The sequence below is a fragment of the Mesoplodon densirostris genome, chromosome 1 (genome assembly GCF_025265405.1).
Source record: "Mesoplodon densirostris isolate mMesDen1 chromosome 1, mMesDen1 primary haplotype, whole genome shotgun sequence".
NCBI lineage: Eukaryota > Metazoa > Chordata > Mammalia > Artiodactyla > Ziphiidae > Mesoplodon > Mesoplodon densirostris.
This window is the reverse complement of record NC_082661.1, coordinates 30,152,823-31,306,255: the sequence shown is the minus strand read 5'-3', so window position 1 is coordinate 31,306,255 and position 1,153,433 is coordinate 30,152,823. Positions and strand designations below refer to the sequence as shown.

The 1,153,433-nt window shown below is 41.3% G+C and overlaps 7 protein-coding genes and 1 long non-coding RNA gene across 23 annotated transcripts; 3 read left to right on the top strand and 5 right to left on the bottom strand.

Annotated features, from left to right (window-relative positions):
• Positions 1-80,499: 80,499 nt before the first annotated feature.
• R3HCC1L (R3H domain and coiled-coil containing 1 like) lies at positions 80,500-154,060 on the top strand. Of its 6 annotated transcripts, none has more exons than XM_060101057.1 (8): positions 80,500-80,574; positions 103,144-103,252; positions 119,343-121,150; positions 138,568-138,743; positions 143,603-143,673; positions 144,584-144,679; positions 145,181-145,321; positions 153,267-154,060. In XM_060101057.1, exons 3-8 carry the CDS (start codon positions 119,357-119,359, stop codon positions 153,332-153,334), a joined length of 2,346 nt encoding a protein of 781 aa, XP_059957040.1. In that variant the 5' UTR covers positions 80,500-80,574; positions 103,144-103,252; positions 119,343-119,356; the 3' UTR covers positions 153,335-154,060. The 6 variants fall into 6 exon arrangements, with proteins under 6 accessions (XP_059957040.1, XP_059957056.1, XP_059957031.1 ...); XM_060101048.1 differs by lacking the exon at positions 80,500-80,574 and adding an exon at positions 80,584-80,898; XM_060101064.1 differs by lacking the exon at positions 80,500-80,574 and adding an exon at positions 81,058-81,113.
• Positions 154,061-156,819: 2,759 nt separating this feature from the next.
• Positions 156,820-176,966, bottom strand: LOXL4 (lysyl oxidase like 4). 3 transcript variants are annotated; one of them, XM_060101109.1, is made up of 15 exons: positions 176,826-176,966; positions 172,279-172,593; positions 171,518-171,696; positions 170,391-170,596; positions 168,921-168,959; positions 168,528-168,747; positions 167,521-167,707; positions 167,191-167,345; positions 166,292-166,459; positions 165,105-165,267; positions 162,665-162,908; positions 161,446-161,561; positions 160,651-160,787; positions 160,158-160,269; positions 156,820-158,111 (listed from the first exon to the last, which is right to left on the bottom strand). In XM_060101109.1, exons 2-15 carry the CDS (start codon positions 172,556-172,558, stop codon positions 158,041-158,043), a joined length of 2,277 nt encoding a protein of 758 aa, XP_059957092.1. In that variant the 5' UTR covers positions 172,559-172,593; positions 176,826-176,966; the 3' UTR covers positions 156,820-158,040. The 3 variants fall into 3 exon arrangements, with proteins under 3 accessions (XP_059957092.1, XP_059957084.1, XP_059957100.1); XM_060101101.1 differs by having other exon boundaries at positions 176,853-176,966; XM_060101117.1 differs by having other exon boundaries at positions 167,521-167,704; positions 176,853-176,959.
• Positions 176,967-275,034: 98,068 nt separating this feature from the next.
• PYROXD2 (pyridine nucleotide-disulphide oxidoreductase domain 2) lies at positions 275,035-302,413 on the bottom strand. The gene is made up of 16 exons (XM_060101035.1): positions 302,267-302,413; positions 297,686-297,705; positions 295,105-295,198; positions 294,949-295,022; positions 289,110-289,265; positions 287,012-287,165; positions 284,995-285,056; positions 284,805-284,902; positions 282,430-282,571; positions 281,911-282,045; positions 280,583-280,655; positions 280,164-280,320; positions 279,639-279,793; positions 278,827-278,933; positions 276,963-277,083; positions 275,035-276,206 (listed from the first exon to the last, which is right to left on the bottom strand). Exons 1-16 carry the CDS (start codon positions 302,391-302,393, stop codon positions 276,136-276,138), a joined length of 1,746 nt encoding a protein of 581 aa, XP_059957018.1. The 5' UTR covers positions 302,394-302,413; the 3' UTR covers positions 275,035-276,135.
• A 1,941-nt stretch (positions 302,414-304,354) lies between these two features.
• Positions 304,355-328,834, bottom strand: HPS1 (HPS1 biogenesis of lysosomal organelles complex 3 subunit 1). 5 transcript variants are annotated; one of them, XM_060100997.1, is made up of 20 exons: positions 328,772-328,834; positions 327,183-327,289; positions 325,368-325,484; positions 321,024-321,161; positions 320,660-320,802; positions 320,173-320,281; positions 317,714-317,874; positions 317,103-317,205; positions 316,372-316,467; positions 316,141-316,210; positions 314,666-314,721; positions 313,225-313,392; positions 312,951-313,130; positions 311,818-311,879; positions 311,187-311,321; positions 311,036-311,100; positions 309,658-309,803; positions 307,452-307,565; positions 305,634-305,716; positions 304,355-305,125 (listed from the first exon to the last, which is right to left on the bottom strand). In XM_060100997.1, the coding sequence occupies exons 3-20, from the start codon at positions 325,482-325,484 to the stop codon at positions 304,963-304,965; spliced, it is 2,109 nt and encodes a 702-aa protein (XP_059956980.1). In that variant the 5' UTR covers positions 327,183-327,289; positions 328,772-328,834; the 3' UTR covers positions 304,355-304,962. The 5 variants fall into 5 exon arrangements, with proteins under 5 accessions (XP_059956980.1, XP_059956989.1, XP_059956973.1 ...); XM_060101006.1 differs by lacking the exon at positions 328,772-328,834 and adding an exon at positions 328,549-328,763; XM_060100990.1 differs by lacking the exon at positions 328,772-328,834 and adding an exon at positions 328,560-328,763.
• Positions 328,835-342,987: 14,153 nt separating this feature from the next.
• Positions 342,988-916,451, bottom strand: HPSE2 (heparanase 2 (inactive)). 3 transcript variants are annotated; one of them, XM_060109459.1, is made up of 12 exons: positions 916,162-916,451; positions 913,111-913,268; positions 861,294-861,455; positions 594,551-594,724; positions 582,761-582,932; positions 559,894-559,941; positions 482,149-482,242; positions 466,032-466,138; positions 461,591-461,705; positions 370,263-370,408; positions 363,336-363,482; positions 342,988-343,153 (listed from the first exon to the last, which is right to left on the bottom strand). In XM_060109459.1, exons 1-12 carry the CDS (start codon positions 916,449-916,451, stop codon positions 342,988-342,990), a joined length of 1,779 nt encoding a protein of 592 aa, XP_059965442.1. The 3 variants fall into 3 exon arrangements, with proteins under 3 accessions (XP_059965442.1, XP_059965531.1, XP_059965614.1); XM_060109548.1 differs by lacking the exon at positions 594,551-594,724; XM_060109631.1 differs by lacking the exons at positions 594,551-594,724; positions 861,294-861,455.
• Positions 916,452-995,175: 78,724 nt separating this feature from the next.
• CNNM1 (cyclin and CBS domain divalent metal cation transport mediator 1) lies at positions 995,176-1,042,192 on the top strand. Its single transcript, XM_060109322.1, has 11 exons — positions 995,176-996,739; positions 1,013,293-1,013,436; positions 1,016,305-1,016,445; positions 1,018,843-1,019,012; positions 1,020,630-1,020,729; positions 1,021,081-1,021,128; positions 1,032,408-1,032,571; positions 1,039,579-1,039,762; positions 1,039,916-1,040,065; positions 1,040,974-1,041,075; positions 1,042,113-1,042,192. The coding sequence occupies exons 1-11, from the start codon at positions 995,176-995,178 to the stop codon at positions 1,042,190-1,042,192; spliced, it is 2,847 nt and encodes a 948-aa protein (XP_059965305.1).
• A 13,158-nt stretch (positions 1,042,193-1,055,350) lies between these two features.
• On the bottom strand, positions 1,055,351-1,088,116 carry GOT1 (glutamic-oxaloacetic transaminase 1). Its single transcript, XM_060100982.1, has 9 exons — positions 1,087,880-1,088,116; positions 1,076,890-1,077,071; positions 1,063,722-1,063,845; positions 1,062,967-1,063,079; positions 1,062,638-1,062,742; positions 1,061,294-1,061,444; positions 1,061,043-1,061,208; positions 1,060,132-1,060,274; positions 1,055,351-1,055,934 (listed from the first exon to the last, which is right to left on the bottom strand). Exons 1-9 carry the CDS (start codon positions 1,087,995-1,087,997, stop codon positions 1,055,795-1,055,797), a joined length of 1,242 nt encoding a protein of 413 aa, XP_059956965.1. The 5' UTR covers positions 1,087,998-1,088,116; the 3' UTR covers positions 1,055,351-1,055,794.
• A 237-nt stretch (positions 1,088,117-1,088,353) lies between these two features.
• Positions 1,088,354-1,101,824, top strand: LOC132496698 (uncharacterized). Of its 3 annotated transcripts, none has more exons than XR_009533521.1 (3): positions 1,088,354-1,088,645; positions 1,098,770-1,098,843; positions 1,101,292-1,101,824. It is a non-coding gene; the product is annotated as an uncharacterized LOC132496698 (long non-coding RNA). The 3 variants fall into 3 exon arrangements; XR_009533529.1 differs by having other exon boundaries at positions 1,098,770-1,098,951; XR_009533524.1 differs by having other exon boundaries at positions 1,098,770-1,099,143.
• Positions 1,101,825-1,153,433: the final 51,609 nt, after the last annotated feature.

Here is a 1,153,433-nt window from a genome sequence, read left to right as displayed (position 1 = left end):
TGTGACTACTAGAAACATTTTTTTAACATCTTTATTAGGGTAAATTGCTTTACAATGGTGTGTTAGTTTCTGCTTTATAACAAAGTGAATCAGCTATACATATACATATATCCCCATATCTCCTCCCTCTTGCATCTCCCTCTCACCCTCCCTATTCCACCCCTCTAGGTGATCACAAAGCACGAAGCTGATCTCCCTGTGCTATGCGGCTGCTTCCCACTAGCAATCTATTTTACATTTGGTAGTGTATATAAGTCCATGCCACTCTATTATTTCGTCCCAGCTTACCCTTCCCCCTCCCCGTGTCCTCAAGTCCATTCTCTACGTCTGCGTCTTTATTCCTGTCCTGCCCCTAGGTTCTCCAGAACTATATATATATATATATATATATATATATATACATATATATATATATATATATATATATATATATATATATCTTTTTAGATACCAAATATATGTGTTAGCATACAGTATTTGTTTTTCTCTTTCTGACTTACTTCACTCTGTTTGACAGACTCTAGGTCCATCCACCTCACTACAAATAACTCAGTTTTGTTTCTTTTTATGGCTGAGTAATATTCCATTGTATATATGTGCCACATCTTCTTTATCCATTCATCTGTCAATGGACACTTAGGTTGCTTCCATGTCCTGGCTATTGTAAATAGAGCTGCAAAGAACATTGTGGTACATGACTCCTTTTGAATTATGTTTTTCTCTGGGTATATGCCCAGTAGTGGGATTGCTGGGTCATATGGTAGTTCTATTTTGTTTTTTTAAGGAATCACCATACTGTTCTCCATAGTGGCTGTATCAATTTACATTCCCACCAACAATGCAAGAGGGTTCCCTTTTCTCCACACCCTCTCCAGCATTTATTGTTTGTAGATTTTTTGATGATGGCCATCCTAACTGGTATGAGGTGATACCTCATTGTAGTTTTGATTTGTATTTCTCTAATGATTAGTGAGGTTGAGCATCCTTTCATGTGTTTGTTGGCAATCTGTATATCTTTGGAGAAATGTCATTTAGGTCTTCTACTCATTTTTAGATTGGGTTGTTTGTTTTTTTGATATTGAGCTGCATGAGCTGCTTGTAAATTTTGGAGATTAATCCTTTGTCAGTTACTTCACTTACAAATATTTTCTCCCATTCTGAGGGTTGTCTTTTTGTCTTATGGTTTCCTTTGCTGTGCAAAAGCTTTTAGGTTTAATTATGTCTCATTTGTTTATTTTTGTTTTATTTCTATTCTTTTAGGAGGTGCGTCAGAAAGGATCTTGCTGTGATTTATATCAAAGAATATTCTGCCTATGTTTTCCTCTAAGAGTTTTATAGTGTCTGGCCTTACATTTAGATCTTTGAGTTTATTTAGTGTAAGGTGTTAGGGGGTGTTCTAATTTCATTCTTTTACGTGTAGCTGTCCAGTTTTCCCAGCACCACTTATTGAAGAGGCTGTCTTTTCTCCACTGTATATTCTTGCCTCCTTTATCAAAGATAAGGTGACCATATGTGTGTGGGTTTATCTCTGGGCTTTCTATTCTGTTCCATTGATCTATAGTTCTGTTTTTGTGCCAGTAGCATACTGTCTAGATTACTGTAGCTTTGTAGTATAGTCTGAAGTCCGGGAGCCTGATTCCTCCAGCTCCGTTTTTCTTTCTCAAGATTGCTTTGGTTATTCGGGGTCTTTTGTGTTTCCATACAAATTGTGAAATTTTTTGTTCTAGTTCTGTGAAAAATGCCATTGGTGGTTTGATAGGGATTGCATTGAATCTGTAGATTGCTTTGGGTAGTATAGTCATTTTCACAATGTTGATTCTTCCAATCCAAGAACATGGTATTTCTCTCCATCTGTTTGTATCATCTTTAATTTCTTTCATCAGCGTCTTATAGTTTTCTGCATAAAGGTCTTTTATCTCATTAGGTAGGTTTATTTCTAGGTATTTTATTCTTTTTGTTGCAACGGTAAATGGAAGTGTTTCCTTAATTTCTCTTTCAGATTTTTCATCATTAATATATAGGATACAAGAGATTTCTGTGCCTTAATTTTGTATCCTGCTACTTTACTGAATTCATTGATTAGCTCTAGTAGTTTTCCAGTAGCATCTTTAGGATTCTCTATGTATAGTATCATGTCATGTGCAAACAGTGACAGCTTTACTTCTTTTCTGATTTGGATTCCTTTTATGTCTTTTTCTTCTCTGACTGCTGTGGCTAAAACTTCCAAAACCATGTTGAATAATAGTGGTGAGAGTGGACAACCTTGTCTTGTTCCTGATCTTAGAGGAAATGGTTTCAGTTTTTCACCATTGAGAATGATGTTGACCATGGGTTTGTCATATATGGCCTGTATTAAGTTGAGGTAAGTTCCTTCTATGCCTACTTTCTGGAGGGTTTTTTATCATAAATGGGTGTTGAATTTTGTGAAAAGATTTTTCTGCATCTATTGAGATGATCATATGATTTTTCTCCTTCAATTTGTTAATATGGTTTATCACATTGATTGATTTGCATATATTGAAGAATCCTTACATTCCTGGGATAAAACCCACTTGATCATGGTGTATGATCCTTTTAATGTATTGTTGGATTCTGTTTGCTAGTATTTTGTTGAGGATTTTTTGCATCTATGTTCATCAGTGATATTGGCCTGTAGTTTTCTTTCTATGTGACATCTTTGTCTGGTTTTGGTTTCAGGGTGATTGTGGCCTCATAGAATGAGTTTGGGAGTGTTCCTCCCTCTGTTATACTTTGGAAATGTTTGAGAAGGATGGGTGTTAGCTCTTCTCTAAATGTTTGATAGAATTCGCCTGTGAAGCCATCTGGTCCTGGGCTTCTGTTTTTTGGAAGGTTTGTAATCAGAGTCTCAATTTCAGTGCTAGTGAATGGTCTGTTTATATTTTCTACATCTTCCTGGTTCAGTCTCAGAAGGTTGTGCTTTTCTAAGAATTTGTTCATTTCTTCCAGGTTGTTCATTTAATTGGCATATAGTTGCTTGTAGTAATTTCTCATGATCCTTTGTATTTCTGCAGTGTCAGTTGTTACTTCTCCTTTTTCAAGTCTAATTCTCTTGAGTCTTCTCCCTTTTTTTCTTGATGAGTCTGGCTAATGGTTTATCAATTTGTTTATCTTCTCAAAGAAACAGCTTTAGTTTTATTGATCTTTGCTATTGTTTCTGTCATTTCTTTTTCATCTCTTTCTGACCTGATCTTTATGATTTTTTTCCTTCTGCTAACATTGGGGTTTTTTGTTCTTCTTTCTCTAATTGCTTTAGGTATAAGGTTAGGTTGTTTATTTGAGATATTTCTTGTTTCTAGAGGTAGGATTGTTTTGCTATAAACTTCCCTCTTACAACTGCTTTTGCTGCATCACATAGGTTTTGGGGTGTTGTGTTTTTTTTTTTTTTTTTTTTTTGCAGTATGCGGGCCTCTCATTGTTGTGGCCTCTCCTGTTGCAGAGCACAGGCTCCGGACGCGCAGGCTCAGCGGCCATGGCCCACGGGCCCAGCCGCTCCACGGCATGTGGGATCTTCCCAGACCGGGGCACGAACCCGTGTCCCCTGCATCTGCAGGCGGACTCTCAACCACTGTGCCACCAGGGAAGCCCGGGGTGTTGTGTTTTCATTGTCATTTGTTTCTAGGTATTTTTTGATTTCCTCTGTGATTTCTTCAGTGATCTTTTGGTTATTAAGTAGTGTATTGTTTAGCCTCCATGTGTTTGTACTTTTTACAGATTTTTTCCTGCAACTGATATCTAGTCTCATAGCATTGTGGTTGGAAAAGATACTTGATATAATTTCAATTTTCTTAAATTTACCAAGGCTTGATTTGTGACCCAAGATATGATCTATCCTGGAGAATGTTCCATGAGCACTTGAGAAAAATGTGTATTCTGTTGTTTTTGGATGGAATTTCCCATAAATATCAATTAAGTCCATCTTGTTTAATGTATCGTTTAAAGCTTGTCTTTCCTTATTTATTTTCATTTTGGATGATCTGTCCATTGGTGAAAGTGGGGTGTTAAAGTCCCCTACTATGATAGTGTTACTGTCAATTTCCCCTTTTATGGCTGTTAGCATTTGCCTTATGTATTGAGGTGCTCCTATGTTGGGTGCATAAATATTTACAATTGTCATATCTTCTTCTTGGGTTGATCCCTTGATCATTATGTAGTGTCCTTCTTTGTCTCCTGCAATAGTCTTTCTTTTAAAGTCTATTTTGTCTGATATGAGAATTGCTACTCCAGCTTTCTTCTGATTTCCATTTGCATGGAATATCTTTTTCCATCCCCTCACTTTCAGTCTGTATGTGTCCCTAGGTCTGAAGTGGGTCTCTTGTAGACAGCATATATACGGGTCTTGTTTTTGTATCCATTCAGCCAGTCTATGTCTTTTGGTTGGAGCATTTAACCCATTTACATTTAAGGTAATTATCAATATGTATGTTCCTATTATCATTTTCTTAATTGTTTTTGGTTTGTTATTGTAGGTCTTTTCCTTCTCTTGTTTTTCCTGCCTAGAGAAGTTCCTTTAGCATTTGTTGTAAAGCTGGTTTGGTGGTGCTGAATTCTCTCAGCTTTTGCTTGTCTGTAAAGGTTTTCATTTCTTCGTCGAATCTGAATGAGATCCTTGCTGGGTAGAGTAATCTTGGTTGTAGGTTTTTCCCTTTCATCACTTTAATATGTCCTGCCACTCCCTTCTGGCTTGCAGAGTTTGTGCTGAAAGATCAGCTATTAACGTTATGGAGACTCCCTTGTATGTTATTTGTTGTTTTTCCCTTGCTGCTTTTAATATGTTTTCTTTGTATTTAATTTTTGATAGCTTGATTAATATGTGTCTTGGCATGTTTCTCCTTGGATTTATCCTGTATGGGACTCTCTGTGCTTCCTGGACTTGATTATTTTCTTTCCCATATTAGGGAATTTTTCAACTATAATCTCTTCAAGTATTTTCTCAGTCCCTTTCTTTTTCTCTTCTTCTTCTGGGACCCCTATATTTTGAATGTTGATGTATTTAATGTTGTCCCAGAAGTCTCTGAGACCATCCTCAATTCTTTTCATTCTTTTTTCTTTATTCCGCTCTGCAGTAGTTATTTCCACTATTTTATCTTCCAGGTCACTTATCCGTTCTTCTGCCTTAGTTATTCTGCTATTGATTCCTTCTAGACAATTTTTAATTTCATTTATTGTTTTGTTCATCATTGTTTGCTCTTTAGTTCTTCTAGGTCCTTGTTAAATGTTTCTTGTATTTTCTATTTCCAAGATTTTGGGTTATCTTTACTATCATTACTCTGAATTCTTTTTCAGGTAGACTGCTTATTTCCTCTTCATTTGTTTGGTCTGGTGGGTTTTTACCTTACTCCTTCATCTGCTGTGTGTTTCTCTGTCTTCTCATTTTGCTTAACTTATTGTGTTTGGGTTCTCCTTTTCACAGGCTGCAGGTTCGTAGTTCCAGTTGTTTTTGGTGTCTGCCCCCAGTGGCTAAGGTTGGTTCAGTGGGTTGTGCAGGCTTCCTGGTGGAGGGGACTGGTGCTTGTGTTCTGGTGGATGTGGCTGGATCTTGTCATTGTGGTGTGCAGGACCGTGTCTGGTGGTGTGTTTTGAGGTGTCTGTGACCTTATTATGATTTTAGGCAGCTTCTCTGCTAATGGGTCGGGTTGTGCTCCTGTCTTGCCAGTTGTTTGGCTTAGGGTGTCCAGCACTGTAGCTTGCTGGTCGTTGAGTGGAGCTGGGTCTTAACGTTGAGATGGAGATCTCTGGGAGAGCTTTTGCCGTTTGATATTACATGGAGCTGGGAAGTCTCTGATGGACCAATGTACTGAACTTGGCTGTCCCACCTCAGAGGCACAGGCCTGACACCTGGCTGGAGCACCAAGACCCTGTCAGCCACACTGCTCAGGAGAAAAGGGAGAAAAAAAGAAAGAAAGAAAAAAATGATAAAATAAAATAAATTAAAGTAATTAAAGTAAAAAATAATTATTAAAAATTAAAAAATTAACAGTAATTAAAAAAAGAAAGACAGAAGAGAGCAACCAAACCAAAAAATGAATCCACCAATGATAACAAGCGCCAAAAGCTATACTAAAAACAAACAAACAAACAACAACAACAAAAAACAGACAGACAGAACCCTAGGACAAATGGTAAAAGCAAAGCTATACAGACAAAATCCCACAAAGAAGCATACACATACATACTCACAAAAAGAGAAGGAAAAAAATATATTTATCTATGTATATATTTTTAAAAAAGGAGGAAGAGAGCAACCAAATCAATAAACAAATCTACCAATGATAATAAACTCTAAATAGTAAACTAAGATAAACATAAAACCAGAAACAAATTAGATGCAGAAAACAAACCCTAAGTCTAGATTTGCTCCCAAAGTCCACCACCTCAATTTTGGGATGTTTCGTTTTCTATTCAGGTATTCCAGAGATGCAGGGTACATCAAGTTGATTGTGGAGGTTTAATCTGCTGCTCCTGAGGCTGCTGAGAGAGATTTCCCTTTCTCTTCTTTGTTTGCACAGCTCCTGTGGTTCAGCTTTGGATTTGGCCCTGCCTCTGCATGTAGGTCACCTGAGGGCATCTGTTTCCACCCAGACAGGTTGGGGTTAAAGGAGCAGCTGATTAGGCGACTCTGGCTCACTCAGGCTGGTGGGAGGGTGGGGTACGTAATGCGCGGCGAGCCTGCAGCGATAGAGACCAGCGTAATGTTGCACCAGCCTGAGATGCGCCATGTGTTCTCCCGGGGAAGTTGTCCCTGGATCACGGGACCCTGGCAGTGGCGGGCTGCACAGGCTCCTAAGAGGGGAGGTATGGATAGTGACCTGTGCTTGCACACAGGCTTCTTGGTGGCTCCAGCAGCAGCCTTAGCATTTCATGCCTGTCTCGGGTCTGTGCTGATAGCCGTGGCTCGCGCCCATCTCTGGAACTCATTGAGGTGGTGCTCTGAATCCCCTCTCCTCGCGCACCCCAAAACAATGGTCTCTTGCCTCTTCGGCAGCTCCAGACTTTTTCCCTGGACTCCCTCCTGGCTAGCTGTGGTGCTAGCACTTCAAGCAGCCAACCCCAGTCCTCTCCCTGGGGTCTGACCTCCGAAGCCCGAGCCTCAGCTCCCAGCCCCCGCCCGTCCCGGCGGCTGAGCAGACAAGCCTCTTGGGCTGGTGAGTGCTGTTCGGCACCGATCCTCTGTGAGGGAATCTCTCCGCTTTGCCCTCCGCACCCCTGTTGCTGCGCTCTCCTCCGTGGCTCCGAAGCTTCCCCCCTCCGCCACCCGCAGTCTCCACCCTCGAAGGGGCTTCCTAGTGTGTGGAAACCTTTCCTCCTTCACAGCTCCCTCCCAGAGGTGCAGGTCCCTCCCAGAGGTGCAGGTCCCGTCCCTATTCTTTTGTCTCTGTTTTTTCTTTTTCTTTTGCCCTACCCAGGTACGTGGGGGAGTTTCTTGCCTTTTGGGAAGTCTGAGGTTTTCTGCCAGCGTTCAGTAGGTGCTCTGTAGGAGTTGTTCCACATGTAGATGTATTTCTGATGTATCTGTGGGGCAGAAGGTGATCTCCACATCTTACTCTTCCGCCATCTTGAATATCTCCTCTAGAAAATTTTAAATGCCGTAGCGGCTCACGTTATTTTTCTTCTGAACTGTGTGGCCTAGGAACCCTGCTCATAACCACCCACTATGTGTCTCCAGTGAGTATGTGAAATACAGAAATGCTAGGTTCTGACATGATAGAAAAGTCACCACTCACTCCTCAGTGAAGGTTCATAGGGTTTTGCCAATATCAGGAGTCCCCTTAATAAGGTGTAGTCGCCTCTGAGAGAAGGGATGCTCCAAGCCTTCCCCAGGGCAGTCCAGGAGTGGCCTAGCAGAGACCGAGTCTTTGACCTTGAGTCTTTACCCTCCTCCCTGCCACCCAAACTGGAGGGAGCAGTGAAAGGAAAGAGAGCTTGTCCAAGACCAGTTTTTCTTCTCAGTTCTCAGTTCTCCCAGGGTGTGGTGGGGATTCACACCTAGTTCCACGACATCCCGACCAGCTGCTTAGAGACCGCAGCGTGAGGAGAGGGAGGGAGGCAGGCTCGGCCAGTGCTGCTCTGCTTGGGGTCACTGCTGACCTGCTCTGCCTGTGGGTGCTCTGGTGGGTCCTTGTGTGCATACCTCCAATGACAGGGAGCCCAGGGCCCCTGTCTGCCCACCAGTGGAAACTTTTGTTTTATAGAAAATTCTTTTTATTGATCCTCCCTTTACATGATGCTTAAATTTCATAAATAAATCCTGGTTCTATTTTCTGGAACTGTGATTCTCAATATTCCAGAAAACGTGGCATGGAGCTCAGTGTCCCCCAAGATACACAGAATCAAAATCTCCAAGGGGTAGGAGTTAGGAATTTGCATCTCTCTCTCTGTTTCTTCCCCCCTTCCCCTTTTTCTCTCTCCCTCTCTTTCTACCCCATCTTCTGCTCCCTCTCTCTTTCCCCTCTATGTCTCTCTCCCTCCCCCTCTTACACACACACACACACACACACACACACACACACACACACACACACATGCGCACAGTGCTATAAGAACCAGGCCCACAAGCAGGGGCTCTCAGCTTGGTGTCACAGTGTCCAACAGTGTGATCCGTTGTGACATATGCTGCTAGTAGTTTTTCCTAACAATAAAGTGGCAAAATTTGCAAATTATTGACTTCTTAAATTGAATTGGGCAGATTCAAGATTACTCCTATAATAGTGTCGCCTTTACTTGCTTTCGGGATGTTTTCTTGATTAGAGGAGAAGAATGTGGTGTTAATGGCCGCTCACACGAATCCTAGGAGAGTGAGGAACCATTATTAGCTTCATCTTACAAATGAGGAAACTGAGAGGAGAGGTTAGGTCATGTGCTTGAGGTCACCTAGCTGACAAACAAACAAACCAGAACAAGATCTTGAGCAAGTAGGTAGGTCTGTCTATCTCAGTAGTCTCTAACTGTCCCATGATTATTGGAGACAGCTGGGAAGACCTGTAGAATCCTTGTCCAGGAGCCCAAATAGGGGAATCCTGCCACTTCTTCATGAGAAGTCCCCAGAATCATAGAAGACAGGGAAAAAGGCAAAGCAAAGGAACAGGTTATTCCTGTTGGGACTCTGTCCTGGATCCCCATTGCGCGTGCCAGTGAACCATGCTGGACCTTGGAGAGAACTCGTTTCCCTCAATGAGGACACCCTAGAACCAAAGCCAGCTGAAAGGCCCACTCTGCTGACTTGCATGCCAAAATGCTACCCAGTTCTTGGCTTTTAACATTTCAGCTCAAGGAAAGGCCATACTTGCTGGCTAGAAGTAGACAAGAGCCCGAGAGACCACAAGCATCTTTGCACACTGTGAATTTATTTATTCCCCACCCCGCTCAGGCCCTACCCCTAACAGGATGCCCCAGTCAGCACACCCTCAGACCTGACAGTCTGCTGAACACACTCTTTCCTGGGAATTGAGGAAGCAGGAAGAGAAACTGAGACATTTTTCTTTACCACTAGACTCCTGCTGGAGGCCGACAAGTCACCACAACTAACGGATTTCGATTGTTGTGACAATGACAACTTATTGTAAGCTCTTTACTTTCCTGCAAGAATTGGGGGAGGGTGCGGTGTCTAAAAATGAGGATCTGCCATGGGAATGTGTTGGGTATGTGAACTTTATCTGTCCCGTGGGTCCCAGCAGATAGACACTGTTGGGAATGGCTGGTCTAGAGGTGCCCACTGAGGAAGTCCATAGCTTCCACGTGACAACCTGTCCATGTTGGAAGCAACACTCACATGCCCCTTCTCCTGGATCAACGTTTTCCAGTTCCGTCAAGCCTTCTTGGTGGACATGATTTTCAGCTCCTGCAGCATCTGGCTGCCATTCTCAGGAAGTGCCCCAATTTCTCAGTGTCCTTCTTACCCTATAATGCCCAGGGCTGAGTGTTGTGCTCCAGACAGGACTGACCAGTTCTCAGCACATTAAGGTCCATGTTAAGATTTAGACCAGAGACACTCTACTTCCCTTGATGTACCCAAGATTGTGTTCACTTTGTGGATCATGTATCAACCGCATAACACAGTTGGACCAGGCTGAGCTAGTGGCCAATTTACAGAATAACAAACAAATAGGGCATTTTCTCATGGATTGCTGCCAAACCAGGTCTACCCCATCCGGTACTCGTGCAATTAATTTTTAACCTAAATGCAGGACTTTGCATTTCTCTCTTCTCATTCCATCATGTTGGTTTCAGCCCTGTGTTCCTTCCTGTTGAGGTCATTTCTTATTTCCACTCTGACATCTGTAGTGGTAACTAGTTGAGGTCATTTCTTATTTTCATTCTGTCATCTGTAGTGGTAACTATGCTTCCCAGCTTTGCGTCTGCTGCAGACTTGATTAGAACACCTTGTACATTGTCCTTTGAGTCACAGGTAACAATGCCAATGAGGTCAGCGCCAAGGACAGAGCTCTGTGGCATGCCACTAGAGACCTCTGTGGGGATGACACAGAAAAACTAATCAACATTCTTGACTGCGGTTGCTCATCCAGCTATGACTCCACTTCCTGTCCTCTGACCTAATTCTCATTTCCCCATCACATCCTCAAGGGCACCAGGTAAAGCATTTGTCAAATGCCACGCTGAAATCAAGATGCATTGGGTTCATATCACTGCCTTGATCTACTCTGAGAACAAGTCAAATTACTGCTGACATGTGATGGACGAGATATTTACCTGTCTGGGGGGTGGAAAAGAAAAATAAGTGTATAAATGACTGAGAATATGAGGATTCACTGTGGAAAATATGTTAGTACATTAACCTCTCCCACTAGCAAGTATCATCTTGCTCTTGCAAATGTTCATATTGTTTTGTTGTAATGGTCTATCCTATATGGTAATTATTGCATGTATTTTTATCTCCCCCATGAACCTCTGAATTTTTTCTTCTTTTTTTCTTTTGCTCAAGTCATTTTTATATTTCTTGTTACCAAATGTGTTGAAAAGTACATATCTTGGGGGCTTCCCTGGTGGCACAGTGGTTAAGAATCTGCCTGCCAATGTAGGGGACACAGGTTCGAGCCCTGGTCCAGGAAGATCCCACATGCCTTGGAGCAACTAAGCCTGTGTGCCACAACTACTGAGACTGCCCTCTAGAGCCTGTGAGCCACAACTACTGAGCCCATATGCCACAACTAGAGACCGTGCTCCACAACAAGAGAAGCTACCTCAATGAGAAGCCCGTGCACTGCAAAGAAGAGTAGCCCCCTCTTGCCGCAACTAGAGGAAGCCTGTGCGCAGCAACGAAGACCCAATGCAGCCAAAAATAAAAAAGTAAAATTAAAATAAATAAATAAATAAAATAGTTTTTAAAAAAAAGCACATACCTTAGAACTTCCCTGGGGGCTCAGTGGTTAAGTCCCCATGCTCCCAATGCAGGGGGACCAGGTTCAATCCCTGGTCAGGCAACTAGATCCCACATGCGCGCCGCAACTGAGTTCCCATGCCACAACTAAGGAAGCGGGGAGCTGCAACTAAGCAGCCTGTGAGCTGCAACTAAGGATCCCACCAGCCGCAACTAAGGAGCCCGCCTGCTGCAACTAAGACTCAGTGCAACCAAATAAATAAAATAAATAAATAAATAAATATTTTAAAAGTACATACTTTAAGTCAGGTTCTGTGCCTTAATCATTGAATAAGAATGTATGAAAAGCACCTAGTCCAGAGCTCCACCCAATGTAGGTGCCCAAAACATATGAGTTCCCTTTGTGTGTTCACAGCACATAGCTCAGGGCCTTACACTCAGTAAGTGCTCAATAAATGTGTGAATGGATGCATACCTGCCTGAATGGCTGTCTCATATCTCCCTGGCATTCAGAATGACATAGTGACAGATTAATCAGTACATGTCTGATTCATATCAACCAAACCAACTTGACAAGAGACTGATTGTTAAACAGAATGCAACATATATATTTACTCTGAGAACTACTGTCTGACCCCACCTGGAGGGAAGAGGTACATGCATGGCTGGAGAATGTTGACCAAATAGGGGGTGGGACAGGGGACCCCAGAGAGGGCAGGGGCAAGGACAGAGGATGAGCTCAAACAGAATCTGTGAGAGAGGCCAGGGCTCCATGAGAAGTAAAGCTCAGTTGGTCTTCAGGTTTAAGGGGCAGTCATGGGGCTTGGCATGGGTGATAAGCCAAGAGGGCAGGTACCAAGTAAGCGCTAGAAAAATCAAGGAGCAAAAGTGGGCATGCTCTGAGAGGGTCCAGGGTTTTTGGCAAATGGGCCTGGTAAGCCCAGAGTTTCCTGTGACTGGGGCCAGCTGGGGTGGTTTGGCCTGGCTGAAAGACCCAGATCTGGGTAGGTTATTATGACAGCTAAGTGTATCGACATACACGTTTTTTCCTGTTCCATATTGGAGAAACACTAGTATATATACACTATCCAAATGCTCCTTTTAAGCTTCCTTTGTTAACCAAACAACATGTTATTACAAAAATGCTTGCTTATATTCCAAGGATCCCTTATATGGCCAGGATGGGCTTTGCAATCAGGCAGTCCTGGGTTCAAATCCCAGCTCTGCCACCTGTGATCTTGAGTAAGCCATTCAGCTTTTCTAAGCCTCAGTTTCCACATCTGCAAACTGGGAATAATAATAATGTCTGCCTTATGGCACTGTGGGGAAATTAGATTTAACATATCTAAAATGCCTAGCAGGTACTTGTAGTAAACTCTAGCTATCAGTACTAACTGTGTGACATTGGGCAAAAGTCACTTAACTCCTCTGAGCCTCATTTTCATCATGAACATAATAGTTGTAAGAACTGTGAGGGTGTGGAATGGAAAATATTTTAAAAAGTGGGACGTACTCAATAAATGTAAAAATTCTTATTTCTTACAGGTTGCTTAGATAGCTTAGGAAAACCTCATTCTTCTTTAAACCCACCAAACCCAAGGATGTGCCATGAGTCAGGGATACAGGGACAGTCTTCAGAGGGGACTATGATGCCTTCAAAACTGTTTGCAAAATGTGAGCAACATCAGACAACATAGAGAGAGCCCATAGCTTTAATTATATTTTCCAAGAGGTCCATAGTCCCCAAAAGGTTAAGAAATGCTGCCCTGGGGTCATGAAACTTTAGGAAAACTATAGTTTCCCAATATTGCTGTTAACTCTGGATGTGTGGAGTTCCTTACAGTGTGGAGAGAGAATAGAGTCAACACTGTGGGCATCTGGAACAATTCTAGATATGGGTCCATTTCCCTTGTATCTTTCTCCAGCACCCAGGAATCCAAGGTCCTACCCTGCCAGACCCTGCTTGTTTTTTTTTTTTTTTTTTCCTTTTTGCGTTATGTGGGCCTCTCACTGTTGTGGCCTCTCCCGTTGCAGAGCACAGGCTCCGGACGCGCAGGCCCAGCAGCCATGGCTCACGGGCCCAGCCGCTCCGCGGCATATGGGATCCTCCCAGACCAGGGCACGAACCCGTATCCCCTGCATCGGCAGGCGGACTCTCAACCACTGCGCCACCAGGGAGGCCCCCTGCTTGTTTTGATAAGCACTGCACATGAGTCTGAGCTAGCTATTCATTCCATCTAAATAGTCCTGCCCATTTGCAAAGGCCTCTCATACCATTCTCAGAGTAATTCCAAACAAGCCTGTGAGCTCATTTAGAATTTTGACCCCCATTTTGTCACTGGTGAAAACGGTTCAGAGCTGCTCAGGACAGTGGCCAACAGAGTTGATGTGCAGAGTGAAATTAGCACTGTGGGCAGTCAGGACAAGAGTCAGAGGATCTGAGTTATACCCCAGGTTCTGCCTCTATGTATCTGATGGAACAGGCCAACTCAAGGGCTCTGTTTGGCCGCTACAGAGGCTTGGTGAAGAAACAGAGGGCAGTGGAGGTTAAACCCCTTGTCAGATGATATAGCTCGTCCTGGCCACCTCACTTTCTGGCCCACCCCTGAGGATGCTGAAGTTGGGTTATGGTCCAATATCAACAAGTCTTGTGAGAAGATGCCATTATCTCTTCTCCTTTTCATTTCTCCCGGAGGCCATCACACTTGGGATTGCTCCCCAGACCTGAGGAGCCTTGGGGAGGACGCTTAGACCAGCTTCATTCTGGGCATTGGGACAAGCCCCCTCTCTTGCCCTCTCACCCATCCTTTGGCTTGTATCCAAAAGGGGCTTCATGTTCTCAGTCCTGAGTTTGAATGTTGAAGGGAATAAATGGTCTCCTTTGGTACAAGGAAAGAGTGTCCCTGCATGGTCCAGCCTACTGGGATATGAGTTCAAAGCCCCACCTAATCATGGCAATAACAGCTAACACCTATGTAGTGTGGTGCCAACTATTAAATGCAATTAATTCTCCCAGCAACCTAGCAAATAAATCCTATTATAATCCCTTTCTCAGAGACAAGGAAATTGAGGCATGAGGAGGGGAAACAAATGATCTGCCCGAGGTCACACAGCTAGTAAGTCTTGGTGCCAGGATCCAAATCTAGTGAGTCTGGCTCCATAATCCATGCACTTAACTACTGTACCATATTCTCCAAGAGGAGAGCACCATTCCCCTGGCCCTGTCTCACTTGTGTATCTATCCATGCCGGGGTCATTGCTGAGAGGAGGCGTGCCTGGGCCAAGGCAGAATTTATGAATCCCTGGTTCGAGTGTTGTATCTGGCCTCAGTTTCCTCACTTGTAAAGTGGGGACTGTTCATGCCCTACTCTCTTACAGAATTATAGTGTGCATCAAATGATCTTGGGGGCAAAGGCTTTACAAACACTGAGCATTGCCCAATAAAAGGCATCGCCATTAGCGTTATTGGTTGAGTGGCTCTAAGCATCCCGGCTGCCTGGGGTGACATGCGGCCTATGATTCTGCTGGAGCTGGTGACTAGAGACTTCTCCACCTGCTCCTCTAAGGCCCAGCCTCCTCCTCCCACAACCCTGTTTTCCCTCAGAGGAAATCAGAGGAGGCATTTTGTCCTCTAGTTCAGAACTCGACCCAAATCCCAGGAGGAGAAGATGTGCCAAGACACTGACTTGTTTTGCCAGTGCTTTTGCCCAGGTGCCCTGGCCAGCTCCCGACGCTGGCAATGAACCATCGCCAACCTCTACCAGCCCACTTGCTGCAGCTTTACCCTCTTTGTTCTCATTTGCCCTCTACCCCATACTGACACGTAACATCATGGGTCATAAATAGGTATTGTGTTCCACTTCTGAGAAGACCAAACTCCAGGTCCCAGGACATAAGGTACAGGGAAAAGGTGTGGAGAAGAAAGAAGAATGGGTGGTCTATGTCATGTCATGTTTCTATTGTTCCTTCTTGCCCATTTCCCACTATTTACAGCAGTCGATTCAGTTGAGCATCTGCCTGTTTGGCCAACAATTCTAATGGCAAATGAAGGAGGAAGGCCCATCCTATCCCCTTTCTCTCACTCTGAGCTGGTAGGCTTCTAGAGGGAGAAGCGGTTCTTGGTTGGTTGAGGTTTAAAGGATGGAGGGAGGAAGTAGTTTCAGCAAAGAAGCTGGTGTGGAAGAGAGAGGAAGCTGATGGCCGGCAGTAGCTCTAGGAGTCAGGCTGGCTCAGAGGGGGGAAGGTGAGTGGTGGGATTGCCTGGCCCACTGTGTGCTGGATGGGGTCCAAGCTGCAGAGAGACGTGGGGTGTCCAGGCAGTACAAAGGAAGACTGGTGGGGGTGGGAGGGGCTGCAAAGACAGATCTGGAAATGGGACTGTACTGGGTGGGTGTCCCATGAGCTCCTTGTTTTACAGTTGGGGAAAGTGAGGCCCAAATAGATGAAATGGTTTGACAGGGTTGCATGAGTAGTGGCAGAGCTAAAACTACAACTGGGTTTCAAGTCAGACCGGAAATAACTTGAAGACCATTTCAGTTCAGCTAAATGAGCTGTGCACACAGCCCTGTCTTCTGTTGTTCTGCAGAGTCAGTGGCAGCAGGCTTGGTGTGCTCCAGGGTAACACAGTGCTGGGCATACAGTAGGGGCTCAGCAAGATTTGCTGAAGAAATGTGGGTAGATGGGTAAATGGGTGAGGGTGGGACCAGGTACTCTAGGCATCTGCTTTGGTGCGGGGTGTCTGGCAGTGGCAGGGCTGGACCAGACCTAATCCTTCACGTTGGGGGGATGGAGCAAGAGCCCTTTTCTTCTTGCTGAGTCTCTTCCTCCTAGAAACCTAGTTGTTAGCCTTCCCTGAAACTGTTGAGGCTTACAAAGTCCTGGGGAGTGTCTGTGAGTGAGGGAAGGTCCTGCCTACGTAGAGATGCTCTTCTCAAGAGCAAAGACAGAACAAGGGAAAGGAAGGCTGTCTGCTGCTTGCACAGTAAGTGCCTGTAATCTGCTCAGGGAGGCGAACTGGGCCTTATCCCTCTGAGCAGGAGATTAAAGGCCTGAACTTGTGATTGCTGCTCGGCGGGGAACCTCTGCCACTCACCAACAGGGAGCCTTGAGAGCACAGACAGCACAGCTGCCGCTGGAGAAAGTCAGCGTGGGGGACCGCCAGTGGCAGGCTGTTGAAAACAAATGGGACAAAGCAACAATTCTGATGCTATCGATTGGAGCTGATGTTTGCAGAACAGCCGGAAATGACTTACTTGCCTTCAAAAACAATTGGGAAACTGAAGTCGGTGAGTCTAGGACAGACTTTGATGAACCCTGCCCTTCTCCCCTCCCTCCCAGAAACACCCACACATCAACCCAAGCACCAGAACGACACGGAAGCCCGGGCCTGGGAGATGGGCTCGGTACCCCCTGCTGCCCCTGCTCCGTCGTCCCCGCTCATATCCTCAGAGGGCCTCCAGCGTTAATGTCTTCCTCAGCCTCCCACCGGGCTGGCTGCTGCCACCACATCTGGCCTCTGATCCCCTCTTGCCACTGTCATCAAGGCTTCTGCTGCACGTGTGTCAGGATGTGGACGAGTGCCTTCTCGCCTTAGGTTAGCTGAGATAGCGCGGGAGCTTTTATTGTTGTCCTTGTCGTTTACTTAAAAGGAACTCCACTAGTAAATTACCAAAACAAATCAGGAAAGGAAAGTACAAAGGCCTGAAAATGGATGAGTTTGCAGAGCAGGGACGCTTCAGCTCAAGATCACTCAAGACCAGCTCAGTGAGCACAGCCTACTTAAAATGGGGGCCTCTTTTTTTTCTTTCCTTTTCTTTTCCTTTTTTCCCTTTCCATCCTTTCCTTTTGTCTCCTCTCTTCTCCTGTCCTCTCCTCTCCTCTTTTCCCTTCCCTTCCTGTTTCTTCTTTTTCTTCCCTCCCTCCCTCTCTCCTTTCCTTCCTTCCTTCCTTCTTTCTTTTTTGTCTCCACCCTCCGTTAGTCTGGGTCTTCCAAGAAGCAGATGTCAAGATGGGATTAAAGGGGCATCAATTCTACTGGGAGAAGCACCTGTGGGAGAGAAAATAGGGAGGGAGCTGAAAAAAGGCTGGAAGGGGCTTCCCTGGTGGCACAGTGGTTGAGAGTCCGCCTGCCGATGCAGGGGACACGGGTTCGTGCCCTGGTCCGGGAGGATCCTAGCCGCGGAGCGGCTAGGCCCGTGAGCCATGGCCGCTGAGCCTGCGCGTCCGGAGCCTGTGCTCCGCAGCGGGAGAGGCCACAGCAGTGAGAGGCCCGTGTACAGCAAAAAAAAAAAAAAAAAAAAAAAAGGCTGGAAGAAGCAATGCAAGTCTGACCTCGAGTGCAGGGAGAGAAGGTTGGGCAGAAGTGTGTTCAACTGCCCTGCAACCTAGGGAAGGTTCAGCAAGGCTGTCGGGGCATCCTCGAGCCTGGGTTGGCCGTTGGAGGAGTCTGATGTCTCCAGAATGGGCCTGCCATGGCATCCCTGCTGTGCTCTGTCATTGGCTGGGAGCAGCTTGTGGGAAGCAGGGCCTCAGTGTGAACTGGGCAGTGGGTTTCAGAGCCAGATACCGGGAGACTTGGTCAGTCCTGCAGCTAGAGGTCTGTCGGGCACATTTTCATGGGCACCGTGACCCTGTCTAGTTTGGCATGCCTGAAGCCAAGTCACAGCCTGATTCTACACTTCAACGGACACTCTTTCTCTACGCTTCCTCTGGATATCCACATGGCTTACTTCATCTACAGATTTTCTCTACAAGGCCTTTCCTGGCTATTCCAGCTAGAACTGCAACTTTCTGTCCAGCACCCCCTTGCCTCCTTCCCTGCTTCATTTTTCTCCCTAGCTCTTATCACTAATGAACCTACCGTACATTTTTCTCATTGGTTGTGTTTATTGTCTCTCACCCCTATGAGGTTAGGTTTCATGAGGGCAGGGATTTTTGCCTATCTTCTTCAGTGTTGTATCCCTAAAGCCAAAACAATGCCTGACACTTAATAAATATTTGTTGAATGAATACAAGAATGACTATTGTTCAGAGTAAACTTTGGGCTCAGTATCTCTAGTAGCTGTGTGGACCATGGGAAAAGGGTTGCCTTCTTTGGAGCCTGAGGTCTTCACATCCCTTTCCAGGCTGGAAAGACAGGCGATACAGTTAAGGGATTACTATCATGGGGGTTAGCATTGGACAGATTCAGGTACTGGTCCCAGCTCCGTCATCACCAGCTGTGTGACCTTGAGCAAGGCACTTAAACTCTCTGAGCCGTAGCTCCCTCATGGGTGAAATGAGGACAATGACCTACCACTGTTAGGATGCTTTGAAGGTTGCGAATGTTCTGATTACATCCAAGTAAGGCTTGAAAATGATTTTTCTACTTAAAAGTCAGCACTCACTAATAGTTTGTTAACAAACTATTTCTTTAGTTGAGGGAGGACTTCAGCTCAGCCCACTTTCCCAAGTCCTTTGGGGCTGTTTCCCATGCTCTTTCCCTCTGTCACACACCCCCACACCCCAAATAGAGGTAAAGATTTGGAATTCCTGGGTCCCCATTATACTAATAACTACCATTTCCTATGGGGCAATTACTTTGCATACACTGTTCCATGACTTAAATAATTAGAGCACTTTGATGACAGGGACCACATATCTGTTCCCTGCTATACCTCCCAGGGTCTGGCACTGAGTAGGTCCTCAGTAAATATTTGTTAAATGATAGCCAACCGGAAGGTTGGTATTATCATCCCTATTTTAAAAATATGGAGACTGAGGCTTGCCTACAGCCACAGAGCAAGTAAATGGTAGAGCCAAGACTTAAATCCAGATCTGTCTGATCTCCAAACCTGAGAGTTTTCAACTCTATGGTGCTGCCTGAAGAAGATGGTTCTTTTATATAATCCCCAGGGGAAGAGCCCAGGATGCAGGCACAGACTCATGATGGTCTCCAGACTCATCTAGCCCACTGGTTATAGGAAGTCTCAGGGAATTCCAGTTCAGTGTTGGGGGACAGTACGGCCTCACAAACATTGTGCCTTTAGCCCACTGACTTTTATTGCCAGCACGTTTTTTTCCAGGTTGAATGAATCATCCTTGGCTGGCAGATAGTAGACCTCTCTTCAGTTTTTTTAGCTCCTTCGGAATTCTTGACAACGTTGAGTCATTCCTTGGCAGGACATTGCCAATGTTGTGGCAGTTGGGACTGCTGATGGGGGCCAAATAGCTTAGTTAGCTAACCTATAGGTTTTCTTTCAACACGGTGCAGAGTTTAACCCTGTTCTAGACAGTCTAGAAAGAGTGGTGGCAGTTCTTTAATCTGGCAGAATACTTTCAAAGTCTCAAGGGTGGGGCTTCCCTGGTGGTGCAGTGGTTGAGAGTCTGCCTGCTGATGCAGGGCACACGGGTTCATGCCCCGGTCCGGGAAGATCCCACATGCCGCGGAGCAGCTGGGCCCGTGAGCCGTGGCCGCTGAGCCTGCACGTCCGGAGCCTGTGCTCCGCAACGGGAGATGCCACAACAGTGAGAGGCCTGCGTACCGCCAAAAAAAAAAAAAAAAAAAAAAAAAGTCTCAAGGGTGGGTGGAGGTAGTTGGAAGACAGAGGGGGGTATGTTTACATATTTGCAGATGATGAAGTCTTTTAAGGATTCAAGCTGGGCTGTTTGTGCTTGAAATAAGACTCAGGCATGCACACAAATACACAAATACCCCGTGATGAAAAACTTTATTGTACAAACAGCTGTGTTTGCCTGTAAATGATGCAATTAAAATGGTGTTACGTATAAGTAGAGTGTGGCATAAGCTAGGGTCAGCTCTTTGAGAATCGGGGAAGAGTTGCTGATGGGGTATGGTGTTTGAGAGGCACCTCAAAGGCTATTCTTTCTCAGAGTTCCTGTACCCTCTCCTACTTTGGGTTGGTTATTTTTCACCATTGGTCACTTGTAGAGGGTGTGGCATTGGGCCTTCCATTAAAGACCAAGCATATAAATATGTGATGAGAAAGTGGTGACTTATTAATGCACTGGTGCACAATAATACTTCAGTCATTTTAGGTGTCAAGTGATCCAGTTGATGACCTGGAAAAGCTGGGAGAATACTGGTGAGAAGAAGGAATGATTTGGTTGTGCCTGCCCAATGCTTTTTTTCTAGACATGGGATCCCGATTTTTATTTGGGGAACCATCTCACCTTTAATCTTCATCCATGGAATTTCACTGGGCATGTGACCTAGGCTTAGCCAGTCAGAGCATTGCATTCTCTTGGCCACTGTAACTGTTTCAAGAATAAGCATGTGATTTGAATCAAGCCAATAGGAGGCTTATCCTAGACTTGAGCAGGAGCTATTGAGACAGAGTTATATTCTTGGGGGTTGCTAAACTACCCCCAAGGGTGTAGGGCTGGAGCATCTGGGTGGGGGATGGAGGACATAATATAGAGAGAGGCTGTCTGAGAATAAAGGCAGAGGAAAGCAGAATGGAGAGAAGAGAGTGACACACTCCTCAGGACATCATTTGAGGTCCTGGATGACACCATGCCTGAATCCAGTTTGCCCTCCAACTTTTAGGTTATATGATCCAACACACTATTAAATTCATCTCTCCTTACTCCCCCCTGCCCTCGCTTTTTTGCCTAAGCTGGTCACCCAAAACGGAACCTTGACTGATTCATTTTGCTTGTTAACTGATCTTTCTCTCTCATCAGACTCTAAGCTCCCCAAAAGCAGGGACTGTTGTCTTACTCATCTTTGCATCCTCAGTATCTAGCAGAGTAGAACTTCAGTCCTGAACTGTAGCAGCCAAAAGGAGAAGGTGCTGAGAGAGTACACTTTGAGCAAGCTGGTCCTGAACAAGAAGATGGTCTATTCTGCGAGGCAGGCTGAAGACACGTGTCTCTCTTCTGCAAAGACATGTGTCATCGTGCAAGGGGCTTGGCAGAAAACATAAGAATGACATATGAAGAAGAGAATGGAAGTTGATCCAAGAAAGATCCACAATGATCATCAGCAAGGAGTGGGTGGGTGCTGATGTTACCATCCAGGGAGGAGCGAGGAACCAAATGGGGGTTGGAAAGTCAGAAAAAGCAAGAATTCATATAGAGAAGTCAAAACTGGCCAATGACGGGGGGGAGGTGACTAGACGGAGTTTGGAGGCAGGAGCCGATACCTGCAGTTTGGCATTTGACATAGGGGTCAGCTCCATTCAAAGGGGGCAAGGGGGGATGGGTAAGGATGAGAATGTTACCAAACTCATGTCTGTGTGCCCAACGGACAGTGAGGCCAAACAATAGCAAAACATGGGAGTGTGGAGCAGAGAAAGGTTTATTGCAGGGCCATGCAAGGAGACAGGTGGCTCATGCCTTAAAAAAACCCTGAACTTCACGAAAGCTTTCAGCAAAGCCCTTTTATAGGAAAGGTGAGGGAGGGGCATGGTTAGTCGTTGCAAACTTCTTGATGTCAGATTCTTTGTTCTTGAGGTCAGGTCACGGTAAGGTCACAATGTTCCTGTAAATCTCTAGCAAAATAAATGTAATTCTCTGTTCTGACAAGAAAGGGCAAGGTTCCGAGATTCAACTTTCACCCTCTGAGTCCAGGCCCTGAAGGAGGGGGTCCCTGCATGGGCTGGTTACCTTGCCTGGGAGCGTTTGTCCAGCACCCAGTCTGGGTCCCCCCACCAGTGCCCAGGCGCTGTGAGGAGGTAGATATCAGCTGGCGGTGCCCTCAGGGCCGGGTCCCCAGACTCTGCCCAGCTGTCATCACTGAGAGAGCCAGGTGCCCAGGACCCAGCCAGCCCTCAGGATCCTCAGACCACCCAAACGGGGGCCAGGTCCCGGGTATTGCGACCCACGGAGACTGCCACCGCCATCAGGTCGCGGAGGTGGGGATGGGGGAGAGGTTTGCTGCTGCTTCAAGCCCTGGGCCCGGCCAGTGAACAGCCGTGGCGAGGGCTCTGGAGCTCTGCGGGACACAGCCCTCAGCCTGTCTCCCGGCTGCCCCGGCTCACCCGCCGGCCTGAGACCGCAGGGCCTGGAGGGCTCTGGGGAGAAGGCCATGATCCACCTCTCACCACTCTCTCTGCCCCGAGGACCACTGCCAGGATGACTGTTGGCAGAGCAGTGGGACTCTTAACCTCGGGCGTTAATGGTTGCGTGCCTGCCTTGCCCCTATTATGAGAACATTGGGTGCCTTCCTGGGAGGCTGGACCCAGAATCGGTAACAGAGACAGCATTTCCTATTTCCACCTTTCTTCTGAAATATTTTAATTTGGTGGCAGAAGTTGTTGGTGCCTCTCTTCCAACTCTGCCTTTTTTTTTTTTTTTTTTTTTTTTGCTGTACGCGGGCCTCTCACTGTTGTGGCCTCTCCCGTTGCGGAGCACAGGCTCCGGATGCGCAGGCTCAGCGGCCATGGCTCACGGGTCCAGCCGCTCTGCGGCATATGGGATCCTCCCGGACCGGGGCACAAACCCGTATCCCCTGCATCGGCAGGCGGACTCTCAACCACTGCGCCACCAGGGAGGCCCCCAACTCTGCCTTTTATGGAGGTGAATTAGGGTGGGAGAGGAAATTTATGGGCTTTAGAAGCACTTCAGCATATCCTTGATTATTCCATAATTACACAAGGCCCCAGAGAGCAGCCCTTGCTCAGGTGTCCCCTCTTCCAAAGTAAGTCCAACTGGTTGTCCTTCTCATCCACCAACCAGAAGAGATCATGTTACCTTTCAAACGAGCTCAGGACACCTGATACCAAAACACTGCTGAGCCAGGAGCCAACTTACTCTTTCATCATCAGACCCTTTGAATCTGTTCTCAGGTCTCCATCTCTGGATGCAATGCTCCTGAACAGAGACTGGGAAAATGTCTCCATGGCTGAGGTAAGCTGAACACTGAGTAAGCCTGAGCCTTCAGTGTTGCTGGTGGTGATGGAACAGAGACCAGCACTCCATGGTTGTCCTGTTTAGAATTCCTAACTGCATTCCACAGGAAAGGTTTCTCCGTCTCCTTTCTTCTCTGTCCTGTGATTCTCCCAAATCTGTACTCTGGTACCAATCAGAAGCTGTGTGGCACAAGGTATGTCAAAGTAGTCTTCTTTTCCTACCTTCAGCTCTTGGGGTTCCTGGCTCCTTGGTCCCCATTTCCATGATGCCACCATGGGAATGGGCTACGTGGCAGATTCAGAGGGAGGCATTGGTGAACCAGGAGACCTGAATTCTAAGTACTGAATTTTCAGACCTTCAATTCTTGGCCTTGGGAAAGAGTCTTCCTTCTCTGAGCTTCAGTGGCTTGTTGATTCTATAATTCTGGAAACTGATAAAATGAATCTCTATCTCTCTGTGTGTCTCCCTCTTTCTGCTGAGAAAATTGAGCACTTGGTCTCTGTGTCTGGGTCTTGCTTGTGAGCTGCTTACATCTCTTTGGCCCGACCCCTGCCCTGTATACATACCCTCGCAGCCACACCTTCTTGCAGATGCTTGGAGTTTTTAGTTGGGAAATCCAAAGTTGGCAATAACTTTAGAGGAGACCTAAATATTGGGCCACTAGAGACCAACAGGGGTTTCAATAAATGAAACTTCAGCATTTAAAAGATTCAAGTCTAATTCCCTCAGAAAAGTTCCTGAAAATAAAGATTATCCAGTTAAACACCCAATGACAGCATTTATGAAAAAGGCACTTTGCTGGGAAATCAATCTTAATGTTGCCTTTCACAATTCCAAGTCCCTTACACTCTATTAAGGAGTGGCCCTTTAACCTTTCCTTGGGTCTCTCTTCACCAGCACCCTCCCCAAGTGGACCCAATCCACTTCTGCTTGGGGTTTGTCTTCTTTTCTGTAATGACAATTATGGGAAAACTGGAGGATTAGTGATGGTACAACAATCCTGCACTAAGCATTGATATCATGAAGGATCCTGGTCATTCAGTTCCCATCTGTGAGCAGTTACAGATGGGAGGAAAAGTAGTGAGAGGAATGTAGAACCTCCAGCTCAAATCCAAACTTTGGGATTTTCTCTCAAAATTCTTATACGGAGAGTGGGCTTTTAGAATCCTTTGCTTACCACTCATGCACATGCTTCTGAGTTTCCTTTTTCCCAAGGAAAAGAAACAAAACCTTCTTACTGTCTTTGGATTAATGTTGGGGAGAGGGTAGCTTAGAAGTTGGCAAAATATCAAGTGATAAAGTGAACAATGATATTCCCTTCTTATCTTAGATCAGTTTTTTCCCCCCACTACAGCAGCATTTAAAAAATAGTAAGACATATGTGAGAAGCATAGTATTTATTCATTCTATGGCTTTTTCTTAGTTGTCATGCAGGACTTGGGGTTCCCTTATAATAATTCTGGGGCCCTACTAAGGCCTATTGCCTGCAGATTGGACATGGCTATTCTAGAACAACAAAAAAAATGTGTTGATATCATATACTGAGCATCTCCTACATGTCTGCCACTATGCTAAGTGCTGAGTGCTTTATGTACATTCCATTTCATTCTCATGACAACCTTATAAAAGAGATACTTATAGTCTCAGTTTTATAGATGAGGAAACATAGGCTCAGAGGGGTAAAATAATTCACTCAGGCCCACAGATAGCGAGTGGCAGAGTCAGGACTTAGACCCACATATTTCTAATTTCAAATGCATGTGCTTAATCACAGAACTAGAATTTGGCATACGCTGTGTATATCCTTTATAACTGGCTGCTTTGAATTTAGCTCTTTGTGTTTTCTGTAAATCCTGGCACATAGAAAAAGCTCAATAAATGCTTCTTATTTTATTTATTTATTTTTTAATAGATCTTTATTGGAGTATAACTGCTTCACAATACTGTGTTAGTTTCTGTTGCACAACAAAGCAAATCAGCCATATGCATACACATGTCCCCATATCCCCATATCCCCTCCCTCTTAAGCCTCCCTCCCATCCTCCCTATCCCACCCCTCTAGGTCATCACAAAGCACCGAGCCAATCTCCCTGTGCTATGCTGCTTCTTCCCACCAGCCAACTATTTTACATTCGGTAGTGTATATATGTCAATGCTACTCTCACTTTGCCCCAACTTCGCCCTCCCACCCCATGTCCTCAAGTCCATTCTCTATGTTTACCTCTTTATTCCTGCCCTGCAACTAGGTTCATCAGTGCCTTTTTTTCTTTTTTTAGATTCCATGTATATGGAATTATACCGTTAGCATATATGGAATTATACCGTTAGCATACGGTATTTGTTTCTCTCTTTCTGACTTACTTCATTCTGTATGACAGACTCTAGGTCCATCCACCTCACTACAAATAACTCAATTTCATTTCTTTTTATGGCTGAGTAATATTCCATTGTATATATGTGCCACATCTTCTTTATCCATTCATCTGTTGATGGACACTTAAGTTGCTTCCATGTCCTGGCTATTTTAGTGCTGCACTGAACATTGTGGTACACGTCTCTTTTTGAATTATGGTTTTCTCAGGGTATATGCCCAGTAGTGGGATTGCTGGGTCATATGGTAGTTCTATTTTTAGTTTTTTAAGGAACCTCCATACTGTTTTCCATAGTGGTTGTATCGATTTACATTCCTACCAACAGTGCAGGAGGGTTCCCTTTTCATCACACCCTTTCCAGCATTTATTTTCTCTAGATTTTTTTATAATGGCCATTCTGACCGGCATGAGGTGATACCTCATTGTAGTTTTGATTTGCATTTATCTAATAATTAGTGATGTTGAGTATCTTTTCATGTGCCTCTTGGCCATATATATGTCTTCCTTGGTGAAATGTCTGTTTAGGTCTTCCACCCATTTTTTAACTGGATTGTTTGTTTTTTTGATATTGAGTTCCATGAGCTGTTTGTATATTTTGGAGATTAATCCTTTGTCTGTTGTTTCATTTGCAAATATTTTCTCCCATTCTGAGGGTTGTCTTTTTGTCTTGTTTATGGTTTCCTTTGCTATGCACAAGCTTTTACATTTAATTTAGTGCCATTTGTTTATTTTTGTTTTTATTTCCATTACTCTAGGAGGTAGGTCAAAAAAGATCTCGCTGTGGTTTATGTCAAAGTGTGTTTTTCCTATGTTTTCCTCTAAGAGTTTTATAGTGTATGGTCTTACCTTTAAGTCTTTGATCCATTTGGAGTTTATTTTTGTGTATGGTGTTAGGGAGTGTTCTAATTTCATTCTTTTACATTTAGCTGTCCAGTTTCACAAGCACAACTTATTGAAGAGGCTGTCTTTTCTCAATTGTATGTTCTTGCCTCCTTTGTCATAAATTAGGTGCCCATATGTGTGTGGGTTTATCTCTGGGCATTCTATCCTGTACCATTGATCTATATTTCTGTTTTTGTGCCAGTACCATACTGTCTAGATTACTGTAGCTTTGTAGTATAGTTTGAAGTTGGGGAACCTGACTCTTCCAACTCCATTTTTCTTTCTCAAGATTGCTTTGGTTATTTGGGGTCTTTTGTGTTTCCATAAAAATTGTGAAATTTTTTATTCTAGTTCTGTGAAAAATGCCATTGGTAATTTGATAGGGATTGCATTGAATTTGTAGATTGCTTTGGGTAGTATAGTCATTTTCACAATATTGATTCTTCCAGTCCAAGAGCATGGTATATCTCTCCATCTGTTTGTGTCATCTTTGATTTCTTTCATCAGCGTTTTATAGTTTTCTGAGCACAAGTCTTTCACCTCCTTAGGCAGGTTTATTCCTAGGTATTTTATTCTTTTTGTTGCAGTGGTAAATGGCAGTGTTTCCTTAATTTCTCTTTCTGATTTTTCGTTGTTGGTGTATAGGAATGCCAGAGATTTCTATGCATCAATTTTGTATCCTGCAACCTTACCAAATTCATTGATTAGTTCTAGCAGTTTTCTGGTGGCATCTTTAGGATTTTCTATACATAGTATCATGTCATTGGCAAACAGTGACAGTTTTACTTCTTCTTTTCCAATTTGTATTCCTTTTATTTCTTTTTCCTCTCTGACTGTTGTGGCTAGGACTTCCAAAACTATGTTGAATAAGAGTGCTGAGAGTGGACATCCTTGTCTTCTTCCTGATCTTAGTGGAAATGCTTTCAATTTTTCACCATTGAGTATGATGCTTGCTCTGAGTTTGTCATATATGGCCTTTATTATGTTGAGGTAAGTTCTCTCTATGTCCATTTTCTGGAGAGTTTTTATCATAAATCGGTGCTGAATTTTGTCAAAAGCTTTTTCTGCATCTATTGAGATGATCATATGGTTTTTATTCCTTAATTTGTTAATGTGGTGTGTCACATTGATTGATTTGCATATATTGAAGAATCCTTGCATCCCTGGGATAAATCCCACTTGATCATGATATATGATCCTTTTAATGTGTTGTTGGATTCTGTTTGCTAGTATTTTGTTGAGGATTTTTGCCTCTATGTTCATCAGTGATATTGGTCTATAATTTTCTTTTTTTGTGATATCTTTTTCTGGTTTTGGTATCAGGGTGATATTGGCTTCGTAGAATGAATTTGGGAGTGTTTCTCCCTCTGCAATTTTTTGGAAGAGTTTGAGGTTTGGTGTTAGCTCTTCTCTAAATGTTTGATAGAATTCGCCTGTGAAGCCATCTAGTCCTGGAGTTTTGTTGTTGGAAGATTTTTAATCACAGTTTCAGTTTCATTACTTGTGATAGGTCTGTGTATATTTTCTAATTCTTCCTGGTTCAGTCTTGGAAAATTGTACTTTTTGAAGAATTTGTCCATTTCTTAGTGGTTTTCCATTATATTGGCATATAGTTGTTTGTAGTAGTCTCTTATAATCCTTTGTATTTCTGCAGTGTCAGTTGTGATTTCTCTTTTTTCATTTCTAATTTTATTGATTTGTGTCAGCTCCCTTTTTTTCTTGATGAGTCTGTCTAAAGGTTTATCAATTTTGTTTATCTTCTCAAAGAACTAACTTTTAGTTTTATTGATCTTTGCTATTGTTTTCTTTGTTTCTATTTCATTTATTTCTGCTCTGATCATTATGATTTCTTTCCTTCTACTGACTTCGGGTTTTCTTTGTTCTTCTTTCTCTAGTTGTTTTAAGTGTAGGGTTAGATTGTTTATTTGAGATTTTTCTTGTTTCTTGAGGTGAGATTGAATTGCTATAAACTTCCCTCTTAGAACTGCTTTTGCTGCATCCCACTGGTTTTGGGTCATCGTTGTCATTTGTTTCTATGTATTTTTCAAATTTCTTCTTTGATTTCTTCAGTGATCTCTTTTTATTTAATAGCATGCTGTTTAGCCTCCACGTATTTGTGTTTTTCACAGTTTTTTTTTCCTGTAATTGATTTCCAATCTTATAGCTTTGTGGTCAGAAAAGATGCTTGATATGATTTCAATTTTCTTAAATTTTCCAAGGCTTGATTTGTGACCTAAGATGTGGTCTATCCTGGAGAATGTTCCTTGTGCATTTGAGAAGAAAGTGTATTCTGCCACATTTAGGTGGAATGTTCTATAAATATCAGTTAGATCTATCTGGTCTATTATGTCATTTACAGCTTGTGTTTCCTTATTTATTTTCTGTTTGGGTGATCTGTCCATTGGTGAAAGTGGGGTGTTAAAGTCCCCTACTATGAATGTGTTACAGTTCGTTTCTCCTTTCATGGTTGTTAGCATTTGCCTTATATATTGAGGTGTTCCTATGTTGGGTGCATATGTATTTATAATTGTTATATCTTCTTCTTGGATTGATCCTTTGATCATTACGTAGTGTCCCTCCTTATCTCCTGTAACAGTCTTTATTTTATTTATTTATTTACTTATTTATTTATTTTTAGATGTTGGGGGTAGGAGTTTATTAATTTATTTATTTTTGCTGTGTTGGGTCTTCGTTTCTGTGCGAGGGCTTTCTCTAGTTGTGGCAAGCAGGGGCCACTCTTCATTGCGGCGCATGGGCCTCTCACTATCGCGGCCTCTCTTGTTGCGGAGCACAAGCTCCAGATGCGCAGGCTCAGTAGTTGTGGCTCACGGGCCTAGTTGCTCCGCGGCATGTGGGATCCTCCCAGACCAGGGCTCGAACCTGTGTCCCCTGCATTAGCAGGCAGATTCTCAACCATTGCACCACCAGGGAAGCCCCAACAGTCTTTATTTTAAAGTCTATTTTATCTGATACCAGTATTGCTACTCCAGCTTTCTTTTGATTTCCATTTGCATGGAATATCTTTTTCCATCCCTTCACTTTCAGTATGTATGTGTCCCTAGGTCTGAAGTGGGTCTCTTGTAGACAGCATATATATGGATCTTGTTTTTGTATCCTTTCAGCCAGTCTGTGTCTTTTGGTTGGGGCATTTATTCCATTTACAATCAAGGTTATTATTGATATGTATGTTCCTATTACCATTTTCTTAATTGTTTTGGGTTTGTTTTTGTGTGTCTTTTTCTTCTGTTGTGTTTCCCGCTTAGAGAAGTTTCTTTAGCATTTGTTGTAAAGCTGGTTTGGTGGTGCTGAATTCTCTTAGCTTTTGCTCGTCTGAAAAGCTTTTGACTTCTCCATCAAATCTGAATGCGATCCTTGCTGGGTAGAGTAATCTTGGTTGTAGGTTTTTCTCTTTCATCACTTTAAATGTCCTGCCACTGTCTTCCTGCCTGCAGAGTTTCGCTGAAAAATCAGCTGATGACTTTATGGGGATTCTTTTGTATGTTATTTTTTGTTTTTCCCTTGCTGCTTTTAATATTTTTTCTTTGAATTTAAATTTTGTTAATTTGATTAATATGTGTCTTGGTGTATTTTTCCTAGGGTGTATCCTGTATGGGACTCTCTGTGCTTCCTGGACTTGGGTGACTATTTCCTTTCCCATGTTAGGGAAGTTTTCAACTGTAATCTCTTCAAATATTTTCTCAGACCCTTTCTTTTTCTCTTCTTCTTCTGGGACCCCTATAATTCGAATGTTGGTGCGTTTAGTGTTGTCCCAGAGGTCTCTGAGATTGCCTTCAGTTCTTTTCATTCTTTTTTCTTTATTCTGCTCCTCAGTGGTTATTTCCACCATTTTGTCTTCCAGCTCACTTATTCATCCTTCTGCCTCAGTTATTCTGTTATTGTTTCCTTCTACTGTATTTTTCATTTCAGTTATTGTGTTGTTCATCTCTGTTTGTTCTTTCATTCTTCTAGATCTTTGTTAAACATTTCTTGTATTTTCTCAATCTGTGCTTCCATTCTATTTCTGAGATTCTGGAGCATCTTTACTATCATTACCCTGAATTCTTTTTCAGGTAGATTGCCCATTTCCTCTTCATTTATTTGGTCTTGTAGGTTTTTACCTTGCTCCTTCATCTGTGACATATTTTTTTGCCATCTCATTTTTTTTTTTTTTTTATGAGTGGGATCATGTTCCTGTCTTACTGGTTGTTTGGCCTGAGGCTTTCAACACTGGAGTTTGTATGCTATTGGGTAGAGCTGGGTCTTGTTGCTGAGATGAGGAACTCCGTGAGACCCCACTCCTGTGAATATTCCCTGGGGTCTGAGGTTCTTTGTTAGTCCAGTGGTTCGGACTCGGAGCTCCCACTGCAGAAACTTCAGCCTGACCCCAGGCTTGAGAACCAAGATCCCGCAAGTGTTTCACTTTGGGGTTCCTCCTGTCTCCTTGGGCATCAGAGCCCCCCAACAGCGGCCAACAGGCACCCTGCTTGTGGGAAGTCACTAACTCCACATCTTCCTACATCGCCATCTTGACTCCTCCTCAATAAGTGCTTTTTAATTAATTGATTAGGGGTGAGGATTTTAAAAAGTCTTTTTGATTCCTATGATTTAACTACTTATTTCCAAATAGTTGCATTTTAACTTCTTTGAGTGTAAGCCATTGAAGATCTTGCATGGCCTTGACTGACAAGTATCATTGTAAGTTTTGGATTCCAAATCAGGAATTAATAGATAGATGTCAGAGAATGAACTGAACTTGGAGTCCTGACTCTTGATGTACTTAGAGAGCTCGATGAAGATTATTTTATTTGCAAACCATGAGTATCAGTCCTATTTCCCTGGGCATTCAGCTAAGTTTCATCATCATCATCGCTACCATTAATATCACCATAAACATTATCATTGGTATATACCTACAGAGCTCCTTTTTCTTGCAAGAAACTTTTCTAGATTCTGGGGATAGATATATAGAGGTATGATATAGGTCCTGTCCTTGAGGAGCTTCCAATCCAAAGGGGCAATCATGGAAAGCTTCTATGTGGAGGTGCATGTAGCCTGGGCCTTCAGGAGGGAGTTTGGAGGAAAGAAGGAGCAGAGTTTGGACTTGTAATATTCTATACAAAGGGAACAGTGTAAGCAAAGGCAGAGAGATGTAGAAGTGCATTTTTTAAATCCATGTTTAAAGAAATGTAAGCAGTAGAATTAAGGGTGTTTAAAAGTTGTAACCTACCTGGAATATATTTATGTGGTGTGAGGTAGGGATCTGACTTTATTTTTCTCCATATGGATGGTTAATTGCCCTAACACAATTTAATTAATCTCCAATTCTTTCCCCAATAATTAAAAATAACATCTTATTTTTATAACAAATTCCCTTAAATTCTTGGGTCTCATTCTGGATTCTGCTCCATTTCATTGTCCTCTTTCTCTGTACTTGAGCCAGTAGCTCATTATTTAAATTCATATACCTTTGTAATATGTCTTGACATCTGGTAGGACAAACTCTCTTTTTTCTTTTTCAAAACAGTTATGGCTATTCTTGCACAATGACTCCTCTGTATGAATTCTAGAACTTGTTAATCAAATTCCCTGAGAAATCATAGGGGGCATGAATGGAATGCCATGAGACATAGAGCAAGTGTAATGGACCGTGAGGTTGGTAAAGTAGCTTGAAGGTCAAATAATGGAGGCTTAGATTGTCAAGCCAAGACATGCAGAGCCCACAGCACTTCTGGGCATTTCTAAAGAAGCTGAGCTAACTTCTGGCGTCCTGCCACCCCCACCCCCCTTAAGAAACTTGTCTGCCAAGGCTTGCACGTAGACTGCCACAGACTGGCCAGAACACCCATGTCCCCAGAGCCTGCATGGTGGGCTGGAGAGAGAGCTCGGTCTGTGTTAGAAGGCCGAAGAAAGGCTTGTCCATCTTGCTTATTCAGAACTCAGAAGTGACCTGTATCTGAAACCCCGAGGCAGCTCCTTTCTCTCTGTCCTGGTCTTTTCACTGCCTTTGCCCCTTTTCACATGCAACCCTCCCTGGCTGCCATCTGTCACAGTTACAGATGATTGGACAAGGATAAGGAGAGAGAGTCAGCTGCCCATTGTGTCTTCCCCCGAGGACTGATGTCAGCCCTGGATCAGAAATCATGGGAAGCAACCCTGGCCCTTGGGTGAGGGGAGGGAGTACAAGGGCCCTTCAGACAAGCCTCTGAGGGTGGGCTGCCCTCTCTTCCATCCCATTCCATTAGCTATAAGACAGAGACATGTGCACAAGGAAGTGCCTCTCCTTTGCTTGACTCTTCAGTTTCTCTTCTTTGGTTTTTTTTTAAATTATTATTTCTTCATCTAACAGGTATTTATTGAATACCTGTTGCCAGGTCCTAGGTAAACAATGTGAACAAAATGGACTTGGTTTCTGTTCTCATGGAGCTTATAGTCTGGAGAGGGTGATAGCCAGCAACTAACAACCATACACATACTTCTTTTCTCCTCTGCCCTCCTCTCCTCTATGCACAGCTCTCCCCCAGGAAGCCTCTTTCCAAAAATGGGTAGAGAGGGGTGGGGGTAATATATCTGCATAAAATGACTCTAAACATACCAGCCTGATGGTGGTAGAGTGTAAAGGGCAGTCTGAAAGGGTCTTAAAAATCTTACCTGGGTTCCCATATTTCTGACCCTATCGGGTGCTTCCTATCTCCATTTTTGAGGGTCAGATAAATGTCTCATGTCTGAATAACATCCCTCTCTGAATGACATGAACTATAGGAGGATGGAAGAGTTTTTCTGCTCTATACAAAGGAGGAGAGAATGGTGAATACATTCTATACCCAAAGGTGATGGGGAGGAGGACAAACTACTTTGACAGAGGCATTCTGGCTTACCAGAGGCAATCTGCAAAACACATCCTCCCCAGAGGTGTTCCTGGTGTTGGTGACCACGATGTGATGTGGATGATTGAAATTCTGGGCCAGCTCTGCAGCCAGACTAATCTGAGAGCAAGGGATGGAGCAGTGATGCATCTTTGAACACAAAGCACAGGCAATCTCATGGAGAAGATGGAGGGGGAAAGAGCAATGTTGACCTATGATGAGGAATGCCAGAGGGCTGTTGTTCAGAGGGAAAATTATGAAGAACTTTGGGCTGCCCTCCAGAAACCCAAAGATGGAAATCTTTTAATACTTGAATAGAGGCCCATGGAATTTGTTGAAAAACAAACAGCAAACCAGAAGTGTGGCCTTGGGAAAGTCATGGGGCATCATTCTCTACATTTATAAATAAATAAGTTGTGGTGGGGAAGGTGGGTTGTGGTGCTGAGAGTGGAATGTAATGATTTCTAATGGTTTTTCCACTTTTAATATCATGAGATTCTGTTTTCATCCCCATGGAGCTTATGCCATGTGCCTAGAAATGTGTAGAGGAAAGTTTTTTTTTTTAGGTTTACTTTTGGAAGTCTATAGGCTCTTTGAGAAAAATAGGTATCTTTCTAGGAACTTGCATAAAGTTTTATTGGATGAATGAAGGAATGAATGAATGAGGTGAAAAATAAAACATATGAAAAGTTCCCTCTTGCCAAGGAACCTACTTCCAGGTTGGAGAGACCAGGTAATACACCTGAAATAGTTAAAGAAGTCTGCTAGACAACTCACATTCAACTTCTAAATTCTGACACTACTCCCCACTTCCAGAGTACTGCGGACAGCTCCATGGTGCTGAAGGTAGAGCTATAATGAAGTGAATGCACTTTCTAATTCAGTGTTCACTGACTCTTTTACCCCATAAACATTCATTAAAGGTCTATTATGTGCAGGCAGCATCTAGGTACAGTAGGGAAGAAGACGACTTTGAATATTTTAAAGTTGAAGATAACCTTAGGGGAAACCACCAAAAACTGTTACAACATAGTTTTCCAAGAAAAACAGGAAAGAAAACACAAAAGAAAGACAATTTCAGTTTAGAAAGTTGAATTCAGAATGATTAGGAAACTTTCCATAACAGGTACCTTTTATTGAGTGCCTACTATAAACCAGTGTCTGTATGTTCATTCTTTCTAAATAGTTCTGTAAGATGGGAGCCCAGAGAGGGTATGGGTCTCAAATCACATGGCTTAAAAGTAGGAGCAGGATCAAGACCCATACCTGTTTCCCTCTAAAGCCTGGGGTCTTTCTAAATTCTCGTGACTCCCCCTATGAGGCCACTACAGGGGAACGAACATTCCAGTCTGCACACAGCTTACTCAAGCTTATGAGGGAAAGGCCAGCCCTTTGCTCCCTTTCCTCCCTTTCCTCCTCTATGTGTCTCCTTGCCATCTTGGCCCTGGAACATTACTAACTGGTGGTGAGAGGGAGCAGGGAGTCCTCAGAATTATTTGAGATGCGTGAGGTGTATTAGATCTTTCAGTAGCATAATAGTTTCTCCACTCAAACAAGCCTAATCAGGAAGGGAGGTAATTAGCTCACAGGACTAGGAAGTTTAAGTATAGGTATAGATCCAGGTTCAGATATGCTGACTCAGTGGTGGGGGAGGGGGGGGTGGAGGGAAGGAGAGGATGTTTATGGCATGATGTCATCATGACTCTGCCCCTTCCTCTAGCCCTCATTCTCCGCTTTGCTTTATTCTGAAGACACGCTCTCATCTGATGACAAGATGGCTGTCAGGAGTCCCAGAATCACACCATCTCTGATTTGCAACACCAGCAGAAAAATACCTTCTCTTTCCCAATATCCATGTATCAATCGCAGGTAAGATTCTGATTGGCCCTGCTTAGGTCATGGACATGTAATCTTATTGATCAGCCTGAGTCTCATGGCTTCACCTGTTGGGAGTAGAAGGGCAAACAGGGCATGAGAATGACAGCTCAGATGGTGAAGTGAGGGAGGACCTTCCTAAAGAACCAGAAGAAAGATGCTGGGGAATCAGACTGGACAAGAAAAAGGTTAAGTAGAAACACACGGCCCCAGGCAGTTAGGTCAGGGAGTCTCTGTCTTCCGAGAGGGAAGTGGGGAGGCTGTGAGAAACAGGGCTCAGGAAAGCTGAGCAGCCTTGTTCAGTGGGCTCTTTGGGATAAAATGTAGTTCTGGTTTCTGCTTTTATTCTGCAGAGCTCACCTTTATGAGGCAGAAGATAAAGCCTATCCACAAAAACAATAACCCCTATCTTTATCCAATTCTCTGCAGTTTACCAAAGTCTCTCTTACCATCTCCTCAGAGCCTCATAACAACTCTGGCAGGTGTCACTTCCCTATTTTACAGGTGAGGAAACTGAGGCTCTGAGATGCTAAATGATCTGTCCAAGGTCTCTCAAGTTAGTTAAGTTGCAGAGTCGTGACTGTCAACCAGCTCTCCAGCATACAGGATTAATTACAGTCCTTTGGGAAAAAACCCAAAAACCTCCAGCATGAACAAGATTGGTAAGTGATGAGGAGAAATCTCATTGGCCAGACAAAAAGCTGCAGAGGGAACAGATCTGCCAGTTGGAAAGGCAAAAACAGGAAGCTTGGCCCGATCCCCCAAGAAAAGAACAAAGAAATGGCCAGAATTTATAGGTGTGAGAAGAGAAAAATCAAAGAAAGGAATGAGATGCAACCTAAAAATACATAAAAGGAAATAGAAAAACATTCTTTAAAATACACTAGGACCAAGAGGAAGATAAGGGGGAATGTTTCTTCCTAATAGATGATGAGGGAAAGCTGATAATAGATGACACCAGAAATGCATAGGTTTTTAATGCTTTATTCTTCGGGTAGCTGGAACAAACTGCATACAGACCAGAAGGCAAGAAAAAACAATTGGAGAGTAAAAGGTGAAGGGAAAGAGGCTGCATGGAACTAAAGATCTGGGATCAGGATGACAAGGAACCTAGACTATCAAAGCTGGAGGGGCCCTAGATGTCATCCGGCCCCACCTCTCATTTTACAAACAATAAAACTGAGGATCAGTGACTGGGGAGTGAGCTGCCCAAGGTCACCCAGTTGGTATTAGAAGAGTCAAACTCTGGCTCTTGGTTCAGTGGGATTTTCTGGCACCCTTGGGAGATGGAGAGAAGGGGAAGGAGATTGATGGATAAACCAAGACATATAAAACCTAGTATGAGAATTAGGCAAATGCACATGTAACCTTGATTGAAGGAAGGTGAAAAGCAGGACTTGGGGAGGGTCAGGGATACAAGGTAAGGAGGAAGCTGCCTTGACATCAGGGTTCAAGTCTGGCTGTTGCTCTGGTCTCTGGTCTTCTGGAGGGTCTCTGGATCACTGACTGTTGTCTGGTGCTTGGATGCTCGCTGTCTTGCTTCATCTCTTGCATCAGTTTTATGTGGCCACAATAATGCTAACAAACTACTCCAATATTCAGTGTGTTAAAAACAATAAGTACTTGTTTAGCTTGTTACGGTCAGTGACTGGGCTTAGCTGGAAGGTCTTCTTATTCTGGATTCTTCTGCATTTGTGGGGTGGTTGGCTTGCTGCCGGCTGATCTAGGATGTCTATGACTGGATGGCTTGGATGACTGCAATGAACGAAGTGACTCAGCTCTCTGTCAAGTGTCCGCACAGAATATGTCAAGCCCAGACATATTCTCATGGCATGGCAGAGGTACATGTCCACAAGACTGATCACGCAAGGAATGGAAACACACAGCCAATTTTCAAGTTTCTGCTTGCAAATATTTGCTAACATTTTGTTGGCTAAAGCAAATTACATGGCCAAGTCCAGAGTCAGAGTGGGCAGGACTACAAAATTACAGGTTAGGGAGTGTAATTCAGCAAGACCATTAACTAGAGCTATTAGCACAATCAGTCTACCACCAGGCCTCCATTCTCAGGGTCTTTGTTCTGTTGCCTTATTCTACTTTCCACCATTTTGGTCCTGTTGAATGAGCTTGGGACAGCTTGGGACAACAAACTGAGTCTTGTACGTTGGTTCTGTGCAGGTAGACTCTTGGATGGCCTGATCTAGGCTGAGTTTGCCTTTTCTAGGACAGTGAAGAAGACACTGCATGCCAAGACCTGTCTGCTGCTGCCAGTCTCAGAAGCAGTACGCTCTAAAAGCTCTTTAACTGGAAACCCCTAAACCCGTGGGCATTCATCAGCTGCTATTACTTCCAAGCCTTCCCTGCCCATGGACACGTGTCAAGGAGAAGCCAGGTAGGTCCTCTGAAGCCTTTATCCTATGTCCATTCCACCCTGGACTCTGTCCCCTGAGAGGATGTTATGGGCTGAATTCTGGTCCCCTCAAATTCATGTGTTGAAGTCCCCTGGCACCTCACAATCTGACTGTATTTGGAGATAGACCGTTTAAAGAAGTAGATAAATTAAAAGGAGGTCATTAGTGGGGGCCTTAATCCAATATGACTTGGATCCTTGTAAGAAGAGATTAGGACACAGACACTTACTAGCATAGAGGAAAGGCCATGTGAGGACACAGGGAGAAGATAGTCATCTATAAGCCAAGGAGAGAGAGGCCTCAGAAAAAAACCAACCCTGCTAACACCTTGATCTCAAACTTCTGGCTTCAGGACTGTGAGAAAATAGATGTCCATTGTTTAAGCCACCCAGTCTGTGGTACTTTGTTTGGGCAGCCCTGGGAAACTAATACAGAGGAAGAAACCCAGTCTTGGATGTTTGACGAAAGAGATCAGGATGCTTGGAGATAGTCCTCCCTTCAATATGGTGGCTCCAGACCCCAAGACAGGGAAGCACTCAGTGGAGATACCATTCTGTGTGAGACCACCTCCTAGTTTCCTTTCTGAAGACTGCACATGTCCTGACCATGCTACTTGATGAGCCCCTGGTCAGAGCTGACCTCTGATTCCCTCAGACAAGGCTAAGGTTCCCTCGGTTCTGGCCCCTCTGCCTTCTCCTGCCTGGCCCTGCACCCACTCTGTCCCTCCCCTCCTCTTCCCCATCAGGCCAGTTCAAGCAGTTCTTCATTTCCTGGCCTGGGATCCTATTGCTGGGAGATCAGATCTGGACTTTCATTAATTTAGAATGTCAAAGCCCATTCTCTCCTTTCTAACACCCTCAACCATATACTTCCATCTTTTTTTTTTTTTGGAAAGAAAAATATTAGTGCCCCTATAATTTGAGAAAGGAGGGAAAGTATGTTTCCTTACAAGGCAATGAATAAGGACCTGTGTTCAGTTCTGAGGCAGGAAAACAGCCTGTCAAAGGAAGCTTTGACTGGATGTTGAGGCACAGTTTAGATGGCAAGGGATGAGCTGGCAGCTGGGAGAGAGTCAGGTGGCCACTGCACTGGCGGGGTGAACAGAGCCCTGGGCTGAGAGTCAGAAGACCCAGTTCTGAATCTGCTTCCATCAGTCAAGCCTTGTTCTTCTTGAGTATGAGGCTGTGTGCCACTTTGCCAGGTGTTGAGAATACAGAGGTGAATATGGCAGACCTGGCCCTGCCCTCGTGGGGCAACCACTCTTTTTCAACATGACACTGGACAGTTGGTTCATGCCAGAGCCTCAGTTTCCCCATCTCTAAAATGAGAAGTCTGGACCATGATTTTTAATGTCCTTTCCTGCTTGAACATTCCATAAGGACTGTCTCTCGGGTATGAGGCATTGAGGACTAAAACCTCTAAAAATGGGAAGGGAGGGATGAACCCAGAAACATTCCTAAGAATGAATTAGCTCCTTAGCTATGGGGAAGGAGTAAATCTGAAGAGGCAAAGATGTCTGAGGTTTTTAACCTGAAGGTGTTATCCACAGGAAAATGGAAATCAGGAAAGGGACGAAGATGGTTGCTCACCTAAATTAAACTATTTTCTGTATTTTTATTTATACAGGCAAACGGATCAAGACTATGTTTTTCTCCAAGGAGAGAGGAATAAACTATATGAATGAAAAGGAGTGTGGGGGAGGTGAGGGAAGTACCCAGTGTCTATCTATTCATAGGGATGAAAAAGACCCAGCCATCCTAGTAGAGAATAAGCTGACTCCGAACCAGAAATCAGGACTGCTATAGAAAACAATCGCAATGTGGTGGTGCAATGACAGATGGGAATTGGATATCAAGGGATCTTTCCCTATGGGCACTGGAGGCCACAGGCCTGGAGAGGAAAACTGCCAGGTCATTGCTCCATCCTTGGGGGATTGTGAGCCTGAAACGACATCCTTCTAAACAACACACTTTTTCATCTTCTGAGGGAGCTGAGTGCTCGGTAAACCAGCCAAACCGTAGTGTCTACCATTTAGTCAACTCAGTAAACGTTATTGTAGTACCTTCCATGTTCCAGGCAACAAGCTAGGTGCAGAGGAGGCAGAAATGAATGAGTGAAGCTTTCTGTTTAAGAAATTAGAGTAGAGGCCGAGTGGGGAGGCAGCCACATGACTGAGCCTAATGCAGGCAGCCGGTGATTTGTGCTTAAAACACTGTTGTTAGCAAAGTGCTGGTGATGAATTCTGATGGCTCAGTTCTGGGAAGGCCTCATGGAGGAGGTGGCATTTGAGCTGGGCCTTATGTGCCATCCACGTCAGAAGAGGTAAGCTAAATGTAGGGGCTTATGGAGCCATCATCTGCAGACTTTGGCAGGAGGAGAAGGGTGGAGGGTGGATTGGGGAGTGGAGAATGTTCTGGACCAAGGATGTGATTGAATTTGGAGGTGGCTTGGGAGGGCGGGGATCTCCTAACATGACCTTGGATGTCTAAGCGCCCATACAGGCCATAACCAGATATACTGATTTAATTCAGAACTAAGTGGGGCCACCATGCAGAGGATGGGAGAAGCTACTTTGGTGAGGGGTGGGGAGAGTCAGTGAGCGGGGAGGTGAGGGAAGAGGCAGTTACAGCCAGCGGGAGGATGTGGGAGGTTTCAGACAATGCTGCCCTTTTGGAAAGGAGAAGCAGGCCAATGCCGCAAAGGTGTGGAAGGCTCCAGAGCCAGAGGGACAGGGCGCTGATGAGCTGCTTGGTCAATGAAACAAGGAAAGGAGCTGGAACGGCAGCTGAAAAGATCTGTGGGGTCAGAGGAGGAGGGCGGCAGTAAGCAGCCTGGGAGATCTTAGTTCCTACCTACGCTGCCCCGCCTGAGCCTGGGGCTGGAGGTGAGGGGGACGCAGGCTTGCCAGGACCTACACAGAGGGGCTGTGGGCCAGCTCCAGGCCTCTGAGCAGTGTGGGGAGTGACCAGACCATACCGCACACAGCTGAGCTTCTGAGGCAGTGCTGCTGACCAGATGCAGGCTGCTTACCTGGCAGATATCGCGGGCAGGGAACAGGTGTGAGCCCAACCCCCACACAGCTCCCCTGGCTTCCTCCCTTAGAGCCTGCCTTCTCTTTCCTCCTCTCCTCCCTTCTTCCTCCTTCTCATCCTCCCTATCACCTCCCTTCCTTTCAACAAAAATGTATTAAGCATTTATTACATTTGCACTAGGCTTTTATTTTTTTTCTGCATAGAGCCTTAGAGATCCTTTTAAAGAGGCAACACCCAGGCTCAGTTATAGTTACCCTAGCCTGGCTCCCAGTCCAGAGTTTTTGCAAGACCCTGCCTGCACCCTGTATCCAGGCAGGGTAAACCTTGTTGGCTGCTCTATTCTTATGCCCACTCCCCCAACTGATGGCATGCCAAAGGGGATTTGAGGTAGGGGTCTCAAGTTCTTGGGCAAAGTCTTCTCCCTACACAAGCTTATTTTCTTCTCAACCATAATTATCTTCCTAATGTCAATCTTACCTTCTTTCTCCCAGGTGCTTTACTTCCTGGCCTTCTCACATAGTTCTGAGAGAAAGCTGGAGGGTTCAGGTGGGAAGGTTATTAATAATAATAATGGCTATCACTTATTGAACGGTTATAATAATGTCAAGCATTAAGTTAAGTAAGTGTATTTAATCCTTACAACAAGTTGGTAAGGTAGATATTATTCCCCCCATTTTTCAGATGAGCACACTGAGGCTCAGAGAGGTTAAGTTAACTTGTCCAAGGTCACACAGCTACTAAGTGGCAGAGCTCATATTCCATTCCAGGTTTACCTGATTCTGAACCTGTGCTAATAAATCCCACTTTAGACGGATCTCTTTAGTCTTTAAACAAAGCCTCAGAGGCTTTGTGTCTCACCTGTGATGAGAGAGCAGATGGCGCCTTTCCTTCAGACCCATGTCCCCCCCACTGTGAGTCGAGGCACTTTAGTTCCAGTACCGTCCACACCCTAATGCATCCAGTGTAGCTTTATTACCTACATGGGGTGGTCATTTCACTGCCAGCTTTTCAGAGCGAGGGGAGCAAAGGTAATTTGGCAGCAAAAAGGACAGTACTCAGACACATAGAACACCCGAGCACAAGGGCAAGGGAGGGAGTTGGTTCCATTTTTCAATCCTGGTGACTTTATTGGCAGGACAAGGTAACCAAGCGTTGCCAAAGCTAGTTCATCAACCTCCTGCACTTTCCTCTCCGGCAAGAGCTGAAGCTTCCATCCTGATATAAGCTGGGTGGCGTCCCAGGGGCAGCTGCTGGTTCCTGTCATGAGCCTGCTACCTCCTCTCCCTCCAAAGCCCTAGGTTTCCTTCTGTGATAATCCAGAGATGATGATAACTAGGATTTGTACAGCAATCTAACATTTATGGTGCATTTTCATAGGCCTCATCTCATTTCCACCTTAGCGATAAGGCCCTATTTCTGGAGTGCTTTGTGGCCCTGAAAGGCCTAGACTACATTCTGAAATGCTGCTCCCCAGCTCTTTTCCTGGGTTCAAGTCTTCATCTGTCTCCTTAGCCAGGTTTGAACCCCAAACCCTAGCTCCTGCCCCCAAAAGACCCTGTTACAAGGAAGGGAAATCGTACTACCTGTATTTAAGATATGGAGAGACTGACGCCCAAAGGGATTGTGTCTTGAGTGAGGGTACACAGCTATTAAGTAGAGAAGCCAAGATTCAAGCCCAGGGCACTCTCTACTACACTGTGCTCTCTCCATGCCTGTAGGCTGTCCCCATGTCCCGGGGGTGGCAGCCGTGGTGGGGGGACAATGTTTGAACTGGGCCATGGTATACAAGCAGGATTTTGATGGTGAGGCTGTGTGTGTGAAAGCCATGAATGTGGGACAGTGCATGGCAAACACAGCTGGAGGACAGACGGGGCTAGGGATGTAGTAGGGACATGGGGGCCCACTTCGAGGGTCTTTCCTACCATGTTAATGATTTTGACCCTCGTTACAGATACGGCCAATGGGGAGCCACTGGAATTTGGAGGTAGGGCGTAGGATCATCTAATCTGGGCTTTAAGGTAGGTGGAATTTCTGAGGGAATTATCTGACACTCCAAGGAAAAAGCTGGCACCAGTCCTTGGAGAATCAGATGAAAGAATTAAAGTTGAATCTAGTGGTTTTATCCAGTGAGAATATCATTGGAGCTGGGGTCAGTCTGAGGCTTCTTGGCCAACAGGGATATGGTCCTTCCCTGGGCCAGGGCAGGGGGCTGAGGGGCTGTCTCATGGGGCACTGGGAGAGGATGGGTTCACTGGGTTCCCGTCAGCTGAAAGACCAGGTGTCAGGACTTCAAGAAAGAGCCATAGGGGTGAGAAAAATTACTTCCAGGCATCAGGTTCCATGGGGGCAGGTGCCCATGGATCTGGGGAAAGGGGCCGGGACTCTGGGGGCAGTACTGAGTCGACTCTGTGGAATTTCCCCTGGCAGCCCGGGGCCTGGTCTCCCATGATCTTCCAAGGAACAGGGGGAAGGGTTCTGTCTTTCGACATAGGATCCCTTGAAGAAGGAGACCCAACAGATCCCAGGATTCTAGCCCCTTGGAAGAGGATGTGGCTGAGTCTCCCAGGTCAGGACTATGTGCCTGGGATTCAGCTCCTGGGCTTCAGTTAGACAATCACCCAAATGCAGGCAGGTTCTTGGCTGGGGAGCTGGAGACAGTTTTGGATTCTTTCTCAAAGTTTCCCATGCCGGCCTCCCCACCCCACCTCCGGTCACTGCCTGCTGGGTCCTATGCTCCAGCCACACTGGCTGCTTTCCTTCCTCTAACTCCCTGTTCCCCTCCCTCCAGGGGATTCACGCAGTCTCCCCAACCTATCCCTTTCCCCTCATTACTCCTACTTGTCCTTTGATCCTTTGGGTCTTGGCCTAGACCCACTTCTTCATGGGGGACTTGCCTGACTCCCCAGACTGGGGCTAGGCCCCCTGCCTGGATCTCATAGCTCCCCGTATGTCCTTACCATAGCACCTTTTTGCAGCGTGCGATTTATAGGTTTACGTGTGTGTGTGTGGTTTTGTCTCATGTCTGTCTCCTCCACTAGACTGCACGCTTCCTGAGGGCAGCCACTGTGCCTGGTGTGCTCACCACTATCCCCGGTGCCTGGCACACGTGGGCACTCAGAAGGGTTAGCTCTCTGTGGTCAGCGATTCCTGCCGTTGCACCAAGTCAGCCATGAGACTGCGCTGCGCCGTCATATTAGCCTTGGACCTGGGGGCCTGGTGGGTCCAGGGGCTCGGGCATCAGTGGGCCAGCAGGACCAGCACAGCCCCTAGTGAAGTGTACAGATCCCTCAGGGGGCTTTGGGGCCATTTCAGAGCATTCTAGGTGCAGTCACTCAGTCACTCAAGAGACTGATTCTTCCTAAGCACGTTTATTTCACGGTTGCCCTCCAGCCAACAAAAATCTCTTTTTTGCCCATTTTCTCCTATAACATCATCCAATAAGAATGCTCTAAGGTGCTGCTGTGATTATTATCAAGATTGTTGAGAAGTTCAGAGTTTTCCAAGCAACTCTAGAGCCTTCCTTTTATTTGATACAAAGACCTATGAGGTCAGAAGGGCAAGTATTTCATCCCCACTTGACAGCAGGGGTAAACGAGACTCAGAGAGTGATGTGACTTGCCCTGGTCATAGGTTCATAAGAGACAGCAAGTCTGGAACCTTGGTTTTCTTACTCCTGGGGCTAGACCCCTTTTCCCTATGTCCACGATGCCTTCACTGGAGGTGGTCATCATCGGGACATAACTTTCCCTGTCCTCAGGCTCCCAGTTCAACTCATCTTTGAATCCAGGGCAGTTGTTGTTTGACAGAAGAGAGACTGTCCACTCAAATGAAACTTTTTTTGCCCACCCAAATGAAACTAACATCTTGGGGGCACTCCCGGTGTGCCAGGCACAGTGCTGAGGCTGCCGTGCTTGTACTCCTTCCTGCCTTCCACCTTTGTTACTCCTTCAACAATCCTGTGAAGTAGGGGCAAGGCTGGAAAATCATTTTGCAGAGACAAAAATTGAGGACCAGAGAGGGTAAGTGACTTGCACAGCTGGGATTCAACTCCCTATACATTGAACTCCAAAGCCCATGGGCTTTCCACATCCTCACTTTGCTTCTCATTACCATGTTCTCTGGGAAGAACCCTTGGGAAGACGGAACGCAGATGTTGGCTACCAGTTGTCTTTAACTGGAGGCAGGAGTCAGCTACTCCAAGAGATGTGATTCGGTCCTTCATCCTCTCTACAGCTTTACAGATACACCGAACGAGGAGGATTTTCCCCCAGCTGTTACCTATCTTTTCCTGCACAGGTCAGGCTGTACCCAGAGACCAGAAAGTTTATTTAGAAGCTTCAAGAGTGTCTGCCCCCAAAAGAGATATGAGCAAGCGATGGGGCATTTGTCAAAGGTAAAAAACAGGAGAGAAGGGCTTCCCTGGTGGTGCAGTGGTTGAGAGTCCACCTGCTGATGCAGGGGACACGGGTTCGTGCCCCGGTCCAGGAAGATCCCACGTGCTGCGGAGCGGTTGGGCCCGTTAGCCATGGCCGCTGAGCCTGCGCGTCCGGAGCCTGTGCTCTGCAATGGGAGAGGCCACAACAGTGAGAGGCCCATGTACCAAAAAAAAAAAAAAAAAGAAAGAAAGAAAAAAAAAACAGGAGAGAAGAACAAAAAGTCAGTGAGAAGCAGGGAGAGGAAATAGGAGTCAAGGGGATGGTGGACAACAGAGAAAGACAGAATGACTCAGGAAGAGGGATGGGTGCCCTGGGGGAGGGGTTGGGAACAGGACTGGAGCTGCAATTTGTGAAGTTCACAGATAAATCTTGGTTCTTTCAGCAAAGCTTATCTGTAATGGGCTCAGCTCGCTGAGGCCCCATCTCCTGTAGGCATAAATCATTTTCTAATTTATAACATGAATAATTGATTTTGCCTCTGTCACCTCAACAATAAATCTCCCGATCACACATGCATAAGAAAATAATAATAATGAAAACGATCAGGATATGCTGCCATCGATTAACTGTGAGAGGGGCCACTTGGCTCACAATTCATGTTTTAAGTATTCCAGGTGGCACCGGGCTCACAAGCCACTTCTGCCCCTTGCCCCTGGGTTCTGCCTGCCACCAGTGGGGAATGGATAAGGCAGGGGGAGGGGGAGCAAGGGCTGAGAGGGGAGGGAAGGCCAGCTCTGGCCATGGCGGGCCACAGACAGGATTAAGTCACGTGTTTCCTCAATGGTTATTACTCATTTACCTGCTATTTACTGAATATCTCTTACCTGGAATGTCCCAGGCAGGTGTTGTCCAGGGCAGAGCAAGACCTGGTATTTGGCTTCAAGGAGCTTATGATCCAGTTAAAGGGCAAAGCATGGAACACGCGATTTGGTGTTCAGGAGGGACTGAATTCAGGGGAAAGAGTTCTGCTGTGGTGTCTCCAAGCCAGGAACACTGTAATCCGCCCCAGTTCCTCTGGCTCCCTCTCCCTCCCCACCGAGTCCTGCAGATTCTGTCTCCACGGCCCTGGCATCCACCCGCTCCCCTCCATTCCCCACTGCAGCCTCTGTCAGGGCTCTGTCATCCTTCTGCTGGCATCACAATGACCTCCTAAGTGGCTGCCCTGCATCCCTCCTGCCCCCTGCCCCCATCCATTCCCCTGTAGTGAGAGTGGTCTTTAACCTGACAGGTGGGCTCCCCACAGGCCCCTGGCTTCAATACCTCCCCCTCTGCCCCCAGCCTCTCCAGGCTCATCTACCAGGACTCCTCTCCTCTCTCAGCTCAAGCCATATTCAACTTGTAAAAAACGTCCAAGGGTGTCGTGTTCCTCTTTGCAGCCTCAGAACTTTTCCATGGGTCCCCTCTACCTGGAGCTCTCTTCCTCCCCACCCCTGCACCTCCTCACCCATCCTTTAGGTTCAGCTGAAATATCTTCCCTGCCTCAGCCTGGTAAGAAGTCCCTGATAAGCACCACTACCTACCACACCTGGCCCTTCTCTTTCACGTCACACATGACATTGGAAACTTGCTGTTCAATACGTTTTCTTTCTGGTGGTGATAAAGTTCATGAGGCCAGGATCCATATCTTTTCTGTTTGCCACTGTTTCCTCAAGACGCAGTCTAGTGCATGGCGCATAGTAGGTGCTTGGTAAATGATTGTTGAATGAATAAATAAATGATCTTCCTGCCTCCAGCCTATTTCCTTTCTGGATCATCCTAGATAGAATAATTTTTTGGGTGTGAGCGTCATGGCCAGACTTTTCTGTTCAGGAATTATCACCCATTGCCAGGGCCTGTGTGTGACATCCAAGCATCCCAGCCTGGCCCTGACGGCAGCAACCTGTCCTACACCATCATTCCAACTTCCTGTCTCATGAGTCCTCTCTGCTCACTTCCTGAAATACACTCATCCTTCATGACTTGGCTCGGATGCCAACTCTAGTTTGGCACTGTTTCTTTGCTTAAAAACTTCTGATGGTTCCCCTTTGCTACTGGATGGAAGGGGAGGAATTGAAGTGTTTTAAGTGGAAAAGTGACGTGGGCAGATTTGGGTTTGGGGTTGATTGTTCCGAAAGTGTCATGAGGGATGGGTCTGAGGGGGAGGGGACTGAAGGGAGGCAGGCCTTTCACTCTGGTCATGACCCTAGCCCGCCCCTCAGATCCGGGGAGCCAGGGGCCTGCTTTGGGCCTCACGGTGATTCACCACTAGACTTACATTTATAGCCAGTCAATGCCAAGGCTGCTGCCTTTCTACCCACAGAGCTATGCTGCTCATCCAGCCCCTGGGACTGTGGTTTCCCAGCTCCCTGGATCCTTGGCCTGAAACCCATGGTCTCCCTTACAATGGCACCTAAAAATAGAAGCCTCTCCTATAGTGTAAGGGAAGAGGTGAAGGATCCAGGCAGGGTTTGAATAGACAGACGTGACACTGGGAGGGCTCTCTGGAGAGCATGGGGACCGGCCCAGGAGGCTCTGAGTGTGCGAGGGAGCAGAGGCCAGGCCTTCTGGCAGGAGACACAGTGTCCCTGATGGCAGGGACTGGCTTCCCTTTCTTCACCTGCTCACGACCCCTCTTCCTATGCCTCTCCTGGCTCTGAGCCCAGGCCATGCCCAGTGCCCTGTCTTTACCCCCAGGGAGGACTTGCACAGCCATCACACCAACACAGGAACATCAGGGAGAGCTAAGGACCAATCCAAAGCCAAACAGGGGGGAAGAGGCTGGGGTGTGGTGGCACGGGAGGGAGGGGATGGCTCTGGGAACCTGAAGTGACTGACCACCATCCTGAGCAACACACAGCTCTTTCTGGAGGACAACCTGTGGACATCACTGCTCCCACCCAAGGGTCATTGAAAGTGCCCTAGATGGGCCCATGGGTCAAGGAGGACTGCATCACAAAGACCTTGGAAGTTTCCCATTCCGATATACGATTCTAGACAAGTTACCTTCCCGAACCATAGTTTCCTCATATTTACAATGATAATTTTTTAAATAGTAGGGTTTTAATTTTTTTAAAAAAACTGAGGTTTAACTCACATGTAATAAATCATACAACTCTTAAGTGTACAGCTGATGAGTTTTTACAAACGAGTACACCCATGTAACCATCACCCAGATCAAGACACAGAACATTGCCAGTGCTCCCCAGGGCACCCTCTGGCTCCTTCCTAGTCAGCACCACCCATCTACCCCTGCTCCACCAAGGGGAACCACTATTTCTGATTTCTATCATTATAGGTTAGGTAGATGTATTTTTGAAATGTATACAAAATCATACGGCACGTGCTCTTTGGTGTCTGGATGTTTTCCCTTGGGGAAAGGGTCTTGTGAGAATAAAATGAAACAGTCCACATCAAAGGACCTAGGACGGTACCTGGCATCCTGTAGGCACTCTATGAATATCCAAGAAGATGGGGTGGTTTGAATCAGAAATACTTGGCTTTGAAACCAGCTCCATGTCTTGCCAGCTTTGTGATATTCTGAGCCTCAATTTTTCCATCTGTCAAAGGGGATAATAATTGCTACCTCACAGGGTTGTCATAGCCATTAAATGAGACAGAGAAGGTGTAGTACGTGAACAGTAAGTGCCCGATAAATGTCCGTTTTGTGCTCCTCCCAACTGTGGTTCTGAAGCCAAAGCCCCAAACTGTTCAAGAGAGCCAGGTACTTTGCTATATTCCAGTGGTTTTCAAATTGCATTTCTTGGCACCTCAGAGCTCTGCGGTCATGAATCAGAGGCTGAGGGAAAGGGGGAGGAGAACAGGGGAAGAAGGGAGCTTAACAGATGGGTTTTCTACCCCAGGTCAACCAGAGCAGCTCTGCCCTCAACTGTTTGATAAGTTGGGGGATGGCATTTGCAGTGTTCTGTTTCTAAAAAGGGTTTGAAAACCACTATTGTATTCTATAACCAGAGAGTATTGCCCATCATGCCCACCAGATGTTGTATAAAGGGAAGAACAAATGAGAACATATCTATGCTAATTGGTTAGACCTTCCTGAAAACCTCTCCAGACAAATGTCCTACACTTCAGTGCAAGGACACCGTTTAAGATGCCACCAGAAATGAATGAAGCAGTTTCATTTTTATTTTGCTCAAGTATAAATTGTTTTCAAGGGATATCTACATACCTATCTATTTTATGAGCTGTAATATAAGAATCAAGCTAAATTTTAGAAGAAAAGCCTTCACGATCCTATCCTTTTAATATGGCAACTATGAAACACATTTAAAAAAAACAACAGTGGGTATCTGTTGTTTTTGTCTGACAGGCAAGAATTTGCCCCTCTTCTTCTGGTACCAGCATCTCATTTTTTCCTCTGTGGAACCATTTCTTTCCCACTCTTGGTCCTTGTGGGATAATCTGGTTTTAAGAATACACATGTGACCCAGAACTGGTCATTCATGAATTCCAACCCCTTGACCATGGTGATCGTTTAGGGAAGGATATCACACAAGACAGCCAATGACAGTCCATCTTGGGGCTTTTGTTGAAACTGATGGGAAAGTAAAGCTCTCTTTTCCATTGGATTTGAAGATTGAGTGGCTGGGGACCACCATGTTTGGAAGACTGGCTTGAGAGTGAAGAGAAAGCAAAGGAAAAGACCTGAGAGATCAAGAAAGGCCAGGTCCCGAATATATTATTTCAGCCCCTGGATCCAGGTATGCCTGAAACAAGACCTAACTGTGTGTGTTTCAATCACTGAGACAATTAATTATTTCTTCCACCTTAAGGATTTCTTTCACCTACCACCAAAAAGTCCTGCTTAATATACAAGTAGATCAAAGCTGAATCATGTAAGTGCCTTTCCTTTCAAAGCTGTCACCTTGGGAAGCAACACTTACTCCAGAGTAGTTTTTAGAACTTTTCATTGAGACAACCCTTGTATCAATACAATGAAAATGGCATCTCCTTACTTTATATCATTGTGAGGGAGGAGAAGAGTTTTCTGTCTGATCACTTAGTTTGTTCACCAGACAATTTTTTTGGTAACATCTTTATTGGAGTATAATTGCTTTACAATGTTGTGTTAGTTTCTGCTGTTATCACAAAGTGAATCAGCTGTACGTATACATATATCCCCATATCCCCTCCCTCTTGCGCCTCCCTCCCACCCTCCCTAACCCACCCCTCTAGGTGGCCACAAAGCACTGAGCTGATCTCCCTATGCTATGCAGCTGCTTCCCACTAGCTATCTGTTTTACATTTGGTAGTGTATATATGTCCATGCCACTCTCTCACTTCGTCCCAGCTTACCCTTCCCCATCCCGGTGTCCTCAAGTCCCTTCTCTATGTCTGCGTCTTTATTCCTTTCCTGCCCCTAGGTTCATCAGAGCCATTTTTTTTAATATTCCATATATATGTGTTAGCATATGGTATTTGTTTTTCTCTTTCTGACTTACTTCACTCTGTATGACAGACTCTAGGTCCATCCACCTCACTACAAATAACTTAAATTTGTTTTGTTTTATGGCTGAGTAATATTCCATTGTATGTATGTGCCACATCTTCTTTATCCATTCATCTGTCGATGGACACTTAGGTTGCTTCCGTGACCGGGCTATTGTAAATAGAGCTGCAATGAACATTGCGGTACATGTCTCTTTTTGAATTATGGTTTTCTCTGGGTATATGCCCAGTAGTGGGATTGCTGGGTCATATGGTAGTTCTATTTTTAGTTTTTTAAGGAACCTCCATACTGTTCTCCATAGTGGCTGTATCAATTTACATTCCCACCAACAGTGCAGGAGGGTTCCCTTCCCTCCACACCCTCTCCAGCATTTATTTTTTGTAGATTTTTTGATGATGGCCATTCTGACTGATGTGAGGTGATACCTCATTGTGGTTTTGATTTGCGTTTCTCTAATGATTAATGATGTTGAGCATTATTTCATGTGTTTGTTGGCAATCTGTGTATCTTCTCTGGAGAAATATCTATTTAGGTCTTCCACCCATTTTTGGATTGGGTTGTTTGTTTTTTTGATATTGAGCTGCATGAGCTGCCTGTATATTTTGGAGATTAATCCTTTGTCAGTTGCTACATTTGCAAATATTTTCTCCTATTCTGAAGCTTGTCTTTTCATCTTGTTTATGGTTTCCTTTGCTGTGCAAAAGCTTTTAAGTTTCATTAGGTCCCATTTGTTTATTTTTGTTTTTATTTCCCTTTCTCTAGGAGGTGGGTCAAAAAGGATCTTGCAGTGATTTATGTCATAGGGTGTTCGGCCTGTTTTCCTCAAAGAGTTTTATCACGTCTGGCCTTACATATCAGACTTAATTTTGACTGACCATATCCAAAACTCAAATCTACTCTCAGAAGATGGAAACTTGCTCACTAGGATGCCAGCTGAAAATGGGTTGCAGGTACATCTTTGAAGTGGTGTTTTGCTCTTGAGGTGAATCTTTTTTGCATAGATGGATTGTCCTCTGAAATATCAACCTCATTATCTTTGGTCATACCTCAAAATAAGAGCAGTGCTTCTTCCTCTGACCTCTCGTCAGAGAACCATATGGACTCCATCTCCTCCAGTCCTGATGAGAGGACTTATAGTCCCATTCACAGATAAGAAAATGAAGGCAAACTTAAGTTCAGAATGAGGTGAAACCATGTATGTGTTAGTATCCAGAGCACTAAAAGGAATCACGGAGCGGCAGGGACAGAAGGTGAATCTTAGGATCTGGGCAGGGAGAGGCGGGGCCAGCAGGAAGCAAGATGAGGAACATGGGAGGGGAGGCTCAAGCAAAGGCAATGACTCACCAGGAGCAGGCTGAGGCCAGCTAAGAGCAGAGGAGACACCTAGCAGAGGAGTGAGGACCTGGCTCTGCAGGCATCTCTTCCTCCAGCTGGCAGTGGGTTGTGTGCTGGGCCCAGGAGCATGGCCTGTGCTCCCTGTAGGGTCCCTGTCAGTGTGTGCGTGACCTGAGGGGAGAGCCAGGAGGGACTCCAAGGCTCCTGGCTTCCAAGCTCTGCCCAGAAAGAGGTGTCTTACCCTGAGGAGAGGTTTACTGCACCCAGGCAATTTGATCCTCCCAAGCAGTTGGGCAGGCCCTGGAGATAATAAGAAAGAAGGTAACAGAGTGGATCTGCAAAGCCTTTAATACGCAGAATTAAAGGGTAATGGGAAAATCGATGGGACTCTACAACAGGGCCACCCCAACTGCCAGCAGTGCTGTCGTTAATGGGACAGTTGGTGCTCTAGCCACTGCAAGGCTGCTGGACAGAACCAGGGCCCCATCCTGACCTCTTCAGAGCTCAGATGGCTTTATGGACTCTGGGACTTCCCACCTGGGTCAGAACACTGGAGGACGACCTTCTCGTCTCCTGTGGGCACACCCTACTCTCCTCACCCTGGCCAAGTGACTTTATAATAGTTACCATTTATTGATCACTTTCTGTGGGCCAGGCTCTAGGCTAAGAGCTTTCTGAACTGTTGCATTTAATCCTTACAACCACTCTATAAATTAGCTACTATTACTGTAGTTTCCATTTCATAAGTCAGTGAAGTAAGGTCCAGAGAGACACATGTGCCCTTGATCATCAGCTGGGTGAGAAGTGGGTGGATGTGTACAGATCCTAGAATGTGAGAGCTGAAAAGGGTCCCACAGCACATCTGGACGGATCCCTCAGGACAGAGAAGTAAAGTGACTTGCCCTGATTCACACAGCTGCTCAGAAGAAAATGTGCAATTATGAAGCAGGTGTCCCACCTTTTAGTCCTGTGTCCTTTGTCCCCATTTTATCACCTGATCATTTCCATCCACAAAGCACACACTCCACTGGCTTTGGACGTTGGAGTCATTCATTGTAATTAAAGGGATGGTCAGTTAGGAATTGTTTCCATTCAATGCAAAGTTACTAAAGCCCCTCACTGCGCTCTGGGTGAGGAGGTGCTGCAGAGCAAGGGATCTGGTCATTGTTCTTCAACAGCAATAGCATCTGGCTGGAGAGAGAAAAACATGCAGACCCGAAACAACCTTAGACTAATTCTAAGACAACAAATAAATAAGTGTGAGAGTATGCGATGCCCACCGTGCACGCCGAGCATCAGGGAATTAAAGGTAAAAGAGAAGGCTTTGTGGAGATGAGGAGTTTGGAACTGGGCTGTTAAAGGAAGGAAGGGCTGGGATTGGGGAAAACGAGAGGGAGGGCTTGACTGGTGGCAGAAACCTCAGAAGCAAAGGCCTGGTGGCTGGAAAGAACGTGGTATAATATGTTGGATGTGTAGGAAAGAAAATTTATTCTGCTGAAGCAGGGAGATGTGGGCTGGGGTGGGAGGGGATTTTAGACTCAGCGTGGAAGGCAATGCTGAGCCAAGGTGGACGGTTAAGCAAGGTAATGCAAGATGACAGCAGCGGGTTTAGGAAGATGTAAAAGACGCCAGCCATCCAGGAATATTGGAAGTTTGGAGGACTGAATTCTAGAGAGGTGAGAAATGAAGGAAGCCTTCCGGGCATGGAGTGGTGGTGGTAGTGGGGGCTGGTGTGAAGGCCAGAAAATAATCAAGGGGTGAAGCCCAGAGAGGTTGCAGTGAAGGGGTCATCAGGGTTTGGTGTAAGGGCTAAAAGACGGAGGGTGTCAAATGGGATATCCACGTACAGGCCTGGAGCATGGTGGCAAACTGGGTAGTTTGGGAAATGAGTTCAGGGGTGTGGGGTGGAGAAAGGAGAGAGTTATTTGGGATGAGGGCTATCAGGCCAAACACAGGAAGGTCTAGGGGAAGGGAAACAATTGGGAAAACAGGCCTTTTCTCCTGAAGACCATTTTCCTTTGAACTTCTTGTGGGAAAAGAAGTTTCCCAAGTGGAGAGTGTGGAGCAGAGTTTGGGGCATGGGATGGGGAGGATGTCAGCTCGGGCCTGGGCCCGGCTCTGCCTTTACTGGCCTGGAGCCCTGGGCCAGTCACACAACAGCAGTGAAGGCAATAAGACCCACCTCGGAGCGTAGGCAGGGGATTTGATGAGAGGCTTACAAAGTGCTTACCCGGATTCCTTCCACACTTGCTCAATACACGTGAGCTACTGTGATGACAAAACCAACTTTGACGTAGCATACAGCTCAAGTTCCCAAACCACCAAAATGGCTCAGGACTTAAACACATGGATTATGAAAAACGGTGGAGGTGGATAAAGAGCTATTGGATGGGGTTAGCAGGAGTCTGAGAGGGCAACCTGTCCGAACTCACCCCTGAGTTTCTTGAGCAGCGGCTGACGGCCTCCTGCCTAGGTCTCCCAAGGGGCTTATGGAAACAGCAATTCCCTGGCCCTTTGCAGGCCTGGAAACCTGAAGCTCAGGTGCAGGGCAGGAGCTATGTTTTTAATAACATACCTGAAGTCTGAAATGCTAAACCAAACGAAAGTCTGAGAACCACATTTTATGTGCTAACATGAATCTCCTTGGCAAGATCTCCAGCCTGTATGATCACCACCAAGGTGACAGGGAGCTCTATCCCTCACCGGTCAGCCCATCCATCTCATTGGAGCAAGTGTCCTGTTCATAAGGTCCCTCCCAGCCTCGTGACCCTCTGGGAAAAATGACAGGCAAGGGAGAAGAAAGGAGAGTGGGATCTGGCAGACAGGAAGAGGGGGAGACAGAGGAAAATACCTGGGCTCAGGGGGGGAAGGCAGGTGGCACTAGGGCAGGAAGTGGCCAGCTCTGGCTCTCTCCCCAGTGCAGTCGCCCTGAGTTATTAAAGGGAAGAAGAATGAGCCTCTGTATCTCAGCGGAGCAGGGCAATAGTCATCGGCAGTTGTTATTAAAATCTTTTCCTCACCAGTGAAAGACACTTATCATTCTTCATCAGCGCCTCGCTCTCTTTTTCAAAAGGAAAATCAACTTAACAGGTGGGGGTACTGACCTTTCACTCCTCCTGTGAAAGAGTCCAAGGCTGCCCCCAGGCAGCTTCAAAACTGGTGCGGGGCTCACAGAGCACCCCCAGAAAGGCAGGAGAGCGACTTTGGAGCTCAGTGTCTTGGTGCTGTGTTCACACTGCAGGGAACACAGTGTGGGTGGCAGTGGCAGCAGCATCTGGATGCTCCGGGTGCCAGGGATGACACACTGCTGCAGAGGGGCCCTGGGTCCCTAAACAAGAAACTGTTTGGGTGGAGCCCTGCTGTGTGGCGGCGGGGGCAGGGCGGATCCCAGCCGCAGCCTCCGCGTGGGCGTCCTTGACCCTGCTCTCACCTCCCTCCTCCAGTCCTCCACCCCGCAGAGACATGTCTTCTAAGCACGTCACTCCCTTGCTGACAAATGCTCAGAAACAGCCCACTGCGGCAGGAATCCATCTACACGTCTTAGCCCAGGCCCTTGGCTCAAGGCTCTTCCCAGACTGACCCCAAAGGACCCTCCAGCCCTCTACCCATCTCCCCTGCTGGGCCGCAGGCTAGCTGCACTAGTCACTGTTCCCCAATCCCATGCTGCTTTTGCTGCTTCCCTGCTTTTGCTCAAGGCGGCTGCTCTGTCTGTAGTGCCTTTCTTCTTCTCTGCTAGGTGATCCGCTTAACAACCCAGCTCAAACGTCCCCTCCTCTGGGAAGTCCTCCCTGACCTGTCCAGGCAGAACTAATGATTTCCTCCTCCAGGCTCCCATAGCAGGCATGCTACTCTTTTAACAATGACCCCACTATATTCTAGTTGGTTGTGATCCTTTGTTTGTATCTGTCTCTCCTCATTACAGGGGGTTCTAGTAGGACGGGGAGGAGGGCTGTGTCTTGCTCCTTTTTGTACCTCCCACGGAACTAGGCGTAGTTCTTAATAAAAACATGCACTAGCTAGCATGTACTGAGGGCTTACTCAGCACGCTGAAGGTTCTTCATGTACATGATTTCATGTGACCCTCCAGGTTATTAAACCTGTTTCACAGATGAAGAAACAGGCTCGGAGATGTGAAGTGACCTGTCCAAGGACACACGGCTAGCTTGTGGTGGAGCAGGAAGTAGAAACCAGGACGGCTTGAGCTCCATAAATTTTGCTGATGGGCTGAATGACCCCCTCCCCCTGGCTTTGGTGCCAGCAGCCCCTTAGGTAGACTGGCAAGGGGACCTGTGGTGGTGTCTAGCTCCCGAGCCAGATCCCATCCATCCATGCCCTTCCGCATCTCTGTGAGCTCAGGCTTTCTCTGCCTCCAGGGCATAATGCTACTTGCTCTGAAGTCTTTTATCCATTTTCCCCTGGACAAGGTAAGGCTCTGGAGAAAGTTCTCTGTCATCTTCCCAGAATGAGCCCCCATCACCCCACTCCTCTCACTCTCCCCAGTCAGCAGCCCCTCTGGCCATCCCTTTCTGTGCCCTCCCCATCCTCAGCTCCTTGAGCAGTATTTCAGCTTCTCTCTCCTGCATCCCAGGCCCCATTGCTCCTCCGGCTTCAGGCTAAGCCCTGGAAAACCTGCACAGGCTGGTGTTCTGGTTTCTGCCCCAGGTTTCAGGTAATTCTGGAGGGGATAGAGGCCAGCTGTCTCACAGCTTCTTCCTTCACTGGGGGATTCAGGAGGAATGCCTCTCTTCTTTAGCCCCAGTTTTCAAGACCAACTCTGATTTTAAAACTTGTAAACTTTCTGAGAACAGCAGCTGAGTTTCTTTCATCTCTGCAGGCACCACCATCCCTCGTCCAGAGCTGTGCACCCAGGTGACGCCCGGTAAATGGTGAATGAATGACTCCACGTAAAACCCCAAGAACACTCCATGAATATACTCTTCATAGTGAAATAGCCTATCCTTGCATCAATCTTCTTATCACTCCTTCTGGTTCTAGAAAGGATGGTGTCTCCTCTCCTCTCCAGCTGACCCCTTCCTCGTTATTGTCCCACTTCCTGGGGCAGCAACTCTCCAGCTGCTCCAGGGGAGGTCAGCAGCCCTGAGGACCTGCCCTCCCTGTGCTTCCTGGGCTCTAGCACACCGAATGGACCCCACTCTAAAAGACCAACAGGATTCATCTCATTTCTGTGTTCATTTAACAAAATGTAAATGAACACCAATCATAAACTAGGACCTGCAATCAAGAGGAAATGTGGGTCAGGGCTACCCCATAGGGTGCAATCGCCAGTAGGGCAAATCTCATTGTTTTGTTCACTGCTGGTTCCCTACTGCCTAAAACAGTGCCTAGTACATAACTAGAGTTCAATAAGTATTTGTTGGGTGGATAAATGAATGAATGGCCATTGTGTTCTTGTACTTTTCTGTTCATTGCAGACAAGTTTCTCTAATATCACCATCCTTCCACCTTGCTTACTCCAGGGACCTCCCTCCACCCCCACCCCCCAACCACACTCAGTTCTCACCTTCTTATCAGCCCACGACCCCAAGTTCTGTGACACCCCTCTGAGGACCCCCAAAGTTCCCACTCATCCACTTCCATCAGCACAACTTTTCAGTCCCTGGGATCTTCAGTTTCTCCCCTCCTCCCAATTTCCTGAATAGCCCCATGTGTCCTGTCTTTGCTCGTGTCGCTACAAAGCCTGCCCCATAATGAACCATTTCAGCGAAGGACTTAGTCATCTCTTGGTGACCCCTGCCTTCCTCACCCACCACTTTATCAGTCTTTGGCTCTGAATGCCCCCCCCCCCACTTTCATTTTCCCTGCGAAAGGAGATTGCCTGAGAGCCCTGCAGATCAGCTTCACTGCAAAGGCATGCTGACTAGCTTCAGCTGCTCGGCACCTCTTTAAAAAATGTGTATTTAAACAATTTTCTAAAGGAGAAAAAAATCTCTTCGCCTCCTCACACCAACTGTTTATGTAATTCAGTGACCTTTTACGAACCATCATTGTATAAGCATCATTTTCCAGGGTATAAATCAACTTATCCATCCCATTTCATACTCTACCTTGTTCACCTAACATTTTTCTGTATACACTTTCTTATGTATTGAGAACTCATATTTATCATTTGAAATGATTATATAATATTCTGTCATATTAATGTCCTACAGTTGGCTTAACCATTCCCCAGTTGTGGAGCATTTGGGCAATTTCCAGGGTTTTCCAATAATGAACAGGGCAACCATAAACATCTTCTTGCAAATAGTGTCTATTTGCTTTTCAGTTATTTTCATGGTGTATATTCCTAGAAGGAGGATTATTGGATCAAAGGCTGGGAACACTTTTATGACTTTTGTTGCAAGGTGCCAGGCTGCTCTCCAGAAAGACTGTACTAATTTGCAATTCTCCAGTCTTTTTATTCTTGTTTTGTAGCCTCCTAGTGTATTCCTCCAGGGGTTGTTCCAAATCTTCTGGGACTGCCTGGGGTGTTCAGCTACCCTCATCCTCCAGAGGTGGTTTTACTGAGAAAGTTATAGGCGTGTGTCCCCAAGTTTCCTCAGCTTCCTTCCAAGGCAACCTTTCTATTTTCACCCTAGCTCCTCTCCTGGGCTGATCTGCAAGGGAGAGGTGTCCAATTTCCTCTCCAAACAAACCTCCTTCTTGCATATTTGACCTAATTTCCTCCTGTCTCTTCAAAACCATGCTGCATTAGTTATTCTCCTCTTCTCACATCATCTTTCTCTCCCTCTTCTCCTGCTCTTTCCCCACAGCCTGCAAATATCCTTTTCCTAAAAGCAATAAGCTTTCCCCTCTCCCCCTGCAATACTCTTTTCTTCCATCACCATCCATCTTGCTGAAAGAATAGTCTACATGTCACCTTCTCATCTTCCAGTTCCTTCTCAGCCTTTTGCTCTCTTTAGCTGATGCCCAACACGCAACCAAAGCGGCCAACTCAAGGCCACCAGTCATTTTCTTAATCACCCAACAAATGACCTTTTATCAGTCATCATCCCCACCAGCTTGTTGGCTATTGGGTCCTCGTTGAGACCTTCTCTGGTCTGGGGTTCCATGGCAGAGCAATTTCCTTAGAGGTCCTTCCATCCTACCAGTGTTGTACCTCCAGAAGAATCTGTTCTGGGACCTTTCAGTGAACTCTAAATTATCCCTATCTCCCATTGTACAGCTGCCAGGAGAATTGGATGGAATTGATTTCATTCCCAGCTCTCATGGTGAGCTTATGACTGATCTAAGCCCTTTAGTATAAACCCATTCCTCTTCCCGCAGTGATGGTTCAGGGAAAAGAAGACCAAAGCAATCAACATGTGACATTTACATGTGACCTATGGTGATTCAACTAGAACAAAGCTCAAGACTTAGTTTTATAGTTGAGGAAAGCCAGTTCTTTCTCTCCTCTTGGTATGAATGTTAAAGCATTAAATCAAATTGCTGCTGGCCACCAGCTTACAACCTTGAGAGAATCTAGTGTAAAGGTGAAGCCAAAACATGGAATAGAGAAGGGTTTAGAAAACTGAAGCATAGTGGATCCAGATTCCTGATTGAACCATGCCTGAAACCCACTTTACTGGATTTTACAGTTACAGAAATCAATAGATTTCTTGTATGATTTATTTATTTATAATTTATTATTATTATTTTGAGCAGAGAAAGGTTTATCACAGGGCCAAACAAGGAGAACAGGTGCCTTATGCTCAAAAAAACCCAAACTCCCTGATGGTTTTGGGGGAGAAGTATTTAACAGGCAAAATGTAGGGTGAGGGCTACAGAGTGGGTTACTCTCTTCTGATTGGTTGGTGGTGAGGTAACAGGGCAGTGCTCCAGGGATCTTGTACTAAAGCCTGAAGTTGTATTATTTAAATCATAATGTGTAGAACTTTCTGTTATTTGCAGTTGAAACATATAACCATTATAGCCCTCTTCACTATTCTCCCTTTATAATTTATATCTCATTGTTCTCACCTGTTCCAGTAGCTTCCATGATCACATCTATGTGGATGATTCCTCTACACGCTTACCTAACACCTGTCTCCTCACCTCCAACTCCAGCACTACTAGCTTTTTGCTAGGTAGCTGTATGTGGTCTATGAAGCTTTAATCTTAACATGTTAACACCAAGATTTTCACCACCACCACCCAAGCCAGATCAACCTCACTTCCCTATTCCCCTATATCTGATTATTCCTTTGACCAAGTTTGAAACTTTAGAGTCATCCATATTATTCTCTCTTTTATACCCTACAGCCAGCCGGCTGCTATGAGCTTGCACTTTTGCCTCTGGCTGCTTCTTGACCTTTAGTACCTCTCTTTCAAACTGACTCTCTTCCCAGTTGGTATTCTTGCCTTCTGGATACCCCAGCTTCTGATCACCCTACACACCTTTATCAAAAACATCTTCCTAAAACTTCAAAGCAGTCAAATATTTTCAATGATTTCTCAATACGTTTCAGATTTAGTCCAGATTTTTCAAGCAAAATCTAATTCTTCCACGACAGGGTCTTTCCATTATCTTCCCCGTCTTATAATCTCTTTACTCTCTCGTTGGTGCCCAAGCTACAGCCAAAGTGGGCTGTTTTCTATTTCTTCCAAATCTTGCTGCCAATGAGATGAATCCCATCTGGACCACCTTCCCTTCATATTTCATCTAGTGACATCCTACTCAGCCTTCAAGATTCCTTTCAAAAGAAATCTAGATAAAGTGTACTCTGATTTCCCTGAATAGATACTTCTTTTTTTGAACACACCTCCAACCCGTCTCTCTTGTGTCACACATAAGAATAGAAAAACTGACTTTTATTTTTATTTTCCCGAAGCACAGGGCCTTGAAAATGGTAGCTGCTCAATAAATACTCATTAAATTAGCTTGAATCAAGGGCAACCTTATGGGAACGAGATGCCACAAGAAGGTGCTTGAGAAGATTCACTTTTTTTCTTTTTTATATTCCAGCTAGGGATTTATCAAGTCAACAAATATATATTTAGTGCTTACTATGTGCAAGTTAACACTGGGATCTGGGAGAAGCTAGCTTTGAAATCTTGTACCCTGAGATGACTCAGAGCTGTGGGTCTCAGAGTATGGTCCATATGGATGTTCCTGGCAACTGAGGTCTGATCTACCCTCCTACAGTATCAATATTTAGGGCATATTCTGAGCTGGAGAGCAATTAAGGCTAATGGGAAAAAAGCAATAGATTAAGAGTCCATAGACCTGATATGGACCTGGATCTTTCACTAATTAGATGTGTGACCTCGCACAAGTCTTTTAACCTCTCTGGGGTCTATTACTTCTTTACCTGTGAAACAATAGGGTTAAACTGCAATGTTTCTCAAAATGTGGTCCTCAGAACACTTGGATCAGATTCACCTGAGTGGCTTTTAAAAATGCAAATTCGGGCTTCCCTGGTGGCGCAGTGGTTGAGAGTCCGCCTGCCGATGAGGGTACACGGGTTCATGCCCCGGTCCGGGAAGATCCCACATGCCGCGGAGCGGCTGGGCCTGTGAGCCATGGCCGCTGAGCCTGCGCGTCCGGAGCCTGTGCTCCGCAACGGGAGAGGCCACAACAATGAGAGGCCTGCGTACCGCAAAAAAATAAAAATGCAAATTCCCTGGACTCAAACCAGTGCTGTGGAAAACAAATCTTTGGGGATAGGGTCTAGGGGTCTGCATTAGAGCAAGCTCCCCAGGTGATTTTTTTTTTTTTTTTTTTGCGGTACGCGGGCCTCTCACTGCTGTGGCATCTCCCGTTGCGGAGCATAGGTTCCGGACGCACAGGCTCAGCGGCCATGGCTCATGGGCCCAGCTGCTCCGTGGCACGTGGGATCGTCCCGGACCGGGGCACGAACCCGTGTCCCCTGCATCGGCAGGCGGACTCTCAACCACTGCGCCACCAGGGAAACCCAGGGAAACCCCCCAGGTGATTCTTGTTCCATTCTAGTTAAATACCTTTAGAATTTTGGAATTACAAGGTTCCTCCTGTTCTAAAATGTAAGGGTTACTGGATTAAGTAACAATTTGAGTTATTTTGCAGAGATCAGTAGAATGGCGAGTGAGTAACCGAGAAGACATCTTGCCCTAACCTCATCTATGAAAGAAAGCTTAGGAGAACCCCTGTTCCGTGTCCTGCTACCCAGGCCACAGCCCCAGGACTACGCTGCAGCTGATGCCTGTCTGCCCACTTGCCTCCTTTCTTATCCCTCCCTCCCTCTGTCCCTTTCTTTTTTCCTTTTTCATTCTTTTCTTTCTTCCCTGTCCTTCTCTCCTCGCTCCTCTGTCTTCCCTCCCTCCATTCCTTCCTCCTTTCCTTCTTTTCTTTTCCAGTTCTTCCAAAATCCCATCAGCACTTGAGTATACACATCCTAAGCAATACATTTATTTGCATTTACCTAATGTACTTTTTTTTGATGAAGTCTTTCCGGCTCCCTCAATCAGGTATGAGCATTTCCTGCTCAGAACACTCACAGCACTTTGAACCAGTCTTATGCCATTAATCATACTTTGCCATGCAATATTTCTAGGTCTGCTCTACTGTATGCCCCTGAGGAAAAATGCTGTTTTATCACAAACACACACACCCCTTCTATAGTGCCCAGCCTAGTGCCTTGCACGTTGATGATATTTTACATTTATGTGGTGTACACTAGTTTAATAAGTATTGTCACAGACATTAGTGAATAGCAAACACTGAACGAGTATTTACTGAATGGACCAATGAACAAATTCCTCTACTTTCCTTATCCTTTTCTTGAGATCATCTTATCTCCTGTCCGAGTGGCAGGTTTGCACAGTGGCAAGGCCACTGACCTTGGAGTCAGAAGCTTGAGTTTGAAAACTTGTTCTACCTCTTTAATAGCTGGGTAGTCTTGGGCAAATTGTTTACCCTCTCTGAACCATATTTTATCCGTAAAGTAGAATAATACCTTATTTTTAGGGTTGGTGATGATGAACCACAATTATCTGTGAAATAAGTATGTACCACATTTATGGCACATAGCAGATAATTTTAAAAAGCTAGTTAATTGACATTCTTCCCTTCCCCCAACCCTTCATGTCCATTAGAATGTCCCTTAGGACAAACACTGGCTCTTCTAATTCTTTCTCTCTGGGTTTGTATGCTGTGTCTTGGTGCACTGCATACAAAGATGTGCAGAATACATTCTGTGGACTCTTAAAAATTGTCAATGTCATAAGGTGAAACACATATGGAAAACACTCAAACTGAAATGAAAGGACTATATTTGTCAAGATTCTTTGTTGCAAGGTCCATAAACCCAATTCAAACAATCTTAAGGAAAAAACATTTTTAATTGACTCCCATAATTGGGAAGTTCTGGAGGGCATCTGGCTTTAAGCACAGCTGCACCCAGGGGTTAAAATACTGAAGTCAGGATCCTGTCTCTTTTTCTCCAGCTTTGGGCCCTGCTTCAATGGCTTCATCCTCAGGCAGGATCTCTCCAGTCTGTGGGAAGGATGGCTACTGACTTGCAAGCTGAAAGGAAGAGAGGCCCTTTTTATCTTTGTGTTGCATGCAAATCTCATGGAAGGGTTTTCGCTGATTCTGGTTGGGTTCTGTGCCCACATCAGGACCAGTCAGTGGGTCTAAAGGATGAAGTACGATAGTTGGCTCAGCCTGGGTCACATGCCCACCCCTGTGGCCCATAGGGAAGGACACAGTGGTTGACCTTCAGTCCTTCAGACCACAGGAATGAGGGAGAGGTAATTCCTCCAAAAGAAGGGGTGTCAGCAGACAAGACCAACTTGTTCAGCACACAAGTAGAAAATACACAATTTCCCATAAGATGCCCTATGTTTAAGACTGCCTACTTTGTGTCATTTAAAGGGCCCAGCTTCATTTACTTATTAATTTATTCATTCACTGTTACTGGGGAAAATAAAATCATTTTGAGAGTGTCCTAAGCCCCAGGCCCAGTGCCAAGGGTTGGGGTAAAGCGGTGATGAAGACAAACATGGGTTTCCTCTGGTGGAGCTCAAAACCTCTCCCTGCATGAGCTGCCACAGTTCCTAAGGTCTCTCCACTAACTGTGACCCTTGGCTTCCAGTAATGATTTCCAGGAGAATCAATGTTACAGTGTTTTAACTGGGAGGAGCATCACTTTATCCTGTTATCACCCACTTAGCACAATCAGTTTGCTGGCTGAACTGGCAGAGATCAGAGAATCAGTGGCTGTGGGATGAAAGGACTTGTAAGGTCAGCTCCCTCAGAGCATGTGCTCGGTTCTGGAGAAGACCAGGCTTGTTTGTTTTGTTTCTGTTTGTTTTTGTAATAAAACATTTTTTTAATTGTGGTAAAATGCATAAAGATAAAATTTATCCTTTTAGCTATTTTTAAGTATATAGTTCAGTTGTGTTAAGTACATTCACATTCTTGTGAAACCAATCTCTGGAACTTTTTGTCTTGCAAAACTGAAAGTCTGTACCTATTAAACAACAACTCTCCATTCTCTTCCCCCAGCCCCTGGCAGCCACCATTCTACTTTGTCTTTATGAATTTAACTACTCTAGGTACCTCATATAAGTGGAATCATACAGCTTTTGTCCTTCTGGCTTATTTCGCTTAGCACTATGTCCTCAAGATTCACCCACGTTGTAATGTGTGTCAGATTTTCCTTCCTTTTCTTTTTTTTCTTTTTTTTGCGGTACGCAGGCCTCTCATTGTTGTGGCCTCTCCCGTTGCGGAGCACAGGCTCCGGACGTGCAGGCTCAGTGGCCATGGCTCACGGGCCTAGCCGCTCTACGGCATGTGGGATCTTCCCGGACCGGGGCACGAACCCGCGTCCCCTGCATCGGCAGGTGGACTCTCAATCACTGCGCCACCAGGGAAGCCCTCCTTCCTTTTTTAAACCTGAATAATATTCCATCGTATGTCTATACCATGTTTGGTTTATCCTTTCATCCATAGATGGACACTTGGATTGCTTCCACCTTTTGGCTATTGTGAATAACGCTGCTACAAACCTGGTGGGGAAGATCAGTTCTGATGGCAGGAACCCAAGTGTTCTGGAGCTTGGCAGAATTCACATGAGGTAGGGCCCAAGTAGAACCCTAAGTGGACAAGTCCTGCATTTGAAGGGGCAGCATGAGCGTTCAGAGTGCTCTCTTCTGGGGTGGGCTGGGGTTAGTGGAAGGGATGATTTCCTGGGCCTAAGGAAGTGTGTCCATGTTTGAAGGAGAGGGTCCAGAAGGAAGGGAAATGCCAGACTTTATCTTCCTCACAATTTGTCCAGCCCTGGCCCTGATTTCACACTTTGTTGATCCATCTTCACTACTCTTGTCAGATCACTGGAGGTGACTTCCAAACTACAACAGTGTGCTAATTGCTTTAGGAAGGATCTTTACTCATTCTTCATACTCACCACCCTCCTCTGCTGAGGCTTCTCTCAGGGTACACCCAGCAGCTGCCAGCAAGCCCAGGCCACGCCCCAGCAGAGCTCGGCTCCCCTCCTCTGCTTTCACCTAGCCCCAACTTCACTTTCCTTTGCCAGTATTGCCTATAGCAGACTTGGTAATTTGTCTGTTTTTCAGTTGTCTACACCAGACTGAGATTTGGAGCCAGCCTTATGCCAAGTGCCCAGTGCTGTTCCTGGCACCTAAGAGGTAGGCGTTCAATGTGGCTTTGTTTGAAGGTGAAAAAGGAGGGTCATACTGATTAAGCAGGGGCTGCTCAGTGATGCCCAGCATCAGTAGATTGTCAGCTGGAGGCTAAGCCAAATAGAAGTAGAGTGTCTAGGGGACTTTGAAATGGCCGCTGAAGACAAGGGAATTGCTTGTTGGAACTAGGTGACCCAAGAGCAGGTTTCACAGCCCAATAGATCAATACCGTTCCTTCTAAGGAAGCAAACAGGATTGATGCTGGCTGCCCCAGGTTACTGAGCAGATCTGAAAGCCACGGGGCCCATGGGTGGAGGCTCCATGTTGATCTTGCAGAATACAACAACGTGTACCCATTTGGGAGACTGAACGACACTCTACTGAACTTCATACCTGCAGTGTCACCCGAGCCACCAAAAGCCCACTATACAAGGCTACAGCAACAGAGAAACACACAGTTGAAGCGTTGAAAGCGTCTTTCAGTGTCAGGGCTGGCATTCTTGCTGCTGTTCCCTACTCATCTACCCACAGCAGACATTGCCCACTGGCATCCACACACTTGTTTGCCAAGCAGAGACGCAGCCGCAAAATGTTCTCACCAGGGGCTTCCCTGGTGGTGCAGTGGTTGAGAGTCCGCCTGCCGATGCAGGGGACACGGGTTCGTGCCCCGGTCCAGGAGGATACCACATGCCGTGGAGCGGCTAGGCCCGTGAGCCATGGCCTCTGAGCCTGTGCGTCCGGAGCCTGTGCTCTGCAACGGGAGAGGCTACAACAGTGAGAGGCCCGCGTACCGCAAAAAAAAAAAAAAAAGTGTTCTCACCAGTGTTTCAGGCAGCCACTGCCAAAGAGCGTTCATGGCTGAGACTTAATGTGAATGCTTTTTGCCTTTTCTGGTCTAATTCAGTCTAACATCATTTCAGTAGGACTACTTTCCATGGCTTTCTAGAGGGCTGCTCCAGAAGCTTTGTGAGCCTATTTAGTTGTTGAACTCCAATCCAATTAAAACACGTTGTGTTCCTACCACAGGAAAGGCCTGGGGCTGGGTGTTGAGAGGGAGTTAAGCAGGACAGAAATCTGCCTCCTTTAAATTACGTCCCTTTGGTCCTATACCTGCCTTCTGGACTACACACAGTAAGGCTCTCCCTGTGTCCTATGACATTCCTTTCACTACTTGAAGAGGGCTGTCATGCCTTCCATCCCACTGCCCCCATTCCACCTTAGTCTTTGTTTTTTAATTAATTAATTAATTAATTAATTAATTAATTTTTGCAGTACACGGGCCTCTCACTGTTGTGGCCTCTCCCGTTGTGGAGCACAGGCTCTGGACGCACAGGCTCAGCGGCCATGGCTCATGGGCCTAGCCGCTCCACGGCATGTGGGATCTTCCTGGACCAGGGCACAAACCTGTGTCCCCTGCATCGGCAGGCGGACTCAACCACTGCGCCACCAGGGAAGCCCTAGTCTTTCTTTTTTCTAGAGGAAATCGTCTAAGTGCTTCTAACCATTTCTTATAGTATTTGGTTTTTCAGACCCCTCAGTCTCTGGTTAGCCTCCCATGGTCATGCCCCAATTTGTCTACATTCCCCTTAAACTGTGGTGCCCAGAATGCACACAGTACTTCATCTGTCATCTTACTAAATCAGAGCACAAGCCAACACAAAAGGACATTTAGTTGAGTCTTGATGGGTGAAAAGGAGTTGGCCAAGTTGACAAGGCTCATCAAGGTGTCTCTAGGCAGGGAGAATGAGAACGTCTATGAAAGTGTGACCATGCCTTGTTTGGGGTGGATCATGCAAACTCTAGTATGGACCAGATCATTTTATTTTTCATAACTTAACCAGTATTGTTAGAATTACAAAACCTCAGAGTTCCAAAGGTCTTTAAAAGGCACGATCACCCACTGGAAGATGTAGTTGCCAGGCTACCACATTCCCTGCAAAAGATTGGAGGTCTTGAGTATCTTCTCTAATAGGGAACTTTGTTATTTTTGAAGGCAGAGCATTCAATTTTTTGACTTCTGTGTTCAAAAGTTCCTCCTTTTCAGTTGAAACCTGCCTGATTGTAATGTTAGTCATTTTGGGGGGTTATTGAGCATTTTATTTGCTCAGCACTATCCTAGACATTGTGTGTACATGGCCACATGTGTGCCGGGGAACGTGAGCGCTCCACAGGGGTAACTGAGATGGAAGGAAGGACAAGGACAAATAAACTCTAAACTCACATTTTTGTCTCCTAGGAAATTACAGTCCAGCGGGGAGACACACAAAAGAGTAAAACAAATACTATCATCAAGACGTGGGCTAAATGGTGTGCAAATACAGAGGAAAAGGTAGTTACTTCCAATGAAGAGAGTAGAGATGGTTTGCTCTTGTGTCTACACAGCAGCAAGAGTTCTCCCTTTAAAAACAAAATCAGATCACATTACTTTCCTGCTCAAAACCCTCCAAGGTTCCCATCACACACAGAAATGGACCCGAGGTCCTTACAGTGGCCTGTAGGATCGTGTGTGGCCCAGCACTGGCCATCTCTCTTTGCCCGCATGAACGTGCACTTTTCCACTCTGATCACACAGACCTTCTTTTTTTAAAATTAATTAATTTATTATTTATTTTTGGCTGTGTTTGGGTTTTCATTGCTGCACATGGGCTTTCTCTAGTTGCAGAGAGCGGGAGTTACTCTGTTGCTGTGTGCAGGCTTCTCACTGCGGTGGCTTCTCTTGTTGGGGAGCATGGTGCTCAGGCTTCAGTAGTTGTGGCACACAGGCTCAGTAGTTGTGGTGCATGGGCTTAGTTGCTCCGTGACATGTGGGATCTTCCCCGACCAGGACTTGAACCCATGTCCCCTGCACTGGCAGGCGGATTCTTAACCACTGCGCCACCAGGGAAGTCCCCACACAGACCTTCTTGCCTCAAACCTGCTAGTTGCTATCTTAGGACTTCTACACTGGGTGTTCCATCTCAGGAACCCCGTCCCTTGGTCCTTCCCATGGCTTGATCCCTCACTTCACCCAGTCTCTGCCCCATTGCCACTTGTGCAGAGAGACGTTGTCATCCTCTTATCCTGCCTTATTTACTTAATGACATTTATAACTACCTGAAATTATCTTTATATTTATTAACTAACATTCTCCTAGTAGAATGTAAGCTGACAAAGGCATGGATTTTATCTGTTTTGTTCCTGTTATATCCCCAGTGCCAAGAATAGGGCCTGACACATAACAGGTACCAAATAAATATTTGTGAAGTGAACAAATGAGTTAGTCTCCTTGAAAACCTATTCTAGTAGCCGTTCCTAGTAACATCCAGTGTTCTTGCCTATAGTTTCTCAAAACAAGTCCAATCTTTTTGAAAAGGAGCCCAAACAGTTTCTCATTTGAAATCCTGTGGCATTTCCTAATTTTTATGATTTCTCAGAGATTTTGATGGTGGCTCTGAGATCTGCAAATTCTTTCAGCTGTCTGGGAGATTTTCCTCCTAGGCTTAGGGACCTAGACAAATTGCAGGCACAAAGAATGCACATCTAGCATGAAGGTTACATTCTCAAGTCAGCATAGAAAGCTAAAAAGTGACATATTGGAATTTTCCTTGAATATCCTTAGCACCGCAACAAATCACTGATTCTGTAGTTCTGCACCCAAGGAATTGGTTTGTTTGCATTAGGAACCCAGTAGTATGAAAAATATGGATCTCTGACTACCTGAATCACTCTCAGCCCCTTAGATGCTTTTCCTATAGGAAGTGTTTGGGAACCAAGTCTAGTGAGTGCTGGAGCCAGACTGTCTAATTTTGAATCCTGGTTCTACCACTTGCTCTGTGATTATAGGCAAGGTCAAATTACTCAACCTCTCTATGCATCCATTTCTTCGTCTGTAAAGTGGGATAATAACAGTACATACCTGTTTCATAGGGTTATATTGAGGACCAAATTCATTAACGTGTATGAGGTCCTTAGCCTAGCACCTGGCACGTAGTATTTCAATTAATGTTAGCAATTATTTTACTATCTCCCATTTCACGTTCATACTGGGGCATATGCTCAGTGGGTGGAAAAGCAAGCAGAATGTGCTAGACTATTTAAATTGTACTTACTTGCTCGTTCTCTCTTGCTCTCTTTGTCTCTATTTCTCTCTTTCCCCAAATGCCAATAGTTGAATTTGTATGATGTGCCCTCACTGTAAATTGCTTAGGCGCTTTCCTTCTGCTGGAATTCTATGCATTCTTATATTGATTATCGTACCATTTCTAGTTTGAACACCTTTGTAAAGACTGGAGAAGGCGAGAAAAAACAAACATGGACTAGTTTGACGTCCTTGTCTCTGTCATCCGCATATTCCCACACTTTCTGTCAACAGTGGCTTAGCCTTTTCTTTTCTTTTTTTTTTTTTTGCTGTACGCGGGCCTCTCACTGCTGTGGCCTCTCCTGTTGCGGAGCACAGGCTCCGGACACACAGGCTCCGCGGCCATGGCTCGCGGGCCCAGCCGCTCCGCGGCATGTGGGATCTTCCGGGATCGGGGCACGAACCCGTGTCCCCTGCATCGGCAGGCGGACTCTCAACCACTGCGCCACCAGGGAAGCCCGGCTTAGCCTTTTCTTAATGTTCTCCTGCAAACATGGGTATTGAGTCCCTTTGACTGCTTTTAGTTTTTCCTGGAGCACTGACTCCTTCTCTGGCTTTAGCTTTTTGGACACTATTCTTACATATTCATGTTTCTCCCTTTCTTTTAGCACTGAGAAAGTAAAAAAGTCAGGAAGAAATGCAACACTGCAGAAAATTCATAAAAAATAGCCAGCCTTTTTTTTTTTTTTTTTTTAATGTGAAGAGCAGAAAAGAGAGAGGAGGCCTGAGGAGCTAGCATGAGGAGAAAGGAGCATTTGCTGTTATATATGCAGAAGCTGCTGTCCTACAGCATGTGCTGAACTCCCTGGGGCCAGAGTTGCAGGAAGCATGCAGGGCTCTTGGGGGCACTCCCACCAGGTGTGCAAGCAAGTTTTGACCACATCTGGAAGGTTCAGTTATTACAGGTATTTGCTTTCCTTCCAAGCCCTGGGACAGGATTCCTTACTGGACTCATTCATTCATTCAGCAAATACTTACTGAGCACTTATGTACTAGGCATGATGCAAAACATTGAGGGTAAAAAAGAAGTAGACACAGTCTCTTCCCTTAGGTTGCTTATGTCTGGTGAGAAAGAAAAGCACAAACAGATAATGTTCCTATAGCAGGGTAAGTACCGTGTGTTAAGTCGGGTGCCCCAGAAGCTGTCCCAGGTGGCAATCCGAGAAGGACCAGTAGAGGAGCTGAAGCTGAAATGGGGAAGTAAAGAAAACCGATACCGGGTGTGTTAATGAACATGTATGTTACTGCTGAGGGCAAAGGGGGCTCAGTCCCACTGCGGATGTCTCACAGCTAGTGTGGAAGCTACCTCAGTGTTGCCCCATCTGAGGCTGAGAATCTGGGGTATTTGCCCATTGACTCCCACCCTCTAGTCTGCCCTGACCTCTGGCTATGCACATGCATGGCCCTAGGCAATAGAAGGCTATGGGTGTGTAGAAATGATGGCGTTGATGGGATGTGAGCAGAGCACTGACAGTACCTGTTGCCGCACTTATAGGAACAATCACAGGGTACTACAGAGGCTGTAAAGAGGAGCTTTCAACTCAACCTGGTTAGATCTAAGAAGTCTTCCTGGAAGAGGTGACAGTTGAGCAGGGTCCTAAAGGATGCCTTACTCCAGAGCTGTTCAGCGATGTCTGGGGCAGAGTCTTTGCTGTCTGGTCACACTAAAGATTTTGCACTGAGAATTCTGGCTAAGATTAACGAAAAATCTGTTTATCACCTTACGCGTGGGGTTTGGGAGGCTGAGAGCACGGCAAGAATTCAGAGGGTTGACGTCCTCACAGTACTGGCTGCTCCAGAACTGAGTCACGAAAGAGAGAAGAGCAAGCAGTGAGCTTGCGTTGGCTCTTGGTAAAGAAAGCCTGAGGACATTTCTGGGTTTGCCCAAAACCTACCCTGGGTTTCCGTCGATTTGTGGATGAGATGCTTCCTCAGAACATCCTTCCTTCCAGAGCGGTCACCCTGCAGTGGAGCCCAGTCCCCAGACGCTTTCTGCACTCACTCTTCATCAGTATCACCTCCCAGTTAGGCCGAGGATGTGGCAATCGGGCTGCCCAGAATTACTCTCCCCACCTTCAGCTGCCCTGAGCAGAGTTCAGATTGCACATTTCCCGACACTCAGAGAGACCCATTAATATTTAGCATGTTACATTTCCAAAGCACTTTGCTAACACAAATTGATCTTTTCGGCACCCCCTTGTGAGGCAGTTCAGTACTGTTTGCCCTACTGGGGACGTCGGGCTTTGGGAAGATAAGCCACTTAGGCAAGGGCCATGGCTGGGGAGTGATGCATCCAGATTAGAATCAAAGGTCGATGAGACCAGTTGTCTGAGCCTCCAGGTGGAAGTCCAGAGTGGCCCCAGCTCCCCCTCTCTGCCCAGGATGTCTTGGAACAAATCCAGCCTTCTGAAGTTTTAAATAGAATGGGCTTGTCACGTCTAAGATTGGACTATTACAAACCAGCTATTGTTTAGAGAGTGCTTATGATGTGCCCAGAGCTGGGTGCTTTACGTAGAATGTACCATTTCGTTCTCACAACACTTGCCCACCTCTGTGATGTCACTACTATTATTATTTTATGTATCAGAGAACTGAGGCACAGAAATGTTAAGTAACTTGCTTAAAGTTGCCCAGTAACTGGTAGAGCCAGGATTTAAACCGAGCTATTCTTCTTCAGAGACCTTTAACCAATATGAACCAGGCTAAGGGTGGATAGAGGGACCGAGTAAAGTGGAATTACTCTTGCTGAAGTTCTGCCTACTCCCAGGCAATTCATCATATGCTTTGCAAGATTATTTCTGGAGGTAAAGGAATTAGGTGGGGGTGAGGGGGCTGTCTGCGAAAGTGTCCTTGAGGAAGGAGAGTGTAAACGAAAGTTGCCGTTGCCGGTTACTTGATTTCCTTTGATTTTACCCTTGGCTCCGCATTCCCAGCCCTGCCTAAAAGGACAGAGACAGGACTAGTTCATCCAATAAGCAAGGGTGGGGCCCATGTGCCACGCATTGTGCTTAGTTATGACACTCGCGCTGGTGGGGTAGAGACACACGTAAATCATTATGATTGGGTCGGGAGCACTACAACCAAGTGGTATGAGAGCTCATAGGACAGAGGAGGCAGAAGTGACTTGTTAGTCTAGGGAGGTTGGGGAAGTTTTGTGGCGGTGACACAAGTTAGATCCTGGTGGAGATGGAGGAAGGAGAGAAAGGGCGTTCCAGGCAGAGGGGAGAACATGTACAAAGGAAGGGAGATGTGAAATAGCATGGCAGTTTGGAGTGCAACAAGTTCTGTTTATGTGGAAATGGGCTTCTTGCTTTCTTGATTTGAGTAAGCCGATTTGGGGTCCCACTGCCCTAGATGAGGGGCCAGGTTACCAATTCTAGGTTACCCCGAGAATGTAACTTTTTGTGACTTGTCTAGCCAAATTCTTGGTGTTCTACTGCTGAGTAGAAAAGATGATTGTTTAGCTAACATTTAGCAAGTTCTACTGTATGCAAGGCACTGTGCTGGGTGTTGTGGATAAGGGATCATGACTTTGAGTGCTATGGGGCCATGGGAAAGAGTCTGGGGCCGAGGGACTGTATGCTGGGAAGGAAATTTTGTAAAAGGGTCACTCAGCCCCTACTACTCTGCTAAGGGAAAAAAGAATTAGCATTGCAATTTAAAAAATCTCTTTGTTCCCTACTCACCCCTGTCCCTTATGAGCAAAACTTTGTGTAATGTGTATGTCCCTTTTCCTTGTTGCCTCTCTAGAGTTTACCAAACCATTTCCCGTCCATTATATGACTTAATCCTCATGATAACCCAATGATGTAGGTGACCTTGGTCGGTCTCCATTTTATAGATGAGGAAACTGAGGTTTAGTGACTATCCAAGGTTACATGCTTTATAGCAGTAGAAAGTTTCCCCATCCTGATCTCATGTTTGTACTGTTACACATACCGCCTTGCCTTCTAAGTCAGCGGTCAGCACAGCCTCTGTGCTGTGCATGCCAGGGGTTCCCAATGGCACCCTGGGGTGGGAGGTGTCTTGCTGTACATCCTGAGGTAGGTATTGAGAATGTTAAAATCAAGGCACAGATGGTGTTGTACTGGAACCTAAAGCCCAGCTGTAAATATCTGGCTCATTTGGAGCTGAGCCAGGAAATTCTAAGTGGCAGAAGTTATTAGACTCTTTTCTCAATTATAGCTCCAAGGAGTCAAGTTGCCCTCAGATCAGGATGAATATGGACATGATATGACCTAGCCCTTCCCTTCAAGTGACATTGTGGTTTTGGATAGTTTAGCCAGACAAGCCTTGAGGTCAAGAGGCGGGTAGAATAGGCTTGGTGCAAGAAAGCTAATTGTGTGTGTGTGTGTGGGGTCGTGTGTGTGTTGTGTGTGTGTGTGTGTGTTGGAGGTACTGGCACAGCTTGCTGTTGGATTAAAGCATCAGATGTGTGACCTCACAGCAGACAGTCAACCAAAAAAAAAAATAGTTGCGCCATGCTCTTTTTTTTTTATAAAGATATTTATTTTTATTTATTTGTTTTTGGCTGCGTTGGGTCTTCGTTGCTGAGTGCGGGTTTTCTCTAGTTGTGGTGAGCGGGGGCTACTCTTCGTTGCGGTGCGTGGGCTTCTCGTTGCGCTGGCTTCTCTTGTTGCGGAGCACCAACTCTAGGTGCGCGGGCTTCAGTTGTTGTGGCACGTGGGCTCAGTAGTTGTGGCTCGCGGGCTCTAGAGTGCAGGCTCAGTAGTTGTGGCGCATGGGCTTAGTTGCTCCGGCATGTGGGATCTTCCCGGACCAGGGCTCGAACCCGTGTTGCCTGCATTGGCAGCCAGATTCTTAACCACTGCACCACCAGGGAAGCCCTGCCATGCCCTTTTAAAGGTGGTTTCAATTAGAGTTGGGAGATTTTTCTGGGCTCCTCACTAAGGCTTGGGGTCTGAAGTCATTGTTGCTCATCAGAGTCCTCTATCATGTTTTCCTCATGAATTAAATGGGAGCTGTCTGGTTGATACTCTGCCCTCCTATTGTCCTAAAAAGTCTTATTTTTCCTCCAGTTGATACCCAAGACTGATACAGTTCTAGATAGTAGCACTTACTGATGCTAGTCATGAGGGAAGGAACCAAGTACCCAAAAGCCCAATAAAATTTGGATCCTTGGGCTTCCCTGGTGGCGCAGTAGTTGAGAGTCTTCCTGCCGATGCAGGGGACACGGGTTTGTGCCCCGGTCCGGGAGGATCCCACATGCCGCGGAGCAGCTGGGCCCGTGAGCCATGGCCGCTGATCCTGCGTGTCCAGAGCCTGTGCTCCGCAACGGGAGAGGCCACAACAGTGAGACACCCGCGTACCGCAAAAAAAACCAAACCAAAACAAAATTTGGATCCTTCTGCATTTATTGGCTGCAGGTCACTAAAGGAAAGAATTCTCAAGTTAGGAGGGACCAATAGGGCCCACATTTCCAAGGGGCAGGCTCATTTAGTCCCTCTTTTCTAATAACATTTTTTCCTCCACCATCCATGCCATCTGGGTAATTATGGTATTATATTAGGAGGATATTGAAACTCCAAGGAGACTGTGAAATGTCCCTAGCAGAGTTCTTCTCTTATATATGCCTTGTTCAAATTGTCCATTTTGAAGCTAGGCTGTAGATGACCAAGCCCTAATCATTGAACATACCGGCAACATGGAATTTCCAAGAGTCTGAGGACCAGATATCCTCTATTAGTTATTCAAGGACTCCAAAGGGTCACACTACTAAAAGAGGGGACCTGACATCAGGAGAATGTGAATGAGAGGTGATGTAATTTAGTGGTTGAGAGCTCAGACTCTAGAGCCAGATTGTCTTGGTTCATATCTCGGGTTTGTCAGTTATTAGCTGCACTGTCTTGGCTCTCAGCTGCCTCCATTCTAAAATGATGGTAATAATAGATAATACCTTGTAGGGTTGTGTGAGGATTGACTCAGATCAGGCATATAAAGGGCTTAGCACAGCTCCTGCACACATTAAGCACCTAAGTGTTAAACGCTGTTATTTATTAAAGGGAGAATTCTTTTCCTGCTCTAGGGTGTTTCTCCTCCTTATATCCTTAACCCCCCATCCCCCTAGTTTATATTTCTGAAGCCAGCTGCTCCAATATCCCTTCCTCTTCTGGTCAGGGATGCAAAGGAAAACCAGCTTGCACATGGGCATATTTTCTTCTGTATTGCTTACAGCATCACCTTAAACCAATATACCACAGTTCATTTTAATCCAAGAGCTAAGGGCCCTTTAAACCAGCCATTCCTTATTTATTCTGTTAAAAAAAAATCAAGGTCCTTTTGTTTCACATTCCTTTATTGTATTTTGTAAGGCACCGAGCACATATTGGATGCTATGTAAATGTGAAATACTCTAACAATAGTAACTGAGACAGATGAGAAACTCAAGGAAGCAAAGTTACCATTTTGAGTTTAGCTCTTTATTGATGGGCTGAGTGATTTGGGAGAGACAGTGTGGCTCCAAAGCTAAAGAGCCCACAGGGATTAAGAGGGCAAAGGTTTGAATCTCAGTCACAGCAGCAGCTCTGGCGACCCCAGGCAGGAAGCTTCCTTTCCCTGGACCTCAAATTCTCCCCATGAACACTAGGATTAATTCCACAAAACCGTCTCCCAGGGATGTTAAGCCAGGGCTGCCATATGTGGTTTTACAGACTATGCAGTGCACAAGGGTGCCAACTGAGGGGGTAAGTGGGGGCTGAAATGTAGCCCACACTCTGCTCATCAATCTGTGCACCCTGGTGATGGACAGGGTCCACCTGGAGAAAGGGACACTTTTTTCTAATTTGCATAACGTAGTATATGGGCTCATAGAGGCCCTGTGTGAAGCAAGGCGATAGTGACAGGGCACAGAGCTCAGCTCATAGAATGGATGCATTTATTCAACACCCAGTTTTTGAACACTACTATGTGCCAGGCCCTAATCTAGGGGCTGAGGATTTGGAGATGAATGTAAACAATTTCTGCCCTTGGGTCCTCTTTCCTTCACCAGTCCATCCTCCCCTAATGTTCAATCATCAGCAAGTCTTGTAGACTCAAACTGCAAAATATATGTCAAGTCCACTCACCTTTTTTCTTCTTTTTTTAAGTCTTTTAAAAAATTTTTTTAAACTTAAAAAATTTTTAAATTTATTTTTATTTTTTGGCTGTGTTGGGTCTTCGTTACTGTACGCGGGCTTTCTCTAGTTGCGGCGAGCGGGGGCTACTCTTCGTTGTGGTGCACAGGCTTCTCATTGCGGTGGCTTCTCTTGTTGCGGAGCATGGGCTCTAGGCGCGTGGGCTTCAGTAGTTGTGGCATGTGGGCTCAGTAGCTGCAGCACGCAGGCCCTAGGGCCTGCGGGCTTCAGTAGTTGTGGCTCTCCGGCTCTAGAGCACAGGCTTGGTAGTTGTGGCACATGGGCTTAGTTGCTTCGCAGCATGTGGGATCTTCCCAGACCACGGATCGAACCCGTGTCCCTAGCATTGGCAGGTGGATTCTTAGCCACTGTGCCACCAGGGAAGTCTACCACCCACCTTTATCACTGCCAGCATTTCATTGTATAATTTCTTACCTAGACTACTGCAGCAAATGGGCTTCTACTTCTACTCTGGTCCTCCAAACAAAAGCAAGAGTGACTGTATAAAAATGTCAATCAGATAACATTACCCCCTTGTTTAAACTTTTTCTTGGCTATAATTTAGTCCAGGGTCCTCATCATGTCCTCAAGGCTGTGCACATCTGGTACTAATTACCTTGTCGTGTCATCTGGATCACTCAACCCACACTCTTGCCATCTGTATGAGTCATGGATTCTTCACAGAAATAGGAACCAATAGGATATATATTATATATCTCCTATATATGTGTATATAAATAGGATAAATATATATCACCTATATAGCTGTATATATGTATGTGTGTGTATATATGCATATATAAAAGGAGATTTATTGTGAGGAATTGGCTCATGTGATTTTATTGAGGCTGAGAAGTCCCATAATTTGCTGTCTGCAAGTTGAAGACCCCGGAAAGCCAGTGGTATAATTCCAGTCCAAGTCCAAAGGCCTGAGAACCAGGGGAGCCAATGGTGTAAATCCAAGTTTGAGGCCAGAAGAAAACCAACAGACTGTTGTCCCAGCTCAAGCAGGCAGGCAAGAAGGGAAGGATTCCTCCCTTTCCCCATTTTTTATTCTATTCACACATTCAGCAGATTGGGTGATGCCCACCCACATTAGGGATAAGCTACTTATCTAAGTCCACCCACTCAAATGCTAATCTCATCTGGAAACATCCTCATAGACACGCCCAGAAATAATGTTGATCTGGTCGCTCAGTGGCCCAGTCAAGTTGACACATAAAATTACCTTTCATACCATTCCACAAAACTGACCATACTGTCCTTCAAACAGCCTAGCTCATTCTTTGTGTGGTCTCAGCCCTTTGGCTGGAACACTGATTCCCTGGTTCTCCCCCTTGATCATCTCTTTCTCATCCTTCAGTGCTCACTGGAAATGTCACCTCCTCAGAGAAGCCTTCCTGGACCACCTTGTTAAAGTAGCATAGTATTCTATGTCCACCACCACTTATTGCCGGTATGTTCTACAACAAAGCAGCCCAGCTCAATTTCTAAGCACACAGGTCTTTGTTTACATTCTGTCATATCTGCTAGATTGTAAGCTCCATAACAGTAGGGACCATGTTTGTTTGTTCTTCACTGTAAATCCCTTCAGCATTTTGCTAGTCTCAGGTGCACAGTGATAAATATCAATAAATATTTGCTAAATGAAGTCGTTACAAAGAATTTGTCTCTCATATGGGAGTACTCACTACAATACAGTGTAGAGATGCATTTTGAGACACAGGCAGTGATATGCTGGTAAACTGATGCTCGAAAGCAAACAAACAAACAAACCCCCCCTGATTTGTCATTTGCTGATTTCCATGGTGGTGTAAATACTCCCATCACAGCTGATTTCAAGTTACCAATGGTTTAAAAACAGACTTGTAATATTCCTGAATATTAAACAGTTAGCTTTTCAAAGCTGGAATGAGCTGGCTCTAGCCTATCACTGAAAGAGAGGTCAGCATGGGTGCAATGAGAATCCAGGAAAGAACAATTAGTTCATCCTGGGGGAGCTCAGCAAAGGCTTCCTGGAGGAGGTAACACTTGATTTGTGTTTTGAAGGCTGGGTATGTTGGCTCAGGCCCTTTGCCTCCAAAGCGGCTAACACAGCCCTGTTGCCAGTAGCCCATGTTCAACTGTGCCTGGCTCCTCTACTCAGCTAGCTCATCTCTGCTTGCCCCGGGAGTTATCACCTGATGTAGTCCAATCCTTCCATGTGCCTGGTATTCTACTGGTTTGCTTCGAATGCAGCAGAGTAAGACAGAAGTTAGTCAAGGGAGAAAGGGAAGGATTTTCCAAACAGAGGAACAATTTATGCAGTTCAGCATTTCGGTAAATCTAGAAGTATATAGGAGGCAGTGGGAGGAGATTAGCTCCTGACAGGCTTTGTTTGATATGCTGATTCACACCATAGGGTGGGTGGCAGAGGGAAAGGGAGAGGAATTGATTACTTTTCCTGCATAATAATTCCTGCATAATTCACAGCTGGTAATTGTGGGGTTTTGTTTTTGTTGGTTTCATTTTTTTGGCATGGGATCATTTGATTAATATCTATCTCTTGCAAGAGACCATCAACTCCATAAGGGCAGGGACTGTCTTGTTCAGTATTATTTTCTCAGTACTCAGCACAAAGCCTGGTATAGAGCATCAACCAAATACATCTTGCTGAATGACTGAATCATCTGGGGAACGTTTAAAACATGCCGATGTCCACCTACCCTGAAATAAGATCTGCTATAAATCTCTCTTCTCTGAACCTCCAAACAACAACATGTGTAAGAATGGAGAGTAAGTAGTGGGGCTGGTGTCTATATTTTGTAAAAACCACTTAGGAGATTCACTTCCATTTCTCTTCCCAAAGCCAATCAAGTTGATCCTTTAAACGCTTTAACCAAAACTGTGATATGATTAAATTTTGCTGGCTGCATAAATAGGCCTGATGGCAGTAGGGAGGACTCAGAGGTGCTGAAGTGCTGGGACCAGAAAGGAAGCCCACGCTGTGACCAGGTAAGAAATGAGACGGATCTGATTTAAATCTCTGGCAGTGGTGTGAAGAGGGAGCAGATTCAAGAGATACTCAGGACATAGAATTTACACAGTTTGGTGCCCATTTGGACATAAGTGGATGAAGGAGTGAGACAGAGGGAGGAATCTAGGTTGAAGGTTGGAGTGAATATTCGTGAATAGGGAGGAGGGAAGAGTCACTTTGAAATTGCTACATTTGAGATGCCTGTAGGACATGAAGGGACGCTTAAATATTAGTGTTCTCCAAGAATTCTGGTGAACACTAGTATTTAAGAAGCCGGTTAGAAAAAGAATAGTTGAAGGAGACTGAGAAGAATGACCGGAGAGGAAGAAGGAAAATCTAAATAGTGTCAGAAGATAAGTGATAATGTCCAACAGCGTCAAATGGTGCCTAAAGCTTAAGTTAGATGACATGAGAGATGGCAACAAGACCACTTTCTGTGGGGGCAGAAGCCGCCGGGTAGAGGACGAAGGAAGCGGAGACAGCGAGTTTAGACTAATTTTTTCAAGAAACTTGTCTGTGAAAAGAAGAGGAGGGATGGTATGATTGAGCTGTATGTGAGGAGATTTGAGCTCGTTTACAGTTAAGAGGCAGGGGAAGGGTTGAGCAGACAGGAGCGCAAACACCTGCCCTCTCGCGCCATTTTGACTGCCTCCTCCTCCCACGTGACCGGGAGGCGGCCCGCGGAGGCAGGCCTCGCGGAAACTACAGCCCCCAGAAGGCCCCGCGGCGCTGGGGGGGCGGAGCCGAGGCCTGGCGCGCGCCCCGACGGCGCGAGCGGAAGAGCTGGAACTTTGAGGAGGCGGCGTATGCGGGGAGCCACTGTGCCGCCGGTAACGATCCGCTCCGCGTCCTTGTCCCTCCCTCTCGCCTCACCCCAGGCTGGGGCTCGTCGCTTCCACTTCTCTCTCCACACTTGGCACAAGCTTTCTTTCCCTTTTGTTTGTTACCGGTGTTTTTCTCTTCACGTGAGGCGTGGGGCCGGCCCCTCCTGGGACGGAGGTTACTGGGAAGCTCCCGCCCTTCGACCCCTGCGGGCCCTGGGTTGCTGGGGACCTTCTCAAGGCCCTTTTTACTTCCCAGGGCTGCGTGCTCGCTTGGGGCCCTCTCCCCAGTTACTGTCTGCGGAGGGGCCGTTCCTTTCCTGGTTTCAACAGGTACTGAGCGGGGACGTGGCGACCCCTTTCTCTCCCCAGGGGTACGGGGCTGTGGACGGCGGGGGCCGCCCGAGACGACCCCGGGGCTGCGGGCGATTTCTCTGGAGCGAGTCTGCTGCGCTGCCAGGGAGCCCCGGACTGTCGGCTGGGAGTGAGCAGTCTAGTAGAGAGGGTGTACTTCCTGGTTTTCTTGGGCCGCCCTCGGAAAACTCCAGGTCCGATTTTTAAAGTTTTCTTTATCAATAAAGCCTCCTGTCAGGGTTGAATAGGGAAGAAGCACGGGATTTGGAATCTGATGTCCTGGGAGGAGTTTCGGGTATGCCACTTGCTAGACCTGTGATCCTTTGTAGCACATTTACCGCAGCCTCGTTTTCCCAGTCCGAAAAATGGGGCTAATCGTCTTTGGCCTGCCTGCCTTCCGGTGTTATGGGGTTCAGCAGAAGTGACATGTGCGAGAAAGCACGTTTCAAATACAGCAAGCTCACTATCTTTCTGTCTACACACACACACACTCTCTCGCTCCCCTCTTGCTTTGTTATAACCGTCCTTTCCTCAGTTCTACACAGGTACGAGTATCCCAGAAAGCGCTTAATGTTCCTCACATGTGCTAAGCTGATGCCTGTCCCCAGCTGGTCTGCCGTCTCTTCCCCGTTTTCAGATACTGCTTGTGCTAAACCTAGCTCTGATTCTGATACGATACCACTATCCTGTGTGTACTAGCTGAAACAAGAAATATTGGGGTTATTTTCACCTACCCTAGGTATATGTGTTAGGAGTCTGTTACCTTATAGTTAGAATTCAGAATATAAACAACCAGTATTCCAGTCTAGTTTTTATTCTGGCTGTTCAGCTCTGAGACTCCAAGCAGGTGGCTTTTTGTGTTATTTTTCCCCTTGTAGAGAGAGAGGATTTTACAAACAAATTTGTGGGTTTGGAGGTATAGTAATGAGGTGATCTTGTATTTATTCTGCAATCATTGGTTGAAGAATACCTGAATGTGGTTCTAAAAACAAAGAGGATGGCAGTACAGTGACTTAGTTGAATATACAAAGTTGAACAAATTTGAGTTCAAATCCCGGTGCTGTGACTTCTAGTTTATGACTTTTGGCAAATTATTTCTCCTCTCTAAGCCTGTCTACAAATTTCTAAAATGGAGATGATAGCATTTAACTCACAAGGTGTCTGTCTATAGGCATTAAATGAGATGTGAATATAAAGTAGTGTTGGAGTGAGTACGTGCTCATTATTTTGTTGCTGTTGTAACTGATGACTATGATGATGGTAAAAAATGACGGTGATAATTTTAGGTAAAGTATTTTCTTGAGATTCCATTTCTTTTTTGTTGTTGTTTGTAAAATGAGGATAGTTATCCTTAACTCATAAACTTAAAAAAAACGCTGTAAATAGAAGTGCTCAGATTGCAGGGTTTTTTTTTTTAATTTTTTTAAAGCAATTGCATTTTATCTGAAGATTATATTAGGCTATTTTTTACTTTTAGAGGTTTCCAGAATGCTCTTGTTGTTGGGGTGTGCTGTTGGACTGGTGCTTCATTTATAACCCATAGTAAGAATGCAGTTTTCTGTCTGTACATTGGAGCTTGTAGCAGAACAATTCTCTGTGTTTATGACTTAGATATTGACTATTTACTAGGACAGAGGTTTTTTTTTAAATCTTTATTGGAGTATAATTGCTTTACAATGTTGTGTTTCTGCTGTACAACTAAGTGAATCAGCTATACATATACGTATATCCCCATATCCCCTCCCTCTTGAACCTGCCTCCCACCCTCCCTATCCCACCCCTCTAGGTGGTCACAAAGCATCGAGCTGATCTCCCTGTGCTGTGTGGCTGCTTCCCACTAGCTATCTGTTTTACATTTGGTAGTGTATGTATGTCCAAATCACTCTCTCACTTTGTCCTAGCTCCCACCCCCACCTTGTCCTCAAGTCCGTTCTCTACATCTGCGTCTTTATTCCTGCCCTGCCCTTAGGTTCATCAGTACTGTTTTTTTAGATTCCATATACATGTGTTAGCATACGGTATTTGTTTTTCTCTTTCTGACTTATTCACTTTGTATGACAGACTCTAGGTCCATCCGCCTCACTACAAATAACTCAGTTTTGTTTCTTTTTATGGCTGATTAATATTCCATTGTATATATGTGCCACATCTTCTTTATCCATTCATCTGTCGATGGACACTTAGGTTGCTTCCATGTCCTGGCTATGGTAAATAGAGCTGCAGTGAACATTGCGGTACATGACTCTTTTTGAATTATGGTTTTCTCATGGTATATGCCCAGTAGTGGGATTGCTGGGTCATATGGTAGTTCTATTTTTAGTTGTTTAAGGAACCTCCATACTGTTCTCCGTAGTGGCTGTATCAATTTACATTCCCACCAACCATGCAGGAGTGTTCCTTTTTCTCCACACCCTCTCCAGCATTTATTTGTAGATTTTTTGACGCTGGCCATTCTCACTGCTGTGAGGTGATACCTCATTGTAGTTTTGATTTGCATTTCTCTAATGATTAGTGATGTTGAGCATCTTTCCATGTGTTTGTTGGCAACCTGTGTGTCTTTGGAGAAATGTCTATTTAGGTCTTCCGCCCATTTTTGGATTGGGTTGTTTGTTTTTTTGATATTGAGCTGCATGAGCTGCTTGTGTATTTTGGAGATTAATCCTTTGTCAGTTGCTTCATTTGAAAATATCTTCTCCCATTCTGAGGGTTGTCTTTGTGTCTTGTTTATGGTTTCCTTTGCTGTGCAAAAGTTTCATTAGGTCCCATTTGTTTATTTTTGTTTTTATTTCCATTACTCTAGGAGGTGGATCAAAATGATCTTTCTGTGATTTATGTAGGACAGAGTTTTATAGAGCATTTTTTGTTGGTTCCCCATCCTCCCCACCTTTCTTTTTTTTTTTAAAGCCAGAGTATTTGACTGTAAAAGTTCAGTCTAGTGGGTAGTGTCCAGAAGATTTGGTGACTCTCATTTTTGAAAGTAGAAACACTTAGTGACAGGTGCTGATGGTGGCACTGGTGTGTGTGTATCTGCAAGGAGTGAGAGTTCAGAGAAACCAAGGAGGAATGCCTAATAGAGAAAACTGATGTGTTGGTCAAAGCAAAGTCTTAGAGTTAAGAATTGAAATGTTTACTTTTCATTCCTTCAGATGCTGTGTTGACTACAAGATGTCTGCAGGTGCAAATGTTTCCTTTACTGTCTTTTTTGATGTGGTTTTCCCTGGCTCCGCTTTGCCAGTTTCATCCTGACTTATATAGTTAAGAATCAGCGAGATAACTATTTTTTTTTTTACTACAGACGTGTGTATAAACTATGACAGTAGAGAGTCATTTCCATTAAAATCTAATTTGCTATAATGTGTTATTTTTTCCTTTATGTTTTAAACATTTTCTTTTTTTTTTTTTTTTTCTTTTTGCGGTATGCGGGCCTCTCACTGTTGTGGCCTCTCCCGTTGCGGAGCACAGGCTCCGGATGCGCAGGCCCAGCGGCCATGGCTCACGGGCCCAGCCGCTCCGCGGCATATGGGATCCTCCCAGACCGGGGCACGAACCCGTATCCCCTGCATCGGCAGGCGGACTCTTAACCACTGCGCCACCAGGGAGGCCCTTAAACATTTTCTTGATTAGTTTTTACTTGAGTTTTTGGAAGGTAGACCCATTTTCAGGCTTAGTGAAAGATGGTATTATTATTATTACTATATTTAATTTTATTATTATATTTTTTCTTATAGTCATGAATTTTGGTGATACATATATATTCATTCCCAAAATGTTTCACATGATCACTGTATTTTTTTGTTAGTCAAGGTTAAGTTTGTTGACTGTGACCATTGAACCCTGAAAAACAGCAAAATTAATTGGCTAATATTTTTGAATCTGTGACCCTGTCCTCATTAGCTCCATAAGCTCAGTGTTCACAAAATATCTCACCAGAATGAATGATAAGACTGGTATATTGTTGATTTGGCACTTGTGCACTCATTAGACATAATAGAAGTAAATGAACTAGTGCCAGAAGTAAAAGTATAGATTTTTAATTATAAACCTATAATACAAGACTAGCCCTCACACTATGTATAAAACTGGTGACCTGTAGGATGATCTTTGACAATCACTAACCTGAACTATAATTTAGACGTTTCTTTTAGTTGTTGAATTGTATTGGGTTCAGGCTTCCCACCCACAGGAGAAGTGAGAAGAAATGGAACTAGGCTTTTCATGTCTTGAAAGAGAACCCTACTTCTACTATGCCACCTACCGAAAATGTGCTCTTACCTAGTGGGGAAAAACATTTAGAGTTTTCTGTTAATGAGCCCAGTAGGATGGATGAAGCTGGGGTAACTCCTAAGAGCTTATTGAATTACAGAGAAATTCCAGTTGTCAGAGGTTTAGATAGGAGAGAAGTTATAGGGTATTGCTTTGCAGCGGTAAGCCTGCATTTGAAGAGGATTTTCTCCTCTCAGTAAAACATGGACCCGTTGCTCCCAGTTTGTGGTGTGTATTTTTCAGAATCTCGTGCTAGCCTTCTGTCTAGTTTTTCATTCTTCAAATTTGCTCTTCAGTTTCATTACTATCTATTGTCCCTCTTGTATCTTTTTATTTTTTAAAGTCAAACATGGCTGGTTTGGGACGAGGAATAAAAACAGACAAGCAGAGAAGCACCGTTGGAAATACAGGTTCTGGTGTCTAGTATTCTGAGGTTCCCAAATAACACGGGTTAACCTGTGCATATGATGATAGTGGATTTCTGGAATGGGCAAGTGGCTGACAGTTCATGACTGTTTAACCTGGTGAAGAGGCAAAAATATGGGCAAATGGTGTGTGGTGCTCCTTAATATCAGGTTTGCCTCTTAGGAAAAAATATGTGTAGTGTTAATACTGGCTTGCATCTGGGCTGTTTCAAGTTCTTTGCCATGGAATACCAGAAGAGTATTAAAGAAAGAAGGGAAGCACTTGGATTTAAATCTTCACCTCTCAAATTTATACCAATAATCCTGTTTGTTTTTCCTTATCATCTGTAAAATAGAGTTAATAATATCAAGCCTGCTTATTTATAAAGATTAGAGGGAAAAGTTAACAAGAATTTCTTGGAAATGGGGTAACTATAGGGGAGAGACTTATAGAAAGGCAGAGTCTGAGAGGGGAAAACACACACTCTGGGGTGGGTCACTTAGGGAGAGATAGAAAGAGGAATACACACACACCAAAGGCAGAGAGTGAGGGTCAGTCAGAGATAGAGAGGGGACATTGGAAACACAGAGGGATAGTCAGACCGAGGCATTTAGAGTTAGAAAGAAGGGTAATCAGAGATGTAGAGAGAAGGGCTGACTTAGAAATGACAGGTGGATGCAGGGAGGGAGCTGGAGAAAGACTGTGAGGGGGAACAACCAGGAGGGCATGACCAAGAGATGGGAGCTTATTGAGTTAGTTTTTGACTGTTATTTGGGGAGATCTTGTAGACATTTGTAATTAGCCAGGAAAGGGAAGAAATGCAGATATTAATAGTAAATCAAATAACATGTTTATGCAGTTTTTATCACACTAAAATTTTCCCTTAAACACTAACTTTATTTTGCATATTAAACATATAAACACCAAGCCAACTTTTGTTACAGACTTGTTGACTACTTACTTGACCCCTTCATAGTATAGTTTAAACACATTTTTTAAAATGAAATAAAATGATTATTTTCTTTTTTAGAAATATTTTTTCTTAAAAATATCTAATATATGCTTACTGTAGAAAACTTGGGAGATACAGAAAAATTTAAAGAACAACCAAACTCATAATCTCGCAATCTAAGCAACACATAATGAGGCCTGCATTTTTCATGTTTACTTACAGTCTTTTTTTTTAGGTATTTATTAAAGCTCTTCCTCTTTCCTAACAGAACCAAAAAGCTGTTTATAAGTCCAAAATCATTTTTAAAAAATAAATTGATTAATTAATTAATTAATCAATTAATTTTTGGCTTCGTTGGGTCTTCATTGCTGCGTGTGGGCTTTCTCTAGTTGTGGCAAGCAGGGGCTACTCTTTGTTGCGGGCTTCTCATTGTGGTGGCTTCTCGTTGCAGAGCACGGTCTCTAGGCGCACGGGCTTCAGTAGTTGTGGCACGCGGGCTCAGTAGTTGTGGCATGCGGGCTCAGTAGTTGTGGCACACAGGCTTAGTTGCTCTGTGGCATGTGGGATCTTCCCGGACCAGGGCTTGAACCCGTGTTCCCTGCATTGGCAGGTGGATTCTTAACCACTGTGCCCCAGGGAAGTCCCCAAAATCATTTTAAAATTAACTATTTGTGGTGGAGTTAACTTTATATTCCTATTTTGGCACTTAGGTACTTCCATAAACTATAGTATTTGTATACCTATTTTTATTTCCTACCTCCCTAGGTTAGATGAATAACTAGGCTATCTGTTATTCATATTTGTGTTTTAGACTAACCAAGTGTCTTACCTATAGTAAGTACTCAGAATATATTTGAGATGAATTGTTAAGTTCTCTAATTAGAAACTTTCCTATTTAAATAGTTAAATAGTTCTGTCCAGTTTCTCATTGGCAGACTGGATCTTCCTTAATGTTGAGAAAAGCTTGATTTTAGGCTGTGTGTGTGTGTGTGTTTAATATGAAGTTACTGAACTAGGAAAGGGGTGCTTTTTCCGGTTAGCTTTCGTTATATAGCAAGCCACTCTGAAATTTAGTGATGTATCAATAAAACAGCATTTTATTATGCTATGGATTCTGCCAGAATTCAGACAGGGCAGTGTGGAGACGGCTCGAACCTTAGCTAGAAAGGCTTGAAAGCTGGTGGTAATTTTGTGGCTGGAAGCTAGAATCTGGAGCCTTCTCCACTCACGTGCCTCATGATTGAAGTTGACTGTCCCCTGAAACACCTACATATGGTCTCTCCACATAGACTAATTGGGCATCTTCACAGCATGGTGGTGGCTGTTTTCTAAGAGTAAGCATCCCAAGAGAACCAAGTGGAAGCTGTGTTGCCTTTTGTTTCCTGGACTTGGAAGTCACATAGTGACACAAGCTTGCCATGTTCAAGGAGAGAGCAGTGGTTACACTGAACCCACTTCTCACAGGAGGAGTGTCAGAGTCAACCTTGTAAGAAAAACATTGGAGGTAATGGAAGTGGGGGATAGGTGCCATCTTTGGGAAAGACAGTTGGTCACAAGCAGTTACTGGACTGAAAAATAGTAAGTTAAAAAATGAGTTAATAAAACATCACTTTCTGAATGTTACTAAGTATCCTATTGCATATTAGTAATGTTAATTGTGTTTAGTTAAAAAACTTACACTAAACTTTTAAAGGCTTTTAAACTCAAAGCTATTTCAAGTTACTTCCTTGACTTTTAGACTCTGAACAAAATCTTATTTCCTTTTTTAACCCAGCTTGCAAGTTGGTGAGTTTCTATACTTTGTTCCATCCCTTTTTAAAATTCAATGGAGGGCTTCCCTGGTGGTGCAGTGGTTGAGAGTCCGCCTGCCGATGCAGGGGACGTGGGATCGTGCCCCGGTCCGGGAAGATCCCACATGCCACAGAGCGGCTGGACCCGTGAGCCGTGGCCGCTGAGCCTGCGTTTCCGGAGCCTGTGCTCCGCAACGGGAGAGGCCACAACAGTGAGAGCCCTGCGTACCACAAAAAAAAAAAAAAAAAAAATTCAGTGGAGTCTTATTTTGTAAATAATCAGTTACATATAAATAATATACTGAAGAAAATTTGGAAAATCAGGAAAGAAACAAAATAAACCTATAATCTCACCTTTCAGATGTAATCAGTTAGAATTCCATAATTTCTTACCCATGGTTCCTAAATTCAAACTGTTGTGAAGATGGAAAGTTTTTAAGAAGTTTGTAGCAACCTCAGTTGGCAGCAAAAGCCAGTCTGCACTGATATAAGGCTATTTGTAGTCTTTATTTATCATATGTAGTATAGTGATTTATACTTTTTTCCACAAAAATTTCAACTTGTTTAATTACAGAGTATTGCCCCAGACGCTGGTTAGAATATTTTGTAACACATAGAATATGTACCATATCAACCTTTATAAAAACCTGCAAAATTTTTCTGAATTCTGAAGCCTGTCTGACCCCCAGGAGTTTTGGATAGGGGATTTTGGACTGTAATTAAAAACCTAGTGCTAGGAAAAATAAATTTATTAACCTCCTTTAGTGGTTCTAAACTTTTTTATCATATGAATCTTCTCAGAATTTTTCTGCTTTCATTTCACATTTTTATTTTAGGAGAAGACCCAGAAGGAAAAGAAATAGTCTTGATGTGTTTATATGATCGGTAGTTCTCTGCATCAGTGTGCCCATCTTTCAATACATTCAGAATTTCCAGGCCTCTTGACTCTTCTGGTGTAAGAGCCAGTGATGTAGTAAGTACTGGAGTTTGACGAGCCCAGGGAGCCATGTAGCTCTTGGTTTTTACCACCAATATTGTTAATGTGACATTGCTATTCTTTCCTTTTCTGCCATAGTGGTTTTTTTTTTTTTTTTTTTTTTTTTGTACTGTACTTCTTGTTTGTTTCCTTGAGTAGTCTGAAAACTTTCTTTGCCTCTGACACTTGAGTTCAAGGTTGAGGAATTTATCTTTAACTCCATAATGTCAGATAGTTTTAATTTTTAAAGTATTTTCTTATTACTGTTATCACAAGTTCAGTATGTGCTCATTATCAAGGATTTGGAAAATACAGCCATATTTTCACCACTTGGAAGTAACTGTTAACATTGAGATTTATTTCCTTCCACTCTATTTTATGTGTATGTATATTAATGCAACACACACACATACACACTTACATTGGAATCTCTTGCTATTGTACATAAATTTTGTATTCTGCTTTTTAAAAAACATAACATGTTTATGAATAGTGTCTAAGTCTGTTTCTTGAGTGAGCATGAATTATATTACTGGACAGTGACCTTAAAATTTGTATTCATTTTGTGTGGGAACTTAGGCGACAGGTTCAACTTCTGGCATTGCCACTGCCACGCTGAAAACTGGGGCAAGTTATAGGTTATCTCTGGGCTTCCATTGTGTCAGCCGTCAAATGAACTTTTCAAGGTATTTGGTGCAACAATCTGATGAAAGTTAACCCCCTCCTTGGAAAATCACTCATACAAAAGAAGTCCTTGGTCAAAATTTTTTTTAATTGACTAACAATATTATGTTAGTTTCAGGTGTACAACATAGTGCCTTGACAGTTTTATACATTACAAAATGATCATGACAATAAGTCTAGCTACTATCTGTCACCATACAAAGTTATTACATTATTATTGACTGTATTCCCTATGCTGTATATTACATCATTGTGACATTTATTTTATGATTAGAATTTTGTATCTTAATCCCCTTCACCTATTTCACCTGTCACTCCCCACCCCTCTCCCTTTTGGCAACCACCAGTTTGTTCTCTATATTTTTGAGCCTGTTTCTGTTTTGTTGTGTTTGTTCATTTGTTTTGTTTTTTAGATTCCACATATAAGTGAAATCATACAGTATTTGTCTTTCTCAGTCTGACTTATTTCACTTAGCTTAATACCCTTTATGTCCATCCATGTTGTCACAAATGGCAAGATTTCATTCTTTTTAATGGCTGAATAATACTTAATTGTAAAAATGCCACAAGTTCTTTATCCACTCAACTATTGATGGGCATTTAGGTTGTTTCCATGTCTTGGCTATTGTAAATAAGGTTGCAGTGAACATTGTAGTACATATACCTTTTTGAATTTGAATTTTTGTTTTCCTTGTATAAATACCCAGAAGTGGAATTACTGTATCATATGGTAGTTCTATTTTTAATTTTTTGTCGAAGCTCCATAGTGGTTGTACCAATTTACATTCCCACCAACAGTGCACGAGGTTTCCCTTTTCTCCACATCCTTGCAGCACTTGTTATTTCTTGTCTTTTTGATGATGGCTATTCTGACAGGTGTGAGGTAATATCTCGTTGTGGTTTTGATTTGCATTTCCCTGATGATTAGTGGTGTTGAACATCTTTTCATGTGCCTGTTGGCCAACTGTATGTCTTTGGAAGAATGTCAGTTTAGGTCCTCTGCCCATTTTTAAAGTTTTGACATTGAGTTGTACGAGTTCTTCATATATTCTAGATATTAACTCCTTATCGAACATATCATTTGCAAATATCTTCTCCCATTCAGTAGGTTGCCTTTTCATTTTGCTGATGCTTTGCAAAAGCTTTGCAAAAGCTTTTGAGTTTGATGTAGTCCCATTTGTTTATTTTTGGTTTTGTTGCCCTTGACCAAGGAAAGAGATCCAAAAAAATATTGCTAAGACTGATGTCAGAGAGCAGGCTGCCTGTGTTTTCTTCTAGCAGCTTTATGGTTTCAGGTCTTACATTTAAGACTTTAATCCGGGCTTCCCTGGTGGCGCAGTGGTTGAGAGTCCGCCTGCCGATGCAGGGGACACGGGTTTGTGCCCCGGTCTGGGAGGATCCCACATGCCGTGGAGCGGCTGGGCCCGTGAGCTGTGGCCGCTGAGCCTGCGCGTCTGGAGCCTGTGCTCCACAACGGGAGAGGCCACAACAGTGAGAGGCCCGCGTACCGCAAAAAAAAAAAAAAAAGACTTTAATCCATTTTGAATTTATTTTTGTATTTGGTGTAAGAAAGAGGTCAAGTTATATTCTTTTGCATGTGGGTGTCCAGTTTTCCCAACATTGTTTATTAAAGAGACTATATTTTCCCCATTGTGTATTCTTGCCTCCAGTGTCATAGACTAATTGACCATATAAGTGTGGGTTTATTTCTGGGCTGTCTATTTTGTTACATAGTCTGGTCAATCTTTGCAATTCTTCCCATTCTACTAGATGAACTATATGTTGAGGAATGCAAAATATAGCAGTATCTATTTGAGGCTATTAGGGCTTCATGGAAGAGGAGGATCTTCAAGGACATGATAGAATGACAAATTGACTTGAGAGGACAGAAGAAAATTCCACATAGGGTGATGAGACGTTAGAAGCAAAAAAGTACAATATATGTGAACTGAATGAGACAAAAAGGGTATTTTAACAATATTGCACAAATGGAAGGTTTGATTTTACTGATGATGATGAGTAGTAAAGAGATGTGATTTGTCAGGTTTACATGTCTGTGGGGGTAATGAAAAATTAATGGGAAGCTTTGAAGGCTAGGCTGAAGAACTTAGATTTGATCCTATAGATGATGGTATTTTTGTTGAAAGTCATATGACGAAAACAGTATTTGAGAAAGGTTGTCCTGGTAGCTCTGTGGGATAACCTCAAGCAGGGAGTGGCTGTAGGGTATCTCAATAGGACAGTCATGGAATAATACGGAAAGAGAAAACATGACAGCTCTTGTGAAGGAAGAGCAATAAGAATGGGGTTAGAAAAGCTGAGAGTCGGAATACCTCAAAGTTTTGAGCCTGACAAATCAAGCGTATTGTGGTGTCTTTTTTTAAAAAATCTATTTTGATGTGGATCATTTTTAAAGTCTTTATTGAATTTGTTACAGTACTGCTTCTGTTTTTTAATGTTTGGTTTTTTGGCCTCGAGGCATGCGGGATCCTAGCTACCTGACCAGGGATTGAACGGTGCACCCCCTGCATTGGTAGGCGAAGTCCCAACCACTGGACCACCAGGGAAGTCCCTATTGTGGTGTCTTGATAAAGACATTATCTGAGAAAGGATCTCAGATAGGTCTAGGGAGAAAGATAATGAGTTCAACTGCTAGTACAAGTTTTAGGTATTGGATAATTTGAGTGGTAGTTGAAAAAATCTGGTGCTTTAAAAATAAAGAACTTAGTAATGTAAATGAATGCTGTCCCTTTGAAAGTAATCCATTTTTAAGACCATGCATTTATTCTAGCAAATAAATATTCTTTGGAATTTGTCTTTTGGAACTGCTTTCAGAACCAATAGAACCATATAAGAAAACCAGTCTCATTACTTTATGGTCATATCTTTTTTGCCCATGAGTATTATCTTGCTTGATCACTCATCTTATTTACCATTTTTATTTCTAAGTGATATTTGACAGTTCCTAAAAGTTAATCTGCAGAGGCATGAAATTTATTACCATGGTGGATATTTAAATAACTGTCATCGTTGCTGAGGACAACCTTAAAAAGCTGTGACAGCATCCTTAGAAAAGGTGCTAGTGCACGCTGGTTAAGAGGGTGGGTTCTGGAAGCCTAGATTTGAATGATCTCTTTAGTACATTAGTTCTGTGTATTGAGTAAGTTACTTAACTTGTCTGGGTCTCAAGTTTCCTCATATTTATTGATTGATTGATTGATTGATTGATTTTTGCGGTACACGGGCCTCTCACTGTTGTGGCCTCTCCCATTGCGGAGCACAGGCTCCGGACGCACAGGCTCAGCGGCCATGGCTCACGGGCCCAGCCACTCTGCGGCATATGGGATCCTCCCGGACCGGGGCACGAACCCGTGTCTCCTGCATCGGCAGGCAGACTCTCAACCACTGCACCACCAGGGAAGCCTTCCTCATTTTTAAAATGAGGATGGTGATAATATGCCCTACTTCATAGGATTATTGTGAGGGTTAGCTCTTAGAACAATGCCTGGCAAGTATTAAAAGCTCAGTAAATATTAGCTGTTTATTACCATCACAACAACTACCACCACCACTTTGGCTATTTATCTTTTTTGTTTTAAAAATCACTTGTGTTCCTGTTTAATTATGTCTTGTACAAATGGAATGATAGACAGCTGGAGATAAAAGTAGAGCTCAAATAAATGATCAGACATATCGTGATGAGGTTTTTTAGAATGTTTGACCTAGAACTTAGTGGGAGAAGAGCAGAAAAGACCAAGGATGGAATATTGGGGAATATTCATAGTAAGGGAGTGGGAGGCAGAAAACGAGCCGGCAGAAGGGCAGTGGAAGATGGTTTAGAGAACGAAAGAAAACAAGGAGTGTACACTAGTATAGAGGTTATATTAATTAGGATTAGATTTGTTTGCAACCAAATAACAGAGACTTAAGCATGATGGATTTCATTTCTCTTGATGTCACGAATTCCAGAAGTAGTCTAGGACTGTTGTAGTTTATCATGGTGTCATGTTGTTGCTTCACTGTGCATGGATTCACTTGATGGTCTAAGATGGCTATTGGAGTTCCAGCCTTTTCATCCACATTCGAACCAGCAGAAAGGAGGAAGAGAAGAACATATCTCCCTCCCTTTAAGGATACTTCCTAAAAGTTATATATACCACTTTTTGCTCCTATTCCATTGGTCACATAGCCACATCTTCCTGCAGGAGAGGTTGGGAAATGTAAACTATTTTGAATGGTTAGTGCCTGGGAAGAAAAAACAGGAACAATAAGGATAATCCAAGGGTAGCTAGATGAGGACTATCAGGTAGATAACAGAGTTAATTGTCTTTAGGATAGTTTAATTCATTATTGGTAATCCTTGATACGAGTTTCAGTACTTGGCGAAACTATGAGTATGAAACTACTCTTATCAAATTGCATCAACAGTACTTTGTTTTTAGGGTGTAATCCCTTCATGAATCCCTACTTAATTAGTATTATCAGTCTCTTATAACGAAAAAGATTATGGGTATGTATATATATGTATGCACGCGTGACATATATATTATATATATAATATATATATCTTCTCACTTAACATTAGTGTTTGCCAGAATTTCTTCATATGGCAGGAGCATGCAGTAAAATTGATGATAATTAAGCCTCTGATATCTTTCTTTAGTTGTTTTCAGCTTCTAATTTTACCTAGCCTTCTATCCACTCTCCTATTTGGTTGTTTTGGGCCACTGTTTTTAATCTGTCTCTGTCCTTTTATATTACCACTCTCTCTCACTGCTGTTAATACTTCCCAAAATAGATAAATGAGCATATTTAATTAAATATGTTATTTGCACTGTCCTGATCATTAATGAATTTGTAAGTAAGGTCAGACCTACAATCTTCCTAGTATTACCATGACTGAATTCTCTCTATCCACTAAATAGGTAATTATTTGCTTTAGAGTTTTTTTTTTTTTAAAGCTTCCATATTTTGTATATTTATGTTCTTTTAGTGTTGGAAATATGAAGGTCTTCTAACAAAAAAGGGACTATGTTTTCCCTAGGATTTTTGTCCCTTTCAGTTGAAAATGTTTTATTTATATATTTTTGAATGATGAACAATATATTTAAGATAAGAAATTCATATGTTGCTATTTATATTTTGTCAACAGACATATAGTTTAAAATAGATGTAGTTTAAAAAGGGTTTATAACAAAATATAGTGAATAGTTACTGTGTCATTCCTGCCCACTCTCTCTAGTCCTCTCCCTAAAGGTAACCACTTTCAATTCCTTAAGCTGTTCCTTCTGGCATTTACAAATCTCCATATTTTAAAATAATATGTGTGTAATGCTGTCTTTTGATTCACCAATTTATTCATTATATGTTGTATTTCTGTTATGATAAAGTTTTATTGTTCTTATACATTTATTTATTTATTTATTTATGGCTGCATTGGGTCTTTGTTGCGGTGCGGTGACTTCTCTTGTTGCGGAGCATGGGCTCTAGGCATGCGGGCTTCAGTAGTCGTGGCACGCAGGCTCAGTAGTTGTGGCTCACGGGCTCTAGAGTGCAGATACAGTGGTTGTGACGCACAGGTTTAGTTGCTCCGTGACATGTGGGTTCTTCCCAGACCAGGGCTCGAGCCTGTGTCCCCTGCCTTGGCAGGCAGATTCTTAATCACTGTGCCACCAGGGAAGCCCAGTTTTATTGTTCTTAAACCACAATCACCACTGCTACTCTTCCCCTGGCCTCCCAGTTTCTGTTACAATATTTGGTTAAATCAAATAGTTAATGTTGCATTTACATTATTACGTCTGGGCAAATTTTATTTGCTTATAGTGTCTTAAATAGTGGCCTCTAAGTGCAGTTTTCCACAAGGTCAGTGACAGTAATCTATCATTTCAAATTTTCTTTCTTTTTTAAAATAATTCTTGGAAATTTCTCTTCTGGAGACTTTCTTTGTCCTCCTGTCTGAGCCTACTGTTTGGGCCTGCTGCACAGCTCTTTTCCTGGGATGATTTTCATTTGTTGTCATCCTTAGACTTTTCTCTGTTTTGGGTATGATTCCCATTATTATTGGAACTCTTATCTTCTTCATTCTTCATTTACCCTCTTGCTTGAGTGGAGCACATCCTCTAGTAGTTGTGTTGTATTAAAAAGATGGTACTATGGCGGAGAGCCTGGGGATGACTGCCTTCAACATGCCTGTCTCTGTCACAAAGCTTTAATCTGAAATGGTTGCATTCTACTTCTAGTTCACAGTTAGCATCCTGGAATTCCCATTCACCAATATTCCTTCACTTCTCTCTTGTGTTGGATATCCTGTTTTCCATATCCCGTGTCTTTCTTTGTTTTGATTTATGTATTTGATTTATGTGCCACGTACTGTGCTAACATCTTTTTTCTGTTTAATTTATGTTGACATTATTTCACACTACAGAAAATTACAAGAATGTACAAAAAATTTACCCAGATACCCCAAATGTTGCCACTTTACTGTATTTCCTTTCTCCGTCTCTTCCCCGCAACCTGCAATATTTGTTTCTTGAACTGTTTGAGAGTAAGGTACAGACCTATTCCCTTGTATACTTAAATACTTCAGAGTGCGTTTTCTAAAAACAAGGACATTCTTGTATGAATGCACAGTACAGTTGTCAAAATCAGGAAATTAACATTGATTTAATATTATTATGTAGTCCACAGACTTTTTCACATTTCACTCATTGTCCCAATAATGTCCTGTTTTATAGCAGAAGGAAATTCTGGCTTATGAAGTGTATTCAGTTGTTATGTCTCTTTTTAGTTTCCTTTAATCTGGAACATTTCCTCAGTCTTTGTTTTTGCATGAGATTGACATTTTTGAAGAGTACAGGCCAGTTAATTTGTAAAATGCTTGTAATTTGGGTATATCTGCTGTTTTCTCATGACTGGATTCAGGTTATCCATTTCTGGCACGAGTACCACAGGAGTAATGTTATGCTTCTCAGGGCATCATGTCAGGAGGCACAGAATGTTGGAATATTAGTCATGTGATCTTGGATCACTTCATTAAGGTAGTATCTGCCAGGTTTTCCACTATTTTTCCTTTTATAATTTTTCTTTGTGGTAAAGTATACATAACATAAAATTTTTATCACTTTAACCATTTTTAAAAAATTTATTATTATTTTTAACATCTTTATTGGAGTATAATTGCTTTACAATGGTGTGTTAGTTTCTGCTTTATAACAAAGTGAATCAGTTATACATATACACATGTTCCCATATCTCTTCCCTCTTGCGTCTCCCTCCCTCCCACCCTCCATATCCCACCCCTCTAGGTGGTCACAAAGCACCGAGCTGATCTCCCTGTGCTATGCGGCTGCTTCCCACTAGCTATCTATTCTACGTTTGGTAGTGTATATATGTCCATGCCACTCTCTCACTTTGTCACAGCCTACCCTTCCCCCTCCCCACATCCTCAAGTCCATTCTCTAGTAGGTCTGCGTCTCCATTCCCGTCTTACCCCTAGGTTCTTCATGACCTTTTTTTTTTTTCTTAGATCCCATATATATGTGTTAGCATACGGTATTTGTTTTTCTCTTTTTGACTTACTTCACTCTGTATGACAGACTCTAGGTCCATCCACCTCACTACAAATAACTCAATTTCGTTTCTTTTTATGGTTGAGTAATATTCTATTGTATATATGTGCCACATCTTCTTTATCCATTCATCTGATGATGGACACTTAGGTTGCTTCCATCTCCTGGCTATTGTAAATAGAGCTGCAGTGAATATTTTGGTACATGACTCTTTTTGAATTATGGTTTTCTCAGGGTATATGCCCAGTAGTGGGATTGCTAGGTCGTATGGTAGTTCTAGTTGTAGTTTTTTAAGGAACCTCCATACTGTTCTCCGTAGTGGCTGTATCAATTTACGTTCCCACCAGCAGTGCAAGAGTGTTCCCTTTTCTCCACACCCTCTCCAGCATTTACTGTTTCTAGATTTTTTGATGATGGCCATTCTGACTGGTGTGAGATGATATCTCATTGTAGTTTTGATTTGCATTTCTCTAATGATTAATGATGTTGAGCATTCTTTCACGTGTTTGTTGGCAATCTGTATGTCTTCTTTGGAGAAATGTCTATTTAGGTCTTCTGCCCATTTTTGGATTGGGTTGTTTGTTTTTTTGATATTGAGCTGCATGAGCTTCTTGTAAATTTTGGAGATTGATCCTTTGTCAGTTGCTTCATTTGCAAATATTTTCTCCCATCCTGAGGGTTGTCTTTTGGTCTTGTTTATGGTCCTTTGCTGTGCAAAACCTTTTAAGTTTCATTAGGTCCCATTTGTTTATTTTTGTTTTTATTTCCATGTCTCTAGGAGGTGGGTCAAAAAGGATCTTGCTGTGATTTATGTCATAGAGTGTTCTGCCAATGTTTTCCTCTTAAGAGTTTGGTACTGGCACAAAAACAGAAATATAGATCAATGGAACAGGATAGAAAACCCAGAGGTAAACCCATGCACATATGGTCACCTTATCTTTGATAAAGGAGGCAAGAATACACAGTGGAGAAAAGACAGCCTCTTCAATAAGTGGTGCTGGGAAAACTGGACAGGTACTTGTAAAAGTATGAGATTAGAACACTCCCTAACACCATACACAAAAATAAGCTCAAAATGGATTAAAGACCTAAATGTAAGGCCAGAAAGTATCACTTTAACCAGTTTTAAGTGTACAGTTCAGTGGGATTAAGTGCATTGACATTTTGTTTGTAATTTTGAGGCATCTTTGCAAAAATACTTTGAGATTTTATAAATATCCTGTTACTCCTTGAACTTTTACTCACTAACTTTAGTATCCATTGGTGGTTTCTGCCTGAATCATTTTCATGATGGTTCCTAAACGGTGATTTTCTAATTCCATCATGTCTTCTACACTTATTCATAAGACTTTATTTCATTATTTATTTTGACGCTGTTCCTGATTTGGCCAGTGGGAGCCCCATTCAAGCTGATTCCTGTCTCCTTTTGCCTTGCCCTTGTCATTCTTGGAGCACTTCCTCACTTTTTACCACAAGATGTTCTAGGCTTATCTTGCACTCTCCCAGCCTGAGTCCTGCAATAAGTTATTTCCTCAAAAAGCCCTGGTTTGTTTTAGTAGAGAATGGCTCTATAAGCCAGGATCTGGACTCTAGATGTCCATCGACAGTGCTGCTGGGTGTCAGTATCATTGCTTTTAGGCCCTTTCAGTAGACATCTAGGAAATAGAAATATGTGATATGTGTGTGTCCACACATGCTCATATACATCTTTATCTGTCTACTGAAAGCAATGAGTTTATATTGATACCTCTGATTCCAGTCCAACACGACAGGGTTTATTCATTCTGTATTTATAACTCCCTGTTCCAAAAGTGAGAAACCTGCCCCCATTATTCATGTTTTTACTTATTGGCCTAATCCTGGAATACCAGAAAATAGTTTAAGAATTGCTAACTCATACCACTACTTAAAAGACACTTAGTAAGTATAGTTCAATATTTGTTTATAGTTTTTTCCTGTAGCCTATGGGCATATAGTCTAAACCTCCACTGGCCAATAAAGTAGCCACTAACCACATGAATTGAGATGTGTTGTGAGTGTGAACTGTACACAGTTTGTAAACTTAGTATGAAATAGGAAATGTGAAATACCTCATTCATATTTAAATAATATGGTAGTTATATGTTGAAATATTTTAGATATATTAGGTAAAATAAATTAATAAAATTAATTTTACCTATTTTTATTTTAATGTGGCTACTAGAAAATATTAAATTTCGTATGTGGCACCCATTGTCTTTCTATTGGACATCACTGAGCAAGAAACCATGTTCAAAAGTTATTTGGATTAGTTTTCTCTCCCCAACGTTCTTCCTATAATGTGGTTATGTTAGTTATTTGAAATACAGTTCATTTCTATTGTATTCTAAGTTTTTCTCCCCATCCTAATTGATCTTATTTATTTTTGAGCATGTGAAACATTAATATGGTTCCAAAAGTCAGAATTGTATTAAAATATATATATATATACTCAAAGCATTGTCACCCATTTCTTCTTTCTTTTCACCCTGTTTCCACCCACCCTCTATAGGTAACCAATCTTACCATTCTCTGAATTATCCTTCTTGTGTGTTTTTCCCCCAGGATTGAGGAGATACACGTTTATTTTCTTATTTCTTAACTTTTTACACAAAGTTTAGCATACTATAGATAGTCTTTTGTACTTTGCTTTTTTAATTTAACATTTCACTTAAATATATTTTGGAATCCATTACATATCAATTTGTAGAGCTCGCCCTCCCTCCCTCCCTCCCTCCCTCCCTTTGTCCTTTCCTCCCTCCCTCCCTCCCTTTGTCTTTTCCTCCCTCTTAGGGTTGCATAGTACTCTACTGTGAGGCCATTCTCTATGGCGATTTCCAGTATTTTGAATTTATAAACATTGCTGCAGTACTAACCTTGTTTATATATATTTTTGTACGTTGGAAATGTATGTTTGGGTAAATCCCTAAAATAGGAGAGTTGGGTCAAAAGTTTAAAAACAAATATAGTTTTCTTAAGTATTGCTAAATCCCTTTCTGTGGGGGTTGTACGAATTTGAATTCCCACCAGTAATGCATGAGTTTTCCCACAGCCTCATCGTCAGAGTATGTTGGTATGCTTTTAAACTTTTGCTAACCTGTTTATGGTTTGAAAGATAGTATCTCGACATAGTTTTAATATTCACTTAGTAGTAGTTAATGATCTTTTCATAGACTATATAAAGGCCATTTTAATATCTTTTTGTGTGAATTGTCTTGTATTTTTAAATTCATTTTTCTATCAGGTTTTTGATGTTTTCTCCCTCAATTTTTAAGTGTCTTTAAAAATATATATATATATAAATAAATATGTATATATTAGGTATATTAGCTGTTTATAGTGATATATGTTGCACATATTTTCTCCCAGTTTGTCAGTTGTCTTCTACTCTGTGTGTGTGTGTGTGTCTGTGTGTCTGTGCGTCTGTGCATGTGTTTGAGCTTTTATGTGGTCCAATTTTTCAGTCTTGTTGCATCTGAATTTTGGGTTGTAATTAGAAAACCTTTCCCTTTACCCAGGGTAAAGAGGAATTCACACACGTTTTCTTCTAGTACTTGTATGATTTTAGTTGTTACATTTGGATCCCTGATTCATTTGGAATTATTTTAATGCATAATATATGAGTTGCTAATCTTTTTCTAGATGCTAATTAGTTGTTTCAACATATTTTCTTTAAAAAGTACAATCTTGCCCAATATCTTGAGATGCCACCTTTATCCTATATTAAGTTTCCATTGAGTTTATTTCTGGACTTCTGTTCTTTTATACCAGTTTGTCTATTCCTGCATCATTATCACACTTTTAATTATAGAGGCTTGATAGTATATCAAGGGCTAGCTTTAAAATTTTTTATGTTTTATTGGCTATTCTTACCAGTTTATTTTTCTGTTGAATTTTAGTATCAGCTGTCTGTCTCTGTAAAAAAGCTTGCTCACATTCAGATTTTTATTGGGATTACATTAAATTTATAAATTAATTTAGGAAGAACTGACATCTTTATAATGTTGAGTTTTCCATCCAAGAATGAGGAATATCTTTCCATTTGTTCAAATCTACTTTTTGTCTTTCAGGGATGTTTTAAAGTTTTCTTTATATTGTTTTTGAACACTTCTTGTTAAATTCTCCATTTCTTAAGAACTTATTAATATGGTTTGTAGATTTTTATGCCAATATTTGTAGAACTACATTATTCTTTTTTTAAAAATAAATTTATTTTACTTATTTTATTTTTGGCTGTGTTGGGTCTTTGTTGCTGCACACGGGCTTTTCCCTGGTTGTGGCGAGTGGGGGCTACTCTTCATTGTGGTGTGCAGGCTTCTCATTGTGGTGGCTTCTCTTGTTGGGAGCACAGGCTCTAGGCACGCGGGTTTCAATAGTTGTGGCACACAGGCTTAGTTGTTCAGCGGCATGTGAGATCTTCCCAGACCAGGGCTTGAACCCGTGTCTCCTGCTTTGGCAGGCAGATTCTTAACCACTGTGCCACCAGGGAAGCCCCACATTATTCTTTTTAATGTCTGTATTGTTTTCCATAGTATAAATGTACCATAATTTAACCTGGCCCATATAGATGGACATTAAAGTTATTTATAATTTTTCACTATTATAAATAGTTCTGGAATAAGTATCCTGTAGAAATCCATTTATTTCCTTATGACAAATTCTTTGAAGGAGAATTGCCTGGTCCAAAGGTCCTTTGATGTATAAAAGATTTTGAAATATTGTTAAAATGCTTTCTACATTAATAAAATGTGTACCTCCATGAACAGTGTGGAGTCCTATTCAGCCTGTACTTACCAAAACAGGACGTTATTGCTCTTTCTTTCATCTTTGCCAGTTTGATGGGTAAAAAAATATATTTATTTTGGATTTCTTTGCTAACTGATGTGATTTATTTTTTCTTTGCTAACTGATAAGGTTTATTTTTTATTCATCCATCCAGCCATCCACTCAGCATATTCTTTTTTTTTTTTTTTTTGCGGTACGCAGGCCTCTCACTGTTGTGGCCTCTCCCGTTGTGGAGCACAGGCTCCAGACGTGCAGGCTCAGTGGCCATGGCTCACGGGCCCAGCTGCTCCGGGGCATGTGGGATCTTCCTGGACTGGGGCTCGAACTCGTGTCCCCTGCATTGGCAGGCAGACTCTCAACCACTGCGCCACCAGGGAAGCCCCACTCAGCATATTCTTATTGAACATCCACCATGTGCCATCCTAAAAGTTAGAACTATAGTAATGACTAGAAGTTGAACATCTTTTTGTGTTTTGATCATTTGTATTATTTTCTTATCTCTCTCTCTCTTTTTTTGATGGCAGTTAGTAGATGTTTTGTCCCCCTCAGACTAGTTCTCAGAGGACTGAGAATGAGAGAAGATGACATTTCCTTATTCTGTTTTGTTGTTGAGCTTCTAAAAAGTGTGTGTTTATTTTCAATGCACATTCTATAGTAAAACATTGTGTTAAATTGTTAGTATTCATGAAATGAGATCATGAAAGTTAAATGCACAGACAGGTGTCAAAGAAGTGATAACTACATATTTTTATAAAAATAACTTTTATTACTGTTATTTTCCAGGTGAGGCTGCTATCTGTCAGAAGGGAACTTTTTGTACCATTTGCCTCAGACACAGTCTATCTGCACGTTCTAGAGTTTTATTATTCAAAAAATAAATGTCACTTATTTGGTAAGTCAGTTAACTATACTTATGTATATTTTAGAAATATTGTTTATTTACTCTATTTTTTGCTTATATTTTGTTTTTTAAGTGTCATTTTATTTTGTAACTCTCATGTAAAACAAGTTTGAAAGTGGCAATATCCTGAAAGACCTTCAGGGTCTTTTGAAGATTTTCTTGCTTCTATTTACTGTCTTTCTTAAATTTTGGTTTTCTTGTAGAGAGAACAGGGGCTGGTTAAATATTGGAATTAGTTCTCAAAGGTGAATTACTATCTTTGCTCTTTTCAGTCTCTTTTGACTGTAAGAACTGAGAATTAACATCCTTCCTGTCCAGCTCTAGCTTCCCTGTAGTTCAGATAGGGAGCAGCAAAGATGCAGTTTTATTGTAGGGGTTTGATGAACTGATTCGGGAAGACTAGATGGGCAATTAAATCCTCGGTAAAGCATAATAAAGCAGAATGAGTAATGCTATCAAAGAACTTAGAATTGAAAACTAATTAGATAACTAGTGAAACTGATTTTAATTTTTAAAATATTACTCTGTAGATGTTTATTTTTAATTAATTCTTCTTTCTAAGAAGACTTAAGTTGATATGACCTGTTTTGTGAGAGGTTTTTCTTCCCCACATCCTCTAATGATCTTTTCAGTCGGTTCCAGCTTCTGACTCTCATGTGTAGCCAGTGGCAACTGGGAAGCTGATACATAGGATGAAGGATTTTTCAGAGGGTCAGTCACAGCAACCGTCAGAAGATGACTGTACTCGTGTGCTGCTGAAGCACATGGCAAAGAATTGGATGGAAACTATAATGAAATGATACTGGTGGTTTCCAGAATTTCCTTTTAATGTTGATATTGAGAGCTGAGCTTAAAACAAAGTACCGTCAAATAAAATTTAAGGATGAGGAGCCATAGGCACAGAAAAAAGGGGAAGGAAGATTCTCCTTTGATATGTTTTTTGGTAGCCTCTTTGCTTCTGTTAGCATTGGAAAGCTGACTTCAGATGTTCCTAGATGATGTGCATGGCTCGTGTGAGTAGAGGCATGGGATTTTATTGTACCTGACTCTGAAACGGCCCAGATCTCAGAGCAAACCAAGTGAGTTTTAATCTTGGTTATTTAAAATCTCCTTGTACCTGTCTTATTGGGAGTATTATTTTTTTTAAGAAGAAACTAATTTGCAACTGGCTATAAAGAGCGACATTGTGTCTGGGCAAATGCTGTCCTAACACACTGCGCTGTCCCACAGGGGTAGTTCTCAAGTCCCCAAACACAGTGCTGACAATCTGTGGCAGCCTGTGAGTTGTTGGGCAGCAGTTGGGGAGGATGGACAGCAGAGTGAGGTGGTCGTGTGCAAGTTACAGAGGAGATGGGAAGGGGGAGAGATGAGAGAAGAGCAGAGGAACTCAGGTTCTGTGGGCAATTAGAATGGTAGCTGTTCTCCTTGTGAGCTCTACTGATACAACTGTGAAACGAACAGCTGGAGTTGGCTTTGGTTGGGTAGAAGTAGTGTGTTTCACTTTTCCTTTCAAGCTGTTATTGTTTCATTCTGTCTTCAAAACTGTAAGGTTAGATGTTCTATTGATGAGAGTAGGGATTGGATAGATTGAAAAGTTTAGAAGAGACTAGAAATATCACTTCATGCTAGAAAATGAAACTATAAAAATCAGTGTAATGGGGATGGGTCTTATATTTTCTAGGAACTGTTGCAATGGTAGTAAGGCCAGTTACCATATCTAGATCCAAAATGACTGGGCTTTTATCTCAGACAAATGTATATCCTGTTACTTATTTGTTTATTAGATTTTATACACATATACATGTATCACCAGCTGTTTGTTTCAGAAACACCTGGCCAACTATAGGAGTCTTCATCAGGTATCAAGGCATGAGTTTCTGGGTATTAATTGGATTGTGGAGTAGAATAATGTGGGGCAAGCTTTGGTTCAATTCTTTCTCTGGTTGTGAGAATGGTTATACAAAATAAGTGTATTTGATTGCTCCCCTAGATGTAATGTTTGTTACTGAGTATGGGATTAGACTTGGGGCACATTGTTTTGGAGCCCATCCCTCCTGTTGATCATGTTTCTGGGTTTTGGTTAAATGTCACACTTGCTCATTGATACCATCGGGTTAAGCAAGCATGAGAGATGTCAGTGTTAACATTGTGTGCTATCTTATCACCTTTACCTGATGGTATCTTTTAAAAAAGATGACAGGGTAAATGAATGGGCAGATGGTATAAGGGAAGGTATGGAGAACTAGAGACACAGTAATAGTATCACTTCTCAGGAATTGTCTGTAGGGTCTAGACTTGACTCTCCATTGCTTGGGGTACTGAATGTCTAAACCTAGTGTTGAAGGCCCTCCAGGCTGAAAACAATCTTTCTGGCAGAATATTCCACACTTTCCTATATTGAACCTTTGGCTCTAGTAGTTTCTATAGCTGTCTCCAAAATAATGCTTTTAAAAAAAAATTTATTTATTTTATTTATTTATGTTTGGCTGAGTTGGGTCTTCGTTGCTGCACGTAGGCTTTCTCTAGTTGCCGCGAGCGGGGGCTACTCTTTGTTGCGGTGTGCAGGCTTCTCATTGCAGTGGCTTCTCTTGTTGCGGAGCATGGGCTCTAGGCGTGTGGGCTTCAGTAGTTGTGGCATGCAGGCTCAGTAGTTGTGGCACACGGGCTTAGTTGCTCGGCGGCATGTGGGATCTTCCCAGACCAGGGCTCGAACCCGTATGCCCTGCATTGGCAGGTGGATTCTTAACCACTGCACTACCAGGGAAGTCCCAAAATAATGCTTTTTGCTTACTGCCCCTTCAAATTGTTCAGGCTCTTCCTTTTACTTGGAATATCTCCCTTCAATTCTCAGTCTACATACCAGCTTCCAGTTCCTCCTACCTTATGACATCTTCAGCTGTTCCAGGCCCTAAGTGATAGCTCTCTTTTTATCATTTACAACTTTTCTCTTTGTTTGGCAATTATATACTACCTTAAAACAACTTTTTTTGTTTTTTTAAAATTTCTTATCTTCCCAATTAGGTAGAGATAACTTAAAGAGGAGGCTACATTATTCATGTGGTTCGAACCATGTTCTTACCTGTGGTCCAACTTTACAGTTTCCACTGTCCCAGCATAGGTCTCAGTACAATATGTGCACTTAATAAATATCTGTTTGCTGCAAGAAAATGCCATCACCTGTTGTTAGCTTTTTTTTTTTTTTAAATTAATTAATTAATTTATTTATTTTTGGCTGTGTTGGGTCTTCATTTCTGTGCGAGGGCTTTCTCTAGTTGTGGCAAGTGGGGGCCACTCTTCATCGCAGTGCGCGGCCTCTCTTGTTGTGGAGCACAGGCTCCAGACGCACAGGCTCAGCGGCCATGGCTTACAGGCCCAGCCACTCCGTGGCATGTGAGATCCTCCCAGACCAGGGCTCGAACCCGTGTCCCCTGCATTAGCAGTCAGACTCTCAACCACTGCGCCACCAGGGAAGCCCCTGTTGTTAGCTTTTACCAACCTTTAACATTTATCTTGCTTTTTGTATCATAAAAATAATAGATTAGAATACGATTTAGTACCTGAGCCATGTTTGTTCAGTAGATTATTCTACTTTGAAAGCCTTTTGTAGCACTCTGTACAGTCTTCCTGATCCTTAAAGGGGCAGTTCTCTGAAGATATCACTGTACTCTAAGATAATTGTTTGTTATTCTTGAAACTCTAATTAGTAAACTTTCAATCTGCGTATAAGAGAAGCTTTTATTAATTATCTGATGTTTTCTTTGCCTGCTTTAAAATGAAGCTTGCTTCTTTTGGTGTCTCAGTTTCTTAGCCACATTCGGCTTTCACACTTGGTACTGTAGCTACAAAGAGGAAGGAGACATAGAGTTGTTGCAACTATATCTCTAACATAAGTACTCCATCTCCTTTACATTTATTCTCTTTCATTATTATTGCACTTTGGTATTTCTGTTTTTTAAAACTATGCTATGCTTTGTTTTACCCCATTTTTTAGAAGGCATGTATTCTAGTCTACTGTAGTAGTTAAGTGCAGGGACTTCGAAATCCTAACCCACACTTGGAAGCTGTGTGATCTTAAGTAAGTTTCAGATTTCTCATCTGTAAAATTGAGAAAATAATAGCTACCTCTTAGTATGTACTTGGGGTCAAATGAGATAACATATATAAGACACTTAGCACAGATTAAGCCTAGTAGTCTCTACTTTCAGAATTTACTTAGTGGTTTATTAGCTTTAGTGTGTGAATCCTAAAGGGGAAAAAAATCAAGCTTAATGTATGTCAGGTTTGAGGCACAGCCCTGAAAGCCTTATTCATTTCAACTCTTTTATTGTCAAGTATAGGATATCAATGCAACCCAGGATAGACCCAGGAGAGGAACTAATTTCAAATAAGTCTAGAAGGACAGACCAACCTCCAGATGTATAGTGAGGGAAAGAAATTTTAGGAGGGAGTTTTCCTCTCTCCTCCCTACCACCAGGTATATATACAGAGCAGGTAGCAGACTTTTCTCTCTACATTTCTGTTACATATTATATTGCTGTTGTTCAGTTATATTAAAGCTTTGATCTGACTACCTTTTGAGGTGGTCAATAGTAGGTGCAAACATTAAATTTGGAACAGTTAAGTTGGTGAACCATGGGGTTACCACATCAGTGGAGTGTGAAAGAGACTAAGCTGCGGACTGTTCCCCAGCCTGTAAAGCATGAAATCAGTTGGTGCCGATGCATGGCGACTGTGGCCAGTGGAGTGTAAAATAAGTTGGGAGCGTGAATTGTGTTATGTTGTAAGAAAAACCTTTTCATGCCATAGTTTGTTTACATATTTTGGGGCCCTCAAGATCCCGTTGGAATCATCTGTCCAGACAATCATCTTTCATTGTCTTGATACTCAGATTTTTTGTGAAATGTTTCTTCCAGTTATGCAAGCTACATTCTTTGTTCAACTGCATGCACAGAGGCGAAGGCTGTAAACGTCTGAAGCAGACTAATATTAAAATACTGTAACTGTTATATTCTGTTTAAGGTGACATCTGAAAATACCTTCTGCAGCAGGTATTTTATGTACAAGTTTCTTTTCCTTTTAGATTCAGATTTGAAAGTGCACTCTATATTCTGCTTTGAAGGCTCCTGCAGTCTAGGAACTGTGTTATCAGTCTCACTGGTCATTGTTCCCATGTTCCCATGTGCCTCTGGAGAAAGGGAAGTATGTAGAGGAGGGTAATGTTTTCAAATGGTCAGGGGAGTTGGCAGGAAGAAGTATAGAGATTATTCTTACGGGGAGTAGAAGAGAGGGAGTTCCTCTCCTGGCACCTGGTGAGGTTCTTCACCATATGGCTTTGAGGATGAGGCAAGGTGAATGAGGAAGTTTCAGAGATAGTAGTAGATTATTATTGTCAGCACTTTTAAGTCTGGAAGGTTATTGGGAGTAGTCATGCCATGAAAGCATTAATCTTTCACTCTTATCCTAGTTGATTTTCCTGTTCTACTGCAGCAGTCTTTGAGCTCTCTTTGGTTGCTATGCATTTATATAGATTCTAAGCAAATTGTTGATATTTATGAAATTAATAGATGATTGTAAGAGATCATCTTGCTGAATATCAGGCAGTCTAGTGTAGTAGTTAAATGCAGGGACTTTGAAATCCTAACCAACACTTAGAAGCTGTGTGATCTTGAGTTATTTAAGCTTCAGATTTCTCATTTGTAAAATTGAGGTAATAATATTTACCTCATAGTATTATAGTTGGAATCAAATGAGAAGGTAGATATATGAAATATGTAGCACGGTCCCTGTCACATCTAAGTCCTCATTGAATGGTAGGTAGCTGTTTAATTTTTCTTTCTCTTCCTCTGCTACTATTATTGGTACTACTCTGCCACTACTTCACTTCTGCTTGTAGAGCCTAAACCTTAGTGGAACAGAAAACGTAATTAGATGTGATTCACAGCAGCAGATTTTGAAAAATATGTCACTGTTCTCTTGCTTAATCTATTGCTTAATAGATCTTTCTTAACCAAATAGAAACTCTATAAAAAAGACTTTTTAATGAAAGGAAAGAATCTTTGTGTTGGCTTGAGATAGCCTTGTAAAAAATTGATTATTCTAAAGTGTATTTGGTTAATGCAAATAAAACAGCTTTTCTATGAACTTAGGGAGTATATAGAAATAAAATAAGAGTTTAAAGAATTGTCATTCCTTATTATTCACCAAGCACCAGTTATTTTTTCTGAGGAGGTGCCTTTTTTTTGAATTTCTAAGAGAAATGTTTTGTCTGGTCCTAAGAATAGTTGTAGTAGAGTTCTTGTCCAATGTTTGAGGACATTTTTGTGGGAATGGGAGGGAAAAGTCATTCTGATCATTTACTAATGAAGATGTGCATTAGTGTGAATAATATATTTGGTTTTGATGTGTATTATGTGATTATTTTTGCAGCACAATTGACTTCCTGATTAAACTTTGCTCAGCTAGTATATCCTGAGTATATATACTAGGTGGAAAACCGGTTAAGGCAGCTATGATGGTGATAAAACTACTTAGTTTAGTTGATGGGAGATCTGGGTTCTGGTCTCACTTACCACTCAAACAGCTACAAGTCTTAAGTAAATTCCTCAAACAGTTTCCTCATCTTTAAAATGAGGAGGTTATACGACATGATTTTCCAGGGTCTTTTTCAGTTAGCTGTAAGGTATAAAGGTCTGTATGGAGGTAGCTTGACAATCAGGAAATGCAGCAGTGACACGTTTTCACCAACAGAGGGTGAAGTCCAATCAGTCAGCTGTGCTCTGTATTTGACCAGTATGTGACAACCTTGGAAATGAAGAGGACACATTGCTCCTCTATCCATTTAATTTAAGTTGTAGAGCTTCTTGCTGTTCGGATTCTACTTGAATTAGACATCTTTCTGCTTTTTTTTCTTTTCAACCTTCTAGATAAAGAAGGGAGAAGAGAAAGGTAGCGGTTTCTAGTTGTCAGGGATTCATCTGATTGTTCTCTAAGGTAGAGAGTGACTCTCAGATGACCCATTGGCAACTTTGATGGGGAGCACAATAGTATGAGTGGCTAAATTTAAATTACTCGTGGGCACCTTCCTCCCCACAAACACACAGGCACACATACAAATGACATTCAGTCCTTATTACCCTCACTCCCTCTGAAATCCCAAGGATGAAAGTGGGATGTCCGAGAAATATAATAAAATAAGCACAATACTTTTAATTGAAATCTAGGTTCCAGTCTTGCTTTGCTACTTAGTATCTATCTAACCATGCACATTACAAGCTCAGGTCGTCAATTTCCTTATTTGAATTCTGACCTATACAATCTTTTTCAATAATGTAATTTAAGATTCTGTAAAAATTCTTTAATGTTTATGTGAAGGACAGTGCTATTCTTGATAAGACATTATAATTACACAATATCTTATAAAATAGCACATGATTTTTTTTTTCTTTTTCTTTTTGCTAGGAATAGAACTATAGGTGTTGTTAAGGCACAAATGTTAAAGTATTAAAGTAAACTACCATTATGGCAAGAAGAACGACAATTGCCCCTCCACTGAGGCATTTTTCTAACCCCCAAAACAAATACAAACAAATTCTCTGAACATTGGCTCAGAGTGGCAGTGAGTCAGTCAAGAAGGGCAGGACCTGGAGCCAAGCCAAGCTGATTTGGGGTACAGTTGATAGTGAAGCATTTAGAGAAGTCATCTGGGGATGCGTGAGCTTAGAAAGAGAGGGCATGTGGGGTCTAGGAATCTATATCACAAAGCTGGATTCAGAGTCCATTTCTTTAACCACATGAATGGAAGTAACTTTGATATAGAGTCCAGTTGTATGAGTCTGAGGGCACAGGATAACATGGAAGGAACAAAGAGGGCATGTAGTCCAAATAAACAAGCTGAGATAAGTGCCTAGAAGGTGACAGACAAGTGGATGCAAAAGTGTGCTTGTGAAAACAGGCAAGGATTAGTACTTATGATTTGATATGTACACAAGAGAGTAGAAGCCAGCCAGGCGAACTAGATAGAAACAGCATTTTAGGATTATGTGCACAAGACAAAATTTTAATCTATCCTGGTTTTAACCACCCTCCTTGATGTTGGTAGTCATGCCTACTTGGTATATCCAGGGCGCCACACGTTTGAGGCTAGTGATTATATATCACTGACAAACTCTGCATGGTTTGTATGATTCTAATAGCTTCACACTCCACTGGATACGCATTGTCACAGATCTGCTCACTACAACTGCAGAATTCATTTCACAGAACTGGCTAGTAAAAAATTTGGCAGGCAAGTTAGCTTTGCAAGTGCTCCTAGGAATGGAGCCCAGCTGTTCCCTTCGGGCTTTGAGCTGTTGGAATTCATTGGGTTAGCAGCTAGAAAGAATGGACTGTAACATTTTCAGCCTAGTTCCTGACAGCAAAGCAGAGGTGTTAGAATTTCTGTTCTAAAGGTTTACACTGCAAGTAACTTAACCTGATTGCGTGTCTTAATATTACTGGGCTTCTGACCGTTGAAATATGGCTTGGATCGATGGTGGTTTGGAGAAAGTAGAAAGAGGGCTATCCATCATTCAGAGGCTCCATAGAAGCTGCCTGATAATGCTGCTTTCACCAAGCAGCCATCTGTCCATCCATCCATCAGTAGGATGAAATGAGATTTAGCGGAACAGGCAGCCGTAACTCTGAGACACTTTCTAACCAACGCTTGTAACCCTGGCCTTAGTCTGACCACAGAGCACCGTGCTGGGGTCTGGCAGGATGTGACAGCAAGTGCAGTCACATTCCCGCCACTGCCAGCCTAGGAGTGTGTTCAGTACGAGGCTGAAGCACAGCCGAATCTCCCACACAAATTTGACTAAACTTTGGGTGACGAGCAAACAGTAATTCTCTTTCAGGTCCATTCTGTTTTACAAGTTGAGCAGACTCTTTTGATGGAGAATGTTTTGTTTGACTTGGAGAAGAAATAGAATTAAGAGCTGATTTAATTTCTCTGGAATCCTACCACACAGTTTAGCCTTTAACACATGTCGTATATTGGCAGGCGGCTTTGTAAATGCTAATGAATCAGGAAGACCACCTTCTTCTCAATTGTAAACACTGTGGGTACTTCTGCTGGCAATTCCCAGTTCGTCATGGTAATGAGGGATGGGGCTAAATTAAATTCAGGGATAATTCAATGATTTTATTTTATACAGATTCTTTTTCCTCTAAAATTGAAATTTTTACCTAGGTTGTTAGAGAGCAGAAGTTGCTTATTTCTCTCTACTCTGTATTAGTGGTGCCAATATGAAAGAAAGGAAAATGTGGACAGGAAAAAGCGTAAAAGATCAGAAGCAAGAAGCTGGATTACCCCTAAAATGGACAATCAGACTCTGGAGTATTGAATGTTAACTGTTATCTTCCTGCTTTTCCAGTGCACTGAGACTTCTGAGAGCCTCTTGGTCAGTATAGCTCTGTGCTCATGTTACCTATCCTGGTGGCTTCCCTAGCCATGGCCATGTTCCTTGACTGTTTTCTTGCAGTGGTCACTTTAGACCTCAGCTCTTGCTCTTTGTTCTGAAGCCTTGCTTTTCATTTTAGATTGGGGGAGGGGTCGAGGGAGCCTAATGTACCGGAGATGCCTCGGAAATGAGAGCCTTGGATGAATTCCTGGGCCTATTGATCCACCGGCAGTTTATACATCCTGACATTCATAATCTCAGTAGGCTGCTGATATTCCTGATTAATGGGCCTAGGGGCTGTCCATCCGTCACTTCACATTAATTACCGAAGAGGTGTTTTTCCAGTGATTTACCTGACAGCGGGCTGTGATAAATACCCCTAAGCAGAGTGGGCAGTAATTTATCACAGGGCCACCCCACCCCCACCCCCACTTACCCTTCCGCCTAACCACAGGCCAGCATTGGGACCTGACCAAAGAGTGCCCCCTCCCCATAAGCTATCTATCTCCATAATTGCTTGTGGATGCATATTTACTGGGGCATGGGACCTGGCAGGTAGCATTCTAGAATTTGTGCTAAAGATGATGAAAAATAAATCTTCCTAGTAGGAAGAGTAGTAACTGGTATGTTTTTTCATGGGGCAGAGAAGTATATGTAAGCTGCCTTTCTGTTACTTTTAAGAAATCTGATGGAAATATTGCCTGCCTACTGCGCATGTCCTGTGATAATTGCTCTGTGATCTTTAAAGAGGGGAGAAAGCACAGTTTTGTCTTTTTGATGTTTGTAGTCTGTTCAGGGAGAATCTGAAGAAATATGAGAAATTAGAGAACATTTCAAGGCACTAATATAATCTTGGGGGGGTTGGGATAGAACTCCAGGGTTCCATTTCCTACTTTGTGGCCTTAGAAAGTGAAATTTAGTGAAATATTTAAATATTTGAGCATTTTTCATGTGTCAGACATTGTATTCAACTCTGGAAATATGAAGATGAATGTGATATAGCAGCACATATCAGGGAGCAAAGTCTAGTGCCCCTAGCTTTAGTTTCTCAAGCTATAAAGTAAGCTTTTCCAGAACGTTGTGCAAGTATTTTAAATTAATTTAAAGTTAATCTGAAATTAAAGGGATTTAAAATTAATTTAAAATTAACTTTCTTCTCTAAATATTTGTTGAGTACCTTTTGTGTTCCTGAGGATACAAGAAGCATTTGAGAAACAGTATCTGCCCTCAAGAAACTATTATAGAGTATGAGAATGACATTCATGAGTAAAACAGGAATATAAGGTTGTTTATAATGACAAATGAATACCATAGGTAATGAATGTACATGAATTCACAGAAGGGTGAAATCAATGTGTCTTCAAATAAAGATATAAGTCTTTTTTTTTTTTTTTTTTTTTTTTTTTTTTTTTTTTTTTTTTTTTGCTGTACGCGGGCCTCTCACTGCTGTGGCCTCTCCCGTTGCGGAGCACAGTCTCCGGACGCACAGGCTCCGCGGCCATGGCTCGCGGGCCCAGCCGCTCCGCGGCATGTGGGATCTTCCGGGATCGGGGCACGAACCCGTGTCCCCTGCATCGGCAGGCGGACTCTCAACCACTGCGCCACCATGGAAGCCCGATATAAGTCTTTTGAATGAATAGTAACTAGGAGTGTTTAAGCTGAGATAATTCAGGGAGGATATTTCAGAATTTGGAATGAACAGATCATGAGGCCATTTGGTACAGAATGGAGGATTTGTGTCTGAGAGTGGTAGAAATATGATTGGAACAGCAGATTGACACCAGATCATGGAGAACCTTGAATGCCGGCTAAGTTTAGTGACTCTAGTGAATCACTAAGGTTTTGTTTTTTTTTTTGCGGTACACGGGCCTCTCACTGTTGTGACCTCTCCCGTTGCGGAGCACAGGCTCCGGACGCACAGGCTCAGTGGCCATGGCTCACGGGCCCAGCCGCTCCGCGGCATATGGGATCCTCCCGGACCGGGGCACGAACCCGTGTCCCCTGCATCGGCAGGCGGACTCTCAACCACTGCACCACCAGGGAAGCCCTCACTAAGGTTTTTGAGCAAGGAATTATGAAAAAAGGTGTTTTAGAAAAAATTATTATATATTCATGTGCCAATGTCATTTGGAATTGCCAGAGTATCTTAGAACACTCCCTTCTTTTCTAAGGTTGTTCAGAATCAGAATATCCAGATTTATATATCTCCCTGAATGCAATGCAAAGAATTGTGTTTTGGTTATATATGGAGTAAATAATAGAGTTGACAGTCAAAGGAGATCAAGTTTTACAGTTTTTACTCATGCAAAGTTGAGAAGACAATGGAAGTTTTAAGTAACGACTGCACAATTAAATTAGGAAAGACTATAGCCTGAAATCCTAAGAGAGAAATTGATCTTTAGTCATGCTAATATAACATCATTGAGGCTGCACTGCTTACTCACTGTGTAAAGTAGGTATATTTTAAAGGCAAGAATCAGAAATTAAAGAGTCAGTGGGGTCAGCTATGTTTTGGTAGGAATTTCTAGAGAATGTGATTATTTTTCATATAAAAAATTAAGATATAATTTATATAAAGTTCACTTTTCTTAGAGTACATTCTGTGAATTTTGACAAAAGCATAGTCATATAACTCCCACACAGTTAAGATACAGAACAGTTAATCGATCCAAAAAATTCCCTTGTGCCACTTTGTAGTCAACCCCTTACTTGAACCTGAGCTTCTGGCAACTACAGATACATTTTCTGTCCTTAAAGTTTTGCCTTTTCCAGAAGTCATGTAAATGGAATTGTATTTCCCTTCTGATATATGATGTTGAGCATTTTTTGGTCTTTATATCTTCTTTGGTGAAGTATTGTTCAAATTGTTGTTTGTTTTTGGATATCAGGTTTTAAGAGTTCAGTATGTATTCTGGATAAAAGTTCTTTATCGGATATGCAGTTTGCAAATATTTTCTCTCCGTTTGTGATTTGTCTTTTCATTCTCTTTTAACAGTGTCTTTGAAGAGCAGGTCTTAATTTCGCTGAAGTCCAGTTTATTGATTAATTTTTTTTAATGTTATGAATCATGCTTGTTGTGTTGTATTTAAGAAATCTTTGCTGAACCCAGAGTCACAGAGATTTTTTCTCCTATATTTTCTTCTAGTAGTGTTATAGTTTTAGGTTTGTTTGTTTTTTTGTTTTTGTTTTTGTTTTTTGTGGTACGCGGGCCTCTCACTGTTGTGGCCTCTCCCGTTGCGGAGCGCATGTTTTAAAGGTGGGAAAGACACTCTCCAGCTTTCTACATCGTAGGCAGAATCCAGAAGTCCCACTTAACTTACTTGAGGATGTGATTTTGATGATTTTGATATGGTATTATTGTTGATAAGAATACCATTTAAATTTGTCGCTTTCAGTTTCTATCCCCAAATTATTTTTGCTCATGTGTTCATTCATTCATTCAGAAAAAAATGAGTCTATGCTATGTGCCCAGTGTTGGGTTACAGTGATAAGCATGAAGATATGGTCCCTCCTCTAATGAGCATATAGTTCAGTGGGGGAAGACCAGATAATTTAAAGAAGTAATTATAATAAAATATAAGAGCTGAAATAGAAGAAGTATATGGCAGAGGCACCTACTCTAATCTAGAATGATTAGATAACACTCTCAAAGAAAGGACTATGATGGAGACTTACAGGTTATATTGAAATTAGTTAGGTGAAGGTGATTAGGAGGCTGTAAGGGAGTAGACTAGGCAGAGGAAAGAGACTCTGTAGGAGCTAAAATGAAAAAAAAAAAATCCACAAAGCAAACAACATGGAGAATTCAAGAATCTGAGAGAAGTTTGCTGTGATCTTATAGCATATAAGGACAAAAGTGACAAGAGATAAGAGAAATTGATTGGAGCTAGGTTAGAAAGAGTCTTGTAAGCCATGTTTAAAAAGTTGATTTTCTCATAAGAATGATGGGAAGGTAGTGAAAGGTTTTAGGGAGGGGGATGTCTGAGTGGCTAATTGTTTTAAAAGAGTCATTCTAGATGCAAGGTGAGGAATGAGCGGACAGGAAGCTAAACAGAGACCAGTTTTTTTTGTTTGTTTGTTTTGTTTTTTGCGGTACGCAGGCCTCTCACTGCTGTGGCCTCTCCTGTTGCGGAGCACAGGCTCCGGATGCGCAGACTCCGGATGCGCAGGCTCAGTGGCCATGGCTCACGGGCCTAGTCGCTCCGCAGCATGTGGGATCTTCCCGGACCGGGGCACGAACCCGTGTCCCCTGCATCGGCAGGCGGACTCTCAACCACTGTGCCACTAGGGAAGCCCCAAGAAGGTTGAGTTTTAAAAGCCATTTGCTATAGCACAAAATAATTTTAAATTTGAAGCCTTTGATATATGTCTGTTGTGTATTACAAATAGAATCATAATTTAGAGTTTGAAGAACACTTAAAATTAATCCTGACCAATCTGCCTTACAGATAGAAATTCTTTCTCTAGTATTAGTCCATCGTCTAGATTGTATTTAAATTATTCTAGAGACAGAATACCTGATAATGGCGTTGGAGAACTCTAAAAGTAGAGTTCTTTTTTATATTGAGGTGAACTTTGTTTTCTTTTAATTTCTACCAGTTGGTTCTGGTAACTGACTTCTGAAGAAATACGGAAGCAACCAATCTTCAGGTATAAAGGTAGCTGGGATGTTTCCATTTAGACCTTTTTGGGTAAGGAGTATACCTTTAGTTCCTTTAACCATACCTTGTGTTGTATATTTTCTAGACTTTGTAATCTAAGACTGTTGCCTTTCTAAACATCCACATCACTATCTTTTGGCTTTTATTGACTTTGTAGATGAAGTAAAAGCCTTCAGATTTTTTTTTCTGTGCAAATTATACATTTTGTTCTGTGTTGCTTGATTCTTTTTTTTTTTTCTGTTAACCCAAAGCAGGTCTTTGTATTTATTCATTCTTAGTCTTCATATTGCTCTCAGCACAGCATTCCAGATTATATAAATGATATTAAATTGTAATTTTATCATTTTTGTTATTTATTAATCCTGTCGATTTTGTGTCGGTTCACATTTGATAAATACTCAGTGTTCATTGTTTGCATCCAAATTATTGTTTAAAATGTTGAATTTTAAAGGGCAATGGGGACATAGTTCTCCATTATATAACCCTCTCTAAATTTGCTTCTACCCATTATCATTACTTTTTATTGTGAGTCCACCTACCAGTTCTTAGTAGCCCATATTTTACCATCTTACAGTTCATCATGATACATTTTGTCAGATGTTTTGCTACCTGAGATCAAGATACACTGTGTCTATGGCATCCCCTCCAATGAAATATACTTTAGTACTTCTATTTTGAAAAATAGACGTTTTAAAAAGATTTGGCATGGCTAAATGTTGAAGTCATATTCTTCCACAAATGGAAAGATAGAAAATCCATGCAGAATGATGAGCTAGATAATAATTAAGACATCAAAAGAGAAAAGGGACAGGTGGATCACTGGAGACACTTGATGACCAGGGCCATGGTATATCCCTGGGCTGAAAAGAAAATCTCCTGGCCATGGAAGTGGAGCTTCTTCACTGAGGAAGTATTCTAATCAGGTGAAATTTTAGGGATCTGTAATAGAGTGGACAGGATTTGTTAGCCTTTCCCTCTTACTGTCTTTTTCCTTTGAAAGGTATGTGGTGAAATATTAACAGTGGGTGCTTCTGAGTGTATATGGATGTTTCTTTGCTATGTGTAGGACCTTCTTATTCTCTTTGCTCTGGGCAAACTAGTATGTACTTCACAGTATTATTTTGAAGATGAAAAGAATAACTCAGTGTGAGATTGTCTAGTACATTTCCTCATATTTTGTAGATAGTAAATAAAGTTTTATTTAACCTTTGTTAAATTTTTTCTGCTTGTTAAATTCCATCGACCAACCATGGTAGAGGTTGTCAGGGAGTTACCAGTGAGTTGTCCCATCACGTTCCTTGGCCTCCACCCTCCTTTATCCTACCCAGACCCATTTTATTGCTACTAGAAGGAAGAAAAATTTATAGTAGGTCACTTGATTAAATAGTGTTAATAGAGTGATGACTTTCTCTTTCCCACTACTTGTTTCTTTCCTAAAAATCATAGTTCACAAGCAGTATCTTCTAGAAAGCAGTCCATGATTAGTTGTCTCATTTTCTAGCCCACATTCAAGTTACTCTCATTCATATGTTACTCTAAAAATCATATTTATGTATATATATTTATGTTGAACAAATGTGCTTTTAGGGGTTCTCCTTGAATGTATTCTTCAGTGTAAATTTTGAGCTCCTAAGATGGTTGTGTTTTATGAGTACCTGATAGCCTGTAATCACTTTTCTCATCTGTTTTAATTCAGCTGAAGACAAGGCTACTTGTTAAAAAAAAGTAGAGAGGACTTGGAAGGTAGAGGAAAGAGGCTATATGGATAAAATTCATGGGCTCATGAGTTATTTTGGAATTTACTCTCCTTAGTTGCTCACCTGATTGCATTAATTATTTTATGGCAGGTTTTACTTTTTTTTTAACTTGAGGGTTTCTGTAGGATGGATTAGTAGGCCCTCTACCTAGTTTTTAAAAATCTCTTGGCTCAATACATTGTAATTAGTTTTTGGTAATTGAATCATTCTCTCCTTTTTCTTGCAGATTGAGGTGGTGCCATGCAGCAAGAAGCAGAGAGATGCAGAGTTCGAGTCAGGAGGCCTGACATGGCGCTTTATGTACCCAAAGCTCGAAGGGGTATCGTAGTGCACAAATCAGGTGATGAGGGAAAAAGCTGTGGTCCACCTAAGTCCATGGTGAAAGAAGAACAAAAGGAAGATTCTTTCTCTCAAAAGGAGATCATTAGAGACAAGCGTGAGGCTCAAAGACTAAGTATTAATCCTGATAAAAAGGAGCACAATCATAGGGAAGGAAAGAAAGCTTCAACAAAATTTAATAAAGTTGCGTGGCTTCAAGAAAGAAATAAAGATAGTGTTTGTACTAAGAGGGCAACCACAGAATCCAAAAAAGTATTATCGCAAGGACATCAGCAAAGAGTCCCAAATCCTGGGATTATACCTATAGTACCTTTACAAAGACATTTTAAACCAAAGAAGGTAGAGTGTTTGGAGGTTGAAACCAGAGATGTGACAGAACAGGACGGGTTGCTTCAATATCAGTCTTGTTCAGAAATCAGTAAGGCTCAGGTTCCAAACAAACCATTCCAAAATGTGGAATTCTCTGATTTCAACAGGCGTGAACTAAATGGGGAAACATTTGAAGATAGAAATTTGGAAAGCAGAATGGAAACTGATGCCAGGGTTGCAGAGATACTATCCCAGTTTCCTGGAGATTTTAGTTCTGTGGTGAAACCTGAGAGTATGATTGCACCAGTAAAACCAAGCTCTGATTCTGGAATTGTACAACAAGGCATGCAGACATCGGGTGGAATGCTGAAGCGCAGCAATGGAGGCATCACCACTGATTCTGTTCCTGGAAGTCCAGTTGGTATCATTGATCAGACTTGCATAGACTTGGATGCTGAGAATGTTGGTGATACAGCCAACAGTACAGATTTCATCTTGGGTCAGAAAGGTATAGATTCCATTCCTGAGACTATGGGTCACATTTCTCATCAGATGACTATAGTCAGCAAATTAGAGAGCACAAATGGCATTTTTGATCCAACAACGATTAGAGGATGTGAGGAGAGTGACAGCACTGCTGATGAGTTATGTGTAAAGTGTGAATCTTCTGATACACCTGTCCTTGCTCATGAAACATACACAAATAATGGGTCTAAGAGTGTAGGTGACATTACCAATAAGACATGTATGATGGACATTACAGATATCATATCTGATCAAATAAGTGTAGTTGCTGTTAGAGTAGCTCATGAGACCTGTAGCAACACAAGTAGTTTCTTAGACTATTTAGAAATAAGTGCAGATACATCCCCTCTTCATGTAGCTAAAAGGGGGAATGACACTGAACATTTCAGCAACCTGACTGCTTGCTCAGATATTTATGCTGAGAGTATTTCATCTAGTTTCACAGAGTCGACAGGAAAGTTGATAGAGAGCTTGTCAGATTGTGCTTCCTCCTTACCTGTAAAGAAGATTGCTGGTAGTAATTGTAACACTTTTTTGGACTCTGAACTCAGTATGTTAAATGGGACAAAAGTATTTTCAGACAGTGCTTTGGGCAGTGATCAAGATTGTACTGGTGATATAACAGAGGCATTGCATGAACTTAAAACTGCTGAAGAGTTGAAAACAAAAGAAGAAGATGGCTCAGAGACTACAGAACTTGGGGTAACCTTTCCTGATATAGAATCAGTATCTGTGGAAACATCCATGGAATCGAAAGCAACTGATATGTCTCACACAGAAGCAAGTGCTGCTACTGAGGAGAGCTGGGAGTCTATGTTTAATGATGATGGTGACTGCCTGGACCCACGTCTTCTACAAGAGGTATGTTTTAGTGGAAATTGGTTGGCTCTTAGGTAGTTCATCAGTTCATAGGAACTAGGATTTGGGGGGTAATTTTGATAGACATATTTGTACATTCACACACATTACATCCAATGTAACAGTTCTGCAGCAAACTGTTAGGTTGGCCAAAAAGTTCGTTCAGGTCTTTCCATAATATCGTATGGAAAAACCTGAACGAACTTTTTGGCCAACCCAGTAATAGGATTGTAGATTGAGAAAAGAATATCTGATAGATCTTTAAGAAACAAAGCATACAGTGTTGAACTATATGTATTATAACCAAATCCTGAGAGATCTTACTGAATAGGTTAAAGATGAATTTAATGGATTCTGGCTAACTGTTGAGAAAATACAGAGGGAAACTTCTTCCAAAGGGCTTTTCTGTGTTGACAAGATGTATTTTACACTGGCCTATTTGAGGGGAGAAGAATAATTTATTATTCATATTTATTTTATTTTGCCAGCAGACGTTGGAATGATGTTAGACACTATAGAGGGAAGGGAAGGGTGTAATGAAGGTATGATTGTTTTTTTAAGGAGTTTGTGCTGAGTTGAAGAGTAAATGATTGTTGAATATGCTGGCTAGTTAGAGTTCATAAATACAAAATGTTGGATTTGAAGGCATCTTAGAAATTATTTAGTTAAATTTTTTCATTTTCTTAGTTTAGACATTCCCTCTTCCGGCATTTAAATTCCTTACCATAAATAAGAACCATTGGTTTTGAATAGTAGAATCATTCCCCCTTTTATTCCTTATACCTTTGCCCAGAAGGGGAAAAAATGATTTTCCCTATAAAATCTCCAGTTTTGTAAATGGGGAAATTGAAGGTTAATGGTTGTATCTTTAAGACAAGCGGAATCAGGATTTCAATCTACTTCTGTCTTAATCCAGTATTTATGTTCTTTCTACCAGACCACTTCCTCCCCTATAAAATAGTTTTGTTTGAGTGACTCCATAGAGCCTTTTAAATACTAAGTGATGAGTCTTTTGATTCTGAGAGTTGAATCAGAAGTACAGAAAAATGTTCACAAGCATGTGTAAAAGAGACACATGAGACTGAAGAGGGCAGCCCATTGGACAGAATGGACTTTCCGGTACCAAGCGCTTCCTCCTTATTCTTAGGAGGTGTTTGCATGCACATTTGTACCACAGTTAGTGCTTCTTATGGGCAAGTCAGGAAACAGCAGGCCTTAAACATTTCTTAAAAGAATATAGAGCAGAAGGCACCTACAAATTAACATTCATGAATCCTTTGAAATTGCGTGCAAACTTTTATATGTAAGTGCAGTCTTTCATAACTTTTATCGGATTCTCAAAGGTGATAGTTCCCCAAAGTATGGTCCCTGGACCAGCAGCATAAGCAGCACCTGGGAACTTGTTAGAAATGCAGACTCTTCAGCCAGGCTGTCTTAATGTTTACAAGACTTCCAAGTGATTCTGATGCACATAAAGTGAGAATCACTGCTCAGAGACAACATACAAAGTTAAATTATATCAAGATGTGAGTGTGGTAACCAGAAGTGGCTGTCAACTCATAATTAGAAAGCAAAACACTGTTCATCAGAGGTTTAGGCTCAAATCAGGCTAAGATGTACTAATAATATGGTAAGTTAGGTGAATATAGAGAAGTTATTAAGGATCCAAGCATTGGGAGAAGGCATTAGTCTGGGGAAGGAAGCAGTGTTCTTAGGAGTTGGCAAAGAGACTGCTTAAGGGGGTAGGAGAGCACAGGTGAACATGGGAGAGAAGAAACAGCTTCCTACAAAAGAAGGGCATGGGACTCAGAGCCTTTTGTACATGGTAGACCTAGTAAATATTTACTGAATGGATGTAGGCAGTAGGGCAGAGTTGCTTTCTGCCTTTTTAGGTTAGCCTCCAAGAGCTTTCAAACCATCATTGCTGCCGGAACTTGGATTCTGTGTGGTAGCTTAGGGATATGGCTTCTGTATTGGTGGGAGGGAGGTTTAGGTGTGCAACTCTGTTGTTCAGCTCTTAACACTGTTTAGGTGCAAAAGAATTTAGGCAACTGAGTCTTTTGAGGAGCATAGTAATATAGCCAAAGAGGACACTAGCCTGACCTAAAGCTGGGAATGGCAGGAAAACGGAGCAGGTAGTGTTTTAAGCTGAAGACAGCCAGTGCCTGGGTATTGCGTTTGGATATCTTCTGAGGTGTTTGGTAGAGATTGGAGTCTGTGTTGAGGCATGAGGATAGATGAGAGTAAGAAAGAAGTTGGATTGAGAATGCAGGTAGTGGATCCAACTCCAAGCTGTTGCCTCCTGTGCTCTGGGTTTTAGAAGATGTAATAATAATAATGTTATTAAAAGATGTCACAAATCCAAGAACATTAATAGCTTTGGTGACTATTACTCCTAATTTATTATTTATACTGTTCCAAATGTACATTATTAAAGGCTAAACCAGAGTGTCTGCCTACCTTGAAAACTTTCCAACCAAAGATTTTTGGCTCTTTTCCCAGCTGGCCTATTTCTTTGTTGACAATGGATAGCCATAGAGGTATGCCTAGTACTTCTAATAGGCAGGGAAGTATGCTGTAGAGCAGGGTGTGATAGCCATTGGCATATGAAGCAGTTTCCTGTGACATTTGAACTCCTGAAACTGCCTGAAGGGGTTAGGTCATTGTTGAGCTCCCAGAACTGCAACTCTTGATGAGTCTCCAAAGATTACACATCTCCTAAAACCATGGTATGGGATGCCCAGAAATTGAAGTTGATAATTGATAAAGAAAAGGATGTTGGCATGACTTCTTTTAACCCTTTGAAATCGTGGTACCAGCACACAGGAATTATTGTTGTCTAGATAAAACTTCCTCTGCTGCTTCCTGTACTGATCAGCAAACCTATTGGTAGGAGGGTTAGTAAGATACCAGCAGCATAACATTGATGTTGATAGACACTGACATCTGGTCCCTTCACTGGCCATTTCTGGTCCTGATGTGTGTTTTTAGATAGCGGTAAATATTTAGGTAGGAGTTTCCTTTTGTTATAGGAGGTTGCTAACAAGGTATGACCATGGAAAAGAGAAAAGGAACACCATTCATTCCCAAACCATCTTCCTTCTGTGTGTGCCTACTCATGTTCATACTTCATCAGTAGTATCTTTCCATGTAGTCTTCCCAATCATGCTGGGAAGACGAGGAAATCCAGATATGTCTCCCTGGCTTTCTCAGTCTTCCTCTTGACTAAAATTTAATCTACCACAGTATTTTCACTGTTCAGTCTGGATAGCATCTTCCCAAGAATGCCAGCATCAGTTTGCCATATTAACCTTTCTGTACTGTCTAAATAGGAGCCAGGTCCAAGTTGGTTCAGGATATTCACTTGGTCCCTGCCCATATATTCATGTACCATACGTTACTATTCATTAGAGGAAACTAGAACTCTCAAATTTGTCCTCTGGCACTGGGGTCAGTAAGTGATCATCTGACATGCTTCATTATTGTAGCTTTCTTTTTTCTTACTTTCTTTGGTTCTCTTTTTCTGCATTCTTATTCACTTTTGCCCTTTCTTCTCTTTTACTGTGCCTTAATCCAAAGCTATGGCCATGGATTTCTCTCACTGATGATAATCAGCAATATTGAGATGTTGCTGATACCTATTCTAGAGAAATCTTTTTTTTAAGATTTATTTATTATTTATTTTATTTATTTTTGGCTGTGTCAGGTCTTAGTTGCAGCATGTGGGATATTCATTGAGGCATGCGGGATCTTTCCTTGTGGTGCATGGGCTCTTCGTTGCGGGCCGTGGGCTTCTCTCTAGTTGTGGCATGTGGGTTTTCTTTTCTCTAGTTGTGGCACGCAGGCTCCAGGGTGCATGTGCTCTGTAGTTTGTGGCACGCAGATTCCAGAGCGAGTGGGCTCTGAACTTTGTGGCATGTGGGCTCTAGTTGAGGCGCACGAGCTCAGTAGTTGTGGCATACGGGCTTAGTAGTTGTGGCACGCGGGCTTAGTTGCCCGGCGGCACTTGGGATCTTAGTTCCCTGACCAGGGATTGAACCTGCATTATAAGGCAGATTATTTACCACTGGACCACCAGGGAAGTCCCTAGAGAAATATTTAGATAGCACCTTGAATGGCATTCTACTCATTCTGTGTTAATAAATTTTATGAAGTCAAAGTTTGCGTTTCTGGCCTTGGTTTCTTGATAAGGTCAGTGGAGGCATAGCCTAGATATATTAGATAATTTTATTTGCAGATAGGGAACACCACTGAAGACATTATCTACTCTTACATTTAATGTATAAAATGTTATATAAAGCAACTATACTCCAATAAAAATTAATTTAAAAAAAGTTAGAGTTTAAAAGTCTGAATTTATCCTTCTGCTGTTGTAAAGGATTTATGCCCAAAGCAGTATAGAAAAGGGATGGAAGCTATAACTTATGCTGTGTATTATACACTGTAGTTTTATTATCTTTTAAGGGAACTCTTTTTGGATGTGTTTGAACTTAGGTCATGAAAAATTTGAAAAGGCTTGAAATACTTTAAAAAAATAGTGTTATTTCCCTATTTGCCAAAGATAGGAAGTTAAATGGGTAAAACATTTTAATTCTAGCTTTTGATTTATTCACATTACCATGGACAAACATGAAAAATTTATTTTCTTCAGTTTCTACTGAAGAGTAGAAACTGAGTTAGTAAGCAGTTAAGTAGCTACAGGATAATAGTGGAAGAGAAAATAGAAACAAAAGGTTTGAATAACCTAACCTACATAATTGAGAATTAGCTATATGGGTTAATTCTGTAAGCAATTATGTAAATAGACATGGTGATATTTGAAGCCACTGCAGTAATGTTACACCATTAACTCCTGGTCAAGTCTCTGTTGTCCGTGTCCCTGTAACCTCCTGATATCCCTAATATTTAAATTTGTTATAGCCACAACTATAGTTTAAAGTGGTTTATTACGTTTAATTGAAAGTACCTACAGAAGTGTTCTTATTCCTTCCAAGATCAGAGGCAGGATTATAACATAGGCCTTGAACGATAAGGACTAGGACCTGGAACTTTAACCTGTCTAAGAGAGAAAACTGTATGTCTTTTTTTAAAAAGTGGAATGTTAGCATTGAAAGGGACCTGTAACATAATGTTTTATGTTTACCTCTTGCTTTATAGATAAGGCAAGTAAGGCCCAGAAAGGTTGTTACTGACCTAGCTAAGGTTAGTGCCAGAGTTGGCACTAGAATCCCAGTCTCCTGGTTTCTAACCCTGGGCTTTTTCCATGACAATAAGCCTTTGCCTCTACCTAAAGCTCTCAGCCAATCAACAGACATTGTACAGCTATATGCACTGTGCCCAGCTCTGATATTGGTGATATAAGGGATAAAAGAGAAGGATAAGAATGTTTAAGGAGCTTATAGTCTTGTGGAGCTGATGAAACTTATTCTCAGAAATGTCTAGAAAAAAATAAAGTATTCTATCTCATTGAATTGAAAATGCTGTTGATTGTGAAATATATCATTATTTTATGTATCACTAAGAAAGAAATTAAACTTTTACACAGTGCTTACCCTTTAGAATTTTTATTTTATACATACTGAAAGAGCTCTTAATTAGACATAAAATTTTGATCACATGTCATTTCTTACATAAAGAAAATGTAGGTGAAATAAATTGGTTCTCGTTTCCTAAAACTTTGTGTTTATAGTCCAACTCTTTCTAATGATTTATTTTTTTTCTTTTGAATTAGAACCCAAGTGTTCCTTTTTCTTCCTTTTTTTAAAATTTAATTTTATTTATTTGTTTTTTTGGCTGTGTCAGGTGTTAGTTGCAGCACGTGGGATCTCCATTTGAGGCATGCAGGATCTTTCGTTGTGGAGCACGGGCTTCTCTTTAGTTGTGATGTGCAGGTTTTCTCTTCTCTACTTGTGGCGCGCAGGCTCCAGGGCACGTGGGCTCTGTAGTTTGTGGCACCTGGGCTCTCTAGTTGAGACACGCAAGCTCAGTAGTTGTGGCATGCAGGCTTAGCTGCCCCATGGCAGGTGGGAACCTAGTTCCCCGACCAGGGATCGAACCCATGTCCCCTGCATTGGAAGGTGGATTCTTTACCACTGGAACGCCAGGGAAGTCCTAATCATTTTTTGACTCAGTCATTGATACTGATGTCTTTCCATCCTGTTACCATCTTCTGTGCCATCAACAACTTTGATGATACAGCATTTCTTAAAAGAATACATAAAAGAAGGAAAAATCATCGTTGCTGGATTCTTAAGCCAGCTTTGCACTTATATAGGGCTATTCTTATATTCAGATTTTCTTCCACCCTGCTGACCACCCTTGCTGCAAATTTTGGTACTGGTGCTTTTGGTGCTCATTCATATTCAGACAAGCAGTGACAATATGCATGATTAAGATGCATACTGATGTTGGAGATGTTAAAATGTGCATCTTAGAATTGATGAAATACGGTATATATCCAACTGCCAAGGGTTATGATACAGTAGTATAGGGAATGGAGAAACCATCAAAATGGAGTCAATAGGGAACGCTTCAAGAGGAGATAAAGATTGAAGCTGGGTCTTAAAAGAGAAGGATCAGGAGCAGGCAAGGCATTCCAGGCTGTGAGAGCTTGTAAAAAAATATGGAACGTTCCCAGGTTTAGGTCCTGAATTTGTCATTATCAGAAGTTTAGATGATCTGTTTTGAAATTTTATTTTTGTTATTGTTTTCCTTTTATAATTGATTAAATTGGATTTTCTGCATGATTTATATAGCCAGAACAATTAAAGTTCATTGGCAAAGGGAAATAAAAAAAGTGTCATTTTTCCCTCAAAATTTCAGAATGCCATCCAGAATCATTAAAAAAATATATATATTGCATAAATCAAATTCTTATTGATGGGGGCTCTATGTAGAATCAGTCTTGATAAGCATGCATTTGGACAAAGTAATTAACTTGGGGCATGTGCATTTTATTCATTCCACAAGTATTTTTTGAAAGCCTAGTTTGTGCAAGGTAATGTGTGCAGGGGGGGAATATAGGGATAAATATGACATGTCCCTTGTAGTTGAATTATAGAATCAGAATATTGATGGGAAGACTGAAACTCCAGCCTTTCTTTCCAGGCTTACTCCCTATATTAGTTTGCTAAGGCTGCCAGAGCATAGTACCCTAGACTGACTATGGCAAAGTACCACATAAATTTGTTTTCTCACAATTCTGGAGGCTAGAAGTCCAAGATCAAGGTGGCAGCAAGGGTTAGATTCTTCTGAGGCCTCTCTCCTTGGTTTGTAGATGGCCATCTTCTCCCTGTGTCTTTACATGGTCTTCCCTCTGTGTCTGTGTCCAAATTTCCTCTTTTTATAAAGATAACACTCAGATTAGGGTCTACCCTATTTTAACTTAATACCTGTTTAAAGGCATTATCTCTAAATACAGTCATATTCTAAGGTACTGGGGTTTATGGCTTTAACTCATGAATTTTGAGAGGACACAATTAAGCCCATAGCACTCCCCCAAGCTCTCACATTATTTAGTGTAACCACACTGAACTGTTTAATGAATACCACACTCCTTGCATACCTTTGCACACTTCTGCCTATGGTACTTTTCTCTGTATAATTTCTTTACTTGGGCAGTGAACGAAACAAAGTTCATTCCCCTCTATCCACTGGTAATACCTTATTCATTCTTATAACTTTATTACATATTAAAATTCTTTGTTCAAGTTCTTTCTCTCATGTTATGTTCAACATACATTAAATGTTTGTTGGTTAGGTGGTCAGGTTGAGGTTGGAGGAAGAGACAGGTCTTATTAATATAGGGTGTTATACAGTGAGTACTGTAAAAGTAGTGCAGATGAGTTAAACACTGTAGAAGTCTAGAGGAAGAGTCAGATTATACATGTGACCAAAAGTAATGTGATCAAAGCAATAGGCAGGAAGAAGCAAGATGTGTTTAGGCATAGTATTACTCTTTGGTTGGAATGTAGCATATTTTAAGAGATGACATGACATAAAGCTAGAAAGGTAGTATATATTTTAGTACACTGTTAATGAGGTAATAAATTACCACAAACTACTGTCTTAAAATGACACAAATTTATTGTCTTTTACAGTTCTGTAGGTCAGAAGTCCAAAATGGGTCTCACTGGACTAAAATTAGGGTATTGGCAGGATTGTGATCCTTTCTGAAGACTCTAGGGGAGAACCCATTTTCTTACCTTTTTCAGCTTCTCTTACACGCCGCCCACATTCCTTGGCTCATGGCCCCCTTCCGTTTTCAAAGCCAGCAGTGGCCAGCCAAGTCTTTCTCATATTGCCTCACTCTGACACACTGACTCTTCTGTCTCTGAAACAATTCTGCTTTTAAGGACCCTTGTGATTATATTGGGCCCGCCTAGATAATCCAGCATTATCTCTCTATTTTAAAGTCATCTGATTAGCATCTTTAATTCCACCTGCTACCTTAATTCTCCTTTGCCATGTATCATGTTCATAAGTTGAGGGAATTAGGACATGGACATCTTTGAGAGGCTGTCATTCTGCCAACCACAGGTAGGTTGGGTCCAGGTTATGAGCTTTAAATACAGCCATTGAAGGCTTTTAATCAAAGGAATGACATGATCAAAGCAGTATTTTGGGAAGTTTAATCTATAAGCTATATGGTATCTCGAATATAGGACTGGAAAGAAATCAGCACCCCTGAGTTCTTTTCAGCTTTGCCATTGATCCTCCCTCCCTCCCTCCTTTCCTCCTAGAACTGCTTGTATCCATAAACCCTTAATCAGAGGGAATTAGTTGTCCTGAACATTGATATAGCCACCGTTTCTGATTCTGTTCACTGTAAGGCCATTTCATCATGTTATGGAAGGAATACTAGACTAGCGGTCAGGAGACCTGAGTAAGTTATGATTCAAACTTGATCAGTAATTTGATTTGTAACCTTAGGGATGTCCTTTAGTCTCTCTGTGATGCAATTTTCCATCCTTATAATTGGGATAACAATAGCAGCTGATCCAACATGCCCATCTGACAGATATAAATATAACTTTATCCCAAAATAATGTAGTATATATTTATTTTTTGTTTGTAGAGACTAACTTGTGACTTCAGAACTTTTTGTTTTTCCTTTTGTATCTTGAAGAACCTATGATCAAACAAAAAATAAAAAGCTCAGTGATCCGTGCCTAGTTGACCTTCTGCTCTCTGCACCCTTTTTGTCCCCTTCTACAAATAGGAATCAGGCAATTATGTCATAGCAAGTCAGGTACTGTTTTTTTTTAACATCTTTATTGGAGTATAATTGCTTTACAATGGTGTGTTAGTTTCTGCTGTTATCACAAAGTGAATCAGCTATACGTATACATATATCCCCATATCCTCTCCTTCTTGCGTCTCCTTCCCACCCTCCCTATCCCACCCCCTAGGTGGTCACAAAGCACCAAGCTGATCTCCCTGTGCTATGTGGCTGCTTCCCACTAGCTATCTGTTTTACATTTGGTAGTGTATATATGTCCATGCCACTCTCTCACTTCGTCCCAGCTTACCCTTCCCCTCTTCATGTCCTCAAGTCCATTCTCTAGGTCTGCATCTTTATTCCTATCCTGCCCCTAGGTTCATCAGAACCATTTGTTTTTTGTTTTTAGATTCCATATGTATGTGTTAGCATATGGTATTTGTTTTTCTCTTTCTGACTTACTTCACTCTGTATGACAGACTCTAGGTCCATCCACCTCAGTACAAATAACTCAATTTCATTTCTTTTTATGGCTGATAATATTCCATTGTATATATGTGCCACATCTTCTCTATCCATTCATCTGTCGATGGACACTTAGGTTGCTTCCATGTCCTGGCTATTGTAAATAGTGCTGCAATGAACGTTGTGGTACATGTATCTTTTTGAATTATGGTTTTCTCAGGGTATATATGCCCAGTAGTGGGATTGCTGGGTCATATGGTAGTTCTATTTTTAGTTGTTTAAGGAACCTCCATACTGTTCTCCATAGTGGCTGTATCAATTTACATTCCCACCAACAGTGCAGGAGGGTTCCCTTTTCTCCACACCCTCTCCAGCATTTATTCTTTGTAGATTTTTTGATGCTGGCCATTCTCACTGGTGTGAGGTGATACCTCATTGTGGTTTTGATGTGCATTTCTCTAATTCCTCCTGTGTATCTTGGGAGAAATGTCTATTTAGGTCTTCCGCCCATTTTTTGATTGGGTGGTTTGTTTTTTTGATATTGAGCTGCATGAGCTGCTTGTATATTTTGGAGATTAATCCTTTGTCAGTTGCTTCGTTTGCAAATATTTTCTCCCATTCTTTTTTTTTGGATAAATTTATTTATTTTATTTATTGCTGTGTTGGGTCTTCGTTGCTGCATGTGGGCTTTCTCTAGTTGCGGCGAGCGGGGGCTACTCTTCGTTGTGGTGTGCAGGCTTCTCATTGTGGTTTCTCTTGTTGAGAGCACTGGCTCTAGGCACGCGGGCTTCAATAGTTGTGGCACAGGGGCTTAGTTGCTCCGCAGCATGTGGGATCTTCCCAGACCAAGGCTCGAACCCGTATCCCCTGCATTGGCAGGTGGATTCTTAACCACTGTGCCACAATCTTTTCATCTTGTTTATGGTTTCCTTTGCTGTGCAAAAGCTTTTAGGTTTAATTAAGTCCCATTTGTGTATTTTTATTTTATTTCTATTTCTCTAGGAGGTGGGTCAAAAAGGATCTTGCTCTGATTTATGTCAAAGAGTGTTCTGCCTATGTTTTCCTCTAGAGTTTTATAGTGTCTGGCCTTACATTTAGGTCTTTAATCCATTTTGAGTTTATTTTTGTGTATGGTGTTAGGGAGTGTTCTAATTTCATTCTTTTACGTGAAGCTGTCCAGTTTTCCCAGCACCACTTATTGAAGAGGCTGTCTTTTCTCCACTGTATATTCTTGCCTCCTTTATCAAAGATAAGGTGACTGTATGATTGTGGGTTTATCTCTGGGCTTTCTATCCTATTCCATTGATCTATATTTCTGTTTTTGTGCCAGTACCATACTGTCTAGATTACTGTAGCTTTGTAGTATAGTCTGAAGTCAGGGAGCCTGATTCCTCCAGCTCAGTTTTTCATTCTCAAGATTGCTTTGGCTATTCGGGGTCTTTTGTGTTTCCGTACAAATTGTGAAATTTTTTGTTCTAGTTCTTCGAAAAATGTCAGTGGTAGTTTGATAGGGATTGCATTGAATCTGTAGATTGCTTTGGGTAGTAGAGTCATTTTCACAATGTTGATTCTTCCAATCCAAGAACATGGTATATCTCTCCGTCTGTTGGTATCGTCTTTAATTTCTTTCATCAGTATCTTATAGTTTTCTGCATACAGGTCTTTTGTCTCCTTAGGTAGGTTTATTCCTAGGTATTTTATTCTTTTTGTTGCAATGGTAAATGGGAGTGTTTCAGATTTTTCATCTATTCCTATTCATTAGTGTATAGGAATGCAAGAGATTTCTGTGCATTAATTTTGTATCCTGCTACTTTACCAAATTCATTGATTAGCTCTATTAGTTTTCTGGTAGCATCCTTAGGATTCTCTATGTATAGTATCTTGTCATCTGAAAACAGTGACAGTTTTACTTCTTCTTTTCTGATTTAGATTCCTTTTATTTCTTTTTCTTCTCTGATTGCTCTGGCTAAAACTTCCAAAACTATGTTGAATAATAGTGGTGAGAGTGGGCAACCTTGCCTTGTTCCCGATCTTACTGGAAACGGTTTCAGTTTTTCACCATTGAGAACAATGTTGGCTGTGGGTTTGTCATATGTGGCCTTTATTATGTTGAGGTAAGTTCCCTCTATGCCTACTTTCTGGAGGGTTTTTATCATAAATGGGTGTTGAATTTTGTTGAAAGCTTTTTCTGCATCTATTGAGATGATCATATGGTTTTTCTCCTTCAATTTGTTAATATGGTTTATCACATTGATTGATTTGCGTATATTGAAGAATCCTTGCATTCCTGAAATAAACCCCACTTGATCATGGTGTATGATCCTTTTAATGTGCTGCTGGATTCTGTTTGCTAGTATTTTGTTAAGGATTTTTTGCATCTATGTTCATCAGTGATATTGGCCTGTAGTTTTCTTTTTTTGTGACATCTTTGTCTGCTTTTGGTATCAGGGTTGTGGTGGCCTCACAGACTAAGTTTGGGAGTGTTCCTCCCTCTGCTATATTTTGGAAGAGTTTGAGAAGGATAGGTGTTAGCTCTTCTCTAAATGTTTGATAGAATTTGCCTGTGAAGCCATCTGGTCCTGGGCTTTTGTTTGTTGGAAGATGTTTAATCACAGTTTCAACTTCAGTGCTTGTGATTGGTCTGTTTATATTTTCTATTTCTTCCTGGTTCAGTCTCGGAAGATTGTGCTTTTCTAAGAATTTGTCCATTTCTTCCAGGTTGTCCATTTTATTGGCATATAGTTGCTTGTAGTAATCTCTCATGACCCTTTGTATTTCTGCAGTGTCAGTTGTGAGTTCTCCTTTTTCATTCCAATTCTGTTCATTTGAGTCTTCTCCCTATTTTTCTTGATGAGTCTGGCTAATGGTTTATCAGTTTTGTTTATCTTCTCAAAGAACCAGCTTTTAGTTTTATTCATCTTTGCTGTCGTTTCCTTCATTTCTTTTTCATTTATTTCTGATCTGATCTTCATGATTTCTTTCCTTCTGCTAACTTTGGGGTTTTTTTTTTGTTCTTCTTTCTCTAATTGTTTTAGGTGTAAGGTTAGGTTGTTTATTTGAGATTTTTCTTCTTTCTTGAAGTAGGATCGTATTGCTGTAAACTTCCCTCTTATAACTGCTTTTGCTGCATACCATAGGTCACTTGGGTCATCGTGTTTTCATTGTCATTTGTTTCTAGGTATTTTTTGGTTTCCTCTGATTTCTTCAGTGATCTCTTGGTTATTTAGTAGCATATTGTTTAGCCTCCATGTGTTTGTATTTTGTATAGATTTTTTTCTGTAATTGATATCTAATCTTATAGCATTGTGGTCTGAAAAGATACTTGATACAATTTCAGTTTTCTTAAATTTACCAAGGCTTGATTTGTGACCCAAGGTATGATCTATCCTGAAGAATGTTCCATGAGCACTTGAGAAGAAAGTATATTCTGTTGTTTTTGGATGGAATGTCCTATAAATATCAGTTAAGTCCATCTTGTTTAATGTGTCATTTAAAGCTTGTGTTTCCTTTTTTATTTTCATTTTGGATGATCTGTCCATTGGTGAAAGTGGGGTGTTAAAGTCCCCTACTATGATAGTGTTACTGTCAATTTCCCCTTTTATGGCTGTTAGCATTTGCCTTATGTATTGAGGTGCTCCTATGTTGGGTGCATAAATATTTACAATTGTTATATCTTCTTCTTGGATTGATCCCTTGATCATTAGGTAGTGTCCTTCTTTGTCTCCTGTAATAGTCTTTATTTTAAAGTCTATTTTGTCTGATATGAGAATTGCTACTCCAACTTTCTTTTGATTTCCATTCGCATGGAATATCTTTTTCCATCCCCTCACTTTCAGTCTGTATGTGTCCCTAGCTCTGAACCGGTACTATCTTTTAGACTTGTTTTCAAGAGCAGATTACTAGGCTTATAAGAGTCTGAAAACCCTCACTTTAGGAAGATAATTTAATTTAGTTGAATGGTTTTGTGGAAGCTGTTTCTACATATGAAGGAATACTCAGATTTCACTTATGCTTTATAAACAGCAAGCAGGCCCCTGGTAAAAATCATAATAAAATATTTGTGATTCATAACTCAAAATTATTTGCTGAGTTGTTTGCAAACTTTCCTTTCCCGTGGACTGTAATAGATTAGAATGAATCAAATTGTAAACCTTTCCCCTCTATTGTTGCTCTATCAAACATTTATTAGCCATATGAAGGAAAAATATATGAAGGTTGGTCATAAAATATGAATGTTTCACATTGACAGTTGTGACAAGTATTGTCTCAATATATGTGACTCTTAACAGTAAATGTCTCAGTTGTCTACAGTAGAAATATGGTGCAAACTACAAATGTGAGCCATGTATATAATTTAAAATTTCTATGAGCCACATTTAGAGAGGTAAAAATAAACAGGTAAAGTCAAGAACATATTTTTAATATATCCAAAATATCATTTCAACATGTAATCAATATAAGAAATTATTAGTAAGATCTTTTATTTTTTGTATTAAGTCTTTGAAATTTGATGTGTATTTTATACATAAAACACATCTCAATTAAGACTAGCTATGTTTCTAGTACTCAGTAACCACATGTGGCTGGCAGCTACTGTGTTGGACAGTACAGGTCTACTGCAAAAAAGTCATTGCATCAAATCTTAGGGCCTTTCCTGAAATACATCTGTATTGCCGTGTCTAACCCCTGTCTGATAGTGGTCTCCACGCTGCCCGACCCCACTCCCCTCTCACAATCAAGCTCTGATCCTCACTTTACACCATATTGTCTTCTCTTAGACATTTCCCCCTTCTGTGCCACATATTCCTTTCTCCTTTACCCTGTCAAGGCCCCCTTGAATGTTTTGTTGAAATTCTTAGGAGAAAACACCATTAATAGTATGGCCTGCTACCTATCAGCCTACCTCCCCAAAAAATGTGTTGCCAGTAGACATGTAAGCTGATTCCAACAATATCAGTACCATGGGAGTATGAAACAAAGTTCTTCTCCTCGTAAGAAAAGTTAGGAGTCCCTGATAACAGTGGAGTCTTGAGTGTTATAGGAAAAACTAGTCAGGAGTATGTTACTTGTAGGCTTTATATCTATTTTTCCATGAAATGTAGAGTAGGAATTGTGTGTTTTGCTATTATTTACACTTTGCATTTAATCAGTACCAGAAGCTGAAGTGTTTAATAATTACCTCAAAAATGGGATGTAAGTATACAAGTTTAAGTTTGCTGACCAGATTAGAGCAAAGGGCCATAATCAAATTTCCTTGCCAGACTATCCTGCCTCTCTTTTTTCTTCCTCTTTATAATCAGTTCTTATAGTTCCAAGGTATTTGTAGTTAGGCATTGTTTACCTCTCACAATGCATTATTTAGCCCCAATTTATAAATGCATGGACATGCAGTGGTTTGTTTGGTTTGGTTTTTGCAAAGTAACTCAAAAAGTCCATGCCAGAAATTAAAAAATGAGATGAAGAAAATAGTTCCAATGACAGTAGCATAAAAAAGTTAGAAATTAATTTAACAAAAGTGTAAAACTTGTACCCTGAACACTACAACACATTTTTGGAAGAAATTAAAGAAGACCAAAATAAACATCCCATGTTTATCTTCTTTAATATTGTTAAGATACTACCCAAAGTGATTAACACATCCAGCTCAATCCCAGCTGTCCTGTATTTTTTGCAGAAATTGACAAAATGATCCTCTAATTCATATGGAAATGCAAGGGACTCAGAATAGCCAAAATGATTTTGAAAAAGAAGAACAAAGTAGGAATACTCAAACTTCCTGATTTCAAAACTTATAAAACAACAGTAATCAAGACAGTGTGACACTGGCATAAGGATGGACTTGCAAGTAATTGCAGATTACCCTCCTTTCTGGGGCTCTGAGTTATTCTAAACTGATACACCAGTCCACTCTAGGCTTTTAAGAATTTGTTAAACATTTAGCTGATATCTTCTTGCCCACTCATGTGGTGGCCACTTCTTCCCATGATCTGCCAGAGGCAAAATAGTTTATATATTCTGTTTCTCTTTGGAGGGACATGTCATCCTGTGGATTTCAATTTCCTTGTGTACTCTGTGTTGCATACTCAGCTGTATGGTAAACTCTGTATGGAAGTTGTATGGAAAAGTTATGATTTTATAGGTCAGTTGGTCTTTTTTCATTGTTACGGCGTGAGGAATATTCTCTTCCTGATTTCTACATCCTAAGCAGAGGGGAAATAACATGGTGCTTGGCCTATAATAGATTTAGCACCTAGTTAAAATATGTTTAAATTGGGTTGAAATTGAATTCTTACTTAGGTGCCACGTAGTGTACTAGCACTTACTGCATCATCTCATTTAATCTGCACACCTATCTATAAAGTGTCGGTACTGTTATTTTATTTTATTTTTATTTTTAATAAGGGGGAGATTTTTCTTTTTTTCTTTTTTCTTTTTTTTTTTTTTTTAGATGTTGGGGGTAGGAGTTTATTAATTAATTTATTTATTTTTGCTGTGTTGGGTCTTCGTTTCTGTGCGATGGCTTCCCCTAGTTGTGGCAAGTGGGGACCACTCTTCATCGCGGTGCGCGGGCCTCTCACTATCGCGGCCTCTCCTGTTGCGGAGCACAAGCTCCAGACGCACAGGCTCAGCAGTTGTGGCTCACGGGCCTAGTTGCTCTGCGGCATGTGGGATCCTCCCAGACCAGGGCTCGAACCCGTGTCCCCTGCATCGGCAGGCAGACTCTCAACCACTGCGCCACTAGGGAAGCCCTCGGTACTGTTATTATTCCATCTTTTAAGATGTAAAACTGAAGCTTAGTGGAGAAAAGGAACAAGAGGCCCAGCAATAAATAAACATTTTTGTCGATTTTACCTAAATCACCTTCCTCCCTCACTCCTTCCCGAATAAAATTCTTAAATTCATTTTTCACTTCTCCAAGGAAAGGAGATACATCCTTGGCATTACAGATCCTCATTTTCTCATTTGATGGGAAAAGAGGCACAGTATGAAAGAGAGAAAGTTTGAAGGGCTCTAGTTGGACTTTTGATTAACAGAGAGAACACACTTTTGATTTTGAGTCTGAAGGCTCTGAGTGGTCAGTACTAGGCTCTAGGTGAATGACAAAATGACCATCATGGCTTTGCTGCCACTTTCCATTTTTCCTTTTCCATTCTCCTGCTTCTCGTGTGAAATAGTTAATAGCCTTCAGTTTTTTCATAGAATAGTAGAATTTTAAGTATTCTTCATTACTATTAATTCCTGTATTAACTTGCTGTGTGGAAATTCCTTTAGGTAGCTCTAATGCTAGGGAACTTAAATATAATTACTTGTGCCACTTACATTTGTCATAACAAATTTCTTTGTAAGCTACTGTCAACGAAACGTAGACTTACAAAGTGTTTTTATTCTTAAAAATTTTGTTTTGTTTTTGTTCACTTTCAGAAACGAAACTATGGGTCTGATCAATAAGCTCAAATAAAACAAATGTTATTAATTCATCTCTTCAGCTATTTTCTGAAATTCATTTTCTAAGATGTGTTGTTTATAACTCACCACATTAATCAAAGTATTCCACATGTATAATATAAGCTGGGTGATAGAGCCCAGTCATTATTGTGTTCACAAACAGAGACAAATGATAAAGGTTAAGGAATATGAACACGGAGACAAAAAGAAGGATTGTTTATATATGGGAGGATATTTTACAATGCTCTGGCTTGATGTAACAGTCACATATATGCTTCCTACTCTCTAGTTATCAGGGAATATGAAGAATAGAGAAAGCATCCAAGAACCTATATTTGATTATTACAACCATGAAGTTCCTGATATTGACCTCAGTGATTGTGAATTCCCACATGTCATTGAAATTTATGACTTCCCCCAAGAATTTCGTACTGAAGATCTCCTACGGATTTTCTGCACTTATCAGTAAGTACTTGCAAATGATTGGGGATGTTAGGGAAGGTAGAATGAAGTTTTCTTAAAATGTCTTCTGAAAGATCATCTTTTTTGTTTTTCTATTCCCGGCATTTACTTTAGCATCAAGTTTGTTTATTGTCTTTTCCAAGTCCATTAAAAATCCGTACGAAACCACTCTTCTTCTCAGTTCCTTTAGAAAATGCTAAATAGTCTTTCTAGACCCCATTTTAGCATTTAAGAAGAATGTCATCAATAATGACTTTGGAATCTGTCTTCATGGTACATTTAGTCCATTTATATTTATTGTAATTATTGATATATTTGGATGTATGCCTGCCATCTTTTTTTGTGTGTTTACTTGTCCCATCTTTTTCTCTTTTCTCTTGCCTTCTTTTGGATTGATGAGGTATTTTTTTCTCCTTCCATATTTTTGGGAAATGATCCTGTTTCTATTATTTGGTGGTTACTTTAGAAATTATAAAATGCCTGCTTAATTTATCAGTGGCTAAAATTAATATTTTTACACTCTTTCCAAACATTCTAAGGGTTTTAAACTCCATTCCCCAATTCCATTCCAATGTCTCCTGAACCTCCAACTAATATGCTATTGTGATTTAGTATTTTGAATCTTTTTTTCTTTTTAAACTCCATTTGATGTTACATTATTGTTTTATATTATCAGCATTCAGATTGATCCACTTTCCGTATTCTTCATTTATGCCTTCTTGCATCTTATATCTTTCATCTGAAATCTTTTTCCTCCTGCATGAAACATGTTCTTTAGCATTTAATTTAGTAACAGTCTGCTGGTAACACACTCAGTTGGGTTTTGTTGTCATCACCGTCGTTGTTGTTTCTTAATGGCTTTATTTCAACTTCATTCTTTTTTTTTTTTTTTTTTTTTTTTTTTTTTTTTGCTGTACGCGGGCCTCTCACTGTTGTGGCCTCCCCCATTGCGGAGCACAGGCTCCGGACGCACAGGCCCAGCGGCCATGGCTCACGGGCCCAGCCTCTCCGCGGCATGTCGGATCTTCCCAGACCGGGGCACGAACCCGTATCCCCTGCATCGGCAGGCGGACTCTCAACCACTGCGCCACCAGGGAAGCCCTCAACTTCATTCTTGAAAGACATTTTTGCTGGGTAGAGAATCCTAGGTTGGTAGTTGTTTTTCTCAGAAACTTGAAAATTTTATTCTGCTTTCTCCTGGCTTTCTTAGTGTAGGATGAGAAGCCAGCTGAAAGTCTAACTATTGCTTCTGAGAGTAATCTGTCTTCTCTCTTTGGGTGCTCTTAATGTTTTCTCTTTGTCTTTGGTATTGTGCATTTTCAGTGTGATGTGGCTTTGTGTTTCTTTTGTTATTATTATTATTATTGAGCTAGTATTTTTCATTGGTTTTGGAGAACACTAGACATTCTCTCTTCAGATATTGCCTCTGTACTAGTCTCTTTTATATTCTTGAAGATGCCAGTTAAAAGTAGATTAAACCTTCTCACTTAATCCTCATGTTATCTCTGTCATATTTTCCATTTCTTTGTCTCCATTACATGCTGAGTAATTTTTTTAGCTCTAATTTCCACTTTCTGATTTCTTCAGCTGTGTTTAATTTGCTGTTAAATCTGTCCGTTGAATTTTTAAATTTCATTTTATGTTTCTCATTTTTCAAAGTTCTCTATTTTTCAAATCTGCATGGTCATTAGTTTCTTTTTTTTTCTCCAAATATTTTCAAGAAGTATATTGAACCATAGACCTTCTATAGTCTATATCTGGTAATTTCTTTACCTGAAGTCCTTTTAATTCTCTTTCTGCAAATTCTCACTCATAGTGCCTTGCTTCTTTTTTGGAGGTTTAGTTACTTTTTAAAAAAACTGTACAGCTGACCATTTCCTTTGGAATTTTACTTATGAGAATTGAGGCTTACAGTAAAAGAAGAGGATATCTCCTGAGAGGATATGTGTTTTCTTCTGCCAGGCACCAAGGGCCCTAACAGTCCAAAAAAGCTGTGAATTAAATTATTGATTTGAAGTTATTCTTACCACCAAGATAGAAATAGTCAAGTAGGGAATGATAAAAAATGATTATTATATGTCTCAACCAGTTTATTTTAACAGTACATATAAATGTCCATTTACTTGCCAGTCTTTGATGTGGTGCCAAGGCCTTTTTTTTTTTTTAAGTAACTAGCCTGTTGATGGCAGACTATCTTCTATTGAGTTCTTATATGTCACCATGGTATCACCTGTGTCTTCAAGCAAGAACTTTAATGTCCCTTCAGAGTCACCTGAGTGCAAATTCCTTACAGGTTAAAATGTTTTCTCTCTCTTTCTCTCTTTAAAAAAATTTTTTTGGCTGTGCCGCATGGCTTCCAGGGTCTTAGTTCCCTGAACAGGGATTGAACCCAGGCCACAGCAGTGAAAGTGCCAGGTCCTAACCACTGGACCACCAGGGAATTCCCTCTCTCTCTCTCTCTCTCTCTCTCTCTCTCTCTCTCTCTCTCTCTCTCTCTCTCTCTCAGCTCTTTTGCCCAAACATAATTGATAATAGCTGTTTTGGTTTTTTTAGTGACTTTATCTTTCTCTAGTCTTCCAAACCATAGACACAACTTTTCTTTTTCACACTCATATTTCATCATTTTAATTTTATTTAATAAATTATGTAGTGAAAATATAAATTGAAACTGATATAAGTGGGTTTGAGAATAATTGCACTACCTCTTATATATGTATATAATTCATACATATGTATGACAAGGTAAAAGAGTCAGAAGTATACCTCTGTATCTTTAGCTTATAAGAAAAAATAAGCTTCAGGAATAAAGAAATAATCCCGAAAATAAGTTATTAAGAAAAAGATTTTCAGGGTCTGGAAGAAAGTCATTACCCAGAAGGGATTATACTTTAATGCTCCAATCCTGACATTAACAATGAACCAGATCTAACAATGAACCAGGTCTATTGTCTGATATACAAATTTAAACTTAAAATTCAATTCATGTACATCTTGAATTAGGGTATAGCTCCCAACTTTTCCTTAAGGGTTAGATAGTAATTATTTTAGGCAACTCTGCCATTGTTGCACAAAAATAGCCATAGACAATAGGTGTGGCTACAGACAATGAGTGTGGCTGTATTCATTGAAACTTTATGTACAAAAACAAGCACCCTGTTTTTCTGTAAAGCTCTAGAACAGGCAAAACTAGCAGCCAGGTATCTTACTTAAATTTTGTTGGTTGAGGGGACAGGGGTAGCACTTATCAGTTATGTAACTAAAAGAGAGGAGGAGTGACTAGATCATGGAGGACAGTTAACACTCTCTGCCATAGATCTTACACTAAACATATAGTATAGATCAGTCAGTCTAATTCATTACAATTATGTTAAGACCCGGTATCAGGGTCTGTTCCAGATAAAGTGCATAATAGATTTTAAAAAGCAGTCAATGAGATTAAATCCAAAATTAGAACTACCTTAGGTTGTCATTAATAATGATGACTTTTAAGACCAAGGATTGGTTTTGTTGATGTCTGGAATTTCCTGAAGATTAGTTATTTCTTAAGAATTATTAACTTCCCTTACTTTTTTTCTTCCTAATCTTACCTGCAGATCATTTTTCTATGAAACAGGAAAACATTCTCAAAAGGGGGAAGCATTTTAAAGGGTTATGAAATTCTGAAGTCTAAAAGGCCCTCCAGAGCCCATCTAAGATTTTCTCTATCTTTTGTCAACTGTCTTATAATATAGACTTCCACTGTTGAACTTTCTCATAGTCTTCAACCCCTGTGGTCATTTTACGCCATGGTCAAACTGACCCTTACATTCAGGAAATTGTCTAACTAACCTTCAAAGCCTCTTTATTCCTTTTTCCTTCAAAGGAAATTTTTTCTTGACTAGTTGTTAAAGAGGGAAGATATTTTAGCAGTTGCCTTTTTTTTTCTTTATAGTGCTTTATAAAAAAAAGAAAAGGTCATGGTGCAAAAACATATAACAATAATGCCTGTTGAGTCAAACACCAGAGTCAACTTCATATTTTAATCACATCTTCATCAATATTAATCATCTTCCAGATGAATATTGCTATTAATAATAAAAAATAATGGGCATCATTCATTTATTAGATGTCCACTAAGTGCTCAACACCATGCCCTTTGCCTTGTCATGGATGATCTCACTTTCGTTTTCACAGCAACTCTGTTATGAAGGAACTGTACCCATTTCTAGAGATGAGCAGACCTAGCTTACAGAGAGATTAAACCTGCCCATGGTCTGAAGGTGGCAGAACTTGAGTTTCCCTTTCTTACTTCACTTCTACAACTGGAAAGAAAGAATAGGTCAGCCTCTCTGATTAGAGTTGTCCCTTTTCTCCCTTATTTGATTGATTGATCGATTGATTTTGCTTTGAATGACCTGTCTCCCTCTTCCTCTCTGTCTCTTGTCTCTGTCCTTGAGCCTACATTTCCATTAAATCCAGGTGACCTTCCCTGCCTACCTCCTCCTCTAATATTCTTCTACCCCTCCTATGCTTCCTCGTTCCACCTCTTCTAGTTCCAGTCCCCTAAAAACATCTCTTGTAAATAGTGTGATAAATACTTTACCTCCCCAGGGAACATGTGAGGATTAATTAGTTGATGTCTATAAACTGGCTTACAATGTAAAATGCTCCCAGGTAGTTCTTTATGATGGTATTATTGCTTTTAAAATTCAGTGGCTTCTTCTGTACCCCAAGCCGTTTTGTGTGTCATTATCCCCATTCCACCTGTGTGCTTGTTGAGTGTTTCTATCTCATCATGAAATGCTTTATGAGACTCTATTTGAAAGATGTTTTTTAAAAGTAAATTTTATTTTTAGGAATAAAATTCTGTTCTTTTGTTGCAGAAAGAAAGGATTTGATATTAAATGGGTGGATGATACACACGCCCTAGGAGTATTCTCCAGTCCGATTACAGGTATTCACCCAATGGATTTCAGTGTGCTTGTTGTCCATTTTCTCCTACTACTTGTCCTTATTTGCTTTCTGTTCCAGCCACCTGACATTTTATTCAGTCAGTACAGATAATTGGCAGGTAGAGGTTTTTGAGGCATGTTACTTTGGTACCCGTTTGCTCCCCCTCTCCCTTTTTATCCTAATCCAGTGGTATTTGGAGAGAGAGCTCCTTCCAAGGTTATTTGCTGCATAGCTGTCAGTTATGATAGTGCATAGACAGATTATAGGTAAAGATTTAAGAAGCCAGTGTGACTAAATCTTAAAATATTTTTGATTCTACCCCCTGTCCCCAACAAATGAATTTGCAGTAGCCCTTTAACCTGTCCAGTGAGCATTTGTAATACCTACTTTCTGAATATATGATTTGGCCTTTTCACTTATATCATTGGCCTCATGATAGATCTGATGCAGAGGCATTCAAAGAAATTAGAGATGTTGATTCCTGTCTGAATCACCTAAAGTAGGGGTCTGCAAACTTATTCTGTAAAGAGCCAGATAATAGATATTTTAGGGTATAAGGTTTCTGTCACTACTTGACTCTTGTGTTGTAGCCAGAAAGCATCCCTAGACAGTATGCAAATGAATGAGCATGGCTCTGTTTCAGTAAAACTTTACAAAAACAGGTGGTTGGCTGGATTTGGTCACAAAGCCATAGTTTACTGATCCCTGTTCTAAAATAATCACTGCCATTTTTTTTTTAATCACTGCCATTTTGTTCCTTACGGATTTTCGAGAGCTTACCATTTCTTTTGCTCATGATGAAAAATAAAGCATAACATCTAGGAAATACTTTCTAAGAACTAGCCTTAAATTTTTTTTTTGCATCACTCTTCTTCATGTCTTCTATTTCTTTATATTTATTCTCTTTACAGCTCGTGATGCTCTGGGTAGTAAACATACCATGGTGAAGATCCGGCCCTTGTCGCAGGCCACGAGAGCAGCCAAGGCCAAAGCTAGAGCTTATGCTGGTAAGCCTGTAATCTCAGGAGCCTTTTCTTGTTGATAGTGGTGATATTGTTTCTTCCAGCACTTGTATAGCATCCAGAGTTCTAAGGATATATCACTTTTATTTTTAGTGTTAAAGGAAATATTATTTTAAGGAAAAAAGAAAAGAGAAAAGGCTGTGTTGGAAATATAGCACTGGAATATAGCCACTTGGAGAGTGGGAGATACTAACTGCAAGCAATGCAGCAACCATTTTCTGATGACATCCTTATCTAGTTTACCTCTGTGTTTAGCTGTTTGATAGTCACTGTAAGAAATTGTGTTAATACAGATAATGAAGGCAGGGTTGTTTGTGCTTTGCCATGTTAACTTCCTCTGCTCTTCATCTATCAGGCTTGTATTAATTACTGGTGATGCAGCCCTTGTTAGTCTATTTGGTATGTTAATTACTGAGTTAAATCACTTGGAGCTAGAGTGCTTTCTCTTCCTTACTCCCTCCTACTCCCTCCCTTTCTCCCATTCAGAGTTTCTCCAGCCAGCAAAGGAGCGTCCTGAGACTTCAGCAGCCCTAGCCAGAAGGTTAGTCATCAGTGCCCTTGGGGTTCGAAGTAAGCAGAGCAAAACCGAACGGGAAGCAGAACTTAAGAAACTGCAAGAAGCCCGCGGTGAGTTGAAGTTGATGGTGTTCTTCTTTAGTCCCTTTAGAGCTCACTTATAAGGCATGTGTTAAAAAAAAAAAAGAATGAAGCCCATTCCATTTTGGCATTTCCATTTCCTAGAAGCCTCCTACATATATCGAAATTGTTTTTCATGCCTTATATTTAGGAGGAAGACATTTTAGAATTTGTCTGCCTGTTCCACACACCAAGGCATCCTAACCCATGTTCCTACTGTTGTTTTCCAAGAGATAGTAGGTTCAGTCCTTTTAGCTCATCCATGGCTATTTCTATGGTTCTTGCTCCCGACTCTCAGAAAAATATTCCTATGAAGACGTAATAGTCTCCCAGGCAGAAAACATTATTTGCTGTGGTTTTACTGGGCCATGATTGCCATGATATTATCAAATGGTTTAGATCTTAGATAGAAGACAAATTAAGGAGAAGCCAGCATCTGACATTGATGATAATAACTGTAGAAGGTAATTTTTTCTTTAAAGACAGTCCTGAGTGGCTCCATTAGAGCACATCTAGGTTAGCCTAATCTTCTGATTATTTTCCAGTACTTAAGAGTCCTCAGAATATTTCAACTGATCCACAAGCAGGGTTTTTCTTTCCCTATAGTTTGTAGTTGAGGTTAAATGTCTCTCTCCCCTTTATAGGCTGTTGACTTGTACATAAAGGCTTGGGACTCTGGTTAGCACTTAAGTGCTTTTTATCAACCTTCAGGCTTTAGACAGTCTGATTGCCTTAGCCCTCGATCTGTGGAATCTGTGAAGGCAATTTATTCTGAAAATTCCACTTACCGAAAAGTAACTTCATTTTTCCATTAAACGAATGGAAGTTTCAAACTCCTTGTTTATTGCGGGTCTAACAAGGCCATTAATACTTCCTGTCCACTCTGCTTTGGTGATAGCAGGCAGCTTGCAGACTCTCAGCTGCACTGGCCAGATAACCAGTGACAGAGTGTGTCATGGCAGGTGCTAGAGTTTCAGAGTTGAACCCAACTAATTTTTGAAACCTTAATGATTATAATGAGGCAGTTTTGATTTTTTCCATGCATTCTTAACACAAAGGCTTCCTACAGACTATAGAAACAGGGGAGGATTCCTCTGGTTTTTATATATGGCACTGTCAGAGCTAGATTAAAGTAGAATGTGCAGTGTCCTTAACCCTTTATTAATTGGTTATCTCTGAGGAAAATGATTTCTCTGTGATAACCACAGTTATCTCAGAAAATCAATAGAGGGTAATAACAATGGTATCTATAAAAGGAGATGTGATTCTTTTTGCAATGTTTCCTGCTTCCCTATGTGGGTAATATTACCTGTATTTCTACAGGTACTGCAATAATAGTTTTGTATGGCTATCACCTGAGTATCCCCCTCTGTTTCTCTGTAGGCACATCAGCATACTGTTCCACTTGAATTTGTTTTAAATGCTCAGCTATGCAAAGGACATTTCAGTGATGAAATTAAAAATGAGGCTGTTGGCTAAGTGGGTACCCTGTTACTTACTTTTTTAAAGAAGGCATTTAGTTGTGAATAGAGACCCACGGTGGTAAGTTTCTCCTACCCATTGGTCCTGAATCTTTACAGGTTACAGAGGACTCTTCCTTTATTATGTCTCAGAACTCTCCCATTCTTTATATCTGAGAAAATGCGTATGGAAAATTCCTGATATAGCTTTCTGGCTTCTTTATGCATTGAGCATATACTCTTGTAATTGCCTGCATGGAGCCCAAGACTTCTCACTTAAAGATTTTTTTCTGTGGAAATTAAAAGTACTGTTTAGGTATTAAACAGAACAGATACTTCTGTTCCAGTTCTTCTTCCACTGGAGGGAAAGGGGTCAGTACAGCATATGAAATAACATTATAGACTCTGGAATCAGACTGCCTGGGTCTAAATCTAAGCTCTGCCATTTACTGGCTATGTCACCTTAGGCAAATTACTTACTCTCTGGAGGCCTCTGTTTCCTCATCCATAAAATGGAAATCAAGTGAGATAATCCACAAAAGATACTTAGTCATCTTTAAAACCCATAGGGGGCTTCCCTGGTGGCGCAGTGGTTGAGAGCCCGCCTGCTGGTGCGGGGGACACAGGTTCGTGCCCCGGTCCGGGAAGATCCCACATGCCGCGGAGCGGCTGGGTCCGTGAGCCATGGCCGCTGAGCCTGCGCGTCCGGAGCCTGTGCTGCACAACGGGAGAGGCCACAACAGTGAGGGGCCCGCGTACAGCAAAAAAAAAACCAACATAGGAACACTCTCCTGTTTCTCTAGGCCTATAATAAGTGTGTGATAAACATGAGCTGCTGCTGTTTTTAGTAATAGTAGCAATATCATTTTATGGTGAGTCCAGCACAGATTCCAGTGCATATTTTTTTCTTGTCATTACTCTTTTTATTTTCAATTGCCTGTGATACACTATCAGCTACATTTGGAATTCACTGTGTACCTACCCTGTGCAAGGCATTGTGCTCCCTAATTAGGAAAGTTAGAGAAATGGCAAGATGTTGTTCCTCTCCTTAAGACTTGCAATCTGGTGGGGATATCTGCCTTGAGTAAGAAAGAAAATATGAACCTGATATTTTAAGCAGTTGTTTCTCCTCTCTCTTCAGTTCTGAAGATTTTAAGATTAAAAGCCACATAGAGGTTTTTGCAATTAAAAGGATTGGAAGGAAATTCCTGGCAATATAACATGTTATGATAACTCTGGATGGGGATGGTATTATCTCCAGTTTAGAGCTGGCCCAGAGAGGTGAAGTAGCTGGCCTAAGGTCACCCAGCTGGTAAATTGAAAGGAGACATTTGAACCTAGGCCTTTCTAATTAAAATCCATGTTCCTTTTATAATACTGTAATCCCTTTTGAAGGAGTTTTGGGGTAATTAACATTTTTTTTCCAAAAAAAAAAATTAAAAATTTTTAAGGTCTTCAGGAAATAAAATATGACAGCCTCCTTTTTAGTTATCCATCCCAGTGGTTAGAGCTTTTACTGTCAGAAAATTCTTCCATAGGTCTAACTTAAATCTATACAGTAGTTTAGAACAGTTTCCTCTTCTTTTTTTTTTTTTTTTTTTTTTGCGGTATGCGGGCCTCTCACTGTTGTGGCCTCCCCCGTTGCGGAGCACAGGCTCCGGACGCGCAGGCTCCGGACGCGCAGGCTCAGCGGCCATGGCTCACGGGCCCAGCCGCTCCGCGGCATATGGGATCCTCCCAGACCGGGGCACGAACCCGTATCCCCTGCATCGGCAGGCGGACTCTCAACCACTTGCGCCACCAGGGAGGCCCTCCTCTTCTTTTTTATTTAGTAGAAATCAGGAACATCTGGACACCATTCTGTTCTAACAGCCTTTAACTGTAAAGATCAGGGCAGATCATTTAGGAGTGAGAGGATCTGGGCTGTAATAGAGTTTTTGCCATTAACTAGCTATGTGGCCATGGGCAAGTTTCTTATACCTCTCTGTGCCCCGGTTTCCAACAAAGTGAAAGCAATGCCTGACTTACCTAACCATAGAGAATTTTTTGAGCAACAAAAGTTAACATGTATAAAAATGTTTAAAAGGTGCTTTACGTATTTAGAATACTATTATTTATGTGACTCTCGGGAAATTAGTATTCATTATAATACTATAAGCCAGTAATGACAAATGTGTACTATGTACTGTTGCTCCCCATTCATTATCCATGACAGACAGTGCTAATCAGTCATGACACTCTTGGTGAGTTTTGACTTGACCGTAGCCAGTAGATCAAAATTAGCATAGAAATAGAAATAGAAATCTTTGTGCCATCCTGATATAGGTACTTTTATTAATAATACTATAGAATAATTTCCTAGCCTTTCTTTTTCCCACTTCAAGAGTTCTGCTGTCTGGCACAGTGCCTAGTTCATAAAGAGATACTCAGTGTGCATATTCATTGACTGAATGCATGAATGACATGTTACTCTAATTTTTCTTCATAAGTCTTATTTCACTCATGATTCTACTCTGAACCCTTTCAAGTCCTCCATGATTTTCTTTATAAAATTCAGAGTTGAACATTACATACGGAACCCTTCTAATTAATGAATTTGGAATTTGGGATTTTGAGGTATAAATACTTTCCTGATAACTTCCTTTACCCTACTTTGGTCTTCTTACCCTTTTATTGAGAAGTCTTTGCCTTAATCCTTAAAAAGGAGATTAAGAAATTAAATATACTCTGGGGAGAATCGAGAAAAAGGAATTACTCAAATCATTTTAAGCAAATCATATTTTATATATCTGGAAGATAAGAGCTTTAGTCACAAGTCTGAGTGTGAGGAACAGATAGATCTTTTAGTCTTGCAGAGCACATGACAGATTAGAACTATACTGAGAGTGGGAAATGAAAACATAGATCGTCCTTGAGTACTTTATATTTGACTTAATCACGTTTTAAACCAAGGATTCACACTGAATGATAAAACCACATTTTAAAGACCAGACTCAGGAATATGTGTAAAATTTCCCCATGTTCCACTTATCAGAACATTTGATTCCCACCTAAAGTTGGAATCAAAGTTTTCAGAATAAGCTACTCTCATTTTCAAAGCCTGCCATAATTTTATTCCATAACTTTGTTCCATTTTATTCTTGGGGGGTATATGATTAATTGGCTGGTTCTAAAAGGCCATCTTTTGGGTCATAGGCCTGAGAGGCAGAGTTAAGTAAACAATAATTTGATCCCTTAGTTTGATTAATGAAATCACTGAGAACTTAAAAGTAAAATCATCTCTATAGGATACTTAGTCAACTGTAATAAAAATTTAATCACAGTCAGCTGCCTTCTGAAATCCTTTTTAGGAATTCCATTATTCTGCCTTCAAGAACAGTGCTGCGTTGCTGACTCATGATCTAGGTCTTACAGCATTTTCTTGGTGTCTTTTCTCCCTGGACTTGAAGTTCCCTTCATTTCTAACCACATTTCCTTTCATTTTAATCTGACCTTTTTCTGTGGGATGCAGTATTTATCCATATTTTTGGTGTCACCTGCTGTTGAGTAAACTTACGTCTCTGGCCTATATCAGATGAAAGTGTTTATGGACTGACTGACCATTTCACCAATTATTGCTAAGTAAATAACACGTGTTATACTTAATACATTGATAATCATTCCACCCTCTAGAGTTAAATGCTCCCTTAACACTTATGTGAGCCAGACTCTATTTTTTCCCAGTATATTAATGATTAATACATACTTGGTAAGCCTGAAATCTAAAACTTGCTAAAATGAAGAGGTTATTTATGTTACCTCTCCTTGATCTACCAGGTCTGTCAGTCCATAAAAGAAGGCAATTAGATTAGTTTGACCAGATTTGTACTTCAAGTCTTCAGGTTATTACTCTGTAGGTGGCTACAAGTGGATTTTGTGATGATTTTTCTTCATTATTTTCTTAGGTGTAGAAGTAAATTTTGAAGGTTTAATTTCCATCCCTTTTCTTTATTTTTGTAAACATGACACCAAACTGGCCCCTTTTTCATCTTTAGCACTTTCTGTTCCCTCAGTGAGAAGTCAGCTCATTTAATGTAATCATTTCTGCCAATTTATTTATTATACTGAGAAATAAAAGTCTTCAGGGCCAGCTTATGTTAGTGCTTTAGGTTAATCATTTCATGCTAACACTATATTCTTCTTTAGTCCCTTGCCCTCATGGCTGCTGTTGGGCTTTCTCTTAGTTTACTTTTTTTAATTGGTGGAGTTCGAGTTAATAGGAGCTTTTTAAATACAGTCTATCAGCTATTACCTACTTTCTTTTCTCTTTGATAAAGGAGCAGCATGTTTATTCTTTATCTTTCGCAAAATACATTTTTTCCCCACATTTGTTCCTTTTCTGTGTAAATATTTTCAGATCCTCTCTTCAGAGGTCAGGACAGTAGAAAGTATGCTGATTTAAGAATTAAGGACTTGGGTTCCAGCTTCAGGTTTTCACTGATTATGTAATCTTAGGCAAGTTACTTAACACCCCCAAGCTTCCATTTTTTCCTTTAAGATGAAGAAAATATTTTTAGGTCTCATCCTAACCTGTATTTCTGTATTCTGTTCATGTTCTATATTTATAAATTTAAGCCTCACATTTTCACTATTTCTTTGTGCTTCTCAGTTTGTCTCCCTATTCTTGCTGACTTTATCATATGGTTTACCACCAGAATTTCCTCTTATATTTACATATATTTGGTAATACAGATCTACAGTCTTTTGTTGGAAAGCATTAGTGTAGGAAATGTTTCAGAATTCTAAACTTTTCCAATTTTAGAAAGATAATATATTAATACGTTTCATAACACCAAAATCGAACACATTAATATTTCTGTGGCCTTATGTCCTTTAAGGTTATATTTACCACCAAAAGAGTTTTGACCCCAAACTTTTCAAAAAACAAAAAACTTTTTTTTCAGTGCTACTTCGATTTTGAAATCGTGGATTATGGACCAGTCATCCGTTTTTCTACTGCTCCTGGATTTCTTTTCCTAAAGCTTTCCATATTGCCTTTCTGGCTTAAGTTTCTGAGTTCTAATAATTCACTTTTCTAGTTTCTTCACTTTTTCTTGGAACCCAGGACCACTTTTTGATGGTTTTCATCCAAGGTTGCCTTTGCCTTTAGATCCTCTCCTAACTTTTCTCTGTTTGTAAGAATCAGAACCACAGTCAGCCTTCCTAAGAAATCCCAGAATCCTTTAGACAAGCCAGTTATCCTTTGTGCTATCTCCCTGGAGAATCCCAACTCAATTTAAGCCTGCCTTAAAGCTGAGTCACATGACACTGAGCCTTCAGTTTGGAATTTACTGACCCCCATTTTTTGCCTCTTGTAACTTTGCTGCTATTTTCAGATAATGCCACAAGATGGTGCCCAAATAGCAGCAAATTTCTCTTTCTCACATTTCCAAGTGCCAGTTAGCTTCTTTTTCAAGTTCTTTGCCCTTAAAGTTGAGTCAAATATAGTATAGGAATTCCGTAAGGGATTCTGCTGATTTGGAAAGATATGTCAGAATAGCAAGAATTAACTCTAAACTCACCTTGATTTCTGTAATCCCCCTGGATCATGACTTGCAAACTCTTTTAGTCTGAAATAATTGCCCTTGGAAGGAAGCACTTAGGCTTAATCATCTACATTTTATGGTGTCAAGATCAATGACTGACTAGCCATGAAATTAGAACTGGTATTGTGGCACCTAGTGAAGTACTTGGGTCACCAAACCGTGTATGGTCTTTATTGTCTCAGGTATTGGTGAACGTGTTAAATGGAAACTAAGCTTCTGTGTTAAAATTTGAAGATGGATTGCCCAGATGTGTGCATTTTTTGTTTTTAGAAATAGTTCTTAGTTTCCCTCCATTATATATGGTCATTTTTCCATGCTGGAATTGGTGTTCCAGAAGATTTCTTGACTCCTGAAAGTGCTCTGAAAATACTGAAATTTGATTTTCCTGTGAAATTTTTTTTTCTTTTTTTTTTTTTGTAGAATTGTAGTAGAGAGATATGACTAAAGCCCAGTGGCTGCTATTTCCATTTGAGCAAGAAAGTAGAAGAAAAATACTGAAACATATTCTTGATGCCTATTGAAATGTTTATATAGATCAGTAGACTGGGAATAATGGGCACTTTTACTGAAGAACTAACACAGTTTAGAAAGAGGATTAAATATATTCTCAGCAAGACAAAAATCTGGATCCTGCTCGGTTCTGACTTACTCCATATGCTTTTTATTTCTATTAGCCACAGATCTTTCTCTTTTTATTATATAGTAATAGAAACATTGTTCCCACTTACAAAGCACTTGGAAAGTTAAAAATATTAACTCTTGGAATCAGGTAAGAGAAAACCAGGGAATTCAGCTATCTTATGATTAAAGTTTGCCTTGTAATTCAGATTAAGCAAAAGTCACTGGTTATGTGAAGTTATACTACCATCTTAACACTGCCCTTATTTACAGAGAGAAAACAATTGGAAGCCAAGCAACGGGAAGACATCTGGGAAGGCAGAGACCAGTCTGCAGTTTGAACATCACTTGATGACAGGGATAATTCCAGGAATTCAGAAAATATTTCCAGTCTTCAGAGGATTTTTCCAGAGCTCTGTGTACATGCAGATGTGCATGTTAATGAAAGAAAGAGATAAGCAATCAAGACAAGGGCTGACTAGGTATAGGAGGAAGATAGACTCCTGTTTGTCTTCACTCCTAAAGCAGTTCTTTGGAACTGCCTTAACTGTGTTGGACGTGGAAGGAAGCCATCAGTTAGGAAGGAACTTGGAAGCTGTGACTTCCAAGAGTCCTCTGGACAGGGCAAGTCACACTTCCAAGATGTTTTAAGCAAATGCAAAACAGAGGATTCAAACCTGTGATGATGGGAGATTAAGGCACCGCAAAGGCAGGGTGTTCCTTAGTACCTCACAAAGCTGAGAACAGCAGTATTGCAGGGGGTGGGTGAGGTGGGCGGTCAGAGGGGAGGGAGCTGTTAGTACAAGGAGATGGAACGGTATCTGGTGTACTTGGTGTTCACAGAATCTGCACGGCCGGTTCCAGAGCCCCCAAGTTGGTGAACTGCAGCAGGTGTAGGTATTTGGACTCCACAGCTTGTACTAAGCTGAGTGCCTGGGGCTGCTCCAGCCGCATGGCAGCCTGGGGCGTGCCCGCTTCATTCCTTACAGGAAGCCGGTCTTGGGAGCTGTGTGCCAGTTCCAGTTTAAGCAGTACTATCACGTTGTGAGAGAAAGACATTAAAGCCCATTTTATGACATACATCACTCTGCTGTTGGTCAGCTTTGTCATCCCCCTAAAGAAACTGGAGAGCAGCTCTCCCCTTACCTTCACCCCTGGAGTGCGGTGCACGGGTTCGGTGGGCCTGCTGGGCTTACTGAAGCCCGCTGAGTAGACTGCTGATCATCTCTGTGCCCCAGAGCACACTACAAACATACTCTCCTGGGACTGGCGTGTGGTGGCTCCCCTCCCCTTCTCGTCCTCTTTGCACATCCCCGCCCCACCCTCTTGCCTTTTGCCATTTTTGTCCAATCTGACATCCTGCAGAAGGCATCTGGCACACAGCACGTTCTTGGTATGATCTTGTCTGCCTTTGCCAGAGGCATCTGGCAGGCCACACCAGACCGTCCATTATAGTGAAGAGCAGCGAGAGTCAAACACACACCTCTGGGCAGTAAGCGATTTCCTAAAAGACATGGACAGGTCAGAGCAGTCAGCTCAGGCTTTATCCTTCTCTTATCTGCATTCTCGGTGTTTTTGAAGAAATCGTAGTGGTAAGACCTCCGGATGCTGAGAGAGCAAGAAGTGGTGTCTCATTGTGCTTTCAGTGAGGGCAGCAGCCTCATTTTTGTATGATTCAGTGCCCATGACAATGATGGATTATTAGCATTGCCTAGAAGATGGTGTAGTGGGGCTCCGTCCAAACGTTCCTCAAATGACACTGGCCTTGGGTCTTGATCCCTGCCGCTGTTCCGGTCTTAGAGCCCTCTTACAGTTCCTCAGCATTGTTTTTCTCATCCTTTGTCTGTTCAGAAACTGTCCCTTGTTCATGGTCAATACCTCCATTCCAAGTTTGGAGGGGTCATTGAGTCCTCTTGACCCTCTGCCCCAGCCCTACTTAGGGCCCCTCTCTTTGGCTCTGGCGGTACAGCTTGTGCTGTCATCATAGAACAGAGGGAAGAGTCTGTTTGAACAGTATGGCTGCACTTGAAAGGAAATGCAGGAAACTAGCCAGGTTTCATACTGAACAGAATACCTCTGAGGTAGACCTTTGCTCTGTTTTGATTCTTCGAGGCTGAGGATGGCCTTGGGCGGTAAAAAAAAAAAAAAAGTGATTGTTCCTATCACTTGCCTTTGAGGGTGCTTCCCCTTTCTGGCAGCATTTTGGCTTCTAAGGGCATTGTTAATGGTAACACATAGTCCCCAGTTTTCCTGTAGTACTCATAATTTCAACAAGTTACGTTTGTCCTCATTCTAATGCTGTGTACTTGGTGGTCAGTAACTTACACTTTTTTTCGGATAACAGTCAGCCACCTCTAACTTTCAGATTTATCCTTATAAGTAGATCCAGAGAAAGGATTTTTTTTCGCCAAAACTGAAAGCTATGGAATGCTCCTGCTTCGGCCCTTAGTAGAGAATGTGCTTTTTAGTTGTATTTTTCCAGTAGCTGGAATTGATGTATACTGGCTGGAGGTAAGAAAGAGGACCTGCCCTGACCCAGCACGGACTACTTGAGCTTGTCCAGACAGGAACCAGATCCTTGGCCATGCTTACACCATGCTTTTGTACACTCAGCTAACTGGAGAGCACCCTGTAGCTGCCACTGGCCCCTTTGGTAGATATTTGAGAAGACAGCTAACGCACTCTGCTGTGTGTTACATGTTGCTTCCTGTATGTTGAACTTCTGAATCCCAGTATCACCTGGAATTTATAGTAGATAGATACATTCCCCTTGAGTTCCAGTATACTCCTCATGGAGTGGAAGTCTTTGTGGAATAGGAATAAATTAGGCATCTGAATGGTAAGCTGAGGTTCCTAGTACTTCAGTTTCTCTGAGACAAGAATTGCCGAGGCGAAAATCATCAGACGTTTTTGGTTCTGTCTGGAATTTGGTGGTTGGTGTTCTGTTAACATTCCTCATTTAGTTACAAGTCATGCCAGCCGCATCTTCCCATATCCTTCCCTTTCAAATCAGAGGTGTAACAGCACAACCCTTGTATAGCTTTTTCCAAGAATTAGAACTGGCTGCACCTATCAAATGTGTGATGTGGGCAGCAAGACTGAGACCAGAGCCGGCGGCTGGCTGCCTGGCCTGCTTTTTCTGGCCTTCTTGGAAACTTGGATCCAGCCAGAAGCTGTGGGTAACCTCCCTGCCTGAATCTAGTCATCAGTCACCACACGCTCCCCCGCCAGCTACACATTCTTTCACAGACCATTGGGTGCATGTGCGAGTATAGTGTTGTTACTGTCTGGGAGATGTTTGCTGGATCCAACAGGAAATCAATCCTTCCCTTGTTTACCTAAACTGCCGTGCCAAAGTATAGTGCTCCCTCTGCCCTAATGAAGGAGGTGAGGGAGCTGAGAAGAGGGATGGTAGAGGAGAAGAAGGAAAAGCGCACTTCTTTGTATTCACAGAGGATACCCCAGAGCGGGTCCCTTTTTACTGGCTAAGGAAGGGCAGCTCTCATGTGTGAGGACGGGAGGACTATTGTAACTTTGCCCCATCTACCACCATTCACTCTGGCCTTGCAGCCTTGGTTGTAAAAGTTTACCGTCTTTGGACGTTTGCTTCTTTCCACCTACTTTTCATCCCTTAACCTTTCCAACCCACGTTTCACCACAGAGCCTAGGGAGGGAACTGCGAAGCAGACTGTAGGCTGATGTCGGAGAAGTGCAGTGGGGCTGTTGTGAGTAGTATGTGGGCTCCACACATCTTAGTAACCAGGTCACCAGGAGTGAAAAGGGGTAGAGTTAGGGTGCTGGGAACTGCCAAGAATCACAGCTAGTCTTGTCTTTGTAGCAGTCCATAGTGAGCAACCTTTATTGGCATTAGGGCATCAGACCTGTAAGGATCATCTCTCAAGTGTGTCTTAGTGGAGACAGGATTAAGAATCATGTCCAGGAAGACCGTGGGATTTTATACCACCTGAGCAAGGGCCTGTCACAGCCACGTCAAGCAGGGATGGTGGCCTTTCCTAGGTTTAGTCCTTAACTAAATTAAATGTTCCCCCTTCTGACCTCTCCGTAGTCTCCTGTCCTCCACTCTACCAGACGTGTCTTCTTTTTCCTGCAGAGATGAGTGGCCTGTTTGACCCATTTTCTTTCCACTGCAAAACTTTATTCAATGCAAAATTCACTCCAGAAGCCTGGGGGACCCGACCTTTAGGCCGGTCCTGAGGCGCACAGTGACCTTGCCTGCTGGGGTTAGGGCAAGTGTTCTTCCCTTGGCAGAGGGCCTGGCAGCAGCTGGGGTCCACAGCACCCCGGGACTCTTTCTGTTCGGCCTCCTCTTGCTGCTCTGCGGGAAGACCATATCTGGCCACTCCTGTGAATCTTGCCCCGTCTCAAGCACTCAGTAACTGGTGGTTTGGGCCCGTCAGGAGATCAGGGGATGCTTGAGGCCTAAGCTTCCAGGGATATTAGAAACACCCATATGTGCAGTAGGATAAAGGTAAGGGCACTAAAGAACAGACTCTTAGAGAGTATGGTAGCTGAATTCTAAATGGGGACCTATCGAGCAAGGGACTGAATTCACCAGCTTGTTTGCCAGTTGTGACTGATACAAGTTGGGTTGCACAGAGCTCCTAGCAGAGAGCTGACCTGTCCTCCTGTGTATTTTGGTCCTCCTCCAAGACATTTGCAAAGCACCATTTAGATGGGGGACTGGGCCACAGTCCATTCCTAAGGAACTGATAGCTCCTGAACCAGGAACTCTGGGGCAAGATCCGGGAAAGACTGGGTCTCCTATGGAAGAGGAGCTCAGCTGAACAAAGCCTGAAGGCCATAGTCCAGAGACCAAAGGTCCCCAGGGGACAGACCCAGTGCCATCCGAGGGAGCAGTGCCATCCTGGTTTGGTTATCTTGCCATCAGAAGGCTTCCTGAGTAGGTTCTTGGTGCCCCTTGGCACTGGCCCCGTACCCTCTGAGTTAGGGCTCTGTGAAGGGCATGGCTCCAATAAGCTGAGGTATCTGGTGTGTGGGCAGCAGCTGGGGGTGTGCAGGGGTGCCTTCAGATGAGGTTGTTCCTGAGACGCTGCTCCTGTTCCAAGGAGCTCTCTGTGTTAGCTCGGTGTGCGTCCCCTGTGGACCAGAGGAGGGCAGGTAAGTAGTCGACCTGACCGGAGTCTCATCCCCTCCCTGACAACTTCACAAACACCAAGACATCCTGCCCAGCTCAGCCTTTCCATCACGTTAGTCGTGGGCACAAACAATCCGTTCTATGGAAATAGATGCCAACAGATGCATAGTTGCAGGGACATCGGGAAGATAGGCTGTTGAGTGGAAAGGGTTGTGCTGGTCACTCTCCCTTGCCCCCTCCCCAGGTTCATTCTCTACCCTTCTTGTTCTCTCATGCCCTGGAGACCTGACCCCTAGAGACTGCCGACTGATGTAGGTCACTGGGAAGAAACAGCACGAGATTAGAGGATGAAAGGAGGGAGGCCGGGGCATTTCTTCCCCTGTTTGTGCAGTGATGGTCTCCTGCCCGCTGTTCCCTCCTCCTCAGTGCTAGCCTGGCTCCGGGACACACTTTGCCCCTTCAAGCCCAAAGTGATAACAACATTCCACTCTTGCTTATCCCTGGACGTCTCAACACTCCTCATCTCCTTAGTCCTACTCACACCTCAGTATAGTCCTCTCATTAAATAACCTCCCACTCTCACCTGAGTGTGCCCTGTTTCCTGCAAGGACCCTGGAGGGGTCAGAGCTGCATAGTGTTCTTTCCTTCCTTGCTGCCCTGGCCCCCTTGCAGCCTGCCAGCAGCATCACGGAGGCTGTGCCTCCACGCCGGCAGCCTTAGGTTCCAGCCCCTGATCTCGCTCACGCTCCTGTCTCACTTAATGGCAGCAGAATCTACTCAGTCTCACAATTTTCAAATCCTTATTCCTCTTCTCACAGTCTTCCATCTGTTGCCAGAGTTATCTTTTGAAAACGTAAATCTGATCTTCCTGCCTCCTTGGCTGAAATTTGTTAGTGGTTCCCAGAAGCCCACGGGATCAAGTCCATTCTCTTGGCAGGAGCCACCGTAACCCCCCCCCCGCCCCCCGCAAACAGCTCTAGTGGGTGTGACTGCATAGCCCTATTTTACAAAAGAGAAGACTTCTGAGGAGGAGATTTCCTCACTGTCTTAAAGCCAGAAGGTGGTGGAACTGGATTTGGTGCCCAGTGAAGCGCTCTGAAGCCAAATCCTATGCGCCTTCTCCTCGTCCCCTCTCTGACCTGTGCCTCTCCTTTGCAACCAGCTCAGATGTCCCTTCCTCTGGGAAACCTCAGCTGGCCTCCAGGTGGTTGCTCAGAGAGCGCTCTGCTTGCTCAGCAGTAGTTCACAGCGGTCTGGGGTACCCAGTAGGATTGGGGTTACCCAGTTGCATGTCTGCTTACCCTACCTGACACTTAGCTCTGCCTTTTACTCCTGTTTATGTTCCTAGTGCCTGGCAGTGCTCCACACAGAGGTAGGTCTTAATAAATGTTGACTAAATGAACACGCCTGCTGCACCCTGTGTGTGCGAAGCGTGGGAGTGACTGCACACACCCCACAGCGAATACAAGCGCTTTAAACTCTAAGGTAGAGGAACTGCCCCCTTTCTGTACAGGCAAGTGAGGGAGCCACCTCCTCACTCTGCTCCCCACTGGACTGTTGCTTCTTTGCCTGAAATTACCAGTCCTGCAAGTGTCCTGAGCCCTGTTCTCCATGGCCCGCTTCCTGTAAGCAGTGATCAGGGCTGGCGGTAGCAACACGGATCTGGGGGACTTCTACGTTTGCCTGTGAGGCAGTCAGCCTGGGATAGAGGCAACTAAGAAAGACCGTATGAAAGGAAGGGGAAAAGTAACAGACTGGAAAGGGGAAATCCTGACATGGCCTGAAGGAACGGGAAAGATTCCAGGCCAGATGGGAGACAGATTACAATCCAAACAACCTTAAGGACAAAGAGGGATGTAGAAATAGTCATTGGGTGGGGCTGATGCAGCTTGTTCCAGAAATCTATGAACTTCTATGAAGTTGTCAAAGGCAATTCATCTCTGTCCCCTCCCCAGCCTTGTACACACACTGAAGTCACACACAGGGACACAGGGTCTTCCAGCTCCCCGAGCTCGCACGGGGCTGGTCTCACAGTGGCCCGCAGTCACCTGTGTGGCAGTCATGCAGCCAGACCCGTTGCCCGTCATATTTGCAGCGGCACCGCATCACGTTGTTCGAGAAATCGGACTCTGCCACCTCGAGCTTGGGGTTCACGACCACCTGGAGTGAGAGATGGGCCAGCTGAAAACAGGTGACTTGGCTTCTGAGTTGACCGTGGCTGTGATATCCTTTACATTTCATGTAGTCTTGCAAACTGTGCTCCTCTTCTTAATTAATCCTTACAGTCACCCTAGGAAGTAGGCATTAAGGTCCTTATTTTATAGATGGGGACTGAGTTGTGACATGCCCCTTGTTCACTGAATCAGGACTCAAATCTAGGTCCTGGATTCTGATCCCTTCCCCTATGGTGTAGCTCTTTCAAGCGCCAGACCTGTCAAGAGATCCTACTTATGAAGCTCTCTTTCTTCATTTGACCTCAGGGAGCTTTCGAAATATCTGGAAGAAATGGAGCTCCTGTGGGGAATGCCTAAGCCCACTTACCTGGAAGATATAATCCCCAGGGCCCACGTCTGTGATATCCACCCACTGGCAATCAATGTCATGTCGGTAGGTGTCCCAACAGCCAACGGTCACGCCCTGTTCCCCAAAGTTGGCACATGCGTAGCGCTTCTGCATTCCTGTAATGGAGGGTGCTGACAGTTATTGAGGCCCTGAATAGATGCTTCACATCCTTTACCATTTAATCCTCACAACAGCCTTGCCAATTAAATGCAATCAGACTAGGGGCCTGAGCTTCAGCTAAATATGTTGCCTGTCGGAGTCAGAATTCCTACTAAGCATGAATCCAGCACCATAGCAAAGCCCATCTGTGACAGAGATTATTTCTTTGGATGCACTAGTGGAAATTCCTGTTGGCCTAGGAAATGTGATTAGAAGATTCCAGCCCTACTATGCTAATTCATTTGCCCATACAACCCTGAGAAGAGCCAGTGTTTTACCATGCCATTTCTAAGGGCTAGGAACTGTGGGTGTGCGAATAGGAATCAGACAATCCATGCTAAGTCCCAAAGGACTTAGCAGAAGTGAAACAGGTCTGCAACTATTATCCAAAAGAGAAAGTGTTAAGCATTTCAAAAGTGGTACACGGTACGTTGGGAATGCAGAGGAAGTAGAGAGGGTTAAGAAATTTATCTTTTTGAATCGCCTGGAATGCTGACTGTTGCCAGGCCGGAGTCTCCAGCTGCCTGGGGCTGTTAAGCAGGGCAGAGGGGATCCTGAGCCCAAAGGGGCCGAGGAATATAACAGAGGAGGATATGCCGACAGGAAACCACATACCTGTAGGGCAATTTGTGTCCTCTAGACAGAAGCTGGCCTTGTGCCCCTCAGCCACCTTGGAGCCATTGAGAGTGAGCAGGTCATAGTGGGTGAAGACCTCAATGCTGTGGTAGTGCCTGCGGAAGGGGCAGAGCTGTCAGCCTGGCAGCAACAGGAGAGGGTCCTCACAGAGGAGCTGGTGGGAAGACTGAGGCACTAGGCCCCATCGTTACCCAGAGAGGAACGCTACGATAGCAGGGCAGTGCGCTTCTCCCCACCAAACCCAAGATGAGTGTGACCCATGGCCTACTTTCCTGGCCCCCCTGCCAGGCAGCAAGACATAGCTGCCTGCGTCACCTAGGGTCTCACCCGGGTGAGGAGAGGTAAGAGCTCCAGGAGACTGCCTGGCTACAAGGCCTGAGGCCTGCAGGTGGAAAGAAGAGACACGTCCAGGGACCAGCCCAGGAGCGGAGTTGCTGAGTGAGGAGGGATGCTTCCTCTGCTCCCTGACAGCCTGGGCCCAAATTGCTACCATTGTTTCCAATCCAGTTCTAATGACAGCTCTTCATGCTGCAGGGAAAGGTACTTATTATCTCAGCAAGGCCAAGTCCCAAAGTCACTGCCCGTTCCTCTCAGCTTTCCCCACCCACGGCTGTGTCCTGAACAAGAAAAACACCCTTTTCCATTCTGCCTTTGTCACAGACATCATCTCTCCTTCTGTCTGGGCTGGAGGCCCCTGATAGGAAAGAACGCCCATTGTCCCCTTCCAGCGCCAGCAGCTCTTCCTTGCGGGCCTCGCTCTGCTGCTGCAGAAACCAGCAAGCTTTTTCTGCACAGCCAGCGTCCTGGATGGTATGGCTATTTTGGGTCTCCGGGTTTCTACGAGTCCCCACTTCACCTGGCTTTTAAAGACAAGGCCTCAGGGCCAACAGAAAAATTGTCCACTATCATTCTAACAGAGACCAGCTCTGCTGGCAAGGACTGCTCTGTGGACACTGTGGTGGAGATGGACATGTGGGTACCTCCTGGGCCGGCGAGGGAGTGATGGAGAAGGCAGGTTGATGCTCCTGGGGTTCCTCACCGCCGCCCGGAGGCAAGGCCAGTGAGGCGTCTAGGAAGGAAGGCTCTTTCCCAGAGCGCACGCCCCTCCCAGGAAGGCTTGCCCAGAAATGACCAGACTGGTTGACTCCCTGCACCCTGGTTTTGTCCCCCTAGAGCCGAGGCCTGAGCAGGCACTAACCTGTGGCACTGGTGCCAAATCCAGCTGTGGCGTCCTGTCTTGGGACGAAAGTCGGCCCGGCCCAGGTTGTGGATCTGTGAGGAGAAGCGCAAGAGGCGCCGGTGTCCGTAGGGCCAGTCCATGCGGTCAGCTGACTGGGAGAGGCAGTTCTCTTCATGGGCACAGTACAGCTGGCTGAGCGGGCGGTCCTCCAGGTAGGCCGTCTCCTGCACTAGCTGGGCGTTCAGCACGAGGTCTGCAGCACCTGGGCACGGTGGAGACCCAGAGGCTAGGAAGGCAGCCAGTTTGGCTCCCTGGCCTAGGGGACAGCCTTGCCTCCAGACTAAGCTCTTTTGGAGGTGCCGGAAGAGCAGGGCGGTTTAGGAGTCAGGAGATGTGAGTTCTAATAACAGGAAAGATCCATCACCTTAGCCTAAGCTTGCTGGCTTTGGGGCCAGACTGCCTGGGTTCCTCTCTTGGCTTGATTTTTAGTTACACCATTAACTAGCTCTGTGACTTGCTCAACCTTTTGTCTTTCATTTTCCTAATCTGGATGATGGGGAGAAGAAGATTAGTGTGATCGTACCCGTAACGTGCTTAGATCATGGTTGGCCCATGGTAAGCATGCGGGTGATGTAAGCTAGTATTTCTTCTGTAGAATGCGTCTCAGCCCCTAAGTGCCTCTGTAGCCTAGCTCATATAACCCCTCAGTAAGCTCTGCTGACCCCTAGCTTGTTACCTCGGCTCACTCTTTCTCTGGGCCTCAGTTCCAGCAATGCGAGGGGCAGAGGGAGAGGGCTGGAGGGCTGGAAGAGTTAAGCGCCGAGCCTGCCCCTGGGTTCTGCCGTTCTGGTGCATTCTGCTGCAGTTCCTAAGCCTGTGCTTCTTCCAAGGTTCCTGTTCTACCCTGGTTGCTATCAGGGGTGTTCATACCAGGGCATCCTGTGCATTCTCCTCTGAGGCATCGTGGACATTCTGGTGCGTAAAAATCCAACATGCTAGAGCCTGTGTCTCCATAAGCTGCTCAGTGCCTCTCCCGTTCCCTTCCTGTCACAGGGGCTCTTACCCTCCTCAGAAGCCAGCGTGTTGTCCCTCACTGTGTCAGTACAGAAATGAGATGCACAGCTTTTGCATGTAACGTCAAGAGAGAAATTTGCCAATTCTCAATGTTTGTTCATGCAAAAACTGGGTTACACTTTAGATTTGGGGCAGAGCTATCATATGGGTGAGCCTTGCGCTGACGATGGTGAGATGGGAGCACAGGTTTATTTCAGGGGACAGGCGTCGAGGGTGGGAGCTTGTTTGCTGGATGGTGTCTGTACTACCACTAAATGCTCTTGGAATTCCTGAGGCATATTTTGGAGAGAGCTAAGGGTATGCCCAGTGACAGACCCTAGAATTCCTGAGGGAAAAGAGTGCTTTCAGAGAGAAGAAGAGAGAGGGTAAAGGCAAGAAACAAGTGAGAAAAATTACAGAGGAGGAATGGGGACGACCACAGAGATGGCAGGTCGGCTGTCTGTGCTCAGCCGTTGTGAAGCATCAAATGCATTCAGGAGAAGAGTTGCCACTCCAGGCAGTAGAACAGAGGGGTACAGGTTCCTGGGAGGGGAGAGACGGGGAAGCAGGCCCCAGTGTGCTGGGAGGAAGCCCCATCACCCTGCAGGGGAGGGTGTGCCGTAAGGGCTGGCACTCTTCCAGTGTGCGCTGGACAGAGAGGAAGCCCTAAAGCTCACTGACAAGAGTTAAGGATGTCTTGGCATTGAAGCCTGGCTGGGAAGAAGGTCAAGTGGCCACTCAGGTTGGTGGCAGCCTGCAGCCTTTGGACTGGATACGGTTATCCTGGCCCAGACCAGGTTGGCAGATGTCAAACAGATGCTTCTACCCCAAGAATCTGGGGGTGTGGGGCAGACCGATGCCTCAAAATGGTCTTGACCTAAAGTCTTTGGGGTAAATCCCACAGCTCACCATAGGCCCCATGTGTCCTCACATTTCCATACCCTCTACAAGTTTTCAAACTCTTTTCTTACTACAGACTGTAGTAAGAAATATATTTAATGCTGTGACACACATAAATAATTCCAAGAGAAAAATATCACCCTTACTAAATGTATCACATCATTGTTTTCTATCCTGTTTTTTTAAACTATTGGTCGTGACGCAAAGATTGGAAAACACTGTTGTGTATCCTTACATTTTCATGTATTCTATGTTTTAATTCTCACAGTAACTCCATGAGATAGGCAGGGCAGGGTTTGTATCTGCGTGTGGCAGGTGATTTGGCCACGCACGTGGTAAATGGCGGAGCTGGTGTTCTGCATCCAGCCCTCCTTCCACTCCCTAACCCTGCTGGCCTTGGAGCTGGGACCAGCACTCAGGGCCCTCCCTGAGGACAGGAGGTGTGGGCTTGCAAAATTAGGGGAGCCCGGGCCGGCCTGTCCCACCGGCCCCTCCCATTACTCACTGTTTGTGCAGGAGACTCCGGCTAAGAAGCGCCCTGCACCGTGGGAGCAGTGCACCGGCCCGTGCCTTTGACACTGCTGCAAGGCCAGCTCTGTGCCTGAGCAGTGCACCCCGCTCATCACCACTTCTCCGGCCCCCGGCGTCCCCTGCCAGTACCAGGTGTCCTACGAAAACAGCCAGCATCACCCAGTCAGGGCTGAGATGTGCTCTTAGAGTCACCTGACTCCCATCTGAGGCTTGGACCCCATCAGACCACCCACACCGGGCTGTGCCCAGCCTTGGCTTGAAATCTTTAGTGATGCTACTTTGGACCCCTCTGGTATTAGAAATGTCTTCTATGTATTGAGGCAAAAATCCACTGCTATGGCTTCCACCGCTGGCCCTGTTCCCATCGCTCTCCCTGACGGCAGCCCTCAGCTGTTTGAAGAGGATGGTCCTGTTCCCTTCCTGTTCACTCGGGCCCGTCCCATTTCCCCAGCTGTTCTTCATACAGCCCTAGATGGTCGGTTGTGCTCAGGGTTGAGCCCAGTTCCCCCGGGTGAAGTATGCCCAGTATTGCCCGGCGGGCCAGTGTGGGCGAAGTTGAAGAGGTTCTCCATGGCGGCCATGCCCCAGGCCTCTTGATTTTGTTTCCTTGATATCTTTTGAATCTATCCACTTGTTTCCCCCGGTCCAAGCCAGCACCATTCTCAGCTGGGCTACTGCAATAGTGTGTTTCTCTGTATTCATGTTAATCTCCACCCCAGCTGTTTGCCGAACATCAAGGAAGAAATCTTTTAAAACTGCATCGCGGGCTTTGAATGGTCTGACCCGTCTCCTCCTTCACCCTCGCGCTTCACACCACTCCCTCTTGATAGCCGCGCTCCACCCCGGCCTGATTTCTCCGGCCACAAGGTCTTTGCGTGGGCTGTTTATTCCTCCCCCACCTCGTCTGGCTCACTTCTACTCATTTTTCCTACAGACACAATTATGTGCCTATTGTGTGAACGTTTTATGAATGACTGCATCCCTCACTTGACTGTATTTGGAGACGGACTGCTCCGTTAGGCAGGAACTGTATCCTTTTCACCACAGTATCCCAGCACCCAGCATTATACTGGCGCATAGTTTCACTCATAATTAACTGCTGAGTGAATGAAGGGTCAGCAGCTTTAGCACAGGAACTTTTGGAGCACAGCAAGGACCTACCTTGATGGCATGGTTGGCAAAGCCCAGGCCAAGCTGTCGGCAGGCCACCATGGCTTCGCTGAGGCCCCAGTGGTCGCTGCACACGGCCCCCCAGCGCTGGACCCCATTCACGTCCACCTGCACCTCCACCACCCCCTCCTCGGGGCTGCGTCCGCCGGCCAAGCGCACCTGCAATGGTCCAGGGGTGTGTGAGGGGCGGGGCCGCCTTAGGAAGGGAGAGCTCAGGGCTGCCGGCCTGGAAACCTGCGGCCCTGGACGTGACACGCCCCTTCTCTGGCTTAGTCTCCTCTGTAAAGTGAGGACGTTTCATCAGATAGTCCCTAATGTCCCTGCCGCTCGAGAAATCTGACGGAGTGCCTGCACCCGGGGTTCCCACTCTGGTACTCGCCCTCCTGCTACCTGAAATCCTACCACTGATGACCATGTGCCTATTGCCAAGGGCTTTCATAGCTATCGTCCCATTCACAATGACCCTATGGGACAGCTGACCCCATTTTACAGAAGGGAACCAAGGTCTGAGGCGAGAGCCTTGCCCACAGTCCATGTTAGAGTGACCCTTGAACTCTGACCACCCCACTCAGCCTCCCAGTGCCACCCCCCGGTGCTGGCATCCTGTGGCCCTCTGCCCTAGGCACCGTCTCTCTCGGCTTCACAGGGGACCTGAGAGGGTGGGGTGGGAGAGCCCATGCACCTGAAGAGCCCCATTGATTGCTATTCTGACATCTCTGAAGGCTAGAACCTGGCCCTGAGGGGAAGTAGGCCAGGCCAGGGGAGACTTCCAGAGGATAGGGCATTCCAGGCTGGCTCCAGGCAGGCTCTGGGGCCCAGAGCACCAGCTGCCTCTCATGAACCGCTCCCCACTGGCTCCAAGCAGTGTCCCAGGCTAGCTCGGGGCTCACCTGATCCTGGAAGCCCAAGTTAGGGATGTTGCATCTCACGGCAGCATCATTGTCATGCTGGCAACCATTCTGGGAGCCTTCCAGGGAGGGGCAGTCACTGAGGGTCCGCTCATATCCCCCGCAGCGCACCTCACTCAGGTGGATGGGCCCCAGCGCTGCAGAAGCGGGGGAGAGAGGCCATGGGAGGCTCCATCTCTGCAGCCCCACACCTGCGGCGCCCCCTCCACAGAAGCAGAGAACCGGCCTGGGCCCTGGCACCCCAGGACCACCAGAGGGTGGACCGGTGGCACATCCAGGCTCTCCCACCCCACCCCAGGCCTCCTCGCTCACCTTGGCCCAGCTGGGCCCCAAAGAGGGCCTCCCGAGCAGAGCCAAAGCCGAGCTGACGACACACGACGCTGGCGGAGATGAGGTTCCACCCGTGGTCGCAGACCGTGCCCCACCGGCGGTTCATGAGCACTTCTACCCGGCCCTCGCCCACCTGGGCCCCCGAGCGGAGGCGCACGCTCGTCTCCTGCTGGGAGAAAACCCGGCCTCAGGGAGGGCCGAGGAGGCAGGGGTAGGGGCTACACCCCTGCCAGAGTCCCTTCAGGACAGGCAGAGCCAAGGCCTGCAGTTCTGACTTCTGTAGCTATTGCCCTGAACAAGCTGTCTTTCTCGACCTCCCCCTTCCTCAGTGACAATGAGCGGCCACAGTAATCACAGTAATAACAAATTCCAGCCCTAACAAAAGAGCCTTAGGAGTTGGGGGTCCCTGGGCTTCACAACCTGCCACCTGGTCACTAGGCGAGTCCCCTCCTCTTGCCCAGCCTCACTGCTGCTTTGTCCTTTGGGACTGAACCCAGAGCAACACTTCCGCAGCAGATCTGTGAAACGATTTTAGAGAGCCGTGGGGACCTGTGTCAGTGAAACGCACAGTGGGCAAGTCACTTCCGTTTTGAGGCCCCCCGCCCACCCCGGTTTCATCGAGGAGACCGTCTCACGTGGTGCTGCCCTGCCGCAGTGCCTCACCAGCGCTTGCTCATTGCTTTTTATAACGAAGGGCCAGGCTCGGGCTCCATACCTTCAGCCCTCAACGGGATGTAGCTACAATGTAACTACAGTTTTTATGGTTACCTTCTATTAGTGGCCAGTGATGTCAGCTTTCCATTTATGGTAGGGTTATAAACGTCCCTTTTAAGTAAATCCCAAAGTTCTACGTTCTGTGAGTTGCTCTCCTCCTCCCGGTCTGAACTGATGCCCCCTTGATAGGGGTGGTTCGCCGCTCCTCCCCTGCCTCCCCGTCAGTGCATCCCCGTGGGGTGGGGCCTGTGCCTCCAGGCCTGCATGGGACCCACCTCTGCCGAGGACTCCTTGCGCCCGGGCTTCGCCTTCATAGGGCGGAAGCGGGGCCCTGCCACACAGCTGACCACAGCGTGCATGCCCCCCGGGCAGGCCGGCCGCAGCTTGCCCTGGGCTGGTGCCACCTGCACCTGGCAGTTGGCCATGTGGGGCTCTGTTCCCAGGCAGTTGACCCGGTGGATCCAGAAGGAATTCTTCTTTGTCAGGCTCTGCAGTCTGGAAGACAAGGGAGACTGAGGGCAGGGGAGGGGTTGAGGGTTGTGCTCAGGACTCAGGGAGGCCAAGGCACTGGGGAGGGGAGAGGGGCCTGGAGGGGAGGAGAAGGGAGGGGAAGCAGGCCCATCATGCCACACCCCTTTGCACCCTCCCCTGAGGGTGCTGCTCCTTACCTAGACTTGGGATCCTTCATCTTCGAATTCCAGACTTTCCTGGATGGGAACAAACAGGCAGGGAGTCGAGTGGGTGCAGAAGTCCTACCCGCTGTCACCCTGCCTCCTCATACTTGTCCTTGAGTCTGTACTAGACTTACAGTTTGTAAACTTGTTCATTAATCTTACTCCAGTGCTGAGCTTCACCACAGTCCTGAGAGAGTGGCCACCCCACAGATAACGATGATCTCCATTTTACAGGGAGGGAAAGCAAGGCGAGCAAGTTCCCTTGACTAAGCCCAAAGTGGGTGTCTCTTCTGCACCGGGCTGCCCTGGGGCAGGCAGCCCCAAGCTCGCCCTTCCCCCAGTCCAGATGAAGGGCAGTCTTCAGGGAGCTACCGGAGAAAAGGGGCCCTGGGGAGAGTCCTCTGGGGACAGGTGGAAGTTGAAGGCCTTTCTGGTGGGAGCTGCCCAGGCAGAGATACTGAGGCTATAATCAGGGCTGCCCTCCTCAGGGGAGGTTGGCGAGCCAGCCAGGCCCAGATGTGCAATTACCGGGCAGCAGGGAGTCAGGGACCCAGAGCCCAGTCATCTCCAAGGATGGGGCCACGTGGCTGGGCTTGGAAACCAGGGTCATCTAAGTCAGAGACACGCGACAGACCAACTGAAAGTGATTGGGGATGGGCAAGGGTAGATGACTCAGATGTTTTGTGGGAGGTTTATCCCTTGATGAGAAACATACGAAGCTTTCACTGACAGAGCTGGTAGAACTATGACTCGTCATCACTTACAGGCTGATGCAATCTTGGGACAGTTCTGTCACGTTTCTGACAGAATATTTTTATGTTTCCTCTCCCCAATGCTGCCCCACCCCACACCTGGCTTGGACGCAACCCAGTCAGAGCCTGGCTTGGATCGCAGTTGAGGAAATTCACTGAGACAAAGTTCAGACAATTCCCTGCGGATTGGATAATTGAGGCCCAGATGCCCTACCAAGGCCCACAGCTCGTTGTTGGCAAAGCTTAGACCAGAACCCAGGCCATCTGTACTTGTGGGCAGCACTGTATCTTTACTTTACTAGTTAGGTCTAATTTTTTAATCAGGGACACAATTTTACATTTATTTACATTTCATTTGGGGAGTACTCTGTACCATAGTCAATTCTTTTTATCTGATTGGCAAGTACAATTTTTATTTTCTGATTGTTTCCAGAAATATCCCAGGGTCTCCAAGTTCATCCTCACTCTTGTCTTAATTACTGAGGGATCCATAACCCAGGAAACCCAGGCACATTGCTCCACTGAGCCTGTTTCCCTCCCAATCCCAACACCCACTGAATGTCCTCCCACAGACACTACTCCTGCCAATCTCACCGCAGCCTGCAAGGTCCCACGTCACACACAGACACATGCACGTGCGCGCGCACACACACACTCAGCCGCTTCCACAACCCCGCCTTCCGCACGGCCCTCCAGCCAGCCGTCCTCCTACCTGTAGTAGTGGCTGATGACAGGAGCCTCGCTGGGGAAGCCCAGCATCCCGCACACCACCCTGCTGTTGTTCCTGGTCCAGCCCTGGTCACACACCTGCCGCCAGTGGCCCTCGTACTTCACCTCCACAGCTCCCTCGGTCACCAGGCTCTGCCTCTTGGCACTGGCGAGGATGGGCTTGAGCCGCACCTCCTCCAGCCGCCGGCCCTGTGGGATGCGTGGTCACCATGGGCCCCGGGATTCCTGCCCCCGCTGAGCCCGCTGCAGGTCTTCACGTGGGAAAGCTGGGGCTCGGAGCACTTAGAGATCACCCCACCCAGTGCCCTCATGGGACGGGCCAGGAAACGGAGGCCATGTGGCTCCGTCCTTGGGGATGATGGGGAGGCATTTGCTGAAGGCCACACACTGGGTAGGAGGCAGAAGCTCGGTTTGTTTAGGGTCCTTTCCTCGACTCCAGAGAGAACCAAGCAGATCCACGCTCTCCTGGGGTCAGGATGGGAGCCCTTGGAGTCTGGGAGGCTTCCACCAAGCACAAGGGGGCCTTCTTCACGCCACCCTGGGGAGGGCAGAGGATGGGCACAGACCAGCTGCCTGGGACCACCAGCAGGATCCTTTGGCCCACGAGAACCCCGCCCTAACCCTGGATGCCTTAGACCAGTGCGAAGCCCCCTGTCACGGCCCGCCCCATTCGGTGGGCCCCGGCCAGCTGTCCTCAGGCTGAGGCTGTCTGGCAGCAGAGCGTAGAGTCAAGACACCTGCCCTGCCTGCTCCTGCTGTTTGGCTCGGGCTGTTTTTAGCTTGGAGCTGTCTGTGCCGGGAAGACGCAGCACCTGAGGCCGGGCCTTGCGGGCGAGGCAGCCCCCACCCGCTGCTGCCACCCTCGCGGGGAGCAGCTTCCGTGCTTCCCGGCGGCCCGGCCTCTGGTTCCCCGTCCGCCCTTTCTCAGGCTGGGGCCCTCTACCCACGCACCTGCTCCAGGCCACAGGCAGGCCTCAGGGCCCCAGGGAGGCTGCTCAGCCCGCACTCTGCTCCCCGTCCCCTCCCTCCTCCTCCAGGCTCACCACCCGGAGGCCCTCTGTCCCCTGACCCCCTCCTCAGCTCAGGCCAGGGCCTGAATGGCCTCCTTACCTGGGGCCCAAGGGCATTGGAGACCCTCTCAGAAAGGGAGCCACGCTGGCGCTGCGGGTGGCACACCACCCCGACGTCCTCCGAGTGGCTGCAGTCACTGACACCCCAGCCATTAGACCTGCACTGGTCCAGGGAGCCCTCTGTGCCCACACAGTGAACGTTGTCCAGCCAGATGGGTCCTGTGTGGGAGGGGACGAGTGATGCTCAGGGACAGGCACAGAGAGGCAAGTCACGGGCTCTGCCTCCTGGATAGGACCCCCCAGTTATCAACTTTCCTCTTCCAAAGCCTGAGTAGAAAATGGGGGTGGAGAGGGGAGTTGGTTCTCCTGGGAGCTTGGTATCTACATCCCTGCCTAGTGTCTCCTCTTGGCCTCAGGTCCCATAGAATCTGCTTTTGGAAAATGCCAGGTAGGTCTGTTAATTAGATCTACCTGTTCCCTCATTCATCCATCTAGTCATTCACTCAACAGCATTTGCTGAGCACCTATTGTGTGTGACTGCTATATTCAAGGAACTGAGAGTCGAGTGGTAGTGATGGTGGCGATGGTGGTGGCCTCACTGCAGGTGAGACTGGGAGGGTAGGACAGGTCATTTGCAGCTGGAGCACTCAGGAAGTACCTCACAGAGGTGGTCATTTGAGCTGGGTATTAAAGGACTGGTGGGAATGTGACAGGTTCTACTGGAGCCTCAGGGAGCCCAGCCCCTGAGAGAAGCCCACCACCATCTCCTCGTCATCCTGCAGGGCAGCACCAGTCACTCACCCTCCCCTGGGCCATACTTGGCGCTGTGGGCCCAGGTCAAGGCGGCTTCAAAGCCCAGCTGGCGGCAGGCCACTGTGGCCTCCTGAAGCGCAAAGTCGTCATCACACACGGTGCCCCACTGGCCCTGGTGCAGCACCTCCAGGCGGCCCTCCTCCGGCCTGCTCCCTGGGCCCACCAGCCGTAGCTTCATGGTGCTCAGTGACTGCAGCCTGCTGGGAGGGGTCTGGCCCAGCAGCAGGAGCAGCAGGAGCGGGGGGAAGGCAGCTGGTAGGGACCACATTGTGGTGACTCCAAGGGCTGCTGGGGTCAAGGCACCTGGGAACGAGTAAATGTGACAATGATGACCACGTCTACCCCTGACCTCGGGTCTCTTCTGCTAGCAGAGACAAAGGGTAGCACAGGTCCCTCCGAGAGAGTGTGTGTGTGTGTGTGTATGTGGTGGCATGGATTGAGTCTGGGCTCTGAGATTAGTCGATCTGGTTCAAACCCACCATTCCTTGGCCATATGACCTTGAGGAAGTTTAAGTTTAGCCTTCCTGAGACTCAGTCTCCTCATCTGTAAAGTGGGGGTAGTAATCCTTATCTCCCAGTGTTGTTGTGAGTGTTGAATAAAGTATGGATGTAAAGCGCCTACGTAAAGGGCTTATCACGAGCCTACCACATGGTAAGTGCTCAATGAACAGCTGTTTTTGATGTCGTCTTATATGTAGAAGGTGGGGGTACCTACTTTGAGTCATGGGGAGCCCCCAAGGGCTAGACTGTCCGAGCTGGAGGAGATAGAGGGTATTTGGATCAACTTCCTGACTCTAGAAATAAGGAATTGGGACCTAGAGAGTTTAAGAGACTTGCCCAAGCCACACAGCAAGCTCCACCTCTAGGTCCACCTACATGCATAATTTGTACATTGAGTCAATGAACATTTTTGGAATATTTGCTTCAGGCCAACTATTAGGCCAGGTGCTGGGACACAGAAGTGAACACATCAGACACTACTCTGCCCTCATGAAGCTCAGAGATGAGGAATCAGAGAAGGGCCACTTAACCAGGGCCTTGTTGGATGAATAAGAGTTCTCTTTTTCCCCTTCAGAGAAGGGGAATTCCAGGTAGAGAGAACAGGATGAGGAAACAGGGAAACATGGAAAGAGATGAGTTTGTGCCAGAGCAGGGAGTGCCCTTAACCCTGTACTGCAGTACTGGGGGCTTGGAGGGGACTGAGGTGGAGGGACAGGCTGGGGCCAGACGATCAAGGGCCTTGTGCACCATGCAGAGGGTTTGCCCTTCATCCTGTAGGAAGTAAAGGGCCCTGGGAGGGTTTTAGGCAGTGACCATACACAGGTGAGGGCTCCCATCTCCAGGAAGCTGTCGTCATATGCTCTCTCGATCCTTACAGGGGACGAGTTGGGGGCCCCCCCCCATACATTAGCAGCCTTGCTCCTAGGAGCAGGGTTGGGAAGAGCACAGAGGACGGTCATCCCTGGTTGGAGCTGTTACAGTATCTGCAGCCACCAGTGCTGAAGCTCCTCCACGGCCAGCTCTACTGCTGATGGGAAGCTGAGGCTGGCCCGGAAGAGTGGATGGAGAAAGTTCGGGTCTTTGGCTTCCTCTTCGGCGCTTGAGTCTTAAAAGGGCTCATTCTGGGGAGACTCCCTCTTTCTCCCATGGCCACTGCTATTCTTGGGGGGATTCCTTAGCTGGTCAGTCTCAGGGGGGAGCGTCTTACAGGGCCCCCTGCCATTCCTTCCCCACAAGCTGGTTTCTGGCTGAGAACTGGTCCTTATTCCTGGCCGCACCCAGTCCCACCCCCTTCAGCTACCAATCCGCCTGCCTTGGTGAGCCCAGGGCTGGGGGCAGTAGGCTCCTAGAAGCACACATGATGAGCTCAGGAGTGAAGCTCTGTGGGAACAGGGACTTTGTATTGTGCCCCCAGTGCCCAGAGTAGTGCCAGGTAGGTAGGTGGCACCCCGTAAATATCTGCAGATGTGTGGATGCAAGGTGGCATAGCACTGCGCTTAAGCGTACAGACTGGGAGTCAGGCTGCCTGAGTTCACATCCCGCCTCCACCAATTGGTTTCTGGGTGGTCTTGGGCAAGTGATTTAGTTTCTCAATCTCAGGTGATTTCGTTTTCTCATAGAGTTTATCCCCTCTATAAAATGGGGCTAAGATTCTTGTGAAGATCAAATGAATGAATATGCGTTAAACCCTTAGAAGAGCAAGCTCTCACCTGACAGCTATTATTAACAGCACCTGAAACAGCTGCTACAGAACCATTGGTCTAGGTTGGTCCCAGCCTCTCTTTGGATAAAGAAGGAATGGAGGCCACATTCCCATCTCAACATCAAGTCCCCAGTACTGCTACCCTTCCTTGCGACACTTCCTTCTCAGACTTAAGCACTGTTTTCTTCACGTCCCTCCCCACTCAGGAGCCGGTGGAGGCTCCCTGCTGGCTGTCACCACACGCAGAGTGCTCTCTGCTGCTTGGGATGTTCCCATTCCCTCCTCCCTGCACCCCTAAGGAGGAGGTGGACAGCTAGGGACTGAAACAAACCAAAGTCACTGTGGATAGAGACCTCCCCCAGATGACAAGAGAGGATAGAAAGATTGGGCTCAGGGCCCACCAGCTGTTAGGACCCAGGGGTCACATTGGGTCTGGCCTGAGAGACGACCCCGTTCCCTGTCAGCAGGAGTCAGGATGCTCCTCATTCTGCCACCAAATTAGGTGACACGATTCAGATGCTTTCTTCTGAGACTCAGGTGCAACACCTCTAAAATGAGGGGGTGGCACTGGAGGTCCCCCATCTATGATACGGGCCAGGGGGTGGGCTGGGCAGGTCCGTTGTGTAGCTGTGGCTGACATCCCCAGAGTACTGTGGAGGTCTTATTAGAGGCTGTGGACACTCCTGGGCCTACAGGCTCCCTCCCCTCCAAGGGGTCTCCGTGGGGACAGGGGCGGTCTTCTGCTGAAGGATCCTGGTGCTAGATCAGCTCCCTTCTATGAAAGCCGCCCAGGAGGTGGATGGGCGGTAGCAGGAACCGAGTCATATACAGGGAGAGCCCACTTCCCAGCCTTCCTGCCCACTGCAGGTCCCCCTGCAGCTTTCGCTCACATCACACTTGTCTTCTCACATTCCCCAAACGCATCCTTCAGTTCCCAGCCTCCAAGCATTTGCTCTCACTGTTCCTTCTACTTGGGGTACCCCTTCCCTCAATCTCAGATTGTTAAATTCCTACACATCTTTCCACACCCAGTTCAAACGCCACCCCCTCCATTAAGTCCCCCTGCCAGACCCCCACCTTCCTAGCACTTGATGTCTTTGCTTCCTGTCTCCACAACCCAGGGGAGTATCTCCCATAACTGCTCCCCCAGAGCTGAGCACAGAAAAGAGGACCAGGCTGAGAAGCCTCCCTCAGAGAAGGAAACAGCCTCAAAAGTGGATCTTTTCCAAAGTGAAGGAGAAAGGGATAGAGTGAGGCTGAGGAGGAGGGCAGGTTAATAATAATAAGTTTATTATACATTTAAAAATATTTATTGAATACTTATCTCCACTTTATAGATGAGGAGACGAGGTCCAGAGAAGCTAAGTAACTTGCCCTGCCAGGGTTCAAATCCAGGCAGCCTGGCTCCAGTGCCAGGCTTCCAGTCAGGAGAGAGATAGACACGGGAGGAGGGGAGGAAGGAAGGGAGGCAGGGAGATGAATGAAATTCCACCCTGTGGCTGGTTGGTTTATGACCCAGCTGTGGTGCGAGGGCATTGGGCTGGATGCCAGCGCTGAGTGCAACCAAGTGACAGGTCCAGGATCCTGCCAGCTTGGAGGAGAGACGCACCTGATCCAGGTGCTGCCAGGGGACTCTGGCACCTGGCTTGACCTGGCCTTGCTAGAGAGGCTGCAAGTGCCCAAGGGTATTCAGGAGAGAGCACTGGGGTGCTGTCCTGGTGGGAACCAGGCTCCGGAATCACTGGAAGCCTCTTCTCTCTAGCTCTTTGAGGAGCGGGTGGGGTTTCCCCTCTCAGCCCTGATTGCCTCCCTGGGACCACTGATTGTGGTGACCTGACACAGTGCCAGCAAATGTCCACCTGTCCAGGCATAGGTCATGTAGAGTTTGAAGCCCTCTGCCCACCCTCCATCTCTGTCCCCAGTCTCCCCCCGACCCCCAGCATACTCAGTTTTTGGTCTGTTTTTTTCAGAGAGCCCGGCTCCACCCTGCCTCTTTGTCCCCTGTCACAGGAATGACGTCTGAACCCACCTGTCCCTTCCCCTGCCTCCCCCTACCCTCCCCCGGGAGAGGCCAGAGAAATGTCTACACTACACGCAGCGTGTACACGCAGGCACCCCGAGGTCACGATGCACCACCCTGGGCGGCCATGGGGCCAAGCTCCCCAACTCAGTCACTTCCATTGGCAGCAGGTTGGTGAGCGACTAGGGGTCTAGGCTAACTGTTCATGGGACCCCTGGGCCTGCCATTCCCAGCCTTCAGGAACTCTCAGAGACTTGCTGACCCCCAGAGAGACAGAAGTCGGACAGACAGACAGGACAGCGAGAGACAGACCTGGCCAGGGGCCAGGCAGGGGCTCACCAGCTGGAGTGCGACGTTGCGGGGCTGGGGCCGGGGCTCCGCGGCCGGGCAGCGCTAACGGGCCTCCTGGGGCACCCTGGGGCCCTTTTATCCAGCTGCGGCCCGCGGGCGCCCTTACCCTGCCCCGCCCCGCCCCGCCCCGCCCCGCCCCGCCCCGCCCCGCCCGCCAGCCCCCGAGGAGGCCCGCAGGCCCCGCCCCCGGACGGACCTGGACTCGGCGGGCGCCCCGCCCTGTCCGCCCCTCCAAGGGCCCGGCGCCCCGCTCCCCCGGACGCGGCCCGGGGCGGCCCGGCGCCCACTCGCAGCCCGCCGGCCCGGGAAGTCCCCGGGTCGCTAGGCTGCGGGGGTCGGGGCAGCTGTTTTCCATGGAGGGAACTGGCGCGCTGCAGGGGGAGGGACTGTGGGAGGATCGGCGTTCCCAGGAAAGGACGGCGGCTCGGCGCCAGCGGGCTGCGTTTGCCCGAGGGCCGCTGTGGCCTCGTGAGTGCCTGTCGGAGGCGCAGCTTCCTCTTCGGCAAAGCCAGGTGGTATGGCCACCCCCAGAGTTGTCCTGGGGATTACATTCAGTGGGTCCCTAAGATGCGCAGCGCCCTTCACGCGGTAGCGCCTCACTGTCCCACCGGCTTGGTTACTTCGGACAACGCAGGCTCCTTTCGGCGGGGGCGGGCAGGGGGGCGAGGGGGCTCTGTCCAGATGAGGTCGGGATGGTGGGGTGTAGGTGTGCTGTCTTTGGGGTAACAGGCGGTCCTCTCCATTGCCCTGGTCCCTCGAAGTTGACTGAGTACTGCGGGGGCATGAGGCCCCTTGTACAGTTGGGAATACTGAGCCCCAAGAGACACGACTTGCTCCCTAACGTAATAAACCGTAATGGAGCAAGCTGAAATCCTCCACTACAACCCCTTACAGAGCTGAATGAGGCGGCCCTGGCCCTTGACAGGCTCGTAGGCGGAGAGTGTATGCGGAGGGTGGGGTGCGGGGAGATGGTGGAATAAGACAAAAGTAGGAGGGGCTGACAGAGGGGAGTCCCATCAGTTTTGGGGGGCACCCAGACGCCTGAATCCCAGCCTGGTTCCTCCAGATTCTTTCCCCCAGTCCTTGTTCCTCCGCGTTCCTCAGTGGCCCGGTCTGTAAAAGGGTCAGAGTTCCAGCCTCCCAGCTTCCTCCGTAGGCCCGGGTCAGTGCAATCTGATTCCCCTTCTTCCCCACCACCTTGCCTGACTGTCTTCCAAAGGCTCCTTCATTCAGCACATCTTTGATTTTCTCCTACTTGCTGGACAGGGGGCTAGAGTGCTAGACATTGCAGGGGGTGGATGGGAGGGGCTTCCCGGTGTGGTCCCGGAGGCAGACAAATGTAAGCAAACATCACTATAAGGCAGAATGTGATAAGGGCTAGGGTGGCAAGGTAGACCTTTTTGATTCCAGGGTGACAGCCAGGTCACACTGACCTGGTCCCTGGAGGACTAGTGTTCACCCCTGGCTGCCCATGTCCCAGATGTCCCCCCAGTGCCCTGCCCCACCCCAACTGGGCCCAAAGAGTACCCTGTGATGAATCAACAGCAAAGAATGCTTCCAGGCTTGGTCAGTGGCGGCAGCAGTAGTGGCCCAGCCCCTCCCCCAGGGACAATGAGCCCGCTGTGGGCTGGGGTGCCAGGTATGCCTTGGCCCCCTCCCCATGCCCAGCCACCTCTCATGCTGAGCCAGGAACAACACGGGAGGCTCGAAAAACATGGGCTCCATCTGCTGCCAATCACCCTCCCAGGCCTGGCCGCCCAGAACTAAAAATACCCTGGAGGCCAGGGCCTGGCCTGGGCTAGAGCCCAGGGAATGAACGGATGCTGCCCAGAAGTCCTTTAACCTACAAGTCTCTGGGCAGAGGCTGAGGCTGGGGAGCAGTGGAAGGAGGGACTTCCCAGGGGGTCACTGTGAGCCCCCTGCTTCAGAAGTGAGGGGCTCGGGTCCCAGGCCCAGCTCCATGACGTACTAGCAGTGGGATTTTCTCAGCTGAGTGGCCATCTCCTCATCCTTAAATGCTGTTGCTCTGGGGGTCAAATGGGACAGTTCAGTTCATCTCAATAAGCTTTGACTTGATGGAGACTGTCCGCTTCCTCCTTCGTGCCTGACTGTGCTCACAGCCTCAGCTGCCGCTGAGACCCTCTGCTGCACTCTTGATATACAGGTGTGTGTCCACCTCGACTCTGGGGCCTCCCTTGAGCTTCTTATATATCTCTAAACGCAGTTTCTATCACAGGGCTTAGCACCCATAGCAAGTGTTCAATAAGTGCTGATGGCTTGAATAAATGGGCTGCTTTGTGCTTTGAGCCAGACCTGGTGGAGAAGCAGACAAGCTGGGTGTGAGATCCCTGTCCTCAAGGAATTTGCAGAGTGGTGGGGGAGACAGACCCACGGTCAACCAAACAGATGAGGCATCATCATCATCATCATAACAGCTTGCAGGTGTGGAGCCGTTGTTCTATGTATCATCTTATTTCATCTTAAAATCCCTGTGGACAATACTTTCATTACCCTCCTTTTACTAATGATGAACTTGGGGCACAGAGAGGTTAAGTGAGTTGGCCAAGGTCACACAGCTCCTATCGGCAGAGTGTAGCAAGTGGTAGATTGGAGCCTAAACACAGGGCTGTGAGGTTACAGAGGAGGGAAGTCTGAGGATTGAAGGCTTCATGGAAGAAGAGCCTTGAAGGATGGCTATGATTCACTAGCTAGAGAGGTGGGAAAGTGGGGTGGTCATGAATAAAGCTTTGGAAGTCATGGAGCACTTTACAGATGTCAGGAATTTCCCATGTCCCCTCACCCCTCACCCAGTCCCCCAGGGCCCCAGGTGTAAGCATTGCCACCTACCCACCCCTCTGAGTCAGGAGCTGAGAGATTAAACAGTAGCTAACACGAATCCCTCCCCCATGGGGTGTTCCTCACCCCTGCCCAAATCAGAGCCTGGCCTTTCCTCCCAAGTGGGAAGGCCTGAATCTCCTGCACAAAGCTGTGATCTCGCACGTTGCCAGCAGCCCCCCCGGGGAGAACCTGGCTAGAGTACCCAGTGCCATGCCCGCTGGGCAAAACTTCCTCCTCAGCAGCCTTTGGGACTCAGCCCCACCTCCTTTGAGACTCAGTATGGAGGAAATTGTACATCTTGGGAATTGGGGACCTGAATTCTAGTTCTGACTGACTGAGCCACGTGGCGTCAGGCAAGCCATTTTGCTGAGGTCAGTGTATGGCCTCCAGCATCCATTTGTCCTGCCTCTGCACTCCTGCCCTCTGACATCCCAGGGCCAAACTGCTCTCCTCTCTTCCCTGCATCTCGGCTGACCCTGACTTCAGTAAATCCTGCGCGGACGGATCTTCCTAACGTGTTGTCATGCCCTAGCTCAAGGATCCTCAGTGGCCCGCTGTTGCCCACGGGATACAGTGACTCCACTGTGGCTTCTCCTGTCCCCTCTGTTCCTTTCTCCTCCTGACTTCATTTTCCACCTTCTACTGTTCTCCAGGCCTAACTCCAATTGTAACTCCTTCACGAATTCGTCCATGAAACCTTGCATAAATGGTCTCAAAATATAAGGCGCTGGCCGAGTCACGGAGCTGAACCAGACACAATGTCTGCTCACCGCCTAGTGGGCGAGATGGCTCGAAGACACAGCAGTGGTGGAGAGCAGACCGTGGTGACACAAAGCAGGACAGATGGGGGAGGAGAGACCATTTCAGCAGAGGACAGGTTTTCCCTTTGCTGAGAGCTGTTTATTAGGCTTGTGTTTAGAGTGGGGTTTGGGGAGTGGAAGCTGAGGGGACCTTAAGAAATCCTGGGGATGGGGGAGCGAGGAGGTGGATCTAGCCAGGCTGGAGAGGCTCGCCAAGGAGATGGGCCCTGGGGAGACAGGAGCGAACGGTCTGCTGGGTAAGGGGAGGACATGTGAGGGAAGAGCTGGCTCAGTGGAAACGTTAGCAAGCTTTGCTTTGTGATACAGAATGTCGTCTTCCTCCCTGTTCCTCTGAAAACTTGCAAAAAATCTCTGTTACTCAATAACACTTGCAGGGCTTGGGCATGAGTCAAAGGGGGCCTCATACCGTATGTCCACGTGTCTAAGAGTTAAAAATCAAACTCACTGACTGTCAAATAAAACATGGTCTGTCCTCCTGCCTTGACAAGTACACCGTTGGAAAGCCCTGGAAAGGCCAGGTGTGAATCCAGAACTTTCTACTTCTTGGAGTTCTGTGTCAAACATGTTATTACAGGGAGTATCTACCCCTGGCCCTGAGCCCCGGCGTGGCCCACCTGCCTCCCTCTCCCACCCTCTGCTCCATCCCACACGGCAAGGGTCCTTCTGCTGTGACAGAAACATGAGCACACCAGGCCCTGTCCAGACCTCTGCAACAGTGGCCCTTTGGCCCCCTGAGCCTGGGCACACAGCCTGGAGGTGCAGTCTACCGTCAGGAAGAAAGGCTGGGAGCTGGCTCGGGCCTCTTGGGCAAGAATTCCCCGAGCCTGGGTTTAGAAATTGGGTGTGGGCTCCAGTGGGCACATTCCCTTGGCCCTGTGAACGCCACGTCCTCTGGGGGGCCATGATTGGACAAAGACCACAGTGATGCCTCCTGAAGCAGAGAGTCCTTGCCCAGTCTAAGGACAGTCTTGGGGGCGGGGGGTGGGGAGGAGGTGCCATGAGGAGGCGGGGATGTGGCTTCGAGGTGGGCTCTGGGGCTGCAGATGGGGTATCAAGTCACTCAAGTTCTGCTTAGAAAGCCTCGGGCCGGGCTTCCCTGGTGGCGCAGTGGTTGAGAATCCGCCTGCCGATGCAGGGGACACGGGTTCAAGCCCTGATCCGGGGAGATCCCACATGCCACGGAGCAACTGGGCCCGGGAGCCACACCTACTGAGCCTGTGCGTCTGGAGCTTGTGCTCCGCAACGGGAGAGGCCGCAACAGTGAGAGGCCCGCGTATGCGATGAAGAGTGGCCCCTGCTCACTGCAACTAGAGAAAAGCCCACGCACAGAAACAAAGACCCGACACAGCCAAAACAAATAAATAAATAAAAAGAAAGCCTCAGGCCATCCAGCCCCAGAGCCAGGTGTGGGCCCTGCCCTATTCGGCAGGTATGGGGCCATGGAAGCTTTCCCAGGAGGGCTGGGGGTGGGTTTGATTAGAGCTGGGCCGTAGGAACCTTATCTTGAGCTATAGTATAGTATAACTCTTCACGGATTCATATCTTTTGGTGGGAGGGGGTAGGGCCTGGGAAAGGCAGGGAGCTGGGGCGAGGACAGGGAGGATCTTAGTAACCAGTAAGCTGCTAAAAGGCAGAGAGCCTGACTGAGACTCCCCCATTTCCACCTCCACCTCTGCATCCCCAGCACAAAGGCCCTGGGTTCCCACAGGTGTTTGGCTTCATCTGATTTGATACCAATGGCTTTTCCCTCATCTTTGCCCCGTAGCCTTTTTCTGCCACCCCCCTCCCCAGGAAGATACGTGCTCTCAGCTCATTACCTCGTGTCTCAGGTTTAAGTCCTAGGCTGAGGAAGGCTGCCATCCTGGTCGTCCTCCTCCTCCCCGCCCATCATCGTTCCCTCCCTCTCCCTCTAGACCCCTCCCCATGCCCTGCTCCCCCATTTCCTTTTCTCTCCCTGCCTCTTCCCTTTCAGCCACACACCCCTCTCTAAACTCTCCCCCAGGGAATTCCCTGGAGGTCCAATGGTTAGGACTTCATGCTCTCATTGCCGAGGGCCCGGGATGGGTCTTCTCCAGGCCCCTTAAGAATATGCCCCCCTCCCGTTCTCCTTCTTTCCCCCAGTTCCACCTGCAAACCCCAGGTTTCCCTGTCTCAGCAGCTAAACATGGGCACAGTGCCTGGACGGGCTTCTACTCAGGTAAATGAAAGTCATAAGTTCTGGGGGAAATGAGATGCAATGAAGACTCAGTACCACAGTCCCGAAGCCCCCGAGGTCCCTTCAGAATCTCATGCAAGTCTACTACGCTGACCTTCTCACCCGCCAGTAATTGAACCCCCTTTTTCCTCAAGTGACTCCAGACAAGTTAAATTAAAAACCATTTCTTATTCCGTGCTGTTTTCCTGGATCTCTTAAAATGACTAATACAGTAACCTCATTGCTTCTCCAGGTTTCCTGTGGCAGATGAGGTCAGCTGGCCTTAGTGGGCTCTTAGACCGGGAACCTCGCAGTTTGCACAACATTCCCTCACCCAGGGCCTTGCCTCTTCTTGGCCCCTTTGGGAAGATCGTTGACTACTTGGAGGCTGAGCCAAACTGAACACGAAAGTATTAGGAGCCGCTCACAGCCCCAGATCAACCATTTGTGAGTTATCTCTGGAATTAATTGAGGCCCTCAGTGAGAAATATGAATGAGTTCTGGAACAGAGCGATTGATCCGAGAGAGGTACATGCAACCTAAACACGGTTTTGTATTCTCTTGCATTTGACTCTATTGATCTGGAGTTTTGCCCACGTTTTTAAGGTTCTTTGTGAAGAATTGGTTTTATCTCCCCAGCTAGAATGTAAGATCAAGGCTTGGACTGACAGACTACGACGAAGGGTTAATTCTCCACGCAACCAGCCAATGTCCAGCTTCTAGGAGCCAGGAGGGGGCAGCAAGGAGCTGTCCGGTGGTAACTTCCCTGACCAGGCCTGCCCCAGGGCAGAGGGTGGGACCTGCCACGATAGAGGTCAAGGGAAGTCCCCGGATGAGGTGACCCGGGGAGACACTGGCACCAGGGCCGTCAAAGGCCACACCAGCGAGTCTAGGCGGCCTAGGGGTGAGAGACCAGCCGCGCCAGAAGGCAGGGCTAACCTGATGGGCCTGTTCAGACAACACCAGACAGGGCAGGAAGCAGGCTGGCAATCAGCTCCAGCCCAGCCGTGCTCCGAGTGTGGTCCCAGGCCAGCAATACCAGCGTCACCTGGGTACCTGTTAGAAATGCCAGTTATCAGGCCCCACCCCAGACCCACTCCATGAAGAACTCCCTGGAGGGCTTCCCTGGTGGTGCAGTGGTTGAGAGTCCGCCTGCCGATGCAGGGGACACGGGTTCGTGCCCCGGTCCGGGAAGATCCCGCATGCCGCAGAGTGGCTGGGCCCATGAGCCATGGCCGCTGGGCCTGTGCGTCTGAAGCCTGTGCTCCACAACGGGAGAGGCCACAACAGTGAGAGGCCCGTGTAGAAATGCCAGTTATCAGGCCCCACCCCAGACCCACTCCATGAAGAACTCCCTGGATGCGGCCCAACATCTGCGTTTTAACAAGTCCTTCGGATAATTCTAATGCCTGCTAACATTTGAGAACCACCTCTAGACCACACCCTCAGAAAATGTTCGCCTGATGGAGTCTGGAGCCCTGTGGATGCCATTTTCCTAGGGGTCTCAGACCTGTCTGGTGGGTCAGCCCTCTCAGCGGCCCTCCTGCATCATGAAGGACCCCCTCCTGTACGCTGGGCTGATTTTTGAAGATCACAGTCTTCTATATCGCAGTTATTCCCACAGGGATTTCAATCCCGTCATGGTGGGGTGGGAGGGCCATATCGTCTGTCCTTTGTAGAGTTCTGCCACAACCTCCGCATCCCTGAGGAGAACATCACTGGCGTGCTGGTGGTGGATTCCTCGTTATGGTCCTCAGGAGGCCCTACGTGTGCTGGGCCAGGAGTGGGAGGTCAGGCCAGCATCTAGATTCTGGCAGAATCTTCCTCCATGACAGGAAGTTCAACATCTCTCTAACCCCACAAAAATCTACGCCGTGGTGAACATAAGACAATGTCTGGGGTTAGCCAACAGGTGTCATTGATGCCCATCAGCTCTGGGCAGGCAGAGGGACCTGGAGCCCCGTCCAAATGCCCTCTCCTTCCCCTTGTAGGTCTTGGCTTTCATAATGCACGGTGAATCCTGAGTTGCAGGAACAATTCTTAGTCCTGGACCATTCTGGATACACCAGTGGCCAGAGAGGAGTTAAATAGTTACAAGGTTGTTGATTTGTTCACAAAGGAAACTGCCCAGAAAGTACAACAGAAGCTTCATTTCCTACCCATTAACTGAAAGCACTCTTTTTAGGACAGCTTGACCCCTAAAGTGTTGACTGAACTATCCAGAATAAATGATGTCTCCTTTTAGCATTGAGTGCTAGTAAACAAGGTGGGAGAGAAGGAATTCCACCAAGACATCAGCAGAAACTTAACTTCTTAGGGGAAATAATTTCCTCTCCTCATTACCAATTAATGAGCATATGATTCTGCCCACCAGCCCTCTTTGAATTACTGTCACTGTGGTGAGGTGGTGTGATGGGAACTTGGTGTTAACGCCTTATGCTTTGGGCAAGGATCTGTACACCGGAGCTAATCGGTGAATGTTTCATTCAGATGGGAGCATTATCCTGTACGAAATATTAGGCATGGATCTGTCCTATTTGCACAGAGAACACATTACTAGGTACAGGCAAGGGGCAGACATAAAGGCATAAAAACCCAGTTCCTGCCCTCAATATAAGTCATGAATTATATTTATATCCTTATGTGAGTTATGTGAATTACATCAGCCAGTGCAATCTGTTTGTGTGGATCAGGTGGTTCATTTACTTATTTGTTCAGTGATATTTGCTGAGCACCTATTATTTATGTAGCCACTTTGGGAAATCTAGAAAAGTAAACTTAACCCAATTTCCCAGGCTCCTGGGTGCTACTGGGGTCACAGTAACGGTAAAGGCCATATTTTCCAGTTTCTTCTCTCTATTATTCTGGTAACACATTCAGCACTGACCCCCCAAACCAATCTCACTCAGTTTACATCTAGGAGTTTTCAAGGCGTGGTCAACATGCACTCATAAAGCAGGCTGTAACCTACAGTTAGGTTGCAGCATCTTCCATAATCTTCCACCCAGCTTTACACCCCCCAACCCTGCCCACCACCACCACTGATGTCCATTACCTAAGAAGCTTCTAGAAAAACTTTTCACATAGTTGTAGCTAATGATCATGGGCCAAAAATGCTGAGCTCCAAGCCAGAGGGGCTACTTGTTGATGCTTCTAAAGCTGCCGCCTCTCAAGGCACAGAATGGTGCTACCTGCCCTCAGAGTGAGGAAACGCCTCTCCCGGACCGGGCTGTGCTGTGTTCCCTGTACTCTGTTTCCCTGGCCTCTGGCCTATTTTTTCACCAATATCACACTGTGTTGTCGTCGCTTTAGAGTAAGTCTTACAACAGATAGTGACTCTTCCAACTTTGTTCTTTTTCAAAATTGTTTTAGTTATTCTAATTCTTTAGCCTTTCCATATACATTTTAGCATCAGCTTGTCAATTTCTACCAAAAAAACCTGCCAGAATTTTGACTGGGATTGTGCTGAATTTATAAGTCGGTAAGGAGAAGTGGTATTTTAAGAAAATTGGGCCTTCTAATCCATGAACATGGTATAGGTCTCCATTTATTTTTCTCCTTTTATTTATTTAATCAGTAATTTATAGTTTTTGGCATAAAGATCCCACATATAACATACATGTGTTAGATTTATGCCTAAGTATTCCACGTTTGGGTACTACTGTAAATGGCACTTAAAATTTTTTAAATTTCCACTTGATCCTTGCTGGCATATAAAAATACAATCAATTTTTACATATTGACCTTGTATCCTGTGAAATTGGCCCCGAATAAGATATGTCCAAGTCCTAACTCCCTGAATCTATGAAAGTGACCTTGTTTGGAAAAAGAACCTTTGCAGATGCAATTAAGTTAAAAACCTAGAGATGAGAACATCCTGGATTTAGGGTGGGCCCTAAATCCAATGACTGGTATCTTTATAAGAGAAAGGAAAGGGAGATTTGAGACAGACAGGGAAGAAGGCCATGTGAAAATGAAGTCAAAGATTGGAGTTAGGCTGCCACAAGTCAAGGAACTGGAGCTACCAGAAACCGGAAGAGCCAAGGAAGGATTCCTGAGAATCCTTGAGAGGGAGTGTAGCCCTGCCGACACCTTGATTTCAGACCTCTGGACTCTGACTGTGAGAGAATAAATTTCTGTTGTTATAACCACCTAGTTTGTGGTAATTTGTTACGGCAGCCATGGGAAGCTAGCACACCAGCCACGGACTGAAACTTTTGCTGTGAGAGGACCAAGTACCCCAAAGATGTAGCAGCTACCCCATTGCTGTGTCACCTCTGGTTGCTGGGATGTGGCCACTCTGTAGTCTGCTGGCCTCATGGACCTCATCCCTGATGTGACTCAGCTGGCCATATCTGTGGTTTTTGTACCCACTCAATATGGCCTTGACCTGCAAAAATGTTCCTGTAAAAGGGTTTCATCTTCAAGGAATTCATGGAAAAGACTCTGACAAGTACAGGTTTCTGGTAACTGACTATACTGCTGAACTGAATGAATAAGCATTTTCAGAACTCTAATGGAAAACTGATGAATTCATAGAAGTGCTAACAAAAGATCAAGATAAAAAAATTAACTACATGGGACTGAGTGAACTGATGAGGATGATTATAATTTTTGTGACTTTCTGTTTGAATAAAAAAAAAAAATCCCACAAGGACTCAGAGGCAATATGGCCCTGACCTGCATGGTGACCCCACTTTTGGTAACCCTGAAGTGGCTTAGTTGCCCAGGCCCTGCCCTGACAGAGGCATGGGATACAGCCTCTTATCTGTCATCCTTCTGACTTTTCAGACTATAGACACCAACCTCCGCTAACTTAAACAAGAAAGGGACGTATTGGAAAGAAACAGGAAAAGCTAAATAACGCAGGCTGGTAAAAGGCAGGCTGACAGCTTCAGGGAACCTGGTTATTAGCAGGAGCTAAAGGGCAGTTGACTCTGGTTGCTGCCCGTGGAATGGCCTCAGGTCATCTCACTCAAGTTTAAATTCAACCGGAGAAGGTCTGATTGGGGCTGATGCTGTTCTGTGCCAGAGCTTGCTCAGGGACAAGGGGGTGGGGTGGGAAGGGAGCACTTTGACAGTGTTACCAAGGTAACATGGAATGGAAGGGGCAGGTAGTTCCTCAAAGGGAAACTGGAGTGCTGATACCACAAAGGGGAAAGGGCGCTAGGCAGGCAGAAACCCCAGCTGCCCAGGCAAGGGGCAAGACCAGCCCCTTGTTCCTCTTCCCACCCTGATTCCCCTCCCCAATCTCTACTCCTTTCTGCTCAGTTCCTCAGAAGGAGTAAGGAGAAGCCACGGACTGTTTTTTGTTTGTTTGTTTTTGTTTTGCGGCACGCGGGCCTCTCACTGCTGTGGCCTCTCCTGTTGCGGAGCACAGGCTCCGGAAGCGCAGGCTCAGCGGCCATGGCTCACGGGCCCAGCCGCTCCGCGGCATGTGGTATCTTCCCGGACTGGGGCACGAACCCGTGTCCCCTGCATCGGCAGGCGGACTCTCAACCACTGCGCCACCAGGGAAGCCCCCACAGACTGTTTTTTATAACTTCAGAGGATACCTCGAGTCAGCGATGAGCGATAATTAGACTGTGATCGGTCTATTTAAGCATTTCACTTAATCAATGACAATCGCCTATGCTGTCTCCAGGTATTGATTATAGAGTCCTGCCTTCTGGAAATCTTAGAGCGTCCTCCTGGGATGCTACCACAGACACCGGGGGTCTCATAGGTGTGTGAACACCCTGTGCTGAAGCCAACATTTCCATGTGGTTGCTTGAGATACTTTTTCATCTTAATTTTTTCTGACGACAGGACAAAATAGCAGCTCCTCTTGCTAATCTGAATCTAAGTGGGAAGGAGCGGCCCAGTTAATGGTGCATACAGATGTTCCCAGGTGGGAAGGATGGGGTTGGCTGTTCCAGATGCCCTCGCAGAGAAGAGACAGGACGCAGCCTAGAGATTGGCCATGAACCCTTGTGAGGATGACAATTGAGAAGCAGTGACCCTGGACAGACACCGAGTCACCCCATCCACCCATAATCATCATGGCAGCAACAGGGGCTCAGGCCTGTCCAGGAGCCCCACTGAGCAGAAGGCCTGGAGATGCCACAGGTACAGGCAGTGTAGAGAGGGGAGGAAGGGCTAGGTCAAAGCAAGGAGGCAAGTTGTAGCGTTTCAACCTGGCTGCACGTTAAAAAAGACCCATGCCTCAGTCTAGCCCAGACTCACTGTAACAGAATCTCTGCAGTGGTGGGGGCAGGGGGGCGTGTCAGGGCATCTGTATTTTCTAACTTCCCAGGTGACATTTTATCGAGTATCGAAGGTTAAGAATCACTGAGTTAGCATGGTCCTCAACCTGAGATCTTTGGTGGGCCTTGGGAGTATCTCTGATGTCCCCTGATGCAAACTTATCTGTATATAAGCTTTTCTAGGGAGAGGAATTTATTGCTTTCATCAGATTCTCAGTCTTGTGACCTTTCAAAGGACACAGAGCACTGACATAAAGGGGATAGAGGGCCTAAGCCAGGGAAGAGGAGGAGGGATTCGAGCCACGGTGATTCTGATGCCAGGAGTCCCTTGAAGCCCTTCTATCACGACCCCACAAAACAGCCCTTCCTCCCTTAGCTCAGCAGCCAGGTAGCCTGGCCACCAGCCCTACCGGGTAACTTCTCTATCAGCTGCTTGAAACCATCTGCAAAAAGACAAGATTTGGAGGCAGATGTGAAGTAACTAGGGATCTGCCTCAGGCTCCTCTGACCCCAAGTTAAGGCAGCAGGAACCAGTTCCAAACTCTGAAAGGCAGTGGTTCTCAAAGTGTGGTCCTCAGATCAACAGCTTCAACATCACCTGAGCACTTAGTAGAAGTGCCAATTACGAGGCCCGACCCTAGGCCTCCTGAATCAGAAAGTCTGGCGAGGCCCAGCCATCTGTATCCTAACAAATCCCCTGGATGAACCTCAGGCATGCTACAGTGGAGAACTACTGCCACGGGGAGTGAGCACCTGGTCGTTTGTTGGTGGATTTGTTCTGGGTCAGCTGAGTGCCCTGGTAAGGCTGATCCAGTAGGCTGAGAGCCTCCTTACTCCCACTGAGACAGGCTCAGTGGAGGCTGAGAATAAAAATACTTCAGAGGCCTGTGCTGGGTGAGAAGAGGGTTGGGCGGCCATGCTCATTTGCTGCATCAGAGACCACGGAGGCTGGGGAGTGCAGCAGGTTCTATATCCTGTTTCAGGCACACGGAGACCTCCGTATAGATAGTTCTAGCAGCCAGCTAAGGAGTGTCGTCTTTACTGTGGGAGATGCAGGGCCGGAGATGTACTTACTGGTCAGCAAGTAGGTTTAGGTCCTGTGGGGGAAGTGGGAAGGGGTGAAGGAGCTGAGTGCAGCATCCGAGTCCTTCAGGGCCCCTCACCGGGGCCCAGAGCATCTGCACTGTGCTGAATTAGCTGCCCTTGAGGGGCTGCCTCCAGCTGGGAAGAGGAGATCTGCACGCGCGGGGAGCAGCCCTGTTTGGAGGGAAGAACTTCAGTGGAGGAGGGGACGTGAGCGTCTGGGGAGTGTCTGGGAAGGATGGAGTCTTGCACTACTCGCAATCCCAGAGGGGTTCCCATGCGGATACAAACTGGGCGGGCGGGCATCTCCACAGCCTCCCACACAGGCCTGAGAACACAGAGACTCCTGGCCTGTCTGGAGCATCAGATCAGTACAGGGGACCAAAGGGAGGTAAGGCTAGAAAGGAGGGTCCAGTGCTGGGGTGAGGGAGCATGACAGCCCGGGGGTGGATTCGGGCCCCTGCCCTCTGCTGCAGGCTTAGTGGGGATTCAACGATTAAGTGGTGGGTCAGGAAGAGCAGTTTGGCAGCGCAGGCTGAGACCCCTGAGTGGAGAAATAGCTGGGAGGTTACCCCAGGTGTGAAGCGAAGAGGACCTTCAGTTAAGGCAGGGGCAAGTTAGCGAGAGAAGCTAACATCTGAGCTAATGGCCTGGTGATTATTTAAAGGTTTTTCATTGACGTGTGGAGCATCAACAGCTTGGGTCATTGCTCCCTCCTCCTGCCCCCAGCCCAGGGCCCAGGCCTGGGAAGTGCGACATTGTGAATGAACCCAAGGACCTGTGCAGAGAAACATGGTAGTTTACCAGGAAAGGACGGGGGGAAGATGAAATAACCCATGGCACAGCCCTGGTGTGGAATATGATGCAGGAGAAAAAGAATGAGGCCGATCTCCACGCACTGATGCAGAGTGGATTCCCTGCACTTTGTAGAGTGAAAAAAAGTAAGTTCCATACCAATGCCTGTGAAACGATGCCATTGGTGTACATGGTAAGAACCTCTTGTCATATGTGAGTGTGCAGATACATTTTTAAAAAGTGGTCCAGGGCTTCCCTGGTGGCGCGGTGGTTGAGAGTCCGCCTGCCGATGCAGGGGACACGGGTTCCTGCCCTGGTCCGGGAAGATCCCAGATGCAGCAGAGCGGCTGGGCCCATGAGCCATAGCCGCTGAGCCTGCGCGTCCGGAGCCTGTGCTCCGCCACGGGAGAGGCCACAACAGTGAGAAGTCTGCATACCGCAAAAAAAAAAAAAAGAAAAAAAGTGGTCCAGAAAGATGCACAGCCAATGACTGATGGGGTCCCCTCCAGGGAAGGGAGGGTAGCTGCAGCACGGTGTGAGGAGGGCCCTGACGCCCCGTTTTGTTTGTAGAGCTGGGGAACAGTGGTGGCCTGCAACGCATGGCCCGGAGGGGTGAGATGAGAATGACCCCCATTTCAGGGATTCTTAAACCCCGCTGTGCACCAGAGTTACCAAGGGACTGGTTTAATCCGGGTTCCTCGGCCCCATCACAGCCATACCGAGCAGGATGTGAGGGTGAGGCCTGGACATCTGCATTTTACCCATCCTCCCATGATTCTCACGCCAGTGGTCCTTCGCAACACTCCCAGGGCAACTCTGTAAAACTGCCCTCCCTCCCGTAGCTCAGGCGCTCGGCCCCCAGCCTCGCTGGGGAACTGGGTGGAGTTCAGAGGTGGAGAGGCCAGGGGAGTATTGTGTGGGGCAGCCCTTCCTTTGGCACATACTCTCCAGTGGGGTAAACACCATTCTTTTTTCTTTTTTTTTTTTTTTCGGCCATCCTGCACGGCTTGCAGGATCTTAGTTCCCCAACCGGGGATTGAACCCAGGCCCTGGCAGTGAAAACATCGAGTCCTAACCACTGGACCACCAGGGAATTCCCCAAACACCATTCTTAACAACCAAAGTCCCCCAGCTCTGAGCCGACGGCAGTGAGCTGGGTGCTGCCGCTGCCTCTGGGGCCTTCAGATATACGGAGGGACAAAGGTAGCCACTCAAACTTCCCTGGGCAGGTTTTAAAAGAGATCTGAGCTACCGAAATCATCCTTCCCAAATTCATTTGGAATTCAAAGCAAGTGGGGGAAAACTGGCATTAACTAAATATTTAATTGATGCCCATTAAGGCCGGAATATTGGTTTTGTTCAATAATATTAGTTTAAAGAATATTAGTTTAAAGAATATTAGTTCAATAATATTAGTTCAAATTTATGACATGGTTGTATTTTTTATAGCTACACATATATTGCATATAGGCCGTTGGTTCCTCTCATGTAATAAAGGGTTGGGTATATTTATGCCCATTTTATAGACCTGGAGCATAACTGAAGTACTGCAGGTGGTTATGGAGACATCCAGTATTTGCTTTTATGATGCTGGTGGTGGTATAAATTTGCTGCTAAGTCACCACTGATCAGACCAGTAACCACCAGTTACAACCCTGGGCCTCTGGGAGAATGTGGGCTGCTTTACTACAATCCATTTTATTATGCAGTTTTCAGGTACCTGTTGAGACAAAATGGAGTCTGTTTGTCTATTTACAAGGTCGGGGGTGGTTGAATGTCCCCTCACCTCATGTGGCCGAAACAAAGTCCAGAAGCAAACTTCTGTGACTTAAAACATGAGTTTGGAGGGTCACTGAGGAGCGGAGGGGGTTATGAGGGGTAGATGCATGTGCAGATGGGGGATGGAGGGGATAGGAACATGCAGCTCCCCTCTGGCTCTTTCGCTCAGCCTCCAGAAGCCCTTGCCCTGGGCCCCTGACCTCTCAGCAGAGACTCTTTCCACCTGCGACGAGGAGGAGCTGAGGAATTCCTGGTCTTCTACAGTCAACAAAACTGATGCTGAGTCAGTTTGGGTTCAGTGGTTAAAACGGGGCCAGAACTAGCCCTTCTTCCGGAGCAGCTCGTTTCCGGTAAATCAGTTTTGCATAACTTTAAATTTCTAGAATGGCTGAAGTAGGACCCAGTCTGTTTTAATTAACACAAGAGCTGGGAGAGAGTTTAGAGATCTGAGGTCCAACATCCATCTCTGAAGTTTAAAAAACAACAGTAACCAAAACCAGGCAACAAACAGAACAGACTTTGCCTCATTTGACCCTCAGAACAGCCCTACAATGGAGGCACAGTTATTACCCCACTTACAACCAAGGACATTGAGGCCAGTGAAGGTGAGTGATTTATCCATGGTCACCCAGCCAGAGAGTGGCTCAGCATTGAATTAGGCCCCCCTGGTGCCAAGCCCAAGCTCTCAGCCCTCTGTTGTTGAGTTGGGAAGGGGGGCAGAGGCTTAGATTCTTGAGATCCAGACCTAGGGAGACAGGCAAGGGCAGAGGCATGGCACGGTCCAGAGGGAAAGTCCAGACACAACCATAGATATACTCGCCACTTGTGCAGAACGGGTCTCCATCCTGGCATGGAGGATGGGGGCATCACATGTGTCCCCCTTAGGGTTCCCTGTCCCCTAAGTCTGAGAACAGTTCCCACAGCACCAGAGACTTCTGAGCTGTGCAGCACAGTTTTCGTGTAGCTACAAAGTAACTTTTACTCAATATTCCAGGAGGTGTTCTTTGCCTCAGCATGGTTTGGAGGTCAGCTACTTGCCGGGCCTAAGCCTTTATTTAGACCTTCTTCTGAGGCTCAGCACAAAGCCTGGCCACTTCAAAATCGAAGCACCCTTATCAAACCTACAAGAATCAGTCCAGGAAACTGAGGTTCAGGGAAGCCAAGAAGCCTGACAACAGGCACACAGCCGAGGCCAGGCTGAGACCCAGTGCTCCTGTGACCAAGCCCAGCCTCTCCCCGTGATGCTCGCATCCACCTGCATCCGCCTGAAGCCTCAACTTGAGGTGTTTTCAGCCTTAAGCGCACCTGGGATTTAGTGGAAAGTCCCAGATGGGTCACAAGCATCCGGCCCACCAATCAATTACTCCTTCTTAGACTTCCTTTTCATTTCCGTTTACTGGGTTCCCCTCTCCCTACCTTGACCTTGGCAGGAGGTCATTGGTTGCCAGGGGATATGGCAGGGAGAGTATGATTCCAAAGGGCAGCACCAGTTTTGGGGGAACTGGAACTGTCCTGTATCCTGATAGTGGTGAGGGTATGTGAATCTGTACGTGTGCTAAAACTCATAGAACTCTACGCCCAAAGCAAAACAAAATGAAAATAAAAAAGAAGATCCACCACTGCTGGTACACATCCAGCTCTGACAGCAACAGGAAGGGGGATTTCACGTGGAGGACGGTCGTTCTGGGGGCATCCTCGTGGAAGTTGCCTCTCTGCTCTCCAAACCAGCAGGACGGAGCCCTGCTTCCGGCTCTGACTCTGCTTTGGGCTCTGACCTATTGGGTGGCACTCCCCTCAGCTCTCGGAGGAGTGTCCACCTCCTCCCCCCTCATGGAGTTGGGGTGGTGTGAGGGCAGCAGGCTCCAAGGCTTTCTCTGGACTGGCCAAGAAGCTCCAAGGCCCTTTTTCCTCTGGGTGCTGAGGAGTAGCTGGGTGGCTGTGGGGACTGAGGTGTGACTGACGTACTGTTGTCCCTCTGAGCCCTGCTGGGGTCCTGGATAAAGGAAGTCAATCCTCCATCTGACTCCCTACCCCCAAATCACACGCATACACAGGGCCACCGACTCCCAGTCACTCCACCCTACTAATAGGAAAAGCCTTCCAGAATCAAGTCAGCCTGGAATGGCCAACCGAGCCAGGAGCCCGGAGCACGTGGGCACGATGACCCAAGGATGCAGGACAGGGCCCCCAGGGTGGTGACACCGACGCTGGTAGTGGCCTCTGGCCCTGTCTAAGCTGGAGCTCTTGGGGTGACCCACATACCACAGGGCCGTACTGGAAGCACGAGGAGAAAAGGCCGAGGCGGTGCTTTTAACCAGCTGTGGTCCCAAGACGGGGGCTCCGTGCGTAGCAGCTCGTGTCACGAATGACAGGCAAGGCCTTGGCACAGAGTGGGGCAACCCCAGGCGGGCCTGGGCCGCCAGCCTCTCAGCTGCCGGTACTTTTCCTCGCTTACTCATCAGTCTCAAAAACAACCCCACCCGCTGGCGGTGAACGAGGCCCTTCATTTTTCACCTTTGGGCTACAATTCTGTGGAAGAAATATCAGCCTGGGAGGAAACTTTTGGCTAAGTTCAAAGGGAAAGCCTTGGGGGATAGAAAGTCCTTTGGAACCTCACTTGGATGGCGACTGCCTGACCCAGATTTTCCCTTTTCAAAAGTACACTCAGAGCTCAAAGCCCTGGGTGTCATGTAGATACGGGCACGACAGAGTCTTGGGGAAAACACAGCTGCAGCCTTGCTCAGAGAAACGTCAAGCCTGAGGGTCAGGCCAGACTCCAAAGGGCGGGCCGGCCGCGGACACTTCCTGAGGGGGCCTCTGGGGCCGCCTGCAGAGGGTGAGGCTTCAGCCCACCTCACTGTCCCCGGCTGGCTCTTCTCCTGGGGCTGGCTTCTGTCTGGACACGAGGCCCCTCTCCGTTTTTCCCATTTTCCGGCCTCTTCATTCCTGCAGACCTGGAGGTGGTCCCAGGAAACACTGCTGCCGGAGCAGGAAGGGGGCACGGCAGGGAGGAGAGGATGACCAAGCGAGTTACTACCGTGGGCATCCGGGGTTGAATTCTTCTGGGAAACAGTACAGACCGGCCACTCGGAGTTAGCCCCTCCGGGAGCAAGGGAACTGGGGTATTTATGCTCCATCAGGCATGGGTTAGGGCGATTCCGTCAATCCACGGCAGAGCAGGCTGCGGTGCTGGCAGCCGTGGGGGCTGGGCTGCCAGCTCGGAGGCAGTAGAGGCTGGGGGACAGCGGCCTGGCACAGTGTGGCCGCTCTGCTGGGCTGCATTTCTGCGCCTGGCCCATGCAGGCAGCTGCTTCCCAGGCTCCACGCTCCCACAGTGCTGCAGCCCTGAAAACGGGCCGACGCCCCCGACACGCTGCTGGCATCTCTGTGACAAGAAAGAGCGCTCCCGTCCTCCCTCCTTCCAGTGGGCCGAGTGGCTTAGGCCCAGCAAGGCCAGCAGCTGGTGGAGGCAGAGGCAGTGTCCCACGCCCGAGGGGATGCTGTTCAGGGGGAGATTTTCCTGGAGCGGGGCTCACCCCTCTCTCCCTGCGTCTGCATCGAGTCCTCAACAGGAAGGAAGGAGAGGTGCTGGAAGTGGAGGTGATGAGCCTGCAAGCCGGCCTCGCCTTGGTTTCCTGTCTCCAGAACGGGGTTGTCTGGCCCCAAATTCCAGGGGCGCCGGCTAGCAGCCCATGGCCATGCCGAGCTTGAGCCTCACCCCAAACCCAGCTACTGGGGGGCCCATGGCGTTCCATGGGCCCCCGGCAGACTGTAGCTTCGTGTTCACACTGCACCCCGGGCCTTCTCAACTCTCCCCACCTGCCTCAGACCCCACGGCTGCCAAATGTAGGCTCTCAGCCCAGCCCTACTCTTCTAGATGGGGCTTTGGGGCACCCAGGCTGGGACCCTGCACACCAGCGGGTCCCTGGTAGGTTCTGCTGATGGGGAGGGAGGCCGGGGGAAACAAGAGGCAGGGGGAGGAGGGAGCTGGGACTTGCTCCTCCTGGACTGGATTTTCTTCTTGTTCTGGTCACCCGCACCCCAATGGTGGTTCCCATCCTGGCAGCAGAAGTCAGTTCCAGTTTCCAGCTTTTCTGCCTCACTTCTAGAATCAGCCTCCTTGTGCCCACTCAGATATGCCAGGCCAGCTGGGCAGCAGCCCTCCTCAGAAGCCCGGGGCCCAGCTCCTCCCCGCTGAACCCCTCTTTTTAGCTTCAGCATCCCCACACCCCCAAACCTTCCTTGTTCCTGCCCTGGGGTGGCAGCTGCTCTTGCACTTATTCACTCTGTTTTCTCAGTGTGTCTCCCCTCCCTTTTGTCTCCTTCTTTTCAGTCATCCAATACCTGTTTAAGCAATTCTCTAGATCAATTTCTCTCTGTTAAAATAACTGCTGTGGGGCTTCCCTGGTGGCACAGTGGTTGAGAGTCCGCCTGCCGATGCAGGGGACGCGGGTTTGTGCCCCGGTCTGGGAGGATCCCACATGCCGCGGGCTGGGCCCGTGAGCCACGGCCGCTGAGCCTGTGCATCCGGAGCTTGTGCTCCGCAGTGGGAGAGGCCACAACAGTGAGAGGCCCGCGTACCTCAAAATAACTGCTGTGGTTTCTGTTTTCCCGACCAGACACTGACTGATACAGACCCCACGGCTGCCAACAGACTACGCGAGGAAGTTGTAATTCACTGTCATTTTTCATCCATCAAAGGCGTAGGTGTCTGCCAGCTTACCCAGTTACCACGCAGCAATGAGGCCGTTCCAGCCCAAAGCGAAAAAACCCGATGCCTTGGTCAGCCTGTGTAACCTGATCACGAGCAGAGTGTGTGTTCCTTTCTGCCTTTAGAAGTAGTTAGGCTTTTTTGCAGGGTCCGTTGAGATCCTTGGGGTGGGCGGTCCAGTGGTGAGGGAGGAAGACCGTGATGGGAACATCGATCTGGACTCAGGTCTCCTAATTCTTGCAGGCCTCTCTGCTCCCCAGATGGCTGTGACAGCCCTCCAGGCTTGAGACTCCCATGGCTCCCTCCAGGTTGCCACCTTCCGTCCTTCCACTCAGTCATTACAGGTGGTCCCCTCGGTGTGGTGGAAGGGTCCTCCCAGGGCCCAGACTGGGGCTGAGGGGGAGATTCCAGCACGCACGGCAGCCAGGGATGAGTTTTTCCCAGCTCGGCGGCAACAGCACCCACAGTCTTGGAGCTGGAAGAGATCATAGGGATCAACCGCTCCCACCCTGCCGTTCTACTGATGGGGAAACCGTGACCCAGAGAGGTTAGGCAGCTTGCCCAAGGTCACACAGCTTGTTAGAGACATGCCCATGGCTAAGGCCAAATTCTCTGTCTATGTGGGGGAGTTCCAAGGTCTCTCCATGAGCTGCACTGAAATTACTTAGCCTGCAAGTCTTTGCAGGTCAGCTGAGGTTAGCTTGTTTCTGCGCAGTCTCCTTCTCTCCTAGACTTCCTGAGAATTAGCATTTTCATTCTAGTTCTCTCCTTCCCCTGATTTAGCCCTGAGTTTCCTCTGAGCTTCCCTGTCCCTCTAGCTTCCTCTTACTCTCTGCTTCTGGTCCGGCTCTCCTGATTCTCTGATGGTCCTAACTGCCCTCTCCCACCCAGGCCCAGGCCTCTCTGTCCCTCTTAGGGGGCTGGGAGCTCTCTCTTTCCCGTTCCCAATGAACTCTTAGCGATTAGTCTTGGCTACTGAGTTATGTACACAGTGGCTCAACGCAGAGCGTAACCCTATAATCACAGCCAGTCCCTGCCCCGCTGCCCCACGGGCACTGAGTTAGCTGTCTTTTCCTCAAATACTGTTGTTTTCTCAAATTGCAGGCTTGTGGGTACCATTCTTCTGAAGGCTCTTGGGAAGATGGGATGACACCCTTAAGAGTACAGATGCCATCATCCTGTGGATCAGCCTGGGGTGCTCCCCAAGGCATTGTTTTCTGGCGAGCTTGACAGTGCAGAAAAAGGAAAGCCATCATTTCCTTTGAGGAGTGAAGCAGAGGCAGTTCTTAGAAATCACATCTAAAGCTTTTACACCCGGGCATAGCACAATAGAGCCTTGACTTATGTTTGTGCCGGGAGACTGTTTACCCTAGTTCAGGGCTGTCAAGCCTGAAGTAAATCCACATCACTGGGGAAGCTGTTTAAAAATAACTTTCTGTCCCTCTACCCCCTGACCCAGCACCACTGAGCTTTCAAAACAGTCCCTGGGAAAGGGAGGGGGGGGGGTGGTCTTAGGATCTCTCTATATATATTTTTAAAATTTTTTTATTTTATTTATTTTTTTGGCTGCATTGGGTCTTCGTTGCTGCGTGCGGGCTTTCTCTAGCTGTGGCGAGTGGGGACTACTCTTCATTGCGGTGCGTGGGCTTCTCATTTCAGTGGCTTCTCTTGTTGCAGAGCACGGGCTCTAGGCGTGTGGGCTTCAGTAGTTGTGGCACTCAGGCTCAGGAGTTGTGGCTCTCGGGCCCTAGGGCACAGGCTTAGTAGTTGTGGTGCACGGGCTTAGTTGCTCCGCAGCATGTGGGATCTTTCCGGGCCAGGGCTTGAACCCATGTCCCCTGCATTGGCAGGCGGATTCTTAACCACTGCGCCACCAGGGAAGTCCCAGGATCTCTATATTTTAAAGACTCTCTGAATGATTCTGATGTTCAGCCAAGTTGCGAAGCACTGCCTAGACAAATAACAGAGGCTGCTGCAAGGCTGTTAGGACACATTGGTAGGAAAAAAGGATGCAGGGAAGGCTTTGAAGAACCTGGAGGATGAAGCTGTGCAGTTAGGCCTTTTCAGGCTGAACATTTCTCCTAGAACAGGCTGTATGGGGGCAGATGCTAGGTTCGGGTCTCTCTAGGTATGACCAGCCCTTCTTGATCAGGAGCATCTCGTTTGGGGTCACGCTGCCTCTGGAGCACTGACAGAGGCCCAGTCTCTCTGACATCCTCCCTGCCAGGGACACAGGATGACTCTGGGGTCTTCTGTGAAAGTACAAGGTTGCAACGTTTCCCACTGAGGCCCCTACACAGTGAGAGTTATCAGACGGCATTGCTAAGTCCCACTTTGACAAGACCATTAGCTTATTATTCTGCATGAGTCTGATGATAAGAAAAACACATGTAAAATATATGTGACTAAAGTACCTTTGTGTCTATCTCTCCTAAAGCCCTATCTATCTATCATCTAATCTATCTATCTATCATCTATCATCATCTATTATCTATGTATCTATGGTACAACAATTTAACAGCTTTAATGCATCAACCAGCATCTGAAAGTGGTTTGGACTGGAAATCCAAATGATGCTACTGGATATGCATTCACCCTGTCTCCCCTGGGAATGGCTCGCCCAGCCCAGTAGTCATCTTCCTGTTGGGTGACCTGCCCCTAGTCTGGCTTGTTTGGGTCAAGGGTCATTCCACACTGGTCTGATCCAGTTTTTTTTCCCCTCTAGTAAACTGGAATTGGGACTGAGAGAATGGAGCCTGTCTGGGCCAGTCTCTACTCTGGACCTACAAAGTGAATAAACAATGGAGGGCATATTCTGCCAGGTGGATGGAATAACAGAGACAACCGCCTACAGATGGAATAAGGAGAGGAGCAGAGATGGGAGATGGCGGCGCATCCTGGTGAGACTGGTGCATCAGACTCTTGGCTTCCACCAGACACTACCATGTCCTTGTAAGGCAACCTCGATTTTTTTTTTTCTTACATAAGCCAATGCCCATTTTCTGTTCCTTGCCACCACTGAGTCCCAACTCATGAACAGGGAAAAGGGTCACCGGTCCAGGGATTGACAGGCTGCTAAAGCAGCCTAAGCACAGCATTGAAGCTAACTGGATAATAATGTTAGGCATTTGTTATTGAGCATCTACTGTATGCCAGACACAAGATAAGTGTTTTATATTCACCAACTTTTAAAATATTTACAACGACCCTAAAATACAAATGTTATTATCTCATTTTACAGTAAAGAGAGCCAAGGCTCAAGGAGAAGAGATAACATTCTCAACTCACACAATGAGTGTAGAACAGATTCAAACCCATGTCTGTCTGACTTGAAAATCTAGCCTCTTTCAACTACACCTCGCAGCTTTTTCATGTGGTATGAGACTAAGGAGAATGCAGACACTGGCAAGCTGTTCATGTTCGGTGTAGCTGGTATCTGGAGGGCAAAGCCAGGAAGGCAGAAGCGGTGGACCCCGCTCAAGGCCTGAGGGTCCACTAGGTCAGAAAGAGTTTTAGCAGAAACTGTCCAGGACCCTGGAGAGCTCCCAAGGACCAACAAAGCCTAACCCTTTCTGCCTGGTAGCTCAGCCTCTGTCATGAACCTCTGGATGCTGAAGGCTGTTCACTGGCATACACAGGGAGGGCTTATTCCTCAGGACCCCAGGGATTATCCTGGGTCAGCCCATGCACTCCCATACCCACCGTAAGTGTTTCTCTGCATCAGCTTTCGGGAGAGAATGATGACTTAGGCTGCCCAGGTCTCCATGTTTAAAGAGTTGAAAATAACTTAATCTCTTTCAAGCTAACCCACCTTTTCATAGATGAAGTGATTGGCAAATGTGATCCGTTAATCATGCCAAGCCTTCTTTGGCAGTGTAAAACCAAACTGGCTGCTTTGTATAATAAAATTATGAACCGTACAGGGAACAAATAAAGCTTGATCATTCAGGCTCGAAATCTGTGACTGAGCATCCTTGCACTTGCCTTTCACATTTGCTCCATCGTCACATGTCTGCCCTCAGCTAAGGCTGTTTATTTTTAATCCACGTTTTCCCAAAATAGATACTAACAATTTTCCTGCAGCTTTCTGGCAGCACCATCTGCAGCAACCAAGAGCAACAATATTTCTTTGACCCTATGCACTGGGAGTTTTCTTTGACACCATGAATGGATCCTTTGCTTGGTATTTAAATTGGTTTTTTGTGGGAAGCGTTGGCCAGTTCAAACTTCCTCAATAAGTTCTCCATGACTGCATCTGCCATGACGTTAATGAAATCATTCTGAATATCAATGGGCAGATAATGAGCCCAGAGACGGTGACCAGGGTGAGGGCCCAGATGGAGGGAAGGGGGGGCATGGGGTGAATGAGAGGAAATGGGAGCAAAGCTGTCTTCCTGGCTCCTAAAGCAAGGGGAAAATTAACTAACCACCGCACCACCCCGCCCGGGTCTGACTTTTCTCTTCTCCCCCGATTTGGAAAGATTTTGGTGGAGAGTATCCAACAGTTTAGGCTATTCTTCCCCAGCTTGTGTAGGAGAATGAGACCCAGGAGTCAGCTGTCCCAGCCCTCCCCTCTCACGTTCTCCCTCTGGAGGGGAAGTTAGCTAGAGTTTTCCTTTCCCAGCTTAGAGAGAGACCCTGGAGGCAGGGACGCATTTGGGACGCATTTGGCTTTGTGCTTCTATTTGTTTCTCTCCCACGTTGTCTTGCCTCCCCATACCTATCACCCCCAACAGCATCCTCTGTCTACACTGCCAGGGGCGGCTCTCAGCCTCCTGCCCAGCTTTTCTGGTTCCAAGCAGATGTTGGCCTGGGCTCCTTTCTCTGCCCTGGGGCCTCTGGCCATTTCTTTGTGCTGGGGAAGGTGGGGCAGGCACTTAGGGCCCCATCAATAGACTGTCCGAATTTATGGGGCACTGCAGGCTGTCCATCCCAGGCTGAGCCAACTGTTCAGGGAATGGAAGGAGACAGTCAAAGGTCTTGACGGGGCCAGTTTGGGAGGATCTGAGATAAGAGGCAGAAAAGAGCTATCAGCCCAGGCCACCTCACACCGCCGCGCAGGTGATGCATCGCACAGCTGTGGAGGCCCCATTCGTATCATATACATTACAGATTTGTAAATGAGTTATGACAGTTTTCTGGCAATCAGGTGTCTTGTACTAACAAAATCAATATGTTACCACAATTCTCAACAGGTCGTGGAAGGGGAACTATTTTCTACTTTGCACAAGGATGCTGTGTAGGCTGGAGTGTACTCTATTTGGAAACCGCATAAATTTTGAGGGACTTGCTGCATGATGCATAGAGAAAATCTCACTCCACCAATTGTGCCTGGCCTTGGGAAAGTGGTACTAAACTGGTTTCCAAACCCTCAATTCAGTGTAGGAAGTATGGGAGCTGTAGACCGGGCTGCCCACTTGACTGGGCCAAACTCAGCTGATCATCTACAGATTGTGGTGGCTTTAAAGCCCATTGACCTTGACCTCCCAGGGTTGCTGGGAGGCGCAGGCATGAAAATGACACTCATGTGCTTTGGAATCTGGAGTTTGGCATTGTCTAGAAACTCTGACCCTGTAATACACAGAGCTGAAGCAGGGGCCGGATCACTCCCCACCGCTGCAAACAGCAGTTCTATTTCATCCTTCTAGACATTCCAGAGCTGCTGGAATAACAGTCTGCTTTTCAGAAGAGCCATTCAGTAGCTGTGGCCCTGCCTGGCCCCTCTGGCTCTTCCCGTAAGAAAACAAACAGGAAGGCAATGCTGGCAGTAAACAGAGTGGGACCAGGGGCCAACCATACGGCTGGAAAGGAGCGCCGGTCAAGCCAAGTGTGGAGCTGTTACTCCAGGCAACAGATGACCTGGCTGAACAGCCCAGCCAGCGAGTCCCCAGGAGATCGCTGGAAGGCCAGGAGCTGTGGCTTTGCCTCACTGAGAACGCAGGGAGTGCCTTCCCCCCCCTGGATGTTAGTTCCCCAGCTGGTCAATGGAAGGGTTGAAAGAGAGGATCTCTGTTGTCCTTGCCAACTCTAATAGGTGTGGTTCTGGGCAGCTCTCTTCCTGACACGGCCTGTAGGTGCCAGGTAAGGGGATGGCTTACATGTGGGTTTGTGTCTGTCTTGGCCCTGTCCCTGGAGCTCTCTGGCCACCCCTCAGGCAGTTGGGTTGGAAGAAAATGCACTCCTCTCCCATCCAGGGCCAGGCATGCCTCAGCCCAGCTCGGTGGCCCCCGCTCCTAGACAGCTGGCCCCCCAGCTGGAACACACAGAGGTGCCAGGGCAGCAGAACCACTCAAGCAATTGAGTTTAGAGAGAAGCTTGGAGGTCATGTGTTTTCTTTTTCCCTGGAGAAGCTGTTCTCTGCAGCCAAACATCTCAGCTCAGGGGCCTACAGAACAGTCTGATAAAAATAGACTTTAGCCAGAGCAGCAGAAATGGGAGGAGAGGACAGGGGCTCAGATCCTCTCCTTCCTGAAAATTCAGCACAGGGCATGCGCCCCAGCCAGGGGAAGGGGACATCTGTTTCCTGGAGCAATAGTTTCCTGCCATCTCCCATCTCCTGAACCAGATATGACAGTGCATGGACCAGCATCCTCACTCAGGGAGGGACAACAGGGAGAAGAAGCTTCTGTCAGGAGGAAGGCTTCTATCACTATTTAAGAGAACGGTTGTCAAGCAGATCACCCCTGGCCGGGAATAATAATAGTAATCATGGTAATAGTAGCAATAGTAGCTAAAATTTAGTGAGTGCTGGCTATATGCTGGGAACTGTTAAATGTATTTTTCACTTAATCTTCATAGCAAAAGTATAAGCTGTTATTATTAGCTCCATTTCCCAGACAAGAAATGGAAGCTCAAAGAGAGTAACTGTCTGCAGCCACCCAGCTGGTCCGTAGTGATGCCAGGATTCCAAGTCATGTCTATGCAGCCATAAAGCCCACGTGCTTAGCCACCTGGTGGTGAGGGGAGCAGACTTGCCTGTGGGGCTTGTGGATCCCGAGCTGCAAAGAGGGAAAGTTGAGCAGCCAGGGGCCGTGGGGCGGAGGACAGAGTGATGACAGGTGCTGATGGCTCAGACAGATGTCCAGCGCTCGGGGGCATGTCCTGCAGGAAATAACCAGGTTACGGGGCTGGCAGATGGCCTCGGCTATCTGGAGTCTGGAGAGGCGGGGGAACTCTGGGAAGGTCGTCCATGCTTGGACGTCTAGCAGGACAGCAAACAGGTGAGTCAGCAAGCAGAGGTCAGCCCTGGGGAGGGATGCCAGGAGGGCGAGCCCCGCCTCACACTTGGGGATTCTTCTAAAGCCTTCAAATCTTCTATAAACTTAGAACCCCAGACCTGTCCAATCAGCCTCTCTGGGGAGAGGGTTCTACAGCTGGTTTTGCACAAGCGCCTTTGGGTGACTCTGATTCAGATGCTTGCGGGGGGTCGGGGGATGGCAGTTCTTCTGGCAGCTCCAGTCCAGAAGTGATGAGAGCTGGGAGGGCCCGAATCTCGGAGAAAATGGGCTTTGGGTCAAGTAAAGGCTGGAGCTGGAGCACCGGGATGCAAGCCAGAGGCCGGCCACCAGGACAGTGGCACTGGGCCTCCAAGAGGTGCCTCCTGCCAGGTGAGCGAGGTCCTCAGATCCCGCCACATGGGGCTGATGGGGCAGAAGTTAGGATTTGGGCTGGAAGTGTCATCTCCCCACTTAAAACTTTGTAGGGGCTCCCTATACCTACGGAATAAACCTAGTCACCTTCCATGACCGTCAAGACGCTGCGTGGTCGAGCCCTTGGCTGTCTCTTGGGCCTCGTCCCCCTTTGGGCTCCTCATCCTTGTCCTGCTGTTTTTTTTTTTTTTTTTTTTTTTGCGGTACGTGGGCCTCTCACCGCTGTGGCCTCTCCCGCTGCGGAGCACAGGCTCTGGACACGCAGGCTCAGCAGCCATGGCTCACGGGCCCAGCCGCTCCGCGGCATGTGGGATCTTCCCGGACCGGGGCACGAACCCGTGTTCCCTGCATTGGCAGGCGGACTCTCAACCACTGCGCCACCAGGGAAGCCCTGTATATTGCTCTTCTTTTAGTTCCCCTACTATACGCTCCTCCCCACCTCCGAGCCTCTGAACACGCGGGTCCTTTGCCCTGATGAGCCAGTGACAGTCTCCTTCCCTCTGTCCAGTCCTGAACGAATCTTTGGACCACCTACCTGAGGTGGCTGCCTGCACCCTCTACCCCACAGCCACTTTCCGTCTTTCATGGCTCTCACCAGTATTTGTGAAGTCTTGCCCCCGCCCACTCCCAATGGACTGTCAGCTCCGTGAGGCTGGGGGGTGGGGGTGAGTCAGTCTTGTTTACCTGTATATCCTTAGCACCTCCCATTTTGCTGGCACCTGATCAGTATTCGGGGAGGTGGGGGATGTGGGGAAGCCGCGAGACTGAGGAAAAACCTGTCTGGGAACTTTTCTGAAACATTTTCTTTAACACGAATTCAATCTTCAGTCATGGGAAAGTAGGGAAAGTTCACATCGCCTTCTGGTTGTATTGACCGGATCGGAAAGAGATGACGTGGGGGAAAAGAGGTATGCTCTTGCTGGTCCTTAAAAGGTAGAATAATAAATACATCATCTATTGACAGGCTACTCTTCTTCGAGGCTTTGTTGGAAAATCTACCTCTCTCAGGAAGCCCTCCTTGATCACCATCTACCTTAGCCAGTCAGACATGACTGCTCGTTCCCCTGTATCTTTTTCTCACCTTTGGTTTGTCTTCTGTGGTGCTTACTACATTCTGCCTGGATTGTGCTACATTTGTGTGCACATGTCTTATGTGTTATGTGTGCATCTCTGAATTCATCAGGAAGCTTTTGATAGCAAACAACAGAAACTCAATGCAAACTAACATAACCCAAGTGGAATTTATTGACTCATGTAACTAGGAATAAAGAGGAGGCGCTAGCATTGGACTTGGCTGGATGGATACAGGGCAACTATGAGGGGAGCTCTTCTCTCTCTCTCCTGTTTCTCTGTCTCTCTCATTCTCCTCTCCTACGTCTCTCTTTTCTTCTCCACCTCTCTCCTCATTACTCCATCTCTTGGCTCTTCTCTCTGTACAGGGACCTCATTCTTCTTCACTGAAGAGTTTTCTCTATGTGGTAGGGAATATGACCACTGTCACTGCCAGGCTTATTTCATCATTGGTCACTGTCCATGGAGGAAGAACCTCTCTCCCATTGTCCTTATATCATATCCCCCAGAGTGTCCTAATTGGCCCTTCTTGGGTCACATGCCCAGCCCTTTGACCAGTCACTGTGAATGGGGAAGGGAATTGATGAGGCCTTGGTTACACACACATCCTTTCAGCCAGGCACAGGCCACTGTTATTGGCAGCCTCACTAGAATCACATGATCAGAGAGGGGGAGGAGAAGTTTGCCAAAGAAAGGGACATGGAAAAGGGGTGCTAGGCAGATAAAAGAAGTTTACTAAAATATCTTACAATGGCTTCTAGTTCTATAGTGTCTATGTGTTAGACTTGGTACAAGACCTTTTCCACTTGCTATTTCTAATCTTTTAATAGCCGATCAAGGTGGGTATGGTGCACCCTATTTTTAAAGATGAGGAAACTAAGTTCAGAGAAGTTAAGTAACTTATCCAAGCCACGTAGCTAGTAAGTAGTTAGTCCAGGACTCAGACATAGGTATGTTTTCCCCCAAGGCCCAAGCTTGACCCATTGCCTTGTTATTCCTAGTGATAGAGATTATCTATCACTAGGAATAAGGTGATAGGTAACCTAACATATTCCCACGTGGGAATTGTATTAGTCAGGATTGGCTTGGTTAAGATACAGTAACAAGCCCAAAAATCTCAGTGGCTTAAAAGAGTTTTCTTTCTTGCTGGGTCAGCATGTCCATTACAGGTCAACAGGATGTTATGCTCATCATTCTGGCTCAGGGAGCTGGGCTGACGGAAGAGCCACCAACTCAAATGTTGCCAGTCACTGTGCCAGAGGGAAAGGAGCTTTGGAAGGTATAGAACCTTCCACTCTGTCCTCACTGGCCAGAAGTAAGCACACAACCTTATTCAACCATAGGGGCCCGAAAAATGCAACTCTCCCATGGGAATCAGGAAGAGGAAAAACAGAAAGATTTAGAGAGCAACACTAATGAATATTTTAAGATCATTTTGTAATTTTTCTGTGATATGTAAGAGAGTGATTTTTAAATGTAATAATGTAACTGTAGTTCAGTGTATTATTAAAGGTTGTATTATAAAGTTTATTTTAATCACTCTTTAATTATATCCATTATGTTTAAAGCTTGGACATGTTTGGGCACTTTCCCCATTGAACAAGTGATAAATGTTGTTTAATTTACTTTAATTATGTGAAAAGGTGATTTATTGACAAATTTTAATTTGATATATTATATGTTTCATTTGGGGACCAAATATATTTTAAAATGCAGGTTGTAAATATAGTTGCAGTATAGAAAACCGTTCTTAGGACCTCTTGTTTGGGGTTACTGAAATTTTTGTGTTTTGAAAAATCAGCTAGTTTTTTAAATGTGAAGAGTTTTCTTCCATTGGATATTGAGATGAAAGAGAAAGTTTGAAAGTGCTATTTGTGGGCTTCCCTGGTGGCGCAGTGGTTGAGAGTCTGCCTGCCTACACAGGGGACATGGGTTCGTGCCCCGGTCCAGGAGGATCCCACATGCCGCGGAGCGGCTGGGCCCGTGAGCCATGGCTGCTGAGCCTGCATGTCCGGAGCCTGTGCTCCCCAAAGGGAGAGGCCACAACAGCGAGAGGCCCGCGTACTGCAAAAAAAAAAAAAAAAAAAAAAGAAAGAAAGAAAGTGCTATTTGTAAGCGCTTTTCAAAAACACATTATAGAAGTGGATCATCTTTATTCTTAATAAATAAAAAAACAAATTGACTATAATTGCCACTGTGTGTTTTCCCTTTTTAGCACTGGTTTATGGAGTCCTAGGAAATTGTTGAGAATTATTCTGTTTTTTATGTTCCTCATTAACTTGATATTGTATTTCCATCTCAGAGTTCCTTATGCTTCTTGTCTTAAACCAATGGTCCATACTGGGTGTAAATTAAACTGAGTATGACTAAACATAAAAAGAATTTAATACTGCATGATAGTGAAAACCACCAGGATGGTTTTCGGGCGATCGGCTGAGTGATGAGCCAATGATCTGGAGACTGAGTCATGGGCAGACTTATCTGATCTCAGTGGACTCGAGGTGGGTGCCCTCTCATGGCGTGCCTTCAGAGCACTCACACCATCACATTTTAAAAAGTAAATATTTTATTGACTTAGAAAAGAAAGGGGAAACTATGGTCAACTAATCTATGACAAAGGAAGCAAGGATATAAAATGGAGAAAAGGAAGTCTCTTCAATAAGTGGTGCTGGGAAAACTGGACAGTTACATGTAAAAGAATGAAATTAGAACACTCCCTAACACTGTACACAAAAATTAACTCAAAATGGATTAGACCTAAATGTAAGACCAGACACTATAAAACACTTAGAGGAAAACATAGGAAGAATACTCTTTGACGTAAATCACAGCAAGATCTTTTTTGACCCACCTCCTAGAGTAATGGAAATAAAAACAACCATAAACAAATGGGACCTAATAAAACTTAAAAGCTTTTGCACAACAAAGGAAACTATAAACAAGATGAAAAGACAACCCTCAGAATGGGAGAAAATATTTGCAAACGAATCAATGGACAAAGGATTAATCTCCAATATATATAAACAGCTCATGTAGCTCAATATTAAAAAAACAAACAACCCATTCCAAAAATGGGCAGAAGACCTAAATAGACATTTCTCCAAAGAAGACATACAGATGGCCAAGAAGCACATGAAAAGCTGCTCAACATCACTAATTATTAGAGAAATGCAAATCAAAACTACAATGAGGTATCACCTCACACCAGTTAGAATGGGCATCATCAGAAAATCTACAAACAATAAATGCTGGAGAGGGTGTGGAGGGAAGGGAACCCTCCTGCACTGTTGGTGGGAATGTAAATTGATACAGCCACTATGGAGAACAGTATGGAGGTTCCTTAAAAAACTAAAAATAGAACTACAATACGACCCAGCAATCCCACTACTGGGCATATATACCCTGAGAAAACCATAATTCAAAAAGAGTCATGTACCACAATGTTGATTGCAGCTCTATTTACAATAGCCAGGACGTGGAAGCAACCTAAGTGTGCATCGACAGATGAATGGATAGAGAAGATGTGGCACATATATACAATGGAATATTACTCAGCCATAAAAAGAAATGAAATTGAGTTATTTGTAGTGAGGTGGATGGACCTAGAGTCTGTCATACAGAGTGAAGTAAGTCAGAAAGAGAAAAACAAATACCATACGCTAACACATATATATGGAATCTAAAAAAAAAAAAAATGGGTTCTGAAGAACCTGGGGGCAGGACAGGAATAAAGACGGAGACGTAGAGAATGGACTTGGGGACACGGCGAGGGGGAAGGGTAAGCTGGGATGAAGTGAGAGTGGCATGGACATATATACACTACCAAATGTAAAAGAGATAGCTAGTGGGAAGCAGCCACATAGCACAGGGAGATCAGCTCAGTGCTTTGTGACCGCCTAGAGGGGTGGGATAAGGACGGTGGGAGGCAGAGACAAGAGGGAGGAGATATGGGGATATATGTATATGTATAGCTGATTCACTTTGTTATAAAGCAGAAACTAACACACCATTGTAAAGCAATTATACTCCAATAAAGATGTTAAAAAAAATAAAAATAAAATAAAAAGGAATGAAATTTGGGCTTCCCTGGTGTTGCAGTGGTTAAGAATCCTCCTGCCAATGCAGGGGACACAGGTTCGAGCCCTGGTCCTGGAAGATCCCACATGCCGTGGGGCAACTAGCCCGTGTGCCACGACTACTGAGCCTGCGCTCTAGAGCCTGTGCGCCACAACTACTGAGCCTGCATGCCACAACTACTGAAGCCCATGCGCCTAGAGCCATGCTCCGCAACAAGAGAAGCCACTGCAATGAGAAGCCCGCGCACTGCAACAAAGAGTAGCCCCCGCTCACGGCAACTAGAGAAAACCCGCGCACAGCAACGAAGACCCAACACAGCCAAAGAGAAAGAAATAAAATAAATTTATTTAAAAAAAGAAGGAATGAAATTGGGTCATTTGTAGAGATGTGGATGGACCTAGAGACTGTCATACAGAGGAAAGTAAGTCAGAAAGAGAAAAACAAATATCATATATTAATTCATATCTGTGGAATCTAGAAAAATGGTACAGATGAACCAGTCTGCAAGGCAGAAATAGAGACACAAATGTAGAGAACAAATGTATGGACACCAAGGGGGGAAATGGGGGGTGGGGTGGTGGTGGGATGAACTGGAGATTGGGATTGACATGTATACACGAATATGTATAAGATAACTAATAAGAACCTGCCGTATAAAAAATAAATAACTGGGCCTCCCTGGTGGCGCAGTGGTTGAGAGTCCGCCTGCCGATGCAGGGGACACGGGTTCGTGCCCCGATCCCGGAGGATCCCACATGCCGCGGAGCGGCTGGGCCCGCGAGCCATGGCCGCGGGGCCTGTGTGTCCGGAGCCTGTGCTCCGCAACGGGAGAGGCCACAGCAGTGAGAGGCCCGCGTACAGCAAAATAAATAAATAAATAAACAAACAAATAAATAAATAAATAAAAGTCAAATACAAAAAGGGGGAATATAGTATCATTGTCTTTATGCTCGTGGATCCCTTGCACTATATTCATGAGCCCCTGGGATCACAACCAACCATTGGGAAATGCTTTGCAGCAGCTTCCATCAGACTGCGGGGCCTGGGGCACATCCCAGAACTCAATCATCTGTGCACGTTTCACCCTTTGTGGTGCCAGCTCAGTGCATTTGCTGTAAACTTAGATGCTGAATAGCTGTGGATTGGAGCTAGCAAAGATAAAAAGGAGGGAAAGATCAATGACCCCTCTTTGAGTATATTCTGCTTCCCAGTTTACAAGGGGGTTGGCAGCATTGCCCAGGTCTGGAGCATGTCCACACCACCAGGGAATGAGAAGTGGCAGTTGGGGCAGAAGATGCCGGCGGGGCTAGAAAGAGAGGCAGACATTCTCCAGTAACCAGTGTGCGAACTCCCAGGCCCCGCCCTCCCCCATCGTGAAGAGCCTAGATAATGAAGACAGAGCAAGTTCAGAGAAGGGCAGCAGAAGCAATCCAGGAGACATGACTTTACGGGAGGAGAGTTTAATTGGTTTAGCCTAAAAAGCCCATTACGCTCTCTGGTAGACAGGGTAATGCTATAAATATCTGCAAGGTGACAACAAGGGAGAGAGGGTGGAATCTGTCTCACTGGGCACTAATGTGAAGACTGGAGGCTTGGAGGGAATACAGAACTTGCTGAGGGCTTGAAAGCTTTTTCTCACAGTCGGAAGGAATCCTTTGTTTAAACAAAAGCATCCAGGGAATTCTAGTCCGTGAGCAGATCCACAGCGGAGCCTCCTGAGTGAAGTGGAGGAGGGGCACAGGGTCTCTCTCTGCCCCCACCCCTGCAGGCACCTTCCCAGGCTCCTAGGGCTTAGTTGGTAAACCTCTAGCCCATGCTCGGGAGTGACAGTGTGCAGGCAGGAGCTGGGGAGGGGGCACGCACAAAGACACGGGAAGGGGAAACAGCTCAAAACAGGGCCACTGGATGGAGAGGGGTTTGGGATGAGATCCTGGTGGCTGTGAAACAGTCCCAATGAAGCCACCTGAAGAACTGAGCTCATTACGTCGTGAGTTGCAGCTCAAGGACAGCGGCAGTCTTGGGGGCAGGAACCTGGGATGCCGTGCGGGACCTCGTGTGCACGCGCGTGCCTGTGGTGTTCGCAGGGTCTGGAGAGGAGCACAGCTTTCAGGGAGCACCTCAGGGTGTCCAGGTGGTAGGCTAGTAGAAGGAAATTGCTGGCATCCTCTGGGCTTGGGGGCTGCCTAGAGGGGGCAGGGTGGTGAAGGTGAGAGTCCTGGACCCAGAGTGTGGACATCTGAGCTGCAAATACCAGATCTCTGTAAATCCGCTGTGTGGCCCTGGAGGGGTTGGCTCTCAGTTTCCTTATCTGAAACACATGGTCGGATAAGAACAGGGAGTGAATGGAGGGATAAGCACTGGGCTCTCAGACAGCCAGGCTGTGGGAGCCAGCTGGATGTTCCTGCAAAACCCATTACCTCCTCCATGCCTTGGCTTCTTAATCCGTGAAATGGGACAGCAGCCTCATGCAGCTTTTGTTGAGGATTAAGTAGAGTGTCCCCTGTAGAGAGTTCAGCACAATGCCTGGGGTATCTAGATGTTAGCGCTGGATATTTTTGGTACATCAGTTAATTGGATTCCAAGATTCTTTGCAGCTCGGTGCTGGGATAGGGGTTTTCTATAGGACAAGGAACGTGCCACAGAGAGCAGGGAAGGGGACAGGCAACTGCACTGTCCTTGAGCATTCCAGGGTGGAGAGTAGTCCTCCAAGGCCATGGCTTCTGTTCCGTGTATCTCTCTCACCCCATGTGTACATTTGTTCATGCATTCATTCAGCACCCTCTTCAGGAACATCCATCGACCACAAGCCAGGTACTGCTGTGGGTTGAGGCTGCCACAATACTGACTCGGTCCCTGCCCTTGTGGAGCTTGTGACTGAGTGGGCTGATGGGTGACTAAAACGATAGTGGTTGGTACTTTGGCAGGGGGACAGAGGAAGCAGAGGGGCACAGGGCAGAAGCTCCTAATTGAGCCCTGGGGAGAGAGGACAGGAGGGCTTCCCAGAGCATGTGAGGTTTAAGTGGAGAGGTGATGGACACCTAGGAGCTGGCTGGAGAAAGTGGGGAGGAGATGAGGAAGGCTGGGGATGAGCATACTAGGAAGAAGAGCAGCATGTGCAAAGGTCCAGGGCCCAGAGAGAGCAGCAAGCATTCATGAGCCTCAGGGCCTTAGGGAATGTGGACTGATGAGGCTAGATTGCTTAAGGTTGCAGAGTCAGTTCTAGTCCTGATCTGATTCTCAGTGTGAGGGGAGGTATCCTAGGAGCTGGTGCAGGGAATCTTGCCCAGGAGGGCTCATGAGTGGCCTTTGCAGGGGCAGGAGGGTGGGGACATCCATTAAATTCTCTAAAAAGGCATGTAGAAAAGACTGGTGGCTTTTTCTGGGAAGAAGTTCCATTGCTTTCGTCAGATTCTCAAAGGGGTCCATGACCCCGATGGTAAGGATCTAGAGAGGACCCAGGGCTGGCTGCTACTGTTTGCATGATCTGGGGTGAGGGCCGGGGAGGAGGCCTGAGCAGCTGGTGCATCTGTGTGAGTGAGACTCAGGGAAGCTAACGGTCCCCAGTTGTCACAAGGTAATAGGAGCATAATCCGATGACCTCTGGCCCACAAATATATATCAAGTGTGAACTGAGAGATAGACCCTCTGTTAGGGGCTGGGAACCCAAAGGAGAGTGACGCATGTCCCCAGTTGTCACAAGGTAATCGGAGCATAATCCGATGACCTCTGGCCCACAAATATATATCAAGTGTGAACTGAGAGATAGACCCTCTGTTAGGGGCTGGGAACCCAAAGGAGAGTGACGCATGTCCCCAGTTGTCACAAGGTAATCGGAGCATAATCCGATGACCTCTGGCCCACAAATATATATCAAGTGTGAACTGAGAGATAGACCCTCTGTTAGGGGCTGGGAACCCAAAGGAGAATGACGCAGGGTGGTCCTCACCTCCATGCCCTGGGGGAGTCAGTGAAGGGGGATCCAGTGCCCATCTCCCTAACCCTGTAGTTTTTAAGGAGCAAAGTCCTGAAGGGACAAAGTGGGGAAGGGTAGGGGTAGAGGAAGATAAGATTGGGGTCTTGATTGTTTCAGGCAACTCCCTGGAGAGACCTCCTTCTGGGGTCTGTGCTTGGAGACCCTGTGTGTATGTGTGTGTGTGTGTGTGTGTGTGTGTGTGTGTGTGCGTGCACACGTGAGTGCCGTGGACTCTGAACTTATTCTGGGGAAGCGACCCATGCAGGGTTCTTAGGTCACAGATGGGGCACTAAGGCTGGAGGGAACCCTGGAGGGGACTCCACACCTGGTAGCACATTCCGGCAGGTTGGAGGCTAGGTTCCCAGCAGTCAGGGGGCTGGGTGGGCAAGTTGTTTCCTGGTGTTGACTGGGATAGTGATGGGGGTGGAGAGAGAGAAAGAGGGCGAGAGGATTGTGGTCCAGCCGCAGAGAAAGACTCTGGGGAGGCTGCAGGTGCTGGCGAGTGGCCCCCAGGGGACCTTCTTTCAGTAAAGGCGAGAGAAACTCCAGCCCTGACCACACTCAACCCTCAGTCTATGCACATGTATGTAGGACAACCACTGCCAGTGCATTAGGATTATTACTACAGGCTGTCCTTCGCCTTCTTTCACGTGAACACCTCCGTAACTTGGCTATTAACCTCTCCCAATTTGCCAAAGAGGAAATGAGGTACAGAGAAGTCAGTTAACTCATCCAATCTCACACAGCCAGGAAGTGGTTCAGCTGGGAATCCAGCCCAGGTCTGTCTGACGTTGTCCAGTTCTTGTCATGGCCTTTGTCCCCAGAGGGCGGTGTTAGCCTTGCTCCTCCTACCCTCTCCCTCTCCTGCCCACACCCCACCCATACCCAGACTGCAAGCCAGCGCATGTTCCCAGGGCCTCCAGCTGCAGGCCGGGCCAGCACACCAGGAGGGGCTGCATGCAGGCCCATTACCAGCCCTCTCCTGCCCTCTTATGGCCACCCCTGAGCCAGTCTCTGCTACAGGGCTCCCTGGGGTTCACCAATGACCTTGGCAAGGATGTCTAGGGCCCTGGCTCCTAGGAGAGACAGAGGGCTCAAATCCAGCCTCAGACAGGGGAGCTGGGAGAGCTCCTTCTCTGAGGGACCAGGTTGGGGACAACCCTTGGACCCTCTTTCCACCAGGGAGCAGCGACAGCTCCACATCCTCCCAACCCCCAGCACAGCTCTCTGCTACCTGGAAATCAAAGAAAAACACCAGTGATGGAGCACTTCTACACTCCACTTCCTTCCCTCTTACTCCTCCCAATTTCCCTCCTCCTACTTTGTGCTCCATTAAACCCGCCAGACTCAGCAGTCCTCAGATCTCTGCTCAGTTAGTCCTTTTACTTGCAAATGCTGGTTCCTTCCCTGAAGCACCTCCAGTCCCACCTGGGAAATCCTACTTCCTACTTCCACTGCGTGCCGCAAACAGTGGATGCGAGTCCCCACTGACAAGACACAATTAATTACTGCTAAAATCAACCTGAAAACCCACTACTCACACCTAGATGGGTAGCCCCTCAGTAGGAGCCAAGGTGCACCTGGCATTTTGTTCTTGATTTTTCATCATTATAGGATCATTTTCTTTGGTTGCTACCTATTCCCTGTAACAATAATGTAATGGCTCCATGATTTCTTGTCATATAGACTGGGATTTCTCAATCTGGGTTTAGGGGTGTCTAAGGGGTGACATCCGACCTCTCATTCAACCCCCGGAACTCTGCTTTTATCTTTTTCACAGCCTCTTTGTCGTTCTTTTTGTCATTGTAATACATTGGAGCTCTGGGACAGATTTTATTTGGAAAAAAATTTTGTGCTTTAAAACACTTAAAAATTACAGAGGTAAATTAATGACTATATATCTAACCAAACACGTCATTTCAAAGAATGATTTTGTGCATGTAGACATTTTTTCTTTTAAAATTATTTCCTCGGCATTTTTCTTCTGCCTTGGCACTGTGGTCCTCTGGAGAATGCATGTGCCTTGTCTCTGCCTTTGGAACAGGGCTCCTGAGAGCCAGGGGCTGGGTCCTGGTCATCCCCAAGCCTGGCCAGGCACCTTGCACACAGTAGGTGCTCATGTAGCACTTGTGGAATTGAATGTGAAAGGGAAGGTTGCTCCATGTGCCCAGGTTGGATGGGCGAGAAGTTCCCTTTCAGAATCGCTCAGCAGGGTCAGGGAAGAGCAGAGGTTCTCCGTGCGAGTCTTTGTCAGCAGGGCAGGGCCAAGACCGCCTCGGCTGAACACTATGCAGTGTGTAAAATCCTTTCATTTTGCTCTAGTTCGTTTAATCTTTGTAATAACATTTTTAGGAGGTAGATATTAAGATTCTCATTTTATAGGTGAGGAAACTGAGGCTCAAAGACACTAGCTCGTCCCAAATCACAGAGTTACTGAGGGGCTGAGTAGGGACCCTGGGCCAGGTATGCCTCCTACACCGCCATCATCCTTTGCTGGCTGTGAGCTGAGGACTGCACAGCATAAGCAGAAGTGCTCTGAACGGGAAGCCGAGTTTGGTGATGGGGGTTATGAATTATTCTCTAAAACCTCAGGCTAAGTACTAGGCATTCTGTAGTTTTGACAAAGTATAAACGCCTTCCCTCGAGTAGAGGGCTTTTGTAAGTTGGGCTTCCTTGGCTGGGAATCTAGGTCTGAGTTGTGGGTTCTGAGATGTGCATAACTTTGCTGTTTGTGGAGTCGAAGTTCCTAAGCTCTTCCTTGGCATCGGTAATAATTGTCTGTTAAACGTTTGCATTTTCCCCTCCGCAAGGGCCCTCCCCGGCCTTTAGGCTAAACCTGTCTCTGTAGCTCAGGCCTTTGGAAGTGTGACAGGGAAGGGAATTAATATTGAGGAAGGGACTGCCATGTACCAGGTATGTCACTTCCATTCTCTCATTAAGTCCTCTGTGTGAGCCTGAGAAGTAATCAAGCCCAGGTTTCAGATGAGAAATGGAGACTTGCCCAGGGCCTTACACCACAGAAGGGAGGAGCTGGGTCTTGAACTTGTGTGGGGCTGATTGCCTTTCTCCTGCCTCTGAGGGTAAGGGTCTGGTATCCCAGAGAGGAGTTCTCAGAAACCAGTAACATCCTGGGCAGGAATCTAAGCAATTGAGGCAAAATTGAATTGAGGCAAAGTAGAAACTTTTCCAAGAAATCAGGGACACTTGAGAACATTAAAGTCTGTGTTAAGAATTCCAAGAACAGAGCCCTTCAAAAGCTGCTGACAAACAGCTTTAGAATTAAGAGGCTTTAGAATTCTATTCAATTCAACAAACTTTTATTACTGCTACTCCCGGCGGGGTGCTGGGCCTGGTGCTTTGGAGAAGCAAAGATGAATAAGGCAGGTCTCTGCCTGATAGTTTCTGGCCTTACCTTTAGGTCTTTAATCCATTTTGAGCTTACTTTTGTGTATGGTGTCAGGGAGTGTTCTAATCTCATACTTTTACATGTACCTGTCCAGTTTCCCCAGCACCACTTATTGAAGAGGCTGTCCTTTCTCCACTGTACATTCCTGCCTCCTTTATCAAAGATAAGGTGACCATATGTGCGTGGGTTTATCTCTGGGCTTTCTATCCTGTTCCATTGATCTATATTTCTGTTTTTGTGCCAGTACCATACTGCCTTGATTACTGCAACTTTGTAGTATAGTCTGAAGCCAGGGAGCCTGATTCCTCCAGCTCAGTTTTTCGTTCTCAAGATTGCTTTGGCTATTTGGGGTCTTTTGTGTTTCCGTACAAATTGTGACATTTTTTGTTCTAGTTCTGTGAAAAATGTCAGTGGTAGTTTGATAGGGATTGCATTGACTCTGTAGATTGCTTTGGGTAGTAGAGTCATTTTCGCAATGCTGATTCTTCCAATCCAAGAACATGGTATATCTCTTCATCTATTTGTATCATCTTTAATTTCTTTCATCAGTGTCTTATTTTCTGCATACAGGTCTTTTGTCCCCTTAGGTAGGTTTGGAGTTCTCCGGAGGGGGATGGAGTGGGGGAGGGGGAGGGGGGGCGATTCTGGCATCACCGTATTGAATGGAGTCTTCGGGTGATGGTCTTCAAACATGTTTGGGGAGCATTGCGTTCTGGACCCTTCTCTTGTAGCTCATCCACATCAGCATTTTCAAAGGCTTGAGAAGGAAGGACATTGCTTTAACTTTCTTTAGTCCAGAGGTTCCCAAACTTATTTGGCAATGGAGCCCCCTCCTCCCATGCTCTCTTGACGCCAGTAAATTATTTATTAACATCCTCAGAATATTCCATGGAACACATTTTGGGACACAGTGGGTGGCCTGGGGCAGCTCCATGGTGGGGCTGGGAGGCTGATGAACACATTCTCATCTTTTAAAATAAACTAGAATGTTCTACCTTTGGGGGCTATCGGTCTTTCTCACTCTTTGCTCTCTTGGGGAGAAGATGTGTCTACAGCTGCTTGGGTTTAGACTTGGCTGCTTTCTTAAAAGTGTGTCTTTTGAAACTGAGGGATTGCTCAGCCTTTGTGCCTTTTAGCTAAAGGGATCTCTTGGGTTGGAAACAAGTGTTTGGGGAACGTGAGTACGGTCACGGCTTTCATAACGTATGTAAGAGCACAATTTCCAACGGGGGATTGACACAGCCTGCATTTTAATAAGGAGAACATACTGGAAAACAACGGAGGAGGGGCCCTCTGCCTCCAGCTTGGGGGGTTTGTCAACAGGGCTCTGCTCTCATCTATACTGAAGTCACCTTGTCCCTGGTCAGAATCCAGGCATTTATTTGCAGGATGAAACTGTAGGTGGGCCACTGTTTCCAGCATGTCACCACCCTTGGCCTTGTAGCAGTGGCCTTTTCTTGGGGGTGGCACGTAGCAGAGCTGTTTACCCAGCAGAGCCAGTGCATGCAGAGAAGTGACCTAGATGCCTAGGGCTGTAACAAAATTAAATGCCTTCATGGGTGTGGTGCCATTTTTCCTTGGTGGGGAAATACCATGGTGCTGTGATTAAAAGGATACTCTTCCGTGTCATGTAGGTTTGGCCCTACCTTGGGACTGTCATGTGGCCTTTCTGAGCCTGGGGTTCTTCTATCAAACAGGGATAATTCCTGCCTTGGCATGTCTAGCGCTTGATGAATTTGAAGGCCCCCCTTCCCCGGGTCTGCCATTATGATTGGATTGTCAACAAGAGAATGTATGTGAGAAAGTTTCATAAACTGTAAAGCGCTGTACAGTAGAAAGGGTTATAGCTAAACTTTGCTGAGTGCTCACTCTTTGCCAAGGTCTGTTCTAATTGAGTTACATGTATTATCTCATTTAAGCCTCAAAACCCTATGCGATCTCCCTTAGGAGATTCTAAGATTCTCTCCATTTTACAGATGAGGAAACTGAGACCCAGAGAGGTTATGTCACTAGCTTAAGGTTACATGTAATGGAGCTGGGATTCCCACCCAGGTGTGTCTGTGCAGAGCCCCAGACCTCAGTTTCTGAATCTTTGTTGGGGCATCTCTTTGGGGGTGGGGGTCAGGGATCTGAACGTTCTAGGAGGGCACAGGGTTCTAAGGGCTTCATATTGTTTCCTGAGGTTTCTTGGTCAGGTGTCCCAGGGCGAGGAGTGGGGAGGGAGGAGTTTTCTTCTCACTCTGGCCCTGCAGGTGACAGTCCTCATCTCCTGGTGAGGAGGAGGTGGGGGGGTTGTAATAAAGGCACTGCCGCTTACTCTGCTGGGAGGTTACTGGTTACAGGAACGTTGATTGACCCCTTTGTCTTGTTCAGTCCTCACAACAACTGTGAGGAAGGGCAACTGACTCCTCGTTTATATATAGCTGGGAACGCTGAGGTACAGGGGAAACCTGTGACGTCACCCAGCTAGTGAGCTTCAGAGCTGAGACCCACGCCAGGATGCCCGCTCCAGGGCCTGTGCCTCTCACCACCACTCTGCATAATGCTGCTGTTTCACACCCACTGAAGGGCCAAAGGGGGAAACACAGCCAGTTCCTAACCAGGCTTGGAGAGAACCGGGTGGACCCTTTACGTATTGACATTTTATTAATCCGCAGGGTGAAGGTAGGTCTTACTGTCCTGCTTTTACAGATGAGGGAGTTTAGAGGCTTGTCCAAGGCCACCCAGCGAGGAGGGGGCGCCAGGCCCGCCTGGCTCCAAAGCCCACCTTGTCCCTCTACACCTTGGTCACCCTTAGGAGCCCTCTGCTCTCTGAGGCTCTGTGTCCACGGAAGACCCAGGGGCACTGTGTCCTTCTCCGTGGGACACTCGGGGGACCAGGGCTCTGCTCACGTCTGCTTTCCACCTCTTTCCTCGCAGCCCAGACCCAAGGGTAGATGGTTGGGGAAAAAAAGCGTAACCATGAAAGGGAGAAAAGCCGTGGTGGGGTGAACCAAATCATCTGCCTTCCACCTGTGATGTCACACCCACCAGAGTGTCAGCAGAGAATTTAGGTTTCTTTTTCCTGCATCCTCTTGGGCATTTCATGGGACAGAGTCATGACCAACTCCGCTTCTCCAGAATCGCACGCTCACACTGGTACCTCATAGCAATATAGAAGGCACCAGGCCCAGGTTTTTGCAGCAGAGATCGGGGGCGTGGTTGGAAGAGTCAGGCTGCAGTCGCCCCTCTGGGCAGAGCTGATGGGGCGGGACCGGGTGGTGGGGGATGCTCGTCCAGTCTGAGCCTGGGCAAAGCGGGAAGCCAGGAGCACGCATTCATTCACTCACCCACTCGCTCCTCTCACCACACTGTATGGAATGCCTGCTGCGTGGCAGGCACCATGGCCGGTGCCAGGGTTAAGAGACAGAGGCTCTGGAGCACGTCGGACTGAATTCAAATTCCAGCTCCGTCCCTGAGCCAGTCATTTAACCTCTCTGTGTATCAGCATCCTCCTCTCCAAATTGAGGACAGTGGCAGCGCTCAGCTCACCAAGATGCAATGGAGGATTAGACGAGATTAGGGACATTAAATTCTTAGAACAGTGCATGGCACATAGTTAAGAGCTGAATAAATGGTGGCTATCAGTGCTATTATTATCTCTGTCCTTGGGAGTTCACAGTCTGGTGAGACACAGACATGAAAAGAAACAGATAATTTCCTAATGACTCGGGGCCAGGAAGTGAGCTGAGTTTCACCAAGTAGCGGTGTCAGAGTTTCCTGCTTCCCTGCTCTCTACGAAATGCCCTGAGGTCCTATTCTGTGCTTCGCTCCAGAGGTGCACCCATCTGCAAACACTGCCGCCACCCTGAGCCCGTGGGGTGCGTGGGGAGGATCCAGGACAGGGAGCCTCGCCCCTTTACTCCTGTTCAGTTTCACCTTCTGAAAGGAGAGGAAAAAACGCGTTGAAATTGGAAACAGTTGCAGAGGGTTCTTTACAGTTCTGCACTGCAGACAAGAGACAATGAGATGGAAAATCCAAATGGCCAAAATGAATATATAATAGCACGAAGTTTAACAGCCTGATGACAAGCAGCACATGAAATGATAATCCTCTGGCAGATGATAAGCATTTCAGAAGTGATAAAGCAGAAAGGGGTTAGTGGGGTAAAGTTGGGGACCCTCACTCCCGGGCCTAGCGGAATTCCTCTGAGCATGGGGGTCGGGTCAGCCGGCTGGGCTTGGTAGGGGGCTTGTCTTTCCATTTTGCTGCACCTGGAAGAATCACCCAGCGGTGGAACTCTGTTCTCAAGTATCACCTGCTTTATTATATTCATGATCTTAAGGCCAATATTTCTCCAGGGGCAGAGGGGACAAGACTTTCCAGTGGCCCCCAGAAATTCTCAGCTTTAATTAAACTTGTGAGAATCTCACTCTCTGATCCTAATGGTAGAAAATAAACAATTCTAATTTTTCTCTTTTGTATTGTCAACCTATACCCAAAAGATCATATCTTTAGGAGCTAGCTTTACATTTTTAATTATTAAAAAATTATCATTTGGGGATAAATCACACTCTGTATGGAAAAGCTACTTCCTTTTAAAAGGTCAGGTGTGCTGGTCTTAGGATGAGATGGGAATGAAGGTAAATGTAACTCTTAGGTTTGCCTGCTGGCAGGACTGTTGGTTCCCTGAAGTGGCTGCTGTCGTGTCCAGGCATGATCTAGACACGACAGTACGGTTTAGCCGAGACCCTGTGGGCAAGAGGAGGATGAAGAAGCAGATTGGAGGAAAGGGAATCCAGGAGGGATATTTAAGTGAACTAGCATCGTGCCTGGTTTGAGATTTCCCACTAGGGTGATCTTGTCTTGGGGGGTGTGGGTTGAATGGGCCCATCCCCTCCAAGATATGTCCACGTCTGAATCCCCAGAACCTATGAATGTGACCTTATGTGGAAAAAGAGTCTTTGCAGATGTGAGCAAATTAAGGATCATCCTGGGTTTTCTGGGTGGGTCCTAAATCCTTATAAGAGCGAGAAGGCCAGATATCACAATCATGTAACCTGATTACACGCGTTCTGGTGGAACGCTGGGAAGCACCAGAAGCTGGAAGTGGCAAGCATTCTCCCCTAGAGCCTTTGGAGGGAGTGCAACCCTGCTGATACCTTGATTTTGACCCAGGGATACTGATGCTGGGATTCTCGTCTCCAGGACTGGGAGAGAATAAATTTCTGTTGTTTTAAGACTCCAAGTGTGTGGTAATTTGTTATGGCAGCCCTAGGAAACTGACACAGTGGGTACAGAACGAAGTGGTGGAAACATTGGTTGAAGACCGGAACCCATGAAGACCATGGCTCTCAAATAGGTAGGACCTTTAGAGGCAGGGTTGTCGAGGGAAAGAAGGGAATAGAGATCAAGAGCCTCTTATCCTTTTCCTCAGGCTGCACAAGCTTAGGCCAGGGGTGAGATATCCTGTATTAAATGGACAGGGCCTCTCCTGGGTGACCTGGATGGTCAGGTGGTGACTTCTGTTGATTCCTGCTTCTCCATCCTTTCAGTTGTGTCTACCTGGCTTGTCGTGGTCACAAGGAAGAGATTTGCCCGGGTGACTTAAGGATGCTGAGAACGTAAAGTAACAGCAATATCAACTCAGCAGCAGCCGACTCTCCCTGGAATCTAGTGCTTCAACCAGATGTGTCAGCAGCTATAGGGCTTTGGGACAGTGCTGGGGGCTGCCCAAGTCCCTGGGACACTTCTGAGATCAGAGCCCCACGTCTGGGCATCTGGAAGGGGTTTTCTGACCTTCATGGCCCAGATTCCTGCTCACCCCTGCTCAGTATTCTCATCCCAATTCTTGATTTTTTTCTTAAAACTTTGGTACCTACTGCTCCTTGACTGCTGGGCAGCCTCAGGAAACAACAGCATGAATGAACAAGCAGCAAACAAATATGAAAGAGAAATCGCACACACAGTCCATCTCAGCTTGGTAGCTTTTTTTTTTTTTTCTTCTAGGACACGTGTGTTTGTGGTTACATATTATACTGCACACATTAATATAGTCATATTTTCTGCTAGTAAAATTGCTGCTGGCTCATATAATGGGATTAAATATGTCAGTATTTCATGGTGTTCCGCAAAGAGCCCCATGACTTCCAGGTGCTCAGCCACAGGGACAAGTCTGAGAACAACTGATCTATAATAAAGGGTAAAATCATTGAACACACAGTAAGCAGGATGCTTGAAAGAAGCCATTTGTCACTAACCCATCAGCATTCTGGGAGGTGGAAACTGAATACGGGTACAGGCAAACTGACAAATGTAAGTTATTTAAATTTTTCAAAGAGTATTTGATTAGACTTCATGTCTAATAGAACTGATACGAAACCCTTTCAAAGACCTCTTTTGGCCTTCAGAGCCACAGAAAATCAGTCTCATGATTTCAAAAGCCAAACATAGCCTCATGACTTCCTGGCCACACTTTGATTTGTTGGTCCCAGCCAGTCCATGCAGATAGATGCTGTATGTGTAGAATCCACATCACAGGCACTGGTCCCCAACCTCACAGTCCACACACCCCACCTCTCATTCTTGATTTAGAAAGCACCCTCCAGAGAAGGGAATCTCCTGGGATTAAGGCCATTGTCTCCTTGACCTGCATTGTATTCTACTGAGCTATCAGATAAAACTCAGAAAAGGGACCTGGAGGCCCAGCAGTTATTGTTAAGAAGACATTCTGTAAAGGCCAAGAAGCCTGGACGTTGACTGACCTCTTGCCAGAAAGCACTGCTCTCCCTCTGAACCCAGAAGTGGACTAGCCACAGGGCAGTGTGGCATGTGTCTTGGTCCCTGGCCACGCCCACATCAGAGTCAGTTCAAACAGGAAGTTTCTGGAAGACCAACGGGGTAGTGATTTGGACTGCAAAGAACAGAAAAATCAACAGAACAATTAGACCATGCAAATTAGACCATGCAAGTAATAAAATTCTTGTTTTATTAATATTAGATGAGGATGAGAAAGAAGAAGATGGTTTAGTAAAAGCAAGTAAGCAAGTGATACAATTTTGACTTAGAAAGGGTGACTTGAAATCAAGCGGACAAAAAATATTCTTTTGTAACCTGGAGTAGATTACAAGAAAGCATACACAGAAAACAGCTAAAAAAAAAAAAAAAAAGATTCAGGAAAATCCCTCTTCAATGGATTCACAATTGGCTCTTACAGAAAATTATGAGTTTAGGGCATGTTGTTCATTCAGTTATAATGTATTCAGTCCCTACCATGTATCAGGTCCTGTGCTGGGCCCTGGGGAAACAGCCGTGCAGAAGGCAGACACTGAACTCCCTGATGGGAATCCAGGAAGAAAGGTGGTAATTACAACATCAGGTGTAATGATGGCAAGGGTCATGATGGGAAACCCAGCGTCTGAACAAAGGAGGGGCATCTCCCCTAGGCAGGGTGGATAGGCATAGGGGTATCCGTCTCCATGGTCACTGGTACAGACGGAATCCTGCCTTACATGGCCCTTGGTGGCATTTCTCACACTGGGCCACACCATGCCCCTCGCAGAGGAGCTACCAGAAGCACAAATGGTTTTGAAAGCATTTTAGTGACTGGGCCCATTCATAATGCAGCTCCAGAAGCCCCAGAAGCTTAGACAACAGGTAGCATGATGGAGTCTGCTCTATTACAGATATTTGATCTTCTAAAATGGTATTACCATAAATAATAGTTGCTGCCCTGAAAAGCTTCAAGCTCACAGTTTTTTTTTTTTTTTAACATCTTTATTGGAGTATAATTGCTTTACAATGGTGTGTTGGTTTCTACTGTGTAACAAAGTGAATCACCTATACATATACAGACAACTCCATACCTCCTCCCAAGCTCACAGTTTTAATTTCCTGCACTAGGAGTTAATGAAGAGGATTTCAAAGTGCGCTCTCCGGGGACAGGGTTTCCTGGCAGGTCCAGTCTAGGCCCTGCGGGGGGGAGGTTAAATTCAGATCAGGAGGTGCCTGCTCTCAGTGAGGGAGATGGGCAGGCTGGGAGTGTGAAACTGCAGGTGTAGATGTAGAAGCCCGTGCTGGGGGCCCGAGGAGACAGAGACCTGTCCTGGGGGTCCCAGGAAAGTGGAGGAGGCTGCATTTCATCCAGGCTCCCAGAGAGGAGGTAAAGCATTTCGGCAGAGCCAGGGCTGCTTCTGATTCGCTGGATGGCCTCAGGCAAAATACAAGGTTGCTCCCTGAGCACAATGCAGATAATCGCCACCCTACCTTCTAGGTGAACTTGCCAGGGAAGGTGTGCCCGTAGCGCAGTGTCCTGCATGGAGTAAGCGCTCAGGAGGGCCTGGCCGACAGCACTGCTGCTCCCGCCTGGTGAGCCCAAGTTAGATCCCACAAGAGCAGCTGCTGCGGATGCTCATGGACACCTGTGACCTTCAGGTTAGGCTCCAGCCCCCTCGGCCTGGCCCACAAGGCCTTTCGCGAGCTTGCCCTCTCCTCTCCCATCCTGACCTCCTTCCTCACTGCTGGTAAGGTCCCAGCCAGACAGCTTGCAGTTGCCCATCACGGCCACACAGGCCACACTGTCACTTGCCCTACTGCTCTGACTGGGGGTACGCTTGCCTCCAGGCGTCTCCGGCCTGGCTGGCCCCTTCGGGTCACCATGTTTTAAGTGCTCCTGCCTTCTCCATGAAGCCGAAGCCCCCCTGACATGCAGGCGCACCTGCTGCCTCTCCTTCGGCTCCTGTAGGCCCTGTGCCCGTGAGAAGCTTGTCGACTGCCTGCTTGTCCACGTGGCTGTGAGCGTCTGGCTAGGATGAGGCTCACTCACCTCTCTCTCTCCAGGGCCTGGCTTGGTTGGTGGTGCTGAGTAAAAGTGTGTTGAACAAATGGATAAATTACACAGAGATTCACAATGGCTAAAGGATTTTCACCCCTGATGTGCTATTTGTTCCACCAAAGCCCCTGGGAGCATTATGGTACCTCGTAGAGGCTCAGAGAGGTTAAATGACTTGTCCAGAGTTACCTGGCAAGCTAGCAGCATGAAGCGGCCCCAAGGCAATTCTGAGTGACTATAGAGTATTCCAGAGTCGGGGTCGTCTAAGTATGGAGCAGGGCATCTCTTCTGACTCTGGCTGATTAAGAGTTAAGACTCTGGCTCCTACAGAAACCTGAGTCCCAGGCCTCCGGTAGTTCCAAGTCATTGCAGGGTGAGCTGGGAGTGGAGGGGCTCTTCCTGGAACTGGAAGCCACCACGAGCCCCCAGAGTCACTGGATTCTATAACAGTGTGCTTGAACCTCGAGAGGCATTCTCTTCCAAGTGCTTACAGCCCCATTTACAGAAGAGGAAATTGAGGCAGAGAGAAGTTCTGTCACCTGCTAAAGGTCACACAGCTAGTAAGTGACCGAACTTGGCGAGGAACCCAAGCTCTTAACCACTGCTCATTTCCCTCGGTCTTGGACACAGAGATCATGTCAGGGCCTAAAACAAATCTAGCTCCCAGGATGGCTGGTGCTGATGATTTAAAGGGCCCAGCAGTGCTTAATCTTCCTGCCGGACTCCATCATTTTAGTAAATGTTGAGATTTAAGAGCTCATAAAACTGAGCTATGACAGTGCCCTGCCAACAGCTCTGCATGGGGCTCTCTAGCCTGGGCTGCACCTGACCCAGCGGTCCCAGCCTTGTCCCAAGTCACCCTGGGAGAGTTCTCTGGCCGATGAAAGCTGCCAGGCTTCTTGAGTCCTCAAGAGGCCCATCAGGTTGTTTATGTCTTCACTGGGGCTGGATTGACATGTGGCGTGGCAGGGTGCACGGTGACAGGCTGAATTCGTAAATTGTTCAGGATTCTGGCAGCAGCAGCAGCAGCAATCCTGGGCAGGCATCTGGGTTCAGCCTGGTCACAAAGGCAAATGCACATGGACGAATCAGCTGCCGGAGGACCATCTTGCTGTGGCCACCGCGAGACAGAGGTTACTCACGCCTGTAAAAGCAATTCTGTGGCTACCAGGAGTCCTCCTCCTAATCTGCCTCTGTGGTGGTTTTCTTCCAAAGTCTAGGGTCCATGTCACCAACCTATACATTCTCCAGCCACACGTCCAACACCTGGCATGGTCCTGTCATGTAGTAGGTGTCCAGTCAATGGGTATTGGATGGAGGGAGGGAGGAGGGAGGGAGGGAAGGAGGGAAGAATAGACTGAAGCAGGAAAGGAAGTGAGGACGGGATAAACTGACGATTTAAATGTCCCCAATTCTTCATACTCTTCTGTATCCACACCTTTCGCAATGTGACTTTCAGCTCCTCACATGAAGAGGCGGAGGTTTTTCCTCCCCCATCCCTTGAATCTGGGCTGGCCTTGTGACTGGCTTTGGCCAATGGAATGCAGTGGAAGTGATAAGCCAAGACTTCAAGACACCTTGTGCGTTTCTGCTTTTTCTCTTGGAACTCTGTTAAGCGGCTGAGCGAATAAGCATGAGCTGGCTTTCCGGGTGATACGAGACACATGGCCCAGTCACCCCATCACCTCAGCCTACAGCCAGCCAACCACCATCATGTGTGTGAAGAGCCTCCAGCTGACACACCAGCTGATGGCAGATGCAAGACTGAGCCAGTCGAGGTCAGCCAAGCCTGGTTTAGATCTGCCCAGCTGACCCGTGGTCTCGCGAGCAGTAATAAATGCTTGTTGCTTTAAGCCATTTAGCCGTGGAGTGGCTAGTTATGTACGCATAGCTGATGCAGTGTAGGTACTCAGGAAATGATGCCTTTTAGGTTCAGCATAGCTGCCACCTCCCATCTTTCTTTCCCCTTTTGTGCTGTGCCCTTATCTCCTGTCACACCCTAGCCAGAAACTTCTGGTGTGTTAGCCAGAAACTTCTATCCCATGTTTGGACTTCTGTGTCTGAGATGCTGGGCAAGCTCTTTCAATTCAGTTCAACCAACAGCTTTCGTGGAGTGCCCACTGTATAAAAGACATCCTTCCAGCTCCTATGGAGATAGAGAAAAACAACCTATGACTCTTGCCTTTGATAAGCTTCTAGCAGCTGTAAGAATAGCAATATTCAAATAACTGATATCTGCACAGTTCCTGAGGGTATTCAAAGCGCCTTCACACACAGCACATATGTGAGCTTACACTTTGGGGGGTGACACAGCAGGCTAGATGCCGAATCAGCTATTACTGAGTGCCTAGTGTGTACACAGTGCCATGAGAGATGCTGGTGAAAGAGAAACAAATGGCCCAAGATCACTGTAAAGATTCATATTTCTCGAAGTGTTTGGTGTGGTTGAGTCCACCCCCTTTTCGCATGCATCCGGGCTTGGTTGAGGAAACGGAAATGCTGAGCCAAAGATCACAAGGAACAAATGTAAAGCTCCACTTTTACATTAAAAAACAATCAGTGTTGCAAGCACAGGTCAGGGGAGTCATGGCTTACCATCAAGTCCCGGAGAGGAAGCTGTGAAGAGGCTTTAGTTGTCAAAGCTACAACTGGAAAGCCAATTCAAATGCTAGATTACAGAAGCAATCTAAATTCCTGATGGTGGGGGACAGGGAGAGCTGCTGGGCTGCTCAGACCACAGGTAGAAGAAGGCATCCCAGGCTGGGCTCTACATTCTAAGGAGCATATTAATACACCAGGGTGTGGTTCAAGGGAAATGACCGAGATGGAGAAGAAGCAGGAAACCACGCCTGGAATGTTTGAGCGAATATGGGCTATTTAGCCTGGAGAAGAGTAGGCTAAGGAAAGATGGGAGGGCAGATTCAGATGGTTGAAAAGCCTGCTGCGTTTAAAAGGTCTGGTCTTTTCCAGTGTTGTCCAAGAGGTGCAGGGTGAGGAATGGTAAAGGGACACATTTCAGTTCAACTTGAAAAATAACTATCTAACATCTTGACCTGCCCTCCCATCAACGGAACAGGCTCTTCCTCTGTAGATCTGCAGTCTCCATCGACTAATGGTTGCTGGAAAAGCATTCCTAGGTATGGTAGGAGTTTGGATTCAATGACCACTAAGGTTCCTTCCACCTCTGAGTTTCCATGAAGGGCTCTGCAAAAGTAGAGTCTTCTAAGCCCCCAAGGTCTGCAACGCTCTTTTGTAAAGATAGCTAAGAGGAAGGTCAACGTGGAATGATGCTTCCATCAGCACATTGGCCACTGGTGGCTGCTGAGAAAGCCTGGGCCCCTCTTTTCATCATGATGAGTGGCTCGTCTCTCCCAATTAAAGGGTGCAAGAAAATATAAAGCCACCGTGTTAACCAGAGGGAACTGGAGAGGAAGACAGACAAGGGAGGGAACTAACAAGAAACACCAAGCCAAAGGTGTGGTCAGAATAACAGGGCTGCTGCACGGAGACGGATCGGCCGGGCAAAGGGCTGTGGAGGGTGCAGTGTTCACTGGCTGCAGGCTTGCTGCTCTGGGATGATGATGTTGATGATAATAGTAATAATAGTTAACATTTATTGAGCACTTACTTTTTGCCAGGGACTATGCTTTACAAATATCTCATGGTAAACCTCACGACGATCCAATGTAGTAGGTGCGCTTGTTATTTCTATTTTATAGAAAAGCAATTAAAGCACAGAGAGCTTAAGGAAATTCTCCAAGGTCACACAGCCAGGAAGTGGCAGAGTTTGCATTTGAACCTAGATCTTCTGACTAGAGCCTGCACTCTTCTCCTCTTCCCATTCACATCTTCTCTATCTGTCTTTGTAGCGCTAGAGGAGGGCCATGTGTTTGTCTTTCAGTCACCTGCAGTCCCCAGGGTGTGATGGGGTGGTGTCAAGAAACATTTCAAGAGCGCTGAGCAATCCCACTACCTCAATATATTGATTTCTCCTCCGGAATGAGACAGACATGAAAGATGAGTTCTGCCTCGTGGCATAAATGAGCTCTGTGCCCTTGGGGTTTTGTCCGCTGTGCCGCCCCCTTGCTGTGCAGCCTCCTTGCTGTGCAGGTGGGGGAACTGCCTGCAGCAGAGCCGTTGCTTTAGATCGATTCATGACTGGTACGTGGCAAATGCCGGGACAAGAGCTTCCACGTCGCAAGCTGGATGAATGGCAGAGCGGAGCCAAGCAGAGGGCAATGCAATTTACAAGGAATCTTAGCAACCAGGCAATGGGAAATAAACCAGAAAATCACCGAGGAAACTCAGCGGAGCATGAGCTAAAGGAATTGCAGGATTTGTGAACCAATTTACAGCCCTCAGAGAAGAGGTGAGAGAGACACAGGGCAGCTCCGAAAGACAGAAGACTGCGAGGCTGTCACGCGCCCAGACCTGCCGAAAGGCAGTGAGAACACACGTCTCTGCCGAGAGACAGCTGGGTGGTGACCTCTGGGGACTTTCCTGGGCTGATCTCGGCCTCCCTCTCTGAGAGGGACCTGGGGTAGGTCATCAGTGTGGAGGGGTGGATGGGGGTGTGGGGGGGTAAAGATGTGAATGGAGGGAACTTCTCTTCTCCTTGCTCCCAGGAAATCGATAAAAGATAGATGAAGCGTTCTCAACCAGAAACAGAGCCTACCTTTGGTCTCCACTGCAAGGAGTAAGTCTCTTAGGCAGTGAACACCACCTCTCATGGGTCCGTGGACACCGCCAAGAAGCCTCTCTCTCCATTCCACTGCATCAGTTGCCAAGTGGGCCGGCATGGAAGTGGCGTGGCTATCATCCTTGCCGGGAAATAACCTACTGTTATATCAGTAAGAGGTCGTGTTCGATCAGAGAGGCTTACCAGGACTTTAGTTATATAGGAAAAGGACTAAGTGACACCAGCATATAGCAATTCATTCCTAAAAAATCCCATTCTTCTCAGTCAGGCCTAATATCTTCAACTGCATCTTATAATAGCTCTCTGGGCACAGTTGCCTTGAAATACCAGGAAGGAACTCGGAATTAATGAAAGGAATTATTAATTACTAAGGCACCTATGACTTTAAAGACATGGCCTAGGGGTCAAGATTGTCAGTTATTTATTTATGATTTGTGTTGCTGCTAACTTCCAAACAAATTTGAGATGATTGACACTTAAAGATAGAGGCCCCAGGACAGTGAAATTAAAGATGAAATCTCCAAAGTCATATGGGTGAAGGGAGGAAATGATTAAACCAGAAACCCAGCAGAAGATAGTTACTGCAATTGTTCATTAAACTGAGCTAAAGCGAACGGGGAAATGTGATGAGTTATTGGATAAAAGGAAGCATAGCCATTTGTCAGGAGAGGCAAACTTTTCCCTGACATTCAATGTAAGCACAAATTTATCATGAGAATCTCAATATAAGGACAGTGAGGCACATAATAGACACTTCCTCCAAAGACTTCTGCAGAAGAAGCAGAAACATCCTTCAGATGGTCGTTTATTATATCGACCCTGAATAAAAGCTGAGGTCTTAGGGATGAGCCCTTCTGGATTTAATATAGCCCCAGCTAATGGCTTATGGATTGTTGTAGAGGCAGGTCCAGTTAGGAGTGCTTAAAAGTCTGGAGACAGAGGTCAAATGCTTGGAGAGATGTGTGGCTTTCCTCCTGCAGGCCAGACTGAGAATGCACTCCCCTTGCCTGGGACACCACCTTGTCTGGGACACCACTTTGCCCATTCCCCCAAAGGCATTAGAGATAAACAAGGCAGGGGAAGGTCATGAAAGCCCTTGGACAAAAGAAGACAAACCAGATTACAAAATGGAATATATTATTCATTTACAAAAACAAAACATATATGTAAAGAAAAAAGACTGAAAGGAAATCTGCCAAAATGTTCATAGTGCTAACTTTTGGGTTGTGGACATTTGGAGGATGTCTAATGATTTTCTTTACTTTTCAAACTTCTAGATTGACCTTGTGTAACTTTTACAATAAGAACGAAAAAAGAAAAGGTTTATTTTCTAAATCTTGGTTTTTGAGGTACTTTAAGTGGTGGAGAGGTATCACCAGCAACAACCCATGTTTTCTTTTCTTTTTTTTTGCGGTACGTGGGCCTCTCACTGTCGTGGCCTCTCCCATTGCGGTCCGGACGCGCAGGCTCAGCGGTCATGGCTCACGGTCCCAGCCGCTCCGCAGTATGTGGGATCTTCCCAGACCGGGGCATGAACCCGTGTCCCCTGCATCGGCAGGCAGACTCCCAACCACTGCGCCACCAGGGAAGCCCAACCTGTGTTTTCTTGAACAGATGCTTAAAGTACTCTCTTCTTTCTTTTTCTGATTCTCCACAAGCTACTAAACCTAACCCATCTTTCCAAATTGTGTAAATAAATCACATGTGTTAGTTTCACAATGGGGTAAAGAAAATAATGGAAGAACTCGGCAGCTGTGATCTCCTGAAAATAAGAATGTGTTATTTCATTGGTACAAGTTCTCTGGCAGGAAAGCTGACAATACATGACAAAAGTCTCAAAAATGTGCATACCGTTGTTTACCTGTGGGTACTTATTCTAAGGAAATAATCATGGCTACCTGTGAAGACTGCACAGTAAAATTATCCCTGACAGCATTATCAAAATAGTAAAATGTGGGGAACAACCTAAGTATTCACCATTAGAGATTTAGTTAAATAAACTGTGGTCCTAAGGAACACAATACAACCATCACAAAGAAGAGCTTGGAAGGTTTCTTAATGGCAAGGGGTGATGCTTTGTAATTTTCTGTTAAATGAAAACTGCAGGGACCATTCTACTTTTGGAAAAAGGAAAAATGTATATATCAGAAGGATTATAGACGATTTTCCTTTTTTCCCCCTCCCCCTATTTTTGGCCTATCTATATTTGCTAAAATTTCTAGTACGACTATGTATTTCTTTGGTAAGAAGAAAAAAGGAGAAGAAAGCTTTTTTTTTTTTCAAAGCAGTACTATCTCATAGTTGTTCTGTTTTCTGGAGGAAAACGAGAGGAACATCTCTCGTGTTGTGATGCTCTGTAAGACGCATGTTTGGAACAGGCTTGCTGGCTTCAGGACAGGAAGTTGGAGCTGAATAGAATCACAGCATCTCTAGGCAATTTATCTCCTCTGCTTCTTCCTTTTTGTCCTCCCTTGGCTTGAAGAAATTAATGTAAGAGCCTGAAAGCCCAGCGGGTCCATCCTTCTCTCCTCCCTTCCCATCCCAACGGACATGATGGTAAAGGATTAGGTAGGAGATGATTATGAGGCTTGTCCTGAAACAGCGGCTTCTGGGTGAAGCATCGTACTGTAGTGTGCGTGAGAAGTGACAGGAGGAAAGACCAAGAACAATTGCTGACCCTGACATCAGGCTGGCTTTTATTTATTTATTTATTTATTTTTTGCGGTACGCGGGCCTCTCACTGTTGTGGCCTCCCCCGTTGCGGAGCACAGGCTCCAGACGCGCAGGCTCAGCGGCCATGGCTCACGGGCCCAGCTGCTTCGCGGCATGTGGGATCCTCCCGGACCGGGGCACGAACCCGCGTCCCCCACATCGACAGGAGGACTCCCAACCACTGCGCCACCAGGGAAGCCCTCAGGCTGGCTTTTAAAAGATGGCATGTTCTTCTCAGGATAAACCAGCTTCTCAGAGACAAGGACTCAAAAGCAGTGCCCCTGTGTCTTGTGTATACACTCCTTGAGATTTATTTGGCTTTTTGCTATTAAGTTCAGCCCTTGGAAAAATTCATCTCAGTCCAGTTTCTTACCATGTTTCTCCTCTTTGCAGACAGGCTAAGACAGACGAACATTTTTCCACTTGCTTTCCCTAGCTTATAAGCCATGAGGAGTGAAGGGAAATGTCTTCAAGGGAAAAGAATAAATTTGGCCATGTCAGAAGTGTTGTCTGGACTTGGAGCCATGAGAGGAAAGGGATGTCTGGTCGAAATAAAGACAGGCAGGAAAAATGTCATTAGGGAGAAGGCAAGAAATCACAGACTACAGGAGTCCTGGGCTTGGCAAGACACAAATGAAGCTGGCCAAGTGCCTCATAGTCTGTTGAGATGGTTCTTAAAGTATGGCCCAGGGATCTGGGTGGGCCGTGAAAGTTTCCCATGTGTTTCACAGAAAACAAGGAAACAGGTATTTATTGAGGGTCCCCCAAATGCAGGATGATTTGCATGTGATATCTCATCAAGCCTCACCACAGCCAGAAGAAGGAGCTGTTGTTACCCACACCCAATAGGTGCAGAGATTAAGGTTCAGAAGGGTTGAGTAACTTGCCTGAAAACACACAGCTAGAAAGCAGAAGAGTCTGAATTTGAACCCACACAGGTCTGACTCTGCCATGCAATTTCCTTCGGTGTCCATATTTATAATATGACAAAAGTAGATGAGAATATTTAGGACAGTGCTCTTGTCTTGGCACCGGTCAGCTCCAACTATCTGTCAGAAGCACTTGTTTTGAAAACTTTAAAGGCTTTCTATTTCTGCCATAGATCAGTTGTTTGCTTTTGAGATTGTAAATAAAGGGTCAGTACACAGTGTCTTCCCAAAGCAGGACTGATTTCCTATTTACTCTTGTGAGAGATTTTTAAATTTGTTTTATTTTGCTTTGGAATTTTGCACTGGTCAGCAGAAGAGGGGGCTGGACTTGCTTCACTGGAGAGGATAATGGCTAGACCTTTTCAAGAGGCTCTGCTCATCACAGTGAAGATCTCCCTTCCCTTTATCAAAGGTTTGGGGGCCGTGGATAGCAATTGCAGGGCTTGGTTATTTAAGAAACAGATTTTTATAATTGATTTTGAAATATGTTCAAACGAACAAGGACATTGCAAGAAGAGTACCAAGAATTCCCATCACCCCCTCACCCCGATTCTCCATTTGTTAACATGTTACTTCATTTCCTCCATTCTTTTCTCTCTCTCTCTCTCTCTCTCTGTGTGTGTGTGTGTGTGTGTGTATCTACCCATTATCATTATTCTTTTTCTGAAGTATTTGAGAACAAGTTGCAGACGTGATCCCTCACACCCCTAAATACTTCAGTGTGTAACTTCCCCAAATCAATGACACTATCTTAGGTAACAACCACAAATCCTCCAAATCAGGAGATGACGTTGCTACAATAGGACCATCCAATTCACAGATCTCACTCAGAATTTGCCAAATGTCCCAACACTGTTTGCTTTTCTTTTCTGGTTCAAGAACAGTCCAAGAGCTCATGTTGCTTTTGGCTGTCATGTTCCTTTATTTCCATTCAATATGGATCAGTTCCTCAGTCTTTCCCTATCTTTCTTGACCTTGGCAGTTTAAAAAGAGTACAGATCTCTCACTGGGTTTTTCCAGTGCTTCTTCATGTGTAGACTCAAACCATGCATTTTGACAGGAAAACCACAGAAACGAGGCTGAGGTCTTCTCAGTGCATCTCATCAGAGGCTCACGATGTCAACCTTTCACCCCACTGGGATAGACCCTCTGTCATCTGGTCAAGGAGGTGTCTGCCAGACTTCTCTACTGTAAGCTCACCAGTTCCCCTTTGTGGTTGACAAGTATTTTGTGGGGAGATAGTCTAAGTCTATGCCATATCTTATTCCTCATCAAACCTCTACCCAGACTTAGCATCTGTGCATGCCTGTACCAATGACCTCTAAGATGGTTGCCAAACAGTGACAATTGATTTCCATCATTCCTTCTACATTTGTTTGTTGACATCTTGTGGTAAAGAAGAGTTACCTCTTCAGGTTTACTTGTCTGTCTATTTCTGTCTATCTAACTATCTATCCATCTATCTATCTGTCTATCTATCATCTATATCTATCTATCCATCTATCTAATCATCTATCTATCTATCTATCTATCTAGTCATCTATCTGTCCATCTATCTATCTATCATCTATATCTATCTATCCATCCATCTAATCATCTATCTATCTATCTAACCACAAGCTTACATCAACCCTTCCAGCTACAGTCTGTCACCTTAGGATTCTTTCTAATCTTTCCCTCTTCCATATTTGTAAATTCCTTCTCCCACAGTGAAACACTTGGCTCCCATTAGCCCCCAAATACTTCCTTTTCCACTCACCCCCCTTTCTGTACCCTGCAGCGTTTCCAGCCCTGTCACCACCATCTCAGCCCACGGCGACTTCCTGGGTCCAGGGCCTTGCATCGTCTCTTTGGTCGTGCTGCCTCTCAGCCCCCAGCCATACTGGTATCTCCAAGGGAATGGAAGAGAAAGGAAGATGAAGAAGAGGAGGAGGAGGATTTTGTGAACTTGGTCAGTTTCTTCAGGATCGTTCTCTCTTGCTTCCCTCTGTACTTATTCCAGTCTGGGAATCACCCTCACTCCTAGGCTATGCTAAAGGGATGGACCTATTTTTAGACTAAAGGACTCCCACTCTTCCAGGTGATTGGATGGGGGAGAGTCAAGGCATTGGTTGGCCAACAATCGGTGAGATGGTTGAGTCCTTTCTGTCAAGGACTTGAGCCAAAGCTGGTGGACTCTAGGCAGCAAAGCTGGGGCTTGTGCTGAATGATGTGGCAGCCACTGCACACAGGTGGGTGGCCAGTCTGCAGAGGGAGCCGAGGATCATAGGCACGGGTCCAGCTTGCGTGGAGCATGACGCTCTTACAACTTGGGGGTCCGGTTTAAGAAAAAGATGATGGATACGAGTATATCAACTTGTAGGTTTTAGATATTCCTTGCTCTTTCCATTACTGTTTTGATTAAATGAGTCCAAATGGCTTTCTGATTCTTGCACCAAGAAGCCAGAACTCTGAGTATTCAAGCATTGACAACGAGCAGACACTAGCTATTTTTTTTCTTTCGATTTTGAAGGCCAACTCAGCTCAACATTTTTGTCCCTGAAAAATGTTCCTCTTAACTAGACCACTGAATTGCCAGATAAGGTTTGGGATTTTGCAGCAGTAAACAAAGAAGAATCAGAAGTTATAGTTTTGGCATCACTACCCCAGATTTTCAGTCTGGTTCACGAAAACGCCCTCTAAATCAAGTGTCTGAGTGTCCTTCAGGATTACTGTTGATTCAAGATTACTAGACATGCTTTAAATCCAATTCCAAATAACTTCAGAGTTCATGTCAGAAAAAGTTTACAGACTCGCTAGCAGGAGATAAGTTTTAGAAGTAAAAATTAACCCCCCTTACAGGAGGCAGTGGGCCCCAGGTGAGCAGAAGCAGGCTGCTAATTAGGGAAGCTTCCCAGGGTTAGCTGACTTGCCAACAGGGGGCAGGGGAGTGGGGGGGTAGAGGGGTCCCTCCAGCCCCCTCCCCTCTTCCTCCATCCTATTCTTCTCCCATACAATCCAAGAATTGTTAGTGATTTGGGGGACCGTTTAGGAAGGATATTGCAAAGTTAACATCGCTGATGTCAAAAAGAAGAAAAATCACCCAGTGCTAGAACAGGAGGAAGCTTTCTCACTCTCTAGGCAATTCCTGGCTCAAGTTCTAACTGTACTCACTCACTAACTTTCCTGAACATTGGGGTCCCTCTTCTATAAAATGGGTGTAAAATCAACACCAAAAGCTCTTTGTAAATAGCAAAGTAAACAACAATAATTCAACCACCGCTAACAGTTATGTATTATGTATGTATCAGGCTCTTTTCTGAGCGCTTACATTATTTCATTTAATCTTTACAACAATCACATGTCTAACCATATGACATACAAGTATTATTATTCCCATTTTACAAATGAGGAAACTAAGGCACAGAGAGGCTAGATGATTTGCCCAAGGTCATTTAACTGATAAGTTGTTATTTTTATTACATTCAAAGACACTGGTTCAGAAAAGACTGAAGTGACTTGCTCAAGGTCACGGCATTAGTCTGATGAAGGGATAGCTTTTTAGTTTCAAGGGGAAATTAGCAGCAGGTTCTTTTTTTCTTTTTTTTCAGTACGTGGGCTTCTCACTGCTGTGGTCTCTCCCGCTGCGGAGCACAGGCTCCAGACGTGCAGGCTCAGCGGCCATGGCTCACGGGCCTAGCCGCTCTGTGGCATGTGGGATCTTCCCGGACGGGGGCATGAACCCATGTCCCCTGCATTGGCAGGTGGACTCTCAACCACTGCGCCACCAGGGAAGCCCAAGCATCAGGTTCTTTTCCCAATAAAGGGGGAAAGCTGAGACATGGAGGACACTGAAGTCTTATGAGTGGTGGGCAAAATAAGCCCAAGGTCTGATAAGAGATGAAGAAAACTTTCAAATCCTTTCTCCAGCAGGTTGGAGCATGGGGGTGTGGAGAAGGGCTGAAGGGCTCTAAGATTCTGGTACTTTCTCCTCTGGTGAGGAGAGGAGCAGCCCTTCTGTCTGTGGAGCTCAGAAGGCCAGCATCAGCAGTGTCAACCCACAGATGGCCTGTTACCTCAGCTGCCCCAGAAACGTGCCCCTCAGGGGCTCCCACTGAGTGGCTGGGCTGCCCTGGCACAAGTAATCACCACCCTTTAAAAGCATAGCGCTGCAAGTAAGATGCACTTTTACATTTCAAGCATAGTGTCTTCTACATTCATATTGCCATGTTACAATGAAATGGCATCAGCTAGTTCTTTATGTAAGACCTATAGGCTTTGACTAATTTAGAGGACAATTTGGTGACCTCCCCCCCAAAGAAAATCTTATTATAAAGGAATATTGCTTGGAGGATGTTCAAGCCCCCAAAAGGATATTTGCTGGGGACCCTCTCAACTCAGTTCCATGGCTGTTTAGTGGCAGAGCCAGGACTAAATACTTCTTTGGACTTTGGAGCTTGGCCTGTGGGATTGTTTTGATGTGGGTCCAATCCCGTGTTTATCACTCACTCACTGAGGGAATTTGAGCAAACTACTCATTGTTTCTACACCTCCCTTTCCTCCTAGGTCTGTTGTGAGGATTAAATGAGATAATGCCTGTGAAGGCTTAGCGTGGGCCTGGGGTGGTATTGCAGAAGAACTGTTATTTTAGTCTAATGTTCTTCCTATGGCTCATGAATAATACTCCCAATCTCATTCTTTTGAAGTAGTCTTTTGTTTTTCCTTCAATTTTTTTGAAGTATAACTGACATACAATAATCTGCACATACTTAAAGTGTACAGTTTGATGAGTTTTGACATACGTATATGCCCATGAAACCATCACCACAATCAAGATAATGAACATATCCATCACACCGCAAAGTTTCCTTGTGCTCTTTTAGAATCCACCCCTCCACCTCCCTCCTCGTCCCCCAGCAAACACTGATCTGCTTTCTGTCACTATAAATTAGCTTGCATTTTCTAGAATTTTTGTGAATGGAATCCTACTGTGTGCACTTGCTTTTTTGTCTGGCTTCTTTTACTCAGCCTAATTATTTGGAGATTCATCTATCCTATTTATTATTGACTTGTTTCTTTGGGGGGGTCGTCCTTTTCTCCCTCACATGATGGACAAAGTATTTCCAAGTGAGAGATGTGGGCCAGTGGAGCACCTTCTCACGGTCCTGGCTGCGGTTTCCAGGCGTACACTTGCGGCTGCCTGAGGTTTCTAACACTTGCGTTCTGAGCACTCAGGTTGCTCCCTGTGTCCCAGTAGCATGCAAGTGCAGGTGGCTCAAATGCAGCAGGACTTCCAGGGCACACACCAGGCAGCCTTCTCACATGGCACGTGCCCAGACCCCATCTCCAGGATTCATAGGTCTGAGGGGTGGCGAGGTTGAAGAACGCTGTTCTCAAGTAATGGCGCGAATTTCCAAAAGTCACCTGGCCAGTAAACGTTGAAGCAAAAGGGAGGGATTTAGGGCAGCATCTGGTGGTAAGAATCACATTTCATAGACAAAAGTGAGATGCTCTGTAGTGTCTGAAATCCATTGTAAGACATCTGTGGGGCATCATGAATGTGGTATCTACAGGTTTTTTGACTGCACGTGAAAATAAATCTGCTCCCTGGGCTTATTTCAGCATTCTAAACATATGTGACCAGAGTGCCACCGAGTGCTGTGTGGACCAGGAAATCAACAAGGGTGGTGCCATCACCTGCCTCCACACTGGGATTCCAGAAAACCACACTCAAGAGGGCACGGAAATCAGTATCGAAAATGAGACACTCAAGTTACCACAAAGAGCTATTTTTGCTTATTCCAAATTGCTGTGTTTCTCTAAGCAGCTATTTTCATGGCAAAGCCAGCCTCTTCCCTAGCTATGTATAGGGATGACTCAGCAACTTAAAAACAAGTGGGAAGAGAAAAGAAATCTGCAAATAGGCTCACACGCCAGGGATAACCCTGGGGGTAATTCAAAACGTAGTGCAAGTTGGTTATTTTCCAAAATATCTGGCCTCTTTGAATTCCACTGTTGGGTTGGAAACCATCATGAGCTAAATATACATGAATGTTGGAGGGTCACTTTCTAGTAAGCGCTCAGTGTTTATACAAATAGGGATTTAGGAGGACAAGTCTCCTCCATGTCTAGCGGTGGCGGTTCCCTGTGCTGCTGCTTGCTCCGCTCTCCAGGGATTGGGTGTTGATGACAGATGAGGGGAAGCGCGGGTCTATGTTTAAAGATCTCTGGTTTTCTGACTGTTGCCAGGGAGAAGGTGGACAAAAGAGGAGCACAGTAAAGGAAGGTCACCTCAAACATTGGTTCAGTGAGTCAGTTAACGATTATTTACTGGTTCTACTGCCCGAAATACATTGGATCTACCCACTTGGCTCCATCTCCTTTGCTGCCATATTTATTTGTCCAGGAGGCCATTATTTTTCACCTTGTCTAAGTGGACTTTCTGTTTTCACTGCAGGCTCCTCCAGGAGTCCATTCTCCATCCTGCAGCCAGAGAGAGTTTTTCATTCCTTTTTTTGTTTGTTTTTTTAATAGTTTTGCTTTTTATTTATTTATTTTAAACATTTTTATTGGAGTATAGTTGCTTAGTTTTTTTTTTTATTGGAGTATAGTTGCTTAGTTTCTTAGTATAGTTGCTTGCTTGCTTGTACAGTAAGTGGATCAGCTATACGTATACATATGTCCCCTCTTTTTTGGCTTTCCTTCCCTTTAGGTCACCACAGAGCATTGAGTAGAGTTCCCTGAGCTACACAATAGGTTCTCATTAGGTATCTATTTTATACATAGTATCAACAGTGCATATATGTCAATCCCAATCTCCCAATTCATCCCACCCCCCACCTTTCCCTGTTGGTATCCATACATTTGTTCTCTACGTCTGTGTCTCTATTTCTGCTTTGTAAATAAGATTGTCTAGACGATCTTATTTACAGAGAGAGCTTTTCAAAAGTGGAAATTGGACCAAATCACACCCTTGATTAGTAGAAATGCATAGTAAAAGATCTGGAAGCATACCTGTCCTACCAAACTCTTCATAGTGGGTGTCCCCAGGGAAGGGGTGCAGGAAGACCTGAATGTTTTTACTGTGTGGTTGGAATTGTCTATAGTGAGCTGTATTTCTTTCATGATTTTGAAAGGATCTCAAATGTTTAATTTGGTCCCTATGTGCTAGGAGCCCTTAATCTTGCATTAGAGTCCTAAACACTGAAAATTCGAAGAATTATGCTTGTTCGTTATGGCCTCACAGGGCAGAAGCTGTGATCATACAGTGGAAGTGATAGGGGATGTGAGCTTTAAGAGGGAGCCTGCATAAGCAGAGCTGCCCAAAGATTCGCTCGTTGGCCAGCATGGGTGGTGACGGCCAGGACAGGTGTTTGGGCTGAGGCTGGGTGCCTTCTGCTGGAAGTGGTGTCAGGGACTTGAGTGTCACATGCCCTCAGCGTCCCTGTATTTCTGTGATTCCACGTGATGTCCCAGAAGGCAGATTTTTTTTTTAGCCTGACTGCTAAGGGGATATTGTCCAGGGGCCTTAGTCACTGTCTGCTTTCTTTCTTTTGTACCTCCAATTTCTATCAGTCAAATACATTTCTAGAAGCCTTGAATTAATCTCTTAGTTTCATGTGCCAAGAAGGTTATGGATGATGATCCTTCTGCAAGGAAAAAAGCACACATAAGATGCACATGGATCCAAATTGGGTACTAAAAGTGGAAAGAAGAAGGGATCCTGGAAAAGTAGCTAAGGAGAAGCAAACAGCACAACATTCCCTGCTAACCTCCCTTCAACCCTAGAAGCCACTTCGCTGTAACTCCATTCCCGGTGTGCATGCCCTGCTGCTTCTGGCCGCTCACTTTCTGACCCTGGCTCCTTCCCCAGGGACAGACCACTCCCCGATGTAGCTCCTTGTATGGCTTCTGGAACGGAAGTCATAGTGCCATCCAAAGGGATGACATATCCTTCGCGATGTCATTATTCCTATTCTGGAATAAATAGAGATATTAATCTGATTGGACAAGCACTTTGTGGAGCCTCCCTTGTTCCCTGTACTGTCCCAGACATTTACAAGTTGCTTGAACCATGTTTTTATTTTTTCCACTATCCCAAGGCCATACCGTTTTACTGTTTAGTATACAGATCGTGCCTTGCACAGAGTAAGTGCTCAATAAATATTTGTTGAATTGATTTTCCCGTTCGGAGATGTGGCAGAAAAACCCTCTTGCTTTATGCGCGTAACCAGGGTAAACCTCGGGTTCTAAGCTGAGGATTGCCTGGATCAACAATAACAAATGTACCCCAAGGATGGGAGTGGGGGGCAAGGACAGGAATATGAGCTGTAGGCAAGAGTCAAGGTCAGAATTTGAGAGTGTGTGAGACGAGGAACAGATGAAGGCATGTACAGCCAAGGAAGGTCGTATGAGAGGTTCAAGGGCCAGACGTTGCCCAAGGGCGGCCGAGTCAGACTCCCTGGGCTCATGTGTGTCCTCTTGCACATCCCTTTGGGTAACTCAGTTAATCCCACCCACTGAGCCCCATGCTCATCAGTGAAACGAGGCGGCCCCTAGTCAGTGTGAGGATTTAATGAGGGAGCTAATATATTTGAAAACACTATACACTGTGAAATGCGATGCAGAGAAAAGGCGAATTAGCAAGATTTGAACACATCTAGTGACCTTTCAGAATTCTTTACAAGTATTCTTCTGCCTCCATCCCTCTCCTGCAGTTTTACTCCCAGAAACCCAGTATCTCTGAGATGGAGGATCTTGGAGTTACTCTGGCCCATTCCCGTCCTGTTCTAGACTAGGAAATGGGCTCAAGAGATTCAGTCACAAGCGGCTAATTAAAAAACAAATCAGGACTTCCCTGGCGGCACAGTGGTTAAGAATCTGCCTGCCAATGCAGGGGACACAGGTTCGAGCCCTGGTCTGGGAAGATCCCACACGCTGCAGAGCAACTAAGCCCAGGCACCACAACTACTAAGCCTGCACTCTAGAGCCCGCGAGCCACAACTACTGAGCCCGCATGCCACAACTACTGAAGCTGGCACTCCTAGAGCCTATGCTCCACAACAAGAGAAGCCACCGCAATGAGAAGCCCGCGCACCGCAACGAACAGTAGCCCCCGCTCACTGCAACTAGAGAAAGCCTGCACGCAGCAACGAAGACCCAACGCAGCCAAAAAAAAAAAAAAAAAAAAGCAACGAATCAAATGGTATCAAACTGATCAAAGGTTGTCAGCATCGGAGTCTTCTAATTTAAAGGTTTGCTTTGTTCTTTATTCCCCTGGTTTACATTTTACTTTGATCCCACATGTCATTTTAAGGACACCCTGATCACTATAGAAAAATGGGGTCTAACTTTTGAGTGTGTGACAGAGAAGCTCACTCAGCAGCCCCCAGACATCCTGTCTTCCTAGTAATGATAATTACCGCAGCTCAGACCCTTTGACTCTCTGCTGCTCTGACCAGGCTACTTTGGAAAGGATGACCTTCTGCAGGGTCTGCATCCCACTGGTCAAGGCAGGAGGAAAAAATAAAGAGCCCTGCTCCCCCGTGTCTGCAGCATCACCGTGCTCTCTCTTGCCCAAGGGCAAGTCTCCTTCGATTCTGTCTGGTTTCCTGCCTGGATCCTGCTTCCTGCCACCCCTCCATTTTAACTGATGTCTTGACAGAGCTCAGCCCCAATTCGTTGGCAAATCCACCTGAGCTTCCCTGTTTTGGCGCTGGTTCAACTAACCGCACGGTACCCGCAAACACGAGGGGTTGATATGTAGCCGTGTGCGTGTATGTCATAGAGAGGATACCTAGCGGAATGATTACAGAACCGGTCCGAGAATGAATAAAACATGTCCTGTGTGGGTTTTTTTTTTTTTTTTAACAAAAAGACTAAAAATGAGAAACCCGAAGAAAGATGGGCACATTCTGTTTTGGTTTGTCCTTTTTCGAGCGCTGAGTCCCAGGAAGGCAGAGCGCTGGGCGAGGGAGGGCGGGGAGTGGAGCCAGAGCGCTTTTTGCCACCTCATTTAGCAGACTTCCAAAGGCAGCCACCACCTCAGTTTTTGGGAGACATTTCATTCTGCTCATGCCCACGGCCCCAAAAACCTGCTGGCCCAGCTCGGCTGTCCCCCTGCAGCCGTGCACCGTGACGCACCTGCCCGGGGCACCCCAGCTGCCCCTGAGTCCTGGCTATTGAACGAATGGCCGCTTGACCTCTCCAGACGTCTCACCCTGTACTTCTTGACTCGGAAACCAGCCTTCTTGCTCTGCGGTCTCTTGAGACTGGCAAACCTCTTGCGGGCTCCCCACATCGGTCCCTCCCTACAAAGGCTGATTAAGACAGTAAGATGCAAGACACATTTGCCAAAACACCAAAGGCATTGCATAAATATGTGAACGCATACATTTGTTAAAAAACTGGCACACAATACTGCTAGTGACTGAATCAGAGCTGGCTGGGGAAACACAGATAAGCTATTAGCAAACTCGTTAATTTGTGGCACTTGGACACCATGAAGAGCGTGCTGGTATTGGAGGGCTGTGTGTTCTCACACACTCACTGGCTGTGTTGCTGCTGGAATAAGTCTCAGTTTCCTCTTCTGCAAAATGGGCTTAATAGTCAAAAACAATGCCCATCCTATTTACTTTATGAGGTTCTTGTGAGGATCAAAGAGTGTAAAGTTCTATGAAGCCTAAAAAAAACCTATGCTTGCATACAAGATTATTAGTTCCATAACTAGCAAAGTGCCTTGCTTAAAATAAGTGCTCACTAGACTTTAGAACTGTAGTTTGATTGTGAAAGAAAATGCTATTATTTCATGGCAGTTTGTACCTGACATTCTTATTTGTTTGCCTCTTTATTACCTGTCTCCTCCATTAGACTCAGAGCTCTATGAGAGCAGGAATTCTGACCATCTTAACTCAGAGCTGTAGTCCTTATGCCCTGGGTGGTTTTGGTACATTGATAATTAAGTAGTTCTGGAGTGGAGGAATGACAGCTTTCTGGCTCAGAGGGAAGCAATGGAGGGAGTAGTTAAATGGGCTTAATTCTTGTGAATGCATGTTTATCTAACTAGAGCTTGCTGCTGGTGTAGAAACGAAAATATACCTTAGAAAGCGACCAGATCTCTTAGAGATGGAAATATGGATGGAAACACTGAGCATGAGGAACAGGTAAGAGAATTGTGAATTTTGAGTAGAGAGAAAACATTTGTTCTAAATGTCTCCTAAAGGGCTGACTCCTTTTGGGTTGCCCCAGAAGGTAGACGGGGACCTGCAGAGAGATGGAGTTTGTTTTAGTTAAAGGTATTTGAAAATAGGTTGGCCCAGGAGGCATGAGTTTCTTGTCAGAGGAGGTATTCAAGAAGATGCTGGGGCTTCCCTGGTGGCGCAGTGGTTGAGTGTCTGCCTGCCGATGCAGGGGACATGGGTTCGTGCCCCGGTCCGGGAAGATCCCACATGTTTTGGAGCAGCTGGGCACGTGAGCCATGGCTGCTGAGCCTGCGCGTCCGGAGCCTGTGCTCCACAACGGGAGAGGCCACGGCGGTGAGGGGCCCGCGTACTGCAAAATAAAGAAAGAAAGAAAGAAAGAAAGAAGAGGCTGGATGTGTTTGTGGAACTAATGTTGTAGGTGGATGAGTTACTATGTTGCTAGATGAGATATAAGATGGCATCCATGGCCCTATTTAATCCTGCCTGTAAGGCTCTGGAGGCAAAGTCCAATATAAATAAGTAATATAAAATAATAGGGAAAGAAAAAGAAAGGAAAGGGGGCAGGGAAAGGAGGGGAAGACATGGGGGCTTCTGCTATTTGCTTCCTTGAAAATCTTTTTCATCTGCAATCCCAGGTCCCCTTTGGGGAACCTCAGACACCACCCACACTCAACTCAGAGCAACCCGTGGTTCACATCCTCCTTCTCCAGCCATATCTGTGCCTCTCACTGGGTCACATGGCCTGAGTCTAGCCCTCAGCTCCAGTCACCTCAATCCTTAGTCACCCTTCCCATCAGACCGTCCTAGGGGCAGCTCTCCACCTGTTCTCCTTTAGTATAAGCAAGACAGTTATTTACTTCATAAGAGGGGCTTTTCATGTATGACCTCAAAATACTCACACCGAGTGGGATTTGGTAGCCCTCATAGATTGCATGTTTGGGTCCCGCCAAAATTCATATGTTGAAACCTTAACCCTAAATTCATATGTGGCTATATTTGGAGATGGGGCCTCTAAAAAAAGTGGTTAAGGTTAAATGAGGTCATAACGGTGGAGCCCTGATCCAATAGTATTAGTGTCCTTATGAGAAGAGACACCGAAATGATCACTTGTGTTCTCTCTCTCTCTCTCCTGTGTGAGGACACTGTGAGAAGGTACATGTCTGCAAGCCAGGAAGAGTTCTCACCAGAAACTGAATCAGCCAAGCACCTTGATCTTGCACTTCCCACCTTCTAGAACTCTGAGAAAATAAATTTCTGTTGTTTAAGCCATTATGATATATTGTTATAGCAGACCAAGAAGATGAATACACCCTCTTAGAGGTAAAGTAACTTCAAGAAAAAGGCATGAGTTGAACCTCAGTTCTGCCACTTACCACCAGGGGGGCTTTGGGTACATTGTTTTTTCTCTCTGAGCTGCAATGTACTCGTTGGTAAAATGTGGATCTCAATATTTATCATAGAGAGCTACTGCGAGGATTAAGGGAGGAGTCTTATGTAGGGTATGTGGGACACAGTAAAACTTTACCTTAGAAAATGTTAGATTTAAAGGAAGATACCCTTGTCTTGAGGCATGAGCATCTCTTGGTGTGATCCCTTGGAAGGAAAAAACAACAGCCATGACATAAACCACCTGCCCCCACCAAAGCTGCCTCCTCTGGACATTGAACTTGAAGTTCCCACTTGTCTATCAGTTACCCTTTGGGTTGGTGGAAGAGTGTGCATTGTCTACCAACACCAGCCTCTCCTAACATCCACGTCCAAGAAGTCCTTTGTGTGCTCCTCTCCGTAGAATTTTGGAGTCACAGCTAAGTGAATCAACCAGTCTGCCGGAACATTTACGTTCTCCTGCCCTCCTGAGCCCTGTAGACATAGGTCATAATTCCATGTGCACAATTTCCAAGTAACGATCATGGCCCCAGGGCTATAATTCATTTCCTGAGGCCACCCCTGGAAGGACACCTGGAGGTCCCCGACTGAGGAGCCAACCTACCCACTCAGCCCATGAGCATTGGCAGCTTGTTAGATCAAATCAGAGGCATGGAGAGATTTATAGTTTATCTCAAAACACCCTGGACAGAAATGTCAATTCCAGACAAACGGCAGGAGAGGGTACTTGGTACCGAATTACGGGCCTCGCTTCTGAGGAGCAGCTGGCCTGAGTGCTTGCCTTGAACACTTCTCAGCGTGCCGTCTCATCAGAGTGTGCACATCTGGACTCCCAAGTAAGAGAAAGAGCTATACATTTTTCTTGCTGTTGAAGTATGGCTCCCCGGGGACCCAGCAGGTCTGGCCAACACAGACACTTCCCGCATCCTGAACTCAAACAAGCCCACATTCTCCAGGATAACAGAGGGAAAGCTTCCAAGTCTACAAGCTGCTGTCAACCAAGAATTCAGGCATCCTTGCTTCGTGCTGAGAGGAAGCTCTTAAACAGATCACTGCCTTGGCTGAGCTTAGCGGAGAAGGAAGTAGAAAATGTGATTAACATGTAACTATAAAATGTTGCAGCCATAAAAAGAGAAGGGAAAGAAGTTAACACGTAAGTAATGGCTGTGTGAATGGCCACATCAAGCCACTTCCAAAAGCTCCATCTCACCAAAGAGCAGTCATCTTGGTTGCCAAGTGGAAACTGCGTTAAGGAATCTCAAAATTAGTACCATTCTGCCAGCAGCCACACTAACTGTACGGAGATTCTGACCACAGTCAGTTTGCTAGAGTCTCTGATGTCCTTGCAGTTGACTTTAAAAAATATGACGCATCCTGCAGGAAAAATGATGGGGGTTGGTTGGTTGGTTCTCAAACTGCATTGTCATAATCAGGTGTGACATGTTACAACTCATTTGTTTCGAAAGTAAAGAATTCGTGCTGGGAAGAGAAAGAGAGAAAACATATCTGAGATTTCTCTGTACTAAACATCATCATCTCACTTACATTTTGAACTGATTTCCTGGAGGGAGAGAGAAAGAAGTTATTAAAGGGGAAACAAAGACCACAACAGTGATCAACTAAATGAGAGAAAAACCGCCTGCCTTGTGAGGGAACTCACACAAGGGAGGAAGTTCACCAAATGGGTCTAGGATGTCTAACAATAGCCTGGGGATTTCATGTTCTAGAAAAGGGAGTTTCTTTGTGATTATGCCAATTAAGGACTGAAGCTTATAGCTTGGGTAGGGTGGAATAAATCCATAAGTCCATATGTGTGAATCCATATCCATATTATGAACCCATGCATGCATACTATGAAATATATGATGAATCCACAAGTCTGTATATGATGAGTTCAAACAAATCCAACTTTTCACTGCTCAGGAGAGTCTTCCTTTATGTCCAATATCAGTTTTGTCTGGTTAGACCCAGTAGGGGTGAAACATGGCATCCAGTTTTGATACCTCCAAGACAAATGATGCTGCAAGTGGAAAGTTCTTCTTTTACAGAATAGAGTCATTGAGGCAGAAATTGGGGCAAGTACTCCAAGAGTCTGCTCTGAGCAGCATCACTGCTGTGGAGGTAGGAAAAACATTGAGATTTGTAGGACCTTGTGTATCGATGGCCCCTGCCTGAGCATGCATTGCAGGGGCTCCAGCTCTCCCATCCCTCCCCCAGAGACTTTTGGCAATGCCTTCCCAACCCCGGTGCTACATGGCTGGACCTTCTTCTGTGATAGCCTCTGGCTCACATCTCTTCTAATGCTTGCCCTTCCTTGCTGTCCTGGAGAAAACATTCTTCTTGCTCAATTTTGTTACCTTACAGATTCGCTCTCTTGTTTAGAGTTGATGTTTCAGACTTCTCCTTAAATTGTGTAGTTCTTCCATTATCTTCCACAGAACCACTTTCCTCACTAAAGGTTTGTTAACGTGAACCAGAAGGGCGTCAATTTCTGGTGATGGAATCAGACAAGGCAGGTGCAAGGATGATGTTCTCCTTCGTCCCTGGGTTCAAAGTGTCCAGCTCAGCTTGACACCCAACTGACTTAGACTAAAAGGGCCTCCTGACCCATGCCCGGAGGCGATACCACATGGTTGGGTATGTGATGGGGACACAGAGACCCCACTCAAGCGAGTCCTCTCTCTCTGCTGCTTGCTTGCTGTGAGACCCTGGGTGAGGACCATGACCGTCTTGAGCTTCAGTCTTCTGATGTGAGAAATGGAGATAATTGTTGTCCCTGTCTGGTAGGATATTACAGGAAGCAAAGGAGGTCATGCTTAGCATAGTAATTGGAACATCTTTAGGACCCAATAAAAGGGGAAGCTATATTCCTTGTAGTGATGGGGTAGTTCTGTATTTTGATTGTGGTGGTGGTTACATAAATCTACACATGTGAGGAAATGGCATAGAGCTATAGACACACATTGTCCCAGTGTCAACTTCCTTGTTTTTTTTTTTTTTTTTTTTTTTTGCTGTACGCGGGCCTCTCACTGCTGTGGCCCCTCCCGTTGCGGAGCACAGGCTCCGGACACACAGGCTCCGCGGCCATGGCTCGCGGGCCCAGCCGCTCCGCGGCATGTGGGATCCTCCGGGATCGGGGCACGAACCCGTGTCCCCTGCATCGGCAGGCGGACTCTCAACCACTGCGCCACCAGGGAGGCCCAACTTCCTTGTTTTGATATTGTATTATAGTTGCATAACCACTGGGGGAAACTGGGTGATGTTTTGTACTATCTTTTGAAATGAAGACCTACAAAATGAAGTTTTATACATCTTTGTACTATCTTTGAAATTTCCTCTGAATCTATAGTTATTTCAAGATAAAACAAATGCCAGACCAGAAAGAGAAAAAAGAGGTGGGGTGGGAAAAGCTGTGAATAGGGTGCTTATTGTTTGGAGATTTAATTTCCTTAACTGCCCTACTTTGTAACTTCAGAACTCTGTTTGCTGACCCTGCTGCCTGTTCTCCTTTGCCCATCGCCATGGCCCTCGGTTTAAGATACATTACTATCTCTCAGACACACAACTTCAGCCTTCATCCTGGCTCTGCTGGAGCCTGTCTTGGAGCCACGTTCCTGGGCTACTTCCCTGGTGTGTCACTCCCACAGGAAGTTCCTCCAGCCCTGCCCTACCCGCAGCAAGACACATACCTCATGTGCTCTGACTTCTCAGGCAACCTCCAAGACAAGAGGAAAGCTTGTACTGGGAGAATCCTGTGTCAGGGAGGAATATCTCGCTGTGTGAGCAGGGCTCTCCCCAGGTCCTGAAGGCCTGACCCTGGAGGGTAGCCTCTTCCCACAGCAGTGCAACCTCCCATAGTCTCTGAACCTGTTTCCCCTTCTGTGAAACAGGCATGGGGTTACTAGGAAGATTACCTGGGACAGCAAACAAGCTTTGAAAATTGTAACACACCTCTCCAATGGCAGGTGGCATTGCTATTATGACACATGAAGAAGCAGAGGTTTTGGAGTTTGGGGCAATTTTCCTGGGAGAAGGAAGGGGTAAAGAGGCTAGGACGGTGGGTTCTGCTCCAGATAACCGGAGTTGCTGTATAGGAGTTAAAATCGCAACAAAGGAAATAACTGAAAATACACACAGGAAGAGCCCTGGACGGAACAGGTTCAGGAGACTCAGGAAGTGACCGCGAAAGCCTTCAAAGAGCAAAGAAGAAAAATGGTAAGTATGCACGTCAGGCTATAGAGATCTATGATTAAAGAAGAAATGTGAAAATGAATAACGAGAATTAAAGTTCTGCAGACAAGAAAGGGAGGGGAGGAAACAACCCCAACCCTCCCTGCACATACATCCTTCATTACATCCTTCTTCCACCCTGGGAAGGAGGGAGGGGCAGTGCACAGCTCTAAAGGACAAAACGGGGCAAGTCGAAACCACATGGCTGGTGAGATAATGAGAGGTTAATAAGAGCAATTTCCAGATCTGTCGGAGAATGTGGGCGTGACTAAGCCTGGAACATGATTTGAGGGTCCCCTCTAAGATATTACTGACACAAGGGGAAGCGGGGGATTTTAGGATCAGAAACCTTGCCCTGGAGGGCAAGGACCACTTCCGGAACAGATATCAAAGAACTTTCTCCTCATAATTCTCACCTCATTGTTCAGAGAGGAAGAGGGATGGAGAGAGCAAGTCCTGACCAAGGCTGCAGGGGTAGGCGTGACCCCACTCAGCTCCTGGGTTCAGCTTCCCTGCCAGCTCCCCTTACAGCCTGGAAGGCCAGTTCCCGGTCCATACCGTGTAACATTTGCAATAATTTGTATTTAACGCCAGCTGATGTTTGAGCCACATTACTATTAATGGTGAGAGCTGGGGGAGTGATTTTCGAGGCATAGAAAGTTCCCTGAAGAAGCTTGGAGTCGCATCGCAAGGACCACACGTGGAAAAGAATGGTGTGACAGGACCTGGGCTTCTAAGCAAGTCAGACCTGGCTTCTGATCCTGGGGCCCCTACCTGCTCAACTTGTCTCCTTGGAAAGGAGACAACTACTCAGTTTACTTGCTGAGATTCAGTTTTCTCAGCTATACACGAATGACATTACGTCCCCCAGAGGATGATCAAGTAGATGACCTAAGATAACAGGTGCAGTGCCCAGGGCTACACCGCAGTACTGTGCTCAAGAGAGCGGTTCCGTTTGGTAGTGTATATATGTCCATGCCTAAAAAAAAAAAAGAAAGCGGTTCCTTTCCAGGGCATTCAGGGAAACCAAGGCAAATAGAATCTTAGTCTGCAGCTGCCCAGACTGCACCTAACATTGTCACTTAGCCATTGAGGCAAGCTCAGAGAAGTCACCGTATTCTCCTTTGTCCCACTCCCATCTTTTTCAAGCCCAGGGGTGCCTTTTAAAAGATCAGGAAAGGCAAACTGTTTAAAAGAAATACCAAGTGTCAGGCAAATGTCGCGGTGGGGGGGTGAGGGTCTTAGTCCCTGGGATCCACCTCTGCCCTGTAGTCGCTCCTCTGGGGCCCGGTGGCTTCTTTCCTAGTTTCAGGCGCTCCGTCTGCCCTGGATTAAACCTTCCCCATCCCTCTGAACTCTTCTCTAACGTGTCCGCTTTTGTAGTCCCAGAAGCCTTGGGTCTCAAGCTGTCTCCTGAATGTGAAAAGGTGCTCCATTTCACCTCGCCTAGTAGATTGCACTAATTCACACTGAGGGGAGAATGAGGCTGAACTCATGAATATATCTGCCGCTCAGGAGTACAGGAGGGGTGAGGGGTGAGGGCTGCAGGAGGGGGAGTGCAGGGTTGGGTGTGTGGTCACCAGGTTCGCAGGCCAGCACACACCATCAGGAGCGGCGTGACTGCCCCTGGCCCAAGAAGACCCCTCCTCACTCAGACACATTCTCCCCAGGCTCGGGGGAGAGGATGAAGCACTGGATGTGGGGTTTGTACTGGCCTCCAGTCTTTGGCGGCCTCAACGTTGTAGCTGAGATCAAGGGCAGAGGCCCTGTGGGCTGAGTCCCTGCTGGCCAGTGGCTGAGCTGCCCACATCCGCCCCCGCCCCCCTGCGCACAGACTTCTCACCTGACAAACGTGACCAAGACCTGCCCGCAGTGAGCTCAGCGTTTTATTTCCCTGCTGTGACATGTAGTATTTGAGCTGTGAGATCCCATTAGCTCTGCCGTGACCCTGGGGCTTTACATTTTCCATTGAATCATTTTAACCAACATTTATTGGCTGTGTGCAAAGCTCTGGGCTCAGCACAGAAAAGCTAATGGTGAATTGGCCCCGGGGGAGCTCCCAGTGTAACAGGAACAAACCTGTAAGCCCAGGCTTCCAGTACCAGGCGGGGCGGGTCTGGGGAATGAGCAGCCTACAGGAGGGCAGGGCGGAGGGAGAATTCCTTCCACAGGGACTAGTGGGCCGTGTACAGCTGCTGGTTCGAGAGAACTACAGAGAAGAGGGAGACTTGAAGTGAGCTTTCTTAGGAGGTCTTCAGACAGAAGAGGCACAGAGGAGGGGGTGCAGGCAGCCTGTGGCAGGTGGGGAGAGAAGCTGGAGAGGGAGTTGGGACCAGACCACAAAGAGCACTGGTTAATACTCAAACCTGATGGCCAGGGAAGGGTCAGGAGTCTGACTTCCCATATGGTACAGAAATATCTGAGTGTACATGCAGTTTTTAAGGGGAGACTATACATTTTTTATCAGGAACTCAGTGAGATACCTCACTGCTGATCTAGACCATAGGGGACCCATCAGAACTTAAAAAAATTATTTAATATAGAGATTTTCCAAGTACACCAAAAGTAATGGACCCAATATAGTGGACTCAAAATGCCCTACCTTCAGTGATGACCAACTCATGGCTAGTCTTCTTTCAGCTATTCCTCCACCTCTTCCCACACTCCCAAATTAATTCGACGTGAATTCCAGACATCATATTGTTTCAATTGTAAACATTCAGCATATATCTAAAAGACAAGGATTCTTTAAAAAAACCCCACAAGCTTAAGTCATCTAAAATGTTTAACAATATTTCCTTAACATCATTAACTATCCAGTCAAGTGTTCACATTCCCTTATTTTTATTATCAGTTTGCTTATTTGATTCAGGATCCATATAAAGCTTGTAAATTGGTCTTTAAAGTCTCTTTTAATTCATAGGCTCCCCTTTCATCTCTCTCTCCCTCCTTTTTTCTTCCTCTTGCAATCTTTTGTTGAAGAAACCTGGTCATTTGTTGTGCAGAGCTTTTCACAGTCTGGATTTTGCAGGTGTGCCCAGGGTGTCATTTAACATGTGCCTCTATCTGTGTCTCCTGTAAATTGGGAGTTAGAGCTAGAGATGTCATCAGATTCAGGTTTGCTTGTTTTTTTTTTTCCCCGAGACTACTTCAGGAGGGTCATAATGCCTGGTCGTCTCCCTTCCTGCCATTAGCATGATTTTAGGCAGGAAGAGAAATGCTGGGCATTTCAGAAAGGGCTCTCTGTAGAGTGGAGTCTGGGCAAAGTTAGGGAGACTTGGAGGCAGGCTGGCCAGTTGGGACGCTCCTGCAGTGATCTCAGCAAGCTGCTGCCTTCCAGCCTTGCAGATGATCTCTTGTAAACAAGGGCTGCCTTCGTGTCTGCATTTCAGAAGGCCCACTGGAGCTGCGGCCAACCCTCTGAAGCGACAAGCTTGTTTTTGTGACCTGGAGGGACTTGAGAGCCACCTGAGGTGCGTGAAGCAACTACATACAGCAAAAGAAATGAGCCACTTTTATGGCTATGTTAGCTTTTTTTCTGAAGCTTTGCTAGGTGAATTATATCTCCAATGTGCCGCCCCTCCCCAGAAACATAAAATCCCCAGGGGTTAGGAGGTGGGATGGAGCCGAGAACCCCCGTCTGTGTGGTTTTCTGTGTGTGTTTTAAACGAGAAAAACAGCAGCTGTTTTTTTACTAGCAAATGCTTAAACAGTGAAAAAGCCCCAGACTGCAATATCTCATCCAACTAAAAAGGTACCAGGAACTTAATGTTTGAAAATGGTTTCCAATCTCTTTTGGGACCAGAAATAGTCCTGCTGTCTGTATGCCCATCAGCTAGTCTCTGACTCTCCTTGAAATGCAGGAAAGAGAGAGAAAGAGAGAGAGAGAAGCATAGCATACCTCTTACACATAAAAGTATCCAGTAATGTAATTTCTGAATGTGTAACTCGGCTTATTTTCCGATAGTCTTGAGTCATAAAATGAGACATTAATTTTAGAAAACACTTTGATTCCAGGATGTAATAAAATCATATTGGATACTGTGAAACATTTTAAAGTGTGCTTTTAAAGGAAAATAATACACTTTGGATGACTATTAAGGAGTTCAGCTATTCAAAATAAATTATAAAATGCAAATAGAAATGTACCTGGACTATGTTTGCATTTTGGCACCAATACCTTAGAGCTCTGCTGTAGCAATAAGAATGACAGCTGAACTGAGCAGACCCCACGGGGCCTAGCATCCAGCATCACCACGGCACCCACTCCCCACATCCTGCAGCTTGATCTAATGCAAACTAACGCTGAGGGCGCTTCAGTGTCCATGTCTGGGTGTTTTGAGGAGGCTGATTTTAAGAATGAGCAGGTTGATGTGGCATGGAGAGAGCAGAGAAGTAGGCAGGGCCCAGCCCTGATGTGAACACCCAGGAGCCTTTTGGACAGCAGCTGGGGAGGAGGTAAGGAAGGACTCTGAAGTCTCGTAAGCCAAGGTTTTAGAACTAGACTACCACTTCCTGGCTGGGTGCCCTTGGACATGTCATTTAACATCTCCTTTGTTTCCTTTATCAGTAAATGGGTATACAAATCCCTTGTTTCTAATACCCAGTAATAGGTGGGTACTAGAAATAATGGTTAGGAAAACTGGCTATGCCAAGAACCAAGTAGTTGCCCAAGAAATGATAAATGTTATCATTATCAGGACACATAAGAAAGTAAGTCAATAGGTCTTCCCTGGTGGCGCAGTGGTTGAGAGTCCACCTGCTGATGCAGGGGACACGGGTTCATGCCCTGGTCTGGGAGGATCCCACATGCCGCAGAGCGGCTGGGCCCGTGAGCCATGGCCGCTGAGCCTGTGCGTCCAGAGCCTGTGCTCCGCAGCGGGAGAGGCCAAAACAGTGAGAGGCCCGCGTACCGCAAAAAAAAAAAAAAAAAAAAGAAAAAGAAAGTAAGTCAATAATAGAGGAAAAAGTTAGCTATTATTTATAGCTGAGGGAATATTTTGTAATCTCGTTTTTGTTATTCAGTAAGGGTAATATCAAGGTATTTCTCTGATTTATGAATATTGAAAGTCTGTGGTATGGTAACCAGCTGCCAAGTTGATGCCCAGGGACTCCTGGTCTTCATGACTAGAGGCGGGGGGTGTAGTCTCTCCATATTGCATAGGATTGGCCTGTGTGGTCAATAGAATATGGCAGAAATAATGGAAAGTCACTTCTGAGATTAGGTCATAAAATACATTGTATCTGTATGCAAGTGATTGAGGTTGGATCCTTATCTCACACCATATGCAAACAGTTTACTCAAAATGGGTCAAAGACCTGAATGTAAGAGCTAGAACTATATAAAACTCTTAGAAGAAACCTAGGGAAATCTTAATGACCTCGGATTAGGCAATGGTTTCTTAGATATGACACCAAAAGCACAAGAGAACAAAAGAAAAAATAAATAAACTGGACACCGTCAAAATTAAAATTTTTTGTGTTTCAAGACCAAAGTCTTGATCAAGAAAGTGAAAATAAAACCCACAAAATGGGAGAAAACTTTTGCAAATTATATTTGATAAGGATCTTATATTTAGAATATATAAAGAACACTTATACCTCAATAATAAAAAGACAAATAAATGGACAAAGGGTCTGAATAGACATTTCTCCAAAGGAGATATACACATGGCCAATAAGCACATGAAAAGATGCTCAACATCACTGGCCATGAGGGAAATGCAAATCAAAATCACAATGAAATACTACTTTAAACCCATTAGGATGGCTATAATAAAAAAGGTAGACAATAACAAGTGTTGGCATGGATGTGAAGAAATTCAACCCCTTATACATTGCTGTATACATTGGGAATGTAAAACAGTGCAGCTACTTTGAGAAACAGTCTGGCAGTTTCTCAAAATGTTAAACATAGAGTTACCATATATCTGAGCAATTCCATTCCTATGTACATACCCAAGAGAAGTAAAAACACAGGTTGACACAAAAACTTGTACATGAATATTCACAGCAGTATTATTCATAACAGCCAGAAAGTAGAAACAACCCAAATGTCTATCAATTGATAAATGGATAAATAAAATGTGGTCTCTCCAAATAATGGAATATTATTCAACACTAAAAAGGAATGAAGTACTGATATATGCTACCAAAAGGATGACCTTTGAAAACGTTATGCTAAGTGAAAGAAGCCAATCGTGAAAGGCCACATTGTATGACTGCACTTATATGAAATGTCCAGAATAGGTAACTCCCTACAGAGAGAAAGTGGATTACTTGTTGTCTAGGACTGGGAGGCTTAGGGAGAAATGGGGAGAAACGGTTATGGGGTTTCTTTTGGGGGTGATGAAAATACTCTAAAATTGCTCATGGTGATGGTTGCTCAACTCTGTGAATATCCTAAAAATATTCACATACTATACACCCAAGTACTTACCAGCCCGCTTAAAAATTAGAATATTACCAAGAATATTACTTACTCCAGTGGAATTCTTTTCCTTTTCCCAAAGGAAACTCTGAATTTTATGTTAATCCTTCCTTTACTTTTCTTTCCATCTATTGTTTTCTAAGGTTTCTGGGTGTTTGTTTGTTTGCCCATAGTGGCCAGCATGTTTGCAGTGGGGAGGATTCTAGACCAGACTAACCATTTTCAGGTTTCTGGGTGAAAAATCCAGATAAGAAAAGTCTAATACCCATCTTCCCTCTCCCATGACCACCCTAAGTAACGTAGAATCTGGGTGGCATGGCTGTGTCTTGAAACAAATGCCATTAGTCATGTACCTTTAAAGATCAAAGGGACTTTAAATATCATCTAGGCTGAAGATGGTAAATTGTTATCAGAATGCTGCCATTCCTGTGCTCATGCAGACATCACTAATCCATCAGAATGTTCTTTCATACTGACCTGTTTTGATCCCAGGGAAGAGATGGTGGCTGTTACTACCATCAATCAACCACAGGAAGGAAACTAACATTTATTAGACACCTACTATATGCCAGGGACTGTGCCAAATGCTTTACGCTTTATCTTATTTAAACACCACAATTCTCTAAGCACTAGTATCTCCATTTAGGGCTGAGGAAGCATCACTCAGAGATATTGAGTCACTTGCCCATGCAGTTAGCAAATGTCAGCGCAGAGATTCAAACCTGTGCAGTTGAGGAGCTGGGTGGAACCTGACCCCTGAGAGAAATACAAATTAATCACAGTGAAAAGATGCCACAAGACCACACAGCAGTCCATCTCAATCAAACACGTGAATGAAGCTACCAAGTAGATCCAGCTCCTCACCTAAGAAGGCACAGCCTCTTTCTGGGCAGGCATTAGCCAGCAGCAATGGTATCCATGGGTGCCCAGGATTCTCCAACCCTCATTACTGGAGGTGATGAGAAAAAAGAGGGAGAAGGGAAACAAAGTGTCCTTTGGCACCAGTGTCCCAGAGCTGACGCCCCTGCAGTGAGGGGACCTGAAGGAGACCTCTTCTTTCCTGCCCTGTCAATGTCAGGCTTGGTTCTCTGAGGAATCACTGGTCACCAAAACCTTCAAACACAGGTTTTTAACAATTTTGAAAGTTCCAGACTATAAACTCAACTCTAGATAGGCCACGCAGAGGGCCTAGTTCAGACAGCTCTCATCTGATAGAAAATCCCAGGAGGCCTATGGATGTGGCCCACCCTGTAGAGCTCATTTGGGCACAGGCATCTGAACAGGCACTCAAATCACTTGATGGACGAGGGATCTGAGCTGAATTCTGGCTCCAAACAAAGGCGGGGCCAGTCAGGGCACCCCACTGGAACTTCTGCTGTTCCCGTAGGAGAGGCTCCTGCCTCCAGGTCTGGTGGAAGCTGCGTGAAGCCAAGTCAATGCTTAATTGTCATCTAAGACCAAAAAATGTTTTTAAAACACCCCAAAAATGCTGCTTTCAAGTTTGACGGAAGGGGACTCAGAGTGCTGAGCACAGAGCAGGAACTGCTCCAAGCAACCAAAACGGGCGGGGCTGAAGCAAAGCAGCCTTGGGCTTTGCCTCCACATTTCAAAAGCCTGAGTCAACCCATGATGTTTTAGCCGCCTGTTGACTTCCTGAAGCCTAATTACAGCCCCCTGGGGAGGGGGGGGACACACACATCCCTCTGGGTAACGCAGGGAGGCCCACGCACAGCCCCATGACCCCTCTTTGCACGTGCAGTGTGAAGTGAGAGATGATGCACAACAGGAAAGGGTCGTCACAACTTCTGAGTCGGGGCCCCGGCTGATGTCGCGGAATTTCCGACTTCACCCTCAGCGCGCTCACCAACTCAGCGCCCTCTTTATCCCAAGTGAAAAGGGACGGTTGTCTCACTTGGTGCCCAGGGTCTCCAGAATGTTTACTCTTCTTTGTAGAGAATATTTCTGGGCCCGTCCTCTTTTTTCCCACGCTATCTAGGACAAAGCTCCCCTTACAGATGGAGGGAGGACTGTGGGACCTGCTCTGGTTTCATGTCTACCCCCAGGATAAACAGCTTTACCCTCAGCTTTATGAATTCCTCCCTTATTCTTACTTATCTTAGAAGCTATTTTTAATTGACCCGATGTCTCATGATCTATTGATAAAAGCACCACTAAAAGTGTCCTGTGTGCATGTAAATCACTGTTAATTTGATGTTAAGTCGAGGCCTTGGCATAGATTAGATGCAAACTCAGATTTTTATTTTGATGCTATGGCTCTTCCCTTTATGCTGTTCTTCTTCCCCAAAGAGGGAGACAACGGAGAAGGAGGACCTAGGGAAGAGAAGGGGGCTGGTGTTTGTCTCTAGCTGCAAGCGACAGAAACTGACATCTAGCTTAGATGGGAAAGGATTTTATTAGAGGGGCACCAGATGGCTTTCAGAATCCAGTGGCGAGTCCAAGAACGGGGCTTTGGAAAGGACAGGAACCAGAGCGCACTGGGGTCTGGGCAGGAGAAACTAATTAACTAATAGCTGCCTTGGGGCTCTGTCCCTGGAACAAATTTGCTCCCACAATTTCTGTCTCACTTGGAGCAATTGTCGAAGTCCCAGGAGAGAGCCTGATTGGTTGTACTAGGACTACTTGTGTACCTTAGGCCAGGAAAGAGAAGAGCCCCAAGATGGCACACAGTGCAGGGGAGATATCTAACTCTCTACACGCTGTTAGCATATGAAGGAGAAATCGGATGCTGAGTGCCTGAACGACAAATGACTACTATGCCAAAACTTTCTAGGTGTTGGGGACTAAGATTCTGGCCACCCCAAACTGGATTAGGGCTGGGGCAGGGCCCTGCAGGTTGAGTCTTATTCATGATATTGGGATGGCCGCCATCATTAGCACCATCTCCTTCTATCTAGGAAGATGGGCTGGGCCCCTACATCCTCCAAATCTGGCTGCTGTGGGGGAGCATTTCTTCTCTCAGGAAGTAGTCCTCATCCAAAAACATAAGATCCAGCTATAAGGTGGTAGACTAATCAGCGACTTACAATCAACTGTGTAGACACACTGTCTTATAAAGACCACTCATAATGCAGTGGTCTTTATGGTCAAATGACTTGAGTTGGACATCCAGCACTACTTACCTGTTATGAGACTCTGAGAAAATACCTATGTACTCTCTGAGCCTCAGTTTGTTCTGCTGTAAAATGGGGAGATAATAACATGTACTCTGCCTCCGTCTACATGTTGTTCTATCAAATGAAATAAAAATTGTCAGAGTTTGTAAGCTGTGAGCTATATACAGATACAATTTTCATTATTAACAAGTGAGGCCAGGCTGCTTGAATAAGTGGACAGAGGCAGGAAATGCAGCTGGAAACCACAGTAACTGAGGGGAGGTTTGAGGAGTGGAGGATGGGAGCTTAGAGGGCAGTCATCTAGGCTTTCCGCTTCTTCTCAAGGTCAAGCGCTATGAATAGGTGAGGCTCCACTAGATGCCATCACACATCCCAAGGCCAAACGGCCTGAGGGTAGAGTTATAAATTCCGCCAGTAACGTTAACAGCTCTGTTTTAACCTCTGTCTCCTTTACTGAGACCCCAACTGCGAAAGCCTTCCTGGCAATTAAGCTTGGGGCTGAGCATTAACAAAGCTGGGCTGCCTCCAGACTCCCTTCCTCGCCTCTCACAGGTTGGCATCATGCAAGGATGGAAGCTGATAAAACACTCCCTCTTCCATCGCCTACCTGTACCTCACTGGCCGTGTTTCCTGCAGCTGTGCTCCAAGATGAACATTTCAATCGTCGTTCCTTAATAGCTTCATCTCCCCCTCCACCAGGGGGATGTGAATTCCTCTCCTCGCTTACATGCCCCACTTTAAGCCATCTGCACGCACTACAGGACACTTGCCACCTGACATCTTGATGTTCAAAACCATCCAAATCCTCTGGAATCTCACTGCTTGTGCTATTTATGCCCTCGGAGCATGAAACAGAAAGCAGCCCTCTCATCTCTTTATTCTAAATGTTTCACACAGGTTCCATGGACCTGGTTTGTCGCAAGATGGGCTTGGTCTAACATAGTCTTTTTATTAATTTCTCATTGTCTTCCATATCCTTGTCCCTTAGTGACTATTCCGGACCCTCTCTTCTTTAAAATCCTATTCCCGCTCACATTTTTATTGTTTATTTACTTCCCAGAGGCTTCCTGAGGTTATGGACTCTGTTGTATTTTCGTCTGTATCCCTAACACCCAGCACACGCCCACCCCATCGTAAGTGCTCAATAAATGCAGGCCATGCCTGCATGGATAAGCCCTCTGACGCTGCTAGTAACATGTAGTACCCCTGGTTCGAAACTAAGCATCATTAAAGCAGCAATCTGGAAAGGGTTCTGTTAACCTCATTGTCTCACTTTGGGAGTTGGAATCTTGTTTGGTCAGTCACCTGGGGGACCCTCCATTACAGATTTATAATTATAATGATATCCAATAACGTTTTTACTGTAGGACTTCTAAAGACAGCAAAAGAATCGTTTGAGACAGTCTGAATCTTCACTCTGGAATGAGAATCTTAGACGGCTTACTGTAAAGTAAACAAGCAAAATTATATACTGTGAAGTACAGATATACAGTGGGATTCTGATATTAATTTCCTCTCACTCCTCACCAAGGATTGGTGAAAATCCTTAGCCAAGTGCGGTTAAGGAAATGTCCCTGTTTCACCTGGTTTGGGTTTATTGTCAGCGTGCCACTCACAGATCCTCTTCCTCCAGCTTCCAGGCTGTTCCTGCTTCACACTGCACGGTCCTGGGAGGCTCCGCCCCCTGCACCAAGATTCCCCACGCAAGGACTTGTGTCACTGCAGAGACTTCTTGTGTTCTGATTGCAATCCTACATAATCCAGATTTTAAATTAAAAAGGTGAACGTGGAAAGATTTGGATAGAGGTTCACAGAATATCATCATTGGAAGAGACACGAAACATCACTGAGTCCATGGATCACACAGTTTTCTTCCTCAGGTGTCTTGCCAACCAGCGCTGCGTCCAGGCTTTGCCAGAAAAAATGTAGTGACCATTCGGTGATTTGGCCACAGGCACGGGATGAAGAGTGACATAGGTCACATATCTGCCTCCTTGCAGAAAGGCAGGGGAGTCATATGGGTGAAGGAAGGGCAGGATTCAAGTTGAAAATAGCCCTGGGGTTTCAGGAAAGTGGAGGCATGGTGGCAGAAACAGTATTCTTTTACTCAATATCAACTAATATTCGAAATCACTTTCATTCCAACAAGACTAGTAGCAAAGCGCAGAATACTGGCATGAATGCCACCCGGCTGGTATGGGGCAAAACAGGCCCAAACCCAAGCTTCCGTCAAACAACCAAAGCTGCAACTCGGCTGATTTCCAGATTGTGAGTGTTAGTGGGAGCACAGGGCGGTGGCAGACCAGCAAAATCCCACCTCCCTCAGACCAGGTGCAGCCGACTTCATGGACCAGACATGTTAGGAGAATCTCAGCTCTAAAGCAGTTTCCACAAACCCTCTTTCAGCTTCAGCAGAAGGGAAATTGCCATCCCACAGGGGAGGGCAAATCAAAGTGTATCCTGGGACACAAAATGCTGGAGACGTTTAAAAAGTTGTAATTTAAAGAAAGGGGGATAACACTTTGATGAGACATAAATAAACACATGCATATGAGCCACAGAGAGTTACGGAGTAAATTACTGCTTATTAATAAAAATAAACCAAAGGGATTAAAAGACATAATGCAACCTGTAAATTCTCTGGCGCTCTGAATTTTTGATGTTAGAAGTGAAACACAAAATTCCTAATTTTAAAATTCCAAACCTAAAATTAAAATGTCCAATTATAGGGACTAAGTAAATGAAGGTTTATACACTTAGGGGACTATTATGCACCTATTAAATCTTATTATTAAGAATGAAGGGTTTAGAACAACATGGGGAGATGCTTGTGATGACTTCAAGTGAAACCACAGTCTTGTAAACACGGGATAATGTGTTTCCAGCTAGGAAAAAATGTGCTTCACTGGAAAAAGCTCTCTTTATTCCTTTACAGAGTAAGAAAGGGTTAACGTTACGTATTATGTGTACTTACATCACTATCGCTCTCTGCGTGTTTTCAGCTGTCCATCAGGCATCAAAATAATAACAGCATTTGTGCTCAAGAGCTGTAACTATGGGTGGTTTTCCTTTTGTTAGTTTTATTACAACTTTCCTTCCATTACAGTTTATTGTAGCAATATTAGAAAAGTGATAAAAGTAAAATAAAAACATTCATAATTCTACTCTGGATAGATAGCATTTGGTGTTTCCTTTCCAGGTATTATCATATACGGATACCTATGTAAGTACGTTTATTTTATAAAATTAGAATCATACTCTGTGTCTGGTGAATATTTATAACCATCAACCTTGCACTGGCTGGTGCCATCCTGGCCCTGGGAAGCTTCCTCTTTACTCTGGGTGGAAGTTCACGGGCAGTCAGATCACAGAGCAGTTTGTAACCAACCAAGTCCATATGTTGCTCTGTAAGATGTTAAACCTGAAATCAAAGTAATGTGCAATCTTCTTAGTTTCCACAGAGGTAGCCCCTCTCCCAGTAATCTGATGAGCAATTTGCTTTTGTCCTAGAAAAAAACAGAGAAGGGCAGGATGGCTCATCAAATCCAGTGCCCTTGCCAAATGGCGTGTGGACAGGAAAATGTCAAGGGGTCCTCCTGGAAGCACTTGACCAAAAACAGTACCTTCAGTGAGCAAGGGAGCGTGCCTGCCAGGGCCCCCCACCCTCCTGCTGCCCACACATCATCCACCCTCTCCATGCCTGAGCTGTGTGCCCACCCCCCCAGGGAGGGAGACTCCAAAGCACTCTGATGTTGCTATCACAGAGACAGGAAAGACACAGTGAAGACACTGATTAGGAACTGAACCTCCCTCTTCTGTTCCCCAGACACCCAGCCCCTAGGGGCTGAGAGCCACTTAGAGGTCTTGTATGAGTTTCCTGGAGCAGCTGCGACTAAGTGCCACAAACCAAGTGGCTTAAAACAACAGAAATGTATTCCCTCACAGTCCTGGAGGCTAGAAGTTGGAAATCGAAGTGTGGGCAGGGCTGTGCCCCCTTTGAAGCTTCTAGGGGAGGCTCCTCCCTTGCCTCTTGCTTCTGGTAGCCCCGGGCGTTCCTTGGCTTGTGGCAGCATCTCTCAGATCGCTGCCTCTGCCTTCACACGGCCGTCTTCCCTCTGTGTCTGTGTCTTCACATGGTGTTCTCCTGTGTGTGTGTCTCATTCTCCCTCTTCCTATAAGGACACCTGTCCTACGGGATTAGGACACACCCTGACGACTGTGTCTTAACTGGATTACATCTTCACAGACCCTATTTCCCACCAAGGTCACATTCACAGATACTGGGGGTTAGAACCACAGCATATCTTCTTGGGGACCAACTGAATCAATCCTCTTTCACTATTTAGATGTATCTGGAGGGAGTGACTAAATAGGACAGATTAAGTATCTGAAAATCCTACAACTCTGCTCTCTAACACACCTCTATAATACTCAGAAAATCTTTTGGGGTCTCTATGACAATCATAGCTTTGAAAAGTCATTTAACTTCCCTGGGTCTTAGTTTTCTCATTTATTAAATGAGTTAATGCAGTGCCTTTGAAGGCGTTGGCCATGACACTGTGTGTGTGGGAACGAAGTGTTGTTCTGATGACTATTAATGACCCAGGAATGCCAGTCTTTCTCCTGGTTCCTGCAGGCGACTCATACACTTTCCTTCTCATGTACAATTAAAGGCTGCTTGACAGTAACCCTCAAGAATTTGGTATTCATAAGCTAAAATTAGTGTTTGCAGGGTTCACCAAGTGCTCAAATTTGTTATTCCAGGCTATACACAGGCGGAATTTCTCCAGTTTTTGGAAAGATGCTTTTTGGTTAGTTGTTTGGCACTCATTTTGAGTTGTTGTGGTTTCCAATAGCTGTTATTCATACTTTTATTTATAAGTCACTATTGGTTTTGTGCCCTCATTATCCATTTTAGTCTGATGAGAGATTTTGGTTTGTCCTAGAGTGGGTATTTTGGTCCTATAAAATAGTCCACCATTCAGACGTGGATATAAATGAATTGTAGTTTAGTAAATAATCCCCTATAGATCCCAGTTGCTAAAGGAGACAGATGCACAATACCTTACAGTTTGCTTGTATGGTAGAGTGAACAGCCAGCCATCCCAGTCTGGTCAGGACTGAGGGTTTTGCCAGGATGTGGGATTTTCAGTGCTAAAGTTGGGAAAATCTGGGCAACCTGGCACCATTGGCCACACTCTAGTGTAGGCACACTTCCTTAGTGTCTTGCCTGCCTGTGGATTTATGCTATTCTATTCTAACTTTCATCTCACAATTTAGATTAGTGTAATAAACCTAAGTAGGGTTGTTTTTGAGACCAGAGGCCATTCACTCACAATGTAAAATCCAGTGTATGTCAGGCTCTTCTCTTTTAATACAAATGGGGAGTGAGTCTGATGTCACATGTTCAACAAATTCAGTGCAACAAATTCACTGGGTTCCTCTGCGATTCTCACCTCCTTCCCTTTAAGCTCATTCCCCTAATAACCAAACTCAGGAGAGGCTTGGAATAAATAGGTGGGATGTTGGTGTTCTTTGGAGCTGCCCAAGTGGGTATAGTCGAAAAAGTTTAGGAACCCCTGGTTAAAGGACTCAGAAGAATGTTCCTCCCCGCCGCCTCCCCTCTGCAGCCTCGGGTTGCAGATCCACGATTTAGCTCAAGGTTCTAGGCAAAGGCAGAGTGAGGATCACAGCCTCGTGAAGTATCCCTGGAGCTCCTGACGGAGAATGACCTCAGGGGAGGGTGATTCTCACCACCTTGGGAAGATTTTGATACTGAGCGACTCCTTGGATAGTGTCCAGTACAGATCCTCTTATTTGGGTCCATTGTTTTATGGGAAGCAGGGGTGGGGGGAAGGGAGCTGCTATTAATTGATGTGCTCACCTCCAGCGTGGCAGAGCTCGGATTAGGGGATTTTTTTTTTTTTGCGGTACGCGGGCCTCTCACTGTTGTGGCCTCTCCCGTTGCGGAGCACAGGCTCCGGACGTGCAGGCTCAGTGGCCATGGCTCACGGGCCCAGCCGCTCCGCAGCATGTGGGATCTTCCCGGTCCGGGGCACGAACCCGTGTCCCCTGCATCGGCAGGCGGACTCTCAACCACTGCGCCACCAGGGAAGCCCGGATTAGGGGCTTTTTGCTTCTAACTTAATTTACTTTAGTTCTCGCAGCAACTCTATGAAGTCTGACTAACCCGACTTTGCAGATGAGGAACCTAGCTGGCCTGATGGACCTCAAACCCTGGTCTCCCCACTGTGTCCCATAGTCCCCAGGGTCCCAGAGAACCGAGCATTCCACTTGCCTGAGCAGAGGTCGCTCTCAAACTGTGAAAGGATCAGAAGACTTAAGAAGCTCAAACAAACAAACAAAAGGTTGACAATTTAAAAATAAAACCAACACATACTGAGCCTGGAATGGAAGCTCCTGATGGGTCCGTCTTTAGAACTCACTGCCCCTGATTCACCCCAAGCCCTGGGCGACCCCTCTGCCACTGTTTAGGTTGCATTTAGGGTTCCATTGGCTCATGGGGCATCATGGCCACCATAAAAGGTGGCCAAACCACGGATGGGTGGCTGCTTTCCCCCACATACATCTCTTCCCAACTTGGAATGTCTTTTCAAACACAAACATTTCTCTGCCTTATATTTCCAGAGGAGGTGTCCTTAAGCGCAGGTAGGCGACAGTGTTGTGACCTGATTCCTGCTCGGCCATTAACGTTTTTCTGTCCTGGCAAGGGACAGACACAGCATTCCACGCAGGGTAAGCAGTGGGACTGCTATTTATTTAACTGCTAATCCCACTTATGTGAAATTAATTTACTATTATAACTCCCCTTGCTTCCTGCCCTGAAGGGCTCCTATAATTTACACCTGACTGCTTCTCTGTGCCCTGCTTCCTGGGCTGAGGGTTGGGAGCTGGTTTTGGGGTGACTCATGTTAGGAGGTTGTTTACACTGAAGAGAGCTTTTCTCATTATAGACTGAGGAGGGTTACTATAAAAGCCGTGGTAGTGTTTTTTTTCTCCTAATAACCTGTTCCCCTTTAGGTCACTCCTTTCCAAGGAAGTTTGTTTACTATTATTAAACTTCTTCCCCACTCCAAGTGCGGGCTGCTCCAGTTTATACAGTGTGCAGATGACTTTCCACCTTCTCTAGCGCAAACCCAGCCCCTGGGTTCTCACCTGTCTCCATCCTTAATGAAATGCAGGTCAGCTGCACAGTCCCAAAGCAGGCGCTCACGGCCAAGGTGTCTGGGCTGCTCTTAGAATAAAGAGCTTGTGGGGGCCGTTACTTACCAGGTTTTACAAACATCTCTAAAAAGCAGGGTCTGCTCACTAATGCTTCTACAGTAAAGGTCCCCTGGCCAGGGTCTTTCACCTTTCCTGTGGGAGGGGTGAGCAAGGACCCGCTGGCATTGAGGCTGCTGGTGACAGGGCTCTTCTACTGAGAACAGAAGGATCCATGCTGGCCCCCTGCGGACACCCCCATATGGAGCTCCTGGCCTGAGCAGACAGTGGGGGTGATGGTCTGAAGATCTGGTTCTAGCCTTCTGGAGACACTGCCCCATTCCTAAGTCACTTCCATCTCCGAACAGCTCATTGGGTGCCTAGGAGAAGCTGAGAGAAGGCAGCCACAGAGCTTGCCTTGGAGGGGCGCTGCCAACATGTGAATGTGGTCACTTAAACAAGTGAAGGGACTGGTCACCTTCCAACTTGTATACAGTCGCGGGTGTCTTCTCATATAAACCTCGTGTTGGTTGTAGAATGAAATCAGCCTTCAGCCAGGCTTGAGCCTTCTGTCCCACCTATTTCCCATCATTGCTTTTCACAAATCCTCTTCCCAGCCAACAGCGTGCTCCTGAGCTCTCTGCCCATTGCTACCTCCTTGCCTTTGCCGCATGGCACCCTGGAGGACTAGAATGCCCTCCTCATCCTTTTCAACCATCAAGTCTGGAGTGACCTCACTCTAGCTCAGGTCCCCTCTGCTGGAAGAAATACTCCCTGACCCTACCTGTCCACAGGCAGCTCTCTCTCCATCAAATTCCACTAGTGTGCTCAGTACAGGTTCATATGGCACTGGAGATGTTAATAATCCTTACATGCATGTTCTCTGCCTTCCCCCAGTACCCTGTGGATACTGTGAGACTAGGGACTATTGCTTCACATTCATGCACAGCCCTTCACATAAGTAGGTCACCAATGAGTGAGACTTGATGATGATACCACCAGTTATCTGCTAGTCAGTCCCAGAGTGTAGCTTCTTGCTTAGAAAGTGCTTTTGGTGTCAGAAAGACCTCACTTCTAATCTTGACTGTGTCAACTCCCAGCTTTATGACCTTAGGCAAGCTATTTGACTTCATTGGGCTTGTTTCTCACCTGTGAAAACAGACACCCAGTGGAACTGGCTCCCGGGTTTGTTGTGGATTTAAACGAGGTAACACATGTGAAATGCATGGTTGGTGCATTGGCCGGCACCGAATCAGGTCTCAATAAACAGCAACCGTTATTATTATCTGATTCTATTTTGGGCTGGTGTCCAGGTATCTCTGCTACAGCAAGACTCAGCAAATAGCGAATTAATGGAGATGTTGGTTTTAGGGGAGGCATACTAGTGAGAATGTTGAAGTGAGGCCTGGAGATCCAATAAGGAGAGAAATCAGGGGTTAACCCAACCCTATATCTCCCAACTTTTCAACCACCTGCAGACAGACTAGCTCTTAGCTGATTCTCCAGATATTGCAGAGTTGTTCCAGAGGCAGGTGAAGAGTGACTATGTGTGACTCTGAAGACCTGTACTTGTCACCTGACCTTGAACATAACAAACAGCCCATGAAGAAGGTAGCTCCAATTACAGTCATGGACTTGGAAGAGCTCTTTTAAGGCAGATTGATTTATTGGACCAGAAATTCAGCTCAACAGCCCATGCACAGAATCTGCCTTTGGCAAACTGCCCTGCCTGCTTCCTTCTCTCTTGCTCTGATATATTGATCTGTATGTGTGAGTTGGTGCGGTTTATTGTAGAGGTCTGTGTGTGTGCGCTACTGTCCCAGGATAGAAGCTCCTGGCTTGGGGGCCCTCTGTCTGAGGGATCGCCAAACCTGAAACTAGAAGGTCTCTTGCTCCATTTCTTCATGTGGTAGGTTAATTTCATTCGTCTGCTTCAGGTGGGCCCAGAATGTTCCAGACTTCCACTCACTCTGTCTGACCTTCTGTTTCTGAGTGCAGTAACATGTCATTTTTCAAGGAAGGAAGGAACCTAGTCTTCGTTGTGTGCCTTGTGCCAGGCAAAACATCACTATCCCCATCAGTCAAAAAAAACTGAGACTCAGAGGTGTTAAGGAACTTTCCCAAGGTCAAATGGCAGTAGAGCCAAGATCCATGCCCAGGTGTGTCTGAATGATGACCTCAGTGATGGCAGACTCCAAGCTTAGCCCTGCTGGGGGACAAATGGCCAGCCATTACAGGAGCGACATCTAGATCACAGGGTCACCTTAAATAGAAATACTTAGAAATATAGGGTCACAATTTCCATTCATGTCATCAGACATATTTTATACCCACCATGTGCATGGCTGTTTGACCTCCCTTGTACTATCTATTGCTGTGTAACAAATTACCACAAACTTAGCAGCTTAATACCCATTTATTATCCCATAGTTTCTGCCAGCCAGGACTCCAGGCAGGTTTAGCTGAATCCTCTGCTTAGGGTCTCATAATGCTGCAATCAAGATGTTGCCCAGGGCTGCACTCTCCTCTGGAGGTTCGACTGGGGATGGATCCATTTCCCTGCTCACATGCCTGTTGGCAGCATTCAGTTCCTTGAGGTTGTAGGACTGAGAGCTTGTTTTTTGCTGGCTCTTGGTTGGAGGCTGCTATCAGGTCCTAGAGGCTGTTTTCCATGCGGGGATTCCTGGTGTGGCCACCTGTTTCCTCACAGCCAGCCCAGGAGAGAGAGTTTCCTGCAAGATGGGCGCTACCATCTTTTGTGACATAATCACATACACCCCATCACCTTTGTCATAGTCTGTTGGCTAGAATCAAGTCACAGGTCCTGCCCACACTCAAGGGGAGAGAGTACCACAAGGGCATGGACACAAGGAAGCAGAGATCATGGGTTGGGGGCACCTTGGGGGTCTGCCCACCATATCCCTCTTGTCCTTTCCCTGTTCTTCTTTCTTTCTCTTTTTCTTCATTTCACCATCATCCTCATCTAGACTCAGACCTAGTGCTTTGCCAGTAAGTAAGAGCTTTACAGCAATGACGCTAACTTGTAATATGACTTTGTGCCAGGCACCAAGCTAGTTTTCTTTTTAACTTTCTCTTAAAGTATAATATACACACGGAAATCTGCAACATCCAAAGTGGAGAGTTCGATGAATTTGTTTGAGACCGAACATACCCGTGTAACCATCCCACAGATCAAACAGCAGGATGTTACCAGCACCCCAAGGCCCTCCACAAGCTCCCTTCCAGTCCCTACACCCTCAAAGGTAAATCTCTAACAGCATAGATTATCTCTTCCCGTTTCTGTACATTCTATAAATGGCGTCCTACAGCCTGTATTATTTTGTGTCTGGCTTTCTTGGCTCAATATAGTGCTGTGGCATGTGGTTCTAGGTTGTTCATTCTCATGGCTGAACAGGATTCCCTTGTGTGAATATACCACAATTTGCTTATCCGTTCCACTGTTGATGGGCACTGAGTTGTCGCCAGTTTGGAGGTGTTACAAATGGTGCTGCTGTGAGCAGTGTATTATGTACCTTTTTGTGAACACCTGTAAGCTCTTCTGTTGGAAATCTCCGTGGGAGTGGCATTGCTGGGTCGTAGGGTGTGCGTATTTCCATGGGCTATGTTTCTATATAGAATCTTCACATCCCCTCTGTGAGGAAGTCATCATCATCCCCTTTATGCATGACAACATTTGAGTCAGACCCGCACTTCTTCCAGAGCTCCTGAAAGATTAGACTGGAGGAAAGGCACAGTGGAGAAAGTGTAGGTCTGGCTCTAATGCTTTTTCACTATCGGCAACCCTCTTTATTACTTTTTTTTAAGAGACCCATCGTTTTAGAAGAGTTCTGCACATCAAGCTACCAAGCAAATGTCGTTTGTTCACTATCATTTAATTCATCTTCCAATTCTCTTATTAGTGAAAGACATATCTAACCAGCTGCAGTGTGGCTGATCCAACAACATGTATAACAGAACTGATACAATTTCAGAAAAAGAAAAAGGAAGTCCTGGTTTGGGTTCACCTCTGTAGCCTCCTTACAAGAACACAGGGTTTCTGCAGGGCTGTGGAAACACTGACATTCTTGTCCTTCCCCCTGTGATGTGAGGGAACTCCAGGTGACGGAGATACCCACCGCTCCACTAAGGAAATCTAAGACCCAGACCCGGTCTGAAACCCTCTGAGTTATGATCAATAAATATACATTAGTGCATAAGTAATTCACAAATCATTCAGACTAGACCTAGATCATCTTTTCAAACAAAATTTCAAAGCCCCAACCATTTATTATGGGCTTATTTTTAAACTAAGATAGGTTATAAGAAGATAGTAAGGAACACTTTCCAAACTGCCACCAAGTGGCCAGAAAGACTTCAGGCTATTGTTTACATGTGGGAGTACTAGGTTCTTTCCCCTTTGTCTGTTTCTGTTCTTCTCCATCTCTGTCTCTCTCAGTGTGCCTCTCTCTGTATGTGTATGTATGATATATATACCATACAAATCTCTCCTATACATATAGCTCCCGTATATACACATATGTAATATCTACATATATATTAGAGAGACAGAAAGACGTCTATCTTTATATCTCTATCTCTATCAACAAAGTTGGGATCCCACGATATCTTACTTTTTTATTAGCATTTTTTTCTATGCGATTAAAAAACATGATTTAAAAAATATTGCTGTTTGATATTCCATCACATGCAGTTACCATGATTAATTTAACTAATGCTCTATTTGGGGATGTTTAAGCTGTTTCTAATATTTTGCCATTGCTAATAACACTACATGAATGTGTCTGTACCTAAATCCTTGGGGACATCCCTGATATTTTCCTTAGGCTAAATGACAAGATGTTGAATAACCTACCAAATGGGTTGGCTTTTGGATGTTGACTTTTGAGTCTCATTATTAAATTTAAATTTATGCTGCTGCCAGCGGTGTACAAGAGTGTCTTTTCTGCCCACCCTGGTAATTTTCTATTATAAATAATTTTTCTCAATTTTATAGGTAAAACACGATTGTTTGACTTTAATTGATTCCTGGTGAGGTTAAATATTTGTTCAGACTTGCTGTCCATTTGCGTTTCTCTTTATTTTGCATTTTGTGCTCCTTTTTATGCCATGTGTTTTCCCACTCCTCCACAGAACACCACCCTGTGCTCGGGCAAGCCTCTTTCCCTGCTGCATCCCTGCTGCATCCCTGCCTTTACCACGGGAGTGATATTAGTGTCCCATAGAACTCGGCATGGTCAAACGTTTTGCAAACAGAACATGTGTCAGAGAAATGCACATTCACAAGGCCCGCAGGTGGCTTGGCCAGCCACATCTGTCATTCCTCCCATTAGGATCCCCGAATCCCTCCTGGAGCTGTAAACCTCACATCTCACCCAGACTCTGGACCTTCACCCAGGGACTGTCAGAGCAGGAGGGGCTGGCCACGGCGCCTAATGACTTAACCAGCTGAGGTTCACGTGTAGCATGATTGTGCCTCAGAGGGAGTGTTCCCTACTGCTCTGGGGAAACAGGCAACTGTAAATCAGGTAACAATATGGCACTGACTTATTTATCCTTGTAAGAGTTTTACATTCTGAAGTCAGCAGGGGACCCATCGCCCGATCCACGGCCAATTTTCAGTCATCACTTTGGCAAAGCTCAATCCCCTTGCTCAGCTGGATGGCATGTAGGGGGCGTGCAGAAGCCAAGGCACCCCACTGGGCCAGACCTGATCCTGTATCTCAGCTGGAACCAAATGTTATCTTCCAGAGATGCGAGACAGAGACAGGAAGTCACCAGACAGCGAGAATTTCTCCCCCTCACTGTTAACACTGCTCTTTCACCACCCCTCAGCCTCCTGGAGCCAAGTTCCTCCTCCTTCAGAGGGAATGTTTGCCAGGACGACAGCTGCACCCTGGTAGGTGTGACAGTGAGTCATTCGAGTTGGAGTGGACATGACAAAAGAGAGGCTTTCCAGCCTTCGGCTGGTGCTATGTAGCAATCAAAGCCAAGACAGCACTCAATGTCCCCAAATATTGGGCTGGCCAAAAAGTTCGTTTGGGCTTTTTGTAAGAGCAGACAAAAAACCTGAACGAACTTTTTGGCCAGCCCAGTAGGTCATGGTATAACCCTTACAAGAGAATATTAGGCAGCCATTAAAAAGAACGTTGTCAAAGAATTTTTATGAGACTGAAAAATGCTCATGCCATGAAGTAAAATGAAGGAAAGAAAGGTGTAAAACCCACCTGTAGAATATAGAATATGATTCCGATTATGTAAGACTAGCTGGAAATATTGTAAAATGGTGACTGATGATATCTGCAGGTAAGATTAGGTTTGAGTTTTATGTTCTTGATTATTATATTTAAAAATTTTCCTACACTAAGCATTTGTAACTTTTATTTACAAAAAATAATAATATTTTGAAAGACCGAGTCTGACACGATCTGCCCCAGGCCCCTGGGATTTCACAAGTTCCTATTTGTTATTCAATTCTGCTCTCCTTAAGCTAGTGTTAGGGATGGATGTGCTTGCCCTCACCCCATAGCTTTCCTTCCTCCCTCCCTCCCTCCCACCCTTCCTTCCTTCTTTCTTTCTTCCTTACATTTTCCCCCTCTTGGGCCCTGGCAAGTCTTTTGAGAAAAGCAAATCTTAGAAACCAGACCAAAACCAAATTTTCAACAAGTTCAAAAATTTAGTTGTACCAATGCTGCATGACGTGGGGGTAGGGGACAAGATTGACAGCCCTTATTGTGGGAAGAGCTTGGTGGACCCAAAGATGGCTCTGCTCTGCCCTGGTCACACTGCTTCTAGTGGGCTGGTTTCAGTTTGGTGCCTGGTTTAAAAAAGGATGTCAAAAAGACTGCTTTTTGCAGAATCCAGAAATGACAATAATATCTCCACCAACAATATCAGCAGCAAGACCACCACTGTGTACCAAATGCTTATCTTGTGCCACACAGTGGACTAAACCATGATCTATTGTCTGATTTGATCTTTAAAACACTTCCTTTACAGATAACAAATCTGGGTTTATCGAGGTTAAGTAATAAGGCAGGTATTTGTTAATCTGTATAAATTTGCCCAGGAAAGGCAGGGAGGTGATGCCCCAGGGAACGTTGCACCTCCTCTGCTGATGGGGGCTCTGGACCACGGCCTTGGCTGCTGGGATGGAAGAAGCTGGAGTACCATGGGACATTTGTGTGACACTTTCTGGTCAAGAATGACAAGCCCACTCACTTCCGAATAACATAGTGATGACAGGTGTGGCTCGCTCATGGGAAGTAAAGCGGCTGAATCTCCAGAGCTGGGAATGCAGGTCCCCAGATGGCCCTCAGCTACACCCACCTTGCACTCACCCTGACTGCTGTTTGCCTGACTCGGGCAGTTTTGACAGCCTGAGAGGCCATGCACTGCTCAGGCCAAGGCCCCTGTGGGTGACTTTGTGGGGCACTGGGGAATTGGGTCCTTTCTTATACAGTTTGCCCGAGATGTGCCAGCAGTAGACTGGGCCTCCCCAGGGCAGTCCTTCAATCAGCTGGTAGAGGGGGCCTGACCGTGCGGAGAGGATGCTTGTTGATCAGACGGACTGTTTGGAGCTGATGCTGTGAGATTACTGGGTACTCCAGACAACTTTATCCCAGCCGGTTATTACATATTACCTATTGTACTAATACACAGAAAAATGCAAACTATCGATATAAAACAAAACCAGTTCATTCAAGAAGCCATAGATGCAAGGTTAACCAGGACCCAGTGTAACTTGTACGTTTTTTCTAGAATAGTGGCTTGAGCCTTGAGGACTCGCCTGCCTCAAGCCATATCCTGGGAAGCTGACCCAATGGAGACTTAACATCTCAAGGGTGAATTCATCTTCCTGGGTCAGAGTTGGTTTGGGGTCACATGCTCCTGAGGTCCCTAAAGACCACGTGAGCTGCATTGCGTCCAGCGGCTCCCATGACACCTCCTCCTGGAAGGGAGTCTCCCATGAACCAAAGCTGTGCCCACCCCCCTCCCACTCCTCCGTCCCCCCATGGGACTTGCCGAGGCACCAGCCACAAAGCAGAGCAGGGACGCCTGAAGGGTGATGCTGGGGCCGTGGGTATCAGAATCACCTGGGATGATTATTAAGACAGATCCTGGACTCCCCTACATCAGTGCAGGAAGGGCCAGGTGCCTGGTCCAAGCAAGTGGCCCCCTGCCTCCACCGACCCCAGCCTGAGAGCCAATGGGCCAGATGGCGAGACTCCCAGCACGTGAAACTAGAATGACGGATTAAGGATTTGAGAGGAAGTCATGGAAGTATGGACCCTGTCTGGGGGGCTGGGGCCCACATAGCTCAGAGGAAGCATCTATATGAGATGAGCTTCCGTGGGGTCAGTAGGCCTGGGAGGAGAGCAGCGAAGAATTTTAAAATTGAGAAACTGAACTTTGCCGATCCTTACTGGTCTCAAATACGGATGGGGAATTTAGAGGCATGGGTCTTACCCAACCCACCATGGGAACTTGGAGAGATGCCTCCACTGGGACGTATCCCCAGGCCTCGTGGGGAGGAGGTGAGCTAACCCGAGGGTTGTGGCCAGAGAATTCTCAACGTGGGTGATGGCTTGTTCTCCTGGGAGTTCCCTCCCTCTCACCTCCCCCCTTGTTTACCCTGCTCCCCTGTCTGCAAGCCTCTGCCAGCCCTCGATGCCCGCACAGGGTAGTGGGACCGAGGGTCACTCACCCGGATGGGCCCCACTTCCGCAGAGATACAGGCCCCGGAGAGGGCAGCGGTAGCTGGAGTGCAGGGGCACAGGGCGGGCAAAGTACAGCTGGTCCAGGGTCATGGCGCAGTGGAATATATTCTGCAGGAGGCAGGGCCACAGTCGTTAACATAGGAGTGTTACATTCTCCACCCCGTTCCCCTCCCCTGTTCTCCAAGGAAGGTTCTTCTCCTTCCAGGATGTTTTCTCGGGCTCTTGTGATGCAGAATGAGGAGGGGAAGAGAGAGAATAGGCACAAGTCCTAGGGCTGGGGGTGAAGTTTCCTAGAGGCATTTTTCAAGAAGGAAGAATGGTAGGGAGCATCTTCAGAGGGCAAGGAAACTGAATGGGAAAGAAAAGGGAGATTTTAAAGATGTTGATGTGGACTATGAATCCCCCTCACTCCGTTTGAAAAATAGAGGAAGTTGATTTATTTTGACTGCTGGCACGTGTGTCTTTGGCCAAGACACCCAGCTGAGCTTGTGCCCTGGGGTTCCAAGGTCACAGTAAATGGCAGATGGATACTGGGAGCTGAGCACGGTTCTGCTCCACTGGCCTGGGTCAGACCAGCCGAGGAGGGAGGAGGTGTGGGGGAGGGGGAAGGGCACACCTGCGGGGCAGGTCTGGACAAGACCAACATCTGCTGGACGTCACCGTGGGGATGACCTTCACCTGCCCCATCAACGTGTCCCAAACTGAGCTCATCCTCTTCCCTCGAGTCGGCTCCTGTCCAGTCTTCCCTGCCTCCGTGGATGGCGTCACCTCCCCCTCCTTGGCCTTCAGGTGGACCCTTTACGTCCCCTCCACCCGCCCTCTGCACGCACATTTATCAAGACTTCTCAATCCACCTGCCCAACCCTTCCGCCTCCTTTCCCTTCCCTTCCTACTGCCTGGCCTCTCTCACTCTCTATCCGGACCAGCGCTGTCCAGTAAAAATATAATGGGAGCCACACATGGAATTTTAGATTTTCCAGTAGCCACATTAACACTTAAAAGGAAACTGGTGAAATTACTGTTAATAATATATTTAATTTAACCCAGTTAAATGATATATTTAATTTAACCCAATAGATCCAAACTATTATCATTTCAACACGTGGTTGGTATTAAAATTATTGATGAGACATGCTGCATTTTTCTGTACTCAGTCTTTGCAATCTGGGGTGCATTTTATACTCGAAGCACATCTCATTTTGGCCTGGCCACATTTAAGGGCTCAATAGCCACTCGAAGCTAGTCACTGCTTTATTTGATCTGGCCTCCTGACCCATCCCCCTGCCTCTAGGCTCAGTGAGTTTTGTTTTTGTTTTGGTTTTGGTTTTGGTTTTGGTGATACGCGGGCCTCTCACTGTTGTGGCCTCTCCCGTTGCGGAGCACAGGCTCCGGGCGCGCAGGCTCAGCGGCCATGGCTCACGGGCCCAGCCGCTCCGCGACATGTGGGATCTTCCCAGACCGGGGCACGAACCCGCGTCCCCTGCATCGGCAGGCGGACTCCCAACCACTGTGCCACCAGTGAGTTTTTGATAAGAGAAGTGTGAGCACATGCAGCCTGGGGGAGGGGAGGTCCCTCTGAAGAAAGGCAGATGGGAGGGGCCGACATGGACATCCAGGCAGAAGGGCCGCAGTCCCAGTCCCGGTGACCTGCTCAGCAGCTGCTGCCTCTCCTCACTCCTCGCTCACTGTCCAAACCTGACTGCGTCTCTTCCCCTCTCTGCTGTGGTCTCTGCCTCTGTCCTCTCTTCCTGCTGAAGGCTGGGTGTGGAGGGACAAGATAAAGCCGAGTGGGCATGCCAGGGAGTCGGGGTACAGGGAGAGTGTGACGAGAGACCCCAGGCCTGTACTCACCCCCCCAGGAAGCCCAAAGACTCTCTCCAAGTCAGGGGGTGTGAGGATGTCTCTGCCCACCACGGAGCTCTTGAAGCCGGGGGCGTAGGCCTCAATGCAATCACACACTGGGTGTCGAACACAGGGAAAAGAGATGGTGTTAGGAGAAAGAGGTGTTACGACTGTACAGCTCGGCATATTTACTAAATTCATTAAACTCTACACCTAAAATGGATATTTTTTCATATGCAAATTATACCTCAGTAAGCAAAAAAACAGTCCACAGGCAAATAAACAATTCATTACAGAGGCCTATAGGTGTCAGGCTAGTAGAGCCTCCCACTCTTTCCCACCTTTTTACTCCAACCCTAAACATTTGTCTCCCCTTGAACATGTAAAAATTTCTTCACCTCATTGCTCTGCTCAAGTTATTTCTTTTGCTTGGAATGCACTTTGCTGCCTGGTCGACTCCTATTCATCCTTTAAAACCCAGCTCAAATGTCCCTTCCTTTGGAAAGCTGTCCTGTCTCTCTGGCTCACCGCTTCCTCCTTTGGTTCCCACGGTCCGTTGTACTGTAAGATTGGTTTGTTAGTCTCCCCCGCTGGACCATGAGCAACCATGAGGGCAGGAACTATGTCTTTTTGGCTTTCTTCGCCCAGGGCCCGACCCCAGCAGTTACTCACTGTGTTGATTTAGGTTTCCCTGGGTACTCCTCTCTCCCTGGCACAGAACTTGCAGGTGTTAATCCTGAGTGGGGCAGTCAGGAGGAGAGGCCATTCGGGACTCTCGGCCAGCTGTCACTGTGGAGCCAGGGCGGTCTAGCCCTCCTTACCTCTGTCTGCGTGAGCGTTTCTCTCCTGCTCATCCCAGGTCTTGCCTGCAGCCAGTGTGTAGGGTGTGTACTGAGTGAAGAGGGAGATGACGTGGCAGCCGGGGGGAGCCAGCGTGGGGTCCAGCGAGGAAGGGATGCAGAGCTCAATCATAGGTCTGCGTGCGACACGGGGAGGAGAGAGGGTGGGGCCTGAAGAGCAGCACCTGCCCGAGGGAAGGGGCTGGGGAGCCACTCTGAGATGACGGGACAAAATGAAGGCTTAAGATGGGAAGATGCTGGGGCCGGGCCTATGATCTCTGTAAGGTCATGGTGGCGTTTGCCTGCACGGGCTCGGTGACCACCAGGACAGTCCAGACCACCCACGGGGAGCTCCCTCATCTCCAGGCCCCTGTCCCCGGCCAGACCGGCAGGCTCCAGGCTCTCTGGTCCCTCCCAGGCCAGGGTGGTGAATGAGCAGCGGTCTCTGCCATCCCACCACACCTCCTGTGCTCTAACCAGGGGCTCAAGTGTCTCCAGGGCCCCCACCTGTGGGAAGGCAGGCCATCCATGGCGTCTTCAAAAGCCTGATGGAGAAGGAGGGTGTTCTCACAGTTGAGGTGGATGGAGCACTGGTGATGGGGCAGCGGCTGGCCCCTGGGAGCATTGGGGGCCGCCAGGAAGTCAGGCAGCCTGTCGACAGCCACTGAGGGACCAAAGAGGAGGGTCAGGGCCCAAAGGCCTGTGTCCTCAGCCCCCCAGAGTCCTCTATCTCTACCCATCCCCTGCTCACCCGCATGGTGGACTGGAAGGAAAAAGTATGAAAAAGTGTTTCACCTTCAAACTGGGGGGCAGGCTGGGGGGCGGGGGATAGAGATGATGATGCAGGTCAGTCTTTCCCAGACATGGAGATTTCTCACTCAGATAACCTCAAAAGAAACAGCTCTACGATCTGGTGTGCCTCTTACCATTGATCTTGGTAACAGGCGACTGGGTGTCCAGCTGGGAGATTCTCTCCACGAACTCCTCAGGAAGCCACTCCTGAAAGAAGAAGGTTCTACCCTGGGGGTGGCCAAGGCCCCAAGGGGGCTGCTTTACTCCTTTGCTCAGACTGGTCCCTCAACCTGTAGTGCTGGAGACCCTCTCCCTCTCTCAGAGCTCGGCCAAACCACTTCCTCTGTGAAGCCCTCCTGGACCCCTCCAGCTCAGCGCTAACCACTTCCTCCTTTGCAGTCTGCCAGCGTCCTGGCTGTAAATGGCCCACACCAGCTCCTGCTACGGATATGGCCCCTGGGCTGCAGCGTCTTTCACCTCTGGTCTGTAAGCTCCTGGAAGTCTTGATGATCTCAAAATTGTCTCAAGATGCTTTTGAACTGATGTTTGCTGAATTTGATTAGTGGAATCACTCAGGAAAAGTGGTGCCTTGTCCCCAAGAATAGTCCCCAAATCGCTGGGAGCTCCATGCTCATACACGTATTATCATATGTTTGGGGGAGAGGGAAGGTGTGATCAATTGCAAAAACTGTCCCAAGTCCCCAACCCTCCTTGTACGCACACCCCTTTTTATTGCCCTCCCACCGTGACTGAGCTTGGCCATGAGATAAAGCTAATGTCAGCAAATAGGATGCAAACAGAAGCACTTGCGTGATTGAGTCTGCTCGGTTTTGCCTTTTGCCAGATCTGGACTACCATGCCAGGGGGTGAGAGATACACAGAGCAGAGCTGAGTCATCCTGGACATTCCGACAGAGACCGCTGGATTAGCCCCGGCCATCAGCAGGGCCCACTAGTGACCCGCAGCTGCTGGAGGAGCGCATGAGTGAGCCCCGATCACGTGAACTCAGCCAAGATCAACGAACTGATTTCTACTGCTCTGTGCGCTAAATCCGTATTTCTTGTTATACGCCCAGAAGCTGTGTGGTTGTTATGCAACATTCATGTGGCAACAGATCACTGACACAAACAGTGGAATTAGAGCTGGTTAGAGGGGAGAAATCAGGATAGTAGGAAAGCTGTAGAAGTAACCCTGGGTTGAAAGTCAGACCTGAGTTCTAGCTCTGGCTCTGCCAATTGCTAACTGCCTGGCCTCTGTCACCTCACGTCCCCGGACCTTTCCCCTCACCTGTGAGGCTTCTTTGCTCTTTGCTCCCTGCCCGTTAGGTAAGGAGAGAAGACAGATTTCCCCACATCCGGAGGGACTTGGCCCTCGCATCTCCCACCCTGATGTGGCCCTGGTCCCCTTGATCCCTCCACATTCCAACCCCAGGCAGACATCTCACCTCCACCCCCAGCCTCACCTGTGGCGTCAGCTTCAGGAAGGTGATCTGCGGTGACGCGTTGGACAGCACCACTTTGCTCCTTACCTCCGAGCCGTCTTGCAGCACGACTCCTTGAACGCGCCCTCCACTGCTCACCTGCACCTTGGCCACTGTCTAAAGCCACGGGAAGGAGCCCCCAGGGTCCCCGGGCAGGGAAATGCAGGTTGAGTCTCGGGGGATTTCCGCTGGCCATGCTGCTCCTAGGCACTCACAGCCTCGTCAACCCCGGCCCCGATTCTCTGCAGCTCCTGGTGAGGCGTTAGCCCACCCCTCCAATGCAAAGGCTCAGCCCAAATGCGGGATAGTGGCTGTGAATTCGAAGCGGGTAGGCAGAAGAACTGGGGCCTTGTTCACAGCAGTACAGGCTGCAGAGCCCGAGCTCCTCGAGTCTGAGCCCGGCCTTGTCCGTCAGTAAAATGAGGGACCCTCCAAATCTGAGACTTTGTTCTAATCTAAGATCCTTGCCAAAAATTGGGGTGGGGTAAAGGGGCTGTTCACCTTTTCAGTGAAGATACTTGCTCCGTGTGCGGTGGCTGAGCTTGCGATGGCGTCGGAGAGGGCACCCATGCCGCCCTGGACGTAGCCCCAGGCCCCCCGCATCCCCTCCAGACCCCCCATCACGTGATGGAGTAACACATACCTGAGGACAGATCATCAGAATCAGTGGCTGGAGGTGGGGTTTAATCTCCTCAGAGTTCTAGGTGCAGAGAGTCCTTGCCATCCTGTATCTTCAGCCCCTCCCTGCCCCCATCCAGCCCTGTCCGACTATCCTTTAAATGAGCTCGAGACTCTTGCAAGAGCCCTTCGTTTCCCATTCTGCATCCTCTCCCCCTGTAAACGTCTGGGGGCAGAGCTTTGGTTCCAACAATGTGGTAGCGATGCCCAAACCTGCCTCTCCAGCTCTCTCCTGAGTGCCAGCCTGTATGCCCAGCTACCCACAGATGTCTCCACTGGCATGGCTCTGGGCAGGCATCTTGAACCCATCCCCTTGTCCCCATTCTCCATCAGTCTTCTCCATCCCAGTGAATGGCACCTTTAGTTTCCAACAGAAAACTGGGTGTCAGTCTTGCCTCTTACTAGGCCCTCACCACCTACATCGTCGAGTGCCTCCCAAAGAACTTTCCAAGGCCCCACTCCCTGCTGCTTCCTCCCTGGTCCAGGCCACTCTCTTCTCTTTCTTAAGTTGCTGCAGTAACGTCCTCCTAATTGGACCCACTTCTCCCACTCGTTCCTCCCTGTAGACCTTTCTCCACGTAGAACCTGGAGCCCAGTCTCAAAACTCAGCTATGCTCCTGTCACTCAGCTCTTTTCAAGCCTTCACTGGCTTGTCGGTGCTCTGAGGGTGATGGCCAGTCTCCAAAACCGGCCTTCAGGGATCCTGCCTGCTCGTCAGCCTCGTCCCTCCCTACACCCCCCCGCCCCAGACACCCCGCACTCCTATTAAGCCAAACCTCTCAGTGCCTTGAATAGATCATATAATCCACTTGCAGCTCCTACATTTGCACATGGTGTTCCAGAATCTAGAAGCCCCTTCCTCCCTCTTCTTTTATTTGGCTAATTCCTCCTGTCCTTAGAGTCTCGGATGAAACATCTCTTTCTCATGGGGGGCTTCTCTGAGCCTGGACCACGTTGTCCCACCATCACAGTGCCCACAGCTCTCTAGTCCACTCCTTGCTCTGTGTCTACCTCCCCCATTAGGATTTCAACCCCATTCACTACCGTGTCCCTGGACCTAGTCCCCAGGCAAGTGCTCCAACGATATTTATTGAAAGAATTAATGAAAAAACAAATGACTTAAAGGCCCATTTCACAAACTGGGCAGTAGCTAAGCCTCCTGAACACCCACAGAGAAAAGGACCAGAGGCCCCAGCTGGAAAATCCAAACTGGCTGGTTGATCTTGGCCAAGATGTTGCAACTGCTGCCAACTCCCACTTTTCCATGGCCCTGGGGAATTTGGGGCTGGCTTAGTGTGTGTTGAAAAACCACTTCCAAAGTGTGCTCTTATCCCTTGAGATAAGCCACACTGACAGCTTCTAGCTGCATCTTCTGGTGCACTGGAAATGGACCAAGACTTGGCAGCATCCTCTATCCCAACACACACACACACACACACACAACTCACACCACACACACACCACACATGCACAACACACACACACACACCACACACACACAACACACATACAAAACACACAACACACACACCCCTCCATTCCTGCTCCTACAGGGGCTCATTAAATCATACCTCAACTACACACTTCACTGTGTCTGACTGCCCCCTCTCGGATGAGACTGTCAACATCCCCACCCCCCCACCCCACTCACAAGGGGAAAGGCAGCTTCCCATCCATGTGAAGGTATCTGTGTGTGTGCGAGTCCTGGAAGCCAGGGAAAGGATCTGCGGGAGAGGGACAGGCAACAGGGCTTTGTGGGAAGGGAAGAGATGATAGATAGGTAGATAGGTAGATAGGTAGATAGGTATGTAGATAGGTAGGTAGACAGGTAGATAGATAGATAGATGATAGGGAAGAAGATGTTCATGTTGAGATATCACAGGCAGCAGGACAGAGGTGTTTCTACTGAAGCAGTAGGGAGTAGTGGCTAAGAAGGAAAACCCGGGGTGGGGTTGGGGGGAGGTCAGACAACTTGGGCTGGAAATCAGCTCTGCCACTTACTAGCGGTGTGACTTTGGGAGGGATACTTCCCTTCTCTGAAGCACGGCTCTCAGGGGTTGCTTCGAGGCTTAAGTGAATCCTGTGTGAAGTGCTTGGCTCCTGCCTGGCTCACTGGCTGAGCTCAAGGAACAGTAGTTATTGCTCTCGTGGGGGAATCGGCTCCACTCCTGCTGCCCCACCTCACCTGCCACACTCACCCACTCCCCGGAATGTAGGGACTTGTCATGGCTCCAATCACAGCATCCGTTGCTAGAGTAGCTTTTAGAGGCTCAGACTCAAACCACTGATTCAGCACCTGGGACAGCAAGACAGCCAGGAGAAGGGCTTACCTCGGGAGCAGAGGCCCCCTCACTGCAAGGTCCAGCCTGAGGCTGGGGAGCCCCTCACCTTGACAGCTGGAGCTGTGAGGACCTGGTAATACTGGGGCAGCTGGGCTCCCAGGATGCGACCTAAAGGAGGAGATCCATAAAATGTGAACCGAGACAGGCAAGAAGGGAGCACTCTGATCCATAATGTCTCTGCACCAGTTTCTTCACCTGTAAAACGGGAGGGCAAAATATTCTGTACCCTTACGAGCTATTGTGAGGATTAAACGAAGTATGTAGAGCATTTCTAAAGCATTTCCACAGGCACTTAATACGTTTTATCTGTTAGAATTATTTTGGGGCAATTTTTAATTTGTATCTTATTCCCCTACTTTGAGTTCTGTAAGGCCGTGCCCTGGGAAGCAGCAGCTTGGCTAACCCATTCCTCTGATACTGATTCAAGCTATCTCCGAGAGTAACTGGGCACTAGGACCTTGGAGGCAGAGGTCATGAACCCTAGGCATTGTAGCCCCAGTGCCCAGCTTGGTGCCTGGCACGTAGCAGATGCTCAATAAATATTTACTACATGAATGTTTATTGTATGACGCTCCTTGGACTGGTAATCTGGGAGGCGATGTCTACTTTTGGTGTCTGTGGTAGATTCTACTGGCTCTGACCCTTCACCCCTCCCCGTGTCCACACACTTTGCCATGTAACTCTGCACCGCTTCCCTCCCTAGCTGAGTCGACCGCCCTGCCCCTTGATTCTGGGCTCAAATGATTTGCTTGGCCAGTGGAATGTTTACTGATGTGATGCAGTCAGAGGCTTGAAACTGGCCTGCACATTGGGGCTTGCCGTCTGTGCTTCTGTCATTGACATAAGAAGGCCACGCCTGGACTAACCTGTGGCTTCCAAGAAGAGGATTAGAGACGCCTGGAGCGGAGCTGCCCCAGCCACAGACACATGCATGAGATCAGACCAGATCAGCTCAGCCCAGCTGGGACCAGCTGAGCCATGCAGACACTTGAGAAATAAATGTTTATTTTTATATGCCACTGGAATTTTGTAGTCTGTTATGCAGCAATTTTGTGACCACAGCTAACCGATGCAGTACTTTTCTAGAATATAGAAGCTAAACTGGTTTTTGTACCCTAGAGGAGTGGTAGAAAATAATAGCAGGCTTGGTGAAAAGAAACTTCCATTCTCATACCCACGGCAGACATCATTAATTCATCACAGAGTTTTTTCTTGCTGAGCCCAATAATCTAGCATCTTTCTTGTATGGGGGCATCTCTTCAAACTCTCTTGGCCCCATCTCTTATTCCAGCCATGCCTATGGTGACGAGCTCCGTGCAGGCTCTGGTCAGCTTCACACAGTGCAACCTGACAGCATCCCACCTCAGACCTGAAGATGCGCCTCTTCATTTCTTCCCTGGGGCTTCCCTGGCACCATGACAGGACACCCCCGGGAACCCACTTGGCACCCATGGATGCACAACCCAGAAGTTAATGCCTCATGTGGAAGTTAACACCCCAGGGGGCAACCTCTGACCACTGGGGGACAGAACCCAATGGGTAAATGTTTCCCCTTTCTTCTCCTGGGCATGTCCTCATGTGCATTTCCTAAGGCTTCTCAGAGGGAAGGACCTCATCAGCCACAGTGGTGGCCAGCTCAGTAATGCACCCTGGTATCGACTCTCCCTCTTTCCCGTTTCCCCTCCTTTCCCTGGGATCCCCCTTCAAAATGAACTACTCCCACATAAGCCTTTGGCTCAGGCTCTATTTTTAGAGCACGCCATCCTAAACCTTTGTCACTTAAAGTGCTCCAGGTGGGGGCTTCCCTGGTGGCACAGTGGTTGAGAGTCTGCCTGCCGATGCAGGGGATGCGGATTCGTGCCCCGAACCGGGAGGATCCCACATGCCACGGAGCGGCTAGGCAAAAAAAAAAAAAAAAAAAAAAAGTGCTCCAGGTGGCCCCTATTAACCGATGGCAGTTGGCAGGCTGCCTTGGAGGTTCAGGCTTACGTCCAATTGAGGAGAAAATGGGCTCAGTCACATGAAGGTGCTCATCATGCCCAGATGCCTGCCCTTGGACTTACCCGCCTGCAACAGGGGCTTGAGGGTGGAGAGCGACTTGAGCCTCTGCAGCAGGGAGCCCCGCTGGAAGGCCTCCATGTCCACCGGGGCTGAGTCCAGCAGAGGGTCAATGGCTAACGCCAAGCGATTCATGAAGGCCTCATATTCGGGAAAGGCCTGGAACAGAGCTCCGAGTCAAGGCCCCATTGCCTAGAATCCCACAAAGACACTGTCCCCAGGCCTGGCCCTCCAGCTGCCCCCCAGCTGAGGCTCGATTCCTCAGGCCTCACGCCCAGTGTGGCTCAGCCTGGCTGTGCTGAGTTACTCCCAGTTCTAGGTCTGTGTGCTGATGTCAATACTAGGGAAGGTCAGAGAGAGCCTGGATAGTAGGAGGGCCACCATGTAGTGGCAGGGGCAAGGGGGTTGATGCTGGCCAAGACCAGTCGTCAGCCACGGAAACCTCAAGTATCCTAGGAAGTGGTCTCTGTGATAAACCAAAAACCACTTAAAAGTTTCTCCTCTCTGTCCTGTCTTTCTATATCTTACTGATAAAAGCAAGATATCTCTGCCTGTATTCCAGCATGCTGACTGTTCCTTCCTGGGCTGCAAATCTCTTGCATCCTCTTGTCATCAGCAGGGACAGAAACTTGCATCCCTTCATCCCACAACCTCCCGCAACAGAATCCATTTAGACAGCCTGGTTATGACCCCCACAGCCCCCTCCCTGGATGGGCGACAGGAGCAAGGATGGGCACCCGTGCTACCCGAGGCCCTATCTTAATTCTCAGCTGAGAGCTTTTAATTTTTGGTTCATCTAGACTCATGGATATACCCATGGAACTTTAACAACTGTTACACAAAGAAAAGCTCTGTGTTGAAGTACATTGGAGAATCTTGATTAAAATGAAGGTAAACAGCTTTCTCTGCAGTAGGTCTTTAATGCGACAACGTGCAAAGACAAAACCAGAATTCAGCTCCTTACTTTCCACAGTGGGATGTGGCCTCTGCCTCCCGCTCCTGTGGTCCCCAGCACACAGGGCCACGGCCACACATGGCCAAGGCCACTGCTCTCTAAGCCCAGGGACCTGGCCTTGTCCTGAATCCTCTCCAGTGCATCTGAGACAAGCAGGACTTGGAGCAGAGGGTGTAGGCAGTGGACCCCAACTCACTGCGCAAAAGAATCACTTGAAAAGCACTTTTTTTTGGTTGACTTGATCATCAGCCAGTGTTTGGAAACCACTGGCTGAAGAGAGATGCTGTGTCTGTGGTCTTCTTGGTTTTACCCAAAACTAGATGAACACAACAAAAAGCAACACACATGGATTGGTTAACCCAGGTTCTTCTTATAAAAATGTCTCCACCAAGATATGAGTTAATGCTATGCCTTCAGCTTGTATCTAGGCTTGGTACAAAAATGGCCATTCAAAGAATCTTTTTATATCTGTAAAACCAATCACACCAGGCCCGTTACATTCAATGACTCATCTAGAAAAAGCTACCCAGCAAATTCCTCACAGTGCAATCCTAGGAAAAGAAATGTGCCTCCTCCATCTGATGTGTGTACTCCCCTTCACCAGACCTGCTCACCACCATGGACACTTTCTTACCTTGGGCTGCCAGGGGATGATGCCAAAATAAATGAATATGTATTACGATGCTCTTGTCCTAAATTCCTGACCCCGTATGTTCTATCCTTAACTGTCTCTATCTCCCCTTCTTCTTTTTGGCCTTCATGTGTTTTAATATTGATGACCACCTGGAATCCTGTATGAAAGCAGGAGAGGTAGAAAGCACATAGAACAGAAGGACATACCAGTGGACTCCCTTTTGAAATTCAGGTGGAGGCCACCTGAACAGTGGCCTCAGGCTGAACACACACAGGTTTGAGGGTCTCCAGTGTTCACTGGTCTTAACCAACTATCCTCCACCCCTTCTCTTTGCAGTGCCTGAGATCAAAGGCTGGCACAGACTGGAGCCCTCCTAGGGCGGATGAAGTGGCCTGTCCACACCCTTGTGGCCTTTGACAACCTGCTCTAGGACAACTCCAACCAAGCCCATTTTTTTTCAAGAGCGGCCACCAGGCTGAGATGGAGGAGATCAGTCTCTGGTCACCTTCCCTACCTGGGCATCCTTCTGTGAGAACTGGGCGATCTGCTTCTGGTTTTCTGCCATGTCTGTGCCCAGCAGAAGGGACCTGGGCACCTTGCCCGCTGTGCCCTCTTCCAGCATAGGTGTGAATGAGTGGGGGTTTCGAAGATGAAGCCTCAGCCCATGTTTCTGCAGAACACAGACAGCACAGGTAACATTTGAAGGGATCTGCCCATGACCCTTCTCTGATTGTGTCTGTGTGACCACTTAGGTACCTGCATGCAGGTTCCCAAGGCCTGTGGTCCTGGTTCCTTTTTTTTTTTTTTTTTTTTTTCTGTACGCGGGCCTCTCACTGTTGTGGCCTCTCCCATTGTGGAGCACAGGCTCCGGACGCACAGGCTCAGTGGCCATGGCTCATGGGCCCAGCCGCTCCGTGGCATGTGGGATCTTCCCGGACTGGGGCACGAACCCACATCCCCTGCATCGGCAGGCGGACTCTCAACCACTGCACCACCAGGGAAGCCCTCCTGGTTCCTATTTTTGATACAAGTGTATAAAAAGCCCTCTTGCCCAGGCACCCTATGGCAGACCATACCATACCACGCCACGCTACCCAGTGCCAGGGACTGTACTAGGGTTTACAATGGTTACATCACAACAGCTCTGTAAGTATATCATCCTCATTGTACAAATGCAACAGTAGAGGCTCAGAGAAGTGAAATAACTTGTCCAGCGTCACATGGGGAGGTGGATCCTGGTTTTGAAACCACACCCCTGTGACTCCAAAGCCCTGGCTCTCAGTGTTAGTCTTTAAATGCCCCCATTTCAGAAATAATAATTAAAACTGAGAAAGACACAATAAAGCCACAGTCATGTGAAAATCCATATTTACAAGGTGCATAAATCATTCACATCAGAAACAACTTATTTACTTTGCAGACTCATGTACTCCAGGGTCACTTTAAATGGAAGTTCCCTTGATGCACTGAAAATATGATTTGATTTACAAATATTTGACTTGCACACAGAACTTTCCAAGAGTACATTTACTTCTTCAAAGAAGGTGGAGATAAAACAAAAGGGGTCTGTGCTACCTCCACAAATAAGACTTACTGCTCCCGCTAGAGACTTCTTTTTTCTTAAACCACTTTATTGAAGTATAATTGACATACAAAGAGCTGTATGTATTTAATGTGTGCAACTTGACGAATTTGGCGTTTAGAGACTTCTTTCCCCAGATACTTGGTCTGCTCCCTCACCTCTTTGAGGTCTTTGCTCAACAGTCACCTGAGTAGCAAGTTCCCCACCCCCATCCCCTGCCCCCGAAATGAGATCTGTGAGCAGAAGTTTTAGGAAAACACGAGGAAACCAACAGAGATCTTTCCAATAATTACAGCAGAAGTTTCCCCAAGCCACAGGTGTTCCAGATGGCAGGATCTCCACGGTTGAGCGTTCTGTGGAGGTGAGTCTGGGCGTTGGTAGGGGCAGGCTGGGAGACCCGCAAGACCCTTTCTAACACTAAGATGGGGAATGCCTTTGATTCCAAACTGGAGGAACTTCCAGCTTGGTTCCTCTTGATACAGTGAACTCTTTCCCACCCAGGTGGTGTCCCTAGTTCCTCTGTGTCTCTCACCCTTGGCATCCCATCCATCACCAACTCTCACAGCTCAGCCTCCAGACCTGGTCCCCATGTCCCCGCCCTGACTCAGCCTGAGCCACCACCCTGCGACCACGGCTACTTCCACCACAATCCACACCATCTAGCCGGTGGTATGACCTTTCATAAAGTCATAAATCCCATCACTCCACTTCTCGATTTAACACCTCTGCTGCCTGCCTCCTGCGCTCAGGATAAAGCACAGGCCCTTGCTTACAGCGCGCGAGGCCCTGTCTCCTCTGGCCCCTGCCCCACTCTCACACCACCTGCTGCCTCTCCGCCGGGCACTGTCTGCTCCGGCCACACGACCTTCCTTCCCCTTGGGCCTGTCCACCTTCACTTCCTCCTGACTGCAACGCTTTCTGCTCAGATGTCCACAGGGCTGGCGACTTCTTGGCATTCGAATGCTAGCTCAAACATCACCCCTTCAGGGAGGTTTTCCTGGTCACCAGTCCAGGCTGGACCTCCAGTTCCTCACTGTCACATTGCTTTATTTTCCTTTCTTTAGGTGGCACTTACCTCTCCCTGAAGTCCTCTCACTAAGAGCAGAAGCCTTGCCCCCTTCCCTCGCCTCTGTCTCCCCACAGGCCTCTCCCAGGGCCTGGCACAGGGCAGGTGCTCAGAAGCATTTGCTGAATGAATGAATCAATAACCTCCCCTCACCGAAAAAGGGACCCAAGAGGATCCCAAGGGCTGTTTCAAGTCTCAATAATTGAACAGGATTAACTTATTTATCTGATTCCAGGACTTTCTCTCATAAAGGGAGCCGTTGTTATTCTTGATGGTTTTGATGATGTGGTGTCAGAATAAGAAGGGGCTGTTAAACCATCATTATATTATCCCCATTAGATTTGCTCAGATCACGCAGTTTCCCTCTTGTAAAAAACAAACGTGGGCTTCCCTGGTGCGCAGTGGTTGAGAGTCTGCCTGCTGATGCAGGGGACACGGGTTCGTGCCCTGGTCCGGGAAGATCCTACATCCCGCATGCCGTGGAGCGGCTGGGCCCGTGAGCCATGGCTGCTGAGCCTGTGCGTCCGGAGCCTGTGCTCCGCAATGGGAGAGGCCACAGCAGTGAGAGGCCTGCGTACCGCAAAAAAAAAAAAAAAAAAAGAGAAAATCGCATCTGATTTACCCATGGGATTTCTCAGCATGTACAGCCGTCCTGGCTGGAAATTGCTGGGAAGGGACAAGCCGTGCATTAGGGGCCAGAGAAATGGGAGATTTAAGGGGTGCAGTTCTCAGAGTTGTGCTCTGGGGTCCTCCTGCTTCAGAATCATTGGCTCCTGGGCCACCACAGTCCCACAGAATCACCCGTAGTTCCTCTGAGCAAGAACCACTTTCCCACCAGTTGCCCAGATTTTTCTGAGGCACCTGAAAGTTTGACAGCCCTGCCTTGGAGAGATTTCCGAGGAGAGCAGGAGCAGAGGGATGGGGTTGGGAGCCAGAAGGTGAGTGCAGGTGGGAGGGAGGACAAGGGGGTGCCACTTGAATGAGGTCAAGGCTGGTCCAGGGAGAGTTGGGGAAGGCAGCTGCTGGCTGATACAGGATGAAAGACACCACCTCCCCTCTGCCACATACACCCAGGGCAAAAGCTCTGCCCTCCTTGTCTGGATCCCACGACTCACTGTGGGGCCACTGTAAAAGCAAGCTTACTATCCACGTGCATGGAACTGGGAGATGATCTCATCGACAGCTGGGAAAACTGAGACTTGGAAAACAGGCCCAGTGAGGCCCCAAGCAGGTTGGCAGAGTCATCCTCTGGCTCAAGTAGAGCTCAGTCTAATCGGGTACAGGCCCACAGTGGGAAGGTCTGATAGGAAGTAGCAGGCCACAGGTCCTTCTGGAGCCTCAGTTTTCTCAGCTGACAAATGGGCATAATATTGGGTTGGCCAAAAAGTCCGCTTGGATTTTTCCGTAACATCTTACGGAAAAATCGAATGAACTTTTTGGCCAACCTAATAATACTAGCTGACAGTTGTTGAGCACTGACCATGCCCCGTGCACTGTACTAACGGTTAGCAAACACCAACCACTACAATAGCCTTATGAGGCAGGTACTATTACATCTCCATCTTACAGATGAGGAAGATGAGGCACCACCAGGCTAAGTCATACAGCTGGTCACAGCAGAGCAGGGATTCAACACCGACCAGTTAGGTTCCGGAGTCTGCAATCTCAGTCCCGTGCTCTACCGAGGCCGGAGCTGCTGGAAGAGCTTGTGTCTGTGACCTGGTCCACTGTCATCGGCAAAGTGCCTGGAGGGGCACGAGGCTGAGCTGGGTGGCTATCAAGGTGCCCACGGTGGCGGCACCTCACAGAACGAGGAGGAGTCAGTTAGACCTGGCTCAAGTTCTTGGTCACTTCCTAGTGTGCGAACTTAACCCCCCTGAATATCGGTTCCCTCATCATAACATGGGGACACTACTTGCTCTTGTCTCACAGACGAGGACAAATTGACGGAGCATGAAAGCTCGTAGCCCAAGATGTAACACTGGTAAAATAAATGCTCTTTATTATTGTTTTGGAAACAGAATATTCCTAGAAAGAGGAATAGTTGCCCTCCTATAGGTATCTTCTGAGCTGTCAACGTCCTGTTAAAATAAGGTACCCCGCACTCCAGGGGGGATTAGTTCTGTGCATCATGCAGCAGGACTGCTTCCCCCCTTGATCTGAGCACCGTTCTCCTATTAATGTAGCCCAAGATCAGAGATCAAAGGATATACTCAATTCACTTGGGAGCTGCTAGTTAAAGGAACCCTATGAGAATACCATTTTCAAATGAGTAACTTTTTTAAAAAAATAAAGAGAATGGACTTCCCTGGTGGCGCAGTGGTTAAGAATCCGCCTGCCAGTGCAGGGGACATGGGTTTGAGCCCTGATCCGGGAAGATCCCACACACCGCGGGGCAACTAAGCCCGTGCACCACAACTATTAAGCCTGCTCTCTAGAGCCCGCGAGCCACAACTACTGAAGCCCGCGTGCCTAGAGCCCCGTGCTCCGCACTAAGAGAAGCCACCACAATGAGAAGCCCGTGCACTGCAACAAAGAGTAGCTCCCGCTCGCCTCAACCACAGAAAGCCTGCTCGCAGCAACGAAAACCCAATGCAGCGAAAAAAATAAATTAAAAGAAATCCCAGGAAATTATTTAAAAAAGAAAAAATAATAAAGAGAATAATGATGTAAAATTTTCTGTTCTGTGATCCTCAGCTTTCATAAGTTAGATTTTTCAAAAGGAGGGTCTACCCCCACCCCTCCCCTCACCCTTGCCACTCTGCATAATTGGTGTGTCTGAAAATTGCCTTCACCTATCGTCTGGTTTGGACTGAAGTCCACAGACCCATTCCCAGGCCTTGGCAGGGTTTCATCCAGTCCTGGCTGGTGACAGGTGTGTGCTCTCTCTCTGTGTCTCTCTTCGGGGCTCAAAGAATAATTTATTTAATGGGTGTCAGTGGATTAATGTCTTATTAATTTAAAATTTAGGGCAAAGTTGGTGCTGAAGTGCCATCAATGTCATATACAGATGGCACAGGGGACCTTTCTCCAAGTGGTGGGTGACAGGGGCACCGAGCAGGTAAGCTAAGTGGGGTCCCGGAATGCATGACCAAGTTTGTCAAAGAGGCAGTGAGGGGGTGAAGGAATCTGAAGGGGCGGGGGGCAAGACTGTGGACCAAGGTGAGGCTAAGAGGAGTGGACAGAGGCAGACTGTGAGTTCTCAGAATGCCCTCAAAATGGCCCAGGAGCCCAGAGAGGTGAAAGTCCCCGAGTCCGACTTCCTACTCAAGCTGCCGAGGACGGTGACAGGCTCTCATGTGTAATGAGGGCAGAAACCAGCTCAGGTCCTAAGGCAGCTTCGCAAACTCAGATGCCCAAGGGTCCTAGCAGGTTTCCTATGGGGGCTGGACAGACCCCGGGAAGTGATGTGACAAAGCAGAGCTGGGACCGAATCCACGTAAAGGGCCAGCCGGTACAGCATGTAGGAACATGGGCCTGATGTTGACAAAGCTTGTTCTTCGAGAGGTTTGATTTGCGTATGAAATTTCCTGATCTTTAAGACACTGGGTGGGCCAGACAAAGCCCATTTGTGGGCAGGCACTACGGAGACCATGGGAGATAGACACACCCTCGGAGGGAAGAATAGCAACTGCCCACTTCCCCAGCCCCCAAGCCATGGAGCAGGTGGACACACACAAACACACACAAACACACATGCTGTACCTTCAGCTCCAGTTCGGTGTAAATCTGCGGTCGTAGCAGGCTGAGGAGGTAGGATGCTCGGGAGAACTTAAACCCTGAAAATGAATCGGATGAAGACAGTAACCAGGGGTCACCAGTGGTCACCCCCCACGCCCCTCACCCACCTCTTTGGCTCACCTGGGATTATTTCCTCTGTGACAGCTGCACCCCCGATCACGTGGCGTCTCTCGAAGACTGCCGTGTTCACCCCCAGTCTCTGCAGGTATGCCGCCTGGGGCGGGGCACACAGGGCCCTCCCTTTACCCCTGGGGGCTGACCCACACTCTCAGGGTCCTCACCACAGGGCTGGCTCAAGCTGTTCCTGTCTCTGATATGCCCTTCCCCCTGCCACCCGTAAATTTTCACCCCCCTCAGGTGTTCTCTAAGACCTGACATGATTGGTCCTGCCCCTCCACTTCCCAGCCCGAGGTGACCTTCCCTCCTGCAAGGTCCGGTGCCTCTGTGGACTCTTGCCCATCTCCTGGGGAGGTGGGGTGGCAAGCCTCGCTCTCCTCACTGGCCTGAGGCAGGCAGCACGGTGAGCTTGCCTGGTGAGTGCTGAGCCAGACCGCCCAGGTTCCACTCCCTTTTCTCTTTTCTGCTGGGGCGGCCTCAGTACCTAATCCATCCAGCCTCAGTCTCCTCATGTGCAAAAATGGGGCTGATGATAATAACACCCACTTTGACTGCTTCATGGGGTCGCTGTGAGAATTCTGAGCTGGTCCCTAGAAGGGGCTTACACGGGGTCGCTGGCACACGGGACGTGTTCAATCAATGAAGCCATGATTATAGCACAGCCTTATTTTGGGGAACAAATGATGCGGGTGGGGGGAGATTAACTTTTCTCTAGCACTTAGTGGAAAATCAATAAATATTTGTTGAACCGAACTAGTCCTGAGTCTACAGACCTAAAATGCTGGTCCTCACACCACTACAGCTACCACCCCCAAGGTGACAACAGGGATGGTGTAGTTCTGAAGGCAGACTTTTAAAAAAGTTTGCTTGGCGACTACAATGTGCCAGACACCGTGCAAGCATCATCTCATATAATCCACCCTAGAAGTAGGCACCGTGATTCTCCCCATTTCACGGAGGAGGAAACCGAGGCTCAGTGAGGCTAATAGCTCAGGATCACAGAACTGATGAGTAGAGGTGTCAGGAACTGAACCCGGGCGGTCTGGACAGAGGTGTCAGGAACTGAACCTGGGCGGTCTGGACCCAGAATCTACACTCCTGACACGTCCTAACAAGAAAGGAGAAAAGAGCAGCCCAACATGACATTCACAAGGTGGCCTGGCCCTCAGAGGTAAGCCCTGTTTCTCCCACTAGACGTGAACAATCTCACAATGATGACCGCAGACAGGGATAATCTACACCACGACAAAATGGGACGGAGCAAAAGCCCACTTTATAACTGTGTCTGAGCACAAAAGAGACAGGGTCTACTGGGCCACCACAAAATACCAAATGCCCCCTCTCTCGGCCAAGATGAGTGATGCTACGTGTGCACAGTGACTGTTCTCCTCACCCTAGTCTCCCCTCCCCGCACACACGGTTACTGAGATGCCTGCTCACAGGGCTGCCTCCACTCTGACAGTATCCAATCTAGAGCCAACCCCTACTTCCTTAGGCTGTCCCCAAATCAGCCAACCGAAGTGCGTGTCCTAGAGTAAGTTCCTCCTATACCTCTTATCCTGGGACGCCCCACGGTGTCCCCATGCTCACCATTTGTGTAAGGCTTTATGAGCCGGGTCCTTGGGGCACATCATCTATTCCCTTCACCTCAATTCGGTGAGGGTGGGCACTTTAATTCTCATTTTACCATGGCTCAGAGAGATAAAATGACTCACCTTAACCTTCGCAAATGGAAAGTGCAGAGCTGGGGACAAACGCACGTTGGTATTAATACAAAATCAATGTTTTAAATTACTGATCAGTTGAGTTAAATAATGTCCCCTGTGAAATGTTCAAGTAAAATGGCTATGTCAGGGAAAGTCTTAAGATTTAACACAGGTCTCCTGGCTCTCCATGTTGCTGAGCCCCCTGCATTGATATTCTAGAGCAGCCGCTGCTTCAGGAAGATGCTCCATGTTAGGCTCGTGGCCTGAACCCCTCTAGCACACACTGTGGCTTCCTAGGGGTACATGGACTCTGGTCTGAGAAGCACAGCCTTAGGGTAACCCTGGCCTGGCTCAGCTTGGGACCCAGAAGCCACCTGTGCTGGGGCAGGGCCCTGCTTCCTCTGCTAGGTCGGCTTCCTTGCTGTCTCCAGGGCACACTTTGGACCGTGTATAGCTGCTGTGTTCCCCAGGTTGGTACCTGGCCTAAACCTAGCTGGGGAACATGGGGTCTGTACACAAGGACAGCCCACAATCTGGAGTCAAAGGCCCCCCAGCCCCAGTTACCTGACCCCACAAGCTCCAACCTGCCTCCTAGGCTATGCCTATTACACACTTTCCCAGCTATTTATCACCTCGCTTTTGAAAGGTCATGGGGGAAACCTATGAGCATTAAGGAGAGGAGAACAAGGGAGCCCCTGATATCCTCCTTAGCTACTGCAGGTGTCCATTCGAGCCAGCCGCTAGTCAGCACCAGGGCGCGAGGACTAGCCGGCCTTTCCTTCTCCCCCTCAGCCTTCATCCTGCTGGCTTCCTTACACTCCTGCTGAGGACCACACACCCAGGGACCAATGAAGCGGGGCAGATTGGGAGGGACTTACAGCCACCAGCCCGTTGTGTCCTGCAACGAGAAGGAGGAGGGGGGAGGAAAGTGACAGTGGTCAGCGGGCAGACAGACACATTCCTTGAGGAGTGTGGCCACCCACCCCTGTCCCCATGCCCATGAAGATCCTGGAGAGGTAGCAGAACTTGGGGGACCCCCTCACCTGTACCTCGATGATGGAACAGCATCTAGCTCAATGCTATAAGACACCAGTCTTTGGGGAGTCAGAAAACCCTGGCTCTTGCCCTGAACTGAAAAAAGTCCTGTCACCCTGGCTTAGCCAGTGGCTCATGCTGGATTGGGGACAAGGAGAAATCCACAGTCATTAGATGAAAACTATCCCACGAAGCCTCGCATTGCTGGGCTTCTGGCACTTGGGGATGAGCGGGGGACTGTCAGAGGTAGTGTGACAGTTGACTTATCAGGGAAGAGAGGTAGGCGAGGCTGTACGATGATGCCGGGCGTCCCTGGCTGGCATGGGATCACCAGCCGTCCAGGTGAGTGCTGGTCCTGTGGACATTGGCTGCCAGGCATGGCTTGTTGTGCCCAAGTGTGGCTCACAACAGTGCCCCAGAAGGGGCGTCTTTGTCAATTCCCAGTGTTTCCCAAATAAAACAGGAACAGCTCAAAATGAATGAAACACATATGGCTTTGACGTGCGCTAGAGTAGCTCAGCGTGCTTCAGGGGCGCCAGCTGACTGGGCAGATTTGTCTATTATAAAGTTTCTTTCCAAAAATTTTAGGCAGGCTGCCCCTGGGGTAGGAGCCCTGAAACTTGGCTTGGGATCCCATGTTCCACACCAAACCCCCTGCTAGCAAGTGCCTCTCCAGCTCTGAGAAGCTTCAGGATCACATGAGAACTCGGGTAAACACCGATTCCCTAACCCCTCCCCAGAATCTACTCAGCAGTTTGGGGGCGTGGACCAGGATGCACTTCACAGAAGCTCCCTGGTCATTCTGATGCAGGTGGTCTCAGACCCACAGGCCGAGCACATGGGGCCCTGGGGTTGGGGCCTCCCCTTTCCTTAGTCTCAGAATAAAATGCAGCAGCTGGAGAAGTCCTCGATGGGCAGAGAACAGGCCCTGGTTGCTTTCAGGGAAGGGGGCCAGGCCTCCCCTGGGACACATGGCACATGCTTCTCTTTGGTGGTGGGAAGGCACTCTGAGTCTTCAAAGATGACAGAAGATAACTATGTTCTCTGAGCAGCAACCTGAACCCAGCGTTGACTCTAATAAACGGCTCAGCCATTAAACTGACAAACATCCACAAACAGGAAGCAGCAATGACCCACATGATGGATTTCTCACGGCCGAGTTGGTTTTGTCTTACATTTTCCACATAGAGACCTGCCAGAATGTTCGAGGTCATTGAGCCAATTTATCATGCATTAAAGGAACCTCTGAAACGGAGTTTTTTAAACCTCTTTGACCATGATCTGAGGAAGAAATGCATTTTACTCTGTGACCTGACACCTCCCCCAACACACACATAAATGTATTTCACAGAAACAAAAGTTTCAGGAACTAATATTAAATCATCATGTGATAAGCATGTGATGATCTACTTGATTATATTTCATTTAAAAATGCTGATTGACCTAGTACTATTTTTAATATGTTTTGGATAATTTTCTTAAGAAAGTTTCAAAAATATGATGGAAGGGAATCATGAATGGATGGATTGCAACCTGAAACTTGGAAAGCCCTGCTCTCAAATACATATGACAAATTAAAGGCAGACTGTCCTGGGTTCATCCTGGCTTCTGCTGTCTTCCCCACGTGTAAAAACAGAGGGCCTGCCGGACCTGCAGTGTTGAAGGGAGGATAACCAGTAATGCACGTGAAGCACCTGTCCCCTAGCAGACAATAAAAGGTAGCTGCCTTTTAATCAGTGCTGATCATAAACCTTGGAAAACTAATAAAAGCTTCCAGGCAACAAGGTCCAGTTCAGTCATCACATGTAAGCCCACAAATGCACAAACAAACCTCAAAGGGCAAAGGTCGAGGATCCAACAGCCCAAGTTCCTCTGCCCTCCCCCACTCCCCCACCCCCAGTCCTGGCTGAGCCTTCCTGCAGCTTCTGGTGACCTCTCCTTTCCCCCTGAAGGAGTCTTAAGCTGTGGGCTCAGGCTCAGCTTATCTCCAGGCCAGACTGCAGGGTTCCTCATGCAGCAGGCACGGGGGAGCTCTGGAGACAAGCTGCTCTGAACGTGGGTTCTTGAATGTGTGGGCTGCAGATGCCTCCACCAGATCCATTCCAAGTGTTGGTTAGATGTGCTGACTTCCTCAGAATCCTAATCACCAGGTAGGGGGCCCAGGAACTGCATTTTAACTAGTTCCTTGGGTCATTCTTAGGCAAAGTTAGTCAAATGACTAAATCAGGGTCCTCTTTAAGGTGGCTCCCAGGTTCCCAGTGTGGCTTCAGGGAGCAGAGATAATCTTTATCTTAGAAGATGCCACTGTATTCCTCACTCAGGCTGGAAATGCCTTCAAACCAGCAATTAGAGAAGCAACGCCAAAGGAAAACTCAGGCCTGAGACTCACACACTTGTGGCAATTCACCCAGGTATCTGGGGACCTACGATCAACCCTCTCTGCCAAGAGTCAGCAGGGCTGGGCTGTCACCAAGGGCAGGAAAGGTGGGAGGCACTTCCAACTCCTGAGCCCAGTCAGTGGGGGCTGGAGCAGGAGTCCCCCAGCCCTGGAAGTTGGTGAGACAGTTGTCAAACGCAGCCCCTGGTAAAAAATTAAATTACATCAACTTACAATGAAATAATTATATGAAAATCAAAGGTAATAAAGACTCAAAGCTTGTCACTCCCTAAATGTTTCACATTGCTTTAACGGTTGGCTATGCTTTCACGGTTATTTACCTCTATAGACCCATAGAGGGGCCATGCTACATGATGATCCTTGGCTGCGTCTCTCTCCCAAATTCACCTTTGGTGACATCATATTGGTACTTTGAAAAAGGCCACAGTGGGAGTACTCACACTATGGAAATCTGCAAACATTACACACCAGGGCTTGAGTTATTATGTTTTTGGTTGTTAGACTTAAGATAAGTGATGGAGAACCTGCTAATAATGTAGATTAAACTTGTGTCTGTAGCTGTTACATTGTGAAATGGTGCAAAAAATTGAGGAACTGTTCTTCCAGCGTTCGAAAAACATTATCTGATTGAGCAAAGTCATTCCCGTCATTGAGGAAGGCGTGAAGTTCAGACATAAATCTTTGTTTCACTTTCTTTCTGCTGTTTAAATAAAAATATCAAACAACATTCTTTTCAGAACTATTTTCATTTGTCAAATTGCAACCACAGGTTGGTTACTGAGTTTGGCAGAAGTCACAGGTACTTGGTAAGAATGGATTGGCTACCTGGAATTTAGAGTATTGTTTTTTTTTTTTTTTTGCGGTACGCGGGCCTCTCACCGTTGTGGCCTCTCCCGTTGCGGAGCACAGGCTCCGGACACGCAGGCTCAGTGGCCATGGCTCACGGGCCCAGCCGCTCCGCGGCATGTGGGATCTTCCCGGACCAGGGCACGAACCCGTGTCCCCTGCATCGGCAGGTGGACTCTCAACCACTGCGCCACCAGGGAAGCCCAGTATTGTATTTTTTATCTGCAAAACTGTATGCTACACTTTTTACTTCCGTATTTATAATAAACTTATGTATGGATATATATGCACACATTTTCCCTGGAGAGGTGACTAGTAAACATTTGCCAGCACATGACTGCTCTTTGTAGGGGTAAAAATGAAGAAATGCCCGAACAGGGACACAGCTTTAAAGCTGTGTGATGAGCATGTCCTTCCAGGCCTGTCATGGTCGCTCTGTATAAACCCAGTTGGAAATAATGTCAGAAGCTGAAACTGGGGCTGTGTGTGAGTGGGAGTGGGAGGCCCCGAGGAAAGGCAGCCTGGTCCTGGATCGCGGCCTCACACACTCGCGGTGGAATCAGGTGCCCTGATTCCTGGGGCTCAGCAAAGCATAGCAGGGTCACAGCAGCACGTCTCCTACGTGCCCAGGCAGGGCAGGCAACAGGGGCTGTCACCCTCTGTGCATAGGCAGGAGGATCTCTGGGACTCATTTCTATTTTTTCCTAACTCCCCTTTATGGAGCAACTGCAGTGTCCTTGGTGGGGGGCGGGGTGTCTCAGTGGTCAGGTGGTGGTGACCAGAACTCAGGGCACGTGGGGTGGTTGGATTTCACACTTCTTGTCCCAGGGCTCTTTCCTTCCAAACCTTACATACCATATGCCTTCCAAAAGTATGGTGGCAACTAGCTAATTTCACAGGAGATACGTGGAAACCCCTGAATTCACCTAGTCCTCCCTGGTCATTCTAGATGGGAAGACTCAAGCCCGGAGAGGGCAAGAATCTGCCCCAGGCCACACAGTGAGTCGACAGCAAAGCCAACCCCAGAACCCCGGCATCTGCTCGCAGACAGGTGGGCTTTCCACACCAGCAACTGCTCTCATCCCAACTCCTGGCCAGCTTGTGCCAGAGTAGAGGGCCGCCAGGGGCTTCTGAGCAGGGCTGCCCTTCAGCCCCTCGGCTCCGGCCCAGCCCACTTTACCTGCTCCTATTACCACTGCATCGTACTCCGGCTTCAGACGTCCCCTGGCATCGGAGTGAGCTCGTCTCCAAGCGGGGCGGGGAAAGGCGCCCACGGCCCTGCAGAGCCCTCGGCCACTTGCAGCCATTTCTGCCCCGGGCTAGGCCAAGAATTTGCTTGCAAGCAGCTTTTTGTCTCTCCAGGCAGGGGAGGAGCAGGGAGAAAGCAGGAAGAGAGGAGGAGCTGCAGCCCAGCTGCCGTACTTGGCCCTAGGCCATGACTAAACAGGGGACGCTGAGCTGCCCACAGCCCAGCCTGGCCCCGTCCACACCGGGCCGAGTCACGGGAGGTCGCCTGTTAACCACGCAGAAGTCCTGAGCCTCCAGGCCTCCGGAGAGTAACCACCGTGCTGCCAATTCTCTAGGGCTCCTGTGTGCCAGGCTCTGTGCTGACCACGGTCGTGCAGCCCCTCGTGTAAGCCCCAGACGAGGGGCACTGAGGCTCAGAGAATGTGCGTGTGTGTGTGTGAGCGTGCAAATGAGTGTTCCAAAGGCCCGTCTCCTCCCCTGTGCTGTCCTGCTTCTAGTTAAGGAATTAAAGGTCCCGGATGAGGTGGGGGTGGGAATCCAAGTAAAAAGAGGGACTTGGGTCAGACTCTGCTCCAGCTTCCCGTCCCTCCAGCTTGTAGCGCGGTAACTGCTCTATGCCCACAGCAGGCTCAGGGACCCGCTGCCTGAAGGCCTCTGGGGCAGGCCCTCCGCACTGCCGACACCAGGGCCTCAGCAACACTGCGGGGGTGGGGGTGGGGCATCTTCCCCTGAAGCCCCCAGAGAGTCCCACGTCCTTGCTTAAATGCCATCCAAATACTTAAACGCCATCCACTTCTCAGACTGCTGCACAGCTGGAAAGGTCTGGGGGCCAGTTCAGTCCTCGTGATTTTGGGGGATCGCCTTTTTCTTTTGAAGGCCTGAACATTTCTCTTCTGTGTTTTGGTACCTTTCCCATTTTCCAAGAATCCTCAAGGATTAAAGACGGCATCTGTAAATATCTTTGGCTTTGTGCTTACTCTCCTCTGGCCTGTCCTGAATTAGGAGCCCCTTTTGCTCCCTGCCCACTGGTTAGGACATTCCCCGTAAAGGAAAAAGCACCCTAGGGGTTGGGAGTTTCTGTACCGCTCTGACATCTAGAAACCCGTTATTAGAAGTGCATCTCAAAATTAGGAGAGTATATATGGAAAGTCGCTTCTGGGTAAGAGGGACTTCTGGGGACACTTCTACTCTCGAATCAGACACCCCTCCACACGCCACGTAAAGTTTACACCGTGTGTGTCTCTGCTAAAATCCGAGTCAGCATCTTCCCTCCAGTGTAATTTATAATATTGAAAAACTAGGGGGACTGGTTAAACTAGACATGTCACATCACGCAGCTGCTAAAAGGGAAGGGAAAATATCAGGTGACAGGAGCGAGGATCCTCCATAGCAGTGGCCTCCAGACAGTGTTCCCCTTCTGCTCCTCCGTACTTTCCACGATCATGTCATAATTCCTCTCCATAAAGGCATGATATTAAGGAGGAAGGCGGTCCCAGTCACCTCGTGACTCTGTCCCTCACTGCCACCTTCTGCGGACTTCAGGCCGCGGTGTTGTTCTAGCTCCTTCAGTACCTCCGTCCCGGCAGGCTGTTCACTTAACAGGAAAGATCAGTCTGCTGTCATGAATTTCAGCTCAAGACTGAAGGCAGGGAAGGCCCGGCCGCTGTCTGGCGTCACACGCGAACCCACCGCCTCGCTGCGCTGTGTACTTCTGCCTCCTCACTTCCCTCTGTCCCAGCTGTGGCCTCTCGGCCCCAGAGCAGTGGATGCCCCCAAGTCCCAGGGCTCTGACGGCCTCTTGTCCTTGTGTCCGTTGGGGGGCACTTTCAGGTTAGAGGAAGGGCTGTATCCCTGGGGCAGTGCTCTCAATCCAGGGCACACCAGGACCCCCAGAGAAGCTTTGAAAAACCTTAAAGCCTGGGATCCATTGGATTGAGTGACACGAATCTCTGGGGCGATGCTGGGGCAAGAGCCAAGAACCAAGAAGGGCACGAAGAGGCCACCAAGAAGGGCCAGGGGCTTGAACAGTAACAATAGCCATAACCAGCATTTATTGAGTGGCTGCCGCACAGCCGGCAGCCCCACGACCATCCGGAGAGACGGGTGCCGTCGCTCTGAATGTGGGGAGACAGGCTGAGAGGTGGGGAAACCTGCCCAGAGCCGCAGAGGGGGCGTGGCAGAGCTGGAGTTCAGCCCAGCCAGGAGAGCTCCTTTCACCTGGGGAGGGAAACGGCTTCCTGGGAAGCTTTCTCTATTCTGAGAACAGCAGACACCCACAGGCAGTGGGGACTTCCTCTGTCTCCTAGGGGTAAACGGAGAGGCAGCTCCGAAAGAGGGGCTGCCCCGGGTCTAAGCTCACAGTCACTGCTGTTCTAAAGAGACCAAAGAAACCCTCTGGCCCTCCTCTCCCTTCAGAGGGAAGGATTCGGGGGTTTGCTCGTTACCCGGAGTGGAGGCTGGTCTAAGTGGAGTTTCTTTAAGAAACTCTGGGGCCGCCCTGGGGACTGTGCCATCCTCAGGAGGCTGCCGTGCACAGGAGGAGGCTCTCACCATGGGGATGTCTGCAAGCCAGGTGGGCCTGGAGAACTGGGGTGCACGGGCAGATGCACGGGGGCAGCCCACCCTGGCCTAGAGCAGGGGGACACGGGAGGCCTCGCCCAGACGCCGGGCCAGCTCGCCGGCCTGCTGCACCAGCACGTCCGTGGGGATGACCGACAGGTGGAGGGTCAGCAGCTCATGGCACCTGACAGCCTCAGCTGGGTGGCCCTTGCTGTAGTAGCGCAGGAGCTTCCTGGGGGAGGGAGGGGGAAGGAGGACAGGATTCAGGAGGGAGCCAGGCCAGGGGCCTTCCCGGCACTGCACAGGTACAAGGTCACCTCACTAGGCCCCGGCACTGGGCCAGAGAGGCCTTCCCTGCCCCTCACTGACCCAACCTTACAAGGCTCAGCCCCAGGCCGCCACAGCCCAACCATCTGGGTTCCTGATCCTGGAATGGGGTCCACTAGATGGCAGGGCCCCATCTATGGGGCACACAGAGCCGGCAGGGAAGGTCTTCAGGAGCCCAGCAGGGATGCCTGCAAATGCTGCCTTGATGTGCCAGCAGGAGGAAGGGCAAGAACCCCAACAAGCGCCCCACTCTCTTCCTCTCACTGAATGCCTGGCTCTGAGGAGCTTCTAACAAGGGGGGACAGGCTCAGGGGGACGCTCCTGAAGGACGGGCTGCCCGCTCTGTGGGGACTGGCACTGATCGCCCATCATCTGCTCCCCTCTGTGCCCAGGGCCCTCTGGGTCGGCGTCACCTGTAGTAGTCTCCTCCCAGCATGCCGACGGGAGCCGAGTCATCGGACAGGACAGGCACCTCGATGATCTGGAGTTTGTAGCCCTGGGGAAGGAGGCAGGGCATCTTGAGTGGGGAGGCGGTGGGCGTGGGGGGAAGAGCATGGGCTTGAGCCAGACATACTCGGTCTGAGGCCGGGCTCAGCCCTGCTTGGCGTGTGCCTGGTGCTGGGAAAATGCACTGGCCTCTTTTTACCTTGTCTTCTCACCTGTGAAGCGGGAATAAGAATAAACTCCCAAAGAACATTAGACATGGATGTAAAGTTCTGAGCGTTGTGCCCGGCACCTGGTAGCTCTCATTCCCATCAACCAGTGGACCTGGGTCAGCAACAGGCACACGTGAGGGAGGACGACCCGGGGACGTATCATGAAGAACAAAGCGTTACCAGAGGCCAAGTCTCTCTCTGAAGGCAACGGGTATTCCCAGGGTAGGACACGGCGGGGAAGGAACTCAAGCTCTGCTGGGCTCCCACTGTGTGCCAGGCGCCCTCACGGGGCTCCTGCGGCGCTGTGCTCACCAGGCCCGCGGGCCCACCCCGCGGGGGAGGAGGAGGACTTGGTGGTGGCCCAGGTGTAGCCAGACCTGGGTCTCCCTGCAGCACAGCCTACTGCCCTGTGGGGGACACACACACACACACACACACACACACACACACACACACACTCTCTCTCTCTCTCTCTCTCATACACACACACACACTCTCTCTCTCACACACACACACACACACACACACACACACACACCCGTCCCTTCCTAGAAGCTAAGGTGATGGTCACACCCACATCCTGGGTGCTTCTGAGGCGGGCACAGAGCCAGGTTAGGAGCCTGCAGGTCAGGAGAGCCGAGCCTGGGTTCTGACATCATCACCTAGGACCTCGGTGGCCCTGGCCATGGTGTCTGATCTCAGGGCATCAGTGTCTCCATCTGCAAAATGGGGTCAGTGACACCCGCCCCGACCATCCCACGGGCTGTGCGGATGTGAGGCCGTGAGAACAGAGTGAGAGCCCCCGACGGCTGCACTGTGCCGCACAGGAAGCGGGGAAGGAGGGCTCGCTGACAGGGGCAGAGAGAGGGCAGGGCACGAGCAGGGGAGAGGACAGGACGGGGGGCCAAGGGAATGTGGGAGGGAGAAGCAATGGCCCTCAGAGAGCTGGAATGATGGCCAAGGGTGACAAGTGAGGAGGGAACAAAAAGAGAAAAAGGAAACGAAAGCAGAGGAAAGAGGGGAGACACAGAGCGAGACAGTGAGAGAGAGCAACAGCGAGAGGGGGTGGGAGGACACAGATAACAAACTCCCGTGACCTGTGCTCATACTGCAGCAACAGTGAGCTTTGGCCAACACGGCTGGACGCCAAGAGCTCTCAGCCTTCCTGCTAGCTTTGCCCTGGGCAGGTTGGTTAACTGCTCTGAGCTTTGGTTTATCAGCCTCTACAATGGGAACAGGGAGCCAGGCTCTGTAAGTGCGGCTGATGACACTGAAGCACCACTGAGGAAGCGCGGGCTGAGCGGCCTTGCTCACGCGGGGCGCACGTCTGTTCACATGTCACCTGGATGCTGCCTTGATCAATGGCATGAGTTTTTCAGAGAATGGGGTGGAGGGGCCTGAGTGCAAATGGGACCTGAGTTCTGGGTGCCAACCAGCTGGGCTTAGCTGTCAGCTCCACCAGGGACAAGAAGAGCTGGAGACACAGACTGAACAGAATCCAGAAGAAAAGGATCCAAGAGTCACAGGGAAAGAAAGCATTTCAGGACTGCCCTGCCCCGGGCTGGCCACACCCACCATCTCGTTCTCGAACCACAGGAAATAGGAGCAGTAGAAGTCCCCCTCGCGGGACAGCAGCGTGGTGTAGCCCTTCTGCAGGTATCTGCGCGCCAGCTGGATCAGAGACCAGACCTGGGGAGAGGAGAGTGTGCTCGTCTCTGCAGCCTGTGGGGCGGCCCTCTCCCCACTGCAGGGGCTTGGCTCAGGCCCTCAAATCCCGAGGGGAGAAAAGCACTCAGAGGAGGAGCTCCTGGAAGGCCAGGGGCCTCTCCTGCTCATCTTCTTCCTTAGTGTCCAGGCCCAGCCTTGGCTCAAAGCAGGAGCTTAGTAATAAATGGATGATAGATGGATGCATGGATGGACTACCCACCCCTCCAGTTACTGCGACGACAAAATATACGTATAAACATTTTATGTACCTTTACTATACACATAAGCCATAAAGAGTAGATTCATCTTTCAGGCCAGAACAGAGCCAGGGACTTAAGAGAAGATGAGGGCGTGGCCCCCTGGAACCCTCCTGCTGTTGAGGGCCAGCCACTCACCTGGGCCCCTCGGGACTGAGGATCTCTGGCACAGGCTCTTATGCCAGGAAGTTGCTGGAAAAGTGTTTGAATGCACAGAGTGCCCTGGTCCAGGAACATCCTCTGCTCCAGGGCGAAGTCTGAACGAGGGCTCACCAAGGGCACCGACGGGAACACAGTGACCGAGGGACAACGTGCCTCAGGTCCCCTCCGCGAGATTCTCCTGCCTAATTCAAGGACTTCTGACGCTGCCTGTGAACCGCTCTAGGGAAGCTGGCAGCAGGGGCAGCTCTGCTCTCCCACCTCCCAGGGCCTGGAAAGGCCTGCTGCGCTCTCACCAAAGAGCTTAGAGAAAGCTTAGTGGCAGGCATGCAGGAGCTACTCCAAACCTGACCACAACGCAGTGTCTAAGGAAGTCTGCAAACAAATACACGGGTTTGCTCTGTTTTTCAGGAAAAGCAATTCGACAACATGTATCAATAACCTTAAAAACACTCCTTCCGTTTGACTTTGTAATTCCATTTCTGGGATTCCATATTGAGAAAATAATCAGAGATGAGGACAAGGATGTATGCCCAGAGGTATGTGCTGCAGAAATTATTTACAACCGCAAGAGCCTGGGAACAATCTAAATGTTCAACACTGGAGAAACGGCTAAGTACATGATGTTACGTTCACATGATGGACTATTGTGGAGCTGATGATAATCACGCTGATAAAGAATTAATGACATGAGGAAATGCACCAGATATAAAGTGAAGTGAAAATGTGGTAAACACACTGCTTACACAGAATGATCTCAACTATAACAAACCGCACAGAAAAACAACGAAAAGAAATGTACCAGGATAACCCCAACTATCTCCAGAAGGATATGAAGATGCCGGTGTGGATGGTACCAGGAAATGTTCAACCAACTCCAGCTACATCTGTGCCACATGCTGTGTTAAGTATTTTACATGCATCATCTCATCATACACTTGTAATCTCTGCAGCAATTCTATGATGTCACTAGAGTTACTATCCTCTTTTACAGATAAGAAAACTGAAACTTAGACTTCATAATACCCCAGGCCACACAGCTAGTGAGGGGCAGAGCTGGGTCTCCAATGGGCCTTTTGTCAGGATCTTGTTTTAACCATTATGATACACCTTATGTGGATACACAATGTATATAAAAATGTATAGTTTTTTAGAAAGTGGCAGAGGTCCTCTGTTCTCCCCACCAAAAATACTAGTTTGCTATGAAGATGAATCAAAGAAAAGGACCCCTGGAGACTGTTTTCTTCATAGAAACCACCTAGTTTTACATTCTGATACTCAAGTTGATTAACCCATGTGTCTTCTGTTTTAGTGAACTCAACCAACACTTATCGGGCACTTACTTATGCCAGGCACTGAGTTAGGCCCTGGCCATTTCCTCCCCTGAACTCGGTGCCCAGACTCTGCTGCTCCAGGCACATTGACACACCCAGGAAGGTGGCCCTGAGTGCCGACCGGCATCCTGGGGTGACGAAGATGGGCACTATTCTTAGAAGCCTAAAGAGCTGGGTGCAGACACCAGGAAGAGTGCCGTAAAGGGTTCTGGCGGGGGTGCTCAGAGCCTCCCAGGAGCCCGAGGGCGGGGGCTAGTCCTCTGGGCAGGGGTCAGCACACCCCATCTGATGCACGAGGAGAGGGCCCGGGCCAGGCCAGGTTACCTTGGTTCTGACGAAGGTGGCCAGGGGCCCCCTGCCCAGCTCCGATGAAGTCCTTTCAGTGCTGCTGAGGGAAGGGGCCACCATCTGGCCGGTGGTGCGGTCCACGTAGATGAAATGCACCAGGCCTGGGAAGTCTTCCAGGTAGGTGAGGGTCTGAGTTAAGGTGTTCGTTAAGCCAGAACCAGGGAGGGAGCTCCTCTGCCCTCGACCTAGGCTTCCAGCGAGGCCCGCCCCCCGCCCCCAGGATCCCCCTCTTTCCCAGGTCTCTCTTTACCGTAGAACCTCCAACCCTGAGAAGGTCTAAGATGCAAGTACAACGGATCCTTGGCTCTGGCACATTTAACGCAGGGAGTTCTGGTCCCAACAGGAACACGGTATGTTCATGTTTTACCATTTTCATGCGGGACGAGTTTAAATGATACACATGCTGCGGCTGGTATGAGAGCAGAGCTATAGAGCTAAAGAGTGAGGCTGGCTGGCCGCCCACCCACACGCCTCGCCGTGATCCTGTTCACCTCTACACTTCATCTCCAGAGGCTGGAAGGTTCCCACCGGCAGTGGCCGGTGGCTAGCAAGGCCTTCTCACCTGCGCACTGAAGACCGAAGTCTCCGGAGACAGCAGGCCACATCCTTTAGAGATTTTAATACAGAAAAAGCTGTTTCATATAAAGTTCCAGGGAAAATTAGTATTTGGTAAAATTAGTTCTGTAATAAAAGGGTAAGTCTTGGAGGTGGCTTTTTTTTTTTTTTTTTTTTTTTGCTGTACGTGGGCCTCTCACCGCTGTGGTCTCTCCCATTGTGGAGCACAGGCTCCGGACGCGCAGGCTCAGTGGCCATGGCTCACGGGCCCGGCCGCTCAGTGGCATGTCGGATCTTCCTGGACCGGGGCACGAACCCGTGTCCCCTGCATCGGCAGGTGGACTCTCAACCACTGCGCCACCAGGGAAGCCCTTGGAGGTGGCTTTTTAAATGGGGACAAATAAACACATTTACTGCAGGCCTTCTCAGAGCCTTCATGCGCCACTGTGTACTGTGACCTCTAAGGAGGATGCAGCCACTCAAACCTACCCAACCCCAGGCCCCTGCCCCTCGTGGGAGACCCACTGCCACTTAGCTGGCTGGACAACGCCGACATAAACGATCCCTAAGGCTCTCAGAAGTAACTGTGGGAGAGCAGGAATTTCTGAAATTCCCGCTGTGGAGCATTCCTACAGACAAGGCCCCTGGGACACTACCTCCTATCATTTTTCTCCAGAGAAAGGAAGCTGAGGTGGTGAAATATATGCTCTTTTTCCCCAAAGCCGCAGCCCTTCAAGTAAGTGGGTGGAGGAGGCAGGTAGTCCCGAAAGGCCTCCTCAGGGCCAGGTATCAGGATATGACACCATGGTGACATTCCTCCTGCTCTTCACCAACAGGAAGTCCTTCCAGTCTGCCAGCTTTTCTCTGCCGAGGAAGCAGGGGGAACAGGGCTGGGGTCAGGTGCGCCCCAGCTCCTTCCCTGGCTACCGAGGGGCCACACCCACACTTACTGCATGAGCGTCTGGACCTGGTCCTGCAGGTGCTGGGGCAGGGAGGGGCCTCCCTGGCCCGGAGCCGTGGTCAGGAAGCTGAGCCGGTAGATGGCGCAAAGCTGCCTCTTCAGCCTCCCGCATGCCTGGAGCAGCCTGGGCACAGAGAGGTGAGATGTCACAGCCGGAAGGGCCCTAGGAAGGCACGCCCAGGATGGTACCCCATCCCGTGATCACCCTCCTCCTGGACAGATGTACAGCACAGCTGATGCCCCACACCCTGGCCCTCACTGAGCCAGGAGGCAGCTTCCCAGCTTTCCCCCCGACGTGTGCTCTGAGCACTTGGAATCTCATCCAACCTCATGGTTTATTTTATGGAGAAACGAGGGGCAGTGACTCGCCCGAGGTCACACACTGAGTCGGTGCTGAAGCCTGGCCTCTGCTGGTCGTGTCAGGCCCTCAGGCGCTGCTCCTCGATCACTGTCCTCTCTGCTCCCAGCCTCCCCTCAGCATCCGTGGGCTGGACCCACCCTCCCAGGACCCCCTGGGCCCTCGGAAGCGCCTTCCTGAGCATCCTCTCCCTCTGGGCCTGGAGGAAACTTGCTCCTCTGTCCAAACGACTCCCGCCTTGACCTCAGAGCCCACCACTCACTCCCAGGGTGATCCAGGCTCACTTCTGGAGAAGGCCTTGGTCTTGAACTCCAGCCAGGTGCTCTGTAAAGAGGACAGGTGACAGGCAGCTTCCTGACAACATTCCCACAGCGAGGTCCAGGGGCCACCCTACACTGGGCTCTGAAAGGCTCCGAAAGGCCCCCTGCCTCCATGGCTTATTTAGGCCCAGCACACACCTGCCATCCACAGCCAAGCTAGGTCTCTGGCAGGTCCCCCAGCACCCTGCACCCCACTGTACACCAGTCTACTCATTCAGCAGGCATTTATTTAAAAGGCAGTTTCTGTGTGCCAAGTACCGGGCTCACTGCCTCGCTGGCAGACACTGTACACCAATGCTGCCAGAGTGACAGGTAGGCGCCTCAAGGGAGGGGCGGACGGAGGCAAGAGCTGGGGTGCTGACCCCCTCAGGGGAGCTTTGCATCCTACCACGCGCTCACTGGAGTGAGATGCTGAGCGCGGCGGACTGACCGGTAGTTGGCGTCTGGGCCTCAGCTGGCCGCTCTGCCTCTTCTAATCCCTCTGCTCGTTTTCAGACCAGTGCACACTCCGTGCACAACGAAGCTCAGTTCCTCGAGCCCTGCCAGCTACACGAGTGGCCTCAGATCTCAGCCAAGCGTTCTACCCTTGAGAGCTCCCCGCAGGCTCAGCCTGGGCTGTGCCCCGTTTCCTGCTCTGCTCACGCACTGTCCCAGGGTCTTGGCCTCATCTTCCAACCTGGCTTCTACGCCCCCTGCGGGTGCAGCGGCCTCCCTGTGCCCTGCACGTCTGAGATCAGCCAGGTGGTGAGGGGTGTGGCGGGCAGATCCGCTGGCTGTCGCTGAGCCCTCGAGTTGGGCTCTGGCTCCACAGCTCACCAGTCCAGTAACTTTGGCCAAATCACCATCTATCTGAGCCCGGGTCTCCTCATCTGAAAAATGGGAGCTATAACTCGTCACACAAGAACGTTTTGGAAATGTCAAGTGCCACTGCTGTGAGTTTCTGTTCCTGTTTCCTAATGGGGGAAACAAGGACCACGGGCCCACGGTGGGGTGGGGCAGGGCCCCTCACCTGCTGTGGACAGAATGGGCCCTGCCCCCTCTCCCTAAGGTGGGGTGTCCAGCCCTTGCGTCTCACCTGAAGCTCTTGCCCACCTCGATTCTTGACAAACTTGTCCATCCTCTGGCGTAGGTCCCCCATGAGGGGGAGGGACCGCAGGGCACTCCCGACCTCCTGCCCCTCCTTCAGCTTCTTCTCCAGTAGAGAAAACCCATCCAGCAGCTGGTACAGGGCCAGGGCCAGGGCCGTACTGGGGCTCTAAGGTTAGAAGAGCAGGGCAGGGCAGACAGGGGCAGCCGTGGGGTGGGCATCTAGGCTAGGGCGTTGCCAGGGCAGGCGGGAGTGCTCGTACCTTGGTCAGGAGCACCATGTTGATGCCTGGCCACAGGGGCAGGCAGTACATGGTGTGGGGCACCATGGGGCAGTAGCTCTCTTTCACGGTGGCATCCAGGAAAATCCTTCTGGGGCTGGAGGGTCCTGGGGAGCGAGGGACCAGCGTCTGGAGGGTGTCCTCAGCCATCTGCGGAGGAAGAGGAGCTGTCAGCGGGAAGGGGTGGGCAGCCATCTGGCCTCCTCCCCACATCGGGTCCACCCACGGCTGCCCGCTTGCCGTCCTCCCTGTGGACCATGAGGCATAAACTTTTCCGGCCCCAAGAAATCCCAGGTCCTAAATCCCTGCGCTCCGCTGCGGCTGCCCGGGCCGCTCCCGTCCGGCTGCCCCTCTCTCTCTCAACATCTTCGGGCCCTTCTGCCGGGAGTCAGGACTGGATGCCACGTGGGGGTAGCGGGTGGTAAGAAGGGACAGGAAAGGGGGGAAAAGCAGCCGGGGTGGGTGGCATGAAGGGGAGGAGGCTCCTCTACAGCTTTCTGTACACCAGGCATTGAAAGCTGATTAACACCTGTCATTTCACCACCTTCAGGACATCCTGACAGTCATTCCAGGGGGGCAAGTGAGGCATAACAGGGCTAAACGAGCAACACTCCAGCCTTACGAGGGCTCTGAGTAAGAAAGTCTTTACGGGCAAAAGCAGATTTAAGGAAATCATTAGGGATGCCACAAAAACTTCTCTATAAGGAAGTCACTATAGTCTTACGATAACAGCAGAAGACTCCATACAACACACTGGTTGTTCCAGGAGTTTGCTAAATAAATAATAACATACGCATGCAGTGCACTCTGAACAGCCTTGTTAAAAACCACACTGCTGAGGAGTGCCTAGTTAATGGGAAAATGCTCAAAAAAAGAAAAAAGAAAGAAAAATGAAGTACATCAGGATTCAAATTTAGTAAAAGAAAAAATATGTATGTCATGTGTGTATGTGTCAATGCACATATAAAGTCACAGGAAAGACTAGAAGGAAACACTCCAAAATCTTAACAGTAGTTAACATCTGGGGCTGGGATTTGAGAGTGATTTTTCTTCCTTTTCCATATTTTACTTTTGTTTTTCCCAATTTTTCTACAATGAACGTATTTACTTTCTCATTTTAGAAAACATTAAAAATTAAGTTGGACTTTCACTCCCAAGAACAATGAGGGTGGGGATTTCTCAGGAGTGGAGGCCAGGTGTCTGGGGGAGGGGGAGAGGGAGGGAGGCGGTCACCCTCATCCACCACTCCCCCCGCCCTTGCACTGACCGGCCAGCCGTGAGAGGGCACGAGGAAGGCCAGCGTGGCTGGACAGTCACCCCAGGAGAAGCCCTCAGAGTCTCCAGTGCTCACTGCAGCATCTCAGATCAGCTGGTGCCCCGGCCAACGCCCCCCCCACCCCCGAGCCCCTCAGGAGAAACTCACCTGGACATGGGGATCATCAGTGGGAGGAGTACCCTCATCCAGCCAGACTGTGCTACCTGCAGGCCATAGGTATTAACGTAACAACATAAATAATGGCAAAATGTAAATACTGGCCCAACAGGCTGTCAGCAGGGGAGGATGGAGCAGAGACGGCCCCATATGCCATCAGCAGCGCACAGCACTTAGTGTGAGCTGGGGACTCCCCCTTCTCATCCTATCCCAAGCTGGGCGAGCTCGGAGGTCCCAGAGCTAGAGCAGCCTGGGCCGGGGAAGAGAGGCTCCCTGCAGCCCCAGTGGGCTGCGGGGAGGAGCTTCTGCACGTGTACCTGGCAGTGGTGGGGGGTGTCCCTCAACCCCCTCCTCGGCCCCCAATCCCCTCCTTGTTTCTGCCCTCCCTAACCCTTCAGGCCCCTCCCTGGCTATAACGGTGCCTCTTCACTGGGAGGCAGCACACACGGTCTAGTTCCCCATTTATTTAGTCAATCAGCAAACTTTAACTGAGTATCTACTATGTGCTGGGAACTGAACTAGATTTCCTCTCCTAGGTCAGCTCACAAAAACCAGCTGAACCGACCGCATATGTGAAATATTGTAGGCTTGTAATTAGCGCTCTCTCGTATATTTCATTGCAAATAACTATCATTTATAATCATGTTTCTCTGGGGAAGCCTGTGTCTGTGTTTCAAACACCTGACTTACGAATGGATGAATGCAACTCCACCTATTTGTAAGCTGTGAGTTCCGTGCACTGTGGAACAAGCATTATTTACAGCTTTGAGGCATGAAACAACAAACTACTGAGAGAAAGGGGCCAGGAGGAGGAATGAGGGAAAGCAGCAGTGAAAAGAAAATAGAACTTCCAGCCATTACCCCAAAGTAGTGTTTTTTGATGTGTTTTGGGCTCGTGGAGAGCTTAGAGAACCCAGGACAGTTATGATCCCGGCCACAGAGAAATGGACAAGCAGGGATGAACTGGCACATGGTCTCAGGGGTCCCAGGCTCCTTTTTTGTTTTGTTAATAATATTCCCAATATTTTTCGTTTCTTTTTATCGTTTACCCACATACTTTGGAAAAGCAGGTAAGCTATAAACCATACAGACTATTTATATTTTAAACCACTGTACTAGAAATAAAATGATTATTACTTATTTGATTACTTATTAATTATAAAAAAGAAAAAGAAGGCAGAGAGCACATATATGAGAAATGAATTTTTAAATGAAATCAACTTGTCATAAAAAATTTTAGGGATCATTTGAGTGGCCTTAACAGTCCTTGAATTCAAGCTGGAGCTGGGAGGGTAGACAGAGGGTTTGCTGCACACAGTGTCCTGGGTTCTAGGAATTTGGGTGTCTGTGCCTGGGCCCTTGCAGGGCATCGGGATCCACTGAACCCTAAGGCAGATTCTCCTGGGGCTGCCTATCTGCCTTCTCCCCGGCCCTGTCCCGTGCCCCTCCTCCTCTCCAGGTCTCACCTGAACTCTGCTCCCCGGGGGAAGGAGCTGGTGTGAAATACTCCTCAGGGAGGGAAAGGCTGTCTGTCTCCTGGGAGGGAGAAGGGGCAGCTGGGTTGAGGGCTCAGAGAGGCTCTCCCAGGGGGCTCGACCCTGGTCCCTGCTCTCTGGGGAGAGGCCGACCCTCCCCTCCCCTCCCCTCCCCCCCCCTCCGCCCCTCCCTCCCACCCCTCCCCAGAACACAGCACATACAGTCCCTGCAGAACTCCTGGTCGGGTCTGCAGAACAAGAGCTCCAGGCCTGCTGCACGGGGATGCTCTGGCTGCGGAGGGGCCTCCGTAGGGAAGGCTGCAACAGGTCCGGGGATACTAGTTAGAGCTGCCTGCCTGGCTCCTCTGCCTCCTGCACTTCACAGCGCAGCCCTCGGGGGTGGGGGTGGGGGCCCGCCAGCCCCTGCGCGCACTCCACTGTGCAGCCCTGGGTGTGCGCCCTCACTTTCCAGGGATGTTTCAATTTTAGAAATTCCAGAAAGTCCAACACATTGGCACCCAAACCACTGCCAGCACTTACTGAGAGTGTTCGCTACACCCCAGGCACCGTTGGGCTCTAGGTAAACTGTCTCCTTTACTCCTCATGACAACCCTGAGAGGTAGAGGCCATCGCTGTCCCATTGCACAGATAAGGGAATCGAGGTTCAGATGGGTAAGTACTTGCACAGCAAACAGCTAAGTGGTAAAGTTGGGACTATGTTGGGACTATTTTTGGGACTCCAAAAACCTGCACTTTTAACCCACTAAACTACATGCATTCTAGAATTCCCCTTACATCTGAAAGCAGCTGGAAAAAAGTCATTCCCAACCACACGCCCAGGACTGTGACTTGGAAACCACAGTCACCCCAGCAGCCTGCCCAGCACTCTCCAGACTGGTTTTCCAAGTCGCCTTCCTGAAGGCCTCCTGCTGCCCAGAGAGCTGCCCCAAGACCTGGGTGTCGCTGTCCTCCGCCGTGCTCTCGCTGGGGTAGAGGTCCTGCACCAGAAGGATGAGAGCGAGGAGGTCGGCTGGGCGCAGGGAGCCGGCACTGTGGCTGCGGGGAGAACGGGCAGCAGGTCAGCAATGCGCCCGCTGCCCCCAGCCCACAGGTGGCAGTGGACAGGGGCAAGTAAGTTAAGGGAGTCTGGAGCATGATCCCTGCCCTCAAGGAGTTTACAAATGTGCCAGCTGACTTCATCCTTTCTGGAGAAAGACAAGGTATGTACAAAATTAGTTAACTCATCCATTTTAAAAATAAAACTTGGTTGTGTTGAAAAATAAAAATTACCAGTGGAAAACCACCAGGGACGAGTAACAGCATATCAGGAAACCCTAAATTAAGATTCTGAGACAGTGTTCCAGGAAGAAATAATTCAGAGAAGGAAGTGAGCTGAGAGGGGGAGAAGAACTGAAGAATCTAAGAAGGCTTCCTGGAAGAGATGGGTCTGGAAGGTTTCCCTGGCCCAGGAGGTGGTGCTTTTCAGGTAGGGGGAATAAGAAAGGGTGAAGGTGAGGGGACCCAGGGCCTCGGGGCCAGCCCATGCCGGGGCCCTTGGGCTCACCTGGAGTAGAAAGCCAGCAGCTTGGAGTGCACGAGCAGGAAGGCGTGTAGGGCCTCCTCGCCGGCCCGCCCAGGGCTGGAGTTGATGGCCTGGACGACGTGCCGCTCCAGCACCTCGATGCACAGCTCACATAGCTGAGGGTGGATCAGCCGCTCCACAGCCTGGGCATGCGGGCAGGGAGAGGAAGTCACATCACCCCCACACCTCCCGCTCCAGCCCCAGGCTGGCATTACATTCACTCAGGCCACAGTGAGCACACACCACATGCCAGATGCTTGGGAACAGGGAGGCTCGGACCAGCACAGAGCCTGCCCTTCTGGGGCTTAGTGTGATCACTAGACTCTAGTGGATGAGACAGACAATATGCAGAGAAAGAGATAAAAGAAGTGCTAACAACTGCTGTGTAGGCAATATACAGTATTGGACTAGAGAAGAAGAGCAGAGACCTAAGTGGGTAGGGTGTTCAGAGAAAGTGGCCCTGAGGAGGTGACCTTTAAACTGATATCTAGAGAACAAGAAACCCCGTCAGAGAAGGAGGGAGGGGGCGAATGCCGCAAGCTGAGGAAAGAGCACATGCAAAGGCCTTGAGGTGGAGACAGAGTTTGGAGCAGTGCTGCCTAATTGATTACAAAGGCAACGCCTACACGTAATTTAAAATTTTCTAGTAACTACATTAAAAAGTAAAAAGAAATAAGTGAAATTAATTTTAATAATTGATTTTACCTAATACATCTAAAATATTATCATTTCAACATAAGGTATAAAAGCATTATTAATGGGATAGTTAATAATCCTATTTTACATTCTTTTTTTTTTGGTACCACCCCTTTTTTTTTTTTTGCATTTGACATTCCTTTTTTGTCCTAAGTCATCAATATCCAGTGTATATTATACAGGTATAGCATAACTCAATTTGGACTAACTATACTTCAAATATTCAACAGAGACATGTAGCTAATGACTACCACACTGGACAGAGTTAAACACAGAGCGCCCCTGAAATGGGAAGAAGTCCCAGGCGGTCAGTGTATGGTGAGTAAGGACAACAGAGGCATGAGATGAGGCTGGGGCAAGACAAGGCAGTGGTGGATCATACAGGGCCTGATAGGCTTGGTAAGGACTGTGGATTTTATCTTAACTGCATTAGGTCACCTCCTACAAGAAGCCTTTTGCTGATGCCTCAGGAGTTGACCACGCCAACCTTTGTGCCACCATGGATTTTGAGAAACCCAACCTGGCGGCATCCAGTATACTTTATTGTTTTTAGTACATATGAATGGCTGATTTCCCCTCAAGGGCAGAGACTTTATTCATCACTGTATTCCCAGAGCCTGGCACACCTCTTAGCATATGGGAGGTACTATATGTTTACTGGAAAGAGTGAATGAGTGGGGTGTGAAAATGATTCCTTCTGATCTATTTTCCAGTTCACGAATTCTCTTTCTAGCTATGTCTTATCTATTATTTAACCCACCCCTTAAGGTTTTCATTTTAACAATTATGTTTTCACTTCTAAAACATCTATATGGGGTTTCTCCCTAGCTTTTATGTCTTCAAATATTTCCTGGTTATTTTATGTCCTGTACCTAAAAATTCTAGTATATCAAGCTCCTTGGGATCTACATCTGCTGGTGATTGATTTCCCTGATTCCTACTCATGGTGGCTTATTCTCTGGTGCATCTGACTGTTAAACTGTGAGCTCATGTTTGTTTGCTCTTAATCTGTCCTCAAAATCAACGGCTTTCAACATGTAGTTCCCAGACCAGCATAACCAGCATCACCTGGGAGCTAGTTAGAAATGCACATTGTAGAGCCTCCCACCCTTGACCCCCACAGTGAATGAGAAAAGTGAGGCCCAGAAACCTATATCTAACAAGTCCTCCAGATGATTCTGATGCACACGGAGTGTGGGAATCACCGATTTAGAGAGAATCTGTGTTTGTCTATACAAGGAGCAAGGGGGTGCTGCTGACGACCACCTTACTCCTCAGGTCTGGGCTTAAGTAGGAGTTGCAGGTTCAGCTCTCCTGTCACTGTTGGCCTAAGGCTTAGTTTTCTGGTTGTAGTGTTGGTACCATCATCTGTACTCAGGCAATCTTGCCTTTAGTTCTTCTTATTTTTCACTACTTTCCACTCTAGTTTCAGCTCAATATAATTTGGGGGGTGACCAGAGTGGAGGGGGCTATCTTCAGAGATTTCCATAATTTACTGAGAGCCCAAAAACTGCATTAAAAAGTCCGTTTTATCCAAAATCTAGTGTTAACATAGGGAGGCCCATCCGAGTGCCCAGCCCAGCATGTGGCCAGAAAGAGCAACCCTCGGAAATGCATGGGCTTGAGGGGCTGCCTGTGCCCTCACTCATGGAGGGGAGGGTGGTGTCAAAACATGGTCTTAACGCTGCCTGGCCCCTCTGACCTGACATCTCTGTGACCCGAGGACTCCCACACCCAGCAGTCACCTCCACAGCAAAACACTGCTCCTGCTGCCGCAGGCGGCCGTAGGTCCACAGCAGGCTCTGGAAGTGCTCCCACACCTGCACACGCTGCCCCAGGTCTGGGGGCCGCAGCCTGGGGGCAGAGCAGGGGAGATCCATAAAAAAGCTGATTGTCCCCAGCTTCAGCCAAAGGAGCAGCCTGACATCACTGCCAGCGCCAGGCAAGCTCACGTGACATGACCAAACCCCTGTGGGAGCCCACACAGCACAGAGAGGGCGTGTCGGGCTCTGCCCTCTCTGTGGAGCCAAGTGGGATGGGCACGGAACCAAAAGGTGGGTACCTGAACAGATCGTCTCACTTCTCAACCTCTCTCTCACACACACATGACAACAGCCAGCTAGAGAGACCCAGGAAGAGGCCAGGGGCAGAGTGTGACAGGCAGCTTCACTGAGGCTGGGCGCACACTGCCTGGCCTTGAGAGGGGCTCAGCACAGCACCCAGGGGACTCACTCCTTTCGGATGAGCTGGCCGTCCATGGTAACCAGCCCGAAGTGCACCTCGAAAAGGTACTTGAGCACGCACAGCTTCTGCCGCAGGTCCCCCTCACTCTCGGTGTGGTCTCCATTGATGGCGATGAACAGGCACTCTCCGAACTGCAGGCACAGTGGTCAGTGGGCATCAGCCAGCCCCAGGGGACCCCCTCACCTCCCCTGATCGCTGGGGATAGTGAGGGGGGGCTCAGATCCCAGAGGATTTTGTTAAGATGCAGCTTCTGCCTTCTAAAAGAGTCTGAGGTTCAAGATGAGGAAGAGGCGTGTGGACTGCCCAAGGAGCCGAGGGAAGAGGAACACGGGCCCCAGGGCCGCACGCTCACCAGGTGAAGGACGTACAGGTAGTTGCCATTTTCCGTCGAGAAGCAGGTGTATGTGTCTGAGAGCTTCTCCAGCATCGTCATAGAGGAGATAATGACTGGGGCCAGGAGGGTGCTGAGCTGGTCCTCCAGGGCGGGAAGCTGCAAGAGGGATAGAGAACAATACTGCTTAGTGTGCCAGACCCTGGGACAAAGGAATGGACAAGATCCAGGCCTGCCATCAAGGGCTCCATAGTTTTAGACCCACCTGGGAGGCTATCACTGTCCTGACAGGGAGAGACTTGGGTAGTAGTTAGGAAGGCTGGGAAGGGTCAGGCAGCTAATTGTGCTGCTCAGGCTCTGATTCTAGAAGGAAACGTTAAGGAATTAGGCCACATTTCCACAGAGGAATGTTTGGGGCATTTAATAGAGAGCTGGCCAGCTCTAAGAAAGTTCAGTATGTGTACCAAAGTCCGTGCCCTTTGTTGCAGTTAAGTTTCCTTTGGGGAATGTATCCTAAGGAAAATAATCAGAGATGAGGCAGAGATACATGCTCAAAAATGTTCCCTACAGCGTAATTTATAGTAGAAGCAACTGGAAAGAATGTAAATGTCCAGTACCAGGGAAAGAGTTAAATAAACAACAGTACATCTGAATGATGGGAGAATATATAGCACGTAAAATATTAGAGTGTTTCAGTGACATGGAAAATTCCTATGATACGATGTAATGTTTAAAAAAATGGTTGTGAATGCTCTGTATTTTCAAATGATAAAACAAACAAAGTATTGAAAAACCAATAAGAAATTCACACTATTAAAGTTATTACTTCTGAAGAGAAGGATCAGGAATGACCTCTCCCCCCAGTTTTTACATCTTTCTGTACTTTCCCTATTTCAGTAACAAGTATGCTTTTACTTTTATAATCTCTTCACTCATCCATTCTCTCTGACCTCCAAATAAGAAACAGAACAAACAGACAAAACCAAAAAGAAACTGGACAAATTTGCTGAAGGTCTGGGAATAAAAATGGGATAAAGCCAGGGGAATGGTAATAACTCAAGTTCTCAACACTGGAATGAAAAGATAGGAGGAGACAGCTGATCTTCCCCATGCTGATCTCAGGAGCCTGAAACTGGGAGAAAGCGGAGTCCTAATTTTAACTTGTACACAAGGAGCTGAGTAAGACCTTGCCTTGAGAAGAACAGGCAAGCAGCCAGGGGTACTGTGCGGCACTTAAAATACAAGGGGGTCCGCGTCACGAGGGGTGTCGTTTCCTCCCACAGACTCAACATTTAGGAGCCCAGCGCCGTGTCCACTGCTGCGGAGGCTGTCAGTCACCTGTGACAGGTCCCCGCTCAGGCAGCTCCTCTCCTGACCACCCCCAGGCCACACCACCCCAGCCTGCCCACCCCACACCCGTGAAATAAACCCATGGTGCTTATTTGCCACCTGGCTCATCTTCTTTAGACTCTGAATTCCACAAATGCAGGGTCATGTTGCTATGTTCACTGTAAACAGTCCATTCTCGATTAGTATTTGTTGAATGAATATCCCTTCACATAGGCAAACGTTGGTTGAATTATTCATGTACGACAATTTTCTTGAACCATCACGAACCAATTATATTAATAGAAGTGTCACTTGAAAACCTAGATGGTGTATAGCAACTCACTTTAAAAGTAGTAGCTTTTGGGCTTCCCTGGTGGCGCAGTGGTTGAGAGTCCGCCTGCCGATGCAGGGGACACGGGTTCGTGCCCCGGCCTGGGAGGATCCCACATGCCGCGGAGCGGCTGGGCCCGTGAGCCATGGCCGCTAAGCCTGCGTGTCCGGAGCCTGTGCTCCACAATGGGAGAGGCCACAGCAGTGAGAGGCCCGCGTACCGCAAAAAAAAAAAAAAAAAAGTAGTAGCTTTTTCTGTAGGGATATAGGTGTAGCAAGAATTCTTTTGGTTGGGGGAAATTATAATCTTTGTGTAGCTAGAGTGTAAAGAGAATTCTCCTGTATTACTTGGTGCGATTATAAAGTGGTACAGTATCTTTGAATGGCTTTTGAATCGATGATTCTACTTTTAGGAATTTATCCTAAGGAAATAATGAGATGTGGGATAAAATTCAAGCACAGTGAAGTAAGTCAGAAAGAGAAAGACAAATACCATATGCTAACACATATATATGGAATTTAAGAAAAAAAATGTCATGAAGAACCTAGGGGTAAAACAGGAATAAAGACACAGACCTACTTGAGAATGGACTTGAGGATATGGGGAAGGGGAAGGGTAAGCTGTGACAAAGCAAGAGAGAGGCATGGACATATATACAGTACCAAACGTAAGGTAGATAGCTAGTGGGAAGCAGCCGCATAGCACAGGGAGGTCAGCTCAGTGCTTTGTGACCGCCTGGAGGGGTGGGATAAGGAGGGTGGGAGGGAGGGAGACGCAAGAGGGAAGGGATATGGGAACAGATGTATATGTATAACTGATTCACTTTGTTATAAAGCAGAAGCTAATACACCATTGTGAAGCAATTATACTCCAATGAAAAAAAAAAAAGAGAAGCCACCACAATGAGAAGCCCGCACACCGCAACAAAGAGTAGCCCCCGCTCGCCACAACTAGAGAAAGCTTGCGCGCAGCAACGAAGACCTAACGCAGCCAAAAATAAATAAATAAAATAAATTTAAAAAAAAATTCAAGCACAAATGTTCCCTACAGCAATAGCTATAGCAAACTAAAAGCAATATACATGTCCAGTACTGGGGAAATGGTTATATAAATGATGCTACATTTATTCATAGACTGAATATAATGTTTCCATTAATATTTATGCTTTTGAGAATATTTAACAAAATGGAATAATGCTTTTCCTACAATGGGAAGTGAAAAAAAAACAACAGGAAATAAAACTGTAAGTGTGGTATGATCCCAACTATTTATAAACGATAAAGACCCAAAGAAAATATATTGAAGAGCTAATAGCTCAGGGTAGTAGAATTATGGGTCATTTAAAAACTATTTCTCTGTTATTTCCTAAATTTTCTACAATTAGTTCACATTATCTATAGGATCAGGAAAAAAAAAGTATTGGATACTTGAAAAATAAAACTTTGAAGACTTTTTTTCCTTTACCTTAGTCATTTAGGAACTGAAAATCAGGAGTTTGTTCCTTTATGAGGTTTTTAATAAAGAGGAAGAGAAACACTATCAAATAGTTTGCCTCTTAAATTGACCAAGTTGATATAGTGGTTTAAGAACTAAAATACTTTAAAATTCTTAATTAAAAAATTATACATATTGACTGCTAAAAAATAAAAGAGCCTAACAGATAGACCTGTTTTTTAGCTTAAATAAGACCACTTAAATGTCTATGATCTCTGAAATGCTGTATCATTCCTAAAGAGTATCAGTGATGTCGAGGTGAACTAACTTGCTGATGTGGAGTTGGTCCGGCTGATGACCAGGCTCACGGGAGCAGGAAGGGCACTGAGAGGCAACCAGTCTGTGTGGCTGCAGAAATGCAAGGACTGTCTACTGCATCCCCAATAAAAAAGTTTTTAATCCAAAATTAATCTGGAAAAAATTTCAAGATAAATTACTCCTTTAGAATGTAGAGCAGAAATTATCTAGGTGAAAATGACAACTGTCTCTGAGTTGTGATATTAAAGCATTAAAATGGATATCCATATGCAAAAAAATAAAGTTTATACTTTACACCACATATCAAAATTCAAAATGGATCATTAGACTGAATATAAAACCTAAAACTACAAAACTTCCAGAAGAATATGTGGGGAAAACTCTTTGTGATCTTGGGTTGGGCCAAGATTTCTTAGATAATCTGACACCCAAAAGTGTGATCCATAAAAGCAAAAAATGGGTAACATGGAGTTATCAAAATGAAAAACTTCTGCTTTTTGAAAGGTACTGTGAAGTAGATGCGACGACAAGACACAAACTGAAAGAAAATATTTGCACAACATAGATCTACAAAAGGACATATCCATAATATCTAGGAAACTCTCAAAACTCAGTAGGAATAATAAGAAACAATCAACCCAATGAAAACTAGGCAAAAGATCTGAACAGACATTTCATTAAAGACATAAAGATGGCAAATAAGCACATGAGAAGATGCTCAAAATCATTAGTCGTGAAGGAAATGAAAATTTCTTCATAGGGTGGGGGGTGGGTCACTGTCCTGGAGAGCATCAAGGGCTGACCTCTAAGGGTGCGCAGGTGTGAGGGGCGCTGGACCACACACAATGCCGTGTTCATCCCTCTGGCTGGGCCAGGATGGGTGGACAGGCTCTCCTGCCTCCTGGTAGTCCTGGGTTGTTCCCTCCCATCCGTCCCTCCTACCCTGCACTCACCCCTTCTCCCTCGTTCTCCGACTGCCCAAACTTCAGCCGCAGACTCTCTTCAAACTCCTCGTCCGTCCAGTAGAAGAGGACATCCGCGCCCTCTGTGGCCACCAAGACGCACTTCATCTGCCAGGGAGAAGCAAGGTCAAGGTCACCTCCCAGCCCCACATCCATAGGCTCGGCCTGAGTAATAAACAGGATCATAATCCCGCAAACACCTACTGGCCTTTACTGTGTGCCAGGCACCACGAGGGCCTTCCTGGTGTTACTCTGCGGCACTCTCACAGCAACTGGACAAAGCAGGAATCTTCAGTTACTCCTATTTTTAAGTGACAGAAGTGGGATCCAAACCCAGGCCTGTCTAATGCCAAGGCTGGGGCTCTTTCCTGTGTTATCTGACCTCTCTAAACACAGCATCAGACCCACCACCAGCCTACTGGGACCAAAGGCAAGGAAGGACCCAGCTCTTGATCTGAACACGGGGTCAACTGTACAAGGGGGACAGGCAGTCAGGGCCTGGTCTGGAATGGAGGGCGGCTGGTGCACCTCCCTCCAGGAAGTCCAGAAAAAATGTGCTTCTCCTCAAGTCACAAATAGCTCCAGAGGACGAGCTTCAAAGCCCACAGGCAGCAGGTTCAGTAGTACACGAGTTTGATTCACAAGTTCCTCCTGCTCTGGTGAACACAAAGGCTATGTGACCTTGGCCACGGCTCATTCTCACTCCTGCTTAGCTGCTGCTTCCTCAGCCACCTGCACCAGTATCTCCTGCCCTTCCGGACCTCCTTCCCCAGCACCCACACATGTACCCTCTGTGCCACACATTATAATGCTTGACTACATACAATGTGTTTTCATATTCACCAACTGGTAGATTCTTAATCCAGAGCTGGGCCTTGGCCCTGTGAGATGCAGCAAGACGTTGATCTTCTCAGCGCTTAGGGAAGCCTGACCATGCCTGGTGAAGCCAGAGCTGCCGGGCCAGCTGCTTGCTCCAGTCAGGGGCTTCAAACCTTCTCCTATACCTCAGCATGTCACACAGATATGAGCACATCACCCACGTGCTAGGACGTGATAATGATGAGGAAGCTCTGTTCTAACTCTTCCGTGGTGGATGTCCAGTTTCCTCAACAGGATCATAGCATCTCGAGGTCTCAGACTCAGTAACATCCTTCAGGATCCCCTACGTGACCAGCTTAGTGGTACTTACTGAATTCCTCCCAAATCTCTAGTTGGTTTATCAACTTTAACTCCGAGAACCTAGCTTGATGGTGTTTCCAGCACAGTGAAAAACAAAGAATGTATCCTATCCCCATGGAATTGCTAAACACTAGGCAGAGACTGGGAGAGCGATGGAGTGTGAAGGAAAGGTTGCTGGGCGAGGGCAGGTGGGCTTGACGGGAAGGGAGTGCATGGGCTGGAGAACAGTGGGCTGTAGAATGGAGGCTGTGAACAGCAGGGAGCCCCTGTAGGCTGGTAAGGGTGTGGATCATGGATGGGTGGGGTCAAGGTTACAGAGGCTATTGTCCTGGTGTGGGGTAACGTGGGTCCACTCCTTGGTGTAGGCCAGGGGAGGAAGGGGCTGATTAAAGAGGTGTAGCTTAGAGACTTGGTAGGCCATGATGACCTCCTGGATGCAAGGGAGGAAGGACAGAACAGGCAAAGTTGACATCAGGATGCAGAGCTGGGATAGGGGATGGAGATGAGATGACTCTGCACAGCTGGCGAGAGCTCAGTCTACTGTCTACCTCACCCTGTCCACCTCCCAGAGCCCGAGTAGCCCCAGGGTGGGTGCTGCCTGCCTCCATCTCAGGCAGGATCATCTACCTTGGCAAGGAGCACAGCGGAGCTTCCAGACAGCCAAAGATTCAGAAAGGGCTGGGGTAGACAGACTCGGTGACCGGATCATGGAGAGCAGCATAGCATCCCAGGTCCTGCTTAAAACAGGGAGGTCATGAGGGCAAGCAGAGGCTCCCGTTCCAGCTGCTGCCTGTTCCCAGGAGTGGACAAGCTGGTGAAGGACGGAGTGGTCAAAGGTCTCTCTCTGGCTCTAAGGCCTTCTGCTCAGAACATACTCCCCTCGGCCAGAAGGTGTCCAAGTGCCCACATTCTGCCCACCCCTGCCCTCCCACAATGAACAGGAACCCAGCAAACACAGTCCTTTGGCCATAGCAGGTGTCCACAAACATTAATTCTCACCTACTGTTTCCTTCTGAGCACTCTCACTTCCCCGTGGGTCACTCTGAGCCATGGTGTGGTCAGCAAACCCACCGTGAGCAGCCCCGGGAAGCCTGCTATGAATGACTATTGGGAAACAGCATAGTACATCCCAGGGAGACAGAAAAGCAGTCCTGGGGAAGAGAGGAGGTATCCTAGGGTAATGCAATGAATGGCAGTAAAGCAATACAACAGGCAGGGGAGAGCCGGTTCCAGTTTTGTCTTTGCCAAAACACTTAAACCTCTCTGAGCCTCAAGCTCTGGCTCCACCTCCCTCCAGGGTTCTAGTGAGAGCCTGGGAGTAACCAGGCAGACATACCCCTAGCAAACTTTCTTACACAGAGGTGGGGTGGGGGCTCGTTATTCTTACTTCCCAGCTTCCCCTCCTCAAATAACAGGTGAACTAAACTGGTTTCAGAATCACTCACATTTTGATGATAAAAAGCAGGAACAATATAAAGCTTTAGCTTAATGAGAAAACCAAACATTGTAAACAAACAAGACACAAGAAAGGGCTGTTAGGGGCTCAGCATCTTGTGCAACATGAGACTCACTACATCACCGGCATGACTGACCATATTCCCAGAAAAATGGAAATGCTCTTCAGTGGACGTTAGGTTCTACTTTTATTCCACAAGGTTGTTGGAAAGAGAACCTCACCGGTGTTATTTTCTGATTTCCCTGTTCTCTCTGTCCTGCTCTGAGGGAACACAGGACTCACTGGAGCCCCAGATGGCGCCGGGGCAACCTGGGGAAACGCCCCCACGCCCATATTCGCCATCCTCCCAGCAAACTGTCCCTATGGCCGCCGCCCCTGCCTGCCAGCAGCCCACACCCTCAGAGCCTCGTCCTTGCCCCTGATGGGCTGGAGGACGCAGGAGTGAGGACCTGCAGGGCGCGCCCGCCGATGGCAGCCTTCCAGTTTGCCCTGCACTTTACAGTTTATGCAGCAGTTTCACCCCCAAGTCCCCCGAACCTCACAGATACCCTGGGAAGAAGGCCCGGCTTGTGACTACTGCCCCACTTCGTAGCTGCAGTAACTTTGGCTCCGAGAGGTGAGGCGACGGGCCCACGGCCCCACGGCGGGTGGGTGAGGCTGGAGGTGGAGACGCCCCCACTTCCGGGAGGGAAGCGCCGGGGTCCCGGAGTAAGCCCCACCGACTACCGAGGCCCTCGGACAGTGCGGGAGGCCCACGTACCGCGTAGTAGCCAGACACCGGCCAGCCTGCCCGGAGCCCGCGGGCGCGCTTCCGGGTGTGACCACGTGACCGCCCACGTGACCTCTGGGGGCGGGACTGGAAGCCCGCCCCGCCTCTGCCTGTTGTTCTGCTTGATTCCGCTCGGCGGCCGGGCTCAGCGAGTCCTGGCTCCTGCGCTTTGACTCCTGCCGGGCGGTGGCCACGTTCCTCCCGTCAACAAGGGGGGCACCGAGACCCACAGTGTGGGGAACTTTGCAGGCAGCCGTCAGAGGCACCTGCTGCTTCCGGCCCTGCAACCTGCCTTAGCACAAGCCACACCCCACCGAGGTACTAGGAAAGTCTCCATTTACAGAAGAGGAAACTGACACCCAGAGAGAAGAAATAACTTGCTGAGGGGCCGAGTTAGAATCAGAACACAGGTTTCCCGGCGCCCCGCCGGGCTCTTCCCCACCCTCTGGCTTTTCTTGCTGAGCTGCAGTTCTGGGTGGGAGCTGCCCTTCTGTCCCCGGTTTCCCTGCGCTCCTTGGGAGGAGACGCAACCTGCAGAAGGACGCAGTTACCCCCAGAGTACCAACGCTGGACTTTGTTTATAAGGGTTCTCAATCCATTTGGGTTCTCAAATCCATCAGGGTCTTTGTTTTGAACCTGTGTTTGCTAGTCTCTTAAATTGTATGTGTTTTTGTAGTGGCTGAAGGTGGGGGAAGCTGATGAAGATAATGGAAGGAATGAAATTCCCACCCAAGCCACCCCTTAGTGCCCTGGTGCCACCTGCGAGCTTTGAGCACAGCCCAGCAGGGGATGAGTTTCGAGGACTAGCTGGGGTACAGCAGTTTGAGCGCCACCTGGGGCAAGGCAGGGGCCAAGAATGAATGCTTCCACCACCTGCAGACAAAGCGAGTTATCACACTCCACCCACCCCCTTCACCGCCCACCCCTCCCAGCCCACCTTAAGCCCCAGCCCTTCCAGCTCCCCATCTACAGCACACAGCCCCTCTGCAGGCATCTCTGCAGCCCACAGTTGAGATCATTCTGGCTGCGCACTCTTTACCCTGCTATTTTCACTCACCATGTTTCTCTGTGTCAAACATTTCCTGAGCATGAATTTCAGTGGTTGAATAAATTCCATCAAATGGATATGCTGCTGTTTACGTACTCACTTCTGTTACTAGTGGTTTTCATTCCTGCCAGCAACATCAACGTCTTAGTTTCCCCACATCTTCACCAACACTTGATATTGTCTATTATAATTTAGCTAATAATTGTCTATTATAATTTAGCTATAATTCACACTTTAGGGTGTGAAGTGATAGCTCATTGTGATTTTGATTTGATACTGAGACTAATGATGTTCAACATCTTTTCATGTGATTTTTGACCATTTTCTTGGGGAAATGTTTATGCAGATTCTTTGCCTGTTTTAAAATTAATTGTCTTTTTATTATCGAGTCGTGTTTGTTATATATTATGCATACAAGTCCCTTTTTAGATATAAGATTTGCAAAAATGTCCTCCTGTTATGTGGTTTGTCTTTTCACTTTCTTAATGGTATCGCTTGTAGCACAAAAGTTTTCAATTTTGATGTAATTCAGTTTATCTATTTGTAATTATGTCCAGGTTTTGGCGTCAACATAAATTTTTATTTCACTTGGGTAAACACCTAGGACTGGGGTGGCTGGGCTGTATAGTAAGTGTATGTTTAAGTTTATATTATACTGTTGAACTGTTTTCTAAAGTGCATGAACGATTTTACATTCCCTCTAGCAATACTAAGAGTTTTAGCTGCTCTGTAGCCTCCTTAGCACTTGATATTATCCTTTTCTAACGTTAGCCATTCAAGTAGGTATATGGTGGCATCTCATTGTGGTTTTAATTTCCATTTTCCTGGAAAATGGACTAATGATGTTGAACTTCTTTTCATGTGCTTATATGCCATCTGTATCTCTTCTCTGGTAAAGCATTCAAATCATTTGCCCGTTTTTAAATTGGATCGTTTTTCTCATTATTTATATGGTTTCTTTATGTATTTAGATACAAATTCTTTATCAGATATTTGTTTTGCATTATTATTATTTTATTATTTTTGCCAATCTGTGGCTTTGTCTTTTCATTCTCTTTATGCGGACTCTTGAAAACAGAAATCTTTGTGCTTCTTTGTGTACTGTCTATTGATAAAAAGTCTTCACCTAAGCCAGGGTCACAAAGATTTTATCTTGTGTTTTCTTCCAGAAGTTTTATAGTTTTAGGATTTGCATTTAGGTTGGTGATCCACTTCGAGTTGATTTTTGTAGGTGGTGTGAGAGAAGTTTTTTTTTTTTTTTTTTTTGCATATAGATGTGCAGTTTTTCTAACATCATTTGCTGAAAAAATATCTTTTCATCACTGAATTACTTTGACACATTTGTCTCAAATCAATTGACCATATATGTGTGGATATATTTCTGGACTCTATTCTGTTCAATAAATTTAGAGGGATTCAGGTCACACCAAGGATTTTACTGATTTTCTCAAAAAAACAGCTGTTGGTTTCATCAGTATTCATTGGTTGCCTGGTTTTTATTTCACCAATTTCTGCCCTGATATTTACTCTTTCTTTTCTTCCGTTTACTTTGGTTTTAATTTGCTCTTTTTTTAAATAGTTTCTTAAGGTAGAAACTGACCCATTGATTTGAGACTTCTTGTCTTTTCTAACAAAGGAGTTTACTGCTATAAATTTCCCCCAAGGTACTGCTTCTCAGCACCCACAACTTTTGATGTGTTGTCTTTTCATTTTTAATTAGTTCAAAATGCTTTCTAACTTTTGTTTTGATTTTTTTGACCCATGAGTTACTTAGAAGTGTGTTATTAATTTCCAGACATTTGGAGGATTTCCATGTATCTTTCTGTTATTGGTTTCTATTTCAATTCCATTTGGTCAGAGAGTATGCTTTGTGTGATTTGAATACTTTTACATTTATTGATGGTCTAGGATATGTTCTAACTTGGCGAATGTTCAATATGTACTTGAAAAGAATATGGATTCTTCTTCTGTTGAGTTGAGGGATCTATACATGTCAATTAGGTTAAGTTGGTTGATAGCAGCATTCAAGTTTTCTATATCCTTAATGGTTTTCTGTGAAGTTATTATATCGAATATTGAGAGAGTGGTATTGAACTCTCTAATCATAATTGTGGATTTGTCTGTTTCTCCTTTTAGTTACGTCATCTTTTACTTCATATTATTTTGAAGCTCATTTCATTTTGATGCATAAACATTTATGATTGTTATGTTCTCTCAGTGTATTAACCCCATACCACTATGAAATTATCTTTTAATCTTTGTCAATATTTATTGCACTAAATCTACTTTGTCTGAGAATAGTATAGCTACTACAGCTTTCTTCTGATTAGTGTTAACATGGCACGTGAAGGAGTTCAGGACATGCCACCCCAAAACATGCCACTTTGGTAAATTGATTATTTTGAACTAAAGGCACTTGAAAAAACAGCAGGTGCAAGAAGGGTGCTCTGACCTTCCCTTTTCTTCCTGAAAGCAGGTGTGAAACTCCCACATGAAAGATACCCTCCTTATACCAGGAGAAAAGAAACATTCTTATTACCAGAGATGAGGAGTCCAGGCAGAGAGAAATCTGTACAAATAGACTTCGTTAAAATAATTCTTATCTTTCTTTAGTCTCCCCAAAGAGTTTACTTTTCCACAATTGCCACAATTTGTTGAACCTAGTATATACGCACTTAGGCCCTGCCACTTCTCTGGGTCTTCATTTTTCTTGTGGGAGCTCCCATGCACATGTGAAAAATTACTAAATAAAACTTGTATGCTTTTCTCCTATTAATCTGTTTTATGTCAGTCTTAGCCAGAAATACTAAGAGGGTTGAGGAGAAATTTTACCTCCCCTACATATGTAATTTTCCATTCGTTTATATTTAACCTACTTCTGTCTTCATATTTATAGTGCATTTTCTGGTAGGCAGCATGTAGTTGGATCTAATTTTTTATGCGGACTGACAATCTCTGCCAGACTAAATTGTCAGATTGTATGTTAAGACAACTTACATATAATGTGATTATTAATATGGTTTGGTTTAAGTTTATCAGTCTGTTATCTTGCTATTTGTTTTCTATTTGTCCTGTCTTTGTTCCTTCTTTCATCTTTTTAATGCGTTTTCAAGAAATGTATTGAGTATTTTTATGATTCTGTTTTCTATCCTTTGTTGGCTTCAGGACTAGGACTGGGGTGAGAATGAGATATTTACCTTGAATGCAAAATTTAAAGGGATGTCAAAAAACTTAGTAATCAAGATAAGTACTATATGAATTAATGTTTTTAAAATCAAAATTACTGTAAAAATCCATGATAAATAAAATATCAAAATTTTAAATATAAACATGATAATTATTTCTGATTTTTCCTTTTGCCTCAGGTTTCAGTATAGCTCAACATGACACTATTACTGACGGTGAGTCACATATTCCTGCTTCTTTGTGTGTCTATTAATTTTTATATTTTATACTGGACATTGTAAGTGATGCATTGAAAAGACTCTGGATTCTGTTGTCTTCCACTGAAGTGCTGAGTTTTGTTCTAGGTGGCAGTTGAATTAATGGCAGTTCATTTTGATTGTGGAGCCTTGATTTTTGGCTTTGTTGGAGTGGATGTATTTTGTTTTCTTCCTTAATCCTAAGAGGGTGTGATCCTTAGTGTTAAGGTGTGGCCTTTTTGGGGTTTCAGTGGGAAGTCTGAAGTGTTTACCAAACTCCTCTAACTTGGTAGGACCTCAACTCAAACTCTCTCCCACTCGGCAGCAATTTATATCTCTGCTGCTCTCTCAGCCTTCCGGCTCTTTCTTTCTACCAGGGTTTTTGGAGTCTCACTCTGTGCATACATAGTTCAGAGGTCAGCCAAATATTTGAGGGCACTTGGTACTGGCTTTGTTGGCTTCTCCTATTGTTTCTCCTTTTTCTACCCCCTTTCATTTTCAGCTGCTCTGTCATTCCTGAAAACCAGTCTCTTACGCCACAGTCCAATACACAGCTGCTTTCTGCTTGACCTCAATCACCTTTTTGTTGTGAACTGGGGGAATTCCTTCAGGGGAAAAGCCAGATAAATGTGGTTCTTACCCTGTTTGATTCCTGTCATTCAAGGGTCTCGTCTCCTGTAGTTTCTGCCTGCTTTTAGCTGTTCAGCTGTTTGCTATTGCCTTCAAAGAGCTATGTGTGTGTGGGGGGTGGTTTTTTGGTTTTTTTGTATCTTGTCAGCAGTTTAGAATTGCTGTTGGCAAAAAGGTCAGTCTGATAAAATAATGTTAATTACCAGAAGTTGGGAGTTCTTGCAATTTTTTTTTTTTTTGCTGTACGCGGGCCTCTCACTGTTGTGGCCTCTCCCGTTGCAGAGCACAGGCTCCAGTCACACAGGCTCAGCGGCCATGGCTCATGGGCCCAGCTGCTCTGCGGCATGTGGGATCTTCCCGGACCGGGGCACGAACCCATGTTCCCTGCATCAGCAGCGGACTCTCAACCACTGCGCCACCAGGGAAGCCCCCCTCTTGCAAATTTTGATATGTAGTAATTTTCATTGAATTTGAAATATTTTCTACTTTTTATTGTGATTTCTGATTTTTTTTTGATCCATGGATTATTTACACGTCTGTTTCTTAATTTCCAAACATAGGTAGATATTCCAGTTGTCTTTTTAAAAATATTTCCACCTGTATTTCACTATTGTCAGAGAAATACTTTATATGTTATCATTCTTTTAAGTCTTCTGAAACTTTTTTTATGTCACAGCATATAGTCAAGTTTTGTAAGTATTTCCACGTGCCCTTGAAAAAAATGCTCTGTATTCATTTGTTGGCTCTGCTGTTCTATATATATATTACTTAGGTGAAATTTGTTTATTGTATTTTCTGAGAGAAGTATGTTAAAGATCTCCTATTATAATTGTGAATTTGCCTATTTCTCCTTTTATTTCTGTGAGGTTTTGCTTTACATATAGGGTACTTCATAAGGTGCATGCAAATTTAGAATTTTACTGTTAAATTTCCTTCTTTATGAAATATCCCTTTCTATTATTAACACTAATTTTTGTTTTACAAAAGCATTTGCTGTTTCATATCAGTGTAGCTAATTACCTTTCGTTGCATGACATAGCTTTTCCTTAATCCTTTTTACCTTCTTATATTTTAGATGTTTTTTTGAAACAGCATTTAGTTGGACTTTGTTTCTTTGTATTTCATCTGAAAATCTTTTTCTTTTAATTGGAGCATTTGTTCTATTGACAATAACACTACAAATAAATGTGTTTAAATTCATCATCTTACTATTTGCTTTCTATTAGTCCCACCTGTTCTTTGTTGTCTTTCTCTTCTTTCTTGCTTTCTTTTAGATCAACTGTTTTTTATTATGATTCCACCCCACCCCCACCATTCAGTTAGAAGTAATGCACTCTTTTAATATCCTTTTAGTGGTTACCCTAGAGGTTAAAACATGCATCCTTGACTTATCAAAGTTTAATATAAATTGGTACTTTTACCTCTTCCTCAAAAATGGAAGGGCGTTAGAATACTTTCCATTTACCTGCTTTCAATATGTATGCTATTGCTGTAATGCATTTTAAATTCTCTCTATATATTAAATCTCATGAGACATTACTATTATTGGTTTTTATTTATTTAGACTTTCCTACATGTTTACCCTTTATGTTGCTCTTTGTTCTTTCCTGCATCTCCCTTAGCATTTTTGTGATTATTCATTCTTTTGCTCCCCCCATCTTTCTTCTCATTGTCCCTCCAATTTCCCATCTCCTACTGCCTGCCTCCACCTGTAATTAGTTTAATTCCAGGATATTAGATACACACCTGATAAAATTCTACTATGCTACATCAGATGCTTCTGTAGTAATCCCATGTATGTGTCTTGAGGTTTGATTTAACTAATTTCTCAAAAGTGAGGTCAATCTGTTTCTTTCAAAAACTAATAACAAGGTAAGTGTACCTTGGGGCATGCTTCATCTACATTAAATTTGCACTAAATCACTGCTTGGAAGAACTTGGATGGAAGGAGTCATGTCATTAACTCAAAGAAAAATCATGACATTGACATTATCTCTAGAAAAAAAGAAACCACCATCAAAATGTGTTGTTTGTGTTGAATTTCACTTGCATGCATCCTGAAAAGCACATTGCATTCATGTAGAAATAGTGCCAAAAACTTTAAGGCTAACTTTGAAACCTCTCAAAAAGATATATCTGAGTTGATTTTATATATATATATATATATATATATATATATATATATATATAACATACATGTTATATATGAGGAGGAAATGGGAAGACAATAGCAATAGCACCTGGAACAGGGACCATCTAACATAGATGGACAATGGGTAGTTTTAGGTGGCCCTAGAGTTCACTTACTCCAAAGTCCTCATTTTACAGATGGGGACGCTTAAGTCCAGAGAGGCTGAGTGACTTGTCTGACATCTCACCATTAGTTGGTGGAGGGCTGGGACTGGAATCAAGGTCTCTTGGTCAGAGCAGTCTCCTTCAATTACCTGCTCTCCTCAAATGGATTCAATCAGTGGGATAGTGTTTTTGTGATCTGCAGGTATGGGAACTCACCCATTTGGTCAGTAGCTGAAGCCTCTATGATTCTCCAGTGAACCTAACCCACTTTGCTATTTGAGGCTTTCGATGATATTTTTGATGTGTCTAGTAGAGGGCACAGTGTCTAGTGCTAGGTAAAGCCTAACTGGATAGCAGTGGCACAACACAGAAATTATTTTCTGCTAAAAATCAGCCAAGTACTACGAGAGGTAGGACTTAAGGAATGGGAGAGATGGAGAAGAAAGCTCCTTTAGGTCATTACGAAGTATGCTAAAAAAAAAAATCCTTTGAATTTAGATATCATCACACATAGCGTGTAACACTCACTTGATGGCACATCATCTGGAGGGACCCAGTAGCGTTGGCTCATTCTCTGGTCTCCTAGCTGTCCTAGTTTTGTGCTCCTTTTTCATGAATGTCTTAGTCCATTCAGGCTGCTATAACAAAAATACCATAGACTGGGTGGCGTATAAACAACAGAAATTTATTCCTCACAGTTCTGGAGGCTGGGAAGTCCAAGATCAAGGCTCCGGCAGACTCAGTGTCTGAGGAGAACATGCTTTCTGGATCATAGGCTGTGTCCTTTTGGAAGAGTCCTCACATGGTGGAAGGGGCAGAGCAGCCCTCGGTGTCTCCTTCAGGATCCCATTCATGAGGGCTCCACCTTCAGGACCTAATCACTTCCCAGAGGCCCCACCTCCAACTACTATCATGGTGGGGATTAGGTTGCAGCATGTGAATTTTGGGGGGACACAGACATTCAATCTATAGGAAGGAAATATAATTGTTGTTGGGAAGTGGCTGCCCAGCCAGGGACTTCATTTCCTAGATCCCCTGCATTTGATGGGACCATGTGACTGACTTGGGGCCTAAGGAATTGAAGGGAAGGAATTTATGCCAGGTTAGGCCCCTACAGTACTCCCATATGATCTGCATACTCTCTTTCCTTGTCTGCCAACTGCATGTTGATGCCATAGCAACCTTGGAGGCCAAGTGCTGAAGATGGCAGAGAGCCTACATCAGTCTGGATCCCTAGAGGACTACATAGAAGAGAAGCACTGCCTACCTTATCCGTTATCACCAACTGAACTTTACATGGTCTATTAGCAAGAAATAAACTTGGATTGTGTTAAGCCATTGAGATACTAGTGTTTACCTGGTATTGCAGCTAACGGTTACTTTAACATAGTGACATCTAATTTGAATAATAAAATTGAATTTCCACTTGGAGTACTTGAAGCAACACTTGTGGGGAAGGCAGTAGAGGGAGAGCAAAGCACACCATGAAATCAAAGATCCCTGGCGTATATTAGTTCATCAGGCAATCAGTCTTCAGGTCGAGGTGTCGTGTGGACAATAGCGGCCTCCCTCTCCCCACAGAACACCCTGAGAACAGAAAATTAGAGCATCCACATTTTATTACTTACAGAACATTACCTCAAAATATGAACTACCTCAGGGACCCGAACTCTCTGCCATCACCAGGCTCATATAAACCTTAATATAATCCGTTCCCTGGAAGAAAATATTAACACCTGTTAAAATCCCCTGCACAGAGAACATTTCCCTGGGAGGTGTTCCTGCACTCATTTTGCTAATTTCCAGATGAATAAAACTAAGGTTTCTTTGTGTTTCTTCCCAAAATATAATTTATTATGTAACATTTACAACTTGAAAAAGAATCCGAGACTATTTTCATGAATAATAATTAGAAGAGTAATGTGCCTGACGTGGGCTACAAAGAAGGGCCCTCCTTTTCTCTGCTGGGCACACAGGACAGTGGGGTTTACTCTCCAACCAGTCATGTGGAGCTTGGTCTGCTCCCCCAGATGCTCCCAGGGCCCCTGGGGTTGCTCTGCTGTTTAGAAGGAAATGGATGTCGAAGCAGTTGGTTTGCTGTATTGTGGCTTTCTTGCTTTACAGTGATACTTGCAAATACTACCCCTAGGGCAGTAGTTAATGGATTTGTTACTTAGCCTGGGAAGGTGAAGAGAAACTTCCAAAGCTCTGGGGTGCGGGGAGGAACAGTGCTCAGAGGCAGTGCCTGTGTGGGTGCCGACTGGCTCTGCCACTTACCTCTGGGACTTTGAAATACCAAGAGTCATCACCTATGGTGGGTGGTAGCGGTAGGAGTGGCCCTTTAAATTGTTCTCCAGACAAACGTAGGAGAGAAGCAGACCGGGAGGGCCACTGGCAGGCCAAGGTGAGCCTGGATTCAAAATTCTACAGCTCAGGCTGGTCACAGCTTGACTCACTACTCGTCAGAGCTACTGGTCAGTTCCTCCAAACCCTGAGATCAACTCTCCTGGGCGAAGGCACCGCTAGGGTTCTGTGTAGACAGAACCTCACGAAAGCTAGCTGTGGGCAGCAGAGGTGACAGGACGTTGGCCACAGCCAGTCCAGCAAGAGTGAGCCCAGTGCAATGAGAGCAGAATTTGGACTCTGACAGATCTGGGTTCAAGTTGTAGTTATGCCACTCTGGTTCTTCCAAACACCCCAACTAGTCACCACCACCAGGACTGGGCACAGGAAGGCAGTTACAGAAACTGTTAGTGGAACTCAGAGGCAGTGATTCTCATGCTCTTGGGCTTTATAATAACTATTTCTCTTTGAGTACTCCTTACTATCTTATTTGCAGTTCTGGTACATCTTAAGAAAAAGACTGTGAACTATTCTACAATCAAAGCTTAATTCCCTTTCAGTACAGCAGATTTCCCTGGGCTCTGGGTTGGGGAATAGAGTAGTTGGCAGAGGTGAGGCTGTGGAACTGGAGAGAAGGTGTGGAAAAGAGCAATGGGCAGTGTTCAGGCCAGGGCAGTGGTGTTGAGGTTGAGGAGAGGGGGAAGTGTTTATGGCCCCCTTCCCTTGCCTTCTCCAAGCCATATCTTTATTACTTTTGTTTGCTCTATTGATATTTCAAAATTTTAAAGTCCTTCTTTGTCCCAGTGTTTTTATTGTCCGAGTGACCCACCTGGTTTGCCTTGGCTTTGGCAGAGATGAAACACTTCCTGTTTTGTTTTCAGAAGTAAAGCTCTCACTGCCCTTCCACAGTGAATCCTGCAGCTGCATCCATCCCAAACACAGGGGCCTTGAGTGCAGGCAGCAGGGCCCACCTGCAGATGCTTGGCCTGGCCTGGATCACATGGCTGCTCAGCAGTTCAGTCCTGCTGGGTCCTCCCCGCCATTGAGGGTCCCTGGTGCTGAGAGTTGTGGTGGGGGAGGCCTCTCAGGCATAATCTGCCCACAACCTCTGCCCTGTTGGAGGGTACAGGGCTGAGACTCATCTGCCCAGGGACTGCCCAACAGCTGGAGGGGCAGGGACTACAGAGGGCAAGTGGGCCTTTGGGAATTGTGGTTCTGGGAGTCCCCAGCCTTAGGCTCAATGTAGCCCAGGTCTGGTGTTTTCAAGCTTGTCTCCAGCTGGAGATAATGCTAATATCCCACACTTGCAGCTTTTTCAGGGCACTGGAAGATTGAGACTTTCTCTTCAAATAACAATGAGCATTTGTTCCGAGCCTTTGCGATAAGAAAGGAGAAAGAAAATCATTCTTAGAGGCAGGGGGAGCAGAAAACCATCTCAACAAAAGGCAAAAACTTCTCATTATGCATTATTATGCTTTCAAAGTAGCATTTGTGCAAGCACATTCTTTGGTTTAAAATAAAGTGGCTCTTAAGTCTTAAGGCTATGTCGGCCGTGTCTTGTTTTGGGAGGAAAAATCTGATGGGGGGAAGCTGGTTGATGAGCTCTTTTGTCCTGGGGCCCAGCCTGGCAAGCTGCTCCCCTGACGTGCAGCATGATGCTGAGTTTTGCCACAAGCTGTCTTTTGCGGGGAGTGTGGTAGGACAATCCCTTATAAGGGGGGATCCCTACTGATTGAGTAATTACCCCTCACCCCTAAATGAGAAAGCCAGGACAGATGCCCTGTACTAAAATCCTTACAGAATGTGATCTTATAGTGAGTTTCTCGGTATCCTTTGAACAATGCAAATACTTCTTCCATGAGGCGGCTGCAAAGTTAGAATTGTAGGACTCCAAAGATAAATTTCATTGATTCCCTTCCCTCTTTATTAATTAAAAAAGAAAAAAAAAACCAAACCAAAACCCAAAACTTAAACCTCTTAGGAGCAGTATTTAAGATATAAAGACAAAAGAAGCAGGGACTGCCTATATTCTGCAAGTCTAGAGGCTTAGTGAAGAGTCAACACTTATTTAGAGAAAGTGTGTCTGAATGGAGCTCTGGAGGTCCTGGCTGTACTGAATTAGCGGAACCTATGAAGAGGTAAAGAGGTGAGTCTGTGAATTGGGCAGCCACTGAGCTGGGCGGTTAAATGAACAGGCTCTGGACTATTCTGATCTCAGCAACCCATTCCCCTGGATGACCCTGAGCAAGTTACAGACCTTCTCCAGGCCTCATAGGAAAAATGGAGCTAAGAATAGTAACTCCCTAAGGGGCGGCTATTTATGTAAAGCAAACTAGCCCAGGGCCAGCCTGAGGGAACCTCTGGTTACCCCCGTTATTATGAGGGGCTTGCAGCTGTACCAGTATATAGAAGAGACTTTGCTATCTGCACAAAGTTTTTAAAATTGGGGGGAAACAACCTCTTTGTCTCTTGTTTCTCTTTTCCCTTCTTCACTTTCCTCTGCTGCTTCTTCCCTGCCTTTCTACCCCCAGTCTTGGCACTTCCCTCTCTCCCAGATCTGAAGCGTCAGTGGGAGAGGCCTGCTTCTGGGGAGACGAGGGGCCCCTCTGGGCAGCCTTGCGGGGATGTGCCAGGGTCTGGTCCTCTCTCTGCAGCTGCTTCCAGGCTGAGCTACCACTGACCGAGGCCAGCCCGGTCCTCGGTCTCCCCCTTTCCCACTCCACACCTCCTGGTGCTGTTCCTCCTCTACCTGATAATCAGCTTAGGTCAAAACTGACTCCACTCTCTTCCCGTCGTGTAAACTGAGCCTGTTGGCTTCCCTCTCCCAGATTCCCAGTTCTCCACGCTGAGTCCCTTCCTGTTCCCGTCTAGTCTTCCTTATCACTCACTCTGCAGACCTGGCCCTGCTCCTAACTCCTCCTTAGACAGTCTCCCTGGCCTCTGGCCTCAGCCACCTTGCCCCTCCCTTCCATTTCTGTCCTTTCACATCAGCAGAAGTTGTATCTCTCTCTACTGGAACCCTGTGACATTGTCTAATATCTCCTCCTTAAAAAAAAGCATCCTTTGTGTCATTTATCCTGCAAAAGAAAATCATATCCACAGAAAAGAAAGTCATTTCAGTTGCAGCTTGTTTGCAAAGACCCACACAAACCTCTTGAATCATACAGAAAGTCCTCATTGTGAACTTTACACCACTCCACTCCCCCCTGCCCAACTCAGGGGCCTCCCACCTCCCATTCCACAGTTTCCCCATCAGACCTCAGTCTCCAGATCCCCCTTCCCCAACGTGGCGAACTGAAAGCTCAGTTCTATGCTCAGATAAGCTGGTCTGGGAGGGCACAGACCCGGTCATCTTTCATGAGCACATTAGATTCTGCCTAGTACAAGACACTGAGAGCACTCAGATACTTGGGAAGAAGCAGAAAGGTTAGATTCAGTTGTGTCTTACAGTTGTGATGACCTTTGATTTATACCTTTTTTAAAAATGGTTTTGGTCAACCAAACCACTAAGGACTTACCCTATCAAGCCCTTAATATTCTCTCAAAATTGAGGTAGGTCTAATTATTTGCTTTGTTCAGCCGAGGGACATGTGTGTGTGTGTTTGAGTGTGTGTCTGTGTTTGGTGGTTGGGTGTGCTTTCTCTTTGTACTAAAACTCTCTCCCTCGCAGACACATGACAGAGGATGACTGCTTTTTGTGCTGCCTAATACATTGCTGTCCACTCAGTGAATACTGTTACCTGACTTCCATTCCAACCCTGGGGGAATCTGTATTCACAGAGGAATAGAACCTTCTTACAAAATCTGGAGTATGATTGCAATTTTACTTTTGAAGCACCCGCTTCCCAGAGGAATAGCTAGTGATTGATGCCACTGTCAGAAACCCAGATGCACACACTCATACATCAGCCAGGAAATTACATTAACAGCTCACCCAGCAGGCCAGCACTGACTCACCCACTTGCTCCCCTATGGGAAGAGAGGTGATATGAAACCCAGGGCAACAGCAGGGAACAAACAAAGGAAAGGAGTTAGGGGGGATTGGGCTCTCAAATGTCCACCGGGTTTTTTTCCTTCCTCATCTTCTGCCAAGGGCAGCAGCCACAGGCTAAGGTCTGTAGTTATTTTGCTATGTGACCAGGATTGTGGGGAGTTATTTCATTTGTCCTGGAAGTGCACTGTCAGCTTGTTCTCATGGTGCATGTACAAGGGTGCGTACAGCTCTACACACATACCTTCATGCTTACGAGGTCTACATTTTCCTTTGGGGTAGAAGTGACCTACCTAGGCTAAGCTCATGCTAGGGTATTTGTCTCTTTGGAGAGCAAGTTAGTGTTGATTCCAGCAGGATGGGGCGGCAGAGACTGGTTTGTTGCTCAGAAGATGCCTGAAAAATACTGATACCATTAGGGCAGAAGAGTGGAAAGCAGTCCAGCAGGCCTGCCGGTGACTTGCAAGTGTGAGGGGGTTTATCGGTAGCGGCAGGCCAAAGCGTTGACATTCTTGACCACATAAAAGCCCATGGTGACTGGAGGGATGACCAATGTCCGGCCGGCCCGCAGGGGGCGGGGCTTCAGTTCTGGGAGGGTCCCATCGTCCACCATCACTAAGGGCTGGCCGTTCAGCTGCACTGACCTACAGTGAGGAAAAACAGCATGGGACTCGTTATTGCCTTGAAAGGAAGCCATCGCAGCAAAGCCTGGGCAGCCTCAGATTGCCCCCGTCTGCTGACCGTGCCTGGCTGGCTATCACTGACTGATACTTACTCTGCCCAGGCTCTCAGCTGGGTGCTTTGGAAACATGCTCGAACATCCCAGCAATGCTCTGAGGAAGAAACTGTCCTTGTCCCATTCTACCTAGAGTACTTAGATGACTTGCCCAAGGCTATACAGCTTGTAGTCCTGGGAGCCAGGATTTGAACACAGGTAGTCATCATTTATTTTGACAAGTTAAATGTCTCTGAGGCAGAAGCTGAAAAGTGTCTCAGGTCTATTTTTTTTTCTTTAAATCATGATAGCAGTTCAGTTTGACTCTTCTACCTGAAGAATTTTCTTCTACCTAAAGTGTGGAATGATGCATAGGCTTAAGGTGACTTCAGAAATTCCTATTTAACTGGCATCTTCCATTAGTTTATTTGAGAGATGAGAGAACTGACATTGTGTCACTTGTCTAGGGCAGTTCTGGAGGAGGACAGAGACTTAGGTAACAACCTTCCTTTCTCTAATCTGAGCGTCAGTTTCCATAACTAATATTTAATGAATGTTTACATTTTATTTATTTTTTATTTTTATTTATTTATTTATTTATTTATTTATTTGCGGTACACGGGCCTCTCACTGTTGTGGCTTCTCCCGTTGCGGAGCACAGGCTCCGGAGGCGCAGGCTCAGTGGCCATGGCTCACGGGCCCAGCTGCTCCGTGGCATGTGGGATCTTCCCGACCAGGGCACGAACCCGTGTCCCCTGCATCAGCAGGTGGACTCTTAACCACTGCGCCACCAGGGAAGCCCTACATTTTAGAGACACAAAGAAGTAGGTGATAAAGCGGGCATTTGTGATCTCAGTTCACCTGCGTTGCTTGCTTTTATCCTTCCTGTGTATCAGTCATTTTCAGCCCTGCGAAGGACTTAGCAAAGGGGAACGGCTCATCACCCATCCTAGGCCTGTGGTACAGAATCCAGACAGTCTCCCAGCTGTTTCTGACGGGAGAGTGACTCGGACAGCCAAGTACCCACTGAAGCTCAGTTTTATGGGTCAGTAGAAAAGGCCAGAACCAGGCCACTAGCTGGAAATAAGGCTGTAAGTCACTTTGGAAAATCAGCATTACCATGATGACTATTTCTGGGCCTTGCCCAGCCTCCAGTGTGATAACATTGCCATGGTATCATCGGAGCTGTGAAGAGAATAAACTGTTAGAAATTGATATAGAGGTCTTGGTTTAGTGTTCCTTCTGTGCTATGAATGATATGTTTAGAGAGAGATCATCAGACCCCTTGCTCAGTAGAGCCATGAACCCCCAGAGATAAGTGCAATGTAAATTGCTCCCAGGGGAGGGCTGGGCAGAGAGACAGCTCCAGGCCCGGCCCGACGTGGATCAGTTCGGGCCCAGTCCAGATCTGACAGGCCAGGGGGCAGCCCCCCTCTCTTGTTGGTATGACTGAGGAATGAATGAACAAGCAGGAGGCTCCTGGGTGGAGAGCCAGGCCTACCTCTGGAGGATGTGGAGGTGTGAGAATTGAGATCTAAAGGTCAGTGTTGACCTCACCAAACATGCAAGAACCTCTGCGACCCTCTCTGGTGAATACATCGTACTCATTGGAGTGGAGGGCAGGGTGAGGAGAGGGGGTTCAGGTGCAAAAAAAGCCAGGACAGGTCTTCACAGTGTATTTTATTATTTGGTTCTAGGTGGTGTGAATATCCAACAACCAGACATATGCACTATCAAATATTAGTTCAATAATACTAATTAATCTTTCCAAAGCATACTCAAATTGCTATCACGTGAAAACCTTCAGTGGTCCTCCTATATATGGAGTTACATGCAAGCCCTCCCCCTGAGGAGTCAGGCAACACCCTCTTAGATTCAGATGATCCCAGAGTATTGCCATCTCTGGGTTCTAGGAAGTCAAAACAAAGTGTGAGAAGCAAGCCTTTTCATTTCTATACTAATAACGAGTGGTTTTTCTGCAACAGGCTCCATTCTGATTTCCTTATTGGTTGGTTCAAAAGCTGACTCAGGTATGGTTGGAACCAGGGAGCATGATCAAGATTGTGGACTGATCTCTAATTCCAGGAGCCGGCCACTAACTTCCTAGACGGCTCTGGCAACTCTCTTTACCTTACTTCCCTCAGTTTTGTATCTGTGAGAATATAGGCTATAGTACGGATGAAATGAAATAAAAAATGTGAAAGTGCTTTGAAAGCATAGTGAGCCATGTAAGTGGGAGATGGTGTTTTTTGTTGTTACTCTTTTCATTGTCATTCTGGGTAGGTAAATTTCTTGGTCCTTGTACTGTGGCACTGATGAGTTTCATGGCTCCTTTCCTAAAGCCCTCTCTTCCCTTGGCTCCCGTGGTAGTGTTCTCTCTCTCTCTCTCTCTCTCTTTCCCTCCATTTTCCTCCATTTCTGCATGTTGTTTCCTTTTTGGGGGACTGTTCCCTTATACCTGCCTCTCAGATGCTGGGGGTGCTGGTGCTTGGTCCTGGGACCTCTTTGCTTCCCATACAACATACTCCAGCTGGGTGCTGTTACCAACTCCCAGGACTTAAATTACTATCTTCATGTCGATGCTTCCCAAACCTGTAACTCAAGGCTGAATCCCTCTTCTAACTTATATATCTCCACTTGGCTGTTCCACAGGAACTTCATAGTCACGTGTCCAGAGTCAAGATCTCCTCAAACTCTGTCCTTTTCTCTGCCTTTTTATCTTTGGGCTGGCACCACCATCTATAAGATTACCTAAGCCAGAGAGCTGCGGTCATCTGGGTCTTCTCCCTCAGGTCCCAGGTATGGAGTCGCTAAATCCAACCAATTCTACCTTTAAATATTTTTCAGATCTGCTTCTTTCTCTCCCTTCACTGCTATTATTTATTTTTTTTTTGCGGTACACGGGCCTCTCACTGTTGTGGCCTCTCCGGTTGCGGAGCACAGGCTCCGGACGTGCAGGCTCAGCGGCCATGGCTCACAGGCCCAGCCGCTCCGCGGCATGTGGCATCTTCCTGGACTGGGGCACGAACCCGTGTTCCCTGCATCAGCAGGCGGGCTCTCAACCACTGCGCCACCAGGGAAGCCCCACTGCTATTATTTTAGTTCAGAGTTTGCCCTGTGACCTACCTCCTTGCCCCTGGCCTTGCCTACCTCTCCTGTGCTGGCCACGCTGCTGACAGAACCATCTGGGGCTGTCCCTGCTTCAAACTCTCCAACAACGCCATCCCTTTCACCTTAATCTGGATGATGAAGCCAAGCTCCGGCCACCTCCCCAGTCTCAGATGCTGCCAGTGCCCCTTACTCCAGTGCTACCTGTGGATCACAGACCTCTGGGGGTGGGCTTGGGCTGAGTAGGCAGTCATTGTAAGGACATCATCAGTATATGCATGAACAGATTGTTCCCAATGAAAAACAGTTCAATTTTGCCCATAAATGAGGTAGATCTTTCTCAAATGAAAATGTCAGTAGATCCTGGTAGGAATAAAATACACCAGTTCATTTTTTAAAAAAGTAAATATTTTTCAAATGTTAATGCCTGTAGACACTTGGGATTAATAAGACACAAGTTTGGGCTTCCCTGGTGGCGCAGTGGTTGAGAGTCTGCCTGCCGATGCAGGGGACACGGGTTCGTGCCCCAGTCCGGGAAGATCCCACGTGCCACGGAGCGGCTGGGCCCGTGAGCCATGGCCGCTGAGCCTGCGCGTCCGGAGCCTGTGCTCCGCAACGGGAGAGGCCACAACAGTGAGAGGCCCGCATACCGCAAAAAAAAAAAAAAAGACACAAGTTCATTTAAAACTGCTATAAAATTCCTAATAGATTTTTTTGGGGAGGAATGGGGCATCATGTGTTTTTTTTCAAGCAAGGGTTTTTAAAGGGACAATTACTATAGTGTGGGAGGGCTATGACATTTGTTGTCATTACAAAGGAACCTTGGAACCTGAGGGGACCTTTGCCCCAGCATGACCAGATTAAATAACTTGTAGTTCCACTTTGGGTTGTTGTGTGTGGTGCTCCCTCCACCTGGAGCAGTCATTCCTCCTCCTCTGCAGGACTAACTGCCCTGGGTCCCTGCAGAGCCTGCTCTCATGTTGCCCCCTCTGGGGAACCTTCTTTGACCCCTGGGTTAGGAGCCCCAACTCTGGACTCTCGTGTACCCAAAGCTCCCATATAACCACCTCACTGAATTGTAGGGACTTACCCACTCTGCCCCTCACTGGGCTGTGAGCTTGGTGAGGAAAGGTACAGTGCCTTTCATCCCTAAACACTCGGTGCCTAACCGAGTGGCATAGAATTGGGATGGAATATTTTCTGAACAAGTGAATGGACTTTTGAGGCTCTTTGACGTTATTTCTGGTATGCCTGGACTGAGTGTCTCCAGCTCTAAAGAGGCTCCCTGGAGGTTTGCTGAGTGTCTTTACAGATTTCATTAATGTACCAATTACTCTTGCTCTCTGGCCCTGGAGATATTAGATAAGACCTGAATTATCGCTGATTCTCACAGTCACTCACTAGATACCTTATCTCAACTGGACACGTGGCTATTGATCATTGATAGCGTTTTTTCATCCTTAAAAAAGATCTATATGACCACCTCTTAGCTAAGCCAACCTGAGTTAATTCTGTGAGACCTTAAGTCCTCATACAACCTTATTTACAAAGTTCCGTCACTGTAACGATGGACAGTGTGCTTTACCACCTCCATTCTAATTTTCCTGCTTACATTTTTATTTTAATATTTATCCTATTACCCAGTTAAGTCATATCACACTAAATATTACAATTATCTTCCACTCTTATGCATTGAACAACTTGTAAGTTTGCAAACATATCATGTTAATGATAAAAATCACTGATTACTGAGCACTGTCTATGCAAAAGGCAGGATGCTGTGATTTATTCTATCACATTTAGTCCTCACAACTACCAACTGAGGCAGGTGTTAGCATCCCTACAGATGAAGACATCGAAGTTTAGAGGGGTCTAAGATTCACCTAAGTCGCATAGCTGGTAAGTGGCAGAGCTGAGGTTTGCCCTGCAGCACTTCACCATAGTCCTATTTGGCCTCCCTTGTGACTGCTAAAAGAGCCCTGTGAGGTACACAGGCAAGTATTAGTATTATTATTTTTGTAACTTCACTATTGAGATGAGGTCAGAGAGGTTAGGTAGCCTGGGCAAGGTCACATAGCTAATAGGTGGCTAAGCTCTTTCTTGGATTCAGGCCTCCTGATACCTGTTTCTACTATTTCGTGTTGTTCCCCAATTCCAGATGGCACTCACTAGGATCATGTTTCTTTCTTTGAAAACCTTTCTTACCATATTTTCATCACATTCTTGGACCTCCTTCCTGGCCTGTGACTTTTCAAACCAAATGCTAAATGATCCAGTCTATGTTGAGCTATTTCTCTTAATTCCCTAGCTGCTGAGGGCTTTTAAATTATCCAAATATTAGGACAACTGAGTTTTTATCACCATCTGTTTTTTCAAGGTCTGAATTGCTTTGTTTCTAAACTCGTTTCCTTTGAATGCTATTTGGAATGGGATTCAGTGTCTCAATTTGGAGTCAAGCCCTCTGCTTCCCAGGTCTCTGTGGGATCCCCTTGGCTGGGTCACCCTCCTTCCTCCACCACCTGTCTACAATCTCTGGTCTTCATGGCTTATTTTATGGTTCTTGCTAGCCATGGATACTGAAGCAAGCTTTCAGCTGTTCTGAGGTCTCAGGGAAGCAGGTCTAGTGAGCATGTTCTTTGCCAGTCTTGAAGATACTTTGCTGGTCTCTGGCTCGGCCCTGGCTGGACTCCTGTGGGAGCGGAGGCAAGGGAAGCCTGCGTATTATCGGGAGCAGCCCAGGGAGCTAGTGTCTGGTTTCTGCTGGCATATTTAGGGCCTTGAATGGGACTTAGAGATAACTAGTTCCACCTCAGCCACTTTGAGAAAGTGATTTGCCTTCTGTGAGCCTGGGTTTCTCCATTTGTATGACAGACTAGATGAACCCTAAGATTCTTTCTGGCTCCCACATTTTTCAGGTTGGCTGCCCACAAACTAATAGCTAGCCTGAAGCAGAGTTTAATGCCAAATTCAGAGTGACCCTGCACAGATAGAAATCTGATCATGACATTCACCTGTCTAAATGCTCAGTAGCTTCCTGCTGATCTTAGAACATTCTCCAAGGTCTTTACAAGACCCCATGAGCGAGGCCATTTACCTCCGTCTGCAGCCCGGAGAGGCCCCTGTAGCTGCTGCCCATTGCAGCTCCCCACCACCTCCCGCCTCCTTGTGTTCTGTGTTGGGCTTTCTCCAGCCACAATCTCTCTACTCTCAGGGTTTCTGTACATGTTGTCACTCTTCCTGGAACCTTCTCCGTACTCCAGCCCTGCTTCCAGCCTCCTTTGCCCTGCGAACTCCTACCTGTCCTTCAGCTCAGGTGCCTGCAAAGCACTCCCTATCACTCAGTGCTTCTCCTGTCTCTGTGCTCGTCACAGCACTGGGATCGCTGACTGCTTGTCAGCCCCTCCCCTAGTCAGGAAGACCATGTGTCCGCCCTGCTCATCTCGCGCTCAGCTGTCCACTAACACACGTATAGCAGGTGCTCAGTAAAAGAAGGATGGGATATAAATAGACGAACTACAGTCTGGAAGGAAAAGACACTGGGGTGGGAGGACAGAGACTTGAGTTAGAGTCCACATTTGAGCGTGACGTGTGCAGCCTAAAAATGTCACAGTTGGCTCTGGTCTGGGTTTCTGGATTGTTAAATGAGAAGGAGGGAGGGAGGGAGGGAGGGAAAGCAGGAGTGGGGAGCAGAAGGGATGGAGGAAGGAGGATAGAAGGGAGAAGGTATAGTAATCTGAGGCGTGTGGGGCGGGGAGGATATCAGCTCCCTTTGCTGCTCGATAACCCGCATAACTTGGCTTCGACTCTGGTGCCAGCGTGCTTCCCCGCGCGCCACTAGAGGGCCCCCTTGCTCTTCACAACGGTGCTGAGAGCCCGCGCGCCGGCTCCCCAAAAGCGGAGCCCCTGCCTCTGCCCCTCCAGCCTGCTCTCCGGTCCCGGAAAGGCCCGGAGACGTGCGCGGCCCTTGGCCTCCTGGAGCAACAAACCGCAGGATCACTCCAGTCCCGACAAAAACTTCGTTGCGGTGCACTCGGCACCCCCGCGCCCCCGCAATGTGGCTAATATTAAGGAACCGTGCGAGGCCGGGCTGCGATTCCTGCCGGGGGTGCGGCTTCCCGGCTGGCGTGCAGGGAAGGGGGGCGCTGGTGCGGGGCTGGCGGCGCCGCGCGACTCGGCGCCTGGCTCCGCTGCCTGGGTCCCGGCGCCCCGCCCTCCCGCCAGCCGCACCTGTGTGCGCTTTACAGGCCCCCGAGGCCCAGCTGCCCGTGGAGGCCCCCTCGCTGAGTTAGGAAGCTGGTGTGTGCAGCTCAGGGGCAGGTTACAGCCGGGAGGGAACCCGGCCGGGTTTGAGGGCGGAGGGGCCTCGCTCCATTTCCCTGCTCCGGGAGACGCTGTGCATCTGGAGTAGCTTAGAGAGGAGGTTCCTTTGAAACGGCCGTGACTGATGCTACCCGCTGAGGAGGGCTGCTCGGAGGTGGCCGCAGCAGGCTAGTCCCCACTTGCCCAGCTGAAGCAAAAGCTGTAGGATGCTCATGACCCTCTCAGGGGAGCTCCTACTCCTGAGGGGTCATTGGGAGGATTACTTCCTCCCAAGCGTGTCCTGAAGCTTTCTCCTATGTGTTAGGGGATCGTTCTCCGGCTAGGCTAATTGTTCGCATTTCTAAATTTTCAGTGGCACGTGGTTCAGTGCCTTCTTGCGCATGATAGTAGTTTACATTAATGCTTGTCGGATTCCACTCAGTCAGCCTCTCCAGGGGTTCTCATGTGGTTGGTTGGACACTCCAATCCCTTACTCTGCTGTTGTTAAAGAGAGGAGACAAAGTGAAAAATGGAGGTGAACGCTTCCTTTTCCCCTTACCCCTTGAAAAGCCCGCATTATATATGAAGTTCCTGGCCACTTAGACAATTTGAGGCTGATAAGATCATTTGCCCTATGTCCTGTTCTTTGAGAGCATATTGAAATAATGAGGAGTTTCAATCTAGCTTCTGTATCACTGAAGTAGGACTCCTTTATGCAAGCAGAGCTGGGGATTTTTAGGCAAGTTGTTAGGGATGTAAGCTTTTCCTGTTTGCAGTTAGGTTTGGGGGTCATGATTTGATCTGTGTTCTATCCAAGTCTGTGTAATAATGGTTTATGCCATCATGGGATCCTACAATCTGCTTCTAGTGGTTTAAAATAACAGCACACTTGGCAAACAAGGTGAGAGCCCAGCTAAGGAATCTGGATTTACACTGATATTGTTAACTTCCAACAGAGGAGGCAGTCATCTGGGGGCACTTTGGGAAGACAATTTGATTCTGTGACCATCTCAAAGCTCCGTGTCATAGGCGTATCACACCCAAACCACAATAGGAACCAGCTATTAAAATCATGGAGACTTTACCATGTGGTTAACTCTGTTCCCTCCCATTGTAAAGACTTGGTGCCATGATCACCTACATTCACAAATGGTATGAAAGGGGCATTATTGATAGTCCTACTGTTTTTTGTGTTGTACAAATTCAATTATAACAGATGTAATCCTTACCCACTATGACAGAAAACACAGAAATATGCAAATGTGTGGTCAGAGGCACTATAATTAACACATTACACAAGGGGAGAGAGAGAAAGAAAATCAAACTTCATGGCCTGGATTTCAAGGCCTTCTGCATTCTGGCACTAATGTATTTTTATGGCCTCTCCCCTCACCTCATAAAGCATCCTCTATTCCAGTCACGTGAGACGATATGCTATGGCACCAAACAAAATGGCCCTTGAACTTCCGTACTTCTAAACCTTTAGGAAGCTCATTCCATTGCCTGGAATCGCCTTCCCTCCAGCATTTCCTAGATGTATGGTTCATCCTTACAGCTCCTGGTCAATGGTCCTCAGCCCTGAGGATCTCCCAGATTCCCAGGTTAGAATTCATCTCTCCCTTCCTTATGCATGCATCCTCCTATATTTACCCTCTGTGGTCGGTCCTGTCTTAAAGTATCCTGTGTGGGGAGGGACCATGTTTCCCCAGTCCTAATTGTGTGGAGCTGGAAGGGGCAATAGAGGATCAGAAGCATTCTCTTTATTACAGGCAGTCTGCAGGTGAGATCAAGAGAGCCAGGTAAAAGGGCAGGCGTGTGTGTGTACAGACAGGTTTTCCATATGTGAGGGTATGAAATAGAGTCCATTAGTCATGCCCAAAATGAGTTCCATTACTGTAAGGTCACAGCTTCTTGGGAACCTATTCAAATATGTTAAACCAAAGGGATAAATAGCTCAGTTTGATCAGATTTTGACAGTGTTCCCTATAACATCAGGTGCACTCGTGTACCCTCAAAAGGGAAAAATAAGATGTCCCAGTGGCACAGGTTCTGCTCCAGGGTCCACAGATGTCAGAGTACAAAGAGTGTGGTGACTCTGAGTTGTTCTAGAGAAGGTGAGTGGGGAGGGGGATAGGCTGTCAAGCGATTGCTTGTGTTTGGCAGCTGGTCCACAGTTTGGAGCTCCAACCCCTTGTCTGAATGAACCACATCCTGTTGTGGGTTCCCGATGCTTGGCGGCCAAAGAAATACTGATTCAAGGCCCTGGACCTGCTGTAGGGATGAGGTGGATTAGGACTTTTCAGTTCCCTGAGGCTTATGTTTGTCCATCACCTAAACCACAGCCTCTGGAGGATGTGGAGAAAGATGAAGACAAGGATCATTTCTTCTCTGCCCACCAGAACTGCCTATGTATTCTGCTTCCCTGCCCCTCAGTTTAGAATCAACTGCCCAGAAACGTGTTAGCTTTGCTCTAAAGTGCTCATTTACCAGGATTTCATCTGGGTCATCTGGAACAGAATGGAAATCTCTGCTTGCAACGAGGGTCCCCAAGTGAGTGGAGCTGGGGTGGGGACACCACAGTATTGATGGACAGCTATGCGGAGAGATTCCAGCTGCTGGGAGTGATCTGGAAGAAAATGTATTCTAGAGCTGAGAGCAAATGAAATCTCTCAGAAAGTAACAGTGAAAATGCTGGATTCCTAAACATCTTGGTTTAAGATGTCAAGTCACTGTAAAATATAAAAGCATTTTATAATCCTCTAATCTTCACAGAGATCTGTACATTACTAATCTGGGAGTTAAAACAAAACAAACAATAAAACCTTTGGGAACCGTACACATCTTTCCACTTAGTCATAGAGAACTCCCAGGGGTTCCTGGCATGTTCGCACCTTTGGCAAAATGGCTTAGTGCCTGAATGAAGAATAGAATCTGGGTGAAATCAAAGATGCAAATCAGCTGGAATCTTGTTCCAGCATTTTCTAGAGGGACAATAGTTCTCAACTTTGGCCACATATTTGAATCATCTGGGGAGCTTTAAAAAATACTGGTGTCTGGGTCCCAGCCCAGAGACTTTGATTTAATTGGTCTGGGGTGCGGCTTGGGCACTGGGGTTTTTAAAGGCCTCCAGGTAATTCAAAGTGCAGCCATGGTTGATCAGCATGAGCTGATGACGAAAGAGTGGGAGTATGTTGGTAGCTGGGGCAGGGGTGGGGGATCAAATAGCTTTCTAACCATTACATTCTGAATTTATTTTGAATAAACAGGTCTTTTCTTACTCTTTTGGAGTACCATGTAAGAGGCCACATTTTTTAAGCTAAAAAAAAAGATGTGAACTTTTCAAAGGCAAATTTTTTGTTGAATAGTGTAGAGTGAGCACTTCTGCTATTTCTGCAGAACTGCTGCATTTAATGTTTTCCCTGTAGTGAGTACTCTGGTGAGATGGATGAGCTCCTCAATATGGACCAGGGAAGTGTGTGTGTGGCACTTCACAGCAGGAATTCAGAACCAAATCCAATGGAGCATTTGCACAGATAAAAAACTCTGGGGCTTCCCTGGTGGTGCAGTGGTTGAGAGTCCGCCTGCCGATGCAAGGGACACGGGTTCGTGCCCCAGTCCGGGAAGATCCCACATGCCGCAGAGCGGCTAGGCCCGTGAGCCATGGCCACTGAGCCTTCGCGTCCGGAGCCTGTGCTCCGCGCAACGGGAGAGGCCACAACAGTGAGAGGCCCGCGTACCGCCAAAAAAACCCTCTGTATTTCTTTAGCACTGAGAAGGAAAAGTGTGCTTTTCTTCAAAGGCAAGGTTGCTAAAGTCATTTAGATTCCTCTCAGGTCTTGGGCTGTGTCACAGAGAGCTCCCCACAGACAAAGAGCAGTTCAAGCTCTCTTCAGGCAGAAGGCACTAAGGGGGTTAAATATATCATTCAGTACCCTCACTATATTTTCCAGATATGTATATAATTAGTTACTTAGATAATGCTGTATGCATTGCTTATAGTTAATATCTCTTTAGGAACCACCAGAAACCCTCAAATGAGCACAAGGGTGAAAAGAATCCAAACTCCTCTAAGTCTTGTTGAGTAAGTGTACATTGAGTAAAAATTGGAAGGCTTATTTCTCTACGCTTTTACTTCTCCTTATTTTTTCTACAGACTGGCTCTGAGCCTTAAGTATAAGAATTCTTATAAATACATATAGTCATATATGTTTATACTTTCACAGCATCTATTTCAGACTTTCTGAACTGGAACACTAACTTGAACTTTGCTGGTTAGGAGTACCGCCTTCCTGTTCACCTCTGACCATTCGTAAAACTCCCCAATCCCAGGCATCTCTCCTGCCTCTCCTTGCACCCAGCCTCTGCGGCTCCTCTGTCCCTCTGAGGGGCTCTGAGGGGCCTTTCAAAAGGCCTGCAGGTGATGTGGTAATATGTGCAACATCAGGGCCTTTACCTCCAGGAGAAAGAGGTCTCCATCATCTTTTTTTCTGACATTTTAAAACTGGCACCTGAAGCCCTGCAGAGGTTAACAGGTTTCCTCACACACTCTCAGCTTAAAAAGCACAATTGATGGTCCTTAGCTCTTACAGAACATCAAAGCAAATTCCAAACGCATTAAAGAAATGAATAGAACAAATGAAACAAAAAAGAAACTATAAGAAAATAAAGATATATATTTATCTGATTTCAGGAATATAAGTAGATAACCATATAAATGGAAAGAAGGAACCACAAAGCAAAAGATAGATTTAACTGTATAATAAGGGGACACTTCTGTACATCAAGATAATACTCTAAAAATGAAAGAGTTGGAAAAATAGCAAATAAAATGCTGAGGAAAATATTTCAACACATATGATACGTAGCAAAGGGGAAATTGCCTTATATTAGAAAAAACTTACAAATCATTAATAAAGTGGATAAGAGCCCAATAGAAAAATAAACAAAGGGGATGTAGAAAATTCACAAAAGCAATAAAATGCTAATAGATGCAAAAATTTCAACCTCATTAATTAATACTTAAAGAATACAACTTAACATAATAATACTGTTATTCATTATGAAGTTGGAAAAGATTTTAAAATATTACTGTTCTGTGTTGCTGAGGTAAATTGTAATAACAAAATGTTCACATTTCCTACTCCTTCTCAGACCTCCACAACTAAGCTTGTCTGAGGTAAGAAAATTGAACAGTTAATCATATGAGATAAGTTTATATAACTCAAAGGATTCCAAGGTGAACAGACAGTGAGTGATCAGGGAACCTGCTATTTGAGGAATGGCTGAAGAAGCTGAGAGTGTTTCGCTTGGAGGCTAGAACTCTAAGGGAACACATATTGGAAAATTGTTACAAGGATGGTATAGCTTTACTCTGCTTAATTTTTCTAAAGCAAGGATAGAAATGGGAAGAAAACACCCTTTGGCCACAAGTAAGAAGGATCTTTCCTGCAATAAGACCTGTCTAGTCCTAAAGTGGGCCAACTCATGAGATGAAGAGTCTTATCAAACAGAAGCTGAGGGGCTTTTTGTCAGGGATGTTATAGAAGAAACTTCTAGATCTCTAAGAGTATTTCCAAAATTTTCCTCTATAAAGTCATCTTTTAATAACTTCAGAACTTTTATAGAGTGGTTTATTTTAAGAAGAAACTAATTTAAATGATCCCAGACAAGTGAGGATAATGGAAACCTGCAGGGAGTACATCTGGTCAACCAGAGTTCAAAAACTCCAAGTACCAACTAATATCAGCAGTATAGAACTTGAACACTTAGATGTCTTGAATCTGCTGAGATATATGGAGTAATGGCCCCTTCAGTCCCAGAAGACAGGTCTTCAGGTTTTGTTTCTGAGTGAGAATTCTTGGTATAGAATTCTTAAGGTTAAGGTTTTTCCTAAAGCTCCTTTTACCAGATCTGTCCATGTCCCAAAATAAAGGTGATGCTTCCCGATACCTGTGGTGGGTCAGGTGGTGGCCAGTTCAGCCCTCAGGACTTTTCATACTAGCCAAGCTCTGAATCTGGAGATGAAGTATCATAATGTGGTCTGTTCCAACAGGGACATGAAGATATTTTTAAAGTCTTAGCACCTGGGAGTTACTTCAGTATTTTCAGAACCTCTCTGTTTGGCTAACATTAAATGACACCTCTCTAAAGGCATGCAGTTAGATGCCAATGTTTTCCTTTGATATAGGATTTAATGAGGCTGAAATCAAAGCAAAAGTTGTATCCCAGAGAGATGGAAAAAATAAGCAGTACGTAGAAAAAGATGTTCATTTCTTCACAGAACAGGCAATAAAATTCTTGGTTCCTAGGAGGCTTGAAATTCTTTCAGCTAAAATCACGGCAGCTGAAGGAGAGGCTCATGCAGATATGAAATTTAAACATTTAATATGAAACCTATTAGCCCCAAAGCAGAAATATTCTGCACCTCTCTCATGGCACCACCCACAGTCTGCTTCCTGTTTGTTTTTTTGCTTCTAATAGTAGAGATGAACTTTTTGAGGGCAGAGACCTCAGAATCCCTTTCCCCTCCAAACATCCCTATTAAATATCTCTTGAAGGTCAGGTGATGATGTGGCCTGGCATTAGCACAATCAAGAGACAATCTGATCTGAAACACCACGTTAAACTTTATGTTCAGACTTTTTCCCTAATTTGTCTACTTGGGTTTCCCGAGTTCTTATTAATTATGGGACCACAGTTCATTAAGAATTTAGCCAGATTAATTGCCACTGAAAGTTAGAGTGCTGAAGAGGAAGAGTTATGTCTGGCACAAAGTAGGATCTCAATCAAAGTTGATGAATGGATGAAGATACATACTCTCCAGTTTCCCTGGGAATCCTCCCCTGACAGCATCTGTCCCTCTGAGGGTGGGCTCCATTAGGTTTAGGGGATCTGGCAGTGTCTGTGTGCATGGGGTCAGAATATAAAAGGCTGAGATTGATTTTTAGAGACCTCAAGTTAAACCAACTTACAGGCACTCCTGGTATTTAATAATCCTTTTGTTTGAGAAGAGCATAGAAGAAACAGAAGGGAATTCCCTGATTTTGCTGAGAAAAAGAATGGTTTTCCCTAAAATTCTGTGATTGGGAAATGGAATCTTAGAAGCAGCTCAAAGAAGAACTTTTATGGAGGATCTGAAATTAGGACTTGTGAAGAAAAGTTAATGGAAAAGGGATGAGTTAGCCTAAAGGAGAGAAAACTGGTGGGTCACCTAATACTTTTCAAATATATTCATAATGTATCATGAATACATAATACATTGTATTCTTAAGCCTAAGATGAAATGAACTCAGACAGTATCATGACAGAGCTCGGCTCTACATAATGTATATTTTTCAATATCATTATAAGTTTACATTACTGGACTCTTAGGGTAGCACAGTGTTGAAGAAAAGTGCAGTGGACTCGGGGTCAGGAGAACTGGATGCTAGGTACTTTCTAGCTCTGTCACTTAATAGTTGTGTGACTCTTGAATGAGTCACTTAGTGCCCTAAAATTCAGTTTCTTTAACTCTGAAATGCTTCATGGTGCTATTTATTATATATAAAGTCCCAGCCACAGGCATGGTCTGCCCCAGTATTCCTATAAAATTAAATGTTCAGACAGGATTGAAACTGTGGGCACTCCTTCCCTAGAGGTCTTTAGATATAGAGCATCTTCTGGTCCAGATGTCCTAGCTACAGACTGTCTGAGGGCAGGGGAGTGAACCAGACCACCTCAAAGCACTATTCCATCCCAGGGTTTTTAGCATCAGTGCATCAGAATAGAAGAACCAGTGTGATGAAAGTTGTTTCCTTCTCTTCCAATTTTTGGATCGTTTTCTCTCCAAATGGAATTGAATATGACGCATAGGGCAGAATGCTGGGATCTGATGAGACATCTGCTCCTGGTTTGACTTTCCCCTACAAAGTGAGTCTTCCTGTTTTTTGATGTAAATTGCCTTGTTTGACCCAACTTTATGTTGCTTCTCTGTTTGCTGAAAGACATTGGAGATATTTATGTCTTGGGTAGAGATGATTCCCTAAAGGACAATGTCCATTGATTTGTGATCACGTGAGGCATTGGGCAGATTCTCTCGTAGACGGTAGAGCTGCCCCAAAGATGCTCTTAGACTTACCTAGAAGGGGAAATATTACTGTCTTAGGTGTGAATGGTTAGTGTTTCCCCAGAAAGGTGTGAAAGCAGTGAAAATGACAGGGGAGGGACCTACAGCTGGAGATTTTTTGAAAGAGAACTAGCCTGGTATAACTACCACTTTCTCTTGTAGCACCAGTTTCTTTGTGTGGCTTTTTGGTGGCTTGAAGAAGCTACTTTTCTGGTGACCATAGAGACAATAGGCTCCAAAAGTGAAGTGGGTGTGGGGGGAGGGAAATGGAAGAGAATAATAGAATCTTAGACTTTGATGGGAAGCAGTAATCTTTCACCTCCACCTCCCACTGAGTAAGGAATCTTAGAGCACCTCTGAGGTGGCCACGGCCACTCATGCCTTGATTAATAGTCTACCTCCTGAGAAAGCCTGTCCTGTCCTCAGTTAAGCCAGGCATGCCTTTGGAAAATGAGCTCGTTTTGTGGTGAAATCTTTCTCTTTTAAGTTGTAGTCCCTGGTTTTCTGTCATTTTACAGGATCCTGGACCAAATCTGTTTTCTTTCACTTAGCAGCCCTTTGAATATCTGAAGAAAGTCCTCACAACTTACCTTATTTTTCTTGTCTAAATTAAATCTCCCCATTTTCTTCAGCCATCTTTGAAGAATATATATTCCAGACACAGAATACCCTTCTCTGGTACACACTGCAGTTTTCTAAAGGTTTCCCTTCTTCTGTCCCATAGGGTATAGGGCACCCACCTTTTGTCTGGTTCCCAGAGTGAGAACTATCTCTTACATAAGGAATTGAGACTTGAGTGGCGGGTCTTACAACTGGTTCACTCACTGATATTAGAAACAGGAACCTTCACTGTGGACCTGGATGTCTGGACTATGCCTGATGAGTGGCCTCAAAGGTGCTTCCTGTACAATACCTAACAGCCCTGAGCCCCAAGTTCACATGCAGCTACCCTTTCAGAGATCTGAACTATTTCCAACCCTGATGGCAATTCTAAGAGAAGGAGAATTACCCCATGTTCTCTACTCATCAAAAAAGTTTGCTGGTATCTCCCTAATCTTAAAACCCCAGGCCAAAAGGCCCAACTGGTGGCTTGAATGGCACACTGATCTGCTTTATAGCCTCTTCCTGGTTCCTAAAGACAGAAGCAGTTACAGGTTCCCAGAGCTTTCCATCCTCTTCTAACCTGACATGGCTTCAGGCTACAGCAAGGAATTAGCAGGCACAGAACACAGAATCTGGCCCCAGAGGTTTATAAAAGAGAGAAGGAGACACCAAAGGCTGAAATCACTTCCTAGCATTTCCTTTCATCCTTTCCTGCAGAGTCTGCTGCACCAAAACCACACTCTTCCTGTGATACCCCCATCCCAGAACCACTGAGGGCTCCTGCTCTTATGAACAGTTACTGAGCAGGAGAGTGGGATGTGCCACTGAACATGTGCACGGCAGTCCCTGTCTGGCAGCTTACAGTCAGAGATGGCTCAGCACGTTCTTTCTAGAACGAGAGAGGTGTTAAATTAGAAGGTTAAGCTGTGACAAAGCGAGAGAGAGGCATGGACATATATACACTACCAAACGTAAGGTAGATAGCTAATGGGAAGCAGCCACATAGCACAGGTAGATCAGCTCGGTGCTTTGTGACCGAATGGAGGGGTGGGATAGAGAGAGGGGGAGGGAGGGAGACGCAAGAGGGAAGGGATATGGGAACAGATGTATATGTATAACTGATTCACTTTGTTATAAAGCAGAAACTAATACACCATTGTGAAACAATTATACTCCAATAAAGTTGTAAAAAAAATAAAAATAAAAAGAATGTGACAAAGATAAAAGAAACACTACTTAAAAATAAATAAAAATATGAAGTAAAAAAAAAAATTAGCAGTAGTTCACAGGAAGAGGAACAGGCTTGGAGAAGTGAGTGAAGGACCCAGAGTTCCACAGTGAAGTACTGGCAGGAATAGGGCTGCAATCCAGTTCTGTTGACTTCTAATCCAAAACTCTCTTTAATACAATATATGTAAAATCATATGTGTGTGTCTGTATTTATACTTCTGTATGTATGTGTATGCATGGATGTGTGAAATTTTCATTTATAGAAGGCTTCATTTCACCCATATGCTCTAATTTGATTCTCACAATAACCCCACGTGACAGGTAAGGGAGCTGAGGTCACACAGGTAAATGGTAGCCTGGATTCATATCCAGGCTTCCGGGTTCCAGCTCCCTCTTCTTCTAATTGCATAACATTGCTATTTGATTTCAGTGGGTGTTACCAAATTCCTCTCCGGGGCCCCTGTGGAATGAAATTCTCTTTTTCCCTGTCCTTCTCTGACGTTGTCAACAAAGCCAGAACATAGCTCCGCACCAAGATGGTGACAAGGTTAGATGCATGAGAGCATAATTGGAAATGCAGCATATCGGTAAGCCAGTGAGAGTCACTTCAGTCACTCTAAAGAGCATGTATAAGCAGGGCAGGGGCCAAGGTGTGGTCAGGTTCAAACATCAGAGCTGTGATCCTGGAGGCAGGGACATAGAGTTGGGTAAATAAGGTTAGAGGCCTGTGCCCTTGGTTGATGGAGAAACAAGCTCATAAAATGGTGCCACCCTGGACCATCATTTCCTCATGTTTCATGGTTTTGCATTTATGCAGTTCTTATATCTTTTTATCATAATCTTAACAAATGCCTTATCCACACATTATCTTAAAAGTCTGAGAAGATGCCACTTTTGAAGAACATTCTTAGAGCAGCTGTTCCCCTCTTTGTCCCCAACCGGCTAGAGTTCTGAGTTGAGGGAAAGGAAGGCAATGGGCATTTACTGAGCGTTTACTATGTATCGGGAACTTTACATAGATGACTTCCTTTACTTCTCTTCACAGGAGAAGTGTTACAGTTGAAGAAACTGAGGCTCAGAGAGATGATGTAACTTGCCTCAGGACACAGCCAGCAAGTGGTAGAGCTGGGATTGACACCTCAGCCTGTTAGACTAAGGCATTTGGTCGGTTCCTTCCACGTGGTACACGTGGTCTTCCTGACATTGGGCAGGCTCAGCTCCTAATATCTTGGGTTCTAGAGGACCCTGAACTGTCACAGTCACTGCCGAGGAGTCAGTCCCTTTGCCAGACGTGACTTTGTGAGTCATTACTGAATGGCAGTGGGAGACTTAAACATACGGGCCTCAGAAGATCAGACCAGGATGAGAATTTTAGAGCCAGAAGGGACCTTACCAAATATATAACAACTCTTGAATTTTGCAGATGAGGAAACTGAGGCTTAGGGGTTAAGGTTAAAGGATTTGCCCCGGTTATTTAGTGAACCAGAACCGAGTCTCCTGCCTAGAATGAAGACCAGGAACTCAGCACACCAGTCATGAACTACTGGGAAATGGAGAGAGGGGATAAAATGCTCACGGGAGTTCTGCTGGGATAGATAGGATTGAGGGGAAAGAAAAGTGGGAGCAACGTACTTAGAGCCAGAAAAAAGAGCCAGTATGTGAACGAAGACTGAATACAGATCTAGCGTGGGCTAAAGAGGCTCAATAAGTAACTTCCCAGATGGTGTTTTGTTCCCATTGCATACAGTTGGAAACCAAATGCAAGCCACCAAGGTTGCAGTGAAACAGCAAACAATTATAGTGCAAATAGTTGTGGGCAGCTGTGGGAACACAAGCCACCTGCTCCAAGTTTATAGCTTTGTTAAACTTGGTAAACATTAAAATGGAATGGGAGCGCTCCCAGTTTGTACAGCATCCCATACCCTTCCTGGGAGGCCTTCCTCCAGGATGGGGTGGCCTAGAGCTGCTTTCTGTGTTGCCAAAGTCTCTAGAAGAGACTGAGGGAGGTAGAGTATTACAGAGTTTGAAGAGACTACAGAGCCCCCAGAATATAATTTCTCTCCTAATGTTCAGATAAGGAAACTGCGTTCCAGAGAGGTGATGTGCCCAAAACTATAAAGTTAGGGGCAGAATTGACTCTTTTTTCATTCTTACAGTGATTTTATTTTATTTATTTCTCCAGGGTTTTATTTACATTTATTTTTTTATTAAATTAAAAATTAATCCAAATTAACCCCAAATTAAATCTTTTAATTAAATCCAAATTTTTAATTCATTAGAACTGACTCCTAATCTCTGAACTTCTGATCCTTTGTCCAGTGCTCCTTCCTTTAAGCCCCACAAGGTTTGTAGATGGAGACAAACAGGGAGTTACAGCATTACAGAATGTTACAGCTGGAATGGATGTGGTTCTTAACTACCACTGTTTTTGGTTGTCACATGACTGGGGGTGCTATTAGCATTTAGTGGGTAGGGACCAAGGATGCTAAGTAGCTTAAAATGTGATCAACCTGCATAATGAAGAATCCTGTGGTCCAGAATCCAAGAGTGTCCTTGTTGAGATATATTTTGTCCATCGTTTGACTTTATGGTTGGGGACTCTAAGCCTAGAGACAGGGAGGGGCTTGACAAGGGTCCTAAAGGGAGTAAGCAGTCCCTGAGTGAATTAGCAGCAGCCTTGGTGCCCTCAGCAAAGCGGCACTCCAGCTCCCTGCACACCCACCTCCTGCTGCACTCGCTCCTAAGCTATTTCCAGGTTGGCACTTACTTGGACTTCAGGCCCTCCTGTCCATAGGGCTGCAGTAGGTACTGGTGCACAAGCTTGTCCCTGAGAGTCCCGGCCAGTTTAATTTTCTTTCTTGATCGGTGCAAGTTGATGATAAAAAGTGTAATGGACCCTCGAACATAGTTGTGGCTGATATCCAGAGAGAGACAGAGAGAAAGAGAGAGAGGGAAAGATGGAAACACAGTGGTCTGTTAGATGCTTCTAGATCATTTACAGGCTGCACGAAACAGGACTACCCCAGGAATGGGCACTTATTTTATGGTTCTTGGCCATCCTAGCCCTTCAAAGACAGGAAGGCCTTGTTACTGTGGTGTCCTGCAAAGAAGATACCCACTTCCCACCACACCCCTTTTGTTTTTGTTTAAATGTATTGCAATAATTTTAGAAAACAAAATATCTTTTTCTGAATATGGAGGTAAAATATGCTGACTGGAAAAAAAAGAGGAAAAATATAGAGAAACACAGAGAAGAAAAAGAAAAATCCCCCATAATCCAAGTGTCTTAAGATACAATAACATTTTGGTAGACACCCTTCCAGTATTTTTTAGTTTATTAATTCAACAAATATTTACTGAGTTCTTTGACACATACATATATATTTCTCAGTTTTTACATAATTGGGATCACACTGTTCACCAGTTTTTTTAGTTCGTGAACATCTTAAACATGCTGCCATGTTATTGTTATTATATATTCTTTACTTATAAAAGAATATTAAGTTCTTCAATCATAGAAATTTATTTAACTAGGCTCCTCCTTTGGGGACTTATGTTGTTTTTAATTTTTTGCCATTATAAATTATGTGATGCAGACTTCATTTATATAAACTTTTTGCACTTCATGATTATTTCTGATGGATAAAGTGCTGGAAGTTGGAAACACTAGGTCAAAGGGAATGCAGTGTATGATTCCTCACCAAATCCGGTTCATGCCCAGTTGGTGCCCCTCTCTGTGGGAAGATTTTTTTGTCCCTGCTCTGTTGAACACTAGAGTGATCACATGATTGGCTTTGGTCAATGCAATGTGGGTGGACATGTTAAAACCTCTGGGGCAGAGGCTTTAGTAAGCAACCCATATTTTGCCATGTCTCTTTTCCCTCTGCCAGAAGACTGACAATGTTCTTGATAGAGGCTGCTCTCTTGATCTGCATCCTGGAATGAGGATGATGTGGAGAAGAGATACAGCTGAGCCATGACAGACAAGTAGTGTGAAAGAGAAATACATTTTCTTATTGAAAGCCATGGAGATTTGGAGGTCCTTTGTTATCAGAGCATAACCTCGTCTACACTGACTAATATACAGATTTTGATAATATTGATATTATCTAGAAAGCTTGTATCAGTTTGCTCTGATCACCTATGTATGAGAGCACCCATATCCTCATACCCCTAAGAACACTGGATATTAACTTTTTAAGATATCTTTCTCAACCTGAGAGGTGATAATGGGATTTCAATGTTGTATGAATTTGTATTTTTAAAAAATTCACACTGAGGCACAGTATTCTTTTTTCATTTGCCTCTTTGCCATTTCATTTCCTCTTTTGTGAACTATTCATGCCCTTTGCCCATTTTTCTATTGATGTATAAAAACTATTTATTTATTAAAGATAGTGATCCTTTGTTTGCATGTAAATTGCAAATTTTTTCCCAGTTTTCTTTGACTGATTCAGTTTGTTTGCATTGTATTCTGAAGTATAAAAGTTCAAAACTTCTAGGCAGTCAAATTTATTGACCTTTTTGATTTCTACTTTTGCTACTTTACCTACCCCATGATTATATAACTATTCACTGTTTTGGAATCCTTTTAAACCAGCACAGGTTTTAAAAATGGCCCCGTCCTGCTTTCAAAGGAGAAATTCAGAGCAACTCTAAGTCAACTGTGCCCACAGGAAAATATCATTCTCTGCAGAAACAGCACACCTCAGCCTCTGGGTCACTCATCTATGCCTCTAAATGTGCTAATTAAGAGTTGAGTGACCAAGGGCCAGTCACTGTGATAACTTGGATTAAAAAAAATACAGAATACAGTTTCCAGGTCTCATCCCTTTATTTAATCCATTTGTGATTGGGATCTCGGAATCGATATTAAAAAAAAATCTTTCCAGGATATTTGGCAGATGAGTTTGGTTTGGGAACCACTTGCCTAGAGCAATCCATTAAGGTTATGAGAAGAATTCCCAGAGTATACCCTTTTGGCTGTGTGTCCGATGATTTTGCTTGCATCTGTAGGAGGGTACATTATTGCATTCAAGGTTTTTTGGATACCTGAGTTGATATTCTGATAAATTATTAAATGACTCTTCTATTTGGTCCCTCCTCCTCTGGTCCTTCTTCTCAGTCCCCTGAAGCATGTGAACTAGCTTTTGGAGCCAATGAGTTAGGTCAGAAGAGAATGCCAATTTATGTGTGCACACTTGTGTCATCAGAGATCTGAAGAAAGATGCTGCTAGCCAATGTTAGCATCTACCAACATTAAAGAACACCAGCTAAATTCCATTGGTGGGCTTTAAGCTTAGCTTAGCTGTGTGCAAAACTGAGGAAGACATCATTAACTACAGGCACTGCGGGCTTCAGCGTGTGAGCAAAAGCAGGCATGCATGATGAGTACCAATTTTCACAGACTGTGGGAAAGCCTTCTGCTAACTCCCATCAAACAACCTTCTCAAAGGCTAGCAGCAGAGGCAGACAGAGCTGCGTGTTTGCATTTAGGAGTTTCTCCTCTGCAGAGCTGGGGCAGAATGAGCCCTTGGAGATGGCAGAGGAGAAGGGAGGGATGTGGGGAAGTGGTGGGTGGGAGGGAGACCTGAAATCACACCACTGCTTTAGGGAAAGCTATCTTTTCAAGCTGCTCAGCAGTGGTCTGATTTCCATTTACACAGTTCCACTGGGGGAGACAAGCCAGTACTGAAAGCCAGCCCAGACACCAACTTGCCGAGGCTCTCACCGAGCTCACGGAGCCTCCTCAGGTAGGAACTGGCATTGAAGACCCCCTCGGTCATCGCTTTCCCTGCTTGGCTGATGGGCAAGGACATTAAGCAGAGGCCTTTGGCTGTGAAGACACATTCTTGGCTGGGGAATACAGCACCAACCTGAAAGTACTAGGTTGAGAATCCAGATTCCTGAAGAATGTACATTCTCTGCCGACAGGAAAATAATCTTGGAGGACTATCTGTTCCCTAAGGAAATGGGGTCTTACTGAAGGTGTGGACTGGAGGCAACTGATGACCTTCTGATGTTGTCAAGTCCAAGGAGCTTTTGGTTCTCTTAGTTAATGCCCCTTCTGTCTGGTAGAACATCTGTCTTGTTCCATGTCTCACTCATGGTAAGACTTTGTCACCAGCAGAGAATGCATGTATCTGGAGTTCATCTTTCTGGCTGTTCTTTTGCTGCCTGACATCCCTATGTTGCCATGTGGGAGGGGGAGGAAGTGAGTCAGGAGTGGGGACTGGGACTGGAATATCATGGATAGAAGAGGCGAGTGGTGTCATATGGGGAGGTGCATCTTGATTTACGGATGAAAAACAGTCCCTGTTCTAGAAATGTCTCCAGTGAAGCTGGGAGACTAGGAAAGGGAAGGGAGGGTGATGCTTTGAAATTCGTGGCCATTTCCAGTGAAAGTCTATGTGTTTGAAAACTGTGTTGGCCCATTGTCTCCAAATCTAATTCAAAGTTCTTGGGTTCGGTAAAAGTCAGGCCATGTTTTCCCAAACATCTTTTTCCCTAATTTCAAAGCCGCTGTGTATTTTAAGGGAAATTTGATCCACATGTTTCTGATTCATTTACACTTAACTCAACAAAATATTGTTTTGTAAGAGTGATTTGATGTCCAAGAAGCCTCAGGAACCGTTTTATGAGTCTTTAAAAAAACTTCTTCTGAAAAACAGGAAGTTGTGCTTTGCCAATAATAAACGAACTTGAACCCCAAAAGGCTCAATTTTGCTTCAGTATCCACCAGGCTCCAATTGGTTCTGAACTTGGCTAAGGACCTCAGCTCCTCCCAGAAACATACATTGTATTAGCAGAATGGTTTAGAAAAAGAAGGTTTCCTAGTCAAAACTTATTCGTTCTCTGAATAAGAAGACTTAGGGTGAGAACTGCTATGCTGCCAGTGTTCTAATTTGTTGGCTCTAGAACAGAAAGCAGAAAAGCACCTGCTAGTGTTGGTATGAGTATCTAACTCTTTATCCTAAATCAGTCATAAAAGACAATGGTCTACTAGGTCAGAAATGACCCACAGTGTAAGAGATGCCATGAGAGGGAGTGAGGTATCCAAGTAGAGGTTCATGGCTGTCAGGGAGATTGTAAAGGGCATTTCTGTGTTATATAGGACACCAGGCCAAAGATCTCTAAGGATTCTTTCCAAATGTAAAAATCTTTACATCACTAATGTTGCTACTTGCCTATACGTGTGATACCATAGAACCTTTGGAATTTAATACGATAATACAAATGCGAATATCTGGCAAGATGCTTGGCACATAGCAAGTGTTCAATACAGATTGGAGTGCAGGAGTTATTTTAAAAGAGCCCTTCTTTGGTTTATTCTACTGGTAAACTTACACTTTCTCACCCAATTCCCTATTTTGAGCAAGGATATATATTTTCAGAGTATTGGTCAAGACTGGACAGTGTGAAGCTAACATGCCCACTCTGTGACATTTCTGTGACCTTGGCCTCCTTGGCCACAAATAAACTAAGTGAACCAGGAGTGCTTCCTCGTGACTGCTGTGGAGGATGAGGGGGCACAGACAGGGCACGTGGCTTCCCACAGAGAAGGAGCAGAGACACTTCTATCTTTGTGCCCACCTATCTAAGGCACCGGACACCCACTGACATGGAGAAGATCTGCAAACTCAGCCAGCTCAGCGTATCCACTGTGGGCTTTCTTCTCTAATAGGAACAAAAAGACCTTCACCCCAGTAATCACTAAGGTCATCTGTGGAATAGATTAGTAAAGTCATTTCTTTCTTTTATGTAACAGGGAGAAAGAGGGATGGAACTGACAGAAGCACAGTGGCACCGTTTCCCCAGAGAGGTTCTGGAGTGACATTCCATAGAAAGCAGAGGAGACCTGGTGATGGAGAGAGAATATTGAATACAATGAATGATTTGATGCTAGTGAATGGCAGAATTCTTAACCATTCCACCACACCCCTTCCTTCTGGCCAGTGTGGTAACAGCAAAGGGAAAGAGAGCTATAACTGTAAATCATCAGTGATGTCTTGATGCCCTATTTCTGCATTCATTCACTCGCCCATTCATCAAACATTCACTGAGACCTTCCTCAGGCCAGTCACTCTATTGGACACCAAGAATACAAAAATGCATGAGGCACTGGCCCTGAGGGCACGGGATATTCAGAATATTAGTGACAACTTCCTACAAGAATGTCAAAGAACGTCAGGATGAACACTGGGATTAAACAATGTGAGGAGACCTCTGTGAAGACCCTCAAATCCTGCTAAGCCCGTGGCTTGGCTACTGACATTTTCCCCTGTGTCCTCAGACCTGTAGTATAAAGGGCATATACTGATGTGCTTCCCAAAAGAGACAAAAGGTGCCAAGAGTAATTTTTCTCTCTTGAAGCTGGGGGTCCACCTTTTGGGTGGTTACCTCAAGGCCAGGGTGGAGACAAGGAATACAATGTTTCCTTGTGTGGTGATCAGATAACTCCAGCCAAGGCCATAAAGCAGCCACTCTCTGTCAGGTATTGGATTGAGCTTCCTGTTGAGCAAAAGGGACGTTGAAAGCCTCTGGCCTCTGCCCAAACCAGCCTCCGCTCATCCACAATAGGCACTTGTATCTACAGACAAGACAACTGGCCCCTGACCCCCCTATGCTCAGAGTGATTCTTTGAAAAATCTTATCCTGATAAATTAACTGGCTTGGCTCCTCTGTCATCAAGGAAGGGGAAGGAGCGTCTGTTGTAACCTGACCACTGGAGCTCTTTGTGCCTCCACTACCCATGATCAGCTCCTGACAGGCTCACTGGAATGAAGATCTGGCTGGAGGCACTTGCTTCCTTCTCCCTCACTCCCACTCCACACAAGGTTTCTCTGCAGGAAGAGAAAAGTTCTTACTTCCAGAGCTGCCTACTCTGTTCCTTAAATAGAAAGTGATGGAAGAAAGCCATATTTGGTCTGATGGGTTTTGCTTTAGGCTCAGTTTTAAGTTTTTACCTTATGAACCTCACGTTTTAAAATATTTTATCTGCCAAACTTTATTTATTTACTAACTATTTTTCCTATTTTTTAAAAGACAACTCTGGTAACCAGAGCTTCAGATGAAAAAGAGGATAATCATACCTGTTACCGTGCTGATTGTTCAAAGTCCGGCCCCCTAATAAAAGGAAGCCTAGATTTTATTTAGCCTTTAAAATAGCTGGAAAGGTTTTCCAAATACTGAAATAGCTCTAAAGCTGGCCTGACTACTTTTGGGTGCTCTCAGCTTGGGATGCACTGGTATATGGTTAGGTTTCTAGTGGTATAGCTCTCCAAAATGCATCTTAGAGATGTAGACTTATTTCCTCAAGCTCTCCTGGTGTATCTTAGGAACAGATTTTATATCTCTACCCTTGGTTCAGGCATAGGCATACAAATAAGCCTCCTGGACATTACATCAACTGGCTGAGAGAAAATGCTCAGTAAAAATTTGTTGGATGAAGTAAATGAACAAATGGCATGTATTTTTATGAACATTTTATGAATAAATCCTGTAAGTGTGAGAGAGGGGGTTTACTTGGAGAAAAAGCTGTTTATCAGAAATCATTTGAAACCTGCCAAGAGCAGGTAAAGTGAATCCAGAAGTGGTTTTCAATAAGTCTTGAAGGGGTCCCATGTATGAAATTCTCAAAGGGGCCTGAAGCTCCCCAGGGGTGGCTTTCTGTGCCGTCTCTCTGCAGACTTACTTGTGGTGGTTTGTGCAGTGAGCATAAATCCTTAGTTTGTCCCGGATCACTCGGCCTGGCCGTGGCTTCCGCTGGAGCCCAGCCACATGCACAGCCAAGACTTTGGGGCCAATCAGGCGCTTGTAAAGGAGAGAGAGCCAGTAGTCCTGAGGAGAATAGAGAGGCAGAGAGTCAGAGATAGACACACATTCGGGTGTTCTGACTAAACATACAAACACGCAGGCCAGAATCCACTTCTTACCAGGAGTATGGTGAATCAGGACCAGCGAGACCCTAACCCTGTAAGCATGGTCACCCCAATGAAGCACTCATCTTTGGTTCATAAAGAAGTGGGCATTATCTAAAGTGGCCTTTGCAACTGGCCAGATGAGGAACTGTCAGTGGGGCGAACCCCGAGTGGCATACAAAGCAAATGAATCAGTTTTTCACATATAAAAGACCAACCAGCTGGGCCTTGAATTTTCAACTTTCTTTTCCTATGACTTTACTTTCATACTGGTTTATGACTTCTGTTTAATTATAGAATGGAAGATTTCCAATCTTTAGGATTGTCACCAATGTGAGAATCCAACATATCATCCTCCACATATTGTCACTCTTAATGTGGTGGGAGGAGGATGAAGTTCCTTCAGACAGGAGACCAGAGTCCTGATTCCAGAGGCGAAAATACAAACAGAAGAATGTCTGCAAACCATGGTGCTAATTCTTGGTCATCCTCAATAATTCTAAACTAAAAACAATGTGGTGATTTTAAACATTCCAGGGTCCATTTGTAGCTGATTAATAAATAATCTGTAATCCACACAGGTGTTTGAACTTACAAATGCCTATGTAATGCCACCACCTTAATTTCTACTGTATTTGCTATTATCATGTTTTATTTTTATATTGGATACAAAACATATTTTGTATTTGTTTTGTATTTGCTCTTAAACCCTATTATGGGGTAATGACTTCAGTGTTTATAACTCACCATGTAAATAGGGCCTCCTAATTTGTTTAGGAGCTTCCCCCCTCCCCCCATTTCTGGAATTCAGTGAACATACTCTTCAGTGCAGGCATGCTATTCAAGATCTTAAAGACATCAATCATGTCTTCTCAGCCTTCATCTTTTAATAATCTTTTTTTTTCCCCTTTTGTGGTCATCTATAACATCAGCTGCTTAAAAATGTCTGGTGAATTGAATAAATCAGAACAAAGTCCCAGAGCTCGTTTGTCTCCAGAATAGCTCCAAATCTGCCCTGAGCACTAAGCCTTGCCCATTTACCTTAATTAACTTTAAGTGGACTTAGGATGGCTGTTAAATATGGTTTCCTTATATTTAAAATGGCAAATATTTCATCATTGTCAATCATATAGATGAAAAAAAAAATTCATTGCTCTTACTTGACTACAATTTCTGTGTCTTTGATTTGAAGGAATCTTTGTGAAGAGATTATCACAGTCACAGTATTTCCAGTGGGATGTCCACCTTTTTCTCATTGATTTGTAACATATCTTTTAATATTAGTGGTAAGAATCCTTTGGAATATTTATGAAACAAATATCCTGTCCAAATTTGTAGTTTGCTTTTTATCACTTTTTATGATTTTTTTGACATGAAGAATTTCAAAAAGTTTTATAGAAAAATATATCAATTTTTTCTTTTGATTTCTTCCTTTTCTTTTATTCTTGGAAAGTCCTTCCTCGCACAAGGGTAAGATCAATCTTCATTGATATTCTTTCTAGTTCTTTTTATATTATCATTTAAAAATTTAAGCTTTTAATTCACTGAAAAATATTTTGGTGTATGGTACTAACTTTACTATTGTCTAAATTATCTACTAGTTGTTGTAGCATCATATAGTGAATAACCTATCCCTAAATCCACCTTTATCACAAACAAAAATTTATACATATGAAATATAAATGTTTATATTATATAATATTATACATTATCATGTCTGTTATTATCTAATATATAATATACTATATATACTATATTGTATTATAATGTATATTGTATATATTATACAATATATGATATGGTATAATGTGTATATATATATTATAATACATATATACTATATATACATATACAGATATATAATACATACACACATATATACAATATAATATACATTGTGATATATAATATAAATGATATATAATTATATATAATAATGTGTATTGTATAACATATATTTAAAATCATGTTATATATAACACATATAAACATATATAAATATATGCATATGTCATATATAATAGTTTATGATATGTATATCATGATACATATACTGATAAGAAATGTTATATGTAATTCCGTGTCTGGATTTTCTATTCTCTTCCACTGAACTCTCTTTAAAAAAAATCAGTTTCATATCATTTTCATTATTATAGTTAGCATTTAATATCTAGAGATTCAAGTTCATTTCATTATAATTTTCTTTTCTTTGTTCAAATGTTCCTTAATTAGTCATATTCATTTATTTTTCCAAATAAATTCTGAAATTCATTTTTGCAGCAGTTGTTGCAGAGAAGTTGGAAGCTAGCATGAATTTTTTTCTATGTTTGGTTAGCCTGTTTGTTTTCTATCTTTTGTGTCCTGCCAGGATGCTTATAGGAGTCATGTTTTATCTTTGATATTTGAATTTTTACCAGGAATGTGTCAATGTGAGTTTCTGCATTAATTTGCCTGTACTTGGGGACTACTTTTAATCAGAAAGACTAAGCCCTTTCTTCAACCTGTGAGAATTTTCTTTAAATATAGCTTCAAGTTCTTATGTATATGTTTTCCATATACAGGAGAATGTATGTAACTTAATGACAGTTCTGAAGCATATGAGAACCCACCATCCATCTTAAAAGCTACCATAATACCCACACTGTTGCATTTAGTTATGTGAGTCTTCCTTTTCTCGTTTTTATGTTTTTCATTCCCTTCCTTCATAGTTTAGCTTTATCCACATATATATATTTGCTCCTAAGCAATATATTATTTAATTTGTTAGCTTTATAAAAGTGGTATCATGCTGTATGTAGTTTTCTTTGACTTACTTTTTTCACTTAACATTATGCTTCAACGATTCATCCAGGTAGTTACGCGTACTTACAGTTTATTCATTTTCAATATTGTATGATACTCCATTGTGTAAAAATACTACAATTTATTTATCCATTATTCGCTGATAGATATTTGAGTTGTGTCCAGATTTTTGCTATTATGAACAATGTGTCTTTGAACATTCTTGTCCCTGTTTCCTAAGACCCAGGTGAAGAAATCTGGAGAAGCATTACTCCAATTGTGATTGGAAACCAGCAGTGCCTCATCACCTGGGTGCACCTTAGGAATGCAAATTCATGGACTTTATCCTAGATGTACTGAATCAGAATCTCCAGGGGTGAGGCTCCCAAATTGTGTGGCTCTCTAGGTGATTTGGATGCTTGTCAAAGTTAAGAGAAGCACGGTTCTATAGTACAAACTGTAGTACTGGAATTGCTGGGTTACACGCAGGTATAAAAATATTCAGGTTTACAGGATAATGCCAAACTGTTTTCCAAAGTGATTCCAATTATTCCAACTTACACTTCCTCCAGCAGTGTCTGTATGTGTTCCCTGTGATCCACATCCTTGCTAACATCTGTTATTTTCAGACTTCTTAATTTTTGCCAATCCAGTGGGCATAAAATATCTGTTCCTTTTTGTGTTAAGAAGTCCTTCCTCATGTCTAGTTCATAAAGATATTTTATGTTTTCTTTTAAAACTTTTAGAGTTTTTTCTTTCATAGTTAAGTGTTTAATCAAAGTAGAATGTAGATTCCCCTCAGGAGAATCTAGGATTTGGGTTGGTAAGTCAGTTGACAGTAGGTTAAAGCCAAAGTGAATGTGAAATTTGCACCTTTACTTAGCTCCGTGCACCACTTTCAGACTCCTCTCTCACCCTTATTCTCTTCTCAGTTCCCTATTTAGCCTACCTCTTTTTAAAAAAACTCCACTTTCCCTCTCTCACTGTTCTTATCTCTCCCTCATGTAAACCAGCAGAATCAAATTATATTTCCTTCCTCCCTCCCTCCCTTTCTCCTTTCTTTTATTTTGCTATGAATATGTGCCATTTATATAATCACACAAAAAATTAAACAACTGGAATAATTCCTGAATATCTCTTAAGGCAATGACATGAAAATGCAGAAAATATTATCTTTATGCATAGATGAGATAGGGAAAAAATAAAGAATGCACATATATATCTAACAACAGCAACAACAACAAAAAGACAGTGCATGAAAGATGCCATAGAAAGAGAACTTTTCAAACAATAACAGTCATAAAGAAGGAAGGCAAATATAATAGCTTTTCATGTCAACAAGAAAAAAATCCAAAGCAAGGAATGCACTGCAATTTTCAAGGGACAAAGAGAGACCCAAACAAACATTCTTTAAGTGTATCAGACATGAGAAGAGGTTGAAGAAAAATAGAGTCCATTTATTAGTTGGAGAGGGAAAACTAATAACAGATGACACGAAAAAGACAGAGGTTTTAAATCTTTTCTTTTTCTTTAGTATTTGTCAGAAAGTCAATTGTGGTCTGAAAGCTGGAAAACGCAGTATATAGAGTAAGTTCAACCAAAATAAATGGGAAAAAGAAAGAAACTGACAGAGGGTTGCAGAATTTACTGGATTAATCACTGAACCATGTGTTCCTCAAGGTCTAAGACTACTTACTGATTCCTAAAGCCCATGCCTAGTAGAGTGCCTGGCTTATAGGAGGTGCTAGAGTTCAGTTATGGAATGTGTACTCTGTTTAAGGCTCCATGCTAGGCATTAGGAACATAGTGGTGAATAAGACAAATACAGTTCTTGCCATCATGAAGTTTATAATCTTATCAAGAAAAATAGTCCTTAAGCCAATGAGTTATGCAATTAATTTCAATAGAACTAATGGTAATGGAGAAATCTATGAGACCGTATAGTATCATACATGTGACCCAGTCTGGGTGGGGTGTATGGTCAGCGAAGGAGTCTTGTTGCCAGAACCTACGTGGACCTCAACCTGGAGTCTGGCTTCCTGGGAGTGGACTGTAGCTTTGGAGTGTGCACCACTAGGCTGGAAAGGTGGCAAGGGGCAGCTGCTGATGGAAATGTGATAAGGGCTTGGGCTTGCAGCCTGGGTGGTCCACACTGCATGACCATGAGACCCTTGGTGATACACTACAGAACTAGGAGTGGGAAGGGGTGCTGGGTTGTGGCCTTAGGCTCTGAGCACCCATGTGAGGCCTGCGAATACATCTCCCATTCTACAAGCACGTTCTGAGCACATATCAGTGGCAAGCAGATATTCTGCTCAGCCCAAGTGATACTAAGATGAACAGGACATCTTCCTGTCCTCAAGGAACCTAGGGGTCAAGATACATGTAAGCAATTCTCTGTAAAACGAGGCTGACTAAAGTAAACACCACAGAAGCGGGAACCACTCGTAGAACTTAGGGAATTCAGAAGCCAAAACAATTATTTATGACCAGGGGATTCCGAGAAGGCTTCACAGAGAAACAAAAAGTGGAGAATTAATTTGCTTAGAGTTGAAAGATATATATTCAAATCCTGGAAAGTTATTTATTATCTCTAAATCTCAGTTTCTGGTGCTTCCCTGGTGGCGCAGTGGTTGAGAATCCGCCTGCCAATGCAAGGGGCACGGGTTCGAGCACTGGTCTGGGAAGATCCCACATGACGTGGAGCAACTAAGCCCCTGTGCCACAGCTACTGAGCCTGTGCTCTAGAGCCTGTGAGCCACAACTACTGAGCCCGTGTGCCACAACTACTGAAGCCCGCGCACCTAGAGCCTGTGCTCCACAACGAGAGAAGCCTGCGCTGAGAAGCCACCGCAATGAGAACACTGCAACGAAGAGTAGCCCCCGCTACAAATAACTCAATTTCGTTTCTTTTTATGGCTGAGTAATATTCCATTGTATATATGTGCCACACCTTCTTTATCTATTCATCTGTCAGTGGACACTGAGGTTGCTTCCATGTCCTGGCTATTGTAAATAGAGCTGCAATGAGCATTGTGGTACATGACTATATACACTACCAAATGTAAAACCAATAGCTAGTGGGAAGCAGCCGCATAGCACAGGGAGATCAGCTCGGTGCTTTGTGACCACCTAGAGGGGTGGAATAGGGAGGGTGGGAGGGAGGGAGATGCAAGAGGGAAGAGATATGGGGACGTGTGTATATGTATAGCTGATTCACTTTGTTATAAAGCAGAAACTAACACACCATCGTAAAGCAATTATACTCCAATAAAGATGTTAAAAAAAAAAGAGTAGCCCCCGCTCACTGCAACTAGAGAAAGCCCACGCACAGCAACGAAGACCCAATGCAGCCAAAAATAAATAAATAAAATAGATACAACATTAAGGAAATAAAAAATGTTTAAAATAAAATAAAATAGGGGCTTCCCTGGTGGCGCAGTGGTTGAGAGTCCGCCTGCCGATGCAGGGGATGCGGGTTCGTGCCCCGGTCCGGGAGGATCCCACATGCCGTGGAGCGGCTGGGCCTGTGAGCCATGGCCGCTGAGCCTGCGTGTCTGGAGCCTGTGCTCTGCAACGGGAGAGGCCACAACGGTGAGAGGCCCGCATAACGCAAAAAAAATTAATAATAATAAAAAAAATAAAAAAATAAAAATAAAATAAAATAAAATAAAACTCAGTTTCCTCATAGGGATTTAATGAGATAATATATCTGGAAATATCTATTAGTGCCTGATATAACGAAATATTTAATAAACGTTGCTTCTTCTTCTCTTTATTCCTTGAAAGATGTTTTTTAGCTTCATGAAAACAGTTGTATTCTAGTATGTACACAATTATGCTCTAAGTTGCTCTGAAAACATAAATATAACTTGTGTGTGTACGTGTGTGTGCGCACGTGTGCACGTGTTGGGAAGGTTAAGGATGGTTGGAAGGAAACTCCTTGAGATCAGGGCTTACTTTTGCATATCTGGTGCCTGTGAACATAGATATTGGTACTCAGTAAATATTTGATTGAATGAATGATCGAATCAAGATTCACCTCCTGAAACTGATGGGAGGTTTTTCAGGGCTGAATGGTAGTGAAATGATAACTTCGCAAGGCTCAAAGGTCATGGTTTTCCTGAGCACCGATAGGCGTTGCTGCAGGTGCCTAAACTTGTTTAATCTCAATATTTTCTGTTCCTGGGAAGTGTACATGCACTGAAGTGTGACAGCCAAATGACAAATATTTTTCCATCATGGAGACTCTTGCCTGACTTCCAAAGTCACAAAAACATAGCTCTAGTAGGCACGAGGCTACCCCAGTAGCCACTCTTTATCTAGACAGCTGGCCTTAGAGAGTCAAGAACAAGTGAAGTGGAACATTCCCATGGAGTTTTGCTCTAGATGTGGCGGTGGGCCAGAGCTCACGTGTAAGGGAAAGAACCCTGCTGCTCCAACTTCCTCCATGGATGGGGAGCTGCAGGGCAGATCTAGAGAGTTTCCATGTGACTGAAGCATCTTTGGAAATAATACTAAAAGCTACAATTTCCCCTGCTGCCCTCTCTAGAGGGAATGAGATCCCCTCCAATCCAATTTTTGACCACCTTATTTAAAACTGCCAAATGGCTCCCCATTGCTTGCAGGCTAGAGACAGTGGCTAAAACCAATGGTTCTACCATGAATTGGTCCCCTACCACCTTTCTCTACTTGGCCTTTTATCCTCAAGGACATTGATTTTTTTTATCCCTTCCACCACGGACAGGGCCTTCCTGTTTCTCTAATTATCTCCCATTCCTATCCTGCACACCCCTCCCCAACATGCATGGGTGCAGACACACACAAAATTTGTTAACTCTTAGCTCAGATGTTAACTCTAGGGTCGCTTTTCCAGGGAAGTTTTCCTGGACCACATTTCTGTTATGTGTCCTCAGAAAACAATTTCTTTCCCTTAGGACACTTGATTCAGTTTATATTTACACATTTATTAGTAGGATTTTCTGATTCATGTGTGTCTTATTTTCTAGACTATGAATTCAATGATGATAGGACTGTGTTTTCTCACAGCTGCCTAATACAGCACCCAGAACCTGAGCACCTAGAACCTGTGCTCAATAAGCAGTTGGAACTAGAAGGGCCTGAAGGTACCCATATCCCCCAGTCTGATCCCCTGCCCCTTGCTTCTCTTAGCCAGTCTTAGCTACAACTGGACTTCAGGTAATGTGTTCTGAAACAAATTACAGAGTTTTTCTGTACTCAGCCCCATCAATCCCAGATCTGAGTAAGGGTGGAAGGAAGCACTGGCTCAGCTGGGGTTCTGTGGTGCGCAGTAGTAGTAGTGAGGAATTTCTAGCTCAATCCAGTGGGGATGATGCCCAAACCAGAGAACTGAGTGGAATGGAGAATCAGGAAGCCTCCAAACTAGAAATGCAGCCCAGAAGGTCATCATACAAGGGGCACCAGAAGCACTGAATATGCAATCAGAATTCTAGGCATGCTACAAGTGAAGGAAATCACAAGCTTGCACAAAGAATTATACAGGCCTGCCTTCACCTGCTCATTGAGACAAGATAGGTGATATTGTCTGGGTTCAAAATGGCAGGAGGGCTTCCCTGGTGGCGCAGCGGTTGAGAGTCCGCCTGCCGATGCAGGGGACGCAGGTTCGTGCCCCGGTCCGGGAAGATCCCACATGCCGCGGAGCGGCTGGGCCCGTGAGCTATGGCCGCTGAGCCTGCGCGTCCGGAGCCTGTGCTCCGCAGCGGGAGAGGCCACAACAGTGAGAGGCCCGCCTACCGCAAAAAGAAAAAAAAAATGGCAGGAGCAAAACTGATAAGTTTGCTATAAAAATGCCAAGCTACATGCTTTTAATGAGAGTTACTTTTGGCAAAAAATGCAATTGAACTATTCTTGCTTATCTTGAATAGTCCAGTCATGAAGTTTAGCATATCAGTGAAACATTTCCCAGAGTTTAGTATCAAGAATGATTTGCCAAATGGTATAGCCACTGTGGAAAACAGTTTGACAGTTCCTCTAAGAGTTAAACATAGAATTACCCTAACACAGCAATTCCACTCCTAGATATACAGGTATATACCCCAAAGAATTTAAAACAGGTACTCAAACAGAAACTTGTATGCGAATGTTCATTACAACATTATTCACAAAAGCCAAAAGGTGGAAACAACCCAAGTGTTCATCAACAGAAGAATGGATAAACAAATGTGGTATATCCATATAATGGAATATTATTTAGTCATAGAAAGGAATGAAGTTCTGATACATGCTACGACATGGATGAACCTTGAAAACATGCTCAGTGAAGGAAGCCAGACATAAAAGGACAAATATTGTATGGTTCCACTTATACGAAATATCTAGAATAGGTAAATTCATGATACGGAAAGCAGAATAGAGGCTACCAGAATCTGGGGGGAAGGTGAGAATGGAGAGTTATTGCTTAATGGGTTCAGAGTGATGAAACATTTTGGGAATAGACATGGGAGATGGTTGCATGACATTGTGACAGTACTTAATGTCACTGAATTGTATACTTCAAAATGGTTAAATCAGCAAAGTTTATGTTATATATATTTTACCACAATAAAAAAAGAGAAAAAAAAAAGGATGAATTGCCAGAAGTAATCCTTCTTGAGAATAACCTGGTAATATGCATCAAAAGCCTCAAATTGCTGTATACCCTTTGACCTAACAATTCCACTTCTCATAATTTATTCCAAAGAAATAATCATAAATATGTGCAAAGATTTATCAGTAAGATGGTTGTAGTAGTCATTGGTTTTGTGCCTTAATATCAATTCTTCCTCCTTTTTTTTTTTTTTTTTTTTTGCGGTACGCGGGCCTCTCACTGTTGTGGCCTCTCCCGTTGTGGAGCACAGGCTCCGGATGCGCAGGCCCAACGGCCATGGCTCACGGGCCCAGCCGCTACGCGGCATGTGGGATCCTCCCGGACCGGGGCACGAATCCACGTCCCCTGCATCAGCAGGCGGACTCTCAACCGCTGCGCCACCAGGGAAGCCCTCTTCCTCCTTTTGATTACAGCATCTGGATTTTCTTTTGGGATATGGTTCAGCCATGATTGTATACTGTTTATCAAGTTTCCCTGATCTCCCTTGAGGAGAGTAACTGATCATATTAGGCCAGTTGGACTTTCTTTCCAGGGAATCTGGAAACTGAATGGGATGGCCAAGCATATTAAGAGTGGCTGGACTGGATTTACTCTATGGACTGGCAACCTGAGAGGACTGAATGTTCATTGGTGCTACCACCTGGATTCTTCATTGCCCTGAATCCTATCCTTTCCAAGCTGGGTGCTTCAGCTTTTCAACAACCCTATTTCTTCTCTGCTTAAGTTCCCTAGATTCCTTCTCTCCCTTTTTTTCTTATGAACAAAGACTCTTAATTGGTTCCATGATCATCACAGCATTATTTTTACTGGGGAAAAAGCTTCAAAACAAATGTTCAATAAATAAATTACTGGATAAGCAAATTGTGGTGGATCCAACTATGGATAGTTTTCAGTCACTAGAAATTCTATTTTAGAAGCATATTTAATGATGTCAAAAGATGTTCATTACAGTGTGTAGAAAAAGAACAGACTCTAAAATAGGGTGATCTTATTTTTGAGGGGAAATAAGTGTCTCTGTGCAATTAAACTTGAAGGATATACACCTAAATGAAAACAGTAGCTATCTCTGAGTACTACTCCTATCCTTCTTCCAGTTCCTTGAAAGGCCTATTCTCCCACACTTCTGGGCCTTTAGAAATACCGTTCCCTGGGCTTCCCTGGTGGCGCAGTGGTTGAGCGTCCACCTGCCGATGCAGGGGATATGGGTTCGTGCCCCGGTCCGGGAAGATCCCACATGCCGCGGAGCGGCTAGGCCCGTGAGCCATGGCCGCTGAGCCTGTGCGTCCGGAGCCTGTGCTCCACAATGGGAGAGGCCACAACAGTGAGAGGCCCACGTACCACAAAAAAAAAAAAAAAAAAGAAAGAAATACCGTTCCCTTTGTCTATGGTACTTCTTCCGCCCATGCCCTGCCTAGCCAACTCCTTCTCATTCTTTGGGTTTCGGCCTAAGTGAAATTTCCTCTTAGAAACCTCTCTGAAGCCCCATGTCCAGGTTAGGGTTTCTCTTGTATGTGATCCTTCGAACACTGAGGTAACCCACTCAACAGTTTTCACAGTGTTTGTTAATTGCCTATTTACTAGTGTATTCTCCCCTAGACCCTTCAGTGAAATCAGGGTCCATGTTTCTTCCAACAATGCCAACAAACATTTCTTGAGTTCTTAATATGTGCTTCACATGTATTATCTCACTGAATTCACCAATAAATCCTATGAGGAAGCACTGTTATTTTTCTTTTTACAGGTGAGGATACTGAGGCTTAGACATAGATATAAAGCAATGTACTGAGGTGACAGAATTATAGCCCCAGCACCAGTGTTTACTAAATGTTTGTTGAATTAATGAATGAAAATACTAAAATTATGTAGATAAATTTCACTACTGCAGTTCTCTGAATCTATGATTCAAAAGTATTGCTAGAATTAAAAGTACTGGCCTGGGGCTTCCCTGGTGGCGCAGTGGTTGAGAGTCCGCCTGCCGATGCAGGGGACACGGGTTCATGCCCCGGTCTGGGAAGATCCCACATGCCGCGGAGCTGCTGGGCCCGTGAGCCATGGCCGCTGAGCCTGCGCATCCGGAGCCTGTGCTCCGCAAGGGGAGAGGCCACAACAGTGAGAGGCCCGCGTACCGCAAAAAAAAAAAAAGTACTGGCCTGATCAAATGGGTAAGATGTCAGTATGCAGCCAAACATCTTATCTCACTGATTAGTGAATTCAGTCTGAAGCTCCCTTAAAAATTCAGAGCTAGTGCTGCCTGGAGATAAAAATCAGCCCCATCCTCTCTCTCCTCTGAATGCTCTGAATTAGTAAAATAGAGGCCACACGTCACTGGCTGAATTAGGTACAGGTAAACATACTCCTCCTTGCTGAACTACCCCCTAAGATGCCCTGTACCCCTCTTTGCTGCACTTTGAAGACCTGAGCAGAGCCTGAGCAGGCCCAGAATAGGCCTGAAATATGAAGAACTAACCTGGGACAAATGTGATAATCAACTGGGCACTGCAGGGAAGAGAAAAGGATCAGGCTGCCAGAATCTCAATTTAAGTTGGGATTCAGCAAACAGAAAAGTAAGTGATAAGAAATCTGAGGGCCTCCCTGGTGGCGCAGTGGTTAAGAGTCCGCCTGCCGATGCAGGGGATACGGGTTCGTGCCCCGGTCTGGGAGGATCCCATATGCCGCGGAGCGGCTGGGCCCGTGAGCCATGGCCGCTGAGCCTGCGCGTCCGGAGCCTGTGCTCCGCAATGGGAGAGGCCACAACAGTGAGAGGCCCGCATACCGCAAAAAAAAAAAAAAAAAAAAAAAAAAAAAGAAATCTGATTTCACTAGGATTGTCAAATTTCCTAAATTCATTGGGTTCTCCTTGATTGAGAGAGTCTCTGAAGTAATGTTATACATTATTATTATCTACCCTCAGTTCCTCAGTTCTTTGACCCTGGTTCCTGACACAGAGTTCCTAACCCCCTTGAATTTCCTGGGTGATAGGAGCATCTTTTGCTCTAATGTGGCTACTCTTATCGGGCTCCTGGATGGAGGCTGGTCACCAGAAAGACCAAGCATATTTAGAAGTTTGGAACATTCAGCCCCACTCCCCCATTCTCTGGAGAGGGGAGAGGAACTAGACATTGAGTTAATAATTGATAATATCTACATGAATGTACCCTTCATAAAATCCCCAAAATATGAGGTTTGGAGAGCTTCTGGTTGGTAAACACATCCGTGTGCTGGAGGGTGGTGTACCCCAACTCCATAGGAACAGAAGCTCCTATGCACAAAACTCTTCTGGACTTCATGCTATGTATCTCTTCAACTGGCTGTTCATCTGTATCTTTATCATATAATAAACTGATAAACTTAAGTGTTTCCCTGAGTTTTGTGAGCTGATCTAGCAAATTATCAAACCTGAGGAGGAAGTCATTTTTGACCGACAACCTGGTATAAATGCTGATTTATACCAGGTTGTCAGTCAAAAGTACCAGGGACAACCTGAGACTTGTAATTGGCATCTGAAGTGGGGGCAGTCTTGTGAGACTGAGCCATTAAGTTGTGGGATCTAATGCTAACTCCAGGTAGACAGTGTCAGAACTACACTGAATTGTAGGACACCCAGCTGGTGTCAGATAATTGGTTGGTATGAGAAAAAAATCCACACATCTGGTGTCAGAATTGCTGTGAGTATGGCAGTAGTATGAGAGTAAAGGAAAAAACAGTGAGTTTTTCCTAAACAGGTTCCTGGTTCCAGGCACAGCTATTTTTTACCCAGGATGCAGGGGGTATATGCTAGGAATAAGCCCTTCTCTATAATGCCAGGAACCTGGGAGAAAGTGTACCATTTCCCTCATCTTAAAATGTAGAGCAGGGTCTTTCAGCCTCAGCACTCCCAGTAGCTTGGGCTTGATGATTCTCTGTTGTGGCAGGTTGTCCTGTGCATTGTAGGGTATTTACCAGCATCCCCAGCCTACAATTACTAGGTGCCAGTAGCACAGCCTTCCTCTAGTTGTGATAACCAAAAATTTGTTCAGACATTGCCAAATCTCCCCTGGGGCTCCTCGTTTGGCAGACCTAGAGTGTGGAAAGTAGAAAATATTGGTGCACCTCCCTCCTACACTTCATAGGGTATCTCATAAATATACATGTGGACACACCCATACTTGTTTATTTATGTGGAGTGGAAGTAAATAATATCCCATTAAACCTAACATTTTATGTTCGATGGTGATATGTAAGAATGTCTAAGACCTTGTTAAGAATCATTTAAGAACCTTCCTTCCATTCATCCCAGTCAACTATTTCCAAGCATGGAAAATTTATATTATGCTCTTTGCTTTTGCAATGGTGTTGGCTCCCTGGACTACTCTGGGTTTCCAGATACTTGTGTATGATCCTAGCAGAGGCAGAAAAGCATGAGCTTTGGAGTCAGGCACCCTGGATTGGAATTCCAGTTAAATTTCATTTACCTATGTTCATTGCAAGTCAGTCAACTGCTTTAAGCCACAAGTTCCTCAAACTTTCTTGCTTGATCATGATGAACTTTAAATGAGACAAGGTCTGGGAAAGTGCCTGGCCCAGTCCTGGAAGGTAGAACCAGTTCTTACCCATGAATGTTTTCTTTCGTTTGGCGCTTATCACTCAGGAAGTAGAGTAAGGGAAAGCTTCCATCCCAGTGTCTAGTGCCCCAGAATATTCCTTCAGCTCTTCTCAAAACACAATGAGGGCCGGTGGCAAAGTCATGCTGGGGTAATCAAGGAAGGCTCTTGAGTGTGACTTACAGCTTTCACCTGGAGTTGGTCAGAAGTTGAGAGGCAGTGAGTGAAGACTGGGCTTGAGTGGCTAGGGCTTTGTCAAGGAGAATGTCCTCACAGAGTGAGGGGGCTACTGGTACAGAGGTTTTGTTTCACTCAGGAGACCTCATTGACATCATTTTTGTGACCTATAATGTGGGTGGCAGTAATTGAAGTCAGACTTGGGCTCTAGTTCAACTTCAGCATCTCCTGGGTATGACTACCACCTTGGGCAAGTTACTCTCCCTCTAAGCCTCAGGATTGTCATCTGTAAAATAGATAACACTTGTGCCTACCTCTGAAGATGTTATGAGGATTAACATAATGAATGCAAAGGCCCAGTGCCTGGTGAGTAACAGACACAGAGAAATATCAGTTGATATTACTATTAATAATCATCTTCTATAAATGCCTGTGCTTGTATGTATGGTATCTGAATATATTCTAGAAAGGACGAATGATGGGGAAAGCATGGCCCAAGGTAGATAAGACATAACTCAAACAACTAGCCAATCAAAAGAGAACAAGCAGAGGATAAAGTGTATACGGAGAAAAACTCAGGAACAAGATAGGAAGAAAAAGTGGGCAAAAAAGATAAAGGTTGCAAGTGAACAGTGGCATTTTTATGAAAAAGCTGGGGGCAATTACTTGCGTGCACCAAAGTCTTAGAGAATCAGGCCAGGGACAAGGTCCTGCCTTCACTAGAAATGAATGAATAGGTAGTAGATATGTGTTTTTTGTCTAGATATCATCATCATCATTATTATCATCAGTCTACATTTGCTGAGCACCTGTGATATACTGGACAAGTAGAAATAACTAAGACACAGTTTCACACTTTGAAGAGCTTAGCGTTTACTTGGCCAAAGCCAGTAAGGTCTCTAAGTAGATTTCGAGCAAACTGAGGTCCCATCTCTCTCTCCTTAATTGACTCATCCTTTAGGTGTTGGTAGGCAGAGGGGCACAAGCACCTATGACCTGGAGCAGATCTTTTCTTTCACCAAACTTGTCCTCTTTTACACCAAACTTTTCTGTCCCCATAGTATTTGTACAAATCAGGAAAGTTAAGTGCATGTAAGGTACCTAGAGCATAGAGGCTTCATAATAACAGGCTGCCTTCTGGGCAGGCTACTGAAGCTGAGCCAGTGGAGAGATTCCTGGAAGCATTTGGAGAGGAGCTGGCTCACTCTTTTGTCCAGGGTGGCAGAATGCTAGCACCTTTCTGGCTAACAAGGAGGGAATTAAAGTCCGTGAAGTCAGCCACAGATTTAACCACAGCTCCAACAGGCCAATGGCAGGGTCAACCAGCTGCAGAGGAGACATTTTCTTGACAGACACTCTGACAAGCTCAGGGGATTCAGAACCACAAAGTGAAGGTGGTCTCCACCCAGACAGGTCTAGGAAAGCCTGTGGAACACTGCATTGTCCACAAGTTATTTTGAAGCTGCTTCAATTAAAGAATTAAACTATATCTGACTAGCAGCAACATCCACCAGAGCCAAATTGGATTTCTCCTTGGTAAAACAAGCTACAGACTATAACTTTATTGTGCAGACACTCATTAGCAAATATGTAAAAAAATACCAGTCGGAGAAAGATGTTTTCCTGCTTTGGAGACTTTTAAAAGAGCATTTAATTCAATCTGGCACACATGGCTGAACCTGAAATGGCTACAATGTGTAACTGGTGGGAAAGCATGACCAACGTAGTTCTGTCTATCAATCTACCCTCTTCAGGACAAATACACCCCACACTCAGCCGGGGTTAGCAGAAGGGGCTAGCTCCCTTTATTTTTTCTGAACACTGGAGAAGGGTTTTCTATGCTTCAAGAATTTCTAAGGTCAAGATCCTTCCTGAGGAAAAGAAATGCTGGTTGCAGATAACTAGATTAGTCTCTCTACCTCTCCCCTTGCTCTTGGGCAGAAGTTAAATTGCTATGAACACCACAACTTATAGACCCTAGGATCACCTACAGAGAGACTTAAAAACTGATTTTCAGGAAATTGTCCCAAATAACCTCACATTTTACTGTTTTAAGTGTAGAATATGCTGTCTGTGTTTGTATGGGGTCCATTAAGGTTGCCTAGAGTCCAGATCCTGCTCTACAAGGCCCATCTCAAGTGGATCCAGGCCTCCCAGTAAAGTGGACTTCAAGGTGCAAGGTAAGATCCATCCTTTAAGGAGAAACTATATATCTAATGGCTTTTAGGATATTTTCATTGATATCAAACTTTATGCGATTTTAAAAGAATAGTTAACTTTGCAATCACCAAAGTATATTTACTACCCCAAAGCCAGGGCATGTGAAAAAGATAAAGAATCAAGCTGGGGAGGGACAGAGAATCTTTGTTCCCCTTCATTTCCTGTAATAGAAGCTGGTAGGTACTTTGCTCCCTTTTTATGAAAAGCAAAGAAGTGTGTGAGGTTTTGAGGCAGTTCTGGGACGGGAGTAAGTAGGTCTTGTGGAAAAAAGCCCAGCTCCACCAGGGAATCTCGAGAGGAGGAACAGAGGCAATAGAGAAAAAAGGCAGAAGACCTGCATCCATCCTGTGCCTTGAGTCTAGTTCTCATTATGGTGACCATTTTTGTCAACATCAAGTGAAGAGAAGATCTGGTAATTAACTAGCAAACTCATATTGCCAACCTGGATCATTCCCAACACAAAATACACTAGAAACAAAATTAACCAAAGTGGTCATTCGTATGGCAAAATTTTTCTGGATTGGGGCTTAATTTTTTTTTTTAATGGGTGCTGCCCTCTGACCAGGGACAACAAGCCGTCCTCCTGGTTGGACACAGCACAGAACCATTGGAAGAGGTTTTTAGTTCCAGCCATTACCTCATCCTTACTATTCAGGTAGTGACTGAGGGTTAGTGACAGGAGCACTTTGGAGTAGGTACTTTGCCAATATATATTATCATTCTTAGTAAGTGCAAATGGGAAGCCACAGTACCAACTCAGTAATTACTTTTGATATTTCCTCACAAGTTGGAAAGCAATCACTACAAACCCAAAGAGCTTCATTTAAAGGGTTTTACAGACTTTGCACAAAGACATATTAGTTGATGGAGAAGCTGGAAACAACAGCAACCTTGGCGCAGAAACCCAGTATGAAATAGAATATGGAATCTTAGAAATGTGCAAAACTTTCAAAGTTCAAAAGAAAGTCCAATTCCAGGAAACTGTCAGCTGGAAAACAGCTTATTGAACCCTGAATGAAGACATTATTATAAATCTCATTACATAATTTGATAATTCTGACATTTGCAAAAGCACACTGACATAGTCTTGAATTGCACAAAATCAAATTCTCCACACAAAAGAAGCCAGATGGAAAATTTTATTCTAATTTTGCTCTGATCACCATTTCTTAGTTTTAAGTGACAACAGGTGTTTTAAAAGTATAAGTGGGACACTGAAAATGCATTTAAAATTTCCCTTATAATTAGGAATTAAAGTCTGTGTCATATAGCTTCAATACCTGGTCTCTCACTTTTACCTCAGTGAAGTTTCCTTGTCAACTGGAATGAAAAAATTGGCAGGGTTCCCTCCTATCTTCTCTACTTTCTCAGCCAAAGGTATAAACAAAATTTTCAGATGTTCCTGACAGAAACTGGAGCATAAAGTCCAATAGGTTAGGGGATTTTCATAATAAGACATTTCCTTTGGCAAAGTCAAGGTTCTGTTCCACCTGCTCTCCCAACTACCCAATCCTATAACCCTCTGTCTGTCCCCATTCTCAGAAGGGCCCTGTGCTCAAAAAAGCCCTGCATTTGGCTTAATGCTCTACTGTTGCTGTCTTGACATTCTTAATAATTTTGTCTGTCAACTCCTGTTTTGTAAATGAAGTCTAATGAGACAAGGGAGCATGCATGTGAGCAGAGGAGATATACCCAATATGTGTGTCTATAGTTCTTTGCTATCCAGTTAATATACAGTGTTTGTGATGTACCACAGCACAGAATTCTGGTGTATCCATGACACGTGGGAGTGCAAAGTGAGTGTGTGTAAGTGGGGAGCAGAGGGGCTGACAGCCTCAAGAAGCCACACTTTCTGTTCACACCAGAACTCGTTTCAAACACAGGGAGAAGGCAATAGCATTCAGTGAAACAGAAAAGAATCCTATCATATCCTTTCTTACTCATATTACTTCTCTGTATCAGCCAATCACTTTTGCTGAAAATGAAAGCAGAAGTAAAGGGAAAGATAGGGCAACTCACAGTTCTTTTTCTTTCAGTGCTTTCTTATTTATCAATAATCTGAAGGTAGGGAATATTGGTAGAATGTCCACACATCAAGAAGTGGAATAAAAAACAGTTGAGTTAATTCTGTGCAGTGTTTCCGTTGTTCTGGTAAGAACAAAATATATATGTATGTACAACCTATGAAATACAAATTGTATAATTTTGATAATTCACACACAACCTAAATGCTCTTATATTAGCTTTTAAGTCTCATGTGCACAATAGAAAGATGAAAGGCAAAATCCATGCTAATTATTTAAAACTTTATTTCTTTACTTAGAACAACATTAAATGGCAAATAAAAAATACCATAGTCAAGAGAGAGACTGGCAGAAAGGAAAAAAGCTTTGCATTCTAGTACCTTTAATAGCACTTTTTAAAAGTTGAGGTTTTCATTTTCATTTTGCATGGGGTCCCGCAAATTACGTAGGTGGAATGATCAGTCCTCACTTTTCTTAACAACGCTACAGCATTGTAATATCTCCTTCTTCTTGTATATTTCACAGGCAGATACTATAAAATAGTGTGGGAGTCCAAAAACACAAGAGAGGATGATGGACTACTTTCTGGGAAAACAGGCCTAAGGGAGATCCAAAGTGGCTTTTTGACTATAAAAGGAAAAGCCATAGAAGGAGAAGAAAAGATAGCAGCTGCTAATTAAGGGAGATAGAAGGATCTTCCTCTGGTGAAAACTGGGTTTGACGGGTGAAGCCCACAAGTTTCAGAGAAAGCAAAGCAGGCCTTTGGGCTGCTGTAGTGACCTACACCTACCTCTGTGGCCTCCAGATCTCAGAAGAACAGGAAATGAAACATTAGGAGTAGGGTGGGCTGAGTAGCATGTGAGCTCAGAAGGGCAAGACTGGTAGAAAAATCTTTCAATATTTTACTTCCGTAAAAGGGTTTGGGAATTTGGCAGCATGAGAGAACTAGCATTTGGCAGCTTTTGACATCCATTATGAATGTTTCAACTTAAAATTTTTGATGTAACTCTCCTGTAAGAATAACTATCCTGTAGGTTAGATGCTCCCATGAAGGTAAGGCAAAATTACATGAAGAGTTGTCAAAAAATGCATTGTCTAAAATGTAATTTTCCAACATTATATACCCCTTAGTCATGCCACAGACTGGGATAGTATAATTGCCTCAGGCAAAAAGTCCACGCTCCCAGAAGCTAGAGTTTCTGCTATGTCTATCCTTCTAGTATGGTTAGAGTAGAATCAGTTATATGTGCTACTTAAGGACCGGAGTGTAGGGGGGAGGTATAGGATAGGACTGGGTGCAGCAAGGGAAACCTGAGCCCTGTGAGTACAATGATTAGAAGTAAGGAAATTGTCTTTTACTATGAGTTTGTGTTCACATGGGTGATAGAGATAATAATTGACAATTCTTACAAGAAAACTACAGCTTTATAGCTTTGGTGTGACTGTGAAATAGAAACATATGTAAGTCATTTACACAAAATCATTTCTTGTAGCATAACAACAATCACATTATTAGATGTATCAGATCAACTCTGATGTAAGTTTTATTTTGGTTACAACACTAACTCCAATATTAAATTAAACTCCATAGTATAAAGTTTAGCACGAGTCATGGGGAACCAGTCTCATTCCAAAATCACATTTCCTTGGTTCAGATTTCAGTGTCTGTGTTCACCCAGCATGGGCATCTGCTCATGACTTCAAAAATAAATACAAAGAACATTGTTTCTAAAGGACCTGGAGGCGAAAATACAGAACATGGTCATCGTTAAGTTTACAGATGACACTAATGGGAAGAAGGGTGGGTTAGGAATTCAAGTAGGAGTAAATGCAGGGTAGAGGCCTGGAGAGAAAACCTCAACCATAAAATTGAATGACGGTGAAGGACGGCCTTCGTGTGATCATGACTAGATTAGGATCAGGGCTCACTGGGGTTGGGGGAGATGAAGCTGGTATCGATTTCTGGGGCCTACCACTCTGGAACAGGGACCAGCATCCAACTGTGCTAATATCAATTCAAGTCCCTTGCAAAGATTTTCAGCCAGTCTACCCTTGCTTGGGGAGGGGTGGAAACATGTTTTCAGGAGAGTTCAAACCCATGTTGGGGTTTGTACAGCATTGTTGTGATTTAGGATAATACTATCCGGGGGTTCACATAAAAGGAGGTAGGATGTAAAAATGGTCCTTTTCTTATCCTTACTACTTCCCATGCAGTCCGTCACATGTCATTTAATTTCTACCTCCTACTCCATCTCTCATCTGTCCCCTTCTGCCCTCTTCATTGCCATTACCCTAGTCTGAGTCATCACAGTTTCCATCTGGTCTGCAAAAGCCTTCTATCTAGACTTCTCTGCTTCCGCTTTTGACTGTTTACAATCCATTCTCACAGATCAGCTAAAGTCATCCTCCTCAAGCTTAAATCAGACCATATCAGCTCCTTGTTAAATCCCGTCAGTGGCTGCTCATTGCTCTTAGACTAAAATCCAAGCTCTTCATGGTGATCTTCATGCTCTTTACCAGCTGGCTCCTGCTTAGCTCTCCAGCCCCACGTCCTGTCACTCTTCTCCTGCCTCACTACATGTAGCTTCCTTTTCTGCTCTGTGAATCCTCTGGACCCGCTCCCTTCTGCAGCCCCAGTGCAAAAGCGATCCCTCTAGCTCTTCTTGAAACCACCTCATGCCCATCCTTTAGGTCTCTGCTTAAGTGTCCCCCTTAAGGGATCTATCTTTATCACTTTATCCAAAATAGCCCATTCACCAGATTTCTCCAAACCTTTATTGCATTTCTCACAATCTGTAGTTAGTAATTATTTTATTTATCTGGTTACTTATTTATTATATCTCTTCCCTAGATAGACTCTGAGCTTCTTGAGAGCAAGAGATCCTGTCTGTTTCCTTCAGAGCTATACTCCCAGAAACTAGCACAGTGTTAGCACAAGGCTGGTTGGTACTCAATAAGTATGTGTTGAATAACTAAACTCATCTCCTATCACATGGCCAGTGCAGTGCCCAGCATATTTTAAAAATGGACCTCTGGGAGAAAGGACAGTCTCTTCAATAAGTGGTGCTGGGAAAACTGGACAGGGACATGTAAAAGTATGAGATTAGATCACTCCCTAACACCATACACAAAAATAAGCTCAAAATGGATTAAAGACCTAAATGTAAGGCCAGACACTATCAAACTCCTAGAGGAAAACATAGGCAGAACACTCTATGACATAAATCACAGCAAGATCCTTTTTGACCCACCTCCTAGAGAAATGGAAATAAAGACAAAAATAAACACATGGGACCTAATGAAACTTAAAAGCTTTTGCACAGCAAAGGAAACCATAAACAAGACCAAAAGACAACCCTCAGAATGGGAGAAAATATTTGCAAATGAAGCAACTGACAAAGGATTAATCTCCAAAATTTATAAGCAGCTCATGCAGCTCAATAGCAAAAAAACAAACAACCCAATCCAAAAATGGGCAGAAGACCTAAATAGACATTTCTCCACAGAAGATATACAGACAGCCAACAAACACATGAAAGGATGCTCAACATCTTTACTCATTAGAGAAATGCAAATCAAAACTACAATGAGATATCATCTCACACCAGTCAGAATGGCCATCATCAAAAAATCTAGAAACAATAAATGCTGGAGAGGGTGTGGAAAAAAGGGAACACTCTTGCACTGCTGGTGGGAATGTGAATTGGTACAGCCACTATGGAGAACGGTATGGAGGTTCCTTAAAAAACTACAAATAGAACTACCATATGACCCAGCAATCCCACTACTGGGCATATACCCTGAGAAAACCATAATTCAAAAAGAGACATGTACCAAAATGTTCATAGCAGCCCTATTTACAATAGCCCGGAGATGGAAACAACCTAAGTGTCCATCATCGGATGAATGGGTAAAGAAGATGTGGCACATATGTACAATGGAATATTACTCAGCCATAAAAAGAAATGAAATTGAGCTATTTGTAATGAGGTGGATGGACCTAGAGTCTGTCATACAGAGTGAAGTAAGTCAGAAAGAGAAAGACAAATACTGTATGCTGACACATATATATGGAATTTAAGAAAAAAAAATGTCATCAAGAACATAGGAGTAAGACAGGAATAAAGACACAGACCTACTAGAGCATGGACTTGAGGATATGGGGAGGGGGAAGGGTAAGCTGTGACAAAGTGAAAGAGCGGCATGGACATATATACACTACCAAACATAAGGTAGATAGCTAGTGGGAAGCAGCCGCATAGCACAGGGAGATCAGCTCGGTGCTTTGTGACTGCCTGGAGGGGTGGGATAGGGAGGGTGGGAGGGAGATGCAAAAGGGAGGGGATATGGGAACATATGTATATGTATAACTGATTAAATTTGTAAAATAAAAAATAAATTAAAAAAAAATAAAAATAAAAATAAAAATGGACCTCTGAATCCTACGGTCTACAGCCACAGAGTGGATGAACGTACTTGGACAGTAAAATTAACCATATTTTCAAGCTCCCAAGTTGCGTATCTGAGGCCCTTCATGTGTGGGACAGGTAGGTATCACGCATGGTTGAATGATCTCTGAACCTCTGAACCTTCTATTACTGTACTGGCAGCTTTGGAGAAAACATTTTTTTCTTTTGTGTACTTTCCACCAACATTTTCTATGCCTTGGAGAATGCCTCTAAATTTAGTGTCACCTACAGTCTCATTAAGGTGACTTTAACATCTGCCTTCTAGATGGTGAATGATGATGACAGAGATAACAATTAAATGGTTGCTCATCCCTGACAGCCTCACAGCAGGCATCCCTCTGTTCAGCCCACTCGTCACTCTCCTGTGTTTGTCTTCCCCCAGCCAACTTTTAGTTCACTTGACTGGCTTCAATTCAACACACTTAAGTTTGTTTTTTAAGTAATTTATTTATTTATTTATTTATGGCTGTGTTGGGTCTTCGTTTCTGTGTGAGGGCTTTCTCTAGTGGCGGCGAGCAGGGGCCACTCTTCATCGCGGTGCACGGGCCTCTCACTATCGCGGCCTCTCTTGTTGCGGAGCACAGGCTCCACACGCGCAGGCTCAGTAGTTGTGGCTCACGGGCCTAGTTGCTCCGCGCCATGTGGGATCTTCCCAGACCAGGGCTCGAACCCGTGTCCCCTGCATTAACAGGCAGATTCTCAACCACTGCACCACCAGGGAAGCCCCACACTTAAGTTTTGAAAGCTGAGCTTTATGAGATATAATTCTAGACGCTTACATTCTCTGAGTCATGTCATTTTATCAAAAAAGCATGTGATGCGAGTTTTAGAGGGCATTTCCAGCGGCAGAGCTGGAATTAAAAAAAAAAAAAGTTGGAGGGCAAGAGGATGGATGGTACTTTGATCAACGTTCATTCTCTAGGCCACGTGGTGATTCCATCAGTGGAGCTAAGTGTGTGCAAATCGACCCTGAGAGCCAGTGGAGGAGAGACACCCAATTAGTTACAATAACCTCTGACTGGTAAGTGAAAGGAGAGACCTATGAAATTGTGGATACCCAGAAAGAATTTTGGGATCAAACCATTCTGAGTTTCTGGTCTGATGTGTCAGCCGGAAGTGTAGTCCCTCTGAGAACTGTGCTGTGCATTCATTAGAACATGGGGAGCCAAGTGATTGGGAGGCAACAGCTCCAAGTGAGCTTTACAGTGACTGGGAATGAAAAAGGAAGGCCATATATTTTTAAGAGAAAAAGCCATATAAATCTGACAGCTCACAGCAAATCCCAATCATATCTAGCCAAACCACTCTATTTTCCTGACATAGACATGCACAGTGGGAAGGCACTGTGAAAAATCAGTGGTAGTAACCACAAACCACTTACAGTACACTCTGGGCTCAATCATGATGTCTTTGGGTCTGTTCAGGGCAAGGTAGGTCACCTTCAATTTTCAAACACACACACACACACACACACACACACAAACACACACATACACACACATACCCCAAACCCTTACTCAACCAACAAACATGCAGCAAAAAGCTCATACACACAAGATAAATTATGCAAGTAAATTGTTTTTCTCCTTAAATTATATTAAACTTTTCTGTTTTGAAACTTCTGACTTACTGGTCTTCATAACACTATTATCAAGTTAGTGCTTTTGTTTTTGTTGTGTTGAAAGAGACAGAGATGAAAACAGTGTTTTTGTTTTGTTTTTAAAATTCCAGGCTTCCCTGGTGGCACAGTGGTTAAGAATCTGCCTGCCAATTCAGGGGACACGAGTTCGAGCCCTGGTCCCGGAAGATCCCACATGCCGTGGAGCAACTAAGCCCATGTGCTACAACTACTGAACCTGTGCTCTAGAGCCCATGAGCCACAACTGCTGAAACCCGTGCACCTAGAGCCCGTGCTCTGCAACAAGAGAAGCCACCACAATGAGAGGCCCACGCACCGCAACTAAGAGTAGCCCCAGCTCGCCACAACTAGAGAAAACCTGCACACAGCAATGAAGACCCAATGCAGCCAAAAATAAATAAAATTTTAAAAATTCCAGTTAAATCTGCAAATATATCGATTGATAGTGATATCTATCAACATTCAAAATACACCTACCCTTATTAAGTAACTTTATTTCCAGGTATTTTTACTACAGACCTACAGCAATACACAGAGACATCCTTAACCACCTGTCTTCTTCATTTTTGTACCCAAGCAGCTGAATGTAGCTGGAGAAAAGCATACAATCAGGCAGACAGGTTTCACTTTAAATACGATTCCATACCTCAGATGTGTTTTTGGTGCTACCAGTAATCCTATGATGTTTCTCTAGTTTTTTTTTATCAAGCTCGCTTTTCTAAACTCTGAGATGACTATTTTGTACATTTCCTCTCTGTTCAAATCCTCTTCTCTACTCACTTCCCTCCCTCTCAGTCCATGACCTTGCATTATGCTTTAAGCAATATAAGAAATCATGATTTGGGAGCTCCTTTCTTCCCATCACTCTATCTACGCATGGTTGTCTCTGTACCCTACTCTTCCTGTACAAGCCAGAAGTGCTGCTTTTCCTAAAGAAGGTTAGTCTCTATCTCTCTTGTTCTTTCTCTTGTGCGTCGTCAATCCTCGTACTTTCACCTGGCTTTATAAATACACTGACAAATTTATATCTTCAGTCCAAACATCTCCTTCGAGCTCCAGACTTGTGATTAATCTGCATACTCAATGCTACATTTGGATGTCTCCCAAGCACCTCAGACTTAACATGCTCAAAATAGACCCTCAATTCAGCCTTCCCCCCAAAATGGTTCTCCCCTTATCTTCCCCATGCAGTGAGTTGTCCGGGTTTCTCTGCTTCAATCCCCACATCCATTCCTGTTATTCGTGTCAATTCTGCCTTTTAAATATATTTTGAGTATGTCTATCTCTATTGCCACTAGCCTTGCCCAAACCATCCATCACCATCTTGCCTATACTGCTAAAACAGGTTCCTTCCTGGCTTCGCCCTTGTCCCATTACAATCTGTTCTCCACAGAGTACCTGAGTAGTTTTTTATACACCTATATCTATACTTATGTCTGTATCTATATCTGATCACATTACTTCCCTGAATAAAATTCTCCATTGGCTTCCCTTAACTCTTCAGATAGAACCCAAACTTCTTACCATGGCTTACAAGGTATTTTACGATTGGTCTCTCCCTACCTTTCCAATCTTATTTCATGCCACTCTTTCTCATCCATCATCTTTCAGCCACATTGACCTGTTTTCAATTCCTTGAAAATGCTAAGTTTCTTTCCGTCTAGGGCTTTGCAAATGGTGTTCCTTATGCCTGGAATGCTCTACCATCTTTGGGTCCCAATTTAAATGTCAACTTCTCAAAAAGTCCTTCCCTGGTTCTGTGTTCAGGTAAGTGTTCCTAGCTAACTCTACATTAGCACACTTCATTTCTCTCATAGCACTTCCCATAATTTGTAATTATATATTTATATCTTCACTTAGTCTATATATTTCTGCTGCTAGATTGTAAGCTCCATAAGGCAAGGAATATTATTCAGATATGTATACCTAGTCCTTCCCACAGTATGTTACACATAAAGAGACAAATAACTATTGATGAATATTTGAGTAAATGAATTAATGAATACAAGAATGTTAGTTATAGCATTGTGATAACAGCAAAAATGTAAACAACTTAAGTGTCTCTTAAAAAGTGAAAAGTTATATAAATGATGGCATATTTTTATAATACTAAGAGGTGGGACTATTTGCAGAGGTAGAAAGCTGTCTTGGAGCCTCAGTATTCTCAGTTGTAGGGACTGGATGATCTCTAAATACTTCGAATTTCAGTGTTTTATGAGGCTGCAAATCTCAGCTGGTACCCTTTTCCAGTGGGTATTTGGCTGTGACTGCCACAAAGCTGGATGCGTTCAAAGGCAGAGTGGGCAACAAAGATTTCAGCCAATGGGCTGGACTTCAAATGAAGCTGCTGTGATGTCAAGAATCATCACTATAATTTGCAGCTCTAACAGTGTAAAGTAGAACTTTATAGAATAAGGTAGATTTTGGGAGATATTTATGGGAGTCACAATGGGACATTCTGAAGATATAAAAACACCGTAATACAAAATATCCTGGCTTTCTTTTGAATCACTGGAACACAGTGTTTATGTTTCATAATGTTAATCACATGCAATTCTTCTAAATCTGGGATCTAATGAATGCAAAAATTGGTCCAAATGTCAATTTTAAACATATGTTTTTTAAATTGAATAGACCTGAATGGTTCCAAGCACCAGTTAACTCTTTGATGAAGTTAGGGTCTGATTTTTCAGTGGTGGTTCTGATTGGTATTCAAGATGGGGAGAACTCCTCAGATCACTCCAACAACCGGGTCAGCAAAGGAATTGCAAAGGTACCTCCTGAAGCAAAGCATGAAGGTCTGGGATAGCTCAGTGAATATTGCTCACTCTGAGGAATGGAGGGAGTTACAAAGCTGTCCGGCAGACTTTGGTAGGTTCTGGAAATTTCAAAATTGGACAGAACAATGAAAGCCAATGTGTGAATCCTTTCGTGGGGACTTTAACTGCAGCTGGACAACATACTGATTTTGTTGGTCATTAATAGTCATTCTGAATTTCAAAATGACCATTTTCATTTTTTTCTAATGATGTGAAACAGTTTTACTCAGTCCTCAGAGAGCAATTAACCAGACTTTTCGTTGGTGTCCAACAACTGTGCTTGTTGTTTTGTCTAAAGAAAAGGAGGCTGTGAGATGACTTAGCTTTCCAGGACAAGAAGAAATTTATAGTTTAAAAAGTAACAGAAATAAGGGTCAGACATAAAGCTTTAAATTCCAGGATATCACAATTAGAAGAACTGACAAAAACCATCATACTGAGGGATGGGTGGCATCTGCTCTGAAGATCTGAAAACTACCACCTGTTTTGTCCTACCAAGAGATTGGGGACAATCTGATTCTTAAAGTTGGACACCAACTTGGTCACTTGGTGCTTCACATAACACTGCCATGACTCACAACCATTTGGATACTTAAATTCTTTTCAGCCAGTAAAAGTCATGGAAGAAATCCACTTCATAATCATAACCTGGGAATTTTTTCACCACAAGTGAAATTTCTCAGCAAAATTATCCACTCTAGTCATTAGTCTTGGCTCCAAATAACATTTAGCTATTTCAAAAAATCCAGCCCACCACTACAGGATAAAGATTATCCATGGACAGATATAAAAGAATGTGCTATAAACCCAGGAAGCAGTTCGTAAAGAGATGTTTCAGAGATACTTTGAGCAACGGCAATATCAGTAAAAGAACTGCAAAGCCTTCTGAAGTGATTCCTTTTGAAGAGAACTCCATTTGGGTATATTAGTTCTGGCATGTTTGATAAAAAGTTAGCATATTATCTACTAAGCTTACTTCATATGCCCCTTTCACCGCCCTATTAGACATTAAGAGTACAAGCGTAATGGTTTATTGAAAGAGCTCAACTTGGTGGAATACCCACAGTAAACACCTTTATGCTTAATTTTTAAAATTAATTAATTAATTAATTAATTTTTGGCTGTTTTGGGTCTTCGTTTCTGTGTGAAGGCTTTCTCTAGTTGCTGCGAGCTGGGGCCACTCTTCATCATGGTGCATGGGCCTCTCACTATCGTGGCCTCTCTTGTTGTGGAGCACAGGCTCCAGACGGGCAGGCTCAGTAGTTGTGGCGCACGGGCCCAGGTGCTCCGCGGCATGTGGGATCTTCCCAGACCAGGGCTCGAACCCGTGTCCCCTGCATTGGCAGGCAGATTCTCAACCACTGTGCCACCAGGGAAGCCCCTGTGCTTTTTTTTAACCATTGTCTTTCAAAGCCAGTTTCCTAACCCTGAATCTCATCTCAAAGCTTATTTCTTACCTTTTGGATATTAATAAATAATTTCATTTTTCAGGTATTAATAATACCAGCCTAATCTTATATCAAAACTTTAGTTTTTCATCTAATTTGATTCATATCTTGACCAGTGTAGGCTTGACATAAATCAGAAACTGTAGTGGAGGAAGGGGATACATGTTTTTGTTTGTTTGTTTTTTATTTAATCCTCTTCTCCAGTAATTCCTGAAGGAGTAGAGGTAAAGAAGAAAGGTAAAATGGGGGCAAAAGTGCTTTATTGACTAGTGTTATAGTAATCTGGCTTTGGTGCACTCTCGGAGGGAGATGCCCAAGTAATGGATCCTTCTCTTTTGGGACATTTTTGTGGGTTCTTCCAATGCTTTCCTGCTGGGACCCTCCATGTTATACTGTTTTCTTATACAGGCAATAGGCTTTACGACTAACCCCTTAAAACTCCTCTAAGCTTCTACCCTGATGATATATCTCTCACAACCTCTTTCTGCTGGGGTGTGATTCTTTAAAGACAGCTGAAGCTTGGTTGCTTTCTGTGGTGTCCACTGTAGTCCAAGCTCTCTCACCTCATTCAATTGTCAAGGACATCTCCAGCCAGCCTCTTCATTAGACCTTTCCAGGGGAGGACCAGGCTCTGGACACTGTGCCTGCCAAACTTCAGAGAACACATGTCAAGTCCTCCTAAGAATTCTCCTTTTAGTTCTTCTAGGACACATCTGGGGCCGAAGAGCCCTCTCACTTGGCTTGGGGTAGAGAGGAAGAACCTTCTTCCTGTCCCTACTTCTGAGCTGATAAAACTCTCTTCATACACAGAAATAATCTTCTCTCTCATCAACCTCCTAGCCTCTTCTTACATGTAGACAGGATATGGACAATGGATCCCTTTTGGTTTGGGTCCAGAACTCATGTGGAGCTATCCTGTAAGTGGTCCTACATGGATGGTCTAAATAACTCTAATCTCTCTTTAAGATGTGTGGCACTTTATACCCATTGACCTCAGCTTTGGGGTCTCAGCTGAAATGGACAACAGAAAAGTCCCATTTGTTACACAAGAAGAGGCATAATGAGAATCAGAGACAAGGCAGAATGAAAGGATATTTTCAGTTTATGAAAAGGAAAATCATTTCAGACATAACTATTTCTTTATTGCTTTATTTTGGGTTAGTAGAGAACCCAAACAAAACTGCTAAAGAAGCAGTTCTGGTAGGAAACTTTGATGTGATCCTAGAAAGAGAGAGTGCTTCTGATGTGAACAGTGAATATTAATGTCCTTCCTACTGAACTATTAAGGCAGAATTAAGCAGAGATGGACCTGGTTATCAGAGAGGGGGAAGAAAGGGAAAGGTCAGGGTTGGTGGTAAAACATCAAGAAGTGAGGTCAGTAGGGTAAGAGGCCAGAGTCAGGTTTGCTAAACCGAGGCTAAGAAAAACAGAGATCAGGATCAGGTAGGGTAAGAGGAGCATTATTATTCTGAATCAATAGATTAGTGCCATTGAATTAGCCCATTATCAGAGAGGAGAACATTCTAAGGCTCTGAGTGCCTGAAAACATATTCAGTCTCTCATGCACACACACACACAAGCCACAAGTGCTCCTTGGGTGCTTACTTTCTACCAGGTACTGTGGGAGGCACTGGGATTGCAGCAATGAACATGATAGAGTTTACCCAGAGATGAGAAATACAACATTCAAGGAACTAAAGGAAATTCAATTTGGCTGGAGCACAGAGGGCAAGAAAAATAATGGCAGTTGATGGGAATAGAGGTATGAGTAGAGACCACATCATGTGGGTCCCTGGGCACTGTTTTAATGAATCTGAATTTTATTCCCGAGGCAATGAGTTAAAGAGTTTTAAAGAAAGTTTTAACAGACATTGTGTTTTAGATAATAGTTTTGATTGCACTATAGAAAATAGAATGAAGAGAGGTACAGCAGAAAGACAGACAAATTAAGAAGACCTGGGGAGTGAGATGAAGGGCGAATTCAAGATTTCTAGCTCATTTCTAGCAACTGGTTGGGTGTTGGTGCCATTCCTTTAGATGTGGCATAGGAGGACACTCAAACTTACAGCATGGGAGTGGAGAGGTAGGGGAGCTGAGATGTTGAGTTTACATTTAGACATGCCTGTGAAGCATCCAATCGGTTATATCCAGTAGGAATCTCAAAGTTAGGAGAGAGAAATGGGTTAGACATACGCATTTATGAATGCGCAATGAATGGATGATAATTGGAGCTATGTGAGTGGGTGAGCTTACATAAGGTATGTGTAGAATAAGAAAAGAAGTAAGATTAGGAAAGAACCCTAAAGAATATTGATGTTTATAGGATGAATAGAGGAAGAAGAGCTTGCAATGGGAAATGAAATATTGCCAGAGAGGTAGGCAAGAAGCTAGGAAAGAATGGTATCTCAAAGTGAAGCATCTACCATCAGCCTTCTCCTCCATGGGCTTTCATCATCTTCCTGTGGGTCCTGACAAGTCATGAAGTTTCCTGAAACTTGATTTGCCTAATAATACTAGTAGATTTGGGGATGTATTTATTACAATCTTACGTTTGTTTCTTGGGGCAGCTGGGAGTGAACAAGGCAGATTGTTTATTCTCTAGGTCTCTGTAATGTCCCCCAGTATATCTCATTAAGAAGGCCCAGGTTCTGAACCTTGGCTGTACACTAGAATCATCTGGGGAGTTAAAAAAAATACTGATAAATGGGTCTTACTCGTCGCTCCCTGATTTAATTGGTCTAGAATGTTGCCTAGGAATCGGAATTTTTAAAAACACCCCAGGTGATCCTAAATGTGTAGCCAAGACTGAGAACAACTGACCTTAATTAAGATGGCTTCTGATCTTGCATCAGTGTTTCCCAATAAAGGACATGCATTAATCTCTAGAGAACTGCTTGGTTTAGCTTGATGGAAGAAGTGAAAAGTTTGGGCAGGCTTTTCAGGAATGCAAGTGAATGGAGTGAGCAAACCCATTTCTGGGGATAGCGAAGACATTGGTGGGACCACAGAAGATGGTTTCTTATTAAATGCCAAGTATTTTGACGTATCTTGTCTAAATTGTCCATTGTTGGGAAGAGACATAGGGTGGCTCTCTCGTAGCCGCACCAAACAGAGAACTAGAATATTGCTCTCTAGAATTACTGACTCATTACATAGGGAAAGCAATAAGTGATTGCTTAATACTAGGCTCAGGAAATTGATGGCCCTCTCTTGTCCAACACTTTTATCAACAAGTCAACTCCACAATATTTAACAGTCTGCTAAGTGCATGGCATGGTGCTTACCCATCCTTAAAAGGCATGTTAAGAAAGATGTGTGATCCTACTTTTAACATTTTACTCATATTATTAGAAGAGTGTAGGTGGCATTCTATTTCAGCAGCGTTTCCACCTCCCTTTTTCTTGTCACCACTCTCTTTCTTTCTTTGAGCCCGGCTCTGTCTGTTCCATACCTCCCTTCTTTACTCTTTCCCTCCACTTCCTTCTCTTTTCTTCTCTGTCTCCCACACATCTGCTTCTTTCAGTTTCTTGGCACGTTGCCTCTTCTCTCTCTTTTAACCTCCATATTCATTCCTGGTTTTACCCACTGTTAAGCACATATTTTTTAGCTCTGTCTTCCACAATTCTCCCTGGACCCTTGAAGTCTCACTACATCTTTAAGAGGATTCTTTATGGCAGCAAAGACCTTGAGTGGAGGAGTATGAAACCTGGATTTCATCCTCCACCCTGACAGTTGTATTAACTGGAATAAGCCACTTAAACACTGATAAGCCTCAGTTTCCTCATCTGTTCTTAACCCTGACTACATAGGGTAGAATCATCTGGAAAGCTTTTTAACAAATTCCAATGTCAGTGTCACATTCCAGATCAATGAAATCAAAATATGTGCTGATGAAACCATTGCCAGGTTCACTTTCCTCTGCCTAAAGAGTTATAAGGAGATTGCTCTCAGAACCTCCAAAATTCCATCCCATCTTTTTTTGCCTATATCAGTTCTGGCTCTGCTTTGGAGAAGCTTTCCAATTTCATAGTTCCAAGGTTCTAGGTTTTCAAGGCTGAGTAAAAACAAATGGGGATGAGCAAATAGCACTAAGGATGCAATTAAAAAGGAGTCTGAAAGGATCGGCTGGAAGGCACATTTAATTTAACCACATCAGTAATGACTTGTATGAAGCAAATGTCACACAGTAAAGGAGCATGGAAAAGAAGTAAGATATGCGCATGGAAAACTTCAATGAGAAGGTAAAGCACTAATCTAAGTGCCAATCAGAAATGTTAACATGAATAAAAAGTTTAAAATGTTGAAAAAAATCAACAATTTCAATTTTATAGAACTACTGATACAGAGACACTAGAAGAACGGTTAGGGATCGTCTGATTCAACAGATTTCAAAGGATGGTCTGCAAATCCCAGGGGATCCAAGACCCTTTCATGGGGTCTGCGAAGTCAAAACTATTTCCGCAATACTAAGACATTATTTGCCTCATTCACTATGTTGCATTTGGATTTATGGTGGAAAAGCAACAGAGGGTAGAACTACTAGAGCCTTGGCACAAATCAAGGCAGTGTCACCAAACTGTACTAGCAGTCGTATTCTTCACCACCACACACTCACAGTGAACAACAATGACAACAAAATCAGTTTCACTTAAGGATGTTCTTGAAGAAGCAGTAAAAAAAATTATTAATTCTTGACCCTTAAATGCATGTCTTTTTTAAAATATCCCATGTGACGAAATAAGTACGCATAAAGTACTTCTACTGTGTACCAAAGCACAAGGAGAAGAGATCAAGGAGAAAAGTTAATGTGATTGACTCCTAGCTAAACTATCTGCTTTTTTCATGGAACATAATTTTTGCCTGAATGAATGACTAAGAGACAAACTATGATTATTCAGACTAGGGTTTTTTTTTTTTTTTTTTCAGTATGCGGGCCTCTCACTGTTGTGGCCTCTCCCGTTGCGGAGCACAGGCTCTGGATGTGTAGGCTCAGCGGCCATGGCTCACGGGCCCGCCTGCTCCGCGGCATGTGGGATCTTCCTGGACCGGGGCACGAACCCATGTCCCCTGCATCGGCAGGTGGACTCTCAACCACTGCGCCACCAGGGAAGCCCAAGACTTGGGTATTTTAACAGACACTTTCTCCAAAATGAATGAAGTGAGTCTGTCACTTCAAGGAAAACGACTGACAGCACTTGTTGCAGAAAATAAAAATCTGAGCTTTCAAGTGAAAATCAGAATTGTAGAAAAGTTCAATCTACCTCTGTGAGTGTGACAGCTTCCCACTAATTAAAGAGTTTCCTGATGAGATTGGTAGAGATATCAACAAAGTGATTTTTTGATATTGTATAATTCAATAATAAAATATTTGGAAGATCCATATAGCTCAGTGAACCAATATTTTCCAAATGACCAATGAATGATGTTACAAAATCATGTATGAGTAAAAGATCCATTCGAATTACAAGACAGACTAATGGATTTTAATGCAACAGAGTATTAAAAAGTTCATTGGTGAGGTGTGGATTCCACATTGCAATTAACCTTTGAAAAATCACTGCTAATTGATATAGTATCAAACAGGAATATCTGAATTAGCTGAAAAGCCTATTAAATAATCCTCCCTTTTCCAACTACGTCTGTGTAAGTACAGATTTTCTTCATATGGTTCAACCAAAACAACATATGGCAAAAAAACTGAATGTAGAAGCAGATGAAAATTCAGCTATCTTCTCTTAAACCAGACAGGAAGAGATTTGCAAAAATGTAAAACAACGCCACTCCTCTCATTAATTACTTTTTTGTTTTGGAAAATAGAGCTATTTTTCGTAAGATGTGTTATTTATATTAACATATAATGGAATTTATTATTTTTTTTAATTTATATATTTTTATTTATTTATTTTTGGCTGCGTTGGGTCTTCGTTGCTGCACGCGGGCTTTCTCTAGTTGCAGTGAGTGGGGGCTACTCTTCATTGAGGTGCACAGGCTTCTCATTGCGGTGGCTTCTCTTGTTGTGGAGCATGGGCTGTAGGTACACGGGCTTCAGTAGTTGTGGCACGTGGGCTCAGTAGTTGTGGCTTGTGGGCTTTAGAGCACAGGGTCAGTAATTGTTGCGCACGGGCTTAGCTGCTCCGTGGCATGTCGGATCTTCCTGGACCAGGGCTCAAATCCATGTCCCCTGCATTGGCAGGCGGATTCTTAACCACTGCACTACCAGGGAAGCCCTATTATTATCTTTGAATGAATTAATACATAAATACTTAAAATTTTTTCTCAGTTTTAATTTCTGCAAGGTAAATATTGATAGATTTAACCCACATATCTTTAGGTTCTTCAATTATTTTTTTTTATTTTTTATTTTTTTGCTGTACGCGGGCCTCTCACTGCTGTGGCCTCTCCCGTTGCGGAGCACAGGCTCCGGACACACAGGCTCTGCGGCCATGGCTCGCGGGCCCAGCCGCTCCGCGGCATGTGGGATCTTCCGGGATCGGGGCACGAACCCGTGTCCCCTGCATCGGCAGGCGGACTCTCAACCACTGCGCCACCAGGGAAGCCCTTCAATTATTTTTAAGAGTGTACAGGGGACCCGAGATCAAAAAGGTTGACACCTGCTGTCTAATACGACAAGCTATTGAAGTACAGGAAATGTATCTGTTTTAACTTCATGCATCACACTCAGCCTTATGGGCCTAGTACAGCATTATGTATGAGCTTTATGATAGAGTGGGAAAAAAAACAACACTGACAAACCAATCAGGCAACTCATTGGTTCTTTAATTCAATGAAATGTTTACTGTTCTAGTACTAGGAATGTAGTAGTGAAGAAAACAGATGAAAATCCTTTCTCTGTGAAGCTTTCCTTCTGGGGGTTTGGGTTTTAGTCCTAATCCTGTCCCTAACTCATTGCATAACTTGGGTAAATAACTGGATCTTCCTAGGGCTTAGTTTTCCCATGCATGAAATGAAGAATTTGGAGAGAGTGATATCTAAGGGCCCCCTGAATTCTATGATTCTATAATTTTGACTGGGCTTTTCAAGGTGACCCTACTGATTTACCTGGAATGTTGCCCTTCTTATCACCTAGCTAACCCCTCATCCACTAGGTCTCTTTTTAAATGCTACTTCTTCAAATGGATTTCCCCTGACCCTCAGGTTGGCATCCCTTATAATAACTAGCTGTACTCTCCCCTTTTATGACACTTATCAGACTGTAATTTCTTGCTCAATATCTGTCATACCTACTGGACTGTTAACTCCCTGAAGGCAGGAACTGTGTCTGCCTCTTCACCAAATGCATGGAACAGAGCAGGTGTCCAAAAGATATTCGCAGAGATACCACTCTGTAAAATTTTACCTTTCTCACTAGCACTTTCTAACCATCTTACTTACTTTCTTTAGAAATCATGTTACATGCTATATATCTTACTTAGTTATCATGTTTATTATATATGGTGGGAGGGGGTTATAAAAATTCCATGAGGGCTAGAATAGTCCCTTTTGTTCCCTGTGTATCTCCAGTAGCTAAAAGAGTACATGGAAATATAGAAAGAAGTTAATAATTTTTTGTTGAATAAATGAATAAATTTTTTGCTTGACTAGGACATCAGTGGTAGAGCACATAATTGAACCAGTTCTTAAGCAGTGGGTTGGATTTGGATTTATTCATACATATATTTTCCCCTAGTTTCTCTTCTGCCTAAAAATATACATCTGTTGGGCCTCCCTGGTGGCGCAAGTGGTTGAGAGTCCACCTGCCGATGCAGGGGATACGGGTTCGTGCCCCGGTCTGGGAGGATCCCATATGCCGCGGAGCGGCTGGGCCCGTGAGCCATGGCCGCTGAGCCTGCGCGTCCGGAGCCTGTGCTCCGCAACGGGGGAGGCCACAACAGTGGGAGGCCCGCATACCGCAAAAAAATAAAATAAAATAAAATAAATAAAAAAAAAATAAAAATATACATCTGTGTGAATTTTGAACAAGGTCATGAGCGAGGGCTGTGAGCTGTAAATGGTGCAACATAAACTGGCCCATGTGGTAAAGGGCTTGTGACCTTGACCATCACTGGACCATGACAAAGACGGAGTGGGCCAAATGCAATTATGGTTGGCTTGACCATCCTCTAAAACCATTTACAAGTGTGCCTTAAACACATTTTTGAGGAAATCAAGAGCATATGAAGAAAGCAAAAGAATCTTTTTAGACTACATGAATAGAGAACAGAGTCCAAAGGATCTTGGAGCAATAAACCAATGATATAAAACATAAATTCCTTCAAAAGCACATAAATAACTTAAATAGATAATGTTTTCTCTCTGAAAATATAGTTTGCAAGATGGAGCAAAAGTTAAACAGCAAGAAAATTAAGTAAACAAAAGCAACTAAACCATAGCTCATTAAGACTTATAATCCAGTTAGGAAACAGCAAGTTTGAAATGCACAGCCATTTCAAATGCATCCACCAGGATATAATTGGATTCTAGATGTAAAAAGGAAATATCAGGATTATTAAATTTAAGGTTGTGTAGACTTAAGGACTGTAACATAAACTGAATCAAATTATAAAGGAGAAGCAAGAACAATGTGAAGAAGAGGAATAGCTATTCTTTTAGAAATAATCCTTATTTAGTATCAGATGACTACTTAGAGAACTTTTTATTAATTCCCTTCATATAATTTAAAAAAGTGTTTCAATGTAATAATTTAGTGTGGTATAAATGTTTATAGTCATTACAGTTGGAAAATAGTTTTCTACTTTTCATAATTTAAAAGGCGTTAACATTAGAATATCCTTATACTGCTACAGCAGGGTTTAATTGCTAAAATTTAATTTTTCGAAGTTGAACTTTACTCCCCTGAAATATGCTGCACGTGTCAAATTCTGAACCATATAGAAGCTTTATATTTATTGAAACATTGCAACTGTCTCTGCAGATTATTTAAATAATAACTAAAGTGAGGATATTGAAACTGACATGTCCATGTCCAAGAATTCATTTAAGTCCAGAATTATTTGAACCAGGCATAATTTCCAAGAAGTAGGGCAAGAGGTCTTTCTCCCCTGCAGTAATTCAATTTAAAGACTTATTATCCACTTATGAGAATCTAGGCATTGGAAATACAGATATGGATAACACATAGTCCCTGCCTTCCAAAGCTGATGGTCTCATAGGGGGACAAAAAATTCCCACAAAAAAGTATAATGTAATGAAAGTTATACATTCTATAAGACAAAGCATTAAGGCCACAGAGAAGAAGGATATATTACTCACATCTAATAGCTCTTATAAAACTTTTGCCATCATCTTGATTCTCTGACTTAGTGAACAGTGTCAACAAAAAATATATTGTTGACAATGGGTGGACAAATCCCTTTCCCCTCTATCTTCCTGTAGAAATTCAGAGATTCAGAGATGGATACTTACTATTTTTAACCTTCAGTTAAGGGGGTGCAAGAGCTCCTTTGCACACTGATATGGGCCTACCACTTTTGGAATCCTGTTTATCACACTGAGAAGCTGAGACATTAGGCCCATTCCCCTACCCTTAATTCTACAATCAAGTACTTTAGAATCTGGATACATCTTGGAAGGGTCAAGAAAAATAAACACATTAATTGTCCTGTGATAATCACTTCTCTCACTACAGCGGGTAAGAAGGATATGAATCTTGTTATTCGTCTCTTGATAGCTCTCTGTTGAATTCCTTACAGTAGATTCCCAAGTTATCTCTGTTCCCACAGAGGCCCCCGACCTTACCTCCTTTCGCCCAGCTGCAGCAGATGGCCTCAAGTTCTATTTTACTACATAGTTTTAGGCCATCTGACACAAGTATCGTAAACTTCCATTCTAGCAACCTCAAAATCTTTATTTTCTTACAGTGTGCTGGTTTAGGCTGGAGATTCTGGAATCAAGTTACTTGGAATTAAATCTTGCATATACCACTTACTGGCTTTGAGACCTCAGAAAAGTTGTTGAAAACTCTAAGCCTCAAATTTTTCATCTGTAAAATGAGGAAAATAATAGTGCTTACCTCACAGAATTTTAGATAAGACTAAACACTTATAAACTTCTTAGAATAATTCTTGATACTTAGCTAAAGTTCAAAATAATAATACTGTTATTATTATTACTCCTCCATTGCAGAGAATGAAGTGTCCTCCTTGTTAAGGATCTCCCTTTCTTCTGGCCTCCTTCAGAAGTCAACTCCTCTAATTATGTGCATCTTATATCTTGACTTATTTCCATTAAGTCAATTCACCCACTACATCAAAATTTCATTTTAAAAACCTGTTTCCTCACTCCTGCTATAGGACTGCGACTCTTCCTCACAGCATGGACAAACTTCTTGAAAAATATCTGCAACTCCTGCTTTCTTTTAAAATCACCTACCCACTAGTTTCCATCTAATCCATCTGAAGCCAGTGCTCTTTCTCATCACCAGTGAGATTCTCATTACCTAATGTGAGGGTTTTACTTAGTCATTCTTCTCCACCTCTGCATTTAACATTGTCAGTTTAACATTGACCAACAACCTCCTCCTTCTTGAAACTCTCTTCTTTGCCTTCTGAGACCTTCTACGGTTTCAGTACTCTTCCTACCTCAGACTGAGCCTTCTCTTCTATCTCCTTAGATGTGGAGTTTTCTCAAGTTGTCCTTAGCTTGTTTCTACCAGCAATATCAGCTACTCCCACACTTCCAAATTAATAACCCTGGCCCAATATCTGCCAAAATCTACACACTAGTGTTTCCAACTGAGTAGAGGATGTTTGCACCTGCATTTCTTGTAGCACTTAAGAACTCAACTTGTCCAGTTTAAATATTTTCCTTCCAAGGGAAATTTTCTTATTTGACCTCCTTATCCCTGTTGATAATTGTTATGAACTGAATGTTTATGTCCCCCTCAGATTAATATGTTGAAGCCCTAACCCCCCAATGTGATGGTATTTGGAGATGGGGCCATTGGGAGATAATTAGATTTAGATGAAAGTCATGAGAGTGGGGCCCCATGATGGGATTAGTGTCCTTAAAAGAGGAAGAGAGACCAGAGCTCTTTCTCTCTCCACCAATGTGAGGACACAGTGAGAAAGCAGCTGTCTACAAGTCAAGAAGAGAGTTCTCGCCAGGAACTGATTCTGCTGGCATCTTGATATTGGACTTCTCAGGCTCCGGAACTGTGAGAAACAAATTTCTGTTGTTTAAGCCACCCAGTCTGTGGCATTTTGTTATAGCAGTCTGAACTATGACAGTGATTTTTCCTGTTATCCCCTTTTAAAACCTTCCTTCTCTCTCAGCTTCCATCCCCACTCAGCTGACAAGTATTGTAGATTTAAATCCTATGTATTTGCAATGTCTCTCATGTCCATTTTTTCTATTTCTGCCACTTACTAGCTGTATGACTTTGGGCAAGTTACTTAACTTCTATAATGGGGATAATAATAATAATAATTCTTATTCATAGAGTTTTTATGACACAATATAAAATATTTAGAATGCTGCTTGGCACATGATAGGTACTACTACATGAGTGTTAAATAAATGAATGAAATAAAGTTGGATATAAGGATCTGCATTTAAGGGGAGAAATTCTGGCAGGAGATGAATATTTGTGAGTTATGATCCTATAGGGAGTGACTGAAGTCATGTGAATGATCAAAGAAAGTATGTAATATAAAAAAAAAAACAGAAGAACCCCTGCTTGGTGGGCTTTTTCTCTTATTTCAACCTGTCAGAATTCCTCAATGACCACATTTCATCAATTCTAAAGTGGTTTAACATCTCCTGAAAAGGAATGCCTCTTAAAATCAATGACATGTCGTAATTTAATTAATTTAATTATCAGAATTCTTTTTTTCTTAGTGGGGCATAAAATAGTGGTGTGTCTCTCAATTGACAGCATCCAGATTTAATGAGATATAAGGAGAATGATCTCTCTTCTCTGAACCTTCAAGACATGCTAGATGAGCCTCCCCTATAACATTTATTTTAGTTTTCCTATATTAGAGATGTCTGTTGACTACTAGACTGTGAGGTCCCCAAGGATCAAGAAAACCCTGATTCTCCTTTTTGTTTCTCTAAGGACACACTAAACGGTTCTGCTTGCAGAAGGACAACAATAAAAATACTTGAATTAAACTGGATTACAAAGCAGGATATCAATATTTTTAGAATTTCTGATATTTTGCAATTAGCCTCATCACTGTTCCCATCCCTTAATTTGACATGCATAAACGCACTTATTTGCAGATTACTAACATTGCACCTGATTCAAAGCATCTGTCACATGAATTCCACAGGTAGCTGATTATATGAACTATTTCAAGAAAACATATTCTTGTCATTCCTAGGAATTTAAAAGATAGGACCAGAAATCTTACCACAAAGTTATATTGATAAAAGAGTACAATGTTCACACAGATATTAATGATTAATTATGTAATTGTAGTAGATGCTTATTCTTTCTGAGTGATCTCAATTTGCATTGTCTGTTCTTTCTGTTAATGAAGCTTTATTCCTTTCCTTTTTGAGATGTGGGACTTTGGATGGCCCTTATCTGTGTGTTCAGTCTCCCAGGATCCCCAGGGGTCAATTACATGCTCAGACATGCATCCTTGAGTGAAGTAAAGGGCTCACCTCTCCCCCAAACCTACCCGCTGCACAGAGCAAACTTCAAGCTTTGGCAATGGCCGGGTAAATTCTCTTGGTCTGTTCTAGCTGATCTTTCTATCAGCCTTCTCTCTACCACTTCTAGCTCTGCCATCCCATTGCTCAAGCCTTGATTTCACCCCTTACCTTCTGGATCCTCAGATCACATGAAGTCATTAGCCTTCCTTCTTTCCCAAGGCCTTAGGTTGCTGAAGCCTCTCTAGTGTCACAACAGAAAAGAGGAACTTACTTGTCCTCACAGTGATTACTATTTTGTTTCTCTCTGTGGCTCTTCTTGTGCTAGTTGAGGAGTTGCTTTTCAGTCCCACTGAAACTCCTTTTGTCCAGGTGGACAGCCAACTGTGTCTCTGTCTAGTCGGTCCTCTAGCCCCTGTTTCTTTTTATATTACAATTGGGCATCATGACCTTGTTCATTAGTGCTCTGTCCTCCTCAGAACTCACCAAAGATTCAGGTACTTCAGGTACTCTTAGTGTTAAGCAAATGGGGATATAGACATGTAATGGTCACTATGAGAATATGCGACTCCTCAGTCCCATTTACCTTGTCTCATCATCTACAGAGTAGAATTCAAATTTCTTGGCACTGCAACCAATGCCCACCAAGACTCAAACTCATCCTGTTCTTCAAGCCTTACCTCTCAGAACATCCTATACACTGACTCCTCTACATAGGCCTCCCAAACTCACCATGTACTCAGGCTTCTTGCAGACTTTGTTCCTGCTCTTTACTTAAGCCTGGGATTTTCTTACTTTCTTCTTTTTTTTTTCTCCAATTCTTTTTTTATTGTGGTAACATACATAGAACATAAAATTTACTATCTTAACCATTTTCAAATGTACAATTCTGTGGTACTATGTACATTCAAATTGTGCAATCATCACCACCATCCATCTGTAGAACACTTGTATTCTGTAAAATGGAAATGTTATACCCATTAAACAATAACTCCCCATTTGCCTCTTCCCCCAGCCCCTGGCAACCAACATCTACTTTCTGTCTCTATGATTTTGACTTCTCAAGGTACTTCTACATGAGTGGATTCATACAATATTTGTCTTTTCGTGACTGGCTTATTTCACTTAGCATAATGTCCTCAACATCCATGTTGTAGCATGTGTCAGAATTTCCTTCTTCTTAAAGGCTGAATAAGAGTCCATAGTATGCATATACCACATTTTATTTATCCACTCATTTGTCAATGCACATTTGGGTCACCTCCACATTTTAGGTATTGTGAATAATGCTGCTCTGAACATGGATGAATGTACAAACATTATTTGAGATCCTCTCCCTCCTTTTTGCCCATTGAAATCCATTCATCATGCCAAGCCTAACTTAAGCAGCACCTACTTCATGAAGTCTCTCATTTTCCACCTGGAAGTAACTGCCTCTTCCTCTGTTCTTCTACAACTCTTTTCTTGTATTGCTGTATCTACACTTATTCTATTGTGTCTTGAATAATTATTTTTACTTAACCATCTAATTCCCCATAAAATTACATTCTTTGTAGTCAGGAACCCCATCTTCCTATCTCAGTATTCCTTATATTACTCCCCACAATGCTTTGTAATGTTTATTCAGTGAATGACTACATAAAGACAGAGATTTTGTTTATAGTTAAACAAGTATCATAAGGGTAAATAGTAGACAGAAGGGTAAGTTGAATACCTAACAACTCTTCCAATTTTGAATTATCTTAAATTAACTAGGAAATCTTGTCAGTTGCAAAAGAAGGCACACTGGTCTGGGAATTAAGAAACTTGAGTGTTTGTCTTGGTTCTGCCTTGTCTCTTCTCTGGCTTAGTTTCCTCACAGTTGAGATGAGGGGGTTGCTCTAGCTCAGTATTTCCCAGACCATCTTGATTTTTGCAATATCTGCACGATACCTGTGCTCTATGTGTTTATTAGTTATCTTTAAATCAACCCAGGCCTAACATTACTACCAACTTTAGCCTTATCCTAAATAAGGATATCTGTGAAATTGTGGTTTCATTGTATTAGCTATACTTTGTTTCTAACACAAATTAAAATAAATATAACTATAAAAATAAAAAAAAACTGTGTACCATTAAAATAACTTCTTATGCCAGTAGTGGCACATGGACCACGTTTTACAAGGTACTGGCCTAAACTCTCCCTGAGGTCCCTCCCAGCTCTGTCTTCTCTGGGGACATCATGCCCCTCTTGAGCCATTTAGCAAAATGCATTAAATGAATCTTTAGGAAGGATTCAGCATTAGCCCCAGGAAATGGAATGTAACTTAATAAGACTTCCAGCACCTCTAATGCCTGGGATTCCACCCTTTATGTCTCCCCTCTGAGCGGTGCTGTTTGCACATTCTACCTTTTCTGCAGCTTCCCCTTTCCTGCAGGGCCTTGTCTGTGTTTGCCTGCCCAGATCTCTCCTCTGAGGGCTGTTTATGTTTGCACACCCGGCTTGTCCTGTGGACTTGTCTAACTAAACTCCCCTTTGAGGGCTGTATATTTTGGCACAGTCTAGCTCTCTAAGGGATTCTTTTGTCCATTAACACCTCTGGTCTTTGCTGCTCTCGCCTCAGGCAAATAAGTCCTTACTATTCTGTTCTTAACGATTCTTCTGTGCATTTCCATTTATTTTCTATACTTTCTACAATGAGCTTGTATAAAGTTTATAATAAAAAACTATACATTTTAGTTTTTAAAAATGTGAAGAGGGAAGAGTGAAGGGGACATCTGGTTGCAGATGATGTAATAAAGGCATTTTAACTTCATTACCCTCCTTCAAAACCCACCGACAAAAACAGAGTGAAAAGCAGCATTAAGAAAAAGGCCCATAATCAACGAAACAAGGAAACAACCACAATAATTCATCATTAGCACCATACACCATAATTAGCATCCTTACAAATGTTAGGCTGGTTTGCTTGAGGTAGAATAGAGTCACAGTCTTGAAAGTACATTCTTGTGAGCACTAAGAAATCTAAGGGCACAGGTGGGCCACCAGAGAAGTGGAGACTGTTCCTACTAGGGACTTAGCTCCCTAACCAGAAAAGACTGGTTAAGTGAGCGAATAATAAACCATGCTGACTTCTCACTTTTATTGTTTACCACATGTGCTTCTAGCCAAAAGAGACTGGTGATGATAATGGGAAGGGTGAGTTTACCAGATATTAACAGAGTCTAGATCTAAAGGAATTTACTGTGAGCTACACTGACCCCTGGGATGCAGAGAACAGAGGAAGGAGCATACTTCCAGAGCAAAGGAACTAAACTTGGCAGAAGGAGGTATGAACAATGAATCCCAATAGTAATGGTAGATCACCCCCATGAACATACTTCTTCAGGAAAGGGATGGCCCCAATCAAAGATGAGTAATAATCAGAATAGGAGAAATAAAACTCATTATTTGCTGATAATATTATCGTGTATGTAGAAAAAATCCAAAAGAATCTACAAACTATTAGAATTAAGTGAATTTAGCAAGATCACTAGATATAAGGTCAACATACAAAAATCAATTTGATTGCTATATACTAGCAACAACTACATAGAAAAAACTTTATAAAAGATATAACTTAAACAAATATCAAATATCTAGGAATATATCTAATGAAATATTAGGCCTCTACCCTGAAAACTGAAATTATTGAGAGGAACTAAGAAATCTAAATAAATGAAGAGATATACCATAGTAATGGAATGCAAGACACACCATTGAAAAGATGTTAATTCTCCCTAAATTAAACTACAGATATAATGCAACTTCTATCAAAACTTCAGCAGGTATAACTGAGTCACTTTGCTGAGCACCTGAAACTAACACAACATTGTTAATCAACTATGCTCCAATATAAGATAAAAATTTAATAATTTTGATTTTATTAAATTTCAACCCTTGCATAGATGTTATTTAAAAAAAAAACAAAAAACAAAAAAAAATCTCCAGGAGGTTCTTTTGCAGAAATTAACAAGCTGGCTTTAAAATTCACATGAAAAAGACCAAATGCAAGGGGCCAAAAATATCTAAAGTAACCTTGAAGAAGAAAAACAAAGCTGGAAGAGACTTGCACCATTAGATATGAAGGCTTATTACAAAGCTATAGTAATTAAGACACTGAGGTTTTGGTGCAAGAATAGACAAAGTAACAAATGAAATGTAACACAGAATCCAGAAACAGACCCTCACATATGTGATAACCTGATTTATGACAAAAGCAACATTGCAGAGCATTGGGAAAAGGATGATCTTTCTTAGTAAATGGTGTTGAGACAACTGGATATCCATCTGGAAAAATACTTACTGACCCTACCTTATATCATACAATAAAACAATTCCAGATGGATTGCAGAGTTAAATATGAAAGGTAAAACAATAAAGCTTTTAGAGGAAACATAGGATAACATCTTTGTGACAGTAAAGTCTGCAAATATTTCTTAAACAAGACACAAACAATTCCGAACTTAAAGAGAAAATTGATAAATTGGATGATGTTAAAGTTAAGAACTTGTGTTTATCAAAAGACACTCAGGAGTGAAAAGGCAGGTGACTGAGTGGGAGAAGATACTCAGAGTACATTTATCTCTCAAAGGATTCACATCCAGAATATAGAAAGAAAAGGATAGATAACTCAATGAAAAATGAGAAAATAACTTGAACAGTCACCTCAAAAAATAGGCTATCTAAATGGTCAGTGAACATAGGAAAAGATTTTCAACTTCAATATTCATCAGGGTGATATAAATAAAAACCACAATGCAATACCACTACACATGCATGAGAATGGCTAAAATGAAAACAAATCACCGTTGTCAAGGTTGTGGAGAAACTGGAACTTTCAAACATTGCTGGTGAGAATGTAAATCTATACAAACACTCTGGAAGTATCTACTAAAGCTGAACATATACCTATTTTATGACCATTATACTTCATTCCTAGGTATATACTCAGTAGAAATGTGCACATGTTTACCAAAAGACATCTACTAGATGTTCCTAGTAGCACTGTGTGTAGTAGTTAAAACACTGAAACTAAATGTCCTTCAGCAGTAGAACAGACGTATAAGTTGTGGCACACTCACACAGTGGGATATTATACAGCTGAGAATGAGCAATCTACAACTACACCCTCAAGCATAATGTTGAATGAAAGAACCTAGCCATACAAAAAATGAACTACTACATGATTCCATTTATATAGCATATAAAACTGGCAAAATTATTCTGTGATATTGGAAGTCAAGAGACAGTAAGGACTGGAAGGGAGCATCTGAGGCATGTTTCTGATAATATTCTGATACTTGATCAGGGTACTGGTTACATGGATGTGTTTTGTTTGTGAAAATTCACTTAGGATATGTGTACATTTCTGTATATACATATATGTGTGTATATATATATATATTATGTTCCAGTAAAAAGTTTTAAGAACTCTAATTAGTTTATAATATTTCACAAATGGGAGATTTTACCAAAAATACATATTTCTGGCTTCTCTTGAAAACATTTTAAGATCTATCCATGGTGGCTCACCTGCAAGAACCCACTGTGGCTGAGCAGAGGCTGTGCCCATCACAGAAGGTTTGCATTGTTCCCCACTCACCTCACTCATCCATGGTCCCTGTCCAGCCTCTGTAGGCATCTGAGTTTATCCCTGAGATTAAAAGCCATTCTGTCAGTTGGTTCTTTAGCACAAGTCTGAGTCCTAGGATAGAGCTCCCTCTTTGCCCTGAATACTCCCTTCTCCTCTGCCCACTTGTGCTCTCCACCACCAATCTCCACTCCCAGCTGACTATACCTTAGCATACCTCTTATCATCTCACCTGAAGCCTCCTCTCCTGGCCTGCACTGGCACTTATCTGATTATGTCCAGCTTCCCATCCCCCAACTCCCTTCTTGCTCCCCTTATCCACGTCTCTATTTCATTGTCATCCATCCACTGATTCAACAAACATTTATTGAATACCTATTACATGCCAGACCCTATATCAGGGACAGGTGAATTAAGAGACAGCCTTTGCCCCTGATAGGCCTACCCTCTGATGAGAAATAAAGACAACCTGTTAGTGTCATTATGCAGGAAAAGCATTATATGTATCCTGGAAAGTTTGAGATTAATTCTGTCTGGGAAGGAGGGTGTGGAGATTTTGGAGAGTACTTGTGGAAAAGATAGTTTATGAGCTGAGCTTTGAAGAACTGGCAGTTATTTGGCTACACAGAGACTAAAGGAGATAATTCCAGACAAAGGCTAGATTCTGGTTTCATTTGGGAGAGAGTAAGTACCCTAGAGGTACTGAAGGGGAGCAATGGGAAGTAAGGTTGGAAAATAAAGCTGGGGTCAGACCTTGAAGGGTCATGGATGTCTCACTAAGGACTTCATTTTATAGGTAGTTCAGACTATTGAAAGGTTTTGAAAAATGGAATGCAGAGCTGGGGTTATAAAGAATCTGTTTCATCCATGCTCACTTCTCTCGTTCTCTCTAAATCCCCTGGCCACCGCTGAAGCTCTACCTATCATTACTCCCAATTGCATCCCTAAATCTCCTTAAAAGTCTCCTCCCCCAACCACCACAGCAGTCCTAGGTACAGGGAATGATGGTCACAGCTTGCTTCTTTCTCCCTATTCCTTTGCTAGTGAGACTGCAGTCTCCTAAAGTATGAGGTCATGTGCTACCTTCTTCTCCCAGCCAGTTTTTATTGGGATAAAGAGCAGGCAGAGGAAGGGATGAAGCCACACAGGACTTGTCTCTGCCCTGAGATGTACCTCACAGGTGGTCCTGGGCCCTGCCCCTTTCTTTGGGGCCTCCTGATAAGCCCTGAGCAGCCTGAGACCAAAGCCTAGTCCTGTCCCCATGTAGGGTCCACCTTCTTCTTTGCCTCTCAGGCCTTTTCTTCTCTACTGAGTGCATTTTCTTGGTCCACCTCAGGAGAACTTCACCTCTCTGAGAACAACTCCTACTACAACTACTTCACAACTGAACAGCCATTTACAGTATACTAAGCACCTGATCCCATTGGAGCCTCACAGACACCTTTCAAGAGAGCTTGGAAAGGCAGTGAGTAGATCTTTTAACTTCAAATCCATTGGTCTTTTCTTGTATATGATAGATACACGCACACAAAATTGTAATATGAACAAATTATTCAATGTATATGTCAATCTCTCTTGAGGATGAGTTTCATATTTTTTATTCTATTTTTCTCTTTGTTATTCGATTTTATAAGAGGCTTGACATGGAACATCTAATTTTAAGATAATTTTCTGTGCTCCAACTATCATATAAGTGGTTCTGGGGGTCCTGGCTTTTTAAAAAATTAAAAGGATACATGTGTTCCTCAAAAGTTTACACATAGAGTTACCATATGACCCAGCAATTCCACTCCTACATATATGCCTAAGAGAAACATGAAAACATATGTGCACACAAAAAACTTGTACAAAAACTTTCATAATAGACAAAAAATTGGACACAAATGTTCATCAACTGTTGGGTGGATAAGTAAAATGTGATATATCCATATAATGTAATATTATATGGCAATAAAAAGAAATAAAGTACAAATACATGTTACAAATTTATGAACCTTGAAAACACTATGCTAAGTGAAAGAAGCAATTAACAAAAGGCCATATATTGTATGATCAAATCTATATGAAATGTCCATAATAGGTACTTGTCCATAATATGTTCCTGAGTCAGAATCTTGCTTCTGCCTCTAACTTACTATGAGGCCTGGGCAAACTCCTTAACCTCTCTAAGCCCTCACTTTCCTTAACTGTGAAATGTAAATGTGATATCTACTTTCCATGATGTCATGAGGATTAAATGTCAGGAGCATTAAATACAATTTTGCTTCATTTATTCCTCAGCGAAGACCAGTCTGTTTCCCTCAGTTGCAAGGCAGTCTGATCTCACCAGTAACCAGCCCAGATAGACTAGAAGCTAACTGGTACTATTGTCCCCACTTCATTTAAACGGAAGCGTTCTATCTGTCCGGGAAGTTTGCAGTACAGTGGTGAAGAGCATAGGCTCTGGATCCAAACCGCCTGGGACAAATTGTGACTCTGCCGTTAACTTGAGCAAGTTCATTACCTCTCTGTGACTCAGTTTTCTTATCTGTAACTATGATTAATAGTAGTACTAAATTCATGGGGTTTTTTGAGGATGAAATGTGTTAATATCTGTACAGTACCTGGCACGTTGTTAATTATTACAATATTTTTACCCAAGTAGTAGTCTGCATTCTTATTTCAAATGTTTAGTTGTCCAAGAATTTGTTAATTGCCAAACCTACAGTATCTCTTTTCCACAATCTGAGGCAGACTGTCACTGGCTCTAAACTCATAATGGTTGCTCATTCACATCCACTAGCCCATAGCACAGAGAAATTTTTGTTTGGCAAACTGAGTAGTTAAGAATGTTTTTTGCATTAATTTTACTACCTACATACCTCCTGGGGGCAGGGCAAGGCAGTTTAGTTAAACCAAACCAAATAAAGCATTTTAGGGGGTTATAAATGAGTACTTATTTGCAGTTGTTCTAAATCATCCCAGCCAGGCCTGTTTTAAATATTTCCAAGGAAGAGATTTCACAAGCTCTCTTAGTAACCTGTCTTAATGCTTCTAACTTACATTGAATGTCTTTTCAAAATCTAATGTTTGGGGAGACTCAACAATTAGCATCCAAACTGGGACATTTTAAAGGGTATTAATAATTACAACAGGAAAAAGTGGGGTAATTCTGGGCAAACTGCTGGGCATTCCAGTCACCCCACTAATGGCAATCCCTCTCGTTATGAGTGCTGCCTGCATCATTTTACTTGATATTCAGTGGAGCAGAACAACTGGTTCTCATGGTCTATGTAACAGCCTTATATTCATAAGCCTTTCCTTTTTTGTCAATTTGTGGAATGGAAAAACAGGAAGCAGAAAACCTAAGTAGGAAAACGGGAAGAATTTTTTTCCTTGTTGTCTTCCCACTCGATGATGATGATGATAATGATACTTATAGAGCACTTAATATATACCAGACACTCTTGTGAGAGCTTTACATGTATTATTTTATTTAACCTTCACAAAACTTATAATATCATCATCATCATCATCATCATCATCATCCTTGTTTTTGCAGGTGAAGAAATGGGCCACAGAGAGAGGGAACGTCTTACCCAAGGGCATGCGTCCAGGATCTGCCCCTAACAGGAGTCTAGAGGCTGGGCTTTTAACAAAGACACTCAGCTCCAGGCCTCTGCAAGAGCCCGGAAGGTCAAAGATTTTTGCTTCAGTGCCCTACCCTGACTGGATATACCAGTCCAGTGAGTGGATTCAGTTCTCTCCTTCTTGAGCTGGGACTCAGAAAGGTATAAGCTAGAGGCTCTCCCATAGAAGCGAGGTGACTTAGTCCCTGTGGCTCCAGAGGGAAGAGGAAAAATGGGAAGAAAAGTGGGTGAGAATTATAGGAGGTCAAATTCAGCCCAATGAAAGAGATCTTTCCCCTCATTACAATTATCTTAGACTAGGCTCAGCTGCCCAAGGAAGTAGTGAATTCTATTGTACGTGACAAAATGCATGAAAGTGCATAGTGAATTCTATTGTACATAAAACAGGGGTAGATGGTCTACTTCTTGTGGCCATTTCCCCATAATGATGATTCCCAGGAATCTGCATTTTTAACAAGTTTCCTTGCTGACTCTGACACAGGTAGCCAAGCAAAACTGCTGTAAAGGGGTTCCTGTTTGGAGCGTGAGAGGAGATGAGGTGGAAGGCAGGGGTGAGGGGAGAGAGTAGGGCTGATACACATCCCTTCTGAGCTGAACCATACGGTTTGAGTGAACTTTACTCTTTTAGTCTCTCTAATATTAATCTTCTTTTTGGATGTTTATTCCTTGGTTTCCTGACAGAGAATGCTTGAGTGACATATGAGGTGAGAGATCTGGGGTGTAATAATACCATGTCATGGAAACACTCATAAAGCCATGACCCTATGACACATGAACTCTCTGTGGGGTTTGCACAGGTATTAAATGTTCTGTGGTTGGCTTTTGGAAGGCTGCTCTATCCTGACACCAGGATTTCTAAGCTGGCCTGGAGGGAAGCAGGCCTGCAGCTTCCTGGTGTTTGGAGCAGATGGGGAGAGTCTGAAATATTCCTTGTCATCACCTCCAGCTGACAGACCACAGGCAAAGGAGGCAACAGGGAGAAGTCAGACCAGTTGATCTGGGAGAAAAGAGAAATCAATGGTGATGCCTTGTGAATGTTTCCTTCTTTGTATTCCTCTCCAAATGGATGGCGTGTGAGTGTGAGTGTGTGTGTGTGCGTACAAGCATGCACACGTGTGTGTGTGTACAACATTGTGTAGCACTTGTGTCTGGTTGGAGACAGTAATAAATCAGGGGCTACAAAAGCACCACTAGCCACCTCCTGCAGGCCCTGTCAAAGAAACAGGTCTTCACGAGCACAGCTGAACAGGCAGGATCCCCAGTACTATGGCCCCACCACATGGGATGAAAATCACACATCTGGGATCTAGCATGCCAGATGTGCAAAGAGCTAACACAGAAAGGACACGGCTGGGAAGATCACATCGCTCTCAAAAACATGAGTGAGGGGTTCAAAGATTTTTTTCTAACCTTAGTCACCACAGTGCTTTTATCAGTCTTGGGTAGTAGACTTTTTCTTAGACCTTGGTTCTCTGTCCTGGGGAGTCAAGAGGGTTGCATAAGGACGTTGACCCCACTGAGGCAGTGACAGTAAAGACCGAGAAGCTAAATGAGTCCTGGTTGGAGTCCTGGGTTTGAAATACACTCTGGCACCTCTCAGGTATACGATTCTAAGCCAGTTACTTTAACTCTATGAGCTGCAGTTTGTTAATCTCTCAAAAAGAGGGACAGCCATCTTAATTTCATAGGGCTGTTGTGAGGATTAATTACCTCTGGGAGATAACTCAGAGATGGTCCCTAGTTCAGGCCTGGCACTTAGCAGCACCAGGGCAGAAAGGTGGAGATGAGCATGCTCAATGGCTCCAGGGAGGGGGCACAGCAATAGGGAAATAACTTCCTGTTCAGGTGAGCCCCGGAAGGTCTATGGGGCAAGAGCAGTTGCACGATTGTCCTATCAGATTCTTGCATTACCAGGGCTGCTGGGGAAGTGCTGCCTTGCTCTCTGCTCCACAATCTTAACCCAAGTTGGCTTCTCCTTCCCTCGGGGCCCAACAGCTCCCTTTCTCTCCCCGGGTTCTCTTACCTGTCCCTCCTTTCTGGGCTCCAGTGCTCCAGGCCCTTTCCTCTTCATCCCTGCAGCCTGGTCACATAAAATGTTTTTCCCTACAGCAGCCGTGAAATGGGACTCAAAGATTAATGAGAGTCATTCGAGATTTCTATCCAGCTAAGAGAGAATTCCTGGCAATCAGAACCTTCATTCTCATTGTGTTCGTGAGTTTTAAATTAAAATAGGTCTGTCTACTGCTCATGGGTATGGGGTTTCTTTTTAGGGTAATGAAAATGTTCTAAAATTAGAGAGTGGTGATGGTTGCATAACTCTGTGAATGTACTAAAACCACTGAATTGTACACTTTAAAGTGAATTTTCTGTTATGTGAGTTATATCTCAATAAAGCTGTTATAAATAAAATAGTTCAGACTATCTAGCTTTCCATTCTTCTTTCTCTAGTTTTAATTGAAATATAAATTATAATCTAATTATAAAATTAAATTACAAATTTAAATTATAAAATACAAATTTAATTAAATTATAAAGAGCCATAAAATACCACGTAGCATTTTGAACCAAGATTAAAATACTACCTCTACTCTTGCAAGTATATATTCCTTCTCATTCTCTCTCTCTCCTCCTCAGGTACCATGTACCTGTCAAAATTCAATTCATCTTTCCAAATTTATCCCAGAAAGCCTTTCCTGGTCTCCACCAGCAAGTCTCCTCTCTCTAATCATATATAAAACCTGTGCTTGGTTACTCCTGTCTGGTCTGCATGGAACCAGGCTCCGGGGTGTAAAGATGAGGAGGTGAAGGAGGATATGAACAGGACCACTCTTGGAGACTCCTCCACCCAGAAGTCTCTCCCATTCACTTCTTCCAGGAGAGCTCCAATCTCCGACTCAGACCTGGGCTGGTGCCCAGAAGACTTTCCGGCTTCCTGGATTCTCCTACTCCACTGACTCCCAAAGAGCTGCTGCAAAAGAAGCTTTCTCAAACACCACTTCCATTGACTTTCCTCTCTGAATTGAGAGCCCAACATGGTCCCAATTGTTAACTGAGTCCATCTAAGTGCTAAGAGGCCTTCTCTGGACCAGCTGTTTTATATCTCACTGGCATCTACTGCCACTTCCCAATATGCCCACTTGTTGTCTCAAAGGGTTTTTCCTGGCAGGTGGAATCCTTTCTCCAAGCTGCCCCTTCTTTGACCCTCACCTCTTTCCAAAGCCAGGTCTGAACATTCCTTCTCCTTGAAGGAAATCCTCCCCTAAGGAGCCTTATTCCACACTTACCTGATCTTTCTTTGTTCAGCTTATGGTCCATTATTTTGCCCTAGCTGGTCATGTCTATGTGGCATGGCTTCTATCACTTTAATGCCCTCACCACACAGTAAGATACACTGTCCCCAGTAGGTATTTGAATGTTTGCTGACTTGACTTTTCTTTTTTAAGAAATATGTCCTGGCTGCTTCAGAGCTCTCCCTCTGGACTATGAGAATGTTTGTTTTGCTTTTTAAAATAAACTGTTGATTAATAATTAGCTCTTAATTGTCCATGTGCTAAGAACAGGAATCCAGCAGTTAGTGGTCACCTGGTAGTTGGTTTCATTGTTTTGTCTGCTCAGCCCCCATCTACCAATTCCCTTAATTTTTTCATTAAAACAGAGCCATCTGATGGTTACTATAGAAGCAGCCCTTTGTACAATGTGACCCTGTGTCCAGAGATGAGGGGTCCAGGGGTAGACAACTAACCAGTATTGGTCAACTTGATCTTGACCAAACTGTACCTTGGATCTTCTGACTCAAAGTTTGAGGCTTGAAATAATCTATCCTGTGTAATTTAATAAATACTATTCCTTCCCAGATTCTATTTTCAGTTGTATAGTATTAATTACTGTATGTTTAAAGTTCTTGGTACTGTATAGTATAAAAAATCTCAAGTGTATAAATCTAATGAAATATGCTTATTGTGGCCTCATTGAGGGCAGCAGGAATATACAACTCTCTTTTAAAAATATAATTCAGGCAAATAAAGGCATTAAGTTATCCTAGTGCAATGGAAGATTTATTATCTAAACTTGGAAAACTCAGGAAATACCAGAGGCGGACTCCAGGAGAAATATTTCCAGAAAAGAAAGTAGAAGAGACCTAATGCATGTCACTGCTTGGTCCATTTGCTGCCTGATACAATAATCCTGTGGATTAAGCATGGGATCATGTTCCAGAGACTCTAGCCCTGTACCTTGCACAAAGGAGACCAATATTTAATGAATGATTGTTGAACGAGTTTCAAAGGAGTAAAATAATTTTACATTTTTAAAAGCATTTATCTTGAGGTCACTGACCAATAAAACTACATTATCTCTGCTACAAAAGGAGACATTGAGGAACAATTGAGGAACTGACTCGTGTCTCCTAACGTGTCCATAGTAGACCTAGGAGTGAATTCAAGATTTACTTACCTCAGAGACCCGACTCCAGTTTTGAAGCTAAAATATTCATGGACCGCTGACTTATTTCATGAGATGAAGAAATTACAAGCAGAATAGAGGGCATTCAAAAGTCCCTCTAAAACAAAGTTATATAAAATATCTCACACAAAATAATTGGTAGGCAAGAGAGGGTCCTCAAGTCCAGCCTGATTCATTTCTGGCACTGGCAGTTAGGCCAGCCTTATTTTCAAAGCTGTCTGTCTCACAAGGACTTTTATCTATCTATTCTGAGCTCCAAATCCTGAAGTTCTAATCTAGAGGAAGAAGATTCCTTTAATCCTTTTCCATTCTTATCTGGCCTTACATCTAATTTCAAAACAAAACTACTTTCCAAATACAGTAGTATCTCCCTTCCATTGAGGCAAGACACTCTAGTGGATGATTTTTCTTTTTGTCTTGAGATAGCATCTGCGTGTTCCAGAGGTCGGTTTTGTTTCTATGAACATGTAACCATATCTCAATGTGCATCATTCTGCTTTGGCCATCCTCTAATTTTCTCTCCTTCCTAATCTGATCCACACATGGTCATGTGCATTAGGGAGGACTGGGGTTGGGTTTCTTCCTTCTGAAGGTACTTTGTTAACTCCTGTACCTATCATTTGCATCCTGCCAACTGCATCTTCCCTATCTCTCTACTTTTCTGCTTTCTTGAGAGTGAATTTACCTTCCATGACTAATGCAATCCGTAGGCAGCCTTCATGCTGATTCCACAGATTTTAATTTCCTAAGATTTCCCTTTAGACTCTTCTTAACATACTCTTTTTTTTTTTTTTTTTTAATCCCCTTCTCAGAGTTAGTCAGAGGCTCCACCTGGCCTCCTGTGTGAACCCGATAGGGAGCTCATGCCTCAGGTAGTACATGGCCATGCTCAGACAAGGCCTGCACAGACGATGTAAGGCAGAAGGTACTAAGAGTACATTTCCACTGACATGTACCAGGAACCAACTGTGTGTGGAGCAGCCTGCAAGAGGTGGTGAATGAGACAGGGATTAATCGAGTAAGCCCTCTGACCTCGTGTTTTCAGGTCCTTAGCATGATATTCAAGGCTAAAATACATGGAAGACAGCATATGTAGTAGAAAGGGCATAGGCTTTGGGGCAATAGATCTGCATGACTTCAGGCTAGCTACTTAACCTTATTTTCCCCAATTGTGAAAGGAGATGATACCTTTGTCATAGGGTTTCTTGTGAGAATTTACTAGTGCGAGTGGTATATACTAGGCATTCAACATATGGTGATTGATTATTTAATGTTTTCTAATATAATAGCAGTGTTTACTATTAGTGCCCAGAGTCAGCAATACAAAATCTGAAACCTACTTCTATTGTAGAAAAGCCTTCACAGAGAGGCCTTTAGTACAGAGGAGAGAGAAATTGCTCCAGCCTCGTTGGTAAGCCTGACTGTTGAGCCTGGCATATAGAACATCTTTGTACTCCTAAGGAAAGGGCCCATTTTTACCATGAGGCATTGAAGAACTCTTTGGAGAGCCCACTCTGGGAAGTACTGTCTATTGCTCAGGCCCACGAGGATGAAGAGGAGGACACTGAGTTTGCTGCCTTCCATTTTAGACTCACAAGGGATATGGGGTGAGAGCAAGTTTCCCACTTGACTCCTGCTCTTAGGGTAGATGATGGGAACCACCAGGAGCTCTGCACTGCTCAGCCCGTCTACCCGTCCTCACTTCTTCACAAAGGTCACAGATCACATAGGTCATGGCTCAAACCCAAAAAGCTTTAATTGCTAAAGAGACTAGGCTTATCACAGAACATGCTACCTGCATAGATGAGGAGCTGAGGTTAAAAACCACCAGCACCAGTAAGCAGTCCTTGGAGACAGCCTCTGATTCAATCAGGCCTGAAGAAGCATATCTAATGAGATTATTAATATATTTCTTTTTCTTTTATATAGTTTTATTGAGATATAATGCATATACCATATAATTCATCAACTAATGTGTACAATTCAATGGCTTTTAGTATATTCATAGAGTTGTGTGTCCATCAACACAATCAATTTTAGAATATTTTCATTACCCTGAAAAGAAAGCCTGTACCCCTCACATCACTTCCCAACATTGCTCTCCCTCCCACCCCCAGCCAGGAAACCACTAATCTACTTTCTGCCTCTATAGATTTGCCTATTCTGGATATTTCATATAAACAGAATCATACAATACGTGGTCCTTTGTGACTGGTTTCTTTCATTTAGCACTACTTTATTTCTTGAAGGCAGAAGTAATGTCAAAGTTTGTCAGAAGGGAAATTGCTAAATAAAGCAGAGTGCAGCCATACTGTGGATTACTGTAGCACTTTAAAACATTAGGTAGATCTATATATATTAATAAAGGTCTCCAGTATACACACATACATATTAAATCTGGAAAAATACACATCAAAATGATAAAAGTGGAAACCTCCAAGGAGAAAGAGATGGGAATAAGACTGGGGATGGAATACAAAGAAGGCTCTTCTTATTTGGAATATATTAAGTTTTTTTAAGGATAGTTTATTCATGTATTACTTTTATAATTAAGAATTAATTAAAAAGAGAATGTTAGATTTCTAGTTTCCAGTTCTATATGTAAGGAGCTTGGAAGTCGCCATCCCATCCTAACTATGAGTAAAAAGATGAACAGGCTGAGAAATCAACAACTCTTCTTGGATCTATAAGAGAAGGGAGGACACAGTGCACACTACTGCTCCCAAGACTGGAGAGTCAGACAGGCAAATACAGGTCATTACCGCTAACTGGAGTAGAGACCTGGGAATGGAAACCATCTTGGGAACCAGTGCCTGGGCAGGGAAACCTGAACTGTGACTGACTCTGAGAGTTTAAAACTCTAGGGGGTAGCACTGACATATACACACTACCAAATGTAAAATAGATAGCTAGTGGGAAGCAGCCGCATGGCACAGGGAGATCAGCTCAGTGTTTTGTGACCACCTAGAGGGGTGGGATAGGGAGGGTGGGAGGGAGACGTAAGAGGGAGGAGATATGGGGATATATGTATACATATAGCTGATTCACTTTCATATACAGCAGCAACTAACACAACATTATGAAGCAACTATAGTTCAATAAAGATGTAAAAACAAAAATAAAAAACCAAAACCAAAACTCCAGGGGGTCCCAGTCACGGCTCCCCCCTCCCCACCCCCAATACTGTGTGATTTACCACCAGGAGCTCGACCAGGTTCCCACAGTAAATAATGGAGAAAAATCCCTCACGCTTCCAGCAGGAGGAGGAGAAAAGGAACCATATTGAAATAGAGCAGAGTTCACTGTTGTTCTTAACAAGGCATACCGTCAGGGGAAGCTAGTTAACCAGTGCCTAATCTACTGGGGTATTATCACAGCGGAAACGACCTGGGGAAGGGAAATACCCAACTCCAACCCACTCTGGGCATCCTGTCCCACCTAAGGGGAGGAGAAAAAAAATTGAGAAACATTGTGAAGTTCACAGTCCAGAAGCACAAGCTCACTAATAGACTGAGACCTAATAGTGGCACTATAGAATTTTCCCCCTCCACCCATACCTCACCACCACATTGCTCAAGTCCTATATACAGCAGTTCCTTTTACTCAGTACATCATGTCCCGCTATCAATAAAAAATTACAAGGAGTACCAAAAAGCAAAAAACACAAGAGACTGAGTAAGCATCAGAATCAGACACAACAGGGATGTTGGAAATTATTAGGCCAGGAATTTCAAACAACTATGATTAATGTACTGAGGGCTCTAACAGATAAAGTAGACAGCACGCAAGAATAGATAGCAATGTAAGTAGAAAGATGGAAATCCCAAAAAAGAACCAAAAAGAAATGCTAGGGATCAAAAACACTGTAACAAGAAATGAAGAATTCCATTGATGGGCTTGCTAGTAGACTGGATCTAGCTGAGGAAAGAATCTCTGAGCTAGAGGGTATCTCAACAGAATCCTCAAAAAGTGAAAAGCAAAGAGAACAAAAACTGGAAATGAGAATGTTAGAAATGAGAGAGAGAAAAGTGGGAGCTTTCCTTGGAAAGACTCAGAATCTGAACAGTAAGTCATAGGTGCGCTGATGCATCCTGAAGAACTTGGAACCATTCTGACGTCATAGACCTATTCAGTTGACCCAATGTGCAGACAACTCCTAGGATAAGATTCAGACCCAGAGCAAAGCCCAGAATGAGATGCTCTCCTTTGAGCATGGGAGTCAGGAACAAGGTCTACTTCAACCTCAGGACAATCCCAAGTTGTCCTCAGTTTTCTACTAATTTAAAGGGAAGTGGAAGACTGGGGACTGTGAGCATTGAGAGAAACCACCAAGATCCAGGAAATACAAGGGGGGCAGGAACTCATTTCCCAGGACAATTACACAGAAACCAGGATCCAATTTCTAGAACCTTGGGAACTACCTCAACCTCAGGAGTCTCCACAGAGATTAGTGGGATCGCTCTTAAAACAAAAAGAGGAAGGGAACTTTTTTCTTTTCTTTTTTTTAAATTAACTGTTTTCTGGGATAGCAGGAAAGAAAGAAGCTGGGCAGGTTAGTTCTGCAGCTAGTAATAGGGAAAAACAGGCTGAGCAGCCTTGACAAAGAAAAGACCTCAGATAGGATCCTGGGTTTAAGCAGCTAATTATGTATGGATCATGAAAAGAATTTAGGTTTATTGTCAATAGACTCTGATGTTGCTTAAGACCTAAGCATAACTGAATTTGCTTATGTAATAACCTTAGAAGGGATGTCTGCTATCTCCCTACCTGTGGACAGAATACAGGTCACCACATGATGGGTGATCCGTGGTGGGTCTTAGGCAGAAGAGAGCTGAATTGGAGTGTCACAGCCATCGAATTGGAGTGTCACATAAAAACAGAGATAAGAGAGAACTCATCTATTGTAACAGACACCCAGATAGGTAAAATCATTTGCCTGAAGCGAAACGGTGAATTTGTAGCAGCAGCAGTCATAGTAACATTGATGATAGATTATCAATTATATTTATAGAACATAATATTAATAAAATATTAAAATATATTAAATATAATATATAATCAGTTGACCCCTGAACAATGCAGGGGTTAGGGGTGTCAACCCTCCATGCAGTCAAAAATCCATGTGTAATTCATAGCTGGCCCTCCTTATATGCATTTTGTCCATATCTGTGGTTCTGCATCCACAGATTCAACCAACTGTGTATCATGCGTGTACTACTGTCATACTTACTATTGAAAAACCACGTATAAGTGTATCCATTCAGTTCCAACCCACGTTGTTCAAAGGTCACCATATATATAAACATATAATATGTATTATATATGATAAATTATAAATATTATACATATATAATAATATATAAGTTAATATTTATTATGTACTTACTATGTGCCAAGCATTTCATATTCATTATTTCAATTAATCCTCACAATAGCTCTATGATGTAGATGGTATCATTATCCCCATTTCAGGGATAAAGAAATAGATTCTCAGAGTGATTAAGTAGTTTGCTAGCCAGTAAGGTCACACAGCTCATAAGAGGCTAGACGTACACCTCATGTCTTCTGACTCCAGTCCAGGATGCCTGCTGTGCCATGATGCCAATTCTTGACTTGCTTGCCCTAGGCCTCCTACAACCACTGAAATCTTTAATTCCTTAGAAGTTTTCAAATTGAATACAGGTTACTTAATCTTTTCTCATCATTTCTAACTGTATATTTGAGCTAAATTTATCTGATAAAGACAAAAGGTTATTTTAGTAAATAATTATCTGCTGGAATTTTGCTCATCCTGTGTAAACCTCCAGTTGTATTTTCAAATGCTGACACTTAAAATCTAAGTGTTTATTATCACTATTTAACTAAAACTTGAAATTGACTCCTGAGTTTCTAAGTGCAATGAAACCCCTGCTTCACTTTTTTACTGGGAAAATATATGTAAAGGTCAAAAATAAGATTAGAAATAATTTGAATATTATATACTAAACTACAAAGTGACCAACTTATGACCTCATAGATAAAACCTAGAGTAGGTTAAAATAATGAAAAGTGTCATAGAAGAGCAAAATCACCAGGGAAACAATAAAAATTCTGGCATATGAGAAGGCAGATTACATTTACCAAAGGGAATAGTGTAGGCTGAGGGGTGGGGGAGGGGCAAGGCTTTGAAGAATACCCACAGAAGGAAGTCAACTGAAGACCACAGAGAAATAAAAAGCAACTCAATTTAGTTTGATTTTTTTTTCTCGTGAGAAACAGAAAATGTTTAACTCATGTGCTTTTTCAGTTATGAACAGGAAACATAAAACTATAGTCAATAAATACACCAAAAATTGTAATAAAAACTACTCCAGGCCCATGTTACAGCCAGTGAAAGAGGAAAAGGAGAAGCAAAGAGGGAGGGACTGCAGGGGACAGAAAAGAGGACCCTCAGTTGGGTCCCAGCCACCTTTGCCTCTGTCACAAGCAGACCTCCTTCCCTCTCTGAGTCCCTCCTCCTGACTCTCCCATTTCTTTGTTTCCTTGCTGCCTAAACTTCTCAAGCACTCCCTTTGCTTCTACTTTCTTCCCCTCACCCATGCTCTCCCTAACACTCCCCCCTCACCACTCTGAGCAAACTTGGAGAAGATATTCAATGACCCCTTGTCTAACCAAAGCCCTTATTCTCTAGTCTTTCTACTGAACAATCAATTGCTAATTAGCCTTTCCTTCATTATTATTATTTTTTAATTACCAGAGTAATGTATATTCAGATAGTTAAAAAAAACAAAAGGTTCATAATGAAGAGTACTGCCTCTCCCACCAAATATACTACCATTTCTTAATTATCAATTTTGGAAATTATCCCAGATTTCCTTGTATGAAAGATAAGGGTTTAGCTCTTTATAAATTTATTTATTTATTTTATTTTTGGCTGCGTTGGGTCTTTGTTGCTGTGCGCAGGCTTTCTCTAGTTGCGGCGAGCGGGAGCTACTCTCTGTTGCAGTGTGCGGGCTTCTCATTGCGGTGGCTTCTCTTTTTGTGGGGCATGAACTCTAGGCGCATGGCCTTCACTAGTTGCGGCACAAGGGTTCAACAGTTGTGGCTTGTGGGCTCAAGAGCGCAGGCTCAGTAGTTGTGGCGCATGGGCTTAGTTGCTCTGTGGCATGTGGGATCTTCCCCGACCAGGGCTCGAACCCGAGTGCCCTGCATTGGCAGGCAGATTCTTAGCCACTGTGCCACCAGGGAAGCCCAAGGGTTTAGGTCTTTAAAAGCACACCCACCACCATTCCTTCCTTCCTCCTCTCAATAGGATTAAATTATATTTTCGCTTCCTCTTCTGTTTACCTCTGTAATTTCCAACAACACATTTAAGGGGATAATTCTTTTGTTAGCAACCACACACAGTTATCTGTTGATACCTCACTGAGAAAGGAAACCAACTATTCTCTTCATCAACATGACTTTACTACTCCAGGAAGCTCTTGCCCAGGCAGATACAACTTGAAAAAAGTTTATTGTTTGTTTCAGTAACTTTATGAAAACCCATTTAAAGGAACATCAGACTGCTCAAATTTTCAATAGATAGTATCAAATGACTGTTAACTCTCCAAGACACTATGAAACCCTCACCTCAAAACCCTTGCTTTGCTGTATCCACCAATCCTAAACTATTATGTCATGATACCCAAACCTCAGCAAGCTCACACATCGAAAGACCTACTTTAAACCAGACTTCAAAATCTTCATAAATATCCTGACTTTGTCCTCGCTCTTCTGAGATGCTGCTAGACTTTGTAAAGGTATTTTCTCTCTTATCACGATAACCAATAAACTCAGTTTTGCCTCACCAACAGGTCAGTTTGGTGGTATTTTGGAGTCAGCATTCAATAATTTTGGCACTCCCACTGAAATCCAATTGAGACTTCTTCATCAACAGGATCCAAGGCTCTCAATTCAAAAACAGTGTTTCCCAGACCCCCTCAGCCTCCTGCTGTGGTCTCTTTGATATTAACACTGAAGTTTATAAGTCTTGCATTTGGACTGACTCTGACTTCTTTTTATTTCATTTCTTTGAGCTCCTCAAATGTTGAGTTTATTTTGTATCCCAGGATTAAGAAATCCATTTTAAGAATACTTTGATAATCTGATCAGATTGGCAAAACTTTTATACTTCGTGGAAATCTGCCTTATTAGTAAAAACACTACTATTTGTTTCTGACTGTCCTTCCCACTTTTTTTTTGAATTTTATTTAATTTATTTTTTTATACAGCAGGTTCTCATTAGTTATCCATTTTATACATATCAGTGTATACATGTCAATCCCAATCTCCCAATTCATCCCATCACCACCCCCACCCCCGCCACTTTCCCCCCTTGGTGTCCATACGTTTGTTCTCTACATCTGTGGCTCAATTTCTGTCCCGCAAACCGGTTCATCTGTATCATTTTTCTAGGTTCCACATATATGTGTTAATATATGATATCTGTTTTTCTCTTTCTGACTTACTTCACTCTGTATGACAGTCTCTAGATCCATCCACGTCTCTAAAAGTGACCCAATTTTGTTCCTCTTTATGACTGAGTAATATTCCATTGTATATATGTACCATCTTTTTTATCGATTCGTCTGTTGATGGGCATTTAGTTTACTTCCACGTCCTGGCTATTGTAAATAGTGCTGCAATGAACATTGGAGTGCATTTGTCTTTTTGAATTATGGTTTTCTCTGAGTATATGCCCAGTAGTGGGATTGCTGGGTCATATGGTAATTCTATTTTTAGTTTTTTAAGGAACCTCCATACTGTTCTCCATAGTGGCTCTATCAATTTACATTCCCACCAACAGTGCAAGAGGGTTCCCTTTTCTCCACACCCTCTCCAGCATTTGTTGTTTGTTGATTTTCTGATGATGCCCACTCTAACTGGTGTGAGGTGATTCCTCATTGTAGTTTTGATTTGCATTTCTCTAATAATCAGTGATGTTGAGCAGCTTTTCATGTGCTTCTTGGCCATCTGTATATCTTCTTTGGAGAAACGTCTATTTAGGTCTTCTGCCCATTTTTGGATTGGGTTGTTTGTTTTTTAATATTGAGCTGCATGAACTGTTTATATATTTTGGAGATTAATGCTATGTTTGTTGATTCATTTGCAAATATTTTCTCCCATTCTGAGGGTTGTCTTTTCATCTTGTTTGTAGTTTCCTTTGCTGTGCAAAAGCTTTTAAGGTTCACTAGGCCCCATTTTTATTTTTGTTTTTATTTCCATTACTCTAGGAGGTGGATCAAAACAGATCTTGCTGTGATTTAGGTCAAAGAGTGTTCTTCCTATGTTTTCCTCTAAGAGTTTTGTAGTGTCCAGTCTTACATTTAGGTTTCTAATCTATTTTGAGTTTATTTCTGCATATGGTGTTAGGGAGTGTTCTAAATTCATTCTTTTACATGTAGCTGTCCAGTTTTCCCAGCACCACTTATTGAAGAGACTCTCTTTTCTCCATTGTATATCTCTGCCTCCTTTGTCATAGATTAGTTGATCATAGATGCATGGGTTTATCTCTGGGCTTTCTATTCTGTTCCACTGATCTATATTTCTGTTTTTGCGCCAGTACCATATTGTCTTGATTACTGTAATTTGTAATATAGTCTGAAGTCAGGGAGTCTGATTCCTCCAGCTCTGTTTTTTTCGCTCAAGACCACTTTGGATATTCGGGGTCTTTGTTTTTTCTTTCTTTTTTTTTTTTTTTTTTTTTTTTTTTTGCAGTACGCGGACCTCTCACTATTGTGGCCTCTCTCGTTGTGGAGCACAGGCTCCAGATGCGCAGGCTCAGCAGTCATGGCTCACGGGCCCAGCCACTCCGCGGCATGTGGGATCTTCCCAGACTGGGACACGAACCCATGTCCCCTGCATTGGCAGGCGGACTCTCAACCACTGCGCCACCAGGGAAGCCCTATTTGGGGTCTTTTGTGTCTCCATACAAATTTTAAGATTTTTTGTTCTAGTTCTGTAAAAAATGCCATTGATAATTTGATAGGGATTGCTTTGAACCTGTAGATTGCTTTGGGTAGTATAGTCATTTTCACAATATTGATTCTTCCAATCCAATAACATGGTATATCTCTCCATCTGTTTGTATCATCTTTAATTACTTTCATCAGTGTCTTATAGTGTTCTGCATACAGGTCTTTTACCTCCTTAGGTAGGTTTATTCCTAGGTTTTGTATTCTTTTTGTTGCAGTGGTAAATGGGAGTGTTTCCTTAACTTCTCTTTCATATTTTTCATCATTAGTGTATAGGAATGCAAGAGATTTCTGTGCATTAATTTTGTATCCTGCAACTTTACCAAATTCATTGATTAACTCTAGTAGTTTTCCAGTGGCATCTTTAGGATTCTCTATGTATAGTATCATGTCACGTGCAAACAGTAACAGTTTTACTTCTTCTTTTCCAATTTGTATTCCTTTTATTTCTTTTTCTTCTCTGATTGCCGTGGCTAGGACCTCCAAAACTATGTTGAATAATAGTGGTGAGAGTGGACATCCTTGTCTTGTTCCTGATCTTAGAGGAAATGCATTCAGTTTTATACCATTGAGAATGATGTTTGCTGTGGGTTTGTCATATATGGCCTTTATTATATTGAGGTAGGTTCCCTCTGTGCCTACTTTCAGGAGAGTTTTTATCATAAATGGGTGTTGAATTTTGTCAAAAGCTTTTTCTGCATCTACTGAGATGATCATATGGTTTTTATTCTTCAGTTTGTTAATATGGTGTATAGCATTGATTGATTTGCATACATTGAAGAATCCTTGCATTTCTGGGATAAACCCCACTTGATCATGGTGTATGATCCTTTTAAAGTGTTGTTGGATTCTGTTTCCTAGTATTTTGTTGAGGATTTTTGCATCTATATTCATTAGTGATATTGGTCTGTAATTTTCTTTTTTTGTAGTATCTTTGTCTGGTTTTGGTATCAGGGTGATGGTGGCCTCATAGAATGAGTTTGGGAGTGTTCCTTCCTTTGAAATTTTTTGGAAAAGTTTGAGAAGGATGGGTGTTAGCTGTTCTCTAAATGTTTGATAGAATTCACCCGTGAAGCCATCTGGTCCTGGACTTTTGTTTGTTGGAAGATTTTTAATCACAGTTTCAATTTCATTACTTGTGATTGGTCTGTTCATATTTTCTATTTCTTCCTGGTTCAGTCTTGGAAGGTTATACCTTTCTAAGAATTTGTCCATTTCTTCCAGGTTGTCCATTTTATTGGCATAGAGTTGCTTGTAGTAGTCTCTTAGGATGCTTTGTATTTCTGTGGTGTCTGTTGTAACGTCTCCTTTTTTATTTCTAATTTTATTGATTTGAGTCTTCTCCCTCGTTTTCTTGATAAGTCTGGCTAATGGTTTATCAATTTTGTTGATCTTCTCAAAGAACCAGCTTTTAGTTTTATTGATCTTTGCTATTGTTTTCTTTGTTTCTATTTCATTTTTTTTCTGCTCTGATCTTTATCATTTCTTTCCTTCTACTGACTTTGGGTTTTGTTTATTCTTCTTTCTCTAGTTCTTTTAGGTGTAAGGTTAGACTGTTTATTTGAGATGTTTGTTGTTTCTTGAGGTACGATTGTATTGCTATAAACTTCCCTCAAAAGAACTGCTTTTGCTGCATCCCATAGGTTTTGGGCCATCGTCTTTTCATTGTCATTTGTCTCTAGGCATTTTTTGATTTCCTCTTTGACTTCTTCAGGGAATTCTTGGTTATTTAGTAACATATTGTTTAGCTTTCATGTGTTTGTGTTTTTTTACATTTTTTCCCCTGTAATTGATTTCTAATCTCATAGCACTGTGGTCAGAAAAGATGCTTGATATGATTTCAATTTTCTTAAATTTACTGAGGCTTGATTTGTGACCCAAGATGTGATCTATCCTGGAGAATGTTCCGTGTGCACTTGAGGAGAAAGTGTAATCTGCTGTTTTTGGATGGAATATCCTATAAATGTCAATTAAATCTATCTGGTCTATTGTGTCATTTAAAGCTTGTGTTTCCTTAATTTTCTGTCTGGATGATCTGTCCATTGGTGTAAGTGAGGTGTGAAAGTCCTCCACTATTACTGTGTTACTGTCAATTTCCTCTTTTATAGCTATTAGCAGATGCCTTATGTATTGAGGTGCTCCTGTGTTGGGTGCATATATATTTATAATTGTTATATCTTCTTCTTGGATGGACCCCTTGATCATTATGTACTGTCCTTCTTTGTCTCTTGTAACATTCTTTAGTTTAAAGTCTATTTTATCTGATATGATTATTGCTACTCCAGCTTTCTTTTGATTTCCATTTGCGTGGTATATCTTTTCCATCCCCTCACCTTCAGTCTGTATGTGTCCCTAGGTCTGAAGTGGGTCTCTTGTCAACAGCATACATATGGGTCTTGTTTTTGTATCCATTCAGCAAGCTTGTGTCTTTTGGTTGGAGCATTTAATCCATTCATGCTTAAGGTAATTATCAGTATGTATGTTCCTATTACCATTTTGTTAATTGTTTTGGGCTTGTTTTTGTAGCTCCTTTTCTTCTCTTGTGTTTCCCAGTTAGGGAAGATCCTTTAGCATTTGCTGTAGAGCTGGTTTGGTGGTGCTGAATTCTGTTAGCTTTTGCTTGTGTGCAAAGCTTTTGATCTCTCCATCGAATCTGAATGAGATCCTTGCTGGGTTGAGTAATCTCGGTTGTGGTTCTTCCCTTTCATCACTTTAAATATGTCATGCCACTCCCTTCTGGCTTATAGAGCTTCTGCTGAGAAATCAGCTGTTAACCTTATTGGAGTTCCCTTGTATGTTATTTGTCATTTTCCCCTTGCTGCTTTCAATAATTTTTCTTTGTCTTTAATTTTCGCCAATTTGACTACTAGGTGTCTCGGCATGTTTCTCTTTGGGTTATCCTGAATGGGACTCTCTGTGCTTCCTGGACTTGGGTGGCTATTTCCTTTCCCATGTTAGGGAAGTTTTTGACTATAATCTCTTTAAATATTTTCTCAGGTCCTTTTTCTCTCTCTTCTCCTTCTGGGACCCCTATAATGCAAATGTTGTTGTGTTTAATGTTGTCCCAGAGGTCTCTCAGGCTGTCTTCATTTCTTTTCATTCCTTTTTCTTTATTCTGTTCCATGGCAGTGAATTCCACCATTCTGTCTTCCAGGTCACTTATCCGTTCTTCTGCCTCAGTTATTCTGCTATTGCTTCCTTCTAGTGTATTTTTCATTTCAGTTATTGTATTGTTCATCTCTGTTTGTTTGTTCTTTAATTCTTCTAGGTGTGTGTTCTTTATTTCTTCTAGGTCTTTGTTAAACATTTCTTGCATCTTCTTGATCTTTGTCTCCATTCTTTTTCCGAGGCCCTGGATCATCTTCACTATTATTAACCTGAATTCTTTTTCTGTAAGGTTGCCTATGTCCACTTCATTTAGTTGTTTTTCTGGGGTTTTATCTTGTTCCTTCATCTGGTACATAGTCCTCTGCCTTTTCATCTTCTCTATCTTTCTGTGAATGTGGTTTTAGTTCCACGGGCTGCAGGACTGTAGTTCTTCTTGTTTCTGCTGTCTGCCTTCTGGTGGATGAAGCTATCTAAGAGGCTTGTGCAAGTTTCCTGATGGGAGGGACTGGTGGTGGGTAGAGGTGATGGGAGGGACTGGTGGTGGGTAGAGGTGACTGTTGTTCTGGTGGGCAGAGTTCAGGAAAACTTTAATCTGCTTGTCTGCTGATGGGTGGGGCTGGGTTCCCTCCCTGTTGGTTGTTTGGCCGCGGCCCAACACTGGAGCCTACCGGGGCTCTTTGGTGGGGCTAATGGCGGACTCTGGGAGGGCTCACATCAAGGAGTACCTCCCAGAACTTCTGCTGCCAGTGTCCTTGTCCGGTGAGACACAGCCACCCCCTGCCTCTGCAGGAGACCCTCCAACACTAGCAGGTAGGTCTGGTTCAGTCTTCCCTGGGGTCACTGCTCCTTCCCCTGGGTCCTGATGCACACACTACTTTGTGTGTGCCCTCAAGAGTGGAGTCTCTGTTTCCTCCGGTCCTGTTGAAGTCCTGCAATCAAATCCTGCTAGCCTTCAAAGTCTGATTCTCTAGGCATTCCTCCTCCCGTTTCTGGACCCCCAGGTTGGGAAGCCTGACGTGGGGCTCAGAACCTTCACTCCAGTGGGTGGACCTCTGTGGTATAAGTGTTCTCCAGTTTGTGAGTTACCCACCCAGCAGTTATGGGTTTTGATTTTATTGTGATTGCATCCCTTCTACCGTCTCATTGTGGCTTCTCCTTTGTCTTTGGATGTGGGGTATCTTTTTTGGTGAGTTCCAGTGTCTTCCTGTCGATGATTGTTCAGCAGTTCGTTCTGTCCTTCCCATTTTTTATTGGGCATCTTTAAGATGAAAGTTCAGAGGGGACAGGACAAAGACTCAGAGTCTGTTCCTCAAGCTGGCCCCAAGAACTAAAAAGTTCAGGAGGATTTGTTAGGGAGGAAAAAGTTTTCCTCAACCGTCTAAGGGTCCTGGTTGGGTCTAAAAGTTAAATCAACAAATACAGATTAACAGGAAAAAAGCAAATGAATATATTAATGTAAGTTTTTGCATGACACATGGGTCTTCATAAAGAAGTGAAGACACATGGAAACATTAAAACCTGAGTACTTTTATGTTGGGTTTCATGAAGAGTGGATAGTCATGGAGAAATGTGATCAGTCAAAGAGTATGAGATAAGTGTAGCAAAGTGGGGAAATTTAGCAAGTCCTGTTTGTTGAATTCTTCTTGGCTTTCCTGCTCCAGGCAAGAAGGAGAGAGGGAGAAAGGTCAGAGTGACCTTTATGCTTCTGTTGTGGTCTTCAACTCCTTCAGCTTAAAATATTCAACATGCCAAGGTGCCGTATTTTGGAGTAATGTGTCCTGAACCCCAGCAGTTTCTTCTTGACCACCATCCTTTGGGTAAACTATGCTTCAGGTAAGTTTTCAAAACCTTATAAGAAATTTTCTCACTCTTGCTATTTTGTCTGTGAGATTCTGATTCTGGGAGAGATCGTCTCTTCAAACTTTCTGTTTGGGAACTGGAAATCCATCAAATTTTCCAATGGCAATGGCTCAGCCATTTAGATGGGGACCTAGGTCATGAGGAGCACAGTGACACTTATAACCAACTGTTTCCAGCCTCTCATGTGTTTGTCTCAGTCTAAATGTAATGATTCAACCTTCCAGGCTATACTCCTGCTTCTTATATGTACTTATACAAAGTCCAAATTCATGAACTTACTTTGTAAATGTCATAATTTCACCATAATTTCTTCCATTTACCTCTGTTTCTATCTCTTCTTCACCCACTCTACTTCTCTCCTTGCTGGCCAGAAACCCTCAAATCTCCTTAAAGTTAAATCCTTTTCAGAACAGGGAAAATCCCCAGCTTTTAGTCTCTGATCTCAACCTGAGCTGACAGCCATTGTAAAAAGACTGTCCAGGGCTTCCCTGGTGGCGCAGTGGTTGAGAGTCCGCCTGCCGATGCAGGGGACACGGGTTCGTGCCCCGATCCCGGAAGATCCCACATGCCGCGGAGCGGCTGGGCCCGCGAGCCATGGCCGCGGGGCCTGTGTGTCCGGGGCCTGTGCTCCGCAACGGGAGAGGCCACAGCAGTGAGAGGCCCGCGTACAGCAAAAAAAAAAAAAAAAAAAAAAAAAAAAAAAAAAAAGACTGTCCAAAGTCTAGACAAGATATAGTGAAATTTGCAGAGGAATTTTGAGTAGTTTTGGTTGTGCATAATCTAGGGCTCCCAAATCCACACCCAATATTTAATTTGTCAGTGGGGACCTCAGCTGCAAACAAACAGATGGAGAAGGCAGAATGGGAAGACTCTGAGGATGACTTAAAAGATCTAGAACTGAAAAAAGGGAAAAGTAAATAACAATAAAGTGGATTTAAATTAAAAAAAAAGATCTAGAACTGCATCGGAAGCTCTGATTCAGTCCTATAAGTAAAGAAAGAATGAGTGCATCTGAAACTTCAAGGATAAGCTTTTCAGCACCTTTAGACAGCATTCAGGAGTCGATCCTGAAGCAGAGGTGACTCTAGCTCTCTCCTCACTTTTTGTGAATAGCCTTAAGCCAGAAATAGGGGATTTAACATGCAACCAAAATCTAGAATGGGAAAGAGTCCTGTTGCCAGACCATCAATACCTCACTGTATATTAAAAAAAGAGTTTGAGAACAAAAACAGAATAAGATTAGTGTTAGTTAGTTAGTGTTCTCCATTTTCTCCATTACTGCAGTAAGCAATATACTCATCTTTGCCACATCAACAGGTCATTTGGGTGGTATTTGCAGGACACTCAACTCCACTTTGTAAGAGAATGTCATTAGTTCTCTCATCTTTCCCTCCATCTCTCCTCTCACTTTCCACTTCCCAACTTCTATCAGCCATGCCTTTGTTTTTTACATTTTTCCAAGGCCAACAATATTTACGGTCTTTTCTATAACCATGACTGTCTTTTATTATTTGTCTATTGGTGTATGCTAAACACTGAATATCATCTGCTGAAGGTCATATCAACTCTCAGTTTGCTCGTATTTGAATCATGACTTTCTCATTTGGTTCGCTCCTTTCTCCTCACTTTTCTTCTCCACCTCGGAGTTTCTAAAAGACCTTTCTTCAGTTTTTGCTAAAATCTCCAACATTCTGCATGTTTCATCAAATTGCCATTTTCTCCCCTGAAACCATCCTCTTGGAGTCCTCCATCTTCCAATGGCTCCAATCTGGATCACCTGCTCTGTAAATTTGCTACACAGCTGGTGCTTTTTGGAGTTTCATGTCTGAAAAAGCTTTTGACAAAATTCAACATCCATTTATGATAAAAACTCTCAAAAAAGTGGGTATAGAAAGAACATACCTCAACATAATAAAGGTCATATATGACAAACCCACAGCTAACAATACTCAACAGTGAAAAGCTGAAAGCTTTTCCTCTAAGATCAAGAACAAGACAAGGATGCCCACTCTCACCTCTTCTATTCAACATAGTACTGAAAGTCCTAGCCCCAGCAAGCAGAGAAGAGAAAGGAATAAAAGGCATCCAAATCAGATGAGAAAAAGTAAAACTATCGCTATTTCCAGATGACATGATAATATATACAGAAAGTCCTAAAGATACCACCAAAAAACTATTAGAACTAATAAGTGAATTCAATAAAGTTGCAGGATACAAAATTAATCTACAGAAACCTGTTGCATTTCTATATATTAATAAACTGTCAGAAAGAGAAATGAAGAAAATAATCACATTTACAACTACATCAAAAAGAATAAAATACCTAGGAATAAATTTAACCAAGGAGGCAAAAGACCAATACTGGGAAAATTGTAAGACACTGATGAAAGAACATGAAAATGACACAAATAAATGCTCATGAATTGGAAGAATTAATATTGTCAAAATGTCCATACTACCCAAAGCAATCTACTGATGCAGTGCAAACCCTATCAAAATACCCAAGGCATTTTCACAGAAGTAGAACAAATAATCCTAAAATTTGTATGAGTTATATACATTTTGGATTAGCAACTTCTGTGTTCTTTTTTCAGTTGTATAAATACTGAGACTACAAAAATGATGGGCAAATACACTTTGACCTGCCATTTTGCAGAAAGAAACCCCCAAATATTTTGAGATTTTCTATTTTTTAAGCCCTAAAGCTCCAAATATATCTAGTATAGGCTTTTAAAAAGGATCTTGAGTTCAATCTTAGTACTCAAATAGATAATTCATGTTCTTTTGGTTCTGTGACATTTCCACTCATATAAATAAGGAATTAATTTTACAGAGCTACAAATGGCCATTTCATAAAATGACACACTATCTAGTAAGTTCAGATGGTTAAAACTTTCAACTGAATAAACCATGAGAAGTTTACCTAATATAGCATTTGTGAAATAAGAACAGAAGCCTTAAGCTTCTGATCCTTAGACCTAAGTTGGCTCTACTAAAACCTGAATGAAAGAGCACTGGAATTGGAATCAAAAGATCCAGTTCAAGAATCATCCTAGCCATGTGGCTTTAGGAAAGTCGAAACCTTTCTGAGACTCAGTTTCTTCATTTGTAAAATGGGGTGGGGATAAAGATCAAATGCTTGTATGTCTAAAGGATGTTTTTTTACATTTACATCATTATTTTTATTATTATTATTTTTACGTCTTTATTGGAGTATAATTGCTTTACAATGGTGTGTTAGTTTCTGCTTTATAACAAAGTGTTTCAGTTATACATATACATATGTTCCCATATCTCTTCCCTCTTGCGTCTCCCTCCCTCCCTCCCACCCTCTCTATCCCACCCCTCCAGGCGGTCACAAAGCACCGAGCTGACCTCCCTGTGCTATGCGGCTGCTTCCCACTAGCTATCTACCTTACGTTTGGTAGTGTATATATGTTCATACCTCTCTCTCACTTTGTCACAGCTTACCCTTCCCCCTCCCCATATCCTCAAGTCCTTTCTCTAGTAGGTCTGTGTCTTTATTCCTGTCTTACACCTAGGTTCTTCGTGACATTTTTTTTCCTTAAATTCCATATATATGTGTTAGCATATGGTATTTGTCTTTCTCTTTCTGACTTACTTCACTCTGTATGACAGACTCTAGATCTATCCACTTCATTACAAATAGCTCAATTTCATTTCTGTCTAAAGGATTTTTAAGAGAGTGAGACAAAAACTCAGTTAAAATAACTTATTTTGAAATTATTAGAGATTCTTAGGAAGTTGCAAAGATAATACAGATTGGTCTCATTTACCCTTCACCAAGTTTTCCTTAATGGTTACATCTTAATGTAATGATAATACAATATCAAAACAAGGAATTTGACATAAGTATAATGTGTATAGCTATATGTCATTCTATCCCATGTGTACACTAGTGCAACCACCACCACAATCAAGAGATAGAACTGTTCCACCACAAAGATCTCCCTCATGCTACCTCTGCATAGTCACACCCACCTCACACCCTCCCAGCATCTCTAGTCCCTGGCAGCCATGAATCTGTTCTCCATCTCTATAATTTTGCTATTTCAAGAATGTTATATAAATAGTATCATATATTATTTGACCTCTTGATACTGGCTTTTCTCACGCAGCATATCGCCCTTGAAATCCATTCAAGTTGTTGGATGCATCAATAGTTCATTATTTATTTATTTATTTATTTTAATTGATGAGTAGTATTCCATGGTATGGCTGTCTCACAGTTTAACCATTCACCTATTGAGAGACATTTTGGTTGTTAACAGGTTGTTAACTATTACTAATGAAGCTGCTATGAACAACAGTATGTAAGTTTTAAGTTTTCATCTCTCTGGGATAAACGCTTAGGAGTATGATTGCTGGGTTGCATGGGAAGTGTGTATTTAGTTTTCAAAAAATTGCCAAATTTTTTTCCAGAGTGGCTGTACCATTTCACAGCAAGGTGTGAGAGATCCAGTTTTTCTGCATCCTCAGCAGCAATATAAAGAAATTGAAACTGTAAAAGGTAGACAAATCTGAGGTAGCTTGTTAATATTCACAGAACTGCAGAAATGCCAATTTTCTCTCTCTTCTAAGCTTCTGAAACTTCTATGTATTGGGCCATTGTCTTAGGCTAACCAACAGGAAAAACAGAATGATAGGAGACTGTGTGGTTACGTTGAAACCGGGTGGATAATGGGACGACATATCCTGCTGAGTAGAGCCAGAAAGTGGGAGGTAGAGAAGAGTGCAATTCAAATCCTGGGCTGATAGTATGACAGGCAGGGTGACCTTAAATCATTCACATTAGATTCATTTGCAGCTCTCAGACTCCCAGCCATGATGAAAGCATTATAATCTCAGGTGGGGGCAGAATAGCTAGACTAGCTTTTTGTTTTTGTTTTTGTTTTTTTTTTCCCCCTCAGATGTGAACAGGAAAGGCATGAAGAAAATAACTTAGGTGACTTTTCCCATTATAGTGTGTCGTACTTAAATTAACCCAACACAAACCTACAAGTATAAGGTTGTCATGGTAGATTCATACATTAGGGTATTTTAGCATACTAGTTCAAATGGATTTATAGGTTATTGGTATCAGGTTAATTTAGAAAATAAAATGTTAACAAAATAATTACAGGTACTTAGGCTGGGGACTAGAGCTATCTGGAGGCATTTTTAGTCACTTATCTGTTGACTGAGTTGGCTGTTGGCTGGGACCTCAGATGGGCCAGTGGTTGGAGCACTTCCATGTGGCTTCTCCACGTGGTTTCTCTGTTTAGGCTAGCTTGGGCTTCCGCACAGCCTGGAGTCTGGGATACAAGAGTAAGTGTTCTAAGAAGTAATCAGAGTGCCTAGTATTTTAGTGATCTAGTCTTGTTAGTCACGTGGCGTATCTTCCACTGTACTCCATCAGTGGAGGCAGTCACAGCGGTGTGCCCAAATAAAAAGAGGGAACACAGTGCCCTCTACTCTACGGGTGGAATGTCAAGGTCACAGTATAAGAAGAACATGTGGGATGGATGATATTGTGGTAGTTTAGAAAATAATAAGGCTCAAGCATACATTTAGGGTTTTAGTTGAGAGAATTTTCATTGACCTAAATCCATACGGGAGAAGCTCTATTTCTGAGTAGAAGCAGCTCTCTTTTTCTCGACTGTCTGATTTTGTTGTGGTTGGGAACTTCAGGGGCTGGAGAAAGTAGCCCTTAGATGGGCCTGATGGCACTTCTTCTAATAAGGCTGAGCAGGCCTCTCATCCTGAAACAGCTTTCTGAGGAAAGGAATTCTCAGGGTGAGGTGTATCGGCTTCCCTAACCCTGTTCTCAAGGGAATCAACCAGTATAAGCAGGTTTTGTTATGGACTATTAGAATTAATAGGACCTCTTAAACCTGAAAAATGGAGATGAAAAATTATAAAGTATTGCTTATCCCAAACTCACTCTTGTGTATAGAGCTGAGCAGAAAGAAAAGATTTTAGAGTAAAAATTCAAATCTGTGAAGGTCCTATTTAAGTGAGCTTGACAACCTGTTCTACAAAGTCAGTTAATGTCTTGTAAGCTGTCAAGAATCCAGGAATTTCCCATTAATTGAATGTTGCCCATATGAGGTGCTCAGTAAAACACTGAGGATAAATTAGTTTTTAAACTACTTCAATATAAAATTGAGGAACATGAGAAGAAAGCAAAACAAGTCTTGAACTCTCACTGTAGAATGTCTTCCCTCTGCTCCACCACCACCTCCCACCACACATTTGTACACCACCTGGAGAACTCTTGAAGCGCTTAACACTCAGTTTGACGTCACCTCTTATAGAGTTTCTCTATGCCCAAATAGGTCTAGTTAACCCTTCCTCGATGCTCCTGCAGCTCTCTGTACATTCTTATATTGCAGCACTAACCATACTGAATGATAATAAGTTGTTTGTCTGTCTGTCTTTGCTACCAGACTGAGAGAGTTTTGAGGGCAGAAATGATAACATTCATCTTTGTGATTCATTACTTAGCATAGTGCCTGGAATATAAGAGGAACTGTATGAATGAAGAATTTAAAAATGGAAAGTAAAAAGGGCGGAAAGGCAGGCAGCTAAGAAAAAGAATGGATGGATAGGTTGATGGGATATTTTAGTTCTCTAAACAAACTTCAGATCTCTAATATATGAGTAAATTATATAAGAAGTCTCTAGAAGTCTTAATGATTCAGGGTATAGGGTCAACTGGTTTTGTTTTCCGTGTACATATTTATCTTATATTTCATACACCTTTCCATTGAAAAAGAGATAAATCCAGACAATATGTCATTACTATGTTAAATGCTCTTACAGAGCATTGTTATAATTGTTTGCTTATTATTTTCTTCTTTTCATGTTCTAGCTATTTTTTATATTAAAATATTTTGAACATTTAAAAACAAAATGTGTGTCGGGTGCCCCAAGATCTCAACAGTAGTTTGTAAAAGTCAGTCTTTTCTCATACAGATGGCCAGTAGGCATATGAAAAGATGCTCAACATCACTAATTATTAGAGAAATGCAAATCAAAACTACAATGAGGTGCCACCTCACACTGGTCAGAATGGCCATCATTAACAAGTCTACAAATAAGAAATGCTGGAGGGCCTCCCTGGTGGCGCAAGTGGTTGAGAGTCCGCCTGCCGATGCAGGGGATACGGGTTCGTGCCCCGGTCTGGGAGGATCCCATATGCCGCGGAGCGGCTGGGCCCGTGAGCCATGGCCGCTGAGCCTGCGCGTCCGGAGCCTGTGCTCCGCAACGGGGGAGGCCACAACAGTGAGAGGCCTGCATACCGCAAAAAAAAAAAAAAAAAAAAAAGAAATGCTGGAGAGGGTGTGGAGAAAAGGGAACCCTCCTGCACTGTTGGTGGGAGTGTAAGTTGGTACAGCCACTATGGAAAACAGTATGGAGGTTCCTCAGAAAACTAAAAATAGAATTACCATATGATCCAGCAATCCCACTTCTGGGAATATACCTGGACAAAACTATAATTCAAAAAGATACATGCACCCATATGTTCATAGCAGCACTGTTCACAATAGCCAAAACATGGAAACAACCTAAATGTCCATTGACAGATGAATGGATAAAGAAGATGTACATATATACAATGGAATACTACTCAGCCATAAAAAAGAATGAAATAATGCCATTTGCAGCAACATGGATGCAACTAGAGATTATCACACTAAGTGAAATAAGTCAGGAAGAGAAAGACAAATACCACCTGATATCACTTATATGTGGAATCTAAAATATGGCACAAATGAACCTATCTATGAAACAGAAACAGACTTACAGACATAGAGAACAGACTTGTGATTGCCAAGGGGGAGGGAGGTGGGGGAGGGAAGGACTGGGAGTTTGGGATTACCAGATATAGACTATTATATATAGGAGGGATAAACAACAAGGTCCTACTGTATAGCACAGGGAACTATATTCAATATCCTGTGATAAATCATAATAGAAAAGAATATTTTAAAAATGTCTATATGTGTATAAATGAGTCACTTTGCTGTGCAGCAGAGATTGGCACAGCATTGTAAATCAACTATACTTCAATAAAAAAATAAAATTTAAAAAATCAGTCTTTTCTTCTTAATGAACAAAACCAATTTTTACCTTGGGAAATCCATTTTAACTTATTACAACTTAGTGTGGGCTTTAGAACCTCCGTGAGCTCAGAGGTTTGCTAAAAGTTAACCATTTAATTCCAGTGCTAGGCTTATATAACAGTCTTACAGCAAATTTAGATTTAAAGGATACAATTTTTTACTCTTAGGTTTACATATTTTATTTACAGTAACTATAGTTGTTAGAATACATAAGCCATCACTTACCATGGATACAGTTACATCTACTCAGACTTACGCAAAAACATCAGTGGTGTTCCAGTGTAGGATAGTGGTGGCAGTCTGCCCTGGTACAGGCATCTGGGGGTGCATTAGTTATAGAGATTTCAAAAACAGTGATAAAACCAACTAAAAGTCAGTCTGCTTTTTATTATCATCATGTGCCAACAGTTCTAAACATTGCCATTGATAAAGCACTCTTCCCTGAAAAGGTCTTTTTTTGGCCTAAGATTGAGACAACCACAGTGGCTACTGCTGAATTTTAATAATGTATGTGTAAGCTTCAAATTATCACATTTTAATAATTTAACTGTCAGTAAACATTGTATTCTACATGGAAGTTATTCTGAGAGCCCTCAGTTATTCAGTGGGTTCCCTACACACATGGAGTCGGCAACACATGTTCCTTTTGAGAATCAGTTCAGAACGGTGGGAGCCATTCGGAATTGTGCAAACTCTTTTTCAGCCAGAACTTCACATCTCCAACCCCTGTGGTACTACATATTCCTACATTTAAACTAGAGATTCTAAATAAACAGAGATTGCATGATGATCTTAAAGATGAAGAAAAACATAACTAGAGTTATTTCAGTGCTGTTATTTAATGTGACCACTTGGAGATTTTTGTTTAAAATTTAAACAGTAAAACAAAATACAAGCTGTAAGGTGTACTATTCCTGTTTGATAAATGCAAATTTTAATATATACTAAAATCTTTTCTGAATTTGAAAAATCTATTTAAATAGAAATATCTTTAAAATAGAAATATATTCACTCTTTTACATTGTCAACTTTTTAATACTAAAAAAAGAATCAAGAAAATAATGCTATTACTGATTATCACTACTAATAACTGTCATATTGAGGAATGAGGATTTTAAAAAATGATCCTCCTCTGAATGCCAAAGCACATGGAGCACGCTCCTGTGTGACTTGGCTGGCCGCTAGGGCAAGTCCAGGTGGTGTTTGAACCAAGAGAGGTTGGTGGTGCCAGTTCATTAGATCCACAGGCATTTCCTCTTTCAGGCCCTGTTCCTTCCCAGTCCTCATCCCATTTTTCACCAAATACAAGATTCCTTTTCTGAAATTTCACTCTCAGCACTCATGCTCTATTCTTTCACATCATGACTCTCTAAAGAATACTTACATTTTATGGGAACATTTTTTAACAACAGCTTTATTAAAATGTAATTCACATATTACAAAATTCACCCATTTAAAATGTACCATCTGATTCTTACTATGTTCACAGAGTTGCACAATCATCACCACAATTTTAGAACATTTCATCACCCCAAATAGGAAACCCCATGACTATCAGTAGTCAGTCTTCATTCCCCTCAGCTCATCTTCTCCCTCCCACCTGCCAGCCCCAGGCAATCAATACTCTACTTTCTGTGTCTATAAATTTACCTATTCTGAACATTTTATATAAATGCAATGATACAGTATGTGGTCTTTTGTGACTGGCTTCTTTTATTGAGCATAATGTTTTCAAGTTTCATCCATGTTGTAACATATATAATAATTTTTTCCTTTTATTGCCAAATAATACTCCATTGCATGGACATATAACACTTTATTTATCCATTCAAATGCTGATGGGCATTTGAGTTGTTTCCACTTTTTAGCTATTGTGAATAACACTGCTATGAACATCCGTGCACAAGCTTTTGTATAGACACATGTTTTTAATTCTCTTGGATAGATTCCTAGCAGTAGATTTGTTGGGTTGTATAGTAAGTTTATGTCTATCTTTTAAAGAAACTGCAAAACTGTTTTCCAAAGTCGTTGTACCATTTTTCATTTCCATGAGAAATATATGAGCATTCTAGTTGGTCCACATCTTAACAGAAGCCTTTGGAAGCAGGAAGAGGAAAGGAAGGGTGGAGGAAAGGAACATTTGCTGAGCACTGGGCTATACAAAATATATTAACTCCTAATCCCGGGCAATTTTCAGTGTGCTACCCTGACGACCAAAAAGCCTCAATGAATCTTTAGCAGTGTAAGGGCCAAAATAAGCACTTTAACACCCCACTTTCCCCAATGGACAGATCATCCAAAATGAAAATAAAAAAGGAAACACAAGCTTTAAATGACACATTAAACAAGAAGGACTTAATTGATATATATAGGACATTCCATCCAAAAACAACAGAATACACTTTCTTCTCAAATGCTCATGGAACATTCTCCAGGATAGATCATACCTTGGGTCACAAATCAAGCCTTGGTAAATTTAAGAAAATTGAAATTGTATCAAGTATCTTTTCTGACCACAACACTATTAGATTAGATATCAATTACAGGAAAAAATCTGTAAAAAAATACAAACACATGGAAGCTAAACAATAAACTACTAAATAACCAAGAGATCACTGAAGAAATCAAAGAGAAAATCAAAAAATACCTAGAAACAAATGACAATGAAAACATGATGATTCAAAACCTATGGGATGCAGCAAAAGCAGTTCTAAGAGGGAAGTTTATAACAATACAATACTACCTCAAGAAACAAGAAACATCTCAAATAAACAACCTAACCTTACACCTAAAGCAATTAGAGAAAGAAGAACAAAAAACCCCCCAAAGTTAGCAGAAGGAAAGAAATCATAAAAATCAGATCAGAAATAAATGAAAAAGAAATGAAGGAAACGATAGAAAATATCAATAAAACTAAAAGCTGGTTCTCTGAGAAGATAAACAAAATTGATAAACCATTAGGCAGACTCATCAGGAAAAAAAGGGAGAAGACTCAAATCAACAGAATTAGAAATGAAAATGGAGAAGTAAAAACTGATGCTGCAGAATTACAAAGGATCATGAGAGATTACTGCAAGCAACTATATGCCAATAATGGACAACCTGGAAGAAATGGACAAATTCTTAGAAAAGCACAACCTTCTGAGACTGAACCAGGAAGAAATAGCAAATATAAACAGACCAATCACAAGCACTGAAATTGAAACTGTGATTAAACATCTTCCAACAAACAAAAGTCCAGGACCCGATGGCTTCACAGGTGAATTCTATCAAACATTTAGAGAAGAGCTAACACTTATCCTTCTCAAACTCTTCCAAAATATAGCAGAGGGAGGAACACCCCCAAAATCATTCTACGAGGCCACCATCACCCTGATACCAAAACCAGACAAAAATGTCACAAAAAAAGAAAATTACAGGCAAACATCACTGATGAACATAGATGCAAAAATCCTCAACAAAATGTTAGCAAACAGAGTCCAGCAGCACATTAAAAGGATCATACACCATGATCAAGTGGGGTTTATCCCAGGAATGCAAGGATTCTTCAATATACGCAAATCAATCAATGTGATACACCATATTAACAGACTGAAGGAGAAAAACCATATGATCATCCCAATAGATGCATAAAAAGCTTTTGACAAAACTCAACACTGATTTATGATAAAAACTCTCCAGAAAGTGGGCACAGAGGGAACCTACCTCAACATAATAAAGGCCATATATGACAAACCCACAGCCAACATCGTTCTCAATGGTGAAAAACTGAAACAGTTTCCTCTAAGATCAGGAACAAGACAAGGTTGTCCACTCTCACCACTATTATTCAACATAGTTTGGAAGTTTTAGCCAGAGCAATCAGAGAAGAAAAAGAAATAAAAGGAATCAAAATCAGAAAAGAGGAAGTAAAGCTGTCACTGTTTACACATAAACAGTAATATCTCCTACTTGGAGGTCTGGCTTTGGAGATACTGAGTGAACAAGACAGACCTTAGGGCATCATCTATTAGCTCCCTCTCAAAGGCTCTATGTTCTGTCAACCCAAAGAGATTGTGAACATGGAGAGAAGGAATTTGACTTTTATTTTTTATGTCCCAGAACAACCAAAACAGTGCTTTGCTTTATTGTATGTCACAACACACTAGCATGAAGACATTTAAAAAATCACTGAAATGTTAAACATACACAAAAACAGAATTGTATGACAAACTCCAAAGTATTCATCACCAGCTTCCACAAGTATTGTTATTCTGCCATTCTTGTTTCAAAGCCTGCTGAGAGGTGACAGAGTGTGCACATGGAAATGGCTAGGTCCGTGACAGGGAAACGCAGTAGGCATCAGGCTTGGTCAAGGACCCCAGACGTAGGGGCAGGCAGTGGGATACCATCATTCACACGAAGAGACAGGAAGCAAAGCAGTTTGCCAAGTGCTGGTGACACAGGTAGGGTCGGGAATCAGGTGTGGGAGCCCAAGATAAATTGTACCCAGCAGCTGGCTGGCTGCCTCTGTGCCTGGTGCACGCTTCAGGGTGGTCTTAGAGACACTGCACAGCCTCTGATGTGTGACGGAGCCTCTCCCCACAGCAGCCTTTGCGGATGCTGCTCCCTCTGCTAGGACGCTCTGCTCTTCCACCAGCTTCTCCAATGGCTGCTTTCCCAGTGAAGACTTCCCCGGCCACACTTTCTAAAGAGGTATCCTCTCTTCATTATTCTTCAACTTTCTACACACCATTCTGAATTTTGTAATTAATTATGTTAGTGTTAGTTTACTTGTTTATTTTTAGTCTCCCCTGCTAGACTGTAATCTCCAATGAGGGCAGGGATCTTGTCTTCCTCCTTTACCTCTATCTCCTCAGAAACTAGAAAAGTGTCTGACACATAATAGATACTCAATAAATATTTGGCAAATGAATTAATGACAGACAGTTTTAAATTTCTGTTAATATCTTGATTGTTGAAGCACAAGTTGGGTACAAAAGAGTACAGGAAAACGAAAGGGTAATTTCTAATTTAATCAGGGTAAATGGCACCCTCTAACTAAGTGGTTCTCAATTCTGGCTGCACATTAGAATCACTCTGGGAGTTTTAAAAAATACAAACACCTGCCCTCCTCTATAGACAAACTGAATCAGAATCCCTGGGGGTGGTTCCTAAGCATAGGTATTTTTTTTAAAGCCCTCTAGGTGACTATAATGTGCATAGACTTGAGAATCACTGCTCTAATGAAGAAACACTACAAGGATTTTGACATTAAGATGAGGGCAGTGAATTTGGAGCAGAAGGCAGGTCTGCTAAAGTCAGGTTTAGAGTGAGTCAAAATGACGTGTTCTATTCAATCCTTTCAATGCTTAAAACCAAATCAGAGATGAAATAAACAGAGATTGATAATAGTTGAAAGTTAGTGGGTGAAGTATCTAATGACTGATAGCTTTTTAAAACTTTATAAATAGTGTAGTGCATTTAAATAAGAATTAAAAACAATATTCTATTTTTATTTTTAAAGACTTCTGCTTTTATTTAAACAAACAAAAAAATCAAAATTGAGTTAGAAAAGACAATGTATTATGTTTGGCTCTCATGGTCACTTCTATCAGAGGCCCATTTCTTGGTTCCTAAATGTCATAACCAGACATCACTGTGCCCTTAATGTTTGCAAATATAATGTTTAAGGTGAAATAACTTCAAGTTTGTCATATTTTGGCACTCGCAAAAGATCTTTCCAACCTACCAAAGGGCATTCCACTTTTCCTCTCCTTTCTTTTTGTTCCTCCCTCCCTCCCTTCCTCTCTTTCTAGTCAGATTATTTTTAGATAATATTCTAGTGTTTTAGGTGAACCGATGAAGTTAGGTAAGGCGCAGCTTTTCTCATTTCCAGGGCTGGCCTTGCTCCTCCATCATCTGAAGGTGGCTTCGAGGATGGCACACTATGCTCCTAAGTTCAAGCACAGTGAGGCTGCAATTGCTTCTTCTCCCTCTCCCTGATTTAGTTAGGTTGCTGCACAATTTACTGTAACTGTAATCCCTCAGTATTGCAATCTGGGAGCAATATAAATGGTTGACGGTAGAGTGAGATTTTCAATTGTTGCTTCTCAGTGATTCATATAATGTGCTGTCATTAGCACTTTTTATGTGACATATCATGGTTTCCGGGGCTTATTGGGCCATTTATAAATACCACATGAAGGTATTAGAGCTAGCGTTGCAGTGTGGTTACTTTCTTAATTGCCTTCAGTGGGAAAGGTTGGCAGCATCTTCTCTGGAGGAAAATAAAATGTAATTTTTAGTTTGTCTTTAACCATTTGCAGTCAATTCCTTTCAAGTGCAGGAATCACAGCTTTCCTCTTTTGTTCTTCTAATTCTCCAGTCACTTAATTTTTGCAAAAAAAATTTACTTTTCATACTTTAGTTATCATTACTTGGTTGATTTTCAGGTATCTGTATGAATATTCAAATATATATCATCTTGCCACAGTTATATTCGTTATTAATGATAATTACTGATATTACTGACTTACAGAATTTTACAAAGTGACTTTATAAAATAACAATAGCCGCTGACATTTGTTGAGTGCTTACTATGTGGTAAAAGATACATATGCATTGGTTCATTCAATCCTTTCCAACAATGCCCTGAGATAGACACTATTATTGTCTCCATTTTATGAAGGGAAATGGATGATTGTTGAGGTTTAGTAATCTGCCCAGGGACACAGTAGTAAATGACAGAGCTGGGTCTGAAACTCAGGTCAGTCTGATTCCAATGCCAACACTTTTAAGCACTACATTCAGATACTCCCCACTCCCTGACCCCAGCACAGTTAGCCCCATTTTACAAAGCAGGAAATGCAAACTCAAGCAACTGGAACACTGTGGTGCTGCCCTGGAGCCTACATCTTCTGATTCCAGTTGCAGAGCTCTTTCTACTTCCTGAGACAGCTTCTACCAAGGTGAGCTGTTCAACTGCTGACATGTGTCACCTACATCCCATGCACACCACTCAGGTTGATAAATAAGCAACGGATGAAGACTGGTAGTTAAAAATCAGAGGGGCTTCTCTTTAAAGCATCAGGAGCAAAAGAGCTGCGTGCCTGGTCACATGGTGCAGGTGCAGGCTCTGATCTGAGATGCCAGGGTTCAGAGGCACAGAGGAGGAAAGAAGCAAGTCATGCCCACTGGGCATGCAGCCCAGGCGCTTCAGCCACTGACATGGAGCCAGCCTGAGTCCCAGTGATTGATCCTGCAGCTGAGGATGTCCTTCTCTCAGCAGCCGCAGGTTCCCACAAAGGAAGGTTGCACATGGAGAAGTCTTTGTCAGGGACTCTAATGAGAGGATTGGGTTTCACATCACAGCTACCCCTAAACAGGTACTCTCTGCTTCTTTCATCTTCCTGATGGCTCCCACGGGAAAGAAAAGAAAGAGAAAGGAAGCTACGCCAAGAAACAGGTCACAGGCTAATTTGGCAAGGTTCTGTACCACCCCTGCCCCACCACCTCCAGGTTTGTAACTTTGAGATTCCTTAGTTCTTACACAGCCTGTGTGGCCAACAGAGAGCCATGGGAAAAGCTTTCCTAAGTAATTTTTCATAATCCATCCACCATGACTCTCTGGAAAATTAAAGCCTCTGACCCTTTGTACATGCTATTGCCTCTGTTTGGAAGATTCTCCCCAGACCTCAAACTCTTCTTCCTGTGGCTAGCTTGCCCTCCTCCTTCAAGATCCAGCTCAGGCACTGCCTCCTCCAGAAAGCTTTCCTTGATGCCCCATGCCTGCCCTCTACCCAGGCTGGCATCTGTTCCTCTTCTGTCCTGCTAAAGCACTTCTGCCACAGTCCCTGCTGACTGATCCATCTCCTATCCACACTGTAAGCTCCTTGAGGGCAGGGACACTGTCTCCAGGGTCCAGCACAGTATCGAGCACAAAGCACAAGTGTAATAAAGCACTTAATTCTTTCTAAACACTCTATTTTTTCTTGTAAAAATAGCCTTTTATTTTTCAGATTACGAAAGCAATAATGCCGACTGCAGCAATTTTTCATACAAAATCCACAAAGAAGAAAATAAAAACTATCTGTAATCCCACCACCCAAAGAAAACCACTTTTAACATTTAGATGTAGTCCCTTCCAGTAATTTTCTATGTGTACGTGTACATATGAAATCAGAATCCTACTGTCATATCTAGTTTTCTCAAGGATTATAACAGTATCTTTTGGAGGCAGACAGAGGAGACATTTTTATCACAATTTGAGTGATGAGAAAACTGGAACCCAAAGATACACATCTAATGGATGGCAGAGCCGGGACTAGAATCTGTGAATCTGTCACAGTACCAGGCTCCTGCTGCTCCCCTGAGGCCTCCTCATTAGGTGGTGCTCTTCTTGCAAGAAGAGAGTGTGCAACATGCAGCATCAATGGGACATGGGTCTGCAACTGGATGTTCTTCGTCAGGAAAGGGACAGATTTAAGCTGATCCTGTTTCCACATCATGGTTGTGTAGTGCATAAAGAGTCTAATGTTTCAAAGGGAAACAAGGATGGAGCACCTAGGATCTCATCCCTGTGATAGGCTAAGAAGCGGAGCTACGCAGGTATCATTAAGATGCAGAGTTTCTTTCCAATAGCCCAATGACACCTGAACAGTGATGGCTTGGCTCAGAGCATGTTGCTATGGGAACCACAGATACAGGTTCAATCCCGTCATAGACTAGTGAGTTTTCTCTGACCACTGACTGTATTCCAGAACAACGTACACAGCAGGTGTTCAATAAGTGTGCATTGGGCCGAATTGAATGTTTATAGTTATTCATAAGGGGCAGTCAGCAAAAAAGAATGTTTCCAGCAAATATAAATATCCTTACCACTATGCCCAGTATAGAAAAGGCTATCCAATGTGAACTAGCTTTCTATTTTATCCTAAGCAAAGAACTAAATTGTAATCCCTCAAACACACACCAGATTGTTAGCTCTACAGATGAGGGAACCAAATCTTATTTATCTCATGTCCGCAGAATACCTAGCCTAGAGCCAGACACATTTGAAGTGTCAATGTTTTTTGAATTGAATTATATTTGCTAGGCCAGTGTGGGAGTTAAGAAGATGTTGACTAGCAATTCACTATTCCTTTCCTTGAAAGCTCTGTAAATCAAGCTCTTAAAAAAAGCAGCAAGCTAAATTCCAAAACCCTCTCTTAGGAGAAATGCCCATGGCTGGGGGGTCTGGACTATGTCCACTGAATGTGCAGATCTCTTCTGCACAAACATCCCTTACTCCCAAGAGAGCCCATGACTAGCCGACAGGCTGTGGAGACTCACATGTTCCCTCTTTCCCAATGGCGAGCGGGTCAGGGGAAAGGGGTGGGAGTCGAGTGATGAAGCACTGCTGGACTAAATGTTCTCCTCTTCCCAGGAGAAGGAAAATCTCACAACAGGAGGAGAGTTGGCACATTTCTAGAGGAACAGCCAGAAAGAACATGGGCTGTAGTTGAAAATGATCTTTTCTCAAGATAAATTTTTCTTTTTTAAAGGACTACCTTCAATATTCTCTCTTACCTTAGATTGGAATGGCCTTGCCAGAGCTGGACTGGAATCCTACAAACTCGAATCAAAAGCTGACTGGGTAGGTGGAGAGGTAATGTGGGATATGGGTTGAGGTGCCATTAAGCTAAGACCCGATAACGACAACAACAGAAAAAAAAATAGTATCTGCTAATAGGATCTTTTCCTGAAATGCACTGAGCTGAATTTGAAGGGACTGTAATAGAAAATACTGATTTTTCTGGGAGGCAACTAAAACATAACTCACTAATGCCCTAAACTCTTAACATTCTTGAAGATTTAATCACAGTGTAAAACCCACAAGTTTTTATTGGCAGTGTTTGGATATCAACTGTACAACTCTCTGAAGCGGCAACAGTATGATCCTAGGTCTGTGACCATTGCACATCTCAGAGGCCTGCTGGCAAAGTCTGTCAGATTGGTGCCCAGGTCTAGCCTAGTAAATTCTTTCCGGGAGACTTAGGACACACTCTCCAAGCTGAAAAGTTCTCTGCTTATAAGGTACAGAATTTATTAGCCCAAAGAAAGAGAAAAAGAAAGCCTGCTACCTTTTAAAGTGCTTTTACATACAGTTTCTTTACTAGAGATTGGCATTTCCAGTAATACAGCTGTCCAGAACGTTTGAGCCTTTGTACTAAATCAATAGGACTTGTTTTAGCTTCCAGTGAACCTCTGTGCTGCTACTACCTATCAACCAAGGTGTCTCATGGTAAGCTTTTAAAGAAAGTCACCTGTATTATCGCTCATTTGGGGAGAACAAAGCCATGAGAACTTGCATCTTTAACCTAACACGGGGCCATGCGAAGGTACATAGAGAGTTGATATGCAATCCAGGTTTGTCCAGCTCTGGAAATCAAACCTATCTAGTCACCCACAGACCATAGGTTTTCTTCTAGCCTAGGTTTTCTTCTCTCCAGTTCCTCAAGATGCCTGTTACCATCTCCAGACTCAATTCTGAGACAAACAGTGGCCTCAGACCACAGCACAGACACCAAAGAGAGTACTGCAAGAAATAGTGTGGCACGGTGAAAAGAAAATAGCATTTAGAACTCAAAAACTCTGAGTTCCAGCTCTTACTACTTGTCTGACCTTGGATAAGTCACTTAACAACTTCAAAGAACCCTAGTTTCTCTTCAGCAAAATAAGTATAAATAGTCATACTCATCTCACCAGGCTCTCTTCAGAGCAATTATGACAAATTTTTTAATCTTATTTATGTGTTTATATACTTTCCATTTCTCAGTTCACTTCACTAGACTATAAGCTCCAGGAGTTCAAGGACCTTATCTTTTTGGCTCATCACAGTGGCTGTTTGCCAGGAATAGTGATCAGCATATAGTACATGATCAAGAGGAGTGAAAGAGATTTGGATGTGTGAAGGAAGGGATATAATGAAAGACAGGAAAAAGGAAAGACAGAGTGTTTGGAGTTTTACTGATGTGTGGTATATGAAAGTGGTCTGTAAATTGTTAAGTATTATACACATTATCAAATATATAAATAATATTTGGTGCATTAATTATACCAGGGTGATCTTTTAAAAATGTAAGTTAGATCATGTTACTGCCCTGTAGAAAACCCTCCAATGGCTTTTCATACTACTTACAATAAAAGTCAAACTCCTTTTAGCTTTCAAAGCCCTTCGTGATCTGACCCGGGCTGGCCTCATGTCCAGTCTCCCCCTTCCCTGCCAGGCCCCCAGCACGCTGGTGTTCTTATGTTTCCTCAAACATGCCAACTCTGTTCCTGCCTCGGAGTCTTTGTGCTAGCCCTTTCCCCAGCCTGAAAGCTCTTCTGCAAAAATTTGCATGTCTGGCTCCTTCTTGTCACTGGGCTCTTGGTTTAAATGTCACATTCTCAGAGAGGCCTTCCTTGTGTATACTCTAAAGGAGCCCTCACTGACCCCCTCTTAGAGTAATCCACTATCTACTTATTCAGGTATCTACTACTAGTCTCCTCCCCAGTGTCTGATGGTCAATAAATATTTACATTTGTGTGACATTATATTTGTTCAGTGCTTATATTTCATAGATGCTTTTCTAATTATTATTTATTTTATCACCACAAGTTTATGAGCTCAAAACAAACAACAAACAAAGGAAGCCCCCTATGGTTACAAGCTGAAAATTCCCTCTCACCCCTCCATACCCCAGCCCCACATACACTGAGAGAGAGGTATCCTGGCCCTGTGAATAAAAGCAACTGTGCCAGTCAGCTTTAATATTTGTGACTTAATTGGAGTCATGTACAATCAGGGATATAATAATTACTTAGTACTCTAACTAGAGGAATTATTTTGAGACATGGAAATGGTGCTGTTGGGTGCCAAGATGTTCTCTGTTCTGGGCTTGGAGGCCTGGGTTGTGAGAAGAATAGGGGGGTGGAAGTGGTCAGGGGGAAGCAAATGGCAGGAACACTCACTGGTTCCAGTTGGGTTTGTTTACTGTGGACCCCAGGGCAGCAGTAATTCTGTAGGAAGATTACTGGACCAGGGCACAGAAGCAGGTTCTAGGGCTGGCTCTACATGCCCCTCCCCCCCACCCCAGGCTATCATTCCCTCTGTTATATGAGGTGGAACTGGATCATCTTGAAGGGGAATGCCAGCTCTGACATTCTATGGGTTAATGAGAGGAATTTGACCTTTTATCATGACTAAGATGTCTGTGAGAAGGATAACTCATGTAATATTTTTGATAAGCACAGCTTTTCTGGACTAAGTGGGATTTCTTTGATTGGTCAATAAAGTCACTGGACAAACCCAGATCTCTGCTTTTGCCATTCTTCTTTAGCCTTCCCCTTCCTTTGCTTTCCTAGAGAAGGTGATACCCTGGGCAAATCCCCTCATTGTCACAGAGGGATCAGCATCTAGTGTAAGTGCACTTCAGCCACTCTCCAAGGGATGGGCTCCTACTGTATCTGATCTTGGCCAACAATCTCCCATCTGCTTTCAACATGTTGCATCTGACATCAGCTAATGTCTCCTATTAGCATTAAAAGAAAACAACCTGGAAAAATTCACTCTCAAGCAGAGTTCAAACAGGCCACAAGTAGATTTGCAATCTCAACTGCACAAGGTTTGTTAAAATGATAGTGGTAAGTATATAAATATATATAAATGTATATATGTGTATATGCATAAACCCGTATGTATATACGTGTGTGTATATATTGGGGTATGTGTGGGAGGTGAAGCCAAGAGTCTGTAAAATGGGTCAAGAATTCTACTGTTCAATTTATGAAATTAACTGGTAACAGAAGGAGGAGAAAAATTCTACCGGTGTGGAACAGAGCATGATCAAAAGAACTGAAGGACACAGAAAAGGAGTTGGGAACCTTTATCTTACACTTACTGGTAATGGGTTAAAATTCTGGTCCACGAGGTGATTGTATCCATGGTCAAAAAATGAGTGCCGAATCACAACATCAATGCCCCGATTGGCCAGCATTCCTAAAGTGTTCAACCATCTGAAAAGCAGGGGGAAAAAGCTACATCAATACATTTTAAAAATAGCATATAACAAGCTCTATAAAAATTGGCCAACATACACACATACACACCACCACCCACACCCATCAAATTTACCTAGTACTTTAGAGGAAACTATTTTAAGCATTAAATACACAGATGGAAGAGATCTATAGAGATGATCAAATCTAACCTCTTCATTTTATAAGAAAATAAAGAGGTCGAGGGGAGTAAAATGAATTGCCCTTGGTCATAAAATAGCTTGTTGCTAATGACTTATCTCTTATTCTTATAATACTAACAAATAAAATGAACACCCTAGCCACTTGTAAGCCTAAAGTCATCCCCCTTGACCACAAGACACACAATCACAGAAGCACACACACTATATTTTCCATCACTCAAACTCCCCTGCTTGCACCTATTCACTGTACATGTACTTTACATGTGACGCTAACCCACATACTCCTGTGACCTATGGTCCAGTCATTTGCATCCCTCATATATCACTGTCAGTAGGCAATGCAGTAATAATTTCCCTTGGCACTATAACTAACTATACAGGGATAGGAGTATGCTACCATCACACACATGTTGCAGTGGAGGACCTGCATTGCTCACACACTTATTACATATCCATCATGCCAAATACCCACTCTCCAGGGCATGCTATCCTTCAAAAATACTGCCCTCATGGGCTTTCCAACACCTACTGCTAACTCTGCCTTCATCATTTACACATTTAACTCATTCATTCATTCATTTGCGAATTGATTTCATTTTCTTTCTTTGTATTCTGAAATGCAAGGAAACTTCCAATTGTAATAATATATGTGTGTAAGAAAAGTGACTTAGAGCTTCAGTCTTCTCAGGGTAAAAGATAAGGCATTTCACAATCTTTCCTAAGAATATATTGTCTGGCTTCACCTATCACCTCTTCTCTCACCCTAAACTTTATTCCCCAGGCTCTAAGCCACATAAAACTACTTTTGGCTGCTCTCACATACTTACCTGAGCCTTTATATGTTTTAACTTCTCCTTAGAATTTCCTTCCTCTCTTCCATTAACCCACCTCACCTGGCAAATTTCTTCCCATCTGTTAATCTCCAAGTCAAGTGCCATTTCCTTCTAAACTCTGCTGCCCCAGCCAATAGTAGTACCTTTCTCCTCTGTACTTCCCCAGAACTCTTATTCATACCCTCTGCTGGCCCACTGAATGATAATTACTTACTTCTCTGTCTTCTCCCAGCTGGTATGAGCTCATCAAAAAATAGACACATTTTAGCTTTGTACCCAAAACAACCATCACAGTTCCTGGCACACTATAGGTGCTCAATACTCTAAGTTGAAATTGATCTGGATAAAATTAGATTCTAGGACTTTGAGAATCACCATTCAGCATACTAGGGACAAATAATGCATAGTTATGATTTCCCAAATCTGAGACTGTATGGAGCTCCAAACCAGTGACCTTACTGACATGAAGACCATTGCTAATTAATGACTATGGCCAGAGCCCTTGTTTCCCCATGGCTTTTCAGAATAGATGGTTAGTTCTGGAGTTGTCTTCACCTTCCTCCTGTAGTAATAAATCTCCTGAGTAGGGGAAATAAATGATGTTCCAGGTCTCCCTTTTATGTTCAAGTAGAGAAAAGTGGCAAGATAACTGGTATATCTCACCAAGGATGCTTCTGCAGCCATTATCTTTCATCCACAAAACTTTATTGAATATCTACTACATGGCAGACATTACTAGGTGCTGCAGACACAGCAGTATGCCAAGGGTAGGGCATCAAAGAATCTCAAAGCCCTGATTGGGAAAACTATCCTTGAATACTTGGCAGCAGAGAATTCTAATTTGTGCATGCATTTGTATATGCCCTGGTAAGCTTATAGCTATGCCATGTATTGAAAAAGGGCTGTAAAATGCCTTCTTTCCAACTCCTTGCTAGCCTTCTGGAGCTTCCTAGAATGCTTTACATTTTTTTTCCCAGGCAGCAATTTATGCCCCTTGGAGAACTGGACTCAAAGGGCATATATCTAGGTACCGCCAGTGGGGTTGAGAGGAAATGGGTGATAAAGAGGTAAGAGAGAAGACCAGGGGCAGAATGAGCTGGTTGTCATTTGATCTGTCAACAAAGCATTGGACATCTGAACTACAACCAAAATCTAAACAACAATGTTAATCTGTGTTTGCAAAGCAACTCAGAGATCTATGGATATTTGGCTGATGCTCATGAAAAGGCAGGTCTCTCTCTAGCTCTCTTCATGAAGGTCTGTGGTATTTCTCATTTCACATCACTCTCTAAAGGGAAGAACGTTCACGAAAACAGTACAAGAGGGCTGCTTGCTGGGCCCTGCAGAGGAGTCCTTCTGCGAAGGCTGAGCCAAGGCCATTCTTCTTCTGATTCCAGAGGCCTCCTGCAGTACGGACTGTCAACCTGTTTCTCATAGTGAAACCCCCGTGAGGAGAGTATTTTTTTTTTTTTTTTTTTTTTTTTTTTTTTTTTTTTTTTGCGGTATGCGGGCCTCTCACTGTTGTGGCCTCCCCCGTTGCGGAGCACAGGCTCCGGACGCGCAGGCTCCGGACGCACAGGCTCAGCGGCCATGGCTCACGGGCCCAGCCGCTCCGCGGCACATGGGATCCTCCCAGACCGGGGCACGAACCCGTATCCCCTGCATCGGCAGGCGGACTCTCAACCACTTGCGCCACCAGGGAGGCCCGAGGAGAGTATTTTTGAAAGAAGACCCTCAGCAACAGTGTAGCAAATGCTGATTCACTCCATTTCCTTCACTGAACCATGCTCCCTGAACAACCTCTCTGTGCCTCTCATGTGAGGACACAGGGCTGGAAGACCCCAGCCATCATCATGTAGACATTGACTCATTATCTTCATTTGCATCTGCCAGGATGCCATCTTAAAGACAATCTACTTGACCAGCCTGATTTGTCCTTCACAACTGTATTGAAGAAGCTGCCTTAACGGAGAAGATCTACAGCTATATAATTAGGAGAAGCTGTTAGTAGTGAAATGCATAGTTGAAGGCAGAGCTGCAGTTCTTAGGAGAACCTTGCTCAGACAAAAAACCAGGACCACAGACTAGACTGGACCAGGAACAGGTCACTTGGTTAATCTGTGGTCCATGACAATGGCAGGCCAGCCAGAGGTCCTCATGCTTCTGGCTTAAGTTGTTCTCCAGACGATTGCAGTAGCCTTCCAGTTCATTTTCCTACCTCTTGCCTATCCAAACTCTTGTGCATACTACTATCAAAGCCAACGTTTTAAATACAGGTCAGATGGGTCTCTCTCTTCCTCCATAATCATCAATGGCTTGCCACTGAGTATAGAACAAGGCCTCATTTCCCCTGCCTGGTTTTCAAGGTCTTCCGTGATTTGGTGGTAAAACTCTGTCCCTAATCACAGCCCTCACTACACCCCTGCAGATACTGAGCTTTCTCACATTAATCATTTCCCCTCATAATGTTCCTTCAGCCTCTATGTTCCCTACTACCATCAGCAACAATCTTCACCTATAGAAATTAGAGAAATCTATGTTCCACTCAAATGCCTCTTCCTCCGCAAAGCCCTTCCTGATCCTCCCATTCAGAAATTCTTCATTCTTTTGCATGTCTACCCCTTTTGTGGATAGCCCACGTAAGGCAGAAAGAGAGATGGCATACTGTAGTGGCAAAGAGGCTGGACTCTGGAGCAGACTGCCCTGGCTTGAGTCCAAGCTCTGCCACTAACCAATAATCATATTTATCTCACTGGGTTCTTATAAGGGTATAAGAGTATAATAAGGGTATCTAATACACTGGTTGTTAAATTATTAAATACATATAAAGCACATCAGATAGTCCTTAGCACATGGTAAGCACTATGCAGTTAAAATTTTTATTATTATGACACTTGTCTCCTACAGCTTTTCTTATTCCCCATCTCCATTCCTCCAATCGTAAGTTTCTAAAGGGCAAATCCCCTGTCTTACTCTTACCTATCTCCCAGGACTCAGGTGAAAATTAGAAGAGAAAATGTATGTTGTCTGTACTGTATTTTGCACTGAAGACATAAAATAAAGCTCTTATTACTATCATGATTACTACTACTATTATTACTTTTGCTCTAATGCTGGTACCTGAGATCTTAGTAACTAGACAAGTCCCTAATCGCTGTTTGTTGAGTGATTAAACACATTTACAAAGAAATGGATGAAGAATTTTCAGTGGGAAACGAACCCCCACCCCCTCCAATGGGCAGAATAATGAGCAATTTCACTGTCCTTTCCTCAAAGCCCTTGGGAGTGAAATTGCAAGTGTTACTCACAAGAATCCTGCAGCATAGGAATCTGACAGATTGTTTGTGCCTCCAGCTGAGGTGGTCACCACACCTTCAAGCCAAATCTTCTTTCCTGGGGTGTATGTGTTAACCACCTGTTCACACAACAAAAGCAGAAGGAGATGATGAGATTTTTAAAAGCTGTTCCCAAATGAGAAGGAACATACATTCCCTTAAAGAAGTTCCTCTCATCCCCTGCTCCCAGGTGGTCATGACCCACAGGTCATGCATGGTGATGCACCCCATACAGATAGCTGGCACACACACACAAAAGAATTAATATTGATACATGTCCACTCAAAGAAATGATCATTTTTCCCCCTAAGAAAACCCAAGTGACAATGTGACAGAAGAACAATGCATCCTTATCTAGGACATAAGTTGACTGCAACACCCTTCACTGGAAGATACAGGTGGTATGACATTTCCATATTAACAAGTATTGAGAAGCAAATTTTCTTAATACTCTGTTATGGCACATCCACGGATGAGTGTACTGTCCATGCATCAGCAGTTGTGAATCATGAGAGAGGGCAGAGATCAATGTCTGGGAAAGGTATATTATCATTACCAAGGCATGTATGTATATTACAACCACATTTTGAAAATAACTGCAGTAAGTGTAAAAAGAAAAACCACTGACTCACACGTGGAACATGCTACACAGGGAGCTGCTTTCTAAGTATACACAAAGCCTCTTGTCAAAAGGTGGCCCTCTGAAATTCTGAAATGTCCTTGTCTCTGATCCACAAGCTGGAGATTGGCCAGACTATCTAGATGTGGTCTCAGATTCTCTGGAGAGCAATCTGGCAGTACTTAGGGATAACGTTGTATGCTGCGTAATCTCTGAGAGCAGAGTCTAAGACAAAGGCTTGTCTATACGTAGTTCATTTGGGAAGAAATAACAGGGAGCAGGAATGAGGAACTGGGGACTGTGAAAAGGAAGAAGAAAAAAACAGTACAAGAATGAGTTTTCAAGTTGGTAACTACTGGCAACTTATACTCAATTCTACAGGGAACTTGGTAAAAGCCTTAAGAACTGTGTCTCAGAACTGTCCCCCTCAAAGCGAGGGGTGACCAGGGGAAGCATTCATCATTTGGCTCCTATTCTCCAAAGGTCAAGAGCAGCCTTATGACCGTTATCACCCCATTTCATTGTGCAGGCATGAGTGCTGAGCAGGTTCCCACCATTCCACACTCTGCCTTAGAGAAGTCCCAGAGCAGAAAATGAGAGGTCCTCCCGCACCACACCAGCACCAAGCTGGTTGCAGCCTGTGCAGCTGCCTAGCTCTGGTCTCTGCAGGGATGGCTAGAGTAGGAGGTGGGACTGAGAGGATGCAGGCTGTGCACAAGAGGGGCTGGACAGTAGTGTATTTAGGTCCTACGGCCCACCAATTCCTCTCCTAGACACATAGAACAAAGCAATTCTGCTTCAGATCTCTAAGGGGACAAGTATGAAGATGTTTACTATGTCACTGTTTGTGGCAGGTGTTCATTGCTAGAGGAATGAAAAAGTAAAATACATACATGGAATATTATGCAGCAGTTAGAGCAATACATTCAATATAAGTCCAGCAACATGAACAGGCTTTAAAGATTTAGTGAGCTTTTAAAAAATAGAAACAGAATGAGGTTTATGGCACAATATTATTTATGTAATTACTCATTCATACCCAATAACACTAAAAGTATATAAAGATACATCTCTGTTAAGGACATATATCAAAGACATAAAGAAGGCATGTATAAAAGGGAGGTGAATGTAAGTGGGGATTAGAGACGAAGGTGAAAATTAAAACAAAAGGAGGGCTTTGCATGAACTGATGATAATAGTTTGCTGTAGTTGAGGACGGTAATTAATTCTCTGCACCTCAGGTCTAAAAAAAAAAAAAAAAAACCATATGTATGTTGTAACATATATGCCAGAACTTTCCTTTTCCCAGACCTGTGGGCAGACATTAGCAAGCAATCATATTCCTCTTTTCATCTCTCCCTATGTATAGCTCCCTGCCCTCTGCTCTCTCCCCTGCATCTACTAGAGAATATGCATTATTTGAGACCTATTTTAAAATCAGGGTTGGTAAAGTACTTGACCCTTTCAGGGTTAAAGTTGTAAATATATTTTTTAAATTTGAGATGTAAATAAGGATTATGATCAAGAATAGAAGAAAAAATTAATAGTGGAGGTCAAACTGGAAACTGTTAAAGATTAAATAAGAATTTCTCCTTGCACCCAGAGTCATTGAGGACACCACAAGGTGATCCTCTCCCTCTTCTTGACACTGCTCAAAGCACCCAACCCAAGGGCAGCTGGAAATAGTATAAATAAGAAAGCGAGAAAAACACCTTAAATGATCAGAAGACAGAGTCATATAGTGAAATTAAAGGCCTACAGTGATGATTCCCCTTAAAACATTCATGCTTCTGATAAACTTTGTGCTTCCTTTATGACTAACTGGAACTATAGGAGCAGTTCCATGTGTAGCTGTATTTCTGATGTATCTGTGGGGAGGAAGGTAATCTCCGCGTCTTACTCTTCCGCCATCTTCTCCCTTGATCATAGTGATGGTTTCATGAGTGTTTGCATATGTCCAAATTCATCAAATTGTATACAGGCAGACCTCAAAGATATTGCTGGTTCGGTTCCAGGCCACTTTTTTTCTTTTCTTTTCTTTTGCACTTAGTCTAGTTTCACTGGCTCATAGGGTGCGGCGGGCAAAGGCCTCAAACCCAGCACTTTCAGACCAGAGTTCCTAGCGCAAAGCGGCTGCACAACTTCCCAACTCAAGATGGAGGCAGTGACAGCAGGCCGTGTGCAGAGAGGCTGCGCCCGGACGGGATCTGGAGCTGTGACTAACTGGAACTGAGTAACATATCTGTGTTTTTCTTTTTTGCCTTTGGTTTCCAGGATAATCAAAGATTAATTTTTGCTCAAAGATATTGAAATGATTGAGGCAGTTAGAGAAAGGTGATTTGGTTAAACAAAACAAAATAAAACAAAACCAAAAGGTAACTAGTATAAGATGATGAACCTTGAAATCATTGAGCTAAGTGAAAGAAGCCAGACACAAAAGGCCACACATTATATTCTTTCATTTATATGAAATGTCCAGAATAGTCAAATCCATAGAGACAGAAAGTAGATTAATGGTTTTCTAGGGTTGGAAAAAGGGAGGGAGAATGAGCGGGGAGGATGGGGAGTGACTACAAATAGGTATGGGGTTTCTCTGGAGGGTAATGAACATGTTCTAAAATTAAATAGTGGTGATGGTTTCACAATTCTGTGAATATACTAAAAACCACTGAATTTCACACTTTTAAAGGGTGAATCTTATGGTATGTGAATTATACCTCAATAATGCTGTGTGTGTGTGGGGGGGGGTATCATTAGCAAAAGGAGAGGTAGACTCTAATAGGCAGATAACTGATGTGGAAAGAGGACTACGTCCTGGAAATCTGGGGTTCTACCACATAGCAGCTGTGAGACTTTTGGCTCATCATTATCTTGGACTTCAATTTCTTCACCAACATGTAAAGCCACAAATTTGAAGTAGATGAAATCTAAGTCCTTTCCAAATACAAAATGTTAAAATGTATTAGTATTTTGTAATGCTTATGCAGCTCCCCTTGGCTCCTATCCCTCAAAGGTCAAGAGTAAATTTGATTATGGAAATTAAAATTAGATAAACAACAAATATGGGAGACAAAAAAAAAAAAAAAAAAATGCCAGAGCTGGTCAGAGCTGGTCATCTCAAAAACAAAGATCTGAAGATCTGGGCCAGAGGTAAATACTGAGAATGGTGGAAAAAGCCACAGGAGTAGGTGAAATTACCTAAGGGGAATATTTTAAATTAGACTGAAAAAGGGCTAAGGCTGTCCATCCAAAAACATTAAGGCATTATCAAATGCATTTATTCATTTACTCAACAAATACTGAGCATTTGCTATATGCCAAGCAGAGTTCTAGGGGCAGACAGTGAATGAAACAGAAGTCTCTGCTCTCATTGGCTTATATTTTAGTCAAGGGGAGGAGACTGACAATAAACACACAAACATAAATTTAGAAATAATAAGTGCTAGAAGGAAAATGAAACAGAGTAATCTGACAGAAAGTGCCTTGGCAGGAGGGGAGGGTTGATATTTTAGATAGTGGTCAGGAAAGATCCCTCTAGCTCCTTATATAAGGACTTTAAAGTCTAGTTCCTTTAAATGTGGACTTGCTTCCAGAAAATGGTTGGATTTATAAATTACTGTGTACACAGGACTCAGCAAGGACACAGACTCTGTGTAAATAAAATTCATCTGAATTGTCTTCTGACTTGCAGGAAGATTTGGAAGGAAACAATCTAAAACTTTTTGTAATTGGTGAGGCAGAATTGATTAGTGGTTAGGGGCATGGACTCTACACACATTGCCTGTGTTTGAATCCTGGTTTTATCATTGACTCACTGTTGACCTCACTGTGCCTTAATTTCCTCAGCTGTAAAATTAGAAAAAGAGAGCATTTCCTGATATTTAAGTGACCTAATATTTGTAAAGCACTTGGAAAGGTGTCTGGCATATGGTAAACTCTTTTTTTTTTTTTAACATCTTTACTGGAGTATAATTGCTTTACAATGGTGTGTTAGTTTCTGCTTTATAACAAAGTGAATCAGCTATGCATATACATATATCCCCATATCTCCTCCCTCTTGCACTTAAAGTAAAGCAAATGTTACCTAGACAACTCTCTTTGTCCAAAGCACATGAGATTATGTTTGGATCAATCTAACTTTACAGTTGGTTGCTTTACTTTTGGATACATTTGTGGTGGTAGGTAATAGACCAGATGTATGCTAAGTAGCAGGGAAAGGCCTATTTCGAATTTAAAATGCACATGTATAATTCACATTCATGTAATTAGCATTCAGAGTATTCGTTTATCCACTCAGCGCAGGAGCGATTCTTGTCGTTTTTCTGGAGAAGCCACATGAACAAAAAACACAGGGAGGTAGTACTTTGATACAAAACCAAACCAGTTATATGAAATGTTATGTGGGGTAGAGATTCCTAGAAAGTATCAATGATAAAAGTTCTGGGAGTAGTTGGTATGAATCAAAAAGGATTTTCTGAGCATTGACTGTTCGGGACATGGTGAGAGGCTTAACGAACTGTGTGTCTACCATAAGCAGAGAAGACCATCATAGTAATGTGTAGGGGAGGTACTGAGGCTGGGTGCTGGTTGGGACTGTAGAGGAAATTAGCATGGGCAGAAGAGAAGAGAAAAAATTCAGGAAAAACAGATGGAACCAGCTGCAAAATTCCCTTAGAAAGCGAAACTCTAAGAAACTGAGGGCTATAATTTAACACTGGTTTTCTGAGTAAATGTGATTCCCCCTGTGCTGGAAGAGAGAAAATTGGAGGACTGGAAAGAACAAGGGTACAGGTCCTGGTGAGAAATGATGTGCCAATGAAGATTATTTTAAGGAACACATTGTCTGGGGAGGGAGAAGAAGTACAAATGCTGAGATTACTGAAGTGAAGGGAGAGGGGAGTTCAGTGGTTGGCTCCCTTTTAGCAGTTCTTTTGTCCCCAGTAGACTTCAGCCCTTGGGCCCATGTGGACAAGGGAGCTTTGAGGCATCCACAGAACAGCTTAGCAAGTTGCCAGTGGCTGCTCAGAATCCTTGGGCCAGATGGGGGCAGGGTGGTATGAAGGGAAACCCTCAAACTCCCTTTCCTCTCATCTCAGGGGTTGAGGACATCAGGACTGCTTCGTGTGGCTATACTGAGAGAGGAGGGGTGAGAGAGAAAAACAGTATTGATTTTTTTCTTTTAAGTTTTATTTTCCCTACCACTTTGAATATTTTTTAAAAAAAGAAAACAGTAAAAATAGGAAAATAACCATTTTTGTGGCATATTTTCAAACCTGGGCTTCCTTTTCCTGTTTCTCTCAATCTGTGATCTGTTTAAAAAAGAATCCTGAGAGCCTGGTTTCAGTGTGCAAGCGATGGTAGCCTTGTAGCAGCAGACATATTGTTTAGGTTATCCAAACCCAACACCTTCCTTAATGAGAAAGGAAGCAATAAAACAGGAATCGTGGACAGGCCAGCGGGGCTAATCAGCCCTGGCAAGAGGCCCACCCTCCAAAAGACGCTGGAGTCCATTAATTCCAGCATCTCATATAGTTGGAAATCAACTTCCCCCACGACTTCAGGAAGAGCAGTAGCTCTTTAAGCAGCCAGAACTGGTCCCCTATGTCACTGGTGAGAAGGAGCTGAATAGCTTTAGGGAGCTTCTTAAACCTTCCCATGCACATAGCTCTTCTTGGGGGTGCCCCTGCCTCTTTGCTCCTTATTGTATTTATAAGAGGTCCAGGTGAGAGCTCAGTAATGTTCCAATTTTTCTTTCCATCCTTCTTGTGTGTTTTTGACTCTAAGCTACCTACCATATTAGAAGAGGACAGGACCATTCCATTCTGCCCTCTCCTTTCTCACTCACCGTCCCTTCCTGAGTTCCGGATCTTATCATTTCTCCCTTGGTCTTCCTGAAAGTGTATCCTTCTCAAGACTATCCTCTACAGTGCTGCTGTCTGTTAACTTGACAAGTTTCTCCCTAGCTTCAGAACCTCTGTGGCTTTCCATTACCAGCAGCAGAACTCAATCATGTGCTCACAGAGTGGTCTGTGCGACTATCTGGCAGATGCGCTATGAGTGACTTGTTTCAGATAATATCGAAAGCAGTGATTTGGGAAATGAGTTACTTAAAAATAAAAGAAAGTAGATTCAATGTTATCACAATAACATTCTTTTCATTCGCCAGAATTATGAAATGTTTCCTTAACATGGAAAAAAAAGCAAAGGAGCCAGTAAACTACACACAGCCCCACAGTCTATTTTATCCACTTGTCCATGGGAGCATGTTAAACATGGTGAAATCATGATGATAAACACTGATCCATGGGATATGATACCAATTCCTTTACTTGGTATCTAAGACCTTTCATAACTACCCCTTGGCTACCTTTTCTCCTCTCCGTCCCCACAAGATCTGAGGTTCACCACACAAAATGGACTCACCATTTTTCAACTACATGATTTTCTTTTAGGTTTTTGCTGATCACTTTCTCCCTTACTCACTCCTCATCCATGTTGTCTGATTTTTTTTTTTCATGGCTTATTTTAAATGTTACCTCCTCTGTGAAACTTTTCTCAAAACTTTAGAAAGTTAATTCTCTCCTCTGGCCTCCAAAGTTCTTGGAACCTATCACTATCCTTGACCTTATTATACTGAGTTGTAATTTTCTGTTTGCCTAACCCTCCTACACCATAAGCAGCTGGAGAAAGCCACATTTTTTTCCATTTTGCATGCCCTATAAAATACTTGTCAGCCACTTTGCTTATTAAAAACTTGTTAAATCATGAGACAATGAAGTAGTTTACTTGTTAATAAGTGAGAGGTAATATTTTACCAATGGAAATGCTGAGTAGGTATCAGAGAAGATAACTAATAACCTCAAAACCACAAGAGCAAACATTAAATTCTCACAGTTCCATTTCAGGACTCTGTTCACTTTCTAATTGAATTTTCCTGTTTGAGGAGACCTAGAAGCTTCTGGTTCACTAAACTGCCTCCATATTTAATATGTCTTTCTCAGGTTAGACAAGCTGAGCTATTCTGAGCTCAGCCATTCCAATATCTTATCACATTCTTCCTGATTTATTTCTTCTGTCTAATGAACTTCCTGTCAGTTTCATTATTTTTTTCTGTATAATTTCTTTTTAACATCTTCCTGTTTCAGAGTGCCATATTTGCCCATTTTCTTTTGGTATCAGATCAATTTTTAATTTGTGGCTTCTGTTTGTGTCATTTTTAGGATTTAAAATTGTATTCTCTGCTCTTGTTATCTCAAACCTCAGAAAAGCAATCGAGTGTAATTGCAACTAAACATAAAATTAAAATAAGAAAATACACAAAAAAGAAAGTCACTGGGGAGGCAAGGAAATTATGATCATATGCAAGAAAATGAGGAAGAAAGTTTCACAGTCCCAAAGCAATGACTATGTTCAAGGATAAGTGCTGGTGGAGGGAAAGACTGGACAGCAGCTACCTGCACATAAAACACTCTTCTTCCCTTCTCCAGTCCTCTTCTATGACTAATCAACCCCTCAGGCTTACTGGCTATCTACTGACGAGTCATAGGTTCCACCAGCCTCAGAGGTAATTTCCTCTCATTCAAGACAAACCCTGTAATCTCCCGACTTCCATGTGGAAATGTTAGAAGGTCACCCAAAGCTGCCTTTTCCTCCTGAAGAAGATTTTTGCCCCAAGTAACAGTTTGTTCTCAGGGCCCTTCCCCCAATATGTCCTTCATATGGTCATTGCCTTCCACACAGCAGGACCTCACTATACATGTGCACATGAAACATACGAATGGAATCCAGTGAATGAATGCAAATCACTCCCTGAAAATCCTTGTCCACTTCCACTATCTAATATTGTGATAATATTAGATATCACCTAAGATTGTGGCCCCCAACTTTCATTCAGTTTTCACTTCTAGGACACCCACCCCAGATTATATCAACTGACCAAGAGGTCAATTTGATATTCTTTCACCAGGAACATTCAGTATTCTTCTATTTAAAAAGGTTTCCTAATCCTGGATGGTCAGGAATATAAATATTCCATGGGCTACAAAATTAATGGTTAACAAGCATGGGAGGTTCAGAACGGTGTATTGGATAGCGTGTGGGCCCTGGAGTTAGGAGTTCTAATTTTACTACTTAGCAAGTGTGGCCTTGAAAAAAGTTACTGGTTTCTTCAATGGGTTAGTAATATATGATGCACTCAATAGATGGCATTTGTAGCCTAAAAGGCGATACAATTACTACATTTTAGTCAGTTGATGATGCATTTTCCACATTTTAATGGTTTTGAAATCAGAATGTTTTTCATCAAAAGAAACTTGCCAGCTGTTTACTCTCTCCCCTCAGCTGTTATTAAATTGATGTTACATTTTATAATTGTTTGTGTTCAAGAATCAAGGAAATGTGGTTCTTGGAATGACACTGACCGAAACTTTGGAGCTCTTTTGTGGTAAACATACCTTTCCAGCTAGATTCCCCTATTTATCATCAGTGCCTTATATCTGAAAGAGAAGAGCCAAAGTCTCCCTTGGGACATATTCTCCTATCTTCAGATAGCCAAGTTGAGTCACAGAGGCTAATTTACTGGGAAGCTCATCAACTTCCAGCTCCCCGTTTTCACAGGCCTCTACTAATGTCCTGGGAAGGGCCATGATAATGTGTTAATATGGTCAGATATATTTCTAAAACACACAAATTTGTTTTGTTTTCTTTTTCTTAAAGAGGTCCCCATTGTATAAGCTTCCAGCCCCATAAAACTTAGACTCACACCTGGATGTCACCTAAGGTATTACTGTGGCACAGTTTGTGTTTAGGGTCCTCTGACTCTCTTAAGTATTTCTTTGCCCTGTGTTTCTCTTCCCCTCCATCAAAACCTGCTCTTGGAAAGGACAAATACCATATGATATCACTTATATGTGGAATCTAAAATATGACACAAATGAACTTATCTATGAAACAGAAGCAGAAACATGGACATAGAGAATAGACTGGTGGTTGTCAAGGGGGAGGCGGGTGGGAGAGGGTTGGGTTGGGAATTTGGGATTAGCAGATGCAAACTGGTATATATAGAATGGATAAATAACAAGATCCTACTGTATAGCACAGGGAACTATATTCAATATCCTGTGATAAACCGTAATAGAAAGGAATATGAAAAAGAATGCACAAATATATATAACTGAGTCACTTTGCTGTACAGCAGTAATTAATACAACATGGCAATTCAATTATACTTCAATTAAAAAATTTTTTTTAAATAAACTAAAATTATTGCAAAGAAAAAAACCCTGCTCTTGGGAAAGGATTATTTGATATTAACACCTTAGTGTGACTTTAAATCAGTGTAGTTTGCCTCTTCTCAAGTTATTTACATTCTGCATCCTCCCCCTAATGTAAAATGAAAAATTATTTTTCTAAAATGAAATACCTGGCATTAGCAAACTGACTGAAATGTTACTTTGAGCCACAAAGAGAACTTTCTTTCACCCTTAAGCATATACCCAGAAGATACTCTCCTACTGTGCCTACATATAGGCATAGCCCATTTTGGTTGCCTAAATCAATATCTATCTTTTCAACACTATGTTACAAAGTTAGTAGCAGACTAGATTCTTTTGCATGTGAACAGCTGAGATAGCAGATCCAAATGTGATTGAGACATAGACATTGCTTTGCTTCTTTTACATTTCTCCCACTATTTTACTCTGTTCATTCACCTTCCACTCCTTAACTGCCTCACTCCAATATTGACTGAGCACCTGCCAAGTGACAGGCACTATGGTAGGCACTGGCACATTGAAATAAGCCTTCAACATTATTGAATGAATGAATGAATCAGTGAATGAATCTCAATCAGTCAATGAAACAGTGATTTTTTTTCCAATAGTGATACTACTGTTCTTACTCTACTCATGTATTTTCATTTTCCAGTTTTCTTCATTAGAGAAGGTTAACATTGTCATTGTCCTCATTTTCCTTTTGTTGTGCATCCAGTTATTCTATGATCCTCAAGAATAACTGTTATTCTTTTACCCTCTTCCCCTTTGATATACTTTGATATAATAAGTAGGTAAACCAGCAGTTGGCTGAGAAAAAAGTTTCCTTTTTAATCTATTCGTTATTTCCAAAGGATTAAATATTCCTCTCCCTTACCTTACCTTACCATGATACTGCAACTAGGATATATTGGAAAAAGGGGTATAATGTTACTGCATTTATTGAGATTTCAAAAGAATTAATCTTTATTAAGTATTATAAGCAATCATAAGCAATGATGATATTAACAAAAGAATGATCATGGTCATATTATAAATCATGTAAACCATTCCCTCCACCATATACATCTACCACCAGGAGTCCTCTGATCACACCCTAAGAAGAACTGTATAAATTAGAAGGTGTCTATCCTTTCAGAATTAGCCTAAATGTCACTTCCTCTGGGAAGACTTACCTAATTTCCCTTCCTTTACAAACTAAGGTAGATACATCTCACCATGGGCTCCTGTAGCACCCTAAACATCCCCTGTTATAGGAATCATTGCATCTTACTATCATTGCTTGCTTCATTAACTATTTTCCCATTAGACCATAAGGTCTTTGAAGATAACCACCACATCAGTCTTGCTCTCCATTTTATCCTCAGGAGTCTGGAAGATACAAGAATGTTATGAACAGCTGATAAATGAAGGAAGGAAGGGAAGAAAGAAAGAAGGGAGGAAGGAAGGAAATTTTCAAATATTAGGGAAGCCAGTTGTCATTTTATTTAGTATTCAAAATGCAATCATAAGGACAGCACTTTTGGAAATACTTCCCTTATGACTGGGATTTCACCAACTCCTTCCTGTGCCTATTGAATTGCTGAAAATAATATCAAAAAGTGTTATTTCCTCCTCTGATTCCTCTAGGAGGTGAAGACACAAATCATAGAGTCCAAGTGACTTAAGCCAAAGTGGTTCATCTTGGTTCTTATGTTATGTTTTGGAGTCAGCCCAGCTATCCACGCTATACCATCTGCACTGTATCCTGAACATCCCTCATTTTCCCATCTGACTCTTGCCTACATTGAGAGATTCTCAACTCTTTCCCTTGACTCATCTCCCAAAGTACAGATGATTATCTGCATTCTAATGGAAGGGAGAGACTGTGTGGATCATCCAAAGGAGTGGGTTGTCCAAACATTGTCTCTGTTAGCCTTTCAAATGCATCACGCAGATTTTCACATAACCAGAATTCACCCACTGCTCAGAAAACTGAAAATTCTTAAGTGGCAGTCCAAATTTGGAAACCACAACTGTTTTTAGCACTGCCTTTCAGGTGCCAAAAATATCACCTATCATATTCTCCAGGGTTCAAAGAAAGAGGAAAGAGGGAAAAAGCAAAGAACAAGTTGAGGATAAAGGTAACATGAAGCTTCTCCAGTTACATAAATTATTATTAAAAATAACCACAATAACTGAAACAACAATAATAATAGCAATAAGAACTAGCATTCACTAGCAATTAACAAAACAGGGCCTCATGTGACCTTCCTAATCTCTCTAAGAGGGAAGGAGGATAGTGGTCCCTATCTGTCAAGTACTTGTTCCAGGAACAATTGTGGATATCAAAATCTGCAGTTGCTCAAGTCCCGTATATAAAATGGTATGGTGCTTGTATTATAACCTATGCACATCTTTCCATGTACTTTAAATCATCTCTAGATTACTTATACTACCTAATACAATGTAACTGCTATGCAAACAGTTGCCGGTACATGGCAAACTCAAGTTTTGCCTTTTGGAACCTTCTGAAAATTTTTTTCTTGAATATTTTCAGTCTGTGGTTGGTTGAATCCACAGATGCAGAAGACATGGATACGGATACAGAGGGCTGACCGTATTCTTGGCATCCTCATTTTACAGATAAAGAAACAAAATCAGAGAAGTTACGTGAATGGCCCAAGGTCATACAACCCAAGCCACTAGACTTCAAATCCTGTATCTTATCTCTTCTTCAAACAGCCTCACCACTGGTTTATCTAACGAATCTCACATGAATCTGTTTTGGTGGGAAATTTGCCCTTTTTTCCATTACTGTGGACCTAAGGAGAGGTCAGTAGGACTTCTCTGAACTTCTCAAAATAGAAAAGAAACAAAGATTCCATGTCTAGCTTTTGGATGAGAGTTCCAGTTATATACATATTAAAATCTTACTTGGTCCATCTCCAAACTGGTTTTGGGGGCTCAAAAGAAGAAGTTTGATCACTCTGCCCCAGTTTGTACCCTGGAATCTAATTCCCCAAACCCTCACCCATCCACAGGGGACTTCACGAACAGCCAAAGTAACTTTTCAACTGGAAAATCTTGATGACCCTTCTCTGGTCTCCCAGGCCTCATCTCCCCAAGTCAGGCCAGTACCTGGCATATCCTGGGCTGTGGTAGAGACTCTCATCCTCAAGGCCCTAACAACTGGGTCCAGGATGCTGTAGCCAATAGAAGGTCTATCCCATGAATCAAACCTCAAGGAATCTGTGATCCAGCAACACCCCTAGCAGATACCCGTTTAAGGCAATATCTGGCAAGAGCTTTGCAAAAGAGAATTGGAAAAAGAAAACCAGTCAGAGAAATAACTGAATGAGCTACTAAATGAAACAAGGAGTATGGAACTTTGGCAGACAGTATTTTCCAAAAATGACTGAAAAAATATTTCTGGTCTTATATGCCCTTCCAGAACCTTGCCACTCCCCCATCCAGAGAAGTTTATTTCCTCTTGTCTTAAATCCCTATGGGTCTTGGTGACTGTCTCAATGTATAGACTGTGGTTGAAGTGATGCCCTATGACTTCTGAGGGTAGATAGAAAAGGTGATAGAGCTTCCACCTGGCTCTCTCTCTTGGGCAACTGACTTTAAAACCTTGGGAGGAAGCCCAGGCTACACAAAGAGGCACTCCAGTTATCAGCCCCACAAAGGTACTAGCTGACAACTGACATCAACTAACTGCCAGACACATGAGTGAACGAGCCTTCTGATGATTCCAGTCGCCAGCCTTTGAATTACCCCAGGCTTTGAGTTTTCCAGCTGAAGCTAATGGAGCAAAGACAAGTTATCCTTATAGGAATTCCTGACCCATAGAATTCATAGTCATAATAGATGAGTGTTTTAAGCCACTAAGTTTTGGGGTAATTTGTTGCACAGCAAGACATAACCAAACAGGAACATAAGCCTGAGGGGACCTCTGAGAATGTTGTATTTGCAACAGCCAAAAGGTGACTCCAGGTCCTACTGCTAATTCTAGCCATCCCCTGCCAGGTGCCTTCTGTATATAGGTTATTTCTCTTGGAGACTCCACTGCTCCTCCCTGCAACCGCACTTAGCTCTCCCCTTCCAAGTCCATCAAACATGTTTTTAAAGGTCTGAATTTCAATTGAGCACAGGGTTTGAGCCCTTTACTCTAAGTTTCTTTGGCCTTGCCTGGCCAATTCAGGAGGTGAGTTTAGCCACTTATTTCAGTCTCTGAACATTCTGTGATGGTGAAGGTGTATGCGGTGGTGGAGAGTACTGGGTAGTGGGGAGAAAGGGAAGAACCTAACTCCTAATCCATTTGTCTTGGCTTTGACCTAGAGCTACCTATTCTACTTAAAGAATTACATGAACACAGTTAGAACCTTCACTCACAGTGCCATGATACCACTGAATCATTTTACTTCCAATGACAATCCTTTGATCAGATCATTAGGCTCAAAATTGGAAAAGCCAAAAATATAAGGACTTGTGTTCTTGTACACTGTTGTAATACAGAAACTTAGTATAGTGCCTGGAACACAGTAAACACTCAATAAATATCTACTGAATGAAAGAATGAATGAATGAGAGAAATTTCCTCCCCTCTTTTTAGAGACCAATAACTAACATTGGATTAGCATAATGTGCTTAGAAAACTGTAGTGTTCAACAGGCTGACATTCTACTCCATTAGGTAATATGTTTTTCAACCTGCTCAAAGTAAGTATTAAACCTTAAAACTGTGAGTTCCTTGAGGGCAGAGACCATGTCTTATTACATTTTGTATCCTCAGCACCTGGTACTTTGCCTGGTACTTGCTAAAAGCTCAGTAAATATTAAATATTTAAATATTAAAAACTAAGTGAAGGTCAAGGAGACTGACAGAGATATTTCAAATCATTTAGTTCTCCTAGGCTTTGCCTAGTAGGAGACAGTGACAGATAAGGCTGCTGGTCAGTGCACCTGATCCCCAGAGGGATCAGACTGGGATGTAGAAATTCAGAAGTCCTGAGGCCTCCCAGCCTCTAAAGACTCCAAAAGCTATTTTGTAATCTGAGTATGGCATTGGTATGAATACAGAAAAGTGTACAGACCTCCCCTTTAGCAATCAAAAGTGCTTTTCTATGATTGCTCCAAATAGTATTTTTTTTCACAACTTATTTTATAATGAGCCATTCATTTATTCATTCATCCCATATATATTTTGTGGTTTTGGCCACACCTCACAGCTTGCAAGATCTTACTTCCCGGACCAGGGATTGAACCCATGCCCTTGGCAGTGAAAGCATGCAGTCCTAACCACTGGACCACCAGGGAACTCCCCTCATTCATCCCATATTAATGGGGGCCTTCCTGTTGCTATTTTTCTGCGAAGATGTGTTTAATTTGCTCAAAAGAAAGTTGAATGTTCAAAAGGTCCTCATTCCCTGGAAAAGGACCTGACTAGGAAACTAAAGATGAGATATCACCATTTTGTAGAGGCAGATGGAAACTGTAGACATAAGATCCTCACAGTTCAGAATTAACTAATCTAGTGTATTTTAAAACGTGATCTGCATTGGGTGGAATCACTTGACAGATGACAATTAATAATAGAGATGTCTGGGATCCACTCCAGACATACTAAATCAGAACATCAGAAGTGAGACTGGAAACTACAAGCAATCTCTGGTGATTTTGATTGTATTCAAGTTTGAGAACTACTAACCACAGGTGTTGCGCCAGTAGGACCTACATTCAATTGCTTAATTTAACCTTATCTTCCCCAACATCTCTACAAGAGTAATATGTTACTTGACTGATTCTAAGACACCTAGGAATAGTGTAAATGTGGCTCAGAATTGCCAATACCCCAGACCACAATTCCACTGAATGAATGTAATCATTCTCTCCTTAAACTAACCCAAAATAAACTCCTGCAAAAAGAAAGTAAACCTATTCTTCCCTTAAGAAACTCACAATTTAGAAGCCAACTGTTACAAAATGTTTGTTATTAAAATAGAGAAGCTTTTAAACTTGGATATGGTACATTCAAACCCTTCTTAATCTGAAAAACAATAAACGGCAATCATCAGCTGTGAGAGGTACCTCTTGGCCATGCAAATCCAGACTGCACTATTTTTCTACCCACAGTGCTAACATCCAGCTGGAATCCTGTGACATTTTCCTCACCTTACCCCCAAACTCACTCCTCTTCTTCCCCAGAGATTTTTACTCACTTTCTGAATTTTCCTAATCTGGTCAGAGAGTGTGTCTAATAGGCGAGTTTTCAGGAAGTCCATCACCTTGACCACCCGGCCATCAATGTAGCAACTGGAATAAAAATAAAATAAGAATCAGAGAAAATCCCGAGCAGGAGACTACAGATATATTTTTCTAGCCAGAGGTCTCTGTTGCCTGAGGAAAGAGCCCAGGGTTCACTTGGGCTCTTACATTCTAAGAAGTTTTGATCCTGGGTACTTTTCAAACAAATAATATACTTTTTAACCTCTTCATTTTCACCTCCATTTGTGGGCTAATATTGTGATTTTTTTCAGCCTTTGTCCATTGAAACTGCATTTATTGCTCTATAGGAACTGACAGGACTCTGTAACACAATTGGGTAATGGGGAAAAGCTTAGTTGTTTTCCCCCTAGGGAAAGTAATTTAACACCCCTCCCATACCATCCCTATTGCCCACCTTAAAGTAATAAAGGTATGTGAGAGGTGTGAAAGACTACTCAAACATTTTGAACGGTTTCCACACCTTTAAATAAGAAAACACCAACCACAAAAATCTGATTTAGTGCAGTGAGCAGGTCTCAAAGAGTTCATCTCCAGTTCATTTCCCTGGGCAAAATACCTTGTAGTCAACCTCCTTCCACCTCCAGAATAAATGATTAAACAAATAAATAAGTCAGACAGATTAAAGTCCAGGTGCCCTCTCCTAAAATAGCAACAAGTTTGGCACACATCAGTGTGGTGATGTCTCCGGTTTTGTTAGGTAGCTTAAGTGAAACATCAAGCTGTGCTGATATTACATTGTTAACATTTAACCAAAACAGGTCCCTCTGGCTTTGTGGGGACTCTCTGTGTGAATCTTTACTCTGAAGGCTAAGCCCAGGATTAGGTGACCTTCATTATCTCAAACCTCCCAACACTCATCTTTGCAAAATTCCAAATTAAATCGATTTAATTTAAATCAATGCTTATGACTCCTGAGCACCTTTTCCAATCCACTTAGGTCTTCTGGCTGATGGATAATGATAGATTATGTCATTTTTAGTAAGACACCAACCTCTCAGTACGTATTACAGAACTATAATTCTAATTCTAGTACTAAAAAATTCCTTTTAATGTTAAATTCCCATACTAATATGTGATGTAATGGAATGGTTAAAATTCTATTGTAATTGCACTTTCAACCAGGTGCTCTGGTTGAAGTGAGGGTGGGAGATGAGTTCCTCCCCCTCAGCCTTCCCCTTGGCCTCCCTCACCACCTCACACATTTCCACAGAATCCAATGTTTAAATCATTTGTATATTGGAAAGAGTATGGGTTTTGGAGCCAGAGATATCTGAGATCAAATTCCAAGGCAGTTATTTACTACCTATGTGATCTTGGGCAAGATGCTTGGCCTTTATGGGCCTCAGTTTTCTTATTCTTAAGAGAGAGGTAACACATCTACTACTCAGGATTGTTTGAAGATAAAACAGATAAACCTAAAGTGTCTGGCATATAGTAGGCACTCAACAACTGTTAGTTCTTTTCTGATTTCTCTAATTTTCAGCTCACAAAGATGGGGTCATAAACAATAGGGGCCTGACTGTGTGTATAGAATTCTAAAAGTGAGATGACTGTGTCAAAGGGTACATGCTTTTGAAAATCTGGGTGGTTACTTATATTAGGGAATAAAACAAACCAATGACATGACCTTTCACCTCATTCCTGGTACAGATGCTAGACTTAGATCCAATAAACATTTATTATGTGCAACACACAGAGCTGGTAATGTCCATGTCCATTACCTCACAAACCTCTTTCTATTAGTGCTCCACTGTCAGTACCTCCAATTTTTTTAAAGTTGTGATTAGATAGTATACTACCTGAAAGCTAGGCACATTAAAACACTGTAGTGTTCAAATTAAAAATAATTCATGAAATGTTAACGTAACACACATTGAAGGACATGAACATTTGTACTATATTACAGGATGATTACGCATATGATAAAAATGTACTGTAATTAGTGTTCTTTTATGTTCTAGTCAAATATATTATAGTTTCCTCTTTTTTCTTTGTTAGCTCCCAGTAACTATTTTAAACAGCAGAGTTTATAAGTTTTGCTGGCAACACATATAGTTTAATGCTCATTGAGATAAAAGTGCCAGATGTATTTTTTCAATATGTAGGATTCCCTGTGAACATGCTTCCTATCCCACAAAATCCACGGCCCAGGGTTGAGGGACTTCCACTCTTCCCCTCCTTCCTTCGGTCTCTTTTCTCAAGTACACAAAACTTGGAGTTAGAAAACCTTGGTTCAGTCCCAGCTTTGCCACATACTACCTATATGATACTGGGTTTCCCCTTCTTTAAAATCAGTTAATAAAGAACCCCAACCCTACAGTATTTTCACAGGGTTACTGTACCAATAAAAATGAGAAGAAATTCTGGGCACAGAACCTGGCATGTAAAAGGTATTCAATAACCAAAACTACCCTCCAGGTTACTTAAGTACCCAAGGTGGCAGCAACCTAGACTGAAAAGCCATGGGATGGGGTGAGCAGGGGAACATCTGTCTGGAGAAAGAAAGTATGTTCATCCACCATAGGATTTGGAATTAGGGAATTATGGAGGAGCAAAAACGGACTCTGGATTTCCAGTAGGTGGGAGACAGAGAGAGAGAGAGAGAGAGAGAGAGAGAGATGGAGAGGGCTGTGATTATGTTGCAAAAACCTGGAGTTTGAAAAGACCTTAGTGGTCATGTGGTCTGAAGTAGGTAAGCCTGTGACAACATCCCTGAGAAGTGATTATCTAGGACAGGGAACCCACTCTCATACATGACTAGTACTGTTCCACCGTACCACAGCTCGGATCCAGGGAAGGCTCTTCTATCATGGGTCTAAAATTGGCTCCCTCTTACTGTTCGCTCAATGGCTGTCTTCTTGGACCCGGGAATAGTCCAATTCCTCCTTCATGTGACATGTGGGGGAGGAATTCCAGTAAAAACTTTGGTTTAAGATTTTTAGAGCCTATTTTTGGCCCCAATTTTAACCTAACAAGCTGGATTCAATCATTCTCAGTTGGTCTCAGGCTATTCCTGTGGGCTATGAATTAGACTGGAGCAGGGAGAGCTCCAGGCAGGAAACCAGTGTGACAAGGTTATCTTATCTCAACAGTGCAGGCAAGAAGAAATCTGGGTCTAAGTAAGGGAGATCACGGAAAATGTAAAAGTGAGAGCCTGTGAAGAAAGAACTAATAAAATAAAGCTTCTGTAGAGCATAACAGAGACAGGAAGGGAGTCAATGATGACCACGAGCTAATGAGAGAGAATGTCTTCGAGAACATTGGTGCCAAGGACACGTAGGCTAGTCAGACTCAGTTTTAGGTTTGTCAAAGGAGATAAACTATTCTGTTTGAGATACCAAAGACCCAGAGAATGTAAAAGAGAAAATATGCAACAGGTACTTGGAGATGTGAGAAGTCAGCACAGAGAAAAATTGAGACAGAAAATGTTGACCCGGTTGTTTTCTTCAGTTTGTAAGTCATGAATGGAGCCACGGCCATAGATGAGCTCTCCAAGAGAATCAGAGAAGTTAACAGATACGGCAGAGACCCTCTAAAATTCTCAAATACGGCCCTGGACATTGCCTCTATCTTTGGCCCAAATAAGAGTCCCTTCCTTCCCCAGCCCTTCCCCAGTCCCTTCCTTCTCGCCATCACAGTGTCTTTTTAATAATTTCAGTCTGAGTCAGATTCACACTTGGATGCCAAAGGAATTCCCATATTATACTGTGAAGTTTCAGCAACTTTATTTGCAAACATAAACCCACATTTATATTGCACTATGGAAATAAGAACTTTGGTCCTCCAGAATTTAGTATTCCTTTTTAAGAGAGGGGATAATTTAACCATAGGTATGAGTTGATAAATACCTGAGCCTTTTTCATGGGTAACCCTGGACAATTAGCTTGTTGCATTTACCCTTCCTAAATGTGAAGCTTCTAAGAAAACATTCAATGTCAACAGTCTGTGGTTATTTGAAAAACTCCTGCCTGTTACAGAGCTTTGATTCTCTGATAGTGGCTGCCTGTAGTAAAGGGCTCAATACATCATTTAGATTTGGACATGACAGCCTGTGATGACACTTGGTAAGAATAAATTGTTAAAAATGGTAAAGATGGTGATTTCTAACCAAGACTGGGTAAGAGGAAGTAGGACTGGATTCCACCAGACTGTCCAGTGACCTGGGGGCAACTCTCTCTGCTTTCCTCTGTCTTCTTCACTGGGAAGATAAAGATGATTCTGAGCTACCAACTGGTCTCTCCTGAAGAGTTAACTAGTTTAGTAATGGATACAAAGGCACCAGAAGACCAAACAAATCAGAGAGGAAAGGAAGGATTGAGGGAAGGAAAGAGAGAGGAAGGAAATTTGCCCATTAGAGGTGCTTTGGCACCTTCCACATAAACCCTGGCAGAATGGTTGGCTCTAGAAACACTTAGACTGATAATTTTAGGTAAATCATAGTCCTCCTCTAAGCTCTCTTGGAATTTCAGCATCTCCTAGGATCACACCACAAGTGGCTGAGTTGTTCAACTAAAAGCTGAAGCCAGGAGAGGCTGTGAAGAAATAACCTTTCTGTGAACTATTACTACAAATGCACTGAGCTCGAAACCTTTGTGTGTGGACAAACAGCCTGTGCTCAGTCCTGGCAACCATCATTCCTTCCTTGGCTGGCCTCTAGACTGGCAGGTCATATCAAGCGCATACCTGGGGAGGTGGCAAAGCTGGCAGAGTATACAAGGTAAATGGAACTACTTACCAATTCAGTCACCAACTCTCTTGCTCTTCATAGCTTTAAATTTTATTTCTAGTTTAATACCTTTCATCTTACAGTAAGTCCCCTACATATGAACCTTCAGGTTGCGAACTTTCAAAGATGTGACTGTGCATTCGCATGTCCAATCACGTAAGTTAGTTCACATGAAATTGCAGCTTGCCCTCCGGCTCCTATTGCTGACAATCCTTCAGCTCTACCATCTCCCACCTCCTCTCCCTCCTCCAGTCAGTAACTCTTCTTGCCTGTTCACTCGATGCCAGCCCCTGTATGCCAGCTGTTGTATTGTACGACTGTACTTTTCAAGGTATTGTACGTAAGATTAAAAATATTTTCTTTATTTTTTGTATTTGTTTATTTTTTATGTATTATTTGTGTGAAAAGTATTATAAACCTATTACAGTACAGTACTCTATACTCAATCGTGTTAGTTGGGTACCTAGTCTAACTTTGTTGGACTTACGAACAAATTGGACTTAGGAACATGCTCTTGGAACGGAACTCTTTTGTATGGTGGGGACTTACTGTATTTAAAATTTTGCCCTTTATCTGTTGATTATAAAAGAAACAAGTGCTCATTATAGACAAATTAGAAAATGCACATAAACAAAATTAAAATATGAAAATGAAAAATCACTGATAAACCCAACACCTAGAGAAACTTTGTTAACATTTTGCCTTGTACCCTTTCAGACTTTCCATAGTAAATACACATAAAATTCCCCATAATTAGTTATTTTAAAAACTTACTCCAGATCCTATTCCACTAGCATATAAACTTAAAACTGTCCCAGCTGAGATTCCCAAGCCCATATCGCAGAGATACTGCCAGAAATATTAGAGACTCCAGGTGAAATCATCTCACTCGTATTTTAATTCCATTCTGTCCAGTTAGGGATCTTCTGCCAGGGGCAGGTCTCATCTCCTTTCTTCTCTGCCAGCCAGGTTTTAACCCTGATTCCCCTCCCCCCTTTCTCTAGGCCCCTAGATTTAGTCTTCAGGATTGTACTCCAATTAGCCACTTATGCCCATTAGCCTCTTAAAACATTTAATGAGGAGAGTGTTGTCCAGGGGCAGCTGGTTTTGTTTACCCGGCTCTTTACTTTAAAAGGAAAAACCTTTGCCCCTTATTATCTGACCTCTTCTTTTATTTCAGGTAATTGCATTAGTGCTGGCTTCCCAATGCTCAGGAATTTCCGGACCTATTTTGCTGCCTGCTGCTTTCAGGGAGGAGGGGCAGCCTGCTCAGAATTCTTACACCCAACCTCCTGCCTGGGTAGGTAATTCCATAAAACTGGGGCCTTCCCCACTGAGGAGAAGCTTGAATAATCATTAGAACAACTCTGTTGACCTATAAAAGCTATTCAGACACCTTGAAATCAGTCAGACTAGAGGCTGACTCTAGTCTCTCCAAAGCTTTATAAATTGTATCTGCCCCTCCTCCAAAGGCCTCACTCTGGGTTCCTACTGAGCACATTCTTCTCACACATGCCTTTAGGTTTTCTTTCTGAGGCTACACTATTCTTCATCTTCTTTGCTATGGGTCAGTCTTCCCATCTTGTGTTCAGAACTACTTAGAGCAGGTAGAACTTGAATGAAATGAATACTGTTAGAAAAAAAAAAATCCTACAAAATATAGGCTTTCTTTGGCTTTCTTCAACCAGTTCCTATATAATCCATACAGGAGCCACCCAGCTGACTAAAGAGTTGTGGTTCAGGAATTTCAAAGAGTTTGTACCCTGTTAAAATGTTATCATTGAAAAATTATACAAGTAAAGGTCAGGGTGGTGGGCAATCCCTCAGGCACATAATGGGTACTCAAAAAATATATATATATATATATTTTTTTTGCGGTATGCGGGCCTCTCACTGTTGTAGCCTCTCCCGCTGCAGAGCATAGGCTCCGGATGCGCAGGCTCAACGGCCATGGCTCACGGGCCCAGCCGCTCCGCGGCATGTGGGATCTTCCCAGACCGGGGCACGAACCCGTGTCCCCTGCATTGGCAGGCGGACTCTCAACCACTGCACCACCAGGGAAGCCCCCAAAAATATATTTAATGAAAGCATGAGTGTCTGTATAATCTAACCCACAACGAGCCAAAAGGGTGGCCCTGAGGCTCAAGTACTGTCCCAAGGGCCCCATTTTCTTGAACTTTTCTTTCTCCTAATTCCTTGCACACTTTGGGTCCTGAGCTTCAGGCCCTAATCATTCTCCCCAGTGAACACAGTGCATGTGGAGAGACACTTCGTCTTGGCAGGGGCTCAAGCAGCTGGCCCTTGATCCTAGCAGTGATGAGGAGAGCTCTAGGGGAGCAGGAAAGGAGAGGGATAGGAAAGCCATCTGCAGCTCCAGCTATCAGAGTGGGCTCTGAGCAGGGCACCTCTGGGAATTTTCAGGGTAGCAGCACGTGATAGCACAAAAGTGTGAGCAGGAGTGGATCCGTGTGTTTCAAGTCTGAAATGTAAACAATTTGTGGGACCCTCTTTAAGAAAAGGAAATCAAAAGTACAAAACACAAAATTAGGTGCAAAAATAAATACTTATTTAGAATGACAAAATAAATCAAAACAAATTCCCAGAAAAATTTTTTCAAGTCCCTTTTTTCTCAGAGCTCTTTAGACAATTTACCAGAAATGTTTACACAGCAATGCTTCCCCCTCACCACCTAGAACATTCTGCAATTCTCATCAACTCCCAGCACTCCTAGGAACCAATGCAAGTGAAGGGCTTGAAGCTTAAGTCATTAGCTTCATGGTCAATCTAATTGTGGGTCATCAGTAATAGGAATGGCAGGGTCTAAGTCACTGGAATCTAACCATCTATGTGCAGTATTTATTTTAATTCAGGGTTTGTAAATTGGGAGCTTATACAGTTACCACATCCTTTCCCTGACCTCTGTCATTGTAGCTGAATAGCACAACTAACTTAACTATAATTAGGTTAGTGCATTACTAACTAGGAGAACACAGAGAGGAGAATGAGGAAGGGAGGAGCCATATATGTATTAGGTTCCTTCTTATTTGCTAGCTGTTTCACATATAGTGTCTCATTTAACCTCGTGAACACTCTCTGTTTGCAGATTATAAACTGTGGCTCCTACAGTAACTAGGAAACTAGGCAACAGATACCAAAAACTTTCCTCTCTGTTCTGCCAAGTGGGAGAGCTATGCAGACTACTGCGCTTAGTTCATTTCTCCTGTAATCAAGTACAGGTGCTTTTCAACTTCCTTTAGTCTTGCCTACTTCAACTATCTCGACCACTTAAACAATATTGAGCTAAACTCAAACTTCTCAAGAAAACAAAACAATTACAACAAATAAAAACAAAAGCAAAACAACAACAAAAGCAAAAACCTGGGGAGATAAGTAAAGGAATGGAGGTGGTATAACTTTACTCTTTTCCTTGCAAAAATGTTTTTCAAAGTATTTTATTAGTAATTGTTACATGAAGAAAAGGGGCTCCATGGTCAAATAAGTTTAAGAAATGCTAGGTTAAAACCAAGTTAAGTAGTGCGTCCTGTTCTAGCCATCATGGAATAGATCAGAATTACCCTCCTGTCAGACAACCTGAAATCCAACACAAAATACATAAAATGACTGTTTGAAGGAATCGGACAGCAGCCAACTCAAGCTGTGAGCCTTGAGAGGGGAGAGGTACATGAGGTAAGCCCCGCATTCACCTGGGCTTGCTCCTCTGGATAGGGTGGAGACAATTTATTGACCACCAAAATTTTGTGCCCCCCTTCCACATTGCAGAGCTGTTGCCAAGAAGCAGCTGCCTAGCCAGAACCTACTATACCTCTGCCTCCATCACAAGAGGGGTGCCCATAATACTAAACAGGTCAAAGCATTGTGAGCAGAAGTAATGTGTCATGTTAGGCTGAAGTAGTTGGAGATGTGTATCACTTCTGAGCAGAAATTAAGAAGTCATGTCCTTCCTTATAGTCTCTTTTCTCCATTGCCAGATGAATGGAAGAGTCTCCAAGGAGAAGCCACAAGACAGAAAAAACCTGGGTCCTGGAATATCATATAAAAGGCCATCCACCAGGTACTTCAGCATTGGATGTGACATTAGTGAGAAACAAACATCTATTGTTAAGCCACTGAGATTTGGGGGTTTATCTATAAAAGCAATTAGTGTTAGATTTCCTAGTGCATAGGTATTCATTATAACAAAACTCCATTCAACCAACTGATCTGTTTGACCAACAGTGCATAATAAAAATGTTGTCCTTTGAGAGGAAATGGTCCCTGGTATGAAAATAAAAAGATTAACCCAGAGAACTCTAGTTAATTCTAGTTTGAATTGACTGGGTAACTCTCAACAATGGGCTGAATTCTAATATCATGCAAGGACAGCTGAGGAGGGGAGAGATCATTCTTATTCTTCTATATCTAGGCAAACTGAGTCCAGGGTGAAAACAATGACTAAGGTGATTACTAATGACCAGAGAGGACATGAAATCTAGAATGCTGGAAGAGAGGTCAATTAATGAAAGTCACATATCAGTGGGTGGCGGCCTTTTGACTCTACATCCAGTATTCTCCACTAGGCCTCTGGTGAAAACTTGAGTATTAACTCTGAGGGATAGCCATAGTTTGAGGTAGATTCATTTAGGCATCATCACTGTCAATGAAATCATATGTCCTAACTAGAATGTATCAGACAAGCAGGAAAACCAGAGGTTCAATTCTCCCCTGCATGATGTTGCTTACTTCTAGGCACCCAGCACTCATAACTGTGCATGTGTGCATACACACACACACACACACACACACACACACACACACACACACACACCCCAAACTGCTCCTCTAGCTACATTCACCAATACTCTGTATATTTTCATCCCTGCATCTAACTTTTATTCCCAGCAAACTCAATGTCGTAGAGCTACACCTCCTTGAAGTATACTCACTGTATAGAATATTTCACCTGGAGAAAAACCTTACATCAAAATAATTCTTTTCACAACAATTGCCATGTCTTCGTTTTAAAAGAAAGGCTAGCTCTCACCATATAAAGCATTAAAAGGAATTTAATTTATCAATTATCATTTATCAATATCATGAATATATGTGTACGTACACACATGCATGTGTGTATATATACGTGTTAAGAGAGACAGAGATTGAGATGGCGAGAGGTATCCATCTACTAGTTAGATTTCAAGATCAGGGTAAATATAATGTTGCTTCTTGTGTTGTATGGTACATGAATTGAGCCCCCAAAGAAATCATTTCTGGTAGGATATTTTAAATTTCAGTATTTGCATTTTTCTGTAATTTAATTTGAGTATCATTAATATTTTACAGTTTTCCTTTAAACAGATTATTTTTAATCGCTATATTCTTTTGATTCATAATTTTAAAATACAATAAAAATAATTCTGTTACAAAAATACATACTCATTTTAAAACTTAAACATGATAACAAATAGTACAAAGAATTTAGTAATTAAACCAAATCTCAATGCACCACCTTTATCAACATTCAGAGAAAATCATGCCATTCAGCTCTGTATGTCTGTATACATATATCTCTATATACATACATACACATGTATACATACATATATGCATAATAAAGTACTGATATCAATAATTTTAGAGCAACATTATCTGATATATCAGATACTAGTTCCTTAAAATGTTTTTTATAAAAAATTTAAAAAGATGGAGTCATTATGCTTTTGCTTTAACTATGTTCAACTTTGGATAGTAAATATCAACTGCCTCTGTGAAAGATAAGGGTATTACTCCTATTTTTCTACAACATTGACAGCCACATCAGCCAGTGTGATAATTTTTGCTTCAACCATCAATCATAATTTAGAAAATTCAAGAGGAGAAAGAAAGTCTATTGCCTTTTTCTGTCTTTTGCCTTTTTGTTTGTTTTTCCTCCTAAATGATGTTCCAAGTTTCCATCTTTTATCATTTCCTTTCTTTTTAGAAAACTTACTTTACCCATTCTTTTAGGTAGGTCTTTTGTCAACAAATTCTTAGTTTTCCATCATCTGAAAATGTCTTGATTCCCCTTTCATTCCCAAAAGATATTTTTGCTGGATATAGAATGCTAGGTAGACAATTCTTTCCTTCAACCCTTAAAAAATTGTTGTGCCACTTTCTTCTGGCCTCCATGATTTCTGATGAAAAAAATCTGCTGTCATTTGAATTGCTTTTTACCTATAATTAAGCTGCCATTTCTCTTACTGGTTTCAAGATTTTACAGAGCTTTCAGCAGTTTGAGTATGGTGTATCTTGGTATGGATTTCTTTGAGTTTATCTGTTTGGGGTTTACTCAGTTTGTTGAATTTATAGGTTTATGTCTTTTGCCAAATATGGGAAGTTTTCAGCCATTATTTCTTTAGGTATTTTTTTAGTCTCACCTGCTTTCATTCTGGGGCTCCAACAACACAAATGTTAGATCTTTTGTTTTGGTCCTGCAGATCCCTGAGGCTCTGTTCATTCCTTTTTTTTTTTTTTTTTTTTTTTTTAATACAGTCTATGTTTTTCTCTGTTGTTAAGACTGGGTAATTTCTGTTACTGTATCTTCAGGTTCACTGATTGTTTTTCATCTGTCTCCTCCATTCTGCTGTTGAGCCTATCCACTGAATTTTTTATTTCGTTTTTTGTACTTTCAATTCTAAAATTTCAATTTGGTTCATTGTATCATTTATTTCTTTGTTGAGACTTCCTATTTCTTTGCTATCTTTCTATTTTTTTCATTTGTTTCAAGAATATTTGTAATTGCTCATTGAAATATTTTTATGACAGCTGCTTTAACATCCTCATAATTTGAACATCTCTGTTATCTCAATGTTGGCATCTATTGATTACCTTTTCTCATTGAAGTTGAAATTTCTCTGGTTCTTGGTATGACAAGTGATTTTCACATGACATCTGGTTATTTGGGGTACTGCATTATAAGACTCTGGATCTTAAATCTTATGTTTTGGTTGGCCTCCTATGACACCACTCCAGCAGGGTAAGGAAGGAATACTGCCTCATTACTGCCTGGTTTGACAGGCCTGGTTTACTTGGCCTCCGTTGACACTCATGGATTAGGGAACCTCCTTACTGCTGTATGGGTGTAGGAGTTTCAGCTCCCCACTAGGCCTCCATTGATATACTAACCTGACTTCAAGGGTAGGAGTACCTTGTTACTTCTCCCCATGTGGCCTCCACTCAACGTGGGTGGGGAGTAACCTCATTACTTCTGGGTGGTGGTAAAAGTCCTGAGTCTCCACTAGGTATCCTCTGACAGCATCCCAGGGGGGAGGGGAAGAGGCACCTCATTTCTAACAGCTGGGGGTGGGAATCCCAGTTCTCCATTTGGTCTCCACTAACAATGAGTGGGGATGGTGGGGAGGGTCTTTGTTATAACCTAGCAGGAATGAAAGTCCCAGCACTCCTCACTAGGTCTTCACCAATGGGGGCACTGAGATACCTTATTATAGCCTGGCCAGGGGGACAGTCTCAGCTCCCTGCTTGGCTTTTGCTGGTAGGGGTGGGGATGGTACCGCAGTTTTTTTTTTTTTCAGTGGTTGTGTGACTGGAATAGAATGGTTATTGTATAAAAGTTTTCTATTTTGCTACGTTGTTCCTTTTCTGGTCCTCCGGCTATAGAGAACTGGCTTTTGTTGGGGCATTTTTTGTTTGTATCTGTTGGTGCTTCTGGGTTGCCAGCTTTTCTAGAACGAACTCTGGGATATACGAGGCAAAAAAAACCCCAAACCAGGGAGCTCTCCACTATACTGTTTGTTCCCTGGTTCCCAGTCTACCTTATTCTCTCCACCTTTCAGAATTTTTCATGTTTGTTTTATAAATAATGGCTAGGGCTTTTAGTTGTACTTAATCAGAGGAATAAGGAAAAGTATGTATACTTCATCATTCTTGAAGTGAAAGTTTTTATGTTTATCTGTAACTGTAATTCCAACAATTTGAATTGTAATTTTTAATCTTAATATTTAAATATAGAAAATTCATTTGATATTTACAACCAATCCTTTTATCATAATTTCTCCATCATGACTCCTTTTTTTGTTTGGCTGCTTCATCTTCAAGTAGACTTTTTTACAAAGCCTCATGCATAACTAAATTTTCCCTAAGTTTCTGTGTGCTTGAAAACTGCTATCTGTTCCCTTTGACAAATCAAGTGCATAGAATTGGATGATATAAGAGTCTTCCACAATAAATGAGGGAGCTTAAATATCAGATTTTCAATTTTAAGTATCTCTGACTACATTAAAGGTTATAACCAGAAGACAGCTAGTTATGATTACTTAGGAGAAATGCATAGATATCACTCTCCTAGCAACAATAAAATTACCTCCACCATTTTAACAGAATGTCCCCCTTCAAATAGAGAAATTAATGATAAGGATGATGATGATAGTATAAAACTAACAGCTATTGAATGCTTAGTATGTGTCATGCATCACATACATTATATAATCTTCACATAGTATTATGAGATAATTATTTATCCAGTAAATACTTATGGAGTGCATACTATATGCTACCTATGTTCTAGATTCTAGGTAGAGTTCTATTAGTGTTCATGTTTTACATACAGAGAAACTGAGTCTCAGAGAAGTTAAATACCTTGCTAGTAAAATGGCACTGGCCAGTATTTGAAGTGAGATCTGTATGATGTTTAATCACAACATATACTTACTTTATAGCTGAGTAGATATGATAAAGACATCAGTACCATGAAATAAAATTCAAATTCCTTGGACTAGAGCTCAGAATGTATAATTATATTATTTGTAACTGGCAGAGGATTTGATTAGATTTATTTAGCTAATAGAAATTTTAATGTCATAATTTCAAGGTAAAATTTCAATATCTCTCCACAAAGGAATGTTTTCTTACCGTCTTCCCCTTTAAAAAATTTCAAAGAATTGAAATTTTCATGGTACCCTAAAATATCCTATTTTTTCCCTGGAATCTCCTACAAATTCAGTTTGATTATTGACCTCAAAAGGGCCTGAGAATCAGGGAAAACATAAGCATGTTGTCTTCCCTGTGGTTAAGAACATGTGTTTGAACATGAAGAATAAGCAAACTGACTGCTATCATTGCAAAGATTTTTAGAAGAACAGCCCCCTTTTAAAGAATTATTTACATTTTAAAGAGTTAATCAATCATGAATTAAACAAGACAGAAATAAAAAGCAAACAAGTTCTGTTTCTTTTTTTTCTTGAGAGACTAAATGATAGTTGGCTTTCTAAATTAAGAATGAAAATGGTAAATTTTCATTTAATATATTCTGTTTACATATTTGGACAATTAGAGTAGAAGGAAGTATACAGTCATCCCTTGGTATCTGGGGGGACTGGTTCCAGAACCCTCCTCCTTACCCCCTGCCCCTGAGGTGTACCAAAATCTGTGGATGCCCAAGTCCCTTATATAAAAGGGTGCAGTATTTACACATAGCCATGTACATTCTCCCTTATACTTTAAATCATCTCTAGATTACTTATAATACCTAATACAATGTAAATGCTGTGTAAATAGTTGCCAGTCAATGACAATTCAAGTTTTGCTTTTTGGAACTTTCTGGAATTTTTTTTTTCAAATATTTTCAATCTACAGTGGGTTGAATCCACAGATACAGAACCAATGGATATGGAGAGCCAACTGTATAAAGAAAATAAAAACAGGAAAATAGGGGGAAAGAATGAGCAAGAGCTGGATCTCCTTGTCAGGGATCTTTTGGTTTCCCCAAAACTCAACTCACCCTCCTTCTCTGTTCTTTATCTCTGCACAGCCTACCAAGCCTCACCACTCAACAACTAGCCCCACATACACACTTCTAGACACCTGCTTCTTCCTATCATTAGTTCCTAAACCCACCTCTCCTGCTCCTTTAACTCTAACCATCACCTGTCCAATTCCACCTCTCTCAATGAACCACAACAGAGCAGTTTTTAGCAAACCCCCCCACTCCTTCCCCAGTCTCCTGCTATCTAGTCCCTACTCCTAACTTCCTGAGTGATCTATCACTTGGACTGGCAAACCAAGCTTCAACCTCTGATTTTTTCCCTATCTTGTGCAACTATTCTTGACAAAACTGCAATGTTTACCTACACAATTGGTCTTTGGAGGCCTTTACCTGATCAGCCTTCTCCACACAAAGCCGAGGCTTAACTGAATGTTGTCTTGGGCTAATGTGTCACCTGGACTCTATCTCTTATCCCAGTGGTTCTTAATCCTGTCTACATTTGTATTAACTAAGTGAAGATAATAGCTCCTCAAACAAAATTTTCACTTATTAGATAGTGATCTGGACAAGGAACTAGGAGACCCCTGTTCTGCCAATCACTAGTCTTGTGACCATAAGCAAGTCACTTAACCTCTTTTATCATCTTATCTATCAAGGTAGTTGGTTGGCCTAAATCAAGGATAGCTAACAGTACTCTGTCAGTTTTTGCCTCATGTATTTTGATGCTCTGATATTAGGTATATACACATTTAGAATTGGTATAACTTGGAGAATTGACCCCTTTATTATTATGTATTGCCCCTCCTTATTCTTAACAATTTTCCTTGTTCTAAAGTTGGCTTTGAAAGTAATATAGTTGTTCAAGCTTTCTTTTGATTCATGTTAGCATGGTATATCTTTCTCCATCTCTTTACTTTTAACCTATCTGAGTCTTTATTTTTTTTTTTTTTTTTTTTTTTTTTTTTTTTTTTTTTTTTTTTTTTTTTGCGGTATGCGGGCCTCTCACTGTTGTGGCCTCCCCCGTTGCGGAGCACAGGCTCCGGACGCGCAGGCTCCGGACGCGCAGGCTCAGCGGCCATGGCTCACGGGCCCAGCCGCTCCGCGGCATATGGGATCCTCCCAGACCGGGGCACGAACCCGCATCCCCTGCATCGGCAGGCGGACTCTCAACCACTTGCGCCACCAGGGAGGCCCGAGTCTTTATATTTGAATTGGCTTTCTTGTAGACAATATATAGTTGGGTTTTGTTTTTGTATCCTCTCTGCCAGTCTCTGTCTTTTAATTGGTGTATTTAAACCATTCACATTTAAAGTGATGATGGATATAGTTGGGAATAATATTTGCTGTGTAAGTATTTTCTATTTCATGCATCTGTTCTTTTCTCTTTTGTCTCCTTTTTTCCTGTTTCTCTGGTTTTAACTAAACATTGTATATAATTCCATTTTATCTCTTTTCTTAGCAAGCAATTAAACTTCTTTCTAAACAATTTTAAGTAGTTGTCCTAGAGTTTCCAATATATGTTTTAAACTACTCTAACACTATACCCCTTCACATGCAGTACAAGTACATTATAAAATATTATCCTCAATTCCTCACTCACATCTCTTATGATATTGCTGTCACTCATTTCCTTTATCCATATGCTATGATCACCCAATACATTGTTGTTATTATTACTTTAAACAAACAGCTGTCTTTTAGATCAATTAAAAATAAGAAAAATAAAAGATATTGTTTTACCTTCATTTATTCCTTCCCTGACACTCTTCCTTTCTTTATGCAGATTTGAATTTCTGGTCTATGTCCTGTTCCTTCTCTCTAAAACACTTCTTTCAATCCTTCTTGCAGAGCAAGTCTGCTGGTGATGAATTCCCTCAGTCTTTGTCTGAGAAAGTCTTTATTTCCCCTTCACGTTTCAAGGATAATTTTGCTGTATATAAAACTCTACTTTGGTGAGTCTTTTCCTTTCAACTTTATTCCACTCAATTCTCTTCATGCTTGCATGGTTTCTTATGGTTTCTTATCTTTTTTTATATTGCTTCATATCACTGTACTTCATATCCTTGTCTCCTATAAGCAGTGCTGCTTTCCCCTGGCTTCTTTCAAGGTTTTCTCTTTCTCTTTGGTTTTCTGTAGTTTGAATAAGATAGTATTCCTAGGTGTAGTTTTCTTGGTATTTATCCTGCTTGGTATTCTTTGAGATTCCTGGACCTGTGGTTTTTGTGTATATCATTAGTCTTGGAATGATTTTTAGCCAATATTACTTCAATACTTGAATTAGTTCATGCCATTATTATTTCATTACTCTTCTGCTCTATTCCCTCTTTCTTCTCCTTCAGGTATTCCAATTATGTTTATGTTATACACTTTGAAACTGTCTTACAGTTCTTGCATACTCTGTTTTTTTCATTCTTCATTTCCATTTGGGAAATTTGTATTGACCTATCCTCAAGCTCACTGATTCCTTAGTTGTGTCCAGTCTACTGATGAGTGCACCAAAGGCATTCTTCATTTCTGTTATAGTATTTTTCATTTCTAGTATTTCCTTTTGATTCTTTTGTAGAGTATCCATCTCTATGATTACGTTACCTATCTATTCTTGCATGTTGCGTACTTTTTACATTAGAGCGCTTAACATATTAATCATAGTTATTTTTAAATCCCTGTCTAATAATCCCAACATCTGTGTCATATCTGAATCTAGCTTTTATGCTTGCTTTGTTTTTTTCAGACTGTGTTTTTTTTCTTGCCTTTCAGTAAACTTTGCAATTTTTTCTGGAAAACCAATATGCTGAATCAGGTAATGAAACTGAGATAAATATACCACTAGTGTGAACATTTGGGCTAGAAGTTGGGGTATGTTTCATGTTTGCTAAAGCTTTAAGTACCAGAGACTTCAAATTTTTTTAATGTCTTTATGTTTCCTCTCTTTTTTTTTTTTTTGCGGTATGCGGGCCTCTCACTGTTGTGGCCTCTCCCGTTGCGGAGCACAGGCTCCGGACGCGCAGGCTCAGCGGCCATGGCTCACGGGCCCAGCCGCTCTGCGGCATATGGGATCCTCCCAGACCGGGGCACGAACCCGTATCCCCTGCATCGGCAGGCAGACTCTCAACCACTTGCGCCACCAGGGAGGCCCTATGTTTCCTCTCTTAACGTTAGGCTTCATTAGTTACTCTTCCTCAGAGAGAGGGTCTGTGTCTTGCATCTCTTTCAGCTGTAATTCACTGTTATTATATTAGAACCCTGTAGGTGTAGTCATTGGTTATAGAGGAAGAGAAGTGTTCCATAACTCTATGACTGAATTTCAGTCTTTTAGTGGGTCTATATCTCTGGGTTATAAGCTTCACAATTTTTTCCCAAAGCTATAGCTTTTACCCCCCTAGGTGAGATAGGAAGTCTGGAGGGGGTTAGAGTGGGAGGAATGCCTTTCCCCAGATGGGATAAGGCTCTGGTTATGTCTTTCCCTTGGAGAGTTGGCCTTTGTTATAGAGAATGCTTAGGTTATATTTTACAATGATTACTCTAAGCCTCTCCCTGCAAGAGCTGCTAGGGGATTTTTCTTGGATTCTACAAAAGTGTGTGTAGGGAGGGCCTAAGACTGCAGCCTCCAGGAGTTTCTCCCTCTCAAGCTAGTCCACACTAAGTCTCTAGTAATTCATCAAAATTACCACTTAAATGTTCCTATCAGTTTATGGCTTCAATATTTTCTGTTCCAAGTATGCAAATTTTGGTGGTGACTCTCTGGGTTCACCTGTCTTTCCAGATTTCTTGGTGATGGTTTACCCTGCAATCTTAATTCTCTGATGGGTCTAAGAAAATTCATTCATTATCAAATTGTTCAGCTTTTTCTAGTTGAATGAATGAGAGTAACAACTTTCCAGCTCTTTACATGTTGGAACTAAAACCAGAAATCCATTAAAAGCATTCTTATTGGGCATGCCAGCACTGATCTTTTGGTAATACTTGTATTAGGGTTGTGTTGAGAAATAGCCTTATCTCCACTTTGTATTGTCCATCCGTGTATTAATGTAATCAATTAGTAATGTCTGCCATGGTAATGAGAGTAAGGAATGTAGGCACATATGCCACACATTTGCCATTTTTGACCAAGATGATTTCTAAGGCCCTTTCCAGATCCAAGGCTCAAGGTCTCCTCTTTGACACAAAGTGAAATGATACCACTGGGTGTCCCCTCAATATGTGTGAAACTACTACATTTCAGGTGGTATTAATGAAATTGTATTTGCATATTATCTCATCCAACAGATGCACACAGGAGTGAATCCAACATATGAGGAAAGCAAAACAAAATGACTTGCCCAAAGGTCTCATGTAAGTTTCCTATTTGAGTTTAATTTTCCACACTCTCATTTATTTATGAGATCTAGAAATTACTGCTATTTTGCACTCAGACCCTATACCATGCCTTTTCCTTAAACTGAGTTTTGTATCCATGCTTTTGAAAGAATAGGATAGACAAAATTGTCTGTATTACACATGTGTGTGCATGTGTGTGTGTAAAAGAGCATCCATGTCATCACATAGGAAGCCTTTTTATGAGGACCTACCAGAAATGTTTATCTCAAGATTTAGTAACAGGAAAATGATGTTTCTCATGAAAAATTAGTTTGGTTTTTGACTCATGGACACTAAATTTTATTTTCCACTTTGCTCTGGCTACTTGAAGCAAATAATCAAATTTGTAGCCTATCTCTAACAAGAGAATAAAACCAGCTGATATACATTAGAGTGTTAATCTTTCCCACTGCTTTATTATTCTTCTAACCCCGTTTTCCATTTACTCTTACTTCCTCATTTATTTATTTTTATCATTTTGCTATTGGACAGAAAAGTGACCAGAAAGAAGGTTGAGAGAAGCTGTGAAAAAAAAGGCACTCAGGGCTTCCCTGGTGGCGCAGTGGTTGAGAGTCCGCCTGCCAATGCAGGGGACACGGGTTCGTGCCCCGGTCTGGGAAGATCCCACATGCCACGGAGCAGCAGGGCCCGTGAGCCACGGCAGCTGAGCCTGTGCGTCCGGAGCCTGTGCTCCGCAACCAGAGAGGCCACAACAGTGAGAAGCCCACGTACTGCAAAAAAAAAAAAAAAAAAAAAAAAAAAAAAAAAAAAAAAAAAGGCACTCAGTAATTCACAGACTATATATCTGCCCCTCTATATACACAAAGAAAAGAAAAGCTCCTTAGTTTTAATTCCTGCTTTATTTTCTTTTCTCCAAAATTTATCTTTTATCTTATCAAACATTTGAGAAAGCTTCAGGAAGCCCTATTCTCTTATCAAGTTTAAAAACACTCTTTTCTTTGTTACATCAAATGATTTGTTTGATACAATGCAGTTTGAGGTTGAATAATGAATCCATTAACCTTTAGCTTGTTGTAAATGGATTTCCCCTTTTAAGACTTTTTAGACATTTTTTATGTTTTCCTGGGGCTAGAATTTGCCCTTCTAAGTGGCACCAAGAATTAGTAAGGGTTGAATTAATATAATGAGAGTTACTGATATTTCCAGAACAGATTTCCCAAAGATCACAGAATACTTCAAAGGTAAACTTAAAGAATCTTTCTGAATGAGAACAGGGCAGTTTTGCTTTCTTCTTTCACAATGAAAAAGACAGTCCGGGGATTCACTGCTGGACATTCAGTCAGGGTGTGTGTGTGTGTGTGTGTGTGAATGTATGTGTGTGTGTGTGTGTGGGGGGTTACCAGGGGAGGTACAGAAGTGGAGGCAGCCTTGGGGTTATGAGGAGATTAACAGGCCTGCACAGTATGGTGAAAGCCTACAGCCTTGCCCAGGGGGCTGCAAACTTTTTCTTCAAAGAGACAGATAATAAGTAATTTAGGCCTTGGGGGCTATATTGTCTCTGCTGCAACGTCTCAACTCTGCTATCGTAATGCAAAAGCAGCCATAGACAATTCATAAATGATAAGCATAGCTGTGTTCCAATAAAATATTATTTATGGACACTAAAATTTAAATTTCATAGAATTTTCACGTCACAAAATATTTTTCTTCTTTTGATTCTTTTCAACCATTTACAAATGCAAATAGCATTCTGTAAAACTTGGTGGCCAAACAAAAACCTACGATGGGCTGGATTTGGCCTACAGGCTATAGATTGCCAGTCCCTGATGCTCTAAACAATTAAAATTCTCCACAGCTAGAAAACTACCACTTATTCTCTTGGATTAAAGCATTATCTGCCAGATTTCCCACAGTTGATATACAACCACTACTGGCAGTGTTAATTAACATACATATCTCTAGTACCTATCTGTAATGATTTTCACACTTGAATATATGAATCACCACCATAGAAAGCATGTTAAATGTAGGTTCCCTGGCTCTGGGTGGAGCTCTTGAATCTACATTTTTAATCAGCATTCCAGGTGATATGAGTTGTGAATAGATCCAAATCCTTGAGAATCACTGGATCACTGTAAATTATTAGATACTTTGCTTGTATAAAACACACAAACAAAACCCCACCAGGTCGCTAGTGATAAAGAGCAAGCGCTCAAAATAAGGTCAACCAGAAAAGAAAGTGCTAAAAGTACACTGGCTTGCCAACATTTGTTTCCAATGGTTGTATAAACCTCCAGATCCCTCTATTTCTCTCTTCCCACTCTAAATAGCTTCCTGTTCTGTGAACTCTTTTAACTTACTGTGCCCGCAATGACTTATAGTAATATAGTCATGAATCCAGAAACAATCCAGGCTGTATAACCCACTCTAATTTAAACTGACTTCATGAAAATGGAATTTGGACTTCTAAGTAAACACCCATGACTGAGTGGATGCTAGGAATCCGGCCTCCAATCTTAAAGATGTAGAAATGCTGCACAAATAAAACAAAGAATATCAGCTAAACTTTTCTGAAATGAAGAAAAATCTCTAAATAGTAGAAATAAATAGAGATTCAAAATCAGAATGGTAACTGAGTAGAATCAAGAGAAACTGGATCAAGCATAGGCCTCAAGAATGGGGACTGGGAGCTACAACTTATACCAGAAATCTCAGAGGGCTGTTCCATACACAAAACAGGACATTTTGTGAAGTGCCTGTTTGTCTTTTGCCCTTTTTAAGATCAAATCCCCTGCTTTTTCTTACTGACTAGCAGTAATATTTTATATATCCTGATGCAAACCTTTTGTTGTATATATATGGCCAATATCTACTCTCAGTTTCTGACTTGCCTTTCCACTTGTGTATGGTGTCTTTTTAAAAATTGAATGAGACTTCCGGGTAAGATGGCGGAAGAGTAAGACGCGGAGATCACCTTCCTCCCCACGGATACACCAGAAATACAGCTACACGTGGAACAACTCCTACAGAACACCTACTGAACACTGGCAGAAGACCCCAGACCTCCCAAAAGGCAAGAAACTCCCCACATACCTGGGTAGGGCAAAGCGGAGAGATCCCCACACAGAGGATCGGTGCCAAGCGGCACTCACCAGCCCGAGAGGCTTGTCTGCTCGCCCGCCGGGGCGCGCAGCGCTGGAAGCTGAGGCTCGGGCTTCGGTCAGAGCGCAGGGAGAGGACTGGGGCTGGTGGCGAGAACTCAGCCTGAAGGGGGCTAATGTGCCACAGCTAGCCGGGAGGGAGTCTGGGAAAACTCTGGAGCTGCCGAAGAGGCAAGAGACTTTTTCTTCCCTCTTGGTTTCCTGGTGCGCGAGGAGAGGGGATTAAGAGCGCTGCTTAAAGGGGCTCCACAGACGGGCGCGAGTCGCGACTGAAAGCACGGAGCCCAGGGACGGGCGTGGGACGCTGGGGCTGCTGCTGCCACCGCCAAGAAGCCTGTGTGCGAGCGCAGGTCACTGCCCACACCGCCCTTCCGGGAGCCTGTGCAGCACGCCACTGCCGGGGTCCCGGGATCCAGGGGTGGCTTCCCTGGGAGAACGCACAGCGCGCCTCGGGCTGGTGCAACATCACGCCGACCTCTGCCGCTGCAGGCTCGCCCCGCACTCCGTGTCCCTCCCTCCCGCCCGGCCTGAGTGAGCCAGAGTCCCCGAAGAGGCTGCTCCTTTAACCCTATCCTGTCTGAGCGAAGAACAGACGCCCTCCAGCGACCTACATGCAGAGGCGGGGCCAAATCCAAAGCTGAGACCCAGGAGCTGTGAGAACAAAGAAGAGAAAGGGAAATCTCTCCCAGCAGCCTCAGAGGCAGTGGATTAAAGCTCCACAATCAACTTGATGTACCCTGCATCTGTGGAATACAGGAATAGACAACACATCATCCCAAATTGAGGAGCCCGGAGTCAGTGCTGTGCCTCTGAGGTGGGAGAGCCAACTTCAGGACACTGGTCCACAAGAGACCTCCCAGCTCCACATAATATCAAACGGCAAAAATCTTCCAGAGATCTCCATCTCAACACCAGCACCCAGCTTCACTCAACGACCAGCAAGCTACAGTGCTGGACACCCTATGCCAAACAACTAGCAAGACAGGAACACAACGCCACCCATTAGCAGAGAGGCTGCCTCAAATCATAAAAAGTCCGCAGACACCCCAAAACACACCACCAGACGTGGACCTGCCCACCAGGAAGACAAGATCCAGCCTCATCCACCAGAACACAGGCACTAGTCCCCTCCACCAGGAAGCCTACACAACCCACTAAACCAACCTTAGCCACTGGGGACAGACACCAAAAACAACGGGAACTACGAACCTGCAGCCTGCAAAAAGGAGACCCCAAACACAGTAACATAAGCAAAATGAGAAGACAGAAAAACACACAGCAGGAGAAGGAGCAAGATAAAAACCCACCAGATCTAACAAATGAAGAGGTAATAGGCAGTCTACCTGAAAAAGAATTCGGAATAATGATGGTAAAGATGATCCAAGATTCTATTTCCCAGATCCAAAATCTTGGAAATAGAATAGACAAAATGCAAGAAACAGTTAACAAGGACCTAGAAGAACTAAAGATGAATCAAGCATCGATTAAAAACACAATACATGAAATAAAAAATACTCTAGATGGGGTCAATAGCAGAATAACTGAGGCAGAAGAACGGATAAGTGAGGTGGAAGATAAAATAGTGGAAATAACTGCTGCAGAGCAAAATAAAGAAAAAAGAATGAAAAGAACAGAGGACAGTCTCAGAGACCTCTGGGACAACATTAAACGCACCAACATTCGAATTATAGGGGTTCCAGAAGAAGAAGAGAAAAAGAAAGGGACTGAGAAAATATTTGAAGAGATTATAGTTGAAAACTTCCCTAATATGGGAAAGGAAATAGTTAATCAAGTCCAGGAGGCACAGAGAGTCCCATACAGAATAAATCCAAGGAGAAATACGCCAAGACACATATTAATCAAACTGTCAAAAATTAAACACAAAGAAATCATATTAAAAGCAGCAAGGCAAAAACAACAAATAACACACAAGGGAATCCCCATCAGGATAACAGCTGATCTCTCAGCAGAAACTCTACAAGCCAGAAGGGAGTGGCAGGACATAATTAAAGTGATGAAGGAGAAAAACCTGCAACCAAGATTACTCTACCCAGCAAGGATCTCATTCAGATTTGATGGAGAAATTAAAACGTTTACAGACAAGCAAAAGCTGAGAGAGTTCAGCACCACCAAACCAGCTTTACAACAAATGCTAAAGGAACTTCTCTAGGCAAGAAACACAACAGAAGGAAAAGACCTACAATAATGAACCCAGAACAATTAAGAAAACGGGAATAGGAACATACATATCGATAATTACCTTAAATGTAAATGGACTAAATGCTCCCACCAAAAGACACAGATTGGCTGAATGGATACAAAAAGAAGACCCATATATATGCTGTCTACAAGAGACCCACTTCAGACCTAGAGACACATACAGACTGAAAGTGAGGGGATGGAAAAAGATATTCCATGCAAACGGAAACCAAAAGAAAGCTGGAGTAGCAATTCTCATATCAGACAAAATAGACTTTAAAATAAAGACTGCTAGAAGAGACAAAGAAGGACACTACATAATGATCAAGGGATCGATCCAAGAAGAAGATATAACAATTGTAAATATTTATGCACCCAACATAGGAGCACCTCAATACATAAGGCAAATACTAACAGCCATAAAAGGAGAAATCGACAGTAACACACTCATAGTAGGGGACTTTAACACCCCACTTTCACCAATGGACAGATCATCCAAAATGAAAATAAATAAGGAAACACAAGCTTTAAATGATACATTAAACCAGATGGACTTAATTGATATTTATAGGACATTCCATCCACAAACAACAGAATACACATTTTTCTCAAGTGCTCATGGAACATTCTCCAGGATAGATCATATCTTGGGTCACAAATCAAGCCTTGGTAAATTTAAGAAAATTGAAATTGTATCAAGTATCTTTTCCGACCACAATGCTATGAGACTAGATATCAATTACAGGAAAAGAGCTGTAAAAAATACAAACACATGGAGGCTAAACAATACACTACTTAATAACGAAGTGATCACTGAAGAAATCAAAGAGGAAATTAAAAAATACCTAGAAACAAATGACAATGGAGACACGACGACCCAAAACCTATGGGATGCAGCAAAAGCAGTTCTAAGAGGGAAGTTTATAGCAATACAATCCCACCTTAAGAAACAGGAAACATCTCAAATAAACAACCTAACCTTGCACCTAAAGCAATTAGAGAAAGAAGAACAAAAACATCCCAAAGTTAGCAGAAGGAAAGAAATCATAAAAATCAGATCAGAAATAAATGAAAAAGAAATGAAGGAAATGATAGCAAAGATCAATAAAACTAAAAGCTGGTTCTTTGAGAAGATAAACAAAATTGATAAACCATTAGCCAGACTCATCAAGAAAAAAAAGGGAGAAGACTCAAATCAATAGAATTAGAAATGAAAAAGGAGAAGTAACAACTGACACTGCAGAAATACAAAAGATCATGAGAGATTACTACAAGCAACTCTATGCCAATAAAATGGACAACCTGGAAGAAATGGACAAATTCTTAGAAATGCACAACCTGCCAAGACTGAATCAGGAAGAAATAGAAAATATGAACAGACCAATCACAAGCACTGAAATTGAAACTGTGATAAAAAATCTTCCAACAAACAAAAGCCCAGGACCAGATGGCTTCACAGGTGAATTCTATCAAGCATTTAGAGAAGAGCTAACACCTATCCTTCTGAAACTCTTCCAAAATATAGCAGAGGGAGGAACACTCCCAAACTCATTCTATGAGGCCACCATCACCTTGATACCAAAACCAGACAAGGATGTCACAAAGAAAGAAAACTACAGGCCAATATCACTGATGAACATAGATGCAAAAATCCTCAACAAAATACCAGCAAACAGAATCCAACAGCACATTAAAAGGATCATACACCATGATCAAGTGGGGTTTATTCCAGGAATGCAAGGATTCTTCAATATACACAAATCAATCAACGTGATACACCATATTAACAAATTGAAGGAGAAAACCCATATGATCATCTCAATAGATGCAGAGAAAGCTTTCGACAAAATTCAACACCCATTTATGATAAAAACCCTGCAGAAAGTAGGCATAGAGGGAACTTTCCTCAACATAATAAAGGCCATATATGACAAACCCACAGCCAGCATCATCCTCAATGGTGAAAAACTGAAATCATTTCCACTAAGATCAGGAACAAGACAAGGTTGCCCACTATCACCACTCTTATTCAACATAGTTTTGGAAGTTTTAGCCACAGCAATCAGAGAAGAAAAGGAAATAAAAGCAATCCAAATTGGAAAAGAAGAAGTAAAGCTGTCACTGTTTGAAGATGACATGATACTATACATAGAGAATCCTAAAGATGCTACCAGAAAACTACTAGAGCTAATCAATGAATTTGGTAAAGTTGCAGGATACAAAATTAATGCACAGAAATCTCTGGCATTCCTATATACTAATGATGAAAAATCTGAAAGTGAAATCAAGGAAACACTCCCATTTACCATTGCAACAAAAAGAATAAAATATCTAGGAATAAACCTACCTAAGGAGACAAAAGACCTGTATGCAGAAAATTATAAGACACTGATGAAAGAAATTAAAGATGATACAAATAGATGGAGAGATGTACCATGTTCTTGGATTGGAAGAATCAACATTGTGAAAATGACTGTACTACCAAAAGCAATCTACAGATTCAATGCAATCCCTATCAAACTACCACTGGCATTTTTCACAGAACTAGAACAAAAAATTTCACAATTTGTATGGAAACACAAAAGACCCCGAATAGCCAAAGCAATCTTGAGAACGAAAAACGGAGCTGGAGGAATCAGGCTCCCTGACTTCAGACTATACTACAAAGCTACAGTAATCAAGACAGTATGGTACTGGCACAAAAACAGAAAGATAGATCAATGGAACAGGATAGAAAGCCCAGAGTTAAACCCACGGACATATGGTCACCTTATCTTTGATAAAGGAGGCAGGAATGTACAGTGGAGAAAGGACAGTCTCTTCAATAAGTGGTGCTGGGAAAACTGGATAGGGACATGTAAAAGTATGAGATTAGATCACTCCCTAACACCATACACAAAAATAAGCTCAAAATGGATTAAAGACCTAAATGTAAGGCCAGACACTATCAAACTCTTAGAGGAAAACATAGGCAGAACACTCTATGACATAAATCACAGCAAGATCCTTTTTGACCCACCTCCTAGAGAAATGGAAATAAAGACAAAAATAAACACATGGGACCTAATGAAACTTCAAAGCTTTTGCACAGCAAAGGAAACGATAAACAAGACCAAAAGACAACCCTCAGAATGGGAGAAAATATTTGCAAATGAAGCAACTGACAAAGGATTAATCTCCAAAATTTATAAGCAGCTCATGCAGCTTAATAACAAAAAAACAAACAACCCAATCCAAAAATGGGCAGAAGACCTAAATAGACATTTCTCCACAGAAGATATACAGACTGCCAACAAACACATGAAAGGATGCTCAACATCTTTACTCATTAGAGAAATGCAAATCAAAACTACAATGAGATATCATCTCACACCAGTCAGAATGGCCATCATCAAAAAATCTAGAAACAATAAATGCTGGAGAGGGTGCGGAAAAAAGGGAACCCTCTTGCACTGCTGGTGGGAATGTGAATTGGTACAGCCGCTATGGAGAACGGTATGGAGGTTCCTTAAAAAACTACAAATAGAACTACCATATGACCCAGCAATCCCACTACTTGGCATATACCCTGAGAAAACCATAATTCAAAAAGAGACATGTACCAAAATGTTCATAGCAGCCCTATTTACAATAGCCCGGAGATGGAAACAACCTAAGTGTCCATCATCGGATGAATGGATAAAGAAGATGTGGCACATATATACAATGGAATATTACTTAGCCATAAAAAGAAATGAAATTGAGCTATTTGTAATGAGGTGGATAGACCTAGAGTCTGTCATACAGAGTGAAGTAAGTCAGAAAGAGAAAGACAAATACTGTATGCTAACACATATATATGGAATTTAAGAAAAAAAAATGTCATGAAGAACCTAGGGGTAAGACAGGAATAAAGACACAGACCTACTAGAGCATGGACTTGAGGATATGGGGAGGGGGAAGGGTAAGCTGTGACAAAGAGAGAGAGAGGCATGGACATATATACACTACCAAACGTAAGGTAGATAGCTAGTGGGAAGCAGCCGCATAGCACAGGGAGATCAGCTCGGTGCTTTGTGACCGCCTGGAGGGGTGGGATAGGGAGGGTGGGAGGGAGACGCAAAAGGGAGGGGATATGGAAACATATGTATATGTATAACTGATTAAATTTGTTATAAAGCAAAAAAAATGAATAGAGATTGTTCATTGACAAGAAGTTCAATTAATCAATCTTTTCTTCAGAGGTACTGATTTTTATGTCTTATTTAAGAAATCTTTGCCTACTTCAAGGTCATGAGAATATGCTGTTTTCTTTTGAAGCTTTGTTTTATCTTTCTGTGATCTATTTAATTAAAATTTTTGTTTGTGGTGTGAGATATGAGTCAAGCAAAAATCTTAAAAGCAGCCAAAAAAAAAAAGACTTTATCTTCAAAAGAGTGATCATATTACTTATGAACACAAACTACAGAAGCTACAAGATAATGAAATAATATTTTTTTCAACAGCTAGTTTTGTTTTCTCACAGTATGACTAGATCTATCTAGGTGTGGTTTTCTTTGTATGTATCCTTATTACAATTTGCTGAGATTCTTCTATAAATGTTTTTCAATTGTGTAACATAAAATTAACCATTTTAAAGTTTACAATAGCGGTATTTAGTACAGTCATAATGCTGTGCAATCATCATCAGTATCTAGTTCCAAAACATTTTCACCTGAAAAGTGAACCCCATATCCATTAAGCAGTCAATCCCCATCCTCCTGTTCCCCAGCCCCTAGAAACCACTAATCTTTCTGTCCCTATGGATATACCTCTTCTGGACATTCCATATAAATGGAACCATTTGATATGTGGTCCTTTGTGACTGGCTTCTTTCACTTAGCATAATGTTTTCAAAGTTTATCCATGTCATGTCATGTCATGTATCAGTACTTATTCTAGATATATCACATTTTGTTTTTACATTCAAAAGGTGGACTTCTTCCACCTTTTAGCTGCTTTTGTAAATAGTGCTGTTATGAATGTTCATGGAAAAGTATTTCCATGGAAATACTTGGAAAAGTATTCATGGAAAAGAATACCTGTTTGCAATTTTAAAAAATACCTGTTTTCAGTTCTTTGGGGTATATAACGCTAAGTAGAATTGCTGAGTCATATGCTAATTCTAAGTTTAACTTTTTAAAAATGTGAGCTTCTTCAATTTGTGGCATTTTCTTGGTCATTCTGTCTTCAAAAATTGCTTCTGTTACATTTTCTGTTCTTCTGGTACTCCAATTCTCAGTAAAAGTTGACTCTATCCCACATATTCCATATACTAATTTTTACCATTCTTTTAATTTTTTCCTGTGCTTCATTTTGGATATTTCTGATTAACCTGTCTACAAGTTAATTAATCCTTTATTTTTTTTGCTATATCTTGTCTGTTTTGTTAAACACATCCAGAGAGTTCTTAATCTCAGATATTTTTGCACTAGTCCATTTGATTTTTGTAAAATAGGTTCCAATTCTCTCTTAAAATCCTCAATCCTGTTATTCATATTTTCCTCTACTTTCCTGAACATATTGATCAGAGTTATTTAAAGTTCCTTGTCTGATAACCCAAATGCCAGAATCACGTGAGTGTACACACACACACGTGTGTGTGTGTTTCTCCTCTCTTAGCTTCTGACAACTTAGTTCTATTTTTTGGCATGCTTCATAACTTTCAAGTGGATCTTGTGGACATTGTGAATTAAAAATTTTAAAGGCTATGGATGATTTGCCATTCTCCAAAGACAGTTATTGCTTTTTCTGGAAAGAACAGAGAATACCAGCAGATCACCTTGATCTTATTAAAGTTTGGTTTATGGCTTTGGTAAGTTTGGTCTTTTTCAGATTTGCCTTTACTGCTAAGACACTGTCCTTATTTCTAGGGCATTGTCATTACTCCTAGGGTATAAGCCTTGCAGAGTCTTAACTGAAAATCAGGGACATTTATTAAAGCCCCCACCCACTGACAGGACTTGAGCTCTAATCTGTTTCTCTATCATTATGTGGTTGCTAAAATCTTTGTGCAGTACTCTAGCCTCTCAGCTGTTGTTTTTCCCTTCATTTCTAGGTGTCTCACTACTTGTACATGCAGCTGAGGAGTTGGCCAATCACTTGTGGGGAATTTGTATTATATTTTTGGGCTCCTTCTCTGTGCTTTGCTTTTCTCTGGGATTTTCCCTTTAATACGCCACTTTGGAAGCCCCAAAATCTGACTCTGTCTCCCCAGCACAAAAAGAATGCTGTTTCTGTTTAAATTCTATTCCTCTAGGTGATAATCTGGAAAATGCCCTTAGGGAAATATCTAGAGATGGTGGTGATATGTGGTTCACTTCATAGATTTCCCTTCTTACAAGGATCCTAGCCCCTCAAGTCTCCCTGTGTTGATTATACTCCAGTACCTTTGAAAGGTTATTTTATTATTTGACCACCTTTTATAGTTGTTTTCAGTGGGAGGGTCAGTCCAATATAAAGTATTCCATCATGGCCAGACCAGAAGCTCTCTACAACAGGTTTAACAAAACCCTTAAAGAACAAATAGTTCCTATATTAAATACATTGTTGCAAAGAATAGGTAAAGAATAAAGAAAACTAAAAACTACTAAAAAACTACTCAAATCATTTTATGATAGTAGAACCCTCGTTCTAAAATCATTAAAGAATAGTATAGGAAAACAAAATTATAGGAGGACCTGCAAGATGGTCTGGCAGAAGACCTCAGACTTCCCAAAAGGCAAGAAACTCCCCACGTACCCAGGTAGGGCAAAAGAAAAAAGAAAAAACAGAGACAAAAGAATAGGGACAGGACCTGCACCTCTGGGAGGGAGCTGTGAAGGAGGAAAGGTTTCCACACACTAGGAAGCCCCTTCACTGGTGGAGACGGGGGGTGGCGGTGGGGGAAGCTTTGGAGCCATGGAGGAGAGCGCAGCAACAGGGGTGCGGAGGGCAAAGCGGAGCGATTCCTGCACAGAGGATCGGTGCCGGCCAGCACTCACCAGCCCGATAGGCTTGTCTGCTCACCTGCCGGGGCAGGTGGGGGCTGGAGCTGAGGCTCGGGCTTCAGAGGTCAGACCCCAGGGAGAGGACAGGGGTTGGCTGTGTGAACACAGCCTGAAGAGGGCTACTGCGCCACAGCTAGCCGGGAGGTAGTCTGGGAAAAAGTCTGGACCTGCCTAAGAGGCAAGAGACCATTGTTTCCGGGTGCGTGAGGAGAGGGGATTCAGAGCACTGCCTAAATGAGCTCCAGAGCGGGGCGTGGGCCTAAGCCATCAGCACAGACACCAGACACAGGCATGAAATGCTAAGGCTGCTGCTGGAGCCATCAAGAAGCCTGTGTGTAAACAGGTCACTATCCACACCTCCCCTTCCCCTTCCTGGAGCCTGTGCATCCCACCACTGCCAGGGTCCCATGATGCAGGGACAACTTCACTGGGAGAATGCACGGTGCGCCTCAGGCTGTTGCAACGTCACGCCAGCCTCTGCCGCTGCAGGCTCGCCCTGCATTCCGTACCCCTCCCCACCCTGGCCTGAGTGAGCCAGAGCCCCCTAATCAGCCGCTTCTTTAACCCCTCCTGTCTGGGCAAAGGACAGACATCACAGGACAACCTACATGCAGAGGCAGGGCCAAATCCAAAGCTGAATCCCAGGAGCTGTGTGAACAAAGAAGAGAAAGGGAAATTTCTCTGTGCAGCCTCAGGAGCAGTGGATTAAATCTCCACAATCAAGTTGATGTACATTGCATCTGTGGAATAACTGAATAGACAACGAATCATCCCAAAATTGAGGCAGTGGACTTTGGAAGCAACTGGAGATTTGGGGTTTGCTGTATGCTACTGACGAGTTTCTGATTCGTAAGTTTATCATAGTTTAGTTTTAAGCGCTTGCTATCATTGGTGGATTTGTTTACTGGTTTGGTTGCTCCCTTCTTTTTTTTTTTAATTACTTAAAAAATTTTAATTTTAATACTTTAAAAAAGTATTTTATTTTAATAACTTTATTTTATTTTACGTTTTCTTTCTTTCTTTTTTTCTCCCTTTTCTTCTGAGCTGTGTGGCTGACAGGGTCTTGGTGCTCCGGCCTGGGGTCAGGCTTGAGCCTCAGAGATGGGAGAGCCGAGTTCAGGACACTGGACCACCAGAGACCTCCCGGCCCCACGTAATATCAATTAGCAAGAGCTCTCCCAGGGATCCCCGTCTCAATGCTAAGACCCAGCTCTATTCAACTATCAGCAAGCTCCAATGCTGGACACCCCATGTCAAACAACTAGCAAGAGAGGAACACAACCCCACCCATTAGCAGAGAGGCTACCTAAAATCATAAAAGTTCACAGACACCCCAAAACACACCACCGGATTTGGTTCTGCCCACCACAAGATCCAGCCTCATCCACCAGACACAGGCACCAGTCCCCTCCACCAGGAAGCCTACACAACCCACTGAACCAACCTTACCCACTGGGGGCAGGCACCAAAAACAAGGAGAACTATGAACCTTCAGCCAGTGAAAAGGAGACCCCAAACACAGTAAGTTAAGCAAAATGAGAAGACAGAGAAATATGCAGCAGATGAAGCTGGACGGTACAATACCACCAGACCAAACAAATGAAGAGGAAATAGGCAGTCTACCTGAAAACGAATTCAGAGTAATGATAGTAAACATGATCGAAAATCTTGTAAATAGAATGGAGAAAATAAAAGAAACACTAACAAGGACCTAGAAGAACTAAAGAGCAAACAAACAATGATGAACAACACAATAAATGAAATTAAAAATTCTCTAGAAGGAGGGCGTCCCTGGTGGCGCAGTGGTTAGGGGTCCGCCTGCCGATGCAGGGGATGCGGGTTCGTGCCCCAGTCCGGGAGGATCCCACATGCTGTGGAGCAGCTGGGCCTGTAAGCCATGGCCGCTGAGCCTACGCGTCCGGAGCCTGTGCTCCGCAACGGGAGAGGCCACAACGCTGAGAGTCCCACGTACCGCAAAAAAAAAAAAAAAAAAAAAAAAAAAAAAATTCTCTAGAAGGAATCAATAGTAGAATAACTGAGGCAGAAGAACAGATAAGTGACCTAGAAGAGAAAATAGTGGAAATAAAAATCACAAAGAATAAAGAAAAAAGAATGAAAAGAATTGAGGACAGTCTCAGAGACCTCTGGGACAACATTAAACACACCAACATTCGAATTATAGGGGTTCCAGAAGAAGAAGAGAAAAAGAAAGGGAATGAGAAAATATCTGAAGGGATTATAGTTGAAAACTTCCCTAGTAAAGGAAAGGAAATAGTCAATCAAGTTCAGGAAGTGCAAAGAGTCCCATACAGGATAAATCCAAGGAGAAACACACCAAGACACATATTAATCAAACTATTAAAAATTAAATACAAAGAAAAATTATTAAAAGCAGCAAGGAAAAAGCAACAAATAACATAAAAGGAAATCCCCATAAAGGTAACAGCTGATCTTTCAGCAGAAACTCTGCAAGCCAAAAGGGAGTGGCAGGACATATTTAAAGTGATGAAAGGGAAAAACCGACAACCCAGATTACTCTACCCAGCAGGGATCTCATTCAGATTCGATGGAGAAATTAAAACCTTTACAGACAAGCAAAAGCTAAGAGAATTCAGCACCACCAAACAAGCTTTACAAAAAATGCTAAAGCAATTTCTCTACGCAGGAAACACAAGAGGAGGAAAAGATCTACAATAACAAATCCAAAACAATAAAGAAAATGGTAATAGGAACATACATATAGATAATTACCCTAAATGTCAATGGATTAAATGCTCCAACCAAAAGACATAGACTGGCTGAATGGATACAAAAACAATAGCCGTATATAGGCTCTCTACAGAGACCCACTTCAGACCTAGGGACACATACAGACTGAAAGTGAGGGGATGGAAAAAGATATTCCATGCAAATGGAAATCAAAAGAAACCTGAAATAGCAATTCTCATATCAGACAAAATAGACTTTAAAATAAAGACTGTTACAAGAGACAAAGAAGGACACTACATAATGATCAAGGGATCAATACAAGAAGAAGATATAGCAATTGTAAATACATATGCACCCAACATAGGAGCACCTCAATACATAAGGCAAATGCTAACAACCATAAAAGGGGAAATCAACAGTAACACAATAATAGTAGGGGACTTTAATACCCCACTTTCACCAAAGGACAGATCATCCAAAATGAAAATAAATAAGGAAACAGAAGCTTTAAGTGACACATTAAACAAGATAGATTTAATTGATATTTATAGGACATTCCATCCAAAAACAATAGAATACACTTTCTTCTCAACTGCTTATGGAACATTCTCCAGGATAGATCGTATCTTGGGTCACAAATCAAGCCTTGGTAAATTTAAGAAAAATGAAGTCGTATCAAGTATCTTTTCGACCACAACACTATGAGACTAGATATATTACAGGAAAAAGACAGTAAAAAATATAAACACATGGAAGCTAAACAATACACTACTAAATAACCAAGGGATCACTGAAGAAATCAAAGAGGAATTGAAAAAGTACTTGGAAACAAATGACAATGAAAACATGATGGCCCAAAACCTATGGGATTCAGCAAGAGCAGTTCCAAGAGGGAAGTGTATAACATTACAATCCTACCTAGAGAAACAATAAACACCTCAAATAAACAACCTAACCTTATACCTAAAGCAATTAGAGAAAGAAGAACAAAAAACCCCCAAAGTTAGCAGAAGAAAAGAAATCATAAAGATCAGATCAGAAATAAATGAAAAAGAAATGAAGGAAACAATAGCAAAGATCAATAAAACTAAAAGCTGGTCTTTGAGAAGATAAACAAAATTAATTAACCATTAGCCAGACTCATAAAGAAAAAAAGGGAGAAGACTCAAATCAACAGAATTAGAATGAAAAAGGAGAAGTCACAACTGACACTGCAGAAATACAATGGATCATGAGAAATTACTACAAGCAACTATATGCCAAAAAAATGGAGAACCTGGAAGAAATGGACAAATTCTTAGAAAAGCACAACCTTCCGAAACTGAACCAGGAAGAAATAGAAAACATAAACAGACCAATCTCAAGCACTGAAATGGAAACTTTGATTAAAAATCTTCCAACAAACAAAAGCCCAGGGCCAGATGGATTCACAGGCATATTCTTTCAAACATTTAGAGAAGCGCTAACACTTATCCTTCTCAAACTCTTCCAAAATATAGCAGAGGGAGGAACACTCCCAAACTCATTCTATGAGGCCATCATCACCCTGATACAAAAACAAGACAAAGATGTCACAAAGAAAGAAAACTACAGGCCAATATCACTGATGAACATAGATGCAAAAATCCTCAACACAATACTAGTAAACAGAATCCAGCAGCACATTAAAAGGATCATACACCATGATCAAGTGGGGTTTATTCCAGGAATGCAAGGATTCTTCAATATATGCAAATCAATCAATGTGATACACCTTGCTAACAAACTGAAGGAGATAAACCATATGATCATCTCAATAGATGCAGAAGATGCTTTTGACAAAATTTAACACCCATTTATGATAAAAACCCTACAGGAAGTAGGCATAGAGGGAAGTTACCTCAACATAATAAAGGCCATATATGACAAACCCACAGCCAACATCATTCTCAATGGTGAAAAACTGAAACCATTTCCACTAAGATCAGGAACAAGACAAGGTTGCCCACTCTCACCACTCTTATTCAACATAGTTTTGGAAGTTTTAGCCACAGCAATCAGAGAAGAAAAGGAAATAAAAGGAATCTAAATTGGAAAAGAAGAAGTAAAGCTGTCACTGTTTGCAGATGACTTGATACTATACATAGAGAATCCTAAACGTGTTACTAGAAAACTACTAGAGCCAATCAATGAACCTGGTAAAGTTGCAGGATACAAAATTAATGCACAGAAATCTCTTGCATTCCTATACACTAATGATGAAGAATCTGAAAGAGAAATTAAGGAAACACTCCCATTTACCATTGCAACAAAAAGAATAAAATATCTAGGAATAAACCTACCTAAGGAGACAAAAGACCTATAGGCAGAAAACAATAAGACACTGATGAAAGAAATTAAAGATGATATAAACAGATGGAGATATATACCATGTACTTAGATTGGAAGAATCAACATTGTGAAAATGACTATACTACCAAAAGCAATCTACACATTCAATGCAATCCCTATCAAATTATGAATGGCATTTTCCACAGAACTAGAACAAAACATACCACAATTTATATGGAAACACAAAAGACCCCGAATAGCCAAAGCAATCTTGAGAAAGAAAAACGAAGCTGGAGGCATCAGGCTCCTGGACTTCAGACTATACTACAAAGCTACAGTAATCAAGACAGTATGGTACTGGCACAAAAACAGAAATATAGATCAATGGAACAGGATAGAAAGCCCAGAGATAAATCCAAGCATATATGGTCACCTTACCTTTGATAAACGAGGCAAGAATATACAATGGAGAAAGACAATCTCTTCAATAAGTGGTGCTGGGAAAACTGGACAGCTATATGTAAAAGAACGAAATTAGAACACTCCCTAACACCATACACAAAAATAAACTAAAAATGGATTAAAGACCTTAATGTAAGGCCAGACACTATAAAACTCTTAGAGGAAAACACAGACTGAGGACTCTGTAACATAAATCACTGCAAGATCCTTTTTGACCTACCTCCTAGAGAAAGGGAAATAAAAACAAAATAAACAAATGGGACCTAATGAAACCTAAAAGCTTTTGTTCAGCAAAGGAAACCATAAACAAGACGAAAAGACAACCCTCAGAATGGAGAAAATGTTTGCAAACGAAGCAACTGAGAAAGGATTAATCTCCAAAATACACAAGCAGCTCATGCAGCTCAACATCAAAAAACCAAACAACCCAATCCAAAATTGGGCAGAGAACCTAAATAGACATTTCTCGGAAGAAGGTGTACGGATTGCCAACAAACACATGAAAGGATGCTCAACATCACTAATTATTAGAGAAATGCAAATCAAATCTACAATAAAGTATCACCTCACACTGGTCAGAATGGCCATCATCAAAAAGTCTACAAACAGTAAACGCTGGAGAGGGTGTGGAGAAAAGTGCAACCCTCTTGCACTGTTGGTGGGAATGTCAATTGATACATCCACTATGGGGAACAGTAGGGAGGTTCCTTAAAAAACTAAAAATAGAGCTACCATATGATCCAGCAATCCCATTGCTGGGCATATACCCTGAGAAAACCATAATTCAAAAAGATTCATGTACCACAATGTCATTGCAGCTCTATTTACAATAGCCAGGATATGGAAGCAACCTAAGTGTCCATCAAGAGATGAATGAAATAAAGAAGATGTGGCACATATATCCAATGGAATATTACTCAGCCATAAAAAGAAACGAAATTGAGTTATTTGTAGTGAGGTGGATGGACCTAGAGGCTGTCATACAGAATGAAGTAAATAGAAAGAGAAAAACAAATACTGTTTGCTAACACATACATATGGAATCTATTAAAAAATGGTTCTGAGGAACCTAGGGGCATGACAGGAAGCAAGACACAGATGTAGAGAATGGACTTGAGGACAAGGGGAGGGGGAAGGGTAAGCTGGGAGGAAGTGAGAGAGTGGCATTTACATATATACACTTCCAAATGTAAAACAGATAGCTAATGGGAAGCAGTGGCATAGCATAGGGAGATCAGCTTTGTGCTTTGTGACCACCTAGGGGGTGGGATAAGGAGGGTGGGAGGGAGACACAAAAGGGAGGGGATAGAGTGATATATGTATATGTATAGCTGATTCACTTTGTTATACCGCAGAAACAAACACAACAATGTAAAGCAATTATATTTCAATAAAGATGTTTAAAAAAAAGAAAACAAAATTATAGAATGATTTCTCTTATTAATATGTAAACAGAAATCTTAAAATAAAGTATTAGCAAATAGAATCCTGCAATGTATTAAAAATATTCCAGTCTAGATAGCATTTTCTATAAATAGAAACATAGTCGAATGCCAAAACCTCTGTCCATGTAACATACTATCTTAACAGGTTAAAGGAGAAAAATCACATGATCATCTCAATAGATACAGAAAAGAAGTTGGATAAAATTTGACCCCTTCTGTTACTTAAAAAATAATAATATTCAATAATAATAAACCATGTGCCAATAAAAATTTAAAAAAAAAGAAAAAAACAGCTCAAGCGGAATACTATAGCAAGCTTAAAAGACCAAAAAGAAAGAATATTCCATACACAGGCTAAATTACTGGTGACTTTTCATACATATAGTTCATTAAAGACATATGAACATTATACTTGTGACATATTTACATAAAAGGAAAAATAATGCTAATTTACTTATATGAAAACCTAGTTTGAGTTTTAGAATTATAAGTTTTGACTAAATGAGAATGCTGAAATGATATTGCACCGAAAACAAGTGGATTTAAAAGTTTATCAAATGGCATTTCCTCATCATTTAAAAATAAATATCTTCGATATTCCTGTTTTTAGTAGAAAGCTTTGTCATTTCAAGCATTTCCAAATGAATCCCTCAAAAGATAATCATTCATTATCCTTTGATTATACCAAAGGTTCTTTAAATCTTGTTCATTTATTCAAAGACATTAAACTCTATGCCTTGATAGGCCAAAAAATAAAAATAATTTAAAAAGTAGTAAAACAACTCTTTAACAGAGATAATAAGATATTCCTAAGCTGATAAAAGCTATCTACCAAAGCAGAGAAAATATCATACTGTATAGTGAAAATTGTCATTCCTATTCACGTCAAAAACAAACAAGGATGTCTTCCATCACCCTTACTATTTAACAGTATACTGAAGATCCTAACTAGTTCAAAAAATTTAAAAAAGCACATAGCTATCAGAAAGAAACAAATCTATCATTATTTGCAAGCAATATGATGGTCTATAGAAAAGCTAAAAGAAACTATAGAAAATACTTGAAAACTAGAGAGAAAATTTATCATGGTAGTAACTTAAAAGATGAACATATGAAATCTATAGTATTCCCAAATACTGAAAACAACTAATTAAAAAACGTATTGAAAATATGATATTCACAACACTGGCAAACCTGTAAGATTCTTCGGAATAAATTTATCCAAATGTGCAGGAACTATATGAAGAAAATTACAAAATCAGATTTTTAATTTATATCCAAAAATAAAAATATATTCCAGATGGAATTAGGGCTAAGTATTAAAAAAAAAGTCTTTAAAACTCTGAGGAAAGAAAACAGAATATCTTTATGATCTTATGATAGGAAATGTTTTTTATTATACTGTATAGGAGAGAAAATAAATGAAATAAATTTATATTTAACAATATACATAGATCTTAAAAACATGTTGAAGAGACAGATACACCAGAAATACAGCTACGCGTGGAACAACTCCTACAGAACACCTACTGAATGCTGGCAGAAGACCTCAGACTTCCCAAAAGGCAAGAAACTCCCCACGTACCTGGGAAGGGCAAAGCGGAGAGATTCCCGCTCAGAGGATCGGTGCCGACCGGCACTCACCAGCCCAAGAGGCTTGTCTGCTCACCCGCTGGGACGGGTGGCGCTGGAAGCTGAGGCTTGGGCTTCCGTCAGAGCGCAGGGAGAGGACTGGGGCTGGCGGCGAGAACTCAGCCTGAAGGCAGCTAATGCGCCACAGCTAGCCAGGAGGGAGTCCGGGAAAACTCTGGAGCTGCTGAAGAGGCAAGAGACTTTTTCTTCCTTCTTGGTTTCCTGGTGCGCGAGGAGAGGGGATTAAGAGCGCTGCTTAAAGGAGCTCCACACACGGGCGCGAGCCGCGGCTGAAAGCGCGGAGCCCAGAGACGGGCGTGGGACACTGGGGCTGCTGCTGCCGCCGCCAAGAGGCCTGTGTGTGAGCGCACGTCACTGTCCATGCCCCCTTTCCAGGAAGCCTGTGCAGCCCGTCACTGGCGGGGTCCCGGGATCCAGGGACGGCTTCCCTGGGAGAACGCACGGCGCGCCTTGGGCTGGTGCAACGTCACGCCGGCTACTGCCGCTGCAGGCTCGCCCCGCACTCCATGCCCCTCCCTGCCCCCCGGCCTGAGTGAGCCAGAGTCCCCGAAGCAGCTGCTCCTTTAACCCTGTCCTGTCTGAGCGAAGAACAAATGCCCTCTGGTGACCTACACGCAGAGGTGGGGCCAAATCCAAAGCTGAGACCCGGGAGCTGTGAGAACAAAGAAGAGAAAGGGAAATCTCTCCCAGCAGCCTCAGAAGCAGAAAATTAAAGCTCCACAATCAACTTGATGTACCCTGCATCTGTGGAATACATGAATAGACAACAAATCATCCCAAATTGAGGAGCCAGGAGTCAGTGCTGTGCCTCTGAGGTGGGAGAGCCAACTTCAGGACACTGGTCCACAAGAGACCTCCCAGCTCCACATAATATCAAACGGCGAAAATCTTCCAGACATCTCCATCTCAACACCAGCACCCAGCTTCACTCAACGACCAGCAAGCTACAGTGCTGGACACCCTATGCCAAACAACTAGCAAGACAGGAACACAACGCCACCCATTAGCAGAGAGGCTGCCTCAAATCATAAAAAGTCCGCAAACACCCCAAAACACACCACCAGACGTGGACCTGCCCACCAGAAAGACAAGATCCAGCTTCATCCACCAGAACACAGGCACTAGTCCCCTCCACCAGGAAGCCTACACAACCCACCTTAGCCACTGGGGACAGACACCAAAAACAACGGGAACTACGAACCTGCAGCCTGCAGAAAGGAGACCCCAAACACAGTAACATAAGCAAAATGAGAAGACAGAAAAACACACAGCAGGAGAAGGAGCAAGATAAAAACCCACCAGATCTAACAAATGAAGAGGTAATAGGCAGTCTACCTGAAAAAGAATTCGGAATAATGATGGTAAAGATGATCCAAGATTCTATTTCCCAGATCCAAAATCTTGGAAATAGAATAGACAAAATGCAAGAAACAGTTAACAAGGACCTAGAAGAACTAAAGATGAATCAAGCATCGATTAAAAACACAATACATGAAATAAAAAATACTCTAGATGGGGTCAATAGCAGAATAACTGAGGCAGAAGAACGGATAAGTGAGGTGGAAGATAAAATAGTGGAAATAACTGCTGCAGAGCAAAATAAAGAAAAAAGAATGAAAAGAACAGAGGACAGTCTCAGAGACCTCTGGGACAACATTAAACGCACCAACATTCGAATTATAGGGGTTCCAGAAGAAGAAGAGAAAAAGAAAGGGACTGAGAAAATATTTGAAGAGATTATAGTTGAAAACTTCCCTAATATGGGAAAGGAAATAGTTAATCAAGTCCAGGAGGCACAGAGAGTCCCATACAGAATAAATCCAAGGAGAAATACGCCAAGACACATATTAATCAAACTGTCAAAAATTAAACACAAAGAAATCATATTAAAAGCAGCAAGGCAAAAACAACAAATAACACACAAGGGAATCCCCATCAGGATAACAGCTGATCTCTCAGCAGAAACTCTACAAGCCAGAAGGGAGTGGCAGGACATAATTAAAGTGATGAAGGAGAAAAACCTGCAACCAAGATTACTCTACCCAGCAAGGATCTCATTCAGATTTGATGGAGAAATTAAAACGTTTACAGACAAGCAAAAGCTGAGAGAGTTCAGCACCACCAAACCAGCTTTACAACAAATGCTAAAGGAACTTCTCTAGGCAAGAAACACAACAGAAGGAAAAGACCTACAATAATGAACCCAGAACAATTAAGAAAACGGGAATAGGAACATACATATCGATAATTACCTTAAATGTAAATGGACTAAATGCTCCCACCAAAAGACACAGATTGGCTGAATGGATACAAAAAGAAGACCCATATATATGCTGTCTACAAGAGACCCACTTCAGACCTAGAGACACATACAGACTGAAAGTGAGGGGATGGAAAAAGATATTCCATGCAAATGGAAACCAAAAGAAAGCTGGAGTAGCAATTCTCATATCAGACAAAATAGACTTTAAAATAAAGACTGCTAGAAGAGACAAAGAAGGACACTACATAATGATCAAGGGATCGATCCAAGAAGAAGATATAACAATTGTAAATATTTATGCACCCAACATAGGAGCACCTCAATACATAAGGCAAATACTAACAGCCATAAAAGGGGAAATCGACAGTAACACAATCATAGTAGGGGACTTTAACACCCCACTTTCACCAATGGACAGATCATCCAAAATGAAAATAAATAAGGAAACACAAGCTTTAAATGATACATTAAACCAGATGGACTTAATTGATATTTATAGGACATTCCATCCACAAACAACAGAATACACATTTTTCTCAAGTGCTCATGGAACATTCTCCAGGATAGATCATATCTTGGGTCACAAATCAAGCCTTGGTAAATTTAAGAAAATTGAAATTGTATCAAGTATCTTTTCCGACCACAATGCTATGAGACTAGATATCAATTACAGGAAAAGAGCTGTAAAAAATACAAACACATGGAGGCTAAACAATACGCTACTTAATAACGAAGTGATCACTGAAGAAATCAAAGAGGAAATTAAAAAATACCTAGAAACAAATGACAATGGAGACACGATGACCCAAAACCTATGGGATGCAGCAAAAGCAGTTCTAAGAGGGAAGTTTATAGCAATACAATCCCACCTTAAGAAACAGGAAACATCTCGAATAAACAACTTAAACTTGCACCTAAAGCAATTAGAGAAAGAAGAACAAAAACATCCCAAAGTTAGCAGAAGGAAAGAAATCATAAAAATCGGATCAGAAATAAATGAAAAAGAAATGACGGAAACGATAGCAAAGATCAATAAAACTAAAAGCTGGTTCTTTGAGAAGATAAACAAAATTGATAAACCATTAGCCAGACTCATCAAGAAAAAAAAGGGAGAAGACTCAAATCAATAGAATTAGAAATGAAAAAGGAGAAGTAACAACTGACACTGCAGAAATACAAAAGATCATGAGAGATTACTACAAGCAACTCTATGCCAATAAAATGGACAACCTGGAAGAAATGGACAAATTCTTAGAAATGCACAACCTGCCAAGACTGAATCAGGAAGAAATAGAAAATATGAACAGACCAATCACAAGCACTGAAATTGAAACTGTGGTAAAAAAATCTTCCAACAAACAAAAGCCCGGGACCAGATGGCTTCACAGGAGAATTCTATCAAGCATTTAGAGAAGAGCTAACACCTATCCTTCTGAAACTCTTCCAAAATATAGCAGAGTGAGGAACACTCCCAAACTCATTCTACGAGGCCCCCATCGCCTTGATACCAAAACCAGACAAGGATGTCACAAAAAAAGAAAACTACAGGCCAATATCACTGATGAACATAGATGCAAAAATCCTCAACAAAATACTAGCAAACAGAATCCAACAGCACATTAAAAGGATCATACACCATGATCAAGTGGGGTTTATTCCAGGCATGCAAGGATTCTTCAATATACGCAAATCAATCAACGTGATACACCATATTAACAAATTGAAGGAGAAAAACCATATGATAATCTCAATGGATACAGAGAAAGCTTTCGACAAAATTCAACACCCATTTATGATAAAAACCCTGCAGAAAGTAGGCATAGAGGGAACTTTCCTCAACATAATAAAGGCCATATATGACAAACCCACAGCCAGCATCGTCCTCAATGGTGAAAAACTGAAACCATTTCCACTAAGATCAGGAACAAGACAAGGCTGCCCACTCTCACCACTCTTATTCAACATAGTTTTGGAAGTTTTAGCCACAGCAATCAGAGAAGAAAAGGAAATAAAAGGAATCCTAATCGGAAAGGAAGAAGTAAAGCTGTCACTGTTTGCAGATGACATGATACTATACATAGAGAATCCTAAAGATGCTACCAGAAAACTACTAGAGCTAATCAATGAATTTGGTAAAGTAGCAGGATACAAAATTAATGCACAGAAATCTCTGGCATTCCTGTACACTAATGATGAAAAATCTTAAAGTGAAATCAAGAAAACACTCCCATTTACCATTGCAACAAAAAGAATAAAATATCTAGGAATAAACCTACCTAAGGAGACCAAAGACCTCTATGCAGAAAATTGTAAGACACTGATGAAAGAAATTAAAGATGATACAAATAGATGGAGAGATGTACCATGTTCTTGGATTGGAAGAATCAACATTGTGAAAATGACTGTACTACCAAAAGCAATCTACAGATTCAATGCAATCCCTATCAAACTACCACTGGCATTTTTCACAGAACTAGAACAAAAAATTTCACAATTTGTATGGAAACACAAAAGACCCCGAATAGCCAAAGCAATCTTGAGAACGAAAAATGGAGCTGGAGGAATCAGGCTCCCTGACTTCAGACTATACTACAAAGCTACAGTAATCAAGACAGTATGGTACTGGCACAAAAACAGAAAGATAGATCAATGGAACAGGATAGAAAGCCCAGAGTTAAACCCACGGACATATGGTCACCTTATCTTTGATAAAGGAGGCAGGAATGTACAGTGGAGAAAGGACAGTCTCTTCAATAAGTGGTGCTGGGAAAACTGGATAGGGACATGTAAAAGTATGAGATTAGATCACTCCCTAACACCATACACAAAAATAAGCTCAAAATGGATTAAAGACCTAAATGTAAGGCCAGACACTATCAAACTCTTAGAGGAAAACATAGGCAGAACACTCTATGACATAAATCACAGCAAGATCCTTTTTGACCCACCTCCTAGAGAAATGGAAATAAAGACAAAAATAAACACATGGGACCTAATGAAACTTCAAAGCTTTTGCACAGCAAAGGAAACCATAAACAAGACCAAAAGACAGCCCTCAGAATGGGAGAAAATATTTGCAAATGAAGCAACTGACAAAGGATTAATCTCCAAAATTTATAAGCAGCTCATGCAGCTCAATAACAAAAAAACAAACAACCCAATCCAAAAATGGGCAGAAGACCTAAATAGACATTTCTCCACAGAAGATATACAGACTGCCAACAAACACATGAAAGGATGCTCAACATCTTTACTCATTAGAGAAATGCAAATCAAAACTACAATGAGATATCATCTCACACCAGTCAGAATGGCCATCATCAAAAAATCTAGAAACAATAAATGCTGGAGAGGGTGCGGAAAAAAGGGAACCCTCTTGCACTGTTGGTGGGAATGTAAATTGATACAACCACTATGGAGAACAGTATGGAGGTTCCTTAAAAAACTAAAAATAGAACTACCATATGACCCAGCAATCCCACTACTGGGCATATACCCTGAGAAAACCATAGTTCAAAAAGAGTCATGTTCCAAAATGTTCATTGCAGCTCTATTTACAATAGCCAGGAGATGGAAACAACCTAAGTGTCCATCATCGGATGAATGGATAAAGAAGATGTGGCACATATATACAATGGAATATTACTTAGCCATAAAAAGAAACAAAATTGAGTTATTTGTAGTGAGATGGATGGACCTAGAGTCTGTCATACAGAGTGAAGTAAGTCAGAAAGAGAAAGACAAATACCGTATGCTGACACATATATATGGAATTTAAGAAAAAAAATGTCATGAAGAACATAGGGTTAATACAGGAATAAAGACACAGACCTACTTGAGAATGGACTTGAGGATATGGGGAGGGGGAAGGGTAAGCTGTGACAAAGCGAAAGAGAGGCATGGACATATATACAGTACCAAACGTAAGGTAGATAGATAGCGGGAAGCAGCCACATAGCACAGGGAGATCAGCTCGGTGCTTTGTGACCGCCTGGAGGGGTGGGATAAGGAGGGTGGGAGGGAGACGCAAAAGGGAGGGGATATGGGAACATATGTATATGTATAACTGATTAAATTTGTTATAAAGCAGAAAAAATAAAATAAAATAAAAGAGAAAAAAACTTGATTGAGGTATAAAAAAATCATGTACAATAAATACATCCATTTAAAGTGTACAGTCTTTGACAAATGTATATACCCATGAAATGAGCACAGCAGTCAACATACAGAGCATTTTCATCACCCCCAAATGCTTCCCCATGCCGCTTTGTAGTTAGTCACCTTCCTCCACTTCTAATCCCAGAAGACCTCTAATCTTTTTTTCTTGTTATTATACATTTGGTGTCATTTTCTAGAAATTTATATAAATACAGTCATCCAGTAGGCATTCTTTTGTCTGATTTTTTCACGTGGAATAATGATTTTGAGATTAAGTCTACCATTTTATTTTATTTTTTGTTTATCCCTTCTATTTTTTGTTTTTTTGTTCCCCCTTCCCTCCTGTCTTTGGATTATTTAAATATGTTTTTCAGAATTCTATTTGAATTTAGTAACTTTAAGCTCTATCTCTTTAAAATATTTTTTAGTGGCATTTTTAGGGATTAGACTAAGAAAAAAACATGTTGAAGAAAGCAATCTACAGAATATGTAGAGTGTTATCACTCTATATTTATGTAATTTTATATAATTTTCAATTACCTAATTTATGTAAATGTTTAAAGCAATACAAAACATAAAGATTCTCATGGCTTTAGTAAAACTATAAAAAAATATAGACTGGAAGCATGCAATCTAAAGTTACATAAGTATCTCGGGGAAGTAATGGGACAGGGCAGGATAAGTAGACTTCAATTTTATATCTATGATATTTTGTTTTATATAAAAATATCATAAGCAAAACCTAAAAAATATTAAAACATTAATTACAAGTGTGGATACATGAATGTTTTAATATAATTCTGCAGCCATTTTTGACTTCTCATAAAACATTCTATGGATGGTTCTTTTGAAATCACCCTCTTACCTCAGGAAAAGAGTCAATAAAGCGTTTCCTCTGAAAAAATTTCCACCCAAAAAATTTAAAAGATAAAGAAAACAAACAAAACCCAGGCCAAAGGGAAATTGAAACTTTACAGGGAAATGGGTTCATTTCTAGAGGTGGAAAGGAGAACTGACAATAGATGTCAATAGTGTTAGCATTTTCCTCCCTGGGAGCTAGGTGTGGCCAACTTCATTGAGTGCTTGTGAGGCTTTAATGGGCTAAAAACAGGAAAGTTATGAGTCTTTGCTCAATTAAAATTTGGTTGCAGCATCGTTAAACGTAAGCTGTTCCACCTGCTACTAATTTCATTCTTGGCTACTAGGCTGGTTATTTATTTGTTTGTCTGAATGAAAAGAGGAAGTGCTGCTGGTAAGGCACATCAAATTGAACTACACGTGAGAGGAAAAGAATGCTTATGTGCTAAAGAACTAGGGAGCTGATCCTGGAGCGGTTCTCAGCACAATCATCTCACTGCAAATTTATTTTCTCAATTTGAGGACAGTTTGAGCACAGAAATGCACAAATGCCTGGGATTTCTGTTTTCCTTCTTCCAGTTGTACTGGGTAGTTTTTTTTACTTTAGAATTGGAAGGGTCTACATGATCCTAAGGACCTTCTCATTTACAGACTTGGAAACTGAGACCCAGAAATCATTGATCCAAGATCATACAACTCATTACTGGGTCTCCTTCCAATGCCTCTGAAAATAATTCCATGTTCTACTTCTAAAATTATTCCATCCCTATTAAAAAGGCAGCTTTTAAAGGCACCCTTGACACACCATAGCCTCTCTTGGACACAGGAAAGACCTTGGCAAAGGACTGGCAAGTGAGCCCAGCTGAACAGGGGAGGTAATGCCTGCCATCAGCTGGGTCTCTGGACTTCAGCCTCCCCATAATATCCCTTATATACTCAGGGTGAGGTTCCAGAGACTGAAGAAAATATGGCTGCTTTCTGCTGCCTTTATGAGGGATGGAGGTGCAGCATCAGGAACAATACTGCTTTATTGTCATGTGAGTGGATGCACCTGGAGCAATTTACTCTCCACAACAAATCCACCTCTTCCATATATATGGAATCCATTGTGTTTGCCAAATACATTTTCATCTATAATTTCATTTGAGCCTCAAAACCCCCCTGACACAAGTAAGTCAGACTTTGTTATTCCAATTTTCCAGAGGAGAAAGTTGAAATGCAAAAAGGGAGGACCCTAAATTGGCACCACAAGTCAGGGCTCATAACAGTCCCCCTTGAATCTGGGCTGCTAGTCATTCCTTGGCCCCTCCTTGCCCTGACAGCGCCTTCCTCCCAGGTTGTATTAAGCCTGGCAGATACAGAATAACCAGCACTGGTGCTCCCCTGAGAATCACAAGCCTGCCTGAGGGCTGAGAAGTTGGGGATGCAGGAGAAGGGAGGGGGCATGATTATCTTTTTCAAAAAGGATGCATAAGGCTTCCCTGGTGGTGCAGTGGTTGAGAGTCTGCCTGCTGATGCAGGGGACACGGGTTCGTGCCCCGGTCCGGGAAGATCCCACATGCCGCGGAGCGGCTGGGCCCGTGAGCCATGGCCACTGAGCCTGCGCGTCCGGAGCCTGTGCTGCGCAACAGGAGAGGCCACAACAGTGAGGGGCCCCCGTACCGCAAAAAAAGAAAAAAAAAAAAGAATGCATAAGGAAAGTCACCAGAAGTAGCATGATTGGACTAATGAAGTCTCAAAGGATTCTGATATAGGAGGACAACATATGGTCCAGTGGCTTCCAAATCCCTGCTTCATTAGTATCCCCTGAGATTACTTTTTATTTATTTAATTTTTGTCTTTGAATAGGTAATAGATTCTCAAGTTTCAAAAAATCAAAAGGAAAAAAGAGTATATGGGTATATAATGAAAAGTCTCCTTTTCACCTCTATGTCTTAGTGACCCTATTCTCCTTGGAGGTAAAAAATGTGATCGATAACTTTAAGCATGTATAACTAAAGCATATATTTCCCCCACACACATGCCATACACACATTTTTACACAAAAGATAATATTCTATACACATCGTTCTTGACTTTCCCTTTTTCAGCTAGATAATATATTTTAGATATTGTATCATATTAGTGCACAAAGAGCTTCCTCTTTCTTTTTAAGCTGCACAGTATTCTTTTATGCACATATAACATGATTTTTATTTAACCAATTCCCTCTTAATAAAGCATTACGTTGCTTGCAATCTTTTGCTATTACAAAGTTGAAATAAATAATCCTGTGCAGTGGATGTCTAAGAGAACTGAGTTTTAGTCTAAACTCTAATACTATTCAGCATTGTGGCCTTGGGAAATTCAAGGATTTTGACCTTCTAGAAATGAAAAGAATCTTGAGCATTTGCTCTAGCATATTCCCAAAGCATGTGCATGCAACACTAGTCCCAAAGGGCGCACACTGTGAAAATTAGTAGTGCACCTTAGAGTCTGAGAAGACCACAGCAAACAAACATTAATTAATCCAGGCTTTCACAAATTTATTTCATAATGGGGTCATTTTTTTTCAGAGTCTGTGATGGTTAATTTTATGGGTCCACTTGGAGAGTAATTCTGAATGAAATTAACATATAAATCAGTGAACTTTGAATAAGCAAATTGACCTCCATATCGTGGGTGGGCCTCGTCCAATCAGTCGAAGACCCAATAGAACAAAAAGACTGGCTTCGCTGAGTGAGAGAGAGCAAGAGGCAGTCCAGCAGATGCCTTTTGGACTTCATCCGTACCATCAGCTCTCCTGGGTATTGAACCTGCCAGCCCACACTGAGTATTTAGACTTGCCAGTCTCCATAATCACATGAGCCAATTCCTTATAATAAATCTCTTTTTGTATCTATACACATCCTGTTGGTTCTGATTAATATAAGGACCAACCAACTGTTAACATGCTGTGGAATTAATGCTCCTTAAAATACACTTTGAGAAAAGAGAGCCTAGTCCAACCTCCTCTTACTTTACAGCTATGGAATCAGAGAGGTTCAAGGTTGTATGTTCAGCATCTAACACATGCTTGATCAGTATAGCTCAACAAATATTATTTGATTTGTTTTAAACAGTGATCTGGATAGGAAGATAATACAGAGTTGTAAAATAAATTTTAAGAGATTTAAAGAAAGTAAAGAAGAACTTGAAGTGACTAAGATAGGGCATGATGAATTGTCAAAAAATTGTCCCATATTGAATATGAGAGTTTAGAGATCACCTAACATTTATAGAGGGTCACTTAACATTTATAGAGGAAGTGAGACTTAATATGGGTCACAAAGAATGAACAGATTCAGTGGCAGAGGTGTGAGGGTTAGACATTCCAAGAGTCAAGAAAACAGAAGGCATGGTCTGGGCATAATGGAAACCAGTTTGATGAGGCCTACAGTCTTCACCAAGATTCCTTTAGTTCTCTCATTCAACAATTCATTATGGAGGATCTACTATGTACCAAACACCATTCTAGGTACTGGGGATACAGCAGTAAATAAGATAGACAATGTCTCTGCTCTCGTGGAACTTGCATTCTAGAAGGGGGAGAAAAAAATAAAAAATAAACTAATAAATGTATCAGACTGGGAATAAATGCTATGAAGAAAAAATAAAGCAGGAAAAAGGGGATACAAGAAGTATTGGGCTGGGGGAAATTGCCCTTTTACAAAAGGTGGCCAGAGAAGGCCACTTTTGTTAGGGGACATTGGAGCAGAATCCTGAAATGAGAGAGTCATGCAGATTTCTGGAGGAAGAGGATTCTAGGCAAAGGGAAAAGCAAATGAAAAGACCAACGATAGGAGAAGGAACATTAAGCAGGTGGGAGTAGAGCTGACAGTGAGGAGGAGGACAGCAGCAGGAGATGAATTCAGGGACCCAGTTAATGTAGGTCCTTATAGGCCAACTTACAGGCTTTGGTTCTTTTTCTAAGCCAGATGAAGAGATATTGATGGATTCTGAGCAGAGGAATGATAGTATCATTCTAGTTGCTTGTTGCAATAGGCTATAGGTGGGAGCAAAGAGATCAGTTAGAAGGCTATTGCAATAGTCTGGTTAAGAAATGAAAATTGTTTTAAATTTTGATGGTAGTAGTCAAAATGGTTAGAAGTGTTTGAAATCTGGATACATTTTCAAGGTAGAACTAACAGAGTTTGTTGATGAATTGTCTGACGGTAGTGTAGAGCCAAGAGATCTGCACAAGGAGGGAAAAATCCTGGGTTCTGGTCTCTCTTGCTACTATTTGGTCATGTGACTTTGAGCAAGCTACAAAGCCCTTTGGTTCTTACTTACCCCACTGTAAAATGGGGTCATTAAGTTCTTGCTTGGAGTTACAGGGCCAAGTCAAATGACCTCATGAATTGCCTTCAGTTGTAAGGTCTATAAATTTGGTTAATCTGTGCCTCAAAATTAGCATGTAATTATCTACTCGTACTATTCACTTAGTTTGATGTAAAGAACTATATTGTAAATTTCTTGGAGGCTGAAACCTTGTCTAATATCCCTACATATCATCCAGAGTTTATCAACTGATTGAAAATAACCAATCCTCAGATAATAAACCTATGTGAACTGTACCCTGCTTTCAGTTTACTAATGAATTTTGTAATTCTTCATCCTCCACTACTTATTTTATTTTCTTATGAATCTTTAAGTTTAGTGATTAAGAACAAGCCTCAGTTTCAAAGATCAAGAAAGGAAGGGCAAAGAAGAAAGAAATTCCAATTCAATGGTTGCTATTTTGAGTTAGGTAGATTACTTAAGAAAAACTTAGCAGTTGCAAGTTTGACATGGGAGCTCAACTCTAAAGGACAGGTAAGATTTTGTAAGACAGAGAAGGGAAAGAAAGGCATTCCAGGGGGAAGAAACAGCACTGGCATGAAAGAGCATACTGTGGAAAAAGAACCATTATCTCAATTGGAGCACAGCATGTCCAGGAGTGAGGGAGGTAGAAGAATGGAGAAGGATAAAACTGGAACAATAAGTGACATCAGGATTATGATAAACCCAGCATGTTGTTCTAAAGTGTTGATATTACCAAGGAGAAAATGAGAAGTTATCCTTAGAAGGTAATCACCATGACAGCAAGTCCTATGCCTATCTTGTTTTCTTTTGTATTCCTAGGGGCCATTACATGCCTGGCACATAGGAGTTCAATAAACAGCTACTAAATGAATCACTATTTTTAAACAGGAGAATGATATAATTAGATGTGTATTTTGGAAAAATAACTGGTGATAGTGATGAGAAGGGACTGGGAAGTGAGACAGACAAGAGACAGGGAGACCAGTTAGTTAGCTGATTATTGACAGTCTAGGTGAGACAAAATAGGCCAGGTATACAATGGTCTTTATTATAATCAAGAGGAACTTTGTTGAATGGAATTTAAATAATTGAGTACTAATAACAACTGTATTTTGTTTAAAAATATTAGCATGCAGGGGTGTTCAGTAAATATGTGTAAAATTAATGTAGAAAAGGTATTAATTAATTCTAGAGTATCTAATCTGCTTTGTTTGCTGAGAGAGCAATCAATATGCAAAGATAATGATAACAAAATTGCTGTAACTGATTAGTTTACTTTGGAGAAGATTATTTTCTGTGATGTATGAGAAAATAGTTATCGCTTTCCTACAGTGATGCCTGGTTTACATAATTTTTATTTACAAGATGATATCAAAAAGTCATAAAATTGCAAAAGGCAAGAAGGCAAAGGGGTTGTTTGTGAAAAGGTTAGAGATGAGTAGGAATTTCTTTACAATGAAAGAGAATTTGCATTAAGACTAGAGAACCAGAGAGAAAGGGGAGTCTAGGTCTAGAAGGAGAAAGAACCAAGGGAAAAAAGGAATGAGAATATGGGAGAAGTCAGGAGATGAGAGAAAGGAAATGAAAGGGGTCAGGATTGAGAGAGATTTAGAAAGGACTCAAAAGGAACTAAACATTGGTCTTACATAAAAAAGGATCTTTGTGTAACTAGGTAATAGATGCTGGTGATGCAAACAACCAACCAACCAAAAATTAGACAGACCTAGCTTTAAATCTTGAGCAAATTAGTGAAGCCCTCTGAGCTTTGACTTCCTCCTCAATATACCTCATGGTATAATACTACCAACCTTCCATGGGTTTTACGAGGGATCAAATGAGATGATACATATAAAGTACAAAGCACGTAATAAGTATGTGACACACATAGCTATTAATTCAGTCAGGGAGAAGGCAAAGGGCTAGTTCTGTAGTAAAAAGGACTTGGGAAAGGTTAACCTGAGGTAATAGTCAGAAAGGGGAATTTTAGTATTTGACATTTTGGAAGCACAGCAGAATCACACTGAATCACACTATTCATTTCTTAATCTTTCATGCCCCTTACTGCATCAGGTTACATAGATTATTTGATGATCTTCCCAACAAAGTTAAGCATTTTCATGAAAATTTTAAAACAGAGCAAAAAAAGCCTAAAAGTGATTATAAGGAATCAGGACTGGCTCCATAATTTGTAGGCACCAGTGCAAAATGAAAACACAAGACTCTTTGTTAAAAAATAATTAAGAATCTCAAGACAATGATGACAGAGCATTAATCTGAGTGCAAGGCCTTTCTGAGCATGGAGCCCTATGCGAAACTGCACAGGTCACACAGTCATGTAGCCAGCCCTGCAAGACATAAACCATGTTGGCATTCAGGTGGTAAAATTCACGTATTAAGGTTCTTAGAAGTACAAGCATGGGGTGTTGGCAATGAGCATTCTAGGAACATGTCAATTAACTGTGAAGGTTCTCGGGTCTTGAGTTACATAGCATAGAGGAGCCAGTCACAGTGCCAACTGGCCCTGAAAAGCTAGTTGATGGCTAACTGACATTAGAAGGGTTGGCACTAGCTGTTTTTCTGCCTCCTTGATTTTTCATATTTTAGTTAATTAAATTACCACTTGAAGACAGAAAGTAACCCACTGATTTCTTTTTTTTTTTTTTTTTGCGGTACGCGGGCCTCTCACTGTTGTGGCCTCTCCCATTGCAGAGCACAGGCTCCGAACGTGCAGGCTCAGCGGCCATGGCTCACGGGCCCAGCTGCTCTGCAGCATATGGGACCTTCCCGGACCGGGGCAAGAACCCATGTCCTCTGCATCGGCAGGCGGACCCTCAACCACTGTACCACCAGGAAAGCCCTGATTTCATTTTTTAATGTCCTTCTAGGACATGTAAAACTTTTATTCTGGACCACCTGAGGTGGACGCATTTCCAACTAACTTGAGGTCGCAATTTCTCCCCAAATCCAACATCTCCTAATGTGCATACTAAAGGCAGGCCCAGCCCTGAGAAAACTGGTCACTTTTATGGGATGAGTCTGTTTTCAGCACTCCCAGCTTTCATTTTCCTTTAACTGTCCTCCTAGTGAGTGTTGAAAAAAAGAAAAGCATCTTCTAAAAGAAAAAGCATCATAAATGGTCAATTTTCTATCTTTGTTCCTGTTCCTCTGTACCTTTATCTTCTTCCATTTTACCTCCTTATTTATTAATATCCAATGTAAATATAATACCTGATTACAAAGTGCCACATTGTATCACCACATGGATTTGACAGTGGACCAATTTTGTTTCCAGTCTATTTACAGATGCTTAATTCACCTCTTTGGGCAATATATAAAAAAGCAGCACCAGCATCATTATTACATAAATATTTGACAATTATTTGCCTTGTTTCAATTAAGAATAGAACTGTATCTAGAACTAAAATGGAACCTGGAGATGACTCCACTTAAGCACCTAATTTTATAAATTAGAAACTTCAGAGAGATAGACCTGCCCAGGGTGAATTCAGGGGCAGGTGGAGAGCAGGATTGGCAGTTCCAACCAATAAAACACACCACAGGACTAAAAAGAAGGAGCACAGAGCCTGTCACATAGAAGGTACTCAATAAATATGTGCCAGTTGAGTAAAGAAAGGAAGACATGGAATTCTAGAAATCTAGGTTCTAGTAAAGGTTTTGCTATTAACTAAATATACTAATTGATTAATTATCATATGATAATAAAGATAAATTGATTAAATTGTTTAATTTTTTTTCAACTTCTTTACATCATCTACAAAACTGAATAATAGTATTGTTTTGACCAAAATCATAGTTCCAGGAATGATACTCTTAGTATATGTGCTATAACATAATTTTTATTAATTAAATAACAATATAACTTTGGCATGACCGTTGAAAAGTTTAAAAGTACTGTATTTAAGGTTATTCTTTTCCAAAGGCCCTGAAAACCCTCCTGTTACCTAACACTGTGGTCCTGAAACTTTTGTATTTTATCCTCAGGGGAAAGTTGTGATATAGAATAGACCTGAATTGTCTTCCCACAGCACTGTTAAGGGTGTTCTTCAGGAATCTTCACATGTGTTTTTTGGTATGATCAGGGAAGATAACTGAAAAGCAATCATTGTTCCATTTCCCCCAATTGAATCATTGTTCCATTTCCCCCAATTGAAACAGATTCAGATTCAACATTTATTGACTATTTCCCATTTACAATGGTCTCTGCTCGATATTAGTTGAACCACATGAAATTGCCTTTCTTGTGGGCCAAAAATAGTTGAATATTGGCAATTTCATATGGTTCAACTCTATACTTTAACGTATGTTAACTCCCTTTTCTTGTACAATTATTCTGTGAGGTAGATGGTATTACCCTCATTTTATGTATGAAGAAATCAAGGCTCAGAAAATTAAATTGACTTGCCTAAGGCCCTACAACTGGTCAATAGCAGATTATAGATAGAAGCCTAAGATCTCTGGGTTCCAAGAAAAATGGCATATCTTCCATACTACAAAACAATACATAAATTAAAAAGACAGTGTTTAGTAATAAAAGTGGGCAGGTGCATTGGGAAGACTGAGTGAGTTGAGAAGCCCTAAGAGGCTCCAAAAAAGTTGAGAAGTAGGGAAGTGAAATAAAATGGCAGTTATCGACAAAAACGTATCAGTTCCCTTCCACCTGGAGACACTAGAATTGTAGCTTCAATTATGTATGTGCCCTGGGCAGAGAGCATGGAGGCCAGCGACAGCTGCCACGTGACTTGAGGGTTCCCAGGAGGCAGTAAGTGATCATAATCTGAGTAATGGAGGTAGACAGAGCACTGAGTGGAGAGGAGAGACAGCAATGAGACTGAGGTAGAGTCAAGAGGATTTTCCTGTCTATCTGCCAAATTCAAAAGCCAAAGCTGAATCACAGAAGCAAGAGAGCAGAAAGCAATTGTTAATTATAGATCATGCAAAATGATGTCGTGCCAGGGCTTCCCTGGTGGCGCAGTGGTTGAGGGTCCGCCTGCCGATGCAGGGGACACGGGTTCGTGCCCCTGTCTGGGAGGATCCCACATGCCGCGGAGCGGCTGGGCCCGTGAGCCATGGCCACTGAGCCTGCGCGTCCAGAGCCTGTGCTCCGCAACAGGAGAGGCCACAACAAGTGAGAGGCCCGCATACCGCAAAAAAGAAAAAAAAAAATGATGTTGTGCCAGAATAATCAGCAGCTTTTTGCAATCTGCCCACTAAATGTCTGTTATATATAGGTTGTGCATTATTTTCTGTTAATTAAAATTCTTAGTACAATTGTAGTAAAAATGCTTGTCTTTGCAGATGTTCCCAGAAGTTCTGGGCAGGAATATATGCCAACCAGCAATGTTCCATGAATCTATAAGGGAGGAATTCATAGAAAATGTCTGGATCATGAGATGATACAATCATTTCACTGCCTCTTTTTCTCTCACACCCAAACTCTGACAAATATAAGTCCAGGAAAAATAAAATAAGATCAAAATAAAATGTCTTCAGACATTCACGTGTCTTTTTCTGTGTGTCATCTCCATTTCTCTGCACAGTGATTTAATGAACACTAGTCATATACAAAACATCGAGTGAAGTAATGAAGGGAAGACTAAGAAAGATTTCTTTCTTCTGGTACCCACAACCCCTTTCTCCTCTTGTTATACAGTAATAAATTAATTTATATTAAGATTGTTGGGCTTTTATGTTTTCTACTTCAAAGGCATTTTAAAAGAGGACTTGGGGGCATGGGAGTTAGCAGTATGGTGTGAAGGCAGGAGGAAGGCTGCCCAAACCTAGTTCTTAACACAGGGTCTTTGGATTCCTTTAAGTTCATGCATGGGCTTCAGGGGATCCATAAAAACCTTGAAATCTCATGTAAAATTGTGCGTGTGTGGGTGTATTTTTGCATATTCACAGGCATTTTTCTAAGAAAATCAACAGTCTTCATCAGAATTGTAAAAGGATTGATTACCTTAAAAGTGCCTTAAGCGCAAAGAAATAGCATTGTAGGTTTGGCTTCTGTGGTAAGTGGATAAGGATGTAGGAAATCTCTTAAGACCTGGAGATCTTTCCTGTAATTTTGAGTCCCACCAGCCCATATTCTGCCCGCTCACTAGGGTGGTTTTCTCAAGCACTGAAAGACTGCTGCTGTTGATGACACTACTAATACTGCCCTGTCTGGAACAGAGACTTTTTATGCTCTCCTTATGGCAAAACTTGGCTCTTCATGAAGTAAAAAGTCCCCCATGCCACAGGGAAATCACCATCCCTTCACATAGAGCACGCCAAATATTCAGTAAGGAAGGGCTTTTCCAAACCCAGCTGGCCAACTTCCTCTTTGCCCCCTCCCAGTCTGTTAGGCTAACCCCAAGTTTACAAAATTACCCACACAGAACAGGAAATGCAAATGTTAAAGTGCTCATAATACTTGGCCACATTTTTCATGTGACTCACATTAAAGCATCTTATGTAAGTTGAACAAGCATTGAAAAAACTATACTAATTACACACAATATAAATGAATTTTTTAAATGATAGAAAATTTGAATTCCTTAAATTTTATAGGCCAAATTTAGAACTTTAACAGAAGCATTTGTTGGTGCTGCTTCCTTGTGTACTCTTAACTTTGTTTCATTTTACTTACACGAAATGAAGTGAAAGAGAGAAAAAAGGGGGGTGGGAGGGGGGGAATATAGGAAACAGCTATCCACCTCCGCACTAAAATACCAGCAGGAAACCACAGTTATGCTGCCATCTAACAACAATATATCCTGTTTAGGAAACTCCCTGATTCCAGAAACAGCCATGTAACTCTAGACAATAATGAAATTACATCCTGCACATGCTCAAAACCATCCTCCCTAGCTTCTAACAACATAATGTTCTTTTTCTCTTTGCTTTCTTGAACTCTGAGGAGATTTTGTTCCTTAGCTAGAAGCCTAACTATGACTTTCAGAGAATGTTGTGATGGTGGGCACCCGCCTGGTAACATAAGTTTATCAGGACCTTCAGTTTCAGCTGCCATAAATTTGGGAGCTTGGATCATTTATTATCAGAAAGGAGAAAACAGCCAATTTTCTTAAGGAGAACAAATGTCTGTCAGGGTAAATGATTCAAGCAGAGTGCTCAGCCCTTTCTTGGTGACAGTAGCTGGGCTCACTCTTCAATTTATCAAGAGACCAGTCATTTCTAAACTTGTTAGGAGGAAAGATTTAAGCAGCTATTGAAATCACACAAGTGCATTCAATTTTACTTTGCAAACCTCCAAATGGTGACTGTCTTGCTTAATTTTTCCAAGAAAAATGTAAATACTAAATAATGGTAATAACCATAACTTTTGTGCTGAGATCAAGTTTGCAAAGTGTTGCTCACAAAGATCATCTGAGAGGAGAAAGTGGAATATATTACCAGAAATTGAAATTTGGATATTTGTATAATTTTCGCAGATGCCATCAGGTATGGTTTACCCCTGGAAATCAGAGTTCTGATGGTGGTAAATGTAACAGTGGTTCCATGAGGCCCTCGGATCCAGTCACCTGTGAGGTTGCCATGTTCTGCAATCCTAGAATCCAAACTCCCAAATGAATATAATCAACACTCCATGTAATCTGAGGAACACAATCAAACAGACGTACTCACTGCACAAAGTAAGCCTGAAAGTCAAACATCCACACTGAGGTAATAACAGCACTCAAACGGATCAAATGACACCAGAGACAAATGTATCACGTTGTTGTGGCAACTGATCCAAAGTGTGGTCCAGCTGTTCCTGGTCTGCTTTCCCAACATCAGAGGCAATTCACTCAAGGCAAACCATCTAAATACCTCCTTGCTCATAAAATAAGACATTCCCTGACTCGTACACCAGATTGTTCATCTCCTCAGGCCACGGTCTGCCTTTCTCCATTTGCTCTTGTCTTCTGCTCATCAGAATAGGATTTGGGGAGAATCCTGCCAACAATTACACGTGGGTTCCCTAATTCAACAGAAAGGCAGGTAACCTCTGAAGAGCCAGGGGGCATGTGACTCATCTACCCACAGCCACACACAAACTCAGTTATCATCTTCTAGGCCTGCTTCTTTGGACAGTTGTTTACACTCAGACTGTCTGGGCAAATGCTTTCAAAGTAGGCTCAAATAGAAGCTAACCTATTTTTTTCCTCTATAAAACAGACTATGAAAAATACCTATTAAAAAGAACTTGTGAGGGAAATAATGTAGTGGAAAGAGTTTGGACTCTGCGAACAGACCTCAGTTAAATCCTGGATTACCATTTACTTGTGGTATTTAGACAAGGTACCTGCTCTCTGAAGCTTACTCTTCTCATCTGACAAAGATGGTGCTAGTGATATTTGTCTTGTCAGGGCAGTGCTTCTCAGACTTTAATGTGCATGTGAAACACCTGGGGTTCTTATTAGAATGCAGATTCTGACTCAATAACTGGTCTGGGGTGAGGCCCAGAGTCTGCATTTCTAGCAACTCCCAGACAGTGCTGATGCTGCTGGTCTGGACCACAGTTTGAACAGCAAAGTAGTCAGGTTTTCCAAGGATTTAATTTTATATAAAGCAGCTACAATGATATCTGGCAGATGGAAGGCTTTCAGTTAGCGCTCTTCCCTTTTATTTTCATCATCCTTACCCCACACAATATATTACATAAAATGCTATGTATACAGAGCACGGATTCCTCTGAGGATTTGCAGTTTGAGACAGTCAAAATAGAATTCTAATAACATAAAATCTCCCATTCTTTTCTTCTAAAAAGAAAAGAGACATGGAAAGAAAAAATGGTTAGACGGGCTGGGAGTATTGGAAAGTCCTCCTTAGTAAATGGTTGTGCTTTTGACCATAGCAACCTTTCAGACAATAACCACTGAGAGACTAATAAAGCAAGTGAATACATGGGAACAGTGGTCACAGCTCCCATTTAGCTTCAAAAAAATTTAATATAACAGAGTTTACACCTTTTTCATGACTCTTGCCAAGGAAGGAAATTATTCAGAGACAATAAATATATATTTTATCTCAAAGTAATATGTATAAAAGTCAAGAATATGAAGGGAGGAAAACAGCAATTGCAAAGAGGCACCATTCCATTCATGTGCTATGTAGATCATTCTGAAAGATTTTATAACATATTGAATATTTAGAAATGTGACTTCCATAAAAATGATAAATAATAATCAAACCAAACTTACACTTACACTCAACTTACACTCATGATTGTAAGTACTAAGCTAAAGGCTTTACATGCATCATTTCATTTATCCTCACAATAACCCTACGTGGTGGGAATGAATATGACACCTAAGACCCACTCCCATCTTGGAGCCTTTGATCTAGCTCCTCCTTTGCCTGGATACACCTCCTCAGGGTATCAGCTTTGCTAATTCCCTCAACTCTTTTACATCTTTACTCAAAGCTCACCCTCTCAAAGGTCACTCTATTTAACACTGCAGTCTGCCTCCTCTCTACAGTACTTCCTTTATTCTAACTTTTTTTAAAATAAATGTATTTATTTTATTTATTTACTTTTGTTTGTGTTGGGTCTTCGTTGCTGCGCACGGACTTTAGCTGTGGCGAGCGGGGGCTACTCTTTGTTGTGGTGCGCGGGCTTCTCATTGCGGTGGCTTCTTCTGTTGCGGAGCTCCAGCTCTAGCTGCGCGGGCTTTAGAAGTTGTGGCACGTGGGCTCAGTAGTTGTGGCTCATGGGCTCTAGAGCACAGGCTCAGTAGTTGTGGCGCACGGGCTTAGTTGCTCCATGGCATGTGGGATCTTCCCGGACCAGGGCTCGAATCCATGTCCCCTGCATTGGCAGGTGGATTCTTAACCATTGCGCCACCAGGGAAGCCCCTGTTCCAACTTTTGACCTTCTAACATACTATATAATTTGCCTGTTATACTTATTGTTTATTTTCTTTCTACCTACCCATCTCCTTCCCACCAACCCCCACTTCCCTGCCAGAATCTAAGCTCCATAATGGCAGGAATTTTTGTCTGTTTTGTTTACTGATCTATCCCAAGAACCTGAAACAGTGCTTGGCAGAAAGTAAATTGTTTTTGAATGAGTACTTATTTCACAGATGCAAAACCTGAGACAGTGCAGTTAAATGACTTGTACAAGATAAGTAGGCATTAGAGCCAAAATTCAAAACCAGCATTCTGACTCCAGACTAGTGCAACACTTGCTTAACAGAAGAGTAAAGAAAGTGAGGGTCAGGAATTTCTAAGTCTAAGCTGGTACCCAGACCCTTTGATTTCCCATGCAGTTACAGGATGGATAGTTAGAACCAACCAGCACCTCTCCAGGGTGAGCTTCAGGGTGATTGAGACAAGGACAATTGGGACATGGCACAAAGATAGAGGGGGTGATCTTAGAATCTCAAGCCTAGTAAGTCCCTAAATGCAGCCCATTTAACATACATACATGTAGCAGATACCCTTGATATAATGTATATCATGCTTGGGTAGCTTTAATCAATGGCAGATGTTATTAGCTATGTGCAAAGCCCTAGATCGTCGTTTCTCAAACTTTCCCTCCTTAGGCAGAGAAGACCCCCGAGGGAACCTGGAGATAATGCCAGATCTAGCCTTCTTTGGGGTTTCCTGTATATGTGTATGCTCTGAAATGGGAAGGGAGTAGCCCACTCACTATTGCCCAAATCAACAGTAGACACTTGAGACAGCTTTCCTAGTAGTGACTGAGGTAACAGGGAGCCACTAATGGAGACTACGCAGCCTTCAGAATTAGGCTGAGCAGAAAGCTATAAGCACACCCCTTGGGCCAATGATAAGGTGCCTACCCCCTGGGTCACAGGTATTATTGTGCCTACTTTCCAAAAGAAGGCATTGAGGCTCAGTGAGGTGCTGAGCAACTTGCCCAAGGTCACACAGACAGCAGGCACTAAGGACCTGAACTCAGTCTGTTAAGACAGCAAACCCATGCTCTGAATCACTTCTGTAACGAACTTATTAGCACAGAGCTTGACACCAGAAGATGCTCAATTAAATAAAATACACTCTTATAGATGTGTGTGTACAATCTTCACTTTTTTTTCTCAGTCACGCTGCACGGCTTGCTGGATCCCCGGACAGGGATTGAACCCCAGCCCAGCAGTGAAAGCACAGAGTCCTAGCCACTGGACTGCTGGGGAATTCCCAATCTTCGTTTTCCTAAAATAAAGAGCTCTTTGATTCTTCAACTCTCTTTTAGAAAGTTCTTTTTTTCTCTCTTCCTTTTTCTCTAATTCTTTTGTAGCCAAGCTCCGTGTCATTTGTGGCTCCCTTCCCTCCTTATCCTTTCCTTCTAAAATCATCTGCAGCAGATATTTGTCTAGGCATAGCTCTCTCTGGGGCCCACAGAGATCGTCTTCCTATTGTCATCCTTATTTCTTCCACCAGGAGTACCTTTCCCTTTCTCCCTTTTCTTCCAGATGAAGAATAGGCATGGCTTATAGAAGTGATCACTATAGGGATAAACTCTTTGCTAATCAGAAGCCCACTAAGCTCCCCACGGGGATGGCTCTTGTCTCTTTTTTCTCCCTAGCCTATCTTTAACATCTAGCGCAGTGCCTAATATAATAGGTGCTCAATAAATATCTCTTGAATGAATACAAAACATAACAGGGTGACCCCACAGAACCACCCGGTTTCTTCCTTTGGCTGAAAAGACCATAAGCAAAAGACCTGAAGAATCTACATGGTACTACAAAAATGCTCAGTAATAGAATACGTGCTAAACATCTGTATATTCTATAGCAAGACACTCATAAACATTGAGATCAGGAGGGATCACAGAAAGACAGAAAGGGAAGGAAAAAGGGAACTCACATTTTGTGAGGACGCAATATATTGTGTGTACTGTACAAAGTGCTTTTCATGAATTACCTCATTTAGTTTTAACAATAGTTTTGTGAAGTAGGCATTAACCCTATTTTATAGATGAGAAAACTGAGCTTTGAAAGATTTACTTTCTTCCCAAGGCCACAAACCTACTGAGGGTCAGAGGGATTCTGTCCAGGCCTGTTTGACTTCAAAGCCCTTGTTCTTTCTACAAAACCATAAGGTGCAGCTTTATAGGTTCTTCCCTTCCAAAATAGTGTTTTAAATAAGTTTTAGCACTCTTGTGAATCACATTAAGTCTTTTTTTCCAAATAAAGTTCACATTTCGTCCGCACTCGTTTCTCTAAAACTGATTATCTATGTGATGGATTCCTTCAGCTTTTTCTTTTAAGCAGAATTTTTGCTTAACAGAATTTTTGCTTAACAAGTCATTCTAATGTCTGGTCACCCCTGGAAACATGAATTTCCAATTCCAATTTCCATTCTAATGTCTGGTCACCCCTGGAAACATGAATTTCCAATAGACGCTATTCTCAGAGTCTTTTGCTCACATTTAATTACATTGTGGGCAAACCCATAGTTGCCCTTACAATGACTTCTTAAAAATGTTCATTTTTATGCTTTTAAATATAGCTAAAAATCTAAATTATAAAATTGATATCTTAAAATTGATCTATTTAAGCCTACGGCTGTAGTATACATACCATATTTCGTTTTTCTGCAACAGCAGAAGTGAGGAATGAGGTATATAAGTGCAGACTAAGACCAAAGAGAGAAAAGCGCTGACTTTTATATAAGAGAAAAACTTATTGAAAACTAGATGACCTGAAGCTCTGACTCTGACTACAAGGGGCAGGAATTCTCTCTTTTTTTTTTCTTTTTTAATATTTTGGCTGCATTGGGTCTTCATTGCTGCACGCGGGCTTTCTCTAGTTGTGGCAAGCGGGGGTTACTCTTCATTGCGGTGCACGGGCTTCTCATTGCGGTGGCTTCTCTTGTTGCGGAGCACAGGCTCTAGATGTGCAGGCTTCAGTAGTTGTGTCACACAGGCTCAGTAGTTGTGGCTCACGTGCTTAGTTGCTCCGCGGCATGTGGGATCTTCCCTGGCCAGGGATCGGACCCATGTCCCCTGCATTGGCAGGCAGATTCTTAACCACTGTGCCACCAGGGAAGTCCCGGGGCAGGAATTTTCTAAAAGCTAATTCCCAGGGCAATTTTTCTTACATCCTTTCTCCCATTGACATGTCAGAAGAGAAGCTACTGAAAAAAGTTTTATGCCAAAAAATTCAGTGATGAATGTATTCTTAGAAAAAAGGCAGTCATCTTCTATGGCTGTGGTTCTCAAGTTTAGAGCACATCAGAATCACCTGGAGGGAGTGTCAGACCACAGATTGTTGGGTCCTGATTCAGTGGGTCTGGAATGGGACTTGAGAATTTGCATTTCTCACAAGCTCCCAGGTGATGCTGTTGCTGTTGGTGGTGGTCTAGAAGCTGTATGCTGAGTGTGCTCTCTGGAGTTTAAGTGCTGAGGAGCTATTGATGCTCCATCAGAAGGCTCCAGGGCAGTAGTTCTCAATCCTCACTAAATGTCAGAATCACATAATGAACTTCTTCAAAATACTGATGCCTGGGCTACACAGCTGTAGTTTTTTTTTCTGTTTGTCTCTGGTGAGGCCCAGGCATTGAGAACACCTGGGTTTGCCTAAATTGATAAATATGAACATTGATTTCATATTTTAAAATTAATTTTAAAATTTTGTCTTATTAAAAATAATCCTAGAAGAACAGAAGAGCAGACAGCAGGATTTCAGGTTAAATATGGTGTTTTAAAAACAGGCATTTACTAAGCTTGCTCCCAAAACCCCACTAAAACAATGGTAATGGGACAAAAAAAGAAAAAAGAAAAAAGGCATTAACCCAGAAGGTCTAAGAGAATAGGATAAGAAAACACCACAATAAAAATGTTGATATTAGAAAACAGAAGAGTGATAACTGACTTAGCTAACCAGAGGAGGCTGAATTCCACACCCATGAATGCTTTTAGGGAAACCTAAAAGGAGTTTGCTTCTTGCTGTGGAACCCCAGAAAGTCTCAGGAGCTGGAAGCACCAGGTGCCTTTGTGAATAGGGGAGAAAGGGGGGCTGAAACAAGAGAACTGAGAAACAACTAGACCCTCAGATGCCTATCCTCACTCTATATCAGTGGTTATTAGAGTATGGTCCAGGGACTCCTAGGATACCCAAGACCCTTTCAGGAGTCCATAAAATCAAAGCTATTTTCATAGTAATACTATGACAATTATTTGCCATTTTCACTCTCATTTTCTCACAAGTGTACAGTTGGGTTTCCCAGTATCTATATAACATGTGACTATGATTTTTGGGGGTATAAATATGTATGTTTTCAAAGGTTAACTCAGTTTGTTCTCAATACTTCTACTGTGTTCTTACAAGCTATTTTTTTTTTTTTTTTTTGCGGTACGCGGGCCTCTCACTGTTGTGGCCTCTCCTGTTGCGGAGCACAGGCTCCGGACGCACAGGCTCAGCGGCCATGGCTCACGGGCCTGGCCACTCCGCGGCATGTGGGATCTTCCCGGACCGGGGCACGAACCCGTGTCCCCTGCATCGGCAGGCAGACTCTCAGCCACTGCGCCACCAGGGAAGCCCCAAGCTATTTTTATTATACCTGCTATGATCTGTATAACCTTAAAATCATCCAGTAAATTATTTTGAAATTCTAATGTTTTTCTTATGCCTATATGAAAGTAAGAACACTTTGTTGTCTTATTTTGCAAGTAACATTTTTAAATTATTCTGAAGGTTTTTCTAAATTTAAAATCTAGAAAAGTCTTTGAGATAATTTTGAATTTAGAAAAGCATCTTATAGAGTAGCTTATCATACTGCATTGGCTAGAAAGGTACACAAGGTAGCTAAAAGAGTGATAGAGGCTTCTACAGTTGACATTGCTGAATGCCTGCTGGATGAAAGGTCAGTAAAAGTTACTAAAAGAAATCACCCCAGGACCATTTCCCAACAATACACTAACTCCTTAAAGATTTAGCTGCAAACATGAAGACAAAGTTAATATCTCTGGATGTTAATATCTTGACAAATCTACAGACATAGCTTTTTTTTGGTATCCATCCAACATAAACACCAACTAACCACTGATAAAGATCTTCTTTTATGTGAATAGCAGTAAAATACACTTGGTGTATTGGTACTAAGCACAAATGCTTGGCCCTAAATACAAATGGTGATGAAATACATAAAGTGTTAAATAATTTATGTGACTCTCATGGTTTGTTCTGGAAAAACTATTTGACATTTGGACTGATGGTACCAAAGCAACAGTGGGCAAAAGAGCTTAACACAAATCAAGGCAGGAACGTCAAACTATGCTGGTGGTCATGTCACATACTTGCAATAAAACAAAAATGTCAGTTTTACTTAATAATTCCCTTGATAAAGTAATAAAAATAAATTTTATTAAATTTTAACCCCTGAGTACACACTTTAAAAATATTCTACATGACTAAATGAGAAATATACATAAAAGACGTCACTTCCACAGTAAAATACGATGATGGTTGTCTCGAGGATAAACACTTACATGATTGTTTGATTTGCAAACTGAATTGGTCATTTTTTTCATGAGCAAAATTTTTACTTGAAAGAATGACCAACAGACAAATGATGGTTATTCAGACTTGGGTATCTGGAAGACATTTTTCTCAAAAATGAACAAAATAAGCCTGTCACTTCAAGGATAACAACTGATAGAACTTGTTGCTGATTATAAATTTTGAACTGTTAAGTGAAAATTAGAATTTTAGAATATTTGTATCTGCCACCAAGAGGTTGTCAGTCTCCCAAAACTTAAAGACTTTTCCTGATTAGGTCAGGGGTGATATTAATAAATGTGCTTTTTTATGTTTCATAATAAAATGTATCAACATTTGGAAGATCTGCATAACTCACAACTCAATAAAACCATATTTTCCAAATGATCAATGCATGATGTTAAAATCATGCATGGGTAAAAGATACATTCAAAATGCAAAACCAAAAAATTTAATGCATCAGAGTATGAAAAGTTCATAGATATGGCTTCATAGTCCATATTGTAACTAACCTTTAGGAAGCTATCACTTGTTGAATTTTGGTGTAGTATCTGAGAAGAACAGCCACAATAAACTGAAAAAGACTATTTAAGTACTCCTCCCTTTTTAAGTTACATATCTCCGTGAGGGCAAATTGTCTTCATATTTTTAAACCAAAACAATATGTTGCCACAAAACATAGAAGATATAAGAATCCACATATCTTCAAGTAAGCTAGGTGTTAAAGATATTTTCAAGAATATAAAATAATGCCACTCTTCTAACTAACCTTTTTTTTTGGAAAATATAGTTATTTTATAAAAATACATTATTTGTGGTAAAATGTAATGAACTTATTATTTTAAAATAAATGTTTTTAAAATTTCTGTTTTAATTCTAATACAGTAGGTATCTATAAATATGATCCACTACCCTACATAGTTGAGAAACTGTCCCATTTCTAAGAGAGCAGAGCATTGGAGGTTGAGCTAGAGTCAGGGCCACCAAACATAGTTGAGGTGGGGGCAACCACAATGAAAACAACAGGATTAAGTGAAAGGCTACATACTAAACAATGAGATATCCAGCTCCTTTCTTAGATATGAGGATGCTAGCAGATTTATACTTCCAAATTGGCAGAAGAGAGAATTCTTCTCTGTAAAAACTAAATTGCACATAAGAAAAGACCAACAGATATGGACAGTTAGGAATCCCCTAATGTAATAACCTAGGCAGATCACCCTACATAGACCCTCAACTAGTTGAGAAGAAATGTCCATGAGGAAAAAAACATCCAATCAGTTTTTCATGCCTCTCTCTTAAATAGGAATAGAGATCTAAGTATCATTTGACATTTGAGGAAGATCTTTAATATGAAAGAAAAAAAAAAAGAAATGGGGGAGGAGGGGAGAACATAGAGGGAAAAAAAGTTTAATGAAGAAATCATAAGAAAAGTATTAGAGAAGAAAGAAAGGAAAGGAAGGGAGGAAGGAAAATGGAGGGAGAGAAAGAGGGAGGGAAGAGAAAATAAGAAACAAAATAAACAAACACAACTAAAATTGATATCTTCAGAGAGAAAAATGATATTGCATCCACAAACAAGAAAAGAAGCCATAAAAAGGAAGCTTTGAAAAATAGTTTTTGGAAATTAGAAATATGATAACAGAAATGAAAATTTCAACAGAAAACTTAGATTATTAAGGAGATTTAGCAGAAAACAGAAGAAAAAAACAAGGGAGAGAAAAATATATAAAAATTAGACTACTGTTTGAGGAGTTCTGATATCTGACTAATGGAAGTTCCAGAGAGAGAGAGAGAGAGAGAGAGAGAGAGAGCACAAAAAAGGAGAAGAAAATCATCAAAGAAAAAAATACAGAAAAATTTCCCTAAACTGAAGGGTATGAGTTTCAGATTGAGAGGGTCCACCACACACCTAATAAACAGAATAAAAAGAGAGTCATACAAAGGATCACTGAGGACAAAAAGAAGATTTTACAAGTACCAACAGAGAAAAAACAGGGCAAATAAAAGGAATGGAAATTTAAAAGGATCAGATGTCTCAACAGTTACAAGAAAAGCTAGAATAAAATGGAGCCAAAGCATCAAAATCCATGGGAAATCTGTATGCATCCAAAATATAAATCAAATTCTAATACAAGGTCTCAACAAGTTTACCTCTCATTTATCTTTTCTCAGGAAGTTCTTGGGAAAAAAATGCTCCACCAAAATGAGGGAGTAAACTTCATAAAAGGGCATGGATCCAACAAATAAGAGAGCCAAAAGGAATCCCTAGGATGATGGTGAAGGGAGAACCCAGGACAACAGCTGTGCAGGAAGCACGGAGATCAATTAGTCCAGATGGGACCAGAGGAGAGACTGCTCCAGGAGAACACCTCCAAGGACAAGATGAAACTGATGGCTATCTGGAGTGTTTGCACAAAGAGAGAGATCTACTCCTCTGGTACAGAATTTAGGCATGACTTAGGGAAAGACTAATAAGAAATTAAGCAAATGAAAAAGAGTTATTAACTGCAGGGAAAACAAAAAGTTGTGGAAGAAAGAAAATGTAATCATTGCACACACATTCTCTTCTGTGAGTCATATTTACATAGGAATAAAAATATGAGCACTGAATTCTGATCTAACCAGTACTTAAGATATAAAATATTGGAGGATGGGGAAATGTAAGTATGTTTCAGTGTGTGATGAGTTAGGGAGGTATGAGGGCTAAATTCTTATCTTCCATAGTAGGAAATAAATAGATAATATTTAAATTGGAAAAAAATTTAAAATAGCATCAGATTGTTATTTAGAAATATGGAAACAAATATAAGAAGTGGCTAAAATTGTGATGATTGCTTCTGGAGAGGGGGAATTGGAGTTGGGAAGGGTGGAGCTGGGTATTGATGGTTTCTATTATAAACAAAAATAAGGATGTAATAAGGATGCAATAAATACATCCTTATTACAGAAAAATTGGAAACTATAGAAAAGTAAAGATGACCATAAAAGCATCCTTATACTCCTTACATCTAAAGGTTAATACTATTAACCTATTAGTAACTTTTCTTTGAGTTTCTGTACATTTTTATATTATTGAGGTATGAATTGTATATTTTATATTTTATTTGATTCACTTAAAAGCATTTTCCTATTTATTTTTCATAACTATTTTCACAACAGTATATTATTTAATATTATATAATATATTTAGGTGTAACAATTTGGGCTTTTTTCCTATATCTTATGAAAAATTTCAAACAGAAGCAGATGGAAAGAATTGTAGAGTGAAAAAAATATATCCACCACCTAGGTTCTACCATTACCATTTTGCTACATTTGCTTCATCACACATTTATCAATCTATCTATCCCTCTATCCATCCATTGATCCATTTTATGTTTTGAGGCATTTCAAATAAGTTGCAGACTTTAGTATACTTCATCCTAAACACTTCATCAATCATACTATTAACCAGAGTTCTTTAATAGAGTTCTCTAATATCTGTTATGGTTCTTTTTCTTAAGTAAATTTTACATACAATGATCTGCACAAAAGTTAAATGTATCATTTGATGAATTTTGACAAAAGCATACATATTACTGTGTAACCCAAATCCCTATCAAAGTGTAGAACATTACAATTACCCTAGAAAATTCCCTCTTGTGCCTTTTGCTCTCTATCCATGTCTCTACCCCCTACACCTACAGAGGCAATTTTCTAATTTTCACAATCTATTCCAGAACTTCATATAAATGGAAAAACACAAATATGCTGTTTTATATAAGGCTTTTTTTCCACTTAGCATAACGATTTTGAGATTCATTTATGTTGTGAAGTGCATCATTACTTTGTTTTTGGATCTTGCTGAGTATCATTCCTTTATACAACTATACAACAGTTTGTTTAATCCATTCTCTTGATGATGGACACCTGGGCTGTTTCTAGTTTTTACCTATCATTAATAAAACTGCTATGAACATTTTTATAAAAGTGTTTGTGTGGCATGTTATTATTTCCTTTGGGTAAATACCTTGTGATGGAATTGCTCTGTCATAGGATAGGTATATTTTATTTATATAAGAAATTGCCAGATATTCCAAAATGAACCAGATATACTATAATGATACCAAGAATTTTTAATGTGTCATTTTGATGTTATACTTTCAAGGAATTTGTCCATTTCAATTGTCAAATTTGTTGGCATAAAGTTGTTCATAATGTTCCCGTATTATACTTTTAATATCTATGTGATCTATAGTGAGAATCCCTTTTTTACTCCTGATAGTGGCAATTTCTGTTTTTTCTTTCCCATTCTCTCTTTCTCTCTCTCCCTCTATCTTTCAATCTCTCTCTCTAAGTTTTCAAATTTGTTCACCTATTCAAAGAAATACTTCCGGCTTTGTAAATTTTCTTTACTGCTTGTCTATTCTATGTTTTATTGCTTTCTGCTTTTACCTTTGTAATTTTCTTTATTTTACTTGGTTTGAGTTTAGTTTGTTCTTTTTCTAGCTTCTTAAGATAGAAACTAAAAAAGGTCATTGATACCAATGTTTCTTCTTTCTAATATAAGCATATTAGAACACAGACTTCCCTCTAAGCTCTGTTTTTTCTGAATTCCACCAATTTTGATAAAATATATCATCATACTCATTTCAAAATATTTCTTACTTTCCCTCATGATTTCTTCTTTGATCCATAGATTATTTCAGTGTGTTATTTAATTTCAAAATATTTAGGTATTTTAGAGATATTTTTCTTACTGATATCTAACTTAATTTCTTTGTCATCAAAACAGACACATGAAAAGATGCTCAACATTGCTAATTATTAGAGAAATGCAAATTAAAACTACAATGAGGTATTACATCACACCGGTCAGAATGGCCATCATCAAAAATCTATAAACAATAAATGCTGGAGAGGGTGCGGAGAAAAGGGAACCCTCCTACACTGTTGGTGGGAATGTAAATTGGTGCAATCATTATGGAAAACAGTATGGAAGTTCCTTAAAAAACTAAAAATAGAGCTACCATATGACCCAACAATCCCACTCCTGGGCATATATCCAGAAAAGACGAACACTCTAATTTGAAAAGATACATGCACCCTATTGTTCATAGCAGCAACTATTTACAATAGCCAAGACATGGAAGCAACCTAAATGTCCATCAACAGATGAATGATAAAGCAGATGTGGTATATATATAGATACACAATGGACTATTACTCACCCATAAAAAGAATGAAATATTGTCATTTGCAGCAAGATGGGTGGACCTAGAGATTATCATACTGAGTAAAGTAAGTCAGACAAAGACAAATATTATATGCTATCGCTTATATGTGGAATCTAAAAGATAATACAAATGAATTTATTTACAAAACAGAAACAGTCTCACAGACATAGGAAACAAACTTATGGTTACCAAAGGGGAAAGGGGGAGGGATAAATTAGAAGTATGGGATTAACAGATATACACCACTGTATATAAAGTAGATAAGCAACAAAGATTTACTGTATAGCACAGGGAACTATATTCAACATCTTGTAGTAACCTGTAACAGAAAATAATCTGAAAAAAACATATATATATATATAACTGAATCACTTTTCTGTACACCTGAAACTAACACAATATTGCAAATCAACTATATTTCAATTTTAAAATTCTGTATGATTTCAATTATTTCAAATTTATTGAGACTTGTTTTATAGCTGAGCATATATGATCTATCTTGATGAATGTTCCATGGGCACTGGAAAAGAATGTATGTTCAACTCAGCCTACAACTGTCAATTAGGTCAAGCTGATTGATAGTGTTATTCAAATCTTTTATATCCTTTCTGTTTTTAATCTAGTTGTCCTATTAATTACTGAAAGAGATGCTTCTAAATATCCAGCTATGAAAGTAGATTTAAAAGTAGATTTATCTATTTTTCCACCTTTTGTTCTTTTAGTTTTTTCTTTGAGTATTTTTTCTTTGGATATTTTTTCTTTGGGTACTTTGAATCTCTGTTATTATGTATTTTATTATGTTTCTATAGTTTTCTATTGCTGCTCTAAAAGATTATCACAAACAGTGGCTTAAAACAATCCAAATTTATTATCTTATAGTTCTGTATGTTAGAAATTAACATGGATCTCACTGGGTTAAAATCAAAATATTAGGAGGGCTGTATTCCTTCTGGAAGTGCTAGAGAAGAATCCATGTCCTTGACTTTTCCAGCTTCTAGAGGCTGCCCTTATTCCTTCACTCATGACCCCCTTCGTCCACCTTCAAATCCAACAATAGTGGGTCAAATCCTTCTCACATCACATCACTCTGACTTCCTCTTCTCTAGTTAAATCTTCCCATGCCTCGTCTTTTCTGACTCCCTCTTCCACTCTAATGGTTACGTTGGGTCCATCTGGATAATCCAAGATAACCTCCCTACTTTAGGTCAGCAACCTTAGTTCTATCCACAACCTTAATTCTAGGAATACAATTTCACAGTCTTCTTAGAGTAAATATTGTATTACTTCACATTAAAAAAACTTGGAACAGTATAACTCCATTTATAGCCTCCTCTCTTCATCATCCTCTGTGGTATTATTGCCATATATTTTTACAACTCTATATGTTATAAACCGCATAATACAATGTTATATATTTGTATTAGAATCAGGTTTTTTAAAAGAAATTAAGAGAAATAATATATTTATCTATAAATTTACACTTTCCAAAGCATTTCATTATTTTCTGAGATCCAACTTTCATTCTGATGTTACTTCTGTCTGAAGAACTTCCTTTAGTATTTCTTGTAGCACAGGTCTGCCAGCTTTCACTTACCAAAAACATCTTTATTTCACTTTCATTTTAAAAGAATATTTTTCTAGATAGAAAATTCTGGTTTGACTTTTTCTTCTTTAGCACTTTAAAGATACAGTTCCATTGTCTTCTGTTCTCCATTTTTTCTGATGTGAAGTTAGCCATCATTTGTGTCTTTGCTCTCTATGTAAAGTGTCATTTTTATCTGAATGCTTTGAAGATTTTTCTCCATCCTTTTGTTCTCAACAGTTTAAATATTATGTCCAGGTGTGATTTTCCTTGTATTTTTCCTTCTTAGGGTTTGCCTAGCTTCTTGGTTCTAAAAGTTAATGTTTTTCACCAAATTTGAGAGAAGTTCAGCTTTGGTTTCTTTTTTTTAAAAAATATTTATTTATTAACATATTAATTAATTAATTAGTTAATTAATTAATTAATTTTGGCTGTGCCAGGACTTAGTTGCAGCATGCGGGATCTTTAGTTGCGGCATGCGGTCTCCTTAGTTGCAGAATATGGACTTCTTAGTTGCAGCATGCAGACTCCTAGTTGCAGCATGCAGACTCTTTGTCGTGGCATGCATGCGGGATCTAGTTCCCCAACCAGTAATCAAACCTGGGCTCCCTGCATTGGGAGTGCGGAGCTTTAGCCATTGGACCACCAGGGAAATCCCCAGATTTGGTTTCTTAAAAAAGTTTTCTGCCTCATTCTCTCTCTCTTGTCCTCTGGATTCTAATTGCACAGATGTTACTTGATATTGGCAATGAGGTTGCTGAAGCTTTGACAATTTTCTTCCCAATATTTTTTCTCTGTTCTTTAACTGTATAATTTCAAACGATCTGTATGCAAGTTCACTAACTCTTTCTTCTGTACTTTCCAATCTCTTAGTAAGCCCATCCAGTGAGTCTTTCATTTCAGTCATTTATTTATTTATTTTGGTCACACCGCATGGCTTGTGGGATCTTAGTTCCCCAACCAGAGATCGAACCTGTGCCCCTTGCATTGGAAGCATGGAGTCCTAACCACTGGACCATCACGGAATTCCCATCATTTCAGTTTTCTATTTTTTCTTTAATAATTTCATTTGGTTCTGTTTTATATATATATATATATATATATATATATATATATATATATATATATATATATATATATAGTTTCCATGTCACTGCTGATATTTCCCTATGTATTCACTCAATATGGACATTTTCCCTTAACTATTTGAATATGTGTGCAATAGCTTCTTTAAAATCCTTGTCAGCTAATCCTATTATCTGGGTCATCTCAGGGTTTCAAGTTATAGATCATTCTCTTGGCCATGGGCCACATTTTTCTGTTTCTTTGCATGTCTAGTAATTTTTAAATTGTATACTGGAAAGTGTGGTTGATATTCTGTAGAGACAGAAGAGTGTTGGTTTGGAATCTAGCAGGCAGTTGGATGAACGTCTGGTCATCTTGTTCTTGTGGCAGCTGCAGCTCAGACTTTGTTAGGGTGAGTCTGTTGTGGTTACACATTAGACTTAAGGCAAATCCTTAGTCTGGGACATAGACTTTACTCCTGAGGCATGTCTTTTAGTTTTCACTAGAAAGCACAAGGTGTTTATCAAGCCCCTCAATTTGTGAGATTCAAATTCCAATCTCTGTCCCTCATGTGACAGACAGCAGCTGAAATTTCTGTTCAAATTTTTCAGGCTTCCAGCTGTTGTTTTCTCCCGGGCTGCTTGAAGTCTCCCTTAAATATGCACAGTTCAGGGATCAGGCAAAGATTTGAAAGGAAGTTTATATGCATATTTGGTGTTTTGCCCCATAACTCCATCTTTCTGAGATTTCCACCTTCTGACTTTTTTTTCTGACACCTCAAATCAATATGACCATGTATTTCTTTTGAGTTTAAAGCCACCTCATACTGTATGGATTCTTAAGTAACCACAGATCTCACCAGTGCCATTCACTTCTTTCAGGAATTGAATAACTTCCTCTAGCTTTTGCTGCCTTTTGATCACTGTTTTGTGTGTGTGTGTGTGTGTGTGTGTGTGTGTATTTAATTATTGTCCAGATTTATCATTGATATATGATACAAGCTATTCCACCATTCCTGTAATTGGAACTTCATCTCACTAACTCTTTCTGGGTTTTCTGCATGGGTTGGAGGGCAGAACCAATCATCAAGTCGTGTATCTTGGTCCTGAAAATCCAAGAGCATGAAAGTCCAAATCAATAGTCTAACTACATAGATTTATTTATTTATGACTTCAGACTCAGAGTTCTGGTTGTTCAAGCTCCAAGCTCAATATCCTAGTATTGAATTGATTCTTTTGGCTAGATGTATACCGACAAATTCTATTCTCCTTTTTTTTTTTTTTCCTGACAGTGACTCTTGATTTCCTTTACATTATTAAGAAATTTTCACCTCAGCATTTCTCATGGTTAGAGAAACATGGCATTTGGCTTTAATTTTCACTGAGTCCTCCTGGCCAAGATTTCTTGGAATTGTTCCATGACTATTCCAAGTCTTGACTGAAAATTATGGCTGTAAAGAATAAATGGTAGAGTCCAGGTGCTACTTGTTGTCCCCAAATGAGTGCTGATCCTGGAGCCAAAAGAAGCACAACCCCATGCCTGCTTTGGGGGTATTTTTAGAGTAGTTACAAACACATGATATTATCTTGAGAGATGGCCAATATTTTTTTAAATAGCTAATAAACAAACTGTATTTACAAAAACGTATTTCTCCTTTATAAAAAAAAAATACTGTGCTCACTTCACTGCATTTATACTATGGAGAGTACTTGAGTAGGGGAAAAAAACTTTCTCTGATCCCTCCCTGTCAGCCATGATAACTGAGCAATGCTTACATTCTTACCCACTAATTTTTATACACTGATCTCATTACTTCTCTTTATAAACACTATAAATTCTCCAGTCTCTTGTCTTTATGCTACATTATCCAGATAGCTTTTGGTGAGGACACTGAAGAGGATTTGAATTACACCAATAGAATGTAATATTTCCAGTATAGGATCATTGTCTTGTTACCAAAGCCGTAACAGTTAAGAGACGCCCATGGAGTGAGACAGAACCAACTTCAAGTCCAAAATCTGCCACTTTCTGTGTAATCTTTGGATTTTATACACCTTCCTCTAAGTTGTAGAAAAATATAGATAAAAACAGTCCTGACCTCATTTGGTTGTTCTGAGGATCAGCTATGGTGAGACCCATAAAGGTTCCTGCCACATTGTTATTATTATCACTGTCGTTATTTTCCCCCCAGGAAATGCCCAATTAACAGTTGCCTAAATAAGCACTTGTTGAACTGAATAAGTGCTATTCTGGTAAAAGAGAAAACACAAATCACAAAAACAAGTATAAAAAATAGTAATTGTAAGTTATGGTAAGTGCTATGGAAAAATGAGCTAAGAAAGACAATTAAATAGGGGGTCTACTTTAGATAGGATCATCAAGGAAGGGCTCTTGAAGGAGGTGACATGTAAGCTGAATCTTCAGAGATGAGAAGGAGTAAGCTACAGAAAATATGAAGATAACAGCATTCCAGGCAGAGGGAATGACACAAAGTTCCTGAGGCAGACATGCATGTGAATCCTCTACAAACTGAAAGTCCTCACCAGTGTGTTGGGACAGAATGAGTAAGGGCAGGGTGGCATCAGACGAGAGCAGAGGCCAAACACAAAGAGCCTTATAGGCCAGAGTAGAGAGTCTGGCTTGTGGTCTACATGCAAAGGGAAGGCACTGAGGGGTTTTAAGCAAGGGAATGACAAGAGCCTCAGACCCACTCAATCCATGACTCAAAACGACAAACTGAAGGAGGATAAGAATTTCTGGAAATATTTGGAACTTGTTGTTTACAGAAACTAAGAGTATAAATGCAGAATAAAATATTTTTCATTATGATTAAAGTTACTGATTGCCAACAACTAATTTTGGAGTTAGTTTTAACTTTTTTCTTGGAGCACGGAAGATAGTTTATTAAATTTCAGTTATAACTTCATGATAACTACTTATCTTTCATTTCACAGCATCTGATAATAAGTAAGAGCAAAAATGGTGAATACCTACTGTTGCCAGGTAACTGCATCCACTGTGTTTCCTGCCACCTTCATGAATCTGTAGGAAACAGAAAGAACAAAGATATTGCAACTTAAAGTAAACCATATCCCCAGGGTTAAAATAAAATAAGCTGAGATAGAGATCAGGCCAATCCTTGGGCAACTATGCTTTCTGAGAGGGCCCACAGCCATGGCCTATCCATGAGTATTGGAAGTTAAAAGGTACAGAAGGTGAAAGTAATCACACTTTCAGCTCTCCACACATCCTTTACCATCTGGAAATCAAGACCCCAAGACGACATTATACCTACGTCTGTCTTTCCAATCCCACGCCTGAGGCTCCCACATCACCTTCCCTGTGATCAAAACTTATCTGTCACATTTCCTATTCTCTAAGGATTCTGAGATCTACTAGGAGACAAACGATAACATTTTCCAAGGATGACAACACAACATATGCCTTTGAAAAACCTCAGGTCTCTCCTTCTATAGAGAGCATGGGAAAACCCAATTTACTTATATAAGTATATAAGTGTGAAGCACTAACAAATATGCCCTAGTGATGGGCTGCCACAGCTGTCTAAGTGTAGAAACCTGAGCACCACATAGAGAAATTTAACCATTTCTGGAGCAGCTAAGTAGAGAACTGCGTGTCTCGACCAGGATGCTCAGCTCAAAATGGAAACCAGACTTGTTTCCCTGCAAAGCACTCAGCAAAGTCTTGCTAGCAATTTGCCACCCTCCTGTGCCCCTTGGGGTTCCACCAGAAACATAGTGACAGGAGAGAGCATCCAAGGCCACACAGATTCCATAAGGTATCATAAACTGCAAGTCTGTGAATAACTCAATTATCGACCTGCCTCCTTTTAGCCATCCACATGTTCTGAGGCCATGTGCTGTCATGGCTCGTGTTACTATTTGAGAGAGATACCACTCAGACACAGGAAATCAAAAGGAACATCTCAGTTCTTTCAGATCTTACTTTCAATTCTCTTTCCTGAGACCCTGGAAGGGAACTTTTCCTCAGACAGAAACAATCTTCCATCAGTACTTCATAAACAAAGAATTTGTCCACTGAGAAGGGAGAAGGACCATATTTCGTCAAGAATGCCCTACCCCTGCCCTACTCCAGCCTAACCTTGCCAGGAGGACACATGGGCAAAGGGCGTGCTTGCGCTGCCCAGACAGAGGCTCTCTTTTGCCCTGATGGTGGAAGAGGACTGAGTCTCTGCAGGACTGGGTGAGAGAAGGAGAAGGGATACCGGGACTACTGTTTAGGAGCAGAGTGATGCTCATAAAAGAAGATGAAGAGGACGGAGAGTAGGGAGACACTGAGGAGGGGAAGGAGAAGGGGGAGGGAGAGGGGAAGGGGAAAGGACAGGTCGGGGAGGCAGCTTGGCTCTTGCCTGTATGGTTTTTCCTATTTTTGTCTAGTACCACTCAGCAGTCCAGGAGCAAGAACGTGGGAAATGGAGCATAGGGTTGAATGAGGAATGAAAGTGGTTTTCTGAGCAGGACCAAAACATAAATGGGGATTGGAGGGAATATAACATTTACTGAATACCTATTTAGTACCAGGTATTCGCATGTATTTCCTTCATATAATTCTCAAAATTGCTTTGCTTGGTGAGGTGGATATTATTAATCACATTATACAGGTTACTAACGTCCCTACTGGTTAGAGAATTAGTATTTCCAGACACCCTAACCAGCTCATTTTTATGGGATCATGCCACTCCTCCTAGCAGTACATCTTAGGAAGCAGGAATCCTCTGCTTTTGGAGCACACGGATTTCTCTTTCTCTTCTCCTCTCCTTTCTCCAGCCCAGAAAAATCTCTTGACTCTGGGAGGGTAGCTCCACTCTCCTCACCATTTCTAGCCCTATGCCCAGGATTTTTCCTTTAAAATTCAAAAGTTGGAAAAGCTGTGCATTCTCTTCTCCATCCTGTCATGTGTCACCCCTGAGTCAATAAGCACACAACCAGCTATCTGCTTGAATAGACAGGAGAAAAATGGAAAAGTCCAGGGAGAAAGAAAACAGATTAGGATCCAATATACTATACCTACCACATAAGCACTCTAAGCTGTGGAAACCTGATGGTAATCTTAGAAGTAGGATAACCCAAAAATTAAGAGGGGGAAGTGAAATTTTGTATCCCCTCCCCAGGATATTTTAAAAATTAGAAAACCTAGGCAAACTTAGATACAAGTGTCATTAAAAATATATATATATAACTGTAAAGCAATTATACTCCAATAAAGATGTTTAAAAAAAAAAAAAAGAAAGAAATATACAGAGGTGATATTTTCCCCCAGTTAAAAAAAAAAAAAAAAATATATATATATATATATATATATATATATATATATATATATATATATATTTACATGGGCTTTACTCCTCCAAAATTATTTCTAAAATCTCTGAAAAGTAAAACTGCCTCCATTTACATATAAAAATAACCATAATAAAAATTACACTGACATTTAGAGTGCTTTCTCATTAAAATTTTTTTTCAGCTTCTTATGTATATAATTTCACATAACTCTCAAAATAGCCCTGGTAGGCAGATATTTCTAATTTATGGTGGAGGTTGGTAAGTCTCATAGAGGTTATGCAACTTGTTCAAATTCATAGAGTAGTGCAGACTAAACTCAGGTTTTCTGATTCCAAACCCTATGTTGCCTTCAAGCTGTTTTCACTGAGGCCAAGAATTATTAAAATGCAAAAAATAAGTTGAATTTTTGCCTCGAGAAAACACTACCTTATTTTTTAGAAAAAGAATAAAAGGCCTCAGCACCTTCTTTGCTTGTGGCTTCCTCTCATAGACTTGAGCATTTCAGTGTTATTTGTAAGACTAGGTGCTGGAGCAGGTGTCAAAAGGTGACTGACTCAGGGCCTCTGCTATAAGACAATCACAGTAAAGCCAAGAAGACAGACACTGAGACAAATTAGTCTCTTTGTGTTGCATTACTGGTGCAAACTAACTGCTGTGGGAGAGCAGTCAAGGGAGTAGCTAGCTCTACCTTCTATGATGTTAGAAGAGGGATAAGCATTGAGTAAAGCTTCACATCTCACAAGAGGTTGAATCTAGCATTGAAAGAAGGGTAAGATTTTGCCATGAAGAGCAGGCCAGGCATAGAGCAGCTTGAGCAAAGCATGATAGAGTCAAGGTGAGTGTTTTCTCAGGAGTCCAGGATATCTGGATATCAGGGGACAGGTAAGGGAGTGGTAGGAAGTCAGCCTGGTCAGATAACTAGTTGCTAGCCTGTGATGCTAACACATCTGGCCTTCATTCCTTAACATCTCAGTACAAGTCGAGGACTTATTTATCTTTGTATGATTAGCACCCAACACAATATTGTAAAATACAGCTAGCTCCTCCTGCATGTTTGATTATCCTGTGCTTAAGCAAGTGAGGGTGTGTCAGGATCAGACTTGAGTTTTAGGAAGATCACTCTGGCTATGGTAAAGGTGAAAGGTAGTGTGGTGTGGACAAAATGGAGGGAGATGACTGCAGAGTGATGGGAGGCTTTGAAATGTGGGAACGAAAAAAGACACAGTTGAAAAAAACACTTGTTGGAGCACTCAAGAGGACTCGGCAGGTGAGTTTAAGTGAGGAAGCGGTGTAAGAGGGAACCCCAAAGTTTTAACTGTGGTAATGCCATTGCCTAAAATGGGCAATCCAGGAATAGACTTTAATGCTGGTGTTGGTGAATGTACTCCAATCCTTCTGAAAATGCCTCAAAGAACTTGAAGTAAATAGTCATTGATGATAACAGTTACACATTCACAAGAAAATTAGGAGGAAAAAATAATCATCAGTGCCCTGTCTGGCTAAAAGGCTCTGGACAGGCAATTAAGAACACATCTAATTTGATGTCTTAGAAGCTGGAAACTTTTTATGTATAATACTATAATCTGGAGATCCTCATATGCATTGAATAGTTTGTTCTGCTACAGGTTGATAATTAAGTCTTTAAATAACCTTCCATTATCAAAAGTTACATTATAAAAAGAATGGGAAAACTAGAGTTAGGAACATTTAAAGTAATGCTAATGTTTTCTCCCCACACCCCTCCCCCACCCGCAAAGACAATCTATAATATCTATAATTAAATATGAAATATACTGGACCCATATATAGAATATTATATAGTTTACAGGGAAATATTTTTAAATTGAATATAGGAAAAGACCTACCATGATCCTGGATAGGAAAATCAATTATTCTTCCTAACCTAATTTATGGGTTTAATGAAATTCTAATTAAAAAATCCCATCAGATATTTTTGAAACTTTGCAAAATCATTCTAACATTCATCTGAAAGAAGCCAAGAATGTTCTGAAAAAATTGTAATACTGAAAAGACATTTATCTGATCTACCATATATTAAAATATACCATAAAACCTGCAATTATTAAAACATTCCTAGGTATTAGTCAGGAGACCTTAGTAAAGAGATCAGGAATTAGTAAGGATATCTATGGAACAGAAGAGATTTTTTACAAACATTTATATGTAAGAATTTATTACATGGAAAAGAATTTAGTATGTGAAAAACTGAAGCATGTTTTTAATAGTGCTATGTGATTTGTAGCTATTTGGGAAAACAGTAAAGTCAGATCCTTACCTAAAGTCTTATTTTGTAAAAGAAATCAAAATAGTAAAATATACTTTCATTTCATTTTAATATTTTAAAAAATTTGTCAATCACTCTTTAATATGTTTAGACCAATGATATTATTATCTTAACTTTAGTAGCATATTTAAGCAGTAGAAAAGTTGTTTTAGCTAACTTTATGGGAAAAAATTATTAAATATATGTTCATATGAAAACTGTTGTAAACTACATTCTTCCTTTTTCCCTCTTGGCAAAATGATGAGAACAACTTCAAACATATGGAAGCATTTCTACACTTATTCTGATGAGGAAGAATCTAACTCAGGAATAATGTCAAACAAAATATGCATTTCCAAATACTACCAGGATGACTAAACATACCTTTGTTTTTTTGAGAAGTGTATAAAACTCATTTAAAATGGAGCAAATGTTCTGTTTTCAGAAGTCTTTGAATGATTGAAAAAAAAACTGGAAAAACAAAAACAAATGACAGAAATAACACATAAAGGAAACTGATTAGACAAAACTCCATGGAATGGATATTATAGCCAGTGAATTTGGTGAATTCTCCCCAGCCCCATGTTCCCTCTCTGAACACTAGGGCTCTCTGTATCTACCGTGTATCTATATCATTTCCATACTCTGTTTTTATATCTATATTGGCACTGTGGAGGACAACAAGTCCAAAAAGATTATAATTTTCTTTGTTCAAATCTAACATTGATGGATTCTTCTGCTCCTTAGTTTTGCCTGTTTCTCAGAAACTGGCCCAAATCACATAAATTAATAACTTCCACACAGCTGCAGAATGCTCAGCAACAGTAATATTAGAGGTGGAATAACATGCACACAGACTAGTGCTGTCAGGAGTGAAATACCATTGGGAAAGTGTAATTCTGTTTAAGGTCCAGTATTATCCAAGCGTTTTCAACCATCCACCTCCATTCTAATCCCTAGATTTAGGTCTATGAATGAACAAGTAAAAGATAACCCAGGATGTGAATAATGACAAAAAGGAAAGATCTTGGTTTTCCAAGGTTGGATGTCTCCATACCTGAATTATGAAGACAGAAATCTTGGATGATTATTTCAGAGAACAGAAGATGTCTGTCCTCATGCTGACATCCAGTCACTCAAAAAAGGATAAGAGAGGGAAGGGGCAAGGACCTGTACCTAAGAAAATTGGCCAGTGCCAGACAGACCTTTCAGTACTGGGGAATCTTTCCCACTGGAGCAAATATGCTGCTATGGAAAAGAACAAAATATCCCCTTTCATTGTGAGAGTTCCTTTCCTCCCCCAAGGGACCCCAAATCTGGGAGAATTTCTTTCCTTTGTTATCCACCTGCACATATGACGTATCTGAAATGTTGTGGAGCCTTCTCTCCCAGTGCATATCACAGCTCTCTCTTATAATAAGGCACATCTTTATTCATGGTCTTTGGGGTTTGATTTCTGCTTCTGGACCACAGAGTGCAACCCTGAAAACTGGTTTCTGAATTTTGCTCCCAGGAAAGAGGATAAATCCTTCATGGGGAACTGGATGTCCAAATGACTACAAACTTCAGTAAGAGTGTGGCAGCCTGATCCTTCTTTTCCTTGTCCACAAGGAGAATCTTTGGTTATGTAACTAACATGAATAAGATGTGACAGCCATTCTATACAAAAGCTAGGAAAAACTTGTGAGGAAATTAGTCATTTTGAGTTACAGCAAACCAGGCATCTTCTATTTGGTCCAAAGTCACTTACATTTCCATGGCTAATTATATATTAAGCTATACTAGGTTAACTATATATTAAGCTCTAGAAGAAATAGAATATTGATCTCTTTCTTCCCCACCCTCTCTCTCTCTCTTTTTACTCTCTCTGTTTCTCTTTCTCCTTCCATTCCTCCCTTCAAGCCTCCCTTCCTCTCTCCCTCCCTCCCTCCCTTCCTTTTTCTCTCCCCACCCCTATTTATATATAATATTAAACTTGCAGTAGGCTGATAAATACCATGGCTATATGTTCACTGACTTTAATGGCTAGTGCAGCTCTCTATTTAGGCTTCTCTTCTAGCTTATAATTCCCTTAATTTGATAGATTTATAGAGTTTTTAACATACAGGGACTTGAGAGGAGTGAGACTCTCCACAGAATCTCTCTTGCCAATCAAAGTTACAACCATGAGGCTTAATATAAGAAGGATCTTAATGAAGAAAGGAAAAAATAAGTTAGCTACCACTTACTGATTGACAGGCACTTGGTAAGCAGTTTACATAATGTACAATCTTATAAGGTAGGTATTATTACTTTCATTTTATAGATAAAGAAACTGTGCTCAAGATCACCCAACTAATAAGTTGCAGAGCTAAGAATCAAATCCATTTCTGACTTTAAATCCCTTGCTTTAACCATGCAGAGATGGCAAATTTGTGATATGTGCTCCCTTTTTCTGAACCGATGGTAGACCTTGGTAATAGATCTCAATACTTTTTCCCTAATCTCATAATTGGCCTAAGAATCCTTCTCAAGATAGGGTGCTAGGCACTATTACCTGGAACTGGCCCCCAAGATGAAGACTATTTCATGCTGCTAATGGGGACTTGGGAGGAGGGAGGCTATAGAACAATGTCTGGAATAAAATGGAGGCAGATGTGAGACAATAATACAGAAAGGACAAAATAGGTTTGCTTGATCAGAATGAAGACAAATAGCAGGGGGATGAGGGATGGTGAGAGAAGATGTTGAAACAGATCTGGAAGGCTATGGCTGGAGCTGGAAGGTGCTGGTTAGGGGAATATTATGACAGACATGTCTCGACAGTCTAAAATGCTGCTGGATTCAGGCAAAGAAGGCTATAACTGACCTGATATGATTTGTCCTGGCTGTGGAGCCAGGTGGGAAGGAGGAAAAATGCATCAAGATATCGTGAAGAATTTCACACAGAAAAGCAGACTTTCCAAAAGCTCAAGTCCCGGTATGAAGCTGAGTCTATGAGAGTGAAAACTATGGAACTAAGGCGAAGAGTATTATATATTTTTTCCAGTATGCTAGACCATGTGGCTTCACTCAAAGATGAAAATTCAGGAAAACAGCACCACAAAGTAGAAAGAGCATGGGCCTAGGAGTCAGATAGGTACTTGATTTAAGACCTGGCTCCACAACATATTAGCCATGTGACCCTGGGTAAGTTGTTTAACCTCCCTGAATGTTTTCAAATGGAGACAGCCTACTTCCCAAAGGCATTGTGACGATGAACAAGATAACATACATGAAGAAACAAGGGTACTGTCAGGCACACTGCTGGCACTCAATAAATGTGAGCTTGGTAAATAATTTAGCATTTGTGTACCTCCATTCCTTAATCTGTAAAATAAGATAATAAGACCTGCTCTGTCTATATTATAGGGCAGTAGTTCTCATACTTTGGGGTGCAAAGAATCCTTGAAGTCCCTGTTCAAATGCCAATGTCTAGGTCCCATCCCCACACATTCTGGTTGGGTAGGTCTGGGCTGGAGCCTAAGAATCATGCTGCATTTTGTTTTACAGAGATATTTATAGCAGCTTTATTCATAATAAACAACAACAGGACCAGATGTCCTTCAGTGAGAGAATGGTTAAACAAAATGTAGTCTACCCACACCATGGAACACTACTAGTAATGAAAAGGAGCAAACTATAGACACATGCAGCAACCTGGTTGAATCTTCAGGGAATTATGCTGAGTGGACAATCGAACCCTAAAAGGTTGCATATTATATTATTCCATTTATGTAACGTTTTTGAAATGACAAAATTATAGAAATAGAGAACAGATTAGTGGTTGGCCAGAGTTTTAAGTAAAGAGGGAGAATGAGAAGGATGAAAGAGCGACATGAGACATCCCTGTGGTGATGGAAATGGTCTGTACCTTAACTGTATCAATGCCAGTGTCCTAGTGGTGATATTGTCCTATAGTGTCACAAGATGTCACTGTCGGGAGAAACTGGATAAAGAGGACTCGGGACTTCTCTGTACTATATCTCATGCTGCATTTTAAAGAAGCTCTCCAGGTGCTTCCATTGAGGGAGGACCATGGGCCACACCTTTTACAGATTGTGATCTCAGCAGCACCTGTTAGGGTAGGTCATTCTTGGAGGAAAAGTAGGGTTCTTAGGGAAAGTAGAATGGGGAAGGGAGGAAAGGAATGGAAAAAAAGAAAGTGAGGAAGATATTTCACAAGACCATATGTGTCAAACCTAAATCTATGTCCCAGGACACCCGTCTCCTTCTCCAATGTTCTTTCTAACCCCCATCTGACTTCTCTGACAACAGAAGAAGAAAGAAACATCCTTCATCATAATAGCCATAACTGATATCCTTGGGCTTGGGTCAGGAATTAGGCTGTCTCTCTAATCAAGAAAGAAGTCCTGTCCAGGAAAAAAAAAAAAAAAAAAGAAAAAGAAAGAAACCAAGTTTAGAAGTAAGCAGTCATTAGCATAATTCTCAGCCAGGGAGCAGACCTTTACAGTAGCCAGTGCTTCCTTGTTAATTAGCACTGAACAGCTGCTGGGAGGCCCTGCCTCTCTACAGGCAGAGAAGGAAACTCTCTTCTTATAAACTAAGAGGAATAAATTGTTCTCGCCTCCTGTAGTTTAAGTCATATACTCTTTTACAGGTGAAATAAAACATAACAATTATTAGGAATAACACTGTGATGATTTCTCTGTGCACCAAATTGTCCCCAGCTGTGCAATTTCCCACTCCAAACAAGAATGTGGTGTAAGCAGGTTTGTAGGCAGGAGCTGTGATCACCCTCATTATAATGCAATGTTACTGTAGCTAATCTTTCTAGTTCTCAATCTCATTCAGTTCTCTGAACTGCTTAGAAGGCTACATTGAGTCATAGGCAAAAAGTCAGAAAAAAACCCTGCCTTTTCAATTTGAAATTCACTTGTCCTTAACAATTGTAGCTGACATTTCTTTAGGTGTGGATTGTGCCAGGAACTACACTAAGCACTTTCAATTCATTATCTCATTTAACTTCACAACAAGCCTGAGAAATAGATAATTTCATTAGCCTCATTTTACCAATGAGGAGACCGAGGTTTTAGAGAGATTAAATAATTCAAGATGACCTAGCTAGAAGCTGATCTGGGTCTCATCTAGTTCTAAAGTGTATGCTCTTTACATTCCTGCTATTTCCACCCTTGCCCCCAATCCTGTTAGATTGACTTACTACAGTAGAACACAGAAGGCTGCTGATTTAATATGTCTTTATGGAGGAAGGGACCCATGAGGTCAAAAATGCCCAGGGCCCACAAAAGTCATAATGAGAGCCTGTGTATAGGAACATAGTGAACTTTCCATCCTTACCCACCCATACCGCTTTCACTGCTGTCTATGCTTTGAGTACCAGTGGAGTCTATAAATCAGCATTAGGCACTTAGTAGAAGTTTTGGTAATTAGACAGAACTAAAGATAGAAATTCTGGATATAAAAAGGCAATTTTTCTGTTTCTGTTTTGTAGATCATTGAGCACACAGCATACATAATGTGGTCTGCTGTGATGGAAAAGACCATTATTTCCTTCCTAATTCTCCTGCTTTTATCCTTTTTGCCCAAATTGGAATGCTTTGCATAGCTCTCTGGGCCACCATGGGAGTTAAAGGTCCTGTCTAGCTTTCTGTTCTAACCTAGGTTCAGGTTAGAATATGCCACTAGCAACTCTGTAAAATATTAGTATAACTTCCATTCTTCATTCAACAAATTGGAGCACCCACCGTGTGCTAGGTTTTTTGCCAGCACTGAATATATATTAGTAAATACAACAGACAACTTCCTGCTCTCATGGAGTTTATGATCTATAAGCAAAAAATAAACAGTAAATATGCAGTTATAACTTGTGATAAATGCCATAAAGAGAACTAACAGAGTGCGCTGATAGAGAATCACTTAGCTAGGCTATTCATGAAAGAACTCTGATGGGTGAGGAGAAACCAGCCATGTGGCAAGCTGAGAGGACACTCTAGGTAGAAAGAAAAGCATGTGATGTGCAACCCCCGCCCCCCACCAAAAAAAAAAAAAAAAAGAAAGAAAGAGAGAAACTTAGCACATAGCAGGCCAGTGAGGCCTGAGTGAAGTAAGGAAAAGGGAAATCTGGAGAAGATAAGAATGAAGAGCTGGGCAGCAGCCAGACTGCTCATTGTAGAGCCTTGTTGGATGTGGTAAGGAGATTAAATTTTATTCTAAGAGCAATGAAAAGTCATTAAAGAGTCTTTAGCAAGTGACTGACATCATGTGAATTATGTTTGTAAAAGATTTTCTGGCAGCTGAGCGGTGAATAGACTGGAGAGAACAAGAATGGAAGCAAATAGACCAGTAATGGGGCTATTGAAATGGTCCAAGTCCTGAGTTCTCCAAATTGTAATTCTTTTGCTATTGTTTGCTCTATGGCCATATCTCACCTAAAGCAGGGCTCATATTCTAAGTCAGTGATGTGTCCAAACATGTTAGTGGAACATTAGTCCCTCAAGATACTCTCGGAAAATAAGACTATGGTCAAATAAATTTTTTAAATTCTGCATGCTAAATCCCCTTCTTGGAGATTCAGAATGTAGACTAATGTAATAAAGATGCTGGAAAGTGTTTCAGTACATTTGTACATCCCAGTATTTCTCAAGCTTACTTGACTGTGGAAGCTTTTACTTTTTTACCCCTCCACATAACGTTGTTATCCTGCAGAACTGATATTTTCCAGAGCACATTTAAGGAAATGCTGCCATAATTCATTCTAACCAAGGGTTAACTCCATGTGCGTGGTTTACTGGGCCTCCTCTTCTCCAAATCTCAATCTATTTCAATGGCTTAGACAATATTTTCCAACTCCATACATATTATAAGAGGATATCAGCCGTGTGGGTCATATTTCTTCTCTCCATTTTTACCGCCTATTTTGTCAACTGTCCCCTTAATTTTACATTGTAAAGGTTGATACGGTTTTCATTCTTTCTGTAACCAAATTTTCTTCCTTTTTTCTGGATCTGGATATCCTATGAGACAGCTGTTGGGGATCCTGAAGTGATCTTTTATACCAGTAAGATTTAATCCCAAGTTTTTTGTCTCTGTCCAACACTTTGTGTATGGGAGATTTCCTTGATTTTATCTTATAATTCTTTTATTGGACTCAAATGCTTTTTGGAGATAAAATTTAATACCATATAATCCCCTCATTAACTGTTCAGTTCAATATTGTTTATTATATTTACAAATTTGTGCAACTATCAACATAATCTAATTTTAGAATATTTAATTTCAAAAAGAAACCCCATTCCCATGAGCAGTCACTCTCCATTTCCCTGAAAACTTCACCAGTCTAGGCAACCCAATCTACTTTTTGTCTCTATAGATTTGCCTATTCTGGACATTTCATATAAAGGAAACCATACACTGTGTGGGCTTTTGTGACTGGCTTCTTTCAGTTAGCATGATGATTTCAAGGTTCATCTCTGACAACATGTGTTGGTACTTCAGTTCTCTTTATTTTCAAGTAATATTCCATTCTATGGATTTACTGAATTTTATTTATCCATTCATTGGTTGACGGACATTTGGGTTGTTTCTATTTTTTGGCTATTATGAATGATGCCACAATAAATAATTGTGTACAAGTTTTTGTGTGGACATATGTTTTCATTTCTCTTGGGTATATACCTAGAAGTGGAATTGCTAAGTCATATGGTAACTCTATGTTTAACCTTTCAAGTAATTGCCAGTCTGTTTTCCAAAGTAGTTGCATCATATTATATGCCCACCAGCAGTGTATGAGGGTTCCAATTTCTCCATGTCCTCTCCAACATATGCTTTTGTATGTCTGTTTGATTGTAGCCATCCTAGTGGATGTAAAGTGGTATCTCACTGTGGTTTTGATTTGCACATTCCTAGTGACTAATGATGTGGAACATCTATTCATGTACTTTGTGGCCATTTGTATGTCTTCTTTGGAGAAATGCCTATTCAAATCCCTTTTGGTCATTTTTAAAGAGGTTGTCATATTACTGTTGAGTTGTAAGAATTTATATGTGTGTATGTATATATATATTTTCTGGATATAAATTCCTTATCAGCTGTATGACTTGCAAATATTTTCTCCTATTATGTGTGTCTGTTCACCTTCTTGATGATATCATTTGATGCACAAAAGTTCTTAATTTTTATGAGGTGCAGCTAATCAGTGTTTTCTTTTATCACTTATGCTTTCAGTGTTGTATCTAAGAAATCATTACCTTACATTTATTGGGCTTAATTTCAGCAATTATATATTTTGTTTTAAAAAATATGTTTTGCTCTGTATACAAAATACAGTATATATAAATACAGTATCTTACTATATCTTTATAAGGATACTAATTATAGCTTTTTACTTTTCTAGTTCTGATCTTGAATTATAATTCTTCTTGGGTCAATTTTTAAAATGTATTTGTCTTGGTTTTTCTCTTTTATGTTACTTGTTTCCTTCTTACATCTTGTGATCTTTGCCTATCTATTTTTTTAAATGGGGACTAAATAGATTCTTCTAGGTAGTAGGTGCAGATTTTTCTAAGATGTTGAATATATGGGAGTTTTTTTGATAAGTCTCTCCTTTCCCTGGGATCTCTATTTTGTGGTCAGAGCTTGTTGACCAACACAGTTCCCTTTAGAGAGGGAGGAGGGAGGGCACAGATAGCCTTTGGGCTAGGGTATCCCACAGTGCTCTACTCAGCATTTTACTATGCAGAAGCAACTCCACCTTAGCAATACTAGCTCATCCTCAGGTATTCCAGCACTATTTTTTTGGTGAAGGCTCCTAACTATTGGTTTGGCATTTGCTAGGACATAACAGACTGAGTTGTCTTTGCTCTGTAGGCAGGGTAGGGGACTTAAAGTGATGGAGGGGAGAGTTGAGTTGTGGGTGTAGTCCCTGTGAAGACAGACTTTCATATTAACCCCTTGGCTTGGTCTCCCTTTCCCACCTCACCCTCTCTGGCCTCTGAGTCTATCTGCAAGACAGATTCTCCACCTTTTCTCAGAGCCCATGTTCCCTGGGTTGCCACTTCCTCACTCTGATTACTCTGTCAACAGGCTTCCATCTGTTTACTGTCTTATAGAAATCTGTCAGAAGTCTCTCATCTGCTAATGATCCCTCTTTCATGTGCTTGTTATTACAGAATTGTTCTTTATCAGTTTTTAATAGGAGTTGGGATGATGTCCCAGAAGGAAATGGAGCTTGTGCTCAGATCACTATCCTGAACTTGAAGCACACCCAATGTAGTTTATTTATTTTTATTTTTATTTTATTTTATTTATTTATTTTTGGCTGTGTTGGGTTGTCGTTACTGCATGCAGGCTTTCTCTAGTTGCAGTGAGCGGGGGCTACTCTGCCTTGTGGTGCGCGGGCTTCTCTTGTTGCAGAGCACGGTGCGTGGGCTTCAGTAGTTGTGGTGCACGGGCTTAGTTGCTCCGTGGCATGTGGGATCTTCCTGGACCAGGGATCGAATCCGTGTCCCCTGCATTGGCAGGCAGATTCTTTTTTCTTTCTTTTTTTTTTTCGGTACGCGGGCCTCTCACTGTTGTGGCCTCTCCCGTTGCAGAGCACAAGTTCTGGACGCGCAGGCTCAGCGGCCATGGCTCACGGGCCCAGCCGCTCCGCGGCATGTGGGATCTTCCCGGACTGGGGCACAAACCCGCTCCCCCTGCATCGGCAGGCAGACTCTCAACCACTGCGCCACCAGGGAAGCCCGGCAGGCAGATTCTTATCCATTGTGCTACCAGGGAAGCCCGCCAATGTAAAGTCATCTTTTGTTACTCCCGAGATACTGTTTCCTGAGTATGAGTATGTGTTCATTTTGGTGTAACTTCTTTTTGAAAACCTCCCTTTTCTGCATGTGATGGCTCTTGAAAGAGAGATGCTAACATTTGAAAGGTGGGAGTCATCCTTTATTAATTCCTCCTATTCTCCCACCCCCACCTTGCTGGGATATCCATCAAAAAAGCAAGTCTACCTTAACTTCTCTCCATCTTTTCTGCCATTACCTTAACCCAATCACACACACCTCATAATGAAAACCCTCCTTACTGAACTCTCTTGATTTCTTACTTTTGCACCTTAAAATCTATTTGGCACACAAAACAGAGCAGACTCTGGTACATGTTGCTGCCCCTATAAAAACCCTGTAATAGCTTTCCATTGCTCAGAGAATAAAATACACAACCTCTTTTCCATGGTATACATGGTTCAGTAATGATCTGGTCCTTGCCTGTCCATGCATTCTCATCTCCTACTGCTCTCCTTTTGCTCACTATAATGCCCATCTTTCTATTGCTCAAATGCCTTAACCTTGTTTCTGATTCAGGACATTGACAAACACAACCTACCACCTCTATCTAAAACTTTTTTCACTCTGATCTTTGAACAATTGGCTCCTTCTTATTCTTTTGTTCTTGGCTTAAATAAATTGTTCCTCAGATAAGTCTTCTCTGATCACCTTGTCCAAATAAATCCTCCAACTCCAGGTATCCTGATCATTTCCTTCACAGAATTATACACAGTTTGGGATAATTTGTTTTCTTATTTACTGTAGCTCTGTCTTGCTAAGCTTCAAGAGAATAAGAGTTACTTTAGCTTTATTCATCAATATAAACCCAACACTTAAGCAAGGATCAAACATGAAATAGCTGTTCAATAAATGTTTATTGAGAGATAATTTAGTATTCATCTCTCTACGGTTTAAAAGTCCCTAAAAAAGCCTCAGTAAACATGCTTTCAATGAATACCTGCTTTTCTTGACACTGTCACATCACCAAAAAATAGATTAGGTCCTTACTCTATAGTACATATGGCAATAAACTCCAAATAAGTTAAAGAGCCTAACACTGAAAATTAAAACATTTTTTAAAGGCTATGTGAAAATGAAATAGTAAATTTATCCTAACTGTGTAAGGAAAGAAACAGAAAAGACGACCAACAAGAAAATGGATAAGAACAACTATAATAAAAAGTAACTTCTGAAGCAATAAAAACATATTTCAAAGTAATAAGAAAAGCAATACATATTCACAATAGCCCGGAGATGGAAACAACCTAAGTGTCCATCACCAGATGAATGGATAAAGAAGATGTGGCACATATATACAATGGAATATTACTCAGCCATAAAAAGAAACGAAATTGAGCTATTTGTAATGAGGTGGATAGACCTAGAGTCTGTCATACAGAGTTAAGTAAGTCAGAAAGAGAAAGACAAATACCGTATGCTAACACATATATATGGAATTTAAGAAAAAAAATGTCATGAAGAACCTAGGGGTAAAACAGGAATAAAGACATGGACCTACTTGAGAATGGACTTGAGGATATGGGGAGGGGGAAGGGCAAGCTGTGACAAAGAGAGAGAGAGGCATGGACATATATACAGTAGCAAGTAGATAGCTAGTGGGAAGCAGCCGCATAGCACAGGGAGATCAGCTCGGTGCTTTGTGACCGCCTGGAGGGGTGGGATAGGGAGGGTGGGAGGGAGGGAGACGCAAGAGGGAAGGGATATGGGAACAGATGTATATGTATAACTGATTCACTTTGTTATAAAGCAGAAACTAATTTTAAAAAGCAATACATTAAGATAAAATTGTCATTACGTAGATGATGCATAAAAGTTTACAAAAGAAAAGCAGAGGAAAATAATAAAACCCTAAAGAACACTACTTATGCCTTTAGATAAAAATTAATAACTGGGAAGAGCCAGTTCCTGAATGAGGAAATGAAAATAATATAACAAGCATTTTATTAAGTAATTCCCATATTCCAGGCAACATGGTATTATCTGAAGACACAAACATGAAGATTCTATCTGTTTGTTCATATCCTAACTGGGAAGATAGTCCTATATAGTCCAGTAAATACCTAAGTAGTTTTAAGCTTTTTTAAGCTTAAAAATTAGTTTGGCTCTATAAACCTAAAGCTATTCCTAGATTCTGAAGGCTACAGAATCAATAAAACATAGACTGAGTCTTGACCTTAGTCTACAGTCTGTTAGGGGAGGCAGATAGGTAAATAAGTAAGTTATCATCAATTTGATAAGTGCTATAGCAGAAAAATAAAGTACCATATAAGGACAGAGGAGGTGATAAGAAATCCTGCCTGAAGATGTCAGAGAAGATATATTGGAATGAAGAAAAATAAGGGAAGAGAGTGGTATTCCAAAGAAAATGACACAAAATAAAAAGGTGCAAAGGTAAAAAAGTGTGGCATCTTCTAAGATGGACATATACTTTGATGTACTAAGTGCAGGTTGTGCAAGGGTGTGTAGCTACTGACTAGCTGCAAAGAAGGCAGGTACTGGACCCTAAAGGCCAGGAGTACATGTGAAAGGGTTTGGATTTCAAGCAAGAGTGACTTGACCACATGTTGCATTTTTAAAAAACTACTCAGAAATCTGTAAGGAGACTAGACTAGATATGGAGAAATTGTTTAGGAGGAAAAATGATAAGGTTTAAAATAAAAATGAAAGGAAGATGGGATATGAGTGATACTAAGATGTCAGAAATAATAAAACTTAATAACTAACTAATGGAGACTGTGAACAAAGGAGAGGAATGAATCTAAAATGACCTCCTGGTCTGTGCCTCAGGCAAAATGGTTATTGTGTCATTAGTCAAATGTGGAATAAGGGGAAAGGAGAGGACATAAAGTTTTGGAAAATGTTTGGTTCTTTTCACAGTTAACAGGATTCAAATTTAAACAACCATGAGGTACAATCTTGCATTAATTAAAATAGAGTAAATTAATAAAAATTATACTCATTATTGTAGAGTATTGGGAAAAAGATACACTAATACATTGTCGCCCTTCAACCTGGTGAAACTGTTCTGAAAAGAAATTTGGCAACAAATACAAGAGCCATAAAAATTATTATATACAGTACTTTGACCCAGAAACCCAGCTTTTTGGAATATAGCCCAAGGCTGTAATTCAAAAGAAATGTTTTAAAAACCTATTTGTATAAAGATGTTTACAGCTGTGCTATATATTACAGACAAAAACCAGAAACAGCCCAAATGCCCAGCAGTGAGGGAATGCTTAGCCAGAATTCAGTACATTAATGCAATGGAATATTTTACTGGCATTAAGAATGACAAATACGAGAACTATGTAGAAATAAGGAAGGGGCAATATAAAGCAATGAGCAAAAAATGCAGAATTCAAAATGATGCATATACAATGATCACAACTACGTAAAATTATATCTGTATAACCAGGAGGACTGGAAAAACTACAGAGCTGGTAATTTAGAGTGCTGACATTTTTGCTATTGTTGGTTGAGTCATTGGGAATGTTTATGTGTTTAAAGTTATATGTTTATATGTTTAAAGTTTATGTGTTTAAAGTTATATATGTATATTTAGTACATATACATTAAGAAAGGTAAATACCCATTTTTTCTGGCACATAAAAGAAAAAAAATGTTCATCAATACCTTTCCTTCTTGCCCTATGTAATTTTTTCTAGCCTCTTGAGTGCTATTAGTTTTCGGATGCATGGGGAAGTAGGCCTCACCACTTGTCACCACACTACCCAGTCACATGATCATTTCTTTCATCTGTTGCCAACTATTGTGTCCAAGTTCTTGACTTATTCATAACAAACTAGTATCTATGTGCCCCAAATTACACCATGTACACAAACTGGGATGCCTTAACTATACCTTATATACTGGGTAGAAGTGTCTCCTCAGTATGACTTTTTAATCTCTGACATAGAAAAATATTTGTTTCTTACTTTCTGTTACCCTGGTATAATTGTCCCTCCATTTAATGAAGGCCAATTCCTCTGGATTCCATTTCTTCTAGCCTTAAAGAACTTCTCATTTTGGTTATATCCTTGATCTCTTGTATCATCTAGCTCTTCTTCTCTCCTGGATAAGTCTCAAAATACAAACCTGTTCTGCTGTCTCCCACATTAAATTAAAGGGGGAAAAATGCCATTATCTTCCTTGACCCCAAATCTCCCTTCATTTTTCTACTTTCCTTCACAGTAAGAATTCTCCTAAGAGTTGTCCATATTATTATTTCCAATTTCTCACCCTCCATTCACTCTTCAAACTATTGTGATCTGACTTCTGTTCCACCACTCCGCTGAACTATATTTCTCAAGGTCACCAACAACCTGCATGTTGCCAAGTTCAATGGCACTTTTCTGTCTTCCTATTACTTGACCTCCTAGACTTCTAGCAGCACTCCCTCCTTATTTAAAACTTTCTTTTCTTGGTTCCTACACCTCAATCTCTCCCTTTCCTCTTACCGCTAAGGCTATCCTTCTTTTCTCACATCTCTAAATGTGATAGTTCCTCTGGGCTCTCTCCTAAGCCTCTGTCTCTTTTCTTTCCATATTCTAACAGATCTCTTATATTCCCATGGATGGCCTTAAATCCCATTTGCATGCTAATGACCACCAAAATTAATATCTCTAGCAGAGACCTTGATCCCTTGACTCACATTCAAGGGTATGCTTGACATCTCCATTTAGATTCAAGCACAATAAACATAACATGAAACCTAAAGTCATGATTCTTTTTCCCCAGAACCAGTTATTCCCCCAATCTTCCCATCTTCGTAAATGATAATAACATCCACCCAGTCACTTACGCATCCCTGTGTCACATCACCATACACTTATCCAATATATCAAGTCCTGTGGTTTCTACCTCCAACAATATATTCCACTACCACAACCCAATTCAGGTTCCCGTCATTATGTGCACTCCTACAACAGCCTTCTCACCAATTTCCCTGCCTCCTCTCCAATCCATTTTCCAAAGAGGAGACACAGCATACTTTTTGTATAATAAGTCAAATTATTTCTCTCCCTAGCTTAAAAACATTCAGTATTTGTCTCACTGCACTTAGAAGAAATTCTAAGCCCTTCACTATGCCTGTAAGTCCCTATATAATATGACTCCTAATTACTTCTCTAGCTATACCTTTCTTTAGCCAATCTGGCCCTTTCTTCATCCTTAGGGCCTTTGCACATGCTTATCTTTCTTCCAAGAACACTGATACTGTTTACTTCTCATTTTGTCTAGTTAACACCTTACTCATTCTTCAGATTACACTTTATTTATTTTTAATGAATTTAAAAAATTGAAGTATAGTTGATTTACAATATTACATTATTGCTGGTATGCAACATAGTGATTCAATATTTTTATAGATTATACTTCATTTAAAGTTATTGTAGGACTTCCCTGGTGGCGCAGTGGTTAACAATTCACCTGCCAATGCATGGGACACAGGTTCAAACCCTGGGCTGGGAAGATCCCACATGCTGTGGAGCAACTGAGCCCATGGGCCACAACTACTGAACCTGCGCTCAAGAGCTCGCGAGCCACAACTACTGAGCCCGCGTGCTACAACTACTGAAGCCCAGGCGCCTAGCACCCATGCTCTGCAACAAGAGAAGCCACCGCAATGAGAAGCCAGAGCACCGCAACAAAGATTAGCCCCCACTCGCTGCAACTAGAGAAAGCCCGTGCGCAGCAACAAAGATCCAACACAGCCAAAAAATAATAATAAATACATTAATTAATTTAAAAAAATGCAACCATAGACTGTCAAAACTGAAAAAAATTTTTAAAAGTTATTGTAAAATATTGACTATATTTCTCATGCTGTACAATATATCCTTGTAGCTTTTTTATTTTATACATAGTAGTTTGTTTGTACCTCCTAATCTCCTACCCTTATCTTGCCCCTTCCCCCTTCTTTCTCCCTGACTGGTAGCCACTAGTTTGTTCTCTATATCTGTGACTCTGTTTTTTTATATTCATTCATTTTTTTATTTTTTATTTTCCACATATAAGTAATAATGTACTGTATTTGTCTCTCTCTGTTTGGCTTATTTCACTAATCATAGTACCCCTCGGGTCTATCCATGTTGTTGTGAATGGCAAAATTCATTCTTTTTTATGGATGAGTAATATTCCATCCATTCCACATTTTTATCCATTCATTTGTTGATGGACACTTAGGTTTCTTTCATATCTTGGCTATTGTAAATAATGCTGCTATGAATATTGGAGTGCATATATCTTTTTGAATTAGTGTTTTCATTTTCTTCAGATATATACCCACAAGTGGGATTGCTGGATCATATGGTATCTCTATTTTTAGCTTTTTGAGGAACCTCCATACTGTTTTCCAAAGTGGCTGCACCAATTTACATTCCCACCAACAGTCTACTAGGGTTCCCTTTTCTCTACATCCTCACCAACATTTATTATTTGTTGTCTTTTTGATGATAGCCAATCTGACAGGTGTGAGGTGATATCTCATTGTGGTTTTGATTTGCATTTTTCTGATGATTAGCAATGTTGAGCATCTTTTCATGTGCTTGTTCCTCTTAAGTGTGACTCCTTTAGGGAACCCTTCCAACCACCTAACTTAGTCAAATGCCAGCACTTACAGTCATTCATAGTACCATGTACCTCTCCTTGGTACTGTTTTAGTCTTAAGATAAGTTGATTATTGTCTATGTCTCCCCTACCATATTATATACTCCATGAGGGCAGAGAAAGTATCTATTTTTGTTTATTTTTACATTCCCAGTTCCTAACATAGTACTTGGAACATAGCAATTATTCAACAAGTATTTGCAGAATGAATGAATGATTGATACAGGGTCATGCTACTGAGAAGACTGTCAGTCCCATGAAAATATATTAATCAAATCATTAAAGAAAAGGTATAATCTAAAAGAATAACTATGTGGACTTAAGTGATAGTTATTGGCTTTGCTTGATTGTGTATTATGAACTATGAAAATGTTCTACACATGTGATTCTTATCCCCTAATTAAAACATGTAAAATAAAACCAACCTCTCCATCACCATCCCATACACACACACACACACACACACACACACACGCAGAGTAACTTCAAAGTTCAGCAAAAGTACGCAAAGGGAAGCCCAGAGCTGCATTTGTAGGTAGGAGTCAAGGTCAGAAAATTGTTCTGCAAGAGAAAACGGAAGTTCCTACTGAGAGAGAAGGAGAGAAAAATGAAGGATGGGGAAAGGATAGGAATTAAAATAAGGGCTTGGGGATTCTTTGTAAAGACAAAAATGCCTAAAATTAAAGTTCAGGCTGTTAATGTTGTTACAGTGTAAATCCTTCCAGCTTCCCAAGCCTTCAATTATGTCTGCTATGTTAATTAGCTTAGATCAAGACTAAGCTACCACAAAAGGGAAGAGAGAGAGTCATAAGAGCCATCAAGCCACAAGGGCCATTCAGGAGGTTGGCCAGAGGTTTCTTGCTACTGGAACGTATCTGTCTATACTTGTACAGCATTTATCTAACCTCACTTGGGCTGTACACTTCATTGGAAAACATCTTACCTGTCTTTGAATTTGTAGGAATAACCATACCTGTCCCAGAATATGACAGGATGCTGCACAAAAGGTGTGCCTTGGTGCATACTCTGTATGTCACATGGACTCCTACCTCTCCCAACTTCCTTGTTCCTACCCTCTCTGTTGTAGTTACATATCCTCTTTGAGTCTTTGATTCAACAGATATCTTCAGTGTTCCTCATGCTATTCCCTAAGACATCCATTCCAACCCTGCATAACTGGACCCAACATACATGTATGTTCTACTTATTTAATCTGGACCTGGCCCACAAGCAGGACTGGGGAAGAGAGCATTTAACATAGTGCTGCATCCATAACCACTGCTTAAAAAATGATTGTTAGATTCAGTCAAAATTAAATAAATCACATGATAGCAATTCTCTAGAATACCTAATAAATCTATCTGTTAAGCTGTGCTTTAATGTACAAGCATTTGTAGTGTTTCTCAACTTTTTAACCCAGATCCACTGTCCAGGATTTTGTCAAGTTTTACCTTCTGTAAGAGGTCCCAAGAATACAGTAGATAATATTTTGCCTTTTAAAAAATATTAAGTGATGTTATGCAATGCTGTAATATTAAATTTGCTTTTTAAAACAACACATTCTTTCCAACCTGTTCTGGAGGTTGTGATATCCCTCCCAATCCCACCCTCTTTTGCTGACTGTGGAAGGCCTGGAGAGATAAATTCTTCCACTGTTTGGTAGAGAATCCCTGATTTATGGTGGGAGATGTCACTATGAAAAAGTCTCTCTGTCCTTCTTAAGACCAGAAATAACCAGGAAAAACACAAATACATTAATTCATTACATTTAATGAACTATGTTTTAAAAACCACTAAATAATCTGACCTACCCATCTAGGAGGGTGATGACGTTCTTCCTGGGCCGCCCAATATTAGGGCCATACAAGCTGGCTCTGGAGTAAATCCGGATGGGTTGTAACAGGCTCTTCAGCTGGATGTAATCCTTTCCCAACTGGCTGCCATTTACTGCCCGGCCACGCATGGTCCGATAGTTATTTGGCTCTAGATTAAAAGCAGACACGCAAGTCAGAGTTGAGAAGAGTGAGGTTCTGCCAACCCTTTCCTATCTGCAGATCTCTCTGCCTTTTTCTTAACAATGTAAACAAAGTAACCAAAAAAGAGGGTGCAAGCTAGCTTAACTTGAGAAACTATCCCAACTAAAAAGTCAAGTGCCATTTTACCATTCTATTTATTTTCAAACTAATCTTCGCAAAAGATCACCTAATCCACAACAGAGAGACCATACTGATTTTCAAATGATATTTTATAATATATGGTGTACTGAGTTGAACAGTGTCCTTCAAAATTCATGTCAACCCAAAACTTTAGAATGTGACCTTATTTGGAAATAGGATCTTTGAAGAAGTAATTACTTAAGTAATTATTTATGATGAGGTCATATGGAATTAGGATGTGTTCTAAATCCAACGACTGGTGTCATTATAGAGGAAGGAGAGGGAGATTCAGGTACACAGACACACAGGGAGCAAGGCCATGTATCAATGGAGGCAAAGATTGAAGGGATGCTGCAATGCCAAGGCTTGTTGGCAGCTATTAGAAGCTAGAGAGAGGAATGGAATAGATTCTCTCTTAGGGATTACAGAAGGAATTAAACCTGGCAATGCTTTGATTTCAGACTTCCTGAACTGTGATTGAAAAACATTTTTTTTGTTTGTTTGTTTTTTTTGGGTATGCGGACCTCTCACTGTTGTGGCCTCTCCCATTGTGGAGCACAGGCTCCGGACGCGCAGGCTCAGAGGCCATGGCTTACGGGCCTAGCCGCTCCGCGGCATGTGGGATCTTCCTGGACCAGGGCACGAACCCATGTCCCCTGCATCGGCAGGCAGACTCTCAACCACTGCGCCACCAGGGAAGCCCAATATTTGTTGTTTTATACCACTGAGCTTGTCATGATAGGCCTAGGAAACTAATAAAAATGGTAAGAGGGCCTCCCTGGTGGCGCAAGTGGTTGAGAGTCCGCCTGCCGATGCAGGGGATACGGGTTCGTGCCCCGGTCTGGGAGGATCCCATGTGCCGCGGAGCGGCTGGGCCCGTGAGCCATGGCCGCTGAGCCTGCGCGTCCGGAGCCTGCGCGTCCGGAGCCTGTGCTCCGCAACGGGGGAGGCCACAGCAGTGAGAGGCCCGCATACCGCAAAAAAAAAAAAAAAAAAATGGTAAGAAAGGAAAGCTTCATAAAGATGGTCCTTGTATCAAAAAGTTAGAAAAACCTTAATGTTCAATAATAGCAAAGTAGCTGAGTGAAATAACTTAGAGCAAAATCCCCTCCCCCAGTTTCTATTAACTTGGTAGTTCTAAATAGACAAGTAAAGTCCTAAATACCAGCAGCTCCACTGCTGGAGGGGGCTAACTTGATTCGGAATGAAGCACATATCCCAGGCAAGGCCAACATTTTGGCTAGCTTCAGGTTTTAACACTGGTAGGGGCAAGAAATAGACCAGCAGACTTGCAAGAAATGTAACAGGGAGATTTGGGGAATAAGAAAGCCATTGAGGATTCTGATAGGACCACAAATACCCCCTGTAGTCTGGAAGGCTGTGCATGCTCAGGAGGGACTGGAGAGGGCAGTAGCTATCCATGCATTCCCAGATGAATGTGAAACCTAGTACACTCATAAAGGAGACATGAGAAGGCATGTCAAAAAGTAAAAGCCAATCAGACTTGTAAACCGCCTAAATTTTGAAAGTGTTCCCAAACCCACACACAGATCTACTGGCAAAGGGTGAAAGCCTTATTAGCTCAAGGTAAACACAACCTCTGATCAATCATCATCTCACTATTAAGCTATGCTGACTCAGGGACAACCCCTAGGAAGCTGGCCTTAAAAATAAAAAAAAATTTTTTAAATAAAAAACTTAAGAGATACTGCAGCTACATGATGCAAGGGAGACAGACTCTATGGAACTAGTCCAGGAAGTGACTAAACAAACAAATGAACAGAAAAGAAAAAACAAAAATAACCTCTGGAATGGAGGATTTGGAATCCAGATATGCTCCAACATATTATCTAAAACGTATAGTTTTCAACAACAACAAAATTACAACATGCAAAGAAATAGGAGAGTGTGACCCATAAACAAGAAAAAAATAAAGAAATAAAGAAACTATCTCTTAGGGGACCCAAATGTTTGACTTAGCAGACAAGGACTTCAAAACTGCTAGTATAAATATGTTTAAAGAACTAAAGGGAAGAATAAGAAATTAAGGGAAAGTATGATTTTATTGACTAATCAAATATAAAGAGATAGAAATTATAAAAAATTATCAATAAGAAACTTTGGAACTGAAATGATTCTTCACATACAGAAGAACACAATGAAATTAGTAGCTGAATTTTTACCAGAAATAATGGAGGCCAGAAGAAGACAGTGGGATGACATATTCAAAATGCCAAAAAAAGATGTCAACCAAGAATTCTACATGCAGCAATCTATCCTTCAAAACTGAAAACAAAATTTAGACCTTCCCAGAAAAACAAAGGACAGAATTCGTTGTGAGAAAATCTGCCTTACAAGAAATAAGAAAGAACGTCTTTTAGGATGAAAGGAAATGTCAGCAGATGGTGATTCAAAAGTGCACAAAGAAATAAAGAACACCAGTAAAAATAGTTACACAGATCAATATAAAAGACAGTTGAAAATATTCATTACTCAGCTCTTCACTAATTTAAATGACAGTTGCATAAACAAAACTATGAAACTGTATTGTTGGGCTTATAACATATAAAGATGTAATACTTAGAATAATAATAGCACAAAGGAAGGGAAAATGGAGTCTTATTGGAGCAGTTTCTACAGTTAACTGGAATTAAGTTAGTGTTACCCTAAAGTAGATTGTAATGAGTTAAGATGTATTATAATAAAAAACTACTAAGAAAATAACTAAAACAAAACAAAAAGAAATTAAAATGGTACCTTAGACAATATCCCTTTTGAATGAAAAGACAGTAAAGGAGAAACAGAGGAATAAAAAAAAATGAAATATATAGAAAATTGCAAGATGTCAGATGTAAGTTCAACCATATCAACAATTACATTAAATGTAAATGGTTGGAAGCAAGCAAGATATTCTTCAGTAAGTGAATGGATAAACAAACTGTGGTACATCCACACAATGGAATAATTTTCAGCACTAAAGAGATGAGCCATCAAGCTATGAAAAGACATGGAGGAAGCTTAAATGTCTTTCACTAAGTGAAAGAAGCCAATCTTAAAAAGCTATATACTGTATGATTCCAACTATATGATATTCTGGAAAAGGAAAAAACTATGGAGACTGTAAAAAGATCAGTGGTTGCCAAGGGTTAGGGAGAGGAGGGAGGAATGAATAGGTGGAGCACAGAGGATTTTTAGGGCAGTAAATACTCTACATGATACTATAATGATGGATACCTGTCATTATACATTTGTCCAAACCCATAGTATGTGCTCACCAAAAGTGAACCATAATGTGAACCATAAATTCTGGGTGATTATGATGTATAATGTAGGTTCATCAGTTGTAACAAATGTACGTCTCTGTGAGGCATGTTGATAGTGGGGGAAGCTGTGCACATGTGGGGCAGGGGATATATGAGAAATCTCTATACCTTCTCAATTTTGCTATGAACCTAAAACCGCCCTTTTAAAAAGTCTTTTAAAAAGTTAATTTGAGCACAAAGAGACCTAGGCATGCACACACAGAGGGAAGGCCATGTGAGGACATAGTGAGCCAAGAAGTCAAGAAGAGAGACCTCAGAAAAAAAAAAAGATCTGCTGATAACTATATGTTAGACTTCTAGCTTTTTTTTGTTGTTTAGGAAAAAAACCCCAATGCTTACAGGGAAATTTACAGCCTTAGACTCCTATATATTAGAAAAGAAGGTCTCAAATCAATAATCTAAGCTTCTATCTTAAGAAAGGAGAAAAAGAAGAGGGAGCTAAACCCAAAGCAAGAAGAAAACATGAAATAATAAAAATTAGAGAAGAAACCAATGATATAAAAAATGGGGAAAAACCAATTAAAGTAAAAGTTGGTTCTTTGAAAATATCAACAAAATTGATATAACCTTTGGTTAGACTGACCAAAAAAGGAAAAAAAAAAAAAAAGAGAGAAGACACAGATGACCAAAGTTAGGAATGAAAAGAAACATCATTAAGGATCTCACAGTAATTAAAAGGATAAGGGACTACAACCTTATGCCAATGAACAACTTTATGCCAATAAGTTACACAATGTATATGAAATGAAAATATTTTCAAGAAAGACACAAATTACTAAAGCCAACTCAAAAAAAAAATCTGAATAGGCCTATAACAACAAAAAACATTTAATTAGTCATTATAATTATTTCCACAAAGGAAGCCCAGACTCAGATGGACTAATTGGTGAATTCTACCAAGTTTTTAAGGAAGAAATAATGCACAATTCTTCATAAACTCTTCCAGAAAATTGAGGAAGAAGAAACAATTCCCAACTTATTTTATGAGGTCAATATTCCCCTGATACCAAAGTCAGACAAAGACATCACAAGAAAACTACAGATGAATATTTCTCATAAATATAGATTCAAAAATACCCAACAAAATATTTACTAACTGAAACCAACAATATATAAAAAGTATTATAATATCATGACCAATTGGGATTTACACCAGGAATGCAAGGTTGATTTAATACCAACACCCAACTAATGTAAATTAACAGAATAAAAGACCAAAACCACATTATCATCACAACAGATGCAAAAAAATCAAACCAAAACAAAACAAAAAGCCATTTGACAAAATCCAACTCCCAATCCTGATAAATACTCTCAACAAACTATGAATAGAAGGGAAATTCCTCAATCTGATAAACAGTATCTAAGAAAAATCTATATACTTACTGGTGAAATACTGAATGCTTAATGGCAAAATATCATACTTAATTGAAACACTGAATGTTTCCCCCGCTAAGACTGGGAACAAGGCAAGGATGTGTGCTCTCACCATTTATATTCAACATCTGTATTAGAGGTCCTAGTCAGTGCAATCAGGCAAGGAAAATAATTTAGGCATCTAAATTAGAAAGGAAGAAGTAAAACTGTCTTTATTCTTAGACAACATATCCTGTATATGGAAAATCCTAAAGAATTCACACAGGTAGGGGAAAATAAACAAGATCTAAAAATCAAGTTCAGCAAGATAAAAGATCAATATATAAAATCAATTCTAAATACTAGCAATGCACAATACAAAAATGAAATTAAAATAATTCCATTCACAATTGCATCGAAAAGGATAAAATACTTAGAATAAAGTTAATAAAAGAAGTGCCAAACTTGTACACTGAAAACTACAGAACATTGCTGAGAGAAATTAAAAATTAAAGAAATGGGACATAATCTATGCTCATGGATAGGAGCAGTCAATATTATTGGGATGGCAATTTTCCCTACCTGATCTACAGATTCAATGTTCTCTGTTAAAATTCCAGCAGGCTTTATTGAGGAAATTTAACAAACTGACCCTAAAATTTACATGGAAATGCAAACACCTAGGAGAGCCAAAACAAAAAGGAAGAATGGAGTTGGAGGACTTACATTTCCCAATTGCAAAACTCATTATGAAACTTGCAATCAAGACAATGTAAAAAAAAAATGTAGAGAATAGATTGGTGGTTACCAGAGGCAGGTGTGAGGGTGGCAAAATGGGTGAGGATGATCAAAAGATACAAACTTACCTTATAAAATAAATGTCATGGGGATGTAATGTACATCATGGTGATTATAGTTAACGATACTGTATTGTATATTTGAAAGTTGCTAATAGAGTAGATCTTAAAAGTTCTCATCACAAGATAAAAGTATTTGTAACTATGTGAGGTGATGGATATTAACTGAACTTATCATGATGATCTTTTGCAATAAATACATATATCAAAAAAAAAAAGACAATGTAGTCCTAGTATAGTAGTCCAAGAACAGACATACAGATCAGTGGAAGAGACTTGAGTACAGAAATAAACCCATTTGTGGTCAACTGATTTTTGACAAAAGTGTCACGAGAATTCAGTAAGGAAAGGATAATCTTTTAAACAAACAATGCTGGGACAATTTGATAGCCATATGCAAAAAGATGAATTTAGATTCTTACTTCTCACCATACTCAAAAATTAACTCTTAATGGATCTTATGCCCAAATGTAAGAGCAAAAACTGCAAAGCTTTTAAAAGAAAAATTAGGAAAAAAACTTTGTGATCCTGGGTTAGGCAAAGATATGATACCAAAAGCACAAGGAATAGAATAAAAAATTGATAAGCTGAACTTTATCAAAATTCAAAACATCTGAACTTCAAAAGGTGCCATAAAGAAAATGATAAAATAAGCTATAGACTGGGAGAAAATATTTGCAAGTCATATGTTTGATAAAGATCTTGTATCCAGAATATATTTAAACCTCTTACAACTGAATAATATGATAACCCAATTAAAAAGGCAAAAGATTTGAGTAGACATTTCACCAAAGAAGATGTAAGAATGGCTGATAAGCACATGAAAAGATGCTCAATATCACTTGTCATTAAGGAAGTGCTAATTAAAGCCATATTAATATACTACTTCAAAACCACTAAAATGGCTATAATCAAAAAAATAGACATTAACAAGTGTTTCCAAAGATGTAGAAAAACTGTAATCCTCATTCATTGCTGGGGAAAATGTAAAATGGTACAGCTACTTTGAAAAGTAATGTGGTAGTTTGTTTAAAAATAAACTTAAATTTACCATACAAACTAGCGACTCCACTCCTCTCCCAGGTATCTTCCTAAGAGAAATGAAAGTATATATCCACACACAGACTTGTATATGAATATTTACAGCAGCATTACTTATCACAGTCAAAAAGTAGAAACAATTCAAATGTCTGTCATCTGGTGAATGGAAAAGCAAAATGCAAGATATATATGTATATATAAATAGATATCGATATAGATATATCTCTATGTAGATATATATATATATACACACATATATATGAATATATATATTCATACATTGGAATACTATTCAGCAATTAAAAAGAATGAACTACTTTTACATGCTACAAAATGGATACATCTCAAAAACATGCTAAGTGAAGGAAGTCAGATGCAAAAGACTACATATTGTATGATTCCAGTTATATGAAATGTCCACAAAAGACAAATTTATAAAGACAAAAAGCAGATTAGTGTCTCCTGGGACTGGGAATGGTTACAGAGACTGACTGAACACTGGCATGAGGGATCTTTTTGGAGTTATGGAAATGTTCTAAAATTGGACTGTGGAGATGGTTGTACAAGTCTATAAACTTACTAAATAGCATGAGAGTATTATGTAAATGGGAGTACGTGGAGAAAGAATAGAGAAGATAAAGGTGATGAAGGTGAGAAGCAGGCAGGGAGAGGGAAAGGAGAAAAGTAAGCAGGTAAAGAAACTATATATGTTTTCTCATCTCCCCTTCTCTTCCTCTTTCCCCCCTTCTCCTTCCCTAAGCATCAAACTCTCTCCAACAAAAATACAGTTCTCTAAAGCTATGGGCTATGATGTAGCCTCATAAACAATTAGAAGTGTGTCTGAACACGGTGGCTCAACCCTGTGTTTGGCCTTCACAAGACTATACCTGTTATATACACACAAATATACATAATAAAACTGTATAAATGGCTATACATAAATACATCATACATTTATCCACACAAACACAGACTAAAAGCTTAATAAATATTGAGTTAATGAATGAATTAATAAAGCTGGGCTGCCAGAATCATCATCTCTAAGGGGCTAAGTTTTATAAGGTCATAATTTTGATTTTATGAAATTGCTCAGTAGACATCAGGTTCCAGGGAACTGATTCATATAACTAAAATCAAACAAGAATAATTGGTGAATGTATAGGTCAGGCATAGGTATAAATATATGACACTGATTCAGTAATTAATTACAGTGGCTTTTATTTGTTCTCAGAAGTGGGCAGATCAATTTGGGGAACACACCTAATTTGGGAAACAATTCATAATGTAGTGTTCAATTAGAGATGCTGCATTATCTTCAGAAAATTTTTGTTAAGGATAGCCCTCTATAAAACAAACACCAACTCTCCGGAGCAGAACTGGATTAAATTTCTTATTCTACACTTCCAAGATTTGAGTCTCGGCTTCAAAATTCCCCCCTGCTCTTCCTTACTTTAGATTCATCAATGATTAAAAGAAATGCAAATAATTACAATCATCACCTAGTATTAATCAAATATAGAGTTTACAATTTATGACATTTAAGGAAACATTTTATATCTACAAAACATAGTTGTTAAAAATCTTGTATCAAGAAAGTCATTCTTTGACTTTGACATCCTAAACTTTCTTAATCTTCACCTCTTGATACTGGGTATATTTTGCTTTCATGGTCTGTAGCCCACACTATTCACTGATTTTAAAGGAGAAAAAAGTTTAGATACTTTAAACTTTAAAAAAGTTTAGTCACTTTAAGTTTAGATACTCCAGGAGAAACAACCAAAGAAATATCTACTTTAGTTTTTCCAATGCCAGATTTGCTCTAGAGATAAAGTACTTGTTAACAGGATGTGGGTATATGGGAGGATGAGAGAACTGACCAGTTCTATTGTCCCTCCCTAAATGTGTATATGATAGTTAAACTATTATGTCTGTCCAAAAAGATATGGTTACAAAAAAGAAAATGGATGAAAGATTGGAGAGACAAGTCCAAGCCAGGAGGATGATCAGATAATTTCTGAGGGGCAAGGGCCTAAATATACAACACAGAATCATTGTGAACAGAATACAATGGATATCTTAAGGGATATGATGCTAGCACAAGAAAAACTATCAGTAGTTGTAAAATGAATTAGAAGAATCAGCAAAATAAATCTTCAAACCCTAAAAGGTGTGTTTATTTGGGCAAACTACTTATTTGTCATATCAAAAAATAGAAATGCAATTTTAAAAATAAAAGCAAGGGGGCGGGGAAACAGACCAACTCTAGTCTTCTTGACTACAGACTCAAAAACCATCTATATCTACCGTGATAGAAATGCTCACAGGAACATTACCAGATACTTTCTACCTTATTGAATTTTTAAATTCATAAATTTGGTTATTTTTCTATCTATTGCTATCTATATCCCTATCTATTTTCTTATCTATGACTGTGCCTTTTCTCCTCCTCAAAAATGATTCTTTGTTTTTGTTAATCCTTGAAAATGGATTGATGATGATGGGAATCAAGTGTTGTGTGGCTAAGGTGACTAAACAACATTTAAAAAATGTAATTAGCTCCGTCTCTAAACTGTTTCGCATAATTTGGGGGAAGGATGGAAAGGGGCAGACTCTCAGTTATTTGGAACAGACATATATACAGAAAGATGCCTGTACTCTCCCCATCCCCACCAAATCACGTCAGTTATACTAATTAAAGATTTATTTAATTTAATAAGCTCCCAAATTCAGAGATGCCACAAACCCTGGAGGAATTATTCCCATCAGTCATTTGTAAGTAAGTTTTTTTTGTTTTTTTTAATTAGTTTCTGCTTTATAACAAAGTGAATTGGTTATACATATACATCTGTTCCCATATCCCTTCCCTCTTGCGTTTCCCTCCCATCCTCCCTATCCCACCCTTCCAGGCGGTCACAAAGCACCGAGCTGATCGCCCTGTGCTATGTGGCTGCTTCCCACTAGCTATCTACCTTACGTTTGGCAGTGTAAATATGTCCATGCCTCTCTCTCGCTTTGTCACTTTGGTCTTATCTACAACCAGCTGAGGTTCTTTTACAAACCAATTTTATTTAGAAATATTTTAGAAAGAAAACAAACGCTTTAGGCACAGCATGTATTCTCTAGCTCATCAGAGGCCCTACCACTCCTTACTGTCTTACACTCACCCGTTTTAAACATTACAGCTAATTAGTCCCTCATGACAGGTATAATGCCCTGTTTGGGGAATGCATTGTTTGAATTGTTTGAAGAATATTTTGCTGTGTTTGGAGAAAAGAGCTAAGCTGGGTGGAGTCTGACACTGGAGCAGGGTAAGGTTAGGTGGGGTAGTCATGAGCAGACAACATAAAATACCAAAGAATGTCAAGGAGCATGAAATAGAAGATACGATGGGGAGGGATCAGTAAATGGCTTTGTCTACTATGTAATAATTTTGCCTCGTTCTAAGCTGATCACATCACTCTTGCTCTTGTCCTAGAACGTATGATACCTAGACTGGTTGGGAAGATGAAAAATCTAAGGCTACCCTAGTTATGCCCCCTGTAACCAAATTATCTTCAGTTCAGCTCAAGTCTCCATTTGGTAGCTAACTCTCCCCCAATTTCCCCCACTCCAGGGAAGGAAGAGAGAGCTACATTGCAGTTAATGGCTAGTGATAGGAAAAAAGACACTTGTTCTTATAAAATCCTCATCCCTTGCTACCTTATGAGAACTTCAAATTCTAGAGTGGAGTACATAAATACACACATGTGCTTGTGTATGTGTACACTGCCCCCCCAGCACACACACGGTGCTCCAAACAAACATGGGTTAGCTATAGATATACATGGCCATGGACAAAAATGTTATTATCAATTTGTAACAGTAATTTTAAGAGAATTCTTGGTTGTTTTGTTCTAAGGTTTACCAAAATGTCTTTTTATTAGGAATCAGAATATTTTCAATTTTATACTATCCATTATTTTAACTATAACCCATAGTAGTTGACTCAATAATATTAGAGACTCATGGAATCTACAGAATATCATATGTATCATACACACATATATATCACTAGGAAAAATAGTGTGATTTAGGAACATTGTGTGTTCGATGGAACATTGTTCCATGAGATGATAATAGGTCTCTCTCTCTCTCTCCCACACACACACTCCCACACACACACACACACACACACACACACAGTGCAATGATTAAACAGGACTGGCTACATAATTTGCAGGGCCCTATACAAAATGAAAACATGGATCCCTTTATTTAAAAATTAAGATGGCGATAGCAGAGCATTAAACCAAGCATGGGTCTCTTCTAAGCATGAGATCCTATGTGACTGCACAGGTTGCATGCCCCTGAAACCAACCCTGGTTAAATGATTTAAGAAATGCTGGGTTAAAAAAATGTTATACAGATTTTATTGCAACAGGACTTCTCAAGCCTTTTACATGCTGATGTGCATTATGAACCTTCAAGAAGTACATATATTGTAGACCAGTTCCCAAATATACTTGACCAAACTCTTTTGAATTATTATAAGGGTCATCTTGTAGGACCAGTGTTCTACAGAAGATTGTAAATTTCAGCTTAGGCTGAGCAGATAGGTTGTATCTGGTTTAATATCAATTTGTTAATCATAAGTCACATTTGGCATTTCCCCTATATTTGGAATAAGGTAACTAGAGATAACTATAGATGCAAATGGTGGGCTTCACTAAATCTACTCTCCAACTGTTTGGTCTTTTACTATTTGGAAGGTCAACTCAGTGGTCAAACAACCCAAGTGTTTTCTGGGCCACGGTACTAGAGATGGTCTGAGCCATCTTATTTTTTACCCTTTATCTTGTCAATTCAGAGGAAACAACATCCTTACTTACCATTACCCAGTTCCCAAGAAATGTTGTACTTTTTACTGGCGCTGTACTTCAACAGACTCAGGGCACTAGAACTGTTCCAGGAGTTATTGGGATTACGACGCAGTGCATTTAGAGCAAATATCAGGTGGAGTCCAGAGCAATCAGCAAAGTTATAAAGTTTGTCTAGAGACCTGGCTGGGAAGAAGCAGAGAAAGGCTTGTAACTTTCAAATCAACATCCCAACAAAAGGAAAATATTAGCTACTACAAAAAGCCTTTCTATGAGCTTCCTGCTAATAGGAATTACACAGAGCCTTCCAAAAGGGACTATTACCTTTTTGTTCAGGGTACATTTCAAGGTGATTTTCAAAAGCAGCACACACAACTCCAGATAAAGTTTGCAAATTGACAACCAAATCTAGTCTATAGTATATTTTATCTGTTAACAAAAAATTGAATTGTTAACATTTAGAAATGGGAAGATATCACAAACTAGCTAGATTTATAGTTTTTCTCAAAAAATCAGAAAATCTGGCACTGCTGGATCTATACTCCTTTATGAAATGATAGGAATATTGTCAGGAGACAAGGCCAGGAAACAATGACTGGCTGGGGAGTCAGAAAATAGCTCAACCTAGCAGCACTTCCAAAACAAATCTCACTCAATTTCACATTTCTAATATTTCTGAGAATGGAAATACCACAACTACTAATAGAAATATGTTCATTGTTAGGTTGATCCCAGATACCATGAATGCTATTTACCATATGTCCCATACCCATCCTATTCCTTCATGCCTATTGCCACCATTCTGGTTCTGGCTCTCATTTCCATTTGCATGAATTATTACAAGAATGTACTTGCCTGTCTGCCTCTAGATTCTTCCCAGATTGCCAGATTCATCTTCTCCCAATCAATTTCATTAGTTTCACTTATTCCTCAAAACCTTAGTGGATTTGCAAGACCTTTGTTTCCTTTAGTTCAAGGCCCCTACAACTCAACTATAATTTTTCCCCAACTTCAGGTCTCTCTATTACTGTCAAAGAATTCTTTGCAGGTGTTATCCGGTTCTACTTATTATAGAATCCCCTGCCCCACTGGCCTTTGCTCTGATTATTCTCATTCGTCACACCTTTTCTTTCTCTTTTAAACATATCCAGATTTTACTTGTCCTTTTATACAGTGTTTCACAAAATATGGATGACATGATTTTAAGTGGTATACAGATTGAAAAAAATTTTTAGGTTAATAATTATGTACAGGAGTTCATATTATCTTAGTACTCATCATCCAAGTCCCTAGAGCAGGGTTTCTCAAATGGGATTCTGTGGAACACCATGTGGGGCTCTATAAGATATCATTAGGGGGGTCTGCAAAAGATGACACAGAGTGACCAAGGTGTCTCATAGCAGCTGTTATAGGTCTTTTAGTCCTACGAAGCAGGACCATGATCATTTGGTTGAATCCATTATCAGTTTTTGAAGTGGGATACAGGGTTGCTGCCATTTTTATCTCCATACATGTACAAGAAAGTGTTTTTTAAGAAGCATCAAGAAAAAGGATGGAAATTGTCTCATTTTAGTTGAAAATAAAATCCATGGGAACTTATCTCACATTAAACCCAGAATCAAGTAACTAAGCAACAACAAACAGCATAGTTTCATATTAAAGAAATAAACTTAATTATTTATTTTTAGTTCCAAAATAGCAATTAAAATTAAAATGCATTTTTAGGCCTATTAAAATGATCATCAAACCAACACATGTGTATACTGATCTTATAATTATCTACATAATCTGACCATGCCACTCAGTAAGAAAATTGTTTCTTTCAAAGTCTCATAGAAAATGTTTTCTTAGGCTATAATTTTATTCATATTGCTTTGACATATAGTTTTAGTAACTTTACTATTCAATACTGTTAATTTATTTTCATATTGAAAACCACATTAACATAAATTCATAAACCTTATTTAAATAACCTAACAAGCCTACCTTTAGAAAACTTATATCTCATTTTGGCTTAAACCAGTTAATTAACAAAAACATACTATGTTTGCCTTATAATTTTTCAAATTCATAAAAAGGAAAAAAAGGATTAATTTCAAGAACAAAAGTTAAATACTTGTTCTTTTCTTCTTTTCTAGAAAGGTTGTCTAAAAGGTCATTTTCAGTTTTAAATAGGAAGGAAAAAAAACTAAGCTTACAGCTTACCATATATCACGTACCATACCTCAACAGCATTTATATGATAGAAATTTGTGATAATGTTTTAGCCTTACTTGGGTAAGGCACCAAAAATCAAGTATAACATTTTAAAAAGAAAAATTGAAGTTTATTGTATCCATACCACTGACCTTTTTGGGGGAACCTACAAAAGAATAGGCTAAAATGTCAGTCAAACTAAACAGATTCTCAGGAAAATATCACTCTATTTAAAAGAGTATTGGCAATTATTATTGGATTATAATATCTACAACTAAATGATTACACTGACATACCATGAGCTTTATATATAATTTTTATCCAGAAGTTCCCTGAGACTTGAGAATATTTCAAGTGTTTCTCTGATATAAAGTTTGAGAAGGCTGTCCTGGAGTTAAAGGATGCATAGGAAAATAAAAGTAATCCTAACACTAAAATATTCACTGTTGAGCTGAGAACTGACTTAAATATTCCTTCCACTTGGCAATATCCTCACTAATCAAAGCAATGATGTTTTTAGTTTGTCCAATATAAGGCAAACTCAGTACAAATCTGTTGCAAAGCCAAGTTGCAAATGTGAGAAAAAGACACAGGGTTTCGTGAGATCAATGAAAATAATGTTTGATAATTGCTTAAATCACATGCAAATACACTAATAAGTAAGGATCTAGAAGAATTTTATCAGTTAACTGAACAAGAGAAAACTCACAAGAGTGATAATAAAACAGGTTGCTCAAAAAATAATTTTATTAAAAGATCATATGAGGTCTACTTTGATGTTTTTTAATACTTATGACTGTGACACAAAAGTTAAATTATTTTATCAGAAAAATACTCAATATTCAAATAAATATCATTTTGTTCATTCAAATTTGTTCACAGTTGCAAAAACAGCTTATAATTTAAGTATAAAATGAAATACACTTATTTTCATAATTTTTCATTTTATTTATAAACTAAAACCCTAATCAAACTTTTGCATCAAAATTTCATATGAATGATATTCTTTTTAGGTAGATTACTCCCCTTTAAGTGGCCTTTTTCTAGACCTAATTGTCTCCATATGATGAGGATTATCTGTGTTTGTTTCATATGTAATAGAAAAACATATATCAAACACAAAAGCACATCAAATCTGTGATTTTATGGATTTGATGGTTTAAGACAAGGAAAATGGTATTTACCAAAAAAAGTCAGTATAAAGAAAAATGTGGAAAAATAACAATATAGACAGTTTATTAATATGGCAAAAATTGAGAACTAGAGAGCTAGAAGTTTGGGAAATACTTTGTGAAGGATAAAGTTTAAGTCCCGCCTTCTCCATGAAGCCATTCCTCAGTGAACTCACCAATCTGCCTACAGTGACCTCAGCCTTCTTTAAACTCAGGGTTTACACCATTTGTTGTCATCTGAGTGCCTTGTGACATTGTCTTACCTTGGGATTACCTCTTGATTTAGTCACTTCTCCAGAGTGAATGGCATGTTTACCCAGTTAAACTGTTAAGTTCCTTAAGGCTGGTACTGTATCTCATTATATCCTTCACAGCATCTATCAGAGAACAATTTCCTGCCTTAAAATCATGCTTAGGAGTTCACACAGCCCAAATCCTGTTTGTTGCATAAAAATGGTCTAGTAAGAAACTGAAAGTTCCCAATGAAAGATATGTATAATTATTATTATTGCTAGTTCAAGAAATATACCCTGAAGTTTATTTTAAAATGACATATATTTGAATATAGAGCATTCAGTAGGTGCTCAACAAATGTAATCTTCCTTGTAACATCTCCTGTCAGGTTCCATCCAAGCAAGCAGATACTTAAAGATGACTTCTACTCTCTCCACCAGAGGGTGCCAATGCCTTTATATCCTATAGTCAGGTTGTTTTGGCATCTCACAGGAACAGAACTTTAAGGAGTCTAGTCTAGCAGGCAATTAAAGATGAGGAGCTGGAGTCTTAGAGAGATGGAAAAGAGAGGCTTGGGAGTCATCTATATAGTGCTGAGAAAGTTGATGCTGTGAAAGTTCTTGAGAGTTTTGAAGGACAAAATGGTAGGACAAAACCTTAAGAAATGTCCACATATAAAGGTCAGGAAGAAGGAAAAAAAGGGGGGGACAGAGAATAAGGAAGAGAACCAGAAATGTAGAATTAAGGGACCCTAAAGAAGACAATTTCAAGGAGGTGCTGGTCAGTTACAGTAGATGTTGGTGAGAAATTGAGGAGAAAAAGGAGAAAGAAGAAGTAAACTTATTATGGTTAATCAAAAAATGAGATTAGACTCTAGATTTAGGTTGGGGTGTGAACTTAAAGAATGAGTGGTAGAGAAAAAAGAATAGACTCTGGTACACTGAACTTACTTCTTGAAGTTCTGTGGCAACAAAAGGAAGAAAAGAAACAAAATAATGACTACAGTAGTACCAGAGATATGTTAAAGTAAAAAAATCAAGAACCAAGACTGCAATCTGTCAAAACCCATTTTTTCAATGAGGCTAATCTCAGCTCTATATTACAAATGGATAAGGTCAATGAATTCACACTAAGATATAAATGATGGTCATTTTTCTCAGTTTCCTCAGCACTTGGCACTTTAAAAACAAAATAGACAAACAACAATCCAAAGAACAAAAAATAGGGTTCCCATTAATCTGAGCAATGAGACGGCTGGAATTTCAAGTAGGATTCATTCATTTATTCAACAAATATTTACTGAGTACCTACTATATGCCAGGAAATATTATAGTCTCTAGGGTTATAGCCATGAACAAAACAGAAAATAGATCCTTGCGCCATGGAGTTTACCTCTAACGTGGCTGTAGTGGGAGTTGATGGAGTCTGTAAAGCAGGGTAGGGGATAGTAGAACCACTGGGGGTGGTATGTTATTTTAAATAAGCCTCATTGATAAGATTAACATTTGAGCAGAGACCCAACGGAGGTTAGGGAGCAAGTCAAGGGGATAACTACGGAAAGAATTCCAGGCAGAGGGTATAGTAAAGGCAAAGGCTTGAGACAGGTAAGAGACTAATGATTGTGAAGTAGAGCAATGGGGCCATTATGGCTGCCCCAGAATGAACATAAGGGAGAGAAATAGGAGATGAGGTCAGAGTGGTAGCAGGGTCAGATTGTGTAGGGCCTTACTGGCCATGGTAAGGACATTGGCTCTTATCTTAAATGACACAGAAAACCCCTGGATGGTTTTGAACATGACCAGATTCACATTTCAAAAGCATCACCCTGGCTGCTGAGCCAAAAAGAGACTACAGGGTGAATAGAGGGCAAAGGGAGAGCGAGGAAAGTCGTTGGGCATCTATAGTGATAATTCAGGCTAGAGATCATAGTGGCTTGGACCTGGGTGGTAGCAGCAGAGTGGTGGGAGTGGTTGGATTCCTGGGATGTTTTGTGTTTTTTTTTCTTTTCTTTTTTTTTTTTTTTTTTTTGCGGTACGCGGGCCTCTCTTACTGTTGCAGCCTCTCCCGTTGCGGAGCACAGACTCCGGACGCGCAGGCTCAGCAGCCACTGCCCATGGGCCCAGCCACTCTGCGGCATGTGGGATCCTCCTGGACCGGGGCACGAACCCGTATCCCCTGCATCGGCAGGCGGACTCTCAACCACTGCGCCACCAGGGAAGTCCCCTGGGCTGTTTTAAAGGTAGAAGATTTGCTGAAGATTGGATATGGGGTCTGAGGGGGAAAAAATAGTCAAGGAAAACTCAAGCTTTTGACTTGAGCAACAGAAAGATGAAGCTGACTTTTAAGAAAGAAGTGTAGAAGATTGGGAGATGGAAGGAGAGGAAGTCAAAGATCAGAATTTTGGTTTTGGCTACATTAAGTTTGAGATGCCTAACCGACACATAAGTAAAGAATTTGAGTGATCAGAATATACAAATCCAGAGTTAAGGGGAGAAGTTTTGACTGAAGATATAAATCTGGTTAAGCAAAACATTTTGAAAGATTGGGAGACGTACAGAACTATAAAGGAGGGAGAGTGGAACTGTCATAGGGATTTTCTGATTTCCAGATAACCACTGTCCTCAAAGCAGCATATCCCAGCCCCTGTTAATTTTACAGGAACAATTAACATTTTCTTAATCTTATGTAAAGTGTTGCCTGAACAAATCTTATAGATGTGGCCTCATCCCTCACCTTCCTAACTGATAGCCACCTCTAAACTCCTCTTCTATAGAAATTATGGAGGCACAAGTGTCACCTGGGAATTAAATAGTGACTTGTTAAGTAATTTTGGTTTCCAATTTGTGCTTCCCCAGAATTCTGTCAAGATGAGGCATTAAAGTCTCTTCATAACTCAATACCTAGGAAAGCATCCCAAGTATTAACTCTACCCCAAACAGGCCCCTTTCCATTAAGTGCTTTTTTTCTTTGGAAGGGTTGGGTGGGGCAGGAGGCAGCTGCCTCAGAGGATGTCAAAGTATCAACTGAGCTCTGCTCAAGTATGTCCCATTTCTACATCTTGTTTTTCATGAGATTTGATAATCTGTTCATATTTTCATGGGCTCACAATTAGAATAAGCTGACACTACGCTGTTGAACTCAGCGCCAATTTCCCCTTTTGAAGTTCAGTACTGTCCTCTAAGAGCTAAGAGTAAGAAACACATGTGTAAATCCTTAGCCACACAGAAAAAGCACTCTCCCTTCACGTGAAGTTTTCAAAAGAACAAATAGTTACCAAGGGGTATTTTTGTCCTTTTTGCCAATTTAGAAATGAATAAGACTGGACTGAGTCCTTAAAACAAGTAAACTATTTTTTCTGCCTGATACTTGTTTAGACTTGGCCAAAGAGTTTCTCAAACACTAGTGTGATGAACTTTGGGTCATGTTAGAACTCCTCACCGTTCCTTGACAAACCACATTATTCCATGGCTCTCGTTGCTCTAAGCTTTTTTTTTTTTTTTTGCACTTCTAATTTTTTTTTTTTTTTTACAAAATTAATCAGTTATACATATACATATGTTCCCATATCCCCTCCCTTTTGCGTCTCCCTCCCACCCTCCCTATCCCACCCCTCCAGGCGGTCACAAAGAAACAAGCTGATCTCCCTGTGCTATGCGGCTGCTTCCCACTAGCTATCTACCTTACGTTTGGTAGTGTATATATGTCCATGCCGCTCTTTCACTTTGTCACACCTTACCCTTCCCCCTCCCCATATCCTCAAGTCCATGCTCTAGTAGGTCTGTGTCTTTATTCCTGTCTTACCCCTATGTTCTTGATGACATTTTTTTCTTAAATTCCATATATATGTGTCAGCATACAGTATTTGTCTTTCTCTTTCTGACTTACTTCACTCTGTATGACAGACTCTAGGTCCATCCACCTCATTACAAATAGCTCAATTTCATTTCTTTTTATGGCTGAGTAATATTCCATTGTATATATGTGCCACATCTTCTTTATCCATTCATCCGATGATGGACACTTAGGTTGTTTCCATCTCCGGGCTATTGTAAATAGGGCTGCTATGAACATTTTGGTACATGTCTCTTTTTGAATTATGGTTTTCTCAGGGTATATGCCCAGTAGTGGGATTGCTGGGTCATATGGTAGTTCTATTTGTAGTTTTTTAAGGAACCTCCATACCGTTCTCCATAGTGGCTGTACCAATTCACATTCCCACCAGCAGTGCAAGAGTGTTCCCTTTTTTCCACACCCTCTCCAGCATTTATTGTTTCTAGATTTCTTGATGATGGCCATTCTGACTGGTGTGAGATGATATCTCATTGTAGTTTTGATTTGCATTTCTCTAATGAGTAAAGATGTTGAGCATCCTTTCATGTGTTTGTTGGCTGTCTGTATATCTTCTGTGGAGAAATGTCTATTTAGGTCTTCTGCCCATTTTTGGATTGGGTTGTTTGTTTTTTTGCTATTGAGCTGCATGAGCTGCTTATAAATTTTGGAGATTAATCCTTTGTCAGTTGCTTCATTTGCAAATATTTTCTCCCATTCTGAGGGTTGTCTTTTCGTCTTATTTATGGTTTCCTTTGCTGTGCAAAAGCTTTGAAGTTTCATTAGGTCCCATGTGTTTATTTTTGTCTTTATTTCCATTTCTCTAGGAGGTGGGTCAAAAAGGATCTTGCTGTGATTTATGTCATAGAGTGTTCTGCCTATGTTTTCCTCTAAGAGTTTGATAGTGTCTGGCCTTACATTTAGGTCTTTAATCCATTTTGAGCTTATTTTTGTGTATGGTGTTAGGGAGTGATCGAATCTCATACTTTTACATGTCCCTATCCAGTTTTCCCAGCACCACTTATTGAAGAGACTGTCCTTTCTCCACTGTACATTCCTGCCTCCTTTATCAAAGATAAGGTGACCATATGTCCGTGGGTTTAACTCTGGGCTTTCTATCCTGTTCCATTGATCTATCTTTCTGTTTTTGTGCCAGTACCATACTGTCTTGATTACTGTAGCTTTGTAGTATAGTCTGAAGTCAGGGAGCCTGATTCCTCCAGCTCCGTTTTTCGTTCTCAAGATTGCTTTGGCTATTCGGGGTCTTTTGTGTTTCCATACAAATTGTGAAATTTTTTGTTCTAGTTCTGTGAAAAATGCCATTGGTAGTTTGATAGGGATTGCATTGAATCTGTAGATTGCTTTGGGTAGTAGAGTCATTTTCACAATGTTGATTCTTCCAATCCAAGAACATGGTACATCTCTCCATCTATTTGTATCATCTTTAATTTCTTTCATCAGTGTCTTATAATTTTCTGCATACAGGTCTTTTGTCTCCTTAGGTAGGTTTATTCCTAGATATTTTATTCTTTTTGTTGCAATGGTAAATGGGAGTGTTTCCTTGATTTCACTTTCAGATTTTTCATCATTAGTATATAGGAATGCCAGAGATTTCTGTGCATTAATTTTGTATCCTGCAACTTTACCAAATTCATTGATTAGCTCTAGTAGTTTTCTGGTAGCATCTTTAGGATTCTCTATGTATAGTATCATGTCATCTGCAAACAGTGACAGCTTTACTTCTTCTTTTCCCATTTGGATTCCTTTTATTTCCTTTTCTTCTCTCATTGCTGTGGCTAAAACTTCCAAAACTATGTTGAATAAGAGTGGTGAGAGTGGGCAACCTTGTCTTGTTCCTGATCTTAGTGGAAATGGTTTCAGTTTTTCACCATTGAGGACGATGCTGGCTGTGGGTTTGTCATATGTGGCCTTTATTATGTTGAGGAAAGTTCCCTCTATGCCTACTTTCTGCAGGGTTTTTATCATAAATGGGTGTTGAATTTTGTCAAAAGCTTTCTCTGCATCTATTGAGATGATCATATGGTTTTTCTCCTTCAGTTTGTTAATATGGTGTATCACATTGATTGATTTGCGTATATTGAAGAATCCTTGCATTCCTGGAATAAACCCCACTTGATCATGGTGTATGATCCTTTTAATGTGCTGTTGGATTCTGTTTGCTAGTATTTTGTTGAGGATTTTTGCATCTATGTTCATCAGTGATATTGGCCTGTAGTTTTCTTTCTTTGTGACATCCTTGTCTGGTTTTGGTATCAAGGTGATGGTGGCCTCGTAGAATGAGTTTGGGAGTGTTCCTCCCTCTGCTATATTTTGGAAGAGTTTGAGAAGGATAGGTGTTAGCTCTTCTCTAAATGCTTGATAGAATTCGCCTGTGAAGCCATCTGGTCCTGGGCTTTTGTTTGTTGGAAGATTTTTAATCACAGTTTCAATTTCAGTGCTTGTGATTGGTCTGTTCATATTTTCTATTTCTTCCTGATTCAGTCTTGGCAGGTTGTGCATTTCCAAGAATTTCTCCATTTCTTCCAGGTTGTCCATTTTATTGGCATAGAGTTGCTTATAGTAATCTCTCATGATCTTTTGTATTTCTGCAGTGTCAGTTGTTACTTCTCCTTTTTCATTTCTAATTCTATTGATTTGAGTCTTCTCCCTTTTTTTCTTGATGAGTCTGGCTAATGGTTTATCAATTTTGTTTATCTTCTCAAAGAACCAGCTTTTAGTTTTCTTGATCTTTGCTATCGTTTCCTTCATTTCTTTTTCATTTATTTCTGATCTGATTTTTATGATTTCTTTCCTTCTGCTAACTTTGGGATGTTTTTGTTCTTCTTTCTCTAATTGCTTTAGGTGCAAGGTTAGGTTGTTTATTCGAGATATTTCCTGTTTCTTAAGGTGGGATTGTATTGCCATAAACTTCCCTCTTAGAACTGCTTTTGCTGCATCCCATAGGTTTTGGGTCGTCGTGTCTCCATTGTCATTTGTTTCTAGGTATTTTTTAATTTCCTCTTTGATTTCTTCAGTGATCACTTCGTTATTAAGTAGTGTATTGTTTAGCCTCCATGTGTTTGTATGTTTTACAGCTCTTTTCCTGTAATTGATATCTAGTCTCATAGCATTGTGGTCGGAAAAGATACTTGATACAATTTCAATTTTCTTAAATTTACCAAGGCTTGATTTGTGACCCAAGATATGATCTATCCTGGAGAATGTTCCATGAGCACTTGAGAAAAATGTGTATTCTGTTGTTTTTGGATGGAATGTCCTATAAATATCAATTAAGTCCATCTTGTTTAATGTATCATTTAAAGCTTGTGTTTCCTTATTTATTTTCATTTTGGATGACCTGTCCATTGGTGAAAGTGGGGTGTTAAAGTCCCCTACTATGATTGTGTTACTGTCGATTTCTCCTTTTATGGCTGTTAATATTTCCCTTATGTATTGAGGTGCTCCTATGTTTGGTGCATAAATATTTACAATTGTTATATCTTCTTCTTGGATTGATCCCTTCATCATTATGTAGTGTCCTTCTTTGTCTCTTCTAGTAGTCTTTATTTTAAAGTCTATTTTGTCTGATATGAGAATTGCTACTCCAGCTTTCTTTTGGTTTCCATTTGCATGGAATATCTTTTTCCATCCCCTTACTTTCAGTCTGTATGTGTCTCTAGGTCTGAAGTGGGTCTCTTGTAGACAGCATATATATGGGTCTTGTTTCTGTATCCATTCAGCCAGTCTGTGTCTTATGGTGGGAGCATTTAGTCCATTTACATTTAAGGTAATTATTGATATGTATGTTCCTATTCCCATTTTCTTAATTGTTTTGGGTTCGTTATTGTAGGTCTTTTCCTTCTGTTGTGTTTCTTGCCTAGAGAAGTTCCTTTAGCATTTGTTGTAAAGCTGGTTTGGTGGTGCTGAACTCTCTCAGCTTTTGCTTGTCTGTAAAGATTTTAATTTCTCCATCAAATCTGAATGAGATCCTTGCTGGGTAGAGTAATCTTGGTTGCAGGTTTTTCTCCTTCATCACTTTAAGTATGTCCTGCCACTCCCTTCTGGCTTGTAGAGTTTCTGCTGAGAGATCAGCTGTTATCCTGATGGGGATTCCCTTGTGTGTTATTTGTTGTTTTTGCCTTGCTGCTTTTAATATGATTTCTTTGTGTTTAATTTTTGACAGTTTGATTAATATGTGTCTTGGTGTATTTCTCCTTGGATTTATTCTGTATGGGACTCTCTGTGCCTCCTGGACTTGATTAACTATTTCCTTTCCCATATTAGGGAAGTTTTCAGCTATAATCTCTTCAAATATTTTCTCAGTCCCTTTCTTTTTCTCTTCTTCTTCTGGAACCCCTATAATTCGAATGTTGGTGCGTTTAATGTTGTCCCAGAGGTCTCTGAGACTGTCCTCTGTTCTTTTCATTCTTTTTTCTTTATTTTGCTCTGCAGCAGTTATTTCCACTATTTTATCTTCCACCTCACTTATCCGTTCTTCTGCCTCAGTTATTCTGCTATTGATCCCATCTAGAGTATTTTTTATTTCATTTATTGTGTTTTTAATCGATGCTTGATTCGTCTTTAGTTCTTCTAGGTCCTTGTTAACTGTTTCTTGCATTTTGTCTATTCTATTTCCAAGATTTTGGATCATCTTTACCATCATTATTCTGAATTCTTTTTCAGATAGACTGCCTATTACCTCTTCATTTGTTAGGTCTGGTGGGTTTTTATCTTGCTCCTTCTCCTGCTGTGTGTTTTTCTGTCTTCTCATTTTGCTTATGTTACTGTGTTTGGGGTCTCCTTTTTGCAGGCTGCAGGTTCGTAGTTCCCGTTGTTTTTGGTGTCTGTCCCCAGTGGTTAAGGTTGGTTTAGTGGGTTGTGTAGGCTTCTTGGTGGAGGGGACTACTGCCTGTGTTCTGGTGGATGAGGCTGGATCTTGTCTTTCTGGTGGGCAGGTCCACGTCTGGTGGTGTGTTTTGGGGTGTTTGCGGACTTTTTATGATTTGAGGCAGCCTCTCTGCTAATGGGTGGCGTTGTGTTCCTGTCTTGCTAGTTGTTTGGCATAGGGTGTCCAGCACTGTAGCTTGCTGGTCGTTGAGTGAAGCTGGGTGCTGGTGTTGAGATGGAGATCTCTGGAGGATTTTCGCCGTTTGATATTATGTGGAGCTGGGAGGTCTCTTGTGGACCAGTGTCCTGAAGTTCGCTCTCCCACCTCAGAGGCACAGCACTGACTCCTGGCTCCTCAATTTGGGATGATTTGTTGTCTATTCATGTATTCCACAGATGCAGGGTACATGAAGTTGATTGTGGAGCTTTAATCCGCTGCTTCTGAGGCTGCTGGGAGAGGTTTCCCTTTCTCTTCTTTGTTCTCACAGCTCCTGGGTCTCAGCTTTGGATTTGGCCCCGCCTCTGCGTGTAGGTCGCCGGAGGGCGTCTGTTCTTTGCTCAGACAGGACAGGGTTAAAGGAGCAGCCTCTTCGGGGACTCTGGCTCACTCAGGCCGGGCGGGAGGGAGGGGCACGGAGTGCGGGGCGAGCCTGCAGCGGCAGAGGTCGGCGTGACGTTGCACCAGCCCGAGGCGCGCCGTGCGTTCTCCCAGGGAAGCCGCCCCTGGATCCCGGGACCCCGGCAGTGGCGGGCTGCACAGGCTCCCGGAAGGGCGGTGTGGACAGTGACCTGCGCTCGCACACAGGCTTCTTGGCGGCGGCAGCAGCAGCCCCAGCGTCCCACGCCCGTCTCTGGGCTCCGCGCTTTCAATCGCGACTCGCGCCCGTCTCTGGAGCTCCTTTACGCGGCGCTCTTAATCCCCTCTCCTCGCGCACCAGGAAACCAAGAGGGATGAAAAAGTCTCCTGCCTCTTCGGCAGCTCCAGAGTTTTCCCGGACTCCCTCCCGGCTAGCTGTGGCACATTAGCCCCCTTCAGGCTGAGTTCTCGCCGCCAGCCCCAGTCCTCTCCCTGCGCTCTGACCGAAGCCCGAGCCTCAGCTCCAGCGCCGCCCGCCCCGGCGGGGGAGCAGACAAGCCTCTCGGGCTGGTGAGTGCCGCTCGGCACCGCTCCTCTGTGCGGGAATCTCTCTGCTTTGCCCTACCCAGGTATGTGGGGAGTTTCTTGCCTTTTGGGAGGTCTGGGGTCTTCTGCCAGCGTTCAGTAGGTGTTCTGTAGGAGTTGTTCCACGTGTAGCTGTATTTCTGGTGTATCTGTGGGGAGGAAGGTGATCTCCGCGTCTTACTCTTCCGCCATCTTACCCGGAAGTCCTCGCTCTAAGCTTTTTATCTCTGCCTGGAATATCCTTGCTCCTCTTTTCTTCATTCTTCATAGCTTAGGCCTATGCCCTTCTCTGTGAGGTTTTCCCTGATTCTCCAAGGTAAGACACTGGGGCTCCCTCCTCTCATCTCTCCCAGTTCTTTACTGGCTCCTGTTACAGCAACAGACAACCATGCTATCATTGTTCAGCTCTGCGTCCCTCTCTAAAGGCAGACTGGAGCATTTGCCAAAGAGAAGGTACCATGTCTGCTTTTTTAGCATCCATTTCAGTATCCAATACCCAGTAAGCCTTAATAAATGTCTGACTCCTACAGGTGTTATTTAGGCCCATTCAATACCACTTGCAATCTGTCTGCACCCTATATATAACCCAACCTGAATTACCATTTTCATTGTAGCAAATTCCCTCGAGATTATGTCTATTACCACATGCTGTTAAATGCATTCAAATACTCTACTTGTTGCCTTAAGTGTTCATTTTGGAATGAATAATATTGGGGAGTCATATGTTACTACTCAATAGAAACTGGAAGAACAGAGGAATTTCTAGTGGAGGCTAGGCAGACAGAGCCTGAAGGAAATGACAGTTGGAGACTGTTGTCTGCTGACTTTACTCCCCACAACTGGGCAGCAAGTATTTCTTTGAAGGGAAATCTGAGCAATTCATCTCCGTATCTATCACAAATAAGGAAAGAACAGAAAGCTAATGGCCAGGATTGCCAGATTTAGCAAATACAAATACAAATAATGCTACTGCATTAATACAAGTATGTCCCATTAATATTTGGGACATACTTATGCTAAAAATTATTCACTGTTTATTTGAAATTCAAATTTAATTGGAGGTCCTATATTTTACCTGACAACTCTACTAAGGGCTGAGTCTTAGAGTAGAGGCACAGTTGTCAGGAGAGAAGTAAGTGGAATTGTCAAGGAGAGATAAGAGAAAGTCATAGAATGATCCAAGAATCAAGAAGAAAGAATAGCAATGAGATCCAATGAAGGTGATTTTCAAAATAATAAGGTAATATAATATCAAATCTTGATAAAGTAAAGAAGATACATAAAGGAAGATAAAGACTGAGAATTACTGCGGTGACTCCCAGACCAGAGATTTAAAAAGCTTCAAAAAGGAATGGACCCCAGTATCAAATGACACAGACACGCAGAGCACAGCTAAAATATTTGGGGGGAAGAGGGGCAAGTGAGATATGTCTAATTAGCTGTGGTACGGCATGCTTTGCCACAAGATGGCACTCATAGTTCCTCTTTTTCTGAGTTTCTATCAATAAATATTTTGCAAAATTTTTATTGTCGTAAAACAAAGAAAATATCTTATGTTTCAAAACTTACATAAAACCTTCTGTTTCATGTTCTATTATTTTTCCACAGCTTATCATTGTTTTTCCCTTTAGAATATGAAGACATAATAAATGCTAGAATTGAATGGGGGTGGGGGAGGCATTAGAACCTGGAGGAAGGAACAAATGTAATGTTATAGCAGATACTCAGTGCAAAGCCTTAACAAAAGGACTGGCCATCAAACGAAGACTGATGAGCTTCAAGAAAACTAATACAGATAGAAATGGAAGCCAGATTGCTTAGTGTTGAGGACCAATAACGTGCTGAGAAAGTAGAGACTATGTGTTTAGCACATCTGCTGGGAAAGATAGGATGGAAGGCAGGTGGACTTTTTCCTTATAGATAATTACTTTCCAAATCAGAGTTTGTTTGCCTTATTCATAAGTTTCAAATACTTGACCAAAATACCTATTAAATAGCAGTTGACCTCATATAATAATATCTCTACAAAAAAATGCATTTGTGTTGCAGAGGTACGTCTACTTAACTAAATAACCTCTTTGGTCCCCCAACATTATAGCACTTATTTCTTTGCAAAATAACTTCATATCTATTTGTCATATTATATTGCCCATAGAGTGAATGTTTGAATGGAGGCCTAGAGAGATCACAAGATTTGACTAACATTGCACAGAAACAGAACCATGGGCCAGTTTTCCGATGCCTAATTCTGTACCCCTTCTATTGAATTATTCTTCCTGTCACTCAATTTCTATTTCAAGTTTTCCACTTATCTAATTTTATTTTTCTGGCATGCATAAAATGAAAATGGCTCTTTGAAATTACCCTGTTTTGAATATTTCCCATGCTATACCAGATATGTAGCAGTTAAAAATTACCTATCTTCAGAATAGTATGGGAAAATATGTTCATTATCATCTCTGATTTTTTACAAAACTGAGTATAACCTTGAGCTGAAATTTAAAGAAGAACTTATAACTTAATGTACCATTGAAGAGGTAAAATCCTGTGCCTGTTGGTTCAGGTGTATACTTTTGCTAGAATACAGTCCTACCAAACAATCCAAAACAGTTTTCCTTTCAGCCAATAAACCAATCATTAGCTATTTGTTTTTATCTTTCTTTGATCATCAAATTGAAAACATTATTTGTATCTATATCTGTTTGAACCCTTTAGACATAAAGAAGAGTGAAATGAAGACAACTTTAGCTTTGTTTCTACCATTCACCTCCCCCACCTCAAACATAAAAAAGGGTGGAGGGGCTTCTATAGCTAGTTCACCAATAATTCCATATAAGCCAAACAAAAGAAAACTTCAAACTTGCTTTGTGGCTAGGCCTCCATGGAGGTGCAGCCTTCTTATTGAGTTGGAAAGAATAAAGGGTATTTTTGAATTCACAAGTGTCTGAAAACATCGTGTCTGCAAAGTGTGGTTGGCATTTTTATGCATTTAAAAGAGTCCAATGAAGCCCAGCTCCTTACAAATTCCTACAAATAATGAAGAATGGGAAATGGTTTCTGCCACTTGGGGGTCAGAGTGGTGGTATTGCTCCAACCAACTGTACAAAGGAGACTTGTCATTTATAGATAGCTCCAAAGTCTTGCATTAGCAAGAACACCATGAAGACTGGCTCTTACCCAAAGAGTTTACTCAGAGAGACATTTAATATGGAGTAAATACAGCCTCAAAGAGAACAGCTTTGAAGAAGGGCTTTGAAAAGGTCGGAAGAAGATGAAATGAGGAATGTTGTTACTTAGTGCCTGTATTAAACAAATGCTTGACTTAGCTCTTCTCCAGCACATCTCAAAATGTGGCAAAGTAATAATGACATGCTCACTTCACAGACAAAAAAATAACTTGGAATGGGAAATTTTTCGTTAGGATGGGCCCTCAAGCCACTGGGTTGTTCTCAAAGTGTGTGAATGTTCTATTTCCATCAGCCTGGAGACTCTTCCTCTCTCAGGGGCATATCTACCGCTCCATGAACAGCCCAGGATAGTTTGGAAGTCAGATGTTCTCCCCTAACTGTTATACCAGTTAAGTTTGGAAACCTTGTTTTCCCTAATCCTTATACCATGTCCTATCTCCTCAGGCCTTTGCTTTAGGAAGAAAGTAACCAATCACTGCTACCATGACAGCAGACAGCACTCTAGGTGTTAACTATTTTGGAGTCACAGGCACCTTCTATTATAAAATCAACTGGCTAGTGGTATTCAATAAAATTTTTAGTTATCCAGAACATCACTCCCTACAACCGATTTTCTTCCTGCTGCTATTCATCTCTAGTCTTTGTACATATAAATGCATTCATCCATTTGACAAATATTGCTGAGTACCTGTTATGTGCCAGATATTGTTCTAGACAATGGGTTTATAGCAATCATTAAGACAGACAAGGTCCCTGCTTTCAGGGACCTATACTCTAAATAAGTAGGAAAGGAAGAGTAGGAGTGAGGAGGTGATAGGCAATAATAAGATAAATTCGGATGGTGGTAAGTCCTATGAAGAAAAGAAATCAGGTTAATGTAATGGAGACTGGGTGGAAAACTATTTTGTTTGAGTAGTCAGAGACTGCTGCCCTGAGGTGAGGTGCTGAAGTGTCACACTGCTAAATCATGAAGAAGTTATATGTGAGGGATCTCAAGAATTGTAAAGTTTTTTATAACTCGTAAGTATTTTTGTGTGTTTTTCCTAAGATCAAAGACAATTATGAAGGTATAATTATCAAAATCAGGAAAATTTCACTAAAATAACCAATAATAATCAAAATCAGAAAATAACATTAACAAAAATTAGATAACAACATTATTATCCAATTTATAGACCTAAATTTTGCTAATGGCCCCCAAAAAATGTCCTTTATAGAAATTTTATTGATCCAGCCCAGGATCACAGATTTCATTTAATTTTCACATCTCTTTAGTTTCCTTTAATCTGGAACTGTTCCCCATCTTTTCTTTGTCTTTCACAACATTGACATTTTAAAAACTACTGGCCATTTGTTTTGTAGTATTTAAGTTGGGTTTATCTGATGTTTCCTTGAGATTAGATTCATGTTATGCAGGTTTTTCCTTTCAATGTAGAATATCAGTTGTTTTGTTGCTAATATGTTGCTAATATGCAAGGCGGATGGGATAAAAAAACGTATCTTTTGCTAGGGAGAGATCAATGATGTTTATCCTTCAGATGGCAGCAAAGATGTCAATTCTAAAAATAGAAGTATAATGTGGACAAATCCTATGAATTAGATGCAAATGCAGGAAGGCTTTCCTCACTTGTTCAAAACCCTGAATACAGAGCTTAGGAAAATCTCAAGAGTCACTAAAAAATTAAGGAAGAATGAGGTGGAAAACAGAATGTGAGTTATTAATAAGAACAAAGATACGTTTACAAACTTCAAACAAATAAAAACTGTGACTGAATATAAATCTATACAGTTTAAATAAAATAAACTAAATACTTAGGTAAATAAATAAGTGCTTTTACATAGGTAATGTGAAAAGGAATTGTTAAGCATTTATGAAATTGAAATTTGTGTAGACCACCCAGTGGCAATCGCAAAGTCTCCACTGTAGTGTAGCTTTCCTTCAATTGTAGTGTAATATAGTTTATTTTGCCACAAATACTAACTAAAAGCAAACAAACAAGAAAGGTGTGGTTGGGTAGTTTGTCACTAGGAATGATGGAGAAGGAAAAGACTGGAAAATCCGAAGTCTGTATAGAAAATATAAGGAATGAGAGTGGTAGAGACTGAGCAAGAAGTACTGTCACATGAATTTAGCTATTAGACCACTGCATCATAAGGGCCTTGAGGGCATGGACTAGGATTGTTCTCTGGTTATAGTTCTCTTTATCAATGCCTATCTTAAAATATGGTATCCAGAAATTAAATTAAAACTCTGAATATGACCTAGCACATACAACAGGACTGCTGCTTCCCTTTTTATTTCTACACCTCTATTCTATTAGTGCCTAAGTTACCATCGAACCTAACCTGTGAAATTTTAGAGATGAAGCAGAACCAAGACTGTCATTTAGTTCAGTTTCCTCAGTTTTCCAATGAGAAGAATGAAGTGATTAACGTTAACTGACTTGCCCAAAATTATCCAACAGTGATACTACTAGTGAGCAAACAGTTCAGGTTTGGAACCTCAGAAGATGTCATGAAGAAGCCACTACCAAAATAACACCACCCAGGGAGCACAGGGAACAAAAGCACTGGACTTGGAGTCAGAAAACTTGTATTTGAATCCCTGTCTCTTACTTTCTATGAGACCATGGGCAATCACTACAACTATCTGTAAAAATGGAATGATAAGACCTGCCACATAAAAATGTCACATATACTCAATGCAAAAAAATAATTTGTAAAAAACATTAAATATTAAAGCTATTGGGATGTATTATTATAATGATGATCTCATAGCCACAATTTGGTTAAAAAAATGTAATGTTTTTCAAGTAAGTAGATGGTTGTGGGGATATCCCTAATCCCCATGCTTCAGGAAAGATGTTGCATACATTTAAATCTGACTTTAAAGAATCTTAATTTTTAAACTTTTGATTATGGAAAATTTCAAACATATATAAAGTGAATAGAATATCACAAATCCCCATGTATTTTTCACACAGCATCAATATCTTTAAAATTCTGCCATTCTTTTTTTTTTTACTGTGGTAATATACACAAGACATAAAATTTACCATTTTAACCATTTTTAAGTGTACAGTTCAGTGGCAATAAGTACATTCACATATTGTGTCTGCCATTCTTATGTTACCTAAACCTGCACCTACTCCCCACCTATTCACTCCATGATATGAGAATCTCACGTTTTAAATCAGACATCTAACACTTCAATTTCTGTCCAAAATCACATGCAATTTTTTGCTGTAATCCTCAGTTCCCCTTCATGAGTATCATAACACCTCTCTCTCAAAACTGCTGTGAAGTTTAAAGGATGCACTGTACTATCACATAGCAGGCACTCAATAACTTAGTTCACTTGCCCACACCATTCATACGGTATGACTGATCCTAGCGATGCTGTACTGCTAACATAATGGATTCCATTTCACTGGTGTGATAACTCTCAAGTTTTATTTGGAATATTTTCTTGATATTTCTTCATTGTTCCCTTGTACCCTGTCTAGGTGGGATATATAAACCTAATTAAGTTTCCAATATGATAATTGTCTCTGTAGAAAAGTGATGAAGAAGTTCTTTATATCTTGGTGATAGTATTTAATTATAAGAGTAATAAAATAAGCTCCAGTAGCATAAATGAGGAGTTTCTCAACTCAGTGCAGTAAATTATTCAAGTGTATTGATGAGAAAATCAAAAACACCGCTGTTTTCCCTTTAATGACTGAGTCACTGTGGAAGACACAGGAAAGCGTTGTCTCCCATTTTCTGGGTCACAGCTCTGACTAGGCTCTCCCATCTCTGACAGGTTCTTCTCAGCCTCACTTTATCTTTCGGCATACTAAATGGGGACATATTCTAAGAACTACTCCTCAACCTTGAGTTCTTTTACAAGCTCCAACAGATGACTCATTTACATGGCTTCAGTCTACAGCTCTATATGAGCAGTTCTAAAATGAACATCTCTGGCCCACAATTCTCTGACTCCAAGAATCTTCTGAACTCATCATCATCCCCCACCCCCTAAACTCTTTTTTCCCTCCCAGAAATCCTGTTTCTGTCAATGGTACCATCACTCTCCTGGTCATCCTGTCTTAAACAAAAGCCTCATCCTTCCATTTTTTAAATCCCTATCTCCTATACTCAATTCAATTCCAAAGAAGAGTGATTCTTCCTTAGAAATATCTTTTAGTTGCTCCACACTTTTCCCAACTCCACTAATTGCAAACATTACAACTTCACAACTTAATTAATACAATAGCTCAATCATATATGATTTCTAGCATATAATGCTCAATCAAGAAATCAGAATTCTCAACTCTTCTAGAAATCAATCACGCTTCAGCAACCCTTCAACTAACACTTAGGAGAGTTTAAAAAGACATAAATCCTTTTTCTGAGCCAGATAAGATGAAGTTCTCTTTATTGGTAAAGCATGTTACTTTATAACTAGGTCTGAATAATGCAAACATCTGATAATCTTCAGAGAAATCACACTAACAAAATCTGAGTGCAATCTAGGCCCTCTTAAATACAGCTCACATTTCCCTAATTTTACAGTCTCTATATAAAAACCTATATTCCCATCATTACACTTAGAGAGCCCTTCAAAGGTGCCATAAAGTTCCAGTCTTGATAATCTCCAATTAGCGTCCTAGTTACATAGCTCTGAAGTTCCAGTTTACTAGCTTAACATGTAAGCTAGAGCTTATCTTAACTGAAAGCATTTACCTCTGATGACTGGTTTCCATTCCAAGCCCCCAGCTATACAAAACAGCTAACTTCCAGATTTTAGTTTTCTGCTTAGTTTTTCTCAGGCAGTTTAGTACAGTCCAAACATCTACCTTCCCAGGTGGCTCTTCTATCAGATAATACCCCAATTGACATTCACTCACTGGTGCTCTGGGGCTCAAAGTTTTTATAATATGCATGCACAGATACAATTACAAATACACATTATAGTCCCATTTGTTTAGTAAAATCTTAGACATAACCTTAGTGTCTATTCATAAGTGGGTAGGAGAGTGGGTGAGTATATAGATGTAACAAAATTACCATGAGTTGTTACTTGTTGAAACTGAGTGATGGTTTCATTATACAAGTCTCTCTGCTTTTTTGCATATGTTTAAATTCTTTCCATAAAAATTTTTAAAATTAAGGTATAAGCCTACTATGAATATAATGTAACACTAGAAACAATTAATTGGTTTATCTGTACTCACAGAAATAGAGCTATGATACACTAAGTGAAAAAGAACAAGTTAATAAACAATAAGTATACTATGGCTCCTTTTTAGGATTTTGAAAGCTCTCTGTATGTTTATGAGTATATATATTTGCATATCCACAGATAAAGGTCCGAAAAGAGACCCATCAAACTGACAGGTAACCCTGGGAATTAGGAGGGATAAGAGTGGATGATCATGTCTTACTCTATAGACTGCAATAAGGTTTGAATTTTTACCAGCATCAGTAAATTTGAAAAATAAAGAAAATAATAATAGTAATAATAATATTAACAACTAAAATCTTTAGTGCTACAGGGACCTAGAGGCTTATATTCTTGGGAGTATTAAATACTGAGGAATACTAGAGGTATACATCTATACTTCAAAGCATGCAACATATTGAAGGTAAAATCCGTTTATCTGACCTACTCTCTCAAGGCACTGACTTTAATTAAATGCTTTCCCTACCAACCTTATCTGGGACTGCCTTCTGTTACTTCCCGGCAAGGTTTTACTTACTTCTTTGATTTTCCCTTGTTACAGTCAGAACAGATGGAGGAAAGCCATAAAAGATTTTTTTGCTCTTTAGTCTGGTCCAAATTCATAATTTTCTTCAAAATCATGATCGGAGTCGATTTCCATGGCAACCAGTAGCTACTAACTTTGTGCTTGGCCCAAAAACGCTACTATTCCTTCTCTACTTTTAACTCAGGGATCTGCACCTCTCCTTGTTTTTGTACCTACTAATTCTTATAAACTTCAGGTCCTAGTTTCCCTGCCTTCCACTATCTCTCCACCCATGTCTGGGTCTAGTGCTTTCCTCTATCAAAGTACTTGTCATATTATACTAAAATTGTTTATTTACTGCCTCCCCTGTAAGACTGTAAGAGAGCTGCAACCAGGGGTAGATCCAGGTTTCATGGATTCTGAAACTAATGCAATTTAGGGAGGCTTCTTTAAGAGAAGGATATAAATTATAAATACAAAATATACAAAATTATGTATAAATATGTATATTATTTAGAATGAGAAAAGAAATCACAACAGATTATTGAGGCTTTAGAGCTTAAGATCCCTCTCTTCTGAGACTTCTTTAGGCAATTTACTAGAAATGCTTACTTAGAAATGCATCCTGATTGCAACCTGGCTTTCCTTTCCCATTACTGGTACTCACACACTAACAGGTGATGGATCTTAAAGTCTAAGCTTCAGTAACTTCACCATAAATTTATGTCTGGCTTCTTCACTGCTGAATTCTCAGCAATCTGCTTAGTGTCCTATACATATTAGGTCTTCAAAAATAAAACTATGATGCATGAAAGCAGGATGGATGTATTAATCCTTCTTTTACCAAATACCTTTTACAAACCCTTCTACTACTTTTAATAGAAAAGCCTACTGTAAAAATCTAGCCCTTGCCTTCCTCTCCAATAGCCTCTTGAACACCTCTTTTCTTTACCTTATATGTCTAGCCACTCTGGCTTTCTCTCATCACCTCAGGACCTGTCTGTCTAGATCCTTCTTCTTATTCTCCTATCTCAGTTCAGATATTACTTCCAGCCTAGATTAAATCTCCCAGTCATCTCATTCATAATATTCCCTACTTCTTCAAAACACTTTTCACAGTTTAATTGAAGAGTTGTGTAAAAAGTAGTTTAATATCTATTTTGCTCCTGGAATGAAAACTTCATGAAGGTAGCAGTCATAGTTTGCCTATTTATTCATTGTTTCCCCAGCTTACCACAATGCTGTGTACAGAGTAGGTGCTCAATAAATATTTGTAGAATGAAAGAAAAAAAATGAATGAATGATGATGAATGTCCAAAAGAATATAACTCTCAGTATATATTGAAGAAAATGTGGTGTTTAAGATCAAAGACATCCACTGGCCAAAAGGAGCAATGAAATGTCTGTAACATATACACACACATATATAAAATAGATAAACAACAAGGACCTACTGTATAGCATAGGGAATTATTTCAATAACTAGTAATAACCTATAATGGAAAAGAATATATATATACACATATATAAACACAGATATGTGTGTAACTGAATCACTTTGTTATACACCCTAAACAGAATATTGTAAATTAACTGTACTTCAATTTAAAATGGTTAAAAAGATTGAGTAATAATAGTTAACATTTCTTGCTTTCTGTATGCTAAGCTTTGTAGTAAACTCTTTTTTTTTTTTTTTTTCTTTTGCGGTATGCGGGCCTCTCACTGTTGTGGCCTCTCCCGTTGCGGAGCACAGGCTCCAGACACACAGGCCCAGAGTCCATGGCTCACGGGCCTAGCCGCTCCGCAGCATGTGGGATCTTCCCAGACCAGGGCATGAATTCGTGTCCCCTGCATCGGCAGGCGAACTCTCAACCACTGCACCACCAGGGAAGCCCTGTAGTAAACTCTTTATATGTAGTTATTTCATTTGGTCCTCAAAACAACCTTATAAAGAAGTAAATTTTAGAATCAGCTTGTTAATTTCTATAAAAGATCCCACTGGATTTTGATTGGGACTGCATTCTACAGATCACTCTAAAGATTAGATTGCCATCTTAACAATAATGAGTATTGCAAACCATGAACACAAAAAATATCTCCATTTATTCAGGTATTTTAAAAGGTACTTGAGCAGTTTTGTATTTTTCAGCATGCAAATCTTACACATGCTTCCATGGCGTGGCTATGTAAACACATATTTTGCTAGAGTTGTACCTAATAGTTACATGGTTTGGGGTGCTACTATAAGTGACATTATTTTTTAAATTTCAGTTTCCAATTGTTCATGTTAGAATATAGAAATACAAATTTTTTATATCAACCTTGTATCTTGCTACCTTGCTAAACATACTTATCAGTTCCAGTGATGTCTTTGTAGATTATTTGAAAGTTTCTATACAATCATGTTGTCTGTGAATAGAGATAATTTTACTCAACCTTTCCAAACTGGATTCCTTTCTTATTTTAAATTTTTATTTTACATTGGAATATAGTTGATTAACAATGTTTTGTTAGTTTCAGGTATACAGCAGAGTGATTCAGTTATGCATATACATGTATCTATTCTTTTTCAAATTCTTTTCCCGTTTACGTTATGATAAAATACTTAGCAGAGTTCCCTGTGCTATACAGTAGGTCCTTGTTGGTTATCTATTTAAAAAAATAGCAGTGTGTACATGTGAATACCAAAGTCCCAATCTATCCCACCCCCCATCCTTCCCCCCATAACCGTAAGTTCATTCTCTGAGTCTGTCAGTCTGTTTCTGTTTTGTAAATAAGTTCGTTTGTATCATTTTTTTAAGATTCCATATATAAACAATATCATAAGATATTTGTCTTTCTCTGTCTGACTTACTTCACTTAGTATGAAAATCTCCAGGTCCATTCATGTTGCTGCAAATGGCATTATTTCATTCTTTTTAATGGCTCAGTAATATTCCATTGTATATATACACATCTTCTTTATCCACTCATCTTTCAATGGACATTTAGGTTGCTTCCATGTCTTGGCTATTGTAAACAGCGGTGCAATGAACACTGGGGTGCATGTATCCTTTCAAACCCTGTTTTTCTCCAGATATATGCCCAGGGGTGGGATTGCTGGATCATATGGTAGCTATATTCTTAGTTTCTTAAGAAATCTCCATACTGTACTCCGTAGTGGCTGTACCAATTTACATTCCCACCCACAGTATAGGAGGGTTCCCTTTTCTCCACACCCTCTCCAGCATTTATTGTTTGTAGACTTTTTGATGATGGCCATCCTGACTGGTGTGAGGTGATATCTCATAGTTTTGATTTGCATATCTCTAATAATTAGCAATGTTGAGCATTTTTTCATGTGCCTCTTGGCCATCTGTATGTCTTCTTTGGAGAAAGGTCTATTTAGGTCTTCTGCCCATTTTTTGATTTTTTTTTTATATTGAGCCACATGAGCTGTTTTTAAATTTAGGAGACTAATCCCTTGTTGGTCACATTGTTTGCAAATATTTTCTCCCATTCTGTGTGTTGTCTTTTCATTTTGTTTATGGTTTCCTTTGTTGTGCAAAACCTTTTGAGTTTATTTAGGTCCCATTTGTTTATTTTTCTTTTTATTCCCATTACTCTAGGAGGTGGATCCAAAAAGATATTTCTCCATTTTATGTCAAAAAGTGTTCTGCCTATATTTTCCTCTAAGAGTTTTATAGTATCCAGTCTTACGTTTAGGTCTTTAATCCTTTTTGAGTTTATTTTTGTGTATGGTGTTAAAGAATGTTCTAATTTCATTTTTTGGCATGTAGCTGTCCAGTTTTCCCAGCACAATTTATTGAAGAGACTTTGTTGTACATTAATTGACCATAGATGCATGTGTTTCCTTCTGGGTTTTCTATCCTGTACCATTGATCCATATTTCTGTTTTTGTGCAAGTACCATACTGTTCTGATTACTGTTGCTTTGTAGTATAGTCTGGAGTCAGCAAGCCTGATTCCTCCCACTCCAGCTTTCTTTTTCAAGATGGCTTTGTTTATTCAAGGTCTTTTGTGTCTCCATACAAATTTTAAGATTTTCTGTTCTAGTTCTGTGAAAAAGGCTGTTGGTAATTTGACAGGGATTGCTTTGAATCTGTAGATTGCCTTGTGTAATATAGTCATTTTGACAATACTGATCCTTCCAGCCCAAGAACATGGTATATCTTTCCATCTGCTTGTGTCATCTTCAATTTCTTTCATCAGTGTCTTATAGCTTTTGGAGTACAGGTCTTTTGCATCCTTAGGCAGATTTATCCCTAGGTATTTTATTCTTTTTGATGAAATGGTAAATGGGATTGTTTCCTTAATCTCTCTTCCTGATCTTTTGTTGTTTTTGCATAGAAATGTAACACATCTCTGTGTACTTATTTTATATCCTGCATTTTACCAAATTCATTGATGAGCTCTAGCTGTTTTCTGGTAGCATCTTTAGGATTTTCAATGTATAGTATCATGTCATCTGCAAACAGTGACAGTTTTACTTCTTCTTTTCCAGTTTGGATTCCTTTTATTTCCTTTTCTTCTCTGACTGCCATGGCTAGGACTTCCAAAACTATGTTGAATAAAAGTGACGAGAGTGGACATCCTTGTCTTGTTCCTGATCTTAGAGGAAATGCTTTCAGCTTTTCACTGTTGAATACGATGTTAGCTGTAGATTTGTCATATATGGCCTTTATTATGTTGAGGTACATTCACTCTATGCCCACTTTCTGGAGAGTTTTTATTGTAAATGGATGTTGAATTTTGTCAGAAGCTTTTTCTGCATCTATTGAGATGATCATATTATTTTTATTCTTCAGTTTGTTGATTTGGTATATCACACTGATTGATTTGTGGACATTGAGAAATCCTTGCATCCCTGCAACAAATCCCACTTGATCAAGGTGTATGATCCTTTTAATGTAATGTTGGATTCATTTTGCTAGTAATTTGTTGAGAATTTTTATGTATATGTTCATCAGTGATATTGGCTTATAAGTTCCTTTTTTCTGGTATTTTTGTCTGGTTTTGCTATCAGAGTGATGGTGGCCTCATAGAATGAATTTGGGAATGTTCCTTTCTCTGCAATTTTTTGGAATGGTTTCTGAAGGATAGGTATTAACCCTTCTCTAACTGTTTGATAGAATTTGCCTGTGAAGCCATCTGGTCCTGGACTTTTGTTTGTTGAGAGTTTTAAAATCACAGTTTCAATTTCAAAACTTGTGATTGGTCTGTTCATATTATCTATTTCTTCCTGGTTCAGTCTTGGGCGATTGTATCTTTCTAAGAATTTGTCCATTTCTTCTGGGTTGTCCGTTTTATTGACATATAGTTGCTTATAGTAGTGTCTTATGATCCTTTGTATTTCTGTGGTTCTGTTGGAACTTCTCCTTTTTCATTTCTGATTTTATTGATTTGAGCCCTCTTCCTTCTTTTCGTGGTGAGTCTGGCTAATGTTTATCAATTTTGTTTACCTTTTCAAAGAACCAGCTTTTAGTTTCCTTAATCTTTTCTATTGTTTTTAAATCTCTATTTCATTTATTTCTGCTCTGATCTTTATGATTTCATTCCATCTACTAACTTCGGGTTTTGCTTGTTCTTCTTCCTCTTGTTATTTATTTGAGATTTTTCTTGTTTCCTGAGGTAAGATTGTATTTCTATAAACTTCCCTCTTACAGCTGCTTTTGTGGTATCCCATAGGTTTTGGATCCTTGTTTTTTTTCATTTTCATATGTCTCTAGGTATTTTTTGAATTCCTCTTCTATTTCTTCCGGATCCATTGGTTGCTTAGTAGCATATTGTTTAGCCTCCATGTGTTTGTGTATTTTACAGGTTTTTTTCTTGAGTTGATCTCTAATCTCATAGTGTTGTGGTTGGAAAAGATGCTTGATATGATTTCACTTTTCTTAAATTTACTGAGACTTGCTTTGTGGCCCACCATGTGATCAATCCTGGAGAATGTTCCATGTGCACTTGAGAAGAATGCATATTCTGGGGCTTTTGGATGGAATGCTTTATAAATATCAATTAAGTCCATCTGGTCTATTGTGTCTTTTAAGGCCTGTGTTTCCTTACTGATTTTCTATTGGGATGACGTGTCCATTGATGAGAGTGGGTGTGTTAAATCCCCCACTATTACTGTGTTACTGTCAATTTCTCCTTTTATGGCTTTTAGCCTTCATCTTATATATGAGGTGCTCCTATGGTGTGTCCATATATATTCACAATTGTTACATCTTCTTGGATTGATTCCTTGATCATTATGTAGTGTCCTTATTTGTCTCTTGTAACAGTCTTAATTTTAAAGTCTATTTTGTGTGATATGAGTATTGCTACTCCAGCTTTCTTTTGATTTCCATTTACATGGAATACATTTTTCTATCCCCTCATTTTCAGTCTGTATGTGTCCCTAGATCTGAAGTGGGTCTCTTATAGACAGCATATATACAGTTCTTGTTTTTGTTTCCATTCAGCCAGTCTATATCTTTTGGTTGCAGAATTTAATCCATTTATGATTAAGGTAATTATCAATATGTATGTTCTTATTGCCAGTTTGTTAATTGTTTTGGCTTTGTTTTTGAAGGTGTTTTTTCTTCCCTTCCTCTTTTGTTCTCTTCTCTTGTGATTCGATGACTAACTTCAGTGTTGTCTTTGGACTCCTTTTTCTTTTTTGTGTGTATATGCATTTTATACTATTGGTTTGTGGTTACCATGAGGTTTTGATATAGCAACCTATATGTAAACAAGATTGTTTTAAGTTGTTTTTCTTTTAATTTCAAATGTATTTCCAATATCCTGTATTTATGCTCTTCTCTTCTCACAGTTGCTGGTTTTATACCATATTAGTGTGCAGATAATTTCCTACCTTTACTGTATGTTTGCCTTTACCAGTAAGCTTTCCCATTTTTAAGTTTCTTTCTTTTTTTAACATCTTTATTGGAGTATAATTGCTTTACAATGGTGTGTTAGTTTCTGCTTTATAACGAAGTGAATCAGTTATGCATATACATATGTTCCCATATCTCTTCCCTCTTGCGTCTCCCACCCTTCCACCCTCCCTATCCCACCCCTCTAGGTGGTCATAAAGCACCAAGTGGATCTCCCTGTGCTATGCAGCTGCTTCCCACTAGCTATCTATTTTACGTTTGGTAGTGTATATATGTCCATGCCACTCTCTCACTTTGTCACAGCTTACCCTTCCCCCTCCCCATATCCTCAAGTCCATTCTCTAGTAGGTCTGTGTCTTTATTCCCGTCTTGCCCCTAGCTTCTTCATGACCTTTTTTTCCCCCTTAGATTCCATATATATGTGTAAGCATACGGTATTTGTCTTTCTCTTTCTGACTTACTTCACTCTGTATGACAGACTCTAGGTCCATCCATCTCATTACAAATAACTCAATTTCGTTTCTTTTTATGGCTGAGTAACATTCCATTGTATATGTGTGCCACATCTTCTTTATCCATTCATCTGTTGATGGACACTTAGGTTGCTTCCATGTCCTGGCTATTGTAAATAGAGCTGCAATGAATGTTGTGGTACATGACTCTTTTTGAATTATGGTTTTCTCAGGGTATATGCCCAGTAGTGGGATTGCTGGGTCGTATGGTAGTTCTATTTTTAGTTTTTTAAGGAACCTCCATACTGTTCTCCATAGTGGCTGTATCAATTTACATTCCCATCAACAGTGCAAGAGGGTTCCCTTTTCTCCACACCCTCTCCAGCATTTATTGTTTCTAGATTTTTTTGATGATGGCCATTGTGACCAGTGTGAGATGATATCTCATTGTAGTTTTGATTTGCATTTCTCTCATGATTAATGATGCTGAGCATTCTTTCATGTATTTGTTGGCAATCTGTATATCTTCTTTAGAGAAATGTCTATTTAGGTCTTCTGCCCATTTTTGGATTGGGTTGTTTGTTTTTTTGATATCGAGCTGCATGAGCTGCTTGTAAATTTTGGAGATTAATCCTTTGTCAGTTGCTTAGTTTGCAAATATTTTCTCCCATTCTGAGGGTTGTCTTTTTGTCTTGTTTATGGTTTCCTTTGTTGTGCAAAAGCTTTTAAGTTTCATTAGGTCCCACTTGTTTATTTTTGTTTTTATTTCCATTTCTCTAGGAGGTGGGTCAGAAAGGATCTTGCTGTGATTTATGTCATAGAGTGTTCTGTCTATGTTTCCCTCTAAGAGTTTGATAGTGTCTGGCCTTACATTTAGGTCTTTAATCCATTGTTGTTTCTGGTTACGGCCTTTTCTTTTCCGCCTAGAGAAGTTCCTTAAGCATTTGTTGCCAAGCTGGTCTGGTGGTGCTGAATTCTCTTAACTTTTGTATGCCTGTTAAGCTTTTGATTTCTCTATGAAATCTGAATGAGAGCCTTGCTGAGTAGAGTATTCTTGGTTGTAGATTCTTTCCTTTCATCACTTTAAGTATACTGTGCCACTCCCTTCTGGCCTGCAGAGTTTCTGCTGAAAAACCAGCTGATAACCTTATGGGAGTTGCCTTGTGTATTCTTTGTTGTTTTTCCCTTGTTGCTTTTAATATTTTTTCTTTGTCTTTAGTTTTTGTCAGTTTGATTACTATGTCTCTCAGTGTGTTCCTCCTTGGGTTTGTCCTGTATGGTACTCTCTGTGCTTCCTGGACTTGGGTGACTATTTTCTTTCCCATGTTAGGAAAGTTTTCAACTAGTATCTCTTCAAATATTTTTTCAGGTCTTTTCTCTCTCTCTTCCCCTGCTGGGACCCCTATAATGTGAAAGTTGGTGCATTTAATGTTGTCCCAGAGGTCTCTTAGGTGGTCCTAATTTCTTTCATTCTTTTTTCTTTATTCTGTTCTGTGGCAGTGATTTCTATCATTCTGTATTCCAGCTCACTTATCCATTCTTCTGCCTCAGTTATCCTGCTATTGATTCCTTTTAGTGTGTTTTTCATTTCAGTTATTGTATTTTTCATCTCTGTTTGTTTGTTCTTTAGTTCTTCTAGGCCTTTGTTAAACATTTCTTGTATCTTCTTGGTCTGTGCCTCCATTCTTTTTCCGAGATTTTGGACCATCTTTGCTATCACTACTCTGAATTCTTTTTCAGGTAGATTGCCTATCTCCACTTCACTTAGTTGTTCTTCTGGGGTTTTATCTTGTTCCTTCATCTGGGACATATTCCTCTATCATGTCATTTTGTCTAACTTTCTGTGATTGTAGTTTCCATTCCACAGGCTGCAGGGTTGTAGTTCTTCTTGCTTCTGCTGTCAGCCCCCTGGTGCTTGAGGCTGTCTAAGAGGCCTGTCCAGGCTTCCTGGTGGGAGGGACTGGTATCTGCCCCCTGGTGGGTGGAGATGGGTTTTGTCCCTCTGGTGGATAGGGCTGTGTCAGGGGTGCGTTTATCAGGCACCTGTTTACTCAGGAAGACTTTAAGCAGCCTGTCTGCTGATGAGTGGTGCTGTGTTCCTGCCCTGTTGGTTGTTTGGCCTAAGGCATCCCAGGACTGGATCCTACAGGCTGTTGGGTGGGCCAGGTCTTGGTGAGAAAATGGCAGCCTCCAAGAGGGCTCATGTTAATGAGTATTCCCCAGAACTGCTGCCACCAGTATCCCTGTCCCCACAGTGAGCCACAGCTGCCTCCTGCCTCCACAGGAGAACTTCCAATACCTGCAAGTAAGTTTGGCCCAGTCTCTTATGAGGTCATAAGAGACCTCATAAGAGAGGTCTTTTTCACCTGGGTCCTGGTGCACACAAGACCCTGTGTGCACCCTCCAAGAATGGAATTTGTTTCCCCCAGTCCTATGGAATTCCTGAGATCAAACCCTGCTGACCTTCAAAGCCAGATTCTCTGGGGGCTCCTCCTCCCGTTGCCAGACCCCCATGCTGGGGAGCCTGACATGGGGCTCAGAACTTTCACTCCTGTGGGAGAACTTCTGTGGTATAATTATTTTCCAGTTTGTGGGTCACCCACCTGGTGTGTATGGAATTTGATTTTATCGTGATTGCACCCCTCCTACTGTCTCATTGTGGCTTCTTTTTGTCTTTGGATGTAGGGTACCTTTTTTTGTAGGTTTCAGCATTTTTTTGTCAGTGGTTGTTCAGCTGTTAGTTGTGATTTTGGTGTTTCCATAAGAAGGGGTGAACTCACATCCTTCTACTCTATATCATCTTGTCTCCTCCTCTGGATGCCTTTCATTTCTTTTTCTTGCCAATTGTCCTGCTGAACAGGAGTAGTCCAAGTGGATATCCTTGCTTTGTTCTTTATTCAAGGGAAAACCATTTAGTCTTCCACCATTAACCATTAATAACAGTGGCTTCTGCAGATGCTCTTTATCAGGGTAAGGAAATTTCTTTGTATTGCTAGTTTGCTGAGAGTTTTCATAATTAATGGATGTTGAACTTTGTCAAATGCTTTTACTATATCTATTGATGCATCTGTTGGTTTTTCTTATTTAGTCTGAAGAACACTGATTGATTTCTGAATGTAGAAGCAGCCTCATTTCAGGATAAATGCCACTTGATCCTTTTGACATATTGTTGGATTCAATTTACTAATATTTTGTTTAGGATTTCTGAGTCTATGTTCATGCAGGACACTAGTCTATAGTTCTCTTTTAATAACTTTGTCTGATTTGGGTATCAGGGTAATATTAGTCTCATAAAATGAGTTGGGAAGTGTTTCCTCCTTTTCTATTTTCTTGAAGTTTTGGTATATAATCAGTATTATTTTTTTCTTGTATGTTTGGTAGAATTTGCCAATGAAACAATAAAGCTCAGAGTTTTTTTGTTGAAAGATTTTAAACTATCAATTGAATTTCTTTCTTTAATAAACACAGTACTATTCAGGTTACCTATTTCTTCTTGAGTGAATTTGTTAGTTCAGGTCTTTCAAGGAATTTGTCTATATCATCTAAGTTCTCAAATTTGGGGGCATGTAATTTGTGTCTTATCTCTTTTTTCCCCCTTGGTCAGTCTGGCTAGTGGTTTGTCAATTTTACTGATTTCAAAGAACGAGCTCTTGTTTCATTGATTTCCTCTACTGTTTTTCTGCTTTCAGTTTCACTGATGTTTGTTCTTATCATCACTATTGTCACTATTTCTTTCCTTCTCATGCTTTAGGTTTAAATTTTCCTTTTTTAAACTTATCTAGCACTAACCAAGGAAAATGCTACATTAATATCAGACAGGTTTCAATCACAGGACAATCTTCTTAGGGTAACTCTTGCTTCAACCTCAATCCACAAGGAATATTGTTCACAGAGGATTATGAATGGATCAAGAGTTACCCAATAGGAGATTATACAGTAGTAATCCCTAATTGATATGAATTGTTCTCACTTTAACGATTTGGAAATGAGAAAAACAGAAATGAAGGACTTCTACAAGAATTTCTGAGGCCCACCCTCTGAGATTCCTGCGCTAGTACCCAGGACTGTGCCATTTTAACAAGCCACCCTAGGTTAGTCTGATGCAGGTGGTCCATGAACCATACTTGAGAATCACTATTCTGTGCTCTCTAAAGGAGTACTGTCCAGAAAAACAAATATCATACAAGACACATATGTTCATTTAAAATTTTTTCGTAGGCCGGTTAAAAAAAGAAAAAACAGATGAAATTAATTGTAATAATACATTTTATTCAGCCCAATATATCCAAAATATTATTATTTTGACATGTGGTACTGGCCACATTTCAAGCACTCAATAGTCACACATGGCTACTGGCAACTGTGTAGAACAGTACAGATTTAAAGCACTGTTTCTCAACTTCTTTGATGATGACAGTCACCTTGCATTTTCTCTTTCTTTTTTCTCTTTGAATGCTTATTACATATATAAATTAATAAACTTCTCCCCTGAAAATTCTACTTCAGTAGGTTTGTGTGGGTAACCCCAAGAATTTGTGCCACTTCAGGTGATTCTTATTTTCAGGGGTGTTTGGAACTCAATGGCATCAGAGCATGGACCACAGCTCACATGCACTCCCAGGCAAATATTCTCTATGGGCTAGATGGGGCCAAACACATGACAAAGAGATCCCAGAACATTAAAGAATTGGTGGTCAGTCCTGGTTTTCTCCAGCCTCCCAATTCTGTTTACTTCCCCTTACCTCAAGGGTATTTCTGTTACCCCAATGAAAACTTGGGGTTTCTTCCTCCAAGGAAAATTGCTTTCTGATCTATCATTCCTATCAAGAGACAAACAAATAATAATGTCACTCAGCATGAGACCTGAGCCACCAAAGCACAAACCTGGATCAAACTCATGAACAGAACTTTAAATATTCTCTTCCTACAAGTCATGAAAAGGCCCAGAAATTCCAGCATTTTTGGTCTCTAAATTATATCATCCCCTAGGTAAAAGCAGAATGTCTCTTTTCTTAGGCAGTGTCCCAGTCATTAGCTTAAATATGGTCACCTTAACAAGAAGCTTCAATTCATTAGCTCCAAAGCATTGTGAAGTTGAAGAGGGGTAATTGTTGATCTTAGAATCCTTAAGTTCACTTCCTTCTTCATCTAGGTATAAAAGTGGCTCTGGGCTTCCCTGGTGGCACAGTGGTTGAGAGTCCGCCTGCCAATGCAGGGGACACGGGTTCATGACCCAGTCTGGGAGGATCCCACGTGCCGCGGAGTGGCTGGGCCTGTGAGCCATGGCCGTTGAGCCTGCGCATCTGGAGCCTGTGCTCCGCAACGGGAGAGGCCACAACAGTGAGAGGCTCACATACCGCAAAAAAAAAAAAAAAAAAAAAAAAAGTGGCTCTGCCCTTGCAAGAGTCTAATAGAACCAGATCAATTAAAGGAATGCTAAGCAAGAGTAAAATATAATGTTTAAAGATACAGATTCTAGAATCAATCAGCATGGGACTAGGTCCCAACTCCACTGCTGAGCAGCTTATAACCTAGGCTAATTTCCTTATTTCTCTAAGCCTCATTTTTATCAACTGAAAAATGCTTTGCAGGATTGTTGAGAGGTAAATTTTATATATATATATATGTATATATTTATATATATACATATATATTTATATATAAATTCATCACACATGTATTTTATATAAATGTATCACATATGTAGTTTCCATAAATATATTACTTATATATTATATAGAACCTATATATTACATAATTACATAAATATATTATGTATATTCATATATATACAGAAAATATTTATCATATACATTATATATCGTATACATATTATTATATATTTTTAATTATAAAATGTTTATATGTATCAAATATAAAAATATTTTTATTTAAATAATTTGTAATGTATAAAACATATATTTATATAATTATATATAGTATATAATGAAACAAATTATTTAAAGAGGATTATTTATTGATTTAACTATTTATAAGATTTAGTTAATTATTTATATATTTATAGAAATTACATAAATATACATAGGTAAATAAAATATATAACTATAGCTACTGTGTTTTGAGGTTCTCACATAGTCACCAGTCTAAAAGAAGCCAGATGATCTATTGGATGCAATGACCTACTGCAAGCTACCTTATATCTGGTCCTGTCTTCATGCTGCAATTCACAATCAGCTTTCCTAGAAATCAATTGCTAACTAAAAATATTTTAGGTAATTTGGGACATAATTCTATAATAATATGCTTTGGGCCTGAAAGAGTTAACGTTTATAAAAAACTATTATTTCTCTAAAGGAGTAGTAGATACCCCTAAGATAATTAAGTCCATTATTAGATATTGCTATTAAAATAGAAAATGCTTTACTTTATCTTATGGGTTCCAAATTACTATCATCTCTCCATAAATAACTTTCTTTGTCACTATCAGTATTTATAAGGCAGTATTTTCCATATGACAATTCCCTGGCCTTTGTTTTGTGAACTAACTGATATACAAATGGTCATGTTCATTATATTTTCTAATGGTATTCTTTCTTTCCATGTGTTTTTGTTTTAATAAATCAACCAGTATCTGAAAAAGTTAAGGTAGCCAATTTGGCCATATTTGAGATAAAACATTTTAAATTCAGAAGTAGAGCATGGTCCCTATATTATTATGCAGAGAAGAGAGAAATCACTAACATTTATTAAGCACCTGCTATGTGCCATATATGTTGACTCATTTCAACCCCCTGAGGTAATTTTTACTATCCTAATTTCACAAAAGGGAAAACTGAAGTCTAGAGAGGTTAAACACCTGTCTAATATTACCCTGCTAGTAATTGGTTAAGAGGCAGGGCTTGGATTTGTTAACCCAAAAAGCTCGTAAAGTTAATGAAAATGTTTTATGTAAATTTTCACAGATCTAATTTATCAAATTTGTTACTATGTATATTTTCTTTTGATGCTATTGAAATGGTATTTTTTAAATTTTATTTTCCAGTTGTCTGTGGCTAGTATGTAAAAATATAATTGATTTTTGTATACTGACCATATAGCCTACAATCTGGCTAAATTCACTCATTAGTCCTGCCAGTATTTTTGTAGATTATATAGATCCAATCCATATAAACTGAATTGTCTGTTTATTTCTCTATGCTATGTCAAGTAAAAATGACCTTATGGGTTTTTACCAAATTTGGAGGCCATGACTTGGACTAGACTAATAATCTATCCAAAAACGACCAAAGGGAAAGGCCATGCTTATTAAAATACCAGGGACAGAGAAAACAACCAATTAAGGAGCACATTAAGGGCAGACATACTAAACTGCAACTTATGACCTGGTTTTCATTTGGGCAACTCTATGTATTATGATGCTCCATAGTGAGAAGCAGCAGAGATTTATTTATTTCACTATTGTAAACAATTATCTTTAGCAACAGGGAAGTCAGCCAATAAAATAACCATTATTTATTGTTTCTTAATGCTATCCCTGCCTTTTCCTGTTTATCACCCAATATAACTTGTTATTACATTATACCCTTGGGGCCAATAAATTTATAACTCCCAGACTTCCATTCTTGATTATGAAGAGTTATACTGTATCAGACTATCCTTCCTGTTGCTAGAAAAACTGGATTTAAAAAATCAGTTTGAAGGCATTGGAGAGTTGTCAAGAAAAGTCAGGACCTGAGAGGTAGATCTATAAAAGAAGAGTGTTTTATTGAGGCTAGCTGAATATTCTTTCATGGCCTTCCTCTCAAAGCATTTGCTGATTCACATGAGTGCAGAGATAAGAAGTTGCAGAGTCAAGGAGAAAGCAGCAGCTAAACGGCTGAGACCCTGAGCACAGTCTCACCGTACTGGGATGTAACACTTATCCAGAGCTTTCTGTTGGGACCCTGAAAGGACGCATCCTAGTTGTAAGAATTAACAAGAAATAGAAGTCCTCACAAAGATTGAAACAAGTTTCAAGTCAGCTCAGTCCCAAAATGAATTAAGGTAATTGGCTCCTACTCTGCTTGACAGCAACAAAAGTAAATAGTTTCTGGAGGAAAATGACAATCTGAGGGTGATGTTTGTTTTGTGCTAACTTGGTTAAGTCGGAAACATTTTCCCAAATCTCCTCCTCCATATAGTACTGGGTTAGAGTTGGCCAAAAAGGAATTAATGGAAGATTTGAAAGGCAGAAGCTAAGCAACAGCCATTACACTCTAAAGGATTTTTTTCATGGTGAAAAGAGGGTATTGACAGATATAAAGGTGCCCAGTGCATTCCAACTTATGCTTACTCCCTTCTGGGAGTGTGGGGCTCAAAACACACCAAGTAGTAAAGCACATGACAACAACAGCACAAAAGATGAACTATTTGAATGCATTTAAAGTATTTTGCAGTCTTTGCATTGCCCAGTAAATTATGAAAGTACTAATTTATATCATAAGTCAAGAATGCATGCTACAATTACAGAGATAATCACTAAAGAGTTGTAAAGTAATGTTTATAAAACTAGCCAGCAGGGGGGAAATAAAAGTTGTGAATTTTAAAATTTAAGAAAGAAAAGGAACATAGAAGAGACAAGATGATTGGAAAATAAACAATAAGGTACAGCTGTAAACCCAAATATATAAATAACAACATATAAAGGAAATGGATTAAGAACTCCAATTAAAAGACAAACACTGGGCTTCCCTGGTGGCGCGGTGGTTGGGAGTCCGCCTGCCGATGCAGGGGACACGGGTTCGTGCCCCGGTCCGGGAGGATCCCACATGCCGCGCAGCGGCTGGGCCCGTGAGCCATGGCCGCTGGGCCTGCGCGTCCGGAGCCTGTGCTCCGCAATGGGAGAGGCCACAGCAGTGAGAGGCCCGCGTACCACAAAAAAAAAAAAAAAAAAAAGACAAACACTGTCAGCTGAAATGAAAAACAGAACCCACTATATATAACTAAAAACAGACAAGCTTTAAATATAAGGACAGGGAAAGGATAAAAGTAATAGGTGAAAAAGGTATACCTTGAAAATGCTAACTAAAAGAAAGAAAAGGGGGCAAAATAGGTGAAGGGGATTAAGAGATAAAAACCTCCAGTTATATAATAAATAAGTCATGGAGATGTAATATACAGCATAAGGAATATAGTTAATACTATTGTAATAACTTTGTATGGGAACAGATGGTTACTAGACTTATTATAGTGATCATTTCATAATGTATGCAAATATCAAATCACTATGTAGTACACCTGAAACTAACATTATATTGCATATCAACTATATTTCCAAAAAAGGAATTAAGAAATGAAAGTTATATGTACCTATGTATTTCTGTCAGACAATGAAAACTTAAAAATGATGTGGTAGGATGAATAATGGCTCCTCCTGCCAAGATGTCCACATCCAATCCCAGGAACCCGTGAATGTTAGTTTGTATGGCAAAAGGGATTCTGAAGACATGATCAAGTTGTGGATCCTGACATGGGGAGATATCCTGGATTGTCCAGATTTAATCACAGGACTCCTTGTAAAAGGGATGCAATAGCAGTCAAACAGTAGCCAATGTGACAGTAGCAAGAGTGACAGATAGAAAGAGATTTGAATATGCTATGTTGATGGCTTTGAAGATAGAAGTGAACCACAAGGCAAAGGATATAGGCAGACTCTGGAACCTGGAGAGGGCAGGGAAACAGATTCCCCCTGGAGCCTCTAGAAATAACACAGCCTGGGGGCACCCATTTTAGACTTCAAATCTCCAGAACTTCAAGATAATAAATTTATGTTGTTTAAAGACATTAAATTTGTGGTAATTTGTTACAGCAGCAATAGAAACGAATACAGATGGATAACTATAGACCAAGAGAAATAATGATTAAGGGGAGATCCACCAAGAAATATAATAGTTCTAAATTTTCATGACTATAAAAACATAGCCTCAATGTATAAAGCAAAAGTTAACAGACCTAACAGCATACATAATCAAGTCCACAATCACAGTGGGAGATTTTAATATATCTCTAATAGTAACCTTCAGATGCAGGTAAAAACTATCAACAAGGATATACAATATTTAAAGAGCACAATCAATAGACTTTACATAATAAATATTTATAGAACCCCAAACAGAAAAACACATGCTTTTCAATGAACATTTACCAAAATAAAACATATGATAGGTCACAAGGTAACTCTTAATAAATTCCAAAGGATTTTAAGAATGTGTCCTGGGGCCTCCCTGGTGGCGCAGTGGTTGAGAGTCCGCCTGCCGATGCAGGGGACACGGGTTCGTGCCCCGGTCCCGGGGGATCCCACATGCCGCGGAGCGGCTGGGCCCGCGAGCCATGGCCGCGGAGCCTGTGTGTCCGGAGCCTGTGCTCCGCAACGGGAGAGGCCGCAGCAGTGAGAGGCCCGCGTACGGCAAAAAAAAAAAAAAAAAAAAAAAAAAAAAAAAAAAAAAAAAAGAATGTGTCCTGTAAAATAAAATAATACCTTAAAAGATAACTAGAAATTAAGCAACATTCTTCTAAATAATCCACGAGTCAAGAAATAGGTCAAAAGAGAAGTCAGAAAATATTTTGAATTAAGAGATAATAAAAATAAAATACAAAAAAACCTCAAGGGATGTAGCTAAAGCAGTATACAGAAGGACTGGAAGGTTTTTAGTCTTAAATACACTTATGTATTAGAAAAGACAGTCTAAAAGAAATTAGATAAGCTTCCATCTTAAGAAGTTATAAAAAGAATAGTAAATTAGACCCAAGTAGTACAATGAAGGAGAAAAATGTAAAAGCAGAAATCAATGAATATAAAGCAGAAAAAAAAAGAAAAAAAATCAACAAGGCCAAAAGTTAGTTCTTTGAGAACATTAAGAACATTGATGAACTCTCAGAAGCTCTGGAACAATAAAAAAGAGAGAACACACAAATAACAATATGGAATTTAAACTGGCCCATCACTCTGGATACTGCATACATTAGTAACATATGAGGATAGAATGATAGTCAACTTCTCCCAATGGATTTGAAACTATAGATAAAATGGACAAATTCCAATAAAAATCAATTTACCAGAATTAACGTAAAAATAAATAGAATCAATGGAACAGAACAGAGAGCCTAGAAATAAATCCACACATATATGGTCAATTAATATAGGACAAAGGAGCCAAGAATATACAATGGAGAAAAAGAAGTTTCTTCAATAAACGGTGTTGGGACAAAGACTTGAACAAAAGACCTGAAACTATAAAACTCCTAGAAGAAAACACAGGTTGACATAGGTCTTGACACCTCCTTGACATAGGTCTTGGTGATGATTTTCTGAATCTGACACCAAAAGCAGAAGCAACAAAAGCAAAAATAAACCAGTAGGACTACATCAAAGTAAAAAGATTCTGCACAGCAAAGGAAACCACCAACAGGTGGTTTTCATCAACAGAATGAAAAGACAACTACCGAATGGGAGAAAATATTTGCAAATCATATATCTGATAAAGGAGGTAATTCCAAAATATATAAAGAACTCATACAACTCAATAGCAAAAACAATGAACAATCCAATTAAATAACAAGCAGAAGATCTAAATAGACATTTTCCAAAGAAGGCATACAGATGGCCAACAGGTACATGAAAAGATGCTCAACATCATTAATCACCAGGGAAATGCAAATCAAACCACAATGAGATATCACCTCACACCTGTCAGAATGGCTATTATCAAAAAGACAAGAAATAACAAGTGTGGGTGATGATGTGGAGAAAAGGAACCCTTGTGCACTATTGGTGGGAATGTAAATTGGTGCAGCCACTATGGAAAACAGTATGGAGTTTCTCAAAAACTTAAAAATAGAAGTATCAGCAATTCCACTTCTGGGTGTTTATCTGAAGAAAACAAAAGCCCTAACTCAAAAAGGTTTATGCACCCCATGTTCAGTGCAGCCTTATTTACAATAGCCAATATATGGAAAATGACCTAATTATTCATCAATGGATGAATGGATAAAGAAGATGTGGTGTGTATATATTAATATACATATATATACATATATCTGTGTGTATATATATATTCTATATAAAATATAATATTATTCATCCATAAAAATGATGAAATCTTGCCATTTGTGACAACATGGATGGGCCTCAAGGGCATTATGCTAAGTGAAATATCAGACAAATACCATATAATCTCACTTATATGTGATAAAAACAAAACAAATAAACAAAAAATAAGCTCATAGATACAGAGAACAGATTGGTGGCTGCCAGTGGTGGAGTGTGGGGGATGAGAGAAATTAGTGGAGGGGGTCAAAATGTACAAATTTTCAGTTCTAAAATATATATCATGAGAATGTAATGTACAGTATGGTGACTATGGTTAATAATACTGTACTGCATATTTGAAAGTTGCTAAGAGAGTACTAAAAGTTCTCATTACAAGAAAAAAAATTTTTGTAACTATGTAAGGTGACAAATGCTAACTAGACTTATCGTGATTATCATTTCACAATGTATACAAATATCAAATCATTATGTTGTATACCTGAAAGTAATATAGTCCTTTTTTTTTTTTTTTTTTTTTTTTTTTTTGCGGTACACGGGCCTCTCACTGCTGTGGCCTCTCCTGTTGTGGAGCACAGGCTCCGGACGCGCAGGTTCAGCGGCCATGGCTCACGGGCCCAGCCGCTTCACGGCATGTGGGATCTTCCCGGACCAGGGCACGAACCCGTGTCCCCTGCATCGGCAGGCGGACTCTCAACCACTGCGCCACCAGGGAAGCCCAGTAATATAGTCTTATATGTCAATCATACCTCAATTTAAAAAAGAAAAAAAGAAATAGAATTATGAGTAGACTAATATTTATCAAAATGTTTAACCTTAAATATTCCCACAAAAATTCTCTATAGCCAAATGGCTTCACTGGTAAATTCTCCCATTGATTTAAGGAAGAAATAAGCCTTACACAAAGTCTTTTAGAAAATTAAAATAAAGAGGGAGCACTTCCCAATCCATTTTATTTGATAAAGCATAACCTTGATATTCTTAAATCCAGCATGCCTTGATTCAAAAACCTAACAAAGACATTACAAGAAACAAAAGAAATACAGGTCAGGCATTCTCATGAATATAAATGTAAAAATCCTAAATAAAATCTTAGCCAGCAAAATCTAGCAATATATTAAAAATCAAACTGAGTACATAAAAATCAAACTGAGTTTATCCCAGTAATGTAAAGTTAGTTTAATATTCAAAAATCAATGTGATTCACTATATGAGAATAATTATGTGAAGATCTCAATAGACACAGTAAAAGCATTAGATAAGATTCCACACTCAGTTACAATAAAAATTTTGAACAAATTAGAATTGAAAGAAATATCCTTAATATGATAGAGTATCTACAAACATCTTCAACAAACCTCATACTAATGATAGAAAAGTGAAAGGTTTCTCCCCAACACTGGTAATGAAATAAGTATGCCCATTAGGACCATTTCTTATCATCATTGTACTGGAGGTCCAAATCATCTAATAAGCCAAGAAGTAAAAAGAAATGTATAAGAAATGGAAAGGAAGTAACAAAACTGTCATTATTCATAGATGACATGATTGTGTACATGAAAAATCACAAAAATCTGCAGATAAAATTTTAGAATGAATACGTAAATTAAGCAGGGTAACGATATATGTCAACATATAAAAAATCAATTGTATTTCTATATTCTGTCAACAAATAATGAGAAAATGAAATTCAAAAAAACATGAGACTATTTCCAATAGCATAATGCATATGAAACCAGATTGCTTTGAATAAATTTGAATAAACTTAAACGTGTATAAGACATCTACACAGAAAACCAAGAAATACTGCTGAAAATAACAGATAAATAAATGAATGGATACATCATGTTCACGGGCTGAAAAATTCAGTGTTAATTCTCCCTAACTGATTTACAGATTGAATGTATTTGCAATCAAATCATGAGCAAGCTTTTTGCAGAGACTAATTAGCAAACACTAAAATTCATATGGTATTGTGAAGGCTAAGAACTGCCAAGGCAACTATGAAGAAGAACAAAGTTGGAGAATTTATTCTACCAGATATCATGACTTATAATCTATAGTAACTAGGAGTATGTGATATTGGCATAAGGATAGGCAAATAAGCCAATGGAACAGAACAGAGAATCAAGAAGCATATCTGGACACTTGCTTTATGATAAAGGCTGTTCTGAAGACAAGCAGGGAACAGATGATCTTTTCAAAAATGGTACTTGGTCAACTGGATATGCAAATAGAAAAAGTTTTAATGTAGTTCCCTATTCCCACATCATATACAAAATAATCAATTCAATGGATATTGTAGCTCTAAGTGTAAAGGGTAAAACAGTAAAGTTTCTCAAAAATAAAACAGGAGAATACTATTTATTACATGGGATAGGCAATAATTTCTTGAACAGAAAAGCACTACCAGGAAAAGAAAAGATTGATAAATTGAACTACAATAAAATTTAAAACTTTTTTTCATCAAAAGACACCACTAAGCCAGTGAACAGAAAAGTGAACAGAGTGGGTAAAGATATTTGTAATACATATAATCCACAAAGGGAGTGTATTCAGAATATATAAAGACAGAACACCTCTTCAATAAGAAAAAGACAGGTAATAGAAACTGGGTGTACTTGAAAAGGCACTTCAGAGAGGAGGATAACCAATGGTTATTAAATATTTGAAAAGGTGCTTAACTTCATTAGCCATCAGGAAAATGCAATGAGATAACACTATGTACCCACCAGAATGGCTAAATGAAAAAGACTGTTAATACCAAGTGTTGGTGAGAATGTAGAAAAACTGGAACAGCCAATGGATATATAAATTGGATAATCATTTTGGGAAACTGTTGTGCAATATTTATTCTAAGACCTACCATTTTCACTCCTAAGCATGTTTCTAGACATGCTTAGGAGTGAAAATGTCTCTAAACATTCTTATACAGAAGTGTTATTTTTAACAGCCCCAAACTGGAAAAACCCAAATGTTCATTAACAATATGCAGATTAAATAAATTTGGTGTATTCAAATAATAGAATACTATAGAGCAGTGACAATGAACGAACTATAGCTATATGGAACATGAATCTCACAAAAATAATTGTGAGTGAAAGAAGTCAAACCTAAAAGAGTATTTACACTGATATACTCTGTTTCCATATATATAGAGTTCAAAACTAGGCAAGACTAATTTATGGTGTTTAAAAGTCAGAACAGTGGTTATCTTCAAAAAGAAGATTGAGATTAGTGAGAGAGTGGTCATGGTGAGACCTTCTCAGTGGTAGTAATGATCTATTTCCTCACCTGGGTAATTGTTATACAGTTGTGCTCACTGTACTGTTATACAGTTGTGCTCACTGTTGTGCTCACAGTTGTGTTATACAGTTGTGCTCATGATATCTGGTAGAATAAACATGTAAAAATGCATCCAGCTATTCACTAATACTGTGTGTACTTCTCTGCATTTAAGTTTTAATTCAATAAAATTTTATTAAAAATCACTCAGAATATATTCTTTCCTTTTTACTTCCTGTGGTACTTAAAGATTTTGCATGTGTCCTAATGCCTCTTATCATTATAGAGAACTAACAAAGTTAACAAAATGTAGCTTCATTTACCTTAACTTTAAAATGAAGGAGTTAGTCTTTAGATTACATCAGATGTCCATCTCATTTCTAACCTTTTATGATTCTCTAAACTAGGGGAAAGATTTAGTCACATTCTGATTCTCATACTAAAATTACTTTATTCCCTCAAGCTATTCAGTGGGGCCATTTTGAAGACAGAATTAAGTGATGAGAATTGCCTAGAATATAAAAAACCACTTAATGAATCAGCTTTGCTTTCAATCAGGCAGAGTCAGTTGTTGCTGGCTCTTAAAACCCTTTCTAATATCTTACTTCTACTATAAGCTTTCAGCAGGCCACATTAAAATTGTTTATTTCTCTATTTTCCTTAGTAGTCTGTATGTTTCTTAAGGATAGGGGTTCCCTCCTTCCCTTTTATTCACTCAAGAACATTATGATACACCTAGTATGTGTCAGGCTTTGTGCTAGGCATTAGGGATATGATAAAAAGGAAAAATGGATATAGTGTCTGTTCTTGAAGCCAAAGGCATAGTAGGAGTAGCACATGTTACTCAAGTAACCGTACTCAAAAAACTCCACCGTAATAATTACAACAAAAGAGAGAGATACATGTGTCTTAGAAAGGATACATGGTCCTTTAGAATTTATTAATCCAAGAAGATTTGATCTGGTGTTTGGATGTATGTGAGGTGGAGAGGCAAAAAAGGTTTTACTGAAGGGCTTCCCTGGTGGTGCAGTGGTTGAGAGTCCGCCTGCCAATGCAGGGGACACGGGTTCATGCCCCGGTCCGGGAAGATCCCACATGCCGCAGAGCGGCTGGGCTCGTGAGCCTGAGCATCTGGAGCCTGTGCTCCGCAACGGGAGAGGCCACAACAGTGAGAGGCCCGCGTATCACAAAAAAAAAAAAAAAAAAAGGTTTTACTGAAGAAATAATACTTGAGCTGAGCTTACCTGAAAGAGAAATAGATACTACTATTATGAAAGAAAGGAGAAAGCATACAGCCACAAGGAATGTCATAGCAAAGGCTGTAATGAATATGTGGATAACTACTTCAGAAGAGACTGGAAAACTAGTAAGGTGCCCGTAGTTCCTTAAGTGTTTCCTTTTCCTCTAGCAAGGATGGCTCCTTCCTGTCGTCAAATTTCAGCTTAAATATTACCCATTCAAGAAAGGTCTTTCCTAACCTCCCGATTTAAAATTTAGTCACTGAAGTTAAAGCCAGCTCTAACTTTATTCCTTTTCTCTTGAGCAGACTGGTGCTTGAGGGGAGACAAACACCATCCCCAGGGATGAATCTTATGGTCTAAGTCAGGTATAGTGGTCTCAGTCCATCACTATGATTGGTTTAAATTTTGGCACGTAACACAATCCCAGCCAATGAAACATGAAGGAAACCTAACTCTGGGAAAATTTCCCTCACTTATGCAAAAGCAAAAGAAAGAAGATGCGCATGCACATCCCTTCCTTTTAACTCTTTGTTACCAGACATAGTCATGAATGTGATGCTAGAACAGCTGCAGCCATTTTATGACTATGGGAATGGAAAGAGGGGAAACACCTGGCTCTTGATGATGTCTCTGACCACTAAATTAACCAGACAGAACTACCCTACTTCCAGACTCCTCATTAGTTAAATTACTCTTAACAAATTACAAGCTGTTACTTGCAGCTGAACGCTTTCATTTCCAGTCATTTTACCACATTATTGTAGTTTAATTCTCTGAACAGTATCTATCATTATTTGATTTTCATGTGGTTTCCCCACTAAAATACATGATCCAAAGAATGCAAAGACCTTGTCTATCTTGTTCACCATTGTATTTAAAGTGTTTAGAATAGTGCCAATAGATGTTGGCACTACTAGATGTCCAGTAAATATCAATATCTGTTGAATGAATACATGAGAAAACTCTGAAGGATTTTAAGTGTCCACATTGTGTAGGATCAACTAAAACAAACTGACTCTATTTCTAATGTTTTTTACACTAATTTTACTACATTAAAAATTTTTTTTATTTAAAATAGCAACGCTGAAAAGAGGGTGGAGACAAGACCCAACTGTGAGTTTTATGGAAGTACCTTTGTGGCAGATTTAAAACATGACCACAAGTTTTTTGACACTCCTCTCTTTGACAGGTAGGATCTATGTCTCCAGTCACTGGCTCTAGACTCTGTGACTACCTGACCAATGGAATACTCCAGAGGTGACAATGTACCAATTTTTAAGGTTAGGCCTCTTCAGAAACTGGCAGCTTCCACTTCATATCTCTTGTAATGTTCACTCTTGGTACCCAGTCATCATTTCATGAGAAAGACAAGCAGCCCATGGAGAGATCATGTGGAGAGGAATGAGGTCCCCAGCCCTCAGCCCCAGCAGGCATTTGTGCCAGCTCCAACTTATTGGCCATGTGAGTCAGCCACATTGGAAGTGGATCCATCAGCCCCCAGGTCAAGCTGTCCAGTTGGCTGATACCAACTGGAGCAGAGATGAGCCTTCCCTGCCAAGCACTGAACACATTGAAAACCTGTGAGTTAAATGATTATTGCTGTAAACCAGTAGGTTTGGGAGTGGTTTGCTATGCAGCAATAGATAACTGTAACAGCTTTCAACAGAAAAGGGCAGAAAGATGCTTAGAGAAGAGCAGCTTAAATTTGGTTACAAAGGGGAAACTATGGTAGTTATAAGTATGGTAGTGAAGGACTGAGAAATGAAAGGGTGAATGAATTATATATTTTATCATGTGATGAAAGTTAATAGTTAAAAGCTGCTTTGAGATTGTTGGGGCAATGGTGCCACCAAGGAATATATCTGCCCACTATATCACCATGTGGCATTTAACTTTCTGTGTCAAATTTGCTGGGCTATGGTACCCAGATATTAGGTCAAACATCATTCTAGATGCTTCTGTAAAGATATTTCTTTTACATGAAATTGACATTTAAATCAGTAGACTTTGAGTAAAACAGCTTACCCTCTATAATGTGGGTGAGCCTCATCTAATCAGTCGAAGGCCTTAATAGGAAAAAAGACTGACCTCCTTCGAGCAAAAGGGATTCTGTCAGTAGACTGCCTTTGGATTTAAGTTGCAATTCCTCCCTGGATCTCCAGCCTGCCAGCCTGCCAGCCCCTCCGCTGCAGATTTTGGACTTGCCAGCCTCTACATTGTGAGAGCAAATTACTTTAAATAAGGCCAATCTCTCTCAACCTCTCTCTCTTTCTTGTCATTCACACACACACACACACACACACACACACACACACACACCCTATTGGTTCTATTTTTCTGGAAACCCCTTACTAACATAAATTGCTTCTTCTTTGTATAAAGCTTTGTAGTTTTCAAAGACTATTCATATGTATTTTCTTATTGGATGTCCACAATCTTGAAAGGTAGCAGAAGGAAAATTTCAAGTTAAAGAATTCTTCCAATGCCACAAGCCTGCTAAGTGGCAGAGCCTGGGCTAGAACTCATAATCATCTGATTCTTGGCACAGATTATTGGTGCTATATCATCCTGCCTTCTAGATGAACTTTGACACATTCTCATGCAATCTAAGCCCATATTCTGAAGAATGGATAAACTTTGAGGACATTATGCTAAGTGAAATAAGCCAGTCACAAAGGGCAAATACTGCTTGATTACACTCTTATGAGGTACTTAAAGTAGTCAAATTCATGGAGACAGAAAGTAGAATGGTGGTTGCCAGGGGCTAGGAGGAGTAGGAAATGGGGTATTATTGTTTAACATCTACAGAGTTTCAGTTTTGCAAGATGAAAATTGTTCTGCAGATGGATGGTGGTAATGGTTGCACAACAATGTGAATATCTTAATGCAATTGTTTTGTCTTCCCCACTAGAATATAATCTTCGTTAAGACAGGGACTGTATTAAGGGACTGTGCACTTAAAAGTGATTAAAATGATAAATTTTATGTTATATATATTTACCACAATTAAAAATAAATTTAAAAAAATGAATACCAAAAACCCTCAAAACAAACAAACAAGCAAACAAACAAACAAAAAACCACGAAAATCCCATCCAGCATTTATTATAAGGCCTCAGATTGCATTTTCAAAGTTATTTTTCAACATCACCTTGATTTAGGAAATTTTTACCTCTCACTACTCTCCAATACCACTGGGAATTTTTAAAGTAACTTGTTTCTTTTCTGCATGTTCTCATTCATTGATTTATTTAATCAGGCATTCTTTCAACCAATAAATATTATTGTCTATTCTGTGCCAGGCACTGAGGAAACTGCAGTGAATGAGGCAAATGCAGCTCCTGTCTAAATGGAAATTACATTCTCCATTAAGAAGGCAGAAAACAATAATAAGACAGAAAACAGATAATAATAAGTGTAATGGAGAAGGAAGGGGAGGAAGAGAAGAAGGGGAATGACAAGGAAGCGTGGAAGATGAAGGAAAAAAGAAAGCAGGATAAGGAAGAGGACTTAATGGAGAGGAAGGGACTCTTTTAGATTAGCGTCATGCCTTCCTCTGTTTCATGGGCAAAAGACACCTACAATTCAGAAATGAAAGGCTTCAGTCTGAAAATAGTAGGTTCAGTGACAGAACCCTGAGTCGCAGGGTTAATACCTTCCTGGGAAGAAGGAGAAGAATTTACAAGAATTATGCTTGACTCTCGGTGAATCTAATTCCATGGTAAAAGTGTTCGTGTAGACACACAAGAAAGGCTTATTAACAAAATTTCAAACATTATGAGAATTTTGCTTCACTTTAACAAAGAAGCTTAAAAAAAATAAACATCCATCTTGCGTATGGGAAAAAGACTTGATGCTTTAAAATAGTCTTTAACTTAACATCCCTTGGTTAAAAGCAAACACAAACATGTCAGCCCTAGAGAGCATGATTCTCCCCTCAGAATCAATGGGAAAGCAAGGCCATGCATTTTCAATAGTGGACATGAAATTCAATTTGATTCACAATAGTCCAGGCAGATTTTTCCCAAGTTATTTTTATATTAAGGCATGCTTGAAAAATTTCAATGCAGATTTAGGTTTAAGTTTCCCAGACGTAGTAAGTAATTGCTAGAGTAATGAGTTCTTATGTCTTAATTTGGTCTGCTCCAGATGTTAACATCTAGATTTGTTTGTTTTTCATTCTCCACCCCTCTGCATTTCCTTACAAAACAGAACATTTGTAAATGTTCTGGGTTTTTTTGTTGTTGTTGTTTTTGTTTATTTGTTTGTTTTTTATTGGGGAGTGCAAGAAAGAGGGAAGAATAGTGTGGGCAAGAACTAGGGTCTCACCTGCTGTGCCAATTTGACCAGCTTGTCTGCTGGAATGAAGCTGGGGGAGGACCAGTTTTTACCTTCACAGAAGTTATACTGGCCTTTCTATATTTGCAGGATAGTGTGGTCCTAAGGAAATGCATTCAGGGCTGCTGGTATGCTTCCCCCAAGGCAGGATACTGTATCGGTGGTCCTCTTTGAGTGGGAGATAAACTTCCTGTGGCAGAGTTGGCTGTGCTGTCCACAACTCAGCTTACTCCCCTGCCCCCATATTTATTGAACCCAGGCAATAAGTCCTATCCTATAAAACCAGCACAACTGAATAACGGTTAGGAAAAACTTGGCTTATACATCCAAGTTAATAAAGTAATATACTGATGGAATATATTAATGAGACCCTGCATTTTAGACCCAGCTGGTGAGCAGCTGGATGGCAGCTGGGAGATCTGAAGTTGTTCTCCAACAGATAAGGGAGACCTTACTGAAGGGCAATGGTTCTCAAATTTTAGTATGCATGGAATCAGCTGGAGTGCTTGCTAAAAATGCAGATGCCATGGTCACGGGTCTAAGAATTCTGAGCCAGAAGAACTTGGAGAGGACCCAGAAATCTGCCTTTCAATAAGCAGCCTCAGGTGATCCTGACGCAGGTGGTGGTAAAAACCACAGTTTGAGAAGTACTGCTCCTCAGAGTTACTAATATCGTCATTCAAAATCTTCAGCAGCTGAGAAAGATAAACAGGCTTTCAACCCATCTTTCTGCTTGGTTTTTGATAGCCGAGTCCAATCCACAGCTGGTAAAGAGGTTGGATAATGACCACAGATAGGTCTTATCCCTTGAGGCAGAATGCTTAATATGGTTTGGGGACTTCCATTTCTGCCCCATCAATAAGGGGGCTGGAAGGCAGCCATAGATGGGGCTTGAAATCCAGCTGGCACAAAAGTTGGAAGACAATCTTCAATGAGGTCTGGGTTCAATATCTAACTGCTAAAGAGCTTGGCTGTCCGCCTTCTGTTATGCAATCAATCTCCAATTGATACAGCGCTTTGAAAACATATGAGCAACATGGGTTAAATCCAGAAACTGTAAAGAACTTAGATAAAAGTTCTAAGACCTAAAGTTTGGTCCCCAAATGGCGTGGAGTTTGGACAATATTTGAGAATGAATTTAATCCTCAAATGGTAAGAGTTTTGGATGTCAGGAGTGAGATCTGGGTTCAATCTCTTGTCATTAAAAAGCTTGGAAGACTAGCTTGGGGGTCTGGTTTCAATCGTAAGATGGTAAAGAGTTCAAATGACAACAATGGTTTCTAGGTTCAAGTGAAAGCTGACAAACAGCTTGAAATAAACTGCAAGATCTGGGTTCAATCTCAAAATGTTAAGGGTTTAGATAATTGTCATGAGAAATGAGTTCAGCTTAGAGGATTCTAAAGTCCAGGTGAGGTAGCTAAGAATCTGCACCAGATGATTAGAGACAACTTGTGGTCATGATCCACATGGGGAAAGGATTTAGATAGTGGCTACTCTTTTCTGATTATGAGAGAGAGAGAGAGAAGGTGCCCATATACCACTGACTTAGGGCTACATATTTAGCTAATGTGGAAAGAAGCTTGAATTCCAACCATGGGGTAAGAAAATGTACATACAAGTACTAGGTCATGGACTACTTTTGCAAAAGAATATTTTTTAAACATCTTTGTTGGAGTATAATTGCTTTATAATGGTGTGTTAGTTTCTGCTGTATCACAAAGTGAATCAGCTATATGCATACATATATCCCCATATCCCCTCCCTCTTGCATCTCCCTTCCACCCTCCCTATCCCACCCCTCTAAGTGGTCACAAAGCACCAAGCTGAGCTCCCTGTGCTATGAGGCTGCTTCCCACTAGCTATCTATTTTATATTTGGTAGTGTATATATGTCCATGCCACTCTCTGACTTCGTCCCAGCTTACCTTTCCCCCTCCCCGTGTCCTCAAGTCCATTCTCTACATCTGCATCTTTATTCCTGTCCTGCCCCAAGGTTCTTCAGAACCTTTTTTTTTAATATTCCATATATGTGTGTTAGCACATGGTATTTGTTTTTCTCTTTCTGACTTACTTCACTCTGTATGACAGATTCTAGGTCCATCCACCTCACTACAAATAACTCAATTTTGTTTCTTTTTATGGCTGAGTAATATTCCATTGTATATATGCACCACATCTTCTTTATCCATTCATCAGTCGATGGACACTAAGGTTGTTTCCATGTCCTGGTTATTGTAAATAGTGCTGCAATGAACATTGTGGTACATGACCCTTTTTGAATTGTGGTTTTCTCAGGGTATATGCCCAGTAGTGGGATTGCTGGTCATCTGGTAGTTCTATTTTTAGTTTTTTTAAGGAATCTCCATACTGTTCTCCATAGTGGCTGTATCGCAAAAGAATATTATGGGACTTCTCCAGATCCATAACCATGGAGACACAGGCACCCGGCCTGGAAATGTGATTCCTGAAATAATGGAGCTCTTGTGCCAGGACTTTGCTGACAGAATGACTGTTTTATATGGCTAAGAAAGCAGATGTCTGAAAAGCACTGAAATCTATGATGTGTATTCCTAAGTGGGATGACAGCTGGCACCACTGCATAAAATCTTGTTCTTACTTTTACAGTTTCACTAATACTCCTCTTTCTGATTATTCCAATTTATCAACAAACAGCAGTTTCTGGAAACTTTTTAAAGCATACTGAAATAGTCAAGAGGCAGACAGCTCTCCAAACACCTAACAATCCATGAGGCTCTTAGAGAGACAAAAATAGAACAAGATCCCTTAGGGAAGAAGCAAAAATCAAGCCATGACTACCAACTAGTCTTCTTCCTAGAGATATTTATTCTTTGATCTGACAATTCAAGGTGGATTCAAAAAAGATGGCTTCATTAGGGGACAAGTTTAGAGCATGGATATATCTGCCAAAACCTTCTGTGCTTCTTAAATCTGAACATGTTCTGAAGAATACCTTTTAAGGAATAACCATGCTCAGACTTCTGGAATATAGTAGGCATTTAAGACATTGCTATTGAAATAATATTGTTATTAATATGTAATATTTACTGAGCACTTATTATATGTCTGGTACAGAATGAAGTATTTTATGTAGTAACTTATTCAACCCTTAACATAACCCTGTAAAGTAAGTCTTGTTATCATCCTCATTTTATAGATAAGAAAACTGAGACGTAGATGTTAAGCAAGTTACCTAATGTTACAGAGGCATTGCTGTATTCAACATACCACTTTTTCCTAGGCACAATGGAAGACTACATTTCCCAGCATCCCTCACAATTAAGTTGCAATAAGGTGATTAAATTCAGTCAATGAGGAATGTGGGTAGAAGTGATATATACTACTTTGGTGCCTAGACTTTTAAAGCATCTGGTACAATCCTCAAATTTTTTTATAATCCTGTCACAGTAAACTCTAAGTAAACTTAAGAGTCCAGTGCATCAGATGATATAACAAGATGGACATGCCCTGCTTAACATGCCTCAATCAGACTTTAAGCAAAAAATAAACTTAATTGTGTTGAAGTATTTCAACAAATCTAAGATGATACTGACTGTATTATCCACAATTATTTTATATATCACAGAAAGAAAAAACAATGTTTCCAAATAAATAATGACACCCAACTAATTGTAAGATACACACTTATTTCAGAAATGCTGATTGTGAAAAAATGACAGGATTCACTACCAGGACTCAGGAAGCAATTTCAAGAGGCTCCAACTAGTTAAGATAGAGCAATATAGCTTCTAAAAGGATAATAATTGCAATTTATTGGAACACGTGAAATATATTTAAGTCCATTAATCCATAACAATATTTTAAAAACCAATTGATCAAATTTGGGGGATAATAGAGAACCAATTAATTATCTGGATAATTGGTAAATAAGGGAAAAGAATCATTTATTCTATCTTTTCTGTATTAACTGTACCACTAAGTACACAGTAGATGTAGGAAACAGATTTTTATAAAAGTATTCCAATCAATAAATTTAAAATAAACGATAGAATATCACCAGTTTGCAGCCTTCAATGATTTAATGCATTTGGGCACTGAGCATCAATAGCTGCTATCACCATAAAAAAGATGGGCATCATGTCCCTCTTGATGAAAAAAATCTCAAAACCACCTACAGACTTGCCCAGAGATTCTCTAAAGACCCTGGTACCCTTTCAGGGGATCTGTGAGGTCCTTACCTTTCCAATAACATCTGTGTTGAAAATAACAGGTTTTCTTCATACACTTCAAATAAAAAAACATAATGCAACAGATTGAATGTGAAAGCAGATATGATAATCCAGCTGCCTTCTATTAAGCCACACATTAAAGGGATTTGCAATAAGACAATGTCATTCTTCTCACCATTTTTTTTTATTTGGTAAAATATAGTTATTTATGATTTTTAAATGCTATTTATATGTTAACATGTAATTATTATTATTTTTAAATGGAATATTACATAAATATTTTTAAATTTCTCAGTTTTAATTTCGAATATAGCAAATATTGATAAATATGACTCACACAAACAAAAGGTTTTGGGGGGTTCTTCTCTTCAAAATTTTTAAGAAATAAAGCAATCCTGAAATTAAAATGTTTGAGAACTGTTGGTCTTACCAAAGAGATCAAACCTGAGTCTGATCAAGCCTTTGGATCCAGTTATCAATTCTCAGGCAATACAGAGGAGAGAGGAACACGTTGAACAGCAACATAAGTATGTAATCAGCACAAATCAGACTATGGGAAATTCTACAAGTCAAATACCCTGGATTCTTCCACAGACAAACTGTAAGGAATAAAAAAGGATGAAGGGAGAACTTATGAAAAGAGACTGCAAAGACATGAATATTTTTTTAATGGGGCAAGGCTAAACTACAGTATTTAGGGATACACACTTGGATGACAAAAATATAAAAAAATACAAGAAGTGATTGCTATAGTGGTTACTTTGGAGGGAGGGAAGGGGGTTAATTGTGGTGGGGCACACTGAAGAGATTCAGCATGACGAAAAAGTTTTATTTCTTGACCTCAGTGGTGGTTTTATAAGGGTGTTCAGCATATAATAACTCATCAAACCCTAAAGAGCCCATCTTAGAATCAATAAGGTATGGCAGGTTCCTGCACCACTCAATCCTCTCCAGTGCAGGAATGAGTACAAAGCTTGTCAGCTTAACCATTATGCTATACTGATGGATGTGTTACAACGTGAAAAGACCACTCTTCAACTACATATTTAAAAGAAAATGGAATGCTAGCTATATGCCTCTCGAGTTCTTCTGCCTGTAACTCTCTAATCATGGGTTCCCACACCTTTTCTTTGGAACTTAAACCACCTTTGAAAATGAAATAATGTTTCACATGTTTAGTCAGCCTCCTTGAGACCCTTGAAGTATCCCATGCAAATCTCTGGCACAGACCCTGGCATACTTTGCTATCTTTATCCATTTACAATCTATCTGCCTCCTTGCAGTGGACTGGCACAAAGCAGGTTCTCCAGAAACCAATTACACAATGATCTGACAAACTTTAAAGCAGCTTCTGTTAAGAATTCACAGATTTCTGAGCCAGATGCATGGAAACTCATGCCATTCATTCTGTTCCTCCAACCTAGAGCCTATCTATTCTTTCTTCATGCACTTTTCTTAAAAACTTGCTTCTCTGGTTTATAAGCTTATAGTATGTTAGACCTGACAAATTAGAAACAGAGAGGGATGGCTATAGACTTTCAACTCAGCAAATGTGTATTGTGTACCTGTTATGTGCAATACACTTAAATGATGGAAGGTAAAAATAACAGCCTCAAAGAGAGAGAGAGAGGAGATAGAGAAACAAACCAAAATAATAAATTTTGAATAATTGAATAATAATAACATACCTAATATTTAAAAAGAAAGGGAAGGGGCTTCTCTGGTGGCACAGTGGTTAAGAATGTGCCTGCCAATGCAGGGCACACGGGTTCGAGCCCTGGTCCGGGAAGATCCCACATGCCGTGGAGCAACTAAGCCCATGTGCCACAACTACTGAGCCTGCACTCTAGAGCCCGTGAGCCACAACTACTGAAGCCCGTGCACCTAGAGCCTGTTCTCCGCAACAAGAGAAGCCATCGCAATGAGAAGCCCACGCACCGCAGCAAAGAGTAGCGCCCGCTCACCACAACTAGAGAAAGCCTGCGTGCAGCAATGAAAACCCAATGCAGCCAAAAATAAATAAATAAAAATAGATAAATTTATTAAAAAAAAAGAAAGGGAAGGAGGAAGGTGAGAAGGAAGGGAAGAAGGAAGGAAGAGAGGGACAGAGAGAGAGGAGAGGGAAGAAGAAAGAAAGGGCAAAGAAAGAAAAAAATAGATGCCCTACCAGAATTTTTTCAATATAGTGTATGTATCAGTCAGAGTTCAACCAGAGAAGCAGAACCAGTAGGAGAGACAGAGAGACAGAAACAGAGACAGAGACAACAGTATAAAAGAATGTGGGAAAGTGTCCTATTTTATCCATGCTACTGGCCTCCTAACCTCTCAGCTGACCTCCTTTTAGGCAGAGCTCTCCTGACAATGCTCATAGGGGCACATATACAGTCTTCAGCTGGCTACAGGAATTTAGAAATTTAGGATCTAGTCTATATTTAAAATTCATAAACCATCTAGAGAAGTTAATATAAAACTGTAATAGATAAGTTCTAGAAATAGACCAGTGAAAAATATGTGACTCAAATTTTACTACAGTGTCTTTACTAATGTAGGTAATGAGCCATATAAACAACATTCACTTCATTCATCTAGACTGTATAGATTAAATAGCCAAAACCAAAGTCATGCAACATTAAGCCTAAAAATTTGAATGCAGAACTTAGGAGAGGTAATTTTCTCCTGTTACTGACATCTAGTAACTCAACTCACATAGCTGTTGCATTTGATAATAGTTATGAGGCTCTAAACTCTTATCAGATTCAAACCCTTCCCAAACCTCACTGGTATTCTGTTCTTGAAAGATATGATGGAGATTAAAAAGAGAAACATTATAAAAAGGTGAATAATACTTTTGTAACCATAAATTAAAATTCATCATTCATCTATTAAGTATAATAGAACATTCAGAATGTTCAAGACAGGGCCTCCCTGGTGGCGCAGTGGTTAAGAGTCCGCCTGCCGATGCAGGGGATACGGGTTCGTGCCCCGGTCTGGGAGGATCCCATATGCCGCGGAGCGGCTGGGCCCGTGAGCCATGGCCGCTGGGCCTGCGCATCCGGAGCCTGTGCTCCGCAACGGGAGAGGCCACAACAGTGAGAGGCCCGCATACCGCAAAAAAAAAAAAAAAAAGAATGTTCAAGACAGCATACTAAGTTCTAAGAGGTAGAAACAAAGATGAAATATGATCTGGAACCCAGTCTTCCAGATCCTTACAATTTATTAGGAGAGATAGGACATAAACATACATCTTTATAATGAAAGGTATGCTGGTTAAGTCACCCAAGTAAAGTATAGTGAAAAAGCTACTGGAGTTCAAAAAAGACAGGACTTACTTTCAGTTGGAGGAAGAGGTGATGATGGTAAAAGAAAATTTCCAAGAGAGGCATTCAAGATCATCTTTGAGAAGAAGAAATGGGAAGAACTAATTACATTTTAAAACATTTTACAAAGCATTTTAAAAATATACATTTGCATTTAAAAATATATTCTTATTTAAACCTTATGACAATCTTCAGTTGGATTTCATTTTTTTGCATATAAGGACATTGAGGTTTGGAAAAATTCAGTGACTTGTTCAAGATCCTACAGCTGGTGAACTTAATCTCAAGTTGTCTTATTTCATGTTCATTGTTCATTCCAGTAGACAAATTATCCTTTAATTAAGAAAATCTCCTATCAGGATGGGGCAGGAAATCATTTACAAGGAAAAATGAGTTAATAGTTCAGCTGTATTATATAATGGGTAAAAGGAGAAGAGTAGAAAACATGGTTGAAAATAGGCAGGGGTAGACGGCAGGTCTGGAAGAGCAAACTATTGAGTCTGGACTTTATCCTTAAATGTTAAAAAGTTCTGAGCAGAGGTGTGCCATGAAGTCTGAAAGTATAAAGGGAGAATAAGTCTGAAAGCACCATGAAAATGGACGGGAGAGGTGATAGGCTAGAGGCAGAGATAGCGGTGGGGAGCTATTTCAATATTGTAAGAGAGATAATAAAGGCTTGGGTGAGGATGATGACAGTGGGAATAGAGAACATGGGGCCAGAGAAGACTGTACAGGGCTTGAAAACTGACTGGATTTGGGAGGAGACAAAAGAAAAAGTAGGCTCCAGAGATGACTCCAAATTTTCAAGACTGAGTGGCTCAGAGGAGGATAGTGTCATTGACCTAAACAAGAAATGCAGAAGAAAAAAATGTTTGGGAAGATGATAAGTCAACTTTTAGCCATACTGAGACAAGTGAGAGTGGTTAAAGAAATTAGCACATCTAGCCTGGAACTAAGAAAATGAGAGGAAGTCAAGATAGCCATGTTTATTTAAAGGTCTGTCACTTAACTTTAAGAGAAAAAATGTTTTAATCTACTGTACACAGCATTGAATTAATCATAATTCTTGGTTCATGACACACTCTAATTATTATTTAGTCAACTAATAAACACTTAAGAACTCAAAACTCAACACAAGAAGTGTAATAATGATAATAACATACATTTACCTATATGCTCCTTCCCTATCCCTTCCTTCTGCCTTTCTGATAGTATCTCTGAGTAGTTACTCTGAGGTAACTACTACCCCAATCTTTACTACCCCAATCTTCTGTTTATGATTCCCTTAGCCTTTTTAAAAATGAAGGTTGGGGGACTGCCCTGGGGGTCCAGTGGTTAAACTCCACGCTCCCAATTCAGGGGGCCCAGGTTCGATCCCTGGTCAGGGAACTAGATCCAGCGTGCCGCAACTAAGATCCTGTACGTGGGAACAAAGATCTTGAGTGCTGCAACTAAGACCCGGCGCAGCTAAATAAATAAATATTTTTTTAAACGTAGGTTGATAATACATATATTCTTAAAAAGTATATTTCTTAGTTTTGGTTGTAATTTAGCATCATTTAAAAAGATATCATGACTTTTTATGCTCATACTTTAAGTAATCTTCTGGAACTTAATTTTTTCACGTATGTTGCTAATATTTATCCTCACTTCTATGTAGCTATAATGCATCCGTGAAATCTTATTTAGTCTTGCCCCCAGAATTGTAGCTGTGAGTGAAATAGGGACAGCAATTGCTCCCCTGATCATTTTCTTTTTCAGTAATTCTCATGTAATATGCTAACCTAAGAGTTGTTAAGGATATGACAAAAAATACATCATCTTCCTCCAGTAGAATGTGAATTCCATGATTTTTGGCAAGGATTAGTCTTCCTTATTCCATGCTGTATCTCCTTGCCTGGTTCATAATAGATAGTCAAGAAATATTTACTTACATACGCTGATGCAATGGGAACTAGTATACAGGAACATTAGTGATCTAAAGACAGAGTAGGTCATCACAAGATACACTCTTTTTATGTGCTTACCTAGGAGCAACAACCCTGTGCAGACTCCAAGTTCCTCATGGCTAAGGTCTCTGCCTCCACAAGTCCACTTTTATAAGGGAGAGTGTCCAGTTGCATGAACTGGTTCTAGCTGAGTTTGCCAAAAATTTGCCTCATTATTTTAGTGATGTCAGTGATGTGAAGTTGGATTCATTGAGATTTAAATCCCTTCTAACTTAAAATTCTACATTGGGATACAAAGGAAATGGTTGAGAACAGAAAGAAGAACCCAATACAGAATACAATACATTCTCAATTATGACAAAACTGGAGTGAAACTGGAGTGATATAGCTAATTCAAAAGTTATTTGTATTTGGCTTGTTTGAATATGGAGAGGTTATGGAACTATATCAAATTTCAGTAATTCAATTAAACCATAACATAAAGACCAATGGAAAAAGAAGAGAAAAGTTCTTCAAATTCCCTGAGCTTTTTCCTGCTAACAGCTATTCCCATCCCCATTCTCACTGTTGAAAGTAAACGTAACATCACCTCTCATGAAAAAATTGCATTCTACACAAATCTACAAATAAAAAATCTTCCGTTCTCTCTAAATATTTATATTTGTACGTTACTCCTTCCCCAGGTTGGGGAAAGAGTATTCAAACGTTTTGGTTCTAAAGCCTCCAAGTGATGAGTTTACTATCTGGTGAGCAAAGGTAAATAAAATCTTGAGTCTTCTGACTTAATTTTAGATATATATATTTCTTATATTTTTAGAAAATGTTATTATCTCGATTGTAATTCTGGCTAAAGGATCCTCTTTCATTCCTAGGATGATAGTTTCATTGGAAGACAGGAATTCCTTGGTGTTTCTAAGGAGTTACCAGTGGCAAGGGCTCATTTAAATTAGGTATTAATTGATTTGGTTCTATTTCTAAGTTATGTGACTTTAGACAAGTCACTTTCCCTCTCTGGGCCTAGGTTCCCTCATCTGTAAACTGAGGAAGTAGGCTAGATGATTTCTGAGGTATTTTCTAGCTCTGATATTCTCTGAGTTGGTAAGTTTAAAAGGGAGAAGAGCTTCCTCAGAAGGCATCTGCATGGTTAAAGCTTTCAGTAAGAACAACTCAGTGTGTATGGAATGGTCAGTCTCTCGACTTCATTTAGAACTGCTTACATTTTGGGGTTGTGGGCTATGCCTTGAGTGTATGATAGTAAGCTATTCATATTCTTATGTGCTTTTGATAATTGTTTAAATGATAGCCATATGTCTAAAAATAATCTCCTTAGAACGAGACAATAGATTGAAGAATTTAGACATTTGTCTATTTTTGACCTGTGCTTCAGAGACAAAGACAGATAAACATTAATGAAATGAAAAAGTCAGTACCTAGATTAGCAGTAATCAGAGGTGCAACACACTTGAATCCAAGTCCATACCAGGATACCAATCAGTCATGTGACCTTGGGAAACTCAGCCTCTGAGAACTTAGCATTTATTTTTAATAATAGCTACCACATATTAAATATATACTATGTTCTAGGCATTATGTAGGTTTACATTACATATATATTCCTAGTACTTAATCTTTACAACAAATCTGAAAAGTCAGTATTACTATTCCCATGAGGAATCTGAAACTCAGAGTGGTGACATTACTTGAGAATACCAAGATTCTAACTCTCACCTTCTGACTAATAACCCCAACCTCCTTCTATTAACAAATTACATCAAATCAAGAATATTTATTTCTATTATGTGCAAGGTAAGGCAGTTGTTAAATTCCATTAAGATTTTTAATTTACTGACTGAACGCATTGCCAAGTGTGACCCAAATGAAATGGAGGTAACTCCTAAAGTTGTAACTGGGAAGGGAAAGGTGGTAAGGGATGGCTAGTAACAAGGAAGTTTCCTCAGAGCTACTCAGGGCTGAGGAAGACTTAGAGAAAGGGAAATAAAAAGTAATTTGCCAAAGTAAGTTAGGAGCGTGGGGTCGGGGCAGGAGGGTTCAATACTTTATTCCTCTCAAATGAATGTTTCAGTGATGAAGCCTGGGTGAGTAGCCTAAAGATGACTTGCAACATCAGTTTCTCATCTCCTTTTGTTGTTTCTAACAGGTAGTTTGTGGCAATGATGGCATCTCTTGTGGTGTATATCTCCTGTGTAGGCCTCTTTTCTGAGCACCAAATCTATATAGCAAATCACAAAGTTTTTTGTTAAAAAACTGACATGTGAGTATTAAAGAAATGGACAAATTTTCTTGAGAAGATCATAATCTCTAAAGGCCATTCTCAAGGAGACATTCTAAAAGTGCTATGTGCAATAGCAGCATTTCATGTTTTCCATGGTGATCACTTTGAGAAACAATCCTCAATTGAATGCATAAATCTTGTTCTTGGTCCAGTTGTCTCATTACTTTCCAGTCACACCTGGTGTATATCTCTGATGTGGCTGCTAGCAGCCTGGACAAGGGACTTCCCGTCTACTCTCCAGTGTGTCCTGGCCAGTGCACAGGTGTGTCATAGACTAACATCATGTTGGGAACTGGGTCATTTTCAGGCTAAAGGCAGCTGGAGTCTTTAGAGCACAAGCTTCTGCTGAATGCCTTGGGACTGTTCAGTAAAGGAATCAGAATTTTTAATTACCAGTAGTGTTTTCTCCCAACCAATAGGAATTATTTTCCATCCCAAGTATCTCCCTCTTGAACAGATGCAGAATAAGGGGCCGTAGGTCTGGCATGTGGTGTGGGATTTCTGCTTCCTATCAAGCGAGATAACTTTGCAGATTTTCTTTTACAGCTAGAATTTATTCACCATCAGATGGGAGTTTGTCATAGCTGATTCTGCAGAGAAATATATTATTATAAACTTACTGATAGAAAAATTTCATTTTGTTTTTATACAGAAAATAAACCAGGCTAAAAAGCCTGCACCAGCTTTTGAGAGTTTTAAAAAAGAAGCAAGTCAAAGTTGAAGTTTTTGATAGCTGTATAATGCCCTGCCTGTCTACCTCCTGGGATCACTATACAGATCTATTCATCTGAAAGTGCTTTGAAAAGCAAAATGGTCTGTTTAGATCCAACATACAATTACCTGACTATGAAGAAAATTAAATCTAATGACTTTAGTGACCAAGGTGGTATATGAATTATTTTCTCTTTTGATGGTTATATTAAACATTAAGTGAAGACTTTTCACCCCTTTCAAGCAGAACATTCTTTAACATTAGTTAGAAATGTAAAAGGATAACTGCTACCTTATGTTCGGATTTCATGTTTTGGATTTCTGAAATAGAAACATAGAGCACTATTTTAAGGGATGCATTTGGAAAAGAACTTTGAAATGGCAGTTGTTATATTATCTAGAAATGATTGCTTAAAATTAATAAGAAACAATTTAAAAAATTTTAAGAGCTCAAGGAGCAGAGACTGGAAAGTAAGGATAGAAGGGTATTACTATTCAATTAACTAGCTCCTAAACGTTAGAAATTTTGTTTTAGTCACATTTGAACACACCAACTCTAACAGATTTCTGGCATCTCTAACATGGCAAATAAATGTAGAATGGGTCAGAGATAACTGCAAGATTTGGTTTCTTAATTTTTTTCTAACACATGTCCTACCAACCAAGAAGAGCTTTCTGAGTTTTAGTTTCTGTTTCTTTATGGGAATGATATATTTTTTGTTTTTCAATTATAACATTACAATACTGAATATACCTTTTCAGACTACTCATATGACATGGCATTCTAAAATGCCCCAGAGGCTCCCTCAAGCCACGAAGAATCAATATTGTGGACCTACATGTTCATATAGGAGACAAAGATAATAAGGTCCAGGGTGATTAAGTGATTTAAGCAAGAAAGGTCAGACAACCAGTTAGTACCAGATCTGGGACTAGAATCCAAGGCCCCTGGATCTTTTAGTTATGCTATGCTACTTCCTACACTTGGTTATATTTCTTCTTTTTCATGACCTGGGTTTTGAGGTTCATTATTAGATAAAAAAAAGAACCTGAAAATACAGCACAAGTCTATATGTGAGTATGCCGAGCACGGAGACATGCCTTGCTACACATCTCCTGTGTATATTTTTTCCTTGTTGTCTAGGAAACCCTGGGGTAGCATCTGTTGGAGATATCTCTGGAATAACTGATGTACAATTTAAAGATCTTAATCCTCAAGGAAAAAAAACTTAATAAAATCTGGAAAATCAAAAAGTTACTGAAACTCAAGCCAAGCAAAGAAACAGATTAAAATAAACAAATAAATGAGCAAATGTAAAATAAACAAATAAATGAGCTGCCTTTAAAGCAGCTGCAAACTGCCAAAATGGCACATTATTTTCAATGACAGGGTTCACACTGATGAGTGCAAGAGATGAATTCCACAACATCCTGGGCAAGTCAGTGACTGTGTATCTACAGATACAAAACAACCTCAGAGAAGTTCCAAGCAAGTATAAAATACAGCATAAGAATATTAATGGCCAAAGTTAGCCCAAGCATATCCTTGACAGTCTGACACATTCATCTCTTCAATTCACCATCCACCTTCAGATTCAATGAAAACATTTGACAGGAAACATAAACTCCAAATTATTTAAAGGTTTCCCAGAGCTATGTAGATGCTGTATTAAGAGTGTAATCTATGTCCCCTTGCCTTTCAGTCAGGGATGGGTCATACTGCCTCCCAAAATGCATTTAGTAACTCTTAATTCTAATCATAATAGCAGCTATCACTTACTGAACACTTGTTATGTGTCAGGTATTTGTTGAGTGCCTCATATTATATCATTTAATAATTATAAAACCCTAGGAGGCACTTATTATTATCCCCATTTAATAGCTAAGGGAATTAAGGCTAAGAGAGGTTACACAGCTAATAAGTGATTGGGCTGGGACTGAATCCAAATTTGCCTAAACACTAAAGCCAGTGGTTTTAACCACTACTCCAGGCATGGTTACTGAATTTCACTTTATATGCCAATTTTGTTGGATTAGGAATACATTCCTGGATTCTTAGGCAAAGTGTAACCTCAGTGGGGAAAAAATTGTGATGATTTATTGATGTCTGCTATGGGTAAGAGGTGAAAAGTGGTAGCAGTGACAGGCATATCAGGTATTTGCCAACACTGCCCTAGGTAGTGCTTCCTCTATGAAGTATTAATCACTTTACATATGATATGTGATCTACTCTGTAGACCAGCTTGTGTCATGTCTGTGCGAACATATTTTGCCAGACTAATAAGAGAACACTTTGTCTGTCAGCTTGACAGAATTTCTTTAATTAGTACTGTATTAGAATATCCAGGCTGTATGATCACTGTACTATTTGTGGGAAACAAGGACTGGCCTTGAGTTTTTCATAAGAATTTGGTGGCTTAATTGGGTGGGAGAATAATAAGAACCAGCATATTATTTTTTTTAAATGTTAACAAACCTTTATGCACTAGCTAGATGTATTCTGTGCTTATCACTCATAAAATAATTCAGGTGAAAAAAAATAGTCTTAAAAAGATTAAGACTAAGAGGAAGAAGACTTGTCCACAGCCAAGAGAGTTAATTCAGGATTTGAGACTGAAAAAGAAAACAGACTTAGCAGGAGGAGCATAAAGGTATTAAAAACTAAGAAAGGCCAAAAAACAGCAAGGTTAGAGAAAAAAAGAATCAGATCAAAGTTTGAAACTCGGGCTTCCCTGGTGGCGCAGTGGTTGAGAGTCCACCTGCCAATGCAGGGGACACGGGTTCGTGTCCCGGTCTGGGAAGATCCCACATGCCGCGGAGCGGCTGGGCCCGTGAGCCATGGCCACTGAGCCTGCGCGTCCGGAGCCTGTGCTCTGCAATGGGAGAGGCCACAACAGTGAGAGGCCTGCATACCGCAAAAAAAAAAAAAAAGCTTGAAACTCATAAAAGCCATGACTTACTCGAAAGAAAGAATTATTCACTTGCTCCTTATCTGGTAATTTTTATCCCTGTACCAAAACAGATGAGTCAAAGTTAGTCTTGTGGATGCAGTGAATAGAATGTACATTTCAGAGGCCATGGAAATGGGTGACAGTGCCCAGGTCCTGAGACAATGGCAGGGAAGTCGGGTTGTTAGTGCTCCTTTAGCTCCAACACATTCCTATAGCTGCAACACAGTCTCACCTGCTAAACTCAACCAAAGTAAGAAAATACAAAATGCACTGAAGATTCTTCCTTCATCCTCTCCCTTTCCTCATAATTATGTGTTCCCTTCTGTCCTTCCTTTTGCTGCCTTTCCCTCCCCTCTTTACTCTCTCCTTTCCTTCCTCTCACAAGACATTGCAGAAGCCCTGCTACATTTCAAGTACTTTGGGTTTACACGAGTGAATCAGATTCACTCTCTGCCATTCCAAGGCTCACAGTCCAGTGGGGAAGAAAAAAATCCATTGTAACTACACAACACTTTACAAAACACTTTCTCACACAGGGCAGGGAATTACTATCTCCCTTTTACAAGCAAAGAAACTGATGCCCAAAGAGGTTAAGTGAGCTGTCTAATATCGATCCTCTAGTACAGAATATGGGTGCTGGAGAAAAGACAGGGAAGGAAATAATGAGTGAAAAGAAAGTGAAGGATACCTTCTTTCCCTCCCAGTTTATTAAGTTTCACCATAGCCGCATAATTAATATACACACACTTTGCATATGTGTATAAAACACATACATGTACACATATGCACACACGTGTGTAAAAGACTACACTAGATATATGTGAAAGTACTCACAAAAATATGTCAGCACCATTATTACACAGAATCAGAGTCAATAAACAAAAGAAAAAGCTAAGATTTGAAATATCTGGCAACCACTCTTACGCTTGCAAAAGGCAGTACATTTCAAGGCTCAGGATCAACCATTCAAGAAACTGAGTCAGGCTGAAGAAGTCTAAAAAAAAAAAATCAAATAAATAAATAAGTCTACCAATGTAGGAAAGTAGTGGATTCATCACCAGGAAGTTATAGAACAGATTCTCCAAAGGCTTTAGAAGTGAAAGTCAAGAGTTTAAAACAGCCATAAGATCTTCTCAAGGGAGAGGAAAGATGAGAACTAGAAAACTGGAAAGACTCATTCTTCTTTCTCAATATATAGATAAATATAAAGAAGTTATAATTAGCAATGTTAGCCCTTTTTTTAAAGTAAAAATAAGGAAATACAAATTTACAAGTACTTGTTCTTATTTAATATATGAAGTGAACTCAAATACATCAATGACGTCACTTTTGTATGAGGGGCTACTTTTATACAAGCTAATGATGATAGAAGTTTCCTGATAGAAAAGGCCTCTCTGTACCACACAAATCATCCCATATAGAGTGGACGGCACATTCCATGTCTATTTGACATTGTTCAACAGATGACCCAAACCCTTATATAAATGAGAAATACAGAGGGGAGTTGAGGAAGATGGCAGAAGACTAAAACATGGAGATCACCTTCCTCCACACAGATACATCAGAAATACATCTACACGTGGGACTGCTCCTACAGAACACCCACTGAACACTGGCAGAAGACCTCAGACCTCCCCAAAGGCAAGAAACTCCCCACGTACCTGGGTAGGGCAAAAGAAAAAAGAACAAACAGGGACAAAAGAATAGGGACGGGACCCGCACCAGTGGGAGGGAGCTGTGAAGGAGGAAAGGTTTCCACACACACGAGGAAGCCCCTTCGTGGGCGGAGACTGCGGGTGGCGGAGGGGGGAAGCTTCGGAGCCACAGAGGAGAGCGCAGCAACAGGGGTGCGGAGGGCAAAGCGGAGAGATTCCCGCACAGAGGGTCAGTGCCAACCGGCACTCACCAGCCCAAGAGGCTTGTCTGCTCGCCCGCCGGGGCGGGCAGGGCTGGGAACTGAGGCTCGGGCTTCGGTTGGATCACAGGGGCTGGCGGCGTGAACACTGGGGCTGGAGGCGTGAACACAGTGGCTGGCGGCGTGAACACAGCCTGAAGGGGTTAGTGCACCAAGGCTAGCCGGGAGGGAGTCCGGGAAAAAGTCTGGACCTGCCGAAGAGGCAAGAGACTTTTTCTCCCCGCTTTGTTTCCTGGTGCGCGAGGAGAGGGGATTAAGAGCGCTGCTTAAAGGAGCTCCAGAGACGGGCACGAGCCGCCGCTATCAGCGCGGACACCAGAGACGGACATGAGATGCTAAGACTGCTGCTGCAGCCACCAAGAAGCCTGTGTGCAAGCACAGGTCACTATCCACACCTCCCCTCCCGGGAGCCTGTGCATCCCGCCACTGCCAGGGTCCCGGGATCCAGGGACAACTTCCCCGGGAGAACGCACGGCATGCCTCAGGCTGCTGCAACATCACGCCGACCTCTGTTGCCGCAGGCTCGACCCGCATCCATACCCTTCCCTCCCCCCAGCCTGAGTGAGCCAGAGCCCCTGAATCAGCTGCTCCTTTAACCCCGTCCTGTCTGAGCAAAGAACAGATGCCCTCAGGTGACCTACATGCAGAGGCAGGGCCAAATCTAAAGCTGAACCCCGGGAGCTGTGAGAACAAAGAAGAGAAAGGGAAATCCCTCCCAGCAGCCTCAGGAGCAGCGGATTAAATCTCCACAATCAACTTAATGTACCCTGCATCTGTGGAATACCTGAATAGACAGCGAATCATCCCAAATTGAGGAGGTGGACTTTCGGAACAAGATATATTATTTTTTCCCCTTTTCCTCTTTTTGTGAGTGTGTTATGTATATGCTTCGGTGAGAGATTTTGTCTGTATAGCTTTGCTTTCACCATTTGTCCTAGGGTTCTGTCCATCCTTTTTTGTTGTTTGTTTGTTTTTTACTTTAAAAAATTCTTTTTCTTAATAATTATTTTTTTATTTTAATAACTTTATTTTATTTTATCTTAATTTATTTTATTTTATTTTATCCTCTTTCTTTCTTTCTATTTTTTCTCCCTTTTATTCTGAGTCATGTGGATGAAAGGCTCTTGGTGCTCCAGCCAGGAGTCAGTGCTGTGCCTCTGAGGTGGGAGAGCCAACTTCAAGACACTGGTCCACAAGAGACCTCCCAGCTCCACATAATATCAAATGGCGAAAACCTCCCAGAGATCTCCATCTCAACACCAGCACCCAGCTTCACTCAACGACCAGCAAGCTACAGTGCTGGACACCCTATGTCAAACAACTAGCAAGACAGGAACACAACCCCACCCATTAGCAAACAGGCTGCCTAAAATCATAATAAGGCCAGAAACACCCCAAAACACACCACCAGACGTGGACCTGCCCACCAGAAAGACAAGATCCAGCCTCATCCACCAGCACACTGGCACTAGTCCCCTCCACCAGGAAGCCTATGCAACCCACTGAACCAACCTTAGCCATTGGGGACAGACACCACAAACAAAGGGAACTACGAACCTACAGCCTGCAAAAAGGAGACCCCAAACACAGTAAGATAAGCAAAACAAGAAGACAGAAAAACGCACAGCAGATGAAGGAGCAAGGTATAAACCCACCAGACCTAATAAATGAAGAGGAAACAGGCAGTCTACCTGAAAAAGAATTCAGAATAATAATAGTAAAGATGATCCAAAATCTTGCAAATAGAATAGAGAAAATGCAAGAAACATTTACCAAGGACCTAGAAGAACTAAAGAGGAAACAAGCAATGATGAACAACGCAATAAATGAAATTTAAAATACTCTAGAAGGGATCAATAGCAGAATAACGGAGGCAGAAGAACGGATAAGTGACCTGGAAGATAAAATAGTGGAAATAACTACTGCAGAGCAGAATAAAGAAAAAGAATGAAAAGAACTGAGGACAGTCTCAGAGACCTCTGGGACAACATTAAATGCACCAACATTCGAATTATAGGGGTCCCAGAAGAAGAAGAGAAAAAGAAAGGGACTGAAAAATATTTGAAGAGATTATAGTTGAAAACTTCCCTAATATGGGAAAGGAAATAGTTAAGTCAAGTCCAGGAAGCGCAGAGAGTCCCATACAGGATAAATTCAAGGAGAAACACATCAAGACACATATTAATCAAACTATCAAAAATTAAATACAAAGAAAACATATTAAAAGCAGCAAGGGAAAAAAAACAAATAACACACAAGGGAATCCCCATCAGGTTAACAGCTGATCTTTCAGCAGAAACTCTGCAAGCCAGAAGGGAGTGGCAGGACATATTTCAAGTGATGAAGGAGAAAACCCTACAATCAAGATAACTCTACCCAGCAAGGATCTCATTCAGATTTGATGGAGAAATTAAAACCTTCAGAGACAAGCAAAAGCTGAGAGAGTTCAGCACCACCAAACCAGCTTTACAACAAATGCTAAAGGAACTTCTCTAGGCAAGAAACACAACAGAAGGAAAAGACCTACAATAACAAACCCAAAACAATTAAGAAAATGGGAATAGGAACATGCATATCGATAATTACCTTAAATGTAAATGGACTAAATGCTCCCACCAAAAGACACAGATTGGCTGAATGGATACAAAAAGAAGACCCATATATATGCTGTCTACAAGAGACCCACTTCAGACCTAGAGACACATACAGACTGAAAGTGAGGGGATGGAAAAAGATATTCCATGCAAATGGAAATCAAAAGAAAGCTGGAGTAGCAATTCTCATATCAGACAAAGTAGACTTTAAAATAAAGACTATTAGAAGAGACAAAGAAGGACACTACATAATGATCAAGGGATCGATCCAAGAAGAAGATATAACAATTGTCAATATTTATGCACCCAACATAGGAGCACCTCAATACATAAGGCAAATACTAACAGCCATAAAAGGGGAAATCGACAGTAACACACTCATAGTAGGGGACTTTAACACCCCACTTTCACCAATGGACAGATCATCCAAAATGAAAATAAATAAGGAAACACAAGCTTTAAATGATACATTAAACAAGATGGACTTAATTGATATTTATAGGATATTCCAATCAGAAACAACAGAATACACTTTCTTCTCAAGTGTTCCTGGAACGTTCTCCAGGATAGATCATATCTTGGGTCACAAATCAAGCCTTGGTAAAATTATGAAAATTGAAATTGTATCAAGTATCTTTTCCGACTACAATGCTATGAGACTAGATATCAATTACAGGAAAAGATCTGTAAAAATACAAACACATTGAGGCTAAACACTACACTACTTAATAACCAAGTGATCACTGAAGAAATCAAAGAGGAAATCAAAAAATACCTAGAAACAAATGACAATGGAGACACGACGACCCAAAACCTATGGGATGCAGCAAAAGCATTTCTAAGAGGGATGTTTATAGCAATACAATCCTACCTTAGGAAACAGGAAACATCTCGAATAAACAACCTAACCTTGCACCTAAAGCAATTAGAGAAAGAAGAACAAAAAAAAACCCAAGTTAGCAGAAAGAAAGAAATCATAAAGATCAGATCAGAAATAAATGAAAAAGTAATGAAGGAAACGATAGCAAAGATCAATAAAACTGAAATCTGGGTCTTTGAGAAGATAAACAAAATTGATAAACCATTAGCCAGACTCACCAAGAAAAAAGGGAGAGGGCTCAAATCAATACAATTAGAACGGAGAAAGGAGAAGTTACAATGGACACCACAGAAATACAAAGGATCATAAGAGACAACTACAATCAACTATATGCCAATAAAATGGATATCCTAGAAGAAACGGACAAATTCTTAGAAAGGTACAACCTCCCAAGATGAACCAGGAAGCAATAGAGAATATGAACAGATCAATCACAATTAGTGAAATTGAAACTGTGATTTAGAAACTCCCAACAAACAAAAGTCCGTGAGCAGATGGCTTCATAGGCAAATTCTATCAAACATTTAGAGACAAGTTAACACCTAAATTTCTGAAACTATTCCAAAAAAAATTCCAGAGGAAGGAACACTCCCAAACTCATTGTATGAGGCCACCATCCCACTGATACCAAACTAGACAGAGATACCACAAAAAAAGAAAATTACAGGCCAATATCACTGATGAAGATAGATGCAAAAATCCTCAACAAAATACTAGCAAACCAAATCCAACAATACATTAAAAGGATCATACACTATGATCAAGTGGGCTTTATCCCAGGGATGCAAAGATTTTTCAATATCTACAAATCAACTAGTGTGATACATCACATTAACAAACTGAAGAATAAAAAACATAAGATCATCTCAATAGTTGCAGAAAAAGCTTTTGACAAAATTCAACACCTATTTCTCATAAAAAAAAAAACTCTCCAGAAAGTGGGCACAGAGGGAACATACCTAACATAATAAAGGCCATACATGACAAGCCCACAGCTAACATCATACTCAAGGGTGAAAAGCTGAAAGCATTTCCTCTAAGATCAGGAACAAGACAAGGATGTCCATTCTCACTGCTTTTATTCAACATAGTTTTGGAAGAACTAGCCATGGCAATCATTGTAGAAAAAGAAATAAAAGGAATCCAAATTGGAAAACGAGAAGTAAAACTGTCACTGTTTGCAGATGATATGATACTATACATAAAAAATCCTAAAGATGCTACCAGAAAACTACTAAGACCTCAGCAATAAATTTGGCAAAGTTGCAGGATTCAAAATTAATACCTAGTAATCCATCACATTTCTATACACTAACAATGAAAGATCAGAAAGAGAAATTAAGGAAATAATCTCATTTACCATTGCACCAAAAAGAATAAAATACCTAGAAATAAAAGTACCTGTAGAGGCAAAAGGCCTGTACCCTGAAAACTGTAAGATGCTGATGAAAGAAACTGAGGATGACACAAACAGATGGAAAGATATACCATGTTCTTGGATAGAAAGAATCAATATTGTCAAAATGACTATACTACCCAAGGCAATCTACAGACTCAATGCAATCGCTATCAAATTACCAATGGCCTTTTTCACAAAACTAGAATAAAAAAAAATTTTAAGTTGTATGGAAACAGAAAAGACCCTGAATAGCCAAAGCAATCTGGAGAAAGAAAAACGGAGCTGGAGGAATCAGGTTCCCTGACTTCACACTATACTACAAAGATACAGTCATCAAAAGAGTATGGTACTGGCACAAAAACAGAAATACAGCTCAATAGAACAGAATAGAAAGCTCAGAAATAAACCCATGCACCTATGGTCAATTAATCTTTGACAAAGGAGGCAAGAATATACAATGGAGAAAAGACAGTCTCTTCAATAAGTCGTACTGGGGAACACTGGACAGCTACATGTGAAAGAATGAAATTAAAACATTCTCTGACACCATGCACAACAATAAACTCAAAATGGATTAAAGACCTAAATTTAAGACTGGATACTATAAAACTCTTAGAGGAAAACATAGGCAGAACACGCTTTGACATAAATAACAGCAATATCATTTTAGATCCACCTTCTAGAGTTAATGACAATAAAAACAAAAATAAATAAATGGGACCTAATTAAACTTAAAAGCCTTGCACAGCAAAACGGAAAGACAACTGACAAAATGGGAGAAAATATTTGCAAACAATGCGGCTGACAAGGGATTAATCTCCAAAATATACAAACAGCTCATGCAGCTCAATATCAAAAAAAACCAATCAACCCAATCAAAAAAAAGAAAAAAAAAAGGGCAGAAGATCTAAACAGACATTTCTCCCAAGAAGACCTACAGATGTCAAAAAGCACATGAAAAGATGCTTAACATCACTAATTTTAGAGAAAGGCAAGTCAAAACTACAATGAAGTATCACCTCACAACGGTCAGAATGGCCATTATCAAAATGTTTACAAACAATAAATGCTGGAGAGGGTGTGGAGAAAAGGAAACCCTCCTGCACTGTTGGTGGGAACGTAAATTGGTACAGCCACTATGGGGGACTGTATGGAGGTTCCTTAAGAAACTGAAAATAGAGCTACCATATGATCCAGCAATCCCATTCGTGGGCATATATCCAGAAAAAAACATACCTCAAAAAGATACACACACCCCAATCTTCAATGCAGCACTATTTATAATGCCAAGACATGAAAGCAACCTAAATGTCCATTGACAGAGGAATGGATAAAGAAGATGTGTTACATATATACAATGAAATGTTACTCAGCCATAAAAAAGAATGAAATAATGCCCCTTGCAACAACATGGATAGACCTAGAGATTATCATACTAAATGAAGTAGGTCAGACGGACAAAGACATATATCATATGATACCACTTATATGTGGAACCTTAGAAAATGATACAAATGAACTTATTTCAAAACAGGAACAGAGTCACACACTTAGAAAACAAACATATGGTTACCAAAGGGGAAAGGTGGGGGGGGCAATAAATTAGGAGTTAGGGATTAACATTTACACAGTACTATATATAAAATAGATAATCAATATGGGCGTGCTGTATAGCACAGGGACCTCTCTACTCAATATTCTGTAATAACCTAAATGGGAAAGAATCTGAAAATGAATAGATATATATATAACTGAATCACTTTGCTGTACACCTGAAACTAATACAATATTGTAAATCAACCATACTCCAATATAAAAATTAAAAAAAAATTTTAAAGGTTATACTCCAGTTATAGTTATTATTGTACAACATGAGGAATATAGGAACTATTTTATAATCATTATAAATGAAGTATCAGATTTTAAAGACTACTTTTGTATATTCAGATATTATCATTTTAAGAAATGGGATAGGATGAAAAGGCATATTCTATTACTCTGAGTAAAAGTTCTCAAAGTGTTTCCTTTGATTGTTCGTTGGCTGAATGTTAGATCAATTTAGGTTTTAATCCATCACCTTGTACAAATTATTTAATCTCTGATACTTATTTTTCTCATCTGTAAAGTGGGCATAGTGAACTATATACATAGATACAACCAAAACATATAAGGTAAAACTACATTTGCTTTGACTAAATAAAAGGCATGCCAATCTAATCTGGTAGAAAATATTTAAAAGATCTAATATTTTCACAAAAGCCCAACTCCACATAAATTTATAGAGCATCTATTAAGTATAATGCCTTAACAAGGAGTTGAATGTCTACAAGGGGACAGAAGAGATGCATGTTAATGAATCAAACACAAAGACTATGAAGAGGGATAAAAGGAGAGGGATAAAAGGATTCATTAGAAGGGATAGTGAGGTTCATCCATACACAGAACAGAGTTGAATGAACATGACTTCTTAACATGTTCCAGAATTACTACTAAATACTGGAATGGCCTGATGAGTAAACTTATCAATATTGAGATTAGGGAAGAGAAAAGGTTTGAGAGGATCAGAAAAGCATAAGAAAAGATTGATATATTTAATGCAGAGCCAGCCAGGTATGGCTCCTGGAGTACTTCATTAATTCAGCAGGGCATGGGAAGCCAGAATGGTATTTTTAAGGAGGCAAGTGATAGGATGAATCATGAATTTGGAAGATATAATAGTATAACTAACTGTCTAAAAATAGTTTCCAATTTCAATGGGTCTCATTTGCAATTAGTCATATTTATATAAAGACAAAAAATATGGTCAGATCCTTCCCAATCTTCTGCTTTCTAAAGAAGGCAAAGCAGACTTAACGGTTTTGGTTCCTTTGTAAATTAATAGAGATAGCATGAAGGAATGCCTCAGCACTAATTGCTTAAAAAGTCACAAATTTCAAATGATCAAGATACTAAACAATAAGTTTTCCTGTATCACAAAATCTATATCACCTCTGATTCATGCTGTATAGAACATAATCATACAGTATTGGTTTTTTTTTCAAGTCAAAGCTAGGACTCATAATTTTAGCTTTAATACTGCATGAATTCCAGGGTTGGATCTCAATTTACCTCATTTTCTTCAAGTCATTAGCCCTCTCTGTTTCTGCTGTGGGAAAAAAATTGATGCTATACACTCACTCTGTTGTTGTGTAAAAGAACTAAATAGCATTGGTAAAGAGGTCTAAGACATGGAAAGAGCTAAATTTAATTATTTATTATTAGCATCTCCTGCCCTTGCAGATGTTTCTGGTTTAAAAGATGTGAACCATGTGGGACAACACAGGATCAGTGAGTCTAGTAAATGGGGAGCAAGAAGGTTAAACAGAGAGGCACTGTGAAGCCATGTGGTCAGGAAAGAAAGGGCATCTGAGGTGTGGTGGGAGTTTAAAAGTAAAATAGGATTAATCCAAGAAATATTCACGAAGATGGGCTTTGAAGAAAAACAATTCAGCAACCAGAAAATAACAGAAATAGCAAAAAGGGAGGAGGGGCAGAAATGATGCAGTCTTGAAGATGTAAAGGGAGAAACTACAGAGGGTAAAGTTAGAGAAGCAGCATAGGGGAGAGATGAAAAACATGCATTTGCCAAACTTGGCACAAATGTATCCTTTAGAAAACAGGAAACGTAAGCCTTGGTGAAAACAATCTGACAAAGGGAAATACAAGGAAAGTAATTTAAAAGTGAAAGTTCAAACACACAAAAAGACCAGTTGCAGAAGTTAATGAATAGAGACAGACCTTTAAACGTTCATGTGCGCAGTGCGCACGCGCACGCGCACACACACATATCAGGGTAAAGAAAGCCCAGCAGTATATGGTAATTAGCCCTGAAGGAAATTTAGCAAATAGATTTTTCTTTCCATTTTCTCTACATTTATTTTCCATTGAAATCTGTTGATGGATTCTCATCACTTACATTTGCATATTTAAGGAAATTGCTTCAGCATAACTCTTAGAAGCATTGTCCAGAAATCACCTTTCTGAAGTCAGAAAAGGATAAGTATTTTTGTCTACTTATTATAAATGATAATTATAATTGACTGTCCCAATTTTTGTACTAGGAAATTAAGGCAAAAATGTCAGTGAGTGTCAATGAGAAGAAACCATAGGGAAATCAGACAGATATCATCTCACCTCTTAATTATCTGTTGTGGCCCTAAGTCAGTTAACTTTTCTGAGCTTCAGTTTTCTGATCTGTAAAATGGGAATGATAATATCCTCTATTTGAGGATTATGTAAGTAAAGGTATGGTAAACACAAATCTGGCACATATTAAGTTCTCAATTACCCTCTCCTTTTCTCCTCCTCACACCGAGTGGCATAAACACTCTGAAACACACATAATTCATTTGTACAGCAAAAGGTGTTTCTCTATAATCCATAAGGCCTTAGTAAATCTCTTGTTAACTAAAAACAAGGAACTGTGGGAAGCCAATTAAATTTGATATGCCTTTCAATCTGGAATTGCTTAAAAGATATGTGAAAATTAGTCATTTGGAGACACATCCTCAGAATTAGTAATCTCACCAGTGATACCAGTGTCATATCTAGTCATATCTATCACTATCTTTTCTAAAACAACATGGATTTTTGTTTTAGATTTTTTCTCATGGCCCTTCTCCAATAAAAATGAACTGGAAATGAGATTCAGTCATACAGACTGGATTTGTTTTGGTTTTTACCCTTTTATTCTTGGGCTTACTCTGCAACATTTATAGCTGGTATCTGTGGGCATGGACCAAGTGAGAACAAGAAAAAGAACACAGAAGGAAGACATGAACAGCTGGATGGCAGCAAAGTACACTGCACAGGGCACTAGCCCAGGGAATCAAGGATCCTAGGTTGGTCTTGGACAAGTTACTTCACTCTGAACTTCAATTTATTTATCAGTAAGATGATATTCCAGGAGTTCTCTTCCAGCTCTAATATTATAGATTAACTATGCAGTAGCTTTTGCTTTTAATAAATTAACAAGACTGAGTAGAGAGTGGGACAGAGGGGAGGGGAATGCATAAAGTTTTCTAAGGTTCACAGTTTGGATGGACAGGACAGGGTGGAGAACTACTACAAATTAATATAACTATTAAGAAGAGCAATTTGGTAAAATACATCCAGAACATGAGACTCACATAGTGGTTGCAAGTTGCAGTTTTGTTGTTTTCAAAGTGGCAGGATTTCAATGCCTATTAAGTTAACATAGTTATTATATCTGTAAATTAAAGATAATAATATAGCTATCTGAAGGGGGTTATTGTGAAGATTAAATTCAGGTAGAGGCCTGCTCCACTCACAAACCAGCACATGGAAAGTGCTGAAGACATATGTCATTATTTTTTATTATGTTTTGGCCCAATAACCTCACTCCTGGGGATTTATCCTTGAGAAATAATTATAAAGAAGAAACAAAGTATTTGATGAGATAATTTGTGGTAATTCTGACTGTAGTATGGAAGAAAACTGCAAAATATCTAAATGTTCAATAAATGAAAAGTGGTTAAAAACCTAAAAGAGGGTTAAGCCACTGAAATTATTATCATAAGGGTTAGATGATATCATGGGAAAATGTGTATGGCATAATGCTAAGTGAAGAAAGCATGATCCAAATGCTTGTACATTATGATTTCAACCATATAATAATGTGCATACATATATATAAGGACTAGAAAAGAACACAGAAAAATAAAATGAGTTGATAAATATATTTGCATAAATCGAGTTATCCTGTTTTTTCTTTTTAAAACCTTTTTTCAATATTAGTGTGGTATTGTTATATAATGCACTTTAAAAATTAATTCAGTAGATAAAAACAAATGAATAAAACAAAACAAAAGGAAAAAAACCTTCCAGGTAAAGGATAACATTAATAAATGACAGTTTGGGCTCATTTGGGGTTGTAAAAGGGGCATCAAGCCCAGGACATCCTAATAGCCTACACATTTCTACACTGTGTGCACAGGGTAATTAGAAGGTATGCTTTTGTCATGGCTATTTTACTGACAGAGCTAGATTTTAAACTTTTCTGGTCACTTCATTTGCTCCAATAACAACTGAAAATCCACTGAACTTAGAAACGACAAAAAAAGAGAATCATATCCAAATTAGCAACAATAGCCCACAAAAAACATTTGACAAGCAGGTCATCAAAATTTCAAAGTAATCCCATAAGCATAGAAGGGTTAAAATAAACTGAATAAATAATTCAAACCATACAGAATCAGTACACCTGAAAGCCCATAGATGTAGAACATTCATTTCTAACTGATTCATGGAATGTAAGTAATGGAATTAACAGTTGTTACATTCTTAAATGGGGAGTGTGAGAGAATTATTTATACTTCTAGCATTTCACCACAAACCTTTCAGACACAAAACTAGGGATGGGGAACGTAAAAAAAGATAAGCAAAAAGTTGAAAAATATTCTTTTCAAAATTAAGTGAAAAGAAAAAAGAAAAACTTAAGTAAAATAAATGCTAGAGAAAATAACAGGGCCCTTGGGATTAGGCGTACTATATCCCTGTTGCATTATCCAAACCCTCAATTGTCCAAGGTCACAACCTAATATGACAAACAACCTAATATGGCCCCATCACAATCCCAAGGATCCTAAATGAGCTTTGGAATAAATTTGGAATAAAAATTCTTCAATATATCCTTACACCACCTAGTCAGTCTTCTACTTAATTCGACAAATATTTATCGAGAGCTTATCATGTGCAAGGCATGGGAGTAAGTACAGGAAACCTATCAGAAATGAACAAATATGAACTTTTATCTCCTGATTTCCCAATTTATGAACTCTCAGGCCTTTCTTGAGTAGAAGAACCCTCCACTCTCCTTTAGAGATCAATTTAGGAAAAAGCAAGATATTCACAACTGGGCCAGTGCCTTCTCTGCTGAGTTCAGTTTCAGTCCCAACTTCTAAAAACCACAAACTAATTCATCAATGAGTTAATTGTCTGACATTGAAAGTAAACTGCCTTATGATAAGTCTCTTGTTTCCCCTGAATGATTTTAATTATCTCTGTAGCCAAGAATTATGACTAACTTCTGTAACAGAAGTGAGAAGTACAGCGTTGAAAAAGCCATTAACACTTTTATTTTTTGGTGTTAAACCTCTGTAGAGCCACCGCCTCTCCTGGAGCAGGGAGGAGGGGGTTAGCTGACTTGAGTACTTATCAAATGCCATAACTGGTCCAAGTGTTTTATGTACATTATCTCATATAATTCCTGCAAACAATACTATGAAGTAGGTATCATTATCACCCTCATTTTTAGGATGAGGCTGGTGGGACTGTAACATGGTACAACCACCTTCAAAAACAGTTTGGCAGTTTCTTACATTTACCATACAACCCATGAATTCCACTCCTAGCTATTTACTGAAGAGAAATGAAAACAAATTCCCATACAGAAATGGGTACATAAATCTTCATAGTAGTTTTATTCATAATAGCCAAAAACTGGAAATAAATCAACAGGGGAATGAATTAAGAAACTGTGGTATACCCATGCAAAAGAATACTATTTAGCAATAAAAAGGAATGAGCTACTGATACATGCAACATGAATGAATCTCAGAAATATTATGCTGAGTGAGAAAAGCCAAACCCAACATACACTATGATTCTATTCATAATGAAACTCTAGAAAAGACCAATCTAACCTATGGTAAGAGAAGCATATTAGTGTTTGCTTGAGGCTGGGAATGGAGGGGGCATTCACTGGGGAGGAGAACAAGGGCCCTTTGAAGACTTGTTGGAATGTTTTATGTCTTGATTATGGTGGTGGTTACATGATTGTATAAATTTGTCCAAAATGTACATTTAAAACAGGTACATTTATTGTATGTTAATTTTACCTCAACAAAGTTGGTTTGAAAAAAATTTCCTCTAAGTGATTCCAGTACTGGGGAAGAAATCTCTGAACAAATCCAATCTCCAACTGTATGCAAATATCCTCTCTACAACAGTCACCTACCTCTGCCTGAATATTTTTCATGTCTGAAGCTTGCAGCTACACAGGCTACTTCATCCACTTCTTGACAGCTCTGTCAGAAAAACTTCCCAAGCTGAGGCTAAATATACTTCCCTCTAATGGCCATATTTGGTCCAAGTTCTACCCTCAGCAGTTGCCCTAATATAATATTATTGACAGCCCTAGAATATTCAAAGATACCTGTGTTGGAGTATAGCAGAGCTGTTTTAACATTGGCTCTGGGATCTGAGAGGTCTGGAATTTAATTCTGGCCATATCATTTAATAGTGAACTTGAGCAAGTTACTTAACCTTGCCAGGCCTCAGTTTCCTCAGCTGTAAAATGTTCATAATAATAGCTCTAAGACGGCTATGGGAATTAAGGAGATAATACACGTAAAGCTCTTCACATAATGCCTGGCATATGGCACATCCTCAGTTATTATTACCAGCTCTCCTTATCTTTCTTAACCAGGCTAATCAACACAGGTACCTCAATTGTTAAGACTTAATCCCAGAGCACATGACCTCTACGTTGCTTGAAAATGCTATAATCTGTTAATGTAATCACAATCCACACAGTCATCCATTTTTTTCTTTCAGCATTAAATATGCCTTAGGATCTCAATTCACAATCACTAAATGCTGACTTAAGAGGTATTCATTATCTGATACAAACAATAAGTGTAAAAGGATTAGAAAAGAGATTTGGAATAAAGTTTTAGCAGAAGTAGTACTTGAATATGATTTTGCAGACTAGGAAGTACATAAATAAAGGTGTATTTGATTAGAGAAAGAAGTGAGAGTTTAATTTGTGATCTTGGTTAGACTTTCCAGAGTCTCAACTTATCTTCTTTTCATGAAGTGCTCTGAAAAGAAACTTTACTACTTGACATATAAAACACTGCTTCATTTAAGCCTATGTACGATAAGCATGACATTAAAGTCTAAGATTACTGTCACATTAGGGGGCTGCATATGGATCATAGCAACCTCAATACTTAAGGTCTGGATGACAACATGAATCAAAGCATGCTAAGCTGGGATGCTGTATTCCTCCCTTGATTTTGACCAAGTTATTTCCCTTCTCTGGACATCAGTTTTCCTATATGTAAAATGGGAGGGGAGAGTCTAATGATCTCCAAGGTCTTTTCTAACTTAAAACCTTATAACCTGGGTTACACATGTGTATGCATTTGTTAAAACTCAGTCAATATATCCTTATTATTTGTGCATTTATAGATGCAGATTTTGTGTGACATTAAAGGAAACTCTATATACAAATAATAAACTTTAGTTAATGATATGCATGCTAAAACATTTAGGAATGAAATATACTGACTTCTGCAATTTATGTTAAAATGCACCCAAAATAAGATGGATAAATGGATGGATGCATGGATAGAAAGATGATAAAGCAAGTATATAAAAATGTTAATGGTACAATCTACGTGGTGAGTATATGAGAGTTCACTGTAAAATTCTGTCAACTTGGCTCTAGGTTTAAAATTTTCATAATACAATGTTGAAAAAAATAGAAGTTAAGTAATCTTTTAAATATCAGAAAAAATACTCTATGATCTTGATTTCTTCTTACATATTCAAATAACATTGGTAATCCTATATATCCCTGTCTCATGGTGATGTTCTCTTCCCTAATCTTTTCAGAACAGTTCCTTAGTCCTTTGTATTAAAAAAATCAAGGCTAATAAAAAGATGACAATAACAAATATTGGCAAGGATGTGAAGAAATCGGGACTCTCATTCACTGCTGGTGGAAATGTAAAATAGTGCGGACACTTTGGAAAACAGTCTCACAATTCCTCAAATGGTTAAACACAGAGTAACTATGTGATCTGACAATTCCACTCTTAGATACATACCCAAGAGAAATAAAATCATATGCTCATATAAAAACTTGAACACAATGTTCATAATAGCATTATTTATAATAGCCAAAAGGTAGAAACAACCTAAATGTTCATCAACTGATGAATGGATAGACAAGTATGGTATATCCATATAACAGAATATTATTCAGCCATAAAAAGGAATGAAGTATGGACACATACTACAAAATGGACAAAATTTGAATGCATTATGCTAAGTGAACAAAGATAATCATAAAAGACCATTTATTGTATAATTCCATTTATATGAAATGTCCAGAATAAGTAAATCTATAGAGAGAGAAAGTTAGTTATTCCCTAAGGCTAGATGAGATGAGTGTTTGAGGGGTGATGGCTAACGAGTGCAGGTTTTGTGGGGGGAATAGTAAAAATGTTCTAAAATTGATGGTGGTGATAGATGAATACCTTTGCAATTTTTCTAAAAGTCACTGAATTGTACAGTTTCAATAAGTGAATTATATGGTATATAAAGTATACCTCAAAAAAGCTGTTAAAAAAATTAGAAACCATGTCAAAAATTATCCAGTCTCTCTTGTCTCTTCTCCACCCTATGCTTCATTAGCTCTGTGGTCAAGAAGTGTCTCACCAACTCTTTCTCTTGCTTTTTTGTTTTAGAGGCACTTAAGTTTTCTTATATATTCCTGGAAAACTACTCCTCAGATTTCTTTTGGGGTTTTATTTCACCTTTGTTCTTGAACTACATTAATTTGTGAGGCTTTCCTGATTCTGTTCATTCATTTGACAAATTTATAGAGCAGTTATGTCATGTCAGACACTCTATTAAGCATCTAAGGTATAAAGTCAAATAAGACGTCCCAGTGCCTGCCCTCAAAATGTTTGCAGTCTATTAAGGGGGGCAGATATGTAAACACATAATTAAGATATAAATCAACATGTACCACAATTGAAGCAGGTAAAAGTGCTAAGGGAGAACAGACCTCTGTTAGACTTAAAGCCAGAAAACTTGGGTTAAAGGAAGTAGGCTTAATAGCTTTGTGATCTTAAACAAGTCATTTAATTACCCTGAGGCCCAGTAAAATGGAGAAAATGCCACCCACCTCACCAGATTATTGTGATAATTAAATGAAAACATAATATGAAAATATTTTGTAAACTATATATTCTAGTACACCATGAATAACAATATTTTAGAAATAATTGTTGCTTCATCTACTTTCTTTGTAAATTAGTAAGGATAAAGTTAGTGTAATGTGCTCTAAGATCTGAGAAAAAATAAATACAATATTTTTCTTGTAACTGAACATAACAGATGGAATTTTAATAGTTTCTGGAAGAAAAGGAAACATCTTGAAATGTAATGATTTCAAGACTGACTGAGAAGATGGAGAATAACATGGACAAAGTGTTAGATCATGGCTGGAGGAGACAAAGGGCAACTGGACAGCAAGCTTGAACTGAACATAGGTATGGTAGAAAACATGGTATTGAAGGCAGGACTTCGAAAGTGAGGAGGAATTTTAGTGAGAGTTATAAGCTTGCCATACTCTTATCAGTCACATGCATTTTCTTTTAACAGGTAAAAGTGAATTTACCTCAGTGAGGACAATGTCCTCTCCCAGAATAATTTAAGCATAAAGTTCTACTGTACTTCAAATCTCCCACAAATGAAGAACTAAGCAGCTACATGCACAGGCATAAGAACAGCATGTTCTCTGGTTGATTTAATCTTTGCTTATCTACACAATGGTGGCTTCTGGTAAAAACTGTGGATTCTCTGAATATTTTCTACCCCTCCCTTATCTTTAAAAATATACTGAATAAATTATAAGCTAAAGAACAAGTTAACCAATAAATCCATATAAAGTCAAAAATAAAAAAAATAATAATGGTAAAAGTAAGTTGGCTCTACAGATTGTCTGTATTAAAGACAGGCAAATAATCATCAAAAAATCTACAAACAATAAATGCTGGAGAGGGTGTGGAGAAAAGGGAACCCTCTTGCACTGTTGATGGGAATGTAAATTGATACAGCCACTATGGAGAACAGTATGGAGGTTCCTTAAAAAACTAAAAATAGAACTACCATACGACCTAGCAATCCCACAACTGGGCATATACCCTGAGAAAACCATAATTCAAAAAGAGTCATGTACCACAATGTTCATTGCAGCTCTATTTACAATAGCCAGGATGTGGAAGCAACCTAAGTGTCCATCAACAGAGGAATGGATAAAGAAGATATGGCACATATATACAATGGAATATTACTCAGCCATAAAAAGGAATGAAACTGAGTTATTTGTAGTGAGGTGGATGGACCTAGAGACTGTCATACAGAGTGAAGTAAGTCAGAAAGAGAAAAACAAATACCGTATGCTAACACAAATATATGGAATCTAATAAAAAATAAAAAAAAAGAAAACGGTTAGAAGAACCTAGGGGCAAGACAGGAATAAAGATGCAGACCTAGTTGAGAATGGATTTGAGGATACGGGGAGAGGGAAGGGTAAGCTGGGACAAAGTGAGAGAGTGGCATGGACATATATACACTACGAAACGTAAAATAGATAGCTAGCGGGAAGCAGCTGCATAGCACAGGGAGATCAGCTCGGTGCTTTGTGACCACCTAGAGGGGTGGGAGAGGGAGGATGGGAGGGAGGGAGATGCAAGAGGGAAGAGATATGGGGACATATTATAGGTAAAAGTGACTCACTTTGTTATAAAGCAGAAACTGACACACCATTGTAAAGCAATTATACTCTAATAAAGATGTTAAAAAAATTAGCAATCCCACTTCAACTAATTTATCTTAAGAAAATAAAGATGTGAGCAAAGATTAATGTACAAGGATATTCATAACAGTATTTGTTTTATAGGAAAAACTGAGAACAATTTTAATGCTCAATAACAGAACACTAAATACAGTAAGTGCCAATGTGCGTTCCCATGTCCAATCACTTAAGTTAGTTTACATGTCTGGTGTACATTGTCACGTGCGTACATCCTCTACAAGTGGTTGTGCTTTTGTGTATTTTACTGTACAGTATTGTATAGAGTACAGTATCTTTATCTCAAGCCCAGGACGTCTGGAGGCAAGTGTAAAAGCAGCAGTGATGTAGCTGGTACTACTGTACTTTTCAAGGCATACTGTACTGTAAGATTAAAAATGTTTTCTCTAAAAAATTAAAATTAAAAAATAATAATAATAGGGCTTCCCTGGTGGCGCAGTGGTTGAGAGTCCACCTGCTGATGCAGGGGACACGGGTTCGTGTCCTGGTCCAGGAAGATCCCACATGCCACAGAGCGGCTAGGCCCGTGAGCCATGGCCGCTGAGCCTGCGTGTCCGGAGCCTGTGCTCCACAACGGGAGAGGCCACAACAGTGAGAGGCATGCATGCATGCATGCATAAATAAATAAATAGATAATAAAGATAGGCAAATAACTTAAATTACAATCTCAAACAATAGAGTAATATAACATAGTTAATAGTACTATTTGACATGTAATATTTCAATGTCCCAACTCTTATGTATTGATATATATATATATATATATATATATATATATTTCAACCTTAATGACATACAAATGTAAGATATTTCCAAAAAAGTCTTTAACATTTAATACATTATTGCAAGTTCTCACTTAGCTGGATAAAATAAGAGACAGGAATATTTAGAGACCACAAATAACATCAATCACATATATGGGCTAAATGTTTGCATTTATTCCTATATAATACTTATCATGGCTACTAACAGGTACTTCTGATTGGAGCCCAGCAACTGATAGATGAAAGGGGAGAAAAAAAACCCACTAAATTAAACTTAGGAAAAGGAAGGCATTTTATTTATACAACCTAGGTGTTATGTAAATGTTCAGGCCCTAATGATTCCTATCTATCTAGCCTATAGGTATGGTGGTAGCTACTACCACCCATGGCATTTTGGTGGCCCTCCCTCTTAGATTAGAATTAGAAAGCTGGTTATAAAGATTTTTTCAATTAGTTGCTATAAATAGTGCCAACATGGTACTATTCAATAAAGGCTGGAAAGGAGTAGGTTGAGAGTCACTGCCCTAGATTTTTAGCTCTTTGTTGCGTTCAGATTCACTGTAGAGTTTCTGAGCCAAGACCAGAAGGACACAGCTGAAGACAGAATTGGAAACCCAAAAAAAATGTCATTCGATAGAGACAATGGAAGACAATGCCCTTCAGGGTTATGAGAAACAACTGAACAAAACAAGATGTAATGGATGCTGTGTTGCACCTACTAGATCCTCCTTCAGGACTGAGGGACTTATTTCCCTGACTGCTGGGAGTGCTGCCAGCTAACAACCCTTTGCTGACTGCCCTCTCCAGGAATTGTCCTTGGTTGAAAAGAGCTGCTTCTTCCAAGGTCAGACAGCCTGCATCCAATGATTGGTTGATGTTAGAGTCTGAAGGTCTGACTCCCTCACCTCAATTCTGAAAGACCATCCCAGCTTCAGAGCTTTGATCTAGTTTGCTGAGCCTTTATTTGGAATGTTATCACAGACCAACCTCTCCCTCTGCCCAATTCTGACTCCATTCCTTCCCCACAAAGTGTTGATACTGAGAGCACTTCTCAGAGAACTCTGTCCATGTTAATCTCTATCTCAGAATCTGCTTTCTGGGAAACCCAACCAGCAAGCCAAGGAGATACTGAACCACTGCCATGCAGTTTCATTGTGAATAAATTATGATATTAGGAATACCATAGGTCTCTAGGTAGTCCAGTACACTAAGCAGTTTATCAAATTCTTGCTCATTTATGGTCTTCAACTCAGTACTTGACAACTGAATATCAAACTATGGAAAACCTGGAGAGTCAGAGGTGCCAAAGGAACATTAGAGTAAAAGTGATAGGAATTGGAATTATTTATTTCAAGACAACTGAAAGGGAGAAAACCAACAGTATAAGCATAGAAAGTAAAATTTTAGTATAGAGGATATAGATTAGACATAAAAAGATTTTGCCAATAATTAAAAGTGCTAGAATATTAGAACAACTTGGTAATGAAGTTAGATTACTCATATAATACCATTTATAATAACAATAATTTGAATTCACTCTATGTTAAGAAATATGCTGATCATGTCATATAGCGTATTTAAGTATTTAATCTTCATAACAGTGCTATGAGGAAGTACTATTATTATGCCCATTTTATAGATAAAGAAATTTTCAAGGCTTACAAAGATAAAGTAACTCGTCTAAAGTTACACAGCTAGAAAATGATGAAGTAAGGATCCAAACCCAGGTCTTTCTGACTCTAAAACTCATGCTTGGGACTTCCCTGGCAGTCCAGTGGTTAAGATTTTGCCTTTCAGTGCAGGGGGTGTGGGTTCAATCCCTGGCTGGGGAGCTAAGATCCCACATGCCTCGTGGCCAAAAAACCAAAACGTAAAACAGAAGCAGTATGGTAACAAATTCAGTAAAGACTTTTAAAATGTTCCACATCAAAAAAAAATCTAAATAAAACACTCATCTTAAAAAAAAAAAACTCATGCTCTAAATTACTGCCTCTGTGTACGTATATGTATTGTGTGCTGTGTTAGAAACTGAGAAGATGATAGGACTTGCTTAATTTTCTCTAATCCAGAGGGAAGAATGGCTAGTTTACATAGATTTTGACAGATCATAGAATCTTTTGGAGGCTCTGTTGCTATTTGTGTCAAATAGAGATAATGATGCCATTTTTTGCCTAAAAGCATTCAGAAAAACAAATCATTGCTCGATGCCCCTAGTCAATAAAATCTAGGATTTTATAATTTTTTGTTGAATAGAATAAAAATTTTTAGAATGTTATATGCCTTTAATAAACTAAACAGTATTATTCACTTAGAGGAAGCTGTTCTGAGTAAGTAATTTGGGAAAAACTGGGGGCTGAAATAACGTCCTTATATGCAATCCCTTTAAAAGGCAAGTCTTATACTTCTGGATGACAGAGGAGATAAAAAGAGTAGGAATTCTGTAAACAGAGTAAATTAGGATTAAGCAATGGGATGTGAAATTTCCCAGAAAGAAAGAGATAAAGATGAAGAGCTGGTAGGATCAGGATAGATGTGAGGTAATACGGCAGGTCATTTAAGCAAGACAGAATAACATGAACAATGATCAAGAACAAGCATGGCATGTTTGAGGAAGATAAGACTTTGAAAAGAAAGAATAACTCTCATACATATGGATTAACATAACACCATCTTTTTATTAAGGCTGGGGAATAACCCAAATCAGTGCTTTGCAAAGTTTTTTGTTTCAAGGCACAAGTGCAAAATTTCCGTTTGCCATGGCACACACCTGGAGGGTTAACAGACCACTGTACTGCCATTTTTAGAAATGAAATACTTTATGCACTGACAAGTTAGGATATCCACAATGTATTTCTCAGTTGGAAAGAAATTGTAGATATATATTTATATGTGTATGTACACATATGTGTGCAAAAGGCTTGAAGTTTCATCTAGATTTTAAAAATACACACAAACACACATATACATATATATTCTATATTACATTAAACATTTCTCACACAAATTACTAATATAATTTTAAAAATTAAAAAACATCAATGTTAGAACATTAAAACAAAAAGAACTTAAAGATCATATTATTCCACTTCCCTTTCTAAATGAGGAAACAGAGGAAGGTTAGCCTGGGACTGGAAGCCAAGACTCCATAGTCCAGGGCTATTGTTTATCCCATTATGTCATATACCTAATTGTCTCTGTGAGGGGTTTTTCCATAGATTGATCTGCCAGAAACCATCTAGATCAAGGGTCAGCAAAATTTTTTCTGTTAAAGGCCAGATAGTAGATATCTTTGGCTGTCAGGATCTGTCACATCTTTTTTTCCCCAACACTTTAAAAACATAAAAACTATTTGTAGCTCTCAGGACAGTGCAAAAACAGGCCACAGACCAGATTTGGTCCACAGACTGATCTAGATTAAGCAGAAGGAAAAAAGACCAGAGGCAAGGAGACCTGTCATAGGGTTATCACAGCAGTCCATTAAGAGAGGTTAAGAGACCCACCTAGGGTGGTAGGAGTATAACTGAGAGGAGAAAGAAGCTTAAATGGTAATTGTGCTCAAACTTCCCCAAGTTTCTGCATCAATCCAGACTGAGTTTTAAATGGACAGCAAGGTAAGTAATTAACATAGAAAATTTTGAAGGGTAGTTGGATTTGTGTTTTTGTATATATTCATAATTGGGGTCTCAGGGCAATGTGGCCAATACACCCAGAGTAAGGAGGCAGAATGTTATACATTGTTTTTAACACTAGTACATTTATTGAATGCTTGTAAACTAAAGTTAAGAGCTCTTTCAGGTTCTCAATTGAAAATTTTTGAAGAAAAAAAAAAGATGATGGAGAAGTAAAGAAGCAGCTCTCAGCCTTAAAGAACTCTCACTTCAGTCTTCTTTTCTGGGTGAGTAACAACAGTCATTGGACTTGCTCTGACACTGCCTTGCCTAAACACTGTACATTATTCCACAGTAGCATATCACAAGTGCAACAGGCATCCTGGTAGAAATAGGAGGCATCCTGGAATAGTAGAGAGACTTTGACGGGAGACAGATCCAGTTTAAATTTTGATCCTACTACTTACTAGCATTCGTCATCTTGAATTAATTAGCTGAACCTCAGTTTCCCTATCTAATCAGTCTGGATAATAATACCTGCTTTACAGAGTTGTTGGGAGAATTGCATGAGATATGGTATAAAAGTACAAAACAATGCCTGACATATAGTAGGTGTTCAACAAACTATAATTCCCTTTCCCTTCCTGTATCCCCAGCAACCGCTGAGTATTTACTGAAGATCTCCTTCACCACTGTAGCTAAGCTTATATGATAGAGATCACCCTATTTTGTGAATAAAAATTACTTAAAAGGTGCTTAGAAAACTCAATATTAAACACATAGGGATGCAAAACATACCTAAGATACTAAAGTAAAAGCCTAAGACTGATAGTTAGTTGACTTGGGGAGTTCAAGCCTCTTCATATATAATAATGGATAATATTTACTGATGACAGGCCCAGAAGAAGAGTAATCACTCAATGTCAGTGTATTGCTTTGTAGCTTGCAAAGTGCTTCTACATTACATACCACATTTAAGACTCAGAATGACCCAGAACAGAGACCTTAAACCCAGGTCAGCTGATCATCCAGTGATGTTTCCAATAGACCAAATTCAGTGCAAAATACATTGGTTACTTTGTTAAAAGTCTTAAGGCACGAGACTTCCCTGGGGGTCCAGTAGTTAAGACTTCACCTTCCAACGTAGGGGGTGTGGGTTTGATCCCTGGTCAGGGAGCCGAGATCCCACATGCCCCCAGCCAAAAAACATAAAACAGAAGCAATATTGTAACAAGTTCAGTAAAGACTTTAAAAAATGGTCCACATCAAAAATCTTTAAAAATAAAAAAGTTTTAAGGCATGAGCATTGAGTCTTCCTTTATGACCTTGCTTAACTGAAAGGTATTAAGTTTTTGCCCGCTCAGCTTCATGTGACCACCCTCCAGGAAGATAAATGTCCCAATTGATAGTAAACTGTGTGGGATTAAGAAATTTATGGTGTTTTTTGTATTGTTTTGCCTCTTACTTTTGTCTTTTGTTGAAGAAATAGAACCAGGTCTCTGATTTTCACCTAGTAAAATTTCATTTCCCTCAATGATTATATGAGAAAGAGAAAAATATTTATTAGCTGTTTATTCATCTCAATTTTTTGTGGATTTAAATTTCCACGGGCCTCCCTGGTGGCGCAGTGGTTGAGAGTCCGCCTGCCGATGCAGGGGATACGGGTTCGTGCCCCGGTCTGGGAGGATCCCATATGCCGCGGAGCAGCTGGGCCCGTGAGCCATGGCCGCTGGGCCTGCGCGTCCGGAGCCTGTGCTCCGCAACGGGAGAGGCCACAACAGTGAGAGGCCCGCATACCGCAAAAAAAAAAAATAAATAAAAAAAAATAAAAAAATAAAAAAAATAAATTTCCATCAGACATTTCTTCATTCTGAAGAAATTTCTATCTCCACAAGAAAATATTTTTCTAGTCTTTGTGATGCAAAAGATGAAGAATCAGAAATGGAAGATAGAATTAAACCAGAAGAAAAGCAAGAAAAGCTTAGCCAAGAAAGAAGAGAGGGACAGAGGGGAAAGTATCAGACAACAATGAGAAACAAGTCTATTGGGTATAGAAGAAGTGGCTTGGAGAGGAAAAGGGACCTGACCAAATGTTGCTCTAGTCGTGGATTGTATTTCCTTGACCAAGACATAATGTAGTTCCCAGCTTTCTAGGGGCAGCACATTAATTGGTGCCCATTGCCAAACTGTTTGCTAGTAGCTACAGGAGATAGTACAAAGATTAAGATTTGGCCCTTCCTCTTAAGGGGTAAGAGACACATAAACAAGTAAGGTTCTTTAGTTAGTGCACAGTAGAGGCAAAGCAGGACCCAACAATATTCGGACAAAGAATTGCCCTCAGAGAAGACTGAACTATTTATGGCTTTTGGTTTCCTTCTGAAATATCATAAAATGTCACCCTAAAGACACTTGATTTGTGAGAAAAACTAGTGTGAAACTTTCCCAAATGAATAACCCAAATGCCACTGACAAAGCCCAGGGATGTGGACAACTGACTGCCCACCATGGCTTGGAAATGCCTGAATCAGAGCAAATAAAATGAAATTAAAGCTCTCACTGGTGGAATCTGAGATGGATCTTCAAAAATTTTTAAACAGATTTCTTGAAAGAGAAGTATTTAAGAACTTAAAAAGAGGGGGATGATTTCTTAATAAAAGCCAGCAAAGTACCATACTGAATGACTGGTGGAGCCTCAAATCCACAAATAATTGAGGAGAATAAAGTAAACATCTAACATTTTTTTCCTCTTTCTCAAAAGATCAGTGAAGGAAATGAAATTTTAGTAGGTGAAAATGGAGGACTTCAGTATTGTGAGACCTAGTGCTATCTCTTCAAGAAAAATAAGAGGCAAAACAAACAAAACAAAAAACACTATGATTTCCTCAAACCCACACAATTTAGTATCAGTTGGGGCATTTATATTCCTGGAAGGAACCATAAAATAAAAATTAGTATTGCTCCAATATGTTGCCTAAAGGCCAAAGAGCAAACATTTCTTAATCCAGGGCAGCCACACTTAGTAACTTCCTGTAACATCAGATGTTATGTCTGAGCTAGTATCTTTTTACATACAGAATGATTGCCTAATAAGAAAGGTTGCCCAGGTCCTATGAAAAAGCACCCTAGTGGAAGCTGAGAAATGTGAACTGTGGCAGCACTAAGGTAACTGCCTTCTACACTCAAGGGCGAAGGAAGAAGAGCTTAGAAAATGGACATCCATCTGCTGCCAAACTGAAGTCAATTTTATCACATTCCAGATGTGCTGCTAGAAAAGCATTCAGAAAATAATAGAAGGGAGGTTGTGGCAGACTTTACCCTAAGGCCAGGGCCCCTTCATCAAAGATCAATTAAAACTATTATAAAACTTTCCAAAGTTAAAGCAATATCAAAAAGTATATACACAGTATAATCTCAACAGCATAGAAAGTATTATACAGTAAAAAACAAACAAAAAACCAAAAACAGTGCAAGGAAATATGACAAAACGTTCACTGTTTTCGCCTTTAATGGTAAGATTATTATTTTTCTTCTATATACTTCTATATACTTCAATAAAATTTGATACAATTTTATATTTTTCTGAACTTTCCATTTTTTCTGCAATGAGCAAGCATTAGTTTCACAGTAAAAACAAAAAATGTTAAAAGGAAAAAAGAAAAATTAGAGGGATGGGAAAAACTTAGTTCTAAGGGAATAATTCTAGAATCTTTAGAATGTTGTCATGAACTCTGGAAGTTAGCATCACCAAAAGTCTGTGATTATGCTTTAAAAACATAACCAACAGCCTAAAATTTTGCATGCTTCAGTCACTGGTCTTTCTGTGTTTGCTTTTTCTCTGTGCAAACTTGATGAAATGCTAACAAAAATCTCATTCCATGAAAAATGTGTGAGTGAGAAGAGAAAGAAAGGGAGAAATTTGCCCTTAAGGAGAGGAAGAGCATTTGGAAAGGGTGTGAAGAAGGAGTGACAAACTTTTGGAGATATATGAATGGGTAAAAGTGCAAATAAAACTCCAAATGAGATAAAATTGAGGCGGGCCTTACCAACAGGGAGGAGAGTATAGAAAGATTATAATGGACAGGAGAGAGCAGAGTATAAAAGAAAGCACAGCAGGAAACATACAAACTTTGTGTGTGTGTGTGTGTGTGTGTGTGTGTGTGCGCGTGTGTGTATTTCACATAGGATTCACAACATTCCTCAGAAAATTCAATTTAGTTGCCCTGTTCTAGCTTGCTAACCAGAACCAATTTAATTTTAAATCTACACGGCAGAGCCAAGGGGGACGAAATATTTTGCAATTACTTTTAGCTCCCTTTTGGAAGGCAGAATAAGATTTAACCAGTTCTGCTCCAGCTACAGTAACCATCCAGATTTGTCAGAGGCCTAGATGGTGTCCTTCGGTTGAAGAGTAGAGAATAGGAAACTCTGTACTGCAATTACTTGCTTTGTTTAACAACTTAATGGGAGTGAATTTTTGAGAATGTGACAAATTGCTTTTGATTTATCTGCACAGGGCATGAAATACTGGTGCAAGAGGGCAATTTGTTTCAAAGACAATGTCTACCCCTTGCTATAAAACTGTCCACTGTCACACTCTATTTGACAACTAGTTAGGTGATTTTTGAAAAACTAGTTTATTACTGCATTTAACAAAGAGCAGAAAAATGATATATGACTCTCTCGTTACTTCTCAGCTACCAGGAACACATTTCTCAGATATCAGTCTATACAAGCATTTAGGTTTTATACTGTATTGTGACAGATAGGTAAACAAGCTGATAAAATCAAGTGCATTCAAAAAGGAAGGGTTATCATATTCATGTATTCCCCTGGCCTGTCACGAAACTTCAAACAGTTTCTGGTTCTGCTTACCATCTGCACAGATTTATTCCAAATAACATAACAAAGTTTGTTTCTTGATTTCTTTCAACATAAATAGAACCATTAAGTTTGGGGAGTGTTTATATTCTGGGAGATCATCAGATCATCTATTCTGATTAGCCTTAATACATAGGCCTGGCCCCTGCCTCTACAGAGAGCTCCGCCCCTGCTCCCCTCCTCAGTCAGCACTTTCCACATTAGTATTGCTGTATCTCTGGAGCATCTATCCTCAGAAACATTCCTTGCTATGCCTCCTGCTGGGAAGAAATAAAGGCTGCCATAGGTCTGACTCAAGTTCCCCTTGGGCTATATTGTGGTCTATCTTTATTAAAAGCAAAATAAGCGCCTCACTTAGGGACTTGGCAACTATTCCAGACTGTGCCAGGTTTTTCGGTTCTTGCTTTTTTGGTGGGGGAAGTAGGGAAGAAGGAAGCCAGTTATAAATGTTATACACATACAGATCCACACAAGACTATTCTATCATTGTCAGTTTAAATGCAGACACCATCCCCATCACCCCAATTTACCACTAGCTGGTTGAAAACTGGGAAAAGTTGAGGAAGAATCACTAGCATTTTTAAGAGAAACAATTCTTGTTGGTAAAATAAGAGCTAAATTACAAACGTTCTGACTATATATATCAGCTGTCAATAAATATGATTATGATTCAGGATTTAATTTTGTATGAAGTTGGTATCATCAGATTCCTGGATTGAGTGGGGAAAAAAACCTCAGCAATATAAATAATATAAACAATCTTCAGATGAGTAGGTGGAAATGATTCTGAAATAGATGATTCTGAAATCAATCATGGAATAGGGCTATTTCAAGGCACTAACCCTTGCCTTCATATCCTAGCTCCACCACTTAACTTCTCTGAGCGTTCAATTCTTCATCTTTAAAATGAAAATAATGTTTTCTACCTCATAAGGCTGTTCTGAGGATTAAGTCACCTAGTTTGTACCTGAATGAGCACTCAATAACTGGCGTCTAGTCTTATTATTACTATTATTTTTCTGGTGGATTGTTTTTACTTACCACTGTAGGCTGAAATATGAATGAATAAATGAATGAAGGAAATTAATGAAGGAAGGAGCAAATAAACATATTGTAACAATTGTAAAGGACAGACTCTAGCAGGCACCTAGCAAGGAAGTTTCATTTCTTTTTTTCAGTCTTTCTGATGGCAATGCCCACAGGAATTTTAATGAAGAGCAGTCACATATCATTAGTGACATTTTTCTGCAGATACAACCTAATATTAAGGTACAGATTATATGAAAATGAAAATGATATCATGTCAGGGCCATGCTTGCCAGATAACTAAGGCCCTCAATTCTTGCCTAGTGCATCACCATTTCTATATATACACATGTGACACATATATGAATGGTGTTGATCCCTTAGCAAGGCAAGTAAGGCAACTGCTTTCAAATAATGAAAATGATAAGATTTAAACATCATCAACAATAAGTCCAGTTAATGAATACTGAAATTGAGGTTTCTAATGGTTCCTTAAGTACATTTTCATCTTATTCATTTACATCCCATAATACAAATATTTGTTCAAGGAGACTGTGGTAGACACTGTGAGTAATACTAAGAATGTAACTCAATTTTGGTTCAGTTCACCAATATTTAATGAGCACCCCTCATGGGCTAAGCACTGTGCTAGGTACAAGAGTGTAAAGAAAAATAAGACACAACCTGGACCCTTGAGGAAAGGGTGCAAATAATTATAATACAAAACATGGAAAAAAAAAACATGGAGACTGGTAGGAGATTCAGTAGGAATATAAAAGATGAAGTGATCAATTCTGGAAAGAAATCAGGAAAAGCTTCAAAGAAAATGTGATACCTGGCCAGATTTTTAGTAGCAGTATGTCAAATGGACACAAAAGAGTACAGTCTAGACAAAGAAAAGAGAATTACACAGGCATGCAGTGTGCAGAACTACAAACATTTCAGTAGCACTGGGATAGAAAGCACATGGGGGAGAAGAGGAAGTGATAAGCTTAGCAAGGTGAGGAGGGTTGAGTTATAAATTGCCCCTCTCACTTGTCATGCTGGGTGGCTTGGAATTTTTTCCTCTAAATGCTAGTAAGCCATTAAAGTTTTCTACAAGGGTCAGATTTGTGTTTTGTACCTGTAGAGAAGGTTAATGAAACAGCAACAAGACAGGGGAAGAGAGAACAGATAAAAAGCTACTAAAGGGCTTCCCTGGTGGCGCAGTGGTTGAGAGTCCGCCTGCCGATGCAGGGGACGCGGGTTCCTGCCCCAGTCCGGGAGGATCCCGCGTGCCGCGGAGCGGCTGGGCCCGTGAGCCATGGCCGCTGAGCCTGCGCGTCCGGGGCCTGTGCTCCGCGGCGGGAGAGGCCACAGCGGGGAGAGGCCCGCGTACTAGAAAGAAAAAAAAGCTACTAAAATGATCCAAGGAAGTGAGGAGGAGGGATCTGAGCTAATCTAATAGCACGGGGAATGGAGAGAAAGAACAATTTTTAAAAATATTCAAGAGACAAAATTATCATTCTAGATTAATCAGTATTTATGGAAAGGTGAAAGTGAAAAGTATAAACAAGAGTATTCTTTCTACTCATACCAGAACAGAAATTTGAAGCACTTAGAAAAATTATTAGATACCAAAATGGCATAGCTTTAATAGATTCCAGAAACTAAAAAAGTCAGATTGTTGGATATGGTGTCTAGAAAGGAAGAGATGAAGGGATTTTTATGAACAATGTACTTTGATACCAGAGGATTTACAAGTAGGGGAAAATATCACTGAAATGGAAAGTCTGCTTCTTGGTTCACTTGACAGCAGCAGTAAATTTTGAGGAAGTACCCCAGTTTGGCAACACAATATGTAACTGTGGCAGACATGAAGATGCCCCACTCAGCTCTCCCTTCAAGAGAACCTACTGCTAGAAGCCTAGCGATTTGACAGCCTCCAGCTGCCGCACCTTTAAATCCACGAGAGCATTCACTCCAAGGCCATGCTCCCAACTCCATCCCCCACCTTCTGCTCCCAAGCAATGACTAAGCACAGAAGATGCAGCAGAGCTAGGCCATCTCCCCAACGCTGATGTATCAGACAGGGAACGTTTGCCTAAAGACTCCCATCAGCCTGGTCAAGACTTTCTCAGAACTGCATAGCAGTCTGAGTTCTTCCTGACCAATTTTCTTTCCTTCTCCTGATCCTTTCACAAGTGTCAGACCTGCATCACTGTCTGAAGGCTCTCCCTGCCTACCCCTGCTCCTTTCCCCTTACTCTTCATGGGTGTTTCTCCAAATAAACCTCATACATATCTAATTCCTCTCTTGTTATCTGCTTCTCAGGGGACCTGAACTGAGACAATTCTTTACGTAATTTTATTAAGAATAAGAATTATACCTGAAACTAACACAGTATAGGTCAATTATACTTCAATTTTTTTAAATTAGGAAACATGAGCCATGCCAATATATGTGAAAACAGATGAAACGAACAATTTTCAAGAAAAATTTAAATTACCAAAATTTACTCAAGAAGGATTATAAAACCCCCAAATCTATTACCTTTAAAGAAATTGAACTACTAATGAAATACCTACCCCCATGAAAGACACCAGACTCAAATGTTTTACAGAAACAGTCAAACCCTATGAAATGGTTTCAGAGCTTAGAAAGACAGAGAAAATAACCCAACTCATTTTATGAGGCTAGAATTAGAATATCTTTGATATAAAAAACAAATAAAGACACTATAAGAACAAAGAATAGGAATCACAAGAAACATGAGGCCCTATCAGAGAGAATCTCACTCCTAAACCATCTCCAGGAGACAGAAATGTAGCTAGTCCTCAGGATTTTCCAGAGATGATACAATGGCCCAGTGTTGAACAGCCCTCACAGACAAACACTTTATTCCTAATGACTAACCCACTTCCCTTGGGTCATATGTTCCATTCTAACTTCCAGAACATCTTTTACTAACATTTCATATAATTTAATTAAATTAGATTAAACTTCCTATAAAAACCAGATTGAACTAAAAATAATGAAAACTCTATCCATAAGAATTTCATTTTAAACCAAGTGAATTCTCAACTTAAATAATCATAGCCTCCTCTTTGAGCCCCAGGGGCATAAGCAATTCAGGCAGACAACATAGTCTTCCCTTGAGTACAACATTCATCCATTTCTCCGGAGAATTTGCCTTTCCTGCTAAAAGAAGCTTCATCCAGCTGCCAGGAGGATATTTGGATGACATTGCCTCACAGTCAGCGCACAAGAATTCTAGTCAAGGGGAGTAGCCTGGCATGATAGTTAAATGTACAGGCTCTGTACTCCTACACACTTGAGTCTAAATCCTGGCTTCACTAGGTGCTCAAACTGGGTGACCTTAGGCAAGTTTTTTTCCTCTCTGATCCTCAGTTCTCTCAATTGTAAACTGATTATAATAACAGTACCTATCTTGTGCACTTGTGAGGATTAAATGAGCCAAGGCAGATAGAGCATTTAGCACAGTTGCTGGCACATACTGAATAATCAGTAACTGGAAGTTACTATTATTTATGTCATTCTTGTCAGTGGGAACATCTGCTCTGGGAATGGACAGAGTTGCTCTCCACATCTGTGAAGCCAGTGACCATATAAAATGATATGGCCTCTTTTTTGACTAGAAAGCTAAGAAGCTATGTAAGTGGCCACACATTAAGACCCAGCCTTCACTCATGACAGCAAAAGGGAAGCTGGCCGCTCTCTGAATAAGGGGCAGACAGCTGGAGAGGGCCAGAAGAGGGATTACCAAAAGATTATGATGGTCTGGGGAAAGCTGAAATAACCATTTTAACAGACAGTTTGTGCTCCAATTACCATCTAAATGTTCATGGTAAATAAGGATCCATAAAAACACATCTGTAAAACCCCAACTTTACTGACTAGGGCTTTACATGGTTCATTAGCACATACTCCTTTGCCCAACTGTGACATCACTTATCAGCACAGACCTTCTCTTTTCAGTCTATTCTCCAGTAGTTGGAGCCAGTGTCCTGTGAGGAAATTTTCTGAAATCAGTGCAGAGACCTCCTCAAACGGGTGGAAAAGAACCTTAAGGAAATACTTTCGATGATGTTCTGTCACCTACGCTCATGCTCTTCTTTTAAGGTAAGGGTTGGTCATTATAAATTAGTAAGGTGAATATTTGTGAGGAAAGATTTATGTGCTAGGTGCAAGTGATCAGCTGTAAGAAAAGGGCTAAATCTAGGACCTTTCCAGCATTCCCAGAGATTCTGTGAGCTACCTAATATCCTTTAATAAATTCCCCTGAGGCTTAAACTAGTTAGAGTGACTTCTATAGTTTCAACTATGAATCCAATTTGACAAAAAAGTCTGGAGATGTCCTATCTGGATTTTGATATTATGGAGACAAGAGTTCAAGTCCCAGCTCTGCCATTTACTGGCCCTATTACCCTGAACAAGCCACTCAGTCTCTCTGCATCTCCATTTCCTCATCAGTATATGCAGGAACCATAACAGTATGTTCCTTGTAAGGCAGTTGAGGATTACTAGAGATAATGTATGTCATGTTCTTAGCACAGTGCTTGGTACATTGTTCCTGCTCATATAAAGTACACCCAACCATTATGATTATCAAAAATGACAGGATAGTGTACTCTATCCACTTCTTTGTAACACTTCCTCACTTCTTAGTAGAAGGTAGAGTGTCTCAGAGCCTAACAAATTGAAGCTAAGCTACAAAAGGCCATCAGGCTAAGCAAAACAAGTATGTTTGCCTTTGCCTTGGAGATGCCCCACTCTGAAACACAGGATGAATGGACACACAGGGAGAGGATTCTCACAATCGCTGAGCACAAACGTGGCAGCAACATGAAACAGACACCCACGAGAAGGAGTCAGGAAGAAAAGAGGGGAAGGAGGAAAACAAATGAAATACTTCTGAGCACCTATCTGAATCATATTCTATGAAATGACAGGAAAACTAAAGGGAACAAAAATGATTTGCCCCCTCCTCAGGGCTCTTAGTGCATCTATGATTGGCAAACAGTAAGATTATTTGTTTCTGATAATGAAATATGCCTGCACAACAACAAAGTTACATCGTAACGCTCCTTGCTATATTATAAATAAAATTCTAGGGATAATAGTGGGAGAGTTGGATCTATATATAATGAAAAATAAAGTTAAGTTTAAGAACAAAATTAAGGTATTTACTCTATGGCTATGTGCCAGGTTAGGCACTGGAAATATAGATGCAAATAAGACATAGTCTTCAGGAAACTCAGATTCTAGGGGCAGACAATATATAAGCAGTTTATTATAAATCCTGCAATCAAGCTACTGCTTACACTGGCTTTTCCTTCCATCTGAATGGTTTTTCTCCTAGATGGGCACATGATTAACTCCCCAACCTGTTTAAATCTTTGCTCCAATGTCATTGTCTCAATTAAGCATAATCTGACCACTCAAAAATCATACTTCCTCTCTGCAAATCTAGAATTCTCACTGCCCCTTACCCTGACCTACTTTGTTTTTCTATAGCATTAATTAATCATTTTTTCATCCAGGCTTATTGAGATATAACTGACATACATACATATATTTAAGGTGTACAGCATAATGATTTTACTTACATACATCATGAAATGCTTACCACAAGCTTAGTGAACATCTATCATCGTATATAGATACAAAATTAAAGAAATAGAAAAAATATTCTTTCCTTGTGATGAGAGCTCTTGCAATTTACTCTCTCAACTTTCATATATAACACAGAGAAGTGTTAATCATATCTATCATGTTGTACATTACATCCCTACTACTTATTTATCTTACAACTGGAAGTTTGTACCTTTTGACTGCCTCCATCCAATTCCTCCTCCCCCCATCCCTACTTCTGATAACCATAAATATAATCTTTTTTATGAGTTTCATTGTTTATTGTTTTTGAGAAATAATAAACCTACAACACTATGTTACTTCCTGTTACACAACACAGTGATTTGATATTTCTATACATTTCAAAATAACCACCATAATAATTCTAGTTACAATCTATCACCATACAATTGGATTCATTTATTTGTTTTTCTTCTCTGATTGCTGTGGCTAGGACTTCCAAAACTATGTTGAATAAATGTGGTGAGAGTGGGCATCGGTTGTCTTGTTCCTGATCCTAGAGGCAATAATTTCAGCTTTTCACCATTGAGCATGATGTTAGCTGTGGGTTTGTCATATATGGCCTTCATTATGTTGAGGTATGTTCCCTCTTTGCCCACTTTCTGAAGAGTTTTTATCATAAATGGGCGTTGAATTTTATCAAAAGATTTTTCTGCCTCTATTAAGATGATCATACAGTTTTTATTCTTCAATTGGTTAATATGGTATATCACATTGACTGATTTGCAGGAATTGAAAAATCCTTGCATCCCTGGGATAAATCCCACTTGATCCTTTTAATGTACTGTTGGATTCAGTTGGTTAGTATTTTGTAGAGGATTTTTGCATCTATGTTCATCATTGATATTGGCCTGTAGTTTTCCTTTTTTGTGATATCTTTATCTGGTTTGGGTATATGGGTGTTGGTGGCCTCACAGAATGAGTTCAGAAGAGTTCCTTCCTCTGCAATTTTTTGGAATAGTTTCAGAAGGATATTATTAACTCTTCTCTAAATGTTTTGTTAAATTCTCCTGTGAAGCCATCTGCTCCTGGACATCTGCTCGTTGGGAGTTTTTTAAATTACTGATTCAATTTCAGTGCTGGTAATTGGTCTGTTCATATTTCCTATTTCTTCCTGGTTCAGTCATGGGAGATTATACCTTTCTAAGAATGTGCCCATTTCTTCTAGCTTGTCCATTTTATTGGCATATAGTTGTTTGTAGTAGTCTCTTACAATCCTTTGTATTTTTGTGGTGTTGGTTGTAACTTCTTTTTCATTTCTGATTTTATTGATTTGGGCTCTCTCTTTTTCTTGTTGAGTCTGGCTAAAGGTTTATCAATTTTGTTTATCTTTTCAATGAACTGGCTCTTAGTTTCACTGATCTTTTCTATTGGCTTTTTGGGGTTTTGTTGTTGTTTCTATTTCATTTATTTCTGCTCTGATCATTTTGATTTCCTTCCTTCTATTAACTTTGGGTTTTGTTTGTTCTTCTTTCTCTAGTTGCTTTAGGCATAAGGTTAGGTTGTTTGAGATTTTTCTTGTTTCCTGAGATAAGCTTGTATTCCTATAAACTTCCCTCTTAGAACTGCTTTTGCTGTGTCCCATAGGTTTTGGATCATTGTGCTTTTGTTTTCATTTGTCTCTAGGTATTTTTTGATTCCCTCTTTGATTTCTTCAGTGGTTGGTTGTTTAGTAGCATATTGTTTAGCCTCCAATGTTTCTGTGTTTTGCAGGTTTTTTTCTTGTAGTTAATTTCTAGCCTCATAATGTTGTGGTTGGAAAAGATCCTTGACATGATTTCAGTTTTCTTCAATTTACTGAGACTTGCTTTGTGGCCCAGCATGTGATCCATCCTGGAGAACGTTCCATGGGCACCTGAATTCTGCTGCTTTCAGATCGAATGCTCTATAAATATCCATTAAGTCCACCTGGTCTAATGTGTCACTTAAGTCCTGTGTTTCCTTATTGATTTTCTGCCTGGATGATAAGTCCATTGATGTAAGTGGGGTGTTAAAGTCCCCCATTGTTATTGTGTTACTGTCAATTTCTCCTTATATGTCTGTTAACATTTGCCTCATATATTATGGTGCTCCTATGTTGAATGCACATATATTTACAATTGTTATATCTTCTTCTTGGATTGATCCTTTGATCATTATGCAGTATCCTTCTTTGTCTCTTCTACCAGTCTTCTTTTAAAGTCTATTTCGTCTGATATTAGTATTGCTACTCTGTTTTCCTTTTGATTTCCATTTGCATGGAACACCTTTATCCATCTCCTAACTTTCAGTCTGTATGTGTCTCTAGATCTGAAGTGCAGCATATATACAGGTCCTGTTTTTATATCCATTCAGCCAATCTATGTCTTTTGGTTGGAGCACTTAGTCCATTTACATTTAAGGTAATTACTGATATGTATGTTCCTATTGACATTTTGTTAATTGTTTTGGATTTGTTTTTGTAGATCTTTTTTCTTCCTTTCTTTTGTTCTCTTCTCTTGTGATTTGATGACTATTTTTCATGTTATGTTTGGATTCTTTTTTCTTTTTGTGTGTTTATCTATTATAGATTTTTGGTCTGCAGTTACCATGAGGTTTTTGTATAGCAGTCTATATACATGCTTCTTTTAAGTTGCTGACCTCTTAATTTCAAATGCATTTTAGATACTCTGCATTTGTATACTCTCCTCTCATGATTACTATTTATAATATTATATTTTAATCTAATTGTTTTGTGTAGGCCTAACCGCTTATTGTGGATACAAATGACTTTACTAGTTTGGCTTTTAACCTCCCTATTAGCTTTGTGTGCAGATGATTTCCTACCTTACTGCATGTTCCCCTTTAGCAGTTAGCTTTTCCATTTGATAATTTTCCTGTTTCTACTTGTAGTCTTTTCTTTTCTGCCTAGAATAGTTCCTTTAGCATTTGTTGTAAAGCTGGTTTCATGGTGCTGAATTGTTTTAGCTTTTGCTTGTCTGTAAAGCTTTTGATTTCTCCATCAAATCTGAACACAAGTCTTGCTGGGTAGAGTATTCTTGGTTGTAGGGTTTTTCCCTTTTATCACTTTAAGTTTATCATGCCACTTCTTTCTGGTCTGCAGAGTTTCTGCTGAAAAATCAGCTGAGAGCCTTATGGGACTTCCCTTGTATATTATTTGTTGCTTTTCACTTGTTGCTTTTAATATTCTCTCTTTATCTTTAACTTTTTTCACTTTAATTACAAGGTGTCTTGGCTCTGTATGGGACTCTGTGCTTCCTGGACTTGGGTGACTGTTTCCTTCCCCAGGTTAGGGAAGTTTTCAGCTCTTATCTCTTCAAATATTTTCTCAGGCCCTTTCTCTCTTTCTTCTCCTTCTGGGACCCATATAATGAGAATTTTAGCTCACTTGATATGGTCCCAGAGGTCTCTTCAACTGTCCTCATTTCTTTTTTCTGCTTGGCAGCATTGATTTCCACTAGTCTGTCTTCCAGCTCACTGATCCATTATTCTGCCTCATTTAGTCTACTATTGATTCCTTCTAGTGTATTTTTCATTTCAATTATGTATTCTTCATCTCTTTTTGGTTATTTTTTATATTTTCTAATTCCTTTTTTATAACTTCTAATTTCTCACTCTGTGCATCCATTCTACTCCTGAGTTCTTTGATCACCCTATGACACTTACTTGAACTCTTTCTCAGGTAGATTGCCTATCTCCATGTCACTTAGTTCTTCTTCTGGAGTTTTATCTTGTTCCTTTGTCTGAAACAAATTCCTCTGTTGCTTCATTGTGTTTAAATTGCTATTTGTATTTTTATGTTGTGGCAGTTCAGTTACATTTCTCGACCTTGGAGAGGTAGCCCTCTGTAGGAGAAAATACATGCGTCCCAACAGTACACTCATCTCATCACCCAAGGGCCAGGGGCCAGCTGATCCCAGGGTGGTGTCTGGCCTGTGTTCGCAGGACTGTAGTTTTATTGCTTCTGATGTATGCCCCCGGTGAGTGAGGTTAGTCTAGAGGCTTGTGCAGACTTCCTGGTGGGAGGAACTCGGTCTTGGCCCTTTGGTGGCCTGTGTTGTGTCTAGGGGAGGGTCTAGAGGTGGCTATGGGTTCAGGAAGTCTTTAGGCAGCCTGTCTGCTGATGGATGGGCATGTGTCCTCACCCAGCTAGTTGTCTGGCCTGAGGCGTCCGAGCACTGGAGCCTACAGGCTAGTGGGTGGGGCCAGGTCTTGGTGCTAATAACCCAAGCAAGATGTCAGCCTCCAGAAGAGTTCACGCAGATGAATACTTCCCAATATGTCTAGCACCAGTGTCTATGCTTCCAGGGTAAGCCATAGCCACCCTCTGTCCCCCCCCCAGGAGACCTTCCGAGACCAGTAGGTAGGTCTGGCCCAGACTCCTATCAAATTTACTGCTTTTGCCCTTGATCCTGATGCACATAAGATTTGGTGTGAGCCCTTTAAGAGTGAAGTCTATATTTCCTCCAATTCTGTGGAGTTCCTGCAATCAAGATTTGCTGTCCTTCAAAGCCAAATCCTCTGGGGGCTCCTCTTCCCTGTGCCAGACTCCTGGTCTGGGGAGCCTGACATGGGGCTCAGAATGCTCATTCCTGTGGGAGAACTACTGTAATATAATTATTCTCCAGTTTGTGGATTGCCTACCCAGGGGGTATGGGATTCAATCATATCATGAGTCTGCTCCTCCTACTGGTCTCACTGCGGTTCCTTCTTTATGTTTTTAGCTGTAGATCTTTTCTGGTATATTTCAGTCCTTTTCAACGCTGGTTCTTCTGCAGATTTTTGTGACTCGGGTTTGCTCATGAGAGGAGGTGAGTTCAGGGTCCTTCTCCACCATCTTGGCTGCCCTTGCGAATGGTAATTTGATAGGGGTTGCATTAAATCTGTAGATTGCCTTGGATAATATGGTCATTTTAGCAATATTAATTCTTCCAATTCAGGCACACTGTATATCTTTCCATCTGTTTATGTCATTTTCAATTTCTTTCATCGGTGCCTTATAGTTTTCCAAGTACAAGTCTTTAACCTCCTTAGAGTTATTCCTAGGTATTTTATTCTTTTTGATGTGATTGTTAATGGGATTATTTTCTTAATTTCTCTTTCTGATAGTTTGTTACTAAGTGTATAAAAATGCAACAGATATCTGTATATTGATTTTGTATCCTGCAACTTTACCAAATTCATTGATGAGCTCTAGTAGTTTTTAGATTTAGATTTAGTAGTTTTTAGTTTTTAGACGTTCTAGTGGCATCTTTAGGATTTTCTATGTATAGTGTCATGTCATCTGTAACAGTGACAGTTTTACTACTTCCCCAATTTGGATTCCTTTTATTTCTTTTTCTTTCTGACTGCTGTGGCTAGGACTTCCAATACTATGTTGAATACAAGTGGTGAGACTGGTCATCCTTTTCTTTTTCCTGATCTTAAAGGAAATGTTTTCAGCTTTTCACCACTGAGTATGATGTTGCTGTGGGTTTGTCATATGTGGCCTTTATTATGTTGAGGTATATTCCCTCTATAACCCACTGTAAAGAGTTTTTATGATAAGTGGATGTTAAATTTTGTCAAAAGCTTTTTCCACATGTATTGAGATGACCATGTGATTTTTATTCTTCAATTTGTTATTGTGTTATATCACATTGGTTGATTTGTAGGTGCTGAACCATCCTTGCATCCTTGGGATAAATCCCACTTGATCATGGTATATGATCCTTTTAAGGTATTATTGAATGAAGTTTGCTAATATTTTGTTGAGGATTTTTGCATCTATGCAAAATTCACCGGTAATATTGGTCTGTAATTTTCTTTTTTTGTGATATCTTTATCTGGTTTTGGTATCAGGTTGATGCTGGCCTCATAGAATGGGTTCAAAAGTGTTCCTTCCTCTGCAATTTTTTGGAATAGTTTCAGAAGGATAGGTGTTAAATTTTCTCTAAATGTTTCGTAGCATTCACCTGTGAAGCCATCTGCTCCTGGACTTTTACCTGTTGTGAGTTTTTTAAATTACTGATTCAGTTTCAGTGCTGGTAATCGGTCTGTTCGTATTTTCTGTTTCTTCCTGGTTCAGTCTTGGGAGATTGTACCTTTCTAAGAATCTGTCCATTTCTTCTAGCTTGTCCATTTTATTGGTGTATAATTGCTTGTAGTAGTCTCTTCTGATCCTTTGTATTTCTGTGGTGTCAGTTGTTACTTCTTTTTCATTTCTGATTTTATTGATTTTGGCCCTCTCTCTGGGTCTGGCTTAAGGTTCATCAATTTTGTTTATCTTTTCAAGGAACCAGCTCTTAATTTCATTGATCTTTTCTGCTGTTTTTTTCAGTCTCTATTTCATTTGTTTCTACTCTGATCACTATGATTTCTTTCCTTGTGCTAATTGTGGGTCTTGTTTCTTCTTCTTTTTCTGGTTCCTTTAAGTGTAAGGTTAGGTTCTTTATTTGAGGTTTTTCTTGTTTCTTGAGATAGGCCTGTATTGCTATAAATTTCCCTCTTAGAACTGTTTTTGCTATGTCCCATAGATTTTTGGGTCATTGTGTTCTCATTTTGATGAGAATATACTTTGATTTCTTGTTTGACTTCTTCAGTGATCCATTGTTTTTTTTTAATTATTGGAGTATAATTGCTTTACAATGTTGTGTTAGTTTCTGCTGTACAACGAAGTGAATCAGCTATATGTATATGTATATCCCCTCCCTCTTGGACCTCCCTTCCACCCCCTCCCCATCCCACCCATCTAGTTCATCACAGAGCACCGAGCTGAGCTCCCTGTAGAGTCAAGATACAGAACTTTTCCATCATCACAAGGATCCTTCATATTCTCCTTTTACAGCCATACCCACTTTCCTTCTATGTCAACCCCCTTCCCAACTTAACTCTTTTTTTTTTTTAAAAGGGCTACAAATGCTTGGCTTTTTTATTTTTTTATTTTTATTTATTTATGTCTGTGTTGGGTCTTAATTTCTGTGTGAGGGCTTTCTCTAGTTGTGGCAAGCGGGGGCCAGTCTTCATCGCGGTGCGCGGGCCTCTCACTATCGCGGCCTCTCTTGTTGTGGAGCACAGGCTCCAGACGCGCAGGCTCAGTAGTTGTGGCTCACGGGCCCAGTTGCCCCGCAGCATGTGGGATCTTCCCAGACCAGGGCTCGAACCCGTGTCCCCTGCATTAGCAGGCAGACTCTCAACCACTGTGCAACCAGGGAAGCCCCCAACTTAACTCTTGACAACCACTAATATGCTCTCCTTTCTATAGTTTTGTAACTTCAAGAATGTTACACAAATGGAATCATTCAATATGTAATCTTTGAGGATTCACTTTTTTTCATTCAGCATGATTTTCTGGAGATTCATCCAAGTTGTTGTGTGTACCAGTTATCTGCTCATTTCCATGATGAGTAGTATTCTATACTACTTTGGATGCATCATTGAAGGACATCTAGGAAGTTTTGTTTCGCATTTTGGGTTATTACAAATAAGCTACTATCAAGAATCATGTACACGTTTTTGTGTAAACATGTTTTCATATTTCTTGGATAACATCCAATAGTACAACTGCTGGGTTGAGTGGTATTTTTAAGAAACTGCCAAAATGTTTTCCAGAACAGCTGTGCCATTTTACATTACCACCAGTAATGTATGTTTCTTCACATTGTTACCAACATTTGTTGTTGCTATTTTTAATTTTAGCCAATCTGATGAGTGTGTAGTGCTTTCAATTTGCATTTCCCTACTGGCTAATGGTACTGAACATCTTTTCGTTTGCTTACTTGCCATCCATACATACTCTTCAAGTGAAGTATTTGTCATGTCTTCTGTTAGTTTTCTAACTGCATTGCTTGGTTTTTTAATGTTGAATTTTGGGAATTCCTTATATATTCTATTTTGTCAGATATGTGATTTGCAAATATTTTCTCCCAGTGTGTAGCTTGTCTTTTTATCCTTTTAGGAGGAACTTTTACAGAGCAAACTTTTAACTTTGATGAACTGTGATGTAATAATTTAATGGATCATGCTTTTGGTTCCAAGTCTAAGAATTGTTGGCCTAGCCCTAGATCCTGAAGATTTTTCCTTATGTTTTTTTTTCTGGAAAGTTTATTTTTATGTTTTGTATTTTGTCTATAATCCATTTCAAGTTATATTTGTATAAAATGTGAGATAGACCAAGGCCCATTTTTTTGCCTATGATGTCTGATTGCTCCAGCACCATTTTTTGAAAAGGCCCTTTACTCCTTTGAATTGCTTTTGCACCTTTGTCAAAAATCAATTGGGCATATTTGTGTGGGGCTACTTACAGAGTCTATATTCTCTTCTACTGATCTGTGTCTATCCATCTGCTATTATTACACATTCTTGATTACTACAGCTACCTAATAAGTCTTGAAATTGGTAAGCTGATTCTTCACACTTTGCTTTTCTTTTTCAAAATTACTTCAACTATTCTACTTCCTTTGTTTTTCCATTTAACTTTTAAAATAACCTTGCTGTATTTACAAAAAAATCCTGGCTAGAATTTTGATAGGAATTACGTTAAATCTGTATATTAATTTGGGGAGAACTGACATTTTATTATGTTGTCTTCCAATCAATAAACATGGCATGTCTCTCCATTTATTTAGATCTTTTCTTGTTTCTTTCATGTGTATTTTATAGTTTTCAGCATACAAGTCCTGCACATATTTTGGTAAATTGATACCTAAGCATTTCAATTTTTTGAGCAATTATAAATGGTATTGTATTTTTCATTTCAATGTTCATGTGTCCATTGTTAGTATAAAGAAATAAAATAGATTTTGTATGTTGATCTTACATTCTACTACCTTGCAGAATTCATTTTTCAATTCTAGTTTTTTGCTGGGATTTTTTTTTTTTTTTGGTAAACTCCTTAATATTTTCTACAGAGGTAAGCATGTCATCTGCAAATAGAGATAGTTTTATTTTTCCCTTCTCTCCTGTATAGCTTTTATTTCCTTCTCTTGCCTTATTGCAGTGGCTACAACTTTCAGCATTATCTTGATTAAGAAGTGCTAACAGCAGACATTCTTGCCTTGTTCCCAATCTTGGGGAGAAAGCATTTAGTTCTCACCATTAAGTATAATGTTAGCTGTGTCTTTTATGTAGATGCTCTTTACAAGTTGAGGAAGTTCCCCTCTATTCCTATTTTTCTGAGTTTTTGCCTGGAAAAAAAGTGTTGAATTTTTTCAAATGCTTTTTCTGCATCAATTGACATATCATATGTTTTCTTTAGTACCTTAATATGGTGGATTACACTGATTCCTTTTTGAATACTGAATCAGCCTTACATGCCTGGAATAAATCCCACTTGATCACAGTGTATATTTCTTTTTATATATTGCTGAATTTTATTTGCTAATATTTTAAGACTTTTTGCATCTGTATTAATAAGGGATGTTGGTCTGTAGTTTTATTTGTACTTTGTTTTTCTAGTTTTGATATCAGGGTATATTGGGTTCATAAAATGAATTGAGAAATGGTTCCTTCTCTTTTATTTTCTGGAGAAATTGAATAGAAGTCCTATAGAATTCTCCAGTGAAACCATTCGAGGCTGGAAATTTCTTTACATGGAGTCTTTAAATTATGAATTCAATTATATTTATAGTTACACAACTATTTAAATTAGCTATTTCATATTGGGTGAGTAGTGGTAGTTTATGTTTTTTGAGGAATTGGTCCATTTAATTTATGCTGTCAAATTTATGTGTATAGAGTTATTAGTATTATTCCTTTGTACTTTTGGTGTCTGCAGGGACTGTAGTGATAGCCTATTTCATTCCTTATATTGGTAATTTATGTTTCTCTTTTTCTTTTTCTGTTCTACTAGCCTATCAATCTTAATGCTCTTTTCAAATCATCAGCTTTTTTTTGTTGATTTTTTCTTTTGTTTTTCTGTTTTTTATTTAATTGATTTCTGCTCCTTATTTCTTTCCTTCCTCTTACTTTGGGTTTATTTTGCTCTTCTTCTACGTCTTAAGATGGGAACTTAGAGTATTGAATGAAGACTTTTCTTCTTTTCTAATGTATGAATTTTGTGCTGTAAGTTTCCCTGCCAGAACTGCTTTGGCTGTGTGCTACACATTTTTATAAGTTGTGGGTTTTTTTCCATTTTCATTCAGTCAATGTATTTTTTAAATTTCCCTTGAGACTTCCTTTTAAAATTTTTTTTAAATTTTTTATGCAATTTTAAAGGTCACTTTCTATTTAGTTATTACAAAGTATTGGCTATATTCCCTGTGTTGTACAGTAAATCCTTGAGCCTATCTTACACCCAATAGTTTGTACCTCCCACTCATACACCCCTAGATTGCCCCTCCTTCCATCCCCACTGTTAACCACTAGTTTGTTCTCTATATCTGTGAGTCTGATTCTTTTTTGTTATATTAAATAGTTTGTTGTATTTTTTATTCCACATATAAGTGATATCATACAGTATTTGTCTTCCTCTGTCTGACTTATTTCACTTAGCATCATGCCCTCCAAATCCATCCATGTTGTTGCAAATGGCAAAATTTTGTTCTTTTTTATGGCTGAGTAGTATTCCTCTGTGTGTGTGTGTGTGTGTGTGTGTGTGTGTATGTGTGTGTGTAATCTTCTTTATCCATTTATCTGTTGATGGACACAAGTTATTTCCATATCCTGGTAATTGTAAGTAATGCTGCTATGAACACCGGGGTACTTGTATCTTTTCGAACTAATGTTTTTGTTTTGGTTTTGGTTTTTTGGATATATACCAAGAGTGGAATTACTGGATAATGTGACAGCTCTATTTTTAGTTTATTTGAGAAACCTCCAAACTGTTTTCCATAGTGGCTACACCAATTTACATTCCCATGAACAGTGTACAAGGGTTCCCTTTTCTCCACATCCTCGCCAACATTTGTTATTTGTATTCTTTTTGATGATAGCCATTCTGACACGTGTGAGGTGATATCTCATTGTGGTTTTAATTTGCATTTCCTTATGATTCATGATGTTGAGCATCTTGAAATTTCCTTTTTGACCCATGAATTATTTCCTGTGTGGCTTATTGTTTAGTTTCCAAATATTTGGAGATTTTCCTCCTATCTTTCTGTTACTGATTTCTAGTTTGTTTCCATTGTGGTTGGATAACACACTCTGTATGATTTCAATTCTTTTAAATTTGTTAAGTTTGCTTTATGACCCAGGATGTAATCCACCTTGGTATATGTTCTGTGGGCATTTGAATGTGTATTCTGCTGTTGTTGGTGGAATGTTCTATAAATGCAGATTAGATCCTCTTGGGTGATGGTATTAGTGAGTTCTTCTATACCCTGCTAATTTTCTGTGTAGTTGTTAAGTGTTGCTTTTCTCTGGTTGCTTTCAAGATCTTTGTTTTTAGTTTTCAGAAGTGCAATTACAATGTGTCTTGATATGCATTTCTTTAGGCTAGACCTGTTTGGGGTTCACATAGCTTCTTGAATCTCTAGGTTTATACCTTTTGCCAAATTTTCAGCCATTATATCTTTGAGTACTTTATCAGCCTCACCCTCTTTATCCTCCCTTTTCAAAACCCTAATCACAGGAATATTAGCTCATTTGTTATCATCCCTCAGGTCCCCAAGGCTCTGGGTTTTTGGGTTTTTTAGTTATTTTCTCCATTTGTTCAGATTGAGTATTTTCTATTGCTTTTTTCCAGTTCATTGATTCTTCCCTCTGTTCTTTCTATTCTTCTCTTGAGCATATACACTGCACTCTTTTATTTTGGTTATTGCACTTTTCAGTTTTAAATTTTCCTTTTTTTTTTTTTTTTTTTTTGCTGCACCACACAGTTTGCAGGATCTTAGTTCCCCAACCAGGGATCGAACCCAGGCCACCTGAAGTGGAAGTTCAGAGTCCTAACCACTAGACTGTCAGGGAATTCCTCATTAGGTTCTTTTATATACTGTCAATATCTTTGCAGAGTCTTTCTATTTTTCATTTTTTTCAAGTATGTTCCTAATTGCTCACTGAAGCATTTCTATCATGGTTACTTTAAAATCTTTGTCAGATAATTCTAACAGTTCCTCTATCTCAGTGTTGGCATCTTCAATGGACTGAATGTTTGTGTTTCCCCAAAATATATATGTTGAAATCCTAACCCCCAATGTGATGATATCAGGAGATGGGGCTTTCCAAAGGTAATTAGATCATGAGGGTGGAGCCCTCATGAATGTGATTAGTGTCCTTATAAAAAACTAAGACACTTCCTACTGATTATCTTTTCTCATTCAAGATCTGGTACTTGGTATGACAAGTAATTTTCCATTGAAACCTGGACACTTTCATATTTTGTTATGAGACTCTGACTCTTCTTTAAAACTTCTGTTTTAACTAGCTGTTTTTTGTTTTCTTTGACACCATTTTGATAGGGGAAATGAGGGTACTGCTTCATTACTCTCAGGTGGAAGTAAAAGTCCAGGTTATGCATTTAGCCTCCACTGACATCCTAGCAGAGCTCTTTGTTGCTGCTGGGTGGGGATGCAAGTTCTAGTTTCCCACAGTCTCCACTGACACCACAGTGGAGGAGGAAAGGAGTGTCTCATTACCAGTGAGTAGGGATGAAAGTCCAAGTTCCCTACTTGAACTTGACATCACTCTGGCAAGGGGGTTGGGGAATAGTATTAGAGCTTCACAAGGATGAAAGTATAGGCTCCCCAATCAGCGTTTGATAACATGGTGGGGAAGGGAAGACACGATTATTTTGTGGTGTTTGGGTGGAGTAGAGCAATTAATATCTAGAAGTTTTCTGTCTGGCTAGGTTATTTCTTTACTGGTCCTTTGGCTAGAGAAAACTGGCTGGGTTTTTTTGGACTGCCTTCACTGGCATTTTCAAGGTTCCTAGCTTCTTCAACTCCAAGTCTGGGACGGATGAGGCAAGAGAAAACAGGGAACTCACCACTATGTCATTCCTTGGGTCCTTGTCTGCCTTCTTCTCGCCACCTTACAGAATCTTCTTATAGGGTTTTTAGTTGTACTTAGCAAGAGAAATAGGGGAAAATATATCTACCTTATCTTCCTGGAAGTGGAAGTAGGCTACATTACCTTTTAAAATACTATATTTATTCAGCAATAATGTTTATTATTTATTTTCCATCTTCCCCTGCTAGAAAACAGGCCTCAAAAGAGCAAGCTTTTTGCATGGCAGGTGTAGCTTTTTGAACGAATTTATGAAGCCATAAAATGACTGCTCTCAGAAAAGAAATAATAAAAGAACTCTAATTTTTTTTAATGGTTCTTAGCCAGTGGGAGGAGGTTTAAACGTTGATAGGATGAGTCAAGAAAAGATCTAAATAAGAATTAAAGGTAGGAAACATAATTAAAATAATATATGACCAGAGAACAGTATAACAGATAAAGTACACAGAGCTGAACTAAGGGAAGGTGACAGTGTAATATAGCTAGGATTACATACTTATGGAGACAGATCCTGATTTAGTGTACCCCATGGTAAGCAAGCACTGTGTGAAGCATGCAAAAAGGAGTCATGCTTCATATTAGCTCTTTAGGTAGTGGAAAAAGTTTGGCCCATTTAAATCATCACCAACCTATTTGTCTAAATACCTTCTCATTGCCTTCCCTCCTAATCACCCAATGTTCCCACCATTGACAGCAATGGTCATGACAACAATATATCAAAATGTCTTCAAGGCACCACTAAATCTGAGGTATGCTGTTTCCACCAAGCCCACAAGGTGAAAAAATGGCAGCTATTAAGACACATTAAGTGAAAGTTGTAATGCATCTTCACCCTTACTCATCCTTATTCTTTCCATGACATTGAAACCCTGGCCCGAAATTAAATTTTTTAAAAAAGCCAACCAGACATACAAACAAGCTTTTATCTATCCAGTTACCACTAAATACTGTATTTCTACCACAAATCCACCTCCCTCCTTTGAGTCCTCCCTAGACGCTGATGCTTTCTAGCAGCCATCAATATCCGTCCACATTCTCATTAATACCCAGGGTACATTGAAAGTGCTCTTGTAAACACACATAGCAGACACAAAGTTCCAGAAACACACAACACTGTCATTATGCCAACAGGACAGAGAAACTGAAAGCTTCAATGACAGTGGACACTGCATATTCTAAAATCTTCCATTTTCCCACTGTTTATGACCTATAACAAAGTAAGGCTTTCCTTGACCAGGGTTGTAGTACTAGCCCTTACCTTGAAGAGAATAAAAGTTTTAAAACTCTAGACTTCAGATGCCTTGCCTATAAAATGGATAAAGGATTAGGTAGGTTGACAAGATAATATCCAAGGTCTCCTCTGGCCCTATTGATCCAAGATACATGCTAAAAGTTTCCTCATTCTGAACAAGGGGAGGAGAGGCCCAGCTTTGTGAAGAAGTATACATGCTGAAAGCCTGTTGAAGACCTAGGGTAGTTGCCAGAAGAATTTCCAACAACCAAAATTTGAGAGACTACAGATAGGAGGCTTGCTCTGGAGTGATCCAGAATTGTTTAATGTCCCTAAAGGAGAAAAAATAAAACTACATATTCATATTTGTTTGTATTTACGTAAAGAAAATCTAGAGCAGAGGTTGGCAAACTAATGCTAGTAGGCAAAATCAGCCTGCTTTAATACAACCCACAGCTAAGCATTTTTTTTTCATTTTTCATGACTAAAAACATCAAAAGAAGAATATTTTATGATACAGAAAAAAATTTTTTAATTCAAATTTCAGTGTCCATAAACAGTTTTATTGGCACCCAGACATGATCTCTTCCATACTATTGTCTTTGGGTACGTTCATCCTACAACAAAAGAATTAAAGTAGTTGCAACAGAAACTGTATGGTCCATAAAGCCTAAAATACTTACTATCTGACCCTTTATAAAAATCTTTTTCCAACCTCTGCTCTAAATTAATATATAAGAAACTTTTTAAAATGGTTACCTATGAGAAGGGGAAGGATGAGGGCAAGAATAGGAGACTTGCATTGAATATTTTTTATATTATTTTGATTTTTGTACTACATGAATGTATCCTCCCATAAAATAGCTTTAATTTTAATTGCTTTTGGACCTCATTGCTGAAGAGCACTCCTGTACTCTTGTGGTAGCCAGCCTCCAAGATGGACCCCAATGATCCCCACCTCCTGGTATTCATACCCTTGTGTAGTCTCCTTCCTCGCTGTACCAGGAAGGTCTGTGTGACAAATAACATGTATCAGATGGTATTTCACTTCTGAGATTTGATTATAAAAAACAGTGGCTTTTTTTCCCCTCTCTCTGTTTCTCTTTCTCCCTCTCTCTCAGTTCACCACCTCTGGGAGAAACCGGCTGCCATGTCATGAGAATACTCAGGCAACTTATAGAAAGGTCCACATGGTGTGGAACTGAAGCCCCTGACCAACAGCCAGTGAGGAATTGAGGCCTGTCAACACCATGTGAATGAGTTTGTAAATGGATTCTCCCCATGTCGAGCCTTCAGATGAGACTACGGCCCCAGTGAATATCTTGACTGAAACCTCATGCAAGACTAAGACCCATGCAGCTATGCATCTCCAAGAGTCCTTTCCCACAGAAACTGAGATGATAAATGTTTGTAGTTTAAGGCACTTAATTTGCGGGTAGTCTGTTACACAGCAATACATAACTAATAAAACAATCATCTTTGTCTTTCTAAGAGAAAAAGAATTAGCATAGTGTTGAGGACTAAAATCCAAGACTGGGAGCAGTGAGGGGTAGAGGAAAGGCCTCTCAGCAGGCCTCTACTAAGAGGCAAAATAGGCACAAGAAAAGGAATAAAAATCAGTTTAGCAGGCAAAGAGTGGAGGTAGGGAATGAGCTCAGGAGTGATAGACAGGAATCCATTTACATCAAGTGCTCAAGTGGAAAATGTATTAGAAGACTTGCCTACGAAGCAGCTGAGGCAGAGATCAACAGGGCAGGAAAGAGGCAGGGAAAGCTTTTTTGGACTAGGATCAAGAGATAAGCATTTCCTAAACCAATTGTGTTTCTAATTAGGTATGAGATCTTGGACAAGTTTCTTAGTCTCTTTAGGGATTTGGTTTCCCTATCTAAAAAGGAAAGTTGGTTAAGACATCTATAAACTACCATTGGAGTATTCTCTTTGCACAATGCCAGAGGCAGTAGCACTGCCTTGGGCAAATTATAATTTACACTGTTTCATTGGTCTTGAGAGATGGGGGCATTGGTAGGGCGTGTTCTCAGCTTGGAAGTCAACCTTGTTCATGTATTTGCATTTATCATATATTCAATCATTGTTTACTATTTCCTCTGTTCCAGGCATAATGTGCTAGGCTCTAGGGGTGAGAATGGATTTCAAAGGTCGAGATACAGTAGCATTCCTTAGGAAACCCACAATACACTCACACTGCCTGGTCTGACACTATCACAATACCTGCCTTTTGGCTTAAGTAGCCTTCATCCATCTCTAAAATCCTAAATTAGCTTTCAGTTTCTTCATCCCTGACCTTTTTAAGCTTGCACATCTATTCTTTTATCTTCTCCACAGTGCTGTCTTTGGAAGGAAAGAGTACCTGGAGAGGCAAGGACCTTTCTGAGCACTGTTAATTTTAATAATCAGGGGGACCATTATTTCCCTTTTTATGGACATTACACGTCTATTAATGGAGCATAACATTGCTTAAATTGTTTTGTTGTCATACTACAATGGTTGCTCAATCGACTGCAAACTCACTTAGGTACAAATTCATCATTTTAGCTACAAGATGTATGACATGGAAGCCTTTGTAAACTGATTTTCTGAAACCAATATACCTTTTTTGTATAAGATTCTCCAATATATCAAGCCACTAACCCCACCCAATAAGGAATCAAATTTACTTTGGCAGGGTTTCTTCTTAACACAAGTTGGCTCTTACTGATCACCAGTTTTTCTTCTAAATGTTCACAAAGTACAAAGCTTTATAAATCTCTACATTGTTTTTACATATATTGGAACATAGAAATCACTCTATTGTTTCCAGAATTCATTCCTTTCCCTTAAAAATGACATTTTGCTCACATTTGATCTTCTGATAGCTTAACTACTTATCACATTTGTGAATGACACAGAAAGATTCTTTCATTGCTTTCTTTCTTTACTCTCTTAGACATAAAACAATCAATCAAACATGCAAAGGATTCATAAGATATCCTGCCTTTGGCAGACACTAGCTTCCAGCAGCCATCAAGATAGTTAAATTGCTCACAATTACTATAGTTTGCTCTTTGTAATCTGTTTTAGGAAAGCATTATTGCCATCCTCTCTTTGGTCAGACTGCCTATACACACTCAACATCAGGCAGTCAAATAATTTTTTATTTTAAAGTAACTTTAAATATCCTCTAGAAACTGAGGCTCAGGAGAGTAAAGTGTTTGTCCAAGGTCACAGATCAGGCAGATACAGAAGTCAATGTTCTTGACAGAGAAAGCATCTTAATTGCAACACATCTCTCCCTCACCACAATTCTCAAGTGTACATAACTTTCCCTCTCCTTTTAACCTCAGCCAAACGTTCTTTCTATGTTAAAGTCTACTTACTTCCATGAATCCATTTTTTGACACATTCACTCATGCAACAAGTATTTATTAAACACTTAGCCAGTATTGTAATTGCCTATTTGTGAACAATATTATGCTCATACAACCTATTTTAATACAGTATACTAAGAATGTAAAGTGACATTATCTATAACAGCCAAAATTAAATTAAGTTAAATTAAATTGTACACTCCAACCAATAAATAAGAAGTACAGCATAAATTATGATTCCATCAACATAATGGAATAGCATATAGCTATTACATTATCATTCTGATTGCTACCTAGAAAGATGGGAAATATTTATTACATAATATTAAAAGCAGGATAGAAAGTATAGGTAAATACAGTTATAACTCTGTGGATGTTTGGGGGATGTGGAAGAGACCTGGAAGGGAATATGCAAAAGTACTTTAAGTAAATGGGATTGTGGGTAATTATTTTCCCTCCTCAGTTTTTCTTTAATCTTATATTGAATGTTTTCAATGTCAAAACCCTTTTTAGAGGACATTTAATAGTACCTAAGGAGAGACAATTAGATAACCCTAAACTCTTGTTTTACATTTACCACTGACATTGTAATAGTTCATTCTGCCTAATTCTCAAAATTGGCTGGTGATGAATCTAGAGCACATACTACAGTCTCTATTTTACACATATACAAATGAGACTATTCTTTTCACACTCATAGAAAAATAACAACAATAATGTAAGCAAGGTACGACAGAAGGATTTTTATTTGTAACTCATAATAATCCTTCAAAAAATGGTATAATGCCCCCTACACATTATAACCAGGTAATTTCCTTGAAGGTTACCAAATATATAGGCTTCTGCCTTTTCCCACAACCAGTGGAACCCAAGGTGAGCCAATCAGCCTTTCCTTGACAGGTATTAAATTGGATCTTGGAAAAGAAATTCAGTCCCTTTCTGGTGGCAAAGCTGTGTCAGAGATATGAGAAGTAGGAGCTGCTGGCAACCAAGTTTCCAGCCTTGTGAAAGAAGCCAGTCTGAGAAAATGAAACTGACCAGAAAGTAGTAGAGTTTATAGATGAAAAGGGACAGTTCTTATGACACTGCAGTCCCAGATGTCAGTAATCCCTGAACTTCAACTGCACCCCTTCTGAAATTACCTAAACAATAAATTTCTAAATTTCTACTTGTATTGTTTACCTAAGGTGGTCTGAGTTGGGTGTCTGTCACTTGAACTAAAAAGGTCCTGCCTAATATATCAGATATTATTATTCCCATTTTGCACATAGGAAACCTAAGGTTCAGAAAAATTAAGTAAGATTACGAAGTCAATAAGCTTTGGCTTCAAAGCACATATCTTTTCTTTAAAGACAAGTTACATCCCATGGAACAAAAAACAAACAGCTAAGTAAAAGTCATAAAAAGTGAAAACATAAAACAGAAAGGCAGAGAAGTATGGCAAATGGAGAAATAGGCTGTAAAAATACCATATATATATATATATATATATACATATATACATATTTATGTATATATACGTGTGTGTGTGTGTGTGTGTGTGTGTGTATCCAGGAGCAGCTTAACTGGGTCTTCTGCCTCAGGGTCTCTGAACTTCAGGGTCTCTGAAGTAGCCCTCTCCATAGAGCATATCACAACATGACAGCTTGCTTTACCAGAACAAACAAGCACAAAGGCAAAGGAGAATGCCAGAAATAGAGAGAGTCTTAGCAAGGTTAAAGTCATGATCTTTTGTAACCTAGTCATGAAGTACATCCCATTTGTTTTCTCTCTGTTCTTTAGAAGCAAGTCCTTAGGTCCAGCCCACACTCAAGGATTACCCAAGGGCATTTATATTAGGAGGTGGGGATCATTGAGAGCCACCTCAGAGGTTATTTGCCCATCTCGTTGTACCTGAAATGATAATGCATCTTATAATGGATAAAGTCTCAGATTCATTGGGAGAAACTCAGTAAATACTTGTTGAATGGTTAAAAAGAATTAAGAAAAAATGATACTAAAATGATAATGTCTTTTTTCAAAGAATCAATTATAATGTTCCTGCATATGTTAATCAATATTTCCAAATGTTTCTCACCATCTCTGTGGCTGTACTGACTTCCCTAAAACTGATTTTCTAAAAGTTACAAAATCCCAGAAACAATATAATCAAACTGGCATTTTGTTATGATAGTGTATGATGGCAGAATGTACCATCACGGTTTTTTTAGTGCAATATTGGCATGTGCTCACTCAATAAATGAACCAAACTTTCCATCTCAAATAACTCACTCAAGAGGATAAGCAATTCAAATAAGTCATGAAGTAACTCATTCAAGAGGATAAGCAATTCAAATAAGTCATGAGCATGCTTTCATCCCTCTTCCAAATACCACATAGCATCATTGTGATTTTTAGCCCGTTAAGAAGTGGGTTAGACTTTTTTCCCCTTTAGTTGTTCTAAATACTGGCATCACTGTTTACACATGCACTGACCCGTCTAGCTTTCTGTGCCACGTTAAGTTAGAGACTGAAATGAAGGAAGGTTCACATAAAGGATATCTAAACCAGGCCTTTAAGTACACAAGTGACAAGAAGTGGTGGTTAGCCCCTTTCGCATACTACTAGTTTAAATACAGAAGGAAGAGGGATGCAAAGTGAGCTAGAAGGTGGAAGAGCCATTTTATATGCATGAGGAGATAAGCACTGGCTCCTTTTCTTTTTCAAACCCAAAGCACACTGCAATAACCCTGTCTGGACAACAGTAGTATGACTACAGAAATATTGCAGTCTTAGCTTTAACAAAGAAGAGAAGAAAAGTATTTTTATCCTAACTGGTACCATTAAGATACTCTGATCATTCCTACAGAGATGTTTTGTTTTGTTTGTTTGTTTCGAGATAATATACTATCTTTGTGAAGAAACAACTAAGTCAGCATATGTGATACGTGGAACCTTTGGACTAGATGTTCTTCCAAGGAAGTCTCCCTCCTTTGCATGCAAGGAAAGGGTCGGCTTTGGAGAAGCACCAAGGAAGTGACAAAAAAAATAATACATGAGGTATAATATTTGGCCACACTGTACACAGGGCTAGGAGTAAAGATGCAAAAAAGCCTAGTGTAACTGACATCAAAAGGCTTAAGAAGACAGATAAACTGAGTGTGCAGGAAAGCATGACAGTAGCTTTTCTGGAAAACAGGAATTTTGAAGATGTTTTAAAAGGCTTGGTGTCTATGAGAGTCCCTTAATCACACAGGAATCCTGCATGCTGTTATTCATATTTGTAAGCTCCCCGCAGGCAGGAACAGAGCATTATTTCTCTGTGTATTTCCAAGTGTCCTTTATAGGACGTGCTTAGTAAATAATAATAAAGCTAACATTTACTGACTACTTAGACAACCAGATTCTCTGCTACAAGCTTAATATAGATTATCCAACTAAATCCCCACATCCCTTCGAAGAGTTATCATAAACTCCATGTTATATAGATGAGGCAATGAAGGCTTGGAGAGGTAAAGTCTTACCCAACTTCACATAGCTATAATCTGTGGAGCCAAGATTCAAGCCCGAGTAGCTGATTCCAAAGCCTAACCACTCTTAACCCTATACCAAATAATTGCTGACTTGAATTGCTGTTCTTCGTTATAGAGGGGGATGACAAGTGACCTCTTCCTGATTATGTTTTACTAGATTTTGTTTTTTATATGTCATGGACAGAAAAGAACAATTTACTGTCAGAGGTGGACTCTCTTTCACAAGTGAGATGCTAAGCAGATCACCTCTCTTTCCCATGTCCCACCACGTCCATGTGTGTGAAAAGAGGGTGGTCAAGAAAGTCAAGGACATTGAGGAAGGATTCTTTGCTCAAAAGGATGTGTGTGTGTGTGTGTGTGTGTGTGTGTGTGTGTGTGTGTAGCTGGACAAAATGAGCCAGGATTGGGGGTAGAGGGTGCAGAAGGAGTGAGAGAGGGACTGCAACAAATCTCACTTTAAAATGACAAATACCTCCTCCCTCAGGTTAAACTTGTCAGTCATTCACAACTCAATGTGAATTACATTGATCAGTTTGCTTTTCTTTTTTTTTAATTAATTTAATTAGTTTATTTATTTTTGGCTGCGTTGGGTCTTTGTTGCTGTGGGCAGGCTTTCTCTACTAGCCAGGGAGCAAGGGCTACTCTTCGTTGCAGTGCACAGGCTTCTCATTGTTGTGGCTTCGCTTGTTTGGAAGCACAGGCGCTAGGCGCGCAGGCTTCAGTAATTGTGGCACACGGTCTCAGTAGTTGTGGCTCGCGGGCTCTAGAGTGCAGGCTCAGTAGTCGTGGCGCCCGGGCTTAGTTGCTCTGCGGCATGTGGGATCTTCCCAGGTCAGGGATTGAACCTGTGTCCCCTGAATTGGCAGGCGGATTCTTAACCACTGTGCCACCAGGGAAGCCCTAAAGTGAATTTTTGAAATAAAGCAAGTCACACAAATTTTTGGTTTCCCAGTGCATATAAAAGTTATGTTTACACTATCCTGTAGTCTATTAACTGCATAATAGCATTATGTCTAAAAAAAGAACATACATTAATTTTAAAATATTTTACTGCTAAAAAATGCTAACCATCATCTAACAATGCAGAGTTGCCACAAATATTCAATTTGTAAAAACGCAATACCTGCAAAGCTCAGTAAAGTGAAGGACAATAAAATGAGGTATGCCAAGTCTAGAAAGAGTTATGCAATACATTGCTATATCCAAAGAAAGAAGGTATGATTCACAGGAAGACTGGTCAACCATAGAAACAGAATTACAGAGACAACTGCAGATCTGAGTAGGAGTTTTAGCCGACAGATTTCATTCACTCTAATTTTTTTATGGAGTACCTACTAGACATTTAAAAAATTTATTGTATTGAAGTATAGTTGATTTACAACTTTGTGTTAATTTCTGCAATATAGCCAAGTGAGTTAGTTATACATTTATATATATTCTTTTTCATATTCTTTTCTATTATGGTTTATCACAGGATATTGAATATAGTTCCCTGTGCTATACAGTAGGACCTTATTGTTTATCCATTCTACACATAATGGTTTACATCTGCTAACCCCAAACTCCCAATTCATCCCTCCCCCACGCCCCCTCACCCTTGGCAACCACAAGTCTGTTCTCTATGTCTGTGTGTCCTACTAGACATTTTTTAGTTCTGAGGACACCATAGTTAACAAAGAAGATAAGGTCCCTCCTGCACAGACCTTACATTCTACATGGGACATACAAACAATAAAGAAGGAAAGAAATGAGAATTTCCAGTTGTTAAAAAGTGCCATGAAGAAGACAGTCCACACCCCAGTGTTCATTGACATGAAAGCTACCAAAATGTCCATCAACAGAGGAATGGATAAAGAAGATGTGGTATATATACAATGGAATATTACTTAGTCATAAAAGAGAATAAAATAATGCCACTTGCAGCAACATGGATGGACCTAGAGATTATCATACTAATAAGGCAAAGTCAGTCAGACAGACAAAGACAAATATCATACGATATCTCTCATATGTGGAATCTAATTTAAAAAATGATACAATTGGGACTTCCCTGGTGGTGCAGTGGTTAAGAATCTGCCTGCAAATTCAGGGGACTTGGGTTCAAGCCCTGGTCCAGGAAGATCCCACATGCCGCAGAGCAACTAAGCCCATGCACTACAACTATTGAGTCTGTGCTCTAGAGCCTACGTGCCACAACTACTGAAGCCCATGCACTAGAGCCTGTGCTCCACAACAAGAGAAGCCACCACAATGAGAAGCCACTGCACCGCAACAGAGTAGCCCCCACTCGCTGCAACTAGAGAAAGCCCACACACAGCAACGAAGACCCAACGCAGCCAAAAATAAGTAAATATATAAATAAACGTTTCTAAAATGATACAAATAAACTTATTTACCAAACAGAAACAGACTTTCAGATATCAGAAACAAACTTATGATTACCAAAAGGGAAATGTTGTGGGAGGGATAAATCAGGAGCTTGGGATGAACATACACACACTAGTATACATAAGATAGATAACAAACAAGGACCTACAGTATAGCACAGGGAACTCTACTCAATATTCTGTGATAACCTATATGAGAAAAGAATCTAAAAAGAATGAATATATGTATATGTATAACTGAATCACTTTGCTGTATACCTGAAACTAACACAACATTGTGAATCAATTACACTCCAATAAAATTAAATAAATAAATAAATAAAAATTTAAAGAAATAAAAAGAAGACAGGCCAGAGAGTAATGGTTGATAAATCAGGGTGTGTGCAGGCAGGAGAGTGATACTTTAAATTGGTTTTATGCAGGGTTTTTTTCAATTGAAGTACGATTGATTTACAATGTTGTGTTATTTTCAGGTGTACAGCAAAGTGATTCAGTTATATACATATATAATACACATACACATATAATACATATATAGCATATATAGTTATACACACAGAATATATATATATTCTTTTTAAGAGTCTTTTCCCTCATACATTATTACAAAATATTGAGTATAGTTCCCTATGCTATACAATAGGTCATTGTTGATTATCTATTTTATATATAGTAGTGTGTATATGTTAATCCCAAACTCCTAATTTATTCCTCCCCCACCTTTCCCCTTTGGTAGCCATAAGTTTATTTTCTATGTCTGTGGTTCTATTTCTGTTTTGTGTATAAGTTCATTTGTATCATTTTTTTTTAGATTCCACATATAAGTGATATCATATGATATTTGCCTTTCTCTGTCTGGTTTACTTCACTTAGTATGATAATCTCTAGGTCCATCCATGTTGCTGCAAATGGCATTACTTCATTCTTTTTTATGGCTGAGTAATATTCCAGTGTGTTTGTGTGTGTGTGTGTGTGTGTGTATTTAACATCTTCTTTATCCATTCATCTGTCAGTGAACATTTAGGTTGCTTCCATGTCTTCGTTATTGTAAATAGTATGCAAAAATCCTTAACCAAATACTAGTGAACTGAACACAACAGTACATTAAAAGGATCATACACCATGATCAAGTGGGATTTATCCCAGGGATGCAAGGACTTTTTAGTATCCACAAATCAACCAGTGTGATACATCACATTAACAAATCAAAGAATAAAAACCATATGATCACCTCAGTAGATGCAGAAAGAGCTTTTGATAAAATTCAACATCAATTTATGATAAAAACTCTTCAGAAAGTGGACATAGAAGGAACCTACCTCAACATCATAAAGGCCATATATGACAAACCCACAGCTAACATCATACTCAATGGTGAAAAGCTGAAAGCAGTTCCTCTAAGATCAGGAACAAGACAAGGATGTCCACTCTCACCACTTTTATTCAACATATAGTTTTGGAAGTTCTAGCCACAGCAATCAGAAGAAAAAAAAAGAAAAAGAATCTACTGGAAAAGAAGTAAAACTGTCACTGTTTGCAGATGAGATGATACTATACATAGAAAATCCTAAAGATTTTACCAGGAAACTACTAGAGCTCATCTATGAATCTGATAAAGCTACAGGATACAAAATTAATACACAGAAATCTGTTGCATTTCTATATACTAACAATGAAAGATCAGAAAGAGAAATTAAGGAAAAAATCCCATTTACTATTGCATCAAAAAGAATAAAATACCTAGAAATAAACCTACCTAAGGAAGCAAATGACCTGTACTCTGAGAACTACAAGACACTGATGAAAGAAACTGAAGATGACACAAACTGATAGAAAGATATATTGTGTTCTTAGATTGGAAGAATCAGTATTGTCAAAATGACCATACTACCCAAGGCAATCTACAATTTTGTGTAGGTTTGACTGAATATACAAAGAACCAAAAATAGCAGTGGCTTAAATGAGATAAAGTTTATTTCTCTCGTATTTAAAAGAAGCCTGGAAGTAGACAACTCATGACTACTTTAGAGACTCACAAATTCATCAGGCAGTCAAGCTTTCCATATCTCTGCTCCAACATACCTAGTGAATGTCCTTTTCTCCATGATTGAAGATGGCTGCTAGAGCCCAGTCACCACACTTGGTGTTCCAGGGAACAGGACTGAGATGGGGAGAAAGAAGGATGAACCTCCTTCCTTTTAGGGATTGTTTTCAAAGGACCACATTATACTTTGGCTTACATTTCTTTCGTCAGAACAGAGCAATATCTAGCTGCAAGGGAGCCTGGGTAATATAGTTGTTTGGCTGTATGTCAGCGTGTTTAACAAGGGGAGAAAGGGAAAAGGATTATTGGGAAGCAAATAGCATTCTTATCAAAGGTGGTCAGGGAAGGTCTCTCTGAGGAGCTAACATATGGCTTGAAGACTCAGTGATAAGAAGAAGGCAGCCATGAAAAGATTTGGAAGTAGACATTTCAATAAGAGGGAAGGTCAAGCTCAAAATCCCTAAAGTGGGAATGAACTCTGTGTATCTATGAAATCAAAAGAAAACTAGGGAATTGGCGAAAACTGAATGAGGGAAAGGGTGCTACAGAATGAAGTTAGGAGACTGGCATATTAGACCTTATAATAGTCCAGAGTAATAAGTTTAGACTGGAGTATTTTCAGTCCTCTTGAAAGGGCCATCCTCACTGTGATTAGGATGGACAAGATCATCCTTAGATCTGAGACCATCAAATGTCTGATTTATCTTAGTTCCCTTGTCATGAGTAGTCTTCTGATTCTACATGCTCCATCAATAAAGTGACTTCTGATTCTTGAGTCTCATTCCTCTTCCCCCTACTTCCTTAGCAGATTTTCCCAACTGTTGCATTGGAGTGCTTGGGTTAAAGAAGATCATGTAGGCATGTCATGAACAGAGATACAATTCAAGGTAGTTAAATCTTAAATTCCCTCAAAATAAACATATTGGTGGAGTAATATAAGATTTCATTCTTGGCTCCCAAGAAAAATATTCAGAAAAGACTATCTTAACCTTTGTTCGCAATAAAATAAACAGCTCAACAATTTCCCTTCTGCTTCTCCCACATTTCATACAGGGGTTTGTGGGAAGTGTTCACATATGCAAAGAGGGGAAAGGGAACAGCTGGAGAGGCTGTCTCTTCTTCCAGCATTTGCTCTCTGTAAGCTTTGACAATTTGAGTCACAGACCTTCCAGAAAGCTTAGCTGTTTAAAGATGGATCTGGATTTCCAAGAGGAGATCAGTAGGGCTGTTAACAAAATAATGCCCTATAAGGTTAGTGTCTCAAAGGCCTTTCATTGTCTCTCTATATGTCACTCACTTACATACTCAAACACACACACACATTTGTATATATTTATATACATATACGATAGCTAAACCAGGCCAAGTAATTTTAACACATTTGTAGAACCTGGCTGGGCATTGTAGAGAACAAGTTTAAGTCAAGGATTAGTCAACCAGATAATGGAGTTAAAAAAAAAAATACACAGAAAAGGAGGTCACTCAAAGAACTATGGAACAAAAGAGGAGCACAAGAGGAAAAGTCAAACTTTGATTAAATAAATTAATAATGGTAATGATTATTATTCATGCAATTATTGAACATTTACTACATGTTAGGCAATGTGCTAATAAGCATTTAAATGACCTTATCTCATTTAATAATAATAACCTCAAGAGAGAGGCACTATTATTACACCTGATTTATAGTTAAAGAAACTGAGTACTGGAAAGATTAAATCTCTTGCCAAGTCTGAGAACTAGTAAGTGATGGAGCTGGACTCAAACCAGATCTGTCTCACTCTAAACCCTGTGCTCTAACAACTTCTTATGCTTACATGATGCTAATATGCCAGAGGGGGTAGAAAGGAGGAGAGAGAAAAATGTAAACTTAATTTAAAATTTAAAATTTAATTTAAAATGTAAACTTATATTAATATTGAAAGTTTATAATATCTCTACTGGATTATATTCTTATCACACCTCACCTGTAGTATCATGTCAAATTTAGGAGCCAAATTTAATGACACAGACTTGTAAAATTAGGAGGAATTGACTTCCACCATTCTTAGCTATATAATCTTGGCCAGTTCCACAGGAACCTCAATTTCTCCATCTAAAGTTGGAAAAGAATCTACTTTACAAAGTTGATGTGAAGATTAAAGATAATGTGTGTGAAGTGAAAAAAACAGTGTCTGGAATAGACTAAGCAGAAAAGGCACTAAAAATATGGCAGCCAATAAATTTACTATTATTATTCTGAGAGGAGGATGACTAGGATATTGATCATGTTTTCTGAATATTAGCATGAGTTGTGAATGCATACTTTCTAAGGAAGTCGTTTCATTATTACTTTGCATTCTGCTAATTATAATTCTTACCAAGCTCAAAGTTGGGCTCTTCTACAGCAAACAAGATAAATCTTATAAATCTAGTAATTTCATATTCCCCAGGGAACTGAGAGGGATTCTTTCCAGTCTCTTGTCAAAATTATCTCTGGAAAAAAAATGGCTACTGGAAAGGAGTTCCAGTGGCTGCTGATGTTCTGCCAAGTTTCAACACCCGTATCTCTTCAAAGGTCTAGCCCATAAAGAAATATCATTTTCTATCTTGACTGACAGCATTTATCTTGGATTTCATAGCATCAAAGGGCTGTTGGTCCCCAGAATGTTTTGTGAAATGATACTAATGTGTTCAATGATCTACATTTGAGAGGTTGTATTTCTGAAGCTGATAAACTCCAGCAAACCCCACTAGTGAAGTCCATTTTCAGTATATAAATATCATCTGCATTTGAAAAGGCACCCATTATTCACATCTGTAAACGCATTTATAGCCTAAAGCAGACTCATGATTGGGGGTGGAAGCCTTCATCTAGATGGAGACACCTAAGAAGAAGGGATTAGAAATGAGCTCATCTCATTAGAAATGAGAAATGGCATTCAGCTCATCCTAACTTCCAGACCCAGAATGAATTCTAGGGGCAGAAAAATAAGACTGTAAAATAGAAGCAAGTCTTCCTCCTCCTCTTTCTATTGCCACAGTAGAAACCAGTATGCTTCTGTGCAGTTTGTCCAAGGGAATATCCTTGCCTTAGATTCTGACAACCAAAAGCCTCAAACACGAGGCTTCTTCCATGAAATCTGCCTCTCTTCTACTGGTATCATACCCACCAGACCTAAAACCTGGACTGTTGATTCACCAAAGAACTTCTAAAAAAAGTGAGACTGGTACCAAAAATGGTAAGACAAATCATTAGCATTGAATCACATAGTGAGAAAGCCATTCTATAATATTTTCAATTCTTTTTCTGATTTTCTGATTTGTTAAGAAACAAGTCTCAGTACCATGCTAATATGTCATTAGCATCTCTCCAACACTTGCTAAGCTTTTTTTCTTATAAGGACTTAGACTCAGAGCCAAGGAACAGGCAACATTACCTAGATAGAATTTAATAACATTATTTTGTTTATATCATTTTTATTTTTAGTTACTGTCTTTTTATGGCGAGTGAACTGGTTTTCCATTTATAGTACTAAGATAAAGTTTACTTTCTTAATTCATTTATTTGAATTATTAAAGTTAAAAAGATGGATCAACTGTAAAAATGGTATACAGGTAAAAAGGAAATTATGAAGGTGGGTTGAAAATGATGAAATAAGAGATACTAGTTATTATATAATCTGAAAACAGAACTTTAAAAAATATATCCCTCTACTACCCTAAGCCAGAGCTAATATCTCCCTCATCTGTAGTTCTACTGCCCTGTTTGTGCCTCTAACACATCCTGAATTCATCCTCTTTGAATTGTAGTCATGTACATTTCTCATTTTCCCTAAATAGAGTTAGCTCCTGGAAGTCTTGCTCATATTTGTAGATCCCCTCTGTGTTATACAGAGTACATTTCTCTGTGAATGTTTGTTGAATGGGGAACCTGATTCACCTTGATCCCACCTGCAGAATACTGGTAGTCAGTTTAAGGATCCTCAGGGCCCAAACAGCATAAGGTTTTCTCTATACCATATGGTCTTCATTACTTTATTTAAATATCAGTCAATAAACAGTAAAGATAGGCTTATTAAACTTCTATCATGGGAGAGTAACATCACCAAGATGTAGACAAAGATTGTTCCTGACATTGCTTACCCTCACAAGAAGAACTAATAACTATTCAAGAACAAGACACCACTGAGAGAATCCTAGAACATGGGGGTGAGACTAAAGCACCCCCCTGCACCACAGAGACCAAGACAGACTGTATTGGAAGGGTAAAAGAATTGGCTACGTGTTGAATGCATTGTCCCTCCTCCAGACCAGTGCAGCACCACTAAGCCCCCAGTTCTTCCAGTGGGAAAAGAGAACCCAGGGGTACAAACAGCACTGCTTCCAGCATTGTGGGTCACTTTATGGGAGTCCCTACTCTGATCTTGTACCGCAGGGATTGCAGGGGAATCTGTGGGGCTCAACAACTGGGAATCTGACTGTGATGGAGAAGAGGGGAGGGGCTTGCAACAACCAGCACACGGTCTTGGCAGACCAAGTTCATACCTGCAGTGCCCAAGTAGTAATCCCAACCAGTGGCTTTGCTCATCTGCAGAACCAAGTCAGGGGTGCACTCTGACCTGGGAACTCAGTGGGGTGCAGATTTGCCTAATTTGGATCCTCAAATGAGGAGTTTTGTCAGCCTTAGAGCTCAGTTTACATATGCCCAGACAAGGAGCTGGATCACAGTTCCATCCACTTCCACTCCATCTAGCCAGAAGGGCTGGAGACAACTCCTGGAAGCAGTGTGGCCCAGTGGCACTCAAGCCAAGAGGTGGGTGGGCAGAGCTGATCGTCCCCTAGAGCAAAGCTGCTCTGGGGCATGGAGTGTTTCCACGTTATGCTCAGGCAGGGGGATTAACTCATAGCCAAGGCTAAGAGTAGCTCCCAGCCCCTCCCAACCAGAGAGCCTGTTTGGTAAATTGAGAGAAGCCTGAAATAGCCCCTCCCCCTCCCACCCAGGCAAGGGAGCTGACACATAGCCCCAACCACTGTTGAGAGTGTGGAGACATAGCCCCATCTGACCAAAAGGGCTGGAGACAACTCCTAAAAGCTGTACAGCCCAGGAGCATTCATGCTGAGAGGCAGGCAGGCAGCACTGATACTTTGCAGAGCAAAGTGAGTGGCCTTGTTTGGTCAGGAAACTTGGGCTACAGGTCAGTTTGAGTTAAGACAACAAGCAAAGAGCTTTACTGGCTTTAGAGCTGCTTCTCCCACTGCACCCATGCAGGAAATCTAATTTGTAGCCCCACTCATTGCTGAACACAGCCTTCAGCTTGTCTGACCAGAGGACCTAACCAGAGCAGACAGAGAACTGCACAGCCCATTCAACAGTCAGAGGAGCAAAAAGAAAAAGAATGAAAAAGAGTGAAAAAAAGCCTACAGGAATTATAGAAAACAATGAAAAGAAACATTTGCCTTATGGGAATTTCAGAGAGAGAAAGGGACAGAAAGTATATTTAAAGCAATAATGACTGGAAACTTCTTGAACCTGGGGAAAGAAATGGACATCCAGATCCATGTGCCCAAAGGATACCAAATAGGTTGAACACAATTAGGGCTACACCAAGACACATTAAAATTAAATTGTCTAAAACTAAAGACAAAAAAAAAAGAGTTTTAAGAGCAGTAAGAAAAAAGAAGTTACATACAAAGGAACAGCATAATACTAACAGCAGATTTTTCAACAAAAACTTTCAGGCCAGGAAAGAGTGGGATGACATATTCGAAACATAGAAAGAAAATAACTATCAACCAAGAATTCTATTCCTAGCAAAGCTGTCCTTCAGAAACAAAGGAGGGATAAAGCCTTTCCTGAACAAACAAAAGTTGAGGGAGTTCATTACCACCAGACCTACCTTAGAAGAAATTCTAAAGGGAGTTCTTTCAGGGGCAGTAAAACAACACTAATTAACATCATAAAAATATAAAAAGGTAGTGTAAATCTCATTGGTAATGATAAATATATAGTTATAGTTAGATTCTTCAATATGCTAATAGTGGTGTATAATTCACTTACAACTCTTAAAGTGTTTTTTAAAAAGTAGTAAAAAAAAACCCGTAAATATTCAATATAATAATCTGTTATTAGTTTTACAATTTTTAAGAAAACATGTAAATTGTAACAGCAAAAGCCTAAAATGTGAGGGGGAGAAGAAGAAAAAGTGTAAAGTTTATAAATTCTATTGAAGTTAAGTTGTCACCAGTTTAAAATAGGGTGCTATAAATTTAAGATATTTCATGTAAGCCTCATGGTAATCACAAGGGAAAATCCTGTCATAATTACACAAAAGAAAACAATAAAGAAGTCAAAGAATACTGATACCAAAAGACATCAAAACAAAAAAAAGGAGCAGAATAAGAAATAGGAACAATGAATCTACAAAACAACCAGAAAGCAATTAACAAAATGGCAATAGTAAGTTCCTACCTGCAATAATTACTTTAATGTAAACAGATTAAGTCCTCCAATTAAAAGACAAAGAATGGCTGAATGGATTAAAAAAAGAAAAACAAGATCCAACAATACGCTGCCTACAGGAGACTCACTTTAGCCTTAAAGAAACACATAAACTGAGAATGAAGGGATGGAAAAAGACATTTCAAGCAAATGGTAACAAAGAAACAAAAACAAAAAGTAGTTCTACTTATATCAGACAAAGTAGACTGTAAACTAAAAGTGATAAAGGAGATCCGGACACTGTGCTCTCACCTGTGCCAACAGCTACATCTGTAGCTCTGCATCTGCACACAGCAAACCTCGACTCTTGTCACTGGTCTCTACGGCCATGCACAAGCCAATGGCTAGGTGGCCAGCCGCAGGAGTGCACTCCACAGCAAAGGCCTCTCAGCCGCTCCTGGGCCTGGTCCTGTAACTACTCCCAGTTAGTTCACAAACTGGAGCCTGGACATGGAGTGTAAGGAGTAACTGAGGAAGGAGGCAGCCCATTCCAAACTGTACTTCCAAATACCTGCTATCTATTTGTGATCCATTGGAAAACTGCCTTTTCCATCACGAGGTTTATACAGCAAGAGCAGAGCTTGAGGAAATGAAAGGCAGCTGGTGCTTCGGTCAAGTTTCAGGAACTCTGTCTACAAATTACAAGGGAGAGGAACTCCACCTTTGCCGGGCCTCCGTGTAGCTGACAGGGTCTCGGTACTCTGGCCAGGTGTCAGGCCTGAGCCTCTGAGGTGGGAGAGCCGAGTTCAGGACACTGGACCACCAGAGACCTCACGGCCTCAGATAAGATCAATTGGTGAGAGCTCTCCGAGAGATCTCCACCTCATCGCTAAGTCCCAGCTCCACTCAATGACCAGCAAGCTCCAGTGCTGGACACCCCATGCCAGACAACTAGCAAGATAGGAACACAAACCCACCCAATAGCAGAGAGGCTGCATAAAACCATAATAAGTTCACAGACACCACAAAACACACCACCAGACAGTTCTGCACACCACAAAGACAAGATCCAGCCTCATCCACCAGAACACAGGCACTAGTCCCCTCTACCAGGAAGCCTACAAAACCCACTGAACCAACCTTACCCACTAGGGGCAAGACACCAAAAACAACAAGAACTACAAACCTTCATCCTGCGAAAAGGAGACCCCAAACACAGTAAGTTCAGCAAAATGAGAACACAGAGTAACACACAACAGATGAAGGAGAAAGGTAAAAACCCACCAGACCAAACAAATGAAGAGGAAATAGGTAGTCTACCTGAAAAAGAATTCAGAGTAATGATACTAAAGATGATCCAAAACCTTGGAAATAGGATGGAGAAAATACAAGAAACGCTTAACAAGGACCTAGAAGAAATAAAGAGCAAATAAACAATGATGAACAACACAATAAATGAAATTTAAAATTCTCTAGAAGGAATCAATAGCAGAATAACTGAGGCAGAAGAATGGGTAAGTGACGTGGAAGATAAAATAGTGGAAATGACTACCGCAGAGCAGAATAAAGAAAAAAGAATGAAAAGAATTGAGGTCAGTCTCAGAGACCTCTGGGACAAAATTAAATGCACCAACATTCTAACAATAGGGGTCCCAGAAGAAGAAGACAAAAAAGAAAGGGACAAGAAAATATCTGAAGAGATGATATTTGAAAAATTCCCTAATATGGGAAAGGAAATACCCCATCAAGTCCAGGAAGTGCAGGGAGTCCCATACAGGATAAATCCAAAGTGAAACATGCCAAGACACATATTAATCAAACTATCAAAAATTCAATACAAAGAAAAAGTATTCAAAGCAGCTAGGGAAAAGCAACAAATAACATACAAAGGAATCCCCATAAGGTTAAGAGCTGATCTTTCAGCAGAAACTCTGCAAGCCAGAAGGGAGTGGCAGGACATATTTAAAGTGATGAAAGGGAAAAACCTACAACCAAGATTACTCTACCCAGGAAGGATCTCATTCAGATTCGAAGGAGAAATTAAAACCTTTACCAACAAGCAAAAGCTAAGAGAATTCAGCACTACTCTACCCAGCAAGGATCTCATTCAGATTCCATGGAGAAATTAAAACCTTTACAGACAAGCAAAAGCTAAAAGAATTCAGCACGACCAAACCAGCTTTACAACAAATGCTAAAGGAATTTCTCTAGGCAGGAAACACAAGAGAAGGAAAAGACTTACAATAACAAACCGAAAACAATTAAGAAAATGGTAATAGGAACATTAATTTCGATAATTACCTTAAATGTAAATGGATTAAATGCTCCAACCAAAAGACACAGACCCATTGAATGGATACAAAAACAAGACCCGTATATATGCTATCTACAAGAGACCCAATTCAGACATAGGGACACATACAGACTGAAAATGAGGGGATGGAAAAAGATATTCCATGCAAATGGAAATCAAAAGAAAGCTGGAGGGCCTCCCTGGTGGCGCAGTGGTTGAGAGTCCGCCTGCCAATGCAGGGGACATGGGTTCGTGCCCCGGTCTGGGAGGATCCCGCATGCCGCGGAGCGGCTGGGCCCGTGAGCCATGGCTGCTGAGCCTGTGCATCCGGAGCCTGTGCTCCGCAACGGGAGAGGCCACAACAGTGAGAGGCCCACGTACAGCAAAAAAAAAAAAAAAAAAAAAGCTGGAGTAGCAATTCTCCTATCAGACAAAGTAGACTTTAAAATAAAGGCTGTTACAAGAGACAAATAAGGACACTACATAATGATCAAGGGATTAATCCAAGAAGAAGATACAATGATTGTAAATATTTATGCACCCAACATAGGAGCACCACAATACATAAGGCAAATGCTAACAGACATAAAAGGGGAAATCGACAGTAACACAGTCATAGCAGGGGACTTTAACATCCCACTTTCAACAATGGAAAGATCATCCAAAATGAAAATAAATATGGAAACACAAGCTTTAAATGACACACTAAGCAAGATGGACTTAATTGATATTTATAGGACATTCCATCCGAAAACAAAAGAACACAGTTTCTTCTCAACTGCTCATGGAACATTCTCCAAGATAGATCATATCTTGGGTCACAAATCAAGCCTTGGTAAATTTAAGAAAATTGAACTCGTATCAAGTATCTTTTCCGACCACAACGCTATGAGACTAGATATCAATTACAGGAAAAAAACTGTAAAAATTACAAACACATGGAGGCTAAACAACACACTACTAAATAACCAAGAGGTTACTGAAGAAATCAAAGAGGAAATTAAAAAATACCTAGAAACAATTGACAATGAAAACACGATGACCCAAAACCTATGGGATGCAGCAAAAGCAGTTCTAAGACAGAAGTTTATAGCAATAAAATCCGACCTCAAGAAACAAGAAACATCTCAAATAAACAACCTAACCTTACACCTAAAGCAATAAGAGAAAGAACAACAACAACAAAAAAAAAGTTAGCAGAAGGAAAGAAATCATAAAGATCAGATCAGAAATACATGAAAAAGAAATGAAGGAAACAATAGCAAAGATCAATAAAACTAAAAGCTGGTTCTTTGAGAAGATAAATAAAATTGATAAACTATTAGACAGACTCATAGAGAAAAAAAGGGAAAATACTCAAATCAACAGAATTAGAAATAAAAAAGGAGAAGTAACAACTGACACTGCAGAAATACAAAGGATCATGAGAGATTGCTACAAGCAACTATATGGCAATAACACGGACAACCTGGAAGAAATGGACAAATTCTTTGAAAAGCACAACCTTCTGACACTGAACCAGGAAGAAATAGAAAAAATAAACAGACCAATCACAAGCACTGAAATTGAAACTGTGATTAAAAATCTTCCGACAGGGGCTTCCTTGGTAGCGCAGTGGTTGAGAGTCCAGCTGCCAATGAAGGGGACACGAGTTCGTGCCCCAGTTGGGGAAGATCCCACAAGCCGCAGAGTGGCTGGGCCCGTGAGCCATGGCCACTGAGACTGCGCATCTGGAGCCTGCGCGTCCAGAGCCTGTGCTCTGTGGGAGAGGCCACAACAGTGAGAGGCCCGTGTACCGCAAAAAAAAAAAAAATCATCCGACAAACAAAAGTCCAGGACCAGAGGGATTCACGTGCAAATTCTATCAAATATTTAGAGAAGAGCTAACACCTATCCTTCTCAAACTCTTCCAAATTATAGCAGAGGAAGGAACACTCCCAAACTCCTTCTATGAGGCCACGATCACCCTGATGCCAAAACCAGACAAAGATGTCACAAAGAAAGAAAACAACAGGTCAACATCACTGATGAACACAGATACAAAAATCCTCAACAAAATACTAGCAAACATAATCTAACAGCACATTAAAAGGATCATACACCATGATTAAGTGGGGTTTATCCCAATAATGCAAAGATTCTTCAGTATACGCAAATCAATCAATGTGATATACCATATTAACAAACTGAAGGAGAAAAATCATATGATAGGGCTTCCCTGGTGGTGCAGTGGTGGAGAGTCCACCTGCCAATGCAGGGGACACTGGTTTGTGCCCAGGTCCGGGAAGATCCCACATGCCGTGGAGCGACTGGGCCTATAAACCATGGCCGCTGAGCCTGCGCGTCCAGAGCCTGTGCTCTGCAATGGGAGAGGCCACAACAAAGAGAAGCCGTGTACCACAAACAACAAACAAACAAACAAACAAAAAACCATATGATAATCTCATTAGACGCAGAAAAGACTTTCAACAAAATTCAACACCCAGTTATGACAAAAATCCTCCAGAAAGTAGGCATAGAGGAACTTACCTCAACATAATAAAGTCTGTATATGACCAACCCACAGCCAACATCATTCTCAATGGTGAAAAACTGAAACCATTTCCACTAAGATCAGGAACAAGACAAGGTTGCCCACTCACACCACTATTATTCAACATAGTTTTGGAAATTTTAGCCACAGCAATCAGAGAAGAAAAAGAAATAAAAGGAATCCAAGTCGGAAAAGAAGAAGTAAAGCTGTCACTGTTCGCAGCTGACATGATACTATACATAGTGAATCATAAAGATGCTACCAGAAAACTATTAGAGCTAATCAATGAATTTGGTAAAGTAGCAGGATACAAATTAATGCACAGAAATCTCTTGCATTCCTATACACTAATGATGAAAAATCTGAAAGAGAAATTAAGGAAACACTCCCATTTACCACTGCAACAAAAAGAATAAAATACCTAGGAATAAACCTACCTAAAGAGACAAAAGACCTGTAGGCAGAAAACTATAAGACACTGATGAAAGACATTAAAGATGATACAAACAGATGGAGAGATATACCATGCTCTTGGATTAGAAGAGTCAACATTTTGAAAATGACTATACTACCCAAAGCAATCTACAGAGTCAATACAATCCCTATCAATCTAACAATGGCATTTTTCACAGAACCAGAACAAAAATTTTCACAATTTGTATGGAAACACAAAAGACCCTGAATAGCCAAAGCAATCTTGAGAAAGAAAAATGGAGCTGGAAGAATCACGCTCCCTGAATTCAGACTATACTAGAAAGCTACAGTAATCAAGACAGTATGGGGCTTCCCTGGTGGCGCAGTGGTTGGGAGTCCGCCTGCCGATGCGGGGGACGCGGTTTCATGCCCCAGTCTGGGAGGATCCGGCGTGCTGTGGAGTGGCTGGGCCCATGGGCCATGGCCGCTGGGCCTGCGGGTACGGAGCCTGTGCTCCACAACGGGAGAGGCCGCGGCAGTGAGAGGCCCGTGTACCGCAAAAAAAAAAAAAAAAAAAAAAAAAGACAGTATGGTCCAGGCACAAAAACAGAAATATAGATCAATGGAACAGGATAGAAAGCCCAGAGATAAACCCATGCACATATGGTCACCTTATTTTTGATAAAGGAGGCAAGAATATATAATGGAGAAAAGACAGCCTCTTCAATAAGTGGTGCTGGGAAAACTGGACAGCTACATGTAAAAGAATGAAATTAGAACACTCCCTAACACCATACACAAAAATAAACTCAAAAGGAATTAAAGACCTAAATGTAAGACTGGACACTGTAAAACTCTTAGAGGAAAACATAGGCAGAACACTCTATGACATAAATCACAGCAAGATTCTTTTTGACCCACCTCCTAGAGAAATGGAAGTAAAAACAAAAATAAACAAAAGGGATTTAATGAACCTTAAAAGCTTTTGAACAACAAAGGAAACCATAAACAAGACCAAAAGACAACCCTCAGAATGGGAGAAAATATTTGCAAATGAAGTAACTGACAAAGAATTAATCTCCAAGATTTACAAGCAGCTCATGCAGCTCAAAAACAAAGAAAACAAACAACCCAATCCAAAAATGGGCAGAAGACCTAAATAGACATTTCTCTAAAGAAGATATACAGATTGCCAACAAACACATGAAAGAATGCTCAACATCACTAATCATTAGAGAAATGAAAATCAAAACTACAATGAGATATCATCTCACACACCAGTCAGAATGGTCATCATCAAAAAATCTAGAAACAATAAATGCTGGAGAGGGTGTGGAGAAAAGGGAACACTCTTGCACTGCTGGTGGGAATGTGAATTGATACAGACACTATGGAGAACAGTATGGAGGTTCCTTAAAAAACTAAAAATAGAACTACCATACAACCCAGCAATCCCATTCCTGGGCATATACCCTGAGAAAACCATAATTCAAAAAGAGTCATGTACCACAATGTTCATTGTAGCTCTATTTACAATATCCAGGACATGGAATGAACCTAAGTGTCCACCAACAGATGAATGGATAAAGAAAATGTGGCACATATATACAATGGAATATTACTCAGCCATAAAAAGAAATGAAATTGAGTTATTTTTAGTGAGGTGGATGGATCTAGAATCTGTCATACAGAGTGAAGTAAGTCAGAAAGAGAAAAACAAATACCATATTCTAACACATATATATGGAATCTAAGAAAGAAAGAAAAAAAAAGGTCATGAAGTACCTAGGGGTAACAGGGGAATAAAGACACAGACCTACTAGAGAATGGACTTGAGGATATGGGGAGGGGGAAGGGTAAGCTGTGACAAAGCGAAAGAGAGGCATGGACATATATACACTACCAAACGTAGGGTAGATAGATAGTGGGAAGCAGCCGCAGAGCACAGGGAGATCAGCTCGGTGCTTTGTGACCGCCTGGAGGGGTGGGATAGGGAGGGTGGGATAGGGAGACGCAAGAGGGAAGAGATATGGGAACATATGTATATGTTTAACTGATTGACTTTGTTACAAAGCAGAAGCTAACACATCATTGTAAAGCAATTATACTCCAATAAAGATGTTAAAAAAATAAACAAATGGGACCTAACGAAACTTAAAAGCTTTTGCACTGCAAAGGAAACCATAAACAAGACGAAAAGACAACCCTCAGAATGGCAGAAAATATTTGCAAATGAAGCAACTGACAAAGCATTAATATCCAAAATTTACAAGCAGCTCATGAAACTCAATATCAAAAAAACAAACAACCCAATCCAAAAATGGACAGAAGACCTAAATAGACATTTCTCCAAAGAAGACTTACAGATGGCCAAGAAGCACATGAAAAGCTGCTCAACATCAGTATTTATTAGAGAAATGCAAATCGAAACTACAATGAAATATCATCTCACACTGGTCAGAATGGCCATCATCAAAAAGTCTACAAACAATAAATGCTAGAGAGGGTGTGGAGAAAAGGAACCCTCTTGCACTGTTGGTGGGAATGTAAATTGATACAGCCACTATGGAGAACAATATGGAGGTTCCTTAAAAAACTAAAAATACAACTACCAAACAATACAGCAATCCCTCTACTGGACATATACCCAGAGAAAACCATAATTCAAAAAGAGTCATGTACCACAATGTTCAGTGCACCTCTATTTACAATAGCCAGGACATGGAAGCAACATAAGTGTCCATCGACGGATGAATGGATAAAGAAGATGTGGCACATATACAATGGAATATTACTCAGCCATAAAAAGAAACAAAAGTGCGTTATTTGTAGTGAGGTGGATGGACCTAGAGTCTTTCATACAGAGTGAAGTAAGTCAGAAAGAGAAAAACAAATACAGTATGCTAACACATGTATATGGAATCTAAAAAAAAAAAAATTGTCATTAAGAACCTAGGGGCAGAACGGGAATAAAGACACAGGCCTACTAGAGAATGGACTTAAGGACACAGGGAGGGGGAAGGGTAAGCTGGGATGAAGTGAGAGAGTGGCATGGACATATATACACTACCAAATGTAAAATAGATAGCTAGTGGGAAGCAGCCGCATAGCACAGGGAGATCAGCTCAGTGTTTGTATCCAACTAGAGGGGTGGGATAGGGAAAATCGGAGGGAGACACAAAAAGGAGGAGATATGGGGATATATGTATACATATAGCTGATTCACTTTGTTATACAGCAGGAACTAACACACCATTGTGAAGCAATTATTCTCCAATAAAGATGTTTTAAAAAAATGTCAGATAAAGACAAATACTGTAAGGTCTCACTTATAAGTGGAATCTAAAAACAAAGCAAAACAAACAAACAAACGGAAACCAAACTCATAGGAAAAGAGATAAGACTTGTTGTTACCAGAGGCAGAAGGGGAGGGGGGAGTTGAGGAATGTAGTCAAAAAGTACATGCTTCCAGTTATAAGATAAATAAGAACGGGGGATGTGATGAACAACATGGTGACTGTAGCTAATACAGCTATATGATATATAAGAAAGTTGTTAAAAGAGTAAATGCTAAGAGTTCTCATCACAAGGAGAAAATTTTTTGCCTTTTTCCTTTCTTTTACTTTTATTGTAGCTCTATGATAAGATGGATGTTAGCTCAACTTACTGTAGTAATCATTTCACAATATATGTAAATTGAACCATCATGTTGTATGCCTTAAACTTACAAAGTGATGTGTGTCAATTATTTCTCAGTAAAATTTAGGGAAAAAACCTTGCATCATGCAAGCCCTTTAGGATATGCACAAATAACTAACAAGACACTTTTGTGATTATAAAAGTTAAAATATGATAATTGCAGAAAATCTAGACAATACATAAAGCAAAGGCAAAAAAACATATAAAATATAAAAATAAATAAACCATAATTCCCCCATCAGCAGATAAGTACTATTAATATTTTAGAGTGTTTTCTTCCAGTCTCTTTTCTTTGTTTGTTTTCAGCATTGAAAATGCATTTGTGTATGAAATTGTGTTCCTGCCTTTAATCTCACTAATCCTTACATTCACTCTTGTGCCACCTTGTCTTGTACTTGGTTTCTATGTACCAGTCACATGAATGACTAGAAAGGTAGAAACATCAAGAAATACATAAGTATGGGTACAAATGCCCTCTTATAGCCTTTTGCCTAGTATGGGGTTCCATGACTTAAAAAGATACATTAAGGGGTTTCAATAAAGATGTGTCAAATGTCTCTTTAGATGAAGAACATCAATGGTGGCAGTTTCCAATTAAGAATTAGTCACAGAACCACAGACTGTGGGGGCTAGAAAAAGGCTTCAGAAATGCCTTTATAGACTGGGGACCATAGGTCAAGATAAAGTTAATGACTTAGCAAAGAATACTCATTAGGAACAGCAGGGTCTATTATCTAGATTCAAAGCCAGATGGAGATTAAATATTTCACATTATAATGGAAGTCAATGGGAAACACAGGTGAATATTCACACAATTAGAGAAAAGCATGTCTATTACTAAATGAGGAACACCTGCATAGCTCAAAATGAATCCACATGAAAGTTTTTCCCCACCCCAGTGCCCATCCAGGGACTTGTGACCATCATCTTCCTGAATTTTGATTTTGCTCTTCTCTCAGCCACCAAGCCTTTTCTAATTTTGTGTGTTTTATTCTATATTTCAGTTATTTTCTATTTCCCTTCTTGTGAATGTGTAATATAAACAATCCCTATTTCAAAATTTCTGAGCAGAGACCTAAGCTCTTTGGAAAAAAATAGCTGTTATACATTATCAATAAATGAGTTTATTGAAAGTGGAATTAGATTGAGGTACTTGATATTCCTTGGCATTACTTTAATTTTGGCCTTTTTCCTAGCTAATAACTTGATTATTGTTTTAATAATAACTTAGAAACCATATCATCTGCAAGAATCAGCATCTGACACTGCCATATTGCTAATTACACTCGATTTCTTAAAGCACCTTCCACTGTATTCCTCTCGTCTGGTTTTCCCACCCTCTAATCACTACTACTACTTCAGGTACCACCTCCCCCTTTTTCCCTCTAAATCTTAGTATTCCCCAAGGATTTGTTCCCAGTTCTCTGTTCTTCTCTATTATGTGTGTATGTGGGGCAGGGGGGGACATTCCTCTTCTTCCCTTCTAGGTTCTTTGGCTGGTATAATAATTAAATTGACATAAAACAGATTAACAAGAGAAAAACTTAATTTTGTACATATGGAAGCCCATAAAAATATGAACAAAGAAGTGACCAAAGTAGCCAGCTTTTATACATTTCAGACAAGAAAACAAATTTGTGGAGGACTGATGAGAACAAAGGAGTTTGGGTTTGGGGTAGCAAACTAATGAAAAAGTAACAAAGTTCATTTATATAGCTTTCTCACTCCTAAGTTCCCTATGTTTGGTGGTAAGGGATGCCTTTTACCCTCCTGGTACAGGAAGGGTACCTTTCATATGGAAGATTTATTTCCTGCTTTCAGAGGGACAAAGGAAGTTCAGATGTCCTTCTTGCACCAGCCCTTTCTTAAGTAACTTTAATCCAAAATAATCAATAAGCTAAAGTGGCATATTTTACTCTCCTTCACTATCCAAAATTTTCTACTAGAGAATTCTTCTGCATTCATGACATTTGCTACCTATTTATTAGTCAATTATTAATTAAATCTCTCAAGCTCTGACTTCTCTCCCAAATTCCAGTCACATCTTCTTAAGCTGCCTGCATAACATCTCCAATTATATGTCTTGCTAGCATCATATAAATAATCCAATTTCATGACATTTTCCCCCAAATCAATATCAATCCCTGGTTTCCTTTTCTTTTTTAATAGAGGTAAACCATTCACCTATAGATGACTCAAAATCTTGGAATCACCCGTGGCTTCTCTTTCCAGCTCATTATATTTAATCCTCACCAAGTACTGTTGATTCTTCCTTGCTCCTCTTCCTAATATTCCTAACTTGCTTCCCCTGTTTCCAGTTTCCAGATAGGGCCACATATTATTTCAACTCTTCCATTTCTCACCTACACTGCACATGCCTACTAGAATAATCTTGCTAAAATATTACTTTCATCATGAAATTCCCATGATCAAAAAAAATCACTAGGGGCTTCCCTGGTGGTGCAGTGGTTGAGAGTCTGCCTGCCGATGCAGGGGACATGGGTTCGAGCCCTGGTCTGGGAGGATCCCACATGCCGCAGAGCGGCTGGCCCCGTGAGCCACAATTACTGAGCCTGCGCATCTGGAGCCTGTGCTCCGCAACAGGAGAGGCCGCGATGATGAGAGGCCCGCGCACCGCGATGAGGAGTGGCCCCCGCTTGCCGAAACTGGAGAAGGCCCTCGCACAGAAACGAAGACCCAACACAGCCATAAATTTAAAAAAAAAATTTAAAAAAAATCACTGAAGATTTTTTTAAGATACTGTTGCCTAAAAAAATAAAGTTCAGATTCCACATTCAGGTCCTCTACAATCTACTTCCAACCCAAGATTATTATTTTGGGACTGTCTGTAAGAAGTAGCATGGTGAAGTAGAAAGAGAACTAGACTCTAAGTAAGAGTTAAAATTCCAGTTTCTGATACTTGCTAGTTGTGTGATCTTGGGCAAGTCACTTAACCTCTATGAATCTCAATTTCCTTATCTAGGACATAAAATAAGTAATAGTATTTTCATACAGCTGGGATAAATACAAATTAGGTAAACAAATATTAATATGCTTGACACACGGTAGGCATTCAAAGCCATTTGAATTTGAATATAAGGTCTTTTCTATCTCTAAAGTTCAATGATTCTCTTCCCCAATCAGTCTCTCCGCTCCAGTCCAACTCCCATATTCACCTCTCCCAAACAGGAATTCTTCCATTTTCTTGTGCCCCTCTTCAACACCTACACAAATATTAGCAACCTTCAAGTTCTTTTCAAAACCTACCTATTCTGTAAAGTCCATAACAAACCTCAGCTAAAAACAGTCACTGCCTCTTTAAGCACTCAGGTCTCTTAATTTATTAGCTGTTTTGTATCATAAACTTTTCATGTACTCAGAATGTATCATCCTGGCAATATTACATGCTCCTTGAAGGCCCCTACTCTGCATTGTTCTTCTTTGTACCTCTCAGCATTTATTCAATCATTTATGGAAAGTCCTCTTTGATGAGGACTGGATTATACTGAGTTCTAAAGGATGAGTAGAAGTTGATGAGGCAAAGAGAGGGAGGGAAAGCTTCAGGCAGAAGGAATAGCTTCTGTGAAGGTCCAGAGGCAGAAACAGTTTGACCATTAAAGTAACAGAAAAAAGAGATGAGGTAGAGAAACAGAAAGAGACCGGACTGAAACACAGTAATGTGGGAGAGAAGGGGAAGCAGTTGCTTCCCCTCAGCATATTCTACCAAAGTGCCATTTTTTTAAGGTACTAATAATATATTAAATTACAGCTGTTAATACTACAATGAAAAGACTTCAAAGATAGCAATATGAAAGCTGCTAGGGTGACAAAAAGAGTAGTTAAATGGTGGTGCTTTTTTGAAGTGTAGCTTTTCTATCAACCAATGGCCAGCCTCCCTTGGTCCATTCCCTCCCTAATCCTCTCCCCATCTCAGTTGACATTTAAATCCTTCTAGGCTGGGATTCAGATCAAGCTGAGCTCTCCCAGACTATGAGAAACAAGTTAGAGTTTTATGCAAGGGAGTGTATGATTTTGCTTGCATTCTAATAAGATCATCCTCTGCCATGTGAATCATGCTTTATAGGAGAGAGCAGTTAGAAGAAAGTGGGAGACTCCAAACTGTTTTCTTCTGAGTTTTAGCCAAGAGTTTCCATGGAGACTTAAGCTCAAAAAGATGATATGGATACTTAGAGCTAGTTGTAAACCAAAAGGCAACAGAATACCCCAGAAACAGCTTAGCACATATTAGGCCCACCCCAGTCATGTCCCAAATGTGGCTCTGTATTGGAGTTTATGACATTGTAGAGCGCTATAGCACAGACACGAAGAAGTGATATTTTCTTCTCTCCACTTAAGTCACTGGAAGTCTTCCTTCCATAGGTTTCCCCTTATCAAACCCTTCAGCTATTGCAATGTGAACTGTCTCCAAACCGTCTGAGGTTGTAACTTCCCTATGCTCTGTCTCAGGACAAATACAGACCTTTCTGGGAAAGTCTGAGGAAAGCTCATGAGATATTTGTATGTTTTATTTAATTTTTCAAGTGGAAAAAACAATAGACATTTCCCTGTTTAAAAAGAAAAAAAAACAAATCTGTTGACTCTTACATACAAATAATTCAAACCAGCTGACCTTCAAAATGTCAAACTTCACATGTGGTCAAGCCTCAGACAGACTCTAAGCTAAGTTTGGGAAAAAAGATAATTTAAATAATGAACTGGTAAAGCAAGTAAAGTAAAATATTTGGATGATGATTCAGTTGAGTAACCACTAGTGACCCCAAACCGCCACTTGTTATGGATAGATGCCTTGTTAAGATTTTTAACTTGGGAGAGTTCAGAAACAACCCAATTATGGTGGGTGTCTTTCCAAATTGACCAGATGGCTAGAAGCAAGATGAGAAGGAGTACCTGATCCACTTAAGATTGAAACTCTGAGGTCTTTGGGAATACTAGAAACAAGTCTATCACACACTTGATTCATTTACTCCTGGCTTGAATAATCATTTTTTCAGATTAGGGGCTAAAACCTTTGTAGGACTGAAAAATTATGGACTCCCCCCTCCCTATACATCTTCCACCATGTAATTCAAAATAAAACCAATGCCAACCTGTAAAGGAAAAAAAAAGTGTAAGAAAGCTGAACAAATTTCTGATTTCCCCCATGGTGGCCACTTTTATACTTTCAAAAAATATATTCTTAGTTTTTAAAATCTGGTGCACCTATTTTCACTAGCACCCTAAGCATATGTTTAGTTTGCCTTTGGGGGGTAATCAGCACTGTCTGGATCCCCATAGCTACATTGTTTGTGTTTCTTATCATTAAAACTCCCTGACTTTTATGAAGTAACTATTGTGGAAACTCTTTTTTTTTTTTTTTGCATAAATCAAAGTCGTTTTACATTACTAGACAATTGACTATCTGCAATTAAAAGAGGAGAGAGAGAGAGAGAGAGAGAGAGAGAGAGAGAGAGAGAGCGGGACAGACAGACAGACAGGGAGGGAGAATATGACTTCTCAGTGAGACTCCTGTTGGGTCTTTTCATTGCTCACACAACAAACTACTCAAGGGTAAGCATGACATATATGTTTATGCACCATGAAAATTTTATCTTGGTTTATGGAAAACTGTAAAGCCAAGTTTACATAAGTCAAGTCTTAGTAACCCGAGGACCTTCTGCACTAACCTTTCCTTTTTCCACCTGCTCTTCAGTATCAGAAAAAAAAATATCCACTGTTCATTTGTAGTTCAGATAGTTAATGGTTGCATTGGTCTGATGCCCAGTGCCAACTACGTTTTTGCCCACTTCCCCCATCAGTAGGAAAGGAAAAATCCCATAAGCCTCAAGGTGGCAAATGGACAAGTCTGCACTTTAACCTTCTTTATGTTCCTGTCTTTATCTTTCCAGGTAAGTGTTAATGTTTTGTCCTTATTTGAGGTTAACTAAGAAGCAGCATGATGTGGTTTCTAGAAAGTACCGTTGATTGAAGACAAAATACCTTATGACATTCTGAAGACAGAATAATGCCCCCCTACTGCCTTCAGCCCCTGATGAGTGATATGAGGGTTTGCATTAGAGTGACCTCAAAGGCCCCTTGCAACTCTGACATTTTATTATTACAGGATGTTCTCTGGCTCAATGAAGTCAAGGATAGGGTTAGATTCATGTAAAATTAATGATTTGGTAACCCTGCACAATCAAAGTAGGCTAATACTAAAAAGCATGCTGATTTAAGCAATGCACTCTTTTCTCTTATCACTGCATCTCAGTGCTTAACATAAATAACTGGCTTGAAACAGACTTTTTTGATTGTCACAAGTATCTGAAACCACCTTGTAAATTTCTTGGGTGAAAGAGCATTATCCTAGGACCAGAATGTGTAGAGGCAAATGGTCACAAAACATGTCACATTTGTGAAATGAAATAAATTCCTGATGGCATGGAGCTCAGGGTGCTTGGGGAAAGGGATGAAGCAAAAAGATATAGTCAGAAGAAATCATGTGCATGTTAAGTTTTAAAAAGTCATTTTCCCCCTAAAAGCTTAAATGTAGCCAATACAGCATTTAGTCATGGAAGTAATTAAATTTGTATTTTACAAAGCCTCTGATTTAATTAAAACAGTTTGTGATATGATGTGCAGAGCCACCAAAATGGATGGGGCTATGTTTATTTCCCTGATTCAGAGCAGTTTAAAACATGGAGATAACTGTAAGGAACATAAGATCACTGAAAAATAATTAGTTGTATTCATTCATCCAACCATTCTACTCATTTAACTAACAAAAATTTACCTACTGCTTACTACTATGTGCCAGGCACCAGAGTTACAAAGACTAACAACAACAACAAAATTCATTCTTTCAAACAATATATAATTTGTAGGGGAATTATGGATGATTTTATTTTTTATTTTTAATTTCTGTTATTGTTTTTGTTGTTGTTTATTTTATTTGTGATCTCAAGTTCAGAGGGTAGAATTAATTATACTCAGTTCATGACGCATTATCATCAAGGATCTTTGCAAAGCCCCTCTCTTATTGCATTTATTTTTTTATTTCTCTTTATACCCATACTACATTAAAGTCCCCCTATCCTGAACACAGACAACCACTTAAATTTGTTTTATATATTTTTCTTTGCACATGCTTTTATAAATATGTATTATCCTGTGAGCATGTATTTTTAATTCACATAAATGGTATTGTTATATCACTATTTCTTTCACAATGTTTTTATGATCCATCAATGTTGCTATGTATAACAACAAACTGGTTGCTTTTAATTGTTGCATAATACACTTTGTAGTCATTTTACCTGTGCACCCTTCCAGTAATGAACACCCAAATCACTCCAACTTTCTCCACCACAAAAACAGCTGCAGTGAATATCCTAGTACATGCCCCTTTATGGGTCCACATGAGAATTTCAATGGGAGTAAAAACAATGAGTGGAATTTCAAAATAAGAGAGGAAGACTACTTTTCATTTGCTCTCCAGAACATCTATCCCAGTCTACAGTCCCACTAGCACTGCACGAGGGTTCCGGTATCCCTCACGTGCCAACACTTGGCTTTGTTAAACTTTCTAACTTTGCCAGTCTAGTATGTAGAAAGTAATAGCTCATTGTTTTTACAATGTGTCTCTTCAAAATTACTAATGATTTTGAGCATATGTTTATTAGCTTTAGGTTTTTCTCCTAAGTAGATTTTCTGTACCTTCACCTATTTTTCTCTTCTTGTTGATTCCAGGGGTATACCCAAAATATTGATCTTCTGTTGATTATAGACTTTGCCAATATATTTTCTCCTTCTATTATCTTTCAATTTTGGCCCTGGAGGGTTCATTGCACAAAAATCCTTAATTTTAATTTATCAGTGTTTCCTTTATGGGTTATGTTTAAAATTTGTTGATAAGTCATTTATTGAGCCCTTAGATCACAGAGATATTCACTTAAACTTTCTTCTATTAATCTAATAGACTTATCTTTCACATATAGGCCCATAGATTTGTGGTGCCACCTTATCACATATAAGTAACACATACACATGGGTCTTTCCTTGATATCTCTATTCTGCTCCATTGAGCTGTTTATATGACACTGCATCATTATTTATGCAATAAATAAAACAACTTTGCTACTGTCTTTCCTTCTTTCTCTCTTCTGTTAGTTAGCTCAAAGGACCCCCAAACCCCTATCCCAAAAAGCTTAGTATTTCCAACAGAAGGAAGACAACCATCCTAGTTCTATTTAATCAAGTCCTACCCTTAATCAGCAACACAGAAAATATTTTAGTTCCCAGAAATATAGTCCCATTTAATGCAGTTATCTCTTAATGTATTTATTAGATACATATTTTGGAGGACAACCCCATGTGGGCATGTTCTTTGTTTAGAGATCAAAAACATTTTTGATACAAATGATCATTTTTTAAGATAACAAATTTATATATTAATTCCTAAGTCATGTGATAGTAACACCACTGTGTTGAATTGTGTATATATTCTAGATTTCACTAAACAACCAAAAAAAAAAAATCTGTGAATTTTTTTTCTTATGAAGCCTCCAGTGACTTCCACTGTACAATATAATTTTGTAATAATTTGTACAAATCAAGTGAGAATGATAATAAACTACATTAATAAACTATACACTTAAGGTTTATCATGCCTTCCATCAATCAGTAGCTATAGTAATAACCCTTGCCAAGAAAGCCCTCAACAAAGTAGTAACACAAAATTGACAGTGCTTGTAATTTTCTTCATTTTGAGCCATATAACCATGATTACATGTCAAAATTACCTTAATTGATAAGCAATCTTCCATCTAGATCAACTGCAAGTCACAACTTTGACACAAAGAAAGAAATATCTTTCAGAAGAAAGCTGCCATCCAAACTCATTCACTAATTTCAGAATATCCCTCCCATGTATCACCATCTGATAATGTTAAAAGTATTTCCTGCTCACAAATGTCTTTGTTTCTGAAAGTAAATTCCTTTTTTTTTTTTTTTCTTTTTGCGGTACGCGGGCCTCTCACTGTTGTGGCCTCTCCCACCGTGGAGCACAGGCTCCGGACGCGCGGACTCAACGGCCATGGCTCACGGGTCCAGCCGCTCTGTGGCATGTGGGATCTTCCCGGACCGGGGCACGAACCCGTGTCCCCCGCATCAGCAGGCGTACTCTCAACCACTGCGCCACCAGGGAAGCCCAAGGTAAATTCTTATGTATAGTAAAGATACTGCCTCCAAAGTAAAATACCCAGGCCTACAAAACTTAAAAAAGCATCTGCTGTATAAATAGTACTTCTGAACTAGATGGTCTTGATCACATCTTAGTAATAACAAAAGGTAAACTTCAAATTTGCCTTACCAAATGTGAACAAGTTCTAAAAACAAGAATGTAGCATTTTGCCAAGAGTAAAAATAAGGGCCTTGTGTTTTTCATTGGAATTTTTCAGAAGGATATTTGGGTAATGTCTTTAACCTTCCTTTCTATGTTTCTGTATTTTGCAAATTTCCTCTAATGAGCAAAATAAACAAAAAATGAAATAATTTCTTTAAAAAAACTGTATTCATCCTCATCTTCCGAATCCCCACCACCAACACTACCAAACATATACATAGTGACAAAAGAGATGTTCAAAGTCTATAGGAGCTTGAGTGAGCAAAGAGAATGATTTGAAATCCCAAATAAAATATCTTTAATGTGACATTTTGAAAGCCTGAAGCAACTTTATAGACAAAAAATTACCTAGTGATCACAGAAAGAGATCATGAAAAATTCCAAATTATATTAAGCCCAGTAATTCAACCTTAGGCACCAGTATACTCATTATAAAGTAAATAAAAATCTTATTGCCTTGTTCCCTTTTACTGTTAATAAATATCTCTCCAGCTACAAACACTAACTGAAGATTGACTACAGATGTACTATTTTTGAAGCAAGGAACTGATGCTAGATAAAGATAACATCAAACCTTTATTAATGGGAAAATTTAATACTATTAGTTTTGTTATTCTGGTGTTCATTATAGCAGATGAAGTATTAGATTTATCTTCTTTGACTGCATAACAACTATATGAAGGCTGAACTATGAAAATAAAGTTCTAATTTTAATTTTATCCTCAACTTTATTTCCTAAATTGATTTCTTTTTCACTTTGTTTGGGTGACTGCTTTTCAGGAAATTTTATTAGATTTCACAGAGAAACTACAACAGTTGCTGATATAATGTTCACCTACCTGGCTGAATAAGTATGTATTTTGCTGCATAATTACAAAGTAGAAAACTACTGTAAGATCACACTAACTGCTCAAAGAAAAGAAACAACAGCCACCTCTTTCATAAGGTTTTTGCTCTTCTTTATTCTTGACTATTTCTCTGTATTTCTATCAGAAAAAGGGATTGGAAAGAGAAGTATTTATAGAAAAACATATGCATTTATAATTTATTGTTAGTCCTCTCTCATATAGAGGGATTTGAGACCCAGTTCATGTGTTTCAAGAGCTATAAGAGTGAGAGTGCGTAGGTATACAGGTAGATTATTCAACAGAGAATAGTTCAGACAACAGTAGAGGTTGGAACTATGTTGGGCTTCTGGCACTCGGTTCACCTAAACAAATTGTTGGATCTGGTGGATTTCTTAAAAAATCAGAAGAGTTCAGATTCAGAAAACTTGAGATCTGAAAGGAATCTTACCATTAATTCACCTTAGAAAAAAAGGTTAACCAATACTGGTTTTAGAAATAGAGTGGAACTAAGAAAGATTGTTTTTCCCCCATAACAAGGTAAAATTAAGTTGCCAAGTCTTAGTCCGCGTTTCCATTAAAACTCTTCATTTATCCCACCCTTCTACTCCATTCCCTACCACAGCACCAGTTCAGGCATCCTTATCTCACATGAGATTTACCATAACAATCTCTAGTATAGACTCCTTAATTTTGGTTTCTCATCCTACAACTAGAACCCAGCTATGTTAGTCCTGTATTTTCCACATCATTTTAGAGACCTCAAGGAAAATGACCATGTCTTACATTTCTCCTGTATCCCCAACAAAGGCAAGTACAATAGCTAATAATAGTTAATAAACATTAATTAATTAAGCATTCACTCTGTGCCAGGCACTATACTAAATGCTTTACACGTATTAACTCATTTAATCCTTATGACAACCCAATGAGGTTACTATTATAATTCCCATTTCACAGGCAAGACTTACAAAAGGCCACATGGCTAGTAAATGATGGGGGTAAGGCCAGGGATTTATAACCAAGCTATCTGATACCAGAATCTGCATTCCACTATCTTTCCTGGGGGCCGTGGGGGGCTTGTGAGGAGGAGAACTGCGTATTAAATTTCTCAATAAGAACTTAGCATGGGTAGCTAGGAATATATTCAAAACTTAATATACTTTAAAAAGACAACTTTTAAGCGTGGCTGGGCTGTGTTTTGTACATACTGCCATCTCCCTGTTTGTAGTTGGCAACATAATCATTTCTCACACCTGAAGTAAGAAACTGTTTGTATCCTCATAAAAACAAATTTGACAGTTGCTGCTAGCTGTGAAAGGCTCAAAATAGCCCCTTAAAATATCGACATCAAATCCCTGGAATCTATGAATGTCACCTTATTTGAAAAAAGGGTTTTTGCAGATGTAGCTTACGATTTGAGATGAGATCATCTTGGAGTATCAGGGTGGGCCCTAAGTCCAGTGAGAAGTGAATAAGAGACACACAGAGAACAGACAGAAGAGGAGGAGGCAATGTTACCATAGAGGCAAAGATTGGAGCGATGCAGCCACAAACCAAGGAACACCTAGAGCCATCAGAAGCTGGAAGAGGCAAGGGACAGAACATCCCCTAGGGCTTTAAAATGGAGCCAGTCCTGCCATCACCTTGATTTTGGATTTCTGGGCTCCAGTATTGTAAGGGAATAAATTTCTATTGTCTTATGCCACTACCTTTGTCGTATTTTGTTACTGCAGTCACAGGGAGCTAATATACTATCCATCTGCTATCTGCAACAGAATGCAAGCTCCTTGAACAGGAACTGTGTTTTGTGTATCTTTACAGTCTTTACTTTTTCAGTCTAGTGTAGTGCCTAAGAAGCATGGGTGCAATGGCAATAATTTTGGGAAGTAAGAGTGGAAATGGAAAATAGCAGGCAGAATTACTACATAAAAATTGTGACCTTGGCACTTAATCTATTCATTCAGTAACCATACACTGGGGACCTACTATGTGCCAGACAATGAATTGGGCAATCAGGCAGTCAACTATGAAGACATGAACATAATCCTTGCCCACATTTCATTTTGGGTGACTTATCATATTATCTTATAATTAATACTCTAACAGTGGAAGAACAGTATTCACTATAAATTTACAGGAGGGACAGCTCCATGATGGTGGAGTCTGGGAAGCACGTCACTTAACTTCTTTGAGACTTCATTATAAAACAAACAATAAATAACAGAGGTGATACAAACACTTCCTGCTTTAGAGAACTGTTGTGTTCTCATGTAAAATAGGTTCTTTGTAATAATAATATTGTACACACTTCTTATAAAATGTTTATGTGTACCTAGCGTACTGTGCATTGTATACAAATTATCTCATTTAACTCTTACAACCTAATGATTATTTATATATATATTATATATTAATTACTTATATATATAAAAATATATTATTATTATTTCACCAATTTTACAAATGGAGAAACAGATTTAGGGATGATAAATATTACGCCCAAATCCACATAGCTAGTAAAAAGCAGAACCAGCATTTGAACCAGGCTTAATTCCATGGCCTGAGGTTTTAACCACTATATCATACTTGTTACAAATGTTAAAAACTGCAAATATTGTTAGATAAAGCCTTCAGTGAGAACTTGCTCAATAAACATGTACCCTTGAGCAGGCATAAGAAATAAAGGAAAAAAGGCTATAGTCTCAAAGAAACGATTTTTCCATCAGCAAGATCTCAAAAAAAAAAAAAACCCAGAGATGTAGGGTAGTACCAACAGAAGTGGGCAAAAAAAACACCCTTCCAGTCTGGTGCTGTTTTGCCACAGTTGCTTTTTGACTAACCAGTAGATTGTTCTGTGATTTTAAAATAATCACTTAATTTATTTCAGCTTCTGTTTGACTAATAGTAATCTGATAATAAATTCAAATTTTTTTCTTTACAGGGATACTCTGAGAAATACACAGTAGTAAAGAATGTGGTAACTTTAAGATGTTACCTAATTCATTCAAAGCATCATAAAAGTCCTGAAAATTGCAATGCACAGAAATTGGTTTGTGATAAATCCAATTACAGTTTTGATGCTATTTTTGCTGATTCTGTATTTGCACATTTGTCTATTTGCTAAATTTTATTTGTAATCCCAAAGTCAATACTCAGGGTGCTCTTGTGTTTATTTGCAGACATGTGCATAATAGCAAAAAATTAGATGTCCCACTGGCACGTTCCCAACTGAGGTCAAAGAAGGTGATGGTCTGCCTCCTTGTTTCAGCTCTCAAACTATAAACAAGTATGCTTTTCTCAGTCTACTTTTTGCCATTTTTTCCGCATTCTTGTGCTTTTTGTTGGTGATACCATTATTTAACATGGCCCCCAAGCATGATGCTAAAGTGCTCTCCAGTGTACCTAAGTGCAAGAAAGCTGTGATGTGCCTTGCAGGGGAACTACATGTAGCAGAAAAGCTTCCATCAGGCAGTGAGTTCTGGTCCTGTTGGTCTTGAGTTCAATGTTAATAAATCAGTAATACAGTACCTCAAGAGAAAGGCCACTCTGGACAGTGCTAAAATAATATCAATATTGTGTGGTGAAGCTCTGGAAAAAATGGAAAAGTGAGTAAATTTTTGGATTCATGAGATGACGACCAGTTTTTTAAAAGTGTAGCGGTGAGGCTGAAAGCCAAAGGAATTTACAGTCACGTTACCCAGGGCCAGGAAAATGTTACAACCTTCTCAGCTAGTGTTTTATTATAAAGAAATACTCGATACAATTGAAATTGAGCAGGATCCTGTAAGGCCTTCCTGGGTGCAAAAACCCCTCCATGTCCCCTGTTTCTTGTTTGAAGAAAAAAAGTTTTAGTCTCCTAGGCCTTCCACAAGTTCTAAAGAGCAGACACAAGAAGTTAACAATTAGAGAAGTGAGGGAATGCAGAAACAAAGAAAAAGTCAATCAAGAAAAGTAATGATGGCTTAAACTATAGTTCAGCAATAAAACAGAGTTCTAGTTCTTCCTCAAGGGATCTACATAACAATCTGATGCATATCTTTGAGTTGTTCTACACAAACTAATGCATATCTTGGAGTTGTTCTACACAAACTAAGCCCCCCACCCAGGTGGAGGATGGTGACTACATGCTGACCACAAGTATCAATACACAGACCCCCAGACTGGCTGGAACCAGAAGGTTGATGATTAAGATTCCCAAAACATCACCCTGTTACTGCAACACCAACCAATCAGAAGAAAGCCCATGAGTTCGTCACACACCCTACAACCCTCATCCTAATGTTTTCTTTAAAAACCCTTCCCTAAAAGCCATGAGGGAGTTTGGGTCTTTTGAGCATTAGCTGCCCATTCTTCTTGCTTGGTTCCCTGCAATAAATGCTGTACTTTCCTTCACCACAACCACGTGTCAGTAGATTGGCTTTGCTGTGCATGGGCAAGTAGACTTGAGTTCAGTTTGGCAACACAATTATTTGTAGGAAGTACATATTAAATATATACTTTCTTTAAACAGAAACACATATAAAACAAGGCTATGTGTTGACTGGTTGATGAAAATGTGACCAGAAGCTCACAGGAGCTTTTATTTCCCCCAGGAGCAATGGTTCAGTATTCCCTAATTCAATGTTTCTGGCAACTTTATAAAACAGCTACTACAGTAGCTTATTTAAAAAGAAATAATGAAAAGAAAAAGAAATCCTTTCTTATTGATATACCCTTTCAGACATCCTCCCTATTTTCCAACAGGATATTTAAGCAACAAAAGCAAAAATGTCTAGAGAAGGAGTTTGCAAGACAAAGAAAAAGGGAAAACCACATTAGATTGGTCTCAGAATAAAGAAAGTTATTCTAAACTTGAAGCCACATTAGGAAGGTACCTGCAGCTAGAGAGGCAAGATATCCATTTCTGCATGGCTTAATTAAAATGAAAATAACACATTCCATGTGAGATGAACACCACAGACAGGTAATTATTACTACAAGTGTCTTCATTTTCATAGTTCTCCATAGGGAATTCACCTAGTATACTGAAAGGCAGGGCATTTACAGTCAGAGACCTCAATCACAATATGAACTCTGCTACCATCCAACCTACTAAATCACAAGGATTTAGTAATGTCATTAAATTATTGATTTTATTATTTTGTTATTCTTGTTAAGAATGGTGGAATATTGGCAATTTCATGTGGCTGAACCTAATATTATTGCACAGCTCAACTTTTAACATTAAATAAACAGTTAAGGCAATATTATTATCTAGTAGCTATATATTCTGGCTGACAAATCAAAATGTTCTTCCTCTATGGCTCAATCTCTGCTGCAATTTGGCTGCTAATTTGGAGTGTGATGGGATATTATAATTAGAAACTTTCTAAATTCTGACAATTTCAGTAGCTATCCCTCATGGATTCTTCTTATTTTTATTAAAAAAATTTTTTTAATTGAAGTATATTTGATTTACAATGTTGTGTTAGTTTCTGGTGTACAGCAAAGTGATTCAGTTATACATACATATATATGTGTATATATACACACACGTATATATATATTCTTTTTCATATTCTTTTCCATTATGGTTTATTACAGGATGTTGAATATAGTTCCCTGCGCTATACAGTAGGACCCTGTTATCTATTTTATATATAGTAGTTTGTACCTGCTAATCCCAAACTCTTGATTTATCCCTCCCCCACCCTCTTTCCCATTTGGTAACCATAAATTTGTTTTCTATGTCTGTGAGTCTGTTTCTGTTTTGTAAATAAGGTCATTTGTGTCATATTTTAGACTCCACATATAAGTAATATCATATGGTATTTGTCTTTCTCTTTCTGCCTTACTTCACTTAGCATGATAATCTCCAGGTCCATCCATGTTGCTGCAAATGGCATTATTTCATTCTTTTTTATGGCTGAGTAATATTCCATTGTATACATATACCACATCTTCTTCATCCATTCATCTGTTGATAGACATTTAGGTTTCTTCCATGTCTTGGCTATTGTAAATAATGCTGCTATGAACATTAGGGTGCATGTATCTTTTTTTTTTTTTTTTTTTGCGGTATGCGGGCCTCCCACTGTTGTGGCCTCTCCCGTTGTGGAGCACAGGCTCCGGACGCGCAGGCTCAGCGGCCATGGCTCACGGGCCCAGCCGCTCTGCGGCATGTGGGATCTTCCCGGACTGGGGCACGAACCCGTGTCCCCTGCATTGGCAGGCGGACTCTCAACCACTGCGCCATCAGGGAAGCCCACATGTATCTTTTTGAATTAGAGTTTGCTCTGTATATATGCCCAGGAGTGGGACTGCTGGATCATACTGCAAGTCTATTTTTAGTATTTTAAGGTACCTCCATACTGTTTTCCATAGTAGCTGCACAAATTTACATTCTCACCAACAGTGTAGGAGGTTTCCTTTTTCTCCACACCATCTCCAGCATTTGTTATTTGTAGACTTTTTAATGATGGCCATTCTGACCAGTGTGAGGTGACATCTCATTACAGTTTTGATTTCTCTACTAGTTTTCTCTAATAATTAGTGACATTGAGCATCTTTTCATGTGCCTATTGGCCATCTGTATGTCTTCTTTGGAGAAATGCCTATTTAGGTCTTCCACCCATTTTTTGATTGGGTTGTTTGTTTTTTTGATATTGAGTTGTATGAGCTGTTTGTATATTTTGGAAATTAAGTCCTTGTCAGTCACATCATTTGCATATATTTTCTCCCAGCCCATGAGTCATCTTTCCATTTTGTTTATGGTTTCTTTTGCTGTGCAAAAGCTTGCAAGTTTGATTAGGTCCCATTTGTTTATTTTTGCTTTTATTTCTATTGCCTTGGGAGACTGACCTAAGAAAACACTGATGCAATTTATGTCAGAGAATGTTTAGACTTCCCTCATGGAATCTTCAGCCAAAGATGGGAATATGTTTATGTTAGGTGGCAACATAAAATATTGAAATATTGAGAAAAAAACTCAACCATACCAGCCACCAGACAACTGAAAAAAGATCTCAAGTAGAATCAATTTCACATTTATATATCCTGGTTTTGAATAAAATATTACTAGTGAAACAATTAGATTCTCACACTGCCCAAGCAACACCCCGTTTTCTTTCTTAGACAACTCTTTCATGCTCTCCATCTACCCCTCTAAAACCCAAATTACTATCCTTGTGTATTTCTTAATCTCTATCCCCAAAGTTGCTTTCCAGCTCTCCCATTCGTAGGTGTCAGATCAGTGTGATATAAATAGGAAAAGTGTGGACTTTGGAAACAAAATACTGAGCTTAACCCTGGCTCCACCACGTGCTAGTAAGACCCTTAACATCCTCATCTGGAAAATGAGGCTCCTACCCTCACAGAATTAATGTAAGAGTCATTGAAATAACAGCTATGAAAGGTTAGTATAGTAACCAGTTTAGTGATGGGCTCAAAAAATGTTCAGGCCTCCTGTTCCTTCTCACTATGGCTCCACCAGGAGATCCAAACAGTCTTTCGGTAAAAGAACACTAGAATACTGAAAGCTCAAAATTCTATTTTCAATATTAACATCTCTTCTAATTTCCTGTCCAATATCGTCATCTACCTCGTGGCTATTTCTACCTCTATGACCGTCTCCTCTTCCCCCACAATATATCTAAAACCAGTTTGCCCTCCTAAGTACCTATGTCTACCACTATTTTTATTTCTCCCTTACTACTTCTCAAAAAAACCTCAATCTTATCCTTACATTCACACAGTCTTTCCTATTTCTCTAAAATGTCCTTAACACTAATACATCAGTCCTGGATTAAACAATGCCCTCCTTACTGGCCTCCTTCCCTCGAACTGTTCACTTGACTGGTCACTAACTCCATGCTCATCTTAAATAACTGTTTTCAAATTACTAACATTATCAAATACCTCTTCTATCCCTTTTTTTCCTCAAAAACTAGGTTTTCTTTCATCTTGACCAATACATGTTTCAAAATATTTTTTAGAGAAAAAAGGCTTAGCCCCCATCAGAAATTCTGGTAGAGAGATAAAAGGTCATAAAAAATGAAAATGTATGCTGATCTGAATAGTGTAATGTAAATCTCTCTTTCAACTGCTACAGAATATACCCACAGAGAAACAGAGACACTGTCTTGTAAGGAATCTGGGGCAGGGAGAAGAGAGATGGATGTAAAGTTGCCAAGTTATAAGATGTTTAAATTAATCACACACAAAAAAACGATAAAAACAGATCAAAGAGCTAGGTGCAAGGGGGAAGCTCTATGGACTAAGTTTTCTCTATGAACTCAATAGATTTCCTAACACAAGACAAACGGATTTCATAGAGACAAACAGATTCCTGGCTCAGTTTTTAGGGTAAAGTCACTGAATGTCTGCTACCTTAAAGCAAAGGAAATAGACTGCATTTCTTCTTGATAAGAAGGAATAAAAGAAAGTCAAGAATCAGAAGAAAAGAGTTTTTAAGCACCTAGAAACAGATGTGGCATTCTAATGTTAATGTTGCCAGTAACTAACCAAGCAGAGGCCAAGATAAAAGTTATGGTATATAAAATTCACTATGCATTCTAGATAAGTTTATAATCCTAGCAAGCAGTCAACTAGGGAAAAGTAACTTGTGCTTACAGTTCTATTCCATTCCATTTTAATCCAAAGTATATTTCATTTAGTTATTTACCTCTAATAAAACAAATACTGTTGTATTTTTAACAGTTAATCATTTAAGCGGGAAAAAAATCTAAGTCTAGAGTCTGGATTATGTGGTTAATCTCTTGAATTACTTGCTGTAAAGAAACCATGAAGAACAGTTGTCAAAAGACTAGAGTTGAGAATTACTCTGTCAGGTAACCTTAAGGTAAGTCACTCAAATTCTCTGTATACAAACAAATAGTTTGTATACAATATTTTCTGGCTCCTGCTAAATGCTAGACAATGCGCTAAACAATGGTTCTTGCCACGAAAGTACTTACAGCATCATGTAGTAGTTTGAACAGTACGTCAAATTTATCTTCCAGCTCAAAACTGAAAATTAATTAAAATCTGTTCATCTATATTCCAAAATAAGGCAAGCCTCTGGAGCTCTAGCAGTAGGGACACTGGACAGATTGTTAAGCTTCCATGGGATGTACCTAAAATGGATTCTGTCCCTGTGGCAGGAAAAACACACTCCATTCTTCTAAAACCTGACATCACTTCACATTATCTACACATACAAATAAAACATCTTAGTTTGTTTCTCAGAACTTTTCACAATGAACCCCAGCATAACCATTTTGTACTACCATTTCCCAACTCAAGCCCAATGCCTCAGTCATACTGGTCTACTCACTATCTCTACAATTGATCATGCAAATTCCCACCTCTACTTTTTCCACATACCGTTTCTCTAACATGAAATGACTTTCCTAGCCCTCATCTATCAAATATCTACCCATTTTTCAAATGCCTACTAGCTCATTCATTCATTCATTCATTCAAAATTTAGTGTGTTCTAACAAAAAAACAAACAACCCAATCCAAAATGGGCAGAAGACCTAAATAGACATTTCTCCAAAGAAGATATACAGATTGCCAACAAACACATGAAAGAATGCTCAACATCATTAATCATTAGAGAAATGCAAATCAAAACTACAATGAGATATCATCTCACACCAGTCAGAATGGCCATCACCAAAAAATCTAGAAACAATAAATGCTGGAGAGGGTGTGGAGAAAAGGGAACCCTCTTGCACTATTGGTGGGAATGTGAATTGATACAGCCACTATAGAGAACAGTATGGAGGTTCCTTAAAAAACTACAAATAGAACTACCATATGACCCAGCAATCCCACTACTGGGCATATACCCTGAGAAAACCATAATTTAAAAAGAGTCATGTACCACAATGTTCATTGCAGCTCTATTTACAATAGCCAGGACATGGAAGCAACCTAAGTGTCCATCAACAGATGAATGGATAAAGAAGATGTGGTACATATATACAATGGAATATTACTCAGCCATAAAAAGAAACAAAATTGAGTTATTTGTAGTGAGATGGATGGACCTAGAGTCTGTCATACAGAGTGAAGTAAGTCAGAAAGAGAAAAACAAATATCATATGCTAACACATATATATGGAATCTAAGAGAAAAAAAAAGGTCATGAAGAACCTAGGGGTAAGACGGGAATAAAGACACAGACCTACTAGAGAATGGACTTGAGGATATGGGGAGGGGGAAGGGTAAGCTGTGACAAAGTGAGAGAGTGGCATGGACATATATACACTACCAAACGTAAAATAGATAGCTAGTGGGAAGCAGCCGCATAGCACAGGGAGATCAGCTAGGTGGTTTGTGACCATCTAGAGGGGTGGGATAGGGAGGGTGGGAGGGAGGGAGACGCAAGAGGGAAGAGATATGGGAACATATGTATATGAATAACTGATTCACTTTGTTATAAAGCAGAAACTAACACACCATTGTAAAGCAATTATACTCCAATAAAGATGTTAAAAAAAAAAAAGAGTAGAATGATGCCTGTTAAGGAGGCACAAAGGTCTTAAAGGAAAGGCGTAACATCCTTCTTCCCTACAAGTATTCTCCATGATAGCCAGGTATGGAGTAAATTAAAATGCGATAGAGGAGTCAAAACGTCTTCATATTGTACTGATTAAAAGCATGGGGTTCGAAGTTAGACAGCAAAGAGTTAGAATCCTGGCTATACTTCTTTGTAGCTGTTTGACCTTGGACAAATTATTTAAATTCTCTGAGCCTTAGTTCACAATAGGGATAATAGTTGTGGTTGGAATCACTACAGTTAACCAATATTCAGTTTTCTAGTTCTGGATACATTGGACGATTATACCTTTTTGTCCCCATTTTGATCTCTTTGACCTCAAGATTTGCTATCCAACAATTTACCAGTAAAAATTTAGGCTGTAAGATTGCCTAGCACCGTAATTGGTGTTTAAACAGAGAAAATTATAAGAAGCACTGAGTAGGGCATGGGACTTCCCTGGTGGTCCAGTGGTCAAGACTCCATGCTTCCAACGTTGGAGCCTAGGTTCGATCCCTGGTCAGGGAACTAAGATCCCACATGCCATGTGGTGCAGCCAAAAAAAAAAGAAGAAGCACTGTGTAGGGAGGAACTGACTTCCTGGAAAAGTTGGGCAAGGCTTCACAGAAGAGGTGCTTTTAAAGCTGAGTCTTAAAGGATGAAGAGGGCTAGGGCATCTGAGCCATACACCAAAATACAGTGTCATATTCTTGTCTTCAAAAGACAAGTTGTTCAGGCATACAGAATGTCCTAAAGTTTTACACTGAGATTTGTTAAAAGTGAACATAGTTGTCCTCTTGGACATCAGCTTCAAAGCCCTGTCCCTTCTCTGTCACAGTCTGGTTCCCCTAAATAATCCATGGAACCGTCATTCATTGAACCTTTCATCTTTCCTCTGAACGTATTTTCACCCTTTGCTACCCCTTCAGTTAACAAGTTCCATAAGTTGTATAAAAGCACTCTTCCTTTTATTTTACTTGAGATTCCATTCATGGAAGAAGCTTCAATGATAGTCTTCTTATGCTACAGTCCTGGGATTCAATGACTAAGACCATGCTCATTTTGTTGATACTCTGGATGCTTTTATATATTGGTTATATTCCCTCTCTACCTCATATATCAGTTCCAATCTACATAATTTGGTCTTGAACATCTCCATCACTACATTCTCCTCCTCTCTCTATTATTTTAGTTGAACTTTCTGATTCCATCATTTTGAAGTTTGGTATCCAAAAAAATTACACATGGTGCTCTAGGTAGAAGGGCATCATCTATTTTACCCAAGGATAAAATAATGTTTTCCAGAAACTTATCAATATACACCTTTTGCCACAGCAATGATATCAGGAAGCAGTATTACTTGGCTTCTATGACCATAGCCACACACTGAAGTTCACAGATTTTCTTTCTTTCTGTCCAGATAGTATAGAAATTAAGCCTGCAGGCTCTGGAGTCAGACTACCTGAATTCACCATTTTCTAACTGTAATTTGAACAAATTATTTAACTTCTTTAAGCCTTGGTTTCCTTGCCTTTAAATGCAGATAATCATTGGATTGTTGTTAGAATAAAATGAAATAATACCTATAAAGCAACAAGCAAAGGGTCTGCTACATAGTAAGCACCCAACAAGTACTAGCAATTACTATTGCTATTATTATTATTAGGCCCATTCCTAAAATATCCCCCTTCAGGTTTATATCTCAATGTCCAGACAAACTGAGTTCAACCTATATCTTTAAAGAAGTCACTGTATGTTCTTCTCTCCAGATTAATTTTTAAAATATTAAATCTGAGTCTTTTTTCTGATCCATAGAAACTCTAACATACTTCCCTCTTAAGATAAATATTAACTTCTACTCATCAAGAGACACCATTAAGAAAATAAGTAGACAAGCCATAGACTGGAAAAAAATATTCACAACATGTATATCTGACAACAGACCCATATTCAGAACAAATAAAGGGTTCTTTAAAAAATCCATGATAGGGACTTCCCTGGTGGCACAGTGGTTAAGACTCTGAGCTTCCAATGCAGGGGGCCCAGGTTCAATCCCTGGTCAGGGAACTAGATCCTACATACATGCTGCAACTAAGAGTTCGCATGCCATAACTAAGGAGACAGTGAGCCACAACTAAGGAGCACATGTGCCACAACTAAGGAGTACATGTACCGCAACTAAGGAGCCCAACAGCCACAACTAAAGATCACACGTACTGTAACTAAGAAGCAAGTGAGCCACAACTAAGGAGCAGGCGAGCTGCAACTAAGGAGCCCACAAGCCACAACAAAGGAGCCCACCTGCTGCAACTAACACCTGGTGCAACCAAATAAATAAATAAATAAAATATTTTTCAAAAAAATCCATAATAAAAAGGCAAATAATCCCCCCCTCAAAAAAGACAAGACACCTGGACACTTTACAAAAGAAAATCTACAAATGGCCAATAAACATATCAAGAAAACGATCATCATTAGTCACCAGAAAAGTTTAAATCGAAACCATGATGAGATTAAATGCAATATGGTATCCTGGATTGGATCCTAGAACAACAACAACAAAATGACAATATGGAATAACTGAGGATATCCAAATAAAATCTGTAGATCAATTAATAGTACTGTAACAGTGTAATCTCTTAATTTTTTTATTGAAGTATAATTGACGTAACATTATATTTTAATCTCTTAGTTTTGATCAAGGTATCAGGGAGATGTAAGATGTTAACATTAAGGGATGCTAAGTGAAGGGTTTATAGGAACTTTCGAAGCCAAACTTACAGAAGTTTTGAAACTTCTATAAATCCAAACTTATTTGAAAATAAAAAGTTTTTAAAAATGAGGTACCACTCCACATCGACTAGAATTGATAAAATGAGAAAGAATTAATGTTGGAGCAAATGTGGAACAACCAGAAATCTTGTACATTATTGGTGGGAGTATAAAATGGTAGAAACTCTTTGGAAAATAGTTCAACAGCTTCTTAAAGCATGAAACATACATTTATCTACCATTTGACTCAAGAATTCCACTCCTAGATAGTTATATGAGAAAAATGAAAATGTATGTCTAAAATAAGCCTTCCAGAAGAATGTCCGTGGAAACTTTATTCATAGTAGCCAAAAACTGGAAATAATCCAGATAGCCGTCAACAGGATAATGGATAAACAAACTGTAGTATATTCGTATAATGAAGTACTCAGCAGCAAAAGAAAGAGACAAATCACTGATACAAACAACAACATGGATGAATCTCAAAAATGTTATGCTGAGTGAAAGGAGCCAGATGCAAAAAAGTACATGCTGCATAAGTCTATTTATATGGAGTCCTAAAAGAGTCAAACTCAATCTATGGTGAGAGAAATCAGACCAGAGGTTGTTTGAGGGTGGGACAGTATGAGCAGTGACTGGCGAAGGGTATAAGGAAACTATCTTGGGGTGATGGAAACTGCTGGGTGCTGATACAGATGGGGTTACTTAAGGGTATGCATTTGTGAAAACTGATCAAACATGCCCCCTTAAGATCTTTGTCCTTCACTCTGTGCAAATTATACCTCAATAAAACAATTTTTTAAATAACATAAGTATACATTATTCCTTCCTTTTGTTTCCTGTTCCTAAATAAAGTCCCTTCTTCAGTCTAAAGAGACCCTTGTCACTCCAAATACCATGCAATGACTATATTTTAAAGGTCTTTGATTAGAATCCTTGCTATAGATTTTTGAAAGTCTTAATTGGATTATACCTACTTGTCCCCCTCAAAATAGCTGTCAACTTATCTTCACAATCAAGAGACTGAGGGACTACAGTATTTCCACCCTTTGTATTTTATACTTCGGCATATTTTTCATGGACAATTTAATAATATACAAATAGCCCTCTTATCTGAAGTGATCCTAAGTGTTTTACAAACCTTCAAAACAGATTTTTAAACTATCTAATATTTCATAGGAGGAACATTTCAGGCACACTAAAGTGGAGCGACATCTGGCCTGCAACATGGCAGCTGTTTAATAGCCATGACACCTCACAAAAGTTTAGGACAGGAAGTGAAGAATTCTACAGCCAACTGAGGCAAAGACCAGGAAGGCTGCAGAAGCAGAAGGCTGCAATGGCGTGGGCTGGAGCACAGCCAGTATGATGTGGTTAACACTTCTGTCATAATGAAAAGCACAAGTGTCATTGGTGGTCAGAGCCTCATCTCACAGAAGGCACATCCCACAGCACAGTGACCTTTCCCTTCCATCAGGAGCACTGGTTTATTTCTAATACAAGAAAAATACTCCCACTAGCCATGTTCAAATCATTCCTTCCTGAGGTCTATTCCTTCCTGCAGGTACTAAACTGTACAGGAGCTTAACTCTGCTGAACTATAATAAGGTCTTTATCCTGATGTCAGAAGGTTAAGGCAGCACTTAGTTGGATATATTTCACCACAGGCCAGAAGAACAGAGAAAGCTGTAATTTGGGTTAAGGGAGTACAGACAAACATATTGTCATCCAAAGACTCTCCTTTTAGGTACTTTATGAAATTTTTGGTTTTATTTCTTTAGTTTTGCTAAATTAAATGAGAAAAATGTTAGTACTTTTTCCCCCCTGTGATAGCCTTCAAATATCTTCCTGATGGAAAGCTCATCTAGTTTTTGCTGAACCTAGAGGAGAATTCTAGATGTAGAAGACATGAAAGAAGACCACAGATTTCTTCATGTGCTTTTGGCCAGCACTATGTGCCTATGAAAGCTTCTTGTAAGAAGGGCATGAACATGACTGTAAATAACCATCATACCTTGGTCTCACATCTATGGAAACACAGATCCTCCTTTGTTTAGCTCTAAACTGTTCTGGATGATAGACCTCAAATCATTTTTCCCATACCCAACAATTGAACCAAATCACTCAGCCTTCCAGAAATTCCCCATCACTTCTCAAGAGTACATAAGGATTTGTGCCTTGAATTTCAATGCTTCCCCCTTGATAGTCAATGCATGCACTATTTGAAAGGCCAGATAAAGATACCTAGTATCCAGACTACCATACTACAATAAGAGATCCACTCAGGCAAAAGAGGCGTTCTACCCTTTCACGGTGCATATAAGGCTGTAGTAACACCTCCTGGACACCAGAGGATACTAAAGAGACTCCAACCTTGTAAACTCATTAATCATTATCAAAGGACAAGTTCTTTCTCTCCTTCCATTCTGCCCAAAGGGCACAGCAGGTCAAAGATACACTGAACTTAAGACAACTCAAGACATCACGTGAAAATGTTTGATGGAGATGAGTATCCAGGAAAAAATCAAGTTGGAGATTTAGATTTGACCACCATCTGCTATGAGCCAAGTAGGGAACAAAATCAGCAATAAAAATTGCATAGAGTGACAAAAGCTAATGGCTAAGAACTAGATTTTACAAACAAAACAAACAAAAAAAACCCACACACATATTCAGAGGTGCAAAACATTCTCAAATTTGCATGCAAATCAAGGAAACTAAGGCTGGGAAAAAACAATTGTAATTGGTAATTAGGAGGTCATAGTGATCTTTAAGTGTTATGGTTCAGGCAAGTGATCAGAGAAAAAGGCAGATTTCAGAGAACTAATGAGAGTGTAGATTGAAAGTGGAGGCTATGGGACAGACTACATATTTGAAAAGATTGGCAGTGAAAGGAAAAAGAAATAGGACTTTATATTACGTGCTAAGCTTAATGTACCTGGGAGAATTTTAACTTTCTCAGTCCATTATTTTTATTTTTATAGTAAAATTCTATTATAAAGCACCACTATGCTATAATCTGAATTAGGCTATAATGTGGGTCAAATCCTGTCCCCTGTGTGCATGGTGTTATATAGGATATCAGTCTCAATACACCAGAGAAAGCATGTGAGTATTCCCCTCGTCCACTCCACTCCTATCTGTGTTATTACACGGTTGAACTTAAATTTGAATTTATAACACTAATGTTGCTTCATTGGGACTTTTTTTTTTTTTTTTTTTTTTTTCGGTACGTGGGCCTCTCACTGTTGTGGCCTCTCCCGTTGCGGAGTACAGGCTCCGGACGCGCAGGTTCAGCGGCCATGGCTCACGGGCCCAGCCGATCCGCGGCATGTGGGATCCTCCCGGACCGGGGCACGAACTCGTGTCCCCTGCATCGGCAGGCAGACTCTCAACCACTGCGCCACCAGGGAAGCCCCACTGGGACTTTAATATACTTATTATTTGAAATAAATCACCCCATTTCTCTAATCGCCCTCTATTGACAACTTTACTAATTTGGTGAGATGATGATATTGGAGTGTGAAAACCATATTGAAATAAGATTTATGTCTAAATCCAGATGTTGAGACATATGACACCACTATGGAGGCTGATGATTTATTTTCTCTCACTATAGGTCAGAACATATGGCTTAGAGAACACTTAAGAGAAGTGAGCTAGTGTACTCATATTTCACTACTGAAACCTTTGGTTCCAATTTGAGTAAATTTACCAATGAAATAAGCTTGATGAACTTGTATGAAACTCAACATTCTTCACTTCACATCAAATTCTCTACCTGTCTGCTTCCATGGGGGCAGACCTAGTGGTCATCAAGGAATTTCTCAAAGACATAGCCATTTAAATAACTCAGACCTTGGTTATATGAATTCTTTTTTTTTTTTTTTTTTAGTTTCTGCTTTATAACAAAGTGAATCAGTCATACATATACATCTGTTCCCACATCCCTTCCCTCATACATCTATATGAATCCTTTTAGTCCAGGTTAGTAAAAGGAATAAAGACACAATAGATTCGGTATTTAAATTTTTCCTTTCAATGAATGAAAAAACTGCTGACAGAAAAGGCACCTTGCAACTAGTCAAGTACCCTGGTAAGGAAACAGTCATAGCCAAAGGAACATAGCTACCCAAACCCATGAGTGTTTAGTGAAGGCTTGTTGATGATACCATTAGTGATTAAACTTCAGGGTCAAGATAATGTTCTGAGTAAAAAAACACAACACAAAGTTAAATCTGAAAATGCTGGAAATTATACTCCATCAAGTTACAGCTATAATGCATCACTGGAAAACATAGAGAATGGTTTAAATCAAGAGTCAGAAAACCTTTCTGTAAAGGGTCAGATAGTAACTATTTTAGGTTTTGCAAGTCATAGAGTCTCTATTGCACTGACATAGCTCTGCCTTTGTCATGCAAAAGCAGCCACAGAGAATCTGTCAAAGAAGAGTGTGGCTGTGTTACATTAAAATTTTATTTACAAAAACAAGTGGCAAAAGGAAGTGTTCAACAACAACAGTAACAGCAACACAAACTCAACCACAGAATATGTCAAAGGGATATGGGAGGCAACTGAAAGAACTTGCAATGGCCAAAGCTGGAACAATTTGAGCAATGAAATAAAGTAATATTGAATTATAATCAAAAGAATAAAATAAATATCCATGAGTCCATACTGATATTAATAAATGACTAAATGAATAAATAAATGAGGGAGAAGAGATGAATCTCTCATGCAGAAGAATACAAATAATTTATGTAGATATTCCATCTTCAAGAAGGTGGATTAAAACTCCCCACTCAGGTGTGGGCTGCACATAAGGACTTCCTTCCAAAAAGTATATTATGGAAAGAGGAGGAAAAATAGTAACTTTATAGTGGAGAAATCTGACAAACACTACTTCAGCCAGGTGATCAAAGTCCACATCAACAGTGATAAGTCATGTTGACAGTCTTCATATGCTGCAATGAGAATATGGCACTTTATCTCTGTGGTTTTCTTTCCCAAACTGGTAGTCATGAGAAAGACATGAGGCAAATCCCAGTAAAGAGACATTCTATAAAATATGACAGTTCTCCTTAAAACTGTCAAGGTTACCAAAAACAAAGAGAAGTCTGAGAAACTGTCACAATCAAGAGGAGCCTAAAAAGGTATGATAACTAAATGTAATATGGTATCCTGGGTGAGATCCTGAACAGAAGAAGAACATATGTAAAAACTAAGGAAATCTGAATAAAGTATGGACTTTTTTAGTTAATTTAAAAAAATAATAATAATAGACGGCAGGCCAGATTTGGCCTGGGCCAGCCTGGGTTAATTGCTATATTCAGTGTAGGTCATGGTGGTCACCCAAAGCACAAAACAAAACATAGAAATAGATGACAGAATGAGAGCAGGGCCTTTAGGGACTATCAAATCTAGCCCCTTATTTTATAGATGAGAAAACAGGAGCAGAGAGGTTAAGTGTCTTACCCAAGTCTAACCAGCCTTTAAGTAGTGAACCTAGAGCTAGGATTTGGGGGTTTAACTTTCTGGCTAATGCTCTTTATGCCACACTATGTTGCTGCCTTCTCCCCTTTCCCTATATATATAATTCTGAGTCACTACAGAAATAAGGGAGCACTTTGGCAACTCGTCTGACTTACGCTCTCCAAAAAAGAAAATCCTACTATGCCTTCCTATTTTCTTCCAAGATTTTTTCCCTAAATTTCCTATAATTGAAAGCTAGAACCCACAAAGCACCAGAGCCCAGAAAGAGTGACTCCTCACTGCTTTCCAGCTCCTGATCTTGTTTACATGTGTTTGTCTGCAAAAGTTTTAATTAAATAAGAGAAAATGAGTGCTTTAATTTCCCAATAAAATCTGTGCTGCAGTATGAGTCATTGTTTTCTTTTTTTACACTAGCCAGGGTAAAGCCTTCTGGTTTTAATAACTAATACTGCTGAGTTCAATAAAAAGCACTTAATTTAATTTAATCCAAATCTTGATCAATGCCAGTTTCCCCTGGAATTTTATCTTTGTTTTAATTTGAGTCTCTATGTTCAGAAAAATGAGAGGCCAAGAGGGAAGGAACAGAAGTCAATTAGCTTGTAGGCTTGTTTCTAGGCAAAAGACATGAAAATATAAGATTGACAGGTAAATTCCAAGATGCTAATATTTCTGCCCTGCTGGACAAACTTTTCCTGGAAGAATTAATGTTTTCTTTAGTCCTGAACAATTCATAGACCCATTTGGAAAATATTTTTTAAATAAAATATCCCAAAGCCAATAAGTATCACATTTCTAAGTTAGAAGTATATTGCCTTTAATGTGTTAATAATCGAGAGATATGCTACTGTAAAATTAGATACAGAAAGCCTCTTGAGTCAGTCTGTTTGAACACTAAAGCAGCCAGACTCAGTGCTTGGGGGACTGGAATGGATATAAAGACTGAAATGCAAATAGAATGAAGCAGTTCTGAGGACAGTTTGATAAGCTTTTCTTAAATGGTCCTTTCATTACTGCAATAGAATTCAGTTCTACATCTGAAAACATACACGTTTTTAGAAAAAATGCTCCTTACTATTAACTGACACCACTTCCTTAACTTATACCTGTTAAGTTCCTTACTGCCCTGTCAAGTGTGAACTAAAAACTTTTCAAGTTTGGGGAGGGGGGAGGTTATTAAAATCTATATTTTAGTTCAATTATGTAGTTTTTCAGAGCTTTTCTGAGGATCTTAAAAGAGGCCAGAGCATTAGGGCCAGCTTTCTATCTCCCCCCAGAGCAGGGTTAATGGCAGCCACATGTCCTTGCCACCATCCTGAAGTACTGATTCAACAGTGGACCACAGAGACAAAGGCAGCCAGTCTCTTGTAGAATTCCAAACTTCAGTTGCTGTAGCACCTGGGTTCTCCATAGGGGTTTCGTGTCCAAACCTGATCCAACCACAATTCACAGACTATAGTGTTAACCCTGAGAGGAAACTTGGAGAGCATCTGAGCCAGTGATTCACATACTTACAGATTTCATGGGCCAGTAACGTTTCAAAAATAAATAAATACTGAGGGCACCAAAATAGGATTGCTCATTTTTTCGTAGTCATTTGCTTTAACAAAATAAAGACACTTAAAATAGCTACTACCACTAATTATCAGCGCCATTTCATAATGTTATAGATATTTTAATACCAAAAATATGGGAAGGATATAAACTTGGAACTTAAAAATTAAATAAATTTAGCCTCATTAAAAACTCACTACATTTTTCTTTTTTCTCATTTCATCCTCAATTGCTGAAAACATCATCACATACTGACTGACATTCATCTATAGACCACTGTTTGGAAAACAACCAGCTAGTCCAACCCTTTTACTTTACTGATGAGAACACTGACTTCCTGGGAGGTGAAGACTTGCTCACAGAAATCAAACTGACTGATGGCAGAGACTGGACCAGAACCCAGATCTCTAAATTCTGAGTATTTTGCTTTTCCATTGACAGCAGATTATGTCATTTGCTCAACAAACTCCTTGATCCTTGACTACATGCTTATGGAAAAATTTAAAAAGAGAGCTCTCCTTGAAAATGTATGGTCAGGGTGGAATAGGGAGGTAAATGGAGGTTTGGAGAACAGATAAGTAACAACTCTAATTTAGAGAAGAATGTAATGTGCAGGGAGATGCAACTTGCATTGCTATGAAAGTTTTAGAAAAAGGACCACTTATAGTTGGGGACTTCCTGATGTCTTTATAGAACAGGCCACATTTGAACTGGGCCTTAAGAAAAAAACAGGCAGTAAGGACGTATATAACCGAGTGAATGGTGTGAGCAAAAATTAGTAGTAAAGTAAGTTAAGGATCTATGAAGGAATATCAAGTATTTGGATTTGGGCAAACCTTAAGAGTAGATAATAAGGAAAGAGCAAGAAAGGATGTTTGGGCATTTCAGTAGAGGTTGAATGTCAGTCTAAGAAGTTTACACCAATGCATCTCAAATTTTAGTGTGCATAAGAACCCCCTGAAAAGTTACCAGAGTACAGATCTGGGAGACCAGAGATTCTGATCCAGTAGGTCTGGGTGAGGCCTGGGAATTCATTTCCAATAAGCTCCTAGGTAATGCTGATGATGCCCATTTGTGGATCACACTGTGAGTAACACTACGTTCAGTAACATTTAGACATAAATGGAAGACATTCACAACTAACTGAATCTTTTTAAGCCGAGAAGTGATACACTCTATCCTTGTCTATTTATTCACTTTTTTGGACTGAAAAGTGGAATTATCCAAAGACCAGTTATTAATTTTAGACCTTTAGAATTTTCTCTGTTGTGACCACAGCTGTTCTCCCATAAAGAAATAATCCAAAACGCAGTTTTTGGTGGGGTTTGAATTTGGGGGAATAAGATTTTGAAAAGTCAAAAGACTAGTAAGGAAACTAAATGTGTTTATTAGCTACTACTTTGAAAATCTTTAAGCACAAAATATTATAAAAGGTAAATAAAACATACTTGGGAAGAAAAATTACCGTCAAACCAGCCTAACTAGGAATCTTCATCTTCCCTTAGAAGCAGGAATAATGTTAACAATACATCCTCCAAGCTTGGAAAAAAACAGACTCGTGAATTGCAGTCTTGTGGAAGAGGAATCTCTTATCCTGATTGCAGAGATCAGAACTACCATCAATTGGTAGAAATTTTAATGGATTAATAATATTGCTAAAGGTAAGAACTTATTTTTAAAGGCATAACTTTCTAATAAGTCTGTTCAAAGATGGCTGGATCACCTCATGATATGAGGAGCCACCCTATCTTGGAAGTGCCTCAAGCAAAACCTGGTTAACAATTTGGCAGGTTTACTGCAAAGAGAAATCAAGCAAGCTTTTGATAACCGTTTGGCCTAGATGACCTCTAAGAAGTCATCTAATGCCAAGAATCTAGGATTCCTTTCTCATCTCAACCCCTACCATGAATCAGCAAAAGATTAGTCAGATACTTCAGAATAGACACAAAACCCTCATGAGGATGAATGTTAATTACACAATTTCAGAATATTGTCAACTCAGCAATCATCAGTCATGCTTGGATAAGCTATTATTAGGGTTGGGAATCTGGACTCAATTAAAATGTTCTTTCTTCAATAGAATGTTACTTTTCATTACATTAAAATCTTTAAAACCATTTTTTAAAATAAATTTATTTATTTGTTTTTGGCTGCGTTGGGTATTCGTTGTTGCGCGCGGGCTTTCTCTAGTTGCGGCAAGCAGGTGCTACTCTTCATTGTGGTGTACGGGCTTCACATTGCGGTAGCTTCTCTTGTTGCGGAGCACAGGCTCTAGGCGCACAAGCTTCAGTAGTTGTGCCACGCGAGCTTCAGTTGTGGCTCGCGGGCTCTAGAGCACAGTCTCAGTAGTTGTGGTGCATGGGCTTAGTTGCTCTGTGGCATGTGGGATCTTCCCGGCCCAGGGCTCCAACCCGTGTCCCCTGCATTGGCAGGCAGATTCTTAACCACTGTGCCACCAGGTAAGCCCGAAACCTTTTTTTTTTTTTTTTTTTTTTTTGCGTTACGCGGGCCTCTCACTGCTGTGGCCCCTCCCACCGTGGAGCACAGGCTCCGGACGCGCAGGCTCAGTGGCCATGGCCCACGGGCCCAGCCACTCCACGGCATGTGGGATTTTCCCTTACCGGGGCACAAACCCGTGTCCCCTGCATTGGCAGGCGGCCTCCCAACCACTGCGCCACCAGGGAAGCCCCCGAAACCATTTTGATATATGCTTTAAGTACACATTTTTAGCACCTACTTCATGCCAGGTACTGTGCTTAAGTGTTTTCCTGAAATATGCGTACCCAGGTATTATGTGGAATGAAGCTTCTTTAATTTTAAAGAGTCTTACTCCTTAGCAGTGGAGGAGTTAGTACCAATAAGGAGGAACAGTAGAAGAAATAGGCACCTACTTGAAGAGCTTCCCTGTCCAGGAATAGCTTCCCACCATCTGACAGTTTATGAAACTCCATTAATAAAAATCCTTTCCCTTGGTTCTTAAAGAATTTGTATTACGCGACTTCCACTGAAAAGCAAATACCTCCTAAGAGAAATAACTTAAAACTCCAGCAGCTTAATAACTTCCCCTCTTTGGACTTCAGCTTCCCTACCTGTAAAATAAATAGTTTTGACCAGATGATCTCGATGGTATCCTCCAGCTACGGAAATCTAGGACTTACTCGGCCTACAGGCCAGAGAATGGGAACAACTTGTGGCTGGGTTTTAAAGGCTGCCTAGAAACAAATGTTAGAATCATAAGCAGCCCAAAGTACTTACAATGCTCAAACCCTCTCCTCAACCTGAAGTTATAAGGAAAGATTTAAACACGCCTCCAAGCTTCATGGGTAATTCACTCCCTTACAGCTTCTGGACAACCTTTGGCTAATAAAGATTAAATAAATAAATATAAAAAATGATCCTAGGGGAGACTTTCAAGATTGTGGAAGAGTCAGAGGTGGAGATTACCTTCCTCCCCACAAATACATCAGAAATACATCTACATGTAGAACAACTCCTACAGAACACTTACTGAACACTGGCAGAAGACCTCAGACTTCCCAAAAGGCAAGAAACTCTCCACGTACCTGGGTAGGGAAAAAGAAAAAGAAAAAACAGGGACAAAAGAATAGGGACGGGACCTGCACCTCTGGGAGGGAGCTGTGAAGGAGGAAAAGTTTCCGCACACTAGGAAGCCCCTTCGCTGCCGGAGACTGCGGGTGGCGGAGGGGGCAAGCTTCGGAAGCACGGAGGAGAGCTCAGCAACAGGGGTGCAGAGGGCAAAGCGGAGAGATTCCAGCACAGAGGATCGGTGCTGACCAGCACTCACCAGCCTGAGAGCCTTGTCTGCTCACCCACCAGGACGGGCGGGGGATGGGAGCTGAGGCTCGGGCTTCTGAGATCAGACCCCAGGGAGATGACTGGGGTTGGCTGCATGAACACAGCGTGAAGGGGGCTAGTGCACCACAGCTAGCCGGGAGAGAGTCCGGGAAAATGTCTGGAACTAGCGAAGAGGCAAGAGACCATTGTTTCAGGGTGCACAAGGAGAGGGGATTCAGAGCACCGCCTCGACGAGCTCCAGAGACAGGCGCGAGCCACGGCTATCAGCGCAGACACCAGAGAAGGGCATGAGATGCTAAGGCTGCTGCTGCAGTCACCAAGAAGCCTGTGTGCGAGCAAAGGTCACTACCCACACCTCCCCTCCTGGGAGCCTGTGCATCCCGCCACTGCCAGGGTCCTGTGATCCAGAGACAACTTCCCCGGGAGAACGCACGGTGCACCTCAGGCTGGTGCAATGTCATGCTGGCCTCTGTTGCCGCAGGCTCGCCCCACATTCCGTACCCCTCCCTCCCCACCGCCTGAGTGAGCCACAGCCCCCTAATCAGCTGCTAATTTAACCCTGTCCTGTCTGGGTGGGGAACAGATGCTTTCAGGCGACCTACACTCACAGGCAGGACCAAATCCAAAGCTGAACCCCAAGAGCTGTGCAAACAAAGAAGAGAAAGGGATATTTCTCCCAGCAGCCTCAGGACCAGCAGATTAAATCTCCACAATCAACTTAATATACCCTGCATCTGTGGAATACCTGAATAGAGAGCGAATCATCCCAAAATTGAGGCGGTGGACTTTAGGAGCAACTGTAGACTTGGGGTTTGCTGTATGCAACTGACTGATTTCTGGTTTTATGTTTATCTTAGTTTAGTATTTAGAGTTTACTATCATTGGTAGATGTGTTTATTAATTTGGTTGCTCTCTTCCTCTGTTTTTTAATATATAGATTTTTTTTCCTTTTTCTCTTTTTGTGTGTATGTACATGCTTCTTTGTGTGATTTTGTCTGTATATCTTTGCTTTTACCATTTGTCCTAGGGTTCTGTCCTTTTTTTTGTTTCTTTGTTGTTAGTATAGTTTTTAGCTCTTGTTATCATTGGTGGATGGGTTTTTTGGGCTGGTTGCTATCTCCTTCCTTTCCTTTTTATTTCTTTATTACTTTTTAATTTTTTTTATTTTTAATAATTTTTTAAATTTTAATAACATGTTTTTTTTATTTTTTCCTTCCTTCCTTCCTTCCATCCTCCTTCCCTCCCTCCCTCCCTTACTCTCTTTCTTTCTTTCTCACTTTTCTTCTGAGCCGTGTGGCTGACAGGGTCCTGATGCTCTGGCCAGCTGTCAGGCCTGTGCCTCTGAAGTGGGAGAGCACAGTTCAGGACATTGGTCCACCAGAGACCTCCCAGCTCTGCATAATATCAAATGGCAAAAGCTCTCCCAGAGATCTCCATCTCAATGCTAAGACCCAGCTCCACTAAAACACCAGCAAGCTACAGTGCTGGACACCTTATGTCAAACAACTAGCAAGACAGGAACACATTTGCACCTATTAGCAGAGAGGCTGCCTAAAATCATAATAAGGTCACAGACACCACAAAACACACCACGAGACATGGTTCTGTCCACCACAAACACAAGATCCAGGCTCATCAACCAGAACACAGGCACCAGTCCCCTCTACCAGGAAGCCTACAAAACCCACTGAACCAACCTTACCCACTGGGGGCAGACTCCAAAAACAATGGGAACTATGAACTTGCAGCTTGCGAAAAGGAGACCCCAAACACAGTAAGTTCAGCAAAATGAGAACACAGAGAAACACACAGCAGATGAAGGAGCAAGATAAAAACCCAGCAGACCTAACAAATGAAGAGGAAATAGACAGTCTACCTGAAAAAGAATTCAGAATAATGATAGTAAAGATGATCCAAAATCTTGCAAATAGAATAGAAAAACTGCAAGAAACATCTAACAACGACCTAGAAGAACTAAAGAGGAAACAAGCAACGATGAACAACACAATAAATGAAATTTAAAATTCTCTAGAAGGAATCAATAGCAGAATAACTGAGGTAGAAGAACGGATAAGTGACCTGGAAGATAAAATAGTGGAAATAACTACTGCAGAGCAGAAGAAAGAAAAAAGGATGAAAAGAACTGAGGACAGTCTCAGAGACCTCTGGGACAATATTAAATGCACCAATATTCGAATTATACGGGTTCCAGAAGAAGAAGAGAAAAAGAAAGGGACTGAAAAATATTTGAAGAGATTATAGTTGAAAACTTCCCTAATATGGGAAAGGAAATCATTAATCAAGTCCAGGAAGCACAGAGAGTCCCATACAGGATAAATCCAAGGAGAAACAGGCCAAGACACATATTAAACAAACTGTCAAAAATTAAATACAAAGAAAACATATTAAAAGCAGCAAGGGAAAAAAAATAAAAAGCACACAAGGGAATCCCCATAAGGTTAACAGCTGATCTTTCAGCAGAAACTCAGCAAGCCAGAAGTGAATGGCAGGACATATTTAAAGTGATGACGGAGAAAAACCTACAACCAAGATTACTCTACCCAGCAAGGATCTCATTCAGATTTGATGGAGAAATTAAAACATTTACAGACAAGCAAAAGCTGAGAGAGTTCAGCACCACCAAACCAGCTTTACAACAAATGATAAAGGAACTTCTCTAGGCAAGAAACACAACAGAAGGAAAAGACCTACAATAACAAACCCAAAACAATTAAGAAAATGGGAATAGGAACATGCATATCGATAATTACCTTAAATGTAAATGGACTAAATGCTCCCACCAAAAGACACAGATTGGCTGAATGGATACAAAAGAAGACCCATATATATGCTGTCTACAAGAGACCCACTTCAGACCTAGAGACACATACAGACTGAAAGTGAGTGGATGGAAAAAGATATTCCATGCAAATGGAAATCAAAAGAAAGCTGGAGTAGCAATTCTCATATCAGACAAAGTAGACTTTAAAATAAAGACTATTAGAAGAGACAAAGAAGGACACTACATAATGATCAAGGGATCAATCCAAGAAGAAGATATAACAATTGTAAATATTTATGCACCCAACATAGGAGCACCTCAATACATAAGGCAACTACTAACAGCCATAAAAGGGGAAATCGACAGCAACACATTCATAGTAGGGGACTTTAACACCCCACTTTCACCAATGGACAGATCATCCAAAATGAAAATAAATAAGGAAATACAAGCTTTAAATGATACATTAAACAAGATGGACTTAATTGATATTTATAGGACATTCCATCCAAAAACAACAGAATACACATTTTTCTCAAGTGCCCATGGAACATTCTCCAGGATAGATCATATCTTGGGTCACAAATCAAGTCTTGGTAAATTTAAGAAAATTGAAATAGTATCAAGTATCTTTTCTGACCACAACGCTATGAGACTAGATATCATTTACAGGAAAAGATCTATAAAAAATACAAACACATGGAGGCTAAACAATACACTACTTAATAATGAAGTGATCACTACAGAAATCAAAGAGGAAATCAAAAAATCCTAGAAACAAATGACAATGGAGACACGACAACCCAAAACCTATGGGATGCAGCAAAAGCAGTTCTAAGAGGGAAGTTTATAGCAATACAATCCTACCTTAAGAAACAGGAAACTTCTCGAATAAACAACCTAACCTTGCACCTAAAGCAATTAGAGAAAGATGAACAAAAAACCCTCAAAGTTATCAGAAGGAAAGAAATCATAAAGATCAGATCAGAAATAAATGAAAAAGCAATGAAGAAAACGATAGCAAAGATCAACAAAACTAAAAGCTGGTTCTTTGAGAAGATAAACAAATTTGATAAACCATTTGCCAGACTCATCAAGAAAAAAGGGAGAAGACTCAAATCAATAGAATTAGAAATGAAAAAGGAGAAGTAACAACTGACACTGCAGAAATACAAAAGATCATGAGAGATTACTACAAGCAATTCTATGCCAATAAAATGGACAACCTGGAAGAAATGGACAAATTCTTAGAAATGCACAACCTGCTGAGACTGAACCAGGAAGAAATAGAAAATATGAACAGACCAATCACAAGCACTGAAATTGAAACTGTGCTTAAAAATCTTCCAACAAACAAAAGCCCAGGACCAGTGGCTTCACAGGCGAATTCTATCAAACATTTAGAGAAAAGCTAAAATCTATCCTTCTCAAACTCTTCTAAAATATAGCAGAGGGAGGAACACTCCCAAACTCATTCTACGAGGCCACCAAACCCTGATACCAAAACCAGACAAAGATGTCACAAAGAAAGAAAACTACAGGCCAATATCACTGATGAACATAGATGCAAAAATCCTCAACACAATACTAGCAAACAGAATCCCAGAGCACATTAAGAGGATCATACACCATGATCAAGTGGGGTTTATTCCAGGAATGCAAGGATTCTTCAGTATACACAAATCAATCCATGTGATACACCATATTAACAAATTGAAGGAGAAAAACCATATGGTCATCTCAATAGATGCAGAGAGAGCTTTTGACAAAATTTAATACCCATTTATGATAAAAAACCCTGCAGAAAGTAGGCATAGAGGGAACTTCCCTCAACATAATAAAGGACATATATGACAAACCCACAGCCAACATCGTCCTCAATGGTGAAAAACTGAAAGCATTTCCACTAAGATCAGGAACAAGACAAGGTTGCCCACTCTCACCACTATTATTCAACATAGTTTTGGAAGTTTTAGCCACAGCAATCAGAGAAGAAAAGGAAATAAAAGGAATCCAAATAGGAAAAGAAGTAAAGCTGTCACTGTTTGCAGATGACATGATACTATACATACAGAATCCCAAAGATGCTACCAGAAAACTACTAGAGCTAATCAATGAATTTGGTAAAGTAGCAGGATACAAAATTAATGCACAGGAATCTCTGGCATTCCTATACACTAATGATGAAAAATCTGAAAGTAAAATAAAAAAAAAACACTCCCATTTACCATTGCAACAAAAAGAATAAAATATCTAGGAATAAACCTACCTAGGGAGACAAAAGACCTGTATGCAGAAAATTATAGGACACTGACGAAAGAGATTAAAGATGATACAAATAGATGGAGAGTTATACCATGTCCTTGGATTGGAAGAATCAACATTGTGAAAATGACTCTACTACCCAAAGCAATCTACAGATTCAGTGCAATCCCTACCAAACTACCACTGGCATTTTCCACAGAACTAGAACAGAAAGTTTCACAATTTGTATGGAAATACAAAAGACACCGAATAGCCAAAGCAATCTTGAGAACGAAAAACGGAGCTGGAGGAATCAGGCTCCCTGACTTCAGACTATACTACAAAGCTACAGTAATCAAGACAGTATGGTACTGGCACAAAAACAGACATATAGATCAATGCAACAGGATAGAAAGCCCAGAGATAAACCCACGCACATATGGTCACCTTATCTTTGATAAAGGAGGCAGGAATGTACAGTGGAGAAAGGAGAGCCTCTTCAATAAGTGGTGCTGGGAAAACTGGACAGGTACGTGTAAAAGTATGAGATTAGATCACTCACTCCCTAACATCATACACAAAAATAAGCTCAAAATGGATTAAAGACCTAAATGTAAGGCCAGACACTATCAAACTCTTAGAGGAAAACATAGGCAGAACACTCTATGACGTAAATCACAGCAAGATCCTTTTTGACCCACGTCTTAGAGAAATGGAAATAAAAACAAAAATAAACAAATGGGACCAAATGAAACTGCAAAGCTTTTGCACAGCAAAGGAAACCATAAACAAGACCAAAGGACAATCCTCAGAATGGGAGAAAATATTTGCAAATGAAGCAACTGACAAAGGATTAACCTCCAAAATTTACAAGCAGCTCATGCAGCTCAATAACAAATAATAACAACCCAATCCAAAAATGGGAAGAAGACCAAATAGACATTTCTCCAAAGAAGTCATACAGATGGCCAAAAAGCACATGAAAAGCTGCTCAACATCACTAATTATTAGAGAAATGCAAATCAAAACTACAATGAGGGCTTCCCTGGTGGCGCAGTGGTTGAGAGTCCACCTGCCGATGCAGGGGACACGGGTTCGTGCCCCGGTCTGGGAAGATCCCACATGCCACGGAGCGGCTGGGCCCCTGAGCCATGGCCGTTGAGCCTGTGCGTCCGGATCCTGTGCTCCACAAGGGGAGAGGCCACAACAGTGAGAGGCCCATGTAACAAAGAAAAAAAAAAAAAAACTACAATGAGATATCATCTCACACACCAGTCAGAATGGTCATCATCAAAAAATCTAGAAACAATAAATGCTGGAGAGGGTGTGGAGAAAAGGGAACCCTCTTGCACTGTTGGTGGGAATGTAAATTGATACAGACACTATGGAGAACAGTAGGGAGGTTCCTTAAAAAACTAAAAATAGAACTACCAGATGACCCAGCAATCCCACTCCTGGGCATATACCCTGAGAAAACCATAATTCAAAAAGAGTCATGTACCACAATGTTCATTGCAGCTCTATTTACAATAGCCAGGATATGGAAGCAACCTAAGTGTCCATCAATAGATAAATGAAATAAAGAAGATGTGGCACATGTATACAATGGAATATTACTCAGCTATAAAAAGAAACGAAATTGAGTTATTTGTAGTGAGGTGGATGGATCTAGAGTCTGTCATACAGATGAAGTAAATAGAAAGAGAAAAACAAATACCGTATGCTAACATATATATATGGAATCTAAAAAAAAAAATTGTTCTGAAATACCTAGGGGCAGGACAGGAATAAAGACACAGACGTAGATAATGGACTTGAGGACACAGGGAGGGAGAAGGGTAAGCTGGGACGAAGTGAGAGAGTGGCATGGACATATATACACTACCTAATGTAAAACAGATGGCTAGTGGGAAGCAGCCACATAGCACAGGGAGATCAGCTCAGTGCTTTGTGACCACCTAGAGGAGTGGGATAGGGTGGTGGGAGGGAGTTGCCAGAGGGAGGAGATATGGGGATATAGGTAGATGTGTAGCTGATTCACTTTGTTATAAAGCAGAAACTAACACACCATTGTAAAGCAATTATACTCCAATAAAGATATTTAAAAAAATGATTCTATCCAGAATCCTGGAGGCCAATTTGCTGTTAATGGTGGTGTTCAGGCCCTAAAAGGGTATTAACTTACAGAGTAGTTAAGTCTCCAAACAGACCAGAGCTTGAAAAGATGTACAGGTGCCAAAATTAAGGGCCAAATTACCAATCTGTTTTAAATGATGGTCTGGGAATGCTCAGTATGACAAGGAAAATGTATGACAAATAATACCTTCAATACAAAGAAAAACCTGCTTGAATTTATTAGAGGAAATGTGCTGCCTCTTGGGATTTCTTTTTTGCCCATTCCCCAAGGAGGTGATTTTTCAAAATCGACTTCAAGACACAGCTAATGCAAAATGACTCTTCAAGAACAAAATAAGGCTCATTTTAAACTAAAACAGTTTCTATGTCAGCATTTGCCAAAACCTTTGAGAACTTAGAAATCTGGAGGAAATGCACATTCCATTAGTATCAAAAACTAGGTGCTTCCATGATATGCTAAATGCTATGTTACTCAACATGTGCAAAAGCTTTAGACCAGAGTAAAGCCAGCTGCCTCTCTACTCACCGACAAATTTAAACAATTGCACTGGCAGCCCTGCTGGATGACAGCAGAATGACTTCCTGTCAAGTAACCTCCATCCTCCAAGGTGACAGGAAATAGGTTTAAATACTGGTAATATCACTAATCAATCTGAGGGAGCATATGTTTCCAGCCTGCAATTGTTAAGTTTGGCTGCAGTGTGTTAGCTGCTTGCTAGGCCATGTGATTCAGCAAAATGACAGATGAAAGGAAAGGTCAGATCTACTAAGTGTTGAAGAAGTGTCATCAGTGTTGTATATTACTTTAAGATGTCCTCTGCATCAGAGGCATCTCACATATAGGGGTCGATTTCTTCTACAGAATTCTTCAGTTTCCCAATTACTCTTATAGAAGCTCCCAAATTTATTTCAACACATGGGGAAATGGACTTTCTCTTATTTCTGATTAATACCAGATAGTCCGAGGTAATGGTCTTACTTTTACATGATCCTACCTTGGTCTTTAAGATAAGTGCATGCATGCATATACTTTCTAGCCCTTCCAAGTTCACTCTTGTCAAGTTAAAATAGCCAGATTTTCCTCAAAAGTTCTTTCAAATGCCCCAGTTATCTTGATGCTTCAGGAACTGAGATGGTTCCCCCCTCAAACACATTGGCATTTATATTCTTTCTCAAAGAAGCACTATTCAGTTTTACACTAAGGAGGGCATGAGGAAATATAATTTTCCCCTTATTTATAGAACAAAAGGGACTTTAGGGCTCCTCTTCCAGAGCCTATTCTACTATAGATTCATTTCTTCAGTCATAATCATGTTTTGACCACTTATTCTAAGTCAGGAATTGTGCTAACAGTTACAATAATGAGGAGAACTAGACATGGTCCCTGATCTCTTGCAGGCACTTAATTAAATAATAAAACATTAACTAAGTAATTTTTCAAATGTACGTATAATTCATAAATTAAATATTCATACTTATTAAATAAGTTAATTCAGTTAATGTATAGTTATTAACTGAGGATGAGTAAATAGACATTGAAAGGTAGAGTGGGGCCTCCCTGGTGGCACAAGTGGTTGAGAGTCCGCCTGCCGATGCAGGGGATACGGGTTCGTGCCCCGGTCTGGGAGGATCCCATATGCCGCGGAGCGGCTGGGCCCGTGAGCCATGGCCGCTGAGCCTGCGCGTCCGGAGCCTGCGCGTCCGGAGCCTGTGCTCCGCAACGGGGGAGGCCACAACAGTGAGAGGCCCGCATACCGCAAAAAAAAAAAAAAAAAGAAAAGAAAGGTAGAGTGACTTCCTAAAGTCCCACAGTAAGTCTTTTATAGAATAACGGGTCTCCTGGCTCCCAGCCCAGTTCTCTTTCGGGCCATACCCCAGTGCATTTCATAGTTCTTCCCCTGGACTGAAAGATGATCTGACATTCTACTTCCGAGGCAGTCTCACAGCAGCTTCTCTAGAGCAGGGCTCTCCAAGGTTTTTACCTCCTACTACAACTATAAAATGCTTTGCTCTTTGCTAAGTTATACCTGGGGGAAGGGCAAGGAGGGTGTATGTTTGCGTGTTGGGAGGCATGGTTGAGGACAGAGAACCTAGAAGAGACATCATCATGAAGGTCTCCGAAGTTGTTATGAAGAACACCCAAGACCACACTAGTGAAAGTAGAAGACAGCAGTGCCTACATAGCGTTTCTTGGGGGACCAGGATAACCTGCCCCAAAGGAAAAAGAGATATACCTGGGGATAGGTGAAGGGAGGCAATCTAAGTGATTTTCTAGAAGAACTACAAGCTCCTGTCTCAAATACTGGCTGAAAATGGTGACTCAGCTCAGCTTAAAGGGCCAGGGAACACAGAGGCCATGAACATAACTTGGCAAACCAGAACAACCAACTATGGCACAGGACAATGTTTCTTGGCTAGGAGAGCAGAGTCAGGACCCTCTGAAGCATTACCTCAAAAGTCAAGGTAGCAGGATCAGGTAGTCCAATTCCTCCTTCTCAAAGGAGAAGGAAAGGACATGGAAGTAAAGAACTCTCAGCTATCCAATCCCTCCATTAAGAGCTTTACAATTTCCTGTAAACCCTAAAACTTTCTCCCATAAATATAACTCCTCTCACAGCCATTTTTTTTTTTTTTTTTTGCGGTATGCAGGCCTCTCACTCTTGTGGCCTCTCCCGTTGCGGAGCACAGGCTCCGGACGCACAGGCTCAGCAGCCATGGCTCACAGGCCCAGCCGCTCCGTGGCATCCTCCCAGACCGGGACACGAACCCGTGTCCCCTGCATCGGCAGGTGGATTCTCAACCACTGCACCACCAGGGAAGTCCTCACAGCTTGGATTTTTATCTCCACAGGTGAGAAGCAAGCTGTCCTTGTGTGGACAGTGGCATCAATCTGCATTTGCAAATGTTAGTAAATAAGAAAAATTTACTGAGCACTTACAGCTTGTAACAGATACTATTTTAAGACTTGGAATGCATTAATTTACATTAATGCATTAATCTACATTAATGCATTAATTATTAATCCTAATAACCCTATAAAATAGCTAATATTATTATTCCCATTTCACAGATAAGAAAACAAAGGAAGCTTAGAGAGGTTAGATTACTTACCCAAGGTTCTTCAGCTAATAAAAGGCAAAATCCAGGATTTAAACCTAGGTCTAATACACTCAAAGCTTATGCTCCTGATCACCATATTTATTGCCTCCTTGAGGGTCAGGGCAAGGCAAGATGTAGAGTACCTCACTACAGGGTCCTACTTTCAATTAATTAGGTCACACTCAGCAGCAAACAACGAGAACAAAGTAGTGTAACACTACATAAATGTAATATCTCACATAAAAAGAGGAATCTTAAAGTAAGGTGTTTTTAGGGTTGATTAATTCCATGGCTCATTGATATTTTGTATGATGTAAATCATTTCCAATTCTTGCTCGGCTGTCCTTAGAGTGTTGGCTTTTGTCTTCAGGCATATCCCTAAATGGTAGCAAGATGGCTGCAGCAGCTACTGTGTGAGCTCTGTGTGAGGAGCAGCACTCCTCACACAGTGGTGTCTGGAGGCAGAAAAAGGACTGTTTTTCTCAGTGCATTTCTTTTAAAAGTGAAGAAACCTTTCTCAGAAACCCCCCAGTAAATTTCCATTTTTACCTCATTGGCCATTCCCAAATCAATCACTGGTAAAGAGATTAGAATTACCAGGATTGACTTAAAGTAATTAAGATCCACCTGCCTAAGGTTGAGAAGGAATCGGCTTCCCCTGAAGCATACAGCTGCCTGTTCCTAAACAAAAGTGAGGTTCTTTTAGACAAGAAGAAGGGCAGGAATGGCTGTTGGGTAGAAAACTAATAGCAACTGCCACATACCCAAACCAATCCTAAGTGAAACTAGAATTATATCAACTGAGGTATTTTCTAACCACTGCCAAATACTAGTTGACAAATGCTTTCAAATCTAGTTATGTTCAAAGGCAAAATAGTAATCAATTCCAACCTTCTAGGCTTTTGGAATGACAGGAAACCATAGAAGCAACCAAAATAATGTTTCCACCTATCTGATGTCAAAGAAAGAAAAACATGGTTTCTCTCTAAGTCTAGAGTCCAGATGCCAAAGAGAAGGAAATATGTAGAAGCCATTCTTCCAATCTCTCTGCCCTTGATCAGAAGACAAAGGACTACTTGCTGCATCAAGGGCCCAAGATGGCTCCTGAGTATGTAACTACCCATGCTTCAGAATTTCTTCTGTATTAAATCAGGTGGAAACCATTCCTGTCTATTCATCCCTAGAGATTGTTAACCTGGGACTGCCATTTCATGTCTCTGATCCTTAATTTAGGGATGATAATCTTTTCTTATATTAATAAGCAGTTCTGAAATAACACATGTGAAAGTTCTCTGTGAATTTTAATTTGGTATGCAAATAGAAAGTTCTGTTCAAAGTTCCAGTTTTAGCCAGGGACATAACTTACATCATGGAAATCAATGTAATGGGCCCCAAGCTATTTGGGTTTTTGAAGAGCCTTTGCCAGTGTTCTCAGAGCTTATGGTTGACAGATTAGATAATTGTTCAGAAATTTTCACTCACTGTCCTCTACTTCCATGAGTCAATCCTAGGTTTGGCTGGCCATGTGACTTTCTGTGGCAACAGAATTAGGCTGATATGACAGTGACCTATATCTGAATCTAGGCCTTAAGAGGTCTTGCATGTTTCCATCTGCTCTCTTGTATTCTACCATCACCATAAGAATATACCCAGGTTATTTCTCTGATCCAAAGAGCAGAAGTGATTAAACCAAGCCAAGTCTAGGATCAGCTAATCCCCAGGCGGCTCACCTTCAGACTTATGAAAAATAATAAGTATTTGTTATTTAAAGACACTGAATTGTGGAGTAATTTGTTATATAACAGCAAACCAATATAGTGCTCAAAGTGTAGCTATATCCAACACAGAAAGCATATGAATAAACAAATTGGGCACTCCCCCAATACAAAGACTCCAAGCACTTTGTCCTAATTGATTTCTATTACCAGTGACACTCAAAAGTGATTTCAGGTATTTTTTCTTCTTTAGACCATGCTGCTGGAAGAACTTCTTTCCCTGTCAATTCTCTCAGTACTCCTTATCCAAAACTGACCACCTGCATTGCATACTCATCTGCTCATTTAAGCAAGAGCCTGAAGAGCATGGGCTTTGTCTTATACTGAACATATCAAGACTAACAAAGTTACACAAGAAATTGCCTTACAAGTAAGAAGTGCTCGATAAACGTCTGTTTAATTAAATTCTGATTCTATTTAATTACAGTGGTGTCTGATGATCTAGAATAAATGATTTTTAAGTACAGAATCTCACTACCTAAATCAGCCCGGCAAAGACAAATGCACTGATAAGATGTTTGTTGTTTGTTGCTTCCTTCCCTAATTCCACCCTTGCTTCAAGTCCCATTCCCAAGCCCAGGGAATACTCTACCTCATTGCTTTCATGATTGCTTAGGAGTACAGATCTTTTCTCCCTTATTCTTCCAAGACCTTTTAGTTGAGATCAGGCTGCACTGCTGGTGGTCCTAATGTCCATTCATGGAGATTTCCCTGGGTGAGTCTCTCTTTCCTCCAAGTCCTTTTTGTCTATCTAAAGGTGTTCTTTATGACAGTCTTCCTTCCATTTCCAAGTGTTCTCTAAAAGATTTCCTACTACTAGAGTATGTAATCTTTGTCTTCATCATGAACATTTATTAATATTAATAGCTAGTAAGTGTCGATTGCTTACCCCACATCAGGTCTGATATTAAATGATTTGTACACATGATATTTTTTCATCCTCCAGAGAAGCCCTTTGAGGTAGGCACTATTATTAACTCTATTTTATAGATGAGAAAACATCAACTTAGAATAATATATCCAAGGCTTACACAGAGAGTGAAGATTACTATCAAACCATCCATATCAACAAGTTCACATTTCCCAACAGCATTTTGTCTCTAAATCTCTATACCTGACATAGTACACATCATAATGGATACACACAATTGCCTGTCCATGAATTCTATACATCCTATCCTGAAGAGCTCTCTCACTGAGCCACAACGTGTCTGGTTCAGTATTATTTTCTCCCTGCAAGTATTTGTAGTATTCAAATCAATACTGACTATCCAATTGCTTCTTCATACCGAAGGATGAAGGGGGTTAGGGACAAGTGTTTGCCTTGAACTGCAAAAGCTCTAGGAAGGGACCCTACCCTTCAAAGAATGGAAAAAAATTAGGAGGAAAAGGATCATCTCTCGTTGATGGTAGCATTAAGTGATTTTTAACCCAGCAAAAAATACGATAGGTTAGGCTTAAGTGCACTAAAATGTAAGTAGTTTCCTCCTTCGTGAAATAAGCATTATGCCACTTACATCACTGAGATATTATAAGAACCAGTGAGATTATATATGGTAAAGTGCTTTTCAAATTTCAGAATATTCATATAAGTGTTAATTAGTTATTAATATTCTATGCTATACAAGTTACTCTTATAATTAATTATAATCTTCTGAAATGAAGACTTTTTCCTTTCCAGGATTCTTCTAGAGTCCTAATACTGGTCTGGGCCCCCTGTTTTGCATTACTCCCTAATTTACAATGTCCTAAAGACAGCTCTCATTTACAAAGTCCTTCTACAATCATTTAATGAGCACAAATACAAGCATATATGACACAAACTCAAACAAACTACAGATCATATCCCAGAGATAGCACATCACACATTCAGACCATAAGCATACAATTTACCAGCACTGTATGAAAATTCCAATTTCTTCACATCCTTGCCAACACTTATTTTCCATTTTAAAAAATTATTATTACTATGCCCACTTTAGTGAATGTGAAGTATATTTCATTGGGGTTTTTATTTGTATTTCCCTACTGACTAATGATAATGAGCATCTATTAATATGCTTATATTTTTGTTTTTCTGGGTTTTTTTTTTTTTTGGTTCCTTCTAGTAGACCAAGCTTATAACTAACTGGGCAGTTTTGTGACTTCAAGATCCAAGATCTTAAAACAAACAAAAAATTTTTTTCAATCTGTCCTTCCCATACCCTCTCCTCTTAGATTAGGTTCTCTTTTCTCAGCTGGAATGGTAAGGTCAGACATTCCAGAACTTCCTTCAGTCCCTTGACTTTCTTTGATGTATGCCCAGAAAGGGGCTATCCTAAGAAGCAAAGAAGCAACTTGAAGTGGTCAAGATACCAGAGATCCAAAAAAGATAAACAGAAGATTTGGTAGGGAAGAAGAGTAGGAATAGGGAGAAATATAGAGTCTATGAACTAGGCAAATGTGGAAGATTGGAGCTGTTCCAGTCTATCTCTTAAGTTTCTGTATAGCTTTATTGAGGCATAATCAATATACAATAAACAACATATATTTAAAGTATACAATTTGACAAATTTTAAAGTAAGTATACATACAAGAAACCATTACTACCGTCAAGATAATGAACATATTTGTCATCCCTGAAATTTTCCTTGGGCCCCTTGGTAATTCTACTCTCTTGTACCCAGGCAACCATTGATCTAATTTCTGTTGCTGTCAATTAGTCTACATTTTGTACAATTTTCCATAAATATAATCATGTTTAATGTAACTTATCTAAATAATAAATTTATCCTAGTAATTTCTTGTTCCATGTATTTTGAAGCTCTGTTATTAGGTACATACAAATTTAGGATGGTTACATTTTCTTGGTAAATTGATACTTTTATCACTATGTAATATCCTTCTTTATCCCTGGTAATTTTCTTTTCTCTTAAATCTACTTTGTCTGATATTAATGTGCCTCTGCAAATTTCTTTTTATTAGTGTTTTCACAATACACAGTCAGCCTTCCATATCCATGAGTTTTGCGTCCATGAATTCAACCAACTGCATATTGAAAATACTACACAATCTGCAGTTGGTTGAATCTACAGAATACAGAACCTGCGGATTTAGAGGTCTGACTGTAAGGGACTTGAACAACCTTGGATTTGGGTATCCATGTGCAGGCGGTCCTGGAACCACTCAGATACTGGGAATGACTGTAATTTTTTCCATCCTTTTAGGGGTTTTTTTGTGGTAAAATATGCATAACAAAATTATCATTTCTATTGCTATTCCTCCATTTCTGATCTTCTAAGTTTCCTTCTGGTACCATTTCCCTTCTGTCTGAAGAACTCACTGTAGTGGTTTTTAAAGATGTTTCCAAGAAATGAATTATTTTCATTAGTTTGAGAATGCCTTTATTTCACCTTTTTTTCTGAAGGATATTTTCACCTGATACAGTTTGGAGTTGAGAGTTCTTTTCTTTCAACACTTTAAAAATGTTGTTCCACTTCTTTCTGGCCATCATGGTTTCCGATAAGAAACCTGCAATTATTTGAATTGTAGCTCTCCTGTAAATAATATATCATTTTTCCCTGGCTGCTTTGAAGATTTTTTCTTTCTTTAAGTTTTCAGCAGATTGATTATGATGTAGACAGTATAGATTTCTTTATGTTTATACTGTTTGGAGTTCTCTGAACTTCTTGAATCTGCAGGATTATGTCTTCCCTCAAATGGGATAAGTTTCAGACATTATTTCTTTAAATATTTTTTCTGCATTACACTTCTCTTGCTCTCCCTCTGAGACTCTGATGACACAAATGTTAAACACTTTGGGATCCTCAGATCCTTGAGGATCTGTTAAATTATTATTCAATCTTTTTTATCTCTTTTGTTCAGATTGGATAGTTTCTCTTGATCTATTTTCATATTCACTGATACTTTCATCTGTCATCGCCACTCTACTATTAAGCCTCTGCAGTTAGTTTTTTATTTCAGTCAGTATATTTTTCAGTTCTAAAATTTCCATTTGCTTCTACTTTATATTTTCTATTTCTTCACTGAGAGTCTATATTTCCATTTATTTTAAGAGTGTCCACCTTTATTGTTGGAGAATTATTATAATAGCTACCTTAGAGTTTTTGTCAGATAATTCCAACATCTGTGTCATCCTGTCATTTGCATCTGTTGATGCAAGTTGAGATTTTCCTGGTTATTTCTATGCCGCATAATTTTGGATATATCCTGGACATTTTGAATAATATGATATAAGACTCTGGGTCTTGTTCAGTTCTATGGAGAATACTGATATTTTTGTTTTAGTAGTCAATCAACACAGATGAGTTCAGGCCAGAGTCCAAACCAGTCCTCCATAGGTTATGGGTTCAACGAGAGCTCTGTTTTCAAAGCCTTTACAGTGCTATTTAATATATTCTGCATGTGTGCCTCCCCAGCCCCTCTGACAAGCACAGTACTTCATCAGTGGTATAGTTCTCAGTTCAGTTCCGATAGTTTTTAATATGGTGTTTAGGATCAGATTCATGAATACCCAGCTCAGCGATGAGCCTTTGAGCACATAAATAACTCAGTTACTCTCCTGAGTCCCCCCCTTTGAACCAGTTTGATTCTTTCGATGCCTGCTTTTTAGTTTTGTTGAGCAGGACCAGAGTAACCTTTGATCCAATACTGATTTTACACCACCAATGAGGGAATACCCTTATGAGTAATTTATCCAGTGTCCCATTAATTATGAGGTTTTTAACTATGGCTGGTGAGAATACTAACTATTCCAAGATCTGTGTAAACCCCACATATTATTCCTTCTGCTTCTTTTGGGTAGATATTCCTGGCTTCTGACAGTTTCAGGACATACATGTGCTGCCCAGCAATCAGCTGAAAACTCAGTGGGGACACTCTGAATATCTTTGAAGCTATCTCTATATACAGATGTAAACTCTAGCCACCTTGGCCTTCCTGGACTACCAGTTCAATCTCCTCATCTCAGGGGAACCAAGGAGGGAGGTTTCCTGCTCCTTCTATTGAAGACTGGAAACTTTCTACAAGCAGTAAGCTGGTGCAATTATAGAGCTTAGCTCATTTGTTTTCTTTTCTCCGAGATCACTGTCCTGAGCTACCTGATGTGCTATGTCTTCATAACTTTTTTTTCATGTATTTTGCCTGGTATGGTAGATATTTCAGGTGAGGAGATAAATCCAGTCCCTATTACCCCCTCTTGGTCAAAAGCAGAAGTCCCCAATCTCTTTTGATAGCAAGCTCCATGTTCTGACCATGAAGAACAGTGACGAAGAATCAAGATTAAGAATGACAGTGAATTGAGGCCAGAGTTGGGAATCTAGATAACATGGGTTCTAAAGTGCAGTATAATGGCAAAAATAAGGTCAATTAACAAAGGAAGGTAGAATTAAGTCCAATATGGTAGCTGAAGTCAGCAAAGATTTGCAAAGCAAAGGAAGATAAGAGAGCATGGACTTCCAATGAGAAAATGTTCTGGAAAAGGTCCCCACAACATGATTGCTCTGTGAGGGCAAGGACTTTGTCTTACTCACTGGTATATGGGCTAGACACTGTTCTAGGTTCTCGATAAACATTTATGTTGAATGAATATTTGTTGAATTAATATAGTTGAGGGAAACCCTCCATTCTTTCCCCTTGAATATATAGAAGTGGGGTAATGAGAGTTATGTGTAGAAGATATATCTGGTTTCACTTGAAAGCTAGTTTTTGGTTAATTAGAGAAGCTGAAGGAAGAAATAAGAATATGTTTAACAAGAAGGAATTTGCCTATAATAGGACAAGAACGCTTGGAAGAATTTTCATCTTTTACCCCTCTTAGCCGTCCAAGGCTTAAGAGAGAATAATAATTTCTTGGGCATTCTTCAATTATAAGATGAGTTCAGACATAGCATAGTCATAGTCCCCTTCTTTGTTCTAAATTAACATCACCAAGGAAACTAATATACTATTTGTTCTTAAATAGTCTAGTTCTTTGAACTCTGCAGGTCAAAAACATGAAACCAGTGTGTTAGGAGTAAAAATACATTAATGCAAGATAAAAGGCACACATATAAACATGGAAAATAAGATGCCAAAAGCTGGTTTTCAAATGTGAAGAACTGTCCACGTGGGTGGACCATGTCAGTTGTCCTAGTTTTCCTACTTCAACAGTTATTTCATATAACCTTATGAAATATCTCCTGAGAACCTTAAATTTATACTAGGTCCTAAAGAAATTAGAAAAATAATTCAGAAAGTCCCTATCATAAGGAGTTTATAAACGCTCAAATTTCCATAATACATGACACGGTATTTTAACCTCTCTGTGACAAATACCTTCCAAGAATAAGAAGAGGACACTTCATGTAAGGAGACAGAATTTCATCTGGGACTTGAAAAATGCTTAAAACTTCTGTAGGCTAAGATGGAGGAAGGATGGGAGGGAATTCTAAGTAGAGGTAGGCATAGAAAGGAAAAGGTATGGACCAGTTGTATGGACCAGAAAACAACCAGTTTTGATAATACTTGGATTATTTATAGGGTACTACTGGGAGGCAAAACAGGGAAGGCTGTGAAAGTCCCAAATCCAAGGTTAAACAATTTGTAGTTAAGTCACTAGGTCCATTCTCTAAGGTAAATGTGACATATTGGCAATGAAATAGGAATAGGCTCAGCAGTTTTTAGGCTTATGTAGAGAATGCCAGAAGTTCAAATATGGCAAGGTATTGGTGATTTTTGTTCCTCGGATTTCCAGTACCTTATTAAGTATGAAAGCAATCACAACATTCACAAAATATGCACGGATCAACCTAGGCTTTTAGCCTTAGTTTGAATATCTTCATCAATCACACCACATATATCTGGCTGAAGTATAAGCACAGTAATCTTAATCTCCACTTGCCACATCATAAATAAGACATTTTAAAGGTGTTTTTCATAGATACTGCTGAAAGTTTGGAGCACATCATAAGAAAGTGAGAAACAGCTGTTATATCTAGATTCAGCAGACACACATTTGCACATAGGGCAACGTTTAGAAAATGTTTTCAACCTGTTCCATTACTTCTTGAGAGCATGAGGTCCCCATTCTGTTCACCCACTGCTTGAAAAATAAGGTGGAGAGAAAAAAAACATCAGCACATAAGAAACTTTGGGTTTACAAAAGCAGAAAACACACCACTCTCTAATGATTAAAAATCAGTCTTCAAGGTGAATGCCATGGAACCTTAAGGATTCCATTTAAGTACCTCAGTATCCCCACATACTCTCTCTCCCATTTACTTCAAATTCATGTGTACCTATTTTAACATATATTTATGTCTCTGCTTTTTAAAAGTTTTAAAAAATTCTATAGTGGAATGAACACTTATTGATGCAGAAGAATTATCTTGCCACTTACATCCTTTTTCTATTTCTGCTGTAACAAACTACTGCACATTAAGTGGCTTAAACAATACAAATTTATTACCTTATATTACTAGCAGTAAGAAATATGAAATGGGTCTTGCTGGGCTAAAATTAAGGTGTTAACAGGGCTGCATTCCTTTCTGGAAGCTCTACAGGAGAATCCACTTCCTTATTTTTTCCAGCTTCTAGAGGCCACTCACATTCCTTGGCTCATAAACTCCTTCCTCCACCTTCAAAACAAACAACAGTAGGTCACATCTAATCTCTCTGACTTACACCTGCATTTTGGTCTTCCTTTTTTAAGGATCCTTATGATTACACTGAGTTCACCCGGACAATTCAGAACAACTACCCTATCTTAAGATCAACTGATTAGCAACCTTAATTCCATCTGCAACTTAAATTCTCCCTTGCCATACAAGATGACATATTCACAGTTCCAAGGGGACTCAACAATAAAATAAACAAACAATCCAATTTCAAAAATGAACAAAAGACATGAAAGATATATAGATGGCAAACATGAAACACATGAAAAAATATTCACTATCACCAGCCATTAGAGAAATGCAAATTAAGACCATGATGATATCACTACATACCTATTACAGCAGCTAAAATAAAAATAGTAACATTACTATAAGCTGGCAGGAATGCAAAGAAACATTGCCATTAAGAGTATAAAATGGTACAGTCACTCTGAAAAATAGTTCAGTAGTTTCTTAAAAAATTAAATGTACACTCACCATATCACCCAGCAACTGCATTCCTGGACATTTATCCCAGAATGAAAACTATGTCCACACAAAAAAAATCTGTACACAATTGTTCACAAATTAGCTGCAATAGCCAAAAACTGGAAATGACCAAAATGTCCTATAATAGGTGAATGATTAACCGATCTATGGTACATCCATGGTGGCACAATGGAGTAGGTGTGACTATAAAGGGGTAACACAAAGAGATCTTTGTGGTGATAAAACGGTTATGTACCTTGATTGTGGTGACAGTGACACAAATCTACCCATGTGATAAAATGACACTGAACTATACACACACTTCACACCAATGTCCATTTCCTGCCTTTGATATTGTACTATAGTTATGTAATATGTAGCTAGTGGGGAAACTAGATGAAAGGTACCCAGGGCTTCTCTGTACTACCTTTGCAACTTTGTATATATCATTAATCACTAAAATTTTCTCAAATGAAAGGTTTTTAAAAATCAAATCATATCATAAATTCAATACCCTCTACCAACTGCTCCCCTCTTTCATTCAATAACTTTTCTAGCTACAAGATGATACTAGACTTGAAAAGAAATCAACTAATCTAGGAGTTATAAACTGGAAGCCCATGGGCTGGATTTGGTCAACAGACTTGCTTTAATTTAACAGTATTAATTTTTTTTTATTTCAAAGTCTTTGGAGGGAGAATATGAGCTCTAGTTCACCAGTTTCTACTCCTTTATAATCTTATGCCCTGTGTTCCATTCATTTTAATGCTTGTCTAATCCTTAAAGACATTTGAGTTTGCCACTCTCACTAATCTTTTAAAATAGTGTGAAACAGAGATCTGAAGTGGTAAAATGAAATGTTCAAAGCCATAGGTTTCTGATCCCAGCCAGTGCTCTACCTACTCTTCAGAGTTATTTCACCTCCTGTGTTAGTCATTCTCTCATTCTAACAGAGTAAATATCTAGATCTATGTTTCACTCCCTTACTTGCTGTCTCAAGTAACACACCAACCATGTCTAGCCTCTATTAAAATGGGAATACTTACCTTTCCCAATTCACAGAACTATTGAAATAGTCAAGCAAGACAGTGCATGTAAAATCTATACAAATGAAAGACAGTAAATACATATATTTCCCATTTCCTCTCTGAAGTGGCAGGTACTCTGGGCCCTGGTTCTGTGTTTGGCCTTTCCAAGTAGAGTATAGCTTTAGCAAGATCATCATATTGCTATGGGTTTGAGTAGGTCCAAGCTAGGGGACAGCAGCACAGAAAAAAGGAGCAAGTTCAATGGAAGTGGGCTCTGGGAGTCCTGGAATTAAAGAGTAGAAAAGGAAAGTTAATGCTAAGAGTGGAAGGAAGAAAAGAAAAGGAAGAAAGTTGGCTCTTTCAACCAGTTGTCTTATTTCTGATCTGGCCAAACTAAAAAACTAAAGAGTCAGGGTTGTACTTTTTACACTTTAATTATATCTTAAATATATTTACTTATCCTTAATTATTCTTCAGAATGATTTTCAAGTGTAAATGTCTACCTCCATCCCTTAAAAACCACATACTAGATTCAACTGTTGTTAACTGTAAAATATGTATTCTTCCACAATATTTTCCTATGAGTAATATATATATGCATATATATATACATATACATTCACATATATATTTTTCTTTTTGTAAAAATTAGATCATGCTTTACAGATGTTCTTCAAATTGCATTTTTCATTTAAATATATATCACAGGCATCTTGCTGTACCAACACATATAGTTCTACTGCATCCCTTTTAATAGCTGTATGTATTTCAACTGAATAGATGTACCAAATGTATCTAATCATTCTATTAATGTGCATACACTAGTAATTTGCTATTTTAAACTATGGTACAAAGAAAATATATATTAAAATACTCATGGAATTATTTCTATAAGATAGGGTCCTCGATTTAGGATTGCTAAGAATGTGCCTCTTAAATTTTATACCAATTTATATTCTTACCCTCAGTGTCCATTTTCACACGTTTTTCAACTTTTTGCCTTTTTTATTTCACATCCATTTTCTTCAATCTGTTGTTCATCTTTTAACTTTATATAGTATTTTGTAAAACAAAAGTATTCTCATGTAGTGAAATCTGCTAATCATTTCCTTTATTAGCAATAAGTTCTATGAGTTGTAGAGATACACCCAAAATTGTAAAAATATTCTTCCACATTTTGGTAACATTTCTATAGCTACAAAAGGAGTTATATTAAATTTTCAATTCATCTATAATTTATTTTTGTACATTATATGAAGTATAAAATTAAATCTAAATTTATTTTCTTAAAGTTACATACTCTGGTATTCAGTACAATTTATTAACTCTATCATTCTTCATTGATCAGAAATGTCACAACCTTTTTAATATATTAAATTTTCATATACAATTACTTGTTATTTTAGACTCTTCTTGTAGGCCATTGATCTTCTTCACCTATCTGGTATTTTAAAATTTTTACCATTATAAATTTCTCAGATACTCTCATATACTTATTATAAATAAGCTTTAAAATCAATATGCCAAATTTCATCCCCCCAAACCCTCTTGGGATTCAGATTTATAATTGTCACACTAATGGTGGGACAAACATATTATTATGTGTCACCTAATATGATGAAAGGTGAAATACATGGCATTTGGGAAGAAATAACATTTAGTTTTCCTCTCCAAAAATATGGTGTGCTTATATTTTATTCAAATCTAGTTTTATGAACTTCAGTAAAACTTTATTGTTTTTTAAATTTAGATTTTATGTCTGATTAAATTTATTTCAATTTTAGACCAAATTAACTTTAAAATGCTTATACTTAGATGTATTCTAGCCTGAAATGAAAACAATAAGGGGACTTCTTTGGTGGTCCAGTAGTTAAGACTCCATGCTTCCACTGCAGGGGGGCACAGGTTCAATCTCTGGTTGAGGAACTAAGATCCTACATGCCATGTGGCATGGCCTAAATAAATAAATAAACAATAAAGAAAAATCCTTAAAATCATTCAAGCAATAACAAATTATACAAAGGAACAAAAGTCATATTTCTTCTCTACAACACCAAATGCAACACAGCCACATATTACAAAATTTAAGGAGAAATGACTGGGATCACAAATTTTTATACCAAGTCAACTTGTCATTTGTATGTAAATAAAACAGGAGGATATTCATGGACTAATATAATAATTCACTCAACTATAACCTTTAAAATATCTTGCAGACATAAACCTACAGACTGAAGGAAGAATGGAATAAATTCAGTAATATGGATAAGGATCTTAAAACATCAAGACAAGTAAGGCTTTCAGCTATGGTGGGAAAAAATATCAGAAAACACTCTCCCCCAAAAGCAATGTCAGTTGATGCAAGTGACAGACTAGCCAGAAACTGAGCAAGGTTAGCCTGGATATGAAAGAGACATTGAAGAGCTACATAAACTCATCACATATCCCTGGCCAACAGGCAAGTACAGATGATAGTTCAAAGTAACAATTATAAATATATTCGAAGGATTTTTGAGAAGTTTATTCAAGAAGTTCAAGAGAAATATAAGGATAATTATTCAACAAACAGAAAATATCAAGAGAGAAATAGAAAACATTAAAAATAGCTATATGGAAATTCTAAAGTTGAAAAGTATAATAACTATAATGAAAAATCCATTAAATGGGCTCAACAGCAAACTTGAGACAGCAGGAGAATGAACCAGTGAACTAGCAGATAGAGCACTAGAAACTATCCAATATGAAGGAGAGAGAAAAAAAAAGATTGAAGAAAGGTGAGGAAAGTCTCAGAGACCTGTAAGACAACCTCAATCATATCAACAAACTGTAAAGAAAACCTCAGAGGAGAGTAAAAAGGAAAGGGACAGAAAAATAAGAGCTGAAAAGGGCCCCCAAATGATGAAATACATTAATATAAATATCAAAAAAGTGCAAGGCCACCCAAGTAAGATAAACACATAAATCTAAACACACCATAGTCAAATACTGAAACCCAAAGGCAAAGAGAAAATTTTCAAAGTATCAAGAAAAAAACTATCCATCATATAAAGAACAAATTACCATTAAAGGTGACCCTAATCAGAAACAGTAGAGAACAGAAGGAAGTGGAATGACATAAAATGCTGGGAAGAAAATAACTACCAACCAAAGTTTCTATATCCACCAAAACTATACTATAAATGTGAAGGTGAAATAAAGACATACTCAGATAAACACCATAAAAGAAAAAAAATTGATTAACAGAATTTCATCGTAAAAACTTTTGCTCTTCAAAAGACACGTTTAAGAATGAAATTAGAGGGCTTCCCTGGTGGCACAGTGGTTGAGAGTCCACCTGCTAATGCAGGGGACACGGGTTCGTGCGCCAGTCCAGGAAGATCCCACATGCCGCGGAGCGGCTGGGCCCGTGAGCCATGGCTGCTGAGCCTGCGCGTCCGGAGCCTGTGCTCCGCAATGGGAGAGGCCACAACAGTGAGAGGCCCACCTATCGCAAAAAAAAAAAAAAAAAAAAAAAGAAACGATGACACCAGACACAAAAATAAACTCGAAATGGATTAAAGACCTAAAAGTAAGGCCACACACTATAAAACTCTTAGAGGAAAACATAGGCAGAAGAGTCTCTGATGTAAATCGCAGCCAGATCTTTTTTGACCCACCTCCTAATGAAAATAAAAACAAAAATAAACAAATGAGACCAAATTAAACTTAAAAGCTTTTGCACAGCAATGGAAACCATAAACAAGATGAAAAGAAAACCCTCAGAATGGGAGAAAATATTTGCAAATGAGGCAACTGACAAAGGATTAATTTCCAACATATACAAACAGCTCATGCAGCTCAACATCAAAAAAACAAACAACCCAATCAAAAAATGGGCAGAAGACCTAAAGAGACTTTTCTCCAAAGAAGACATACAAATGGCCAATAAACACATGAAAATATGCTCAACATCACTAATTATTAGAGAAATAAAAATGAAAACTACAATGAGGTCTCGTCTCACATGGGTCAGAATGGCCATCTTCAAAAAATCTACAGACAACTAACTGCTGAACAACTTTTGACAGGAAGACACAGGAACTCACCAAAAAAGATACCCCACATACAAAGACAAAGGAGAAGCCACAAAGGAGGGGCACAATCACAAAAAATCAAATCCCATAACCGCTGGGTGGGTGACTCACAAACTGGAGAACAATTATACCACAGAAGTACACCCACTAGAGTGAAGGTTCTGAGCCCCACATCAGGCTTCTTAACCTGAGGGTCTGGCAACGGGAGGACAAATTCCCAGAGAAACAGACTTTGAAGGCTAGCACGATTTGATTGCAAGACTTCAACAGGACTGGAGGAAAAAGAGACTCCACTCTTGGAGGGCACGCACAAAGCAGTATGTGCATAAGGATGCAGGGGGAAGGAGCAGTGACCCCATAGGAGACTGAACCTCACCTACCTGCTAGTGTTGAAGGCTCTCCAGCAGAGGCAGCGGACAGCTGTGGCTCACCACAGGGATAAGGACACTGGCAGCAAAAGTTCTGGGAAGTACTCCTTGGTGTGAGCCCTCCCATTAGCCCCACCAAAGAGCATCTAGTCTCCAGTGCTGGGTCGCCTCAATCCTAACAACCAACAGGGAGGGAACTCAGCTCCACTCATCAGCAGACACACTCAGTAGACTCCGCCCACCGGAGCAACACCCAACTCTACCCACCACCAGTCCCTCCCATCAGGAAGCTTGCACAAGCCCCTCAGATATCCTCGTCCATAAGAGGGCCAAAAGCAGAAGCAAGAAGAACTACAATCCTGCAGCCAGTTGAACATAAACCACATTCATAGAAAGAAAGACAAAATGAAAAAGCAGAGTACTATGTACCAGGTAAAGGGACAAGATAAAAACCCCAGAAAAACAACTAAATGAAGTGGAGATAGGCAACTTTCCAGAAAAAGAATTCAATAATGATAGTGAAGATGATTCAGGATATTGGAACAAGAATGGCAGCAAAGAATGAGAAGATGCAAGAAATGTTTAACAAAGACCTAGAAGAATTAAAGAACAAACACCTAGAAGGATTAAAGAAAAAAGAGAGACGAACAATACAATAACTGAAATGAAAAATACACTAGAAGGAACCAACAGCACAATAACTGAGGCAGAAGAACGGGTAAGTGACCTGGAAGACAGAATGGTGGAATTCACAGCCGCAGAGCAGAATAAAGAAAAAAGAAGGAAAAGAAATGAAGACAGCCTGAGGGACCTCTGGGACAACATTAAATGCACCAACATTTGCATTATATGGGTGCAAGAAGGAGAAGAGAGAGAGAAAGGACCTGATAAAATATTTGAAGAGCTTATAGTTGAAAACTTCCCTAATATGGGAAAGGAAATAGCCTCCCTAATCCAGGAGCACACAGAGTCCAAGGAAGGTTAAACCCAAGGAGAAACACGCCTAGACACATAGTAATCAACTTGACAAAAATTAAAGACAAAAATTATTTAAAGCAACAAGGGAAAAATGACAAATAACATACAAGGGAATCCCCATAAGGTTAAAAGCTGATTTCTCAGCAGAAACTCTACAAGCCAGAAGGGAGTGGCACAATATATTTAAAATGATGAAAGAGAAGAACCTACAACCAAGATTACACTACCTGGCAAGGATCTCATTCAGATTCAATGCAGAAATCAAAAGCTTTACAGACAAGCAAAAGCCAAGAGAGTTCACACCACCAAACCAGCTCTACAACAAATGCTAAAGGAACTTCTCTAGGCAGGAAACACAAGAGAAGGAAAAGACCTACAATAACAAACCCAAAACTATTAAGAAAATGGTAATAGGAACATACATATCAATAATTACCTTAAATGTGAATGGATTAAATGCTCCAACCAAAGACACAGGCTTGCTGAATGGATACAAACACAAGACCCATATATATGCTGTCTACAACAGACCCACTTCAGACCTAGGGACGCATACAAACTGAAGGCGAGGGGATGGAAAAAGATATTCCATGCAAATGGAAATCAAAAGAAAGCTGGAGTAGCAATACTCATGTAAGATGAAATAGACTTTAAAATAAAGAATGTTACAAGAGACAAGGAAGGACACTACATAATGATCAAGGGATCAATCCAAGAAGAAGATATAACAATTATAAATATATATATTCACCCAACATAGAAGCACCTCAATACATAAGACAAAGGCTAACAGCTATAAAGGACGAAATCGACAGCACAGTAACAGTGGGGGACTTTAACACCTCACTTATACCAATGGACAGATCATCCAGACAGAAAATTAATAAGGAAACACAAGCTTTAAATGACACAAGAGACCAGATAGATTTAACTGATATTTATAGGATATCCCATCTGAAAACAGATTACACTTTCTTCTCAAGTGCACACAGAACATTCTCCAGGATAGAGCACATCTTAGGTCACAAATCAAGCCTCAGTAAATTGAAGAAAATTGAAATCATATCAAGCACCTTTTAAGCCACAACCTTATGAGATTAGAAATAAATTACAGGGAAAAAAACCTAAAAAACACAAACAAATGGAGGCTAAACTATACATTACTAAATAACCAAGAGATCACTGAAGAAATCAGAGGAAATCAAAAAATAACTAGAGACAAATAACAACAACAACATGATGATCCAAAACCTCTGGGATGCAGGAAAAGCAGTCTAAGAGGGAAGTTTATGGCAATATACTCCGACCTCAAGAAACAAGAAAAATCTCAAACAAACAATCTAACCTTACACCTAAAGGAATTAAAGAAGAACAAACAAAACCCAAAGTCAGTAGAAGGAGAGAAATCATAAAGATCAGAACAGAAATAAATGAAACAGAAACTAAGAAAACAACAATAACGATCAATATACTAAAATCTAGTTCGTTGAGAACATAAACAAAATTGATAAACCTTATAGCCAGACTCATCAAGAAAAAGAGGGAGAGGACTCAAATAAATAAAGTTAGAAATGAAAATGGAGAAGTTACCACAGACACCGGAGAAATACAAAGCATCATAAAAGACTATTACAAGCAACTCTAGGCCAATAAAATGGACAACCTGGAAGAAATGGACAAATTCTTAGAAAGGTATAACCTTCCAAGACTGAACCAGGAAGAAATACAAAATATGAACAGACCAATCACAAGTAATGAAATTGAAACTGTGATTAAAAATCTTTCAACAAACAGAAGTCCAGGACCAGATGGCTTCATAGGTGAATTATATCAAACATTTAGAGAAGACCTAACACCCATTCTTCTCAAACTCTTCCCAAAAACTGTAGAGGAAGGAACACTCCCAACCTCATTCTACAAGGCCACCATCACCCTGATACCAAAACCAGACAAAGATACTACAAAAAAAAGAAAATTACAGACCAATATCACTGACAAATACAAATGCAAAAATCCTCAACAAAATACTAGCAAACAGAATCCAACAAAACATTAAAAGGATCATACACCATTATCAAGTGGGATTTATCCCAGGGATGCAAGGATTCTTCAATATACACAAATCAATCAATGAGATACACCACATTAACAAACTGAAGAATAAAAACCATATGATCATCTCAATACATGCAGGAAAAGCTTTTGACAAAATTCAACACCCATTTATGATAAAAACTCTCCAGCAAGTGGGCATAGAGGGAAACTGCCTCAACATAATAAAAGACATATATGAGACCCGCAGAAAACATCATTCTCAAACGTGAAAAACTGAAAGCATTTCCTCTAATATCAGGAATAAGACAAGAATATCCACTCTCGCCACTATTAATCAACATAGTTTTGGAAGTCCTAGCCATATGACAGATTGCAGAGAAGAAAAGAAATAAAAGGAATAAATAAGGAAACACAAGCTTTAAAAGGTATATTAAACAAGATGCACTTAATTGATATTTATAGGACATTCCATCCAAAATCAAAAGAATACACATTTTTCTCAAGTGCCCATGGAACATTCTCCAGGATAGATCATATCTTGGGTCACAAATCAAACCTTGGTAAATTTAGGAAAATTGAAATCGTATCAAGTATCTTTTCTGACCACAATGCTATGAGACTAGATATCCGTTACAGGAAAAGATCTGTAAAAAATACAAACACATGGAACCTAAACAATACACTACTTAATAACGAAGTGATCACTGAAGAAATCAAAAAGGAAATTTTAAAAAACCTAGAAACAGGGCTTCCCTGGTGGCGCAGTGGTTGAGAGTCCGCCTGCCGATGCAGGGGACACGGGTTCGTGCCCCGGTCTGGGAAGATCCCACATGCCGCGGAGTGGCTGGGCCCGCTGAGCCATGGCCCCTGAGCCTGCGTGTCCGGAGCCTGTGCTCCGTAACGGGAGAGGCCACAACAGTGAGAGGCCCGCGTACCGCAAAAAAACAAAAGAAAACAAAAAAAACCTAGAAACAAATGACAATGGAGACACGACAACCCAAAACCTATGGGATGCAGCAAAAGCAGTTCTAAGAGGGAAGTTTATAGCAATACAATCCTACCTTAAGAAACAGGAAACATCTCGAATAAACAACCTAACCTTGCACCTAAAGCAATTAGAGAAAGAAGAACAAAAAACCCCCAAAGTTAGCAGAAGGAAAGAAATCTTAAAGATCAGATCAGAAATAAATGAAAAAGAAATGAAGGAAATGATAGCAAAGATCAATAAAACTAAAAGCTTGTTCTTTGAGAAGATAAACAAAATTGACAAACCATTAGCCAGACTCATCAAGAAAAAAAGGGAGAAGACTCAAATCAATAGAATTAGAAATGAAAAAGGAGAAGTAACTACTGACACAGCAGAAATACAAAGGATCATAAGAGATTACTACAAGCAACTCTATGCCAATAAAATGGACAGCCTGGAAGAGATGGACAAATTCTTAGAAATGCAAAACCTGCCAAGATTGAACCAGGAAGAAATAGAAAATATGAAGAGACCAATCACAAGCACTGAAATTGAAACTGTGATTAAAAATCTTCCAACAAACAAAAGTCCAGGACCAGAGGGATTCACAGGCAAATTCTATCAAACATTTAGAGAAGAGCTAACACCAATCCTTCTCAAACTCTTCCAAAATATAGCAGAGGGAGGAACACTCCCAAACTCATTCTACGAGGCCACCATCACCCTGATACCAGAACCAGACAAAGATGTCACAAAGAAAGAAAACTACAGGCCAATATCACTGATGAACATAGATGCAAAAATCCTCAACAAAATACCAGCAAACAGAATCCAACAGCACATTAAAAGGATCATACACCATGATCAAGTGGGGTTTATTCCAGGAATGCAAGGATTCTTCAATATATGCAAATCAATCCATGTGATACACCATATTAACAAACTGAAGGAGAAAAACCATATGGTCATCTCAATAGATGCAGAGAAAGCTTTTGACAAAATTCAACACCCATTTATGATAAAAACCCTGCAGAAAGCAGGCATAGAGGGAACTTTCCTCAACATAATAAAGGACATATATGACAAACCCACAGCCAACATCATCCTCAATGGTGAAAAACTGAATGCATTTCCACTAAGATCAGGAACAAGACACGGTTGCCCGCTCTCACCACTATTATTCAACATAGTTTTGGAAGTTTTAGCCATAGCAATATGAGAAGAAAAAGAAATAAAAGGAATCCAAATTTGAAAAGAAGTAGTAAAGCTGTCACTGTCTGCAGATGACATGATACTCTACATAGAGAATCCTAAAGATGCTAGCAGAAAACTACTAGAGCTAATCAATGAATTTAGTAAAGTAGCAGGATACAAAATTAATGCACAGGAATCTTTGGTATTCCTATACACTAATGATGAAAAATCTGAAAGTGAAATTAAGAAAACACTCAATTTACCTCTGCAACAAAAAGAATAAAATATCTAGGAAAAAACCTACCTAAGAAGACAAAAGACCCGTATGCAGAAAATTATAAGAAACTGATGAAAGAAATTAAACATGATACAAATAGATGGAGAGACATACCATGCTCCTGGATTGGAAGAATCAACATTGTGAAAATGACTCTACTACCAAAAGCAATCTACAGATTCAGTGCAATCCCTACCAAACTACCACTGGCATTTTTCACAGAACTAGAACAAAAAATTTCACAATTTGTATGGAAACACAAAAGACCCTGTATAGCCAAAGCAAGCTTGAGAACGAGAAATGGAGCTGGGGGAATCAGGCTCCCTGACTTCAGACTATACTACAAAGCTACAGTAATCAAGACAGTATGGTACTGGCACAAAAACAGAAAGATAGATCAATGCAACAGGATAGAAAGCCCAGAGATAAACCCATGCACATATGGTCACCTTATCTTTGATAAAGGAGGCAAGAATACAGTGGAGAAAAGACAGCCTCTTCAATAAGTGGTGCTGGGAAAACTGGACAGGGACATGTAACAGTATGAAATTAGGACACTCCCTAACACCATACACAAAAATAAGCTCAAAATGGATTAAAGACCTAAATGTAAAGTCAGACACTATCAAACTCTTAGAGGAAAACATACGCAGAACACTCTATGACATAAATCACAGCAAGATCCCTTTTGACCCACCTCCTAGAGAAATGGAAATAAAAACAAAAATAAACAAATGGGACCTAATGAAACTTAAAAGCTTTTGCACAGCAAAGGAAACCATAAACAAGACCATAAGACAACCCTCAGAATGGGAGAAAATATTTGCAAATGAAGCAACTGACAAAGGATTAATCTCCAAAATTTACAAGCAGCTCATGCAGCTCAATAACAAAAAAACAAACAACCCAATCCAAAAGTGGGCAGAAGACCTAAATAGATATTTCTCCAAAGAAGATATATAGACTGCCAACAAACACATGAAAGAATGCTCAACATCATTAATCATTACAGAAATGCAAATCAAAACTACAATGAGATATCATCTCACACCGGTCAGAATGGCCATTATCAAACAATCTAGAAACAATAAATGCTGGAGAGGGTGTGGAGAAAAGGGTACACTCTTGCACTGTTGGTGGGAATGTAAATTGATAGAGCCACTATGGAGAACAGTATGAAGGTGCCTTTAAAAACTAAAAATATAACTACCATACGACCCAACAATCCCACTACTGGGCATATACCCTGAGAAAACCATAATTCAAAAAGAGTCATGAGGCTTCCCTGGTGGCGCAGTGGTTGAATGCAAGACTTTAGGAACAGATATCAGATCAGGGGGAGCTAAGGACTGGGGAAGGGAGACTGACTGCAAAGGGGCAGAAGAGAAATTTCTAGGGGGATAGAGATCTGTATCTTGGTGGTGGTGGTAGTTTACATCACTATGTACTATAATCATTTCTCAAAATAATTTTTTGCTTCATGTAAATTATATCTTAACAAACTTGATTTTATGAAATTGTAATATACACATACCTTTTGACCTAGACATCCCAATTTAAAAACCAATTTAGCTCACAACTGGCTATTACTTTAAAATATATATGACTTAATTCCCTCACTGCAAAATTTAAATTTATCCTCTGCATCTTGGACTGGTACGTTACTTTAGCATGTGACATCTATTGTATATTGATGACTTAGTAAAAACTTCCACTTTAACATGCTGCTATACTTCCTTACATTGGAATGCTTCATCTCCATATAATTCTAAGAGTCCACTGGCCAGGGCCTCTAGTCAACCATCAGAATATGAAGCAACTATAAGGAAGAAGCTGGGAACTCTAGTTCCTGGACTATTTGGCTCTTTCTTTAATATCTTCACTCATCCCCCCAAAAGCTAGCTGACCAGAGATAACCTGGTAATTAATCTAGTCATGAATGAGTCAGAATCCTAGGGTTGGAATTTGAAGGTAATGTGCCTCATGCCTTTGGTGGCAGGATTCTATGTTCACCTTACCATTTGTGATGACAGTCTTCCAGAACACCAAGCTCTTTGCAACCCTAGCTCTACTTCTGATTTCACAGAAAATATTCCATTGTTCTTAATCCCTGATGATCCAAAATAAAAATTTTGAAACTATATAACCTTCTATCATTGGTCACCTGGCCAATATTTTAATAGTAATAAATTTTCTTCAAATCCTTGAAACAACTGGTTTGTAAATGCTTAGGATTAGTTCATAAAATTTGGAATTTCATGGAAATGATTCTTCTGAAAATACCAACTGCTTATTTATTTTTAAATCGTAATTTTACATTTCTTATTTGATAACACTCACATTTCTGTGAGGAATTAGGAAAATATGTACAGCAGCATGCTAAGTGAAAACTGGGAAGGGCTCTTTCCAAACTGGTGCAGCTGATTATCATGATGTAGACTCTTCATTTAAAAACAAATAAAACTTTCATTTTCTTCACAAATTTTAAGATCTTGAAAACTCTAAGACAATGGGAAGTCCCAGAGCTCTCTAGAAAGTGTTTTCTCAAGCTCTGTTCCTGCTCAGATAACTGCTCCTTTGAAGCAATAGGCAGTTGTGACTCCACTTGTAAAAATTCAAGTAAAATCTATCATTTTTGAAGAGAAGGAGAGAGTAAATCCTAGGCTTCTCAAATGTCTTTACAGGTTGAATATTTGGAAAGGTCAGGACACCAACCAATGTTGGAATATGAAGAATTATTTAACTTTCTACCAAACAATATGTAAAATAAGCTCTTTCTCAGCTTGATGATTATTTCACTTTCATTTAATAAAGAATTCTTGCCAACATTTCTGGGATTACCCAAGGAGTGAATTTTTAAAACTTGAATTAGTAGCATTTTTCCAAGAATCATACTTTGAAGATTCATAAAGAGCACTAGCAAAGTCTGATTTGAGAAATGAATGTCACACTGACCCTTAATACAATCTAAGTAAGACTTAAAGTAAGATGGAAAACAGAAGATGACGAGAGCTTTCTATTCCACTGGGAGGCTGGCAAGCCATTTCCAAAAGAGAGGGCTCTGAGTCTTACACAGGGACAAGAACATCAGTGGGTTTTGAGTTTTATCTTCCCAGAATCACTGAAGTTTTGATGGTGAATAGGCTAATTAAGTTATTTATTATTCTTCCAGTATTTGTTAAAAGGTTTGTTGTAGGTGTCTTCTGAGGGAGCAGCTTTCACATTGTTACTCATTTTTTGGATATCAGATTTTGGGGGGTTAGACTTGAGTGTATTCCAAGTTAGATGATCCATAACGCATAAGGCATAAGAGCAGCAGTTTGCTTAGTGACCTCACTTTGCTGACAGATCTAAGAAGAGTTGATTTTTCAGTTTGTTCAGCTTTTTATTTCCTGTTAGGATGAAGTGAAAACATCCAAGCTCCTTACATACAGGACTGAAAACCAGAAGTCCCGATGTTCATTTTTAATTTTAATAGTTTGTCAAATTCCTCTCTATAAGGATGAATAACACCCCCCCACACACACACACACATACACAGTTTTTATGATGATTATGCCAGATACCATATGTAAAAGGCCCTGGCATACTGCTTATTTTATATAGGCACTTAACCATTTGTTGAGTCTAAATTTGTTGACAATGAACCTCTCCAACTTACAATCAGGTTGTTTTATAAATGTCCATAAATATGACGGATGTTTAGAACTTAATAATTCCACAATGAAACAACAATATGCATGGTAATTATTTCCAGATTTTCCCAAAAAGCCTACTCTTATTTAACTAGTAGTATAGTAACAGTATTTCTCAAAAAAGTCCCTACCAAGAGAGCTATAACTCTGAAGTCACCAGAAACTAAGAACATGAGAACAGAAGGAGGAAGAACAGGAAATGGAGATAGCTGTGAGAGTAACAAATACATTTTAATCAGATGCCATCATTTTCATTTCCTAAATCATTCTCCCCCCAATTAGTCTGTGATATCCTCCAGGTCTCCTACTTCACAAACGTTATTTCAGTAACACTAATGGCACTTCCCCAAAGTTCAAGATACAGAACTGATATCCTGGAAATAGGTATTGCTAGAGAAAGAGCTTCCTGAATCCTTTAATATTCTGGGTGCAGAGTTGAGGACAAAGACTTGAACATATCTAAGAAAAGGAATGAACTTACTGGTCATCTTTCAGTGTACACACACATGCATGTGTGCATGCACCCATGTGCGCGCACACACACAAACATACACACTCCTGTTTCAGAGATCAGAATTGTACTACTCTGGGGAAATGAGGGTCTAGCTTCAAACTTACTCCCTCTGGGAGTCTCTTCTCTAACAGTCATGCCCCCAGTAATATATTAATGAAGTCCATTTGATGAACAGCTTTGCCAATTTCTAACTCATATTTCTTAGAGAGATGTTACCAGGTAAGAAAAGAAGCATCCAGTCTTGGAAAGTCAAAGTCACAATCATTTCATAATTCTTCCAAAGGCCAATCATTCTATTCAACATTCATTCACAGTGTTCCTGGCCTGTACTAGACGCAGAGAGTGCAATGGTGAGCAAAATACCATCTTTGCCTTAGGAGCAAATGGTCTAACCTGAACAGAAATATCCTGAGGAGAATTCTATTTGGTCTTATTTATATCCTGGACATACTTGAACCAATCACTGTGTCAATTCTGGGCCACATTTCCATCCATTAGGTGAGAAAGATGGGGTGTGGATCAGGAAAATAGGCAAGGAGCTCAAGCATGCAGACTGATTGTCCCACATAAATGACATGAAACATTCTCCAAAGCAAAGGTGGGATAGCAGGGAAAAGGCTATACTCAGAAGGAAGAAAATAAAATATGTTGGGCAAACATACGAGAAACCCTTTCCCATGAATGATGCAAATCAGGAAGAAGACACACAAATTGTATTTCACAAGGTATGTGAGGTTTAACAAATCCACTTATCTAGGCAACTCACCAGGTAAAGTATCTTTCCCCAATTATTAAACCAAACAGCAAGGGGAAATGCACATATTCTTCAAGGGAATCCTGTTTAAAAAAAGACCTGGTAATATAGGTTGTTTAGTGATCTGTGGTTACAAGATGTTCCTAATTTGGCTACCAGTGAGATACAGTGTGCCATTCTATCATTGCCAATCGTTTCCTCAGGCCAGTCACAGAAGAGCCATCTGAGCTTCTCACCACAACAAAGCGTTTATTGGCACAATTGATTGTTTAATAAAACATTCTCCTTTTGTTCCATGCAACATTGATTTGGTCCAGAGACAGAAAATGAAAGAACCATATACAATATTTACCCAATAATCTATTCAAGGCATTCTCCAGTCTGTGCATAATGGAGCAGAAAGCCCCAGGGCACAGAGTTTAGGGCTGGCAAAGAGTCTGAAAATTGAGATAGGAAATCCAGGAGAAGAAAAATCCACAGAAGAGGGAGCCCTCAAAACTAAGAATAAATTCTAAGAATAAAATTACAATTTAAGTATAAAATCTAAGTGTAAACTGAATGCTGAACTGTGAGACTCCAAAAAGTCTATTGGAAAGCAACAGCTGGAAAGCTGAAAAGGCTGAGCAGAGATTTCAGTTACTGTCTGATGCAAGGAGAGAGTGTTTTGAGTTTGAATTTTGGCAAGTTAGAAAGGCTTGATAATCATCTGGACTCTCCAGTAAAACTGCACAAAGGAGTAATGCAATAGGAGCAAAGACAATGTCTCACCCTAAGATTAAAAGAAAAAGTAAAACAGAACTGCTCTATCAAAGTGTAAAACAAAGTCTACACTAGTTCAAGGTAATCAGCCAATAACTGAGCTGTTTCCTTGAATTAAAAAAAAAGAACTATTCAGAGAAAGAGAACAAAACCCAGATTCTCTATAATGTATCAAACATAATGTCTAGATACCATTTTAAAATTACTAAACATGGGAATAGAAAAAATGTGAGCCATAGTTAAAAGGAAAAGCAGTCAATAAAATCCCCAAATGATGCAGGTGTTGGAATCAGCAGTCAAGTATTTTTTTTTATATACTACCCAAAGCAAATTTTTTTAATATACTACCCAAAGCAATCTACAGATTCAATGCAAGCCCTACCAAATTACCAATGGCATTTTTCACAGAACTAGAACAAAAAAGTCTTAAAATTTTTGTGGAGACACAAAAGACCCCAAAGAGGCAAAGCAATCTTGAGGAAAAAATGGGGCTGGAGAAATCAGACTCCCTGACTTCAGACTATACTACAAAGCTACAGTAATCAAGACAATATGGTACTGGAACAAAAACAGAAATATAGATCAATGGAACAGGATAGAAAGCCCAAAGATAAACCCCCACACCTATGGTCAACTAATCTATGACAAAGGAGGCAAGGATATACAATGGAGAAAAGACAGTCTCTTCAATAAGTGGTGCTGGGAAAACTGGACAGCTACATGTAAAAGAATGAAAATAGAACATTCCCTAACACCATACACAAAAATAAACTCAAAATGGAGTAAAGACCTAAATGTAAGACTGGACACTATAAAACTCTTAGAGGAAAACATAGGAAGAACACTCTTTGACATAAACCACAGCAGTCAAGTACTTTAAAGCTGCTATTATAAATATGATCAAGGACTAGAGGAAAAGATGATCATATTGGATGAAAAGATGGAACATTTAAGCAGAAAAATATAAACTATAAAAAAGAACCAAATGAAAACTCTAGAAATGTACAATATCTGAAATTTAAAAACTCAAAAGATGGGCTTACCAAAAGATTGGAGGCATCCCCAGAAAGATCATGAACTTGAAAAACAGGGCAATAAAAAGTATTAACTCTAAAGAACACAGAGAATAAAAGATCAGACAAAATTAACGAGTTTCAGGTATCTACATAGAAAAATATCAAATAGTTGAACATATGTGTAATAAGAATCTCAGAAGTATGAAATTGTGGGGAAAGTTTTTTTAAATACAGTGGATGAAAAATTCCCAAATTTGAGGAAAAACACTGACTTTTAGATCCAAGAAGCTCACCTAACCCACGTCAGGAAAAACATAAAGAGAGCCATATTAGGCACATCTGAGTAAAAGAGCAGAAAAACAAAGGTAATAAAAAAATCTTGAGAGCAGCCACAGCAAAATGAAACATTATATATAAAGGAAGAATAATACAAATGAAAGCTTACTTTTCAACAGAAAGAATTATGGCCAGAAGAAAGTAGAACAATAGTTTTTTAAAAACCAAAAAAACAGACAAAAACAAAAATTTAAAGAATTAAAAACTATCAACCTGGAATTCTATAGCTTGGTAAAGTATCCTTCAAAAATGAAGGATAATTAAAAATATTTTCATATGAAAAAAATTTGAGGATTTGTTTTCAAAAGGGCACACACTTCATGCTAACAGAAATTATCTGGCAGAAGAAAAATTACATCAGATGGAAATTTATACATACAAGGAGAAATAAAAAGGACTGGAAATGGTAAATATGTGGATTATTTTAACAGATGATATTTTCCATCTTCTATTAATTTCTGGAAAAAACAACTGATTGTATACACATAACACTACTGAACTATACACTTAAAAATAGTTAAGATGATAAATTTCATATGTGCTTTTTACCACAATAAAGAGAAAAAAACTGACTACCTAATGAAAAAATTATAATTTTGTATTATGGGGATTATAATACATATAGATGTAAAAATATATAACAATATCACAAAAGGATAGGGCTGTACATGGAATTGTAGTATTATAAACTTTTACATTTTATTACAAATTGTACTATATTAACTCTAAGATGGGATAAGTTAAAGATCCATATTGTAATCTCTAGTAAAGTCATTTAAAAATAATACAAAGTTATAGCTAGAAAGTCATTAGAAGAATTAAAATGAAACAGTTAAACTTTGATTAATCCAAAAGAAAACAGGAAAGGAGATAAAAGGGAGAAGGGAAAAAAAGGCAGGACAAACAGAAAAGAAACAGCAAAATTTTGGGCCTAGAATTCCACTTCCAACTATGTTGGAGTAACTGGTAGTAAATCAGCCCTCCCAAAATAAACAGCTATAAAATTGAACAAACTATTTGAGGCAACCTTTTTAAGGCAGTGGACAACAGACAGCACAGGACCGAGACCCTTGAGAGAAAGGAAATTCATTAGGTGAGCCCCATGATCACAAAAAATATGAAAATAGCTAAAACAGATCTAAAATAGCTAAAACAGCTCTCTAACTGTATATAATTTCCCAACTGCAGTGCAGAGACCTGGAGGCTGAACAGGTCAAGTTGATTGATTCCACTGACCTGAGGAGGCAGAAATCAGAGTTCAGGTTGGTTGAGGTAGCTGTAATCTATGAGGCAAGGTAACAGAGGAAAGGATGGCTGTGCAGAGGAGACCTCAGGAGTCCATGTGGGAGGTCCTGTGTAAATCTCTGACCCAGGGTGAGACTGTTCATGTTCAGGGTGAGACTGTTCATGTTCAGAGTGAGACCATACAAGATTTACCAGATAGCAATTACTATGGAGTTAAGAGGGAACTAGGGATATTAGAGGACAAGAAATGCTGGAGGAAAAGCAGAGTTCCTGGCTGCTTCAGAGTGGAGAGATCCTGTTAATACTTTGATAATATCCCTGGCTTTCAGTTGAGACACCAGAAGGCCACACCACAGGAGTAAAAATGAAGCTTTAGTGTAAGACCTACTCTAGACCCACACTAACAAAGCCTGAAACCAAGTCCTAATGAGATCCACAAGGGAGAAAGAGTTTGAAAGTCAAGTCCTCCTAAGGTAGAGGGGCTTGAGAAACATCCTGGACTTTCCACAGATCTGAAAATAGCTAAAGCAAAATCTACAAAAGTTTAAGGTGACCAGCAAGTAATTGAATTGTCTGTTAAAATAAGAATCAATACTATTCAGAAAAAGATAACAGGATCCAGACACTACAATATTTTTATTCACAGTATCAGTATTCAGTTAAAACTCACCAGATACATAAAAAAAAGAAAATGTCATCCACAGTCAAAAATAAATAAACAAGAAAAATTAATCAAAAGAAAGCAGATCAAAAATGGCCAGATGTTGAACTTAGCAGACAAAGACTTTAAACCACCTATTATAAATATGTAAAGAGTTAAAAGAAAATATAGTTTCAATGAGTTAATGGATAAGGAACCTCAGGAGAGAAATGGAAACTTCAAAAAATAATAATAAATAAATAAAAGGCAAATAGAAATTTTAGAATTGAAATTAAAAATTCACTAGATGGGCTAAGGAGCAGATTGTAGAAGAAAGAGCAGTGAACCTAAAGACAGAGCAATAAAAATAATCCAATTTGTTGTCTTTTCACTGTCTGTGTTTTGTTAACGTGAAATTAAATTGTAGTTATAAGCAAACGGTTGCCTAGGGAACAATAATTGTATATTCAGTTTATCAGAAATAAAAGAGTATTTGTCTTAAAATGCAAAATATATATATATATATATATATATATATATATATGCTCAGTCCAATCCAAAGGAGGAAAGAAATTTTTGAAAAAATTTAATAGAGCCTCATGGATCTTTGGGACAATATGAAATTATCTAACATACATATAATTGAGTCCTGGAGACTGGGGCAGAGAAAATATTTGAAGGAATAATGGCCCCAAACTTGACAATTTTAATGAAAAACACCAAATGTAAATCTAAAAGATTGAAAATTTATGCAGTGTGTTCTCCAACAAAAAAAAATTAAATTAAGTTAGAAGTCAATAATAATGAGATATCTAGAAAATCTCTTAGTATTTAGACTTTAAATAACACATTTCTAAATAACCCATTGGTCAAGGAAGAAATCACTAGAGAAATTAAAAAAATACTTCAAACTGAAAAATAATGACACATCAAAATTTGTGGAATGCAGGCAAACAATGCTTGAAGGAGAAATTTATAGTTTTAAATTCATAAATTAGAGAAAAGAGAAAGATTTAATATTAATTATGTTTCCACCTTAAGAAGCCAGTGAAAGAAGAGCAAGTTAAATCCAGAGTAAGTCATGAGAAAGAAATAATACAGATCAGAGTAAAAATCAGCAAATGATAGAGGAAACTAGCAAAGCTAGAAGTTTTTTCTTTTAAGGGATTAATAAAGCTAATAAACACCTAGCAAGAATAACTAAGAAAAAAAGAGAAAAAAAAAACCCCACAAATTAACAATATCAGGAATGAAAGAGAAGCATCACTACAGATCCTACAGACATTAATAAGGTAATATTATGAAAAAATTTATGCCAATAAATTCAACAACTTAAAAATTTTTTAAATTCCTTTAAAACACACAACAAAAATGACTGAAGAAATAAAAGAACTGAATAGTCCTATATGTATTAAAGAAACTAAATTTATAATAAAAATTTCATATAAAGAAAACTCCAGGCCAAGCTGGGTTCACTGGTAAAGTCTATCAATAATCAAGGAGACTTAATATCAATATTACACAAATTCAAGTAATAGCAAAGAATGCTTCCACCTTATTTTATAAGCCAGCTTAATTCTGATACCAAAATCTGACAAGGTCATTACAAAAATAGAAATTTACAGACCAACAACCCAACTCTTCAAATGTATAATCAAGTGGGGAAAGGACAGTGTTTTCAACAAACGCTAATGAAATAACTGGATAAACATAAGGAAAAAAGAACATTAACTTCTCCCTGACACAATTAATTAATGTGAAATAGATCATAAACCTCAGTGTAAAAGCTAAAACTATAAAATGTCTGGAAGAAAACATGGAATAAAATTTTCATGGCCTTACAAGTAGACAAAAGATTTCTTAAATGGCACACAGAGAACATTAATCATATAAGAAAATTTTGATAAGTTGAACTTACCAAATTAAAACTTTCTGCTCTATAATACTGAAAACAAGTTAAAAGTTCATTAGCAGGAGAAAGCATAAATTGTGGGATATTCATAAAATGGAAAATAACTCAGAAAAATTTTTAACTGAACTACTGATACACACAACACAGATGAGTATTGGAAACATTATGTTAAGCTTAAAAAGCTAGACACAAAAGAGTACATATGAAGTTCAAGAACAAGCAAAATAATCCATGGTGATAGAAATCAGAACAGTAGTTGCCTTTGGGAGATGGGAATTGACAGGAAAGGGACAATAGGGGACTTTCTGGATGATGGAAAAGTTCCAGATCTTGTTTAGGGTGGTGGTTACACATACGTATACTTCTATCAAAACCAATCAAATTGTACACTTAAGACCTTTGCATTTTATGATATGTAAATTTTACTTCAATTTTTTAAGTGACAATAGGGAAAAAGGAATTTCAGTTCCTGCCAATTTATGTAATCTTCCATCTAGATTTGAAAAGATACCAAGTATTATACCAAGTAAAATAAAACTCAAGTGACCCATGCACCTCACCTGAACCCAGTTATCAACTATAACATAGGTAAAATGAAAGGTTCCAAAATCTACCCATCTAATATTCTACAGATTAGGAAAGGCACATTCACTATAGAAAGACACAACAAAGACAGCAGGCAGCCAACTACATGGAGTTTCATCTGCTATCTGCTTCTGCCCTTCATCTCTCCACAGGGTCCAACTTCCAAGGAAAGCCTATCTGAACCCTCTGGAGCCCAAAAGATGCCCATAAGCTTTCAGGCCTTGCTACCATAAGCTAGGAATAACTCCAGACAAAGCTTATCATCAAGACAATATCCAGGATCAATTCACAAGCACTCACTTCTTTGGTAGCCCCATCAAGGTCATTCAAGTTAGTGAGACTGACCTTTCCCAACATTAACCCAGGATTCTAATCAAGCTGACAAGGAGATTAACTTAATTTGCCCAGCTGGCTACAAAAACATGTGCATGAATTCTTTCTTGCTCACCCTCATGCTAGCCTTTCCCTCTGCTCTTCCTGTTTCTTTTCTTTTTCACACATGCACAAACAGTCACGTCGTCATATGAGACAAGTGAACACTGAATCTTATGGGTAAAAAACAGATGTTTTCCAATTTTCCTTCACAAAACCATATTTTATATCAGGTTCTCCTATGGATTTATAGCCAATGAAGAGATGTTACTACATTTGCTCATAGAGAGGGATGATAAAAACTGGAAAGGAAGAATCAGACAAGGCAAAGAGAAGCTATCCAGAAGGCTGCAATTGGAGAAGCATGACAAATGGGCAGCACAGTTTTAGAGGGTTCCGGCAGAAAAGCAGATTGCCTGACTGGGAGAGATTCTCCACAGCTGGAGCATCGCACACACCATCTGGAATTTTTTAAATCTGCTTTCCCCAGGTGATCTGATTCTCAGATTGCCAGTGGAGATGAGAAAAGGAGTAATTGTATAGCTCAGAACAGCTCTAAATTCTCCCCAAATTAGTTAATGAAACCTTGTTTGAATCAGTTTCAACTTCTCCTCCAAATTGAGCCCCTAGTTTTGCATTGTTGTTTCCCCACAAAGAATTGAATGTAGGAGTTTAACCCCAAAGGTTTTCTGTGCAGTGGAACAAAACAGGATTCCCAGCACGATGGTCAAAAATGGTGCTCCAACTGTAGGATCTGGTCCAAATTTCTCAACACAGGCCAACAAAGCTTCATTTTCATTTTCACTCCTCTTGACTAGTCTTAGCACTACTTTTAGCTGTTGCCAAATGGAGAGCCTACATACTGAGGTCCCCAGTTTTCTTTCCCAGATGGTCCAAACTCCAGATGTAAAACAGTAAAGGAAAATATAATTTAAAAAATTAAGAGCAACTGCAAACCCTCAAAATAATGAAAGGCTTTGGTTTTCTTTCTTTCACAACATGTATGTTTGTGAAAACAGAAGTGGGGTGCATGGGAGAAGGGAGGGTGAAAGAAAGAGATAGAGCTTGCTGGGGAACAGGAAGGGCAAAGGAAGGAATAAAAGGTAGAGGAAAGGGATTATGCCTCTATCTTCTATCCTCATTTCTGCCCCAACCAACTTTATTTTTAGTCTCCTATTCTATCTTGCTTTAAACCAGGAGTATAAAAGCAAACTTTTCCTGTAAAAAGCCAGATAGAAATTATTTCAGGCTTTGTGGGTCATGCAGGTTCTGTCACAACTGCTCAGCTCTGCCATTGTAGAATAAAAACCACCATAGACAATATGTAAATGAATGAGTGTGGCTTTGTTTCAATTTATGGATTCCAAAATTTGGATTTCATATACTTTTAACATATCACAAAATATTATTCTTTTGGTATTTTTTTCAACCATTTAAAAATATAAAAACCATTCTTAGCTTGCAAACCACACAAAAACAGTCAGTGGGCCAAATTTGGCCCAAAGGCCATAGTTTGCCAATCCCTATTTAATACCAATAAAGACCATTATTCCAGGTTCAGTTCCAGAACTGTGCAATGGTTACAGCAAGAATCTCACAGGATTCCTTACTCAGAGTAGATTTTTTAAAAATTGAAATGTTACATCCTACCATGAGTAGCTGTGGTAAACTTTTTATTCTCACGTATAGCATGCCAGAGGTCTAAATAAATGTATATCTAAAATAAATTCCTTCTCCACTTTTAAACTTTCAAGAATTTTCTACTTTGCCTATTCTTTTTATGCATCTTCTTTCATTCTTGTTGGCATCAAGAAAGGGTAGTTTCTTTTTTTTTTTTTTTTTTTTTTTTTGCAGTACGCAGGCCTCTCACTGTTGTGGCCTCTCCCGTTGCGGAGCACAGGCTCCAGACGGGCAGGCTCAGAGGCCATGGCTCATGGGCCCAGCCACTCTGCGGCATGTGGGCATGTGGGATCTTCCCGGACCAGGGCACGAACCGGCGTCCCCTGCATCGGCAGGCGGACTCTCAACCACTGCGCCACCAGGGAAGGCCAAGGAAGAGTAGTTTCTTGACAATCTCAAACATTTTAAAGTATCTACTAGTGCTTTACTTTGGTGATAATGAAGGTTAATATAGATACCAGTACATTTCTTTTCTCTTCTGTCTCTCTTTTTAATGAAAGCACTAACCTGTCCACCCAAATAAATTAGCATCTCTACTGCTGTAGACTTATTTGCTGAGAATAACAAATTCATTTTCAAAGAGGAAAAATTTCTGGGTAGAAGTAAAAATAGGCAAGAACAGTTTATCATTTATAACTATAAGTTTTGGTATAGCACTTTTCACAGAGTTTTCACTGAAGGAACCATTCCAAGATAAAGGTATCAGGTCAGGATCTGATACTAAGGATATGGTCCTGCCCTCAAAAACTTACAATCTAGTTGTAGAGGCATAAGAGACACACAAAACAGTAATATAATAACCACATCACTCCACATAATTCAGTATATATGAAAATGTATAGCAATATGGAGTCCCACAAGATATAATAAAGTGAAAGCTTAGAGAAATTATATGAGGAAAAACCCCACTCTCAAAATATATTTAAAAAATACTTCCTGGGGGCTTCCCTGGTGGCGCAGTGGTTGAGAATCTGCCTGCCAATGCGGGGGACACGGGTTCGAGCCCTGGTCTGGGAAGATCCCACATGCCGCAGAGCAGCTAGGCCTGTGAGCCACAACTACTGAGCCTGTGCGTCTGGAGCCTGTGCTTAACAATAGGAGAGGCCGCGATAGTGAGAGGCCCGCGCACCGCGATGAAGAGCGTCCCCTGCTTGCCGCAACTAGAGAAGCCCCTCGCACAAAAACGAGGACCCAACACGGCCACAAATAAATAAATAAAGGAACTCCTTTAAAAAAAAAATACTTCCTGTCTAACAAGAACAAAATTAGAAAAATGCCTGAGAAGGCAATAAAGAAATGTAAAAAATGCCCTACCCACCCACCCCACCCCCAAAAAAAACTGGATTAAAAAAATAAGGACCATCCCCAAAGAAAAAGAGAATACATTACAAATATAGTAAAATATAAGAAATAAATGACATAATAAAATAATAATATGGACATAAATGAGTGTCTTAGCAGCATACATTGGGGGACATACTTTTATGTTGAAAGTCAAATGTGAATTTAAGAGTTTGAGCTTGTAGTGTTTAAAATTCTAGAGAAAATGCAAACATGGGTAATAATAAATAATTCAAGGTAACTAAGTATCTGGTAAGAGGTACAGATGACAAATAATCTAGGAATTCAGAGAAGGCTGAGGACTAGGGTTATGGTTTACAGAAGAAAGTAGTCCTACACATAAAGGTCAGCACAAATGAAACCTAAATGTTCAGAGGAATGGTGATGCACCAGAGACAGGGTGATGGAGGAAGGGAGCTTGGATAGGAAGGAAATCTGCCTGCCCATGGCAAAGGGAGTCCATCAGTTGGAAAATAACCCCAAAAGGACCCAGACAGTATAATGTCCAACTGGAGAGCCAAGCAAAACCAAACTCTAATATAGCCGAATATCTCCTCTTTATAATCAATGTGTGGTAATAATCAATGAATATTAGATCCTTTGAGATTATTTAATCCTATGCATTAATTTCATATATAAGTCTTCAAACCAGAGAGGTAAACTAACTTACACAAATTCACATAATGAGTTGGTGGCAGGCCTAAGTTTCCAACCCTAGTATCCTATCTCCCAGATGGTCCAGTATGCTGTCCATTGTACCACACTGCCTCCACACCAAGTCCTTAAGTGATGTGTGTCCATTCTTGTTACTCTCTCAGAAATTTCTGAAAGTTGCCTTTCAGTATAAGTTCAATACTTAGAAGACTAAATGCAGCTAGGTTTTATGCTTTGTTTTTTATCAGTATAAAGAACTGCTAATATTATAGGTCCTGGCATCACACAGATCTACGCTTCAATTCTATCACTGACATTACTGATCGTATGGCCTTGAGCAAGTTACTTTACCTCTCTAACCTCAGGGTTTACATCTACAAAACAGATATCATAATAATGCCTCCACAAAGGACTGTTGTGAAGATAAGAAACATTTTACATGTAAAGTATGTAGTACATGTCCTGAAATATAATAAACACTCAATAAATGTTAGTTATAATAAATGGTAGCTATTGTTAAAGAAAACATTCACCCTTTCCCATATTTTCACCCATTACAGGCAGCACAGCCTAGCAGTTAAAATGGTAAAGAGGGCAGACTCTAGAGCCCCCTGCTCTGTCACTTACTCGGTGTGAACTTGGGCAAATTACTTAAAACTCTGTGTGTCACACTCCCTATCTGTAAATAGGGTTGTTGTAAGGATTAAATGAGACACTGTATGTAAACAATATCTAAACAAATAGAAATGTTTGTTAACAAAAATTAACTTACATGATAGAAACTTCCATCTGCTGGGAAGTATTAGGGTGAAAATTTTGCCTTTTCCCCATTGATGGGTATGAGAGAGAGTGACTGCATATGCTTATAGTAAGCTCATGGTGGTAATGGGACGGGGAGGGGAAATGGGCATAAATTGCTCCAGGACTTCTATCAATCTGTCACCAAAATACCTATCAAGAGGTTTTCTGCCTCATTTAGCCAGCGTTGGATTTTACTGCTTATGAGTTAGAATCCTAACTGATATTAATATTCTAAGGTAGCGTTTCATTTTATAACAATAGGATTATACTATGCACAATGTTCCATAGTTTGCTTTCTATTTGACAATAACTTACTTTACTTTCTAAATTTCAGATTGGCTAGGAGGTGCATGCCAGTTTCTTTTAGTCCCCCTGTTCCTCTCAAATACCAGGTGACAGAATGATTAAGGAGAATTTGTATGACTTCAATCCATGCTGAGAGAGTAAACTGCCTATAATGAGCTCTCTCCAGTCAGAAAAAAAGAATGAAATGTACCACACTTCCAACCTACCCCCACTTCCTCACTAATATTTGGTATCTGGTAGCTGAATTTCCTCATTAAACATTTTGAGGGCATTTTGAAATAAAGTATTTTCTGTTGCCTTTTCCCCAATGCAACTTTCCATCTCTCTGTCATTCACTAATATAAAGATCTAAGAGCCCAGTATCACCACCATGGCCTGGAACTAGGGGCAAAATCCTAGATCTGGAACCAGGGGATCCACTGAGATTGCAGCCAGTAATCTGTCTATAGGCACAGCCAATGGTCAGAGCCAGAAGTTATGAAGTAAGCAAAGTTAATGTCCAAGACCTGAGCCAAGAGCCATAAAGCAAAGTTGGCAAGGAGAGTCGAGGAAGGGAAATGGGTGTCAAATCTAAGCCAAAGGAATTAAAAACACCTCGTATCATCACAACCAACTAGAGGCCATTGCAAAACTATTACTGCTGCTTTAGGCATAGCCTTCTTAAAGATTGCTGCCCAAATGGCTGGGCCCTGAAGAGCAGTCAGTTTGTTCTGTGGCTACTTCTTTGTTCAGTGGCTTCTTAGCCTATTCACCCATCGTCTACAGTTTCCCTTGTGGAGTGCCTTTTTAGCAGTATCAGCTTAAATGTAATCCCTTCCTCCTTGGGCCAGTCACTTAAGCTCTAGGAATCTTAGCTAGCTCATCTGTACAATGATGATAGTGCTTGTTACCTTTATAGATTTGTTTTAAGGATTGTATGAGAATACATATGAAAATCTTGAATATTTGACTAAATCTAAATGAATTATTTGTAAGACACTATAAGCAAAGTTAAAAGATTAATGGTGAACTGAGAGAAAATATTCATTACAAATATTTAACAAAAATGTTAATATCCCAATAATTTAAAACTTCTACAAATCAATATGAAAATTACAAATGACCCACACATAGAAAAAAATTGCAAGGCATTCACAGACAATTCACAAAAGAAATACAAGATGTTCAACTTCATTAGACATCAGGAAATTGCAAACTAAACAAGGAGATACCACTTTACCACTTGAAAAAAAGGTAAAAAGATCGATAATACCCATGTTGGGAAAAGGGTATTCTCATACAGCTGGAGAGAGTAAAAACCTTGTAGGTAGACAATTTGCCTGTAATATTTAAAATGTGAATAACCTTTACTCTGGCAATCATACTGCTAGTAAACTATCAATAACAAACACTGTCATAAGTTCTTTAAAATATTTGTCCAGGATGTCCATTAAAATAACTAAATTAATTGTGAATAAATGTGCACACATATATGTTTTACATTTATTCCTTTGCTATATATGTTATATACACACATGTAAATATGTATAAATAGTGACTAGAAAAAGATCTAGAAGTTTACATACTGTTGATGGTATCCATTCCAAGGAAGTGAGACTGGAGAACATAGAGAAAAGACTTTATATATATTTATATATAATATATATACTTTATATATATTATATATAATAAATATATGAACAGTATATCCTATAATTTTCTCCAACCAAATAAAACTTCTTCCATAATTTTTAAAGACAAAAAAAGAAAATGTTTTGCAGATTAAAAGCAACATATAGGTGTTATGATTCTTAAGTTATACTTTATCAACCAAAAAGAATTTAAGGTGATATACAAACATGTAGTGTTATTATTTCTTACCCAAATTTCTTACTTAAAATTATTTTCAAGTCAAGAAAACAAAAGTTGTCAAGCATTCTATATGCTTAAAAATGTGGTAACTCTAGGTTTAAAGTATAGAATTATAGTTCTCTTTAAAAAGGGTATAATCAGAGAAAAATGTCCTTGTAAATTTTAGCAATTCTTATGTTTTTTACTATTATTCTCATGCTTAAAGCATATTACAGACATTAATATTATTCCTAGAACATGATGCCATCTCTGACCTACTTGTCTTCTAAAGTAATTACCCCAAACTGAAATTCCCTTCTTTTAATATCTTCCCTCTTCTCAGTTTGTCAAATCATTTTAAATTTGAATATATTTATCTGATGTACAACAAGATCACCAGCTCAGTTTTGTTAGATAAGCAAACACACGCACCTTCCATTTCATCATTGAAGGTAATATAAAAACGTTGCGAATTTATCAAAAAACAAGAATTGCAATAAACCATGCTAAGCTCAGAGGCAAATGGAACCTTTAGTGTGCCCTTTACCCCTTTCTGTGCCCAGTTCTCCTGCAGAGCTGCTTCCCAAGGCACCCCAAGCTCCCTCCCAGCAAAGCCTGCTTTCAGGAAAGGATCTGAAAAACAAATTTACATTGATGAGTGAAAAACATACAAAGAAATAAAGCTGTAATTGCTAAATTTCAGAAACTGATTTTTAAAGTTTGACTTGAGTACCCAGTATTGCCAGGTACTGTATACAATGTGAACCAAATTGATGGGCCCTGTCCTCAGAAAACGTGGAAAACAAATAAACAAGCAGCTACACTGAAGTGTGGTAACTGCTATGATAGATTTAAGACATGGTGTTGTAAGATGAGAGGTCTCACAAAGTGCAAAGGGTGGGGAAATTCTAGAAGAAATATCTAGGCCAAGGATTTAAGAGTAAGGGGGCATCAACCAGACAAAAATGGGTGGGAAGAAGGAATGAATGTATGAAGAATGCCTTCTTGACACCTCTGAAATCACGTTACCCCATCCATCCAAAATAAATGTCTGACCCTGGTGACTAGTGAAGTTGGGAACAAAATTCAAGTCTTCTAACTTCCAGTTCCTTTCATCATTTGGAACACTATATCCCTCACTTCCTCTCCTCTCTTCAGCTTCAAATTATCATGGCAAACAACTGAACTAGTAAAATGAGAGTTACAGAAAATCACAAATTCAGGGCAGAAAGTGAATAGGTATAGGAAGACAGCTGGAGAAATGGCTTTGAAGACTTTCTCTGGAGGACAAATGTTTGGGACAAAACAGAATTCCCAGCAACAGTGTATATGCCCCTAAAGATTGTGGCTTTTGCAGAGCAGTAAATATTCAACCCCAATGTCCAAACAGAACAAATATCTGGATAGTCTCTGCCAAACCAACATTAAAAATGGCTACTATATCTTCTGAAGTAAAAAATAGCCAGCAATGAATTTGTCCACTTTCAGCTAAGCAATACTTAGGAATTTATAACTTAAATGCCTCTGCTAGAAAAAAGATCTCAAATCAATAACGTAAGCTTCTACCTTAAGAACCTAGAAAATGAAGAGTAAACTCAACCCCAAAGCAAAGAAAGGAAATAATAAAATTTAGACTGCAAATCAACTAAATAGAACATAGAAAAGCAACAGAGAAAATAAATAAAACCAAAAAAAAACCCAAAATATGTTCCTCATAAAAGGTAAACAATTATAAAACTTTTAGCAAGACCCACTAAGAAATAAAATGAGAAGACAGATCACCAAAATCAGGAATGAAAAAGAACACATCACCACTGATCCTACAGAAATCAAAAGAATTATAAGGGAGTATTATGAACAATTTTATGTCAACAAATTAGACAACTTAGATGAAATGAACAAATTCCTAGAAATACACAAATGACCAAAATTGACTTGAGAAGAAATAGAAAATCTGAATAGACTTATAAATGAGTAAAGACACTAAGTTAGTAATTAAATTTTTTTTACTCAATAAAAGACCAGATCCAAATGATTTACTGATGAATTCTTTTAAAGATTTAGGAATAAATAATACCAATCCTTCACAAACTCTTCCAGAAAATGGAGAAGGAGGGAATAATTCCCAACTGATTGTATGAGGCTAGTGTTCCCCTGAGAGTACTCTCTAAACCTGGTCTGAAGAGAACCCAGGATCACAGACCTCAGTTAGTTCTGATACCTCTGGGTTTTATTTATTTATTTATTTATTTATTTATTTTTGCGGTACGTGGGCCTCTCACTGTTGTGGCCTCTCCCGTTGCGGAGCACAGGCTCCGGATGCACAGACTCAGCAGCCATGGCTCACGGGCCCAGCCGCTCCGCGGCACACGGGATCCTCCCGGACCGGGGCACGAACCCGTGTCCCCTGCATTGGCAGGCGGACTCAACCACTGCGCCACCAGGGAAGCCCACCTCTGGGTTTTAGATGGATTCTTAAGGCCATCTGAGAAGCTAGAAATGTCATCCAAGAATATCTTAAGAAAGCTCTAGAACCAGCCTGGATCTCAAAAGTCCTTTAAATATGTAAGGCTATCTCATGGAGAAATTGAGAATAGCTACCTAAAAAGGCCAAAAGAAAACTTTTTTTCCTGTTTCTGCCCTGAAAAGTTAGTAACTGAAATATTTTGACTTGCAGGGCAATATTGGGATCAAGTCACCAGAGCTGGACCTCTCAGTTCTCAATCACTTTATAGATTTTGGACATTCTTATTGGTTTAGGTGACATCTCATATGTAAGGTTACTAAATCTATGGGAAATAAGTGATTTCCAACTTTTTTTTAAAACTTATATTTAAGAGTATGTTCCAAAAAAAGAACTTTTTCTTTCCTTCCTTCTTATGTGTACATTTATCATATGTACACCATAGTTATAGGTATATAGTACCGATACTCAACTTCACAGTTGTGATACTGAAAAGTCTTTAGCTAAATTAGCATAAAATGGCAATGATAATGATAGCCTTATCAAGCATTCACTTAGTACTCAGCGCTGTCAGGTATCTTCTCATATAATGCTCACATTGTCCATGTTTGTTCTCATCTAAAGAGGGTTAGGTAGACACTGCAACTACTGTAACTGTAGAAGCTTTTTATTTGGTAAACTGGAAAAAAAATCTATGCTTACTTGGACAAATAGGATTGGGACATTTTGTCCATAATAAAGACAGGGAAAGTGGGGTAGAGGCAAAGAAACAAAAGAATCTGCATATCAAGGTATTGAGGCAATTTGGGGGAAGTATAGAGCAAGGTTTTTCAGTACTTTTGTCCAGAGCAATTTAGAGAGAGATGTCTAAAGACTTTTTTTAAAGTTTTTCTGTGCATTAAGAATGTAACAAACACCAAAATCATGGCCCATGAAAGGAAAAAAATGATAAACTGGACTTCATCAAAATCAAGAACTTTTGCTCTTTGAAGGACACTGTCCAGAGAATATAAAGAAAGCAACAGACTGAGACAAAGTATTTGCAAATCACGTATCTGCTAAAGGAGTTTTATCTAAAATATGCAAAAACCCCTCAAATCTCAATAATAAATAAACAAGTGGGCAAAATATTTGAACATATACTTCTCCAAAAATGATATGCTGGTGGCAAATAATCATATGCTCAACACCATTTTTCATTAGGAAAATGCAAATTAAAACCACAGTGAGATACCACTACCTATCTATTAGAATGCCTAAAATCACAAAGACTGACCAGACCAAGTATTGACGAGGATGTGGAGCAATTAGAATTTCCATACAGTAATACTAGTGGAAGGTAACATGGGTGAATCTCAAAACAATATGTTGAATGAAAGAAGCCAACAAAAAAACAGTACATCCTGTATGTATGATTCCATTTATATAAAATTTTTAAAACTGCAGTCTGATATATGATGACAGAAAACAAGTCAGCGGTTGCCTAGGTATGGGTGAGCCAGGGTGGGGTGAAAGGAAGGTATTACAAAGAAGCATGAGGAAACTTTGGGGGAACATAGATGTATTCATTATCTTGATTGTGGTGATGACTTCATGGGTGTATATAAATGTTAAAATTTATTAACTTTTATGCTTTAAATATGTGCAGTTTATTGTATATCAATTGTTTACTTATATCAATAAACGACTAACTTTTTTATTTTGTATTTTTTTTTTTTTCTTTTTGTGGTATGTGGGCCTCTCACTGTTGTGGCCTCTCCCGTTGCGGAGCACAGGCTCCGGATGCGCAGGCCCAGCGGCCATGGCTCACGGGCCCAGCCGCTCCGCGGCATATGGGATCCTCCCAGACCGGGGCACGAACCCGTATCCCCTGCATCGGCAGGCGGACTCTTAACCACTGCGCCACCAGGGAGGCCCTATTTTGTATTTTAAAGACTAAATATCTTAATTACTTTTGGTTACAATTTTCTGCTAAAATGCTATTTCTTTGAATAGAATACTACACAGAGACTAGGCATGTGGAATTAGAGTTATGTTTGGGTGTCAGTTGTCATCTTTATTTTATAGATAAACAAACTGAGGACCAAAGTAGATAAACAACTTGACCATACCCATAGAGATTGTACATGATAGAGCCAAGATTTGAATCCATATCTGTCTGGCTCCAAAGTTAACGTTCTTTCTCACTGTTATAATCCATGGGAAAAGTGAAATACAAAATGGTAAGGACATGATATTGTATTTATCTAAATATAGCAAAAATGAAAATACTTGTCTAAGGTTGCTGAGATAAAAGATAATTTCTTATTGGAAAAAAATTTCATTGGGATTTTAAGTTGTTAGCCTAATGTACCTTATGGAACACAACTTTAACGTACCTAGTTTGAACTATCTTGGCCAAAAAAAACAATAATCCAAGATGAAATGCTTTTGTTGCTTCTTAATTACCTAGTAAACAATAAAAACTGGGCCTATTGCATGTGGAAAATAATGGCTTTTGGGACAAACACCATGATACATTTTCTTCTTACAGCCATAGATTCTGTCAGAGAGAGGGTATCTTTGGCATTGATTCTGGAGAGCCTGGAACCAAGTACTCTTAGGTATGTGAGAAAATAATGTTTAGAGTCCATCACATTGTTTTACTTGGCATTATCCTGATACTGCTCAATCGTTTCGTAAGTCTGAGTGATGCCAAGACTACATGTTTCTGATTTAGTTCCATTTAGCAAATCAAAGTGCTGTTTTATGAGTGCTGTTTGAGATTTAAGGCAATACTCAAGTGGTATCCTTTGAAATAAGGAGACTGAGTCAGAAGCCATCATTCAAGTGGCAGATGGGTTATAGATGCTTTATACAAACCAGTTCTATCAGTTTCCACTGAAGTCCATGTTCTTGCCAAATGCATTCTTTTAGAATGTACAATGAGATTTTTTTCACATTTATAGGCCAAAATTCCTCTTGTAGCCACATCTTGCTTCAGTTTACTTAGAATAAGTTTCTATCTCTTTTATATAATGCTAGTTATAGAATATTTGAAGCCATGTTGCTTGAATTCTAGAAGAGTCAAGAAATGTAATTAGACTTGAAAGAGAAGTAAAATGCAGAGAACACAAGGCCAGGGATAGCAGAAGTACTTATATTCAAAGGCAAAAAGATGAGAAATAAATGGTACGAAACTGAAATGTGTGTAACCACCAACCTTTCTTGAAATGAAGGTGGGACTGAGATGAAGTGAAGGGAAATAACCTACGTGTCTGGAATTTTAAAATACTGCTGGAAATTCACATAGCTAAATGGAGAGATAAGTGCTAATCCCATCTTCTCTCTTGTTCTTAGTTTCTCACCCACTTTTATGATTCTCTCCAACTCTCTGATTGTTTTCTCCTATTTAACGATAAGAGAAAGTGTGGTGCAATGAGAGTAAATAAAAGAAGGAGGAGGAGAGGTGAAGAAAGAGAAAGACCTAGATGGGAAGAAATGGGAACAGAGAGGAGAGAAAAAAGGAGAGTATTAAAACACCTGAGCACCTGATAATTTTAAGCACTGAAGCAGTTTTAAAACATGATCCCAAATTTGTTGACACTCTTCCCATCAGTAATTGGACTCTATGTCCCTTACCCTGAATCAGAGGAGTCTTTTGACTGCTTCTACCAATAGAGTAGGGAAGAAGTGATATGTGATACCCAAGATGAGGTCAGTAAAGGCCAAAAAGTTTTCACCTGGTTCCTTTGGAATATTTGTCTTCTGAGAGGTCCCTCTAAGGACTCTACCACTTGATACCCAACAGCCATGTTGGGAGAAACCTAATTCACATTGAGAAGCCACATGTACGTGCTTTCAGTCAACAGACCCCATTGAGTTCAACCTTTGAATCATCCCATCCCAGGAATCATAAAAGCGAGTGAAGAATCCGGGACTAGCTTCACAGGCATGCAACCTAAACAGTCAAAAAGGGCCCATACTCAGAGGGCCTTATGGTTGGTTTAACCTCTACTCTTACCAATTCTTAATAATTTTATCTCTGAACTTGTGTTTTATAAGTGAAGTCCATGGGACAATGCAGTATGTGCATGAGTAGAGCACAATATGTGTAACCCACACACACCACCCCTAACTCTCACCATCCCTTGCCACCCCACATATAGCCTTCATGTTGTTCTACAAGTACAGAACCCAGATGGACCCACAATATGTGGGAATTCAGGAAGACTCAAGGTGAGTCCAGAGTGAGCATGTTACATCTATGATAGAGTTAAGTGGAGGCACTAACAGCCTTGAGAAGTCACACTTTTCATTCAAACCAGAACCTGCTTTGAATGCAGGAAGGAGGTGGCATTCTAAGAAACTCTAACAAAGGAAGCTTATTTTATCCTTTCTTTCTCATATTCCTTCCCTGTATTAACATACAACCACTTAAAATGAAAACGATGACATGGGAAGAAAGGGAAAGATAGGACAACCTACAGTTCTTTTTCCTTTTAGTTCTTCCTTACTCATCAGTAAGCCAAAGGTAGAGAATGTTGGTAGAATGTGTGCATTATCAGAAAGTGAAGGAAAAACTGTAGAGAGGGACTGTACAGAATTTCCATTGTTGCAGTAAGATCAAAATACATATACATATACGAGCTATGAAATACAAATCATATACTATCTGTGGTTCTGCTTACAAGTTAAATGCTCTTATACTTGCATTTAAAACTCATATTGTACAATATAAATATGAATAGTGGTCTACCTCCTCCCATGTACTGCTTCAATCTCCCTACAACATCACCATCAGCCATGTAGCCTAGATGCAGAATGGGGAAATCACAAAATCTGTAAGTCTCATGTTCCTCACTGTAAAATAGGGATAATGATACTTCACAGGATGGTTTGAAGATTTAAAAGAGTGCCTTTAAAGCTCTTAGTACACTACCTGGACATATCAGTCATTCAATAAGTAGCTATAAGAGTTCTATTCTACTTAAAAAAACAATGATGATGATGATGATGGTGATGATGATGATGATACAGTCTCTCAAAGTTACCCATTCATTTTCAGACAGCTTTATTACAAAGCCCTTCCATATAGTGAACTAAAGCATGTCTCCTTTTAAATTGTACCAATCATATTTCATAAGACCCTAGACCCTAAAGGCCATGGTTAATCCTTCTCCCACAGCCCTTCAGAAGACTAGAAACAACAACAGGGCCTATCATTCTGCAAACTAAAGAATTACTGCACAGCCTATTTGATGTCTTTGCTAAGTCTGAATACTCCGGTTAAGCTCCTGAATATTGGGCAATCAGTTGAACTGACATTGCTTCCTTAGGTATTCTGTGTTATATTCTGTATTATAGCCGAGCAGGTGACTTGCTATCACCCATGTTACATATCCAGTCTCAGCTATATTCTTAGCCCATACAAATTTCAACTGAAAAAATTGGGGGGTGAGAAATTATTGACTAGAATGTTGGTTCCAAGAAGGCAGAGATATTTTCCAACTTTGTCTATTGCTAAATTTCTAGTGCCTGGCACACACTAAATACACGTTATTTGATGAATGAATTTTAAAAATGAATTCACAGGAGTGTAAATACTATTAGTTATATCATTACTTCCACCCTATTTCCTAGGAACCTCAAAGTTCATATTTTCTCAGATCCTAAGGCCTTAACATGAAAAATAGAAAAATATCTGAATGTCAGAAACTACATTATATCAGTTGGTAGCAAAAAATATATATATATATATATATATATATGATTGTTATACATAGAAACACATATGAAGGAACAGCAAAGAAATACATTAATCTTCCAGCACTGATCATGACTTTATTTTTTATTTTATTTTTTACTTTTAAACAGATGGAACTTTATTCTTTTTTTTTTTTAATCTGGCTCCTTAATTAATTTATTTATTTATTTTTGGCTGTGTTGGGTCTTAGTTTCTGCGCGAGGGCTTTCTCTAGTTGTGGCAAGCGGAGGCCACTCTTCATCGCGGTGCACGGGCCTCTCACTATCGCGGCCTCTCTTGTTGCGGAGCACAGGTTCCAGATGCGCAGGCTCAGTAGTTGTGGCTCACGGCCCTAGTTGCTCCGCGGCATGTGGGATCTTCCCAGACCAGGGATCGAACCCGTATCCCGTGCATTAGCAGGCAGATTCTCAACCACTGCGCCACCAGGGAAGCCCTGATCATGACTTTAATTAGAGATCTCTACTTTGGGGCTCTGCAATTAAAATAAGATTTGGGAGATTGAGAACATGTTTGGAAGAATAAAGTTTTGGAAACAGCCACTATATCAAAAATCTAAAAGAAAATAGATACATTTCATCCAGAGAAGCTGAGTCTTCTAGAATGTAAAAGAATATTACATTAATAATGGATGGGCCTCCCTGGTGGCGCAGTGGTTGAGAGTCCGCCTGCCGATGCAGGGGATACGGGTTCATGCCCCGGTCTGGGAGGATCCCATATGCCGCGGAGCGGCTGGGCCCGTGAGCCATGGCCGCTGGGCCTGCGCATCCGGAGCCTGCGCATCCGGAGCCTGTGCTCCGCAACGGGGGAGGCCACAACAGTGAGAGGCCCGCATACCACCAAAAAAATAAAAATAAAAATAATGGTGAGTGGTTGTCTTGTTTCCACTGTAATGGGACAAAAGAAACAGCCTTCAGTTTAGAGCAGAAGGTCCTCAGACTGAAGATAAGAATTCATATCTCAAGGGATGTGAAGCACTGGCAAAAGCTGCCAAAAGAGATATGGATTCTTCTACTCTACAGGCTTTGATGAAAAGAGGATCCATCTTTCTAAGATTATTTAAGTGGATTTCTGGCCAAAGGAAAGTGTGAACTAGATAACTTCAAGGTCGCTATTAGAATTTCTGAATAAAAAGCAACTATGAAAAATAGGGCATTTCCAAGTACTTAAAGTAAATCACATAATATGTCTAGGAGATTTTTTTAAACCCTCCATTAAATTTTTAATAAGATCTTACATTTAAATAGCATTTCACAATTTACAGCAAACTTTCATTTATTTCACCTCTTTATTTTTATTATGACATGGTACCCCAGGTTTCCTGCCTAAGCTTGAAGGATAAAGAGGGTGAAGGGAAGAGAGAAGAAGTCTTGGTTTTAAATATGCCTAGATTCAGGAACTCACAAAGGCCTCATACATGAGGGACAATGTAGTTTCACAGAGTATGAGAAGAACAAAGACTGCAAAGATACATAGACCCGGGGCACAGAGAACACTAAAAAGCAGTAAAGATCTTTTCTTCCTCAATCCAGACAACACTATTCCTGGGTGCACTATGGGCAATGCAGAAGGCAGTGAAAAGCCCTCCATCCCTTCTCAACTATCTTGTCATTCATTTCTCTTGGAAAGAGGTGTTTGTTGAGAGAGATCCTGAGTTTATTTTTCTCCAAAAATACGCTTTTGGGGTCAATAATGAAAAAAAAGGTTTTTCTTTTTCTGTAAAGAAAAATCACAAAGACAATGAGAACATTTGTGAAAGGCTGAAAAATGCCTGTGATCCAGAAGGCACTGTTCATCTCCAAGTCTGAATGAAAAACCTGGAAAGCTGTATGGGAATGTGCAAAAGGTTTTTTTTTTTTTAAATAATTGCTCAAGGTTTTCTCCCAACAGTCATTTCAGGCATGGTCACCCTATCTTCAATCTGAAACATAAGGTACAGCTATTGGGAAAAGGCTGTCATTCACAGCCAGGTCAGAAGTCTGAGGTTTGTTTGGCTTATGCCCTTTGCAGAGAGGACCATAAAACTTGATTCCTCCTCATCCTGAAATAAATACTAAGCAGAGTAATGTTTCTAGAATGTCAACAGAATGCCACAGAGAAGCATTTGCTTTTCTTGATAACCAGTGCTTTTAAGAGCACTGAAGTCCATATTTTTAATTCCAAAGAACTAAGGACAATGATAATGACTTCAGGCTTTTTTCACCATATGGAAAATGCTGGAGGAAATTAAGATACAAAGTGACCTTTTTCCTATGCAAATATGTATTGGCCCCTTTCACTAACAAACCACTTGGTGCCCATTAGTTCCCAGGTAGGTCAAAGGTCCTCACAGAAGAAGGATCCAAATGTTCACAGGGCATGGGTTTTCCCTTTTACTCAGGGGGTTACTTTTAAAGTTAGATATTTCTGCAAACAAGCCAAAACTAAGCCTCGCTGGGAAACCACTTTTGCTGGGCAGGTTGGCTCCACTGGTTAGAAACTGATTTGAATGAGGCCAACCATTTGAATTTTATCTTTCAAGGACCAAAATTCTAAAAACGGAAACAAAAACAAAAAACTGGTAACCCCAGAGACAGCACCTCTTATAAATGCATGCCTTTGGTTGCCAGCAGATTGTATCCAAAGAAGTTAAGAGAGTAGAATCTGCAAAAACAAGCCAATGGACAAACTGTCCCCCACCATCAGCCCCTGTCAATATTGCTTGACACACAGAAGGTACATTAAAAAGGAACATACTCAGCAGTGAGAAATATCAGAACTATTTTGTAGTTCTCCCTCTACCAGTCCATATCCTTCACACCTCCAGCTCAAAGTACACCTTGACTACCAACTTTCCTCTCTATGTCTAGTACCTCATCTCTCTATGACGTCTCATTCCCATCTCCTCCACCACCCTTCCTGGCCTGTAGGTATGAGACAAGGGGAGGGAGCAGAGCAGGCCAGAGGCAGGGATCTGTGAGTGCATCCAGAGTGAAGTACTAATGTGCCTCAGCACTGCCCACAGCAGCAAAGAAAAATCCAAGAAGGGGTTCTCTCTTGCTAGGTGCAGCCTTGACTGCTCAGTATTTTTTTTTAATGTTTATTGGAGTATAGTTGATTTACAATGTGGTGTTAGTTTCAGGTGTACAGCAAAGTGAGTCAGTTATACATATACCTATATCTACTCTTTTTTTAGATTCTTTTCCCATATAGGCCATCACAGAGTATGGACTAGAGTTCCCTGTGCTATATAGTAGGCCCTTATTAGTTATCTATTTTACATATAGTAGTGTATATATGTCAATCCCAACCTCCCAATTTATCCCTCCTTCCCCCTTTTCCCCCCTGGTAAACACAGGTTTGTTTTTGACATCTGATACTCTATTTCTGTTTTGTAAATAAGTCCATTTGTATCATCTTTTTTATATTCCACATATAAGTGATATCATATGATATTTTTCATTCTCTGCCTGGCTTACTTCATTCAGTATGACAATCTCTAGGTCCATCCGTGTTGCTGCAAAGGGCATTATTTCATTCTTTTTATGGCTGAGTAATATTCCATTGTATATATGTACCACATCTTCTTTATCCATTCCTCTGTCAATGGACATTTAGGTTGCTTCCATGTCCTGGCTGTTGTAAATAGTGCAGCAATGAACACTGGGGCGCATGTATCTTTTCAAATTATGGTTTCCTCCAGATATATGCCCAGGAGTGGAATTGCTGGATCATATGGTAGCTCCATTTTTAGTTTTTTAGGGAAACTCCATACTGTTCTCCATAGTGGCTGTACCAATTTACATTCCCACCAACAGTGTAGGAGGGCAGGCTCTGCTCACCACAATACCAGTCAAACCCCCTATCAAGGGGATAATGGCCAGCATACACTGAGGTAAGAGGTGACAGTCATCCATACTAAAAACTGCCCTCACACCAAGTAAAAAAAATAATTAAACCCACGCAGGCTACACAGGGATGTTCCCACATAAAAATAGCCCTCCAAGACAGTCTGAGGGTCTGGCATTGGGAAGAAGAACACTAGAGCATTTAGCTTTGAAGGCTAGTAGGGCTTGAGTGTAGGAGCTTCACAGGGCTGGGGAAAACAGAGACTCCACTCTTAGAGAGGGCACACAAGGTCTCACATGCACTGGAAGCCAGCAAAAAGCAGTACTTCCATAGGAAGCTGGGCTAGACCTATCTAGGGGTCTTGGAGGGTCTCCTGGGGAGGCAGGGGTTGGCTGTAGCTCACTGTGGGGGCAAGGACACTGGTAGTGGAGGGCCCACGGAATATTAATCAGCATGAGCTCTCCTGGGGGTCCCCAATTCAGCACCAAGACCCAGCCCCACCCAACAGCCTGCAGGATCCATGGCTGGAATGCCTCAGTCCAAACAACCAGCAAGACAGGAACACAGCAGACATGCTGCCTAAAGTTGTACTAAGCTCACAGCCAACCCAAAACAAACCCCTTGACGTGGCCCTGCCCACCAGAGGGACAAGACTCAGCTCCACCCACTAGAGGGCAGGCACCAGTCCCTTCCACCAGGAAGCCTGCACAAGCCCCTGGACTAACCTCACCCACCAGGGGACAGACACCAGAAGCAAGAGGAACTACGATCCTGCAGCCTGCAGAAAGGAGACCGCAAACACCATAGGTTAGACAAAATGAGATGACAAATCTAGAAACAATAAATGCTGGAGAGGGTGTGGAGAAAAGGGAACACTCTTGCACTGCTGGTGGGAATGTGAATTGGTACAGCCACTATGGAGAACAGTATGGAGGTTCCTTAAAAAACTGCAAATATAACTACCATATGACCCAGAAATCCCACTACTGGGCATATACCCTGAGAAAACCATAATTCAAAAAGAGTCATGTACCAAAATATTCATTGTAGCTCTATTTACAATAGCCCAGAGATGGAAACAACCTAAATGTCCATCATCGGATGAATGGATAAAGAAGATGTGGCACGTATATACAATGAAATATTACTCAGCCATAAAAAGAAATGAAATTGAGCTATTTGTAATGAGGTGGATAGATCTAGAGTCTGTCATACAGAGTGAAGTAAGGCAGAAAGAGAAAGACAAATACCGTATGCTAACACATATATATGGAATTTAAGAAAAAAAATGTCATGAAGAACCTAGGGGTAAGACAGAAATAAAGACACAGACCTACTAGAGAATGGACTTGAGGATATGGGGAGGGGGAAGGGTAAGCTGTGACAAAGCAAGAGAGAGGCATGGACATATATACACTACCAAATGTAAAATAGATAGCTAGTGGGAAGCAGCCGCATAGCACAGGGAGATCAGCTCGGTGCTTTGTGACCACCTAGAGGGGTGGGATAGGGAGGGTGGGAGGGAGGGAGACACAAGAGGGAAGAGATATGGGAACATATGTATATGTATAACTGATTCACTTTGTTATAAAGCAGAAACTAACACACCATTGTAAAGCAATTATACTCCAATAAAGATGTTAAAAAAAAAATGGAGTCTCCAAAGGGACTCTTGAAGTACCAAGTGCCCATTTGCTCAACAAATTCCAATTGGCAAAGGAAAAAAAAAAATGAGATGACAGAGAAATATGTTGCAGATGAAGGAGCAAGATAAAAACCTACAAGAACAACTAAATGAATAGGAGATAGGCAATCTACCTGAAAAAGAATTCAGAATAATGATAGTAAAGATGATCCAAAATCTCGGAAAAAGAATGGAAGCACCGACCAAGAAGATACAAGAAATGTTTAACAAAGAGATAGAAGATTTAAAGAACAAAGATGAACAACACAGTAACTGCAATGAAAAATACACTAGAAAGAATCAATAGCAGAATAACTGGGGCAGAAGAATGAATAAGTGAGCTAGAAGACAGAGTGGTGGAAATCACTGCCACATAACAGAATAAAGAAAAAAGAATGAAAAGAAATGGGGACAGCCTCAGAGACCTCTGGGACAGCATTAAGCGCACCAAAATTCACATTATAGGGGTCCCAGAAGAAGAAGAAGAGAAAGAGAAAGGGCCTGAGAAAATACTTGAAGAGATTATAGTCAAAAACTTCCCTAACATGGGAAAGGAAATAGTCACCCAAGTCCAGAAAGCACAGAGAGTCCCAAACAGGATAAACCCAAGGAGGAACATGCCAAAACACGCATTAATGAAATTAACAAAACTTAAATACAAGGAAAAATATTAAAAGCAACAATGGAAAAGCAACAAATAACATACAAGGGATCCCCATAAGGTTATCAGTTGATTTTTCAGCAGAAACTCTGCAGGCCAGAAGGGAGTGGCATGATATATTTCAAGTGATGAAATGGAAAAACCTACAGCAAAGAATACTCTACCCAGCAAGGCTCTCATTCAGATTTGACAGAGAATCAAAGCTTTACAGACAAGCAAAAGCTAAGAGAATTCAGCACCACCACACCAGCTTTGAATCAAATGCTAAAGGAACTGCTCTAGTCGGGGGGCAAAAAGAGAGAGAGAGAGAGAGAGAACACAACTAGAAACAAGAAAATCACAAATGGGAAAGCTCACCAGTAAAGGTAAAACATACAGTAAAAGTAGGAAATCATCCACACACAAATATGATTCAAAACCAGCAACCGTGAGGAGAGTACAAATGCAGGAAATGGGAACTGCATTTGAAATTAAGAGACCAGCAACTTAAAACAACCATTATATATATATATACACACACACACACACACACACACACACACACACACACACACACACACACACAGACTGCTACATGACTGTTCAGTATTGAATCATGGCAGAGAAAGGGATCCTGGAGAGTATTTAGACCAACTCCTCATTTTCAAAATAAGGAACATGAAGCCCAGAGAAGTGGAGTAATTTGTCCAAGTGTGTGCACTGGGGCTAACACAGAGGCCCAAGATTATTTCCCAGCACCACAGTATGCAGGCTGGAGCTTAGTTGCATGCCTGTGCTAGCAATCTACATCATCTCTAAAATGAGAAGATAAGAACTGAAATCTGTTTCTACTTGTATCATGCATCTCTTTTTCTCACCCAGAGATTTTCACATCACTGTTTTCACCTTGAATCCCTTCTATGATATCCATCATCCTGGTTCATAAGCCTGTTTATTCAATATTAAAACTTTCCTGAATGGGTAGAGAATCACATTTATTAAAAGTATTAAAAGAAAAAGAGAAAATATAAACTGGATTGAGTAGAAGAGGCTTAAAGATAACATCTGAAATATTTTTATTAAGAGAAATGACTGGAATTTTATCCTGATATGGACTGAGATTGGAAAAAAACACTAAGAAATGTGAAGTGCTTTCATAGCAAAATCCAAATTCCTCAGCTTGGCATTCAGGGGCCAAAGGTTGGTCCCAACTACTTCATCTCTGCTATAACTACTCAATACACCCTATGTTCTAACCACACAAGATGCCTCACCGTTCCCTGATACTCATATCAAGCACTCATATGATTATGTTTTCAGGCTTATCACTCCACCTGGAACACTGTTCTCATTATCCTGTCCACACCTCTGTCATCAGTGAAAACCACACTTACTTTCAAAGTGCATCACAGATGATCAGAGTTACTTGAGGCCCTTCCAAAATAGCAGGCAAATTGAACTTTTCCCCTCCCGCTCTATTCTGTCCTGGAATTTTGTTTATATGTCTATTATAGAACTTAACCACATTTGTCTTCTGTGCATAGTGTATTGTGTCTGCCCCATCAACAGATGCTAAGTACCTGGATAGCTGGAACTGGGTTTTCAGCCCAGAGTACCAGCCCTGCAACTGGCCTAAAGGAGTCACACAAAAAATGTTTCTTTAGGGCTTCCCTGGTGGCGCAGTGGTTGAGAGTCCGCCTGCCGATGCAGGGGACACGGGCTCGTGCCCTGGTCCAGGAGGATCCCACATGCTGCGGAGAGGCTGGGCCCGTGAGCCATGGCCGCTGGGCCTGCACGTCCGGAGCCTGTGCTCCGCAACGGGAGAGGCCACAACAGTGAGAGGCCCGTGTACCGCAAAAAAAAAAAAAAAAATAGTTTCTTTAACTGAATTGAAGATTTGGGGAAAAGGAAGTATTATTAATCAGCATTAAACAGCTTAAATATGGTAATATACAAGAGTACTTTCATCTGAAGAGTTTAAAAGGTGACCTCTGTACATATTTGAATTGAATTTCTTACAGAAAACAAATTATCCTAATCTAGTTCTTCATTCAAAGAACAAATGTGTTTTCCACATTTTGTATCTGTATCACAAAATGAAAACTCCCTTCTATTTACTACTACGTAAAAAAAAGGACAATTTCTCTCCTTCTGAGTACTGACAAGAGCTCAATCTCCAACCAACCAACCTGCAAATCAGAAGATCATGCACAGTACCAGTTTCCCATTTTCCACGCAGAGTACCATTTTCCCATTTTGTTCCCAGAGTCCAAAAGATCCTTAGCAATTCTCGAACTCTAGACACCTTCATTGTAGAAAATACATCTAACAACAGATGAAATGTAGCACTAGTTTGGAGAATGGTTAGTTTTCCTTCTCTGTACTATTCCAATTCAATTATAAAATGAGAATGATTTGGGGATGTTTGGGTTTAGAATTTTAATTTCATTGTATTTAAAAGCATACAACAGGCAAAGGATCAAAACTTCACTAGAGCCATCTCCTGCATGTTTGAAAACTCATGCATACTCTTGAAAACACATTTACAGATCATAAGTATTTGTAAACTTAAACAGTAATGAGCCAGGCCCATATTTTGCATCCCTGGGCCATCTTAATCCATTAATGTTGACATTACCACAGAAAAAGTTTCCTTTCATGGTCTGTAGCTTGTCCCTCTCCGCAGATCTAAGATACTTTCTGGCATCCCACACAGGGAATTATTTAATTTAATTTCTAAGGGCCAGATCCTGCCCTTGGATACGTGTGAGCAATAAGTACTGACGTCAATGCAAATTCTGGGTATGCATCTGAGGGCAGACGATGGTCCTCTGCATACTCCTAATGTGACTGCTGAAATTCTCTTTGTTAAAACTGTTTGATTTTGGCTCTCTTTCTCTTCAATATGCACACAACACCAGAAATGATGCATGAAGGCTGTGATCAAATGAAGAGCTTCAGAGCCGCGTGGGTTCCTGTGTAGCCTTTTGACCCAAGGAAAGAACTAGATTTTAAGTCCTCTATGTTCCCTGGTGTACTATTACCCTGATGACCAGCCCAAAGGAAGATTTATTTCCAGACCCATGTCCTAGTTAAAGAGAAAAAAAACTAAGATTACAATTAATACTGATAATTTTAAAAACAGTTTTTAGGAATTTTAGGATGAAAGCTGCACTCAATTCTGAAACTTGATTGCCTTTAGCTACTAAGTTGTTACAGTTTTCCTGTTTTTTATTTATTTTTCACTGAATTGAACTATAAATGCTAATAATGCCAGGATTTATGAAACTGCATACAAATGGAGACAAACTGGTAAAGTGGCAAACTGGAACTACCTGGAAACCTGAGACTCATCCTATACTCCTTACTCTTCCTAGCCTGATCTCCACCCACATTCCCCCCCATGCACACACACAAACACATATGCATTCAGTCACCAAGACCTCTCAATTCTATCTCCTTAACTCTTGAGTCTCTCCCTTCTTCTTCAGCTCCACTATCTTTAGCCCTGTTCATTTTTTCCCTAAACAATTGCAATAGCCTCATTGTTCTGGGCTCCTGTCCCCTTATCTTGAATACTATCCATTCTTCACACAGGTGGCAGAATGATACTTTTAAATTCTAAACCTAAGAATGATACTCTCATGAATATAATCCAATGGCTTTCCATTGGCTTCAGGTGATATCTAACAGTCCATTATTTGAACTGTCTCAAACTGCAAAATCAATAAAGTTACATAGGTCCCTCTACTAACCCATTCAAGTTCAGTAAGATTTAGAAACTCAAAATTAAGCTCTGATTTCTTTAAAATTTTTAAAGTTCCAGACTTAAAAAAAAAACAAACCTGAGTGATCATAAACATGCTGTTTGGTAGAATGGGTACAATACATAATTTAAAAACTAAAATAAACACAATGTTTAAAGAATTACTAAGGGAAAGACATATCTTTTACCCAAAAGGAATGTTTCTGTGGTTGTGCAGACCTTGGATTAACTCATCTGAGGACCAGGAGTTCACATCAAGAAATGATTATCAAAACTTGACTAAACTTTGGCATTTATTATCAAAATCAACTTGTAAATAATTTCTTCGAAAAAGTCTTCATGTGGAGATCTCAATCCCAAACTGCATTTCTGACAATCCATTTCAGAAATTCAGCTCAACAAAATATTTATTAAATGCTTACTTTGCAGGCACTAGATTTTCAAAGAGGAATAAGATATTTTATGTGCCCTTGAAAATTATTTTATTGCAGTAATGATCTTGTGTGGAAAACCAGATGATTAAAACCCACTCAGAATGATGCAATGCTTTCTGATTATTTTAGGATCACTATTTTAACTTGAAAAATTCCCAAGACCATAAATTATCTGTCCCCTCCCATCCTTTAATTCCCTAACCTCCCTTCTCATTAATTCTCCGAACATATCCCACTACTACTACATTCCCCTTGCTCACACCTCTCCAGCCACACTGGGTTCCTGGCTGTCCCTGGAACACAGGAGACATGCTCATGGCTCAGGGTCTTTGCCCATGATGCTCCATCAGCCTGGAACACTCTTCCCCTGTTACCTGTATGACTTGCTTCCTAAATACTTTAGGTCTTCCTCAAATGTCACTTTCTCAGTGAGTTCTTCTCTCAACACCCTGCTTAAAATGGCATACCTATCTCAGCACTCCTAGTTCCCTTCTGCTTTTATTTTTCTCCATAGTGCTTATCACCATCTAACAGAGTATATATTTTATTCATTTAGCTTATTTTCTCTTCCTTTCTAATATGGTCATTGTTATATTCTGCAATAATTAAAACAGTGCCCGACACATACTGAATTCCTAATAAATATGTTCTGAATAAATGAGGGAACTTGCTCAAGAACCTGGAGCCTTTGGGAAATTCTACTGCAACGAGACTTCCCCAAAGCAATAAATCATTATCAGAATAATCTCCCTTCATAAGCATAAATTTAAATATCTATAAATGCTACACAAAATTTAAGTATACATGTTTCAATGAGAAATACATAAATCAATAAATAGATGAGTAGCATAAGAAAACTATTTCAAAGAATTTAAGATGGTGATCAAATATGTAAAAATATTAATAAATTTTCTAAAAACCATCCTTTCACTTGTACATCATTATTGTATCTTATTTCACCATTATTATGACAGTTTTATATGGGCTATAGCTCAGTTTTTTCAAAGTGTGATCAAAGATCTATCTGCATAAAAAAACATCTGAGGTGTTTATTGGTAAAAATGGAATTTCCCACCTCCACTCAAGAGTTCTGGGGCTATGGTCTATAAATCTGTATTTTTCTAACAAGTTCCCCAGTAGATTCTTATGGTTACTTAAGTTTGAGAACTACTGCTTTAATCCATCAGTCCTCAAAACCCACTGCAGCCATCTGTCTCAGCCTCCCTCCCAGAGGACTCTCCCTAAATCAAGATGATCTTTTATTTCAAACACCTGGATTTTACTTTAGCTAGGGATTAAAAAACCAAAACTATATTTTCTTCTTTTGATGGTAATAATCCTTCAGAGATGTTATCTACTGACCAACATGTCTATCAGTGACAAAACTGTTCCATTTAAACTATTAGTCCTTAGCAGCTTCTTGTAATATCCCATAAAATTAGAAAATGAAATAGAAGTTTTAAAATACCCTAACCTACTTTTATGTACTTAAGGAGACACAGAGCAACAATTAAATTTAATAAGCTCCTACTATGTAGCACAGAGAATCACATTCACTACTTCACTGACCCTGAACCTTGTGAAATAAGGGTAAATAACATTATGTTATTTACCTTTGTTATTTACGAAGTCCAGAATCACTTCGTTGGTACCTGCAGAGCAAAAAGTAAACCCCCGACTCCATGACTGTTTTATCGATCAATAAATAACAAAATTCTTTAAAGTCGCAACCACTACTTGCTTATAATTTTGGCCCAATTCTCTGTTTCCTTACAAAGTGGAGTTGCTCTAATTTAAAACTTAAAAAGGAAGGGCACAAAGTCTCCTACACATGTTCCATTTGGTATTCTGTGCTCCATTCCCTATTTTGATGTTTCCTGATAGTTCTGCCAGTATATTCCTCTGCCCCAGATGTTTTTAATTTACCTTTTTATGGGGGCATGAATGTCATTACTATGTCCCCGAATTCAAATGTTCTTGATGTCACAGTTCTGCCATATCAACTTTTTTTTCTGGTCCTTTTATCATATTCGCTTTCAATAAAGGAAATGTTACTTTGTTCATTAACTTAAAACAAAATTCACTATGGGTTTTTAATTCTCTATGAGCTTTCCTTTTAGAGGCTCTTTAATTCAACTCAAGAGTTGCTCTCATCTTTGTTACATGCATGAGCTTCAAATGCTAAGAATCCTGAAGTTTCCAAACAAATACTTTTAGATGGTATCTTTGAAAGTACATTCTTCAGATCATCCAAGTCTCAAAACATGTAGAGGAAGTGGGAAGGAAGAGGGTAGAGAAAGGGTTACTGGTTAAATAAGTTTAGGGAAAACCATAATCAATATTCCTTCATTGAAATTCATACGCATATAAGCACATTGAAGGCTCTGGTAAGTCCTTCAGTGGAAAATGGTTTTAACTCAGTATTTCCTAAACCAGCTTAACCATGCAACCTTCTCCCCCTGACTCAACACCTTTACTATATGGTAAACATTAGAAGTTCCAATCTGTACTGCGGCACGCAGGCTTCAGTAGTTGTGGTTTGCAGGCTCTAGAGCTCAGACTCAGTTGCTGTGGCACACAGGCTTAGTTGCTCCACAGCATGTGGGAGCAATTTTTATTCATCCCATGCCCCTGCCTGTGTCTATCTCTAATCACTTTTGTTTATGTTATTTTAAGTTCTTTATGCAAATACATACTATTATTAATGTGTATAGATATATTTTTCTTTTCTTGAATTGAGTTAAGTATTTAGTACATTGATTTTCGTTCTTTCTTTACTGAGATAATTAAGGTTCCAAATTTTCCTACAAGCACTGCTTTAACTATATCCCATAGTTTCTGACATCTAGTATTTTCATTATCATTGTTTTCTGGAAATCTTATAATTTTAGCTTGGTTGCATTTTCTGCTTGATTGAGAAATTGTGTAAAAGAGATTTCTTGGGTTTTGTTTTGTTTTTTTAAAATTTCCACATTGGGACAGGGTTTTGTTGTTGTTCTTGTTAATTTCTAGTTTTATGGCATTATATACTATTTATTCTTTAGGGATTATTCTGAGATTTTCTTTGTGAACTTTTTATAATCAAGTTCAGAGAATGTTCATTGGGGCACTTCAAAAGATGGTATATTCTCTATTTCAAAGTAAAAGTGTATGTGTATACACATACATACACATTTCTATATCCACACATATTTTTGGTGTCTATGTGATCTATGTTGAACTGAAAGGTGGTCATGAATGCTAATATTTTTCCTTTTATCTCTTAAATCTCTTGTCTTTTAATTTTCTGCTTTAGGAAAACTGTTTTGGGTTATTTGGTACACAGACATTCACAACTGTCACTGCATTTTGTATCTATTAGAATGATAACGTTTGTTTTGTCTCATTTAATACATTTTAGCTTAACATTCCTTTTTCCTGCTACTCCTATTGTGTCTCCTAATTTTTTCTTGTTATTTTCCCAGTATTAAGCAGCTTCACTGAGATATAATTCACATACCATAAAATTCACCCATTTAAATTATACAGTTCAATGCTTTTCTAGTTTATTGACAGAATTATGCAATCATCACCACATTCGAATTTAGAACATTTTCTTCACCCCAAAAAGTACTGCTCTGTACTCATGAGCAGTTACTCCCCATTTTCTCCAAAGCCTCCAGCCCTAGGTAGCCACTGATCTACTTTTTAATCTCTGTTGATTTGTCTATTCTGGACGTTTCCTATATAGGGACTCAGACAATAATGTGGTCATTTGTTACTAGCTTAGCATGATGTTTTCAAAGTTCATGATACATTTTTTTAATTGTCAAATAATATTACATTGTACGGATATACCACATTTTGTTTATCTATTCCTCATGTGATGGACATTTTGGTTTCTACTTTTTAACTATTATGACTAGTGAATATTTGTGTACAAGTTTTTCTGTGGATATCCTAGTATACTTTTTGCATGCTTTTATTTTCAATCTTTCTGAATCACATTTTAAATTACTTTTCTTGTATACAACATAATGTGGTTTTGCCTTATGGTGCAATATTTTCTTAATGGATGAGTAAAGTCCATAAGCAAAAACATAAAGAAGAAATTTAAAATCACCCATAATGTACGACTCAGATATACATAGTATTTTTTATTTAGCTTCTTGAAATCTTCACAAAATTATATACATTCCTTTTTAAAGCAAAGTTGAGATCGTTCAACAGTTGGTTTTGTATATGGTGCTTTTTTCTTAGTATCATACCATAAGTATTTTTTCTTTTCATAAAAAACAAGCCCATGAATTTAACAGCTGCAGAACACTCCACTGAATAATTATACAAATAGTATGTAATTTTAAAATTTGATTGTTCTTTTATCCAGCACACTACTATATTATTTTAGTATGAAAATAATACTAAATTTGAATAATACTAAAATTTATTGAGTACTTAATATGTGTCAGGCACTTTTCTAAATGTTTTACTTATTTACTCCTCATGACAATCTTGTGGAGTAGGTAATATTTTGTTGCCTATTTTACAAATGAAAAAATAAGGTCCAGCGTTGCTAAATAACTTTCTTGTTAAAACTAAGAATGGCATTAACATGTGGCCCCCTTCTACTTTGTTAATTCATCCTTCTATATAGTCTAGATTTTACACACTTCCTACTGTATCACTTCTGGGCTAACTGATCAAACTTTTGCCTTTGGGGACAATCCATACTGGGGACATTGAAATATTTCCCAATACTTGTGTTTTTTCATAAATTGTAGAAACTTGAATAAAATGTTTTTCTTTCCCATTAGAAAGTCATCCTTCTGTGATTAAAGAACTTATATAGCATCTGAATCCTTACAGAGCAAACAAAGCCTATATTACCTTTTAAGAGGCATTTGGTTATTATGGCAATATTAGAAAAATTCAGAGCACACAGTGCCGCCAGTCTGCCCACCTGCCCTCTCCCCTTGGCATGGCAGTGGGCAGGCGAGAAACAGTTACTATTATGTGTTGTAAAGTGGATGTCTTCTAAAAATTTCCCGAGAAGATGGCAGAGTAGAAGGATGTGCACTCACTCCCTCTTGCGAGAGCACCAGAATCGCAACTAACTGCTGAACAATCATCGACGGGAAGACACTGGAACTCACCAAAAAATATACCCCACATCCAAAGACAAAGGAGAAGCTGCAATGAGATGGTAGGAGGGGTGCAATCACAGTAAAATAAAATCTCATAACTGCCGGGAGGGTGACTCATAAAGAGGAGAACACTTATACCACAAAAGTCCACCCACTGGAGTGAAGGTTCTGAGCCCCACATCAGGCTTTCCAACCTGGGGGTCTGGCAACAGGAGGAGGAATTGACAGAGAATCAGATATTGAAGGCTAGCGGGATTTGATTTCAGGACTTTGACAGGACTGGGGGAAACAGAGACTCCACTCTTGGAGGGCACACACAAAGTAGTGTGTGCATCAGGACCCAAGTGAAGGTGCAGTGACCCCACAGGAGACTGAACCAGACCTACGTGCTAGTGTTGGAGGGTCTCCTGCAGAGCCGGGGGGCGGCTGTGGCTCACCACGGGGATAAGGACACTGGCAGCAAAAGTTCTGCGAAGTACTCCTTGGCATGAGCCTTCCCAGAGTCCACCATTAGCCCCACCAAAGAGCCTCTAGGCTCCAGTACTGGGTCACCTCAGGCCAAACAACCAACAGAGAGGGAACTCAGCCGCACCCATCAGCAGACAAGCAGGTTAAACTTCTACTGAGCTCTGCCCACCACAGCAACACCCAGCTCTACCCACCACCAGTCCCTCCCATCAGGAACCTTGAACAAGCTTCTTAGATAGCCTCATCCATAAAAGGGCAGACAGAAGCAAGAAGAAGTACAATCCTGCAGCCTGTGGAATATAAACCACATACACAGAGAGACAGACAAAATCAAAAGGCAGAGGACTATGTGCCAGATGAAGGAACAAGATAAAACCCTAGAAAAACAAGTAAATGAAGTGGAGATACACAACCTTCCAGAAAAAGAATTCAGAATAATGGTAGTGAAGATGATCCTGAACCTCGGACAAAGAATGGAGGCAAAGATCGAGAAGACGCAAGAAATGTTTAACAAAGACCTAGAAGAATTAAAGAACAAACACCTAGAAGAATTACAGAACAAACAAACAGAGATGAACAATACAATAACTGAAATGAAAACTACACTAGAAGGAATCAATAGCAGAATAACTGAGGCAGAAGAACGGATAAGTGACCTGGAAGACAGAATGGTGGAATTCACTGCTGTGGAACAGAATAAAGAAAAAAGAATGAAAAGAAATGAAGACAACGTAAGAGACCTCTGGGACGACATTAAACTCATCAACATTAGAACTATAGGGGTCCGAGAAGGAGAAGAGAGAGGGAAATGACCCCAGAAAATATTAGAACAGATTATAGTTGAAAACTTCCCTAACATGGGAAAAGAAATAGGAAGCACAGGGAGTCCCAGGCAGGAGAAACCCAAGGAGAAACACAACGAGACACACAGTAATCAAATGGACAAATATTAAAGACAAAGAAAAATTATTAAAAGCAACAAGGGAAAAACAACAAATAACATACACGGGAACTCCCATATGTTAACAGCTGATTTCTCAGCAGAAAGTCTACAAGCCAGAAAGGAGTGGCACAATATATTTAAAGGGATGAAAGGGAAGAACTTACAACTAAGATTACTCTACCCAGCAAAGATCTCATTCAGATTTGACAGAGAAATCAAAAGCTTTACAGAAAAGGAAAAGTTAAGAGAATGCAGCACCAGCAAACCAGCTCTACAACAAATACTAAAGGAACTTCTCTAAGTGGGAAACACAAGAGAAGAAAAGGACCTACAAAAACTAACCCAAAATAATTAAGAAAATGTTAATAGGAACATACATATCAATAATTACCTTAAATGTGAATGGATTAAGTGCTCCAACCAAAAGACACAGGATCGCTGAATGGATACAAAAACAAGACCTGTATATATGCTGTCTACAAGAGACCCACTTCAGACCTAGGGACACATACAGACTGAAAGTGAGGGGAGGGAAAAAGATATTCGATACAAATGGAAATCAAAAGAAAGCTAGAATAGCAATACTTATTTTAGATAAAATAGACTTTAAAAAAAAGAATGTTACAAGAGATAAAGAAGGACACTACATAATGATCACGGGATCAACCCAAGAAGAAGATATAACAATTATAAATATATATACACCCAACATAGGAGTACCTCAATACATAAGGCAAATGCTAACAGCTATAAAAGAGGAAATCAACAGTAACACAATAATAGTGGGGAACTTTAACACCTCACTTACACCAATGGACAGATCATCCAGACAGAAAATTAATAAGGAAACACAAGTTTTAAATGACACAATAGACCAGATAGATTTAACTGATATTTACAGGACATTCCATCCAAAAACAGCAGATTACACTTTCTTCTCAAGTGCCCAAGGAACATTCTCCAGGATAGATCACATCTTGGGTCACAAATCAAGCCTTGGTAAATTTAAGAAAACTGAAATCAAGCATCTTTTCCAACCACAACACTATGAGATTAGAAATAAATTACAGAGAAAAAAATGTAAAAAACAGAAACACATGGAGGCTAAACAATACATTACTAAATAACCAAGAGATCACTGAAGAAATCAAAAAGGAAATCAAACAATACCTAGAGGGCTTCCCTGGTGGCGCAGTGGTTGAGAGTCCGCCTGCCAATGCAGGGGACACGGGTTTGTGCCCCAGTCCGGGAAGATCCCACATGCCGCAGAGTAGCGAGGCCCATGAGCCATGGCCGTTGAGCCTGCGCATCTGGAGCCTGTGCTCCACAACGGGAGAGGCCACAACAGTGAGAGGCCCACATACCGCAAAAAAAAAAAAAAAAAACCTAGAGACAAGTGACAACAAAAACTCAACAATCCAAAACCTCTGGGATGCAGCAAAAACAGTTCTAAGAGGGAAGTTTATGGCAATGTAATCCTACCTCAAGAAACAAGAAAAATCTCAAATAAACAATCTAACCTTACAACTAAAGGAACTAGAGATAGAAGAACAAACAAAACCCAAAGTCAGTAGAAGGAAAGAAATCATAAAGATCAGAGCAGAAAAAAAAGAAATAGAAACAAAGAAAACAATAGCAAAGATCAATAAAACTAAAAGCTGGTTCTTTGAGAAGATAAACAAAATTCATAAACCTTTAGCCAGACTCATCAAGAAAAAGAGAGAGAGGACTCAAATCAGTAAAATTATAAATTAAAAAGGAGAAGTTACCATGGACACTGCAGAAATACAGTGCATCATAAGAGACTACCACAGGCAATTCTATGCCAATAAAATGGACAACCTGGAAGAAATGGACAAATTCTTAGAAAGGTATAGCCTTCCAAGACTGAACCAGGAAGAAATAGAAAATATGAACAGACCAAACACAGTAATGAAACTGAAGCTATGATTAAAAATCTTCCAACAAACAAATGTCCAGGACCAGACGGCTTCACAGGTGAATTCTATCAAACATTTAGGGAAGAGCTAACATCTATCCTTCTCAAACTCTTCCAAAAAACTGCAGAGGAAGGAACACTCCCAAACTCATTCTATGAGGTTACCATCACCCCGATACCAAAACCAAAGATACTACAAAAAAAGAAAATTACAGATGAATATCACTGATGACTATAGATGCAAAATCCTCAACAAAATACTAGCAAACAGCATCCAACAACACATTAAAAGGTTCATACACCATGATCAAGTGGGATTTATCCCAGGGATGAAAGGATTCTTCAATATAGGCAAATCAATCAATTTGATACACCATATTAACAAATTGAAGAATAAAAACCATATGGTCATCTCAATAGATGCAGAAAAAGCTTTTGACAAAATTCAACACCCATTTATGATAAAAACTCTCCAGCAAGTGGGCATAGAGGGACACTACCTCAACATAATAAAGTCCATATATGACAAACCCACAGCAAACATCATTCTCAGTGGTAAAAAACTGAAAGTGTTTCCTCTAAGATCAGGAACAAGACAAGGATGTCCACTCTCACCACTATTATTCAACATAGTTTTGGAAGTCCTAGCCACAGCACTCAGAGAAGAAAAAGAAATAAAAGGAATCCAAATTGGAAAAGAAGAAGTAAAACTGTCACTGTTTGCAGATGACATGATACTATACATAGATAATCTAAAAGATGCCTCCAGAAAGCTACTAGAGCTAATCAATGAATTTGGTGAAGTTGCAGGATACAAAATTAATGCAAATAAATCCCTTGCATTCCTATACACTAACAACAAAAGATCAGAAAGGGCAATTAAGGAAACAATCCCATTCACTATTGCAACAAAAACAATAAAATACCTAGGAATAAACCTACCTAAGGAGGTAAAAACCTGTACTCAGAAAACTATAAGACACTGATGAAAGAAATCAAAGATTACACAAACAGGCAAAGAGATATACCATGTACTTGGACTGGAAGAATCAATATTGTGAAAAGGACTACACTACCCAAAGTACACTACAGATTCAATGCAAGCCCTATCAAATTACCAGTGGCATTTTGTACACAACGAGAACAAAAAATCTTAAAATCTGTATGGAGACATAAAGGACCCCAAATAGCCAAACTTGAGGGGAAAAACCAGAGCTGAAGGAATCAGACTCCTGGACTTCAGACTATATTACAAAGCTACAGTAATCAAGACAACATGGTACTGACACATAAACAGAAATATAGATCAATGGAACAGGATAGAAAGCCCAAAGATAAACCCATGCACCTATGGTCAACTAATCTATGACAAAGGAGGCAAGGATATACAATGGAGAAAAGACAGTCCCTTCAATAAGTGGTGCTGGGAAAACTGGACAGCTACATGTAAAAGAATGAAATTAGAACACTCCCTAACACCATACATAAAAATAAACTCAGGGCTTCCCTGGTGGCGCAGTGGTTGAGAGTCCACCTGCTGATGCAGGGGACGCGGGTTTGTGCCCTGGTCCAGGAAGATCCCACATGCCACAGAGCAACTAGGCCCGTGAGCCATGGCCATTAAGCCTGCGTGTCCGGAGCCTGTGCTCCACAATGGGAGAGGCCACAACAGTGAGAGGCCCACATAACGCAAAAAATAAAAAAATAAAAAATAAAAATAAATAAATAAACTCAAAATAGATTAAAGACCTAAATGTAAGACCGGACACTATAAAACTCTTAGAGGAAAACAGGAAGAACACTCTTTGACATAAATCACAGCAAGATCTTTTTTGACCCACCTCCTAGAGTAATGGAAATAAAAACAAAAATAAACAAACTGGACCTAATGAAACTTAAAAGCTTTTGCACAACAAAGGAAACTATAAGCAAGACAAAAAGACAACCTTCAGAATGGGAGAAAATATTTGCAAACAAATCAACGGACAAAGCACTAATCTCCAAAATATATAAACAACTCATCCAGCTCAATATTAAAAAAACAAACAACCCAATCAAAAAATGGGCAGAAGACCTAAATAGACATTTCTCCAAAGAAGACATGGAGTTTGTCAACAGGCACATGAAAAGCTGCTCAACATCACTAATTATTAGAGAAATGCAAATCAAAACTACAATGAGGTATCACCTCACACTGGTTAGAATGGGCATCATCAGAAAATCTACAAACAACAAATGCTGGAGAGGGTGTGGAGAAAAGGGAACCCTCTTGCACTGTTGGTAGGAATGTAAATTGACACAGCCACTATGGAGAACTGTATGGAGGTTCCTTAAAAAACTAAAAACAGAATTACCATATGACCCAGCAATCCCACTACTGGGCATATACCCAGAGAAAACCAAAATTCAAAAAGACACATGCACCCCAATGTTCACTGCAGCACTATTTACAATAGCCAGGTCATGGAAGCAACCTAAATATCCATCGACAGAGGAATGGATAAAGAAGATGTGGTACATATAAACAATGGAATATTCCTCAGCCATAAAAAGGAACAAAAGTGGGTCATTTGTAGAGAGGTGGATGGACCTAGAGACTGTCATACAGAATGAAGTAAGTCAGAAAGAGGAAAATAAATATCATATATTAATGCATGTATGTGGAATCTGAAAAAATTAGAGACGATCTTATTTACAAAGCAGAAACAGAGATACAGACATGGAAAACAAACATATGTCATGAAATAGATTTTGGAATCTACTTAGTTCTTTCTCACTTTGCATTGTGATAGTACCTGAGACATGAGCTTATTTATAGAAGATTGCCGAAAGGACAATCTCTTTATTAATAATAATAATTAAAATAACAACAAAAATAGCTAACATTCATTGAGTGTATGGCTTTCTATTAAGCCCTTCATAACATTAGTTAATCTAGTCCTCACGAACCATGTAAGATAATATTTTCTCTATTTTACAAATGGGAATGAAATTAAGTAGTTTGCTCAAGTTCACACAACTAGTACATGGTAAGTGTAGGATCAAAACCTCAGTCTGTTGAACCTTAAAGTTCCTGCTCATATCTACTCTCCTACGCTGCTGTAAGGAACCAAGGACTTCACAGGTTTCTGGTCCCTAAATTTTTTTATTGCATATCGGTAAAATATTTTTATCATAACTCATATGTATAATAACATAAAATTACATATATGTAATACATACATATATTACATATGCACCTACTGCAATAATATTTTAGTTACATTATAAAACAGAGGTCAAAATAGAAATTTTAAATTACTCAGCCATATTTTAAAATTGTGTTTATTGTTTATAATGGTTCAAAACCTTTTTGCTCCTATTTTAAAAATAGTATTAATAATAATGTCTGGGCATTATATAAACTTTCAATAAGATACATTGTTAAAAATAACATGCAACTTCAATTTTCAAATAGTCTTCTTGATAATTCAGGCATTTTTTTGGACATCTTGTAAGATTATTTTTACTGCATTATGTGGCTGACAGATTTCTTACTAAAAGATAAACTGTCAGTTTTTCAATTTTCTTGTTCCTTTGTGCTGGCATTATTAGAATTACATTTAATCCAGTTTCTTTTCAAAAATTCCTCTAAGTCCACTTGTCTGTGCACATGTGAACTGCAATATGTTTAAATACACTGAAAATAAATTAACAGATGATGGTACATTGTCAGTTCCTCCCAATTAGGAAAATTCTCACCCTATGCTCAGAATAAATAAAAAATGTACAACACTAATAATCTTCTGACAAGATGACTGTCTAATTAATAATCAGCAAAACTCCTCCACTCAATGGATTTCCTTGCACATCTCCTGGAGTGCCTATACATCCTCTCCCACACCCACCTGGACCTTAAATATCACTTAGCTAAATACTCTAAAATCCACTGTTGGATTCAACCAGACTTGCAGAGAGTTGTCTGTACTTAATTCACTGTCCAAAAAATTGCTTTTATTCAATTATGTTTTGATATGATGTCATCAAACTAACTGAAGGAACTTATGAGAAACTGCTTCTCATAGTGGAAAATAGGAGAGCTAAAATATAAATAAATTCAAAGGACTCCTTCCAATGTCATCTTCTGCAGAGTATGGGTGAAAAGCAAGAAGTAATCATCATCTCCCCAAGTCTCCTAACACAAAGACTCCTGAAAACAAGGAAGTTCATTCTGTGATTCATAAAGACACAGATTCCGTCAACTTGAAACAAATCAATCAATGTTCCCAAGTTTAACTTTGAGAGAAACAGAACATGACTACTATTTTAAAAAAACTATATTCTTTAGTGATTCTCTATACTATTGCCAATACAATGATTTTAATGTACAAAATGAAGTTTTTGCAATTATATCGTTTTCTCCCATGTTATCTTTTTTTTCTGATCATGTTTACTGAAATGTAATTTTATGTCTGCTGAATATAATAATAAGAACTGAGTTTGAAGAAAACTTCACTTATGTGATGGTTCATAAGAGGACTTACAAGTAACAGAGTAAATATCTTTGTACTTAAAACCAAAAGTTGGAGAAAAGGGGAACTGCTAGTCATGTGCTATATAACCTCATGACTATGCATTTGTGTATGGCCACTGACTTTTATGCAGACGTTTCACTGTTTTGCTAATAGCATTGCACTCATTCTAAATATGTAAAGTATCATCTAATTTACGTGCTGCTCAGCTTAAGGTCTTCATATTAGGGTATTCAGGAATAATTCTAATACCAACTAATATTCATCTAGTTAATATCATGCCTTCAAGGAATTCAAAATACTTGACCAAAAAATTTTGAACAATGCTTCCCACACATGACACATTTTCAGACCATTATTTTCCAGGGGACTTAGTGACGCATGCTTTATTTTACTAATTCTTACACACATCCTAGATAACTACGAAATCTAAGGTTCAGAGTGGTTGGGAGATTTTCATGAAACTACCACAAGCTAACAGCAGAGTTCAAAATTAGCACAGGGAGATCAGCTCAGTGCTTGTGACCACCTAGAGGGGTGGGATAGGGAGGGTGGGAGGGAGGGAGACACAAGAGGGAAGAGATATGGGGAGATATGTATAGCTGATTCACTTTGTTATAAAGCAGAAACTAACACACCATTGTAAAGCAATTATACTCCAATAAAGATATTTTAAAAAATTTTTAATTGTTTCTGATTGGTTTTATCTTACCACACTGTGTCAGTTGAGGTCTTAAAGCAGAGAGATTTCAGTACCAGAAAAGCAACTAAGCTACCCGAGTAACATTTGCATTTGAAAGCATAGTAAGATTAATCACAATAATAAAATCTAACATATATTGAATACTTACTGTGTTTCAGGCGCTGTGCTAAGGAATTATGTACAAAACCTCATTTAACCCTCAGATAATTCTCTGAAGCATGTAAGATACAATCGCCTGAGGAAATTAAAGCTAAAGAGAGGATCAAAAAATTTTTCCGAGATAAGGGAGCTGATAAGTGGCTGTTCTAGAATCAAACTCAGACTGTCTGATTCCAAAACTCACATGTTGAATCAATACAGTAGGTGGAATTAAAACCTGCTTAACCACTTGCACATTTCTGCACCAAGGGACCACCGTGTTCGAAACCTGCCAACCTCATCACTGTCACAGTAGTAGCCAGTAGTTTAACTACTTACAGAGAATGCAGATAAAAAGGTGCCCTGGGAGAGATGGAGCACTAAAGCTAGATTCACTAAATGGGGGGGGGGGGGGGGTTAGGCACTGCTGGCCAGAGGCAACAGTTGATAGGAAGTCACAGAGAGAAGGAGTGAGAGGGATTACAGGACACCTAGGACTCAGGCAGGCCTTGTGGCCCAGGAACTAGATGTACAACGTCCCAAATACCATCACAGAGCAGAATCAAACACCACTATAATACCTGGTTCTAGAATAGTAACACCAAGGGCAGGACAGAGACAATCTCCAAACTGTTAGCCTGGCAGGATAAGCACAGAGGGAGGGAGAGAGAAAAAAGAAAAACAAAATGGAAAAACAACTTTTTTTTTTGATTTTTAGGAATTTCATGTAATGTCTGAAATATTAATATTAACATATTTCCATACAAATAACCCAAAGAAAGTTTAGTATTAGGTTTTTTTAAATTTAATTTTATTTTTTTATACAGCAGGTTCTTATTAGTCATCAGTTTTATACACATCAGTGTATACATGTCAATCCCAATCGCCCAATTCATCACACCACTATCCCCACCCCCCCACACGGCTTTTCCCCCTTGGTGTCCATACATTTGTTCTCTACATCTGTGTCTCAACTTCTGCCCTGCAAACCGGTTCATCTGTACCATTTTTCTACGTTCCACATACGTGCATTAATGTACGATATTTAACAACTAAACTATTAATACAACAAAGACAAATTTAAAAAGCCCAAGAATACATTTTTGGCAATATACATGACAAAAGATTACTATCCCTAATATATAAAATGATCTTACTATTGAATAAGAGACCAATAACTCAATAAAAAAAAGGCTAAAGAAATGTACAATTCACAGAAGAAATAAAAATGGCAAAGAATGTAAAAAGATCATTAACCTCACTAGTAAGCAATGAAATGTAATTTAAAACAATGCCATATCAATCATTGTCTATTACAATAACACAGATAAAAGAACGGAAAATAATCAGCATGAGCAAAAGACAAGATAAGTGAGTTCTCTCATACACTGTATAAACTGGCATGACCTTTCTGAAAGTCCGTTTACTAAATGCATCAAAATTTTAAATGTGTATTCCTTCAACATAGCGCTCATACTTACAGGAATTGCACAAAGATATGCAATGCTGTTCATCACAACATTATTTATAATCATTAAAAATTAGGGACAACCCTGATGTCTATCAATAGAAGATCAGTTAAACAATTACAAAATATTCATACAATAATGCAATTCTAATGTAGCCATTAAAAAGAATATGAACCTATGTTCTTTGATATAGAAAGACGTCTACAAAATATGGTTAAGAAAAAGGATGTTACCAAAAAAAAAAAAGAAAAAGGATGTTACAAAATAACAGGCATGTATATTGTATAAAACTGGTTTGTATAAAATTATATTTGTGCTTCCTATACATTTATGGCTTATGTATATGTGTGTGTATGGATAGAGAGATGCCTAGAAGAATGTTAATCAAAATATCTTTCCTCTATCATAATGATAAATAATAATAAAGTCATTCTCATTTTGAAAAAATATATTTTGACTTTCAAGGGATTGGTTTTAGTGGATAAATATTCAGATGCTTATACACATGAAATAGTGAAGTCATTTTCATTAAAATCATGTGAAAAGCAGCTATCACCACTATTTTTCAATATTATGGGGAGGTTTTTAGAAAATAAAAGGAAAACAGTAGGTAAAAATTTAGAAAATGGAAAAAATCTACCTTTGTCTTTGATGAATAGTTTCTCTTTATACCGGAAATAAGTTATAAAGAGAAAGAAATTCACTTTCAACATCAACAAAAGTATAAAATATTAAAGAATATATTTAACAAGAAAGGTACAGAAAAATTACAAAATATTATCAAACAACATAAAACAAGAACTGAGCAAGTGAAAAGATATATCATCATAAATGGAAGACTTAACATCAGAAAAATATCAATACTTCCCAAATTAGGATACAGATTGCATATAATTCCAATCAAAATCCAGCAATGAATTTTCTTTAACCAGAGAAAGTGAAAGTTCATTTCAAAAAGTAATTATATGAGAATAGCTGTAAAAACCTTATAAAAGAAAAACAAAGGTTAATAAGCCTTACCAGACATGAAAACAGTATAACACTGGCACAGAAATAAAGAATAAAAAAATAACATAACGTAGAGTTCAGAAATAGGTACAAATATATGTGGGAGTATAATATATAACATATATGATGTTTCAACTCAGGGGCAAAAGAATGTTTTATTTTTAAAAAACCAGTGTATTCAAAGCTGGTTAGCTACTTGAAAGAAAACAATGTTACATGCTTACATCACACTATATATAAACATAAATTCCAGTCATAGTAAAAGATTAAAGCTCTAAACTAAAAAGAGTTGAAAAATAAATGACATTCAGGGAAGAAAATGGTTTACAATACATAGGACAAAGGATTAACATTCCCAACTCACAGAGAGCACTTACAAACTGATAAGAAACAGATTAACACCCAATTTTTTTTAAAGGCAAAGATATGAGTAGGTAATTCACAAAACAGAAAATATAAATCACCAATAAATATGTGAAAATATACTCGCCCTGGCTATGGCCAGAAAATTGCAACAATGAGATAATATTTTTCACCTGTTAAAGTGGAAAAGATTGAAAAGAGCACTAATACCCACCACTAATGAGAACGCTAGGAAATAACTGCTCTCATACATGGCTAGTGGGAATGGGAATTGCTACAATCTTTTCTGAAAATAATCTGGCAGAATGCATTATAATTTTGAATGCAAATCATAAAAGCAAAACTGGACTTCATCAAATTTAAAAGTTTCTGCTCTTTGAAAAAAGCTGTTAAAAAATAAAAGGACAAGTCACAGAGGAAAAAAGTATTTGCAAATTGCATGTCAGATAAAGGACTTGTAGCCCAAAATATATACAGAACTCTCAAAACTCAATAGTAAGAAAACAAAAGTCATTATTTTTTTTAAATGGGCAAAAGGTTTGAACAGACACTTCACCAAAGAAGATATACAGATAGCAAATAAGCAAAGAAGAGATACTCAATATCATTAGTCATAAGGTAAATTGCAAATTAAAACCAAAAGATACTACTACTACATACTCACTAGAATAGCTAAAATTTAAAAGACAGACAATGCTAATTATTGGCAAGGATATGGAGTATCTAGAACTCATACACACTGTCGGTGGAATGCCAGATAGTACAGTCACTTTGGAAAACAGTCTGACAGTTTCTTATAAACAGGCACCATAAAATCAAGCAATCCCACTCCTAGGTACCTACCTATGAGAAATGAAAACATACGTCAACACAAAGATCTGAGAGTAAATGTCTACAGTGGCTTTATTCATAATCACCAAAAGCTAGAAATAAACCAAATGTCCATCAACAGATGCGTGGATAAATAAATTGTAGGATATTCTTAACATGAAATATTACTCAGCAACAAAAAGAAATGAACTGCTAATATATGCAAAAAGATGACTGAATCTCAGAAAAAATCATGCTAAGTGAAAACAATCAAACACACACAACTACTTTATTTTTCCACTGATATGACATTTAGGGACAAGTATCAGATCAGACACAGCTAAGGTTGAGAAAGGAGAGTGACTGCTAACGGAGACAAAAGAATTTTTAGGGTGATGGAAATGTTCTATATCTTGATGGTGATGACAGCTATATGACTCTATAATATATTAACCTGTCCAAATTTATTTATACTATAATGTAAATTATACCTCAATAAACCTGAATTCATAAAATTTAAAAATATGTATCTTTTGACCCAGACATCCACTTTCAGTAATCTATTCTACAGAAATAAATGTGTAAATATGTATAGAAATTAATATACATTAATAGGGAAATGGTAAAATAAAGTATGTTACATTCAATACTATGGAATATAATGCAAATAATTAAACAGACCTGGATATAGTCCTTTGAGAACTGAAAGAACACTTATTTGAGCCCTTTGCTCAACTGAAGTTAGAAAGACTGGCCACAGCAAGGAAGTATGAGCCTCTTTTGCTCAATTCATTTACCACAGTAATACAATAAAGCTAACCACAGGAATCTCAGTATATTTTGGAATCTAATGACTGAAAGAAGAGGTACAAAACCATAAGTAGCAGACAATAACATAACAAGAGTCCTCATAAAGGAATTTTGGGAAGCATCTTGAGTAATGCCATCCATTTATAATGGCTATACGGTTCAGGCTACCTGGAAACAAGAGTTGACTAGATGACTTCACAACACAAATTTTTTAAAAGTTGACTTCATTATAGGATCATTCACTATGTTCTAATTACTATGCAGAATGCAGCACAAATATAATATTCCTTGCCTTCTGGGAGTTTATGTTCTAAAGAAAATCCTAGAAAGTGTATTGCCCCTTAAGGCTGGCTTTTAACTTTTTATTTTCTGTTTTTCATTTGATTATAGTACAGGCATCAGCCACAAAAGTTCACTTTATACCTCAAAAGAGGGGGGTTCGCCAGGGGAGGGGAGACAAATAACTAAATTCAAACCTATAAACAGTTATTTAATAGATGTCCAAATTAACCCTTAAAAAGTAGTCTTTGAGTGAACTTACAATGTGTACACAGCAGAACATTTTCAACAAACTTACAGAGCATTATCACATTAAGAATCATGAGAGCACAAAGATACAGAAGACATGATCACTGTTCTTGCTTAAAGTCACCTACCAAACTCTCCCTTTCATTTATCACTCCTTAAGTAACATGCACAGTGACATTTAATACTCTCAGATTCAAGAAGCTCCTTGACAAGATTACATGCATGTGTTGGTGAGTCAGTGTAAAAAAGTGCAGCATATTTAGAATAGTTCTATCATTGATGTTCTCCTGGAATTCCTCCATCACCTTCACATAACCTTAGAGTTTACTTCAAAAACCCTCCAGATTAGGTGAGGCTAACATTATTTCCAATACCATGTAAATCATTCACATGAAGATATTAAGACATGTTTAATATCATGCAAAAATACAATCCATTTTTTAAAAAGTATTATACAGTGAGGACCACTTGTTTCCATTAACTGGGTTGTCACTAGAACTGTAGAGTGGTTTTCCTTTTATTAAATGTTCAGAAGATCCTCAAAGCTAGAATATCATTTGCCCTCATCTGAAGGATGGCTGTTTAAGAGAGATCACAAGCTAGAATGCAAAATATGAAGGCATACCTCTCACCTCATGCTGACAGATCCGCTAAAGATGGAACACCTAAGAATGAGGGCTTGCTTTTGAGGTGAAGGGCAAGAGCCATCATTTTTAATAAGCTTTTAAGCAGCTGCCATTTCCATCACTTTATTAATTTCTTACTATACTGGCATTTCAATCACTTAATTAATTTTTTCCTCTACTGTTAACTTAGTTGTCCAATTTAAAAATGAAGACTATACCACTAACTGACCACTAACAGGAAACAATCATGATACACTGCTACACATGTACATGAAATTCTGTAAATAATTGGGTAGAGAGGTTGAGGGGAGAGCAGAGACATTAAAAAGTGATCTCTTTCTGAGATTTTGGAGGCCCAGTTTCCTCATCCTGTTCCCACATACTTTCATGGCAGACATTTCAAACATGCTAGAGTTATACAAAATAAGTAAAACATCACCAGGCAGAAATCCTAGGGTAGGTGTTCTGAACATGTTGGTAAAGAAAGTCACTTCATTTGAGAGGTCTCTGCCCCTTCAACCTCACCCTCCTTACCAATATACATTCATCACCGAAAAGGGAAATATTTACAGAAGTTAGTTTAGTTATGTTTAAATATTATGTTTAGCTGTCTGGAGACCATGTTCTCAAAATTTATACAAGAAATCAAGGATTAAACTTCATAACAATTAGAAAACTACACTGTGTAAAATCAAAGACTTAGTTAAAGGATAGTAAAATAGTTTTACCATTGGTGCTAAAATGAAATGACTCCATCTCTTCTCAACACCTGGCACCAAAACCTTTTGCACTTTCACGTAAACAACACAGGGCACACCAAATGCTCTGTCTGCAGCAAGGTACCACCTCTGCAACAGGCATTTGGGTGAAAAATGTGGAAAATGCCTGAGGGCTCTTTGAAGCAGCTTGGGAGAAGTGAGAGCAGGAAAGAGGCTCTTCTCTAGGGTAAGTTTGTTTAGGAGAAAGTAAGCAAGTTGTCAGGGTAAAAGTTGACAATGTTAATTCCAACAGTTTGAACTGAGAATAAACATCCAAAGGGATTACGTTACTGAGAATTAGAAAAGATTCCATTGAACTCAATAGAGCACTTGTGTTTTCAAAGATAATATGCCTTCAAGCCACACTCTGGATGCACAGTTTAGGATTAGAATTACCCTAAGCTCTTTCTATGCCACATTAAAGAACACAGGGTCTGACATCTCTAATGTATGCCTAAAAAGTTAGAATAAGGATAGCTTAAAATACTGCATTTCCAATAACTGAATTGGAAAATACTATATACATGTACTATTTGTACATTTGAGGTAGACTGAAGAGATTTGGAGAAAAATATGTTCATCCCAAACATCTAAACTTAATCACAGTTTCACTAACCAGTTTAGGATTTATTAGCCATAAATCACTTTTAAGTTTTCCTTCCTTAATGACCTATCAAAGAACAAAAAATAGGGCCTACACTTATGAAATCCATAATCCTCTTCTCTGCTCTCCAAAGCCACATTTAAATCTGGCTTTCATCTCATGTTGCTGAGTTTTCCACCAGGTACAGATGTAGAGTCAGAAGAGACTTGTGTTTTTTCAAAAGCAAAACAACCTGGTTGCTGGAAGCAACCTGGTGAAATGCCAGGAAGCCTGTAAAATTTTTTTTAATTTTCCTAACTTGGAGTTTACAAAAATAAGTGTGAGATGTTCATAGCCTGTCAGGCACTCCATCTTTTAATTTTTTTAATATTCCTAAACAAGGGAAAACACACACTTTGATTTATTAAAATTTATTTGAATCAAGATAATGCAGATCTGCCTTGCATTCCCTTAAGAAAATGGAGGTAACTCAGACTGCTCTTCTTAGTTCATCCAAGTCCTACATGATTCTCACATTAGAGTGTGCTATTAGAATTTTTTTCCAAAGCTTGACAAAGGCATACAACTCACATGCTCTTTACCAGCAAAGTCTGCAGCAGCCCTGCAAAAAGTTGTTTCTCCTTTGAGCTCTCACATATATTCACTTCCCGCCTAGAACCAAGGATGTAAAGGAGTATGGCTCAGTCTCATAGCCTCTTTGTTCTTAAAAAGAAAATCAAATTCCCTAGATATTTTCAAACTCCACCAAGAATAGAACATTCTCAGCTCTGCCTGTGGATCATTATCTCTTTTACATTTCATCTTTATATTCACTGAGTTCACAGAAAGGGCATACACAGAAAGAGGAAAATAGCTGCTTCTTAGACACCAAATTTAGTAATTTTCTCAAATCTATTGGCACACATCTAAAAAGTCATATTTTTACAAGGCTTCATTAGGTTTTCATTGGTTCTCTCTTTTGAGAACACACATGCTGAACCGCCCATAACCTCAAGCCAAAATACATCTGCAAAATGTAATAAATATTTTATATGAATATAAGAATCATCACAATTTTAAAAGGGATAAGTGGGAAAAGACAGACAGATGCAGCTCATCTGAATCCCACTTTAGTGTCTCCCAAGCATCAAGTTGCTAACTGATGGAGACCATCAATCTACAGTGCTCTAAGATTACAGCCGACGCCGATAGCCTTACCTGTTAATACGAGATTACTGTAAGTATTGGAGAATTGCTCCTTTAGAAGAACCAGATGCATCTGAGCTGCCTTCTCCCGTTGGAGCTCCAGCATAACATCAGGGTGCTGGGCAATCTTGCAGCCTTTCTGTTTATCCAAGGCAACATCACTTCGAACAATGTCTAAAAAAAGAAAGAAAGAAGACAGGCAGCAAAAAACAAAACAAAACAAAAGCCATATACACATCAAAGTCCTATTGCACCCAATATGACAGAATTTATAAACTACCATCATTTTCATCAAAGTGAAGAGATTCAGAAATAATAAACCTGAAGGGTCTCCTACTTCATGATGCATCCTACAAGTTTCTCTGGTCATTTCCAAATTCTCTGGAGATTTCTGTTTCTTAGCTTTCTCTGACCTCATTTAAGATTCTCACTCCTCCATTCCCCTTCTCAGCTTACATCCAGGACTTATGTGCCTCCTGGTCCCTTTTCTTAACATCTTTTACCATGGGGAAAAATAATACGACCTTGCCTGAATACTAGTGACTATGAAGGTCATTCCCTCTACTTCAGGCTGTAGGACTGGGTGATAGCACCAGCATGTGTATTCAGGATACTTGGCCTGTTTTCAAATTTACCCCCCACCCAGCCCATTCAGCTCAAATGAAAGCTGCCATTCTGTGGTACAGCTGCTTAGGACTTCTACTGCTATTTTTCATGTACCTCTGAGTATATTCAGACTCATTAATTGCCCTTTAAATATATAAAGTATATAAAAGTATTTTGTGGGTCACTGAAGAAAGCAAGAGTAGGGCTAGAGTCACTCTGGAGAATTGCCTCTTTCCCAATTATTTTCCTATTAGTGATAGGCTGCCTTTCACACCTCAGTATGATTTTCACTCAAAGCATATGTATTCTCCAGAAAACAGCCCTTCTCAAAAACAAACATTCATCGAGAATGCTGCCCAAAAAGCAGGGACCTTTTATGTCCTAAAGTAACTTATTTTTACAAATTAAAAGATAACTCAGCTGATTATCGTATATGGACAAATCAGCAGCAATTGGAATGACAACTCTAGAAACTTACAAGTTTTACATAACAAACTGAAGGATTTTAGGGGAAAAAAGTGCTAAAAATAAAAAAACTGCTCTGCCACTATTGACACCAATGGCTTTGGAAAAGAAAAACTAATGCCCATGTCAATGGTACCAATAGGAAAGATTTGGCTCTTTAAGCAATATCAATGACACCTAAGAGAAAATAGGGCATGTGACATGAAGGGCTGATCATCATTCTGTGCAAAAGATTTTCAAACACATCAAAAGAGCCCTAAAAGAGAAGATCAGATATAAAAACAAACCCATGACAACTTCTACCTTCTAAGCATTAGCATGTGTGATTGACAAAGATTAGCCAGATGTAAGAATGGTCCTCACTCATTCTTAGATAAAAATAGAGGAGCTGGTTGGAAATAGTGCAATATTTATGCCTAAACATATTTAGACTAATTTCTAGGATGTAGACAATAAGGTGCACTCATTTAACAATCAAGTAAGTAACAATCTCATAGATTTTCTGATCCTTGAATACAAAATTAGAATAAATTTAAGAATACACTCTAGTTTATAAGATCATCAATAGAAGGTAAGAGGAATAATGCATACAGTATACATCTATTTAAATTACACTCTATAAAATTTTTTAAATACAGTGTATCATTGAATCCTTCCAACCATCGATGAAAGCAGACATTGTTGACTAGCTGACCCAAATCCTAAACACAATCCCTTCTCCTTTGCCTTCCTCTACTACAGAGACTGAAGAGCTAAAATATACAATTCCCCAGCTTTCCTTGAAGCAAAGAGTGGCCATATAACATGCTTCTAGCCAATGAGCTGCAGGCACACATCCTAGTAGGACCTCCCTGCCCAGATTAAAAGACAGAACTGCACTAAGACCAGTTTTTTTTTTCCTTCAGCCCTTTAGTCCTTCCTATTCTTTATGCCTAAAACACAAACAAAGTTATAGTAGCCATTTTGTGGCAATGAATCAAGAAGCAAGAGGGCAAAGGTCTTACGCACTAAGGATGGTGAACAGGAAGATGGGAAGAGCTTAAGTCCCCTAACGTCATTACTGAGCTACCATACTTGTGCTAGACTGCTTATCTTTTGTTCCTTGTTATGTAACATAAAAGCACTATTTGTATAAATCATGAATAGTCAGTCATCTATTTTTGAAATCCTAATCTGCTTTGCAATCTTAAATGATAATGAGTAATATTATTATCCTTAATTTATATATGGAAAAACTGAGGTCCACAAAGCATAAGTGACTTGCTCAAATTCACATATCATGGTCAGTCCCCAAATCCAGAAATTTTCAAAGCCAAATCCACTGATCTTTCCAGAAGTTACTCCTATATAGAAACTCAAGAACTTAATAGTAAAGTATGGTAAACGGTAAAACTGAGGAAATAGAAAGAAAACCTTTTTATACTATACAGTAGCATACCACAGCTGATCTATCCAGAAAAGAAATATGGATGATACTTTCCCCCCAAAAATTACAAAACTCGTACCAAAATATACTACAAAGAAGAAAAAGAGATTTCAATTATCCTGATATCTTCTAATAGAAGTCTAATTCAAAGGGTAGAATATCTACTAAACTCTCTATATCCTATCTAACAAATGTATTACGCAGAAGGTAGAAGAAGCATAATTACAACTGATATCCTCAACGTCATTTACGCCAGAACCTTGAAATAAAGTGAACAAATTACCTAATATTAAGAATAGTAAGAAAAGAAAACAATGGGCATGGCCTAACAAACGTCCTAGACTTAAAAAAGTACATTTCAACAATGTTTGGGGAAAACATAGATTTGCAACATAGAATCTTTTTTTATTGAGGTATATATAGTTGATTTACAATATTATATTAAGTTCAGGTCTACAAAATAATGATTCAATATTTTTATAGATTATACTCCATTTAAAGTTATTATAAAATATTGGCTATATTCCCTGTGCTGTACAATATATCCTTGTGGCTTATTTATTTTATATATGGTATCTGTAACTCTTAATCCCCTATCCCTATTTTGCCCCTCCCCACCTTCCCTCTACCTACTGGTAACCACTAATTTGTTCTCTATATCTGTCTTTTTGTTTTGTTATATTCATTCTTTTGTTTATTATTCTACATATAAGTGATAACATATAGTATTTGTCTTTCTCTGACTTATTTCACTAAGCATAATACTCTCCAGGTCCATCCATGTTGTTGCAAATGGCAAGATTTCATCTTTTTATGGCTGAGTAATATTCCACTGTTCTATCAACAGATGAATGGATAAAGATGTGATGTGATATACACATACACACACATATATATAATCTCACATGTGACTGATCCCCTGTCGGTCATATGATTTATAAATATTATTTTCCCACTCAGTAGATTGTCTTTTCATTTTCACAATGGTTTCCTCTGCTGTGCAAAAGCTTTCTAAGTCCATTTGTTTAGTTTTGCTTTTGTTTCCCTTTATCTTAGGAGATAGATCCAAAAAATATTGCCCTGAGTAATATCAAAGAGTGTTCTGCCTATGTTTTCTTCTAGGAGTTTTATGGTTTTCAATCTTACATTTAGGTCTTTAAGCCATTTTGAATTTATTTTTGTATATGGTGTGAGAAAGTAGTCCAGTTTGATTCTTTTGCATGTAGCTGTCCAGTTTTCCCAGCACCACTTATTGAAGAGAGTGCTTTTCCCCACTGTATATTCTTGCTTTTTTTGTCATAGATTAATTGATCATAAATGTGTGGGTTTATTTCTGGGTTCTATATTCTGTTCCATTGATCTGTGTGTCTGTTTTTGTGTAGGTACCATTCTGTTTTGATTACTGTAGCTTTGTAGTACAGTCTGAAGTCAGGGCATAATACCTCTGGATCTGTTCATCTTTCTCAACATTGCTTTGGCTGTTCAGGGTCTTTTGTGTTTCCATACAAATTTTAAAATTGTGTTCTAGTTCTGTGAAAAAAATGCCATTGATATTTTGATAGAGATTGCACTGAATATATAGATTGCCTGGGGTAGTCTGGTCATTTTAACAATAATGATTCTTCTAATCCATGAACACGTAATATCTTTTCATCTGTTTGTGTTATCTTCAATTTCTTACACCAGTGTCTTATAGTTTTCTGAGTACAGGTCTTAGGTAGGTTTCTTCCTAGGTATTTTATTCTTTTTGATGTGATTGTAAATGGGATTGCTTCCTTAGTTTCTGTTTCTGATAGTTCATTATTATATAGAAATGCAAAGATATCTGTATATTAATTTTGTATCCTGCAACTTTACCAAATTCATTGATGAGCTCTAGTAGTTTTCTGGTGGTGTCTTTAGGACTTTCTAGGTACCGTATCATGTCATCTGCAAACAGTGACAGTTTTACTTCTTCTTTTCCAATTTGGATTCCTTTTATTTCTCTTCCTTCTCTGATTGCTGTGGCTAGGACTTCCAAAACTATGTTGAACAGAAGTGGTGAGAGTATCTAGGCACGCTTCTGGCCCATACAAGTCAATATATAGAATTAACCATCACAGTGTCATTCTGGAAAAGGCAAACCTATTGTGCAATAATCAGATCAGTGATTGCAAGAGAAACGGAGATTATTGAACACAAAAGGATATGAGGAAAGTTTGGGGGAGGTGATGGAATGTGCCATATTTTTATGTGGTGGTAGTTACATGACCATATAGGTCTGTCAGAACTCATTGAATTGTACACATAAAATGGGTGAATTTCCTTATATGTAATTATACCTCAATAAACATGAATTCAAAAAGTGGTGAGAGTAAACATCCTTGTCTTGTTCCTCATCTTAGAGGAAATGTGTTCAGCTTTTCACCACTGAACATGATGTTAGCTATGAGTTTGTCATAAATGGCCTTTACTGTGTTGAGGTATGCTCCCTCTATGCTCACTTTCTAGAGATTTTTTATCATAAATGGATGTTGAACTTTATCAAAGCATTTTGTGCATCTATTGAGATGACCATATGGCTTTTATTCTTCAATTTGTTAATGTATCACATTGATTGATTTGCAAGTACTGAAAAATCCTTGCATCCCTGGGATAAATCCCACTTGATTATGGTGTATGATCCTTTAATATAATGTTGGATTCAATTAGCTAATATTTTGTTGAGGACTTCTGCATCTATGTTCATACAGTTAACTATTTTAACTTTCTTTTTATGTGGTATCTTTGTCCAGTTTTGGTATCAGGGTGATGCTGGCCTCATAGAATAAGTCTGTAAGTGTTCCTCTCTCTGCAATTTTTTGGAATAGTTTCAGAAGGATGGGTGTTAACTCTTATTTAAATGTTTGATAGAATTCACCTATGAAGCCATCTGGTCTTGAACTTTTTATTACAATTCAATTTCATTACTGGTAATTGGTCTGTTTCATATTTTCTATTTCTTCCTGATTCAGTTGGGAGATTGTACATTTCTAGAAATTTGTCTATTTCTTCTAGGTTGCCCATTTTATCAGTGTATAATTGTTCATAGCAATCTCTTAGGATCCTCTCTATTTCTGTGGTGTCAGTTGTAAACTTCTTTTTCATTTCTGGTTTTACTGATTTGGGCCCTCTCTCTTTTTTTCTTGATGAGTCTAGCTGAAAGTTCATCAATTTTGTTTATCTTTTCGAAGAACCAGCTCTTAGTTCCATTGAGCTTCTCTATTTTTTGTTGGTCTCTATTTCATTTATTTCTGCTCTGATCTTTATGATTTCTCTCCTTCAACTAAATTCGGGTCTTGTTTGTTCTTCTTTTTCTCGTTCCTTTAGGTGTAAGGTTAGTTTGTTTCTTTGAGATTTTTCTTCTTTCCTGAGGTAAAGCTTGAATCACTATAAACTTCCCTCTTAGAACTGCTTTTGCTATATCCCATTAATTTTGGAACATTGTTTTCATTTTCACTTGTCTCCAGGTATTTTTTTTTCCTTCTTTGATTTCTTCGGTGATACATTGCTTGTCTAGTAGCATACTGTTTACCTTCCACATGTTTGTGTTTTTCCCTTAACTACTTATAGTGGATATAGATGATTTTACTATTTTTCTTTTAATCTTCCCACTTGCTTTGTATGTCGTTGACTTACTACACTTACTATATATTTGCCTTTACCAGTGAACTTTTTCTTTTCATAATGTTCATGTTTCTAGTTATGACCTTTTCTTTTTCACTTAAAAAGTCCTTTTAACAGTTTTGCAAAGTTGATTTTGTGGTGCTGAACCCTTTTAGCTTCTGCTTGTCTGTAAAACTTTTGATCTCTCCAAATCTGAATGAAACCCTTGACAGATAAGAGTATTCTTGGTGGCAGGCTTTTCCCTTTCATAATTTTAAATATATCATGCCCTGCCCTTCTGGCCTACAGAGTTTCTGCTGAAAATTCAACTGACAGCCTTATGAGGGTTCCCTTGTATGTAACTTGTTGCTTTTCCCTTTCTGCTTTTAATAATCTTTATTTAACTTTTGCCATCCTAATTACAATGTGACTTGGTGTTGTCTTTTTGGGTTGATCCTGTTTGGGTCTCTCTGTGCTTCCTGGACCTGGATGTCTGTTTCCATTCCCAGGTTAGGGAAGTTTTCAGCTGTTAAGTCTTCAAATATGTTCTCTGCCCTTTTCTCTCTCTCTTCTCCTTCTGGGACCCTACAATGCGAATGTTAATACACTTGATGTTGTCTCAGAGGTCTCTGACACTGTCTTCCCATTTCTTTTTTTTTTTTTTCTTTTCTGTTCAGCTTCAATAATTTCCACTACCCTGTCTTCCAACTCACTAATCTGTTCCTCTGTATCATTTAAAATACTGTTGATTCCTTCTAGTGTATTTTTTACCTCAGTTATCGTATTCTTCATCTCTGTTTGGTTCATCTTTATATTTTCTAACTCTTCGTTTGAAACTTCAAACTTCTCATGCTATTGATCCATTCTTCTCCTGAGTTCTTTGACCATCTTTATAATCATTACCTTGAACCCTTTATTGGGTACATTGCCTATCTCCACTTTACTTATTTCTTCTTCTGGGGTCTTATTTTGTTCTTTCATTTGGAACTTGTTCCTGTTGCCTCATCTTGCCTAATTTGCTGTTTTTATTTCTATATATCTGGTAGGTTGGTTACATTTCCCAGCCTTAGAGAAGCGGCCTTTTGTAGGAGACATCCTATGCATCCCAGCAGCATACTCCCCTCTGGTCACCAGAACCGTATGCTCTAGGCATGCCCCCTATGTGGGCCGCATGGATCCTTCTGTTGTGGAGGGCTGACTGCTATGGGCAGTCTTGTAGGCATGGCTATCCACAGTTCAGTTGGTTGCCAGGCCCTGCCTTATGTGGAAGTTGCTAGCTGCTGGTTGAGGAGCTGGGTCACAAGGTGGCTGTCTGTGGAACCCTGGGGGGTCCTGGGGCTAGTGCTGGTTCACTGGTGGGCAGAGCCAGGTTCTGGAGTTGGTGGCTGTGAGACCTGGGTTCCTGGATCTAGTGTGTCCTGCCAGTGGGTGGGGCTGGTTCCTGACACAACTGGCTGCAGGCTCTAGGGTGTCCCAAAGCTGCTGTTGGCCTGCTGGTAAGTGGAGCTGGATCATGAAGTGGCTGGCTGAGGAATCTAAGGTATCTCAGAGCTGCTGTTGGCCTGCTAGTGGGTGGGGCTGGGGCCCAGAGGATCCCAGGGCTGGTAACAGCCTGCTGGTTGATGGGGTCAGGGCCCAGGGGGTCCAGAGGTGCTGCTGGCTTACTGATGGTCAGAGCCGACTCCTAGGATCTCTGGCTGCAGGGCCCTGGCATTGGTGCTGGCCCACTGGCGGGCAGCCAGCTCCTGATGCAGCTGGCTAAGTCCAGGGTGTCCCAAAGCTTCTGGCCTGCTTGTGAGTGGGGCCAGATCCCGGGACAGCTGGCTGAGGGGCCTCAGGTGTCTCAGAGCTGGGTTGGCTGCCTGGTGGGTAGGCTAGGTCCTGGTACAGCAGGCTGCAAGGATATGGTGGTCCTGGGACTGGTGTCCACCTGCTGATGGGTGGAGTTGGGGCCCAGGGGATCCTGAAGCTGGTGCTCACCGATCGGTGGGTGAAGCTGGGTCCTGGGGCCAAAGCCAGCCGACTGGCAGGCAGAGCTGAGTTCTGGGGTCGCTGGCTGAAAGGCCCAGGGGTCCTATAGCTGGTGTCAGCCCACTGATGGGTGGGGCCAAGGCCCTGGGAGTTTTGGGGCTAATGTTGACTCACTGGTAGATGGAGCCATGTCCAAGATATCTGGCAGCAGGGCCCTGGAGGTCCAGGAGTTGGTATTGGCCCATTGGTGGGTGGGGCTGGTTGCAGGGTCCAGAGTGTCCCAAAGCTTATTCCAGACTGCTAGTGGCTGGGCTGGGTCTTGCCATGCAGGCTGCAGGGCTGCAGTGGCCCTGGGGTTGGTGTTGGCCCACTGATGGACAGAGCTTGGTCCCGGGGTCTCTGGCCCTTGCAGGGCCCTGGGTGTCCCAATGTTAGTGCCTGCAACAGGGGTGTTTCAGGCCCAGTTCTCAGCCCTCTGGTGGACATGGCCTTGTCCCGGGGTGGCTGTGGGCTTAGGGGATCTTAAGGCAGCCTGCCTGCTGGTGGGTGGGGCTGTGTTCCTGCCCAGCTAGTTGCTTGGCCTGAGGCATTCCAGTACTGGTACCAATAGGCTGGCAATGGGGTCAGGTCCCAGTGCTAATAAGCTAGAGGGAGAATTCCAAATTGGTGTTTGCCAGCACCAGTGTCCACATGGTATAACAAGCTCCCCAAAATGGCTTCTGCCAGTGTCTATGTCCCCAGGGTGAGCTCCAGTTGCCTCCTGCCTCTCCAAGGGGCTCTCCAAGATGAGGAGGTGGGTCTGACCCAGGCTCCTTTCAAATTACTGTTTCTGCCCTAGGTCCTGGAAGGTGTGGGATACTGTGTGTGTCCTTTAAGAGTGGGGTTTCTATCTCCCACAGCCTTCTCGGTCTCCTGAAAGTAAGCCCTGCGGGCCTTCAAAGCCAAACATTCTGGGGGTTCATCTTCCCAGTACAGGACCCTCAGGCAAGGGCTCAGACCCATGGCTCCTTGGGAAGAAACTCTGAAATTTTATTTATCCTCCCCTTTATAGGTCACCCACCCAGGGGTATGGGTCTTGACCATACCACAACTCCACCCCTCCTGCCCATCTTATTGTGGTTCTTTCTTTATATGTTTAGTTGCAGACGATCTTTTCAGTTAGATTATGGTCTTTCTCATCAATAGTTGCTCTGTAAATAGTTGTGATTTTGGTGTGTCCATGAGAGGCGGTGAGCTCAGGGTCTTCCACCATCTTGGTCAAACTCCCTATAGACTCTTTATTTAACCCTAATCTGTTTGAAATTGTATTAAAGACTAGATAAACATGAAGCAAGGACACTTATCAACGATGTACAAGGCCACAGGTCCAGGAAAAGAGTTAATATCATAGATAGTAGACTCAAAATTCAAAATTATCTTGGGACCCTAGAAACTAAGCGTGAAATCTCCAAAATGTAGGGTGAAGACATGAACACAAAGTACTGCATTTATACTGAAAGTTAATTACATAGATGGGAAGACCAAATCAGACAGAAGTTTGAATATTTAAGATCTTATTAAGATCTGTAGGTTTTAGTTGAATATAAGCTTAATATAAGTCAGTGATATGTTACCAAATACGATATTATTGTAATCAGGATTAGTGCAATCAGACTAAATTAATAGAACTAGAATATCCAGAATATAGGAGGTAACATGGCCACACTGCATTCTATGCCAGCCAAGGGCAGCATAGTGAAGAGTTGGAGTTAAACAAACCTAGGTTCAAATTCTGGCATAAAGGTCACTTGTTAGTTGCAAAAGTGACAGACAAAAGCACCTCTGTACACCTCAATTTCTTCATCCACTGTTATCGTAGAGATGTAGAAGATTAGCACTATGCATGCAACATAATAAGAGCTCTATAAAGGGTAGGTATTATTATTGTTATTAGTATGGTACTTGTGGTATTGTTCACTTCCAGCTGTAATAGTCTCAGCAGTATACTAATCATTTGGAGTGCATCCAAAGAAAAGCACCAAGAGAGGAAATAATTTTATTTTTCAAATAGCTGAAAAAAAACTGAGAGTGTTGACCTTGGCAAAGAAAAAACTAAAGAAGACCTGCTTTCATACATAAGAGACTTATTCTGTGAAAATCCAGAAAGCCAAACATTATAGGAATAACCAAAAGACATACTATTCAATTACACATAAGAAAACTGTAGCAACAGAAGTTGTCCTATAAGGAAAAGAGCTACTTGAGGATGGAGTTTCCTCATAAAACCTCCATACAGTTTTCCACAGTGGTTGCACCCATTTACATTCCCACCAAAGTGCAGAGGTTTCCTTTTCTTCACACCCTCACCAACAGTGTTATTTCTTGTTTTATTTTTTTATTATAGCCATTCTAACAGATATGAGGTGATATCTCATTGTGGTTTTGATTTGCATTTCCCTAATGATTAGTGATTATAAGCATTTTTTCATGTACCTGCTGGCCACCTGTACGTCTTCTTTGGAGAAATGTCTCTTCAGATCTTCTGTCCATTTTTTGATCAGATTTTTTGGGGTTTTTCTGTTTGTTTGTTTGTTATAGAGTTATAAGAGTTCTTTATATATTTGGGATATTGACCCCTTATCAGATATATTTGCAAATATTTTGTCCCATTCAGTAAGTTGCCTTTTCATTTTGTTGATGCTTTCCTTTGCTGTGCAAGACAAAATTATTTTTAAGACAAGAAATATTACTGGAGACACATAGAGACAGATCATAGTGATAAAAGAGTCAATGTATTAGGAAGATATAACAACCATAAATGTATATACACATAACAAGTGAATTCCAAAATACATGAAGCAAAATCTGACTGAATTGCAAGGGGAATTTAACAATTATAGCTGGAGATTTCACTACTCTTTTCAGTATTTGATGGAACTACACAGAAAAACAGTAAGAGTATCAAAGGTATGAAAAATACTATCTACCAATTTGACCTACTGACATTAATAGAATATACCAAACAAAAGCAGAATACACATACTTTCTAAGCACACATGAAACAATCAGGATATTCCTATGCCAGGCCATAAACTAATCTCATAAATTTAAAAGGACTGAAGTCATACAAAGTATGTTCTCTGACAGCACTGGAATTAAATTAGGAATCCATAACAGAAAATCTCTAGAAAATCCCCAAATACTAAGAAGCTAAACAATACACTTCTAAATAATGTATGGGTCAAAAAATCACTAGGGAAATTAGAAAATATTTTGAACTGAATGAAAGTGGAGGCACAAAATATCAAAATTTATGCAACACTGCCTAAATGCTTAGAGAGAAAAGTATAGCTTTACACACCTATATTAGAAAGGAAGAAGAATCTCAAGTCAATAATGTTAAGTTCCCACTTAGAAGCTAGAAAAATTAAACAGAAGCAAGCGGAAAGAAGAAAATAATAAATATTTCTATTGATTTCTTTTCTGACAGAAATTTATGAAATAGAAAACAGAGAAACAACAGAGAAAAATCAATGAAACAAGGGACTTCCCTGGTGGGTCAGTGGTTAAGAATCATCCTGCCAATGCAGAAGACATGGGTTGGGGCCCTGGTCTGGGAAGATCCCACATGCCGCGGAGCAACTAAGCTCGTGTGCCACAACTACTGAGCCTGCACTCTAGAGCCCGCGAGCCACAACCACTGAAGCCTTCATGCTTAGAGCCCATGCTCCACAGCAAGAGAAGCCACTGCAATGAGAAGCCTGTGCACTGCAATGAAGAGTAGCCCCTGCTCACCGCAACTAGAGAAAGCCCACGTGCAGCAATGAAGACCCAACACAGCCAAAAATAAAAAATAAATAAAATAAATTTATAAAAAAAAAATCGGGCTTCCCTGGTGGTGCAGTAGTTGAGAATCTGCCTGCCAGTGCAGGGGACACGGGTTTGAGCCCTGGTCTGGGAAGGTCCAACATGCCGTGGAGCAACTGGGCCCATGAGCCACTGCTACTGAGCCTGCGCATCTGGAGCCTGCGCTCCGCAACAAGAGAGGCTGCGACAGTGAGAGGCCCACGCACCGCGATGAAGAGTGCCCCCGCCACCGCACTAGAGAAAGCCCTCGCACAGAAATGAAGACCCAACACAGCCAAAAATAGATAAATAAATTTATATATATTAAAAAAAAACAATCAATGAAACAAAATACTGCTTCTCTGGAAAAAACAAAATTGGAAAACCTTAAGCTAGACTGACAAAGTAAAATGACACAAATTATCAAAACCAGGGGAGAAGGGCAATTTCAAAAGGTTATGTACTGTATAATTCCATTCATACAACGTTTTCAAAATGACAAAATTATAGTAATAGAGAATAGATTATAAACAAGTAGCATGAGGTTGCTGCTTTCATGTGGTGCAAATTGTTCTGTATTCTGATTGTTATATTGGTTACAGAAATTCATGTATATAATAAAATTTCATAAAACTACACACACACACACGAAATGAATATGTGTAAAAACTGGTGAAATACAAATAACGTCTGTAGTTTAGTTAACTTACTGTGCTATTTTTACAAACTTTTATGAGTCTACCATTATTTCAAAATAAAGTTTAAAAAGAACTTAGACCTTTTTAACCTCATACCACATACAAAAAGTTAATTCAAAATGGATCATATGTCTAAATATAAGAACTAAAGCTATTGATTTTCTAGAAAATATACAAGAAAGTCTGTTTCCTTAGGTTAGGTAAAGATTTCTTAGTTATAACACCTAAAGTACAATTCAGAATGGAAAAAAAATAATGGATTGAACTTCACCAAAAGTAAAAGATTTTAATCTTTAAAAGACATCATTAAGAAAATGAAAAGACAGAAATAAATAATTGGGGCCTAATTACACTTAAAAGCTTTTGCACAGCAAAGGAAACGATCACTAAATAGAAAACACAATGTACTGAATGGAAAAAATATTTGTAAATGATATGACCGATAAGGGGTTAATATCCAAAATACATAAGCAGTTTATACAACTCATATTAATAATTAATAGTGCAACAACATGGATGGACCTGGAGGGTTTTATGCTAAGTGAAATAAGTCAGACAGAGAAAGACAAATACTATAAATACCATACAAATATCACTTATATCTGGAATAATCTAAAAAATGAAACAAAAGAATGAATGTAACAAAACAGAAAAAGACTCACAGAGAACAAACTAGTGGTTACCAGTGGGTAGAGGGAAAGAGGGAGAGGCAAAATAAGGATAGGGGATTAAGAGGTACAAACTACCATGTATAAAATAAATAAGCTACAAAGATACATTGTACAGCACAGGGAATATAGCCAATATTTTATAATAACTTTAAATGGCGTATAATCTATAAAAATACTGAATCACTATCTGTAGACCTGAAATTAATATAATATTGTAAATCAACTATACTTCAATTTAAAAAAAATTTTAAGAAAATGAAAAGACAAGACACAGCTGAGAGAAAATATTTGAAAATCATATATACGATAAAATATATTATACTACTTAATAAAAAAATTAACAACCCAATTTAAAATGGTCAAAATATCCGAATAGACATTCCACCAAAGAAGATATACAAATTTCTAATAAGTATATGAAAAGCTATATACATCAGTAGTCATTAGGAAAATGCAAACTAAAACCACAACAAGGTGCTACCCCTGTGATCCAAAAGACTGACAATACCAAGTGTTAACAAGTATGTAGAGAAACTTGATCCTTCATACACTGCTGGTGAGAATGTAAAATGCCATGGCTACTTTGGAAAACACTTCAGCAGTGTCTTAAAAAGATAAATTTAAACCTACTGTACAACCCAACAAAACCACCCCTAGCATGTTCATAGCAGCACTATTCACAATAGCCAAAAGGTAAAAGTAGCTCAAGTGTCCACTGACAGATAAGTAAACAAAATGTGGTATATATACAATGGAATATTATTACTTAGGCTTAAAAGGAAGGAAATTCAGGCCTTCCCTGGTGGCGCAGTGGTTGAGATTCTGCCTGCCGATGCAGGGGACACAGGTTCGTGCCCTGGTCCCAGAGGATCCCACATGCCGCGGAGCGGCTGGGCCCGTGAGCCATGGCCGCTGAGCCTGCATGTCCAGAGCCTGTGATCCTCAACAGGAGAGGCCACAACAGTGAGAGGCCCGCGCACCGCAAAAAAAAAAAGGAAGGAAATTCTGACACATGCTACAACATGGATGAACCTAGAATACATTATGCTAAGTGAAATAATCCAGTCACAAAAAGACAAATACTCTGATTCCATTTGTATGATGTACATAGGGTGGTCAAACGTAGAGACAGAAAGTAGAATTGGTGGTTGCCAGGGAACTGGGAGGAGGAGAGAACTGGAAGTTATTTTTTAATGGGTACAGAGTTTCAGTTTTACAAGATGTACAGAGTTCTGAAGATGGATGGTGGTGATGGTTGCATAACAATGTGAATGTACTTAACACCATTTAATTGTACATTTAAACATGGTTAAGATGGTAAATTTTATTATGTGTATTTTACTACAATTAGAAATTTTTAAGTAAAACAAATAACCAGAAACATAGGGTTTTTCAAAAATTAAAACAAAACATGAGTCACCTTAAAACCTTGGGACTGCAAAGCTATTGTTATACAGTCCATGTTCAGTTTTGTCTGTAGATTATATGAGTTTAGATATCACAGCTTTGATAGAATTTTGTATGCTGCTATTGCAGTGCCAGATCCAAAAGAGTAAGGTGCAGGCCTGAAGAACAGAAGCCTAGCTTTGTCACAATCCAGTCCCTCAAGCATATCCAGCCCAGGACCCAGGACATAGCCAACAGAAGACCACAAACAGAATGGACAGGATAAGGACTCTTCCATAACAAGACTATGAAGTCACTTCCAAACCAAGACCGGAGGGAGGGAAGTGGGCGGGGGGGGGGGGGGGTAGTGTATTTCCTGTGCCCTGCCTGTGGCTCTGGCCCTTCTTATTCTTTTTTTAGTTGACCAATTTTTAGTTTGGAAGAAAAAAAAAAAAGGCAAAAGAACGTGAGTTTGAGATTTACAGAAAATACCAAAAACAAAAAAAAAAAAAATGAGGGCTGTTCTCACACAAACTGACCAAGGGTAAGACTAGAGACACTCCCTCCCCTCCTAGCTTCAATCCAGCCACTATAAACAGCAGCAGGAAAAGAAAGATCCTAACTATTCCCTTGAAAAGATTCACAGATGCTTTAAGAGCCTCTGTGCTGAAAGACTGGAGCCCCAAGCCAAAGTATTCATTACCTCCCTCATATCCCCCCACTGGCTTGTCCTATAATTTCCCTGATTTAGTCAACCATATATTTTCCTAATATTCTAGTCTCTGATCCCCACTCACTTTGTATTCCTCTCTCTCTCCCTTTCCCTTCAAGTCCTCCCATCATTTTTTTTAAAGCACTTCCTTACTTTCTAACACTGCAAGTGTTCCAGGATCACCTTGTATTTTCCCTGCTCCAGTTCTGGAATCATACACTTCTCCAAGGAGCCCTGGTTCCTTTTGAGAATAGTATTTAAAAATCAAGATCTGGGCACAACATGTGCTTGTTGCTATCGGGGTATCACTACTTCTAGGTCCTCTCAGTAGACACAGATAGGAGGTGTATATGTACATACTAACTGATATATGCCCACATGTCTATATTTATTTCTGCATCTATCTATCTGTATAACCATTAAAAGGGGGAAAAAATGGAATACATTAGTTCATACTGACGTCTCCAAATCCAATCTAGTACCAAAGGGTTCATTCTAGAATTCCCATTTGCTTGTCATTTCTTTCTCTAGTAGTGAGAAACCTGCTTGTCAACAATTATATTTACTTACTTGTTCAACAGCAGTAAAAAAAAAAAAAATGCAGTTTCAGAATTGCTATTCCATACTCCTATGAAAAACAAATTTATCAACTACAGTACAGTGTTTCTGTTCAGTACTTTTTTCATTAGCCTTCCAGAATCCAGTCAAAGTAAAGCATCTTATTTAAAATCCTTTCTTCTCCGAGCATTTAGTGTGGTTGTGTCATTCATTGTAACAGAATTAAGATTTACTTGTAAATCCACATTCCATCTTTAGTTTCCCACCATCCTGGTTGATTATTTTAAATTTGAGGACAGTAAAATTCACTCTGTGGTGTAAAATTTCTATGAGTTTTGACAATTGCATAGAATCAAGTATCCATTAGCACTTCACCACACAGAACAGTCTGATTACCCAAGAAGCTCCCTCATGCCACCCCTTCATTATCAATCCCTTTCTCCACTCTCACCCCTAGCAAACTGAACTGTTGTTTTTTTGGTTTTGGGTTTGTGTCCCAAAACCAAAATAGCTTTGTTTTTTTCAGAATGTCGTATCAATGGAATCATGCAATATTTAGCCTTTGGGATATGTCTCCATCCACTTAGCAAAATGCATTTAGGATTCATCCATGTTGCTGTGAATCAACAGTCCATTCTTCTTTAATGCTGAACAGTATTCCACTGAATGGATGTACCACTGTTTACCCATTCAACCACATACAGCTTTTTCTGCGAACATAAGTTTTCAATTGACTTGGGTAAATTTCTAAGAGCAAGACTAGAGGGTCATATGATAAGTGTATGTTTAGCTTTATAGGAAATTGCCAAACTCTTTTCCAGGGTGGGTATACTAATTTGCATTCTCACCAGCAATGTATGAGAGTTCTTATTGTTCCACATCCTCAACAGCACTCGGTATTGTCAGCTTTGTTTGTTTGTTAGATATTCTAATAGATTTGTAGCGGTATCTCATTGTGGTTTTAACTTCCATTCCCCGATGATAATGATGTTGAACATATTTTCATATACTTACTTTCCATCCAAATATCTTCTCTGGTGAAGTATCTGTTCATATCTTTTGTCCATTTTTTTTTTTTTTTTTTTGCTGTACGCGGGCCTCTCACTGCTGTGGCCCCTCCCGTTGCGGAGCACAGGCTCCGGACACACAGGCTCCGCGGCCATGGCTCGCGGGCCCAGCCGCTCCGCGGCATGTGGGATCCTCCGGGATCGGGGCACGAACCCGTGTCCCCTGCATCGGCAGGCGGACTCTCAACCACTGCGCCACCAGGGAGGCCCTCTTTTGTCCATTTTTAAATTCAGTCTCTAATTTTTTTAATTTTAAGAGTTCTTTATAAGTTCTGGATGTAACTCTTTTATCAAATGTGTGATTTTTTAAAATTTTTTCTTCCAGTCTATGGCTTCACTTTTTCATTCTCTTTACAGGGTATTTCATATTTCACAGAGCAAGTTTTTGATTTTGATGAAGTCTAATTTATGAATTTTTTTTTTCTTTTATGGATCATACTTTTGATATTGTTATTTTAAAACTCTTCCCTAATTCCAAAGCCACATAGATTTCTCCTACTTTTTCTTCTAGAAATTGTATAAGTTTTGTGTTTTATATTTAAGTATAGGATCAATTTTGAGTTAACTTTTGTATAAAGTACAAGATATATATCAAGGTTCATCTTTCACAGAACTTCCAACTGTTCCAGTGCCATTTATTGAAAAGACTTCCTTTCTTTTGAATTGCCTTTGCATCTTTGTCAAAAATAAGTTGACATTTGTGTGCATCTATTTCTAAGCTCTCTATTCTGTTCCACTGATCTATGTGTTTTTCCTTTACCAATATCATACTCCCTTGATTACTATAGCTTTATAATAAATCTTGAAATCAGGTAATGTGAATCTTTCAACTTTGTTCTTCTTTTTCAGAATTTTTTTGCCTATTCTAATTCCTGTGTGTGCTGTGTGTATTAGAATATATATGTACATATATTATATATATATGTGTGTGTGCATATAGATAGATAGATAGATGGAATGGAGATTTACAAATGAATCTATTACAATGAATGACACAACCACACTAAATGCTTGGAAAAGAAAGCAGCTAACCTAAGTAGCTTTATTTTGACAAGAGATTATTATATATATATATGTGTGTGTGTATATATATATATATATACATTCACACATACACCTATAGAAGAGTTTTCTTTGGGTTTCTATATTGAGTTGAATATATTAATCACATATATTAGGGAGAATTGATGTCTTAACAACATTGAGTCCTCTAATCCACGAACATGTTATCACTCTCTTCATTTATTTGACTTCTTTCACTATTTTATAGTTTTCAGCATAAATATTCTGCATATATCTTGTCAGATTTATACCTTTTGGTGCTATTATAAATGGTATTTTCAGAAATTTCAGATTCCAATGTTCATTCTAAAGAAACATGATTCACTTCTGTACATTAACATGCTATCCTGCAGCCTTGGTAAACTCATTGTTAGTTCTAGGAATTTTTTATTGATTCTTTGGGTTTTTCTAATGTAGATTATCATGTTATCTGCAAATAGAGACAGTTTTATGTCTGCCTTTCCAAACTGCATGCCTTTTCTTTGTCTTGCCTTATTGCACTATGTGCAAGTATGATGCTAAATAGGAGTAGTGAGAGTGATCATCCTGCCTCCTTCTCAATCTCAGATGGATAATATTCCAGTCTTTCATTATTAAGAATGATGTTACTGTAGCATTTTTATAGATGCTTTTTATCAGGTTAGGGAAGTTCTTTACTCTTCCTAGTTTACCAAGAGCCTATATCATGAATGAATGTTAAATTTTATCAAATGCTTTCTCTACATACATTGAGATTATCAACCTGTTAAGTAAGTTAGACACCAAACACACACACACACACATACACACACACACACACACAGCTTGTAGGAGTTTAGGAGTTTAAACTGCCTTAAATTTATAAATTAATTTCGAGACAATTTCAAGAAACTTAGTCTTCCTACCCATGACATTTTGTATCTCCATGTAAACCTTCTCTTATGTTTTTCAATAAAGCTTTACAATATCCTCTATTTAAATTTGGTGCAACATTTCTTAAATATGTTCAAAGGTACTATGGCTTTTAGTTTTATAAAGAGTACCATTTTTATTATATATTCTAATTTTTGTACCTAGTTTATAAAAATGCAAATGGTTTTGCTATATAGAGCTTGAATCCAGCAATCTTGATGAACTCTTATTATTTCTAGCCATCTGTGACTTGAAGTTTATGAATTCACTAGGTAAACAATTACACATCTGCTAATAAAAATAAGGTTGCTTCTTCCTTTTTAATTCGTATATATTTTATTTATTTACTTTTCTTATTTGTTGGAAGACACAGAACTCTTGCATTTCTGCTTACCTTACAATCAGAGACACTGGCTGCCTTTTTTCCAGGTTATCTTTTCAAAGATGTTTGTATATTAAACAGTCTTAGAAGACAGAGATAGGGCCTCCCTTCAGAGCAAAGGGGAGGCATGCTTAATGTCCAATATAATAAAGATAATATTTCCCTCCAGAATAAAGGGCAGGCCTATTACTTCTCACTATAAACAATTCAGGTTTCTTAATCTCAGGGTTACCCTCCTGTTATATAACCCACTGCATGTTCAAGTATCACCTAGCAGTCTTCCTGTTGTCCTATGGGAAATGGGACTCAAGAAAGCAATGCAAAACATTTGCTGATACTCTGGCCACTGCTACTGCTGTAAAAAATAAACCCCTTTGTGTCTGACACAGGAGTTTCATATCTTTTGCCAGCATCCATGAAACTGGCAGGCTACCTTGTTAGCTTGCAAGTAGGTTAAAACTTCAGAACCTTCAAAGTTCTTGACATTATTCTGCTGGCTAGAACCTCCAGCACAATGGTGACCTGCGGGCATTGTTGTCTTCTTCCTGATTTTAAAGAAAATGCTTCTAACACTTTACCATTAAGCATAACAATTGACTTAGATTCTTGGTGGATACTCTTTTTCACGCTATGAGAAGTGGTTAAAAAAAATTCCTAACCCACTTAACTTGGGAAACTGCTGCCTTAGTGGCCTAAAAAGAGTTGAGACACAGCTTTCAAAAGTGGCTCTCCTTAGAATCAAAAATAGGAAAGAAATCCCTAGGAGGGAGCTATTGAGATTTCATGTAAGACAGTTCTTTATGTCCTGCCCTGCAGGACATTTTACATTCTTGGCCTCAACCAACAAGATACCAGTAGCATCCCTAGTCTCAGTGATTGAACCCCCTCTTCCTCCACCAAGTTTTTCAAATGTGCTCTAGAGCCAGGGTTGGCAGTCTTTTTCTATAAAGAGCCAGACAGCAAATATTTAGGTTTTGTGGACCATACAGCCTCTGTTGCAACTACTCAAGTCTGTTATTGTAATGCAAAAGCAGCCATAGACAATACATAAATAAATGGTCATGGCTATGTTCCAATAAAACTTGACAAAAACAAGTGGTGGCAAGATTTGGCCTTCAGGCTATACTTTGCTCTCTCCTGCTCTAGAGGAATGGGTAGATCCCATCCCTCAAATTTCACAGATAAGGAAAATGGGGTCAGGGATGAAGTGATTTCTCCAGCATTTTGATTTCACAGCACTTTATACCAAGCAAAGATTAGAACCCAGGCCTCCTAACTACTGGTGCTCTTCCTACTAGGTCACCCAACAGAATAAATGACACCGTGGCAGAATCTGCCTCAGCAAGTATTTTTATCCATTTTTATTAAATGTATGCAAATATATATGGATACTTGGCAGATGTCCATGAATATTTAAGTCTCTGCTCCAGCTGTCTCCCTCCTCTGTGGTGTGCAGTGTTTCTCTAGTTTTACATCATTCCCAGATGAAAACACCATTGTTCCATTCCAAGAATGTTCATGAAAACATGCAATACAATTGGGTTGAAGGTTGAACCCAGAAGCAGAGACTTTCCACAATAACTCAGCATAAATCATTCATCTGCTAGATATTTCTAAGTCTATCCTCACAGTATTGACCACAGCCCTGATTTTTCATCTGCACAACAGGGCTCATACCCAATCAACCTGAAGTCTATTTTCAAGTGAGAGTCCCTGCAGAACTGGATCTAATATTAATCTATACAAAGTATAAGAATATATAACATCTACTTTTCATTCATCTGCAATTGCTAAGATTACATCCACAAAGATATTTTGTTTGGCCTGATTGATTCTTCACAAAAGTGCTAAATAAATTGCCTCATGGAAGAACTATGTAATAATAAGTAGCTGTTAGCAGTGATACACACAGCTTGAAGTAAAGCAGTTGTTCTCAGAAAAGGACTGGGCTTAGAAAAGAAGAGCAACATAATCAGCCTTGGCCAAAACCAAGACATTTTCTGGTTTACTCCATGTATCTGGGGCCATTTTTACCCTCACTTGGTATGACTCACATGTTGGGTAGAAGACTGGACTACATGAACTAAAGTTCTTCCAACTCTAAGATTTAGTTAGTATAAATTCAGAAAAAGAAAAAAAAAAAGAGAATGTTACATCCTGGAGAAACCCTCATAGAAGGTGAACTCAGGCATGAAGAACAGACAGAGAAGTTAGATGTAGAAACAGAAGGGGAAAAAAAAAGAAAAGAAACAGAAGGGAGAGGTGCATGAAAAGATCAATGTAGCTCTGTACAAATGGGCTCCTCTCGTCCTCCTCGTGTCCAAACAGTAAAACCCACTCAGAACCTCTAAGGTTATCCCAACAACAAGAAGCGCCTGAAGAGATAACCTTCTAAGAAATGTTTCAGAATTGACTGCACCAAAGCAGCAGTAATGATGCCAGTAAGAGTCAATGGTCTGGCATATTTGGTCACTGAGCAGTAATAATCTTAGATGGCAATTTCTGTTGGAATCTGATATATTCAAATCTTTTGAGCTAAATAAATGACAGGCAAGGACAGATGCCAACAATTACACTTAATGCATGCTTTCTGATGAAGAGAAGAAATATTTAGGCACTAGAATAGAGTCAGTAGCACTTGCCTTCATTCTGTGCCTGGAAAAACGAACTTAGCTTCTTTGGAAGTTGACTTCCCCCATGGTATGGGTAGACTAACTAGGACTAGAATGTTTATATCCTTGGCTTACATCATTTAGGTTTAAGTTCTCCAAAGGGTAATGTGTAATCCAAAGCTGCTAAATGTCAAAGTCAACCAAAAAACAAAACAGAATTCTAAAGAAATCAAAACAAAGGTTTAGACATCCGAACTTTTGATAAGGATTTGTCAAGCATCATCAGTTCTTTGCCTAACTTGGAAGCAAACCAAATTTCCTCATGTGGATGGCTTTGGAGCCTCCTAGTGGCAGCCACAGGGGACCTACAGAACTCGAGTCCTGGAAAGGACCAGGTTTTCAAGAAAGAGTGTTCGTTATGTGTGTCGGTGATCAATTCACACAAACATATCAGCTCCGACAATGTGCTCAACACACTATATTAAACACCAGCAATGCAAAGATGAATAAATGTTGGTCCCTACTCTCATGGAACTCACAGCCTACTACGCAAACAAGTAAGAATAGAAATAACTCTGAAACAATGTAGTAAGCAGTTATAATCTGCATAAATAGGGAAAGAGGATGAAGTCAGGAGTGTGTAATAAAGGGGAATGACTTCTTAGCCAAGTCTTGACTAAAGGATAAGTAGAAGTCTATCTGCTAGAGAATCCAAGTACATATATATTTTCATGCCTTTGCTAATTCCACTTCCTGTTTGGAATATTCCCCCTTTTCCACATATCATACTTAGAATACTAAGACTAGAGTACAGTAGGGTGGAAAGAAATCTGGAAAAACAGGGTGGGACCAAACTTATAAGTGCCTTTAAAGTTCTAGCTTTATCTTCCAGAGTCTGAAGAGATGTCAGAGGCTCTGAATCAGAGAAATGACCTATTGAAGGTTATTCATGAGAATAACTCTGATAGCAGCATGAAAAATGTATTAGTAGAGCTTGGGAGCAGAGAGACTATTAATATGTCATAATATTCCAAGGGAAAGGTAAGGGCTGGCAGCACAGCAGTAGCGAGAAAGACGATTCCAGAGTTAAAGACTACTATACCTATGTTAAAGACCTAAGTTAAAGACTACTATACCTGATGGCCAAGTGAATATGGAAGATTAGACTCAGAAAAGAACAAAAAATAGTTCAAAGTTTTCCTTAAGAGACAAGGTAGAGAGTGATGCCTTTAACCAAGGTACGGAACACAGGAGAAGTCAAGAGGATGAGTAATAATGAGGAACTTTAGTAAATTTTATTTGGAGTGCAAATTAGATCTAATATCTGTTTAAGAAACACTAGGAAGTGTCTGCAAAACTCCTAACCCTGAAAAAATTATAACCATCTCAAAATAATCAAGAGTTATAACCACTATTAAAATGTTAATTGTTGTTATCTCTTAGTGATATAGGAAAAAGAACAATCACTTCCATTTTCATAAATAACATCCTGAAATTGATCCAGTCTCAGAAGATTAAACTCTCTCTAGATAATGAAAATTTTCTAGCAAAGGTGAACATCTTATTCCCCTTACTTTTGTCCCCTTTGACTTATCCAAAAATATCCATCTTTCAAGGAACAACCTGAGTTCCACCTTTGCCACAAAGCCTTATCTTACTCCTTCAGACCTTACACATTAACCTATTAGGTTAACATATCTCAACTCTCATAGCACTTAGCATAGATAATATTCTACTACATTGTCCTTTATGATTTGCTGGAGTTTTAAGGTAATTTAGTTGTATTTCTCCAACTATATTTAAGTTCCTTAAGGAGTAAGGCACTGGCCTACTTCTGCTCTCAGCCAGAGGCCAACTAATCCTTATTCCAATTAATCACCTAATCCACCTCCCTTATATCTTACAAATGATAAAACTAGGCCCAGACAAGTTAAATAAGTTGGCCAGTGTTCACAAGTAGTTTATGGTAGATCTCAGACTGAGGCCAGGTACCCAGAGTTCTATTTCCATAACATTTCTATGCTTTCAGATGCCCCATAAATATTTAGTGAGTTACTTGTGCTGTTATGCTTCCTTTTCTATGGGACATGTTTGCATCTTAATAGAATATTCAAATACCTAAAGATCCAAATTAATGATTATTTAACAGTGGAATTATAAGCCTCCTGAAAGGCAGCAAGGAAGATATTTGGGGACAGGGAGACATTCTGGGAAACTTGGAATCATATCACAAATTTCAGTATCCAGCCATATTAGAATGACAGAAGCCAGATTAACCCTTCTTACCTTAAATAACTTTACAAAAGGACCAAGACACATGAAACAATGGTTTCAGACATAAAAACATAAAGCACAGGACAGTGATTCCTGAAGAAGGAAAAACAAACAAGGTGAGCCCTATCGTGCCTGATCTCACGACCTGGAGAGAGCTTTCAGGCTGTAGTACAGAAGGTGGAACCCAAACAGAACTCAGCAGTCTTCCTGAGTTGTTGAGACAGAGTTCAGAGCTAGGAGAGGCCAAGGCAACTAAAATTTAAAGAACAGAGTAGAGGAGAGGAAGGAGCTACACAAAGAACATGAGCTCCAGAGATCTGCAGTGGAGTCTCCTGCCATCCTTGCATATGTGAGAAAACCACCAAGGCAAGGAAAAGAGTCACCAGGAAGGAGTAAGTAAAACAATCACCACAGTATACACAGGGCCAGGAATAATTCATGTTCTGGGAAGCCAGACTGAAAAGACCTCATAACACACAAGGCATTGAGTAAGAAGGGTATAGATATAGAAAGTACTGCCTCAGAAAGGTATCGCCACAATAGAGAAGCCAAATTAGCCATAGACTACCCTAACAAAACTTAAAAGAAAGCCTTGAAAAAAAATCAAACTGATCCCAAGGATCTTAACTTCATCTCTCAAAAAGACAAATAATATTTAAAGGAATATCAAAATATCCAGCATCCAACACTGTAAAATTTAAAATGTCTGACATCCAGTTTAAAACTACTATCATACAAAGAAACAAGAAAATATAACCCATAAACAGGAGAAAAATCAATAAATATAAACAGACACAGAAATGAGACAGATGATTAAGGTGGTAGCCAAAGATATGAAAAAAACATTTAAAAGTATATTTTATATGTTTAAGAAGATAAAAGAAAGCACAGGAGTGAAAATGAGGGATATAAAAGATATAAAAAGAAACAAATTTAATTTCTAGAAATAAAAAATGTAGTAACTGAAATGAAAAGCATATGAATTAGATTACCAGTAACTTAGACACTACAAAAAATTAATGGCATAAAATGACATACATAAGGAGAAAAAAGACTGAAAAAATTTTAATGGAGCATCACAGAGCTATCAGACAATATTAAGCAGCCTAACCTCTGAGTAACTGGTGCCAAAACAGGATGGGAGAAGAAAAGGAAAAAATAAGTGAAAAAATAATGGTCGAAACTTCTAAATTAGATGAAAACTATAAACCCAGACAACCCTAAAAAGAAGAAACAGGAAGAATACAACACCAAAGTGCATCACAATGAAATTGCTGAAAAATGGAGATTAAAAGAAAATCTTAAAGGTAGACAGAGCAAAAAGACACATTAGGTACAGCAGACTTTTTGTCAGAAACAATGCATGCCAGCAAGAGAGGACAAATCAAATACAGATTACCAAAATTAAATGCAAAGAGAAAAAAAAAGAACAATAACAACAAAAAAACCAGAGAATCCAAGAGCAGAGGAACAATATCAAATGGTATATTATATGCATAACTGGAATCCTAGAAGGCAAAAAAAGGAACAACAGGGCTGAAGAATAATGGCTAAGAATTTTCCAAAATTAGTGACAGACAACAAACCAAGGCCTGGATCCAAGAAACTCAGATAACACTAAACAGGATAAATAACAATAACCAAACACACACACACACACACACACACACACACACACACGTAGGCATATCAAAGTCAAAATGCTAAAAACCAAAGACAAAGAGAAAATCTCAAAAGCAGTTAGAAAAAAAAGATACAATGCTTACAGAGAGAGGAATAAGAATTATGGGGACTTCCCAGGCAGTCCAGTGGTTAAAGACTCCACACTTCCACTGCAGGGGGCAAGGCTTTGATCCGTGGTCAGAGAACTAAGATACCGAATACCATGCAGCACAGCCAAAAAAAAAAAAAAAATAGAACAAGAATTACAGCAAACTTCTCATCAGAAACCGTGGAAGAAAAATGTATTGAAATCTTTAAAGTGTTAAAAGAAAAGGTCAACCCAGAACCCAGAATTCTATACTATGCAAAAATATCCTTCAAAGGTAAAGGAGAAATACATTCTCAAACTCACTGTCAGCATACCTACTCTTAAAGAAATGTTAAAGAAAGTACTTGGGCAGAAGGAAAAAAAGAAAAGTGGATGTAAAAGAACAGGTGATGAGTGTCAGAAAAGGAATAAATATTTTTAGTTACTCTAAGAGATACCTGAATGATTCAAGGAAAAACAGGAACAACAGATTTTGCGCATGGCATATATTAAAATGAAATTATGATATCGATGGCATAAGGGAGAGGAAGGAGAATATGGTACTTGCACCATGCTTGTAACTGTGTAACATTAATTGAAAGTAGATTCTGACCACTTAAAATGCATTTTGTAAACCCTAGAACACAAAAAGCACAAATTAGCTTTTGGACTTCATCAAATGAAAAACTTCTTTTTAAATTAATGCTTAGCACACTGCTTATCATGGAGTAAGCACTCAATAAATGTTAGTACTATTACCAGATGCAGTACTAGGCATGCTGAAAATACATACAAAAACACAATCAGCACTTGCCCTCACAAAGCACATGGATCATCCCAGAAAATTAAGGAAAGGATGGCTTAGTATGATATAGCAGTGAATCTGGCTCTGAGCTTCCTTTTGTCCTCAAGGCAAAAGTGGAACCTTGTGATGCGTACCTGAATTCAACTAATTGAAGGATGCACGGCTTTTTTTTTTACTGTTATTATTTTTTTTTATCTTTTGACCCCCCCCTTTACCCTTTTACTCTTCAAAAGACACATTTTAAGAAAATGAAGAGGCAAACTAGATACAGGGGGAAAATATTTACAAAACAAATATCTGACAAAGGATTTGTATCCAGAATATATTAAAACTCTTACAACTTAATAAGAAAAACAACCCATTTAAAGACAAAAGACTTGAACAGAAATTTCACCAAAGAAAATATATAAGGTGAATAAGTATATATAAAAAAATGTTCAGGGCTTCCCTGGTGGTGCAGTGGTTGAGAGTTCGCCTACCGATGCAGGGGACATGGGTTTGTGCCCCGGTCCGGGAAGATCCCACATGCCGCGGAGCGGCTGGGCCCATGAGCCATGGCCCCTGAGCCTGCGTGTCCAGAGCCTGTGCTCTGCAACAGGAGAGGCCAAAACAGTGAGAGGCCGTGTACCGCAAAAAAAAAAAAAAAAAAAAAAAAAAAAAGTTCCATATCATTAGTCATTAGGGAAATGCAAATGAAAACACAATGAGTTACCACTGTACATTCACTAGAATATCTCAAATTCAAAAAACTGACCACATAAATTTTTTAAAAAAGACCGAAAAGGAACAAACTATTGAAAAATGGAACATCACTAATGAATCTCCAAAAAGGGAGATAGAGAGGAGGTGCAGGAAGAAGACATTTTTTACAAAATCATTTGCAAAGGCTGTCACTTTTTCTACCCACTCACAAGGTAATTCCTCACCTAAATCTAATTGAGAGACCTACTAAATACACTTGAAACACCAGCAAATAGTACAATACATTGGAAAAGAGTTATTATCTCCTACTGCTTCAGAACTTCAGACAAGAGAAGGCTTAACAAAGCCACTGCAGTAAGAGAAAATTTAGGACTAAAGGTAGGATTCAAATAGGACTTGGAAGGCTGAGTAAATCTGGGGTAGAAAAAGAGCCTTTGAACAAGTGAAATAATTTGTTTAAATATTTTTGGAATATCAAAATGGAAGTTCATTTGCAGAGATAAGAAGCTATCCTTGGAAAAAGCCCCTGAATTTCTTACAGATTAATATGGACTAGTCTTCCCTCATAGCATCCCAGTCCTGAGGAGAACTGAAAACTCCACACTCCCTTCTCTCTTCAAGAGTCCTATTCCCCCACATGACTTCTCCTCCTTTTAACGCAACAAGAGACATCTAACTAACTTTTCTGACACATGCAGCTGGCACCAAAGCAAACCAAGCTGTGGGGTGGCTGACCCAGAATTGCTGACGAATGTTCAAAGTAAACACGTTTTCAGCCAATCTGGAATGGTATATTTCTAAGAGAACAGAGAGCTCTTAAAATTAACTCATCTAGACAAACTGTCCATCCAATGGAAGTTTTTCAGTAATGAATATCAGACCACAGATCTTCCTGCAGCTGAACTTGTTTATCATTCAAGGGGGCTGCTTCTTCATGTCTCATGGATAGCTTCATGACTTTTATTTTCACTAGCTTCTGGCTTTTTATATTTGTATAAACAGGCCAAGAAAGCAAAACACACATGAGAGCAAGTTTAAATGGTAGATTCTCCATTTCCCCAAAAGGCAGAGACACCTACCTTTCCTTTTCTACATATCAGATAGACAATTGAGGAAGAAAAGATCCATGTTTGGGAGGAGAGGAGAGGCCCTTGTTAAAAAAACATTGTGCGAAAATTCTAATAAAATGTTCTCTGCTGCAGTGTCTGATGATTGCCTAGTGAGGCCTATACACAAAATGACATCAAACCCACATGAATAGTACAGCTTAAACCTAAGTTAGTATCCTGAAAGAACTCACTTGACTGATGGTACAGATAACCAATTCCATGTCAAGCATGATTTTTTCTGTTGTTTTCTTTGCCTGTTTATTTTTGTTAATATTGAAAATATTCTTCTGAATGAGCTCTGACTATGGCTCTAAAGGGAGTAGCATGTGGGTCTTTTTTGAGATAGAGGGAAACCCTTGAAATATCCTAGGAATGTCTTGCCTTCCTCTGAATTAACTGACCACACTGCCTGATGGGGAGTTCTTACTGTTCTCTTAGTCACAGAGGCTCAAGAGATGCTCTGGCCAGCTTAGGAAGCAAAGAGAGTACCTCCAACCCTCTGAGAACTAGCCTAGGTAGATATTTCTGTTACCCCATATTTTCCCCAATGCTTGCCTCCCTATGGACTTTTTTCTAACTTCATTCAGTACAGAGTCCTTCCTGCCACAGACCCCTTAATGGGGCAATCATGTAATGACTCATGTAAAAGAAGAGAGTAACTACCATTTGTTACGTATCTACTGTGCATTGGGCACCATACTAATACTTTACATATCATCCCATTTAATATTATGACATAATATCATGTCATACACAATAACACAACGTGGCAGTATAGAGTAATAATTAAGATCACAGGATCTAGAGTCAGACTATGTGACCTAGATTTTTTAACTTCCCCATTTATAAGCTGAGTAACCTTGGAGAAGTTACATAATCTCTTTGTTCCTTAGTTTCTACATCTATAAAGTAGAGATAATGAGAGAATCTATTTCACAGAATTTCTGTGAAGATTAAATGAAGTGATCAATAAATTTTAGCTATTTATTATTTCTGTTTTACAGATATACAAACTAAGACCTAGCAAGATTAAATGACTTTTTCAAGATCATACAGCTAGAGTTCAGTTATGGGTCTGACTCTAAAAGTCAATATCCTTAACTGCTATACCACATTTACTCCAGAGTTTCTCAAAGCATGTTCTGTGGAACACTAGCCTCATGAAATACACATTTTATCCCTCTCTCCGAGATTTACACTGCACACTAGTATATTAAAAGCTCCTTTAAAATACCTATTTAACTTGCTTTAACCTGCTGTTTGACAAAGATATTTGACAATTAAACTTCATTTCATAGATATTCAGGATCATGGGAACATCCTTTGCTAAAAAACCCAAGGAATTAACCCATCACAAATAAAATGTGGGTACTGTTGGCAAGAATTATGTTCAAATGTCTTGACTTCTACAAATAGTAAGTGCACCAATTACCTACAATCCTAGACCAACTCTATGGAAGAAAGAGCAAAGTTATAACCTGTTTACAGAAAAAAACAGTTTATGACATTCAAGTTTTAAGAATAAATAGAGGCCCAGAAATAATAAATTACTTGGTTGAGGCAAAAGAGCCAGGAATAAAACCCAGTCTTCTGAATCATAGTTAAACACTCTGTCTTCTATACCAAAATCTCCATAATGGATTATGTGTGCACCGGGAATGTGAGGATAAAGTGACATCTATTTATTCATTTTAATTGGTTTTAATTTCTGTTTTTGTTGATATGATATATTAGCATAGCATATAATTAATACAATGATACAAATATATAATTTACAAATAAATAAACACACAAACAAAATTTGTGGGTGTGTTCAAAAGTTTTTACTAACAGAAGTACACTCAAAAAAGCTGGGAGTCCACTATTTTAATCTCTAGACCCAGAAAGTAGCATGCTGCTATGACAGAGGACAGAACATCAGAATATCTATGACATTTCCTGGTAGTGTCTTTCACATATATCTCTCCTTTTAAGGACAAAGAGAGGGAAAAGAAACGCTCATGGACCACTCTCTAAGTTAAATTATTTTCACCATCATGTTTTTAAGTATCTAAAAACATAAAAATCGGCTTCTGCCTATAGTTCTTAACGACTACAAAAAACAAATTTATAAGTTAAATAGAAAGAACCCCCCCACCAAAATCCATAAAATTTAAACTACCATCATCAATTTAATGTGATGGTGTCATTTTATTGAAATACCAAAACACCACTCATGACCTGACTATAGCTGATTTATGGTACAAGTTAAGCCTCAGTTTCCTTACACAGAAAATAAGGAAATAAAAGTGCTTAGCTCATAGAGTTATTATGATAAGTTAATGAGCAAATACCTGTAAAGTACACAGGACCTGGTACATAGTAAGCATCCAAAAATGTTAACTGTCACCAGAATTAGTACTGTCATCCTTGTTGCTGTCATTATCAACATCATCATCTTGAATTTTGTAAATAATTAAATGACACAAACTAAACATTTAGCACACTATCACACAATAAATGTTTGAAAATGTCAGTTTCCATTAGTTTGAATGTCTTGACCTTCCTCATATTTAATAAATCTAGCCGTTAATCAAAATATTAACTATCTACTGTATAGTCCTCTACCATTTTAAAAGCATGGGGTATGGAAGAAACAAAAGACATGGACTCCACTTTCATAGATCTTACAATCGAGTAAGGATGCCAAAATAGTCACAGAGAACACTTTAAAACCCTAATGTATTCATAAATGTTAGGGGTTTGTAATATTTTTAAGATGGAAATATTTTTATGAGATCGACTCTCTTAAAATTTTAAGTGTAATGTCCTCAAGAATCATACATGTTGTTGCATATCACAGGATTTCTTTCCTTTTTAAGGCTGAATAATATTCCATTGTATGTATATACCACATTTTCTTTATCCATTCATCCATCAGTAGACATTTAGGTTGCTTCCATATCTAGACTATTGTGCTACAATGAACATGGGAGTGAAAATATCTTTGAGATCCTGATTTCAATTCTTTTGGTTAAATACCCAGAAATGGAATTGCTGGAAGGTCTGATAGTTCTATTTTTAATTTTTTAGGAACCTCTATACTATTTTCCAGCTGTAGCAGCTGCAGCATTTTACATTCCCACCAACAGTGCATGAGGGTTCCAGTTTCTCTATATCCTCCTCAACACTTGTCATCTTTTGTTTCTTTGATAATAACCATCCTAACAGCTGTGAGATGATATCTCACTGTGGTTTTGATGTGCATTTCCCTGATAATTAGTAATGTTGAGCATCTTTTCATATATCTGCTGGCCATCTGTATATCTTCTGTGGAGAAATGTCTTTTCAAGTCCTTTGCCCAGTTTTTAATTGGGTTATTTGGTTTTTGCTATTCAGTGAGGACTTTTAAAATATATTTTGGATATTAACCCCTTATCAGATATATGGTTTGCAAATATTTTGTCCTGTTCTGTAGGTTGCCTCTTTACCCTATTGTTTCTTTTGCTCTGCAGAAACTTTTTAGTTTGATGTAGTCCCACTTGTCTTGTCTTTTTGCTTTTGTCATCTGTGCTTTTGGTGTTATACCCACAAAATCACTACCAAGACCAATTTCATGAAGCTTTTCCCCTATGTTTTCTTCCAGAAGTTTTACAGTTTCAGGTCTTACTTAGAAGTTTCTAACCCATTTTGAGATTATTTTGTTCACAGTATAAGGGTCCAACTTTGTTCTTTTGCATATGGATAGAAGATATCCAGTTTTCTCAACACCATTTGTTGAAGAGACTATCCTTTCCCCATTGTGTATTCTTGGCACCCTTCTTGAAGATCAGTTGACTATACACGCATGGATTTATTTCTAGGCTCTCTACTGTGTTCCATTGGTCTATATGTCTATCTTTATGCCAGTACCATACTGTTTTAATTACTGCAATATATTTTGAAATCAGGACCTGTGATACTTCCACCTTTGTTTTTCTTTCTCAAAATAGTTTTGGCTGTTCAGGGTCTCTTGTTCCAAATGACTCTTAGGGCAGTTTTTTCTATTTCTATATAGAAATAGATGCCAAAATGCCATTGGGATTTTATAGGGATTACATTCAATCTACAGATCACTTTGGGTAGTACGGACATTTTAACTATGTTAAGTCTTCCGATCCATAAACACAGGATGTGTTTCCGTTTATTTGTGTCTTTAATTTCTTTCACCAATGTTTTGTAGTTTTCAGTGAAACATCTTCCACCTCTCTAGTTAAGTTTATTCCTAAGCATTTTATTCTCTTTGATGCTACTGTAAATAAGATTGTTTTCTTGATTTCCTTTTTGGATAGTTCAGTGTTAGTGCATAGAAATGCAACTGATTTTTGTATGTTGATTTTGTATTCTTCAACTTTACTAAATTCAAATATATTAGCTCTAAGATGGTAAACTGCATGTTATATGTTTTTTACCATTTTTTTAAATCCTACCTGGGCAGATAGTAACTCATTACTATTAGTCACTGACTTATTGAAATGTGTTCAGTATACAGCAAAGTGATAGGCACCTAGAAAAATGATGTCAAACAGTTTATAAATAATTCCTTGCTCCTATAACCAGATTTCTCTTTAGGAGATATAATAATATTACGCTGTTGATTTTTAGCTCTAAAACTGATGCTGCCCACATGTCTGCTGGAGATGCACTTGGAAATGTTTTGGCATGTATAACAGAGATTTGGGGTTAAAGTGATCTCTTTTTCCTGTCCTCGCTCTGCCACTTACTAGCTGTGTGATCCTGAACAAGTTATTTAACAACTCTGAGCCTGAGTTTCCTCATCTGTGCCCATAATAAAAATGTGCCTACCTCATAAGATGGTTATAAGAATTAAATAAAATAGTAGTTATAATGTGGGTACAATGTCTGAGTCACATTAAATGTTTAATACAAGTCATTAGTAATGAAAATAGCTAGATGATGATGACAACAATGACGATGATGATGATGACAATTAACTGAGCTACCCACTCACTCACCTAGTCCCTATTTATAAGCAAGAATATATAACTGTAGGACAACGGTGCAGGTTTAAGAGTGCAGATTACCTACAGGGAAGATTTTCCCCCTATATGTTAACTAGATTCATAACTGTCACACAAATACCTGGGGAAGGTTGAAAAATATAAAAGTGTTTTCTGCTTATGTACAAATACTTAGAAAACATTTTTAACCCCATCCTCAACTATCCAACTGTCTGGCTTTATCTGACTTTTGAAAGAAAAGTCAGGCCAAAAAAAAAAAAGAAGAAGTGAAAAGGGGGATTGTTTCCAGTTGAACCGACAACCAAAAGCCTGCTTTGCATTGACTAAATTTTTTAAAATTAAGTTTGGCTCATGCCAGTGCTATTAATCCCTCAGTTTATAAATACTGTTTGATCCCAATGAATCTCTTTTAAAAAAAATCTCCCTTTCATGTTAGAACTACAGCACAAAGTAATTGCAAAGGATACTATCCATATCAAATCAATTACCATGTCCTGTCAGTTTTTCCTTTGTAATGACTCCCTAACTATTCCTTTTCTTTCCCACTGCTGCTTCACTAATGTAATCTGTCCACATCTCACTCCTGGATATCTTCACTAGCCTCTCCTTGGTCCCTCTGCAGCTAGGAATCTACCACTGTTCTGTTCTGTGAGGAGCTATGAAATAAATCTTCCTAAAATATCACACATAATTTTGTTAATCACAATCTTTCCTTGATTCTCTGTTATCTAAAGGATAAAACCCAAACTCCTTGAGTTAACTCTCAGATTGTCTTCGAATCCCAAATCCCAATCCAATTTCATCTCTCAAGGAATGCCTTTTACAACTGGTTCCCAAATGGCCTTGGTATACTGGAAATGGTATTGGCCCAATGGCACATAATCATTACTTTTAGTTCATCAATTCCCAAATATTAAGCAGTTACAAACAAACAAACAAGCAAAAGATAAAAGAATACCATTCCTTCATCTCCAAATACTCCTGACCATGCCTAAAAACCCCAGAGAAGGGATCAATGGTTAATATTCATAAAACAAAAACCCACCCTATATTCCTTCATTCTCAAGAAAATTTCACTTTTCAAACTATGCTCACAGGTATTTCCAGAGCCCTGTCAACTTCCAATAAAGCAAGACTGCCAGAGGATGAGCATGACACTGGTCTCTATGGTGGTAACTCATCAGCCTACCAATGTCATCAAGGTTTCAAAATGCTTACTCCATGCCCTCACCACAGCCCTCTCCTATATTAGTAAAGCAAATGAGACTACTGGGGGAGTAAGCCAGGGGCTGGGAGCAGCCAAGTAAATCAGCTGCCAGTCTGGGAACAGAATCCAGGATATGAACCCATTACTAAGATTTGTCCATTTGGCTTTTGTCTGTTTTTAGTTTCTCCCTGTATTTTTTTTTCCTTCTGAATAAACAAGCTTGCTCTAAGACAGCAAGACTCTCAAGATGTGAGCGCTCCTTCTTCACATGCAAGCTGTAACTCCTCAATATCTCTATTTTCTGCATGTGAATATTTTATTACATTAGATTCATAGATTCTCTGTAGTCTCTGCGGTGATTGCAAACAGATCCAGAAACAACCACTGGAAGGACAACTACCCTCAAGGTATGTGAATTAAAGACCTCTGTTTTCAATTTTGATGGATTCGAGACCACTAAAACCTAACTCATTCATTATTCTTTCAACAAATATTTATTGAGCACCTACTATGTGCCAGGCCTGTGCTTGGCACAGGGTATATAGTGATTTTTAAAAACACCACCACACACTCAAGGGCAGAGATACCAGGGACAGAGGTCTACTCTAAGATGAAGTGTGGAGTGAGTCCTTAGGCATCATTATTTTATAGTAAGAGGATCATTAGTCCTTCTCTGGCTTTTAAATGCTGTAAGGATGTGTTTAAACAGGAATTCAATACAAGTAAGCAAGCATTTTTGGCCACCCACTATGTACTCATCACTGAACCAGATATGATAAAATTCTAAAAGGTACTGGCAGCAACCACGTATTGTTGAAAAAACAAAGATTTTAGAATCATAAACTCTGACTCTGTCAAGTCCTAGTTGTAAAGCTGGGACAAGTTACTTAACCTCCTGAACTTCAGCTTCCTCAACTTGAAGTGATGAGAAAACCTGCCTGGTAAGGATTAAATGAGATATAATATAAAGTGCCTTGCAGAAGGTAGGCGCTCAAGAACTGTTTATTGTCTTTCTTTCAAAGAAATTAGGGCCACTGACACCAATTAAGAGATTGCCAATGGGAGGGAAGTCCAAAAGGGAGGGGCTATCTGTATGTGTATGGCTGATTCATTTTGTTGTGCAGCGGAGGCTAACACAACATTGTAAAGCAACCATACTCCGGTAAAATTTAATGATAAAAAAAAAGAGATTGCCATTTTAGTAGATGGTCTAGACTAGGATAGCAACAGTAAGACCAAAGGAAAAGTAAGAAATACCAAAGGCAGTCAAACAGGCAGGAAGGACATTTAGCATTGCATCAAAAAGGTTTCATTATACTCACGAACTAAAAGAAACATTCTTTTAGGGATAACCAAAATATGGTATATCCATACAGTGTAATATTGTTCAGAAATAAAAAGAAATGAAGTACTGATATATGTAAACATATTAAAACATTATGCTAAATTAAAGAAATTATTCCCAAAGAACCACCTATTGTGTAATTTCATTTATATGAAATACCCAGAATAGGCAAACCCACAGGGACAGAGGTATATTAGTGGTTGCCTCCATCTGGGGCGTGGGGGAGATTGGGGGAGATAACTAAAGGATGTGAGGTTTCCTTTTGTAGTGATGAAAATGTGACTGTGATGGTTGCACAACTCTGTGAATATACTAAAAGCCATTGAAGTGTATACTTTAAGTGGTATGTGAATTGTACTGAATGTGAATTATATAACAATAAAGCTATTTTAAAAAGATTAAATAAGACAATGCTTATAGCACCTTGGAAGTGCTCAATAAATATAGGCTGATGATATTACTAATATTGTTGTTTCAAGAAGAAAATACATTTAATGTCAATTTTTTCATGCATGTAATTGATGAGAATCATCTACACCCTTAATCTCAAAATTATAAAACCATATGTAATACAGAGGAAACGTGAAGAAATCTCAGCAATGGTCTAATAACCTAAACTCTGATAAATATTTAAAACAATCATAAATAATAACATTTATAACAATCAGAAATAATAACGGTGATACCAATGAAGTCTTCCTCAACTACATCAGGTGAAGTTTACTGCTTCTTCCTCTGTAATTTATCTATTTGTATTTCCATCACATCATTATCTATTGTATATGACATTTTTCCCACTAAAGTGTGAGTTCTATCAGAGCAAGGACTATGTCCATTCGTGTTTGTATCCTTTGGGAGAGCATATTGCAATGCTGGTACACAGTAAGTGCTTAATAAATGTTTATTGAATGAGCATTTAACTGAAAATTTGTGGATTTTTTGCCTGAACTCCTGTTTCAGTCTCCCTAAAAAAAGAGGAGGAGAGGGTTTTGAAAGGTGACCAATTGAACAATTACAACCCACACCTCTACATGACTAACAAATGAAAATACCTCAACAAGTGATGTTTTACTAGTTTGGCCACAGTCTTAAACTTCCAAGGATCTCAGGAACAGGGAAATAACCTGAAACAGGTTATTTAGCCCTAGGAAAACCATGAATAGTTTACATAATCAACCCATGATCCCTGCCATCACTACTAAAGTAAAATGGATGAGAAGCCCCTCCCAGCTCCCGATCTTGCTGCTGCCTTTCAGTGAACATTTCCCCCTTCTGGCTACCATAAGTATTAATATTAGTAACCAGTAGGAAAGCCTTGTTCCTCCAAATGTGGTCCCCAGACCAGCAGCATGGCAAGACTGGGAGTTTGTTTGAAAAGCAGAATCTCATTTTTAACTACTAGATCCCCAGGCGATTCACATGCACATTAAAGTTTAGGCTTTACTTCAGTAGAGTTGGCTATACCTAGTCTCTAGATTCAGACTGTCTAGACTTGAACTCCACAACAAATGCGCTGAAGTGCCTTAGGCAAATCACTTCACCCAGAGGTTCTTAACGTGATGTACACTTTAGAACCATCTGGGGAGATTTTTAAAAATCACAATGCCTTGGTTCCCCCAGAGATTGATTTAATTAGCCTAGGACCCAACATTTTTTAAAGCTCCCCTAGCTAGGGGAATGCAGCCAGAATCACTGACTAACTTCTCTAAGCTTCTATCAAATGGGACAGTTTATACCTGCTTCAAGGGGTTGTGAGGAAAAAATCTGATCACCTTTGAAGAGCTTTTGGCCCAGTACTTGGGATGTATAAGTGCTCAATAATTGGTAGTTATTATTATCAGACCTGGAAACCTGGAAATGAATTGTCCTATAGCAGGGATAAAAAAGAACAGACTCAAAATACTAGACTGGTCCCATCCTACAGGTAGGTACCTGCCAAACTCATGAGGTACAAAAGAAAGGACACAATCAAAGAACTCATTATCCCCAGGATGAGCTCTCTTAGCAACCAACTGTTGTTTGAAGCTTCAAGGAAACTACAATGTGTCAGGTAAGGGGCACCATCTCTGCAAGGTGTCAGAAAAGGCCAGCACCTTAATTTGGAATGTATTGATGGAGGCTGGGGGAACACTATTTCAGCAGTTCTGTAACACAGGAAATCCCTCTTACCGCACCTTCCTGATTTACACTGATTCTTGATACACACCACATGTGTCCTCAAACCTCTTTTCCCCTCCCCCCAAATTTTCAATTGTTCTGTTCCACATTTAGGTGATGAAAACTTAAAACCTGTGGTTATAACTTCTATGAGAAATTTCATTTTGAAAGCTTTCTAAATTTCAACTTTATTGCCATGAGGGAAACAGAAGAAACAAAAGACCTCAGTCATCCACTAACACAAAAACTCCTAGTGAAGACATTTAATAAGTGTAAGTTTTCTGCTGCAAGCTGTTGAAAATCCTGACCTTTGGACTGGGGTATCATTCATTCGCTTCTACAAATGTTCTATGAAACAACAGCATTTATTTTTCTAATGGTTTCAAGTTATGTTTAGTTTCACCTATGGGTTTTAACTTGGCTAAGCCTGGACTACAGTTTCTTTTGAATCTACAGCTCAGTGAATTAACCTGAGTCTACTCTTCCAAGAGGATTCATAATGGCCAGGGAAATAAGTCCACAATCTGGTTTTTTTTTCAACAATTGCAAAGAAATAAACACCCAGATGAAAAGAGTGTACCTATTAGCGCACTAAGAGATACACAAAGATTCACCTCAATGGTGATTACAAACATTTTTTAAAGTGTGCATGGTTTAGTGACTATCACCAAAAGCTCATGTTCTATTTCCAGCTCCTCTGCTTACGCAGTATGGGCCTCCTCTGTGGTAAATGAAACCCTCTCACTGGATGCACCGTGATAGCTAATGAATGTCTGAACTTAAAAGGCTTTTAAATTCTTTGTTGGAAGTCTCCTCAGTGATACTGGCATCCACAGAGTACTCTCAAAAGTCCCCATTGTGCCATTCTCTGGACTAGTTCTAACCTCACCCTGGGTTTGGATTCCAGTCTCAAAGGAGTCTGAGTTTCAGGTGTCAAATCTACAAAAATGGCATCCTGCAGCCTGTCCAGAAGTTTATCAATAAAGAACAGTTTAAAAAGAATCTGGGACTAAACTAGAGCCTAGCACACCTGAAAGCAAACACAGCCTCTCACAAAGAAACAACAGGCCCATTCTAGCCTTCCTATTTCAGATTGGCCCAAACACTGCAGAACACAGGTACCCACCTGGTTCACTGAAGTAGAGTGGAGGGATTATCATTAGCTGTGTATACCTCATTTAAGAGTATCAGGCTTAAAGACAGAGGTACTGAGCTCTAATCCCAGTTCTGCCACTTAAAAGCTGTATTACTCTGAGCAACTTCCTTGAGTCTGTTTTCTCATTTATAATATAGAAATGCCAAAATTTTAAATAAACTTACTATACATAGCTCCTGTGAGGATCAGAGGAGTTTTTATAATTCTATAGTTCTATTATTCTTTAGTTCTATAATTCTATAGTTCTTTAAATTTTAAAGAACATTACAAATGTAAAGTGTGATTATTTTTCTCCTGCAAACTGATTAGTGAGCTATTCAAAAATGGCTACTTCTGCCCTCTTTAGTCTGTTTCTCACAAAACATTCATTATGTGAAGTCTTTATAAGTGTCTCTTCTCTGGCTGAGTAGTATTCAAATTCACAGAGTAGCTTTAACAAGATGAGTGACAGCTAGGATTTCTTTCAAATCACACAGTGATATACTATTTGAACAAAAAAGTCAAAATATTTTTAGTGTCACTTTCTATCTGTATCCAAAACTTTTAAAATCACTTGTTTTACAAAAGAAAACTGTACTTTGATGCACAGGGTTAGTTTTGCTGTGACTGTTTTCTTGACATTTGCTCAAATAATGCATTATAGCTAAAAGGATTAAAATGGATAAGGGTGGTTAAAAAGACATTGGGGAAAATAAATAATTTAGATCAAGTTCCAATACGAAAAAGATATGATTCTACAGCACTGCTCTGTTAGAAACTACAGACAAATAGCAAACAGAGAAGTTCTTGCAAAAAAGTACCAATGAATTAGAAAGAATGGTTAAATTACAACTCATCCACATATGGATTATTCTTTAGCCACTGAAAAACAGCCCATAATTTCTGACTAAAAGGTTATCTAGATAAGCACGTTGTACAAAAATACAATTCCACTTACACATTTAAATTTTTATATACATATGTATGCACAGAAAAAGGTCTAAAAAGGTACATGCCAGACTGTTAAAAGTGGTTATATCTATGATATATGTATTATTGAATTTATATTAATGAGCATGCATTTCATTGGTATTAATAAAATAAATAAAAAGCCTAAAAATTTAAAAGTAAAAATATGAATAAGGAGGTTAAGCATTAACCAGAAATAGACTATGAATTTTTTAAAAAGCAGAAACAATGAATGGAAGAGCTATTATTCTTTTTAGTGTATTAAGCTACCCAATAAATGGCAAATACTCAGTCAACAAGTATACACTGAAGAACTACTAGGCAAAAGACAGCTACTAGATGTTGTAGCAACAACAAAAATGATAAAATCACTGTCACAGTGACCTATAATCTAGGGATTGAGCCAAGTCTACATGAACATACACAAAAAGATACCTGAGAACATTGAGGCAGAATATGAAAATAGCCAAAAGAGTGATTTTTATACAACAAATACCTTGGAAATTCAGGCTCAATAAACACTTCATGAATGAATAAATGAGATCGTGAAGAATTCATAGAGAAGGAGGACAAATTTGAGCAGGGTTCTGGAAGGCAGGAAGAATTTAGAAGTGGGTAAAAAGTGGGCAGACAGATGATGGAGTGAGAAATCCAGAGGGTTAGAAATTAAGAGAATGGCAGAATGAGTAGGAGCTCTCTGTGACAGGAAGCTACACCATCTGCTTGTGAATAAACTCAGGTTCCTGTGGGGAAGAGGAGAGAGGAAGCTGGCCAAGGAAGGTGGGCTGACTCTAGAGGGCCTTGGAAAACTGGAGGAGAATGAGGAGGATTTAAATTAGACAAAGGATAACCTTGAAGGTTTCTAGCTAGGCAGTGACAGGAGAACATGGAGCTTCAGAAAGATTAATGAGGCAGGAGGATGAAGAGAGGCTGGAGAAAGGGAACCCAGTTTCCTTAGAGAGAGATGACAGAATAGATGGGAGACAAAGACTGCCCAAACCAGATGGAAACAGCCATGAGGTAAACAATCATAGTTTTCATTTGGCCCCATTCTCAAACTTTCAAATCAGACTCAAATTAATATAAACCCCAGAGGAAAGGGCTTTGAAGCTGTCTTGGTAGAAGAATGAGGAATATTGTGCTGTTATGCTATAATGGGGGTGGTGAAAATCACCAACTTCACAGTGAGACTGTCCTGGATCCAGCCACAGCTCTGCCACTTACCAACACAGTTACTTACTTTGTGTAGAATATATAACCTCTTTGCTCCATAGTTTCTTCATTGTAAATGTCTATAAAAGTAATCTCTACTTGAGTTTAACAAACTCTCAGTTCAAAGAGAAAGATAAGGAAGAGAGGTATGAAGGAAGGGTTTTCTTGAAACTTCACCCTTATCAGTTCCCTTTATCCTTCACAAGGTTTCTCTGGCCTCAAAACTTGAAAGAAGAAAAATGCAGAGTATGGTTCTAGTATATAAATAAAAACAAAGTAATTCTAAAATTGCCCAATAATTTAATGGTAACTTTCCAACAACTTTTTCAAATATTCTTATTTTTCTGCGTTTTTTCCTGCCATTTCCCTTACATCAGTGACACTGTTGATCCATTTCTAGTATTCTTTTCAATTCATCTGCTTCCAAAATAGTTCTATCCCATTGGATAGAACTAATAAGTTCTATTCCATTGGATCAGATGCTGTCCTATTCCTTCAAATGTCATAAAGTGTGACAATCATCTCTTTCAATTGTTCATGTGTCTCCCTGTGATTATTCTTTTGCTGTTTTTCCTAACAACTATTTTGTGTGCTAACCCACTAAACCTTTGAGGGAGGGTCTATGGCACACATTTTTTTTACTGCTCCACGATACTTAGTATAGGGCTTTTGAGTGCCTGATAGATGAGTCAATGAATAAATGAAATAGTGAATGAACCAAAGACTGGATCCCTCTTATCTAAGCACAGTGAAGAGAGAATAGGACTGGGTTCTAATCCTGGTTGTACTAACTACTGATCTTATGACCTTAAGCAAGTCACATGTCTCTTCTGAGTCCCTATTTCTTCATATATACACACATACACACGTGCATGCTCACACGTTTATCAACAGATTGATTTAAGAATTAAATGAGATACCAAATGTAAAACACAGTAAGAACTCAACAAACAGTAGCTGTTATTAGCATTATTATTATTTACCCTTAAGGCCAGGTCAAGCTCCCTCCTCCTAGGCACCTGTCCTGACTACTCCAGCTCTCACTTAATCTCCTTCTCTGAACTTCTATAGCCCTTACAGCTTGTTCTACATCCTTTAACCTTTGAATATATCCTATCTTGTTCCCATTGCTATTATTTCCTACATGCCTTCTATGTCTGAGATCTTTGACTCATAGAATCTCAGAATTAGATGCTACAAACAGATAATGTGGTCCATTTTCTTCATTTTATGGACAAGGAAGGCTTCAGGAAGGTTAACAACTTGCACAATGACACATTTAGTTAGTAGAAAAACAAGTTCATTAACACAGGCTCCACTTAAGCCTTCAGGTTTAATGGGTGATGTCATTGAGTCCCTGCTCCCCATCTCTTTACCTAGGTGGCCTTGGGCAAGTTATTTAACCACTCTGTGCCTCAGTTTCCCCATTTGTCAAATGGGAAAATACTACTTTCCTCATAGGGTTGATAAAAGGATTAAATGTTAATCTATGTAAATTCCTTAAAATAGTACTTGACACATAAGAAGCACCCAACAATGTTAGGTAATATTATTATATTATTACTATTATTAAGCTGCACGGGGAACATCCATTCTTCCATAGTATTTCAAAGATAATGACCCAAATCTGAGCAATTTAACTTTTGCATTCTCATCTTCCATCTCTCAAGGTGTTTTTGCCTTTCCAGAGCAAGTAAAAAATAAGGTACTGGTTTGATCCCCAGCTCCCTCAATACAAACATACAGATACAGATATGTACCCCATCTTTTCTAAATATGCAGCTTATATTTTTCACTCTTCATTCTTCACCACACAAAAAGCAAAACACATGCATTAAGGTTTGTAAATAACATAAATTTTTGTTTGACTTAATATATCTGTTCCATGCAATGTGATGATGGTTATCTATATGGATTTTTATGCGTATGTCAATCCCAGTGTGTTTTGATTGTAAATTCCTAGAGACAAAAATGATGTCTGCTTAAGTCAATCAAACATAAATTCTTGGGCACTTGGACTAAATTAGATCAAGTATTCAGAGCAGAATTTCAGAAGAATTTAGAGAATGAGAGAGGATTAATGAGGATTGGCTCAGCAGAAGGCTTAATGAAACAGGGGACTTGGGCAGAGCTTTGAAGGACAAGTAAAAATTTTAATTCAAGACAGAAAATGAGTGTTCAGGGTAGAGGGTATACTATGAGCAAAGTGGAAAGACTTAGCAAAGATTAGTCTGACTAAAGTAGAGTGATGATACTCAAGAACACTGAGAAATTCTATTGAATATTTAAGGCCAGAGCACTTTGAGAGTACAGTTCATGTTCTATTCCTCTTGGGTAGCCCCAGTATCTAGACTAACCTTGGCATTTGGTTTATAATTTAAAAAACATGTACTGAATTAAGCAAAATTACACTGCTTTTCACTGTACTAAAGAGAAGAAAATTGATCATGAAACCAAAAGACAAAGGAGTTCAACAAGGTATCTATACGTTCTATAGAACTAGCCACTAGTCTACAAATTGTATTTACTTTGCCTACATCACCACCATGGACAAGTGTAAAAAATAAAACACACCAAATTCTTTCATGCTCAAATATTCATATGTTCTGTCTCTCTCTCTCTCTGTCTCTGTCTCTCTCTCTGTCTCACACACACACACACACACACACACACACACACACACACACACACACACACACACACACACTGTTCAGAGTTCCAATCCATTGCCTCATAGATCTAGACAGCTGAAAACTTGATTAAGGTACTAAGAAGCACAGAAGCTAAGAGTCTTAACATTTAAGCCATTTTGATGAAGGATTCTCAGAAGAGGCTCCTGACTCTACGAGCCCAGACCATGTGACTGGCAGGCTAAACAGGCCCAGGGAATTTTGAAAGAAACTTCTTTTCTTCCATGACGTACCCATCCCACCAGGAGGCCTTGGGAGAACAGGAGAGAGAATATAAATAAATATGGCAAGAGAAACAGTGATATTTGGTATTGGCAACAGCAGCACAATTTGTGTTGTACAGGAACACATAACTGTTTGTGGATTACCTTTAGCCCCAATGATCAGGTGATAAATTATACAAATGTGGTTGTGATTGAAACGCCTATTTACTAGACTTTTTGATTCACTGAAATTAAGCCACCTCTACAAGCAGTAGACCAGAGTTTCCAGATCTCCTCTCTACCACTTCCAGCACTATATAGATCCACAATGATTAAACTGTGACTAAATGGCATGATAACTGTATCTTTAGATACCACATTCAAATTCACAGGGGTACAGTGAGCTGCAACTAGCACTCAGGACCTGGTACCAAATTTCAAACATTATAAAAATGCACCCACTTTGTTTCCAAAAGGCAGAATAAAACATATATAAAACTTCAGGTGATTTCTGACACCCTTTAATACAATATTAAATTGTTTCAAATCCTTCTAAAGTTGCTGGCAGACAAATCATGAAATGCCGAATAGTGGCCTCGGAATGGAGGCTTTTCTTGGCCTAAAAATCTCTAGAAACTGCTTTTGACTGATGCTGCTGAAGTGATAAAGAGGTCAGGAGTATGTAATTTGACAACCATAGCTGGGCCTCATTCATCCTCCCAGTCTCAGCATCAAACGGGCCTGGAGCTAGCTGCCTGCTCAATGGGTAAATTCATGAGTGAATAAATATTACAAAGTAGTAGCCTGTTTTCACTCTGTAAAAGAAGGAAGGGTAACAAAAATTATCAAGCAAATTCTAAAACCTTTATTTTATATACCCTATAAGAACCAAATTAATAATTTAGTTTTAAATTATCTGTCCTTCAAACATGCTTCATAACTCAAACCTCATCAAGTTCAGTTATAACACACTTTAGCTAGAGTATATGAATGTGTGCAATGATTTGGAAAAGAAGAATGGGAGAGGGCAACGTCATTATCCATGTTGAAAACATGTCCTTCCCCTCTCCAATGGAGTAAAAGAACTTATAATAGCCTCTATTTACCTATAGGGCCAATTCCATTTTACTATGCTTAAAATTCAACATTCTCATCATCTGATCTGGATTTACCCAACCAACCTTTACTCTCACACGTGTACTTTCTTCTTTTTTAAGTACATATTTTGGAGCTAACAAAAATACATTAGCACTTCTTAAAATTCAAATTAGACATAATTCTAGAAATATGAGTTTTTCTTAGAATAATTTCTAACATGTGCTTTTCATAATTTTTAAATTATAAACATTACTGAACAAAAAATATGCAAATAGGCTTCTATAAAAAAGAATCTGTTACGCTTCTAGCAACATGACTAATATAATTTCTAACACGTACCTTCTATTAGGCGGGTGGTCTCCTTATTACCCAAACACATATTTAGGCTTTGCCTCAGGCTCTTTCCCTTGAATGAAATGTCCTCTCTCATCTCTACTTCTCCAAAGTCTAGGCATCTTTTACAAGGCCCAACCTAACTCCCACCTAAGTCTGGCCAGTATTCATCTCTACTTTTCCTGTCACATCCTGGCAAACTATTTTGTTCCACTTAGCACTTCATTCTATATTGTCTTTGTGTTACTCTTCAGTTTTATCATTATAAATGTTATCTCACTAACAAGCTATTAGATCACTGACAGCAGAGACAGTGTCTTTTGACGGGGAAAGGTCAAGTATTTTGTAGAGTATCCTTCAATTTGACTAGTGTTTTCTTATATTTACAGAGTTATGGATTTGGGGAAAGAATATCACAAAGGTGAAGTGCCCTTCTCATCACATGATATCAGGGAATACATGATATCAACATGACCTATCTGCTGATGTTAACCTTGATCACTTTGTTGAAATGATATCTGACGGCTTCTCCACTGTAAAGTTACTATTTTCTGCTTTATAGACTCTCTTCTTTAGAAACAAGTTGTTAAATCCAGCCCACACTCAAGGGGAAAACAGAAGTTCCACATCCTAAAAGTATCAAAGAATTGGTGGTCATATGCTAAAACCACCACAATAATTAATTAATTAATTAACATTATGAGAGAGATGCTTTGAGGCTATGCAAATATCCTGCTTTGCCTTAAACTTCGCCTACTTATTTTAACACTGATTAGTGGATCTTGCCTACAGCAATGATTACTGTTGTGCTCTAATGTTGATATAGGACTGTATCTTTTATTTATTTGATAATCTGCATTTTGTCCAGCATGAAACTAAACACAGAGCAGGTAATCAATAAACACTTGTTAAATGTAATTGGATTTCAAGAAACATTTATGTAAATAAAGTGAGATAATGAAAGGTGGATAAGTTCAAGGCGAATATGTATTTTGGCAGTTGTGCTGTTCTTATGTCATATGTCTTGATTGATGGAATGGGAATAGAAAGATAAAGAACTAACTACCTCACCTCTACTAAAACTAGGAAAACTTCCTGGAGAAAGGAATACAATAATAATTTTTGTATAGTGCCTTAAAGTTTACAAAGTGTACTCCACATTCATTATTTAGGATTTCAGAAGCTCTCAGAAGAGAAAATTTTCAGGAGACGAAGATTGAAAAAACATTTAAATTTGTGAAAAGGTACTATTAATTTGGGAATTGGAAAATTAGGTGTAGAAACTACGTAAGGCTAACCAAGAAAAGCAAAAGTAAAGGCAAAGAAGAAACAGATACAATAAAAAATAGTGTGGGTCCAGTGCAAGGCTTTAAATCAGGTGGTAGAGTTGATTTAATGCACAGTATGAAACCAAGACACTTAGACTACCAAAGATAAAGAATACACAGTTAAAATAATGAAGTATGTCATTAAAATAAATATTAAGAATGGACTTCGTGTGAAAATGCATTGAAGGTGAAAAGTGAATAGAATCTTTATGTATGTGTTTACTCATTTCTTCATTGGTAACCTCCATTTTTCCAGTGCCTTTAACAGGCTCTTAACCTAGTATGCAGCCAAAAATATTTGCAGAAGTTCTACTATGTGTCATACATAATGCTAGACATTTTAGGATATACAACAATTAGATATGGTCCCTTCCTATAAAGAATTTGCATTCTAATTGAAAAGGTAAAACAAAAATACATATATATATAGTTAACTTTTCATATATATATATATATATATATACACATATATATATATATATATATATATATATATATATATATATATATGAAAAGTTAAAAAGCAAAACAAGGCAGAAGGGGCCAAAAGAACAACATAATGAGAAAGAACTAATAGTCCAGAGAAAGAAGAGATAACTATGAAATGACCTGTTCAGGAAAGGCTTGTGAAAATAAGGGGCATTTGCAATGGGTCTTCAAGAATTGGGTGGAGTGGGTGGTGAGATTTTAACAGAGCCAAGAAAAAGGCATTTAAAGCAGAGATAGAATGGCTGAACAAAGGGGGTTGAGATAAAGGTGTTTTAAGGAAACAGTGAAAATCAAGCTGGGCTGTAATAAAAGTTATATGAAAACATAGGGTACAAAAGGTAAGCTGAGATTTAAAAAGGCTTTGAATGCCAAGTTGAGGAGTTTGAACATTTTCTGTAAGCAATCCAAAAATAATCAAAGTTTTCCAGCAAAAAAGTGACATGATGAATATGATATTTTAGAAATATTAAGCTGGCTTTTGATGTGCATAATAAATGGTGTATATCTTGATTAAAGATATGGTTATGGCAGTAAAGAGACAGGCATACAAATAAATCACACTGAATATACAACAAAGAGGCAGACTGCAGCAAAATAAACTTAAGAACAAAAGATTAACCCAAGATTTCTTTGTTAGGAGCAAGAAAAGCATAACATCACATAGATAGACAAAGGGTAAGACTCCAAAATATGAAGAACAATCCTATTTTTTATTTCCTCCATCATCATCATGTTTATATGAAGTTCAAGTTGCCTACGCTAAGAGTGGAATAAGTAACTGTATTAAAGGACTAACTAGAGAAGTTCCCAAAGTTTATGTAAACAGTGACTTTAGAAAGAGAAAATGCAGCTGCATTAATATGCTTTAAAAGTTTTGGGAAAATATAAGCCACATGACTTGTTAATTGCCCTATTAATTCAGGGGAAAACAACAACAAAAAATCACATTGAGGTAGCAATATGAATGAATTAACCAGAAAAGTGTATGTTACCCAAGCTGGAACTATCAGTTCATTTTAATGTTCGTATATAACAAAACTAAAGATTAGTCTCTTCTTTCATTACCACACAAAAAAAATAGCCACCCTATGTTCTCCACCTCCATTCCTTAAAGACAATTCTCCCTAAAAATTCTCCCTACATTCTCTTAATCCTCTCAAACAATTCCCTAATTCTATTTCCTTTCTTCTGTATAAACTTTGGTCTACCGCATCTTATTCACTCCTTAAACCCACTTTAAAATATTAAACATATATGTTATAAATTTCCTGAAGCTGCCTTTAATAAAAGTAGGAATACTTAGCCTTCATAGTGCTTTGCGGTTGACAAAATATTTTATACAGATACCTCTCAGAACCCTCACAGAAGCAATGCAGAGAAGGTATTATCACATCCATATATTACAGAGAAGCAGCAAGCCCAGGGCCACATATTCATAAGTGATAGAGCCAGGCCTGAAATACAGGCTTTCTGAGTCCAAATTCCATATTCTATTCCCTATGTCACTCAATTTCATAATATGCTAGTAGCTGTATCTAATTATTCAAAATGTATGTTATTATTCTATATTATGTTTAAGCCAATACATCTCTTTTTTAAAAAATAAGGTACTTATGCCAAAATGCCTATTACAGGGCCGTTTACTGAGAAGACCTAATTATTTTAAGAGGCTCATTATGATGACAGTTATCACTGGATTAAAAGTGATAGCTGAAGTATAACATTTGCAAAATTGCTGAGACTATACCAAAATCATTTTTGCCTTTAATTCTGCAATGCAACATGCAACAACAAAGACAATATGGGTGATTTAAGGATATGTGAGCATCAAAGGGCAGAAACAGGGCATTCCTACTCTCTTTAACTGTGCTAAGGCCTCAAATACTGATATAGTTCAGAGCATCTTATTACCAAGGAGACATAAATCACAAGGAGTTCAGCTAGGAGCAATAAAACAGATTAGTGTCTGGAAGGACTGACTTTAAAGAAAGTTTTAAAAGAATTAAATCCAGGTAGTGTAGATAAAAAACAGCTATGAGGAAACCTTTTTTTGAAGCTGACACAACAAAGAAATTATTTTGAAGATAAATGTCTAAAAAATGCAAAGAGGAGTTATCAAATATTTAGAGAATATAAAGGGAAAATTCAGGAAAAATTTACCGGTGAAAACCTATGGGACAAAAAAACTCTCTCCCACAGGAGTGGTGAAAACTACACTCGTAGAGCTATTTAATACCATGTTGGACAAAATGAGAAAAGGATTCCATATGGAATGATCCTGTACTGAACCCTGAAGTGGTGGAAGGATTGAAGATGACCTCTTAGATCTTTTCCATTTCTGGTTTTGTCCTAATTCTATGAAGTTTTATGGGGCACGGCCTTCTGCCAATATCCTTTCTCCCCATGATGCCCACTTTCTCCTTGTACAAAGGGAAACAAATTGTATCCTTCATTTTAAGCATATCTCCCACTCTCAATGAATAGGTAATATAATCCTAGGTACAAGTTTGGGAGAAAAAGGCTAATTCCTAAACTTATAATAGTCTTTTTTTTTCCCACAGTGGTTCCTGGGGCTCTTACAAGTTTTTTCACAAACTAAAGAGGAAGTAGTTCAAATGGACTCAAAGAAGAGCTGTTTCATCAGGAAAACCATTAATATTCTCCCTTCTTGTATCCGAACACAGAGCTGACAGTGACCCTGGGAGCTCTAAAGCCCCAGGTCAAATTACCATCAGAGCTGCTGTTCGGGATTATCTTTTACCTTTCAGCATTTTATGATGAGTGACAGCAAAATCTACTGGCAATCCACATTTTTATAGCAATGATATTTACCTTTGAAAAGATGTAGCCTTAAACACCTACACACTTTGCCAATGTTGTAAAAGAGTAAGTCTAGTTCAGGATTCAAACTCAAGAAGCCTCAACCTTGCCCTCTTTCTCCAGTCTGGCACTTTTAAAAAAAGGTTTCTCAGCCAACCTTGAAATAGATCCAAACTCTCCAGAATTCCCGTTCAGTGAAAGCCCCAGAAAATACAAGGGCTTTTCCTCATTTTGTTGATTTATAAGGACAAGATGTAACAAAATTCAGGGAGCTCTGAGAACATGTCCCTGAGCCCTTTAAAAATAAAACTGTAGCTCATGTATGAGAAGGGACAACAGGGCAGAGATAGCTCTCCAGGAATGGACACTAATGCCTCTTCTACCCAATCTAAACAACCTCAGTGGGTGAAGACCCATCAATTGCCACCTTGCCCATTTGAAAGAAACTCTGTTCCTCTACCCACAGAGAAAGTTCATAGTTATTAACACCAAACCCTCTAAACAATTTTCTTAAATACCATATTCATTTTTCCCTAGTAAAAATGAGACTGTTCAAAGACTGTAAAAAGATTGACCTCTCACACTGGAATAGGATCTGGCATTTTCAAAAGCCCTTCCAACACTTAACTCATCTGATCCTGGCAGGAAAGGCTGGCATTTATAATCCCATTTTGAAACTGAGAAAAAAGAAGTGCGACTCTGAGATTAGGCAGTCTAAAGAAGAACCCACTGTGAAAAGTTTCAAACCTTCCCAACAATGGACCAATCTAAAAAGGATTATTCCAGAAAACTTTAGAGTAGGGTTCAAAAAAGGCTGAAGCCCTCCGTAGCCTCATCTCAGGAAAGCAAAGAATAAGAAAAACAAAAAGGCACTTCCTTTAATTTTAGAAAGGAAACGTGACCCTGCCCCTTAATGAACCTGACTGGATTTTCTCAAGAAACCCACTGCACTTTCTCCCTATAGGACTAGCCAGTCATAAGTTTTGGCTACTAGTTCTTGGCCTCTGACACTCAGCCACCCAAGAAAGGCCAGCAGCCTGGACAAGGACCACCTGATGAGCCCCCTTTGTGTAATCACATCAGGAATCCCACACCCCAGTTTCCCCTCGCATACAGCTACCAGTTTTTCAGGTGAGCTTCAACCTGGCCCTCCTCCAAATCTGCACCCTACACGCACACATACCGATTGCTCGCTCCCACTCCCCAAACTTCCCCCACCCAACAAGAGTGGGGAGCAAGTTTCTCACCATCCTCATAGTTTTTGAGATAATAATCCGGGCCGGGGCCCCCACGGCTTTTTGCCGGGTTCCTCAGATTCTGGAACTGCAGGAAGTCGGTCCTTTTGCCCCCGAAGCGCAGAAAGGCGGGCGAAAGTCCCCGGGCCAGGGTCACCAGACGCTTGGAGCTGCAGGGATAGAGAAGGAGAAAGGAAAGGATCCGGGGGACAAGCGAGAGGGTGCGGGGCACCAGCAAGGCCCTCTTCCCACTCTCTGTGGAGTTGTGCCTGGCGCCCCAGCCCACCCAGTCTTGGGCCGTGGGGCTCCGGGAGCTATGCCTCCAGCGCCCAACTGGTCGTGGCCCCCTCCCTCAGGCACCCCGACGATGCTCACCAAAGGTAGTATTTACAAAGAGTTAGAGATTGTGTTTGTTAACAGTGTGTGCATAAGGTGGGGGGGGTGCCCCTCTGCTGAGAACACGGAACTAAGGCGCAGTTGCGGGGCTTCTGCCCCTGCCCGAAAAGCTGTCCTGGAGGAGACGCGCAGTGCACGAACCCCGGGCTCCGGCTTTTGCCAAACTTCTGGGCTGAAAGACGGGATCTGCCTCCTCTGCCCCAGGGGCATCGCAACCTCCATGGAGAAGGTGAAACCCGCCTTCTTTCTCTCAGAGCAGGCACCTGAGGTCAAGTTAATTTTTTTTTAATGCCAAAGCTGATTTTCCTTTTCCACTACCTTATAACAACTGTATGCATCTCCCAAATCCCTGAGCACGAGAAATTCCTGGGGTAAATCCTTGCCTTTCTGAGAACACTCCCCAGCCCCGCCTTGCACAGTAAAAGCAATGCCTCTTTGGCCCCTGAAATAATTCAGCCCGATCTCAGAAAAGGTAATGTTCTCCTCTCCACCCCCCGGGTTGGGCTCTATCTTTTTTCCTTCCCACTTGGGGCCATTTGGAAGCTCTGAGGAAAATGAAGTTTGCCGAAATGTGGAACCTGCGCGTAGTAGGGGACTCGAGGGGCATCAGAATACCATTTACACCTATTTAGGTTCAGGATTTCCATAAATAGGTTTTTCAAAAGCCAAACGCTGCTAATTCGGGAAGGGGTAGAGAAGGAGCAATCGGATGCTCTTAATGCTAAGGGCATCAGCTGTTAAATTTGGGGTCTCTATTTTTAACGCTTTGCTGCTTCAGGTTCTGAATATCCAATCCAAATGGTACTAAAGAGTATCTTAAAGGCGGTGGATAGGAGAAAACAGAGGAAAAAACAGAGACTCCAGGTTTAGAGTTTCTAACAAAAGTCGTGGCTGCCTGGAGAAGTCCAGTAGCCGGAAGGATCGCTTGGCCGAGGACTCCGGCACTGCGTTACCCGGCGGGCGCAATCGGCCGTCGTGTGGGCCCACGGCGGGCGAGGAGACATCCGAGCGAGTCCGGCCCAGCAGAAACGGCGTTTCCAACAACCTTCCAGCCGGAAGCCTGCACAGCCAATGCAAATACGCCCCGCCAAGGCTTCTTCCCCGAAAAGCCGCCTTCCACAATCTTTTCTGCGACAAGCATTTAGCGAGAACATGAAAGTTTGTTGTTGCTGTTTTTAAGGTCAGAAGCAAAAGAACCCCGAAGGAGTCCGCGTAGCTAGAGAAGCGCGATGCAAGTGAGGCGTGTAGTCGCCCCCCACCTCCCGGACGAGCTCACAGACGCGCGCTGCTGCACGGAAGAGCTTCCGAGGAGGAATCCGGCCGCGCAGAGCTGTTCCCGCCCTCCCAGCGGAGGCGCAGGCAGGAACCAAAACGGCCTCGGCGGCGGCCACAGCAACCACTCTGTCCTCCCGCAACGCTCGCTCCACGTGGAAGAAGCGCCCCACACAGCGCCTCCCGCTACCTGCCGCGTCCGCTGACCTGGCCGAGGCCAGGGAGACCTGGAGAGCTGAGGGGCGGGCGCACGCGAGAAGCAAACTCGAATTTCCCAGAGTGAAAGATACTCAGGAAAGGCGCGGCGGACGCGGCCTCAGAACAGAAAAGTGAGACTGAGAGCTCTCGGAGCTCTTCGAGGGAGCCCACAGCTGAGGCTCCAATTTGGAGGGAAATTTTTTAAACTCAACACTTGGATTCGACGTTGTAAACTTTTTTTTGTTTGTTTTACACTGCAGCTCTGTCCCTGTTGGGAAGGGATCGTGATTGTCTTACTGCTGAACAGTAACAACTGGGGAGAGGGTGAGCCCAATTAAAGTCCAAGCCCTAGAGTAATGTAGGGTCCATGATCACAAAACTCCCGGCTTCCTAATCCACCAGTGCTGGATTCAGATCTCCGAAACATCCCCGGAGTACTTCTAGGACACTTTCCGCTCTTCTTACATACGCCATGAACGGAGCGAGGACTTTTTTTTTTTTTTATTTAGAGAAAAACTAAACTATGCAGTTATCGCAGGAGATTTAAGGAGTAGGGACTGGGGGGACCATTCGGTCTATAAAAAGTATCTTAAAAAGTCCTGAAGTCTGGAAAGGACAGCGGAGGATATAAAATTAAAAATCCGAACCAACTTGCCCACCGCTCAAGCCTCTGCTTAGATTCATTTTCTGTCTGGGAGTGGGAGAGAACTGACGAAACGATCTTTCCGTGGAAAATTCCACTTTCGTGCGATCCCCGCTTAAACACTCACAGACACACACAGACAGGCACTCTCTCTCTCTCACACACACACACACACACCCATCCCTCTCGGGTCTTTGTTGTTCAAGACCTTTTTCTTTGCTTCTGTAACTGCTCTGAACCTCTTATTTCTTTTCGGAAGTAGACGGGGAGGCTAATTGTGGATATATGTAAGCACAACATTTTTTCAGTCATAACTGGTAAGTTTCTGAAATGCCTTCTGCATTGCAAACATGTGCATCTTAATAGAAAACACTGCTTTTCTCAATCACCAGTTACAGCCTCACAGTAAATATTCCAGGAGGAGGAAAACCTTTCTTCTCTTTGAGAGATCCGCTTGGCTTATTTTCTTCTTCTTCCCCCTTTGGAATGGGGGGATAGGAAAGGGTGGGGGTTGCTACTTAAAAAAAAATGATCCATTGAAGCCCCTGCCTTACCTTAAGAAATCCAGCCAGCCATCATGAATGATGGACGGATCCAGCTGCAGAGAGAGGAAGTTCTCATTGACTGTCCTGACTGGGTTCTTGGTGCTCACATCAAGTAGAATCAGGGTCTTTTCCTTCAAACCTGGAGCTCTGTCTACAGGCAAGGGTCTCCTGTCTCCAGCTTGGGATGAAAGGGAGAGATGGAGCAACAGAGCCAAGAAGAGAGCCACCCGGGCTAGGCACGCGGGGGGATGGGAGTTGCTGGAGGACATGGCTTCAGGAAAGGCACAGAGCACCCTCATTAAATCCCTCTGATTTAAACCTCTCTTCCTACAGGGTCTCACTGGTGACTAATTGTCCTTATCTAAAGTGTGTGTCTGTCTGCCTTTTTCCCCCCTTTTTTTCCCTTCCTTTTTCCCCCCTCTCTCGCTTTTTTTTTTTTTCCTTCAGTGTTTTGGTGCTGGTGGAGCGAACTCACGCCCCTAGCCAGCCTTCTCAGAGACTCGTGCCAAGAGTACTTCACCAGCACCGCCCCTTTAAGAGATTTCAACTGCAGACATTTTTTAACTTTTTAAAGGTAAGGTGAGGCGGGGCGGGGAAGAGGGGAGTAGGAGGAAGGGGTGGCGTTGTACCCTCCTGATTTAACCCTCTAGGGTCGGGAAGCGGAGGGAGGGATCGAAACTGTACAGTTTTAACATTTGGGGTACCAGGCGGGACGTCTTGTTTTTACTTCCCTCCCGGCAAGGCTCTGGGGAGAGCAGTTCTAGCTGCGACCCCGACGCGAAAGCCTCAGCGCCAGTCCTGGGCGTGCTGGAGTAGGGTCTGCACCAGTCGCGCGCCTGTTTGTCCTGACAGCGTCAAGGAATGTCGTCCGCTCCAGGCCCTTCCTTTGGGTTGAAGCAGCGAGAGCAAGGCTGGTTAAGTTGCAGAGGGGTCCTGCGGTGGCGGCTGTGATTCCTGCCAAAGCACCGAGGGCAGACGGAGACTCCATGGACGCAAGTATGGACCTCTGCGACGCGCTGGGCAGCAACACAGAAGCCGCCTCTGACCTGATAGGGCCCAGAAAGAATATACAGAGTGACCAGGTCAAAGGGTTTATCCGCCCGTAGGGGCAAAGGGCCCAGGCTGCGCGTGGCTCCGTTCTGCCTGCACCTGAGGCGAAAGTGTCTTGGGGGTTCAATACACGCTGACTTAGGCCAAGTCAAAGTAACCCTGTCTGTGCTTGGCTAGTCTGGGCGGCGCTGCGCCCATCTGAGCCACAGCTTGCCCACTCTACTCCACTGCAGCAGCAGAGCTACCCCCTCCAGACCCTCCTCTAGGTCACCCTGGGCTTATCCCTCCCGAGGGGAACTGCGCCTTTCTGGTGCTGGAGAAGAACAGAGTGACTGGTTTTCAAACTCGGCCCGGAGCCGAAGCCAGAATCTGCCCGCACGTAGCTCCTGGATGCTCGAGAACAGCCAGGAGCCGCGCGATGCACCACCCGCCCTAGCTCAGATCCCCCACCCACAGCACCTCTCAGATCGAGCCCTGGGTCCTCAATTAAAGCGTGGGAAAGAGGCCAGGCCTGGTTTGCTGCAGTCACACCGTCAGGCTCCACTTTCAGCTTATTTCTGGAACAAAATGGGGCTTCTACTTGGCAGATAAAGAGAACTACTTTATGCAGTGTGGGTACGCAGGAGCCTCCCAGGGCCTCCTGATATCAAACAGGCAAAACTCTTAAAATGCAGAGCCAAGGTTTCCCCCAAAGGTTCGTGAGCCAAGGGCAGTATCACAGCCACAGAAAAACACTGAAATCGCAACCTGCCTCTCCTTCCCTCCCCTCAGATAGGATTAAGGAATCTGAAAAGGACTGGAGTAGATGACTTTCTACTGAAGTTCCCCGAGGAGCTTCTACCAAACTAAGCAACCAGGAAATACAGAGCTTAGGTTGGGTGAGACTGGGAAGTGCCATGAAGACCTTCTAGAAGGTCTCCATAAAATGAGGCCAAAGGAGAAAGAAGGCCCAAAGCATATTATTTAATGATTTTTAAAACCAAGATGTTAATATACTGAAGAATTAGACGTGAGCTCTGGCCCTAAGGCCTGCTTCCTTCATTTTCTGAAAATTTCTAACATACCTAGATCCTCTAAAATATGTGTGTGTTTCTGTGTAGGGGTGTGTGGTATGGTGTAAGTTTCAATAGAAATTATTGTATTTTTTAAATGTGCACTGAGCACCGCCTAGAGATGGTGACAGCCTGGTGAACAACGGTTTTTATTTATCTTTGTATCGCCAGAACCAGGCACTTAGCAGGCATTCAATAAATGCCAGTGAGCTAAATTAATGGTAAATCAAATCATGCTCAACACACTAAAATCATATACTGCTCTCAAGAAGAATGTGAAAATAAGTACATATTTTTATTTGTCACAGTAAACTGTTAGGTTCCTGTTTAATAAGTTGTTTTCCCAGTTATTAGCATTTTCCTGGTTATCTCCTTTAGGAAATACTTATCTTGCAAATTCAGAAGCCATTAGTTCATTGCTTATATTCAAAATTAAAACTAATTACATATTTTTAACAAGAAGCCAGATTTTCCAAGGGCCTAAACACCCTCTGGATTACAACTGAATGTATTTTTAGAAGCCACATTAATTACGACCAGAGGAAGACCACCTGAATGAAATAAAGACGTCACTCACCCACTAGATGTCTATAATTAATGTGCCTTTCAAAAATACCTACTCTTGTGACTAAGAATGAACTTGGGTATAATGAGAATCTGCTTAATTATGAATTTTATCCACAGTTTTTGCTACTAACCTAACCATTCAGTAATTTTTTGGTGGCCTAGTTAAGTTACTTTAAACAGTATTTAATGTTTTCACCAGAACCTGTATGTAGTATAAAAATCAAACCTAATAAAACAGTGCTTTTTTCCTAATTCCTGATGAAAACCATCTCTCTAGTCTGGCCCCTGAAATTCTATAGGCATGTCCAGCCTCAGGACATCGAGGCAAATAGAGTGATTCAGTAACATTTAAGGAGTTCCAGATAGCCCTCGGTGACTCTGAGATGACCTAATTGTTTTGTCCTTTAGTCTGGTTTGGGTGTAGTTCTCCAATGGGCTACTCTTTACAAATAGGACCTCCCTCCCCATATCATGATTTTTGTCTTCCTCTCATCTAACCCTAAATTATATTCTGTAAGTAGCTTATTGTGTATATTAGATTGATGTTTCTATCCTATCTTCTGTGTGCAGGTGACAGCAATCTGTACCTCTGTTCTGCCTTAGATTGTAATTTCCCAGGGGACAAGGATCAGGCCTTTGGATAAAATATGAATTACTGGGAACTAGATGCACTGAAGTCTCCTTGGAAATGTTCTGCCTGGTGTTACTGAATGGTCCTTATAGAAAAATTCTTTTAATACCTAGGAGTCTTAAATTCCCAGATTTGTAAGAAATCTTGAAGATTAACTGGTTCAGTGATTTCTAGACAATAGGATTTCAAAATAAGTATCAGTGTGGAAGAACTGACATATATTTGCCAAATTTTTATTTTGTCTAGTAAGGACCTTAAATCTGTCAACTACTTATTACTATTTTTTCCGAAAAGAAAAGAACGTTTTAACATCCAAAGAAAAAAAAACTGAAATATGTCAAAATAAAAAGCAAGTGTGTAAACTGAATAAATTTAGCTTCATGAAAAATCACTATAATGTTTTATCATTTCATCTCAGAGCAGTGGAAATATGCCAGTGACCAACATGGGTACTAGGACTGGTGGCTGGGACTAATGATATATCCTGTATTTATGGCCAAATTCTACTTTGTAGCAGACAGTGTACATACTTTTTAATGATGGTCATCTTGACTACAATAATTTCTTTCCACTCTCCTATGCTTTTTTCTCATTTTTAGCTTGTCACAAACTCACTGACTCCCTTTCCTTCTATTAAACATTCACAGCCATGGTTATATCTATGCCTGCTTTCCCCTTCTGAGAGAACTATACCTAAATGTCTAATAGCTAGAAAAAAATTCCTTCCACCATAACTGGGACTGGGAAGCATGAAGCTATAGCAGCCAGTCCACTGTGTCACTGCTGCCTGTGTATTTGTCCATGATGACTACTATTTATTGAGATCTTATGGTCCAGGCATGGTGCTCAGGACCATTATCTTACTGATCTTCTTGAATAACTCTGAGAGGTAGATATAATTCATTATTACCACCTAGTTTACATATGAGAAAATGGAGACTCAGACTTGTTAAGCAACTTTCTCATGGTACACAGCTAATAAGTGGCAGCAAGGATTGAAACCCAGGGCTGTCTGACTCCAAAGACTATGTCTGTGTTAACCACCACACTCTACTGTTAGGCTAAAATACTGCATTCCCTCTAACAACTTGTCAACTTGTTCCAACTTTTCATGGGAAAGCCTTGGAATAGGAGTTGGAAGACCTGAGTTTAAGTCCTATCTTTGCAGATTCTAGCTTTGTTACCTTAGGTAATTTTTTTTAACTGTTCTAAGTCATAGCTGCCTACTCTGTAAAATTAATATCTTAGAGTAAGAATCGAATACAGTTATGCATAGAGAAAGTGCTTTATAAATCCTAAAATATTATACAGTTGTGCTATTTGTTTCTTGTTATTTCTTATTGCTTCTCCCACACTTGCCACAAATATATTCCCTTAATTGACAACTGGAGCAAGAATTAAGCTATATATAAATAACTTAGTGATAAACTTGAAACAAAAGGTCAACTCTACCTAATATGTCAATAAATGCAGTAATAAAATGAGTATGTACCACATATTTTAACCCTGCAGGCTCTTCTGCCTGTGTTTAACATACGACAAAGGAAGAAAAGTTAAGTAGGTTTTATGTGCCTCCTTCAATTTTCCACTGGGACAGGGGAGACAGGAGTGGAAAAAGGACAGCACTGGGAAATGAGAAAGACTGTGTTCTCTATCCTGCTTAGAGGAGCAAGGGATAGCAACACTTTCTCCATATGGAAAGTTGAAGGGGAAGAGGATTTATAACTCTATGATTGTTCTACCTTATTATATAAGAAACTCGAGCTGGATGATTTTTGTTCCCATTGTTACCACCAAGCAGTAAACTTATGTGGGTAAGATCATAACCATAATAGATGTAGTTGACTCATTAACGAGTTCAGTTTGAAATCCCTTAACATTTTTGGAGGTAGGGATGATAGATATTTGAGAAACTGCTATAGGTAAAAAACCAAGTAACAAAAAAAATACATTAAAATTATTCATGTCCTTAGTGACACTCATTGAAGAGATGTACTGTCTGCCTTTTGTACATTCAGATAAGTCCTGAAAAGCATCATGTGATACTGGAAATTGTACCAGCTCTGAAGTTCAAACAACTTTGATTAAAACCCAGTTCACAGGGGGCTTCCCTGGTGGCGCAGTGGCTGAGAATCTTCCTGCTAATGCAAGGGACACGGGTTCATGCCCCAGTCCGGGAAGATTCCACATGCTGTGGAGCAACTGGGCCCGTGAGCCACAACTACTGAGCCTGCGCGTCTGGAGCCTGTGCTCTGCAACAAGGGAGACCGCGATAGTGAGAGGCCCGTGCACTGCGATGAATAGTGGCCCCCGCTTGCCACAACTAGAGAAAGCCCTCCTACAGAAACGAAGACCAAACACAGCAAAAATAAATAAATTTATTTATTTATTTATTTTTAAAAAGTGTCAGTAGTATGCTAAAAAAAATCTTGAAAAAAAAAACCCAGTTCACAACTTAATGTCTGCTCATGTGAACCTTTGGTGAATAAGTCATTTATTCTTGCTAAGCCCCAATTTCCCCATCTATAAAATATGCATAAATACACTTCCCTCCATATGTGTTGTGAGAATTAAATGAGGTATTAGTCCCTGACACACAGTTACTACTCAACTATCAATGATACTAATTGGGTTTCACCGTGGAAATAAATATAATTTTCATGGATAAGGTAGGAAGAAATTTATACACCTACACCTGAAATCTAAGGTTTCAAAATAGTATAATAACTTATTTATATACTATCCCATTTTATGCTCATTAGCATAGAAGGACAAGCTGTATCCTCATAATTCAGGTAAGGAAACTGAGAGTCAAAAAACTCAAAATGCCATCTCTTGAAGAACCTGAGACTAAGCCAGCTCTACTGACTGAAAACTAGACTACACTTTTGGTATGTCTGTTATTGAAAATACCTGAGAACTTTCACAGATAATGTCCCAGGACAAAAATTCAAATTGCCTTTCAAATGTTTTATAGCTTCATTAATTATAAGTTGTTTATACATACCTTCAAATAACTATAAGGTTTTTTTAAACATCTTTATTGGAGTATAATTGCTTTACAATGGTGTGTTAGTTTCTGCTGTATAACAAAGTGAATCAGCTATACATATGCATATAACCCCATATCTCCTCCCACTTGCCTCTCCCTCCCACCCTCCCTATCCCACCCCTCTAGGTGGACACAAAGCACCAAGCTGATCTCCCTGTGCTATGTGGCTGCTTCCCATTAACTATCTATTTTACATTTGGTAGTGTATATATGTCCATGCCACTCTCTCACTTCGTCCCAGCTTACCCTTCCCCCTCCCTGTGTCCTCAAGTCCATTCTCTACATCTGCGTCTTTATTCCTGTCCTGCCCCTAGGTTCTTCAGAACCTTTTTTTTTTTTAGATTCCATATATATGTGTTAGCATACTGTATTTGTTTTTCTCTTTCTGACTTACTTCACTCTGTATGACAGTCTCTAGGTCCATCCACCTCACTACAAGTAACTCAATTTCGTTTCTTTTTATGGCTGAGTAATATTGTTTCCACTATACCAGTTTCTTAGTAAGACAATCCTAAGAATTAATGCTAAAGATAATTTCTAAGGAAGTGAAATATATAAATCATATATATTTATCTCAATATACCTCCTATTTTAGTCTCAACATTGAGAAGTTGAGCCTGTAATAAAACATTTGCCTGGAACACAACTGTGTCACATAAGTAAATAGCTATGATTATATTTTCTTTTGTCCCTAGGCTAATGGCATACTTTGACCTTTTTAAATACCCTAAAGTGCTTATTAGTTCATAATAGTGGGAGTTAAACAAATAATGACAATAGAAAGCTTACCACAGGTTCAGTTCACTCCTCAATAATCAAAATCAGCTGATACACTCTATCTATACATACTTACTCAGCTGAGTATTTTGCCTCTGCCTGAACTAACATCTAAATCCCTAATTCTTTGGAGTAGTTTTGTCCCCACATAAGCAGATCCAAGTCCTTCCTCGTTGAATGCCGGTTATGCTAAACCTTACCCACCTAAACAGTCAACAAATTTCCCAATTCTTCTACTCCTTTTGGTCACCTAGAGACATTGACATGCTGCGACGTTTAGAAAGTATGTTTCATTTTCATCAGACACTTAAATTTTAACTTTGTCTTTTGACCTTCTGAAGCCTAGCTATCATAATACTATGTTTAAAAACTTAAAAATGTTTTTCCCTTTCAGAAAGATATAAAATCAATTTGAGGGTTTAGGTCAGTGATTCTCAGTCTCAGCCGCACATTAAAATCACCTGAGGAGCTTTTTAAAAATCCTCATGCCTGGGCCCACCCCCAGATATTCTGGTAATTGATTTGGAGTGGGACCTCAGCATATTCTGGATCCCTTGCTATACAACTTTATTTGGTTTCTAGTTTGGGGGAGTAAATTTAGTTGATAAGGCATACCACATTATTTGAATCTATTTGATTTCTAGGTTTCAGATAATGAGGAGCAAGAGTTCAAATACTAAGGGATAATTCAAAAAAAATGTTTGAATCTATTCTTTTTTTTTTTTTTTTTTTTTTTTTTTTTTTTTTTTTTGCGGTATGCGGGCCTCTCACTGTTGTGGCCTCCCCCATCGCGGAGCACAGGCTCCGGACGCGCAGGCTCCGGACGCGCAGGCTCAGCGGCCATGGCTCACGGGCCCAGCCGCTCCGCGGCATATGGGATCCTCCCAGACCGGGGCACGAACCCGCATCCCCTGCATCGGCAGGCGGACTCTCAACCACTTGCGCCACCAGGGAGGCCCTGTTTGAATCTATTCTGTTCCTAGTTTAGACAATGCAGGTTCAGATATGGAGGGTCCATCCTCATAGGGGGAAAATTATGCAAGTAAATACCATATATCCTAGTAGCTTTAGTGGATTCTCAACTGATTATTCCTTCATTCAAGAAATTTTTTCACTTTACAGTATTCGATTGGCAAAATGTGAATATTGGATAACTAGTTGTGGATGTAGGGAGATGGGAAACTTCTTGCAAGCTAATGGGAGTGTAAACTGGTTGAGCCATTCTGGAGAGTGATATGGCAATATTTAGTGAAATTACATATGTGTATTCCCTACAACCTGGTAATCCCACTCGGGGCATAAATTCCCAAACAACTCACAAAGGGCTCATAAAAGGACTTGAATGTGAATGGTCAGTAAAGCACTGATTTTAATACTAAGGAATTTCAGGCACCTAGATGTCCAGCACAAGGGAAATGGACAGGTAAAATGAGGAAGGCAGCAGTTAGAAACGACAAACTAAATGTACATACAACAACGTGGATGGGCTTCAAACAGAATGATACATGAGAAACAAACAAAAAAGCCCAGAAGTATAGTTATAGCATTATAACATTAGTGCAAATTAAACACACATAAATGAAACAATATATTTTACAAGCATACAAAAATATCAAAGGACATACATCAAACACATTAGAGTTGATGCCTATAAGGTAATCACTGAAAGAGGAAAATAAAACAAAAGGTTTTGGGCTTCCCTGGTGGCGCAGTGGTTAAGAGTCCGCCTGCCGATGCAGGGGACACGGGTTTGTGCCCCGGTCCGGGAAGATCCCACATGCCGCGGAGTGGCTAGGCCCGTGAGCCATGGCCGCTGAGCCTGCGTGTCCGGAGCCTGTGCTCCGCAACAGGAGAGGCCACAACAGTGAGAGGCCCGCGTACAGCAAAAAAAAAAAAAAAAAAAAAAAACAAAAGGTTTTGCATGGACCAATGTTCACAAATGTTCTCCTGCATTCAAGGACTTTCTTAACCTATTTTCTGGAGACTGAAAGGGAGAAATATTTATTGAGTGCTGACTATAGGCTAGGTAGTATTGTCTGCCTCCCCACCTTGGGATCCAAAGAATATCTTTGCCCTTGGAAACCTCACAGGCCAGCTGGGAAAATGAACAAGTTAACAAAAATCCAGTTGGTAAGTCCTATAGAGTTTGGTGAAAAGTGCTGTGGAGTACTATAAGAGATTATGACTTAACATTAATTTGTGTTTATATAGGGGTCTATTACTTAATATATATGTAATTTTCCATCATAATAATGACTGAAATATATCATACTTTAATGAGTTGGGGTTTTGGGGTTTTTTTTTTTCCCTCTTTCCTCTTTATCTGTTCCTAGTATTGTGTAGTTACTACTTTGGGAAAAGCTAAGGCTTGCCTGCTATAGAAATGTTGGAGTGCCATCTGCTGGTGGAAATGTTTTATAGTCCCCCATCTATCTTACATTTTAGAGAACAAAAATGTCACACAGCAGCCGCATAGCACAGGGAGATCAGCTCGGTGCTTTGTGACCGCCTGGAGGGGTGGGATAGGGAGGGTGGGAGGGAGACGCAAAAGGGAGGGGATATGGGAACATATGTATATGTATAACTGATTAAATTTGTTATAAAGCAAAAAATAAAATATAAAAAATAATAATAATAAATTTAAAAAATAAAAATAATAAAAAAAATGTCACACATATCATATGATATCTGGGCTTGAAGGAATCTTAGAGATCATCTATTTCAGGTCCTTGATTTAGAGATTAGAAAATATCTCCTTACAAGATTTTATTTCATTTAAGGTAAATGTGTGTGTGCATTTTCACATACCTCTTTCATCACCTCTGTGAGCTTCATAGAACTCTGTAAAGACTCACAAAGCTAAACTATCGTAATTTTCCCAAAGAGATAAACATATAAACTCCTTTAGAGGGGTCCATAAGACATGTTTAAACCTTTATATAAAGCCCATTTCCCAGGAAAACAATCTTAGGAAGGCAGCTTACTACAGTGCCAAACCAATGAGCTTCAAGGTCAGACTTACACTCATCTCAGCTTTATAATTTACTAAGAAGCCTTAAGTTCAACTTCCCTAAATCTCAATTTCTTTATATGTGAAAAAAATAGTAATCTAATTTACACGGATATTACAGTAATTTGTGGAGTACATGTAACAATAAAATGCTTAGTAATATCAGAAAAATGTTTAACAGCTAAACTAAACCCCTAATACTAATTTAAATATGTTTCTTAATCCATCCTTAATGAAGCTAAAAACTAAATGGATCTTCCTGTCATTTATATTTTATATTTATATTTAATATAAAGCTGCCTCTAAGATATTTCATACAATTCCCATAAAAATGTAAATGGAAGGCAAAACTTGTTTTAATAGCTCAGTGGATATCTAGGCAGATCATACTTCTGCTTTAAGGCCTTGCTATTCATAATGTGGTTCACAGATCCAGCAGCATCAGCATAAACTGGGAGCAATTAGAAATGTAGAATCTCGGGCTCCACCCAGACTTACCAAATTAGAATCTACATTTTAACAGGTTCCTCAAGTGATTAAAATTCACATTTAAAGTCTGAGAAGCATTACTTTACAGGACAGCAAATAGAACCTGAGCTCCATTATTTTAGGAGAGGTTTCCAGAACTAGCCCTGCTCTGTTCCTCTTGGCTAAATTTATCTATGTTTTAATGTTTAAGTATTGAAATTTCTTCAGTTCTTTAAAATTTTAGTAAAACTCATCTTTGCATAACACAGAGCACTTAACATAGCCCATGGAAAGAAAGGAGAAAGGAAAATATGATACTACTGTCATTAATAAAATGATGTTCCAAAGCCAAAGAACATAGAAATTGAGTAAACACTACAAGCAATACGGAGTTACAGAGTTTCTGTTACTGACGGTGAATAAGCAACTGTAAAATACGGAATAGACCAGTCAGAAATATCATAAAAATTAATCCATACGGGTATGTCTACACATCTTTGTGAGAATAATGATAGATGAAGCAGCAATTTCAAACCTAGCAACAGCCAGCACCAGCTTCAGAAAAACTCCCAGTTGCTAAGAAGTCTGAATGTCCAGGTGGTAAAAATCAGGAGATTCATGAAAACAAAATTAGGCATGGTCCACCCGAGCTTTAACCAGATAATCAAAAAAACAAGTAATGTGCTACTCATACTCCATGAAGACAAAAAAAAGTTATCAAATATTTACCTAGTACCCACTGTGTACAAGCCATGATAGAATCAAAACAAAGTCATACAATTAAAGAGGAAGAGTAAGCACACAAAACCATGTAGGCTGAGAAACAGGCAAAAACTGCTCTTGCCAAAGGAAGACTCAATATGAAAATAAAGTTGAAAACAGAAAGCATTTCCTCTAAGATCAAGAACGAGACAGAGATGTCCACTCTTGTCACTATTATTCAACATAGTTTTGGAAGTCCTAGCCATGGCACTCAGAGAAGAAAAAGAAATAAAAGGAATCCAAATTGGAAAAGAAGAAGTAAAACTGTCACTGTTTGCAGATGACATGATACTATATATAGAAAATCCTAAAGATGCCACCTGAAAACTACTACAGCTCATCAATGAATTAGGTAAAGTTGCAGGATACAAAATTAATACACAACATCTCTTGCATTCTGTACACTAAAAATAAAAGAGAAATCAAGGAAACAATCCCATTCACCACTGCATTAAAAAGAATAAAATACCTAGGAATAAACCTACCTAAGGAGGCAAAAGACCTGTATGCAGAAAACTATAAGGCGCTGATGAAAGAAATAAAAGATGACACAAACAGATGGAGAGATATACCATGTTCTTGGATTGGAAGAGTCAATATTGTGAAAATGACTATACTACCCAAACCAATCTACAGATTCAATGTAATCCCTATCAAATTGGCAGTGGCAGTTTTCACAGAATTAGAACAAAAAATTTTACAATTTGTAAGGAAATACAAAAGACCATGAATAGCCAAAGCAATCTTGAGAAAGAAAAACGAAGCTGGAGGAATCAGGCTCCTTGACTTCAGACTATACTACAAAGCTACAGAAATCAAGACAATATGGTACTGGAACAAAAACAGAAATATAGATCTATGGAACAGGATAGAAAGCCCAGAGATAAACCCATGCACATATGGTCACCTTATCTTTGACAAAGGAGGCAAGAATATACAATGGAGAAAAGCAGCCTCTTCAATAAGTGGTGCTGGGAAAACTGGACAGCTACATGTAAAAGAATGAAGTTAGAACACTCCCTAACACCATACACAAAAATAAACTCAAAATGGATTAAAAACCTAAATGTAAGGCCAGACACTATAAAACTCTTAGAGAAAAACATAGGCAGAACACTCTATGACATAAATCACAGCAAGAGGCTTTTTGACCCACCTCCTAGAGCACAGCAAAGGAAACCATAAACAAGATGAAAAGACAACCCTCAGAATGGGAGAAAATATTTGCAAAAGAAGCAACTGACAAAGGATTAATCTCCAAAATATACAGGCAGCTCATGCAGCTCAATATCAAAAAAATAGACAACACAATCCAAAAATGGGCAGAAGACCTAAATAGACATTTCTCCAAAGAAGACATACAGATTGCCAAAAAACACATGAAAAGATCCTCAATATCACTTATCATTAGAGAAATGCAAATCTAAACCACAATGAGGTATCACCTCACACCAGTCAGAATAGCCATCATCAAAAAATCTACAAACAGTAAATGCTGGAGAGGGTGTGAAGAAAAGGGAACCCTCCTCCACTGTTGGTGGGAATGTAAATTGATACAGCTGCTATGGAGAACGGTATGGAGGTTCCTTAAAAAGCTAAAAGTAGAACTACCATATGACCCAGCAATCCCACTACTGGGCATATACCCTGAGAAAACCATAATTCAAAAAGATACATGTACCACAATGTTCACTGCAGCACTATTAACAACAACCAGGACATGGCAGCAACCTAAATGTCCACTGACAGATGAATGGATAAAGAAGATGTGGCACATATGTACATGGAGTATTAGTCATAAAAAGGAACAAAACTGAGTTATTTGTAGTGAGGTGAATGGACCTAGAGTCTGTCATACAGAGTGAAGCAAGTCAGAAAGAGAAGAACAAATACCGTATGATAACGCACATATATGGCATCTAAAAAAAATGGTACTGATGAACCTAGTGGCAGGGCAGGAATAAAGATGCAGACATAGAGAATGGACCTGAGGACACAGCAGGGGGAGGGGAAGCTGGGACAAAGTGAGAGAGTAGCACTGACATATACACACTACCAAATGTAAAATGGATGGCCAGTGGGAAGCTGCTGCATAGCACAGGGAGATCAGCTCGATGCTTTGTGATGACCTAAAGGGGTGGGATACAGAGGGTGGGATGGAGGTTCAAGAGGGAGGGGATACAGGGATATATGTATACATATAGCTGATTCACTTTGTTGTACAGCAGAAACTAACACAACCTTGTAAAGCAATCATACTCCAATAAAGATATTTTTTAAAAAATGAATTTTACTTTTAACAAAGCTAAAAGAGTTCACACCACTAAACCAGCTTTACAAGAAATGTTAAAGGAACTTCTCTAAGTGGAAAACAAAAGACCAAAAGTAGATATGAAAATTATGAAAGGAAATCTCTCACTGTAAAGCAAACATGCAGTAAAGGTAGGAGATCAACTACTTATAATACTAGAGGAAGGTTAAAACATAAAAGTAGTAAAATAATCTATACCCACTGTAAGAAGGTAAGGAATACACAAAACAAAAAGATGTAAAATATGAGACCAAAAACATTAAATGGGAGTGAGGGGGGAGAAGTAAAAATGCAGGGTTGTTAGAACGCATTCAAACTTAAGAAATCATCAACTAAATACAAATATAAATACAAGTATATATGTAACTCATGGTAACCAGAAACCAGAAAACTATAATAGATGCACACCAAAAAGAGAAAGGAATCCAAATATTTAGTGTTACTAAAGATAGTCATGAAATTTCACAAGAGAGCAAAAGAAGAAGAAAGGAACAAAAACTGCAAAAACAATCAGAAAACAATGAACAAAATGGCAATAACTACATACCTATCAGTTATTGCTTTAAATGTCAAAAGACTAAATGCTCCAATGAAAAGACAAAGAGTGGGGGCTTCCCTGGTGGCGCAGTGGTTGAGAGTCCGCCTGCCGATGCAGGAGACACGGGTTCGTGCCCTGGTCCGAGAAGATCCCACATGCCACGGAGCGGCCGGGCCCGGTAGCCATGGCCATTGAGCCTGCACATCCGGAGCCTGTGCTCCGCAACAGGAGAGGCCACAACAGTGAGAAGCCCGCGTACCGCAAAAAAAAAAAAAAAAAAAAAAAAAAAAAAAAGACAGAGTGGCTGAATGGAAACAAAAACAAGACCCGTATCTATGTTGCCTATAAGAGATTCATTCCAGATCTAAAGACACATACAGACTGAAAGTAAGGGGACAGAAAAGAGTATGTCATGTAAATTGAAACAAAAAGAAAGCTAGGGTAGCAATATTTATATCTGATGAAATATTGATATCAACACAAAGACTGTAACAAGAGATAAAGAAGGACATTACATAATGATCAAGGGATCAATCCAACAAGAAGACATAACAATTGTAAATATATATGCACCCAACACAGAAGCACCTAAATACATAAAGCAAATATTAACAAACATGAAGGAAGAAATTCAAATTAACACAGTAATAGTAGGAAACTTTAACGCCCCACTTACATCAATGGACAAATCATCCAGACAGAAAATCAGTAAGGAAACTCTGGCCTGAAATAACACATTAAACCAAGTGAACTTAACAGATAAATATAAAACATTCCATCCAAAAGCAGCAGAATACACATTCTTTTCAAGTGCTCATGGAACTTTCTCCAGGATAGATCATGTGCTCAGCCACAAAACAAGTCTCAGTAAATTTAGGAACACTGAAATCATCTCAAGCATCTTTCTGACTATAACACTATGAAACTAGACATCAATTACAAGGAAAAAACTATAAGAACACAAACGTGGAGGAAAAACAATATGCTACTAAACAACCAATGAATCACTGAAAAAACAAAGGAGAAATCAAAAATTACTTAGAGACAAATGAAAATAAAAACACAGAAATCCAAAATCTATGGAATATAGCAAAAGCAGTTCTAAGAGGGAAGTTTATGGTGATATAAGCCTACCTCAAGAAAGAAGAAATATCTCAAATAAAGAACCTAACCTTACACCTAAAAGAACTAGAAAACTAAGAACAAACAAAACCCAAATTTACTAGAAGGAAAAAAATCATTAAAATCAGGGCAGAAATAAATGAAATAGAGACTAAAATAATATAGAACAGATCAATGAAACTAAGAGCTGGTTCTCTGAAAAGATAAATAAAATTGATAAACCTTTAGTTAGACTCATCAATAAAAAAAGAGAGAGGGCCCTAATCAGTAAAATCAGAAATGAGAAAGAAGTTACAAATGACACCACAGAAATACAAAGGGTCATAAGAGATTACTATGAACAACTTTACACCAATAAAATGGACAACCTAGAAGAAATGTATAAATTCCTAGAAACATACAATCTATTTACAGATTCTATTTCACTTCTAGTAATTGGTCTATTCAAATTATCTATTTCTTCTTGATTCAATTTTGGTGGGCTGTATGTTTCTAGAAAGTTGTCCATTTCTTCTAGGTTGTCGAATTTGTTGGCATATAATTGTTCATAATACTCTCTTATTGTTTTTTGTACTTCTGCAGTATCGGTTTGTATTTCTCCTTTTTCATTTCTTATTTTGTTTGTGTTCTCTCTCTTTTCTTCTTGGTGAGCCTGGCCAAAGTGTGTCAATTTTGTTTACCTTTTCAAAGAACCAGCTCTTGGTTTTACTGATTTTGTTCTATTGTTTTTTAAATCTCTATTTTATTTATTTCCTCTCTAATCTTTATCTTTTCCTTCATCCTGCTGACTTTAGGTTTTGTTTGTTCTTCTTTTTCTAATTCTTCTAGGTGGTAGGTTAGCTTGCTTATTTGAGATTTTTCTTGTTTTTTGAGGAAGGCCTATATCACTATGAACTTCCCTCTAAGAACTGCTTTTGCTGCATCCCATAGATTTTGTATGGCTGTGTTCTCATTGTCATTTGTCTCAAGGTATCTTTTAATTTCCTTTTTCATTTCCTTGTTGACCTATTGGATTTTTAGTAGCATTTTTTTTGAGAGAGAGAGAGAGAGAAAGAGAGAAAGAGAGAGTTAGATCTTTGTTTCAAATCAGTACTTCAAATTCCAAAGAGACACAAGTCACTTCTTCAAAATATGGAAATGCATTGTAACATAACATATATCACCAAACCATTAACAAGCCTAATTTGAAAAATGGAAGTAGGTGGATAGCTGATGATTAGTACCCTCACCCACAAAACATTACAAGAAAACCTAAAGCATATGCCCATTCCTAGGCTCCAAATAAAGGAGACACATGATGAGTGTGTTATACTATCCATTTTACCTCCATTGATGTTTTCAGTTGTTTGTTTTGCCAAATTGGTAAATATTATCTATGCCTTTCCTGGTGTAAAATCAATATTAGCTGTACAATATTTGTATCAAAAGCAAGTATGGATATTGGGTTATAGAGTGAGAAATGCAAGAAAAAATAACTTTAAAAACAGAAAGTTATTATCTCCTGATTTAAAAGAGGGGGTCAAGAGAAGAGGTAATTTGCTTGTAGAAATTTGAACTCTTTTAATGGTTTTATTACATACAGTTTGTTGAATATTTCACTCAGGAATTTGAAATGTTAATTAGGAATGCTGTTTTTTCATCTCATCCATCAGAGCACACAGGCAGGAGTTTGTTTCTGCTAGCTGGTTCAATAGCTTATTGTCAGTTACATTAAGACTCATTTAAACCAACTAAATGGTAGTAAATGTTCCTTAAAATAAAATGAAGCTTTCAGCAAATAATTCAACTCATCAAGCAGCTACTGAATGTCTACTTTGTGCAGTTGTGGTTAACTTAGTGTCTCCCAGTTTCTACTCTATCTACCACTTCTTTCTCAGGTCATTTCCTTTTGTTCCACCTTTTTTTTTTTAGATTACATGCTTCCTGTTGGGGAGCAGGTTGGGACTCATTTTGCCAGTGGACACCTGCGCCCATGAATGCCCTATACACAAGTGGCATTCATGTGGAGTGGCAGCAAGCTAGAAGTCCAATTCCCCTCCATATAAATCATCTGATGTATATATCATGTCTCATGTCTTTTTTTATTTTTCTTATTAATTTTTACTGGAGTATAGATGCTTTACAATGTCATATTAGTTTCTGCTGTGCAGCAAAGTGAATCAGTTATACGTATACATATATCCACTATTTTTTATATTTCCTTCCCATGTAGGTCACCACACAGCACTGAGTGGAGTTCCCTGTGCTATACAGTAGGTTCTTATTAGTTATCTATTTTATACATAGTAGTGTATATATGTCAATCCCAATCTCCCAATTCATCCCATCCCCCTTTCCCCCCTTGGTAGCCATAAGTTTATCCTCTACATCTGTGACTCTATTTCTGCTTTGCAAATAAGTTTATCTGTACCATTTTTCTATATTCCACATATATATTAAGCAATATTATATGATATTTGTTTTGCACTTTCTGTATGACAATCTCTAGGTCCATCCACATCTCTGCAAATGGCACTGTTTCGTTCCTTTTTATGGCTGAGCAATATTCCATTGTATATATGTACCACATCTTCTTTATCCATTCCTCTGTTGAGACATTTAGGTTGCTTCCATGTCCTGGCTATTGTAAACAGTGCTGCAATGAACACTGGGGTGCATGTATCTTTTTGAATTATGCTTTTCTCTGGATATATGCCCAGGAGTGGGATTGCTGGGTCATATGGCAGTTTTATTTTTAGTTTTTTGAGAAACCTCCATACTGTTCTCCATAGTGAGTTGTAACATGTTGTTTAATCTCCATGTAATTGTTTTTTTCTCATTTCTTTTCCTGTGGTTGATTCTAGTTTCATGCTGTGGTGGTCAGAAAAGATGCTTGAAATAATTTCTATACTCTTAAATTTGTTGAAGTTTGTTTTGTGCCCTAGTATGTGGTCAATCCTAGAGAATGTTCCATGTACACTTGAAAAAAATGTGTAGTCTAGGTTTTTTTGGATGTAATGTCCTGACAATATCAATTAAGTCTAACTGTTCTATTGTATCATTTAGGATCTCTGTTGCTATTGATTTTCTATCTGGAAGATCTATTGATGTAAGTTGAGTATTAAAGTTTCCTACTATTATTGTATTCCCATCAATTTCTCCCTTTATGTCTGTTAGTATTTGTTTTATGTATTTGGGTTCTCCTATATTAGGTGCATATATGTTGACAAGTGTAAAATCCTCCTCTTGTATTGATCCTTTCATCATTATATAGTTTCCTTCTTTATATTTCTTTATGGCCTTTGTTTTAAAGTCTATTTTGTCTGATATAAGTATTGCAACCCCTGCTTTCTTGTCATTTCCATTTGCATGAAATATCTTTTTCCACCCCCTCACTTTCACTCTATGTGTGTCCTTTGCCCTAAAGTGGGTCTCTTATAGGCAGCACATGATAGGCTCTCATTTTTTATCCAGTCTGCCACTCTATGTCTTTTGATTGGAGCAGTTAGTCCTTTGACATTGAAGGCAATTTTTGATTAATGTGTATTCACTGCCATTTTAAACCTTGTTTTCCAGTTGATTCTGTTTCTTCGTTTCTTTCTTTTTCTTTTTCTTTTTGTGGCTTGATGATTTCCTTTTATTTTATGCTTGTGTCCTCTTCTTTTTGGTTTTTGTTAATCTATTGTATGCTTTTGATTTGTGGTTACCCTGTTTCTCAAGTATGTTAACCCCTTTCTAAATCTGCTTGCTTTAGACTGATAGTCATATAGGCTCAAACACATTATAAAATTAAAAAAAGAGAATCTACATTTTCTTACTCTCCTCCCCACATTTTATGATTTTGATGTCCTCTTTTACATCTTCATGTTTATCCTTTTGCTGTTCCTTGTGTTTAACATCACCTTCACAAATACTTTTTTTTTCTTTTTGATCTGTATACTGACTTAAGTGATTTACTTTCCAATTGTGATTTCCTATATCTTCTTGCTTCCTTTCTATTTAGAGAAGATCTTTCCATATTTCTTTTAGGATAGATATAGTATTGCTGTATTCTTTTAGTTTTTGCTTGTCTGAGAAATTCTTTCTCTCTCCTTCTAGTCTAAATTATAATCTTGCTGGGTAGAGTATTCTAGGTTCAGATTTTTCCCTTTCAAGCCTCTGAATATATTTTGCCACTCCCTTCTGGCCTGCAACATTTCTGTAGAGAAATCAGCTAATAGCCTTATTGGGGTTGCCTTGTAATTAACTCTTTTTCTCTTGCTGCCTTTAGAATCCTCTCTTTAATTTTTGCCATCTTGATTATAATGTCTTGACATAGGTCTGTTTGGGACTCTCTCTGCTTCCTGTATCTGGATATCTGTTCCCTTCTTTAGGTTTGGGAAGTTTTTAGCCATAATTTCTTTAAATACATTTTCAATCCCCTTTTCTCTTTCTTCTCCTTCTGGAATCCCTATTATGCATAGATTAGCATGCTTTATATTATCCCATAGGGCTCTTATACTGCTTTCATTTCTTTTATTTGGCTTTCTGTCTGCTGTTTTGATTGGGTAATTTCCACTAGTCTATCTTCCAAGTCACTTATTCTTTCTTCTGCATTATTCATTCTGCTATTCATTGCCTTGAGCTTAGCTTTTGTCTTGGCAAATGGATTTTCTAATTTTTCTTGGCTCTTCCTTATAGTTTCTAGTTCCTTTTTACAGCAATCTGCATTTCTGTTGACAGCCTTTCTTAATTCCTTCAGTATTTTCATTACCTCCTGTTTGAACCCAGTGTCTATTAGACTGAAGAGGTCTGTTTCATTTTTTGTTCCTTCAGGGGAATTCTCTTGGTCTTTTAAGTGGGAGTGGTTCCTCTGCTTCTTCATTTTACTTATATTTCTCTTATTCTGTGAGTTCAGGAGAAAAAATTATCTACTGTAGTCTTGGAAGGCTATTTATATGCAGGAACATCCTGGCATAGCTTGTGTGGGTTTAACATTTTTGGCACAAGGGCTGTTTTTAGTTTGGATGCCTTCCACCTCTTTCCTCACCATATGGTGACTGCTATCCCCTTGATAGGGGGTGTGCAGATGCAGCGGCCTCCATGTGCTCCTGGGGCCTGTGCCAGTTAGGGCAGCAATTGGCACTCGCTCCTGGTTTTCTCAGCAATGGTGGGAGCCTGCACCCATCTCTGGGGCTCGTGATAGCAGCAGCAGCTCATGCCTGCCCCTGGAGCTCATGTAGGCAGTATCCTCTTGCTTGAGCACATGTGCTTAGGTAAAGAAGCTCCTATGGAGGTCCTGTCCCTCCCCTCATGTGTCCCCCAACAATGTCAACTTGCCTCTCTGATGGGCCCAGGCTTCTTCCACGTATACCCTCTGTTGTGGCTACACCACACTCCAGCCCCTTCAGGCTGTCTCCACACAGCTAGCCCTAGTCCTCTCTCGGGGTCTGACCTCCAAAGCTGAGCTTCAGCACCCTACCCCACCTGCACCAGAACACAAGCAGCTCAGGCTGGGGAGCGCAGGGCACCAGTACCAACTGTCTGTGCACGTCTCTCTCTATTTTGCCTTCTGCAAACCAGTTGCTGTGCTCTCCTCCAAGGCTCCAAAGCTCCCCCTCCATCCCGGCTGATCTCCCCACCAGTGAGGGGACTTCCAAGGGTGTGGAAACATTTCCTCTTTCACAGCTCCCTCCCAGGGGCTCAGGTCCCATAATGATTCCTTTCTCTCTTTTTAACTTTTCTTCCTTCTTTTGTCCTACCCAGTTACATGGAGATTTTCTTGCCCTTTCAGAAGTCTGAGGTCTTCTGCCAGCGTTCAGTAGATGTTCTGTGAGAACTGTTCCACATGTGGATGTATTTTTGATGTATTTGTGGGAGGAGGTGAGCTCCACATCCTACTCCTCCACCATCTTGATCGCTCTCTCTTAACTTTTTTAATTAGCTTGTTTTGACTTAGAACCATGTAAATAATTTATCTAATTATAAAAGAAAAAATTTAAGCAACCATTAAAAACTGAAAATAAAATGAAACAAAGCAACCTAAAAGGTATCCACATAGGGATATAACTACACACGGAGGAACTATTTCAAGTGACTTTAAAGCCCAGTAATTTATACATCTATAGTAGTCATAATCATTGGCAGTAGTGTTAGTATTATTATTCTTAGACTGTTATGTGTGTAATGTGAGATAAAGCAAATTAACTTTCATGTAATATTCTATTTTATTCTATCAAATCCAGCATTCATGAGAACCAGAGCTCTCAGCAAAAAAAGGAAAAAGAATTAGAATATCATGTAATATTAAAAGACAAACAAAAAATGGGGTTAAGTAAAAAATCCTATAGTATGGGGCTTCCCTGGTGGCGCAGTGGTTAAGAGTCCTCCTGCCGATGCAGGGGACACAGGTTTGTGCCCCGGTCCAGGAAGGTCCCACATGCCGCGGAGCGGCTGGGCCCATGAGCCATGGCCGCTGAGCCTGCATGTCAGGAGCCTGTGCTCCGCAACGGGAGAGGCCACAACAGTGAGAGGCCTGCGTACCACAAAAAGAAAAGAAAAAAAAGAAAAAAAAATCCTATAGTATGGAATTTGAACTAGAAGTATTACTAAGAATTCAGGATGTATTTTATCTTTTTTAAAAAAATCGTTATTTCCTAGTTCTATCCTCTGAACTAGCCTAGAAACAATGACCAACCCAGTAGGAATGAGCACCCTTAATGCAGAGATTTCCCTACCAAGAGGAATCATGGATCCTTGGGAAAATATCACTACAAGAAGAAAGATACATATGTATATGTATAACTGATTCACTTTGTTATAAAGCAGAAACTAAAACACCATTGTAAAGCAATTATACTCCAATAAAGATGTAAAAAAAAAAAAAAAGAAAAAGAAAGTCAGATATGATGTGCCACCTGGTAGAAGAACACAGCGTTATCTATGAAGAAGTCTTGAGGGAACAAAAAAAGAACCTGGATCTCCAAACTCAATTACAAGTTCACAGGAAAATACAGAGGGCAAAGGAATCCACTAAACATCAAGGAAATGCAAACAGGAAAATCCAGACTCAGTTTCCTTTCTACAGGACAAATGATCTAGTTTCTTCTACACACACACGCGCACACACACACTGTAAAGGGGGAGGCACTTTAGATTAAAGGAGACAAAAAATATGTCATCTGACGGACCTGAAGGGTATTATGCTTAGTGAAGTAAGTCAGACAAAGACAAATACTATATATTTTCATTTATATGTAGAATTTCAAAAATAAATAAAACATGTATTTATATGTGGAATTTAAAAAATAAAACAAGTGAACTAAATTAACAAAACAGGCTCATAGATAAAGAAAACAAACTAGTGGTTACCAGTGGGAAATGGGGGGGGGGCAAGATGGGAGAAGGAAATTAAGAGGTAAAACTACTAAGTATAAAATAAATAAGATACAAGGATGTAATGTACAGCACAGGGAGTATAACTAATATTTTATCATAACTTTAAGTGGAGTATAATCTATAAAAATACTGAATCACTATGTTGTATACCTGAACTTAATGTAACATTAGTATACAACTATAAATCAACTATACTTCAATTACAGACACACATATATATAAATACACATAAATAAACCAATCACAACATGATTCAAATAAAATGAAAAAAATCCAGAGTATTTATAAGATAACTGGAAAACTGGTTATTTGTTGGTACTAATGGCTTACTGTTAATTTTTTCATGTGATATCATTCTACAGGTGATATAACTATGTAATTCTAGTTATTTTTTAAGACCTTATCTTTTAGAGATACATAATGGAATATGTATTAAAATATAATCAAGCTCGGGACCTGTGTTGAGAAGCCCTAGAAAAGCATCTGCTTACAAGTGAGATTAAATAATAACTGTAACATGGTGATATCAGGTAACCAGTTAGGGTTTGAATCATCTGATCACCTGTATCTAATTTTAAAAGACAGATTTAACTTCCCTTTAACAACAACTCTGACCTTCGCTGCTACTCTCCCATGCCCCCACATATACACTCCAACTTCCCCTTCATTCCTTCTTTTAAACTCTTCCCATTATGAAAGTTCCCATTATGAAAGTTTGCTTAAAGCAAAAACTAGAACATCAAAGATGGAACAAAACTCAGGCTGTCATAGTAATGTTTAAAACACGAAAAAAATCCTCAGATTTAATGATGCATCCTGAAGTATTTATAAGTAAAATTTCATGATGGGACTTGCTTTAAAATACTCTAGAAGAAACAAGAGAGAGGGAAGATAGCTGAAAATATTCTCAAAATGTTGTAATTATTGAATCTAGGTGATAGATACATGGGGTTCATTATATAATTCTATTCTGGGAATCTTTTGGAAACTCTCCATTAAACGGTTTTTTAAAGTAAAAAGAAAAATATTAAAATATGCAATGATGGACTTCCCTGGTGGCACAATGATTAAGAATCCTCCTGCCAATGCAGGGGACATGGGTTCAATCCCTGGGCCAAGAAGATCCCACATGCCACAGAGCAACTAAGCCCATGAGCTACAACTACTGAGCCTGCATGCCACAACTACTGAAGCCGCGTGCTCCAGAGGCCATGTGCCGCAACTACTGAGCCCGTGTGCTGCAACTACTGAAGTCCACATGCCTAGAGCCCGTGCTCCACAACAAGAGAAGCCACTGCAATGAGAAGCCTGTGCACGGCAACGAAGAGTAGCCCCCACTCAACACAACTAGAGAAAGCCCGCGCGCAGCAACGATGACCCAACACAGCCAAATAATAATAATAAAATAAAAAATTTAAAATATCTAATGATCATAAAGTAGGTTAAAGGTAATGCTTAACAAGCTATAGACAAAGAAAACAGAATCCAAGAAAATAGGGTTCAAATCTAGGCACTAAAACCTGGGAGAATCAGGTCCAATAGTTTCCAAGAGAAACAAAGGATATAAGTTTTCTCTCCTGGAGTTACTTGACACAGATCTTTAGGCAGGGCACATATAAAATGGGCAAATGAACGGATAGCCAGTGGATGGACAGATAGATGGAGGGATGGAGTGTCAGATAAATGATCCAGTAACTGACCCTCTAAAAAATGAATGCTACAGAGAGAGGGAGTAACCATTAATGGCAGTGACAAAAAGGAAGCCATGATGCTCTGGCCAGTGAGGATATGTGCACTATATCTGATGCCAGGGACATGACTTCTAAGATCCAGTCTGAAACGAGCCCTTATAGAAGATAAAGGCAAACAGATCATTAACCAATCTGGGGTCATATAACTTCTCTGACACCGTTTGTATAAAGTATAGCTAAATGCCTTTTAACAGTATGAGGCAAGAAGTTCAAGGAGACAGGAACAGAGACTAAGCTTGGAGCTCCTGAGCTGAAATCTATCAATCAATGGACATGGAAACAGAAAGGGGGCTTTCACCTCCTTCATCAGAACTGCCTTGGCAAGAGATAACATCTCTGGGAGCAGCCAGATGTTTCCAGAGCTTCCCTTCTGTCTGAGATCACTTCTTAGGAGGCTAAATGCAGGTAATGAAATTCTCTAGCAAGGATGGCACTGTTTGAAAAACAATTTTTTTTCCTCAATTTCCACAAAGCAAACTGAAGCAAGTCTTTATATAGTATAAAGTCAAACCACACAACACTCAGCTGGGGAATATATTTCACCAACAGCTGACTTAGTGATATCACTTACACGGATATAACTTTTTTAACTAGAACAAAATTCTGCAAGGGGACTATTTTCCAGTTCACTTCTCATGAAAAAATAATCATTTAATATCAGAAATGCAAGGGACCTAAGAAATTCTTTAATTCACTCCTTCATTTTACAGATGTGGAAACATAGGCTCTTGCAGGGCCAAAGAGGAAAAGTCATATACCAAGTTACTGACTGAGTTAGATCGAGAATTCAGTTCCTCCAAAATCCAGTATTATGGTTCTTGAAGAATTGGAGCACTTTTTAATTCAATTAATTTTTCCTATTGAGATGAGGATAAGTTGAAGTTAAATATTTAAAGTTTACCTTACTGACTGCAGTTAACTTTTTGTTATCATTTCCCCCAGTATGTCTCTGTTCTCTCTGTAGGTGGTCCTGTAGATGGCATGAGCCATGGGAAATTTCTTGACACCTACACCTTAGCATCCTAAAGTTAGGGTGACCATATAGTTTATCACCCAACTTGGGACACTTAGAGCTAAGGGAATACTATTAATAAGTACACAGGACCAAGGTATAAACTGGACTCCTCTGGACAAACTGTAATGTATTATGGTCACCCTACTAGTAATTACCTGCTTAGGTTGTCTGGGCCAGAAAGGATCCCAGGGACAGCCTCTTCTTCCTTCCTTCCTTTTTTATTTAATCCTGACCCATCTTAATGACCCCTCCCTCTCCATCTTCCCCATCCTCATCTCCCACCTCTTGCTCCTAGGGTCCATCCCAGGGATACATAAAGCCCATTCACTTTGAATACTGCCTTTTTAAAAAAAAAAATGGTTCTGAAGAACCTAGGGGCAGGATAGGAATAAAGACGCAGATGTAGGGCCTCCCTGGTGGCGCAAGTGGTTGAGAGTCCGCCTGCCGATGCAGGGGATACGGGTTCGTGCCCCGGTCTGGGAGGATCCCATATGCCGCGGAGCGGCTGGGCCCGTGAGCCATGGCCGCTGAGCCTGCGCGTCCGGAGCCTGCGCGTCCGGAGCCTGTGCTCCGCAACGGGGGAGGCCACAACAGTGAGAGGCCCGCATACCGCAAAAAAAAAAAAAAAAAAAAAAAAAAAAAAAAAAAAGACGCAGATGTAGAGAATGGACTTGAGGACACGGGGAAGGGGAAGGGGAAGCTGGGATGAAGTGAGAAAATGGCATGGACATATATACACTACCAAATGTAAAATAGCTAGCTGGTGGGAAGCAGCCACATAGCACAGGGAGATCAGCTTGGTGCTTTGTGTCCACCTAGAGGGGAGGGATAGGGAGGGTGGGAGGGAGACGCATGAGGGAGGAGATATGGGGATATATGTTTACGTATAGCTGATTCACTTTGTTATACAGCAGAAATTAACACACCATTATAAAACAATTATAATCCAATAAAGATCTCAAAAAAAAATATTGTCTTTTTCCAGCTGAGCAGCATCGTTCCTGGGTGTTCATCCTCTCTCCCCCAGCGAAATGACTGTAGTGTTGCCCCTAGAACAACCAACCTCATCCCAGGTACCAGCCCAAATAGACTCCATCAGACCAGAATATCTCTCAGGACATGAGACTATAAAGAGAACCCTTTTACTGGAAGTGAAGGGAGTAGATTGTTATAGGATGGAAGGTGTGTGTCTATGTGCATAATGCTAATGACTGAATACTAGTTCATGGTATCATGAACACAGATATTGAAAAAAAACAGCAAAAAAGACACTAAAAATTTGTTTTATTAGTAATCTTTAGTAACAATAGTTTATATGTCCAAAATAAAGTATCTTATTCATATTATCACATGTAGTACTTTGCTTACAATAAATGTCTAACAAATATTTGTTGAAAATGAATAAAACTAGTTTTTGAACTATTTTATCACATATATATAACAATATTACTACTTAGAACAATAATCATAAAAGGTCCATTTACTAACATCTACAATAACCCAGACACCATGCTCAGTGCTTCACAGTAATGCCTATTTACCTACAAACCAAGAACTAGTCTATGTATCACTAAATGCCTTTATTTCATTGGCATACAAAACCCCCAAAAAAGTGTTAAAATTTCATAACTGGGCACTTGTGTAGCACAATTATCTAGTCATAACTTTGAAAGGAATTTTGCTTCCAGTCCAGGTTTTTTCACTACACACTAATCCCTTTAACATATGTATGTCTTAACCTGTTAGCTCCTTCTGTTCCCCTGTACACTCACCTGAGCATTTATAGCTTCATCCAAATTATATTTATAATGCTTATTTATGCATTCCAGAGTTTTTTTTAAATCTGTGGGGTTTCTTTTTTGTTTTTGTTTTTCTGTGGGGTTTTTTGATCTGTATTTAGAGTCTTAAAAATCCCATAACTGGCAAATAGGATAACTGCTGTTAGTAAAGGAAGAAACGAAACAATATTGAGTTCTATTCTCTACAGGGGTTATTAAACCAGTGACAGTGATATATGTACTAACACCTGCCAAAACTGACAACTACAACCATTTACAATGATTGTAAGATTATGTGCTAGGAATAGAAATATTAAATTATGGTACTATATTACCCAGAATCATAATCTTTAAGTCACCAAGTCAGTTCTGAAAGACTAAGACAAAGAGGGAGAAATGGATAGTGACTATCATCTGGTAAGTTTTTATCTAATTACAGGGAAAATATTTAAAGCAAACATGTTGGGAAACTGCTAGAAGTTAATTTATCCCCCATTCAAACCAAGATATCCCCCAAGAGATGGGAGGAGAAATAGCATAAAAACAATCATCTCTATCATTTTATGGCATTTAAAGTACACACACACACAACACACACATACCCAAAGCTTACAGAGCAACTCGAATAATTTTTTTAAAAAAAGAAGAAGAAGGTGGTATTGTGACAAAGGGAAAAACAATTTTGCTAGGTAGGATCCTGGAAGAAAGTAAACCCCGACTTTACAGCAGTAAAATGTTCCTGCACTTCTCTTCAGATAATCTGCACTTTAAAATCATGGGTACATTGATTCAAACCTGCAAATATTAGGCTTCTTCTTCCTTATTCCTACAGAGACAAAATCTACTTCTATAGATGCCTTAATTAATACTCTTTCACTTATTTGTTGTTAGCCCAAAAATTAAGTCAAGGAAAAAGGTATTTAGCAAATAGTGAATAATGTTCAGAACAAATAATTTTCAGAACAGAGAATACAGCCAATACTTTATAATAATTTATATGGAGTATAATCTATAAAAATTTTGAATCACTATGTTGTACACCTGAAACTAATATAATATTGTAAATCAAATATACATCAATAAAGTTAATTTAAAAGTCACAATGGGATAGAAAAGAAACATGGGTTATGAATATAAAAATGTTTTATATCACATAGTGATTTGCAATTGTCCTATGGCAAACATGTTTAATGTTGTCAAACTTTAAAAATTAAGCAATTTTTGAAAAGTATTATAAAAAAGAAAAAAAACAAGTGTTCCAGTTTTGTGATAATTTCTGTAATTACAAAAAGCCATCAGCATTCTGCTATGGCTTTTATTAAAAGCCATATTACATGTGTATGTGTGGCATATATTAAAACACACAAACACATAGCTGACATTCAGATGCACACACACACACACCACCTTCAAAGTAAGGTTGACATCTTAACAAATGGGATCTTAACTGCTTTCTGGAAAGAAAGTCATACTATGTAAATAGACTTCTGGAAACTGGTGTTTGAAAATATTTTTCTAATTGTATCACTTAGCTGCCATGAACATTACAGCAAGTTAGCTATAACAATCTCATAACTTAAAATTTTCAATTTTGGAAAAAAACTGTCTAATACAATAAATACTTTAAATTTTTTTACAATGATGTACAGAAGAGACAGAATTTGATGCAATATAAATTCATTACAGAAACAATCAGAAGACTAAGAATCAAAGAAGTTAAAAATAAAACAACAATGAATTTCATTTTGTCCATTTAATTAGAAAATAGTAAAATAAAATATTAATGCCAAGGAATACAATTTTTGCCAAGACTATAATAATTGGATACTCTCATATATTTCTAGTGAAAGAATAAAGTGATTTAATCTTCCTGGGGAGCAATTTGGCAATATATATCGAATGCCTAAAATAGTTATTTATTAGTAGAATGATTCCAATTAGGAAGCTATCCTAAGGAAATAATCAGAATGATACATAAGAATTCAAGTACAAGTGTGAGCACAGAGTATTATTTGTAAGTTGGAAAGAACATCAATGTCTAGCAATAAAAAGACAGTTAAATAATTCATGGTACAATGTAATATTAGAGTCTATCCTCACAAAATGTTGTTCTACCAGGGTAGGCCACATCTGGAGGGATACTGATAAGCTAGAGACCTTCTGGGGAGAGAAACCAGGTGGTAGAAGTCTAAAATCAGCATCTTAGGAAGGGCAGTTGAAGAAAGGCCCCAGGAGACTTAACTGGAAAAAGGACTATAAAAGAGAGACTTCTGAGATTGGAAGGATAGAAGAGTGGTCTCTAAACTTTTTGACCATATTTTAACAGATCAATATACATTATTAATTTATGAATTACATACATATATTCCTGTACCAAAGAATGTACATTAAAAGCATGCAAAAACATAAATCAAAAAGGTAGATCATCTCATTCTCCTGAGATGCTTGCACCACACTTTGAGAAAAATCAGAGAGAAGCTGAAGTACTTCTTTTTGCTGTGGAGAGCAGAGCTAGGACCATCGAGTATAAAACAAAGGAAAGTAAGGTTTGGGCCCAGTTTAAAGAGAATCTACTGAGCAAAGTTGTTCATCAAAAATGAAATGGGGGCTTCCTTGGTGGCGCAGTGGTTGAGAGTCCACCTGCCGATGCAGGCGACACAGGTTCGTGCCCCGGTCCGGGAAGATCCCACATGCCGCAGAGTGGCTGGGCCCGTGAGCCATGGCCGCTGAGCCTGCGCATCCAGAGCCTGTGCTCCGCAACGGGAGAGGCCACAACAGTGAGAGGCCTGCATACCACACACAAAAAAAAAAAAAATGAAATGGATGCCTTCTGAGGTAGTGAGCTCAGTCTCACTGGATGAAACCATGAAAAGACAGGATAATGGAAGGGGGTTGGTTCCCCACTAGGTGAGAGTCCCTACAAGCCCTCCCACTTCTGAGGGTACTTTAGATACCACCCCCATTCGCCATGTTCTAAGACATTTAATAATAGAAATACCACTTGGGAATCCTGGTAGTTTTTGGAACAATTAGCTAACTCTTAATAGTGTAAATGCCATATGCACAATACAATGAAATATACATTCTCAAATTCCTAAGAAGAGGATGAATCTTCAGGAAGTCTATCATATAATACAATTTAATATGTGTGCATCTCACTTTAAGAAAAACTGATATATAAAACTCCGAACTTAATAAACTAGGACAGCAAGACTCTTCACAATACTTTGACAATGAATATGTGTAAAACAATACATATATCAGAAAAAAAAAAGTTTGAAAGGTAGACGTGGCTATTTCTGGGTTTACAAGGGATTTTTATGTTATTCTTTTTATTTTCTATATTTCCAAAACATTCTATAATAAACACATATTACTTACATAATCAGAAAATATAATCATTTAAGAAATAAAACTTAGGGACTTTCCTGATGGTCCAGTGGTTAAGAATCCACCTTCCAATGCAGGGGACAGAGGTTCGATCCCTAGTCAGGGAACTAAGATCCCACATGCCACGGGGCAACTAAGCCCATGCGCCACAACTAGAGAGCCCGCACACCGCAACTACTGAGGCTGCGCACTCTGGAGCTCACACACGACAACTAGAGACAAGCCCATGCACCACAAAGAAGAGCCCACGCACCACAATGAAAGATCCCACGTGCCACAACTAAGACCCAATGCAGCCAATAAATAAATAAATAAATATATATATATATATATATATATATATATATATTTTTTTTTTTTTTTTTTTTTTTTTTTTTTTGCAGTACGCGGGCCTCTCACTGTTGTGGCCTCTCCCGTTGCGGAGCACAGGCTCAGCGGCCATGGCTCATGAGCCCAACCGCTCTGCGGCATGTGGGATCTTCCTGGACCGTGGCATGAACCCGCGTCCCCTGCATCGGCAGGCGGACTCTCAACCACTGGGCCACCAGGGAAGCCCTATATATATATATTTTTTTTAAGAAATAAAATTTAAATTATAAGGTCAAAGAAGGATAATTAGGAACTTCCAAAGTGCAGATTTTATTTTGAGTATTATCATTATTACTGTATATAAGTTCAATTGAAGTGTTCTGGCAGAAATAATGCTGTTAATGCCATAATAACTGATGTTTAATAAATAATGGCATTATTATATTCTTGTATTTATTACATAACTTGCTTCAGTGTATCAAAATCTGTAAGGAAAAAGATCAAAGGGCATTTCATTTAAAAAGAGAGAGATCTTATGAAGGACTACACCATGAGATCACTTTAAATGCTTAAGAATACAGGTTCTGGAATCTGAAAGATTTTAATCCAAGCCCCAGTTTTGCCATAAACTAGTTGTTGGAGAGTGTGCAAGTTACTTAAACTTTCAAATCTCTAGTTTCTTCACTTGTAAACGGTAATGGTAGTGATGATGATGATGATGATGATACCTATATTCATTGGATTGTTTTAAGAACTAATGCAAGTAATTGTCACATAGTAGTATATCAAGCCAAAAAAATTTTAAAGGAATTGCTCCTCTGTCCTGGTGTATTTAATATGATTTAATTTACAAAACTTTGATTGCCCTACTGTTTACCATAAATACATCTGTTGCATAAATCAAGGCATATCTATAAGCATACTTTACAAATTCACTTTCCATTAAGAACTTCTTGTGACCATAAGCCAACCACTGTTTCTCAAACTTTAATAGGCATACAAATGGGGATCTTCTTAAACTACAGACTCTGATTCAATAGGTCCATGCCTGAGATGCTGCAGTTCTTACAAACTCCCAGGTGATGCCAATGTTCTAGTCCACCTACTACACTTTGAATAGTAAGACCCTGGACTGTACTGAACTTAAAAAGTTAGTCACTCAGCTATTCAAAACATGGCAGGCAGACCAGCCATACTGGTCTAGTGTACTAAATGTAGAATGGTTCTTGAAGTCTGTCTTAATTAGGAAACTACATTCAGCTGCTTGTTACACAGATCTGACAAATGGTTTTTTTTCCCCGTCTCTCTCATTAACATAGCCCGAAGGTAGGCAGTCCAGAGCTGTTATGGTAGCACCACATTGTCATCAGGGTCTCAGACTCCTCTGTTTTTCTACTTCTTAGCACTGGCAAGTAGCTTCCATTTTCAAGGTTCCCTCATGTTCATGGTAGAATTTCAGCCATCACATCTAATTTCTAGACAGGAAAGATGAGAAGAGCGAAAAGACAACTGCCAGCTGAGTCATTCCTGGAAGTCCCATCCAAAAATTTCCACTTATATCTCATGACCAACTCCTAGCTGAAAAGGAGGCTGAAAAATAGTCTTTTGCTGCTTCATATAAAGTTGGGGTTCTGTTTATAAGAAAGAGGAGAGGATGAATACCAAGTAGGCAATTAGCATTCACCACCATAGAAATCAAAAATCTGGGTTTAAACCCCAGTTCTATCACATTATGTGAACTTAGGCAAATTACTTGGGCTTTCTAACCATCTATTTCTTCATCAGTAAAAATTAGTACAAAAATAACCACTTCATAAAGTTGTTGAGGAGATTAAATGAGTTAAAGTATGTAAAAGTGGCTCTCACACAGTAGTGTTCAATATATGAAAGGTTCAGATCATTCCTTTACTGAAGTACCACATAGGTATTCTGCAAAAGGGGAAGAGAGTAATAGTGTAATGTTTAAAAGAGACTATGTTCTAGGCACTTATTTCCCTCTTTAAAAAGAAAAAGAAATGCCTGTTTAGATTCCAGACTTCAAAATACCAAAGATAACTGATTAAATGATCAAAATCACAATTTATAAAAACCATTATTTCTCTCCTGGTCACTGAACTCATATAAATTCCCTGGATCTTTGATTATCATCAGAAAAAAGTCTCATTTCAGAACAACAGAGTTGCAATTGTTGTTCTTTTTGATAAATGACAGAACCAACTAGAAATGAGGAAGAAAGGGCTTCTTTTCATGAAAAGGTTGCATTGTTCTTTACTGATACCACAGAAAGTGATAGCACATAAATGAGCTCTCTCAGAGAAATGCTGCAAGCAACTTACAGAAAGGTAGGATGCTGCTGGACTTTTGGACCAAGAACATCCATTCTGAAAAAGAATATACTGGTACTGGAAAAACAGAGGTAAAAATATTCATAATTCTCAATAAGAATCAAGGCTTTTATTCTTTACCTAAGGGAGTACACTTCGTTAAGAAAGATTCCTAAATTGCAAATAAAACCCAGGTTCCAATTGCTTACACTGTCACTAGAAGGCTAACTTTCCTTTGTCAAATACTGTGGTTCATCAGAATACCCAAGAAACCAATTTTTGAGTGGTAGATTTTGGCAAGTTCTAAATTTAATACATAGAGGAACTTCATAAGTAAATATAAATGCCCAATGTACATAAGACAGAAGCATTTAATAATCTCCAGCTTCATCCCATATGGGGCTACCCAGGGCTCTTTTCATTATGGGAAATCAAGCTATGACAAACAAAACCCATGGGAAACATGAAATGTGTTCCTCCCACTCAGCGACTGGCAAGTCACCAGAGGAGGCAGACTAAATAAATTCTATATTTGCATACTGCTGTCAGGGACTACACTGAGTAAATAAAACAGACGTGACTTTCTTGAAAAATCCCATACTCTGTATACGAAAATCACACTGGCACATATTTTGAAGTTGATGTCAGAGGAGACCCAGAGGCCCTCTCAGCATGTTCTTTAGAGTCTGCTCCAAGCAACCCAAAAGTGAGGCAGAGTGAAGCTGTGCACAGAGCCTGTGACTGCAAGTTCAGGAGAACTGGGTTCTTGACTAGCCTTGCCATTAAGAGAAGAGGATGAATACCAAGTAGGCAATTCGCATTCACCGCCACAGAAGTCAACAAATCTGGGTTTAAACCCCAGTTCTATCACATTATGTGAACTTAGATGAACTGGGTTCTTGCACATTAACTGTGCAACCCTGGATGGACAAGTCTCTTCAGCTTTCTGGATCACAATTTCTTCAAAGTCCCTTCCAGCTCCAAGAAGGTGAGTTTGTAAATATTCCAGATTTATCACAAGAGAGATTATAGTCTCCATTAGGCAAGAGCTCTGGGAAGGGAAAATGAAAGTTCTATTAGAGGGGCAGTGAATGAACCAGATCATCTGAAGAAGGGTAACAATGGAAGAAATGAACAAAAGGGGAAGTTTGGCAAAATCGCCAAGGGTACTGAATGCCACCACATCTTTTTTTTTTTTTTTTGCGGTACGCGGGCCTCTCACTGCTGTGGCCTCTCCCGTTGCAGAGCACAGGCTCCGGACGCACAGGCTCAGCGGCCATGGCTCATGGGCCCAGCCGCTCCGCGGCATGTGGGATCTTCCTGGACCGGGGCACAAAGCCGCATCCCCTGCATCGGCAGGCGGACTCCCAACTACTGCGCCACCAGGGAAGCCCGTCACCACATCTTTTAAAACACACTGTATTTATTTAACATCTGCAGTAGAGCCTCAAATGTCCCCTGTTATATAGAAAAGAAACAAAATGGATATTTGAGATTCATTTCCAAAATCTCAACTATCTAATAATTACTTCAACCTCTCTTTCACATCTTTCATCAGCAATTAAACAATGACAAAATTTCCCTTTAACCATTCCCAGACTCTGGGGAACAGTGAAACAGCCACAATTTGAAGCATAAGAGCAAAGAACCTCTGGCCAAATTAAGGAACCATTCCCTACCATCACTACCTACCCTGCATATATAATACATCCCTCTCTCCTTGTGCTATGGTTAACTGTGAGTATACCACTCTCATGTTGGAAGCTAGGCAGTTGTTAAAATTCCAGCTCTGGATTCAAAATCCAAACTCCTACACTTAATAGCTCTGAGAACTTGAACAAGGCACTTAAAATTCCCTAAGCCTCAATTTCTGTATCTGTTAAATGAGATTCCATTCACTCACTCAACAAGTATTTGTTACAATTCTGTTCTGGCCCTTTTCTGTACCAACAGTTTTACGATTCTCAGGTCTCAGTTATCTGATTCTTTTCCCTCAGTTCTAATGGAATTCCAGTGCTTAGCCTTGAAGCTATGGTCCCTCAAAATTACTTGAGAAGGAAGTCTCAAAAAGGCAATAAAGAAAAGTGTTCTCTCTTACCTTACAGCCACAAGAAAAGAAGGCTCTAAAGTATTACAAAAGCTATATAGTTAAACTTTCTTTTATTTATTTTTTTTTAATTGGGGTATAGTTGTTTCACAATGTTTTGTTAGTTTCTACTGTACAGCATGGTGAAGTAGAGTTCCCTGTGCTACCTCAGTTTATCCTCTGTAAAATGATAAAAAAAATTTTTAAACACATTAAAAAAAATACCTACCTCATGAGTTGTTGGAAGGATTGAGTTAATAAATATAAAGAAGTTAGAATAGTGTCCAGCACATAACCTAAGTTACTTATCACTGTTGTTATTTTTGTAATTACTATATTTAACAAGGTGTTATATTGAGAACACTCACAAAAATATCCAACTTAGGGCTTCCCTGGTGGCTCAGTGGTTAAGAATCCACCTGCCAATGCAGGGGACATGGGTTCGAGCCCTGGTCCGGGAAGATCTCACATGCCGCGGAGCAACTAAGCCCGTGTGCCACAACTACTGAGCCTGCGCTCTAGAGTCCACGAGCCACAACTACTGAGCCCGCGAGCCACAACTACCGAAGCCTGCGTGCCTAGAGCCCGTGCCCCGCAACAAGAGAAGCCAGCACAATGAGAAGCCCGCACACCGCAATGAAGAGTAGCCCCCACTCACCGCAACTAGAGAAAGCCCGCGTGCAGCAACGAAGACCCAACGCAGTTAAAAATAAATAAATTAAATAAATAAATTTAAATATATATATATCCAACTTACTCTGCTATCTACTGTGAGACTTTGAAAATATATAGTATCATCTGTTTTCTGTTATTATAAAAGTATCACTCATGAAAACATAAGAAATCAGTTGATTGTTCCCTTGTCCTGTGAATGTAACCTATAAGTTCTAAAATTCTCCATTTCTGATTGTTTCATTTAATAATTCATTGCCCTTGTAATAATATTTGAATTGTTATCTGTTTTCTGAAAAGTATAGTACTTGGGGAGTTCTTTTTTAAGTAAGAACAAGAGCTTTGGAATTTCCTTTATTTTTTCCTTTATCATTAAAGGAAATCATTAAAGTAATAAATCTTTTGACTCTGTTTGATTCCCTATTTAAAAAGTTTGTCTCATTTAAATTAAGATTGATAGCAAGGAACAGATTGTATAAGACCCTGTAAATCATGGTAAAGAGTTTGGACTTTATTCTACATGTACCAGAAAGTCACTGAAGGGTTTTAAGCAGAAGAATGACATAACCTTATAGAAACTTACAGGAAGTTCATGATGACTGCTATGTGGCGAGAGTATCATAGCAAGGAGATAAGAATGCAAGTAGGGAGATCAGCAGGTCACATGAGAAATTATTGAGCTTGGACTACAGCAGTAGCAGTAAAGATGTCAAGAAGTAGACTGAAATGGGATATATTTTAGAAGTGTAGAGCCAAGAAGACTGGTTGATGTAGTGAGGGAACAAGAGAATAATAACACTACTTAATGCCAAAAGATAATTGTAAGGATCAAATAAACTCACATTTTAAATGGCTTAACGTTGTGCTTGTCTTTGCTAAACAAATGGAGGCTGCCATTATTATTTTATTTTATATCTCTACAGAGCCAAGCACTGTATTTTGTAAATATTAAGTGTCTAATAAATGGTTGTTTTAAAATGAACTCTTAAATAACTTCATCTTTTCCAAGAATGTTCCACTTCCTTTAAAGACTACTTAACATTTGATAACTAGTCTCTCTCACCTTGGTACTGAATCATATAATGTGTATACATTCCAAAAGTACTTTTATGTATTAAAACCATGATACTTTCATTTCCTCCACAATATGAGGTCTGTGGAAAAATCAAGGAATGAAAAGCACATACAACACATAAAAAACAAATAGCTAAATGGCAAAAGTAGGCTCTTCCTTATCAGTAATTACTTTAAAGGCAAATGGATTAAACTCTTCAATTAAATGGCAGAAGCTGGCAGAATGATTAAAAAGTACATGATCCATCTATATATTGTCTATAAAAGACTCACTATAGACACAAAGACACAAAAGGTTTAAAGTAAAAGGATGGAAAACTATACTCCATGCAAATAGTAACCCAAAGAGTTCAAGAGTAGCTACACTAATATCAGACAAAACAGACTTTATGTCAAAAAGGTTACAAGAGGGCTTCCCTGGTGGCGCAGTGGTTGAGGGTCCGCCTGCCGATGCAGGGGGCATGGGTTCGGGCCCCGGTCCGGGAGGATCCCACGTGCCGCGGAGCGGCTGGTCCCGTGAGCCATGGCCGCTGAGCCTGCGCATCAGGAGCCCATGCTCCGCAACAGGAGAGGCCACGGCGGTGAGAGGCCCACGTACCGCAAAAAAAAAAAAAAAAAAGGTTACAAGAGAAAAAGGATATTATATGTTAATAAAAAGTTCAATTCAGTAAGAAGATATAACAATTATAAACATTTATACACCTAATGACAGACCATCAAAATATGAGAAGCAAAAACGGACAGAATTTCAATACCCCACTCACAATACATTGAACAAACAAACAAAAGTAAGGAAAACAGAGAATTTAAGTAACACAATAAACCAACCAGATCTAACAGACATATACAGAATACTCTACTCAACAACAGCAACATACACATTCTTCTCAAGTATACATGACATATTTTCCAGGATAAACCATATATTCGGCCACAAATTAAATCTCAATAGATTTAAAAATATGTCATAAAAAGTTTCTTCTCTGACCAAAACAGGATGAAGTTAGGAATCAATTACATAAAGAAAACTGGAAAATTCACAAAATTTTGAAATTAAACATCACACTTTTAAAAGACCAGTGGATCAAAGAAGAAATCACAAGGGAAATTAGAAAATACTTATGCTTGAATGAAAATGAAAACACAACATACCAAAACTTACCAAGGGGAGAAAGTAGGGGGATGGGATGAATTGGGAGTTTGGGATTGACATATATACACTAATATGTATAAAATAGATAACTAATAAGAACCTGCTTTATAAAGATAAATAAATAAAGAAAATAAAGAAAAAAACAAGGGATTTCCCTGGTAGCGGAGTGGTTAAGAATCCACCTGCCAATGCAGGGGACACAGGTTCAATCTCTGGTCCAGGAAGATCCCACATGCTGTGGAGCAACTAAGCACGTGTGCCACAACTACTGAGCCTGCACTCTAGAGCCCAAGAGCCACAACTACTGAGCCCATGTGCCACAATTACTGAAGCCCACACACCTACAGCTCATGCTCCACAACGAGAAGCCACTGCAGTGAGAAGCCCACGCAACGCAATGAAGAGTAGCTCCCACTCAACGCAACTAGAGAAAGCCCACACACCTACAGCTCATGCTCCACAACAAGAGAAGCCACTGCAGTGAGAAGCCCACGCAACGCAATTAAGAGTAGCTCCCACTCAACGCAACTAGAGAAAGCCCATGCACAGCGATGAAGACCCACCACAGCCAAAAAAAATTTAAAAAATAACAAGAAAGGTCACAAACCAATAACCTAGCTTTACAACTTGAAGGAAATACAAAAAAGAAGAAAAAACTAAACCCAAAGATAGCAGAAGGAAAGAAATTATAAAGATTAGATATAAATGAGACCATGAACAGAAAAACAGTAGAGAAAATCAATGAAACAAAAAGTTGATACTTTGAAAATTTCAACAAAATTGATAAATCTTTAGCTAGACTGACTAAAAAAAAAGAGAGAAAAGACTCTACTAAAATCAGGAAGTGGGCACATTAGTACCAATTCTACAGAAATAAAAAGGATTATAAGAGAGTACTATGAGCAACTGTATGCCAAAAAATTGGATAACCTGGATGAAATGGAAAAATCCCAGAAACACAAAACCTACCAAGACTAAATTATGAAGAAACAGACCATCTGAATAGACCTATACCTAGTAAGGAGACTGAATCAGTAATCAAAAATCTCCCAACAAAGAAAAGCCCTAGACCTGATGGCATCACTAGTGAATTCTACCAAACATTTAAAGAAAAACTAATACCAATCATCCTCAAACTTTTCCAAAAAAATTAAAAGAAGAGGGGCTTCCCTGGTGGCGCAGTGGTTGAGGGTCCACCTGCCGATGCAGGGGACACAGGTTCGTGCCCTGGTTTGGGAGGATCCCGCATGCCACGGAGCGGCTGGGCCCGTGAGCCGTGGCCGCTGGGCCTGCGCGTCCGGAGCCTGCACGTCCGGAGCCTGTGCTCCGCAACAGGAGAGGCCACAGCAGTGAGAGGCCCACATACCACAAAAATAAATTAAAAGGAGAGAACACTTCCTACCTCATTCTTTGCGACCAGTGTAACTCTGATATAAAAGCAAGACAAAGACACTACAAGAAAACTACAGATCAATACCCCTTATGAACAATGATGTAAAAATCCTCAACAAAATACTAGCAAACACAATTCAGCAGCATATTAAAAGGATTATACACCATGACAAAGTGGGATTAATTCCTGGTGTGCAAGGGTAGTTCAATATATAAAAATTAATCAATGTAATAATACATCACATCAACAAAATGAAAGGGAAAAAAACATGATCATCTCAATTGATGCAGAAAAAGCATTTGACAAAATTCAACACCTTTTCATGATAAAAACACTACATGGGACTTCACTGGTGGCACAGTGGTTAAGAATCTGCCTGCCAATGCAGGGGACATGGGTTCGAGTCCTGGTGCAGGAAGATCCCACATGCCGCAGAGCAACTACTACGCCACAACTACTGAGCCTGCACTCTAGAGCCTGTGAGCCACAACTACTGAGTTCGCATGCCACAATTACTAAAGCCTGCGCACCTAGAGCCTGTGCTCCACAACAAGAGAAGTCACTGCAATGAGAAGCCCACGCACCACAATGAAGAGTAGCCCCCACTTGCTGCAACTAGAGAAAGCCCGTGCACAGCAACAAAGACCCAAAGCAGCCAAAAGTAAATTAATTAATTTTAAAAACACTACATAAAATAGAAATAGAAGGAAACCATCTCCACACAATGAAAGCCATATATGAAAAACCCACAACAAACATAATACTCAATGGTAAAAGACTGAAAGTTTTCCCTCTAAGATCAGGAATAAAGAAAAAAAATGCCCACTTCCACCACTTCTAGTCAACATAGTGCTGGAAGCTCTACTTAAAGCAATTAGGCAAGAAAAATGGGGGGAAAGCATCCAAATTGGAATGGAAGCAGTAAAATTATCTCTATTTGCTGTTAATATGATATTATACATTGAAAATCCTAAAGACTCCACAATGAAGCTGTTAGAATAAATTCAGCAAAATAGCAAGATACAAAGTCAACAAACAAAAATCAGTTACATCTCCATACACAAACAATGAACAATCTGAAAAGGAAATTACAAAAACAACTCCATTTACAATAGCATCAAAAAGAATAAAATGCCTAAGAATTAGCTTAACCAAGGAGGTGAAAGACTAGTACAATGTTTGACTACAATGGTTTGTAGTTAAAACACTGCTGAAAGGAATTAAAGAAAACATAAATAAATGGAAACACATCCCATGTTCATGGATTGGAAGAATGAATACTGTTAAAATGTCAATATTACCCAAAGCAATCTACAATATTACCAGTGCAATCCCTATTAAAATCCCAATGACATTTCTGCAGAATTTTTTTGCAAAAAATTCATATGGAACTTCAAGGGACCAGAAATAGCCAAAACAATATTGAAAAAGAACAAGCCTGGAGGATTCACACTTCCTGATTTCAAAAACTACTACAAAACCAGTAATCAAAAAAGTGTGCTATTGGAATAAAGACCATATAGACCAATGGAATAGACTAAAAAGCCCAGAAATAAACCCTCACATATACAGTCAAATGATTTTTTACAAGGGTGCCAAATCCATTCAATGGGAAAAGGACAGTCTTATCAACAAATGATTTTGGGAAAACTGGACATCCACATCCAAAGGAATGAAATTGGACCCTTACCTAACACCATATACAAAAATTAACTCAAAATGGATAAATGGATCAAAGACCTACATGTAAGACCTAAAACAATGCAACTCTTAGAAGAAAGCACAGGATGAAAGCTGTTGTGATGTCGTGAAACACTGGATTTAGCAATGATTTCTTGGATATGACACCAAAGGTACAGTCAACCAATGAAAACACAGACAAATTGCACTTCATGAAAATTTTTAAATTTTGTACATTAAGAGATACTACCCACAGAGTAAAAAAGCAAACCACAGCATAGGAGAAAATATTTGCAAATCATGTATCTGAGAAAGGATTAATATCCAGAATATTTAGAGAACTCCTAAAGCTCAGCAATGAAAAAGCAAACAATCTGATTCAAAAATGGGCAAAGGACTTGAATAGACATTTCTCCAAAGAAGACATACAAATGGCCACTAATCACCTGAAAAGATGCTCAACATAACTAATCATCATGGAAATACAAATCAAAACTGCAGTGAGATACCACCTCACACCCATTAGAATGGCTAATATTAAAAAAAATATAGAAAACAACAAGTGTTGCTGAGGATGTGGAGAAACTGGAACCCTTGTTCACTGTAGGTGGTAATGTAACATGGTACAACCACTGTAGAAAATATGATGGGGGCTCCTCAAAAAATTAAAAATAAAATTACCATAAGACCCCCAATTCCACTTCTGGGTATATATCCAAAAGAATTGAAAGCAGGGTCTCAAAGAGATATTTGTACATCCATATCCATGTTCATAGCAATACTATTATTCACAATAGCTAAACCATGGAAGCAATTCAAGAGTCCATCAACAAATGAATGGATAAACAAAATGTGGTTTATAAAATGAAAATTATTCAGTCTTAAAAAAGGAAGGAAATTCTGCAATATGCTTCAACATGGATGAAACTTGAGGACACTATACTAAGTGAAATAAGCCAGTCACAAAAAAGAAATATACTGTATGATTCCATTTATATGAGGTAGTTAGTCAAAATCATCAAGACAGAAAGTATCATGGTGGTTTCCAGGGGCTGGGGGGAGGAGAGTATGGGGAGTTACTGTTTAATAGGTATAGAGTTTCAGATTTACATGATGAAAAGAGTTATGGGGATGGATGGTGGTGATGGCTGCACAACCATGTGATTGTATTTAATACCACTGAACTATACATTTTAAAATGGTTAATATGGTTTAAAAAAAAGGATGTTATATATATTTTAACATAACTTTATTTTTTTCATAATTTTTTTAAAAAGTGGAAAAAAAAGCAATTGTTGAACAACCATAAGTAATTACAGCTAAAGTGAACCCGGGAGGAGCCCCCTTCTTACAGATATTCTGTTTCCAGAAGTAATACTAGGGAGGAAAGAATAACAAGTAGGATTAAAGAGTAAGAGAACTTACAACATTGATGTTAGAATAATATAGCACACAAAGTCACAAAAGGTGGGTCAACTAATGGAGTTCCCATCCTGAATTCACAATGGTTTGATCTTCATTTGCTTCTCTTTCTGCCCTCTCTGGTTAGTGGCTAGAGAATCACTGAGTGTTAGTGCCAGAAGGGAACACAGAAATCACCCTATTGCCTTAATTTTTTCTAATGAAGATCTGAGACTCCGAGAAGAGATCTCCCCAAAATTACACTCCTAGTAAGGACTAGGGCTGGCACCACCACCCAGATCTTCAGACTATCTGTGTGTTTGTGTGCATTTTCTTCCTTGGCTCACATGCTCTCTTTTTTTCTCTCTTGTTCTCAGTCCCATTTAGTTATTTACTTATAAAAGCTAATGGCCTGTAGAGGGTTCCAAGCTGCCAAGTAAATCACACTGTAGTGAGCTCCACTGAGAAAGGCCTGTGCAGGTGTCTGGGCAGAGAGAGAGGAAAGCTAGATCTTCCTCTCAGCCCTTGGCAAGATCCAGTGAACTTTACTTGAAATTTTCAAGGAGGAACAAAATCTAGAAACAGGAGGGGGCTGACTAAATGGCTTTAGAAGGAATAAATAAAAGGTTGTCAGGACCTACATACCATATTGGTTGGAAGATGTCCAAAAAAAGAAGAGTTTATAGGGACAGGGAGAGGGGAAAGGAGAAGAAAGGGGAAAGGAGAGGAAAGGAAAGGGGCAAGTAGCCAGACATATCACATTGGACATTTTTGAAAACCAGCTGGGAACCAACTAATACCAGCGGAAGTGAACATCTGGGAAGTTTCCATCAGAAAGCATTATTTTATTCATTCATCTAATAATAAATATGTTCTGAATGCCTACTATGTGTATAACACTCTACTAAGTCTATGGGGAGGTATTCAAAACATTAAAATTCAATCCTGAGTTGTCAGAAGGTTGCAACCTAGTTGGAGGGAAAGACATATGATTAAGCAAGCATTCAGGGAGTGCTCACCGTGTGCTTGGCACTGTGCTAGGTGCTAGGTATTACAGAGATGAATGAGACAGCCCCTGTACTCACAGAATTTGCATTCTAGAGCAGTACTGCCCAATAGAAATGTAATGAGAACCACAAATATGAGTCACATGTATAACTTTAAATTCTCCAGCAGTCACATTTTTAAAAAAGGTAAAAAGAAACAGTTAAAATTACTTTTAGTAACACAATTATCCCAATGCATCTAAAATATTATCACTTTAACATGTAATTAATATAAAAATTATTGATATTCTATATGACATTTTTTTCATACTGTCTGAAATCCAGTGTTTATTTTACACTTATAGTACAACTCAATTCATTCTAGCCACATTTCAAGTGCTCAAAAGCCACATGTGGTTGGTTAGTAGCTACCTTATTGGACAGTAGAGTTCTAAAGTGATACTTCTCAAATTTCTTTCGATAAACCTAAATATCTCACATACCTCTGAAGTTTCTGATATGTATCTTCCCTGTTCCCACTTCCCCCCTACCATTGTTCAAGGAGGAATTCCCTCTCCATTTTCACTTTTCCCTGTCTATCCCCACTCATTTGGTAATCTCTACTTTACTTGCTAAAGCAGAAGGCCAGAAGTTCTATGCTTTTCCAAGATGTGACCCTCTTCATCTGTAAGGTCTGATAAGCAGCTACCATCCACCAACACACACAGATACAACACCTATCTGAGAGCCACCATTAAATCTAAAGGGCCATAAATATAAAATAAAATAGTGCTACTATTGTAGGATGTAAATAGCAAAAAAAAAAAAAAAAAACAGGCAAACTATGTAAACTATTTCACAAAGCAGTGCATGATTATACAGCAAATGTTGAGCTGGGATTGAGAAATATTGGATAGGCCAGAGCAGTCAGGCAAGGCTTTATTGAGGGATGGGACCTGAACTGTGTCTTGAAAGATGAATAATGCACATAGAAATAAAATTTAAAATACTTTGCCTTTGTCATACAAAAATAGGAATTTGAAAACTTGAGCAAGCCATGACTTAAAAGGTATTTTTAAAAAATCTGAGGAGACTGTGTACCCAGTCCTAAAGTATGTTTCCGGGAAGGGGATAAGAACATTTTGTTCCTCCTATAAAAAGAGGGGTAAGGGAGGCGGGGAGTCAATTAAGGGTCATGCTCAAGTGAAAAAGAATTTTTTTTTTACAGCTTCCAATTTTAAAAGAAAACACAGATACTGGAAAAGTATTTTTTAATCTTTAAGCAATGTAAAACCATATATAGCCACAGAAGAATAATTGAAAAACTGATCAAGAAAACAGAAAATTAGATTTTAACTAACAATATAACAGTTACAATTTTTTAAACCCCAGCCCCAGATTATGGCCAATTACAGGAGACAAAAGGAGAGGGAGATATGATCAGAGAAACATAACAATGTCTTACTCTCTCAGTCCAAACCCTGATTATCCCTGTGATTTTCCAAGTCCACCAGCCAAAACGTTTGCCAATATGACTGGACAAATACTTGTCCAGGCCCACTGCTGATGGGCAAGGCTAACACCTTAAACTCCAAATGAGGTTCCAGGTTTCCTTCTTAGTCTTCACCTCCTGGCAAAATTTTTTAGAGCAAGAATACCCCTAGGGATGTTTCTCTCAGGTGGATGCAACAGTACTGTCTGATTAGTGGATTATGTTTTTTAAATTATACCAAGTAAGAGTAACTAACAATTTTCTTAACTAACAATTTTCAATACTCAAAATAGGGTAGTGGTAAAGAATACAGATATGGGCATTACACTTGCAGGGAAAGTTACTCAGCCTGTCAGAGCTTCAGTTACACATGTGTAAAACAGTGGTAATAATATTACCTCATAAATTGTTGTAGTCCTGTGGAATTAACTAAAGAAATGTCAGCTAAACATTGGAGTCAGAACTGGCCTGCAGGGGGAGCTCTCATGCCCCTCATCAACTACTCCAAACAGGAAGAGAGGTATACTTACATCTCTGACAGGAACGTGTTGCCTACTTTACTATCAAGCAGGAAGACTAAAACTACTCTCCACCAGAGGGCAGTCCAGCCAGAGATTGTAGCAGCCTAACCAATGAGAAGCCTCTCCATACCTTGGACTCCTAGCTTCTTCTAATGGACTCGTTGGCTATTACAGCCCCTCCCAACTCCCCCCTTTTCCTATAAAAGTAAGTTCCCCTTCCTTGTTCTCTGGATTTGCCAATGGTCCCCATAGTTCTCATATCCCGAAATGTAATTCTTCTGGCTATTTCCAAATAGATTCACTTTTGGTGGTAAAATAACTAGCTATTATATTGTTAAAGTTGACAGCCTCAAATAACACAATAGGTATAAATTACTTATCATATATAAAGGGCCTGCACCCAGTAAGTGCTCAATGTGATTTTATTATCATTATTTTTCCACTGACATGATGATCTCCATTGTGGAGATAGATATATCAGGCAATATCAGCCTAGTGACATAAAACATTTGTTTTGTCCATCAACTCCCTTTCTTCTGGGTCTATGCTCAGAAAACATGGCTTCTACATTAGTCTATCTACAAGAGAGTGGCTTTTCATATATATATGATAGTTCCTGGGGCTATATTTCTAACTGAAGATAAATCTAATTAAAAATGTGTGTGTGTGTGTGTGTGTGTGTGTGTCAAGGAAAAGCTGGGCTATATTTATTACATTTTACCAACAGCACTCACAGGACAGAGCTACAACCATTCTAACACTGCAAGTGGGAGGGTTAATTGTAAGTTAGCAACACACTTGGAAAGCAATTTGATGAGATGTCTCAAGAGCTTTAAAAAATATACTCTGGGGACTTCCCTGGTGGCCCAGTGGTGAAGAATCTGCCTTACAAAGCAGGGGACACGGGTTCGATCCCTGGTTAGGGTATTAAGATCCCACGTGTTACAGGACAACTAAGCCCTCGCGCCACAACTACTGAGCTCGTGCGCCTCAACTGGAGAGCCTGCGTGCAGCAAACTACAGAGCCCACATGCTCTGGAACCTGCGCACTATAACTACATAGCCCATGCGCCCTGGAGCCAGCACATCACAATGAAAGATCCCGCATGCCTCAATGAAGATCCCTAGTGCTGCAACTAAGACCCAACACAGCCAAAAATAAATAAAATAAATAAATAAACTACCAAAACTTTAAAAAATATATATACTCTAACTTGATAATTCCAATCCAATCTATTTTAAGTAATCAAAGTCCCACAAAAATCTGTAAGAACAGATGTTTGTAACAGCATTATTTATCAGATGAGAAACTGAAATAAGCTAAATATTTATCAACATAAAATTAATGATAATAATATCCCTTACTTAAATAGCATTTACTTTGTATTAGGCAATATTTGAAGGGTTTTTCATGTTTTGACTTATTTAATCCTCTAACAGGTGGATACTATGTTCTCAATTTTAAAATGGAAAAAAATTTTTTAATTTTATTTAAGTATAGTTTATTTACAATGTTGTGTTTAATTTCTGCTGTACAGCAAAGTGACTCAGTTATTCATATATATTCTTTTTCATATTCTTTCCCATTATGGTCTATCACAGGATACTGAATAGAGTTCCCTATGCTATACAGTAGGACCTTGTTGTTTATCCATCCTATATATAATAGTTTGCATCTGCTAATCCCAAATACCCAATCCTTCCCTCCCCCACCCCCCTTGACAACCACAAGTCTGTCCTCTATATTTGTGAGTCTGTTTCTGCTTCACAGAGATGTTTATTTGTGTCGTATTTTAGATTCCACATATAAGTGCTATCATATGGTATTTGTCTTTCTCTTTCTGACTTACTTCGCTTATTATAATCTCTAGGTCCATCCATGTTGCTGCAAATGGCATTATTTCATTCTTTTTAATGAAATAAAAGTATATTCCATTACTCCATTAGATATTCTTTATCTAATATGGAGAAGTTGATGTACCTAAATTAAATTGTCCAGGGTCATACAGACAGCTAAAAGGTGGCAGAACCAGGATTAAAACACAAGTAATCCATATTCTGTGTTCTTAACCATTATACATACTGTCCCTCAGCAAAATGTAATTATGGTATATCCACACAATGTACTAACAAATAGCCATTAAAATTAGTTTATGAATGGTTTATTAAAACTTTGAAAATGTTTATCTTGTAATGTTAAGTGGAAAAAGCAAGAATAAAATTATACATAAACACTCAGTTATTATTTGAACTATGTAAAAAAGGCAAGAAAAAAAGATTAAAGATGGGTTTTTTACCTCTTTCTTCTATATTTTCCAAATTATAATACTGTGTTTAAGTTTTTATTTGAAACAAGGGACAACTGTAGAGTACACCCATAATTCTACTTAAAACAGATCCCAATGAGGGGGCTTCCCTGGTGGTGCAGTGGTTAAGAATCCACCTGCCAATGCAGGGGACATGGTTTCAAGCCCTGGTCCGGGAAGATCTCACATGCTGCAGAGCAACTAAGCCCATGCGCCACAGCTACTGAGCCTGCGCTCTAGAGCCCATGAGCCACAACTACTGAGCCCATGTGCCACAACTATTGAAGCCCACACGCCTAGAGCCCACGCTCCGCAACAAGAGAAGCCACCACAATGAGAAGCCTGCACACCGCAATGAAGAGTAGACCCCGCTCACCACAACTAGAGAAAGCCCACATGCAGCAACAAAGACCCAACGCAGCCATAAATAAATAAATAAATAAATTTTAAAAAAGAGAGAGATCCCAATGATACACTTTATTTTCAAAATCTTATTTATAGAAAAAATAACAATAATAAGGCAGCAAGGTAGAGCAGATAAAGATTATGGCTTTAGAATTGAAAGACTTGGGCTGAAAAACCTGAAACATTTCACTTAACTCCTTCAAGGCAGAGTAGTCTCATCTGTAGAATGGGAATATAAACAAATCCTACAATTACAGTTGACCCTTGAACAACTGGGGATTAGAAGTGCCAACCCCCCCACCCCAGTTGAAAATCTGCCTATAACTTTACAGTCAGCCCTCTGTTCTGTATCTGCAGTTCCACATCTGCAGACTGAACCAACCACAAATCATGTAGTACATATTTACTGAAAAAAATCTGCACATAAGTGGACCCACACAGTGAACCCATGTTGTTCAAGGGTCAACTGTACTGTGAAGGTCAAGTAAGATAATTCAGGTGAAAACAAATTGGAAAGAACTTTGGTATTATTTACTAGCCTTGATCAAGGTACTTCTTCCTCCTCTCCAAGTAAGCTGAGCTGCAAATCTCTCTCCTCTTTCCCTATGTGAGCCCATTTTTACTTCTCTAGTTCAGTGGCCTCAAAGCCCATATCCAGATAATCCCCACCATGCCAACCCTGAAAAGTGATCTGCACATCAGCCAAACTGAGGTTTTATCTGTGTATCAAACAGTGCCTCTACTTCCTCCTCAACCCTAACCACTAGCAACATAGTATTACGAGGATCATAATTCCCCTAGCCTTCTCTGCATCCAGGCTGACTTAGACAAAAGGTGTTATATCCCCATTAGAAATCAAGATATTTACCAAAAACAAACCAAAAAAAAAAACCTTAATTATGATCACTTTAAAATTTACAAATAAACTGTATTCATTGGTTTGTTTTAAAGTCAAATACATTCTCCTACAGAAATGTAAATGGGCAGTTAACTCCTAGTCATCCACATTGCTAAAATTGTGTATGACTGCAATAAAAACACCAACAAATATAAAGCAGTTTAAAATCTACAGAAGGTCTTCTCACCAGGTAATTTCTGGGAACAGATCTCTAATAGTCCCCGCTGAGCCAGCATACTCAAATTCATAAATGACTGATAGCAGATCAAACTTTGGTCTAAAGCAGTAGAAGATGCATTAAGAACACTGGGCTGTGGAATGGCAGAATAAGAGAAACTACAATGAAAGTAAATCTTCCAAATGGGGTCTAAAATATTCTGGACCCCACGAGACCACTTTGGTCCTACTAAGGACACAGAGAAAAGCCCATCATTGTCCCTTAAGCAGTCCCTTACTTTCTCTGAGCTGTTCTGCACTAGAAAAAAGCCAGACTTACAAGATGATTATAAAGAAAGTATACATGAAAATGCTTTATAAGTGTTGGTGGGCTACCTGGTTGTAAAGACAGCTGTTGTTCCTTGCTTTGATCTCTATGGTGAAAGAGTAAAACTGAGAAGAGAAAGGAATTTAGAAGGAAGGTCTTTGGCATCGAAGTTACTAATGACTTAACAGCTTTACCTATGGCCATCCCAGTTAACTTGTAAGGATGGAAAGATGAACACAGGTATCTGAACATATAGAAAAAGCCGATTTACAATCAAACCTTCCCAGGTACCATATTCAACTTCACAGCCTCAAGGACTATGAAAACACCTTTCACTCTCTCAGACTTCTGAAAGAAGCTGCATCCTCTCTGACACAGCAAAGGTCAGGTAAGGGACCTTAGCAAACCTTTCCTCTCCTTATTCCAGTGTCCTACAAAAGTCAACTACTCCACTGCGAAGTAAAGTTCCTTAAAAATAATGCTATCCTAGGCTCACGGAATTAGAACCCAAAGTTGAATCCGTTGGCAGATCCAATTTAAAATGCACTGTTTCCAAGAATTTATGTCTAAATTTATGTCAGATAATAAGGATTTTAGGAAAGGTGGGTCAACTGTGAAGAGCAGATAGGAAGTGTGATATGGGTACATCCAGACCTCAGAACACTGGAAAGCATGGTATACAGTTTCCAAGCACTAAGGACTAACTATCCGGAAAGTCTGAGGTATTGGCCAGATGCAGTCTGTTAGCTAAGGTAAGAGATTCCAAAAAATTTTCAAAATATCTACGCTCAACTATGTCTGACTAACTCCTGCTTAATATTTAGGTTATCATCTTAGACAACACTGCCTCCAGAAAGTGTCCTCTGACCCCCCAAATCTAGTTCCTTTAACCTTGGCTTAGGTAGCACTTACTCCCTTAAACATGCCACAACACTTACCACACTACAGTATTATCTATTTAATCACTTTCTAGTTTAGTGGTCTTCCAAAGGTTGCTCCATAGCCCTCCAAAAGACTTTTTTTTTTTTTTAAATATGGGCCTCTGAACACTTATGTTTCCTTGTAGGATGAAGTAGTCTGAGTCAGGTAAATATTACCACTTAACAGCAACTAAAATTTGGATAAATTACAAAAATCATATATTTAAAGGCATCAAAGAGCTGCAAAGGTGGGTTAGGACTCCGAGCTTCCACTGCAGGGGGCACGGGTTCAATCTCTGGTCAGGCAACTAAGATCTTGCATGCCCTGCAGTGCGGGTAAAAAAAAAAAAAAAAAAAAAAAAAAAAAAAAAAAAGAGCTGCAAAGACAATAAGGAATATCAGGGACAAAATTTCAGAGAGCAGAGAACCATTCAGAGGTAATCTTAGTATCTACGGTGTTTGGGGGGCATTTGTCACTTCTGGGCACAAGCTTGTGGCTGAGATCTGGAATTGGGGCAAGCACAGGAATGCTACTATAGGGCAGAGAAATGAGCCAAACCTTTGACAATTGCTTGGGATGGAGTGACAAAAGTGAAGATTTGAAAAGTCTCAAACACAAGGCCAGTTTCTTCCTCAAGGTATCTGCTGAATTCTGAAGATAAGCCAAAACTTCCAGAAAGCAGAGTAGAATTTTCTAGTGTCTGTGGATACTTAGGAGACAAAGAGCCTTGAATATAGCCACTGAGAGGTAAAAGCCCTGGAGGGAATGATAGATTAATGCTGCCATCTACTATCACTTTTTTCCTCATTGCATTTTCCAACATGGACACAGCTAGAGGCTAAGAATTCAGGCTTCAGAAAGCTGCTCTTAGAAAACAGAGAAACCAGTAGTCTTGGCAGTTGTGGAGGACCAGAGCACCAAAACTGGAGACTTGAGAGACCTCAAGCCCACAGCCAGTCTCTTCCTCAAACATGTGAGATATTTTGAAGCTTCATGGGGTGGAAGGCTAATCCAAGTACCTCTGGAAAGTAGAGTAAAAACTTATTCAGAGTCTTGGTTCTCAACAGAGGACTCCCCCCTTCCCCTCATGCTCTCAGTGAAAAACCGTGAAGGACCATGTCCTAGGAATAAGGAAAACAAAGGTGGACTAGATCTGACCAAAACTGCAAACCAGTCTTGACCTAAGTAAGTTTACAACAGGATTAAGGTAACAACCACTCCACTGTCTTAGAATCTTACTTCTCTGGTAAAAGATTCCATTATCTGAAGCTTCTAAAGTTGTTACTGGGTGTGTGGGTGTGTGGGGGTGTGTGGGGGTGTGTAATATAAAACATCTGACATTCAGACAAAAATTACTAGGTATATGAAAACATAACCACTTGACTGGTAACCAATAAAAGCAGAGCTATAGGTGATCTAGATATTGGATTGAGCAGACAAGGACTTTAAATGATTCATATATTAAATAAAAGAAAGGAAAAGATGGACAAAGAGGTGAAAGACACAAAATTTCAACAAAGTGAAATTTACATAAAGAATCAAACAGATATTCTAAAACCAAAAATAAAATATATGAAAGTAAGAACTCAATGGATGTGTCTAAAAGTAAATTGACCTAGCCAAACTCAGGAAGTAAACTCAAAGAGAAATCAATAGAAACTATCTAAACTGAAGCACAAAAAGAAAAAAGACTGCTGGGGGTAGTAGACGAGAAAGAGAACATGAAGGGAAAGAGAAAGAATAAACAGAACATGGAGACGTGGAACAGTCAAAAGATCTAACACACATGTAATTACAGCTCCAGAAAAACAAGAGAGAGAAAATGGGGCAGAAGCAATATTTGAAGAGATAATGATGGAGGATGTTCTAAAACTGATCAAAGATCCACTGGAATAAAAAGTCTGACTCCGTTTTTGGCAGCTTTCCAGCCTTACTGCTCCTGTTTACCTTCATGCCTCACAAAAAGGCAAGCCAGCAAGAGAGCCTGCATGCTCCCCGCTTTGGCACTGGCAAGAAATTCCAAACCACAGAAGCCCTGGCCCATGGGTAACTACTATCACCCCATCCACACACTATTTCCACAATAAAAGCTAAAGCTAGGAAGCTTAGCCACCCAGAAGCAGTGGTCCGGGAGGGGTGCAGGCAGCTGCACTGGGGGGAGGGGGCCTTCCGAGGGGAGGCCGGCTGGGGCCGGGCACCACACATCCGAGACACAGCTGGGCTGGTGACTCGGCTGCGGGTGGCACCCCAGAGACCGGGGAGGCAGCGGGGGATGCAGGACGCTCTCTGAGGTTGCCCCCAGGCAGAGACGAGAGGCTGACTGGGTCTTGGTGCTCCAGCCGGGTGTCAGGCCTGAGCCTCCGAGGTGGGAGAGCCAAGTTCAGGACACTGGTCCACCAGAGACCTCCTGGCCCCACATAATATCAAAGGCCGAAAGCTCTCCCAGAGATCTCCATCTCAACGCTAAGACCCAGGTCCACTCAATGACCAGCAAGCTACAGTGCTGGACACCTTATGCCAACCAACTAGCAAGACAGGAACACAGCCCCACCCATTAGCAGAGAGGCTGCCTAAAATCATAATAAGTTCACAGACACCACAAAACACACCACCAGACGCGGTCCTGCCCATCAGAAAAACAAGATCCAGCCTCACCCACCAGAACACAGGCACCAGTCCCCTCCACCAGGAAGCCTACACAACCCACTGAACCAACCTTACCCACTGGGGGCAGACACCAAAAACAACGGGTACTACGAACCTGTAGCCGGCGAAAAGGAGACCCCAAACACAGTACGTTAAGCAAAATGAGAAGACAGAGAAACACACAGCAGATAAAGGAGCAAGGTAAAAACCCACCAAACCAAAAAAATGAAGAGGAAATAGGCAGCCAACCTGAAAAAGAATTCAGAGTAATGATAGTAAAGATGATCCAAAATCTTGGAAATAGAATGCAGAAAATACAAGAAACGTTTAACAAGGACCCAGAAGAACTAAAGAGCAAACAAACAATGATGAACAACACAATAAATGAAATTAAAAATTCTCTAGAAGGAATCAATAGCAGAATAACTGAGGCAGAAGAACGGATAAGTGACCTGGAAGATAAAATAGTGGAAATGACTACCTCAGAGCAGAATAAAGAGAAAAAAATGAAAAGAACTGAGGACAGTCTCAGAGACCTCTGGGACAACACTGAATGCACCAACATTCGAATTATAGGGGTCCCAGAAGAAGAAGAGAAAAAAAAAGGGACTGAGAAAATATTTTAAGAGATTTCAGTTGAAAACATCCCTAATATGGGAAAGGAAATAGTCAGTCAACTCCAGGAAGCACAGAGAGTCCCATACAGGATAAATCCGAGGAGAAACACACCAAGACACATATTAATCAAACTATCAAAAATTAAATACCAAGAAAAAATATTAAAAGCAGCAAGGGAAAAGCAACAAATAACATACAAGGGAATCCCCATAAGGTTAACAGCTGATCTTTCAGCAGAAACTCTGCAAGCCAGAAGGGAATGGCAGGACATATTTCAAGTGATGAAAGGGAAAAACCTACAACCAAGATTACTCTACCCAGCAAGGATTGCATTCAGATTCGATGGAGAAATTAAAACCTTTACAGACAAGCAAAAGTTACAACAAATGCTAAAGGAACTTCTCTAGGCAGGAAACACAAGAGAAGGAAAAGACCTACAATAACAAACCCAAAACAATTAAGAAAATGGTAATAGGACCATACATATCGATAATTACCTTAAATGTAAATTGATTAAATGGTCCAACCAAAAGACACAGACTGGCTGAATGGATACAAAAACAAGACCCGTATATATGCTGTCTACAAGAGATCCACTTCAGACCTAGGGACACATACAGACTGAAAGTGAGAGGATGGAAAAAGATATGCCATGCAAATGGAAATCAAAAGAAAGCTGGAGTAGCAATTCTCATATCAGACAGAAGAGACTTTAAAATAAAGACTATTACAAGAGACAAAAAAGGACACTACATAATGATCAAGGGATCAATCCAAGAAGAAGATAGAACAATTGTAAGTATTTATGCACCCAACATAGGAGCACCTCAATACACAAGGCAAATGCTATCAGCCATAAAAGGGGAAATCGACAGTAACACAATCATAGTAGGGGACTTTAACACCCCACTTTCACCAATGGACAGATCATCCAAAATGAAAATAAATAAGGAAGCACAAGCTTTAAATGATACATTAAACAAGATGGACTTCGTTGATACTTATAGGACATTCCATCCAAAAACAACAGAATACACTTTCTTCTCAAGTGCTCATGGAACATTCTCCAGGATAGATCATATCTTGGGTCACAAAACAAGCCTATAATTCAAAAAGAGTCATGTATCACAATGTTCATTGCAGCACTATTTACAATAGCCAGAACATGGAAGCAACCTAAGTGTCCATCGACAGATGAATGGATAAAGAAGATGAGGCACGTATGTTCAATGGAATATACTCAGCCATAAAAAGAAACGAAATTGAGTTATTTGTAGAAGAACCTAGGGGCAGGACCGGAATAAGGACGCAGATGTAGAGAATGGACTTGACGACATGGGGAGTGGGAAGGGTAAGCTGGGACAAAGTGAGAGAGTGACATGGACATATATACACTACCAAATGTAAAATGGATAGCTAGTGGGAAGCAGCTGCATAGCACAGGGAGATCAGCTAGGTGCTTTATGACCACCTAGAGGGGTGGGATAGGGAGGGTGGGAGGGAGATGCAAGAGGGAAGAGAAATGGGGATATATGTATATGTATAGCTGATTCACTTTGTTATACAGCAGAAACTAACATACTATTGTAAAGCAATTATACTCCAATAAAGATGTTAAAAAAAAAAAAAAAAGCTAAAGCTATCTCTCCTCCTCACTCTCTCAAGCTATTCTTGGACCTGCTTGGGAGCCTGCCCTACTCTCCTCCAGAAAACCTCATGCGATGAATAATAAATCCTTTTTTATCCTCTTGATTTGTGTGTGGTAAATTCAATCTCAACATCTGAATGAAATTTTTGGTGGAGGGGGTTGATCCTGCCCATCACAGGGCAACCATAACACAATTGGTGCTGTGAGTAGAATGTTCAGATGATGACCACTGCCTCTGGGGGTCTTTCTTCCCTTCCTTCAGCCTGCTAAGTAGTTCTTCTGACTGCTAGCATGCATGAACTTTAAGTTGCTGTTTGTTGTCTAACAAGCTTTTTGAGCTGTGCTGCTGCCTGCTTGAAAGCTTAGACTTGGAGCTGTGCTTTGTGTTGCATTTGCTGATTCCTACTAAGCTTTTGTTAGAGATTTAACCTACCTAAATAGGCAGTTTCAATAATTGACATGTAGAGACAGGACTATGGGAGTAGATCCCTCCTTAAAGTGGCCCTGGATAATGTGTCTTGACCAGGAACTATCTATGTGTCTCCTATTGAATTGGGTGTCTTGACTCCAGCATAAGCCATGACTAACACTAGACTCAGGGAAATTATTCTTACCCTATAACCAATGGTTGTGTGTCTCAACCAGGTGTTGATACCTGTTCTATAGAACACTCAGGGAAAAGACTGATACACTGCAATACACAGCCCAAGTCATCGTTTGTGTAAAGGAAGGCTAATCACCAGGTACCATCCTGAGGTCCACCCTCCTAAGAGCATATGGCTCACTAGCATCCTATGCCTAAAATACCTCTGCTGCTGTTGCTGCCAGCTAGGCCTTTGTTTCAAAAAAAAAAAAAAAAAAACTTAATCCTTGGGTTTATAAGGAAAAACACCCATGGTGCTCCCAAAGCACAGCTAAGGAATTAATTCAAACTTGAGTTAAGCCCAAGATCCTTAAATCTAATGAAACTACCACTGTCATGGAATAGGCCCCTAACCCTGATTATACAGATTTGAGAATCTCTAGAAGAAGAAAGTTAAAAATATGAGCAGAATAGAGAGCCACCCCCCCCACCAAAATACATCTAGTAAATACACCCATACACTGTAACAGTGGAAAGAAACAAAAATCTGGAACAGAGGTTCACAATTTAAACCAATTGAGAATCCAAAATTTACTAAAAGAATTTATACAACAAAAATAAAAAAAGAGTGCCAATTGGCTTTTGTGCCTCTACAACATAGATTCTGAATTAACATTAACACCTACTGAAATATACTAATTGGCAGATCTCCATGGCCTTAATTGATACTGAGGATCAAATTATAGTTATACCTGGCAATCCCACAAAATTTAAACAAGATACCCCCTATAATCCTAGGGGAGTTACAAAAAAAATAAAGGACAAAGAGCAACAGGTCTGCCTCCATCCCTGGCACTGTCAAGAAATAGCTATTGATCATCTGAGCACTCACAATGTTAAACAAACCCAACATCTTTTAGGTCTTTTTGGGTTCTGGAAGCAACGTATTTCTCATTAACAAATTTTACTCAAGCTCATTTATGCTACTGATCACAAGTTGGCTCACTGTGAGTGGAGCTCCCTATAATAAAAAGCTCTAACATCTGTCCAAATTTCAATACAATAGAGGCTACTTCATTGTAGAGGTCTATTAGTTTTCTATTATATTACTCATAACAAATTATCACATACTTGGCAGCTTAAAATAACACACATTTATTATCTTACAATTCTTCAAGTCAGAAGCCCAACACAGTTCTTACTAGGCTAAAATCAAGCTATCAGGAGGACTACATTCCTTTCTGGAGGCTCTTGAGAAGTATCCATTTACTCGTCTTTTGAAGCTTCTGGAAGCTGCCCAGATTCCTTAGCTCAAGGGCCCTTCCTCCATCTTCAAAGCCAGCAACGTCCTACCTAGATTCCACAAATATTAATGCATATTTGTGGAATCTAGAAAAATGGTACAGGTGAACCAGTTTGCAAAGCAGAAATAGAGACACAGATGTAGAGAACAAACGTATGGACACCAAGGGGGGAAAGGGGGCAGTGGGATGAATCGGGAGATTGGGATTAATATATATACACTAATATGTATAAAATAGATAACAAATGAGAACCTGCTGTATAGCACAGGGAACTCCACTTTCCTGTACAGTAGAAACTAACACATTCTAAAACAACTATACCCCAATAAAATTTTTTTTTAAAAAGCCAGCAACATTGCACTTCTTTGACCATTCTTCCATAATTACATCTCCCTCTGATTACAGCCAGGAAAGCTCCTGTATACAGTTAAGAATTCCTGTCATTAGACTGGACCCAGCCAGATAATCCAGGATAATCTCTCCATATCAATTAAGCCTTTAATTATATCTGCAAAGCCCCTTTGCCATGTAAAGTAACATACTCACAGGTTCCAGGGATTAGGACATAGACATCTTTGGAGCCATTATTCTGCCTACCACAAGAGCCTTTAACAACCACCCCCTTATAGATCCGAGAGCTCTGGACCACCCATGATGGCCATAAACTGTCCATGGGTTTTTGAGATGAGAAACTGTTCTCAACCCCACACTTCATGCTATTAGAGAGGCAATTATTGGCTCATTACTGGACTCTCCTGGAAACAGAGGACCATACAGACCCTGACCCAGTAATGTCCCCTACCCAACTGCCCATTATGCATTGGGTCATGAAAGCAGCACCCACAAACTCAGCATGACCACTGAGGCCTCCTTGCTAAAACAAAAATAGAACCAACAAGATAGAACCAAACCTGGGCTCCCTGGCACATCCCACATCCCACTCCTGGCACAGATGAGGGGGTGGCCTCACCTGTCCTCAGTCCCTTGACAGATACCATAATGCTAGAGAAGGTCACTTATCTCTCAGATGCCTGAGGAGCCCCTTTGGGATCAACTGAGTCCACATCAAAGGGAATTCATATACTTTACAGAAAGCAGTACCGCCACCACACATGACGGAATTCATTGGAGAACTGCTGCTTTTCATCCCTTGGTGGGACATCTCTGATATAGCATTGAACCCATGGGTCAGCAAAACTGGCCAAGCTTTAGGAAGTAAACTACAATTTAGCACTAGATGCCCTAGTCAACAAGCTTCCCATTTACACATTTTTACAGACCCTTGGGTCACTGCAAATGATAGGAACAATTTCTTACCCAAGGCTGCCCCATTTGGGGTAAAGAACTCTCAGAATCTGGTGTCTTACTGATATCAAAAATATATATCATGTTCACACATATCTCTGTACACACTAAAACCACACTACAAGGCCTCACCAAGACACTTCTTATGACCTTTGGAAGTATTCCAAACATTATTTATAGTGGCCAAGACACTCATTTCAATTCTCAAAATATACAATAATGGGCTCTTGGGCAAGTTCAGTAGAACTTTAACTCCCTTATCAGCCTCAGGCTACAGGCCTCAAAAAAACTCATACGGCTTAAACAAATTCAAATTCAATTAAATGAAACATGGAACATTTCAGTTGTCAAATATCAAATGTGAATTATAATAGTCTGACTCCCATTTTTTTTCCTTTTAAAGATTTTTTTTAATTGAAGTATAATTGACATACAATGTATATTAGTTCCAGGTGTACAACATAGTGATTTGATTTATAGACACCACAGGTTGATCACCACACTAAGTCTAGTAATGATCTGTCACCATACAAAGTTATTACAGTATTATTGACTATTTCCTGTGCTGTACATTACATCCCTGTGACTTATTTATTTACTTTTAATAGATCTTTATTGGAGTATAATTGCCTCACAGTACTGTGTTAGTTTCTGTTGCACAACAAAGCGAATCAGCCATAAGCAAAGCAAATCAGCCACATGCATACACATGTCCCCATATCCCCTCCCTCTTGAGCCTCCCTCCCATCCTCCCTTATCTCACCCCTCTAGGTCATCACAAAGCACCGAGCCAATCTCCCTGTGCTATGCTGTTGCTTCGCACCAACCAACTATTTTACTTTTGGTAGTGTACATATGTCGATGCTACTCTCACTTTGCCCCAGCTTCACTCTCCCACCCCATGTCCTCACTGACTCCCATTTTTGATGTTTGACTACTGATGGCTTTCAAACCCTGGTTAGAAAGCTGATAACACCGCACACAGCCTTCCTCCTTTGGTAGGGGTGGGAATTTTTAAATACGCAAGCCCTGGCCCACACATGAGATCCCTCACTCCAGTCCAACCCCCTAATCACAATAAAAGACAATCACCTCTCCTTGTTCTCTCAAGTCATTTTTGGACCTGTTGGGAGCCTGCCCTGCTCCCCCTAGAGAGAAAGTAATAATTCTTTTCATACCCTCTTGATCACGTATGCCACCACCAGTCTCAACATCTGTGTTGAGGGTCCCCAAGACCACCCCTAAGTTCAAAGATTTGCATGAAGGGCTCACAGGACTCAACTTATAGTCATATTCATGGCTATAATTTATTACAGCAGAAGTATTCAAAGCAAAATAAAGAGAAATGGTATATGAGGCAAAGTCCAGAGGAAACCAGGTGCAAGCTCCCAAGAGTACCTTCTCCATGGAGTCACAAAAGACACACCTAATTCTTCCAGCAACAAATTGTGCCAACACATATGAAGTGTTATTTACCAGAGATTCGAGCATTAGAAAAATGATAAAAGCAATAACTTTAATTAGACTATATAAAGTCAATAATGTATGCTGTAATCTCTAGAATTGAAATGGTAAAAGAATATATAATTAACAGATTACTATAGGAGAAAATGAAATAAAAATATTTGATTACAGAGTATTCATTTTTTAGGAAAATTTTTTATTTTATCCAGCTTTTCAGATTAATTGGAATCAAGTTGTTCACAGTATCTTTCAATTTTCTTTTTAACGTCTATAGAATCCCAAAAATTAAACACAGAATTATCACATGAACCGGCAATTCTACTCCTACGTATATATCCAAGATAAATGAAAATATATTTCCACACAGAAACATGTACATGAGTGTTTTTAGCAGCATTATTCATAATAGCCAAAAAGTAAAACCCAAATGTCCATCAATGGATGAAAGGATAAACAAAATGTGATACAGCCATACAATGAAATAATTATTCAGCTATAAAAAGGAAAAAAGTACTTGTACATGCTACAACTTGGATGAACCTCCAAAACATACTAAGTGAAAGAGGCCAAACACAAAGGTCATATATATTGTATGATTACTTTTATATGACATATCCAAAATAGGCAAATCCATAGAGATAGAAAGCAGATTAGACCTAGCAGGAGAGGAGAATGGAGAGTCATTATTTAATGTCTACAGGGTGTTTTTATGGGGTCATGAAAAGGTTTTAAAACTGGGGAGAGCCGGTGGTTATACAACACTGTGAATACACTAAGTGTTACTGAATTGTACACTTTAAAATGGTTAATTGTGTGTTGTGTGAACTTCACCTCAATAAAACATAGATTAAAATAGAAGCAAGTAAGAATCAAGGTAATTCACCACATTAATAGAATAAAAGAATAAAGTAAAATCATATGATTATCCTGATAGTTGAAGAAAAAGAATTTGATAAAATTTAATACACAGTCATAAATAAATCTGTTAGAAAACTACTAATAGAAAAATAATTTCCTTAATCTGATAAGAATAATAATCAAAAAAATTCACTGTAAACATTATAGCCAATAGGAGCACGGAGAAACATTCCCTCCTGAGATCAGGAATGAATAAGCATGCCAGCTAAAAATATCCAACAATGTCAATGCAATAAACTAAATTAGTTAATTAATCAAATAGTTTTAAAAGCAAAAGGATTGAAAGCAAAAGCATTGAAATGATAAAGTTGTAATATTCACCAAATGATTGTGATGTATAAAATCTAAAGGAATTTTCAGGTAAACTATTAGAATTAAGAAGTGAATTTAGGGAATTCCCTGGCGATCTAGTGTTAGGACACCACACTTTCACTGCCAAGGGCCCAGGTTCAATTCCTGATCAGGGAACTAAGATCCCGCAAGCCATGCATCACGGCCCCCCCCCAAAAAAAAAAAAAGTGAATTTAGCAAGGTAGCTGGATACAAAGTCACTATCTTAAAAATCAATTGTAAACTAATGAGAACCTGCTGTATAAAAAAATAAATAAAATTAAATTTAAAAAAAATCAATTGTACTCCATATGCCAGCAACAAGCAACAAGCAAATTTTAAGAAAAGGTGCTCTTTATAACAGCATCAAAAATGTCAAATGCCTAGTAATAAGTTTTTTTAAAGACATGCGAGACTCTTACACACTAAAATAGAGACATATACCATATTCATGAGTTGAAATTGTTAAAATGTTAAAATGTCAGTTCTCCCCAGCCAGATCTATAAATTTAATGCAATCCCAGTTAAAATCTGGCCAGGTTTTTCTGTTGTTGTTGTTGTATGGAGTTTTTTGTTTGTTTGTTTGTATAATAGACGAGCTGATTCTAAAATGTGTAGGAAAATACAAAGGACCAACAATAGTAAAGTAATCTTGAAAAAGAATAAAATTAGAGAACTACCAGATAACAAGGCCTGTTATAAAACTCCAGGAATTAAGACAGTGTAATATTTGTACAAGTATAAATAAAAATTAATGTAATGATACATGCTACAATGCAGATAAAAGTAGAAAACACTGTGCTAAGTGAGAGAAGCCAGACACAAAAAGTAACACTTTCTATAATTCAATTTATATGAAATATCTGGAATGGATCCATAAAGTGAATCCACAGGGACAGAAACCATATTAATAGTTTTCAAGAGAAGAGAGTAAAAGAAAAATGGGGAGTATCTGCTTAATGGGTATGGGGTTTTATTTTGGATTGATAAAAATGTTTTGGAACTAGACAGGAGTAGTGGTTACACAACACCTGCATTAAATGCCACTGAATCATTCCCTTTAAAATGGTTAATTTTATATTATGTAAATGTCACCTTAACTTTTAAAATTATGACAAATAATTTTAAACTAGAAAGAGTAGCCATGAACTAACACAGAAGGTGAACTGAATGCATAAATAATTAAAAAAACATTTTTTTCATTACTATTGGAACAGAACAGAGAGCCCAGAAACACACCCACATATATGTGGCCACCAAATTCATGAAAAAAAGATGACAGTCCAGTAAGGAAAAAATCAATTGAATGTCCATACAGAAATAAAAGTAACCTTGTCCTCTAACACCTAAAAATCAATTCCAGATGGATTACAGATCTAAATGTGAAAAGTAAAACAACAAAGCTTTCAGAGAAAAAAAAAAACATAGAAAAACATCTTCATAATCTTGAAGTAGACAAAGAGTTCTCAAACAAGACACAAAAAGTGTTAACAATAAAGAAAAAAGGTAAACTGGATTATATTAAAATAAGAACCTTTGCTGGGCTTCCCTGGTGGTGCAGTGGTTGAGAATCTGCCTGCCAATGCAGGGGACACGGGTTTGAGCCCTGGTCTGGGAAGATCCCACATGCCACAGAGCAACTAGGCCCGTGTGCCACAACTACTGAGCCTGCGCGTCTGGAGCTTGTGCTACGCAACAAGAGAGGCCATGACAGTGAGAGGCCCGCGCACTGTGATGAAGAGTGGCCTCCGCTCACCGCAACTAGAGAAAGCCCATGCACAGAAACAAAGACCCAACACAGCCAAAAATAAATAAATAAATAAAAATTTTTAAAGATGATAAATTAAAAAAAAAATAAGAACCTTTGCTCATTAAAGTACATGATCAAGAGTACTATAATACCAAGAGAAGATATAAAGAACTCCTATAAATAAAAACAACAGCAAAAAAAATCCACAAACTCAATTTTAAAATGAGCAAAAGGCAACATATAAAAAATATTATAAACATGTGCAAATCAATGAAATAAACCATATATATAGAATAAAGGACAATAACCATATGACCATCTTAGTTGAAAACGTCTGACAAATTCCAACATCCTTTCATAATAAAAGCACTCAATAAACTAGGAATAGAAGGGACCTTCCTCAGCATGATAAAGGGCATCTACATAAAACCCAGAGCTAACATAATATTTAATGGTGATAGTCTGAAAACTTTCTCCCTAATAATCAGAAACAAGACAAATATGTCTGCTCTCACCACTCCTATTCACCATTTTACTGGAGGTTCTAACCTAACCAGGACAATTTGGCAAGAAAAAGAATTTAAAAGCATCCAAATTTGAAAGGAAGAAGTAAACATAGCTCTATTCACAGATGACAATCTTATATAAATAAGAAATTCTAAGAAAATGCTAAGAAATCCAACAAAAAACGATTAGAACTAATAAACAAGTTCAGCAATGCTGCAGGATACAAGATCAACACACAAAAATAGATTGTATTTCTATACACTTGCAATAAACACCTAAAAATGAAAATAAAACAATTCCATCCACTATCGCATTAACAAGAATAAAATACTTAGGAGTAAATTTAACAAATGAAGTGCAAGAGTTGTACCTTGAAACTACAAAATATTGTTAAAGGACATTGTAAAAGCCCTAAATAAGTGAAAGGCCATCCCCTGTTGTGATATTCATGGATTGAAAACTTCATATTGTTAAGTTGGCAATACTCTCCAAACTGATCTACAGATTCAATTCAATCCCTATCAAAATCCCAGCTGTCTTTTTTGCATTACCTGACAAGCAAGGGACCAAAACAACCTTGGAAAAGAACAAAGTTAGAGGGCTGACACTTCCAGACATCAAAACTTACTACCAAGCCACTGTATTCAAGAGAGTGTAGGGCCTCCCTGGTGGCGCAGTGGTTAAGAGTCCGCCTGCCGATGCAGGGGATACGGGTTCGTGCCCCGGTCTGGGAGGATCCCATATGCCACGGAGCAGCTGGGCCCGTGAGCCATGGCCGCTGGGCCTGCGCATCCGGAGCCTGTGCTCCGCAACGGGAGAGGCCACAACAGTGAGAGGCCCGCATACCGCAAAAAAAAAAAAAAAAAAAAAAAAGAGAGTGTGGTACCGGCATAAGGACAGACATGCAGACCAATGAAACAGGATTGAGAATTCAAACATAAACCCATACATGTATAGTCAACTGATTTTCAACACTGGTGCCAAGACCATTCAATAGGGAAAGAATAGTCTTTTCAACAAATGTTGGGACAACTAAATACCCACATTCAAGAGAGTCATGTTGGGCCCTTCCTTGACACCATATATATAAAAATAACAAAATGGGTCAAACAGCTAAATGTGTGAGCTGAAATTATAAAACTCTTAGAAGAAAATATAGATTGAAATCTTTGTAACCTTGGATTAGTCAATGGTTTCTTATATACTGGGTTGGCCAAAAGGTTTGTTTGTTTTTTCCTTAAGATGGCTCTAGTAGCACTCAGTTGTCTTTAACTTCATTCGAAACAATTTTGTTAGATTGTATAGGACAACTGTCATTTCAGCATACATTTTTAAAAAAGACATCAAAACTGATGACTTTTTGTGAAGCCATTTTAATATTGAACATGGAAGAAAAAAAGCAACATTTTTGGCATATTATGCTTTATTATTTCAAGAAAGGTAAAAACACAACTGAAACACAAAAGAAGATTTGTGCAGTGTATGGAGAAGGTGCTGTGACTGATCAAATGTGTCAAAAGTGGTTTGTGGGGGCTTCCCTGGTGGCCCAGTGGTTGAGAGTCCACCTGCCGATATAGGGGAAACGGGTTCGTGCCCCAGTCCAGGAAGATCCCACATGCTGTGGAGCGGCTGGGCCCGTGAGCCATGGCTGCTAAGCCTGCGCATCCGGAGCCTATGCTCCGCAATGGGAGAGGTCACAACAGTGAGAGGCCCGCGAACCGCAAAAAAAAAAAAAAAAAAAAGTGGTTTGCGAAGTATCATGCTGGAGATTTCTCACTGGACAATGCTCCATGGTTGGGTAGACCAGATGAAGTTGACAGAGATCAAATCAAGACATCAATTGAGAACAGTCAATGTTATACCACATGGGAGACAGCCAACATATTCAAAATATCCAAATCAAGCACTAAAAATCATTTGCACCAGCTTGGTTATGTTAACTGCTTTGATGTTTGGGTTCCACGTTAAGTGAAAAAAACCTTCTTGACCTTATTTCCACGTGTGATTCTCTACTGAAATGTAATGAAAACATTCCATTTTGAAACAATTGTGATGGGTGATGAAAAGTGGATACTGTACAACAATGTGGAACTGAAAAGATCATGGGGCAAGAGAAATGAACCACCACCAACCACACCAAAGAGAAATGAACCACCACCAACCACACCAAAGGTAGATCTTCATCCAAAGAAGGTGATGTTGTGTATATGGTAGGATTGGAAGGGAGTCCTCTACTATGAGCTCCTTCCAGAAAACCAAACAATAAATTCTAACAAGTACTGCTCCCAATTAGACCAACTGAAAGCGGCACTCGACGAAAAGCGTCCAGAATTAGTCAACAGAAAATGCGTAATCTTCCATCAGGATAACGCAAAACCACATGTTTCTTTGATGACCATGCAAAAACTGTTACAGCATGGCTGGGAAGTTCTGATTGATTTGCCATATTGACCAGATATCACACCTTCAGATTTCCATTTATTTTGGTCTTTACAAAATTCTCTTAATGGAAATTGAAACCCTCAGACATTGCTGGTAGAATTGTAAAATGATTCACCTGCTTTGGAAAACAGTTCGCCAGTTCCTCAAATGTTAAACAAAAAGTTACAATATTACCCAACAATTCCACTCCTAGGTATATACTCCAGAGAATTAAAAACATATGCCCACACAAAAATGTGTACATGAATGTTCACAGGAGCTTTATTCAAAATAGCCAAAAGTGCAAACAATCCAAATGTCCACCAACTGATGAATGGATAAACAAAATATGGTGTATCCAAAACAATGGAATATGATCTGGCCATAAAAAGGAATGAAGGGAATTCAGCCAGCAACCTTCATTTGGGGTGCAACTCTTCCCAGAGTCTCTGGCCTGCTAGCCTACTACGTCAGATTTTGGATTCACCAAGCCTCCACAAGCATATTAAGAAAGTGAGAAAGAAAGAAGTGAAATAAGTCATCCAAGATCATATATGCACCGTACGGCTGACAGGGTCTTGGTTCTCCACACGGGTGTCAGGCCTGAGCCTCGAAGGTGGGAGAAGCAAGTTCAGGACATAGGACCACGAGAGACTTCCCGTACCCACGTAATATCAATCGGCGAGAGCTCTCCCAGAGATCTCCATCTCAATGGAGAACCAGCTCCACTCAACGACCAGCAAGCTCCAGTGCTGGACAGCCTATGCCAAACAACTAGCAAGATAGGAACACAACCCCACCCATTAGCAGAGAGGCTGCCTAAAATCATAATAAGTTCACAGACACCCCAAAACACGCCACCAGACACGGTCCTGCCCACCAGAAAAACAGGATCCAGCATCATCCACCAGAACACAGGCACCAGTCCCCTCCACCAGGAAGCCTACACAACCCACTGAACCAACCTTACACACTGGGGGCAGACACCAAAAACAATGGGAACTACAGACCTTCAGCCTGCGAAAAGGAGACCCCAAACAGAGTAAGTTAAGCAAAATAAGAAGACAGAGAAATACACAGCAGATGAAGGAGCAAGGTAAAAACCCACCAGACAAAACAAAGGAAGAGGAAATAGGCAGTCTACCTAAAAAAGAATTCAGAGTAATGATAGTAAAGATGATCCAAAATTTGGGAAATGGAATGCAGAAAATACAAGAAACGTTTAACAAGGACCCAGAAGAACTAAAGAGCAAACAAACAATGATTAACAACACAATAAATGAAATTAAAAACTCTCTAGAAAGAAATCAATAGCAGAATAACTGATGCAAAAGAACGGATAAGTGACCTGGAAGATAAAATAGTGGAAATAACTACCTCAGAGCAGAATAAAGAAAAAAGAATGAAAAGAACTGAGGACAGTCTCAGAGACCTCTGAGACAACATTAAATGCACCAACATTCGAATTATAGGAGTCCCAGAAGAAGAAGAGAAAAAAAAGGGACTGAGAAAATATTTGAAGCCCTTTTAGTTGGAATTTTCCCTAGTATGGGAAAGGAAATAGTCAATCAACTCCAGGAAGCACAGAGAGTCCCATACAGGATAAATCCGAGGAGAAACACACCAAGACACATATTAATCAAACTATCAAAAATTAAATACCAAGAAAAAATATTAAAAGCAGCAAGGGAAAAGCAACAAATAACATACAAGGGAATCCCCATAAGGTTAACAGCTGATCTTTCAGCAGAAACTCTGCAAGCCAGAAGGGAATGGCAGGACATATTTCAAGTGATGAAAGGGAAAAACCTACAACCAAGATTACTCTACCCAGCAAGGATTGCATTCAGATTCGATGGAGAAATTAAAACCTTTACAGACAAGCAAAAGTTACAACAAATGCTAAAGGAACTTCTCTAGGCAGGAAACACAAGAGAAGGAAAAGACCTACAATAACAAACCCAAAACAATTAAGAAAATGGTAATAGGACCATACATATCGATAATTACCTTAAATGTAAATTGATTAAATGGTCCAACCAAAAGACACAGACTGGCTGAATGGATACAAAAACAAGACCCGTATATATGCTGTCTACAAGAGATCCACTTCAGACCTAGGGACACATACAGACTGAAAGTGAGAGGATGGAAAAAGATATGCCATGCAAATGGAAATCAAAAGAAAGCTGGAGTAGCAATTCTCATATCAGACAGAAGAGACTTTAAAATAAAGACTATTACAAGAGACAAAAAAGGACACTACATAATGATCAAGGGATCAATCCAAGAAGAAGATAGAACAATTGTAAGTATTTATGCACCCAACATAGGAGCACCTCAATACACAAGGCAAATGCTATCAGCCATAAAAGGGGAAATCGACAGTAACACAATCATAGTAGGGGACTTTAACACCCCACTTTCACCAATGGACAGATCATCCAAAATGAAAATAAATAAGGAAACACAAGCTTTAAATGATACATTAAATAAGATGGACTTCGTTGATACTTATAGGACCTTCCATCCAAAAACAACAGTATACACTTTCTTCTCAAGTGCTCATGGAACATTCTCCAGGATAGATCATATCTTGGGTCACAAATCAAGCCTTGGTAAATTTAAGAAAATTGAAATTGTATCAAGTATCTTTTCCGACCACAATGCTGTGAGACCAGATATCAATTACAGGAAAAAAAAACTGTAAAAATACAAACACATGAAGGCTAAACAATACACTACTAAATAACTGAAAGACCACTGAAGTAATCAAAAAGGAAATAAAAAAATACCTAGAAACAAATAACAATGAAAACACCATGGCCCAAAACCTATGGGATGCAGCAAAAGCAGTACTGAGAAGGAAGTTTATAGCAATACAATCCTACCTAAAGAAACAAGAAACATCTCAAACAACCTAGCCTTACACCTAAAGCAATTAGAGAAAGAAGAACAACAACAACAACAAAAAAAACGCAAAGTTAGCAAAAGGAAAGAAATCATAAAGATCAGAGCAGAAATAAATGAAAAAGAAATGAAGAGGGCTTCCCTGGTGGCACACTGGTTGGGAGTCCGCCTGCCGATGCAGGGGACACGGGTTTGTGCCCCAGTAGGGGAAGATCCCACGTGCCGCGAAGCAGCTGGGCCCGTGAGCCGTGGCCGCTGAGCCTGCGTGTCCAGAGCCTGTGCTCCATAACGGGAGAGGCCACAACAGTGAGAGGCCCGCGTACTGCCAAAAAAAAAAAGAAAGAAATGAAGGAAACGATAGCAAAGGTCAATAAAACTAAAAGCTGGTTCTTTGAGAAGATAAAGAAAATTCATAAACCATTAGCCAGACTCATCAAGAAGAAATGGGAGAAGACTCAAATCAACAGAATCAGAAATTTAAAAAGGAGAAGTAACAACTGACACTGCAGAAATACATAGGCTCATGAGAGATTATTACAAGCAACTATATGCCAATAAAATGGGCAACCCAGAAGAAATGGACAAATCCTTAGAAAAGCACAATCTTCCGAGACTGAACCAGGAAGAAATAGAAAATACAAACAGACCAATCACAAGCACTGAAATTGAAACTGTGATTAAAAATCTTCCAACAAACAAAAGTCCAGGACCAGATGGATTCACAGGTGAATTCTATCAAACATTTAGAAAAAAGTTAACACCTATCCTTCTCAAACTTTTCCATAATATAGCAGAGGGAGGAACACTCCCAAACTCCTTCTACGAGGCCACCATCACCCTGATACCAAAACCAGACAAAGATACTACAAAAAAAGAAAACTACAGGCCAATATCACTGATGAACACAGATGTGAAAATCCTTAACAAAATACTATCAAACAGAATCCAGCAGCACATTAAAAGGATCATACACCATGATCAAGTGGGGTTTATCCCAGGAATGCAAGGATTCTTCAATATACAAAATCAATCAATGTGATATACCATATTAACAAATTGAAGGATAAGAACCACATGATAATCTCAATAGATGCAGAAAAAGCTTTTGACAAAAGTCAACACCAGTTTATGATAAAAACTCTCCAGAAAGTAGGCACAGAGGGAACTTACCTCAACATAATAAAGGCCCTATATGACAAACCCACAGCCAACATTTTTCTCAATGGTAAAAAACTGAAACCATTTCCACTAAGATCAGGAACAAGACAAGGTTGCCCGCTCTCATCACTATTATTCAACATAGTTTTGGAAGTTTTAACCACAGCAATCAGAGACAAAAAAAGAAATGAAAGGAATCCAAATCGGAAAAGAGGAAGTAAAACTGTCACTGTTTGCAGATGACATGATACTATACATAGAGAATCCTAAAGATGCTACCAGAAAACTACTAGAGCTAATCAATGAATTTGGAAAAGTAGCAGGATACAAAATTCATACACAGAAATCTCTTGCATTCCTATACACTAATGATGAAAAATCTGAAAGAGAAATTAAGGAAACACTCCCATTTACCACTGCAACAAAAAGAATAAAATATCTAGGAATAAACCTACCTAGGGAGACAAAAGACCTATATGCATAAATCTATAGGACAATGATGAAAGAAATCAAAGATGATACAAACAGATTGAGAGATATACCATGTTCTTGGATTGGAAGAATCAACATTGTGAAAATGACTATACTCCCCAAAGCAATCTACAGATTCAATGCAATCCCTATCAAACTACCAATGGCATTTTTCACAGAACTAAAACAAAATATTTCACAATTTGTATGGAAACACAAAAAAAACCCAAATAGCCAAAGCAAACTTGAGAAAGAAAAATGGAGCTGGAGGAATCAGGCTCCCTGACTTCAGACTCTACTACAAAGCTACAGTAATCAAGACAGTATGATACTGGCACAAAAACAGAAACATAGATCATTGGAACAAGACAGAAAGCCCAGAGATAAATCCACACACATATGGTCACCTTATCTTTGATAAAGGAGGCAAGAATATACAATGGAGAAAAGACAGCCTCTTCAATAAGTGGTGCTGAGAAAACTGGACAGCTACATGTAAAAGAATGAAATTAGAACACTCCCAAACACCATACACAAAAATAAACTCAAAATGGATTAAGGACCTAAATGTAAGGCCAGACACTATAAAACTCTTAGAGGAAAACATAGGCAGAACACTCTATGACATAAATCACAGCAAAATCCTTTTTGACCCACCTCCTAGAGAAATGGAAAGAAAAACAAAAATAAACAAATGGGACCTAATGAAACATAAGTGCTTTTGCACAGCAAAGGAACCCATAAACAAGACCAAAAGACAACCCTCAGAATGGAAGAAAATATTTGCAAACGAGGCAACTCGCAAAGGATTAATCTCCAAAATACACAAGCAGCTCATGCAGCTCAATATCAAAAAAAAACAAACAACCCAACCCAAAAATGGGTAGAAGACCTAAATAGACATTTCTCCAAAGAAGACATACAGATTGCCAATGAACACATGAAGGATGCTCAACATCACTAATCACTAGAGAAATGCAAATCAAAACTACAATGAGAGGGCCTCCCTGGTGGCGCAAGTGGTTGAGAGTCCGCCTGCCGATGCAGGGGATACGGGTTCGTGCCCCGGTCTGGGAGGATCCCATATGCCGCGGAGCGGCTGGGCCCGTGAGCCATGGCCGCTGGGCCTGCGCGTCCGGAGCCTGTGCTCCGCAACGGGAGAGGCCACAACAGTGAGAGGCCCACATACCGCAAAAAGAAAAAAAAAAAAAAAACTACAATGAGGCATCACCTCACACCAGTCAGAATGGACATCATCAAAAGGTCTACAAACAATAAATGCTGGAGAGGGTGTGGAGAAAAGGGAACCCTCTTGCACTGTTGGTGGGAATGTAAATTGATACAGCCACCATGCAGAACAGTATGGAGGTTCCTTAAAAAACTAAAAATAGAACTACCATATGACCCAGCAATCCCACTACTGGGCATATACCCAGAGAAAACCATAATTCAAAAAGAGTCATGTACCACAATGTTCACTGCAGCACTATTTACAATAGCCAGGACATGGAGCAACCTAAGTGTTCATTGACAGATGAGTGGATACAGAAGATGTGACACATGTATACAATGGAATAGTACTCAGCCATAAAAAGAAACGAAACTGAGTTATTTGTAGTGAGGTGGATGGACCTAGAGACTGTCATACAGAGTGAAGTAAGTCAGAAAGAGAAAAACAAATACAGTATGCTAACACATATATATGGAATCTAAAAAAATAAAAAATTGCTCTGAAGAACCTAGGGGCAGAACAGGAATAAAGACGCAGACATAGAGAATGGACTTGAGGACATGGGGAGGGGAAAGGATAAGCTGGAATGCAGTGAGAGAGTGGCATGGACTTATATATACTACCAAATGTAAAACAGATAGGTAGTGGGAAGAAGCCGCATAGCACAGGGAGATCAGCTTGGTGCTTTGTGACCACCTAGAGGGGAGGGATAGAGAGGGTGAGAGGGAGACGCAAGGGGGAGGGATATGGGGATATATGTATACGTATTGCTGATTCACTTTGTTATACAGTAGAAACTAACACAACAATGTAAAGCAATTATACTCCAATGAAATTGTTAAACAAAAAAAAAAAAGGAATGAAGTACTGATTATGTTACAACATGGATGAACTTTGAAAACATTATGCTAAGAAGCCAGACACAAAAGATCACATATTCTATGATTCCACTTATATGAAATGTCCAGGGGAGCAAATTCATAGAGACAGAAAGTAGACTAGTGGTTTCCAGGTGCTAGGAGTAGAAGGAATGGAGAATAATTGTTCATGATCATGGGGTTTTCTTTTGTGGGGGAGTGATGAATATGCTGTGAAATTAGGTAGTGGTGATGGTAACACAACTCTGTGAATATACTTATGACCACTGACTTGTATAGTTTTAAAAGGACGAATTTGATAGTATGTGGATTACATCTCATACCAGTACAGTAAGTCCCCTACATACAAACAACTTCCGTTCTGAGAGCGCATTCGTAAGTCCAATTTAAGTTCAACAAAGTTAGTCTAGGTACCCAACTAACACAATTGGCTATATAGTACTGTACTGTAATAGGTTTATAATACTTTTCACACAAATAATTCATCCATAAAACCAAACAAACACAAAAAATAAAACACTTTTAATCTTACAGTACAGTACCTTGAAAAGTACAATAGTGCAGTACAACAGCTGGCATACAGGGGCTGGCAGGCACGTTCACATCTTTGGAAGTTCGCATCTTGAAGGTTCATATGTAGGGGACTTACTGTATTTTAAAAATTAGCAAAACGCTTGAACAGACCCTTCACAAAAGAGTATATCTAAATGGTCAACACCTGAAAAGATGCTCAACCTCATTTGTCATCAGAGCTGTGTGATTTAAAACCATAATGAGATACCACTACACACTACAAGAATGGCTAAAATGAAAAGGACAGAAATTACAGTGCTGGAAAAGACACAGAGCAAGGATCAGCAAAGTAAGACCCACGACCACCTTATTTGTAAATAAAGTTTCATAGGAATGCAGCCCTGCTCATTCATTTATGCACTGTCTATGGCTTCTTTCACGCTACCACAGCAGAGCTGAGTAACTGCCACAAATCCAATATGGCCTACAAAGCCTAAAATACTATCTGGTTCTTCAATATCTAACCCCCAACCCTTGATGTAGAGCGACCAGAACTTTCATACACTGCTACTGGGAGTGTAAATTGGTACAACCACTCTGGAAAACTATTTGGCAGTATCTACTAAAACTGAATAAGTGCATACACTATAAACCCTATTATTGATTTCCTCTGGCTGCTGTAACAAATTATCATAGCTTTGTTGGCTTAAAACAAAATAAACTTATCCTCTCATAGTTCTGGAGGCTCAGACTATTAAAAAATTTCTTCTTAATTGCACTGTCATTATAATTAGTATTAGCACCCAATTGAGCAAAACAGCGTAAACATAATAAAATTTATATAAATATTAAACATAATAAAAATTGTATTCACATCGTATCTGTTAGTGAAAGGAATGTGGCTTTTATTTTATGGATCCATGCTTTTACTGACAGTAATAGTAGATGTACAAAATCAATCCCTTTCCTATATTTATTTATTTTTAAATATAAATTCTGAGAAAGCTTGTTTACATAAATAAGTAATTAGGAATAATCATTTTGCTATGGTAACAGCACATAATTCTTTGATCTCCAGAGTTATCTGCCAAAAATCCTACAATGACCTATTACTAAAAATTACTTTTAATTATCTATCAGTTAACAACTACATTAGGTCCTCCTTCTATTTTGTTGAAAGAAAGAACTGGAAACCACCTAAATTGGAAAAAGATTTGTGGCCCAGTGATTTGGGTCATTTACTTTCTCAAGATCAGCACCAGTTTTCCTTCCATGCACCACAGCAAAATCAGGAATGGATAAGAAGTATGCAAAGGAAATGAATTATATTGTACTATAGCTGTCAAAATATTTTTAAGTTAATGATATAGCATGCTTCAGTGTTAATGCACTGAATAAAAGATCAGGTGGCAATCAAATAACTCATAATTTTATAGCAATGAGCAAAAATATTTCTACATACCACAATGTGAATGACATCTGTGATTTCTCTGGTGGCAAAGGTACAGGTACTGTCAAAACCACTTGATTTCTATTGATGAGTCATGGGTCCTGCTAACATTCCTGTGGTTTACGATCACTTTCATAATTGATGAAGACGCAAATTTTTATTTAGATGTTAAACAAATATGATTTTCTTTCCATTGTGGTTCGCGGACCACCATAATTCTAAGGTTAAGAACTCCTGGTTTGATGGAAGGAAGGAGGTAGTGATAAGGAGACGAAGCAAGGGGAGGAGTGAAAAGTGAGGAAGGGAAGAAGGGAAGGGGGACAGAATAGAATGAGGGCAAGAAATAAATACAGCTACATCTCTGGACTCAGACTAAGCAAATAAGCTTGGAGATTCGCAGCCAGTGCTGGAGTTATTTCTATGGTGATTTTATATTTACATTTTATAACAAGTAGTTCCTTCAGCTGAGTCCCACCCGCTCAGTCCCATAAAGGGTCACCCGATTGCATCATGTCTAAGTCCAAATACAACCAGTATTTTCCATGGTCTTCCAGTATAGTGAGCATAAATCTGATCCCCTCAGGGCCATACCCCAAATATTGTGCTCTCAGTTACCCCTTCATTAGCAGGAGGTCCATATTTTCTCGGGATAACCCCTCCTACGTTAGCTCCTCCACAAGTCCTCAAAGCGGGTGCTGCTCACCTGTCTTCTGAGCCGCCGCCTGCTGCTCTCCGACCTCAGCCCAGGGTTCCGCAGCCCAGGGCCGTCTGTCGACTTGGTGGCCTCCTCTGTCCACCGACCCTGGGACTCTTCTCCACTGCTGACCGAGAAAAATATTCCCCTCCTGGGTCCCTCTTTTTTCGCTCCCCAACACCGTCTTTCCCTTTTCTCCTCCGCCTGTCAGAGGGCACAGTCCCGCATCGGACCTGGGGTGGACACTCCCGGCAACGCCCGCTAGGCTCTGCCGGCTCTTCCTCACTGGCGGAGGTTCTTCCCCTCAGGGGGCTCCAGTCAGGCGACCACCATTCTTCCGCAGGTTTCGTCGGTTCCAGTCCCGTGTTCCGGGCCCCACAGAAAGTCAAGCAGAGACGGAACATGCGTTGGGAAGTCACTGCACATTCGACGCCCTACGGAAAGTTCCTGAACTTTCAATAACCCAGCGCGGAAGCCTTCAGGGCTACGAGGCGGCTCCGCGCCGCTCTCGCGGATGATGAAGCACCGCGAGATGTTCCCGGCTGTGAGGAAGCACCTGGCCCCACCCAGCCAAAATAGGTTTGATAGGGGTTTGATAGGGGTTTGATACACCTGCAAAGAAGAGCCATGGAGAGGAAAACAATAGAAGCAAAGCAGCGCCAGGTTCCACTCATCCCAGGTCTCTCTTTTTCTATCTCTCCTGAGTATCTCCGCTGCCTTTGAGTTCTTTTTAGGTTGTGCTTTGAATCGCCCCCGCAAGAGATCCAAACAGGAAGATGACTATAGTATTCACTTCCCAACCCCCAGTATTAAGCTCTAAAACTTGCAGAATGGAATCTTCTGTTCGTTTATACAACAAATATGTTACCAGTGCCTACTGTATGCACTGGGGATATAATGATGTATAAACTAATCACAGTCCTTGAGATCACAGAATTCAAATTCTTGTCAAAGAGGTAAGTAAATAAACTGGAAATTATAATACAACAACTAAGTTATATGTCGGGGAAGAAAAAGAAGTTATAGGACTGTAGGGCAAGGACTTCTGACTCAGACTTGGGGAATCACGTGAAACTTCTTAAAGAAACTTCAAAGCTAAGATCCCAAAGATAAATATGGAGGGGTTTTCCAAGCCAAAAGAGTGGATAGAGAAAGGCCAAGCATAAGCTACAGCATGTAGCAAAGCCTAAAGACATGAAAAAGCATAGTTCATGGGAGACGATGAAGGACATTCAATATGGGTGACTGCTGGGACAATGCAAGCAAGCAGTTAAGAATATTGGCTCTGAAAGTCAATTACATGAGTTCAAATCCCAGCTCTGCCACTTACCACCCTTGAGAAGCAGGGTGATGAAGCAGAGAGAAGGCAGTTCGTGAAGGATTTTGATAAGCCATGTCATAAGCAATAGAGAGCCATTGGAAGCAGAGGATTGATATAATCAGATTTCTGTTATATACATATGGATCTCTTCCCAGACAAACAAAAGCTAAGGGAATTGATCACCACTGACCTTCCTTGCAAGAATTGCTAAAGTGGTTTCTTTAAGCTGAAATGAAAGGACACTTAATTAAAGGAACTTAATTAAAGTTTAGCAAAATTCATCTCCAAAGTCCCTCGCACACAGCTCCAACAATCAATGGTTCTATGCTCAAGTTGAAATGAAGAGACTTTTGATTTCTTTGATTTCTCAGCAACACAATTTAAATGCGGAGTTTCATTTTTCCTCTTTCGCTCTGTGCTGTTGTTTGAATGGGTGAATTGTGTCAAATGTATGCTTTTAATTGTTTCTTGTTTCTTGCCTCCCTGGCGGTCCAGTGGTTAAGACTCTGCGCTTCCAAGGCAGGAGGCGCAGGTTCCATCCCTGGTCAGGGAACTAAGGTCCCATGTGCCACATCCCACATGCAGCGTGGCCAAAAAATAAAAATAAATAAATAAAATAAAATTATTTTAAAAAGTAATACAGACCTGTGGTAAATTTACCCAAGAGAAATGAAAATATATGTTCACACAAAAACCTGCACACAAACATTTATAGCAGCTTTATTCATAATTGCCAAAAACTGGAAATAGCTCAAAAATTCTTTAACTGGTAAATGGATAAACTGTGATATATCCATGTAGTAGAATACTACCCAGCCATAAAAAGGAATGAACTATTGATAAACACAACATGGATGACTGTCAAATGCATATTGCTAACTTAAGTAAGGGAAGCTAGAGACAAAAGGTTGCATATTGTATTATTCCATTAATACGACATTCTGGAAAAGGAAAACTGTAGGAGAGAACAAATCAATAGCTGCCAGAGGATGAAATGGGGGGAGAGCTGGCCACAAAGAGACAGAAAGGGAATTTTGGAGAATGATGGCACTATTTTGGATTGTGATAGTTACATGAATATTTGTCAAAACTCATAGAACAGTACGCCAGGAAGTGAATTTCACTATATAAATTTCTTAAATAAATGCATAAAAGTAAAAGTAAAGTAACAGGCCCATGGTAAGTTCAAACAATACAAGGAATTCAGTAAAATGTCTCCCTCCTAGCTCTTTATGGTGATAGAATAGTTCTGCATTTTGATTTCAGCAATGATTATATAAATCTATACATGTAGTAAAATGAGACAAAACTATACACACACATTATACCAGTGCCAATTTCCTGCTTTTGGCATTGTACAATAGGCCTGCTCCCCAGAGGTGAACACTATTACAAATTTCTTGTGTATCCTCTGCATATTAAATCTAATATTTTATATATGTATATATGTACATATACATTTATACTTACATACTTTTAATACAAACAGTAGCATATTATACACACTGTTCTGCACCTTGATATTTTGCAGCTATTACTTTGGAGATATTTCCATATCACAAACACATGGATCCACATCATTATTTTTTTCTGCTGCATAGTATTCCATTGCACAGTGGTATCATAACTTAATTCAACAGTTTCTTATTAATGGATATTTGGATCTTAACAAGGAATTTAACCTAAGTAATTTGTAAATTTTTAAAACATGAAAGGTCAGCTGGAGTTGAGACCAAACACAGATTCAGGACTCGTCTCCAGAATATCTTTTGACCAGAAGGGGGAATGCAAGAGGCAGAAGGAGAGGCGAAATGCTGGGAAATTTCCCTGGCCAATGGTGAAGTGGCAGGGCCAGATGGGAAATTCTGCCCGGTAGGAGTTCGCCGAGGGGCATCCTACTGCTGGAATAGGAGGCCGTGCTTCAAGACAAGCCTTCCTGAGGCAGCAACTCTGCCGTACCCAAGTGCGTCGGGGTCACGCACCGTGCAGTGATGCGTGACCATCGCCAGCCTCCCGCCGGGACCCACCCCCACCGCCTCCAGCTCACGCGCGCAGGGGTGCGTACACGTGGTGAACTGCCTGGGGCCGGGTTCCCGGCTCCGGCTCCTCCTCCCTCCAGCTCTCGGTAGGCTTTCTGCAGTATCACGTGCAGCCGCGCCGGGTGCAGGATGGCGGCTGCGGCAGCAGCGGTGGGTGTCAGGCTCCGAGACTGCTGCAGCAGGGGCGCTGTGCTCCTGCTCTTCTTTTCCCTGTCCCCTCGGCCCCCGGCCGCCGCCGCCTGGCTGCTGGGCCTGAGGCCCGAGGACACCGCTGGAGGCCGCGTGTCCCTGGAGGGGGGCACCCTGCGCGCCGCCGAAGGCACTAGCTTCCTCCTGCGCGTCTATTTCCAGCCCGGGCCCGCGGCGCCCGTGGAGCCGGTGCCCACACCCACCCTTTCCCCAGGGGAGAACGGCACCGGCGACTGGGCTCCACGGCTCGTGTTTATCGAGGAGCCTCCGGGCGGGAGCGGCGCGGCGCCCAGCGCTGTCCCCACGCGCTCCCCGGGGTCGCAGCGCTGCCGCGAGCAGAGCGACTGGGCATCGGACGTGGAGGTCCTGGGGCCCCTGCGCCCCGGAGGCGTGGCGGGCTCAGCTCTAGTCCAGGTGCGTGTGCGGGAACTGCGTAAGGGCGAGGCAGAGCGAGGCGGCACGAGCGGTGGCGGGAAGCTCTTCTCTCTGTGCGCTTGGGACGGGCGCTCCTGGCACCACCACGGCGCCGCCGGCGGCTTCCTGCTGCGTGTACGCCCGCGGCTCTATGGCCCGGGCGGGGACCTGCTGCCCCCCGCGTGGCTGCGGGCGCTCGGAGCGCTCCTGCTGCTCGCCCTGTCTGCCCTGTTTAGCGGCCTGCGCCTGAGCCTGCTCTCGCTGGACCCGGTGGAGTTACGGGTACTGCGGAACAGCGGCTCGGCCGCCGAGCAGGAGCAGGCGTGTCGAGTGCAGGCCGTGCGCGGCAGGGGCACCCATCTGCTCTGCACCCTGCTCCTGGGCCAAGCCGGAGCCAACGCGGCCCTGGCGGGCTGGCTGTACGCCTCGCTGCCGCCGGGCGTCGGGGGCACTGGGGAAGACTACGGCGACGCGTGGACTCACTTCCCCTGGCTCCCGGCGCTCGTGTGCACCGGCGCCGTGTTCCTGGGCGCAGAGATCTGCCCCTACTCGGTGTGTTCGCGGCACGGGCTGGCCATCGCCTCCCACAGCGTGTGCCTGACCCGGCTCCTGATGGCGGCCGCTTTCCCCGTGTGCTACCCGCTGAGCCGCCTGCTGGACTGGGCGCTGCGCCAGGAGATCAGCACCTTCTACACGCGGGAGAAGCTGCTGGAGACGCTGCGGGCCGCGGATCCTTACAGCGACCTGGTGAAAGAGGAGCTCAACATTATCCAGGGCGCCCTGGAGCTGCGCACCAAGGTGGTGGAAGAGGTGCTGACCCCTCTTGGGGACTGCTTCATGCTGCGCTCCGACGCTGTGCTGGATTTCGCCACTGTCTCCGAGATCCTGCGCAGCGGCTACACTCGCATCCCCGTGTACGAGGGCGACCAGAGGCACAACATTGTGGACATTCTGTTTGTCAAGGACTTGGCCTTCGTGGACCCCGACGACTGCACGCCGCTTCTCACGGTCACCCGTTTCTACAACCGGCCCCTGCACTGCGTCTTCAATGATACCCGGCTGGACACTGTGCTGGAGGAGTTTAAGAAGGGTGAGCATGTGGTCTAATCTCCTCCCTCAACTCCTACCCCCTTAAAAAGTATTACCCTCTCATAAACACGTGAGGCTTCAGGTACCCAAAGCAGCTTCTCTCCTATGGTACCAAAAACTCAAGGAAGACCCTACCTCATGGCTCCCTGGGGCTTTTTATTTCACTTCTCCCTACCTTCCTTGAGGCTGATTGAGTCCCTGCCTCTTCCCCTTTACTTGGCTCACAGGATGCACTGCATTCCTCCTTCATTGCATTCCAGTGTTTTTTCAGGGCCTAGCAGTTGCCGGGTATTGTGAGGATAGGACTCAGGAGATGGCCCTTGGAGGGCACTGCATAGCTCCCCATTGCAGGAGGTACCTCTAAGGGTTCCCATAACAAGCAGTCTGCTTCCTCACTGGGTGGGAAGCTCACCATTTCCAATTCCAGGGCAGACTCCGTTGCTGGACAGCTCCAGCTGCTGAAAATGTATTTCCTACAAGGAGCAGAAATTTATGTCTCCAGAGCTTCTCTGTGGGTCCTAGTTCTGCCCTTTGAATCACATAGAGTAAGCCCCAGACACCTTAGCCATTCTTCCCCCATATTCATCTTTCCATCAACTATGCCTTGGACACACATCAAGTACCCAGGTTGGAGATTAAAAGTTGACTAAGGCAGTGAGGTCCTTGTACTTCTGGGAACTCTGGTCCCATGAAGTAAGGTAGATCTAGACCTGAGGAAATATTCTGGTAAAGGGAATCGCTAAAAAACCTGCATATCCAAATGATGGAGTTTCCTTCAGAGCGGTCACATCCTCTGCCCTTGACGTCATGCCTATAACATGTTTACTCCATTTCTGGGGTTTGCCTTTGGAAACTGTCTTCTGAGGTTGAGAACAATTCACTCCAGAAAAATCAGCCTGAATACTTTAGGGTTGATCCTCTTGACATTATACAGTTTGACTGGTCCCCCTAGTAACCAGAGTTGACCCAGAAGGACCCTTGGTTGTTTTTGAAAATCAAATCTACCTTCCAGAGTCACAGTTGAGAGCATTCAGAAAACTATCTCACAGACCCTGAAAGCAATTCCAGAAATGATTTGAGAACAGTGACATGGTTAGAATAAGTGTAGAACCTCCCAGAATAACTATTTTGAAAGAGGCATTCATCTGTACTTATGAGTTGGCATGTTTATTGAAAACAAAACAAAGCAAAAAATTAATCCCCAACTTTAGAATCAGGTTTCAAATGTAGCTTCCCTGTGGCTAGCAGGAATCTCATTTGACCATGTGTTTTTGATACATTTTTTTGTTTGTCAAAAATTCAGTCTCATTTCATTATCAGCACAGGTACTCTTTGTATATAAAGGCTTTGCATACAGAGAGAAATCTGGGGTCTTCCTCCTGCCACAATATTTTTAGACAAGTGAAATTGTGTTAAATATCAAAAAGTAACCTGAGAAAGGGGAAAAAGTCAAACAGCTACTTTCAGTCTCTCAGATTTGGAGAGAGAACAGCCCTATGCTTTGTGTTGATAGCATGAGAAGGGGAAGGAAATGTATATACACTGTAGCTGTTTAGCCCAGTCTGGGTTACTGTCTCATGCTCTTCTGTCTGTCTCCCCCCAGTCCTTCCATGACTCATTCCCATGGCATTCAGAGGTTCATCCATATACTTTTAGCATTTTTCTTACATTTTGTGTACCCTACAGAAGGGAGTCTTGGTTCTGGGCATAAAAGCTGTGAAAATCTATATTAGTTTGCTAGGGTTGCCATAACAAAATACCATAGACTGAGTGGCTTAAACAACAGAATTTTTTTTTTCTCACAGTTCTGGAGGCTGAAAGTCCAAGACCAAGGTGTTGGCCGGTTTGGTTTCTTCTGAAGCCACTCTCCTTGGCTTGCAGATGGCTCTGCCTTCTTGCTGTGTCCTTACATGGTTGCCCCTCAGTGTGTGTGCACTCAGCCCTGGAGGCTCTCTGTATTTGAATCCCTTCTTATAAGGACACCAGTCAGATTGGATTAAGGCTCACCCTATCAGCCCCTTTTTAATATAACCACCTCTTACATGTGATAGCTAAGATAGAGTTCACTGTCACGCGCTTCCAGACAATATTTTTTTTTATTGAGGTATAGTTGATGTACAATATTATATAAGTTTTAGGTGTACAACCTAGTGATTTTTAAGGGTTACATTCCATTTATAGTTATTGTAAAATATTGGCTATATTTCTTGTGTTGTACTATATATCCTTGTAGCTTATTTTATACATAGTAGTTTGTACCTGTTAGCCCCCTACCCCTATTGGGCCCTCTCCCCCTTCCCTCTTCCCACTGGTAACCACCAGTTTGTTCTCCATATCTGTGAGTCTGTTTCTTTTTGTTATATTCACTAGTTTGTTTTATTTTTTAGATTCCACATATAAGTGATATACAGCATTTGTTTTTCTCTGCCAGACAACATTTTTAATGAAATTCCTGGGAACTCATCCATTCATTCATTTAGTACTTACTGGCATCTATATAGTGCTAAGCAACAGGGGAAACAATAAGACTGCCCTGAGAAAATTAACAATCTACAAGGGTGGACAGTGTTAGAATAAAGGCAGTCTTCTGAAGCAGAAATTGTGTCTTACTAACCTCTATATCTCCAGCACCTTGCACTGTGCCTCGCATGTAGTAGGCTGCTGGAAAAAGTCACTATTGATCAGAAATGAGTCCTGTTGCAGAATTTCTAAATCTGGACTAAAAAAAGGCACGGTAATGTTCCGTCAGTAAGTGGTTAGTTTGCAATTAGGTAGATCCCTAAAGAGAAGCAGGCCATTACACCACCCCAAGAGATTTCCATGTCCCTGTAGAGCCTTGCTCTTTCCTCAAAGTGTGTCCACGAGCCAGCAGCATGGGCCTCACTTGGGACCTTTTTAGAAATGCACATTTTCATGCCTCACTCTAAATCCACTGAAAAAAAATCTGCATTTTAGCAAGCCCTCAAGTGACTCGTGTACATTAAATTTTCAGAAGCATTGTCTTCAGAGAACCTTATTAACAATGATTGATAGATTAACTTAGAATAGAATAAATACAAGGTATAATTATCAAGGTAGGTGTTCTCTGGCTCCAAGCCATATAATACGGTGGTCATTTTCTGTAAGAGTTACGTTTGCATCATAGGTTAGGAGAGGAAAGCTGAGTTGAATTACTTTTCTTTACCTTTAAAAATAACGTTTTAAGCAAGTCACAATAGCCCTTCCATTTCCCTCACTTCCTTGCACTTCAAGTAACTTAACCACCTAAACAAACCCCTTAGGAGGTAGGAGAGGAAAAAGGTAATTTTAATAGGAGCAACGGTTACCATTAACTGAGCAACAGCCCTGCCAGGCCCAATGCCAAGCCCTTGACATACTCAGAACAACCCTCCTGGGGTGGTATTATTACCTCCATTTTACAGATGAAGAAACTAATGCTCAGATTGATTACATGACTTGCGCAACTTTCCACAGCTAATAACTGACTGAATTGTGATTTGAACCAGATCACAGGACCCCAAAGCCTGTTCTTTTTTCCACCACATCAGTCTTATTCCATCTCCCATCCCAAAACTCCTGCCACCCAAACGGTTCAAAGCTGTCCTTTCACCTCTGACTTGCTGCCCATGACTTGCTACCCTTCAGTTTCTGCAGGTTGGAAATGTAGCTTTTTATAATTACAATAATTGCTAACATGCATATTGCATTTTACAAAACATTTCTACCTACCTCTCTTATTCTTTTTTTTTTTTTTTTTTTTTTTCCCGGTACGCGGGCCTCTCACTGTTGTGGCCTCTCCCGTGGCGGAGCACAGGCTCCGGACGTGCAGGCCCAGCGGCCATGGCCCACGGGCCCAGCCGCTCTGCGGCATGAACCCACATCCCCTGCGTCAGCAGGCGGACGCTCAACCACTGCGCCACGAGGGAAGCCCCCTCTCTTATTCTTAAAACAACTCTGCAGATATAGGTGAGGACCATAAGAACCAGAAGCGTTACTTGTACTGCCTAAGATCATCACTCACCTGGTATATTCCAAGGCCCAGATTCAAGTCCCAGTCTTGTGATTCCAAAGCTCTTATCCATATGGGATTTTATATATATATATTTCTTATGAGCTCCAGGTCTTTAGAAGTAGGGGAAAAGGAAAGCAAGCATGCTAGCTTTACAAAAAGGAACAATATTTCTCCTCACCTGACTGTGAGTTCCTTGAGGGCAGAGAATGAATCTTACTTACTTTGTATACTCAGGACAAACACAGTGACCTTGATGGCTAGAGGATGAATAAATATTTATTGAACAAGTGATCTTAAATAGCTAATTTCAATTATATTTCTATGTTTGAGTGAGGTGAACCTTAAGTACAGGATAATTAGTGTTGTTCCATTGACCATAATCAATCTTCCTCTTCCCAGTTTATCTACCCCAGTTAGTGACACACCTGTGCCCCCAGTCTACCAAGGGAGAAACCTCTCCTTCACTCCCCACCCTCATCCTACTAATCACTGTCTTAGTCTTTTCCGGCTGCCATAACAAAATATCAGACTGAATGGCTTAAACAACAGAAATTTATTTTCTCACTGTTCTGGAGGCTAGAAGTCCAAGATCAAGATTCCAGCTGATTTGGTTTCTGATGAGAGCTCTCTTACTGGCTTGCAGACAGCTAGCTACCTTCTCACTGTGTCCTCACGTGGCCTTTCCTTAGTGCACAAGCACAGAGAGAGAGAGAAACAGCTCCTGTCTCTCTTCTTCTTATAAAACTACCAATCCTTTTGGATTAGGGTCCCACCCTTGTTATCTCATTTAATCTTAGAGGCCCACTGGGGGTTAGGGCTTCAGCATATCAATTTGGAGAGGGGAAGGGACACAAATATTCAGTCCGTAATGATCTCCAAAGTCGGCCAAATATTTGGAACAAAGTCTGAAAAAATTTGCCAATATTGCATATTTCTTGTACTGATACATAACTTAGTCTGCTATTTCTTTTTTTTTTTTTTTTTTTGCGGTATGCGGGCCTCTCACTGTTGTGGCCTCCCCCGTTGCGGAGCACAGGCTCCGGACGCGCAGGCTCCGGACGCGCAGGCTCAGCGGCCATGGCTCACGGGCCCAGCCGCTCCGCGGCATATGGGATCCTCCCAGACCGGGGCACGAACCCGTATCCCCTGCATCGGCAGGCGGACTCCCAACCACTTGCACCACCAGGGAGGCCCAGTCTGCTATTTCTTCCACTTAGGTTATTCATTAATTTTATTCAGCAAATAGTTACTATACACCTATTGTGTAGGCACAGTGGAGAACACCACCAATAGGGCCCCTGTCTGAATGGAGCTTTCATTCTAATACAGGAGACAGAAATTAAACAAATGAGATAGAAATTAAGAGCATAAGCTTTTGTACCAGACTGCTCTGGTTGCATCCTGGCCTTGGGCAAGTTATTTAACTCTTTGCTTCATTAGCTGTAAAATAAGGGTAATAATAGTATTTACTCATAGGGTTGTTTGAAATATTAAGACAATATTGCATAATACTGCTTATTTAGTAACTGTCATATAATAAATGCTAAATAAATGTTAGCTTTCATTATTAAATTTAAACACAAATCTGTTACATACTCATTTGTGCAAATGCCTCCTGAGAAGTTCTACTTCCTCCGGTTTTTTTTCACCCTCAAATCCATCCTCTCCAGTGCCAATAAATAATCCCTGGTGTCGTCATCATCCCCTGCTTCAAACACTTCTGCCTGCAGGATAAAGTCTAAGCTGTGCAGTCATGACCTGCTCCCTGCCCTCCCCTGCAGATTCATCACTCATCACTACCACAGCTTTACGCTCCAGCAACGCCGAACTCCGTAGCCACACTGTGTTATTTCTTGCCTTTGTCCCTGTACTCATGCTGTCCTCTTTGTCAGGAATATACATTACCCGACTAATCCCTAGTCTAGCCCCTCCTTTAACATCAGCACAGGGGCCACCTCCTCTGCGAAACTTCTCCTATAAACCCCAGTTTTGGCCAACTCAGTTGTTCAATATCTCTATTATTGAACTAACAGGCTGTATTTTTTTTTTTAAGAAGATGTTGGGGGTAGGAGTTTATTAATTAATTAATTATTTTTTTTGCTGTGTTGGGTCTTCGTTTCTGTGCGTGGGCTTTCTCTAGTTGTGGCAAGCGGGGGCCACTCTTCATCGCGGTGCACGGGCCTCTCACTATTGCGTCCTCTCTTGTTGCGGAACACAGGCTCCAGACGCACAGGCTCAATAGTTGTGGCTCACGGGCCCAGCTGCTCCGCGGCATGTGGGATCCTCCCAGACCAGGGCACGAACCCGCGTCCCCTGAATTAGCAGGCAGCTTCTCAACCACTGCGCCACCAGGGAAGCCCCAACAGGCTGTATTATTAGTATGTGTTGGAAAGTGCTGCCCACCCATATAACGAGCACCTGGAGGACAGAGTCTGTCTTATCTACCTTTGTAGCTGTAGCCCGTAGCGATGGATATAACACAGTAAGTTTTCAATAAATCTTTATTGAATGACTGAATGAATGACTGGAAGGGGTTAAACCTTAATATAATGGAAGGGATCTGCAGAGCTCTAGTAAATGAATCATTCATTATCTCCAGCCCAATCATTCTGGACCACGCAGAAGGACAAAGTCAAATTTTAAATGTTAGAAGAGAAGTGTTATGTATTATCTTTCTTCACTTCTTTAGGAAACAATTATTTAGCCCTTTTCAAAGCACTGTGCTAAGAGTTGGGTGTATGAGATACAGTTCCTGCTCCCAAAGAGCCTTCAGCCTAATGGGAGAAGCTTTCCCCTTTATAAAGCTAGAAGGCAGGCTGGACTCACCTTTCTCCCCAACTTCCAACAATGTTACATTTTGCAAGTCATAGCTCAGCATATAAGAATGTGGATAAGACAGACTGGTACCTAAATCATTAAAGCAAACATGCAATAATAGAAATCCTAACATGCAAGGAGAACATGGAGAAGAGAGAAATTATGATAGGGTTATTTTGCTTTTATAAAATTTATACTAAGGTTTATAAATTTCTATATTTATTCATTATAGAAAATTGAAAAATATAGAACAAAGTATGAAAATCACCTGAAGATAATCATTCCACTGTTCTGAATTAATAACTTTTAATACTCTGTCATGTTAAAAATATATTGCATGCAATAACAACCTTAATCAAACTCTTAAACAGAAAAAAAAAAAGAAAGAAAAACCCTATGGTCTTGCCTTCTTCCACAAATCAAATATCCCATTCTAATCTTCAGAGGGAGTTTTTTTTTTTAAAGATGTTTTAATGTGGACCACTTTTTCAGTCAGTGTTTTGCTTTATCACTCCAAATTCCGGTGTGAGCTATTTTAGCAGAAAGTCATCCCACTGCTTAATTCTATAAAAAGCTGCCAAAACATTAGTGCTCCATTCTTTGTCTTCTACAAAAGAAAATAAAAAGTTATTTCACTCAAAGTTATATTTCACTGGTATAATTAGATGTAATATGCTTTAAAATGTGTTAAACATTGCTAAATAATAATTAGTAAAATTTAGAATGAGATGTTTACCTTCTAAACAATAATTAGAATAAACAGTAAGCAAAGCATAGTCCATCATGCTCCCCTACAGGGAGGAAGGAGAAAAGGAAACAAGGAAAAGTGAAAAACAGTAAATTATACAAGGTTCTAACATTGCTGGTTTATATTTCTTTCTTTACAATTTTTCATTATGATTGTTGTAATATTGTTATGCAATATTTGGTTTTTTCTTAGCCCGGCAATAGAAATACCAGGTAACAAGAGAATCTGAGCTGGAAGGGGCACTGAGAAACCTGAGAGAGAATCTAATTCACACTTTTTTTTTTTTTTTTTTACCTTTAGTTATCCTTTCCAGGACATAACAGCCTTTGTTATCAGACTCTCTTTTTATCTAATCTAAATCCCACACACTGCAGTCAAATCCCATTTCCTCTTTTTATCATGCTTTGTGAGTCCTCTTTTATTTGGAGAATATAGTAGCTCACCTCAATTCCATTTTTTAACAACCAAATACATTTGGTTGTGTTTCTGGCTCCCTTAAAGCATTTGGTGTCTCAGCGCAGGGGGCCTGTGGATTTTCCTAGTACTCTCTTAAATTGGTTTACCTCTAGGCCCACGTTTAGCCACCCCTGGACCTTCAATAACAACTCTCAATCCTCTATTTTCTGTTCTCTGTTCCCTTCCAAACTGAGATTCTTCTCAATTCCTCCTTCCCTCCTTCCCTCCCTCCTTTCCTGTGACGTTATCTTGTGTGAGGCCTCCAGCCCTCCTGGTGTTTACAGTCAAGTAGAGAGATATACAGGAATCAATAAACAATTACAAATGAAGACAAGTGATTTGAATAAAAAGTATAGGGAACTATGAGAGCTTATAATAGGGGGGCCTGACCTGGTATTATAGGTTAGGATAAACTCCCCCCTCTCCCCTCAGAGATATTTGTGCTGAATCCTAAAGTGTGGAAAGGAGTTTGCCAGAGCTTTCCGGGAGAAAGGAACAGACATCCAAAGGTTCTGAGGAAAGAGGGCCGTGTGCGTGCCGTGCACGGTTCCTAGGCCATTTAACACCCATTAGGGAAAGCGCCACCTCTGCCACCAACCTTCCCTCTGCCAACATTATCTGAGTGCTGGGCTACCAGGGCTCTGGGAGATGGACATGGATATAAATATCCAGGAGCTGAAAAGAGGGATGAAAATGATACAAAGCAGCCTGGGGTACAGGGAAGGGCATCCAGACAACATCTATGGGCGAGGGGGCAAGGGAGAAATAATTCCCTGGAAGGACCTGGGAAAACTTCTCTGAGGAAGTAACTGAAGAGGGACTCTGATAAGCAGTTAGGAAGGGAAAGGGCATTCTAGCTGAGGTGGGAGCTTGAGCTAGAAAAATAAAGGCAGAAAGGGAACCGAGACAACATTCAAAAGCTGGTAAAACCGTGATTATAATGTTGCTTTTCTTCTAGCTAAATGGGGAGCTAGGCAGATTGAGGCATTTGTCAAACCTAATTTACATTCCCTCCAAGTGCCGAAACTGTATATTTTAACCATTTTTGGTGATGCTATTTCTAAAATGTTTTATACCCATTCCAGCCTTCCTTAACAAAGGATCCTAAATATAACAATCTTTTCTTGATGACGCATGATCATGGTCATGAGAGTGTAGTTATTTTATGCTGTATTATAAAGCAGTTCTCCGTCTACTTTTACATTTTTCTCTGTCCTCTGGCTGTCAGCTTCTAGTTCTCTTTGAGTCGGCCTCAAGCAAATCCCTGCCCTCACCTCACTCATCACAAAACCACTCTGTGTCAATTCTGTTTAACTGAGAAACCAAGTAAATACATATGTTGGGAATTGTGTGCCTGGTGTAGGATAGGCTTCAATAAATATTTGTTGAATAAATTATTAATTAGGCTTTGACTGGGAGCCTCAGGTATGGGGTTGATATATAGACCAGGGATAGTTCCTTCTGGGACCAGATTCAAGACCATGCAAAGTCAGACCTCCAGATAATGGGTCGTTACTCTGCTATTTTTGCAGTGTTGCTTAGCAAGCCAAACTGCCAACCAGCTTAGAGTCTAGTGACTAACAACTATTTTTTCATGCCCTGGTGATGCTGGTTACCATGGTGTTCTGGGTGACATGCCTGGCTTTTTTTATAATTGCCTTTTAGTGGCTCGAGAAATTTTTGGTGATAAATGCGTTGATTACTCTCTTTCTGATGAAGTAGAGCAGGATTACTACAAAGTACAGCCTTTTTTTTTAAACTAGAGAAAGGGACTGTTTTGTTTTTCCAAATTTAGGTGATTGCTGCAGGACTGGTAGGATAACATTTTTTGTGTTTCTATTCCTGATTTCATAGAAAGTGATTTGATTTGATTGTATAAATTTTTTTTAAAAGTCTAGCATGTGTCAAGGTAATTTTTCTCATTTTATTCTTAAAATTAAAATACAAACATTAGGAGTTCAAGCTCCTTTGTAAATTCAAGAAGCTGTAACTATTGGCACTGTTAAAATTCTGGTATATCATACATCATCACAAAGAAACGTCCTATTAAGCCAAACTGTTTTTGTAGCCCGGGACTGTTTAGCCTTATAAAAGCATAGAATTTTAGAGCCAGAAAAAAGCATGCTGGAGATCACCTGATCCCATCCTTTAATTTTAAGGCGGAGAAAACTGAGGCCCAGAAAAGACAAATTATAAAATAGCGATGATAATCCCTTATTACCTTTGCAAAGATCTTTCCAAACAGTAACTCATTTTGTGCTCACCATGCATGTGAAGTCAGTAGAATTTATCCCCATTTTGTATGAGGCACATGGAATCTGGAGACACAAGTGTCCTGCTCAGTGTTAGTGACTGAGGCAGAACAGGAAGCCACATCTGTGACTTGCTGTCTCAGACTGTGGAGCCACAGGCAGAGATAGTCTGGGCCCAGTTCATCTGTTTACTAGCAGTGTGACTGGGGCAGGTCACTCTACCACTCTGAATGAGGCTTACCTTCCTTCTTCTTAAAATGGCAATATTGATCCTACATTGTAAGCTTAACGCAAAGACTAAAGATAATGCTTGTACAGCATTTAAGACATTCCACCATTTGCCTCTCTCCTCACTGATCTAGTTAAATGAATTCTGTCTAGTTAGTTGTTTTGTATAACAAGTACTTTCTCTGATTCAGCCCATGTAGAAGTCATTGTATATAATAAGAAAATAAAAGTGAGAGCTGTTTACTTTGGATAGGGCCCAGAAGACCAAAACTGACTGTGGAAATTTCCTTATATTTCTTTTATCCTGTCTTCAGTTCAGTTTCCTCCTGCATCACTCTGCCCTTCCTCAGACATCCCAGGCAAATAAAAAAAAAAAAACCCAACCTACAAACAAATATCACAGCCAGATCAATGAAACCCCTTAAAGCTGCAAGCAGTCCACAAAATGAAATATCAGGCTGGACGTGGGAAGAGTTGAGCCGGAAGGCAGACATATTGTGCCAGGGAGTGGGGGGACAGTGACTCCTCCTTTCCCCTTCACAGTCTAAAGCCCTCCTCTGCCTTTGTGAGGTGCTGGGCATTAGTTCTGCATACTTTCAGCCATTTACACAATAAGTTCCCATTTCTCTTAACACATTTGGGACAGGAAACCTGAGATCTGGCCTGAAATGTGGAGTCAGCAAGGTGTACTGGGAGAAGCACAGGCTATGGAGGCAGACGGACCTGAGTTGTTTCCTGGCTTTATGGCGTACTAATTCTCGGCCTTGAGCGAGTCACTCACTTTTCTGAGTGTCATTTTCCTCATCTTCATATTAGTAATAACAATCCCCATTTTGCAAAGAGATGGTGAAGACCAGAGGTGACACATGACCCCAGTTTACAGTAGGTATGGTAATCACCACCATGGCAAAAACTGGAAAATCAAGTGGATGTTGACCTGTGCTCTCAGGAGTCAGCTTGGTTTAGATCAGAAACAGTCTGGAGAACGTTGGAGTAGCTGTAGGCGGTCTTCACCTGGAATGAAAACCTTCAAAATAGCGGGTTTTCAGGCCACCTCAGGTGTCTGGCTTCCTTCAGATAGGGCCCCCAGAGCCACATCTCTCTCTTTTCCCAGAGACTAGCCAAGTTTGGCCATAGCCCCTGGGCTGGCTCAGAACTAATAGATCTGCTGGACAACAAAGGCCTTTCCATGTATCCTCCTCATATCTGAGATTGCTTTGTGGCCTGAGAATGACACCATCTGCCAAAGCTTAGCCAATGGTGATTGTTAAGCAGAGGATCCTGGTTATGTTTAGCCTGAAACTAGAGAGAGTCAAACCGGCCCCTCGGGCAGCCTCTTAGGCCAGGTGTGTGCCTAAAAGGCCTGAGGTTAAAATATCCAGTCTTGTTTCGTTCATCTCAGAGCTTTCCACAAATCCTAGCTGGGTAGGTCCTCTTCAGTTCCCTGAGTTCACATTTTGACTCCACCATTTATTGGCTGAGTATCCTTGGACCAGTTATTTTCTGAACGGGGAAGAAGCATTCAGAAATATTTTCAAAAACATTCAAAATACTCTATATTTTGATAGAGTAGTGGGAAAGAAGGCAAGGTATATACCCTAAACCATGGAGGCCTCTAATGGCAGGAAAAAGAGTTCAGAAATGATCCTTCGTGGTTATTGGTCCATGTTATTGAGATGGGGAATAACTTCATAAGTGCAGTGTTTGGGAGCAGTCAATCTGGTTTTAGTGGATAGTATGCCTTAGAACAGAAAAAAAAACAAAAGGAGGACTGGTTAGGATATTAGTGCAGTCATCCAGGATACAATGAGGGCATGGAAATTAAGAACTATACACCCAAAATTGGAAGGAGGGAAATATGAGACTTCATTACCTTCTGGAACTCCTTCTCAGTCTCCTTTACTGCTCCTCCTACGTCATACTCACTGATACATCATCAGCACTTGGAACAGGACCTACCCAAGAAACATGCGTAAGACAGCAGTTCTTATTGTCTCTCAATAGATTCTGGAGAAAGCTGGGGACCTGGCCAAACATTTCTAATTCACAAAATGAGGGCTTCTCACAATTCTTGGGAACATCTCCTCACAATCTCCATGACTCTCCTGTACCATGTATGGAACCTCTTAACAAACTGTTAAGTTCTATATAAATGTTAATGATCATCATTGTCAGCCTAAATTATTTCACAGACATCCCGCTTTTCTAGTAAGTTGGAAGGAAACTGAAATCAATAAACTAGTAGTCGTGAGAAGGAACTTGAAAAATTCTGCTGGTCTGTAGAGGGACAGCTCAGCAGATAAGGCCACAGCTCCCATTCACAGAACCTCATAGAAGGGCAGAAGAGGGTATTAGCCAAGATTTAAGCCACTCCCTCAAGTATGCCATTAGGAAGTAAACACAACACTCATCCGTGGGAGGAGAAATAATGCATATTAGAAACCAGCTTTTGCCCAGAAAAAGGTGAAAACACTTGGGAAATTTGAGCCCCCCCTGCCCCAGTTTTAAATACTTGTGAGTCATCCCTCAGGGTTGATAAGATCTCTGATAAAGCCGTGAACCTACTATGCCCCAGACCCACAGCTCCCCAACACTTCTGGAGCCCAGGAAGAGAAGGAGTACCAGGAGGTAGGTCTCTTAAAGGCCAGCCTTTTTGAGGGAAGGACCTCGGGTATGTGTGTCATGGGAACAGCTGGGTTTCTTGTCCCGGTGTCAGCTCAGAACAGGGTTATGTGATTGCTGATTCCTGTTCCAGTCTGTCCCCAAGAAACAATGACTTCCTTCATTTGTTTGTAGATCTCTACAGGCATTTGAGGGAATCATAAAGGCTGATTGTGAATTTAAAATGTTTCTAAATAGATTACATAAGTACATTGTCTTGAATATTACAATTAGGACTTAAAATCTCTGCTGCCTGGTGATCACATAGCTTGTCCTCAAATTGACCTTATAAGGTGTAGACAAATGGTGGATTTTCACATGGAAGTTATGGCACTCTTTGTGAAACAACATAAGATGTTAATTTTTTTAATCCCATTATATGAACTAATCTGTTAGTGCAGGAAGTATGGCTATATTATATATATTCTGGGCTCCACATAACAAAAATTATCCAATTATAGAAAATAATTTTGGTTGAATTGGGAGATTGGGATTGACATATATACACTAATATGTATAAAATAGATAACTAATGAGAACCTGCTGTACAGCACAGGGAACTCCACTTTGCTGTACAGTAGAAACTAACACAACATTGTAAAGCAACAATACCCCAATAAAAAAAATAATAATAATTTTAAGAAATCACTTTTCCAGTTTTTTCTGTTATGATAGTCATTTTTTTGTCATCTGCTAGCACATGTTAGCAGAAAAGTGAGAACAGGTGCCAGAAGTTTAAGAACATGTGTTGAAAAAAACAACTTTAAATGGAGCACATCCTAACAGTTAACATAATCTAATTTAAGCTACAAAACACTTCAGTCCAACTGGGCAGGATGTAGTTGTTTCAAAGGATAATTTTAGAACCACTGATGCATTTTAAATGTTCATTTAAACACATTGTATTTTATTTTTAAAAAAGGTTTTAGTGTCTAGTTTTAATACCATCTATTACATCAACTATGGATTTTTATTCAGTCTTAGTTCAGTTCCTCAGGCACTTATTGGCTGCCTGTTATATGGAGAGAACCCTGTCTCAGTGTATGTGCCTTTGTCCTGAAGAAGCTTATGATCTGAGGAGGAAACGTGGTCCAGTAGAAGACACACACATTGCAAGATACGAGAAGCGGCAAATTGTGATAAATGCGCTAATGGAGTTATCAAGGGCTTAGAAACACAGGCAAGGAGAGGTTGATACAAAATGGGGAAAATCTGGGAGAGCTTTCTTGAGGAGCTGGCACCTGAGCTGGAACTCGAAGGGCCAGTGGAGACAGAGTAGGAGAAGGAAACAGTGTGAGTGAGGACTTGGAGAGTGGACGTGGAGGAAGTTGAGGAGCTGGAGGGAACCTGGTGCACCTGGAGTCCAGGATGATTAGAGGATGCAGCAGGGCACGCAGTCAGAAAGACGGGGAAGAGCTACATTTTACAGTCTTGATAATAGTGAACTAAGGAGCCTAGATTTGATTTTGTGCACCCTAGGGAGGCTTGGCAGGTGTTTGAGCAGGGCAGTGGCCTGATCAGATCAGTTTGGGAGTAAGTTGAAAGATGCGTTGAAGGTAGAGAGGAAATTAGAGACCACTCTTGAGTGATATGGATACCATCTTTCCCATTATGAAAAATCCCACTAAGTAGCTATCTTGTGATTTGAGGTATTTGATACAGAAATTCATTTGTTTAAATGTTAATGGTTAATTATGCCTCTGGCAAACTGACTGCTCCTCTTACCTGATATTTTTAGCAATGGCCAAGCAAAAGTTTATAAAGGGTTGTAATGATAAGGCATGAACTTCCTTTTTTTTTTTTTTGGCAAGAATAACATCTGAGTCAGTACCCTAGATATTCTCCTAATTTAAGGAGATGTTCTCTTAGCCAAGAAAAGAACCACCCAGATTGACATTTTAGAAACAGATCCAGGAAATGCATCTATCGGCAAATGAAGACAAATCAAGGTGAAGCAGGACTGTTAGGTAAGACTCAGTCGCTAGGTTAGGAACGAACCTGGTTACCTGGGTTCACAATCCAGCTCCGCTGCTTACAGGCTGTGTAACTTTAGGCTTATTACTTAACCAATCTGTGCCTCAGTTCTTTCACTTGTAAAATAGGGATAATAATGGTACTTGTCTCAGGGGTCGTTAAGAGGATTAAATGAACTGATACGTGTAAACTGCTCCAAATAGTACCTGGCTCGTAGTTAGAGCTCAATAAATGTTAAAACTATTATTCAGTGGTTGGACAGCTCAATAAATGTTAACTGTTATTCAGTGGTTGGGCAGTCAGTTAACTACCTACCTATGACACATCATAGTTTACACAGCGTTTTCACACATCCACTAGGTCATTTGAGCTCCACAATTACCTTATGGATATTGGTTGTCCTAGTTACCACTGCTGCTAACAAGCCACCCCAAAACTTGGAAGCATAAAACAACAATCATTTTATTATGCTCACAGATTCCTGAGTCAGGAATTCAGACAAGGTACAGTGGGAGTTGCTTATCTCTGCTTCTCTGTGACTGTGCCCCCAGCTGGAGACGTCTTAGATGGCTGGGGAGGACACCAGTGGTGGGGATGGATCCACTGCCAAGATGGCTTCTTCCCTAACCTGTCTGGCACTTTGGTGGGATGGCGGAAAGGCCAGGCTCAGCTGGGACTGTCACCTTAGCACCTACATGTGACCTCTGCACCATGGTGGCCTCATGATACTTGTCAGACTTCTTAGAGTGTTTCTACAGCAGAAGATACATGCCTTTTATGATGCAGCCTCAGAAGCCTCATAGAAGACACTTCCCTGTTCTCTATTGGTTGAAGCAGTCACAAACCTGCCCAGACTCAAGGGATGGGATTAGACCACACCTCTCAGTAGAAGGCATATCAAAGAATTTGGGGGCCATGTTTGAAAATCACCATACTGGTATTATCCCCTAATTCTAGATGAGAAGATTGAGGCTCAGTACAGGTTTAATGATTTATCCAGGATTAGTTGCACAGATAGTCACTGGGATAGTAAGGGGTGGGGGCAGGGACGTTTGCTGGAAGAAAAAGGCTTCTAACCTAATTCTTCTGACTCCAAATTCTTGTTCTCTCAATTAGATTATTCATCGTCCTTCAGCTTAGATATACTTGCTAACATAGGAAAGTTACAGAAAAAAAACATTTAAATGACATTGTTTATATTAGGTAACTTTCTTAAGAAGAGGCAGTGATGTAAAAGTATAAAGTTTGCATTTATAAGAACTTGTACACAAACTTCATATTTTAAAGAGGTCCTGGGATGGGTTGAGTCCCAAGACTGGTCAGAGGTCAACTTAGTGTAATATTCTCACAAGGAAAATTCTCTGAAAATGTCCCAGATGCTTAACTGTGACTTCCTTCATCTCTAGGAAAGTCTCACCTGGCCATTGTCCAGCGGGTGAATAATGAGGGAGAAGGGGACCCCTTCTATGAGGTGATGGGCATTGTCACACTGGAGGACATCATAGAGGAGATCATCCAGTCGGAGATCCTGGATGAAACTGACCTCTACAGTAAGTGCACAGCCTTGGCTCTTGTCCAAGACCATCATATTTTTCTCTGAGATTCTCAGAGCTGGCTTAGTTTGGTGAACAGTGTAAAAGGGGGTCAGGACAAGCCCCAGGCATTGCTGTGTGTCAGCCCCCTCCTGCCAGGAGCTGGCACGGCAAGATGCCCTGACTTGAACCATCCCTGAGTCACTGAGAGTGTGCTAGCTAAATGTTTATCCAGAGGGAACCTTCAGGAACACAGCCAAGACGATGAAAAGGAGACCTCCTGGCCTTTGGATGGAAAAGGAACCAAAGGAAATAAAGAGTACCTCGGATGACCCCTCTGCCCTTGTTTCTGTCCCCCGTGCTGTTCCTGGTTTGTCTCTTCATCCACCTAGACACAGACCCCAGCACCCCCTGGGGTTCCACTCAGGATCTACTCATTCAAAACGTCCGTGTGCCGTAGAGACTCATGAGACTGCCCACCACAACCTAAGCTAAACCTGAAGTCACCCTTTTAGTCGCTCTTGTCCCTTGTGCGTTTTCAGCCCTGCCTCCTGGTTTCTCCCTCTCCCGCCTTCCCACCCCTGGCTCTGGTCCCTGCTCCCTCCTTTCTGGCCTCCTCTCCCCACTCCCCACTCCCCCTCAGGAACAACACGGACTCCTTCTTGCAGATAGTGACTGCTTTCAGTTTCTGAGCCTTATCACAGCTTTGCTTGCAAACATTACAAAGGCCTGCTTTCCTCAGGGATGGGAGTGTTATCTAAATCCATGGGAGTCCCTAGGCCAGGAGTTGTTTCCTCCTCCTGAATGCATTTCATCACCTGGGACAGCAGTCCCTTTTCCTCCCCTCAGATGACTCATTCCAGACCCCTATCCTTAGTTTGCTAGAGGCAGCTGTTCAGAGACTAGCTCCCTGTAGAAAAGGTTTTGAGACTCTTAAGGCAGTGAGTGGTGCAGAAAGAGTGCTTCCCTTTGGGGTGAGACCTAAAAGTGGGTCAGGCCTTAACGAAACATAGCAGGAGTGTCCCAGTGTCTGCTATTGCTGTGGAGCCCTGGCTGGGCTCATCTTGAGTTAGGGGTTAATTTCTCCCTCCCCCATTCCTTTCTCCCTTCTCCACCTCTGCCCATGGCTCATGATTTAGAATTCCCAAGTGTCTCAATAGATATAGTGGTGAAAACATTCACACTAAAGTGTTAGTGGCTGATAGTAGTGACAGGGGTCTAAATGAGTAAGCTCTTCCTAGGGCCTTTGTTGGAACGACCTAATACTCCAAACGCTCACTAATAAAATAGAAGAAATGAAGAGGGAGATCAGAAGACTGATTCTCCAATAATGAACTGTTCGCTGGCATTCTGTTGGAGGAGGGAGAGGAGATATTTAGACAAACGTGTCATGCAAATCGGAAGGTTACTCACTAGTCACACAAAAGGACTGGTCTGATACAGGTATTTGCTGCTGTCTTGCCTAACCGTCCTCTCTCTAAAGGAGAGGGTTTTCCCACTCTTATAAATAAGCTTCTGGCATGAATCCTTAAGAGTTTTGAGAAGGCCAAGGAGCCAGGAATACAGTGTTACTTCTCCCCGGACACTGACCCCCAGGGCAGCTGGGCCTGTATCTCACCACTGTGGCAGCCAGACACAAGGATTGTTAAAGCCAGGGCCCAGAGTCCAAGGCAGAGACTTGAGAGTCCACAAGAGAGCAGTGCAGTGGAAGGCACTTTCTCTCTTCTAGAAGGGAACCCAATCGTGTGGTGGAGTGAGCTCCAAAGGGAGGGGGAGAGTCCAAAGGAACCCCTGTCCCTGGAGTTCATTCCCTTTCATTTCCACTGTGTCCTCTCAGCCTGCACTGAAAGTTCCCTGCAGCCCTGTTTCTCTCTAGGCCAACTTTGGAGAAAACCCAAATCTGTTTCTCTGCTCCCCTTAGCACAGGTTAAGATAGACTAAAGTTTCAAAATTTTACTCAATACTAAGGGAAAGCAAAAGAGACATGACCAAAGAAAACATTCCCCTTACCCCCTAAACATGTTTTTTAAGACAAGCTTTTAAAAAGCAGGAAGAAAAAATTAAACTGGAAAAAGCAGAGATTTTCTCAATCAATAATCACAATAGTCCTGCCTGAGGCCGCCACCCAGAGACCACACCTTTATGGATTACAGGGCTATTTCCATTTTTCCTCCTTCTTTCCTTTATTTCCCCCAATTCTCTCCCCATGGAGGGGCCAGGGTTGAAGCAAGAGAATTGTGAGTGGGGAGAGGGGATGACTGCCCTCCTCCCTTGGGTGGCATTCCTCAGGTACCACTCAGAGTGTGGTTTAAATCAGCAGGAATAGACCAGGTGAGCTCAGCTCTGGGGACAGGAGAAAGGCAGAGGCAGAAACCCCCTGGGCCCTGCCAAAGTCCTTGAGGCTAAGAGTGCAAGTTCCTCGTGTTTGAACGTTCTTTTGTAAGCATTTCACAGATAGGTTCAGATTGGAGTCTCATAATAAGAGACTCCTGAGATGAGCAGAAAAATTATGATTAATCACTGACCTTATTGTATAGATTAAAACACACTAACACTCTGATGCTTAGAGAGCTTGCACAGCTCGTAAGCAGGGGGGCCAGCCCTAGAAACCTGAACTTGGGAGCCCCAGGCTGGCCTTCCCCTTTTCCACTGTTCACCACTTCAGTGCGAGTAACACTGAGACATGGCAGCGGCTCCCACCTCCTATCCCTTATCCACATCCTTCCAGTCTCTGGGAAAGAGATGTTGCGATGTCACCTACAGTGGACACTTTCCAGAAATCCCCGTGGTCCCAAAGGAACTATCTGTCTCAGGTGACTATGGTGAAACCTCCAAAAAACCATTAGCGATTCTGAGATAGCTGCAATGTGTCCCCTGTCCCGACAGCCGACAATCGGAAAAAGCAGAGGGTCCCACACAGGGAGAGGAAGCGGCACGACTTCTCCTTGTTTAAGCTTTCTGACTCGGAGATGAGGGTGAAGATCTCTCCACAGCTTCTGCTGGCCACGCACCGCTTCATGGCCACAGGTATGATGACTCTGCCCGCCTGCATCTCCACCCCAGGCAGGCAAGGCAGCTCTGGAGGGTGGGACCCAGGCACCAATCACTTTTAGTACCTTACGACCTAATTCCAATTCTGGGACTGAGAACCACTGTTCCAGGAGAGGAGGTCATCTTAGGTGGGGCGACAGGACTCCAGGTACTGTCATTTTCAGCCTCAGGCCTGATCTTCTAGGTGGGGAAGTGAGCATAATGCAACTCTGCTTTTCTCTCTTCTACTCGAAAAAAGGGCTGAGGAATTCACCGCTGCACTTTCCCTTCCTCCACCTGCTTCAAGGCAGGAGTTGGTGGTCCCCAGAGGGTTCATCAGGGAGGGACAGGCGATGTCCTGTGCAGCCACAAAGGCCCTGGGGCCCAGACCCTCCAGGGGCCATGTAGGCCTGTGAGCTGCGAGTTCTTCAAATACAGATGTGGATTGTGAATACTGGAATCTTTAGAAAGAAAAAAAAAGAGAGGATCCAAAGATAAACTTCTTCTTGTGAAGAAAGTAAAGTTTGTCTTTGAACCGTCTAACCTTCTCATCCATGCCTAATTAATGTGCTGACCCAGAATGATCACACACATTACTAAGTTCAATATTTAATTAATCTAACTTGTATTTATTGAGTATATAATGAGTGCTAGTACTGTTCCAGTTACTAAAAAGTAGAAAATTTTAACTTGGAGCTTCTAAGAGAGTTACAGATGTAGAAAATAAACTTATGATTACCAGGGGGTAAGAGTGGGGAGGGATAAATTGGAAGATTGGGACTGACACATACACACTACTATATATGAAATAGATAACTAATAAGGACCTACTGAATGGCACAGGGAACTCTACTCAGTACTCTGTGATGGCCTATATGGGAAAAGAATCCATAACAGGGTAGATATATGTATATGTATAACAGATTCGCTTTGCTGTACTGCAGAAACTAACACAACATCGTAAATCAATACACTCCAATAAAAATTTTTTTAAAGTTCAGGTCATAAAGAAAATAAATAAATAAATAAACAAATACATAAATAAATTGGAGCTTCTTTAGGGTTTTCAACATGTTATCTAGTTCTAAATACAGATTTCTTTAATTACTGGCTGTCTGATTTCCTAGAACAAAACAGCTGTATCTGTTAATATAATGACATACCATAATAGTATAGTATAACATAACAATATAAATAATAATATCTATTAATATGTAAATATGATACAGTGATGCTTCTCATTATTGAGAAATTCACACTTAAATAATTAACTGTTCCTGTTAACTTGAAGTTTCATTTCATTCAACAGATACATGTCATACAAATAAGTCAGATTAAATTCTCTGTATTTCATTTGATTGTAGCATTAAAACTTTTTTAGCCATGTTTACATGGCTTACTTATCCATGTCCAACTCAGTAGTTGTGGCACGTGGGCTCAGTAGTTGTCGCACACAGGCTCTAGAGCACAGGCTCAGTAGTTGTGGTGCACAGGCTTAGTTGCTCACGGCATGTGGTATCTTCCCGGACCAAGGCTCGAACCCGTGTCCCCTGCATTGGCAGGTGGATTCTTAGCCACTGTGCCACCAGGGAAGTCCCTCTTGTTGCTTTTTGAACAACTTTATTGAGGTATAATTGATATACAAAAAAACGGTACACATTTAATGTATACAACTTGATGAGCTTGGAGATAAGCATACACCCAGGAAACCATCATCTTAATCTATGCCATAAACATATCCATCACTTCCAAGAGTTTCCTCCCACCCTCTTTATTTGTTATTATTATTTTTGCGTGTGTGTGTTAACATAAGATCTACTGTCTTAGCAAATTTTTAAGTATACAGGATAGTATTGCTCTTAGGCTCTATAGGCTGTGCAGTAGATCTCTAGGATTTATTCATCTGGCATTAACCGGAACCCTGTACCCTTTGACTAATACCTCCCCATTACCTCCTTCCCCCAGCCCATTCTACTCTCTGCTTCTATGAATTTTACTATTTTAGATTCATCATATAAATGGTATCAAGTAGTATTTGTGCCTGTGCCTGGCTTATGTCACTTAGCATAACATCCTCCAGGTTCCTCCATGTTGTCACAAATGGCAGGATTTTCTTCTTTTTTTAGTTTATGTGCAGCTTTAAATAAAATCAAGGAGAAAAATAATAACAAAACTGACATTGCCAAAATGGTGACCTGTTTCTCCTGAGGTGCCAGTGCAGGGACACACATCCCCAGAGGGCCTGAGACACACACGTGGGCTTAAGAACCCCACCCACCCAAGGGAACTGCAGGAATCCTGCTAGCTTGGTGCCTGAGAGCATGAGTGGCCCTGGCTGTGCCCACCCTTACTCCTCCCAGCTGCCAATTCCTCCTGCCTCCCGGTCTCCCCTAGAAGTGGAGCCGTTTAAGTCTCTGTACCTCTCGGAGAAGATCCTGCTCCGGCTCCTGAAACATCCCAATGTGATCCAGGAGCTGAAGTGTGATGAGAAGAACAAGAAGGCCCCGGAACACTACCTGTACCAGCGCAACCGCCCTGTGGACTACTTTGTGCTACTTCTTCAGGTGAGTGGGAAAGCCACAGACCCCCCCAAGGGCAAGACAGGACCTCTCTAGACTGGAGAGGAATGGCCATGCCTCCTCTGTGCCAGGTTCCAAGGCTCGGCTGGCTGCCCTGGGAGCAAGGCCAGTTGGTGTGGGTGTTTGTCCGCGACGCTCAGAGGGGACAGATGTGACAGGCTGGCGTCCTGGAGTGTTGGGATCTTGATGGCATTTAACCTGACATCAGCGATGTTTGTGGTGGGATGCAGTGGGTACCTCCCAGCAGAGGGGTTTTGTCGCTGAATTTCCAAACCTGCTGCCCTACAGGATCCCTAACACCTCCTTGTCTCTGCTTGGCCATGCCCGGGAATGCAACTGTGCACTGCCTCCCAAACTGCAGACACTTCTTGTTGCAGGCCCTTTTCTCTGTTGAGCTGAACTCTCACTGTCTCTGATTTCCACCCACTGGTCCTTGCTGTGCTCCCTGGAAGTGCACAGAACACATCCGCTCTCTCGACCACACTTCAGCCTTTGCAGTCCCTTAATCTTCTCCTTAAGAAGACTGGGAAGGGAATAAATGAGCAAATGAAAGAGGGGCAGCATCTTCCCAGTACTCACAGGAGTACAGTCACCCTTTGCCCTGGGTGCCTGGAAAGGCCTGTAAGTAAGTGTCAGGCATGGTTCCAGTACTAGGTAGTGCTGGTGTCCTGGCCTGGCTCCACCATTAGCTCCGTCCCTATTCCCTGTCTCTTTCCAACAGAATCTGGTGAGCCCTAAATACAGCGATTGCCTTAAAATCTTCATTAAACTCACGTTGACTTAGAAAGGGCCTCTCTATTACAGTTCCCCTGCAGCCTGTCTGCTTGGACTCGGTAGTGTACCTCACACCCATCCTTCCAGATAGCCTCAATAAAATGCCCTCTCTTCTCCAGAAATGGAGTTGCATTCTTTACTGTTGGAAATGGAGAAGCGTCCTGTTACATCGTTTATATAACACAAGGAACACATAGAGTCTTATGCCTAATATAAACTTAACCATTTTCAAATAAATCTTGGAGACGTAAAATGTAGTGGCAAGAGTGTAGATTCAGAAATTGGGAAGATCTAGCTTTAAAGTCTAACTAACCTTGACCGAGTTATTTAACCTTTCTGAGCCTCAGAATTGATTCATCTATAAACTGGGGATAAAAATAGTACAGGCCTCATAGGGTGTGGGCGGATCCATGCAGTGGATTTCAGACCCATAGACGCACACTATATGCACAAGCTTCTCACAGAATCAGGCTTTATCTCAGCCAGGCTTAGAGATGGTTTAGTCTCAGACTACACCCGTGGGGCAGTTTACGGGGTTCTGGGCTAGCTGGTGCCTGGACCCGCATCATGGAAGAGCCATTACAGTCTGCAAGGAAAGCTTGGATGTACATGACGGGATGCTGCTTTATGAACTAAGCAAGTAATTTACTGCCAAGGCCTTCTGAAGTTGGAGTTGCTGTTTCTGAAACGTATCCAGACAGAATTCACATTTCCCTGTGATAAGATCTTAAGTCCACTTACTATCCAAGCAGAAGTGCTTAGGGTCGTAGTCACTAGTAGATCTGGAAGTGCTGTCCACACCCTTAGTACACTTCCTTCTTTCTCCAGGGTAAAGTGGAGGTGGAGGTTGGTAAGGAAGGCCTTCGCTTCGAGAACGGAGCCTTCACCTACTATGGTGTCCCAGCCATCATGACCACTGCTTGCTCAGGTATTCCAGTTTCCAAGCCATAGCTTATTGGGGAAGCAGTGGGACAGTGGAGAAAATGCATCTGGGTTCAAGTCATGACTCCCGTTATGGACCCTGGACAAGCCTTTTACCTTCCCGGGCTTTAGATGTGGAAGTACATGGTAGACTGTAACATTACCCAGTGTTAGGGATGGATAGTGGTAATTTTCAATATGAAAAGACAAGTTTATTTTGCTTTTTACACTTCCACCTGATTGCCCTGTTTTTACAGGGTTGATTGGTGCTGTGGGTGGGGCGGAAGAGGGAGAATTCCTTTAAGAAGGTGTGTTTTCTGAATTGCCTCTGAAACACACTGCATCCTTCTGTCCTTAGATAACGATGTGCGGAAGGTTGGAAGTCTGGCTGGATCCTCTGTCCTTCGTATGTATCTCTCAAACCCCTCCCTCATCCTCCCTGCTGTGGTCCTGCCTCAGCCCACTCTGGGGACCTGGACCGAGCACTCTCAGCCTGGGCTAGGGCTAACACAAATGCTGGCAGCCTCTTTGTATGCTCTGCCAGGAACACTGCTTTCTGCCAGGTACCCACGGACCGCAGGGGGCTTAGTTTCTGCGTGTCTGGAATGTTTTCTGCTGCTTCTCTGCTCACGTGCAAATGACGAATGACCGAATGACCGGGGAGGGAGGTTGTGAGGGGAGGCACCATTTATTGTCACCTGCCAGGGAATGCAGGCAGGTGGTTTGTGTGCTCTGGCGGAGGTTCAGCCTTTCCTTCGCTGCTGTGATAATTCACCCACTGTCCTTTACTTGCAAACCCTAATACGCTATTATTGTGTCTGTGGGGGTTAGTAAGAAGTGACTGCAAGATCTTAGGATGTAAGTCCCAGGCTGGTGCGTATGTTGCTTACCTGCTTCTCCTTCCTCGTTTACCACATCTCAGCTGGTGGAGTAGTGTCTGCAGCTGGCCGTGCATGCTGGTGGGGGCTGGCACGGGGCTGCTGGCGGGTGTGTTCTGTGCCTTCTGTGCTCTACCTTCTCTCTGTTTCCTGCATAAGTTATTGCACTTGTGCTTAGAGGGCATGGCATTTATTTTGATATAAGTGTGATCCAGAAAGCATCATTTCTCTAGATTTCTCTTTGATTCACCGGTCTGAATTTTGCATTGCTTTCAGCTCTTAGTGTTTATGGTGGCCATTTTAATGTCAAAGGGGTGTTTTTTCTCATCATAAGAAAGATTTTACATAGTGCTTTTTATTGGGATTTATCAGAGGGACCCAAAGCTTGATATCACAATCCGTGGCACATGAAAAATAGATACCATTTTAACACAGAGAAACTAAAGAAATGACTTGCTCCGAATCACCCAGCAGGTTGGTGATTTACCTAGATGCATTCTGGTATCCTGACTAGTTCACACAGCACAATGAAATAGAGATTTTAGATCCATCATGTTCCAGAATGTAATTTCTATGTGGAATTATTGGAACAATTTGCAGTGTAACTTCACATCCTAGCCCAGCAGATGTCTGAAATGAAATTGAAGTAGCTGCCCACACCCTAGGGGTGGTCCAACATGAGTTGAAGGAGAGCTGTAAAATAAAAAATCCTCGTACATTATTATACTTATATAAACCAACAAATCTCAATTAAGGTTGATGAAGGAAGTGTCAGTTCTCAGAACAAGAAGTCTAGGTGGGAGAGGTATGGTCTAGAGGACCTGGTAAACCTTGGTTCCCTAAAGGAGATTTCCACCATCCATCACATTGGGGATTGCTCATGGTAGAGTAACTCCTGGGATATGAAATGTTACCTAGACATGTTGGCCCTATTCTGGCTCTTCCACAAGACCAAAAGAGGTGGGAACTCTAGGGGAAAAGAGCTACCTAAAGCTGCCAAGCCCATCTGATTTAGATGACTTTCTTTCTTTAAAAAAAAAGTTTTTTAAGTAGTAAGAATGTGTTATCTGGTTTCCTCCTTTCCTTCCTTCCTGTCTCTAGTTCTTTCTATCAAAATCCTTCTATTTTATACGTGAGACACAGTAAACTTGCAACACTAATCTCTCCTTCAAAACTGGTTAACTAAAAAGAAATATTAACCTCTCTTTTCCTCTCCACACTTATGAGCATCTTTATCAATCTTCAGGAGGAAAAAGAAATTAAATTAGCCTGTAGGGGTATGGAGACATTTTCCATCCTCCCCCCGCAAGCCCTCCTTACCTAATACAACGAAGTGTGAAGAACTCCAAAGACCACCATCCCCACCCACTGCCCCCCCTTGTTCCAGGTCCACTCTCAGCCCAGGTCCAGCCACCCAGCATCTTTCACTGGCCAAGGACCTCACCTGTAGGTTGAGAAAGAGCTTAAGCTGAGCCACAAGGCAGTAAACTCTTGTAGGGTCTCAGTCTACCAAACTACCCCTGTCCTTGATGCCAGCCTAGAGCTTTGTCAGCCTTGAGGGTAATAAAGGAGACAATGAGTTTGCCAGAACACTGGCCCTGTGACCAATGCCTCAAAGTTGAACTCGAGGTTACAATAAGTCCCTCTGGTTTTCCTGTGCAGGGCAAAGGGAACACAGTCAGCACTATCTCCTTTGTCTTGGTTCTGATTGCCAGGGAACCCAGGAGGACCATGGTGAGCCTGGCACTCTGGAGGAACGGGGCCTGAGCTCAGCGTGACCAGAACAGATGCCCACAGGGGTGTGCAATTGGAGAGAGAACAAGTCTCCTATCTACTTGGCTGGGTATACATGTAATTTGTGGCCCAGAAGTGCTAGGATTCTTCTTGAGACAATGGGGTTTCTTATTCCAGTGTGTCTCGTGACACTAGGGGCCTGTTAAAATATTCTTTGACAAAGAATATGATTATTTGACAAAGCAAATGATTATCAGGTAGGTATAGGCTTTCCCCTCCCCACTCCTTTGTACTATTGGATAATTTCAGGCAAGTCATCGGGCTCAGCAGCTAAGACTATGGAAGCCACCTATTTCAGTGTGCTGTCACCTGCACTCTGACTTCATTTAGGTCCTTGGAAGGGACTCTGGGAATGACCAGATAAGAGAGATGAAAACAGATTCCCATGCAGAAACACTGCTTGATCAGGGTCAAGATCGGGAAAGGACTGGAGTATTGCTACACACTCCACCCAACCCAGGCCCCAAGTGATAGCCAGCAGCATTTCAGACTCTGTGAGGAAAGAGAGAGAAGGAAAAGCGGATAAGAAGAGAGGTGCTTTGGAGCACTTGTACTTGCAAAGAAATGACTGATTTAGTTTACCAAGTTGATTTACATTAAGATTGCTAGACATGCTGCCCTTCCTGTGTCCCAAGGCTCTAGGCACGCACAGTTCCTCCCCAGCACTGTGACCACAGAGGGAGCTCCTAGGAGTCTGAGGCAGGCGACAGCTTCCTCGAGGATGCCCCTAGCAGGAGCATGCACTTGCTTTCACCCCTCCCACAGGTGAGCTGGAGACTTGAGGCAGCTGGGAGAGCCCAGCGGGAATGCAGTGCTGGGCTCCCAGCACATTTGCTGGCTCCAAAAGGCGCTTCAGACAGAACACTGCCCACACACACTCCCTGCTGGGGCACTGCCTGTTCTTTTCATTGGCGGGTCTGATCCCCTCAGAAATTATTGTGCATCTTTTTGGAAGACCTTCAGCAAAGTCTACTTTATTTTCTTCTTTCTGGAGAGTGACTTTGTGAGAGGATGCAATTTCCGTGTTTCCAGAGGCAAGATTCACTTTGGCAGAGAAATGTGATGTTGTGAAGATCCGGGAACAGACTGTCTCACATGCTTTGCTCTTTGTCTCTCTCCTTTTATGTTTATCTTCCCTTACGCAACTCACAAATCCTTGACTCTTTAGTGCCCGTCTCTGTGTCTCGTACCTTCGCCTTCAGCAGAGGGGACTCTCTGGCAGGCTCCCCAGGTAAACATGCATGGGGTCTCGATCTCCATAGATCCATGGGGTTTGCAAGAGGCCTTTGGTCTCTGTCACTGTCCCACGTGAAAACTAGTCTCTCCCAACTAGTCTCTCCAGGACTAAGGCATAGCACGTTGCACGGCTAACACTCACTTGTACTCACTGACCTGGCATTGCTGGTTCAATGGTGTCACTTGTGAACTTAGCACCGAAGGATATATCTGTGTACGTAGATGGAGAAATGGTGGGGTGAGGAGTGGTGTGGATTTTTCCTTATCATTTGTCTGACTGCAGAATGGAGGGATAAGGGGTGCAGCAGAAGAAAAATAGGAAGAAACAATGAAAGAGTGCTTTATTCCTATTTTTCCTCCATCTTTTCTTCTATGTGGTCTCTGCCTTTAGCTAACCCACTAACCCCTCCTTATCTTTCTAGTAATGTTACTGTGTAGTGACCATATCCTCTCTAGCTCTGCTCATACAAAGGATGCGATATGTAAAATTTTCAAAACAACTTTTCATCAGGCTTAACCTCTCTTGTTAATTAAATAAAAGTTACTGGATTTTTTTTTTAATCAGGTAAAGTAGCTCCTCACAGAGCCACACAGTAACTCAAGGATTGAGTAGAATGTAATGAATCTGAACAATCAGTTAAGTGTTTATATTGTTTTCATCCTAGTCGTTCATCTCTTAGGGTCATGGAGCAAGTAATGACCAAACTAAGAATGTGTTTGTTAAGTTACCTTGAAGTTAAAGCACAGCCCCATTTCTCATACCCTCTACATCTGTCTCCCTTATCCCAATGCTTTGGCAATGATTCTGAGGCCCCACCATAGCCTCAGGCATCAAGAATCCAGTTATATTTCACTGTCTGTATAGCAGACCCTCAACATTCAAAAGGCTCTGTTCTGAGACCTCAAACCCCCAAATTTGCAACTTCAGAACTACTTTTGTTGGTTTCTACTTTCTCACAAATCACATTTTTCCATCAAAAACCATCTGGTTCCCATGTTTATCTGTACGAGACGACTTAATCACCTTCTCAAATTTCACCAAAGTTTTCTCTCTTACTTAGTGGAGATTGTCCACCAAAAAATAAATTTTTTTCTTGCTTTGTGAGAGCTCATGCCTTCATGATGACTACAGGAGTACTGTCAATGGGAGATGCCAATCTGGTACCCTCCCCAGCTAGGTGGTCACCCCCACATGCCCGCAAAATTAGAAATGACCACATCATGGACCTTCAAGATCCTTCCCATGTGAGGAATCTTGGTGAATGAAGAACGTGCTATGAAGCTTCATCAGCAGAAAGGAAAGATGTACATTTTTAAAAGATTTTCAACTAAAAGGATCAAAGCATTAAAAGAAAGAAAAGAAAAGAATGAAAGCATGAGAGCAGGAGTATATATTTTTTTAATTAACCCTCAGTTAACCAGACAACCTAGTTAATTATAACTTCCTACTTATAAGAAGGTTAGTTCTAGTTCATCGGTATTTATTATGAAAATTAAGGTGACATTTCTGCTGTGCAGTCCCCCTAGGAGGTACTGAGTCTTCCGATCCAACTCTGGCTGGTGCCATGTGCTCCTGAGAGCTCTTTTAACCTCCCCCCCCCCACCTTTTCCATGACTGGAAACCCAATAGGAAGCAGGGGAGGGCAAGGCCAGCTTATTTCCACCCTTGGTTTAACTCTGCAGAGTGGAGCAGTGACGGGCGCAGCAGGAAAAACTGAGAGATGGGAACGTTCTGCTTCTCCTTCGGCTCTTTTCTTCCCACCTTCTTCTGTCTCATCTCTTTCTGTAGCCAACCGCTAAGCTTTCCTAGCGACCGGGTGACATCCCCAGGACCTATAATTTGGTATTTCCCAGTAGCTCTTGCTTCTGTTCCATATCAGCAGAAGAAGCCTCAGTCATTGGATTTTTATGGAAAGCAGTTCTGGGCACACTCTGGTCCCATACTTGATTTATGATCCAGATACATTAATTTACATATATTATGTCTTACTCCATCTTAGATAAACCCTGGAAGTTAGGAATTATTGCTGGGCAACAATAGGTAAGGAAGCAGCTCTGAGAAATTAAGCCGCTGGGTCACTGTCAAAGGTGTAGTAAGAAGGTAGAGGGATGAGGACTGGCATCCAAGCCTCTTAGGTCCTGTTCTAGGCCGGGACCTTGCTGCCCTTCTGAACGTGGGCGTGTTGTGCCCTCTAGAGGGCTGTGACTTGTCTGCATTTTGAAAACAGCTGTGCTCATGAACTAAGGTGCTCCCTCTGGGTTGAGGCCAGTGCTCCCTACACCAAATATTGCCACCATTACCCATAGGCAGTTTCCTTCTATTTGAGACTTATTTGAAATAAGGAGAGCAGAGTGGTGTGTGGATTACCTCCAGAGTGCGGTGTAATTAGCCAGATTTGCAGGTGCTTTCATTTAAAAACGAAACTGCTGAGAGTACACGGCCCCACTGCAGATCTCCCCAGATTCATCCCTTTTTTTCTTCTCCCAATGGTGGAGATGATTCCAAGTTCCCCATGACAGTCCTTCCACAAAAGCACAAAGACAGGAGAGAGGTCGCAAGCAAGGGTCCTTTTTCAATGCCCAGTTGTCCATCTGTAAGGTACTTTGAGATCAGTGAGGTTAGTTTTTCCCCAGAATATAAAGGGAGTACCTAAAAATAGTATTTTTTACTTTGTGAAATGTAAGTGGAAATATTCCTTTGGGTCGGCTCTTGCATAGTAAACATTTGGGAACCATTAAAGCTCCATGTAACGTGAGCGCATTCATCTGGACTCCTAACTTGGGCTGATTTGCAGAGTTCACATTGTAGCTTTGACAGAGAGCTTTTGGCATTTGGTTGTCTGATGTTGAATATTACCCCAGAATGATGAATTTTAATAATCCTAGTTTGTAGTCCTATAAGCCTATGTAATTAAATTCCCCCATCCAGTTTAGAGAACACAGATGGATGCCCCATGGCACAGTGACGATGACCAGAGTGAGCTATTCCTCCCCATCCCTCACCGATGCTTTTTTTTTTTTTTTTTTTTTTTTTTTTTTTTTTTTTGCGGTATGCGGGCCTCTCACTGTTGTGGGCTCCCCCGTTGCGGAGCACAGGCTCCGGACGCGCAGGCTCAGCGGCCACGGCTCACGGGCCCAGCCGCTCCGCGGCATATGGGATCCTCCCAGACCGGGGCACGAACCCGTATCCCCTGCATCGGCAGGCGGACTCTCAACCACTTGCGCCACCAGGGAGGCCCCTCACCGATGCTTTGAAAGATGTAAGCGAGCAGCTGCTGAGCCCTACCTCCTCTCAAATCCCCGGACTGAAAAGGGGAATGGGATGTTCTTCTGTACCATGGGTCCTGCTCCTGTGATAGAGTTGCGAAAGCCCTCCAGACACAGGTGTCATGAGTAAAGCAGAGCTGTGCATAGGTTTTCAGGGCCCCTGCCTATTAGTGCAGAGTGAGGGGAGATTCCATCCAGTCCTAATTGCAGTTTAAAATCCTCTTCCTCCCCTTCTCCCACCCCGACCCAATTTTACCCCAGTGTCTTCTCCACCCAACCTCAGTAACTCCAACTTGCCATCCAGGACAGATATCTCTTGCAGACTGACCACGTGAAGTCCGCAGGAATGAGGTCTGCCACACTTCTCCACAGCACTTGGGGGTCTAGAGCAGGAAACCCTGCCCTCCCCCAGGGTTGCCCTCCTGCCAGTCTCTCCAGGGCCAGCTTGAAGGTATGACGTAAGAGCAAGAGTGGGCAAGGGATATGTCGGAAGCTTGGCCTGGGCCCCGTTGAGGGGTCCTGTGGTCAGTTTCACGCTGATCTGTCGCCTCTCAGACCTCTTTGCACTGTGCTTAGGATTCTCCTTCTCTCTTCACTCCCCCAAGCTGTGCCTCTGTGCTCTCAGGAAATGCCAGGGGGAATTATACAACTTGAACTAGTTTGCCATGCTGCTGGGACACTCGTCTGTTACTGATTTCTTCTCTTTTTTTTTTTATTAATAGCATTTCACTTTCCCTTGCTCAGGAACCTCTCGAGTGTATGTGCACAATTACCAAAATGCCGAGTCATCAGCATCCTACCTGTTGAGGAATGTAAGGCTCTGGGACACAAAAACAGTGATCTTGCGCAACACTCAGATGAGCTGGGACTTTCTTTGTCATGAAATGAGGATTCCTTTGTCATTTAAAAATTGCTTTTATATACCCGACCTTTGTAAGACAGTTGTATCTTCTGGTGTTGGGAATCCTTTGGGATTTTATGAATAAAGCTTCAATAGCATTGTTTTTACTTAAAAAAAAAAAAAAGACATGTTTTTCCTCCCAGCACAACCGTGATGTCCCTTGTGTTTGACATGTGGGTCCTTGTGAGTGACAGCAGGGTGACATGCTTGTGCTGGGTGCCAGTGAAGATGAGAGCTTTGGGGAGATCAGGGATGAAGCTGTTTCCTCTGTTTCCAACAGGGAGTAGAAGTGACTCAGGCAGAAGTTGTTTAGTAGATACAATAGGGTTGTGGTTCCCTGTCAGCCTCCCTGACCCTATCTTGAATTATGACCTAAGGGATGAGGATGTAGAGCAGCAGATGTGGGGTATGTGAAGCACGTGTCCCACCAGGCAAGGTGGAGGATTATCAAGCAGCAATGGTCATTCCTCAGGGTAACTGAAACCACAGACGCCTGCCCACACTCTCTCTCTTGGTTCCAAACTGAGTTGAGGATAAAACCCACCAGATCAAGGTGTGATTTCCAGACTCTCCTCACGCCAAAGAAGCTGCACTCCTGCAGGACTGCCTGCCCCTCTTTTCCACAACAAACAGCCCTGAGGAAACACCACCAACTTACTTAGTCAGTCACCACCCAGAACAGCCACAGTGGGCCTAGGCAAGCCAGACCTCATTGGTTTGTTTTCAGGGGATCAGGACCAGACATGAAATGGGTATTTCTCTGCCCAATGTTACTGCTATTTACAGTCACCTTGGTGCTTCACTCTGTTCTCCATGGCACCATCACTGTCCCTCTCGGTCCCTGGTCACTCTGGTGTCACCCAGCAGATAAGTAGGAGACCTGACTCCAGGAGCCCCCGTTTCACATGCTCTTATTAAACAGACAGACAGACAGAAGGTCTTGATGCTCCCTGCGGCCTCTTCCTCAAGTTATGGGGCCAAGGCCTGAGGCTTCTTGGTGCCCTTGGATTCTCACTGCACACTATTTAACGCTCCAGGGCATTTCTGGAGTGTTCTTCTACCCACCCCTCACTTCAAGAAGTCAGCTTCCCTAAAATGACTTCGGTTGCAGGGGGAAAGCCTTCTGATTCCAGGGTGATTGAGAGCCCTGAAACCTTTTAAAACAAAATTTAGATTCTAAATAAAAACTCCTTCAGGGATTCTTAGGTGCTGATTTGTTCATTCTGTACTTTTTTATTGAGTGCCTACTCTGGGCCAGGCACTGTGCTAGGTACCAGAAGTACAACAACGACCAGGAAAAACAAGGTCTTTGCCCTCATAGAATTTATCATCGAACTGAGTAGACATTACAAATGAATGCAAACATGTAATTAATTAAAACTTGTGAAAAGTGCTTTAAAGAGATGAACAGGGGACAGTGATAGAGGAAAATAGGGGTAATCTTCTTAGGGTGGCCAGACCAGGTCTTCAGAGAAGGTGGTGTTTCAGCTGAGACCTAATGACTGAGAAGTGAGAGCAGGGGTGGGAATGGTGCTAAAATGGGGGGAGGGGGAGCAGGGGAAATGGCATCTACTGAGGTGGGTATGCTTACATGGTCGAGGATCCCCAAGGTGGCCAGTAAGCTAGAGCAGAACAAGCAGGTGAGGAGAGGGAGCCCCAAGATGAGATCAGACAGGAAAGTAGGGCCTCAAGTCATAGGAGGTTTAGGGGTCACAGCAAGGAGTATGGATTTTATTGAGATTCAACAGGAAGCTGATTTGTGTTTTTTAAATGTGCTTTTGACAGCTGAGGTGAGAACAGATTATGAGATTATAACTGGGGAGACCAGACTGTGGTCCAGGCGAGGGTGATGGTAACTGGGACTTGAGTGGAGACAGAGGTAGGGGCAGATGAGTCTATTATGTCGGGGAAGTGGAGACTTGATGTGGGGCTGACAGACTGGCAGGAGTCACGGGAGACTCCCAGGTTTCTGGTTTAAGTAACAGCATGTATGTGAATGACACTTACTGAGAAGGGGAAGACGGGAGGTGGAACCCTTAATTCTATAATCTGATCAAGGCAGTGATTATTCTGGCTCTAATGAGAAAATGATTCAACCTATTGTCATTTTAGTCTTTCCACTACTACATGGTTTGCCAGACAACAATAACAGCCTGGCAGCTAAACAGATCGACAGACCTCCAGAAGTCACTCCAAATAGATGCTAATCATTTTGATGGATGGCAGCATTATCTTAAGAGACAGAATTAAATTCCCAAGGTTCTTCCCTGAAAGAACCAAGGAGCAGAATCTCTGAGGAATCAGACTCTTCATTGGAGCCCCTGAACTGAATCTGTGTTAGGAGAGGCTGAGAGCCTCCCATTTCTCTTTTTTGGGAAGAAATGAAGAGTGGCGTCAGTTGGGAAGCAGAGGGATGGGAGGGGCTTTGCGGTCTCTCATTCAGGGTTATTCTATGGTGGAGATAATGCTAGGGTCACCTTAAGAACCTCTCTTCTCTTCTGTTGATCCTGGGAGGGTAGTTCACACAGTCCATTTTGAAACCAAGTGATGTGGTCTTAATTGAACTTTCCCAAGAAGTGGTTCTTGAAAATGGAAAAAGAAGCCGGCTCTAAACATTTAAGAGGCCTTTGACAGAAGGCCTGGAGGGTTATTCCAGCCTCCAGCCTTTGAGCCTAGAAAGAGCCCTGCCCTAGACCCACCCTTTAGGGGGCCTCACTTTGGCCCTCCTCAGCTCCACGCCTCTCTGTGGGGTGAGTAGTTCACAGAGCCAAAGGGATGTACCACCCAGAGCTGTGTTCTTCCTTCTAGACCACGTTTCAGGTATGGGAGTCCTGAATTCCCCACCCAAACAGCTCTGGGAGACCGGGCCAGGAAGCCCTAGGGCAGAGCTGGTTCTCCCCCTACAGCCCATTTTCCAGCACAAAACTCTTAAGGAGCCTCATCTGGCCTGCTAGGTTTTTAAGAAGTTATATTTGTCAAAGACAAGGATAGAGCATATTTTAACAGTTTATTGATGTGATTTAAATATCTTTCCACATGGTTTATGGGCCTCCGCTTGTCCCTGGCCCTGCCAGTGTTGGGGCCTGCGTCATCCCCTCTGAAATGCCTCACCATGGTGAGGGCTGCTTCCCTGTGCTGCGACAGGTGGTTTTTAGGGCAAACCTAAGGCCTCAGCCTTCCTAAAAGAAGGTTTGTGAATGGAGTTTATATAAAAGAACTCACCCCAGTAGAGGGTCTCATGGTCTGGGGTAGCAACCCACACTCACAGAAGGGTCCTCATCTCCTGCATGTACCCCAGAACCGAGAAAGGCAGCGGCCCACCCAGCTTCTCGCTGCTAGAGGTCGTGGGGAGCAGGAACCTGAGCTGAGTGGGGCCACGAGGCCTTAGGCATTTGCTCCTCGTAAATGGAGCGGCCAGGCATTTTCCTGGGCTCTGATGGGAGGGGAGAGGGCCCAGTCCGCCACCCGGTGTTGCCATCACCTAAATGTACTACGAGACCTCGGTAAACGACACCCCTTTCTCTCTCTCCCTCTTTCTGTTCCCCTCTCCCTCCTCCCCACCCCTCCCTCCTTCCCTTTCCTCCCTCTCCTCTCTCTCACCCTCTGCAGTAAACCGGTCCCCTTCCCGCTGCAGCGGGTTGAACCGCTCCGAGTCTCCGAGCCGTGAGCGCAGCGACTTTGGGGGAAGCAACACCCAGCTGTGCAGTAGCAGCAACAACCTCTACACACCCGACTACTCAGTCCACATCCTCAGCGACGTGCAGTTTGTGAAGGTAGCTCCACAGGGAGGGCTGTCCCCTTACTCCCAGCCAGCAGCATCCTGTTCCCCCTGTTCCAAGATAATGCTGCGTGGCAATTGCTCCCTGGCTTTCTAAAGGCCCTGGTTTCGGTTAGCTTTATTCTGTTCATTATTTGTCACCGTTATTGTTCCTTTGTTCGTTTGAACCATGATTGTTCATTAAGATCTCCTGATCCCCATTTTTCATGGTGGAGAAACTGAGGCACAAAGCGATAGGGAATTAGCTTGCCCGAGACAAGCTGCTGGCACAACTGTTTCCTTTGGATGCCCCGCCATTGGCACCAGGTTGATTTTATTTATTCAAGATAAATTTGCAGGTGATTAATAAACCAAGGGTAGAGAAGAAACCATGCTATGATTTTACATGTGGATAAGATTTTACGTATTACTATTTAAAGTCTAAAACACAGTTCAGCCTGTATGTTAGCTGAAAATATTCTGTCGTTGAAAATATTATTATACGCCCTTGCTGTCACTGAGCTATTTGAAGAGAACCACTTTGCAAGTGCGGTAGAGAGAGGCAGCGGTGCTTATCGCCTGGTAATTAAGGAGGAGGGGTTTCTTCATGCCCTCACTGAGACTGGTATTGGACAGAAACATTCTAAGATTCCCGCCTTCCTCTTGCTTTGATAGGTTTTATTTTGTTTGTTTTGTTTGCTAGCATTCCACAAACCATTACACACTTGGCCTGAGGTCAGAAGGGCACCCATTTACCCGAGTCCAACTAAACACCCAACGCACTCACTTGGTAACAGTCATCCCAGTTGCAGGGAGGGTGAGAGGAGTATGGACATCACAAAGGTGGGAGGAGGTCCTTTCCTTCTGTTCAGAACACTGACCCTGATTATTTGAGGGTGGTGTGTGCTGGCTGGCTTTCTATGTTCCAGAACTCTGCAAACACCCTGAACTAAAACTCAAGAGCGTTGAGAAAAGTAACCGTGCAGAAGAGGGGTCACTCCTGGGGGGTGGGCTGGGACAGTGACTGTTGGTGGGGTGCTGCGTGCCATGCACTTCAAGTCCTTGAACGAATTTCCCACTGAGTCCTACAACCACCTTAACAGGTAGGTACTGTGTCATCCCCACTTTATAGACGACGTGGGAGCTTGAGGAGTATAAGGTCACGTGGCTGGGACGTGGCAGAGCCAAACTTCAGATTGAGTCTCTCTGTCTCCAGAGTCCAAGCCTTCGAGTCCTTGGGCTTTGGGGAGAGTTTAGGGAAATCAGAGCTGACAGAGCCCGGGAGAAGTGCTTTAGGCACTAACCCAACAACACGCACGGTGTGTATGACTGTGGACACTTACTAGTCTATCGTGACAGTGAGAATGAACCTCAGAAAACCGCAGCCCACGATTCTCCTCCCTCTTGCTTCCAGCCCTGAAGCCCTCTCATTGCAGACCTTCCTCAGAAGTGGAGGTAGGAAAAAATGGGAGAAGAGAAATTCTGCTATACTAACTCTTAGTGGTTTGTAGTACTGGGCACGTGGTTTGTGGGAAAAGAAACTGAATGTCGCTATATGAGTCAGTGGTTCAACAGGTATTTACTGACTACCTGCTCGTGCTTGGCACTGTATAGGCATCAGCGAGATACCACGGTGAACAAGACAGCAAGCTCCTACCTTTCTCGAGCTTCCATGCTCCTAGGGGGAGAAAGATGATCAACAAGTAACTACATAAATAACCTAGGCAATTTAGGGGAGTGATGAAGGCTATGAAGGAATAAACTGGATCATGGGATAAACAGTGATTGGACAGAGTTGGCAAGGAGGCTGCTTTAGAAATGGTTGTCAGATCAGCCTGAGAGAGCAGGTCTCTTTTGTTGAGACCTGGAAGGGGATGTGGAGAGAATGTTCAAGATAGAAACAACAGAGGCAGGAAAGAGCTTGGTGGTCCAAGGAGGATTTTTGTCCTGGCGCATTATGCGCAAAGGCGAGGCCGATGTGAGTTGGGAATGGAGTGCTGGCAGCAGTGCTGCCTGGCATCTTTAGGCCAGAGTATGGTGTCTGGATTCTGTTTTAAGTGCATTGGGAATTTTTGTTAAGTTTGTTTCTCAGGTCTTTCCATTTGTCTTAGTCCATTTGGGCTGCTATAACAATTACCGTCAACTGGGTGGCTTAAACCACAAACATTTATTTCTCACAGTTCTGGAGGCTGGATCTCCAAGTTCAAGGTGCTGGCAGATCCAGGTGGTGTCTGGTCTAGTGAGAGCCCACTTCTTGGTTTGAAAATGGTTGTCTTCTCTTTGTATCCTCATATGGTGGGGAGGAGAGAGAGAGGAAGAAGGCTCTCTTCTTATAAGGACACTAATCCCATTCATGAAGTCTCCCCCTCCTCGTGACCTAATTACCCCCACCTCCTAATGCCATCACCTTGGGGGTTAGAGTTTTAGCGTATGAATTTTGGAGGGGACACAAACATTCAGCCTGTAACACCATTTATATCCTAAGTTGAGAAAATCCATATGAGGCTTTGGGGAGAAAAGTGAATGAGATTTTGAGGAGTGGTGTTTAATGAGCAACTGTGATGAGCCCAGAGTTTTTTGAAACACCTCTGGGAGTACATAGATTGGAGAGCACTTTGAGGCGATGGATCTGGCAACTCCTCAAAGAGGAATGTGTTAGGATGAATACCTAACACTAAGATTGTAAGGATTTTCCTAAAACTTACAGTTGATCTCATATATCCACCCCTAAAACATAAGGAAAGGGAACATTCTATAAATAACAAGGAGCATAAAAGGGAAGTCTCTTTCCTGACGTGAGCCAGTGAGGTGTTGAGAACTCCAAATCTGAGGTCAATTCTAAGGTACAGGTGTCCTTTTTCTCAGGCCAGAGGACCTTGCTGTGACTAGGGCAGCCGAGCATCACAGCACATGGTCTGTTTCTCTACCTAGATATTTTGAAATTGAGAAGACTACATGTCAAAAGTAGAAGTTGAGGAGAGGACAGAAACAGTTAAAGCATAATTCAGAAACCTCTTTCAACTTGTGGCTCTAGTCTCTTAAAAACTTCAGTTGCAATGGGTTGTTCTACAGAAGGGGACGTTGTGAGTTCAAGCTCTTGTTTAACACAAGGGTTTGATTTTCTCTTTTTTTTTTTTTTTTTTTTTTTGCGGTACACGGGCCTCTCACTGCTGTGGTCTCTCTCGCTGCGGAGCACAGGCTCTGGATGCGCAGGCCCAGCAGCCATGGCCCACGGGCCCAGCCGCTCCGCGGCACGTGGGATCCTCCCAGACTGGGGCACGAACCCATGTCCCCTGCATCGGCAGGTGGACTCTCAATCACTGCACCACCAGGGAAGCCCCTCTCTTGTTTTTTAATGTAAGTTATCAATAAGATGATACAGTAAACTGACGCTGAGATTTTTTTCCTCCTGACTGAATGGACTTTTAGGGCCATGTTCAGGCTGCTTTTTATTCACCTCCTCAAACCTGCCTTTTTTTAACATGAAGAGAGTTTTTGAGGAAGCTCAAGGGGTGATTTCACTGGCCAAAGCCCCTGTGACTGTCTGCAAGGGCTTTTCCTGTCCAACAGACTAACTTCTAGAACTGTTCATTAAGTCCAGTAGTAATTTGAGTTCAAGATAAAATTAGAAAGAAAGGTGTATCCAGTGAGTATCTGGGAAAGGTATTAAAGCTATGATTAATAGTAGTTAATAAGTTATGAAGGTACCAAAGAATCCTTATGAATTTTTAAAATGTATTCTGTAAGTATCATTTTTAAATTAAGAATATTTGGCAGATGTCGTATAGACTGAATTGTGTAACCGTGGCCAAGATGCCCCATCTCCATCTGGTGGCAGAATCTCTAAATTGCAGAATCGTGTTTTGAGGGATAAATAAACCACCTGCAAGTTGAAAATGTAAACAGCACATCATAAAATGATTGGAAACATCACACTGGCTGAAAGGTTAACTTCTGGACACATTGACTGCTAAGTCAAAATGTCCCAAAGGGTACCTTTAACTCCTATTAGTTTCAAGATAAACAGGTCTCCATTTCCTATGTAATTTAGAGGATGCTTGAGTTCTTAACTGGCCAGAGTATAAGGCAACTTTAACTCAAGCTATTGTTAAGAAATGGTTGTAGCTACAGTAATGAAAAAATAAGAACATACTGTCTTTTGAACAGTGGTTAGATTCCCTCAATGCCAATCAGTAAGTATTTGTTGAGCATTAAGGCTGGTTCTAGGCACTATGACCAATACTCAAGACATACAGTTGAGGAGAGGAAACATAAGTCAAATGATAGTAACCAATGCAGGGTAGTATCTAATTGATTACAAAATCGTATGGCACTTTATTTTAAGCACTAATTTGTCTAGAGAATATACTGGACCTTTAAGAATTAGGAAAGAATAAGAGGAGAGTGAAGGCAATGTCAAGAGCGAGGAGTGGGGAACCCTGATAAATAGGGGTATGGAAGGCAAGCGAACATGGCGCATTCAGGGAATGTGAAAGAGGAGCTGAGCTGGACCAGTGGTTCTGACTGGCAGGCAGTGGGACACTATGGCCATACAAGGCTGTATTATCAAAACTGGGCAGAGCCGTTTAGTTGATCTGCTGGACCATCACTGTCTGATATGTAGCCAGTTGCCACATGTGACTGTTGAGCGCATGAAATGTGGCTCATCCAAATCGATGTTTGGTAAAATGTAAAATAATGGTTTGGCCAAAAAGTTCATTCATTTAGTGAATACGTTGTTCAGTAAAGTTCTCCGTGAAAATGAAAAATGTGTCTTTTAGTCTCACTTAAAACCAAACAAACTTTTTGGCCAACCCAATACATATTGAATTCCAAAGACTTGGTACAAAGATGAATGTACAATTCCTTATTAATTATTTTATATTGGTGACATGTTGAAGTGAAGTTATTTTGGATACACTGGGTCAAGTGAAATATATGTATTATTAAAATTAATTTCACATGTTTGTTTTTACCTTTTAAAAATGTGACAACTAGAGAATTTTAATTTACCTATGTGGCTCACATTATTTTTCTCTTGGACAGTACTGTAGTACGTAGAAAAGGCTTCATAGGTGAACAAGGGGAGAGAACTGACAAAAAGTGATGCTTGAATCTAGAAGTGCAGCTGGGGAGATTCCCTGAATACATTTCCAGAGAGGTCCCTTCTCAAATTTCTTTCAAAGTGACACATTGACATGGTATTTGTGATATTTTTTTTAGCTTAAAAAGAGGAAGCAGTGTGAAAGCAAGGCTGTGAGATGCCTAGAGCAGGTAACCAATGGGCAGTGCCTTTGTCTTGAATAGGCAGTGTGTTTCACACCATATTTTCTAGGTGAAGGGTCTTCTTTAACTAAACTGGAAGCCAAATCTAAACTAACTAGTTAAAAGAACCCAAACAATAATATCAAGTGCTTTGTTGGGCTTATGAAGTGTCATTTAGGAAATTTTCCTATTCAAGCCAGGAGAACCTGCAAGACTCCAAAGAAAGCTTCACCTTTAGAAACCCATGGGCACATTAGAAAATTGAGTTTCGATGATAACCTTGGCTCAGACCATGGGCCAGCTTCTCTTCAGTCATCTGATGCCTATGGACCCCCAAAAAACACAGCAGTTTGGGGGGGACCTCCCCTAAAGTTTTGTGAAAGGCAGCCTCCGTGGGCATGTGAAAGGTAGCCTAATGCAGCCAGGTGTGTTTGCAGTGTACAGAGCTGAGCTCAGATGATTTCCCCTGGAGAACAAGAGTAAAGGCCCTTTAAAGTGAAATGCCTAGATTGCAAGGGGTGCCATTATCAGACCCTGGAGTTTCCCCTCTGAGAACTTGGAGTTCCACATTCCCACTTCATCTTCCATCTTCCTGGCCCCAAAGAATGAATAGCACTTTCCCAGGCAGAACACACATCACATGGCTGGGGCTCTGAAGGCTTGCTAACTGTCAAACCTTAGGCAAGTCCCCCATCTTTCTGGACCTCATTTTCTTATTTGTAAAATGGGCATCACGAGACCTCTCATGCCTACCCCATGCAGTCATTGTGACCAAAGGAGATAACACATTCCTAAGTGCTCTGTGAGCCATAATGCACTGTTTGGCTGGAAGGTCCCATCCTCATATCCCAACATCTGTCTGCAAAAGCAAGCTCTCTTGGGTAACATTAGCACTAGAGCTTTCACCAGTGTCTGAAAATCTAATCATCAGTTCCATCTCTTTAGGATATTTGTAGAACTTTCAGTAATATATGGGGTTTCCAAAAATAAAGAAATAACCCAACAATGTTTTAAATAAAAAATTGAAAAGAAATTGCAAACCAATTTTGTGAAAACTCTATCAGACATGAGTTTGTTACTGCAAGTAAATAAATTTATTTGTGAGCTTCCAGGTCATAAAAGGAAAAAGGAGAAACCTCGTGGATATTTGAGTTCTCATCCAATATAAGAAAGTATATAATTCATCTAGAGAAAGGAGCTTATTCCTGGCACTAATTTCATGAAGGATTTATCAGGTGGATTCCTTTATGACTATGGAAGGCATCAGAAAAAAATAATAGTAATAAATTGGCTTCATCAGTGGTTTTGCCAGAGTTTATGCTCTTCATTTGGAGGTTTCTTATTTCAGCCCTTGACACAAGCTGGGGGTCTTGCTCTTGCCGAGTCCCCACTGACTGCCCTTTAGGAAGAGGGTCCTTGGCAACAGTATAAGCCTGTGTTTTAAACCTCTCAGTGGGCAACCACCCTGCTAACTGAAGATGCCCTCCATCCTCTCCTGGGTCTCGGGAGAAGGCTTGGCTCCGCCAGGTGCAAGAGTCCAGAGCCAATAAAAATGAACAGAGGGAGCTCTGGTGGCAAACAAGCAAAAGGGTCCCCTCGTTGTCCCTTAACTGCTGGGCTGGGGATCATAGATCCCGGGCCACCAAGGCCAGGGGTTCCCAAGCACCTCAGTGGGGCTGCTTCTGAGCTCAGGGAGGCAGACTACATCCAGGGAGGGCTCTGCCCAGCTCCTCCTGAGCTTCCGCCCCTTCCTTCCAGATCACACGGCAGCAGTACCAGAATGCGCTCACTGCCTGCCGCATGGACAGCTCACCTCAGTCCCCCGACGTGGAGGCCTTCACTGACGGAGACTCCACCAAGGCCCCCATGACCCGGGGCACACCCCAGACCCCCAAGGATGACCCTGCCGTTACCCTCCTGAGCAACAGGAACAGCCTGCCGTGTAAGTCAGTTGGGAGGATGATGGGCCGGGCTACCGTGGGGTAGGGACGGCCCTACCTTCCTCCTCAGTCCTGCCCAGAGCTGCCATCTTGTCCTCATGGGGCCCCAGGTCTTCTACAAAGCAGGGAGGTGACGCACTCACTGTCCTCCCCAGGCAGCCGTTCAGATGGGCTGAGAAGCCCCAGTGAGGTCGTGTACCTGAGGATGGAGGAGATGGCCTTCACCCAGGAGGAGATGACAGACTTCGAGGGGCAGAGCACACAGCAACGCTCACTGTCTCCTGCAGCTGTTCCCGTGAGAGCAGGTCAGGGAGGGAAACTGGGCCCTGCAGGAACAAGTGGGCGTGGGTGTCAAGGCCACCAGGTGCTGGGATGGCCCACGGTGAGCCATGTGAGGGAAGTCTGGGACCCCTGTCCCCATGTAAAACTTCCCACCTCATTCCACCAGGGAAGGGAAACTAAGGCTTACTGTGCACCTACCATGTGTCAAACCCATCTTAATCCATTCTCCTAGGAAAACAGTGTGTAGGACAGTTAGCTAGGTTTCCACCTGGATTCAGATCCTGGCTTCTCCACTTAGGAGCTCTGCAACTTAGGCAAGTTACTTTAACCTAAGACTAGGTTTCCTCATCTTAATAGATATATTTCCTTATATTAGTAGATATAAATCACAGTGGTGGGCTTCCCTGGTGGCGCAGTGGTTGAGAGTCCACCTGCCGATGCAGGGGACACGGGTTCGTGCCCCGGTCCGGGAAGATCCCACATGCCGCGGAGTGGCTGGGCCCATGAGCCATGGCCGCTGAGCCTGCGCGTCCGGAGCCTGTGCTCCGCAACGGGAGAGGCCACAACAGTGAGAGGCCCACGTACCGCAAAAAATAAAAAAATAAAAAAAAACACAGTGGCTAGCTCATGAAGTAGCTTTGAGCATAAATGAGATAACATTTACAGGAGGGCACATCATAGTACTTGGTACCATGCTCCCTAAATGTTAGGCATCAATAGTTATTATTAGGCCTAATTTACAGATTAGGAAACGGAGGTCAGCCATCACTCTTACTGACAAGGTTCGTCCCTTCCTTTGGGCCCCAGAGACTAGCTAGTAAGCTGGTTTTGAACTTTCACTTGCTGAGAAACATCAACCAAAACACCCTACCTGGATCCCTGGGTGTGTAGGTGGAAAAGGCTGTGTTCTTTCTTCTTTCCTTTCTCTCAGCATCAGATAGTGAATGTTGTCATATCAACCTGGACACAGAGACCAGCCGCTGCAGCAGCAGCTTTGAGGAAACCATGGGCCAGAAGTTGCTGAGAACCTTGAGTGAGTAGCTCTTCACCCAGATGAAAACGGCCCACCAGCTGGTTAGTACAAAAAACATGTTAGGATCTTATTCCTGGAGGAGGAACCATTGACTCCTGTTGGGAACCCTAATGAGGTACAATTGTGGAAACCCATAATAGGGCTCAGGCAGTACTGCACCTTTGATACTTTGGGGAACTGTCCCACTCAGTTAGTGGTCGTCTAGGACAGGAGTCTGCAAACCATGGCCACAGATCAAATCCTGACCTCCCTCCCCTGCCCATTCCTGTAAAAAATAAAGACTTACTGGATCATAGAACCCCCTTGTTATTGATGGCCACAATGGCAGAGTTGAGCAGTTGCAACAGGGACCAAATGGCCTGCAAAACCTAAAATATTTATAGTCTGGTCCTTTAAGGAAAGAATTTGTGTCTGGGACACTCAATAAAAAAGAAAGCAATATCCTCCGTGGAAGGAAGTCCATGGCAGAGAGAACAAGGTGAAAAATACTCCTTCCTAAAAACAATGGAGATGGGAACAGAGTGCCCTTCCATCCTTGAGGGCAGTTATATAATTACCCCCACGTACCCCAGTGCAGAAGGGAGGTTGCCTCTGATCTAGAGAATGTAGGTCCCTGGGCGGGGGGTGGGGGGCTCCCAGCTACACCCACCACCCCTGGCTCAGGGACATCAAAGTCCGTGAGACCAGTCCTCTCTCAGAGGGTGTCTGGCAGTCATTTGAGCTGGGGATGAGGAGGCGTGGTCCTGAGGCATTATGTGGGCTTCGCTCAGTCCCCTCCAGGAAATCTCCATTCCATTGGCACTAGCCTGGGTGTGCGGCTTTTTGGAGATGTCATCTCAGGTGGAAGGTGCATCCTAATCCTTCAAGATGTAAATATGCTGATGTCAGCACCAGGAGACAATGCAGGTTACTTCTGACAAACTGTCAAGGGCTTTGTCTCCATTCCTGCTTCTATTTTGAAGAAAGCTTAGACCACCGAAAGAGTATCAATGTCCTCCCAGTCTTGAAGGTTGATCCTTACAAGCTGTGTTTTTCAGGTGGTCGAAAAAGGAAGAGGTCACCAGATGGAGAGAGAACCTCTGAGGAGAACGCCAACTTAACCCCTCTCATCACATGACAGGGCAGTCAGCGTTCGCTGGGTGCGTGAGATTCCAGAGCTTTGGGGAGAACCCGTCCTCCCATCATCTGCTTCTCCCCAAGGCCTCCCACAGGTGACAGAGCGTTCCGCTTTCCTTACCACCTCTTCACCCCTAGCTGTCAGTTTGGCAGATTTTCCCTCGTTCCTCCAGTTTGACTCAGAGCCTTGCGGTAGCCATAACGGAAGGAGGTGCCTCAGTGGAACATGCTAGAAATGGTCTTATCCACAGCACAGTCTGGGACTGGAGAAGAAATGACCCCAGGCTGACAGTGCCACTCGAGGATCCCTGATGCCCTTTTTTGTTCTTTGGTGTCCCCTGGTACCATATTTCATACTTAAGTCAAAAGGTGCCACCGGCAGACGGGCACAAAGGAGGCTGGAGCAGCAGATAGGAAGATTAGTTCAGGAGATGCACCAAGAATTCCTCCAGAACATTAGAGCAGCGGGACAGTCACGTTGGCATGTGAAGTTACAGGACAGAAAACTGTCAGTGACCAGTTTCCTGTTAGATCAGGGTTCCAGCAGCCTGGGAGGTGTGTCTCAGCTGGAATGGAAAGAATGTGAGATGGAACCTCAAGTCACTGTATTTCCCAGGGACACATCTGCTTTGGCTCCTGATCAGTACTCATCAATCCAACAATAAATCTGCTCTGGAAGAGGAGGAGCAGGGAGCAGAGAACCCCATTTGGGAGCCAGAGATGGAACTTCAGGTTTTAAGTTCAAAAAAATATATATATATATGTGGAAAGTTTTTAGCCATGACAAACCAAAGAGTGCCCAGGTCGGCCAAGAAGGATGCAAGCTCTCATGGGACTTCAGTGTATATTACACTGGAACACTGAAGAATCACTCTTCTTTTTTCATCCATTCCCCCCACCCCCACCCATTACTCCACTCCAGCAAGTCAGCTGAGTGTACTTTATTCTAAGAACGTACTGATCTAGATCTCTGGTTTTTCACCTGATGTTGGGGCAGGTGCAATTCCAAGCATCACCACCAGATGGCAGGATGACTGCACAGACCTACTTGAAGAACAAACTCGTTCTGATCCGGAACCACACAGCCAGCCTTAGGGAAAATGTGGAAGTAAGTGAAGGTTGTCTTTGGGACACCTGCCCCCCTTTCTGATGTATTTCCCACCCCTAGATCAGGGATCCAGTGATCCAGTGCTACCTGCTGATCTCCAAACCATTCCCTAACTTATCTCTGGGGTATACTATTCAGGCTTCCCTTCCCTTCCTCCAAAACCTTTACTCTCACCTCCCCCCACCCATTCAATCAATAATCACATGGGGAGCGGGAGGCTGATAATTCTTCTGGGTTATTTGCATCTCAAAAGAAAATACCCAGAGGAACCTTTAACTCAGGGGGTCCTTAACTTGGGGTCCATTGCTCCACGGGGTCCATTGTTGGACTTCAGAGGGTCTATGAAACCCCTGACTGTCAGAATTTAGTGTCTGCGTTCTTATGTGTGTTTTACAGAGGGCTAAAGCTTTCATACGATTTTCAAAGGTCTCAGACCCACAAAGTGTTAAAACCCACTATTTTAACTAGTGGAACTTTCAGCCCAGAGTTTCTGCAGTGCAGAGTGAAGTGAATACTGGTTAGTTTGAGACAGATTTTGAGTTGTAAATGGTCTTCTCAAGTGTCCATCAAATCGATAGGGAAAGCTGGCACCCACCACGTGGAAGTCGTCAGAAACCCCTGACACACCCTGTGGTACTGTACAGCCTACACCCAACATAACTTGGTCCCCCTCCCCCACCAAACCAGAGCAGGTGTTGCCAACAGGAGGGGCACAGCATGTGGAAGTAGACTTTCCAGCTGGAGATGCCTTTTTCAGCAATGTATTATTGACTTCACATCCCTTGCCTGGCTCTGCCTGAGGCTCAGCAGTGCATGACTTCTTGTAGATAACTCACAGCTACCACCCACCCCCAACACCTACTCTTGCCTGGTAGAAACAGGCAAAGTGTCAGCCCTTGGTGCTGGGTGCTCCGACTCAAACCAGTAAACGGTGAGTTTCAAACAAGGACTGCCATCATGCAGTCATCTTGCCCAGCTGGCCACTGGCCCGAGGGGGCCTGCCTGTCTAGTCTTCCTTTCATTACCCCTTACGCCACTGCTGTTGCATTAATCCATCCCTTTGCAAAATCCCTAAGGAGCCTGTCACCACTCCCCTCCCTATTCCCCACCCCAACCCAAGATTTTCTTCAGATTTAAAAAAAAAAAAAAAAGAGGATTTTAAAATAAAGCATTTGTGAAGGCTCAAAAAACTGTAAATAATTTTTAAATAAAATAAAAATGCTTTTCCTGGAATGTGGCTGTTTCCCTTGCCCCAGCATCTCAGTGTTCTGACATGGTTTCATTTGAGGTGCAGGGTGGATGGTACACACATATAATTATCTTACCTGAGGCCCACCTGCCTAAAGAGGCACCCCTCTTGAGACCAGGTGTGAGGTTGCAGGTAAGGTTACAGAAAAGCCCTCACGCTCTGCTTTGGGATATCAGATGGGTAAGATGTTGCAAGAACGAATGCCAGAAATGGAAAGTAAAAGCCGAATGAGAAGCCAGAGTGTGACTTCTGGACAAGGAAGAAGCACAAGGATGATAATGAGAAGGGCAGGCATTTGCCAGAGCCCCGTGATGTGCAAGGCACTGGGCTGGGTGCCTTCTAAGTTCAAGGTCTTGGGGGCCAAACCCAGTCTAGCTCTTGAGACAATGTGCTGGTCACACTGGCTCACTTCTGTAGGCCCTTTGGAGAGGAGCAAAAGTGGCCTAATTTCAGCACTTTTCAACCAAAGGCTGGGAAAAGGAATGAGGGAGTGGGCAGGGCTTATTGATTAGTTTTAAACCAAGGCAGGAGCGAGGGGACAGCCAGACAGGTGGGCACAGGTGTTGGGGTTTTTAAGGTCTTTGCAAGGGTTGGAATCTGACACCTACTACCAAAGTCTCCAACCACCACACAGGACAATTAGCGAGTGACCTGCACCAGTATGACCCGTGATTCTTCCCAGGAGCCTCCATAGGCTGTTAAGTTCATTAACAGTAAATAAATGATACAACTATTTTGCTGAGGGTTTTATGTGCCAGGTCTTGTGCTAAGCAGGTGTGCACTGTGAACCTCAGAGGTAGGACTGGTCCACGCTTGCGAGGAAGCACTCACACCCCTAGGCTCCGCAACTTCCTGGCCATGGAAACTTGAGCAATTCGCCTAAGTGTTCCCAGCCTATTTCATAGACTGTAAAACAGGGACAGGCTGTGAAACTTCCTTCCCAGGGTGGTTTTGAGAAAGAAATGAGCGTGCCTGCATGTGAGAGGCGCCGAGAAGCCCTGCAGTAAAGAAACCTGTGTAACTCACTAAGCCTGGCTTTTCCCAGACTTGCTCAGAGCCCCCGCTCATGGGGAAAAGAACACGCTGTTGGGAATATATGTAAGAAGAGAATAAAGAAAGGCAGATTCCTATTGAGACCGGGGCTTTATTTATTTATTTATTTATTTATTTATTTATTTTTGGCTTAGTTGGGTCTTAATATGGCACATGGGCTTCTCTCTAGTTGTAGCAGGCAGGCTTAGTTGCCTCATGGCATGTGGGATCTTAGTTCCCCAGCCAGGGATCAAACCCACATCCCCTGCATTGGAAGGCGGATTCTTAACCACTGGACCACCAGGGAACTCCTGAGATTGGGGCTTTTTTAAGTACTAAAAACATTTGAGAACTTTGGTACGTATACTTTGACTTAAAGAAGTGTTTTCAACCGGTTTTTTATTAGCAATCCCCCTAAAGACAAAAATTAAGTTCAAATTCTCCCCAACAAGAGAAATTAAATACCCAGAAATAAGATTTTGTCAAGTAAGATTGTGCTTTGCAGGACTACGAAAACACTTTAATATCTCGGACTTTCTTTGTCCCCATGAACCAACTTTTGGCCCCTCTCTAAGGGATACTATCACCCTTGTTGAGAATTCATGGTTTAAAGCTGTGTTTTGGAAGAATAATAGAAGACTGACAAAATGTAGAATCATTCGACTCCAGTTTTGTTCATCTTCCCTTATGAAGGGCAAGCATCTTTAAATAGGAAGAACAAATATTGACAGAAAGAAAAATAGAATGAAAGTAATGAAGAGTTGAGTGCAAGGTCATCTTATCACTTGAAATCTGTTCCTATCTGCCAGACCCAATCATGCACCTGCACATGTCCTCTGAAGGACTGCTAGGGAGCCGGCCGGGTGGTGAAGGATCTGGAAACCATAATCTGTGCTCAAACACTGCAGAATCTTGGAGGGAGGAGTTTCACATGGAGAAGCAAAAACAAGGGATAACAACCGCTATTCTCAAATATTTGAAAAGTCATCAATTAGAAGTGCCAGTACACTTAGTGTCTGTGGTTTAAAGGAAGAGAAGAGGGGGACTGGGTGAGTAGGACAGATGGAGATCAAATTCTGGATCAAGGTAAAAGATCTTTGTAATGAAAGTGCTCCATCAGTAGAATGGGATGTTTCACCAAGCATTGAAAGAACCCAACCCACAGAGGGCAGACAGCAGAAGCAAGAAGAACTACAATTCTGCAGCCTGTGGAAGGAAAACCACATTCACAGAAAGACAGACAAAATGAAAAGGCAGAGGACTTTGTACCGGATGGAGGAACAATATAAAACACCAGGAAAACAATAAAATGAAGTGGAGATAGGCAACCTCCCAGGAAAAGAATTCAGAATAGTGATGGTGAAGATGATCCAGGACCTCAGAAAAAGAATGGAAGCAAAGATTGAGAAGATGCAAGAATGTTTAACAAACACCTAGAAGAATTAAAGAACAAACAAACAGAGATGAACAATACAATAACTGAACTGAAAAATACACTAGAAGGAATCAACAGCACAATAACTGAGGCAGAAGAATGGGTAAGTGACCTGGAAGACAGAATGGTGGAATTCACTGCTGCAGAACAGAATAAGGAAAAAAGAATGAAAAGAAATGAAGACAGCCTAAGAGACCTTTAGGACAACATTAAACACAACAACATTCGCATTATAGGGGTCCCAGAAGAAGAGAGAGAGAAAGGACCAGAGAAAATATTTGAAGAGATTATAGTCGAAAACTTCCCTAACATGGGAAAGGAAATAGCCACCCAAGTCCAGGAAGCACAGAGAGTCCCAGGCAGGAGAAACCCAAGTAGAAACATGCCGAGACACATAGTAATCAAGTTGACAAAAATTAAAGACAAAAATTATTGAAAGCAACACAGAAAAAATGACAAATAACATACAAGGGAACTCCCATAAGGTTAACAGCTGATTTCGCAGGAGAAACTCTACAAGCCAGAAGGGAGTGGCACGATATATTTAAAGTAATGAAAGGGAAGAACCTACAACCAAGATTACTCTACCCAGCAAGGATCTCATTCAGATTCAATGGAGAAATCAAAAGCTTTACAGACAAGCAAAAGCTAAGAGAATTCAGCACCACCAAACCAGCTCTACAACAAATGCCAAAGGAACTTCTCTAAGTGGGAAACACAAGAGAAGAAAAGGACCTACAAAAACAAACCCATAACAATTAAGAAAATGGTAATAGGAACACACATATTGATAATTACCTTAAATGTGAATGGATTAAATGCGCTAACCAAAAGACACAGGCTTCCTGAATGGATACAAAAACAACAGCCATATATATGCTGTCTACAAGAGACCCACTTCAGACCTAGGGACACATACAGACTGAAAGGGGATGGAAAAAGATATTCCATGCAAATGGAAGTCAAAAGAAAGCTGGAGTAGCAATTCTCATATCAGACATAGGAGAGACTTTAAAATAAAGAATATTACAAGAGACAAAGAAGGACACTACATAATGATCAAGGGATCGATCCAAGAAGAAGATATAACAATTATAAATATATATGCACCCAACACAGGAGCATGTCAATACATAAGGCAACTGCTAACAGCTATAAAAGAGGAAATCGACAGTAACACAGTAATAGTGGGGGACTTTAACACCACACTTACACCAATGGACAGATCATCCAAAATGAAAATACATAAGGAAACAGAAGCTTTAAATGAAACAATAGACCAGATAGATTGAAGTGATATTTACAGGACATTCCATCCAAAAACAGCAGATTACACTTTCTTCTCAAGTGCACACGGAACATTCTCCAGGATAGATCACATCTTGGGTCACAAATCAAGCCTCGGTAAATTTAAGAAAATTGAAATCATATCAAGCATCTTTTCTGACCACAATGCTATGAGATTAGAAATCAATTACAGGGGGAAAAAAACGTAGAAAACACAAACACATGGAGGCTAAACAATATGTTACTAAATAACCAAGAGATCACTGAAGAAATCAAGGAGGAAATCAAAAAATACTTAGAGACAAATTACAACGAAAACACGATGATCCAAAACCTATGGGATGCAGCAAAAGCAGTTCTAAGAGGGAAGTTTAGAGCAATACAAGCCTACCTCAAGAAACAAGAAAAATCTCAAATAAACAATCTAAGCTTACACCTAAAGGAACTAGAGAAAGAAGAACAAACAAAACCCAAAGTTAACAGAAGGAAAGAAATCATAAATATCAGAGCAGACATAAATGAAATAAAAACAAGGAAAACAATAGCAAAGATCAATAAAACTAAAAGCTGGTTCTCTGAGAAGATAAACAAAATTGATAAACCCTTAGCCAGACCATCATGAAAAAGAGGGAAAGGACTCAAATCAATAAAATCAGAAATGAAAAAGGAGAAGTTACAACAGACACTGCAGAAATAGAAAGCATCATAAGAGACAACTACAAGCAACTCTATGCCAATAAAATGGACAGCCTGTAAAAAATGGACAAATTCTTAGAAAGGTATAACCTCCCAGACTGAACCAGGAAGAAATAGATAATGTGAACAGACCAATCACAAGTAATGAAATTGAAACTGTGATTGAAAGTCTTCCAACAAACAGAAGTACAGGACCAGATGGTTTCACATGTGAATTCTATCAAACATTTAGAGAAGAGCTAACACCCATCCTTCTCAAACTCTTCTGAAAAATTTCAGAGGAGGAACACTCCCATACTCATTCTACGAGGCCACCATCACCCTGATACCAAAACCAGACAAAGATACTACAAAAAAACAAAATTATAGACCAATATCACTGATGAAGATAGATGCAAAAATCCTCAACTAAATACTAGCAGACAGAATTCAACAACACATTAAAAGGATCATACACCATGATCAAGTGGGATTTATTTGAGGGATGCAAGGATTCTTCAATATATGCAAATCAATCAATGTGATACACCATATAAACATACTGAAGAAGAAAAACCATATGATCTTCTCAATACATGCAGAAAAAGCTTCTGACAAAATTCAACACCCATTTATGATAAAAACTCTCCAGAAAGCGGGCAGAGGGAACCTACCTCAACAAAATAAAGGCCATATATGACAAACCCACAGCAAACATCATTCTCAATGGTGAAAAACTGAAAGCACTTCCTCTAAGATCAGGAACAAGACAAGGATGTCCACTCTCGCCACTATTATTCAACATAGTTTTGGAAGTCCTAGCCATGGCAATCAGAGAAGAAAAAGAAATAAAAGGAATACAAATTGGAAAAGAAGAAGTAAAACTGTCACTGTTTGCAGATGACATGATACTATACATAGAGAAACCTAAAGATGCCACCAGAAAACTACTAGAGCTAATCAATGAATTTGGTAAAGTTGCAGGATACAAAATTAATGCACAGAAATCTCTTACATTCCTATACACTAACAACAAAAGATCAGAAAGGGAAATTAAGGAAACAATCCCATTCACCATTGCAACAAAAAGAATAAAATACCGAGGAATAAACCTACCTAGGGAGACAAAAGACCTGTATGCAGAAAACTATAAGACACTGATGAAAGAAATTAAAGATGATACCAACAGATGGAGTGATATACCATGTTCTTGGATTGGAAGAATCAATATTGTGAAGATGACTCTACTACCCAAAGCAATCTACAGATTCAATGCAATCCCTATCAAATTACCAGTGACATTTTTTACAGAACTAGTACAAAAAATCTTAAAATTTGTATGGAGACACAAAAGACCCCGAATAGCCAAAGCAGTCTTGAGGGAAAAAAACGGAGCTGGAGGAATCAGACTCCCTGACTTCAGACCATACTACAAAGCTACAGTAATCAAGACAATAAGGTACTGGCACAAAAACAGATACATAGATTAATGGAACAGGATAGAAAGCCCAGAGATAAACCCGCACACCTATGTCAACTAATCTATAACAAAGGCAAGGATATACAATGGAAAAAAGACAGTCTCTTCAATAAGTGGTGCCGGGAAAACTGGACAGCTACATGTAAAAGAATGAAATTAGAACACTACCTAACACTATACACAAAAATAAACTCAAAACGGATTAAAGATCTAAATGTAAGACTGGACACTATAAAACTCTTAGAGAAAAACATAGGAAGAACACTCTTGGACATAAATCACAGCAAGATCTTGTTTGACCCACCTTCTAGAGTAATGGAAATAAAAACAAACAAATGGAACCTAGTGAAACTTAAAAGCTTTTGCAAAGCAAAGGAAACTACAAACAAGACGAAAAGACAAACCTCAGAATGGGAGAAAATATTTGCAAACGAATCAACGGACAAAGGATTAATCTCCAAAATATATAAACAGCTCATGAAGCTCAATATTAAACACACAAACAACCCAATCAAAAAATAGGCAGAAGACCTAAATAGACATTTCTCCAAAGAAGACATACAGATGGCCAAGAAGCACATGAAACGATACTCAACACCACTAATTATTAGAGAAATGCAAATCAAAACTACGAGGTATCACCTCACACCAGTTAGAATGGGCATCATCAGAAAATATACAAACAACAAATGCTGGAGAGGGTGTGGAGAAAAGGGAACCCTCTTGCACTGTTGGTGGGAATGTAAATTGATACGGCCACTATGGAGAACAGTATGGAGGTTCCTCAAAAAACTAAAAATAGAATTACCATATGATCCAGCAATCCCACTACCTGGCATATACCCAGAGAAAACTGTAATTCAAAATGATACATGCACCCCAATGTTCACTGCAGCACTATTTACAATAGCCACGTCATGGAAGCAAGCTAAATGCCCATCGACAGACGAATGGATAAAGAAGATGTGGTACATATATACAATGGAATATTACTCAGCCATAAAAAGTAACGAAATTGGGTCATTTGTAGAGACATGGATGGATCTAGAGACTGTCATACAGAGTGAAGTGAGTCAGAAAGAGAAAAACAAATATCGTATATTAACGGAGATATATGGAACCTAGAAAAATGGTACAGATGAACTGGTTTGCAGGGCAGAAATAGAGATACAGATGTAGAGAACAAACGTATGGACACCAAGGGGGAAAGTGGGGGTGGGGTGGGGATGGTGGTGGGATGAATTAGGAGATTGGGATTGACATATATACACTAATATGTATAAAATAGATAACTAGTAAGAACCTGCTGTATAAAAAATAAATAAAATTCAAAAAAATAAATGAACATATAATTTAATGTCAGCATGTAAAAGGTGCTGTGGGGAAAAAAAAAAAGGAAAACACAACCCACGCCAGCTAAAAGTGACAAGTCAGGGACAACATAGAAGAGACTCTTGCACTGGGAGAGAGGCTGGAGTTAATGATTTCTAAGACCCCGATCGTCCTTCAAGACTGTAGGATTTTATTTCTTTGGTCTTGAGGCTGGGTAAGTACGGGGCTTGCAGGCCTGTGGTGTGCAGCCCAACACGGAGTGTGCTGACTTAACAAGATTTACAGGATAGTGCCATGTACCTACATGCCAGGGGCTCCGGTTTCTAAGCCTCAGAGTGGTCCCCAGGCTGAGGTGTTGGGTGCCCCCACCCCCAGCCCAGAAGCCTCCCACTTTAAGATGGCCCCATGACTCGTAGTCATTTAGCTACTTTGAGCCTCAGCCTCATGTAAGGACTGGGTGTGAAGTCCCTCTGGATTATTTGTGGTAGTTGTGTGAGGATTAACTAAGATAATGCCTATGAGTTCTCAGTAAACATTAGATTCCCAGATTCCAATTACTTCCCACTGCCCCCTGTTCCTTCCAGAATCCTTCATTGTGACATGAGATCTGTCCAAACAAGACTTCCAGCCACTGTTGGTCAGATAGGAATGGAGAGAAGCTCTTACCTTGCCACTAAGGAAACTTTATTTCTAGTATAACTGGATTCTTGGGGAAAGATTTGTCGTTCTACCCTTGAAAGGCAAAGGGGCTGTGGTGCCATTTGCCAACTCCGGAGCCATGAGGAGATATATGGTGTCCCATTCCTGGCAGATCCTGAAGAAGGAATTGGTGAGGAGTGTCTTCCCTCTTCCTGAGAGGGAAGAGTGGAAGACTGAACAGACAGGTATTTTGAGGAAGGGAGAGGCAGGTGTAGGAGGCGGCCTCGGATGAACGTGGCCACCCTGTACCTTTTGGAGTCACAAAGAGTTCCAGATTAGGCTTCAGAAAGACTGAATTCTGACAGAGAAGGCCATGTAGGCTACTCTGCCCTTGATGCTGAGCGAATCACAGGCTACGCTCTGAGCCGCTGAGCCCCTGAGAACTGCTCTGTACTCGCCCTTCCTGCTTTAGGAGATTCAGAGAGAATAAGGCACAGCAACAGGGTACAGTAATAGCTTAAACTTATGGACTCTGGACCAAGACTTCTTGGGTTCAAATCCTAGCACCTATTAGTCATGTGACTAATATTAATATTAGGCAAGTTACTTGATTTACTATGCTTGTTTTCTCCTCTGCAAAGGGTGATGATAACATTAGTACCTACCACACTGATTTATTGTTGAGGATTAAGTGAACCGATACATACAAGGGCTTACAATAGTGCCTTGACAATGGCAAATTGTACTCAGTAAATGTTAATTTTATTAATAAAGCCTCTCCTCATATTTCCTTTAGATACATAATTTTTAAAGAAAATATCACAGTTACAGGTTAAGCGCCTCACCGTCTCACTCCCTTTCTCCTCACTGGTAACCACTTTCCTGAGATTGATGTGTACCTTTCCTACCTATATTTAAAATTTTTAATACATATGTATGTATTCATAAACAACTACAATATGCAGCACATTTTAAGAAATGGTATCATAAATGGCATCTCATTTCACCTTTCATCCACTCAAAATTATGTGTGAGCTTTACCCTCATTGACACACACAGCTCTGGTGCCATGTCCAGTCCTGTGACTGTACTGGATGTGGGGTGTTGATGTACCCCCTACTGATGCACACTTGTGTTTTCACCTCTTCACTGTTACACTGTGCCCTGGTCACTCCCATGGCTCTCTCCAGGTGCACGTGTGAGTTTCTCTAACGTGCATACATAAAGTGCATATATTCCTTGATTGTAAAGTATACACATCCTCAGCTTTTCAAAATGTTGCCAGATTGCTCTCCAACATATTTGTACCAAATTTCCCATTTCCCCAATCTAAGTGTAAAATAGTATCCTGTTACTTTCATTACACTTCCATTTTTTCTAGCGATGTTCAGAACATTTTCATTGTTTATAATTGATTTGAGTTTTCCCTCTGAATTACCTGTTCATATCCTTTGTTCACTTTTCTACTGGGTTATCTGTATTTTTAATTTGTAGGATTTTAAAAATTAAAATAAAAAATCCCAGATAGTAATCCTGTATAACAGTAATTCTTTATAATTCTGAATAGTAATCCTTTGTCTATTATATGCATGGCAAATATATTCTTCCAGTCTGGAAAAAAAGACTGTAGGATTTTATAACAACTCAAAGGCATCCTAAAAAGAGGCAGATCCTGTTAACATAACAAGAATTATTTTTCCGTATTTTAAGACACCAATTAGTAGACTTCTTGTTTTAAGTAAGACTCAAATTCTACTAAATCATCATTTGGAGAGTCCCTTGGACTCCCTGAAAAATGTGATCTATGTTTAAGTGGCTCTAATCGTTTCAACAGACTAAGAGGTACTCCAACTACAGTGGGAGGGACTGGGTTCTAGAATCACCCTGAGTGATGTCAACCCTTCTATGAATACATGAAGTTCAGTTTCTTAAGTAACATATGAAGATGGCTGGCCTCAGAAGGACAAAACTGTCAAAGGGCTGTGTTATGGTGAGTTCACTAAAGGGAGGCAGATTGCAGGAATACATTTTAGTTTTTTCTTTGGCAACTGGTAAATCCCACTCTAGCATTCACTTTTCTTTTTTAACATCTTTATTGGAGTATAATTGCTTTACAATGGTTAGTTTCTGCTGTATAACAAAGTGAATCAGCTATATGTATACATATATCCCCATATCCCCTCCCTCTTGCGTCTCCCTCCCACTCTCCCTATCCCACCCCCTAGGTGGTCACAAAACACCGAGCTGATCTCCCTGTGCTATGCGGCTGCATCCCACAAGCTATCTATTTTACATTTGGTAGTGTATATATGTCCATGCCACTCTCTCACTTCGTCCCAGCTTACCCTTCCCCCTCCCCGTGTCCTCAAGTCCATTCTCTATGTCCCAGCATTCACTTTATTTTTTATTTATTTATTTATTTTGCAGTACGCGGGCCTCTCACTGTTGTGCCCTCTCCTGTTGCGGAGCACAGGCTCCGGACACGCAGGCCCAGCGGCCGTGGCTCATGGGCCCAGCCTCTCCGTGGCATGTGGGATCTTCCCGGACCGGGGCACGAACCCGTGTCCCCTGAATCGACAGGTGGACTCTCAACCACTGCACCACCAGGGAAGCCCCCGGCATTCACTTTAAATTGTGGGTTACAACCCATTAGCGGATGACAAAATCAAGTCCATGGGCCTCAATCAGCACTTTCACTTTATTACTTTAGGGGAATAGAATAGAATAGAATAGAATAGAATAGAACAGAATAGAAAATATCAGAATGCATTACACATAGCAAGTGTAAGTATTGTTTTGTGAAACTTTCATGTCAGTTAAATGTGTGGGTGAGATATGTATTTCTTAACTTGGTCACTCTAAAGAACTCAAGCTTAGGAACAGGGACACAACCATGCAGAAAGAGCAGGGAGACACTCTGGATCAAGATGACGAGTTTTAATGACATAGCTGACACCCACAATCACACGTGGCTCTTCAGACAAATTGATCTTTGGGACTTGGCTTTGTACAGAGTAAAGCAACACACAGGAGCACATGAGTGACATGGGCAATACTCCTGCTTCCAGCGAGGGGGCAAGACATCTACATTTCATCATCAAAGTAAAGTACCTTTTTATTCTTCTCAAATAAAAGCCTTAATTTGCTCTGGCCTCCAAAAGGGCTCTAATCCCAGATCCCCATTTCCTTTCAAGAGATGTTCTCTTCCCGTGGGGCCAGCTTAAACAGAAACCACCTCACCAGAGCAGCTCTTCTGTCCCTCAGTAGTCTCTAATCTAGTTGTGATGTATACAACCAGGTTTGTGCAGGCAGGGAATACACGAGACAGAGGACCGCTTTGGTGGTGCTTGCTTGGGTGGTGTTTCTTCACTGGATTTTGGTGACTGCTTCATGGATGGAGCTGGCCACATAATCTAGGTTTTTGGTGGTTAAGCCACACATGTTGATCCGACCACTTGGCAGCAGATAGATGTGCTTTTCATTGACCAGATACTCAACCTGCTTGGCTGTTGAAAACCAAAAGAGATACATAATCAGAGCAGTAGGAATCCTTTAAGTAATGGAGGTCCAGAGAGTCCATTACAATGACAATTTCCTTTCTTCCCCCTAACACAGATGAGCAAAACAATAGGAGCAATTTTGTCCACCTGACGCAGTGAGAAATACGCTCAACAGATTCTGGAAACTACTCTTATGAGCTAACTTCCTAATCCCAGAAAGTTTTTTGTTTCTTTTTTTTTTTTTTTGGCGGTACGCGGGCCTCTCACTGTTGTGGCCTCTCCCGTTGCGGAGCACAGGCTCCAGGCGCGCAGGCTCAGCGGCCATGGCTCACGGGCCCAGCCGCTCCATGGCATGTGGGATCTTCCCAGACCAGGGCACGAACCCGTGTCCCCTGCATCGGCAGGCAGACTCTCAACCACTGCGCCACCAGGGAAGCCCCCCAGAAAGTTTAACATGGTTCTTCCTGATGGGAATTTTAATCTGGGACTACCTCCCAACCAAACCTTGGAGGTTATGTTCACTGGGACACCCTATCCACTCAACCAAACCCACAGACTTAAGAACAATCCATTGATATGAAAAACTGGTTAAGAAGTGCTTCGTTTATCTCTTCCTTCACCTATATTTGCTTAACCCTGAGCACCCAAAGCAACTTCCCTTTGACATTTCATTTTCACAGTACGTTGAACAAGGCCCTGAGATGAGTGCTGCTGGATAAATGCTGTGTGTGTGAACCCGCAGGCTGAACACTGCAGAGACCTCTTGGGCCTGGTGCATCTCAGCTCTCATTCACACACACACACACAGGAGGGTTTTCCCATGAGTTTGCAGAAACGCTGCTGTATGAAATGGGAAGGGATTGCCTGTACTTCCCTTCTGCCACAATCTCTAGAGCTTTTTTTTGCTTTATTGCAAAGCCATGAGAGAATTTTAGCTGATTTTTTCCCCTAAGTAATTAGCACCCTTAAGGCACCATCAATTTGAGGGATCAGGATAATAATAATTGTCATGGACTGAATGTTTGTGTCCCTCCAAAATTCATACTTTGAAACCCTAAGCCCCATTGCGATGGTATTAGGAGGTGGAGCCTTTGGCTGGTAATTAGGTTTAGATGAGGTCATGAGGGTAAGCATGCATGATGGGAGTAGTGACCTCATAAGAGGAGACCAAAGAGCTTGCTCATGCATGAGCTCTCTCTCTCTCTCTCCCCCTCACCTCCTCCCTTCATGTGAGGATACAGCAAGAAGACAGCCACCTGCAAGCTAGGAAGAGAAACCCGAGCAGAACCTGTTGATGCTGGCACCCTGATCTCAGACTTCCTAGCCTCCAGAACTGTGAGGAATAAATTTCTGTTGTTTAAGCCACCCCGTCTATGGCATTTTGTTATAGCAGCCCAAGCAGACTAAGACAGTAATAAAATCATAATCATCAGAGGAGCAAACACTATGTGCCAGGCAGTGTTCTAAGCACTTTATATTAGCTCAGTTAATCTTGATAATAACCTTATCGCCCCCATTTTACAGATGGCATAGATGGAAGTTAAATGACCTTCCCAAGGTCATACAGCTAGTCAGCTGTGAATCTGGAATTTTAAGGTGGGCAGTATAACTCCCGGCTCTCAGCTCTTAGCCAGGATACTATACTGCCTCTGTATGGAAGTGAAAAACCTAGACCCTGTACTCAGTGCTACCTTTGGGCCCCTCCAAACAAAGCCACCTTCACAGTAGCCCTGACCAGCTTTAACTATGTGAATTACAGCCATCCAAGGAGATAGCCCCTAACCTCACACATTAACAGAGCCACAGGCACGGCACCTTGTAAAGCCTATGCCCCAGAGGTAGATGTTGTGGTTACATGGCTCCCGCCCCGTCTTCTTAAATAGAAATGAAACTTCTCTACTTTTATGGGGAAAGGGAGTATCACAGTTGAGAAGCTAGTAAAAGTTAAGGACTCTTCCCCTAGAAAAAGGCCAATATATGCATACCCAATTTTAAAGACATTTCAGGATGAAAGCCCCTGTTCTGATAGATAAAATGTAGAAAAGGAAGTACCACAACATGAGAATTGTACAAACTATGTGGCGGGCACATGGGGTCCAATTCCTCTAACTTTTCTGCATGTTTAAAATTTTTCCTAATAAAATGTCGGGAGGAAAAAAAACAAACCCTGTTTTTAAAAAGGGTAAATAATGCCAAGTTCTAAAAGTATAACTTTATGTTATAAGCCCAGGTCTATTCTCACCATTTTTCAATTCATAATAAAACTAATTTCCTACTCTGGAGAGTGGGACAATATGGATACTTCATGGGAAGACATCCCCACCTTGTGAGCTTTTAGAATATTACTACTCACATGCACCCCAGTGTTCATTGCAGCACTCTTTACAATAGCCAGGTCATGGAAGCAAGCTAAATGCCCATACAGACAAATGGATAAAGATGTGGTACATATATACAATGGAATATTACTCAGCCATAAAAAGGAATGAAATTGGGTCATTTGTAGAGATGTGGGTGGACATAGAGACTGTCATACAGAGTGAAGTAAGTCAGAAAGAGAAAAACAAGTATCGTATATTAACACATATATGTGGAATCTAGAAAAATGGTACAGATGAACCGGTTTGCAAGGCAGAAATAGAGACACAGATGTAGAGAACAAACATATGGACACCAAGTGGGGAAAGTGGCGGGGTGGTGGTGGTGGGATGAATTGGGAGATTGGGATTGACATGTATACACTAATATGTATAAAATAGATAACTAATAAGAACCTGCTGCATAAAAAAATAAATTTAAAAAAAAAAGAGGGCTTCCCTGGTGGCACAGTGGTTAAGAATCCACCTGCCAATGCACGGGACATGGGTTCAAGCCCTGGTCCAGGAAGATCCCACATGCCACAGAGCAGCTAAGCCCGTGTGCCACAACTACTGAGCCTGTGCTCTAGAGCCCATAAGCCACAACTACTACAGCCTGTGTGCCACAATTGCTGAAGCCCGCATGCCTAGAGCCCCTGCTCTGCAATAAGAGAAGCCACCACAACAAAAAGCCTGTGCACTGCAACGAAGAGTAGCCCCTGCTCTCAGCAACTAGAGAAAATCCACATGCAGCAGAGAAGACCCAATGCAGCCAAAAATTAAATAAATGAATAAATAAATAAATTTATTTTTTTAAAAAAGAAATGTGGCTAGGGGAAAAAAAGAATATTACCACTAAACATTATTTCGATTACACTTAATATCTTAAAAATTGTATAAGGATGATTTTCCTTAATTAAGTGAACTAATTCCCCATTCCAGAACTGTGAGGACACCAAAGGCTAACTGAGCTATCCGTTTACTCTCTTGGTTAGCCTCATTTTACCCCAAAGTGTTTCAGTGAGTCTGCAATATACAATCTTCACCACCTTTCTTTTGGCTTTTTTCTGAGCCCATTTCAAACAGGCAGTCCGATGGCCCTGGTTTACAGTACCTCCCAGTACCTCTGAGGTTCTACTGACTACCCAAAGGCACAAATCTGTCCCCTGAGCCACTCAGACACAAGCTCCACAGGGAGGTCATATCTGCACCACGCAACCAGTGGCTTGGCTTGAGGTGCTCGGGAATTACTTATTAAATGAATGAGTCCTCTATCATCAGACGGGATGGCCAATCACTGATACACCCTACTGACGGCTGACCAAGATCATGCATGGCTGCCTGCTAGACTGTCAACTGACTTTTAATTCCAACTACCAATCTAAATTCTTATTTATGAAGTGAAAAGAGAATGTTGTAACCTAGGCAATGCTTGGAGACTAGGAAAGACCTGTTAAGAAATTAGGTCCTTCGATAATCATATGTAATATTTATACTTAAGGTTAAGGAAAAGCCAAAAGGTGCCTAAGCATTTATAAAAGATGTTTCATAAATCAAGCCTCCAAGGTACAAATCCTGTTACTTCCCAGCTGGCTCTGAGCCACTTCCCAAGCCCATAAAAATGAAAATATCTGAGTTATGTTCTGCAGGGTAGACCACAACAATGCTCTTCTGAGACCCAAGCGGTCCAGGAGATGAGTGGGACACACTGAGAAAATCTAACTTGTTCTGGTCCAAAGTAATAGCTGACCAAATGGGCAACAGCTAAAGGAGCCAAGCCCAAGAACACTGGCTGTGAGGAGTGCGGTGTCCAACAGTGAGCATTTGAGGTGGTGGGGCCACTTACAGTTCAACCCGGTGAAACTGAACATTCCAATCTGCTCCGTGATATGGTTCCAGGTTCCAGGGGTCTTGAGGGCTTCTAATCGTGCCCTGAGCTCAGATCTCATAGTCAGAATGCGGTCAGCCATTGTCTTCACATTACCTGTCCTGAGTAGACAGCAATATGAATACCAATCCACACAGGAGAGATGGTACACGAAAACATAAAAATTTTTTTAATGTAATTTAATCTGTAAGCTGAAAACATGATCACAACCTGCCTAATTATGGTATGTGGATGCCTGGATGGGTGGATAAGGAGACCAGAGATAGACTTACTAGGCAGAAGGAAGGGACTTTATTTACTGATGGAGTTTATGGCTAGTCTTAGGTATACTGGCTGTAATACCACTTATGTTTTAACTCAGACTTCAGCTAGGTGCTGCTTGAGACAGGATAATATATGTTCTTCAGCTAGGTGCTGCTTGAGACAGGATAATATATTTTATCAGGTGTAATTAAGTAGAGATTGCAGATTTAGCTACTACAAAAAAATTACTGTTTCAAAATAAGACAAAATATATATAAATTAGATAAGAATGAAGAGCCCCAAAATTGTTGCACTGACTTGAAGTTAGATATTCTATTCTATCAGAAATTCCTCCCTGTATTTCCCAACTTTAAGGGGAGGAAGCCTGGGTGGTGGGAGAGTGGGGAAACTCCCATTCACTAAGGGCCTCCTTCCTATGTTCCCAGTGCTCTGTTACACATGTGTGTTAAGTGTCAGCTCTATTTTACAGAAATAATAACTGACACTCAAAAGAGGTTCAAGTATTTTTGTCCTGCCTCTGCCAGCATAAAAGAGACAGTTAAATGTAATGGGACAATCGCTGTTCTGCATCCCCACACTTTGCCATCTGGCATTGAGCCCCTTACCATTCATTAAAAAGCTCAGGGTCAGAGAGAGTATGGGCCACGATTCGTGCTCCCTGAGCAGGGGGATTGGACCACGTAATTCGCACTATCTTCTCCATCTGGGAAAGGACCCGGAGGATGCTATCAGGTTCTTTCGCAACCACGGTCAGATTCCCCACTCGCTCATCTAAAAGGAAGGAGGAGAATCAGCCTTGGGGCTCCGGGGGCGGCGAGGCTGGGGCAGCTGGGCTGTAACTCATGAGAGCACTCACTGTAGAGCCCGAAGTTCTTGGAGAAGGACTGGGCACAGAAGAGCTCGAACCCTTCAGACACAAAATAGCGAATGGCCCAGGCGTCTTTCTCCAGGTTGCCAGATGCGAAGCCCTGATAGGCTGAGTCAAAGAAGGGGAACAGAAACCGGCGCTGCGAGGAAGGAAAGTGAGTCAGGGCAGGAAATCCTCCTGGAACCAACCTCAGACACTGGCCTTCCTTCCCCAACTGGTGCCTGGAAGGAATGTCTCACCCTGTCCGTTTCTCCTACCTCTTCCCTTTCTGCATCCAACTCCACTTTACATCTGTTTCTCTGTTCACCTAAATACCAACTAACAAATCTAACAACTTCGGTAAACCTTATTTTTTTAAGTATATTGTCCTAGAGTGTCACGATGCTGCTTTGCCAACAGGGCACATCTGATCATGTCACTCCATGACATCAAAGATTTCCAGGGGCTCCCCACTGCCCTCAGAATAAAGTCCGAGGCTTCAGCACAGGACCTGGCCCCCATTTACCTCTCTAGCCTCATCACTCACTCGCCCCCTCCCCTGGAACTCCAGCCCATACCAAGAATTACTTTTACTTCCTCATATGGACCATTACCTCTGCCTTAGGCTTTTGATGGTGCTCTTACCTCTGCAGGAAACATTCCTTCCCTGCCAGCCCCGACCCATCCTCATCCTTCAAGTCTAAACACGGAAACCACTTCTTCCAGGAAGGCTTCCTCTGCTACCACCACCCCTCCCAAAATGCACGCACTCCCCAGAGTCTGGGCTATGTGCCTCCATAGGACCCCATCAACACAGCTGTCTCATAGTACGTGGCTGTGTCCCCAAACAGGCTGTATGCTCTGAGGGCAGAACCACCTCTGCTTTGTTCACTATTGTCCCCCTATGGCACCTGGTACATAATAGTTTATCAAGAAGTATTCTTTAAACATGTTAATGAAGAATATATACACCTTGAGCTAGAAATTCCAGTGTAGAAAGTTATCCCAAAGAAATAATAAAAAGGAGGTTTAATACATATATTGTTCACAAGAGTAAGAAACCTGGGCACGAAATGGCCATCAACTGATTTAATCAATCTGTAATGTGACATAGCCATGCATGTCATGTATAACTACACTAAAAAAAAAATTTAAAAAGAAAAGAGCCTGACATTCTGTATATCAAAATGTTAACAGTACCTTTCTTTAGGTAATAGAATTTATAGTTAGTACTTATTTTTTTCTTTAGGCTTTTCTCCATTTTTCGAAATTCTTCCATAAATAGGTACTGCTGTTGAATACATCAAATATTAATACACACTATTTTAAGAGATGCTCTGAAAAGACAGTTACCTTCATGACAGAGGCAATCTGCTTCCACTGCTCCGGAGTTGGGTCAGTCCCAGTCGGGTTGTGTGCACAGGCGTGGAGGACAAAGATGGAGAACTCGGGAGCTTTCTGGGGAGAAGGAAGGTATGTAAGTTCTGACACCAGCAGGGACATAGGGGGCAGAGTCAGGGGCACAGAGGGCAGGTACTCCCTCCTTACGTGCCATTTCAGAAACCACCATCTGGTCTGAGTAGGGTGTCTCAGACTCTCTCACTTATCAACTGATCCAAAGACTTTTCCCTGCTCTTCTTGACGTCATAGCATTCTGTCTACTTTTTCTTCTAATAACCCACCTCCAGATCATTCAGAAAACCCTGGAGGTCTAGTCCTCTCTTCGCTGCATCCCAATAGTGATAAGACCGAATTTCTTTAAATCCAGCGGCAATAAAGACACCATTATGATTCTCTGCAAACAAAGGGATAAAACGTTAAATGTTTTACAAACACAAGGAAAGACAAGGAGGCATGAACAGAAGGGACTCAAGGCAGCTTCCAGGGCCCTCACAGGCTCAACACCCACTGGGTGACATGGAGGTGAGGGGTTAAGATTGAGAGGAATGATTGTGACCAGGAACAAGTTTGACCAGTCTAGTCATGCTGACTTACATCCTACTACAGTGGGACCTCCCTCCTCTGGGAAGGCTCAATATATACTAAAACACAAGTTCACCAAGAGTCTTGGGATAAAGGAGTCCCAATCTGAATTTAAGCATCAGGTTACCCATGTACTGCCATAACCCACTGCTCAAGCCATTCTCATGTTAGTTGATCCAGGGCTGGGTTACATTTTCAGTGTAAGCAGTGAGACTCATGAGGATAATTCCTTCCCTGCCAGCACCCGACCCATCCTCATCCTTCAAGTCTAAACACGGAAACCACTTCTTCCAGGAAGGCTTCCTCTGCTACCACCAGCCCTCCCAAAACACACGCACTCCCCAGAGTCTGGGCTATGTGCCTCCACAGGACCCCATCAATACAGCTGTCTCACAGTATGTGAGAATTCCCCTGGCTTCTCTGTTTCTCCTCTCGCTACAGCTACAGGACTCACCCCACGTTGGTGAGGATACATAGACGGGCGTGTCCTTGTTGTTTGTTCCATTGTACCATCGCGCTAAGAACTCAGCTCCAATTCGAAGTGCACCTGTTCCCCCCAAACACTGTACACCTCCTACCTGAAAGAGAAGAAGCAGGGTCACTGGTTAGTTAATGGTGAGGTCAGATAATATTAGGGAAAATATGGTAATGATTAGCACTTCCTTAAATGTGTAATCTCTATAAAATGTCATAACTACATGAAAAAGTATTATTTGCCCATGTTTACAAATGAGGAAACTAAGGCTAAGAAGTGAAGCGCCTTGCTCAGAGTTAACAGCTACTCAGCAGAAAGGTCAGGTCTTAACCCAGTAAGTCTGGAAGTCTGACCCCCAAAGGAGTGTCCCTCTGAACACAGAGGTAGAGGACATACCTAGGCCCTAGGACATACCTCGGGCACATTAGAGTGTGCCCTGCAAGGCAAACCCATCCCTTTGCACCCATCCCAAGATGAAAACTGCCCTCCAACAGAAGCCGGTAAAATAATGTTCCAAGCTTGCTATCAACATCAGTCTGCAGTGCCCTTTCTCATCGCTATAACAAAGGCTTATTAACCCTTAGAAATGTTCTCACAGAACAAAGGTGATATGCAAATACTACTCTCCTCTCCTGAAGCCTCCTCTCATCTTAAAATGGCCTCACCTGGGCAATAATAAAAGTCCTACGTTTTACCGTTTACAAAATACCTTCACACACATTCTTGTCTGACCCTCACACAGCCCTGTAAAGTAAGTTCTACATCCCCAATTTATACATGAGGAAATTGATTCAGAGAAGTGGTTCTCCAAGGGATTCGCAGCTGGTGAGCGGCAAAGCTGGGCATAAATCCAGGCCTTCTCACTCTACATCTAGTCACTAGGCCCTACTTCTGTTGTTCTGCCTAAACATCTTTGCTTTTTCCCCTTCACACTTCTAATTAGGTTTTAGCATAACTCTTTCAGTAGAGAAATGTCATTAATTACGTGTTGCTTAATATGTCTAAAGGAGAAAAAGAAAGATCACAGAAGAATGTCTACTGAAAAGGAAGGACACACACCAATGTAATAAGAGCAGCAACCTCTGGGGCGGGGCCTAGGATGTGGGAATAGTGGTCAAAGGGACTTTGGCCTAATCTACAAGTTGTTTTTTTAAAAATAAGGAGAATGGGGCTTCCCTGGTGGTGCAGTGGTTGAGAGTCCGCCTGCCGATGCAGGGGACATGGGTTCGTGGCCCGGTCCAGGAAGATCCCACATGCCGTGGAGCAGCTGGGCCCGTGAGCCATGGCCACTGAGCCTGCGCGTCCGGAGCCTGTGCTCCACAACAGGAGAGGCCACAACAGTGAGAGGCCCGCATACCGCAAAAAAAAAAAAAAAAAAAAAATAAGGAGAATGTATTCATGTATTATTTGGAAAAATTTTTAATAATTTAAAATATATATTTAGATGTCTGTAATTTGCTATAAAATAATTCAGTTTTGGCAGGGAGGGTGGGGGAATATACAAGACTGACCAAATACAGACCATTGTTGAAGCTAGCTGATGGATCCATGGGGGTTTGTTCATTACAGTTTTAACTACTTTTGTATATATTTGAAATTTCCCACAATAAAAAAGTAAAAAAAAAAAAAACTTCCTAGATAAAGAAGAAAAGCTTCCAAAATCTTTTTTAAAAGAACTAATGTCAACACCAATGCTAAAAGATGACAAAGGGAAAAAAAAGAGAAAAAAAGAGACCTCTTTCATGAATATTGATACTAACTTCCTAAATATTAATGAACAGTATGAATCCCATAGTGCATTTAAAAATACTCCCTTGGTCAAGTTAGTCATCCCATGAATGCATGATTATTAACAAATATAGGAGTGGGTCAGTTTTCCTGGACATCTCCCATTTATATGTGTTATTAAACTTTGATTTTCTCCTATTTTAAAAAAAAAGAGAAAAGAAATATAAAATTTGTCATGCTGCTAGATAGAGAAAATGATCACCCAAATGATCATCATAACAGGAGAAAAAAATATAGCTATTTCTGATATAAATGCTTGGTAAAAAAAAGAAGCAATGAGGGCTTCCCTGATGGCGCAGTGGTTGAGAGTCCGCCTGCCGATGCAGGGGACACGGGTTCGTGCCCCGGTCCGGGAGGATCCCACATGCCGCGGAGCAGCTGGGCCCGTGAGCCATGGCCGCTGAGCCTGTGCGTCCGGAGCCTGTGCTCCACAACGGGAGAGGCCACAACAGTGAGAGGCCCGCGTACCGCAAAAAAAAAAAAAAAAAAAAAAAAAAAAAAGAAGCAATGAGACTTCCTAAAAATAACTGAAAAAAAAACAATAAGATCCAGCCATGATGAGTAAGTCAGCTTCATGATGAACACTGAATCACGAGCAGAAGTCCCCTGTAAGCTAGGAACTAGGCAATAATACCAATTATCACTATTATTCCCCACTGCTCTATTTATATTCAGAGATCTGAGCATCTGTGAAAGAACATCATCTGAAATGTGAAACAGAAGTGAAGTTGACGTTCAGGGAAACGAGGAACTGAGCATGGCATCCACTGCAGAGAGGAGCAAAGGCAGTGGACTGGGATGGAAAAGGTCAGTGTGCATCAGATGTGGTTCTTCAAAGTGGTCCCCCCGAGCACTGGTCCCTTCCCATTTCTTTATTTTTTTTTTATTTTAATAACTTCATTCATTCATTCATTCATTTATTACAGTAGGTCCTTGTTGGTTATCTATTTTAAATATAGCAGTGTTTACCTGTTGCTTCCCATTACCTTAAAGGTTTGGGCTTCACATTGTGACCTACCTGGAGTCCTTACGCAAATCTCGACCAAGGTGATGTAACCTAAATGTACATTCATTTTTTATGGATTTGTCATCAGCTAAGCTGAATGTCAACCTTATTCATTATTTCACATTTCAAATACCTCAGCACTTTGTATAGGAATGCTGATACTTCCTATACAAATGAGCAAGGTCTCCCTTAAAGCAGGGTTTTAAGTTATCATGGATATGTGACAGGTGCATGTGGATATCAGTAAAGACATTCCCAAGCATAGTTTTTATATTTCCTGTGCTCAGCTTTTTTTTTGTTTTTTTTTTGTGGAGGGGGTTGTTTTAATTAATTTATTCTTTTTTCTTATTAGTCATCCATTTTATACACATCAGAGTATACATGTCAATCCCAATCTCACGATGCTTCCCACCACCACCCCCACCCCCCGCCACTTTACCCCCTTGGTGTCCATGTTTGTTCTCTACATCTGTGTCTCTATTTCTGCCCTTCAAACTGGTTCATCTGTACCATTTTCTAGGTTCCACATACATGCGTTAATACACGATATACGTTTTCCTCTTTCTGACTTACTTCACTCTGTATGACAGTCTCTAGATGCATCCACATCTCTACAAATGACCCAATTTCGTTCCTTTTTATGGCTGAGGTATATTCCATTGTATATATGTACCACGACTTCTTTATCCATTTGTCCGTTGATGGGCATTTAGGTTGCTTCCATGGCCTGGCTATTGTAAACAGTGCTGCAATGAACATTGGGGTGCATGTGTCTTTTAGAGTTATGGTTTTCTCAGGGTACATGCCCAGTAGTGGGATTGCTGGGTCATATGGTAATTCTATTTGTAGTTCCTTAAGGAACCTCCACACTGTTCTCCACAGTGGCTGTATCAATTTACATTCCCACCAACAGTGCAAGAGGGTTCCCTTTCCTCACACCCTCTCCAGCATTTGTTGTTTGTAGATTTTCTGATGATGCCCATTCTAACTGGTGTGAGGTGATAACTCATTGTAGTTTTGATTTGCATTTCTCTAATAATTAGTGATGTTGAGCAGCTTTTCATGCTTCTTGGCCATCTGTATGTCTTCTTTGGAGAAATGTCTATTTAGGCCTTCTGCCCATTTTTGGGTTCGGTTGTTTATTTTTTTAATATTGAGCTGCATGAGCTGTTTATATATTTTGGAGATTAATCCCCTGTCCGATGATTCATTTGCAAATATTTTCTCCCGTTCTGAGGGTTGTTTTTTTGTTTCGTTTATGGTTTCCTTTGCTGTGCAAAAGCGCTTAAGTTTCATTAGGTCCCATTTGTTTATTTTTGTTTTTATTTCCATTACTCTAGGAGGTGGATCAAAAAAGATCTTACTGTGATTTATGTCAAAGAGTGTTCTTCCTATGTTCTCCTACAAGAGTTTTATAGTGTCTGGTCTTACAATTAAGTCTCTAAGCCATTTTGAGTTTATTTTTGTGTATGGTGTTAGGAAGTGTTCTAATTTCATTCTTTTACATGTCCCTGTCCAGTTTTCCCAGCACCACTTATTAAAGAGGCTGTCTTTTCTCCATTGTATATCCTTGCCTCCTTTGTCATAGATTAGTTGACCATAGGGGCATGGGTTTATCTCTGGGCTTTCTATCCTGTTCCATTGATCTATATATCTGTTTTGGTACCAGTACCATATTGTCTTGATTACTGTAGTATAGATTTGTAGTATAGTGGGAAGTCATAGAGTCTGATTCCTCCAGCTCCATTTTTTTCCCTCAAGACTGCTTTGGCTATTCGGGGTCTTTTGTGTCTCCATACAGATTGTAAGATTTTTTGTTCTGCTTCTGTAAAAAATGCCACTGGTAATTTGATAGGGATTTCATTGAATCTGTAGACTTCTTTGGGTAGTATAGTCATTTTCACAATATTGATTCTTCCAATCCAAGAGCATGGTATATCTCTCCATCTGTTGGTATCATCTTTAATTTCTTTCATCAGTGTCTTATAGTTTTCTGCATACAGGTCTTTTGTCTCCTTATGTAGGTTTATTCCTAGGTATTTTATTCTTTTTGTTGCAATGGTAAACGGGTGTGTTCCTTAATTTCCCTTTCAGATTTTACAACTTTAGTGTATAGGAATGCAAGAGATTTCTGTGTATTAATTTTGTATCCTGAAACGTTACCAAATTCACTGATTAGCTCTAGTAGTTTTCTAATGGCATCTTTAGGATTCTCGATGTACAGTAACATGTCATCTGCAAACAGTGACAGTTTTACTTCTTTTCCAATCTGTATTCCTTTATTTCTTTTTCTTCTCTGATTGCCGTGGCTAGGACTTCCAAAACTATGTTGAATACTAGTGGCAAGAGTGGACATCCTTGTCTTGTTCCTGATCTTAGAGGAAGTGCTTTCAGTTTTTCATCATTGAGAATGATGTTTGCTGTGGGTTTGTCATATATGGCCTTTATTATGTTGAGGTAGGTTCCCTCTATGCCCACTTTCTGGAAAGTTTTTATCATAAATGGGTGTTGAATTTTGTCAAAAGTTTTTTCTGCATCTATTGAGATGATCATATGGTTTTTATTCTTCAATTTGTTAATATAGTGTATCACATTGATTGATTTACGTATATTGAAGAATCCTTGCATCCCTGGGATAAATCCCACTTGGTCATGGTGTACGATTCTTTTAATGTGTTGTTGGATTCTGTTTGCTAGTATTTTGTTGAGGATTTTTGCATCTATATTCATCAGTGATATTGGTCTGTAATTTTCTTTTCTTGGAGTATCTTTGTCTGGTTTTGGTATCAGGGTGATGGTGGCCTCATACAATGAGTTCGGGAGTGTTCCTTCCTCCGAAATTTTTCAGAAGAGTTAGAGAAGGATGGGTGTTAGCTCTTCTCTAAATGTTTGAAAGAATTCACCTGTGAAGCCATCTGGTCCTGTACTTCTGTTTGTTCCAAGATTTTTTTTTTTTTTTTTTTTTTTGGGGCGGTACGCGGGCCTTTCACTGTTGTGGCCTCTCCCGTTGCGGAGCACAGGCTGCAGATGCACAGGCTCAGTGGCCATGGCTCACAGGTCCAGCCGCTCCGTGGCACGTGGGATCTTCCCGGTTCGGGGCACGAACACGTGTCCCCTGCATCGGCAGGTGGACTCTCAACCCCTGCACCACCAGGGAAGCCCTGTTGCAAGATTTTTAATCACAGTTTCAATTTCATTACTTGTGACTGGTCTGTTCATATTATCTATTTCTTCCTGGTTCAGTCTTGAAAGGTTATACCTTTCTAAGAATTTGTCCATTTCTTCCAGGTTGTCCATTTTATTGGCATACAGTTGCTCGTAGTAATCTCTTAGGATGCTTTGTATTTCTGCGGTGTCTGTTGTAACTTCTCTTTCATTTCAAATTTTATTGATTTGAGTCCTCTCTGTCTTTTTCTTGATCAGTCTGGCTAATGGTTTATCAATTTTGTTTATCTTCTCAAAGAACCAGTTTTTAGTTTTATTGACCTTTGCTATTGTTTTCCTTGTTTCTATTTCATTTATTTCTGCTCTGATCTTTATGATTTCTTTCCTTCTGCTAACTTTGGGTTTTATTTGTTCTTCTTTCTCTAGTTCCCTTAGGTGTAAGGTTAGATTGTTTGAGATTTTTCTTGTTTCTTGAGGTAGGCTTGTATAGCTATAAAATTCCCTCTTAGAACTGCTTTTGCTGCATCCCATAGGTTTTGGATCATCGTGTTTTCATTGTCATTTGTCTCTAGGTATTTTTTGATTTCCTCTTGATTTCTTCAGTGATATCTTGGTTAGTTAGTAGTATATTGTTTAGCCTCCATGTGTTTGTGTCTTTTACATTTTTTTCCTTGTAATTCATTTCTAATCTCATAGCGTTGTGGTCAGAAAAGATACTTGATATGATTTCAATTTTCTTAAATTTACTGAGGCTTGATTTTTGACCCAAGTGTGATCTTTCCTGGAGAATGTTCCGTGCACACTTGAGAAGAAAGTGTAATCTGCTCTTTTTGGATGGAATGTCCTATAAATATCAATTAAATCTATCTGGTCTATTGTTTCATTTAAATCTTCTGTTTCCTTATGTATTTTCATTTTGGATGATCTGTCCATTGGTGTAAGTGAGGTCTTAAAGACCCCACTATTATTGTGTTACTGTCGATTTCCTTTTTTATAGTTGTTAGCAGTTGCCTTATGTACTGCGGTGCTCCTATGTTGGGTGCATATATATTTATAATTGTTATTTCTTCTTCTTGGATTGATCCCCTGATCATTATGTAGTGTCCTTCCTTGTCTCTTGTAACATTCTTTATTTTAAAGTCTATTTTATCTGATATGAGTATTGCTACTCCAGCTTTCTTTTATTTCCATTTACATGGAATATCTTTTTCCATCCCCTCACTTTCAGTCTGTATGTGTCCCTAGGTTTGAAGTGGGTCTCTTGTAGAAAGCATATATATGGGTCTTGTGTTTGTATCCATTCAGCAAGCCTGTATCTTTTGGTTGGAGCATTTAATCCATTCACGTTTAGGGTAATTATTGATATGTGTGTTACTATGACCATTTTCTTAATTGTTTTGGGTTTATTTTTGTAGGTCCTTTTCTTCTCTTGTGTTTCCCACTTAGAGAAGTTCCTTTAGCATTTGTTGTAGGGCTGGTTTGGTGGTACTGAATTCTCTTAGTTTTTGTTTGTCTGTAAAGCTTTTGATTTCTCCATTGAATCTGAATGAGATCCTTGCTGGGTAGAGTAATCTTGGTTGTAGGTTCTTCCCTTTCATCACTTTAAGTATATCATGCCACTCCCTTCTGGCTTGTAGAGTTTCTCCTGAGAAATCAGCTGTTAACCTTATGGGAGTTCCCTTGTATGGTATTAGTCATTTTTCCCTTGCTGCTTTTATTAATTTTTCTTTGTCTTTAATTTTTGTCAATTTGATTACTATGTGTCTCGGCGTGTTTCTACTTGGGTGTATCCTGTATGGGACTCTCTGCACTTCCTGGTTTTGGGTGGCTATTTCCTTTCCCATGTTAGGGAAGTTTTTGACTATAATCTCTTCAAATATTTCCTCTGGTCCTTTCTCTCTCTCTTCTCCTTCTGGAACCCCTATAGTGTGAATGTTGTTGCATTTAATGTTGTCCCAGAGGTCTCTTAGGCTGTCTTCATTTCTTTTCATTCTTTTTTCTTTATTTTGTTCTGCAGCAGTGAATTCCACCATTCTGTCTTCCAGGTCACTTAACCGTTCTTCTGCCTCAGTTATTCTGCTGTTGATTCCTTCTAGTGTAGTTTTCATTTCAGTTATTGTATTGTTCATCTCTGTTTGTTTGTTCTTTAAGTCTTCTAGATGTTTGTTCTTTAATTCTTCTAGATCTTTGTTAAACATTTCTTGCATCTTCTTGATATTTGCCTCCATTCTTTTTCCGAGGTCCTGGATCATCTTCACTATAATTATTCTGAATTCTTTTTCTGGAAGATTGCCTATCTCCATTTCATTTAGTTCTTTTTCTGGGGTTTTGTCTTGTCCCTTCATCTGGTACATAGCCCTCTGCCTTTTCATCTTCTCTATCTTTCTGTGAATGTGGTTTTCGTTCCACAGGCTGCAGGACTGTAGTTCTTCTTGCTTCTGTTGTCTGCTCTCTCCTGTGCTCAGCTTTTAACTCCACCCTTTCTCTCCCACTCCAAAAAGCAAATTCATTAACTAAAAGAAGTCAGAAAGTCAGTAGACTAGATTGAAAATGTGTTTGGAAGAGATAAACCCACTTCACTAACAGTAACTAATTCTTTTTTTTTTTTTTTGCGGTACGCGGGCCTCTCACTGTTGTGGCCTCTCCCGTTGCAGAGCACAGCCTCTGGACGCACAGGCTCAGCGGCCATGGCTCACAGGCCTAGCCACTCCGTGGCATGTGGGATCTTCCCGGACCGGGGCACGAACCCGTGTCCCCTGCATCGGCAGGCGGACTCTCAACCACCGCGCCACCAAGGAAGCCCTAGAAACTAATTCTTTATATTCATGATGGATATGATACTTGACATATTAAATTCCCAAGAAATTATCATTCCCTCTAAAAATATATTGTACACTAGATGGCTTCAGTGAAACACAAGTGACTCTAAACTATATCAGCAACTAGCGGAAACGAATTTTTGGTGAATCAATAATATGTCAATTCGGTCATTCTCTGAACTGATTTTTGGCAAATAGCTCTAAAGCTCAAGAAAGTCCTGGATTTGGGATGAAGGGAAAAAATCACAATAGCAAAGGAAATAAATACAGACTTCAAAGGGAGCCAGGCAACTGGACCTGGGTGTCTAAACAGGAGTATCCAGAACAAGAGAAATCCAGTAAGACTTGGCAGAAAGCTATGCCACCAATCTGTATTCCCAATTTAGCCATGAATTGCCTGAAGGAATCCCTGCTGGGCTCTAGAATGCTTGTCCAAGATCACAATTTGCTGATGCAATGACTTCCCTGTGAGGAGCAGGAGAGCTGTTTAGAAGCTGCTTGTGGCCAAGGCTATGATGCATTGATCTGGGTGCTCCTAGCAATTCATGTGGTATCTGGCATGTGGCACTAAAGAAACATGGGCTGAACTAGATGAAGAAGAAGACAGTGTTGACAAGGTGAGAGCCACAGAGAAAGCCCCAAGTCTCCCAGAGGCAATGGTCCAAGCAGGAAACTGGGACGCCATCTCATGCCCCACAAGCCCTCCTACCTGCAGTGGCTCAGTAATTTCAGAAGCTGAAATATTACCAGGCAGGAGATGACAACTGGACATTTGGTCTGGATTCTAAGATCTGAAGATGGAAAAGCAGAAGGCGGCAGTGACGAGTCTAGAAAACAGGTCTTCTCAAAATGGTTGATGGACCTGGTAATGTAAAATCTTGAGAAGAAAAATCTAAGAGAGGACATGATTACTGTTTATTTTCTGGTTCATTCTTTCATTCATGCCTCACCTCCTTCAAGTTTTGGCTCAAATGTCATTTCTGTTTCTACCATGACCACCCTAGTTAAAACTGTATCCACTCTCACTCCCACCCTCAGCACTCCTAATATGCCTTCCTCTGCTCTGTTTTTGTAGCATTTATCATCTTTCAATACACTATATAATGTTCCTATTTATTATGTTTACTGTCGGTTTCTCCCCACAAAACTGTAAGCCGGGCAGTGGTTTTGGTCACCACTGTGCTCCAGCATCTAGAACAGTGCCTAGTGGTGAGCACACATCTGCTGACTGAACGAATGAGTGAATTAAAACATCTGAGATCTCTGAGGTGCCAGGCTAGGAGCTAAATGCTGAAGATTCATGAGGTAAATAAGTAAGCCATTGGGACTTCCCTGGTGGCACAGTGGATAGGACCCCGTGCTCCTGGTACAGGGCGCCCAGGTTCAATCCCTGGTCAGGGAACTAGATCTCACATGCATGCCGCAGCTAAGAGTTCATGTGCCACAACTAAGGAGCCCATGGGCCGCAACTAAGACCCAGCGCAAGCAAATAAATAAATAAAAAGAACCATACACACACACAAAAAAAAATTTTTTTAAAGTAAGTAAATAAGCCATCACCCCTGCCCTGGAGGAACCTAGGGTCTTGTGGGAGGGACAGGCTTACAAAATTGTACGTTAAACGCAGTAAGTACTGCTTTTCCCAAGCGATGCACAGTCCTGTGATGACTCAGAGCACTCCAACAACTAGCTCTGCCTAAGAGAGCTCAGGATTCAGCATGGAAGTGACCCTTGGTCAGGCCTTGAAGGACTTGGAGGTGGGGACTGGGGAGTCAGAGAAGTGAAGGGGGCATTCCTAGCAGAAGGAACAGCTGAGGCAAAGGTGCCAAGTCATGGCAGGGCTCGGCATGTCTAGAAAACAGCAGGCTCTTAGGATGGCAGGACCCTGAGAGGATGGGAGCAAGAGTAACTGCAAGAACAGGATGACACCTGGCTACAAAACATGATGCATGCCCAGGTCAGAGTCTGCATTCTACCCTGTAGATAATGGAGGAGCTACTGTGTGTGTGTGAGAGGGGAAGCAGGTGACACAATTAGCTCTTTTTTTTTTTTTCTGAGGAAGATCATTCTAGCTGCACTGTGCAGAATGTACTAGAATGGGGAAGAGACTAGAGGCAAGAGGCTATTATAAGAATCCAAATGAGATGATGGTGGGCTGATCTAAGATAGTCACCTGGGGATGGTCCAGGGAAAGAGCAAGTGCTCAGAGCTCAGTATCAACTGGTAGCTAGGGTGTTGTAGATGCCAAGAGGGTATCCTAAACCATTACACACACACACACACACACACACACACACACACAAAGTAAAAAGTAAAAGTCTTCAAATATTTACAGACTGCCATTTAAATTTGTTCTATGATCAAAAACATAACACAGGATGAACTAGACTAAGAGGAAGGGCTCTATGCCACAAGCAATAGCCCCAAACCTCAGTATTAAGCGATCAAAATGGGGAACAGAGCATTTTGTTCCTGGGCAGAGAAACAAGCATCTATCTGCCAACATAGTTAATAAGCATCATATAAGAAATGTATAGTCTTAGAGGAAGAAGCTCCCCAACACAGAACCTCTGTTTTCATTTGTCAGCAATGGCATTCCAACTAATTTATCAACAACGCCTCAGAATATCACCCCCAGTCGCCAAAGTTCCCCATTTTCAAACTTCATCAGGACTCTCTCTCTCCCTCAGTGGAAACCTTAGATTTTCAGAGCAACTTCCCAATGCCACCCATAATCTCTAAAGTCTACCATTTCTACCCGTATTCCTTCAGTTCCTAGAGGCAAGTCAGTTACAGTCTCTTATACCAATCCAGAAAAAACCCTCATCAAGTTAATTACTTACCTAACCATTGATCTGAGTTCCAAGACCTTCACCCAGAGCCTCCTGGTCTCCTGATATACATAAGAATGTGCCTGTGTGCAGCCTTCATTTTACCCTGCCTGTTCTGCTTATCAGGGCATCTGGGTAAGAGCATGGATATAAATCAGTGACTCCAAGATGTGGTCTCTTTCATGCATGAAGGCTGCTCAGCGGGGCTGACACTGCCTAGCAGAGCAATAAGGGCAGTTGGTTTAAATTGCACAATACCTAATCAGACTATTGCAAAAACCTGAGCTCTTCACCCAGGTTTATCTTCTTCAAACACTCTTATATTGGGTAGCTTCTCTGCGCAAACCTTCAAGGGGCTTCCCCTGCCCTGGCTGCCAAAATCAGCCTGCCTGATCTATCCAGCATGTTCCCAGCCCTAATCAGGTAGGTCTCTTTACAACCTAGACCTGCTCACCTCCAACCTCTGTCCCTGGACTCCAACTGCTCCAGATAAATACCCCTCCTTTTTCTTCCTCTGTACTTTGTGGTTCTCAACCTTGGCTGTACTTTGCAGTCACATGGGGAGCTTTTAAAAAATACCCATGAAGGGAAGGGAATTGTAGGGAAAGGTAATAAAAGGGCAGAGAAAGGTGGTACCCTCCAAGATTCTGATTTAACAGGTCTGGTATGGGATCCAGCCATTAGAATGTTTTTAAAACCTCCCAGGTGATACAGTCACAGTTGAGAATCAGTGTCCTGGTCTCATTCCCCAAGGTTCAGCTCTAGTCCCATTTCCAGCCTTTGCCAGTCTCTCTGAATTCCTACAACACTGATAATCTCTATCACACCACTTTCTGCCACATACAGACTCTCCCCAAATGCATTCCTCTTCCATGTATCTCTAGTTATACACAGACTACATACCAGGAAGCACTTAAATGAAGAGAAGCTGAGATCAAGGCTAGAAGAATCAAATATTAGAACTGGCAGGATCTTCAGAGAGCATCTAGACTAGTGGCTCTTGGACTTTGGGGAGCCATAGGTTCCTTCAGAAAATCTGATAAAAGTTATGAACTTTCTCTCCAGAAATACACAGACACACAGAATTCTGCATAAAATTTCAGGGAGTTTAGAGGCCCCTTGAATGATCCCCTATGCAAATGCTCCTTATGGGACCATGAACCATAAACTAGTCTTTCCCTACCATGTAGATGAGACATAGGGGCTGGAGAGGCAAATGACTTGCCTTTGGTCAAAAGTAGTGGCAGACCTGGGTCCAGACCCTACTCTCTTGATCATTCCATTAAATTCCCTTGGCTTGGCATTTCCATTGACTGCTTCAAACCCAGAAGCTGAAATCCGATCATCTCTTGGGCAAAAGTGAACAACTGAAGAAGCTGTGCTTTATACAAAAGCATGTTATTCGCACTATCAAGTCCCTGAGGTCACACTATTTAAATCCTTATTCACTGACAGTTCAATAGACATAACACCTAATTTTTAACCACTTTTTACCCTCACAGTTTCTAGAAAAAAATAGATCCTCACCCAAAACTCACCCGCTTCTCCTGCAGAGCTGGGCTGTCATCCCCAAGGGCCAGGCGGGAAGCACGGGTCCGGAACTCCGCCAGGCCCAGGATGGGCAGGTACTCGTGGTTTAGGTTGCTGTCATTAGCAATCCTCTGCTCCACCTTCCTCACGACTGGCAAAACCCAGGGCTGGCTATCATCCGTGCGATAAGCTGGGACACGGAAAAGAGACATACAATGGAGGAGTCTTAGGCTTCGTCCAAGGAAGAATTCGGAGCTGTGAACAGGGAGAGTTCTACCACCTTCCAATCAAAACAGAACTGTGAGGGAAACTGAAGTTCATTCACTTACTGACTGCCTGCTTTGGGCCAGGCACCGGGCTAGGTGCTGGGAAGGCAGAAGGACAGTTTCCTATCCTTATGGAAATTATAGTTCTTAAATATGTGACCTCCAAAAAGTAGAATGCTGAAATAAAACTGGGACATCAAAGAGCCTGATCAAGGGAGAGAGTGCACGCAAAAGCACTCCACAAATTAAAAATAGCTTACAAATGCTATGTCAATATCACTAGGGCACTGAGGTCTCTACGACCACTGGCCCGGTAATCGCCTTCCTTCTGCATCTCCCCAAGAAAAGGGTTCGGTGCTACTTCACATGAACGCTGCACCTTCAAACATAAACATGGAGAGAGAGGAGGGTGGAGGGAGGCCCACCTCCTCCTCTTGTCCTGTAAGAACAGAAATGAGACAAATGGCGAGGAAACACCTGTGACTGAAGATTCCAACAACTGGTTACACAATCATCGAACAACAAGTTTAAACACATCTTTGTCCTCTTGCTGTTTTTTGACATCAGCCAGTGTTTACCATTTTGACTGTTCCTACCACTCACTTCCTCTGCTTCACACTTTTATGGATCTAAGTTTACCTGTTTCATAATTTTTAATCTTGATTATAGCAAATTTCTAAGCATTTCTTCTATGCTAAAAGTATTTTTAGTCTACTTTGAGTTATCCTATCACTGATTTTTTTTCCTATACTATCCTATAATCATTTTGAGATTATAGCTTGAGAGGGCAGCTGCTTTGGCTTGCATCCAAGCCAGTGACTTCTCTGAGCAGGATTCCTGACAGGAATTTGCTTCTGCTGGACTGTTTAGGTCTCCAATAAGCCTATACTTTGGCAAGTGACTGTGAAACAAATTTTTTAAGTAATTCTTCTTTATCTTATTGATTTCTGCTCAACATTAATCCCTGACTTTTTTGTTAAATAACTTTTTTAGGGTGGTTGATATTGTTTACTGAACAACACATGTTGATTGTAGAAAATTTAGAAAAGCTCAGAAAGAAAATAATAAACATTATGATTAACATGTAATTCCAGCACTCAGAGATAAGGAGTATGAAAATTTTGGTGTACAGCTTTTTAAACTTTATTTTACATGAGTATATTCTTTTATAAATTGTATCATTTTTTATATAGAATTTTCAACATGCTTTTTTCCACTTATTAAATATATATTATGAATATCTTTCATCATCATTAACTATTTAAGTCTGTGCACACAGACTGTCTTTGTTCTTTTTAGAGCTGCATAACTGATAAATGTACTATAATTTGTTTTGCGAGTCTCCTGTTGATGGACATTTGAGTTGTTTCTAATCTTTGGCTATTAGAAAATAATACTTCAGTAAACCTTGTACATATGTCATCTTACATGTATGTAAATATAGCTGTAAGAGGCAGGGTTGAAAATGGAAGAGTAGGTTGAGAAGTACGTGTATGTGTAATTTTGTTGTTGTTTTTGAGGGTATACGTTAGTTTACTACTTTCAACTGATTTTCATTTTACAACACATGGTTGTAGGACAAATATGGTTAAAACAACTAATTGGAAGAATACTGGTGGCAATCAATGAAAAGTTTAAATGCAAATATATTACTTTTAAGCATACTTTGTATATTTGTAGTTTTGACAGATATATCCACATTGGCTTTTTTATAGGGCTGTTATCAGTGTACATCGCTGCTATAGGGCAGGGGTGTTATCAGTGTACATCACTGCCATCAGGGTACAAGAGTGTCTGCTTCCCCACAGCCACAGCCACTGAGTGAATTTTTGCCAATTTAAGAGTACAAAGGTACTCTCAGGGTAGTTCAAAGTTGCATTTCTCTTATCGTGGATGCAACTGGGCATTTTTCATATATTTGAGCCATTTACAACACAATTTTAGTGGCTAGACAATATTCCTTTCTATGTGTAATTTATTAACTATTTGTGTTGCTTTTGACTATTTGCTAATATAAACATTGTAATTAATGTTCTTATACTTTACACATATTCATTAGTGCTTCCTTAGGAAAACTTTTTCTAGATGTAAAATTACTAGATCAAAAGTCAGACAACAGGGGCTTCCCTGGTGGCGCAGTGGTTGGGAGTCCGCCTGCCGATGCAGGGGACATGGGTTCGTGCCCCGGTCCAGGAAGATCCCACATGCCGCGGAGTGGCTGTGCCCGTGAGCCATGGCCGCTGAACCTGTGCGTCTGGAGCCTGTGCTCCACAACGGGAGAGGCCACAACAGTGGGAGGCCCGCGTACCGCAAAAAAAAAAAAAAAGTCAGACAACAAATGAGACTTTATAAGATATTTTGATTTTGCATCTGTCTTCTACTCCATCAACTAACCCTACCTTGCAGGAATGTGTCATCTGCAAGTTTGAAAAGCATATCAAGCTAGTAATAAAAATGTGGACAGAGTTCCAGACTGACACAGCCACTAACCAACAACCAGTCTCTGGGTAGGTGAATCTGACTCACAATACTGTCGTATCACTCACATTAGACCCCCTGGCCCACCAAATTCCCTCCCTCTCAACAAGTTCAAAAAGGCTACTTTATCAGTCGAGATTTGGTCTGGTTTTTCAAAGAGATACCAAAATAATGACTCCCAAGTAATCGTTTTCCCTGAAGTAGATCACCCCATCTATGATCACAATGCTACCATTGTTCAAAATATTCTTGGAATTCTTCTCTTGGAATTGTTTTTAGAGGAGGCATCTCATTATTTTGAATATCCTCAATGATGCCAAATCTTTGTCCTTTGAAAGTAAATTTAATTTTTAAAAATGGTACTTGTATTAGGTCCAGCAAAGTAGGTGGGTGAATGGACTGAATAATATTAACGGAGAACAGCTATAAAAAGATGGCCTCCTACATGGGTCTAACATGTTTTTAAGGCCATTCCAAAAGAGGGTTTTCGGAAAACTTTGAGCAATAGCAGTATATATGGACTACACTACACAGAGGGGATACTGTTTAGATGTACAAGAATATGGGTGCTTGTAGAAAAACTAGTTCTATTATGCTTCCCGTCTGTGTTTGGATGGTTAATATATAATTATGCTACATATATTTATGATATGTCATTTGTAAATCATGTATTATAAATAAATAAAATATGAAAGATAAAGCCATAGTACCGCTGTTCTTACCAGTAATGTATACTCTGTGCAACTCTAAAAAATCCTGTGATAGGACTGGAGGCAGGGAGGCATTGTGTCCATATTGTGACAAAAGAGAAAATGGCCAATTCACACCTCTGCTTCCTTCTTCACTGCCCAGTTTCCCCCAGATTCAGTTCTAGATTTATTCCCAATGCCTTGTCTCACTGCCCTACTGAAGCAGAACTGCAGTTACTCTTGGGCGTTTGGAGCAATGAGGTTAAGCGTTACCAACAACCACTATTCCTGCTCTCCCAGAGGGGTTTTATTCCCGTTTTGTTGGACCCATGAGTTTCTCATTCATTCTTTCATTCTCTCACTCATTTGATGGCTACTTATTGAATCCACCATGAACCAGGTACTGGCTAGAAGTAGCTACACAGAGATGGGTAAGATAAACAAGATACTGTCTTGGCCTCCCTCCAGGAAACATAAGAGCATAGAGTTCTTAGTTCTCCTGTAAGTGATCAGGGAAGATGAAGTATGAAAGATGAATAAGAGTTTAAAAGACAGGAAAAAGGACTTTCCAGACAGAGGGAACACTTGTGCAAGGCCCCAGAGGCTGGGAGAGATGAGGTTTTTGAGGATCTGCATTTTCATGGCTCGGATGTAAAATCCATGGAGAAACAGCAAGGAATGGCTCAGGGAGTCTTGGGTTCTCTTCTAAGGAACTTTGTCTCAATGGGGAAACCACTGAAAGCATTTAAGCAAGAGAGTGACATGGACAGCTGTACATTTTAACAGAATCATTTGAGTGACATGATGGAAAATAAACTGGAAGGAGGACAGAAGCAGACAGTGAAGTCAGGAGGCTGCTGCAATAATCCACGAAGGAAATAATGAAGTCTTGAATCACAGCAACGGCAGCAGCAGCGGGGATAAACAAAAGGGGAGACATTCAAAATAAATTTATGAGGTAAAAGAGATAGAACCTAGTGACCAAATAAATATACATGGGACTGATGAAAGGGTCACCGACAACCTCCAAAGTCTCTCTCTAGTCTGGATAAAGACTAGTGGGTGTGGGGCAGGGGAGAGGGCAACCAAGATATAGAGCAAAGCAGAAGAAAAAAAGAAAAGATTGAGGGGAGGGTGGAATCCATGCATTGTTTTAAACACGTTGAATTTGAAGTGGTTGTACAACGTGTCCAGCAAACTGTAGCGAATATGGGTCTGGCATCCAGGGAAGAAGTCCAGGATGGAAAGAAGGATTTTATAATTATAGACATGGACGGTGGCTGAAGCCATAGTAATAACAAGGAGTTACTGAATACTTACTACATACAGGGCACTGTGCTAAATACTTCACATTTTTTTAACTTTCATTTAATTCTTATAACAACTCACAAAATAGGTATTATGATCTCTATTTCCAGGATCTGCAAACTGAGGCCAGAAAAGTTTGCCCAAGGTCACAAGAACTGTAAGAGCTAGGCTGTCATACTATTAAGTTCATGGATCCCTGTGCTTTTTCTAAAGAGCAAGGGATGTCCAGGGAAAGCCTGAAGCCAGCAAGCCCCAGAGGACTGACTGTGCAAGGGGCCTTTCTACCTACCAGCATGCCCCTCAGCTCCACACACCACACCCTTCTCCCTGAGGACCAGCTCTTTTAGAGGAGTCACACAGATTGCAGGTGAGTCTCGATTTCCAGAAGAACACGGAGAATTAGATGATCAAACCATCACCCTCCTCCTCCTCCTAAGATCTCCACTTCCCCCAACCATCCCTACCCAACAGCCCATGCACATATGCCTCTTTAAGGCCCTTCTCCAACTAGGGTCCTGCGGAGAGGACCGGGGGTACTCAGAAACACCTGATACAGCACGTCTCTCCCACAACTTTATTTGAAGATGCTAAGAACCCACATTAAAAACAACAAATATGAAAGCAAGCACAGTCTATCTGGAACAAAAGAAAGCTAAGTTTACATGATGAACGGAGTGGAGCCTATGTAGAAATGTCTTGCTTCAGGCTGCATCAGGCTGAATGAACTCGTATCTCCCCTGCCCCTAAAGTCACTTGTCTGAAACTTTACAAAGCGCTAAAACAGTCAGCTCAAAGAGCATCATATTTAACAGTGAAAAATGTGATGCTCTGCTCTGTTTAACTATATGGAAATTATGCAAATAGTCAGAGCAAGAAGAAAATCTCTGGGGAAACTATCTGGAAGTAGGAATGAGCTAATGAGATTATAGTTGCAGTTTGTTCTAAATGTCCAACATCATTAGAACTTGAGCTGGTTAACTTCCATTAGGCTTTATCTTAACTTAGAAAAAAAAAGGGGCATCTTCACCAAAGTCAGAGATTAATTATCAATACATTTCCTTCACAAAGGATATACTTCAGGATGTGTATAAATAGAGCTAGGACATACAAAAGCCGTAAAGAGACTTCTTATTTTACTATACTTTAATGAGACCTTTATCTGAGCACCTGCCATCCACAAAAAAGACGGGTCACAGTGATCATCAAAAATAACATTTATACAACACTTTTCATTTATATGTCACATTTCACACACATAATTATTCATTTAATTCTCAGTCATCTGATGAAGCCAGTAACATTATTATTCTATACTACAGTCATGTAACATGCTAGTGAATCTTAGAGTATAATTTTAGAGAGAGGTCATTCCATTCTGGCTCCTCATTTAACGGACTGGGTCCAGGGATGTTAAATAACACTCCCAAGGTCACATCACTGGACCGCAGGCCTGGGCCTGTACCCAGGTCTCCTGGCTGTTCCACTACCACACACTGGCTCCCTCTGGACCACCTGAAGGTGCCCAATAGAGAAGGGGGCAGGGACCGAGGGACCTGAGAAATGTGGCCTGGAATCCCAGCACCACCACCTACAGCCATGTGATCTCGACCAAAATGCTTCATCAATCTGGGCTTCAGCTTTCTTACCTCTAAAACAGTAGTAGTAATAAACAACCCTCCAGAGTCATCCTAAGCACTAAATGCAATTAACTGCATAAATCATTTGCTTGTAGTAAAGAGAAAGAATTCCTCGGTTCCAGGAAAACATGACAAAGGCACTTTCACAGTTGAATTGACCATTATCTGGGCTGCAGAATATGCTTCTGAGCCAAACACTTCTGGCCTCGGCTGGCAGGGTGCTTTTTCTATGCATGAGCAATTTATTTCCGAACCAGTGTCAGAAATTATTTCATTTTGCAGTTCTTGAGCTGAAAATTTTTATTCAATATCTTTTATGCAAAGAAATGCCAAAACAAATCCAAGTTTGGATAAACTTTGGAAAGTAAGTTCACTTCTGTGAGCCTCAGTTTCCTCATCCTGTAAAATAGCAATGAAAACAAAACACCTGACCTAACTCCCAGTGTTGTTGTGAGGATCAGGTGACAATAATGAGTAAGAAATGTGTTTTATAAACTGAACACTTCTATAACAGTATAAGGTGTGAAGATGATACATCAGGTTCTTAAGAATTTACAATGGAAAGTCCAGAATCCTCAGAAGAGGCTTTGATGCAGCTAATAATGTGGCCCAACCTCATCTCTCTACCCTTCCCATTCATGCCCTTATGAGACTTCTCTGCTCTATTTACATGGTTCCATTTGCTCTCCTGTGAATAAAACGTTATCTTCCTGCCTCTGTTACTTGACTTATATTATTCTTCCTGCCTTTTGCCCGTCCCCTTTTATTTAACCTGACTAAAACAGCCAGGAAATGCACCTAGCTTAAGAAGTGCTTCCTCCAAGAAGGCTTTCTACATCCTTACTGCTATTCAAAGCATGGTCCTCACACTAGCAGGATCAGCATCGCTTAGAAGCCCATTAGAAATGCAGATTTCCAGGCACCTCCCAGTCCTACTGAACCAGTTTATGATCAGGCCATCCAAGATGGCTGTTTACTTGCTCTCTGTACATCCCCTGCTCTATCAGTCCCTGCTTCACCTATGCCCTTCTCACATGACTGACCTTTCCTCTTAATCATACAGCCTAATCAGTAAATGCCTACGTGCTTGCTCCCGCCTCCAGCTAGTGATTGTTCTAACTTTTAGATCAGAACATCTCCACCATGATACCTTATCAAAGGGGGTAGTGCCCCTCTGCTAGTTTCCCTGGTAACCAATGAGCCAACCTAACATCAACTGCCCCTACAGCTAGTAACCTTCCCCCTGCCCCCGAGTAGTGAAGACTGCCACCATTTCCTGCCCGCTGTTGGCCGCACACAGTGGGGTGTCGCTCCAGGACATTGCTTCAGACACGTAAGCTCCCCCATCCATTAAACCATTGATGTCTCTGTCACTGACTCCGGGCTCTTTCTTCGGTCTTGAAGCTGGTCAAGTACAGGCCTTGTAGGCCTGCAGGGTGCAGTCCAACAATAAGCTTCTGCATTTTAACAAACTCCCCACTGTGCATTACAGTTTGAGAAGTGCTGTCCTACACAGCTCCAGCCCTCATTTACTTCTCCCTTCTCTGAACTTCAAGAGCACTTGGGGTTGTCTTTCTTATTATTGAATTGCTTCCCAGTTAAACTATTCTTTTCAACTTTTAGACTGTAAGCACGTGGGAGGCAGCTGTTTATTTAATGATTTTGCATTTAGGAATCATTTTTTTACCTGCTTTCAATTCCACAGAGGTCTCCTTTGTATAAGCCATTGCGGGTACAAAAATGAGTAAGATGTAGTACCTACCCTGAGGAGCTCAAGGTCTAGTAAAGGGAGGGATTCCTTCCTTCCTTCCTCCCTTCCTTCCTTCTTTTCATTCCTCAACATTTTCCAAACATTACTCTGTTCCATACACAACACTAGTTGTGGGAATATAAGGATAGGCAAGACAAAGCCTCTGCTTTTGAGTCTGGTGGAAATACATATGATCATAAGCAAGTATCTTTTTAAAAAAAATATTTTATTGGGGTGTCGTTGATTTACAATGTTGTGTTAGTTTCAGATGTATGGCAAAGTGATTCAGTTGTACATATACATACATCCTTTTTCATATTTTTTTCCATGATGGTTTATCACAGGATACTCAATATAGTTCTTTGTGTTATACAGTAGGGCCTTGTTGTTTATCCATTCTATATATAATAGTTGGCATCTGCTAACCCCAACCTCCCATGCCCTGTGTGATGGACCAATATGTGTACAGATAGATAGATAGATAGATAGATTCTATATTCTCTGTAATATTCCATTGGTTTATTAGCCTCTCCTTGACCAGTACCCCATGCCTTAATTCCTAGAATTTCATAATAAATTGGAAGAGTGGTAACCTATGTCTTACTTTTTCAAGATTACTTTTGTATTCTTGACATTCTGTATTTCCTATACCTGCACTGTCCAGTACGGTGGTGACTAGCCACAAGTAGCTATTTATTTATTTATTTGGTTGGTTGGTTTTCTGGGTTTTTTTTCTTTTTTTGTTGGAGTATGGTTGATTTCCAGTATTGTGTTGATTGCTGCTGTACGGCAGGGTGATTCTCTTATACATATATATGCATTCTTTTTTTATATATTCTTTTCCACTATGGTTTATCATAGGATATTGAATATAGTTCTCTGTGTTATACAGTAGGACCTTGTTGCTTATCCATTCTATATATAATAGTTGGCATCTGCTAATCCCAAATTATCCATCCCTCCCTCACTCCCCTCCGCTTTGGCACCCACAAGTCTATTCTCTACAGAAGCAAGTATCTTTAATAAATGTTCCTTAATGCTGTAAAAATAAATAAATAAATAAATTTTTAAATAAAAAAAGAAATGCCAAAACAACTACAGTAACAGCTAATACTTACATAACTCCTACTTATGTGCCAGAGACTGTTCTAAGCACTTTAAATGCATTTAATCCTCACCAAAATCCTGTAAGATAGTTCAAGGGTAATTGAGCCAATGAAACCTAAGGTTTTAAAAACATGTATTTCGATTAATATCAATACTAGTTCTTCACGATATATCCGGACCTAAAGAAATACTTGGAGGTTTTGGATTGGTTTTTAATTAAGAGCTTGAATAGTGCTCATTCCAATTCAATTCAAAGCAATCTTTCAATATTACTTCCACTTTGCTGCCTGCTAAAAACATCACTTTCCCTCTGTGGGTGAAACTATGTATTCTGAATTGACTTTTTTATGCTTTATTATGGAAAATTTCAAACATACACAAAAGTTGTGAGAATAATATAATGGATGCCCACGTACCCATTACCCAGGTTCAACAAACCATCACTTTTTTTTTTTTTTTTTCACGGTACGCGGGCCTCTCACTGTTGTGGCCTCTCCGGTTGCGGAGCACAGGCTCCGGACGCACAGGCTCAGCGGCCATGGCTCACGGGCCCAGCCACTCCGCAGCATGTGGGATCTTCCCGGACCAGGGCAGGAACCCGTGTCCCCTGCATCGGCAGGTGGACTCTCAACCACTGCGCCACCAGGGAAGCCCAAACCATCTATTTTTAATGGCTTTTTCCTCACCCCTCCTCCATATTCCTTGGTGAAGACTTGAACAAGTGCTATGTACAGACACAGTCACTGTGGGACACCTGATTCTGCACCTCCTTCTTGCCACTGCTTCTCTACTACAAAACAGTTCAATTTTCTCTTTCAGAAATTTCTGGTCCTTCTGCTCTAAGTCTATTCCCTAGCACAGAACATTGTCCTATTCATTCTCTTCTCCCTGGCTCATCTTTCTATGTGGTTGAGTAAGTGTTGGTGTGGCTTCAAACATCCAAATGACAGTGACAGAAATAACAAATTCACCAGAGAAGATTAAGATAAGAGTTAAAGGAATTTCAGAGGCATTTCAGTCCAAATCTTTTTCTTGGCAGTAGGAAAAACTGAGGCCCATGCTCTGAGCTGTCCAAGAAATACAAATGATGACAACGATGTGTGGAAAGTGAGCTTCTACTGTCCACACTCTTTCGTCTCTTTTCCACCATCTCTACCCATTCCCACCACATCTGTGAGAGCCAGAACATTCTTCCCAGATCCCAGAGATCATTAACCTGTCTCAGAAGCATTTTACGTCTCTTAACACCTGCTGATTTTAATCTCCTTGGGGCCAAAACCAAGACTCAGTCTTCCCCGCACAAGGCTTGGTAAACAACCTGATTGATACCTGGTAGTTACTCAAACATTTACCGACCCAGACCAGAGCTCCCTAGGGCTAAGAGTTCTCCTTTTTCCATTCCCCAGCAGCCAGGACTCCAAGCCTATAAGACTTCCTATTTTTATCCCTCTCCTTTCAATCCCTGGCCGCCCCATTTCTTATGAGGCGAAAGGATGCAGTATAAAGAACACACAATGCGGAATCGGAAAAACTGAGTTTGTGCCCTGACTGCTACACCTTTTCTGTGTACACTGATATATCTCCCTTGTCCATGGACTCCATATGCCCATCTGTAAAATGGGCAGGTTGAACTAAGCCTCGTGGATCTTGCCTCCTCTCCGACGGAGCTAAGCTGGGCCTGGGCATCTCCAACGGCCCCCACAGCCAGGGTTAGGCCCGCTCCACTCCCAGGCTGCTCACACTCTTGGGCACTGCATCCTTACCTCCCACTCCCAGGTTGACCTTGCGGGGGTCCGGATCCTCCCGGAAGTCAGCAGTGAGCTTAAAGACAAGGACCGGCTGGGCCTGAGGAACCTCGGCAAAGATTGATGGAGGCGCCATAGCTAGAAAGCTGGAGTCGGCCGAAAGCTCCCACTCTGCGCTTGAAGCCGCTCGGTCCGGTCCAACCGCGGCGACTGGAGGAGACTCTCACCTTCACCTAGCCGGCAGGGGCGGGCCCGCGGCCTCCAATGGTCGAGCCGCGTCCGGAACTTGGCAACGCGGTTAACCAATCGCAAGCTTCTGACGCAAAAGGAACGGGATAGTATTAGCCAATCTAAGAAGATAATCTTATCGGAGTCCGGTAATGATGCAACCAATGCAACGTACGCCGGCTGGGACGGGGCGGGGATAGAGTTGATTGGCAGAGCGTGCTCCTATCGCTGAAGCCGTTGTTCCTTGGGTCGCTGAGGGGAGGACCGAGCGGTGTACGCGGGAGACAGCTTTCTCGACCTTCAGGCACCCGGAGACAAGCTGGAGGTAGCTGGCAGCAGGTAGCTGGAGGACCGGGCTTCCGGTACCCGCGGAGCTGGTGTTCTCCCTGCCAGGCCCGGGAGTGCGCACGTTCCTGACCCAGTCTGGCCCGGCTCGGGCTGGCAGCCAAATCCGGCTCTGCGCACGGGTCGTGAGTCCTCGGCCAGGACGTGCAGCTCCGGAGCCCGCGCGGACGACCTTGACCATCTCGGCCGGCTGTTTCCCCCTGAGAGAAATGTGGGTGGGCCACCTGCCTTGGTTTCAGACTGGGGGCCATCCTATTAAAAGAGGAAGTGTGCAGGAATTCCTTTCTGCCGCTCTTACAGTTTGAAGCTTTTGCTCTCCTTTCCTTACCGAGAGAGCTTGGTCCTCACGGACCTTACGGATCTGGGCGCGGCCTCCCCCTCCAGCTTTTCTCCCACGCAGGCACTCAGCCAGATCTTGCTGTCGTCAGCTGGCTGGTATTCAGGCTGTCTTTTCTTTTAGTCAGGCTGTTCCTTCCTCCCCAGCCCCTCTCTCCATCTGTTGGCCTTCGAGATCCAGAGCAAATGCCTCCTCCCTAAAGCTTTGCCTTAACCCTCACTCTGGTTAAAATCCCTCTCTCTTTCCTGTGCTTCTGTCCCTTGTTGGCAATATTACAATTGTAGAAAAAGCCCAAAATGCCCAGTTAAGAACCTAGTTCTGGAGCCAGACTACCTAGGTTTAGATTCTAGCGGTACCACTTACTAACTTGGTCAGGTCTAGGCAAGTTACTTAACCTCTCTGTTCCTGCTCCATAAAGTGGAGATAATAGTACTTTTCTTAGGGTCGTTGTGGGGATTATGTGAGTTAATACATATGAAGTGTTTAGTTGCATATCGTAAGCACTCCCTAAATGTTAGCTATTGTCATCATTGCACAGATGCACACCCCTTGTAGATGGTAAACGTCCTTTGGCTAGAGATCTTAACCCTGTATTAGTCTCCCTTAGTTTCTTGCACTTAGTAAGTATTCAATAAATGGTGGCAGGAGGAGTCAGTTCTGTTGGTTCAGAAAAAAGCAATACCTTACCCTCTATTCATTGGATAATATGAAAATCTCAAAATGAATCTTTCATTCAGAGTAACAAACATAAGCCAAAGGTCCTTTGTGCAGCACCTGCCAACCTTTGTATCATTTGCTTCTTTTCAGAAACAGCCTCTGGTTTTAAAGATAACTGTCAACAGTGTTTCATTAACAACACTTTCCTCTAAGATTGTGAGTTCAATACTGAAGGTGAAATGACAATGAACTTTCGGTGCTTCCATAAGCAGAGGCAAAGGGCAACTGCTGAGTGAGATGTTATATAGCCCAGCCTTACCAAAGTTTGATTTAAAAGTATGATCTTCACAGCGTTGGCCGACAATGTCATGGTCACTCCTTACGTCATTCTCTGGGGAAAAAAACAACCCTAAATTACCTAAACATTATCAGCTTAGCTAAGTCCAGATAAATATTTATTGGCAACCTAAGCAGCCCCATAACCAAGTCAGTGCTGATAGGGGCAAAGAAAGTACCATATGCAGTTTTTCTTCATGTCCCCATAATTATCTGTTCTGAATTTTAGAAAGGGGCAAACAGTTACTGGTTGTTGGGGGAAGGGATTGCATATTATGTGGGATGCAAGTCTCAAACTTTTTTCCTCAGGAATATGTTTCTTGGAGATTAAGTTCAGTACCCTTCTGTCTTGAGCCCTGCAGCCTGCCCCTCTAAGCAAAATGCCTGTATTTTTTTTTTTTTTTTTTTTCTTTTTGCGGTATGTGGGCCTCTCACTGTTGTGGCCTCTCCCGTTGCGGAGCACAGGCTCCGGACGCGCAGGCCCAGCGGCCATGGCTCACGGGCCCAGCCGCTCCGCGGCATATGGGATCCTCCCAGACCGGGGCACGAACCCGTATCCCCTGCATCGGCAGGCGGACTCTTAACCACTTGCGCCACCAGGGAGGCCCAAAATGCCTGTATTGAAGTAAACAAAATGCTTTCCAGGCCATCACTAATTTTAACACTTTGACTTAGAATGGATGCAAGACAGCCTCCCTGCTGAATGGATAATTCAAGCAAAAGATTCTTGAGAGGTAAACATTGCCCAGACTAGTAGGCAGCCAGGTAAAGTGAGTGTCCAGGGAAAGGGCAGTAAGGATCAGAAGGAAAAGGGGCAGGTATTCCCCTGGCTCCTGACTTCATTACGACTATCTGTCCCTACCATCTCCTTTCTGCCTTTTTTTTTTTTTTTTTCCAAAAGAATTGGAAGGGAGGAAGTATGAACCACATAGCAACAGCTTGATCAGGAATGAATTCCTTTAGAATATACTCGCTTGGAAATCTGAAACCTTTGGGGCTAGGCAGCAGTGCCGCATAGCATAAGAGGCAGGCCAGGGCAGTAGGGGGCACTGTATGGACCTCTAAGCAAATCCACACCTGCTTATTGTACTTAATCTTGCCGCTGATACCCAGAAGGTCTAAGCTTAGTAACAAGGGAGGGAGGAGTTTATCACCCTTTGCACTTAAGCACAAAGCGCTTTGGAATGGTTATATTTCGGTATATGTTGTCACTAAGGGTAGGATATTGTTTAGAAGCTGAGTTGTGCACTGAACAAAAGTTTCTTTAAAAACCAAAGCTGTCACTTTGCTGTACAACTGAAACTAACACAACATTGTAAATCAACTATACTCCAATAAAAATTAAAAAAAGAAACCAAAGCTGTTAGAGGAGATCTGTTTGATAGTCACCGTGTGACCAAATCGTGGGCAACAAAGTAAGTGTAGAGCCCCTAAGCTGGTGCTGGCTTCTGATTGTATTGAGTTTACTCTTGCTAAGGAAAGTGATCGCTTATCAACCACTCCCTTCAGCTTAACTGGCTTGTTCCCTGGCTGTGCCTTGGTGGAACCATCTCCCCTTGCATCTCTTCCCTCACTTCTCTCCTCCCTCCCATATGTATGACTTGTCTCCCCACCTGCACACATGGATTGGACCAAGTGAAGGTCTCTTGCTGTTTCCTATTTCATAGAAGGGCATGTCTAGTGAGGCCTGCGGTGGACAAGGTCTAATGTTCTAAACTAGGCACCTACACGGGCAGAACTTTTTTTAAAGCTGCTGAGGCCTTTGTATAACAGAGATATCAAGGGTACTGACAACTATGGATGGGTTTTATCTACTTATTAATAGAACTACGTTCCAGGGCACCATTTAGAAATTGTTGTGCTATATAATTTTTGTACTTTACTTAAGAAGCAGTGTAGCATAATAGTTAAAAGCGTGGCCTCTGGGACTAGGTTTCCTCTGTATACCTCAGTTTCCTTACTTATAACATGGAGATAATATGTCTACCTCCTGGGGTTGCTGTGAGGATTAAATGATTTAATGTTATTAAATGATCGACTCTAAAATGCTTTGAACTGTACTGGACACTTAGGAAGTGCTCAGTATGTTAACTATCATCATTGTCATCATCACAGATGTTGTTTACAAGCATGTGCCTTTGAGATTTGTTTAGTTTGTTCGTTGATCAGCTGCATAGTAGAACAATGCCTAGGCTTTCAATCAAATTCTGAAATCAAATTCTGGTTTTGCCTCTTACTAGTTTTGAAAGTTTGAGTAAATTAATATGTCTGAGTTGTAGTATTCTTATCTGTAAATTGGGGGAAAAAGATGTTTTTTTCTTGGTGTTGATACACACACACATACACACACACACATGCATTTAACACAGTTGTAGAAATTATTACCATGAAGATTACAATTTAGTCCCTGGGTAGCTATAGGGTAGACTATCTTTAAAGTCTGTCTGCCGTGGCCTCTCGAGGGCATGTACTCTGAAATTTTTTTTAATGGAAAAGGAAACAAAACATAATTCTTAATATCTTCAACCCTTCAAGAAGTCTTTGTAGAGATCTGTCAAATCTCAAAGCAATTTAAAGGTAACAAGACATTTAATAATTAACTAAAATGTAGCTATATTAATAATAGCCCTTTGGGGCTTCCCTGGTGGCGCAGTGGTTGAGAGTCCGCCTGCCGATGCAGGGGACACGGGTTCGTGCCCCTATCCCGGAAGATCCCACATGCCGCGGAGCGGCTGGGCCTGCGAGCCATGGCCGCGGAGCCTGTGTGTCCGGAGCCTGTGCTCCGCAACGGGAGAGGCCACAGCAGTGAGAGGCCCGCGTACAGCAAAAAAAATAATAATAATAATAATAGCCCTTTGTATTTCTATATTATCTTTTCTGAAGAGTAGAGAGTGTTTTAGAAACCCTATTCCACTACTCTCTTAACATGCCCAGGTGACTGTCATCTCCAGTCAAAGAAACATAGAGAAGGAAATAGATCACCCTAGCTAAAAGCTAATGAGAACGCTCCAAATGACAGAAGACCAGAAGGCTACAGACCTTAAAGTCAGAAGAAAGTTTCCTCCCCTTGCCCCATTTCTCCCTAAATGCATCAAAACACAGCCTCTTACCTCTAGAACAATGTCTTAAGCTTCCCCCCACCCCAAGTTGTAATATCCTTTTTTTGTTGTTGTTAGGTCATGTCCTAAAAGTCCTATGCTTTGATACAAGAGGAAGGTAGATAAAGAGATAATGAAGGGAACAAATTCAGTGTATTTTCCAAGAACACATTTCTTTTAAACAACTCCTAAAGGGGTAGTGTAAAACCTACCCCTTTTAGGTTTTACAAATAGATCCTCTTCCTCTACCCGACATGTCTGGGGTGGGTTGCGGGGTGATGCGTGGATGTAGAAGTGTACTGTGAACATTGCAACGTCCTGCAGTAGAGGGCAGCACTGCCCTTCTTTTGCAAAATGTTGAGCACTCACGAGAAGGAAAATGGAAAGCAAAGCTCTTGATCACTATGTCTGTGCGTTTACTTTTACCTAATACTTAAAAAACAAAAAGTTAGAGTATTTTTCTTGTTTAGGTGATTATGTAGAAAGAACATCAGATCCTGTATTGTCCTGAAGTAATTGGTGAAAAACGCAGGTTTTAGGATATGGGCTCTGTTCAGGATATGGGTTGTGTCTGGCAAAGATAAACAGTAGCTTGACCCTGGGCAATCAGATAGGGTTATTGTATGAACAGACCTAATGCTCCTCTGCACTTTCTGGGGAGAAGTCAGTCCACTGAACTAGCAGGATGTGGTTTTAAAAATGTGTGTAAGTCATATGGTCTTAGCCCTGATAACTGCTTTTAAATTTGAATTCACTGACTTTATTCTGCTGTCTGTGTTAGTTTTCTTTTCTATCACACCTGGGTCAGATCAGACCTGTCTTAACTGTACCATATGTATTTTGACTTTAAAGAATGATGTCAGACATGATGGGTAAGGAATGTCTGTCACGGGACTGCAGTTGGCTAAATGGCTGTGTGTATGTAGTGGTGAAATTAAAGTCTTGCATGTTAGTCCTCATTCAATTGCAGTTTGACTTGAGTTTCTCTATGTAGTAACTAGCAAGAAAAAAATAATCCCTTATTTTGTATTAAAAGTTACTTGATGCTCTTTGGCAGGATGACAGCGCGGAGAGAATAATCGTAATTCTAGCAAATACATAACCATAGTGTCCCTGGCACATTTGGATTCTGCTGTAACCCTCAAAACCTTCTGGCAGCAAATCTTCAGTGCCAACTTAAATAAATCCCACTAGGGGTAAGGACTGGAAGACCTGAGTCTAGTTCCCAGTTCTGCTGTGTGAACTTGGAAAAATTACGACCTCTGAGCCTTTGTTTCCTCATCTGTTAAACGGAGATAATGTCTCCTAGATCTGGTCAAAGGGTCAATTTGGAAAATATATGTTAAAGTGCTTTGAAAGCCCTTTAAGTACCTAACAAATATTTCTATCACTGTAGTCAGATTCCTGCTTTTTCTAAACTCCTATAAGAATTTGTGTCTCTTCTCCTCATTTGGTATCATTACATTGCCTGAGATTGTACATTTTCATGCATACTTAACTTTTTTCTCCAATTTGATAGCTTCTTAGTTCCTTGAGAACTGAAACCACCAATTATATTTCCTGGTATCCTGCACCGCAACAAGATATTTGGTACATAATAGACACTCAAATATTTGTTGATTGATTAAAAACATACACTCTAATGCAGAATTAACTCTTTTAATTTAATTATGGTAAAAAACATATAACATAAAATTTACCATCTTAACCATTTTAAAGTGTATAGTACAGTAGATTTAGCTACATGCACATGGTATACAACAGATCTCTATAACTTTTTCATCCAGAATTAATTCTTAATAACTATCTTCCAAATCACCTGCTTTCCAAAGCACATTTTTGTTGATTGGGCAAAAACAGGAAAAAAATACAAGGCTTTCACTCTGTGGATAGGGATGTGTAGAACAAGGTAATCGAAAGACTTCTACTCTGTTTTAAATTCTCACTCCCCTCAGGGAGGTTCTGTCCTGGTCTCTCTCTAACCATTTTCTCAGCCATTTTCTATAAACATGGGAATATATGCCAGAAAAGAGAGGCGCCTCTATAAAATGCTTTCACAGGTCATTTATGTCTAGCATATAATTAAACATTTATATGAAGAAGACTATCACGTTAAAAGAAACCCTATTATTTGATTTCCAGAATATGTGACTTCTGTTAATTACTGAAAATTAAGTCCTATTTTTAATCATTATTGCTATCACCGTAGCAATTTTTTGAAATTTAAATATTTAAACTACAAACAAAGTAGGGAAGATACTGGAGATTTTTGAAACAGTACTGGGGTGGAATAGACTTTCCCAATCACGACACAATCTCAGAAGCCGTAAAGAAAAACACTGACGATAGACACCATAAATTAAAATATGATGACTTGGAAAAAATATTTGCAGCCTGCTTATCAGTCACATCTACTAGTTACTCAGCGCTTCATTGTATTGATATAAAAATGAATTAAGGATATAGAGAAATCAATCAGGAAAGAATACAAATGGCCAATAAATGGACCAAAAATCATACTCATTATAAAATTGAAACCACACCAATTAATCCATTTTTGCCCATCAGACTGACAAAAATATTTATAAATATGGATAAAATAGTGTCATTGAGAGTGCAGGGTAGGGTAGGCACTTTCATGCACTATTGGTGAGAGTGTCAATCGATAAACCCTTTCTTAGAATGCATTTTGGCAATATCAGTCAAAATTAAAATGTGTATACCATTTCACCAAGCAATTTCTCCTCTTAGGAATCTATCCTAAAGACATTTATACAAGTTTACAAAGAGAGACAGTCATATACAGCTATGCATTGCAGCATTGCTTTAATAGAAAGATAAACAATGACATACTTTCCAACAAAGGTGTTATTTTATAACCTAAAAAATCAAGTTTTTATTGAAAAAATAACATTTGAAAGAGACTTCACAAGAATACAAAATTAAGATAGTCTCTAACAATGGTAATTAAGTAGTAACAGACAGAGGGAGGAAAATAGTGGTACAAAGCTCTAGAAATGTAGTAATTTAAAACTTCAGAAGTTATGAGAATATGTTGTAATAAAGATTAATGTGACACACTACAGTTTTGAGCTGATCTGGAAATCGAGGGAGCTGTTGAAAATCACTTGTTAGTAAAATAGTAATTTTTTAAAACATAAATCCCAAGACATTGTGTCTCAGGACCAAAAACAGCTCCTGACATCTAGTGAACATTCAGTAAATATTGGCTGAAGGAATGAAAGAGGATGATATCACCAGCAGAGTTGTCATAAAAATTGATACAAAACTGCCTACAGATTAGTGCTTGATACATAGCGAGTGTTCAGTAGATACTAGCTCACTAATTTCCTGGAAGCCTGTTGGTGCTTAGTACCTGCTTGGCATATTACAAGAGTTTGTTTATTTAAAACCATGTACATAGTGCTCACTGTATGGCAGGTACTGTTCTAAGTGCTCAATAAAAACTAACTCAAATTACAATAACAAGGGAAGTAGGTTGTCTTATTATTCCATTTAACAGATGAGGCAATTGAGGCAAAAAGCACTGGAACAATTTTCCCAAAATGGCACAACCATAAAATGGTGGGGATATGAATTTAGACAGCCTATCTTCAGGGTCCCTGCTCCGCTGTGCCATATGGCCTCTGGTGTCATAAAAGTTTGTTGAGTGGAAGAATGCATGAGATGTTCTGGTTTTAGATATTATATTGTGCTTTTATTCCAGGGACCTCAGAATATTTTATATTAATGCATACCAAAATTTAATCCCACAACTTCTCCTTAATTTACATTTAAAATGTATTAATTAAATACATTTTTATAATGTATTATATATATATATAATGTTTTATATATACATTATATATATATAAATGTATATATATAATGTATTATATATGTATAATTAAATATTTTATATATAATATATTAATTATATTAATTATTAATATTATATTAATTATATTAATATTATATATTAATATTATATATAATGTATTATATATACATTATATATATATTAATGTATATATATAATGTATTATATATACATGTATAATTAAATATATATATAAATATAAATATATAATTATATATATAAATATATATTATAATTATATATATAAATATATATAATTATATATATACATGTATAATTAAAATACATTAAAATGTATTACTGGTTCATTACTTGAGTTTAAAAAGACCACAGGAGGTCCTTGTTCTGTGATGAAGTCGCTGTATTTGCTTTCTGACATCATATTAATTTCCATACAAGAGTTCCAAGTTCCGAACAGAGAAACATCCTGCTCTAGAAATGGAAGAGGCATAGGGCTTACAAAGAAAAATGACCTAATAATGTCAAAATTATTTGAAGGGATAAGGTGTGAGCTTTAATCTTCCACATGACTAAAGCAATGGGTCTCCAACTTTTCCAATCAGGAATCCTTCCTCCGTAGCTAAGCTTTGTCAACTGAAAAAATATTCACAACCTACAAGTTGAGAGTTATGTTTTATTTGGTGGGAATTTTTAGGACTTCAAGCCCAGGAGGCAGCCTCTCAAGTAACCCTGAGAGAACTGCTCTGAGGAGGTGAGGGGGGAGCTAGGATATATAGGAGTTTTGCGACAAAGGGCAGGTAGTAGGAACAAATGATTACTGTTAATTAAAGAAAACTAGAAATCTCAAGTTAAGGAATTTATTGCTTTTCTATGTATGGGAAGATGCAAGAGTCTGGGCTCACTGAAATCATTCCTTTGATATGTACTTCAGCTGACTGGGGCCAGTATCCTGTGTTTTCTCATCCTGAGTTTCCTCAGGGCTCACCCTAGGGAGTAGTAGCAGCCTGATGGCTGCTAGATGGCAGGTACCCTTTTCCTTCGTGAGTTTCCTCAGGACTCACCAGCTCACCACTGGCTGTGACTGCAATCGCTGATGACTGTGAGATCTTTTGTTTACTGATATGGCAGGCAATATTCCATTTATCAGCTTTGTAGTCTTGAGAGCCTTTTATTTTTTAGTTTTAGTTATAGTTTTAACCTTAGTTACATTAAAACTCCATCTCGTAACATAATACCACTGTTTCTTTTTCTTCATAATTTTCTTCATGATTTTTTCCATTCACTTCATTCATTTTATCAATATTTATTGACCATCTACTATGTGTCAGGCATTGCACTGGGTGCTAAAGATAACATGGTGAGGGACTTCCCTGGTGGTCCAGTGGTTAGGACTCGGAACTTTCACTGACATGGCCTGGGTTCAATCCAGCTGCACGGTGTGGCCAAAAAAAAAAAAAGATAACATGGTGAACAAAAAGACAAAGTCCCTGTCCTCACGAATTCTCTAATCTAATGGGGGAGACATAATAAAAGCAATGCACAAATAAAATTACTAAAATTACAGCCATGGTAAGTGCTGTTTGTCCTTTCATGGAAAAGGAACGTGAAAGCATATTAATAAGGGGAATTCATCTAGATGAGGCCAGTTCTTTCCCCTCAGAATGTTCCCTCCAGCGTGGATAGCATTCCCCTTCTAATTCCCACCCCAGCAGCACCTCTTAGACCCTACAGCTTGCACATATTAATCTTAAATTTCTGGAATCTGTTTTGGCAGCCAATGTTTCAAGAGAAAATGACCCATTAAAATAATACCTTTATTATCTTATTAGTGCTTCTAGCTCTTTTGTTCCAAATGATAAAAACACAAAAACAGCATTTAAAAAAATCTAGTTTCTATTAGTAAGATACAAGTATCTTTATCATTGTGACTCAGTTGAGAAATGTAAAGCAAGTAAAAAATTTATTCTGAATCACATAGATCTTTATTACTTAAATAAAAACAGATATCAAGAGAAGGGAGAATCAGAAACGTGTACTTATATGTTTATTATTCTTATCCTACACAGGACAGGAATCTCTAAGGAGTGAGAGGAAAACTGATGACAGGCACTGCCCAAAGAAGATGGAACTGTCATAGGTGGTGAGTGGATATCGCCAAGAGACTTATGGTATCTCCTCCATGTCTGACGGAGATAACAGCCAGCGCTGGGCTGCAAAGTCTCCTCTGGAAGACCACTGAACCAAGAGGGTAAATGGTGTGCAGAGACAAGTCAAGTTCAGAATTGGAGCCTCTGGTTCCCCCAGGAAGGAATGGGTTGTAAACAAGGTGAAAGGCAGTGGGATGAGCACTACAGGACCCATGGGCTACCATCAGGATCCACCAGAAGGGAAAGTTACAGAGACAAGAAATCGTATTGGGCAAGCTCCAGGATTACAGACGGTATGACAGCCAATAGGCTTGGAATGCTTTTAGTGCCATATTCAGGATGTGCCCCTGTTGGGGGCATGGGATTCCAAGATGAAAGGCATCCTTGTTTAGCTGATGTAGAGGAAGAGCTTCTTTGCCATCCATCCTTCTCCACCCTATATTCCCTTCTCCTTTCACTCCTTTCTTCGTCATGCTAAGTGTCCATCATTTCAGTGACACCCAGTTTCTTCTATTGAATTGAGTTCTCCATTGTATTTAGCTCAGTACCTTTAATCCAGGTGCTTACTAATGAGTGTGGTCCTCAGATCAACAGCATCAGAGTCACCTTCATGCTTGTTAGAGATATAAAATCTCAGGCCCCACCCCTGACCTACTAAGTTGGAATCTGCATTTTAAGAAGATTCCCAGATTTTTCCTAAGCATATTAAAATTGAGAAGCATCATTTTACCCCCATCAGCTTCCAGGACTATAAAATAGACAAGGTCGTTCCTGGCCCACCTTGCTCACAGCTTTGAATTGAAGATGCTGAGATTAAAAAAGGAAAGCATTTCCAAAGATAAAAATGCCATGCAGCTATTAAATATCATATTTATTTTCACTTGGATAACTTGATTTACTCAAGGTGTTTTCAGAGTAAATGATTAAAAATTAATCAGTGACTGTTTGACTGTCTCTGATTGCTTCCATAATAATTGATTGTACTATCTTAAAATGCTCTAGAGTTCTGTTTTATTCTGTTTAATATATAGATCGTGATTCTCAATCCTTGCCTCACATTAGAATTTTCCAGTTTTTTTCTGAAAAAATCCAAAGCCTAAGCCCTACTCGCAAAGATTCTGAATCAGTGGGTCTGGAGTGCAGCATGGGTATACATCATTTTTAAAAGTTAGTAATAGCAAACATATTGGAAACAATTTTAATGTCTACCAGTTAGTGAGTGATTCCCTAAGTAGGGCACACCCCTATAATGCAGTACTGTGCTAATGTGAAAATGAATGAGGAAGACTCATATGTACTGCTATGAAAATATCTCCAAGATATATATACTATTCAGGTTTTTTTAAAGTTACATAGCAATATATACTATCTCATTTATGCGAAAAGATGAGTGTGCATATATACATACATGTGTATGTAAATGTTCAGAAAGATGACTGAAGTATACTTACTGAACTGTTGACAGTGGTTACCTCTGGGAAGAGGAATGGGAGGGAAAGGGACTTTTTGCTGTGTAAACTTCTCAATATTTTACAAGAATGTATCCGTGCACTACTCGTGTAACTATTCCAAGTGCATTCCAGGGCTATTGGTTGTCATACCATCTGTAATTCTGGATTACAGACTATTTAAGCTAACTACTATTTTAATATTATAATCTTGAATGCATAATTTTATAATAAATAGCAGAGTGGCTGACAAAAAATATATCTATAATTCCTGCACCAAACAAAAACTGCTAGGGCACCAAGGTTTTTGTTATTAAACCTGTAGCTTTTCGATTCTGGGATTACTGGAATTGTGTTACTCTGACTTTTCCAGATACATTCCCCCCACACCCCCGATGTTACACTTGGCGTTGTCTCTAACAACCTCTCTGGTTCCTTGGATATCTCATCCGTGCGAGCAGATCCCACTTCTGGAAAGATCTCTACATTAGCACTTTGTAAATTCTCACTTGTCCCAGGCCTGAAAATCACTAGGGACAAAAGGTCTCCTACAGCTCAGCCATGCTGAGAGCCAGGTCTCCCCCATTTTAAGCAGCTGAAAAAAGCACACTGATTAAGCTACAGTATGAGGGCTGTGCATCCTGTCTAGGGCAAAATTCTCAAAGTCTGCTCTGATAGCTCATCCTCTTTGAAATGGTGATTAAGAACTGGAAGTGTATAATGAGGGAAATTGCTTATGAATTTGTGCCTCTCAGCCCCAGGCCACTTCTCTTTGTCTGAGAGAAACTCAAGGATTTTTACCCTAATAGCATTGGAACAAAGTCAGGGCTAAGGCAGGCTGGTGGGACCCTGCTGACAGCTCATTAGAAACTGTCCCTCTCCCGCTCCCTCTTTCACTCCTTCAAGTTACAAAGCCTGACAGAGTTTGATGGGAAAACCAAGGCGGTAACATCCCCCGCAGCAACCAAGTCCCTGCTCATCTATCTTTGACAGATAAGGAGAATAGACGTCACCTTCAAAACACCTCACTCACTGGAGCCAAGTGTACCAGGACAGCCCTGTCTCCCTCGCAGGACCCTACAGGAGGAATCCAGACAAGGCCCACCTACCACAATTGAGATTTCTCTCTAAAGAAAATCATTTTAACCAGACAGTTCCTGAAAACCAAATGCCCACTCTAGTTGTCCTCAGAAAAGGGCATAACATCTAATAACTCAAAGACAGTTATGCTTTGATTTAATTTGTAATGAGGTGGATGGACCTAGAGTCTGTCATACAGAGTGAAGTAGGTCAGAAAGAGAAAGACAAATACTGTATGCTGACACATATATATGGAATTTAAGAAAAAAATGTCATCAAGAACATAGGGGTAAGACAGGAATAAAGACACAGACCTACTAGAGCATGGACTTGAGGATATGGGGAGGGGGAAGGGTAAGCTGTGACAAAGTGAAAGAGCGGCATGGACATATATACACTACCAAACGTAAGGTAGATAGCTAGTGGGAAGCAGCCGCATAGCACAGGGGGATCAGCTCGGTTCTTTGTGACCGCCTGGAGGGGTGGGATGGGGAGGGTGGGAGGGAGACGCAAAAGGGAGGGGATATGGGAACATATGTATATGTATAACTGATTAAATTTGTAAAATAAAAAAAAAATTACTGAATAAAAAAAAAAAAAAAAGACAGTTATGCTTTGATTTACAGAAGTCTTTTCCGGGTTACACCCTCCCTGGTCCTTGAGGGCTGGTGACCATCTAAGATCTGAGAAGTCAGTCTAGGTTCCATGCAGACTGCTGGGAAGGGGAATATGACAAAACAAAACAAAAACATCTCTCCACACCAGCTGGCAGAGGCTGCGATGCACTGGGAGCAGCCCAAGCTTCTGTCAATGGTTCTCTGACTCTAACATGTCTCAGACAAATCTTTGAAGCTTATTTAAAATGCATATCCTAATTCAGTAGGTCTGGAGTAGGACCAAGGAATCTGCATTTTAACAAACTCTCTAGGTGATTCTCACTGCTACTACAGGGTAGCGCCTCCAGCAAGGGCTTCTAATGGTGCTTCCAGCACACCTCTTGGCGGAGCTCCTCTTCGCCTCCCCCAACAAGCCCAGAGTGGGTCCTCAGCAGCTGTTCCTGTTGGAGGTGAAGCCCTTTGTCTTTAGGATTCTCCTGGCTATAACAATAGTCCATCGCAACAGAGACATCTCCCAGACACCAATCTCTCAGAGCCCTTTCCAGAAGGCAACTCCAACAAAGTCCTGCTGAGCCCAATGCTGCCACCTGGACATAGTGGTTGTTTGTTTTAATCAATTGCTTTTTATTGGCTCACAGGTTCTTAAACCTCATTTTGCATCAGAATCACCAGGGGATCTTGGTAAAAGTCCACGGACCCAGGCCCCATCCCAGAACCACCTAGAAATATAGGCAGTTGATCAGTAGTTTAACAAGCTATCAGATGATGCTGATGCACACCCAAGATTGAGAACTGCCATCGGAAGAAAAGCAACAATCATAGAAACATTAAAGTCCAACCACTGTTTTGCAACAACTGAAATCTAAAACACTATTAACACTAAACACAGTTGGTTCTCCTTCCTTGCTCTATTACTGTCCCTAACAACTTTCCACTCAAGTATTCAAACACTTTCCTAGAGGGGAAAAGCTAGTAGACTACCTGACTTACTAAGCACAAATATGCTGTGGTTTAAGAAAATCTATACACAGAAATCTAAACTTTTAAAACTAATCAGAGGGCTTCCTGGTGGCGCAGTGGTTGAGAGTCCGCCTGCCGATGCAGGGGACACCGGTTCGTGCCCCGGTCTGGGAAGATCCCACATGCCGCGGAGTGGCTGGGCTCGTGAGCTGTGGCCGCTGAGCCTGCGCGTCTGGAGCCTGTGCTCTGCAACGGGAGAGGCCACAACAGTGAGAGGCCCGCGTACCGCAAAAAAAAATAAAAATAAAACTAATTAGAGATTATTTTTATCATTACAAAAAATTATAGTGATAATAATAACTAATATTTATTATGTTCTTACTATGTGCCAGGTACTGTTCTAAGCATTTTCTAAGCGTTAAACTATCTGATATTTATTGAGCACTTGCTTTGTAATGAAAACAATTGTTTCATTTAGTGCTTCATTTCCTCGAAGCATTTTAATAGATGGGGTAACAGATGAGGAAACTGAGGAACAGATAAATTAATTACTTGCCAAAAGTTGCACAGCTGTTAAGCAGTAGACCTAAAGTTTGAACCCAGAGCCCAATTCTTAAAGATTATATCACCTCGCTCATGTTATAATGATAGGGCTTTATTTAACAAATGTCTATAATTAGATCGTCAAGTGCCAGTACTGGGGGTTATATGCTAAGTATACAGTGACAAACAAGACAAATACCCCGGCTTTCTGGGGCTTATGATCTGGTGGATGATCCGAATGTGTAAACAAGTCGTCCAATGCAGTGTGAGGAGTGCAGTACTGGGAAACTGCTGGGGTGGGTGCTAGACACGTAGGCTAGATCAGGAGGACCAAAGAGTTGTAAAAGCCCAGAGTTTAAGGAACACAGGACACGGTTAGTGGAAGAAATGAAAAATGGCTTGGTCTGATTGGAGCAGAGAGGGAAGAGAGAATGTGTGAGCAATGAGATTAGAAAGGTAACCTAGCCCCAGATTTTGAAGGACCATGTAAAGCATGTTAAAGGGTTTTAGCATGCAGGAAATGGGGTTCTGTTAGAAGGTATCAGGCAGAGCATGGAGCTAAGGAGAGAGATTTGGCCTGATCCGTTGACTTGTATGTCACAGGCATGCAGTGGCCACTAAAGCCACAGGAAGATAATATCACCCAAGGAAAGGAGAAGAGGGGCCTCGGACAGCAGCTTTAGGAACACCAGCATTTTAGGGCTGGAAAGAGAAGAAGGAGGAGACCCCCCAAAAAAGATTCACAGGAAGGAGGAGGAAAATAATGAGAGGTGATGTAATTTGCCCATGATCACAAAGCTAGTAAGTGGCAAACTTAGAATTCAAAATGTCTCTATCATCCCAAAGCCACATTCTTGACCTCAACATGTCTTAAATATTGTTTTCCCTTACTGCCTGGTGATGTAAAAGTTTTATTTATACGTTTTTCCAGGGGTTCATTTATATAACAACAACAAATTTGTCAAGGAATTGGTTCAGTGCATCCTTGAGTTGCATTAAGGAAGCAAACTCATGAAACATGCTTGTAGCGGCCTCCTCATGGCTCTCCTTGTGTGCCCTGCCAAATCTTTGGCTGGGACATGCTCTCCTTCTACCTAAGAATGCCCCCTAGGACATAGCCATGCACAGTTCATTGGCAGATGCTTAGGATTTCTCTTCAGAAGTCCTTCCATGTGGCACAAGGGGCACGTACAAATCCAGGAACCACTCTGGGTATCCATAATTAAGCGCAGGATATACAACAGTTCAGAAGTTATAAAGTAAAAATAAATTATTAAATTCTCCTGTCTCCCCAACCCCATTGCCTATAACCCATTCCCAGAAATACCATTGTTAACTAGTATATATCCTTAAATGCATTTTCTACACATATATAAGTTTTTTAATGAAAAGGATCATATTATCTGTATTGTTCTGAGACTTGCTGTTTAAACTACAAAGTGGCCATCTCTTCACATCAGTATATGTAGATTTACCTACTTCATTCTTGCCCACATACCAGTCCACATGATGAAGGTGCCATTATTGCTTTAATCAAATCCTCTATTGATGGCCATTTGTATTGTTTCTAGGTTTGTTTTGTTTTGTTTTCAGGACGCTTTTCTTCTGCAGAGTGTGAGGGGCCCAAAAAAATGTTGTTTGGGCTCAATTTTGGACCGAACATTTTTCTGAATTTGCCATTGTTTGTCCTTAACTTTCTTCCCTTTTTGAGCTTGTTGGCTGTTTCCCTCCTGCTGTTCCCTCTAATCTCACTAATACTCAGTTCAAGGTATGTTTGTTGCTTTAAAGATCTCCTTACAAAATCTAGGACTCTTTGGAGGAGGTATGTTCAGCAAATAAACAAACTACCATCCTGACTTTACATTCTTATTCTAGAGGATTTCGGAGATGCTGGAAGAAGTTCTCTTGTTATCTGGGAATCAACTTAAAAGCCTCAAGTTATGTTTAAACTGTGCTTCTCATTTCCTTTTTAACAGTATCATAGATAAAGATTGACTGAATATGTTTAAACTGAAGGCATAGCCTATAATTTCAAAGACTTTGCTGGCTCCTACAGTCTACTGGGAGGCAAAATTAGTGTAAGGGAAACAATTGGAGAGCAGTTGAGTATTAATTATGTGCTACAAGCCCTTGGGCACCAAAAGTTTAGGGAGGAGAAAGCTGGAGGAGTTCTCTGCCCCTCCAAGGGGAAGGTGGAACTTGAGCTGGGTTAGGAAGCAGGAGGTAACTTTCGGAGAATTTTAGGCAGAAGTTGGAAGGCTTTTCAAGTACAGGGTAAATTCTCATACCTTTTTATTATCTGAAATTTTCTTAGTTTTTGTTTAGGTTCTGCTTACCCCCCTGAGAACATAAGCTTGATGAAGGCAAGGACTGTTTCTTATCACTGTTGAATCCCAGTTCCTGGTACAGTGCCTGGCACATAGTGGACGGTCAATGGATTTATGAATGAATGAACAAATTAACAAACGACCATGGGGTGTGTGAAGAGCAGTGAGAAGACTGGACTATTTGGAAGGACGTGTCTTTCCTTGAGGGGTAGAGGAATCTCCGATTCTCCAACAGACTGGCAGAGGAACAAGTAAATGGGCCTGCATGGGATTCAAAACACAGGGGCAAGTGGGACCAGCTGAACAAGGTATGATGATTGCCAAGGTGGACCCTGTGTAGATTGCAGTAGGGCACTTGAATCTGAAATTAAATTAAAGCACAAACAAAGGAAAATTGATCTGCATAGCCTCCTGGACTCTGCTTGGTCAGCCGACAGTTAGACTTAAAAAAAAAAAAAGATTTGTTCAGTTCTACCCTTCCCTTGCTAAGAATACAGTAAAATGTTAATGTGATCACAATACTTTTATTAACACCTACCATGATTGTATTCACTCTTTAAGCAGATAGGTTCATTTTTATCTCATATTGAACCAGTTGCTGACCAAAAAAATGGTTTGTTTTATTTTGTTTTTACATAAACTGTTGTTTTATAGGTCTTTCCGTCCTATGCTCATAAATTGATTATTGGACCTAAATGTAGTGCTTCACATTCCTGGCACATCCTCTCTTATTGATTTTAGACCATCTTTCACCTTATGGAATTCATTTTAAACCTTGATCCTATCATCAATCATAGTAGTTGCTCCTCTTAGCTTGGGGTAATCCATATATAGGATCTGCAAATCCCCAAGGATTTGGATGCCTAGAGCTCCTTTGGAGAGTTTTAAGGGGCAAGGAGTGTTTACCAGCTGATACACCACCAGCCATGTGCAAAAAAGAAATGACATTTGGCTCTAGGATGACATTAGGCTCATGGGTACGTGGGGCAAAACTTGAAGGTACTTGGAAAGGAGAAACTGTTGGAATTCCAAGTTAAAGCAAGCCAAGGTCAGAATCTCCAGTTTAAGCAACCCAGGAAGTTTTCTTCTAGGAAGCAGCATTTTAGATGCAGAAAGGGGAAAAGTAGCTTGACAAGTTTTGAGGCAGACAGCAAGGGGGAAGGGGCATGTTGCTCAGTTGGTTTATTTATTTATTTATTTATTTATTTATTTATTTATTTATTTATTTATGGCTGCGTTGGGTCTTCATTGCTGCACGTGGGCTTTCTCTAGTTGCTGCTAGCAGGGGCTACTCTTCGTTGCGGTGCGCGGGCTTCTCATTGTGGTGGCTTCTCTTGTTGCGGAGCATGGGCTCTAGGCTCGTGAGCTTCAGTAGTTGTGGCACACGGGCTCTAGAGCGCAGGCCCAGTAGTTGTGGTGCACGGGCTTAGTTGCTCCATGGCATGTGGGGTCTTCCCTGACCAGGCTCAAACCCGTGTCCCTTGCATTGGCAGGAGGATTCTTAACCACTGCGCCACCAGGGAAGTCCCATGTTGCTCAGTTTAGAAGCAAAACTAGGGGTGAGAGAAGGATGACCAGCCAAGTTAGATTGTGAGCCTCATTGCCTGGCAGGCAGATATTAAAATTCACTTAGAATCGTGGACTACTTGGAATAATCTTCCCTTCCAGCTCTCAGGAATAAGTCCTACTTTGGGGGTTTAAGATGTTTCTCCTCCTCTAGCCACAGTACAGGTTCTTCACTGGAATTCTGCCTCATTGAGACTCCTCTGTACCTCTCCTCTCACTCTGCCTCTGTTATAAAATCAATAACAATTGGCTTACATCTCCAGTTCTGGGTACATTTTCCATCTGCTCCAAACATGCACACCCTCCGACTGTACCATTCCCCACTCCTCCCACCTCCCCCACCCCCTTCCTTCTCCCCATTAACTTTATCTTCTTAAGCAGCTCAGGAACACAGATGTTTTCACCCTGTAGCTCCCGCACAAGGGTATTTTCCCAGTGTCTCTCTGTGTATATGCTCCAGGCACAGTCCCTCTGGGGAGGGAGAGAGTAAATGTTTTCATTCCAAACCCTCAGGGTCAGGTCTTGTTTGTCTAAACTGTGTTTGTTGCCATAATTATCAGATTAGCTGATCTCTGGCAGCAAGTTGGGGGGCAGGGGAGGGGGGAGGATTAACCCTTTGTAGGGTGGTTGCTGTGCTTTGTCACGGGAATACTTCTGGGAGGAGCTGTCATTTCTCTTCTAACCTGGAGGATTTGGCCAGAATTCTTTTCACCAACGCTAACAAGCCTCAGTAATAGTTTGCTCTGAGTCAATCCAGCCACCCAATGGGCTCCACTGCTGGGATCCAAAAGACATTTAGTAGAGATGGAGGTTGAAAGGGCATCACTCCAGGGATCTGCTGAGGAAAGAAAGGAGCTTAAAGAGAATCTAGATAAGTAACTCAACAAGGGGTATCAGCGTCTCTCAGGCTGAATAAGGAAACCAGGAGTATGCACTGGACGTCTTCCGCCTGTCCACCCACCCCCTGCCCCTTAGCATAAAGGCTGTGAGACTACCAGGCCCCATTTAGGTTTGTTTGGGGATTTTCTGTTGTTACAAAGAATACCACGATCATTTTCACCACTGCAGTTTTAACAAAACCAATGGTCTCCCTTTGTAAGAATATTCCCAGCTTTTGTCATCAGACTCAAATGGCTGGGCATTTCAAGATTTTCTCGTTTTCCCTTGTCTCCCATAACACGACTGAACTTCTGTCTGGTCTCCAAAGATACCATAAATACAGAGGTTGCTTTCTCCTCTCAACTCCAAGAGTAGCAACTCCTTTGCATTTTAATTATCTCTTTTACAAATAAATAAATCTTGTCTCCTCAAAAGTGTGGTAGGCTCTTTGAGGACAAGAATATCCTTGAGTCCCATACATTGGAGGACCTAAACATATAAATAGGAAGTTCTTAGTAAATATTTACTGTTGATAGCGTTTTTCTAAACTTCTTTTTTCCATTTCTCACCTCCGTTACTTTCTGTTTTGTGTTTGATTTTTTGTGTGTTTGTTTGATTGTATACTGATCCTTTATTTCTGGACCAGTCGTCCAATTCATACTCATCAAATCTTCCTCCTCTTTTCACCAAACACACACACACACAGAGTGAGAGAAGGAAACTAACATTTACTGAGTGTCTATATACCTAACATTATGCAAACTTATTCCATGTGCTTTTCAAATACCTTGTTTGAAACCCACAGTGGCTTCTGAGATAAGTGCTATCAGTCACATAGAAGGAAGTGGAGACTCAGGGAGTTGTCACATACACAAGCTCCCACAATTTTAAGTCGTAGAATGAACATTGAGCCGCAGATGTGCGTGGCCCTAAAATCCATACAGATCCCATCTTTCTAGTTATGGAAGTGGAGGAAAGTTCAGACAATTAGGGAAAACACACTTTTACCAGAACCCTGACTAAAAATCAACCAGTCTCTCTTTGGTATTTTTTCCCCAACGAATATAACTATAATAAAATCTGTATTAAAAATAAAAGAAGGGCTTCCCTGGTGGCGCAGTGGTTGAGAGTCCGCCTGCCGATACAGGGGACACGGGTTTGTGCCCCGGTCCGGGAAGATCCCACATGCCGCGGAGCGGCTAGGCCCGTGAGCCATGGCCGCTGAGCCTGCGCGTCCGGAGCCTGTGCTCCGCAGCGGGAGAGGCCACAACAGTGAGAGACCCAGGTACCGCAAAAAAATAAAATAAAATAAAATAAATTAAAAAATAAAAGAAGCTCAGGGCTTCCCTGGTGGCGCAGTGGTTGAGAGTCCACCTGCCGATGCAGGGGACACGGGTTCATGCCCCGGTCTGGGAGGATCCCACATTCTGTGGAGCGGCTGGGCCCGTGAGCCATGGTCGCTGAGCCTGCGTGTCCGGAGCCTGTACTCCGTAACAGGGGAGGGCACAACAGTGAGAGGCCCGCGTACCGCAATAAACAAACAAACAAACAAATAAATAAAATAAAAGAAGCTCAAACCCAATACACAAATTCTGAACAATATTTTATACAATAAAGTAGTTTTGGAATTGCCTTAGCTTTAGTTATAACTGAATTAGACTCAGCTGTTTATGTCCATTCTGTTTATAAAGCTGTCATTGCTTGAAAGCAAATATGATTTTAAAATATTCTATGCAACCCACACTGATGCACCCAACAATGAAAAAAATGGCTGCTGACAGAATATTCCCGCGTTCTGAGAGGACAAAAGTCTTTCCTCTCTACCGATATTGCCAGACCTGGTTGCAAATGTAAATAGGGCATAGACAGTGGTTCTTGGAAAGAAATGTACACAGCCAGGTTTGGGCAGGAGTTTTCAGTTCTGTCCTAGGAGCAGAATTCAGGTGAACGTCCATGGAAGCAAACAGCCAGGGATCCAGCTCCCTTCTCTGCTGCCAGAGAGGTGCTCTGTTCAACATGCAGCCAGCTAAGATGCCACACATCTCCACGTTCTACCCAGGGTTCTTCTCTCCTGACACCTGCTCACCCTTCACCATAAGCCACATAGGAGAAAGATCCAACAGATCTTGAATAGGTCAACTGATCTGTGTTTGTCAGTTGTTCTGATGGGAGAGTTAATGGCAGACAGGTTGAAATGATTTTGTTCCTGATCCAGAAATCTCACTGACGTGGAAAGAAATTCACTTGGCTATATTAGAAAAGTTTTTAAAAACACTGGGAAATGGAAGGAGAGATGATACAAGTGCCTTAAAGGAAATTCAAAGAAGGACTTACTTTAAAAGATAACAAGGTAGGAAAGGTGATTTTGGCACCTTATGGCAGAGTATTAGCCATATGTAGAACAAAACAAGGCAGATTCTTATGAAAGAGAATCTCAGGTTCCTACAATACCTTTCTTGATCCTGGCTATGAACAATGAGCTTGTTGTTATTAAGATGCTTGAGATCCCACTCTACCACTAATAGCTGTGTGACCTAAGGTAAGGCACACACCCTCTCTGGGACTTGTGGGGAAAGTTGAGGATTGGACTAGATGACATCTAGATTCCTTCTTTTGTGAATATGCCATCAAATTCTGGGGCCCTGTAGGGAAGCAAATAGGAAACGTTGTTTAGAGAAATTACATTTACTCAATTTAATATATGCAAAATGCTAAGAAAATGCCTGGCACACAGTAATTCTATAGAAGTATTAGCAATTATTATTATACTAGATGATAAGGCTGATGAGGATGGATCCGTGGACTACAAACACATTTTTACCTCTACATCTGTAATTCAAATGTCTTGCAAAAACTTTGATAGGAGTGCAATGACCTATGGCTATTGAAAGTTACGAATAACTATAATTCATGGAAGGAGAATTTGCAAAGCAAACAACCACCATGACAAAATATACGAATGTTTTCTTTGAAAATCTAGCTTTCTTATTTGGTCATGGAATGGATTAGGCTGACTTGGGAAGTAATGAGTTTCCCTTCACTGGATTCAGGGACGTAGATGTCAGGTGGCCATATGGACTGCACTGACTTTGAAGAAACTTTCTGCCAAAATCTCTGTAATTCCAAAGTGAATCCCAGAATCACAAAGTGTCTCAATGCCTGTGGGCAGTAGAGGGTGGCAGAGGCTGGACTTCAGCCAGATTACTTAGTCCTGTAATAAGAGCATAATATCAGTGCCATAATATCAGCCTGGAACATCTTGCACCTTAAATAGTGAAGCTGTGCCTTCTAAGCCTTTAGTTGAAAGGTGGTTAGTAGAGTGCATTACTGAGTAGTATCCTGGGTCATTCTCTCTTTTCAGTGCTGAGACTAAGAATTAAAAGAAGTAAGGAATAACAGAGCCACACAATAAGAGAAGGGTCAGAACCAGAGCTCTGGGTTTTTTCTAGTTTTTCCTCCCTGTGAAGAGATGGTATTCTCTTGGGCTGAATATGTAGACCTGAATGTGAGTAGAGGCTCATATGCAGTGTTAGAGCAAGATAAATGGTAAGTAAAACAGAAAATGAAATAAATAATCAGAAAGAACAGAAGGGCAAAGGGCAGCAGATAGAGAGTTGGAGAGGCAGAGGGAGAGAAAATAGGAAACGAAGGGACTTTTCTTAAAAAAAAGTTTATACTTTGAATGAAAGAGAGAAGTAGAGAAACAACATTTAAAAAGAAAAGGGATGGCAAAGAAAGAAAGTGGTAACGTATTGTACAGGAGTACTACAAAAGCTAGGTAGAAAAGAGTAATTAGGGTTGAAAAAAAGTCTATTATAATTTAACCTAGTTATCTGATGAGAATATCTACAGGTGCCTCTTTGCAAAAGAGAGTCTCAGCCAGAGGCCTCAGGATCTGGGAAGAGACCTCCTGTCAACTCCCCAGGAATTTCAGCCTGTCTAACATAGCATAGATCAGTTGTTAACACTGGAATCAGAAGCAAAGCTTCTGTTGAACCCCCTTAGAACCTGTAACCTACCTTTCCTTGGAGGGCTCCCTTCCTTCCTCCCATTACTTCTCTCTGTCCCCTTCTTGACTTCACTGTTACTTAATTGACTGTGGGGTGCTTGGTCTGGAGAACCTTCAGAAATGCCTTCCAACCCTCCAAGCAGACAGTTCTCTACTTCTGCTTTCATATTCCTTTCTTCTTTCTTTCTATGATGGCTCTTTCATTGGGATCTGAGGTTCGGGGAGTAATCTAAGGATATGCAATGGGAGCAGGGATGACTCACATGACAGCTCAACTGTGTTGCTATGGCTCAGCAAAAAAAACCAACCTGGAAGAGTTGGTTCTAGGTCCACAGAGAGGTTGCTTGCTATCAGGTATTACTCATCATTGGAAGCAGAAGCCATGTTACAAAATGGCTGAATGTTATTTTATAAACAGTCGTGATAGTGAACTAAATAATTTAATGAGTACTAAAGATAAAACCATAGATCCTGCCCTTGAGGGGCTAATAAACCAAAAGTGGTAGCCCTAGACCCCTGCAGTTCAATAATAATCATCACTGCCTAATACTGAGCACCGAGGTGCTTAGGTGCTGGGTACAATGCTGAGCATGTGACAGTCGTCAAGTTATTTAATCCTCATAACATCCCGGGAGGCAGGTGCTGTTGTTGTCATCCCCACTTTACAGATGAGGTAATGGAAGCCTAAAGGTTAAAATTTACCAAGATCACTCAGCCTGAGACAGACTGGGATTCAAACATGCTTGGAGGCACCTTATTAGACTGCCTTCACCCATCCGCTTTCTACATCAGCCAGAATCCATTTAGTGACTCAAGACTGACTGCAAGAGGAGTGAAGTCCCCAGATTCATCTCATTCCCATTTCAACACTCTTTTTTTTTTTTTTTTTTTTTTTGCGGTACGCGGGCCTCTCACCGTTGTGGCCTCTCCCATTGCAGAGCACAGGCTCCAGACACGCAGGCTCAGCGGCCATGGCTCACAGGCCTAGCCGCTCCGTGGCATGTGGGATCCTCCTGGACTGGGGCACAAACCCGTGTCCCCTGCATCGGCAGGCGGACTCTCAACCACTGCGCCACCAGGGAAGCCGGCAGGCGGATTCTTAACCACTGGGCCACCAGGAAAGTCCCAGGAACATTTTAGATGGAAAAAAACACAAACATTGTGAATCTAGAAAAAAATCTAGAGTAGCTCAATAGAAGATCTAAATTTAACTGTAAAAAAAAAAAAAGTCCAGGTGCCTGAGGTGGGAAAAAAAATTTTTGCTGACTATTCAAGTAAGATGTTTATAATAAAAATACAAATTAAAAACATTTATGCTGAAAGTAAGGTTAAAAAAAGGAAATCCCACAGATGATTCTCAACATTTTTTAAATCGTAGTAAAATACACATAAACCACTGTAATCATTTTTAAGTATACATTTCAGTCCTATTAAGTACACTGACACTGTTGTGCAATCATCACCACCATCCATCTCCAGAACTCTTCATCTTGCAAAACTGAAACTCTGTACCCATTAAACAGTACTCCCCATTTGCCCCACCTCCAGCCCTGGCAACCACTGTTCTACTTTCTGTCTCTATGAATTTGACTACTTTATGTACCTCATATAAGTGTAATTACACCATATATTTCCTCTTGTGACTGACTTATTTCACTTAGCATAACGGACTCTCAACTTTTAAACTATATATATTCCAAAGTCATTTGCAAAGTGATTTAAGTTTCCATGTGGAAGAAGAATGAAGATGGCTCTTCCCAGACCTGGAGGAGGGAGTGGATGCAGGTAGAATGTGGACCCAGTGGAACCCCAAATGCAGTTTTGCGGATTAGGGACTTCTGTTCCTTTCTTTTTTTTTTTTTTAATAAATTTATTTATTTTGTTGCGCTGGGTCTTCGTTGTGGTGCGCGGGCTTCTCACTGCAGTGGCTTCTCTTGTTTCAGAGCACGAGCTCTAGGCATGCGGGCTTCAGTAGTTGTGGCACGCGGGCTCAGTAGTTGTGGCTCACAGGCTCTAGAGCGCAAGTTCAGTAGCTGCGGCACACAGGCTTAGTTGCTCCGCAGCATGTGGAATCTTCTGAGACCAGGGCTCGAACCCGTGTCCCCTGCATTGGCAGGCGGATTCTTAACCACTGCGCCACAAGTGAAGTCCATCTGTCCCTTTCTTGAATGCTTTTGTGTTGCCGCAACGTAAGAGTTCAGAGGGGTGTTGGCCTCAGTATTCACAGCATTTCCCTTTGTGTTTTCCGAAGGGTCCATTCCATTATTACCCTCTCCCACGATGTTCACTATAGCTCATAAGAAACAGGCAGATGGTCAGCTAGACAGTTCATTTTACTTACAACTTTCCGTGTAGCGGACACAGTCAATAGTTTAAAGTGGATAGTTTTAAATAGGAAATTACAGTGGGCAACATAGTCACATCCCATCATCTCTACTCCTTTCTTTCCCAGATTATGAAGCAGCTGTGGAATTTGGATGGGTTGACCCTTCAGCTCTTGAAATGAACTTTGATTGGTTTGAGTGAATCAGTAAAGCCCATCACACTGGCCATCGTGATTGGTTTGGGAATGGGTCCATGCCATAATTCCAACTAACGAGACATGTTCACTGGAGGTGAACTAGGAAGCACAAAGTCTCAGACATACTATATCAGTCTCAGTATGAAGGCAGTGCTATGGACATCAGAGTCCTTGATGACAGGGTTCAGGCTCTGGATCAACCCATCCAGAGAGGTCATGAGGATGGAGCACCATGATGGGATTAGTGCCCTATAAGAAAAGATGGCAGAAAGCCTCTCTTGCCCTCTCTACCATGTGAGGACATATATGATAAGGCAGCTGTTTGTAAGCCAGGAAGAGAGCCTCACCAGAACCTAACCATGGCAGCTCCATGCCTCTGAAATGATTCACAGGCAAGCTGCCTTTGGGGGGCTCTGTAGGTGGCATCGTCACCTAAATAAATGAAGATTACAAAGAAGAACAAGGAGGAGAAGGGGAAGGAAAGAAAAGGTGAGAGGCAACATGGTGAAGAGCAGTACTTCTCACTCATTTCCACCAGAACAGCAGAGAACAATGAAAGCACACCATCCAAAGACCTGGGGGCATGGCCAGAAAAAGTGTGCCAATATCTTTGAAATCTTATATTTTATTGTAAAAAGTCATGCAAATTCTGCATTCTACTTTATAATGTACCTTTACTCTTTTATATAAAAATGTTTTCCTAAAAGTGCCATTTTATACCAATTTTTTTTTTCTTTGGCCATGCCGCGAGGCTTGCAGGATCTTAGTTCCCCAACCAGGGATCGAACCCTTGCCCCCTGCAGTGGAAGCACAGAGTAGCCACTGGACTGCCAGGGAATTCCGTATAGCAAGTCTTTTTTTTTTTTTTTTTCGGTACGCAGGCCTCTAACTGTTGTGGACTCTCCCGTTGCGGCCTCTCCCGTTGCGGAGCACAGGCTCCAGACACGCAGGATCAGCGGCCATGGCTCACGGGCCCAGCCGCTCCGCGGCTTATGGGATCTTCCCGGACCGGGACATGAACCCGTGTCCCCTGTATCAGCAGGCGGACTCTCAACCACTGCGCCACCAGGGAAGCCCCTATAGCAAGTCTTTGAAATGATCTCTTGGCCCTGCCCTATCTGTCCTGGCATGCTTACACCCCAATGTGAGTAGCACAAGTGCATCAAAAAAAGCGCTGGATTCAGTTTTAAAATCTGAGTTCCTTTTCCGATTTCATCCCTTCACAGCCATATGACCTTGCAAAATCACTCACCTTCTTTAAGCTTCTCTTTCCTCGTGAATAAAAGGGAAGACGACATCTCTTCGGCCTTTCTCACAGGGCTGTCAAGCTCCAAGGAGATAATGTGAGAGAGAGAGACTTGGGAGACCAGGAAACTCTGATCCTATTGCCCTGTAGGGTGGTTTCAGTATTATTTCAAGACCATTTTGGAAGTTTCCCTAGCCCAGTTTAATCCATTCATGGACAAACCTTTCCAATACCTTTTTGTCCGATCCTTGCACTTGTGCTAGGAAGAGGAATACAGGAAGGCAAAAAGGATGAGGAGGGGTTATTTATAATCAGCTGTCAAGGGGATGGGGGAGAAGTCGGATCTTATTTTCATGTGACTCTACATCTCTTGGTTCCCCTCATTTCTACATCTTCCATCTTTAATATGGAATCTCAAGCTTTCCTACTCAGAGGAATACTGAGCCTGTATCCCCTATCCTTGCCTTATGAACAAATCACCTAAGATTCAGGGTAGAGCAGGAAAGACAAGCTGGTTTCACCTTCAGCACCAGCTCTGACCCATTGGTTGCTTGGAACACTGTATTAAGAAAACCACTCAGTGGGAATGGTTGCAGAGGTCAATTAGAGATGTCTGCCACAGGCACAGAAAATGAGAACAGTAGCACATGTGCCATCACTGGCCACCCCTGGTTTAGAGGCTTAAGATGAGTCAACTCTAAAAAATGCAGCAAATATTAAAAGCTGGAAGGTTTTCAGAAAAATCTCAAATGTGAGGATTTTCATCCTCTGGGACATTTACAAAGTCAGTAATATTGGCTTATGTCTTGTTTTTAATAATATGAAGGGCCAACTCCTTATCTGTGGTAGGATTAAATAGGTTAACTAAATGTCAAGTTTCCTTTTGGATAGAATAGTATCAACTCCATTCTCTAACCCAGGGTGTATTATGCTTGTCACTACATTTGTTGAAATCACAGAAAATTTGGGGATATTATTGGTCAACCTGAGAGTCCAGCATTGAACTCATGAGCAATTGTGGACATAAATACAGACTGAAAACCGAGATAAGTGACTGACTGCAGGGAATAATACTAAAAAAAAAAACCCAAACAAAAAACAAAAACAGAGTCATGATGATTAAGGGTGTCGGGAATCACTGTTCTAATGAAATCTGGTGTCAATCTTAATGCAACTGCTTCAAATCCTACCCCATATTTCTGAGGACTCTAGGGGTTTCAGATTTGGATGAACACTCCAAAAGTTTATTTCAAAATACTATTTCTATTTTAGCATGTGTTACTTGAGACTTTTAAAAAATAACAAACAGCTTCCATTAAGTAAAGTATCTTTTTTGTTGTAGAATTCTAAGGGGTTTAGCACTGTGTACATGCACAGCATTTAAGCTTTTAGGAATTTATTTTACCACTTTGGTGCTTTCAGTTTGCTTGAAAGCAGGCCCTTTTGGGTAAAAGGCCCTGTTGGGCTTTAAAAGCTGTCAATTTGCCTTTATCTGCTCTTTAGGCAACTAGACTTCCTGGCTGAGTAGAGAATGTTTGGTTAGTTTTGGTCATGTCTTATACTGCAAGAAGCTACACACAATAATAAGAGATGCAGTAATTAAATATTTTTGGAATTTCTTATTTTATTTTTCTGGGTTACTTTGGGGCCCACTTTTGAGCTTCCTTTGCAAATGAATTCTTGCATTTTAAGTAATTAGCCATTGATGAAGGGACTGTGAGATGGGTCACACTTCAGAGAAAACCAGGCGTGGAGAGTGACATGCTGGCGTTGGTGTCTGTAGGGGAGATGAGCACAAAGAAGACACAGGCTCTCCTGTGTCTCTCCTCAAAGCAATGGGGAGGTGGTTTTAGTAAGAAGGGGTCTTTCTGATGGTACTTTCCTGCCCCACACTTCCTTCTCCTCATTCTCTTAAATGTTTCCTCCCTCTCTTTGCCTCCCTTTCTCCTTTCCTTTCCCCTTTATGTTTCTTTACTATCCCCCCTTTTTTTCTAATTTCCCTTCGTTCTCCTGCTTTTTCTCATCTCCTTCTTTCTCTCTTCCCCATCCCTTCATTTTTGTCCTAACTGCCATCCTCTGCTTTTTCTGTGAAGACCATTTTCCACTGCGGCATCAGACTTCATTTCCTAAAGTGTATTCCACCAAGCTCCAGGTCCATGAGATGCTTTGTGGAAAATAAAAAAAGATGAGGTGGGGGGTGGGAGGTAAAGCTGGATCTGTGGCTACATTGCATCCCATGTCTCCCCCTTGGAGCTTCAGCACCCCCATTAGCATTTTATACGTACTGAGAAATCCTGCTGTGAAGAAACTGGTCTAACCTGGCTTATCCCACTGCTCTCCAAACCTCCTTGACCTCAGTGTCTTTTCCCTTCAAATAAGTGGATCTCATTGAGAATACATTTGGGGAACCCCTGTGGGAGAGCCTCTCCTCTTGGCTCACCTTGGAGCTTCAGAGCATTGACTTCCTCCAGTTGTGCCTGATGTCAAGGCGTCTTCTCGCTTGTCTGAGCCTTTCTGAAGGCCATCACAGCCAGGGGCTCCTCTTCTGTCTCTTCCCTTCACTGCCCAACATGGCAAAAGACATGCTGCCAGAAAGATTCAGACATGCAAAACTTCTATATTGCTCACCTCTCATGTCAAATGTTTAAGGTTGGTTGGTGGTTCTTTTTTCTTTTCTTTTCTTTCTTTCTTTCATTTGCCTAACAAATTGTCAAAGATTGTTTTTGAAGAATAATATGCAGCATGGCAGAGGTTCAAGCAGGGGAACATTTTGATTCCCTGCTGGTGGCAATGTAAATTGGTATAATCATTCTAGAGGGCTATTTGACAATATGTAGCCAAAGTCTTAGAATTCTACTTTTGGGACTTTATCCTAAGAAAATAATTAAGGATGTATGCAAAGATTTAGCTACAAGGATTTTTTTTTCCCCCTGGAGTGTTGTTTATAATAGAAAAAACTTGGAAACAACCTTAATATCCAACAATGGAAGGCTGGTTGAGCGTACTGTGGCATGCTCATGTGATGGGGTATTATGTAGTCCTTACAAGTAGAGTTTTAGGAGAGTATTTTACTGACATAAAGTAGATGCCCAAGATCAATTCTGTGTAAAAAAAAATACATATGTACAATGTACATTTTTATAAAATCAACATTCATTGACTGTTATACATACATATAAATATGTAAAAGCAAGAACAGTTACCAAAATTTAGCAGTAATTGTCTCTTACTGGGTAGTAGGATTTCAGCAGCTTCTTGTTCATCTCTGCTTTCTGACTTTTATATAAAGAGCATGTGCCTTTTGTATAGTGAAAGGAATAGATAAGTTAGAAAAATTAGCAAGAGTGGTTGATGATCCTATACAAGTTTTGTTAGCATTTGAACTCCCAGCTTACTCCAAATAGGGTCCTGTCAACACCAACTGGGACTTTTCTGTCTCCTGGGGGTAAGTACTCCATGAGGAAGGTCAAAGAGAATGTCAACCTTCCTTCTGCTATCTGAGGAAATCTGGATACAAGAGCCAGTTTCTAATGTTGTGATGCTGCAGTTTACTGGGGGGGGAAAAAAATGATCAACACACCCCACCATCTATTTATTTAATATTAAAAATAATATTTCACTGAGTTTGGCTGGCGTCAACTCGAGCAGTTACTCATACAGGAATTCAAACAAAAGCAGCACTGGCCCTGGGCCAGTGGGCTGGTGCTGGGTGGTCCATGTCCATCCTTAGCTCAGAGTAGCTCCTAGGCTGCTTTCAGACCTGCTTTGGGTTGAGAAGATGATGTATTCATTTATTTATTAGAAATGTTTTAACAGGAAATGCTAATAGTTTGCATTTAGGGAGAACTGCCCTGGAGACAGCTGGAAGAACCCAGCAGACGTGGCTGGGGAGGAGATTGCTACTCTCATCCTTGGAGTCAGATCAGGGCCTGTTGTAAAAGTCTACACTGAGGCCCCACGCACCAAGTTAGCCCAAAAGATGTTGGTTGCTTTGCTTCAGGACAGAAGCAGAAGGAGCAGGGCCGTTCTTTCAGCTTCCCTGTTTCCCTTCTCTATTGCCATTTGTTTCTTAGGAATCTGAAGGTGTGTTTTCAATGTGGCCATGAACACAGATGTGGGCTCTGCTAGGAATGAACAGGTCCTGTGTACACGAACGTTCAGGTGGGAGTGTGTGAGCCGAGGTATAAGCAAGCACATGTGTAACTCGAACCCACTTTTAGTGTGACTGTGGGCTGGTGGAGTTATGTGTGAGTTCAGGGGTTACATGTGCACATCTTTTCAGTGTATCAGGATGAGTGAAAGACAAGTGTTTGCAGGGGATTTCAGGCGTGTCCTCAAGCTCCAGAGTGCATTCCAATGTTGGATCATATTCATGGGTATGGGCTTGTGGAGCCCAGAGAAAAAATGAAAGACAGGGGTAGTACAAATCAAGCCCGAATGTTTATGTATGAGAGGAACATGAGCAGGTTTGTGTATCTTTAAAAATCTTCTTCCAGCTGTTTTGGAAGACTGTAGGACTTCATTCGTTGGGGGAGGGCGTGATTACAGTGCCGTGGGGAATGAGGTCCAACGTCTAACCCAGTCTGGCACAACAACAGGGCTGTTCCTGTGTTTCCAGATAACAATAGAGGTGAGGCCTAACCCTGGAAACCGGTCAAGATTCCCAAAGATAAGCCCTCAGGCAGCAAGAACACTGTCAATGAAAAGAAACTGACCTTTCGCCTTCTGGAGTCACAGAATTCCCACAAATGCTGTGTCCTCATCAGCTCTGGCAGGCTCGCCACCACAGCCCAGACTTCGACGCCAATTCATAAACAGCATGGAGCGGGCTGTGCTAGAAGAAGTCAGAGCTTCTCCACCTCCAGCACCTCAAAATACAGGCTCCCCGCCACCCCATTTTCTTCTAGAGGTTAACCTTCTCCCCAGGCTCACAAAGTTATGAGACAGCCTTTAAGGGGTTTTCCTCTGACAGTGTGGTTTAGTCTGCTGCTGCTGAAGAGACCTCAGGTGAGACTTCAGCCTTTCAGAAATGTGTTCTAAAATCTGAATGGAGAGCCTTTGGAAGGACTGAACAGCCTTGGGAGTCTCAGGGCAAGGGTAGTGGAGGACTTGGGCTGGGGTGGGGAGGAGTGGGTGAGAGAGGACGAGGGAGAGGAGCCTGTGTCTAAGACCGTGAGAGGTAAGTACAAGGTTGGAAGCTCTTTAAATTTCTCGTTTAAGGTCACACTATTAATCTCTTTGAGCCCCAGGTTCCTCAGCAAAATGAGAATGTTAGAGTTTCTGGTTTTTAAATCCAATAAACTAGGACTTTATTCCTTAACAACTGCTTTCCCCCACCACCCTAAAAACCATTGAGTATCATCACATAAACCACTAGAACAATGGTTTTCAACCTTGGTCGCACATGGAATTGCTGGGGAAGGTGTCGACAATGTTAATGCATGAATTCCACCTCCAGAGATTCTGATGGATTTCATCTAGGTAAGGCCTGGACACCAGGACCACTCTCTCCTTTCTTGAATCCTCTTGTCAACTCTTATCCTGAAATGTAGGTATTTTCTAAAGTTCTGTCCTTAACTCTCATCTTTCTCTATATTTTCTCTATATTTCTCTTCTTGTTCATTCCCACATCTTCAACTATCATTTCTTCGAGGATCATGTCCAAATCCATGTAATTCCTGATCTATTTATCTTTTGCCTACCTACTTCTGGAATGATGCTGTGTCTCCAACGCATGCTCTGTTTCAAACTCAACATCCTGGGTTCTGTTCTTTGGTTTCCCTATTTCTGTAGTGATACATTCCCCCATTAGCCTATCACCAAGACTTGAAGTGTTAGTGTTATCTTTGTTGATTTAAAAAATGTATTAACATGAGTATTGGTACATAACCTCTCTGCCACAACATAAACTTCTCTGCCACCCACCATGAAGAGAATATTGTCTTTGATAGCTTTGCTAAGCCTGCCCTCTAAGTAGAGTTCTGCCTTTTCCAGGATGGTCCCTAGGCTTTGTGATTCAAAATAAGGAGAATGGATAAGCAGAGACAAGACTGAAGAGGCAGAAGGAAAGGAGAAGATGAACAAAAGACAGAACAGAAGAAATGGAAAGTGAGGGGTTAAGACAGTGAGGAGCTCCAGAGCTGATGAAATATAAGAATCAGGTGAGGAAAGTGAAGTTTAAGAATTGTTTCTAAAATTTATGCTTTTTAGTGTTCTTAGAAAATGGCAAGAAAAATTTGAATTTGCTTTAAAATAGTTCTGGTTGCTAGACTGTTTTTCAGTTCAGCATTGCTTTGAGACTGAGCCTTGTGATGTCCAGCTTATATTTGGGTTATACATGACACCTCCTTCCTCATTTGCCACATCTAAACAGTTGCCAAACCCTGTAATTTTTTTCCCTTCCAGCCTTATCACTACTGCCCAACAACACCATACATGCCAGCTCGACTTCCTCACACCTCCAACTTTTTTCTTTCTTTGAACTTTGGCTCATTCTGTTTCCTACACCAAGAATCACTGCCTATATCCATCATAAGTTCTTTCTATATTTCAAAACCCAGCTCAGATTCCACCTTCTCAAGGAGACCTTCCCTGTTGGCGCTTTACACATTCTACATTCCTTCCTGCCCTTGCACATGCAATTTTCCAAAACAACAGTAATAATAATGATGGGAGTTCCCTGGTGGTCTAGCGGTTAGGATTAGGCGCTGTCACTGGCATGGCCCGGATTCAATCCCTGGTCAGGGAACTGAGATCCCACAAGCTGCATGGTGGCCAAAATATGAAAAGAAAAAAAAAAAAATGATGATGGTGGAACCAACGACTAATATTTAGATTGAGCTCATTGTGTCCAGGCACTATTATAAGTGCTTTGCACATATTATTTCATTTAATTCTTGCAACAGCCCTGTAAGGTAGTACTGTGGGAACTAAGGAAGGGTAAAGCGACTTCCCCAAGGTTACACGGCTATAATTGTCACCAACAGGATTTGAATCCAGGCCTCAGAATCTGTATTATTTCTAGAGTGTACTTACATTTTAATACTTCAATACATGACTGAATATATTCCTGTCATTCCTCTATGTCTACAGGCAGTTTTCATTTGTTACTGCTTCACATTTTGCACCTCCCCCTATTCAACACTCTCAAATAAATGCTTGTGCTTCAACTATCCTCACTTACATAGTCACTTAACAATTCCCACTGTTATCCAAATAGAAGACATCAGCATGTGCATGATCAGGATTTTGACTTACAGAGGTTCACTTTAGGTTGAAGTCTTCAGGGACACTTAATCTAAGAGCAGGGAGCATATGTTTATAAATGTTACCTTTGAGTTTCATCTTCTTCCTCATAATGTCTTTGACATGTCAGCTGTAAAGCAAACCACAGAATGTCCATACTTGAGTGAGGTGAAGATTTAATGCTGCTGCTCTAGTTCAAGTGGCTGTACCTAGAACTACAGTTGTGTTTTGCCAGTCATTGTGAAATACACACACAGTGATTTAATACAGCTTGGTTTATATTCAGATGCAGCTCTGTTCTAACATCTTGGAGTGAGCAGTGAGGTTGCTTTTAAAGCAAAGGACAATTCACTTGGTCAGGAACAGTTTTCAGGTGAAGAAAACTATAGTTTTAGTTGAGAAATACATAAGCCAATTATTTTTAATTCTATAAAATATATAAATACTTTTCAGGATAAAAGCATGCTTTAAATTTTAAATGCAAACTATTGGCCATGATTAAGGACTGGTTTACTCTCCCACATGAAACAACCCCCAAAATTGACGGAACATCTGAAACAATGGTTTGAAAGGCACTGAATATCAGGCAAAGAAGGATAGTGATCCCTGAGAGATGTGAAACAAATGAAGTAAGCACTATAATTGCCCCAGATTACTGCCTTGAGAGAGTTTCCAGGCCATAGTGCAGAGAGGGTGCCCAGGCAGAGCCAGGCAAACTCAATGAGTTGAGAAAACAAAGCTGAGAGTCTGAGGAGACTAAGGCTGCTGGAGTTCTTAGGAGAGAACTGCACAGAAAGAGGAAGTTCTAGAGGCTTGCAGAAGGTTCTCACTTGAGTATTCAGCTGAGGACTGATCAGCACATACATATAAAGAAACTCTCTGAGGCCAGAGAATCATCTAAAAAGGTTAGAGGTAATGGACTGGCACTCACGTAAGGCTAAGAAAAGTGTCTGTTCTCACCAGCCAGACTTGAAAACTTCAAGATTCATGGGTGGGGGGATAAGAGTACACAGAAGGATACTGCTCTGTAGTAAAGACTAATTAGTCCTAGCTGAACACTGCCCCAGTCCTACATAACAAATCTTAAAAACAAGACCCAAAAGCATTAAGCTCTTCCCAAGTGACTTAACCAAATCCTAGAACAAAGCTCCAGAATATTTATAGAAATATGGAAAGGACAATGTGGTGTGGACTACTAGGACTAATGAGTTTAGCAAGGTTGCATGATACCAGATCAATATGCAAAAATTAATGGTATTTCCACATACTGGCAATGATCAATCAGAAATTAAAATTTAAATAAACAATACTATTTGCAAGAGTATTAAAAGATATAAAATGCTTAGGTATAAATCTGACAACAGGTATGAAAGAACTATACTCGGCAAACTACAAAGCAATGTTGAGAGATATTAAAGACATAGATTGTGTTTTCAACAAATGATGATGAAAAAATTGGAGATCTGTATACGAAAAATGGACCATAGCTTTAAATGTAAGACCTAAAACTATAAAGTTTATAGAAGAAAACGTAGGAGAAAACCTTTGTGACCCTGGGTTAGGTAAAGATTTCTTAGATACAACCCCAAAAGCACATTCTATAAAAAACCAAATTGGTAAATTGGACTTTATCAAAATTTAAAACTTCTGCTCTTTGAAAGACGCTACTAAGAGAATGAAAAGAAAATGATAATTGAAAGGAAATATTTGCAAATCATGTATATAATAAAAGTCTTATATCCAGAATAAAGAACTCTCAAAGCTTAGTAATAAGAAAAAACCCAATAATAAACAATTAACCCATCCAACAAGAAAATGGCAAAAGACCTGAACAGACACTTCACCACAAGGACATGTAGATGACAAATAAGCACATGAAAAGATACTCAACTTCATTAGACATTAAGGAAATGCAAATTAAAACCACAATGAAATACTACCATGTATCTATTAGAATAGTTAAAATTGAAACACAGATGATACCAAGGGTTGGTGAAAATGTGGAGGAACTAGAACTTTTGTCCACTGTTGGTGGGAATGTAAAATGGTCCAACAACTTTGGAAAATAGTTTGGTAATTTCTTTAAAATTAAAACATAACTCTCGCATGATCCAGCAATTTCACTCCTAGATACTTACCCCAAATAAATGAAAGCATATATCCATACAAAGACTTGTACGTGAATGGTCATAGCAGGCTTATTTGTAATAACCAAAGGTGTCGTCCCCAGACCAGCACTATCAACATCACCTGGGATGATGTTGATTGTTAGAAATGCAAATTCTCATACCCCACCCCAGACCTACTGAATGAGGGGGTTTATGGGTTTACCATTTTCCATTTGGACTGGAAATTGTCCCAGCAATATGAGATTATCAAACCCTTTAGGTCATTCTGATGCAAACTAAAGCGTGATAACCACAAGCCCCCAGACTCCACCCCATCCCTTACCCCAGATGATGCTGGTACCCCAACCACACTTTGGGAACAACTACTTCAGAACAATGCTTCTTAAACTTCAGTGTGCATATAAATCCCCTGGAGATCTTGTGCAAATACCAATTCTGATTCGTAGGTCTGGGAGAGTGGGGTCTAGATAATCTGCATTTCTAATAAGCTCCCAGGTAATACTTGATTCTGCTAGCCCTGGGAATTCTGGTAAAGATTATCCTTGGAAATGCCCTAATTTCTTAAAAGCAGAGCTCATTTGGCTACCTCAGTTCTTCTCCTATAGAGAACCCATTGAGTGTTAGGATAGAATCTAGGCTTCTTTATTCTCTTCTGCTCTAGTACCTACCCAGTTTTGGAAGAGAACTAAAACCCTTCCCTTTCCAGCAGAAAGGGACTCTCTTCTGGAATGTTTTCTTGGCTGCTTTAGATTCTGACATTCCCTTAGAGCCTAGACCAGAGGTTCCCAATATTAATTCACCTATGAAGCTTTTTAAAAATACCGATGCCTGGACCCAGGAGATTCTGTTTGGATTGGTCTGGTGTGGAGCCTAGGCAGCAGTATTTTTAATGCTCCCCTGGTGATCTTACTGTGAGCCAGAACTTAGAATCACTAACTAGCTGACTAGCTTACATGTACCCCCAGACTGCCCCCTTTTATATTCATTCAACAAGTATTGCTAAACCATCCTCTATTTCCCTCCCAGGCTCTGAGCTACTGTGCTGAGGATACCAAGATGAGTAAGCCATGGTCCCTGCCTTCAGGAAGTTAAAGTCTAGTGGGAGAGACAGAGAAGTCTACACAATTTTCATACCTATGATAACTGCTACAACAGAGATACCTCATTCGGTAGACGTTTATTAACAATTTACAAGTTTTAGGCACTAGGAATGTTACAGTGAGCTAGACGGACACAATCTCTACCTTAATGGAGCTCATGTCCAATAGGAGCCCCAGGTTACAAGGGACACAGAAGAGGGGGCCCTAATTCAAACTGAGAATCATCAGTAAAGGACTCCTGAAGGTTCTGAAGCTTCCACTGAATCTTTTTTTTTTTTTTTTTTTTTTGGTCTGTGTTGGGTCTTCGTTGCTGTGCATGGGCTTTCTCTAGTTGCGGTGAGCGGGGGCTACTCTTCGTTGCAGTGCGCGGGCTTCTCATTGCAGTGGCTTCTCTTGTTGTGGAGCACGGGCTCTAGGCGTGCGGGCTTCGGTAGTTGTGGCTTGTGGGCTCTAGAGCGCAGGCTCAGTAGTTGTGGCGCACGGGCTTAGTTGCTCCACGGCATGTGGGATCTTCCCGGTCCAGGGCTCGAACCCGTGTCCCCTGCATTGGCAGGTGGATTCTTAACCACTGCGCCACCAGTGCATCTTAAAGCCCCTTCACTGCATCTTAAAACCTCATATCATCCAGGCCCAAGAAGAGGGGAGAGTACTCCTGGCAGAAAAGACAGCATGGGCAAAGGCCCAGAGGTATGAAAGAGCATGGCACATTCAGAGAACTGGCAATACCACAGCCAAGGGGGCTTCCCAAGATCCCAACTCTTGGGATTTGTCTAATGGCTTCTCCCCTTCCTCCATCCTCATGCTTAAGGCCGCCTTTCCCCTTCCACTTAATAACACTCTTCAGGGTTCAGACATGCACAGTTGTCTTCCAGCTCATTCTACAAACCCAGAACACCACTATTCTGACACCGTTTATACGGCAGTTTCAGGCAAAACCCTTCTTCTTCCTCTCTTCAGACTGAGACCGCTTCCCAGACGCACCCCGTTTCCTCTTTTCTGCTCCCACCACCAGAAAAGGTCTCCAGGTGGCGCCCTTTCACTCAGTTCTGCTATTGTCAGGCACACCCATTTTCCCACCTAATTTCCTTTCCACTGAATTTCCTCCCCGCAAACCCCGGGGCTGGAACCTTAATCTGAGGAAGAGGATCACAGGAAGCATATTCAATACACAAGCCAGTTCAGTTGTTCAGTTTGCGCCTCTCCCTTAGTTCAAGCAGCAGGTTTCGTTCTTAGCTCTCTCCTCGCTTCAGCTTCCGTTGCAGCACATTGTACTCCTACCCAAGACTTCCCCAACTCCACCTACTGTAAGTTGGATGGTCCCCACTCCTCAGTGAAGTTTTTCTTTTCACACAGACAATGCGTGCTCAGAGAATTGTTCCCCGGATGATTTGACATCTGGGCACGGACGAGGGTACATTTTTAAGGGGGAAAAAAAAAGAATCGAGATCCAACATGCCAATCCCTATCCCCTGCTCTTCGCCTAAGAGAGAACCGGAAGGATGTTTCCCTCCCATAGACGCTGCTGTCAAGAAGCAAGCTGCTGAGAATTGCCTGGCGGTCCAGTGGTTAGGACTCCGTGCTTTCACTGCTGAGGGCCCGGGTTCGGGGAAACTCAGATCATGCAAGCCGTGTAGCGCGGCCGAAGAAAACAGCAAGCTGCTGATCTCCTCATGGAGTAACTTGTTTTAACGATCACAACAATCGTGGCAATTGCTTCCCCTGACTGTTTCCCCTCCCCACCATTTTTCTAGCCATGCTTACTAACACTGAGGCAGGAAAATAAGACCCCAACAGAAAGGTAGTGAGGAATTGTAATCAACATTCCTGAGAGCAAAAGCCAGGCGTAAATAATCTTGGTAACCCACATAGTACCTAGCACAGTGCCTTATCTAGTCCAGGCGGATTACTCTGTAACAGACACAAATAGAGCAAAAAATACGTGATGGATTCCAGCCTATTTGGAGAATGGAAGCTGCAGCAGTACAAGGCCAATTCCAGGGTTTACCCTAAAGTCCACAGAGATAGTCACTACTTCCCTATTTATTTCCACTTACTATGTATGGGTTGAGAAGGTGTTTCAATTGCTCTATCACACAACGTTTATTGAGCATACGCTGCCTACTGGTGCTGTGACCCTGTGACTGGATGAGAATTCTCATAGGGCCAATCAGACACAAGGACTTAACCTACTAATGACATAATCAACGCTTCTAATGAGCTCTTCCTTAGCATGCTTGTCCACTCGGGAATAACCAAACTGCAGGGCAGCTATGGATTAAAGATAGCTGTCAATTTTTTGCTGCTTCTCCCATTGTTATGTGGAGTCTGAGTCCTCTTTCCTTGAATCTGGCTGGCCTGAGTGACTTGCTTGACCAATAGAGTGTGATGGAAGTGAAGGAAGTTCTGGGACTTTCAAGACTACATTATAAGAAGCCTTGCAGCTTCCACCCAGACCTCCTGGAACAACTGCTCTGGAGTAAACCAGCCACTATACAAGAAATCTGATTACCCCGACACCACCCTGCTGTTAGGAAGCTGGAGCTGGGAAAGGGCATATGGAGAGAGATTCTTTACCAGCCCAGCTTTACATGAGTGAAGGAACCTTCAGATGACTCTAGACTCAGCTGTCATCTGATAGTCACTGAATGAAGAACCCTACGTGAGAACCACCCAACTGAGCTTATCAACCCCTAGAAACATCATAGATAATGATAAAGTGTTTGTTTTTATATACTACATCAAAAACAAACAACTCTGGCTAGGTAAGTTATTATTATTGGGGGAAGCTGGAGGAAGTGTACATAGGAAATCTCTGTAGCATTTTGCAACTACTTATGAATCCTAAATTACTTTTTAAGTTATTAAAACATAAAATACTAGTGCCTTGATCTGGAGAAAATCTATTTTGAAAGAACTAAAGACAGCTGGCGATTTTCCCTGAGCCACGTTCCAGATGCTGACAATGCCAGCACAGGCTGCAGCCAACAGGTGTGTGTAACTACAGCCCTAAGTACATTTGCCGGCTTTGAAAGCTCTGGGCAAGGCTCTGAACCCCCCCCCCCACACCCCGCCCAATGCCAGTGACTCAGCCTCAATCCTAATGTTTCAATCATCACATTCGTGTCTCCTACTGGGGAAACACCCAGCTCTTCCTTCTGTCTAGTGAGGAAAGAGACTGCGTTAGCTCTTCATTTTTCAAAGTCTGACATAACAATATGAACAGGCATGAAATGTCACCGAGCCAAAGGAGAGAGATTTTCTCTGCTAGCGTTTTTTTTTTTAATACCTCTTTTCTTTGGTTCAAAAAAAAAATCTCATAACAAACAAGTGAATTCATGTCTTCATTCTGCAGTGCTTTGGTGATATCCCCCCTTCTCTAGCTCTCAGGGAGACCATGCCCCTCACAGACTAATTTTTCTCCACTCTGAACTAGGCACTGTTGGCATATGGAAGTGTGAGAGACAAAAGACTGTAGTGGAAAAGCTTTGGACTTTAAGGACCTGGGCTGACATCTCAGTTTTGCCATTTGCGATACAGCCTTGGGATAGTTTTTCATTCTCTCTGAGGGGACAAGAAAGATCTTACAAACCTCAGGGACTTGTGAAAATCTCAAGTGAGTGCAGTGCTTTGTCAACCAGTGGGCCAGTGAAGGCTATTATTATCACATACCATTGTGTAGCTGGAGGTCAGAGAAGGAAGAGGGAACTGGGCAGGAGCTGTCAGGGAGGACTTGATGGAGGACATGGGTCTAAAGTGGACCTTGGAGGAAGGAAAGGATTGGGAAAGGCAGAAAAGGCATTCCTCCCAAGAGGAACTGAGGAAGGGATTATATCCTGTGGGGGAGGGATGAAAGTAAGGAAACTTGACCTAACCTGTGAGAGTGGTTTTGATTGAGAAACCATATGAAAAATAAGTTTAGGGAGATAAAAGTTCCTCAGATTGTGAAGTACCTAGAAAAATAAAGATGTAGGAAAGGGGAAAGGTACGGGATGAAGGATGCTCACCAACTTCTTACCTGCACTGTATCACAGAATATATCCCATTCTTCTGAAATATTTATTGCTCTCGTCTATACTGCAAAACCACCATAGTGAACCACATTGGAGAATCGAAATTATGACAGTAACGATATAATCAAACAGTTAGATTGATGGATGCAATGTGTAGGGACGAGGTTCTGAAATTTATTCTTTATGATCTCGGAAACAACATGATGTTTATCCAGTTGGATGTCTTCTAAAAAATGTAACAAAGTATCTTCCTACTCAGAAGTTTCTAGGAAAGGGAACCCTGTACCTTTCTTTTCTTTCACACACTGATCTACCCCAGGACTAAATCAGCACACTAAGAAGAAAGGGCAGCACAGCCCTACACAGCCCTTCACCAAGATTCCATCCGGCTAGAATCGCCACAGCTCCAGTCTGTGATATTCTCTGACCGTGGACATCTTGCAACTATTTCTGCATGGGTTATTCCAAGACAGTAAATAAATCTCCTTACAGGGTAAAGACCATGAATCATGAAAGGATCTCATTTTTTTCTAAAGTGGCTCCTAATGTTTCTTTGGCATCGTATTACTTTGGGGGGACCCCTTTTATTTAACCTAAGCTTCTTTCTCATAAAAAGGAAATAGCCTGAAGAATCTGGTTGAATGCTAGAGAAATGCAAGGTATGGCAAATGTAAGAGGAAATTCAGACATATTGCGGCTAAAGACCATTTCAAAAGAATCATGTTAAGACCTCAAAAGCTGCTGTCTCTCCTGTCCTTGCAAGAATAATCCAACAATTTTTTTTTACAAAATTATGGCTAGTCTTTGTATTCAAATTACTACTTGTAAAACTACAGAGCCAAAATAAATAAAATTATTTCAAAGTGAGAAAAATTTAGTTGATGCTCCAAGACTTGAAGTCTGTGATTGTATCTTGTTCTTTTTGTATTCCTGATACTTAGCACAATAAGTGTTTGTTGAATGAATATATGAATACAGTGAGTGCGATCTAATGGTAATAGTGAATAATGTATCATGAAAATAAGAAGAAATGATAAACCTCTGGGTCCCACACAAAAAGCAAACGAGAATGATCAGTGAAGAAAACCTGTGTACGCAATGTGAGAGAAATCGTCATTACTGAGGACAAATATACATTAACTTCCCACAATGCAAAAATAACTATACCAGCTTCTTAGTCTAGAGAGCAAAATATAGCCATAATTCCTATCCAGAGGGAGCTTACAAATTAATGGAGGAAACAATACATAAACGTATTCCACAGAAGTATTTGAAAACAATTATCTACAGTCCGGCATGAGAAAGATGGCGTGTCAGCAATTGTGCTGGCAAGTTGGAGACTAGGTGGGGTTACTCAGGCAACATGAAATTCCTTATCCTCAACGACCATTTGTTGAGACTGATTCTCCCTGATCATGTGGAGGGGAAGATGAAGTTAAGGATGAGGTTGAAATTGAGAATGAAGTTGAAGATGAAGTGAAAATGAAGATTGGTAGTGAGGACGGAGGCTGAGGAGAAGTAGAGACTGAAGCTGAGGTTCAGGAATGACTAGGGCTTGGTCACCTGTGCATTCTGGGATATTCTTGTAAATGGGTGGAGAATGGATTTCCTTCTGGTACTTCGAGCAAATTACTCATCTTTTTAGACTCCTAATTTCCTTTTCTGTAAAATGAGACAATAAAGAGTCATCCCCCCACATAATCACAACCCCACGTGTTTTCTATGACCTTGCATGTGGTGATATATATAAAGCACCTCTCACACTGTCTGGCACATAGTAAGTACTCAATAAATTGTAGCTGCCTTCCTCATATATTTGTCTGATGCATCATCTTATGACAATGCTACAAGTTTTCTATTCTGTCCCTCATCTCGTTGATTGTCCATGGCTCTTGGTCCTTGTTCCACATCTTCTGCTGATTCGCCATATGACGTTCGGCAAATCTCATATTCTCTCTGAGCCTTGGCTTTTCATCAATGAAATGGGGATAATAATGTCCGTCCAATACACCTCCCAGTCTGGTTATGAGGATAATGCATGTGAAAGTACCATGAGTTGTGTCAAGTGTCAGCAAATCTAAGGTACTGTTAGTTAGGATTGAGCCCTATATGTATCAGTCCCCTAAATAGTATGTTTATCACTCAGAGGCTGCTGTGAGGCTGGAGAAGGACTGGGTAACTTCAGTGAACTAAATATTGCACAGACCCCCTGGGATGCTTTCACTGGCTCTGTCGTGCTTCTGTGGGGAGATTTGCACATCAAGTGTTTTTCACTGAGCCCTTTAAACATTAAATTGCAATTACAATTTGAGCAGAGGAAATCAAATGGTCCACAAGTATTTATCAGGTAACCACAGAGACCATTGTACATATTCATGTTATCGTAAAAATGAACCAAAATTCTCACTTCCAGGAGCTTGGAAGTGATTCCAAGTTCATAGGAGAGACAAGGCTGCCAACCGTAAGCGTACGCTTGCATGTGCACACAGACGTCATATTTGGAGACGCAGAAAGGGCCAGGCTTATTTGCAGGTTGATAAACTAGTTCAAGATCCCAGGAAAATCTCCTGTCAAATACCCCAAGGGGAGGGGGATTAAACCGTGATGAACCTAGAATTCAGTTTCTGTCCTCTATCCCCAAGCAAGCTGAGAACAAATAGTGGAGTTGATTTTTTTTCATGGAATAGGTTTGTGGGTTCTTTTGTCTGTTTTTTTTTAAGTCCTATTAAGCAATGAATTCATAGAGAATAGGTCCCAGCAGCTCAGGCCCCTCACAAGTGTGCTTCTCTGGGTGGAGTTGAACCCAGGTACCTCTCTCTTTGGCTTCCTTCTTTTTCTGATCATTTTCTTTTACACGTTTCAGGAAGCTGCGTTGCCTCCTAAAGTGCTTAATATGTTCAATATGTACATTAATTCTCTTGGAAAGAATCTTGTCCTTAACTTGTTTACAGCAATGCCAACAGCATGCTGGCTAACACTGTAAACTATTCCAGATTTGCCATGGGGACACTTATGGGGCATTCCTTTTTGAACAGTGCCCATTCCCTTGATGTCAACCATATCCCTCTCTTGTAGATCCACATGTATGTAGCCAAAGGAGTAGCTCCATGTTTTCTAAATGGCCCTGAGAATGTATAATGGGTGCTTCTTCCCTTTCCCTTTGTGTTGGTCATTTGACAAATTACTAGAAGATGGCACTTCTGGCCAAAAAAAAAAAAAAAGCAGATATTTAAGTTTTCAACTCAGCTCATGTGGTGAAAATCATGTATGTATAATAAAAATTTGGCTTTGGAAAGCCCTCAAATCAGTCATAAAATAGAATAGATATGCCCATACTTAACACACCTCAAGTCTTTACATCTCCGTAAGTCAGCCTAGCAAGTTAAAGTATCTTGAAACACCAGGATCACACCCACTGAATCAAAACGCTTATGCTATGACAGGCACATGGCAAATGAGACCAAATGAGCAAAGAGCAGAGTCACCCTTCCAGTCTCACTTTTTCCGTGGGTAGAATCACTCATACTAGTTAAGTCACTGCATTTTAAGTCCTGAGTCTCTACTCTGGCAGATCCTATCTGCCTCTTTGCAGAGAGACAAGCCTGCTTCAAAAAGTCCCCCTTTCCAAAAATTGATGTATAATCTACAAACAATAAAACAATCTATCTTAAACTTATAGTTTGATAAGTTTGATAAATGTATACACCCGTGTGACCATGACCACATTAAAGAGATAGAACATTTCCATCACCCCCAAAAGTTCTCTTGTGCCTCTTTGCAGTAAATTCCCACAACTGACACTAGGTAGCTATTGATATGCTTCTCTTTTCTGCAGTCTTCTAGAATTTAATATAAATAGAATTTCTTTTTTAGAATTTCATATAAATGAAATCATACAGTATGTACTCTTCTGTGAAAATGACCCATTTAAACAAGAGTTTAACCCATTTATAGAATAGAACGATTGCCTTTGAATGTAACTTATAGGGAAGAAGGAATGTAAAGTGGAAATAAAGGAGGGAAGTTTCTCTATAAATATAAGACGAAATTGCTCAATCCTTTAAGATAGGACACTCAATTGAGAGTCAAGCTCAAGCGACCTCAGTAAGGTTGATGTCAGGAGAAGGATGGTTTAGGATGGATCATTGTGGAAGATGAAGGCAGATAAAAACCTTTAAGAAGGACAAGGAAATAGGAAGTAGAAAAAGCCTGGGAATGACTGTCAAACCTTGTTTTCAGTCATGGCTTTGTCACTAACAAGCCATCTGACGTTAGGCAATTTATTTTCCTGCTCTGATCCTGGTTTCATTGTCTATATAATAAAGGCATTGGACTATAGACATGGTTTCCAAGTAGCTGCATCACTAGACATAAGTTTCTTGAGGGCAGGGACTTTGTCTTTTACTGCTGTGACCCCAGCACCAAGCAAAATGCTAGCATTCAATAAATATTTGTTGAATGAATGAATGATCTAAGCTTTCTTCTAGCCTTGACATCCTATCACTTTTTGGCCGAATCATCTAATATAATGTTCGTTCCTCAGCCCCTGCCAGCGCCCCGTGAGTCTTGGCCCAAACTGCCTTCTTTGCCACACAGCCTGTGTCCATGTGGAGGCTAAAGGTTAATCTTACCCACCCACTAAAAGCCATTGAGACAAATATTTCCATTTACTCAAAAGGCAAAACAGCCTCCAGCCTTCCAGGAGAGCTAAGGGTGGAGGACAAAATGGGAAATAATCAGACCCTATAAGTTGTGGCAGTAAAATTTATAACACTTGTGGACGAATGAGGCTAAAGGGTCAGGCGTGTGCTCATCTAGAGTTACTTAGATGGTTGTAAGCAAGGTTTTCCTTGGCTTAACGGCTTTCATTCCGGAAGTTTGGCAGCCTCTATCACATGGCAAAAGGCCTTCTCCCAAAGTTGCCTTCAGGGTCTGGATTAGCAGTGAATGAAGAGGGTTGAGAATTTGCCAATACAGAATGTAAGAAGTGTGGTGAACTGTACAGGGAACTGTTAAACTTAAAAAAAAAGTTTTAAATCCTAATTCAATTTTTTAAATGGTTTGCTGGCAAAAATACTACTTCCAAAATTAGGCCCTGGGGTTGTCAGTTTGCAATCCAGGCATTACTTTATGTTTGTATTCATGATGGCTGGAGCCTCTCCAGTGGCTGCTCTTAGAAAAGCCCTGAGCACACAGTAGGAGCTTAATGAATACTTTTGAATCAGTAGATTGTAGTGATGGACTGGGATTTTATTGGGCTGAAAAATCTGATGGAGTGAAACCCTTTTATCATCTCTTCTCTCTACCTTGCTTCCCAGTAAAGTGCCTGCTCCAGTGCCTGGCTGTTCACTCATTTCCACACTTTCAGCTTGGTCACCTTGGAGCAACCTTGACTTCAGTGGGCTCAAAATGCTCCAGTTCATTTGTCATCTCTGTCTCTCTCCCTCCCTCTCTCCTCACCATGACCTCATTCTCTCAGAACAGAAGCTGGGTCATTTTATTCCCCATTATTCCTCCATCCCCTTCATGATTTTTGACTGTAGAATCCCAGCTTTCTCTTTCTTAACCCTCCAAGTTCATGCTTTTCTTTCTATTATAAAAACTACCTAGTAAACCTATTTACACAAAAATATTAATGATAATATGTTGCTCCTCTAAGAATGTTTAGTTTCAAAGTGGATATAAACACAATACTGAATGCAAAGGAATATACCCAGGCGATGAAACAAACTGTTTGGCCATTGACCTTCTAGGTGACCCTCAGGCCACAGTACTTTATTCCACTTTATTTCAGTGGAATAAAGATAATACGAAGCTAGGTAAACCTTCTGCTGTGAAGAACAAAGCTGAATTGGCAGAAAGTTTAGTAGCTATTTGCTTAGGTTCACATTCCAGTTTTGCTTCTTACTAGAAGATCTGAGGCGAATTGCTTAACCTGTCTATGCCTCAGCTTCTCCATCTCTAGACAGAGATAATAATAGTACCTACCTCATAGGTTACTGTAAGAGTGAAAAGGGTTAATACATCTAAAGTCCAAGAAGAGAGCTTGGCACATACTATGAATTCAGTGAGTGTTAGCTATTATCATCTGCAAATAGGGGGCAGTCCCTACTTCACAGGGTAGAAGAATTAGAAAGGTACCTTCATCCAGTCATCTAGCACAGTACTTAGCACACAGTAAATGCTTGATAAATTCCTGTGATTATTAAAGGGCATGATAGGTTTTTATAACTATAGGATTTCAGCCCTCAAAAATATCCAGGTCCTAATCTCTGAAACATATGAATGTTACCATATATGGGAAAAGAGACTTTGCAGGATCTTGAAAAGGGGAGATTACTCTGGATTATCCAAGTGGGTCCTAAATGTAATCACAAGTGTCCTATAAGAGGGAAGCAGAAACTCAACAAAAACAAAAATAAACAACTCAATTCAAAAGGACTTGAATAGATATTTCTCTGAAGAAGATATACAAAAGGCCAATAAACATATGAAAAGATGCTCAAGCACTGATCATTAGAGAAATACAAATTAAAACTATAAGACACCACCTCACTCATATCTATTAGGATGACTATGATCAAAACAGCAGAAAGTAACAAGTGTTGATAAGGATGTGGAAAAACTGGTAAAAGAAATGTAAAACGGTAGAGCTGCAGTGGAAAACAGTGTGGCAGTCCTCACAAAATTAAAAATAGAATTAATCATATGATCCAGCAACTCCACTTCTGGGTATATATATCCAAAAGAATTGAAAATAGGATCTCAAAGAAATATTTGTACACATGTATTCACAGCATTATTCACAGTAGCTAAAATATGGAACCCAAGTGTCTATTGACAGATGAATGGATAAGCAAAATGTGGTACATACAATTGAATATTATTCAGCCATAAAAAGTAGGGAAATTCTCACATATGCTACAACATGGGTGAACTTTGAGGACATTATGCCAGCGATATAAGTGAAATAAGCATGTCACAAAAAGATAAATATTGTGTGATTCCACTTATATGAGATACATGGAGTGGACAAAATCATAGAAACAGAAAGTATAATGATGGTTTCCAGGGCTGGGGGGAAGAGAGAATGGGGAGCTATTGTTTAATAAGTATAGAATTTCAGTTTTACAAGATGAAAGAGCTATGGAGATGGATGGGGGTGGTGGTTGCACAACATTATGAATGTATTTAATGCCACTGAACTGTACACTTAAAAATGGTTAAGATGGTAAACTATGTTGGTGTATTTTACCACAATTTTAAAAATTGAAAAAATAAAAGGAGACAAAGGGAGATTTGACTACAGAAGAAGAGGGAAGCAGATGCAGAGAGAAAAGATGCTATGCTGCTGGCTTTGAAGGTGAAGGAAGGGGCCAAAAGCCAAGAAATGCTGACAGTTATCAGAACTGGAAGAGGCAAGGAAGAGATTCTCCTCTGGAGCCTCCAGAAGGAACCAGCCCTACCAGAATCTTGATGTTAGCCCTGTAAGACTCAGTTCAGACTTCTGCTCTCCAGAAATGTAGGTGAATAAATTTCTGTTGCTTAAAGCCATTAGGTTTGTAGTTTCTTACAGCAGCCATGGGAAACTAATACAGACAGCTCATTTTATCCCGAGTCTCCCTCATAGCCCAGCAGGATCTTCAGGGAAGTCAGAGGAACAAGAATCCTTAGAGATAAACAGAGATAGTAACACTCTTTGGAGAAAACACATTTTCAGACCTCTCTTGACCATTGGGGGAATCCAGTTAAACTTTATTTTGCTCTGCGTTTGGAAGGAGGCTAAGAGCTGATACTCCCAATCTGTTGGCAGCAATGCAAGAATCAACAGTCAAAATTGTCATTTTTTTCAGTTTTTTAAAACAATAGAGTTTGTTATTTCTTTTCTAAATGCATCAGCAGGGCCAGAGGAGAAGGTCTGGAAAGCGACAGCTAAGATTAGCCTCCGAGCTCCCCACGGAGACCTTGAGTGGCTGTCAGCTCTGCAGGGAACAGCAGCAAAGCCTCACGCAAATGGCCTGTAAGAAAGGCCTTGTCAGACGCACCTTGACCTGCCTGGGCTTCTCTGGTACTTGGATTCCCAGTGGCCCTCCCAGGGTTACGCTCCTTCTCATGATGTATTTCCCCCTGCCTTTTTTAGAGCTGCATTATGCTTGCTCCAGGAAACAGCCTCTTCCTTCTCATAAACACAGCCTTGGGTTCCTGACCAAGTGCCCTGCCACTCCACAGCTCCTTATCCATCCATCACACTTTGCTGTCACCCTGGCTGCGATTGTGGAGAACTGGTCCGATTCCAGAGGTGAACTCAGGGTAGGCAGAAGGAAGGGGAAAGCCCTGGGAGCAGTGGAGGGTCACACACACCCCATTTCCAGCCCGCTGATGAATTCCCTGGAAGCTGGCTGGCCTGCCCAGTGAGCAAGCTTTTCCGATGACCCAGCGAGTATGATGGAAAAGTCTTGATAAGGTCACCACCAGAGCTAGGCTTGGGGTCTCCACTCCCTCAGCTGAGTGTACAGTGCCCAGGGATAGGCTAGGAGACGCTGGGGAGATGCAGTGAAAAGCTCCTTGTAAGCAAGGTAGAAATGGCTAAGGGTGGGATTTGAAGGGTGGACATGAACCACTTCCAAATAAATGTTCCATTGGTGCTAGCAGTGCACCTGGAATTCTCACCAACGGGAATGTCTCTCTCCCAGTGTCCAGCAAACTCCAAAATCCTTTTAGCTCTTCCTTTACAAAATCTCTCCAAACTGCTTCCTCCCCCGGGGCAGACCCTCATGTGCTCACCTCCAACTCTGGGTCGAGCAAGCAGACACCGGCCTTTGGAAAGGGAGTTCTTTCCCAAAATCTCTTCCTCTAAAACCCAGAATCGCACACCACCTATTCATCACTGTGCGTAAAGCATCATCCTCTTCTGCAGTTCTCTTTTAAGATGCAAAACTCCTGAGAGGAAGAATATTTTGGTTTTGAAGTAAGACGAGTTAGAATCCCGTGTCTGTCCATCATTGTGTGGCCTAAAGCAAGTCCTTAACTTCATGGAATCTTGGTTTTCTGCTCTGTAAAATAAGGATATTAATGTCTTCCCTAGCTACCTCACAGCTAATGTTGCTTTAAAGACAAATTATTAAAGATTTATGTGCTCTTCAACATGTTTGTTTTTTTTTAAGTTCCCAACAAATTTGTTTGAGTGGTTTTGTTGGGTCCCTAGAAAAAGGACAAGGGTACTGGGTCCCTCAGGACAAGGAGATGCATGGTTCTACCATTTTGCCTCAAGGAAGTGTTGTAATTCTATCATGTAGTTTTATATACATATGAAACATATATACATATAAAATATATATAACATCTCATAACTATACATATAACATCACATAATTATTTATGTCTGTGTACGTATGCATATATATAAATACATAAAATCACTTGTAATACTATCGGATTAAGGAGAGAACTGAGGAAGAGTGGTTTTACTAAAATCTAGAAAAATGTATGTAGGGTAAAATGTCACGATGGCCAGAAAGTATGTTAAAATACTCAGCAAAGAAAAAGAAATAAATGAACTGAAATGAGAAAATGTTAATAATTTTTAAATCTAGGTGGTGTATATACAGATGTTCATTATGATATTCTAATATTCTATCTACTTTTACATGTTTCAAAAATTTTTTTAATTTATTTTTGGCTGCGTTGGGTCTTCGTTGCTGGGCGTGGGCTCTCTCTAGTTGCGGCAAGTGAGGGCTTCTCTTTGTTGCAGAGCATGGCTCTAGGCGCACGGGCTTCAGTAGTTGTGGCACACGGGCTCAGTAGTTGTGGCTCGCAGGCTTAGCTGCTCTACGGCACATGGGATCTTCCCAGACCAGGGCTTGAACCTGTGTCCCCTGCATTGGCAGGTGGATTCTTAACCACTGCACCACCAGGGAAGTCCCTGTTTCCAAATTTTTATAGTAAAATTTTAATGTGTTTAACACATAGAAATAATTAATAATATAGAAAATGTTCACCATGTTATTAACTTTTTAGAAAGTTAAGAAACAATATACTAGTATGTTAACATGTTTGTATTGAAAAAGAGAAGAAAAGGAATATAAATTATAGTACTGCCAGTAAATGCCCCCCAAATTGTAACTTGGTTGTTGCTGGTTGGGATTATGGTTGTTTTTAAAATAGTTTTATTTTGCTTTTCTGTATTTTGTAAATTTTATCTAGCAATCATTTACCTTTTGCACAATTAAATCATGGAAAATTATTTAAAACTAAACCAATAAAGCCTATTAGATGGATGACTATATCAGAGATTGAGAATAACCTATATTGGTGAAGCTGTGAAAAAAGGACACTTTCTCCTTTTATAAAAACAGCTTTATTGAGGTATTATATATATATATATACACACATATAAATATACTGCATATATTTAATGGTACAATTTGATGAGTTTGGATATATGCATACACCCATGAAATTATCATCACAATCAAGGAAATAGACATATCCATCACCTCCAAAAGTTTCCTTGTGTCCCTTTCTGTGTGTGTGTGTGTGTGTATGTGAAGAGCACTTAATATGAGATCTACCCAGTTAAAAGTTTAAGTGCACAATACAGTATTATTAACTATAGGTGCTATGCTGTACAGCAGATCTCTAGATCTTATTCATCTTGTGTAACTTAAATTTTTTACCAGTTGAATGACAACTCCCCATTTTCCCCTTCCCCAACCTCTGGGAGCCACCCACTGTTCTATTCTCTGCTTCCATGAATATAACTATTTTAGATACCTCATATGACTGGTATCATGTAGTATTTGTCCTTCTATGACTGGCTTATGTCACTTAACATATCCTCCAAGTTTATCCATGTTGTCACAAATGGCAGGATTTTCTTCTTTTTGACTGTTGAATAACATTCGTTGTACGTACATACCACATTGTCTTTATCTGTTCATCAGCTCACGAATATTTGGGTTGTTTCCATATTTTGGCTCTTGTGAATAATGCAAAACAGGCACTTTCATATATTTGATGGAAGTGTAAATTGCTATAACCTTTTGAGTGTGTAACTTGGCAATACCTATTAAAATTCTAAATGTTTATATCCTATTTTTTTAATAAAAAAGTAAAAATTTTAAAGAAGAGTGAGGGGAAAGACTAGGAAATAAAGCCTTCAAAAGAAAAAAGATGGTAAATCAACTACACTTCAATAAAAAATCAATAAACAAAAAAGAAGGAAAAGAGATGAAATAACATAAGAATTCATCACTAGTGTATTGGTTGAATACACTATGGTTCATCCATGCAATGAAACTATGCAGAGGTATATTAAACAACAGCAACAAAAAGTTCTATTTGGTGGGGAGACAAGTGCAGAAAATTGTGTACAGAATGCTACCATCTGTTGCAAAAAGCAAAAAGGAAGAAAAAAGAATATGTACGTTTTTGCTTATATGTGCACAAAATGCTTCTGAAAGATACATTGAAAAAATTCATAACATTGCTTGCCTCTAGAGAAGGAAACTAGGGTCTGGAGCACACAGGAAAACAGGAAACTTGTATCTTTTGAGATTTGAAAAACACGAATTTAATACTATTCAAACACAGAAATAAAATTACAGTTAAATACAAAATATAATTAGCCAAAAAAGAGAGGATGTGGAGCCAAGTCTGTACTTTACCAGGTGAGGGAATTTATAAGAGAAGGAGCAGTCAGAATGACTTGACTTCTAAGATCATTTTAAAAGTCTCTGATTCCTAATTTTTACTATGATTCTACCAAGTGAGGCTGCTGAGAATAACAATACTTTGTATTGACTTACCCCACGGCATGGGATTTGGAAATTGGGGTTCTAGCTTTGGATTGCCCCGAGTAGGGCAACGAGAGGTGAGGTGTTCATCATTCTTCCTTATAATCACTCTATGACCTGCTGCTCCAGGACCAAGCCCTTGCCAAGTGTTCAGAATTTTATCAAAAGGGGCAAAACCTGATGAGGCAACTTGTATAGTTTGATTTGGTGCCTCTGTGAGTACATGATCCACTGAATTGACAGCCTCTGAAAGTTTTCTTTCCCTCAAGATCCAGACTTCTGGGCTCCCTCTGTTCTCTTGGGAAATGTGTGCTCAAGGATCTTGGCTAGCTGTGTATCAGGCCAGGCGAACACAGAACTCAGAGAATGCCTTTTGGTGCAAATACAGGATGTCTGGCTTGGGGGCTCATTTTCTGCACATGTCAGGCTTGAATTAGTTCCAAAGCACCTTCCAGTTCTGACATTCTCTGTTGTGGGAATCCAGGATTCCCTTCATTACCCCCAGGTGATTAGAAAGTTAGCTGAATGTCTAGAACATGCATAATTCACTCGATTTTTGCATTCTCTTATTCAAGCGTGACTCCTTGCTTAAATAAAAACTGGATGTTAGGATCCAAAATTTAAACTCACACCATAGTCCTATCTTCATTTGTTCTTTACTTTTTCACCACCCAATTTTAAGAGTAGAGACTTGTAGCAGAATCAAGAAAACTGAATCCCAAGCTAGCAGTGGGGAGAGCTGAGAATCAATCCAATTTATACCATAGATTCTCAAAATCTCAGAAAGGGCAGCACCAGCCAGGAGACTGGAAGAGAATTCCCTGAGAATTTGATCAGCCCAAGAGGAAACACCTAGAGATTGTGACATCAGGTGTTCTGCAACAAATAGCTCACCCAAACCACCATACAATGAAGCTCAAAGTCTAAAGCTTCTCTCCTGTTCTCAGAAGTTCTGATTAGCACTTTAAGTTCCTATCCTTAAACATGCAGAATTCAAGTATCATCAGACATCTGAGGAAACTCATTATCAAAAAATGCAAGGACAGGGCTTCCCTGGTGGCGCAGTGGTTGAGAGTCCGCCTGCTGATGCAGGGGACACGGGTTCGTGCCCCGGTCCGGGAACATCCCACATTCCGCGGAGCGGCTGGGCCCGTGAGCCATGGCTGCTGAGCCTGCGCGTCCGGAGCCTGTGCTCCGCAACAGGAGAGGCCACAACAGTGAGAGGCCCGCGTACTGCACACACAAAAAAGCAAGGACAAAAGAAAAGTAACTTGGAAGACATAGCAATTATGCAGAGAGAAGAAAACAAAACAAAACAAAACAAAATTATCAATATTACCTTCAAAGAAGTAAGAGAAGATATTGCAATCATGAAACAAGAATAGGATGTGTGTTTCAACAAAGCAACATTCAGAGGACAAAATTAAAAGGAGTTAAAAGGAGCTCTTGAGAATTAAAATCATGAAAGCAACAATAAAGCTATTGAGTAGGAGGATACCACCGAGGAATCTCCCAGAAAGCTGAGAAAAAGAAGAAAATGGAGAGGATAAAAATCAATTAAATAATCCAAGAAAATTTCCCAAACTGATGGACATGAATTGATAGACTGAAAGGATCCGCCAAGTGCTTAGCACAATGGATGATGATAGACCCACAGTAAGGCACATTGTTGTGGAATTTCACAACATTGGGGGAAAAGAAAAATTTCTACAAGATTCCATAGAGAAAACATAGGTGATCTACAGAGGATTAGGACTTCTCAACATTAACGTGGGAAGCTAGAAGACAATGGAACAATTTTTTCAAATTCTGAAAAAAAAAATTATCCAAACAAGAATTTTAGATCCAGATAATCGATCAAATATAAGGGTAGAATAAAGGTCATTTTAAGATATTCAGGATCTCACATTGTTGACCTTCTATGCACCCTTCCTTTTGCAACAAGCTCTTGGAAGTAGTGCTCCTAGAAAGTAAAGCAATAACCTCGAAGAGAACGTGGGCTACAGGAAACCAGTGGGCCAGCCTAGGAGTGGGTGAAGGGAACCACTAAGTGAGTGATTGAGAACAGAAGAGAACAGTTTACTCCCATTGATGAGGACGGGCGGTTCAGACAGGAGCAGTAAGATTCAAGGACTGGGGCTTCCCTGGTGGCACAGTGGTTGAGAGTCCGCCTGCCGATGCAGGGGACATGGGTTCGTGCCCCGGTCCGGGAAGATCCCACATGCTGCGGAGCGGCTGGGCCCGTGAACCATGGCCGCTGAGCCTGCGCGTCTGGAGCCTGTGCTCCGCAACGGGAGAGGCCACAACAGTGAGAGGCCCGTGTACAGCAAAAAAAAAAAAAAAAAAAAAGATTCAAGGACTGGACATTCTGAGCACTGTCATCCTCAGGATTTCCTCCACCATCTTATCATTTTTTTAACCTGAGGATAGAGTGCCTAGGTAAGCCTGGTCCAGATTCCTATCCATACTTGCTTGCTCTGACCATGTGTGGATCAAATTCTAGATCTCCCTTCCATGCCAGCTAGGTGGGCCAGCAGAAGACATTCATTTCACCCTAGAGATGTATTCTTTGACCTACTCATAAGCTTTAGAGGGAATCTGTAGGGCTTAGAAGTAAAACATACAGAGCAGCCCACTCCCTCTGATCATATATCTACTGCCCGTCCTGTCTCTGTCCCACATAACAGCCCTGTTAAATTCCCTCGTTCTAGAGCCCCAGACTTCAGGACTTATTTATGGCTGTGCCCATCGATGTCTCCCAGGTGTTCAGGTAAACTCTCAGAAAAGCTTCAGTAGGACTAACACCCAGAGGCTCTGCTCACCTTCCCTCCTTCTGGCAGCCTTCATCTAATAGTGGCAATATTGTCCTTTTCTGGGACTTCCCTGGTGGCACAGTGGATAAGAATCCGCCTGCCAATGCAGGGGACATGGGTTCAAGCCCTGGTCTGGGAAGACCCCACATGCCTCAGAGCAACTAAGCCCGTGCACCACAACTACTGAGCCTGCGCTCTAGAGCCCATGAGCCACAACTACTGAAGCCTGCGCACCTAGAGCCCGTGCTCCACAACGAGAAGCCACGGCAATGAGAAGCCCGTGCACCGCAATGAAGGGTAGCCCCCGCTCACTGCAACTAGAGAAAGCCCACGTGCAGCAACGAAGACCCAACGCAGCCAATATATATATGTATATATAGTCCTTTTCTCACACAGCTAGATTTCAGTTTGACACTCATTTTTTTTCCCCAAAATTAAGCAATATGGTGTTTAGGGATATAAACATAGGTTGAAAAACTCTAAGGAAATAATTAACAATACTATCTGGGGAAAAAGAAGGCATACAAATGGGGAGGGGCACACAGGGGACTTCTAAGTACCAGCCATGTTTTATTTCTTTACCTGGGTGGTGAGTTCATAAGTGTTTATGTTATCGTTGTTGCTATTAAAACTGAACATATGTGTTCTATACATTGCCTTCTGGATATTTAGTACACACACACACACACACACACACACACACACACACACACACACTGCTGTATAGAAGGAAGAAATCCATCGCAACACCTATGTGCAATGTGTTAACATTAAGTTCCCTGTCATCTTTCTTCTGTGCATTTTCCATAATTGAGATGATACTGTGCATACATTTTGATAGACTGTTTAACAAATAAGCATCTTATATTATTACATTCTTCGTATATCAATCATTTTAAGAACCATTGTAATAATGCAGTGGAATGTTTATGTTTCAAAGAGCGTAGCTCTTGGTTATAACAAGGACTGAATCTTCATGCTGGTGGAAGCTTGAATCGGAAAATGCTTTTGGGGTGACCCAGAGTCCTCCCACCTCCCACACATCACCCTGTCAACCCCCACCCCCGCTCCTTCAAGACCTAGCTCAAATCCCACCTCCTCCATGAATCCTTCCCTGAGCATTCTCCAGGGAAACCTCTTTCTTTAACCTTCCAGGGTACTTGTTATCTATTCTGCCTCTTTTTATGGCTATTTGGATTCATTTCTTTTCTCCCCAGTACATTATAAATTCTTAGGGACAGAGACCTGTCTCTAGAGGGCCTGGAAAATACTAAGTGCTCCATAAGTAATAAGTAAATAAATTTGAAAGACTGCTTTTCTTATTCTTTGCTTTAGTATCCTGCATTACCAATAGTGTTTGTCTACATAATTCAGTCACTAATGGGCTTTCACCCAAATTGGAGGTCTGCAAATGGAAACACATTCTGTTTGTCCATAATTGCCACATTCAGAAATCAGGAAGATGACCACCCCTGCTGTCCCTGTTAATAGATTATTTGATATTTGCTTTGAAGGTTGGATTAAGGAATGTTTGGGCTCTAAAAATAACAACTTGTGTTTACTGAGGACCTATTATGTGCCAGATACCAGCCAAAGTAGTTTGTGTGCACCTGTGATGTAATTCTCCAAAAACACCATGAGATAAAAGCTATTTAGTTTCCTCATTTTACACCTGAATAAACTGTCTCTTGCCCAGGGGCAACCAGGTTGTACGTGGAGGAATTAGGACTCCAACCCAGATCTATCTGGGTCTCATGTGCCTTACTTCTGGGCAAGGCTGCCTCCCCAGAAGTAAAAACATAAAATCTAAATCTTGATCTCCACCTCTCAGTTCTATATTGCAGAACTAGTTCTCCATCACATGGGTACCACTTGTGAATGCACATTTTTATTGATAAGTACAAAATAATATATAATGTTTAAGAGGGAAATAAAAAAGAAATCCATAATTTTACCACCTAATAAATACTATCATTTTGGAGACTCTTCCAGGCTTTTCCCATATGTGTACCTTAAAAAAGAAAAAAAATCTTCAGGCAGTTGTGTATGTGCTTTTTTTTTACAGTCTTTTTTTTTTTTTTTTTTTTTTTCTTTTTGCGGTATGCGGGCCTCTCACTGTTGTGGCCTCTCCCGTTGCGGAGCACAGGCTCCGGACGCGCAGGCCCAGCGGCCATGGCTCACAGGCCCAGCCGCTCGGCGGCATATGGGATCCTCCCAGATCGGGGCACGAACCCGTATCCCCTGCATCGGCAGGCGGACTCCCAACCACTGTGTATGTGCTTTTAAGCAGAGGAGTCTGTTTAGCGGTAAAGACAAGAGTGGCATCAAAGACAAATGTCAGCTCTCTTGCAGCTTTGCCTGGGACTCATCTTGCATCAGATGGAAACCTGGAAATATGACAAAGGTAAAGCATAGTTAACAGGGAGTTAATTTCCTGCACACTCAAAGATAGCCTGCAAGTAGCAGGGGACTCCTGGATGAGGAGAGGGGGCAGAAGTTAATAGCATTTGCTTGTGCTTCGAGTGTCTTATGTTGTGTCCTCAGCTGCTGAATGTGCAGCAAAAAGTAGAATATAACTTATGAGAAAATGTTGAACTTCAGCTGCATTCCTAATTCTTAATTGTTCAGCTACTTGAAGTCCATTTTTCCAGGAAAGACACCAGGCAAGTATTTCTCCCTGCCTCCCAGCCCTTCCCCCCTCCTCTCTCCCCCCTCCACTCCTTCCTTCTCCCCTCCTTTCTCTTCTCTCTCCCCTCTCCTATCTCTCTTTCTGGTAGGCAGAATACTGGTCTCTAAAGATGCCCATATCCTAATTCCTGGAACCTGTGAATATGTTACCTTACATGGAAAATTTGTGCTGCAATTAAGGGTATATGCCTTGATATGGGGAGATTTTCCTGGATAATCCAGGTGAACCCAACGTAATCACAAGAATCCTTAATAGCAGAGAACCTTTCCCAAGTGTGGTCAGAGAGAGAAGCAGGGAGATGGCAGCTGAGAAGGACTTAGTCTGTTATTGCTGGCTTTGAAGATGGAGGAAGGGAACTGTTAGCCAAGGAATGTGGGCTGCCTCTAGAAGCTGGAAAAGGCAAGGAAATGGATTCTCCCCTAGAGCCTCCAAAATGGCTAACACTTTGATTTTGACCCAGTGAGACCTGTGTCCGATTTCGAACCTGTAGAACAGTAAGATAATAAATTTGTGTTGTTTTAAATTGCTCAGTTTGTGGTAATTTGTTACAGCAGCAATAGAAAACTAATTCTATTTTTCCCCTGCCCTCTCACTCTTCTTCTTCTTTCCCCCTCTGTAATTGTGTCTTTATTGACTAGAGTGTGCAACTACATTATGTTTGATTCTCCTGTCTTTTGTATGTCCTTGAATTCCTCAGAGACCACCTTCCCAGGCTCAGTCCCTGCAACAAGTTCCCTGGACTTCAATCCCCAGATTCTATTTTTTTAATTAATTTATTTATTTACTTATTTTGGCTGCATTGGGTCTTCGTTGCTGCACGTGGACTTTCTCTAGTTGTGGCGAGCTGGGGCTACTCTTTGTTGCAGTGCACAGGCTTCTCATTGCGGTGGTTTCTCTTGTTGCGGAGCACACTCTCTAGGCGCACGGGCTTCAGTAGTTGTGGCTCGCAGGCTCTAGACCACAGGCTCAGTAGCTGTGGGACCCGGGCTTAGTTGCTCCACAGCATGTGGGATCTGCCTGGACCAGGGATCGAACCCGTGTCCCCTACACTGGCAGGTGGATTCTTAACCACTGTGCCACCAGGGAAGACCCGATCTCCAGATTCTTAAATCCACTCATCTCAAAAAGAAAACAAGAAAAGAAACAGAAATTCCAGATGTCATTATTTGCACTGGCTAAAGGGACTGATGACAGAAATCTTGTCTGTCTTGTTTATTGCTGAATCCGCAACACTTAGAACAGTGCTTGGTACATAGTAGCAGCTCAGCAAATACTTGTCGATTTGTTGCTTTATTGATTAATTTAAAAACGTGTATCTTTCCCAAGCCAAGTGCTGGAGCCATTTGCTGCTACTGACTCTATGATTCTCATCACGGCCCTGTCTTCCTCAAGGGAGAGGGGGATAAAACTAGGGTTGAAATTGACCCAGTAGTAGCTCTGCTTGGCCAATGAGGACTTTGTTAAGTATAGCTTACGCTGTGCCTGGTAACACATATATGAAGCTTACTTAATCATTCATTCAACCAAAATTAAGAGTCTGCCATGTGCAGCACTCTCTGCCCTGTTCTAAGGACATAAAGATAAAGAGGACACAGTCACTGCCATCCCAACATAGACAATCTAGGAATAGCTTGTTGGCTTCCTTACTATGTGGTGGACACTCTTTTACATACAAGGGTCTCATTTAAATCATAGAACAATGATTCAGAGAAAGATTATTAGCCTCATTTTATGGTAAGAAAGCCGAACCCAGAAAATTAAATAACTTATATAAATGGCAAGTAAGTGATTCCTGCCAGGCTTGGAATCCAGGTCCACCTGACTCCAAAAGCTCATAATTACTACTCACATTGTAGAGTGACTTGTAGTTTACAAAGCACTTTTATCACCCATTATCTTATTTACTCCTCCCAATAAGTTTATGAAGTAGGCATTGCTATAATCATTTTACCAGAAAGAAAATTCAAACTCTTATTTGCCCAAGTCACAAAGTTCTTAAGTGACAGAAACAGAACTGGAACCCAAATCTTCTTAATCTAGCCCCTAGTCCCTTTCCACCCTCCCTTTTATTAGCCTCTGAATTCTGCACACAGACCCACCTGCTCTCTATGAGAATAGGATCTAAGACCCTGATGAAGACATGTGTGAGAGTACAAAGTGAGGTAAACAGTACTGCTAGAGCTGAAGTTCATGCCAGGTGAAAACGTGTTAGTTAGAGCTGTGTTTACTCTGTGCTGTCAATTATAATCAGTTGCTTGATCTGGGGCCAGCAATTTCATAACTATTCTCAAATGTCATGTTGGGTGTATCTCACACATTTCTTACATTTGGAACAAGCTCCACTTTGTTCAACACTTTAACATTATTAATTGTGCTCATTAATAGAAAAGACAAGTCCCCAACTAATCAATATGCTACAAGCTCTTCCTCTGTTCCAGTAAGACTTCTGTGGCCTCGGTGAATGCACAAACATCAAATCATGGCTGGGTCAAAAGAGGTTTGATGCTTATTAAGTTTGCTTAAGATTGCTAGTGATAAGAGAGGGTATCCGAGAAAATATCTTAAGAGTAGTGATCACCTCTTTACTCATTTCTGTATATTTCATAGCATCTAGGACAAGACCTGGTTCTTGGCATTCATTGAATGAATGAATGAGTGAATGAGTGAATGAATGAAAGCTCCAATGATGTCAACATGGGAAGACTCTGTAAAGGAGCTCAGAATTCAGAGCACCTTAAAGAAAGGAAACCAGTGCAAGAGCTGATGGAGATATATAGGGCCACAGGGACGTGGCTTGCTACTGAACCAGTTAATTTCTGAAGTTCTTCCAGAGCCTCTGCCAGCACATTGGTATCCTTTACCAAAATATCCCATTCCAGCTTTCCTCCCTGGTGTTCTCCCATGCCCCAGCTTGCTGTGCCCACCAAGTCCATGTGTACCACCTCCAAGCAGTCTCCATGGAAGAGCTTCTGCCTAGTATCCCTGCTTTCCCACCCCACCCTTCAGCTCTCCAAGGATCTTCCTGTCATCATCCAAGCAACCAACCACAGTGCTGATGCTAATTGGTAAAGTCCAGATGCAGCGATTCTCACACTTTGTGTGAAAACAGTCCTCTGATAATTCAGTTTAAAATGCAGTTTTCTGGGTCCACCCACAGAGTAGATCTTAGAAGGGACCCTAGAATTTTCTAACAAACACCCCTAGAAGATTCTGATGCAGATGATCCAAAGACCACTCTTTGAGAAGAAGTAGTCTAGATTTTGACCCTAGATCAATGGTTCATAACCTGGCAGTTTATGGATTCCCAAGGGATCTGAGGATAGAATTCAGGGGGTCCATGAACTTAAAGGGGAAAATACATCTTTATTTTTATTAGTTATAACTGTAATTTAGCATTTCCTTCACTTCTGAATGTAGGCAACAAACCCAGTAGTATTAGTAGTGCCTGTGATTTGTCACCAATAGAAATCACTGATATTGTCATAGCACATTACTGCTGCTGCAGATACCTTGAAATTTCATTTACATTCGTCACAGCTTTGAAATTATAGTTGTTGTTAGACCTGCCACTAGATTTTGTTATTTAGTCAATTAATAAAGAAGCACCTATATGGCTATTTTAAAAAAGATTTTGATAACTGTATTTCAATATTATTTTATGTATTTAATTTTATGCATTAAAAATATTATTCTGAGAGAGGGGTCTATAGGCTTCACCGGATTGTCAAAATTATCAAAGGGGTCCTTGGCCAAGAAAAATAAAGTTAAAAGTCCCCACTCTAGATAGAGCCAATTATGTCAAAGGGCCAAACCAATTTCTGGCATCATTTTGCCCCGTTTTTTCTCTACTGCCCCTCCCCCCAAAGCCAACCCTTCAACCAGGTGGAAACTCTCACAAGAATTACTGAATTCTCAGGGCTGAAGAAGGAGCAGCCTCCCTGCGGGGACTGACTTCTGAAAGTGACTTTGTCAAAGGTTAGGAGGGGTGGGGTTCTCCTGAAGCTTCCCTTGGCCTGGAGAACTTGTGCCTTTGTTTTCTCCATCAAACTGAGACATTTCCTAGTTCAGAATCTACTGTTTTGTCAATATAAATATTGACTTGAGGGGATAAGAAAACCACACTCTAGATAACAGAAACTTCCTGGAACAGGTCACTATATCGTCATCAGAAATAGAAACTCAGAGAGGTGGGGAGCTAGGACTGTCTACTTGACTGTGTGCCAGTTCCAACGTCCTTACTTGATTTCATATATAGTCTGGCCCAAGAGGAAATAAGGTGGGCATTTCCTTTTGGAAAGAGAAGCAAAAGCAAGGGCCATACGAGCTGGTCCTGACTACCTCAGGACACAGGGTGTATGGGCAGTGCCCACCAATTACAAGTCTCCTGTGCTTTATAGACTCCTAAGTAGCTGCTGAAAGCACTATCCAGTTTACAAATGAGGAAGGAGCCTGGAACACAAGTATCCTGGCCCCTGGCACCATCTCCATTGGTTGCTCTCTGCTTAGAGCTCCTGGAGAGCTGCAGAGTTTATGTATGCATCCACAGCCGGAAAGGAATCGGCATTCCCGGGCTTGTAACTTAAAGAAAATTAATGACTAGGCTAGACGCCTCCTGGGGACTCCCTACTCTCAAAGTCCTAACACCCAGGGCGGGATTTCTAGACCGGGGAGGAATGCCCCCACCTTCTGGCTTTGGTCAAGACTGGGATTTCATAGAAGGTTGGGGGGACCGATCAGCGGCCATAAATCTTGGAGAACCTTCACCATTTTACAAGGGAGTTCGCGGGGGCTGCTCTTCTCCCTCTTGCGGTCTATTTACAACGCCAAAATCTCCTTGTTAATGGACCTGGGGATAATGGTGTTTACTTTACCGCGATAAAGCGCTCAGCTTCCTGGGGGAGCGGCTGTAAAATGTCCTGGAGGTAGGGGTGGAGGGGGGCGCCATAGAAGCGGGCGCTGGAAGGGCCGGGGCACCAGGTTCTCTTCCAGGACGGCCCCAGCCCTCCACCCCCTAAGCCCGGCTGAGAAGCCCAGGCCTCGCGGGTGAGTTCGGTTCCCACATAAATCACCAGCGCCAGAGTCTCGGGAAAAGGCGCATTTTTCATTGCTGGTTGCAGGGCAACTCCCGACAGCGAACGAGAAACAGAAGTTGTCTTTAGATAAACCGTTTACCGGAGCGCGCGTCCTGGCAGCGGGGCCCCCAAAGCACAGGGCAACAGGGTCCTGGCGCTGCGCCCCCGCCAGACAAGCACCTCGCAGTGGCCCCGAGGAAAAAACCAGATCCTCCAAAGGTCTAGCCCTAAGTCTTCCCGCAGGAGGAAAGAGAGCTCCAAGCGGGGTAGAAAAGGAGCACTTCAGGGTCTGGGGAGACGAGAAGTGGGGTGTACGAAGATTCTAGAGACCAAAGATCTGAGAGCCCAATTCCATATTTACCAGCCGTGTGATCCCAAACGAGTGACTTTACCTCTCTCTCTGAGCTTCAGGAATCTTTTTATAAAACGATAGAAAAAGTTACCTTACTAACAGATGTTCGAAATTAACAAATTAAATCAAATGCAACTTGTATAACCTGTAAAGCCAAATGTATTAATCAGAGGTCCATGGAA

Coding starts and splice junctions, on each gene's coding strand:
- PYROXD2 (XM_060101035.1), bottom strand. CDS start 302,393: ATGGCTGCAAGTGGCCGAGGGCTCTGCAGGGCCGTGGGCGCCTTTCCC. Junction 285,057..287,011: donor CAAGCCCCTGTTGCAGGCGG/GTAAGTCCAAGG, acceptor CTCCTCCTTTAG/GTCGCATCCTGGGAGCCCAG. Junction 277,084..278,826: donor TCTTTGGGCTTCCTGGGGGG/GTGAGTACAGGC, acceptor TGCCTCCTGCAG/AATATATTCCACTGCGCCAT.
- LOXL4 (XM_060101109.1), bottom strand. CDS start 172,558: ATGTGGTCCCTACCAGCTGCCTTCCCCCCGCTCCTGCTGCTCCTGCTG. Junction 170,597..171,517: donor CCAATGCCCTTGGGCCCCAG/GTAAGGAGGCCA, acceptor CGCATCCCACAG/GGCCGGCGGCTGGAGGAGGT. Junction 160,788..161,445: donor GGACACAAATTGCCCTACAG/GTATGTGGTTTC, acceptor CCTCCATTACAG/GAATGCAGAAGCGCTACGCA.
- HPS1 (XM_060100997.1), bottom strand. CDS start 325,484: ATGAAGTGCGTCTTGGTGGCCACAGAGGGCGCGGATGTCCTCTTCTAC. Junction 317,875..320,172: donor AGCAGTGTTTTGCTGTGGAG/GTGACTGCTGGG, acceptor CCGCATGCCCAG/GCTGTGGAGCGGCTGATCCA. Junction 311,101..311,186: donor CAGGTCCAGACGCTCATGCA/GTAAGTGTGGGT, acceptor CTTCCTCGGCAG/AGAAAAGCTGGCAGACTGGA.
- HPSE2 (XM_060109459.1), bottom strand. CDS start 916,451: ATGAGGGTGCTCTGTGCCTTTCCTGAAGCCATGTCCTCCAGCAACTCC. Junction 913,269..916,161: donor GGCTGGCTGGATTTCTTAAG/GTAAGGCAGGGG, acceptor CTATCCCTGCAG/CTCCAAGCGTCTGGTGACCC. Junction 594,725..861,293: donor CAGTAATCTCGTATTAACAG/GTAAGGCTATCG, acceptor GCTTCTTCCCAG/CCAGGTCTCTAGACAAACTT.
- GOT1 (XM_060100982.1), bottom strand. CDS start 1,087,997: ATGGCGCCTCCATCAATCTTTGCCGAGGTTCCTCAGGCCCAGCCGGTC. Junction 1,063,080..1,063,721: donor TGTATCCTCACCAACGTGGG/GTGAGTCCTGTA, acceptor CTTTGTTTGCAG/AGAATCATAATGGTGTCTTT. Junction 1,060,275..1,061,042: donor CCTGAGCTTTTTAATGAATG/GTAAGGGGCTCA, acceptor CTGTCTACTCAG/GACAGGTAATGTGAAGACAA.
- CNNM1 (XM_060109322.1), top strand. CDS start 995,176: ATGGCGGCTGCGGCAGCAGCGGTGGGTGTCAGGCTCCGAGACTGCTGC. Junction 1,020,730..1,021,080: donor CATGACCACTGCTTGCTCAG/GTATTCCAGTTT, acceptor TTCTGTCCTTAG/ATAACGATGTGCGGAAGGTT. Junction 1,041,076..1,042,112: donor GAAGTTGCTGAGAACCTTGA/GTGAGTAGCTCT, acceptor TGTGTTTTTCAG/GTGGTCGAAAAAGGAAGAGG.
- R3HCC1L (XM_060101057.1), top strand. CDS start 119,357: ATGCAGCAAGAAGCAGAGAGATGCAGAGTTCGAGTCAGGAGGCCTGAC. Junction 138,744..143,602: donor CGGATTTTCTGCACTTATCA/GTAAGTACTTGC, acceptor CTTTTGTTGCAG/AAAGAAAGGATTTGATATTA. Junction 145,322..153,266: donor GAAACTGCAAGAAGCCCGCG/GTGAGTTGAAGT, acceptor CCTTATTTACAG/AGAGAAAACAATTGGAAGCC.